Source organism: Pezoporus wallicus, unplaced genomic scaffold (genome assembly GCF_028554395.1).
Source record: "Pezoporus wallicus isolate ANWC-B61680 ecotype Strahan unplaced genomic scaffold, APGP_CSIRO_Pwel_v1 contig_4161, whole genome shotgun sequence".
In the NCBI taxonomy this organism is placed as follows: domain Eukaryota; kingdom Metazoa; phylum Chordata; class Aves; order Psittaciformes; family Psittacidae; genus Pezoporus; species Pezoporus wallicus.
In genome coordinates, this window is record NW_026639584.1 from 2,548,976 (window position 1) to 3,702,408 (window position 1,153,433).

General features: G+C 40.4%; 5 protein-coding genes and 1 long non-coding RNA gene across 19 annotated transcripts; 3 read left to right on the plus strand and 3 right to left on the minus strand.

Annotated features, from left to right (window-relative positions):
• The first annotated feature begins 1,453 nt into the window (after positions 1–1,453).
• On the plus strand, positions 1,454–21,298 carry PANK3 (pantothenate kinase 3). 2 transcript variants are annotated; one of them, XM_057415082.1, is made up of 7 exons: positions 1,454–1,727; positions 10,996–11,348; positions 13,114–13,367; positions 14,419–14,595; positions 16,104–16,227; positions 18,547–18,672; positions 20,055–21,298. In XM_057415082.1, exons 1-7 carry the CDS (start codon positions 1,700–1,702, stop codon positions 20,103–20,105), a joined length of 1,113 nt encoding a protein of 370 aa, XP_057271065.1. In that variant the 5' UTR covers positions 1,454–1,699; the 3' UTR covers positions 20,106–21,298. The 2 variants fall into 2 exon arrangements, with proteins under 2 accessions (XP_057271065.1, XP_057271066.1); XM_057415083.1 differs by lacking the exon at positions 1,454–1,727 and having other exon boundaries at positions 11,213–11,352.
• Positions 21,299–50,075: 28,777 nt separating this feature from the next.
• Positions 50,076–95,295, plus strand: LOC130602326 (rho GTPase-activating protein 7-like). Of its 3 annotated transcripts, none has more exons than XM_057415113.1 (11): positions 50,076–50,844; positions 83,763–83,834; positions 85,329–85,410; positions 85,915–85,978; positions 87,230–88,587; positions 89,031–89,201; positions 89,878–90,037; positions 90,698–90,896; positions 92,541–92,760; positions 94,760–94,874; positions 95,231–95,295. In XM_057415113.1, exons 1-11 carry the CDS (start codon positions 50,490–50,492, stop codon positions 95,246–95,248), a joined length of 2,814 nt encoding a protein of 937 aa, XP_057271096.1. In that variant the 5' UTR covers positions 50,076–50,489; the 3' UTR covers positions 95,249–95,295. The 3 variants fall into 3 exon arrangements, with proteins under 3 accessions (XP_057271096.1, XP_057271097.1, XP_057271098.1); XM_057415114.1 differs by lacking the exon at positions 50,076–50,844 and adding an exon at positions 83,120–83,276; XM_057415115.1 differs by lacking the exon at positions 50,076–50,844 and adding an exon at positions 83,578–83,600.
• A 2,122-nt stretch (positions 95,296–97,417) lies between these two features.
• RARS1 (arginyl-tRNA synthetase 1) lies at positions 97,418–115,564 on the minus strand. Of its 5 annotated transcripts, none has more exons than XM_057415092.1 (15): positions 115,501–115,564; positions 109,576–109,710; positions 108,912–109,100; positions 105,222–105,333; positions 104,151–104,251; positions 103,596–103,717; positions 103,170–103,290; positions 102,730–102,859; positions 102,314–102,418; positions 101,279–101,457; positions 100,640–100,749; positions 99,899–100,004; positions 98,668–98,840; positions 97,848–98,095; positions 97,418–97,570 (listed from the first exon to the last, which is right to left on the minus strand). In XM_057415092.1, exons 1-15 carry the CDS (start codon positions 115,543–115,545, stop codon positions 97,461–97,463), a joined length of 1,986 nt encoding a protein of 661 aa, XP_057271075.1. In that variant the 5' UTR covers positions 115,546–115,564; the 3' UTR covers positions 97,418–97,460. The 5 variants fall into 5 exon arrangements, with proteins under 5 accessions (XP_057271075.1, XP_057271076.1, XP_057271077.1 ...); XM_057415093.1 differs by lacking the exon at positions 97,418–97,570 and adding an exon at positions 114,070–114,169 and having other exon boundaries at positions 97,695–98,095; positions 115,501–115,561; XM_057415094.1 differs by lacking the exons at positions 97,418–97,570; positions 115,501–115,564 and adding exons at positions 114,070–114,169; positions 114,424–114,763 and having other exon boundaries at positions 97,695–98,095.
• Positions 115,565–116,261: 697 nt separating this feature from the next.
• Positions 116,262–185,744, minus strand: WWC1 (WW and C2 domain containing 1). Of its 2 annotated transcripts, XM_057415084.1 has the most exons (23): positions 185,561–185,743; positions 153,114–153,223; positions 147,175–147,378; positions 145,457–145,533; positions 144,481–144,560; positions 143,422–143,551; positions 142,745–142,891; positions 141,519–141,592; positions 136,135–136,377; positions 134,578–134,667; positions 131,697–132,235; positions 127,955–128,063; positions 126,157–126,237; positions 125,295–125,381; positions 124,336–124,528; positions 122,850–123,002; positions 122,276–122,376; positions 121,369–121,516; positions 120,564–120,728; positions 118,891–118,983; positions 117,823–118,053; positions 117,518–117,639; positions 116,262–116,999 (listed from the first exon to the last, which is right to left on the minus strand). In XM_057415084.1, the coding sequence occupies exons 1-23, from the start codon at positions 185,677–185,679 to the stop codon at positions 116,933–116,935; spliced, it is 3,363 nt and encodes a 1,120-aa protein (XP_057271067.1). In that variant the 5' UTR covers positions 185,680–185,743; the 3' UTR covers positions 116,262–116,932. The 2 variants fall into 2 exon arrangements, with proteins under 2 accessions (XP_057271067.1, XP_057271068.1); XM_057415085.1 differs by lacking the exon at positions 153,114–153,223 and having other exon boundaries at positions 185,561–185,744.
• Positions 185,745–202,276: 16,532 nt separating this feature from the next.
• TENM2 (teneurin transmembrane protein 2) lies at positions 202,277–881,311 on the minus strand. Of its 6 annotated transcripts, XM_057415147.1 has the most exons (33): positions 881,216–881,311; positions 818,214–818,325; positions 731,933–732,223; positions 688,017–688,292; positions 516,885–516,968; positions 436,351–436,560; positions 387,624–387,858; positions 371,027–371,265; positions 332,831–332,953; positions 321,940–322,145; positions 313,852–314,047; positions 310,955–311,056; positions 307,054–307,086; positions 290,994–291,188; positions 285,634–285,834; positions 283,567–283,752; positions 256,686–256,832; positions 245,703–245,913; positions 240,655–240,774; positions 238,352–238,613; positions 237,436–237,703; positions 236,167–236,310; positions 234,109–234,358; positions 231,113–231,133; positions 226,877–227,109; positions 225,223–225,377; positions 223,858–224,732; positions 217,191–217,366; positions 215,436–215,671; positions 210,783–211,079; positions 208,256–209,870; positions 205,340–205,470; positions 202,277–204,175 (listed from the first exon to the last, which is right to left on the minus strand). In XM_057415147.1, the coding sequence occupies exons 3-33, from the start codon at positions 732,156–732,158 to the stop codon at positions 203,414–203,416; spliced, it is 8,415 nt and encodes a 2,804-aa protein (XP_057271130.1). In that variant the 5' UTR covers positions 732,159–732,223; positions 818,214–818,325; positions 881,216–881,311; the 3' UTR covers positions 202,277–203,413. The 6 variants fall into 6 exon arrangements, with proteins under 6 accessions (XP_057271130.1, XP_057271129.1, XP_057271132.1 ...); XM_057415146.1 differs by lacking the exon at positions 818,214–818,325 and having other exon boundaries at positions 283,540–283,752; positions 881,216–881,234; XM_057415149.1 differs by lacking the exons at positions 688,017–688,292; positions 731,933–732,223; positions 818,214–818,325; positions 881,216–881,311 and adding an exon at positions 568,055–568,611 and having other exon boundaries at positions 283,540–283,752.
• LOC130602354 (uncharacterized) lies at positions 230,480–239,344 on the plus strand. Its single transcript, XR_008972886.1, has 3 exons — positions 230,480–230,530; positions 234,802–234,938; positions 239,219–239,344. It is a non-coding gene; the product is annotated as an uncharacterized LOC130602354 (long non-coding RNA).
• Positions 881,312–1,153,433: the final 272,122 nt, after the last annotated feature.

Consider the following 1,153,433-nt stretch of genomic DNA (forward strand, 5'->3'; position numbering starts at 1 on the left):
ACTACATTGCAGTGAAAAACCACAAAGCCACAGCAAAATTTCCTCTCTTTAAGAAAAACACACGGGTATTTCCACAATTACATGCAGCTCACAGGAAGAGAGAGGTTCTGCAGCCTTGTTAATACATTCTTCCTTTAAAGGACAAGAAGTAATCCTTGAGAAGACTTCAGAGTAAGCTTTCCAAATACAGATGCTTCAGGAAGGAAAGGTGATAAACCAGAGATGGTATCCACATGAGAATTTTTGTGTAAGGTTCTGGATGAAAAGTAAAAAGAAATCCTTTTATGACTGGTTTCAGAATGACACCCAACAAAACACTGCTCCAGGCAGCTGCAGAACCCCACAGTGGGGCAGCTGGGCTCCCTCATCCTGCACGAGGGGGACAGCATGGGGAGCAAAGCTCTGCTGGACCTCCTGAGCAGGGACTGAGGACAGGGCAAAGCAAGGGTCTCTTGGTATGGGGTGAAGGTGTTTGTGGTACGTGTTTTGGGGCAGGGGGGAACAGGCGATGAAGAGACAGCGGTTCCTGTTTCTGTGCAATGGGTTGGTGAATAAACCACCGGTTGAGGGTTTAGACTTCTGTTGAGTTATGAAGGGTGGCTTCAACAGAGACTGCTGCTGAAGCACAGCTCCACACACTTCCAGGACAGAGCTGACGCCTAAATCCTGCTTCTGGACCACAGCTTGGGATGGATCAAACACCCCAGATCGCTGTGATTGATCTACAGTTACACTTTATCAGCCAGAAGCAAGGGTGGATGGATGGCTGCTCCATCACAAGCGGGCTCCCCCGGCTGCCCACAGAGCAGGCTCCACAACCCTCATAGCATAGCATTAAGTGTCAGCCTGTGATTGCACTGATGAGGAAACGCTTCCCGAGGACTGAGGTTAGCTGTGGAGTTACTGGAGTCCCGGCACCGGCAAATAAGAGGCTCCATTTCCTAAACTTGTGGTGCGCAGTGACGAGAGCAGCTCAGGGGAAACGGCGGACAACCTGCCGCTGCCGGCCCTGTCACTCACACCGCACCCTGTGGTGCCCGTACCCGCGCAGCCGCCCACGGGGCGAGCTCCGTGGCGGCACTGCCCGGGCACCGCGGGGCCGCCCAGCCCCGTCCCGGCCCGCGCTGCTGCGGCGCGGAGCGGGCGCCGCCGCGGCCCCATTGTGTGGCGCGGCCGCGGCTGCCCGGAGCCCGCCGCCATTTTGTGCCGTAGCGGTGAGCGCCGCGTCCGGGCCTCCGCCGGGGGCCCGAGCCGCCCTCCGCGCCCAGGCCCCGAACCGGGCCGCGCTCCCCCGGCTGCCGCCGTGCCCCGAGGCGGCGGGCAGGGCTCCTGGCGCGGCGCGGCGACCCCGGGGCTGATGCCCGGCACCTCGCCGCCAGGCCAGGCGTGAGGGCCGCCGCCGGTCCGCGGCGCTTCCCGGCCCTTTTTCCCTCCCAGGCCCTTGTCCCCTCCCCGGCCCTTTAGCCGATGCCGCCGCTGGACGAGCCCTTGCCCAGGCCGCGGGCGTAGCGGTGGGGGCTGCCCACGCCGCTCTTGAGGAGGCGGGCGCCCGCCGCCCCTCGCCCGCGGATCAGGAGAGCGAGGCCCGGCCCCGAGGAGCGGCCGCCGCTTCCCGCCCCATCAGGCGAGGGGCAGGACACCCACCCCCGAGCCCCTCCCGCCCCAGCCGGCCGGCGAACCGTGCCGCCGCCGTACCGCCATGAAGATCAAGGACGCCAAGAAGCCGTGTAAGGCCGCGGGCTGTGGCGGGGCGGGGGGCGGTGTGTGTGTGTGTGTGTGTGTGTGTGTGTGTGTGTGTAACCGGGTGCGGGGCCGGCTGGGCGGCTGGCTCCCGGCCGTGGGTTCGAAAGCTGTCGCCTAGGCGCTTCCCGGTCCTGTGCGTCCCTTTCTAGTGGGGCCTCGCAGCGGTTCGGCGCTGTTCAGCGCTGGCGTTGGAGGAACAGAAAGTCACACAACCTGTTCTGGGGATGGGTGCTGCCTTTGATGGAGAGGGCGCTTGGTCAGCTCCCTGAGCACCTGCACTGGCGGCTGGAGCTGCCGCAGGTTGTTCTAAGGGCTAGTGAAAACCAAATATTAGGAATAATTGTGAATAACCGGGTACGAGTTTTTCATTAAAATACCCTGAATTCGCCCGTTTAACAAGCACAACTGTAACCCTATTGCTTACTGTTTATGATTTTGGAATACCCTGTTTGTTTTGGCAGGCACACACGTGGTTCAGACTCAGCTGAATGCAAACAGAATGTCTAATACTACTGGTACGGTTCTGTGGGGAGGGAGAATTGGATTGAGTAAAGTTAGCCTACGTACAAACTGTTTTCCCAGTGTAACAGATACACAGCAGCGCAAGTCAACACAGCTGTCAAGCTTACTCAAGTGTAACTAGCAGAAAGGGATGCTCCACTGAGTTAGGCCATCTTTATTTTGTCATCATACTTAAAGGCTTATTTTCAGGGTGAGTTACCATATGGAAAAGATGGCTAGTCCGGAAGAGCTGGGCCTGCTGTTATTCTCAGTCATCTGACATGCCTGACTTATGAAGAGCATATTGAAAGTGTAGATATTAAATACATTGTTTGAGCAGCACAAGAACAAAATCCCCAAGTGTGTCTAAGACAGGAAGTATTAGTGTAGCTCTAGAACTAGCTATAAACATTTGTTTCTTGTGGTATGTTAAAGAAACCCTAAATGTGCAGCTTCTAGCATGCAATTAGCCATCGCCTCTTATTAGTGCAGGTGTGTGGAAATTCCCAAGTTGACTGTAATCATGATTATGAAGAGGACAGTTCAGACAGTGTTTGTTTCTCTGGTATAACACTTAACGAATTATATCAAGACTCTGAAGTAATCAAGTGGCTATAAGACATTATAGTGTTTGGTAATTCAGAATGGTAAGAGTATGGCTGTTTCTACTGTACAACCTGCTCAAGTTCAGAGGAGGCTTTGCTGGGCCTTAGAGGCTGTTTTCTGGAGTGGTGGATTTAAATAGCAGTGCCAAATGCTATCAAGAAGTTTCATCTGCTTAAATATGCTAAATTTGTAGTTGTACTCTTCCAGTTCTTGAACTTGGACTTTGCTATTGGCTTAATGATGGGAATTGGAAACAACTTGAACTGCGGAAGCAGTGAGGGGAAGGTTACGGTGTCAAACTGTGGTGTTTATTCCATCTTGACTCTTCAACATATTTTGAAGCCAGTGGCATTTTTGAAGGTAAGAGCACTTAGTACCTTAGACAATAAACCTTAAAGCCATTCTGCAGATCACTGCTCCTGGTTAGTTACACTGAAGTGGGAGAGCAGCTCAATGTTTTAAGAGGAACAGATCCACAAGAGCACTAAAAAGTCTGTGGATGTTCAGGGCCTTTGGTGCCTGAGTACTGCTGTCAATTTGGTTTATGTGCTCAAGTTGATCTAAAAGCTGAGTTGGGCTTTCAATACCACTTCTAGACTGTTTAGATACAAATTATTTAGTTTAAGACAGTTGTAGATACTTTTCAGTAAAATTGCTGAGTGGATATACATTTCTTATGTGAAGCCAGTATTTAATTCTCTGTGCTGGAGCCACATTTGATGCAGGAGAAGAAGGGTTAATCATTATTTAACAGGCAGTCTTTAGTCTGTTGTAAGAGCCTGCAAAGTGGAGTTTAGAATACAGCTTTAGCCTACATGTACTTGTATCTGTGATGCGATTTCTCGTGAAAGAAAGCATGATTGCACTGACAAAGTATCTTGTCTGTCATGAGAGAGGTGAGGGTAAAATGGAGACACCTCCACATTCAGAACTTCTGCTGTGGATACACTGCCCAGGCATGCTTGTGTGCTCCTCCCTTCCAGTCTTCACCTGGCTGATGCTGTGCCTACTTTGTTGTTGTAAAAACTGTGAGAAATGCAGCTGAATTTACGGCACAGGGCAGCTGGGGTTGCCTGTCTGAAAGAGGCTGTTTAAATTCCCTTTGCAGGTGTACTTGGTACTTAGTGTAGCAGTGGAAGCTGTAGAGGTTGTGAAGTGTCCATCTTTACAGGATCCTTGAAAAACTTCAGAGGCCTTCAGGTATAGACAGGACAAAGCTGTAGTTGATCTCATCTCGTGTTGGCAGTTTTCCTGCTGGTGTGACAGAAGTTGGACGAGATGACCTCCAGAGGACCCTTCCAGCCAGTATTTGTGTGATAGCTCTTCTGAGGAAACGGGGAAGAATGGCTGGCAATTTTAAGAGAAACTTCCAAAGGTTACTTGGGGGTGGAGATGATAAATGTGAGAGCAGAGTGCCTTGCAGAGCTGCTGCTGCGTGGGATCTGTCTAAAGGGAAGAACAGAGCCACTTATTCAGACAGCTCTTGGTACTGGTGGGGCAGGCAAGGCACTGCTAGGAGGAGAGTGCCAGCATGCTGTGCTCCTCTGGTGAGCCCTGCAGCTTGGCTCTGGAATGGACTGCTGAGGCACAGCAGGCACTTCTCATGTTTACTGTGCCGTGTATGTTACTCTTAGTCTGGTGCTTCTAATTGTTTATTAAAGATAATTTGAGAACTAATGCAGGTCTTTCCCCTGTGGCAAATGGAGATACCTTCGTGTGTGAAAGTGTGTAAGTAGAGATTTGCGAAATGCTGTAGCAGTATAGAGAAAAGATGAAAACCTAAAGTTTATTTTCTCTAATGCGGTTTTACAGACGTATGTAGTTTTAGTGGACACACTGGTCTCATGCAGTAAAATTGGTGAAAAATATATTTAGGTTGCTGGGGAATAGCTTTTAAATTGATATTCCTGTTCACAGGACTTGCTGCTTAGTCTTGTGGTATCCTACCATTTTCTTATTAGTCCTTGAAAGCTGAGTATTAGCCCACAGCAGATGTTCCAGGCTCTCATTTCACTGCAATTGAAAAATGTATTTCTAATAACGAGTTAATCCTGGCAGGCACAGTGTTTGAATGTGTTAGTGTTAGAGTATGCCTCTAAGCATGCTGTATCTCACTAGAATCAAAACACCTCTCCCCGAAGAGCCTCCTGCTGAATGTCGACAAAATTATCAGAATGAGCAAGGAGGGAGAAGCTGGTTTGTCTTGTGTTAGCTTTCCATGGCATCCACTTGTAGATGTGATAAACCTAATGAAGAGCAGTTACAGTAATTGCCAGTTAACACCTGACCTCCCACTGGCAGATGTGGCCCTTCTGTGGCGTGATGAGAGGTGGCCGAGTGGGCAAGTGAAGAGTTTACAGAGCTTGATGGAGAAGTCCTCCTATGGGAGGACTGGGAGCATGTAATAGTGCATGTCAGGTAGAATTAACACCCAACTTTAATGTATCCAGCCCAAATCTATTTTGAGCACGACTTGGGATATTTGAACCAAAAGCCTGTGACAAGAGTAGTAAAGCAGAGACCCTCTCCAGTGAGCTGAGGGCTGAGGACACTTGATGTGCACCTTTGCTCTGTTGAGGCTCACAGGCACACATCCGTGTAATACGGGCGCAGCAAAGGCCACTTGCTACCTGGCCACAGGGTGAACCCCACTTGATGAAGCAGTTCAACATCCTTTGATGTGTTTTTACGTGGACCATCACATATGGTAGCTGCCTTAGACTGCTCACTGATTCAGGTGCTAGTTTATCGTTAAGTTTTACCCTGCTGTGTGCAGATGTTTCAGGGAATTAGCGGAAGCGTAAGGGTATGTGCGTGTACATAGAAAAGAACTCATTTGGAGAAATGGCAAGGTACATGTAGTTCATGTTTATAAACACTGTGTAAGTTATACAGTGTTCAGTATAACTTTTTTATAGTTAAATTGTTTGGTTTGTCAGTAATCAGATAAGAATGGGATCAAGGTTGTTTTGCTATCAAAGGCTACGTACCAAGCTGAATTAGTTTTGTACATCAGAACTGATAATAATACATACTTTCATACAGTGATGCTGTGCTGCAGAAGTGAACTTTTATTGTCATTTTATTATTATTTTCCTTTCTTGTATTTTAAGCCAATATAGAATCATGAACTGCAGCGTGCTTTGACAGTTGTTCCCAAGCTGTGTTTGTACTTCAAGTGCAACAGTCTGGAGGCTTAATAATACATAAGTATTCTTACAAAGATGACACAGAACCTGGTAGCTGATTCTCTGCTGTTACTGACAGTTCTGAGATAATACTTTTATGTTGCAAAGCTCCCTGCTTGAATTAGCAATCAGTTACTCTTCTTCAAAGGTTAGCTCTTGATAATCTGATGCAGGGTTGACCCAGACTGTTATATTATCTTACAGTGAAAAGGAGGTATTTTAAAGGTGTTTGTGTTTCAAATGTGTGGTTACATTCATAGGAAAGCGTCCACTAGAAACTGTTTCTCAGTCTTTAGAAGCTAAATACAAATTGTGTTAAATGGAAGAATCTTATGCTTGACTGAAAAAGGGAAGTAGTTAAGTCTGAGTATGTACTTCAGGCAGCCTTGGATCCAAACGGGTGTACAAAGTCAAAATACTTGTATTTGGGCTGGGTGGAGAACTTCAAAGGTCCTCTGCTCTGCTGAAGCAGAACCCATAGGAAAGGAAACCACTTCAACGTTTGTGCTTGTATTGTCACAAGAAAGACTTTTTACTGTAATTATTTCCTTTTGGCATATAAAGACCTTGTATGATAAGATAAAAGTGACCTTAAGGTTGCTGCCAGAAACTACATATGCAAAGAACTTGAGAAGTGCATACGCAAGAGAAGAAGGCCTCCCTGTGTAGCTCTAACAAGTAATTTTAACAACAACCAAGAGCCATCAGCATGGGATTTCTTCCTAGGCAGAACTGCTACATGACCACAGCACGATGTGACAGTACTCTTCCCTGCAGAAAGCACTTTTCCATGTACAGAAAGCAGTTCTAGGGAATCCTCTTAAACATCCTTATTGTTTTACCTCTGAGCAGATTGCCTCTCAAAGCCGTCTTCAGGGCATGTGCAGAACAATCCGTTGCTTTATAGCAAAGATTCCTGGTTAGACTGTGTCTAATTAGGGACCACAGGGGCTGGTGGCAGAGCTGGGGAGTGATGGAAAAGCTGGATTTGGAATTAAGGAGGTTGGGTATTGTGATACTTGTTTTGCTTTCCTGTTGGAGACAGTTTGATGTGTGTGAAGTATCACATTAAACCATATGGATTTTGAATCCCCAGTTTATGTTCTACTTTACGTATTTGTCTCTTCTCAGTTATGTATCCTTAAAGAGAGCCTGGTGTGACTTCCTAAAAGCAGAAAGCATGTTTTTGCAGCAGTTTTACGTAGCCTATCCAAGGCAATTGGGTTTGTTGAGTAAAAAAACTCAATTCCTGCGTATCTTCTTTCAAATTGCAGCTGACCTCTGCGGAGAGGAGCTGATCTTCGGAAAGACAGGGCACTGCATTTGTTGTGTCAAGAGCAGTTAAATTCTCAGCAAGGAATACTTCTGAGCTGTGCATCACCTGTTGTAGTGTGTTATTCCTAGGAATAACAACAGTTATAAAGAGGGAGAGCTGAGAAAAGTCTTTTAATGACCAAATTCCTTTGGAGCTCTGGGAAAGGCCCAGTTTAATGAAGGTGGATTGACTCTCCTTATGAACTGAAGCTGTGGAATGGTGGTTACCGTTGCGCAAGTCCTCAGACCTGGTGTCTGCAGAGCTATAAGCTTGGGACAAAGGTTCTGCACTTGGTTTTGGTCTCATGCAGGCATGTTTCTTTAACTGGGACTGCCATAAGCATCAAGCTGAAGTCTGGGGATGTTTTTTTCCAAAAGGTTGTGCTGCTGTCATTCTGCTAAATCTCTCACTCGGCGAAGCATGACCCACAGATATAAGTGTAAAATACTTTTAGTAGAATTATTTAGGTATTCTCAGCCCAAGGTACGCGCCATGCTATTTTTGTCTTCCTCCAAGGCAGCTTTCAAATACAAAATTGCCTCAGAATTAATTTTTTCATGGATTCGAGAGACTGTACCAGCTACAGATGCTGCAGATATCATGTGTAAAAGTGAAAACTCTTGTGCTTTGAACATGCCGTAAAAAGTAGCAACATCACCTTAAGCACACACCCCCTGTCACAGCACTTCACACTAGAACATGTCACCCAAGGCTCTGGCCAACCTGGTATTGAACATTGCCAGGGATGGAGCATTTACCACTTCTCTGGGCAACCTGTGCCAGTGCCTCACCACCCTCACAGTAAACCTTATCTCTTAACCTGAACTTCCTTTGATTTAGTTTGAACCTGTCACCCCGTCTCCTAATGCTACAGTCCCTGATGAAGAGTCTCTCTCCAGCATCTTTATAGCCCCCCTTCAGACACTGGAAGCTGCTCTGAGGTTTCCATACAGCATCTCTTCTCCAGGCTGAACAGCCCCAACTTTCTCAGCCTGCCTTTGTGTGGGAGGTGCTCCAGCCCCTGATCATCCTCGTGGCCTCCTCGGGAAGTGCACACAGAGTATTCCAAGTGGGGTCTCACCAGAGCAGAGTAGAACTGGATGATCTTAAGGTCCTTTCCAACCCTAACCATTCTATGATTCTATAAGCAGTGTGCTCATGTATGTGTTGTAAAGTGATGCCCCGGTTCCTTGGATGTATGGCATGACTTAAAGTGGGTGTGTCGTCTTCAGCCGAGCTGCTGGAGGGGAGGACTCGTAGGAGACTCGGGCGTGCTCTCAGTATATTTTCTGAGTAGTCCTCTGTCCTCAATCTGTCAGGGGCCTTATTTTAACCCTGCAAATGAAATCACTTTCAGTAACTGGAAGAGGAGCTGATGTTTTCGCATGGGTTCCTGTTTTCTCCGTTCCCCCTTGCATCCAGATGGGGTGGATCCTGAGCCAAGATCCACCCAAAGGCTGCAGCAGTAGTAGGAGAGTTCACAAGTTTTCCATGTTGCGTCCACATACAATTACATTCTAGCTCTCTAGAATCAGTGTATTTCTAGTATTTAAAGGTAAGTGGAGCATGGATACATCTTCTATCCCTGTAGTACCGAAATTGTAGCCACTGTTCAAGTGATTATGTACTTACCATCTCAATGTATGTGTATCCCCTTCTCTGTCTGGAAAACAAAGTGGTTTTATTTTTTCTGGCTGTATCTGTATACAAATCAGTCAGGAGTGGCTTATGTACACAGGAATCCTTATAGAATATCTTCCTCTGGGTTGCCTATATAAGGAGTAAGTCGGTAGTCTGTGTGCCCAGAACTCCTCCACTTTGCAAATGAAAGTTGAGCAATGTACTTACCAGCCAAGTCTTGACAGATTTTCTGTAGAAAAATGGGAAACTTCTTGGGGTTTGGCACAGAGGTGAAAACTGACCTATTTCTTCTGTTTCAAAATCCTTAAACTGCTGTTAAGAACATTCAGTTATCACAGCAAACTGGTATTGTACAGGATCCATTTTCAGCATAAAACATGTTCTCATTTGAGTAAAGGAATAAACTTCCTTACAGTTCAACTGTTCTTGTTTTTTACTTTCAATACAAGATTTATAAACCTGAAGGTTTTCAGAGATGTGACTAATGCTACATTTGCAAACCCTTTTGGATCATTTCACATGGAATGCAGTGGATCGTCTGACAAGCAGGCATGATTTGCACCATGTCTTCTTTAAGCTCATCACTTCAACTTTGAGCTGCTTTTTCCTTCCTCCTTGTTGTGGAAGACCAGATCCTAGTTACTCAGTATGCCCACTAAGCAGGAAGAATCCCAAGTATTTTAGGTAATTCTTGCCTTGCTGTGTCCTAGTTAGATTCTGACTGACTCCTACAGACACTTTCTGTTCTGCTGGATGAATCAGCTTCTCTTCTTCTGTTTTGGTCTTGTGACATTGCTTATGACAAGGGGCTGAAACTTGGTGAGATGGATTCATAAATTACCAGTTAGTTGTGGTTAGACAGTGAGATGACAGATGTTCTGATGGGCAGAGTCCTGGTGCAGAGGAGTCGGTTTGCCGCTGTTAATTCATGTGTGACTTCATGCTTAGTCTGACACTGTATAGAACCGTTTGCTTTAACTTTTGCACTCCTGTTGTAAATGAACACAGCCAGACTTGACTCAACATGTTAAAGCATTTTGGTAGGCCCTTCTTCTCAAGGATAGGTCCCACTGGTAATGTAAATCCAACAGTTACATCTTTTTCATGATGACTATGTTAATATCTTTTTGATTTTGTTCCTGAGCTTCATGCTTCTATAGTATATGAATTGCATATGAAAAAAATAAATTGGAATTCTGCAACCAAAAAAAAATAAATTGAAATTCTGCAACCAACCAAACCACCCAGCAAGTTATAGTAGCAATTAGGAAATAAAAACACAAGCTTCCCAGGTGGATGCTCAGGATCTTATTTAAACTCACAAATTCAGTTTTAAACCCTCTTTCTGGGAGCTGACAGTGGGGAAACTCTCAGATGAAAATGGTGTCTGAGTCTCTGTTTCACCATACATAATAAGAAGATTTATTGATACAGGCATATTCAGATCATGGTCCTAGATGACATAACCCATATAATCCCTGTTAAGAATTGCATTCATCCCACAAAACTGACAAAGTACTTGTGGCTTTGTGTTGGTTTGTAGTACAAAAATTCTGCCTTCCTATCCAAGCTACAAAAAAAGAAAATTGGACCCTAGATTCATTAATCCTGATTTTCTGTGTGCTACTAGCTGTGTGTAACCTGCTTTCTCTCCAGTATGCATTGCAAGTCTTTGTGCTAAACTGTGTCAAAACTTATTTGAGGAGTGAAGGTTATTGTAATCCTTTATTCTCTGTTTGTATGAAAGATATGGGGTACTTTGGGGAGCTTTTAGTTGGGCTTTCTGAGTACATGTGACAGCATTTCAGTGTTGCTCATTTTTCCATTTTTACCTGCAGCCGTTGGGAATTTCAGTCATGTAGTGGAAATAGAACTAATTCTGTGTTCCTGTGGAGGTTTGTTGTTGATGTCTTTGTTGAAAAGTGTAGCATTGGTTTAGTCTTAAGTTAGGTGCTTTTGCTCTTTAGCAGAGCTAATCGACCCATTCTTGTATCTTCACAGCTTTCCCATGGTTTGGCATGGACATTGGGGGAACTTTGGTGAAACTTGCATATTTTGAACCTATTGATATCACTGCAGAGGAGGAGCAGGAGGAAGTTGAAAGCTTGAAGAGCATTCGCAAATACCTGACTTCCAACGTAGCCTATGGATCCACCGGCATTCGAGATGTCCACCTTGAGCTGAAAGACTTAACGATTTTTGCTCGAAGAGGAAATTTGCACTTTATTAGATTCCCAACTCAAGATTTGCCTACTTTTATCCAAATGGGAAGAAATAAGAACTTTTCCACACTACACACGGTGCTGTGTGCCACCGGTGGTGGCGCTTACAAGTTTGAGGAAGACTTTCGCACAGTAGGTAGCCTGTCTTTCCTTTTCCTGAAGCTGCTGCTGAAAGCACTGCTGGGCATGGTTAAAATAAGCAGTATGCTGAAAAAATGGAATGCTCAAATATTATTAGTTACTCATTTGTTTTCCAGTCTGAAGTATGATAATCTAGAAATATGCTTTCTGACCATAATAAACACAAAGATCTGATGCTAACAGCCTATTAGAAACTTCCACGAATGCAGTGAAATGCAGGATCCTCTGGAAGTTAACTGGGATTTTTGATGGGAAATGGGCTTAGACTGATGAGGTGCTTGGCTCACTGTGGATTTTCTTTCCTAAGCAGTCTTTGCTGATAGGTTTTCAGTGTTTGTGGGTGGGATTATCCTCATTAATTTAGACCAGTGCAGTTTTCAGAGGTCTGTGACAAAATGCCTGTCTCAAAGACAGTCTTTTTTCAGCTGCAGAGTGGTTTGGGGTTTTCCTGAGGTGATTTGACTTCTCTTGATGATCATAAGTGATCATTTGGTTAGATGCAGTTTCTAGGCGAAGATAGTTGTTACCAAGACTCTTACCACAGTATGCAGTGAGCCCATGCCCTGGTTTTAAAGTGGCTGCAGAAGTCTTGTGCTTTCAGAGACAAGACAAATCAGTAGCACAAAATGTTTGGTTTCAAAAAAATCTGCTGCTATTTCTGTTCCTGTACCAGTCTTGCATTGAGGTGGTACAACTGTTTGTAGGTAGGGTCACAATTTGTACAGAACTAATTCATTATAAGTCCCCACAGAAATATTTGATGTTCAGTTCCCTGATCTGCTCAGCTGTGAGGCTTCTCAGTCGTGTCATGGCAAGAAGGGCTGAAGCACCCTGGGGGATGAGGCGGGGACTGACAGTGCTGTGGCCTGGTACTGATGTCAGTCAGCAATGTGCAGTCCAGTCTGATTGTGCAATTCCTAATCTAGCAGCTGTGGGCTGCTCTCTAAATGTGAGCTCACCTGACTCACAGAGAGACTGGGTGCTTCCCCTTAGATTAGCTGCCTAATTGCACTCTTAACTGTTGGAACTCTGTGCTGCGGTAAGGGAGAAAGTGTGAGCGCTCTCTGAAAGCTCAAGAGTTCAGCTGGTTTAAGTATCATGTGAAATTACAGCCTTCCTGGAGTCCACATCACCTGTTAAGTTGTCTTTATGCTTTAGGAGAGATCAGCAGTTTAAATATCACATGCAAAACTGAGGAGGAACCACAATGAGCCTGAAGTCCCATAGAATTTCTGCCCTGTGGTTTTCTTACCATCTTGGAGTCTTAGTGAAGTTGTAAGAATATTTAGTATGATGCCATTGAGAGTTTTGTCCGCTGACATCTTAGAAATGACTGTTTGACATCTAAGGAAACCTTGAAAAGCTGTGCAGGTGTGTGAGTTTCATCATAAGATGACACTTGGTGGGGCTTCTCGGGTGTTTGGTGACTTATTTTTATTTAGATTGACGAAAAATGTGAATTTTTCAATGGCTTAGTGTCAGAGTATCTCAGAAGTTATCTCTGGATTTACCAAAGCAGATATTTATTCTGCCTGTCTGTTATTGATTGGAGTCTCAGATCTAGATTTATAGTCAGAGTCATTTGCTAACTGATATATTCAGAATTCACCTCTGCATTTTTTGTTGGCTTTATAGTGGGATTGAAGCTCCTGAGCAGCTTCTTAAAGTTAGGCGGTACAAGTACACTCACAAATCTGTAGCATGTTTAAGCAATGTTAGAACATGTTGACACTGTCTCTTTTCTCTTTTACCACAGATTGGAAACCTCCAGCTGCACAAACTGGACGAGCTTGACTGCCTTGTAAAAGGCTTATTGTATATAGATTCTGTCAGCTTCAATGGGCAGGCAGAGTGCTATTATTTTGAAAATGCCTCAGATCCTGAGAGATGCCAAAAGATGCCTTTTAACCTGGATGATCCATACCCATTGCTGGTTGTTAACATTGGTTCAGGAGTCAGTATTTTATCGGTCCATTCCAAAGACAACTATAAAAGAGTAACTGGAACAAGGTAACTTAATGACCTAAGTTGGAGTTGTTACTCTACAGAGCAATCAGCCTTCTGTTTTCAAAGTGGTTTCTGTCCCTGGCTCCCCACACCTATCCCTTCTCTGACTCTGTAGCATGGAAAAGTATTTATCTTCAGTTTACAGCTGCATTCAGTGAAGTCAGAAGCCCATTCCCATAGTTCTGTTATTGAAGAGATTTGGCAAGTATCTTATCAGATGATGAGTGTTGGACATGCTCTGTAGTGAGAGCTTTACAGGTTTTCTCCCAGGTTTTGAGAATGTACCTGGTGAACCTGTCTTTCTCTTGCTTCATAAGAATAAATATGTCTACACGTGTTTTACAGTTAATGATCAAGGATCGGTCAGCGTCAAGATGTTGGTATTTAGGGAATTTATCTCTAATTAAGTCTTCCAGCATACAGATTGAGAGTTTAACTATTTGTTAGCTCTTATTGTATAGTTAGCTTCTTGTAACTAACTTACATGAATGTTATAGGATCATAGAATAGTTAGGGTTGGAAAGGACCTTAAGATCATCAAGTTCCAACCCCCCTGCCATGGGCAGGGACACCTCACACTAAACCATATCACCCAAGGCCTCGTCCAACCTAGTCTTGAACACTGCCAGGGATGGAGCATTCACAACCTCCCTGGGCAACCCATTCCAGTGCCTCAGCACCCTAACAGGAAAGAATTTCCTCCTTATATCCAATCTAAACTTCCCCTGTTTAAGTTTTAACCCATTACCCCTTGTCCTGTCACTACAGTCCCTAATGAAGAGTCCCTCCCCAGCATCCCTATAGGCCCCCTTCAGATACTGGAAGGCTGCTATGAGGTCTCCATGCAGCCTTCTCTTCTCCAGGCTGATCAGCCCCAACTTCCTCAGCCTATCTTCATACGGGAATTGATTGAGAGCTGTTAGTGTGGTGAACCTTAAGCAAGAAAGCAGAAAGCTTGGTATGGAAGTTGGAGGGCTTTATCTGTTTTGTTAGCTGGATGGAAATAGTATTTCGTCTTTGATATGAGGAAGTAACTGTTGTTTTTTCTTCTCAGTCTAGGTGGAGGGACCTTTCTTGGTCTGTGCAGTTTGTTGACAGGCTGTGAAAGTTTTGAAGAAGCTCTGGAAATGGCCTCCAAAGGAGACAGCACACATGCTGACAAACTTGTTCGAGATATTTATGGAGGAGACTATGAAAGATTTGGCTTGCCAGGGTGGGCTGTAGCATCCAGGTAAGCAAGAGACTTTTTTGTTGCTTCTTTTGCTGGTCTATGGGAGGCTTCAAAACCAAGATTTTAACTGTTAATACAAAGAAAATTGCTTTCAGCAAACCTCTCCTGTAGTTAAGCTAAATGTAGTTATCCTAAATGTATGTATCCTCAGTTTTCCACAAGATTTAAAGCCACATGCAACCTGCTAGGTAGGTACTGAAGAAAGTGTATGAAGAGTGGATGTCATATACAGCTTCACATGAGTGAGAATGTGAAGTGATCACATATACAGCTTCATGTGAGAGAGAGTGTGAGGTGATCACAGGAGTGGCAAGACCAGACTGCAGAGGTGCCGTGGTTTAACCCAGCAGGGAGCTAAACAATACATAGCCCCTTGCTCACCCCACCATCAACAGCAGGATGGGGGGAGAGTTGGGAGGGACATGGGTTGAGGTTTACAGGGCAGAAACAGAAGGGAAAATAATAGTAATGGTAATGATGAAAGAATTAGAACATACAAACGAAGTGATGCACAATGCACTTGCTGACTACTCAAGATTTATTTCCATGGGGGAAGGTTATTGGTGATGTTACAGCTTCTCTACCCTCAAGAAATGTAAGAAGAATAAACTTTGGGAGTGAAACTAATATATGCATAAGAGAGTTCATTAAATTTTTGCTTTTATTCAGTAATAAGAGGTCTTAATTCCCAGTAACTTAATTCTCCCTCTCCAGCCAGCTGAATCCAGGCCTGTTGAGAGAGCATATGATAAGAGGTCTTAATATATGCAGACTTCACACTTCTAGTCAGTACATCTTAACTTGCTCTGTATATAGGTACTTGTTATTCTTGTTTACTTTTAAAGACTCTTAAGATCTTTAATGACTTTTTGAGTTTTAGAATAGTCTGAATTCTAGTTCTCTGAACTGACTTAGGTATGGCACAGAGTCCTTAGTGGTAAAATACCAGGCATAGCTATGGATTCTTGTCATTATTGCTATATGTAAGAAATGATCTACCGAGTATAGTAATGAAAATTCCTTTCTCATCCAGAACTCTTCATTTGTACAACCGAAATTGCAGTCTGTCAGCTGTTTTATTTTCTGTTTGAGGTTTGTTTTTCTGTCAATAGATATTGGATAGATACTGTGAGGAAGCAAGCATGAGGAGTTGGTTTCACCAGTTAAACTTAGACATTGACTTAATTTACAGGAACTAGATTTGGAGAGTAGTCTTGCTTAAGAATAAGACTGCCTTTGCTGTAGATGGCTCTTCGTGGAAGCAAAACAATCTAAACAGACATATTTTGTCAGGGGTCGTTATTGTAATAAGATTAACTGTTTCCTGTGAAGGAATAAACACGCATGTTGTAGTGGCATTTGTCAGATTGCTATATTTAATACAGGCTTAAAAAAGGAGCTACTTAAGAACAAACATGAGGCTTAAGTTCTGATATAACATAAAAATTATACTCTGAACAAAGGCACATGAATCACTTTGTGCTTAATAGAAATTTTTCCTGTTCTAGTTTTGGGAATATGATCTACAAAGAGAAGAGAGAGTCTGTCAGCAAAGAAGATCTTGCAAGAGCCATACTGGTCACCATCACCAATAACATTGGGTCTATTGCCCGGATGTGTGCAGTAAATGAGGTAAAGCCTGACAAGGAAATGATCTGTCTATAGGTCTATTATTTGGTTTCAGATTAAGTTCCTTCTAAAATAATGTATCAAAGAACAAGGAATTGGTTCAGAATATTTTGATTGTCTTTGGAGAAGTGGAACAAGGATATCTAGGGGAAGCTGATAAGGAGGCCTTCAGATGAGCTTTGTTGGGAAATGGAGCCCGCAGCCTGCACATAAATGAGGGAGCAGGGGAGCACAGGGTATTGTGATGAAAGGCCTTGAAGTCTCCTTGCAAAAGCAGGATGATTATGGGCCCAGCTTACGTCTTTGTACACTGACATACGCAGCATGGGATACAGGAGGACCTCTAAGTCCTGGTTCTTATGAGGGACTATCAGGACTTCTACTGGAAGGTAATATGGCAGATCACAAGCAAGCCATACTTCTAGGTGTGCTGGGGATGCTTTTCTGACAGTGCTAGGCACACTGACCAGGCAAGCATGGTGCTGGACCTGCTGTTTGTGAGTGAAGAACTGGTCAAGGGTTTCAGTTACAGCCTTAAAATAGTGAGAGTTTAAAGTCTTGGGAAAAGTAAAGAAGACGAGCAGCAGAATGGAGACTCTAGATGGACTTGAGTAGAACAGGATGCTAGTTCTGGGGGAATTTTGGAAGCAAGATGTTGTGGGAGGTTTTCCTAATGTCATAAATTGCCCAGAATATCTCACTGATCTTCCAGGGTAGCATCCTCATAGCAAAAAGTGGTATACAGACTGGCTAGGGAGTAGTACTACAGAAGAGAGGAGTGTGCTGGCAGTTGAACTGGACATGAATCAGCATGGTGAAGGCTGACCTTTTACTGAGGTGCAAGGACATAGCCAGCAGGTCAGAGGAGGTGATACTTTGGGCATGACCTCTTTCTTTAGGAATACTCCTCTTTCTTTAGGAATAGAAGATATGGGTGTCTGAGCACCAGGGGTTTCCTCATTTGTTATCAAGAAACTGGATAAAGTGAGGCGTAGTAACAGCTTTCTTAGAGGAGACTGAGAGTAGCTGTACCTAGAGCTTTGCTTAAAACCTATGGACATGATAGTCTTGGAAATACCAGCTTGTCACCTGCAGTGACCCTCCTGTTGCTTAGGAGCAGACAAACTAATATCTTTTTCTGGATATACCATATACCCGTTCTCCCTCAGTTCCCTTCTCTGTCTTTCTCTCATGTTGGTCTTGGAGTAGAAAGTTAATTTTGTGGTTTTTAAGTTAATTTTGGCTTTTTGGTTTATGGCAAATTTGATAACAATAGTTAAAATGAGGATGAAGTTGAAAGTACATACTAATAATCTGAGTCTGAAGCAAATGTAAGCAATGTATATTTAAGGGTGGGGGTAAAGCAGTACAAATCAGAACTCAAAAACTGCACAAAGCAGCTTATTTCAAGTTTTTTGGTCTAATTCCAACTATGTCACATAACTGCAGGGATACATAAACTTGTAGCTTGAACTGATGTATAAAGATAAAAAGCAATGAATTATTTCGGGTTCCTCCTGTAGAGCAGAATTATGTTTGGGTGCCTTAACAGTGTGTTTGCTTTGTCTTCACTGTGGACTATTGAAGATGGGGAAATACAAGTGCATGTTAGTCATTTGACTGCAGGCCTGCTAGTTTTTGTAACTTGGATATGAGCATTCATCTAACACTACTAAGTGCTTATTGAAGCACTAATACAATTAAATGTTTTGGTTCTTGCTCTCATAGCATTCAACCACTGTTTAATGTTGTTTCCACTTAATGTTGGATTTCTTTCTGTCAATGGGGAAAATTAAAAGTTTTTCATGTTTTTACATTTCACTTGATTGCAATTCACAGCTCACTTCTAGTGTTTAAGTCTTGGTCTAATGTTATGCTGAGGTAGATTGAGGTCTGAAGATGAAAGAAACATCTGTTATGTCTTACTGTCTTCGGCTTCTTTACAGTGCTGCCTTGTTGCATAAGGATCAAGCAGCATTGTACAGGGCTATGAAGGCATTGAGTCTCCTCTACTAAATACAAGTGCTTTTCATTCAATTTTACTTTTAGCTAGGCTGTTTCTTTGGCTTGATTACTGCAAATGCTCACGTAATTTGAAACACAAATGCTACTTCTCTGTAAACTAGGTCCTTCAGTTCTTGAGGGTTCCGTGGTTTTTCGTTTTCCCCAAGTAATGGTGTGTTGTAAAGTCTGGAACTTTAATTGTGGGTTGTTTGGGTTTTTTATTTCCTTGCTGGAGACAGCCTGTTCTTTTGTAGCTTAGTTTTTCAAAGCTGTGTTAAACAGTGAAAAGACTTAATCCTTTGCTGTTATTCTTTTCAGAAAATCAACAGAGTTGTGTTTGTTGGCAATTTCTTACGTGTGAATACTTTGTCAATGAAGCTTCTTGCATATGCACTGGATTACTGGTCAAAAGGGCAGCTGAAGGCCTTGTTCCTAGAACATGAGGTAAGCTTTGGTTCATATATCTCTATGTATTGTGTCACCCAAAATGCATGTATTGAGTAGCTCTCATGACTGTAATGTCCTGACACACCAAGTTCTCAGTAAACACTGAAAGTCAGAGGAGGTTGCTCACGCTGTGCTGGTTCTGTGGGGACAGCGTGCTCTGCTAGAGAAGTACTCAAGTTGCTTTGTGGTATCTTGGTTCACACTATATATCTTCAGAGAAGGACAAGAAAATGCTGAGGTCTGTGTCAAGGTTCAACAGTCTTTCTTTGGTTTTGGGTTTTTATTTTCACATTGGAGAGAGATCTAAAACACGGGCCTTTTGAAATACTTCCATTGTTCTAAACTGAGCTTGAGCAACATCCCAAAAGTCAAGACTGCTTTTAACAAGGACTGCTTTCATACTGTCACTGATACACCTTGAAGTTGTTGTGATTTTAGGTTCTGAGAATAACCTGCTTTTGGGCATGTTAGTCTAGATCTAGTATCCGTATATAATGCATCTAGATCAGTATGTAATGCTGAGAGACTTGGCCTGTTTTGGTGAAAATATAGGGAACCAGCATTAATTGCAGGTGCAACAGTTGGGAGACTTGTAGTTTCTTGGCAGTGGGGTGGCAGGTTTTGTCCTCAGTTTGATGGTTTGCAAATATAACAGCAGTACATCTATTCCCCTTCAGTGGATTCTCACAACTGTTTTCCTTTCCTGCTTATTCTGAGGCTGAACAGTAATCTGTCTTGGCACTAGTGGCTGCAGTAATAGCTGAATAGTGCCTTGGTAGTTCTACCCCTTCAGATTTGTTTTGGGTAAATTTTAAATTCCTGCATTTGGTCAAGTGTAGATTCCAGACACCTAGGTATTTCATAGTTACAGAGACAGGAAACATCCTGCTTCCCAAGAGGGGGAAAGTAATTCCACAGGAGAACACGGTTCTTTATATGCAGGTTAAGCATACACCCCAAAAATAGTGCTGCAGTGTGGATGTAATACTTTACAAAAGACTTGCAGTGAAAGAAACATTTGACTTCTACCTTAGGAATAGTGCTGCTCCTGGGTATTGAAGATCCTTTGGCAACCAGAATAGGCACCTTCTCTAGGAAAACCAAACCAAAGTTTGTTTCTGTGCTTTAGGAGTCACTCATACATGTCTTAGAAGTTCTGCAGTGTATGGGGAGGCTTGGGGTAAAATCTTCTGAAGTTAAGCTAGAAAGGAAGGGTAAAATGTTCCACAAAGGTCTACAAAATTGTTACGAAAGATAGCTGTTAAAAGTGTGTGGTGGCTTCCTGTAGCATTGGTCCATTGGCTGCTCTGTTGTCACTGAAGTGTGATTAGTGCAGAATTTACTTTAACCTGAAACCTTCTTCTGTTTGTTTTGAACAGGGATACTTCGGAGCTGTGGGTGCTCTTCTTGGGCTGCCAAATTTCAGTTGAGATACCAGATGTCACTACACTGAACTATTTTCCACCTGAATGGCACGTGTTTATGGCAATGGGAACTAAATCTGGGGAGGGGGGAATTAACTAGCAGATTTTCTGTAACTGCTTTTACGAAGTGATTAGCTACTGAATATTGCTATTATGAGGAAGAGGGTTTCACTCTGTTGGGCATTGAAAAGTGAATTGTTTGAGGATATCGTTTATGTTCTTTGGTACATGTAGCCAGTATTGAACTTTTAATATGCAATACATACTCTGAAAGCAAGCTTCCAGAAGAAGGAATGCCAAACCTTAAAGTGCTCAGCATGAAAATGTTGCAAGTTTACTCCTGAGGCTTTAGGCCCAACAGTTCTGTATATATTTTCTTTAGTTATACTATATTATGAGCACAATTTTCCATATGTACTTGCAGACAAAAGCCTTTAAAAACAATAAGGTACCATCCACAGGATGAGGAAGACATAGACAACTGCTTCCCCCAGTAAGAATAGTTATTTTTATGTGTAATGGGAATAATGGTTTCATTTCAGTGGGAAGAATGGAAACACAAAAAATCAGCCAAAGCAGCAGATTAAGCAGTTGATGTTTTGAAGGTTTTGTGAAGGTACTCGCTTGCCCTCTTCATTTCTTTGAAGATACAGCTGGTGTTTTGGGAAGATGCCCTCTGTCTGTGGTGTGATTTAGTCAAGAGTTTAATGATTAATGATGGCAGGTTTTGGGGTTGAGTTCTGAGTTTGGTTTTCTGGTTTTGGTGGGGCTTTTATGAGGACATGACTTGTAAAATGCCTTCTGGTGGGGTTTTTGGGTGTCTCATCAATTCTGACATCATGCATCATTATTTGTAAAGGTACCACAAAGCCTGAGAGAACTGGAGAAACCCATATAAAATAGACTACGTATGGGACCTTCTCATCCTGATGCTTTGGCTCATTTCTGTGGAGGTTTGGGAAATTTCTGCCCCATCCTACTAATTTGAAAATATTGTTTCTCCTTAATTTTAATCTAACCAGATACTGAAAATGAAAGGGTGTTAGCTTGCTTTTGGAGTTGGAAGGTTGGTTTTGATGGTGGAGAACAACATCAGAGTTTGTATTGCAGCACCAAACGGACCAATATTTAGTGCACTTGCGGTATGGAGCCATTCATCAAATTGTGGCCTTGGGATAAAATCTGTTCTCTGGAACTGATCTTTGGGGTTTTCTCTATACTTTTCCAGTTGTGATTATTGTGATAAGTTTAGTCCTGGAGCCAGGGCATGAGATCTGACACTTATAAGGATATTCTACAGTCATTAACTACATGACTCTGTGGACTGAAGAGCTCCCCAGTTTTTATGGTACCATTTTAATGTTGAATGTTTCCTCTAGGTGCATGAGGAGCAGTCATACTAGAACACATTCTTACCTTGAGGTTTAAGGTATTTTTAAAGCTGATTGCTCCAGTATTCCACAGCATGGCTGTGTTGTATTCACAGACCATCTACTTAGTGTGCTAGAAATCTCTGTGTGCTGTTTTCAGTCTTCTCTTCCTTTGCTTAAAATTCAAAGCCCCATAACTAACAAGTTTATTATTTTTAGTTCTTTTCTGTGGTGCTTTAAGAGTACAGTAACTTAGGGTAGCCAGCTCATGAAACCCAATGCCAGTTGCAGATGCAGTTCCATTCAATGTTGCTTTTCCTTGTACTCATTCTACCTTTCCATTGTGCTTGCTTTTATGTTTCATTTTAGACTTTTAAAAACCAAATCACACTCACAGTTAAACTGGTCTAAAGCTGAATCAGAGCACTTCAAACAAGAAGCTAATATGGTTCTTATAGAAGGTCTCTACATCTGCCATATACTGATCCTTTTAAGTTCCGATTGACTTTGGAAAGTCACCTGTATTTGGTTAGAAAATGCTGTAAAAACTTCATTTCCTGGGTGTTTTGACAGCTGCCTGAACATTTTGCAAACCACTTGCGTATTTTTTTTTTTTGCTAAGTGAGATATTTTCAGACACTACAGCTTGATTAGAAACAGTTCCTTCAGCCCATACTTATCACTGCTTCTTGTTTTATGATGCTGAAAGAGCTGCTCTTGAAGCAGTAGTTGAGCTTACTTGCATATTTAACCCGAAGCACATGCAGAAGATGGTAACATAGTGACCATGGTTAATTTAAACCATTTGAAGTTGATGTGGCCTAAGATACATTTTTTAAGTGAATTGTACAGAGTTAACAGAACAAATTAATGGAGTAATCCTTAAATAGCTGTACCATACAGAAACTACTGTGAGAATCAGAAAGCATGCCCTACCTCTGTTACTTCCCTTGAGCTTCTAAAAAAATTGGCTTGCTTTTACTAGTTTCATCATCACAATGGTTACTTCATCACAAGAGCAACCAGAGAAGTTGTCAAATCCTACTGTGAAGCCCAGGGTCCTGTATTTAAGCCACATCTTTGGATTTCATTTTCTCCTGATGTAGAACTTGTTACTAGTGTCTCTAAAGATTGACTGTACCACCAGTAGAAATGCTAGGCATCACAGAGAGTTGCAAGACAAGCCTTAAAGTCTTTTTGTCTAAATTTTCTTCTAATAGATTGAAAAGGTTTGTTTCTGTTATACAAATCACTCAAGGAACTGGCTTTTTCCTGATCTCTGTTTTTACTTTCACCCTTGCCATTTCTTTTCCTCAAAGCTAACTGGTTGGAACAGCTTTAGAGTGAATTGACTGAATGCGACGGGCTATAGTAGTGACCAGTTGAGGTTTTCTCAGGGCTACTGTTGTCTTTTCAAGTGGAACCACTTCTCTGGAGGAAAGTTGTGTGGTATTTCTTCCCAAGTACAACGTAAGGCTCACTGTGAATGCGTAATCCTTTTCAGCTCCATCAGTCATGTGAGTGCCTTTTCTTTTTCTAATGCAATGCCAATTTTGCTGGTACTAGTACTTTATTCATGAGCTTTCCTAACCAGTGTTGCTCACCAGAGAAATGGCAGGTGTTTGTTGGCCCTGGATGTGATCTCTTCAATCCAGTGTAGCTAGAGATGCCGGAAAAGCAGCATCAGCTTTCTACTTCCAGTCCCTGGAGCCCTTATCTTGGGTAATGCTTTTGCATTCTTTGGTTTCCCCACTCCAATTTGGTCTGTGTAAGTATTACACACAGGTTTATTGTATCAGTTTCTCCCTAAAACTGATGCAGGCTTTTAGTCAGGTAAATACAGATTATTTCTGGCCAAAGAAGTTCCATTTTAGATGAAGCTATTCCAAGTTGGTATGATTGTTAATCACTTGCACCTTTCTAGATCTCCTTGGGGTAACTGCAGTTTGAACAAGAAGAGAACTTCTGCAGTACATTTTGAATACTTAGCAAGCTGGAATTCAGCATATCCTCAGCATTCTTTATTGAAGCTAGCAGAGGTTTAAGTCTAAACACTTCTTCATTCTTTTCAGTAAAACCTCAATAGATTTTACAGTTTGGAGAGAAGCAGTGCTTGATAAACTTTCTTCATCTCAGAGTTTGGTCAAGATTTTCAAGGGATATTCAGATGTGACCTGCCTTTTGAAGACCTTTCCCCTCTCCCTAGCGTTCTGCAAGCAAGCCCCTGTGGGATTCTGCCAACACCTCCATTCATGGTTTGAGAGTTAGAGCATGGAAAGTGTATGAGACCATGCTGTCCCACTTAGTTGCAGCCTGTACATTAAGAACAGAAGTTCTCTTCTGGCTTCTCATAATGGGTTAAATATTTCTTCAGTAGTACTGTGAGATTCCTACTTGTATTTGCGTTGTTGATAGTATATATGCAAGGTGATTATATTGCCTTTAAGGGTTGTAATGCTGACTCTTTGTCTATCCAGTATAGGTCTTCAGGAAACGCCTACTTCCAGAGAAGTTGCAATAGCTTCTCATTTCTAAATGTTGCAGAATAACAGTCCAATTTTAACATTTGGAACTAACAGAAGTGTCTTTTATCTAGAGCAAATCTGTGCTTCTTAAAGACTAGATGGTATCTTTGGCATTCAGTTACTAACTTAGGTGAATGCCTGAATTTGCAGTCAACCTATTTTGAAATGTCACTTTTGCTATTCACATGCTGGAAACTAGATAGTTATAGTCCTGAGGAAACAGGTTAGCAGAGGTGAAGGTCAGTGCAGTTCTGTTGACCTGGTTGAAGTTGACTTTTTATCCTCAGTCCATTTACACACACAAGACTAGCTCTTAGTGTTTTCCTAGCAACAGGACTGTCTACATCCTTTATTTGGATTGTGTAGGCTTAAAACCCACGTAATATGTAAAAGTGAACAAAAATCTGTGGGTCAGATGAGAAGTCTTTGGCCAAGACCTGTAGGTCACATTGCAGAGCTGCAAACACGCTTGCCACATCCAGTTCCTGATTTGGTTGTATTAACTTTTCCATTTCCCATTAACACACAGTGAGGGGGGCAGACTTAACACTTGTTGTGGATGAAATGGGTGATTAAGTCCTCAGACATGACCATGGGAGATCGAAAATATGCTTTAGCACAGTATAGAGGGAGAATTCCCTGCTTACATTCTTTAAGTTTTACTAATATAGTCCAAAATACATCACCAGTATTCTGTCATCTGTGATAAGATTACTAATTCTGGAAGTCTGCAATTAATTTGCTTAGTTTTTACTTCACACATGTAAAGCATATTAAATATTCTTAAAACCCCACTTTCTGAAAACATCTCAAAAGATGCTGTAATGTATTTGTAATTATTAATGGGCTAATGGAATATGTTTGAGTAGTATAGGTTTGCATAACTGAGTGCCAAATCCTGCTCACTTCAGTTACTTGGGTAGATGATTCTCTTCAGTGGGGACCGTTTTAAAATGATGAGCAGGATTTGGCCTCGAGTTCTTATGCCTGGGGAACATAGTCGTGCTACTTTGCATATTCCTGCTGGTGCTAAATCTTCTGTTAAAAATAAAAATTCTAAATAGAATTTGTAAATAAAATATTTATGGCCTGGTCGTTTTGACAGACTGAAATTTTATCATTTGCAAATACTTTCTTGGCCTTATTTCAAGTTTCCCTTTTGTCTTTTTATTTAGACTATATGGACTGTGTTTGTTAGTGTGGCAAGTCATTGGGAAGGTTGGCTTCCCATGCTGCTTTCTGTAACGTTCCCCTTGTGCATTAGGATACAGATGACTTTTCATTGCCAGATTACAGTGTTACCCTTCATCTTGGTTTGGTTTGGTTTGGTAGCTGGTTGGACAAGTAGTGTCAAGTAGAACATGACTGGCATTTGTTCCCTGCTAAAACTTCCAAGAAAATCAGTCATTACTGGGGGAGGTTGTTAAAAATGCAAAAATATGCATTGAAGATGATGTTTAAAGCTAGATGTGTTCATTAGTCTTGCCTGTAAAGCTGGAATATGGTGTGTCAGTTGCTGATCTTCGCTATGAATTGCATTTCACCATTCTTCTAGCATCAATTTAAGAACATTGTAAATAGAAGCTTTGGGAGGAGTTATTTTAGATTCAGATTGTGCATTGCAAAAGAATTGAGCTAAAAGCCTAGTGAATTAGAAATTTGAGACGTGAAATTGCCACATCTAGAAGATGAAAATTAGTGTGTTGGTGTGATAAGATTTATAGGGCTTTGATAATCCTCACTTTTTTACATTCCTGAGTTTTGGCATTAAACAAAGGAGTATTTAATTTTCCATCTGCTGTCTTGTCATATTCAGGCCTTGTCATCACCAGCTGATATCTTCAAATACTTAAGTGAGTTAGCAAAACAAAATGGGTAAGTTTAGAAATTGGAAACCCTGGTAGGATAAAGTTCTCTGAAGAGCCATTTGCTTAAGTTGCCTTATTCTATTACATTGCACTCATGTTATGTCTCCGCTTTCTTGTTTACTGTTCAGACACTGAAGATGTGATGTACAAATACTGTGCTACAAATTTGTATTCATAAATTACTGCTCAATACCGTTGTGTCACCTGTTAATACAGCTCTTGTAAATGATCCCTTTCTGCCATCTCGAATACAGCTCTTGTAAATGGTTTAAATTATTTTTCTTTTCTAGATTCTCATTACTGAATGTACAGATCAGATCCCTTTAATAATGTCACTGAGGAATTTGATTGGGGCCCAAATATGGCCAATGCTGTAATTCATCCCATCAAAACTGTAAATAATTCTTTACTGCTTGTTTGCATGGATGAAGTTTGGATTTCCTTTACTTTGTGATAACCCAACTCCTCTGTGATGGGCCTACTTTTTACTGTTTCTTTTTCTGGGTTTATTACCATTTGTTCTGTGTGAATGTTGAAAAGTACTTTTGTCTTTTCCTAATAAATAATTTGAGATTCTTCATTGTTTGCCTACATTCCTGGGGTGCAGGGCAGGGATTTCTGAGTGTGGTTTTCCTTTAGCATGATAAATTTCTGTGATACTTGATACTGGGAGTTATCCTGTGTAGTGGTTTGAACCCAGTCAGGCAACTCGTTCACTCACTCCCCTCCTTTCTTTCCCTCCCCCCTACTCCCGGAGGGATGGAGAGGAGAATCAAAAGAATGCAAATCCCACGGGCTGAGATAAGAACAGTTTAGTAACTAAGGTATAACACAAATCACTACTGCTACCACCAATGATAATAATGATAAAGGAAATAACAAGGGAAGAGAATACAACACCTCAGCACCAGCCAACCAATAACTTGCCCTACCCCACCGGACCAAGCACCGATCAATACCTCCTCCAACCCTGCACTCCACCAGCCCTTCTGGGTAACTCTCCATTACATCCTGGGCATGACGTGCTGTGGTATGGAATACCTCTTTGGTCAGTTTGGGTCAGGTGTCCTGTCTCTGCTTCCTCCCAGCTTCCCCTCCTCCCTGGCAGAGCATGAGGCTCACAAAGTCCTTGGCCAAACCAAAACATCGCTATCAGCTCTGTTCCCAGGCCAGAAGTCAAAACACAGCACTGCACCAGCTACCAAGAAGGAGAAAAATGACTGCTACTGCTGAACCCAGGACATCCTGTAACATCTTACACTAAGGAAACATAACCGGTATAGTTTTCATGCAGTTTTCTTCCTCTCCTTTAGTAAAAGCCTGTACTTCATAGTTCTTAAATTGAAGCCCTGTTTTAAAAAACATCTGATACCCCAAGAAACAAGAGCATTGCAGTCTTGAAGAAGAAAGCATGCCATAAGCTTTTGCCTTCAAGTTACCTGGAGAGAAGTGCCAGTTCGTGCACACAGGTGGCAGTGATGGTTTCCTGTTGAATAAAGTACTTCATGTATCAGCTACATGTTATAGCTAAGCTGCAAGTACTCTTGTACTTGTTGGAATTGTACTTTGCTTATGTCTTGGAAAAGCCAAATTACATATTCCTGAAGTAGTTCTGACTGGATACCTAACGGGCAGGAAGTTGTCAGGAGTGAAGTCTGTGCCACAGCAGCGTGCTGGCGGTGCCGCTTGTGACACGCCTGCTGTGTGGGAGGCTGTTCTTCAGGGTTCACTCTACAGGTACTTTAGCCATCCAAACTAGATATTTGCTTTAAACTGCCACAAATGAACCTCTGGAAGTTCCATTCTGTGCTGTGAAGAAGAGCTCTGCACTGCAGTGAAATACAAGCTCCTTTACCAGTTTATGGCGTGTAGCTGGTTTGCATTTCAGCTGGGGTCCTTGCTGCTTCCTGGTGCAGCCTGTGCGCAAGCTCAGGGTCAGGGTAAGCTGTGTGAGCTTCACTGAGTTCTGTTTTGTCTGTGGGTCTGATTTTTAAAAGGAGTTTTTATGAAGTGACTTTCTCTTACTGCTAAGACAATTGAGCCAGCTGTATTTGAAGTGATACTGGGCTCAGAAACGCAAACCTCCAATAATCCTTGTCACTTCCCTCTTCCTACAACTGTAGATTAAAATGAAGTTTGGCTTTTGTCCCCTTGCTCTAAAGGCATTTCTGTCCATCAAGAGGTGTTCAGTAAGTACATCTACCTTCTGCCATTGCGGGCTGCAGCACGAAGGAGCAGGAGTGGTCACCATGTGCACAGCACGTGTGAGGTGGTGGCCTGCCTGCCCAGTCTGGAGGAGCAGAGCGGGCACCACTGCTGGGGACTCAGGAGCTCCCTGCTCTGTGTCCTCACACAGGATGGGGGAGATCTTCTATGCAACCTGTAAATACGTAGTTGAGAGAGTTACTTGGCGTCTGTGGCTCCTCATAACCTTGCAGGGGCAAATTCCCTCCGGGAGCCTGCAATAACCCTGCAGCTAGCCCAAGGTCCTGGTGTGGGGCTGGAAGCTGGATGCACAAAGGGAAGTGGTGAGAGGAGCTCTGTTACAGCAGGATCGTAAGCACTTACAGAAGAAGCAACATCAGCTTCCTGTAGGTAAGAATTCCCAAGGACACAACGAAGCTCTTTGGTTCCTGAAAGTGCCATCCCAGGGAAGGACATGCAACTTGCATGTGGAAAGGAAGTGTGTGCACTGAGGTGTTTGAGGTCTCAGGAACATGCTTGAGTTGGGAACTTGGCAGATTCCTCTCTGTGTGCACACTTTATCCTTTAAATCCTTTAGATCCTGGCTAAGCAGTGTTGACTGAGAGAAGCCTTTGGCCAGGGCTTGTTGAAGCATCGTGCATTGTTTAGGTAATTATAAAAGAGATTTACATACCTTTTTTTTTTCCCCTAAAGCAGCTTACATATTAGGCAATGATGAGGGGAAGTGTTTAGCAGTTTTGCATAATGAAAGCTAGGAAAAGAGATCCAAAATGACAGTGTATTTCAAGCAGTTGATGAAATACATTCCATCAGCTGAGGGGGAAGAGTGTGAGGATTGTTAGCCAAACTCCAGACCCTGCAAGCCTTGAAAGGTAAAGGGCCTGCAGCCTGTGTGATATTGAAGCAGAGTAATCACATAAGAAATTACTTGTGAATTGAATCTTGAGTTGTTTCTGTGATGCTTGTCACAGCCCTCTCAGTTTGGTTGTGCAGGTGATTTTCCATCTATGCTCTTGTCTACCTATTCACCTTTTGTCACCAATTTGACATCATCTCACAGTTAACGTTGAGCCAAAGGCCTTGCTTAAAGTCAGGATATAACATCTGCTGCTCCTCCATTAGCTACAGAGCCAGTCATCACAGAGGTGCTGGGTCTATCAGGCAGGATTTGCCCTTGGTAAAGCCATGCTGCTCTGTGTGCCTGGACGTGTCTCCCAGTAAGACTTGCTCTGGGCACTGGGGTGAGGCTGGCCAGCCCATAGGGTCCCACATACACGTTCCTGAGGATGAGCGTGGCATTTGCCTTTCTCCTGTCATTGGGAACTTTCCTTGGTGGTCATGACCTGCCAGTGCTCGGCTCCATCCTTGCCCTCAGACAGAACCTTGCCTGGTCCCATGGCATCAGATTTGCTCAGCCACCCCCAATGCTAGCTGTCAGCTCCAGAACTGATGTCATCTGCAGCATTTGGCTGGTTTCAGTTTAAAGTCCCTTACCCCGTGTCTGTTGCGATTACTTTATTACAGCTAAGCACTTCACTTGAATTCCCCAGCAAGGTCCTGCCAGAGGCCACATGTCCCTAGCAGCGAGCTCAGGACACCAGGAACCATTCTGTGTTCTCATGGTGGGTAGGTAGGCCTCTTCCCAGCACAATCCCCAGCAGTCCTGTCACCTGCCTGTCTGAAACTTTTCTTATCAGAAAGAACATTTTGTTTCATCATCTCAGTGCTGGTACACTGGAAAAGTGTAACATCTTCTAGGGGAAGATGAGAGGCTTTGCTCAGTTCTATGTTTCATTTTCATGCAGCTACAGTTCACGTAAGGAACACCCTGCAAGGGATGAATCTGATTTAAAATCTTAACCAAGACCTACAGGTTTATGGCTGGTTATTAGCCAGGAGATGAGGCTGCAGGCTGTGAGCAATACAGTGTTCTGAGGGACTGTACTGAGGGTGTGGAAGGTTGTGAGTCTTTCACAGCCCAGATGTGTCCAGAAATGCAAATTCTCGAGCTGTCCCTGATGTCATCTGCTCCTGCGCTTTTTATATCCCAGGCTTTGCTGCTGTTTGCTGTCTGTGGAAAGTTACTGTCATCACTGGGTGGTCAACAATGCCGCTTCCCAGGAAATGTGTAGGACGTACAAGGGTTTACGTCAGCCATTTAAAACTGGGAGGAAAAGGCATTACTGCTGGAGGAAGACTTTCAGGTCACCACTGGAGAGCTGCAAGCAGGGCGTGAGGAATGTGAATTGTTCTGGAGCCAGCTCTAGGCTGGGGCTAACACCACCGACCTCCTCATGGATGCTCTGTTGCTACTTTCTACCAAGACCATTGCTGTTACTCATTTGTCGGCTGGTTAAGCAGAGACTCTGGTAAAGGATTTGCCTTTCACAGGAAGGCACGTTGCTGAGCTAATGATGTGCACAAACACCGCATGTGCTCTGACTGGAAAGGACAAGGGAGGGAAAGCCACAACCCAAGGAAAAAAAATTAAGTCACAAGAATCACAGAATGGCTGGAGATGGGAGAGCCCTCTGGAGATCAGCCGGTTCAACCCCTGCCAGGGCAGGGCACACAGGAACGTGTCCAGATGGGTTTGGGATGTCTCCATAGAGGGAGACTCCACAACGCCCCTGGGCAGCCTGTGCCAGGGCTCTGCCACCCTCAGTGGAAAGAAGTTCTTGCTCATGTTGAGGCGAAACTGGTTGTGGTTTAGTTCATAGCCACTGCTCTTCCTGTTGGCACTGGGCACCAATGAAGAGAGTCTGGCACCATCCTCCTGGCACCTGCCTTTGAGATACTGATCCCATTGATGGGATCCCCTCTCAGTCTGCTCTTCTGCAGACTGAACAGGCCCAGCTCCCACAGTCCCTCCTCATGAGATGCTCCAGACCCTTGATCAGCCTCATGGCTTCCACTGCCCCTCTCCAGTAGCTCCTTGTCTCTCTTGTGCTGAGGAGCCCAGCACTGGACACAGTGCCCCGATGTGACCTCACCAGGGTCGAGTGGAGGGGGACAATCACCCCCCTTGACCTGCTGCCACACTGCTCCCCATGCAGCCCAGGTCACTTGTCCCTCCTGGCTCAAGGGCACACTGCCAGCTCATGGTCGACTTATCCACCAATAGTAGATGGTCACTAAGGCTCTGTACTTTCTAAGTTGGCATCAGGCTAATTGCAAGTGTTCAACATCCAATAAGCTGGTCTCTTTTCTGGCCATTAAATGTATTTATTTTAAATTTGCAATTGATTAATCTGTCAGTTTGGGATATTTAATGGCAGGCAGGTTTTAGGAGAACCCCTGTTCACCATCCTCTGGAAACCGGTCTGCCTGACATGACCTGCCTGCCCTCCCAGATCCATTCTCTCATGAATGGCCAGAGGTCCTGCACTGGGCTGAGGCTTAGCATCAGTTTCTGATCTGCTGGGGAAGGTGATGAATTTCAGTAGCATGAGACCTTTTGCATATGAACTTATGCCTTCCTCAGTTCAGAAGCCTTCCAGCCTCTCTAGCCCTCATTTGCACAAGATGTGGAGCTGGCAGTGGAGGCTGTAGCTCTTTCAGCTCTTGTCAGTTAATCCATTACTAGCTCTGAGTTAACACCCCAGCTCTCTCTGGCATTTTATGGGTATTTATTTGCCAGCTCAAATTGAGACCTACACGAGACACTGAATGAAAACACTTCAGTCCTGCAGTTCTCACGTCCTTTGAGGATTGGGGTCTGATTCTGCTACCACAGGAAAACTGTCAACACGGAGAAGGATGGAGTGAAAGAGCCCTCAGTCAAATAGACATTAAATTCTGCTATGGGCCTGTTTCAAAACGCCAGCTCCTGCTTCCACCAGGAATTGCTGTAGGTTTTACAAGCGCCTTTCACACCAAATGCTGACACTCTGTGCTCTGATGGAGTGAGAACGGGACCTCTGGGGTCTCATAAAAGGTGTGATTTCAAGTTCTCCACTTCCAGCTGCTCTTCCTCGTACTGGGCCCGTGCCCAGGGAAAGGGGCAGAGCGTTGCCAATGCAAACAGCTCCACTGCCAGACTCAGAGAGGAGCTGTGGGCAAGCACTGCACTATGTGGAAGGCTTCCTTAGCACACAGATACGGCTACAAAACACTCCAGAGCACGTTCCAGCCTGGGCAATTGCTGCAGTATTCATTTGGAGCTGTTTGGTGACAGTTTGCTAGCTGTGGCTGCCCTGCAGCTCTGCTTTCATTTCCTCTGCATCAACCAACAAACCCCAGATCAACCCTGATGCAGAAATAACAGCTCATTTCCCACCCATGGCTCGAGAGGCGCTGCCTCAGCGTGGTGACTTCCCCTCCTGCAGCTGGATTCAGCTGATCAGGAGGGGTGGGAGTTCCCCCCCTCCTTGCCTGTAGCCCATGACAGTGACACTAGGTGCTTGCTCCATGTGTATCACATAATGTGACCCTTAGGGACATGGGTTAGTGGTGGCCTTGGCAGTGCTGGGAGAATGGTTGGACTGGGTGATCTTAAAGGTCTTTTCCAACCCAAGTGATCCTGTGATTCTATGTTTTCCTTTAAGTTGTCCAGCTCTTGTGAAATCTGGAAGTGAAGTCTCTTCTGTTGAGTTTTCCCTGTGTTCTCAGTGTGTATTTCCCAGTTTTCCGGAATTGACAGCAGTTTGGATGCGGGGGAAAAGTTTCTGAATCTTCACTCCCAAAAAAGAATTTTTTCTAATTTTTTGCTGTTAGAAATGGATCTTAACTCAGACTGTGATGTGCTGCTGCCATGGCAGTGGATGCAATGCAGCAGCATGTTCTCACATACATGAATGCAATCTCCTGACTTGCTTTGATATCAGCAGAGACTTGGACATCTTTTCTGTACAGCAGGGACAAAAACTAAGCCCTGGATTCCAGGTGTGGCCTGGCAAGCGCTGAGTGGGACAATGACATCTTGATATCTGCTGGTGCTGCTCTTGTTGGTGTGATCCAGCATCCTGTTGGGTGCAGTTGCATGCTGTTCATTCACCTTGAGCCTTGGTTCCCCAGGATCCCAGGTCCCTTTCCACAGAGCTGCTCCCAGACAGCAGATCCAAGCCTGTGCTGCTCTCCTGGATTGTGTTTTCCCAGGTGCCAAGACCTTACGCTTGTCCTTGTTGAAGTGCATACAGTTCTTGTCAGCCCTTGACAGAGCCTGTCCAGGTCACCCTGCAGGGTGGCTCTCCATTCCAAAGTGCTCACTCACCCACTAAGGTTGGTTCCATTGGCAAACTTCATCAGGGTACACTTGATACCATCACCCAGGTCACTTATGATGACATTGACCAGTGTTGGGCCCCATACTGATCCTTGAGGACCCCACTGGTGACCCCAGCTGAAGGAGCTGTTCACCACCACCACAGGGCGCAGCCGGTCAGCCAGCTCCCCCGCAATTGCACAGAGCCCTCAGGACCATAACGTGTCCATTTCTCCGTACTCTAGGGAACACAGCTTAGAACTAAGGCCACTTTCAAATGTAATTCCTAAGTTTTGTTGAGCTTTGTTTTAAGCAGCCTAGATGGTTCTCTGGGACACGTGCTCCATCTGGGAGAGGTCCCATGGGCAATGGGGCTTGGGCATCACTGGGATGTGCACCCACCACTGCTGGCCCCAGAGAACCTCTAGTCACAGGGAGAGCAGCAACAGTCACAGGCAGCACGTGGGCACTAATAATCCTGTTGAAGAGCAGCATCTGAAACCTGAAGTGACTTGAAATGTGTTTAACACCCCTAGAGCAGTCTGCTGCTGCTGCTGCTGCAGGACGTGTAAGCAAGCGTGGTGTGCAGAGCTGCTCATGGTCCTGCTGTCAGCATGCTCCACGCGACTGGAGTGCAAACCAGAGGGGCAGCTCTGGAGGACAGCATGAGCCTTTGCTCCTTGGAGGGTGAAACACTGGCACAGAGATCACTGTTCCTGAGCAGATGTGGTGCTGAAAGCGAAGCTGGGGTTTGTTCTTTGTTGACTCTCATGTTTGGGACGTGCAGTTTAACAGAAGAAACATGTTACGATGTGATTTGATGGCATAACAAGGCTTCTGGTCACTCCAGGAAGTATTAACACATTGCTTGTTTCTCATCACTTTAGTAACTGCTTTGCAGGATTTGGAACAGCTTTTTCCAAATCAGAGGGTGTCAACAAGATCCTAAAAGCAATGTCACACTTGAGAGCCTCCTGCCCAGCCACTGCAGCTCCTGCTGGCAGGAAGTGTTGCTGGAGCAAAGAAATCCCAGCTCTTTGAGAGACTGAACAGCTCTTTCAACAGCCCCCAAGCAAGGCGTGTTGAAACAGCACTTGTCACTTACATGTTTATTTGAAATGCAGCTCTAGTTTATAGCATCATTCATGATGTTATCCAAGCGCCTGTGTTCTCTGCAGAAACACCAGACTGCTGTCCTGCGCGCTCCTACTCCCACACATACAACAATATTGTTTTACTCCAAGGAGTATCCTTTTCAGGCTCTCAAAACGTGCTTGTTAGCTCTTCATTCTCTGTCTCCAGAGACATGGTGATCCTCTGGCGCTGTCAGTTTTTAACCTGGTACAGGCTTATAAATGTACCATTCTGAGGCTATGAAAACTAAAGCACACCACTGTCCTCTCAGCATTCCCTGGGAAACTGGGAGCATCTTATTTAAAAAATGCACCAAAGAAATCCTTTCTCCAGCTCTGGAGCCTGCTTTCCCTGTTCCCTGGCTGCAGACAGCCCTGGGGTGGACGGCTGGAAAACGTGCCTTCCGTTTCCAAACGTTACTTTCCATTCCCTATGTTTTAAGCAGGGTGTTGGGCCGTGTTTGCCGGCCGCTTGCCACCCGTCCGCCTGCAGCGCTGCGGGTGTGTGTCCTGTGAGCTCCCCGTGACCGGTGTAGGTGCTCCTGGGAGCCTGCAGAGGCGGGTGCCTGCAGCGCTGCACCCTGCAGCCCGGCTGCGGCAGCGCACACAGCCCGCTGCTCCTCAGGCCCGTCAGCATCAGCTCAGAGCTTGTGACAGCATCGACAGTGACAGCCAAGCCGGGCTGCAGCCGAGCCCGGGGCGGGCTGAGCCGGTCCAGCCAGGGCTAAATAAACTCCCTTTGGTGCCCATGTGCTGTTCCTATCACATGGAAGTGAATTGCTTGTCCAGCAGTGCCAGTAGCAGTACTCGCAAGCCTGATGTGCTGTATGTGAACAGGTTGCAGGAGCAGAGGGCTTGCAGATGTGCAACCCTGGGCAATACGCACCACTCCTGTCCCCAGACCCAGCCCTTGGGAGGGTGATGGAGTGAAGCTGCTCAAACAAGTTTTTTGTAATGATTTAGGCTTAATAAAATCTTCCTTAAGCCTCTAAATGGTTTCAGCAAAACTTGGAGTTGGGCCTTCTAAGTCATCTCTCATCACCTCCAGCCCTGGTGCTGCTCTGGAGGCAGGCCTGTGTTCCCTCACTGTAACAGCACCCTGGCTGCAGCTAATTCCTTTCCTTCTAAGGCAGCACCTCCTGGGTTTTGCCTTCACGCACATCCAGTGGTTCTGGTTCACACCCAGTTAATGCCTGGTGGCAGCAGCAGAGGAAATGCCTCCAGCTGGTGCTTACGTTTCGGTGTTTGCATGAACGTGTTCCCACCAGCCGAGCAGCAGGATCCTGAGCTCAGTGCACCCTCACTGCTCGATGTTTTCATTGTTTAAGGCTCGAAGCAACTTGGAAATGCTTAAAATAGAGTGAAAATCCCTGTGCTGGCACAGGCTCCCAGGCGTGCTGGGAGGCTGCTGGGCTCCTGGTGGAGCAGTTTCATATGTTCCACAGAGCAGCTATGGTAGAGCAGAATTTTAACTACCCAAACCTGTATGACAGATTCTCATTTAAGATGAAATCCACGACTTAGGGGTGGCAGAATAGCAAGTTGATTGAGAAGTAAGAACTGATGAGCACCATCGTGAGACTACCCTGGCTTCAATGGACTCTGTTACAGGAGTTCCATTGATTTCCACAATTTTCCACAAGGTGTTACATGCAATTTGGGTCGTATAAATTACAAATAACTAAGCCATTTCCAAGCCCTGTGTGTTGGGAATGTACTGTGTAACAAACAGCTCTGGGTGAAGGAAGGAGGGAGTGGGGGGAAGGCTTATGGGAAGCAGATGAGTGCTCTGTTGGCAGCTCAGCTGTGGGAGCAGTGGCTTGTCCAGGTGCAGAAACGAGCCTTTGTCTTTGCCAAACCTCTGACAGTTTGGCAAAGGCCTTGGCAGGTCTTTTCACACGGACGGGCTGAGCCCATGACTCATTTCAGCAGCTCTGGCCCTGGCCCTTCTCAGGACTCTGATTTTCCAGCCATGGAAGCTCCAGGCTATGTGCTCCCTGGGGTTAAGCTAATGCAGGTCTGCCCTTTTCCGACTGGGTAACATCTTGCCCATGCTGAGGTACCAGACCTGGGAGGGTTGTGGCTGCTGTGGTTGGTGACTTGGTTCTTGCTCATTGCTCCCTGAAGGTCTCTTGCCAACAGGGAATGCCTGTGTTTTCTTTAGGAGAAAAGGGATGTTAGACTATGTGTGGCCATTTGCCTGTTTCTGTCCTACCTGTAACTCTGACATTAGGTCCTATAGCTCTCCACAGGCTCTCTGCTGCTGCCCACCATGCCCTCTGCTACAGCATGCAGGTGACAGCTTGTGCTGGTTGTGTTTTTGGAAGTAATGAATCCAAAATAGGAGACACTGACCTGTGCAATCAGATGGGTGCAGCACCCCAGCCTTCTCCCACTGCTGGAGGGTGGCAAGTACCAGGGTCAGCAAAATCCAGTCTCACCAGTGACTGTAAGACAGCTGGTGCTGGGCTGAACGGGGCCATCCCAGTGTGCTCCTTGTTCCTGCCTTGCATAAGTAACCCTAAAACCTTGGCTGAACACTCCTCTTGAGGAAGAAAGAAGCCACCACCATGGCGCTGTTTGTAACAGAGGAATATGGCTGTGGGTGAGGGATACAGGCTGCTCTTATCACCAGAGTATTGGCAATTAATGTTAAGGATAACAGAGTTTGCTCTTTGCTTGGAGCGTGAATATTAACTAGGGATGTCTGATCTAGTTATTGCCTCCCTCTGCCAGGGAAGCCTCTCCCTTGGCATGGTCTGTTTTAGCTGTTGGACTGGAGATGGGAAGGAAATCTCTTATGCTGGCTGAGATGGCTGAATTTTGCATGTAAAGAAAAGCCCAGCATCCCTCTTACTCGAGACTTATCAGCACGCTTTGGAGGCAATGCTCAGCTCTGCCACTCGTTGCCTGCCCGCTGCAGACAGACATAGGACACTTCTTGGCTCGTCAAATGCTGTAAGGGCCCTTTGGCTATGGGAGAAGCCACTTGTCTTCAAACTGTGTGACTTCATTTAACTGTGAATAAATACCCCCCTGTGCTGGCGAGTAATGCTGTCTCCTCGGGCACCAGAATGAGGCAAGTTTAGCTGTTAAGTCATTAATTATCTTTTTTAACAGCATGCACATGCTCACACAGCCCTCAAGTACTTCTGAGAGTGGCAGCATCCAAACACATCGTCACCATCTGCAGCCAGCTCAGGCTAAAACATCACCCCATGGCCTCATTCGGGTGCAGATGAAATCCAGATGCACAAATACTTGAGTCCTCTACAAGGGAGGTGCTGAATGATGCATAAAACCGGTTGTATCTTGGCCTTTCATACTGTGGACAGGTTCAGGTTATTTTTGCAGCCACTCCAATGACTGGTTGTTGGGGTGGTTTTGTTCCTATCTGTTGTTTTAGCATTGTGGATCATTTAAAAATGCTAATATTTCCCAAACATGTCTGCTGAGTGAGGATGTTTGCTTCATCTCGAAATGGCTTGGTATCTAGGGAAGTGCTTTGGCCCTTGCAGGAGTCCCAAGGCAGAGATGTGAATGTGAGAAGCTTGGAGGAATGTGGAGTGAATTTGCTGCTTTTTCCTAGCCACAGCTTTATTTTTAGCATGCTTCATGCTCCAGGGTCACGTCTGGGAACCAACAGGAGGTTCTTTAGAGCAGCCTGATTCTTCTTTCGGGACTTTGGATTTCTGACAGGTTTTCTTCTTTCCAGCTGCGGTATCTCCATGAGGTTGTGTAGGTGACTGCCCCAGGCCCTTTAGGCACGGGGTTAGAAATGAAGCAAAGCGCAAGGAGCCTGTGCTTGACGCCAGGAGCACGGCAGCGCTGCTGGGCTTGCTTAGAGGCACCGGGCCGGAAGGCGGCTCTGCTCTCTGGGCAGGAGCACGGCTGTCCCCACGCAGGACGGTGTCAGCCCGGCACAGGAGACACGGAGCAGAGCACAGCCCTTGGTGCGGGCAGCGGAGGGGCCGCTCGTGGCACGTCAGTGATGCTCAGTGCTCCTCCCATGCCCTGTTCCGGACCGTTTAAAACTCACATCACTTTTCTCAGCAGCAGAAAGAAAACTCCAATGCCCTGGGATGAGGCTTGAAGCAGAGCTCTGCAGGTGGCACAAAAGGCATTTAACAGCTTTTTACTATTAAAAAGCTCTAAGTTGGGTTAGAGGCATTGTCGGCATAACTGCAGTGGGAGGTGACGTGAGATGTACTGAGCAAACCGAAATGGGCATCACTTTTTAACTTCTCTGTCTCTGTCCCACTGCCTGCAATGCTTTTCCCCCTTCTGAGCAACAGCTGTGTTAAGCTGCATGGCCTGGCAGCAGGAGCTCTGCTTTGCCCTCACAAGGCTCAGAGGGTCTCTGTGACCCCCACAGCTCACAGGCACCAGGACTGAAACCAGCCTCTAGCAGGAGTTGCAGTAAGAGCGTGCCATCACTCTTCAGGTGGCTGCTGATGCTGCTTTTAAACCCGAACACCTTCACCATGTTAAATGTTACCTTTGTGAAAGGGTATCCTGAAGGCAGCCAGGGAGGTGTCTGCAAACCATCCTGTGCAGGGTGAGCTGCTGCTCCGAGCCTTTCCCTGACAGGGAGGAGTGGGGAATGGAAGCTTGTGTGGCCCTGATACCCCTGCAATTATAGCTGGGATGCATTTGCCCAAACCCAAAGCATTTGTTGAAATGGGAGCATACACACAGTGCTTTTCTCTGCACCATGATTCCTACTCTAAGAAATACAAGCCAAAGGATCAGCTGTGAATGTAAATTTGTACCTAGTGCTTTACCTGTGGCTCAGAACTATCCTGTCCGCTCTGCAACTCTGGGGAGGGGATGCTTCATGCAATGTTTCACAGCTCAGAGCAGCCACTATGCCTCTCATCAGCTGTGTCTCCAGCCCTCACATTTCCTTCAGCCAGGGGACATTAATTAAGTTGTCTTAATCAGGATGCAGGCTCACAGCATCAATCCCCAACATAAGGAATCAGCTTTAAAGACTCTCAGGGTGCTCTCAGCCCTCCCTTGGCTGCAGTTCTGTGCTCAGTGAGGAGCATCCAGCTGTGGGGCTGCATGATTTATCAGCTGAGGTGTCAGTGAGGAGTGCGCTGGAGCAGCCTGGTAAATGCTGCCGTGTGCTGGGCTCACTTCAACAAACACCACTGCAAGTCATTCCAGGGAGATGTCAGACCCAAACCTGCTGCCAACATTGGAGGTGGTGGATGTGGGAAGCCTGTATGTGACACCAGCAGGCATTCACAACCATTTTCCATTCAAGTTATAGCCCCATTAATTTCTTTTCCAGGACTGATTTTCCAAAGAGCTGCATTGGTGCTGAGCTACGTGTCAGGTATATGGTTTTGTACATATGCAGCAGCTTCCTTTGCAAAGCTATTTCATTCTCATGTCCACAATGGGGAGGAAACCTAAATTTAATGATTGGATGTGTCTCTAATTCTTTTAGCTCTTGTAAGAACATCCTTCTGTGGGCCCTATTTCCAGGCATGTAAGTAAATGCATATGTAGTAGAGGATTCTTGTATGTCCCTATTGCTGCATAGAGAGTGGATAGCACAGGAGAAAAGTGCTTTTGGAGCAGTATTTTTCTGAGGACAGTTCTCAGGTGACTGATTAATCTGTGTCCTGGAGACCTTTCCTGCTTGCATGCACAAAACCTTTGCTTAGGTTAATCACAGAATCCCAAACTGGGTTGTGTTGGAAGGGACCTTAAAGCTCATCCAGTTCCAACCCTGTCACAGGCAGGGACACCTTCCAGTAGAGCAGCTTGCTTCAAGCCCGTGTCCAACCTGGCCCTGAACACTGCCAGGGATGGGGCAGCCACAGCTTCTCTGGGCACCCTGTGCCAGGGCCTCAGCACCCTCACAGGGAAGAGCTTCTGCCTTATCTCTGACCTGAACTTCCCCTGTCTCAGTTTGAACCCGTTACCCCTTGTCCTATCACTACAGTCCCTAATGAAGAGCTCCTCTCCATCATCCCTATAGGCCCCCTCCAGATACTGGAAGGCTGCTATGAGGTCTCCACACAGTTTCTCTTCTCCAGGCTGAACAGCCCCAACTTTCTCAGCCTGTCTTCATACAGGAGGTGCTCCAGTCCCTGATCATCCTCGTGGCCTCCTCTGGACTTGTTCCAACAGTTCCATGTCCTTTTTATGTTGAGGACACCAGAACTGCACACAATGCTCCAAGTGAGGTCTCACAAGAGCAGAGCAGAGGGGCAGGATCACCTCCTTCGACCTGCTGGTCACGCTCCTTTTGGTGCAGCCCAGGATACGGTTGGTTTCTGGGCTGCGAGCGCATACTGAAGCCAGCTCATGTTCATTTTCTCATCAACCAACACCCCCAAGTCCTTCTCCTTGGGCTGCTCTGAATCTCTTCTCTGCCCAACCTGTAGCTGTGCCTGGGATTGCTCTGACCCAGGCTGGGGCAATAACCCACCACAGAGCAGAAACATCCTGCTGCACTTCTAGATCGGGCTGCTCTATTCAAAACAAATTACCATCAAAAATCGAAGCCCATGCCCTGCAGTGAGCGCACACCAGCGCAGGGGGTGGCAGGCTGTGACCCACCACACAGCGAGCAGGAGTTAGGAAGCTCGGAGAGGCGGGGAAAGCCGTTACACAGAGGGTTAGTGCTGCGCAACGGGAATGCGAAGGTGCCGCGCTTCCAGAGCCGCGGAGCCTCGCTCCTTATTTATGGCCCTGTGGAGCAGGGCCCGGCTGTGTTTACTGTGAGAGCTTCGCCTCGGGGCTGGGTGTGCTCCGGAGGCCGCTGCCCGGGGCGCTGCTTCCCCGCCTGCCCTGGGGTGTCCGTGAGCCACCTGCACACTTGCCCCGTGCAGCAGCGTCTCCAGGGCAGCCCAGGAGGCAGGAGCTGGGGCCCGGGTTCGCTGTGGCCCTGACGTGCTGCGGTCCCTGCAGGAGCCCGGCTCTGTGCGGGTGAGGATGGAGGCGATGGGGAAGCCCCGGCTGAGGCGGTGCCTCAGTGACCACCCCGGGGGCTCCGCCAGCAGGGCCTGGGATGGCTTCTGGAAGAGCGCGAGGGAAAAGCGCCTCACAGGTCAGTGCAGAGACAGGTCTGACCCCGCACGGGTGGGGATCGAGCCCTGAGCAAGGAATGGAAGTGCCTCTGCTTGTTTGTGTGCCTGGCTGAACGCTGGGTGTAGTGCCGGCGTGTCGTACCGGAGCACTCATCCTGCCTCTGTCGCTTGTGGGACCGAGCGGGTGTTTTGCACTGATGGCTTGCTATAGAGCTGTGAATATCCACATTTAGCTAGGATTTGATTTCCAGCTCTCAATAGTTCTGTTTTTCCTCTGGATGGAGTTTTGCAGACATTTTCAAATAGGAAGCTGTCGGCCCAGCAGTCTCTTCTTGAGGCACACGGGTAAGTTTTTAAGCTGTATGGACACAGGCAGTTGTGAGGACAAGCCCAGGAATAAGCCTAAGGGAGTAAACAAAGGAATATTCCCTTGGATGCCAGCTTGTAGCTAACGATACATAAAGAACTTGGGACAATATAGCAAAATACTCACGTTCTGAGAAACCAGCTGTTAGTGCACAGACTAACACGGTGCTGGCCTGTTGCCTGGGGAGGGAAGTGCGAGTGTTGCACGGCAGGATAAAATCACTGCTTATGAAATGCATGCTAAGTAAAACATCCTTCCAGAGCAGTGAGGTGGCTGGAAGGACCTTCGGGGCCTTTAAGCCTGGTATGTTGTGGTAAAAATACACATGCTGTGAGGAATACCAGGTGTGTGAAGACAAGGAGCTTCTTGACTGATTTGAGACCTGGCAGATTTTCGGAGTGAAGTTGATACAAAGTTTTGGGTAAACCCAAAGGAGCTAAACCTTCCGAGAGCATCTCTGAGTGTGCCAAGTATCGCTGTGTCCTGCTGACAGCCCTTGCAGGCAGCCTGGCTCTGGAAGGCAGTGCTGAGGTTGTTTTTAAGTTGAATTCCAAGGTTTTTAGTGGACAGGGGCTAAAAAAGCCCCAAAGCATTGCTCAGCTTTTGCCTGCACAGACAGCAGGAGGAGCTGATTTGAAGTAAGGCCAAGTAGGGAACTCCTGCTCTGGTTCATATTTTCTTCCTGCTGCTGTTTGTTGCTGTTATGCTCTTCTTGGGTGTTGCTGATGTTCACAAGGACTGTAGAGAGCAACGTGGGCAAAAATAAGAGAGCAGATAGTCTGTTGTAGCTTGACTAAAACACATAAAACATGAAATCCCCAATTTGACTCTTTCAAGTCTGGAAACACATGTGCGTCAGAGCAATGCGGGTTAAAGACTGATACCTAAAGGGGGTATGGAGGAGTAGGTGATTCTGAGCCTGGGACTGGTGAGAAAGCAGAGCAAAGCTCTAGCCAGACTCATTCTGCTGGTGTCCACAACAAATATTACTGGCTCTGTAGCAGCCGTGAGGCTAAACCAAAGCCTGGGTCAAGCCAACCCTTAGCAGGGAGCTTAAGAAAGGTCAGCTTTTGAGTTCAGGTGTCAGCTTCCCAATAGTTCTGTGTATCTGCACAAAATCTGCTGCTGCTTCAATCATGCTATGAAGAGCACAGATCAAGAGCTAACTGTTGTCATCCTGGGGTTGCACCATTTCAGACCTGCTGGAGCTGGCTGGATGCAGAGGCGGAGGGTGGGCTGCATGTGCAGGGGGAGCAGTGCCCGGCCCTGCTTGACTAGCACTGCCGGGTTTGGTGCCAAGCATCCCCCAGGATCACACGTGGTTCCGGCCCCGAGAGGCTTGGCTGGTGCATGTGCTTTGGAGCAAGGTTTCTGGTACTCTGCATAGTGAAATCTTATGGAAACAGCTACTTACAACTGCTGGACAAAAATATACACACAATGTTTTTTTTGGCTGGAACTGAGAACTTCTTGATCTTGACAAATGCAAATGCATGGCAAGACCCCTTAGAACTAGTTTGCTTCTCTGGCTAAATACACATTTTTACCCTCAAGTTTTCTTGGTTTTTAAGACAACCAAATAAACAACCTCACCAGAGTTCTCTATTTTACCTTAACAATGGCTTGTCTTTAAAAAGTTAAAATAACAAAACTAGATCAGTTCAGGATGGTGTCTGCAATCTGAGAACCTGACCCCACCTTAGGGTACTCCAGTTTTCCCATTTCATTTCCTAGCGTCAGCATCTCCAGTGTTTTCTTGGTGTTTCTCGATGTGTAATGGGTATCTATAAGAGCAAGCACGACTGAAAGCTCTTAAGAATGACTGCCCCAAAGCCCATTTCCTAAAGGTTTCTTTTCTTCTTCCTGATGCTGGGAAATCTGGGGCTGGTGTGGTTTGTACCACGTGGGATTTTGGGCAGCTCCTGCTCAGGGAATCAGCCCAAGCTGCAAGGGTCAGATTTGGGCCCCTCTTCATTTTTAGGTGTTTGATGTGACCTTGAACGCACATGGTTTTTCAGGAAGCCTTCCTAGGATGTCAGACGTGCCCTGTCCCACCCATCACAGGTGTTCTCCCAGCTCTCAGGCTCTGTGTTACCAGGTACACATGTCAACAGAGCAGACCCTCAGGCAGCCGGTGCCAGCTGGGGGGTGCCGGGCTTGGGGCTGCACTGGGGCCCTGCACCACGTAGCACAGAGGTGAACACTGGGCTTGCAGTTGGGATGTTGTTCCCCTCTCAGGCACATGGTCCCTGTCCTCAGCACCCCAGACAGGCCAAGAGTAATAAATGTTCTAGGGGCTGAAAATGGCTTTCTAGATTGTTTTGAAAGAGCTCAGTTGCTGGGTAAAGCTCTTTCCACCCCTGGCTTACATTCATCTTGTAGAAACAGGAGATTTTGTAGCTATTTCCACCAGCAACCCACCTGTCTCTTGCCAGCAAGACTTCCCCATTCCAGCCCTGAGACAGTGATCAAAATAAGTCAAAGCTGCAACCACAAAACTGAGGGATTTCTTCCCCCCCCCCCCGAACCTACAGGCACTTACACTCTTTCTAAGCAGACCTTTCAGAGGTGCCAAGGGGCTTGACTGTTATTGCAAACATCCCTGTTCCACTTTCAAAATGAAGCAAGTTACACTTTGTCCTGAGGTTGTGTTTCAGTTTGCAAGTTTATTGATGCTACAAGGCATGATACACCCCTCCTGTAGGATGGAGCAAAGGGGCTGTCAGATTAACTGGGGACTTTCAGTGGAGGAATAGGACATTGGGAATTGTATCTCTATGTGAGATCTATGATTTGGAGGTCTCCAAGGTCCTCAAACTGATTTGAAAACCCTCACTTTAATTTGTAGGGGCTGGTCATGGCCATAGGAACACAAGGGTGTTTTAGCTGGACTGAATGGTGGCACCAAACCCACAGTTGTGGAGCCACCACCCCAGACTGGAACTGTGGTCCATTGGAAGTGGTTTCTCATGTGTAGATACAAGATGTGCTGTTCAGCAGGAATGCCGAGCATGAGTGTTACTGAGGAGCAGAAGGAATTCTGTCGGGTGGATGGTTTGTTTCTTCTGTAAAACAACAGCCAGAACTTACATTACAAGTCTCCCAGATGAGATGAATAACGCTCAGCATGCTCAGGAATCCTTTCGAAGTGCTCATTGTTCAGGCATTTGCTGTCTCTCAGTAAGGTTTGTGTTATCCCTCTGTTCTCAGTGTTGGAAAAGCACAAGCTCCCACTTCTGGTGCAGGAGCATATCACAAAGGTCAGACTTCAGGACCACAGATTATTGCAGTTCTGGGTTTCCCAGAAAAAAAAAAAAGGTTTTAAATTAATAGCCCTGTTAATAATTGGAAAATATATTCCAGCCCAGCCTCCAGAGAAATGGCATTTCAAAGTATTTGTGCTTTAGAAAAGAACACTTCCAAAACAGAAAGTCTCAGTAGTTTCCTGTGAAAAAGTGCATCCTTCTGATTGAGCTCAGCCTACCCCTTCCCAGAGTGGCACAGCTGAGGTGGTACTTGGAAACCAGGCTATGGCTATCTTAAAACCCCACAGAGATCATCTCTCACTCCAACCTTTGGACTTCCGGCATTCTGGACCTCTGATTTTTAGGGTATTTAAATTATATTGAGCCTTTTACAAAGCTGTTCCCTCCTGCCATTTCACGTGCCCCATAATCATGGGCTTTGCCTTGAGGGCTGTGCTGATACATGTGCTGTTGTCGGTGATAGGGGTTAGAGTTGAGGCTTCTGTAGATACTAGATGTGGTCTGTTTGTTATTTGTCAGAGGAGGAAAAAGTATTTTTAATCTATTGTGTTTGCTAGCCTTACATTACAGAAAGATGGGTGAGAATTAGGCATGACAAACTCCTTGCTGTGTCAAAGTAATTCTTCAGCGTCTAATTGTATTGTTTTCTGCACAATAACAAAAGGCAGTATAAGTTATTGTGACTGAGTTCAATCATGCCTGAGATGATATTAGCTCTTCTACTTAATGGTATTAAAACCAAAGCTAACATCAAGAAAGCAACAGTATTCAGTAGAGCAAAAGCTGCATTTTCTTCTGTCTAATATTATTGCATCTGCTCTGCTCTAAAATCAATGTTGTGATAAGGCTTTCCAAAGGAGGAATTAGGCAGCTCCTCAGTGCTCGTGTGTTTCTGAGTCAATGCCGAGGAGAAGAAGAAAATAAAGCCCCACAAATGGCATCCGACCTGCTCCTGGCTGTTTCCTGGGCCGGCCCTTCCCAGCACTGCATCCCGCAGCACCCGCGGGCTTGGCGCTGAGGGCGCTACAGCAGCACGGCCATGGGGATCCTTCAGCAGGATGCCAAGCACTGAGTGACAGCTCATCCAGAGCCGGGTCCGATCCCGGGCCCCTCCGGTGCACCTTGAGGTCTGGGCTGCGTTGGGAAAGGGAAGAAACCCGTGCAGTGAGCGGCACTTCAGCCGCTTGTTTCTATTTTGGGATACAATATAAACCACACCGAGAGCTTTGGAGGGGAGGCAGCCTTGGAGGGGAGGCTTTGGAAATCGATGGCTGCGCGGCAGTCCAAGTGCTGCAGAGCAGGAAGGGCTGGGCAGCAAAGCCGCAGCAGCGAGGCTGGCGCTGCCTGCTCGCCTTTTCCCGGGGTGGCAGAGAGTGCTCTGTGGTTTTCCAGGCGGCTCCCCTGGGATCGCGGGAGCAGAGGGACCAAGACGCCGTCTGCAGTGCTAGGAGAGGGGTCCAGGCGCTCCCCTGGCCTCTCCTCCCTGCTCTGTCCGCGTTCTTATCCAGGGCACCGGTTGCCTCGACAGCTGTTTTGCAGCGTTGTCACAGGCACCCAGGGAGCTCGGAGGCCGGCGGAGCTGTGCTGATCCTCACAAAACAAAGCATGCCACGGCCTGTGCTGCATCCCTCTGTGCCTGGGGGGCACTGCAGGATGGAGCGAGGGCTGCCGCCAGCCCACACCTCCCTTTCCTCCAGTGGTGCCTGGCCCAGGTCCCCGGCCAGTGCAGCCAGAGATGCTTGTCCCTGGCCTCTGCTGCCCCGCACAGCTCCCCTGCAGCACTGAACGCACCAGCTCCTCCCCTGGGCTGGGACAGCTCCAGATGTGGGCAGATCCCCCATGGGCATCGCCAGGGTTGCTTCATCTTCAAGGGAGGTCACCGCAGGCTCTACATGCATCTTGTACCCTGATGCTGTCTCTGCCTGCCGTGTCTGCACACGGTGGATGAGCAGGCCTGGGTGGGAGCAGTGGGTTTTGCCATGCCAGCAGCAGTGCGCATCGTGGAGCCCAGTGTGGAGCCACTGGTGAGACCTGGCTGGGCTGGAGGTGCTCAGGGTGCTGCGGGAGGCAGCCGGCCATGCCCAGGGATGTACAAGGAAGTCCCCTGTTCACCCAGGTCACTGCCTCCTCTCCCAGCACGCTGTCCTGCTGAGGCTGCTCCTGGGCTCCCGCTGAGCAGGGCAGAGCTCTGCTGTGGGTGCTGAGCAAGGGGAGCAATGTTCCCCCCAGGCTCAGCCTGCGCTGCCCCTCCGCACCTTGGCACATCACCAACCACCCTGGCCTGCCCAGCTCCCCCTGCAAGAGCATTAAGACCAAACCCTCCAAATATTTTCGGGGGAGTACAGAGTGGTTTGGCTCTGTAGGGGTTGACATTTCCCCAGCTTTCTAGTTTTGCAGTCACCATCAGAGACTTGTGTTGGTTCAAGCCTTATAAGACATCCTTTCCTTGCCCATACATATTGGCCACCCATAGCCTGGCTCTGCTGGGCTTGTGTCTGAGCACACAGCTCGGCCGAGCCGTGCTTTGAGATGAAACATCTTGTGTTGACTCACTGTGACTTGGGTGACCTTTCAGAACAGACAGATGCACACGAGTCATGCTGGGCTGTGAGAAAGCAGCATGGACATGTTTTCCCTAAATATAAGGGACAGAGACATGGTTAGTGTTTTCCTACCCTGCACCAGATGCCAGAGCTCTAACACGGCTGCTTCCTGCTTGCCCTTGGCTCTGTAAAGAAGAACAAAGATGCTGACTGAGCTGAGCCTCCTCCTGGCTGCAGAGCACACCAGGTCTGGTGTGTACCTGCCTGGAAGCCTGGAGCACCCTTCATTCACCTTAAGGAGAGGTTTGGGCTCTGAACCAGGGGCAGCAGGGAAGCATGATGGACATCAGCCCCATCCCTTGTGACATGGGACTGAAGCGGTGTTTAGGAAAGGATCCGTAATATCGATCCCAAAACCTGCTGACTGGAACAAATCTCACCAGTTTGTAAGTGTTGGAAGGGCAAATAACATTGACTGCTGTTACTGCATAATCTTTAGGGCATTCATACTGAACCGGAGCCATCTACCTGGTGTCCTCTGGAATGATCTGCACAGAAAGGGGAAGAAGATGCCCTGCTCTGCTTATGACAGGATGGCTAAAACACTAATGTGACTTGTGCACACGAATTCCAGGTGACTTCAGCTTGGAGCTGAAGAAGGCTGGTCACTTTTCTGACAATTATTGCCACTGCTCCTGGGCTGCCATGCTTAGCACAAGCATCGCAGTTCAAGACAGACACTGGTGAGGCGGATAATGCTCTCACTGGAGGCCACGCAAAAGATCCATACACCAGGTCCCTGAAGTTTCTTCTGGCCTCATGGTCTTCAGCAGTGTTGGAGGGGAGCAGCAGGAGCCTGTGGAACCCCCACACTGCTGCTCCTGCAGAGCTGGGTCCCCAGTGAGGTGAGGCTCAGAAGGAGAAAAGCTCGTTACAGGAAGGGCAAGATGGTGATGTTCTGGTGTTGGTTCTGCTTTGCTTTCCTTCTTTAACATCAGCACCTATCCTGGAAAACCACCTCCACATTGCTGCCCACTGGCTTTCAGCTGCCCACTGACTGCCCACTGACTGCACCGCTTGTGCTGGCCTGAGCTCTGCTCCGGCTTTGTAAACAGGCTAAAAATACCATGGGGCTGCTCCTCGGGGAGCTCAGCGGGGCCGGGAGGCAGCGAGGGCAGCAGTGTCACCCGGGGCACGGGGCTGCCCTCCAGCCCTGCAGCAGCGGCGCTGACTGAGCCCCGCCTGGGGTCCTGGGGATGCCTCTGCTCAGGGAGTGCAGATCCTGCAGGAGATGTGGCCCGGGGAGCCCTGGGGCTGTGTGCGCCTCGTGAAGAGCAATGACTGCATCACTGCCTGTGTTGGGTTCTCTGCATCACTGCCTGCATTGGGTTCTCTGCATCACTGCCTGCATTGGGTTCTTGGCATCACTGCCTGCATTGGGTTCTCTGCATCACTGCCTGCGTTGGGTTCTCTGCATCACTGCCTGCATTGGGTTCTCTGCATCACTGCATGCATTGGGTTCTCTGCATCACTGCATGCATTGGGTTCTCTGCATCACTACATGCACTGGGTTCTCTGCATCACTGCATGCATTGGGTTCAGGGTGCAGGTACCAATGTGCTGCAGAGTGCTGCCTGCCCCAGGCAGGGCCACCCTGGAACCCAGATGTGTTCTGGGCCCTTTTCTGAAGGGTGCCCTGTGTGGGGCTTATGTCTCCATTTCCTCTGATTTCTGGAGTCAGAAAACATTATTCTTTCAGACATCCTATTTCAGAAGCAAGCAAAAGCTAATTTCTGTTCTCATCACACTGGTGTGGCTTATATGTGGCTGTCCTAACCACTCCTGGTCAGGATAACTGGGACCTGAGTGTGGATGTCTCCCTCCACAAATGCTACAGGAGCATGTTCCAAGTAGGAGCCTCATGAGGAGTTGTTTCAGTTTGCTATATATGTCTGGCAGCCACAAGGACCCTGTTTTGGGATTTTCCTTCATTAGTGCTTAACCTTGTTACCTAGTGTGAGACTGTGGCACAGAGGTAACCAGTAGTGAGTGCCAGTGCCCTGTCAGGCATCTGCTGTGTGCAGTGAGCAGCTGGAAATGGAGGCTGGGAGCAGCTCTGGTCTCCTGGCAATGCTGCAGCGAGCTCTGCTGTGCACACTGTCTGGCTTCTCCATCTCACTGCAGTGGCAGGTTGGGATGTCCCCAAGGTGAGCAGTGGCAGCGGGAGCAGGGCCTGTGCAAGCTGCCTGTTGCTGGGCAGGTCAGCCTCAAACAAAGAGGGAACAGGTCCAAAACTGAACAAATGTGTGTGGTAGGCAATAAACACATTAATGTCCAAACATGCTACTGGCATCCTCTGGTCTCCACCTGCCAGAAAGCCCAAGGGAAGCCCAAACCAGCCAGCACCCGGGTGGGTTGTGTGGTGTTTTTTGTAGCCCATCTTGTTGGGAGCCTGCTGCCTGTGTGCAACCATGCTCCCTGTAAGGACCATTCACTGTGGAGCAAGGTCAAACCGTGCTCAGCAGCCTCTGGTCGAGTCAGAATGAACGTGAGAGAGAGGTGGGTTTAAGGAAAATGTCCTTTGCTGGGTATGAGTTCCGATGCAAAAGCACAAGTTTTAGCAGGCTTTTCCCATTGCCTCTGGCAAAACTAGAGCTGTGCCAGGGGTGGTGTCCTCATTATAGTGCTGGGCAGCGTGCTCTGCACTGAGCTTGAGCATCTGGGCTGTGCTCCAGTTATCGAGGATTTCTCACTGTCAGAACCAGTGTTTTCAGCACCTCTGTGTGTTTCACTCAGCTCCATCCTCATTCAAACTACGTGTACCCTGCATTTGTGTCCTGACAGATTCCTTGCTGGTGCCCATGCCACCCACACCTTTGGCACTGTCACACTCAATCCCTGTTGTGAACTCGGTTGTAGATGCTGATGTGAGACAGCAGCCGAAGGGCCTGCTGCTGAATACCAAGGGAAAGAGAAAGGAAACGGCATGTCAAAGCCCTGCCAAGATGTGCAGAGCGGCTGGAGGGAGCTGTGACCGAGCTGCTCTTTCCCAGGGAGGATTCTCCACCCCGTCCTGGGTGGGATCTCAGCGGTCCTGCTTAAAGCCGAGCAGATGGGCTTGGAGTTCAGTTGCCCCGGGCAGGACTGCTTGCAGGGACACGGGAATAGCTTCTGCCCAGGACAGTGACACGCTGCAGTTCACCCTCCCCATGGAAGGTAGGAGGAGGTTTATTGTTTTGCCTTGATTATTCTATTTCTTTAATTTTATTACCAGAAAATGGGGCATGAGCTGTTTTGGGAGAAGGAACAGCAAAAGGTGTGGCAGTTCCCACCTGAGATGTGCAGCTTGTGTTTGGGCTTGGTTAGGCAGAAACCAAGAAGGTTTACAGTGATTTTGTTTGGGATTTAGAGAAAAAAAAATGTAGCTATTGGAAATGTTGAAGTCTGATGCTTTAGCATCTGTCACACGGGGGGCATTGAATCAGCAAAGCCTGATCTGTGAAGGAACGTGAGGGCTCTGTGCTCGGCACAGGTTTCTCCTCTAGATGGTAGCAGGTACCTATGACAGGCTCCAGTCGCTCCCGCTCTCCACAGCCACTGGGATTCGCTGGGAGGGGAAGGAGTCCTTTGGGAGTATATACACGGGTGCATGAAGACACGTCCATGTGCGCGGTGTGCTATGTGCCTCTCACACGTTATTAGCCATGAAATTCCACATCCTGGCCAAGAAACAGGGCTCTGTTTGTTCGATGAGGAATCCTGTGTCTCAGCACAAGTGACAGCGCAGAGCAGGCAAGGAGCAGGGGAGAGCACCGGGGGTTCCTCACAGGGCCACCAGGAAGCACCCTTAGTGCTCACCGCTGAAGCCTCGTCCCTGCCTGTGTGTATGACCGGGAGGGGGGAAGCTGTCCCGCCTGGCGCCGGTGGGCAGCGCAGGAGCTGGGAAGCAGCAGCGGTGCTGCTGGTGGGGAAAGCATGGGAAAGCCCTTGGGAAACCATCAGCAACGGAGAAGTGACCCTGAGCTCGGTGTCTCCCCCTGAGAGCCGATGGTAAAAGAGACGTGTTTGCAGCAGTGAGAGGGGACCCGTGGGGCAGGCACCTGTGCCAGCAGCAGTGGGATGGCACGGGCAGCGGCTGGAGGGGGCAGTGGGTGCCGCTTCATGCTGTGCTCCCAGACCCTGCCTGTCCTCCCCAGAGCAGGAGGAGGGGTTGGGGTGCAGGTCGGGTGTGTTTGCTGTCTCAGCTCTCCTGCCGTGTGCTCAGGTACCTCCAGCAGGGCCAGAGCCCCCGTGCTGGCTCAATCCTGGCATTGCTCTGGCCACCAGCTGGGCCAACTTCAGCTGCCACCTTTGCCACAGGCTTGTTTTGTAACGCTGAAAGGATCCCACAGGAACCCTGACAGATTTGCAGGAGGGTATTAAGTGTCTGCACGTCAGACAGTGCCTTTCATTCCACTGCTCATGTAAAACACTTTGTATTCTCAGGGCAGGAGGTGGAAGTGTTACAGTGAATTAGTGTCATGTCCCTTCCCAGCGATGCTCTCCTGACAGCCAGCCACAGGGCTGCTCATCCTCGCCTGCAGCGCTGCTCTCGTGTGGGCTTTGAGGACTGTTTGCCAGGACCACGACTGGGAACAACACTGCATTTCTTGTCCTTTGCCTCTCTATAAAATAAATCGCGCCGAGCTTTCAGCCCTGTGTTTGCTGATGCTCTCTGGCCAAGTTCTGAGTCAATTTATTTCTCATTGCTTTGCGTCACCCTGGCAATGTGCCGAGCACAAGAGCTGAGAAGAAACACAATTAGCTTGCTGCATTTGAGGCCAGGGCTGAGCATCCATCCATTGCTACACACACGTCTTCCAGGCAGGCGAAAAGGTCTCTTTTAAGGTAGAATATGAGTTGTCTTTTAGAAATGAATTAACTGCTGATGTCAGAAGATGGGAATGTTTTTTTTTTTTGCCAGTTATTCACTCACTTGGGGTGTGTGGCAGTGGAGAAACCTGCTGGGGTGCTGAAAAGGCCCCGTGATGCCCCTTACCAGCTGTGAGTGGGGTATCCCCTGTCCCAAGCACTCACCCTGTGGTCAGAGAGCTGTGAAGAGATGAGGAGGCCATTCTGGAAGCATCTTTATGTGCATTGCTGTTCTTGATATAACGTGCCATTCAAGCTTTTGAGTCCACCGTTCAGGAGCACTTCCAGGGTCAGCATTACCCAGCACCGGCCAAAAACCTGGCCCTCGTGGTCAGGCAGGACAGGGCTGAGCGCACACACTGCCCACTCTACCGGCTCCTCCACTGCCTCTTCAAGCATGCTTGTGTAGGAAAGGAACTTCTCTAGTGAATAAGTTATATAAATAAGTAGCTGGTTTATGCATTGAAACAAAGCTTTCTGAAAGGCAAAGCACAAAGGAAAGGCCCTGCTGACAGCTTGGCAGGCTTTGGTTGTGATGCCTGATGTCTTCTGGCTGCTGGAGCCTCGGGACCACATGTGGGTCTCAGCTGTGTTCACGAAAGTACATAAACACCTGAAGTAGGATTGGTGCTGAGCACCATGGTTTCAGCCCTGCAGGGCTGTGCACTGCAGACCTCACTGCTGCTCCCATCACCTTCCAGAAGCAGGGCAGGATCAGTGTGTTTGTATGGGTGCAGATGGTGGTTCTGAGAAGAGCTCAGCCCTCGTGTGCTGAGCAGCAGCTTCCCCAGTTCCTTCCAGCTCCCAGTTCTCACACAACAACGAGGATTCTCTTGAAATTTGACAGCTTTTCTCAGTTTTAATCCTCAGATTTGGTAATTGTTCCTTCCTTCTTTCCCAAAGCAGCACAGTAAGCGGATGATGTCCCTGATTCATGCTACCCCACCCTTGCATGATGGGCCTAGGCAAAGCCTATTGGTTTGATTTCTGTATTCAGGCTAAGATGGAATATGTCACTGATGACAATGCATGAAATCAAACAGTGTCTGAAAATAAGGGTGAAATATTAAATAAACCTTGCTATAGGATAGTAAGGAGGTGAATGTGCAATAGGGGTACACAGTGCCGGGTCTGCTGCTCCACCTCTCTGGTTACATGCAGGCTGTTCCCAGTGCTTTGGCTTCTGGAAGTGTTGGCAGAGCCACTGAGCTGGTCAAACACCAGCACTAGTTGCTGCTGCAGGATGTGGATGACAAATAGTGAATGGCCAGGCTCATATCCAACCCCATCTAACTCCTGTGCCTTGGCGCCACTGCAGCCGTGGCTCTGGAGCTGATGCCAGCAGATGCTGGCTACCTGGGGTGGGAGAAGGACAGGACCTTTTCCACCTAGAGCAGGGAAGAGCTGTCTGTTGAGGTGGATATACCGTCCCTTTCTGTGGACACTTTACTATGCCCCAGCACATCTTGGCCTAAGTAGAAATAGCCATTGTGCTCGCTGTTACACACGGATGGGTAATTCTGCATCCGAGGAGTGTGCGATACAGCAGACACGCCTGGGGCTGGCTGCCCCGGCACTTGTCAAACAAACAGCTTTCCCTGGGCTTCCCGGGTAACTTGCCACTAGATGTCACAGCGTGCTTGTGTTTGTGGAGGACCCGGGGTGCCGCTGACACTGGGGAGCCGCACCCAAGCCACCGCCAAAGTCCCTCTGTCGGACTGAAGCCCATAAATCGCATCTTGATGCCTGTTCTTTTCTTTTAGAGCGGTTTGGAAGCAGGTTTAGATTTCGTCTGTTATTCAGCAGAGAGGCCAACGAGGGGTCCATCTGCTGCCAGCCTGCAGGGTGATCCCCGTGGGACCCTCCCTGCAGGTATCCAGTGCCCTTCTCCCGCTGCAGGAGCACAACCTCTCCATTGCTTCAGCTCATCCCGCAGGAGTACACTGTGTGTGTTTGAAAAGCTCTTGCTCCAAGGGGAACGTGTCTTGCCATCGGTCCCACTCCCTCCAGCATGAGGCAAATGGGAGCCAGAGCTCGTGCAGCTGCCTGGTGCTGACCTCTGCCTAAACCATATCCAACAGCTATTTATAGGCACAGGAAACCATGCTGGACCTTGTGCTTCCTTTCTCATCCCAGCTGCATCTTTAATCAGCTCAGCAGTGCAGGGAACATTGATTTTGTGTGCTTTTTCAGAGAACTTTGTGCTGAGCAGGGGTAGAATGTGTACACAGTCAGGTTTGGGCAGGCTGGTGATGAGATAGGCAAGTCATCTTCTGAACTTGTCACGGCTTTATGAAGAAATGGGTATATTGTTAAAAGTCTAGAAGTAGATTCGAGTGTGCTGCATTTGCTGAATAAATAAGTAGTAAAATCATGGGATGGTTTGGGTTGGAAGGGACTGTAAAGATCATGTAGTTCCATCCAACTCTTTTCTTCTCCACATATCAAGAAACCAAAGCTGTTCCCATGCTGGCTCTACCTGCTATGTCAACATGTGAAGATGCTCTCATAAGGTGTAAGGGTTTTATGAAAGGGTCTAGGACTTAATGAAAACATTCCTAAAAAGCGTGTGGTTTTCAAAAGTTACCTAGGAAGAAAACTCCTTTTGAACCCTAACGCCCTTCAATCCATGGCAGATCCACTCTGGCAGTCACCACTGAAGCTGTGGACCCAGCGGGTCTCATCAGAGAGGGCTTTCTATGTTCCACGCTTCAACTGGTTTAGGCTAATAGTGACAGAAGATAGACAGCTGTTTAAAGAAGCTGGCAGGAGAAGTCACCAGGATTTTCCTTGAACTGCTTCCAAACTAGGACGTCAAACAAAGAAGAACTTGGAGAAACTGAAATGACACCTTGTGACCTGAATGTCAGGCATCGTGCTGCACGCACAGGGAGGAGATGTTCTCTGCCACAGAGAGGATGGATGGAGAACAGCTGCTGATCACTCACTACTGTTCATTTTCACCACATTATCATTTTGCTTCATCTGGGATTGTCCCCCCATCCATAGCACCAGTCCAGAGTACATACAAATCTCCTTTAGCCACAGTTAGTGACTGTGCCTTAATACTAGGAGCCTCCCAAAATACTTACTGTGCTGCTTTCTCCTTAGAGAATGAGCCCTGAGCCACCCTAGGAACCTGCAGGAGCTACCACAGCCAAAGGTGCTTTGAGCAGAGCAGGTTGCTTCTCTGGAGAAGAAGGGCTTATTGGTTAGGGATCACCCTCTGGAGCTGGGAGGTTGGAGTCCAGTTCAGCTCTAGGGAATGGTGTATCTTCACCGCATCACTCCCCTGTTTTGGTGGGGGTGGAATGCTCAGGATATCGGCAGAGAAGAGAAAAGGTGAGATACATATAAACACCAAGAACAGCAGCAAAAGCTTTTCTGGCCTCAGTGTCCTAAGGCCTGGTTTTGGAGGCAGTCGTGCATCGTCTGTGGGCTGGTAGCAGTTCCTAAGGGATGGCTGGGGCTGTGTTCCCTTGCCCAGTCTGGTGAACACAGCATCTCTGCAGCAGGCAGGAGCAGCCCAGCACTGGCTCCACATGCCCACCCTGGTCCAGGGGATGGGCAGAGGTGGGAGCTGGGGATTGGCATCACCCTGGCTCCAGCTCCGAGCAGCCAGCGCCTGCAGGGACCATCAGCCCGAGCCTCAGCTAGTGCCAGAGTGCAGGCAGGAAGCCTTCTCCTGCCTGGAGATACAGGTGGCACGGGAGGGCGGTGTTGTCTCCCAGATTTCCTTCTGTAGGATGAGGCTGGGGCTTAGAACAGCAACAAAATCCCAACACTTAAAAAATTAACATAAATCTCATTTTCTGCAGGTATCACCAATCTCAGATTAATTCTGCAGTATGGCCATGCTGCTGCAAGGCTCTCACACTGCTGTGCTTAATATATACCAGTGCATGTATTAAATGTATTTCTGGATTCATTAGGGCTTCTCAAGGAGAATGCAGACAATGTGCAGGCTGGCAGGCGGCTGGCGCAGGGCTCTGAGGGAGGAACCTGTGGGCACGCAAACGTGCAGGGCCTCAGGATCCCTTCCACTTTCTTTTTTGTACTGTTCTGTCACCCTCGCATGTGTCAGTGTTTTATTTGCACCAGTGGAAGAGCCTGGAGCCAGGCGATTGAAACTCCCTGAGGAAAGCCCTGGGTACTCTGAGGGGGACATGGTCAGCAGGGCTCTGAGGAGCAACTTCCCTAAGGCTGTGTGAGTGCTCCTGGCAGAGAAGTGCATCAGCTTCTCCCCCTCCTGAACTCAAAACCTGGCTTTTGCCCACTTACCCTTCTGGATTCATACATTCAGGCTGGTTTCCCTGCGGCTGAGCACAGTGCCCCTGGAGCTGTGACCTGCTGGTGCCAGGAGAGTCTGCACTTACTAGTTTAGAAGGAAGCTGCCTCTTCAGTTTGCTTCTGGGCTCCACATTCCGAGCTGCTTCCTGCTCCTGAGGGGCAGAGCTTGTCCATCTCTGGGAAAGGGAAATTCATCCCTGGGGCCTTTACAGGAAGCAGATGGATGGCGGAAATGGGGGTGGATGGGTGGATGGTTCTGCTCCAGCGGCCATGCCTCTCCACATGAGAAGGCAGTGATGATGCCCCACAGCCAGCAAAGTCTCCATGTGGAAACCCCCAAACCCATCCTGTGCCCAGAGAAAGTGCACAGGAGAGGAGCTGCCCAGTATCTGCCTGACTCAAGTCTCTGGCCCAGCATCAGCCCGGTTGACTCAGTGGGCATTTTCCCTTTGGCTTCAGAGCTGTGGGATTGTTCCTGCATGACCTGCTGCCCAGAGCCCAGGATCTGCCTGTGCGGTCAGGCGCAGCAATGACCTAGAATGCGGGGAGCCTGCTGGGGGTGAATGGGAAAGACTTGGACTGAAATCCCAAGGCTGCTGAGCATCTCCAGAGCCTCCAGCAGAGCCCACGTGCAGCCCCAAGTGTGGCATCCCTGCGGTCACGGCAGCAGCTGGCACAGGCGGGATGTGCTGCTGCCAGGAGACAGGGCAGGCTATGTGCAGGAGGAGAGGTCGCGCCTCCTCCTGTTCAGATGCTTGCAAAAAATGCATGAGCATTTTAATGGAAAACTGACTGAGGGACCCATGTGACTGAGGACACAGGGAATACGGCACCAGCACAAACACGGTTCTGACAGCTGAGAGCTTTGTGGTCAGGTAGGGCTGGTAAGCATGCTGCTTGCCAGCAGCTCGTTCTGAAGCTCAGCAGCCAACAGGCACGTTCTCAGTGCCACACACAGGGACGTGCCTACTCCAAAGCTGTTGCCAGTGTTATGCCAGCAAAGATGTCAGAGCCAAGTCACTGGGTGTCTTTGATCTTGGGTTCTCCCAACATAGTGCCAATAGGCAATAAGCTGTGTCCTTCAAGTGGGGGAAGCAGCATTTCCAGCAGTGGATGCTGAAAACTATGACACTAAAATCAGGAGATTTTTTTGAGTATTAATAGTAGCAGACTGCCCAGTGCTGGGTTACCTATGCAGTGAAATTAGCTATTCATATCTAATGTCAGCCCTGCTCTTGACTCTTTCTCCCCTTTAGCGAATCACGGATGCTCCCCAAGCTGCTTTCTAGCCATATGTTAAGTTGATATAATGCTGCTTTTAAGTCTGTGCAATTACTCAATTACTTCTGCATCTGATTGTAAGTAATATGCCTTTAGGGCTTCCATTCAGTTTTGCCCATTGATTTGCTGTGTGACCTTGAGCACAACATCAAACATACTTTTAATATTCAAAGGAATTATGCTCATTTATGCTCATGCTCTCCCCAACTTCTCAAGCAGAGTCTGCTTGTTATTTACTGCAGAATGTAAAGACAGAAGGTAACCTCTTCTCAAACACAAAAGAGACATGGGAGCCTAATTCCATTCAAATTCACCTCCAGTGATTTTCAAAGGAGCTTGAAGAGCCTAAGAGATACTAGTGAAAATGTCACCCTAGCTGTACCTCCAGGGCCTGGCATTACAGACACCTGGATTACTGAGACAAGCTCCCTTTTCGATCCACCCTGATTGCTGCAGAGCTTGCAAAGCATTAAGCATGCACATACTTAATGTCTGCTAGTGCTGGAGGGGGAGGAAGCCTCAAAGTGAAAACCTTTGTGCATTTGAAAGTGTTCTTAAGAACTTAGATGGCTCAGCGAAGCCCAAGGCTGAGCAATAACAGCTTCCCCCAGCTCCTGGGGAGACATTCTGGAGGGTGCTCTCTTCCTTGCAGTCACCTGCATGTTCCGTGCACTGCAGAGAGGAGCTTCTGAATCAAGGCATGGTGTCTGTCTGAAGAGAGGTCTTCTGGAAGAATGAGTGGTCAAGGGAGAAGTGTGACTCGAGCTTGCCCTGTCACTAGGATTAGCCCCTGACTGTGATGATCTGTGGCTTTTAAAATCACAGAATGGCTTGGATAGGAAGGGACCTTAAAGCTCCTCCAGCTCCAACCCCTGCCATGGGCAGGGACCCCTTCCACTAGAGCAGCTTGCTCCAAGCCCCTGTGTCCAACCTGGCCTTGAACACTGCCAGGGATGGGGCAGCCACAGCTTCTCTGGGCACCCTGTGCCAGCGCCTCAGCACCCTCACAGGGAAGAGCTTCTGCCTAAGATCTAACCTGAGCTTCCTCTGTTTCAGTCTGAACCCATCACCCCTTGTCCTATCACTACAGTCCCTAATGAAAAGCCCCTCCCCAGCATCCCTATAGCTCCCCTTCAGATACTGGAAGGCTGCTCTGAGGTCTCTACACAGCTTCTCTTCTCCAGGCTGAACAGCCCCAACTTTCTCAGCCTGTCTCCACACAGGAGGTGCTCCAGCCCCTGATCATCCTCATGGCCTCCTCTGGACTTGCTCCAACAGTTCCATGTCCTTCTTACATTGAGGACACCAGAAGTGCCCACAGTGCTGCAGTGGGGTCTCACCAGGGCAGAGGGGCATGCTACACACTTCTGAGCATTTTCCCTTGTGCATGTTTGTGTAAGGAGAAACTGTTTTTTTCTTTAACTTCATTGGAAGATCACTGGGAATAACACGGGCAGGAAGCAAACCTGTTTTCTGAGTACCTGAAGAACTTGTACCTCAGTTTCTGTGTATGTTAACTGACAGTAAGTGAGGCTTGGGAAAGCATCCAGTCTGGGTTTGACCTGGGAACCATTCTGTGAATAAGCAAATGCAAACAACCTTTCCTAGACATGTTCTTTGCAAGCCCACCCTTAGAAGACACCTCTGTAACGGTGTCAGTCTGGACAGCACTGGCAGTTCTCTCCTTCGTACTCAGCAGTTACTCTTAGGGTACAAATAGCTTCCTGGGGCCAGGGGGCGAATTGCTGGGGAGCCACATAGCACATAGAGTGAGGACATCTGTAAATAGGAGCTGTGCCATGCAAGCTGGTTCTTTGAAAGTGCTGCATGCTCCTTGCCTGTGGAACAGCACTGGGATAGATGCGATGTGTAATTCCTACAGCTACTCCAGCTTCTACACAGCAAGCCCTCAAACCACTGAGTTATCCAATATCAGTGAAGGGCAGTGAAAGCCTTGAGTGGTTTAAATAAGTAAAGCTAGCAAACCTCAGCTGTCTTCTGATTATTTTCTTTGAATCTGCTTCCTTTTCATTGCTTTTTTTATCCTGAGACATAAATAATGTGAAATTCCAGATCACCCATGGGTCCGAAATGTAGCTGCAACAGGGACTTCTGCCAACTTTTACAAAAGGATTTTGCTAGCATGAAAGAAAAATAGCTCATGCATAATAAACACTCCTCCTGCCCCATGTTATCCTTCTGCATTTAAGGTCAAACATCTCTGAAAAGAGAAAAGATAAAGGAGATGCAGAGAGTCAGCTGAAACAACAAACCAAACCTCTGTGTGAAGAGCCTCCCATCAGGGTTTGGGGGTTTAAACTCTTTGCAGCTACCACCACATCTTCTCCCTTGCCTGAATAATGCTGGGCAGTGCTTTCCTTTATACTGGTGTAAATCTAGCTCAAGCCTTGCCCCTGCCCACACTTTGTCCCTGGGTGCCCAGCAGGGCAGCCTGTGCTATCAAATTCATCACGCGTGTAAATCTATGCAGGACTTCTGCCCAGTTCTGTCAATTTGACTTCAGATGCCCTCAGAGCAGCTCCTCTGGACTCTAGCTGGTGCAATGCAGGCTGAATCTGGCTTAGTACATGCTGCTGTACCCTCCATGGAGGCTCCAGCCAAGAGCTGGTAATAAACTGATGGTTTTGAAATCCTTCCAGTTTTCTTTTTCTTAGTGATAAGATTTCTCTCTGTCCTGCCAGAGAAAATACCTGCAGGTTTCATTATCAGCTTCTGCTGCTGAACTGATTATGCATTTAGAATGGCTAAAGTAGGGCTTCTTCTTTATAGATAATGAGTAGAATACTTATCTCCTCCTTATATTAACTTCTTTCTCCAAGCCCATGCCCTCCTGATTCAAGGAAGACTGGTGAATATTTAAGATGTGGTGGGAGCATGCCGGAGATGAGGTATTCGTATGGTGGCCAATTTCAAATTCTACTGGTGTTTAAGTGAAGATGCTAAAATGCACTTGAAAGCGGACTGGCGGCAGGAAAGAGCTTGTGGGCAGTCAGGGGCTGCTTGAGCTCCATGTGCTGGGTCAAAGCACAGCTGCCTTCTTCCTGCCAGCCTGTGAGCTGCATGGCATGCACGACATGAGGTGGTCTTGGGGGATTCTGGTATTTTGGAACCCTCCAGGCTTTCCCCTAGGTGCAGTCAGAGAAAACATCAATTTTCAGGGATATTTCTGATCCAACACACTCTCTTTTGATCATTTTCTAGAGTCTGGGCAATCCTGACTACTTGTAAAGTCATCTCTTCAGCTTGTTTTGATACCAGAAGTTATAAGCAAAATAGTTCAGCCCCACTGACTCCTGTCTGCTGGCACCACCTGGACCTAGAAACCCCAGCTTACAAATAGTGGCTGCTCAAGTGTGCAGAGCACTGGGGGAGGCTGTACTCGTGTGAATGCCCACACGTGAGCTGTGGCACTCCCTAACACTGGTCTGCACATGGAGGCTTCTTTACCTTTCTGACTCTGCAAACTCCATTCTGTGGATTTTCCCCACCTGCCCCCTGGCAAGGGGCTCTGCTTTCACAGGGGAGCACGGCCCCCTTTGATGCTCACTGCTGTGTTGAGAAAAGGGCTGAATTCCTCTTGTTTCTTGAAATAAACCTGCAAACCCCTTGACCTTCCTGAGCTGGAGGGATGTGTTTACAGATTGCTTAATTCCATTGTCTTCCTGAGCATGTGAGAGAGATGGCACTGGGATGAAGGGAAAGGGAGCCAGAGAGCTTGTGACCAGCCCATTTCAGTATCAGAGGTAAGACACCTATGAATCCCATCCACTTTGCAATGTGCAGCCATTCCCATTAATTTTTGGAGGGTCAAGGAAAGGAATTATTTAATGGAGCCTATATAAAGGTCATAACTCAGCCGTATGCCAGAAAATAATCATCTGTTTTTCAGATGCGTTTCATTGTGTTTCATCTCTATTTGCAACATCTTCCGGTGCTTGTAGACTTCTAGAAAAATACCAGGATATCATTCTGCGGCAGCATTGCCACTGTTACACATCTTTACACTTCGATCCCTATCTCAAGTCTGGGTAGCCAGAAGAAACAAAGCTTATCAGAGGATGAAAGAGGCAAAACACATGGGGGGTGAGATTACTATACCTAAATTAAAGTGTATAGCTTTCTTTAAAGGCCTTAGCAGCTGGAAGAAACTCTACGGCAGAAACCATCTTCACTCTGAGGCTGTAGCACAGGCAGGTCCCGTGGGTATCATCACCAGGTACTTGTAATAATGTCACCATTTCCAGGACTCTTAGCATGAGCAGCATGGCAGGCGAGGAATTGCTAAGGGTAGCTGACTGAGGATAATGGATAGTAGGATGAAATTGAGAGGAAAAACTTAATTGGAATTAACTAGCTGAGAAAAGCCTCTTGATCTGTCAGTGAAATTGCTTCCCAAGAGCAATGGTGTAGTCCCAACCACGTGGGCATTTAAAGCCAGTCTAATGCCTGTGATTCCCTCAGTTAAGTGGAGTATCCCAATAATTGGAAGTGACACAAAGATTTATCTTCTTTGATTGACTCACTTTCAGAGAGGCTCATCTCTTTGTGGTGCTGCAGAGAGCTTTTGGGGCAGCTGTTTGCACTCAAACTGCCAGGAGCTGACAGTGTGTATCCATTGCAGCTCTTCAGATGTGTTCTTTGAAAAAACACCTAAATCACCAGAGTAGACAGTACTAATCAGTTTGCAGGAAAATGGAGCATCCTTACCTGGGGCAACCTGCTATCAATCTTGCTGTGCCAAAGCTCCGTTATCATACAGAAGTAGAGAGCCATTTAGGTGCATTACTGCCAAATGCCCAATCAGCCTGAAAAATTGGGCTGATTTTAGCCAAGACAATAAAAGGAAAACGTGTTTTGCCAAATGTATAAAAACAAATGGATGGTATTTCAGCAGAAGCTTCCATTTACGATAGAGTAGGATTAATCACAGCAAGATGATGGGAGTGGCATCCCACTGTGATAGCAGAAAAGCCAACGTGCAGCACCAAGCTGGCCCTGGAAGGTGTGTTTGTACTCACACTGCCCATTCACCTGCTGGTGACCGTGTACAACACCAGTATATCTCCTCTCTTGCTCTGCCTCCTCTGATTCAGCACACCTCTTCAGCACACCTTCCCCTTGTGTTTTGGTTCTTTCTAGACAGTGTAGATATGGCCTGGGAACTGGGGTGCCACTTTCGCTGTGGTGAAGCACAGCACTTGGGAAATCAGAATTTATGGCAATATTATATCTCAAGATGATTAGGGCATGAGATTTATTAGATAGGCCTAAATGCTTCAGGTTGGAAGAAGGCAGGAATTCGCTGTTGTGAGCAAATACGAAGTCTGCTTGGCACGTTTGATGATTGCAGCACCCGGACAAGCTTCTGGTAGTATCTGGTGGTTGTTACTTCACGCTTGCACGGCTGCGGGAGGACTGACTCACAGCCTGGCTGCTGAGGCAGCCTCCCAGCAGCACAGCAGCCTGTGGGCACACATTTGTGTGGAGGAGACACCAGGGAGAGGAGCCAGAGCAGCGCTGCTGGCTCCCACCGGTTTCCTTTGTGCAAGCCTTCCCCCCTGGCTGTTTGCTCAGACGTGTCCGCTTGCAGCCCAAAGGAGCAGCTTCCCTGTGCTTCCAGCCTCTGCCCACCTGGAAAAACCTCGGAAGGCTCCTCTGACGCTTCAGGCTGGATGGAGACTTGCTCCTCCTTACAGCTCTAGGGTCACGAATGGGCAGCGTGCTCTCGCTCCGCACCGGCCCCTGCCTGCCTGCAGGCTGACACGGGAGGTGTGGGGTGCGCGGCCTTTCCTCTGCTCAGGATGGGTGTGTGTGAGCAGTCCGTGTTCTTGCCCGCTCTCCCTACTGCTGCTTGGCCCCGCATGGGGAGAAAAAGGAAGCGAGAGAGCAAAGCAGATGGGAAAATCGGAAGACTGCTCCCCAGGGACACAGCCACAGCCCGTGATGGGGCTTGGGCACCACGGGGGGTTGCACACTTGGGAGGTGGGGCAATTTGGCACTGCCCAGCTCTATTTTGAAGCCATTCAAGGTTTCAAGGTCTTCAAGTGTGCAGAGACAGGTTTGCCTTTTGCATGATCAGTTGCACTGTTATGCCTCTGCTGTTCAGTGCCTAAATGAGACCCAGTTAGGGAAATGAATGTAAATGAGAGATGCTAATGTTTTGCCTGGAATGTTGTCAGGTATAGCACTCGAAGGAGAATATTCTGATTTACTTTTGAAGAGTAAATGGTTATAAAGGAGTTAGTTTGCATCTCACTGAAGCATTTGTTTTCAAACTGCTCTTTTTTCTGCTGTGAGAAGGTTGGGTTAAATATATCTATATAGAGACAGGTGGTTATATAGATACAGATGATGATATAGATGATATAGATAGATACAGATATAGATCTATATATAGATATATTCTATATTAATCTATATCTATATATATCTATATTCTAATCTATATCTATATTATATAGATATAGATAGATATAGGTATAGATGATATAAATATAGATATAGATACAGATATAGATATAGATATATAATAGACCCAGTGAGAAAATGCTGAAAATTTAAGGTTACCATTAAGGAGAGAGTTGATAGAAGATGGTTATTTAAAGATTTAGAGAGACAGCAAGCAATTTAGGCTTTGGGTGAGATCTGCAAAGCTAGAGCCAATAGGTACCCCAAGGAATTTTATTACACAGATGTATATTCCTTACAATACTCTCTTCTGTTAAGTTTTTTTTTTTCATTCCTTCTACCATTTGTAAAGTCCTCTCCGTAGATCCTATGTTCTGTTTAGCCTGACTGTCTCTGTATATGGGCCCTTGGGTTACCAAGTAAATCCTTTTCTCATAATGAAACAGCCATTCAGCCCGGAATGTCCCAGTGAATCATGTGGACATGGGCTGGGCTAATGGAGAGCCCTTTAGCTGAGGGACATGGGCCAAATCCAGCCGGTGATGGCCACCAAAGCTGCCCAGGAAAGGCACCTGCTGTAGAAGGCTCTGCTCTGGCTCAGACACCCGCAGCGGAGCTGCAAGCACCCCCTCTATCTGTGCTCCATTTGGCTGCTCTGCATTTTGCTCTGCCCCACCACTCCCAGGCTGCTTTCCCACAGCTCTTCTCCTTCTGAAGGTTCTGAAGAGTGCTGGCCTGGAGCTGCCAGCTCCTGTGACAAGCCACAGGTCCTGCTGCTCCCCATGATGGGCAAGGGTGCAAGTAAACAAACACTGTTGTAGAAGGATTCAGTCTTTACGAAACCCAGCTTTATGAAACCTACACTGCCTGGCTTTTAACAGCAGCAGCCCTGAGTTACATGGCTGGACAAGACACAGTGCAGAGATGAATTTCCTTTAATTTGTTCCACAGTAACTCACCATTTAATTTAACTGAGCCGTCCCTTGTTCTCCTGTGCTGGAATGATGGATTGTGAAATGCACTCCTTTAAATTAATCCAGACGCTTGATTTCTGTCAGCAGAGTAATCTCCCTCAGTGGTATGCTAAGTATGCTTTTAAAAGGTATGGTGAATATGAATGATATGCACTTGGTTGGTGATTTAAGTGTTTACACTTTCTAAACAGCACAGAAAAAACAAATATGGCTCAGTTGCATGTTTTTATAACCTCTCTGAAGTGATCGCTCAAATAACATCAAAAGGACTCAAATGGATTTCTAAATTTGACGGCTCAAGTGAGGGCAACTCCCCTCTCATCAGAGAGCCATCAATCTGAAATGGGGCTGAGCAAAGCTCACAATATTTCTGATTGCAGGGCTTCCATAGATCATCCAGAAAGGTTTCTACTGGAGCCATTAATGGTAAAATATTTCATGTGGATGCCGTGGCTATTTGATGTTGCAAAGGATCAGTGCTCTTTTTTTTTTTATCTCCCTATCTTTTTCTTTTGCTGTTTTTACTTCTTAAAGATGAAGTGGGCATTTCTGGAGAGGAGAATAAGAGGGAGTATGTGAGCACTTTGTATTTCTATGCTATCTCCTTTACAAGAGCTGCTAAAATTTATAGTGAAGTTGAGTAAGTGATACTGATGTAAACCAACCCATCATGTCCTACCAGCCCAGACACGCTCCCACTCTGTGTTATCAGGGGTAACAGCTATCTGACTGGCACAGTTAGACACTGCACAGCATTCCCTGTGTCCAGCTGGAACCTGACAGCAGTAGTTATTCTTAAATGTGGGAAGACAAGAGCAATCCTCCTGTTACTGAAATATGTGGCAATGCTTTTCAAGCAAAGGTAAATGTCCCTCAACTTTTAGCAACACAAGCTGTAGTATACACTTGCCTACCCAGTCATTCTTGGCAGGTTTACACCTACAGACAATGGCACATCTAACAGCTGACATTGACTGAAATCTGGGTTCCTGTGTTGTATGTAGGGGCAATGTGCTGGAAAGGGCACCTGGAGTCAGGCAGCCTGAAGCCTTTTATTTCACTGCCGGTGGCACAGGCAGAAGTGGTATTTTCTCTGCCAAACAGATTTAGATCATACTGAGAAATATGTAAAAGGCTTGTATTATCTGAAATAATAGGTCAAGATGTTTTGTGGAAAGTGAGGGCACAGATTACAAGGTGATTGCATGTGCTGACAGGATAATGTACTTTTTTCTTGACCCTTCTAAAGCCTTTACATATGGAATGCACATTTGACTTGTTATCTTGCCTAGGCAGGTAACATGTACTTTATACCTTCCAAATCTAACTCTACACCAGCCTGTGACATCTGACTCAGGAATCCCATGGACATTTGGCAAGCAGAGGAAATGGTGTGTGCATTTTCTACTATTCTGGCTTAGCCACCTTTATCTGCTCAAAAAAGAAAGTGAAGAGTTGAAGTCTGCTTCATACTTCTTGCCAGCCCTCTCTCAGGATAGCACAAACTGATGTGATCTGCCAATTCCATGTCCTGTAATAGCCAAGACATCTAAGGAAAAACTGTTTGGCTTAATAAGGCAGAAATTATGTGATGCCTCCATAGAAACAAGAACGTACGCACCCTCCCATCATGTGCATGCTGGCACCAAGCTTTACTTCAGTCCTAAGCAAGGACTGGGTACTGCTGACATCTGCAATGGGCTAAAGCAAATCAACGTCTTTTGATCTGAAGTGCGTTTATTAATGGGTTTAGTGGTTCAGGTTGTTTAGTGTCAGTATTTCTTTTTTTAATATCTTAACAGCAATCTTCAAATTCAACAAGCATAAAATGCTCTTAGGTTTTGAAAGTCTGTTATAGCAAAGCAGCTCAAGAACCAGCCCAAAGGCTTTAATGTCTTAAAGGCAAGCTTTACAGGCCTTGCTGTGTTCCCAAATCAGAAACTGATTATAAAACTGTTTTGCAGGAGTGCCTGGATGGTAGATGTCTTTTACGCCCATCACCTGGCAGTGGAGACCTTGTGGTCAACTAGAGGTGTTATGGAAGGTGCAGTCATGTATCTTAAATGTCTATTGAATGAAAATTAAAACCTAGCTGGGCTTTTGTCCTCACGCAGCTGTGTGACTGCACCATTGGCTCAGTTAGTCTGCAGACCCAGGCTTACAGCCTCTCTTGGAACAAGTGCTTGTTAGCCAGAATGGGTGCTAAGAGAGGCTGAAGGACCTAACAGAGATCACAGAACCAAAACTGGGTGTTGATGCCTTTGGTAGTGACTTTGGGTTGTTTGTTAGCTCCTAAACTGCAAATCACAACCAAACCATGGCTGAGGCTCGGTCTCTCAGACACTGTGAGTACCTGGCTTGTCTCACAAAGGACTTTTTGTTGGGCTCTGAGGTGCTTGCATGAGTTGGTGTGAGCCTCAGGCCACTCGGCGTGCTGCTACAGTGCTGTGGGCCAACCAGCTCAGGTACTCTTGACGTTTCTGGATGTCTTCTAAGCATGTAATGCTGATAGAAACGTTGTTTAAATATTTGTGAGTTATTTAAAAATAGTGCGTCAAATAAGCAGCCTTGTGACGCCCGACAGATATGTGGCTCAGCAAGTGCTTTGGTCGAGAAGGAAGAGGTCAGCATGAGTTATGTACACAACTTCAGCTCTGATGAGAGACATGCTGGACCCATAAAACGCAGAGCTGGATCCATAAACCACATAAAACTGGTGTCCCCCCCATACACAGGGGGCTGAGGTGAGGGGTTTCGGTGGTGCTGAGCAGCCAGAGTTGAAGGAATGCTCAATCCACAGCAGGTCCCATGGCAAAATGGACAGGGGGATTGAGTGCGCCCTCAGCAAGTTTGCCGATGACACCGAGCTGTGTGGTTCGGTTGATGAGCTGGAGGGAAGGAATGCCATCCAGAGGGACCTGGACGCGCTGGTGAGGTGGGGCAGGAGGAGGCTGCCCAGGGCTCTGTGTGCACCAGTGCTTGGTAGCTGGGGAGCTCAGGCAGACAGGCAGAGACAGGCAAGCTGTGCTGGAGCTCCAGGCGCCTCTGCCCCTTCTGAGCTATTCAGGCTCTCTGAATATTCCCCTGCTTGGTGCCCATCTGCAGTTTTAGGCAACTAAATATCAGGAAGCTCAAGGGAATGAATTTGCAATCCACGATTCAAGCCTTTCAGCAGTTTCTCCTCAGTATTACATAGACCATTTTTTTGTCAGGCCGGGTGGGAGCTGGACAGTGGGGAAATGGTGTTCCTGTGATAGATGTAAAAACTGGACATTATTAATTATATTAAATACTTATTTGATGAACTTTAAGATAGTCATTAAGTGTTTAAACGTTGTTTTCCTCTATGCAGTGCATTCTCTTCTTTCACTAAACAGGTATCTTGTAGAGATTAAAATAAGCCATCAGGCATTGCTGAGTCCTGTCGTAGTCTATTAAGGAGGCTGAGCCTGCTGTAACGTTTGAATCTGGTTTAATGTTGCCTTTAAATCTATTTGACACAAATTCCAGACCTGTTGTAAAAATAAGGCCCATGATTAAAGCACCACTGTCGTTCTTTCCAAGGCTTTTTCACTTTCTAGAATTGCTGCAAAGGAAATGATTTTTAAAGCATTCACAATATTGACCTGTTTCTTGGCTCTTGTCACAATCCATATAATGGCTGCAATGGGAGATCCTCTGTAGTTACTTCTCTAGCTGGCACATTTTGCACATTTGGAAAATGGCTTTACAAGTGACTACTGCAATTTCACACTTTGCCTCACAGATTCTGACCTGAAATCCCCTTTCTTTTCTTCCTTTTTCCTATTTTTTAACTCATTGGTTGTTTTATTTTGGTTCTCTTTGATATTTTCTTCCCCTTTAAAGTGCCAAAGTGAGAAGCCAAAATGAGTCTCAGCTTCTCTGAGATCCAGACACAAGCTGTTCTGCTTTTCAGATGAAAATGCTACATCTACTTATGGAATTCATTGAGGCTATTTTTTGAAGTCTTTTGGATATTGTTTCTCTGAAATGGCAATTGCATTTTCAGGAGTTTTCTCTAGGCCTAACATTAATAATTGAAATGAAAAGTTTAGCCATATGTCATAGAAGAAAACCACAAACGCAGAAAAAAAATTGTGTTTTCTGGAAAGGTCTCAAAGATTTCAGTGAATTATCTGCTGATAAACTCGAGCTGGAAAAATAGAAATGACATCAGTTGTATCGGTCCATAATCTCTAATGATAGATTTGGCTCCAACACCACCCTTTTTTCCTTCTCTCTTGTTTACACATTCCTGGGAACATGTTGGTAAACACTCATCAAATATCTCTGGAAATAGTTTCAGCCTGTGGGGGGATGAAAAGCAATCAGAATCACTGTGATGTGAGTTGTTCATAGCAAACAGCAGTTTGTAGCTGTAGGCGAGATCTTTTGGTCCCCAGGTATTCATCTGAACAAGAAGATGGCCACAAATGCTTGCAAATAATAAAGCAAGGATGTGAACATGGCCAGGCTGTTGTCAAGAATTCAGGCAAGTAATTGTTAAGCCTGTTTAATCAGTGTTCTACCAAAACCTCATCACCTTTCAGATTTTACTATTCTAATTCGCAGTCTCATCAATACATTATCAAGATTTCCTAATTTTATACATTCTAGTGCTTCTTATTCATGTGAACTGTTGTACCTGGCTCTCCTGTAATAAAATACTACATGTTCCTCTGCATCACATTGTTCACATCGCTCACATTGATGGCAATACCACATTGATGGTAACAACAACAGACCACCAGTTCCTAAACACTGAAATTCAGATGCTTTCAATTCTGTGTCACTTATTTAGCTCAAAAGCAAAAATTTCTTGGAAAAACTCACAAGGAAACCTGTTCTCAGGAGATTTCCACCCAAGCAGATCTGACTGTGTGCATAGATAAGCTTGGGATAGTCTTAGATCTAATATGACACTTGCCTGTTGCTGCTTCCTGAGCTGTTAAGATATATTGTTCGAAATAGCAACTGTCTTTTCATGTATAAAACTGGTCTGTTAAAATCAGGAGATGCTGGCTTTGGGTGACTGGCAGAAAATTGACCTGTCCAGCTGCATTGATTGGTTTTTGGAACAGGCATCCACTGTATCTTTGAGCAATCATCTGTCCATCCACTTTCTTCAACAGCTGAGATATAATACAAGTAGGAAGAAAAATAAGCACAAGGTCCTCTTGTGCTTTTCTGGTTAAGGAAGAAGCAGCTGTTTTGGGGGAATGATGACTGAAAGAGGATCCAGTTCGGATAGATCATGTTTAACTTGGTCTTGGTTCACAGCAGTATCACAGCAATGTCTGAAAGCCAGAGGGAAAGATTGCAGCTCCTGCGGCCGCTGGCTTCGGAAAAGAGCAGATCAGAATGGATACCATCTGAACAACTTCACACCTTCAGGCCTGGTCTGTGTGCCAGAGGGACACAGCAGTATGGAAGTGATTCTTGTTATTTTACACACCACCTTTTATTTCCCAAGCGTGCAAGGGTCATTTCTAGAACAGGTCATCCATTTATGCTCAAGTGTCAGCCATTTTGGAGACATATTGGTAAGACAGAGTGGGCAGTCTGGTTTTATGCATTTAAATGGCTGGAAATATCCTGGTAACTTTGTTCTCTTTCTGTGCTGCTGAAGTGCTGTCTGCTGGACTCCAATTCATAACCAGCACAGACCTTTTCACAAGTAGTACCATTTTCATGATACTGAAACGCTGAGCAGTGATGCCAGGGAAGCACAGCAACGCCCATCTCTGTTCAGAACTGGCATGCCAGGTATCTGGCAAACCTCTCACCACCACTTCCACTTCAGAGCCCTATTAGGCTGAGCTGCCAGAAGCAGATGCTGTATCCAAGGAGGGAGGTAGCAGTGAGCAAAGGGGTTGTGAAACAAGGCTTTGTGAATCAAAGCTAATTACAATCTCTTGGTTTCTTATGTGGGAAGAGCTGAAAGGAAATACTTTTCCATGCAATTCCAAGAGTATTATGTAGAGAATTTCTTGACATTCTGCCTCCTCCTTGCAATCGTCTGGCTCTCCCATTGTACGTGATGTCTTTGGCAATGGTCACCACTGCCCAAAGCAGGACACTGTGTTCACTGGTGCTGGAACAGGACCTGGCACACGTTGCCAAGGCCATGTTGTGCCTTGCTCTTTTGGATTTGTTTCTGAAACCCTTGTTGGGTTCCCTTCTAAGGAACATGTCATGGCTGCAGAAATTTACTCTGGAGAGCAGCAGATCCCAGCCAGATTGTTTTGCTGGGAAAAGCACTTGGTCATTCGTGACATAATGTTACTTTGAATAAAAAGCATGCAATAATGACAGTGAATCTGTAAAGGCCCAGGTGTGGTGCTGTGATTTTGCTCTGGGTACCCTGTTCTCTGCACTTGGCAGTTAAACTCTTCTGTGCACTGTTCCCATGCAGGAAGGTTTGACAAGGATATTACAGCCTCTGAAGGGGAGACTCCTCATGGAGCTCCATCCACCCACTACATTTCTCCCAAGCTTTTCCAAGTTAAATGTTCTTGGTGAATTATGAAACGAGATGTTATCTTCTTTGCTACTACATTCTCTCACGCGTATTTTAGGAACTTCACTTTAGGAGGATGGTGCCAGACTCTTTTCAGTGGTGCTCAGTGCCAGGACAAGGAGCAATGGCCGTGAACTAAAAACACAACCAGTTTCACCTCAACATGAGCAAGAACTTCTTTCCATTGAGGGTGGCAGAGCCCTGGCACAGGCTGCCCATGGGGGCTGTGGTGTCTCCCTCTCTGGAGACATCCCAAACCCACCTGGGCACGCTCCTGTGTGCCCTGCTCTGGGTGACCTGCCCTGGCAGGGGTTGCACTGGGTGATCTCCAGAGGGCCCTTCCAACCCTGATGATTCTGTGAGTCTGTGATAATGTGATTCTGGAAGAATTCTTCAATTTGTTTAGTCTAAGCATAAAAATTCCCTGAGAAAATTCCTGGGATTTGTTGTGATAGCAGTGTTTTCCTCATTAAAAAATGCTTGACTTCTAACAACAAAAGACCGAAGCTGTGTTTCAGCTTGAAATTTGACCTGCTCTAATGAGATGCAGATCGCACAACTTTAATGGAAATGTGTGCATGGGGATTTAAAGGCGTGAAGATTAAACCAAGCCATTATCACGTGTTGGACAATGGCTGTTTTCCAGGATCAGCAATTCCACAATATTTCCTGTCATAACAACATAGAGTAGTTGTGGTTATTGTAACAGTAAGTAAACAGCCATATAAAAAGGACAACTTCTTCTAAGCAGTACAGGAACCACAAGGATGCTTTAGCTTTCCCTTAGAAAAAAGGTGATGTGTTTTATTCTGTCTTACCTGTGGTATCTGGTATTAGAAGGGGAATTCTCTCTTGTCTTTATTCCCCTCTAGAAGAGGGAAGGAGGAAATTCCCTGCCATTATGGGTTGTCGTGACCTGATTGTTGAAGGCTGAGTTTGGAAAGGAAGACACAAAAGTGAGAATTCGTGATTACCTGACATTACCTGGATTTCAGGTCTGCGTTTCTTAGGTGAGCTTGGAAACATGAGAGCTTTGTCTGCAGGTTTCATTGGAAGGTCCCAATGAAAGCAGCCAAGCAAAGTTCATTGGGAGATGGAGAAAATACTATGAAAACTATTTAAAAGCTTTTATGATGTTTCAAGATTCTGATGATGAAGACTGTACAAGCCAGCTGTGAGTGGGTTTGAATGACTACAGGCCGGGCGAACCATGAGGACACGTTTCCTGTAATCCAGCAGCTTTTTGACTGATTTGAGACCACACCATTTTATCTTGATTTTCAGGGGAAAGATCTGCTGTTATATGGGGGGCTATGAATGTGCTTATTTTCTCATACTTCTGCTCTCACGCAGCTGCTTTCTGACAAGAGACCAGAACGACGACTAGATGCTGCTTCTGCAACACGATGGGTTAATGGTTTTTGTCTTCGCCTCAACATTACTTCAGTGTATCCAAGAATGTATTTTTAACAATATTGTTTTCCTCTTTTTAAGCAAGGTTAAGGGCTTTATTCAGCTTACTCTTGTCACAAGAGAAGAAAGATAGTCACGCAGCCCAGGTTTTCGCTCATACATCTTGCTCCCTGAAATACATATCCTGGCAGTTCATCTCCTCCGCCTTGCGTCATAGGTGATAAAGCGCCAGTCTTTGTCCTTGGGAAAATACCTTTCAATGAATGGATTTCCTTGTCAGGAAGTTTTTGGTTTTGTTAGCCTGTGTTGGGTTGGGTTTTTTTCCCTTAATTTTTCTCATTATTTCCTATTTAAATACTTTTCTATTGGGTTTATTAATTTTCTTCTTTGTAAGTGGTGATTTTTTCCCAGTACCTTCAATATTAATCTATTTTAACTCTGTCTTAATGCATTGACTGTATTTTGTTCTGCATTTTTCCTCCCACTTGGTCTAACTCCTTAATTAATCATGCAGCTTTTCTCTGAACAACTTGTTTCCATAGAAATATCTTTCTTGATGCCTACTAGTATAGTCACAGCTGACGTAAGACTTCTTGATATAGAACTCAAGATCATCAGCCATGAAAATGGAAAACAGTTACTTTGGGATCTTACTAAGAGAAAGTCAGAAATGAAATTCCATTCAGTTTCGATTCCTAAAAAGTGTTTGTTGTGGGAGGCACTGAAAGGGAACCATAGGAAAAAGAAGTGAGGTGATCTCTGATAAATGTATTTACATGGCAAATATTCCAGTGACATCAGAATTCAAACATGCAAGAAGCTTGGCTTTAATGACCCTGCTTCTCGGCACAGCGCCTGTCTGAAATCACTGCAAGAACTTGGGGCTTTTGTACAGTTTTGGTTAAGTATGAGTAAGGGATTTGGGAGCATCAGGCTCATTTAGAAACATGATTTATTGTGTTCATGCAGTATTTCTTGAAGTTGTTTCAAAATGACCCGCTCTGGGATTGTCTTTCACCATATTTGAGCAAGGTGGAATGTGACTGGTTTGGAGACAGCGTGTACAGAGTCCCCATGTGTGCTGACCTACAGTAGGCTAATGGTTGGGTTCTTCACTCAGGTTAAGTCAGCTTGGAATTCAGCCTGGGTCTGGAGAGCCTTCAGCAAAGGTGAGTGGTTTCAGAAAAGAGGAAATCAAGCTCTAATGACCATTTGGGGAAAACATCCCATTTTTTCAGGCTTCATTCCCAAATAACAGGATAAGCTTTAGGGCTTTACTAATGTAAATGGGTGGTCCTTGACGGCTGAAGAGCTGGAAATGGGAAAGCCCAGGTGAGCATGAAATGGATTTTCTTGTCTTCTCTACTTCTGGCACAGGAGCCTCTTCAGCAGCCTCAGAGCTTGTGGCCCCACAGCTGGTGTGGAGGGTTTGAGATGCTGAGGAGATACCCAAATGCCTCTTCTGAAACTGAGACATCGTTATTCCAGACATCCTTGGGAAAACAGCAGTTCCTGCTTCAGATATAGATGCTGAGGATCAGATTCTGTAGGGTGTAACTTACTGTGTGTGGGCAGAACCTCCTCCAGTCAGAGACTGATGTGAGCATCCCCAGGTTTATTGTTGGTAAAGTATTGGGTGAGGAGAAGCTCCCCATGACCTGGCTTCAGTGTGCGTTTGAGCCCAGAACCCCCCCGTGTGCTGGGCTGCATCCCCAGAGCGTGAGCAGCAGCTCAGGGAGGGGATCCTGCCCCTCTGCTGTGCTCGGGGGAGACCCCCCTGCAGTCCTGATCCAGCTCTGGGGCAGCAGCACAAGAGGGACGTGGAGCTGCTGGAGTGAGTCCAGAGGAGGCCACGGAGCTGCTGCGAGGGCTGGAGCAGCTCTGCTCTGGAGCCAGGCTGAGAGAGCTGGGCTGGGGCAGCCTGAAGAGAAGGCTCCTGAAGGGGAGACCTGAGAGCAGCTCCAGTGCCTAAGGGGCTACAGGAAACCTGGAGAGGGGCTTGGGACAAGGGATGTAGGGACAGGCCAAGGGGAATGGCTTTAACCTGCCAGAGGGGAGACTGAGATGAGCTCTTAGGCAGAAGCTCTTCCCTGTGAGGGTGCTGAGGCGCTGGCACAGGGTGCCCAGAGAAGCTGTGGCTGCCCCATCCCTGGCAGTGTTCAAGGCCAGGTTGGACACAGGGGCTTGGAGCAAGCTGCTCTAGTGGAAGGGGTCCCTGCCCATGGCAGGGGTTGGAACTGGATGAGCTTTAAGGTCCCTTCCAACCCAAACCAGTCTGGGATTCTATGATTTTAGGGCTATGCATTGTCATCTCATGGCAAATACCCAAATGAACATGAGTGGAAAAGAGAAACTGCATGGTCTGGATGGAGCGTTTCTATCATATGAAGCAGTGTGCTGATGTTGTGCCCAGATTTAAATTATACATTCTGTCTCCCTAACCCAAGCACATAGCTGAGAATTTAATCAGTGCAGGGTGTGTACTTTTTATATTGCTTTGGGTGGGTCTGGCAAAAAGCATTTTCTTAGCTAATCACAGCTTGATGCCATATATCACACATATATCACGCATATATCACACCACCTTAATACCTTCTGTATTGTGTAGCCCAATGCGAGTATCAAATACATTTTATATTGTGCCATATGAATTATCAGTTTAGGAACCAACTGCATGAAAAATAGACCACAAGTCTGCAAATTTTGCATTTGGTTGTTATACAGAGAATAAATCTAATGATAATGAAACAGGAGGGTATAATGATCCTAAATGAGATGGGGTAAATGAAATTAACAGAAGAATTCATTACTTCTTCAATTCTGAAATCTTCATTTAGAAAGAAAAGAGCCATATCCAGAAGAATTCTTGTTTAAAATAGAATTAATGGATTTTATTTTTTCTTATCCATTGCTTTCAATCATCTCCTTCTTTTTTTCTACTGTGTTGTAAGCTCCGAAGTGTAAGAGCCTGAACAGCACAAGATGTCGTCCTACAGAAATTTAGAGCCTGGTCTGGTTACCTGGAGTGGTTCATAGAGTCTGAATTATCTTTGGGCCTGTCTAATTTAACACAGTATCCCACCCTTACGCCTGCCCTATAAAGAAGTAATGCCCAACAGCCCAGCAGAGACAAAGTTATTAATGACTTAAGTCAACTAATAAGACTTAACTTCCAGGGAAATAACTTTAAATGTATTAATAGTTCTGAAACGTTCTTCTGAGAGCAGCCTACAGGACACCCGGCACCGTGCTGAGCATCCTGCACAAGGGTTGTTCAGGCTGTGAAGCCTCATCATGTATTTTTGTTAGAAATCTACAGTTTTGTATTGCTCAGTCGAGTTAAAAATCAGAGCAGAAGTTTTTAAATAAACTTTATGTGACAAAACAGCAAATCTACATTGAGAGCTTGGGGCTGGGGTTTATATTAGTGTAGTCAGTGAACCAGTGTCATTACAGGCGGAAAATCACAGCAGTAGCGAACTCCAGCATATGTGAGGAAGTGGAGTCAGTTGCAAGGGTCCCAAAGCATCATGTTTTCAGCACACAGATACATTGCTCAAATGCATATGAATTTTTCAGACCACAAACTATATTTTGTCTAGACTAAGTCTATATAAGCAAAATGAAAGCTCTGGTTCTGTCTGGTCCATGAAAACCATTGCACCAAGAGACACAACTGCACTGCAGCCACTGTGCAGAATGGCTGGGGCTGGACCTCGAGTTTCCACATGGATCTAGCTCCTGCTCCATCCCCAGCTGAAGGTCTGTTGCCAAGCGCAGCATCATTTGGCTGGGTGCAATGTCAGGCTGAAATGTCAGTGTGCTGGGGGCTTGTGAGGAAGGAGAAAATGGGACAAAGGGTAATTTGGTAAAAAACATGAAAAATCCCTCAAAATGACATCGGTGAGATGGAGAAGAGAAGGCTCCTGAAGGGTAGATGTTAGAGCAGCTCCAGTGCCTAAAGAGGCTACAGGAAACCTGGAGAAGGGCTTGGGACAAGTCACAGAGTGGCTGTGGCTGCCCCATCCCTGGCAGTGCTCAAGGCCAGGTTGGACACAGGGGCTTGGAACAAGCTGCTCCTTCTGTGTGGAAGGGGTCCCTGCCCGTGGCAGGGCTTGGAGCTGGAGGAGCTTTGAGGTCGGTCCCAGCACAACCCGCTCCCTGCTCTGCGACCCCCGTGCGCGGTTCCGCTCCCGCACACGCAGCGCTGCCGCGGCGGGGCGGGGCCGGGGGGCGGGAGCGGGGCCGTCGGCGGGGCCGGGCGGTCGCACGGGCTCGGTGCGCTGCGGGCGGTGGATGCTGACCCCGGTGCGGATGCAGGTGGGTGCTGCAGGAACCTTCCTCCCGCTCAGTGCCTTCCGGGCTGCTCACCCTCCAGGTCAGGCTCCTCTCGTACCTGTTGCTTCTGCTCATAGCTGGGCGCGTTTTGGGAACGCTTTGTAGATCATAGAGTCGTTATTGGCATGTTGCAGAATTAAGGGAACCTTAGTGCCGCACGATGAAAGAGCACGGACAGGACACTTGGTTTGCTTTTTCTTACTTCTGTGCTGTAGTTTTGCTGACGCTGGCTCTGTTGTAGCAAGCAGTTACCCTTCCCTTACAGCTCCTCCCGGGAATCTTACATCAGCTATTTCTCAGTATTTCTCTACAAGGGTCCCGTAAAAAAATCCAGCCATAAGGAGCTTCTGCTCCAGAGGAATGGTGCATCTGCTCCTGCTTCAAAGCCAGAAGGGCCAAAGCACAGGGAAACAGTATAGCTGGGATTAGACTGCAGGGACATAAATCCCCTCTCTATTGCCACCACTTTTACTTGGAATTTACAAGTATGGATTTGGAATTTAGAAAGGTACACTCTCATTTCTCCTGAAGTCAGTCTGAGTTAGATACCTAATTCCCTCAAGCCCTTTGAAATTCCTGCAGAGCAAACACTCCCTTCTCTATCTTACATAGGAGCAATTAAAAGATCAGCCAACACTGACAAGTGTGGTCTTTTTTTAGTGTGGTCTGCAAAGAAAATGCCTTTAAAATTGCCTAGATCCCAGTAACCAACATGGGAAGCTAATGGTAAGAACCTGGCTAAAGATCCTAGTGTCAGTTTGGCACTCCTGGTAATCAGCTTGGGAAGCTCATGCCAAGGTACTGGAATACATGGCAGTTCCCAGCTGTGATAACTGAAGAGCTGGCTCTGGTTCCAAAACACCAGTATGTTAGTAAAGGAAGAATGAAGGAACAAATATGTCAGCCTTTTCCTTTTCCAGATATTTGTATGCACTATCAGTACGGAGTCTGGATTATCCTGGCAAAGTTCCAAGCAATAATCCCCTTCTTAAGTGGGTTTCAAGTACAAGTAGACTTTGCTATTTTGCATTGCACAAGGGACAGTAGAAAAACATTATTTATGATCCATCTCAGCATTTGGAGAGTTTCAGTTTTACAAGCCCCTGTCTGCTTATCCTGGGCAGTGTAAACACCCTGCTTTGAAAGCATTGCGTGTGAACCTTCAGCAGTGAGTAGACAGCATGTTCAGACTCTCTCTTGAAGTAAAAGGAGGTAACAAGAAAAAACAGTTCTTGCAAAACCCATCACAGGAATAATGCAGTCCTGAACAACCACAGGAAATCATAGTTCTAGCGCAGTGAATACATCTTTCGCTGAGTGTGTATAGAATGAAATAACTTATTAGCAGCTGTAAGTCATAGGGCAGTAATACAAATGTTTACACACCCAGGAAGATACACAGACCAGAAAGATGCAATGGGAAAATCAACACTTTATCTTCAAATGGACCCTGAAAGAGCCTTGTTGCTTCCGCTGCCACCAGCACAACCAGTACTGGCAGGATGTATCACTGCTGCGGGACCTGCCAGCTCACCAGCAGCAGGGGAATGCATGGCAGGGTCTGATGTGTGGCTGCCAAGCACACCCAGTGCTGTTGATCCAGCGCTGAGGAGGGGAGCGGGACAATGGCTGGGGACTGGTGGTGATGGGAGGACACGGCAGCATCTCACTGTGCTCGCACTTGGTTGTGCTGCGCCAAATCCAGCAGGTTTCAAGGTGGGGCTTTGGTGTCTGCTTGTCTGTTGCTGTGGTGGGAGGGTTAGTGCCATGTGGAGAGGAAAAACAAGCCTTCCAGTGTAATGACAGAGATTGGGAAAGAACAAAACTCTTTGGCTATTCTGTTTCCTTCCAGATTGGTGTAATATGCAGTCAAAGTCACGAGGCAGTCCTGCCTTGCCTGTTCTCCTGCCTGTACTCGCATGGCACAGGGAGGAGAGGCTGGATGAGTGCCTCCCAGCAAGGCATGTTTCTGCTCCTTTCTGCATAGCAGCAAGTAGGGTCCTGGAGTAACTAATACAGAGGTGCTGCAAACAGCAAGAAAACCTCTCAAACTGCCCAAAGTTGTTCAGACTTAAACACAAATCCCTTTAATTAATGAAGACCTGATCGCCACGTGATTCTGACCTGTCCAAACTGGAAAACTGGTTTAGCTGAGGATAGAAATAAAAGTAATGCACCTACCACGTACTCAAAAAACAGTCTAAAAGATGATGATGGAGGAGAGCTCCAGTGAGATGTCTGTGAAAGACAAGACAGTGAGGCTCAGGTTTCCTACAGCTGAGCTGCCCTAAGGGCTGCCAGCAACCGTGTGTCCCCTGCATGTGCTCACCACGGCCGTTATCTTACCACTGGTGCCCATTGGGGCATGTGGCAGCTGGTTCAGAAAGCCAAAGCATCACATACCTGACCTTGCCAAGAAACATGAGCCATTTCCTGATCCATTGGCTGGCCAGGATTGCTTTAAACACGGCAAGTACAATCTGACGCTCTTCTTCAGTTGAAGCTCATTATTATCTTGTAAGACTGACTGGCCTGTTTCCTATTCAGCTTTTTGCTGGTTTCAGTTGCTGCCTCTCTTCCCTTGGTGTTAGCAAAGTGCTGCTCTTGTGAGGAGAACATCTCAGGGAGAATGCCTAAATCTCAGCACAGATGTCTTTTTATTATTGCAAGCATTGCTGGCAACATTGATGTTCATTCTGATAGGGATTTAATACACGCTGCAGCATCTGGTTCCTAAGTACCTGATGAATCTGGGTTTGCTCTCCAGTCTGCAAACAGGATAATGAGCACATGGGGAAACACTGTTTCTCAGGTCTTAAGTCCAAGTTGATGAAGGAGAGGAGGTGTCAGCCAAGCTGATGTGGATGTTGGGACTCTGGAGGAAAGGAGCCAGTGGGGCACGGAATGGCACCACCATGGAGGAAATGGGGCAGTGGCCCTGGAGGGCTCCTGGGGTCATTGGAACAATTGTCAAGGCTGTTTTCAGTGGGGCTGGACTGAGCCATCTTCAGCACAGAACCTGGGTAACCCACAGCCAGAAGATGGCACAGGCCATGTGTACTAATTCTCATGAACATCGGGTAGCCACCCATTGCCCATAGCACGGCTGGTGTGGCTAGGAAATACTGCTGCAGCCTCTAATCTGAGACAGAATGTTGAGCTCTGCAGAAAAATGATTTCTTTTGCATTTGCTTACTTGTGAAATCAGTTGAGGAGGAGGTGACCTGTTGAGGTTCCTCTGCTGTTTCAGTGGTGCAGATAGCGCCCAAGAGGTCTGTTAAAAAGTTGTTGTCCTCTTTCATGCCATGTAGCTCTCAGGCAGATACGCTGCAATTGCAATAGTATTTTGTGGTGCTGTTCTATACTGGCTTTCTGAAGGCTCTCCTAGTTCCAGTTGCTATTCAGGAAGACCTAACTTCTCTGCAACAAGCATCTGAGCAGCTATTCTAATATCAGCCTGAATCCCCCAGGCAGGTATGTTAGTGTTAGCCATTAATGCTACTTACAATTATTGCTCTTTTTTTACTGCTCTGACTTCTTATTTGCAGAGCTTTAGAAACCTGTGGGGTCCCTGGTGGAGAGCACTGCTGGGGTGCTTCATCTGTATCCTGCCAGTACTATCTAGTCATCTCATGCCATAAAAGCAGAGCAGTCTTGCACATCAGCTCTGAGTGCAGCCCTATGGAGATTGGTTATTTCCTTTCCAGCAATTACGTCCTATTTCTTTTTTATTTCCTCCTCTCATATTGATCATTCTCACAGTAATACGGGCTGGTCTGGGAATTCCCTTTCATCAGAGTAAAATTCCCAGCCAGCCATTACGTCTTCAGGATTTCAATTTCCAGTAGCACTGGGGAGAGGCAGCAGAGACCCTTTCAATTGTTATTTTAGCAGTGAAATAATCACAGCAAATCAAATGGCAAATAAAAGTAGACATGCCAAGAACTTATTAATGCTTCATGTGTTGTCTCCTAACGCAGCAGTGACACTGCAACATGGGACTGTGCAGAGGTCTGAGAAAAGGCCTGAGGATTTACATTAGCAAAGAAAATTCCCTCAGCTCCTGTGTCCTTGTCCTGTGGAAGAGGCCACCTCGAAGTATTGAATGTCACTGTGTGTTCATGGAAGTGTCATTACTGGCTGCAAAATACTTTCTAGCCTGTTCTTATTTACATCACTGTTCATGGCTTTGTTTGCTCTAAAACTAGAGCTGTACTTCTAATGTGTTGGGAATGGGGAAGCTTCAACCCCTGCTCAGTAGCTCTCCTGTCTGCACTCAGAAAAGCTGTGCATAGGCTCAAGCTGTCTAGTTCAGAGTGAGATGTGGAATAAGGACAGGTTTAGCTCCTCCATGGCTGAGCTGGTTGAGTCTACTGGGTTTTTCTAAGTGAAAATCACTTAGTCTTTGTGAAGCTTGTCGGTGTTAGGCTGGTCATCCATCCTCCTGGCTCTACAGATTCTTTTCCTTTCCTCTTTTGCTCTGCAAGTACAATGCTGGTGTTTTATCAGTCCCCTGTCTTGGCAGTCAGTAAATGCTGTGTTATGATTAAGATCACGATAAACTCTGGCACTAAGTATAGTAATAAATGTAGGCACAGTGTATATAGGCTATTGTGGAAGAAATTAGTTTCTGTACTGCTGTTTGGGAAAGAAAAAAAAAAGGAGTAAAGGAGTCATGCATCTGTTTTATGTAGAAACATTCTTATCATCCTGTGGTATCGCTTTATTCTCAGATGAAAAGCCATGGGTTTGTGCAGAAAAGCCTTTGTTACAGATGGCATTGTCCAAGTTAATCAAGTGATAATGGAAATAATTTCAAGTTTAGAAGTAGAATAATAAAACCATGGAAGATCTGTAAGTGTTTTGATGAGTTTCTTCAGTCTGTTGCACTGATAACTTACAACTGAGAAGCTGGAGCAAAGCAAGCAGTGATTTTGAATAGGTATGTCTGTGAAGTGAGTTGGAATCCAAATCTTTGGGTGTATATGTAAAGAAAATGTTTTTAAGAAGCAGGTATGTTCCTCCAGCCTAGCATGCTGCATTTTAAGGAGCTTTAAAAACATTTCTCTCTACTGATCATGCTTGATTTTAAGGTAGTTTTAAAATGTTTCTTTCAAATGAGACTTTGCCTTTGGGTGGTGTCTGTTGTAAGGTGTGCTGGAGCACAAAAAGTGTAGCATGGGAAACCTCTCGTCTTCAGTAGATCCGGCAGCTTCTAGGATTTGCAAAGGTTCGAGCCTGTACTCATGCTGAGTATGTTTATGTTTCTGAGGAATCTGGTGAGTGTTCTGTGATTCTGTGAAGTGATACTCTGCTCCTGCTCCTGTGGGAATGTTCCAGGATTGGCCATGGGGCTTTCTGAATTGTCACAAAACAAGCTGCTCATTCTTGACATCTGCTTGTGCTGAAGTGGCTGCCAAGTTGCTTTGGTAGTTGGCAAGGAAATAGACATTGATAGACCCTAGCAACAGGTACTCTTGAGAACTCTTATTCTGGGAATACTTACCCTGTGTCCAGTGCTATTAATGTTGTGGTAGCATTTTGAGTTTATTTATAGGATTTGTTTGTGTCTTATCACCATCTCTTCAAACTGGAATGCAGAATGGGCTCTGCTCTGCAGGAGCACAGACGTGCATCATACACCCTTCTCTCATGACTCATTTTGACATATAACAGGCACTTCCCTGTCCAAATCTCAGCGGTAGTTGATGTAGATCCATGTATGACATCTCAAGTATGTGCTCACATTTGCTCTCTATCCTGTGTTGGAATGACTACTCCAGAGCAATGGACATGTATGAGAACATCAGGCACAAGAATTTATTTCTTTTTAGTAATACACTAACAAAACTGTCATATTCGTCTGAGAATCCACCAAATAAAACTAACTTGCTTATATTGTGAAAGCACAACCCCTGTGAGCTCTGCAAATGAACAACTTTATGTTCTCATGGCAGAAATTGAAGCCAGAGAAGCCTGCGACTGGCTGAGAGCTGCCGGGTTCCCCCAGTATGCACAGCTGTTTGAAGGTAGGTATGAACCCAAAGACTTGTTGAGCAACTGGCACCGAGTTCAAGTGGTATTGTTTGCGTAAAGAATACTTCAGAACCTGACACTTTTGATGGAAGAACTGCCAAATGCTGTGGTATCTTCATGCAAACCTGCAGACAAACAGTAAGCTGGAGCGTAGTCTCTCAGCAGTGACCGGTTAGCATGGAGTCAGTAGAATTCTGGAGAATTCTACTTTCCTGGTTATTGTTAGGCTATAACTCCATCAAATTTCTGCTATTGTGATTTTTAGAAGCTTCTAATTTTCTCAGGCTCTTTTCCTTGGAGTGCTGGGTGTTTTTGCCAACTCCTTGATTGCAGCCAAACCTCATCTCAGACTCTGTAGCCTTTGGTCTTGAGCAAGCTTGTTTTACTGGTGTTTTGACAGACAGTGTTGGAAAAATCGTCTTGCAATCCCAAGCTTTTAAAGCAGAACTCAGAAGCAGCCAACCATTCAAACAATGCCGTTTCAGCATGTTTTCATGTTATTAAAGCCACAAGGAGTGTTTATTACTTGTGGGGGAGATACGGGTTTGTCGAGAGCCTGTGTAATATTCAGGCAGCACTTGTGCTTATACCCTGAAACTGTTCTTCTTTAAAATGTGTTTATTGTTATAAACATTGAGTGCAACAAAAGCTAATCTACTTTTAAGAGCAATTTTATCAAAGAACAGCAGTTAGAGGACCAACAGTAACTCTGCCTGCTCTCCTTCCCTCCTCCCCCGTGCAATGCAAAATTAAAACCTGGAAGTCAAGTAATAGAGCCAAATTTGAAAGCTGTATCCTATGAAACATGGTGCATCATGGAAATTATTGCTGTCTGACTACAGGAGGTTTCATTTATGGAAGCTGTCAATCTTACAGATTGGAAATGTACATTGTCATGATTCTGAAAAATGGCTCCTCTGTTATCTTGCTGCTTATGCAGTGTCCTGACCTGACCAGGTAAAATAAGCTTAAAAAGTAACCCAAGAAAATATTGATGGATCTCCCTGGCTCCCTCATCTGCAAGGCTAAATCTCTCCAGCTGGTGTATTGATTAGCTTCAAGCACAGCATGGTTTGTCAGGCTCGCTACAGCTCAAAGGGCATGTGTCATGTGCTGCGTTGTACCTTGCCATCAGCAAAAGCTCATGTAAAATGCTCCTAGTTTTGTACTGTACTGGAAGGCAGAAGGTGCAGAGAACCTTCGCCAAAGCAAAGAAATACTTCTGTATTTCTTGACTATAGTACTTAGTCACTGGAAGCTCCTGGGACTGCAGCAAATGCTTGTCTAGCTGTAATTAAGAACAGCAAGCAGATACCTGCGGTTACTCTGCCACTTGTAAGGAGCTGATCCTCACTTGAACGACCTTTGTCTGGATATATAGTTATAGAAATGGATTTATATGTATTTCACCTGTGATAGATATGTCACACAGTTCAAAGTCTGTGCAATTACAACTCGGATTTCAGCTTCACCTTCTTTGTTTACAGATATGCAGTTTCCTATTGATGTAAGAACTGTAAGGAAAGATCATGAATTTTTAGATGGAGATGCCATTGACTCACTATTCAGGTAAACAGTAATTACAAACCATCTTTAACACCTCCAGGCTCCATAGTTACTTGTCATTCATCTTTTCATGCCTTAGTTTTTGTCAGACTAACAAGGTCACCAATGCTGCAACTGAAGGAAATCCCTTAAGCACATACTTTAGTGCCACTGAAGTTGGTTGTTTTCAGAGTTGAAAGGTAAAGGAAGCACGTGTCTGCATGTCTGCTTCAGCCAAGGTCGTAGTGACATTATACAAAGTATTAAATCATTAAAGCTCATCATGTGGTTTTTAATTAACTAGTTAATTATGGTCCTCTTCTCCAATTTTAAGATGGCAGAACTGGAACTGTGAACATCATGGGACTATACTGTGTTTGGCAAAATGTATGGACAACCTCTATCAGAATGTCAGTCTTTGACAGCGGGAATGGAGACTCTGTGGTAGAAGCTCACAGCATGTTTGGTGCAGGTCTGTTTTCAAGAAATGAAATGGTTTCAATTCAAAATGTCTCTCTTATATCCTAGGCGGCTTAACACACTGAACAAATGTGCATCACTGAAAGTGGAGATAAGCCGTCAGAGGAAACAGGTATGTTTGTATCATCCAGTTCACTTTCTCATTAAAAATGTGGTTAGCATTATGTCAAAAACCTGGTTTAGAAGGTGTATGAAAGATTTGCAGTTTCTGAACTTTTCTTTCTGTTCTCATACATCCCACAAAGCATTTGCATTTTCTGCTGAAAAGCATAGTGATGGAGATTGAAATGATGGTCATGGGTCATGGGTAACTTTGTAAGGGAGGTTAGGTGTGGGGTTTGAAGCAGTCTTTAAAAACAATTTGAAACATATTACTGTCTGATAGTTGCACCAAGGCCCCACCTCAGCATGTCTTTTATTGCTTTCCTAAGCAGTTTCACATCATATTTAAGGCCTGGAAGTGAAATTTCACTCTTACTGACTAAACAAATAAGAAATGAAAATGGAGAATCCAAATAGTGTCAGCCAATGTCAAATGTCCAGCCAAAAGGTGTGAGAAAGGTTTTAGCTGTGCTGGCTTTGCCCTCTCTTGCAAGTACTATAGCTAAAACAGTTAGAGCCACATCTTGGCTGGTTAATGCCAGGATTGGAAAGCCTCTTAGATCCCATGGGTTTTACTGCAGGACCAGCAAGAAAATAATGTGTTCTTTGGGAAAAATGTCCATTTTTGGGGAAAGTTTCATTCTGCCATCAGGGAAGAATGGGACAGGAGAGGGTCCGCAGAGGAGACACAGGTCATTCCCATCTCTCTAAAGTCACTTGGAATGGGGACAGCACATGGAGCACGTGGGGCAAGTGGCCAGTGGGGCTGAGGGTGCGTCAGCTATCAATGCACCACTCCAGGAGGGCGTGCCAGCTATCAATGCTGCCACAGCCCCACAGCCAAAGGCTTCTTTACTCGAAAACTGGATGAGTTTTAGTCACAGAAGCATGAAAGAGTGTTCGATTTGTATGGCTTTAGGAAAGGTAATGTAAACCCAATACAATGATCTTTCAAAACCTTTGGATTTGACACAAAACAGGATTTGTCATCCTCAAATCAATCTTGTCATCTTTTCCTGGGGTGAATTTATCAGATTGGTCAGCATGCTTGGGAGTGATTTATCAGCATGTTTTTCGACTAACAGCACAAAGCTCAGGGCAGACCCTCAGTATCTGAATGGTGACATTTCCATATGCTGCTCTTGGGGTTTTGGAGGCAGGCAGAAAATGTAAATCCCTTTTTTGCTATGATTTTTGGTAATTTAAAGTTTGCCAAACTTTGCCCTTGAACTCTACTTTCTTTTTTTCTTTTCCTTCTAAGAGTGACGACTCTGACGACGACGAACCTTGTGCAATAAGTAACAAATGGGCTTATGAGAGGTGCAGTCAAAGATGGTCTCGTATCGAGAGCACAGAAGGTTTTCCAGGAGAGGAAGGTGCTGGTGCACCAGTCCCAGGCAGTCCAATACCAAAGAGCACCAGCAATGAGGATGCAACCTTTCTGGGTCCTGGCGAGAAACATGATGTGTCCTCAGTTCACAGTGCTAGCAGTGGTGACAGTGACACTGTTAGCTGCCCAAAACCTTTTGAAGATGCGGAAACCAGCGCAAGTTCTTCAAGATGCTCCTCAGTTAAGGTGGCTTCACTGGACTCTAGTTTTAGTTGTTCCCTTCCCCCCAGTGAATTTTTAAGTACCACCAGTGAGGAGAAGCTTTTGGATAAGTCACCCTATAAAAAAAGGAAGAGCCTTCTAAAGAAAATGGAGAAGTTGCATTTAAGGAGCTGCAACTTAAGGAGTGGTCAGTCAAAGGCCAAACCTATGATAAGTGAACCTGTTCTTCTGGAAGGACTTAATGAAGAGAAGATGAAGATGCTGAACTGTGTAAATATTTCTGACCTCTCTGGCTTCCAAATAAAGAATAATCCTTCTTTTTCTCCCCACAGTTTCAATAGCAGCAATCAGTCTGAAAACAGCAGCACTGTGAGTGCTCCAAGTCCTGCTATAAACCCACACAGCCACTGTGAAGGAAGGGGGGTATATGCAGAGGACTTGGATTCCAGCAAACTCTTTCTGTGGAATGATCTATCTCAGCAAAACCTCAAAAATGACATGAAGTTGCAAATGAACCAGATGTTTCAAATACCACAAGGCCATAAACCTGGCACCTTCCCCATAGCACTTACAAGTAGCTCTCTGGCTCCAGCAGACAACTCTTCTGTCAACTGGAGAACTGGGAGTTTTCATGGGTGCAGAAGGAACCAGATCAGAAGCAGTTCCAAGGACTCCAAAGTCCCCAGGAGTCACCTTTCATGTGCAGATAACAGGATGAGCATATATGACAACATGCCTAACACAGAACTTGATAATTTGGAAGCAGCACAAGCTGGTGATGATGATGTATTTTCAGAACTGAACAGTGTTATAGAAGATGTCAATGGTCTCAAACAATTGGTTGCTCAGTGGACAGAGGAATTCTCAGATGATGGGGATTCAGATTTTGCCAGTGACTCGACCTCTTTGTTTCCATCCTCACCTAAAGGAATCTGCCATGAAACACACGGCTCAGAAGATAAGAGAGCAGGACTCCCCGCCACTGTGGGAGAGAGCTGCTGCGAACCGGACAAAGAGGCCAGTTCTGCAGGCCTGGCATACGTGGCAGAGTCTAGAAAGACCAGCAGGTCAGCCCTCCTTGGGTTTCCCTAGCAGACTGCCCCTTTGATTCTCTCTGCTCAAAATGTGATTGCTTTTCCAGAACAAAGTATTCCCAAGGAAGTCTGTTCCGCATAGCAGGGTCTGCAGTGCTGGTACCAGGGACCACCTGTACTGCAGGTACCAGGTCTGCAGGCACCCTGGTGTCTACATCTGCTCTGACCTCTGCTGAAAGGAGGGTGCTCATAATCTGTGTGAGCGCTTACCCATTTCAGTTCAGACTTTATGGCTGTCTTGCTGCATTTCTTATTGAAGCACTTTGTACCTCCCAGATGAAAAGCTGTTAAATGCACTCACCATAAAGTCTTTGGGAACTGCAGGTCATTTAGAGTTAGGTGCTTCACAGATGCAGGCAGAAAACTAACAGGGACAGTGGGAATAGTCCTAAGTTTAAACATTATTTATCCTGCAGGCATGGGAAGCAACACTGGTCTGTGGAAGAGCGTGTGAACCTGGGAATCCTTTCCCTGCAGACTGAGGACCAGTCAGCAGCCCAGCTAGCCCGAACACAAAAACTGGCTTTGCTGAAACTCACCACTTTGATGGACAGATACTCCCCTTCCAGTAAGCAAGGCTGGAACTGGTAAGTTGTCTAATACCTGTGTGGGAAAGAGAGGATTTGATGCAAGCAAGTGGATTTCCGTGTCTGCTTAGATTACATGTGCTCAACAGGAGAAACTTTATCCTGTTAAATCACTGGCAGTTCCAGGGTTGCTTCAATGGCTCCAGGGTTTCCTCTGCTATGGACTGCACTTTTGCTTCTCCCTGGTGGTCATGCTGTTACTGACTTTAAAGCACTTCACAGTTTCTCTCTAAACTTTGAGCCCTGTTTGCAGAGATCCCCCACAGAGATTGCAGGACCTGAGGTGAGAGTGGCCTGGGCTGAGTATCCATTTCCTCAGCATCAAGTCCTTGTTTGAACTAAAACAATGACAAAGTCATTCAGAGGACTTAGAAATACCACTTAGCATCTTGTGATAGGGATCTGGTACTTGAATATAGAAAGAAGTGAAGAAGCCTGCAGTTGTCCTAGAGGGGTGGAACGTATTTCACATGAGGATGCTTTATTAAAGCTGATTTCAGTTTTGAAGGAAGTCATTCCTGTAATGGCCCTTAATGATTTTCTCTTATGATGTGATGTGTACAGTTAAGTATGGAGCAGAAGTTGAGGTTGAAAACCTTTCCCATGCACATAACTGGAGTAGCAGGTATAACTGTGCTGGAAAGTTGATGAGTTGCTTGCACGTTGTTATTTTCAGGACAATACCAAGGTTCATCAAAAAAATAAAAGCCTCTGACTACAAGGACAAGAATGTGTTTGGGGTTCCTTTACTCCTGAACGTCCAGAGAACAAGCCACCCACTCCCTAATGGCATACTCCAAGCACTGGACTACCTAAGAAGCCACTTCCTTGACCAGGTATGAACCTGAGGCAGCCCAGAGCAGCTCTGTTCCATAAATGAATCCTGCTCCAGGAGCCATTCTCTGTTCCCAGCTTTTGTGAAGGACTTTCTTGCCTCCCAAGGCTCTGAACAGGCAAAAAGGTGTAGGCCTGAGCAGGCAGCCTGTGAGGAAATGCCGGTGCTGTTTCCTTCTGGGAATACCTTCAGTCCTGTATCGTTTTGTGTGCATGGCAATGGAAGTGTGTGCTGCAGATGCTGTTTCCATAGCAGAGCTGCAGGAATGGGAGTTTCTTTGCTCCAGCATCAGCATCATGTACGTTTTCTGTTGGATGAACACACACTGGTGCATCAGAAACCCGTAGTTCTCATGTGACAGTAGCCTGCTCAGGCATACTAATAGGTGCCAATAGCGAGGATTTTAAAAGAAGTCAAGAAGAGTAATTTTGATTTAAACAAAAAGGCAGCAGACATGACAACTGGTGTGTCTTTTACAGCTGGTTCTGTGGGCATCAGTCATTGTTTGCCATGTGCTGTTTCTAATGGGACAAAACTATTTCGGTGCTAGATCCCACTACCACAGGGTCTTACATATTGAAAGTGAAGGATCAATTGTTTGTCAGAGGTTTGATTCTTGATGCCTCCTCTCTTCATCTGAAATAGTTCCTTTCACCTGCAGGTTGGCCTGTTCCGAAAATCCGGTGTTAAATCCAGGATTCTGTCTTTAAGAGAAATGAATGAAACCAGCCCAAACAACGTGTGCTATGAAGGGCAGTCAGCATTTGATGTGGCAGATATGGTGAAGCAGTATTTCCGAGACCTTCCCGAGCCCATCTTCACTAGCAGACTCTGTGAATCCTTCCTCCACATCTACCAATGTAGGTAACAAAAGCTGGGGTTTTCCAATTCTTTCAATACCTTAATATTCAGCTGTACAAGGCTGCAGTCAGAGGAGGATTAGTGCCATGTCCCCTGTGGCATTGGAGACAAGTCAGGCAGGATGGTTCTGAGGGGAGTTCATTGTGGCTCTGGGCTGAAGAGCTGCACATCTGCATCCTATGGGCCAGCTGTTTACTAACACTGTCTTTTCTGTGCTTTGAAGGATGAGTGTGACACCCTATGTCACAGCAGCCTCCTAAACTGTGCTTTAAAATGGCTGTTTCCTCATGCAAACTCAAGAAAGAACCTAGTCCCCTTATGCATGGTATGAAGTGTCTGCTTCTGCAAGGAGTCATGTTATATTGACAAAATTCCCTTATTAAGGTTGCTGTGAAACAGCCCTTTTCCCTGGACATGCCAGCACCTTTCTGCCCATGCTCCCACTGTTACTGTCCTTGAGATTCAGCCTGTCAAAGAAGGAAAAATGAAGCTGAAATCTGGCTTTGAGCATAAACAGGTTCAGCCTCCAGTACGTTGTCCTCAAGGAATTCACTTTCCAGAAGCAGCTGGGTTGGGGAAGGAAATTGCTCTGGGGGCTCATGATGATGTTGTTACAGCAAGTTTTGAGGAAAGCTTTTGAAAGCCCAAGTGTGAGCTTTCTGTGATCAATGTGAGTAAATGAGTTGCTGCTGTCCTGGGTATGATGTGTGTCCAGGAAGGCTGGGTTTGGGTTTCATTTTTTAACCTGTCAGGCTTTTAGAATTTTGTCTAAAAATGTTGTTTGTTTGAAACAAGTTTTCTTTTTGCATTCACAAATCCTTTTTGTAAAGGAGTCCTCAATTCCTCTGTCCAATGGATGTGGAACTGTTTAATTCCATTTATTATAACCTGGCCACTGTCCACCTCCTGTCTCCTGTTCTGGGCTAGAAACAGCAAGTGTCTGAATTCTGCTCTCCCATCTTCTGCCACATCTGGTTTTTGGAGATAAAAAATGTGCTGCTTTCACCAAGAAGAGTATTTTGTGTGTTCTATGCACATGCTTCTACTTGAAGGGAAAGAGAAGTGATCTTCTTCCCTTTGTAGTGGTGTAAGTTGGAGACACCCTCATGATAGGGGGATGCATGACAGGATGAGCCATTCCTGACCTTCTGCAGGAGCTATTTGGGCACACAGTCCCACTGTGGTTCAGTGTGAATTGAAATCTGTTGGCAAACATAGTTCTGTGAATTGAGTTATCTGAGAGCATCTGTTCTCTTCATGCCTGAAGCTGAAAGGAAAAGACAGTGGAGTACCTATACCCTCCAAAGTAACATTCCAGAGTCATATTTTATAGGGAGACAGGCTCTTATTTGGATAATAATCAGAGCCAGTTCAGGATAAATCCATTATTGTGGTGTTCAAGATAGATAAACTGCAAGTCACGCACCAGCATCACTGGGTATGAATGTGCACCTTGACAGGGAGCAGGTGAAAACTGTATTTGTGTGATGTGACAGTGGTAACAGCCTTTGCCTTGTCTGTGGTGCACTGTAGTGACAGTGAAATGGATGGACCTACTGTTCCAATGCCCTGCTTGGGGCTGTGTTGATGGATGCATCCTCTGCAAGTCATGTGTGATGTTCATCATTCTTTCCTGTCTTCAGACATGCCAAAGGATCAGCAGTTCCAGGCTGTCCAGGCTGCAATCGTCCTTCTCCCAAAGGAAAACCGAGAAGCTTTGAAAATCCTCCTGTTCTTCCTGCGAGATGTGGTTGCTTTTGTGGAGGAAAACCAGATGACCCCAACCAACATTGCTGTCTGTCTTGCACCGTCTTTATTTCACCTCAACACCCTGAGGAGGGACAGTACCTCCTCCTCCACTAGGTATTAGCATCTTAATGCTTGTATTGCTGCTCTCTATAGTGTTCTTAGCTGGAACAATGCTGGCTTAAGGTCACTGTCTTCTTTGAAGAGGGAAATAGTGCATGTCTTGGTGTTTGTTTCAGCTATGTTCAGGGGCAGCAGGAGCTGACCGCAGTGCATGGGGTGATCCAGTGGCTGCTTGTCCCGTGTAGGGCAGAGTGGTAAGAAGTCACAGTGCTATGCTCCTGCCTGGTCTGTGTGTGAGCCAGCCTGCCTCCCTCCCCACTGGTGTGCTCTTCGCAGCTGCCCCAGGTCCAGCTGCCCAGGAATGCATCAGTCTCCAGCTTAAAGAGGGGAAATTGAGATGAGCTCTTAGGCAGAAGCTCTTCCCTGTGAGGGTGCTGAGGCGCTGGCACAGGGTGCCCAGAGAAGCTGTGGCTGCCCCATACCTGGCAGTGTTCAAGGCCAGGTTGGACACAGGGGCTTGGAGCAAGCTGCTCTAGTGGAAGGTGTCCCTGCCCGTGGCAGGGGTTGGAACTGGATGGGCTTTAAGGTCCCTTCCAACCCGAACCATTCTGTGATTCTATGATTCTGTTTCCCACTGGCTGCATTGGACTAGTGCTGGCTGTTGGAAATGTGACTCCTATGCTGGCAGCCTAAGCTCAGGTGGAGCTTTAAGGCCCTGCAGGTATCTGGCAGGCTGCAGCAGCTGCTGGCACCAGTTCTGCTGGGTTATCACCAGGGGATCATTCCTGCCAAACCCAGCCACCAGGATGCTGTCAATTTATCTTAATAAGTAAAAGTCTCTGGGCTGCATCAGATCCAGTTTGTACGTGCAGGGAGAAAGGTGCCCTTGGGCCAAAGCAGATAAATAATCTCTGGAAGCATTCATGCCTTATCTGGTCTCCTGAGGCAGGGCTGTTTGCTCCATGCTCCTGCGTACGGACATCTGTCAGGGTAGAGGACGGCTGCCTGGTGGATGGAACCTGTGCACCCATCGGAGCAGCAGTTCGTGGCCTTGCTGCGGGGAGCTGAAGATGAGGATGAGCTCTGAAGCAGACGCTGTCAGTTGTGCTGCTGGTGTCTTCCAGGCTGATGGCGTAGGCACTGGAGGGGGGAAGAAAACACTGGGGGCTTTTCTTGTGAGTGGCACAGAAGATGTGAAGCTGCCCAAGCACACCCAGAGCCCAGGGCTGAGCCAGCACACGGCCTGGAGCCAGTGTGGTGGAGCTTTGGTGGCAGCCCATCCTGCCAGGCTTGTGCTGTGTTTGAGCCCCTGGGAGCCACACTTTGAGGCTGTACTTCTTTGGCTTACATGACCATTGCTCTGAAATACTGGGACCAAAAAATAGAGTTTTCTCTTTGTTGTCACTGTTCAGAAGCCAGGATGCTTTGAAGCTTCAGCTTCTTTGTAACTGGGCATTAATGCCGCAGTGTAGGCTTCTGACTTCAAAGGGCAGGAGCTGACAGGTCTGACTTTGAGGAGCAGCGCTGAGGACTCTTATCTTCAACCCAATTTTCAAGCCATTTGGCAGGAATGCATGTAGATGAAAGTATCAGAAGCCAGGATTAATGATGTCATGTAGTGATTATGAATTACAAGAGGGGACTGTTTTTGAAACATGGTTGGTGCGGTTTGGGCTAAAAGATTTAGAAGGTTCTGTGTGGGCTTTGCAGGGTTATCCAAGGAGTTTGGTAGCACACACACATCAGTTTGGGGTCATTGCTGCCTTTGGCCACTTGTGTTGATGTGCTTGGGGAATAACAAGCCTTGACTTGTCTTTCTTGGGCACAGTGGTCAGTGCTGCCCCGGGCACTCCTGGCGTGCTGGAGGCAGTGCTGGCTGTGGACCTTGCTGTAGCGACAGAGCAGGCGCCCCTGCAGGGCAGAGCGGGTCCGTCAGTGCAGTGCTTTCACTGGGTGCTGGTTCCCTGCCTCAGGCAGAGCAGCGGAGCGGGCACCCTGCGCTGTGGGGCACAGCTGCCTGCTCACAGCCTGCCCTTACCGACCCTCTCCCCAGATCCAGCCAGAGGAAGTGCAGCCTGGGGAAGCCGGACCAGCGGGAGCTGAGTGAGAACCTGGCAGCGACGCAGGGCTTGGCGCACATGATCATGGAGTGCAACAGGCTCTTCCAGGTACCATCCTGCTGCCGCCTGCTCCGAGCAGCGCGTTGGGGCAGAGCCCGGGGCCCGGCTGCTCCCCAGCGGGCCGGTGCCCGCAGCAGGGGGAAGCTCAGCCTCAGGGTGGGGTTTATGGATCAATCACAACTGTTCGCAGTCTGGGAGCGTTCCTCCGGCTTGGGGCCAAGGGAGGGCACCCGTGGGGCACCCGTGGGGCAGTGGCTGGTGCCGGGAGGGACGCCTCGGCTGGGGCTGACTTGACCGGCCCTTGCGGGACGGGTTGGAGTGGAGGTTTTGCTGCCGGGGCGGCGGCAGAGCAAGGGCCGTGCCCGAGCCTGGTCACCTGGTAACCTGCGGGCCTTGACCCACAGACTGACTTCCCGGCGTGACCTCGGCCTCTGCTGCTCTCCGCGGGCTCGCCTGGCGATCAGAGTGCCCTGACCCTGGCTGCTGTCACCGCCCCTCGCTCGCTGGCTCACCCCCTGGCTCCACCTTGGACCTCACCGCCATGATGCGTCTGATGATCTGGATTCTGGGCTGTCCCTGCCGGCCGCCTCTGCCCGGCTCAGGTCCTGCGGGACCAGCGGCTGCCCTGCCAGCCCTGTTATCACACTGACTCCTGGCTCCGTTCCCTCAGGGTGCCCCCAGCCCTTGGCGCACCCAACAGTCAGCTTGGACCTTCTGCGGCACTGCAGCCCCGCGGCTGGGCAGGGGCTCCCCTGGGCTGACACTGCCCTGCCCCGGAGCCCCCAGCACTGACCCCTCAGCCAGCCCCGGCCTCTGTGTGACACTGACCCCCCCAGCCCAGCCTGGGGCTGCATCCCCCCCCCCGGAATAGCCCCACAGGGACTCTGAGCCACCCTTGGACCTGCAGATCCTGCACCTCCTGCTACCACCGGGCCACTTCCCACAGGTGCCACGGTGAGCTGCGGGGCTGCCCTCTCCAAGGGGTGCCCCCTGCCCTGCCCTGCCCTGCCGAGGGTTCAGTGCTGACACTCGGGGCTGCTGTGCCCTTCTGCTGGTGACCATGAGGAGCAGCCCGTGCCTGGACCCCAGCCCAGGCCCTGGCACTGTCCCTGCCTGGGCCCGTGCCCACCGCTGGACCGTGCCTGGTGCCGGTACCACAGGGCCTGACCCTGCCCGGTCACCCCCGCCCGCTGCGGCGCCACAACCGGGACACCCGGGCGGCCCCGCTGCCGCTCCGTGCCCGCGCTGCCCATGCTCAGGTACTCGGGATGGGAGTGGGGAGGGCCGGGCGGTGGTGCGGGCCCGGGGCGGACCCCCCCTGGCTCGGGCTGTGGGTGCTGGCGCTGGGGTGTTGGTGGCCACGTCGAGCAGCCGTGAGGAGACCGTGTGTGCACAGCATGTGCGCTGGGTGCGCTGGGGGCTGCCACAGCTGAGCCCTCCCCAGCCACTGCCTATGGGACATCGGGTAAAAATACCCCTATCTTTTGTATCTGTGTGTATCTATACAGAAATCTGCACGCACACGTGCATATAGACACACTGATGCATGGCAGCAAGCACCTCAACCCAGAGCAACACCTACTCGGACAGGAGCAAAGCTGTTTCTGTGCTGCTTTACTTCGCACAGCAGCTGCCCCCACCCCCCAAAGCAAAGGAACGAGCCACGGCCCACTGCCTTGTAGCTGACGGTGTTTCCTCGAGGCTTCCACTGCAAACGCAGCAGAGGTTTGCGAGCTCTGCAGGGATTCAGAACATCGCTGCTCTGGGGAACGGCGTTTCCCTCGTGTTTTCCAGCGGGAATGGAATTAATCGCTCTGCTCCTCCCCTGGTGAGCCTCCTGCCTGCTGCTGGCGGCGCTGCTGCCCTGAGGCGCGCAGGGAGCACCCCTCTTGTGCAGGCTGGTCCAGGCACCGTGCACAGCGCAGTGCTGTGGATGCAGGTGGTGCAGCCCACTGCCTGTGCTCCGGTGTTGTGGGAAGCGTGTGGTTTCATATCCCACACGTGTGTTCAAGTTCAGGTCTCAAGTGTGATGTCCCATCTGTCACAGGTACCCGACTTGCCTTGGTCAGCTCATGAGCACCTTCCATGAGACAAGCATTCAGGGCTGGCACTGCTGGGCTGAGATGAGGCTGCCTGGCTCCCAAGAGCTTTGTGCTTGGCTGAGGGATGCCAGAGATGACAGCAGAAACTGGGGACCTGCTCCCACTTGGCAATAAGGTAAAGAGGGTGGTGAGCACCATCAAAGCAAGGTTCCTCCAGCAGCATGGGTGACTGCACTGTGGTTAGAGGATTTCCTGGAGGTGCTCTTGGGCATTCTGAGTTCTCAGTCCTTAAACTGCAGCCTGAGGGAGAGGTGTGCTGTGTATGGGTCTGGGGGTTTGGTTCCTGCAGAGAATTGCTCTGGGCTGTGCCTGTGGCCACTCATCTGCCTCTGTACCTGCAGGTTCTGCTCCTGTGCTCTCCCTTCCTTACTCCCACCCCCTTCCCTTCTTACTTCCCCCGACTTTTATTCCCTCTTTTTAATCCTAAGGGAGTGCTGCCCCCCCAGAGCATCTTTCCTACCACAACCCCACCCCAAAAGACACAGACACTTCCAGTTGTTCAGTCCCTTTATTGTCACCCTACAGGAAACAGCTACATCCTCTGCACAGGCTTAATCCCCAGGATGTCGAATCCTTTGGCCATGACGGTGGCAGTGGCTTCGCATAGCAGCAGCCTCCACATGTTCACCTTCACGATCTGGCCTGCAAAACATCACCATGGGAGTTGGAACAGGACAACCAATGCTGCCTTCCCCAGGGGAACCCCCTCTGCCCACAGCCTGGCCCTGGCTGAGCGCCCTGCCGCCCTCCAAAGCCAGGAAGACTGACGAGCCCTGCATTTCCATGTGCCTGGCTGCTCACAGCTCTCTACTCCACCTGCTCACAGGCCAGTGACCACACAAGCTGTGCCAGCCACCTTCAGTTCTCCCACATGAATAACACTGGTTCTGCAGCAGCAAGCCCCATGGCCAGCACTCACCACTCTGCCTGTCCTTCTCAACACAATAGCAGTTGTCGTAGAACTCAGTGAAGGTGGTGGCCAGCTCATAAAGGTAGTCACAGAGCGTGTGCAATAACAAGTCCTCCAGGATCTTCTGCAGTATCTCGGGGAACCTCAGGATGCACTTGCCCAGTTTCCACTCCTTCTCATGGTCCAGAACAAGCACCTCTTCCCTGGCTGCCTTCCGCAGCATCTGCTCGTCAATGTTGGCCAGGCGGGCAATGGCCCTGCAATGACCCAAACCACAGTCTGCTTGTGAGGGTCCCACCTCTCCACTGCCCAGGGCCAGCACTGGCCACCCGCTGGCCTCCTCACTTGCCCAGTCCGGTTACCAGGCCAGAAGAGAGCAGTCAGCCCCGGAATGCACTGCAGAGGAACAGGGAGGGACATGCTCTGGGCACAAGTGTCAGGAAGGACAGCTGATGCTGCCACACAAACTAGAGCTCGGGGTGCCAGAAAGCCTGCATGGGGCATGGCAATAAACTGATGTGAGGAGGTGCTGGAACAGAGGCTCACCCCTTCCCAAACACCCAATACCTCTGATGGAATTACTGAAACTCCCACAGTTCCTCCCAGCCAGCTAAAGGCCTGGGACACACGGTGCACAGAGGAGCCCTGCTGCAGACAGCAGATGACACCATTTCCAATGACAAATAAAACCTTTCCTATGGTGCATACTGGTGTAGCTGGCTTCTCTTACTAACCACCCTTAGCAGCACTGATGCAATAATTCACCCCTTTCCCCACATCTCCCTTTGCAAGAGAATCAGAGATCAAATCCAAACAACTCTCAACATACCTGATGCGGGTGAAGGCGTACAGCAAGTAAGCAGCTGTGTTCCCCCGGTCGTCCAGCATCTTGTCAAAGGAGAACACGTAATCATTTAGTCTGTTGTGGGAGAGATCTGCATATTTAATACATCCAAAAGCGACTGACGTCTGGGCAGCTTTCAGCTCTTCTGCCGTGAGGACCTGTTGCAATTCCAGAACAGATAAGTCATGAGGAAGGAGGTTATGTTGGTACCACTAGCCACAACATTCAGCCTTAGCCACTCGGCATGGCTCTAGCCCTCACTTCCCCTGCAATCCAATGGCCCTGCAGCCCTGCCAGGTTAAGGCTGACTCCCTTTGCTTGTGAAGGCCCATCAGACCTCTGGCCCCATGATGAACTGTCTGCCACAAAGGTTTGGTGCTGATAAGGTGCTCCTGCTTCTTACAAACTGCATGTGCACATAAACACGCAGCCCTCCTACCTTTATAGAGGATTTTGGACACAAAACCCCTCTCTGATGGAACCTTGCCCTGTCAGCAAGGCAAAGCGCTTTTGTGTTAGGCTCAAGTGAACCCTTGTGAGATTTTCAAGGTGGTTTTTAATGTGCTTCCTTGTGCTCCTTTTTAAAAAGGGATCTTTCACTTTCACCCTACACTGCACAGCAATAAGGAGCTGTGCTTCCCAATTCCAGACTCACACAGTGAGTAGACAGTGTGGTCCTTCTGTTCCATTCCATGTCCCACACTGTTCAGTTCTCTCCAGGCTACCAAGATGCAGGACAGAAATGTCATTAAAGACATTGCAAAGCAAAGGGCTTTCAGCAAACTTAGCCACAGCACCCAAGGGAAAGGGTGAAGCCAAAGTCCCCAGCAGATCCCTGGCCACCCACTACCACAACTCACTGCAGACAAGCAGGCCAAGGTTGCAACGTTCCATTCTGCCCCATCTCCTGCACCTTGGGGCAGTCACAGCTGTGGCCATCGCAACGTGGAGGCCTCACAGCACCAGCAAGGCCAGCTGTCTTGCCAGGCCCTCCTCTCCTGAGGGAGCTCTGCAGTACCAGAGGCCAGTGTGCTGCCTGCAGCTCAGATCTCCCCGCTGCCATGTGTTCAGGGATGCTCTTCTTTCCCTTGACAGCACCTTGCCTGACCTGCCTACCAAGTAATCACACTCAGCTCACATCCACAATGTGGAAACCATAAGTTAGTGAAAAAATCTGGGAAGTTCTCAGGAAAGATAAGCAATTTGTCACAAGTACCTTGTCCCGCTCCTTGTCCTTCAGCTTGTCCATAGCTCGTTTCAGCCCTTCCTCCAGCAGGTCTATAAGACGCACTGTATCCCCTGAACGAGTTTTGAACTTCTTCCTGAGAACACAGAGCCAAAATGACCACCTGCATAAGAGGCCAAACCACTTCCACACTCTGCCCAGGGTCAGCATGTGCCCAGGCAGATCACAATATGCATCAGAACTTCTTGCAGGCATTTCCACCTTAAATTTTGTAACAACCTTCCAAACCCAGCCCATCTGCAATGGCAGGTGACTGTCAGAGCACACTGCTTCAACCACCACCTTCAGAGACACTAGAACAGCTCTGGAGCACAAGGGCCTGCCTGCAGACGTGGACACAAGAGGTTCTTTTCCCAGCTTTTTTTCATCGACCATGAGGCAGGTAGCAAGGAATGGCTATCACGGCCATTACCACTGCTATCTCCCTGTATTCCTATCAGCTTCCTCTGCACTTCCACCAGCCATTCCCAGTGCGCCTCCACCAACAGCAGGCAGAAGAAGTCAGGCAACCTGACCACAGCACCAGTGACTAGGTGGCTCAAGGACCGTGACACAATGAAATGACATGGTTACAAATAACAGCATGGGATGCACTGCATGGGTTTTTTTTAGCATGCCACGTACATACTTGTCGTCAAACAAGAGCAAGTCTTCTGCATTCACTCACACAGCCTCTTCAGAGCACATACAGAGGAAGAAATCCACACTTACTTGTCCTCTCCCAGCACCACTCCGAACGCGGCGTGTGCCACTCTGGTTACTTTAGGATCGTACCAGCCAATCATCTGCCCAGCTGCAAACACTGTCTGCAAATGCCCCGACTGCAAGGAACAAATGCCAACAACTGGTTCTCAACCCACTCCTCCAAGGACACTTTTCTTCTCAGCTTTCTCTCCTTCACAATGCTGTTTTCACAATGAGACTTGAAATGTTTCTAGCTCCACAGACAAATGCCGCTTCAGAATGCTCAATGTTTCCAGGAGTTTTCCTGGCTTACAGAAGCAGTAACTGGCAAATTCCCATCACTGCTCATATATGGAGCTGACAACCCTGCATCTCTTCAGGTAAGGAGCAACCACAGTGTAAGCAACAGAAATCTCATTCCAGACTCATCTATTGAGATTTAGGCTTCACCCACTTCCAGTGGTAAACTGCATCTCTCCCTAATCAACTGCTTCATGGGGCTATATATGGAGACCACCAAACTTGATTCACCATTATACCAGTGAGGACAAGAGTAAATATACACACTAAAACTCTACAGACTTCTGCCTACATGAGCATTGCACCTGTCATGTAACACCCTTTCTGATGCTTTGTACCAGCAGTGACAGAGGGTGACGCACTCACCTGGCCACTATCAACAACATAGATAATGATATCAGCCTTCTCTTCACACAGCCTGTGCTTAAGAGCAGCTAAGTCAGATGTGTCATAGGTGTAACCTCCATCTGATTTCATGATCGTCAACGGGATAGGGAAACCTGGGACAAACACGATCTTCCGGCCATCATCAACCTGGACAAATCCTAGAAAAGCAATGGAAAATATCCTGTGTTGTATTGCAGAGGGAGCTTTGTGGGCCAGCACGTGCAGAAAAACCCCTTCCTGGATGCTACCAGAGAGAAAAGGCCATGCACCCATACTATGAAATCATTAATGGCTCAAAATATGAATACACCTACATGAACTCCCTCACCAACCATGTCACAGCAAGAATTCAAGGCTATGCACATGGAAGTGGATCTGTACAGATCTGGCATTTACCAGAAGAGACCTAATTGGATTTGAGAACTCCTGTCCCCGGCATCCAGATCTACCTTTAACAAAACCAGCATCACAAAGTGTGGCACTGAAGGCAGTGATGCAGTTAAGGACTTAGCACAAACACTTCAGATGGCAAGACTCAAGAACTGCCAAATCCAGACAGGAACACATAAACCCAGACTTTTTATGCTCCATTTGGCTTCTGGCCAGTCCCAAAGTCAGCATAATCAAAACATACCACTGTCTTCTCAGAGATCTCTCCAAGTTCCCATTCAGTCACAACACCAACTGTGGGCAGTCTGCCATATATTGCTCCTTGACTATTTACTAAGGATACGATGAATTCCAGTAGTACCTCACACTATCACCTACAAATATCACAAACTGCTTCTGGTGTCAGCAAGAATGATTCAAGATTTCTGGAATGAAGCATGCAAGAATCACTTCTGCCAATGCTTCCCTGGGAGGAAAAGCCACAAAAGACCCACTGAGGAAATGTGGCTGTGAAAAAGAGCAAGGCTGGGGAACATGGAATTTCACAAACATCAGTTCTAAGCCTCACTGCACAGGACTGCGGTTACCTCAAGGTTACTTTGACTCCGAGACCAAAAGCCTCACCTTTATCTTCAAATTCTTTTACGATGTCTTTCATCATGTCGTGGTAGAACGATTCTCCTCTCTCTGTGAGCGTAATGTCCAAGCAGTTGTAGATTTTCTGGAACTCTTGAGGAGGGAAACAGAACAAAATGCTTCCATTAAATGCACACAGTAGGAATTAGTGGCATATGTTTAACAGGGGGCACAGCAAGTCCCCAAAGGCATTTTCCATCTCCCGGTCAAGCCATCAGACCAAGACTGAAGAGACAATGCTCCACAGACAGCCCAGTTCTTTGGTTGTGTTGGCTTTTATCTTTAAGCTTCTCCCAGCAGCATGGCAGTGATTTTCAAAGGAAAACCAGAGCATGGGCTCAGACACAGAGGTGAGGAAAGGCACAGTTCTGCTGCTGGGACATGCTCCTGAACGTGGCAGTCACCTTTCCGTGACACGTCGCAGATGAGCTCCCAGGCTTTGATGAAGTCGGGGGTTTTGCTCTGCAGCAGCACCACACATTGGTAGGCACGTTTCTTGAACTCCTCCTCTGTGTCAAACCGCCTCTTGGACTCCTACAGGGAAACACACCACATGAAAAGCACTGATCTCTTCCCTGATACAAGCTAACAGGCGTAACAGGCTCTCCAAGCACACTCATCTCAAAAGACAGAGGCAGCATGCTTACAAAGTCCTCTGATGGTGCCCCATACAGACAACTCAATGCCAGATACCACAATTCATCACCCAGTGACAGGTTATTGCACTAACCCATTAATAGTGATCACTTCTTTTGTTTCTCAAAAGCTATGCTGCAGTTTGTAAAGCCCCCCAATATGCTTTTCCAATGTTGATGTAAACTTCACACTTATTTGCTACAAGTACCTTGTAAAAAGCTTGGAGATCCCCAATGGGAGGAGAAACTGTTAAGTAATCCGGAAATTTGTCTTGGAGGTGAGCAATGAGCATTCCAAACTGGGTGCCCCAGTCTCCTAAATGGTTTAACCTTAAAGCAATTGAAAAGCACAGTGACTTTGCAAAAGTATGCTTTAAAACACATGCATTTCAGAAACATATATCCTAAAAGAAGAAACTGACATAACAGCACCAAAACCAGGCCAACACCCACAGTTTCACTGCATGAAGGTTCTTCCCATCTTCATTCCCAACCTACTACATTCCATCAGCTTAGTATTTTATCACACGAAAAGGGTTATATGTGTGCTTATAAACAGACAGCACAGACCAAAGCCCTGGGATACTGTATACACTCACCCAAGCAAGCCCAGCACACCCCAAATGGACTCTCACCTCAAAACATCATAGCCAGCAAATTCAAACAGCCGGCACATGCTTTCTCCAATGATAGTGGACCGCAGGTGGCCAACGTGCATCTCCTTTGCAATGTTAGGGGATGAGAAATCCACGACCACCTTACACACAGCACCAGAGGACAAACAAAGAGCAGCAGTCATTACCACACTGTGTGTTTGACCTGGGCTTTGCTGGAGGAACGAGGCTGACCCTCACACCCATTGCCGCCAACAGCACACAGCAGCAGAGGAGGCCCTCGGGGGACATGAGAACAGTCTTCCAGCCTGGGGCTCTGCTGCACCCACCAGAATGAGCTTGGCACAACACTCCCCACCCCGGGAGCCCTGTCCCTTACCCACCAGAGATTGCACCAGGTAGGCACAGCCCACCCTACAGCCCCAGTCCCTAAATCACACCCCATTTGCTGCTGTAACAAGCAGCTGACATGGACATCTGCTCAACAAACCACCTCAGGGAGAACTGCAGAGCTACCCACAGCCCAGCACAGCTCATCCCTATGGGAGCAGGATGCCTGTGTGCTTACTGCTGTACCTTTCTCCTTTTGCCAATAGCCGGTGGCTGAACTCCATTCACCAATAAACTGCTCAGCTGCTTCGACACAAAATCCCTTCTCAAGTGGACATTGATAAAACCTGGAGAGGAGAAAAACAGCAATGAGTGCTACGGCTGCAGAAGTGCCTCAAAGCACTTTTTGTTTCCTCACATCAAGGACAAGAGCACGGGAACCTTGGTTTGACAAACCAAAATCAATTTTTAGCAACAGGGCAACAAAGCTGTCACTAGAGGACAAATTCTGCTCCCAGTTTCAAGAGTCTGTTTCACAGCACTACAGCCTGTCTTACAGGAGATAGATGCTGCAAGTTAACCCACTGACATCACTCCTTTCTGCACAGGGTCATTCAAATGTGAATTTAAGAACATTTTTAATGAGAAAATAACCTTGCCAAGGTTTGCAGAATGCAAAACCAGATCCTGCTTTGTCTCCTTTCTTTAACTTAATACCCTAAACCACACCATTTCACCTGGGATAATCCACACTTGTGGGACAACACTAACTTCAGCTTCACAAAGCTAAGGAATGAGCTTCTACCCAAGCACACGAAGGGCTGCGCCATGTGAATTCTGTGTTTATGCTGAAGCTCAGAGGAATGCAAGTCCTCGTATTTCTTCCTGGGTCACAGGGCAGATGCAGGAATTCATAACCTCCATGCTACTGCAGCATCTCAGTGCTAAGAGGCCAAGATCTCCGCCTCATGCCAGCAGCAGTGAGAAGGGCATGTGGATTTTTGCTGTGATTTCGTGATGCAGCCTGATACCCATCACCACCAACAAAGGAGAAAAGCTGGTCCCTTAAGGATCAGTGGAAAACTTACTAATTAAAGGGCTTAGCATGGCAACTGCCAATTCTAATACAGATGCAGTTTTGCTGCTCTACACAGGTCTGAGGGCTACAAAGCTCTCCAACACCGAAGCAGCTAATTCACCCTGTAACTGCAGTTTTCAATTGTGGAACAGTTAAACAAAGTTTCCCTGATCACCATCCAGTATAAAATTGCCCTATCAGCTTTAAAGCACAAAGTGTGTAACATGGAACTCCCTTACCAGGCCCAGCGATTTCAACCTTCTCAATGCATTCATTAGCAGGAATATGTTTTGTTATTTTCTCGGCGATTTCTCTTGGGCTGACCTTCTGTTCCTTGGTTTTGAGCAGGATCTGAAACACAACAAGAGCAGGTAAGATTCACTCCTCCGTAACGTTGTACAGAGGGAAACAGAAAGCACAGGTAGAGCAGCACTGAGAGATCCTCAGGATTGTTTAGCTTCCTAATGTATAGACATAAACATCTCCAGCAAATATGTCAGGTTAGATCAGTCCCTCTCTAGAGCAGAAGTGTAACCAGACCCACCATGTCCACTCCCTTCTGTTAAGGACAAATAAAGAGCAGTTCCTATGTCAGAAGAAAAGCTTCCAGGGTATTTTTGAAACATTGTTAAGAGGTTTGGCAAATTCCTATCTTTCTAAACTAGGAAAAGGGACAAACAAAGCTGGCATAGTCCTTCGCACTGCTTCAAAACCCTGTTCCTCAGTCTCACAGGTACCCTCAGCTCTGCCAGCATTCATATTCGAAGTTCTGAGCTGTGCCTGCAGTAGATGCTGAGTGTGGTTTCGGAGCAAGCTGCTAATTTATGATTAAAAGCAAGCAAAGCTTGCTTCTACCTTCAGCCCTACCTGAGACTGAATAATAAAGTGACTAAATAAACAAAATCCCACAAGCCAAGCAACCAAACCTAATTCTAACACTGACAAATTCTCTTCAAAAGGCATCAGAGAATCTGCTGGTAAAGGAGCTCTCCTTTTGTCTCCAGCTATTAATGGCCCACTTGGAGGAACTCAAAGAACATGATGCAAGTTCACATCCAATAATAGCATCAGAACAGTTTGGTTTGGAAGGGACCTTCTGAGATCATCTAGTCCAACTCCACAAGTTCTGTGTCCATTCCCAAGGTACTTTCTCACATAGCTTTACAATCTCACAGAAACATTCCTCAGGAGGGCCCTCTGAGACAGCCCAAACTGTTCCTGCGAATCACTGCATCACACTGCATGCACCCACCACAACTATTTGTTTCTGAGTACATGATTTTCCGTTCTTATTGTGATGTGTTTGAAAAGAATCTATCCCCTCATTCCCATCAAGGACAAACAGCATGTAAATGTAAACCCAGATTATGGGCATGTTATACCAGATGACAGGCGTGTTATCTGAATCCCTCCAGAAACAGCCACCCTACTCCTATTACTGTAAGGAGCAAACACTGCTCCTGGCTCAACCCTCAGCATTCACACACTAACGAGCTCCCAGTAAAACAATGTGCGCTTGTGAGGGCTGTTTCCACATGGGCGCACCAGAGGGAGAGGATGCTGCAGGGCACGTACCAAGCAGGGCAGGTCCTGCTCCTCTGGCAGTCGTGGTGAGTGGTGTTTCAGCTCTGTGCAGGGGACGCTGGGGGAGTGAGGCTATGGAAGACCTGCCCCACAGTCAAACCCTAAAACTCAGGCTGATGGAAAGTACAGAACCTGCTGCTCTCAGAGGGAAATGGCTGCACTGCGTCCCCTGGCTCTGCTGTGCTGACGCGCCCTAACTGTGCTGCATGCGTGAGTATCACCCAGCTCGTACACAGTGCTCTTCCACAGCAAGCCCAGCACTAGGAACTGTTACTCCTCAGCACAGCTGACAATATGGGACTTGACACCCTGGCCTGAAGGGGACCGTCCAGACGCCGAGTTATGCGAACAATGTGGACATGGGAAGCCAGGACTGCTCGAGAATCCCAACAGCCACTTAATTGGGGTAAAGCAGCGGTCAGAAAGCTGGCAAAGCTCTGCAAGGCCCCGTCAGTGCATTCACCCAGTACTGCCCTGGCTGCAGCCCAGGCCCAGCATGATGCTCATGAGACCAAGGGAAGATGGCACCTATTTGTGAGGGCTGGTTCCAGAAGCCTGCCGGCTAGCACGTATGGATGCTGCCGGGTGTCAGTCTCACTGAGGCAGAACAGACACAGTGGCTGCAGGGTGACAACCTGGGTAGAATTCCATGTGTGTCAGTTCCATGTCAAAGTTATCAGCCCAATAGACTGATAGTGGTGAACTGACTACAGAACACTTAAAAAAGTTTTTTCTAATTGCAAAATGAAAGACCTGCAATTACAAGAGTCTAAGTAGTCAATCAAAGGCACCAAAGCATTCAGTTGGTGTGTTTTAGCACCTACTTTCTCTACGACCTCCTGGTTTTACTTCAGCACAGTCCCAGCCCACTGAGGCAACTCCTGAAGTGTCTCTTATTCTGCTTGGGTCCGTTTTGGTCAAATACCTTCCAGAAAGCAGCAATGTCATAACATTCAAAGTAACCACTGATACAAACCAGGTTAAGAAAACCCACTCCTTCCCTTGCATGCACCTAAGAGATGTTCTGTAAATTGGAACCACCCTTACAGCTGCCTGAAAACTTCCAAGATCAGAACAATATCAAATCATAGAATGGTCTGGGTTGTAAAGGACCTTAAAGCTCATCCAGTTCCAACCTCCTGCCATGGGCAGGGACACCTTCCACTAGAGCAGCTTGCTCCAAGCCCCTGTGTCCAACCTGGCCTTGAACACTGCCAGGGATGGGGCAGCCACAGCTTCTCTGGGCACCCTGTGCCAGCGCCTCAGCACCCTCACAGTAAAATCGTAACAAACACCCCCCACGTTTCCTGCTTTTTGCTCATTTAAAAGAAAATATAGATGCCACCAACCATAGATGTGAGGAAGATCACACAGCCTCCCCTCAGCAGATGCTCGGATAACAGCCAGTAAGATACAAACAAGAGCACAAAGTGTGCATGGAACAGTGCACTCAGGTCCACCTCAAAGAGCATTTGTCACAAAACTGAAAACGCTTCCAGGAATGCACCAAAAATCAGCCAAATTCAGCTGTAACCAGGGAATTAATAAGAGGTGTTTGAAATAAAGCAGTCAGAGGAGTATGCAGCACAGTGCCTGAGTAGCAGCCTATACCTGGCTGGACACTGTGAGGAGATGCTGCGCACACCACAGCCCCTGCACAGAACAATGACCCATGTCACCAGATCCAAGAGCAGAGCAGTTCAGGATGCAGCATGCAGGGACCTGAACCCTACCCAGGCACACAGCGTGCACCCAGGCCCCTCTCACTGACGTGTCAGTGGGCAGTAGAAACCTGCAGCACCCACACCAAGAGGAGATGTGTGCCCTGAAACGGGGTGGCGTTTGTAGCTCTCCTTTCCTGTGAGAAGGGGGTGTGTGCACACAACTTTGTGGATGTGGGGACACTGCACGTCCCCCACACTACACAAGAGCATTCTGAGATTTGTAGTGTTTGTAACATTTGTAACTGTCCAGACTTGGGATTTATTGTTTTCCTGATACCAGTTCCAAACTCAAATACAGCTCACTACTTGGTAGTTAACTGCACAGTTAGTAAATCAATGCAGCACTTCAGTCCCAGTTTGATTTAGATCCCACAAACTGAGCAGCTGTTCTGCGTGACACACATGTAACTCTCTTACCATCTAACCAGAGGCTTAAAGAACTACTCTGTGAAGGCCAATGCTTCCCCTAAAATGCCATTAGATGCTCACTGAATTCTCAGCCCAGAGGTCTGCAGCAAGCTTGAAACAGGTCCACAACTGCAACTCTCCCTGTGTTACCACACAGCTTCCAAAAGAAGCATCCCAAGGTTTAGTTCTCTTTGTCAGACTGGTCAGATTTACCTGTGTGATGCCCATGGCGCTGTTACACTGGTAATCTCCAAATTTGGGCTGCTGACTTGGTGTCACCACTAGTGGAGGGTTTTCTAGCTCTGGGTAGGCAGCCTGAATAGCAGCTCCAAAGATCTCCTGAAGGCAGCTGTTGATATTAGTCATGCTTTTCTCTGGTTTACTTCTTTCCTCCTGAAGGCTCTGAAAAAACAAACCCCACAACATCTGGCAGCTGTTACACACTTCTTTTTTCCCTGGCTGCCTGGCAAAGCGGCTCACAGATGTGGCTGACACCTCTAGGCACGGGAACAACGAATATGAAAAATGCCATGATTGAGGGGCTGCTGCTCCCGTTGAGCCTCCCAGCACGAACACTTCCCCTGAGTGCAGGGCTGCACCTTGCCAGTGATCTGGCAGAGATGTTGGCTGAGCTGCCCGTTCCATGACCAGCCAAGACGTGATACTGTGGCCTTATAAACCTACTGACATCTGTCATAAAGTAGGCTCCTGTTTAAGGAACAAGGAAATATCTGATGTGCCACCAACAATGAAGTGCTGGGATGCAGTGAGAGCACACTGGCACACAGCACTAGCTCTGACAACTGACAGCACTTATTTAGCTTGTCTTAACAAGAACCAGCCCTATGTGCTGCAGCATTCATTCTTCCTCCCTTACCTTCCGAAGGAAGTTCAAGCGATACTTGAGCTTCGCGTTCTCGTCCCGCAGCCCTTCCAAACTTGGGGACACTCCCAAGCACCTGGAGTTCTTCAGATGCTCGATCTCTGCAGTTAACAACCTGATCTCGTTCTCCTGAAAAGCAAATGGAATTGTCACACAGGCATCCCTGGAGGCGGGGGCACACCAAGGTGAGGAGCTGCAAGATCTCAGGCAGTTCTAGTTCTGTCTCACAAAGGTTAACAGCAAAAGCAAGAGCGGAGCAGTGACATGGGGAACTCATCCCCCAACCCTCAAATGTGAAAGCGCAAAGGTATCTTCTCCTTTTAACATCACATCATTCTGTGTCCCCCCAAATGATTCATTTTTTAAGTTGTTTCTATTTCTGTCAAACCCAGGGATTCAGAGACATTCCTTAAAACCTCAATGAGAACAATCTCACAGATATCAAGACAGATGCGCAAGACAGACAACAGGTTGTGCTAACAGAACATGTTCCCAAAACAAGCCCTTTCTCCAGCTTTTTGAATTTAATAAAGATGCTTCAAAAACTCCCTAAAGCCTCTTCAGGCAGTTTCATCATCTCACAGGCCACAGTTTCTCCTCCAGAGGGTGAAACCACAACCACTCATACAACCCCAGCAACCCAGACAAGAAGTGCAGCATGCCACTGCAGAGGGGAATCACAGGGGAATCCATAGGGCCATTTCTGCAGCCTGCATTCACATCCACCTTGCTGCACAACCTTTCCTCCATGGCTTCTCCCTTAAAACTGACATCCGGCATTCAGCAGCAATCAGGAATTTCAGGTGGACCTCTATACCCAAATCACAGAGTAGTCTGCGTTGGAAGGGACCTTCAAAGCTCCTCTAGTTTAACCACCTGCAATGGGCAGTGACATCTTCAACTAGAGCAGGTTGCCCAGAACCACATCCAGCCTGGCGGTGAATGTCTCCAGGGATGGTGCATCCACCACCTCTCTGGGCAACCTGTGAGGCTCCTCATTGTAAAGAATCTTTCCTCACACCAGCCTGAATGTCCCTTTTAGTTTAAAACCACCACCCCTTGTCTTGTCGCACCCGGCCCTGCTAAAAAGCCTCTCCCCATCTTTCTTACAGGCCCTTTTTAAGAACAGGAAGGCCGCAGTAAGGTCTCCTCAGAGCCTTTTCTTCTCCAGGCTGAACAACCCCAACTCTCTCAGCATTCCCTCACAGCAGAGGTGCTCCATCCATCTGAAAATTTCCGTGGCCCTTCTCTGGACCCTCTTCAACAGGTCCATGTCTTTCCTGTACTTGACTCCAGAGCTGGATGCAGGACTGCAGGTGCGGTCTCACCAGAGAAGAGCAGAGGGACAGAATCACCTCCCTTGACCTCCTGGCCACACTCCCCTGCATGCAGCCCATGACACCACAACAGGCCTCTGTTCTGCAAGTGCACATTGCCTGCTCACGTCCAGTCTTCCACCCACCAGTACCCCCAAGTCCTTCTCCTCAGGGCGGCTCCGAACCCTTCCATCCCCCAGCTTGTGTTGATACCAGGGGTTGCCCCGACCCATGTGCAGGACCCTGCACTTGGCCCCACTGAACCTCAGGAGGTTCACATGGGCCCCTCTTGAACCTGCCCCAGTCCCTTTGGATGGCATCCCATAAACAAACTGCCCTGTGCTCCTTAGACCTCACAGCTGGGTCACAGGCAAATGCTTCAGCCAGCAGCCTCAGCCCAGTGGTGGGAACTGCTGTAAGGAGCAGTCATGCTCCCAACCCCAAAGACACCAAGCACCTGAAACTTCATTGCTGGTGGCCACCTCTTGTCCTCCCCCATCACAGGCTTTGTGCCCATCAGCCACAAACCTGGCTCACCAACACAACTCTGGAGGCTGCTGAAGGTGCAGGTGACTCAGTGCTGCTGTGACGGGTGCAGGCAGCAGGGGCAGTGAGAAAGCCCCTCAGGCTCTCCTCCACCAGAACCCCACAGCAGGAAGCAGCTCAGGCTACTCCTGCAGGGAAATAGGTCACCAAACCTCACCAAAAAGGGCTCATTTGCTCTGGTGCTTGAAAACAATCAGAATATTTAATTAAGGAAAAAACTGGGCCATGAAATCTTGTCTTACATATCCCCCTGAGCAACAGCTCCCACAGACACCACTGTAACTGCAGATGCTCAAAACCCCTGAACTGAGCCAAATCATGTTAAGATTGGCTACTTATGAAGCAAGCTGAAAATCAGCACTTTTGAGGTCATTCTGCATTTGTGCTTCAGCTTCCAGCACACTTCTCTGCCAGCCTCTCTCCTGTACTACAGGAGAACAGGATGTCCTGCAGGTTCAGATGTGAACAAACAGGACTTTGGGGAATAAAACCTGTTATCAAAATCGCTGGTTTGGCATTTTGGCAACTGAAAGCATTGAACAGCACAGCTGTAGCTCAAAACACCTCACTTCAAACAGCTTATTGCAGCCTTTCCCCTTGCAGCCTATTACTTCTTTTTTTGGAATCCAAAGCAGCCCTCCCCCAAATCATACTGTTGTTCTCTCACACGCACACAAACACCTTCTGCCATATAACAAGCAGAAAACATGTATGTTTTTATGTTTTACTTTACTCACAGGCCTGACCATGCAGGATTTCAGGTGACTTGCAGACTAATTTGAAAGATTGTCAGACTGAACTTCAAGTTTCAAACAGCACAGAATGATTTCACTGCAACATTTTACAGGTTCCCTGTAGGTAGTATGTAGTCATCATTATTGCTCCAAACTGAGCTAAAGGAACATCAGAGCAGAGCCATGAGTAACTCATCCCTCCAGTCCTAGAATGTGCTTTAAGGAAAGCAGAAAGCTATCTCCTCCTCTTCATGTCGCATTCATCTGTAGGATCTGTGTCCACCCATTATTACCTTCTCTCGAGCAAAGCCACCAGCTTCAGGACAGGTTAGCAAGACCTGGAGGAGAGTTTTGCATTGAGGACAAACACTTGCATTCTGCCTTTGAAATTAAAACCACAGAATCACAGAATCGTTTGGGTTGGAAAGGACCTTAAGATCAGTTCTAATCCCCTGCCACGGGTAGGGACATACCCAGTAAATGTGACCCAACCAGCTCACATTTATTCCTCCTCCCCCAGAACTATAACTACCGAGGTATTTCAGTACCATTGGCAAACTTTTCACGACAGCAACGTGATTTAATGTTCCTCCACAATCACAAATGCCTCTGGCCACACAAGTTCAGACTCGCAAGAGCTGAGATGACCAGCATCTTACTGGAGCTTCTTCCCACACTGTTAAGACTACAAGAGAGGATGAGGAAAGAGGTTTATTCACACGCACAGCCAGGACCCAGAACAAGGGTTCTCGGGAATCAGCATCCACTGGGGCAGACATCTACCCCAAACAGCTTTTCCACACAAATACAGGGTGACAATTGGTATCCTAGTCACTTGGATTTGGCCAGGAGGTACAAAGCTCTAAACCCATGCCACAGGTCAGTAAGTCTCATCTACTTGTCTCCCATGACTGCCCCAAAGCAGCAAACCCACACCTGCAGACAGGAGGCATTCAGACCAGCCACATGTCAAATGTGACCAGCCCAAGGTGTCACCTCAGACCGGCACATTGTTCTATCATGTTCTGTGCTCCTCTTCAGAAACTTTCAGTACTAGCCCTTATGTTACTTGAGGATGAACTGAAAGCAAAATGCTTCCCTGTGGCAACCTCGCTGCCTACCCTGACACTGCTGCTGCCATTTCAGTCTCCCTTTTTGAGCTCATCAAATGCTAATACAGGTGATGAAATAAACTCTTAATTCCAAACCACAGCAGAAATGCCTGGACTCAGCACTGGCTATACTGAGCTGCAGAATGGATGGGGTTAAGATCAGCACAGAGCCAAAACAGGCAGTGAGGGCTGTGGTTCATGGGCCAGTCAGGAGGGTGCTAGGTCCCTGGAAGAGGCTCCCTAGGGAGGAGCCTGCCAGGAGTCGAGGAGGATCCAGACAATGCTCTCAGTCACGTGGTTTAGTGTTGGGCATTCCTGTGAGGAGCAGGGAGTTGGACTCAATGATCCTTATGGGTCCCTTCCAACTTGAGACATGATTCTATGATTGAAGAATGATTCCATGACCCCACACCCACAGCCATGAGCTAAGCTTACCTCAGAAAAGCTCTTTAAATGGTTGCATGCTACAAATACCTCTTCTGACAGCAGCTGTGGTACAGCTCATAACCCTCTAGAAAATCATCTGTGAACACCGGGTGTTATTAAAGGGATGCTCCAGATTCTACATTCTTCCTGAAGAACCACTACATTAAACTACAGATACCCCCTGTAACTCCTCTCTCACAGCACCACCAAGCGAGGAAAGGAGACAACACCAACACACCTCTGAGCCACAACATGTGTAACAGAAAAGCTGCTGTTCAGGACAAAGTGTTACCCTGGGATTATTCTACCTGCACAGCCCCGGGCATGTCACAACTTGCCAGTAAAGGGTCATACCTGATGACCACCTCATGAGAAGCTGCAGGAACTACATGAGGCCATGCTGACATCTCCAAGGGCTCTTTGGTCAGCTGAGAACTAGAAATCTTCCCCTCACCTGTGAACACAAAAAAACTATAGCTTTTTCAATAGGACCAAAAGCATCCCTACGTTTTCCCTTAACATCAGAGTGTCTTCCAAAGACCCCACTGAATTAACACGAACCTTGCTTAGGCTTCTGTCTCTGGACTTTAATGTGACAGAGCTTTTCTCCATCACATTAAAACAAAAACCAGAGAGGAACTGGCCTGAGAAAGCACGGCAAAGGGAGCAGAGCACCCCTCTTCCTTCCCTTCCAGCTCGCCTTCTGACCAGCTGTATCTCTGCTCCTCCTCTGCCACGCCTTTGCTGAGCCGGCTCAGTGCAGTAACTCAGCACATACACTGCTCCTTGCTGGGCTGTTCTCCCAGGGCACTCATGATTCCTGCCAGCCGGTTCACCATGGGCTCTTGCTGGAGCTGGCATAGGGAGGATGTGGCTGGGAGTGAGGTGAAAGGTAGATTCAGGCTCAGTAATTCCACGTGGCATCTTTCAGCCTCCTGGAGTTACAGAGCTGAACACTCTCCTCTTCCTTGGAAATCTGTTTATGGACTAAAGAGCAGATCCCAGTGACAGCAAGGAGGGAACACCCAGGACGCTCTCCTCTCCCAGCAGCTACAGAGGGAAAATGTGAAAACAAAGGCAAAAAAAGAGTTGCAAAGATTCAACAGCCAGCTCTGAGTATTTCATGGCAGTGCTTATCCTATGACTGAATTGGGAATAGAAAATTTACTGGAAAGTGACTTTAGAACCCATGTGTACGGTAGACAAAGACCCACAAGGCAAACGTCCACTGAGTTACCTGCTCTTGGGGCAACACAAAAGTTCACCTGTAGGACTCCACGCTGTCCTGTACTCTTCTGTCAGTACCAGTCACTGACTGGGACAGACCTGGCAGTCTGATCTGGTTTTACACACAGCCACCGAAGAGACAGTGCTGTCAGCACCTTTCCTCCCAGCCCTGAGCACCTCACGGCTGCAACAGCCCGCCCGAGGAAGCCAGGCCCGCCCTCAGCACGGCCGCCTCCAGCGCAGCCCCTGGGCGCACCTCCCGGGTTGCTCCACAGGGCCCCGCACCCGGCGCTGCCGCTCCCGGGGCCGGGCACCCCCGAGGCCCGGCACGCACCGGCTCGGCTGGCGGCAGGGCCGCAGCGCAGCCCGCGTCTGACACTTGCCGATGCGGCCGGGGGACTCTTCCCACAGAGCTCCACGCGGGCCCCGCCCGGACCCGTCCCCAGCCCCAGCCCCATGGCCGCGAGGCTCCAATGCACCCAGCGCTCCCCTCCCCGGACATGAAGGCAGCAAAGAGCTCCCGCCCCTGCCGCTCGCTGCCCCCTGCCCGGCCCGCACCTGCCGCGCCAGCCGAGCTGCGCACTGCGACACGCGCGCCTCCATGCTCCCGCGCCCGGAACCGGACGTGGCGCGGCAGGAGCGGAAAGCGCTGAGCGCGCATGTGCACAGGGACAGGCTGCAACAGGAGGGCAGCGCCCCCGCCCGGCGGGGAGGACCCTGGCAGCGCGCCGCGACTGCCCCCAGCCCTGGCGGGAGCGGCGGGGCCCGGTGCCTGCCTGCGGCAGCTCCAGCAGCTCCGGCCTCCAGGAGCTGCGGCTGCCCCATCCCTGGCAGTGCTCGAGGCCAGGCTGGACACAGGGGCTCCAGTGGAGGGTGTCCCTGCCCGCGGCAGGGGGTGGAACTGGTGAGCTTTAAGGCTCCTTCCAACCCAAACCGGGCCGATTCCATGATGTAGATTTGCACCTCATCACAGTCCTTCGGAAGGCAGGGACAGTCCCAGACGCCCCCATCAAACCAAACCCGGCTTTAGGGGTGACCAAGGAGTACTTTCCATCAGTGATTCACAGACCGGTTTGGGTTGGAAAGGCAGCTTGTGAGTTACAGCTCCAGCACCTCCAGTAACCCCTGCGTTTGGGGAAGCGCAGGGGCACCCAAGTCACTCCGGAGCACATCCACCAGCTACCCCTCCAGGACGCCTGCTGGGAAGGGCGTGCAGAACAAGACCCACTAAAGCTGTGCACTTCCACCTAGTGACACCCCCTCCCCCCCAACGCAGGAGGCAGCTGCTGAGAAGATGCACATGAGACAAAACCAAGGTGTCCAGAAAGGTCACTTTATTGGAAAACCCGAGAATGGACATAAAACCTGCAGCCCTCCTCCCACAGCGTGGTTTCAATGGGCTCCCCACATCCCCCTCCAGACCCGTTACAGACCGGAGCTGCAGTACAAGCGGTAAAAGTGCAAGTATTCTCAACTTCACACCTACTTTTATGACCTGGCAGGAAACAAAAACGCTTCACAGCTCACAGAGAACTCGTTCACAGCACTGGGGAGTCCAAACCGGCTCCCTGCATTCCCCACAGGGTACAAAACACATCACTCAGCGGAGAGTCCGATGCAGGACATGATAGAAGGCAGGGGTGAGGTTCCTTCAAAGGTATTTATTGCAGTAAAACCTCTAAAAGGTAGAGCTGTACAAAAAGTCTAAACAGCATTATTTAAGAATAACAGCACCTCACGCTGCATTTGTTCTTATTTAAAATTCTATTTCCCAAAAATACATTCCTAAATATACAAACTATACAATCTTGTCACTTTAATGCTGGTTTCTGTGATGATAGAACTTTAACCTAAAACTCTTTAAAACATCCACACACTGACAAAAGCTCTAATATACAAACGCCTCAGTACCTTCATAATACCACATAAATAACTTCAAACCCCAAACAGCATGTGTCCAACTGTCCAGAAAGCAAATACTTCATGGTGATCACACATCATCAGCACAGAGCGTCGGGATGTTTATCCTCGGCCGGGTGAAAAAGGCCATCTTCTCTCTAAAGAGAATGATGGGTTGTTAATTCCACACAAGTCTTGCTAGAAACATCCATCATGCATTCAGATTCATCTCTCCAACTGTCGCCACGAGGAGCAGCAGCACATCCTCTCATGACCTACACCTCGTATCAGACAGGAGGCATCCTTACAGCTAGACTCACCACGCTGCCAAAAAGCCATTTCAGAAAGGCTTTCGTTGGGTTTTTTGCTTTCAAGGTATGTTTCTTAAGGAAGCAATGGGCTGCTGCTGGATTAAACAAAGGATTTGTGAATTTAGTGCCAGATGGGGAGTGATTTGGAGCACTGCTGGTTGCTTTGTGATCATGTGCAGTGCTGCAGCTTATTTCCCTGACTCTTAGAGCTTATACTTTCATATAAAGATACACAAGTTTTTGTTTAAACAGGACACTTAAGCACTTCTGCAAGGACCAGCCTTCCTCATCAGCATCTTAATCACCCACAGGAAACCATGGTAACAGTCCCCTTTTCCTGCCCTTTCCCCATGACCTGGGATTACCTGAATGACTGCACCTCCAGAGGCTCTTTCCGACTCTGCCCTCGCAGCCTGTGCACATCCTTGGCAGCAGCCCTCATCATTTTATCAGCCTTCAGCTCACACTGGTGTTCTGCTTTCTCCACCTAAACAAACAGTGGGAGAGTTGTTTGTGTTTTCAAGCACAGCCTGGACCCAAGGACTGCAGCCTTCACCATCAAATGCTTGCTTGATGGAGCTCTAAGTGGAGGACACTTCATTTCCTGAGCATCCCAAGCCCCTTGTTTCTAAGACGCAGTGACTACAACCCAGAGGCAGTTACTACTCACTCGCTTTTCCACCAGCCTTAGCAGCAGTCGAAACCTCTCATCATCCTTCACCCACTGCGGCAACTCCTTTTCACCCTGGCTTTGAGCTCGTTCCAGCTGCTCCTTCAGCTCCCTCAGCACTGAGATCTCCTGCACCAGCCGATCGTGCCAGGTTTTTGAAGCCTGCAGGTCCAGCTCCAGGTCTAGCGAGGTGCGCATCAGGCGCTCTGAGCCCACGGACTTCACTGAAGGCTGGAAAAGAAGGGCTGCATGAACACAGGTATAAGAACTGTCCCAACCACCCCCCCGTGACAGGGCAAATGCATCATGAGATCCTACTTTCCAACACTTCTCTTGGCACAAAGCATCGCTATGGACCCTGCTTTCCAATCCATCTCAAGACAGCACAAACTCAAGCAAGTTTCATAGACAAGCATTTTGATTTTGGTGCTTCTACTAAATCTCTTCCTTGGCAGCTTTTCCAAATCAAACAAACCTTGCTTGCACACCTTGCTCCTGAGTTTAATGTCTCATTGCCAGATGAATCCACAATGCAACAGAAGAACCCTGTTTTTTTCCAGTAACATATTATGTTACCTTCTTTCTGCTAGCTTCAAACACAAGCTGCCCCAAGAAAACCATCTCCTTGCGAGCTCAGCATCAGCATCCCAGGGGAATTTCAGTGACTGCATTCCAATGGGCACAGGGGCTCACTGTGTGCCAGTCACTACAACAGGGTCACCTGAGCACCCCTGACATCGCTTTCCTCACCAACTCCTCATATTTATTGGAAGTACTTAAGAATCTCACAGCAGTAAACACAGCCAAACTGCTTGTGCTGCTTCTGCTCTGACAGGGTGGAAAATACTAGGAACCATCTTAAATGTATTGGTTTAAATGAGTTCCATCTCAAACATTCCTGCCTTATTGTGATATATAAAAGTAGCCTTGAGAGACTTGTCACACCCAAAGGCTGTGAATGAAAGCAGGTGGCAACTGATTCATGTTTGCAAATTCTTCTTTTCAAGCAGTTATCCATTGGTTGCAAGTGTATGTGCTGGAGCAAGGACAAGGTGCCGTTGTTGTTACCCGCTTCACTCGGACGCTTCGTCTCTCCAGTGCATTCCGAACGAAGGGTGGCTTTTTGGACAGTGTTGAACTGTCGCTGTCACTGCGGTTCAGCTGCAAAGGAAAGGGAAGAGCCCATGAAAGAAGTACAAGCAGTGCATACACACATCGTTGGCAAGAACAGGGGCTTCTCCGAGTGATTTTAAGCAGGGATACAAGCAGAACTAGGAAGTTTTGTGGAGAGCTGCTACCCTAATCTGCATTAACATGCAATCCATCTGGCACAAACAGATCCTGCCCCAAGCCTTGAACTCCATCACTGTCTGAGAATAGGCTGCATGGGAAGAGAGACACTAGTTTAAGGAGTAATATGGGACTCTACCCCACTGCCCTTCTCCTGGGCAAGTAACTAGGCTGAGCAAAACAGCCCAGAAAAATAAGCTCTAAGTTACAAGTTACTCTTTTCTAGCACCTGTAAAACATGAGGCTATTTTATTAGAGATTTCTTTTTTTTCTCTCCAATCACCTGTGTTTTAAGCTAGTGGTGCAAGAGGTAGGTTTACCTGTAAGCTATCCTCCTGAGTTTTCCAACTTGGTTGTCACATTACACTCATACAGCTGCAGCCTTTTGTGATTGTCTCTAGACCCTTAAAAAGAGCTCAACTGAAGCAGTGTTTAATTCTCATCTTCCTTCTCAAAGCTGGGGGAACAGGTGCGTGGGATCTGCATGTGCTGGGACACAGAACCACCCAAGCACTGGCCACCCCTGCAGATTAAATCCATTTTGTTTCTATGCAAGCACCTGCTTCTGCGTGGGAGAAAACCTGCACATCAAACCCAGCTCAGCTGCATTAGGAGCATGCCCACTGTGCACAGGTCATGCATGATAAACACAGTGCTTGCTTGTTTGCCAATTCAATTTACAAGATGAGTTATTTAGAGTTTAGGCTGACCCTCAATCCAGGAAATAATTGTGAACAAACACTTCAAAGCAGTGGCAGTGACATCCTGACCCAGCCCCCTTCAGACAAGGCACGCGCAAGAAAGCTTCCACAGTGTTTTTGCTGACATTACCAAGTCCTTACCTTTCCATTTCTCTGAAGCCTTCATGTTCACCTCATCTAAAGCCAGGTGGACTCAGTGAACCCAGTTCAAGTTAGCACAGAACAGTCTTAAAGCAGCAGGAAAGGGGTTGATATGCAGCTTATTCATAGAATCACAGAATCAACCAGGTTGGAAAAGACCTTTAGGATCATCCAGTCCAACCCTTACCCCAGCACTGCCAAGGCCACCACTAACCCATCGCACTGAGGGACTCGTCTACACGGTTTGGGAATACTTCCAGGGACAGTGACTCCTGAGCAGCCTTTTCCAATGCTTGATCAAATACCTCAGTATGTATTGATCATCACTGTCTTACAGCAGCCCTACCAGGTTAGTTTGGTCGTTTCACCATGCTGCATGTACCAGACACATATGTGCACATACACGCTTTATACGTTTGTGCTTCATGCTATTAGTTCCAAGGAAAGGAATCATTCAGGAGGTGAGGACAGAGCAACTTCTGAAGTCAAAGGAGAAAAGAAGAAAGCAGTGTCAAGTCTCTGTCAAAAATCCAGCCTAAGTGAACACTGCTGACATACTTTCATTAGTGAAAAGCAGCATTCAGAACCCCACGAGTGCATTTTCCTTACCCGACACACATACTGACTTTGTGGTCCTGGTGAAAACGTTTTGGAGCGGATGATAGTGCTACCTCTGACAAACGGAGCTTGTGGTGGGTTTGCTGCTCTCTTGTCTTTGGGACGAACCACAGTACAAGCCTGTGCAAGGCTCTCTGTGTTTGTCTCTTTATCCACCTAAAAGACAGATAAAACAGTGTGAATGGCAGCTTATGGACCACACACACACAGAGCTGTCTGACAGCCACCTCTGAGGGATCTCCGCTGCTGGTCCCAGAGGCACCGTGTTCAGAACCAGATGTTCTTTAGCCCCTTCAAGCAGGTGTCCTGCCATACCACTCTTTGAACTCAGAGGCTGCTACGTTAAGTCTCTAAGGGCTCTGCATCCATCAATCGCTGTACAACACAGCTGACTGCAGTGAGCTTTGCCTGTTGATCCAGTACATCAGTGTGAGCTGGCAGCCTCACACAAAACAGAGGTATGGTTTTAAGGACCACTCCCTCTGGATCTTTGCTGCAGATGCACAACTACTGTATGTGCATGCAGAGAGCATGTGTACAGCACATGCTTGTTAGACTACAGCTACACATTAATGAAAACAGTTTTCATGAGCAGCCTCAAGGAAGGCATGAAACAGTGCTGCATTAATTGTTGGTCATGTAGAGCTGTTTAAAATAGTTCAGGTAGATAAACATGTAAACACCAGTGGTGAACCTCCAAATAACTGCTGTAGCCTTGTGCAGCTCAACATAACCCCATCAGCTGAGAAATAGGAAGCTTAACTCATGTTTCAGTTCAAAAGGCCCTTGACTCTACCTTCTCTGCTACCTCCATGTGCAGCTGGGAATTCAGACCCTCCTCTGTTTCCCACAGCGATTTTCCAGCACAGAATTCTTCCTCCTCCTCTGCTTCATCTTCACTGCTCTCGTCCTGCTCTTCCTGATCAGGAACCTCTTCGTCTTGCCTATTGAGAACAGCTTTGTTACTGAACTGGCCTATTGTGGACAATGCTCTGATGCTGCATCAGGAGTTTGCTCCTGCTAGCTGCTGGGCATGTCCCCAAGGCAGCCAGCTCTACCTGAGGTTACACAAACTCAGGCTTATAAGGGAATAATTAAACTGGAGAGAGGCTGCACCAGAAGGCAACCGCTACAGCTCAAAACACCATACTGATCTGGCTTCAAAAGAAGGAAGCCATCTAGTCCAAGCTTAATGCTGAGTGCATCTTAAGAGGAGCTCTCAGGATAACATTAATTTTAGTTTAAGAAGTGATGCTGGACAAAACTGAAGCATTGTTTTGACATCCTTTTCAGCTCCTCTGAATGCAGAACTGGCTTTTCTATCAAACCCACTGGGGTCAGGCTTGTTTTTAGTTCAAATGTTGGGCTTCATTAATAAAATTGGAATCTGAACCATGTAAACAACAGCCAAAATTAATATTCAAGCAAAGCCTTGCACCATACAGTGCAACTTTCATGGACCTCCATAGAACGTTGTACAAATAACAAAATTAGCATAGTGCTATTGACTATTCTCAACGTTTATCAGCTTTGCTCCCATTTCCCAAGCACAACCTCCAGAACAGAAGCAGCAGGATTTTTCATCAAGACAGAAAGAGATACAAGCAGCCTCCCACAGCTCTTTATCATCTGCTTTTCTGTGCACATGAATGCCCAAATGTTCTGATCATCCTACAGCACTAAGATGGTGGGATGCTACCTACCAGCTCTCTCCACTAGTTAAAGTGCTTCTGCTTTCCTCCAGTTTCTTCTCCACAGCTTCCAGTTCAACAGCTGTCTGCTCCAGGAGTGCTGAGACAGAATCCTGAGGAGAGCAAGAGGCTTCTTGTGAAGATGTAACTCTCACAAACTGCAAAGGGCCCATCCTTCCTGGTCAGGACAGCCCCATCATATGCGCATGTGCAGCTGCAGGCTGAGTGTAGTGTGTGCCATGCATGTGCAAAGGGAGTGATGGATCTTGACCTGTTCAGCAAGTTCACTGCAGCGAGGTGAGCTGTCTAGTATGAAGAAAGGCAAGAGCTCACACATCACTTACAACGGACCACATCCCACAGCCCTCGGCTTTATGAGGAGCAGATTTGAGTATCTAGCCCAGGACAAGGGCATATCTGTAATCAACATGCTCATTATGTTGTTGCACATAATGACATTTTCAAGTTCTAAATATAAACACACCATCTTTCACTACTTGACTATTGTAACAGTTCTTCAGACACACAATCGCTCTCATTAGTACTGCCTGGAAGAGATCTGTTTGATTTAAGCAGTTGTTCTTACTGTTTTCTCAGTGCAGGGTACTTCAGAGTGGATGTTTCCTTGTTTACTCCTCCTGGCTTGCTTCTGCCCATACTTATAACTGAGGAGGTTGTACCAACGGGTCGATTTCTCTCCAGACCTACATATTTCAGCAAGGCTAATCTGTGCTCCACCCTAGGGACAGCAATACACCATTAGTGTGGCACACTCAAGTGAACGCCTACTACACCAGTAAGAATGAGAGTGCAACTCCAGGACTTGTCCACTTTGGCAAGTTTGACAAAAAGAAACATTGCCTCATTTATCCCTGTTTCAACAGCTTTGCTGATGCTTTCCGTTTCATTGTGTTTAACATTGCCTTGTTCTTCCAGTTCAAGTAGCAGGTGTTTCACTACCACTCCTACGTACAAAAAACAGAGGTACGAACAGTGCTGCTGCAGTCAGGATAAACTACAGCCAGAGCTCCAAATTAAACCAGAGAGGAACAGGAGATGAAGGCTCCCCTTCAAGAAATTTGCAGGGCTGTCAAAAATCACTGCCTCAGACAGAGATGCTTCAGCTTTGTATATTCCATTCCTCTTCATCTGCCCTGTCATTTTTCACTGCATTACATTTAGTACACATTCTGATCAATTCAGAAGCACAGTAAAATTGATTCATAGTTTATTTAATCCATGCCTGAGTGGACTCCACTGCTGCAGCCCAGTTCAGCAGATATGCTGAGCATGCCTCCTGCAAGCTGCTCTGCTCCCAGCTGGAGCACAGCTACAGCCATGCTGTCAAAAGACAAAAACCCCACGTGGAAAACAGTTGCTTTCCTCTACCAAAGGTGTTTTGCAAAGCAAGCGAAGGAAGAAATGCAGAAGCACCATAAAACATATACCTCTCCAGCCAAAGGAGAGGTTATGGAACATGTGCTGGACAGAGCATCAACTTTCCTGTAACTTAATGGCTATGTCCCAGCCTAACACATGCTGCTCATACAATACTCCAGGAATAGTTAATACTGAGCAACAACAAAAAGCTCTTCTAACTATAGTGGGCAGCTGCCTATGGCAATACTAGTACATGAAAAACTATATTCATGTAGACTTCAATAGTGCAGATTAACAGCAGGTTTGAAAAAATAAATCCTTTAGGGGTCTTTAATATTCTACAGTGGCTTCCAAGCTCCTGGCAGTCCATTCTCAACCACATTACAACAAATGTTTCCACCAAAAGGAAGAGAAATTCCACCAAAAGGAAGAGAAAGGTAGAGTTTCACATTAAATTGCAAAAGAAAGGAAACAGAGTAGTTTGACAAAGTCATCAGTAGGTCTGCATCAACATATTTCTCTAATAGATTGATTTTGTTTTCCTGATCAGAATTGTTATTGCAAAGAACATGATCTGGGAGAGATCAGATAGCTGAGGGTTATCAAGAACACTTGCACACTTCAGGGTTGAAAATGCTGTCTAATTAAAAAAGGAAACGCACAAAGGTATTAAAACAGAGACTAATACTAACCAAACATTCTTCAAGGTGAGACTTATCTACAGTGCAAACATCAACTCTTAAAGTCTTCTGGCGTAAAGCTGGGTAAGAGATAGAAACCCAGAATACTTCATTGTACACAAGATTGTCTGAAGCTTCCACCACTCTTGTGCGGAACAAGCAGCTTGTGCTCTCCGAGCAGGGCAGGACAGCCACGCGGATGTTCCTATTGAAGAAAGCATCACAGTCAGCACTACTACCCAGGAACAGATCTGCAGCTCCCTGCACTGCACCAGCTCCATAGCTCTGCAAGTGAAATCCATCCTAAGCACAGGGGATATTATCATGCTGCCCTATTTCTTCTGGATATCAGTCAACTGAGCAAAAAAAGAACATCTTGGCACAACATCAGAGGCATGAAGTAGCAAGAGCTGCCATAGACTTCATTCTCCTGAAACTTGTAATCAAACATCATAGGTCTTTTCCAACCTAGTTGATTCTATGATTATGGGATTATGTTTAACACGGTCATTTATGCTGGTGCAACCTGTCACACTGCCAACATGCCCTTTTGTAGGTAGGAACAGCCACACCAAAATGAAGCAAATCTCTGTCAGCTTACTCAGCACACAGCTGAATCTAAAGAAGCCTTTTGCCTGGAAGGAGGCTGGTAGCAGCTGTCCATTGCACCTTGCAAGGATGTCCTATGGCAGAACTCCACTCAATGCAGTGCTCTGGGCACTGCTAATTCCAGGCAAGTCTTTCATCAACAGCTACTGATGTTTGAGGAAAAAAATGCATCTTGTTTCCTGTTTGCAAGTTTGTCAGTTTGTAAATGCTGCTCCACAGAACAGTGCAGAAGTATTTCAGAAAGGGTTATTTTGAAGAGTGTGGAAAAAAAAAATAAAACAAACCCAAAACCCAACATCTGTTTAATTTCCACTGAGATCTAATGCAAATACTTCAAAAGTGTGCTTATTTCACCCACTTACACTTTCTGATCTTGCTGGGACAGCAGTGCTGGGACATTACTCAGCTGGATGACCAGTATGGCAAATTGTTTATTTTTGTCATCATATCTGAATTAGAAAGAAACAAGAAAGCATTCTTTTTAGAGAAGTCAGCCTTGGACTCCATGAGTGGAAATTCCACTTGTTTCATTAACACAACCAACATTAACATTTACAAACAAGACAAAACTATAATGGGACCATGGCTTGCCTATAATTTCAAACAAAACCAGTTTCACATTCCATGACACTTTGCTACCAGAACATCCAGAACTTCAGAATCCAGGTGCAACGGATCTGACCTAACACACATTGCTTTTTCTAGGGTCTAGCTCAATTGCTGTAAGTAAAATCTTTTGAAAGGCCTTACAAAATGACTGCAGTATAAAAGACTTACAAGTAGCAATATGTGAAGTACAGCAGTGAGAATGTTAGGGGTAACCACTGGCTTGCTGTGTATGGCCATGACAAGAGAGTTTTGTGCTATTTATTTTTCCACCAGTCCTAAATAACCTCCACTAAACCATTTAAGGAAGATGCCTACTATGCTTGACCCACCGCTGAGGGACGCTGAGGGGTCAATGATTACAACTGCATTTACTGCCAGAGCTCCCACTTTTGGTTTGCATCCTCCAATCACACCATCACCAGCTCATTTCCACTGACATGAAAGAGGGTAACTGGGCCAAAGACCTCCTGGAGTCAAGTGTAATTCTCAGTTACACCTCACAGAGGACATCCGTTAGTTAATACTAATAGGACAGGATAAACAGGAGAAGCAAACAAAACAGAAAGCACTGTCTTTTAAATCCCATACGTAATTCTTTCCATGCGTATTGTTTACCTCATTGCAATCTGCACTTTAGCTGTCCCAACTGCTTCTGTATCATCACTATCAAACACCATCACTTCTGACACACATGGTCTGAAAGAAAGCAAAGACAATTAAGGACTTGATTTCCCTCCTATTGAAGTGATAGCATTCAGGTGATACAAGATTTCTTCCCTTCCATTCAGGGCTTCAGTATATGGATTCTGCAAAATTAGCAGAAAAGAAAGCCCATTTGAGAAGTAAGTGCAGTCATCCTTACAGGTATGTGTTGTGGTGCTTATCAGCAGAAAGTCATATGCCTTCACTCTTCACTGCCAAAAAAAGCCACATAAAAGACTACAAAAATAAGGCTGTGAGGGATTTTAAAGGGTTCCCTTGACTGGATTTCATTAAAGACAGCTGACTGGCCAGCAACAGAAATAAGACTTAACAACTGCAATCCTGCCTGCACCATGACAGCAAAACTTCTCAAGTTTGATTAGATTTAAATCATTCCTTTGTTTCTTTAAGTAATCAATTTCCCTAAGCACATTACAAGTGATAGAGTACACTGACTGGTCCACCCTGAAACAGCCACTTGCATCACTGCCCTCCCAGTGTAGCTCTCTTCCAAAGTTGAAAGTCCCCAAAACTACACTCATTGTCTACTTGGCTAAGAGGCTATGCTGAGCACATGAAAACAGAATTAGCATTCTGCCAAGTGTTTTCCATATTCCTTAGCACTCTCTTACGTTACATTACATTTCAGCTAGAGGACAAACCTATTGCTCATCCTACCCTCACCATTTATTATAGGCATCAAAATGATGCTGCAGTCATTATAAAGGTTGGTAAGTCAACAACCCAAACTACTAAGAACATCAGGTACACAAGTGTCTGTGTGGTTTTCTGTAACTGTCACATGATCCCTCCTCCCCTCCCCACAGAATTCCCTGTCCTGTTGAGGGGACACAGGACCCAACTGCCTGACTGTGCTTGGCTTGAGCCCATGAGGTCCGATTTGCACAAGTGTTGCACTTCTTGTCAAAGTAAATTGTGCTGTACACAAAAAATGGCTCAATTATCTAGAGAATTAATGAAGGTGATGAATGAATGAATGAATGGGAGGGAGGGAAATGAGTAATTTTGACCTCTACAGCTGTATTGTGCAACAAATGATCCAATGATTTATATAAATGCCAGTAAAACCAGTAGGAAAACCCATGTTAGATGCAGCCAAACCAGGTTATCAGTAAGATCAGTACCTTCCAGTGAATGTTTCGTCAAACCATCTCAGAGAGCAAGCAGTAAGGGAAGTGCAGAAACCCAGCAAGAGCAGGGACATCCAGCTCTGGCTATGAGCTATGCCCTTAGGGGAAAAGTCCTGCAGAAATCACATCCTGCATCCAAGTACTTGGGAACTGCATCCCGGCATGCACACACATGGCAGCTCAGGGTGCTTCTGCTCTCTTCCTTAAACATCCCCAAGTGCTCTCCCACTGAGGGCTGTCATTGACACCACAAGGGCTGACAGGAGGGGAACTTGACACTGCCTGATGGCTCTGCTACCCCACCAAGGCAGCACCTTCACCAACAGACCAGCTGTTCAACAGCTCTCTGTCAGCGTGCTTCCAACTACTTCTGCTACTGGAAGCATGGCTCATTTTGATAATCAAACTCAACCTGCTCATCTTTTTGTTCAGAATTATGAAGAAATGTGAGACTGAGACGTTTAGTCACCAAAAAGGATCATAACCAGCAGTACTCCAGCTGACTCCTGTGTGCAAAGCTGAGTATTTGGCTTCTTCCTAGAGAGAGGTCTGGTGTCTACCTTTGTACAGACGCCTCATACACCCCGCTATCTCCAGCAACAGATTCATCAGACACTGCAGCTGACACACACGCCACCTTCAGTGCCGTCCCTCCTGCTGCATTTATACCTATCAAAAAAGCACAGAGGAAAATCAAAAACATGTGTTAATGCAAATGAACAGTCTGCATCAGGAGCATCCTCAGCCTCCTCTTAAATCGCATCTTTTCTCCACCCAAGTTTTGTTCAGCAACATCATGTTTCTGAAGGCAGAGAGGGTACAGGGAGGGCAGGCTCTGCTCAACATCACATTAAGTTAGTGCTTCAGGAATGCACCCAACTGTCCTGGAGCACCAGCAGATCCTGGAAAACCAGAGGAACAGCCTATGTGGTGGAGGTGACAGCAGGGCTTCATTGCACAGTCAGTGCCCATTTAATACGTGGGTCCTGCAGGACTGCACCTGCAGGCTGAGGTTACACACTGGTGTGCTGAGTGCATTACAGCTGGCTACCTTGGGCACCCCCATGGGTGCAGGTCCTTGCAGGCAATGCCAGGAGGGCTTTCAAAGCACTGGAAAGAGATGGCTGTTGGAAGTGTTCAAGGCCAGGCTGGACAGGGCTTGGAGCAAGCTTCTCTAGTGGAAGGTGTCTCTGCCTGTGGCAGGGGGTTGGAACCGGGTAAGATTTAAGGTCCCTCCCAGCCCAAACCAGTCTGTGGTTCTATGTACCCATGCAAGACAGGCAAATGTGCAGAAAAAGCAGAACTTCTAAATTCCAGTGAAGTTGTAAGTATGGACCTACTGCAAGTCACTCTTAATGAGCAGGTGGTAGGCCCTCTGGTCCCAGCTACCCAGAGAGCAGCACTGGGCAAATGCCACTGACCAAGCTCTGGCCAAGTATTGTTGACAGGGAGGGCTGTACCCTGTCTGGAGATTATGCCAAAGCTAGTTTCCAAGAGGGGGAAGAGCAGAAAACCATCTCTCACCTACCCCCAAACTCCAAAGGTTAGCCTATACAAGACAGAAGCTAGGTCCAGATAGGCCAGTAACTATATTTAATATGGAGAGAGATTCTAGAACTTAAAGTAGCAGCCACATGCAGGAACGCAGGGAAAAGGAGATAGAGAAACTAAACAAGCTGAAGCAAGGGTTTTGCACAAGTGTTAGCTCAGAGTTTTCTTGTGCTACAAAACCTTGGAAACTTCTGCACATTCTGTACCTTTCCACATGAACCATCCCACTTCTGCAGAAATGCTTCAGCCCAGGACACACCTCTCAGCTCTGTCAGAGCTCCAGGAGACCTGCTCCAAGGGTGAGGGAGCTGTGAATGTCGTCCCACTGGGAGCAGCTGTAGCCCCATAGCAGGAGTGCAGCAAAGCCACTTATAAACAGCTCTGGAAAAACACTGGTGCAAAACGTGTGCAAGTTCAACATGGGGTTAGGGAGTGATCCAAGGACTTGTTCTACAATCAACAGTAGAGGGTGCTACAGGTAACCCCAGTACATGGAGCGTACATGCACCATTTGGGCCCATTTATCCGTGTATTTTTTGACACCACCACAGAATGTTTGTTTTCATCTTGGTATTACCATAGATAGAAAGAAATTTCCAGCCCTTTTCTCCATGAATAAAAGTATCTGTAACACAACATATCACTCATTAACTGAAACAAATGGATCCATTTAATCCTGGCATTCCCAGTTCAATCCATGCTCCCTCCTGTTGTGTGCCTGGCCCCAGCGGTACTCTTGATGAGAGGCTGTGCTGGAGGTATGCGGGTAGGGTCAAGACTGTGCTTGTCTTTCCTCAATGCTGCTTTGTACCTCCTGTTCCATGGTTTTAATAGGAAAATGATTCCTTGCTCACTGGCTAGCTTCCTAGATGAATGTGTTTGAGTTCTACACACCACTCCCATAAATGCTGCTCCAGGAATCCCCTTTGCATGAGGCTTGTTCACTGGGAAGGACACTTCAGGTTCATCTCACCATGCTTAATCTCTTTTTCTGCCTCAGTTACCAATGGTGTCCAGTCATTCCCACCAGAGAGCCTTCATTTCTGACCACTCAAGCCCCTTTAGGTACAAACCCCCTGCAATGAAGTGGCTGGTATGTGCTTGTGCAGCGGAACGCTAAAGTGTAAACCTGAATGAAGATGAATGGTTCCCTGTGAAGGATTCATCATGCAGCCATCCTGTTCCTCACTGGTTTTGCAAAGGACTTGGAAGCCCTGCAAATCTTACCCACATACTGAACCTGTGTTTTCATGTGGCCGAGTAACACAAACCTTATTTCAGCCTCGGAGGTTCTGCAAAACTCCTAATCAAAAAGCAAATCCCTCAGATACATGCTACTCAGCTCTACTTACAGGAACATGTGAGCATGCTTTGCCCATGAGGCCAAGTGCTGAGCACCCCAGATCCAGTCAGTGTGTTTCAGGTGCTATACTGACCCTCCCAAAATGCCTGAGGAATAAAACCTCATCTCCTTATTGCCCTGAAATAAACTACTTATGGTGATTATTTTGTCTGCTGACTGGCTAACAGCAATAATCACTTAATCTGCTTAACACCTGAGCTTTTGCTTTGACAGCCTTGACAAAGCTCAGAGCTAAAAAGGTTAAAACTAATCAGTGGCCAGTTCTAATAAGAATAATTAGTGTTTCCTACTCAAATGCATAACACCTCTTCCTTGTAGGGAAATGGGAGCGCAAAGGGGAAGATCTGCACTTGTGTCATTTATTGTGTTTTAAACAGTGTCAGCCTTCTTCTTGCAGAAGGCAGTGATGACAGGGTGCTAGTTCCCTTGATTCACATGGGCTCATTTATAATCTTACGAAAACCAAGAACAAAACCCACCACTGGTTTCTACAACTACGGCTTGCAAGTTTGTATTGCCCTTTTAAGCTTTTCTTCACTGCAGTTCCAAATCCAGCCATTTCCTCATCTCCATGGGATTTAACCCACCTAGAGAGTCAAGGGCTCCACACAGGCCTCACCACAGTGCCCTGATTGCTGTCTCCTGCTTTCCATTCACTCCAGCCCAGCCATCCTTCTAAAAAGGGATGAGCCCTTCCCACCCCCAGCAAGCCATATGCATGCATGAGAACAGCCACTATCTCTGAATGTCTTATCATGCTCGCGATCCAAACATGTTTTTGTTGCTAAGAGACCATCCCCCTCAAAGCAGCAGAAATTCAGGCACAGCCTTGACAAGTCTGCTCAGCTGAAGTTAATAAACTCATTGCCACTGATGTACTGGGAACCAGAGCAGGAGTTGTGCATGCTGAGGTGGTGGTGGAGGATTTCTATTATCATTTGTTAATTATTAAGCTAAGTGGCTTTCCCAGCCTTCCTCACAACTTGGCCAGAAAGTTTGTGTCAGTGTGGCATTCTGTGCCTCCAAGACCCAAAACACTAGATGACCTTCCTAAAAGCTTAGTGCCAAACTACACCAGGAATCCCACCACAACCATTCATATTTGCACATGAAATCCCTGTGATTTCTGTAGACGTGCATATAAGTACACTAAAAACATACCTGGATGCAGTGTTCTGCAAGACTCATCAGACCATCAGCATTTTTCATGTACAAATTAAACCACCAACCCTTGCTCCCGGGAAGGATAGAACACTCAGTTGAATATACTTTTCAACACAAAGATATCAAGATGACAGACAGTTTTTGAAATACTCGCTTCTCAGTGCTTTATAAACTACATTAAAAATGAATGCATGCATGTGCATGCAAACAGTTTGTTAGCATACCTTGACCTAGATGTTTATCTCCTGCTCTAGGCTCTTCCAGTCTACAGTTGCCACTCCCAGTGTTTAGGGTGAGTTCTGAGAGATCTGTACTTATCTCTGCGTCATCAAAATCCATATGGCTTGAAAAGGCATCGCCAGCTAGGAACGGGTCTATCACCAGCGGAGAGCAAGGTGGAGATGGAGAAGAGAGAGAGGACCTTGGAGATAATGAAGACATGGATTTTGGAGTACCAGACAGTGACCTCAGGGCCTGTACACGGCTGGTGGTATCTGCTGCGTGAGTTTTTGCTACTTCGTTCTCATGAATAGTGGTGATGCAGCCTGATGGTCTGAATCCAGTGGCTCCTTCTAAGAGCAAGTCAAGCTTGCTTTGATATTCTGAGTCTAACTGCTCCAACTGCTCCAGGTGCTCGTAGTAGAGATCAGTGAAGCTGGCTGAGGTGGATGAATCCTGGCTGGAGGTGGCAAGAGATCCTCTGCTGGATGTGAGAGAGCCAGGGCTGCTGCTCGAGGAGAGGGAAAGCATGCTGGCGGAGAGACTGAGGGGAAGAGGTCAGAAAAGCAATCTCTGTATCTCTGATTCCTCAGGAAAACACTACAATGTCACCAAAAATCTAAGCCCATGTGGTACATTTCGCTTTGTTAGCTCAGGCCACACACATTAGTCCCCACAACAACCCCGAACCACAGTCTACCCAGCAGAAAAGCTGGGTCACTTTTCAATATAGTTCATGCACATTTTTTACTCACCACATCGACCTCATGAGAGGCCTTGTTTAGCCAAAACAACTCTAATGAAGAGTTTCAGATCAATTAAAATTAGTGCCAACATTCTCCTCCCACATCTGCCTGGAGAAAAAACCCAACAAACTCTGGTTCCCGTTAATCTCCAAAACAGACCACAAAACCCAGCAAGGCCCATGCAAGAAGATGAAGTTATTGCAACAAGCTGTCTGAACATAGGGAAATGTTCTTCCATTTGCCTCAGTCTTGGAGGCGCAGCCAAGAGGCAGTATCACAGCTACCTAGAACTGGCCCTCAGAGATCACAGCAGCCAGTGGTTACCACGGAACTGGCAGGATTTACCTACGGGAAAGGCTGCTACATGGAATCCAGGGCCAGGAGAGTGAGAGAAATAGTTGGGACTGGGCAATTAGTCCACACAAGTGATTTATCCCTAGAGATCTCGGTTGAGAAAAGAACTGACAGCAAAGGTCATTTTCAGCAGGTGCTGAAGAGAAGTGTGCTCAGACGGGAAAGCCCAGACACCACAGCACACAGTCTGCTGCTCAACAAATCCTCTGGTACTCACTACAACATATGCCTTCCCTAGAAATCCCATGTAAACTAACACTCCTGCTCCAGACTTTAAATACCTGGCTCATTACTGACTGTTTAAAGGCCCTTAACCCTCACTTCAGATAGGCATTAGCTGTTGAAAAAATCTCTGCATACACCTAGGTGGCTTCAGCTGCCCTGCTGAAAACCAGAGGGTATGTTCAACCTAATAATCCCTTACTCATTATTTCTGGGGTAAAAACTGAAAGCTGCATTTGTATACATATGCCATTGGCCTTATGAGAAAAAGGCAAGTATGCAGAATTTAGTTTAATTTTGACACAAAATGTCTTCTGCTTTTGTATGACAGATGTGCACTGCATCATGTTTGTTCAAAAGTTTTGGTTGAAACATAACTGAAACGTGAAGGATGTGTTTGCATTTTGGCAGTATATATAGATCTGGAAGGACTAATGAATTTACAGCTTTTCAGTGTGTTTCAGCATGAAAAAGGAGGGATTTTTAATTAATCCTTTCCCTATCAACAACTGGGCTCAACTTCATTTTGTGCATACCTTTGAATGCCAGACATTTTGCATTATGGGGTTAATAACAAATGCTTATTCTTGTACAGGAGCATGCCAAGAACATTGTGCGCATAGTCAGGAAGAAATTAGTTTAACATGCTTCTTGGTCACCTCAAAAGATCCCTAATCAGCTAGATGAAATAAAAACATGATGCATTTCCACTGCATAAGAGCATCACAGATAGCTATTCTCCATGGTGGCTTATTTACATGTCAGTCTTGCACTATGATTTCTTTCCAGTCTTTTCGGTGTCATCTTCACAAAATGAAACAGAATCCAAGTGGAGCAGAAGCTACAAACAGAGTAAATTCAGTACATGCTGACAGGAAAAACCTCAACCAAACAAAACCCCCACCAAACTCTCTTCCTAATCAAAAAGATAGAACCAGTTTTAGTTAATGCTGATTTGGCCTTACTGCCTGCAGTCATTCATTTGTCTGTAATGCATGTAATCCTATGCTCTTCCAAAACCACAGCTGGAACAACCAGACCACATTATGACTGCAGAAACATTTCTATATACCATATGAACCACAACAGATTCAGGAATCTCTCAATACACTGCCTACATTGCAAGCAACAGCACACTTGGAATTAATGTAGGGAAATATTATCGTGACATTCATACATGACATGTAGTTGCATTACTGAGATCCACTTCACTTACTGTGTGTCAAGATAACACACTTTATTAATGTAATACTTGAGTAATTCAAACATTAGTAATAAACATCTCAACTATCCTGAGTCACCTAACTGTTACATGTCCAAAACAGAAGCAAACTCCTCCTATTGTCAGAGGCACCACCACAAGGTTATTTACTCCATTCTAAAGCATTCATCTAAACTGAGTGGCGTATAACTCACTTCTCTTTCCACTGACTACACAGGGGCCTTGAGACACTACTGTTACTGAAAGGCCTTTCAGACCTCTGAGCTGGGAGATGAAAGCACAGAAAGGCAGCTACACCATGTGCAGATAAAGCACCTACAACTTCCGTAAAAGGTTACATACCTTTTCAGCTGGGTGTGCAACATGGCAACTAATCGCGTTGTGTCTTCCAGTTCTCGGACAAGCTGATTTCTTTTGCTGCTCAACTTCAACCTAAGAGAAGACAGAAGAAAGAGATGGGCTAAAGCAGCATTTACTACTTAAAATGAGGAGTAAAGCAAGATTCTATTTTTGATATGAAATCTTACAAAAGTTAGTAAGAATACACAGTGTAATGCGGGACAGAACTTGGTCAGGATGTGTAGGCATTTACCAACTTCCAATATCCTCAAAATGTGGAACTCAATCCTGCAAACATTCTTAACACAGAAAATAATTACAGCTAGTACTATGTAAGTCAGTATTTCTAGGATCAGGCAGATTTTGTTTGCTCTACACTACTGCATTTTTATACTTCCTGTGCTAATAAAGGTGTAAATGCTTTCATTTGCTTTCAGTAAGGTCTATGGATGACTAAGATTTACATGACTTAATTTGTGTAAAGCCATAATGAGTCAGTTAATAACGACGGGCTTCAGCAACATCTCAGTTTTATTTCACACCTGAACTGGTTTGAGACACACACACACGCAGTTGGGTGTTCATATCCTAATTTAACAGGCCTCTGGTCAAGAAATCCTTCTTCAGAAAAGTACCATTCCTTTGGCACACTAAAAGAGAACCATACTCCTAAAATTCATCTTATGGAAAGGCCAGGAGCATTTGTTGAACCACAGGTACTTCAGGCTGGTAAAAGTCCTGCAGCTGAATCATCTGAGATGTCTACAATTTTCTACCACAATAAAACCATGTAAGAGTATGAAGAAAATTGGTGGCCTGGACACTGAGCATGTAAAAGAAATGAAAATACAAGGCCACAGAAAGAGTGAGTGCAACGTGCTACTCCATATATATTCAAAAGAATGCGGCTAGAAGTATTGCCATAGCCACCCACATTAATACACCCAGGTTGTAAAGCTCTAGTGTGCAATGCCTAATGCAGTATTCACCCTCCCTGTACATTCCCAAGAGATCTCCACTTGCAACACAAGTAAAATTAGGGAAGATAGCTGGCATTTTTTCCAGCTAGTTTAGATTCACAGGATACTCCATGCAGCTCCCACAGCCCTGTCAAATACCAGTTCCTACAGGAATCACATACAGAGATGCTCAGAACAAACAACACATTTTAGAAATGTACAATTCCATCTGTTGACATTTGCCAGTCTCCAGACTGCAGGAGCTGCTGCGAGGTGCTGCCTGCACACAGAAACATTAGAGTACACTGACATTACACTGGACTATTTTGAGCACTTCTTCCACACTCTCAGAGGATCCATTTGTAGGAACCACCACCCTTCCCCACTTGGGGAGTAGAAGACTTGCGGGCAGTTCCTTCTGGGAGATGATTTCAGGTCCTTGTAAGTAGAAACTGTCTCCTGGAAAGCTGAGGACACGCTGCTGTCAGCATGTGTGCCCTCATACTGCTGTCAGCATGCACCCAGAGGATATTTGCTGCTGCTTGCTCTCCATTACCCCTTGGCCAACAAGGCAAACACTGTCCTATGCCCTGTAGCCTACCTCTCAGTTAGAGCTTTGCTCTGCGTGTCTCTAGCAGCCTGAAGGTCTTCCTCCAGGCGCCTTCTCTCTGTTTCCAGCCTCTCCACCTCTCCTCGAGTCCATTTTCTGGGGCTGATAATCCGCATTTCTTTTAAGAGCTCCTCCTTCTCATTGATGAGTATGAGGCGGTCTCGCTCCGAGTCCAGCACGCCAGGCCAGGCCTCGCTGTCCAGCTTTGCCAACTGGATTTTCAAGTTTGCTATTCTGCAGCACAAAAACCAATCAGTTATTTATATATATGACTCTGTGTGTGTGTGTGTGCATATGTGTGAGAAGTGCCTGAGCTACTGCTCCAGACACACAAAGGTGCACCACAGCCAACCACATCTTCCACTGCTCCCGAAGAAGACTCTTAGCTCACAGACAACTAAAATTATCTGATCTTTGATCAGGCTTATGGAAAAGAACTGGATCCTCTCTGTGTATGCCTTGGACAGGCTGATAAAGATCAGTGGTTACTTAAAAGTTTAGAAACTATTTTTGTCTTTACAATAAGGAAGTTAATCATATGCATGCTGCTACTGGAAGAATCTAACTATTAGCACAACAGGAAGCATTCTGGGCACATTAAAAGAGCTATGCTACTTATGGTGCAGTGTGCACCTGAGGACATGAAGAGTGATCCTACCTAAATCCAGAGCTACTTACCTGCATGAAATTAAAGTCCATTTGTATTAGAGGTATCATTCCAGATTTCAGTTTCAAGGCAGCATCACTAATCCCTCAGCACCATACTGCATTATCTCAGGCAGGAATATGACTACTAAAAGCAACTGCAATACAGATCAAGAATTCAGCCAAAGCTTTGACTGGCAGTAGAGGAGAGCACAACTTTTGGCAGGTGAGGAGGCTGCTCACACCAACTATCCCAATGTCCCAAGTATCTGAACTGCTCAGTTAGCTCCACAAATGGTCAGCTTTGAAATGCAACACAGAGGGAAGCAAAAACCCAGCAGCAGGTCAGGATACAGAACCAAGGGCAGCAACATCAGTCTTCCCAAAGGAAGCTGTCTCCTTTGGACTCACTGACCTACAACTCTTCATGACCTGACAGGGCGATAGTGGTAGTCTGGTGAGAAAAAAACCACTACAGATAAAGTTGAATAAGAGCTACCAAGGACTTGCATTTCTGGAACTTGCACAATCCAAAATGATCGAGTGTGGAGCAGGGAATGGGGAGGGCAGAATGGGCTGGGTGGAGAAATTACAAAAGCTGAGAAGGCAAACAAGGAGAAGAAGTATCCTGCAGTATAAGACAAGGTACCTGCAAAAATAATTCACCTGACTGACTAAAGACAAGAGTGTCAAGGCATACACTCCCCCTCCCACCATTAGCTCAGGGTAATCTCTCACTCAGGCTTAGTAAATACATAAGAAATGGAAGTGAAATACTGTGTGTGTCCAATGAAATGCCAATATTCATCTCCCTTTGATAAGGGCTTTGGGATCTGATGGCAGAATTACTGGACTTAAACTGGGCACAACAAATAGCTGCGGCTGCTAATGTGGATTCAACCCTTCCTAGAACCTGGTTTATGCTACAGAAGCACACAGGATGGTGCGTGCTTCCTGCACCAACCAGCGCACACGCAGACATAGAGCAAATTCAATGCCAACTAGCCAAATCCAAGTGTGGAGTAAGTAATAAGATGCAGATCTAGGCAGCAGCAGCTACACGACTGCTGAATGGCCTTGAAGAATAAAGCTTTGTTTTCCAAGCTCTGGAGGCCAAGAGGAACTCGAGCCCTGAGAGGGCCTGTGAAGGATTAGGCTCACACAGATCGACCTGCCTGCTCCGGCACAGCAGACAGACTAGAGATCACCTTTCTGAAGAGAAGCCTCACTTTCTGTAAACCCATTTCCCACAGCAAGTTGCTAACTCTAATTAAAGTTCCATACCTGATATTCAGCTCAACTATTTTTAGGTCTTCTGAGGAGCTGTTTTGTTTTTGAGTGCCTGATAAAGTGCAATACTGTGCTCCAACAAAGAACTAACAGTGGCATTAAGTCGTAATCCAAGAATTCCTCTGTGCATTTTGAAGGGATATGAGTTTAAGAGGATTGGTTGGCATTAATCTGATCACTTTTGGCATACATTTGCATGGATATGGCTTTTTCCACTGGAATTTGTTCTCTATGCATTTCTGAGTCTAACAGCTTTGTTAAAGTAACCTCAAGTTTTACGTTTGTAAATGATCATTCTTTTTCCCCTTCTCAGTTACAAGGAGGTTTATTCTTCTATTTTTTTCCAGTAAACCAGCATCATTACAGAAGAAGTGCTCTGCAGACTGCCTGGCATTTGGCTGAGAATTCCAGCCCTTCAGCATCACCGACCAAGTCTGAACTCCATTCCTGCCCAGCTACCCTGTGTCTGCACTGCAAAGAAACCAGCACCTCTGGACTCAGCTCATCCCATCTTTCTGAATGGCCACTTGCAGGACTGAACAAGATACAGAACAGGAGGTCCAAGTTTTATTTACCTGTTTTCCTTTTACCTAGAACAGGTACCTAGATGGTTTATTCATTGTCGTATCTTGTTTTTACTGGGGAAAGCTGGTACCTACAGCATAACATATAACATTTTTAGTCTCTAGAGCTTGTTCAGAGCACATGCAACTCCACAGAAGTGTACACTGAGATGTGTATCCACAAGCAGTAATCAGCAATCCTATATTAGATCAGCCTTCAGAAAAACATAAAATCCAAGTGGGAGGTATGGTCTAAAACTGACCAGTCAAATACCCACCGCTTGCAATGCTGATGAATGTGACATTAAAATAGTCCATTCTAGGAGACTATAAAGCCTAGTTTTAAACCCCTGCATTACCACCAGTCACACAAAACCCAAGCTGAAAGTTTAGCTGTTGAAGGAACTAAAACAGTGCTCAGAATGCAAGTGCTACACCACTGAGTTACTACTGTATGTCTGAAATCGTACAACATAGTTTAGTTGCATCTCTGATTACATTTATGCTGCAGTAGCTATCTCCGTGTTGCAGTGGAGCACTGGCATCTCTTTTGACGTGATACCCATTATCAGCTTCCAGTGCAATTAAGCAAAAGGTTTGCCACTGCTTTTGCCCTTTGTTCCCTTTTGCAGGTTTAACATTATGGGCTCTCGTTGTCTCACTGAGCTATGAAGGGAGAGGACTCAGTTGTGGGTAAGGGAACATGAAGAACTGTACGCTGGTAGCTCTGGTGTTAATGAAGTTCAGCAAGATATTCGCCTGCCTCTATCCTTTAGTCTGGCTCACAACAACGGTGCAAACAGTGTCTGCTACAGTCCACCTTTAAAATCATCAGCCCCTTACAGATCTCCTAATCTAGTTAATACGGGATCATCATAACACCACAGGAGCAGAAGGCTCCTCATAAGTCATTGTATCCATAGTACGTATGCTGCTTAAAACCAGTCAAGATATCTGTTTCTGCAGCTCCTATTAAAGATCATGCCAAAACAACAGTTCTCCAACAGCTTTTCATTTTAGCATCAAATATTCATCCCATTCAGACCCATGTTTCCTCATGCTAATGTTTTTTTTAAACTCTGAGAAATCTATAGATAATCTCAGATAGACACAAGGTATCATAAAATCCCAGACTGGTTTGGGTTGGAAAGGACCTTAAGATCATCCAGGTCCAACCCCCTGCCATGGGCAGGGACACCTCACACTAAATCATATCACCCAAGGCTCTGCCTAACCTGGCCCTGAACACTGCCAGGGATGGAGCATTTACCACTTCTCTGGGCACCCTCTGCCAGTTCCTCACCACCCTCACAGTAAAGAACTTCTTCCTTAATTCTAACCTGAACTTCCCCTGTTTCAGTTTGAACCCATCACCCCTTGTCCTATTGCTACAGTCCCTGATGAAGAGCCCCTCTCCAGCATCCTTGTAGCCCCCTTCAGATCCTGAAAGCTGCTCCGAGGTCTCCATGCAGCCTTCTCCAGGCTGAACAGCTCCAACTTTTTCAGCCTGTCTTCATCGAACCTTCTTTAAGTGCAAGACTGTGTTCTGTGCCCTTTGTAATTACTTCCAATGAATTACTTGCTGCCTTTGCAAAGTTCTGTCTCTTCCTAATGAGCATATTAATTATCTTCTCAGGTTTGCCATTATTCACTCATCCCTCCTTGAAAAAGATACACGCAAAGTAAGAGTGCTCCACTGCAATGTGGAGATGGAAAGTCAGTATGAATTAAATGGTAGTCTTCAGCAAAGCTTAGAAGTAAAAAGCAATTTTAACACTGAAAAATTAGCCACTGCATCTGGAGGATTCATAATTGTAATGTTGTTTTAAGAAGTCACAGAACAATTTGAATGTCAAGGCATTCATGTCAAGGTTGGCAGACCTTGGAATGCCAAAATAGAAGTTTTGATAAAATTGCTCCATCTAAGAAGTAAGGAGTAAGTTCATGTCCAAAGCTGCTGGGCACAGTCAGCCTTTGACAACTGCCACAGATAGAGATCAGAGAAACGCAGCCTATTGACCATCACAATACACTAAAATGAGAACACTGTGAGTAACCCCAGCCTTAAAGCTCTTATCCCTAAGCAGAGACCAGAGAAAAATCCTTCTTTTCGCGCATATCCGAAGTACTCATTATACCATGCAAGTGAAGTTTTTTTACTCTGGAATTGCAAAGTCCCTTTAGAGGAGTTACAATTGAAGACACCACTACTACTGGGTACGTGGCTGGACAAGGACCAGGCCAGTCAAAGTCTAAATCATAATGCTGGGTAGGTTTTCTGTTGAACTGAATAGCTGTGTTAGCTATTAGCTATTAAAAAAGTAAGTCCCAGAAAACATTTGCTTAAATTGGCTTGTTAAGTAGAGATGACATTTTAAATCTGCTCTCCATCTCAGATAAGAGGGTAAGGGTAAAAAACTTACCTTCTTGCAGATAAGCTCTGCAATTGTAGCCACTGCTCATAGTCTGATATGTTAGGTGTTAACACAATATACATTTCTCCTTATCAGACTTAAAGCCATGCAAACATTCATTTCATTCTGAATAAAGCAGGGAGATGCCTTGCAGTACAGTCTCCTTATTAGGAATGGGGAAGCATTAGCAACTGGTAGCAAAACCACTTATGTCCCCACAGGTGTGGGCAGACTGAATTCTTCACGTATTAGTCATTCCTAAGTAATTTCTAGGATGGTTATCTATTTCTTGAATGGTAATACTGGCCTAGAAAGCCTACTGCCTCACTGGCTCCAAAGCTACACACACTGTGTGTGTTTAGCAGTTAACACCGGGTTTCAAGCTGAGTGGCACCCTTTCTAGTGAAACATCTTCAGAATAAGCTGTGCGACAGCCAAAAATTACAACAGTCCAAAGAATTACCTTCTCTTTGCTTCTTCATACTGAAGGCGTAATCTCACTTTCTCAGCCAACTGGTTATTGCTGTTTGTAGTAAACTGAGACACAAAATACAAAATCAGCAACATAACCACTCCTCGTTGGATATTCCCTATTGAAATTGTTCATGTTACAAGTTACGCTTGCTCTTGTCACACTCATTTATTAGTTAAACCAAGCACAGAATAGGAAAATACTGCCTTTAAAATTTTCATGATTCCTTCAACTAATTAAAACCCCACAAGATTCAGAGACTCTTTTTAGACTTGTTTATCAGAAAAACAAAATCTACCACACAGAATCACAAGTTGGTTTGGGAGTGACCTTAAAAAGCTCATCCAATTCCAATCCCCTGCCATGGGCAGGGACATCTTCCACTAGAGCAGCTTGCTCAAAGCCCTGTCCAAGCTGGCCTTGGCCACATCTTGGGTTTCTATTCTCATGCCCATGTAAGAGCTTTGTAATCTTTCTTCTTAAATGCTGTTTGCAATCTTTAAGTGCTGTGTTGTATTTTGTTTTGGATGGCATCTTGCTTTGGTTGTAAAGTCTTACAGACATGGGACATCCATCCCATCATGCCCATATCTGCAGACCTGTAGTGCCATGTGTGGCCCTCACTGAAAGCGGCTGCAAACCTATAATTGAAGGTTCACAAGAGTGGCCTCTGTGACGAGCTGTGAGACATACCATGTACCCACAGTGCCGACTGAGTCCTTGCTGAGGCTGCCACCAACCTGACACTTATAATATTGTTGCACAAGTGGGACTGAAGGTTTATGAATATTAAACATGTTTGATGGCATTACAATATCTGCACATATGCCATCATTCCCACTTGTAACACACTAAAAGCCAAACACTCTTAAGGGAAGAGTCCACATTAGAGCTTAGCCCATATATAGCTGCTGGATGTTTCTAGTGCGGTAGTATACCACTGCTATAAAGGGTGAAGGGAATATTTGTGTTACAAGAACCTACACCTACATGCAAAATAAAACCTACTTCCCCTTTATTCCCACCTGTGCTATTCTAACAGACTGTGTGGGCAAACAGTAGGCTCCCTTTGGAGATACAATAACATTGCACACAAAAATGAAGGTCACACTGAAGTTCAAACTAGAAGAATTTCACAGATGCTTGTACAAAGGCAGTACTACATGTGGTCCAGAGGAATGCCTCCACATGCACTTGGCTTCCCATAAATTACTCACGCTTCCTGAAACGTCTGTCTGGGAGCTGACATCCAGGTACTGGCGGGGTGACAAAGGGCCGGAGCTTTCCATGGACATGCTGCTGCCCCACAGGTCTGGTTGGGATCCTCTGTCATTCACAAAGCTGTCTTTTAGCCTGGCTAAGCTCTAAAACCATAGAAAGTCATGAGGTGAGCTCACTTCTGCTTGAAGTACCTCAGCAGTCCCATAGCTTTAGCCTAACCTACACGATTAAGGTCTGACCACACTTACTGTGTGCACTCAGACTCTGCACGTGTGAGGTCAGCTGGACTCCATCTCCCACAGCAGCAAGTAGCCCACAGGCAGCAGCACACCATTGTGCTGGGCAGGCAGGCTCTGCTGGAGATGGCAGACCAAGTGGGCCACAGTGTTTTCAAGGCTTCTTCAGGTCTGCACTTTGACAGCAATACAGTTACTCTGGTTTATTCTAGACCTCGAGACAAACGCTCATCTCTAAGCAAGTGCTTACTACTGTTAGTTTTATTTTATACTTATTCTTTCCAGGATCTGGAGAACAAAAAGGCTGCAGTCCAACCACAATACAGAACTGATTTATGTTAATAAAAACCTCCATTACATATCCAAAATACTTCTCAGAAACTCAAGCTGATGGCAATGGTGACACAAAATACTATAAAGTCATTCTGTTTCAGTACCTGAATGAGATCTTGTTTTTCCTTCTCCCCTGATGTGATGGCCTTCTTGAGAGCTTTCATTTCACTTAAAATGGCTTGTGCCTCATCAAGTTTGTAGCCACCTTGAGTATCAGACATTTTCATGTCAATTCTGCATGGAAATGTTGAAAAAATATACAGTAAGCTGATACTTTCTAAAGTCCAGTTAATGTAATTATCCAAGATACATGCATCTTGACATTTGTTTTTAAGGAAAACACACTCCTAAGTATAACAAAGACAACAGAAAGAACAAGGAATCACATCATCACCACCTAAATTACTCCACTTGCAAGTACTTCAGAACTTTTGGCCGTATCATCTCTTTGCGTTCTTAGGGAGAACAAAGATATACACTACCCCCCCCCCCCCAAACAGTATTCTTTTGGCAGGTTGCTGTTGGTTTCCTTGTTTCTAACCTAGAGAGGTTCAACTCAGCCATCGATGAGAATTACCTTGTTTTCAGTCAGGATTTCAAACCCAAGCCCAGGCCTCCCATGCACAGCTATATTTGCTTTCATAGCCTAAGTACAAGCTGCCACATCTTTCCCTTTTCTCAAGGGAGTCCTGCCCCAGCTGACATGTATAATAAATAAGGTATTAACCAGTGATATAATTTAAAACACAGCAGATGTCTCGTCATAAAAACGTTAAGTAAACACCTGAAACTTTTCCTCCTCTTCCCCTCCACCCCAAATTCTTCCTCAGTGCCTTAACCCAATGGTTCTTATAATAAAGATAATGGGCTGTACTGTCATCTGTATTGAGCAATGCTGAGTAAAATAGAATACCATTTAACTGATGAGATCCTGGTTCAAATTCTTTTTGTCATGAAGTCAGTTCTGATGCAGTCAATCACATAAAAGCATTTATTTGATGCCCCAGGGCTGTGTACTGCTTTCAGTTGCATATGCCTAAAGATATCAGCAGCAACATGTTTCAGCTGACTTTATTTAGACAGCTATTTATAAATGTAGAGGGGGATGCATTACAAGCCTGAGATGTTCTACACTGAAAATAAGATCTTGAGAACAAACTTACTTCTTCAGTGTTTGAAATCCATGCTCTTTGTACTGGAGCTCTTGCTTCATGTGAGCTACTTCTCTCTTGAGTTTATTAACCTGCAGCAACGTGTGACAGTTTTAGAATGGTATTTTATGAGAATTTAGGTGCAGCACTATACATTCAATTCAAACCTTATTCACTATAGACAGCATTCAAAGTTAACAGAAAGCCAGCTCATCTCAACAGCAGCTAACAGCCCTGACTGCATCCTCATCAGGACATTATACTGGGTAGGGCTTTATCCAGCACCCAGATATCACATCACTTAATACGGGGCTCAAGGGAATTTTCAACCTTATAAGCAGAACAGTTGGAAAAATTCAAGACAGAGGAATGAAACATGTTGATTTTACATGGAAACATTTAAACCCGTCTCAGGCATTAAAAACCATTCAGCATCAGGATGGGAGTTACACTGCAGCGATAGAAGCCATCCTCCAAGATGCATAACTAAAAGCCCCACTGCATGAGTAACACAGCAGGACGATAACACATATTTGTAAACCCACTGACCCTACAGCTTGCTGGTTTATATTCCTGCATGGAGGCCATACTGACCTACTTTACTTTGGTCCTTTCTTTTTCCCAAAGTGAGCTCTGCATGGGAGCACGCACTGCCACTGCTAACAGCCCGCACTGAGAAAGGACACACCAGCTGCCAGGCTCTGAAGAGAGCTCCCAGACTGCAGCACGGAGGAGCCAGCACAGCTCAGCACCCCACAGCGTGTCCTACACAGTGGGCGCTACAGCTTCTAAGGGAGTCCAACAGGAAAAAAGTGCTTCCAATTCCTAAAATGGCTATGTTTAAAGATTCTGATAGATTATCTCCCAGATTCAGAACTGCTGTATTAGCTCTTTTGACTGCTTTGGCATCTCCTTTTAGTATTTGCCAGGAGGTCTGGAAATAGCTGAAGCTACTTGTGGCAACCTGAGGTCCATTCATACCACTTACCCTGGATTTTGTAGTAGCAATCTCCGCTTTGAGGATCTCTGGGTCATACTTGGAACTTGACGATGAGCTGGAGATTACTAGAACAAATACAACACCCAGTTTAGCAGCTCTGCCTTCCACACATGAAGACCTTCCCCCACTGCTGCACACCCAGATCTCCACACATTGCTGGTGCAGGCCTTTAGGCATTTTCCAGGTCTCTTGGAAAGGCAGGGAAAGGCAATAGTGCACTGAAGTGCTCCACAAAAAGCGTATACTAAGGAGGCCAAAGCATGTCCTACATCTCCAAGGACTGGATTTGTTCCAGGTTAAGACACTTAACTCAGACTCCCAAACTTGTTCACATCGTTCAGTAGTGTGGCTTCCTGCATTTCCACAGGCACTGAACAGAACTGAAGGGATAGGCATAAAGATTTACTCTATTTTTACTTGTAGACTTTCTCACTGAGTAAACAACCCATTGAATGTTTAGAAACAGAGGAAAACACAGAATGAGAAGAAACTGAAAAATGCAACGCAAGCCTTTCACAACCTTGAGGACACAGCAATCATACAGCATGTCACACTGGATTAAATCTATGTCCCACTAAAAGCAGAATTTTCTTCTCAGCAGCAGTTAAAACCCTTCTGCTTCAGAAGTTACAGGAGCTCTCTGCTGTGCAGTGTACTCAAAGGCAGCTGTAGGCAAGAGAGGTATTTTGATCCTTGCATTCATCAGTTCATGCCCTGTAAACATGGAAAAGCATTTCTAGTTCTTTCTGGCTGCATTTTCAAGATAGATCACATCACACCAGTGTAACTCATGTTCACAGTGTTCTGAATGGGCTGGTCTGGAACACCAGCACTTGGGTAGTGTGCTCACAGGCAAAGACCAAAACTGTACTTCAGAGGTGATGGATGGGACCCTGCTCAAATAAGACTCCTTCAGCTGACAGAAAACTACTTAAGCATTTTCTAACTCGAGGCACAGGATTAGCCAGCAGAACTCGTGGAGTGGGGGGGAGATCAGCCCACTGATGTGGCTGGCAAGAACATAAGAATTCTTCAACACTAAGGATTATAAAAACAATTCTTACTGGCAATAAATCCTCCTGTGGGCATTTTGCAGCTCCTAACTAGGAACAAAAAGGAGGATATCTGTCCTACTATAAACCTTTCTGCACCAACTCTTGAAGCACCAGGTATTGTGTTTCCCGTGTGACAGAGAATAGGGAGCACAAAACAACGTTCCTCATAGGCAGAGAGGTAATCCACCCATGTTATTTTCTACATGGCCTAACATACAGACCCTTAGCTCCCCAAGACTGTCACTCAGCTATCTGCAGTGTTAAAATCCAAAAGGGCCTGGGAGCAATACCCAAGGATGAGCCTCTTCGCTTTGTTTCTATGCCCCAAACAAGAGATCATGGAATACCATGGAACCTCATTTTTCTGCACTGAACCAGTCCCACATTCTTTCACATTTGGGGAAGCCCATACTGAAAACCTGCATACTGCCTGCAGTGACTGAGCCAACTGCACTAGTGCTCTGTAGCAGTTCTCCTTTACCACACAGGTGCCAGGCAGCTATTGCTTTTGAGACAACCTGAGCAAAACATGGAGAGTGACACAGCCTAACACATCCCAGTGCTCCATCAGAGGACCAGCTTCAAGCATTTTCCTGTCCTAGTGGGTTCATGAGTGAGAAAGGCACTGGATAAGAGGTCAAAACTACTCACAGCTGGTCTGAGAGCCAAGTTTGTGCTCCCAAACATCATGCAGCTGCCGATATTCCTGCTGGGCCAATTCCAGCCTCTGCTGTTTCACTTGGTAGATCTCCTTCTGTGCAGCAATTGCTTCCTGGGCCAGGACAAGGTAGTCCTTCAGCATATGTTCCTGCTCCCGCCGCCACTGCACACGAGGGTCTTCTATCTGTGTAGTTTCTTAGAGAGAAAACAGAAAAAGGCAAGATCAGTGGAATGCTGCTTGGAGCTGCTCCACCAGCTATGGCAACATTTTAAATAGCCCCCATCCCCATCCCATAGCAAAATCAGTGGAATAAAGACATTTTCCCTTTTCTCCTAGGAGCTGACCGTTGCTCCACAATAAACACCACCAACTGAGTCACTGTACAGAACAGTTCCTGATGAAATCACCACACAACTCTCCAGCCCGGCTGCTGAAGCCACCCTGGTTCTGCCTCTTACACCACCCACACAGGCACATGCACACTCAGTTCTGAGATACTGACAGTGACTGTTAGACTCATTTTTATTGCAACTGCATTAGAACATGTCTAATAAAATACCTCTGCTATTCACTGATAAAAACACTTCAGAAAATACCACTGCCACATGGCTGCCTTATGCTGCACCTGACAGCATGAAAGCAGTTTCAATTCTGCTCAGCCTCTTTGGCTGCCAAGTGACTTGAATTACAAAGGGGAAAGAAACCCTTCTCGCTCAGATTCTGTAAGCAAGCAAAAATTATTTAAAACCTCATTAAATCAAAGAATGTATTCATGAAAGCCTCTCAAATGCCATTTCACACACAGCAGCTCAGGAGGGGGGGGAGGAAACATTTCCCTCCCTGAAAGCAGGTACAACATGAAATCACCGTAAATGCAAGAGGTGGAGTTGAAGAAGAGTAGGTTTTGGTGACCCAGGCAATGCAGTCATGAATGGCCACATCACTTCATCTCTATCAGCCCAACACAACCAGTACACTGCTTTTCAGGTTCCTAATCATGAAAGAGGCATAAGGTCACAGCCATGTAGCCAGTCCTGATCCTAGTGAGACAAATTCAGTGCCAGTATTTGACTTGGGTTTGTGAAGAAGTGTTCAAAATATTTTCATTTCTCTTTCAAGGCTCTGTTCTTGCTTGGAAGAGGTTCCAATAGGCAGTGGACTAAGTGCTTTGCAGTGGCCAAATTCCCATGTTGAAGAAGGATGCCTGGTTAGTACGTACTGAATCATTAATAAAGAGGAGCCGCTTGAAACAATCCCCAGGAATCTAATCTGCATCTCTTCAGAGCCTCTTGAAATATTTAGTGAAAACTGCCACAGTGGAAGCAGCTCTTAAGCAACTCAAGCGTAAGACTAACACCACAACACACAGGAGGCAGGGAAGAGTTTGACAATAACCCTAGGAGCAGAGCTAGAAATAAAAGCTTTTACCCGAGGGATGGACACTCAACCACTTTCACAAGCTGCTCATGATAATGCTGATGAGAAAATTCACAGGATACTCCAACAATAACTTGCCTTAACAGTACCTCAAGATCCAGAAGAGCACATGGCATTACAAGTTACATAGGAAATCTTAGAGAAGCTGCAAAACCTTTTTAGGACACCAACAGTATAACTTGTAGAAGCATTTCAACAGGAAGTCCTGTACAGGTCCTGCAGAAACAGCATTTCAGCTGATGTAGTACTAAAGCTAAGCCTAGAACTGAAAAGCTGCCCCAAAATAACCTGAGTAAAATGCAGCTACATGTGCCAACTGCAGGTGCTGGTGTCTCCCCAGACAGCACCACGGTCTCTCTTAGATGGAGGAAATAGTCAGGAAGATAAAGCAGCATATCAATTGTAACAGCTTGAAAACCCAGGCTCCTGTCTCTGTTCTTGCCCCCAAATCCCATTCCCAGATAACCACTACCCAGTAAGTAGATACCTTCAGTCCACAGTGGAGCCAAAAGTCAACTGCAAGCCTCCCAGAGAGCTACCCCCATATTCCCAGGCACGCAGCTTCCCCAGGCCAGACTGCAGGAACTGGGGCAGTACACAAGACTCTTGAAGCCTAATTCAAGACACTGGATCATAAGTTTACCTGTACCTATGGCTTCTTCAAGCACAGACAGCTCCAGTTTCCCCTTCAGCTACCATCCATTCTTCCTATAATCATACAAGGATGGTGGAAGCTGCTGCAGGGAAATCCATCCATTATAACAATAAGGAGAAAGACTACAATCTACAATCCTGAATAGCTCCATTTGATGGTGAAGCACTGATGCTTTCCCCTAGCACACACACCACCTCAGGGAACAAACACTTGCCAGGTCATGGAGAGCATGGACAATGCACTTATAGGATTATGGAATCAACCAGGTTGGAAAAGACCTTTCAGATCACCAAGCCCAATCTTTATCCCAGCACTGCCAAGGCCACCACTAACCCATGGCACTAATGCACTGAAACCGCTTTGTTCCCAATTTTTCTAAGCATTCATCTCACCCTCTTAAGTAAGCACAGCACTAACTGTACCCCTTGCTTGCAGCTTTGACTTTCAAATGTGGATAACAACCTATGAAACTGTTGGCCAAGGGCTTTCCATATGCCCCAGCTCCTGCGAAATACAAAGGACATTCAGCAGTCAGGTGAAGGGACTACAGAAATGCAGCTCTTACATTAGTTGGTGTCTTGTGAATTTTTCATTTAATGTTAAGCTTGTCATAAAGAAACCTGGTTGCTCCATGGCTGAGGAATGCAGTCTTACCTTGCCTGCATCAGCATCATTCTCTGCGCAAATCGAATTCCAAAGCAGCTTCCCCAGACAGACATACTCAGGGCTATGCATTAATACTGCATTAGAAGTATTCTAGGTACTCTCTTCAATTTAATTGTATTTATTTTGCCTCAGAGAGGAGCAGAAGTGTTCTTCAGCTCATTTTTTTTAATGGCTCCTGGCTTTAGATTTAATTTGGGTCTGTCCTTGGGCTTGTTTCTGATAATTACTCTCAAATACTTCAAGTGTGCAGCAAGAACCAACCTGCCTCCATACCCTTCATACCCTCTGATGATGGCTCCTTCCTGCACAGGGCAGAGACCTTGCACCTGCAAGAGACCTTGGAGAGGAAGAAGGTTTTGGACGATCTCCAGAGGATACTTCAACATAAACCACAAGGATGAGCCTCTTGATTAACTGAAAGTTAAGTGGCTGTGGTTTGCTTTATTGTGAGTTCTTGGATTAGAGCTGGCAGAAGAAAGAGTGTCATGATTTTGTTTCTCTTCTTTTTAACATCTGATTGAAATTCCAGGTCAAGCCTTGCAGCCTCTGGCCTCATGTAGAAGTGAAACATTTTGAGAGCAACTGCTATGAAGCAGGTACCAGCATGGTTTGGAACCTCCTCTGCACACTCCTGAAACTTGTGATGCTTTTGAGTGCTGTGGGCTCAGACCTGCCACCAGAGCTCTGCACAATCACCCTGCGGCCAACCCAAGCGGACAACTAAGATCCCGTCTGCTTTGTCCCACCTACATGCTGCAGTTTCTGCTAACACTCATGAGGCTGACAAGCATTTGTGTCCCTCAACAGGCTTCCTGTACCTGAACCTGTCCCCCAGGAGCACAGCTAGCCATCCTCACTTAGGTAAATGCCGCTGAAGTACATTGTGCCCCAGTTTTAGCTAGGATAGGCCACAGTGACAACAAGAACTTGGCATCCTCCAGTATGGAGAGGAGAGGAAGACAAGTGAGAAGACAAAAACACATCTCAAATTGAAGAGAAAGTTCAGAGGAGACAAGAAAGAGACTCTTGGAAACATCCCTCATTTTACTTGAGCCAAGTTCTTCCTGTGCTCAGAGGTGACCCTGATGTTCACTTCAGAAGGTGGCTGAAGATTATTTCTTTGTGGGACAATGCCAGCTCCCAGAGCTCCTGCAGAGGCGTACATCTACAGCAACAGCCCATGTCACTGCTTGATAAACTTGAAAAGGGAACTCATCCAAGGGAAAAACCACCAAGCCCCAGAGAAGTTTCACTGAGAAGGGACAGGGAACAAACAACTTCCCCGAAGCACTGTACAGGTCAAACTGAACTGGCAGGAACCTCTTAATCCAACACTGCTGCTTAATACAGCAAAGCCCTTTGGAGTCACTGAAGGTGGCATGGCCCTGTCTGGGGGCTGCACTTACCCTGAGCACCCTGGTCAGCACCTCCTACATCCCACACCTGATACAGCAAACCCCCAACCAGCAGAGACAGGAAGAGAAGTCCAACCACATTTCTGACTCCTCTGGAGAGCCTGACCAGGCTCTTCTCAATTCCTGCCTGCACATAGCTATAAAAACATTAAATCATGGAGAAGGAGGAAAAAAGAACTCTTAACACGACTTCTAAACTCAGCTCTTACTCCTTTCCTAAGTGTGGTCAGCACAGGGATAACCCAAACCCAAGTGAGACTGAAAAGGCAGGAAGATTCAGTCTGTCTTTAAAAAGCAACCTCATATTTAACTCTCCAGAGTGCTCTGGAAGTAGAAGTGAAATGGACTCAAGCTTTTACAGACCTAGAGGAGACCCCAGTTTGCATCTTACAATTTAGCACCTTCTCAAGCAGAGTCTGTCCAGTCCTCCCCTCTGCAGACCTCCTCCGTGGGATCCTGTAGGCTTGTCCACCCCTTCTTCCACACTACCCACTTCCAATAAGAGGTAAAACCAGCTTCCCCTGCCTCACAAAAATAATGAGGATAAAGCCACTCAAAGCTATGTAAATACTGTGACACTGGGGTGAAAAACTCTCAGTAAAAGTGTTTGTGTCACCTTCACATCTGGAGACATCTGATCTTTGCCCTGCAGGGAGCAGCTGGTGCTTTCTGAGAACAGGCTGCTTTCATTTTGCATTTGTAACACCCAAGGGAAGTTGCTAAACCGTAGAAGGTGCAGTCTTACAAGTAAAAATGGGTATTTTTGTGGGAAAGGGAAGGTGTGAAGATAGCTAAGGAAAAGCAGACTGCCACATTTGTATTTAAACAAAGATTTCTACCTCCTGAAAGCAACTGCTGGAGCTCTCAGCTAAGCACAAGAAGCAGATTAAACACAACCCCAACCAGAAAAACAATTTGGAGGCACTTTTGTCTTTTAAAGAGTTTTTCTCTTTGCCCAAGTTACGGGCACCCCCAATGAGCCTGGGCCTGGTTCTGCTGTGAACTTCTGGCTGCAGTTGGAGCTGTTCTGTAAAGAGAACCAAAGCCACTGACTCGTTCTGTTGTCTGTTACTTTTTACAGGGGATCTGTTCTAGCACAACCCAGTAAGGAACTCCTAATCGTGTCTGGAACGACAGGTCCGATTTTGCATTTCCTTATAACTCAAATGAGTTTATAAAGCTTCACACTTCTGGTCTATCAAGCAATCTGACACAGTAAGCACATGCTTAGTTTGAGGACACAGAATAAAAATGCCACAAGCCTGAACATAACTCTTGCAGCCTGCACACCTCTCAAGTATCCGAGGCCTTCCCAAGTTTCCTCTCCAGTAAAGGCAGTGTGAACTGCAGCAAAGGGAGGTCATGCTGGCATTCAGTTTATCCCTGCCAGCAGAGGCAACACCAGACCTTTGCACTGTTTCAAACGGCCTGGTCACAAGGACAAATTCCAGGCTAAGAACAAACTCCAGCTCATTGCTCCCAAGTTGGACTCCCCAGCAGAGCCAAATCTTAGAGGTGTGTCCAGGGTATTAGCTTGAATGTGGCTCCTGATTTGAAGACTGCAAACCAAAAAGTCTCAAATTCCTGTGAGAGGGAAGTAACTTGTATGATGGGGAAGGACAGGATTTGATTTCACGAGTGCAGGTCTCATGTACCCTAAAACATGCTGTCAGCAATTCTGTGGCTTTGTGTTCAGTACATGTTAACACAGGCACACAACAATCACTCTGCAAAAACACAAGAACACATCACTTACTGGTGTTGTGGTCTATGTAATAAACTCCAACCTGAGGGTCATAAGCTTCTTCCCATCCTAATGGCAACTCATCACTAATGCAGTCTGCAAAGGTGAGGGGTTTAGTGTACCTGAAATGCAAAGTAATAGTGAGGATGAATAAAAGAACACTCCCACATGTCTATTCCAAACAACTGTCCAGAAAACAAGTACCTCAAGAGCTTCAGTATAGAAAACAAAGTTGAAAACTATTTGAAAGCTTTTGTTCTTCTCAAATACCCCACAAACTCTTCCCTTTCCTCATCTAAGTTGCAGCCGGACGAATTCATACTGACCGAGCTCCCGAGCTCTGCCCAGCTCAGTCGGAGCTCACTCCACAAAGGAACATAAGAACTTTGCCAGAAACAACCCCAGTCTCTCAAGTGAAAGAACCAGCCTGTTTGCAGGCAAGTCCTGTATCAAAAATATGTAGACAAGAAAGAGCAAGATGAGAAATGCAATTTGCATAGCATGAATAATTAAGACTGCACAATCAATAGCAACTGCTGAGGACTGTGGGACCACTTGTCATGCAACTCCACTCATTTGCATTGCAATATGTTCTGTTTCATTAATGACAAACCAGATTAGTTTCCCAGTATCCTAAAATGTGTAACCTGCTCTGTCCAAATGAGGAAGTATTTCCACAATACCGCTCTGATGAGCTTTGCTTTTGGAGACCACATCCAGCAGCAGTCTGAAGGCTTGTGTGGCTAAAAACACAGCTTACAGTACCCACTCCTTGAGTGACCCCATGGGCTGGAGTCACTGAAACCAGCCCCTTTCCTGCCCTTGAGTCTGAGCTACTAAGGTTCACACTGCACCAACAAAACTAACCATACCTATCACTGCATGAGGCACGAGCTTGCACGTATCTCATACCCAGCTGCCAAGAGCACAGGGTGCCACAGGCCCAGAGGTCCATCACACAACCTCATGCACTGCAGGTGGCACATCTGGGAGGAATGGAGCTTTGTGTTGGGCCTGTGAGTGAGCTGGCAGAGGACCCTTGGGGCAGAAAGCACAGGACACACTGAGAACACCAAAGCCCCTCTCTAGCAGTTACGCTGCACATAGTAAGAACAAGCAGGTCAAGCAGCAGCCGTGGAGCTGTACCAAACCATGCCATGTGCATGCAGTGTACCACAGCAACATAAGGTGGTTACAGAATAAGTTCCCAACCCACTGTAAGAGACTGAAGAGGCCTGCAGATAGTTTTTCATATTTCAAAATAATTCAGCAGGCCAGTTAGAGAACATTTTAATGAGTTCTGAGCACATCTACGCTTCATCTGGCTGCACTGAGCAACCAGCTGGTAGCCCCACAGTAACATCTTACACTCAGTGTAAAGGAGACTTTTAGGAAAAAGCCTCCATCTACAAGATGTTCAATGCAAGAAATCAACATTTAATGAGTAACATAATTCCCCCCAAAACACGACCTAGAGTCTGGTACATGGTGGGAACACTTCAGTAAAAGCTACGTAATGCACTAAGGTCCCCACCTGAAACACGGCTGCATTTCACTTTCAGCACATTGCCTTTGCCACCTGGGGCAGTGCTGGGATCACTGTTTCCTCAGAAGACTTCAATTTAAAGCTCTGCAGTGCTTCTCAAGAGCTTCACAGTGTAACTGTGACAGTTTACTGAGAAAGTTTCACTGACAGGTTTATTTTTACTGTTCTTAATCTACAGTGGACCAAAAGCATGTTTGTACAGAAAATAGAGATTACCTGAAAATAAACTAGAATCTCAATCCTTCTGATTGCTATCCTTATCCCATGGTTTTTCCCTGTGAATCAAGATGTTTCCTTAGCCTCAGTACCCACTATGTGCTGCTCTGAGTTTATTAATAGAGTCAAAGATGCACAAGGGTAAAAATGCAGAGCAAGATCACGTACAAGCAACTCCCTGAAGGTAACAGATGAAAGTGCTGTTGCCAACGTGTTTTAACTCCAGCGCTAGAGTTAGTGCTTCCACCTCTGAAAGTGGCACCTGCTTTTATGTGATGTTGGTTTAGTGGTTCACATGGAAGCAGGGCAGGCAAAGAAGAGGGAAGAAAAAGCCAGGCAGGATCAGCATACTAGAGCAATGACACAAGCCAGCTGGAGACCTGCCAGGTACTAGGGCTCAGAAAGAGACAATTTCACCTTTAGATTCATGTTTTCAGCGTGTCTCCCAAGAAGCGCCCACCACGGAGCACATACCAGTGCTGTCCTCCCTGGCTGACTACAAACCATTTGTACAGAGCAGGAAGTGTTCATTAAAGGAGAAGCTGTCATTCAACTAGCAAGCAGAAAAGTCATTAGGTTTAGAATTAAGAGAGTAACTCCATTTGTTACGGACAACACATGTTACACAGCTATTTCCCCAAATAGCTGCAGTTTCATAACCAAATTACTAACTCATCTCAACTCCTTTCCCTTGCTGTTATGGGGAAAAGGGGTACAAATTGAAGCAGCAATGCTACAATTAGAGATGAAAGATATGCAATATGTTTTGTAATCAGACTATGAATAAAGCATAAGGAAAAAAAAGGAGATTATTTCCTTGTTTTAAGATATTATTTTTGGGGTTGTTATGAAGACTGAAATAAACCTCTTTTCCAGAATGGGTCCAAAATCAAGCATCTCCCTAACCACACTCACAGGGTAGCCTGATACATTAAATGAACAAAAGGTGAAGTTTCTTTCTTATAGCTTGACATGATTCAGTTAGTGTATTATTTCTGCTTAAACCAGGACTGTGCCTGCATTTGGGAAGTTAGAACCCAGGGCCCATCTGCAGATCTGCTGCTTTTGAAACATCTCCTCTGCAATTCACAGAGATTCCTTGGAGAGAATTTCCCCAACTCGGTCAAACCCCTTACCATACAGCAGGTTCTCTCTGCAGCCAGGCTCAAACCAGCAATCTAGAACATGGACCCTTTCACCCACTGTGCTTATAACTAAGGAAGGAAACCTACAACTGGTTTATGCATCCCTTACTCTCCTCTGCTAGGGAAACCTCTGGATACTTCCATCCAGCTTTCAAAAGATGCAATCACCCCAAAGTTCAGACAATCCTGATACTGACTCTTGATGTCCATTCATGGAGAGGAAAGCAAGTGTGGCAACCAAGCCTGCAGGTGCAGCAGTTTTTATTCAACCCCCACTGGCTGAGTTGACACAAGACCTGCAGACACGAGTCAGCATCTTCCAGCCATGCTTGCTTTGTTCTAACACCCTCGAGAGCATCAGTTAGACCAGGACTACTGAGGCATTTCATCTGCTTCTAAGCTGGAGGCTAAACTTGATGTGGAGCTCCTACAAGAGAACACAGCCTGAGCTAAAGATGTCTGTAGATCACAGCTTAACTCTAGTCTTCTAGCTCACCAAAAAGTCACGCACATATTCATATCAACTCACCTGGATCTCATGCTCCTCCTACCTTTGACTGCCTTTCCTCCATTAGCCAAGTTTTACTCAGGATCATTTTTAGGAGCATTTAGTATTTTGAAAAAGACACCTCAACCCAGATTTACCCATTTCCATTACATTTTCCTAGTTTTCAACATGACCTTTTTGCATTTGATTTCATTCAAGAAATTCAAATCTATGTGAGCAAGTGAAATGGCTCATCAGGGCCCCTGGAAATCAGGTTCCCTCAGCAGCCACTACACACAGCAAGCCAAGAACCCCACCAAAGAAACTGAACCTAGTAACAGAGGTAAGAGATAACAGCATCACCATGATGGTCTTCAGGCATAGGAAAACCACTGCCCACTCACAGACCAGTGAATCTATGAGAAACTTCCAGCTTTGTGGAATGTTGTCCCCAATAGCTCAAGTATTTGTAGAGCAAATGACAAATCCTGCTCCCAGGGTAGGCAGTAGGGAGTTAGCTTCCTAATAAACTAGCTCTAGTTTACAAGTCACAACAGCTTTAAATAAAGGTTAATGTATTTCTTATTTTGATTGTCATCTTCAGCTTTTTCCACAGATAAAACTGGAAACCAGTGTTGTAACGTGGAAACTTCCTAATCTCAGATTCACAAAGCCTTTCTGTAGTCTCTAACTCCACTGTTGTCAAGCAAAACCCTCATTACACAGGAAACCAAAGGCAAACAATTCTTGTGTAAGAAGCTTCTGATTGACAGAAGGTTTGTTAAACACGGCTGCAGGAAGGCTCCTGATGGGAGCAGGAGATGGGGGATCTGCACCACTTACAAACCTGGAGTAAATACTACAAAGGTAACAGAAGTAAGTCCTCAACTTCTTAAACTAGGAAATGTTGGGTTTGTAATTACTGGATTTCAGTGCACATGGTGGCCTGCAGCAACCCAGCAAACCCAGTACACGCAGCTTTTCAGCTGGGCTCATGGTTGTGAGTACATATGTGCACGTACATACGTGTGTGCTTGTGTCACCAAGACGTAAAGCATTTGTTAACCAACAGTGGATCACCAAGTGTGCTCCAGCATATGTAAACCCACTTAATCCCCGTGTTTGCAGGGCTCCCCAAACCCAGAACACATAAAGCCAGTTAAACAAGAGAGCCTTATGTTAGTGAGTTCAGTGCAGATCACACAGCCTCAGTGTAGGTGAAACAGCAGCCCAGGGGATTTCCTGCAGCTCACTGCACTGATAGCAATGGCTCACTGTGGAAGGGACAAAGGGAGCACCTGCATCACCAGCACCTTCACATCAGCTCCTCCTACAGCTACAGCTTCAGCCACCAACCCCTAACAGCTTAACAGCTCTCTCCCCTTCCCTTCTGCACATGCAGTTACACAGCGAGTGTTTCATGGGCACATGGGTTTCATGAGCAAGGAGTCAAGCAAGATAAAATTATAAGCTCTGGCAGATCCTTCCACTCATCTCTCTTACAAAACCAAACAGGCTTTAAAGCCAGCATTTTGTGGCAGACTGCTGGAGTCAGGTTTTATTTTCAATGGCTTCTACTCCAATTATTTATTTATTTTTACACAGAATTTCTGCATGTGAATAGGACTCATCACTGCTTATGACGTGCCAGAACAGAGGACAGGCTGAAAGCACCTCAGTTCCTGCTGTACACAGGATCCTCGTGGGTCTGAGGAACGTGCCCACGGGCAGAGCTGCTGGCTGCTGCAGGAGCTCCTCACGATGACATCCCAGCTTCTTTGTCTTCAATGAGGTCACCCCATCCTCAGCACAGTGATTATTTTTACACTTCAGCACAGAAACCCGTATCCCTTTGCAGACCAATTTTCCAGCACTACAGCAATCTCCTCCTCACAAAAGCTTTACAAATAGACTCCCACGCGTTTATTACTCAACTTGGTGCTCCAGCCTCAAACACACCAGGGCTGTGCGTCACTATAGTAACTGTTTTCCCCAGGAACATCTCTCTCTGTGGGGAGCGCTGCCTCTGCAGGCTGGAAGTGTGGCAGCACAGAGCCCTGGTTATGAGCTGGCTGGCAGAGCCTTCCTCACCCATCCCCACACACCCGGGCACAAAGCATTGATCCCTCGGATTCTCACTCCAACTGCCAGGGAGGGATGAGGTGATGTGAAGAGCTCACCTGCAACAGCCAGTACCCTCAGCAGTGACACAACTGCACCAAAACCTCAGCAACTGTTATGGAGGAGACCTCCTCACCCAGGGGAGCAGAAAGGAGGTGTTCAGAGCAATCATGAGATCTATGAAGGGAAAAGTGCTTCCCAGATAACAAGGAGAAGCCTTTAAGAAGTGATCATAAATTTGAGAAGCTTCTTAACTATGCTCCAGGGAGTCTGATGAGAGATCAAATGTGAAAAGATTTTGGAAGCCAGACATTACTCCAAGACACACACAAAGGCACAGTCACCCTAAACTTCTATTACCTCAAGCAGATGCAATTCAATGACTGTCAGTGTGTGCAGCATTACAGCCTGGTCCTGGTCTTGCTGTGGTAAAGGATAACTAGGAACAGAATTACACCCATGATAGTAAAAATGGGGTCAAGTCTGAGAAAAAAAAGCTTGTTTGAAATTGTTACTGTAAACCAATTTGCTTGAACTACAACATAAACATTGCCAATAGCAATGCCCTTAAAAACCAACACATCATCTCAAGCAACTCAGGCTGCAGACCTCTTTCTTCTCGGTAGTGGTCTCCTTTGTTGCCATGGGTATTGAGCATCTTCTCAGCCTCCCAGAGATCCTTCATCTCTTCATGGAACCTCCATGCACTGGGTCACCTCTTAGTTAAGTAAGCTCTGAGGATGGATGTTGGGCTTATCTTCCAAGCTACTGTCATTTTAAACAGTTTGATTATCATGGACTCAGTGATGACCTCTACTGCTCTTTGCCCAGGACATGAGAATGAGCCCTACACCTCATCAGTGTAGCCTTGAGTTGGGTGTAACATGCCACTGTAGGCCCTTTGCATGAGCAGGTAACATCCAAATCCTGCCTTTTCTACAGAAATCAGTCACATGCTGTCCAAGTAGATTCTCCACAAAGCAGGTCAGGACACATAGGAGATGCCTGAAGTCAGACAGCAGCCTGCATTTCAAGCATTCCATATACAAATATGTATACCTTTAATAGTAATACATTTCTATTACTCAGATTCATGCAAGCATTGAGCTATATAATACCCAATTTACCACTCCACCAGCTACAAGAAGCACATTGAGCATGAATCAGTCTAACAGCTTGCTTGCTGTATCCACCTCTGCAAAGGCTTGCATGTTTACAAGCTTGGCTTTGCACAGTGACACTTTGCCCATGCATTTCTTTTCAGTACAGATCATTTACCCCTGGAAGCAAAGAACTACCAAGTTATTTGTGAGAAGACTATCAAAAACCACTTAGAGATTTGAGCTCATTCCCAGAGATTAACAAACTGGTTCTGCTAGCAGGAGAGAGGCAGGAGGTCACTCATACCTTCTGAATCACTCAAATGCAAAATTCCTGGGATAGTTCAAGGTTAAAGAGTCAGGAAATGGGAGCTGAGGTTTCTCACAACATTAACTTGCCTGCCAGCCTGTATATCCTGCATGCTTTCCTGACCTGATTAAGCAGAAAACATATAAAAGAGTAAGGTATAACTTGATGAGAATGGTGCAACACGACTAAACTAAAGGCATGCAAGGGTTGGAATTTAACCACACAAGTAATGTGAATGGCTTTAGTTTTCAGTAGTGGAGGTTGGGTTTTAAGCTTGCCTTCAGCTGTAGGATGAGAAGCAGCCTGGCCACCTCCACAGCCTCAATAGATTAATTAGGGCCAAGGCAGCTCTCTCCACTCAGAGGTTCAACTGCTCTTGAAGAAGGGGACTGATCACAGTGAGGGGTAAACTGTCTACCAAACATCCAGACAGAGTAGTCAGACTCGTTTCTTGACATATTTGAGAGATTATGAACTGGAAGGTTTGCCTCTGTGCTTACAGTCTGCTCTCCTATCCCTCTGAAAGGCTGCCTGCAGTGTGGGTGGCAGCAGTTTACATTGGCAAGATGCCTCAAGATAAAAGAGGCGGGTAGGACAGGCTCCCCCCCCCAACATAGCTCCTATAGCAGGGAACCTGGAACTACTGTCAGGAAAAGATAAATATTTGAGATCTCAGCAATGAGGTGGGTATTGGACAATTGCTGTACCTCAGTGTTCAGGAACACATTATCCCAAGGATGGCAGCAGAGCAAGCACTGGGCTGACTTCGGGTGCTTGACCTCACAACCAGTCTCCAGCCAGCAATGAGTTGTCACTCACTTCATCTGTGGTGATTAAAACCTTTGACTCTTCCAGAAACAATGCATGTTGCTCTATTTCTTACTATCATGTGCCATCTCTACTGTCAAAAAGAGCAGTATGACAGGAAATACCTCCTGCAACACTACCAGCTCCTTGTACCCCTTATTTGAAGTGGGAAAACAGACAACTCTAGGATGGCATCACTAGAATAGGGTCCCTAGTCTACCCAGCGCAGAACCCAACATTGCTAGCATGGAAGCACATTTAGAAAGAGGCAAGGAAACCATAGGAGGCTGGGTTTAAAGGCATGCTGCTCCCTCGTTCACCTCCTACTAGCACTGGGCTAATTGCTAACTCCATGTGCAGCTTTAGTAGCACTGCCTGCCTGCTCTTTCTGCATTATAAACCTTCTTACTGAGTTATATTGCTATTTGATGCTCCTGATCCCAAACAGCAACATCAGCGGGCTCTTTGTTCTGCATCACTTACAGAACAGACTAGGCAAGCAGCAGGGCATCACAACAGCCTCTTCTGCTCTTTGCCCTAAGACAGATCAGCTACAGTCACTTAGCTGTTGTGCAATGCCTACATCACTTCTCAGAATCAGACTGATTTGGGTTGGGAAGGACCTTAAGACCATTCAGTTCCAACCCCCTGCCACTGGCAGGGACACCTCACACTAAACCATAGCACCCAAGGCTCTGTCCAATCTGGCCCTGAACTGTCAGGGATGGAGCATTTACCACTTTGGGCAACCTGTGCCAGTGCCTCACCACCCTCACAGTAAAGAACTTCTTCCTTATCTCCAACCTGACCTTCCCCTTTTTTAGTTTGAACCCATCACCCCTTGTCCTATCACTACAGACCCTGATGAAGAGTCTCTCTCCAGCATCCTTGTAGGTTCCTTTCAGATACTGGAAAGCTGCTTCTTGAAGCTTTACTTCACTGCTCTGACCTTGCAGCAGCCTGGCAGCTGGGAAGTCCTGTCAGGCAGAGCAGAATGCAGCCACACACAGGAAGACACTAAGTCAAGTAAAGCCCAAAGATGTCTAAGCACAGCCACAGGAGGACATGGGTGCCTTCTGTACCATTCTAAACTCAGCGGTACCAGGTATGAACAGGACTATTTCTGGCTGGCTGTAACAATCAGACAAGATGCTTGGTTAAGGTGATCTTGGAGCAGTGAAGAACACAGAAGAACAGAAATCTTTCTAGTTGCAAAGCAATCGGGAATTCAAGATACAGAACACTTCCTCAAGCATGAGCATTGCCCTGAACACTGTAATTCCTGCCATATCCTTCCAAAGGGGCAAACCACAATCATTTCAACAGACTCAGCCTTGCAGGTTGGCACTGAAAACAGCCAAAGAGGAGGAAGCCCAGGGTATACAGCACTCAAGCTCATGGATGCAGCAACTGCAAAAGCACACAAGCAGCTGGAATTCACAGTATCAGATATACTGATATGATACAGATTTTTGCCTTCTCAGCTCCTAAGAAGTCGTACCATATCAAAACTAACAAGTGTCAGAACAGGAACAGAGATCCAGAACAACCTTGGGAGAGTAAAGCTTAAGGAGATTTAAAGTGTTAGAAGCAGAAGAGTATAAAGCTAATAGGTTTAGTACCTTTATCATCCAGTGTAACAAAGCCTTGGTTACTGGATTACTGAGAGGGTGGTGAGGTGCTGGCACAGGCTGCCCAAAGAAGTTGGGAATCCTCCATCCCTGGCAGTGTTCAAGGCCAGGATGGACAGAGCCGTGGGTGACATGATCTAGGGTGAGGTATCCCTGCCTATGGCAGGGGGTTAGAACTGGATGATCTTAAGGTCCTTTCCAACCCAAGCCAGTCTGGGATTTTATGATTATGGAGTTAAGTAACAAATTACTCCAAACTGCATAGACAGACCCATAAAAAGCACAAAACACAGCTCAGAACTTCACACACTGCAAGGGAGTCAATACAAATCAACAACTATTGAAGACTGCTCACTCATTTGCGGGCAGCAACAATGAGATCTGCATCACCAAGTAAGTTTAATGGATTTACTCTTACAAACAGCACTTATTTTGAGTGATCCACTATCAATATATTTTGCCAACAGATTCAATTTGTGTTAACACAGTTCTAATGCCACTTGCTCTTTGCATCCCCTTCCCCATCTACCTCTCACACAGCTTGAAGCCCACTTGCAGGCCTTCTGCCAGCTCCCCAGTGGCAGAAGCAGCTGAAGATCTGCATGCCCAGCACTTGGCTCAGAAAGAACAGAGCCCATCTGCAGAGAGAACAGGCCAGAGGCTCAGGGACCACAGCTCAGATCACACAGGGGAAGGACTATGGTGTTGGTACTGCCTGTTTTCTGTCTACTTTCCAGACTGGAACAGTGCCACTAAGGTGGAAAGCTGCCTTCAGGTTCAGGACAAACAAGCATTTCTTCATAGGCAAAGCCAAACATGATATCCTGAAACAGGGATACTGCTGGTAGCAGCCCCTTGCAATTCCCAGCTGCCAGGCCTGGGGATGGTGCACAGGGATTCTCTTCAGCTACAGCATGTGTGACAGACCAAAACAGCTGCCTGTTCCCTCCCAGAACACCAGCTCCTCCAGGGACACTGTGCTCCTGGGGGATCCTTTCCCTCTTCTTTGCACGGGATTTACACAACCACAGGAAAAATAACTTGAGTTTTCCTGAAGCATTCTAGATGGGTGAATGAGACTGAGAAAGGGGACAGGGCTCTGGAATGCAGCACAAGTTGCCTTGTCTCCTGACAGGAGCAGCAGTTTAGTCTTACTCAGAATTTAAAGAACTTGAAGCAAACCCCAAAGCAACGTGTCATTTTTCAGAATTCAAGGGAAAACTCCTTAGAAACAATTCATTCCCCAAGTCTGTTTACAACTCAAATGTTCCTGCAGGGAGTATTATCAGAGGATGTCTGTGAATACACGCTCATGGGTGCAATCGGCAGCACTTGCTCAAAGAGGATGCAAGGATGCTCAGCCATTAAGTACAAACAATGAACAACACTCTGGTCCCAAACTGTAACTGGCTGCCAAAAAGCAAGGTGGCATTTCTAAATGTGAGCATGTGTGAAAGCCATCTCTTACCATGGGGTAACTGACAGGTACTTTGCTGTAAGGGCCTTGCAGAGACACTGCTGCCTGCTTTGGCCTGAAGCAGTTAACCAAGTTTCTAATTCAGTGTATCATGCTTTTAGTGTCCAACAGACCTCTACAGAGGTACCAAAAGCTTGTCACTGTAGTGATTCCTCAGTTCAAAATGCACATGTGGAAGCAAAGACTCAGCACATGTACCACTTCATCACTGCTGCTCACACTTCATGATCTAGGTATGTATCGCAGACACACCTTACATAGTCTTACTATTAGTATTTAGCTACTATTTAACTTCGGTGTATGAGAAGAGGGCACAGGAACCTCCTTCCAAAGCAACAATCTTCCTTTTTCCAATATGCTCTGCTAAAGGTCACTAAGAACACTTTAGATATGGCTGTGTTCCTACTTCTCCCACCCCAACTTCTCCCTCATATAACAGATGTCCAAAGCTCATTTGAGCCTTGAAAGATTACTGGCTGCTGACAGCAAAGTTAGCTGCTCTAAATCCCTTTAGAAGCAATAAAGCATACTTTGAAATCTTTCACATAAAAGAACTATTCCAGACAAAAGAAATCAAGACTGCAACCTCTACAGAACAAACTAAAAATGAGAGTAGCCCCTGAAGATGAATGCTGGGTTTGGTGATGGCATCATAAGCTTACTGGCACCCATGTACAGGAAAGAGTTCCAGCTCAAAGTACTGGCCACTCGCCACTGGCGTTACAGAGCTGATGGAACATACAAGACCTCCTACACCCGTGTGAAGTGCCTGAGATACTGGTCCTTGTGAGAAGACAACCAGCACTCTGCCAAGCCAAGCTGAGAGCAAGCTGGCGGTGCTGCAGGCAGCTCCCTGCCCAGAAACCCAGGTCACAAGCTCTGCACTGCAAAGATGCAGGCACATGAGCATTTAACAGCCCATACCCCTCAGTTTTCCTTGTAACTGCCTGAGGGTTATTGCTTCATTACCAGCGGTTTCAAGGTTTATAGTAACAGCCTGCCTAAAAAGTTACCTTCATGTCTCTGAAGAGACCCCAGCTTCAGTACCACCAGAGCAATTGATCCATTTGAAGCAGCACAGAAAGTGAATCACAATGAACACCCTGCATTTCAACCTGGCCTTACAAGCTGAAAAACTTCAAAGATAAAAACCCAAAGATGTCGTATTCATCTTGATCAAAACCAAGCAGCTGGGGTTACAGCACTGAGCTCAGGCTCACAAAGCAGCTGCTACAGCAAGTGCACCAGCTTTGGGAGCAGTGGTGTGCTCACAGCATCCCCTGCTGTGCCCGGGAGCAGGCCCTGGACACACAGCACCACCTCTGTAACCCATCTGGATTCAGCACATGACAGCCTATGAATTCTGACAACTCCACCACCCACAGGATCAAATGCTGCTTCCACAGAGCACAAGACTACCCACTGCATGTCCCAGGGAAGCCAGTTCAGCTCATTCAAGTGGGAGACAAGTCTTCACACTGCAGCTAATAGCCTGCCCCAGCCACAGGAGTGAGCAGAGGCCACACCATTCCACAGCACCTAAACCCAGACTTCCAAGACCATCAGCACACAGCCACATTCCCAGCACACCCCCAAGCCCCCCAGAACTGAGAAGGATCAGAAGTTGATCAGCGAGACAAGGCTTTTGCAAAAATGCTCTATGCTAGGAATTTAGAAAGGAATTATCTGAGAGAGACTGGAAACACCCAAATTACTCTAACAAAAGCAGCACAAAGAGTAAGTTCACAGAGCCATGGGGAAAGAGATAGGGTTTATTCTATCCTTGTCAAGACATAAAAACTATGTATTTAAGTGTCTGCTCCCAGAGTTGTAGGACAGTGTCAGCAACAGAAGTGCCCCAGTCACAGTCGAGCTCCAGTGATACTTGGATTTCTTCAGGAACACAGCATCTATCATCTCAAAGCACATTCATAGTCAGAGCAGTAAGTGTTGGTTTATTTTTTTCACTACAAGGGTTGCTTTATCTGTACCATGCGATGTGCTTCAGGATTAAATGCACTCAAAAAGCATTTTAAAAGAGGATCCGTTTCTAGGCAATGCAGTTTCTTAACCTGAATCAGCACAACTGCACAAGGACATGTGCTAGTGCTGGGGAGAGAGGGAGAATTGTGTCAGATCCACAGCACAGACATCAGCAACTGAGCCAGGCTAATGGCTTGTCACTCCCATTAAACCCATCATTCACACCTCCCATCCCACGCACCCTTTCCTTGCTCCTCTTCCAGTCAAGCAGCTCTGCTCTCCCAAATGCACCCTCCAGGCCCTCCCACAAGCTGCTTCCATTCAGGAACACACCAGAGGAGCAGGCAGGCTCTCCTGTGCATGAATTCACAGGAGACAGGCAGGACGCGGCAGGCAGCACAGTGCCAGCAACGGGGGAGTGTCAGGAACAGAAGCAGCACTAGGGGAAACCACAACGCCCTGGCTGGTTCTGTTGAGCTGTCTGGCTGCTCACCACGTTTCTGGGTACCAAACTGGTTGATGAGCTTCATCTGCCATGGAATCATAATTAAAACTGGTCCTCTCCAGTGGCGTGTGTTCTTCAGCTGCCAGACTCTGCCCTGCTGCTGCCTTCACGCTCATTACTGCTTATAACTGAACAACTTTAGAAGCTGGTCCCTTAGCTTTACACAGCCCCTTAGACCACACCAGCCCTGCTGGGGAGCAGCAAACACCCTTCCACTGCCCGCTGCAGCCATCCCCTGCCGCCAGCACAAGGAGCTGTTTGTTGCTGCTGTCAGCCGGGCGGGCAGCGCTGCGCTGCGCAGGAATGTGCTCGCTGACTGCACCTTTTCATCTCGATAAGGATTTTCAAGGTCATGTTCTCTTCCCTGCCGGCTCCTCCCCGGCTCCAGTGCAATCCCAAGCACGCAGCCCTGGACCCTGCTGCGTGTTCCCACCCCACCGGCACAACCTGTCGCATTCCTCTGCACCAGCAATCCCTGCTGCTCGCAGGCAGCTCCCGGGGTCAGCAACACCTCTGCCAGGAGACAGCAGGCACAGCACTGCAGCAGCTTCGCCAGGAGCCCCGGCCGTGCCTTTGCTGCAGGGGCAGGGCAACCCTGCAGTGAGGCTCCAGGGTGAACGTTTCTGAATTAAATATTTCATAGGAAAACAGGCTGCAGCCTGGGCCAAAGCCCCGTCGCACTCACGGCCTAAGAGCTGTAGCCGTCACTCACCCTGTGCATGCTAAAGCACACATGCTTCACATGGCTGGTGAGCCCAAGGCACAGCACGGAGGCTGCCTCTGGGGACAGACCCTGCCGCCCTGGCCCCACACACCACAGCAGCAGCCACCAAAGCAGCCCAGCACCAGCAGCCGACGGGGAAGAGCTGGTGCCGGCCCAGGGCTCAGGGGGAAGGCAGAGATGATGGTGCTGAGCCTGAGAAGCCCCTCTCCTATTGCGGGCACAGGAGGGCAGCCCACATGGATACAAGAAGCTTTCTGGACCTGCAGACACTCCCCACACCACGCAAGATTTCTAGATAACTACCGAGGAATCATACATGCTGCCTGCTTACAAAGCCAGCTAATTATACAATCTGTTAAGCATGTATGTGCACACAACGGTGCTTTGAGTCATTAGAGGACGGGATTTATACTTCATTGCACGCATCTTGCTCTTTGTGAGTGCGTGCCTGGATACAGCCAAAATGAACACAAGTATCTGGAATGTCTGCAGCTCGCAGGCCAGCGCATCTGAATACAAAGCTGAGCCCTGGAGAGCCTGACTGGCTGCATGTGAGCCCCCACTGCACAGATACTCCCCCCACATCTAAATTCCCTATTCCCTCTTTTACCACTCCAAGCATCCAAAAGCAGAGCACAGCATAATATTTAAGCCATATTCTGTAAGAGTGATGTTAGCACGGAAAAAGCAGCAGTGCAGGTGAAGGGCTGTGAAGACAAAGAGCTCGGCAGCTCTGCCACAGTGTGGCTGTCCCAGGTCCAATGCCAGCAGCAGGGCCCTGGCACTCTGGCAGGACCTCAGCTCTATGGCAGCAGCCGCTCCTCACCACCAAGCCCCCCGCCAGATGGACATCCCTGTCCTTGTGCTGGCCAGGCAGATAATACCATGGCACATCACAGATGCTGTCTCTCCCCTTCAGCCACTTTGTCTTCATTTACTATTGCCCGACTTGCTCTCACTGATGCCAGGCAGTGCCACAGGAGCTTTGTGCAGCAAAGGGCTGCAGCACACAGTGGGGCAGATCCAGTGTCACAGGACTTTGTGCAGAGCACCAGGGGATGCCCAGCAGCATAGGGTTGCAGCACAGCAGGGCTCTCTCCACGCTGCAGCAGCAGCAAAGGCTCATGGCAAGTGGCACAGAACAAACCACAGGGCTGCCTGCATCTACCTGTGCGCAGCACCTCAGCTGGCTGCTCTCATCCCTGTACTCATCACCAAAGCATCTGGGTGCTGCTGATGTAAAACCAGAGAGCTATAGCTATGTTTTTCATGGATGTTTCTGATAATTGTTAAAAGAATTTCTTCTGCTGATGATTTCCCTTCAGCCTCCCAAATATGCAACCTTACCCGCAGGTGAGCTCTTACCCCCTTAATTCAGTTGGCTTCATAGCCATAGCATGCCCCATCCTATGGAAAGCCCTATCCTAAGGAATCATATACCTATACGGTACGCTATGCTTTCAAAGGGATGCACTTGATTTCCTATTCTTTACCTTCAATGCACTGCTATTTAGCCCAGTAATTTAACTTTAGTTCTAAAATAGAGAAGGATTTTAAGCATTTGTGCGTAAGTACAAGGTATTATTTAGGGGCTTCATAATGAATCAAGCCAAACCACCTCCATTTTCACACATTTCTCTTCCCTGCACGTCAGGGGAAGCAGCATAAGGCACCAATTCTAAGATCAGGATTGGCTTGGAAAACATGAGCTGGTCAAAATAAGCTCTTAAAACCTCATAGACCACAACAGACCTAGCAAGGTACAGCAGCAAATCATACCTTTATCCCATCTCAACCCCAGCACCTGCTTGTCTGGAGCAGGGTATCTGTGCTCCCTGTTTTCAACGCAGGGTGTGCAACCGTGAGAAGCAGATGGTGCAGATACCCTGATGCTGTCCTGGTACAGCAACCTCACAGCATCTGCAGGGGCTTTAAGGCACAAGACATTTAACTCCTGAGATGATCTTGTGGGGTATTAAATGCCCCTGTGTCACCTGGGCCACCAGCCTGAGCACACCTTGCCTTTCCCCGAGGAATAGGACAAGAGGCAACACTACTTCCCCAAAAGCCATGCTTAAGAGCCAAGCACCTCAGTTGCGTTCAGCTCTTTCATACACCCCCCTTGCTCACATGAGGAAGTGCTTGCAAATTTGAGTACTGAAATCAGCACCACGGGATTTTCAAGGTAACACCTCCACAAGGAGGTGTCAGGATATGTCAAACTGCAGAGCAGGATGTCTTCCTGTACATGTGCGTTGTGCCCATCTCCAGTTAGCTTACAGGACCTTGCCTTGAAACTCTGAGAGCAAGCCTCTGAAACAAATTGCTTCAAAACCAGTCTTCTCTATACACAACCCAAACCCTATAATAGCTGGCTAACACTGTTAGAAAGGGTTTGCAGCCTTAAGAGCTGCCAAAGGATAAGCAGCAGCTGAATCAGTAAAATCTCATTTTAAGTCTTCCCCAGGAAAACGAGTATTTGTGGCAAGATCCCTGAGGTGATGCTAAAGCAGGCAAGAGGTGGGAAGTGCTGTGGAAACCAGAGCACTGCGGGTGCACACACCATGTGTGCTGCTCTCCAACCAAATGGTGCCAAGCACTCTGCAAGTCACCAGTTGCCTCCTCTAGTCTCACTGTAGCTTGTTTGTAACCCACTGAAGCTCACATGATACAACCATCACTGTTGCTCAAAGCATTACCTAAAGTATCTCAGCTATTCTTTTCCACCCCTCTTTTTCAAAGGTGTGTTTAATGCAGCTGACATTGTGCTTTACAGCACCATGCATGAGGTCTTAAGCAAGCCATCACAAGAGACTACAGGTTTGAAGTTTGCTGCTTAACTGAATACCACTTCACCAGCAGCACCTGACTGAACTGCCAGTCAGTTTCACTGTATTATCCATTTTCTTCATTTCTACCCAAACCCTGATCTATAGCATCAATGCAGACTTCTCAGCATGCACATTAACTTACTGCATCAGCTCAGCCAAATAAATCATTCACAGTTCAGCTTATCTGCAAAGCCCAACCTGAATTCTCTGGCAAAGAACATCCTCCTGTTGCCCTTGTCTCTAAGCTAACTTCCAGGCTGACCCAGAGAACCAACGTGCTATCAGGTTCCAAAATCGGTGATGAATCTGCAGAACTATTAAAACCACCAGACCTAACTGCCAGAAGCCTTCAAACACTTTCCATTCATAATGTCCTTTATCAATGTCCTTCTAATAACTGCCAAATCAATGGCATAAACAGATGGTTCTACTGTTCCAGACCAGAGAAGACAGAGGAGAGCAATACTGCAGAAACTGCAGTGCTTGGGATGAATGGAACATGACATTGAAATTCTAACAGCATTTCAGAGAAAGATGCTGAGTGCTTTGCTCTGCTCTGAGCAGCCACATGCTGAGCAAGGCCAACAGGCAGGGAAAACCATGCCTCCAGCTGTGCATGCAGAAGGTACAGAGAGGACACACAGAAAGAAGCACATACCTTTTTAGGTGTCACCTTCACAGCGCTGTAGCAGATGAAATTACAGCCCACAGCACTGAGAAAGCATCAGTCTGATATTTAAGCTGTCCGCTTTGAAAGGCACACTCCAAAGGAGAGGGCTGCCTCAGCACTTGCAGTGCCAGGCACAGCACCACTGCATCCACTGCTGCTCAGGTGCAAGCCAGGGCTTCCAGGGAAGCCTAGTTAGCAGGAAGGTCACTGCCATGCAACAGGTCCCTGCTGCAGTCCTTGGACGACTTCAACTTAACTGCAGCAGCAGGAAGTGTGCCAGGAAAGCAGGGAGCAGTTTTCTGTGTGCCAGCCAGTTCAGTGAGGAGAGAAATGTGCACCAGGGCTGAGAACACCCACCTCCATAGCAGGGAGGTCAGCTGCTTCTCAGCCTGCTGCAGCCCACCGCCACGACAGGGCAGGGTTAAATGGTGCACTTCAACCACAACCAAGCTCTAGGGCAAAGCCTTTTTCATCAGCAAATGTACCAGTGGTGGCAATACTGCAAGCAGTGTTTCACTGCGCTCTTTTGAGAGGGATCCAGAGGCAAATACTTCTGGTTAGTAAAATGCAGGGTGAAAAGAATGAAATTCACACCCCATCCAGCCTCCCCCGAGCAGTGCTCATTTAATAAGACAACTTTGTTAAGAAATTGATCTCTTATATTTTCCCGCATTAATATATAATACAAGATGTTGGCATAAAACCAGCTCATACAGCCTCGCAATAATCAGAAATATCAGGTCTCACACACCAGCCATTGCCCTGTCTGCATCTCAACCGCTTTATGGGGAAACTGTTACAGAATCACAGAAGAGTTAGGGTTAGAAGATCACCCAGTTCCAGCCCCCTGCCATGGGCAGGGGCATCTCACACTAAACCATGTCACCCAAGGCTCTGCCCAACCTGGCCTTGAACTTCCAGGGATGGAGCATTTACCACTTCTTTGAGCAACCTGTGCCAGTGCCTCACCACCCTCACAGAGAAGAACTTCTTCCTCATATCCAACCTGAACTTCCCGTTTCACTTTGAACCCATCACCCCTCATCCTAGCACTACAGTCCCTGATGAAGGGTGTCTCTCCAGCATCCTTGCAGGTTCCCTTCAGATACTGGAAGGCTGCTACAAGGGTGGTAGTGTCCATCATATAAAGCCAAGAAGTCACCCACTCAGGGGTCGGTTTAAGACACACTGGGTTTGTTTACCCCTATTTTGTCTTTTCTAAACCAATTCATATTCTTCAGGTACCCAGTACTGCTTCTCATCCCTTCCTGTTACTAGCCACAGCTCAGGCACACTGTGCTCTGACATGGCAGACAACAACAAACTCTCAGTGCTCATTGTAAAAGCAACTTTTCACAGTTACCTGGAAACATGATTTCAGATCGACTGAGCTCAGCTTTGTACAGCAGAGCCCCCAGGCACCAAAGGGACATCACCTTTGCTACATGCCCCCCCTGATCACCACATGAGACAGCAACAGGCAATGCAGAGCTCTGATCACAGAGGAGCACAACCTACCTGTGACCAAATGAGAACAACAAGGAAGCAGGACTGAAAGGGCAATTTGTTACAGCCACAAAAATGCATACCCAGTCCTTAGTGTATAGAGCGCACTGCCCTGTTCTCTTGTTCAGTTCAATCAAGCATCCCAGCAGTGGGCTGTTACAAAACAGGAGCAGGAAAACTAAATCAGACCACACAGCTTTCAAAGAAGGACTAACCTCAGTGGGGAAGAAAGAACACGAGAACTTTGCTGGCTTTCCCCATCCAGCACGGATGTAGTTTATATTCTTCCCTACACGGAACTGCTGTGCAAAGCAGGAATAGCTCATAAAGCTCAATTGCTCAAAAAGGAGCAATTCCAAAATGACCCATCAGGAACAACAGAAGAACGAAGAACGCAGTAACACTTTGTGATGGTCCAAATGAAAGAATAAACTACAGCTTTCTCAAAGGGAAATTCCCAGATAGGGAATTTACGCTGATGCAACTGAACATGCTTAGGCCTAGTTTTAAAAACTGAGCAGAACTTTAACCCCCCCAAAAAATGGTTCTTCAGTAACCAGCATAGCAATATAGCAACATCCAGCTCACAGAGGGCAGTGCTACCTGGCCACAGTCCACTGCACAGGCAGAGGCCTGTGAACCTGCTAATTCCAGCTGTGAAAGGACCCGAGGAAGTTGGGGGCAGGCATGGAGCATTTTAAGTTCCAACCTCATCTTAACACGGTGGCACTGGAGGCATACACTGAACTCAGTTGTCATCCTATTGCAGAGGCTCATTCAGTCACTGATCTAAGGGCATCACCTCACCGTGCCCAGAAACACTGCACTGCTACAGAGCACTCACCACACAGCCACCCAAGTGGCAGGAACAGTTCTTCTTATAGGAGTGTCCTCCCCATTGCTGTCATTAGAAGGTGTATACTTTGTCTGTAACACTTTAAAGCTTTCGAAAACCAAAAGCATCAGCAACAGTGCATTCACATTCATTTTTTACTGTTACATGAAGAGCTGAGGCTGCATCCTTTGAAGGCAATTCACTTCACTTGTACAAAGGCTACTTTCAGGCATCAGCACTCCAAGCTTTTCTTATCCATCTGCCTCCTTCCTTACCTACAGGATATGAAAGCTTAGACAAAGGTGTCTGACATTCAAATCAGTTGAAAAAAAAAACAAGCTTCCAAGCCTATTTGCTTCTTTTAGCATGGTAAGAGTTACAGTACTTCTTGCAAGTCTCCACATGTTTTGTTCAAGACTTACTGATCATCCTAATAAAATAATGCCCAAAGCACACCAAAAACCTATTAACAGACTGAAAATGAGAGTATCAGATCTATTACACCAGCCAGCCCTTCCTTTCCACTGGAGAAGCATTAGAGCCTTTGGACATCCCATTTCAACAAGAACGTTATTTAGTTGTAGTTTGGAGTAAAGTATTTAATCGCTAAAGGATTTGCAAATGACACATGAATATGCATGTACCACTTCTCTCCATGACATAAATCCTATTGTGTATTTATGAATGGATTGCTTTGCCTCCAGCTTCTACGTGTATATAAACACAGGTTTTAATCTGCAATTCCTTCCTCCCTCCCTCCTTTTTAAAGAGTTGCTTAAACAAATTTGCATTTTTGGAATCCATTATCCACAGTGTATTTCTAAACTCTAAAAACCTCTAAACCTCTTTCTCTCATCAGGCAAAAAGCTTACTTTATGAAAGGCTTTGCAGAGCCTGCAAGCACGGCCATAAGGGAACTCAGCAGCAGTGTTACACAGCTTGAGAGAGAGAAAGGAGAAGCAACAATCACTGGAAAAGAAGAATGCTCTGAGCATCAGAGCTGGGAACACAAAGGCAGGGAATGACAGGTCAACAGCCTGCCTTCAACTGCAAAAACCACCAGCTAAGTGGAAGTAAACCCTCCATAAGCACCTAGGAAGCAACAGAAACAGTAAGACTTACTATAAATTCCTTAATTGGTCCATTACTCCCTACAGCTTTCTTCAGGTATCCAGGCCAAGAACGAGGCAGCTGGAGCAAAGCATCATTTCAGCCCATCTTCAATACTTCCAGTAAGAGACGCTACTGTCATTCCAAGGTGTTGCACATACCTGCCTAGCTGTTCCCAGGAAGTCATTCAAACAATGATGCCTTTAAAGGTCATTGTTAAAATGATTTAGTTTGCAAATCTATTCTGTAATCAATGTGATTGCAAAGAACCACCACCATGCAGCACTCCATCAGAAGCAAGTGTCCCAAGCAGACTTCTTAGCAGAAGGATTATGGGTATGAGTTACCACTTGGTTTGTTACTCCATAGCAAACCCCTCAACCCCAGGGAGCTGCCTGCACCAGCTGCCTCCCTTTTCCAAGGACCCGGTGTCACTTGGCTCTGTTCAGAGCATGGGAGCAGCTGTCATGCCCCAGCTCCATCTTGCTGCCTTGTGGTTGAGAGCACAAGGGCTCTAGCAGCAGCCACGAGACACAACGGGACATGGCCTGACACAAGACCAACCCCTCCCACCCCCAAGTAGTCTCTGTGTCACAGGTCTAAACCAGGCTGTGAACTCAGCATGTTCATCTGCAGTCATGTCATCTTCCAGTAATCAAGGGATCTGTTCCTTATGGGAAGGAACAACCACCACAGCACTGGGCTCAAAACCCTTAGTGACCACACGTGAAGGGACCACCAGCCCATCGGACCTACTGAAGATGCAACACAACTTTCAGAACTGTATCCAGGAAGCAGACAGAAAATAAAACAGGAAGCACTATGGATATTAGCTAAAGACTGCTGCACACATGGAGAACGAAGATGAGAAAACTCAACACAGGACATTTGCTATAGGGAAAAGAGTGGCATTTACAAAGGCTCGGTGAAAACAAGCCTGAGTAGAGGACTTTGACAGTTCAGTTGCAAATTTGGCTCCTCAAACTGAGATTTTTATCCATGCAACTCTTTTGCAGGTGGCCAAGCCAGGTTCCTCTGCCCCACACCCCTCCCCTTGCCCCCATACATTCTTTTCCTTTAGAAGAAATCCTCAGAAGGAAGAGTAGTGCCCAAGGGGCAGAAAACCTCAGGCAAGCAAGTAACATGTGCTTTAAGTATTTACATTCAGGTTATGCCTCCCTTAGCATCAAGCACAGACCACAGCAGTGTTCAAAGCCAGGTTAGATGGCACTTGGAGCAACCTGGGCTAGTGGAAGGTGTCCCTGCCTGTGGCAGGGGGTTGGAACTGGATGACCTTTAAGGTCCCTTCCAACCCAAACCATTATATGGTTATATGATGGCAGATACCTTCTAAACTGAACTAGTAGTGAGCCAGCTGCATAAGAAACTAGCAATGCCATACAATAGTCTATGAAAAATGAACAGATGACATATGACAATGGAACTACCTTTATTCAGAACTACAGGCCATGTCAACTGAAAAGATACCACTGCTATTTGACAGCCTAGACTGAAGTTAAATCTGGAAGCTTCTACATTCAAATTGAAAAAGCAAACAAAGCAAAAGGTTAGAAGTGCCACATAAAGCCAGGGGCCATGGCAGCAGCCCTCACATTTCACCCTTCTGCACATACAGATTAAAATAAGACAGAATAATACCCACTGAGGCCTGTAAAGAAGCCTCTTCACCAGGCAAATCTGCCTATCTCTAGATTACTGGAAAGCTTACTTTTGAAGAATTAGCTGTTAAATAGCCCAAAGCCTCATGTGTGTGTGCAGGTAAGAACTGAGTAGTCAGTGACCCACCAAGGCAAAGACTGTTGAACTTTGATGATTAGCTCTTGTGGCGTGAAATACTTACTAGTGACATAAGACAAACTGCAAGCCTGGCTTGCTGACAGGCTCTTTAGGTTAGCTGCATGTGGAGATAACCTCAAGGAACTCCAGAAAAACCCCATCAACTGGGTGAACTGACAACTGGACAGAGATCAGATGGTGAGAAATGTTCACTGAGGTACTCAATAGGGGAGTTTAGCTTCCTTGTTCTCTGCAGGATGAACACACACCACTAATCCAAGAAACGAGCATCACCACATACATGCTCCAACAAAACAGTCTGTTCAAAGTGCTGATTTGATTTCCCCATGCCAAAAACGGCAACACAAAAATGGTTTTCATATGAAGGATTTTTTTTTTAATTACTATTTTGTTAAAACAAATTCAATCTGAAAAGCTCATCTGGAATGCTATACACATAACAGGTCATCCTGATTTAGATAAGCCTTACCATTTTCCCTTAAAATACTTCCTTTTCATAGGAAGTTCTCCCTTGAGAAAAGTTTCTATCCCTGCTAGACAGGAATTAATTCAGAGCTGCAGCAGCAAATGAAGCTGCATCATTAGCATCACTCCACTAGTCACAGAGAACATCTAGAGGAATCCTAGGAAGAACACAGACGCTGCAGCAGAGACCTTTCGAAGAAGGGTACCAGAGTCCCTCTCTTCCCATCCAAACAGCAGGAAGCAGAGGGCTGAATCAAAGTCACATCAGATGGCTGAGGAGCCAGGGGCTGCTCAGCAGAAGCCTGTCTAAAGAGCACTGCCACAATCTGACAGTTAGAAACCAGAGCAGCATCACTACCTGAGCATGGACCTTCCCCTGTGTGCACAACTGTCACATCCGCATCAGTGATGTGAGATGCAGGGCACAGAGTGCCTCAGCAATCCTCATCAGCCCCTGTGCACCAGGCAGCACACACAGGCTGAGCATCTCAGGGCCAGCAGCATCAGGGCAAGCATTACCCAGGAGCACTGCTGCAATGCCCTGCCAGCACAGGACAGCCACTGCCCCACTCCCACCCCATTCCTGGGGTGCTGCCCCACTCGCAATGCCATACCACATCTTCTCCCCGGCATTTCAGCAGCTCCCAGCAAGGCTACCACATGAGTATGATAAACTCCACTTCCCAAAGGGGGTTACCATGAGCTTCTCTGCAGCCTGGATCAGGCTGACTGCCCCAGCACCACCCAAGACAGGCCACCAAGCCCAGATACTTCACAGGAAACAGACTGGATAATTTGCAGATCTGCATCACATGTGACAGTCAAATACTTTCCATTATCATCCCCACCCAAATTCCCTTTGAGATAATGTGAATAAGCAGCTCCAAAACGTAATCTTTCAAACAGTCCAACTATGAGAACTTCAGGCATCCAGGATGAAGCTGTCAGCAGGAGGACTCTTCCCATTCACTCCCAGGCCAGTGCCATGGTTGCCATGGTCTAACAGATTGCAAATGCCAAGCTGCCCAGCCTCTGGCAGGACATGCCACAGGGCTCATGGCCTGGGTGGCCTGGGGGCTGCATGGCCAGGGACAGCCCGTTCAGTGGGGCACCAGCCTGTCTGCTGGCAGCTGCAGAGGTCAGCTGTCACATGAGATCACAACTTCTGCCTGGCAATAACAAAATCCCCTTCAAGTTACCCACCAGCACAGCATCACAGAGCAGTTTCTGAGGCTCCCTATGTCTTCATGGGCAGCTGTAAGGGTCCAGAAGATTGTTCTGGCCACTGCTGCGCCTCTGCAGGCCATCCTGTAGTAGGGCTGTGAGGGATGAAACACGAGAGTCCTCTCCTTGGCAGGGGGCTACCCTTGCTCTGAGTACAAGGCTATTAAGGCAGTTGCAAGCCACATAGGAGAAATTTACTAGTTGTTTCAGGGTCACAGTTCAAAACAGTTGTGTGGGGACAGTAACTTTCACTACCACCTTCCATCTCAGTTCTGCATGGATCAGATATGAATGGCTGCCTCTTGCAAATCAATGCTGTTTATTGCATGCTTTAAATCAATAAAGCTTTCCTCCACTGAGTAAATTCTTCTACAAGAGTGATTAGGCATTTGTGGAGAACTAAAGAGTTCCACTGAACAATACCATTAGTCCTGAAACATCAGCTTGACATCCCAGCCAGAAAGCACTTTGTCAGAACTAATTAATCCCCACAGCACCTCAGTAAGACTGAGAACGCAATTCATCTGCTTTCTAAATGTGGTGGGTACTTCTGTTGCAGAACATTGTGGCTGGGGTGGAAGCCATGAGTACCAGCACAAACAGAGCACAAGCCAAGGCAGCAGAACCCATCCAAAAGCATGAAGACTCAGAGAACACTGACAGCTGTAGGATTTGGCTTCTCTGCATCTTCCTGTTACACACCAAACCTCCTGTGACTACCCAGAGAGTCTTCCAGATGTCACTTGACTGGATGAGTGGCAGTGAAAAGCAGTTATTATTCTATTGGGAGCAGTTTTGTCTGCTGTTTGTTCAGCCAATTATAAATGCATGTAGCTTAAAAAGGAGGGGGGAACAGTAACCTTAGGCTCTGGGAACAAGAACTCTGGGGTTTTTTTGAGCAGTTGAAGCTAAGTCCTCATTACCATAAGGCAAGCACGTCACCTTACTGAACAGGTCTCAGGAATGGCAGTCAGCCAGCATAAGAAGTATTTCTCTCCAAGGAAGTGGTCAATCTACATAGCTCTCATACATGTGTGTGCATCAGCAGGGGTGTACACACCTCCGCCTGACTCTGCCTAGCTGCCGCCACTCTCCTTCATTCATTCAGCTAGCACTTGTCCTGCTGGTGGGGCACAAAGGCCAGCAGGTTCAGGCAGCAGCCCCTGCACAGAAGGAACATCAGCCAGGCTGTCCCAAGCCAGTTCTCCCCCTTAAAGAGATACTTGAAGTTCTCTCTAGTTTGACATAACCGAGCCCAGCACATTCCAGTGCTGGCAGGCCAGCAGGACCTACTGCAAGGCGAGCAGGAACATGCTGTGGGGTGGTGACACTCCTCAGCACTCCAAGAGTGGAAGCCTGGCCCTGGCAGCATGCAGCCACCTTCAGGAGCACAGAATGTGGATCACTCAGTTACTAATAGATTTCTCCAGTAACTGAGGTAAGAGGACAGTTTTTTTGCCAGTTTTTTGGACAAGTCTTCCGATGTCTTTCAGCAAGTTTTCTGGCACAAACTAGAGGACTTAAAATCAGATTCAGACATGGAAAAGCTTGTTGCAAACTCATCTTCCCATAACTGTGCTAGCTATGAGGACACCAGTGCAAATTGTACATTTAGGAAACGCCCTACCCTGCTGCTGGCCACACCTGGGCTCCAAGGGGGTGCAAATCCAGTCAGGAATCACAAGGCAAAGCTACACACCTCCAGCTCTGGAACACCTCAGCCGGGCTGGCACAGCCTGACCAGGTCCAGTGCCTGGGGGCAGCTTCCCAAGCGCACCCTCAGCAGCATTCCCGGGTTGCCATCAGAGCCAGTTCCATTCCCACACCTCCCGCTCAGCCTGGCTGTGCCCACACAGGATTCTGCACAACAGACACAGCCTTAGAACAAGACAGCAAAATAGCAGTTTTCATGCAGAGCAGCTCCTGGACCGTGCTCCCTGCACTGACACAGGATTTTACTGTGGCTGCAGCAGCAGCTCAAGGTACCCCATCAGCAACACCACTGGGCACCCACCCCAGGTCACCAACACAGCAGCCACCCCTCACCAGCCATACCCACATCTTCTGGGATTTACCAGCCAATTTCCTGCCATTCCACTGGATGGAGATGAAGACAACTGCTTCTATATGAAAATACATGGCCTATATAGGGATGAAATCGCTGATGCCCTTGCCAAATGAATTTCCAGTCCATAGAAGCGTCACTGACTTCACAAGCCATCAGTTTTTGAGCCAAAATGAAAGGTCTGCTCTTCTGAGCAAGATGACCTTGCCAGAGCAGAAGATGGAGCTTAACCTACATACTTCTAAATAATATGACTTACTGAGATTTCTTCAAAAGCAATTCTGATCTTTTAAGACTCGGAATTCCCCAAGACACATTAAAAAGCTGCTGAGCTTTAAAGGGCTTCACAGGTTTTTTTTCATGTTCCATAGGGAAGCAAGATAAAATAGTGCTTTCAGGAGTTCTGAAAGCACTGCCAACGACCTCTGTCACTACACACATGTGTGTACCACACCTTTAGCATCCATGGCCTTGTTACAAAGCCACCCTCCACCGTTGTTGTTTCTAGCCACCCTCCCCAGCTGGAAGCCAGTTTACCCAAGGAAGGAAGCACACTGGCTCTGAAGCACACCTGCAGGCTCCAAAGACATCAATACACCCTACCACCAGCCTCAGGAGCAAAGGTACAGTCACAGAGGAGTGCCCAGAGAAGGGTAACAGAGCTGGACAAGAGGAAACGGCCTCAAGCTGCACCATGGGGAGGTTCAGATGGAGATGAGGAACAATTCCTTCCCCAGAGGGTGCTCAGGCATTGGAACAGGCTGCCCAGGGCAGGGCTGGAGTCACCATCCCTGCAACTGTTCACACACCGTGGAGACGAGGCCTCAGTGCTATGGGTTAGTGGTGGCCTTGGCACTGCTGGGGGACGGGTGGACGAGATGAGCTTAAAGGTCTTTTCCAACCTGGCTGATTCTGTGATTCTGTGAAAACCCAATGATTTCTCATAACTGAAGAGGTCTGACCGATTTCAGCTCCAGTCACTTTTTTCCAGCTCCAGGTGCAACTTGTGTTAATGCATCTTGGAAGACTCTTGATATTACTAAATTAAATAAAATGCAAATGTCACCAGAATCTTACTCGCTGTCCTTGTCTCACTGTACATGAGCACTTGGATAAACCAGTTCATTTTCATTTACTGTGAAATAAAACTAACAACAGCTCAAGTCCTACACACGAAGACATCCTGTCCAGAGATGGCACTGAGGTGACTGTAATGACTGAGTTTCTGTCATGCTTCTGTGCTCATTGAAGACGGTTCTCACCAGCTTCTGTGGGCACACACTGAACTGCCTGTGCTTTAGGAAATAGCTATTTTGGGGAATGTAAAGATGAGAAAGCAGTTCACACACATATGACAGCGTGTTTGGCTAGCTATCAGTAAGGAAAGGCAACAGCAGGCATCAAACTCACAGCCTTCAGCTGCATGACCTACACTGCTGCTGGTGATAAAAGAAAATCTAGGGAAGAGAAATGTTCCATCTCCGAGAACTCCCCTCTCTTCTCCTGCTTACTGATTTTCATCTTCAGAAAAGCACAGCTCCTTTTATTCCTGCAGCTTTTCATCACCCTCTCTTCTTCTAGCCCTTCTATTCTGGAGAACTCCCACACTGAAGTTAGCTATGTTTAGCTTTATTCCAGTGATGAGAGCTGTGCTGTAGCCAAATAATCCACGTAGTGGACAGTTACACAGGAAATTTTAGCCTGATGCTCACATTTCTAAATCTTGAACACAGGAAGCTTGGAGGCAAAGTGTATGGAGCAGAGTGGGGACAAACCTTCAGGATCAGAACACTGCAGAGGAGACTAAATACTCGGAGTATTTCACATCAAGTCCAGAAGGCAGACCCAGAGGGGCATGGCTACATTCTTATGCTCACTGTATGACATGCCAAGCTCTTCTCCATCAAGATTCTCAGGCTTGGCAAACCTGAACCTTCCTGAGTAAATAGATGGCTCTATTTTAAATGGACAATGTCTTCTACATGTGACAGTACATAAACTGGCACATAATGGCCCTGAACGTTGGCAAATCTCTTCCCTAATTCTCTTTACCAAAGCTCTACTTTGGAGGTTCACACTGGAAAAACCTCCATAAGCAGTAGGAAGGAATTTCAGGGAGCACCTGCAGAATCTGGGATTTTGTGTAAGAAACATCTCCTATCCTTTACACCAGGAACAGCATTCAAGAAATGAAGGGCATCAACTGAGGCACTTCTGCCTCCCAAACCTGAAAAGATCTGTTTCTGTTCAGTAGCTTCACCAAACTTGGAACAAGGAGTGCTCCTATTTCACTACCTTTCACCCCCAACGGGAGGCCAGTGAATGGGGTAAAATGAGAAGTTCAGTTAGCTCCATCTAAAATAACCTAGAAACAACTCCTTACGCCACCATGGCGGTAGGAAAAGAACAAGAACACAAACAGTGGAGAGTGGGACACGTTTCCAGGCGTCTCCAGACCTCCAGTGCAACCAGGAAGCTTCTGGGATGAAAGTCAAGGAGCAGTGAAAAAACCTATCCTCTTCCAGGATGGTTTGAAGGAGAGTAACGTAAAGAACCCAAGGAGAGTGCACCCACCAGAACCCACCTCTAACCCTCATGTCTGCTGAAAGCAGGAATCTCTTGTGGTGTACTCTGTTGTTTCAGTGTTGCTCATGCTGATGTTTAAGCAGTAGCAGCAGCTGGTGCTAACCTTTAGAGATACCTTCCTTACATCCTGTTTGGCCATCAGCACAGCAGTTATGGTGCAGTCACACCCTCCGTGCTAAGAAAGCCAATGGGACATCTCTGTGGCATGTTTTACCAGAAGGTATGTACTGGTGCATACCTCAAAGATCATGCTTGCTTTTAACACAAGGAATGACAAACTTCTTCCCCTAGCTCAGTAAGGTTTAATTTCTGATTACATTAACAAATCTACAAAGAAGTCAGCTACACCAGCTTTCTTTTACACAAAGCAAACCACAGCAGGGCTGTTTTGTTTTCCCATCTCACCACTAGAACTGCCTTACAGCTTTTTAACCTGAACTACTTTGCAAGGTAACACAATTCTTTTTTCTTACACCATCCCACAGGAACAGTAACAGTGAAGTCACAAAATTCTTCAAATGATTTAATTTTAGATGATTGTCCCAAATGCTTTAGTTCCACAGGTTTCCAGCACTGCCCTGAAGGCTACTATACCCTTAAGCATTACGAGGTAAAAGTGCTCTGACATGCAGCAGCTCCAGTCAAGGCTTCAGGCATGTGAACATCACTCAAGTCAGCTTTACAGGAAAGTGAGATGCCACCACATGGCAGTGACTTCCTACTGGCAAAGTCTAATGGCCCCTCTTACCGACAGCCCACCTGCAGGATTGGTATTGTGTGCTACATCAAGGCTGGAAATCCACCAGCCCAGCTTTTGATTCCACAGTCCAAGACCACCTCACTCCCTACATCCCTTTCCCTGCTGCAGTTTCCCCTGTATGTCTGCAGCCAGGCTTCCCAGCAGCCCATGAACCCAGCCTCAGCACAACCACAAACCTAACACCAACTGCTGTTGCAAGAACAACAGGCAAGCCCATGCCCTGAAGCTAGAGCGTATCCCAGCTCATGTTTATTTCCACTAAATTAACCTGGAATGAAAGATTTAGGGAAGGTTTAAAACCTGTGTGTCCTATCTTTAGCTACCAGTTGTTGTTCCCTGAATAAACTGATCAGGTATTACAAAGGTACAGTCCCACTGACAAGCAGCTGGGTTCAGAGCAAGCCCTAGCCCATACATCTTCCTCCACATCCCTCTTGCAGATTAACAGCCACATTTCCTAATATTTATTACTTTTCACAGAGTAAAAGACAGGATGTGTAAGCACAGCACACAGAAAGCACTGTAGCAAACACACAGACTAACCTCTCCACTGCAGCAGTTTTAACGCCGAGTTGTAAAACACAAGGCTTACAAGTATTTAAAACACACTGAAAGTTCAACAATCACTGTGCAAACCCAAGCTCACTACTGCAGGCAGCAGTCATTTCATGACTTAAGCTGATCAGAAGCTCCCCATTAGCTGGTTTTCTTAGACAGCAGGCATTAGGTGCAAGAGAAACTTCTTTCCTGTCTGTCAGAGCAGGGTTTCAACTCATACAAGCACACAGTCCCCCAGGTGATGGGCAAGTGCCGTATCACATCGTAGTGTGGGACCAACACTCACTTCAAAGCCTTGAGGAGTTTCAGGGGAATGTCCAACCCAGCTTGTTTTCTTGGTACCTCCACTGGAAGGTGACTCAGAAGCAAAGCTCTCAGGGCCACATGTGTTCAAGGTGTATTTCTATGTGTACAACAAACAGTACGGGTTTGAATGCTCTCCCTTACCCGTGATGAGTGGTAATGGTTCTGTGACAGCTCAGCACATGCGTAAATAAGGCACTATTGAGTAATTTCTGTCCTTTCTGAATCACGAACCAAGGACACACACGAGAATTTTTATAAACCAGTATTAGGCCTATTAGATTTGTCACTTGTCTTCATTCTCTGTAACAAAACCAAGATGCCAGGAAAGCATGCCTGATTTCAGCCTGTATTGACTTTCAGGAAGGTTACAAAACACACCTTGAAACAACTATTTTACCAGCCCTTCTCAATCACATTCCTGAAACAAACGCCCCAAAACGAGTTCCAAGCCCCTGGCCAGCAGCAGGTTACATTTGTGTACAGTACACACAAGGATTATTCCTGGAATGCAGAACCTCATTGACATTTGTAAAACTGGACAATCATTCACTTCCCTGCTTAACGAAAACACATCCAAGTAGAACTGCAGAGAAGCAAAGTACTGACACCCCGTGAAGCATAGAAGTCCCTTTGAGGGACTGCTGGAAGAAAGGAAACCAAACTCGGGAATCACAGTAGCTGCCCTGTACAAGGGGAACACTCACTGTCACATAGGCGAAGGTGTAAAATTCATCACCAATCAACTGCATATTCTGATAGCTGGAATTTCCAGCTCATCAAGACAGATTTTTGAGTTGCTGCGGCTGGGAACATCAACTAACAGAGAACTAAATGTGAAATTTAGAAACTTGTGATTTCAACAGTGATCCAGTAACTGAGCTTCCAGCATGCTCTAGCTATGGTACGCTAGCTTATCTTAACTGCCTGCAGCATAGAACCAGAGCATGCTAGTACAGAGTATGTCTGGAAAAGCGACCTGGATCTTGAACAGTAGACAGTTTTCTGTTTCTCTTACTCTTTAGACGGCAAAATAGTGAAAGAGCTCCTCGGAGCAAGGGGTAACTGCTGAGAAGCAGGAGGCAGGCAGGGGCGATCACAAACACACCCTGCAGCCCACGACCTCCGTATTCATCATGCTCACCGGCAGCTGCCTGCAGAGGTGGGCCACGATGCAGGCTACAACCCAGGACACCCCCTGACCGCGCCTTGTCAGTCCCTCCCCACCCAGCGCTACTCTCGTGGGGTGCCCCGGGAGGGCTCCCCACCCCGCACGGCTCCGGCAGCAGCACTGCCGCTGCCCGCAGCGTTACACTCGCGCTGCTGGCACCGCGCGGGGCAGAGCCGCAACGCGTGAGCAGAGCAGAGACTGGAGAGAAGGCGGGGAGCAGGTGAACAACAACCGGAAAACTCTCCGAGCTCCCTCCATCCCTCCCCGCCCGAGCAGCAGGCAGGTGCCCAGCGCGCTGCCAGGACCGCGGGTACCCACACAGCGCAGCCCTGCCCGCCGCTCCCGCGGAGCCAGGCTGGGGCCGGGGCACGGCAGCAGTAACTGGCCGGGCAACCTGGGAGCGAGGGAGGTTCGCGCTGAGCAGCCGCGGGCACCCTTCTGACCGGCCCCCGGCCCCGGGAGCGGGAGAGGAGGGCCCCAAACGTCCCCGCCCGCCGCCGCCCACCTGTCGCGGGGGTCCACCCAGCTGGTGGTGCGGCTGCCGTGGTCGATGTAGTACACTTTCCCGTCGTAGTCCCGCGCCTCCTCCCAGCCCTCGGGCAGCGGCAGCTCCTTCCGCGGCATCGTCCCCACCGCCGGCCGCGCTGCCCCATCCACCGCTCCGCTCCAGGGCGGAGGCCGGCCGCAGGGCAGGGCCGGGCCGGGCCTCACCTCCTGCGGGCAGCGAGGAACTGTGCGGGGCCCGCGCCGGCCCAGCCGCGCAGGGAGCCACCGCCGCCGGGCAGCCTCACATGCCGGGCCCGCGGCAGGGCGAGGCGAGGCGGGGCTGGGCTGAGGCGGGCCGGACTCAGTGGGGCCGAGCTGAGGCGTGGCCGGGCTGAGGAGGGGCCCGGTGCGCGCTGCCGCGGGTGAGCCCGGCCCGCCCGGCCCCTCACGCCTCCATTTCCTGCTGCCTCCGCGAGCCCCGCGCCGGCCCCGCCCCACACCGCCGGCTCCTGGAGGCTCCGCCCAACGGCTCGTGTCCGAGCGCGCCCCCTGGCGGCGGGGAGGGTGGTGCAGCTGCGGGCGTTCGCAGGGCCTGGGTGACCCGCGGGTTCCGAGCGGCAGCTGCGGCCCCCGGTACAGGACATAACCCGGCGGCTCGGGGTGGTGCCTGCGCTGCACAGGGCCCTGGCCAGAGCGGGGGCTGCCCCTGGTACCTCAGCGCGGCTGTGGCGCAGCCGGGTGCCGTGCGGAAGGAGCTGTGAGGACGTGCCCACGCCGGCCTTCCGTCCCCGGCTTTCATAGTCACGGAATCAACCGGGTTGGAAAAGAGCCTCAGGCTCATCCAGTCCAACAGCACTGCCAAGGCCACCACTAACCCATGGCACTGAGGCCTCGTCTCCACGCTGTGTGAACACTTGCAGGGACGGTGCCTGCAGCCCTGCCCTGGGCAGCCTGTTCCAATGCCTGAGCACCCTCTGGGGCAGGAATTGTTCCTCAGCTCCATCCAAACCTGCCCTGGTGCAGCTTGAGGCCGGTTCCTCTTGTCCCATCCCTTGTTCCTTGGGAGCAGAGCCCACCCCCTCCTGGCTCCATCCTCCTGTCAGGCACTTGTAGGCAGCGATCAGGTCCCCCCTGAGCCTTCTCTTCTCCACACTGAACCCGCCAGGTCCCTCAGCCCTTCCCCATCACACTTGTGCTCCAGGCCCTGCACCAGCTCCATTGCCCTTCGCCAGCTTTGTTGCCCAGTAATTTAGCCTTGGTTTATTTCTGTCATGGAGGTGTGAACAGACTGCCTGTGAGGAGATGGCAGCACACAAGCTCCCGCCATGGCCGGGCCACGCGCTAACGCGGGCAATGAGGGGAGCTTTACGTGAGGTAGTGTTTCCCTGGGGAGCACCATCCAGTGTCAGGCACCGGCTGACCAGGGCGGGGGAACGGCAAGAAGCGCGGTAGAGCTCCAGCTATTGAAACAGCAGAATGGAGCGGGGATCCCTGCCAAGCACAGGGGGGGAAAGGGAAACTGGAGGATGGGAAGAGGGGAGCCCCGAAGGGCTGGAGAGGAAAAGTAAAAGCGAGAAAGACAATTAGAAATAACATCTCATTTTTTGTGCCAGATTTTGAGGGTAAGATAACTTCTTTCATGCTTTCTGACAACCTGCTGGGAGTCAGAACTGCTAAATCTCCAGAGGCCAAAGCAGAATGCAGTAGCAGTTGGCTGATGAAGTGGTTGAGCAGGGAAGAAAATGAAGACAAGTAAAACTGAAAGTGAGGCATTGGAAAGTAGCCCAATTTAACCCCATTTTATCTAAAGCCAGGCTTGAAGGGAGGCACTAAATGTGTTGCTTTTGTAACAGGACCACATGGAAGCATTTTGAATTAATAAAAAAGCAGGAATAAGGGAATAACTAGTGTATCTGCCACAGCTCTAAATGAAGCTTGGGTTTCTTTTGGAAGCAAAGGCCGGGAGCACTGGGAGCAGTGCCGCTCCAGCGAGCAGACACCAGCACCGCCGGGAGCCTGGGCCGGCGCCAGTGGTGTGCAATGGATTTCTGTGGGGCGCTGGGCTACTCCCTGCGGCCATCATTTTCTCCTTACTGCTTCTAATCTCGTGGATAATGGGGGTTCTCTCTTTGTAAAGCACTCAGCAAAGAACTGAAGACATTTAAAAGGGGGGTCTGTAAGAACAGAAAAAAATCAGCAACAACAAATAGTTTAAAATATTACAGGAGACCAAGTGAATTACGAAGGGGTAACAAACAAATGTGGGTTTTTTAGTGTTACTGTATTTGTGCTCCTATGTTTGAGCATAGAGATAGTTCCAAAAGGCATGTTTAATTGTAAGGCGCTTTTTCATGTTTTCAGAACGTGCATAGATTGTACAGAGAAAGGTTGTGAAGAAGCTGACCAAATACTTCCCTTTTCCAGGTGTCATCCACTGTGTTTAGGAACAAAAGTCATTGTGTAATATGTTTAAAGAGAATTGCTTATGAAATAAATACCTTGGAAAGTATTTACAGGTAGTTCTGACTCAGGTCAAAAGATCTTGGTTTTAAACTCCTCTTTGTTTTTAACTCGGTATAAAAAGCCGTCTTGTTGAACCATATGAATTTATGAATGTAATCAGGAATGTGCGTGTGGTAACTTACTCCCTTTTACCACTTAGACTCACAACAAAAGAATTCAGTGTTATCAGCGTCTGTTTGAACTGTAAAGCAATAAACAAACAGGTGATTGTTTTCTCATGAGCAAAGAAAGGGAAGGTTTGGTTCCAAGGTGAGCTCTTACCGCTGCAAAAAGCAAGAACAGAGCAGAGAGCAAAGTCTGTAGAAACCTCTTTTTTCTCTTTGCCTGGGGTCAACATCTCCAGCACAACCTCATGTGCTGCACATCCCAAAGCCCATCCAGCTCTGTGGAGCCCATGGCAGGCCAGGTGTTGCATTATCCGGGAACAAGAGCAGCCATTTTCTGCTGGTGATTTCTTTCAGAGAAGCTGCTTGCTTGCTTCTTGGGGTTTTTTCCTAATGCATTCAAAAGTCTTTATTTTTATAGCTAAACTATTCCTAACAGACTATTCTTAGTAGAATATTCTTAATAGCTCTATTCTTAATAGACTGTAAACAAAACCACAAATGTCAAAAGCTCCTAAAGCACAATATTGCTCTCCTACCCAATATCTTCAGGTGTTTAAACTGAAATGGGAGGACAAATGGGTTTAAATTCAATTGCCAGGGAACAATTACATTTACCTGAAATTCCACATTTTGGCTAAAACTTCCAGCACTGTTCAGCTTGAAGCAATCATATTGTTTCTGTGGTGGGTTACCTTATCTTTCTTTCCAGAAAGCCTCTTCCCTCCCTGCCCATCCCCAAACAGTATGTGCATGTTTTGTTCAGTTTCCAAAAGGCATTTTAGTTATTTAAGAAAGAGTCAAACCACGTGTAGAAAGATGGAACATTGCGGTTTGGAGGTAACCCAAAGCCTTCCTACTTCCCAAAGCTGTTTCCAGCCCAGCGGGAAGAGCAGAGGCACTCAGGCAGCAGGGAGGAGTGCACACAATGTGCTGTACTTTCTAGTCCCAACATGAAAGGTTCTTTCTGTGGACTTTAGCAAAGCCATTTCATTGTTTTCTTTCAAACTGCTCCTTAAAAGCCCCATTTCTGGAGGCTGGAGCCTTCTCTGGCAGGTATTGAGGTATTGGCAGGTATTGCCTGCATCTTGCCCAGTGTCCCACAGCTCCTGGCACCCCTTGTTCCAGCCGAAGCATCTGTGTCTTTGTCCTGCAGGCACCAGTGTTTGGTACAGTGCATGCTCACACACAGTGTCATGTAGGCAAGGGCAGATGTGAGGAGGGCTGAGAGTTTCAGGTTCGCCTAGCAAGGTCTCTGCTAAATAGCCTGGGTTTCACCCCTACCCCAGGAAATCTGCTGGCTGGATTTCTTCTGTGTTTTGGCCTCTCACAAGAGGGTTGTGCGAGGTCCCCACCTAGTCTGTGAAAGAAGAGGCTATAGAATCATAGAATTGTTTAGGTTGGAAAAGCCCATTAAGATCATCAAGTCCAGCCATTAAGCCAGCCATGACAAGCCACTACCATGTCCCTAGTTAACTATGCCCCAACTGGGCACTGTTTGGAGCAATTTCACAATGGGACTTGCACCTTAGGAAATGTGCTGATCACTCTCACAAAGTGCATCCACACAAGCAGATGCTCTTCGGTCAGGTTTGCTATATGGGCGCATCTTTAGTGATCCAACATGCCTGCTTATCTCTTTCACTTTGTTGTGCAGAAAACAAAGCTCTGGGGTATTTTGTCCCTTTAGGCTACAGTTTAGGTTGTGCTTTCTGGCAGTTTTATTTTTCCTCCTGTTTCCCACCACACATTACTGAGGAGCAGAGCTGGAGCACCTGTCAAAGCCCAGGGGACTTCAGCAGTGCCCCAGAGTGTACTGGGAGAGCTACAATCGTCCTGCTGGGCTACAGACAAACCCACATTTTAGTTTCTGTTATGTTTTCTGTTTATAGCTTCATACATTCTTAGGTGTCTAAGCAGGAAATAAGATGTTGAAGTAGTTGTTAGCAAATATTCTTGATCATACCTGAGGTCCTGTAGTGTAAAAAAACCTCTTGTATCTGACTCCCAAGCTCACTGTAGAAGCAGAAACATAAAATGTAGCACCAGGAGCCAGGAAAGCAGGCTCAGAAAGCTTCCTGGGTCCTAAGTGAGGAGGTCACAGTCCTGTTGGTGGCTGGCTTTGGTGGCAGCACCTTAACAAAGCGCTGGGAAGCTCCTGTCCCTACAGTTCTCACCCTTACTGACAGTTCTGGCCACTTAAACACAGGCGTGCATAGGCAATACTGCCACTTCCCCAGACAAACCACCCAGTCTCTGATCAATCCATTAGGATGTGCTTATTTTTGCTTTTATCCCATCATCCTGGGTTGCAGCATGACCCACCACCACCTGCACTTGCACAGTGAAGCAAACAACAAACTGACTGAAACCACCCAGGCTTCTGCATGGGCTGTGTCAAAGGCAGCAGAGAGTAGAAGAGAAAGCCATCGAGAAAGAAATGTTAAACTAAATACAATGAAAAGGGCAGCTGGGATATCAGTGTGGGGAGGTTGGAGACCTGCTGTTCATAAGCCAATCAAACTAAATAAAGGTTTCTGACAAAGGGGAAAGTTTAATTCATCCTTCTTTTATGAAAGCCTCAGGCAGTGGATGCTGGATTTCTAATGTTAAATTTCAAGCTGTCTTCGCCACGGTGCTTATCATGAGCAGCATTAGCAAACACAAGGCAGTTCTTTATGCTGCCCTAAGCACTGAAAACATTAAGAATCCCCCATATTGTTTTTATTAAGTAGTAAATATATGACTTGCTTTTCTAAGTACATAGGATAAAATTACGTATGTGAGGGAAAAGTCAAGAATATGGCATATGGCGGCTAAAACATGATTGAAAAGTCAGTGCAAGAGACCTGGGTTGGAAGAAGCTACCGTCTTGGGAAGCCTCACCCACTGCGAACCTCATGGGCATAGAAGAGGACATGCAGCAGCAAGTCTGTAGGACTATCCACATCCATCCCTCCTCAGCCGCTAGGCATGGACTACCTTGAGGGCACAGGAGGACGCAGGTCTGAAGCTTTCCCTGACCAGATGCTCTTTGAACTACAACTGCATCAGCGAGCACTTGAACAACAACCTGCCAGGACTGAGAGATTTCCACCTCCCTCCCCCCCATCCATCCTTTGCTGTACAGTTTTGGGCTATTCTGTTCAGAAGCAGTGTGCTGTAAGCAGGAGCTGGCAGTGAGTGTGTGGCAGGGCCGTTGAGCAGGGCTGTTTGTGGAACAGCCCCCAGCCACTGCTGAACCAGGGTTTGCCAAGCCACAGGTCAATATTTGCACCAGGACCAATGTTCAGGCCATCCACTGCCACAGGTGAGGCTGACTCTAACATAGCAGCAGCAGTAACCCCAAAGGCAGGGAAGCCCTCCCTAGCTGAGCTCTGCCTCGGAAGAACAGGATGTGTCACAGGGCTCTGGTGACAGGGACAGTTTGTGACTCCGAGGGCTGTCAGGGCTGCCACGAGCATGTCACTTAGACACAGGTTTATTCTGTGCTGCCTTCACGATCCTTGGCACTTTGTACACCTGCACCGAAGATCTTTATCTTTCAGCAAACAAGCTGCAGTGAGGGAATAAATTCCTAACTATGACCTTTGGGTGCTTTGACGTTTTTTCCCCTGCAAACAAAACAGGGGTTTGTTGTGGGCTTTTTTTTTTTTCCTGGCTTGTGTGTTTTTCCCCCAAACAACCCTTATCTCTTGTTTTATGAGACCCTTGTGTGCCTGCTGGAAGCACTGCACTGCAGTCTTCCCTTGACATTGCTGGAAGATCAGGCCCCTGCCGTCCCCAGCTGTGTGGACATCCCTTGCAACAAACACCAGGAGCCAGATGTGCGTTTTCTCCCCTGCAATAATTAGGAGCTGCTTAACCCAAATGGAGGAGCACCTGAGCACAGCTGGAGCTGCTCTCATGGTGTGAGCCCCTGTGACAGTGCCCTGGTGTTTGGCTGTCCCCATGGGGCATTGGCAGCTCTTGCCAGTGGTGCCTCCCAGGTGCCTGGTGCCCAATGCCATGGCACTGGTGCTGAGCGCTCAGCTGCGGCAGGGGCAGGCCTGTCCTCAGCAGCCAGCCTGGCCCTGCTGCTGTGAATGTGTAAAGGGCCAAACAGGCTCAGTTATGAAAAACTCAAGTTTTAACACTTTACACGCTGAGAAAGTTGGAGCTGTTCAGCCTGGAGAAGGGAAGCTGGGTGGAGACCTCAGAGCAGTTTCCAGTATCTGAAGGGCGCTACAAGGATGCTGAAGAGGGACTTTTTCATCAGGGACTGTAGCAACAGGACAAGGGGTGATGTGTTCAAACTGAAACGGGGGCAGTTCAGGTTAGATCCAAGGCAGATGTTCTTTCCTGTGAGGGTGCTGAGGCTCTGGCACAGGGTGCCCAGAGAAGTGGTAAATGCTCCATCCCTGGCAGTGTTCAAGGCCAGGTCAGACAGAGCCTTGGACAACACTGTCTAATGTGAGGCATCCCTGCCCATGGCGGTGTGTTGGAACTGGATCTTAAGTCCTTTCCAACCCAAACCGTTCTATGATTCCATCGACCTGTCATGGAGAGCACATAAGACAGCAAAATTTATTGGTTTGGTATCAACTGCTTTTCTTTGTCCCATTATTTCTTCAGAAGTTAGGAAGACCTTGTCCCGTAAGCAGCTTCTTCCTGATCACTTGCCAGCTCACCAGCTCCAGAGCCGCCCCAGCACTCCACCTTCCTGACCTAAAGTATGAACTTTCACATTCCTGCCAGCGTGGCTTGTGCCTCCCAAAGCCAGAGTCACTTCCAGCCCGTGCTGTGAGGCGACGAGACACAGCACAGCCAGAGCTCGTCCTTATCAAGTGTGACAAGGGCCTTTTGCTGCGGGAACAGCTTGCACGTGTGCAGGCTTGTAAAAGGATATGTGTCCATGTGCACTGATACCAGCAATCCTCTGGAGCTGTAAAAACACCGCAGTGCCATCAGCACGCCACATCAAACGAGGAGGCCGAGCCCCGCTGCGACCGGAGCTGCACAGGCACCACCATGGTGGCAGTGTGTGCCTGGCCCAGGGCAAGCAGAGTGGCATTGACTTTTGCTGACATGCGTTATGTTACTAACCCTTTGGATGTGGTTTTTCCTTTGTAAAATGACACTGGATAGCAAAACCAGGGCACTGCGAGCGGATTTCTCCTGCCGCTGCCTCCCACCAGCGTTAATGGACAGTTTCAGTGGGGCAGCAGCTGGTGAAGGGCAGGTGCCGTGGTCTCTCCCAGCAGGAAGCAGGCTGGTGAGGATGCCAAGGCTGCTCTTGTGAGGTGGCTGCTCTCAGCACGGCAGCTGTGGGACGGGAGCCAGGACCTGGGCAGTCTGTTCTGCGGCACGTCTGCTGCTGCCAAGTGCCAGAGCAGCGCAGGGCCGTGCCCACCACGAGCTGCCACTGCTGTCTGTGGCACCGCAGGTCCCAAAGGGGACAATACAACTTGTACCAGTGAAGGGCAAAGTGCTGCAAAGGGAGAAACAAGTTCTCCGAGGCTTTCCCTTCCCACCTCTCATCTCACTTGCTCAGCAGCAGGCTGTTTCAGTCAGATACGATCTTGCATTGGGCACGCAGAGGCTGGTGAGGTGGTGCTGATATCACTGAGCAGCAGGGATTTGTCCCCTGTGCTACACAGGGAGAGTAGTGGAAGGGCTGCGGGGCAGCTGACAGCCCTGTAGAGTCAGAGCCCTGCTCCTGACCAGCACACAGCACCTCATGGCTGCAGCCCCAGAGAGAGAGACAGAGAAAAAACCCCACCAAGTTACTTTATTACATAAATCAGGGACAGTAAAGAAACAACTGTCCATTTAAGCAGCTTAGTTTCACTTGGAAAATACTTTACATGTGGCTTGGTCTCTAAGGACCACTCATTCTATGCTTTAGTAATCCGAATGCTGCTTTACAGATGCTGCTCATCCCCATCTGACTGGTAACGCAGCACTGAGCTTTACTGGTGGTATGGCTATCGATCCACCTCACCTCTCAAGGTCCCCCGCATCACTGAACTCCGCGTGAAGCCGGGTGAGCCTGTGAGCAGGGGGACAGCAGTGTGACAGGTACCTGTCACACCTCAGACCGGGAGCTGGCGGCTGAGCCGAGGTGGATGCAACAGCCAGAGATCTACCTGGCTGCTCCTGTCGGGAGCTGCTGGGGCTGGGGCAGGAGGGGAGGTGGACACGGTCAGTGGGGCTGGCGGGAGCACAAACTACAAACCTGGCACCTCCCCAGGCAAACAGCACACGGTTTAAACTGCGGTGGGTGTTGCAGTTCCATTAACTGTGTCCTGCTGCCAGGCAGTGCCCCTGTGCAGGGCTGGGAGAGAGTGGCTGTGCAGCCTAGCAGTGCCCAGCAGTGCCAAGTGGTGCCCAGTGGTGCCCAGTGGTGTCCAGCAGTGCCCAGCGGTGCCCAGAGGTGCCCAGTGGTGCCCAGTGGTGCCCAGTGATGCCCAGTGGTGCCCAGCAGTGTCCGGCAGTGCCCAGTGGTGCCCAGCAGTGCCCAGTGGTGCCCAGTGGTACCCAGTGGTGCCCAGTGATGCCCAGCAGTGCCCTGTAGTGCCAAGCAGTGTCCAGCAGTGCCCAGTGGTGCCCAGTGATGCCCAGCAGTGCTGTGTGGTGCCCAACAGTGTCTGGCAGTGTCCAGTGGTGCCCAGCAGTGTCTGGCAGTGCCCAGAGGTGCCCAGCAGTGCCCAGTGGTGCCCAGCAGTGCCCAGTGGTACCCAGTGGTGCCCAGTGATGACCAGCGGTGCCCAGTGTTGCCCAGTGATGCCCAGCAGTGTCCAGCAGTGCCCAGCAGTGCCCGGCGGTGCCCAGCAGTGCCCAGTGGTGCCCAGTGGTACCCAGTGGTGCCCAGTGATGCCCAGCAGTGCCCTGTAGTGCCAAGCAGTGTCTGGCAGTGCCCAGTGGTGCCCAGTGATGCCCAGCAGTGCCCTGTGGTGCCAAGCAGTGTCCGGCAGTGCCCAGTGGTGCCCAGTGATGCCCAGCAGTGCTGTGTGGTGCCCAACAGTGTCTGGCAGTGTCCAGTGGTGCCCAACAGTGTCTGACAGTGCCCAGCAGTGTCTGACAGTGCCCTGTGGTGCCCAGCAGTGCTGCTCAGCAGTGGGGCTGGGTGCAAGGGGGCAGAGCCTGTGTTTCTGTAAGGATCAGCACGTCAGTGCGAGCTCTCTGCCAGCTGTGGTGGGGGACTTGGTGACACAGAGGAGGCTGAGACACTCAATGCCTCCATGGCCTCTGGCTTTTCCTGGTATGATCTAGACTCAGCTTGCCCAGGGAGAAGCTCTGGAGCAAGGATGAGGTAAGGGAGCAACAAATGGGACATGGGCAAGTCCCTGGGACTTGCTGGGATGCACCCAGGAGCACTGAGGCAGCTGGGAGGATCATGGCAACCGGGGGAGGTTCTGGGCAGAGAAGCTGGCAAACCAGAGGATCTTGTGCCATCCAGCGGGACAGGCTGGAGAAAGGGACCAACAGGAACCAACATGAAGCATGGCAAAGGGAAACACAGGGTCCTGCCCCGCAGGAGGAACAACCCCAAGCACCAGAACAAGCTGGGGGCCACCCAGCTGGAAAGCAGCTTTCCAGGGAAGGACCTGGGGGATAACAGGGTGACCATGAGCCAGTCATTATAGCAAAGCAGGCCAGCAACAGCTTGTCTTGCATTAGGCAGAAGGTGACAGCATTGGAACAGGTTACCCAGAGAGGTTGTGGTCTCGCCCTTGGAGGTATTCACAAATCCATGTGGACCTGGTTCTGAGCCCCTGCTCTTCACAGCGGTGAGCATCACTGGACCCGTGACTGTGAAACCTAGAGAAAGGAGCTGGGCTCCCACACCCGCCTCAGCCTCCACCATCCCCTTCATTTTACTAAGGGCCCTCTGCTGCGTCAGGTGTGGGAGCTCTCCTCCCAAGGGCTTTGTCATGGCCTTTTGATGGCTTCCTCCCTCCCCTTCTGGGCAGAGACCAGGCATTAAGATGTGTATTCAGAAGTGTCACTGCAGTGCACAGAGGCAAACATGAATCTGGTTTGTAGCTCTAGGAGGAACCTTTGACAGATGAAAAACTCTGGTTTATCAGGAACCATAGGATCCCAGACTGGTTTGGGCTGGAAAGGACCTTAATATCATCCATTTCCAACCCCCTGCCATGGGCAGGGACACCTCACATCAGACCGTGTCGCTCAAGGCTTTGTCCAGCCTGGCCTTGGACACTGCCAGGGAGAAGAGCCTATTGAGTCCCTGACTATTGCTGATCACTGGCAATGGATTACTCATTTATAGCACTGAGTAGTGTTTCGGATGTTTTACTTTCATCTGCAATGATGGCTTCATTCATGAAGTCGGGGGGGGAGAGGTATCTGAAACAGGCACAGGCGTGGGCTTTAGCAGCACAGGCAGCTGCTAAAGCAGAGCCAACACAATCCTGCTGGCAGATTTGCCTTTTATATGCAAGCACAAAATCAGACTCAAGCTGCCAGGAGCTGTTATCTACAGATGTAAAACTTCTGTAAATATCATTTCTCTGGTAGCAGTGCTGCTGAGGTGCTGTAACGCAGCACGGACAGCGTTACAGCATACTGCCTGCCACCCTCTGCACTCATGATGGCTTAACTGCCACTTCCATTGTAAATCCTGTTTGTTAAGGATTTATAAATTGGCTGCATTCACTCACTCCTCTCTGGAAGCTGGCACATGGCTCTCTCCCATGGTGCTTTTACCACATTTTACTTTACTACTTGGCTTTTTTTTTAACTCCTTGGCTCAGAATCATCACAGAAGGAGCCTGACTCTAATCCCAGAACCCTAAAATCCTCGGTGGAGGCTAAGGTGTTACAGAAATATTGTAATGAATAAGGAAATAAGGGGAAGCCTGACCTGTTACATTAGATGTGTATCCCAAAGAGCTCCTGCAGGACTTCTGAAAGAGGAACACCCATCTCCTGATGCAGAAGGACTGGGAAGCCTGGGCCCTGCTGGTGGCATCTGCTGAGCTGCACACGGGTGGGTGCAAGGCACCTGCTGGGCACTGACTCTTGCCTTGGTGCAAACCCCACATTCCCAGTTCCACAGTGACCCTGGGGCTGTGGCTGCAGGGGTTGCCTGACCTGCAGCGTGCAGGGTGCTTGCAGCCACTCAAACAAAGCATGGGAGAGGTGGCAGGGTCGAGGCCCTGCCTTCCTGCCAGGCTGCTCTCTAGGCTGCTCACCTGGCTGGGTGCCTGATGTGGTACCTGAGCACACCCCACCGGTGCTCCCGCCTCGGGTTTCACTTGGTTTTGGTGGTGTCTGTGCCACATAGAGAGTTCTTGGTCAGCTGAGATTGAAATGACCAACTCAGCCCTCCAGTGTGATGGGTCCAGCTGTGAGGGTGCTGCAGCATGCAGAGATGACTGCTGTGTGACCCAGGACCGGCTGCCGGTCAAATACCACTTGCTCTTCCCAGTCACTCATGCTACTACATCACCTGTCAGATGTAGCTGTAGACACACAGCTCATGATTGTGATTCTAGATCTGCCCAGCACTGCTGCCTTGGGTTGGACAGAAGCAGAAAAGGCTTTACCAGCACAGGGCAGTTTGTGCTTCAACACTGGCAATAGTATTTGTCTTTCTAGAGCTCTTGGTCATGTTTAAGCATTGCATAAAACTGTGTTTGTTAGGGAGATGACAGACATACATGGCAAAGGGGGAGAATTTTTGGCCATGATGGACCTAAACAAGCATTTACAGTGTACAGTATATGAATAATGGTACCTACCAGCACCATCAGCCTCCTGTGACAGCTTCTGCCCAATGGAGCCATCTGCTACAGCCAGCAATCCTTCACTATTTTCCATGGTGTCCTGGTTTCAGCTGGAATAGAATTAACTTCCTTCCTAGTAGCTGGTGCAGTGCTGCACTTTTTGGATTTAGCCTGGGAACAGCGCTGATAACACCGATGTTTCAGTTGTTGCTCAGCAATGCTTACTCTAATCAAGGACTTTCCAGCCTCATGCTCTGCCAGGGAGGAGGGGCACGGGAAGCCGGGAGGAAGCAGAAACAGAACACCTGACCCAAACCAGCCAAAGGGATATTCCATACCGCAGCATGTCATGCCCACTATATAAACTGGGGGAAGTCACCCTGAAGGGCAGATTGCTGCTCAGGTCGGGCTGGGTATCGGTCAGTGGGTGGTGAGCAATTGGCATCACTTGTGTTTATTGGGTTTTATTCCTCTCTCTCTTTTAGTTACCTCCCTTTTAGTAACAGTCCTTATTATATTTTATTTCATTTACTAAGCCGTTCTCAACCCAAACCTGTGGGTTCAGAACAGCTTTTCTTTGGTTCTTCTCCCCATCCCACTGGGGCAAGGGGAGGGGTAAGCAAGTGGCTGTGTGGTGCTGTTGCTGGCTGGGGTTAGACAATGACACATGGGCTGACAGACTGTGAGGCTGTAGGTCTTCTTTGCTGAATAAGAGATCTGGCAAGTAAAATGTCTTTTGCAGCTGCCTCAGCCACTGCACTGTGGCAAGTGATGCCCTGTCTTAAACTCACATGAGCAGTTGGTGCCACTGAGGTGGAGAAGTGAGTTTGACTCCAGAGTGGCAGATTTTTGCAATGAGTATGATTGAAACTAAGTAATCCTTGTAAACCTTTTTGCTGCAGAATGCACCTGAAGAGGTTGGGGAGGAACTTTCCTTGTTGGCAGAAAAGCTCAAAGGCAGAGATACCCTGGTACCTCTTTATTACCCCACTTAGCTAGAGCCAGTGAGCCTGTTACACTACATCTGAGTAGTGGAGCCCCATTCCCACATTCAGAATTGCCCAGGGACATCTACTTTTAGCTCCTCTTTGGAGAAAATACTGCTGTAGAAAGTCTTGCCTTCTAGATAGAATCTGCATTTCCTGAGGTTAAGAGCCTTGTGCTTAATATTTGGCTGCTGTAGGACTTGTGAGGCCATCCCATCTTAGTTGTAAGGTAAGATCTCACCTTTGAACACATGCACAGTTAAAATAAAGGCCTCCTGAGTATAAGTCAGATCTCATCAAGTGGCTCTCATGCAAGACGAACAGAGGACAGTATCACAGGGTGACAAAAACTTCACCTTTTGGGTTTCCTAGGGCTGTAGCCTCAGAGCTGAATGTCGAACATGTTCCCATGTTTGATCATCGCCAAGTGCTTTTGAAGAGCTTGCAAGACTTGTCAGCAAAAGCTTCAACCTGACAGAAAAGTCAGCATGAAGCAGTTAATACAAGTTACTCAACAGCACTCAGTTCTGATGCAGTTTTCTTGAATTCCTGGGGAAGGCTGATACTTGTTTGCACAGGAAATTATTGACCAACAACCATGGGAGAGCTTAGGAGGAGGTGCTACGGTCATGTCCAGGACAGAGGAGGGATATCTAGCTTTCTCCTCTTACAGCAATGATGAGCCTGGGCTACATGAAGATCAGGGGCTTACAGGGTGATGTTACAGAGGCAGGATGCTGTTGGCACAGTCATTTCTGTCAGGAAACCTCTTAGGGGCTACATTACCCCAGGGGTGGGAGGTGAAAGCTAACAATGCCAAAGCCACTGCCTGTGCACGTTTCAGACTGCGCATTCCCAGAGCCCAGTGTGTGTGTGTGTGTGAGTCTTTGCACTCCAGGTAGCAAAGGAAAGACAAATAAGGTCTAAATGCTTCCTTCCCCATGCGTGTTCCCATGAGAGTATCGTGGATCCATTGGTCTGGCCCAGCTTTAAGGGGAGCTTCTGTTGGTGCCTTTATCTGGGACACCCCAAGGCCACTCAGGAAGGCTGACAAGGCACTGCTGGGGACTGGTGTGGGCAAGGCAGTGCAAGGAGGCAAAGGCTGGTACCCCCGAGTGTCTCCTGGGCAGAACTGCCATCATGCGGCCAAAGTGCTGTGGAGTGCAGCCTTGAGAGGGAACACCAGTGGTGGCGAGGAGCAGGATGTGCAGTCACAGCCTACACTGACAAGCACGTCCCAGGCTTTGGGCTAAGTCAGGAAATGCAAGGTTCTAAATACCAAATCCCTTCAGTTACAGCAATCTAATAGGAAAAAAGGAAACACGCTCTAATGCTGATCCTGCATCTGGTTTTAGCTTCAAACAGGAGCCTGTTCCCAGGTTTGCGTCACTCTGCAGACACCTCAGCTGATGCTCAAGGGAGTTAGAAGGACAAACCCACACCTGTGGCTCAGGCACCATGCCTTCCCACAGCAAGGACAGCTTCTCAGGCCAGGTCCTTGCATGGCTGCTCTTGGCCTGTCCTGGTCACAGCACTGGTGGGGACACAGCCACAGCATCACTGTTAAAGGCACCTCTCTCCCATAAGCAGGATCCCAGTTCATGCCTCCTTCGTGTTGCTTTAGGTTAATCGCCTATTCCACATGGAAAAGTGTAGCAAGGAGGAGAGAGGAAGAGCTTTGAGAGGAGCAGGAGATACCGATTTGAGGGGAATTAGGAAAGGGAGGGTTGTAGAAAGGAAAAAGGAGAAAAGGATACTTCAAGAAAGAGAGGAAACTCGGATGGGCCCACAGGAGAGGAGGTAGGAAGAGGCTGACCATGGCCACATCAATACAGCTATCTCCCCCATTCATTAAGTGAAAAGCTCTTTAGTAAGGCCTCTAACGGTCAGCTGTTTTTTACAGACATGAGAGCATCTAGCTCTTTGTCATACTGACAAAGCACAGTAACTCTTCCAATCTCTTTGATGCACCACACAAGGCTTTCTACATCACTGGACATACTACAGTTACTTGCCCAAAGGACAGGCAGGGAGCTTTGCCCATGCAGATATACTGCTCATGCAAACATGACTGAACCACCCCCAAATGTGCTTAAGAACATCCCGATGATGCAAAGGAGCCACGCAGGGAGTGCCTCTCCTGCAAACCTGTTACATCTCCTCCCACAGTAATTCATATTAAAAAGGTACTTCTTTTAGTTTCACTGCATTTCCCTTTGAAGTTGCAGAATCTCTAATTCTGAAGAGTTTCAGTTTTAGGAGAATGGTAACAGAATAAAGGACACCAGGGACTGTGCAACAGGTTCTGGTTTCAACCCTCTCAACAGCGAGAAACACTTCATTCCAAAAAATGACCCAAGAAGCTTACCAGTACAGGCCAAGGGTAACCCAGAAAAGCTGTGGCAATGAAGTGTCTGCACCTCGGTATGTCGTGGTTTATGCCTCCATTAAAAAAAATCACAATACATCATTAAGAGTTTTCACTGGTAAAGAACAGCGTGATAGCATAACGGCACTTCAAGTCCATCAGCACAGAAAAACATCTGCAGTGATGGGCACAAAGGGCTTCATCTGAAAGTGTACCCGGAATCAGCCTTCAGAGGGTAAGTAAGTGAGCTCAGGGTTCCCCTGCCCTGCACATGGGTGCAAGGCTTCATCACAATGGAGATTAGATGCACTTTGTGAGTGCTGTAGGTGTTCCAGAACACAGCCACTGAACTGCTCTGCTTTAAAAGTGACCTGGAGTGAATTAATACCCACAATCAACTCGAGCATCTCTGTCTATACCATGAATAATTAAAAAACTCATTTGCAACCCCAAAAGCAAAATTGTTCTCAAAATTAAGTAGAGCTCCCTAGCTACATACTGAAATGAGATAAAAGCAGCAGGGCTCTAGTTGATGGATGGTTCCCTTTCAACATCACCAGGAGTGACTGTTTGCTTAGGAGAGGGTCTTTGAGCTTACCTCCAGTTTTTAATGAATGGCAGAAATAAGCAATCTCCCAAAGAAGACAGATTTCATGGAGACTTCCTGGCTCACAGCACTGCCTTCCACATTCCATTTAGTAGCATGTTGCTGCAGTTTCAGACTGTTTGGAGGACACTTTAGTGCAATTAAACTGATTCCAGGATTGAAACATGGCAGTTTGAGGGTTTCTGGTTGGGAGGTGCACGGGGGAACTTCAACAACAGGTACCAGTTTTCTGCTGTGTCCTAAGTGGAGGTTTGGGTGAGGTGTTGCTTACCCGGAGGTCAAAGGACCAGCCCTCTGCAGAATCCATGGTCCAACAGCACGTCATTGTGCCCCATGAGATGCTGTGTGCATTAGGTGGCAGCAAGACACTGACTTTTTCATTTTGAAAAGATTTCACAATGGAAGACAAGTAATTCACAGGAGTTTTAGAGACTTTATTTATGTATAAACAATTTAAACACTTTGCCATAAATTATCTTTGCCTGTCTCTAGTCTTTGCTTAGCAGCAAATTAAAATTAATATAAAAACTCAATGAACAATTCATACATGTATATTACAAAAAAGTTCTTGTACCAAAGTTCTTATTAGACTTTTTTTTTTCTCTTTTTTTTTTTTTTTCTTTTCTGTGGTGACTGTAATGTGATTGTCTCAGTTTCTCGACCAAACAAACACACTAATAATTTTTAAATCTGAAACAGTGATTGTGCCTTCTGGCTGATGTATGTACAGGGTGATCTGACGTGGTGCCCATTTGCAATAGTGTTAACACAATGCCCACAGCTCTACTGGAACTGATACCAACAAACTACTGAATCTAAACAGACTACACCCTGTAACTGTGTTATACTGTCCACAATGGAAATCTTCAAAGACAAACAGAGTATGAAATTTATTTGTAGTGATTTATAGCCACCATTTTGAATGTAACTTTACACTCTGCCCTCTTTGAGTAAGTTAAGCTTCAGGCCAGACCAGGGGAGGGTCAGAGTGCAAGTGTGGTTTTGTTACTTTTAAATATATTTTGCTTTCCTATTTCCAGTGTGCTCTCACTTGCATTCTCATTGTCCTCCAGTTGCTACACACAAATCACCCCAAAGTCATGTTTTAAATGCACCTGTATTTTGCTTTAAATGAAAACCTCTTGGATATTTATCAAACAAGCAGTCTGAATCATCTGTGTTTCATCAGCTGGTTAGTGAAAGTGGCCCACTTGGATTTCTTAGTTTGCTCACATGTGAATGGAGTGAGGTAATACAATACGAGGCCTTCTTTTTGTTTTCCTTTAGACCCAGAACAAGTGGGTAATATTTCAGGGGTACTTTTTAATTTGTATGGTTAGAGTTTTCAGTCTGGCTTTAGTCCACTTCAGGATGTGGGTTTTAATCACTTGAACAGTGGCATTTAACTCAAAAAATATGAGCTTTTTGCCACTTACTATCCCAGAGTAGCTCAGCCTAGTGCCCCCATTTAGGTCTTCATCTCCTTAGGAGAGGAGATAACAGTTATGACTACTGATTCATCCAGCAAAGGATGACAGCAGATTAATTTGTTACCTCTTTCCCATTTCATTCTGTCTTAAAAACTGGATGTTGCTGCTACTGTCTGCTAGCTCTGGGTACTGCTCCACGGGCAGGACATAATATCCCTCGTAACCTTGCACCCTTCCCGTGTTCAGAAGCTGCTGCTTCTCTCCATCTGTCCATACGCGGCTGCCCTCGCGGCCGTCCCGTGCCTTCTGCTGCTCCTTGGCCCAGGCTGCTCCCAGCGCTCGCTGCCGAGCCTGGTCGAGCACTCGGGCCTTCTCGTCGTCCAGCGTGTCGGGGGTCAGTCCGTAGCGGATGTTGATGAGCAGGGTGCAGTACTGGAACTCGATGTTGGTAAACCTTCGAGTCCTCCCGCTGACGAGCAGGCTGGGCTGGGACACCGTGACGTTGACTCCGCTGTCCAGCACCTTCCTCCCGCTGGTCATGGCGAGGGTGACGAGGTCGCTGTCAGCCGAGCCGATCTTCACGAAGTAATGGGTGTCCTTCCCCTCGATGCTGTAGTGCATTTTCTCCAGGTAGTGAGCACTGTTCAGGACAGAGGCAATCTTCCTGCTGTCATCTGTGGCTATGCTGGAAACGCCAGTGGTTACACGGCCTTCCTTCACAGCAAACATGATTCCTTTCCCAATGATAGGCGTGGTTGTGGCAAACCAGCGACCTGCTTTTTCTCTAATATTGGCATGTAATCTCTTAGATATGACCTGGCCCTCAAGAGCCATGAAAGCCTGGTTGTGTCTTTCTGTCGTCTGCTGAACTCCTGTAATTAGCTGGGGAAAGCAAAAGAAGGCACAAAACCACCAAAGAAGATATAGATCTCAAAATACTCATTTCAGAGACCAACACTAACCTTTGCTTTGGCTTTTTAAAGGAGATCTATGCAGTGAGAAATTCTGTGCTATGGGAAGACCACCCTCCACTACCCGTATATCCTTCAGAATCAGAGAAGTACTCATTTGGCAAATTATTTTGCTATTAGCAATACCAGATTCAATATTTCTCATTAATCACTCTCTGCAGCACACATGTACCACAGATCTCAATTTTGGCAAATTACAGAATGTCCATTACAAGAAATAGTAAAATCCAAGACTAGAACAATTTTAATCTGAGCTGAAACCAAACAGACTCAATCTAGTAAAAGACAGCACAGCACTTCTGGGATTTCAACCAGCATAGATGACTAAAAGACTTTGGAATGCAAGCCTCTGAAACTAGGTAAAAGTTGGGCTCCAAAATAACAAAGCAGTTCCCAAAGAAGGGATTTAAACTCTCAAATGACTTAGAAGTCTGTAAAGTGGTATGCTTAGGTTTATACAATCCTTTCTGTTGTATTACCACAGATGTGAAGTAAAAACAAAGATTAAGTTCGGAGTTGGCCTAGTACTCTAAGTTTATTAACGGGTTGGGATTTATTATAAAGCTATACTTATTTATTATATACCATTTTCCATCCTTAACCTGACAAGTGTGAATGCTGTAACTGAATTTAACTGTAGTAATTAGAGTAGCAAACCAAAGCCTCTAACTAGGAAAAGCATAGACAAAAAATGGTGAGAAATCCTGTTCCGGGGGAGAAGAAGAATCTTTCCTTAGCAAATACCAACCTAAGTTTATTGCAACACATGTTATTAGGATGGTTTTTCCAAAGGTACAACAGATGATGAATTGCCCTGACAAAGTCTCCCTTTGTCATTGCTAATCAAGTTAATCGAGTTACAACTTGTTAATCAAGGAAGAACTCAATAAAAGACAAACTAATGACACTGCAATTATGATAACAATGAAGGCTGGCAAGAAAGGCATATGTTCATTAGGATAAAATCTAGCTATACTCCCTTAGTTTTACCCAGAAATAAATACTTGGCCTTCTACTGTAACTACACGAGAGCCAGCACTTCTATTCATAGAAATAACTTCATATTTCTGCCTACCTGTCCGTTTTCACATGCTTGACTCTCAGACAACTCGTATGGTGGTGACACAAAGTACATTTTTGCTCTAGGGAAACCAGGAATAATGTTGCTAAGTTGAAATCCGAACATCACCAACCAGCTTTTGACATCTAGAAATCAAAAGGAAGCAGGCAAGTGAGAAATGAATGTGTGTAATAAAGGTAAGAAATCAAAAAATTTAAGAAACCCATCCTTGACCTCCTTGATTTCAAGCAGCTGTGGAACACATCATTTATATTACAGCACGGCACTTGATAGACCTGTAGTAATCCACCATGAGCAGGCACAGGAAATATTGCTTTACATGTTCCCTAAATAGTTCAACAGGGATATAGGACCTTGCTCATCCTTATTCCATTAGAGCACATGGATTATCCAAACATTTCACTGTATGCAATACTTGTTCCATCTCTGACACCTTCTGATGTGGCTCCTGTAACCTACAAACTCTATTGTTAAATGATGTTTTATTAGGTTAGTACTCCTAGAAACATCTGCAAAGTCCTTGGGGAAAATACATGGCTTGCCTTCTGCGTCCTACTTCTATTAGCTGTCACCGGGTCTCTGGAGGCTCCATTAAATGCAGTGAGGAGCTAGACTTGTAATTCAGAGGGCTAAATTTAGACACCATGAATATCCTCACCTTTCCTTCAGGCCCAGTATGGAAAAGCAGGAGCTGCTTGGGAGGGTCAGAGCTCAGCTCTGCAGTGAGCTTTCGGAATTTCCAGCTCTGGGTTCAATCAGTAAAACTCTGTCCTCATATCTTGCTGAAAAACCCAAGTCACTAAATAACAGTAACTCTCACTCACCACATGTTAAGAACTTATGATGTATTTTAGTCATCAAGGGACATTTTTAACAACAATGGAAAAGCCCATACCCTGGTTTACATTTGTTTCCTGCTTCTCTTTTCTACCAGCCACAGGGATGAGCAGCAAGTGTGGGAGCACAGGCACTTCTCATTTGATTTGGACCTATATTCATGACCATTTCTGTTTAAAAATCCCATCCTTTCCAGTGGCCTTCTCTCCTCACTGGCCTACAACAGCTCCTGATGGTGCTATTGCTGCTTGCGTGTGTGAGCCAAACCCCGTGTCTGAAGAGATGTGACTGTGAAGGGCACTCCTGCTGCAAGGGTCTCTGCATTTACAGCACCCTAGGCACGGTACACAGCAGCTCCGTTTGCTGCCACAGGCACATGGGGTGCCAGCAGAGCACCCACCCTGCACACAGACCTTGGGGACACTCTCAGACACAGCACGGAGCCTGCTTGCTGTTGCAAAGCCTGTTTTCCCAACATATTACACCATAAAAAGTGCAGTACTCCCTGGCTGGGGACTCTTCCTTTCGTTAGCCATTCTGACACTAAAATTAGTAGTAAGATCCTCTGTTTCTGTAAAGACCTTTGTATATATCTCCCATCACACAGTGACTACCGTATTTTTCCTGTAGCTTTGGACAGCACAGGGTCACTGCTCCTTTTTAAGGCTGCAGTTTATTTTATGGTATAATGGTATCTCCTGAACAATTCACTTCAGCTGCCCTATTTCCACAAAAAAAGAGGAAGACCTATATGCAAATTAGTTACCGTTCTGCTTTGCAGCACTGCATTTGGTACAGGAATTCCTTTCCATCAAAACCTATGAATAAAGCAGTGTCAGGGGTTAACAGTAAGAATGGATTGGGGTGGGGAAGTAGCTCTTTTATTTTCTGTTTGGGTTGCTTTTTAAGCTATGACAACCCAGGACCACCATAATCCCTTCTTGTGCAAGAGAATCTCTTTAGTCCATACAGCAACAAATATTTTCATCACCAATGAAGTATTTTTACAGACTGCAAGGTGTGTGTGGACCAAATGCAATAGATCTTCCCAGACTTCATCCAGTGGGTGAATAAATTAAATGAATGAAATTTCAGAACATAGCAAAATATCGTAAGATGACACTGAAAAACTAAACCAGTGATTTAGATCTCATAATTTTCATCCACTGTTGGATGAAAATAGGACTTGAATTTAGGACAACAGAATTTGATCCCAAGGTCATTTTAGTCACTAGTATTTTCACACTATCAGATACAAGTTGCACTATCTCTAAATTGGAAAGTAGCTCCAATAGAACCTCTGGGATGTTACACACATGGTTACGCCCCAATGTACCAATGAAACTTGCTGCGATTTTCTCTGAAGGAAATGCACTTTTCTTGAAATTCAAATTACTGCTAAAATTAAGATAGCTCCTTTTTATAAATGATACCACTGCTCTAATTACTGGATACTGCATATTCAGTGCTGAGAAAAGGTTTTCCTGAAGACACACTAATTACCTTTCTTTTTAGAAGTTGCCAGCAGCAGGCTTGAGCACTGTGTGATCTCACTAAGTGAAAAATTACTACTAATTAAGAAGAGGTTACAAGTTTTACCCAGTTCTAACATCTGCAATCAAAACTACTTTATTGTTTCTCTTCCTCAGCTCTACACATTCCATCACATTTCTTACACTTGCAAGGGGTAAGAATATTTCTAAAAATCAATATTTTGGCTTTAAAGATTGAAAACTGCTTGTGTGTTAAAAGTTAAATGTGAAAAGAGGTTTAATTAAATCAGTTCTTGGCACTAATTCATAATGCGCCCATGGGCTCAGTCAGCAGTTCATTTTGAGAGTTAATTTATTTTTTTCCCCTCCATAAATTCCCTGTGGCTTCTTATTTAGTGCCCTTCATTTGGGCAGGGGCAGCATCAAAGAATCAGGACTAGCCAGCCCTTATCATAGCACAAAAAGGAAAATGGCCCAACCTGGACAGGAAGATTCAGAAAATGGCTAAGAAGCCTGATTTCCTTCCCAGATCAACTTCCAAACCATAGTGTTGTTAATAAGGAATGTAACAAAGTCTCACCTGTTACATAGTTCTTCAGATCCAGTTCATTGCTTAGAGGGTTGTTACTCTTGAACATGTACAGATTGAAAGGAGCAGGTTCTTTACCAATGTTTTTCCACATGGTGTAATCAGGAGATGTCCAGCGTCCAGCCAGGACATCATAGTCCCTCTGGGTAAAATGGACAAGTTTGGTTAAAGGATCATACAGCCCCCCATGGAACCCAATAACCAGCTGGAAATCAGGATTAGAGTCATAGTAAATCTCCCCATATGCTGTGTACTGAAGCTGTTTGATCATGAGGCCGTTGATGCTGAACACGGCTAATGGAGTGCCTGTGTTATCAGAGGCGACATAATATTCTTCCCCGCTGCTACTCTCCATTGCAAAGAGGTGGCCTTGCAGATCGTAGTATAAAGAGGTAATTTCTGAATTGGAATGATTGTAGACATGAGTGACCCTTGTTGGATTGTGAAGATCAGCATAAAAGTACTGTAGGTGGTGCCCCAGGTTAGTCTTACAGGAAGCCCTTCGGCCGAGTCCATCATAACGGTACTGAACACTCCACCCATTGGCTTTGTTGTAAGCTCTTGTCAAGAGTCCTTTGGAGTTGTACTCAAATACGTCTGAGCCTCGCTGACACAGGAATCCATCCTCATCAATTTTGTAGGGTATGTCACCTAAGCGTGTAATCCTGTCTCTCAGGTCATAGCGCAGAGGCATCAGTCTGACACTATTTCCAGGATTCAGTAGATGAAGGTTTCCATTCAGATCATAACTGTAACGCCAGGTTGGCCTGTCATTTACTGCTACACTTTGCAGTTGCCCATCTCCATCATAGTCATAGGTATACTTGGTGGTGTTGGCATATGGACCAAGTTTCAGTTCTCTCTTAGTTACCCTTCCCATGCTGTCATATTGGACAGTCATCCAGTACATAAGAGATCGGAACATTTCATACTGAACTTCTTTAATGCGTCCATGGGTATCAAAGTGCTTACTCAGTGTCATAACTGCTGTAGTAATAATTTGATTTATATCATAATAAATAACTCCAAACTTGCCAAAATGCTCTACTTTGCCAGAAATCTCATCGTAACGGTAAAGATCAACTGGAAGAGGCGTCTCACTTATTATAGGCTTGATGCTTGCGATTCGAAAGCTATTATCGTGATAGGTATAATCAAACCTTGCATTGACCATACCCTCTTCAGAGAACCTGTAGATCTGTTTGTCAACGAGAGGACCAATTTTACGATAACGGATTGTACAAGAAAATCCTCCACTTTGCAGATTCACCATTTTTAGGACACCTGTAGTTTCATCATACCCAAAAGTAACTGCAGTGCTGTCATAAACAATTTCAGATAACTTGGATAGCTTTCCATACTTGTAGAAGACTTGTCGCCCAGTGCCTAAAAATGATGTTTTCAGAATCCTCCCATCATCACTGTAATCAAAAATCACTGATGCATTGCTTTCAGGAGGGTTATAAATGTTTCTAATGTAGCCAATGGAGGTGTGAGTTGACATGCTGTGCCGAGCAACGCTGGGCATGGTGACAGCATGAAGGCGGTCTGAAGAATCATACTCAAAGATGTACTGGCGTTGACTCTGAAGCAGTAGTACCATCGACTGTAGGGAGAAAATTAATACACAGTAACCAGCTTTCAGCATGTGACCTCTCAGGGCAGTAAAGGAAAGTTTACTGAGAAGGCACTAGTGTTAAATCAATCAAAAGAGAATGACATGCATCAGTTAGGGGCATAAAGCTGTGCAAGAATATTGTCAGATTGCTAGATGGCAGGATGTGCTACTTGGAAATCAACATGCTGACACTCCAGGAAAGTGCAGGTTAGAAATCTATTAGCTGCCCTCCCACTAGTAGGACCTTTTTGTTTTCATTTTTTCTGAGGGATGCAGAGGTGTTAGATAAATTACTTGATTTACTTTGCCACTAGCAGTTGTAATTCACAACTATTACTGTGAAATATGTGTGACAAAAAGCAGAGAATATTTGCTCTGGTTTGCTTAAAACAACAGGTTCAAAGAAGGGAATGAATACGCAATTTTGAAGTATTTAAGGCACTTATGATTGAAGTGTCTTAGTTGGGCTAAGTAAAAATGCTTTACCATATTTTCATTTAAAAAATAATTACAGATGAATTACCTGTTTCTACCTGAACCTTTTGTCAGGTTTAATGATGTGTTTTTGGTCTTCATTAAGGGCAATTCAGTGTGTTCAGTTTATGCTATTATATGGCAGCCAGCTGCTTCCAGGAACGTATCAAAAGACACAATCCATGAACAATGTATTTACCATTAAACATTAGTCAAATTAGTTGACTAATTGAAAAATATGGAATTTTGAGACCAGGTATAGAGGGATTCTTTACAGCTAGAACATGTCAAATTGTAGATAATCTGTGTGTGTGTGTGTGTGTGTGTGTGTGTGTGTGTGTGTATTACATACAGGACTTAAAATGAAGCCGAGTAGCACTTTGTCTCTTTGTAGCTGCTGTCAGCAGGTCAAACAACATCACTTACTTTTTCTAGATAGGTGTAGCTCCAAACCTTCCCATCGGCAAACATGCGCGATACGATCCTGCCTTGCTTATCCAGGTCTGTTCTCTCGCTCATGGCTCCACGCTGCAGCCCAGCCAGGCGCCCATTGAAGAAGTAGGAGACATTGACAGCAGCCAGGCCGCTGCTGGGCAGCCAGAGGAACGGGCGCCCGAGCTGGTCATAGATGATCCGCAGGGTGAACTTCCGGTGATCATCATAGATTTTCTCTGTGCGTATGTTTCGGTCGTAGTCAATGGACAGCAAATTCCTTCCGTGCACCTATGGAGGGAACGGAGGCTGCGTTCAGTCAGCAGTGCCACTAGCCCCTATGGATGCAAATGGCATGCACACTAGAGACCTCAGTTTCCCCACAGTTTAGAGAAGTGTAGCATCTCTTCCTATTAACTGGCTTCTGCTTTCAAGTTCTTGGATATTCAAATATATAAGTTCAGGTGTTTCACTGGGATATTCTCCATCTCCCTGCAACATGGGAGCTGTCATCTTACAGCAAGGGGCTTCTCTTGTTGTCAAAACAGAGAGACATACTGCACACCTGGGTCCCAAAGTGCAGTGCTAGCACTCGGCAGAGAAACAACTTCTTTTACATAGAAGCAGCTTTTCTATTTCTGCCATCAGTAGATCTTAACCTCTTTCCCTACTATGACTCCAAGAACAGAAGAAATTATGATTTCATGTCTTCACTGAGGTTTAGCCATGTAGGCTCTGTAGCTGCAACACAGCTGCTTATGAATTCATTCATTTACTGTTTTCTTCATTTGCTTTCCGAATAGTCCATAGACCCCTCATCAATCCAGTCACTTGGGATGGGTTTCATTTCTTCTGATTAAAGATTCTGCTCATACAGGCTGGGAAAGATGGACTTAGTTTTGGGAAACAAACTAAATAATTAGGTTAAATGCTTTTTTTTTCTTTTTCATTTTTTTTTCAGTTACAATTTTCAAATTGAAGTATAATATGAAGTGTTTTGGGCCCAGATTTTTTTGGGTTTGGTTTTTAATAGAGCAAAACAGAAACAAAGGAGCACAAGAATGCCAAATGGAGAGGCTGCTAGTGAGAGTGCTGTAAGAGGTACATAAATATATTCACTGCAGACTACGCCACAGAATTCAGGCTAATGCTGTAATCTGATAAAGTCTTTTTAAGTAATTTAATTGTAGATGCATCATTAATAAAGTAGAAGTCTTTAAATTAGATATAATTTGAGAGCAACGACTATTTAAAAAGTATTCATCAGTTTGTGGGAATTTGTTCTTTGCAGCAGCTTTGATTAGGCCACGTTTTCTCTTAGCCAGAATTAAACTGCACATCAAACAATATGTAAATTAACCCTGGGCCTTTCTCGAGGACATAAAAGTTATTCTGAGAGATTTTCCCTGCCAGGGGTGAACCCAATTCCCATCTCACCCAACTCTGCAGGAATTCACTTACACAGAAAGCAAATTTAAAAGGAATACAATTTTGTGTTTGTAAAGAAATAATTATTTCAAATTATTACTCATTATCCTAATTTTTCCCATTAATAAGACTTAGCTCTAACAGTTTATGTCTACTCCATGGGCAATTATTAGAAAAAGCTCTTTCCTGTAGGTTTTCCCAAAGGTTATCCCAGCAAAAATTTCTCCTGTGATTCAAAGAAAAGAGAGGGCATTTCTTATAAAACATCTTGGCCAAATAAACCTTATTCTGCTCTCCCACTGTAATGGAAACATATCCAGGGAAGCCAAACTGAATAGCAGAACTTTCTCAACTGGTTACACTAGTTCTATAAGTGTAGGATTAATCCTGATGACAGAGCCATATGAAAACCCTTTCCTTCACAGAGCTCAAGGCCTTCCAAAAAGATTAGGAACTGAATTTTAGCTTTTATGTTTTTATTTGGTTTTGTTTTGTGATTTCTGGGGTTTCTTCCCTCCATTACAGTAACTGCAACTGTAATCTGTATGGAGGAAAGTCTGACTCCAGGTATCCTCCCTTTTCTCAACAACATTATAAAAGTTATTAATTTTTTTGCCATAGAAAACTGGAGTACTAGGTTTTTTTTTAATGGTTACCCAGACAAGAGCTATACACACAAACATCACTTGGAGAATAAAGCAGCACCTGCTTGAATAATTCAGCAACTTCATTTTAATTTGTTAGAATAGGTAAAACCAGAGAGTGTAATTGTAATGTCATATTAATTATATAGTAACCCAAATTGAATGAATAACTCCCATGACTGAAGATCACCTAACAAGTTCTGTTTCTTTTGTTCCACTACCTACGTGCACATCTGGTTTCTCCCTTGGCTGCTGCTGAACAAGTGGCCATAGGGATGAGCCCTTTGTGCCTTGGGTAAAGGTCTGGCAACAAAAATCACTTATGTGAAGCTGCACTGTAAGAAAAACTCTTCAGAAGGGAATCTTCAATACTTTATCTGAAACTACTGCAACACACTGGACGTGTGGTGCATAGGAGAGTAGTGGACAGTAAGAGAGAGAACTCAGAGGTGAAGGGCAGGTCTTCCTTTCCTGGCTTAATGAAGCCGGCCCAGCGTGTCTCAGAGGCCAACATGTACAGCTGGGAAGTGCCTACAGCACGATGAGCACAGCTGGGGGCACAGGAGGCAGCTCTACCTGGAGAATCACAGAATCATTGACTAGTTTGGGTTGGAAGGGACCTTTAAAGGTCATCTAGTCCAACCCATGGCCCTGCAATGAGCAGAGACACCTTCCCCTAGACCAAGTTGCTTCAAGCCCCATCCAACCTGGCCTTGAACACTGCGAGGGATGGGGCAGCCACAGCTTCTCTGGGCACCCTGTGCCAGTGTTTCACCAACCTCATTGTAAAAAAATTTCTTCATTACATCTGGTCTATATCTCTTTTAATTTAAATCTCTTTTAGTTTAAAGCCATTACCCCTTGTCCTACTGCCCTACTAAAAAGTCTGACACCCTCTTTCTTATAGATCCCCTTTAAGTATTGAAAGAAAGCGGTATTGGCTCTACCGAGAGGCGACTCCCATGTCAGAAAAATCCCTTTCAGCAATAGCTGATTCTGCACTGGGGATTCAAGATTTGGGTCCACACACTCCCTGCCTGGTCATTCCTGTGTTAGTCCTGCAGTGGCCCATCCTGTACCACTATATGCCACATCTGTCCCAGCTGCCACAGCCAACCCTGCTGCCACCTGCTCCCCCAGTGATCACACACACGTGCTCCATTTCATTCAATAAACAATTTACAAAGATGAATTAGAGTAAATGAGATGCAAATAAATTCTGTGCTTTCCCCCTCATTTTCAAATTTCATTTTCCGTCCACTCAACCTGTTATAATCTCATCGTGATTTTCATTTAAAAGAGCTAAATGGGTATGTGATTATTGTTGCAGGAACTAAACCCAGACAATTAAATGTTGAGGTGTTGCTAGATAAAGCAGTGTTTTGATTTGCATAAACATGATGCAAGAAACCCCATCTCCGGCAAGGTTTCAGCTCTAAGATGTGTTCAACTTCAGCTGATTACCACAGTTATTACATTTCTAGCATTGAGAGTTAGGATTACCACAATTTTGTTTTGAACACCTAGTCAAAATGCAGTGCTCATCTGGTTTCTACTTCTAATCAACTTCTGCAGGTCAACACATCACAATCAATTACATAGCCATGAAATTTAGTCATTAAGGATTAGCTGCTAATCTCATTCCTTTTTTGTCTAACCTTCCCCCCTCTCCCCAGTAGGTGCATTCTGAGCATTTACAAGAAAAGAAACGTCTTGTTAATTCAACACTGGGAATTAGATGTTAAGCAACAGAAAAATACCAAAATGTAACATCTGATTCATAATAGTTTTTGTGAATTGCTACATAATTGTTTACAGAAATTGCATTTAGTACATCATCTTGAACACACAGAACTGTATCTCTGAAAAGAACCAGGGCTTGATTAGCACTGCACTTGTTCGCTGCCCAAGTATCTCAAAGCCCTACCAAAGCTGTCTATACTGAAGCAGCCAGTGAAAGTTTAGGTACTCAAGGGGTGAAAACCAGGCCAGCTAAGCACAGAATGGGATTAACCCAGCTGCAGCACATTTTTAATTTGGCAGGGGATGGATTACATGACCTGAGTGTCTTTCTCATCCTATGCTTATGACTTCATAATTATGGCAATTATTTTCCAATCATGCCATTTGGGAAGGGGAATAAACACAATATGCCTGTCTCAATGAATCTGCAGGCAGATTCTACACAAGCAGAATGTAACTGCTCATGCTGTAATTGTGCTTCCTGCCCAGGACTAGCTGTGGTGAGTGTGCTGTAGCAGTTTTACAAATGCTGAGTGGTTGGATTGGTTTTTTCCCCCACCTTCAGAAGCAGAGTGCCTTGCACCAATGTTCTGGATATCTTTACCAACCTCTTTTAGAATACTTTTAGTAATGAAGCTTCTACAGCTGATTGTAGCACACAGTCCCAAGCAGTTAACTGACCTCTCCAATACAGAAAATATTGCCATATTAAAAAAATCCTAGAGTTGTGGATTTTAAACAAGTAAAAATAGGAAAGATGTCCTTCAAAAAGAAAATTAATGTTCTGCCCACAGAGGAAAAGATCATTATTGTAATGACAGATTCTACTTACCCTGAGCTTTCTTCCAAACACAGTCACTTTGCCTTTAATCTGTTCCTTCCTCAGACGCCATTCAATTGAGTTTAAACCATTTTCCATTGGTAGAGATATATTACATCGTCCTATGGTGGGAGTCACAGTCCCAGCCAGGACATGAGGTTCGCTGTGAAAGCTAATGCTCATGCCATTGGCATACATCACTCTCAAAGTACCATTATTACAGAGCTGGTAGCTGTTCCTCACTTGATCTACAGCAATAATGAAAAGAAAATAATTTAGCTACTCCAGTCATAAAGAAAACATATAGCTTAATTTGATTGGGTTTTTATTGCACTCCTGTTGATGTTAAATGAAGTCAGCCTGCAATTACCATTTACGTGGTACTATGGTGGAAATTACAGATGTTACTGATTCATGTAAAGAACAGTAGTGCAACAGTGAGCCTGCAGAGAGATACTGTGTTTATTTCATTAGGTTTTCCCTGTAGTTTTAATTGTGAATCAAAATGCACAGTGATATGCTTTCAACAACGTAATTTATTTCTAATATGAACAAAAACTCCCGAAAACTGAACTGGTGGATGAATAACAAACCATCAAACTCCAGGACAGAAAGGGGTAAAAGAAGAAGACTGCTGGACTCTAGGAGTGGGAAGAAGTAAGTGACTCTTGTTTTTCTTTCCCTCTGCTTAAAAATTGTCTCCAAGGAAGGACTTTTACAGTGTTTGACTTTAAATCCTCCAGGTGTGAGGCTCCAGCAATGCAAGCTGGGAGTCCCTTCCCTGCCTGCTGTCCTGCCACCCTACCAGCAGCACAACCGGCCTTTTGGCCCCATACTGCTCTGGCCATGCAGTTCTCCAGCTCTTTGACACAGCCAAGTCCATTCTCCGCCAGGACGGAGCGCTACGGTGTGCAACTGTCACCACAGCACCAACGTTTGTCTGACAGAAGGACAACATCTACATAATTAATCATCTGGTATAAGAGAAATAGTCTTTGTAACTAGGCATGTGACGGTATAATAGTCTATAACTGCTGACATTTATGTCAGGAGAAGACTACTGCTCGACGATGATACTCTCATTCCAGTGACATTATATCTTACTTAGAAACACCCATCACCCACCAAACTCCTCTCAGTCTTTGATAACTGACTGTTTTCACTTCATGGGAACCAATGCTGGGGCGGTGCTGGAAAGCGTTAAGCAAGCATTCACCACTTTGTTGCTGCTCTCTCCTGCCACACTTGGGCTGTAACACTGTTCTCAGAAGTGCTAACCATGGGTCAAGAGCATCCACCACCCTGATTGTTTTGAATTTTCTTTAATGGTAGTTTATAAATTTGGCAGGTTCCATGTCTAATAGTAGGAGGCCACCGGAGCCTGTCTCTCCACAAGGATCTCTCCCCAGGCAGCTGACACTCGGCAGTCACCGTGCATCTCTGTGGCACCAAAGTCAGAACCAATTTTGCAGTGAAATACAAAGAAATATCTGAGTGGGTAAAGTGATCCTAACCCAAGAGGCAATAGCAGGCCTGACACCAGCAGATAACAACCAGACATAGTTGACACAAAGCATGATTGTGAAATGTCTCTTACCTGTCCTGCAGACCTGCTATTTTAGGAATGAGCTTTAGGGGAGTTTTTCTTGCAAACTTGTTACATTTTTCCCCTGCTCATAACTGTCCTAATGACACAAATATTTTGCAAATTGCTTTCTCAAGTGGTGTGTGTGGTTAGGAGATGTGCTGAGAAGTGTGCTTTGGTACCTTGAACAACTGTATAGGAAGCCTCCACAGAGGAGAGATTTGTGATGACCGTGACATCGTCATCCCGATTAGAATTCTCAATGTCGATGGTAATAGACTTTTCCATCTCTCGATGAAGGCTAGTTACCACTCCAGTGGGACGTGTTACATTGGTCAGACGCCCTTCATGATCATAGCTAATAGAAAAGTTAGTGAGAGCAAAAAGCGTGAGGATATATGTTCATTTCAATACCCAATGTATTACTAATGCACCACATTTGTGCAAAAAACCCCAGAATGAAACAGGTTTTCAAGAACATCCTGGCCATACCTATTGCTCTGTTCTTGAAAGAGTCTAAAATGATTAAATAATAATTTTTAGTGATACTGATCTCAACTACACAAATGTCATAATTAAATTATTACGATATATAGAGCGATATTCAGCTCAAACAATTCTAATGAGTAAATTCATTTGAATTTTAATGGTAGCATTTCACTCTAAGGAAGTGGGCTTACGATGGATACTACAATATACAATTGCATTGACTGCATGTTTGCAATTGAATATTTAGTGGAAACTACGTGAGGTCTTAAGTGACATATCAAGGAATAAACTTGTTAAAAGAGATTAAAAAGGACATCAGCTTGAGAATGTAAGGGTTTAATTTAGATCTTATCTGTGGTATTGAACAGCATTTTGGGGTCAGTATTTTGGCTCATAATGATGGATGATGAGACGTTAAAGCACAGGATAAGGTGGAGTTGCACAAAGGGCAGCAGTCAGCACTCAGAATATACCTGAGAAGATGAGTTAAGTGCTCCAGAGGCATAGAGATAAAAAAAAAATACAAGAAAAAGGGCTCTCCATGAGATCATTGAGTTAAATTTATTTAGAGGTATAAAACCTGAGGAGGGGGAAAGAAAGAATGCTGCCTGAAATCGAATGGTATGTTTCTCCCTTTCCCTTAGAATGCTGTATTTGTGTGCTAAAGAAGCAATCCCTTGGATCTTAAGGGCAAGAAATAGGGACCTGAAACAAAATCGGTATTGCAGTCTGACACTCTGCTTGATGCAATCTCTACTTGTGCAAGAGTCTCTCACCCAGCTGCTACCAAAGTGCACATACTTCTGAGAAGCAGAAAGGCAAGAAAAAATGTCCTGTGTAGTTAAAGGGAAAAGTTTAGGTAGAGATTGAAACCAACTGGTCATCCTTGGAACGTAGAAATCCAGGGTGCGAGGAGCCTGGAAGAGAACTGGTAAATCCATTGCACTGCCTGAGAGTAACAGAAGAGAAGAGGAGCACATTTAGTACCATGGAGCTAGCTGAGTTCTTTGTACGTCGTGGTTAGCTGTAAAGATGAAGAAGAATCAGTGCTTTCAACATGACTTTACAATGACATCATTCAGAAACCTCAAAGTATCTCAAAATGAATACCCAAATTGGCTTCTCAGTTAATACCCATATCAAGTATGCCTTTCAAATCCATTGCAAATGGTTGCACCCATGCAACTGAATATTGAGGAGGAAGGAAAAAAATCACCTGTGGAGCAACAAGCCTTACCAGAACCCCTGGAAGTGTTAGGCAAAGAAGTAAATCAATAAAACAAAGCATCATGCAACCTAAAAGGGAACAATAATATATTGTGTTTAATTAAGCAGTTCAGGATCAAATAAAAGATTAAGCAGCATGACTTTTCTTAATAAAAGTCACAAGTTTATAACCACATATATGTATATATATGTATTTATATAGTTGGTATTATTTACCATATAGACAACATACTAGATAAGAGATAAAATGTTGAGAAAATCTAGGAAGGGCGTTTGGTTAAGTTTGTGTAAGAGTTTTTATCAAAAACTGCTGAAAGCACTTGTAAAATAAGGACTAGGGAAGAATTTGATCCAGTCTAGCAAGGAAAACCAAAAAGGACAAAAATTGGAGAGTTTCAAAAATGGGATATACCATAATAGTCTGTATATGGATACTTGGATATGCTTAGTGCTTAGCAGAGTGGTGAAGAGAATACTTAGATGTCAAATACTACAGAAGAGACAATGTTATTTAGGAAAAACTAGCAAAGGGCCGTGAGTGCTTCAGCGTGACTATGCAGAGCTTGGTGAACATCCACCAAAATGGAGGCTGAAATTCCCCATCAGCAAATATATTTTAGGCAATGCAAATGAGACCTTCATTTAAACTCCTCATTCACATTGCTGGGTTTTTAATTAACCCAGGAAAACTTCCTGGGGATTGCTGTGGGCTACTCACTGGAAATCTCTGTTCAAAGTGCAAGGGCAGTCTAGAAAGTAAATATGGATGAGGATGTGCAGAGCCTGAAACAGGAACATTGCAATATTCTGATGCTGCTTCCAGAAGTCAGTGGTTTGCCCCCACCATGGGGCATGTTCCCCAGGGCTGGGCACAATATTTGAATTCCACAATGGCAGAGATTAAAAGGTTTATAAGCAAGTGCTGGACCCACTTAAACAAGTGCTCTCTAGGAAGGTCTGCAGACCACTTGGCTTAATAGCAGATATATTCACTACTTAAATGATATATTAAGCGATTTAGACATAATCCACTACTTAAAACTCTATATACACACTGCAATAACAATGTATAATGAAGGCTTTTTTACTTTATCCATGGCATCAATAAAATCCTGCTTAAAAAACATAAGTTTAAGGTAAAAACTTTAAAATGAATGAAACCAAAACCTTTTCTGTACCACAAAATTTAAAGTGACATATTACTGAGGCTTTCTTTTAATTTATGTATTTTGTGAGAGCAAGTGCTTAGTAGAACCCAACACCCAGACGTTTAACTGAATAATGAGAATAAAGCTATATGGGAATTTAATGGCTATAAACCATATATGATATGTATGCATTTCTTTATGACATGAACCTGGGTCTAATGAAGTAAACAAAAAAAAATTGCAATGGAAAATATACTAATGGACCTGGGGCTTCTGGTATCTTCTTCAGAAGCAGCCACTACATGTCAAAGTGTATGACACAGCATCAGGCTAGCTGAATCAGATCTGGTAAGGTGACCTTTATATTTTCAGATGAGGTGGGTTCTGGATACACTGAAATTCCTGAGCTTCAGTTAGAGGAAGGTTTCATCCTGAGTTTTTCTACTAATAAAATCACAAGGGGACAGATCCTTTCTTAAGCCCAGTATCTTCAAAGATCTCCCCGTGCCCACCACTAACCTGCCAACACTTTGCTAACTGCAACCAAGTCTGCCCAAGCAGGCCAAGGTTTCCAGGACCATGGCTGCCAGGGCAGCTCTGGGTGACACCAGCCACTGGCACCCGGGCAGACACGGGAGCTGTTGGCTGATGGTGCCTGCAGCCTGGAGACAGTGCCTGGGAGCCCGGCGGCTCGGAGCCAGCTTCAGCAGCTGCTGTGTGCCAGGCCACCAGGCACGGCTACAGGTCAACCGCGAGACACGCTGAGCACTTATGCATCACCTCCTCACAGAGCTACAGATACCCGACCCGCACGTCCCTCAGCAGGTTTGTGACAGTGCACCAGTATTAAGGCACCTCTGTATCTTAGGCAATTTTTACTGTTGGCAACCTTTGAGGTCTGGGATGTGTACAGCTGGACAGCTTGTAGGTGGGAGTAGCCAGGACAGTGCTTTATACAGTACTGCAGAAAGGAGTAACAGCAGTTTTGACTTAACATAGAGCAGGCCAAGGTGCGGATCACATGCATTTACATACATCCCTATTTTCTCTCCCTTATAAACCCCAAGCTGACTCAAGAAGAAAACTGCAGCACTCTCTTAGGATGTTCCCAAAACTAAGTGGAATACCACTGAGAATCACTTCAAATATATGTGCTTCATGCCCAAAATCAAGCTTAAATTACCCCATGTGAGCCTGCTGATAGCTGTTACATTATTTAACAGCCTTGCCTGTTCCTACTGCAGATGAACTGCGTGCATATACACATGCACTATATGTATAATACATGCACGAGTGTGTATGCACATATATAAAACCAGTTAGTGTATGCATTTCTCCACATATTCAATGCATACCTGGATATACTCCATGAATTCAATTATGTGAGCATTTTCAGGGTACAGCTTCAGATTAAAAAAAGAAAGAACCCAATAAGATAGCACAGCACTTCAGTGTCTGGTTGATATAAATACACCGAAGTACATTTTTCATAAGAACTTTCATTTATGTGGTATTTTAGTATTCAAAAAACATTTATTCTTTTCCAGTTCTTTGGCTGTATCTGGGGTATTGATTATCTCTGTATGAATGCATGAATGTAATGGCACAGAAAACTATTTTGTTGTCCTTATAAACTCTCAACTGGCCAAGTATTTCTTTCATCTTCTATTGATAGTAACTTATACCTACCAAAATAAATTGCATAGTGATGAACATAGAATTTTCCCCTTGGAGCTACTTTGATGAAAAAACAGAAACCAGAATTAAGTGGCTGTGGACTGCGACTATTTAGATTTTTTAATTTGATTTAAATAATTCTCATAATTTTATTAATAAACCCCTCAACTGTGGGGGTACATGACATATGACATATGACAGAATTACTCTAAGTCAGCTGCTTAGGATCAGCCTGAAGGACATGCCTCTGTTTTTCTGTAATGAGTATCTCCAGTGCATATAGCTAACTTCTTGTCCTTGCATAGGGTTTTCCATTCACATACAGAGATACATATCTACTTTTAACAGCTTCATGAATGGCATATTATGTCTTTTCTTCTTTTAATGCACAAAGGATTCTACTATCCTCTCATCTATGGGCTCTATGCTTATGAGAATATATGTACAAATCTGGCAGAAAGGAAGTTATTTCCACTGCCACATCAATGCCAGTCATCACCTAAGGCAGTACCTCAGGTGTATCCCTTAGACCCAAGTATGGTGCTTAACTTCCTCTGACCTAGGCAAGGGTCAAACATCTTTTCTTACTTGATCTTGGAAAAGAATCTAGTCAACATGTCAGCACTATAAACACATTAAATTATATTTTCAGCTGTACTTCAGTAAGACATCAAAGCACCCACCTTCTACACTTCCTTAGCGATCAGAGCACAATTCTTCTAATAAATCATGCTAGCTTAGTACTTCGTGTAATTCTCAGCCACCAGTTACACCAGTTTGGTAACTTGTAACCTTCTGATGGTGTTTTTTAATGTTTCATTGTTTTCAGATAGAGTTTGAAGATACACTGCCATTTCCTTTGCTACAATTTATTACTGGTATTTTGAGAAATAGCTAGTCTATGTGAGTTCTGATCTGACACTTGGCCTAGCTACTGAAGAAAAAGCAACAACAAAAATCCCACCTAGAAGGGCATCAACATCTCATCAGCAATGATGTGAGATTTTTCCATGGTCCAGTACAGAGAGGTTTTTCCTGATCTTGCAATCAGCAGCTAAATCCTTCCTGTGTTCACATTTCTGGGTTATTTTTCTAATTGAGGTGTGGTAAAGAAATACTCTATACACAATATTAAGGAGAAAAACCCTCCACGTATCTACTCAGCGACGGAAAAATCAGTGCTTGAAATTCCAGGGCCGCATCAGGAGGGGACCACGAGAGGGCACTGCTTTCCTTTCTACGGGAACAAAACGCGCTGGACACAACACTGATGTACCGCGCTGATTTAGATACATTCTGAGGTTCTTTTTATTCCTGCATTACTTACGTTTCCTCTAAAAAAAAATGAATCCATTAGTAAACTAAACTACGTGTGCGTCAGTGCTGGTCTGTAGCCTTAAAAATGAGCTTCCAATTTAAAATTAAATATAAAGCCCTATTCATGCTTTCTACCCACTAATTTGAGCAATGGTATTTAGTAATGGTTAATTAACTATGGCATCAGACTCGATGTACTTAAAGATTATATATATATATTTTCAATATATGGTTTTGTTTCTATTTTTAAAGTTGTTTTGATCAATACACGGCAATAGGACTAGTAAGAACAGGGTAACTATTAATAAATGTGACTGTTTTTTCTAGATTTTTAATATACTCTTGAACTTGATCTCTGATGAATTGCATTTAAAGAGGAAGTTCTGTTTTCTAATCCATATGGTCACCAACACCAGTGTGCTTCCAGGCTATCTACAAAGTTACACTGGGGTTCTGGCAGCTAGCTGGGGATCTAATCTCCGCGCTTGCCTCAAGAATGAACAATCACTGAAGTTAATCAACATTTTAACAACCACGAGTAATATATGAGTCTGAACAGCAGGTATCTAGCTTGAGCTCCAAAAGAACCTGCAGCATTAGGGTTCCTAGGAGCACTAGGAGCTGTGGGTTGCTGGGGGCTGGTCTGAGTGCCAGTTATCTACAGCCTTGATAATGACTAAGAGCAGGGGCCCAGTCTCGTAAATCAAACATGGGTTTCTGAAGGTGGCACACAGTCCTTTGTGCTGGAAGTGGGTGAGAGTCCCCACAAGCCTCATACTGCAGGTCTGGTACCCACCCAAGGGACCTGACAAAAACTGATGAAATCAAGAAGCCACTTAATCATTTTCAGCATCGAACTAGACTGAGTCATCATGGCCTTATTCAGCATCAGTGAAAAGCCTACAACAGATTTCTGTAGGGTCAGTTCAGGGCCTACTCGCTACCATTTGAAAAATAAATGTACGCTTAATAGAGCCAAAAACATTCTTACTCATAAAATGTTGTCCATCCTGTTTCATCACTCTTCGTTGCTAAGAGACCACTGTTTCCGTTATATGTCATTAATCCGAGCTCCAGGGTCTGTGTTGAGACTAGCTTGAGTCCACCATTAGTGCCAACAGCCAGCGTGACAATCTGATTATCCGGCATCAGTAAATGGCGGGGCATCCCACTGGCATCCCGACGGACCTTCAGGGAGTTGCCATTGTTGTCCATCACCTCCGTGACATCGTTATCGCTGCTATAGGTGAAATTGTACAAGTACTCCCCGGTAACAAGGCTGAGAGTGTACTGGTGAATCCCATCAGCATTGAAGACATACAGCTCCTGTTCTCCTGGAGATGCAGCTTCATATTGGTTAAAAGAATTAAGAATGGGCCTGTTTTTACTGACAGCCCTAATGCGGATGTTTCCAAGATCAGCTATGTAGATGGTACCATCTGGGGCCACAGCTAAGGAAGATGGTGAATTTAAGATGGCATCAGTGGCATACCCATCATCCCCAGAATAGCAATTACAGTTGACATCATTTTTGCAATCACAGTCTGAAGCTGCCCCTGCAAGAAGGCATATTTCTCCATTGGTAGTTACCTGGCGTAGCCGATTAATTTTTTTTTCGTCTGTCTCACTGATGTAAAGAACTCCTGTGTGTGAGATGGCAATGGCACTGGCTGATTCAAGTGCAGAGTGAATAGCCAGTTTGCTAAGAGAGTAGTCTATACCAGGAACCTGGCAGTGCATGGGGCGTCCAGCAATAATGCTAACTTGATGATTTTCTGTGATCCGTAAAATAACATTGTTCTCTAAGACATAAAGTGAGTTGTCCATGGGATTGACAGCGAGATCAGTAGGCCACTCCAGCCGTACCTATGAGTTGCACAAATTATTACTGTAAAACTCATAACTGAAAAGTACACTTCTAGTGTTTAAAATTCCATGTGTAACAACAGCAAATTAGTGAGGGGTTTATCAGCGTAATCATGAAACCAAGTCATGAACGGCAACTATTTCAAACAATGCTTTTGTTTTTCAGCAATATTAAAGCTACGTGCAGTGGTAACTTTGGCTAATTGTGTTTCTGTGCAAAGAATGAATGCTACATTGTGGAAGCTCTACAATAATTACAGAAAAACAGGCAATTAAGACAATAACTCCCATTATCTCAACCTTATCTCACTACAGTTGCATAAATAACCTGTGTTAGCCACAGTAAAAGGATGGTTCACTCATTTCAGTAATGAATCAAAAATACTACCATCTTGTGCTGCATAATGTATTTCTTAAGTGGCCAGGCAGTCATCCAAAATAGATGCCCATCTCTTCTAAGGCAGAGAAGAAAATAAATGCACTAAGATACCTGGGAGACATCCATGCTGGAATCACAGCTGAGTGGTCGAACAGCAGTTAGGTCATTGGAGCCCAGCAGGGTTGATATAATTCCATTCTGATCCACTTTTCTAATCATAGTGGCATCAACAAAATACATGAGACCATATTTATCCACTGCAATTCCTGAAATATAAAAACCAGGCATCAGTGAGGCTCCTGGCTTCAAGGCAGGCTTCATCTTGTTGGCAGCTTTACAAAATGGTGACAGTTGTTCGCTTCCCCTGTTCTTTCCTCCTTTCCAACCTGAGCACAGGTCCTGGATCCCTCCAAGTACCTGTAGTTCTGGTGAATAAATGGCATCAAGCAGGTTGCTCCCTTGGGGCTTTAAAGAAAACCAAACCACAGGAATCCCCACAACATGTCAAAGAGCCAGTGGAATGTAACCTCTTACTTCTAAATTCAAACTCTGTATGATGCACTGTGTGAACCCTATGAAAGCCAACAAACCCTCAGTTTTAATCTCAGAAATTTGAGGTGTTGCTTCTTCATCTGAAGGATCTGGGAATTTTTAGAAATCTTTTTAAATTTCTTTAAGATTTAGAAAAATGAAGAGGACACTACAGTCTTTCAGGATTGTTTTTTAATTCTTTGACCTGTTGCAGCAAGGAATATGGGAAGAATATCTGGTGTTTCCAGATGAAGACACAGGGGTTTCCAGCCTAGGAAAAAAGGAAAGGTTCAATGGCTGTCACACTGGGAGTCCTTAGAAAGGAAAGGCACAGAATGAAAGGTGCTCCCTTGGAGGAACAGAAGGATGCTGCTGCCTGTGGTAAGGAGGGCAAGCTTTTTCTCTCTTGCCTTTCCTGCTTTGATTTGGTGTGCTGCCTTGTCCGTTTTGTGGGCTGAAAATAAAATATTGATCTAAAAATTCTGTCTTCAAATGGTTGCAGTGCTCATCCTGTTGGGCAGTGAGAGCAGGTACAGCTTTATCTTCTCAACTTCTACATAGAGGCTTACCTTCAAACATGGAAACAGCTCTGTCCTGTTAATACGCTCTGTATGTATTAACTGAAACTATTACCTCTACAAAGAAATAGGACCTTTCATTCTTATTTGCTTTTACAATCATCTATTTTCAACCATTGAAATAAAACCCAAAGAAGTTTGTAGCACCTGGCAGTACACCTGATCAATTCATCCTTACAATGAACATGAAACAATGGGAAGAAAAAAATCCTAGCAACAAATCCCCAAATCTCTGTCATCTTGAAAACATTCTCTCAAAAATTAGAAACTGGAAAGGGCAAAAATCCTTTTATTTTTTCTCTGCCTCTGAAGAAAAAGGGAATGCACAGGCTAGAAACTCAGATGAAAAGCCGTAGCAGGCAGTTTTTCTCCCCAAAGACTATTTCAAGCAGTGATTTGTTCCCCAGTTTACATGCTTGCTTCTTGGAGTGAGTGGTACCCTGCTAATTTGTGTTCTATTCTCCTTTCGCAGTGTTCACTGTTGGGGTAATAAAGTTTGCTTTAACTAAACAAAGCATGAACACTTGCCAATCCACTGTAATTAAAGCCCAGAATAAAAACTACTGAGCAAGGAGTGATTTAATTGCCAGATAATTATTTCCACACCCAGCCCAGCCTCACACAGTCATTTTCTCCAGCTTCTTTTCCTACTTTACCTCGAGGGCTCATGAGGGTTGCGTCCACTGCCTTCCCTCCATCCCCACATCTGGCTTCATCAAAGGGCAGGCATTGCTCTCCTGTCCCTGCCACCACTTCAGAGTTACCAGCTAGGTCTTTCATGCCAGAGAGGGACTTGACTCTGTATATCCGTCGACTGTTGGTGTCCGATACATACAGTGAGCCTGAAACAGGGTCCACGGCCAGATAGTATTTATGAGCAGGATTGTTGCTTTAGAGAAAAAGAAAGCATAGAACAGAAAGAGCTGAGCAGTCTAGAAACTTCACAGGCTTCAGAACTTGGATACTCATCAGGCACAGAGAGATCTGGAAAGAAAGTCTGACACCTTCACACCGAGGTGGGGTCTGAGGGATTACCATCTGCAGCTCTAATGTGATTAGAGCCTGGTCAGTGTTGCTAAAGAATTGCCGTTTCAAATCTCATTTATCCTCCTACACCAAACCTTGCACAGCAGAGCCCAATAAGCCAAAGCTGCACAGCAGACTTGCCTCTTGATCTCTTCTGTCCTTTTGGTCTGCTCCAGGTGAATTGTCTTTAGCTTACCTCTACCTGCTGCCCTCCTCCCAGCCACCTTGTTTAACTTCTCTTGAAAGCAGAAGTCATGGGAGCAAGATCATAAAATCAGCTTCTGAGTCACTTATATTATGCCACAAGATTTGTGAGGTCTTGTATAAATAGGAGGCAGAGGCATAACAAATTTATTCCTAAAGCAAATTTGTTCTCATTCATTCTTATCAAGAATCTCATTTACGGCAGATGAAGTTGATTATATAGCTCAAACCAGAGACCCCAAGTGTCTGACTTTAACTCCAAACCTTCTGTTATTGAAAAACTGGTCCTCAGTTTGTGATTAGAATGGGCGCTCATATGGAAACCTACTTCTCTTCTGAAATATATGGGGTTTTGACAGTTCGTCACGTTTTGGAACTACTTTAGCAAATCTTCTGCAAATTGAGAAATGTCAATCTTTGCCATATATGTACATTCACACACACACAACTGCAGTGCAGAAATATTTTCAGTCTTGCCTGGCTAGTTTAACTCAATTTAGTTGGATTTTAAGCATGATGTGAATTTTGCAGCCTTTGGAGCCTATGGATGAGTGTAAATAAGATCAATGGCGGTTTCAAAGCATAGAAGACAAATGAAGACAAGAAGAAAAAAAAAATGAAGGTTACTTACCAGTAACCAGAGATATTTGCCTCCAAATATCCACACTCCTAGCTTCATGTGGCAAAAGTGCCCATCTCCAAGAGTGAGGATACACAGAGGTAAGTTACGACGGACATAAGCCATTTCAAGGTCACACTGGCTGGAAATATCATAAGGCCACTTTTGGCAGATGGATTTATCAGCACCACAAAGAAAACTGCTTTCATGTGGTCATGACCAGATCAGGAGGAATGAGGAGGTCCAGCAATATCAGTTTCTACAGTTATTTTCCTCTATGCCAGTCTTTGGCATGGCATGATTTTAGGTCAGTAACAGCTGTAAAGCTGTAGGAAGGAGGAAGGAGTTTGGTTTGACCAGCATTCAGTTGGCAGAGGTAGTACCATCTGCTGAAGTCTAGGAGTGTAGAAATTAGAGATGAAAAAATACAACAAACAAAAAAATACTTGGCAGGTTCATTTCATGCATGGATCTCAAAGTACTTGAAAAAGATGGGTATTACACCCATTTTACAGAGGAGGAAACTGAGGCACAGAGAGGTTAAGTGGTGTAGACAAAGTTATGCAGGGAGACTAGTGACATGCTTGCGATTAGAGCACAATCTCTTTATTCCCCAAGTTCCTCTGCTTATCTTCAGCAGCAGACTGCACCTCTTCACTAGGCCCTTACTATATCCTTCTTCTCCCTCCCAAACAAAGCTCAGTCTTCTTTGTCACCTAACAAGATATTTCTTTCCACTCACAAGGTTTCTGCAGTCTCTCAAGTACCTGTGCCATTCAAACACCTGCACATTGGTCCTTGAACAGAAATTCTTCTTCAACATGCTCTCTCCTTACACTGAACAAACCCTGCTAGGACACTGGTGTTGTGCAGCACTTCACAAATGCACCCAAGCTCAGCTTGAGGCTTTGCAACAGCAGCAGATGAGCCAAGAAGGGACAGCTGTACCTGCAGGCTCTGGGCTCTGGCCCTGAGTGCCCTTTGCCTGGCCCTGCTGAAACACAGGCACCCACCCTGGCTGGGTGGGGAGTCCCGGGGCAGGTATGAACTAGGTGCAGACACCGCTGCCGGTCCCATAGGTGGGAGCTGTGCCAGCAGTGCCTGCAGGAGCCGCGCTGCTCCTGACATGAGCCACACTGGAAGCGTCTCTTCTCTTCAGACATGATTTTGCCAGCCTGTGCTGCCTTCCTGAGTGAGCATGCCCTGCTTCCCTGTGCCCACAGCTAGCCTCAGGCATGGCCCGCTGCTACCAGGATGGGGTAAGGTGTAAGTCAGGGTAAAGAGCGATGGCAGAACACTGGGTTACGTCCCTCTCCTCTTTCAGTCATTGGTGTGTCTGTGGAGCTCACCCTGCCTTCTCCCCTGGAACCTCCCTCAGGGAGTCAGTCCAGACCAGGGAGCAACTCTCTGGAGCTGCAGATCTGCTGCATACCCCTTTGCTCTTTCCTGGGCTCGGTAAGGGAACAGATAGCGGCAGAATGCTTCATCCCTGGCTTGGGGCAACCTGGTCGAGTGGAAGGTGTCCCTGCCTGTGGCAGGGGGTTGGAACTGAATGATCTTAAGGTCCCTTCCAACACAAACCACTCTGGGATTCTATGACTCTCCACATAAAATATTTGAGGGACTTTAGCAGAAAACAACTGGCGGAAGGTGACGTGCACTCACCATGTCCCCAAAGAAACTGGGAGATTATTACCTCAAAGAGCAATACATTTTAAATGAGAAGTAAACATTTATCAAACCAGCATCTGAGCAACCACAGACCTCTGCCTCTCTTCTCTCCGTGCCACTGGAATCTTTTATTCAAATTACAGGAAGCCAATGAAGGTACCTGGTTTTAAAAGATTTCCCATAACCTTCAGTATTGCTCAGAGGTTTCTGCCAATAATGGCTCTGCCTCTTGCCCTCCACAGTGACTACAGCAGATACCACTGGGCAGCCTTGCTCTGTTCCGGGAGGGAGCCCAGTGCTTGACAGCATGTGGTACAGGCAGGATCAGCTTGTCCTCCCTTTTCTTCTCAAATGTGCATCAAATTCACAACCTAACGACAGCTTTTCTTTCAATCCAACCAAAAAGAGAAGTGCCCAGAGCAAATCCCTAAGCATCTAAAAAAAAAAAATAACTAAGCTGAGTTAGTGCAAACGAGGAGCCTCAGCATCACCAAAAACCATCAGCAAATTATGAATTAATTCATCCAGAGAGGAAAATTTAGTGAAAATGTATACTTGCTATACCAAAATATATTGTAAAGGGGAAATTATACTGTTTAATCTGGGCCATCCTTTGTATCTAATTGTGTCACAGAAATGGAAAATATGGTTTTAAAAGGGTGATGCACAGGACACTATGGAATACTTTCTTGTTCTTGCCTTTGATAGTCTCCAGGGTGAACATCCTCCCTGTCCCGGAAGATGAACAAGCGTTTCCTATGCTGCTGCCATCAGAAGCCCTAGTGCTCAGGTGAGACAATGAAAATCTCCTCTCCTAATGTCCAGGCAGGTTCTGCCTCCTTCCTGCATCTTACAGCAACTGCATCTAGTGGTTGCATACAACCAGCCCCACAGGTTGACTGACTGTTAAATGTATTTGATGAAAGAAAATAGAAACTAAATTATGAGAAAGGACAGAGGGTTCAGAAAATCATTAATGACCAGAAAATGAGTTTTTGACCTATCTGCAGTCATTAGTGCTTTTGTGAACCTTTCTGGCATTTGTAAAAATGCTCTGGTAGTTTGCCTCAACCATTTAGACCAATTACAGACAGCAGGGAGAAGTGCTTATAGAGAAGTTATCTTGGGGTTCATTATACTGGCATTCTACTAGAAATTTCTAATTACTGTCAGAACTTATTTGGTTGCTTTTTGACTGCATTTCATAATTGCTAACGCTTATCATATTCATAACACACAATTACCACATAAAAATGTTTCTATATATGGTACATGAAGAACATAACATTACACAAGAAGCACAACACAAAAAGCAAACACAATGAAGCAAACAAACCATATCAAATTATATGGGAAAGAGCTCGTGTCTTACCTATGTTTAAACTCTTTATTTCTTTATAGAAAGGGAACAGAAGAAAAAAGAACAAACAGTTAGCTGAAGAATAGATGGTAAAGCAAACATAGTATTTGTTTTATTTTACAAAAGGACACAGGAGAAGATATCTCTTTTCAGCACTAGCCTTTGCTTGGGTTACGGATGAAAAGCGACTGGGAGTGATAGAGTTGCAAGCTGGTTCTCTGCCCCCAACCTCCACCCCCCGTATATTTTACAGGACACTTTCTAGACCCCTGAAAGAGTTCCTCACATGGAAATATGAGTATCCTGTGGGCTAGGAGCTAGAAAAACTGGCAGTTTTCTGAATACAGAATGGGGGAGGGAGAAGCACTGGGCTCAGGATATCACCTGCCAGTTGGAGGCAACCTCTTTAATCAAAATAGTTTTCCAACAGGCTACTTCTAAACAAATTTCTGCTACAGAATATACTTTCCTCTCCTCCTAGTCCCTAGAATAATTGCTTAAAGCAAGTTTGGATGCTACTCGGTATCTATTTAAGCCTATCAAGCAAACCTGAGGGTAAAAAAAACCAACCCTTCTAAGTGAGCAGTAAGATACTGTACAATGGGCGATAAATAGCATTAAAGGATCTGTACCATCTAGACACGAAGTCAAAGGAAAAGTGTCCTTTACTTCCCGGAAGTAAATTAATACATTCCCCACACCACAGTGTTTCACTGTGTTTAAGTCATTTCCATTTAGGAACATCCAAGGAATGAAACAAAGAGGTGCATGAAAACTCCCGAGCTGCAGCACTCAATGCACAGCTCCAAACTTGCAATACCAGCGTGAAGCATGACATGCAACACTCCTGAGTCAAAATTCCTATTAGCTACTCAGAGCAGGCATCTTCATAAACGACAGTGCGAAGCAAATACGCACACTGGGATGTTCTGACTTACAAAGTTACTCAAGATTTATACTGGCTTATGTAAAACCAAAATTACACCCATTGGGAAATCTAAATAGTGATGTATTTGGTACACCCGTTGGGAAATCTAAATAGTGATGTATTTGGTATTTAATACTTATGAACATATTATTTGCAACGTTATTCAAGCTACTTGATACTAGCTGAAGACTGGTCTCATTCTTACTTATTTAGCTCAAATTGTCAACCTCTTACGCATGTAACTTATATAGATTTTAAGTTTACTTCTGAATCATGACTGCTGCTATAGATGATGTTTGCTGGAAGGGACCTTAATTCCCTTTAGAGGATCAGGGGACAAAAGATACCACTGCAAATGCTAAAAATCTGTGTGTCAAGCTATTTGCAGCTGTCCAATAGCACTCAAAACGCAATGGCTTTATTGTTCATTGCTAATAGCTGCAACAGAAGCTAAAGAAATTATGCTATGGAAAGCAGACCTTCCTAAAAGTAGAGAGAAAGTGGACAAAAGCGGATTAAGAAGTCCATCTTCTGTTTCTTTACAGATGTTCTGATTTTCCCTCACACATGCTGAAAAGCCCAAGTTCTTGAAAAGCCCAACAAACACTTTACTGTTTGTTGTAAACTTGGAGACAACATTTCCAAGTATCAGGTGGCCTGGGAAACTCTCTGGCTGATATTAGCAAGTGAGGTGCATGTAAAAGCCTTACATTAATTATCCAAATTTGAAACTGTTTCTCTTCACCTATAAAGCTGTGATCCTATTTACTGGAAAGCTAAAATGAACTGAACAAATTAGAAACAAAAAAAATCAGCATTATATACCTTATAATGCACAGCTACAGTGTACGTTGAAATAAATATTTATAACTGGTCGCACATCCATACCAGCTCCCTCCTGTGGTTTATACTGAGCTGCCAGCAGAAAGCACGCCATGATCTATGACTTTTTGGAGTTTCAAATCTAATGAGGCAGCCTGATGGTATATGAGGTAGGTGTCAGAGAGTGATTTCAGGGTAGAATTGGCCTGAATTGGAACTCTTTTGTTGTATAAAATCAGAATTCACAATAGTGACATCAACAGAATGACATGAATGGAAGAGAGGTGTAGAATAGAGCTAGGCCTCCTATTCTCTCACTGTCCAATCATTTTGCACTTTCTCCCACTAATTAAAAACTAAAAGTACAGTGGAAGAGAGGAACTGGTTATGGCCATATCATTAGAAAAAGGCTAATGACCTAAATTTACTCTATGGACTTTGCAGCTGTATCCAATTTACAAAAGAATTAACTGTATTGCCTGAGTGGGCTGCAGAAGTATCAGGAAACAGCCAGTATAAGCTATTTTTTTCTCATTTTTCTGCAAATACTCAATAGTGCTGTAACTATAAGGTCCAGTTACATGAGTTACAGTTTGAAGCAGTAGCTCTTGCCTCTCCTGTAAGAATGAAGAAAGGAGATGGAACAGAAATGGGTGAAGTGGTACACTCTATGCTCATGCCTTCCCTATTAAGTGACCAAATCTGAATGCTGGGGAGGGGGCGCAGGATGGGGGGACAGAGGTTCAATCTTAAAAGGAGTTCTGATGATGAAAGTGACTCTGTATGTCAATCTTAACTGCACTAGGCAATGTACAGAAATAGACTCACAAGCATGGGAAAGCAGTGGGAAAGTGGCTGTCAAAACCATTGACAAGAAAACCTTCCTGCTAACCTTGTAAATCTGTTTGAATTTGCTTATCTCTGTGGCTCAATACCTAAGGGCAGTCAGTTCTGCAGTTTTCAAACAAAACTAAATGATGCATAGTACTGAGGGGAGATTGTATCAAATGATCACCAACAAGAAAGAAGAACATGGTTTGTTCTTTTTGTACAAGCCTGTTTGTCCTTTCCTCTAACTTCTCTATAGTTATTGCTCTGATAAACTACAGACTTTGAACTATGCATTTCTGTGCCCCATTTCTCCACTGGAATTTAAATAGGTTGAAAGTGACAATGTTTTACAAAATTATAAAAAGTAATGGCAAAGGCTGGTTTGAGCACAGGCTACAGAAATGAAGCAATAAGGTTAACACCTTACCTCAGCTCCAATATACTAGTAACATTCCTGGATGGGAAGATACGCCGAATATAGTTAAAATCTCCAACAAAGAGACTTCCATCAATACCCACTGCCAGTGCTACAGGGGCCAAAAGCTTATTTCCTTCTGCTAGACCATTGCAGCTGGGACAGGATATGCTTCTTCGGCGCCCATTCCCCATAATGCTGGTTATCACAGCTGGCTGCTGAGTTAGAAACTGATTTTCTCCATTGCCTTTGTGCAATATACCTAATAACAAAGAGGAGAAGAAGTGGTTATTACTGTCATTCACTGCAGGGGACTTCAGGTAGTTCTCTTTTCAATAGCTGCTGTTAAGGACTGTACACTGAAATGACTGCAGCATTTGCTTCTTCAATGGTGCAAAAAGAGTGGAAGGGGTTTCCGATAGTAAAAATAAAGGTTTAATGAAGATGCTAAAACCCACACATGTACACAACCACAGCCCCAGACATAAACCCACAGTCCTTTGGTATTCATTATGAAAGAAAACACTGCCATACAATTCTCTGGCCTGTCACAATGGTTTAGATTGTTTTATTAACTGGGAAGTGAGAAGGCAAACAGTGGATGTGTTCCTTATTTGTGTCCCTGGATTCTCTCACTCCACTTTCCTTTGTTACATTCTGTCTGGAATTTCATGCCAACCTTACTGTTCCCTTTCCACTTCTCAGTCTTTCACACTTTTTTCATGGCAAATGAGAAGTGAGAAATGGAGGCACGGAAGAAAATGAAAGCACAGCAAATGGAAAGAGAGGAGAAAGATGAAACTCCTGGAAGGGCTGCTAAGGATCAACAAGGGAAGCTAGTGGTAAGGATCTTTAGTAGGCTTGAAGAAGCGCTTAAAGATGGGTTTTCTTCTCAAAATATTAGTTCAAAAAGCAGTCCCCTGCTCCCAGAGGAGAGTGGATCCTCTGCAGTGACCATTTTCCATGCCATCAAAGACTGTAGAAACCTAACCAAAAAATTTTAGCCTCCGGTTCTCTTGGAAATCATAGCATCATAGCATAAACCAGGTTGGAAAAGACCTTTAAGATCATCAAGTCCAACCCAGGACTGCCAAGCCCACCACAAAACCATGTCACTGAGGGAATAAGATGCTTTAATGTTTTCTACATTAACCTGGCATTCTGAAATCACCGTTCTTTGGATTTCTTCTGTTGCGTGCCTCAAAGTCTCGTCAATTTAGTTGTGTGATGTGGGGTTGTAAGCAATTGTAACAAGTTTCACTCTCTGCAACTTCATTCTGAAGTTGTGCTGCCAGAGGCAGTTGTATGCAGTTGTATGATGCTAATGTAACTGGGACCCTGCTGGTGACAACAGTGAATATCATGTACTATCCAAATGATTATCATCTCTACAGCATCTGACTGCTCCACAACACCTGAAGTGTGTGCAAAATCTTGCCTATTCTGAATACTACTTTATGCCTATTCTGAATACTACTTTAGGTTTCTTGAGTAACAATATCCTTTGCAATTGGTTAATGCTGGGATCAGCAGGAAGGCTGTAGAAAACACTTCACAGGATCAAATGAAATGCATGCTAAGCATTCAGCTCCCTAAGGTATTTCAAGTAAAATATGAAGACCAGGAACATTCAGCTTAGGATATGTAAAGACAAAGAAAAGGGAGGAAAAACCAAACAGGTGACAAAGGAGAAGGACAAATGAGACTCAGTATCTTATCACAGACTCGTACTCCCTCTAAGCCCCATCTCAGATTAGAGGGAAAAAGGTCAAATGGAACCAGAATGGGTATGGTTGTTATCAGAAAAACAGGGAAGGAAGACAGAAGGACATTACGAGGGAATACATGAACAACAGAATAGAGGATAAAGGACTTGCTGTGCAGAACAGTAAAACATTTGTTGAAAGTCTACAAAAACTTTCTGACAACTGAAACGTGTGCATGCTTTCCTGAGCCAAAGGTGGAACAAAAACACTGGAGAAATTGCTTTTTCAAGTGTAAATATAAAGCAAATAAAAAGGGTTCACAAAACTCCATACAGCACAGAAAACACGGAATTAACTAACTCACCACTCTTGACATTAAGTACATGATGTTTATCCAAAGACCATCCTCCTAAATTTGAAGGATCTAGTTCAAAGCCTTGCAGCAGTGCTGTCCTCTTCTCCCATAAAATGAGACTGGGGCAAGTCTCATATTCAAACCCCACAGAAACTGAAATAAAATAAAAACTAATATACTTGCTGAACAAACACTGAATTAAATGTCCAGAGCACATTCAAATCATTCAGCATTCCATCTCCCCAGCCCCTCAAGATGGAGTGATTATATTCCTCTCTTTTATTCTACAATATTAAATTCAGATCTTTGACTAGACACAAATTTGAAACTTCATTCATATGTACTCTGCAGGGATCTGATCACTTCTCTTTGAATAGCTGGCGGTGAGAAGTGAGAGTTTGGTGAGAGTGAGAAATACGGGGTTTAAAATATCATAAAATTATTCTATCAGATCACAGATGAGATCAAAGTCTTCATTTGCCATGTGTTCACAGGATTTATTTAGTGCGTTCACCTCACAGACCATATACCAAGGAGCAGTGAAAAGTTTGGGTGCTTTTAAGCACATAGGCACTGCAAGCATTACTCAGGAAAGCAATATCCTATGCAACAATGTAAGAAAAGCTACAGCAAAGACGATTTTAGAAAATATAGAAAAGAAATCAGAGTTTGAAATCGGTTTTTCTTTTCACACTGGCACAGCTCTGATGCCTCTTTTTAGCACTGCTGTATCAAAAGGGTTCTGATATGAAAATGAAAACTTAAAATATGATGATCACTCTCCCTCCCCCCCCCACTAGAACCAAGTGAACTAAAGCCAGCTATAGAATTACAAGACTGAGCAGCATTAGAAAAGGACCGTTTTCATTTCAAATGTATTGCACCACAAGAGGCTATAATAACAGCATGCATAAAAACCCAAATGCACTGAAGAATGCCAGACAGCCCAGCAGGATGTTCATTTGTTAACTGAAAGAAAATAAACACGTAGTGATGGACTAGGTTTCACCTAAGTTCCTGTGGCCAGTTTTTCCCATGTCTGGCTTAAACCTTGTAAGTCAGCTACCGATCAGGAAACACAGGCATGTTGATGGAGTTTAGACCCTCTGAATGTGATCTTTAATGTGTAAAAGAAACATAATACAAAGATAGATTGTGTCAGGAAGACAAGAAATGTCTTTGCTGTATTTGCTTCCCCATAAGAAATCTCTGCAGTTTTCTTACTGAGAATTACAGGTCTTACTTGAAAAGTTTTGGAGCTTGTATATGCTGACTTACCTACAGCATCTGACAACCCATAAACCTTCTGACCATACGCGTCTGTTTTGTCCCAGATAAATGTATATGCCAAGTTGGGAGACGCCTGAAATGATTTTTGAAACAAATGCCCTTCTACTGCTACCATCAAATGAACTTTGATTAGATTCAGTGGCACAAGTGACTGAGTCATGGTGATCTTAAGTAAGGATTTGTATCCAGCAGTACGGGAACTCAGGTAGCTGAGCTTTATGCTAGAGCCAGGGATCTCAATTTCTTCATGAAGAACCTGAACAGGAAAAAGATCAAACATTTCACATTAGCGCTTTGTTATTTTTTTTAATAATGTCCCCTTGCCTATTCTTATGGACTTACAGCTTTCTGATATTGGGAATTGCGGTCCTCAACTGACATTTCTGGAGAAGTAACTCTTTGGTATCTGTGTACACTTTCTAAGAGCCCAGTGCTGGCACAAGCGCAAATAAGTACAAGTACTTTTACTGCAAGTTGTATTTAAGGGGAACATAAGAAATAGTCACAGGAAGCAGCAGCTTTCACTAACAGCATAAAGTAAAGACTAACTAAAGTAGTGAAACGATAGCATTGGTAGAGTTTTCCTTTGCCCTAAATAGCCTGTAGTTAGCACCACACACTTTACATAATTCTCTTGAAACACCTAAGCTGTCAACTGAAATACAGAGATGCACCTGATATATTGTTTGATAATGAGAAGGTGCATGGTAGTCAAAGATAAACGTGTCTGGGTGACATAAACTTAGGAAATCTCCTGCAGACCTCATTGGAAAACCCGGTATCTGTCAAAATGAATGCAGCTCACAATTCCAGGGGAAAAATGGTGCCTCTGCAGCAAGTGCTCAGTTCAGTACTAGCACCTCACCACTGATTTCCACATTCTTTTCACTCACACTGTTCTTACCTGGGTTTCTGGTACAATGGGATTCCGGCCTGGAGCATCACTGAAGAAAGTTGAAAGTGGTGATGAAATGATGAGTGGGTCAGGACGGACAAAACCACTTAGATCACAGCTGGGAATGGAGTTCTCCTCTGTCTTCATGGCAAGCGTGTCCATGGCATAGAAGCTATTCCATGGCAACCATACTGTCCTTTCCTGACTCATAAATGGAGCCCGTTCAAAGTGCAAGGTTAGGGATGCTCCACCATTTGCCACCAAGTCAAACCTAGAAAAATGTGGGCTTTAGAAGTGACAAGACTGAATAATTCCAGTAACAGATTTCCTGGCTAATGAAAGAGGTATATCAGTATACCTACAGCAATAGGTTTATGTCCTGGCTTTGGCTGGGATAGAGTTTGTTTTATCCCTAGTGGCTGGTATAGTGCTGTGTTTTTGCTTTAGGACAAGTTGATCATGAGGGGATGTTTTAGTTGTTGCTGAGCACTGCTTACACTAAGAAGGACTCTTCAGCTTCTTGTAGTGACCTGCCAGCAAGGATGCCGAGGGCGCATGGAGGGGACACAGCTGGGACAGCTGACCCAAGGGATGTCCTGTGCCATAGGACATCCTGCTCAGCAGATAAACTGCAGGGAAGGCTTGGCCAGGCCACTGCCTGGGCATCGATCGGCGTGGGGTCGGCAGCTGCTTTGCACTTGCATCACTTGGGTTTTAGTTATCTCTTTTTATTTTGTTATTTTCCTTTCATTACAATTATTAGCACTATTATGTTACTGTTATTATTAGATTTTATTTCAATTATTAAACTGTTCTTATCTCAATCCATGAGTTTTCTTGCTTTTACCCTTCTGATTCTCTCCCCTGTCCCACCAGGGTGGCTGCATGGGGCTGAGCTGGTGGCTGGGCTTAAACCACAACCGCATTTTTTCAGTATTATGCTTCAAATGATCAGTAATGGCATGTGAACCTCTGGCCACTGAACAACTGAAATCCAGCCAAAACAAGCAATGATTTGAAGTTACCTGGACAACCCTTGTCCCTATGTATTATAAACTCTACATTAAATATATAAAAAATACCCAACAAACAAATCACCCCATTTATTACCACAAGTCACCTTTATTTATAGAATCAGCAGAGAAGCCAAGTTCATATGGCACTGGGCACTGAATTAGCCCTTTTCTAAGAGATGCTGTCCATTAAGTACAGAACGGGACATGTGGCAGTAAGAGAATAGTAATGAAAAGCTTTGCTGTTTGTATTCTACAAATCAGGTAACAATTCCTGTGCCCAGGACAATTGATCTCAGTTTTCAGAGAGATGAGGTATTTACACCCACCCCTACATAACCAGAGCAGTAATATGTAGCTGCGCAGGCATTTTGAAATCTGGCCTGAGTAAAATACTTCCAGGTTGTTCTGACAACAGAAGTAGATATCAGTCGTTTCATGGCAACATGACAAATGACTCCATGATTTATATAACCTATTCAGATTTAAATACAGTTCAGTTCAGCATTTACTGTAGCATGAAACCACTGAAGTCAAGCACAGTATGCTTTTATTATAACAGAATAATATTCTGGGAAATATGGAAATTAAACACTCCCTATAGTTCATTTGACTCAATTATTTCAATTCAATTGTTTGCATGCAAGATGAAGATAAAATGGCAAATGTTTACAATGCACGTGTCACAGAGAAACTGGTTTAGTTACCATAGCCAGGAAACTAGATAAACCCCGACAGTCTGATTTGTGTTTATCTGAATTTGTGTGCATTTCAAATCAGCTGATACAAGGGGGAAAAAGCACTTTTTTGCACAGCAGGAAATTGTCTAAATATATTCAATTAGAATCTTTTGATTACATTCTACCCTGAAGAAGCTCAAAAGATAGTGGATCTTCAAAAGGGAAGAGAGTCAGAAGGGAACTCTTAACAAAATATACTCTTCTATAATGATACTTTTTTTTCCCTAGCAGGGTTTGCCTGCCTTGCATTTTAAAATGCAGTATTTCTGATCTCAGCTGGATATTACTGTAGTCCACAAATGTTTTCATGGATACAAAGCAATTTATTGGAAAGGAGTGTGCCTGCTAAGACGTCATTATCAGAAGTCAGCCCTTGCATATCTACTCGCAGTTAGCATTCAAAGTGCCATGTGAAAAATTACTTTTGTGTTTACTTAATAGTTCTTTGCCCTGGGAGGAATGCGATGCATGGTACCACATGGTTCCATTAGATCATACCATCTGTTAATCAGCAAAGACACTATCTGAAATAGAGACACAATGAAGCAAGCAAACTCACGTGCCATCCTGACGAGTGATGGTATAGCCATACTTTGGATACTTGACAAATGACACGTTGACCCCAACTAGAGGCGTTCCATCTGTAGTCACCACTTGGCCTCTTATGAGAGACACGAGACTGAAGAAGAAAGATAATTAAAGGTATTAAAGTTAGTTACGAAAGTTACGTGGCTTATAAACTGAGTAGTGGAACATTTGTGCCTCATTTACTCTAAATCCGAAGATTTTTAGAAGATACTGAAGATGTTGGCCCAGTGTCATCTATATACTTATATTTATACTGCTGACCTATGCAGTGAGGTCTGTGTATACAGAATGGGAGTTGGTGCCTTGTCTAACAAGGCTTTGTTTCACTGTCTAAGGAGGCTTTGCAGAGTAGAAAGCTGTCTCATATTCAGCAATGTCAGAACTGTGACCTTGAAGTCCCACTGAAACAATACTTGGGCACTTCTCAAAAACCTCCCTGGGTACAACAGAGTGTCTGTGGATGCCTCATACACTAGGCGAATACAGTGTAATGTCATACCTCTTTTATACAACCAGTTTTCCAAACCGAGGTTCATATTCCTTCATCTTAGGGTGTGACTGATGTTTGTATACTGCATTTGGTCCTGATCTGCAACCTTTACTTTTCAACTTTGTCAGCAGGTGAAAGGACTTTAAGGCCAGAGTTTTCTTAGCCAACAGGTTAAGCAGCTTTGCTTAACCTAATGGAGAAGAAGAGGGGTCATTCACATGTGAGCCACAGTCAGTCTGTTCTCTTTTGAGAGTACTCTGCTGCATCTAAGAACAGTGGGCAGAAATCGCTGCTGCCCACCTGGTTGCCTCCTCAGCCTCCGAGCACTGGAAACAGCAAGTCCCACTGCTCCCTGCTGCACTGCTCTCCTGCATGGCCAGTCTGTTCCTGCCCCTCTCCTCTCCCAGCTGGAGAGGAGTCTCCATGCCCCAGCTCCTTTCCCTTCCACATTCCCTGTACCCTGGGAGAAGCAGATTGGTGAGTGGGGAAAGCTGCATGGTCAAAGGGAGATGGAAAAGACATCCTTGTAGATGTACGTCTCCTCTAGATGGTTTCCTTTTCTATATGGAAAACATGAAAAAAGGAGAAAGCAATCTGGGGAAACAGGGAGAGAGTTAAATCCTGCTGTAATCCATAATCTATAGGATCAAAAATGAGGCAGAAAAGCCCCATTTTTGAACAGACTGTGCTGGAGGGACTGGAGCTGCCCCTAAGTCTTTGCAGCTCCATGCACACCAACAGGCATAGCACCCTGACACCCAGCATCCTGATACCCAGCATCCTGACACCCAATCTGAGCTGCAGGACATGGGGATCAAACTGAGCTGCTTGCCTGAAACCTGGCACAATTCAGTTCAATTCCGGCATGGCTCTAAGCAGATGGCATCAGAGCACATCTATTTGCACTAGTTTAAACATGCCAAGTGCAAGGTCCTACACCTGGGGCGGAGCAATCCCAGGCACAGCTACAGGTTGGGCAGAGAAGAGATTCAGAGCAGCCCAAGGAGAAGGACTTGGGGGTGTTGGTTGATGAGAAAATGAACATGAGCCGGCTTCAGTGTGCGCTTGCAGCCCAGAAACCAACCGTATCCTGGGCTGCATCCAAAGGAGCGTGACCAGCAGGTCCAAAGAGGTGATCCTGCCCCTCTACTCTGCTCTTGTGAGACCTCACCTGGAGCATTGTGTGCAGTTCTGGTGTCCTCAACATAAAAAGGACATGGAACTGTTGGAACAAGTCCAGGGGAGGGCCAGGAGGATGATCAGGGGACTGGAGCACCTCCTGTATGAAGACAGGCTGAGAAAGTTGGGGCTGTTCAGCCTGGAGAAGAGAAGGCTGCATGGAGACCTCATAGCAGCCTTCCAGTATCTGAAGGGGGCCTATAGGGATGCTGGGGAGGGACTCTTCATTAGGGACTGTAGTGATAGGACAAGGGGTAACGGGTTAAAACTGAAACAGGGGAAGTTTAGATTGGATCTAAGGAGGAAATTCTTTACTGTAAGGGTAGTGAGGCACTGGAATGGGTTGCCCAGGGAGGTTGTGAATGCTCCATCCCTGGCAGTGTTCAAGGCCAGGTTGGACGAGGCCTTGGGTGACGTGGTTTAGTGTGAGGTGTCCCTGCCCATGTCAGGGGGTTGGAACTTAATGATCTTAAGGTCCTTTCCAACCCTAACTATTCTATGATTCTATGAATATCAGGGATTGTTTTCAGGTCTTTTCTATTAACTCTGAGATGTTCAAGGTACTTGATGTAAATTTCTAACTGTATTAACTGCCAATTCAACCACTACTTCCTTCCATTTTTATTCCAAACACGGTATAATATGTTCTTCAATATTACATAAAAGAAATTAATGAAAATTAACCATTTCTGTTACTTTGGTTTCAGAACTTTCAATCATTACTTGACCCTTCAGGTCAAATTCTAATTGCAAAATCAACATTTCATAACAGAATATGGAATTTAATAGAAGCTGCCCAAGATGGCATTATTGTTCTTGCTGGAATTATTTTGTGTTACAAACATACAGAAATAGCTGTAGGAAGATAGTCACTCAAGCTTCTATAGGGGAACAGTACAGAAAGCAGATAAAGGAAGAAATCATCATATGGTAGAAGAAAACTAATAATGTTCATGACTTAATTTTTTCTACCTTCAGTTTTAATACTTCAGGAAATAATTTGAATAAGAACATTGTGGCTAATACTTTTCATTTCTAAAACACCAACATATGGGACACAATAGAGATGAAAATTTGTAGCTTAAATCTGGATTTATAAGAAGTAGTATGTTGACTGATAGTCACAGAGAGGACAACTTTCATTTTGCAATCTTTCAAATATCTTTAAAATTGACAAAATAGGTGATTCTTGCAATCAACGCATTTTGTTATTTACTGCTTTAGCAGAGTAGGAAATAACTTTCTTTTTCTTATGCTAGTACTGGAAAAAATCATAACCACTATTTTGTCCCGGTTTGAATGAGAGGTTGAGCTAAGAAAAGAGAGAAGGCATTATCTGTCCTGTTAGCTATTCTTGAGACTGTGGCAGCTTCAATAAATGTGAAACTTGGAATCTAACCCTGTGGCACTTTTACAAAGTCAAAAATCTTAGTTTTAAAACCTTCAGTTTGACACTTTGTATTAGATTTGCCTAAAATTGGTACCAAAAATAACAGCTGAGCTGTAGATTTCTCAAAAGCACCTTCACGACTTAGAGGTTAAGGCCAATTTAAAAATGTCATTAATATGCCATTTGCAAAGATGTGTTAAAACACACGACACACTTCAGATGAATAAAACAGAACTAAAACTCCTGCCACCAGCAACCCTAGAAAAGATACTTAACATAAAGCTAAAATTTAGAATGAGATTTTTTCAAAGAGCCTCAGGATTGAAGTCCCCAGCACCCATTTAGTCTAGGGCTCTAATTCATACTGTTTAGAAGACTCCAACCTCTACCCATGCCTACACAGCTTGATTATTTCTAATACAGTTTCTAGTATTTCTTGGGTGGCATAAGAACATCCGCATGTCACGATACTCCTCTAGAAATCTGGAAGGATAATCACCTGCTTTTGTACAATACTTCAAGCTGTAGGAATGAAGCGCTGGACCATGTTAGCAACACAACTAAACATTCTAGATGATAGCGCAATACAGATACAGGGAATACTCATTTTCATTCTGGGTGGCTTAATGAGACAGCGGCTCAAGCACTCATTACATACAGTATGGCACAGGAAACTGCCTGCTCCTCTTAACTCCAGGAAATTTTGGTGATCATAACACATAGAGAGCAGCAGGCACCAACCAGCCTATGGACTGGATGTCTTTTATGCTGTAGCCTGGATTCCTTTTTGAACAATTGCTCAGCCCATGAATGAGTAAGCTTCACTCTCGCCTTGCTTTCTTTCTCATGTAACACTGCAAAATATTGCAGCAATTCCCTCATCTTATTTTTACAGAGCTGATGAGAAAAAAAAAAAAATCACAACAAATTAGATGAAACCAGAGCAATTTAACAATTTCCTATTATTTTGCCAAACTCCATGTGTGCATGGAGTATTTTATAGAATAGAATAAAGTCTATATTACATAAAGTAGGATCCAACAGGGATTTTCTGACAGAATATGGAAATCATTTGAACATACAATGGGGACCTGCCTGGTGCATCCAGAAATGTTATGATCCTCATTTTACAGACAAATATTTAGTGGCTTGCTCTGCCTCACCCAGTGAGCCTATAATGAAATCCTGACTGAAAAAAGAGTTTCCTGTAATGAAGTCCAATATTTTGGGCACTATCTCAAATGAAGTTATTTCTCCAGTTTTAACCTTGGCAATATGAACATAATTAACATATTCATCAACTTCTTAGCATCTTTCCATGGAGATATATTTAAATAATATTGACAAATAGGAACACCCCTTTTCTTGAAGCATACAATGGCATCAAACATCAATTAATGATGTGCTGGCTTTTACAATCATTATAAACATACAATTAATAATAAGAACAAACACAGGAAAAGAAAACAAAGAATAAAATGAAAACCTAGTGAGATGCATTGATGATGCAAGTAAAACAGATTTATATACGGAATACATAATCAAATCCCCCCTAAGTTAATGTATCTTTAGAATAATTTGAAATGTTATTCCATTATTGAAACTTGTGTTAAGGGCAGTAAATAAAATGCAATCTCTAATTGGAAACTAGTTTACATTTTCCCTTGTTCTAGATTGCAGTCTTCATAAAATATTAAACTCAGAAGCTCCTGCCTAGTGGAAGGAATCTTTTTCTAGGGGTTTCCAATATGTTAAAATGCTAATAAAACTCAGTGCTATAAAATAAAGGTCACACCACAAATTGCAAGACCGTGCCCTCAGTGGGAATGATGCGTCAGATGCAAACACATGAAGCATCTGAAAGCAACATCTCATGTTTAAATATGAATAAAGTGTCTGGGAGGAATTTTTCCAAACAATGCAACTGCACAGACACAGCATCATATTTTATAGCTGCTACCTGCTGTTGAAGGGATTTTCTCCTGGGATGATGTGAGTGCTGTCCTTCCCCACTAAAAGCTTGATCCGATCGTAGAATGACTTCACAGCTGGGGAACCTGAATGGCTCTGTTGTATGATGTCAAGGGGATCACGTGAACCACGGCACAGCAGGCTATTTTGACAAGTAGACTGGAGGCAGCAATCTGGGTCCAGGCAGTCAACCAAGCCATCTGAAAGGTAAGAGTCATCTGGAGTCAGCCAGCTGCACTGTGCTATCAAGTAATAGCATCTAATGGACATCTTAAGGAACTGGAAAAACCTTAATGCTTACACTCCATAACATCCCTATGCCATAAAACTGGTGATTGAACCAACGAGGATGAGGCTGTCCCAAGAACACTGGTTAAACACCATTACTGCGACAACTAATTCAAACCAGTGTTAGGTGAGAATTAATCCCAAAGAAATCTCTTAAGAGTTGAAACTGGGAAAAAAAGAATAGTGGCAGAAGTTCAGGAATTTTTTGGTTATTTTTTTATTTGTTTGGTTGTATTTGTTCTGTTTTTTTAAAGCTTTCCAACTGTTTGTTTTACAAAGGTTTTAGATTTCCTTACTGCACTTTAAGATTCTTGAGAATTATGTTGTTTAATTTCATTTGCTCAGTCTGGGGAGATAAGGGAAGGAGACAGGAGTGAGAGAGTAAGTTGTCATTACCCAAGTAAGATACAAACTACATTGTACCCATTTGGGCAATAGAGAAGTGCTGCTGGAACTCCCACCTCCCACAGATATCTGATTCAGAACTTGTTTGCATGCTTTAGTCAGGAAGGATCACTCACAGAGCTGGTGGGTTCAGTCATCACATTACATGTTAGGTTGTCCATCAAGAATATGTCTTAGGAAGTATTTTTAAGAAAAATTAGAATTTAAACGCCAGAAATTAAAATGGAATCCTCATCAGGGAGATTGATCTGTACACTGAGATAAATCACAACTGACTATTTTTAGCGCATACCGTAACCACTTCTAGCATCATACTTTCCACTGGCATTATCATTTAACTGAAATATGTTCTCTCAATGGAGCTCTACTGTAATTTAGAGATTAATAGCCATTTACTTTAAAATATTACCCTCTAACAATTCAGAAACATTTATTCATCTACTCTGGCAAGAATCAGGCATCCAATCTGCAATCTACTTAGGTCTGTAAACTTTCAGACTCCCCAGGACATATTAATCTGATTTTTGAGTACAAATACGGCCTGGGCACCTACTGAAGACCATGCACAAGAGAGAACATTCCAGCAGGTTAGCTGACAAAATTACTCCAGAGTACGATCATGATTCATGTATTCTAAAGCTTTTCAAATGCACAACAGACCAGCACTACCCTACACAGTGGTAACTGGAAAAACAACAGCAAAAGAAAAACCCAAACCTATAAAAAGGTTTCTTATTTTACAATCAGCCTGGTATTTCCAATGGCCCATGTGTGCCTGAAATGACTGTTTCTGATTTAAAACCAAAATTGCCAAGGTTTCCTGACAATGTTTCATTCAGCCCTCTAAGGAAATTTAAGTTAGACAAACTACCTTGTTGCAAGAGCTATACCTTGCTGTAAGGTCAGTCGCCGGCTCACATTAAAAGCTGCATTCATCTTGAAATCCTTTCCAGTGTGGTGGTAGGAATTTTCGTTCTTGCTACAGTCCTCTTCCCACCCGCTTTATATAATCATTCTAAGGGCACCATTAGCTTCAGATTATAACTCAAGGCAGTTTTCCTATTAAGCTCTGAGAACTTTTGCTCCGCATCCTGCTTTCTCTCTCAGTTTGTGACACCTCCACAGCCATGAACTTTAAGCTGACCACTGTTCAGTCTGCTCAGTTCTTTCATTCATATGACCACCAGTCAACAGAATCCTACCAACACATCAGAAATAACAGAAGCAAAACACAGCATATAAATTACTGCCTTTGATAAATTTACATTTACCTGTTCAAGCTGCACCATATTTTTGCTATACCTGTTATTAGAGGTGAGCATATGTTATGTCTGTAATGACCTCATCAGGCAGCAGATTATGGGATGCTGCAACTGAGCACTTCTGATGGCACCATGAACTTTCAATTGGCATATCAATCTCTCAGCGTCCTGTCAGTCATGCGAATCACATCTTGATGCTCGCAAGCCCCTTTGGATATAGTCTGACATTGCAATCTTCAGTAAATTACCCTGTCACTGCCAATCTCACCGTTATCTCACAAACAATCAAGCAGGCAATCAAACTGCTCTGAATTGCTAGTTCAGGACCTGGGAGGCTAGAAACATCTCCATTCAATACCAGGGAGAAACCTGTGTATGATTCCTTTCATGTAGGAAGGGTTTTATGCAGTATGTGCATTCAGACTTGCACACTTTCAGATGCTCACAAGAATATTTTGAAAAGACAGGAATATACCTTAACATAAATATGCACCATTCACTTGTTGGAAACATTATTACTTATATGGCTATTTTCTCCTGTACTAATTTATTCCCAGATGGCAGGATTCAGCGTTAGGATATTTTTACCTTATGCCAACCAGCTGATCCAGCTTGTTGCAACAACAGACCCGATGTATGGATCTGTTCAGCACAGGCAGCCACAACCTGGGCACTGCTGTTGAGTGTCACAGGCTTACACACTGCTACTCTATTTGCATTCAGAGTTGCACTGCTGCTATTACTTACTTCGTTGCTCCAAAAGCTCTGACTCTATGTATGAAAGAGTATTGATTGCTGTCAGAATGTATTTGTTTCTAGGTCATCTTTGCCTAATTTGCTATCCAGAGGCATTATCTCAGAATGGCTGAGGTTGGCAGGAACCTCTGGAGCTTTTGTGGTCCAACCATCCTGCTCAAGCCAGGCTATCAAAAGCTGACTGTTGAAAACTATGCTTGGACAGTTTTTGAATATCTCAAGGATGGAGACTCCACACCTCTCTGGGCACCCAGCTCCAGTGCTCAGTATTCCTAAGGATAAAGAAGCATTTCTCAGCATACACTTGTGCCAGGCATTGTTCCTCCCCAGGTGCAGGGCTTTACATTTCATGAGATTCCTAACAGCTCATTTCTGCAGCTGTATAGCACCATTACATATGAAGCAAATTCTTACAGAATCATTTAGTTGCATTAGAATCAGTTGATTAAAACCAGGGCTAGAAAAAAAAATCCCTACCTTCTGTAAGAGAAAACTGCATGGATTTTAATTAGAATTCAGTACTTTGTTTTTTAATACATACTTCAGAGCTTGTCATCTTCCAGATCTCCTCAGGTACACTGAATTATTTATCTGGCTAATTCAATGACAAAACCCTCACCAGTAGCCTCACTGAGATATTGCTCCTTTTCACAGCATACTCATCCGAGTTTTAAGTCGCCAGTTAGTAGCTTTCTAAAACTCTCTATACTAAAGGAAAGAGACTGTAGGAGGAATTAAGGTGATGCTCAACCTCCTTCAACAATCTGAAACCAGAGGAAGTCCTGACTTGGCTTTAACTGAGAAGAAAAAATAGGAACTTTTGATCTGATTTCAACTGGCAGCACAGGATCAGCTCTCCACTGCTGCTTGTGGTTTCCTGAATTCCCAAATCTTTTCAGGAACAAAGCAAGTGACATGGTATTCCTCTTGAAGACATCACTTCTGCTAGTGGGTGCATACATTTCCTCCCTTTCTGAAAACTGAACAAGCATTTTCGCAGACTTACTTTACAGCAAGAAGAAAATTTTCAACTATTATATTTAAGTAGAATAATGTACTCATGTATGCCGTATTTCACAAGGGCCTTAAACTGTGTTCGTCCTGAACATCATGACAATGCCTAAAAAACTCTGAGCAGGAACAGAGATGTATTTTTTGCTAATGTATTTAGAACCTCTCATCATCAGTTGTCTTTCACCACTGGATAGATTTCTTGTCACATTCAGGGGACTGGATTCCAGGATAGTCTGGGTTGGAAGGGACCTTAAAGAACACCTAGTTCCAGCCCCGCCTTGTTCCTAGAAGAAAGCTCCGGAGCCCCTGCTCAGCAGAGGGCATCCTTACACTTCACCAGCTTCAGGAGCAGGGGACTCGCAGAGTGTAATTCCTGGAAATTTTTCTTTTTCCAGTAAACATTTCAGACTGATGATTAAAATGGAGGGGGGGAAGAGCAGCTATTACAAACCCTGAGGGCAAAAGGCCCTTTGATCACTCTCAGGGCAAATTAGTTAATTTATCATGATCCAATTTTAATTATGTGTAGTATTAATATACCCAAGGTGAAAGAATTTGAGATGCTCTATCAGATTATCAAAAGAGTAGGCTTTCTCTGTGCCAACACAGAAAGATTTTAATAGAACTCTAGAGCTGCACGCAGAACTGTTTCCACAGACAGGCTATTCCACAGCCCAGGATATCTTATTACCAGGAAGTTTTACCTAATATTTAACCCGAATTTTCACTTTTGTAACCTGATCTAATTGTTCCTCAATGAGCCAGACTGGGAAGCCTCTCTGTGAACTGTCAGGATATCCAAATTATACCACTGGCTCTTAAAATGAGCTGTGAGCACAGCAGAGTATTTCTGGAACCATTAAACCTAAACCAAAGCTGCCTTTCAGGAAAGGCTGGATTGTAAATCCAGAACTGTGGTTAAATAGGATAAACCTGGCTTACGTGTAACCTGAGTGTGCCTCTGAATGCCCCCAAAACTCCCCAGTGAGGTTTTAAAGTACCCTGGCACATGACATTGGTAAGCAACAGCTTCATTTCCCTTGCCCACTCAGGATCCCTGTGCTGCCCTGAGCTCTGGCAGTTGGGAAACCCCTCATCCCTAAGAGCACCAGCTGGAAATGACTACTGAAGGTGTAGCTCCAGCTACACGCTCAGAGTGGTGGTACACAGCTTGTGAATACTAGCGGACAACTGATGTTGGACAGAGCCTTGGCGACATGATCCAGGGTGAGGCATCCATGCCCATGGCAGTGAGGTTGGAACTGGATGATCTTAAGGTCCTTTCCAACCCAAACCATTCCACAATTCTATGCTCCACATATGGCTTAGAGCAGAGCTGACCTGGAGGGCTCCACGACGAGAACAATCATGACAAAACTCTTTGTTCAGTTCTAGTGCACCCACAGACACTTTACCCAGTGACAGGGGGCTTTTAAAACCATGGAATTTGCAGTCACTGAATTTCTTGCTTTCAGTTCTCCATGGGGTTATAAGAGTATGTTATTGTAGTAACATATCCCGGGAGGGACAGTGTAAGGATAAGCTGGCTAATGTGTGTAAAGGCGATTAGAGGCTGACATGAGTTTTAGCAAAATCACAGACAAGCACGCTCATTAGCTCTTGTCAAACTTACATAATGTCTAGTTTTGATACAGATTTTCTACTCAAGCCTACACGACTCACTCTGGCCCCCATCCACAATAGATTTCAAGTACTCATTACATTTAATGTTCTAAAACTGACTATTGTACAGGCTCTGGGAAGGTGTTTTCTGTGCCAAGAGTATTCTGGGTATTTATATTGAGAACTTCATAAAATCTTTTGTCTGTGCTGAATTAGAGGCCCCTGCTGAGGCAATGCTTGTTGAGGCAAGCTAAATTACATGATTTGCCTTTGTGCTGTGAAATACTTGTATTATCTTAAATGTCACAAGCCTGATGCAGTATCAAGTCACAGGATTTGTAATTTTCTAAGAGCAATTTTTTTCTAAATGTTTATTGCAGAAAGACACTTCTCTTTTCTTTCTATTTTCTTTCTGTCTAATTTCAGAGATGAGTTTTCCAAGACAACTCAAATAAACAGCCTTTCAATCAGCCGAGTGCACTGTCCTGACGGTGAACTTCTCTAAAAATGTGTTTTTCTCCTGAATTGAAGGGAATTCATACTGGAGCAGAGAGCTGCTTTCCCTCATTCATTATCTTTAATGTATTGTGCCAAACAGAATTACTGCCAACTGTACTTCTTGGTGGGGTTACAGCTATATAGTAACAAACTGCAGGGCAAAATTTCCTTTCGGAGATAGGCACAGCTCACTTTGGAAAGCCAAGTGGAAATAAATTAAAATGTGTTTTGAAAAGAATGTCCCACTTTGCATAACAAACAAGGAGTTCCTCATTCCATTTAGTTTAGCATTCTATACTGCCATGGGTAGCTTCTTTCTCTTCACCACCCAATTTTAGTCCAGATAATTACATTTTGAGCATTTTTCTTTTTCTTTTTACCCTGCCTGTACCTGTCCTCTCCATCCTGATCAAATCAGAAACAAACCCATTTAGCAAAACCTGGGTTAGTTTCTGTTCATCTTTCTCTGAGATTACCTAATTTTTACTGTCTGGCTAATAAAGATCATAAACATGAGTAATTCTGAATGGATACAAAAGGTGGGAGAAAGGAGAAAGAAGGAAAAGAAAAGCCTAGAAGGAGCAACCCCAGAGGGCAGTATGGGCTCCTGCCAGGGCTGCCTGGGAAGAGGACAGAGTTCTTAAGTAGCTGTCCCAAATTATCCCACTAAATTCAGAACAAAGGCCCCTCAAACATGAGCTCCTGGTATCATCTGCATTCAACATCTAGTGAAACTGTTCTTTAGAAAATAAGTATTTTTTTGCTATACATTCCATTGTCCATTTTACTTGGAGGCACTGGAAGGTCTAAAATGAAATCTAGTTAAAAATGCACAATTTATACAGATGAGATTATGGTTATGAGATACCAGAAACCTTTTTCAATTTAGGAACAAGCAATTTATTATAAAATAGTTATTGTAAAAAGATGTGTATAAATATTGGTTTCCTTATGAATATATCAAAAGAAATGACTTAAAAAGCAATGTACCTTCTCCCATTCCTCACAATATCATTTCCAATCCCTTAATTTCCTAAAATAAATCCACAATGATTTAAATGGGTTATACATGTCTATTGGGGGGATTATACACTGTAATCACAATTACAGGTCTTAAAATAAAGCTATTTCTAATCCCTCCAAAAGATGCTTAATAACTATTAGATTACTGAGGGACTGATTAAGGAAAGGATTAGATTTAGAAGTGGCCACAGTGAGTAAATTGTGTAATACAAACGTGATTTGGAAAACAGAAACATTTTCCAAGTTCGAAAGATTTTAAAAGTGAGTCAGTGCCAGAACCCCCTTACTTTTCAGTTCAGCTTCCCCCTTAAAGATACATAAATAGACAACAGATGGATAAATAAGGGACTTTCAAGCTTTTTCAGCAAAGTACCCTACACACCATAGTTACCCTGAATAGGTTCATAATGAAGGCCCAGTTAAGCCCATCTCTAGATTTGACATAGGATGGCAAGGACAAATACAAGTGAATTTCCCAGTGCTACCTTGGATCATGCACAGTTCTACTTGAACAGCCCGAGGAGGAGAGAACAGCTTTGGACGCTCTTCTCTGGAAACCCATTTTATTTATCTGAGTAATGCACATTGACATCCCATTTAAAATGAAGATTTGTATGTCTCAGCAAGACAGGGACACATCTGCCTCTTCTAGGAATAAGCCAACTAAAGGGCATTAATCTAAAATGGAAGAAAAATATTAAGTATAATCTTTCATTTTTCTCCTTCTGAACTATGGTATAGAGTTCGCATTGTGGCAGATAATGAGACAAAACAGGACAAATGGGAATCCCTTTGGAGTCAGTGGCAATGCTCTTCTTGACATCCATGAAATGAAGACTTGGCCCAAGGCCTTTGAATCTGATTGTGAGATACAATTGCAGTAAGAATGGCTGAACAGTGAAAATGCTCCAAAATATGTTAAATCTGTTGCTGCATGGGGAAGAATGGAAGGCAGTAAATGATCCAAGTGACTTGCTGAGGCAACTTACTTTAACAACATGAATAGAGGGACAGAAAGAAAGGAAGTTCAGCTGTCCAGATAAGGATCTCATTTAGGCAAAACCTGTATTTTTAGATACCTTACTGCCTTTTGAAAGAACAGCTTGCATCTTCACTACTACTCCACTTAACATAACTTGCTTATGTTAGCAGAGCAATGCTGGTAATGGAGCAGCAGGCGTGTTCAACATTTTGCTGCAAATAAACTTGGTTGAGTTGCAAATGAAAGAGTGACTGGGAGGAGAGGAAATTTGTTTAACTTTCAATAATCTCGCACTTTATATAAATCTTTGGGTTCTGGTAACTAGCTGAATCTTTAACATTGGTTCCCATGGTACAGCTTCCAGCTTTGTCTAACGGGAAAACTTAATTTTATCTGCTCCTTTATATGCTCAGTCACAATTATACAAAGGTGCAGCTGGAAGCACAGAGTACATATTCCTTCCTTCCTATCTTCCTTCCTCCCCGTTCCTGCACACTCCTGTGCTCTCCCCTGTGTTAGCACTGATAAATGTATAGGTCACAGGATGTGTCCCTGGCCAGATATGTAGTGAACCAGACATGTAAAGACTAGTAAGGCAAAGGCAGAACTGCACTCTAAGATAGCAAGTATTAAGTAATTAATGTTATATCCAGTTTTGAGTTTTGATGTCACTCTTATGACTGATGATTTGCCAAACAGATGGGAATGACAAAGACTCTGTCCTTACAGCACATATTGGAAAGAACCCCATGCCATTTCAAAGAAATCAGAAATTCAAAATACAATAAAGCAAACTGAAACAGCAAAAATCACCAAGGCATGAGAGAGACAGCAGAGTTCTGCAGTGCCATGCAGCCTGTGCCACCTGAGCTGTGCACACAACATGGCGTGGCTGATATAAAGCATTTGTCTGTTCATGTTTTCAGGTACAGCTTACAAGTGTATGTAAAAGAGCAGCTGAGCATGTGCTGGACATCTCCTGATCTCCCCTGCAGAAAGACTACAGAAACCTAATGAGGATGAGGCTGTTGGAGGGTAGTAATGACCATTGGGTTGAACTCCTGAGCTAAGGGTCAGAAAACAAAGGATTCATTTCTGCCTTTATCATAAAATCCCCATGTGAAACGTGTGGGTCAAATGGACTTTTGAGGTTGTTTGGACCTTGGAACAGGCATAGACTACCAAACCATCTACACTCTGACATGGAACAATGAGCAGCAACCACTCCAGCCTCTGGAAAAACATGACTTCAACCTGCAAGCAACCTTCAACGACCCAAGTGTTCTCCCCTCAATCTTTCTAGCCTTCAGCTAGACCAAAGTTTTCTTTGAGGTGCAATTAGGGCAAACCAGAAACCACGCACCTTCCACATTAATGCTGATTAATATTACACATCTGTTGTAGGCATATTTATTCTATGTATTCTTTGATTTTGACAGACTTTTAGAATTCTGCAATTTGAAATTGGGATGAAGAGCTGAATGCTCCCCCTGGTCATTTTTTCCCATTTGCCTGTTTCACAAGTGCAGAATATGGTCTTGGATAGGTAAACAAATGTCTTATACAAGTACTTCTGATAATGTTTCCCATATTCATTCTTTACTTTGATGAGAATCTGATGACATATCCATTTTCAAATTTTCCTCCATAATCTTCAAAGCCTGTCAAATCTGCAAACCTGAGCAGTTCAGCTTTTAGTTTCTTACACTGGATATTAACACAAGTTTAGTGGGTTTTGTTGTAGAGTTAAAAGGCAACTAATGTAATCTGGCAGTTAGATTCTGGTCTTAATTCAGTCACAGAGATAAAGCAAGTTCCAGTTTTCTGAAATTGAATCAGCTCTAGAACTTTTCAAGTATTTCTGTAGCACTGATCACATGTGAAACCTAGGAACTAACAGGAGTTACAGGTTAAGCTAGCGGGTGATACTCAGATGTGGTTATTATCATGCGATCAAACCCAAATATACCTGTTCCTCAGTTTGGGACTTATGAACAATTTCCACACCCTAAAATCTTCCATAGAATTAAAGCACTAACCTTAATGGCAATTTTACTCTTGAAGCAGCCATTCAAATAAGCCAAATATTTCCTTGCAGTTTTAGGAAATACCACAGAACATACACCACGGAAAGCTTTGCAAAATGAGATATGCTACAGCTGTTTTTGACAGTAAGCAGAGCCTTACCTCATGTGACTGCTCAGCTCACCTCGCTCAGCCCTTCAAAGTCTGGCACATGAACATGACAGCAAGTACAGCCACATACACAGGCTGTGTACACGACAGCGTGACCCTGGCCTCCAGCACAGAGCAGGAAAAGCACTGCTAAATGTCTGGGCCAGCCAGCCACGATGCCTGTGCACACCAGCAGCTGCCTTGCCGTTCACCTGCGCCCACAGCCACAGGAAAAGCTCTGTCCGGGCTCAGTGGGTTGGGGTGGGACTGCGCCTGCCCATGCGCTCCTGACCTGTGCTGTGGGTCATCACATCCCTGCAGGTCATCACGTCCCTGCAGGTCACCATGACCCTGCAGGTCATCACATCCCTGCAGGTCACCACGTCCCTGCAGGTCATCACATCCCTGCAGGTCACCACGTCCCTGCAGGTCATCACGTCCCTGCAGGTCACCATGTCCCTGCAGGTCACCACGTCCCTGCGGGTCACCACGTCCCTGTGGGTCACCATGTCCCTGTGGGTCACCACATCCCTGCGGGTCACCACGTCCCTGCGGGTCACCATGTCCCTGTGGGTCACCATGTCCCTGCGGGTCACCATGTCCCTGCACAAGGCCACAGCTCACTTGGTCTCATTTGTTTCAAAAGAAATGTAACAACCAGTTTCACCTGAACATGAGCAAGAACTTCGTTCCGTTGAGGGTGGCAGAGCCCTCTCTGGAGACATCCCAAACCCACCTGGACACGTTCCTGTGTGCCCTGCTCTGGGTGCCCTGCCCTGGCAGGGGTTGCACTGGGTGATCTCCAGAGGGCCCTTCAGCCCCGGTGACGGTGTGAGCAGCACTTGACAGCAACAACAGCCCAGGTCCTTCTGAAAGGAAATGACTCGCGAGGGCAGCGGTGGAACGCGCCGCTGCGTGGGGACCGGGGCCGCAGGGCTGTGCTCACCTCCCTCGTTGTCCTTGCTGTCCGCGCAGGCCGTCTCCATCGCGACGTTGCAGCCGGGCCCCCTCCATCCAGGCTGGCAGACGCACTGCCAGCTGTTCTGGCCCAGCGTGCACCTCCCATTGCCGTTGCACAGGTCGGGGCACCCATCTGGTTGAAGAAATGGAGAAGGTGAGGACAAGGCCCCGGTGCACGCTGCCGCTCAGACCGGTCACAACATCACTGTGCACACAAAAGAGCTGGTTCTGTTGGCGGGACAAGCACTCGCCTGGCCCAGAGCCATAGAATACCTCAGAGCAATGGGGGTTTGACTCAAGCCAGAAGGCAGGAGCACTCCTGCCATCAGACCTAACGTGTACCCTGGGGACCCAGTAAAGGTTAAGACCTTGCGTTGGTAGAAATTACAGTCTGCTGACAGAAGATCACAGCCTCTTATTTTTCCCAATGTACGTGTGTGGATACACGTACGTGAGGGAGAACGTCTTCTTCAACAAGCCTGTCAATGTTCAGAGTGCCTTTTGTATTGTGCAGTGCAGAATTCTCCAGAGCTTCCCTAAACACAGTTTAAATAAATAGCTATAAAAGTATTTTTAGCAGCCATCTAAAAAGACCTACTTATTTTACACTAAGTGTACTCATGACAACATTCCATGCTTTCCAAAAGGCACGTTGAAGAGAGATCCCCCAAAAGATGCCTGTTCTGAATTGACTATGGATATCACATGACATTGTATAGCATGAGCTGAATTAAAATCAAAAATATTCATTAGCTAAGGTGCTTATATGTTCTACCAGAATGTCCATAGGTAACAGAATACTTTGACTGCTTTTTCCTGAAACTAAGTCTCTTACTGACTATTCACTATAAAAAAAAGGGTAAGAAAACCAATTTCCAGCCTTCATATCTACAATCAAATGCGTCAACACCCAATCCACACAAGCATGTCTGTTTGTCTGAGGTGATAGAAGGTTTATGACTCCTGCAGCAGACCTCTCATCACACCTTTTCATGTTGCCTTACTGACAATAGATGTTGGGTCCCAGTCATTCAAAGACTCCCTTGTTTGGGTCGGAAGTAGATAATCCTGCCATCTCTACCACCACCAGAGGACATGGAATAATAAATCTCACTGCTGATGGTTTTGGGCAGAAAATTAATCTCCAAACAGCTCAGACAGCTTCATGCTCTCTCATATTCCCCTGCACCAGCAGTGATGAGTCACTGTTGGCATCAAGGTCTGCAGGGACCTGCTGCAGCCCTCTCAGGTCTCATTGACTGGCTGGGTTAGTCCTTTGCATTTGCCACCATAATCCCAAGGGGTGACTATTAAGTAAGCACTCCACTTCCCCAGGCATTTTAAGAGTACCAAAGAGCTAATGGGCACCCCACCAGAGTGTGGATACTCTTTGCAGCAGCTGTGAAGGAGGAAATATCCTGAAATCAAATACATCTGTTTTGTTAGAGCAGCACCACTTCAGATGTGCATCACTGGAGAAAGACTAAGATGACAGTTGCCTTTGTGCCCCTTTGCCTCCGCAGGTGACCGGGAACAGGAGCAACTGTCAAACCAGCACAGCTTTCCTAGCAGTGCTACAGGTTGAGCAGCCTTCCAGAGATCACCAGATTGTCTCTGTGTTTCCTCAAACCTGTTCAGAAAGCCACAGCTCTGAGTTTGTGTCTTTCTGCTCCTCCCAGCTGCCTTTGCTGTAGCCAGGTGATGGAGGGAAGCTCCTCCTATCCCGTACTGGTTTTCACACTGCTTCAAGAGTTTGTGTGGGAGCAGTGAGCTGCCTTGTATCCCTGGTACTCACACGACTCTATCATACTATGTAAGGATCTGCTTTTACTTTTCCTCACTGCATTGTTACCTGAGACATTTATAGTGATTAAGGAGTCTACAGCCACATTAATTTTTGATATGATTAGGAAAGTTTCTCATATTCCTTAAAAAAAACCAAAAATAAACGAATGTTGGGCCTGATGAAGGTGCTGGGCTGAGACCTCTGAGACCCCAGCTGTCCCACAGAAAAGGCTCTTTATTCATAACAGCAACCAAAGTTCCTGTGCATGCTCCTACCCAGGTGCCGGATACTGCATCATTTCTAGCACTGGCAGAGCAGCTTCATCTCCACCAAAGCTCTGTGGAGTAAAACACCAGGCCTCTGCCAGACCATTCAGTATATTTTACGCAGAAAGCTATCAGCAGCTAAAAACAAGTCCTAGAAATTTTATTTCAGGGCTTTTGCACATAAAAAAAATACAGCCCCCTTTCACTTAACTGTAAGGTTACTTTGGCATTACATAGCTTAGCTATAAAAAAATTGCACTTATTTTGCAGCACAGGTAATATATTTTCAAGGCATTTTTTCCTCTCTTTCATTTGTCAGGTTGTTTGAATGACCAGAATAATAATGTTTGAGAGGAGGCATCATACTGTAGGACAAATTATTTGTTTTAAATGAAAACCAAAGAGTAACTGTGAATATACACACAGGATGAGGCACCGAGGAGAATTAAATCACTGAAGCAGTTTGCTTTGCATCATATGAGCAAGATGAAAACATGAACAGTGGGGAGCTAGCAGAAGCTCTGAAAGTTTTACGTGCAGCTGGGACATGACTTTGCGTTTAGTCTAAAGAGAGAAGCAAGCATCACTGGGTTAGACATGGTGTTGCTAGGTAACACTATGCTACCTTTATGGTGTCTGTTTAAACTCTGGCCTTCCAAAGACAGACTTGGTGCTTCAGTAACACAAATATCAGAAGGAAGGGTTAAAAACCAGCAGCTGACTATAATAAGATCCAAGTACTTTGACAATAATGTCTCCCTTAAAAGATCTGTTAACTGAATGCTGTATTAATTTTCAAAAGAGTTCTAAGTAATGGACAACTCTTTAGACATCTGGCATGGTTACGTGTGTTCCCATATATGCATGTGTGCATATATGCATTTCTGTTTATAACTTTGTTTCTTCAAGCAAATATTTACATAGTATTATAGTTTGTTAGACCAAAACTTGCTCTAACAGCCTGTTGACGTATTGGCAGCTCTGCTGACAACAGAGCTCCACTATGATCTATTAATAACAAGTTTTCTTCTAAAAAGAGTTTATATTTGGGCAGTGCACTGAATAGCACACTCGATTTAAATCTTTCTATATGTGCATGTGCGCAGTGATTAGTACTGATGAACATTCTGGTCACACACAGCACCTGCATGTGGCTAATGGGTCTCGATACCCTCCAGCAGGTTTTGACACTGGGCAAGGTCACAAAATGTCTAACTGAGGAGCCTCCAGAGCCTCAGGAAGTGCTTGGTTCTCCCAGCTGGACATACAATACAGTCTTTGCTGGACATGCACACTGTACGAAGCATATCCTAACACCAAGTGCTCTGTTCCAGCTTGCTTTCATGCTGCACTCCCAGCTCACACAGAACACTGCATTGCCTCCTGGCTGTCTTATGAATTCACTCACAGAACAAGGCAGTTAGAGAGAAGGGCTATCAACATCTAACCTTAAGAAATAATCTGCCATAGTATGAAGCTCTCAGTCATGGCACAGAAAAGAGCCCTTCGTGCTAAGCAGACAGGTTGCTATTCCTGGTGTGTAGAGAAATTCTACTCATCTTTTCTATTATTGTATACTTAATGGAAAAATGTCAAAAAGCTAGGTAAAAAAAAAAAAAAAGAAGAAAGTGCTTGTTTAAAGTGCTAGATTGACACTACTGCAACCTGTGACTTGCCTGGGGGACTGCTAACTGAAGCTTTAAAACAGGGACATACCTATTTACAAGTAAAACAGCACTTACATTTCTTCAGCTTATCCATTCCCATGCACATATGGTGACAGAGAGAGGAGCTTTGGTGATACATAGCACAAAGCTCCTGATAACAACATGTGAAGACTATGGCTTAAGGAAAAGTGTGGTAACTTTGCCATAAAATAGTTGAATTCCTTTGTCTAGGAATCAATTAGATTTCTGTCTCTTGACTGTGCCTATTACCAAGAGGAACAGGATCTACCAAGGATGGTAAGTAAATAATGTATTATCAGAAAAATAGGACACTACTTACCAAAGCACTATGAAAAATGAGAACATGTCAATAGGATGAGGAATATTTAGTCAACTACAACTCTATGTTTACAGTTACTACATTGATCCTTTTTCACATTCTCGGTATCAATGGAGAAAAAGGATCAAAAAGGATGGAGACCTTTGCTTAGACAAATTAGGAAAAGAAAGCTCCTGTATGGAAGCACTTAGATTTTGTTACTTGTTTGTAGCTCCACAATGCCACAGTCCATGAGAGGACTAGAAGATGCTATAACAATACAAATTAAAGTGTTTCTCATAGCCACAACAGAAAAACAAATAGTGAATCTAGAAAACAACCACCACTGCCGTAGTCAGGGCCACAGGGATGCTCAGGGGTCTGGAGCATCTCCCTTATGAGGAGAGATTGCGGGAGCTGGGCCTGTTCAGTCCACAGAAGAGCAGACAGAGGGGATTCCATCAGTGCAGATCAGTGTCTCAGAGGCAGGTGCCAGGAGGATGGTGCCAGCCCCTTTTCAGTGGTGCTCAGTGCCAGGATGAGGAGCAATGGCCGTGAACTAAGCCACAACCAGTTTCACCTCAACATGAGCAAGAACTTCTTTACATTGCAGGTGGCAGAGCCCTGGCACAGGCTGCCCAGGGGCGTTGTGGAGTCTCCCTCCCTGGAGACATCCCAAACCCACCTGGACACGTTCCTGTGTGCCCTGCTCTGGGTGTCCTGTCCTGGCAGGGGTTGCACTGGGTGATCTCCAGAGGTCTGGATATATTTATGAGAGAATACTCATAGGTTTCATCTACAGTAAAACTATTCTGAGGCTAAATATGAGGTGATTGATTGATTCATTTTTTGACTCAGCAAATAAATTTCTAGAAGGTAGACAGTACCTCATAGACTCTATCCACTTTGGGGTAAATTTTACATGGAGTTTCTTTTCACTGTACCTTTTTAGTACCTTGTACTGAAAATTGTACCTTCAATTTCATTTTTACCTGTCATTCAATTTCAAATTTGAAAAATTCAAATCAAATTTAATTTTCAAATTTGAATTTTTACCTTTCATTCAATTTCATTGTACCTTTTCATTGTTTCCTTTTCAGTACCTTTTCCATTGGTACTCAGAAGCTCCAGGTATATAAATACATGTGCACCCAGCTACTGAGGCATATATAGATTTTCCTTTGCATAAACTACTTTAAAACCCCAAAATAAACATTTCAAGTAAATCAAAATATAAAGACTGTCTGAATAATTTGTAGTTTCAGTCTAAACCTCAATAATCATCAGAACTTCCACGTATGCTGGGGTAAATCATTCCAGAAAATGAAGGAAGGGAAAGGGCAGACAGGGAAGGAGAAATTAGAGAAATCTTCTTCTTTTTAATGCTTTCAATCTTTGAAGGAATAGGTAGCCTCTCTGTACAATTAAAGTAAAAAAGTTAATAGGAGATATGGAGGAAAGAAAAAGTAGAATCACTCTAGGTGATATGTTATAACCACTTAGAGAAATGGACAGTGTTTTTAGCCTTTACTCAGTTTGTACATGGAAACCCAGACATAAATCAAGAGGTTACACCTGCTGCATCCTTCTGATCCAAAGCTGCACCGTATGTGTAGTGCAGCTGTAGTCTGGAACACACTATCTCTTGTTTGTCTTTCCAGCTAACCTCATTTCACATGTCCGTACCGAAAGCCCACTGGCAGTCAGTGAAGTCTTTCCATTGACCTGAACTGATGCTGGACCAGGTGGTCCTATGAGTAAAGATACCCAGCAGTAGAGAGTATGTATGTTGTACAGCACAGAGTTTTCTTGCTCACAAGATACATGTGAGTTTCAAGGGCAACATTTAAATTACATTTAAATCACATTTAAATCCTATTCTCATTACAGCTGTTAACTACAGAACTGTAACAAATAAAAGTAGTCTGATGATGGTACCTACAGAATACAGAGAAATTACAGAAAAGCAGCAGTGACAATAGCCTGTTTAATTTGGATTTTAGAGGATAATCACTGTTTTCATATTTTCCATTCACTCCTTCAGTGAGTTGCTGGTATGCCTACAGCTATCTCGCAAATAATAAATGAGGTACATGGAACGAGGTACCTAGCAACACTGAAAATAAAATTATGCTTTTTATTTGCTATTGTTATTTTTTAATCCTTCAATTCCAAAGCCTGCAGGGCTTAGTTAACGCCAAAGAAAGGGTATACAAATAAAATGACGCATAGTGTTATGCTAGGCACACAGGAGCTATTTTCTACAGAGTAACGTTTTGACAAAAATAAACTCTAACCAAAACCATGTAACTAAACCTATGTTAATGCAAAATAGTATGGGTTGAGAGGTGAGGCCCCTTTGAGTGCGTCTGGACAGCTCTGCATGGCCAGAGAGCCACGCAGAAGCACTAGCTCAGGTCTTCAAAGCAGGAGAGTCACAGAAATTGAAAATGGTCAAGAGTGAACCAGACCTTTCAGTGCAGCACAAACCTGGTGTCACTGCTCAAGTACCACAGCGGCGCAGCTGGCGTTTCAGAGCGCACGCACACAGAGGGGAAGCTTTGTGGCACTGAAGCATTTCTCACCAAGATGCTGTGACTGGCTTCCTTGCTGCTGCTTTTTTTTACCTTTTTATATTCTAGAGAAAACATGTTTCAAAATTACCCAACACCCCCCATATTTCTTTAAGATAGATATCGAACAAAGGAATGTATGGAATAACTATTCACAGATGTGCTGGGAGAGAGGAATACATGCTGAGTTGAGAGAATGGGCCAACTAGACTTTTATTTATTGAAGAGGCTGAAAAGATGGGGAAGCTGAGAACTGAAAACTCCTGAATCCCTCCACTCAAATACTTTCTGTGGAGGCAGACAACTACAAATGTTAAGTAAGGCTTCTTAAATTGCCTGGGATACGTATGTCATAACAGAATTTCTTTCTAAATTCTGTCTGCTACGTATCTATGCAATTTCTGTCTTTCACATGTAAAGGTAAGAACTCGGAGAACATCAGCTTTCCCAAAGAAATAGAAAAATGTGGGAACACCATGTGTGACTGTTCAGAAGAAGAGAAGTAAACCTCACACAAAGGGGATCTGCTGGTATTAAAAAGGGAGTCTCAAGAGAAGTCATCACTTGCATCTTTCCGAAGAACAAGAACTATAGAAAAAATACAGAAAAACACCCTCAAAACCCCCGAAACAGGGAGGAAAGCTCACATTGCAATATAGGTCACAAAAGTCTGAGACTGAATAAAGCCCCCACGGGTGTCAGAGCATCTCGCCTTGTTGACAAGGGATTGTTCCCAGCAGTACATTCCACTCTATCCAACTTCATTTTAAGTGACTTAAGCAGATGGGCTCCCATTACTTTCTTAGGGGGAGACACCCTTGAGGTTTCCCTCTTGTGCACAACCAATAGAATTCTCTAACTACCAGCAGCTTTTGGTGTTACACCCACCACCACCGCTCCCCCCACCTTCAAGCTGCCAGCAGCTGAGCAGGGAAGAGAGGGTGAGTTTGTGCTACCCTATCCTGAGACTTGAGGAAACCAAACAGATTAATAGTCAAAAAATCCATGACTGCTCAGAAGGTTGAGCATACACAAAAAGATTCAGCTGAGCCCAGTTGGGCTATTTATGTATATAAGAAAGACAGATTCAAGAAGGCTGTTCAGCCTGGAGAAGAGAAGCTGTGTGGAGACCTCAGAGCAGCTTCCAGTGTCTGAAGGCGGCTAAAAGGATGCTGGAGAGGGACTCTTCATTAGGGACTGCAGCGATAGGACAAGGGGTGGTGGGTTCAAACTGAAACGGGGGTAGCTCAGGTTAGTGATAAGGAAGGAGCTCTTCCCTGTGAGGGTGCTGAGGCGCTGGCACAGGGTGCCCAGAGAAGCTGTGGCTGCCCCATCCCTGGCAGTGTTCAAGGCCAGGTTGGACACAGGGGCTTGGAGCAAGCTGCTCTAGAGGAAGGGGTCCCTGCCCATGGCAGGGAGTTGGAACTGGATGATCTTAAGGTGCTTTCCAACCCAAACCAGTCTGGGATTCTACGATTCTATGAAGGAAGGAAGACTGCATTTATGGCAAGGTTTTTTTGATGGGGGTTGGAACTAGAAGTAGGGCTAAGACCTTCAAAGTCCCTTCCAACCCAAACCATTCTATGATTCTTTGAAGTTTAGTCATACGACTGGGAAGCTTCTGCAATGCTGAAAGACCAAGTGTTCTGCTGCAGCCAGGAGGCCAGATCTATTCCTGCAGATGTGGGATGTTCATGATATCTTGCCACCACACAACCCCACATCACTCACCAACTGCAGTGGGTGGCCAGGGGTAAGGGATGGTCTGAGCATGGTGTGCAGGCAGCATGCTAACTGCATACTGCTAACCTTAACATGGAAACACATCATATCCTTCACAGAAACCTACTCTGTGCACAACAGCTTAGTCAGTGATCAGGCAGTGAGTTTCAGATGTGTACCAGCATTAGCAAAGTAGTTACATAAAACACATGGACAGAAGACGTTGCTGCAGCCCAGCATAGCTATGCAGTTTCTTCTACAGGCTGAGCAGATTATTTGCTGAGATTCTGAGCACAAGCTAAAATTTGACCCTAGCAGCACATTCAAGTCACGCAGTGTATTTTCAAACAAGACTCTCATTCAACTCCTATTCATATGCCCAATAAAAAGGTACATAAAAGATGCAGTAAAATTTGTGTTTAAGATAGCTGGCTCTTTCAAATTAATCTTACTGTAACAAAATCCATTTAGAATATAATTCTGGGTAAAAATGCATTCATAAAACCAGTACCATAACCATAATCTTTTACTGTATTAATGTTTCTGATATCGGATACAGGGACTGGCACCATCCTTTGTAATATGTAATATCATTTCTGAGAAAGAAGCCTTCTCAAGTTGGATTTATCTCTAAAATAACATCTCTATAAATAGTTTCGTAGCAGGGTAATAATAAAGTGACCTATCAGACAGGATGTGCGAATTCAGTCAATCGAAGAGTAACAAGCAAAACATTGACCTCATATTTAAAATAATATACAACATAGATACAAAGTAACAACTCAAATTCCTACATTAATCACAGTGTTATGGCAGGCAGTTTTAGTCATTCATTCATAAAAATTAGGCTTCACACAGTTAATTGCTCCCCAACCTCCCTGCACACAATGCAATTTGCTTTATTGCCATTTGAAATGTGTGGCAGTCACAGCTTTTCAAAAACACACATCTGAAGGTTTCTGAATAAATGTCTTGGTAAAGTGCTGGTATACTTTTAGATACACTTGTTAACTAAAAAGATTCAAGAATCCCATATATGCTGACACACAGAATTGTGTCACATTTCTATACTCCTTACCCACTCTACCCTCTCCATGTCATAGGGAGAGACAAACAGGAAAAAATACAAAAACCTCTTATGTTAAGTGATATCTGTACCTGGCAAAAGGATATTTGATATTGTGCTGTCAAATCCTAGACACTAGATTGATTTCAAATGCTCAGTTTCATTTGGCTAACAGAAATTTATAAAATTCAACATAAGGAACCCAATTTTTCCTTGTTTCAGATAGAAAACAACGCAACACCCTAGTTTGACTTTTATTAACAGCTAGGATGATTTATGAACTCAGAACCATACCCAGCTTACTGAAGTACCTGTAGTATTCTATTCTAACTTTGGAGGAAAGCATGAAGTCAGGTGATTTTAAAGCTATTTCTGGCTTCATGTTCCTTTATGTAGTTTTCATACAGAGCCGAGATACCAGAGGATGCTGCTACTCTATTCCGTGCTTCCAGAATGGCTGATGGAGATGGCATGGGGCCATGCTTATCCAAAGTTGAACACAATGTAATGATATTGTGAATGCAGTGTATAAAATGAGAAGTAAGCCCAACCCTTCACCTGCTCAGATCTGAACTCCTTAAATCCTTTTTTACATGCAGATGCCACAAAGGTAGGCCCAAATTCCATAGATTTACAATCTAAGACTGATATAAAAAGTACAAGATCAGGCTTGAAAAGGGCAGAATTGCTTGTTGCCACAAAGCCTTTGTCTGGCAGTATAGAGTATTCCCAGATCTCTTGTTGGACTGAAAACCCTCCAGTGAGGCAGATGTTCTTTTTCCCTATAAATGCCCTGATGGGTCAGCAGAGAAGACTACACTGTCACTGGCTAGCTTGTCTCCAGACACAAATGCCACCCAGCGCTTTTTATTCTACTTTAAATTTTCAAGGAAAAACACAATCACTGGCTTTACTGCTCAGAAGGTATTTCTGAGCAACATTATTTGTTACAACAAAGTTTCAGTGCAGAGGCAGAGAAGGTCAACACCAAGTCAAGTCAAATCAGACATTTTCTGTTAAGTTCAGTGTATAGATACAGTAAATATAACTGCATTTATGTAGAGCTAAACCTACCCTGCCAACAAGGTATTTGTAATTAAGCGTTGTCTTCCACTGTGTTTGCACATTCACATCAACATCTAGGTCTCTCAATTAGATATGGAAACAATAAAGTTGTTTCTAGCATTCTGGAAATGATGGCCTAACACAGAATGATCATATGGGAACCCAGGTCTCCACAGGAGCATCACCCACACAGAAACAGGGATAACAACCCAACCGCTAACAGGTATGCCGTGCAGAACACAAAAGCTGACACTACAGACAAGGCCTTGGCATTAGCCTTGTCAAACACAAGGTATACTAAAAATCCTGCAAACTCATCTGTCTGAGAAAAACTGACACACTGTAATGTAAAATTAACTGTTAAATCTGAAGTGCCTAGACCTCTTGGGATCACGTCCTCCTTCACTGCCCAGACCGGTTTTTCATGCTTCTCACCTGAGGGCCAGGACACAAGCTGGTCCACACCGGCAAAATTCAGCCAAATTCAACAGAACTACATGGGTTTCAATCAGCTTCAAGGTTCATGGCACTTTGCTGTACCTGAGCCTTTCATATAATAGTTAAATTAACATTGTGGTTGTTCTTCAGAAAAGCATGGGTTTTCACTGGTTTCTATGCATTAAGCGACTACCACGCATGGTGAAACCCCCTGGATTACAAACTGCTGCTGGTAGTTTTACAGCCCTTCCTGCCTCTTATAAGGGTCATGGCTGACTAGCCCTTCTGTCTGAAAGGCAGTGAATAACTTGGAAACAGAATGCTCCTTTCAGGCAGGTGCCTGACCATTCCACAGAGAAGCAACCCTTGGATGTACCCATTCTAGCCAAATATCACTAACAACAAGTTTTTAATTTCCAAATGTTTTTATAAAGTCCTACTAAAACTAAACTAATATCCCACATCTAAAGCAGTTTGGGATTCTGGGGGAAGACACTCACACTCCTCACTTCAGTCACTGACTTCAGAATACCTTTATTCTCAAATCCTCCACACAGGGCATACAAGAGGAATTAATTCTTTCACCCTGTAAGTAAGAACTTACATATATATATATAAATAAAAATCACCTATTACCCACTTCTGCTCTAAATACAAACTGCATTTCTTTGACGATAACTCCTTTAATACATAAATACCTTTACAAAACAGAGTTAAGTCAACCAAAATGCCCTACTAAACTAAGCCAGCATTTACAGTGACCAAACTGCTTCCCTTACACTAGTACTACTTAACAGTTGTTTACACCAGCATTTATAATCCTGTCCACATTCAGGGCTGTGAGGAAATGGGATGTGTGCCCACACACATACATGCACAAGTAGGGCAGTGTAGTGAGAACAAGCAGATGTTACACACTACTCATGTTGCTCAATAAACTATAGAGGATACCTAGCTAGGGCACTGAGTGGTAAGTAACAGCCTACCCAAGGTGCAATACAGAGGACTGTAGGAAGTCTGCCCCAAAAACTATGGGCCCAAGTCTAATATCTGACCTCATAACTACCCCTGCTTTGAGGAAGAGGCTGCACTAGATGACCCCCTGACATCCCTTTCAAAGACAATTATCTGCAATCCCTTTAGTTTTAGAGCTGTATAATTCATACTCCTCAGGGCAGGGAATCCCAGTTTTCTCCTGTATCATCAAAATATAATTACTTGCTGTTCATCAGATATTAATGCCTGCACAGAATTTATAGTTTAGCAATTACATTTCAGGTATGCAAATGCAGATCCTGTATAAATGTGCAGGTTATCCCTAGCAGAAGAATAAATATGAGCCTTAACTTTTAAGTTCTCATTTTCCTCCCTTACCGTGTAACAGATTAATACGTTCTATGAGCATCTATCCCTTAAATATGGTACAGAACTTTGGAATCCCTTCAGGATGAAAAGTACTATATAGACAGATGTATTTTGCAGCTGTTCTTTTAAAGTATTAATTACATGTATTCAAATAAATGGCTGCACACTGTAGGGTTTCAGACTACGGAGTCCAAACATTTCAGCGGTTCCAAAGGAAAATCAAAAGAAAGCACAGAAGAAAATCAAGAAGTTTTTAAGAAGCACTGTGGGGTAGTTTGGAATGAAAAAAGCCTTGATAACATACACTAAATGCTGCTTGAACCCCTTCTGGTTTGCAGGAATACTAAAACTTGTGACACTAAAACATGGTTAGAAGTGACAAAAAATAATGGACATTTGAACATTAGCATAAATATATCTCATATATATTAAAGCTAGAATTTATGGACTTTAAATAGGTACCAATGTAAAGGATGAAATACTGCCCACGACATAGCAGCAGTATTCTGCCACATAGGCAATGCATGTAAAAGAAATTAAAATACATAAACAATGCATTCTGAGCTCTGTATTTGCGTATGCTGGGGTGTTTGGCAGTTGTAGGATAGAAGATGAAAATTTCACTACATAAAATACATTTTATAAATAAGCCTTTAATTCTAAAGTGCTCTGCATCCATTCTGCGTCTCTTTTCAATATACATAAGCCTCATGTATATCATGCAATTTTCCAACTTTGTATCTACCAGCTGCACAAATAACTAATAAAAGCTACAGAAATAATAAAGTTGTTTTCACAAATGAACTGTTTTCAACCCTGCATGCTCAGACAAAGCACAGGCAGCTCTCTTTTTGTTCCTTCTTTTTCTGCCTAAGTGGTGAAGGAACAAAACTCATAATCCTCCAAACACAGCCAGTTGCCTTGATATTTAAATTCTAAATAAATCTGGGGAACTGATTTTGATGTACTAGGGAGGTAACCTTCACCATTTCACCCCCGAGAAAGGCAAGAGGTTTTAACGTGCTCTTGGAAGAAATCTGAAAGAGGGAGGACTCTTTAAGCTCTGCTTGCTTTACATTAAAAATATTCACTATCATTCAAGTGACAGCTCTGCTCCTGGCCTCGCCTCACTACACATGGCCTTACTTCTCTGAAAGAAAGACTTCAGTTGTTCTGCTTATAGACAGAGTATTTCTTTTCCATTCCACTGAAGCCATCAGAAGGACCAACTAGGTTTTGACTTGGTTGCCTTGCATCTGTATTTGGCAGTTTAAGCCATGCTGAGACAGAAAGGATGTTATTACTTCGAGTGGGACTGTTTGCTGGGAGCACTTCCCTCGGGAAGAGAAATGTGATTCCTAAGTGAGTTGAAGATGTAGACAAGAAATCTGGAGATTGCTCTGCCTTGAGTGAGAGGATTCTATGATCCTTCACTGCCTGCTTCATGTAGGTGAAAAGGGGCACAACTATGGATTGTCATATTTGGCTTAGTTTAAAATAAAACAGACTTAGCACTATTAGTAACAAACACCAGTCAAAAGGAATTTCCAACAACAAACTAAAACCAACCCAAAACCAGACACTACCCCCTCCCCCCCAGAACGAAAACAATCAAACACCACTTCCTGCCTTTAGCTTTTCTGTTCTCTATCAAGGTTATTAGTTGTCTTAGAAAAGTTCAAAGGAAAATTTGCAGAAGGTGAGAGCACTCTGCAGACCAGCATTCGCCTCAGTGCTCAAATGAAATGATAGCTTGGGTTACCATACTCTGCCCATTGCCCATAATTTCAATGGGGTATAGTATAATTTTTCATAGACATAGTTGAACTGTTACAACATTCCAAAGAACATGCTAGAAACACACATTAATTAGTCTTTCCTTTAGACAGTAATGGTTTGAACAAGGCTGGGAAACCAAGCAGTATATAGCAGCCTTTTCCCACTGCATAGCAGTGTTTCACCACTTCAGAGAAGTACTGTCCTGACTCACACTGCAAGAGGAAATCCACAGCCCCCAACTCGAGATTCCTTGCCTAGTTAACAAAGGGACACTTTGCAACCTCAGGTCTCTCACCTGAGGACTGATGCCATTTGACTCTACTAGGTTCAGGAGATCTCCACAGGTCTTAATCAAGCAAAATGAACTTTGGAGCAGCTTTAGGTTTCAGAGTAAATACATATGTGAGAATATGTTTAATCAGGCATAGCACATATCCAATTTGCTATAACAACTTCTGTAAGTGGTTAGGAAGTTTTTGCAGAAAATCCTTTTTAACTGGGTTTCACTCACTAGAAAAACTATCTGCAGTTTAATGCCATAGCCCTTCTCCTCACGGTACAACTCAGTAAACTTCAGACTCCTCAAGTGCATTTCCCAGCTTGCATACCTGATCCTCATTTTGAATGAAACAGCTTACTAATCTTAGTTATTTCTTCAGCTGGAATGAAGTTACCTGATTTAAGTCAGTAGCCGTAGCCCTGTGAAAGTTTGTATTTAATAAAACTGTAATTTTTTTGTCACAGGACAAAAACCAGAAGCAAGACTGAAAAGAGCAGACATCTTCATTTTGCTGCCGTTACCTCACATTTGAATGACATCTCTCCTCACATTTTGTAACATCTTCATCTAAAGCAATAAAATGTGTAAGATAAAAGAAATAATTAAGATCCAGGGGCATATTCTGCAAATAACTTTTGAGAAAGCTCCCATTTGATATCGATTGGAACATCCACCTTAAGAAATCAGGTTCGTTATATACATCTTGCTGGAAATTGTTTTCAAATACAGTATTTGTCTCAGAAATGCTGACAAAAATCCTTAGTGTGGTAGGGGAAACTGTAACTATAAAGGCTGAATAAAGAGGCACAGTCTGAAATGGGAGGCAAATATGTTAAATTACCCCAATTCTGCTGAATAAATACTTCCCTTTTCAAAGTATCTCATATTTAAAACTTTCCATGCAGTAACACTTTTAAATTAGGTACTAGGGATATTAGGAATTTCATGCTAACTAGAAATATACATACTGGTCAAGGAAGACAGACTCACTGAATTCTGTGTATGGGAGATGGAAAACTTAAAGGAAATAATTTGGTTTTAACAACATTTAATGTGAAATGAAAATATTTTAACAACATTTTATGTGAAATGAAAATATTAACAACTTCAGGAGAGACTTCAGTGTATCCATAGAGGTTGCTGAGTGATTTTTAATGTAATTAAGTATTTATTTAAAGTATTATGAACTACTGCTTTAAATTACAGGGTAGGGAGGGGCTGAGCAATTTTCATTCACTTTTTTCTTCGACCTATACGCAAACAAAATTGTTACAGAGCATATAAAAATAGATTCCAATGGGAAAGTATCAAACTGACAACATTTACAGGCCCCTCTGGATCTGAATTAAGGAAAGCTGCAACTGCAAGATAATGCTTAGGCTTCTATATAGATTTTTACATTTTGCCTTCAGCCTTCTAGTCACACACCCAAGAGTAACACAGCTATATGTTTCTGAGGCGTCTGGTTCATAACCAGCTCTGTAGCGGAATAATGCAGAAGCAATGAGTGCAGAGCTATTTACATAAGCTTAACATTTTCTGTAGTGTAACACTGACCTAGTATCTCCTTCAAGAAACTACTGCCCTCTCAGCCTTCACACACAGAGTGACCATGACTCTAATAACCTGTTCTCAAACATGGAAAGCTTCCTCCATTCTAAATCAATATTTCTGACTTATTTGGAGGGAAAAGAGGATTCAAATATTCCCAGGACACAATGAAGATATGTATGGACTGGCTTCATGATAAAGAATCAATTAATAACAATCCAAGGGAGACCGTAACAAAAGGCAATTTTACTCCTAGTTTCCAAAGAAGACAACAAAAAGATGGATTGGATCTAAAAATGTGTGTCACTGTACTTCCCCCCCCCCCCCCAATCAACTGTCTATTAACAATGCTGCATGGTGAGCAATGCCAACCCTCATTTCATATTCCTAACAAACTCCTATGCAGTGATTTTCTGTCTTAAGCCTAAACCATCTTTTTTCTTTTTTTGCCTATTTGAAACCAGAAAAGGCACATTGCTATTACCTTTCCTGTACTGTAACAAATTAGCCTGGAAAAAAAATGTAAGGAGTAAAAGAAATCAGAATCTGTTAACATTTAACAAATTCATGTTGTGCTTCCACTTTCCAGCAGTAAATAATGATCCACGGCTTTCTGCTTTCAGTAATATTTTTGTTGTTCAAATGCAGGGGATTCTGCAATTTAAAACTTAGAGAATATAGGGAAGATACACCCAGCTTCTCTAAGTGCTTCATTCTAGGCACACTATCTTCCATTGTAAACCTGTATGTTATAATGCTAATTCCTCTACTAATTTCAGAGAGAGGTGATCTGTAACCCAGCACGTACACATTTTGCCCAGCTTTATTAACTGGAAAGCAAATAAGTCAGAAGAGTTTATGTTTAAAATGTACTGCAAAGTGGATGGCAACATGCTACATTAGGAACCGCGTTCTACTGTGTGGTAATCCCAGTGGTTAAAACAAGAAGTCAATTCTCTCATCTGTACTAATGTGTCTCTGGTTTTAAGAGAATCAGCATCTTCTGGGACATTCAGGGGTTTGTGTTTGTGCACACTGGATTTACAAAAATATCTTCAGAGGTATTTGTGAGTAACTCATTCCAAGAGAAGCTCAGCAATCCCTTTTGATTCCAACAATTGGAAAATTACAGTGTTTGAAGCAGGAATACTTTTAAGATCAATAAATCGCAATGTTCTACCAGGTAAACATTCTATTCCTAAACTGATTGTTTTCCTGGTTTTTGTTTTTAATTTGTTCTTTTGGGTAATTGTCTTCTAAGTGTTGTTTCTAGCCTAAAATCATAACCTAGCAAGATTTTCACTATAAACTGATTTAGTTTTTAATTAAAAATAATGGCTTTTAATCATGACTACACTATTAGATTTTTTTCTTAGATAACAAGGCTATTATCACTACTATTTCCTTCACAACAGGGACTGCATCTTGATGCACTGTGGTTCCTAAGCTCAGTGTTTCAATGCTCTGAAAAACTGACTGTTTGAAGGCAAATTAAGGCATATTTGGCCTAGATGCATTATGAAACTTACTCATCTGTCACACTCATCAGTAACTTTACTCTTTGAACATCTACCTAAAAAATTCTCACCTGCAACTTTATAATTAACTGGAATGAATACAGAAGAGAATCATCTTTACTTTCTCTGGGTTTCTGTAAAAAATATATTAAGATGTTAAAAGTGTATATACTTTTTAATTATATGAAAGTTTCACTATCAGCTCATGTAGTTCAGTCTACCCTAATAATTCCAGAACATTTAGGAAGAAATACTTAAACCTTTCCTTGCAGCTGTTGTGTATGGTATCTTATTTTACAGCATTTTAAAAACAGGCCATAGTCTCTTGATGCCAAGTGGATCAACCTGCCCCGTGCTGGACTGTAAAAAACTGTGAATAGAAACTAAAACCACAATGGGATTAGGAAAAAGCAGTAAGCCCTGACATTGACTGGAAGTTTGACAAAATTATGGTTCCCCACTTACAGAGTGCAGGAAACACACAGCCTTTTAAAAGGCATTGTACAGAGGAGAAAATACAAATGAGTTGGGTAGGACTCAGGTGCCATTATGCAAACCATGTTTGAGAGAATGCAGAAACTCTTTTACACTTGAACATCTGGGACTCACTGCATGGCTCCCAATAACCAATGAGACAGCACAGGAAAAGGCAACGAATGCCAGATGTTAGATATCAGTTATGGGCCATAGAACAGCCTCATTACAGTAAGGCAGGAGTAAAAGTATCTTTGTAGTAGAATAGGAGGGAGCAGAGCTTTACATAAGCAGACAGACATGTCATCTCTGCCTAAATTTTCATTAGGGATGACGTTATGATCCATGTCGCACTGAAGTCTTTGTGAAGGCAAAAGTTGCTACTTTTCCAGGAAATCCGCTTAAGTGTTTACAAGAGGTACTCGCTTGTTGTGAAACATTCAAGCGTGTAACACCCAGTGCTAAGGGTCATCTCTCAGATTTTAAAATCTTCAAGGAATAGCTGGACCATGAATATCCTTTCTGCTCTACTCCTGTAACTGACTGAAGAGAAAACAAGGATAAATACACTACCTTAATTTCTCATGTCCCACTTTTCCTTTGGCTTTTAGTTCTATGACTGTGAACTGCTGGTAGACCCCAGTACTCCTTTGTCTCTGTCCCAGCATGGGTGTGACAGAATGAGATGGGCAATTATATGTCAATCAATCCTGTATCACTGAAAACACTACAGTAGTATGTGCTGGATACTGTAGAGATCTACACACCTAGTTACAATTTTCATGGCAGCTATAAATCAGGTAATAATGACTCAGGCATTACTCCAACTACCTGCACTTTCAACATCCAGAGATGAACACGGACCATGCCCTCACACCTGAATGCTTTCAAGAACATGTAAGTTTGTATTTAGCTCTTACATTGCAGTTACCTAAATAGTGTTTGTAATTTCTTTGGGCAAATGAGATGTATATGAGATATATAATCTACATTACATGATTATACCTGCTGGACAGAAAACTTTGCTTCTTTTTATATATATAAATAAACTATATCTAAAATGGAACAGACTGAGGCTGCCTACAAGAATAATCTCCAGAAGCGAGATTATCCTAATAAGCATTTCCTAAGCAGGTCAGAATAGGGATGGAAAGAAAGAACAAGAGAAAAGAGCCGAATAACATATATTTCATAAAAACTTTGTTCAATGAGAATGGCTCAGAATACCTCATAGCTGGTACCTGAACATGGCCCTGTATTCCATTCTTAAGATCTTTTTCAAAATTGCCTGAGTAGGGCTTTTAGTGAAAGAAGGATGTATCAATATTCAACATCAGTGTATTTCATCCTCAGCGAGTAGCTGCTGCATAGAAGATAACTGACAGTTTAAAGAGAAAGCTTTCAACAGTTTCATTTTTTCCCCAAAGCCCCAAGTAGATCACACAGCAAAATCCTGCACTGACACTTCAGAGATGCTACTGACACTATTATTTCCTTTTTCTTTCTGGCATTAATATTTTTAATACAACATTAAACTAAGAAAATATTAAGTAGAGAATTTCAAAAGCATCAAGTATCTTAGGAAGACAAGCTTCTAACTTCTAATGCATCCTACTGTTAATTTGATACTAAATGACAGGAAGCTGAAAAGGTAAAGCCTTGCATCTGAATTGTTATTCCATAGAGTTTGCAGCAGTCAGACGAAACACATTTGGCTTTATTTGCATCTTCAAGCATGAAATATTACGTGAAACTGAAACTGAAGTTATAAGAATTATACCTTGAGAATGTATAAGCAAGAATGAAAGCAATTAAGGGAAAGATATCTTTAACAAGAACACTATCAGCAGGCCTCAAAAGGATGGGAAGACATTGTTCTCTTTTGTATTTGTTTCTGAGGAAGTCTAAATATTATCTATATGTATATACATATATATTTCTCAAGATCAGGCACTACCTTCTATCTCTATACAATCCATGTCGCTGACCTCTCACAAGCATTCCCATGTCTGCTGTTTTGTATCCAGCAACACCATGTAATTCACTCACTTGCTGAAGCTGTGCTTGACACCACAGGGTACAAAATAACACAGAAAACATTATCTGTGGAAGAAGAGAAGATTGCCTGATGCTGGGAATACTCCTATGAACAGCAAAATCAGCTTTGCCCTTTCAAAAGTTAGATCAGCTGCCTGATTGATTGCCTTCCCCCTCTTTCTGTGGTCTTTTAAGAGTTCAAGAATTGGCTGGAAAATCAATATAACTCATGGTGAAGCCCCTCCAAAAGGAGAAAGAAAAGAAATCTGATTTTAGTTTAGGAAACTATTCACCAGTATCTGCTGGGTGCATCTTTTAAGTACCAGACAAAATGCAGGAAGCCTTGCTGAAAAAATGCTCATTAAATTTTTGGGGCTAGAAAGGGAAGAAGTAAGGTCATGTTCTGCAAATATCCTATACAAAGAGAAAGAAAAAAGCCACTCAAGTGTTTTGACGCTGCACTGTGACATATTTCAATCATTTACAGGAAACCTTCAGCAATGAATGCAAACAGGAAAGTTCTTCCTCATGAATAAGCTTGCCTTTTAGCCAAAAAAAGATCCCCAGCTGCCCTGTGTAAATTCTGCAAAGGAATTCTGTTTCTGAATTCCCTGAAAGTCAAACCACTCTCACTCTACACAAATCTCTACCTAGAATATTTCCCTCCAAATATATATTGTTGGCTATCTTGCTCAGCTATGATAAAGTTAAGAGGATGCATATGGTAGTTTTGGATTCCTTAGTGCTACAGAAATTGTTCAGGAAGTGTACTTATCCTTTATAAACAAAATTAACGTGTGTTTTAGTTATTGGGATAGGAATTTACAAAGTTACAAATCCAAAACAAAAATCCAAACCAAGAGCTATTTACACTGTGTGTAATCTGGCAACTCTACAGATTCCATCTCCAAATGCAGAATTTTGGGGGTGAAATAAAAGATAACATGTTCACAAAACAACAAAGAACCCCAATAGCAAATGTAGCTGGAAAGGACCAAAAGCATCATCTTCCCAGGAAGAAATGCCTAATTGCTTCTTTATCAGAACCTGCATCTCTACTGAAGCATGGTGATGTTGGACTAGATGACCACTTGTCTAACTGACCAGTACATTTCCTTGGGTTTAGTTACACAATGTAATATGATACAACATACATGACCAAAGTGTCTCTTTGGTCATGTAAGGAAAACTTCAGGTAAGGAAAACCACCTGATGAGCCTCTTTCTGCTTGCATGAAGGAAATGTAAATTGCATGCAGAGAATGACAGAAATCGTTGAGAATCTCTCAGATTACTTTATGAGGCATCTGCTATTCTCCTGCTTTGGTGGAGACACACATGGGGGAAATCATCACATGAAAGCTGGACACCACATACCTGAAAAACTGCATCACAGATGTGCTTATCATGAAACCTGCTACCAGGTGCAAAGACAAGTGCATAACTGTACTGTTCAGGTGATGAACCTGAATCTGCAGGTACAGCCAATGTCTCTAACATTTTTGGACGTATCATATGTATTACCAACATATTCCTATATCATCAGCAATCAAAAGTGGTCATGACTCAAATATTCTATGCATTTTTCAAATGAAATGAAAAGATGTATTCCTCCCTCTCCAGAGAATGCAATCTAAATTTCTATCAGTGTCATTAGAGGGGTTTTTATGCCTTGATAGGTTATAAACTGTTACAGATTAATTTTAAGCTAGAAGTGCATCAGAGAAGTCTAATATATCCAGCTCCTTCTAAATTGCTCCTTGTCAGATCCGATGGCTTTCCTCTGTCTCCTCCCACACACTTTCCATCTCTCCTGAAAATTGCCTCATCTTTGAATCATTACTGTTGTAATTACAACAAGAAAAATCAGTAGTAGAAGAAAAAAATCTTTTACACAGAGAGCATTATCCTGGACAAAAATATCCTGCTGTATCCAAAGATAACACAATGGCGCATTATTAATGTTTCTATTGATTACTGACTTCATGCTAAGATGAAAATCTAAACCTTTGCACTTTGTATGTGGTATTCCTTCCAGCTGACAAAAAAAATAGAAACATGACCGAAAGCTGGAAAGGGCAAAGCCATCCCAAAACACTCGGGGAGGAGGGGGTGTGTGTGGATTTTAGTAAACATTTGGTTTAGTAAAACCAGAGGTGGAATAGCATCCCCCCAGTGTGCAGTTAGGCAAGTCTTGGTGCTTTGAAGGGTGAAAATCTGAGGTATTTATCTACTGGGTGCAATATTTGCTCTTTGGATGTTTCAGAATGGCTCGATATATACATTGACAACCCATTGTTCTGCAAATACAGAACACACAGATTAGTCTCCTTGTTTGGATAAATGTTTGATTTACTTCTAAGAAAGAGCAGTGTTAGATTCTTGAAGGGGATGACAGTACAAATCTTACCATAGGCCATTATAAAATAAAGTACTTGGAATGAATGCTTCCTCGTCACTTCAAAGCAGACTGGAAGCAAGCTCATACAGTTCAATGACTTTCTAGTCAGCACAGGAGGATGAATTACCTCTGCTGTTCCTGGCAGAGCTTTGTCTAATTTGTATTTAAAAGCTCCGTTGATGAGGATTCCACAACTTGCTGTTTTTCAGTTACCTTACAAGGTTTTTCCTAACACATAACCCAAATCTCCCATACCGAAACTTGAACTTCTTATAGCAGTCATCCTGGACAGGGTGTCCTCTCTGTTTTCCCACATGTTCTTATGTGTCTGAAAATTTTAGGTAATTTTCCAAAGGATCCTGGATCTTTAAAATCTTGCTTCTTTATTCAAGGCCCTGGGAACATAGAAGGTAAGGCATAGGGCTAACAGAGATTTCCAGATCCTTTTTTTACTAAGGAACATGTCCTACCATTTGACATCTTCAGCAGAGAGGCCAAGGACTCAGGGCAGGACAGAGAGTGGCAGATCCCCACCTCTGGAGTTAGATTCAAGAAAGCAGCAGCAAGGCCAAAGCAGTGTTGGGTTTATGGTTGGACTCAATGATCTTGAGGGCCTTTTCTGACCTAATCAATTCTAAGCAGAGTCTGCAGAGATGTACACATCACCCTGCCTGTGTTTTGCCCAGGAGGCAGATAGCTGCAGGCTCAGCTTCTATTGCTGTCAAGGCAGGGATAGCTCATTTGCTATTAAATAGCCTTGACTACAACCTTTTGCCACTTACTATCTGGAAGCAGGAATGCTTAACTGACATCTAATGTAGTATGTGAGCAGATAAGAGTAAAGCTTTGGGAATATGACAGATACCACCAAGAAAACCTCATGTATCTCCTTCAGGTGAAAGCTCACTTTATAAGATATGTTTGCAGACGTCCACATTTCACTCTTAAATATTTAGAATTAAACCCTTATTTCACTGGTCTCACAGCAAGATTTTTACCAGTGACTTAAGAGTTGTATTTCATGCTGCAGCAATATGAATAACAGAGGGTGTTAAACTTTTAAAATGGTATTTTTTGATGTTTCAAAAGATCTCTGTATATATCACACTTTTCTTAGTGTACTATCCTGACAGCATATATGGAGAAGATTCTCAACAATACTTTAAAAACAACAATTTGAAACATCTAAATATTATTTTCAGTGACAGTAACAGATCTGTGTTGTAACAGCTTTAACAACACTCAGATAATTCAAGCAAGAGCTAAATCCTCCATCATAAAATTCCAGCATGAAATCAGTTCAAGATTTAGCAACTGCTATACCTTAGTCATTTGCTTTGTTATTAGTTTTCCAATATTTTTTTCCTTCTCTACATTACCCTCTATTATTTAGTTATAACTTCCTCCATAATTGCAATCAATGAATACTAATCACTTAATAAACATATCCTGACAGGTCTATTTTTGCACTGGGAAAAGATTCATTTTCTTTATCATCACTCCAGTAAGCAATCTTTCTTCTTTACCTGAAGTAGCAAAGTGAAATATAGTGCCTGGTGTAAAGTTCTGCTCTGCTGCATACAGCATCTGAGCAAGAGCAGACACCACTCCTTGCATTTTTCAATTATCTGGATAGAGATTTATCAAAATCTGTGCAACGTGGAATTTGCATTCTCTGATACTTATATGTAATTCTGTTGGTACACGTGGGTAAAACCTGCTTTGCCCAAACAGCTTGTGAACACTCAGCTAACAGTGGCGTTCAGGGAGACTGTTCACAATATTTTTCTTAAAATGCAAGTATTGCAGAGAGAAACTGCATTTTTGTTACATGTTTTGAGCTTAGATACTCAACACTGACACACCAAAGAGTGTGCAATCTGTCATGTCTCTATACAAAGGCCTAATTTGATATGGAGTAAAATATCCTGAGTGAAGTTGGATACCTGCAGGTCACTATAATGATTTCTTTTCTACTGACTTAATATACCACATGAAACTGGTAAAGAAAGACAAAGAAAAGAGAAGTATTTTTGTTTGTATATAGAAACCTGTTTTTTTCCTCACAAATTAGATAATCTTGTTTTCAGTGGGCTTTGCCTGAAGCCACTGAAATCAAAGCAAGTTTTTCTACTGATTGCAGATTTGCATTTCTCATGTTATCTTTTTAGGTGGATACTCCTTAGTGAGTAATTCTGACATTAAATGGTCTGCCAACCTTTCAGCTGAAAGGAAAACCACTGAGGGAAATTTCTACATTAAAATGAGTTTCCATAAACTTTAAGTCCCCTTTAGCTCTTCACACTAAGATTTAAAACATCTTGAGCAATGCATCCTTGCTTCTGATTCACTGTAAGGACAAATTTTCCAGTGGTATCTCCTAGCATTTTTTGTACAAATACTGACCAAAATTACTTTTACCAGCCTTATCCTCCAAACTCTCTCTCTTTCAGCCCCACATAACAGAAACTGGTGGGATCAAACTGAGCTGTCCCTCTGAACTGAACTCCATTTCTGGCATCATGCTCTGTGCTTCTGTAAATGGCCTCACAATCAGGCCTCACGAGATGAGCGTATGGAAATTCCTACCAATTTTTCTGCAGACCCACATTCAGTTTCAAGGAAATCTTTCTAATACATACTAAACAAAAAAAGGCTATGCATATTTTAACCATTTTAGCAGTGTCGCCCTTCCTCTGAAAAGAAGAACTGATAATATGTAACAGTAATGGGGAAAATACTGCTTTCACAGCTCTAAAATTAGACTAAAAATCTCACTTGAGAGTTCACTAGTTGAGCTTGTAATTTTCAGCATTCTTTCAAGGTATCAGTACAAGAACACTTTTTGTGTGCACAGTAATGAAGACTTTAAATGTACTAATTACTTCTAAACATAGGCATATTACTAGGAGATGATAAATCAAAACAAATTTTGTGCAAAGCAGCAACTTTTAAAATAAGCAATTATTACACAACTTAATGCAAAGAAAAATTTATATTCTAGGCATTTTGTGAGGATCAGGGAAGCACTTAACATGAAAACAAAATGCCTGGATTAATCTAGCAGAGATATGTTGATATGATGAAAGTCAGAAAGCAATTGTGAAAAAACACTCTGCATCTCTGCTGGTCACAAAGTGTTCAGTCATAAAAGCTTTGATTTAAAGCATATTAGCAGAGTGTGGTGGAAGCATGCAGCACCACAGCATCAAAGGATACGCCCCCAAATGATGTACATTTTGGTTTTAATTCTTTCCAATAAAAGCATACTTTTAGTTTCCAACTCATGTGTATTAGAAATGGTTTGTATATCCAGGAAATCAGAGGGGAATGACAAACAAAGACAGTTTGAGGGATGCAGGAATCTCATCATACTTTTAAGCAAAGAAATAACAATTCACTTGTAATAGGACTGTCCCATTAAGGTCCCTGATTGCCATGAAAATCTCAATTGACCTATTCCTTTGTTAAACTTACCACTTTAAGATAGCTAAAACAATATGACCTTGTCTTTGGAGTTACTAGGCTTTTTTTAAGGTATACCTTAATCCTCCAAAAATTCCTTGGAGAAAAATACATTGCGTGAATCTCACATTGTCTCAGGAGCTGGATACTCTTGTTCCAGGTAATTTTGCTCAGACTTCTCAGAAGAAAAGTGATCACTCAGAATTTCCCATTTTTTATTACAGCATAGGGAAAATAACAATGCTCTCCTTTGTTGTCAGTAACTTTACAAAATCATCCAAATACACTACCTGACTGCTTGTAGAGACAAAATGAAGAACTCCATTTAGGAACAGTTAATTCCTCTTCAGAATAGATCTTCAAGCATGGTAATTGAGAGGATAGACCATTGTTGCTTTGTGTAAGTATAACCTTTTTGAACTTCCCAGGCTGACACATCACAGCTGAGCTGCAGCCGTGTTAGTCACGGCACTCTGCGTGAGGCCAGTGCTGTACTGAGCAGCACGCCATTAGGAAAGGGTACAGCAGCATGCTGCCCTACCGACAGGCCCTCTCATGCTGGGACTGTCTATATGCAAACACCATGCCCACTGCCACAGCACAGCACAGGAGAAGGCGAGGGAGCTATTTTTGTTACACCAGGAACACTTATTCCTCCCCAAGTTGACCCCTGCTCTGTGTGGTGATGGTGGTTATGTGTTTTAAATGTGATGTATAATAGCAGGAGAGCACTGATGCATCAGCCCAGGAAATTAAAAAAGATGCCATTCACACAAAGGAATGTTTAGTTAAGTTTGAAAATCTTGGCTCAGATGATACTGTGATGGACCATTTGTTACATCTTTACTTACTAACATTCATTTACTGTGGAATTTGTTCTTGGGTTTTTTTTCTCTGCAAATCAATTTGTTGCTGATTTTAAATGATTCCAAGAGCTTTCTTAATTTCACCCAACACATTTTGAGTCAAAGATGATATTTGAAAGCACTAGGGTCCTTAAAGGAACAGCCTATTACAATACACAACAGTAACTATGTCTCTACGATTTATGAAAAGAAAGCAATATGTGCCTGTTTCGGTGCCTGTCGTTTGCCTACCAATGGTGCAGTGTTCCCCATTCCAGCCCTCTCTGCATTCACATTTCCCATCTTTACAAGTTCCGTGCTCTGTACAACGGGGATGACACACACGCTGGTCACACGCCTCTCCTGTCCACCCTTCTTCACAGCGACATGCTCCACCAATGCATACCCCGTGGGTGCCACAGTCCACGGAGCACACTTCTGGGGGGAGAAAAGAATAAAGGTTACATGGCAATGGGGCAGAAGCAGCAACCTAGTCAAGAAGGAAAAAGAGAACAAGACAGGTATGCTTTTGCTGAAAACCATATGCTGTCAAAAGCTGACTGTTCACATTCTGATTGAAACTGGCATTTAACTTCTGCTTAAAACCAAACTGAATGGTACGAAAAAGTTGTTGCTGGACAGACTGCCGTAAAGCTACATCCCCCATTCAAATGCAAACCTCAAATTCCTCAACACCTGCAGCAGTGAAAAAGGGGAGAACACAGCTCTATTTTACCCAGACCTAGACCTCTGGTAATCTTGACACAGACGCTGATTTGCAAAGAATGAGAGTGAAACTCACCTAAAACTCACTCAGCAGAGAACAGTGACAATTCAGGGTCACCTGGACTCTAGGAGTGACTAGTAAGACACTTTCAAGAAGTGATTTTTGGAATCCTATTGCTAAGAGTCAGATACTCAGTGTCTCACTCCAAAAATTCTTCTACTGCTCTGCCAGCTGAAGTTGTAGAAAAGTAGAGGGGTCTTTTGCCTCATGCATCATCAAAGACATTGACAGTGAAACTCTCATTCATGAATTTTTCTGGCTCCTGATGCAGGAGCCGGAAAAAAACACATCTTGATATTCACTTCACTGGTGGGGTATTCTAAGTTATTAAACTTAAGAAATAACTGAAAAAGTGTGAAAACTGTAAATATTATTTTGAGATACTTGCTTATGCCCTACAGCTCTGTCTCAAGGTTCAGCTTATGATATAAATGGAAAATTCCCAGCAATTTTTTCCCCACAAATAGAACATTCGCTGTCTTGTCAAAACTGTTGGGTATTGGATTATTTTTTTTTCTCTTTAGCTCCTTCTGTCAGAATAATCAAGTTTTACAACTGTAGGTCTGGAGAGGATGAAATTTTTTAGCCTACACTTTTGTGCCTTTTAGAGTCTCTTGCTCTCATATTATTTTCTTAAATAATACATGTACAACTGGGAAGGGAGAAGTATCTCATAGTTGAAAAGAGATTTTTCTGCTTTGTGATGTTTTTCATCAATGAATAGCATTTTGATGCACAGTAAAGCACCCCCAAAAACATACTCAGTTGTAGTGTTATAATGTTATAAACATACTTATAAATTATGGAAGTTTTCTTTACATATAAATATGTAAAATATAAATTATGGAAGTTTTTTTTTTACAGTTGGGTAAGAGAAGTGAAGCACTTAAGTAGCTTTTTCAGACCTAACGAGAGTCAGTATTAGAATGAAATACAAACTCCTAACCTGCATCCTGCTTGCCCCCCAGCTGGCAGCACCAAATCAAGAGTGTCACAAAAAATAGCATCTAAGATATATACACACTTCTTCCCAACACACTAAACATGACCAAACATGTTCCAAAGACTATGATCTAAATCATGTGCATTTCAAACTCACCACAAATTTTAACAAAATAGGAATATTATTGAAAGGCTGGAGAAGAGAAGGTTTTGGGGAGACCTTATAACAGTCTTACAATACCTAACGGGGGCTACAAGAAAACTGGAGAGGGATATTTTACACGGGCCTGTAGGGACAGAACAGGGGGAATGGCTTTAACCTGCCAGAGAGGAGATTGAGATGAGCTCTTAGGCAGAAGCTCTTCCCTGTGAGGGTGCTGAGGCGCTGGCACAGGGTGCCCAGAGAAGCTGTGGCTGCCCCATCCCTGGCAGTGTTCAAGGCCAGGTTGGACACAGGGGCTTGGAGCAAGCTGCTCTAGTGGAAGGGGTCCCTGCCCATGGCAGGGGTTGGAACTGGGTGAGCTTTAAGGTCCATTCCAATCCAAACCAGGCTGGGATTCTATGAAATCAGGAAAAAATATTGTTCTTACCAACGGAGCAGTCAGGACCCATCCAGTTGGGATCACAGCTACACAGACCTGTGTCAGACAGGTAGGAACCGTGCCCACTGCACTGGTCTGGACACTGGGCTCTGGGAAGCTCGCAATTTATTCCACCCCAGCCTGGGCTGCAGAGACATTCTCCATTCACGCAGACTCCGTGGCTGGAGCACGTTGGATCTAAGCAATCAACTACAGAAAAAAACAAAACCAATGTAGGCAAAGGTCAGTTCACACAATATGATGCTTAGAAAACATGTAGATGAATGCTCTGAAAAGTTTATATCCCTGTCATAAATCAAGCAAATTGAGGTAGTTCTTCAAGTCATATTAACACCTGGTCTGAGAATGGGAAAGCACAAAATAGTTTGTGTTTTACATTGGCTCCAGATAAAACAGGGTGTGACTGAACAATGAGACCGTACTTCAGGATTGCTGTAGGGAAGAAGCACAAAGATTTAAAAATAACACTAATATATATATATATATATAATAAGAGTTCCATACATCAGCCTTCACCTGGGGACATTTCTTCTGAAATACACTGATGTTTCAATGACTCATGTACTGTAGCTGAATAACAAAATAAAAACCCCTAAGTGAAGAAATTGCACTTCTTAAAGGATTTGTTTTTGGAGTACCTTCATCAATACTGCTAGCACTACTACTGAAACGCTGGAGCACTGTGAGAATAACATCATGATGTTCACTTTCAGTAGCTAGAAGTCAAAATATCACTGCCTTTCACTTGCATTCAGACTCCTAAATTATTCAGGCACTTCTGCACCTTTGATTCGTGGTCCATTAGTAGCTCAGCTGTGAAACTCAGAGTCCTAGTTACTTCAACCCATATTTTAACCAGCAGCTAATTCCTCTTGAAGAAAAAAAGAAAAACACATATAGATATGGATTTCATCTTTTCTCAGTCCAGAAACAACAGACTAAGAAGGGAATAAATATAGTTATGCTGGAAAATCCTCGAATGAAGTTTCAGTTGCTCCTTTAATCCTGGTAAATAAAGGAATGTTATGAGTTCCACATAAACTTTATCAGTAATGTCATGGTTTTCCAATCTTTTATCTTATATAATAAATTTGTATAAGCATACTATGCTCTACCACAAATACCAACAGAGAGGCTTTAACCAACTGCCTTTTGCTGTGGAATTGAGGGCCAAGGTCAAATTCATGTCCTGAATAAAATGAATTCATCTCATGACTGGTACATATTAGCTCACAACAGAAGGACCAGGAATGATTGGCATGCTCTCTTGCAGCTCCAGGAAGATCTGAGTTTATAATGAAAATGATTTATCTCTCATCTTTTCCAAATTGATCCTTCTAAATTAAGGCAGAGACATTTTCACTCTACCTTATGTGAACAATGCTTGATCTTTCAAATCTCAACTTTTCTATAAACACAGTGTTGTCAAATTATTTTATGTAGTTGCAGAACATTTAAAGTAAGTATATAGATTAGATACACACAGAGGATTGAGGCAAGCACATTTACAGATACAATAACATGAGTTATCAGAATAGTTTTGACTTTAATTCAGACTACACTAGCACAGGAATAAATTACTATAAAATTTTTAGTAAGAGTATCATTTTAATGACCACACTGCCTATAGGATTTTGTTTGATTGGGTTCTTTTTAAGATTTAATGTTTAGTTAATTGGAAATGAAAACATTATAATGCAATTTCATATTTATAGGTAAACCAAGATTGTTTTGTTCTTCAGCCCAGATAACAACTGATAAATTCATAAACTGTTTTAGATTTTTTGGTTTATGATATTTTAAGGGAAAATGTAAAAGGTGAGATACGCATAGCATTGCATGTGGCAGGACAGCTAACTTTAGGAGATACTGATGAGTCCTAATGTACTCTCCATTTCAGAAATGTATCGTCTTCCCAAATGAAAGTACTAATAAAAGCTATGTGGAGAGTATGACAAATAGCACCTTCTCCTATGTAAATTAACTGCCTTGCCCCTATCCTGAATTAGCTGTTCCTGCAAAAAAGATTTATTTCCAAAGCCTATCAATACCCCTAAGACCCCAATCTCCCTTGTTTTATAGAATAACATACTACCTAACTTTGTTCTTTGTTCTAGACAAATACGCTTTATAGCTGTTTTATTCTATCATATGGGTAAGTAATAGCTTTCAAAGTTTAAATTGAAGAGAGTTTTTAAGAAGGACAGGGAGCTGCTGGAGAGAGTCCAGCGCAGGGCAGCTAAGATGATTAGGGAGTCTTTGAACTCAAATCTTATTCTATTTTAATACATGCTCATAGAGCTATCATCTTGGGCCAGATCCTCAGCTGTTAAAATTAGCATAATGTGATTACCTGCAACAGAACTACACTGCCTTATGCTGCAGAAGTTCTGTCCCTGAGTCTTTAGAAGGGTTTATAATGGTATGTAATAAGGATTTATAAATGGAGCTTCCTTGGTGTTTAAACAAAGGAGAACACGCCTTAGCAAGTAAGTACATTAGACTTAGAACTCATAGCCCCTTGGCAGCTTGGATCATTAGAGCTCATTTAGCATTGGGCTCTCTGTAGGTTTGACAAAAATGGTACTGAAAGCAATTTATATCCCTAAGGACAAAAAAGGAGGTCAAGGAGTTTTCTGAACAATATGTATCATAAAGCCCCCAAAGAGCCATGAATTACACCTACAAAGTTAAATGTCATTGAAAAATGACTTGACCATGAAACTCAGAAGAGAACCACCCTTAACTTCACCTCATTTGGCAATTTCACTTGCCTTCCCCCAAAACAGATTGAATGAAACCTGATAAATACGCCACTTCATCTTGTTTGCAAATTTGTTAATAGAACAACAGTGTTTATGCTGCAAAAATTGTGCATCACAAATATTGACTGTGGTGCCATTTTCATTTCAGGTAAATTGTTTGAACGATATGACCATGATGAATATCAGAAATGAAAAGCTAACGGGAAGAAAAAACATGCTGACCCATTTGTTCTAATTCAATATCCTAGTAGGAAAATGGTGAATAAATCAACTTCTTCAATTCCTTTCGGAAGTTCAAAACAGTAGAGGAGATTTCATATATAATATATATAAATACAGCTATATTTATTTGTATCATTCTGCCATTAGAATGATAGAATTTTAATTTATGCAAAAACTTTTCATAAAGTCCTGGAACTAGAGAGACACCACTTAATGCTATACTTTTTTTCATGTAGCTCTGGAATTAATGTGAGAAATATGTACAGAAGAAATGGAATTTTAGAGTTGATACATGATGGATGTTTTTTGATTTATTTGTAAATTAATGTATTGATTTATGTATTGCCCAATGCTGTATGCAAAAGGTTACTTTAACCTTTCTTTTAATGCTATTGGCCCCTTCTAAGTTTGCAGTCAATCACTCCTGCCTTTGTCATCCTCTTATCTTTTTTTAAAAAACCTCATACTTTCAAGTACAGTGTTGATTAAATAATGTATACCTTTTCACCTCAGATAGCAATTCACCTCTTTCACTGCAAGAGCCTATTTCTCTTACAGGAGTGCTAGAGGATTCAAGATGTCTAGCCCAGATATACCACAGCCATTCTAAACAACTGAAAGCAGAGAGAACTAAAAGTTCCATGCAAGTAGCTGGGAATTAAAATCAAGATGAGGGAGGAATTGCTGACGAGGTAAAATGTACAGAATCAAATGAAAGAAAGACCATTTTAGGCTATCTGCCATAGTCTTTCTAATAATACAAGCATTGATATGACAACACAAAACATGATAAAGTTTATATAATTTAATTAGACTAAGCAAACAATTGCATTTAGTAACAGAAAGAGCTTTTAGGTTCCTTGGGCATAGAGAGTCTTTTCCAACTTAGATTTCAATGAGAATACTAGCTATTGCAAGGCATTTCAGATAATTTTTAGCTATTTCCTATAATCACACACTCAGGGTGAACTGAGAACTCTCAATTCTATCAGGCAAAAGGACATTACAGTATTTTCTGGATACAGCTATAAACGTAACCTATTAAAAACTACAGGAAAACTCTACTGACTTCAACTGAGTTTTGGATTAGGGCTTTAAGAGCCAGTGTTGTGAAGCTTTCCTGGAAGGAGATGACAAGAATGAACCGAAAAACCAGTTGCAGTGTTGGCAACTAGATCCACTAGTGAGGATCCCTGCTTTTTTTTTTTTCCTTTTAGAAAATCAAGTTCACTGAGACTAACGCAAGATCTTGTCCTGCAGTTGATGACTGCAGTCCACACCCAGAGAATACAATCCCTAGTGGTTTAGGTCCCTCTAGTTTTCTTCCCTTTGTTTTCTGATGGGAGAAACAGCTGTTTACTATAGGATAGGATGAAAATTGATACACACGGTGCACAGCTCTGCATCCCACTCAGAATACTCCAGAGAGACTCTTTAGTCCTAAAACAGTGCAGTCCTCAAGCTATCACTTCGAGCTATAAAGTCCTATCACTTCAGTCCTCAAGCTGCTCTGTCTTTTGGAGAATTAATAAGCTCTGGAATGTCATCATAAAGCAGCCTGAACTATTCCTGCTCTGAGGATGTTCCAAGGTATGCTGAACTGTCCATTTAACAATTGGCTGGGGAGTTAAATTCCCCTTTAAAACCATAGTAATATATTTTTAAAAGAAAAGCAATCCAATTTATGTTGCGCATTTTAACACAAACCACTGTGAATAAAAACAATATTGAGCTTAATCTACAACCACATTTGCATGGGTTATTTTGTTAAATTTGCTCATTCTACATACACAAGGAATTGGACACTTTCAGCATGAAGAGCTTTTCTGCATTTAAAGGACACATTGGTTTTGTGCACAATCTCCCTTTCTTTAATCCCATATGACTACAGCTAACAGGAGTAATTTGCCCTACACTAAGTCTAAGTAACATGAATACTTAAGTCTTTGAAATTTGTTTCATCAACTTCTGCATTAATAGTGACTGATACGTTTGTGTGGAGCTGCAGCTATACATTCTGTCTATCGCTGCTATTTATTCCTCTGCATTTCACTTCTAGATTGTTCAATAAATATAATCCATAAGAAAAGATTTATCTTCACTCTTCAGCAAAGGGATTATTCAGGTTTACTTGTGGCAGACATTCTTAATACTGCAAAACAATGTATACAGAAGGCCAGAAGTGTTGTCTGAGCTTTGATCAGTAAAATTGTGAAGGACTTCAATTTTACCCTCTTATACAGTAATCTCCTACACTACTTTTACATTAAAATTTTTATTCTGTTCTTTGATTTTTTATACCCATTAAACAACTCCAAAGCCCACAAAACAAACTCAGAGCAAGGGAAGAAAATGCCCTACCTTCTTCACAGTTTTCTCCTTTATAGCCAACTGAACAGACACAGTTCCCATCGATGCAGGAACCATGACCTCCACATGAGGGATCAATACATTGGCTGATGGGTACATCACATTCTGGACCTTTCCAGCCACTGTAGCATAGGCAGGTGCCTTTAGAGTACTGACCATTGCCACTGCACAGAACTGGGCAAGCAGCTGGAAAGAAAGGAAAGAAAAACAGCATACAGGGTCATACATGTACTCACGTAAATGTACACTAGAAATCCACTATCAAATACTTATACAGATATTTAAATATATTCATTTATGGGGGGGGAGGGGGGGGGAATCTAGGCTAAGTTGTGGTAGTTCAGTTCTTCATTTCCCAAAGGAATTATTGATTAGTATTTAATAAAACACACATTGGGCATCCTGAGAATAAAATTACTATTCTTCATAGACTAGTGATGATGTTTGGGATAAATAATGAGAGAATGTGAACAGACTTAAGTCTGACATTACTCTGCGTTGTTCCACTAGGTAACATCCAATTTTCACAGAAAGCAGAACACAAAGCATTCAGCCCCCAAAACATTTGATAATGTACCATCTTTCTCCTTCCATAACACTTTTTTAATGTAATGTTCCCAAAATTTTTTAGACCCTTTGACATGTTATTTTTCAGTGTAAGGGTCTTGAGCACAGGAATAACACAAGCGTTCATCTACAGCAAATGCACCTTGCCACTAATATCCCTGCTGAATCTTGTTTTCCCAAATCCCAGGGTGACTGCTTTTACCCTGTGTGTACTGGCAAAAAAGCACCATTAACCCTTATCACTCCCTCTTGTATTATTAAGGGGGCAAGACACATTCTGAGCAAATATTCATTTATGCAAATGAAGTAAAGACTATGAATACTAAAGGTAGTCACAGGTCTTGGTGCCAGGAATCATGTTGTAAATATGCAGAGTAATGGAACGAAACAAGTGGTTTATTGAAAGTCAGTTGCACGTAAATGTTACGCTAAGGCATATTCACACTCCCAAATGCCCATGTCTCCCACGTGAACAAGGCAACCTGTGAATTTATATGCCTGCCAAAGACTGAATGTGTGGTTACAAGTCAGAGAAATGAAAAAAAAACACAACAGAGGAATAACAGAAAATGGGAGCAATGAAGTGAATCTTTGAGAAAAGGTACGCTTTTGTGCTCTTCTCTCTGATGCAGTTTGATAAAGATAGTATTTCCCTGTATTTTCACCCTCCATAGTAATCAGAAACTAACACCAAGTTTTACAATGCCAAAAATACACTCAAAAGCTACTATCAATCATTGAAAGGTCCTAATGTCTTCTTGCTTCTATTATCCCTTTAACCTGAATGATCAAGAAGAACCCGAGTAATGGATTTCCTACAAGAAAATGTGTAACTGTCCAGTTATACAACTTCTCCACTTTTCAGTTCTGTAACTCTCATTAATCTTCGCTGTCCCACTGATCTGCTGCAAAAACACATTTCAGAATAGAGTTTTCCAAGATTTTTCTTATTTGAAATGGGAAAAAAAAGATCAGAAAAAAGTAAGTTCAGACTTGAAACCTGAATTAAAATTTAGAGTGCTGAGAATTATTTCGGTTAAGACTACAGGTTGATGGGATAGATGTCGCATGCATAACCTTTTTTGGCCTACTTTTTACAGTAGAATAATAACAAAATCAGTGTCCTAATGTCTGGGGTTTAGCTGCTACCCTCATCTCTCTTAGGGACATATTATCCATCCTTTGGTAGGATGGATATAATATATAGTCCCCAATAGGACTTCATTCTTCTTCATTCCTGTCGTCCTCTCTTACTGTAAGCCTTGTTCAGTCTTTTTATTCCTCACTCAAAAAATGAATACAAACCTGAATAAAATATAATTTCCAACAGCAGTGTTGTGACTTCAGCTGTGACATATGTTCACAAGTGCTTTACTGAATTCAGCGAAAAATTTATGCTAAAGTTCTACCAGTTTGGCTTCTTGCAGCTGGTTCACGTCATCACCAAACACCCTTTCATGACATACAACATGATGAACTAGTAGCAGCTCAAATGCCATGTGACTAACTATTCCTTCTGTCTAAACGCATTACATCATGGAGACTATCCTGCACTGCTTTTCACTGCCTAGATATGTTGACTGCTGCTACTGTCGGTCATATAGTTGAGCCATAAAGGGATCAAACCTTCAAGTATGAAGACCTGGTGGCACAAACAATTCCTTTGTCCCTATTCTCCATTTCACTGCAATTAGAAGTCTTGCTTGGGCTGAAATTGATACATTTTCCCAAAGCACTGTAAGAAAGGTAGTCACTTCAGTCCCACTCTCTTTACGTGCCATGGTGTAGACAACCTGGAGGTGAGTGATCGGAAGGCAGCTTCTCCTGGAGACCTGCAGCAGTCATGAGTGGCAAGTTTCTTGATGCCACCTTCCACGCCCTGACACACTGTAGAGACGCTGTCCCTTTATCTGGGTCTCATCTCGATACAAAATTATCTCTCTCTAGAATAAGGCACCTCCCAGCTTCTGTATGTGGTGGTCAAGCTTGCAGTCCCTTTGTTCAAAGGGTCCCATGGAAGGAAGTAATGTTCTTAGATGCAAATTCTCTACATGCTTCCAAACCGTTGCAGAGACTCAATGTTATCCTTTTTAATGGTTGCTCAGTGTGGATTCTCCGAGTGCACCGGGACAAGCCAGCATATGACTTGCTTTTGCCTATAAACTTCCTCACCATACTGTCATAAAGCTGCATAGAAAGAGAAGGTCCCAAGAAAGCTAACTGAATCAGTAGACTGTAGACTGTTTCTTCAAACAACATTTGTTCAAGTAGCTATAAAGACAAAAAGCTAGAGTTCACTCACAAGCTGGATACAAATGAGAAATAGCTTTTTTTGCTTTGTTGCTTTACAGGTCAATATGGCACTCAACTCCTGAAAGAACCCCTGTTCTGCAAACCTCTCCTCTGGAGTTAAAACTCAGACAAAAGCAGTAACTCTATTTGAACATCACAGCCCCCTGAAAGAGGGACTGAGCAGAAATAAATCCATTATTAAAATAAATATAAAACCAAAAGCAAAAAAGCCCAAGCAACTTTGACACGACCAGCCTAGACCTAGCTAGATAATACAGTGCCAACCACCTGCTGTAAGATAGCTGCTCTCCTTGCCTTGCCCCTAAGTCTCATTAAGCAGTCAGCAATTGTGGTCCAGCTAACAGATATGTATGTTTGTTATCTGGAACTTGTCTATAGGATAGCCATTCTTAGCTCCCACTTTTGATCTGCATTTGCTGGGTTCAGTTTCTGGAACACCAGAGACTGGCACAGCAGAAGGATTTACTAGATGGTGCTGGCTCTTGGGCTAAACAGCTCCCACAGTAGTTTTTTTCAGTGTTCCTTTACTCTGCTACAGTGCTTTAGGAATTTAAGTAAAGCTGGAAGCCATGTTCATTCCTCTCTTCATGCTTCTCCCAGGTCAGAGGTCTTGCTATGGTTCATAAATCTGTTCAGTCCTTGTGAAGCTTGTATGTAGGTTGAACAGTAATCTGCTGCCTTCAGTAGTCTGCCACTGCAGTATGCATTGCCAATATATGACACCAGAACTGACTTTGGACAAATGAAAGAACCTGTCATTTAACCTCTGGGATGAAATGAACGCAGTAAATGTTAACACACTTGCAACCTAAAGCCACAAAGTTTAATCTACAATCCTCTACCGGGGTTATTCTACAAGCTACATAACAGCAATACCACTTTTAGAATAAGAAAAATGACAGAGGTTCTCAGTCAGATTTTGGTATTTCCAAGACTATCACTAGGACTGCAGAAGAAACATAGAAGCAAGAACGCAAGCAAGTGTAGCTTAAAAGAAGCTGGCAAGCTACTGCTGTAATAAATTGTTCTTCATTAATCTTTCTGCTATGGGTTTATAGGCTGTCTTCAGTGAGTAACAGAATCAAGCTGCTCTTCCATAGAAAACAGAGCAGCTCATCTAAAAGAGGTCTGCTATGCTTATTCATCAGACCTTATTGCTGCAGGGTGAGACACAAACCAGCCCACTCTAATTTTGTATCCAGGTGGTTTCAGTTAATGTGCAAACAACTGAGTCATCTGGGGTTCCTGACTGCTTATTTTCCCTGTGTGAAGCAGATGGCCCCTACTCCAGGACAGAACTGACTGTTAAAAGTCTGTAGAAGGAATGAAGAAAGATCGCTTGAAGTAATGGAACAATCAAGCTCCATCTCATTTCTGTGGGTAGAGAGGTTGCACAAAGACAACCGTGTATCACACACCAGCACTGCCAAAAAGTGGATAGATGTCTTCAGGAGTAGTTACGGCAACACTAAAGCAAGTTAAGAACAAGTGTGTATCTCCTGGGTGAAGTCTGAATAAGCAAAAACCCTAAATGTGGTTTTGGTGATGTGATACTGCCCTTACTGATACTTGAACAAAACAGACAATGTTCTTAACACAGGTCTCAGCTGACCAGTGAATACTACAGACCTTTAAGTCCTGTAGGCTGCACACATGTAGGAGCATGAATTAAGTGGGAAAGATCACCCAAACATCCCTCTAAAAGTTGTCTGTCTGTCTTTGGATAGTTATTTCAGAGTAACGTTAATATTCCCTGATGCATGAGAAAAGGTGATTTGATAACAGCCTGTTACACATGGACTAGGAGGGGAAATGGTAAGGGATAATGCCCAAATGGTCTGGCATCAAAAGCCACCATTTGCCCAGTGATGCTCGACACATAGGTATCCCAGCTGCAGTCTGTGTACACACTCCTTTCACCCACCCTTACGGTTTTCACACATACATACTCACCAGAGGTGTTCTTCTAGAGCATGGCAAGAAACCAGTAAAGGATATCTGAGGAGTCAAACTCTTGGAGGCGGTTGCAGAACTTGGTTTAGTTACACAGCTGCTTGGTTGAGAGACCTTCCCCTGCTACTTGAAGTTCCAAACAGGATTTGAAGACAGACTTCAGGCTTGGTTCCTCTTGCTGTAGAGCAAACATTACCCTGGTGCAGAGAGAGTCCTGTACTACTAGGATCTAGGCTGTCGGTTCTCTACTGCAAACTTTTTTCAGTTCCTCTTCATAAAATAGACAAACTGGTATACTTCTCTTGAAAGTTATTTGAGTTTCTGGGCACAAAAATATGCAGATTTGAAAGGTTTCTGAACTTGCATCTGCAATGCCTGCCTGTCCTGGACCAGGTCACAATGCTTATATTGCTCTTATTTTGCAAGCAGCTCAATTTTACCTCCAAATGTAAATTTTCAAATGGGGCATAAGAAGGTTAGCTTCCTTTGTGCTATCTACAGGCTTATTCAGAGCCCACACAGACTGTCAGGAGTCACCCCATATCAAGGCAAAACTTTACAACATCTGTACCACAGAATATTGTGGTGAGATGCTCATGGCAGGTTGGTGAGGGGAGTCACTGAACTGAATGGACAAAATTGCTTCAAGCCTGCTGGGGTACTGTTTGAGTAAGGACCAGAATGGCTGTGTCCATAATGCTTGTAAACCCTCATCTTTCTTATAAACCAGATTCTTCTTACCGCAAGTTAGTGTGCATAAAAGATGACTTTGTCTGCCTATTCACAATGTAAACAGTAAAGAAAATTAGGACTGAGTGTTGAAGTGCAGGTTTAAGGCTCTACTAACAGAGCATTTAGACACCATCTAAAGTGGTCAAGCAGGTAAACCTGGTTGCCCTTTAAGTATTGTTAACTGTTCCATCAATCAATTTTAACAAGATCATCCGAAAAGTTAAAACCCATGGAAGAACATTCCCTGCCTGAACACGTAATTAGACAAATTTGGGGAATCTACAAAGTCTACTATAACAAGAGACATCATCTACAGCAGGGAGTCCTAACATAAGTTATGTCTAGAATCAAAGACTTTACTGGAGAAGCATCAAAGATGGGTACAAGTTTTACTTTTCCTCACTATCTGCTGCATGCCACCACCAGGGCTGAAATCCTGGAATGGAACGGAATGGAATCTGGGTCTGAGCCATTACAGCTTTATTTCTGTAATATCACCTCTGTACAAACACACATATTCAGAAAAAACAAAACCATTAAAACGTTCTGAAAAGACACTATTTATACTCCCATGTAAGATATGTTCAATGCTTGTGGATCTGTACAGAACTTTGTCAGATCTAAGAGAAACAAAGACAATTTTTATCTGTAGATGGTCCTGTTTAGGAGGAAGTGAGTTTCGGTCTTGAAGCTTTTGCTTAAGAACACAGATTAAAAGGAATGTGCCTGGCAGCACACACACCTACACAACTGCATAAGTATCACTGTTCTGTATGTGAGGTCACATGCTTGTATGTCTAATTGGTCTACTGCAACTACTACGATCCAGTAGCAGAGAATATGCACTGATAATATCATGCATAGCACTTGTTGAGGTTTATACAAAGTTTCCTTGGAGTCACACAAAACCTTAGTTCTGCTTCCAAACACATGGACACATTTTGAGTCTTTTCATCAAGAATGATTTCCAAATTTTTTGAATCTGGTTTTGCCCAAACAATTCTTCCCTAACCTCATTATTGCAAGTCAGCCCTAGTGTGGGGGATGTCACCAAACAGACTAAATGTTTTTCAAGTCTTTAATACAACCATATTAACACTTAACAGTTGTGTCTCACAAATTCTCTGGACCTACAGATTGGGCAGTTTTGACAAACTCTCTGGAGAGAGTTGCACAAATTCCCAGTTATATTAAAAAAAAATGAAAACAACACTATCATCAAGTTGTTGTTTCACTGACACCACAAATTGTACTGAAGACAGATGTAGGTCAAACTTCTTACCAATGAACCTTAGTAGTTACCAGTGAACCTTCTGGGTGCAGTTCCTCTAGGGGATCATTAATTCAGACTCTGTAGTAGCCCACACTTGGACTTCCTTTTAGCAGAGATTAAGTTGCTACTGCAACTATGCTTGATTTTGCCAGTATATAAAGATGATGGAATACTGTTTATGACAGTCTATCCTGAAACCAATAAATGCATTCCAGGTCAGCTCCAAACTGGAATAGAGACACAGGAATGATCCAAACCCAATGTCACCTACAATTGCCTTCTTCCAAATACCTAAAAAAATATAAGTAGGTTCACACTGTTCTGGCGTTTTTCTGTTTGGTCTTTATCTCGGTGATGCATATGTAATGTTTAGCCTACAAATAGTAATTTCTCTTTAATGGAGAAATTAGATGAAGATGTAAGCAAGTGAAGACATATTTTACTGATGCTAGTGCTGAATCCTACTATAGTAGTATACCAAAGCCCTGGCTGACTAGACTGCCTGCTCTTCAGAGACCACTAACTTTGGCCAGGCTGAAATCTCCTTATGAACAGAAGGATCTAGAACATCTGTTAGGTTGCTCTAAGAGCTTGTGCTCTTCCAAGTCACCTTGCAGAAGTTCACCCCGAAGCAGAAGAATGAACAGCTATGAGTAACTGTCACTGACATATGCTTTGTCACCCCATGAAACTGTTTACTTTGACTACGCAAATAATTTGACTTATTTACCAGTAGTGTTACTTTACTCTTGTAGGCATCAGGCCAGTATTTAGACATGTACAGCCTTTCACAGCAGTCACGCCCTGCAATCCTTCCTTCAGTAGCCCACACGTGCTCCTTACCAGGCTCCCTTGTCTAGCTCTGTCGAACTGCATATTAGTAAGCAAGAAAGAGATTCACAGAAGAATTTCCAGAAGGACAAAAAACCCATCAGGTGTGTCAAATCTCTGACATTCAGAAACCATTTGGGGAAAGCAGCACACGCTGACTTAAGCACTAAAGTATGGATGCTTTAATTAATCCAGGGTGAATTTAATTGCTTTAGTTAAGTGGAAATCGGGTTAAAAATGATGCAGAGCATGCTGGGGTGTGTTAAAAACATGACATATGAGTTGGATGAATCGATAAATTAAAAGCGCACAGATGTTTTAATTAAACCCAGGAAAGTTAACGAAGATCACTAGAGACTTTTAAGCCTATGATTAATTCAATTCATTTACAATACCTGTAGAGATATGGGGATGTCTCCATTTGGGGTGTTACTGAAGTTCTCAATCGATAAGTACTTAAGCAGTTCTCCAAAAATAACAGCAAGATTTCTCACAGAAGTGAGTGCACAGCATTAATTGCACACTGAATATTTACATTCTTCTGAAGAGTCAGCAAACTTTTGCTTTGGCCAAAATTTATCAAAAGGATCATAGTTTTTCTCATTGCCCCCAGTGTAACCTTATCTGTCAAAAAGACACTTGCTATTCCCTCCTCTACCATTCTGCAAAGGATCTATTTCTATTAGATAACTGCTTTGCTTATGGCTGTTACCAAAAAATCTATGTAAGAAATATGAATATGTCTTCCCACACAATCTATCTAGCAGCAATTTACAGAACCACAGCAAATTCTTAAAATGATCTCCTTGGGGTTGGTCACTTGTACAAGAAAATTTCGCTTCACAAATAGACCGTTATTTTCAATAACAATAATAATGCAGTCTGCAAGAATAGGGAAAATAAAAATTAAGCAAATGTCAAGACATATTAGAACTGATTTAGTGGTGGACTGAAAGGGCTGAAGCTCTATTATTGCCAGCGTGAAGATGAGTTCAGACAATCTAGCTAACCATCAACAACGATCTGAATATTGGTTCTCTAAACACATTGGAGTCCTCAGGGGAAGAGGAAGAAGCCACTGTACTGTCTTGCCGGAAGACCCACAGCTGAACATAAAGAAAGTGGTATAAACCAAACTACACTTTGGAGACAGAGAGGAAAGTGGACATCTGAGCTCAGCTAGACACTTGAAAAAACAGCTAGCAGTGCCAGGCTTCAAACGTCTTGAGGACTTTTTCTTACTGGTACATTCAGGACTTGACACTCCATCAGCCCTTTTGCTCCCTCTCTACTATTATAGAAGGTCTGCAACTTTCACTACCTACATTAAAGGAAAGATTGTAGCTCTCCAAGCAGTACACTAAGATAATTTGAAATATGGTAGCGTGATTTGCAGGCAATCTGGTTAGGGCCCTCCCTATTGACTACATTGTGAAAGAGCAGCACAGTTCAATTTCTTTTTCATAGGCATCAGTGCATTCAAGGAGATGGAAGTTACCTTGCACCAGTTCTGGTTCACCATAGGAGAATGTGACTGATCAGTTTGCCGTCTAACTTGCGCCTTTGAAAATGAAGACATAAAAAATCAAAAAAAGGGTGGGGGGAATTCTTTTCAACTCTGCATGATACATGGGACTGAAGGGAAATTGTGAAATCCCTGTTTTAGATATAAGCAGTAAGGTTGATACAATTACAAGAACATGCAGAGAAATAAATTTTACTTTCTACCAACAGATGGAAATAAACAGATGTTGAAATCCACTACTGTCATAGACGAGGCTATAGATCTTCATTTGTATGCCTTGATAACTTCATCACTAGAAAAACTGAGGAGAAAGGGAAAACTAGGCTATTTCACAGGTTTCAATAGCTGTCTTGGAGGAAAAAGCCAGTGAGGAATCAAAGAGCTGATGCTTCAAGCTCACAAAAATCAGCAGTAAGGACAAACACCAAATACCAGAATTATCCTTCCAAACATGTGTTGTGATTCACAACATAGAAGCATTAAAAGCATGAAGTTATTTATGCATCCAGAAAAAGAAATGAAAAAATGAAATATGTTTTTGGTAAGATTTTATACTATTCCCAGTGAATGGTATAAAAAAACTATTACTTCTCTGGTAATGGTTTAGTTCTGGCTAAATAACAATGCAGTAGATGTAGGACTGCACTCACAAGCTACAGTATTCAGGGTATTTAGAACTCAGACTACTTAGGTTTCATTTTAGTTACTACTATTTGCTGTATTAAATTTACCAGAAAAGATTTAAATTATAACATGATGAATTGCACAGTTCCACGTTGGCTGCAGATGTTTAAACATTTTTCTACATTTGAATTAGAAATATTTTTTGTTTGTATGAGAAGGCAGCTAACTGAATTTAATCTTACCCAAATAGGGTCTAAGTGTAGGAAAAGATCTAAATTACAGGTTCAAATCTAGATATAATGTAGATATGAAAAAAGTCATGCATGCGGAAATCTGAAGCAGTGATTCAAGGCTGTTTCTATTATTCAGGGATGGCAAATGTCTAAGGATCTCTAACAGCTGTATTTCTATTACGTGATTTACAATACTACTTAATCATAGCTGTTTCAATGAATCACCACAAGGACTCCAAGATGATCCCAAAACAACTGCAAAGACAATCTCTTAGAACTTAATGAAATAAAGAAATACCAGTACAAATCCATGGAGACAGTGCAAACTAAACACAAAATGTAGATTGCAACACAATTAAATGAGCTAACCAATTAAACACAAAAACAAATTACAAAGCACACATCACAGTGAGCACAATTCAGCTCAGCAGACTACAGTCAGAGCAGGGAGATTCTTAGCCACCAATGGAAGTATTATAAGATTGAAAGAAAGATTTTTGGCTTGCCAGAAACTAAGCAGCTCAATGGTTTGTGTCCTGCATGTATTTGCATGCATGTCCACCTCCTTGCTGCACTGGGAACCTTTTGAAATATGCTATTTATTGAAAACCTATTGAAACAGAAAACATTTGTGCAAATAGATGTGCTGTTGCTGCACATGTATAAGAAGGGAAGAAAGATAAAGTGAAATAACATAATAGAGCAGGCTTTGAAAGTAACTTGAGAGATTAAATGAATGCACCCAGCTTTTAATAAGTATGAAAATATTACTATAATTCGATTGAAGAAATATCTATTAATAAGATTTTACTGTGTTTTCACATGCTTTCCAACTTGGACATAAGCAACACAAACTTCCTTATTATACTAAGCCAATATATATTGGTTGCAACCTGTAGGCCTTGGCTACAGTTCTACCTGTGCCTCTGTCTTTGGTTTCTGACCAACAAATTTCTACAAGTTGGGTAATGAATGATCAGCTAAAGATGCACCAGGGTACACTGAAATCAGGGACTTCTTTTCACCTATCATGTTTTGACCAGCAGTAGCATTAGTAATTTTTTCTCAGCTATTTCCTTCCTCCATCATTACTGAATTCATAGAATCATAGAATAGTTAGAGTTGGAGAGGACCTTAAGATCATCCAGTTCCAACCCCCCTGCCATGGGCAGGAACACCTCACACTAAACCATCTCACCCAAGGCTCTGTCCAACCTGGCCTTGAACACTGCCAGGGATGGAGAATTCATAACTTTGTTGGGCAACCCATTCCAGTGCCTCAGCACCCCTACAGTAAAGAATTTCCTCCTTATATCCAATCTAAACTTCCCCTGTTTAAATTTTAACCCATTACCCCTTGTCCTACCACTACAGTCCCTAATGAAGAGTCCCTCCCCAGCATCCCTATAGGCCCCCTTCAGATACTGGAAGGCTGCTCTGAGGTCTCCACGCAGCCTTCTCTTCTCCAGGCTGAACAGCCCCAACTTTCTCAGCCTGTCTTCATACAGGAGGTGCTCCAGTCCCTGATCATCCTCGTGGCCTCCCCTGGACTTGTTCCAACAGTTCCATGTCCTTTTTATGTTGAGGACACCAGAACTGCACACAATGCTCCAGGTGAGGTCTCACAAGAGCAGAGCAGAGGGGCAGGATCACCTCCTTCGACCTGCTGGTCACGCTCCTTTGGATGCAGCCCAGGATACGGTTGGCTTTGTGGGCTGCAAGCGCACACTGAAGCCGGCTCATGTTCATTTTCTCATCAACCAACACCCCCAAGTCCTTCTCCTTGGGCTGCTCTGAATCTCTTCTCTGCCCAACCTGTAGCTGTGCCTGGGATTGCTCCCACCCAGGTGCAGGACCTTGCACTTGGCATGGTTAAACTCCATGAGGTTGGCATCAGCCCACCTCACAAGCGTGTCGAGGTCCCTCTGGATGGCATTCCTTCCCTCCAGGGTATCAACCGAACCACACAGCTTGGTGTCATCGGCAAACTTGCTGAGGGCGCACTCAATCCCAATGTCCATGTCAGTGACGAAGATGTTAAACAAGACCGGTCCCAACACTGATCCCTGAGGGACACCACTCGTTACTGGTCTCCAGACGGACTTTGAGCCATTGACCACAACTCTTTGTGTGCGGCCATCCAGCCAGTTCTTTATCCACCGAGTGGTCCATCCATCAAATTGATGTCGCTCCAATTTAGAGACAAGGATGTCATGTGGGACAGTGTCGAATGCTTTGCACAAGTCCAGGTAGATGCCATCAACTGCTCTACCCCTGTCCATCAGTTCCATACCCCCATCATAGAAGGCCACAAACTTGGGCAGGATTCCTTGGCATTCCCCATTTTTTTTCTTAATACTTCTAGCTTTTAGCTTTCTCCTACAGAAATAAGTCTACCTTCTCAGCAGAAACACTACCCTGAAAGCTCTTTGAGAAAAGGAGTCATACATAATGTTAAGTTCGTACACTGCAACGTGAATTTAGAAACACATGAAAGGGCAATGCAATCCAGTAGCACAAATGTGGCTGTGTGTTTGCTGGTGTTTTAATATAGAAAACTCATGAAGTTGCTGTGGTAGATACATCTAGTATATTTAACAACATATAATAAATATCTTTAAAAAATTCTAAAACATTTTTGCTGCCTTGTAAGGGCACAACTGTAACAAAGGAAAAGAGGGAAATGCTTCTAAACAACACGAGCATCCCTACTTGCAGTGATTCAGGACAAGCTTTCTGTAGATAAATTCTTTATAACCCTGAATTCAATTCTGGAATCAACAGAAGCTATACAAGCATTAACAACAATGAGAAGATCATATTTAGCTTGCTGAAATCCGTATTTTTAAAGCCTGTTTTTTTCAAGTATTCACAATGTTAATAGTAGCTCCTTGGTCTTTATTTCAACTTTATAAACATTCCCTTACAAAGAATGCAGAGGATATGAAGCACCCGCGCAGCCAGGCTAGAGAGTGTTCTGAGTACTTTTATGTTACCAGCCTGTTACTAATAGCACGCACCTTGCTAACATCTGCTAAACTTCACGTTTCATCTACAACGTACGTGTTTTTAAAGAGCAACGAAATGTTGGGTGCTGAACGACTTATTGTAACAGAAATTTAACAAGGTGTCTGCTGCAGAATTCTGGAGTCCAGACTCTTCAGTCCCCTGTTTTTATCTCTAATCTCCCACAGTTCATGGGATTGATGAGGAAAGCTGCAGACTAGAAATGATGGTTCCTGTATCCTGTTCCCTGTCGCACTCCTGACTGTGCGCTTGGAGACCCTTTTGGAGCCATCACCACTAACAATCAGAAAGAATTCAGCCTGTGACCCTCTCAGTTCTTGGCTCCTGTTTAAATTGCCAATTAGAGTGGTGGATTTTGTGTTGGCTTTACTTGTCTACCTGACACTGGATCAAAGCTATTATCTCATTTCATGCAGGCAAGCTAGCAGCTGATGGACAACAGTGACTGTCAATCATTGTCAAAACAGGTTACATGTCCATTTATTTATCCTGCAATTATTTTAGGCACACTTGATAGTGCAAAACCTTATTCAGAGTGTACTGCAGTTCCATAAAACTAAGCAAACTGAGGGCAGACAGGCAAACACTGCCCCGTACACAGAACTCAGTGGAAGGCAAGTGAGAACATGATCGGTTTGCCAGAAATGAGAAATGTCTGCTAATACAATATGAGGCTGGGAAAAGAAGAAGAAAATTTGTAACAATGGCATGTTGAGGTACTAAGTCTGAGAGGTGGGGACTGATGGAGAGGAACACTGCCAAAGACAGCCCTGTCTGTTCATGTAGCAAGATGACACTTCTACCCACTGTGAGAGAAGATTTGAGTGACAAGCCAGGGCTGTGCTGCTGCTGCAGCGCATCCATAAGTTGGCACACATACACACATAAACACACCAACCCCAAAACCAAACCCACCCAGAAAGACATACTAAGAGAGAAGCTGAACATGCTGAATTTTGTCAACTGCAAGGAAGTATGTAGCTATGTGTGGGTGACAAGTCATGAATGCAGCATTTCCAAAGAAAAGCACACTTTTAAAATCCTTTTTTGTTTTTGAGTACAGTGTGATGAGACATGCTATGATTATGAACACATGAAGTGCTTGCCGATGAAGTTGTTATTTCTCTTATTTCTGTTTTCCCCCTACCCCACTACTTCTCAGCCCTCCCCTGCATTCTTGCTCTATCACAGTGGTCAATACCATTATTCTACCTATCATTAAGGTTCAAAATCAGGATGTTATTTTTGACTCATCTGTTTCCTCACCTCACATTCAGGCTTTGACAAAGTCTTACAGACTTCTTCTTCATTGCATGTCACAATTATTACTCTAGCTTTCAGGAAATCAAACCTACATTAGATCAGCACCTTTTTCTCCAGCATTGATAAATTCAGCCTTCTTCAATTTTGTCTGTGTGCAACAGTGCTGCAAAAATCATGTTGTTAATCTGTTAATCCATCCATCAAATGGGGCTCTTCTTTCTCAGTCCTGTTTCAGGTCCTTTCCTCTTGTCACATGGAACATGAGCTTCATGCTGTAACTTCATTTACAGAACAGCTTTACCCCAGACTGCTCACTGCTAGAATTATGACTTCAGCCTCTCTGTGATTTACAATGATTTTGAAAGTCAAATTGGAAAAGTGCTTTTTAGAAGAGCACTTTTGTATGCTCTGTCTCCTCTGGAGGCCCCATTTGCCCTCCATCACCCACATGATGTTATCTATCTGCCCCATTATCCCTCTTCAAAACCGCCTTTAATCACAGTGTTCCCCAAAACTGACAACATTCACACTGCTAGTGTGCTTATGACACATTTTTTCCCTTTTATCTCTACAACTGTCAGCTGGCTCCCATTCATTCCCCTTCAGCTTGTATTGACATGGTAAATTCCTGGAGGTAGGCGCTGGCTTTACTTACTTGTTTTGCTTGTGAAGCACTAAGCACGACAGATTAGCTTTAACAAGTACTATTACTCATGACAATCTCTATAATACCATAAAGATGGCATTTTTCCTGTACTATTGTTCCTTTTGTCTGCCAAACCAATCTGCTTGGGGTACTTTAATCCAACATACTTCACTTGTCTCATCTATAATCAGTTATTGCACAAATTTGTAGTGAGTCACCTGAATAGTACAAGACACATTCACCAGTTTGACTGTGTCACAGAAGACCCTAAGTACTGCCTCACCACGGGTCCCATCGCTCCTGTCAGGCTACAAACATGTGCAGGACAGGCAAAGGAGAAAGGCTATTCAGTATCAGCTCTCACCTTTCCCTTCAAACACCAGTGAGCTTCAGTCTGCTTGCACTATTTTCAGTTCTTAAAATTTCCAGCCAAGTTATAAAGGCAAATATTGTCTTCCTTAGTAACAGACAGAGGAAATATTATCTCCTATACATTACCACCATATGTTGGACACCGTTCATTCACATGGACCATACACTCTACAGCAATGAACTGAATACTGAATCATTTGGCAAGATGCACTCCAAAATTCATATTTTCCCCATTGGAATCACTCCCAGAACATCTTATGCCACTGGGAGCATTCTGGACATGGCACTAAGAGAATAGTTTCAAACAGAATATTCAATGGGCTAAAAACCATTATTTTATGCACCACTGCCCAAGCAATAAGGCTCTGAATAACCTCTGAGCAAGAAGAGTCCCAAACAACTGAAATTTGAATAACAACTGAGAAAAAGCAAGAGTTGCTACTTCTAGCAATTATACCTTACTTACCTAATAATTGTCAGCTTTTTACAGTTTTATGCAGAGATTAACAGCACACACATAACAAAGGAAATGGCAGTGGTAGGAACTCTTATTGTGCTGCGGGCAATCATCAGAAACAGCAAATCCATTAGAATAAATTCAAAAATATATAGACTACACTTTACAGCTTAGTAACTATGTCAAACTAAATAGATGTTGCAAAAGAAAGAAAAAGAAATTTGAAAAAACCTACCCTTCTTTTTATACTTATTAAAGTGGCGCCGTCCTTTGCCAGTAAGCCAAAAACAAACAGAATGAAAATAAAAGAATGAAAAACCCACACAAGGAGAACAGGAAAAGAAACTGCGAATAACATAAATCTGAATAATTAAGAGCTTTAAAAATCAGATTAAAAAGTCAACTGATCAAACATGGCACAAATTTCTGGTTTAAAAAACCCCAAAACCTTCAATCCATTTAGATTCAAATATTAAACATGTTTCTTATTACCTTGCATAATCAACAGAAAGTTATCTGTTAAATGGCAAGTTCGTGGCATCTGACTTGACTCAATTTTTTTCCTTCTGTTACAAATGAGATACCACCTCTTAACAGGCTCTGCTCATCATGTCAATGCAGAAATCCCATGTGATGGTGCATTGCTTCACCTTTTCCGATTAGCTAAATATTCTCATGATGCAAATCCCAGTATTTTAAAATGTGAAATTGAAGGAGGCTCTGAGCACATTTGCAAATCAGTGTCAGACAGTATCTTTGTTAAAGGAGTGGAAGAGTTGCATGCCTTTCAAATACATTATGAGATAGGATGAAATTGTAGCCAACTCTGAGTCACTTCTAGGAATCCAACTCATTGTAACACTGAACCCTACAGATGGGGAAAAGCAGGACATGACAAAGGATGCCTGCTTGCAGATTTACCACAGAACTTGGCAGCTGAAAGACCAAACTATTATTAGACATTAACAGTGGGAACGCTAAGAAGGACATCTTGATATACTTGGGTGGTTATGCCATAGAGGTTGCAGGAAAATAGAGATGAATATAAAAAAGGAACAACACACCAAAATAACATAATCATAGCTGCATGTCTGATTCTTTAGTCGATCCTTGGCCATAGCATCTCTTCTTATCAGTAACTCCTACAGATAATCGTGGACAGGAGGTTACTCATGGTGCAGTTCAATTTACAGCAAATCTTCCACTGGCTTTAACTGTACACTTTTTCTTTATCAGGATACATCTCCACCCACTGCATTATCTTTGGATTATCAGACTTTCTTTTTCTTTATGTGCCATGTTTTATCCACATGAGATTAAAATGTACGATTACCTCTGTGTGTGCACGATGGAATTCTTAATTAGGTTAAACTCCAAATGATTTCACAGGCAATCTTGCCTGAGCAAGGATGGAATAAATCTGTTGATATTGGCTACCTGAGAATAAGCTATTTCCACAGATAAGGGTGAGAAATAAACCCTCCCAGTATTCTGCAAGAGTGTTTGAGAGGGTGAAATTTCTTTCACTTCAATCAGGGTATGAAAACTTATTTCAGCCTGTGGATTGGTCCAAAAGTTCATCTCTAGTAATTTTCATGGTATTTTCCTGGAACTAATGGATCAGAAGTCAAATCTGAGCTGTCTTTTATAGATTTCCTTCATTTTTATCTTTTAGAACTACATGAATGGAGTGGAATAGCAGGGGGAGTACCTGCACACTGTGTGCAATAAGCTTGCAGGGAACTTTTTGCAAGATTCATTGCTCCTGATGCCCTCAAGAGCAGCCCTGTAACAGGAGACTCACTGCTATAAAAGATCATGCTTCATACCTATCAAACCTGGGTTTCACCCTATGTGAAGCTCTTGTACTGCTGTGTTACTGCATGAATCAAGTTCTAAAAGCTGTCTGAGGAACTTGTGCACATTTTCTCCACATTAGTCTATTTAAGTCTTGCCTCAAATTATTTTATAGTGGAGAACTGAGACAGTGAAAGATGTGTTGTTAGGGAAATAATAATTTAAAAAAGTCAGATGGAAAGACTTGTGACAGCTTAAATATAACCGTAACATTATGGTAAATGTATATTAAACATGTGTCCATATATAGAGCATTCCGGAAAATATTTAATTCTCTCTCTCATTTTACTGTGTTTTGCTATGCAGCCAATTCCAGTTCTGATTTCTGTCTTCTGAAACTGCTCTCACATATAACCTGCATTCAAATAAGTAGAAAAATCTGTGGACATTAGAAGAGGCCTGACAGTTCTGTGAAATGGGTGAGGCATACAGCCCTGGCACCCAGCTCAGCAGTACCCTTCTGGGTATGTCTCATAGTGTAAGGATGTGTTCCTGTGCAAGCACGTAGCTGCACAAGAGCTCTGTCAACACAGCTTTTTCGTCAGTTTATGTAGCTTTTCAAGCTTCTTTGTTCTTTAGAAATACCATGATGTCTGACAAGAAAACAGTAAAAGAGTTGAAAGAAGCTTCCAAGACACCATTTCTGCTTTTGAGGAGAAAGAGACAACACAGAAAGGACAAGGCAGGAAGCAGAGGGAAAGTACTGAGGGGCAGGAGAAGCCTGGCAGATACAGTCTGACAAGTACCCTACAAAAAAGCTACTTATCTGACACAGCCTGAACAAGTACTTTCTAGCATTAACATAGAATACAGTGTTACATAGGGGTTCAGTACACAGTGCAGGGCTGATCCACACCTCAAAATGCAAATGGCTTGATTTAATGGCCATGGATGTGTGAAGGGTGGCAGTGAAGCACACAGTCACTGCATGCATACTTTCACAGGTTAACACCACAGAAATGCATATAGCTGTCACTGTGTATTTATAGCACACATTATCATACCATTTACTTTGTAATATACAAATATCTCGTCTATAGATTTGCCAAAGTGCTTTAATTTCTCAGGTAATCAAACAACATGCAAGCTAGTTGAAGCCTTCTTTAAAATGAGTAGGGCTAGTACTGAAATAACATCATTAGCTTTCCAAGGCCCTTGGGGTTTTTTCTTCTATTTATATATATACATATATATTGATACTGGGGCACCTTCAAGAGCCAAACATGGAGACACAAAATGGAAATTACTCCCTCCAGTACTACTATAACAGCTATTGAAGGAGTATTCTGTAGACACACATGGGTATGCTGGATGCCACCCTGCTACACCAGTGAAAGAGGTGGGGCACAACAAATTGTCCTCAGGATTGGGTCAGGAATCTAAGAAGAAATGAGCACATTGCTAAGACCCTTCGAGGCCTGTCAAAAACCTTTCAAAGAGCAGGCTTTCCAAACCCTTTGAACACTAACAACCCTATCCCTGTGGAAAATAATTATAAGCTTATGCTACTGATAGTATGCCTAAATCTTACACTAAGAAGGAAGTAAATTGTAAAATGTTCTGACTGCTCAGAAACAGCAGGGAATACAAGTAGTCATTGAATTTAGACAACATATGTGCTACTAGCTGTATAAACTAAAGAAGTCCTCCTTTATGAATCTTTTCCCTGTGAGTGCTATCCCAAACTCTCAGAAAAACTTAGTAAATACATACAGCCAATCCATAGATGGCTTTTAGATTTCTGTTTAATCCTTTATAATTATGCGTCTCCTACGTTTACTTGCTAAAATCTACAATCAACATTTAAGAAAAAGTCTATTTTAAGACTTTATCAGGTCCTACTTCTTTTCCTAAAAAATGTGACCTTCCTTTGGTCAAAGAGTAATTGTATATGCAAGAAAGACGCTATGTATTGGAAGTAAGGCTCAGCCAAGCCAGAAAATACATTACATGCTACCAATGAAGATAATCAAGTCTTCTGTTGCAGAACAGTTAAGGATTATCTGAAAGCATTGATAATTCATCCAGTTTAGCAGAAAATAAATCTTTTCTGCCATTTCTGTCTACTACCTTTGACACAAAAAGATCTGTAGCTATGGAACCTCAGTGGCAATGTAGCAATACTACCACTGAATCATATTTAACTAAGAGATCTAAGGAAAAAAATGCATATTGATCTATTTGAATCTAGCTTGGACCCATGCTAACTAGCAGCCACTGAAGATCCATACATCACAGACACACACTGTGGTTATTTGTAAACACAGGGACAATGATACCTTTAGCACAATCTGCTCCATGAAATCCTGGAAAGCAGTGACAGACACCTGATACACACTCGCCATTCCCATGACAGTGACGTGGGCAGTCTTGCACTGAATCTGAAATACAAGCATCACAGGCACATTAGCTGGTTCCCATTTAGGCTACAGATTCTTCACTTGATTTTTCTTTAGTTTATTTTGTCTTCAATACTTAGGAGAAGAACTGTAACAATATTAACACCACAAAGTTCAGATGCGGCAGAAAGGTATTAAGTTTTATGGCAGCATGAGTAAGCGCAGAGGTCTAATGATACACTAGTCATATATGAAGTCGAAGTAGTCTAATAATGCTCAAGTCCTCTGTTCCAACAGGTAGACAAGATTGGCTCTTAAAACCTTTACAGCTATGTCTGAATTCATGTTATCTAGCAAACATAATGCTTCATCAGGAAAATCGACAATCTCCCTTTTACAACTAGACTTGGAACTTGCGCAACCACTCTTCCATGTGAAACTGATTATCCCAAGGAGTATATCTCTTCCCTTCCTTCTACAGACATTTAAAGCCTCATTAATTAAGCTGACAGAAATATATACTGAACATGACAAACAGGAGCTCTTTTGCTCCAGAAAATATTCTTTATCCTTAAAAAAATGAATAAAAAAGGTGCAAGTTGCCATCCAACAGGATGAAGAAAAGGTCTGTAAAAACATCAGACAAGGTTTAACACCAGAGTTGAAGTGAGTGACTGAAGTGTTGATGACTTCAATAATCTGAGAAATCAGCATACCAGCTGTACCAAAATACTTCTTCTCCACAATTTCTGTTGTTATTTGGATAGTACACACACTACTTCACATCACAGAAACCTAGAAATAAAATTCCAATTTTCAAATTAATTTTTAAAATCCCTTTCATTTGAAAGCTGTTGGGTTTCAATGCAGCTTATTTTCAACACTGAATTATTGGAACAAAACTCTAACTAGAATGGTGTTATTCTTCACTCTTACTCCCTGTTGTTGTGGGACCTGTGGTCCCAAACTAAATGGCTCTGTCAGTTCCAGACACTAAACAAATGGCAGCTGCACAACACAGAAAATGAATTTTGGATTTGGAACTAACAGAACCACACAAAGTATTTTTCTGTCAAATTAAACTGAAAAGAGGAGAAAGATTCAAGCACAGTTTTAATTCTAGTTTCACAGTTGCAGGACACTAAGTAAAACCACTGCAAAGTAAATGTTCAGAGAAGTCATTTACTTGGCCACTTGAAACAATTTATGTAAACAATGGAAAAAAACCCTGAAATGTAATGCTCAAAGATATCAACTTGTCTCATCAAGACGCTTGTCTATAGATTATTTTCATTATTTTGCTTCATGGCACAGAAAAGCATTTTCTGTGTATTCAAAATAATGGTAAATTTAGTATTCCCTGGGTGTTAACACCATTTCTGTTATTCTTTCTCCTCTTCCACATCAGAGAAACTTGCAGGTGTCTCAGATCCTTTGATAATGAAATGTCTGATACTAGGTGTGCGCAGGAGAACCTCTGAACTGGATAAACCACTATACTTTTCTCTACATTTCAGCCCAATTACTATTATTGCACTATCAAGTAGTCTACCTGACTATTAGACCTTTGATGCTCTCAAAAGCTGTAGCCTAGGCCAGGCAACTCTTTTAAGGACAGCTTATCATATGTGAAGGTTTTCTAAGCACAATAGGTGTGTAACAGGATACAAGCACAAATGTTCTTGTTGGTTTTGAAGAAGCAGACAAAGTCTTGTATAGGCAAATATGCAGATATATATATATATCCACATGCATAGCACCTACTAGCTCTTACATAACCAGATGTAAGCTATGGAAGAATGTTTTCACCTCAACTGAGGTTAACAGAAAAAATTAGATTCATGCTTAATGACAGAGTATTGGCTGTCCTCCAGTACCCTTTGGGTCTTAAGCCAACAAACTGAATTTTATACTAATGTAAAAGAAAAAAATATAAGCTTCATATCGTTACTCAGGTAAGACTGCAAAAGACCTCCAACCTTTTCCCACCAAGCTTAAAAAACTCACTTGGACTCTTCCCCTAAACTAACAGGTATTACAATTTTAGACAATCTAGTGCCATTTAACACTTCACCAGCCAGGACAGAATAACACAGAGACTATGACAGAATTTTTATGCCACTGTGACAAGATATTCAGCAAAGTTCATTAAGTGCTTCAAAGTTCAATAAACCTTCTAAGAAACCTGGAAGAACTTAGACTTGGTTTGATTTTCAGCTAAATGTAACCCTACTTTTTTAACAAACTGCAGGTCATAGGCTAGATCATAGGCTAGATGTTCTTCTGCTCTTGATTCTACCATGTTGAGGATATGACCTACTATTTGGTAGGTAGTGAGTAGTAAGCTGTAAATCAGCATACAGCTAACTGACATTCTCAATTAATCTCTGCAAACAATAACCTCATTCGCAGGTGTCAGTTTGTTGTGCTTTCTACTATGATTAAACAGCTCTCCTGATAGATCCTCTTCCATAATAAAGAATACTCTTTATTCCAGATAAAGAAGCTTCTCCAGAGAAGCAAACAGGAAGTATAACATAGATAAAGGAGAAGAATATTAACTGGGGAATGCTTCAACTCAGACTGAACTTAGATGTGAGCCTTGCTTTCCACAACTTAAGATCTATGGGAATGCTAAAATCTTAAAAGAGAAATAAGCAAATTCAAATCAGCACCACACTGCAGACCTTTTGACATAGTATTGAGGAAAAAAACCCAAACAACCCCATAACATAAGGATAAACAGGACTAATACTGAAGACCACAACAAAGTATTACGGCAATTAAGGCAAAGTATAAACAGAGAGGAACAATGTTCAGATTGTGGAGACACCTACCCAAAATAACTGTACTGAAAGAGACCACTTCTTTGTCCTTGCCATCATTGTAAAATGCCAGGTGCCACAAACCCACATCCAAGTATTGAACAAACACAGCCTCATTCTGAACAAGGGTCTGAATACTTCGACGTTCCCGTGGGGACTCCACCACACTCCATTTCTCTTTCCCATCCAAGCGTTCCATGAAATCATACTGCAGCAGGAAAAAACAGGGGGGTGGGGGAAAGAAAAAGAACAAACAAACAAACCCCCAAACAAACAGACCTGTCAGCTCAACATCTCACACCATATTTCCTCTTCTACCTGGTCAGAAAGTGGTATTTCTAGAAGATACGTCAACACGAAACTAATATTTACTAGTCAACTTTGGCACACACAGAGATTCTGTGACTCTTGTCTTTCTTAAACAGTGCCATAGAGTCATGCATCTTTGCTCTGCATACGTGATCAAAATCTGTACAAATGGTATTTCTTGACAGGTTGTGTTTTGAAAAAGAAATGGAAATCAGTGATATGATCCATCAAATTTTAGGTTCCTACACAGCTTTCAACGCTGAAAACCTTCACCCTATGAGATACACATTTTTCTAAGCAATTGCTACAATAAATTCTTGCTGCAAGAGGAATAGAATTCTTGGATGTAGCTCCAGACATATAATTGCATGGAAGCCCCCAGAACGTCAAAACAAACAGCAACACCCCAAACAACAAATGTGTTTGTCTAATGTTAGCACCTGATTGAAAGACACTGTACAAGCTTACATCACAGAGTAGGAGATGCTTACCTGAGTTTGTATGTGGAACAAGTAGGATACAAAAACCAGAGGGAGCATGGAAAGGAATAACACAAATCAAGTGGCTGAAAGAATTGAACTTATATTAAGGAAAATTGAGAAGTTCTGGTTGGATGGCTTCCAAGTAAGGTAGAACATTACATTAATCTTTGGAAAAGGGATCAAGCAGAGTAAGTGATTATTTAGAACATAAGAGGAATGGCACCATTAATGGCATGAAACTAAAAAAAGAAAGAAAGAAATTTAAGATGAATGTCAGATAAGCGTCCCATCTATTAAGCTCAGTAAATAGCCTCCCAGCGGAGATGCCACCGCACCACACAATTAAACAGGACTGGAAGAAATATTGGTTAATCTACAACAGGCAATAACTGCATAACAAAGCAGCTGGACTAGCTGTCCTAATAGGCTTTTTGTCTGCTTTTGATGTCTGTGATCCTGAAGCCCTCAAGCTGATGCTAATGCTCGACTTACTAGCTCTCATAGTCCCTATCTAAGGGAAGCCCTTAAGGAAACAACAAAAACGATATATCTAATTTTTTGATAGTTGTATAACAAGTCCCCCATGAAAACACATCTTGTTTTAGACACATTTATCTATGTAGGAGTAGATAGAGAGAGATAGACATGTCTAAAGAAAGATGTATGTGTTCAATAAAATACAGTAATAGCATGTGCTTGCTTGCTTGCCAGTAGTTTCATTGCATTTCCCTCTAGCACATACAGTCTGTGCTTGCGACAGCTATGGGAAAACATATACCTTCACTTGCTTTCAGTTGAAATAGAAAACTGTAATCTTGCATCCTAAACAGACTAAACATCCACAGAGGGCTGTTCCGTGCACTGCATTCTACTCATTAACAGTGAGTTCTAGTAAATAACATATAATATGCAATAAAATAGTGAAGATTCTCCCTTCTAGTAGAAGAGACAGGCAAATGAACTGATTTAACACTAAGTGCCATGCTACACATCTCTCCAAAACTGGGTATGAAAGCTGACCTTTCTACTTGAAAATCTGTAGCAGTTATATACGAGCAGTGTAGAGTCCTTGATACACTCAGCCTTACAACAAAGGGAAAAGTATGGAAGTACCGTTACCTTCCAGTTAAACATGTGGAACTGACACCAATATGCAACCACAAAGGAAATCCATGGCAGGGTAGAATTTGAGCCCAGGTCTACTAATATTGAAAGCTATTGTGAGAGCATTATCCACTCTTTCCTTTGCCTTTAATTGTGGGAGAGAGTAGGAGAGGTGGAATAGAAACTGTCACTGAACTGTTAATATCAGATTGCCATCCACCTGAGCCCTTTCTTTTTCCCCCCAAAGGATTATTTCAGGAGAAGGTAAATCAGGTAAGTTAGTACATTTAAGCCAATGTAGACCAGAGATTTAGAGAATTCTGGCATGTCAGTCACTTTCAGAGTATCAGAGGTGCCAAACACACACACATCTATATCTCTTAAATCAATGACATCTGGAAATATTGCTAAAACCCATCGTCTAACAGTCAGAGGTTAAGGACAGACTCATCACCTCCTTGGGAAATGTTATTACTCGGGCAACATCTTGGGAAAAAGAAATCTTGCTCTTCGGAACAATTGTTCACAAAGGGTCAACTAAGGAAGTAGCAATAAAAGCTGACATTTCTCACTGGCAACATGCTGTTCGTCTCTGCTTGTGCTGGCAGGTTCCTCTGCCTCCCCTCTGTTTGATGCTGATTCTAACTCATATAGTAGAGAAAGCTCAGCAGTTGGCAAGATCGAAGGGGAAGAGTATTCAGGCTGAAACAGTTTGAAGTAGTTTTAGCTACAGAATCTCTTTTCACAATGATGGGGTGTGACCTAGTGAGAGCAGGTCCCTTGGCATGACCTCCCATAAGGCTACAATTTTAACTTTGGTAAAGTTATGACTGCTTTTGCCCCTCTTTAATTCAACTATGAAGAACTATTTCAAGCTCAGGCAAAGGCAAAATGACTAAACCTGAATAACTTTATGAACGGTAAAGTACTGGTGCAAACTGATACAGGACATAACAATACATTTTTATCCCTCTTTGGATTCCTCAGTGCTGAGGAAAAAGAAGGAAGAGAATGCATCTGCTGGTGGTTTCCTGGGTGTACAAATCTTAATGTGTCGGCAAGTACCAGGTACTCCAAAATCTGAATGCCCTGACTAAAGGGTCACCAAGATGGTGCTGTGAATTCATAACTGGGTAAGATTTCTTCACATGGTTCTCTAGATCATTAATTTTCTGATTTACCAGCTGCATGATTAACTACAGACTATAATGTTGTGCTGAAGATATCACTCTTGCTTTAAAGCTACTTGTTGACAATTATGCATAGAAGAACTATCTGGGAAAAGAATGAAAGCACTTTCATGATCATTAGGAAGCAACTGTAGAGTTTTTAATCTAACACAACTGCTAAGGAAGAGACTACTAAGTCACATGAATTGGGGAATGGATCTGTCAAACCCAACTGAACCTCTGAAGTAATTCTGAACTTTCACTGACTTTTTTTCTTTTAATGATCCTTTATATTTCAGGGCTTCATGCCAAAAGTCACACATAAATGCCAAAAGCTGCTCAGAAACAAAATGCACCAGAAATTCCAAATGACTACATCTTCAGAGATCAGTTTTGCAGTGGGGAATATTTACTATGATTAAAGCTCCATAGAAGCAGTGACTTGCCAGCCTGTATTTCTAATGAAATTTCAACTCACATTCTCAATAAGTTGGTTTATTTTTAATACACAGCATACCAAAACCCTACTGCATACCTTTATTTACAAACCTAAATCTCATACTAAGTTCTTTCTGGGCAATTTGTTTTTATCATTTCTCCATTTGGTGCTTTCTATCCTCCTAAGCATTTTATTCACAGGCTAATAAGGACTTTTTTTTCCAGTAATCATGGGGAGTCAGCAAAACAGCTTTGGAATTTTACATATACCAAAGTGACTACACTGCTCAATGCTATCCATATAGCACCCAAGCCCCGTCCAGCCTAGCTTTGAACACTGCCAGGGATGGGGCAGCCACAGCTCTTGGCAATCTATGCCAGTGCCTCACCACCGTCACAGGGAAGAGCCATTATCTCTAACCTGAACTTCCCCTGGTTTCAGTTTGGACCCATTACCCCTTGTCCTATCACTACAGTCCCTGATGAAGTTCACTCTCCAGCATCCTTGTAGCCTCCTTCAGATATCTTTGATTTTTCTTAGACTTGAAGCTATTATTTGCATGCCTCCACAAAATCTCCAACGGTGTTTGAAATTAGGAATTGAAAAGAAAGAATTTTTTAGTGCTCTTAATGGATGCATATTCAAATAGTGGGGGAGGAGGGAGGAAGAAAAAACATGTTTGGAGTTGTGGCTAGCATTTGTCTTTATGCCAAAGCCCTGTAAGACCTAAGTGGCCAAGAAAACATATGTCAGGGAAACTCGCTTGCAAAGTGCGTTAGAATTAGTTCTTCATAAAATCCAGTTGGTAATTATTCATTAAAATACACCCATGAAACATCTGATACCCACAGTGACAGCCAACCAATTTGTTTCAACATTTGAATATGACACCACTCAACCAGTCCAGTGCTGCTGCACAGCATTCAGTAATAACAGCTCAGCTGTCATAAGGTGGCCAGAGCACCTAAGTGTGTTTGAGCACTGGCTAAAAACAAGGTAACACTAAGGCTCTCTGGCTATTTAAGTTGTTTCAAATAAAGCCATTTCCTGCTATAAATGAAAACAATTTTCATTTTGACATTGAAAATTTATAAGTATACGACACTGCTGGAAATGAAAACCTTACCACTTCATGCACTACCTTCTCCAGACATTATAATGATGCTTCTATCTAAGGTTACCTTATTCCATGTGTCATTTTAAATGTTCTACCAATGTGTAGCATTATCATAATTGCTGTAATCTCTGCAAAGCCATTCATGTATTATTTGACATCTACAGTTCATTTTCTATACATTATCAAGTTTATTAATATGACTACCTTCTCCTTCTTTCCTATTGATCATTCAAGCCTGCAATGTGCGTTTTGTTATTTCTATGTATTACTAAACAAGTTGGAAGAATCTTGCTTGAAAGCAATGCATTCCTGTTTGTAGTCTGCTTGCCACTCAAAACTGCATTTTCACTTTTCCCCCCAGAGCTCCATTCCCTATGCACATGGCACACAAGACTGCTTCTAGACAAGTTTACAGCTACATCAGTTTGACTGACTAAACCAGGCATTTGGAATATTTGCTAAACAGTAATACTGAGAAGGTTAAATCTCAGCAGGGCTCTCAGACAGGAACTGCATCTTGTTGTCTCAGGTTAATCATGTACCTAATTTGCTGATTATTGACTTGCTCCCACAAAGGATTTTACTTGGCTTGACATATCAACACTAATCAGTGATGAACTGTCAAGTGTAGTTGTTCACTGCTTTACAGCTCATGTTCCTAACCTGCAGAAACAAGGATTTTAAATTTCAATTTTAAAATATCGTCTGGTGTCAACTTCAGACTATTTTCATTAATAGAAACCCATTCTCCTCCTTTCTGTCAGACAAGGCTTCTTTTCACTAACTCAGGTCTGTAATAGGTTGCCTTTCTTTCTCTAAAATTATTTCTCTTGGTAGCAGCTTGGCTGAATTTTGATTGTTGGGCAAAAATGCTAAGCAATCTTCTGCTGTACCACCCTGTTGACAAGCAGTAAGACCCAGCATGAACATGGGAAAGTAATTCTGTAGATTATACTGGTGGATTTCATGAACTGCTTTTACGGAAAAGGGTTGGAATTGCTTCCTCTAAAGCCTAGAAAACAGGTTCTCTAAGGAGTTATCCAGCCCAGTAGGAAACACAGTTGATATTTCTCATTATTTAATAGAACAGAAAGGTCACAAAATTTATATCCAATCCACATAAGGTGGAGAGAAAGAAAGGAAACTTCACCTGTTCATAGTCTTCTGAGATGAGAACATCATAATGAAAACTAGAACAAATATATTTGATCACAGTGCAATAGAAATTAAAGTTCATCTTGAATTAAAAAAAAAAAGTTATACAACCAGTTAAATCCAACTGGATTTCTTGTGAAACATACAGGCAACCCTTCATCATGTCTTAGACAATTATAATTAACTTGTATTTATAGCTAAACTTGATGACTGCTTAGGGGCTTTGGTTACCTTAAGTCATTTTCACGTCCTGATTTATACATTTATTTGCCTTCCTCAACTAAATTGCTGTTTTTTCCAAAGGTGGATTGATAGAGGAAGTGAGAACCAAAATTCAGAATTAAATGAGACATGGTCAATATATTATGTCATTCCTTCACTGAAACAGTTAAATACATAATTTTACTCTCAAAACAACATATTTGAAGCATTACATCCAAAATTAAAACATTTTTAGGGTTCCTACCCTGGAATATATTCTCAGAGGATAACTTCTGTGTTGCATGGATGTCTGGGAATGGCTGAAATTTAGTCAATAGCCCACTACAATTTCCACAGTGTATCTAGTCTTTGTATGGAACCTCAGGATGCTGTATGATAACCTCTAGCTATACAGAAATCTATCCACTTACCCTCCCTTCCTGGGGTTGTGGACTGCTGATCCTTATTTCTAAACAGGTAGATAAATCAATTCAATAACTCACATTTTTAAACAGCATATTAGAGGGGTCTGATGGAATTTGGATAGTCAAAGCTCCTTGTTCACAAATTCTTAGAGAGGTCATGAAGCCATGTAAACCTCTCCTTTCCTCCCAACTCTCTTTACAGATTTTGGTTTACAATTCAGATTATAGGCAAGAATAAATACCAAGGAACAAGCAGCAATGCAGAATAGTTCCTTAAATTTACCTCACATTGGGAAGCAGCTCCAAACATCAGTTAATGTGTGTTTTCCCCAAAAAATTAATTGGTTCACTGTTTGTACCATGAGTTTGTGCATTCACATGGACACAGGTCACTTAGGGCAATATGAACAGCCTTCCCCTATATGGCAACATGTTGCAATGCAATTATATTAAAGCCTCTGGGCTTTTAGCTTCAATCATGCATTTTAACCATCTAGGTAGCTGCAGTTTTCTGCAGCAGCAGCTCTTTGTAAATCAGGGCAAGTCATCTAGAAATGTTAAATGAGCCTTTCCCAAAAGGAATTGTGCAGTTCTACATTTGCTTTTTGGAAATTCCATACTCAATAAAGCATTTTAAGTTTAGGTAATAATTTCAGAATGAAGAACTGATTTTTACCAGCAAGGATATGCATGAAGGAAGGGATCCTTTTCAAAAGCTGGTTGCTATTTCTGCTTCCCTTGCACTCTAAAGAATGGAGGCTCTTTCTTTTTAGTATGTGTAACTGCAAATATATTATTTCTCATTACAGTTCTAATCTAAGTAAATGGGAAGCCTTACATTCACATTAAGGAGTCTTCAACATAATAACAGAATTTCTCTATGTAACAGAAAATACAGCTATATCTTCTCCCAGCAATTAAAACACCCACTGCACAACAAAAAAGGAAATGATAGTTCAGTTTGGTCTCACTAACTTTACAGCTACCTTTACCTACGGCTCTTAGACATGCACTACAGGGTTACCATAAAGATGCAGCGTTAACTGAGTTTTCATTTTGAGGCTGGTTAGAAATCAAGTTTTCCAGTGGCAAGACTTGCCCCATGTCTGAGTCAGATGTTAGACCTAAATACCATCCTTGAGGGGAATGCAGGAAAACTAGAGCTCTCAAACACACAAACACATGGCCACTGCATTATGTTGTCCAATATGGCTGGGCAGCATGATGCCAGTCTGTTGCATATCCCAGCAATGACATTCCAACAGCCTGTGGACATTAAAACTTCTAGGAAGACAGAAAATGATGTAAACACATCTAGCTGTGCATGCACTCCAACTATATGTAGTGCTTTGATACTGTGAGTCTCACCAACACTACTTATCATTTCTGACTGGTGTATAACTGGATAGGTTTATCCCAGTTGGTGCCAAGACTTTGTCACAGATTTAAAACCTTGAGTGACAAACTGTAAGTTATCTTAAAAACCTGGATGGCTAGAACATCATTTACTTCTTTTATCAACATACTGTTATGTAATAACCTAGAAATAATATCAGGGTGTTCAGTCAAATATCACAAAATAAGTAATTCCCAGGAAACCCTAAACTTGAGCTCCATAAGCTACAACACAAATCTAACACAAATGCTCTAAACTTTTGCATTTTGACATTTAAAGCCAACAAACACATTGACAAAGTACCTGGGCATGTGATGGTGGGAGTCCTCTTCTTATATAAACACCAAAAAGAGCATCCTTCCCTAAGGATATGTTGAACTTCAGGAACTGTGGCTGGGTGATATGGATCTGAGACCGCCAGAAAACCCCAGGGGGCACTTCCTGGGTGACCCTGCGGCCAACTTCTGTTTCTCCGCTATCTATGCTGCTATTCCTAGAGACCCATGGGCCTATAAAATGAAAGCAAATAAAAATCAAATGAGATAACTGCTTTTAATACAAGTATTTTTATTTTAGATGAACATCTGTGGCAATGCTACCTTTTAAATCAAACTGTAACTTTCCTTTCTTACTCTGAAGCAATCTCCCCACTGTTTCGATCTATATGTAAGAATTTGGCCCCTATATTTGAAAAAGACCTTTTTCTGTGGAGCATCTGCAGTCTTCTTCTCCATCCAACCCTTTAATTCTATGATTGCTCTTTACTGATCAAACACAGTAGCATTAGAGAATCAATAAAGCACATGCGAGTCTCCCTGAGCTCTTTTCAGTTGCACCATGTACGCAACCACGGTATAAAAAATTATCAGAAAGGTGAACTTTAGGGGTAACTTCAGTCTAAATGAACTGATTGCACATTTTTATTACCACTGTTTTATATAGTAAAGTAGTCTGATAAACTGCAGGCCATAGACAAGAGAGCTGACAGAAGAAATGCACAGAAAGGATTTAGAGGACAGTTTCTGTACTCTAATGTGCATCTCCCCTTCTTTAAAGAAAGTTAGTACAACTCAATGCATTGCCTTTTAAGTTCTCTCTGCCTGAAGCAGGGACAATCTACAAGTCTTTCTCCCTTGTGCTGTGGTTAGTTAAAATCCATCATTTGATGGTTCTTCAACATGCATTATTGAAGACAAGGTACAAGACCTTTCTGGTCAAGTGCTCTGGCTTCCAGCCCATGAAATAGTCAGCCTTTAAAACATGGTGCAAACCTCTTTTGTTCTCAGCTGAGCAGGATGGTTCTGAGGCTGCACGTATTTTAAACATGGAGTACATGAAGAGTTAGCAGTGCTTTCAAGCTGCAGGATGTAGCTACATTTGATTTGTGATCCATATTCCCAAACAACATGGTGAGAAATCATTTTTAGAACTATTACAACAGAAACTACAAAGATCAAAAACCCACAGAAAATACGTTAACAATCACAGAAATGTAGCAGTACCATCAATATCACTATTACTACACACAAGACAGTAGTGACACCTCTAATACAACCTGACAGTATTAGTGCAATCGCAATGTTTACTCCACGTTTTTTTTCATGGTGTAATGCTGTTTTCAATAAATGGCAAGTTACTTTTGAAATATATTCCAGCACTGCCTGAATGTAACAGGATAGCACAGAATGACATATAATTCCAGCAGGTAAGTACATAACAGCTTTTCTGTCTTGACTATCTTTAATTGAGAGAGCTGCAATAGCACAGTTTCAATTACAGATTCCAAATTATCTATGTTAGCAGCACGTACACTTGTACATAATGAAACAGATATTATGTTGGCACTGTTTTGAAATGGTAAAAGAATGCTCTGAATACCAGCTGCTATGCAGGTTTTGGCAACTTTTTTGTTTTTTCATTTTCTGTGTTAATGGGTCTATGATAAGATCTGTCCTGGGTTCAGCAGTAGCAGTCATTTTTCTCCTTCTTGGTAGCGGGTGCAGTGCTGTGTTTTGACTTTCGGCCTGGGAACAGAGCTGATAACAATGATGTTTTGGTTTGGCCAAGGACTTTGTGAGCCTCATGCTCTGCCAGGGAGGAGGGGAAGCCAGGAGGAAGCAGAGACAGGACACCTGACCCAAGCTAGCCAAAGACATATTCCATACCACAGCACATCATGCCCAGGAGGTAACGGAGAGTTACCTGGAAGGGCAGACAGACTGCAGGGTTGGAGGAGGTATCGGCTGGTGCTTGGTCGGGCTGGGGGGGGGGCAAGTTATCAGTCGGCTGGTGTGAGGTGTTGTATTCTCTTCCCTTGTTGTTTCCTTTATCATTATTATAATTGGTGGTAGCAGTAGTGATCTGTGTTATACCTTAGTTACTAAACTGTTCTTATCTCAACCTGCGGGAGTTGCATTCTTTTCGATTCTCCTCTCTGTCCCTCCAGGAGCAGGGGGAGGGCAAGAAGGGGGGGAAGTGTGTGAACGAGCTGTCTGACTGGTTTTAAACCATGACAACATCCCAGCACTAACACAAACCAAAGACAAAAAGAAAGCAGAAGCTGCTGCAAGGACAGGCTGCAAAGAAAGGAAAACTGGCTGAAAATGTCAAGCAATGTGCCTTCAGAGCCACCCAAGATCACCGGCGTCAACCAGACTCAAACATGTAATGTTGCATAAAAACTGTATTTAATTTGTAATGGATTACAGCAACAGCAGCTATCTCAAAGTTCCTATCACAGTGAAGTGAGGCACCATCTTACCAGAATTTAAACTAGTCCTTACACACCTGTATAGGAAAACCAGGTACAGAGCACAAAACATCACCTGTTGAATGTCATACTGGAATCACTGGCAGAGCTGGGAAATCAGCGTAAAAGTGAAGACTCCTTCCTCTCCTTTGTGTGCAGTGTTACACTTCCTTCACTTCACAATTCCAAGTTATGGTAATAAATGATGATTTTTTTTTCAACATATTTAAGAAGTGTGCTGTTAATGATTTCTTTGAAAGTAGATTGTGCATACTTAAACAGCAGTATCCAACCTGAGAAGAGACTCCTTGACACATTCTAAAGAGCCCTGCTCTTCAGGATCACTATATCCATTGTCAAAGTGAAAGAGTCAAAGAAAAAGCTATTTCCAGGAAGTATCAGAGTGGGCATTATTATTGTGATAAAAGGAATACAGGTGGGAAGATTAACAGACATTGTCTCACGAAAATCTTGAAGTTGTTAGCTTAAAAACTGGTAAAAACTGCAGGTCAGAATTGAATTTGTATGTCTTTGGAAACACCCCCCCATAGATGATCTTTTTCTGCTCTGCAACAAAAATGACCTGGTTTTCTAGCTGTCCAACTGGGAGATTTCAGTGTCCCAGGAAAATCTACATAGGAAGAGAACTGTGACAGCTGTGGGCATTCAAAACAACAGAGGAGTTTAACAGGAAGTTAGATGAGTGGCTATCACAAGTGGTCAAGATCTACTTAACTTACAACAACGAATGGAACAGATGGATGCCCCCTGTGTTCCAGTCTGTATTTCTGTTGTATGGCATGCAGCTATAGGCAGCATGTGCCACGTCTGTGAGAAACAGCTGCTGCCTCACCTCTGACATACTGAAAGGGATCCTTCTGTTTGCTTCTAAGAATTTAATAGATGACATCCTGGTTTTATGGCTCCACATTACAAAGCTGAAATAACACAATTGAGAAATGCTTGAAGTTTTATATAAGTTCTATATTTGCAAGTTTAACCAACAACTTATCAAGTTTTAAGTCCATCAGAGCTCTAAAGATAATGCATTACTGAATCATACTCGCATAAATTCTTGCAGAGTTACTCTTATTGGTATAAACCAAAAAACTAGTGACAGCATCTTGGTTCTGCTCCTTGCTTTGACACAGCACCTGTGTTGATCATGATCTCGATGTTCTCAGATGACTACTTGTAAAAACAGAAACATTAACAATGATCTGAAGATGAGTAATGCAGAGCAGTCACATTAAAATACTACAGGAGGCATCTCAGCCCTGGCCGCTTCATGTTCCTTCCGTCCCAAGTTAGAAACCCAGAAATGAAATGCAAAGTACATATGACCACTAAATCCCTTTTCTTAATTAACAGGCTTAAGTTTATTTGTTTAAACTTGAAGAGCAGAACACGACCCTCACTTTATATTTGCAGTGCCTTTTTCTGCACCAACAGCTTCACTTTCAGAGTCTCTAGGGGAAGAGTTTGTAAGTAAACTTTTTTTATAGCTCCCTTCAGTCTTCATCTCCTCCTGCAGAGAACACATCTCCCCACCTGACTCACTCCCCACCAGCTGTTTTTAGAAGGTTTTCCATTTTGATGGACCACTGCAGATCACACTCAAACAACATCAACTGCGTGTAAGTGAAGGTACAGATGTGACAAAGTGACAAATCAAGAAGAAAGACTAACCCAAACAACTCATACTACTGTGAACAAATAAATCCCAACATCATTATCTCAGCTGTGGATGACTGTTTAAGGGTTTCGTCTGTTTACCTCATAACCCCATGGATACTTGATTTTTTTTCTGTCATTTCTCCTCTATAAACATCTACAACAGAGAGTTTTGAAAGCATACTTCTTCATTTTACCCAGGGGAGCCATTTCAATCTTTCAGTCAAACATATATTTATCACCTAAATAACACTTATTCATTTAAGCTGCTGTGTTATTTACCCAGTTGAATTACTGTTTTGGCATATACATTTGAAAAGACAGTTTTAGCACTCGAGTATATTTGCCTCTGAAGCTCTCAAATAGGCAACACATGACAACAGGGATGCAAACTCCCCCTGCTCAGCTGTCAGCAGACCTCATCTTGAAGCTGGAGGTCAGTTTCAAGGTGGCAGCTGATAGGACATGCCCGGTCAACCTTTAATTTAACTGATGTCAAGCAGTGTCAGCTATGGGGGTAGAACTGTATCTACACTCAGATATGCTCGAGTCTTTATTACAGGCTCCTCTCCTCTCCCATACTGGAGTTAAAATTTAAATGAAATCTGGCTACCAGCCATGTCAAGATCCAGACATCACACTGAGACAGCAATTAACTCCAGAGCTTTGCTGCATGCCTTTAGAAAAGTGATGACTACAAACAGTGCCTTGATAGCACTCTTCAAAAATGTCTAGCAGAATAACTATTCCATGGGATCCATAATGGACTACCAAGATTATCTAGACAATTTCAGATTACATACAAGAATAAATATCACCAATGTTGGTTAAAGAGAAATGGTTTTCACTTCTCTTCCTGTATATCTGCATTTCTTACAAATCACTGCCGTAGGCATAGCTTTCCTTATCTTTTTATCTAACTTATTTCATGTTGTCCTTTGTTATACAGCTAGGGATTTTCACAGATAACTCTGAATTCCAAAGAAATTTATGGTACAGCGGTGTAAAGGAAACCACTCAATATAAAAATACACTCCACTGACCTTTTGCCAAAAAAGAATGCATGGGAATTATTACGGTTTTCAATGACAGCTTGAATTTTTTCCTGAGACAAATTTGCTGCTTATGTGACCAGACATTTTTTATTGTTTCAGAAAGGCAAACAAAAAAAAAGCAGAAGATGTCTCTTCTATATAAATTTCTTCAGTAGAAAAATCGGTGCTATGCACTATTACCACACTGATCACTCCTATATGAACTTATGCTTCAGAATATCTATTGCTAATACCTAAGTGCCCTAGGACCCAAACGAAAACAGATTCTTCTTGAAATGTGTACAACAGATTGACTGTTGATGTAAAATAAATTCCCACAGCTACAGTAAAGTAAAAAGCCAGGAAATGAGAGTTTGTCTGGAGAAGCTGCTATGACACATCTTGAACTTCAGTTATGCTGAAGATGCTGAGGTACTAATGAGCTCTATTTGTGAAGTGAGGAGGAAGGAAGCTTCTGAATTTGTATGAGCTTCCCGGAGTCCAGTAAAACAGCTTCTGAAACAAAATCAAAACCTCAGGTTTTCTGGTCAGTGACCCTTATTTCTACTGTGGCAAAAGGAAAGAAATTCTGTAAAGACAGCGTCTGCTTAAGACCACTGCTGGGGCTCAGCTGCACTCAAACAGTCTGCCCCTGCAGGTGGAATTAAGAAACATGCTTTAATACCCTGAGACACTGACAAATTTAGGTACATTCTCACATTCATGTGGGCATGGCTTCATAAGATTCATTGTTTTCAGAATAAAGCAAATGATAGCTGAAATAAAATAAAGATCTGTTAATTCTCTGCGTTTCAAAAGAACTAATATATACTAGCATGCATTTCTACATGAACATAACAATCATCTCCGATGGGATATAATACACTTCATCACCTAACTTTAACCACAGCAACTCATACTATCACCAACACAATCACAAAAATAAGATTCCTCTTCTGTTGAGCTTAGTCAAATACTTTGCTTTTGCCAAGACATCCCTAGAGCCTGGTCTATTTTCAGAAGACCACATCTGCAAGCCTTCATAGCGTCCATATAAATACTTCTGCTTGCTAATGTGTTAATTAAGATCTACATTACATTAGCCACATAACTACTTAATTAGATTAATCCACCTGGAAAATGATGGCATGTCTTGATTAAATTGAATGAAGGTAACAGAAGTGACATTTAAAATACATTGATTGTTATTACATTTTGATCATCTGTCTCAAAGTGTCTGGAAGGAAACAGTAGAAACCAAAAGACTCATGTTGCTCACATTGTTGACGAGGTACGAGTTTTTCATCTTTTTATCCTTTGTAACATGACAAAGAGTTCTCTCCAGTTGCTCCCAAATCCTTACACTTGTCTGATAACCAGGATTAGGTTTCAGCAAGAACACAGCTGGGGGTGGCACCAGTGTCTCAGGCAGTCAAATCAGGGCCTGTTCTATTTGCACCTGAACTCCAACTCATCAATACATAAAGGTGGCAAACCTTCCCATTTAACCATTTTGTTATTTCTTTAGCATTGCCTATCTGCTGCATTGCTAATGAAATAACTATTAGAAAATCATCACTTCTGTGTGCAAACCAAAAGGTGACCCTGAGCTGCAAGTATCTGGCAGAGGTCACAGAATCATTTGGAGAGAGCTGAAGACAAACTAGCCAGCTTCACAATGACAGCCCAGTTTAGCTTTCCATATCTATTCAAGGCAAATTTCCCCTCTCTCATCTCAAGCAAGTAAGATAACTAAGTAAGCTAAATTTAACAGCAAATATAACTTTCTTTGTTTCCTTATTGCTATTGTATTTACAATGCTGAATTTGATAACTGGAAACAAGCTTATTTTGTTAACTGGAAACAAGTATTTTTTTATGACACTTCAATACTTTACCATTTAATTAAGTCTGTCGTTTTGCAATGCACACGCTGTGGCAGACGCAGGGAAATGTCTCCTAAGCAGAGTGCGAACCTGGCTCAAGCTGGCTGGTCCAAAGAGACACAGACCCTGGCTTATGTGAGTATCAGAACACAAATTCAAATCTACCTTTTCCAATTAGTCATTACATTCATGGTAACTGAAGTGATCTTTCAGGCCCGCAATAATTTTTGGTATCTTTTAAAATGTGGATTTCTAGGATCAGAAACCAAAATCTCTTACTGCTCTATAGACTCTTATTATAGCAAATAATCAAGAGAAAAAATAGTAAGTAAATTTTGAATTATTAGGAAATCTGTTAGATTTGTGAGCACACCAAGGACAATATGTCATAAAGAAAAAAACTATACCAAAGCATTCTTTACTTGCAAATGCAGCTGGAGTTAGTTTGAATATTTCTACATAAATGGTAGTTTATCCTGGGTGTCCTCTGAGATGATTAAAGCTGACTTTTGTAGTATATGCTGTCAATTAGAAAGGAAACAGCAAATAAATAGTCACATATTTTATGGAAATGTGGTCTGCCTACTACATAACTTTAAATGTAGAATACATTTTTGGCATAGATTAAAAGAATTTAGGTATAGAAAATTCCCATAAGGTCATCTAATTCACTTCCTTGTGAAGAAGCAGTTATTCCCAAACATGCCTTTTTTTTTCTAGTTCTTCCTACACCTTCTCCTAATTTAGATTTATTACACAAAAATTCTAACATTATGTCTGTAGCAGACAAATGGGCTTCACTCTCAAAGTTTTTTAAACGTCATATCTATCTATCTATCTATCTATCTATCTATCTATCTATCTATCTATCTATCTATCTATCTATCTATCTAATGCCTGTAGCGATTCCACAATTCCATGGCAGTGGCAGCTTTTTGCTTTTATGTACTAGGAAGGGAAACTGCTTTGTCATTTGCACTAAGAAAGGAATTTTTCTTTAGTTCTGTCTCTTAATGTAAATCCCTAGCTCAGCACAACTTCCAGAGCATGGGGGACTTCACTTGCAGTTTTACAGCAGCGCTGAGGATGTTTTTACCCACTGCACTTGCCTGCTCTTTTCAGACATCCCCAGTATTAGCGAGATGGAGTGTGTAATTACAAAAGCCCTGCGACTGTGTTATCTCAACAGTGAATTTTGTTTTCATTCAGATAGGAAAATGCAGTAATAAAGTAATTTACATTCCTCTTAAATTGCAGTTTTCTTATTTCATACTAGAATGTAGTCTCCTAATAAGGAACAAACAGATCAAATTGAAATATCTGCTTTCCCCCCAACCCCCCCTTTCAAACTGCTCTGCTTTAAAATACCTTGCTTGCTTGCTGAGTAGGCACAGCTTGTGTTTAAGTGGCCGTTCTCAGTCTAGGGGTTAAAGGTTTCTTTGGGAGACCCATGTTTTGAAAAGAATGGCTTCATCCTGAGTTGTGTCAATTATAGAAAGGTCATTCTGCACAGCCAGAGCCCTGAGCCCTGAAATGCTTGTTGTGTTAAAAGCTGTCAGAGGCTTTCCTAAAAACTGCTGGGATAGCAATATTAACTCGGACATAATAAAAGGAAAGGTGAGGTAGAAAAACTTTTCACCCTTCCCTGCTATGAGAATTTGTCTTTCAGATATTCCTTGAGTTCATCCAAACCTATCAGTCATATTATTTCACTGTGGAAGATTCCTTGCCTAAATATTATTCTCCCTCCTTCCCCCAGATTATCAACATTTCAGCAACCTTCTATAAAATGTCAGAAGAACAAGCACACTTTTCCAGCATGCTCATAGAAAAGCTGGCTACAGCAACCACAGACAGAACTACCAGTTCTGTTTCCTTGTCTCCTCTACAGGAGGTTACCACTCCCCAAAACAGCCTGCATCTTGGTCTCTTCAAATGTGCAAAGCTCATTAGAGTGGGCCTGGGATGAGCTGCCAGGATTTGCACTGAAGTGCCCCAGGCAGATGAGCACATTCCAATTCAACAATCCTGCTGCCCTATATTTGCACAGAGACGGCAACAAAAAGCTGCAGGGGAGGGAATTTGGAAACGTGTTAAGCACTGCAGTTGTCTGCTAAGTGACCATAATTGCAGACCTGAGCTCTTCAGGTTCCTGCCTAAAACCATAGGGTCTCTCACCTGTGCTCGATCTGGAAGTTCGGCAGTGATATAAGCATTCTACCTTGTACTTGGGACTGGGCTGTTCGTCCAGTTTGACCTACAGTCAGACAGCGAGGAAAGCCAAGCCAAGGAACATCTGTCTGAAACGCTATGCGGTTTTGCCACCACTAGGATGCAGGATTGCACGAAAAGAGGGAAGCCAGAATTAGCCCCCCCCCCCGGAAAATGTAAAGAAGCTGAGGTGCAGCGGCATCATTTATTAAAAACACAAGCAAACCCATAAAATGACTGGGCATACCAAAGAACAAGCCAGCTTCCTTCCCCAGCTCTGCTTTAACTGTTTTTTTTCCCAATACATCCAATGCAAGTATCCTGTGTCAGAATTTGTTTCTAATGTTTGCGACAGCAATCAGCAGTTGAACACCAGCCACAGGTCCTGAGAGCCAGACAATGCTCAGCTCTGCACAAAACTCTTCTGTTGACCAGTAGCAAGTGCTCTTGTTTCTTCTGTTCCAGTCACCCTGTCCCACCTTCACAGTGCACTAGGACCTGTGAGGTGCTTTGATTAATTAAAAAGTTCTGGTCTGTCTTATCATAATTTGTGTAATAACCAGGGAAAGCCTTATCGTGATGCAGGAAAGAAACCCCTGAACCTCACAAGTCACAAGCATTCAATTTAAATGATTAAAATCCTTCTCATGATATGCATTTTCTCTCTATGTTTAATACATGCTCTCTCAATTTAAGAAATCATTGATGTTTCTAGAGTTACCCCTCATTCTTCTCATTTCCCTGTCTCCGCCATCCTCCACAGGAACACAGTTTTTCTTTAGGAGAAAAAGAAACCATTTGTTGCCAACATTGCATACACTAAAGCAGATTATTCACTATGGGTGAAATTATTCTGTCCTTGATCCTTGATGCTTTCTGTTAGAATTACATCTGAGAACGAAGAAAAACCAGGAATTTGGTCCTGGCTGGAAGCAGTACAATGTACCCCTCCTACTGAGTCAAGCTTTTTCTCTGAGCTCTCTAAGCTATACCTGGAAAGAGGACATACAGCCAGTAAAACATATGGGTTTGGACTGATCACTTCATTGAAGTGTCTGAGGGAGCTCATCTGCATTAGTAGATGAGGATCTAGGAACTGAGTGATTTTCATAGAGTCCCAGACTAGTTTGTGTTGGGAGGGAGCTTAAAGCTCATCCAGCTCCCTTGCCATAGGTAGGGACCCCTTCCACTGGAGCAGCTTGCTCCAAGCCCCTGTGTCCAACCTGGCCTTGAACACTGCCAGGGATGGGGCAGCCACAGCTTCTCTGGGCACCCTGTGCCAGGGCCTCAGCACCCTCACAGGGAAGAGCTTCTGCCTAAGAGCTCATCTCAGTCTCCCCTCTGGCAGGTTAAAGCCATTCCCCTTGGCCTGTCCCTACAGGCCCTTGTCCAAAGCCACTCTCCGGGTTTCCTGAAGCCCCTTCAGGTACTGGAGCAGCTCTAAGGCCTCCCTGGAGCCCTCTCTTCGGCAGGCGGGACGATTTTGCGCACTAGCGCAGCGGGCGGGAGCAGGAACAGCCGTGCGCGGGGAGCGCTCCGGCCCCGAGCGCAGGGAGCACCAGCAGTGGCCGAAGCCGGCGCTGACCCCGCACCCGCGGGTGCCGCCCACTGCGGGGCCGGGCGCGGGAGCCGCAGCCTCACCTCTGCCTCCAGGTGGCGCCGCCGCCCCGTCCTCGGCGCCCGCGCGGCCGGGCCGCCGCCCGTTGCTGAGGGTGGGTCCGTCCGCCGGGCGCAGCCGCCAGTTGAGCCCCAGGAGGTGCATGGCTGCGGGGACAAACCGACAGTCAGTGCGAGAGCAGCGCAGAGCAGCGCGGCGGCGGGGGCTGCCCCCTGCACCGCTCCGGACCGCGCCGTCGGGCAGCAGCCCCGTAGGAGCGTGAACGAGGCGACACCCCCCGCCCCACGCGAGCCCCGCTGGCTCGCACACATCTGCTTTCTGTTCACTTCAGTTCTCGATCTTTAAAACTGCTGAGACACAAAGGGACAGCGCGCACGGCCGCGTGTAAACTGAGCAGAGCGTTCTGCTCAGAGCACAGCATCCCGCACAACCGTCCCGGCTCACACGCTCCAGGGGGACGCGTTCCTGGAAACAAAGCACCACTGCAAATACCAGTTCGAGTTGAAATTACAGGCGATAATTTATACGTTGATTATAAAATTAGCTTTAGCCCGATGTATGCTAATGACATTGTAATGCAATTACTTTGTGTTTATTACAACTTATTTAAATCAACAGATTTAACAGCCTCTGTCTTCATTCTGCAGATTAAGCTTTCCCAACAAGCCCAGGCCTTTGCCAATCCTTTGACCTCACGGGTTGTTCTAACCCCGTGTATGCCCAGCCAGGAGGTTTCCCAGCTCACAGAGCTGGCTGGTGTAGCGCTGTGCCATGGGCCCCAGGCACACCTAAGAGATGGAGCAGGAGAAAGGCCATGGCACCACTGCCACCAGCGCGTGAGTGATGGGTGCTGTGGTAGGGGCTAATTGAATAAGTCCTGTGCATAATGCATGAGACTCGACAGGTCTGAATCATTCAGCTAGAGGATTTATGCGCATCTTCACCCTGTATAAACAGAAGATACCGGAATACATCTCCATACTTTCATCATATTATCCCTATGGCATCCTCTCAATCTAGAGGGATAGAAAAGCCTACCAAGCTGCTTTTATTGACTTTCTTTTTATGTCCCCCTGTTTACATAGCATGTATGTAAAACCACACACCACAGAGAAGAGCGTGCTCACTTTTATACTAAACTGGTGTTTGAGGGGATTCACTATCAAATGAGGGGCAGAAAATATAGGTGCTTATGGGCACCATTATAATTGTTCAACTCTGCAGCGTGAGGTCCATGTAAGATTAGCAGATACTTTACATCTAATTACAAGCAGTTGTAGAAGAGCTGGTGTGGTCACAAAGGACCAGCAGAGCCACATAGCCCAAGTGTTCAGAGATTAAAGGGTTGGGATAGGTGAGGCAAAAGAGACTTCTCACAGGAACTAGCAAGCCCAGTGCTTGAAACAGATAATCTCTGAATACAGGGAATGCATTTAGACCTGACGGATTCCTATACATATTCCTAAAACCAGACAAAGCACCTCCCACCCCCAAAATCCATCTCTCCCAACTCCTGGGAATCTCTCAACACACAATCTATGCAGTGTAACCATCCTATTCTTGGCAAAAGCAGCCAAGAAGAAAGACAGCTTTCAGAACATCACCTTCCCCCAGATATACCTATGGACTAAGGAGATGTCTAAGAAGAACAACTAAAATCAGGAGACATCCCGTGGGGAGAGGGTAGTCACCAGACTTTGCATTCATGGTAAATTTACAAAATAATTTTTTTCATCACGAAAAAAGCCTGAAAATACAATAAAGCATGTAGTATTTTAAAAATGCCAAGGATGAACCTGAAAAGGATGTTTTGCTGAGAAACTAATCCAAATTTGTTTCTACGTTTAAGAATTACTGGAAAATAGACAAAATTTTATGTGGGATCAAATGTTTTCTTCAATTACCATCTTTTTGTTTTGCCAAATCAAACATTTTCAAAGGTTTTTCAGTCTCATCTCAACCAGCTACTTTTCAGGATGGCAACGAAACTGAAAAATAAAGCTCCAACAGCAAACAAGTCTGTAGCTCATACAGACCCTCCCCACCGTGTGAGCGAGCATCTAGAGGGGAAGGGCTGGGGACAGCAGGCAGCAGAGCAGCTCCTGGCCTGTTTGTGCTGCCCACAATTCCCATGCCATGTGCACAACCTGGGACTAGTTTGGCTGCACCACTCCCCTAAGCAAAGAGTGCATAAAGATGAAGTGGATTTTAGAGCCCCAAAGCGACAGCAAGTCACAGAGGGGAATTAGACTTCTGTGTTTTATAATCTCAGTGTTTCTATTCCAAGTTGCAATTCTTGTATATTTTACTGCAAGCTTAACCATAAATGTAGGTCACTTGCAGAGATGAAAGTCTCTGCTTCAAGTGTGAAACACTCCTTACAACAAAGAGATAAGGAACTCAGAACCAACAGTCTGTCCCAGAGAATTACAGTTGCTAACTGATAATTACCAGGTAAATTCAGACAAGGAATTATAAAAGATCTTATTAACATGGTATTAAGGAAAACTGTGATCCATCTGCTTCCAAGCACACCATGATTTCATTAATAACTCCACTGCTCTGTTTTTTAATCATAGATGCACATTAGGTAAGAGCAATTACAGCTCCTTCCTAACGGGGCACGTCTGCTGTATTCCCTTGCAGAGACAAAGATGACAATCTCCTGCACAGCTCACGTATCCATTACGTGATCTACAAACTTCCACTAAGACAGCTGAAGTCACAAACAGGAGGAACGTTCACCTTCTACTGAGAATACATCACGAAAAGTATGTCACAAGGGCCTGAGGGGAAAGCTCAGTGTTTGCATTGCACAGAGCAAGCCTGACTGGCAGCCGAGAGGGAGAACAAGGAGCTACCTACTCTCTCCTGCTTCAGAGAGCTATGAGATGGCAAATTTATATGATTAACCTTTTGTTCTGTTAATCAAACAAAAATGCCTCCAGCAAAGGAATAAGTAGGAGCCTGCTTAATTAGAAATACAGGGAACTACTCAGAAGTCGAGTGCCAATGTGTCAGAAGAGAAATTCTGGGCTAGTGAATTTGTGCCTGTTTCCTGTGTTTTCTATTGGTGGTATTAGTATTAGTATTACTATTGTTGTTGTTGTTATTTTAAACTACAACTAAATTATCTGTGTTGCTCTGGCTTTGCCTTCTTCCCCAGAGACACACTTTCACCAGCTATTACAGTACTGGCACGTTTTCTGCAAAGGATATCCACCAGACATCTGGGTTGGGATACTCAGCTTGATCCAAAGCTGATCATCAAGATGAGCACTCATTTTCCAAAACAACCCATTTACTTGAACACATTTCCTGTGCTCCTGTGCTTCATATTTGGTTACAAATTAACCTTCAGGGATAAACACACCCAAGAAGAGTTAAAACATAAAAAAAGCATCATTTTATCTGTTATATGTATGGGGCATTCATAAATTACACTTTACAGAGGGCTCACACATGTTTTGTAGGTATTATTTGGGTATGTTTGCTTTTTCCCCTTCAACATTTAAGCCTGTTTTTTAAGGTCTGTGATACTGGGCTTGTCAGAATTTATCTGCTTCATTTAACACTAACATCTAGTAACTCAGAATAGTGAATTGTGTATTTATATTCTCTAAAAATAAGACTACAGAAACAATAAACTTTCAAGTAAAGCCTTTGGGGTTAGGTAAAAAGTAATAATCAACCTCTCCCTCCCTCCCCAGCAACGCACACAGAGAGCGAAAACACCTGAACCTGCATACCCATGAAGAACAAAAGCAGAGAACTAGTTCAACACTCCAGGTGGTAGAACTGTCAAGGATCAATCTAAGACTTACATAAGATAGAGGTTGCTAGAGTGAATCACAAATTATTTTAAGAAATCCCAAAAGGCATACAAATCCACAGAAAAATGACTAAACTTACATGCAAAACTTTCTTGAATGTTCTCTAAGACTCAGTAGTGTCCCCACATTACTTTCTCATTCAGTCTTCTCTCATTCTAGCCATAAACCCAGTGCTCACTCCAGAGTTCAGTCTAATGGACACTGGTTTGCAAGCTCAGAAAGCTCTGTCTTCCCTTTGTGCTCTCCTGTCACTCAACCATGTGTTTTTAAAATGAGAGACCTCTAGTGTCTTCATGTGCTAGAGATCTCCCTGCTGTACAACTCAGTGCCTGCCAGTAAGCAGGGCAGAATCAGGTTTTGCACTTTGCCCTTTAATCTGTGGTATTCCTTCTTAAAGGAGAAATATGGAGATTAACAAACTACCATTCTCCCCATTCCTATTGCATCTTCCCAGTTGAGGTCTGGAAGATACACACCACTTGCATGTTAGAAAGTTCGGTATTCCCTTAGCAATGCTAAAAGATGGGAAGATTATAAAAGTTGTCAGAATTCAAAATGTTTCCATATATTAATTTTCCAAGTTGTCATACTTAGTAAACCCTAAGTGATTGTCATCCAAAATGAACCGATCAAACTATCATATCACTTTGTTAGGATATATCAAGTCATATTACGTTTAACTGTAGCCTCTTTTCATTTTACACGTGAAAAGTGGTTAGCCTCTTTTCCTGTGTAAAAGAAATTGGTCCATTATATCATGAACAGTATTAACAAATAAACAGTAAAAGGACATTTGCTTTTTGTAGACTATTATAGTGTAGTGGAAACACTAGAAGTTTCCATCCACTCATGAGGTGAGCAATGATGTAACTCTTATTATTCCATATACTTAGTCTTGAACAACATCGGTATGAGTTCTAAATCAGGCCTAATGAATCATAGACATGATGAAACAGAAGGTACCTACCTAGCAGCATGTGATTTCAGAGTATATATATTCAAAGAACTATCTGCACATCTGTTTCTTGTTTCATATGAACTGTATATTATTTCAATGCATCACAATTATTTGTATGAAGCAAAAGTAGTGTTTTATACATCTAGGTGCATATAGATGGGTAATCCAGATTACTTGAAAAGAATAAATGTATCCCCCAAAATTAAAAAACATCATAAAACATTATTGCACGCTTACGTTGCATTAAAAGTTATTCAGCTGAGATTCATGGTTTTTTACTCATTACTACTTCTTGATCATGCAACAGAACTCCAGGAATACCAGAAATACTGATCATAATTATAATTCATAAAATAACCGTTACTTAAAAGACTAGAAACGTAGTAGTTTAATGCTCTACTGCTATTTCTCTGGAGAAATAAGTTCAACCCAAGTCACAAGTAAAATGAGTGCATTAGGCCTATTCCCTAGTGATTACTTGCCCCCATTACAAAATGAATGCACAATTCATGACAACTGACAACCTCTCCTCAAGAGATGCCTGAGACAGAAATAGTAGGGGTCTGAAAGTCAGAAAAGAGCAATGGAAGAACTGCAGGGGAAAAGCTTGCATCGTGCCTGAAAATACTACACTTGATTCTAACCAGTGCTTTAGGTCTCTGTCTGAGGAGCACAGATTACTAGGTAGCTATAACATGCAAAGTAAGAAGCATTCCCTAGATCCTCTTACATCTGAAGAGCTAACAAGACAGTTCACAAGCATACACACCCTGCATCAGAATTTGCTGAAGCAGGTCTCAGTTGAGATCCATATTTTGCTAACATGTTTTAGGATTAACAGAAGCTGAACACAGAAAGCTAGGCATTATTGAAAAGGCAATTCTGCAAGCGTTATTTATGTATCAGGTACCTCAGCATTGTGAGCAACCAGGAAAAGTCCTCTCCCACAGAATTGGCAACAAATATGCCTGACAAAGTCAGATCTCAATAAATTGCGAATGGTTTACAGTGGCTGACACCATCCTCTGCTCGATAATTTAGTTGGCCAACCTTCAGCTGTGTTTGCAGCAGGAGGAATACAAGCACTGTCAGTATGCAGCTAGAATGGAATATATGACTCCTTGACAATGGCTGAGGACTTGTACAAGTACACTTGCATACTCTCATACCAGCAGAAAGGGACAGCGTCTCAAGGAAGTTCTAATCTGTGATTCTTCCAGTTTAACATATATTTAAGTACTTGGAAAATCATTACCAAAAATATGAGTCTTTGTTACTTAAAAGAAGCAGTCTTAAACACTGTGATCACATAGCAGCTTTCCTTGCTAAAGAAACAATGACATCTCTCCTAAAATTCAGGACTAACTGCCAGAACTTTCTATTGTTCCTTGAATACCTAATGTGACTGTGACAAAGATGCCAGAGTTCCCCTGAGGGTATCCAGGAGATCTCACAAAAAAAGTCATCACATTCCCAGGCCTCTTCCTAAAAGCAAAACAAAAGCCACACGGCTTGCTAGGTGAACAGCTGCCATTTTTGATATACTATCTACAGGGAAGTTTAAAGTACTATTTAAAAAAGAATCCAAACCTATTATATATATATATATATATAATAGGATTCCTTATGGAAAACAGGCTGCACAGGGTGGTGGCACAGCCTGCTGCTGATACTGCTATTTAAGGAAAGGGCTGACTGAGAACTATGTAAGGACGTAACACAACTGAGCAACTGGGCCATAAAATAGACAAAATTCAAACCCATTAAGATAAAATAACATACACTGGAGAGGAGTCATCTTAATTCCACATATAAAATAATGAGCTCTGAGCTGACTGTTATCAAACTAAAGGGAAATCTGGGGCTTAATGATGAAGTGCCCTAAAAGTTTTAAGTCAGTCAGACATTGAATCATTATGGGAAGAGAAAACAAAGCAAGGAATATTGCGGCACCTCCCCTCATCTCAGAAAAGACCTAGAAGAACCAAAGGTTGGAAGATCAGTAGAGAAGAGTACATGTAAGATTTGCCCGTTCTTACAAGACAACTGCTTTTGGATGCTGGAGGTAAATTAATGGATTATTTGATTTTTATCTGATGCAACACAGCTGCTCCTACACATATACAACACCCCTTGGTGTAGCTACTTCAAGCTCAGTGTTGCTTGGAGTATTTGATGCTTTTTTATGTACTGTACCACAGCATGCCCCTACTCATTCACCAGCCCAGACAACCCAAGGAACGCTTAGATCAACATGTCGTGGGCAAACCATTGAATTTTTATGCCATAAAGCATTTCCTAGAAGCATTTCCTTTTAGGTACCTTAGGGCTTTAGTACATCCAAATGAGCTGAGAATACAGTATATAAAATAGCAATTGCTGACATGCCACAAAGTTTGTGCAGGTTTCTCAACCGAGTGTAATTATTCACTAGCACAATGGTAAATACTCTATTTAATTAATAGCAAAACAGAGTCAATTGCAATCAGAAGAGACAAAATATCTTGTTGGAGATCTCAGGGACACAGGAGGCAGGAATTTGACTTTTACATTTGATACCACAGATCAGGTAAAAAAAAATAAATCTCTGGAGTACAAGTACCCAGGGAATTTATGAACTTGTGTTGTAATATTAATGACTACGAATCCTACAGATGTCATGTAAAGCATTTGGATGAACTCCTGATCATACTGTCTCCTCTACTTGTGAGCATTCAACTGTTTGCAGGAAAGGTTAAAGTAGTATTTCAAAACCAGATCATTTGAACTACATTTAATACTACTGTTGTACAACACCTGCAAAAAGTACTGCTTATTGACTGGGATCACTGAAGCTCAACAACAAATAGATGCCTTACTTTCAAGGTCATTCACTCTCAGTAAATCATCTTAATAATCAGTAAGCTATTTGGTATGCACTATGTTTCCTTAATAAATTTATATGGGGGGACCTCCATTTAAAGCACTATCAACTACACAACTTGAAGACTTAACAGATCACACTATTTTCATTAAAGCAATAGTTTTGCCTGTGTTACGGCTAGAGACCACAATAAAGAACCTTTTTTTTTTTTTGTCTTATTTATCCTACCCATAACATTGAACTTCTCAGAGTGACTTTTTTCGTTTACAGCACTGAAAATCCAGAATTGCACTAACTACAATGGCACTGCTGCATATTTGTATAGCTTGTAACATGTTTTTTTCCATTTCTCCATTGAGTTAAGTTGATATTGTTATCCACATACAAGGTTCTTTATGTAACCCATCTATGAATTTATGCTTGTTAACTGTGCCTGAGCTTTGCAATAGTTTTACTTAAAATAACAACTCCTTGAAACTTTCCAAAGAGAATGACTACATGAGGAAAGCCATGAGGACTGATTTCCCAGTCAGCTTAAGAAGCAATGAATGTAATAAATGCCATGCTACCATTTCTGCCTCTTTACAGCTGCAGAGAGAATACAGCTCTGAGCTTCTCTAATCCAAGAGTGATCCTATGAACAGTCACAGTTAAACTTGAATTTCAGCACCTCGTATTCTTGGACATAAGCTGAGGGAGGCAGAGGCAGACCCTTTGCTCCTGTGCTCCGTGTAAGGGGAGTGCTTGGTGCCTCCTCGGCACAGCAGAAATGTCAGGCATGCTCCTTCCGCTCACCAGGGAGACATGGGAGATACTGTGCCTTTTTGAGAACACAATGGAAAGGAAAGTTGGCTTTGCACAATCTAAAACATAAGAAAGTAATCCTTAGGCATAATTTCACCCTCAGCATGTAAACTCTTTTAGACAATAAACTGTTTAGAACAGGGCTTTTGCTTTAAAGCATCCAGCCCAAGAAGCATTTTATAGAAATCCCATAAAGGATCTCTGAATAAGTGTATTGTTATCAGCAGCAGCAAAACTTCTGCTGGGAATTATTAATTGCTTTCTTTTCAATAAATGTTATTAAAGATGAAAAGGGAGATGGAAGGAGGGCTATAAGATGGTTCATTGTCACTGCATTCATACGGAAGAAATAGGGGACCCAAAAAAAGCAGCATTTTTTTTTCTAAATTGGTCACCCCCCCTCCAAGTTGACTGATTTCTTTCCTCATGTGCGTCAGTAAACTGAATGGAATGAATTTTCAAAGCACAGCATGAAAGATATACCCACAAATCCTATTAGTAGTAATGTGATTTGTGTGCTTATCTGCCATGCAGTGCTTTGAAAGTTCATTCCTCTATGTTCAACTTCAGTCTTTCCACTTCCAAAAACACTTGAAAAGCTTACCCACACTTGCAGTTACTTTGGGAGTGGGGAAAATTGGAGGATGTGGAAAGCTGCCTCCCAGTTCCAAGGATAACAACAAGCAAGCAAAACTACAGCCTGCAGAACAAGAGTTGTACCTTATGTGGTTGTTACCTCCCCAGTCACCATTCTGAGACACAATGCCTGGTTTGCACTATTCAACTTTCTCACTTCAGTCCTCTTTACTGAAAATGCTTTGATTTTATGCCACTTTGAGCAATCTTTTTGTCACAAGAAGGGTAACAACATTGCTTGCTACCTTCAGAACCTGGAATCTCCCTACAAAGACCTTAAAAGAGAGGCAGAGTACAGTGCACTATTCATTTATTCTTGTGACAGGCCTTAGATTGTACAGAGTGTAGAAAACTGGCAGAAGATTAATCAGTTCCTGAGACTATATAAAATGAACTCATGCTAATTTTAGGAGTCAAGACTGCAATCTTTTGGGGTTTTGCATCTGAACTAATAAGAAAAGTGTTTATATTTTTATTTATCTATCTAAACCAGCATCTTTCAGCCTGGAAGATCCCAAATCAAATTTTACAATATCCACTTTCCCAGCCTTGCCAAAATACTGCCGCTTTTGAAATAGGCTTAGAATAGCAGAAAGGGATGCTCTTGCCTAAACAGAATGGAAAACCTCATTTTTCTGGAGCAACTGTGAGCATTTAATGTTAATGCAAAACAAATTCAATCTAATTTTAATTTCACACCTAAAAGACACCATTATCATGAACAAAGTACCCAGCTCATCTTTATTCTGTTTCCAAGAGGAGAAAGAACCTAGCTGAGACTTGGAACTGGTGTTTCAAGGAATATAGACGCAGATATACCCTCCAAAATCACCGATGCCTGAGCTTATAAGAATTACAATAACTGCTTTACTTTGTAACCCTAAAGGATATCATGTCAAACATTTATTTGACTATGTTCATCTTCTGAAACTGTAACTGCCCTAACTTGTACAAACATGCTGAACAAGATTTTCTTAATCTAACTGTTCCAAAGCATTCAGACCTTGACTCAACCTCTGGTTGCTAGCCATAGTGATAAGAAAATAGTTTTAACCTTTATTACTCCTTTATGTACACCAAATGCAGTGGAACTGCATGATTATGAATGTCCAAATATACCTCCACAGTGCAATGGAAGTCACAGAATCACAGAACGGTTTGGGTTAGAAAGGACCTTAAGATCATCTAGTTCCAACCCCCTGCCATGGGCAGGGAGGTCTCACACTAGACCATGCAATTTCTGATCACAGAATATTTTCTTCCCTTAGTGGAAATTCTACAGAATAGCTTAATTTAATCACCTGACTGGAAAACCTTGCATGAATGACAAAATTTAAGTTTTTACTCTCTACATAAAGTAATTATTGAAGTTAAAAGTTCGTAACAAGGAGGAAATAAATCTGAAGATGAAAAGCAAATATGATCTCACAAAGCTCCTCATTCATTTTCAACACTATGAGCTCTTTATACTGCTCTCACAATATGCTTCAGAAGGTAGATAGATAGAAACATAGCCTAAATTGTCTTGACATTGAGATACAGGCACAGATTTTATTTAGCATCTAGGCAGATTCAAACCTTATGTATGCCACATTATTTATGTGTTGTGAACTAGATGTCCTACTGATCCAGAAAAGAAAAACCTATGAAAATCAAATATACAGCTTTTATTTCATAAATATATTATACAGTCAGTTACAGCCTTGCACCTCAGATTCAGCATTTCCCACCTTATATGATTTCTATCCAGCATTTCCCATAATGGGTTAACCATAACTGGGATATATCCTATTTTTAATCTTGTACCTGCCTCATTCTTGCCAGGTTTCCAAGTCTGAAGTCTGCTTATTTTGCCTTCACAGGAAAAAAATCTTTTCCATTAAAGCAGAGACTGAAAGCTTGCCCTTCTGCATCCTTGCCTTCCCAGCTTCCTATCTAGAACTCTAGAGCAGGTAAGGAAGTGCAGGCTGCAATGAGGACAGGATTTCAGTGTGATCATGCCAATCTGGAAGTACAATAGGAAACAGAGAAATCAAGGACGTGTTTATATGGTGCTAGGATTTTAGTGTCTGATCACTGCTTTCTTTGGAAGTGACAGACTGCAGCAAGTTACATTTAACAGGAATTTCTGCCTGTGTATGTTCATTTGTTATTGTCGGTTGCATCACCAACACATCCTGTGATACAATTTCATGAGCGATTGTAGGAATGAAGAAAAGTTTGCATATGCTTTTTAAGTCCCAAGAAACATCATGACAGCACACCAGTTTACATAAACCCACTTTGAGCAGCCTGGGCTAGCAGAAGGTGTCCCTGCCTGTGGCAGGGGGTTGGAAGTGGGTGAACTTTAGGGTTCCTTCCAACCCAGACCACTCTGTGATTCTATGATTTCAAACACTCTGCATTATGCATGATGGAAGACAATTATATTTCATTTGGACACCTACATCCCACTTTATTTAAGGAAAATTATCATAACATACACTTAATTAAGTATTAATATTATTATTACTTTTTATCTATTATGTCTTTAATTGCCTTTTATAATGCAGGTTTTTTAGACTAGCTCCATTTGATCTCTTATTGATATAACAGAATTCACAGCAGAGCTAGTAGAATTCACTGTTACAGACAGAGCTGCTGTCCACAACAGAAAAGTGAAGCCTGCTTATTGTACAGAGCATCTGATAGCTGATCATTTTAATAAAGCCTTCCGTCTTGCATACAAAGTGGTGCAGAAGCCAATTCCACTGTCTGAGGTCAGCAATGCAGAATGCTCATCATCAGTCAGTTTAGAGCTGTTTAAAATCAAGGCCCATTGTAATCAAGGTCAAAATTGTCATGAACTTCAGGGGAGAGAGCTTTACTTCAGAACTCCTCTATTTATTTTAAGTATCTGAGGCCATGAATATCGTAAGAATGCTTGAAAAAATCGTATTTTCTACAAGCAACAGCAATGAGACCCATAAAAAAACTTTACCCTCCAAAGTCAGCAACATAAATTGCAGGGTGAATTGGACATGAGTGATAATGCATTAGCATATGCATCTCTGTATACAATTAATTAATGAATCATCGAATAAAATAGGAGCTAGATTACATATCCTCAAAACCCTTTGGCTTCAATTACACATAGTTTGTAAAGCATAATAGAATTATGTTAAATGGTAAGACAGTAAATTTTAATGTATGTGACCATATTACTTAATAACACCAGTAAAATAACCAGAAATTATCCTTGAAAGAGAAGACAACTTATACTACAAGGGGCAAAAGCAATATGTAGGAGCTACAGAACTACACATTAGGACCTTGTAGCTAACTCTCAAGTTCTGCTTCTTCATGTCTGTAACACCCAGCTGGCCAGCAACCAAAGCAGGATTATACACCTTTTTTTTCTTTGATGGATGAAACAGTAAATCCTATCTTTAAAAAGAACCCCAAACCCTAAACTAGATTGAAATCCCATCTAGCATTTCAGCTTCACTCTTCCCTCTGAAATTCATTTCCCTTTTTCTTTCCTTTCAAGAATTTGCTTCATCTTGGAAGCAGGTATCAAAGCTGCTCCTCCATAACTTAAAAGGAAAATGACTAGAAACTCCTCAGTGTCACTGTATCTGACAAGTTTCTGCAATGTATTTACCTCCTTCTTTCACAACGTTATTAACATTTAAGTATCCAGAAAGTGCTACAGCTGAGATTTTTTTCCATCCATTTCAATTTCAAAATGATGCATTTGATTTTATGGTCTAATAGAGAAAACCTGCTTCTGTCTCCTGGAAGTGGCTGTCCATACTAATTAGTGAGGAACACAATGCACACAACCTTTATTTTTCTAGGATCTGAACAGAAATCTCAATGAAGACTACCAAACCTATTCATAAATCTTTACAAATTTCACCTTTTAGGACAGGTTTAAAAAAAAAAAACAACAATCCTGTGATAACACCTACAGTTATTTCACCAATTTTTCCATTTAAATGGGATTTTGACAATTTAATGACTGCATTCTTTCAAAAATAACAATGGTATTATACGACTGTCATGTAAATGTAACTCAGGATTGCTATCAGTTCATAAAATTATTCCAGAAATCTGTTCACATGCCGTGTTTTTGCAGAGTTTACATAAACGGCAGCTCTCACTTTGTTGTTCAAAAGTATTTTAACATTTGCATTCAAGTCCTCAGAGGTAAATGTTCAGTTCAGATGCAGGATTAATAAAATTCCATCCCTATATAACAGTATGGCATTTTATGCAAAAGCAGTTCTCAAAGAGCCCAGTCCTTTGGGACGAACCAGGCTCCAGGGCACTGCGTTGTTAGCACTCAGGTTGCCAAAAGCACCATGAGAAAACCTGCTTTCACACTGGGCTTTCTAAAATATAATATCACCCAATGCAATAAGTAATGAAGCTGAAATGATTCCATATTGTTCTGAACAATATATCTGACTGCACACTACCAGTGAGGTCTGAGGAAGGAACGCGTTATATTCTGCTGTATATTTCTGAGTCGGACCTGTGAAGTTCTTTGAGCCTTTACTGAACCAATTCTGTATTTGAAATATTTTCAGGACTTATCTTTTCCATTTTAGCAAGCCAGACACAACATACTCCCTGCCTCCTGTCAGGGAATAATGGGAGGGACTGAGCATGCAGTGGCTAAGCACTCTCATTGAAAAAAACTGGGGATGCTGCAATAATTGTCCTGAGAGGCTAGAAAGGAAACAAGACTCTATGCTGACAGCTTAGCTCAGCATGAACTCTCATTTTTCACATGGAGCTAATTAAAAACTGAAATTAGTTAAATATGGAAATGACACTTGCAAGCACTTTAGCTGAGTTCTGGCAAAATCCCTCTAGAGTGCTGCGATGCTACCTGCTGCTTCAAAACTCCCCAACTGAATTTCACAGTTAAAAGGCTGAGCAAAGGGAAAGTTATTACAGAGATTTCCAATTCAAAATGTGTCTGTAAAATTCTAAATTAAATTTCATGGTAGCCCTTTCAGTAACTAGAGACATACTGTGCAGCGCAACGATACGGTGCTCAAATAACGTCCCTGCATGTATTCTCTGATTATCTCACCTTTAGGCACTGTGCTGGTGGTGCCAGCACTGTGAAGCCCATAAGGATACCAGCACTACAGTGCTACAAAGATAAGCTGTGTACTGCTACTGAAGTAGTCATTTGGAAAGCATGGACGCACAGCGCACGGCAGAATTATTCCGAAGCTTAACAGTAAAAACCTCAGAATATCAGACCCAATGACCAAAATATCTTATGCCTCCTGATTTACCATATATTTGTAAGTGCTGAATACATATGCAGAGAAGGGTCTATACTGCAATAAATTATATTGCCTATATATACCTATATCTCAGTGATTTACAGGCAAGATAATAATAAAAAGCACTTCTGCCTATTTAAATGGGCATAAAGAACCAAGGGACTGGATATGCATAAAATGTAAGGTGACTGACATCAGCTTTTTGACTAAAGCACCATGTGAATTCCATTTTGGTGCACATGACTTGCCTGGTATGCATAAAAGCAAGGGTATTTGCCCAAGGGCAAGTATGATTTCTGAATGCAATTTAACAAAACCCGCCCATGGAGCAGATCATTTTGGATCCATACCAAGGCATTCAGGATAGCCAATCACTTTCAAAACAACTGGAGCATTTTGATTTTATTGTTTTTCCTACATTCCATCCCTCTACCCTTGAGGCAATCTCCTCCCACTGGCCTGCTGCCACTATTGCATCAACAAATTTCTCTCTAGGAAAGCCAGCAAAAGATGCCACATAGCATGAAAGCCACTGTTACTCCCAAGTCTGCTGGCAGGGGGGACTGCTGCACCCAGCCTGCCAAAACCTCTTCCCTGGCAGCTATGTGTATAATCTGTATATCATACCCAGGCTTTGCTAGTCCAGGGCCTTGAAATATCTCAGCTTACCCAGCTGGAGGGGATATGCTGCAGCTGCACCATCAGACCCTCTTATTTTATTGAATTTTGAATTGCAGTTTCAAAGCAATTCAAATGAATTTGCCCAAGGCCTCAGATCAGTAAAACTACTGATACCACCTGCATCAGGCTTCCTAAATTTGAAGCATTTAAAAGCAGGTGACAGGATAGGAGCTTTCAATGTAAGGACTAACACTCATGAAAACCCTGCTAAACAAACTTGGTCATGCCCCTTTTTGGCAAGGAAGGAACTGTATGGCTTTCAGCCCAATTCTCACAATAGTACTGGTAATAACGGGAAATTCCATTTTAAATTATGTTTTAAATCATGTATATTTTTCCAGGTTAAAAAGGAGATATTTATTTGATCACTAAGTTCTATCTATTTTAAAGCATTTATACGAGTGGAGATAAAGAGCAGACTATGATGAACATGAACTCTTAACAGGAGGGTGTATTAAGAAATCCATGAACCAACATCCAGTGGGCTGAGGCTTCTTTCAAGTTTATGAAACTCCACTGAGATCATTGCAACATGGGTTGCCCTCAGGGAAGAAATCCAAAAGCCATCCATGACCATAACACCGTCCTCTTCAAGTAATATTATTAATAATTCCCATTGCTTAATCATATTCAATACCCTTAAACATCCAAGATGGTGTTGAAATATAAGTATATACAACATCATTTAAGTCCTGCAGGGACACAGAGGCTAATGGCAAGACTATAGTAAACAGGTAATACATTTTGACCAAGGTCCTTTGTTTAGAACTTTACTTTTACAAAACAGCAGAAGTGTGAATATCTAGAAAGGGCAGAACAATAATTAAAACAAAACAAACAAACAAAAACCCCTTGATGACCAGGATCATATGTAGTTACACTCAGCTGAGTCTCCTACAGATTCTGCACTGCTAACATAGCCCAGATCTGTAAGCGAGGAAACCACTCATGTTTCCCCACTCATAATGCCATCCAATTCTTCCAGCAACCAGAGGCAAAAGATTAAACTCCTTATCTAGCAACTGACCATGACCATGGTCCATCTAGAATGTGCTTGACTGACAGGTACAGGTTTAAAAACTACTGAGACACATACCTGCCTGGCTATGGCTGCCTATCTAACCAGGAGCCAGAGCCTCAGCCAGAGGTAGCAGAGCATGTCAGCCAAAGTCCTTTGCAAGAACAAGGTGGTTGTGGTCCCAGCCTGGCACCTTGCTCTTACTCACTTCATATTGAGCAGGGATTCAGTGAGCTAAATATTGGTTCCTCTTGTTTCACTGCCCTCACTGTGCCTGTATGTACAACCCTGTCCAGAGCAATGATGTAACTAGAAGGAGGTAACTAGTACCTACTTCTCTTGTCGGTGGGTTTTAACAGCACCCATATTAACTCTATGAGTAACTACCATATTTGGGGATCAGTATTGCTAAGGAGAGAAATTATTTATATCTTCTTCTCTTCCTCTTCTGTCATCCTACTTGAGTATACTCACAGGAAAATACCGCTTGGTGAGGGAGCTAGAGGCAGAAACAGGGAATCTGGGGAAGGGTACTGTCAGATACAATCAGGCAGCTTACTTGAATGGCAATCACAAGGCAACAACTTATGCCTTTTAAAAGATCCCTAAAGAATAAACTATAAGGAACTTGCTAGAAAGAACAACGTATATTCCAATCAACTCATGATTGTACTTCAGATCTGCAATGAACATTCTCTCTCCAAAGTGCTTTCTGCTATGCTCAGTACATGATGCACATCTGGGTAAGCACCACTGGGATAAAGCCTAAAGACATGCTTACAAGGGGACATCCACACAGAGAACTGCTTTTGTCCCTAATGATTCTGGGCAAGTATTTACTCAAGAAGAAAATGAATAGTGGCTTAAAGGTGAGAAATTAAGATTTTCATCTTCAGGCACTTAAAAATGTTTAATCATTCTCTTGGATTTTTCCTCCTCTTACACTCAGAAATATTCAATAAAGTTTAAAAACTTGAATCAAGGAAAAAACCTGAGCCTGCAGCCTCATTTCAGGGAGGAAGAAGAGAAGAAGGAGCAAAAGTGGGCTGACAGACAGAAATACATTATTCATTCTTTCCATAACCAACATAGCATAGCAGTGTGAGCCAGGGAATTGCACCCACCAAACACACACACTACAGCCATCTTTGCCCTTGTAGGAATCATTTCAGTGCTCAGAAGATGCAGCATGCACAACCCAGCAATGTCATCCCTGTGACATAAACCAGCCTCCATATGCAGACAGCAATGGAGCGAAGATTATTCCCAAAGCTGGGGCCAAGAAAGGGCTACTGGTTCCAGGAGACTGGCGAGCCAGGTACCTCCAGAGAGTATACAAGCTGTTTTTTTGAGCCATAGGCGAGAACAACACTCGTAAGATTGTTCAGCCTCACTCTGAACTGCTGCCTCATAGCGACTTTCTCTGTAAACAGAGCCTAAAATCATCCCATAAGAGGCAGAAGGAGTAACTTTCTGTCTTTGCCAGATACAGGCTTCTCAGTGGGAGCTACTCAGGTTTTGCTCTGTAAAGTGATTCTGGCATCCTAGATAGTCAATTGATGAATTCTTTAAATTGTAAAAGTTTAGTCAAGGTCATTTGCAAATGCGAACCTTGAATTCTATTACGTTTTACCAGTGGATGACACAATTACAAGAACAAACCTGTTTTTATAACTCAACCATCTTTTCCCCTTGGTTATCAATTTTTAAATACAGGGCAAAAAAAAGTGTGCTTTTGAGAAAATTCTGAACACATAAACGTTTCAGATCAGTTCTACTACACAGAAGAAAATGTTTCTTTTAATAGTGTGATTTGATGTAATTTGCCTTATGATTTTTCTTAAGGTACAGCAAATGCTGAACAGAAAATGGCACATATTTCATTTCAAGATACAGAGCCAAATTCATCCCTGCATCTTTTTCATGCCCCGTTGGTCTAAGCCAATTATTTTCAATGTAGCTATATCACTGTGAAAAAGGAATAATGCAATCATGAATCAAGTCTATACTATTTTTCATGACAATTCCACTTCAGCAAGGCCTTAGATATAACCTAGTGAACCACAGATCACAGTAACATTTTATAAAATTTATTCAACAAAATGTATTAAACAAACTTACCTTTCTGTCTGTATCTTAGTAACTTAGCAACCCTTAAAATATCTGAACAAGCTTCCTAAATCTTACCTACAAATGCAGACTTTACTTTTGAGTATTCTCTGTGCCAGCATTGATGGCCATAATTGCAAGAATAAATTTTGCAGAATGGGGCTGTAACGCACACATTTTACCCGTATCTTCACAAAGTCCTTAAGGTACCTCTTAATTAATGGTATCATTTTCTAGGCTATTCAGTAGATCTGTCATGTAAATTCAATGGCAGGGGTATTAAGGCTTCATTACAGGAGATACCATAATAAAAGTATACCTAAATAGCTTAAGCGTTCCACAGCCACTTGTTGCATGTTTTATGGTTTCTACTGATTTCAGTCAGAGCACCCAAAGTGAGCTGGAGGAAAGAACCTGCCCTACAGTACTGCATCTTGGGCTCGAGCATCCTTCACAGCACCAGTCTGATGCTCCATGACCAACAGTGGCAAATGAAGTACCACAGGTGCGCTATACCTTAGTATGAGCCCACTGCCAGAGAGCCAAGAACAGGGCTAACTGAAGTTCAATTCTGCATGCAGAACAGGGAAATGAAACTTAATTCCTCATGGAAAAATGCAGTGGGACTGTATGAAAACTGCAGGAGCTGGTGAATACCAATTTTAGTCATATCTTTAAGTAGATGGCAATAAACCCTTATTATTTGCAAGGAAAACTCATTTACACTAAAGCAACCTGCAGTTTTCCCTTGCCAGAGCCAAGCAACAGCTTAACTCTGCACACAGAGGGTACAACCACTGTCAGCTTTGTGAAATGAGGGAGGATGCAGTGTCAACGGGACCATGTCTAAGTGATAATTAGACCCAAGTAAGAAATCTGGGGTTAAAACCTGTAATCTTAACTCAAGATTGCTCCCTCAGTACCTTTTCATCATCTTGTTCATGATTTAGAGTTTAAATTAAAGCTTCTAACCCTGAGCACTGTATTGCAGAAAGAAAAACACTTCAGGAAAGCCTGGGTCTTCAGTCAGCTACTGAAAGGGCCACATCCTCTCTGCTTGAGCTTCTGGGACTCCTTATCTGGTGCGGGGAAAACAGATGTTTTGTGAGCTGGGAAACACTTTCCTGTCTTTGCCAGCGCCAGGCTGCCACTGGGGATGTCACTGGTCACCCCTCGCTCCTCGCACCCCTCATGGCTTCCCGCCGCCCCGGGAGGCCCCCTGCAGCCTGCGGCCAGGCCAGGAAATGGCCCTCATGGCTGCTTCTGCTTGTGCCCTGCCAGCTCCCCCGCCACCGCCAGCCCGCTCTCGGCACTGCACAGGCTGCCCCGGCTGCCGCGAGCAGCGCCAAAGCTCCGTGTTCCTCGAGAGCAGCGGGAGATGCCGCTCCTGCCCCTTCAGCAACGCTGTAACCAAACCGCGTACATGAATCACAGACACAGAATCAGCCGGCTTGGAAAGGAGCCTCAGGCGCATCCAGTCCAACCATTCGCCACCCCTAACCCACGGCACTGAGGCCTCGTCTCCACGCTGTGTGAACACTTGCAGGGACGGTGCCTGCAGCCCTGCCCTGGGCAGCCTGTTCCAATGCCTGAGCACCCTCTGGGGCAGGAATTGTTCCTCAGCTCCATCTAAACCTGCCCTGGTGCAGCTTGAGGCCGGTTCCTCTTGTCCCATCCCTTGTTCCTTGGGAGCAGAGCCCAGCCCCTCCTGGCTCCATCCTCCTGTCAGGCACTTGTAGGCAGTGATCAGGTCCCCCCTGAGCCTTCTCTTCTCCAGACTGAACCTGCACCAGCTCCATTGCCCTTCTCTGGCCCCACTCCAGCACCTCAATGTCTCTCTTGTAGTGAGGGCCCCAGAACTGAACACAGGATTCGAGGTGCAGCCTCACCATTGGCCGGTATAGGGGTTGATCACTGCCTTGGCCCTGCTGACAGCACCAGTGCTGATATATAAATGAGTGCAATTGACTCAGTAAATGTAAATATCGATACGCTGGACATGTAAGAAACTACTTCAGCAACATCCCCTTTAAATATCCTCCCGTGGGGTTTGTCAGCATTACTGTCAAGTGCTGTAACTAAAAAGTGAACAGTTCTCCAGCACCACAGCAGTATTACTCTGGTGTACCTAAGGCACTGGCATCCTTGAGACCGAGTTGGCACAAAGTGAGATAAAGCACAGTACTGCTGGGTTTCCTCCTCTTTTTTTCCAAAAAGACAAATATAAATTTATCATTACTAAAATGTTTTCTTGACACAAGCACTGCAAAGGACAACGGGCTGCGACAGGGACGCAAACCCGCCTGGCTGTGAACGCCTGCCCGGGAGCTGCCGGAGGGCGGCCGGGCGGGAGGCGTGATCCTGCCCCAGTGCCTGTGACTAACCCCAACGCAGGGCCAGGCTGCGCTGTCACCCCGCACTGACACCCTCCAGCTGCCAGCCACGGCGTGCTGCTTAGCTTAGTTTACCTTAACATTTCCTCGTGGGTGCCTGCACTATGAATTCGTGTAGGCTGATGATTTAGTGGTTGCCCGCTGATATCAGAGAGAGAAACATTTTTCCCTCAGTGTCTGCTTTGTAAATCAATCGCTAAATTATGTGCTACTTCATTCACAATTTTTTGGGCCTCTATCTGCCCTAAGCCACCTGCTGTGGCGATAACTGACAAAATATATGGAACCTGGGGAGAGGATGAGGAAAGACAGGAAGGAGGAGGGATGCAACTATCTTTGTACATGCGACCTCTTGGCAGAAATGCTCAGGCAGTGGCATACAAATGCTGTAGATTGAAGCTATTGAATTTTTCAGTAGCACAATACACTGCATAGCACTGCTCTTTAAGTGCTTGTATTCTGGTGCAACAGCAATCTTCAAAGCAGTAAAATAAGATGTACCCAGCTGTGTTTCAATTCATATACATCAAGAAGAAAACTTGTACTTTTCTATACTAATTTCACAGAGAAATCAAAGAACAAAAAGCTGAAAAAAATCTACAGAGTCAGACTTTAACAATCAAGAAAATAAATCTAGTTTTATTTACCTGTATCATGGAAACAAAAGCTATTTAAAGCACCTTTGCAACATGCCTCCTTATTAATCTGTATCAGGTTGTCTGGATGGAATCACAATCTTACTGTCAAGATCAAAATATTCACTGTCTCCTGCACAAACCAACAATTAAAATCTTTAAAAGCAGTTTGAGAATGTTGGCAGGCACAGCTATCCACATTACAAACAAACAGGTACTGTTAACATTCACATCTTACAGTTATCTTTCTTTTGCAAGGCTTTATTTTTCCTTGGAAATGAATGACTTTCCTTGGAATCAGACTCAAGATCCCTGCAGATTCTTAAATGAGAAAACATGTTACCACCCCTAACAGTAACACAAGCAAACCAGAACTACTACTATATGTAATAGCATTGAAAGGAGGCGTGTGTAGTATCAGCATTAGAAGATGGATGAGGAAACCAGAGATGGGAAAAGACAGATTACTGTGCGAGCAGAGTAATTTTGAAAGCTTCACTAGGGGGCTGGGATCTGCTCCCTCCAAAAGAAAAATCAGGCAGAAAACATAAATAGTAAACTGCTCTTTTTCCTGGTTCTATAAAGTTCTTCCGAGTTGTGTGGGAAAGAGAATGAAACTTGTCTTCTTCCCTTCAGAACAGAGCATTACTGTAAAATATTTAATTATTATTGTTACAGCTTCTGCCACATCAGATTGTACTTTAACTAATTTTATTTTTTAAGGTGAATGTCCTGCTAATAAAAGACCCTGGGACTCACAGTCCCAGAACCCAGTATTTGTCATTTATTCTCAGAATAGGACTAGCACTGAAAGATTCCCCAAGTGGTCAGCTTCACTCCTGCTCTGAAGAAATTGCTCCTTTATCATTGTCTATTCCAGAAGAATAATAGATGTCAGCTAAAATAATGGTAACACGTGATTTAACACTGTGTGTGGGCAGGGGGTATCCTACCCGACATCCCAGCAACAACCAGTGAATTCTCTTGATGTCACAGGAGGGGAAAGAAATGCAAAAATAGTGTCACTTCTCCCCACGGAGCAATGTTTCCCCAGCAAACAACCTGAAAAGCAGTACTTTGCCCCCCCAGGGCCAGTAATTTGGGGTCCTGAAATCAAAATGGGTAGATAAGGTTGTGCTGGGTGAGCAAGTCCTGCATTCTGAAAGATGAGAGGAAGATTTTAATTACCGTGGCAGCACCCATGGCTACAGCCCTCTCCCTGTATACCTGGGAAAATCAAACTAGCTGGGGCAAAAGCTGGTTAGGTGGAGCAGGACAGGGAGAAAAACATGGACACGCAGACCCCCAGCACTCAGCTGGCCCTGATACAAAGTTTTAACAGAATATCAGAACTCAAAAAGCATAGCGACATTCTTCACTAAAGTAACTTACAAAACGTCAGTAATTCACAAATAAAGGTGGCGAGACATTAGGTAGAACAAACTATTGTGCCTACTGTAAGGGAAAACAATGTTAAGCATTGCTCCAAATGTGATGTGAATGACTAGGATCCTTTGGAGTGTGAGGGCAGTGAATCTGGTGTTATCATTGAAGATCATATCACTCGATGAAGAAGTTCCTTCATTATCAACAGACACAAACATTCACACACAGATCTCTCCCCCAGAACTACCTGAAAATAGGTGTGAATTGTCAAACATACTTTACCACCTTGTGCTATGATTTCTTTCTGAAACCCAGTGATCTTCATTAGATCTAGTTATTACATTAGCTTTAAATACCAGGATATAGACCATGATACTATTCAAAACGGACTCTCAAAACCAGCAGACCTAAGCTCCATTTTTTTACAGTAATGTAAAATATATACATTACTGAAACTCAATTTAGTCATCTGGAATGTGGGAATAATAACATTTACTTTCCTCACAGTGAAGTGCTTATAAGCTAAATTAGCATTTACTATAATTCATCTCAATTCTAGAAAACAGTGAATCATAGTCTTATTTTTTAAAAATGAATAAGCAATTTCATTGAGCAGGGAATAAACTTTTGTCTTGGTGTTGGGTTTCTTTTTTGTTTTTCAATTCCTCCAACTATCATTATTTACCAGAAGCTTAATTTAGCCTATTTACAGAAAAATCAAGTCCTTTTTTTGGCTCCTCTGTGCTAGAATTAATCAGAAGCTGCATGATTCCATGTTTAATTTCAATCACAGCAGCTATTGTTTTACAAATAAATAATACTTACATGATTTTTATTACTCCTAAAGAAGACACTCACTTTTTCTTAAGGAAAATAAAAAGTAGAATAATGGCTTCTACAGTTTTGTTTAATTATGAGAATACCTCAGGATATGTGTTTTCCCTTAATAAAATCCAAGTGCATAATTAAATCTGCATTTTCTTGAAAGACATCAGCAATACCTGGCTTACCTGGAAGGTGTCCAGACTGGCAAGAATTAAAATGCTCATGAGAAAATAGAATTGGGGAAGGGGGTCAGTGGGAAAACAGGTTATGGGTCAATGCAATCTATCAAGTTCAACCACAGAGGCAAGTGCTACACAGTGGTACATGGAATTCCTTTTGTAGACCTGGGGTGTAGTTATTCAAGTTGAAAAAGCTGGTTGTCAATTTTATAGCTAGATTTACTAAAAGGATAGCAGAATTTAGCCCCATCTGTTAGTCCTTGGCTAGGACACTGGTGCTATTTGTTTTCTTAGCATGGCATCCCAGTCCATTTCTCACTTGCAAGCTCATACAACAGATTGATGGTGCCAGAGAGACACTGTGAAGTGGTGCCTGCACCACTGCCAAGGGCAGGGAAGAGCGGATGGTCAAATCCAGATGATTTCACGTTAAGAGAGGATGAAGTGAAAGATCTGCACTGTCCTCCGCCCCACCCCTCCATGCTCACAGGGGACTGCATCTAACCTTCAGTCAGCAAAACTGAAAGAGAAAAAACTTTGCTTTGAGACGTTAGAGGTGCTTAAGAATACTTTCAGTTCAAGTTTTGCCCAGCCATGGGCTGGTTTTAAAGCCATACCGTCAAAATAAGAGTTACGGGGATTTTCCCCAGTTTCATAACTGGGACAGAATGCTTTGCCCTAAATAGCTTTTGCCTGAAGACTCTCTTCTAGTGCCCTCTTTCACAAAAACATACAGAGGGAATGGCAGTTTTCTGCAGACCCAGCTGATCTGTAAATCTGCTTGGAGACTGCAGATTTAGTGCGCAGTGAACCTTACGTATGCCATATTAAAGTTTATACAAAACATTGCACTGAAACAACGGGTAACCCTGTAGCACCGATGGGTCTACGTCACGTTGCTCACTATAAGAGAGTACAATTTTATACTTCATTATCAGTTACTACTGGTGGCAAATATGTGCTAGATTACTCCAAAATATTAAACATTTCAAGATGCTGTGAATTTCAGGGAAGAAAATAAAGGTGTTTTCAGTTACTAACTTAGCTATTTTTGTAAACTTCTCCCCTGCTGCAGAAAAGCCTGCTCCAACTCCGATTCATTTTCACATTCCTGACTTTACTTCCGTGGGCATTCCCAACAGACTTCAGAAAGGTACACATGGAGCAATTTCAAGAATGGGCCTAGGGTAAAATTCTGTCGAATACATAAAATAAGTAAACTAGAAAGTAGGGGAAATATTTTCATAATTTCTGTCAATTTATAGTAATATTAATAATTTTTAGTTCACCACAAAATATTATCTACATGTGGCTTAAGTTCATCTAGGAGCACAATAAAGAAAAAACAGGTGAAAGAAATGAGAGAAATATATATCTATAAATCAATTCAATTTGTAGGTATCTTTGCACATAAGCACAAACAATAAGCAGAGACATGTATAATATAATTCTGTCTACTACAAATTTGGCCTTTTCATATTCTTCAGCTCAAACTCTATTATAAGCTTGCCATTTCAATCCAGACCTTTGACTTCCAAGAAAAGGCTTTAGGGAAAAACTCTGTTTATATTTAGGCAAGGCTTTAAAAGGTAAAACCATCATAGAATAATATTATCTTTATCTTACCAGACTAGTCAGAGAGTTCAAACTGAAATGGCATTTTTTACAAGCAATAATGTCTCAATTTGTAAATGGCATGCAGGGCATGTATATTACTGCAAACCAGGGATAACAATTGCAGGATTTCCACTTTCTGAGTTGCCAAAGGGGATATTTTCATGACGGTGACACACATGGGTTTCCAAGTCCGCAGCTGGCACTGACAAGTGCCATGAGTTACTAAAGATTGAACACACGTTGCACAGTGTGCAAGCATGTTGATGGAAAATATATTTAATGTAAGATATCCAAGTAAAAGAGGACAGAAGAAGGAAGAAGCCCCACAGCCCTAGCCCCTTCTCCTCACTTCAAGTGAGGAGAAAACATCTAGGATTTTGTATTTTCCTTCAAACAAGGAAGGACATGATTGTGTTTACATTTCCAGCCAAGGAAAGCAAAGCTTCAGTTACCTTCAATACAATTGTATGACTTCATTTTTACCTCTGAGTACCCATGTGCTGACCCACTGTGACTGAGATGAGCTAAACAGTGTTTAAAAGAATCAACTTACTTCCAAAGCCCTTCTCCTGCCCACTGATCAAATCAGTAGATCTTTCACCTGAAGATCTTCTTGGGCAACATTACTGAGCAAACTAAAAGACAGAAATACTGCCACCTACAAACCCCTGTATCTGACCCTTGGTATTTGAGGCCTGTTTTGCCTAGCGAGAAATACAAACGTCTTTTGTCTCTGAAACCACAAAGATTTGGGTTCAAACATTAAAACTGTGTGAGAAAACTTGCAAAGTTTGGCTAAAAGCAGCCCCACAGAAACTTACAGTTGATTTTCTGTGTTCAGTCATGTAACTGTGTATCAACCCTCTGAATACTGAACTTGGGAAACTGCTCTGTACAGCTATAAAAAAATAGATACGATTCCAGAGTCACGACTATACTAAAGGAAAAGCAAGGTATGCAGTATATGCAACCATTGCCTCTTTTGCAAACCGCTCTGGGATTGTCAGAGTGCTGTGGTTTAAACCCAGCATGAGACTGGAAAGTCCTTGATCAGGGTAAGCACCACTCAGCAACAATGAAAACATCCACGTGTTATCAGCATTATTCTCAGACTTAAGCCAAAGCAAGCACTGTGCCAGCTGCTAGGAAGAAAACTAACTCTATCCCAGCCGAAATCAGGACGCAAAGCATACAAGTTACAGCATGCAGCAGAAGCTGTTAATGGAAAGCATTTGAAACAAAATCTACTGGAAGTATGTAGAGGACAGCTGACAGCTGAAAAAAAAACCCCATGTTAATCTATGTGTTAAAAGAACCAGAATTCTTAAATTCTCTGGGCCCTAAACTTTGGTTTGGACCTTCCTATTCAGAAAAGATCTGGGCTCAGGGTAAGGCTCCGTACGCTAAAGATAACAAATAGGATGGATTTTATGCGTTCAGCCCAAGGTCATGTGCTGCCCCTTCCCTGAGAAGTGACTGAGCAAACACTGGTCACAGGTACAGGACAAAGGCATCCTCCATGTGAAATGACCAAGTCCAAGGTCTTAGGCATAGAGCTGTCTGTCCTTGTCAGCGGAGGATTTGTAGCACAATCCCCAACCCACACTTCACTCTTCTCCTGGGTCTCTGGGCCCCTTGAAAAGGGCAGTGCCAGGAGAAGCCCAGGAGCTGCCTGGGTTGTTCTAGCAGGCTACACCTGCCCACTGCCTGAACCCCTCAGCTATGCTGTACTGAGGGCTACTCATCAGCACACCACCATACTACTACAAGTAGCTACTAAAAGGTCTCCTACTCTAGACTTGGGTTGGAATGCAGGTTGGGATGTGAATAGCTTTGAAACCATTATCCAGGAATTCTGAAAGCATGAATTCCATACTAAGTACCTGTTCCTCAAATCATGGAAACCAGTCAAAAGTGTACATTTTAAAATGCACACACAGTCGAAGCAAAGCAAATTCCCACTCCTTCAGTTTACCTGTTGTGTATCTAGCATTCCAGGAGTTAAGCAGTGTTAAGCAAGTTTCATGGTCTTTAAAAGCCCTTTTCTATTCTACCAGTTTACAGCTTTCTACTGGTAAATATGGAGAAAAGATGAGTGATTTATGAACACTCACTTTAAAAAGTCAAACAACATATTAAAGCAATGCTTCATAGTACGGTGAAATAGAGTTAAGCAGACCATTTTCACAGTGATTTTTATAGAAAGAACATGCATAGATTTTTGACAGGAAAAAAAAATAAATCTAAAGATGAACAGAACCGCATGTATTAGATGTTGTTAAACATTTATTTGTCCTAAAGCAAAAGATAAAACTCGTTCCATCAGAGATCTATATAAAATCTAAACAGAGAGATGAAAATCACAGCTTTTCAACCTCAGTAATTTCCCCTTACAAATATTCTAAGATGAGATTGAGTGAAACCTTTCACCAAACTACATCCTGAAAACCAATACTACTTCCAGTCTCGCTGCTAATGTGAGAGTGGGTAATGCTGATCAAATGACAGAAAACCAATCAAGTAGCAAGACATATCTTGCTGTTTTCTTGAATGTCTATAAATTCACTGCTTTTAGTAGCAGTCACACACTTCCTTAGCTACAGGCCTAATTGGCGTCACTTGCCCGTGGCTGCTTAGGCAATTGCAATGACCCAGGTTGTGCAAGCAGATAACGAGTCCCTGAATTGACTAAGGAGTGTCAGAACGACAGAAGGAAAAATTGGCTAAGGGAGCCCATCAGCAGCTGTATGTGCACCCTCAGGTGGTGCTCAAGGAGAACCTATATTTTAATTTGGAGTCCATTTGCTGCAAAAAGATAGAAGTTTAAGGTCTGCCATGGAGTACAATATGGCAATCCAAGCAAAGGAAAGGAAAACAACTTTTCTGTATTTCTGAGAACAAATAGCTGTCTCTACCATCACATCATTGTTTTACTATTACCAGTTAATACAACAGCAGACAGAAAGTGCAGCTGCGGTCCACAGAATATTTGGCATTTCTGGCCCAAGCATAATCCCTCATGTAATGAAAAACTTATTTCTATTTCTGCATCCTCGCTACTCTTCATACTGAAGAGGCTTGCGTCTGTCTCCCATTTATTGAAGCTTATTCTTCATCTAGACAGCCAGGACTGGTTTGTATTAGAAATTAGGTTTTAAATCACTATTTTTCTATTATTTATTTTAGGATTTTCAGGAAGCCTCCAGAAGTGCAGAAAAATTATTCTTGTTGAAAAAGACCCTAATGCTCTTAATGAACCAAGCCCCAATGACCCATGTTAAAAAACTTTGATGTTTTTGAGGTTCAAAATAAACTCTGTCCATAAAGACAATAACATTATTTTAAGAGTTAAAATGACATTAAAATATTAATAAAGAAAGAAAAAGTTCAAAACATGCAAGAGCCATGCTCACATCCCTGAGCTTTTCTTAATGAGCAGGCTCCATTATGGGCCTCTCTCTTTTCTCATGCCGCTGGAGTTTTGCATTTCAGTGATTAATGGAGTTGCAGCTGTGGAATGGGATATATATGAAAAAGAAAGAAGGTGAAATAAACTTTTGCCTCAATAAATCTTATGGGCCTAAATTGCATCTGTTTTCTCTTTATGTTCTCTGCTGCCTTGTGGCCACTTTTAACATGATTCTCTATTTTTAGGTCCCAGCTCTGCACCACATTCTTATAAATGAGCACAGTTCTCTCCTTGGAAAAGACCTTAGATGTTACAGGCATACTAACCCAGTACTGCAAGCTAAATGGGACTATGATGCTGCATTGCCTTTCTCTGGAAAATGTTAGTGTGCCTGCTGTGAAATTGTTTAATTTCTGTTTCACTTTAAAGTATTCTGCATTTACCACAGACCAGCAAAGATGTTGTAAGTTCTTATCCATCCTTATATTACCTTGGGATGCTTGCTACATACTCCTGATATGTTTCCAACATCTATTAATTTCTCAGCATATCAAGCACTACTTTCCACTCTTTAAAAGACTTCTAATAACTGAGCACAGAAATCCTCTAGCAACAGAAAAAGTATCTCCTTTCTTCTGCAAAAGAAAACATTACCCTCACAACTCCAATTCAGTTAAGAGAGATTCCAGCTGTCAGGAGCAAAACCTGAGTTTGCTGCTAAACCACGTGCCTTGCATCCAACTAGCTTCCCTAGAATTACACTCTGGGGTTTCATGGTTCCCATAGTTAGGAGGTCCAGCTATAGCATCAAGTTCCTGATTTATAAGTTAAAGTTGTAAAGTTGTTCTTCTGACTACACAGAATTATTTCATTCACATTGGCAAACCTTTTAACAGTAGCAGGTTGGCTTTGTACTTCTTATTGGTACAACTGCACTAAAGTTGGTTTATGCAGCCAAATTAGGATACTGAGAACCAGCAGTTCATGCCCTGCTTCATGCTGAAGTAGACATGGATAGGGGCTTCCAATAATCTCCTGCCTTCGTCTTGTAATTCTTCAGTCTCTCAATACTACATCAGCTATACAGAGTCTTCTGCACCTTACAGAAAGCAGGCAGTGTCTTGCAGGATAAACCAGTAAATTGAAAGAAGATGCAAATACACAGAACATATACTGCAAGACTAGTGCAGTGCACTTGGATTTAAACAGAACGATGTTAACATACATGTACAAGCAGCGCGTTATTGATTGACTGACCTTTCAGAGAATCTTGTCTAATCCAGGTCAATACCTGCAAGACAAATCAAGTGCTGCAGAAAGAGAGTTTAAAAACTTCTCATCCAGCAAATGGGGAACCCAGTCCACCACACTGGCATTAGTATGTGAAGACTGCTTCTATTCTATGGCTTTCCTCAGAAAGTATTTAGTAAGAAAAATGTTGGAAGAAATCAGATGATCAACCAACCAGCAAATTAAAAAAAAAAAAGTTTAAAATTAACTGCAGCAATATTATGCATTATGCATATTACCTTTTAAAAATTAAACATGACAGAAGGGGATAATTATGGATATCCCAGAGAAGAAAACAAACTAAACTCAGAGAATATTTAAGGTTTTAGGTAAGGTTCTGCAAGATCAACATAAGAGAACATAATTCCTTCCATTCAGGAACTGTATTAATACAAATGCTTGTCTTTTCTAGTAATTATTTAGTAATAGCCAAGGCAAAGACATTAATAGTGTTTAATAATCACACAGTGGGGCTCAACAGTGATTCTCTCATTATCAAATCTGCTCAAGATACAAGTCAAAACATGATTTTTCTAACCAAATACATTCTTCATTTTGGCATTGTATTCAAGCTTCTGATGTCAGAAAAGATTATGAGAAAAGAAGTAGGACAGAATTTCCTGAATATTCATAAAATATATGTGCATCAGTCAAAAAGGGAGCCTCTCCTTCCTACGCCCCTCAATCTACTAAATAAAATAGGCTTTGGCTCACTTACACCCATCATGGTCAAATTCTGTTGTGGAAAACAAATATTCATGCTCAGTGAAAGGACTCCATGTCTTGGAGTATAGCACTCACCATTATTCAGGCAAAAATGCCTCAAATCATTAGAAATGGGAGTAATTCCTTGCAATGGTACAAACCAGGGATTGACGGCCTGGGGAGCAGCTCCACATGAAAAGAACTGCTCCTGTTATCCCAGTGGACAGAGCACTAAACATGAGCCAGCACCATGCCCTGGCAACAAAGGTGGACAGCAATATCCTAGGCTGCAGGAACAGAAGCATGGCCAGGAAACTGTGGGAGGTAAGTATCCCCATCAGCTCTGCACTCAGTAGTATGCTTCTAGGGATATCTGCATCCAGTTTCAGGCCTTTCAATACAAGAAAGACATCAATAATCTGGAGCAAATCTAGGGAACACCAACAGGATGGTTGGGGCTGGAACACATGCTGTGGTAGGAGAGGCTGAGGGAGCTGGGTTAATCTAGCCTGGGGAAGATTAGCTACTCTAGCCTGGGCACTTAAAAGTAGCCTGCTGGTACCTACAGGTCATCAAGAAGATAAATCCAGGCTCTTCACATTGGAACATGGCAAGAGGATGAGAAACGAAGGGTATACATTAAAGCAAGGTGGAGGCCGCATATAAGGATATCCTTCCCCATGCGGGCAGTCAAGCAGGGGAACAGGTTGCCCAGGAAGGTGATGCACTCTCTGTCCTTGGAGATCCTCAGGACCAGACTGGACTTCAGATATGACCCAGGTTTTAGCAGATGACTGGACTAGAGACCTCCAAAGGTCCTTTTCAACCTGAATTATTCTACAACCTTCTAAATATAAACCTGGAGCACAAAATTTGTCCCAGGCATTAGATAGGTTTTCACAGAAGATGCTATTTTTCCCAATTATAACTACAAGACTATCATAAAAAGAATTTACAAGGCACAACATAACATGAATATGGAGTGCTAGGTATTCAAACCCCCTGACCTTGGCAAGTTGAAGATTTTGTATCTGGGTAGCAACATAAGCAGGCAGCTCAAAGTATGATGCAGCAAGACTACAGAGAATCAAAGCCTGAATAAGCATAAACTGAAATGAACCTGAAAGCTGTTTCTTAAATAGTTTCTTAAATTACTTACAAGAGGTAATGTCACCACATTATACTATATGGCGAGTAGAGTTTTCTGTCATTTCACAGTGATGTGTCATTTCTCTTCCCACTGTTCAACTTCTTTTGCTCCATAATTTCTGTCGTGTGTTACCCTGTCTTATTATTTTCACAACTGGAATTTAATTTCTATTGTTATCTTTTGTCTTCCTGCCAGTTCCTTGAACATTCTCTTGTCTCTTTGGTACACTTAAGTATTTTTTATTTGTGTTTCCTTTTTCATGGCTTTCATAAGTGTTGTAAAAACTATGTTATCCACCCTTATAAAAGCTATGTCGCACTTTTCAGTCTGATATTACCCCATTGAGCAATAGTCCTTTTCCAAAAGGCAAACATACACTTCTACAGTTAAATGAACAAAATGCACAAATGTGCTAAGTGCAAAACAACACAATGAGTTATTAAAGAAGCGGAGCAACAAATAATAGCAATAAACCAATAAATGATCACCTGGTGGTATCAATATAAATAGCTGCTAAAACAGCAATGTTTACCTAGGGATATTTTACACTAATACTGAGCACTGACTTTTCAGAGAGAATGATCACAGGTTTATTTGACAGGTATCTCTGACTTGGCAAAATATAATCTTCACTATTCCTTATGTTCACCCTTCCCCTGAAAACTGCTCTCCTCTCAGTCTGTGGGGTGGCTTATAATGCATGTCTCGCTAAAGCATCTCAAAACTTTTCCATCATTTTTCCCCCTTGACTTCCTGCAAGACCTGTTTTACATCCAATTATCTCTGCTATCTCTTTGCCCTGACAAGACTTGATACCTATGATTCTGGGATTAAATCCTAGACTTCTAAACAAATTCAAAATATTCAGTATTTGCACTAAGAAAAGTGAGAATAGCCTCTGTTATGGAGCTATTACAAAATCCAGGCTATTTTCTAGTTTGTGGATGGTAGGGCAACGACAGTGCATGTGAAGCACAGCATGTGCTTTGCAACTCAGAAGGAGAAAAAGGAAAAAAATACATTTTCAGCTTAGCCAATGCTATCCTATCCTATCCTATCCTATCCTATCCTATCCTATCCTATCCTATCCTATCCTATCCTATCCTATCCTATCATATCACATTGCTCATTTTTGTGATACTAACCTCTCCCACGCCACATGTTTTGAGCAGTACAGCATCAGCTAGGCAGTTCCATTACTTAAGTGCACAGTAATATATTTTAACAGCTTCTGGGGATCGCTACCAGCATTTGTCAAAAATGTTTTCTCAGACCCATCCTAGATTGTGTTGTGCAATATATATTAGAAACCAAGCAGAAACATGCCCCCGAAACCAGAACCCCAATATCACAGAAAAGAAAAAAAACTCTTGGCCTGCTGGTTCTTGCCAAGGTTTTGGAGTCCATTCATTCAAATCAGTAGCTAAGCAGAAAGGGTTTTCAATTTCAAGTGCTAAGCATGTGATAGCAGTTTGTGAGTTATGGAAACATTAGTCTCACTCTGGTTTCAAGTGCTGAGGTTCACTGAATGAAAATCCTCAACAAAGTCAAAGAGAATTGCACAGGGTGATAAGGCTGCTCCTTCACACTGAAAGGCACCTGCTTCCGTTATCTCAGATCTCTGCTAGGCAAAACAATAGGTACACTGGGTTGGTTTTTTTTTTGGGAACAAACTTGTAAATCAAGCTTTTATGATTGAGTCAGGAAAAGCACAAGCAAACTACACCCAAGTAATTTCACATGAAGGTCTTCCTTTGTGTTATTATGCATATACAGCAAATAGAGCATTTTGACTGTAGGAAAACTGTCTCCTTCATGTAATGAATCTCTCGCACCTTTGGACTGTGGAATAGGAAACTTGCTAGGCTAAAAAGCCACATCTAAACTTCCTGGAGCCGAGTGCCATGATTCCCAGCATTAGTGCCTACTTTTCTTATGGAATGGGGGCAGATGATTTTCCCTGAAAGGCTCAAAGCCTCTCTTCTCAGTGGTAGCATCAGACAAGCTTACTGAGCTACTGCTACTCTTTTCTGTCCCAGATTGACTGATACCAGTCAATAAGAATCACTGTACATGTGACATTTAGAATATGACAGGCATATTCTAAAATTTAATTATTGCTCCTTCACTGACACCTATTTTTAATGCAAATTTAAGAACAGACCCTTCTGTCATCAGCTAATCCTGCAAGATGCAGAGCTCCCTCAGTTTACATTGATTTCAAGTGAATCTGATAGCAGTGATTGGCAGCCAGATGACCTCTGTCTCTCAGAGGTTCCATCTTTGCATGATTTTCCCTTTTTCCAATCTCAGTTTCCAAAATGTCTAGCATTTTGATTTCAGTGAAGTCTGGACAAAACAAAGTCAGCAGTTTTCTGTCTCTACAAGTAAAAACAAAAAATGCAAGATAAGAAATCAGATGAAATTTTAAGTTGCCATTCGTCAAAAAAAAACTGGAGAAAGAGAAACAAAAATCAATTGGTACACCAGCTAGCCACTTGAGCACAGTGTTTTGATTAATCCTGATCTGTGGAATGAGGGTCAAAAAGACAACTGGACTTATGACTGGACTAAATTACAAATATGAATGAACAAGAAACTTAACACAAGCACCTACATTAGCAAATATCTGACTCATTTCTGGAAGAAAATAATTCAAGTTGATCTCAACACCAGAAGGACACAATTTTATGCAAATTGTGGCACCTACATATCTTTGATGCAGGGTGAAGACATGATTTATTTCCAAGTCTATTTCTTTCAGAAACCCCATCAATTTTATTTTCTGTCACAGAAATGAATGAAAACTTTTGTGGCTACAAGCGGGATAGCCAAATGAACTAACTGTTATTTGCCTATACGTCTCGTGTTCTGTATGCAGCTATTTTTCAGGCTTTAATTTTAAATATATACAGGGAATAATAAGAAGAAAAGGATATTTTCATTTGCTTAATTAACTGCCAGACCCTTTGGCAATTCAGCCCTCTCTATAGCACAGAAGTGAATATATTATTTTAAGTTTATGATACATGTGCACTGAAGATGTAGTGCATCACATGTAGAAGCATGTGATTGTTGTAATTTCTGTAATTTTCCTTTTATTTTCCCTATATCTTCTTGCACATAGTAGGAGTAGATAAAATCCATCAATACCCTAAAAGTTATCAGTCTGAGTCTCCAGATACTATCTTCAAGTGGGGCATCTTTAAACCTTACAGCTTTTAGTTTCCACAGGACATAACAGTTTGGTGGGGTTGGTTTGTTTGTTTTTCTCAAAGCAAGTCTAAATACTTCAAATTACCACGTTTTTAATATACTGACATGTTGCTGGTCTGATGTGCTTTGATGCTCAAAGTTAGATTGGCAGAAATCAGAGAGAGCAGCACAAGGGCTTACAGAAATGTGATATTCACGCTTGGAAGCAATTACTCTGTGAAAAGCACAAGGTGACTTTGCTTTTTCCTCTCCTTCCTTCTTTTATTTTTCATATTTTTTCCCCTCCAACTTTGGCATGAATCTAAAGAACGAAAAACTAATTTAACATGACAAATGCTTTCATCACTCCCCTAACCTCCGAAGTGAACGCTCTGACAAAGACAATATGTGTGCTATATGCTTTCCTTTCGACACTTTATAAATTACTTTCTTGTAACTGGGTTTTACCACCAGCCCAATATCTTCAGGATGTCCTAATTTGAATGGCTGGTTCTACATTCTTCATATGTCACCCCTGGATAATAGAAATAACTCCTGGCCTCTGTGAAATGACGTATGCCTCAAATGGGATTGTAGGACAATTTTATTTACACACTGCATGTTGGAGTTTACCAAAATGTACAACGCTACCAACTTATACTCTGCATTTCAGTTACATCTGCCAGATGAAAAAACAGGGAGAAGTTATAAATCTGGCTTTAACTCATCAGACAACATTTTGTATACTGTGTAAGGAAAAAGTTAACTGAGATGATTTTTTTCCTGTACTCTACTATTAAAACCAGTGTAACAGTCAGACATAGAAACATCTTAAAATGCTCTTTTTAGTGGAAATGATCCTCAGAGGAAGATTTAGGAGAATTCAGATACTGACTGGCCCATAAAGGAACAGTCTATTTAAAAACACAAACTTCAATAGTAGGAACCACCAATCCATATGTATCTTAAAAAAGAAACCCCAATGTTGTGTTTTAAAAAGACATATTGTCATTATTTTGACAAATGTTTCACTTCTTAAGATCTCAGTAGTATCTTTATTTAACATCACTAATGTACTGTGGCAAAAGATTCCAAAGGTTATTATGCACTTATTACTATGAAATTATTTTAATGCTTTAACCATACTGTCTTTTCATTTCACTGTTTTTATTTGCATGTTATCAGAAAGGCAACAGGAATGCCTGAACAATTTAAAAAATATGTATTCTTTTTTCTCTGTTATGATACTTTTTTGCTTGTCTCTTTATTTGATATTTTTTTCATGCCACCCATAATCTTCGGCATGTTCTCTGAAAGTCCCACATTTAAATGTGGACTATATTTTCAGTGACCTATCTGTATCAATTCCCCCATCTCTTTTATTATAAGAAAATACATTTAAAAATCCTGAAGTCTAAGAGAACTTCTAAGTATTCTTTCAATGTAATTTACCTCGTATTTGCCAGCACTGCTTTTTTCATTTAGTCCTGCAATAGTCTTGATTAGCATTGATGTGATCATCTTCACACAGACTAGATATATTGACAAGCCTAAGTAGCATAACAGAATTATTCACAGGATTAATTGCAGCTATTTTCTGGCTTTGATGTATACTCATTCTTTACTGTGTATGGAACGAAGCTTGTCAGGTAACTTCTCATTATTTAATCCTTGAGCCAACACTCTTGTTCTAAAACCTGCTTTCTTGTGTTTACTAACCAACTCTATTGCACTCATCATTCTTTAGTCAGCGAAGACAACTTCAAAAACTTCTGTCAAAATGGATCACTTATGTCATTACTTGAAACGATAGATCATTCATCAATTATTAAGAGTCAATGCATTATCTTACATTCCCTCTTGTCTTAGTATATGAAAGTGTATAAAACAGTAGACATGTTGCAAAGCTTTGCTTTAGATTACAGTAACCTAAATACCAAGGAAAAATATGTTTCATAATCCATCACTTCAAAGTTACGCACATGATTAAAAAACTCAACTTGCGGTATATCATTCCCCATGTGCATAATCACTCAAACAGAAAGCTGTTGTATGATAAGTGTCATGGTCAATAAATCATGTGCTTTCCAATCTTTTTATTTATATATCAAACTAAGCCTGCTATTCGTCTGTTAGCTCTGTAGTATCGAGTATAGCGGGATATAGGCCTGGCCTAAAGAGGCAACAGCAATAAAACAGCCAGTCAGCTCTCTCTTACTGCTGTATATATTAATTACATATGGAAGCTCATTAGTATGAAAAAGAGGTTTTCCTTAGAAAACAGTGTCTATGCTGTTGAGTGAGAATAGGGAGTAAACTCAGTACATCTTTATAGGTCTTTTGAGCACTAAATAAGAAATTAGATTCAGAGACGAGCTAAACCCCTCACAGAATAGGTCTGGAAAGTATCAAGCTACTGTAGCTCCAAAATACTCATTGAAGGTAGAGAGTTTGTGCAGCATCTCATTGTCAGCAACGTTTTGTCAAAGGTACTGTGAAAGGTATAAAATACACAGCTAGTAGACACTTAGATAAACCTTCAGAACAACAGACAAGGAGAGGGGTGCCTGGGGGAGTGGGTGCCAAAAAATAATTGCATTAAGAAACACAAAATAACAGAAACACATTAAAAAAAAAATCTCAAAAGACCACAGAAAAAATGAAGACACGGTGCGGGCAGTGTTCATACACTGATCCTGGGAAATAAGCACAACATTTAGAGTTTCCTTTCTATATTTTTGCTGACAAAATACTAAAGAAGTGTGGAATACCAAAAATAACAGTGCATAGAATTGAACTACCTATTTAGATCTGACACCACCGGAATTTATTCACGAAGATACAGAGTGAGACTTATTAAATGCCAGGAGCTTCTGTTACTTACAGGGAGTCACCCACCAGCACAAAAATCACAATTTTTTCCAAATATTTTTTTTAACATACGGTAGTACAACAAAAAATCATTGTATCACCCACTGGTTGGGCCATCCATGAGAGATGTGTATACAACACCTGAAGTTAACACTGCACTGAGAATCCTGAATCGATTTCTTTCTTCCTTTGCTCTTATGACAGAGAACAAGAGGTGAATGTTTTATTTTACCTCAGTCGTCAGTATAAGGAATAATAATTTTCTTTGCTCATTACAAACACAAATCTGGGTGACACACTGACCATCCTAATACCTGCTGAATTTTCACTTGCTCACATAGCTGTGTGATTTGATAGGGAAAACACAGCCTTACCTATGAAATATGCCAGTAGGATGGCAAGCAGGACTGCAGCAGCAATTGCAGATAAAGCGGCACATTTCCAGCTACAATACTTGGAGGGTTTCTTCAGCTTGAACGCGTTCCTGGAGAATGTATTTCTAGGTAACAGTCTGGGAGGTGGAGTATAAACTGTTCCTGAGGTCAACGGGTAACCAGGGGAAGAACTACTGAACAGTGGAGTAGTTCCAGAAGATGTCTTGAACAAGAAATGCCTGAAAAACATAAAATGGTACATAGTGTTGTAGTTAAGAAAGAATACCTTCTATCCTGATTCCATCCCAGCTATGATAATGTGTTAAATTCAACTAAAAAGGATATTGTATGAAGAAATAAGGAGATGAAAATTCCCAGTCTTTTTCCTATCAGAGCTTAAGGACTGTCACTAAACCACAGTGTTAGGATATCTGCTTAATCCTTTCAGTACTTAGATGTAACTTGACCAGATAAAACACCAGCATGACTGATGAGGTGCCACCGAGTACCAGTTGAGATTGCACCTGTAATACATGTGAGCAGTCTAGTAACAAAGCTCATATTCAGAAAGGATGTGACTGTCAGTTCCTTTTGGTCAGTGTTCGATTAGGACAAAGCAGAAAAGAAAAAAAAAGGACTTCAACTGCCCACACATTTATTAAGAAGAAAATAAAGTACAAAATACACTGCCTAACAAAACCTAAGAAAAGGAAATGCTGCCAACACATTCCGGACAGAGGAAATGGAAAACACAAGATAGAAGACTGGCTTCTCTAGGTTAACTTCTCCCAGTCAGGAAGAACTAACTACAGGTATGTTCCCAATACATGATAAAAAAGGGAGAAGCACAGAATAAAGGCAGTGGTTTTCAAGGCCACTTTTTTTCAGAGCAGAGAGCTCTGAAGATCCATTCCTTCTTAGCTCTGAAAAATAAATGCTTCTTGGAGCAAATGAGAATGAAGATCCTCAGTATTCTCCAAAACCAAACCCCAAGTCTTACTTCAAATGTAGAAAATGTGTAACAGTTTTATTCAGATCAGAATCATGTATGTCACTCTCAAATCACCTGTTAGGACTCCAAAACCAATTTCAATCAGTTTATTACAACAATGATTTGGATGTTTGAAACTGAAATGTGTTTCCTAAGTATGTTTTCCAACCCATCATCATACATGTGCATACTTCCAAGCACAGGATTTACTGCCTACTGATTATACAGAATAACGAAGATGATTTTAAAGGTCACTAAAGCATTTGTTTTGAAGTGAAACCCAGAGCATAATAAATTGCACAGAATTTGCATACAGGTAGAAGACAGTAAAAGGAAGGCTGGCTAAGTTTCTCAGTTGTATGATTGACCGTTCACATTTGAAGGCAGTCTCTAAAATATGGTCTTGTCTTTAATGCAGTTATTAATAAACTCTATTAATAACCATGAAAAATCCCTTACTTTGACACTACCTTTGTTATTGTGTGTTTTTTTTAACCCCCAGATGACCTCGGACATCGCTTACAACAGTGATCAAGATTTAGTTTTTTCAGAAAGTATTTCAGTCGCTTAAGATATTGCTGGTCTTCACTGCCATAAGTGCGTATTTGTGCTTTGGAGACACTGTAGATACACAAGTACACAATCAGAAATGGCTTCCAAGCCTCACTAGTTCAAGATTAATTCTGTATTTTGTTTTTGTTTTATAAATGCAGTTTTTGGAAAGCAAAGAAGCAGAATTAAAAGGGAATATTCAAGCTAGAAACATTCTGCCATTTTGTTTCTCAAATAAAGTTGCCCTTTCTTTTTTCCTTATCAGTGAGGCTCATTAGACATTAGAATTGATTCTTTTCCACACACTGTATACAATCTATGAGAAAACACAGTAAAGGCAAATGCTAAAAGGTTTCCCCCCCCGAATTACCTACCTAGCCTTTTAAACTAAAAAAGACCCTTTTGAGTTACAAGAAAAGAAGAAATACTGGCAGTCTGATTTCATGAACACTTAATTCTAACTCTTCACTTTGCAGCAGCTGAATTAAAATAATTGTTGGGAAAATGCTGCTATTGGGCTGGTTGGGTTATACTAGATCTAGTGATGCTTATGTTTCTTTTGTCTGGTTAAACCCTGATCAACTCTTGTTAGCAGAAGCAGTTTTAGTCCTTTCTACTTTATCTGTGGCACTAGCAACACTATTCCACTTCTGTAATAGGAACTAGGGATTGAAGTGCCACGGAACATGAGGAACGAAAGAAGGAAGGACAGAAGGAAGAGAGATCTGGTAAGATAAAGTCAGGTAGGAAGGCCCAGAATCTGAATGAGATTCTGCATCTGCCTGAGCCCAGGACTGCCTTCTCCTCCTAAATCCTCATGGCATGAGCAGCCCTTTTGGGTTTGGACTCACGGGTCTACAACAGAAAGTTCTTACAGTTCTTTCCTTGTTCTAGCCCCAAAGCAGATCTCACATAATCAAATTGGAAATTGCAGTCCTTGGCACTGCCTTTATCTGCAAAGTCAAGGTTTTTAAACCCAGGAATTTTTTGTCCTCTTTAGCTGAGAAGGCAGATACAGTACCAACAGAATTTTTAATTTAAAGCATTGTTAAAGTAAACTCAGATACATAATGAAACTCTACTCCCATTAAAATTGAATTAATGAATATCTAGATATAGTTTAATAGAACATGTCAATCATATACTGTTTCATGTGAGAAGAAAAAAAGTAGAAGAAAAAATTAGTTCCACTGTGATCCACATTGAGATACGTAAAGAATATAAAGAAAACCACATACTTATCCATGCAAACATAATCTCTGTTATAGTGGTAAAACTGATCCAAACTTGATAGAAGCAAGAAAAGCGGAATTAAATGGATATGAGGAATGGTGTCATTCATAAAGCAAAACCAGAAAAAATATCATTGGATAAGCTCTGAATTTTGTCATACCTGCAACTCCTACCCATGTATTTTGAAAGCTGGAAGTTTCATGTCTCTATAAGATTTCTAGCAAAGTGATCATGAGAAGGTACTGCACCATCTTAAAGGGCAGAAAATCTACCTTCAGGAGCTTGAAAAAGACATTTCACTAAAAATATGTCCCGTATCCGCCAAGTCATTGTGGAAAACTGTTGAAGCTGGAGACCAGAGTAGCAGAAATAGCTTAAGTTACAGCAAAGCACACCAGAAAGACTTGAGAACATAATGGACGAAACACTTGGACCCCCAGAGTTTTAAGTATAGATTCAGCTACTAATAGAAATAAATTGACTTGTCTCAAGTCTATCCCTAAAACCAATGATCTATAGCTATATTTTCATGTAGGATTCGACATGCTCTGATACAACCAATTGTCTGTGGGCCCATGCTGCACAGAGAGAACATGAGCATTTATCAACATTAATTACAGTCTCACAGCAGTAACACTGGGAGGTACAGTACAATGACTGCTTATGAAAAGAAACGATCTTATTTGTACTCATTCACTTGATTTGAAATACATTCCATATTAGAATTAAAACCCCTGTATATTCTCTGTCTTACCTGTTCACCTATCAAACACTATTAAGAAAACCACATTTTCTACCTCACAATTAGCATTAACAATTTGATGTAGATTGGGACTAGATTTCTATTTTGAAAACATGGGAGTAAATTTGCTGATGTTTAGCCCAGTCTTCCCAGTTCCTGTGCATCATGAAGACATTCCTATGCTGGAAAATAACAAGAGATGACTGTCAGTATACAGTGATTCAGTAACGTATGCACCCATGAAAGGATGGAAGGAGCCTGCATGCTGCTCAGAGGGAAGAAGGGAACCTTGTAGCTTGCTCAGTGCTCTCCTCTGCTGCTCTGCAGCCTCCTGGGCAGTAAAACGCACCCCCTGGTTTTAGAGCAGCGCGTGTTGCTGATGCGCGGGACCACCGATGCCAGGAGAAAGGTGACATCTCTGAACGCTGGGCTTGCACGGGGACATTTGTCCACAGTGCTGGGGACTAATGATAAATGGAAAAAGCTTTATTTTGCTTTCTTCATTAAGTCAGAGCTCTCTACAGCATTTATTTTCCCACAGGTCAAAAGGAGCTCTGGTGTTCAGGGAATAGTGGTCTGACTGAGACTGTATTAACTTCCACATTCTTTCAGAGAACAATCTCTGTTTTTTATTCCTCCTTTCTGGCCAGATTGTCTTGGCAGCACACTGCAAGAATGAGTTGAGAAAAAAAATGGTTTTGCAGTGAAAAAATGTAATAGAAAGGAAGAACAAGATAACTTTCTAACATAAATTGCTTCTTTCCCTCCACATGCTATACTAAGCTTATTCTGCAAGAACAAAATACAGAAATCTGTAATGCTTAAATTGTCTTTCTTTTTTTCCTATTTCTTTTCATAGGTTTTTAGTAGTAATGAATAAATAGAAATAAAATGGTAACAGCTTGATTTAATGGTTTTAGGCCTTATCTTCAAGCTGTGGTAAAATCACATCTGTATAATTTCACTGGACATTTACTCTTAGCAGAAAAAAACCCAATGAATTATAGAACTTATGTTCTATTCAAGCTGGTTTTCACTGGAAGAAAAAATAATCTTCTGTAGTCTTCTAACTCCCCTAAAAAGTAGCCATGAGTCATTTTATGTCAGCGATAGAATCAAAGTGGCTGCCAAATTCAGACAGTGAGGTTTTATGGCAGTTTTCTAACTTACATACAGAAAACACCCAAGATGGAAGAAAACTACAAGCTGTTCCTATGCCTTTTTTGCTGAAATGACCTCTGAGTGTTAGACTGGTGCAAGGTTTGGTCACCTGTTTAAGGGCCTCTCAGTCTTACCCCAAATGAGATTTAACTGAATGTTTTTGTTCTCAGGTTCTCGCAGCAAAACACAGAGTTATCAGCCAGGCGTACACAGCTGAGGCTTCGCTGGTGTGATAAAATTGCACAGGTTTGACCCTCTCTAGCATCTACAGCACAGGGACCGGGGTATCTCCCAACTGCACTAAACTTAGCAATAAAGATTTAAAATGTGTAGTTAAAAGAAATTGTCTAATCTCATCAAATCTCCAGACTAAACTCAGTAAAATAGATTTTTCAGTGGAAATCCAAACTGTATAAATGAACCGGCCATTGTACACAAGGGTGTCTGTGCGCACCCTCACACCCAAATGCCTGTTGCAAACATAGCACAGCCCTCATCACAAGCCGCTATTTCAGTGCTTTTCAGCCTCCTGCAGACAATCAATTTGTAACTCACTGTGCATGGTGCAGGAACCAAGGACACTCTATTAGGCATGGAAACAGTAATTCATAATGAACCCATCAATACCAGTGGGACACTTCTATTGACTGTAATGTGACTCTGAACCTCGCAGCTGCCACCCAGCCTCCAGCGAAGGTCTAACACCAGTTCCTCAGCTCTCGAAAGGATCACGATTCCTTAAAGGCTGGGGTTTCCAAATCCCCAGGCAAAGTCTTCAGGAAAATGCAGGCTGTAAAGCAGAGTGCCATGGATAAGTACCACACCTGCTTGTCACCATCATCTCTGCACTCTTATAAAGGCACAGCTGGACACACAAAAGCACAGTAATTGAAAGCTGCCTGACAGGGTGGTAGGATGTTTTACAAAGAGGCAGGTGCCTGCCTTTGGGCACCCTGATCTGTTATTAAACAAAAACAAATAGGCAATGTTCACAAAGCTGCAATTGAAAAGAGAGAATAGGTAAAACCCAGGTAAAACATGTATTGTCCTGCAGCTGCACTGTTGGCTCTGTTCTGGGTACCTTTTTATAGGAGAACCTGCTTTCATCTGGAATTTGTTAACTGAGATACTGTTGGATAAAGTTTTTATAACCTCTCTCACCCCTACTGTGAGCTCCATGCTGGAGCACTCTTGGCTGCGTTGCCAGCCTGGCTCTGGTACATCCCAATGGCACAGCCTTGGGATGTACCAGCTCAGAGAGCTGCTCAGCTGGGACAAAGAGCTGCAAGAGAGTCTGTGGAAAGATGAGGTGAAAAACATGGAGAGAGGAGGGATTGCTGAGATGGGGGTCATTAGTAGCTTAACAACTTGAAAGGGAGCACTCCCGCATGGAAAGGCATAAAATCTGTCAGGGGAGACCTGGGAAGGCAAGCAAGGATGCATTAGGTTGAATGGCTGGTGTCGGTGGAGCTCGTGGCACACAGCAGCCTGGAGACCCTGAGGAGCTACAGGGGCCACCCCTTACCTTACTGACTGATGACTGTGAGGCCAAAAAGATTCTGGGTGCCCTGCAAGAAGGTGGTGAGCACACTCACCCAGCCTGCCAGCTGGAATCCAGTGAGCTTTTGTGTGAGTTAGCCAGCAAAGAATTGCTTTGCCCTTTAAATTTATGTTAATCTTTCTTCACAGTTGTTTGCTCTCCAGGAATGGATCAATGAAACAGCTAGTTAATGCCTAGTGAAGAGTAACAGGAACAGCGACATACATAAACACAAAACAGCGGTTACTTTGCATATGTTCTTCCATTAAATGGGAGCAGGATCAAGAATGCAGATATCTCAAGATTTAGGCAGCCTGAGTCAGCTCAAATTATAGGACTTTTCCTTTTTTAAGTGGAAAACCTTCGTTTTTTTCTAGTGTAAAGTTCTGAGTAGTAGTTGCATAGTGCAGTCAAAGGGATAAAATCCAATAATGCACCTCGTTTGTTATTCCGGTAATTATAAGAATGACAACAGTATTTTGCATTTCAATAGGCCTGTTCATTTTTAGCTTTCTACATCAGTTCATAGAATCATGGAATGGTTTGGGTTGGAAAGGACCTTAAAGCTCATCCAGTTCCAAACCCCTGTCATGGGCAGGGACATTTTCCACTAGACCAGGTTGCTCCAAGCCTTGTCTGACCTGTTGTTGAATAATGCCAGGACTGGAGCATTCACAACTTCCTTGGGCAGCTTCAGCTCCAGTGCCTCACTACTCTCACAGTAAAGAACTTCTTCCTTACATCTAAGCTAAATCTGTCCTCTCTAAGTTTGAGCCCATCACCTCTTGTCCTATCACTACAGTCCCTAATGAAGAGTCCCTCCCCAGCACCCCTGTAGGCTCCCTTCAGATACTGGAAGCTGCTCTGAGGTCTCCACGCAGCTTCTCTTCTCCAGGCTGAACAGCCCCAACTTCCTCAGCCTGTCTTCATACAGGAGGTGCTCCAGTCCCTGATCATCCTCGTGGCCTCCTCTGGACTTGTTCCAACAGTTCCATGTCCTTTTTATGTTGAGGACACCAGAACTGCACACAATAATCCAGGTGAGGTCTCACAAGAGCAGAGCAGAGGGGCAGGATCACCTCCTTCGACCTGCTGGACACGCTCCTTTTGATACGATTGGTTTCTGGGCTGCGAGCGCACACTGAAGCCGGCTCATGTCCATTTTCTCATCAACCAACACCCCCAAGTCCTTCTCCACAGGGCTGCTCTGAATTCTCTGCCCAACCTGTAGCTGTGCCTGGGATTGCCCTGACCCAGGTGTAAATTAATAAACATCATTTCAAACTGCTTCTGATTTAAAAGGCATTCATACATGTAAGCTCTTCACTGCCTCTTAATTCAACTACTCAATAACAAAAAAAGAAAAAAGCACTAACACCAATGGTATTTCAAGTCTATAAATAATAGGCTGTGAATAATAGAATAGAATAATAAACCCAAATATCTAAAATAATTTTGTTACAGTTTTGCTATGTGTACACGTAGACTTAAAGCCCAGGAACCTAAATCACAGCATTTGAGATATTTTTTTTTTAATATAAAGTAAAAACCCTAAATGTACCTGGTGTTCACTGTTGCGAGCTGCCTGTTCACTGCACAACCCAAAACTTAAAAACCCAAACCAACACGACTGTGAAACATGCAATTATCTGCAATCTGTGAGAACTTCTTTGAGCTTATCTGCATGTGAGTGGGAGTACACCTAGATCGATCTTCTGAACCGTTATTATGTATTCTGCTTTTGTAGTGTTTTCCTTCACCCTTTTTCTCTCCTATCACAGTTGACATTTGTTATGAAAACAATGCTCCAGTGGCCTGCTAAAAATGACCTTTCTACAACATTTTTGGAATTCCTCCAAGTACATGGCCCAAGTGTGCCTGAAGTCCTTGAGGATGCTTTTGACTGTGCTTTACTTGACTCTTCAAAATGCTTTTGATTTTTAGGTGCAGAATCTATCTGTTCAGAGCCCATTTATTTGGAAAGTCCACACACAACCTTCCAGCAACCTTCACATGTGGTAACAAAGAATGAAGGAGTCAGGTCTCATCCTAGCCCTCAGACTCAGAGGACTAAACTGCTGTAGCATATGTGTCTGTAGCTGAATAGTTTAGCTAAATGGCAAGAGAAAGCCAGATAAAACAAAGCAAAATTAGTGAGGAGTTATCTGGCTGTTCCAAGTACTTGTTTGTTATGCCAAATATATCCTAGAAATTTGCATTAACAAAAGGAAAAGAAATTTTGTTTCACTATTCTGCTCCAGAACATTTTGCATCATGTATAAAGAGATCAAAATATTGAGACATCACTGAAAATAGGCAGGCAGTTGAGGAGAAGGGCTGTAACTTGGAACTTCTGCACATTCAGAAGCTTCAAGTTTAGGTATTCGGTTCAGAAGGCCTGCAGTTGATGTGGACACCCAAGCAGGGAACAGCATCTGAATCCAGCTTTAACAACACATATTTAATTTCTTTCTTAAAAATAAAACAATAATACACACAGAGCACTAACTGCCACTCTGTATTCTTGGCTTTTTTTTTGCCACGGCTGCTGCAGCCACAAAGATGCTGTGTGCAGATGTTACCCTGCTATGATGCCCCATAGGTTTGAGTTCATGCACTGCATTGGTTCAGACTGGCCTACAGCTCAGGCTGCTGCTCCATCCATTAATCTCTCATTTCTGCCATAGCTCCCTCTCCTCAGCTCACCCAAAGTGAGTGTGTTGGAATCAGACTGGCAAAGTAAGAAACACAGCTCGAACCCAGGAGCTGGCAAATATTGTGAAGAACATCATAGGAGGTCTTTCAATGCTAATGTTCAGATTATTCAGTCATTAAACTGAACTTTGCTTGCATGACCCCAGATCTGGGCCATTGCCCTTACGCTACAGCCCACAAGATCTAAAGAACCTGATTTTGTAATCACAAGAGTGACCATCATCCATTCTCCTGAAATACAGGAAAAACATTTCTAGCTACAATCTTCCGTGAAGCTTAGCAACAGATCCTTGTGAGCAAGCTCAAAGAAATTATAGACATACATGCAATTACAAGTGAAAGATTTGAACTGAAAATATTTGAAAGTATGAGACTAATTATAACACTAAGGAAATAAGACTAATTTCTATTTAATTTTGTCTTTTTCTCCTGGATTAAGTATTATTAATTATAATAGTACCAGCTAAATTAATATCAATATAAAGTACTGGAACAGGCATTAATACATTAGGCAATCTCAGTCAAACATCCATCCACAAAAGCTCTTCTGTTATCCTCACTTATGACTCACGTGGTGTTCCTCAGGGGTTGGTACTGTTCACCACCTTTGTTGGTGACATGTACAGCGGGATCGAGCACCCTCAGCAAGTTTGCTGATGACACCGAGCTGTGTGGTGTGGTCAACACACTGGAGGGAAGGGATGGGATCCAGAAGGACCTGAGAGATGGCCAGTGCTAACCTCATGAAGTTCAACAAAGGTCCTGCACGTGGGTCAGTGCAATCCCAAGCACAAACGCAGACTGGGAGAGACTGGGTGGAGCAGCTCTGAGGAGAAGGACTTGGGGGTGCTGTTTGACAGAAAGCCAACCGTTTGCTGGACTGCATAAAAAGGAGTGTGAGCAGCAGGTGACTGCCCCTCTGCTCTTGTGAGACCCCGCCTGGAGTCCTGCGTCCACCTCTGGAGCCCTCAACACAAGAGGGACGTGGAGCTGTTGGAGTGAGCCCAGAGGAGGCCACGGAGATGCTGCGAGGGCTGGAGCAGCTCTGCTCTGGAGCCAGGCTGAGAGAGCTGGGCTGGGGCAGCCTGGAGAAGAGAAGGCTCCTGAAGGGGAGACCTGAGAGCAGCTCCAGTGCCTGAAGGGGCTGCGGGAAACCTGGAGAGGGGCTTGGGACAAGGGATGTAGGGACAGGCCAAGGGGAATGGCTTTAACCTGCCAGAGGGGAGACTGAGATGAGCTCTTAGGCAGAAGCTCTTCCCTGTGAGGGTGCTGAGGCGCTGGCACAGGGTGCCCAGAGAAGCTGTGGCTGCCCCATCCCTGGCAGTGTTCAAGGGCAGGCTGGACACAGGGGCTTGGAGCAAGCTGCTCTAGTGGAAGGTGTCCCTGCCCATGGCAGGGGCTGGAACTGGATGAGCTTTAAGGTCCCTTCCAACCCAGACCATTCTGTGATTCTGTTTTTGATTGGCACTTGCAGATGGCCCTCTGTGAGGTTCTCAAACCAGACAGGTTCCTTGCAAAGCCATACTTTTCTCCCTGTTCTCTCAAAGCATTTTAAGCTTTAAAGTAGACCACTGCCTCTCTAGCTGCCTGGAAGTAATAAGACCCAAACTGGGACATTCAAAGGTGGTATTTTCATCATACAACCATCTTTCAAACCAGTGATTAAAGCAATAAAGGAACACCTCTTAACTGGAAAAGATAGAAACCAGCACTTTGGAAAGGAGGAGGAGGAGATGGTTTGAAAGAGGCTACAAGAGGACAATAAAAGTTAAAGAGCATTGAACAGCAGCTCCGAGCTTAAAGGTAAAGCTGCTAAGTACTGCAGAAATGAACCATAAAAATAGCACCATAAAAATGCTATGATGATGCATTACTGCATCCTTAGTTAAAGATATTTCAACTTTTCCATTATGGACCCTTATGTCAAAGAAAACAGAACGATTGCAAAGCCAGCCTGGGGGGCTGCTGCAGCCAGAAAGAAGCAGCAGACCAGGGAAGATACACTTTGTATTTGTTTGCCTTGAACCAGAAACAAGCACAGTAAAATCAACACACATCCCTCGCAGTGTCCAAGGCCAGGTTGGACAGGGCTTGGAGCAACGTGCTCTAGTGGAAGGTGTCCCTGCCCACGGCAGTGGTGTTAGACAAGATGATCTTTAAAGTTCCCTTTTAACACAAAGTATTCTCTGATTCTAAAAAAGCAGTTAGTGACTCTGTATTAATATTGTAACTCCACTAAAAGCCATAAGCTACTAAAATACAGCTAAGCATAACGAAGTAAAAAATACAGAACCACAAAGCATACAAGGATTCTTGAGTACATGAAAGAAGAGGGTTGCCTGAAGAGGGTACATGAAAGCATGTACAAGCAGTAAAAGCTTACTTGACATTACTATAAAGGTGATTAACTCTCCCACCAATATTGGAAAACAGGTGGAGAAAAGACATATCTGGAAAGAATGTGCTGTCTCCACACAGCCTGAATTTAGCCCCAAGTGCCTGAGGTAGCAAAGGAAAGAAAGGAAGAGAAAAATATTTGTACCAGAAAAAAATCCACCACCATGCAGACACATGTTGTATTACTCAATAATTCCAGTTTTCAGTGCTGCGCGATAAAGAGACGTCTGGAATTGTGATCTGGGTTTTGTAGAGCTGACGTGAACCATTCACACAGCTCAGGTTCTGTGTTTTGTTTCACCATCGGTAATGTGACCACTTGCACATCGCTTCCAGTCAAAAGCAGAATCGACTGGAGGTAACTGAAAGGTGAAAACTAAAAGTTGTGAAACTCTGTGCTGATAAAGATGGTGCTGTCAGTGCTGGCTTTGCCTCCTGAGCACTCGACTACCCGCATTAATAAGCTGACAACAAGAGAAAAAATGACAGAGTGAAGAGGCAGCATAGAAGGGATCAGTGTCCCACCACAAGGTAAAGCTATAAAGCAGAGGATAAACTAAAAAGTTAATAGTTACCAAAAAGATGTCTTTTTATTGTTTTTTTTTTTGCTGCTGGTATAAATGTAGGTGAAGGACCAGTTTTAAAGTGAAAGTGTCCAATGATTCTGCAGGTACCAACTTCAGCACAACTCACTGCAAACCAGAAAAAAAGAATCCATCACCGTCTGAGTTAATACTCTTGTGATGAAATTTGTCATCAGGTGCTGTCAGGTGTGTGGTTTCACAGAAGAAAAATCGATCCTGAAGCAACACTGGAATGGTCTTAGAACACAGAAATACTGTCAGGATGTTTTCTAATATCTTAATGCTTGCCTAGGACAAACCCAGCTATGGGAAAGCTCCAATTAGCTGCTGGGCATCTCCAAAACCCCCAGTATTCACAAAGTAACCTTTTGTCATCAACACCAAGATACCGATATTCCCAGAGGTTTTAGGATAACAAAAAAAAAAGAAAAGGAAAGGAACCAAAGTTAGTAACAGAATTGAAAGTCTTCACTGACAGGGGACAGACAAAATCAGGCAGTGAAGGAAAAACAGCCAGCAAAATGCCCACTTTTCAGGGTGCCATTACTATGCCAAAGAATCTCTTTTGTGAATATCTCAAGGAATTACCTCCCTATACAGTGTTCGATAAATTGTGACAATCCTAAGCCATCAGAAATAACATATTTCAGGTACTGTTGTACCCAAGAACAATTTCATATGAAAACAAATGGACAAGGAACTGCAGGGAGTCACTCTACACTAAAAGTAAAGATACGTTATAATCCTGGGCAGTGAACTGCACAGCAACAACTGGCCCAGGATGAACAGCACCAACAGTCTATCTTGCAGTTCTTAGCAATAAATACCAAATTCTGGATTCCCAAATTAAGCTCTAAAGAGGAGCAGGTGCTCTCACAGAAGCAGCAGTTCAGAGCCGAGCTTCACTCCTAATTTATTTTTTGGCCAAAGTTAGCTCCAAACTTCAATAAATGAGAATCCCTTTCCTGTCTTTTTTTGGACAGGCTTTGGATAACTTTCAGTTGCTTCTCAGGCCCCCACTTCTTCATGGCACCCTCGTTACCATTTTAGCAAAGTAGGGCAACGCGAATGAAGCCCCTGATGAGGTTTCCAAAGCAGCACAGGAACATAGACTGGGCACAGACTCCCTGCTCTAGTCAGCCTCATTTGCTCCCCATGGTGCTACAACCACTGATTAACCGCAGAGCAACAACAGCCTGGGTGTTGTAAGCTTCAATCCAACTCTACCAACTCCTCCCAGAGCTCCAAACCAGAAGGCAATCGTTAATCGAATTCGGGAAGGGAGTGGCCTGATGCTGTAGTTACACTACTGCACGGTGTTGTACCTACACCACACCTAACTGCTGAGTGTGACCCAGCACAGTGCTGTAACTACACCACACCTAACTGCTGTGTGTGACCCAGCACAGTGGTGTAACTACACCACACCTACCCTCTGAGTGTGATCCAGCACAGTGCTGGAACTACACCACACCTACCCGCTGAGTGTGATCCAGCACAGTGCTGGAACTACGCCACACCTAGCTGCTGAGTGTGACCCAGCACAGTGCTGTAACTACACCACACCTAGCTACTGAGTGTGACCCAGCACAGTGGTGTAACTACACCACACCTAGCTGCTGAGTGTGATCCAGCACAGTGCTGTAACGTCACCACACCTAGCTGCTGTGACCCAGCACAGTGGTGTAACCACACCACACCTAGCTACTGAGTGTGATCCAGCAAAGTGCTGTAACTACACCACACTGAGTGTGATCCAGCACAGTGGTGTAACTACACCACACCTAGCTTCTGAATGTGATCCAGCACAGTGCTGCAACTACACCACACCTAGCTGCTGAGTGTGATCCAGCACAGTGCTGTAACTACACCACACCTAGCTGCTGAGTGTGACCCAGGACAGTGCTGTAACTACACCACACCTAGCTGCTGAGTGTGATCCAGCACAGCGGTGTAACTACACCACACCTAGCTGCTGAGTGTGATCTAGCACAGCGGTGTAACTACACCACACCTAGCTGCTGAGTGTGATCCAGCACAGTGCTGTAACTACACCACACCTAGCTGCTGAGTGTGATCCAGCACAGTGCTGTAACTACACCACATCTAGCTGCTGAGTGTGATCCAGCACAGTGGTGTAACTACACCACACCTAGCTACTGAGTGTGATCCAGCACAGTGCTGTAACTACACCACACCTAGCTACTGAGTGTGATCCAGCAAAGTGCTGTAACTACACCATACTGAGTGTGATCCAGCACAGTGCTGTAACTACACCACACCTAGCTACTGAGTGTGACCCAGCACAGTGGTGTAACTACACCACACCTAGCTGCTGAGTGTGATCCAGCACAGTGCTGTAACGTCACCACACCTAGCTGCTGTGACCCAGCACAGTGGTGTAACCACACCACACCTAGCTACTGAGTGTGATCCAGCAAAGTGCTGTAACTACACCACACTGAGTGTGATCCAGCACAGTGGTGTAACTACACCACACCTAGCTTCTGAATGTGATCCAGCACAGTGCTGCAACTACACCACACCTAGCTGCTGAGTGTGATCCAGCACAGTGCTGTAACTACACCACACCTAGCTGCTGAGTGTGACCCAGGACAGTGCTGTAACTACACCACACCTAGCTGCTGAGTGTGATCCAGCACAGCGGTGTAACTACACCACACCTAGCTGCTGAGTGTGATCTAGCACAGCGGTGTAACTACACCACACCTAGCTGCTGAGTGTGATCCAGCACAGTGCTGTAACTACACCACACCTAGCTGCTGAGTGTGATCCAGCACAGTGCTGTAACTACACCACATCTAGCTGCTGAGTGTGATCCAGCACAGTGGTGTAACTACACCACACCTAGCTACTGAGTGTGATCCAGCACAGTGCTGTAACTACACCACACCTAGCTACTGAGTGTGATCCAGCAAAGTGCTGTAACTACACCATACTGAGTGTGATCCAGCACAGTGCTGTAACTACACCAAACCTAGCTACTGAGTGTGACCCAGCACATTGCTGTAACTACACCACAAAGAGCTACTGAGTGTGATCCAGCACAGTGCTGTAACTACACCTCACCTAGCTACTGAGTGTGACCCAGCACAGTGGTGTCACTACACCACACCTAACTGCTGAGTGTGACCCAGCACAGTGCTGTAACTAACCACACCTACCCTCTGAGTGTGATCCAGCACAGTGCAGTAACTACACCACACCTAGCTTCTGAATGTGATCCAGCACAGTGCTGCAACTACACCACACCTAGCTGCTGTGTGTGACCCAGCACAGTGCTGTAACTACACCACACCTAGCTGCTGAGTGTGATCCAGCACAGTGGTGTAACTACACCAAACCTACCCGCTGAGTGTGATCCAGCACAGCGGTGTAACTACACCACACCTACCTGCTGAGTGTGATCCAGCACAGTGCAGTAACTACACCACAAAGAGCTACTGAGTGTGATCCAGCACAGTGCTGTAACTACACCACACCTACCCTCTGAGTGTGATCCAGCACAGTGCTGTAACTACACCACACCTAACTGCTGAGTGTGATCCAGCACAGTGGTGTAACTACACCACACCTAGCTACTGAGTGTGATCCAGCACAGTGCTGTAACTACATCACACCTAGCTACTGAGTGTGAGCCAGCACAGTGCTGTAACTACACCACACCTACCCGCTGAGTGTGATCCAGCACAGCGGTGTAACTACACCACACCTAGCTGCTGAGTGTGATCCAGCACAGTGCTGTAACTACACCACACCTAGCTACTGAGTGTGATCCAGCACAGTGCTGTAACTACACCACACCTAGCTATTCTGAGTAAATATAACAGAAGCTGTGTGAATGAAGCAGCTGAAGCCCTGGTATGAGCCAGCATTCCAGGTAGTCCAGCTCCCGTACCTGTAGGTGTGCTCCTCTCTCTCTGGGCAAGCAGGAGCACCCTCCTCTCCCAGTCCCTTTTTTCAGCACCACAATGGCTTATTTTAAATTCTGGCAGACCAGCTCCAGTATTTAAAACGCAAGTTAAATGTGTTTGACATTCCATACCCAGCTGACAACAAACCAGAATATTTAGAACAGCAGCATGTCAGGCCTTTATTTATTTATTTCTCTGGCAGGCCTAAGTGCTGCACCTTTTCATTTATATGCAACTGTTTGCCCCATGGGCATCAAGCTGTTAACACGTACAGAAGAGATTAAAACGAGCTTGCATGGTGGATGAAATATAAATTAAAATTATAGTAATGCCAGTCCTGGATCCGGGATTGTTTCTCAAGGTCTCCCAAAATGCATAATTTCAAATGAGCCTCTGTTACTTCAGGAAACGCAAAAATGTGTATTTTTTCAGCAACACAGCCAAGATGAATTTTAAGTGGTCCCTGAGCCTGTGAGTAGAATATGCTGCGCTAACACGGTGAGTTGTGTAAGCAGGGATGGTGCAAATGAATAAAAGCCTTTAACATGGGACATGCACATGTTCACCTCCCCACATTCCAGTGCTAAGCAAACCCAAGGCCGGGGGTATTCTCCCGTCACCAACTCCCAGTGCTGTGCCCTCCAAACCCACTCCTGACACAAGCTGAGCGACCCCCATCTCCTGACGAGTCAAAGGGGATCTGTGTGCACTAGAGAGCGCGGAGCAGGGCGCGCACCCGTGGCCCACCTGGTCTCCAGCGGGACGTTGCTGTTGAGCACCCAGCTGTCCTGCAGCTGCACGGACTCGGGGGTGGTGGCCAGGTCGTTGGGTGCCGGCGCGGGCGCGTGGATCTGGTTCCGGCGGTTTGTGAGCGAGTTCCTGTTGAGGGAGTTGGCAGAGGAGTGGTGGTGGGACAGGGAATGGTTGTGAGGAGGAGGCAGCGGCGGCCTCAGCGTAGACTGGCTGTGGTGGTTTGAAGGGCCTGGAAGACAGGAGAAAAACACATCACCAATGTGCATCCATGTGCTGCTCTCCTTGACACTGTGAAAGGACCACTGCCTGGAAAAAAAGCCAAGCTCCACAAAGAGATAACTAAGCCTACGTTCCTTTTGGACCTGTAGACGTTAAAATACGGTTAAATCACAGCAGTGACTATTAGAGATCAGAGACACAAAAGTGTTGTGAGGCTGCACAGTTGGGATGTGCGGTCTCCGTATTTGTACAGAGGTGTAAATCTGCATTTAGATTTAGAAATACTTCTTTATAGATTCTTCCTGAGAAAGGATCCTCTGTTGAGGAGCAGGACAGCAGCCCAGCCTGGCCACTCTGTACATCCACCCAGAGGAATGTTTTCCTCCCTGTTTCTCTCAGGGTCTTTAAGGAGATGAACCTTAATGGATTAAACCCAGCTTTTGAAAATACGGTCTTTAGGCTCCTATAAAACTTACTCAGAGATCTCAATCTGCTTTCACTCGCTGCTGTTATACCAATCAGCATCAAACGAACATTATTTGTTCCAGTGAAAGAAGATTAAACTTCAAACATGAAAAGGGAGCAACAATGCAATGATGGTATCTTTCATGTTCTGTGTGATCAGGATTTGGCCTTTATTTTTCTATTTAGCAATGCCACAAACACACACCAAGATCTGAGAATTATGCTCCCCTTTCAGCCTCTTTGATTGAAAATAGCAGATGACTTTCAGTGATAAAGAAGGATAGGCACTTTTCTCATTCTTTGGGTTCTGACATATTTGGAGATAATGAAAATGATTTTTTGTAATCAATAAGGCGAGTGGATTAAAATAAAAAGCACATGAGAAGAAAACAGAAGAAGCAGGTGTTATTTGAGCATAGTCACTTTTCCAAACGTAAATGCAGAACAGTAAACAAGTTTAAGTGCAATTCCATGTTACAGCTACTTACTTCTAATAGATATAGCAAAAGAGATTACAGAAAACAAACTGTGTTATGAACCGCATGCTTTAGTCATTATATTGAGTTATAGTTTTCTAGTGAACAATAATCAGAAAAAGTTATATTAGCGAAATGATAATTATAATGATGTATGTTTGTTTTTAGAAACCGAAGCACATTCTGTACTTAATGAATCAAACAGTAAAAGAACACATCACAAGGGGAAACCATTTGCAGTGAGACTGATCTGTTTTGATATGAAACAACGAAGTTTCAGAAAAACTGCTGAACTGATTAATTAACTCTAAATTGAGACCAATACTAAAAAAAAAATAAAATAAAAAAAGCCCAAAAATCCCCCCAATCCCCCCCAAACCATTCAAGGGGGAACTCAGAATCAGGCTGCACAGCCAGGAACTGAAATCAGTGCATCATTTCAGGCTTTTGAATGCTAAAGCTCTGATCAAAACACCCCCTGTAATCAGGGATATGTTTTAGACTCCCACAAGACAGAAGTGTCTTTTCTTTTGCGTAGGGAAAAGCACACGATACTGGGGCTCAAGCGCTGGTAGTCAGAGGGGCAAACTGGCACAGCACCCAGAGCCATGACAGTGACCTGGTCCCAGGCGCTCAGCCAGGCTCTACCAACACATGGAGTTGTGGCACACAGGGACATGGGTTAGTGGTGGACTTGGCAGTGGCAGGACTTGATCTTAAAGGTCTTTTCCAACCTAAACAACTCTATGATTCTGTGCAACACCTCTGGGACCAGTTCCTCACCTAACACTGCTCTGCTGACTGCCCACCTGGGGAAAAGCAGTGAGAACACACATTCCTAAGAGCAGCACAACTGATGAATAGAAAGGGAACAGAGATTTTTGGAGAGATCATTCATTTTCCTACACATACCTGTGGACCTGGGGAAGCACAAGCTGATGAAGAAGACAGGTTTACAAAGTCACCTTTTATGAACGCATCCTAATTTTAGGACTATCACACGTGCTCATCTCCTCAATATCCTTCACTTGGTTATTTCTTACTTAAGTTTGAAAGAGTCTGTTTAGCCCCAAAATCTTTATGTTTAAACCCCCCATTTGCACCTCCTAGAACAACCAAATGTCTGATCTACACTAGATCCTGTGCCATTTCCCAGCAGCATGTGGAGTAAGACACAGCAGGGAGAAAATGTGTTTGGACAATATCCACATGCATAGAAGCTTAAGTGGAATTACTCTCCCAGTCTGTGTTCCGACTTTAAATAAAGCATGTTTGGATTTCAATGAGTGGATATTTATGAGTGATAAAATACAAACTTGTGCCCTTGTATTAAAAATTACTTCAGAAGATTCATGAGCTTCATATTTTCTCAGCTTCCTTTGGATGCAGCTTTTCCTTTTGGAGGATAAATATGGGAAAGTCATACCCACATAAACAAAAAACTTTTCCTCCGAGAGACACAGTAGCACCAGCTAAATAAAGACTGAATCTTGCAACCACAAATCATAGAGGCTGTTCTTAAAAGTGAGCCAACTGCACATCAATAAGAATGAACAGAATTTCTGTAAGATTAAGGAAGCAAGAACTGCATTCAAGTTACCACAAATTAATTTAGTCTTCCTCAAGACTCAGTTCCCACACAGTAAATAAAAGGTACTGCGCAACATAAGCTGTGCAGAAGTAACTGAATATACACTACTGGAGCTGCAGAACCTCAGAGATCTGGCATAAGATGAATGTAGCACTTAATACAGAATAATAAACCAAACACCAATATCAACATTACATAGATGTATTCAGTTTATATTAAAACATATAAAAGCTTATATATATATATATAAAAGTACTAACTAGGGAGCATGCACACACACTCGTGTATATAGGAGAGAGATAAAAGCTTAATATGCTGCTTCTTCATAAACCTGTTTAAATGAATCAAAAGCAGAAGATGAACACTATTGAACTTGCCAGGGATATAAAATTGGATTCACATCGGAACATCTGAGCACTTCTTTATGAGCATCTTTGCCTAAATTAAAACTTCAACAGCACTACCTGCAAATCTGCTGAGCTCTGAAGTTCAGAAAAGTAAATCACTTGCCCCATAATGAAAGATCAGCAGCCTTAAGGACTCGCACAACGGATCTTAGGACACGACAAGCTCTGCGGTCTCTCACAAATTGCTTTATTATTTGGAAGCTTAAACACACTGTGTCTAGATGGAATACATCTGGCTTTTTACATCAGGAAAGAGATTTTATTTTTGAGGTAGCAGTTGCCAGTATTGGTTTGGGGAAAAATACTGAGGAAATTTTGCCTTTTCTCAATTATTACATGAAGTGCTGATTTCACCAGCGTACACTTAGGATTTAAGGCGAAGTCTCTTGAAATGCAATGGAAAACACAGGACTGGAAATCTGACATACTGGTCCTCTCCACGTTTTGGCTTTTTTATTTTTTTATTTTGTAATTTCTGATTTAATTCACAAATAGACAAACACACCTAATTCTAATGAACTTTAGCACACATTCATTGTGCTGAGCACTTCTGAAAAATCAGGGCTTGATGACCAGATAATCAACACGCGATTCTTCAAGAGATCTTACTGCAGTCAAGAATATCAGCAATGCTCATTTCAAATTAGAAGCTGAGTGTGGATAAATTGTGTTCTAATTAAGTGATCTGAGAATACAAAGTCTGAGCTACATATCTTTGAAGCAATCATAAGCTATCCAGCCCTTAGGTGAGTTTAATCAAAACCAAAATGCTAAAAAAGAAAATAAAGTTGTTTTTTTTTCCCCGTTCATTCTTTTACTCAGTGAAACCATTAAAGAAGTCAGGCTGGAACAGAGTTAAAACGTCAGTTAAAACAAGATGCAGAACAGCACTTGCCCCTTAGAAACAAAAAACCCACCAAACCCAACCAACCCTGAGCAAAACTGTCACTGGGATCTTCCCTTTTTCTGCACACACAGGGACAGTCAAAGATGCGCAGCCCAAAGTAAAATCCCGAGGCTACCGCCCTGCTGGGCACATCGCAAGGGTACCACGGGAAGCGCTGTGTGATGGGCAGCTGCCACACGTCCTCCGGGAGCCTGTGCTGCTGCATCACAACACGAGCCGGCAACTTCGGGGATGAGGGAAAGTGTGGGATGTCACGGTGTTACAGGTACAATGGCGATGGCTGTTTGCTCCCGAGCACACACTTCCAAACATCACTTCTCACCTATTTTTGCCATCCAAACGTTGTCTAAAACGCAATTCGAAACTCCAGATCCTCTTCAACATGGGGAAATTACTTTCCAAAGTTTTTCCAAGCCTTGGTACACTCAGTTAACACGTGCTAAATCCCAGCAACACAATGATCTGAGAACAACTTAATCTCCAACCTCAGAGATTAAATTCAAAGCAGAATCAGCTGCATCCCTAATCTAAGCAAAGCAGTTCTTTGTCAATACTACCTCAAAAAAGTAACTGTAGATTGTTATCTTAGTTGTGCTGAATTATCCTCTGTGCCATGATTAAGTGTTAAAAGACACAGAAACACCTCCTCATCAATCCTTTTCACCAAAGAACCAAAAGAAAAACAACAAACATACATTATTTTTCTGAAATGAGCAATGATGCAGCTATTTCCTTACACTTCTAAACAATACAAATTCTGAATGCAAAAAGATAACAAAGCTGATGCACTGAAAGAAAAAAATAAGCAACTCCACAGAAAATGCTTGTTAGCCAGCATTAAAAACCCAGTTTTCAGTATTTCTAGCTCTTTATGCAAACAACTCGACCACAAGGAAACCACATCATCTGCTATCACGAGTAACAGGTTTTTCACAGAACCACAGGGCCACCTTCCAAGCTAAATTCATCTTCAAAGGCAGATCCCATTACTCAGTCAGGAAGAAAAGAAACCACTGAAACACCAGGAACACAATACAGTATCACAGGGAGCTGCCGTCTCCACAGCCAGCTTTCACCTGGGATTTCAGCCCTCACTGGACTTTGGCAGAGTGGGACCAGGGCTCCTTCCCGGCAATACAGACTTGGTTTAATGCTATGTCTGCTTTAGTTCTTTTGCTTGGTTGCTTTAATTCTCTACAGTATATTGTGCATGGCCACAGTTAAATGGAATCTAAATGTTGGGAAAATGTTTTCAGTGTATGCTGTAAAGAAGCAAGTTATCTCACTCCTAACCATGGATATCATTAACTCTCTCTTGTTGTTGTTGTAAAACCAAAACATTTGCCAGGTGTTCCTTCTTTTGTCTGCACGTTTTTACAGTGTTTGAGGCAAGAACAGGTTGAATGACTGGCTGTCATCCCAGACTGTACATTTCAAACTGAAAATTCAGGAAACGTGCGGTATAAAATTGTAAGTCACTTATCAGTCTCTACCAGTGCACTGCAGCCACCTCCTCAGCGCGGTGATAGAGTAGAAAATAAAATGTTGCTGTGGCAAAAAAAGAAGCAACAAAACCAAACAAAAAATACTCCATTACGTACCCACAATATCCAGATAATCACAGAGAAGGGGAAAGGTGGTTTAACGGATAAAGTCTAGGACTTTGTCATAGTTTCTGTATCCTGCTCTGACTGAGCCAACCTCTGAGCGATTGTGGACGAATCACTTGTTATCTATAAGCGTCTTTATCCGTATCCTTTGCAGGAGTGCTGAAGGTAAATTACCTTACCACTTACAAGGCAATCAGATACTAACGCAGTAGGAGCCAGTAAAGTGCTTTCTGTCTGCGGCTCCCAGCTGCGGGGCATGAGTTCATCGCACGGGAGGCAGAACCAGCAGCCACCAAATTAACTCTGCCTGCCCTGAGCTGCGGCTGCGTATGCAGACTGCGGTGGGCACTCCAGAGAGTTCCCAGAACCAGAGGTGGTGGGATGCTCTGCGCAGGCATCCAAGTGCATCTAAACAGAACTGCCCTGCTTGGAGCAGGATTAGCTGCTATTGTAAGCACAGAATCATAGAACAGACCTTCAAGCTCATCCAGTCCAACCTTTACCCCAGCACTGCCAAGGCCACCACTAACCCATGGCACTGAGGGCCTCAGCTACATGTCTTCTGAACGCTTCCAGGGACGGTGGCTCCAGCGCTGCCCTGGGCAGCCTGTTCCAATGCCTCAGCACCCTTTGGGGTAGAAACTGTTCCCAATATCAAGCCTAAACCTCTTCTGGTGCAGCTTGAGGCCATTTCCTCTTGTCCCATCCCCTGTTCCTTGGGAGCAGAGCCCAGCCCCTCCTGGCTCCATCCTCCTCTCAGGCAGTTGCAGGGAGCCATGAGGTCTCCCCTGAGCCTTCTCTTCTCCAGACTGAACCCCCCAGGTCCCTCAGCCCTTCCCCATCACACTTGTGCTCCAGGTCCCGCTCCAGCACCTCAGTGTCTCTCCTGTAGTGAGGGGCCCAGAACTGAAGACTTTGCTGAATGTAAAAAGTGGCAGACTTGGTCTTTGTGCTACATGAGGGGATTGGTTGTGAAAAAGTGGTGTGCATACTCATCAAGCAAAGGGAAAGAGGTAGGAGCCTTCACCAGGAGTCTAATCTGAGGGGTTACAGTCAGATAACCAATGTTCTCAAGTGAGGGTCACCTATAAAAAGGTTAAAGCCCACTGTCCTACAAAATAGTATTATCTGAGATACAATAGACTAATTATATTTGATTAAATGCATCACTTAAATATTCACTATCACACTGCATGAGGTGCACTAGCTGCAGAAAATAATGGCTAGTCAATGGCAACATGCAGCACTTTAATAATGCTTTATGTGGACTCAGTGTCCTATGGTACTTTATGTATGTATATACATGTGCATCTATTTTGTGGTAGGCATACTTCTGTTTTTACATATCATACAAATGAATCACAGAGAGGTTAAAGAAAAGAGTCTTCTTTCCAGCTGAAAAAGAGTCCACGTATTTCACATCTTTTTCAATCAACCTTTTCATTTAGTTTTCCAATAATGAAATAAATATAAAACATATTCCAGAGAGACTAGGGGTGTATTTATCTTCTTTAGCTTAAATATATGACTTTGCCTGAGAAGGCACTGATGTAAGAGGAACTATAAAGAAAAACATACAGATATATTTCTAAGCAATGAAGTTCATTATTACTGTCATCATTACCATAGAATAGCTTAGTGCAAAATGCTCAGTGTTACTCTATAGACTTGATTCTGCAGAATGGGAAGGAGTTGAACCCTGTCTAGACACTTACACAAATCCTCTCCAAAGCTTACAGTCTGATACACTGAGAAGCCCATCCAAGGGGAAGTGAAGACCTACGTTTTTCTGAACAATCTACACACTCGTGAACAGAAACATTTAGGCCAGCAGCGTTAAGCCTGGTGTGTTTCAGAGCTTTAAAACTGCTGTTTCCCTGGATGGTCCAAGAGGGAGCCTGAAAAATTTCACAGTGACATAAAAGTAATTGTAATGCAATTTCCAGTTCATTGTGATTCTGGAGTCAGGTGCAATAGAAAGTCATCTCCGAAGCTATTAGAGCAGTACTTTGGATTTTACATAACGCCATCAGCTAGCACACAGAGCTGTTTTCCAAGGGGACAAAGAAATGCCAGTCACAGGTGTTTTAATGCAATGCATTACCTTGATTATTTCAGAAACGTCACACAATGTATTACACATTGTCCAAAATGATATTTTTGTTAAACCTGACCTCATGAAAATCTTACACAAGAAAGAGTGCCTCAAAATACATTAATGAAAGTAACTCTGTCAGAGAGAAGATCCAAGAGGAGACTGAGATCTCGGCAATTCCTAGGTGAGCTTTTTAATAAATCAGCCTTCCAGGTACTGCAGCTGCTTTAAGAAAGGAAAGTTTATCGGCAGGGTCACAGTTTGGAATCTTCTGTTGTTCTAAGAGTCTGCAATGACAAGTTTCACCACTGAGAACTTGGCAGCTGAATTATTAATGAAACTAAATTTTCATTAATGAAAAAGTTTCATTAATGAACATGACTTTCAGAATCAAGTAGTTCCTCTGTTTCTCAGGCAGTATTTTCATCACTTCCCAGCAGCATTAACTTCTGCCAACTGCTGACTTTTTCTGTTATTCCATCTCATAGTGCTGCCTTGGGTTGATTCACCATAATGCATAATTCACACCAAACTAGAATGTTTTCAGTTCAACAGCACTATCAACAAAACCACACTAGTTTTCTTGTTTAAAGAAGAAGTTCCATCTTGCCGTCTGGGTTTTGGCTGTAGTGAAGCTACAACGCGTACTACAATGCTCTTCCATGGGTTTTTAGGGTTAGAAGTGTTTCAGCAATATTTCCAATATTACCCCTCCAGCCCAAAGAAAGCAAGAAAATTATAATGAAATACAGATTTTCCTTTAGGCTGAACCATCTGATAATCAAATGGTGGAAATAAACACTGATATATATATAAGAACTGTTAACATGAAGACTTACTGGCATACACCAGTAAATACAAGGTTCCTGGAGGAGCTTCCCGGGACAATTCAATTTCACAGCTCCTGGGAAGCCACTTATTTACTACCTGGACCATCTATTTCCCAACATGTAGAACAGGAAAATATCATTTGTGTAATGGAAAAAGTAAGAGGAATGTTGCACAATGCTATAGTAAAGAAAAGCAGATACAATGCAATGAATATGTTGCATCGAATCAGACTTTTCAACAGGTTATTTCTCTTTCTATAAGCAACCAAGATACAAATAAATACAAGACAGAAACAAGGAGTTGTCAGCCTCCAGGGTACTGCAAGCTGCGATACTACATCACTAGCATTTCTTCCGTAGGCAGAGGAATTTGGTTTGAATTCTTTATTGGTTGGTATTGAACAAAAAAGAAAGGCACAAATGATTCAAACAAGCAGAGTCCTGTCAAAGATGCCTGATTTTTCAAGGTTTATCATAAGTTAATTTCAGCTGCCACAAACTACAGGTTCTGTTATTCAGAAGATGAAACCATAGGTTAATGAGTAAAAATAGGGGGTATCATAAGGGGTGTATGAAAGCCCTCACACAGTCTACCACTTGGCAGTAAATGAGCCAACGTTAAGCCAGCAGTTCTATTAGAAGTTTTTAATTAGCTATTTTAGTGTGTGCAAAGAAAGGAAAACCAAACTAAAACCCAGCCTTAGCCCTGGAGTCACAGACAATAAACCAGAAAACTAATAAGGGACAATTTCAGCCATGGAAATGATCAGTCTTTGTCACTGGGTGCTGCAGCTGGGCTGAACGTCTCAAAATACGGTGTCTGATGTGCCCAGCTTCAGGGGCTGATCCAAGTCCCCATCACCCTCAGCACAGGTACCCAGCAAACTCCTGCCCTTAGCCCTCAGCATGGCAGAGCTGAGGGAAACCCAAACCCCAGTAGATGCCAGCAGGCACTGCCCAGGGATCAAAGGACTCTGAGCACAGAGCAGCAGCAGTGCCAAGGCCAGCCCAGAGTGCAGAATGTCAGTGCTGGTCTGGGAACCAGCTCCCCACGTGGACCCCACGCTGTGTCCCTGCTGCTGCCTGAGGGGCTGCTTTGGGCACAGCTCCATGCCAGCACCATAACAGCTTTCAGACTGCAGCTGGCTCTCAGTCAGCTTGGAGACCAGGAAAGTAACTGCCTAACAGCGCTGTGATGAGGTACCCACTGAGTTTATGCTGTCCAGCAATAGTACTGGATCAAATACTTAACTAGTGCTGCATTTACCAAAAACAGGTTTACTGCAAGCTGGAAAAATACTCCCTGGCAAAGAGGAGAGGAAGTAGCTCACCAAAAACCTTGATTGGCTGGAGAAGAGCAAGTGTTGTACTACCTAAATAGCATTACCAAGTTCCTGCAGAAACTTAATCCTCATCAAGATGTTAAACCTCAGTTCAGTTCTCTATTATGAGTCTGAAGAGGCTCTCAGAACAAGGCTATGGGTCTTTTTTAATTAAAATACACCTGTGTAATCACTTACAATCAGTGCGAAAGAAAACAGAGTCACTCTTCATCCCCCGGGACTGTGCTGCTCACTTATCCTCTGCCCAGTTTACCCAGCCTGCCCCGACACCATAATTACAATGCAACTATAAGCTTTGGGCTGCCACTTTAAATATGCACTGTTCTTACTTCTCCAGCATGGAGAAGACAATCGAATTTACAACCTGAAGAGACTGTGTAATCTTACTGGCAGACACCAAGCACTGAAGTGCTCCCACATTATCAGAGCAAACAGAAAACAGAGAACTGTAATGTTTTTTGTCAATGCTTCTTGTTCCTGGTGTCAAGGGTAGAGTCAGTAGCACAATCCTGCCCAATATCTATCTGGCATACAGTTTTGAATACACAATTTCGCCCCAGGTACTCAGATCAACATCATCTTTACCTGCCCTTCTTTGTCTCAAGGCCATGACTTTTATTTTTCTGAGAAGACCAGCAATGCAAAGAGATTCAAGTAAAGAGCCATATGAAATATGGTATTCATTAAGCAATGAGGGAACAGATTCTATTTTCTATTTAAGGTATAAAAGTAGCTATGATGGAATTATATAATGTCTGAGTCCACCAAAGTACTAAGTGGAGTTTAGCACCAGGAAAAGAGAGAAAACAGCTCTCAGGTGCAATTCTGCATTCAGAATAATGATAGTAGCAACATTAAAGATGAATTTAAAAATGGGAAAAGATGATGACCTCAATATGCTATTCATTAACGTCATAGGATAGTAGAAAGTAGTTAAATACCAAGATTGCAGTTTGGCTAAAACCTCTGGATAAACATAGGCCACCTTGCAAAAATTGCTAACAGCTTCTTCTAATGATGAGAAATAATTGAAACCTATGGTTGAAATCTCTGCTTTAAAATGTGTATGGATTACTGGAATCCCTTGGACAGGAAGGGTTCACGGCAGTTAAAGCCATAAAGTGATAGATGAATTTCAGAAACCCCACAGACCAAGGGGCAAAACTTTTTGACGCTGAAGCTGACTTGTGAAATCATGACAGAGAAGAAAAGGAGATAAGGAGGATGCTGAAGTCAGTCAAAGAGTTCTGCTTCTTTGAGACGCAGGGGCAAGGAAAAAGTCAGAAGGGAAAAAGCCTCTAAACAGATATCTCCTATGAACACTTAAAGTAGTCATCTACATAGAAAGGAAGCTTCTTGTATCTGTGCTACATGTATAAGTTATACGCAGATCAGCAGGTAATTTGGCACAATCAACAGATGAGAGTAGAAGGTCCTAGACCCCCCTCTTACACACTATATGCTGTTTGGATAGTGTAGGGTGGTAAATTTGGACTACATTTAGTTTGATACACTGGGACCAAGAGTCCTCACCATCCATGTGCTTTGAAGCAGTCTCATGCCCCGGTCACTGTTTCCACCTCTCATGTCCTCCCTCAGAGAGGGAGCGCATTTGCATCAATTTGGAAGGATGTTAAGAATTTAATAGATATTAAGTTGCAAGTTTGTATTTAAACAACCCAGTCAGATTAGTTTGGTTTGATACCACAACTATGGCACAGAATGACAGCACACAATCTTCCCATTTCTAAATAAATATGCAGGAAATACCTGTGCTAAGTCTTCACAGCTCTCTAGAGAGATGTGCTCAACACGTCAAGGCTTTTCTGAAAAGGCCTTTTATCAACTGCGTTTTCCAAGGAACGTTCAGAAGCAACGAAGCTTAAATTCTGAAGTCAAGAGGAGAGTTTGTTTCCCCCTAAACATCTCTAGCATTTTAAGTTAAAGTTATTTTAATTAGATTACTCCCAGTTATTTACAACTATCTGTAGTTTTAGGCAGTGGGATACTTATTATGTGTCCCTGCTTAACATGGAATGAACCAAAACCTTAAAAAATAAACCTTATCTAGCTAAATTGTTGCTGTGCCTTTCCATGCCAATAGCTGTTATTTTACAAAATAAAAAATAATAAAATAAAATAATTACATAAATGTGTTAATTTTTTAGTAATTTTCTTGCTACTGGTAAGTGTTAAACATATTAATTTACACTCAGTTTTCACCTCAGGCAACTCTGCTAATGGGGAGATTTATTCTGATAACAAAGAGAGGCTGCACCTTCAGAGGGGTGTCACAGGTGGGTACATGCATGTGAGACCTGCATCAGGAACAAGTATGATCATTTTATCAAACAGAGCTCTCAGAAATGACAGTTATCTGACACAGTCACAACGGCGTGTGGCTGCCCCAGTAGCAAAGATTTTGTTTTAAATGAGTGGTTTTTGAAAGAAATATTCACAAACACGGGAAGGTGGAAGAGATGTTAAACTGAACAGTAAACATGGTATAGGAAGAGATCATTAAAATCCAGTAACCTTGTACTCTGGGAACGTCAGTTATGAAGTTTTACCTGTCAAAACTGCTTGCACTCAATGTTACATACACTTGATCAATACCAACAACCACCACCTAATAATAATGACAAGACTTGGTGTTCTCTAAAATATCCACGTTGTGTTCTTTTTAAGGTGCTTCATAAACAAGGCCTCATGAGATAAGGATGTTACCAGTATCGAGTCGTGTGACCTAGTCCCTTGGTTTTACCCTGGTCCTTGTATTCATACAACAGGCCTTGCTCATCTGGCACATACATTTCTCCAGTCACAACAAATATAGCCACATGAAAACTAACTCCACTGGGTGCCAATACAGAAAGTAACCCATGTTTAAATTTAACTATTTTTTTTTCATGCAGAATATCTGAATAATGTGTTTCAGGAAGCAGAAACAAATGGGGCAACTTCTACATGGGATAAAGTTCTAGAAATGCTATGTTGTTCTGCATGACCTTTTAGCTAGCTGTTAAAAAACAAACCCCCAAAAACCTGAATGAAAAGCCAACAGCTGATCATAGATTTTCCAAATGCTACATAAACCAAGTGCCACCCATTGCAGAGGATTGTGTTTTTAAGCTAATGTGTGATTAGTACATTTTGACAGAAACTAAAAAGCAAAAGCTACCCTCTCCAGGGCATGCAAGTCGATCACTGTTAAAGCTTAAAGACTGTTCCATGCATATTTTCTTCATCATAAAAAAGTAGTCTGGAATAAAACCCAAACTACACATCTGTGTAGGACGCTGACAGACATCTTGATATGGTTTCACGATTTCAATTTACTTGCATATTGTTTGATACAAGCTCAGGGAAATACAGCAAGCAGTGCCAGGAATGGAGGGAAAGAGAATGAATTCTCCATTGCTGTATGTTCTTTTTTTTATTAACTGAGACTCCCCAAAACTCTAAATTTATGAAATACTCACGAAAAAGCATTAAATTATTCATCAGTGATAAGACAATTAAGAAGCAAAGTAAGGAGCAAGTGGAAGCTTGGTCCTGAGGGAGAACAGCTGGTCCTCTCATTTAGAGTATGTTTTGGCAGCAAAATAACCTCTGAACATAGGGAACCTGCTGCTAAAGAAGCCTCAGAGTCAAACTGAGGAGCAAGTGACAGATTCACGTGAGGAGTAAGGTGGGTATACTCCAGGTAGCACTGTGGCTGGTGCAAGCTGCATACCTCCTGCTTTTGGCAAAAAAGTGTCATGACTTTATTGCACTCGGGAGCCACAACAGATGTCAGCCACCTCAGCCACTGGGCAACTGCTCTGCCAAACTACAGTGAAATTAGCTCAGAACTCAAGGACAGATGCTATTCGTACCGAACAAGCCCTTAGCTGGGCATGGAACCTAGTGGTAAGGATGATATGCAGCTCACTGAACCAGCCTGCACCCCTACCTCAGATTCCTAGTGTATCAAAGAGAAAAGCACACTGCAGCCCCTGAAGGGCATTGGGTTGGTAATACAGGAGAGTTCCACGAGCAGCCTGAGATCTTTTCAGGAGCAGGTACCGTGGATGTGCTGAAGAAGAGCACTGTCCATCTGCACAGCGGACAGCCACCCATGGTCAGGAAGGGAGATTTCCCCTTGGTGGCTGACATGGTGCAGGTGCTACTGGAAAGAAAAAGGAACTGTACAATGTTAGTGACACGGAAAGCCTTTCAGAGGTGGAAAAGAGAAGGAAAAGAGAAATCAACACTTTGGTGCAAGGCCTTTTATGAAGCAAAACAGCACATGCAAATACAGCACCACCCTCCTCTCACAGACTGATTGATAGTGCCAGAGCTCTGAGGGTGTCTGAAAGACCTATCATTAGTTACCATTGCTGCATTCCTTCCCTTCCCTCTCTTTCTGCTACCTACTTATCGTTAGGTTGTGGGGTTTTTCATACTTTCCTTTGTGTAGTTTTTATTTCTTTTCCTGTCCTGCCATCTCTGCAGCAGTTCGGATTTATCCCTTAGCTCATCATCTCTTACAGTCTATCCTCCACAGCAATCCATCTTAAACTCCTAGTAAAAAATACCCCAAACAACAAACCATCTCTCACTTGCAGCATCACACAAAGGAGTTATTATAATTCCATTGCTGAAATATGCAATTAATGACAAGTACGATTTGTGTTCTTCAAAGATAGTATCCTTAAGTCCACAGCAACAAAGCCCCTCTGTAGCATCTGCTGAAACATGAAATCCCCACTCACTGTCACACCTGGTTATATACAGCTGAATTTTTTTTTTTCAAATAACATAAAGGTCCTTATTTTCTTTTTTGTGACATAGAAATGCAAAATCAGATGCTTCATCTTCACTTTGTACCATCTTAATTCCTAATTAAAGACTGCTAAGACTTTGCCTTCCTAAATGCCATCCTCTTCCTTCCCATATTTCGCCATGTGTGTGGAGAATCTGTACAGCCCAAAGCAGAAAGACACAAAAGTGGTTTTTTTTTCCTAATCAAATAATTGTGTTTAAAATTGTTATTTCAATTCTTGTATAAGACTCAAACATCTTGCATAACTGGCAGGAATTCTGACAGCTCTGCAAAGCACCAAATTAGTCTGAGCCTGTTTCAAAACCCGATTCATCATATAAAATACAACAATTCCCATTCCAATCTTTCTGTACCCATTTGTTCACTTAGGTCAGCTGGCAAAATAAACATTTCAGCCTTTCTTACTGCTCCAGATATGTCATGCCAAAGCGGGTTTTGCATAAGAAGAAATGACATGCTACTATCTTTGTAACATTTTCAGAGCCTTAGTTATAAATACTTCAGATGATGCTTTAGACAGGGACTCAAGTGATGCAGATTTCAGCTCCTCACATGAACAGCAGGGAGAGTTTCAGATTCAGTTTGAAGCAGCCCTATACTAATTTACCCGAGATGGCCAACAAAAAAGGAAGCATAGAGCAGAATTTCTCAAATAATGGAATTTACACCTGTCACTAACAATTTATCAGGTACACACAGTTATCTGAGCATATGCAGGTACTGGCTGTTCAGGAATACATGGGACAACAACCCGGTTTACAAAAATGATCCTTGATATAGAAAACTAATCCCTAGCTGGTCAGGAACAAACAGTGAGCAGGTGAAGCACAGAAATCCTGCTGGAGAGCTATCAAGGATGGGACAAGGGAACTGCAGAGGCAGGAGGAATGAAGTACTGAACAGGGTAAACTCTGCTACACACTTTGGGCATATCTATAGAGCTAGATCATGTACAGCTAGATCACTTACTGCAGACATACCTACCCGTAATTACTTATAATACACACCCACCTTTTTGGATTAGCCCTACAAATGTGCAGTGGTTTGTGTAATGTACAGCTTTTCCCTTAGTCTTAGTTATATACTACCTTGTTTCCAAATTCAGAGGCATTACTGGGAAGTCCTAAGACATATGCTTCTTGAACCTCAGTACTATTTCAGAGGGATTTAAAAATAGGGAGCCAATAGCTATACAGCCATGGAACAGTAAATTGAAAAGATACTTTCATGGACTCACCATTATTCTTTCAAGCCTGGAGTTTTTGCAAAACTGAATTGTTTTTCTTTCTCAAGATGGAACAGCTTTTGCCAAAATCCCTTCTGCTAAGGACCAGAAAGCCCCAGTGATCTTAAGCCATGTTAAAGGAATTATTTTAATCCTGCCACTTAGACATACAGTTTGAAGGGCCAACCTCACTCAGAGCAAAGACTGATAAAGGAACTGTTTTAACCCCAATGCTTCAAGATAGCATCTTTGGAGTCAATCCTATTCAAAGCAAGCAATGACAAGACAAAATTGATACTACAGCCTTAAAAAAAAATATTTCCTAAGATAAAACAAACAGATCTGCCTCCTCTTTATGCGTTAACAATTAATATGGATGCTGCTTATAGACATCTGTAATGCTTTGGGCTGTATTTATGGTGTGATAACTGTGTCGTTTTGAGACACCGTGCACCAACATGATAGAAAGACATAGCCGAACTGTTTCACTCATGCTCCTACCTAAGGGACAACACTATTATCTTGTTACAAAATACTGCCCCCAGCAATGAAAAGTTTCATAAATCTTTTTCTACCACTGCTGTCAGCTTCTATTTTTGCCTGTGGCTGAATGTGATTCTAATCTGTTTTCACCGTACAAGAAAATAAAGTGATCTAGAATATAATGACTGGGGAACATTTTGGAGCCCTCCTGAGCTGCAGGATATTTCCAGCTGCTAGCATAGCTGATAACGGACTTAATAGAGCTAATGATTTCTAATACCACTAACACAAGACTATTTTCACAGTGGGTAAATAATGACTCTTTTGTTTTGGAAATAGTTAAGGACTCATGTAGATGTTTGATAAGTACATGATACAGTATAAATGCAGCAATATTTGGGTAACAAATGGTAGATTACACAATAGCTAGAAGATAATATACTTTTCTGTTTCCGTTTAAGATCTTAAAAGTTTATAACCCTGTTAACACCACTGTGACAGCAAGGAGATTTCACTGTAAACAGTTACAAGTAATGTTTTAATCTAAGCATAAAAAAAGCATCCATTTGTTTCAGTGCACTGCATCTTTGTTTTTATGTTGGCAATTAATATTACAAATCTTCACTAGAAATATAATAAAAACTAATTGGATAGTAAAAGAAATTTTCTTGAGGGCTGAATGCAAAATCTACATCGATGGGGCAAACTATGAATACCATGTAAGCCCTGCAGTTATTTTACTTCATCATGACTGTGAGTTTCTGATGAGGATTAACGACATTTACTTGGTTTCCTCCTTTGCTGATGTGTTGTAATCTGTACTCCCCATTCAAAGGCATGTGTTGCCACCAGGGAGAACACTCTGTGGGCTGGAAGATTCCTCCCAGTTCTTTGTTTGTATGGTAATTAACCAAACAAAAAGAAGTAATTCCTAGGCAAAGATGTATTCTCCTTCCCTCTTCTCTCCAGCAGTTATGTACCTATGTATGTTACACATATGAATCTTCTATTTTTACTTAAAAGCCATTTGAACACTATTTCACATTAAGTTCACGGTAGTCCTAAGTCATTTGGGACTTGTGCTCACTGCAGTATTCTGTATACCTGGCGTTTCATGCTCCCCTCCCCTAGCCTTAACTCTTTCTCTTCCAGCATTCCCTGCCCTGTGCTTGCTTCTCTGCTTGGGTCCTCCAGCTTTTCTCTGGCCCTGTCAGTGCTGAGTGGGGACGGGGTCAGGCCTCATCACAGGGAATTGCAGGCAGCAGGCAGGAATGGCCCGAAAGGGGCCTCCCCATGTCACGATGGGGCCTGAGACCTCTGTGCTCTGTGAAGGGGGCACGGTGCAAGGGGCGGGCAGGAGCACTGGTTTGAAAGCAAAGCTTACTGAGAAACTGTGCAGTGCTGGAAGCGTGGCCGTTAGCACACAGCTTTATTGCTCTTTGGGTTTCTGAGCTCTATTCAATAACAAAGTGTGCTCCCCGACTAGGACCGTGTTTCAGCACATTCCTGTGTCACCCAAAGTGGATCGTATCAAGCTGCTTACAACCCGAACTTCTCAATGAGAAGAAAGAAGCTGAAGTATAATTCTGATGTAAGAAACAAAGTGTGGTTTAAATAAAATAAATTAAGCTAGGCAGAGCTCCTAAAGTCAAAATTAAAGATTTATGGCATGAACAGAGGACAACAACTGGTGGAACACAAGAAAGCAATATCTACCCATTATAAACTTCATAGCTTTTAGGAAAGTATATGATAACCCCCATTGTGATTCATTTTCACATATCTTGAAATATTACAGGAAGCAAGCCAAAATAATTAAGTTTACCAAACTGTATTTCAAGGCACGGCTTCTTCAGTTAAACGAAATGCAAACTTAAGCAAAGAGCCTAATACAGCTGCTGGCGTCAAGCTGAGAATGCAATCTCTTCTCTTGTTTGTCACTGCCATTGTTTCATTATGAGAAGAAATTGTAGACTGGAACAATAGAAATGTTTCATGGTCTAAGAGTTAATCACAGATTTCATTTGTGCTGGTGATACAGCAGTTCTAAATGACAGGTCAAACATGCAAGGAACACCATGAGATTGTTCCACATCACAAATAAATCAGGTTAAATATTATGAAAAATAAATCTAGCAGGTTCCAAATCAGGTTTTGTATTAGAAGGCCAAAAAAGACAGGGTTTGTAAATTCATAGACTTGACAGACACCTGCAATCCAATGGTTATCATCATAAGGAAACAATGCCATGATCAAGTAATGCGACAGCTACATTCACTGACTTCAATGACTTGCTCAAATGTTACTTCTCCTTTAACATACAGATAGGGAAATAAAAAAGTCACTAGATGCACTTATTTATGTATTCTAAATGATAATGTTTTCAGAAAATATTAGATATTAATTTAATTCCTAAATACTAAGATTCAGAATTCAACAGTTTTTAGGTTTTTTTTTAAGTAGCACTCAATATAAGACAAAAATTTAAGATACGTTAACTACTAAGGTAGAGCCCACGACATAGCTGGCATACCACTGATGATGTGAGAAGCATGTCAAAGGGCCTACCCACTCTTAACACTGAGAATAGTGAGCAACTTTGAGAACAAGATGGCCAAGCTGGATTGGATAATTAAAATCAGCTATAATATCACAGGGCAGAGATATATTACATGCATCAGCATATAAAAAATGAAAATTTGGGAATTTTGGAGATCAAGGAGCTCTTCTGTATCAATACAGAAGTTGCAATGCCAACTAAAATTAGATTTAAGCACATACAGCAGGAATTTATGATATGAATAGATGGTTGTGAAAGAAAAAGGTAATAATCAGAGAGTGAATTAAATATTTTCATTATTAGGAAAATGTTTACAGAATGGAAAATGTCTAGTAGAGAGCACTTAAAGATCTTGAAAACTGAGAAGATACACAAGGAGCAAATGTTGCTAGGTCTAGAATTTACTCTATTTTGTTAGAAAGAATTAAAATACAATATACTAGGCAGTCCTTCCAAAGGAAGCAAAGCTATGTAATAGGTGGTGGGATAGGAGATGCAATTCAGTGTTGACAAATTAATGTGATATTCTTCTATTAACTATTGATTATAAACTACCAACCCAAATTCAAAGAAGAAAAAGGAGTGGAGGGATGACTTTTTGTAAACAAACCAATGAAAATAACTGTAATATAGTAGATATTCCAGGATAACATTCTGAATGCATAACAACAGAAGAAAATAACAATGCAGCATATCTGCTAAGCTCTGACCTCAAGTGATTGCATGCTGCACCCTTATTACAGAAGTGAAAGACAATCACTGGCTGACTTAGGACGTACCTTGCATTAACATGCGCCAACGTGCTGAGGTAGGAAATACAGCATCATTCACTCAGACTGCTTGGAAGATGTTTTGTGTTATCCTACATCTATCCTGCTTCAGTCATGCATAGAAGTGTGAAAAAAGCAAAAAGATTCAAAACATCTATTTAACACAACTGTTCTCTGTAAACGTAGATTAGTATTTAGGGTGTGAGCCTCGCAGTGTCCTCTGCTGCAGACAGAGCTGGTCTTTGGCCCCCAGAGCGGAGGAAACTCACAACTACTGAGGACATTAATGCAGCCACTTGCTGGCACACAGGCTAAGGGTATCTAGGGGCAAGGCACCAAATGTGTTCCCAAAAATCTCCTAGAGCTCTCTGCATTTGCATCTGTGTCTGACTGAGCAAACTCACCACTCCTTCATTGAAAGTTTATTCTTTCTATGTGTATAATGTGGACTTAGGTAGGAAATGCTACAGATTCTGTTAAAGAACTAAGAACTGGAGGATTTGGCTTGCTGAAGTGCTATGTTGACTTGACTAATAAAGGAAAGAAACATACACAAAGGCTCAGGTAGCTAAAAGGTGGCTTATGGCTGACTCCCTGAATACTGCAGGAAGCCACAAATACAATCATCTGGCTTCAGACCTGACAATCAGTTACACTGCTGGTGCTTAGGACAGGCATTCTTTTAGGAGTCATGACCCAACATTTCTGTTGTGAGATCAGCTACACTGCCAAAGCAGACACAGGAACGTATTTCTGTGCTGGCACAGAGCAACCAGTTATGTGGGAAACCCAAATACCAGGTTACAGTACCAGTTAGGTCTGAGCAAGCCCAACGTGCCCTGCAGGGCAGTCAGAGGCCAGGCTGGGGCACTCCAAGCTCTATAAGCAAAGACATCTGGTAGTTCTGTGTTCCTCCAGTTCACCCAAAGAGATCCCTAACTTGTCAAAGGGACACTAAGGTATCCCCAACTCCAAATGGAGGAGTCTGTGCCCATATTATAAACACATTGTATGGCTGGACATAAAGTGCATAAATGAAGTTAGATCTTCCAGTTCAATACAACTACTTTGCATTGTATATATTATTCTTTTGACTTGTTAGTCAAGCCACTTATTGCTATATGCTGCTCAAATGAACTGCAGCATCAACAGAGCAAAACAAAGCCAAAAACATTGCTTAGGCACAGCCTAAGTACTTATATTACTGTCATAAATGATACACAATAATACATTATCTTCAATTTTCTAACACGTCATAATTTTTCAGTGAAAGAGGCAATACTCTTCTGCTCTCATTTCTTGGCAATTCTTAAGACTGATATTAACCAGTTCACCCCCAACTGTAACACATTTGTTCTTCAGCTACTGTGAGTTTAAACATCTGATTTTCTAACTCCAAGTAAATAGAAGCCCAGTACAACTGCAAACAAAGCTCCTGGTCAAGGAGACGTAGCATCGTGAAAACAGAATAAGGCTTCTCTAGATCATTAATTAAAGAGCTGCAGTGCCACAGGCGTTTATTCACATTTGATAAGGCTGCAAGAAACAGGCCTGCTGTCTGCCTCGGTTTTTAGAGGGGATGTGGAGAAAAGAAAACAAGAATCTTGCGATTCATAAAAGCTAGAAATAGCTTATCGCTTATTAGTGGTCCCTGAATTATCTCTCTGGCACCATCACTGTCAGGCTTGCGCAGGCATACTGCTGGGCTGCTTTCACTCCCATCCCACAGAGCAGGAGACCTCTGAAACAGGAAAATCTATTTCGTTTTTATTTTTCTTTCTAAACATCATGTACTCTCCAAAACTGTATTTATTTTCCTGAGGTAAAAGCAACAATAACCATTACATGAGCAAAGAAAAAAGGGTAGGAAATAGAAGGGGGAAATGCTGTCACTGGCAAGGACACTGCTGGAGAAAACGCACAAAATCCATTCACTTTGATGTGTCACGAAGGTAGAGCTTTCAGACTTGAACAAGGCAGGTAAATGTTATCTTTGTTTGGCTTTATATATATATATATATATAAGTAGATACATATATATTGCTGCTATTACCATGTAACTCAATAAACAGTTTAAATGAACACTGCACTTCCTTATGACTTTTCTTGTATTTCTCCATCAATTTCTGACACAGATTTTCTCTCCTAAATATATCCATCAGCACTCTTTCCTACCAAGTTGGTGACTGTCAGCTGAGTTGGTGACAAATCAGTTGGTATTTATCCCAGGATGTACATGAATGCAAACAACCTTTTCCTTCCACACGATGTTTTTCCTTACAGTGCAGCATGCCACCATCATAGTTTGCAACAAATGGTGAACCCATGGTGCATGAAATTTACCCCAAGCAAAACAGAAGGGTCACTGAGGCACTTGAAGGCTGCGGAACAGGTCATAGGCATTGGTCTACAAACAGGAAAAAGGAGCAGGCAGGGGCCCTGGCTATTCTGCTTTGCTATCCCTGTCACCTCTGATTATTTTATTAGGTTCTCATTATCAGCCTTCATACCTAAATTGTCCTGTGGAGTATTGCAGAACCCTTTTCCACGCCTGCTCTCTGCAAGGCTATTCTGCTTGCTCTCATTATTCCTTCTTTCCAACAGAGAGATACTCATTACTCAGTATGTAAATCTGACTCATTTCAACCCTTTGCTTATAGTTCCAAACCTATCACTACACACAGATTATGCTAGTATTTCTTACCTACTAAACTATTTCAGATCAGAGCTTTTAACTGAACAGATTTAGGGAAGGAATTGAGTGAGTGCAAACTGTTAAACTGATTATTAGAAAGCAAAAAAATCCGCAGGAAGCAGAAGGGGTTCCTGAGGCCTCTGGGTATTCAAACGTTTCTTGCTTAGTTCTCGTTCATAACTCTAAGTTTTCAAGCTATTCATTTGAGAAAGTTAAAACAAAAACTAGTGTTTACAAAGCCAATCCCACCTGTAAAGCAGCATGTGCTCTACAGCACTCTGGACTTTACTCGGCTCTCTGCTAAGAATAACATCTTTAAACAACCATGTGCTTCCATTCTGTGAGTTCCTTTCTACTGCCACAGTATTTCTCTATGTAAATAGGATTTATCTATTCATAGGCATTGGCATACCATTACTTTTGTCAAAGCTGGTCTCGCACATACTGTTGTCTCTGCATTCTTATAAACGAACTGCAAAAGCAATTAAGATTCCCTGGCATTTCGGAGAGGGGAGGGGGCAGCCACCGCACTGTTGCTAACACAATCTCCGTAGGCGTACGCTAGTGCAAAATGACTGCATCTCTGTGTAGAGGGAGATAAGAGAAGTGACATAGATTAAAATAAATTGTTGATCCATACCAGAGAGGAGCTAGGCAAACAATAGCAGTAAAAGCATAAATGTCAATTTGGGATGATAAAGGATACAATCTAAATGTAATATGAGAGGCCTCCAGACAAAAGGCAGAAATAGAAATTACACATTACTGAAGTACCAGATGCAATAAACAAACAAATGTGTAAACACACACATGAATATGCATATGGAAAAATTCAGATCACAGGGTCGATTGCTCAAGAAACTGGATTTCAAAGTAAAATACGGAACAATTTCAAAAAGTTTGAATGCAGATTTGACAGAAAATCTTGTTTATACTCTTGGCACTTTTGTTTTAATTTTGAATAATCCACAAGTATCTCCACATGCCTTTCCCTAAATCCAGCATTTGCATATTCATGCCAGAACTGTCCACAAGACACTGCAACCCATGCCAGGAGATCTTTCCTTGCAAGAAGCTGGCTTTTTATCTGCTGAAAAGAGCTGTCAAAAGGTTTCTCTAATTGCTTTCAGAATTTCCTTGCCTCTTCCACTTAATGCTTTCTAATACACTCGAGCAGTTTGCCAGATGAATTAAGGCTTCAAAGCTCATTTAAATAATCTTATACCTATTCTAGCTTTGGCGAAGAAATCAGGTAGTTTCATCCAAACTATGAGCTAATAACTATCACACAGATCTGTTAAAAGACCTACCGAAAAATCACTTATCACAGCCATCCTTGGTAATAATATTGCTACTTTCTACCTGATATCATGGAATGATCCAAAACTTCATTTTGTCATGAGACCATAAGACCAGTAGGTTAAACTTAACCAGTAGGTTAAATTCAACTTACTACAAAAAAGTTTGCAAATACAAAAGAAATTATCAAAAGCTACACATTAGTAATCAATTTCTATAGCACTACAACAAAAAATTCCACAGTACCATGAAACTGGGAGAGATCTCATTTATGATTTTGACCTGTATTTGGGGCTGTCCAGACACACATCACCCTGTCAAGAACAATTTTTTGATGTGAACAAAACACAACATAAAGCCAAATTAACCAAATAATATGCATATATAGACATACATAGCTACCCACACACATTCACTTCGTGTAATTACACATGGTATCTAGAACAGAACTGGTGCTGTATCAAGTTCTGCATTTAAATAATCATCTCTCCCAGGTATGTGCAGCTAGTTCCGTGCTACAGACCACAGTGATAGCGGTGGGCACCTTGACAGCTCCTTCTTGACTCAACTCTTTCCTTAGTTTAACATTTCAAACTCTTACCTTCAAATACATAAAGGTGAGAAAAGGTGGGAAAGAATGAGAACAGGCAGACATTTTATTACTCCAAGCCTGAAATGCAGCTCCTCCTAAAATACTCTAAATACTAAGTGAAAAAACTGTAGAATAACGTATTATTCAGCACTAGTGCTGTTGCTTTTAAACCTTTCTGAATGCTCTCTAAAACTGGTGGAAGTTACTGTTTCAAAATTCTGCTATTAGGCAATAATATTGCCTATCATCTAACATACTGCAAACCAAATTCACTTCCAGTTATTAAGAATTAGCTGTGTTTACCTCATTATGAAAGACAGAATAGTGTTCTTCAAAGTGTTCTTTTAGAAGTGTGAGCTTCTGAATCTGCCTAATAGTGCAAGCTTTCCATTCACAACTGTTCCCTATTCTAAACTCCTTTTTTTGTTCACAACCAAACAGCATCTCTACTTTGTATTTTCAGTATTTTAGGTTTTGCTTGTATCCTAGAGATACATTAAAAGGAAATCTCAATATGCAACACAGCAGCATCCATTCATCCTTATTCCAAGCAAAAATGTGTATATATTGCAAACATGCTATTATTTTCTGCATTGTAATTTTCTAATATTGTTCTTATTCTTAAAGGGGTAAATAAATATTAATCTCTTCATCAGGGATTGTAGTGATACAACAAGGAGCAATAGGTTCAAGCTTAAAGAGGGGAGATTTAGGTTGAATATAAGAAAGAAATGTGAGGGTGCTGAGGCGCTGGCACAGGGTGCCCAGAGAAGCTGTGGCTTCCCTATCCCCAGCAGTGCTCAAGGCCAGGTTGGACACAGGGGCTTGGAGCAAGCTGCTCTAGTGGAAGGGGTCCCTGCCTGTGGCAGGGGGTTGGAACTGCATGAGCTTTAAGGTCCCTTCCAACACAAACCAGACTGGGATTCTGTGATTCTACGACTAATTTCAGTGTAGCTGCTCCTACACCATTTTTCTAAAGATTAATAAAATTGATGAAAGAATTTGAACAGAAAAAGAAATACGTAAAATTACACGCCCACAAGATTTCTGACAATTTTCCATCTGTACATACATCCCATGCACTACAAACTCCACCAATTATTAATCTTGTCCTGTATTGCCTACTCAAATATTCTGCTTTTCTGTCTTAGAACACCCCCAAACTGCCTGGTCATCATTCTACAAAAATCATACCAGCCTGCTCTTGTTCTGGAGAACACCAGGTGAAAGGCTTACACTTTTTCTGGAAGAGAGCAGGAATATTTTGCCTTTATCAACAGGCAAAGAAAACAGAGGAACACCTTGCTTGAACAGCTAGAACACCCGTGCTCCAGAGCGGAGATGAGGCATGTGGAAGGGCAGTGACTGTACCAGGGAATTGCTTCTTGCCATCCCCGTGTCCATGCACACAACAGCTTTAGTTTGCTTTGAAAATTCCACATTTTCAAAGACTGTCTGCAGCTGGACGCTTGCCTGGATCAAAAAAGGGCTTTCCTCTTCCCCCTGCAACTGGGGCTCCAGGCTACTATAAACCATAAGTTTATGACATACAGTACTACAGTACCACACCAGTACCACATTTTTCAATGTGCACGATGACAAATACTAACAAAATTATTAGGAACTGGTAGTAGTAGCCTCATACTCTGCACTGTCTTGACTTCCAGTGTCTGTGCTCACATGGAGTGGTGATGAAATCACCAGCAAATCATCTCTGCAGCAGTGGTGGCTTAGATAGGAAAGACTACAAGTGCCTAATATTTCACTACCACCTGCTCAAAGAGCAGCACTCCTTTTTCTCCAGCCACCAATTGCAGCAGGTAGGGGCACCAGTATGTGTGGAATCCATAGACTCTGAGGGTCATGGACAGAGTGATGCTAGGGTAGAATAGGGTCATCTACCAGAGAGGTGACATTAGTGCATCCCATTTCCATCTTACACTGCAGTCTCTGCCTTGAAGTCCTCTGTATTCAAGTTCTGCTACAGAAGAAGTCGGGAGGACCAGGGATTATGTGAAGGAGACTAAAAGTTAGAGAAGAGCATTTCCACTCACAATGAGCTGTTGTCCAAGAAGTCACGAGTAGTATCGAGACCTGGTGGTAATGCAAAACTTTACCTGATGTCAGTGCTGCGGAAGACACTGCTGCACGCTGTGCACCTCCCAAGCATTTCATGCTGGGCGGAGACAAAGGCTCCTACTGTGCAATGCAATACAGAGATGAGACAGACCTGCAGAAGAAGCAGCACAGACTGACCACTTCAACTAGACTGAACAGGGGCTGGGATTTGTCTCTGATTAACCAGAAAATAGGAAGCTTAGGACTGAGGGCTAGAAAATATTGAGGTGGGACAGGGAGCTCTCGGGGCGATGGAGGCAAGGCGCTGAGAGAAATAAGACAGAAAGACAGACCTAACAAAGACAGTGGAAAAAGAGAGACACATTTGAAGATCCCAGCAAAGTAAAGAGGGACTGAAAACTATTGAGAAACGAGGGAAAAAACAAAGCAACAATGAATTCCCCACACAGAGCCAGACAAAGTGAAGAGTGGAAGTCAGTTCATAAGAAACACTAGAAGATGAGTAAGGAAAATGGGAATTAGAACTGGATAGCAAGCAGATTGCATACTGAATAAACAGGAAAGTTGGGAAAAGCTCAGCATGAGGATGGTGGGAAGAGAGCTCTGCTACAATGAGGGGGGCATGCTGGGGCTGGCCCCACAGCTGCTGGGGCTGAAGGGACCAGAGTAATGCTCCAGCTTTCTTTCTGTACACTGCATCGCAGTGTAAACCACTGGGTGAATTCAGATTGCATAGACAGCCTTATTTCTGACATCAGGCTTCTACATGTTTGACGTTGCAACTTTAAGATTTTTTAAGTGTGGTTTAATTGTTTTTGGCCGCTTGTGTTGTAAAACAGAGCACTACAGCTTCCGCTCGTGAGCAGGAGCTGTGGCTGCTACCATACACACAGCTATTAATTTACCTGAGGGTGATCCTTATTATTTTTCATGACAATAATATGAAATGAGCTATGTACACAGACTGATGGAAAACAGACTTTACAGTTTCTGTCAGCAGTGCTGTATTTCTTATAAGTTTGATTTTTTATTTGAAGTTTCCTGACCTCTTTTGTTAGCTAGTAAGTTGATCTCAATTTTACATTAACACTAAAGCAGAGCACATTAACTTGGAAACGATACCCAAAGCTTGAAGTGCTGCTGGATCATTTGCCCTTATTGAATGAAGGCAGATTTCTGCATTATATTACATATTGCTACTGGTGCCACAGTTTTAAATATTGTTCTTTTCATCACTCTTTGTCAATTATCCTACATTCAGAGGGTTTTTTAACGAAATAAATATTCCTGCATGGTGAATGCCAGAATTAGGAGAAAAGTCCTGAAAAGCCAGCTTATAAATGAAATTCTGATTTCAGTAAATTCATTCTTCTCAGATAGCTACATTTCCAGAATAAATTATCATCTCTAATATCATTACCTGAATATAACAAACCTGTATTGTAAAGGGTCTTGGCACTGAATGATGATAGGCATCAGAGGCTTAATGTTTAATTACTGAACAGAGTTTTCTGGAGAGTTAAGAGCTAATATCATTCACTTGCTGCTGCTGGCGATGTGGCAGAATATTGTGGCTGTTACGATCTGTCAAGGAGAAGTGATTCATAAACTTTGCTTGTGCTACTCAAACCACAGCTGGTGGGGATAAAAAATGGACAGCTATTTATGGCAGTAAACCCTATCAGGAAATATCTGACATTGAGCATACGTGAAGAGCAAGTAGAAAGTCTTAATGAGAAGAGGAACATACACTCCCTATACATGGTAGGGCACAGAAATCCCTGAATCACAAGTATTACTATGAGTAAACTAATTCTCATGCTAATTAATGAAGGTACCATCACTGCTCAGCAAAGAGAGCAAAGGAAGCTGGCCTTGGCACCTTATTTTAATACCCTCTCAATGTCAACTAGGCAGCAAAGGGACAAAAGAAGGGGGAGAGTGAAGAGGATTCCAATGTCTAATTTTTGGCTTACTACAGATAGTAGAGACACATCTGTAATTCCTCAGGGAACTGAAAACAAGGATATCCCCAGCGACCATATAAAGGTTTCGTAGGGAACAGCAGGTGTGTGTGACTGACTCAGATCTAATGTGATTTTTTCCCTTCCAGCTAGTTCTTTTGTTCCAAACCATTGAGCAAGCTGAAATATAGGGAGTTAAAATCCACAACCTGCCCCAACATATCAAGAATAAAATATACATCTGAGCATTTTGTTCACTTTGTCCAGAAATGCTACCAATAGAGAATGCAGGAAGGTGGCGACAATGCTGTGAGCATTCCTGTCAGCACTGCATCCATCAAGGTTATGCACCCACCAAAGCAATCTTCTTGCAAATACAAGCTCTTAGCACCACAATTGATAAAAGTTCACTTTCAAAGACGATTTCAAGGGAAAGAACACGCAAGTCGCATACCTAGATATGCTGAACAGCTGTAAGAACAAATGTTTGCCGTGGTGGTAATAAGGCCCAATTTCTATGCTAGATACAATCTATTTAAAATGATATCTACACATTTCAGTATTGACATGCTTCTTTGTATGCGTGAGTATCTGCATCCATGTTTAAGAGTCAAGAAAACCAGAAAGAAATCCTTTTTCATATAGGAGCCTAAATGGAGATTAATTTCTGAAAATCTAAAGCTTGATTTGGATATTGAATACATATTTAAATTTGCAGAGCTCTGTTCTCCACTCTCATCTGTTTCAATCTAGCCGATGAAATAATGTTTTATATAATAAATAACATGGGAATTAAGCCAAGGAGTTAACAGTAAGCATTAAATAATGAATCAATGCAAGTCTTGCAAAACACATAGCTTAAAGTTGTTTTCAGAAGAACAGATACATTAGATTTGATCTTAAAAAATGAATCAGAAGCCTAAGTTGCTTGGGAAAGGTGATCGCTCCCATTTGGTACCTGCTATCATCTACATGGATCAGCCATTTCTTTGGAGTTCCAGTGGTGATACATGGTGGGGATGGCAAGAGGAATCCACAGCCCATGGGCAAGCTCGTACTGTCAGACCACATCTGTACGCTCTATCAAAGTCAGAGGCAATGGAATAAGGAGTTCTTAGGTCACATGGAGGTGCATGGAAAAATACATAGCATGAGAGATCATGTATAACTCATTACATGTACTGTTATTTCATCTTGCTCTATTAAGTACCATTTACAGAACACCTAGGCTTTTAAGAAAATCATTAACAAAACCAAATGTTTCCTGCAGCTCTCCAAAGAACATTTGAAGGCATCTCAATCCTAGATTTAAGGAAGAGAAAGAAGAAAAAAATATTCTAATAAAAATCATAGTAAATGAATTTAACACATTTTGAAGGACAAACACTTTTGTCAGTGGTCATATGACTGAAAGCATACATATTTTTCAAGTCCATTGACTTAAGGCATTTTTGCAATTGAACAAAAAATTACTGGCACAATGGTATATTCAGACACAAGCATGTATACACACAGTTGAAGTGTTCTATAATTCTACTAGTTCCTGAATAGTCTGGTTTGTTAAAATAGGCAATATTTAAATTCTAAATTAATATTAGAGAGTATTTCTCTGTCTATATGAGTCCCTATTTAATAATAGGATATTGACAATTAAGATTTATGGCATCTGTAAAGTACCTATTTTAGTAGTAAGAGTTGGATAATAATGTGTATTTTTATAAGACACTAATCTAAGACCAAAAAAGCCTTTGTACTTGAAATCCTTCCCAGCTGGCTACAGCAATCTCTTTAAGTCACTGTAAAGACTCTCTCCATTTACCAAACATGATACTCGGCTAATGTTGTACTGCACTTTGGCAGGAGATACACGCAGGTTGCACTTACAATACCAGGAAGCTGTACATCACTTTTATGAAAACGAGGCACTTCAGAAACATTAATGCATTTCAAGCAAAAGGTGTCAGTGTTCTGTAGAAGTGACCTCAGCCAGCCCTCTTCCTAGAGGGATGGGGATGTTCAGCTGCGGCTGCTCACAGCGGCTCACTTTGAGCCAAGACAGAGCTGACTTGTGCTGCCAAATGAAGGCAATATTTTGCCCGTAAGTCTCAGCACTGGTGAATAATCAAAAGAAAAGGCTCTCAAATGTAGGCATCATTACTGAGACACTGAGAAGCAGAGGCCTTTTGGAAAAACCTGGATCTGAGGCTTGCTGCTTGTCAGCACCTAGAAAGGCTTGTCAGCACCAGTGATTAACCTGAACGCATCTCCATGCTGCGCTCTCCCAGCTCCGGGTCAGGTAGGAGCAGGGGCGGAGCAGGAACTGTGCCAACCTGCCCTTTGAATCGGGTTTGTCTTTCTGCATGCTGAGGGGAATAGCATAAGGGTCATGTTAATAAAATGAACCGGGATAGATCCAACTAAATGAGGAAATAAAGCTATCCAGCCCTACACATTACAGCTCACATTCTTCATTTCAGACAATGTAAGCATTCAAATTTAAGTGTTAAAACTTAGTTTCTTTAAGCAAAATACTGAACAGTCTGTAATCTGTTCTCTTTATGTAAGTGTAATGGATGTGAGAACACAATATGATTCCTGCTATCATCTAACTTGATTTTCTGTGTGCTGGTCATGGGGCTGGAGTGTTGCATCACACATTCCCGCATCTTGCTTGGATCTTGCCCCCCTCAGTTCAATGGCTCTGAAGTGCTGCTTCCTAACTGGAAGTGTTCTTGTAAGATCTGATAACCTACGTAATATATATACACCAAACGGCTGTTCAGCAACATCTGCACAGGTTTCAAATGACTGTCACACTTCAAAACATAAGTGAAGAACTCATGAAAGGTTATATAAAGGGATTTCCATGTCCACAGTTTAACAGAACTTAAAAAACCCACCTCACTTTTGCAGAATAGAAATTCACTGAAAGTGGGGTTAGGCCGAATAAATGGATCAGTTTACCTTTTGAAAGAAAGAACAGGTTCCTGTTCTTCCTACTTGCTTTCAAATGGTTGACTTCCATAATGCACACTGTACATATGATTTGGATTTCCATACCTTAACATCCTTCCTCAGATTTAAACATTACCTCCTCAGATACAAGCTCTGCCCTGGGCTTGAATTAAATTAGAATTACTTTTGAGGCAGAAAACCAAGGAACTTTCTTAAAAGTTTCTTAAATTGTCCTGGCAGCAATGTTAGAGCTTTTGCTGTTGCCAGAGAGACACTGGATAGATTAAAAATCGCAGGAATTAAACTGAAAATATGACATTTTCAGAAATTACATTTCCAAAAGTTAGCATAAGATGCCCTTCTTTTCCTGAGATGATTCCAGGGGAAAATGAGTTGCATTAGCTAATCCAAAATCTTATCTAATGCACAACAGCAATTCCTTCCAAAATAAATGTTACACATCTGCAATTACAGCGAACAGGGATGATAAAAAGTAGCCTCAGTGATTAATGGCAATTTAAGACCAAGCAATGTAAGTGATTTTTAAAACTATGCCCTGTAATGATACTTGAACAATGCTATTCCTCTGTATATTTATGTTTGGATCTAGCCTATGCCAAAACACATTTCAGGAATTTTGAAGTACAGCAAAACCAGAAAAACATTAGTTTCTACCTGCAAAATATTACCCAAACCCACAGGAAGATCTCTTAGCTGTTTCTTACTGAAAAATTGATCTTCCAGAACATCAGCACTGCTTCTTGCAGCCCGGATCCTATCCCCAGCTCTGCAGGCACAGAAACATTTCCAGTATGCAAGTGGTGTGATGTACTGCTTTCCTTTCCTTCAAAGAAATGAATTCTAATCATGCGGGTGAGCTTCCACGCTCTGTGTGAAAGCCGGGATTTGCTCTCTAAAGCAGATAGATAGTACGTTTTCTCAGAGCATGGGGCTGGTGTGCAAGGAATGCTTTGTTTGAAGTGCTGCATTACAGCACCTTTGTGTGCCTTTGCAGAAACTCCTTGAAACGTGGTGCAATTTGAGCAGTGCAGCACGACTGACCCCTTCAAACTGACCGCCCAGCCAATGACTGCAAAACCCTCCCAACCAACCCACACCTCCATCTTACCCAGTGCTGTCTCCCAGGAAATGGTGACAGATTCTGCACGAAGCCTGGGACCTGTGCACATCAGAAATCCCTTCCTGCAGGGTTAGCAGGTGTGGGCTATGTCAAATAAATTTATTGCAGTCTGCGCTAATAACGGAAATTATAGCAAACCTCGCTGAAAGTGCTCTGCATCCAGCTAATTTGAAGCTACCTTATGAGACAATAACAAGCTTCTAACAGTTTTTCCCTTTTTTAAAATACACTAATTATGCTTAATGTTCCCTGTCGCATTAGCTTTCATGGTAATTATATTTCAAAACTTTTGCAATTAGGGTACAGTTAATATTGTGGAATATTGCAATTATTTTTCATTGTGACACCTCTATTGAAAACTGGTGGCATAATGATCACATTGTTCAGCTAAATCAGAACTGTAGAAATATGGCAAATGAACCAATTATACATTATTATTTCTAATTACAGATAATGCCCTTTTCCTTGCTTTCGTCCAGAAGAATTTCTCAAATACCCAGACTCTTCCTAATTTAAAAAAAAACCGAAGTAACTGATTTCTCCACTTTCATTTTCTTTCATACAGATAGTAATGTGTATGCACAGCATGCACATTATATAACACATGCGTGTATGGGGACATGAACGCATACAGAGATAATCTACAGTTGATACAAGTTCAGTCAATGCTAGCTATAAATGTAAATGCCACTATGTTGTACTCACTCTGTGTAAGGATTTTACTCAGATTGATCGTTGGAGGTAACTTCCAATGCTTTACAAATGCACCCTCCACACCTTTTATAATTCAGCCCTATATTCCCCCCCTAAAATTTCTAAGAACTAATTGTTACAAATTGAGGTTCACTCCTGGGTTTTGAAGAGGCTGCTTGCAACTAAGCCATTCTATCATGCGGTAAACCACAACGTTATTACACAGGAGTACACTCTGAGAAACACAGTGGAGGAGTCTGAAAGGAACTGCTAAAACAAAGCAGCCAGACAGGTAGTAGGAGACATTCTAAGCATTTGCAATACTTTAGCAATTCAGAGAGTAATTACCATTTACCAACGTTTACATTATTCGTATGGAATTTTAATCAAAGCTCACCTAATTAAGTTTTCATTTAAACCACAGTGAACCAGTGATAAATAAATCAACTATCAAATCAGTGACTTCAAACAGAGAAGACCTTTACCAAAAACGCTGGCTTGCCAAACCCTACCATCTGTACGCTTCCCAGCTACCACACTAATGAATTTCAAGGTTATATTAGCAAATGTAAGATATAATTTCTAGCCAACATCAGATAACAGAAACAAAACATCCAGAAGATGTCACACAATTTCTGGCACAAAAATATCTGATACATGACTCCTTCCTCCCCTCAATAAGGAACAAAATAAGATTAAAGCAGAACTCCTCCAAAGATTATTTCAGGCAGAAATCTGAAAATTACAAATCTCAGCTTATTCAATAGCATTGAGTAATGTTTTTTAAGAGTAAAGCCTCATTTGGTAACCTAACAATGAGCATGTTTTCAAGATGAACTGTAACTATCTCCTCTGACCCTCTTGAAACTCTAAAAGCTGATTTAAGTGATTAAATGACAGCTGCAAGTCCTGAGAAATCTGACACAAAATATCATCCTTAAGAATGCCCCGAAGTCCTGCTATCGCTAATGTCTCACTCAGCACCCACGTTTCCATCATTTCTTGGCTTGTATTAATGGATTTGTGTGTGTGTGTGTGTGTGTGTGTATATATTTAGTTTATGTGACTTTATTTTTTTGGACATAGTATTTTTCATCCAATTTTTGTTTCCATTAATTTAGACATTCAGTCTTCACCATCTGCTGAGCACTGACAAAATACAGGACAAGTAAACTGCATAGCAGAGCATTTTACTCCCCGTCTGGGTATCACCAGTGAATACCGTAGAGGTACAGGTATAGCAAATGGGAAGGAAAGCATGTCTCACAGGGATTATGTGCATGTTCCATATGAAAATCACCTATAAACTACATAGGTCTCCAGGGTGGATATGGGCAATAACCAAACACATCTAGCAACATAAATACCTATTATATAATAACTACTGAAATATTAATAATAGCAAAATATTACAATAACCTTGAAATAGTTTATCAAAGGTGTTATAAATAGTGGCTAGTGGTTTAAAAACAGAGATTGAATTATTTTCCTCATGAAAAACAAGCAGTAAATATTCAAAATAAATAGCTTTCTTTTCCTAAGCTCATGCCCACATGTGAGATCATATTTGAGAATCAACTCATCTTCACACATACTCTTAAATGGCAAATTCAACAGTGAGATCATTTTAACACAGTAACCATTCTACAGGATGCGCTTCACATTTTTTGTTTTCTATGGAATAATTCTGTCCAACTCTTTCAAATTTTTCTATGACATTGCTGGTCAAAGTCTTAAGGTAATGATCACCTTAAAAAGGGCTGTAAGCTTTTGAAGATCTATGGAATAAAGACAGTATTTCTGTGTACCTATTAATTGCTAACTCATTCCCTCCACATGTAGCATGTCTATTGGATCAGTTTTCTGAAGCAGGGAAACATGTAACCATAAGGTATTGATTACCCTGTTCTTCACAATGATCATTCTCTCCATTGCACAGTAATATTTGCTTTACTGACAGCTGTCACAGTATTCCATTAAGATCCCCAGGGGATACAAAATATACACTTCATTGTGTGACAGGCTGGGTAATGTAATGTTGGAACGCAGAGATGCCCTTCCAAAACGTGTGAGTAATTTTCACACATTTGAAATTCCATTGCTCTCACAAAAGAAACTTGGATATTCCAAGTTTAATTAGGAATCCACTGCTATTTTAATTTGCTTCATTACACAATGTTCTTTTTTTTGTTTGTTTTAATCAGATGTGTGTTGTGTTCGCAAGTGGAAAAGCAGTTTTATTGCCTGAAATCTTTACTAGGCAGTTTTAATTCCATACAAATTCCTCATGAATTGGTTAGCCCAGTAATGCCTATGTGAGGCATAACAATTTTCTACAGTGACACAGCAGAGCTATATGTTGCTTTGAGCCACTGATATTTAAATCCTCATAAAGCGAGTAGCAATGGTATTTTTGGAGCTCTTCTAGTACTCAGAAAAAGCAACCTACCTTTATTATCATTGAAAGCAACAGCATTATATTTCTTTTACTTGTCTCATCTTTGTGAAATTAATTTTTTTTCCTGGTGATTTAATTTTTATCAATATTGAATCTCGAATGTCTCACGAAAAGGATTCAGCTGAGATAAATGGAATTGCAGGAACCTCAAGTTTGATTCTAAATTCAGAAACTTCTTCACACTACTGTCTCTATCTCTTGACTGAATATATAATGTCTGCAGTGGACCAGCCAATAAATCACTTCTATTTTAAGCTTGATTATCTACTCTTTCTTAAACCCTGTAAGTAAGATTTTAACACTTTCAGCTAAAGAACTGTGGCATAAATATTTCTGCAAAAATCCTAAGGTTTACATCCAGACAACATGAAAACTATCCATATTCTGATATGGATCACTTAGCAGTGAAAATTCTGCTACAGAGCACTGTCTTTTGCTGGTTTACATTCTGTAGTTGTGAAATGGAGATCACCACAGGAAAAAGTGCCAAAAGTAGCATTAGGCATTGAGTTAGTGGCTCAAACAACATTTAAGAACAAATAAGAGCAGGAGAACGGTTTCGTTATCTGAATTTTGATGAATAGGGTACAAATAAGGAATCCTTAGAGAGCCTTTAACTATCATCCAATAATACAGATTAATACAAAGCAGCTAGGGGAGCACTAAGAAAATACCTTGGGTTTAGTTTTATGAAGCCTGTTAAAGCAGGCAGATTTGTGTCACAGGTTGTTCTGGGTTTAAGCAGTTTGCTGTATGTCTGCTCCAAACATTCTCCATTGCTGTGATTTTACTCATGGGAATACTTAGCAGTGTTCACATATTGCTATTATACTATTAAATTAACCATGTCTCATGTCTTCAGTAGGTTTCAAAGTGCAACTTGAAGGTGGAGAAAGCAACAACTCTTACGAAAATACATCTGTACTTTCAGAACTTGGCAATTTCTATAAGTACTTGGTGGCCTGGCAAGCTGAGAATCCCGCTCTCATGGTTGTGTTGCCTTGGAAGTACTAACTGCTTCCCATCTATGGCACTTGCCCTCTATTTGCTTGTCTAACAGTTGCTTGGATGGAAGACTAACAGGAGAGATACAGAGAGGTTCTGGTGTTGGGAAAAGCGGCGTTTAGAAAAACTGTACAATAGAAAACGCTCTTTTTTTCTCTTTATTTCCATTTTATTTTTCTGTTCTTTAATAACACTCTGCCTAAACCAAACTGAAATGATACATTTTCTCTACAGTCTTCTCAAACTTTTTAGCTGCTTTCTCGTAAAACCACCTGAGAGCACTTTCTGGGAATTAGGAATAATTAAACTGCAGAGTTTTTGCATAGAGTGAAACCTAATGGTAATAGTTCTGTAGATCCTTTTAATATAATTCAGCATGATAGAGCATTAATCCCTGAAAAGAACCAACGACAATGTACTTTTTTGTTAATCAAATGAACCTAATGAATTGGTTATTAAAAAACAGCTCCAAATTAAGATTCCCAGAAAGACAATAAAGTATTTCATGTATATATTTAAGCAAATGAATAAAACCCACAACATAACCCCAAACCACATGCATCCTCCCCTCACCCTCAAAACCTAGCAAAGCCCAACCACCTAAAGGAATAAATGTCAGACCAGCTATCCAGAAACTGAATCTGGGCCTGCAAACCCCTTGGGAATTTGGAAATTTAAATTGAATCTGACTATCATACGAAGGAAATACTATTCTACAAACTGACTACTACTATCCTATGAAGAAACTACTGAGTGCAAAGGCTGCTTATCGAGCAGGATCCACCAGTACCAACTTTCTCAGAGAAATTTAAGCATTAAAAAGCTGCCATCATTTGAACCAAACTTGACTGAACAGTGTAACTTCTGTATTACCCAGAAAAGTCCACGACTGGTGGGGTTCTAGGTCTCAATGAGCAATGGCTGTAGCTTCCCAGAATAAAGCTTCCATGATAAAGAGCTGTAAAACTGTACCAGTAGCTTTATGACAACAGGATATTAATGGAAATTGCTCCAAAAAAAAGAAAACGAAACAAGACTTTCTAATGCATGTTTCTGGCATGGCCTCAGAGGAACTGAAGAATCTAGAATGTGGAATCAAGAACGTGGAATCTTTCCAACTGTCGACAATAAAAAAGAAAAGAAAAATTCAGAAGAACTGGTCTGTGGCTGGAAAACAAGGGAAGAAGTAAATTTGGTGGCCATCTACGTGCTTCTGATGACAGCTTCTAGTGGTCTGTATTATGCAATGTTTTTCTGTAGATGATTTGGCAGAAGTGGCTGTGCTACCTGTGCAGATGGACTGGGCTTTAGCTGCTGACATAACACTTATGAAATTGTGGTTTCTAGCCAGTCTCTTGAGATGTTTCCTCAGATTAGTTTTATAAGTACAGTCCCTCACCAGCCATTCTGCATTACCAGAACCACCAATTCTCAGCCTTACACACATCAGTATCCATAATCTCATCATGCTTTGAAGTCAGTCTCAGATCAGAAGCTCAGCCTTGGAAATTCCTCCTTTCCTTCAGGCAGTCTGGTTTTCTCCGGGACCTCTTCTTCAGCTGCACAGGGCTCTCACAAGTATAATTGACCAGCTTTACCATGCCTTGATTTTAGAATAAATAGCTATTCTTTAACTGGTTTCTGCCTAGTGCCTGCTTCAGACCACAAAGAGATAAACTATTCATGAATATCTAATTAAATTATGCTACACTTTATCTGAAAAAGATAGAGGAGAAAGGGGAAGAGATTTGGAAAATGCAGAAACAATAATTATTTCATTTCTGAAATGCTGAACCATTTCAGTTGGAAGATTTTTAAGCAAATATTTCCATGTTTCATTTTAAGGATTTGGATCTTTTTTTTTTTTTCTTTTGCCAACATTGAAAGAGAAAAGGTAGATAAGCAAAAAGGCTGAAACTTAGAATGGGAAAAACCTCCAACAAGCCACATTTTGCTTCAGAATGTAGTAGTCTAACCAAGTTTACAAATGGAAGAAGTCCAAATTTCTTCTTTCATTCCACACAAGCCTTACCAACTACCTTTTCTTGGGGAGTTTGACTTCACGTTACTCCCTTTTGCTTTCATGGCAACGTTTCAGCTACACTGGAAATGAAGGTGCCAGGGGTTGATGAAACCTGTACTGAAGGGTCACTAAGGATTTATAGGTACTTTCAAACTATCCCAGTCCCAATCCTCATTCTCAGCGCTTGATGGAATTATTCAAAGCTATCATTTACCACTTGAGCTCTAACTCCCCAAACTCCCTTCTCTTGACTTCATAAATTATGTTTCAGAAACTTGGAGCTCACAAACTTACAAAGATTTTACACCTTTTCATGTTTGTTAGTCCCTAGAATTGACAGATTTGTGTCAAGTGAAACACTTATCCACCTGTTTGTGAGAACAAATATTAACAAAGATGCTCAAACACTGTTTCATTAGGCAGAACATTTCATGCTTCGTTACATAGCTAAGGAGCTAGCCTGGTGTCTGGTGTGCAAAATTCCTACTGATTCCAGTAGAAAAAGTGATTTGTAAACCCCAAAATAATTACCATGGCCTATATGTGACAGATTCAACTAATTCAGTGTGCAGTATTAAAGTCTGCATTTCTGAGATCTCCCCAAATCATGTGAAATTTGCAGTTGGGACTTCCCATTTTAATATATACTAACAACTGTCCCCCAGGTTTGGAGATTCAACACCAAGAAGGATCTTTCAAAATAGCAAGGTCATAAATCTTTTTCTTAGGGAGTCCTGAGACGTTACTGAACTTTTCTGTTATTACAAATGGAATTCCTAGGGCATTGCAGCTGACGGTAAGCCAGTGCCCCTCTGGCACGTTTTGAAAGATCTAGCAGGACAGTAAGAGTACCTGGCTTTTAGGGTTTTGGTATATACAGGCTTCTAAACCTACACATTGCTTTTTATAATTTATAAAAGGTCATTCTTATTTTCTAGAGATTTCTAGTTATTGCTCCTGAATTAACAGAGCACCAAGGACAAGGAGTCTGCTCCAAATAATACAACTTCCCCACTAAGTTATCATTTTGATGATAACTATTTCCTTTTGATTTACTAGGGTTTTGGTTTTGGTTGTTTGTTTTTTTTTTAGATCCAGATAAGTACCAGCTATCACTGCAATCATAAAGATACTGTTATGTTTCTGCTTCTATGTAAGCATTTATTTATTTATTTCACAAATCATTAGACCTGACCTGAATAAAAGGAGAGGAAAAGCTCAATTACTGAAAATCACACTGTAACAGGCCTATGATAGCCAACATAAATGCATTAAATTGAAAGGAACTATTGTAAAGGAGTGACATGTAAGGCAATACCTTGGTGGGGTGAGGCAGGGACTGAAGAGGAGCTGAATGACAAATAGCACCCTACGCAGATAGAAAAGGTCACTGCAATAAAAGCAACCTAGGGAACTGGCTGCAAGTGCAGCAGTGCTACAGACTGGAAGAAAACACAGAGTCCAAACAAACGGAACAGAGCAAGAGATGAAATTTCATTCAGGTGTGAATGCCACATATTGAGCTGCGGAAACATTTGGAGAGCTGACAAAAGGGAACAGGATTCCCTCTATGCCTTGATGCCAAGTTATCAGAAAAAGTAAGCATTTACTCAGGCCAGTAATTAACTTTTACAAACAGTCAAAGACCTCGCCTTTTCTGTGTAAGAATCTATCAGGAAAATAAATGACATGTATTTGTAATGTAATAAAAGGCAATAGTTCGTTTGATTAGCTTATATGAGAAAAAAATAACCCCTCATTTGGAGCTTTAGTACGTAGTTGTTATAAACAACATAGGAATTACAACCAACAAACTGGAACTGATCAGTTCAAGACTTGCAAACTCCTTTGGTTCCTGAATCTTTAGAGTCGCATAGTGTCAGCTATATACACAGGCAACATTAGGACAGACGTGATGAAAGTAAAATGCACCGCCCCAGACAGAACCAAGCTGAAATAGAATCATAGAATCATAGAATAGTTAGGGTTGGAAAGGACCTTAAGATCATCAAGTTCCAAGCCCCCTGCCATAGGCAGGGACACCTCACACTAAGTCATGTCACCCAAGGCTTCGTCCAACCTGGCCTTGAACACTGCCAGGGATGGAGCAGTCACAACTTCCCTGGGCAACCCATTCCAGTGCCTCATACTTCCATTACATTTCCACTGCAACTGTGGCTGTACAAGGTTGATAAAGTTGAAATTGTAAGAAAAACAAAGTCCTGGTCTACAAAAGCACGCATCAGCAAAACCCAGCAAAAGATGCAGTGATGCAAGCAAAGGAGTCATTTTTACAATATGGTTTAATGCACTTGAGGAGCTGGATTAGGAAGTAACAGGACAGCGTATTTTGCTTGGATGAGCTGTACTTTCAGCGGATGCTATATGTGCAAACCCTTTTAGTGTACATACTCCCAGAGGGCAACAGGGCTGCTTCAGGTACACAGAAAGAGAAAAATATTCGGAGTAAAATGACAGAGTTCAGATTTCTTTCTGTTTAGAAGGGATATGAAAGACATGCATGGGAGAACTGTCAGGCAAAGAGTCATGAGACCATGAGAATAATTAATAACCACTGAGTTATAACCACAATAGTTTCTCCAGCGATGCGGTGAGCTCCCCATGTCCTGTAGCTTTTAGGATATGACTGAACATCTTCTAAAGGAAAAAAATAATCTTGACTTCTATTTATTGAATCGTGCTTTGAATGAAGATAAACTCAGTTTCTAGAGATGTTAATGTGATTAACAGATGACATATTTACAGATTTGGCTGATAAGATGCTAATATTTGTAAGCATATTAGAAATAGGTATTCTATAACTGTAAATCTAGTCAAGTAATTCTGTAACTAGGAATAATAATTAAGCATTAGATAAATGCATGATTTATCATTTAAATACAGCAGAAATGTTTGGCTTTGTTTTGTCAAAATCAGGAAATCCGTAAGACGAAATATACTGACTCAGACGAAAGGTGTCTGCTCACCTTCGAGTGCTTGTAACAGCACTCACTTGGATTTATAGGGAGAAAGAAAGAAGTTCTGACACTTTTTGTTACTACAAACCCACAGAACTTCCTGTGTTTAAATACTGCAAATAATTCTGAAAAAAAATATATCCTACATTTTAGGTTCCCAATTTTTTATGGCTCACGTATGCTTGACTCTTCACTTTGAATCAGCTACCAATTCCTGTTGAAATCCCAAATCCCAGTTAAAAACAGGAAATGTTTCCTAACTGTTGCTTTTCCATATAAACAGCAGCTGAATCTCCTACAGAATTTGTTAGGATTATGTCATTGCCAATGAAAACAGAGATTAAAAACTGTACCAAAAGACAAAACTATTAGAAAGCCTGAGAAATTCTTTCCACACTTTCAGCACGACCTGAAGCAGCGAGCATTAGCAAGAACAGGTTTAGAGCTTTTCTGCTTATAATCATTACATCCCCAGCACCTTCCAGTTTTCCAGCAAGGTACCAAGTCTGGACACCCATTTCTTGACACAACATCTAATAGGGCAATAGCATCCAATCTTTAAGTCTCCAAAGTATGACATTTGTTAGTGATCTACAACTAGCTGCTAGGAGACAAAGTAAGGATTGGGAATAAGAAATAGCAGGGCCTGATTGGCTGTAGTAACTAAGCGGTTTCCCAACCATTATGGTAGATATCAGAACGCAGCAGAGTAACAGCTGGAGATACAGACCTATGGAAAGTTAATACTGCAGCTACTTTGCTGAGCTGCTGTTATTGCTACAGAAGCTTCCAGTTCAGTATATTTCCAAGCCTTAAACTAAAATGATGTAAAAGCAGCTAAGAAAAAACTCTCCAGCTCTCAAAACCATGCTGAGCTTAAGAAAAATACAGAAATAACTGAACTTGAATCTGTTCTCAATTTTATAGCTTTTTGTAATGCATTACCATTCTTGTTACCAAGGAACCTTCTGTTTGAGATTTGTTTGTCTGTTACAATTATGAATTCATGAATTAATAAATACAACATTTCTGCAATATCTTAATATCTAGAATCATGTCTTCTGGCTGAAATTCAGACATCTGTTGGCATCATCAACATAAGCTACAGAGACTAACAGCAATATATCAAATAATACCAGTAATAGTTGCAGCAACATGGAGCTAATGCTTTGAAAAAGTACACCCTTCAGTTTCAGTGGGAAAACATAGCTTGTGCTGTTCCCTCCATTTCTAATTCCAGTCCAAAGCTCTAAAATTAGACCTAGTGCTCAAGAGATACAACAGAATTAGAATGTGACTGGCCATTAAGGATTCAGAGAATTTAAGTATTAAAAACAAATTGGGGAAAAAATACTCTATTTAAAGACCTTGCTGCTAAATACATGCACTGTTTAAAACAGTATGTTTAGAGAGAGACTATTGCTTAAAACCTCAAAGTCTTGATACCATAAGCACTAAAACCCTGTGGGTTTTAGTTTCTATCCAGTCTTATCTACTGTAACAGAGGAATCTTTATTAGCCATTGTCACCTGCTGAAGAGAAGTCTTGCAGAAATATAGGGTGGTTTATGCTCTTCAGCTACATTAAGCATTAAGGATAGAAGCCTTCAAACTAGTTTTGCTTTCTTCTGCTTCTGGGTCAGTGCATAATAGCCATGGGTGCCAAGGTAGGAAAAAAAAAAAGCCTACAGCACTGAGATACTCAGTAAGAACAACAGCGATGGTCCCAGAAACAAACATACCTAATCTACTCTTAATTTGGAAATAGAAATCCAAAAAACCAATCTGCAACTCTCTTTTGCATTGTTGCAAAATGTCATGGGAAAAAAGAAGCTTCTGCTATTTCCCTCTGAACATATTGAACAGAAAACACTGTTCCTCAACATAACTGTATACAAAGGGCTGCCTTTCAGAGGCAGATATTAGAAGATTAATAGATATTAGAAAGTATATAAAATAATTTAGAAAAACCAACCCCGGAACCTTAACTGATTTCAACTGTTGCTGAGCCAAGCACAACTTAGCAAAGTCTGAAATGAAATATTCTGAAAGAGGTTTCAGAAAGAGAGGCTGCTGAAATCCTAACAAATGCATACAGCAGTCAGGACCAAAAGCGAAGGCGGAGAACACCAAAACTTTTCCTTCTGTTACTGTTCCTCCCTACATGACCTCAGAAGTCATGGACAGGGACCACAATAAACAAACACCAAAGTAAAACAACAGCCCTTCTCCCACCGGAAATGTAATGCGGACAAGGAGAGGAAGATTTCAATTCCAATTAAACAGTTTAGAACCAGGACTTCCAAGAGAAAAAAAAAAAATCAAAATCAAAGAAACAACAAACCCAAACCCAAAATTTCTGCAAAATTCAAAATACATATTGATCAACCATCCTATGCTAATTTTCTGTGCGAGTGGGGGGGCAAGACTTCTACTACCTGCAATGAAGCATATGAGCAAGACAAGTTTGATGGCACCATACTGACTGGATTGAGAATGAATGCCCATGGACTTGGAATCACCATGGGAAAGCGTTCCCTTCACTGCCAGTAAGTGCTCGGGAAAAAAAATCAAAGCAAGCCCTGTCTTCTAAGCAGTGTCCAAACTACCCTGTGGGCAAATACTGTTACACTGAAGCAGAGCTTTGGATTATTGTCTCTGAGCCAAAAAGACATGTTAACACTGAAAAACTAGGCATGATCCCCCTTCCAGTTAAACTCCAGTAACTTCTTGGGCATCATGACAATATCTAACCTGCAGTTTAGAATTTTCCCAAAATATAAATACTCCAAAGATCATTCTGCATCTACTTTTTAAGTTTTTAGAATGGTTGAAGGTGAGGAATGCATCCAGTTACGGTTCTATTATATTGCAAACTATTGTGCAAGTAGATTTATCCTAGGTGTTCTACTCAGGTTGGAAAACAGTTTTTCTGTTAAGATTCCAAAATCTGGTTTAATAGGAATAAATCTTATATAAAAAAGTAAAGGCAAAGGTGCTGGCAACGACACTCCTTATCTTTTTTTCCCCTATGTAAGACTGAAAAACAGCCCATTGTATTATGACCGAAACCATTAAAATGGCATTCCAACAAGATGAGTCACCTTATATTGCCAGGAAGAAAACACAGGAAGAAGAAACAAACCTATTCCTCCTTCTAGCTGTAAGAAACCATCCTAGAAAATGGTGTGACAGGAACTGACCTTTTAGAAGGGAAAAATATAATCCACTAGCTTCTCATGGATGAAAGTCTCATTTCCTTCTATAATATTTGTGTTTTTCAAAACACTATCAGCAGGTGCACCAGATTTAAAAAACCTCTTGTCCTTCATCACATATAATTGTGCTGCATATTATATTAAGAAATACAAGCAGAGGAATGTAAGTGATGTGAGTTCAATTAAAACCAGCATAATATCTGTTGCATAGAAAATGATTCTGCAACTGAAATCAGGTTCTAATGAGAGAAAAAAAGGAATACATTTTCACGTATTTTTAATTACACAGACTTTCCTCAAACATGATTTTTGATAATATATTCCATTAGGTTAACATCATATTTAAAGAAAGTGCATTTTCTGATTTCATTTTAAGTCTGATTTTGAGCAATTATTGTGTCATTGTTCTGCAGTAGAAAGGTTGAATTCATTTACTGTGTGGTTATGCTAGTTATGATTGATGTCGCTTCTCCAAATGATAAACCAATCACCCCAATGATGTAATGTCATTTTAAGAGTGCTATAATCACATTTCTCTCAAAGTGGAAGCTCTGATGAGTTCTAACAAAGATTTATTGTAGATTAAAGGCCTTCATAATATCAACAATAGATTGCTCATTTGATGGAAGATTTGATTAGGTAATTTTTTTAGGCAAATGAGTTTTCCAGATGTACCAAGAATGGCTCTTGTGAAGGGCACAGGGCAGTACATGTGGATGGATGACTATCACCTCATATCCAAGAAGACTCATCTTCAAGCTGTTGTGGAGCTATCCTATAATTGTTGAGGTTGAAGCAAGCTTAAGTGTACAATCAGACAAATAAGAGGACACTTATATAATGTAATCAGTATGAGACTTCTGCAAATATTTAACCTTCAGCATCTACTTTGGAAACTGTGATAGATTCGTTTAGAGAATCTAGAATCTTAAATCTAAGTATCTTCAAATCTTCCTTTTCAACCCAAGACCAAGCGCAAAATATTTAAATGTATTTACTGTCTCCCAGATGCTTGGATCTACGGTGCTAAGTTTCCACATGAATGAACCACATAAAAAGGTTAGTTTTTCCAAGTCAAGGTATATGGCACTATCTGTGGTGTTTTCTTATAAGCTCTCGAAAGGAAACATTAGAGAACTACATGAGAACACGTGAGAACTACAGAAAAGAATGACATCATTAGAAACCACTTATTACTTTCCACAGGATATATTAAGTCTAGAAGAACCTGTGCTATAGAACACTCTCAGTGGTGAGCAAGCAATTAAGCATGTGCCTACGGTCAAAAAATAAGAACCCAAACCAAAAACAACAACAAAAATCCCCTGACACCCCACGGCTGTTTCTTACAGCCTGAAAAGTCACTTATTATGACTGTTCATTAATGAAGAAAATGAGACATTTGGGGGAGAAAAATGCTAAAACATAGAATGAACAAATCAGCCATTCATATACAAATCAAAGCATATCTGAGCCTATCGAAAAGATTCACTGGATCAAGTCCACTGCAACAGGTCCAAAACAGAAAGCTTTTGAGGCTATAAAGAAACAATGACTATTTTTAAAATGAAACCTAAAGAGCTCTTCCATCAGATTTGCAGTATTGTTTTACTGTGACTTGCTTTATTTGGCTTCATGAGAAAAGCAATGCTGGTTCACCCAGCCTCCAATGGCAGCTATTAACACCAAGTACCAAGTATTCAAGTATCCTCCAAGTCTCCTTTTTAGTCCATATTCCTTGACCTTGATTTTTTTCTACTTCATAACCCTTATTGCATCTCTCCCCCATTCACTTTTCGCTTTCCCCTTTAAACCCTTATACACTGTTTGATCCACCACATCTTCTATGCAATGTTATTTCTTTTGTTCTTTATTCCTTTCTTGTCAGCATTCACCTGTTCTGAGCTCTGAGATGAAGCATGCACATCCCCAGAAACTCACTCCTGATTAGCAGTAGCCCATCACCATTACCAGTAGTGAACCAGAGTTGCTTTTTCTGTGAATATCACTTTACATTTCTCTGCCCTGAATTTCCTCTGCCACTTTATTGCCCTGTTACTTGGTCTCAAAAGGTCCTCTTGTAATTCTTTATAGTCTGATCTCATCCTTACCATACTGCCATCAGGTACTTTTCTTACCCCACCATCTTCTCCAAGTATCTTCATGTCCCATGAAAAGTCATTGGGGAGCTCCAGCTTCTACTCACTGTCTTTCAAACTGCTTATTGTGAAGGGGTCTTTCCTCTTTCCCTTTTTTCCCTTAAAGGTGTTGAGCAGCAGATTTTGTTGAGACCCATTTGAAAATACAAAGACCCTTTATTAACTAGATCACCCCCATTCAGGAATGGCTGACTCCTTCAAAGAACTCTTAAATGGCTAAGCTTTACAGAAGCTATACTGTCTCATCAAAGAGAGATCACATTCACTTCCCTCCCCCCACGCAATGGTTTCTACTGAGTTGCCTATTACAGATTTTGAGGTCTGCTACTCCCAAGATCCCCCTGAACCTCTCAAAAAAAACCCCTCAAAACTGGAATCGTATTTTCCACCTTCTACGCTGTAGTAGCAAAGAAGCATGCTCAATCCCTGAATTATTATTTCTTTGTGTAATTATATTTTAACACACCTGAATGGCTGATCAGGTTAAAGGCTAATTCAGGATGGAAGGAACCCCAGGAGGTCCCTACTCCAGCCACCTGCCAAGCCAAGGGCAGCTCTGAGGTCAGATCAACTAGCTCAGGATTTTAACCAATCTGCTCATGAAAGCCTCTGAGGACAGAGCCTGCAGAGGCTCTCTGAGCAACCCGTTCCAACCCAATCCTTAGGGAAAAGGTTTTACCTTATATCCACTCTGAATCTTATGTTTCAACTTCTGCTCATTGTCTCACCCTCCCACCACGAGCGCATTTAAAGGGCACTATATGAGTGTACTGTATGCACCCACAGAGGCCAAAAGTTCCACACCACATAGTACCTCCAGAACTGTGACCTTGAGCAGATCAGGAAGTGCATATAAAATATAAACTTACAGTGTTTAGTTAAATAGACAGGAGCTGCACAACAGACATCTATGTTAAAAAAACCCAAACAACAAAAAAGGCAAAACCAGAAGGAGCTATAATGGCCTTCCTTTGTTTTGCCTGTATTTCTAAAAAGGGATTGCATCTTCATTCCTTGATTTTTGGCTGTCAAAAAGAAAAGTCAGCATCTGTTAATACTAACAAAAAAAAAAAAGGAATAAAGAAAACCCTGAAAACTGCAGATGACTGAAAGCAGAGCTGCAAATGTTTTAAAATAGTGGCCTGAAAGACAAGAAGTAATTTGCAGAAAAATAGCAGTATTTTAGTTAAATGTGACATTGGGAGTACAAAATCAGACAGATTCTCAAACAAGAACAGACACAGAATGGCAGAAGCAGCACACATTTTTAGATATAGAACCTCATCACCTACAAGAGCCTATGCAGAACAAAGAACCATTCTGTGTAAACCTCACTTTTAGAAGACGCATCAAGGAGCTGGAAACTTACTTTGAAAAATAAATCCCTCTGATGAGACAAGAATACAGTAATATTTTTTATGCTGCTTGTAACACTCCGAAAACTAAGAAGCTCTCTTCAGTAAAATGAAGGAAAAACATAAATGATGTATGGTGTTTCCAAAAAATGTTCACTGCAATAAAACTGTAAGTTTTTGTTTGCCCTTTTCCATAGATGTTCTCAATTTTGTGCTGATGCAAGAACACATTTGCAATAAGGCATAAAACTGGCACAAACATGTCACAGACAAACTCCATATGTTTGCAATTTTCTTACCACTGCTGGAGGCCTGCTGTGGCCCTGAACACGCTCTTAGCAGATATGAATTAGGAGAGAACTCCTCATCAGGATTGGTGTCCATGATTTGATGGGACGTATTGCTGTCTAGCAATGGCATCTGGCAGCTAACTGGTGGAGGATTATGAGAACTGGGCAGCTGAGCAGATGGGAGAAGGCTAGACGAGGATGTAGGTGGAATGGGACGACCTGGGAAAGAGGACACAGGGATCAAAGATCAGCAATGAATGCAATGAAAAAAACCCCAAACAGCCAAGTAATTGCACTGTAACTGTCCATCGTTACACACGATTACTGCTGTGCAGAGCCACATCATCTCTTCACTGGTACAAACTTGTCCCTTTGTATCATATTCAAGGCATTGTGAGCAGCTTTGGCTGTGAACTCATTCCAAAAATCTCTCCATAGCATCGGCTTGCAACCCATCAGGTGAGCAGATGCTGATGAACTGAGAGCAGCTGCAGACCACTGGATCGGGAGCACCTCTTCTGCACGGGTGCCAACACACAGAGCACCCAAATGCCCAAAGGCCCCACGCTGCATCCTCAGGTGCTGCAAAATGCAAGGGCATCAGCTACAGATTTTACCAGAAGAATTTTCACAGAAATAGGGTGGGTTTTTTTGGCTAAATCAGACCAATGGGAAAGGTGACTATAATGTGCTGATTCCTGGAATTACAGCACATGTCTGTAATCGTCTCTTAAAATAATGGTGCTGTTCTGGTTTCTTTTTTTTTTTAGTTTTTACCAGGGAAATTGCTCCAGTACAGGAATCGATCAGAGGCATGTAACAAGAACCATATGAAGGCTATCTCCAAGATAAGGATCCTCTGTACTATTGTAGATCTTTCCAAAACCCACTGACGGATGTGATAGGAAGCATAGCGGACAGCAGGACTGAAAGGGAATTATCCCATTTGAAGAAACGGGCTAAGCTGGAATATGGACTGGAAATTCTGAAGTGTTTTACTGTCATTTCTTTCTGCACTGGTGCTGTAGGGGCAGAATTTCTTGCCTCACCCACCAGACAGTTTAATTTCAGCTCTGAAACCCAGTCCTTAATGTGTACAACATACCTCAGCCCACTGTAACAACACGTTTGTGGTCAAATAAGCAAGTGGCATCCAGTCAGCAACAAAAATGTTCATACTTATTTATTCTTTACTTTTGTGGACTTCCCTCTAATGACTTTATATTAATTATAACTTTGTACCAATCTATTCCATCAAATGCACACAGATCAATACAGGTTTTGAGGGTTTTTTTGCATTGCCTATTAGAATATGACTGATTATAGAGATGAGAGGAAGAAGAGAAACATGAATTCTGATCTCTGCAAGTTTATCTAGTGCACTGGAGAAATTGTTCATGAATAATTTATACACAGGAAAATATGACCTCTGTGATACTGCTGAAGTCTGTGAGGCAGAGAGATCTGCTGCATGCTAGCGACTGATGTTAAAATGCAGCAAAACTACATAAAATGGTGCAACCTTATTTCCATCAGTCTTAAAGAAACAGTAGCAGAGCAAATACACACTGGCTTCCTCACTAGTTACATTTTCTTTTTGGGAAAGGCGAATGATTTTTTTTTAACAGGAATTTTATATGAATTGCACTAAGGTTTATACCATCAGTATGAGGCACACATCAAATTCCAAAGGACAGAAAAAAGTAAAGGAAAATTAAATAAAAAGTTCCATTCATCACACAGAAATTATACCTGGGAGCAGCACTCAACCAAAGAAGCCCAGAGAAATTAAAAACCCAACTCCTTTCTCTGCATGGTACTAGCAAATAGCATGAACTACTTTTTTACCTTCAAAAAGTTTGAAACAAAATAAATACCTGGAGATAGACAAGGGACTATTCTGCTTATTTTATCATCATGTTTTTAGCACTGCATAGATAGATAATGTGGTGTTTTAACCTCAGCTGGTAACTAAGCACCAAGCAGCCACTCACTCACTCACCCCAACAGGATGAGGGAAAGAACTGGAAAAGTGAGAAAACTTGTGGGTTGAGATAAAGACAGTTCAATAGGGAAAGCAAAACCCACACACACAAGCAAGGCAAAACAAGGAATTCACTCCTCGCTTCCCATGTTCAGCCAAAACCCCAGCCAAAACCAGCACAGATGCTAAGACTAAATGACCAAGTTACCACATAACAAAAATGGGCTTAAGCTACTTTACGGTAGTCCTCATCTACTGTCTTTTATGGTAGAGAAAATTCAATATAGATTGAATATTTCACTGTGGACTTGCGTTTACGAGGAAATAATTCTAATATTGACGATAGGAATAATTACTGTTATGATTCATGATTATGCTATTGTTACAAAATACTACAGTAAATATCCTAAATATTAAAGGAAAGTGATTGAGCAAACCCCGTTACTAATTATTCTTCTGCAATGTGTTAGAAACAAGGAAAGAGGCTGAGGTTTGAGACAACTCACACAGGAATACGACACTGCGACTATTGCATGCATTTAATTTTCAGATATTCTGGTTCTGCTTCAACATTATGAAGCTAAAAGAAGAAGATTTATAATTCACAATCTGCATTTGCTGTATCATATGGAAATATATTACTGTATCATAAAAATGTTGGACGTGAGGTTATGAGATGAAGGGAGAAAGATTTTTTCTTCTGTGCAATGTGCCTATGGTATTTCAGGGAAACTTAGGAACAATTTTGCAGAATACTTCAAGAGAAATGAAAAAAAGCCAAGAATTCTTTTGCCAGGAAGGCTAATCACATTGATACCTTCATGAAACAATACAGCCCAAATCCCTGAAGACAAGGTAAAACATCTAATTGCTATAGGTCTGTTCGTAGCTTAGAGGAAACAGAAGGTAACAAGTTGTTAAAACATTGCATTCTTTTGGTGGGAAGTTGGCTCCTGAGGAAGATGTGTCCATAAGCACATGTTAATCAACAACTGTAGATGTCTGCGAGTCACAAACCCTATTGCTGATCTGTCCTGTGCTTGGATTTCCTAATAACCTGCTAAATCTGATTAAAACTTTTCTTGCGGTTGGGGAACTCCTGATCTTTCTGTCAAGATGATTTTTGACACCTTGTAAACATTAAACTCCCACGACAGCCTTTTCCTGTACTGTAGCGGGGCTCCAGACAGAGCTGCTCTCTGTACGGCTTTCCACCCCAGCCCCTGAAACACATGGAATGGCTGAAGACAAGCAACCTTTTGTAAAACCTGTTGGGGAGCCAGCTGAAAAATTACCAGCGAGGAACAGAGAGAGACACTTTAGCTCTGTTGCCTTAGGAAATGAATCCAAAGGGTAACTATCCGCAGTACCACAGTCAAGAGAATGGCTGTGAAAGTACCAAAGAGAATTGAATGGACTGCAGTTAGGCTATAAAAAGCATGATAAATGCAATTTATTTGTTACTATATACTCTTAAATTAGAAATAATGGGTTCAATTTGTAGTGTTGAATACTAATATCTTGGTCACACAAATTTAATGTGCCATTTAAAATAACAGACTAAGCTTTCCAGGTTTCAGAAACCTGAGCTTCCTGCCAGACCCTTTAATGTATATGTAGATACTTTAACAGTCGTCGTATTGTGACACCTCCCATCTCTTGAAATGATTCTAAATTTCCATCACTTCACAATGGGACTTGCAATCCCTGCAGTATTATAGAACATACTGTCAATTCTATTACACTGCTGGTTTTGAAAGTTAAATCCATAATGTAAATAGGAGTATATACAATTTTTGTCTGCTTTTCTTCAAACAAGACTTTTGTCTAGCTGTGCATTGACAGAAACCCTGCGTAGTGGTATTTATTTCCACTGACAGCAACAATGTAAATGTGTAATATACCCACAGAAATTTAACCACATACACATGCTATAAAGGAAAACCAAAGTCTTCAAGCTGATACATTACAATTCAGTAGTAAAAGTTAATACTAGTTCTTCCTTCCAGTATCTGTTCATAGGCATGTTCATACTGCATATGCTCATGCATGGCAATAAATTGTACAGATACTGAATAAAACACTTGTAGGGCAGTCTAGAACAACAAAAGCTTTTCCTTTTCTTCCTGCCTCCTTCATGGCTTTCTCCTGACATATAATTTATCTTACTACTTAGAGTGAAGGAAGAAACTTGATAACTCTCCTTCAGGAGGGCATTCTGATCCGAGATAGCTTTGGGCAACCATGCCACACAGCATCTCAGTCTGCAAGGGTCTTTCTTATGATCTTATCACTTATATTCCATTTCCCCCCTAAGATTTTGTAGCAGACAGCATCGACTTACTAGTTCAGCTTGTATTTTTTTTTGTTTTTACCAAAGTCACATCTTTTTTCATCAGCCCAGGAGCCTTTATGAAACCATTCCTCAATTACTGCTACACTCCCAAGTCCCTAAGGCTTAAAATCTGCTGTAGAATTGACATTTAAAAATCAAGCCAGGCTTGTAGCTGGTAATGATGCCACAGCTCTGCCACCATCTTCAGGAGGACACCCACAAAAGCTGAGGATGCAGATCATACATTGGTGTGAGAAATTCCTATAATCTCCTTGTTAAGGGCAGCTTCATAGCCAGGCAGAGATACAACAAGGAACAAGCTTACCAGCGGAGCCTGCCATGTGTGGTCATGGAATAACGTGGCAATGGGGTGACAGAGAAGAAGGTGTCAAGCCCAGACACTTGTGAAACAGCTAAGAAGAGCTCTGTTCACCTTAATCACAATAACACATTTGGAAAGAGATGCTCCAGTTGCTGTTAGCCTGAAAGACCCCAACTCATCACAGGAAAAAAAAAAAAGCAATAAAAAAAGGACTGTCTGCAATCACTGCTAGCATTAATATACATAAATAAGAGACACAATCAAAGAAGAGAAGCAAGCTGCTTATCAGTTCCTGAAGGATTCTTGAGACACACCTTCCATACCCTTTCCCTTCCTGTTCCTGCAAAGGACCTATGGAATTCTGTGGGTGAATAAAGCCCCTGTACGTGTGAAACCCTGGCCTCTATACTCCACCATGGTGCACGACAGGAAGCAGGGAACAAACGTGACAAAACCACCCGGAATTTAAGAGTTTTGATGCATGAGCAGTCCCTGTGTAAATATGTATTACAAAACTGTATCTTGAAGAGCTGCTAAGTAACCTTTCAGCTAAGTGTAATATAGTATAGTATTGCTACCTAGCAACAACACATAAGAAATATAATTGTATATCTGTTTATATGAATATTCATATATTTCAATATATTTGCCCACACACATTTAAACAGATATACAAAATATCCAAAAAAGAACATTATTTTAAGCATTCTGAAGGACCAATCCAGACACCTCAAATAGCCATTTTGCCATTAACTTTGGTAGGGGGAAGATCACAACATGTATGTCGCCAGCCCACCCTCCTAAGTTAACCATTTCTATGTAAAAACTTCCACCATTAGAAAACACCTGAAACCTAGAGGTTGTAAATACAGATTCCAAAGCTTATTGTACCTGCAATGGAATTCTCCAGGTTTTTTGCAGCAGGAGAATCTCACTTCTAAGGTTAGCACGTGTAGCGATTATTTGTGTAGATTGTTCAACCCCACACATCTTCAGTATGTCTCACTGAGTTCATCTACCAAACCAGCATATCTTCATTGATAAATTGCAGCTATGAAGGCATCTTCCTATGTGTAGAGGCTTTTATAAGCAAATCAAGTTTCAAGAGCTTTAAACAGCTGGTAATCTTCATAATCAAGAGGATATAACTATTTTGTACTTCTCTAAGTTAGGACACCTACTATTCATATAGAAAATCAACATAAATAATCTCATAGCAGCCTTCCAATATCTGAAGGGAGCTTACAAGGATGCCAGAGAGGACAAGGGGTGATGGGTTCAAACTGAAACAGGGGAAGCTCAGGTTAGATCTAAGGCAGAAGCTCTTCCCTGTGAGGGTGCTGAGGCGCTGGCACAGGGTGCCCAGAGAAGCTGTGGCTGCCCCATCCCTGGCAGTGTTCAAGGCCAGGTTGGACACAGGGGCTTGGAGCAAGCTGCTCTAGTGGAAGGTGTCCCTGCCCATGGCAGGGGTTGGAACTGGATGAGCTTAAGGTCCTTTCCAACCCAAACCATTCTATGACCTGGAATACCTACAGTTAGCCACATGTATCGCTATCAGTAAAATCACTTATGCCTGTTCTATAGCTTTGGTCAAGAGGACCAGGAGTCAAACAAGATAAACACAAGCCAAAACCTCAGTGTGCAATCCCCAACACATCAGACTGCAGAAAGAAGGGAAACTTTAAAATAACTTTTTCTTGGTGTGTTGTTTTTTTTTAATAGCTGTTTGGAAGCTGGAGTAGCATTCAAGGATTAGTGCAGGAAGCTGGGACGTAAAAAGTGAAAGGAGATGAGATGTAACTGATGCCATCAGGATAGAAACTGTAAAGCACTTAATTGGCGATTAAGATTTTGACATTTACTGATTGAAACTGATACTCATGTTACACCAATACAAAGTATAGAACCGTGTAGAAAGGAGTCCCATAAAATTATGTTAGTGACTTAAACGATGGGCATCACCATTAACAGCAGTTGCTGTGTTGCTCATATTACTAAAATTACAGAAGGAAAGCTAAGTAATGGCACTGGGTGGACATTAACTAGAGATGATAAAAGAGAAGGATCAGATATCCTCCTCCTCTGCTCCCTGACTTCAGGAAACAGCTGGAAAGCTAAATGGAATCAGTACAGGAAGACAGGCGGGACCCTGCTGTCAGGGGTAGTGCACACTGCCCTCCTCCCACAGCACACAACACATTCTCACCACATTTCCAAGTCAGCCCAGCTGAAGCACCTACACTGTCAGCAATGTGAAGTTCACTTAAGGAGTGAGAAGTGTTGGTAAATGTGTCAGGAAACAACTAATAACGTAAGATGCATGTTTTTGCAGTGCAAAGCACTACAAATTAACTAGGCAGCTGATGAAGGTGAAACTTTACTGAGGTATAGCACATTCAGCAGGCTCTCCTATTCCTCCCCAGAATAATTGCTTTCTATCAGAAAAAACCCTGCTTTCAATCAAATATGTGTGCAAAGCACATTTTGCCAATGGGCTGGGTACTCCCAAGCAGCCATATTTAATAAATAGGTATTGTCATAACTAGAAAAAGGAATATAAATATTTTGTACCTGATGAAATTACTGCCGTTAACTGACAACAGGAAAAATCACCCATTTCCCACACAGTAACAGCATCTATTATTTATGTAGCTAAAATGGCATTTGTACATCAGCACACTGGAGGCCAGCATGGAGCCCAGGCAAAGCTTCTCCCAGGGGAGAAAGTCCTTTCCCCACTGCTAAGCAGCCTGTACTGCCAGCCCCCAGGAGAGAGACAAGACACACCAACAGTCACCTCATCCAGCAAGCAGCAGTGCTAGCCTCTCTGTAAAGAGGACTCTGTTAACCCTGTATTTATCAGGCTGTATTTCAAGTTGAAAATACTAACCAAAAGCCAAAAATGATGCTTGTTAAGAAGAGGGAATGAAATCTAACAATTGATGATCATTTTCTTCAGCACCAAGTTGTTTTCTGTTGCTTAAACTGTTTTTTCTCTAAGGCAAAAAAGCTTCAAAACAGCAAAAAAGAAAGGTAGGAATCAGGATTTGGATGACAGAGTTACCATAGAAGAAAGGTACTTCCAGGGTTTCTGAAGTTCCTACCTCTCTGAAAACAACAAATAAACAAAACCAGCCAAGCTAAGAAAAAGGTTTTCACAAAGTCTATTTCACAAGAGTCAAAGGAGAAAATAAAGTCTTCCTAAAAGCATGGGGCTGATATTCCTGCACAGACCTGTTTATTGATGTCTTTTGGGTATCTCTCTTCATCAAAACAGATAGTAAGGGCAACTAAGGATGAAGTTGATGCCATCCTATCATACCAGGAAAAGACAGAAGCTGGCTTTGAAACAATGAAAAGAGAATGCCAAAAAAGATGTAGATACAGTAAGTCATCCCTGTGATTTACATAACAATGAACCAGCAAAGAGGAGTCAGTACTATGGTTTGTATCCTTCCCGTTTAACAAAATGAACAACATCTGACATGGCCTGCTAAGTTTTCTCAAACTTTTTGTTATGCATAAAAAGCACAAATGAGAGCATGAACCCAGTGCAGGTAACAATAATAATATCAATAATAACAATAACAACTACGGTATAGGCAAGAATATGCCCCAAAAGGCAATTTCTATCAATGTACAAAGATTGTATCTTTGGTCAGTAGCTCCTCAGAAACCAGAGCCCAGCAGGGCACACAGAGAGCCGAGTTATGCTGTTTCCACTGACACCCTGTGTATCCTGCTCTCAGTAAGAGACAGTGGAGATGCTTGGGCAGGCGATAGCTATGCCTGCAACTATGTCTTTGCGGACTGCAGGGATGACAGGTTGGCTACTGCCTGCTGTGCTCCTGGCTGCTGTGTTCCTTCAGAAGACTTCACTGGAGCCCCTGAAGCCCTGAGGCCTTTCTTCATTTATTTTTGGAGGGTGTTTTCATTTCAAGGTCGCTGAAACATCGAAAGGCTCATGTCGGAGTCCCCCAGAGCAGCAGCATTGCTGAGGCACAGCTCCATCACATCAGCGGCACATGAACTCCCACAGCATTTAGGGTGAGGGAAAGCATTTTTGTTGGCAAGATCTCCAAAGACAATACTGAAGACAAACTTGGCGCAAGCAACATCCATTCCCTCCCTTCTCAAGCAGGCAATGGAACTACCTCTTCTCTTAAACACATCCAGGTTTCTGTGAAACGTCAAAATGCAAAATCATCTCTAAGGGGACCAAATCCCTCAGGAAAAGGGCACTCAAGAAATTAACACATGCCTGCCAAAATCTCTACCTCCTTTATGAAAATTTGAAAGACAGTAACATAGGATGATCTGAGAAAGCATAAAATACAGTTTTGAAAGAGTCTTAAATTCACATTGTACAAGCCAATAGAGCATTTGTTTAAAAACCAGGATCCTAGGAATCGTGATCTTACCTGTGTGGGTATAACAAGTTTATACTCAGTAAGTTTAAATGTTGCTTAAATAAAACTACTTTGGTACATGTTATAATTTATATTCTCATTTCCAAGCAATTTTACAGGATATGGGGGGTAGGAGGGTGTGGTGGTAGAGATAAATCAAGAAAACCCCAGACAAACCAAAATAATCCTAGATTCTTCATGACAGTAATGCATGAAGTCTCAAGTGCTTTAGTGTTGTTGTAGTTCTAGTTAGATTTTGCGAGCAGGACAAGAAATTGTTTATAAGGTGTTACGTGTGATTGGAAAAAAAACAGAAAATTTAAATGGCAACTAGTTTCTGTATAAAAAAAAAAAAATAAAAAATCCAGTATTAAAATATACTCATACTTAACATATTCCTCTTCCCTGTCCTGTGAAATAGAACCAGTTACCTGCACACCTAGGAATGCAATTTGAGAGCTTTAGATAATAGAAAAGGGTTGAGTGAAGAAGAATCAGCCAGTCCTGGTCTCTGTGTTTTATTATCAATCCATTCAACAGGCTTGTTCAAGTTTTGTATCTTCCTTAAACCATTTCACCTCTGTATGTGGTTAATATTTCCTGAAGTACTGCCCATGTGCAATGCTTGAATATGAAAATCACTGTACCAATGCAAGGTACTATTATTACTAAAATCTATGCATTAGAATAAGGCTAACTTGGAAAGCAATCACTTCTCTTCTGACTTTCAGTGTTAAAGTTAAATTAATTTTCCTAAGCAATCCACCTACCAAATATATCAGTTTTACAGAATTCATACCGTACATGACTTAAAAATTATCTAAACCAATTCAGAATGTAAAAGAATAATTTGCTGCTGTCAAAAGCTAATGTCACTTAATTCTTGTCTTGTTAAATCATCTGATGGCCCTTTCTTTTTTAGTTAAACAAAGATAAATAATAAAAACAATTTACAGCTAGAAGATGTGAGGGGTTTGCAGCTGTTCAATGTCTTTTGGGCAGATTAGATTCTGTAATGAGAAGTTATAAGCCTCATTTTATAAAAGCTGTTGCTGTCTTGGGAAAAAACATCAGTGAATACGATTAGAAAACTCTTTTCCTTCATGAACCTATTACACTAGCAAGCTGATTACTCTGCAGATGTTTGATACCTTCATGGCTGGAAAACAGTAATTTGTTTCAATGATTTTTTTCCTCATCACTCATAAAGTCAAAATGTCTTCTCTAATATTACCATACCTCTGAGTTAGCCAGTAAAGTCAGAGCAAGAAGGAACAGAAAAACCCACATGAGCATAACTCACATGAGCTTGCATCAATTCAACTTCCCTAAAAAAGGTTCTACTGAACTAACTATAACTAACATTAAATTATAACAACTCATCAACCGCCTGCTCCTTGGAGGACAAAAATAACAATCTAAGATTAGGAATGTATTTAGAAGAAGCTTATTGGGAGACTCACAGCCATCATCATGTATGACCAAATTTTCACCTTTATAGAAACATAGTGATATGTGCAGCTTAAAAAAAAAATGGGAAGAAATAGAATTTCCTATTTATCAATCTTATAGCTAAGCATTCATGCCAGGGAATTCCACTAATGGAAGGGTTGTAATGAGGCCCTAGGTAGGTAGTTACCAGGCACCCTGTGAACTCTACCTCCTTAGATCAATCTACAAGTACTTGTTTTGATCTTTATTCTAGTGACACAGAGTTTATATCGTGCTGTGCTACAAACTTGTTTCTACCTTCCAAACACCTCCTGTTTACCTTCACCTTATTTTATTGAAATTCTAAATACTGTTCAACAACCACGCATACCATCTCCACTCCAAATCCTCCTGAATGATGTTGTCTTTATTTCTGTTAGGGGAATTTATTTCCAGGAACGTTGCAACACTTAGTGACTCAAGTGCCTAGAGTCACTAATAGGTGGGAAAAATAACACTGCCTTGTACAAACATGAGAAAACTCCAACCTGTAATTATTCAACAAACTCTGTGAAAAATCATATATAGATAGTACTAACTGGTGGGAGTTGGATAATGATTAGAGAGTTTGTGTTAACTCTTTGCAACCTACTAAAACAGCAGCTTTAATTTCTGGTGAACAAATATTAAACAAAGACAAGGTTTCACGTGATCAGTATTAGGTATACAGCTAAATTTAAACACTATACATAAAACCTGCTGTACCATACAGTGCAGTGGCAGTGCCATATTCTGGCTAATTCTGCTTCAGCTTATTAAAGTCTACTTGTTAGTTACACCTACAGTTTGAATACAGTGTTCTTATTTGCTTTCTAAATATGCTTCTGAATTAGTGCTGAGCAGCTGCTGTGATACACTCTAAACATGCTTGTATTTTAGGGCTGGGAGATACTAAGGTGCAGTAAGAAAAGTATCACTATGATGGGAATTAATCTTCCATTACTCTTGATACCAATACTTACATTTACATGATATTATCTTGATATTTACATTTTTCTTCATCTAGTTTCTTCTTTTGAGATCTTCACATTTCTTACACAAGCTGTATGGAAAACTGTAGAAGTTGTGGATGCATAAGGAAACTAAAGGCTTGACTTTTCAGTCATGTATGATACTGGCGTGATTTTCCAATGCACAAAAGCACGTAAGCATTTAACTTCCCTGTGTCTAACTGCATCTTCAGGCAGCTAAACATCTTTTCTTTTTTTTTCTTAAAGACTTATCAGATGCTACAAATGTTTAAGACTCTTATGATATTTTACTCTGAATATCTGTGCTCCCTGACAAGAAGTTACCAGGCCCTGTAACGGATCCTGCTTCAAGAATGAATATCCCACCATTAAATAGCAAACCTCAGTGAAATCTCAGCTCCATAAAAGTCAATACAAATCTTATTTTTGCCTTCAACACAGCCAGGATTTCATCCTAGAGCCCTAAAAAGCTTTGCACAGAGAGATGCTCCCCCAACAGCAGTCTTTTCTGTACTGGAATACCAGGCCGTTGCTGTTCATTTAATTCTGGATGGTCCGCTGTGCTCGGGTCTTAGGAATGCAGCTTGGAGCTAAATTGAAGTTCAAAATCAAAAGGGGAAGTGAAATCCCATCACTCATAAGGAGCCAGGTCTATTTAGCCCTTTAAAATCTCTCTGATGTCTTCTGGTAGAGCTGACTAGTCCCTGAAGAAGACACGGAATACAGAAAATATCCAAATACAGAATTATGGACAACCTACAAAACCACTTCCAAATGAGTAGCTTAAGGGCAGATAAAACTTTGTTTGCTCCCAGTATTGAATAAGGATTGAGAGATTTCCACCTTTCTAAAGGTGATTTCCAGTTCAAAATTTGAGAAGCAGACTCAAATAACGAAAGAGAATATAAATTATGGGAGAAAATAACATTTATTGTTTGTGGGCCACACCTTAAATGAATACAGGAATCTGTTCATTTTGCTTATATGAAAGCTGAAAAATGTTGATTTCTTAAGTGAGAATGTTTATGGCAAATTTCACTTTATATGAGAAGATTTAGCCAAAATAAGACCTTTCTGAGCAGAGACTGCAACCCAGGAGCTATCAGCCCGTTAACTCTTTTACTATTGCTGTGTATTGCTGTAATTAATGGCACTCTGAGAGTGCAGGAAATTAAAAAGATAAAATTTCCTTTTAATGAAAAGAAATTGCAGACATGAAAGACTACTATGTGGAAAAGGGAGCTTTGCTCTGCAGTACTAAGAAAATCTGTAACATGATTAAAACACATTTGCAAGCACAAAATTAGATAACTTGAAAAGGTAAGAAAACTTTTCATTATAGTTACACTTAAAGTTGTGAAAACTGAAGGAATAAAAATACATGTTCTTCCCTTAAAACAAATGGGCTCTGTTCCATGCCTTTTGGTAAAGCAAAAACCCCACCAAAAATCAAACAGGCTACAGAATAGCTGGAATGTACTATGCTGTATTTCAGCATAAACTGTATCTTTCAAATAATGACAGTTTCTCTCATTTTTTTCAATCTTAAAGCACTTTATAACTACAGCTCAGAAATACATGGACAGAGAAGAATTAAAACAACTGAAGCTGAAATATGCTACTTAGGAATCCAAAGTTTGTTTACACCATTAGAAGGCACTCAAATATATATCCCTATAAATGACAAGGTCCCAGCAGCAAATTAACAGGAACAATTTTCCCATCTCAGGAGCTGTCAAGATGGGCTCTGTTAGCCAATTTATCTTACTCTAGCACATCTCTGGTGCTTGTCAATCAGTATGTGAAACATTTGGTGCTGATTGCCATTTTTCTATCCACTTCCTTTTGCCTCTCGTACCAGGCAATTTACTGCAAGTCAATCAAGGTTGCAGCAGACCTTGTTTAAATAAAACACTGTTGAGTTCTTTTCACACCAACAATTTCAAAAACAGAATGAGCTGTAGCTTTTCACATTTACATTTATACTACTTTTCCTGGTTTTCCCAAATGCCATGCCCAAGCTAGAAGTCGTATCTAAACTCAGCCGGAAGCTTATTAAGAAAACAGGGAAGATGAACGAAACAAAACTGTATATCCTTTCATTGTCAAAAACGCTGTCTATCAATGGAGACAGAGAACATCAAAAAGTACTTAAGTAATCTGAGATTATTACTTCTTCAGCCTTGCTTGCAGGCAGGTGTCCACACCACTACAGCAACTTCTAAATTGTCTGAACTTCACTGATGGTTATTTCAGCTAATTCATTTACACTGTGATTTTAAGGTAAGAAGGAAACCAACTTCTGTATTAATAACTGCATGTCACACATGAAAGTATTAGGAAAACCAATTCTCCCAACTAAAAACTTTGTCCTGTGCTCCATACAGACAGCTTCCCTCTCACATCCAGATGAAACAATCCCACAGCAACCCCAGGTCTCATCATGCCTAACTCTGGCACTACCTTTGCACCATCTGTAAGCAGTGAGGTAGAGAAAAAAGGTGGGAACAATTTCCTTTGCAATATATACCTGATGTACAACTGAAACAACGTACATTAATAGCGCATAACACTTAGCAAACAAAAATAATTGAAAACTTTGACTTGTTTCTGCACAGTAAGACCTGGCTTTACAAACAAGGCCTGTGTAACTTTGCTACTGTACACAATGCCATTCCAGTGCTTAGGTTCACCATGGACTGCAAAATAAGCTACATGATCATCCACAACAATGGAGCATAAAACTATTGTCTTCTGAGCTGGAACAACAATTAAATGCCTGTAGCATGCATTTATGTGCTACAACTATACAGACTGATGACAGTTTAGTCAGTTTAATCTGTTATTTATTAGATCCATATACACTAAATCCAATGATGTACAACAGCAACAAAAGAAAATGCAAGTCATATCAACCCCTAAGATGGCACAAGTAATAATCTCAGATGAGCAACAGAGGACATATTCCTTTAATAACAAAGAGATAAAGAAGGTGGCTACGTTACTGTTCTTATTAGTAAAATTATTCATTCCTCCCCTTTTTAATTATAAATGATGCAAAAGTGTCAGACATTCAATCCCCCACAATCTCAATGGCGTATACATATGTTAGCATATACAATATATACATATTACTTCATACTTATTTTTATATAGTATTTTCTAGCACATATATATACATGAGAGAAAATAAACTGCTATACACATATCTAGAAAAGGAATGGATTTTGAAAGAGAAAAAAAATCAGTTCCTTCTCTGGTCAACAATTTACAGCTATTTTAAAAGTATGAAAAGAGCTTAGATTGCTAAAGAGGATGCCTGAGGCAAGAGTCTCAAATTTGCCTGTGGTTAACAACTTAAAACACGCCATGACCGGAACATCCATGCTCATTTGCTAGTGCTTTAATATGAGACCTAATATCTTCTCAATCTATAGCTCATATGATAAAACACACAGATCACCTATAACGGAGTCATAGTCTGATGGAACATTAAAGCAACTGTATCATAAGGTGTACATAATCACCAGTCCTACCCTTCGCAGTATTTAAAAATCCTTACATTATGCCAACATAATGCAGGATACAACTATAATGCACTATATTTCACTATCTTTTGGATAAGGAATTATAGCTTATCTTTTGGATAAGCACTTGTTTAATTATAAAGGAAGAAGCGATAAACATTTTAGAACATTAGTCTCCTAAGAAGCAGAAACCTCTTGCTGTTTCTCCTCACCAGGGGGGTTACCACAGGTAATCCTTCTGAGGCAGTCCCCAGTTCATGCATCTTCCTTTACACTCATGCAAGTAATAGGGCAACAAAAAAATCCACATAACATGAGAGATAGATGTATACCACAGATGTGGATTTTCTATGAACACACACAGATATATACCTCCACACACAAGGATATGTTTAGGCATACTAGATATGTGGTGCCCTAAACTTAACCCTACCAAGAGTTGACCTTTGAATTATTTCCAGAAAAAGATTCTCATTACTCATGAGAAGGATGATACGTGTTTGACTTTATATTGATGTAACTAAAACCCCCCCAAATCCAAAGCAAACAACAAACCAGCAAGCTGTAGGTAAAAATGTATTTCCTGCAAGGCAAAATCAGATAGCCTGACTCATGCCAATATGATTCAAGTATATGTTTCAGTAACAATAGCCAGTATCCCACAGTAAAATGGTCATGAAAGTAGTATAACAATTTCAGATTCCTAGTTTAAATTTAATTAATGACAACAGATAATGATTTTCTTGCTTAGTCTTCAAAAAGATGCCTCCTACACTAAAGCATGAAGATCCAGACTTATGTAATATTTATTTTATCATTCTCAATGATAGGAGAACACTTACATATTAAGAAATTTTCCATTCATTCCACCTCATATACCTAAAACATCCTGGAAAAAAACAAAATGCCATTCTAATGCTCAGAAAGCTGTGGGCTTATTCAAATATAAACCTCGCCACTGGCAAGGCATGCCTGGGAGTTTTACAGTTCTCAGCTCTATGGAAGAAGTTCCTCAGAGCTTGCAGACAGCTCATGTCTGGACCACAGGTCTACAGCTGGGCTCCTTCAATTTAGTGGGGAGACATCTTTTCCAAGATAAAAGCAACCACAACAAACCCCAAAGCCCCTACACTTGATTCTGAACTGTTTCTCTTTGCTCATAGTAATGATTGCCTTTCCATAACATCATTTTTCCCAACAGTTACACCAATTTATTGGTTTCTGATTATGTGATGTAAAATGTTTCTGCCATAGAAAGAAGCAATAAATGAGGAATGAAGTTATTTGATAGCTAAATGCTCTAAATAAGCAATTGGCTTAAGTGAAACTGCCTGTAAGACTGCCCCCTTTCTGCCTGCCCCCACCCCCAGACCCTCTGTCCTCCCAATCTCAGACTTTCTGTTAGGGCCCTACACAGACTGAACACAACATTTGATGGATTTTATGGAAATGTAGATGAAGTCAGTAGGGTGGAGAGGATCGATACAGAGAGAAGCAGCATGCACAGCCTGACATATCACCTGCCAGGGGCTTACAAAGGAAGAGTAAGTTACAATTCTCTCGGAAAAGTCGATCACATTTTTCACCATCCTTACCATTAACCACAAGTCCAGGATTTTTATATGTTCCTGTCCTTTCTTCCCCCTCCCAATACCTGATTGCTTAAAACCTTAATTTTAACCTGAACCTGCAATTTTAGCTGCTAAGAGAATTGCACTTTCTTGTCTCTCTACAGCCCCAGGGACTAATTGAGAAGATTACCTGAAGGCTTGAGGTTTAAACACCCGAGGAAGGAAAACCTGCATAAAATGATTTCTACAAAGAGGAATGACTGAAAAAGGAACAACTAGGAGATCTTTTTGTCACTGGATGCTTTTATATTACAAATGATGGAATGCTGTTTGTGATCATCTGCTGGGAAAACCAGCAATAACACAATGAGTTTCACTGATTTCTGTTATTGCAGTACATAGAAGTAAATGATAGACAAGGAGTTTGTTTTCACTAAAATCACAGAACTAAAAAGAAGTCTTGATCTAAAAATATTATAATCTAAGCGGGGGTCAAGTTTCTTTTGTCTTTGCTAACTTGCCACTGTGAACAGATGAAAACTGTTAAATCTGTAAGACTGAAATCATGGTGCTTCTCTCCAGCTATCCTGGAGACCATGCTAAAAGTGGTATTGAGGCCTAAATGGAGTAGATATGTAAGAAGGAGTCAAAGACAGTTTTAAAAGATGCCATTTTGCCTACACTTAATGAAATGAAAACTAGAAAATCCACACTCCTACCAGAAGTCATGACCCCATCAAAAACTGATGTATAAAACTGTTCCAGCAAGGTCAGTTAATAGCAATAATACACCACTATCCAGTCCATTTGGGGCTTTTGTTCTTAAACACTTCAGTAAATGGGACTGTTTGTTAACTCCAACAGATAATTATGAACTGCAATAAAAAATTCAAATTATGTTAATAGGCCAGAGAACAACAGCTGTTTCTGGAATCAGTGGCAATTACTAGACATAATGGTTCTCAATTAAGCTGGAGGGTATTTTCAATTGTTCATAATTCACTATTTTAAAAGTATCATAAAAATATATGAGTGTGAGCTGTTAATAAAACTTTCAGAAGAACAATGTAGTTGTTTGTCACAGAAAGTAAGACCTATCTTATTTATAGTGTTTTTTCTCTTGTGAATGTGCAGTTATTGTTAGTGAAAAGAAGGGAACTACATGAGGTTTATTTCTCATAGTGCTCCTAAGTGGAAGAGGAGCTAAATTCCTTTCTTTAAGTAACTTCAGTTTCCCTTAGGAATACAGTCAGCAATCATGCACATCTTCACCAACCCTATTTTTAGATACTGCAGCTCACTATATAAAATGTAATGCATATATGGATGTGAACCAGGGGACTTGCTGCTTGTCCACTTTCAGATTCCTACTGACATTTTTCGAGGGAATAAAATTGACCAATAGAAAAAAATGGAACAAGTAAGGACCAAATAAGACTGAGAAATCCTAAGGATCATCCTTCAATCATAAACTTGATGCACTGTAGATTTCCACCAAACCAAATAAAACAAACACTTTCAATAAATTAAGCCATTAAGGAAAGATCAATAGGCAATAATTACTACCCTCACTTCCACTAAAACTAGCACTTACTTATCCACCACATGTGCAACCTTGCATTAGGAAAATGGCACATTTAGCAGTTGCTAAATCCTCATTATAACTTTACTACATATGATTAATAATCATTTTACTGGAGACATGCCTGAATACCCTGAGTAGATTTAAACACACATGTGCGCACATGCATTTTATTTATTTATTCCAAAATAGCACTTTAAAAACATTTTCTCTAACACGACCACTTCCATATTCCTCTTGCCAAGAGGCAAAACTTCCTCCATTTTTATTCAAATCCATTTGTTCACGTTTATCCTGAGAAAGAGTAAATTGTTCGAGAATAGTTCCTAACTGTAGAAATTTATATTTTCATATTTAAACAGCAACTCAAAGACTTGAGCACAACACTGTGAATAAGCAGTGGAAGACAGTGATCCATCATCCAGACCTTAGGATCTATTGAGAGTCTTTATTGCTATGACCTCATTAAACCACTGCAAGCCATGAGCTAACATAAATCTGCCTCTCTAAATACTTTCCCCTTTAATTTTTTAATAGTTCCAAACAAAAGGAAAGGTTAAAGCCAATTAAAAGAGACACAAACACCATTATTATTGCCCTGACAAACTGTTAGTTATTGGATTTGATCATTTCACTTTAGGAAACCATTACTCCCATTTCTGAATGAATTAGAAATTACACTCTTTATTGACTGCCTTGAGGGGCTCTGGGTTTGCTGGGGGGAGGGGATGTGTGTGTGTGTGTGCACTGTGGTTTGTTGGTTTTTTTTCAATCCCTCCATTTTTATTCCATTTACTCTTTCACTGCTTTAAGTCCGAAACTTAAAGTAAATCTCAAGTGTTACAGCTGGGCAAGGATATCGCCATAAAGATTAAATTGTAATTCTAACTTCATTCCAAATGGGACAAAAAGATTCTGAATTCACTCCTATGCACTAAAATCTTGGTTGTTTATCTCATTAAGATCACCATACAATACCAACAGATGCTTACAAGCATGTAGGGCTGAAAGAACTGTTGAGAAAATCGAAACAAAAGTACTGATGGATGCTAATCTAATCATACCATAAAGGTTTTGCTTCCCTGTACCATGTCTAGCAAAACACACATATCTCAACACCCCCCTCCCCCCAAACTCAAAAAAACCCCTCATTAAATAGGTAGCATTTTAATGTCACTTCATACTGTTCGGCACTGTGAGCAGCAGACAGCATTTTCCTTAAAAAATTAAAGAAAAAAAAAAGGAAAAGGTAGGGGTTAAAGTCTCCCAGAATTCCCAATGACCTTGGTAGCTGCTCTTCACACAGAACTGCGAACAGAATATTACCATTAACGTTATAATCATAGTAAACAAGCATCTGGCTGTCATTTAAAATACAGCTTTTCTCTACTGATAATAAGAAGCATTTTCTGCTAATTTCTGTTATCTGTAAATCTCTCTTGGCATTCCAACTCTGCACTTAATGTGCTGTACACGCTTCACTGTATGCACAATGAACACTTGCATCAAATGTCAGCATGTCTTCTTGTTATCTTAAAGATAGGCAGGGATTCATTCAGTAAAACATCTAAAGAATAAGAATATAAGGAATAAGGAGATATTTAGTTATTATGTCACAGATATTCACTGGAATTATACATTTATTTCTTTTCTTTTACATTTGGAAAATAATCTTAACTTTTTTTTTTTTGCAAAAAAAGCACTTTCATTTTGTGGCTAGCTCTGTGAATGGGAGCTGAAGCCAAGTCCCAGTCACCTATTTATCCACGTACTGCCTCTCTAAATGAGCAAAGTACTACAGCCCATCACCCCAAGTTATTCACATCTGCTCATTTGGAGGTACCAGGGATTTGCTCCCTGCTAGTCTATCCCTATAGGATAGCTGCATAGATGCAAAGCAGAAACTAAGCTGCAATCAGCTCCCATATTTTGATTTTCATATTTTCCATTTGGTTCTGTTAGACTACTGGAAAATTAATCTGCAAGTGACCCTTAAAAACATACAAGCCCAGTGCACAGGTAAAAAGCAGTAGCCTTGAAAAATTAAACTTGCGTAACAAATTTCTCTCCTCCTTGACTTAATGGTGCAAATGACAAGCAACCCAGTTGACTGATTTCACTAATATGAAGTCAGTACAAGGAATGTCACAATTCTGTCTCAGGTTCTGAACTTTAAATGCACAAAGTATTTCATACACATCAGAAACAGTAATATACTTGTTAAAGAAAATTTTTAAAATCTAAATCAAGTTCAAATTGAGTGCCTATCTTAAATTTTTATTAAACTTTGTTTCTCATTCTCCCTCTCATTTAGATGCTTGCAAAATAAATATAATTATATCCAACTTTAATAACTTTGGTACCTTGAGCTGCAGGTGCTAGTATGCTGTATCTATTACCATATTTTAAGCACTTTTAAGAAGATTGCATTAATTTCTATGATAATTTAGAGCCCATAATGCATTCCAAGATGCGAATAGATGTTAATCACTACAGAATGATTTTCCTGTATACTAACGAAGTCACGCTGTAACCAGTAACTACTAACTTTTAATATTCAACACTGCCTCTGAAAGACTTGATTAAAAATTTGTTAGAGTAACGATACCTTTGAGAACAGTTTAAAGACCCCAAACTAATCAACAAGTACATGAACTGCTATATCCTTCCTAAAGAAACTTTTAGGACTGAAAACGTTTATAGTATCCATTCCATTCTTTGGCCAGTACTAAAAGACGCTATCTATGCATATCTATCTTTTGGTAGCACTAGAGACCTAGTATAGCAGCTAGCTCAAAGACAGTAGGCAGAATAGAGTCAGCATTATTAAAGTGATATTATGTTCAATATTACAGGTACATCACTGAGAAAAAACTGACGACATCAGTGATTGCATAACTATTCTGATATTAGAATATTTAGATTGATAAAATAAGGCAAGAGTTTGCTTTATGACTGATGTCAAACCTCAGTTTGTTTCATCAAACAACCTCTAACAGAGCAACATTGAAATTTAAATATCTATACGAAGAAGTGAAAATTGGCAACATTTTTCTGGAACAAAGCCATTTACAGCTTTTCTGCAGCCTAAAAGTAACTAGGGGATGCCTTTTCTGCATTAGCCTGTTCATTGTTGTTGCTTCATGACAGCTATTTAAAACACTATGCACTAAAGGTACATGTTTTGTCATTATCAGAAAGGTGACCCACAATGAAGGGATCCTACTGCCTGTTTCAAAGATGTTGCTAGGTGACCCAATACACAATCTGAGAAAAGCTTTCAGCTTTGCAACAGTTTGCCCCCTGGACACACAGGGACATCTGGATATGTTTCATTGCTGTGTCGATGTGCATGGTACTGACTATATTAAACCTTCAATCTTCCTTCAATAACCAAGGAAGAAACAGCTGTAATAGAAATCACAGCTGTGCTCACAAATTAAACAGTTTCACTTAACGTTGTATGGTTTCTGCCACATTATTGCATATAAAGATTATAGTTCCACCTTCCCAGACCTAGAGTACCAACTTCTTGAAGACTGTGGTCAGAGAACAAACTTTTAGGGACTTTACCACAAAGCATTGGTTTAAGAGTGAGAACAGAATAGACTATTTCAGGTGGAAGAGACCTACAACAACCATCTTCTATCTAGTCCAACAGCCTTGCTGTTAAGGGCTTTGTGCAAACGTCCCTTGAACACTGACAGGCTTAGGGCGATGACCACCTCTCCAGGAGGCCTGTTCCAGAGCCTCACCATCCTCTTGGGAAAGAATGCATTTACAACATCTTAGCATCTGCCCACGTCCCAGGTGATCTAAACAACACAATCAAGTTGACACTTCAAACTTTCTATGTGGTTAAAATTTATACATTGAGTTCTCATAAAAGAAAATTACTGGTTTAACATTTTTTTGACTGTAGACAACAAGCAGGTTCAGGCGAGCGGCGGAAAGCCATTATGACACTGTGATAATTCAAATTGTTGCTCCCTCTATCAACAATTAACCTCCATGCAGAGGTTTAACTGGGTGCTGTGATTCAGCAGTGTGAAGAGGACTGTATGTATTGTGTTCCTATTATAATGAGTATTTTTCTCCAAAGTCTCTTCTCACTTCTTTGCAGATTTAAAAACTAGCAATCACTGCAGTGACATGCTCTAAGGTGGGTTTCAGTTTCTGGGGTCTCTATGATGCTGTCAGCACAATCCCTGAAATACATAATGATGTGCTAGAAGAAAATCAGCTCCTATAAGAAATATGCCTCAGAAAAAAATAAGAACTGGCGGGGGGGGGGGGGGGGGGGGGGGCTTCCAGATTCAATTCTATTATGATCACTTAAAAGACTTTGCACTCTTTCTGGCATCAATCTTGACAGTGTTGAACACTTCCAAATTCCACTGCCCTCAACAGAAGTTCATTATGCCTTTCCAAAATGTGTCAAACGGTAGAAGTTTTAAAAGACAGCTTAAAAGGTCCAGAATCTTCGGAAATCCCCAAATGTAACATTAGTATTTCAGATGGAATTTCAATTTTGAAAGATAGATTTAGGGATTCTGTAAGAAGAATAGTTTATTTACTCTTCTTTTACATTTAAGCAGCTCACTTTACAAGATTAAGATCTAATTGAGAAATTAAGCCTTTAAAGCTGGTTTGCTTTTTTTTCCTTAGTAACAATTTGGGATTTTTTCATGGTTGTGTATTTCTGTAGCAGCAGTCAATGCCATTTAAGCAGTGACAGGATTTAAGCTGCCACCAATACAAATTAAATCATTAACTGCTGTGTGTATAAAAATTCAGAATCTTGAATTTAAGTCTCAACAGACAAGCTGAGGAAGAATTTATTCTCACACATTTTATATAAATAATCACTTAAATCTGTACATGTTAAGTACAAAATATGTGTTAGCATAACAAAGTATCCGGTTCATACAAATGGGATTCTTGCCTTCCATGTGTGTGTATATATATATATATATATATATGTATATATAAATAGTAGCATAAAACAAAGGAATGACTTGAGGACTTAAATAACTGAACAAACAAGTGCAGTATGGCTACAGTATACCTAGAAGCCCTACAGAATTTTAGTAACAGAGAAGAAAATTTAATACACCTAAGCAATGGGGTCCTCTGGAGAAGCCTCAGATGAAAGAAGATGAAGGACCCCCCACTTCAGCTCTGTAACTCTCCAATTCCTTGTCTTTTCCTCAGCAGCACTGCACTCTTAAGTGGTTCCAGAAAACCTGAGGCCAACGAGGGCTCACTAGCACCCCTTTGTTTCTGCCCTTGTCTCCCCTGTGCTAGGCACCACCTCTTCCTCCCTGCAGCTGCATCCCTATGCTGACACCCTGTAGGTGTGAGAAAGGACTGAGCAGCCAAGGCTTGGAGGGGAGAGTGACAGAGAGCCAAGGTTTCACCTTCCCTGGTCACAGACCATTTCAGATCACAGCTCTTGAGACCTCTTTTACCTTGAATTATAAATCTTTCCTTGGGGATGGAGGGTGGGAGCAGCACTGGGTGGGATGTGTGTGAAGGACTTGCAAATGCAATGGTGAAGTTGAAAAGGACAGAACAAAGCATGGAGCTGCAAAATCACTGAAAACCCATGACTCTCTACTGTAATAGAATTTAGACATTCTAACAGCATAACCCTAAGAACACACAAAGTATGTTTCCAAGCTTACACAACAAAATCCCTGGACAAGACAGTATTTCATTTGCTATAAGTCCACTGATTCAATATGATTAAACTCAATACATAGTACAGAGATGAAGATAAAAACAGGCCTACCCACGTACTGGAGTAGGAGAGAGAAAAACAGTAGAAGTTAACAGAGACAAGTGTGACTACAGAAAAAGGATAAATGCTATACTCCATCAGAAATCTTTCCTCCTCGTCAAGGACTTACACAGTTAAGAAATACAAACCAAAAATGCCTGAACAAGCAATAAGCATTATGAATGCCTCTGGAGCTCTAGGGTCTCTAAAGGACCAAGAGGCCACAATAAACTAACACCATGTAGAGGAAGCGAGCAGAGGACCAGGCAGAGCAGGAAACAGAAATATCTACCATCATCAAGTACACACAGGGACTCCTATTTTGGTTCACAAATTCTCTTTCCTGGTATCAAGTCACAAATTGCACAGCTCAAAACCAAGATAACATAAAATACAAACTGAAATGTAAAAAAATAGAAACAGCTGAATAACACTGACTTGTTTGCTTTGTTTTGTAAGCATGGAACTCCTGAAACGTCAGTGATGGTACATTTCTAAGGACGATAGAGCCAGACATTTAAAAACTGTTAAGCCCTTGAGCAAAAGGTACACAATAAACTTCAGTGCTTAAAAAAAATAATTGGAATAGAAACCATGACAGCTTTTTTTTTCAAAATATTTTACTTTAACTGTAAAGCTGAAGAGGAATTTTCTATCATATAATTTATGATGTCACTCAACCTACAAAAAACCTAAGCTAGAGTTAGGAAGAACATTCCCATTTACAGCACCACATTACAATACGTGTACACTATCGATATTTTATGACTTATAATAGAGCACTTGCCCTTTGTCACTGTCAAAAATAAGACAATTACTGTAGCTATGCCTTCAGCCTGTTGTGCTGTTGTCTGCTACATCTCTGGAGATGAAAAATATTTTTACAAATGTTTTTAACTTGAAATGCACAATGGATGCACCTCAAAAGACTACTCTGTGTGCCTCTGTGAAGGTGTTCCCAGTTTCTAAGAATAAAAGATGAAGAGTTATATATTTACGTGTGATAAAAGCTTAAGACTTGTTTAAAAATTAAACAGTGGGGATGGATAGAAAATGCCAACCAAACACTTCATCAGCATTATTCTTTAAGATACCTGGTTCTTCTTTTAAGTAACACTTTTTTTTAGTTTCTTTTTCAATTTAACAATTTCCTTAAAACTTCTTTCCCCGTTTAGGCTGTACTACCTAACAAATGGCTTCAGTGTCCTTTTCCTCCCTTCAATGGCCATGCATATTTTGCCAGAAACATGAAAAGTAGGAATGCAATTGCATTTGTGCTGATGCTAAATGTTAATAGATTTGCCTAAATGTCTGCTAATAGCACCCCTAGAATTAGCTAGACTAGTAGTGCATGCCTAATGTGCTGTTTTTGTTGTTGCTGCCTTAGCTGTTTTCCTCTCTTTTTCCTCGGCAACAAAAGGAAAGGCATTTTTAGTAAAGTGTTGCTATACATCTGCAGCCTGTAGAGCAGGCACGCCACCAACATCGTGTAGTTCTGACATAGCATCATTAGGATTATAAATCCCAACATGCTACTGTTTCCTTAAATTAAACATGAAAAGTTTAATGTTCTTTTAAATTAAACATGAAGCGCTGACTTTGCCAGCCAAAATATGTCCTTCTGTCACCTCTTCCAATTCCTCCAGGTCCCTTCTTTTGTTACAGAACTTAGCTCCATGCAGTGAGAAGGTGATGCTCTTTTACTGGCATGTACTTTCAGAATGTCGTGGGTGAACGAAGCCTGTGACAAACGTTCTACAGGCCAAAACATTGAGTAAGTATGTGTTACACCTCCAGAGCTCCAATTTGCTTCAAATCATAAAGCAATATACAATTATAACTGCATTTTTAAAATCTTTTATAAGTGGCTCATTTGAACAATCACATTTTTAAAACCGAGTCATCTGTGAAAATTGGGTAACACTGTATGATGAAGAATGTATTTTCCCAATTTGTGTTTGCAGTAGCTGTACAAATGCAGTGTATTATCAAAGTCTTCTACTATTTCAAAATATAATAAATGTATCTTGGAAAACAACACCTTTCTTTCTCATAAGGAGTGCTAATTTATAGCTATGAGTTGACTGAGCCACCTTTAAATACTTTATGATGAGTGTAGTGCAGGACAGATAGCTAACTAACTAACTTTCAAATATCTGATTAGAAATTCTGTTCCTGACTGTAACTACAGCAGTAGATAAAAAAAAAAAACAAAACCCAACACCCCACACCCTTCCCCCCAAAAATAACTTAACCCCAACCCACACACATACAAGTCCTTTGTGTCCAAAGAAGGACAGTGAAGCTGGTGAAGGATCTAGTGCAGAAGTTCTATGAGCTCCTGAGGGAGCTGGGTTTGTTCAGACTGGAGAAAAGGAGGCTCAGGGGAGACCTTATCACACCCTACAAACTACCCAAAAAGAGGCTGTAGTAAGGTGAGGTTGGTCTCTGCTCCCAAGGAACAAGGGATGGGACAAGAGTAAACGGCCTCAAGCTGCACCAGGGGAGGTTTGCATGGAGCTGAGGAACAATTCCTTCCCCAAAGGGTGCTCAGGCATTGGAAAAGGCTGCCCAGGGCAGGGCTGCAGGCACCGTCCCTGGAGGTATCTAAAAGAAATGTAGATGTGGCATTTAGTGACAAGGTCTAGTGGTGAACTTGGCAGTACCGTGGTAATGGTTGGACCAGATGATCTTAAAGGTCTTTTCAAACCTAAATGATTCTGTGATTCTAAGTGTCTTCATCTACACTAATGCAAACATACCAATGTAAAGGGTATGAAAAATAAGAATCAAGTCTCTGATTATATTACCTTTCAGAAAATTTGCTAGCATGTTATTAGCAAAATGTTTATTTGTTAATTATAGTTTTAATTAAGATACAACAATAAATTATCTTTGCAACATTTCTGCAGCTATTTACAACCCTTGAGACTTAGGTATCTCATTCTATATCTGTAAGCCTGACTGAAGTAAATTAAAGTTATACCATGATGACTGAACTTTGCTCACCCCAAATTCCTCCTGAAATTTGAAAGGAGGAACACAGTGTTCCTCCAGCTGCCTCTGCAAACCAGAACAGCACAAACATAACCACCACTATTCATACATAATATGTCAAACCTGGTTTTCAAGAAGGAAAATCCTGGGGGTTTCATTACTTTTTTCTCTAATGATTATTACACTGCCTGCATAATCTAGAATCTTGCTAATGCCAGTCAAAATTAAAGAGACATCCATGACTGGGAAAGAAAAGTCTGTATGCAATAGATCCATTTGCTACCTTACTGTGGAGACACCTGTTTCCCACATCTTAGTAATTTCAGATTATTCTTTACAATAAGCTTCTATTAGAGGATATCATGTGTGGCTTTTCTGCACAATAAAGCATATTCTGCCTAGGCAAATAGGGCAGGAATGCCTAAAAAGTCTAGCTGTAGGAAAACTCTTCCAAGGTGAACTGTGATGAAACATCTATGAGCCATACACATATGGCCTAACTTCTGACTTAAGTTTGGTAGCACTTCCTTCATGACCTGTCACAGAAAAATGCATGTATTTTGATTTCAAGTTAATTTAGACAATACCAGAACCCTGATAGAAGAGGCTGGGAAAAGGAGCACATCAGATAGATAGAAAATACACCCCAAATGTCAACACATTCTGTGTTCAGCAAGAGATGCAAGAGCCACTGGCTCCAAGTCTCAGCAGTGCCAATTTTCAGAACTCTGCAGTATTTTTCCAATTACAGTTATCAGGTAAAAAACCTCTCTCCAATATCCACATTGCCTTGATTGGGAAAGGAAGATCTGCCAGGTTCAAAAGCAGTAGGTTTTCCTCCTGAAAGCAGCTGAGCTCAATATGCCTTTTGAAGAAGTATGTACATCAAATTTTATCTTTCAATGACAAGTACATACAGGAGGAACAAATTGATGATGCTTCCTACCTGAAATGGTTCCCTCCTCACCCCAAGTCCCACTCGGAGTAGTTCTATCATCCTATAAACATGTTGCTTGAGTTGAAAGAAGAATCATGAGTTACTTCCACAGGTATTCCACTGTGACTGTAACATGAAAACAGCTCTATTCATACATCTCTTCTTTTTTCTGTCTGCCCCCACCCCATCTTTATTGAAAGGAAAGAGCAGCCACATGGAAACCTTTCCATATCACATCTTTACATACCACCTTCTTTTCCATGAGTCAGAAAGCACAAAGAAATGCAAAACTAAAATATGAATATTTGAAAGGTATTTGTTGGATGATGAAAGCTATGTGGCAATTCAAAGTCAAACACGTTAAGATCTGTTTTCTGTAGTTGTCCTGGGTTCAGCAGTAGCAGTCATTTTTCCCCCTTCTTAGTAGCTGGTGCAGTGCTGTGTTTTGACTTTCGGCCTGGGAACAGAGCTGATAACAATGATGCTTTGGTTTGACCAAGGACTTTGTGAGCCTCATGCTCTGCCAGGGAGGAGGGGAAGCCGGGAGGAAGCAGAGACAGGACACCTGACCCAAACTGACCAAAGAGGTATTCCATACCACAGCACGTCATGCCTGCGATGCAACTGAGAGTTACCCAGAAGGGCTGGTGGAGTGCAGGGTTGGAGGAGGTATCAGTGGGTGCTTGGTCAGGCTGGGGGGGTGAGTTATCGGTCAGCTGGTGCTGAGGTGTTGTATTCTCTTCCCTTGTTATTTCCTTTATCATTATTATCATTGGTGGTAGCAGTAGTGATTTGTGTTATACCTTAGTTACTAAACTGTTCTTATCTCAGCCCGGGGAGTTGCATTCTTTCGATTCTCCTCTCCGTCCCTCCGGGAGCAGGGGGAGGGCAAGAAGGGGGGCAGTGAGTGAATGAGCTGTCTGGCTGGGTTTAAACCACGACAGTAGTTCTGATCTGTGGTTCAAGGACACAGCAATACAACAACACTAACACAGCCATATCACAATAGTTGCTTTTGGGGGGTTGGTTTTTTTCCTTTGTGTAACTTGTGCCTTTCTTATTACCTACCGATTATCTGTATTTTTATGGTCAAAATGTGACAAGGGATATATGTATCTGCCAAAAACCCTGCAAACAGAAAGAGGTTTTATAAACAAACCCAACAACCATTCAGTTTCATATCACTGGTGAGGTTGCTGCTCTGCAGATGTAAGCAGTACTTTCTCATGCTGTACATCAGCAGTCCTGAAAAAAATTACTAAGGGATATGTGTGTCTGTGTAAAATAAAAATTAAACTCTTTAGACTGTATTTGCTCAGTATTTCTGCACAATTACTAACAATTAGTTAGTACTAGATAGAAGTACAAAGTTTGTTCTTTAGTAGCTCTTGGGAATACATGGGAATAAAGAAATTGTACAGTATTATTCAAAAGCATAAATTGCATCTAACTGATGAGGTTTCATAATTTCCAAACCAACTCTACAGAGAAAGGAGAACTGCTCTTCTACCTCCCTTTAAAGAAGAATGTTTTTCCTCTCCTTCCACCAAACAATTGAGATAGAATGGTACTTTAAAGGCACTGATGCCATTTTTTGCTCTTAAAAGTCTTTCAAGTGCTGCTGTTTCTGTATCCCTTTGGTAAGTATATTTTGCTGCTTTAGTTTTGCATAAAAAGGAACAAGACTAGGTCATGGATGCAAAGAAACCCTGTGGCATAATAAAGAGAAGACCTGACCACTTTTATCTCCCTAATTAGTTTGTTATTAATGTCATACTGCAGTTCATAATGACAACTTTTGCTTCATAAATATATCTACACACACTAGAAAAACACAACTGAAAAATAACCTTGAAGAAATGTGGGTTCCTACACCAATAACAAATGACAGCAAATAACTGCTACCCTGTTACCTTACATTTTCAACAGATGCATTTAACATCACTATTTCTGCAGCCATGTTATTTGATATCCTTATGCAGCTGAGTAAAATCTTGCATTTGCAGTGTCTTACACTCAAAAAGTGACTCTTAGCTGGTAAAAGGTATACTAAACCCAAGCATGTTCAAAGCTGTAAATCAGGGAAAGATATGGTCACAAAGACATGAAGCTTACACTGGAAAGAACCAGGTATTGCACTAGATATACTCTAAAGTGTCACAGCCTTAGTGTGACTCCTTATTTTGCCCATATTAAGGAGTAGCACAAGAGGTGAGACTACTTGATTTGAATATTAGCTGTATTGCATAATTCGCATATATGGCAAGGATTTGTGAGAAGCATAAAAAAAAGTCAGTAAACTGATACTGGAAAGTGTCCCCCCGGGAAGAAAGTCCCTTTTAAAATCCTAAATCTAATATTTTCATTAGGAGATGTTTTAATGATAAAATGCTATTAGTGTCACAGCTAAAAAAGCACATGAAAATTTATTTATTTGAGAAGCAGAGAAACATGTTTTGATTTGGATTAGATGGTTTAAATCATCAAAGTTCAACCTTTTGACAGAGAGCTGTTTGACAAGCCCTACTTAGCACTTGCAGTCACTTGAAGCCTATACTATAGAAAGACATTTCTAGTAGAAAGACAGGAAGGTAACAGAAAGCAGTTACTCAAAGATCCTGGCACAAAGTCCTAAATAAAAACACAGGGCCTACTTCTCCCTAAAAGGCTTTATACTGAAATGTGATAATCAGAAATACGACCATATTTTACACTCCTCTCCTCAGAAAAATTGTTCACAATCACAGCCAATTTATTTAGTGGTTCTGTCAATACAGCTATGAGGAAGTACAAAAGATTTGCTGTACTTAGAACGTACCACCTTCACTTCTTAAGTTTCAATTCCTTTAGCTCATGGAGTAGCTGGTGATAGGTGGAATACAGTTAGTCTTCTTACGAAGTCTTCTAGGCCATCTACTCCCTACCCAACTACTGCTAGTAACGCCTCACCCTGCCTTCCCTTTACCCATCAATCAGCAAATGATTCTCCAAACCAAGGCACTTAAACCTTTGAGAGATTGTAAAACTGTTCTGGAAACATATAAAACCATCATGATATAAAGAGAGCTTAAGCAAGTTACTGTCACCATTATAGAAAGCTTCTACATCTTGAGGCAGTTCAGATGCAATTCAAAGCTAAAGCAGAAGCAGTAATCTGTGGCATCTAAAAATGCAGTCTTGGTATCATTTGAGACTTAAGCTACAGTGTGTGTTACAAGCCATCATTACAGTCTCTGATCTATCTTGACATTTAGTAGTCAACTCTCATTTCAAAGAATTTCTAGCCACAAAGATTCAATGACACAAACTGGACTTCTTTACTTGGTTACATGCTTTGCTTGCCTCACAGTGCTTTACAGAGCAGCTCTCCCTTTTGTATGATACGTTCTTATTATTCTGTTTATTCCCTGACCTTGCAATGTATTATAGAATAGTTAGGGTTGGAAAGGACCTTAAGATCATCCAGTTCCAACCCCCCTGCCATGGGCAGGGACACCTCACACTAAACCATATCACCCAAGGCCTCGTCCAACCTGGCCTTGAACATTGCCAGGGATGGAGCATTCACAATCTCCCTGAGCAACCCATTCCAGTGTCTGACCACCCTAACAGGAAAGAATTTCCTCCTTATATCCAATCTAAACTTCCCCTGTTTTAGTTTTAACCCAATTGCCAATTACTTTCCTCCCACCAAGTTTCCAAGGCACCTATTGACAATGACAAGCAAAAGGATGATGCTAGGACCACTGCTTTTGATTTGGATTACAATTTTTAAGCATAAACTGATTCCAGTATTGGAAATACCAAAACACTGGAAATCAGTCAGAGGCTGGATTCCAGTTCTTTTAATAAGTCATGGGCTAGATTAGGTAGGAGATTCAGGTTCATTAACACCTTAAATACCATGCCTTATCATATTCAGGCTTTATGTCTAGTAGCATGTTTCTCATTTTCTTCTCAAAACTAGATCTTGAATGTGATTGTGCTGTATGGTGATGCTGAAGAAAGATTTGTATAGATAAATATACTACGATGAAACCATGATAAAGATCAAAATAACCTCTTGGCTGTCAAAGCCCTATCATGACCTGAAACTGTAAGTTAGAAAATAGCATCTCCGTTAGCAGGCTCAACATCCCTAACTTTCCTTTCAGAGGCACGCTTACTGTTTGCTGGGATCCAGAAGACACCAGCCACATTCTTCTTGAGCCTTTTAGGTCCTTCCAACCACAGTGTGCACAGGTGGTCCTTTCCAAGTCTGCCCTATTCCTTGCCTTGACATCAAGCCCATTTCTGTATCTATTTACAAAGAGGCTGATACTGTCATTTCAAAAAGTGTCCTAAGTGTTCTCAGCGTAGGCCTCTAAGATTTACACAGAAATACTTACACCCTTCCAGCTGATCTCACTATTAACGTGTATGTGCCTTTGTAATCTGAGCTTCATTTGTTTTGCTTATCCATGCCATTTCCTGTCTTCCTGTTCTCAACTTATGTTTCATTCTTTTAATAGAAAACATCTTATGACTGAATGCCTAGAGGAATGAATCCTGAATGATGTGTGCTTTTGCACTTGTCAATCTTTTCCAGTCTTTAGCTTAAGATCTTCTGATAATCTTTGTATTTTAAATGCCAGCAGCATGCAGTTAGTACTATTTTGGTTTAGATGAACAATAGTGTTTAGAGAAGAATGAGAGAGAGAATTACCGGTTCCTGAGAGCTGCTGTCTATGAGAGATCTGACCTGCATGCGTACATCTACTGCTCACAATACTCAAGAGAGAACTTGTAAATGTGCCACCATATATTAATGGGCTAAATCCCAGCCTTTCTGAATCTGCATTTTATTTTGCTTCTAGGAACCTATTTTCTTCTTTCATCTTTCTTTTCATCTTTCTCAGCTCATGCCCAACAACGTTTACTGCCTCCATACTGCAATGACTCTCTACCAATTCAAAATTTAGCCTCAAAATCTTCCTTGCACATTTGGGTTCATATGAACTATAAATTTCTAGCTCAAGTAGAGGGTTCCTAACCTAGTTATGATTTTGTTTCTCTTATAGGACTAACATCACCTTCTCTGAACAGTTCACAGCTTGCTTCTATATGTGTATACCTTTGAGCACAACACCATAGCCTATGACTATAGTGTTATGACTAGTATGTCATAGTGCGTGACTTAGACATACTAATCTATACTAGTGTCTTGCAGCCCTGGGAATGTACAGAACATCTGTAGTGCTATGCTTGCAGTGGGCTGTACTCCTGTATTTTAAATATAGTGATTAATTTAATTTCTGATTTGACCATTAATGAAATACAGTTTGATGTTCTAGGCTTAAAATGTAACAATTAGAATTTAGTTTTATTTTAGTACTAATGAAATCTTATTTGGGACTTATTACCAGTAGCAAATGCTAAACTGAATTAATCTGCCTCTGTCTAAACCGAGAAAGCATAATGACAGCTTTGAATCACTCTGACACAAGAAGTTCTAATATTAAGTTTTGGAACTAGTTCCCAGTTAGAATTAAACTTGGCTAGGGATGTTCTAAGGCCCAGTTAGAATTAAACTTTGCTAGGGATGTTAAGGATAACAGGACGGGATTCTATAATTACACTGGAAATAAAAGACAGACTAGGGACAACGTGGGCCCTCTCCGGAAGCTCTCAGGAGAACTGGCTACCCTGGATTTGGAGAAGGCTGAGGTTCTCAATGACTTCTTTGCCTCAGTCTTCACTGGCAAAGGCTCTGACCACACCACCCAAGTCTTGGAAGGCAGATGCAGGGACTGTGAGAATGAAGACCTTGGGCCTGCTCTAGGAGAGGATTTGGTCTGAGACCATCTTAAGAACCTGAACATGCACAACTCCATGGGACCTGATGAAATCCATCTGCAGGTCCTGAAGGAGCTGGCAAATGAAGTTGCAAAGCCACTGTCCATCATATTTGAGAAATCATGGCAGTCAGGTGAAGCTCCCGATGACTGGAAAAAGGGAAATATAACCCCCATTTTCAAGAAGGGGAAAATGGATGACCCGGGGAATTACAGAGCAGTCAGTCTCACCTCTGTGCCTGGCAACATCTTGGAGCAGATTCTCCTGGAAGGCATGCTAAGGCACACGAAAATCAACAAGGTGCTTGGTGACAGCCAGCATGGCTTCACTAAGGGGAAATCCTGCCTGACCAATGTGGTGGCCTTCTATGATGGGGCTACAGAACTGATGGACAGGGGTAGAGCAGTTGATGGCATCTACCTGGACTTGTGCAAAGCGTTCGACACTGTCCCACACGACATCCTTGTCTCTAAATTGGAGAGACATCAATTTGATGGATGGAGCACTCAGTGGATAAAGAGTTGGATGGATGGTTGCACACAAAGAGTTGTGGTCAATGGCTCAGTGTCCGGCTGGAGACCAGTAACGAGTGGTGTCCCTCAGGGATCAGTGTTGGGACCGGTCTTGTTTAACACCTTTGTCACTGCCATGGACAGTGGGATTGAGTGCGCCCTCAGCAAGTTTGCCGATGACACCAAGCTGTGTGGTTCGGTTGATACCCTGGAGGGAAGGAATGCCATCCAGAGGGACCTCGACACGCTTGTGAGGTTAAACTCCATGCCAACCTCATGGAGTTTAACCATGCCAAGTGCAAGGTACTACGCCTGGGTGGGAGCAATCCCAGGCACAGCTACAGGTTGGGCAGAGAAGAGATTTAGAGCAGCCTTGAGGAGAAGGACTTGGGGGTGCTGGTGGATGAGAAAATGAACATGAGCTGGCTTCAGTGTGCGCTCGCAGCCCAGAAACCAACCATATCCTGGGCTGCATCAAAAGGAGCGTGACCAGCAGGCTGAAGGAGGTGATCCTGCCCCTCTGCTCTGCTCTTGTGAGACCTCACCTGGAGCACTGTGTGCAGTTCTGGTGTCCTCAACATAAAAAGGACATGGAGCTGTTGGAACAAGGCCAGAGGAGGCCACGAGGATGATCAGGGACTGGAGCACCTCCTGTATGAAGACAGGCTGAGAAAGTTGGGGCTGTTCAGCCTGGAGAAGAGAAGGCTGCATAGAGACTTCAGAGCAGCCTTCCAGTATCTGAAGGGGACCTATAGGGGTGCTGGGGAGGGACTCTTCATTAGGGACTGTAGTGATAGGACAAGGGGTAACGGGTTAAAACTGAAACAGGGGAAGTTTAGATTGGATATAAGGAAGAAGTTCTTTCCTGTGAGGGTGGTGAGGCACTGGAATGGGTTGTTCAGGGAAGCTGTGAATGCTCCATCCCTGGCAGTGTTCAAGGCCAGGTTGGACAGAGCCTTGGGTAACATGGTTTTGTGGGAAGTGTCCCTGCCCACGGGAGGGGGGTTAGAACTTGATGATCTTAAGGTCCTTTCCAACCCTAACTATTCTATGATTCTAACTATTTTAATAGTTATAAGAATGTTTCAAATGAGGAATATAACTCCATGTTCTTTGTCAATGTTGTAACTGCAGTTCAAGTTTAAGAAATTGGAATTATTCTCATAAAAAGCAACACAGAGAAAGCAGAATTACTTAATAACTTCTTTGCCTCAGTCTTTACTGCTAAGAATGGCTCTCAGGAGTCCCAGACTTCAGAGATAAGAAAAGAAGGCCAGAGAAAACACTTCCCCCTGGTCATAGCCGGTTGGGTTAGGGACAGGCTAGATAGACTTACCCATAAATCCATGGGCCCTGCTGGGATGCACCCATGGGTACTGAGGGAACTGGCAGATATTGCTGTCTTGCCATTCTGCATCATCTTTGAAAAATCATGGAGAATGGGTGAGGTGCCTGATGACCAATATCACTCCATCTACAAAAAGGGCAAGAAGAAGGATGGGGGAACTACCAGCCCGTCAGCCTCACCTCCATCCCTGGGGATGCCGAAAATAGAACAGTAATTTCTTCCACTGGGTCTTAATCAGCAACAGCTTTTTCTTTCTTTTTTTTTTTTTTTTTTGACAATCCTGTACTCTGTTCTTCCATTTCCCTTCTTTTCCCACAAAAAAACAAGTTATTCCTCGTGCTTGGAATGTCATCTTGTTTGCACTGTTCAGACATTTACCTGTTTGGTAGGTGCAAAGTGAGACTGTCTAGTTTGCACAGGCTTTAGTATGCAGAGCTCATGTTGTACACTGCTGAACAGCATGGAGGTAAAAACCCTGCATACTATTCCAGAGGAAAATATTTTCTCTGAAACCTTCGTGACTGACTTCTATTTCCAGACACTAACACAACTGTGCCCAAAACCGCCCATCAAAACCAAAGAAAAAGAGAAACAACTCCTTTGAACATTCTGCCATGACACTGAAAATCAATTATATCTGCTCCTAGGTAGCTTGGGACCATATCCTCCTCTTTGCTGTCCCTCTGTCTAAAATAGCCCACAAGCTCATCAGAGCAGGGATCAGCCACTGAAAAGCACTTAATACTGTACAAATAATGCAACAACTGTCAAGGACATAAGGTGAAAACAAGAGAGCTGGGAACATTGATATGAACTGGTACCTTAGCTGCCTTTATGAAGTAGAGCTGATGAAAAGACAGCATGCCAAGATGGGAGCTGTGTGAGCACTGACACCTTTCAGGAGTAATGTGTTAAAAAAAAAAAAGAAAAGAAAGAAAAAATATTCACACTAATTCTTACCCTTTAGCTCCTGAATAAGGAATTGTAGTGTGGTTCCATGATTCACTTAGGCCTTTCTGAGCTACTTCACAAATACACCTTACTCCCTGACTGGTTTTTCCTTCAAGTAAGTGCCTATCCTCATAATATATTTCTCAGCATAATTGGATGCCGTTCTCCACAGCAGGCATCAGCACTTAACTGGATCAACAAGTAAAGCAACACACTTGTTCACACATACTCAGTTCAGGTAGGTTGAAAATGCTCTTCAGAACCAGGGGAAGTAAGATTCCTGGACCTCTTTTGCACGTGCTATCACACATGTAAGACTGTCGACGTACTTTAGAGAGGTAAGTGGGATTTTCCATTAGCATTCTACCATTTGGAAGTTCAATTGTTTGAAGGTGCAAGAAAAAGAAGGAGAAGCAGAAAGAAATCAACTGATATTGTGAACTGACCTACAGTATACGATTTAGATAATCCAAGCCCAAATCTTAAGTCACAGAGTGACTTTAAGCATTATAAATGTTAGTCATCATGCATTGCTTCAAGTTTTCTCTTGTAGAAATGATAAAAAGTTACAATGTATTTGAAAGCTACTACTTATTTCTCATGTGGGGTGACAGGCAAGCACCTTGCTCACAAACTACTGGTGATAGAACACACTAATGCTTATTCAGAGAGGTCCAAGCTACTACCAAGTTCATGGGCAATACAGAGGAGATTCTCTGGCTGACTGGAGCATGGACATTGCTTTACTGAATCCCATTAAAGCAAATGCTGCCCACTTAAAATCAGTAGGTCATATTTAAGTATTAGTACCATTATGGGCCAGCACAGAGGTAAGTTTAAACTGACCAAAGCAAAAAGAAAACATGCCTTTGTTATGACAAGAGGGTTTTTTTGACTATATTTATAAGGTTTCTGTAACACAAAGTTGAAAGCATTGTCCTGGGTTCAGCAGTAGCAGTCATGTTTTTCCTTTGTGTTAACTGGTGCAGTGCTGTGTTTTGACTTCTAGTTTGAGAACAGTGTTGGTGAAGCCGATGTTGTCGGTTGTTGCTAAGTGATGTTTACCCTGACCAAGGACTCTGTGAGGCTCATGCTCTGCCAGGGAGGAGGGGAAGCTGTGGGGAGGCAGAGACGGGGCGCCTGACCCGGGCTAGCCGGGGAGGTATTCCATACCACAGCACGTCATGCCCGGGGTGGGGGGTAACTGGGAGTTACCTGGAAGGACAGGGGCTTCCGGGTGGAACTCGTTTTCTTGGCCGGTGGTATCGTATTCTCTTCCCTTGTTATTTTCCCTTATCATTGTTTTAGCTGATAGTAGCGGTGGTGATTTGTTGCTGGACTGTTCTTGTCTCAACCCGTAGGAGTTGCACTCTCTCGATCCTCCTCCCCGTTCCTCCGGGAGCGGGGAAGGGGAGAGCCCCGGTGCGGGGGGGGGGGGGGGGGGAAGGACACGGACCTCGATTGTTGTCAGCTCGGCACCACTCACTGGGAGTGAGTGAACAAGTTACCTGACTGGGTTTAAACCACGACAAGCATACAGTGGAGATGCTCTCTTTTGCTAAACATTTACGAAGACCATGAATAAAAACCAGAAGCAATCTAGAAAACATGAGAAAAATGAAAGAAGTGACTGAAGATAAATGGGGCTTAAAATGCAAGTAAGACCTGACAGCAACAAGAAGAGGTAACACCACTGCTCTGCTGGTCAGAGTCGTTTATACAGGTTTTTAGGAAAGCTCACAGTGAACCAGTCTGAACTGGGGGCTGAACTTGTTCTCACTGGTGAACTGGGCATGCTGGAGCATCAGTTAAGTATCCAGCAAATGTATTTTGCAAGTAACGTCCTGCTATTCCACAACTGTATGTTAGGATTTAAACAGGCTGCAAAAGCTGCTGCGAAATTATTTTTCATCTATTGAGTACATTCTATTACAAAGATTCAGCAATGCACTGGAGAAATCAACCATTTCTTAAAATGTGTTTAAATATAATCAATAAGAAAAATATTTTACAAATCATAATTTGGCATGGATTAATCAATAAATAAGATGATCAAGTAAAACATGTTTCAGATACAAGTGCAGAGACCAGAAAACAACTGGAAAGCCCTTGTGACAGAATTCAGAGTATTCTTAATACTCTCCATCAGTTCTGACAGAGAGCTGACTGGTTTGTCTGTAATGTAGGAAAGATTACTGCTTTTCTCTTAATGAAGTACTTTATTAAAAATGTGAACACAATCTTCCTCCCCTGATTCAGAAGAAGAAAGTCTCAAGTAAATGTAATCCTACAACCTATACCTAAGGTGTGGTTTAACCTTGCAGGCAGCTAAACACCGCCCAGCTGCTGGCTCACTGTCCTTCCCCAGTGGGATGGGGGAGAGGATTAGGGAAAAAAGATTCATGGGTTGAGATAAAGACAGTTTGATGGACAGAAAGGGAAGGGAAAATAATAATGATTAAAAAAAAAAAAGAATATATAAAACAAGTGATGCACAGAGCAGTTACTCACCACCCACTGACTGATGCCCTGCCAGTGCCAGATGTGAACTGAAATCCTGTGTCACAGGATATGCTTTGCACTGTAATTTTTTACCAAGTAATTTTTACTTGGTAAAATTTTACCAAGAGTAATTTTTACCAAGCTGATCAACTACTAAATTACTGAACTACACTTTATCAATTTCAGCTCTCAGTTTAACTCATTTTTTCCTGTTTCTTTTATAGGAGCAGTCCATTTTGATGACATGGCTTCAGTTCTATTTCATGGGAACAGCATCAAAACCCAGCAATACCAAGGTAATCAGAACCATCTGATGTTCACTCTGAGACTAAATAATCTCAGATTAACATATTCATGCTAAAGAGGCATCCACATATTTTAAAACCCTTTTTTTTTTTTTTTTTTTAAACACAACTAGTACCAAAGTGTTTTAAATGATCCTGGGGCACCAACAATTTGCAGTTTATCTGCTGGCTTCCAGCGACTACATAATGGGTAATTAGATGCTGAAACTTCCAGGGACTTAGAAAAATAGTCTACATGTTAATTGCTTTTATGAGTCCTTTAATGTGATTCGGGGACAGAAAGAATTTTGGATTGTCTCTGAATAATAACATTACCAGCAGCAAGCTTAATTTCTTTCTCTTTTGCTCCCAGACATTTCTTAGAGGCTTCCCTCCTCCCTGCACACTGTGTCTATATATATATATATATATATAGATGTATATCTATGTGTGTCTATATATATATAGACCACTAGATTTTCACCCCTCCCCATGAAGAGACAAATATTTTCCATCAATTATTTGTTTGTAGAAAAAAAAAATTGTCTCTTCTTTCTTGTTTAGCATCTTTTGTTGTTTGGGTCTTTTTTTTTTTTGAGAAATTATAATTGAAAAGGACCTTTGCTTTCTTTCTCCTTCCAAATCTTCCCATAGATACCTCTCCCAAAGACCTTTGACTTTCCCATAAATGGGGAACCCTGAGACATCTCATCTTGATCTCAATAGACTGACAGTGCTGAATCTTCTGGCAACAAAGCTACTACTGCTAAAACACAGACTGCTAAAAGCTTGGCATTGAATGCTGCCTATAAACTCCTCAAGAAGTGAGGTGAATGTTCTAGTGTTGGACTGTTAAAAGTTGAATGTTTGTGTGATTTCGTTGAGAAAACTTTGATTGAATTTGAGAAAGTGGAAAACCAGACAAAAAAAGAAATGAAAAAAATGAGAAAAAAAAAAAAAGGCATCCAAAATATTCAAAATTAGCAGGGAAATATAGAAACACAAGAACTTCCAGAACATTACATCAACACTGTATCTTGTCCTTACCAGCAACAAGCATGTCTAGGGAAAAGTATATCAATGGGGCAAGTATATACTTAGCTTTTCCTTCAAAATTGCTATAGTCTACAGCAATTTAAGCTTCTTGAACAAATACCACACAGAATTTTGTAGTCAGAAGGGGAAAAAAGCATAGCAAGACAAAGAACTTAGACAAGGAAATAAATCACATGGCTTCGGGAAAAAAAGTAAATCATGGAAATGTATATACATGCTGCTAACCTTTGTGTGATGCTCTCCACTTTGACCCTCCCAGATAAAAATTTTGCACTGGAATTCTTCTGTTTCTCTCAATCATTCACATGTATTGACTACAGCAGAATCCAGAAAGTTGACAAGTTCCCATAAACTTACGAACTTCCCTAACTGCCAACTGTAATACTGATGCAAGTCAACAGCAGGAGAGTGAGGTACAAGCAAGAGAAGTTTCAGAGCATCATCACTGAAACTCATCAGCACAAAATGGAAGAAAAGCCCCCATTAGCAAAAAGATTTTTCTCTGTTTTGTTACACTTTGGGGGATGTAACACGGAGCATAAGTAACACAATTTTTCTGAAAGCTTTGCGTGATGAAGTTACTCAGGTATAGATTCCCCTCTTTGAAAGCCCTATGTAAATCTGAGCATATTAAGTGCCATACTTATCAAGTCTTCCCAAACAATTATCTTTAATCACAGAATTGTTGAAGGGAAGAAGAACTACCAAGAAGCAGTCTATGCTATTGTGAATAACAGGCTTCTGGGCTGTTAAAGTCTTAGCTCTCAGAAAAACCTATAAAATCAGAAACTGCTTCCAGCACATACATAAAGAGCCCAGTTGAAAGTGGTAGATGGATTCTCTTCAGAGAATGTTCAGAACGGAGGGGAAAGGAGGAGGGCTGATGCATGATACCTGACTCGAGTCCAGCACTTACTGGAATGACAAAACTTCAGTATTGTAACTTGTGCCAAAATGGTTTGACTGAAAGCACGGGGTAACCCCTACCAAATGTGTCATGAAGAGTAGAATTACTAGCCTCAGGACTACGTAGAAACTTGTGGAAATGAGTGCTTTGCTTGGAGACTGTAGAGGGGAATGATTAATCAACACAGCTCTTTGTTATAAGAGGAGATGCAGGAAGGCAGATGCTGGTTGCCACTAGGATGGAGAACACTTTTGCCCTCAGGAACTCTACAGACGGAAGAGGCAGCCTGAACTCTGGTTCCTGCCCCTATGGTTCCACATGATCAGTTGCCATGACAGTCCTCTTGCTTTTTAAAATTCAATTTAGTCCCACTTTCTCAAGAATTCCTGCTCATGATCCTACTACCACTTAGGTACAACTCTGATTTAGTAAAACGGCATTGTTTTTACAGAGATATTTAAGTAACAATAAGACAACCAGAAAGAGCAGATTACCAACATATGTAATTGTCCAAAGCAGCCAGACAGATCTTTTTGCAAAAGCGGTTATCAAAATTTAGAGTACAATATATTATTGTATTACATCGACTACTGGTGAGCTGCAATCAGGCTGTGTGCAAGTTAGTAAAAATCAGAACAAGAAAGATTTATAATTAAACTAATCAAAATCTTACAGGCAGTATAAGTGCTTCTGAATTTTTGATGTGGCATGCTGATTCCTAAATTTTGAGAACTACTGCTCTACGTGACACAAGTACCCTGGTGGGTTCCATCAAATAAAAGTATATATCTTAGAAAGCTCAATTCCTTAACACAAATCTAGATGCCAGATTATAGAGGCCAATGTGTACAGCTAAATGAAAAAGGAACCTTTGTGAAAAGAATTTTAGGGCTCTAAGACTGTATCATGTTGTGTAGTCTTTTGAAATTACAATAATCCACGTGCTTAAGAACACTTTTTTGCTAAACATACAAAGAAAAACCCTCCACACCCAACAGAGAAAAGGGTTCCCTCAGAATTTCTGTCAAAATAATTTCTTAAACAACAACAAACCTACAAACTTTTCTTTCTGTAGCTTCCTAATAGGATGTCACATCAGTCTGTTTATTCTGACAGGGTCAAGTATTCATTCCATAACCTGCCAACACAAACGAAATAATTTGATATTGCTACATACCAAATTTTAGCATTTTGTTCTAAAATTTTGACTTCATTTGGTGGAAGTAAGATGCTCTAACCATTTAAATGTTTACCTGATCTCAGAGTTGGGCACATAAATAATGGTAGTTAGTATTACCTTCAGAAACACTCAGTACACTCTCTGGCATACATAGAATTCAAGTACACATATTAAAAAAAAAAACAACTTTTCTATAAATACTTCTGCAGTATTTTTAATTACCTTAGATCTAAAAGCTACACTCCCTCTTCACACAGAAGCGTCACTGACTTTGCTTTATCAAACAAGCCTGGAAATAGATTGGGAAAAGCAGCTGTGCCAACTCTATTGAGGTCAAGTGGATTGAAGTCTGCTTGTGCTATCTGAATCATACATTGGCAGATGAAAAGACATGCCTTTTACCATCTGCAAATTTTAATGTGCCAGATTTTGGCTGCCATGCAACCTGAAGTATTTACTTCCCTGAGGTACACAGAAAGAAGAAAGGACATAAGTTTTTATCTAGATTTGAGCCACAGCATGAGATAAAATCAGTTTATGCCACAGTTTAAACTTAAGCAGTGAAGTAATTTTCTCATCCATATAGAAATGTTCTGATGAAAAAGAAAACCCACCCATTGTCTCTTGCTGTCTCTGTGGTTTCCTTTCTGCATTTTAGAAGAAAACAAATATGTGGATTTTTACAATGGCCTTGAAAATGCCATTTCACTAAAACTGAAGGTACATACAAATGTCTGATCCTTTCAGGGCTTGTAGTCTCAAAAGACCATTGCAAATGCAAATAGCTATAGTTGTTACTGAGGAAACAGAAACAATGAGAAGAATAAGAATGGCAGTGGCAGTGAGGACAAGAAACAAGATACGTGACAGAAATGATTTGCCTTGCAACGGGAAAGCTTGAATCTAGATCTGTTTTGCAATAAGTCATATGGTAGACTATGGATAACTTCAATCAGCTCTATAAACCTCATTGTCTATTTGAAATTACCATGATTTATACTCTGCCCAGAAATAGTACACAGTGGTGCAGCAATACCTTTGGCATATTAATATATTTGTCCCATTGCTCACCCTGTTAGTTTTTAATCCCCTTCATATTACACCCTTATTTCTTCAAAATCTATACTGAATAAACTGTTATGTTTTCTCAGTATCTGTCTGATTTTTAAGGAAAAATATTTCTTTCTTGGTTAATCAGATGCCTACTAAAACCAGAATGGTACAAACAGCATTTACCTGGCACTAGCACAGATGAGGAGAAGTTTAAAATTGGAAGTTGAAAAAACCCAACAAATCCACCACAAAACATGAGCTAAAAAGTACACAAAAGGCAGCTGTGGAGACATGTTTCTCTTGTTCTCATTTCAGCTTGATTTCTCTTTTGTAATTTTACCTTGTTTTCCTATGTTGAGCTTCTAGAGCCACAAACTTCTATCTGAAGAGCTAAGTTGGATGGAGAATGTCAAATTTTAGTGAAATGTAAGAGAATTAGAGAAATTCTGGAGATTAGCTGCAATTTTGATCAAATAAATTGTAAAATGGAAGAAATTCTTTCATAGATTTGTAAGAAGCAAACCCCACCATTTCTGGAACAGAAGGAGGAAAAGCAACAAAGAATGCCACAGAGATAGTTATTGCAGAAAAGCCTTTAAGCAAATGCAAATCTGGCAGAATGAAACTATATGAATATAGGGAAGAAAGAACGAAACATGAGTTCACAGATAAGATTTAAAATCATGCTTTTCATCTAGCTAAAGTCACTGATACTTACTGAGAACAAAAGAGATGCTGAACTGCAAGGACTTTTCTTCATTCTGTTCTCAGAGCATCTGGTGCTGTAAGCAGCATCAAAAATACTGAATATCTAGAAACTTTAAGAAATTCCAGTATCTTCCAAAACTAGGAAGATTTGAACTGTGAGACTGTGGCTACTGAAAAGCCCAAGACCCCTTCCCTCAAGAGCATCCCCACTGAACAACATTAAATTTTCTCTTCCAAAAGTGCTTCAGTGCTGCAATATATCTTTACATCAGTGCAAACTGCCTTCAGAGCCTTGGCTGCAGCTCTCCTGGACCAGGTTCACCACTCAGACCTACTCTCTTCTGTTCTTACCAGGGACAACGACAAGAAAGCAGAATTGTCATACATGCACAGAGCTTGCAAATTACTTACATATGTTAGAGGTGCAAATATTTTACAGGATAGACACGTAAAGGTACCACACATGCATATGCATTATCTTGCTGTACTGCATGCAAGTCAATCTGTTTGCAGATCTTCCCTAGCAGTAACCATTACAATGCACACTAACAGACACCAGTCCACTACGGTAGAGGGAATGGATTAAACACCCCAGTTCTGATTTCTATTCTTTTCAGTTAAACTCCCCTTTCTGCTGGACCATGGATCACCTGCTCCACCATGCACACTTCTCCATTATTAATTTGTTAGCTTGCTTGAATCACAGTTGAAAACCTTTCAGCCTTGGTTTGCAGCAATAAATTCAACTGACAGCTGAAATTTGGAACGCTCACTTAATATTGATTCTGAATGTAATAACAAGCGACATGACCTTTTGGAGGATGTAAAATATGGCTGCCACAACATCTGTGCCACATTTCTTGCTGTGTAGTAATATGCTGTAACAGCATGGAGCTGGCATTGAAGTTAAGCTTTATTATCAAGTAGATCACTCCATCTCACTGGCTTCACCAAACCTCCCCCCCGACCAAATCTTACTCCTCACCCTACCCCCAAAATGCTTCCCACATGTAGAACTTCTGTGTATATCACTTGAAGACCTAATTTATCCTGCAGTAAGAAAAGAGATACTGGATTATGAAAAGAGCCCCCCTCTCTGTAAGACATGGCAATTCCAGCACACTGAAAGTCTGAATGTCTCTAGTCAGGGAGGAGAAGGGATTTTACATCAAGTATCCTAAACAAATATCTACCAAGTCATACTGTTTACAGTTATCTTCCTACATATGAGAAAATACCTTTACATCTTTCCTTCCATTCTGACAAATAACGCATCAATACCATTTTTGTGTGCTCTGACACCATGGACACCATTTTCATTTAGCATTACCCCAGGATACCCTGAACTAATCTTGCTAGGCTGGATGCAGGTTGGTTCCTTTCAGTCATTTCCTTTGAAGTGCTGGCATCTTTAAAACATAGTCCAAGTAGGCAGAATACCGATTTCTCTATTTTTAAAAATCCAATTTAAATAACTTCAAATTATCCAAGCAATCTAACCAAGTTCAAAACCCAGAACTCTGCTACAGAAAACACCCTCCCCACACATTATACAGAATGTCTTACGTATCTCCTGACTTCTTCCATAAACTGAAACATCTAATCCCTTTATCCTTATGAACAAAACCTCTTTTATCTCTTAATGAAAAGTAAACATAATGAAGCAGATCTTTACCATGACATTTTCAGTTTGTATTTTGTCATTTGAGTTTCTACACTGCCAAATACTTGGTAGCAGCTAAAATTTTAAATGCTTTGAAATTTACTATTGAAGAAAAATGGAAAACCTTCCTAGTTTACACTTAAGTAAAGGTTATACAGGAAATAACTCCTGGCACTCTCAAAAATTAGGTATAATATAAACAATATGAAAATATTTGCTTTTTAAAAATCTTAGTAGACCATCCAGTGCAAGCTTTGTTAGGTCTATATACCTGTAGCAGCCCTGTGGCCAGTAGAGGTGTAACCTGCATCAACCAGGGAGCTCTTCTGCGAGTAAATGTTTTATAAAAAGTTACAAAGACAAAACACTGACATTTATATAAAAATATGCAAAATATATTAAAATATTTCTTGGCTGTAACCGTGGGGTAGTGGGAACAGATTCCCAGGATGTAAGTTTCAGAAGGCATTAAACGTCCTCGTATACATGTACTGACACATACTATTCCCACATATTACATTTAAGAAATACATGTATAGTTGAAACCTGCACACTTCAACTGCATGGCAGATGTTCTCGAGGGGCAGTATTTAGAAGACCTGGATGATGGAATCAGTTGAAGTATGAGAGAGTGCCATACATTCACAACTTTGGGAAAGATTTCTCGCTATGGAACTGTATTAGACTTGACAGTTGAACTGCACAACGAGGCTTTGGAGTTTTAAGTAGTATATACCAGAACAGCTGTGCCTAGTCTCAATAGCTTCAAACATGTCTTCCTTAGAGGCTTAAAATCTACTGCTTCTCTGCACCACAAGCCTAGCTGCCCTCTTTACCAAGCTGCTGATGTGGCCTTGCTTGCTTGCACCCTTTGCGGCATCACAAAAAGCAGAGGTAAACAACCACCAATTGGATTACTCCTACCTTCTCAGCTAAGACAGAATTCAAAACTAATCTGATTATATGTAGATTATGAGCCACTAAGAATCTTTTTGCAGCAATTACCAAGCTTCCACACATAAAAAAAGGGCATTTTATTTAGCACTGGGCTAATCTATCAAGTGGTAAGCTTCAAAGAGAATGTTGGGGGGGGGGGGGGGGGACACAAACAAAACCCCATAAAGTAAGTTTATAAAGCAGGGATATTTCTATTTTTATTGAACTGTGAAGAATTATTTCAGACTTTAAGACGCAGTGAAGATCTTTGAAATAAAATACAATTTCCCCTTTGGACTTTCAAAGCTTAATTCCCAGTGATTCAACTTCTGTAAGTTCTAAAAGGCTCCAGAGCAGCAGTGGGAAGTGCTGTCACTGTTTTGGATACACATCTCAAAACCGAGGGCTCTGGCTGGTGAGGCTGGAGGGAAGACAGGCTAACTAGGAGTGGCTGACACCTGCCTTAAAAATTCATAGCCAAGATGATGGGACAATTACATTTATGCTTTTCAAATGGCAACTGAATTTGTGAGGCAAACAAATATGAGCTCTATGTTTAGAGATAAAACAAGGCTGAAAATGAAAACCGGAAGTAATACAGTATAATGCAATGCATGCGTATTTGCTCATGCACATCTGTAAAACTAGATTTTAGTGAAAGCTGTCAGTGAATATATTAACATAGCTGTAGGAGAATAAGCATGCAATGCGGAGTGAAACTCAAAAGTAAGAAGAGGGCTGCAAGAGGGGAAAGCACAAGAGGTACTTCGCATGTTCCTGCTTAGAAACAAGGGCATTTAAGTGTCTGAACACTGGTGCTGAGTTAGGGCAACAATCAGGAAAAAATTGAAGTTACTCAGAAATGTGTGATATGATTCCAGAGAGGGACTCTTCATCAGAGACTGCAGCGATAGGACAAGGGGTGATGGGTTCAAACTGAAACAGGGGAAGTTCAGGTTAGAGATAAGGATGAAATTCTTTACTGTGAGGGTGGCACAGAGCGCCCAGCGAAGTGGTGAATGCTCCATCCCCAGCAGTGTTCAAGGCCAGGTTGGAGGGGGCTTGATCAACAGTGTCTAGTGTGAGGCATCCCTGCCCATGGCAGGGGGATTGGAACTGGATGATGTTAAGGTCCTTTCCAATCCAAAACATTCTGTGATTCTGTGATCTTGGGTTGCCAAGAGTACTGAAAAAATTAGGGATAAGGAGACATTATGCCATAAGGAGACATTCACCTGTGAAAAATCACTGCCATGGGGGCAAGTCCTTGCTAATGTGTTATGCTCATCTAAGAAAGGCCAGAAAGAGAACCTAAGGAACAATAGACTCACCTAGTCAGTCTCACCTAGAATGATGCCCAGAAAGAATTTCAACTACTTCTCTTTGGAAGCCTTTTCCAAGAATATCAATGACAAGAAGATAATCAGGAATAGTTAACCTGAATTTACCAGAGGGCAAATCATGCTTGACCAAAATGATTACATTCTATGATGAAATGACCGGCTATGGAAACGAGGGGAAAGCAATCAATGTTGCACTTATTTTTTAGTGAACCTTTTGACACTGTCTTCCACAGTATTCTCAACTTCAAGCGGCAGAAATATTGTTTGGACAAATGGAATTTTGGTGAACCAAAAACTGGCTGAATTGCTGGGCTCAAAGAGCAGGAATTAATAATTCAGTGTTCTGCTGACACCAAACAGCAATCAAAATACTGCAGAAGTACTACAGTCTCTACTACCCAGTATCTTCATCAGCCACATGTACAATGAGACAGATTACACTGTCAGCATCTTCTTGGATAGTGTTAAATTGCGGGAGTGGCTGACATAACTAATCACAGCATTTCAATCCAGAGGAACCTTTAAAGTCCAGGAACAGCCCTCTGAGGCCTCATGATGTTTTGCAGAGAAACAAATTGTTCTCCAAAGGTGGTGGAATAATCCCAAGCACCAGCCCAAGCTAGGAAGTGACCAGCTGAGTGAGAGAGCTACTAAAGTCTCCTTTCTTTAGTTCTACTCTCTGACCTGAGCCTTTGCAGCCAAGTGAGAATGCTCTTTGTTGCTCTCGGTAAGCAAGTGAAAAATAAATGAACTACAGTTTTCAACTGTCATATTAGGAATACAATGGTGTGCAGGTTGGTTTGGGAAAAAAAATAAATCATGAAGCCCATTTAATTCTTGCCCTTTATAACAATCAATCAGTAAATACCAGTTTCAGCAATACCCAGCAGTCAGAATTCTTATGTTTATTCCAAATACCCACCAATTGCCTTGGTAGCTATTTAGTACTAGATGCAATAAAAGGCACAAGGACTTGCAGTTAAGCACCACAGCACTTGTTTCCAGTCAGGCAGCTGTGACTCTCCATAGATAATATGGTAAGAATTAGAAAACTGAGAAGCATAAGTAGAAACAGCATCTTTGAGTAGGCCAACAGGAGGCATGCAGCATGTGAAAGCATCCAAATCCCACCCTAGCTCTCCTTCTCCTGAAAGCCCAGGTACACAAGTCAGTGTCACAGGATGCACCCTGGTTCATCTCGGATGCAGACTTTTGAATGTTTAAATTTACAAGCCTGGAATATTTAATCCAAAACCCTACCTACAAAAATGGAATGTTTTTGAAAACAAAATAAAAAGTGCAAATAGGCAGTTAAAATATAATTGTAAATAAAATGCACTAATAACCACGAGATATAAGACTACATGTATTTTATACAAATCAAGTAACCCTGGCCCTAAAGAATTATCTTTACATTTTCATCAAAACATAAGTGTAGGTGAATCTAAAATTAACTATACATAACATCAATTTAAAACTAAATTCCATGGATGCCATCCATTCAAAATCATCATCCATAGGACTACTTAGCTACAGGAAGTTTTAAATTCATCATAAAATGGGAGTAAATTTAAAGTAGTGTAAGTGCCACTAATACAGAAAGCAGTAGTGGTACCCACCAAGCAATACGCTTCCTAACACAATACTAAGGGTGCTGTGCCATAGGCATTAGAACGCATGATGTCTAAACCCTATTCCAGCATGTACCTAGGACCAACAGACATTTCCTTCAAGTACTGTATTCCCCAACCTGACAGCTGTTTTACCAAGATGTCAGGTACAGACTCTGTCACGAGGCTTTCTTAAGGGACACAGAAAATCAACAAGTTCAAACAATATGTAATACAAGTTCATAACTACAGTTTGTCTTCCAGACCCAAAGGTAAACATCTGAAACCCAAACCAAAACCAAGCCACTGAAAATACTTCTTCAAAGAATTCACAGCTAAACTGCAGGAGAGTCACCTTCAGAAAAGCTCAAGAATGTTTATTTGCCTCTGTGCTGTCTTCAAGCTGCAAGAAATTCCCCCAGAAGAACTTACATCTTACATGCATTAGCTTCAATGCTGGTTGCAGAAGCATAACTGTGCGATGTATCCCAGCACAGCACTACTTCAAGTACTACAAGGACACCATATCTATGGTCAAGATTTGTTTCAAAATAATCTTTAATTGATAACCGCAATAAATGCTCTTATACATTATTAAAATACTTCTGGACATCAACTCCTCAATTTTATAACTCCATTTCCAGGTTAGTAATGCTGTTGCTTTAGAAATTGTTTATTTGCCATTGTTAAACCTATCTAACATAAAAGCTAAGTCAAGGGAAGATTACAAATAGGGTTAAAGTTTCTTGCTCAGTTTCTTGAGCATATCTGCAAGCTGAGGCAAGTCTTGGGAATATCCAAACCTGGGCTATGTGTCCAAAGAGCCTGTAAGTGACAGCAGCTAAAAATTAAGTGCTCTGGTCTCCCAGTGCCCTCCATTGGAGAAGCAGGAGGCAGCAGGACAATGGATGTCAAAGGACAGAGCAGAGCAATTAACTACTGAAAAAACTTCAAATTAAATATACTCTCCTATTTTCAAAGTTCTGGATGGGCTTCAACTAATTCTAACAATTTAAAACTAGCTATCGAAACACAACTAGTCAAGTAGTTACCTCTGCAGTTAATGAACAGATACACACATCACAATTAGGGAAATTTCTCCCATGCCATCCTAAGATGAAGAATGCAGGAGGCATCACTCTGTAAGTGCCTGTCTTATTTTACCGATGATTAACTTTGATTAATAGCATATCTTTTATATTAGCACAAATTAGACAAGATGAATTCTATCTTCATTGTCTCATTTTCAAGTAGCAAGAATCTTAAGCCCTCAGGCCAGAGGTTATTTGGAGCCTACAGAATGGTAGAACAGTGTAATTTGCCTGAGCATGTCACTTGTGCCACCTCCTTTTAATTTCTAACATATTAGCATATACTACTCTCTAGTACCCTGTTGAATTTGGTGCTACTTAAGCCTACTGAGTCACATATGTTTTATTCTGTTAATGTGACTAACCTCCTTATTTGTTTTTTTATACTTCAAGCTGCCACTCCTAGAAGGAGCTGATTGTCTGAAAGTCCCAGTGTTACAATCCTCCTAGCTTCAGGAAAAGAAAGGATGCAGGTGTAGCATAAGGATTTAAAATCAAAAGGCCTCTAAAAATAATCCATTTACAGAAAACAAGCCCATGATATTATCAGACACAGCCTATAACCTGCACTTCAGAATTCTACTTATTTTTAGACCCATTATTTAACTATACATATTTTCAACCTTGTTGATGGAAAGAAAGCTGACAGCCACAGAAACATCTAGACCAAACACAACATCTACGTTGCATGTTTACTGGTATCATATACTGAAAAATGAGGGCTGCTTCCCCTCAGTAATTCCCCTGCTAGTAAAATATTATACTAATGACTTCTCTGTATCTTTTTAGGCCATTCTTTCATTTAACTTCTTTCCTGTGTGGGGAAGCTTCTAATAGGCACAGTTCCATCCACTTGCCTAACTCTACTGCAGTACTGGACGCATATTTATGGTACGCAAAGGCTGATCTGCCCAGCTCCTCCCATCATCACCTTTAGAGTCTGGGCATACACACAACAAGTGCTAAGATGTTCATCTCAGGCTGTGGGCAAAATTTATCTCCCAATGCTTTATCATTCTATGTCTGCACTAGATAAACCTCACTGTGGATGTTTACTGTGAGAGCTGGAGAGTTCATCTCCATATCTATTTGCATGCGCATATCAGTTGCAGAAAAAATAGAAGACAATAGGATTGGTAGAGCTCTCCATTGACACACTGAGCATGAATGTTTATCCAGCAATCATAAATATGTATTCTGACAACATTCTCCCATCCCAGTATGCAAGTGCAGACGAGAATAGCAAAGAGTAGTGAAACATAGCCTCAGAAACCCACGGTTTCCAAGTATTTTCCAGGAATATGAACTCACTAAGAACAGACAAACGCAGGACATTCTCTGGAACCACAGGGCTTTTTTTGTATAAGTGAAAACATATTCACACTGTGAAGTAGAAAAATATTCCAAGCAGCTTATTAATCAGAAATACAGAACAAACATATCAGTGCAACTGAAAATCATCAATGCTAATGCAGAAGGAATCTCTGATTAGAAAATGCTCAAAAATGATTATACAGATGAGCAAGCCTGATTTTTGGGATCATCTTCTTTCTGCATCTGACATGTAAATGTAACTATTCTGATAAATCAGAGTATGAAGAAGCAGAGTTTAATACTGAAAGTTGTATTTTAGCTTAAATTGATCTGACCAACTTTTTAGTAAGAAAGCTGTGATTAACTGTATGTTTCTGTCACTTTGTAGACAGGTAGCAAAGTGGAGATGCGAAACGTGCAAGCCATATTTTGCAGAACAGGTCAAACCTTTTCTCTTTATACTAAAGCTTCCGAGGACTGGTATGTTTGTGACCTTGGGAAAGCAAAATTATGAACAGAATTTGAAAGAGAAAGAAGAATCAAGAGAGCCAGGGGACAGGAAAAGGAGCTAAATCTTGAAACAAGTCTAGAAAAAAAAACAGAATAATTTGCACTAATTCAAATAACATTACACATCAAGAGTAGTAAGTGCTACCCCTTTCTTGTCCCTCTTTCTCTGTTGAGTTATAATTATGTCACACTTCACAGAACTGGAGAGTAGGCTGACCGACAGGACACATCTCTTGCGCAGAGCTGATGGGACTGTGCTTGCCATCTCCTTGCTGGAATACAAAAGTATCACTACATTCCATAATGTGCTGCTCGACAGTTGGCCTGTCAAATTACCACACACAGATTGGCAAGAGGGAGAAAATACGGCCCAAGTAGATACTTCTCAGCCCAGCAGAGAAGAGGAAGCAGCCATCACTAAGATGAAGGAGTAAAGAAATGCAGGAGAAGAGGGAAAAGCAGGGGACCACGGGTGGCACCTTGTGCTGATAATGTAGAGCCTGCAGTATGCCCCTGCTCTTTCTGAATGATGCATGCACCTCAGCCCTCTCAGCTTTAGGATATGTTTTCCTGAAATGTTTTCCCAGGTATAAGGTAAGATAGCTCCTAGAAGAAACAATATTTTATTCATGCTAACTGTTCCTAGGGTGATTGTATGAGCATTAGCAGGGTCTCCACCTGCCCAAGGTAAGAAGGGCACAGATAAGTACATCGACAACAAAATGTCCTCCATGATGCAGCCGTTTCCACGAGTCCCCAGTGCTTGTGCACTGGCGCTTTCTATTTCGACCTCTCAGGAATCAATTAAAAAGGGTCACATTCAGAATGCAGCACTTCAATAGCTCTGCTGGCAGCAACACTTTGAGTTGTTTGACATTTACTGATCATCTGGTAAGCTGAACACTACAAATTCTAAGTTGCAGAAAGACAAAGCTAAGGAAGGAAAAGCAAATACCAGCACCATGAGGCTGGAGGAACAAAGAAGCCTGCCTAGTGTTCTATGGAGTAACTCGAGACAACTCTACACTTAAGCACGAGAAAGTGAACGATTGAGCACTAGGGATAAGTTGCACTCAGTGAAGTTCTTTACTCTTAAATGGCAATGTTTCCTACTAAAAGAAGCCCTCCATGAAATCCCCAGTGTAAACAATAATTCTCTCTCTCTGTTTTTAATTAGGCCTCTCTTCCTGCCTCACTTAAGAGTAAGTTATCAGGCTTTTAACACAATGCCATTAATAAAACATTGTCTGAAAATCAGGATTAAAATAATTAGAGCACCATGGAACCGCATCTTCAAATCCCATTAACGCTGACTCAGACTATCATTCAGAAACAGTTACAGAAAGCTTCATGAAAATGACACTACTTTTAAACATTAAAGGATTCAAAATACTTTTCTATTTGTTCCTTCACTGGTGCTCAGTTTCCATTACTAGAATGTAGCCACAGGTGCATTTCAGATACATTAGTATGGGAGTTAAACAAAATGAAAATATCTCAGCTTTGGGACTAACATTTTAATAAACCAGGAAGAAACCTAAAGTGAAAGTAGATATTTCTTAAGACAAGAGATCTTAATTTCTTGTAAACGGAAAACGAATAGAACATATATGGGAAATAGAACATATGAGGAAAGACTGAGGGAGCTGGGTCTCTACAGTGTGGAGAAGAGGAGACTGAGGGGTGACCTTATAAGTGTCTATAAATATATGAAGGGGGAGTGTCACGAGGATGGAGCCAGGCTCTACTCAGTGGCAAACAATGATAGGACAAGGGGTAATGGGTACAAACTGGAACACAAGAGGTTCCACTTAAACTTGAGAAGAAACTTCTTCTCAGTGAGGGTGACGGAACACTGGAACAGGCTGCCCAGGGAGGTTGTGGAGTCTCCTTCCCTGGAGACATTCCTGTGTAACATTATCTAGGTGTTCCTGCTCCGGCAGGGGGATTGGACTAGGTGATCTTTTGAGGTCCCTTCCAATCTCTAGCATACTGTGATACTGTGATATAACAACCTGAGCTTTTGTCATACTGAGTTTTGACCAGAAGTTGTGACATTCCATAACTTTGTCCATGTATGCCAATGGTTCTCTAAGGAGAATGATAAGGGCTTCACAGTAGCTCAGTAAAACACTTGGCAGTGAATATGAAAATGTGGACAGCAGTGTAGTACCATTGATGCTTTATTAACTACCATTACTGGATATTTTAAACTTTGGTCAAAGTGAAAACTTAATGAAGGTATCTCTGGAACCACAGAAGCATAAAGATCCATCAGGAATGCTGAACTATTTTTGATGAGGAAAATACAAAGAGAATAAAGGAAGTGGAGGACTTCTTTTTTTAAATCATCCACTACTTGGGATTATGGGATAAATGTGCCTACAAGCTGGTGCAGGCTTTTGCCTCCAAATGGAGTACTAGATAGTTTCCTCAAAAACAAGTAAGCAAACAAACTAGAACCAAATACTGAAAAAGTCTAATCCTACACATTACCATTTGTTTCTTAATACAGCTCTGAGCATATTTACACATCGGAACAAATATTAAGATTCCAATGAAAATTTCAACACCAAGAGAAAAAAAAAAGGGTGAAAGGCTCTAGAGGAGTTATTGAAATTCTCCACAAGCACCCCAAAATTATCAAATTCTCTTCCTTATTTATGACAGGGAAGAATAAAGACTTTTCTTTATCCAGAAGTTTAAATGGTCAAAATGACTTTCGTCTCCCAACCCAACAGAGTGGGAATCAAAGTATGGTTCAGAGGAACAGGAAGGTCCTCAGGCTAGCCCCAAGCACACTGAACAACTACAGCTGTTGAATTTTCTTCCTTGCTAAGCACACTAGTTACAGTTGTGCTCAGGTTTCATTTGAGAAAGACTAGAAAGTGAAGTAAAATTGTGCTGTTTCAGGGGGTTTTAATAATAAAAATGTGATTCCATTAAGCTACAATTTTAGAAATAAAATGCCAGTACTACATCTTTCCTCCAAATCCTCCCATATACCATTGCATTCCTTCTCTGCTCAGATGCAGTGAAAAAGTCAGCAGTCAGAATCTTCAGCTTTACATTTAATTAAATGTTTAAACAATTGAGGTTGAATCATACAACATCTTTATGTAACAAAAGAATGAGAGGTATTCATAATTATTACTGTTTGCCATATAAGAAAAATTAAGAATAAGCCCAAGGATATTTGTGATTTTTTTCAAGCTATTTTTCTAATTAATTTAATTCTATTCCTCTGGAAAGCAACAAATAATTATTGCATTATACAGAAACTGTGGTTTGTTTTCAGTTTATAACACAGATGTTAAAAGTCATTTTCCTATTAAAAAAAAAAAAGGTTATTTTTTCCTCCAAGTTGAGGGAGAGCATTTAGTCCTTACAGACCAAAAATCCCCTGTGTCTCTCTGATAGGAAATGGACAGTAGCACTTCACCATCATCTAACGTTGGGGTTTATGATCAGCTATTTTACCGTCCTGCACTTCTCTTTGCTCAGTGCCACACAATGCATAACGGTACAGAACTCCTAGTTGGTCAGAGATCTATGACCACCACATACTAGATAAGAATTAAGTCTGTCATCATTTGAGCCACCTTTGCCTCAGAAGGTTAGTCCCTCTGCAGCCACTTCCGTACACAAATGGTACCAAGAACAGAGTGACAAATCTAGGAAGACTTGCTGCCCAGGCTGTACAAAACACAACATCCTAGGAAGGAGGCATTTGATGCGTGAAGCTGACATGCACTGGTCTCAAACAGTGGAATGACTGAGTGGGTTTCACAGGGAGAAGCTGATACAGCAGCTCAATAAACCAACACAGCCCGTGTTATTTTCCACATATGCTGGTGTAGCATATCCTTCTTGACAATAATATATAGTCCACCAAGTTAAGTAACTTTGAGTATATGCTTGGGAAACCTCTGAAAAAAGGCTTTTATTCCCCATCTACTAATGAACTATTTCACAAGATTGAAAGAAAAGCTTTACTATCTCCTATTTGTTTTCCCTATGTAGCTAACGTGAAGGACACAAACACACTCCTGCTGCATAGCATTTAAAGTCAAATAATGATTAATGTTAGAGATAAAGTTTGGTTCATCATTTGCATCTATTTGCTGTCAGTGAAGCTGCAATGCACAGTAATCAGAATTTTGGCCTAATACTGAAAAAAAAATTATAATGGAACAGCTGTCCATGAGGAAAAACCTCACATCGTTAAATAGAAATTTAAGCTTTTTAACAGACTTTTGAAAGAAATTTAAGGTTCCAGAAATAATTTTTCCCATTTTCCTTTTTATCTAAATAAACTTTTTATTAGGTGGAACAAAGTCTTTTCATTTTCAATTTTTTTGAAAATTTCAGTTTTCTTTTTCATTTTTTTCCTTTCCATTTCTGTACTCTCTGGTTTCATAACAAGATGCACTTGATTACTGCAGTTTGTTCACATAAGAAAAACAGTTTACTGGCACAGGAAAACATTGTCTTAATGACAGCAAAATTAGTAACAGAACACATCTTGCCAGCTTGAAAAAGACACTTTTCCAACTCTAAAGACTATATAACTTTTGTTCATGCAGGGTAAAATTTAAAATCATACCTGCCTGAACCAAAGGCACACTTAAAGTTTTTCTTAACATACACTAGGGTCTGGTTTTCACTGCATTTTGACCATATAATAAAAAAGGCACCTCTGTTAATGGTAATCGAGACAATATCAAATCACCATAATAAAGATGAAAATATTGCAAAAAAAGGCAGTAAGAAGAGCAAACTATCTCCTAAGAATCTGTTTTTCCACTCAGTGTTGCTCCTATATTTAATAGTACTGTTACATTTTGGGTGATACTGATTCTAATGTTTAGCGTTTATAGTCTAAAAGAGGTTCAAAATCATAACTCTTTACATGCATGGTGTATCTAAGAAGCTCACTATGGGAAATAATGATGTATAAACTTAAATTATATGCACTACATTCTTTATATTCATGAATATATTTATTTAATTGGAAGAGATTTGGTTATGAGTTTATAGAGATACTTAAAATTCCATTTCCCTATTATGTTCTTAAACCTACTATACCAAATAATGTCAAATTAAACATCTATAGCTGAAACAAACAACTGTAGCATCACGTATAGTACTGCTGGGATAGCACACATTACAAAAGCCAACTTTTCCATTAAATTCAATAGGACAACAAACAGCGGGTTTTATTGTCTGGCAGAACTGAGAGGAGAGGAGGGAAAGTAACTACAATGGCTAAACCAGGGAATCAATTCCCCTCCACAGCACTTGCCCCTTATGTCTGAAAAGAGAACTCAATAAAAGAATGTGACACAGGTTCATCCACAACAGTCAATAAATCAGCAGCAGATAATAATTATTAAACACATCTGATTTACAAGAGAAGATATTTTAACCAATTTCATATGTAGCATACCAGTATTGCCCATTGATACCCTTAAGACTAGTGAGCTGCCCAATTTGGTTTTTTGCATACACCACAGATTTTATTCCAACTCAGAAATATATCATACAGCATGATTGACACAACTCATAGTTTTCTCTTAGGGAGAAAAAAAGCCTGTAATACACCTCCACAAAATAAACAATATATGCTTCTACCTCTAGCCCTTCTTCCTCCCTGCAGACAGACTCAGCGTGTGGTTCCTGAGGAATTAGTTGTAGAAGAACTCCCCTGCTGACAGCAAAATGCCAAATGCACGTCCTGCACATGTAATGTGTCTGACATTTCCACATCTCACCAGGTTAACGTTTCTGACAAGTGCTTAAAAATATATGTCTTTTAAAACGTGCTGCCTTCCTATCTCCACTTTATAATGTTTTAAAATGTTATTTTACTCATGAAACCAACTCCACATTTGTCATTTGATTGAAGTAGAAGTAATTGCTTTTTGAGGGTCAAATACCTTTTTGGAATCAATGGGTATATTTCAGTTGATGGACGCTGTAAAATGTGCAAATATTATCTTCTTCATATACAACAGAACTGTTAAAACTGAAGAGAATCAACATGATTGACAGATTTAACAGGGGCAGCACTGAAAATGTTTTAACATCCTACCTTATTTACTGTTATTATTCTTTGCAGTGGGAGACCTAGGGAAAATCTGCAAAATTTTCAAGTGTTAAAGCAATTTATTCCCTACTTCTATTTTTTCCCACGCAAGTACAAGTTCTCAGTTGGGACCTTTTACAAGGCAAAGAGGGATCTGGCAGAGACACAGGATTGGTGCATCAACTATTGTTGCAGTTGAGTCATTACAATGATTTTTCTTCGGGAGTAGCATATGATATTTGCAGAAGCACAGCACTAAAATGTACAGAACAGATTCTGTGCACACCTCCTGAGAAGTCTTGTGGCATTACACACAATACACGTTATATTCATTTCTTCTCAGAACTTCAAAATGCTTCTAAAGAGTCAGCCTTCAGCTTTAAAACATGAATCATGGGAAGTGATTTGATCTAATGCACTCAAAGAGACCCTTGCTTGTACATATGGCTTCATATAAAATAATTCTATATATACATATCTACAGCTACCTATGTTTCATATATGCTTTTGAATACTGGAAATATTTTTTCCTCATTACATATATGCTTTTTCCTTCAGTACTAATAGTATTGCCAATGAGAGTAACAGTCACTGATGCTGATTAAATTTTATTTTTTTCATAAATTACTATAATTTCTTTTAGAAATATAATTGAATAATTAAGCATTCCTCAGTAACATGCTGCACATTATGAAGCCCCCCAAACCAGGCATTTTAAACTCCGCTATAGAATATCCGCACCATTCAGTAGAGGCGTTTTTTCCTTTCTGGACTGTCAGCCTTGTACTTTTTAACTGTGCCCACCCTGATCATGATAAAAATAGATTTCAAGGAAAATTAAAGGTTTTTGAACTTCCTTGGTATTCAGTCAGAGAGATCATTCCTGTTTTGAAGGAAGACAGACCTCATCGGATGCAACACAGGGAAAACTCTTGAGTTCTCTATAAAATTCTATCTGATCCAGCCACTACTCATTTTCCCTTCTCACGCACAATATATACTGACAATTGTCATCCAGATATTTTTTACTTGAACTGAAATAACAATATTTCAAAATATTTCTCATGAATCAACAAAGGAAATGAAGCTTATCATTCTACTTAGCAGAGGATAATCAAGCTCAATGCCCTTATCTAGAAAAGACTCTACTTCTGGCACATGAGAACGCCTGCAGGAGCACAATAAATGCGGGGAAAAGAGCTACGACATATTTAGATGCAAGATAGCCATGTGATATAATTTGCTGAAGTACATTAAAAACAATAGAGTACTATAACTTCTGCACTACAGATTATATTATTTTACTCTGGTTTCATCTGAGTTCACCTCATCAAACATGTATAGAGATAAATTTGCAGTATTCATTCATTTCCTTAGTGTCCCACACCTGCTGTAGCAGTGGACTCCTGACATGGGATAAGGTACAACTGAAGCCACACCATCTTAAACTGCTCCAACCCAACTGACAAACAGGTATCGATTCCCTAAATCTGCCATCCAGCGCTTCCCTTGCTTCCCTGCATCTTCCTGCAGTCCTCTGCATAACCTTGGAAAGACACAATTCTATAGCAATCCACTAGAAAGGAATCCTAGACCAGCTCTTTTTATTTTCCCAGACATACTAGGCACATGTAGTGGCGAAGGCAGTATCAGTGAAGACAGAGTATCTTCAGACTGGGCTCCTGCTCATGACCAAGACAGCATTACACTGGCAACATACACTTCAACGGTTGAACTCCTTTTTATTCCAGTCAAGATCAAATACTTGGTGCCCTGTTCTGAACCGTGAACTTTCCAGACCACCAGTCAAATTCACAAGCTAAACATCATTTACTCCTGGTTACAGATAGGACATGACCTATTACGGCTATATTCTGTTCCTGCTTTCTTTCACCAGATTCTGGATTAACCTATTTTAGAAGTTTTCCAAAAGTTGCAATTTTTAACAACATTGTACTAACTGATGATTGACTCCAGGCTCTCTTCCTCAACAGGGACTGTGAATGCTCCTGACTCTGGGACAAGGTTAAAATGTTTATTTATGAAAGTAAATAAACTTTACATTTGGCTCCGTCTTGTCAATCTGTTCATGTGCTAGGGGCAATATAACCCTCTAATTCTTAAGATATCAAACCCATTCTATGATTCTATAAGGAAGAAGCTCTTTACAGTGAGGGTGGTGAGGCCCTGACACAGTGCCTCAAAGAAGGGGTGAATGCTCCATCCCTGGCAGTGTTCAAGGCCAGGTTGGACAGAGCCTTGGGTGACATGGTTTAGTGTGAAGTGTCCCTGCCCATGGCAGGGGGCTGGAACTGGATGATCTTAAGGTCCTTTCCAACCCAAACTGTTCTATGATTCTTGACACATACTTACGACATTCACATGCTATCATTATGCGAACTATAATCCATACTTGCAGAAGATGTAAAGTAAAGTTACAGACTTTTTCTGACAAAATTTTACTTCATTAGTTTCCTACTGTGCTTAATAATCTCAGGCCAGGTAGTAGAACCTGGAATAATCACCTATGCTATAAATATTTAAGTACAAGTGTCAATTTTGCCTTATTTTGTACAGTCCTTTTTTACTTCATGCAGCATAATACTGCAGCACCTGGTAGTATAGTATTGCAACAAGTATCACAGCTACAGTAAAGTGATTTTGCACATCACAGTGTTTTCAGGAGCTAAAAGAACACATTTCTCTTCCCCCATTCCCCTTTTCTTTTTAATGTTAAGGCAACATATTACAAGGCTTAGATGTAACTCTGGTTTTCTGCAATTTGTTTTATCTTTGGGTCCTTTAAATTACCATCTCAGTTTGAGTAATATCTTTCCTCAGCATACAATGGCATTTATTATTAAAACATGACTGTAAATATTATCCTGTATTGTGAACTGTTTATTAAATTGCTTTCTTTTGTTACAAAGATCTTAGAGACTAAAAAAATTCTTAAACTCTTATCTAGCTAACAGATTGAATCGTGATTGTGTAACAGATTGAAATCTCCATAATGGGAGATCATATCAAAATTCCTCTGGAAGTCTGTTACTTCTTACATGAACTATTTAAGATGCAGGGGAATACAACTGTGGGGGAGCAGGAGAGAAAGAAATGAACTAGTGCATTCAACAAAAGAAAGAAACACGGTGCATAAAATAACCAGACTTGTTGACAAGAGAGCTCAAAAGTACAGTGAAGAAAAACCTGTGACTAATTAATTTCTCTTAACCAGAGGATGATAAAGAGTACCTGTCTGCTTGAGTTAGGGATCTACGTGAGAAACACAAGCCTACCTGTCTGAGAAATCCTGTCTTACATCAGACACAGCAAACCTGTCTTGCTGTGCCCCTACAAATATCTAACAGCATTCACAGACCCGTCTCAACAAGCACAGCTGATACGTTACGATGTACAGGTTACCAACATCTCCAAGCTATAGTAACTGAAAAGCAGAGCAAGACAGGCAAATGCCTGTGGTTCATCAATTAAAACCTAGGTGTTCAGCTTGAGGAAACGGGAGCAAAGATTATATAAATGTTTTAGCAACCAACATGTTTAAAAAAGGAGAAGCAAATTTGTGAGAGGAGTAAAAGAAACACTAGATTCAATGCTGAGGGTTTACCCTGGACATTCTGTGTGACAGCACTGCCTGCAGAACAACAGACACTGCCCAAACTGCACAGAATCAGCGTACTAAACTGGAAACAGCTTTCTACCAATGAAGCACTAAAGAACAAACAAACAAAACTTTATTATGCCTGTAACAGATTTCTTTTTTTTTCTTCTTTTCCACACAGAGCAAGACCGACTATTGTACTCTCTGTCTTTGTCTGAACTGCACCAGTGTGATAATGTGATGTTGCTCTAATTTAACCCCATTATTCTTTTGTCTTTCCCAAAGTTAAATGCCACTTCTCTTCCTCCCTTTGAGGCTCATCTCAAACAACTGTCTTTGTTCTTAGTGAGCACAATCCATATGTTTGCTCCTGCATATTGTGTTCAGTTAATGGGAAGATTTTCTAACACTATAAATACATTCTATTATTTGATCCAGTCAGCTTTGTGTTCATTTCAATAGCTGTTGTAATGGTTACCTTTGACAAAATGTCCCTCATCCAACATGTTCTACTTCTGAATAGTCATCCCTCACGTGAACTCATGCTTATTTGTGTCCCTTCAGCAGATGTATACCACCTTCCCTCAATTTCTTCCTCATTGTATTGAGTGTGCCTAAAAACACAAAACCCAGAATGTAGAGCGAAGGCATTGATCAGGCAGCCCACAGTAAAGCACTGCACATGAACTCATGCATCACAACTGTAATTTAGGTTATTTGTCAACAATTATACTTTAAAATTATTTCCTTTGCTGATTACCAATAATTCCAACAAACAGCCATGATCAGAAAGCAGCAAGTCAATCTTGTTTACTTTTGCTGAGTTTTAGCTACTACTCAATGAACAAGAATAGTTCGTGTATGTAATTTCACTTGGATGATGTTTTTTTTCAATGAAAATCAGGAATATGTATAAAATGATATAAAAATAACTAGATTAGTGAGAGTTTTGTATGAGTGCACATGCACAGTGTGAAAATATTATGAAATACACTGAAATTACTAGCTTCTCCTCTAATGTGAAACAGCTTAATGACTTTCTTGATTTAAATTTAGACTCCTGCGGCTCAAACAAGTTGCTCTGGCAGGCAGACATTACCATAATAGTGTCAAGCCTCAGATAAACCCTGTTTCCACACCATGCCACCTTCCGACAGATGCAACAGCAGCACAGAACGATGTGGCACACAATGGTAGTCTCACACTCGCCATGAGAGAACATGACTAATCCTGGACCATACCCAGGCACACCATACGGATGCTGGATGTTTGCTGCTGCTTTGCTCACAAAGCAACGCTGAGGAGCCCTAGTGCTTTAAGCAATATTCTCAGTTTTCTTTTTAAATAGAACTCATGGGTCTGTAAACAAAATACAAGACAGGACTCAGGAACTCACACAATTAATTCCAAACCCTTTGAATCTAGTATGCGCAACAGTTGTTTTACTTTAGACTGCAGTGACCATGAGTCCAACAATTTACATCCAATTTTTTCTTGGGGAATACCTAGTAAACTTATCCAGCTCTGAGAAATGTCTCATGGATATTGTTCAGTTTTCTCTTACATCCCTTCCCCATCAGATGCTGAGCTCTTCCAAACGTGATGGCCGGCTGCAGTCTACCCACTACAGCATTTATCTTGAACAAGTGTTCAATTTTTCATAGTAATCTGCAACTATGACAGGATTTACTAAAACAGTTTCTCTCTCCCCATCCTATTCCCCTGACAAAATAATACATGCTTCTTCTCAAAAGGCTTAACATCATTATTCACATATTACCTTTTACCGAGTTCCTTTGTTTCAGGCTTAGAACTTCAGTGATCAGATTTTATTTTCTGAAGAAATAAGAGATAGGGCTGAAAGCTCAAGAATTCCTATTATGGTCTGAAAACATGCACCGTGCAACAATTAAAGCCTCTCACACCCTCACTGCATGGGACTGCAGTAACCATAGCTACTTGTTTCTATGAAAAGGAAAAGAAATTGCAATGAGTAACAATGAAACCATAAAATACATTATGAAGAGCCACACCAGACCCTGAAAGCTAAAAAAAACCCTGCCTTAATGTAAAGGTGAAGGACATGTGCAAAACAGCCAGCCTTTTGGTTTGATTTCAGACGGACATATTTCTCTCTTCTGTAACACATTGCATAGGCGCTCAGTTCAACACTTCTGGACAGGAAACAGAATTTACCAGCTGTATGTCCTTATCTGATAAATATCGAGAAACGTGCACTTTTTATTATAATCCTACTACATTCAGGTACGTAAAGTAATATCTCCGGTAGAGAACTTAATGTGAAGAGAATGAAGGAAACGGTTTGTTACAGTCCTGTGAAACCCAGCACAGCGCCAGACTCTCCACTGCAAATTTACACAACACATTCGGAGACTAAATTCTGATCTAGCGCAGGCAGACTGCCAATTTGTAAATCAATTGTAACTGCTGACCTTCCCTTGCACCATGTAGATTTACTAAATACATGCCATGCACTAAAAGCTCAGCCAATTCTCCCAAATACAACAAGGGAGGTTCAGGAGGATTTAGATCTTCTTAATTACTTACATAGCAAATAATTTCTAGTATTTTAATTCTTATTTATGCATGGAACCAACATCATGTTATGAGGCAATCAACCTTTTGTTACAACTAGCAATAGGGCATGACTTTACAGTCTGTGGGTGTAGGAGAAAGCAATTGTTTATCATCATTATCATCAGTGCATTTTGATGTGTATCTAGTGCATAAGTTGAAGTACTGCTGTCTCATGTGCAGCAGAGAACTTTGTGATCAGGTAAAACTTTTTAGATTACATTTTATACAATCAATTCTGTGAAAAACTGGAAATTTGGGATGCACGTATCATTTTTATTTCAGAACAATGGGTCTCTGCTCCTTTGCTTTTCATGCTACTGGCATAACCTGTGGCAATACAGCAATGACCTGGGTTCTGAATAGATGGGAAGTTCCAAAAACTCTAGCAAAAGGCTCAGTAACATAAATGTCTATACTTAGGTCAAAATTATCATGATTTCAGGAGAAAAACTGCAGGGCTCACAAATCGATTATCTCCTTTCTATGCCACAAAGATCTATAAGGAGATAGCAACACAGACTTAAAGAACAACTAAAGTTAAAAGGGACCTCCTGAGGTCACCCAGTCCAACAAACCAACCTCAGGGCCAGGCTCAAAGTTAGATAAGTTTAACTTCTTACTCATTATCATTCTTGATAGGAATACACACATTTTGGGACTTCAGATACCTATTTTTGGTGCCTCAAACAGAAGTTGAAAGAGGAAGAAATGAGCTTAAAGCCCTTAACCTTTGCGGCTGTCTACATAAGGGATCTGAATTTTGTTGGCACAAGCATATCAGATCTTGTCACACATGCAGACTTAAACAATAAGCACTCTTCCTATTCCTTCTGTGTATGCTGTATTTCTAATTTAGAGAAATTATGCAGTGTGCTCGTACAGCAATATTGGAAATTATTTCTAGAACTTAAAAATCTATTATTTACTAAAAGCTACATGAAATAGATGACAGCAAGACACAATGTTCAAGGGACTCCAGTGTCAGAGCTTCAGGCATTAGAATAAATGTTTCTCTTTGTCAAATCTGGCATATTCATAACTTATTTGTAAATTGGAAAGACTGTTTCAAAGCTCCCCCATTCAATGATGAAATCTCATTTTCCTGGTAACCCCAAGCATGTCATCTATCTCTGTCAGAAGAAAGTCTTCAATAAACAATAAAGCAAGTGTCACCACTTTTCATTAACAGGAAATCTGCTAGTAACCCTGACTCTCCCAATCTACATCTGATATGAATGGGAAGATATGGGGGAAGAAATGTGAACATACATGAATATGTGCATATATACTAAGAATATATATTCCTATTAATAATATATATTCATATTAATATACATTAACATATTAATATGAATATTAAAGAAATGGCTATCATTTTCATATAAAACTTCAAAACCTGTTATTTAAAAAAACACCACCCCCAAAAAAAAACAACAAAAAACCCTGCCCTACCATTTCTTTTTATGCTTTTAGCACCTCTTGTATGTTAGCTAATTTTCTGACTTCAATGTTTTATTCGCATCTAAATGCGAATCCTGCATTTTTTTCCAGATGAGTTATGAATAACAAGTTACATTCACCAGAAATACCCACATTTCCTTGAGGTCAGATTTTTTTTTCCTTTAGAAAGAAATGATGCAACAATAAGAAAGCAATCTGCCACATCACTTGACTGAAATATGCGCCACTTACACCAACACTGCTCAGCAGGTGCACTGCTGCGTGAAGTGCTCCCTCCTGCTAGCACTTGCAAGGTAAAATGTATACTACATCAAGATGAAAATTAAAAGTGGGATTGAACAACCTCACCAAGCTACGGAACTCCAGGGTTGCAGATGTTTAAGTACAGACAAATTTAGAAGAAAGATCATTAAAGCTGCATTTATACAAAACATCTTAATCTGCCAAAAGCCAACTGATGGAACCTCATGGGAATATTTTAAATAGCAGCATCCTAGAAAAAAGTTATTCAAAACACTACCTAGGATATGTAAAAAGCTCAAAGTATTGTACACAAAGTCACCAACATAAGTGAGTGCGTATGAATACCTCAGTGCTACACAGCAAATCCTACTTGGGGGCAAACCAACAATTTGAAGAAGTATACATTAATGTCTGAGCTGAACAAAGGAAAAGATCTGAGATTAAAACTCTAAACTCAAATATAATCAGTATCACCTTATGCATATATACAAAATCATCTTTATTGAAAGTTCAGTAGCATTAATTTCGTATGTATAAGAAAACTGAAGGTCACACTGTAGGTAAAATAGTACTTTAATCCAAGGACTAAATTATAGAACTTTTACACCCACACAAATAAGAGCAAGTTCAAAATCACCACTAATTCTTATTCTGTATGTACCTGATATGACACAAATATCTGAATGGCAAATGCCTCCTTCAGCTTTAAAAACAACTGAGATCTCTCTACATATGAGATCTAGATTGAGAGAGTCAGGGTTACTAATAAGAGGTTACTATGCTGCTGACTGGGTTTCACCTTCTTGAGGAAAAAGGGAAAAATAAAACAACAGACAGAAAATTAAAATAAACCAACACAAAATGTAGCTACAGAATAAATCGTTACCACCAGGAAATGCAGGACTGCAATTCAGAGTTTTGCTTTTGAGCAAGTAAATATGACATCCTCTGTCTTTACCATATAAACCAGAATAAGATATTCTGATTTTAATTAGGTACCTTTTAGATGTTAACTATGTGTCAAACAGCTTCCACACCTTATGAGGATACACTTAAAATTATTTCAAAGATATCTCTAGCTGTCAATGCTCAACTGGCATATGAAATAGACTATAATAATAAAACCAAAACTGCAAAGGAAACCCATACCCTGACCCAGCTACAGAAACAAGACACCTTGGGATAAGTTAAGATGCAGCAGATAGTTGCATCTTAGTTAAGACTCATGGGAACCAAACATCACACGCTTCAGAGGCTTCTAGAACACTGGAAAAACAAACAGAACTATATTAGGCTGCATTACTCAGAAAGGGCAGATGCTGTCCTTAAATGCATCCAGGAGAATTCTGCTGATTTATGTGCTTTGCTTTAGCACTGGGCTAAAAGAACCATGCATATTATATTCCCAGCTAAAAAAAAAACCCAACCAACAACCACCAACCAACCAAAACAAAACCAAAACAAAACTAAGTACTGTTTCCACCAATGTATAAACTGTTTTCTTTCAACACAGTTCTGTTAGCTTTTGATTAATTTTCACCTCTAGTGTACAAATTGTTGGGTCCCTTAACTGGAGAATGCAATCTGGACTCCTTTTCAACAAATTCTTCAGCTTACTGAAACAAAAATTATGTTGAAACAGATGCTAGAGTTTGTTTAGCATTCAGTTTACTTCTTATCTACATCTTGTGCATGTTTAGCATAGATTAATATACACTATGCCTCTTAGCATGGTCAAGCAGGAAAGCACAACTTGTGTTGCAGTCCAGATTTACAGTCCTTTGTCTTCACCTCCACCTGCATTTTGGAACAATAAACATCTGCTCATGCTACCACTCATGAACTTGTGAATAGTATGAACCATACTAGGCAACGACAATGACAAGACCCTACGAAGGCAGTGGATTTTGTGAGATATACATAAACAATTCATAAAGTACATGCACGTCTATTATTTTAAAATGTAAATTCACTAGAAACACAACTTAGTTTTTCTTTCATGGAATTTATTTTTTATGTCAGGTTGCTTGCAACCTGTTGGATCCTAACTATCTATCTCAACTACTTCACCTTAAGGAAGCGTACTTGGCTTGTATCATTGCTTCTCTAGGGGCTCAGCAGCCCAACTCTCCATCAGTATCTGTCAGTATACAGAAGATGTAGATAAACACGTAAAGTGTGTCTAGCTATCCTATTCTGTAGCTATCCTATTCTAACACTCTTCAGTGTATTTCCCCCCCAGTTTCCAGGCATGCAACTTTTTTCCATAATAGAAAAAAAACCTTTGGTTTTGTACCTCTTAACTTATAAGGAAGCAACAGTTTAAAACCAGTATAATTTTACTACCTCTTTAATCAAACCTACTGATGTAATATGCTTAAGAAGTGATTTACCTTTAAGCTGGTAAGTTCAAACATTCCTTCAACAAATTCATTATTAAGAATTAAAGGTGCGGTGAACCCCAGCCATGTGTTTGCTGACACTAGGAAGTGTTTGCTTGCGAGATGCATTGCCTGGAGAGGGGGCACAGCTGACCTTTGCAAAAGAACACCCAGCTGTAAGATGACAAAGGGGAATCTAAAAATGCAAGGTGAAATAGGGAAAAATAAGGCTGACTTTTGACACCTGGAGCTTACCAAGATATGATTATGAAATCAAATTGGTTTTTATTTTTAGCCAATATCCCTCAAAATTAAATGTAACTTAATGACCTTATGTCACAGACAGTAATAGATGCCACGCATGAGATACAGAAGAAAAGGTGACATGCAGTTACTTAAGAGCAAAAAGAAAAAACTGACAGTGATTAAGTTAAAAAGTTACCATTATTTTGGGAATTCAGAAAGCCAAATTCTGTATATTCTCCTATCAGAAAAAAAAAACCCAATAATGGAACTCACTGCATAAGTATCTATAACATACGGATTATATTACACATTCCCCTCCAACTAAAGTAATCAGTCATCTGTCACTCTTCTATTAAGTAATACCACTTCAAGAGTAGAACCTGATTTTTCTACTATAAACAGGTAAGGCCAGGAGAGTTGTTTTAGCCACAGACTGAATACTGAACAGACTAGGATTTAAAACCAGAACCACAACTTGTGTTACGCTATTTGTACAATCTGACTTTTCTGTGAAAGTAAAGATGGCTCAGAAAGAGCTACACCACAGTGCAACAGATGATAGATGGATTTCAAGACAAGGATGTAAGGCTATTCAGGTCCTGATCTCACAGTTTCAGAATGCAGTACATTACTTAGAGCCGGTATTTGCTGTGTTGGTGTTTATCAAGTGTGGGGCTTGGGCTAAGGTTCTTGTCTCGCTGCGCTTTATGGCAATGGCTTGTAACACGGGCGGGCTCCAGCAGCAGGGCGGGATGGACGTGGCCGTGCACTTGTACCTGCCCATCCGGCTGCTCTTCACCGTCCTGGCCCTCGCCCTCGCCTCAGTCTTGGTGAGGCCGCGGGGAGCCGAGTGCACCTCCAGTGCTTTGGAAGCATCGGAGATGGAAGGCAGCTGTATGGAGTCCCCAGCAACAAGCTGCAGAAACTGCTGAAGGGGACAGTGAATTATTTTGAGCCTGGTGGGCCCATGGCACTTCAGGCCATCAGAGCAGAGATGCAACATAGAGATGGACTCATGATCGAGGGGTGGACTTAGCAATGGACACTATTGCCCAGGTGATTCACGAGTGTGAACACTGCACACGGCCTCTCCTGCTCTAAAAGACTGTTACAAGAGATGGAGCCTGACATCATGGACCAAATGGACTCAACAGGTTTACAGGGACTGGTCCATGTACTAAGATGAGAGTGCACTGAGATAAGAGTGATGGTATATTGAAAATATGGGATTTGAGCATGATGTGAATGGTATGGAATAAGGGGGGGATACTGTCCTGCGTTCAGCAGTAGCATTTTTCTCCTTGGTAGCAGGTGCAGTGCTGTGTTTTTGACTTTCGGCCTGGGAACAGAGCTGATAACGCTTAAATGTTTGGTCTGACCAAGGACTTTCTGAGGCTCATGGTCTGCCAGGGAGGAGGGGAAGCCAGGAGAAAGCAGAGACAGGACACCTGACCCAAACTGACCAAAGAGGTATTCCATACCACAGCACGTCATGCCCAGGATGTAACTCGGAGTTACCCAGAAGGGCTGGTGAAGTGCGGGGTTGGAGGAGGTATTGATCGGTGCTTGGTCCGGTGGGGTGGGGAGAGTTATTGGTTGGCTGGTGCTGAGGTGTTGTATTCTCTCCCCTTGTTATTTCCTTTATCATTATTACCATTGGTGGTAGCAGTAGTGATTTGTGTTATACCTTAGTTACTAAACTGTTCTTATCTCAGCCTGGGGAGTTGCATTCTTTTCGATTCTCCTCTCCATCCCTCTGGGAGTAGGGGGAGGGCAAGAAGGGGGGGAGTGAGTGAACGAGCTGTCTGGCTGGGTTTAAACCACGACAAAAAGTTATCCAGACTCAACTTCTCCCGTATTTTTGTATTAATTTTAAGTAGTGAGAACCCTGTAGAAAATTGTTTATTTGGGGTTTTCTGGTTTAAAGACAACATTAATAGCTAACTAAAATCAAGTACAAGAGCAGCTTTTAGGAAACACTCATACGTAAACCCTTGAAGAAAGTGAATTAGGTATTTTAATAAACTGTGGGATTTCCAGATTAATTTTAGAAATCTCCTGTCTTTGAAGAGATCAGGTAAATGTCACTCTTTTTAATTTTCTGAAATGGATACACAAAGTCGGGGCAACATCTACAACTAATCCTCAGAATCACCAAGTATCCTTTGAGTGTAAAGAGGAGGAAGGGCAACAGTACAGTTTGGCCTAGGAATGAATACGTTACAATGCTCAAAGCAGGCTGAAGGTTTTGCAAGTTAGATAGGTAACAGATGGAAATTCCTGTTATCTAAAGAGAACAAGCTACTGATTCTTTTTTCCTTAGTTGCAGACCATTTAGTTTTCCAAAAAGCACTCACTTTCCCACTTCCACATGCTACTTAATCCAATAAAATCATGCTTTAGTTAAAAAAGAAAGCTTATGTCAGTATGTTTCAGTAAGGCCTTTTGGAGGCCTCCCGGCATTAACACCACATTCGATATTTCCATTAATAAGGACCAGGTAGTTGAAGCTCATGGCATTTGAGTGCAGTATCTTCCTACCCCAGGCTTTGAAGAAACTACATTTTCATTCTAAATAAAAGAAATAAACCAAGTACAATCAAGTATGGGCAGACTCGGAGCATTCAAACTACAAAAAAAACCCTGTCTCTGAAGCACATTCAATTTACTGAACCATTACTCAAAATCTAAACAATTACTTCGGGATCAAACACTAACTCCTAACGATCCTGTTTAAGGAAATAATTTTTGAAGAAGCATGAGAATATATAACCAGATGTGTCTGTGAGTCTTACTGGCAGGAGAAATACTGTGAAGTTTGTTGAAAATACTGAACTCATTTGTCCCAGTAAGGAAATGGATAACAAGAAATGTGCTATTTAAGTCTCAGCTTTTCACCTCTGCTTATTACCCCAAACAGATTTAATTCTTTAGATACAAAAAGCCCATCCACTATCTACAGTTCTAACAGAATGCTTGGCCTTCCACTGACAACTTCTGAATGTAGCTATGCACCGACAATGTATAAATCTTTACTATGAGGAAGAGTTCACAAGTAACAGCTTTAAATAATTCACTGTCATCATTTTCTCACAGCTTCTCCATAGTAAGACATACAATGTAATGTATAATGCAATCAATTAGAGACTACAAAAATTTTGCCCCAGATGCAGATCCAGTTTGGAATAAAGCACATTATATTTCCAGTTCAGAATCCACACAAAAGGAAGTGCTTATAAAAGCAAGCTAAAGAAATTCACAAAGAAAGCACTGGTCAGACTCCCTTCACTTGTACCTAAGCACTGGATGTAAATAAACCTAAAGTAAGGAATTATGGCACTAGTATAAAAAATATGTATGCAATTTATTTTTTAAAAAATCACTTTTTCTTGTCTCCTTCCTTATTCAAGTTTCACAGCATACATATGGGTATGAATAAGTAAGGGATTCTTAACCCTAACTTCATGCACAGCAGCTTGAGAAATGTTTCAGATTAACATAGATGATAATACACATGCATAAGGCTGTCTTTCAAAGAGCTTTGATAATTCGTAAATGTAATGTTTACACAGATCGGGTCAAGTCAAAAGGTTTGTAAAAGAAGTATTTAACTTATGTAAATCTGTTTATCACTGCTAATGAACATGGGATGCCTTCGACTGCTCACTGTCTACTGTACACAGTACACATGTCATGCAACTCACATGAATTCTCATTCCAATTCTTAATTACTATGCAGTCTGTAAAGACAAAAGTCCACTAAGTCAAGACTGCTCTTTCTAACAGATAATTAACATTAGTAGCCCATTACTTCACAGGCAGTGCTTCTCTACACATTCATCACTGAAATAATGAATTGAAGTTTGAATGAAAGCATTAAAATAATTGCAAGTACAGATGTTTAGCCTTTTAAACATATTTCCATCAATACTTCCTTAGCCACTGTTCATAAGGAGGTAAAGCAGTGCTTTGTTTATACTCACTATGTGGCTCAGGACTCCCAACAACAAAAGAAGCAACAATTCCTGTTAAAATTGCTAATATTACGTTTTTTCCAGACATGATTTCCTATATACAGTTTTACTGCATAAGTTGTCAAAATGCTTTTTGAGACCATAGCAGGAGGACAAGGATTTAATTCCATTAAGCAGACCTTAGTGGTAGTAAGAGAAGACACCAAATTTAGGTTTTTTTATTGAGATTTTTAAAGTTCTAGACAAGGTCTGAATTCGTATCTCTGGAGTCCATCGTGTTCTTAAACCTACTAGAGAATAAAGTTGCCAAAGGGGTTTTTCTAAGTTTTCTGATCTATGGCTTTGATTTCTATCAAAATCTTAAAATTAAATATCCACCCATCCATATGGAGATCCAGCCATTTAGTTTTTTGGATTTATTAAAATCTACTTATAATGATAACAGCATAGGGACTTACTATTTGGCACGGTAAACACAGGTTTAACAGCCTAATTGCTTGGATTTTGTATAGTAGATCATTATGTTAATGTCTCTGCAATAAAGTGCTAAAGAGGAATTCCCACAACAAAGATTTCTCATTGCTGAATGAGAAGGAAAAGGTAGAACTTACTGGGGTAATTTGGGAAGAGACTGCTTTGTAGGGACACAGGAGAAGAGTCTTCAAGCCAACAGGACTACCAAGCTCTACCAGAGGGAAGAAAACATGCCACAGCACAAACCACCACAAATTATGTCTTTGTCTGAATAACCCAGGGACACCAGATGATTACACCTTGTCTAACAACCTTGCTTGGGAGGAAAGATAGCTTCACAGAGCTTCACAGGATAAAGACGTACTCTATAATAAGAATAAACAACCCTGCATGTATGTAGAATTTCGTATTGTACAGCATTCAAGTGGATCTTGAGGTAAACCTCACTGTTTTGTTGTGCAGCTGCAATGATGGCACTGTACATTATGCTCCCTCAAGTCTGATACTGATCCCACATGACACCTGAACCTGCTCTGTCTTCCCAGCACCAGATCCACAGATGTGCTAAAGAAGTGGGCTTGCTTAAAAGACTAAGACTAATAAATTGGATCAAAATAAAAAATAAAAGGCATCAACTTCTCTAAAAGTCAGGAAATCCTGACTGACCAATTTGGTGGCCTTCTATGATGGGGCTACAGAACTGATGGACAGGGGTAGAGCAGTTGATGTCATCTACCTGGACTTGTGCAAAGCGTTTGACACTGTCCCACACGACATCCTTGTCTCTAAATTGGAGAGACATCAATTTGATGGATGGAGCACTGGGTGGATAAAGAACTGCCTGGATGGCTGCACACAAAGAGTTGTGGTCAATGGCTCAGTCTCTGGCTGGAGACCAGTAACGAGTGGTGTCCCTCAGGGATCGGTGTTGGGACCGGTCTTGTTCAACATCTTCGTAGCTGACATGGACAGTGGGATTGAGTGCACCCTCAGCAAGTTTGCCGATGACACCAAGCTGTGTGGTTCGGTTGATACCCTGGAGGGAAGGAATGCCATCCAGAGGGACCTCGACACGCTTGTGAGGTGGGCTGATGCCAACCTCATGAAGTTTAACCATGACAAGTGCAAGGTCCTGCACCTGGGTGGGAGCAATCCCAGGCACAGCTACAGGTTGGGCAGAGAAGAGATTCAGAGCAGCCCTGAGGAGAAGGACTTGGGGGTGCTGGTCAATGAGAAAATGAACATGAGCCAGCTTCAGCGTGCGCTCGCAGCCCAGAAACCAACCGTATCCACGAGGATGATCAGGGACTGGAGCACCTCCTGTATGAAGACAGGCTGAGAAAGTTGGGGCTGTTCAGCCTGGAGAAGAGAAGGCTGCATAGAGACCTCATAGCAGCCTTCCAGTATCTGAAGGGGGCCTATAGGGATGCTGGAGAGGGACTCTTCATTAGGGACTGTAGTGATAGGACAAGGGGTGACGGGTTAAAACTTAAACAGGGGAAGTTTAGATTGAATATAAGAAGGAAATTCTTTCCTGTTAGGGTGCTGAGGCACTGGAATGGGTTGCCCAGGGAGGTTGTGAATGCTCCATCCCTGGCAGTGTTCAAGACCAGGTTGGACGAGGCCTTGGGTGATATGGTTTAGTGTAAGGTGTCCCTGCCCATGGCAGGGGAGTTGGAACTTGATGATCTTAAGGTCCTTTCCAACCCTAACTATTCTATGATTCTATGATTCTATATATTTTGTGAGTTCCTTTTATTAGTTTAATACATCCTTCACTTTCCCAAAGAATTTTCAGTGTTGTTTTCCCTAAACTTATGTCCACATTTAATCACTGAAAATGCACCTCAACCACACAGCAGATGTGTCATTAACTATTTCTGAAAAAAAGTGAAATAAAATCACCCAGCATGAGAATACTATGGAATAAGCACTAGCAGATGGTGTTTATTTTGTCACTGCTTGTGTTAAAAATTACCACCTATTTCATCAGCTTCTTTAAGGTAGAAGCTTCATGTAAAAAGCTATTTTTTATAAGCTGTCAGAGAACTCCTTAGAATATAAGTTCTTGTTTTCATGGCTTCCAGTTTTCTAGGACATGGCGCGTTACACAGGAGATCAGTTTGTATAAATCTGACATGATCGAGTATTTTGCTCGCAGCTTCGTCTTTCAACACGCAATCTGGTTTGTTTCTCGAGCAAATTTGCAAATCCTTTAGTTCAAATACCGGTGTTTTCAAGACAAATCCTGTAACAAGTGTTAAGTCTGCTCCGAGGAGGGGCACCTGGTAGAACTGTCAGCTTGTTTTCTTCTAGAACCGAAGATGCAAGAGAGTTTTCCTTCCCCCTCAGAGTTTCCTACATTCTCATTTGATTTTATCGCACACTTTTGGCTTTGCGGTTTACATTCTCTGGTTGATTGTTTCTTATCAAAACAGTATGTTGCATGAAGAGCAATGGTACAACCTGGACTTGGTTACTTAAAGAAATCACTGCTAAAGTTCTGTGACAAAACCAGGTTTTGTTCATGTATTTTTGGAAGGATTTCCATTAAAATGGAAACCCAAAGCCTTCCCAGAAATGTAAACCCACATAATCCTCAGTAAGGCAAACCATGCTGAAAGCCACAAGGTGATCTAAATGCCTCACTACTGTGATTTAAACAGAATTATTACAAACAGTATCCACAGTATCCATACACAATATTGAAATAAAATTTTCAAAGAACTTATTTCTATCTGAAGGCCCCTGGACATCAGTCTCCCATTCTCACTGATGATTCTGATGTCGTGATACCAAATTAAATTAGTATTTCACTGAATATAGAGACTTAGGGCTACAAGGATTCTTAAACTAGATTTTTACTGTGCATAAACGCTATAGAGATAGAGACTGTGTATAGAGGATATAAAGATAAGGAAGGCAAGCAACAAGAGAACCAGATGTCTTATCTCAAACCAATGTGGGCCTTCCTCTTTCTGATAGGCCAGAGAAAGAAAATAACCTGGGGAGCCCTTTAGGATCGAAAATTAGCCTGAACAAGAACAAGTAGTTAACTGGAAAGACTAAGCAAGCATTCCAATGTCCTTAACTAATGGATTTCCATAACAGGGTAAACTGAGTAGGGGTATTTCTCCCCAGACAACCACTAGGACCCCCAGGCACCACTCCTTAAAATTCACAGTGCCCGCACAGTGGCCTTATCTGCCCAAATTCCCATATGCCTGAGAAACAAGAATTGGGTGGGCATTTCATGGAATTATAATGAGTATGTATATAATGAAGATACATAAGTTGTGAACTGTCTCTTCTCAGTGTGCATGACAGGCACAGAAATCCTCCATGCACCGGTACCATAATAAATTCATATTGGTTTCTATCCTCTCATTCTGGTTAGAGAGTTTATTTCCTGGATTTCGGTGACAATAACATGGAGAAATCATCCTCCTAAATCAAGTCTCCATACACACAACCAGCTGCATTTTGTATCTAAACATCATAAGCACAGGATAAAATTCAACCTGTTTTCTTCCCCTGGAACAGGCATAATCCCCATCTTCATTAAATTACAGTTCAATTGATAATGTCCCCAAATTACTTAAAGAATTTCCTTGCACATCACAGATTACCACAGGTCTTTGAGATGTATGCTTTCTGCAACAACATATCAAATACATAGCTTAGTAACTATAGTCATTCAAACCTCCTTTGGCATTGGCAGGCTTATACATGAATTCAGAGACTATGGACTCCACACCAATGTCCAGATTTGTATGTTTACAATTTACTCATCATGTTGAAACAAACAGCAAAGATGCTTAAACCACATGATAATGGTTGCAAAGTGAACCAGAAGTTAGGAAATGGTACAAAAAAGGCTGCCTGGATAACCACTGTTAGTGCACTGCAGTATGTTTCTTAATTATGTGACTCCTTTCTCCCTCCATGCTAAGCCTTCCATTGCACTTACTGGTCAGGTAGTTTGCACGCACTGTAAGAGGAGCTGATCCTTTCATCTTTATTATTCAATGAGAAGTGCAGGCCTCTCAGTGTCCTATTTAAGTCATACTCTAAGCTACATGCTATCAGATTTTTTCTTTTATATATTGCTCAACATTACACTATCTGAATGCTTTAAAAGCTTTATGTTTCTGTTAAGTCTCTGAGCTTTAGCTACATTATTTTACAGCTAGAAAGCAAGCCAGGGTGGTTTTGTTCTCTTGTTGGTTTTGTTTTTAATTTCTGGGCGTTTAGTATGAGATAGATTAGAAGTATTTTTTTTTTGTTTGCGTGTTTGGGGATTTTTTAAATTATTAAGAATTCTCCCAGAAAGGGAGAACTCAGAAAAGGTGAAATTTAGGTAGGTCTACACCAAAGAGAAGGAAGGGAAGGTATTTTCCCTACAGGATGCCTTTATCGGTTTTCATTCCAAAGTCTGAACAAGGATCTGGCAACAATCATTCTGCCTGTATTTCTGAAGCACTGACCATTATAACATCCCTCTTCAGCACTTAACATCCTTTTACCCATTACCTGTTAGGCTGCACCAGCAGATTCTTTCTCTTTAGCAAAATAAAGGCTCAGTAGATCAAGAAACCTAACATTTCATTAGAACACAACAAAGCAATCCACCCACTAAATGAGCACACTCAATAACTGGTTACCTTTAAAATGAAAAGTCTGAGGGCTCCACTTATGGGGATAAAAAGAGTCCTCTTTTGTTGACACAACATGCAAGCCAAAAGCTTTGCAACAGTGTTTGGATGCATTCACAGCCAGCTGAGGCTTTAAACCAAGGTTACTGCCATCTGTCTGGTTTTGGCAGCATTCAGACTGATGCAAAGAATCCTACGGCACATTTTAAAAGGAACACAGTTAAAGCTTGGTTTTGGTCAATTCCCTTGAACTACCACCATAGCCGATTTGGCTGGCATCAACGCTAGTCAGCACACCTGGATCTATAAGCTCACTGTTACTTTCTTACCACATTTAGAGCATGCAATGAACTATTTTACTATTAATATCAGATTTCATATGTCCAAGTAATTAGACTCATTAAAGTCACAAAAAGTACCAAGTTTTTCTATTGCTGTCACAGTTCAATTTTCTAAAATACGTTATTGTCAAGTCAGAGGTGAAAATTAATACTATCGTTAAGTATTTTTGAGTTGCTATGTAGTTATTAATACCTTCTCATGTTTGTCTTAATTTCTAGAGCCCTGAATGATACAATGCCAAAAGTTAAAATCAATATATAAATCAAATTTGTTTGAAATTTAATTTTCCTACTATATGCTGTGGCTCCCATTCTTTTAAGAAGCATGGGAATACATAAAACAGTCCATATCTCCAGTTTGAAAACACACTAAGCATTCTTTGGCTGCAATAGGTTTAAGATGGTCACAGATCTCAGTACTTTCCAGAATCTGATGTAAGAAACTGCCCAGTATTTGCTCAGACACTTTGATTTTCAAAGCATAATGCCATTCACCATTTTTCAGCAACAATCCAGCAATTATGGAAAGAAGTATAACAGAAAATCAAATTGGGGGTGACAAGAAAACATTGGTTTAGGTCTCATTTAAATATTAAACAAGCAGAATATTATTCCTGGTTAGGAATAATTTTGCAAACCATTTGCTTAAGTGCTTAAGTGACAAGCCCAAATGGAAAGGGATCTTTCATGTAGGTACCAGGTCATTGTTGCAATGGAAGAATATAATGAAATACAAGAATATATCTTTCATCTCGTCAAATACAAGGCAAAATTTGTAGTGTTGAGGACAAAAGATTTAACAGTAATAGCCCCTGATAAACTGGTAAGGGCACACACTAATATAGTTAGTGTAAGCATGCACATCTGATGAACGAAAAACCACATTTTGAACTCAAGACACATGATGAAGATGTCACTAAAATGCCTTAAGATGCCACTGGATTTATATTACCACAGCTTGCTTTTTCTTTTGCTAAAAAGTATATTGCCATTTTTTTTCCAAGCATCCTCATCCTCTCAAAGGCATCTTGCTGTGTAGTGGTGTAGTGGGGGAAGGTAGGGAAAGGGGAGTAAAAACAATAAATTAGGTGATTCCCTACAAAACAGAGACAATAAATACACCCACCTCTCCCCGACTGTTTTGCACAGCCCCTAAGAAGCAAACCTTCAGTGTCACACCAAGTGTCACTGGCTGAATCTGAAACTCTTAGAAAAAAAAAAACAACAACAAAATCAAAGCTACAGGTAAACAGAGTTATCACTAAATCTGTCATGGGAAAGTCAGATGTAAGAGATATATATCTCCTACAAGCATCACAAGGGATAAAGCGTGCAATTTCTTTGGTGAAAATACTGCTAGATACGTGCACCACAGTTTTACAGTTAGGCCTGTGTGTACCCAGACTCCTCAAGTCCTAGCTCTCTTTCTTTCCACGTAAAGAGCCCCATCCTGTGAAGCACCATCAGCTGCTTCACCACCTGGTGAACGCTCCCAACAAAAACCAAAAGCCCCACCCTGAGTTCAGTCAAATCAGGAAGGTAACTCAACAATGCAATAGAAGTAAGTAGTAAAGAGAGATCAGGTTTATTCAACAGAATATAAACACCCAGGAGGAAACACACAAACAAAATCCCCAAATACATAATAAGCAGAACATAAACAGAACTAGATTAATTGTTGCAAACCCCACAAATTCTAAACTAGGTTCTACATTTACAAGGAACACAGTTTAAGCAAGATAAAAACCTTACGTATTAGAGAGTTCTTTGTCTCAGCCAGCTGCTGCCAGCTTGTCTGTCTGTCTTTCAATTTCTCAGAAAGGTGTGTGTGAAAATCTAAATGAAATAAAACAAATGCAGTTTAGAGATGGCTCTTCTCATCCTTTTACATTCTATTCACCTTTGGTGACACACACTCAATAGAATGTTTCACCTCCTCCCACCCAAAACATTCCTGAATAATAAAAGAAATATTACTCATTATTATCTGGAGAACAAGAATACTTTTAAGTCGTTATCAATGGCATACAAAAAAGAGTATTGAGCAGCAGTAGTACTGATGAAATCTTGCTTTGCAGGAGGTACATACACTGTCAGTTTCATTAACCACAAAAAGGACAGAGTACATTAAAAACTGGCTACAATACATGCATTAGAATTTAACCTGAAGTTCTACACATGCTGAACAGTAGGTATTTAAGATCATACTAGCTTATTTTGAGTGTATTATCTATTAGTCCTATAGCCAAGTAGGTATTATTGCGCTCTTCGAAAGGGTAACTTTTATCATCTAAACCAGACTCTTAAAATACATTTGGAAAATGGACACTTTCAGCTGTAATATATAGATTTCTATATGTTTATCGCAGCAGCATAATGAGTTTTACATTGACCATCAACATAATCAGGCTCAGTCTGCTGCACCTCAACTAACACAAACCAGTGAAGCTGCACTGTAGCAAGAATGCCATTGTTTTCTTTTTTGTCTTATAAAAGCTTATAAAAGCTTCAGGAAGACAAATTTCATTAAGGGTTTTAGTTTTAATCTTGTCCTTTTTTATGTAAAAATGGGACCAAATTCTTCAATACAGTGTTATTCTTCTGTGCTACTCACAATTGAATGAAATCATTTTAGCAGTTTGCAATTTTATAGTTTTTGTTACATCCTATAACATGCAAGCGTTTGACATCTTTATTGCCTCTTATTTTCATATTTTACTTTTCGTAGATGTTTTGCTTTCATTTCCCTTTCTAGCCAAAAAACCAGAATTAATCCACCAACAGCTCACCTACTGACATTTTGTCACATTAAGCTTTAAGTGTGTGTTACTGTCATCTCGTTTTTACCTGTGTCCACCTTGGGATATTTGATCCTTGCAATTACAAAGGGTATGGATGAGAACAACAAACTGTTCCCACAAGGAAGCTGAGACATCCCTCTTTTTGATGTGAAACCTCTAAACCTAATGGCTAAACCCTAAGTTTCCAAACTATGTTTCTCCAAGAATTAAAGTTTGTTACCAGTGCCCAAAGGAAAGAATAATTTAAATGTTGAGACACTTTCAGAATAGCGTCATCTAAAGGGAAGTCTCCATGGGTATTACCTTCCTTTGACACTCACAGGGAGTTAAACCTAATTGCATTTAGGGTTATCTGTAGCAGCTACACTCAGAATCAAACATCCTCATGAGGACTATTTTTCTAACTAATCTACTTATTAGGCTTTTATTCAGATTTAGTACAGCCTTTTATAAAAAACCATCTCCAAGGGACAATAATGGATTTTGCAATTATCTTACAGTAAAGAATAGACTATGACCTACAATCTTTGGCCTTGCCAAAAATTAGGAAAAAAACCTTTTTGTAAGTAAATCTTTAGATGATTAAGCTAATTTTAGCCCTTATCAGACACCACACTTTATATCTGGGAAAAGTAAATCTTGCGTGTATTTACTATGCTTGCCTCGTACACATTCCTCTAAAACACAACCCCACAATGTCCACAGGTCCATTTGCTCCTACAGTAACCATCAGAGAGAAAGAAATCTGCTTTTGGTATATTATGTTCAAAGATAAATGAGTAGCAGCTTCAAGCTTGCTGCGTCAAGCCCCAGTTTAACTTAAAAATCAACGCTGATACAGCTAATTTTAAATAATAGCATAAATACTAGCAGCCGATTTTGAAAATGGACAAAACAAATACTGCAATTTTAAGCCACTCTCCTGTGAGGCACACAGTATCCAGATTAGCTGCTGGTCTTCTGCACATTATTCAGCAAACTCATTTTCCTTTCCTTTCTCACAGCAGCCTCTTCAGAGACTGACACTGCTTCTGCTCTTCCATTATGTTTTAACATTTATCTAAGTTCCCTCACAGCCCAGGAGTCTCCCACAAGGCCTGGTGCGAGACCAACGCAACGTCCTCTTGCTGTCCAAGAAGGCGAGGTTGTAAGTACTCCCTCATTTTCATTCCCTATCACTATGCTGTGTAACCAGCAATCAGGAGGCACCTCTGCACACCCCGCAGTCAGAAGTCCCACTGCTCAGCATCCCACCACAAAGCATTGTTGGCCCCCACAGGACACGTCTATCTCACCGCAAAGAGGCTGCTCACCAACTATCGTGTTATGGTCCCCCTTTCAAGCTGGCCTGAGAATGCTTCGTAACTGTTACCTTTCCAGGAGCAAGTATCACTCCTATCTCTTCTTATCCACTCCCCCCCCCCCCCCCCCCCCCCCCCTCAATCCCCAGTTGTTTTCTTTCCCTTCACAGTCCTGCTTGAATGGACGCTTCCAACTATGCACTATGAATTTTCAACCTAATTTAGTCAGGCGTTCTAGAATTCCACTGTTCAGCATTTCCCAGCAGGCACAGATAAAAGCTTGGCTAACAGACAGTATATGCTTAACCCTTTAAGATGAGAGCACGTTGTTTATATATATATTTTTTTTTTTTTACAGTATGAAAACTTTTTGTATCTTATAAGGCTTGGTTCCTCCACCTATAGTAGTGCCTCTCCATCAATGTTCATCCAGAAGATAACTATGGAACTTTAAATATGACCGGAGCATAAATATCCTCCTAAGCTCTGTTCTCATTTTCCCTCTTCTCCTTATCAAAGTGGCAAACCCCAACTTTTACTAGTAATAAACAATAAAAGGATGGTTTATTTTTTATAAACTAGCACTTCAGAAGTATTAAAAAATGTCTTACAAATAAATGCCCTGAATTTCTCCAGCTGCTTCCCCTCCCTCCTAATATTCACACAAAAACACCCACTAATGAACCCTCACTCCATTTCTGTCATATGCACATGGCTGAGGCTTGTCCCAGCTGTGTCTGATGTCCTCCCTATTGAACCCTTTCAGTGAGCAGGGGCTGCTCCTCTGTTAGTACCTTCGTACATTTTCACTGTTATTTGCTCAACATTTATTACTATCATTTATCACTGATTATGTTCCTCGAGGAATAGGACAAACCCCGTAAGAACTGACACACCACTCTCAGGACTGGGCAGGTCAAAGCTCTACATTTTACTCAAATAACCTTTCTTGGTTTTGCATTTTCATCACATTCTACCCTAACATTTTGGACTGAGAATACTGGACAGACATAACAAACATGGTACTCTTAACCTATTTGCAAACAATGGTTTATGAAGAAATTAGAAAAAAGTCAGTAATAAAATCATGTAGGAAAATATGGGAATATGAACTGTTCTGTAATAACAGGAATACACAATTTTTCCTTTCCTACATTGTCTTGAGAGAATTACTCTGCTGTTTTACTCCATTACGCTCTATCGCACATTTTATACCCACTGTTTTGTTTGATCTTTTACAGAAGTCATATTCATTTTTCTTTTCTCTGAAGCACATTCACCAAGCCAGTTAAACTGAAACAGCTTCACCTGAACTGTACACTGCAGGTCTCAAGCAGAAGCATTCTCCAATAAAAAATATTCACAAGACATGTTTTATTTTTGAAAGTACACATTTAAATGTGCACATCCCAAATTCTCATGCAAGAATGACAAACACCACAAAGGAAAATGCTCTTAGTTCAAGTAGGTTTCAAAGAATATTATAGTTCAGTGAACTCAACAGGAAATACATCACTTTCTCTCTCCACAGTCGACCAGAGGTAATGCTACAAAATGGGAGGCAGAAGAATTTTTTAATCACATTTGTATTTGTGACACTCTAAATATTACCAAACATGACCAGCAGTAGATCTACTGCACCAGGACCTGGATTTTCCAATCACATTGTCCATGTCTTTTACAGAGAATCAACTAAGCAATTAGCTACATCAGAGACATCAGTACAGGACTTCAAATGACAGATACCTTAATTTTGCACTTTCATTTCCTCTGAACTAATTAAAGCATTAGGATGTACTAGTACCGTAGCAATCACAGCGACATGCATCACATCAGCACGTAGCAGAGTGCATAGGTGTGTCTATTTCTTTGTGCAGAAATCTGTCTACACTTAAGAACTTACAGTGAACTGAAATTAAATTTCAAATGGATTTATTTCAGTCAAATTATATGGTTTCTATGTGTCTTATTTCCAAAAAGAATTAAATATAGGCCCTCTTAAGTTTAATGGATGTCTATATAGGAATTTCAATCAATTTCACAATACCACTTTAAGATCATGTTACTAAATCACTGGCAACTTGGATGAGTCTTCTCATATGCCCCAGAACAGTCAAGCTCTTACATCTAAAGTGTTTATAATTGCCTCTTAATTCAACATGGTCACTGACTTGTATGAAAAGAAAAACTCAGAGTGAAACTTCATAACATTTTTGCTCTTTTCCACACTGTTTCCTTTTAGCTTTGTTCTGCTTTGCTTTTAAAGTAAGGGTCAATGCAACAACTATTACTTCATGCTCGTAGGAAAGGCTTAGTATCCCAGTACAGGTCAATGATTCAGCTATCGGTCAGTATCTCCATAATTTATAAAACCATAAGACACAATAAACTAAGAAAAGCTTCAATCTCAAGTGGCAACTACAGATATTCTAAAGTTTATTGCTCTTTCTTTAATACCTGTTCCATTCAAGTCTTTCTCTCAACACTTTATTAGTTCAGTCTCTCTGTTTTTGATCAAAAAATTAATTCCTGGAAAGACCAGCATCTGACTTACTAAGTTAGTGGGACAATTTAAAATGCTGAAGTACAAACTAAACAGTTCCTGCTGAAAGTGTAACTTTTTCAACCCTATTTGGAAAAAAAAAAAAACCAAACACTTAAAAATCACTAAATCCTGGATCCTTACAGAAATATGGTGACAAAATTCACATGAATCAAGTTATACAACAAAAGTGGTTAAGCACAAAGCTGGAATTGAGAGGGGACTATATGCATTGTACTACAACCAATCAACACTTGGATTAAAGCACCCACTGCTGTTCTTTGTCACTTTTGGCAGCGCACAGGATGTTGTAAATAGAAACTGCTTAGAGAAGGCTAAAAATAATTTGAATTCTAAAAAGAATTCCCTAAAAAGAATTCTTCTCTTTACTGCAGGATACTGATATCCTGTACTTCTTCAGCTTGGAGGTGGAGAGAAAGAATAAGCCAACCAAAATACTACGTTAAAAATTATCTTCCACATACTAAAAATTATCTCCCCATACCATTTTGCTGCTTCTTTTGTGAGCAAGGGAATAAACCAGGGTTAGCTGTTCTTGGTAAGACTGCACTTGTTTTAATTTATCAAATGTCAGCAGAATGGAGCACTATGACAGCTGTGAAACAAACATTGAGGGATTCATAAAACAATGGTAAAAAGGTTTTCCATGCAATTCTAATAGCACTAAATTCTTGTAACCACATGTTGGGTGTTGTCACCCTGCCCCTTCTCCAAAACAAACAGAAGTAGGAAACAACTAAAACATGATTTAATCTGTCAAAAGAACAATGTAAAGCCAAGACATATGGACAAAAAAGGTATGAAAGACCAAATGGCTACCATGTCAGTCCTACTGACACACTGGGCATTCTTTCAATGACCTGAATATTCATAGGCCCTACAACATGCTTCTAACAGTGCAGTTCATTGCTCACTTAAGATAAGTCAAGCCCCTAAAAATACAAAGAAACACCAAAGGGAGATCAATGGCCCAAACCAATGTTCTAGCAATAATAATGCCTTACAAAACAAAACAAAGAAGCTCTTAAACTAATAACTTCAGCAGCTGACTTCCTATTATACAGCTAAGTTCTTCAGTGTTAAAAATCATTCTTTGCTTTGTTACGGCAAGTTAAGTAATTGATGAGTCTCAACCACCTTTAGACCCACTTTCACTTACTCATCTCTTTCTATGGCAAGTTGTATTAGTGGGGAAAAAAAAAAAAAATTACAGTTTTCAAGTAATTTAGTTGGCAAAATCTAATTCGGCAGCTATGCCTGTAAACAGTTTTGAAGAACTAAGAACTGACACACAATTCACAAACAGACAAGCAGACAAACTTACTGTCTTACCATGTTATTTGTTGGTGAAAAAATTACAAAGGACAAGATTTCAATCTCAAATTTTACCACCTCTCTCTTCAGCCTCTATAATGAGATCACCTGTAGCTTCAAAACAAAATCATTCTCACTCTGCTCTGACAAAGAATGTAACTATAACCTGTAGCAAGTCAGATCTTCTATCACATCTCTAGCCTAAGGAAAAGTATAAAACTAGAGTAAACCCATGAAGAGAACCCTTCAGAATAGCCTCTCAAACTCCAGGAGTTTGTCTCTCGGATTTCCTAAAACTTTTATTCAACACCCCTCGTTGGATTTTTCTTCCATTGATTTCTCATTTGGTCTTGAACCAGTGTAAATTGTTACTAATTACAAAGTCCAGGGACAAGTAGTCCAACAACTTCCCTGAATGTTGTATGAAGTAGTGATATGACAAGAGGCAACGGCTTTACACTGAAAGAGAGCAGATTTAAATATAAGGAATTTCCCTGTGAGGGTGCTGAGGTTCTGTGAGGGTGCTGAGGTTCTGGCACAGGGTGCCCAGAGAAGCTGTGGCTGCCCCATCCCTGGCAGTGTTCGAGGCCGGGTTGGACACAGGGGCTTGGAGCAACCTGCTCTAATGGAACGTGTCCCTGTGTATGGCAGGGAGTTGGAACTAGGTGAGCTTTAAGGTCCTTTCCAATCCAAACCAGTCCAAGGTTGTATGATTCTATGAAGTAGGTTTTTGTTCATTTTGGATCTGCTGTTACTGATTTGATGCTGTAGATTTCCTATATGGGGAAAAAGCAATGAACAATCATTCACATTTTCTATGTTACCACCACTGTGCAGACTCAATTCATGTCACTAGTTGCTGCTTGGGTTTTGGGGTTTGTTTTGGTTTCTTTTTTCTTTTTTTTTTTTTACACTAAATAATATTAAGTGACTCTTCACAAGGAAGCTCTGCCTTGTTACGTTGGGTAACCCATCTCACTGGCTCTTTTGCGGTTCTACTACAGAATTCTTTAAATGGAAGAATGAGAACTCAACATATTGTTCACGGTATGGACATTGCACACCTCTGTTGAACGGCAGCGATAATATTTTGTGTTTTGTTCTTTACAGAAACTTTCAGCTAGGTTTTTTTCTGTATGAAGGCGGTCGCATTACTGCCATATCCAGTCACAGGATTGCCCACTCTCGCACTAATGTAACTTTCCTGAATAATAACAGACAATCCAGGGTTCGTGGTATTTCCTCAACAATTCCCTATTTCCCCTGCTGTATTTTTCTCCCACCCATTCAGCATTTTAAGACTCTTCAGGAAATTTTTCACTGCTTTGTCTCCACCACCCTGGATAACAGTGGGCACACAGAAAATTAGCACCTCATTCCGGATCTGTTTTCCCAGCTCTTTTCTAACAAAAAAAAAGCCAAACACTAAAATTAAGCTTGTCCTATGAATGGAACAACGAAGTGCAGGAAGAGGCACAAAATCCACCACACATTCACCTCTCATATACTGTACATTTACCTTACACATCATGGTAGCTGCTTCCCTTTGCATACAACATAGGCTAGTAGTAATTCTATTAATGTGTTTCCTGACAGATAGATTCTAGCCTCTGCCCAGTTTCCACAAGCCAAACAGTTTATAGAAGAGCCAGAAGAATTGCCTGGACAAGACAGGCACACATAAACATATTACAAGTTCATGCTGTGCACTGTTAGAGAGAGAGCATTAGACACAATGACTCAAAAGGGATAACATTTTAGAGCAAATAGACATACACAATACATCCTACATGTACCAGGAGGATATTTATGATGTGAAAAACACTGCAATATATTCTATCTAAACTACAAATACTGAGTCATGTGGTGAGCAACCTAGTTTCCTCTTCATTTTAAGTGTATTTGTAGTTATTCCCTATTGATTTATATTTTCATTAAAACCTCAGGGATATGTGCTTTTGAAGTCTGCTGGAAACTGAATGGACATATGATGCTCTGTAAAGACTACCTAGGCATTTTTTCCCCAATCTTCTCTCTCTCAAAGTCATAAGTCTAATAGGAGCTTAACTAAAGAGCAGATAAGCATAATTTGTTTACCTCTATTTTATCTTTCCTTCACAGGAATTGAAATGCAAATGTGAAATAGAACGAACACCAAAAATGCATCAACTGCTAGTGCAGTCTAATGACTACAAACAACACAGGAAAAGAGAGTACTGTGCTCTCTGCTTACTGCTACAGCATTCTGCACTTGGCAATACTAGCAGTGTTCTGTATAGCTCGGTTTTGCAATTAAATTTATATTGAAATACTCTGAAAATCATCCTAGTATTTATAGAGAAGTGGTGTACTTCACTGCCATAACCTTGTGGGACAGCACATAACATTTTATGTAGACTATCAAAGAGATCGATTTGAAATAGAAAACTCACCTATGAAAAAAGCCCTCTGGGTGCCTTTAATCCTACAGAAGATGCATTAGAAGGGTTTCCTTTTTAGAGAATTCTGAGCTTAATTTGCAATAAGTGGAAACTTCCAATTGTTTTCAAACCAGACCTGTAAAGTCACTGAAATGATATCCACTTTTGTCTTTTTTTTTTTTTAATTATTAAAATGGACCATAAAATTTCAAACTTTATGTATGGACTCCAAAAGTTCAGGGTGAACTGGAGCTGAATTTTCGGTTTTTCCCCTTCTCTACTACTGAATGAAGTTACAGCATTAGATTTTGCATAACAAACAAGTACAAAATATTGCATAATGACCTAGCTTCAAATGAAGGCTCAATTACACTAATGATCTTGATAATTACATTAGGACAATCTAGGTTTCCTTACAGCTTTCTTCTTCTCAAATTTAAAGAGAGTTATGTGCATGATGACAGCTCTGTGTGCTCATAAGACTCTTCTTACTTTTTCCTGTCTACTTTTGCATGCTCCACAAATTCAGTTTTAAGCTGCAGTTTTCAAGTATTTTGTCAATCACAGTTTATCAAATGCATTCTGCTAAGGCAGCTGTCAGGACAAGATTCAGCAATGACAAGCTGTCTTAGCTCCTGTTCATTCTACCCTTAAGTCACCAACTCTTATTTTTATCTCTGAGGAGGAGAAATACTCTGGCTAGAAAAGGCTCTACCTGTTCACGAAACAGGCAGTTGAGTCACTGTATTGGCAAGGCTCCTGATCAACAGAACTAGGAATACCAATAAATTCTCAGCAGCCCATTTATGCCTACTTTTTCGTTATCGTAAGTGCTATTCTGAAAATACTACTGCCACTCTGCACATAGAAATGATTGAGTAAAAAGATACAGTGCAAGTTGTCAGTTCATCCTGAAATAGCCTCTAGTGGCTAGATAAAAGCCATCTAAACCATAGCAGAATACAGCGCTATTACACAGAGTCACCAAATCTGCCCCAAAACATTCCAGACAAAATTTTGGCCTCTACTACACACGCTCAGAATTATGTCAGTCGACATCACTACTCCTGCATATAGCAAAAGATCAGCGCATACTGAAGTACTTTATTATAAATCCTGGCAATAAAGAACTTCATGGCATCTTACTCTGTATAAATGTTGAATGTGGTATATCCCAAAGGCTAAAACTGGGATTATGCCAAACTTGCCTTTTAGCATTAGTTGTGATATTCAGTGAATTACCCAAAAGAATGGTCACTTATCATGATAAATCATGACTGGGAAAAGTCTGATAAATCTGATGTCCACCCCCGCTACACTTGTTATCATGGAAATGCCATTAGCATAAGATAGTACACAGACAGCTCAGCTTCAAATATTTCAGTTGATCTAAATGAGTGCATTTGAACCTATATATGGTTTGTTGTGGGATGAATAAGGGAGTTTGAAAAGCAGATCCAGTGTTAAATCTACACTGAGTCCTTCTACTTTAAAAGGAACAGAATGAAGAAAGTTTCAGTCTTCATTAAAAAGGAAGCAAGAGAAAAGTGATGTAGCGACTTGAACTTATAGAAGTGCTGAATATTTCCTGGACCAGTTGAGGTTAACAGAAAATAGCGTTTGAAACAGGCTGGCATTTGAAAACAGACCTTATATGAACTTTTGACAACATTTTCAATTGTTATCCATTGTTTAAGTGTCCATTATTGTTCATGCCACACAAACAGGAACAAAAGCAATACCTAGTCTCAAAACTAAAGAGAAAAATCATTAGGATATGAATAGGAGACATCAAACTACTGTAAAAAAAGTCTCATTGCCAACCTTAACAGAAGAGAAGGTTAGAAACAAAGCCAGTGGCGAGAGTAAGCATGCAGGAGAAAGTCAGAGATGGATCACAGCATGCAAACGCATCAGTAAGCAGCTTGGGGATAGCTGGCCTGACGTTGCTTCATAACACGGTAGATTGTGTACTTCTGATTTCAGTTTGGTGTGTCACAAAGACTGTTTCATTCAGCAACACTCCCCAATGCCCTCTAAGTGCAGCTATTTTTGTATTATGATTCTTAAGGTCCCAGATAAAGGAAGACAAAGCAAACGAGAGAATTTCAGTTTTATTTCTACCCTATATCCTCAACTAGCTTGAATAAAAATATTGTAAAAGGTGAGCAGGGGCTTTTTGCTATTTCAAAAGGAATCTGTTCCCCCTAGTAAATGCTGCACTTCATTGTATTACGTAACTGCATCAAAAATGTGTGTATCTGAACATAATGCAGACAATATTCAGATTCCATAACATAACAGGTCATTCTGGCAAACCTTGTTAGTACCACAGAAACTTAGTACTTCGGTTACACTGACTTGCAGAATGTGTAGAACATTAAGAGCACTGAAATAAAAGCATCACCAAAAATATCAAGAACATGTAAATAACAATTTTTATGTTTTTCAGCTTTTTGGAGAAGAACCAGCTGTTTCTAAATGCTTTTCTCTGGTTCATTAGCTTAGCAGTAGCCTTATTTTGTGTAGGCATGTATACAAAAGTGGTTTTTCACTTGAATAAGCTGCTAAATGTCTGCTAAAGACAGAAGGACATGAATTCATGTACTGATTATTCCATGGAACTGTCTTGTTTGCTATCACTGAGGGTACTGTCTGCTCTAAATGGTTCCCATTCATTAGTTTTTGCAGAAACTCAGCATTGACTTTATCATCTCTGACACGTTACAGATAAAAATCCTTAGGCCGTTTTTTTGATATTAGTTTTTACAGATTCACAGGTCTATTTTCAACATGTCTTGTTTTCAATACTAAGCCAAAATTATCTCTTTCTTCTTTTCATTGTTCTAACAGTCTTTGTCTGACATACTTATTTAGAAAATATGATTGTGGCTGTGCTCCAAATTCATTATCTTATCAGTGTCCATATCAGAACAATTTATAGGAAGAGGCAAAGTTGGTAAGTTATCAGGAGAAACACAATTAGACTTCATTAACCCAGAAGAAAACCTATTCCCGGTATCTGCTGGTAAGGGACAAGATTGGAAAGATTACCAAGAGACCTAAAATAGATTAAATAAACATACAGCTATATTTCTGATAAGAATACTTCAAAAGTTAACAGTGATGTTGGACAAACAGCACTGCTGCATTTCTTACTGTAGCTCAAGCAGTACAGAAATATAACTACAGTCAAACAGCTTTCTGAGAGCATAGAAAAAAACCACACCATCTCTGTGCCTGGAATTCCTATTTTTAGGATACCTGTATGAGCTGGAGCTTGGATGGCAGAGGAAATAAGTCAAAAAATGTGATCAGAACGCTACCTCAATTCTGCAATCTGCTGCAACAGCTCTGAGGGTTCAGAGGTAGCAGGATGTAAATAAAAGCTAAGTTGTATAAGCCAGAAGAGGTCCTGGTGGGGGTGTTTGTGTGGGTTTTGTGGTGCTTTTTTTTTTGTCTCTGAAGTTTGCTCATCGAAACCAGAGAACCTATTTCTATCAAACTAACCATTCTTATGATTCTATTTATTTAAGACTCAAACCATTCCCTTAGAGGATGTACTGTTACACTTTTTATAAGTGAGAAAACTGAGGGCACGCAATGTTACTCTGGCTTGATATCCCTGCTTATCCCCACACCAAAGGACAGTCAAATCTGCTGAAACTAATGGTAAATGGTTGCTAGTCTGCCTAGGAGGATAAGGAAAAAGAAGGCCAATTAGATCTTAGGTACACAAGGCAGAGCATGGAGAAAGCAGTAAAGTCCAGTATTGCAGCAAAAGAACTTTTGCCTCTCCAGTACCTTGAGTAGGCACTGAACAGACAGATGAAGTCCAAGTATCTGAAACTAATGCAGAGGCAAAGCTATGCCAGTGGGAACAAAAAATGTGACTGCCAGGAAGTCATTCCAGTGATCAAATGACTCTGCTACTTTCATGTAAATTTGGCTAGTCAATTAAAATGAAAAGATTTCCCCTTTTACCCTCATGACTCACTGAGACCTTGATATCAGTGTGAGACTCATTAATCCAACCATGATATGTTCTATATCTAACTCAGTACTGTGTGTCCGAGAGTTGCCATTCTGGATACCTGAAAAGAATGAAAGAACAAGAAGCATTTTGTGGTATTTCCAAGCTATAGCCCTTTTCCCTCTCAACAATACTCCATTATAATATGGATAATTCTCCACAGAATAAAATCAGGATTTCAGGATTTACATCTTTATTATATTGCAAATGGAATAAATGATCTGAGATAAATAAAATTAATATGTAAAATGAAGGGATTAGCCTGACATCTACGGCAGGAACAGATGAAGGCACAGAGTAACACTGCAAGGAAAGTAGTGTTGGATGTATTAGTAAAAGTTTACACATAACACACCACAAGTAAGAAGGATTTGGGTGAAGAATAAGTTATCAAATTTGAAGTTTAATGATGAAGATAATTTAGAAGGTACAGAAGAAAATGACTTGAACATTAAAGTGTTTATAAAATGAGACTTGCAAAAGAGTTTCTTAGTCTGAAGAAGCTAACTGTAGGTTAGAAAAAAAGTTGTATTAGTGATCAGTTACTCTACATTCACACTAACAGTAGGAGAAATAATGACAAATTTGAGCAAGACATTGACACTGAATGCTCTTCTAACCAGGAGGTTATTAACAAACGAAACGCATTGCCAAGAAATTTGTAAAGCCAGTGTTAACTAAATGATTCCACGAATAGGTCAGGGAAATATCTAAGGGATAGCACCTTAAATGGAGGACAGGTGAAAAACCAGGTCACACAGAAATGCATGTCCCACATTTGTTTAGTTCTTGAGTAAGTTCTTGCTCAGTACAGTGACCCTCAAAAACTTTTCATTCACCTGACTTTTGTCTGTCCACTGCACAAGGAATTTAAGCACTCTACTTGAAGGTGCAAATCCTACTCCAGAAGTAAGGAATATTAGAAACAGCACACAGCTCAACACATGCATCCAAGCTAGTTTGTGGAGATGAGCCAGTGAGTCCCTTTCAACTCTATTTCTAGGACTGAATGTAAAACACAGGATTTTGCTTGTTTGTTTCCAAGTGCAACAGTTTAATTCTTTAGCCATCACAGCGACTTGACACAAAGTTCAGAGAATCCTTCAAAGTCAGGTTCTGATCCTTGTTCTCCTTTCTCACTCTCTATATACACCAAATTAATTTAGGTGTTCATCCAAAAAACTGTACCTCATGTTCACAGATAGTTGTCCTGCTGAAAAACTGCTGAAAAACCAAATACATGAAAAAGAGCTTCTGCCTGCTCCTTGCACAGTCCATGCTGGCATATAAAGGAATAGAAAACTAAAAAACCTACAGGAAAAGGTGAAGTAAGAGCTAGCATATCTGAAAAGATAACTAAGTAGGTGAGAAAATGTATGCAACGTAATTGGGTAAAATTCTGTTAGATTTAGGAAAAAAAACCCAAACCAACTCACAAGCTTCAAGGACTAAGAATCAGAGAGGACTGTCCTAAAGAAATACTTTCAGACTGTAATAAGCGTAGCTGAGCCCCTTTTTCCTGCAGGGTAAATAAACTTAATACCTCACATAGCCTCACTAGATGAAGGATTAGATACCATCCAAACACGAAGCCTCCAATCAGAATGTGGCAGGGGAGAGGGTTGCCCTTGACACTCCTGGCACAACACTCCAGCTTCTACCCTCTTCTTGTGCTGTGCATGAATACTGATCACCAACATTCAGTGGATCCAAAGAGCACATTAGGATGGAAAGCATGCTTTATGTATAAAATACTACATGGAACTTCTAGTTCACTGGCTAATGTAAAAATATGCCAAGAGATAAATTTAACAACATAAAAAAAAAGAACTTCCACATGACCACTTTTTTTTTCCAGAATTTCTTTTCAGTACCAGCCATTGACACATTTTGTCATCTTAAAGAAAAGGAAGTTGCTTAAGAAAATACAGTTGCTTTAAAAATAATTTTCCACTTTCACTGTATGTAATATCTCCCAAATAAGAGGACACAGTAGTTCCCCTCAGAAGCAGGCATACTAAAATGCATTGTCTAGATATGGTGCACTAACAAGAACAAGGGATTTATGTGCACAGTATGACAGAAATCTTTACATAATTGTCAAGAAAGCAGAATGCAAAGATGCAGTAACAGGACTCTTCCAAAGAGAGATGTTACTTAACCACTGATTCCTGCGCAGTTTTGCAAGGAAAGACAAGAGAAAGGTAATGGAAGTGTATTCCAGACTTCCTAGAATGCTACATGGAGACAGAAGAACACAGGCAAGAACACAGCCAAGGAAAACAACTCAAGTGATTGAACAGGTCATTAGAAACCTGTTTTCTCAGCAGCAGACTGTCCCTCAGCCCAGCAGCAATCCTCCAAATGTCTTTTACCACAGTCCCTCTGAGGTGGCTATCTAGGGACTGAGCAGTCATTAAATTGGGATGGCAAATATTTTACCAGTCACTCATGGCCCATGAACTGTACAATGAGTTGGGCTACTGTATGATGCAATAGAGGTATTCAATCATCTGGGAGCAAAGGCATATATTAGAATATAGGATTTAAAACCAAACCTTTAGTCTATTCAATGTTTTTCATTCATAAAGTCTATATAGCTGCTGACCATGTTCCAACACAGAGGAACTTAGAGGTGTAAAACCATCACTCTGAAGTAGGGAACAAAGAGAGCTTGGCAATTATTACAAAGCAGAACCTCTGCTTTATAAGGCAAGTTGCAAATGCTCTAATTCACTTCCGTACATGAGAGCTGTACAAAGCAGCATAGCATGACACAATACATACATTCCTTGAAGCAAACAATGGCACAGAGACATTTCAACTAGTCTTTAACAACTGAAAGGCCTTTTTTGTCTTGCCTTTTTTAGAATTACTCAGTCTTATTATTTCATCACAAGCATTTGCAACTATTTCGCACGTATCAAATTCTATTTTTCATTAATGAGAGACCCTAGATAATTTCCTACATCGAGACCATTAGGAAAATCACACCCTATAATAATGGTACTTCACAAAAGATACAGCTACAAGGTGGAACATATAACTTCTGAACGGTGCAAGTAAGTGATGTCACAGGTGAAAGCAGCCTTTTGGAAAACAAATACATCAAAGTTTATCTTTATGACCTTTCCTTTCTCAAGCTAACACTGACAAAACCCTTTTAAGCTGTTATTTACTGGCCAACATCCCCAGCATGCATTAAAAATAATTATGGGTAGGATTTTGTTTACCTAGCTTACACACTTAGCCCATGCCTAAATTCTTGACAGTGAAGCCAAACTCCCTATTCTCTACAGTCAGCAGAGAGAAATAAGCGCTCAAGAGCTGTGTTCACAGGGAGATCTTGTCTACCTAACTTGAAGGAGTGAACTCAAGACAGAATGGCCTTCCTCTGGCCAGCATCCAAAAGACCTAACACTCCCTAAATCTGTGAGGAAATCAAGTGCATTAGTTGCAAAACTGCTTCATTAAGCACAAGCTAGGAGCAGAATTATGTGCATTAAACCCATGCTTTGGACACTGTTCGTTTAACCTGCAGAATAGAGCATTAAAAAAAATCCTTGCTGAAAGAAAATAATAAAATGTCCTTGCATGACTGAGTAATGTAAATTGATACAGCAAGGAAAAAATGTTGCATTTAAACGTCACCAAGCATGAACAGCCCTTGGCTATGTTGAGCCATGAGCTGCTCAGCCCAGGCAATGATTCTCTATGAAGAGAACTCGAGGCCCGCGATTGAGCCTACATCTCCACCCACTGTGTTAGAAAATTCTAGAGAGCTGCTTCCACCGACTTCACCAAATCCCTGTTGCTTTGCTCCTGCATTCTGAGCATCCAGGAAAGCCCCCTCACTGCACAGGTGTTCAGGCTCCACAACACGTCAGTGTTTTGAGGTAAGAATCATATAAATGGCCACAAAATTTTAAATTCATACCCAAAAATCATATCTAATGACTCTTTAAATGGAGAAGTGGAACCTGCTTGATACTGAAGTAACACACTGCCTTTTTGAGTAATTTTGACAACTTACACAAGGGATGTGAAATACATCCCATACTTAGAGAGCATACAGAGGGAGAACACTTACTATTATTTTATGTACTGTAACTGTAGGAAGTAACAGAACATTCACATGCTAGACTACATATAAATACAAATTCAATGCAGTATTATATATTATTGTGTCAGTTCTATTTATTTAGACTGCCCAATTTTATTTTTAGGAATGCACAGGAAGTTTTTCAATATAATTTTGAGGACTTTATTTGTGGATTTCCCTAGAAAATCTACGACGCTCCCCAAGTCTTCATCTAAAAATGAGATTAATGGATCTAAGAGGAAAATCTAGGACAGCAGCTACATTGCATATAGCAAATACAATACATAAATATTCCTGAAGTCTCACTTACATGAAAGTAGGGTAAGAAGGAAGATTATATTAAATGAACTGTGACATACTGAATTAATCTACCTTCAAATATTAAAAATAGTAAATTTTCTGCTCATTTCCAGTGAAGAATCACCTTAAAACTAAGTATTTTAATGTGTCTGTACTAGTTAATGCATTTTTCATGCTACAAGGCTCTTCACAGAACCTTGTGGTTAAAACAGTATGCATACTATGTTTATTCAGTTTCAAATTTTTACTACCTTAGCTTTCAGAAAATGAAAGAATATGTTCTCATTGAATGTCAGTCTAAAAATGATGCAAATGAGGAATGGTAAAGTAGCGCTTGCTTTCTTTTTGTTCAGTTCATCTAAGACTGCTAGATACATAAACCCAGGGTGATTAAAAAGAACACTCAGCGCTGGTTATTCAACATACCTTCCAGAGCTGTATAATCAAGATGAATAACATCTGTCCTACAGCAGAAGCATTTCTGCTTTTTAAAATCACCTTTATAATTTAACTAGCCTGAAGACTCTGTTGAATTGCAAGAACGGAAGATAAAGATTTTAGTGTTATTGTGAATCAGTTAATTTCTGGTTTTAATTTTCATCATCAAACAATTATATCTACAACCCTCCATTGTCCCCACACCCCGAATTCTAATCTGTGCTACCTACAAACACAAATCAAAAGATGTGATTTGATGTATTGATAGCTATAGCAGCGTACCTTTCACTGACAGTAACATACTTTACTATTTGCGGTCTAAAAAGAAAAAAAATATTGGTTTTCTACATGAGGATTATTCATTTCTCACATCTCCACAATGCTACTTTACAACTCGGCTGTAAAACGAAAGAAATTACTCTGTTAACATATCGTTAAACTTAGTAAGCACTTTTTATATCCGATTTTTCCACAGTAATTTTGCTCAGGCCCAAACCCCCACATAACCAACCATTTGTACTTTTTTCTCCTTTATGATTTTCATATCAGACAATCATCATCTTCAATTAAATGTAGACATGGACTGTGTAGACAGCTGCTTCAGGTCATGGCAATAGGAAATGGCGAATTCCCAACTCCCCAGCTACACTAAAGGTTTGTAGGAATTTTACTTCTCCGGCAAGTTAACACTTATTTTTTCTTGCTTTGCTTATTTTACAACCAGAAGCTTTTTTTCCCCCCACTGTTAAGAGAACCTTCTTTAATGATATCAATACTATCTAACAATCTATGCAATATTCACTCTTCCGTAGACCTAATGTTTAATTGCTTTTGCATGTCCCTGACCTTACTATTTTGGGAACAGAAATACAGCAAGAAAGGACAAACTGAGGTGATCAGGTAAATGAGTTTCCCAAATCATTAACACCATGAAGAGCAAGGATTCAGTACGTTACTTCAGCTTCATAGGATATAATTACATGTTTTGATTAGCAGATATATTTTCCCAGCCTCAGGTGTCAACAAGGGTTCAAGTGTATAACACGTATAAATGGGTGCTAATTTTACTAGTCATGAAAATGTGTTTCACTAATTACATTTATATCCTCTTAGCCAATTTTCATTTGATATTGCTTCTCTGTAGTACATCTTCCTGTTTATTTCCTTACAATGACATTTGAGCTCTTCCAAAAGACACAGTGATTCTAAAATTCAGTAGGCATGACAAGTTCCTTCACCACTGAACATCTGTCAGTCATGAAAAAGTAACAAGATTTGCAGAAGTCTGTTCAACTCTGTGGTCATTCCTGTACCTCTGTGAATTGTATCCCATTTAGGATGCTATAATCTGGGATTAAAATAAAAAGCAGTGCTCTTCTTTCACGCAGTTGATTCTTGCTAGGAGTGTAAGCATTTCTGAATGCTGACACCAAAAAAATAAGGAAGTAAGCCTTTCTCAGGAGAGTGAAGCCCTTTTCCTTGCCTTGCAGTTTCCTGAAGAAGTCCTTCATGTTTTGCTAACAGAAATCAGATGAGGACTGACAACTGAAAGGACCGCTTTTCAGACAGCAGCATGGTCCAGTGTGAAGCGTCCCTGCTCATAGCAAGGGCTTAGAACTAGATTATCTTGAAGTTGTTTCCAACCCTAACTAATCTAAGATTATAACTAGTCTTAGAATGGGTTGGGTTGGAAGGGACCTTTACAGATTGTCTACTTTCATGTACTAATCAAAACATTATGAAAAATATTTATGGCCTTATGCAGTGTTGTTGGCATGCCTGGGGAAAAACTTTAAACCATGTAAGAAAGAACAATAGGCCAAGAAAAGAAAATTCCACAGTATGGCTCAAGCAGCTGCATGAATAGATATGATAAAATACCAGTTTAATCTACTCAAAAGTCTGCTCTTGCCACTGATACTTCAGAGCCCTTATTATTATAAACATGACTAACTCAAAAAAATAATTAAGGGGAAAATCACACAGAAATTACCATCACATTCAGACAGTGTTAGGTATTGCAGAAGAATGCTAGTGTAGGGACTGGATTTACAAGCTTGCACATGGATTCATATAATTACCAACAACTGTCAGACTTTAAAATCCAGAGTAAGAGTTTAATGTAAACACTTCTATAGGGAACAGCTTTAAAAAACAAACAAACAAACAAAACCCCATGCTGCCAAACCCAGTAAAGGTGATTTAAATTTCCCTTGTAAATATCCTGAAAGATTTTTTAATGGAATAAATACAACAGATACTTTTTGTAAGACCTGGTGACAATTTAGGCTTATTCAGTACATACAAAAATACTGCCTCAAAGCCTAACTGGCACTAATCAAGTACCTGAGCACTGCTGAGAACATTTTAAAGGCTACAGTGCCAGTACCCATACAAAAAAGGTAAAGGAAGATAAAAACTTTCAACTTGTAATAGGTACAGTGTGACAGGTAACTGAACCATGCGATACCTCACTGAAGCTGCATGCAAAGCTTATTACAAACTGTAAGCTTTAAAAACCAGTAAGTAGACATCTGTAAAATATGAACTTAAAACTATTATTGTATAGCTGGCACCACACAAGTGTGATTTTTTTCATTTTTAAAAAATAAAAAAAAATTTTTTTGCATTTTTAACTTCTGCTCTTTTGCATTGTATTACGATTCTTCAGAATTATCTACTTGGATAGACAAATACAATTGAAGTAATCATATCTATGGTTAGAGGCTTCATTTGCTTTATTCTAAAGGCTGGAGATCACTTTGCCTTTGTTTTAATACTTTAAATTTGAAAAATGGGAGCAATAAGAACATAAATTCAAGGATATTGTATGCATGTTCACTTTAACGGAGTCATAAGTACTATTTAGTTAATAGGAAAAAACTCTTTGCTCATATGGCCTTGCCAAAGGTTTTAGAAACCTCATTTCAGAGAATAGTAATATTCACACATGAAGACAGGTGCATGTTTTAATCATCAGGAGATTAAATTTGCATGTTCTGTACTTGGCTAAAAAAATTAAAAATACAGTTTTCTTTCCATTAAAGTTATCCTTACGATATAGAGAGTTTTCAGTGAGGACAAACAAAAGCTCTGTGGATAACACAGGATTTCACGTGTGTGAAGAATGTCCAAAAACTTGTTTTTCATGGTTTTAACTGTATATTCATCAAATCAAGTCAGCAGCCATAACAGAACAATGATACCTTTGCCCTTATGTTATGAACTCTAATATGGGACCCCTTTCCAATCTTGACAACTTATGTATTAATTTGTTCTGGGGTTTTTGGGGGTCTTTTATGCCATTTCTGTTAATAACAGAGTAAGGTTATGCATTGTACTTTTATTCCTGATCATTAGAAACATAAAGCACAACATGAGCCAGAAACTGTAAGGGAGAGGAGAAAAATAAAAATCTTAAACAGGTGGGGGGGAAGAAGCAAAGTTGTCCAAAAACTGCATGAATTAAACATCAATTTTTCATTTATCTTCAGAAAGGCAATTCACTACAATTAAAACTTTTACAATTTAAAATTGTGGACAAGATTATTAACAAAAAAAAAATCAATGGGTTAAAGAGTATTTGGGCATCACAGACATATGCTTATGGAGAGTAACAGAAACCGAGCCCACAGCTTTCAAATCCAATACTTGAGGAAAAATAAAACAGAAGAAATCTCTACCCAATTAGTGATTATCTCAGAACACTCAGAGAGGATGTCCCAGAGGAGCACAAAGCAATATCTGCCTTTACAAAAGGAGGGGTAGGGGAGGAAAAGGAAAATTAATAGACCTGTTGGCTTAACTCTGATATCAAATGACATGGAACCAATTGCTAAGCATGAATTTCTTAAAGATAGGAAATGAAGATAAGGAACAGTCAACATAGATTTGTTATGAGTGAATTAAAAACCAATTCAGATTTGTTTCTTTAGCTAAAAGGGATGTGGTACTCTCAGAAAGGATTTCGACATCGTGTACCAAATGATACGTTTTACAGTGATTTCATCTTCACCATGAAAAGACAATGAAAAGATGCCTAGCCCAAGGCAGGACTAAAAAGTCATTCCTGAAAGATAGCACAGAGCATTTCTATCCTTAAGGACTACAAACTGGAGAGCTAGTTATTGTAAGACACTGTGGTACGGAGATTGTATTTATTTATTGATTGATTTTAAATTGACAACAGGTCTTTCAAAAATCACCCAATAAATCAACATGTAAAGATCTGACCCAACTCTAAGAAGGGAATAAAATACAGGCACACATTTTGATTGTGCATACCACAAACATACACCACATTCAAAAATATTCTATGAATGGTGTATTATGATATAAATATTATTTATGACAGTTGTTACAGTAGAGATTTTCAGGTGAAAAAGAAGTGTTTCAGAAAAACATGAAGAAAAATGGGACTTGCTAGAGAGCCATACAAGGGAAGCAATCCCCACTCTCCTGCATCTGTCAAGCTTCTCTTGAAGGGACAGGGAAACAGATGATGTGCCACAGTTTTTAAATTGTTACCTAACAGACCAAATGAAGAGGAATGCAACCTTCCAAAAGCCACAGACAACAGCCTTTTCAGGAATATGCTAAGAAAAGCTTCCCTTCACATCTGTAAGTACACTCAGAGAACAGTGTTAAGCATTTATTTTGTACTATACTCTTTGTCACAAATTTGGGTAGTCCTTGCTGTGATGGTAAAATAATACCTTTGGCCTGGATGGGAAACCCCAGGTTCTGAACTGTCAGGTGCAGAACTGAGACAGGGATGTTCCATGTGCACTACCTGCTCTGTTTTCTCAGGGAGGGATGAAGGGGTTGCCTGAAGAGTAAGCAGATTCTGAATGTACAAATAAGCAGCACTATGCAATTATTACAAGCCACGCTATCCCAAAGGCTAGCCTAGGTTTAAACACTCAGTGGTATTTACCATATATTGTAACTAACTTGATTCTTTCTTAACACCTTCTGGACATATAAAAATGTGTCAGTCTCCATCTGCAGAGTAGCACTGTGCAAATAACGATGATTTCAGAACACACAGCAAAAAAATAGGTACTTGATTCCACTTACTTTTCACCTATAGAAGCCTAATTTCAAGAGCTGTTTTCAAAAATAAAGACCTGATGCTTTCTCTGAAGGATGAGGACCCCAACTCTACTGCACAGAAAAGTCTGCTAGCAGATGTAAAGCTCCTTTCTCCTACTGTGCTGTACACCCAGTCTGCACATCAGGAGCTCACATAACTCCCGCTGTATAACCTCCTTGCTACTATTTATTTCCCTAATTCACAAATTAAAATATTCAAATAAAATATAAAAACACCATTACTTTGCTAAACCTAAACGCACTTTTGATATACTTTCAAGCTATTATTAGTTCATCTCGTTATTCAGAAACAACAAGACATAAAAAGTAAATTCCTGGGTTATCACAGCATGCCTTTGGGTAGCATTATATAGCCTGGCAAGTGAAATAATCATCATAAAAATACATGGCCTGCCGTGCAGATGTTACTTTAACAAAATGAACTCTGTATTTAAAACTCAGGGAAAACAAAGATGATGAGTATTGCAGTACACACGCAATGACATCACTACCACAGCTTTAACAGCCCTCAAATCTCAAATCTATTTTAATGCTAAATTGGCTCATAAGCCATTTCTATTTTCCTACCGTGAAAATCATTGCCAGCTTTTGTCATGAGTTACGGTGTATTATTAGGACTTTGGTCATGAGAAACATTATTTGCAAACACCCAGGTACTCCTGAGCATGCCTAAAGTAAAACAAAAAAATAACTCCAAATCCAAAACAAACCCCCAAAACAATCAAACAAAACCACTCCTTTAACACTTATATACCTAAACCATGTAACAACTATCTGTGCTGTACATATTTCAAAGGCAAACAGCCTCAAGATTATTTTCTCCTTTTCAAAGAGAAATAAAAAGTATTGAGAGAAATAAAAGGAACAGAAATTATATTATCCCTTTTTCATATACATTTATTTCATAGCAATGGCATGAAATACATATATATATATAGATAACACAGAACTCTCTTTACTCCTGTTAGTAGTATTTACACAGGAAGCGTATTGCAGAAGCACAAATATTTTCCATAATTAATTCACAGAGTTATATGTGGTTCGTTGCTTAGTTATCGATGAAAACATTTAATTTAACAGAATTCAGCCTTTTCCTCCGTATTCCCGCTCCTCATTCCATTGTCACTAATTACAGCACCTTCTCTCTCACACACAGGGAAAGCTGCCAAGCAACTCCCCCTGGAGTCAATGTCATGGCTACTTTTCAGATTACTAGGAGGGAGTATGTAAACTGCACTGCCAAGTACCCTTCCCATAGGGATTAAGTGTGTCATTTCAGAATCCAGAATCTCAGATAAGTCAATCTGAAGTCCTCTTGCCCCACTCTGCTACCTCAGTGAAGTCTTCCCAGCTGGCAGGTAGTCACTTTATACTCTACTGTTGTCAGAGTTAAACTGTGAATGCTTATGTTTTCAACAAGAGTTCAGAAAAACTGATGTTACGGTAACAAACATCTATCTGTTAGCCAATGACATACACTGCATCTGCAAAAACATCTATCACCCTCTTCCATTAATGCTCATTTAGAGACACACCTGCACTGAGCTATTTCTTTTATGACTTCTTATGTCTCACTAGTTTATCAAATGTTAAAACCAAAGCATTCATTCTAAGTTGTCTTTGGTCATAATTTGCTCATCCAGATACACACAACTCCTTTAACTCATCTGGGATACCTCAGTTAGAATGACATTTGCAATTACATGTAAAGCAGGAGCAATGTATTTTGTTGGCCATTTCCATCCACAGAGCAATCTCCAGAGCAGGTACGTGCAGCACAAGAGCTACAGCAAGCTTTGCAAAAATATAGTATCTTCCTTTATTAAAGACAATCCCTTACAGTGAAAGAATCACAGTCATGACTACATGTTAACAGCAAAGCCACCCTGCAGTGGTTTTGGTACTCCTATGGTACCTGTCCCTTTATTACAGTTCTGCAGAGAAGCTCAGGCATCAGCTCCTGATCGTGTTGCCTTCTGTTTGGCATTGCTCACAAACAGTAACCTCAATTTGTACGGCGCATTTCCAGGCTTTTCCATTACTCCATGTTGCACACCAGCACCCTTCCACTACAGCCACACTTGACCAAATCCAAGCAGCAGCTAAAAGGATTTGCCCAAAAGGAATTCTTTTGAAACGCTGGCAAAAAGCACAGACTTCCACCATGATATCCAACCTCACTGAATGAAAAGTTCTTATCTACTGAAGTTTGTCTTTTACTTCAGTGGAAAGATGACTTCACCACCACATTCCCACTGATGCAATACAGACTCAGAAAGCTCTGTAACTACTACTGCTGTGTATCTGTAGCAGAGAGAAATATTATAGGTGCCCTTTTTCTTCCCCATACACTCACAACACAGTAAGGAAAAGAACTAACAAAGAGTAAGGAACAGATGAGAAAAGCAACCAGCAGAGAGGTAATTCTGCATCCTTAACAGAATACTACTGTCTTGAGCTAAATACCACATTTTATTTCCTTACTGTTTTCAGAAAAAATAACTGAAATTTGGTGATCTTAGACCCCATTCCAGGATAAATACAGAAGTGTCACAAGTCTCTTTTTTTGTATTATTGTGTGAAACTTGTTTCAGTATATTTTGCATAGAATCTTCTTTATTGTTTCAGTAAAAATTAAGTAATGATAAATGTTAAGGACACAATAGCTGCCAATATATCACCCCAGCAGTGGACATCTTAGCACACTTCCAGACGTCCATCAAGGTTACATCAGAGGAATGATGAGCAAAATAATAATTCTGAATATTTCAGAAGTCAGTATTGGATTGAAATTTAATTTCACTTAGTCAAGAATATTCTCTTTATCTTGGTAAAAGTAGAATCCACAGTTTCTCATGAGGAAAATAAAATAAATGCAAAGATACTGACAAGTGAGCAGCAGTTTCAAAATACAGAGCTAAATAAAAGACAAAACATTCATCACCAAAAGTGATGATTCCCAACTCAAGCTTCTCTCCAGCTGTTCAGATGTGTACATACAGAGAATAAAATAACCGCAAGGCTGTTTTTCCTTCCTTGGGGAATTGCTGTCTTTTCCATCACTGCAAACATTACTTCAAGCAATTGTCACATCTGTAGATCTCTTTGCCTCTCCCTACCCTTTTCTAAACAAAATCTAATTTCAAGCTTGAACTAGAACAGTATAAAATAGAGCAAAATTGTCACCAAATCTTAAATTTGACAGAATTCCTTCATACACACACATTTTAAAATACAGATTTAAAAAAAACCAACACTTATTTTTTACTCCCTTGAAGTAAAATCTTACTATTATCTAATCAGGTAGGCCAACCTGTGCAAGACAAAGAAAACATTATCATCTTCCCTAACTTACCATGTTCATAAAGTATAAACTTACACTATCTAATGTGACTTAAGGACAAATATGTGAATAGTTTAGAGAATATACTTGTTGGTTGGAATGTCTCAAATTTTCTCTATATGGTTTAATAGCCCCTTATGGAATATTGCGAACACAGAATGAAATTTTGTACATAAACAAGCAGGATTTTTCATCAAAACCTTATGAGGAGTTGAACTCCTTCAGTTACAGAGACTATACTCTTGTTCCACTATATTCAGGCAGCCCATTACCAAAAGAGAAGTACAGTAGCAAGGTAAAGGACAAGTGAATGTTCTGAACTAAATAATGCCATCTCCAAGAAAGGAGATGTTTCCTTTCAAGGAAACAACAAAGTGATGTACAAACAGAAGTGTGCAAACTTTTATGATTCTACTAGTGTTTGCTCAAAACATGGCATATTGAAAAAAGGACTTGTCCTCTACAAAATATCGATTTCTAGCAGTGAACTCTGACATATCCAATATCTTCCTGTCTCCTTGAAATTTTAATATAAATAGAAAAGTCTGAACAAGCAGACATATGTATGGATTAAGAGTCAGGAAGATCAGCTAAGGCCTAATTCTCCAGTTTTGACATCTGAATGAATGTAATCTCTCAAGTTTTAGTACACTATGGCTGGTTGTGCCAAAGAGAGGATTTTAATGAAACAACGTATTTATCCACATAAACCATGTGCAAATAGATGATTTTATTTGCATTCTATGCAGAGCATGCAAATCCATGAAGCATAAGCAAAACTGGGAAGTAGTAGCAAGCAACAATACCCTTAAACTACACATAAGATGAAGTACAACCTAACACAAAGGTTTGTACCTGAAAAGATTCCTCCCATTACTGCAGCAGAAAAGGTTTAAGTATCCTACTATTTTACACAGCATTCTCCTCCATCAGTCTCATATGGCCCTACTCCTATTCTGCCATGCAAACACTTGATATTAACAAAACTCCAAGTGTAGACTGTCATCCTGTTTCCTTGCTGCACTAGTGAATTCTAAAAGCCTCTGAAATGGCCTATTGACTACACCCCTCCCTTCTGAACCTTGGAGACATAACGATGCTATAATCTATAAACTTCAGTGCTTCTTTAACAGTCCACAGAATAATCAAGTTAGTTGTTCCTCATATATCCCTGTAATTGTATTCTGATATGCAGTGGAATGCAGTAAAGATATTGTTAAAGGAGTTCACTGGTGAAGATTAGAGTTAGCTGGAAAACCCAGCTGTCAGAGCTCATTATTTTCAACAGATTCCCTGACAGCCTGCCAGAATTTGCCTTATAAATGGTTCCATGCTGTCTTAAGAAAGAAAAACTCCTGAAAATGCCTACAGGTTGCAAACTCCACCTTACGTTGCTAAGGCACCAGCTGATCTGAGAACCTGACAGACTGCTCCAGGTCCATGCTGAACAGTCATGGAACAGTTGGCAATTTCATTTCTTACCCCAACTGGTATGTTTTGGGCAGAGAAATGTTACAGAAATTTCTATTTTCCAGAAAATTTAAAACCAACCTGACTTTTCACACCGTGTTGGAAGAAGATTAAATTCAAAGAGCTAACTGCAGATTTGAATGAGCTCAGTGAACATTGCAAGTCACATGTTCTTGGCTGTGTGCAAATTCTAATAATAAATAACACTTAGAGACATTCTTTATAAAGCTTGGTGAACTAAACATGGCCTGTATTTGTTAATGCAAATACAGATACAACTGGTTACATCTACTCAGAAGAAAAGAAAGCCAAAGAGACTGGCAGAGCACTAAAGCCATGATAATGCAAGCAATACTCATCTCCTCAAGCCACTGGTTTGTCAATGCAAAACCACAGAAAAGGACACTTTCAATCACAGCAGGATATAATAAAGTGAGAATTACATAATATCATTTCACTTAATTTCACAGGTTCAAAATAAACTTCAGTAATCGCATTTCACTGATAAGATCTAATTTTAATGGGATCTTTAAACTAAAATACACACATTGCTTTGGTACAGAATTACTGCCACATGTTTGCAGATGCAAGAAAGGCTTACAACAATGTAATTCAGTGGAATCTCAGCTACTAAAACCAGAGCTAGTGTTACATATTGAAACACACTACAACAGCTTTTAAAGAAAAGATTGTAGTAAACCTGTCTTAATTTCATTATGCCAGTGAAAATAAACATGCTATACTCCCCAAAGTAGGAGGATTATAAAGAAATAAAGCAATGACATGCCCAAGTAACTCACTCACAATCCAGGAGGTGGTTTGGGTTTACTTAGAGATCCCAAAAAGGAATGCTCACATTTCAAACTTATCTCCCCGTTGTTTCAACTTGGTAGGAAATGTTGCACTGCATCAAATGCTCTAAATGTAACTTAAAGTACTGGAAGAAGGGGGAGAGATTTCCCAGTTTATTGTGCAATGTAAGAAACCTATAGTTTCTGTTTAGCAGAAGAGCAGTTTAAGCTCAAAACAGAAAGCATACACAACAATAAACTACGTGTGAATATTCATTCAAAGATTTCAGTTGGCTGGACCACTGTATATAATGATTTCTGTATAGTGAGCTTCTAATCCACAACACAAAGTCAAAAGGAGACCTACAGGAGACCTACTGTCTTTCCCACTTCAGATAAATTTCCTTTTCTCTTTCTCAAAGAATGCAAGCTTAGCCATCCACAAAAAGTCAACCATTACCTAAGAAATTTTCCCCCACAAGATTCTATGTGCAACTGAAAAAAAACAAATGTAGCTTTTTGTGAGCACCTACAGTGCTCAGAATGCACTGCAGTTCAAGTTTACATGCATTCATGTTTACTAAGGTTCATTCCTACCTCTGTTGAAGAAGGATAACTTACTTTTTGAAGAAGACTCAAGGAAAAAAAACAAAGCAGCACAGGCTCATATCTGAAGCTGAATTATGTAAATAAGCATTCAAAACATCTTTCTGGGGAAAATCAGACAAGCACTATAACTAAATGTAGACATTTTTCAATGAAAGAAATCAGTTCCATATTTGCTTCCTCTTTTATGATAACCAAATCTACGTTTTATAATAAAGTTTCTAACTTCCCAATGGTTGGGTGCACATATACAATCCTCAAGAAAGATGGTGAAAGATGCAGGATTAAGTAGTTATGACTGAAAATACCAATCCCTATCCAATCCTTCAGTTACTTATACTTTTGAATGAATTCCTAAAGTTTTTCAAGTAGCATGAAAACCCCAAACCCACCTGAATTAACATGCCAAATAATTTTTACAGTATACATTTCAATTGCCTACTGTATTAAACATCCTATAGAATACTTTCTCTTGAACATGTTTTTCAAACATCCATACCTAAAGTTCATAATTCTTCCTGTTTAATTATCCCACTGCACTCCACAAACAAAGTGTTTTCTCCAAGTACTGTTCTAGCCATTTTGCAAATCTGCTGGCTTGGGCAAGTCAGAACGAAGCAAGCTTTAGTCCATTACTATGACAGGTAGTGCTCTTACTAACAACTGCTTTTTACTCCCTCTGACAAATGTGCTCTGTGCCATGGCTGACGTTTGTGTAGTAATCAGGACTGATGGATAGGGACGCCGGTGCTGCCGAAAGTGCCCCCCATTTTAATGTGAGCGATTTGTCAAATGTGCTGCTATTGCACTGCTGTCAGGCACAGCCAGGAAAGCACTCTGTCATCTCTCCACCAACCAAGGTCACTTTGGCAGGGACAGGAGAACTCTCCAATGAAATTTTCATCTTTACTGGCTGTGTGAATGGCTTGGTCTTCACAGCATTTAGTTTATTTTAAGGAGTCCTTAAAAGTTCTTGCAAAATGTCCTTGCTACCAAATACTGAATTAGACTATAAAAATAAAGACACATTGAAGCAAAAGTGACACAGCTAGCCAACAATATACATTTGGATTTTCAGAAATGCAGACTTACAGAAAACCCCAGCATGTCAGGTCCTCACAGACTTAAATTAAGAATTATTTAACAATCCAAGGACTTTTGCCACCAGAACACCTTAAAATGAAATTAAAACACAGTATGGAATAATGACTGAAAGATTAAGTTGATAAATCTACAAATTATGTCTGTGCATCACTATGTAGTTTTGAGTAAATGGGAATCTCTGAAAAAAAAAGCTTCAGAACCACAGAAAAAAGTAGAACCTTTACTCTCTATGATATAAAGTGCAGAGAACAGGTAACTGTTTCAGCTCAAACTCATCTAGGAGCACATTACAAGCTTTTTTGGCAGTATAGCAGCCTCAAAGTCTTAACCATGCTTTTTTTTTCATCCCTTATTTCATTATTTTTTAATGCCAACACTCAGTATAAGCACACTGATAAGATTTAGATGCTTATGGATTTTACAGAAGTTACCTATATCTTCAGTCACTTACACAAAAATCTGCTCTTCAGTGACTAAGGAATTTAAAGAAATTAGCTTGGTACCTTAACGCAAAATGTGAGAGCAATGTTATACCAAAGGCATTTGTGAAGTAACAACCTACTGAAACAAAAAGTCTTTTACAGAACAACCCAAAATGAATAGGTAGGTCATATTATTCCTATCACTTAAAGAAACATAATGCAAGTTTGTCCATGAAGCAGAATACAAATCAGCACACTTGCCTACAACTCCATCCTAAATCTTGAGTATTTACTGACAGAACCCAAAGCCTGTAAGAAAATTGCCTGTAAAAGGCAGAAAGGAGCTGCAATAACATAAAATGAAATATACCCAACCACGCTCATCTTTTGCTGCTACAAAAACCTGAGTGGTGTGGGCAGCCCTGCATAAAGTTCCACTCACAACTACATTCACCACAATCCTACTGGCAATTTATTTTGTTTTCAAGGACTGCAAAGATGAAATAGTGTAGTTCACAAACATTGATGCTACATCCTTTTAATCTGTACATTCCTCCAGAGCCCCAGTTGAACTGACAACAGCTAAGACCTCTATTACTGCAAAGGCACTCTCAGGGCTCCTACTCTGATCCCAAACTGTGAGCACCACTGAGCTGTTTGATAAAACCTTCACATACTCTAAGTGCATTATCTCTAACTTAGTGGACATTCATTCTATGATTGTAAAGCAAATACATATTTAGCGTTTTAAGGACCACAGAAAAACTACTCTCTCCCTTTTTCTATGGCATATCATCACTTCACACAAAGAGAGACTCAAGGACTAAGGGAAATGGAGGTTGGAAAGTCAAAAAACCAAACCCAGGAGACACCATTTCTATTTTATTTAGAAATAAATGTAGCCCAAGAATGGCTGTATCATATGAAATGCTAAAAGCCCACGAGGACACTCAACTCAGCTCTTTAAAGGTCTCCTGCTTTTCTGCTGACCATATCTTTAATAAAAATTTGGATCAGGTAGTGATCTCAACTTGCTCTGAATAATGTTAACATGCCTTCTATGCCAGAAGATCTTTGGCTGCAAATTGTGGCATGGCATTACTATAAGCATAGAAGGTAAATAATGACTAAATATCTACTTAGTTAAGATTGACAAAACCAATTTATTCTAGGCCAAATTCCTGGGAAGCTTTAGAAAAATGTGATAGCAGCATCCAGGATTACAGTTAAGAGAAAATATGATTTCTTGTGAAGGAAGAACTTGTGCCATTTCTTCCCTTGAAAGCTTAAACACCTCTACGTTAGAAAGATATCCCCAAAGCCTGTGTTCCTTTAGAAATCAGTATTGCCACATCAAAGTTAAACAAATCTTTGTGAAGGTACAGTAACAGTAGACATGGGATAGAAAGGAAGAATATCTGTTCTGCTGTACTTTAAGTTGTGGATGCCCAGAAAATAAAAAATAAGGAAGCAGCTGAGCTTCAATGAAAAGATAGGAGAAGCAGCACAGGAGAAACAAAACAAACCCAACCAAAACTGCAAGAAAACAAAAACACAGACAGGTGGAAACTGCAAGAATCTAACTAATATATATGCAAACCTATCATAGAAATGTTTCCAGTTGATCAATCATGACGATAGAGTTTAATCTGTTCAGATCTCTCCTCATGTGAAAGTAAGGCCATCATAACCAGTTCTCAAACAGAAGGACTCACAGAGATTACATTCAGACAATTGCATACAAACATAGACATTACTAACACGTAAATAAATGCACATGGAAAAAAAAACATGCAGTCAGAATGCTTTGGGAAGGGAGGACCTTGAAGAGGACAGAATAGCAGCAATTCAAGGTCTAGAAGTTAAACTGTTTGAAATTGTACTTGAGAACAATCCTAAAAGAATTTAAGTTTCATGGTTGCATACAACATCAACCAGCAAAATTAATACTTAATCACATTCAGAAGTAATAAAGAATGTGGGAGCTTAAAAAAAATACATATTATCACACAATCAAAAATTACCAAAACAAAAACCCCACAATTTCTGATCTAACAGGTATTAGCAAATATTTGGAAAAACTTCAAACTGAAACAAGAATTCACTTTCTAAAAGAGAAAACCAAACCTAAAAATATTAAGTTGTATCGTCATAGAAAATGGAGAGATGTTTATAGCTTAGTTCAGTCTGTACTTTAGAAGGAACCAGAAAATGACTCAACAGATTAAAAAAAAAAAAAAGCTATTAAGCATGCTAAATAATGGTAAAATGATAATTACACTGGAGATTTGTCTTAATAAATGAGATGTGAAGGGGTCTTTATTATCCACCCATGTGCATGTAGAATTTAATTAGTTATCACCTATAAATGCTAATACCAGAGCTGCCAATCAATCTCCTACACAGTAATTGAGGAAACTCCCCCAAAAATCAGAAGTGAATGCTTGAAGAACTCTTTGGTTAGAAAATAGTTAACCCAACAGCAATATGGAGAGAAGGAATTCCTCCGAGAGCCTAACGAAAGAGATGTTTTCATCTCATTACATCTACCTTCATAATTATAACAAACTCATCAGCCTCGAGATGAATACCATATATAATCATTTTCCTGAATATTTTCCAAAGCAGGAAACTTAACAAGGTATAAATGCTACCGACTAATTTAAGCTATTTGCAGTTCTCATCTCATCTTGAACTGAAGTAAGAAGTATAGTTAAGCTAAAAATAACTAGACAGAGACTTTTCCTTATTTATTTACTGTAATCCTTGCTTACAGCCAGGTAAGTAACAGGTTTATTCTCCTTAATGGAAGGTAATTTTAGAGTATGGTTTGACTCTGGGCTTTAACTAATAAAAAACTAATGCAAATAACTAGACAAGCTGGCATGCTTCTATCTTCCTAAATGGCTGCTTTCATTAAAACATTTAAAAACACATTACAAAAACCCAAACCAAACAATAGGAAAAAAGAATTAAACTAAATTAAAAGAACAAAACAACCAGAAGCCACAAAACAAAACCAAAAAATCTGAAAAGATTACCATGCCAAATATTAATTTCACACTAATATGAAAATAAGAAACAAACTAGAGGACTATACTCAAAACAGAATCAATCACATATGAAGTACAGGCGAATCCTGACCCACCCAGTGCAAGTGGAGCTCTGCCAGAATACATTTCTTGGCAAGGCTCTGTGCCCACTAATTAGAGACTGAACCATTTGGGGAAAGTTACTCTGTGTCCTCAGGAGTTGATAGAGAGCTGTCCAAATCCACCTACCTCTTCAGAAGTGAAACTGTGGTGTTACACATACTGGCACAGAATGGGCTTAGACAACAGCGTCCAACGCGAATCAGGAGGATTACAGATGAACTGGGGGATAAAGGGTGGGTGTATGTACACATGCACAACTCCTGATCTGTATTCCCCCTAGAAAGGCAATATTTTTCTTCATTAGCTGACTGTAGTGGAGAGCATGCAAAGCTGCCAAACGTTTGCTTCCACAGCAGTGATGCGGTTCCATAGCTCCAATATGAAGATCACTGAAGGAAGTAATAGTCTGTCCCCTGAATACAGCTATTTTTGTTGATGCATACAAAACGGGCAACCAGTAAATATCCATGTACCCATTTGAAACACTATTTTTCTGTTTAATAACATATCTTTCTGTTCTGTTTTCTTCACAATCTACCTCACAGTATCAATATGGAACTGCAGGGAGGAGAAACACTAGAGTTATTTTTAACAGTGGTTCCAGAAATGAGCTGCTCAACGCATCTGTTTCCTACTTCACATGCTCAAAAAGGTATTTCCTCCTAGAGAGTCAACGCGCATCACTTGTTAGGATCACCTAAAGTTTTTAAATTCAGTACTATGAAGAATGGCATGCATAGAAGTAAATGCATTTATACATTGCTGAATTCACCAGGGCAGTGGGAGCTCTGCTTCAGCAAGCTTTACAATCTGGCCTGAGAAGGAAATTGTTTTTTAACCTACAAAATAGGCTGAAATCTCTTTCATTACTTAATAAGCATAATGGGGGTCTTTCAGATGTGACATGATTAAGCTACGCACTGAAAGAGAATCCTACTTTCTTATTCTGCTTTGCAACGTAACAAACTTAAATTTTGTATATTACGAAAGGGTTTAAAAATAGCCCCTTCTCCCACAAATCAGAAGCAGTGTTAACAGAGAAGAATCAAGGCTGTTAAAAAGAATTGACACAATCATTTGTATTTCTTGACAAATCATTTGTATTTCTTGACAGAACAGTCAAGAAGTTCAACACAAAACAATTTAAGTTTCATTCTAAATGCTTATTTGCTTGCCAAAAGCATAATTTACACAAATGTTAAAAACAATACACAGCTTTGCAAAAAATAACTACTATGGCTGAAGGGCTAAATCTGACCAGAAATAATGGCTTGAAATCAAGCAAGTACAAAGATTTCTCTCTTTTTCTGTTTGTAAACCCAACCATATTAGCATAGCAGGTGTCTCACCATGCCTCCTGTCAGCACGCTTCACACTGCCTTTGCGCACTGATTGCTGCTCTTGAAAAGGTCGGGAAAGAGAAAGGACACACAGAAAAGCAAAGAAAAAAAGCAGAGGGAATATCTGAAACTATCATAAACCAACCTCAAGTGCTGACTCATGCTGTAACTATACAAAGCTGAAAACTAGGCTGCCGCAGAGAAAGCGATGGAAACTCAGAAATATTCACTGCCTTCAGTAACACATACAATTTGTATTTGATAAAACAGTATACAAAGGAGGAATCCAGCTTTAAAGCAATAGCTTTAATTGGAAAATCTTCTGGAATGTATTCCTGTCCTTAATTCCTGGTGCAGACGAAGCCAAGAGGAGCAGGCGGCAGCCCTCTTGCCTGGCACCCTCCAACAAAGGGGCGTGTTGTGCCCATGCAGCCAGCCACAGCTGCTCCCAGGGCTCTTGTGGGGAAAGCTGCTGAAGATCTCAGTTCAGACTCTGAGCGCTGATGGTACATGCAGATACTACCTGCCCCCCCTCCGACCCTTCGTGTCTTTTTAGCTATTATTCTGTACTAATCAAGTGAAGCAGACTAATAACTTTGCTATTCAGACATAATTCATTATCCTTATTTACCCAAGCCGGGAGATTTTAGAAAGGTTCTTCCTTCCAGCCTTTTTTAATTACCAAAATTCTACTCACTTTAAAATACCATAGTCTCCCTTGAGTATTCAGCAGAGCTGAAGATCACCATGGCAATAAGAAAATGGTGCCAATGTTATCTTGGCACTGACTGTCTACAGATCTCAGGAGACTTAGCACAGAAGAAAATTGAGCTCACGTAAAAGCAGGAACTCTCTCTAATGGTTTTAATATACCTTTTATTTTTGCTAATTCAATGTTAAAGAAGTTGCATAAAAACCAAAACACCCCAGAAGCATACACTTTCCTAAACAGACAATCAAAACAGCTAGTAAGTTTACTATTCCAAGGTGAAATCCAGTTTACCTACACAGAAACAAAGCAAGGTCCTATAGTTAATAGCTGGATACATGCGAAATTACTGCCAAAGCACTGGAGGCAAGAAAAACAACCCACATGAAAATGAAGTCTGAGAAAATAATCTGAAGTTCATCAGATCACTTCAGATAACAGATTCAGACATGCCATGAAGCTTTTCTCACAACCACAACATGTAAAAACCTGTAGTTCTGCTGCCCATGTTTGCTTTGCCCCCTTCCTTAAACTGTGTTAGGGAGACAAGGGACACCTTTTATTAGGATTATATCAGCAATCTAACACACAGCATAATTACACAAAACCTGCCAGCAATACAACTGAAATGTACTGCAGTCACTGCAGTACTGCCCTGAACTTCTAAGCTCACCCTTCTGTAGAAAGCCAGCACAGCACAGGAGTGTTTCCTGAAGGCCAAGTGCCACTCAGACAACAGTGACAACATCTACCAGAAGAAAGTACTACTAAACCATGCAAGACAAGATATTAACAAAGAGCACCTTCCCTTCACATTTACTCTAGTGCCAGTTCAACTGCATGTTTTTTTTTCACAGTATCAAAACAGCCACTGATACATTATTGTTCTTCAAAGTCAGCAAACAGTACAAAGGGGGAAAATAAAGTACAGATCATCCCAGTGCCTATGCACACAAAAAGACAAACTAATTCTGTACTAGTTGAAAGACACATTCAAAATTTCAATGAAGAATGAAAAATCTGTATTGCAAACACCAGAAGAAGAATTTAACTTCATACAATGTTCAGTAGGATAATTGCTCTGAATTAGCAGACTTCAATGTGAAAAAACACCAATTCTCTCAATTCCTATTTTATAAACATGGTTTCTAATTTTTTCATATTTTCTAATATGTGTCACTCCATATACACATAGAATAATTTTGTGTTTAAGATAAACTTGTGCTGACATTTTTGTTAAGGAAGTGGAACATACTAGAATATTGGTTTACTATGATTTGTTAGTTGTAGCAGTACATCTGCTTAAGATAATTTTGGGGGGAACAAGAAGAAAATGGTGAGGGAACCACCAGGGTTTCTTCCAGTTCCTGTATTCTGATGGTCAGAACATTGGCATCAAGCATATAAAAGCCATGTGCAGTGCTTGGCTTGTATGAAGTCAGGAGTGTCTTGAATATTCAAATCTTCATTTTGAATCAGATACTTACCTCAGACATTGTCACCTGTGACACTCACAAATGCCACAGCTACCAGGGCACAAAGTCATCCACAAATTAAACAATGTTTTAATTAAAAAGCAGACATTCTGATGCAGATAGGCTTTTTGTTAAGGTAGATGAAAGTTCTTTTTTCATCAGAAGGCTGGGAAGGAATAAATATTAAAAACCCTCTACATATGCCACCCCACAGACTTGATATGTGGATAGCTCTGGTTTAATATGCAGGTATTGCAAAGACATTGTACAAACACTGCGGTATAGAACGGGTTTGAAATACAATGACGAGATTGCGTAGAAAGCTGTCCTACTTTGCAAAAAGGATATTGCATTTCACAACGTAAAATTAATTCAGATCATCATGAGTCAGGGCTATGACTTGCACATCCCTGTGATGCTTAGCTGGTCATCAGCACACAAAAAAGTCAAGAACTAATCACTACTTAGTAATAGAATTCTAGATGAATGGGTTATTTTCCACCCTTAAATGTATAATAAGCGTCAGATAAGCATCCCTGGAAGAAGATGTCTCTTGAACTTTTCAGGATGGACTCTTAAACTGAGCAATCCTACATTGCTGTTCTTCCTGTTTAAAACCCAGTGGGGCAAGAGGCAGGAGGACACCTCTCAAACTGTGAGGCCTCCTGACACTTGCTTAGAAGACATTTTCTGAAAAATATCTGCTGGATTGCAGTTAGAACAAAGCTAATCCTGACTCCATGAGCTTCTTGGCTTTCCCCCGCGTGGTATGCCAGTATCAGAAAATTACAAGAAAGAATTAATTAATTTACAATTATTTTTAGATATTAAGCTCAACCTTTGAGGTCACTTGCCTTCTCATAACAAGGCTCTATCCTTCCCAGATTAGCTCTTCTAAGGAAGGTGAACAAGACAAAACCTGTGATCCAACAGGAAGAGATCATCTTGCTTAGCTTAGGGACCCTAGCTATAGGACAAGAGGTAACAGGTTTAAACTCAAATAGGGGAAGTTCAGGTTAGAGATAAGGAAGAAGTACTTTACTGTGAGGGTGGTGAGGAACTGGCACAGGTTGCCCAGAGAAGCTGTGGCTGCCCATCCCTGGCAGTGTTCAAGGCGAGGCTGGACAGAGGCTTGGGCAACATGGTCTAGAGTGAGGTGTCCATGCACATCACAGGGGGGTTAAAACAGGATGATTTGAAGGTCCTTTCCAACCCAAACCAGTCTGTGATTCTATGATTCTGTACAGACAAAAGACTCAGCCAAGTACACACAAAAGGGCATAAATATATATATTTATATATAAATATAAATGGGTGCTGCAGGTAACAGTTTTATTAGTCCAGGGTTTAACTACCGACCACTAAACCTGCATGAAAATTACTCCATTCGTGACTATGCAATTTTTACTTCTATGTGTAGTTACTTGTCCCTTTCCTAAGAGTTTCCCCTAAGCAGTTCATTTTTATTTTACAGATTAAAATGAAAATACTACATGCTTTATTAGGTTCAGATCTCTTATAATTACATTTGGGCTAAGAGACCAATGTTGCTTGTCAATGTAAAACATAGCTCTTTGACACAAACGTTTTATTTGCTTGTTGCTTCCCCCTCCAACTCTCTGGTGTATGTCAAATGTTTAAATAATATAATATTGATGACAGATTAATGTTGGTACTAAATGTACAACGTCAGCTTTCCAATGCAAAAAGCAAGCTGAGAAAATATAATTGTTTTAAGGCTTTTTTAAGAAATTAGTTTAAATTTAATCACAGAGAATTTAACTGAAAATAAACTCACATTTAAAAAGAACACAAACAAAAAACCAAAACAAAACCCCAAAACCATAAATCCATGGCAGCACTTTCCAGTTTATAGCACATTCTAAACCAGCAACTTAAAAGCATGTAAACAAAAAATAAAGCAGGTTTGAAACGGAACAGTTGGAATGATATGCATCCTGTACACTAGGCCATCTAACTAGCTATATCCCTAACAAACTGCAGCACTACAAAACCGAACCCAGTATGAAACATAGGCTTCAAATTAAAAACTGAGTGTATCATAGAAAGTAATAAAAACATATTATTGTACAGTACACGTGAGCTTAGCGCCTGAACCACACTGCTAGATACACAACATAGAACTAAACAAATGGATTAAGGCTAAAGGGTCCAAAGACAAACAGCAGGTACATAATTCATGTATTTAGTGGTCATTGCATTCCTGAAAACAATTTAGTCTTCAAATGGTCACGTTTCACTACACTTATTCTCTTGTGCATGCACTATGCTTTGCACCAGCACAATGCAGAATCAAGTGCTCCTTACTCTTGTGATGGTCATCATGCACATCTTTATTCACACAAAAGTGTGAACAAAAGTCATGTAGCATTGCCCTTTGTTACAACTGGCAATTAAAATGAATTTATTTTTGCAACACATTTATTGCTAAACCTTGTTTATTGACCTCCATTGTTTGTATACTTAAGAGTATACAAATTAATCAGAAATAATACCAGTACTGCTACTGACTGATTTTGTGTTAAACTAAGTATATGTTCTGAAAAGATGTAGCCAAAGTCTGAAATTAATACAAAAGTCAAACGAAGCAGCATCATATATATTCCCTTATTCTATCATTATCATCTAGGTCCTATGCTTAAAGCAAAATTCATTCTTAGATTTATTAGAACAAAGTCATTTTCCAAAGCAAGCACATATCTGCTAGTAGCCTCTTATTCCAAATTTCTCATAAGCAAGAAGAAAAGCCTCAAAATACTCAGATACTACATCATTATCTAAGTAGGCAATAATTAGATTATTAACTCACCAATGCATGGATTGTACCTTCCCAAATATTTGTTCAGTACGTAACACAATTAGACTTTGAGCTACTGAGACATACGGACTCTACTCATTATAAATCAAGGACAGTGTAGCTTCAGCAGGGGAAAGAAGTTTCCTGTCAAATCAGTTGATATAACACTGACCTACTTGTATAACATAATGTAAGGCATTTAAATTTCACTACTTCTTGTAAAAGAGAAGACAACCTATCTATTCCGCAAGGAAGAAACTGGGTTACTGGTTCCTTGTTTTATATTTTAAGTGAGCAGATTATATGGGTGCAATTCTTACAAGCATATGAATTGAAGCTTTCTCCTTCCCACATTCATAGGAAGGATCAGCAATGGTAATATTCTATTCTTGGAAGTAATGAATGCATAAAGACAAAGAGGTACCCGATTCCTTTTCTCGAGGACACAGTATTACCAGTGACAGAAAACAGCTCTAAGTGCCTGTGCACATATGAGCAAGCATGTGTAACAAATGCAAGGTCCCACAAACTTTACCGAGGAAATACTGCAAAGGGGAATTAATATTTATAGAATACTCAATCTCAAGTGCTTCTGTAAAGATATCTCTCTCTTTTGCTTTCTTAGGTTCTGTTATCAAACATGTGGAAGGCATAAATAAACACAGGTAGGACACAAAAAAGCTACTCACATGACTGTTACTGACTGCACTTTTAAGAAAAAATAGTCCATTTGTCTTCTACCAGATCCTTCTCTGCTCCTTACTACTTGTATGTAAGTTCCTAGCTATTCATAACAAAGTGAACCATTGTATTTATAGGTGACCCTACAGCAGACACAACAACAAACTTTGAAGAAAACCAAGAAAACAGTTATGAAAACTCCAATCCTTACAAGTATTTTCTGATTTCTTAAATAAAGGCAAACTAACCACCTTGAATAGCAATCCCTTTTGTCTTTATTTAAAATGAAAAGTATTAGCTAGAAGCCTTTCATGACTCAAACTAATCCCAACTCAATATGGTATGCACATCAGTATATCAGATATTGTTTATCTGAAAAATTACGCTGACAAGTCTCAGCTTCCCTTGCAATATCTGTTTGAAATCTTCCCCTTTTTTATCCTGGTGTGAAATCAGAAGCAAGCTGCTTCCATCATTCAGAATTTAGCTGTCAAGTGAATCTCCATGAAACAAAACGTATCAGGTGCTGAAAACTTTCCATGTTGGCCTCATTCACTACTGAGGGCAGACACAACTTCCACACAGTACTCCACCTGGTAACTATTAATGCTCCATATTCCTTTCTATTGTGAACTTTGAAGAAATCACTCCTATAGCAGGATGTACTATCACTTGAGGTAGTTAATACAGATCAAGTGAAGCAACTGTCATTCTACATGCAAAAGTTTCACTCCTGCCACTTACACCACTTGTTTTGTTATTGTTTGCTTTACGTTTTGGTTCACACTTTTCACATTGTACATTCCTGAGAAAAGGAATAAGGTGATTTCATGGTTTTGGAAACCAAGCCGAATATTAAGGTATCAATGCAATTAAATAATTAAAAATATAATGATCTTGACTGAAGAGGTATTTCAATATACCTCTTGGCATAATGACAGCAATTGAAAATCCTTCTAGACTGCAGCCTACTTGGCACTTATTTATCAACTTATTCATTTCTATTCTGTTTACAAAGTGTAGGTAATGAAGAAAATCTCAAGGGAGTTTTGGTGGGGTTTTTCTGGGGGGAGGGGTAGTTCTGGTTGAAGCCACTCTCCCTGCTCCAAGGAAAAGCTTCCCATTGAATGATAAAAGACTCACTGTTACACTGTTACAGGAGATGAATTGCATTAACCCCTGCCCTTCCCATTGTACTGTTGCCCACTGGAAACAACAACAGAATTACTAAAATCCCACACTCTCTAATGGGATGGTAATAGGATTCAGAGGCCATTAGGGTAAAGGCAATCCATATTTTACAGTTTAATAAGCTTTTGCTGAAGATGCTGGATCCCTCTTCAAAGGCAACAATTACTGATTTAGTATTAACAAATCCACAACAACTGTCAAGGCTGCAGAATGCATTTGAGATGAAGTCAACAGCTTATGGTGACAGACTTTAAAATGTGTGTAGAAAAATGAAACCACTTAAATTGAAATAATTTGTAATTTTACAGTGATACTGGTTATTACTGTCATTTCAGATTTCTTTACATCCAAATGTCATGGTTACTCAAGTTTGCACATAATTCTCTTGTTTCTGTAGTATTTGTTTTAGAAGGTGAGCAATTTCATCCTGTTTTCTAAGCATACGCCTCTTGCCACAGAGAGACAAAACAGTGAGCACAAAGCTATCAGACCAATTGATTCATGAAATTAATTTCTCCTCAATCACAGACAATCATGCAAACGATTTATTAATATTATGATTACCCATAAATGGATTGGCTACCAGGTTGTAGATTCAAAAGAACCCATCATTCCTCAATAGCCTGTCTTGACTGTAGAACACATACTTTGCCCACTATTATCTCAACTGTTTTCTTAAAACACCAGTTTATATATTTTTGAAAGGTGAATGTGCAGATTATTTTCTTAGGTCCTTTTAAGATAGAATCTTGCAATTGTATTTTTGCTGTATCCAGTTATTTCCTGTTCTCACACAGTAAGATGCAATCCACTCCTTACATTCCTGAAACCAAAAATACACCTCACTTAAATACCTACCATAAGCACTGCTGGATCTAAACCCCCACTTTCCACTATTCTTTTGTTTACATTTCTGCTGGGGGGAGGAAAAAAAAACCATTAAAACATATGCACATTTTAAAAGTGATAATTCTGAGACCAAGTTTTGCCCCCACAAGCATTCATACTAGTTTCTTTGTGCTTAAAACAGAAAACAAGCAGGTATTCTGCAAGACAGTGGTTGTCCAGATGTCAGTTGGAGAGTAAGTCCCTCTCTCAGAATCCAGCAGAGTATCCAAGGGAAACTGAGTTTAGTCTAGCTTTCCTTCTAAAATGTCATCTTCTCCCATGCTTCAGTGAGGTACTTGCTTTGAGTGGGAACCCACCAGCTTAATAGCAGCCCCCTCACCAACTCCTTGAACAATAGCAAGGAGGCATGAAAAGGAATGCCAAATGGACTGTATGTTTCTCTGTTATGGATTGAAAACAGGTTTTTGCACAAGACTCCTGCCTTCTCAGCAGCATGTTGCTTGGAACCCAAGCAATGGGGAATGAGAAGCAGGTTGTTTAGCTGTGGACCTAGACCTCTTCCATGCAGACACATAATCTGATCTTCTCTTCTGAGGTGATGTTTTTATATATTCAGATATTGCAACTTCATATACCAGGACCAGGCTGATCTTCAAACTTTTCTGTGCTGTTTATGTGGAGAGCCACCAGGCTTCAATGAAGACCATACATAGTCACTATTTATCATCATCAGAACATAGTCACTATTTATCATCATCAGAACATAATAATGACTGTAAGTACATCTTTCATTACCTCCACAGTTTATGTTTAAAGCATACTTTTAATGAAACTTAGAATTGATAGTGTTTCTGCTCCTCCAAAAGCAGAGCCACTGAAGTCTAAATGTTACTTTCACATCATCTTTGCTTTGTCACATCTAATGCTTAAAAGAAAATTTTCAGTACACTCAAAGAACAGTGGGGAAAGAAAACCAGAGTTTATTTATTTTTTTATTAGTATAGGCAGTGTGGTTAAGCAGCAGCTGCAGGCAGCTTCAAAGATACTAAAAGCCACATTAACCACAGTGATGTTCAGAGACTGCTAAAGCTACATTAGTACATTTTCCCATGCAAGTATGCCTTGACAGGACATGTTGAACAATCATTTGTATGCTATGGATAAATACTAGCCATTTCCACTTTCTGAGAAGTACTGGACTAGAAGTGGAAAATACTTGATCAGTGGTTGTTGAATTAAAGCTTTGTGAGTAGGAGTAAGTTTTAGAAGTCTTTTTTTTTTTCTTTTCAGATGTTCCTCACAAAGATGAGGAAAAACATGATAGGAAACACAAAGAAATAAAATGGCACAATCTACACAGCACGGCATCCAAATAAGCCCACCAGGTTCCATCATCTCTGATGCCTTCACCACCTCTGTGAATCAACACTTAACTAAACTGCTACTAGCAGAATGCCATCAGATTAATAAAGCTTATTATTTCTGTGTCCACTACAGTACACTCAAGATACCAGTGTCTTTTTCTCTTGCCACTGACTAAATATATCAGTTCCATGATGTAATGAACCAGCGTACTATTCTCCTCCAGATAGAATGGAAACATAAACCAATGTACTTGCACATGCTCCAGAATCAGTACACCTATTAAAACATCTGCTTTCTCAGTCATGTGGCTCACATATTTTCATTGCTCAGAAGCTGATTTTTTTCAACATTTGAAATTCTGCACTCACCCCATAATAATTGTGAATCAAACAAATAATAAATACATTAAAAACCTGCACACCCTGCTTGCCTGCTCTACTGCAGATCTCTTTGAAACAATCATCTGTAACACCCTTTCCTACCTTCCTCAACTATTCTTTAGCACAGAATTATAGTTGGTTTAGACTTTTATGTTAGATTTATAAAACACCACTAGAAACACAAAACTTCTCACTTGCAGCATAAATTAGAATTCAAACCAACTCTTTCAGAGATAAAAGCTCTACATTTGCTTAGTTTCCCAGAAAACAAAGTCACGGTATATTAAAAATACCCCTAAACTTGCTGCTTGTAATAAGGAATTATCAAAACAATTTTTAAGAAGAAAGCAGAACCTTCAAGCCCAAGTGTTCAGTCCATGCAGAAGATTTCAATTTAGAAGGTGGTGAACAAGGATAAAACAAATAATTTGCTAAGGCTGGTCGAGGCTGACTGGGTAAACATGGAAAGAAAACGTGTTGCCTGCACTGTAGTCCTGATTTGCTTGGCATTTCACATATGCTGTCTCAAAAGCCCATTTTGAGTTTTATTTCAGTCAGTCCAAAACATCATCTAAAAAAAAAAAAAAGTTAGTAAGGAGATGCAATATAATGAACTATAATATGATAATCATGGTTTGGATTTCTGTCAAGTTTCTTGGAGTGTAAATGAGCATTTATCACAAATTTGCCCAAAACTAATAATTTACGCTCATTTCCGCAACAAGACAGACAAGACAGACATGATTCTCTTTCATTCAGCTCTTTGTTAACTCTGATTAATTACTTCACTTCCAAATTTCATTAGAAACACATTCATCTTTTCTAGGTAGCAACAACTGATATGCTGCATCTTGAAGTCTCATATTGAAAAACTGAACATCTGCCCATTCCTTACATTCTACTGACCTCTAGAGACTGTATGTATATATGTATAGCACATATACATTATTTATGTGCATGTACACATACTAGAGCAATGTCATACTAGATTGACTTCAGAAAAATCTGTAGGCAGTATTTGATGCTACAGTTTTTATTTAAACCACAAACTGTTCTTAGAAACATTGTCTTTCCTATGTTTTCTAGACATGAAAAACCTCTTGCTATTTTTTCCCCTTTCTTTTCTGTGTCCTTCCAACCCAAACACAGCACAGCCTCCTTTATCTTTAACGTACAGAACTAAGCTACAAGTATGAATGTAAATACTGAGATATTCCAGGTTTCATTTAAGCATGAATGCCTGCCAGGAAGGGAGTGCCACAAACCCAGAAGCTCCCAGCTACTGAAAGATAGGCGTTATTGCATGTAGGGAGAGAAGACAAGTCTCTCACAACTCAGTATCAACAATTCCTCTCCCCACCAAATGAGAACACCTTCCAACAGCCTCCTTGTCTCCATTTTGCTGCCAGGGAAAAAGCTGTACAAAAGCCTGGCTGGGTTTGACATTTAGATCGGACAGAAAGGGCTGAAGGAGTTGAATTTGTCAACTAAACCCTGTTCAAAATAGACATTAATCCAATAATAAAGAGAAATTAGGGGAACAGAAAAGACTATGTGACTCTATAACAATATTAGCATAACTGACATTGTTATGAACCATTACTTGGTAATACTTTGTGGTCAAGTGTAACAAAAAACCGTTACCACAAATACAAAATTAATGTGAAATTTTCACGGCACATTTTCCAACTGAAAATACTTTGTATCCAGTTTCACAGTAAAATGCCCAGAAAAGATGAAGGGGCTTCCTAATACTGCTAATGTTCTATAGAGAAGGACCACTCTTAAGATGCTTTCATGTTTCATATCTTTTCACATTTCTATGATTCTACATGACTTTGTCCTTTAGAATCTCATGGACAAAGGGAAGTTTAGGAAGAATATCTGGTTATTTTGGGGGTAGGGGGTGGGGGAGGAATGACAAAGCTTTTTATGCAACATTTTACACTGTTATAACCACATTGCACATGATAAGAGATATAAACTATTTGTTTGGGCATCAGCTGAGCTACAGGTGGAATTCTATTAAATCAATATAAACTCCCGATAGAAACAGAACTGTGTCTTCCAAAAACTGCATGCATAGATTAAGAACTGCACTAGCTAAATATATTTCACACACTACAGCTAAACCAGAACTTAGGTCCACTACTTTAAGTTACTCAGGAGTTACTTCAACATAAATGAGGGAAAAAATGCATATCCAGGTCTCTTTCTTCAGAAGTAACATCCTTAAGATACCTTCACTGTCAAATCGTATTTCTATTTTCTTTAATTATTTTCATTCACCTTATAGCAAATTTTAATGAAACTATCACAGTGACAGAACAAATTATACAAAGGCATTTGAAAAAAGCTTCCATCATTAAATTACTATTATCTGCACTACACTTTCCTGTGTACAGACCCATGGTTTTATATTTCAGTAAATTACTGCAAACTTCTAGTCATCCATTCTTCCTGTATTCCAATAATGTGAGACTAGGCATGTATTTAAAAATGGGTTTAACTTAAAATACATATTCAGATTTATGTGTTTCTTTATAAATATATAAGCATCCTTAGATAAACCCAGAAATACAATATTGCTGCCACTGGGAAATCTGCCATTAGGCTCAACTGTGGCCAGAATTACTTACCCTATTCAGCTAGTCTGAGCTTTTCCTAGTGTACTCATAAATAGAATTCCACTACACAAGTATGCCTGCTTGTCTTTTCATGACTTTGAGAACTGAGAAATACAAAGATAAAAGTTTATTCCTTAGGGCTATATTGTGTCATAAGCCTTTAAACTGAATTTGCCAATGTTTTCAACAGGGAATTCTCTTTAGAAACTGATGACATATTACGATCTTTTAAACTAAATTATGTACCATTTCATTGAACTGACAAGTCTGAAAGTAAACTGAAATAGGGAAGGTACAAGAACATAATTCTGGTAATATTCTCTCACTGGTAACAGTCAGGCTTATTTTTCTGAATGACACAGAACTGTAAAGACATAAAAGTGCTCATAAACTTCTGGCCATGCCCAGCTGAGATGCCATGTTCAATATTGATTGAAAATTGTCTCTAAAGCCCTAGAACTTCTAAGTTTGAGCATAAAAACACAAAACTGTTCAGTAAATATGTATAAGCATTAGTGTTTCCTAAGCCACACACAGACAGATTTCACTCCTTCCACATACAAAGCATGCGGCCAGTTTTTTGAAGGTTAAAGGAATTGCCTCCGTATGTGAACAGTTGTAGGCATGCAGAAATTCAACAATAAATTAAGGGAGCAGAACATTAAGGAAAACCCCTACTGGCAATAGCACATGTGTGTGAGAAAAAAAAAGCATCAACCTAAAGCTTGTCAGAATAAAGTAAATTTGGTGTTCACACCCTCCAAGCCCCATCAAAATACTAAACCTGAACTGCAATAAATAATCTCCAATGCAGAGGACTTGGGAGATGATTTCAGAGATCTGCCAAATTTTTTCTCTCTGTATTTTCTCCAATTATAAGCTGAAGCTGAATTTTCCTCACACAGGAAGTAGCAAACTGAATAATACCATGATGCTATGTATTATAAAAGTCAGTTAAATTTTTAATTACACAACCTGAAATCTCTTCTCATAAACATGTTCAACTAATTCTTGGTTTTCATTTTTTTATTTAAGGTACAAATAGGTACAAACCAGGTGAATGCAGAGAGATCACATTTTTATTACGACCAGCCCAAGTTTTGCATGTTAATCCTACTTGACATGAAAACCTAGGATTAAAAAGCCAACACAACACTCATTACTGGCTTGAATTTGAAATCAGTTCTGGTTGATGATCACCTCCAAAAATAAATATTCCCACAGATAGAGGTCAGTGGTTGCCTGAAATTGCTTCAGTTAGTGCCTGTATACTGGGATCCTCCATCCTTTGGGACTGTTTTATCATTTGACCAGATTAATTAATAAGCCAGTAGTTTTAGCACAGGCCATCTCAGCTTCCTATCCATGCATTTGCCATTAGTTACTCTAGAATTTATTGATCTGAGACTCATCACAGGATTTCTCTCAGAACGTAAGCACAGAAGATGGTAACTCACAATTGTTCATAGCTAAAAAATACAATATAAATAAAAAATATAAAATGCACAAATAAAAAAATGAACATACAAATCAAGAAATAGAATGGATTTTTGCTATTATGTTAGGTGTTCATTTGGTAAGCTCTTACTATTCTCAGAGGAAAGCAGCTTCACTGCATTGGAATTCTAATGTTGATGTTGCATGCATTTCACTTCTTAATTTATAATTAAACATATATATTTTGTGAAGGCACAAAAAAAAAAACCAAACCCAAATAAACCAACAGACTTTCAGGGACACTCTTTCTGCCCTTCCTCTGAGAAGGCATGTATTTGAAACAATCTTAATACTACTGATAGAATATTAAAAGTGGTAAGAGAAAACTAAAAGCCTTAAAAGGCAGTTGTCTCTCCATGTGCCTCATTTCAGTGCATGTATTTCTTCAGATTGAACAGACCTAGGATCACAATGTAAAAAATTATTGCTCTCATATAATTAAACTACCAACAGCCTGTATAACCACTTGCTTTTGAGATTTTTCTTTGGATTTTGTAATCCCACTGCATTTCTTTTCCTCTATGAAGTAATCCTTCCTTTGCTCTTCAGCAACATCTACTGGAACATCAGTAAAATGCTACTATTTCTATTAATCACCCATTTAACATCTAGTAGGGCAGAGTTAGCAAATGCCAAAAGGAAAGATAAACGATCCACAATTGAGAACCTGCAATCTGGGCTCAAAGAGATCAAGTTAGCTTGTCTTTAACCTTCTAGTTTCCTGCCATTTCATAAGAAGCAATTTCTTTGTGACTAATTTATACCAAAAGTCATCTACCATTTACACTTACACATACTTTAAGTCATAAATACCATTTAAAGTACCATATTACATCCAGGACTTCCATTTTTGTCAGGCAAGTTACTCAATTTCATTTTGATCCAACGTGGTTTTAAATAGATCTGAAGCATACAAAGAGCTTGAAAAAATGCATAGGAACCTTTTTGAAGGTGAGAGAGGCACAATGGCAATTCCAATGCCAAATAATAAACAAGTTCAGCAAAACTACAGTTAAAAAGTAAAAATGTCCAATATGAATCAGTGAAACAGTTACAAGTTCTTTTGTCTGATTTTAAGTCCTCAGAAAAAAAACCTGTCCCTTTAGTTGAGGCTTAATATGTACACCACTGAAGGTAAAGGAGTAATGTGCAAAGTCCCTCTGCACCGATGGGAGACAACGCTTCCCAGGGGCTTGATCCCTTTCAGCTGTGTAGTGGCTTCTGCCTATTTTGTAAAATCAGCTACTGCAACTGTACACAAAGCACTGCCACTGGATTCTGCAAGGTACATAGCACCCTGCATCTGTACGTCTACATGCAGGACTCAAGTCATTAGGGTAAACTGGTATAAAGACAAAAGTTCTCAAGCAAACATGATTTCCACCTGCACTACGTTCATTTGTAGGTCTGCAACACTAAAACCTACCCATCACTGTTTACTCTACAACAGCTTATAAAGTTCGCTTTCCACAGCCCTGCTTTCAGAGACTGTTAACTAGTACTCTACTTTTACAAATAACTGATCACTGCAATATTATTTGCTTTCCCTTAAATCCCTAATAATGGTCTAACTATCCTTGACTGCTTGTTCACTTTCCTGTATGACAATGAAATTTAGAACATCACTGCTGCTCAGAAATTTTTCCTACTATTTGGCGTCTCAGTTTGCTCATACGGAGGGCAACTGTAAAATGTAAGAGCAGAAATGTGGGGAGAGAAAAAAAGGCACCAAAGCCAGTGAAGACCACAAACAGAAGTCCCAGCAGCTAAATATTCCAGTTGTGAATAAAAAGCACTTGATGAAATGTAACATTTAAAAAGTAATTAAAATTCTTTTGCTTTGGTAATCCCTATAGAACCTCAATGTATTTTTATAGCGAATAAAAGGGAATGTTTCCCCAAACCACAAACACTTTCAGCTATACAATTTTATGTTATCACAAGACTTAAGTTCATAAGCTTTGCCTGATAAATTAGCTCCTCTCAATAACTGTTAAACAGAAAGCCCTTTATTGTGATCCAAGTGCACTTGTGGACAGCACTTTCAGAGTTAACTCCGTTTGACAACTGACATAAATCCATTATTCTAATTTGGTGATTGTTTTACTAAACACAGATGCATTTTATGAGTTTTAGTCACGTATTTCATTCAGGATGCTACTTAATCTCAATTTACAAAACATAAACACAAAATAGGTTTTACAGTATGTCTGAAAGGGTATAGCCATTCATCCGATGAAATGCCAGGCAAATAAACCATATTCTCCTAGACCCAAACTCAGTGTTAAGATTTTTACCTTAGTCAATAAACAGTAAATAAGTACTATTAATTTTTAGTTCAGCTGTTGCAGCCAAACTGCAGAATGCAAGCTCCCCGAGGCTTGTAAGACTCTAAAGCTTTTCTTTTATTGAGATTTCAGCACTGAATGTACCCTTAAGCAAAGTCCAGCTTTTACAAAAGCTGGTTCTCTGATTTATTTTGATACACAGAGAAAAAGGGAGGGAAAGAATCATTCAGTGTGAATACAGCATCCTCACAACCCCATTTCTAATTCAAATTATAGCACATACTTTACATTTTAAACAAAAGGAATCTGATACAACACGGATGCTGCCTCTTGCTGCAGTTGCTTGCCTCAGTTACAAAATGCTGAAAATCTACCGCTCTGACCAAGCCACTCCATAAAACATTCGGATTCAGGCACTTCTTACCTGCCTCAGTTGAAGGCTTCCTTCCCTTGTTAGCAGTATGAAGCATCCTCTAGCCTTCCCAATCTTCACCACCAGCCTCAAATTGCACAGCTAAGTCCCTTTTTTGCAAGAAAACGCTTATTGAAAGTGATTAGTTTTTGTTGTCCCTTTAAAGTCCCTCCTGCGGGAAAGAGCAGGGGAACGATGTGACGCCACCTTTTAATCTTTTGCAAGAGTGAAAAGGCAGAAAAGGAGCGCTCGATCAAACTGAGCTTCACACATGACTAAAACTCGCCTGAGAGGCTGCAAGCTCTGGCTAAAGCACCACTAGGCGTAAGTGTAAGAACAGAGAAGAGGGGAGAGTCAATGAAATGTGACAACGTATGTGCATCAAAGACAGGAAAAGAGGGAGAGAACAATAAGAGAGAGATCGAGACAGCAATGAGAGAAAGAGAAAGAATGAGAATGTGAGGGAGAATAAGCATGAAGAAAAGACAGGAGAGTTTTGAAGCAAAGAATTCACAGAATAAAGCCAAAGTGTCTGGCAGCTTCTGTTTTTATCTCAGTGAGCATGACATACTGCCTCTCTCATTTAGCAACACACTCTTGTCTCTTCCAGGTTTGAAAACTGAGATAATCACAATGTGTGCCTGGTTTTGCCTGATTGGCATACTTGTGTGCAGTATACCTGAGATTCCCCTCAACCATCTTCGAGAGATGCATTTATGTGCAATGAAGTTCATATATTCATTAGGAAAGACGCCTTCCCCCACCCCCAAACCTCAGGAGCTGCTAATTTCCTCACCAATTTACAATATAGTTTCACTGGCAGATGGAATTCTACTTATAACTACTAACAAACTGCCGCTGATAAACAAATGACTGAACAAATGTTTAATGTTGATAACTGAGTTTTCATAGCAACAAAACATATTAGCATTGATAAATGCATGTTTAAAACAAAAAGGTATTATGGACACTTTCTTCTGTTTGTCTTCTTGTTTCTATATGAAGCTGCACTAAGGAGTAGAAGAAAAAATGCGACCCACAAGTTAGATTTTAAAGGAACCCATGAGAGATCCAATCACATTTCAAATTGTTTAAAAAAAGGCTATTAGGAGCTAAAAACTACATTTAAAATTTTATATTCAATTATGAGTTCCTACTCATTTAGAAAAGGTTCACATGTAACTCCTCAGACAAGTAGGGTTCATTTCCACACAAGATGTGGGGGGTGGTGGTGAGGGAGGGTTGTTTGTATTGGTGATAGGATTTTCTAACAGCATACAGCGTCTGTAACATTAGGACAGCTTCTGTAATTTGCTTTATTTATACATTTTACCTTTTTAAGGTAAAGGCAATCAGACTTTTAGCCAACTGGCAATTGGTCAGCTGGCCAAAAGGCGTAACACTGGTCTGCAGAACCAGTACAAGTCCACAATCAGCCTTGGATATTACATGGAGATAGAAGGTTAAGAGAGCAGCAGGAACATAAACAAATTGGCAAAAAAACATATTTTCTCTCTGCAGCAGCATCCCACTTGGGCCTCCCACTGGATCCCAGCATCTCAACTCTTATTAAGGAAAGCGGAGGACTATGTCAGTGGCATAAGATTCTGGAAATCTGGATCTAGATCTCAACTGTAGAGCATATTGGATAATGCAAATCACACAGGGCTACATTTAGGCATCCATGTTTTACGGTACCCAGCTAGTATATAAAAAAGAAGTTTCAATAGCTCTACATAACTTGGTATCTTTTTCTGTCAGGATTTCCCATTCCAGAGAGGACGTTATGAATACGAGTTCACGAGTGATTATCAGGGAATCAGTGGCCAACTTCAACACTGAGTACCTATATGTGATTGTGCAAGAAATTTCACAAGAATTGATGTTTTTCTGTGAATGTTATCCCCCAGAATGTCCCCACAAACCATCATATTAAGCTCTGAGCAGCTAGAATCTAGTTTTCATATTTGTAAAGTAAAACTTGCAAAACAACTCTAAGCTTGCAAACTCTTTACCCCACACTTACTGCTAAATATGTGCTTGCTTCAGTGTTTCACCTCTTTTTTTTTTGTCCCCTGGGGGTTAGCAATACATTTGCATAAATATGGACCCATTAAAATCAAGATTCTCACTAATCTTCTTGAGCAACCTTCAGTAGATGAGCTAAGAGTAAAATTTACCACAAGGAAAAAAATATTCAAAAGAACACTGAGCTTTTAAACCTCTCTCCGTATGTGTATCAATACAGCATTAGCCTGACCTAGCAACAGAGCATTTTGTGCGACCGTTTACATCAAGTATTTCTCCTTGCTCTGTTGGTGTAAGGAATCTAATCGAAACAGTGTAGCTGCTTTAAAGGCCTCCTGTTATCTCTTCCAGACATGAAGGAAATAAACACCACCTGAAGATTCAAGGGGACAAGAGGAAGAAGGAGAAATAGAGATCCATGTGTTCAGATACTGCAATTTTTTCCAGAGTATGATTAGTAACTGCTGTAATGGAAGTCTCTAGCTACCTTTTAAAAAGAAGAATAAAAGCAAGTTTATAGCATAAGTTGCTAGAAGTTCACTCCATCTATGTGGCGTGCCCATAGGCACATGCCTACGCACACTTAAAAACCAGGAACAGGAACAATGAAGTAAGAGATCTTTCCTGGCTATTTCCCACTTCGTTTTGTGTTTCTCACTCTTATTGGTAAATTGCTTTTCTTGTGGAAGTCCTGATAAGCAGTTTCCTCCTATCTCACAATGTACTAGATTATATTGATGACAACAATTCTCAAAAACCACAAACACATATATGCCTACTTCTAGAAGTATTTATTCAGCCTCACAAGCTTATCTATACATTCACAAGGCAATCAAACCTCTGTATTTACATTCAGGGTCAACAAAACACTTGAAAGCAGGCATGCAGTTTGTTTGTTTTCATGAAGGATACGAGATTGTGTGGCTAAAACTAAGCATAAGCTCAAATACTATACTAAATAAATTCTTTTCTACAAGAATTGACCTTGTGTTTGAACTAAAAAATGTTTGGACACTGAACTGCTTGAGCCCTGACAGCTCCAGTGAGCAAAGCAAGTTATTCTCCTATGGAAGTTAAGTTATTCTATAAACCAGCCACATTTCTCTAAGACAAGCTAGGTCTCTGACAAACAGGAATGCAAAACTGTATTTTACTGCCATTAAATGTGCTTCCACTTCAGCTTGCCCAAGCAATACTCCAGTAGCACACAGGCACCACACCACAGAGCATTATAAAACAGCTACACAATGCAATGTACCAGTAATGACATTGTGTGCAGATATATAAATAACTGATTTCCAGCCCGTTTTTTATACTTGCAATGTTACAGAGAAAACAACTAATCAGAGCTTTCCCTCAATCTTACCCAAGAAAGCCAAGTCAAGTTTAATCACAGAAAACTTCTTGATCCCTTCTCTACTCTACTAGAAGTGTAGATCATTCCTCTGTCTGAGGTCTAGGTTTTCATCAGCCTGCATGCAAATGCGTACTCTATGTCTGGCACTTAAAACTTGCATAGCAATAGATCAGTGACGAACATTCAACACATTGCATTGTTTCACTGATGCTGAATCCCCCTCCCACAGCTCCCTGCTGGGAAAACACAGTGATAGTGTTATCTAGAACATGGAGCATTAGGGCAGCAAAAAATGGGGAAATCATGTGGCAAAAGACTGCAGAAGTACTCGTGCCCATTAACAGGAGTACTGGCTAGAAACACTCATTGCCTACATATCCTTTGGAGCTCAATGAAAGCATCTGGCTAGGCAAAAGAGCTAATGACCACTTCCAATATCCTTCTTTTCTACATCTAGCAAAGACTTTTTCTCTATCTAGTTGAAAAGCACGAAAAAAGAACTAATTTTTCCAACCTTTTGTTTCGGTTTCTTCTTTTTCAGACCTGTAGAAAGACTGCAAGCAGGTTTTTCTTCAGTTATATTGGTTGGTTTAATAAAACATACCACCTTTTCCCCCCACAAACCTTGCTTCAGTAATAACTTTGGATCTTTCTCTTATACCACAATCACTATAAAAGTAGAATGACACTGTGGGGCCTTTCATCCCTCCCCAAGCACCATTCTCTGGACTGCGATCTGTTCACTGCTCAGAGGAAATACAACAGAGTAGCACAAGGGCTAAAACAGAGGCAGAAAGAAAATTCTCTGTGTCTTATATTGTGTATACTTAACTTTCCAGCACTCAATTTGCAACAAGAAATGAAATTGGTACAGTAAAAGAAGTATCACAATCAGACATAATTTTACTGGTGAGAGGCACAAGTTAAAGACCTTGCCACAGGCATAAGCTCCATGTAACATCCTGGCAGAGTGAAGGAATACATGTGATGCTACTGCTGGTATGAATTATAAAACCACTTAAATACTGCTTTTTTGAGCAGAACTGAATACATGTGATAGCTCATTATAAATTAAAATTGTTTATGACCTCCATTTGGTCCAAACACTACAACCTTACTCACTATATGCATGGTTGAACAAATTTATCTGTTTGACTGCTGGTCACAGATAGAAGAAATAGCCAAGTGTCATGCAAGGGAAACAAAGAGAAAACACCAGCAGAAGCAGCTTGTCATTTGGCTCTGAGTCATAGGGATTTCTTAACGGCTACTGAAAATAATCTTTGATTTTTATCACTGTCACCTCAGTAAGTGATAATAACTAACACATCAGCTGGGTTTTGTTTATATAGTTATTTTTTAGTTTTTTCTGTTTCATAGAGTAAGTGTTAATATATTATGAAATCTGTCATTTCATGAATGAATGGAAATAAGTACTTTTGTAAATTTTGCTTGACAGAAGAACTAAATAGGAGATAATCAGTAAGTTCCTGGTTATTTTGGAATACCAACTTCAAAGCACATGCAATTCTCCCCTTTTCCCTTCCCCCATTCTATTTACCACAGAGGAATATGCACTAAAATGACATTTCAAAATTCAGACTTCTGTGGCACCAACTTGTACTAGTGTCTGCTTTGCGTATTTCTGTTTAGAAATCTTGCTCCAACTATAGCTCTGAAGACAGTCACACAAGCTGAGGCCCTTTAAGACTCTCATCCCTACGTCAAACAACTCCTGAAGCATCTCCCACAGAAGGAGTTACATTTGTTACAACAGCAGTAAACAGATTACCTTCATCTCCGCCTAAATGGCAGCCAGTTCACATAAGCCTCCTGTGCCTCACTTAACATTAGGGATGGAAAGAATAATTTACCTTCAAGGTACAGGTCTGCCTGCCATGATTTCTTTCTAACATGGGCAGGGAGCATCTTTACACTGTATAGGTAAATTCTGCTTGCAGAGACAAAGGCCAGCTTCCAGGAAAGAGCTGTATGGCTCATAAAGGATTTTCTCCACTACTAGGTAATTTAAGTTCTCTACATGAAGTACAAATCTACAGAGTCAATAGAGTACATAGCTTCACAGAGCGCACAATTTATCTTAGAGCACTGGGCAACACACTTAAAAACTTGACAAAGCCTAGTTTTACTGCCCAGTCCTCCGAATTAATATGCAACATTCATGCCTTAAGTATACCCTCGAGCATTCAACACTTCTGTGAGCCACAGCTTTGAAGATGTGTTGGTTTCCTATGCACTAACTTGACCTATATTAAGGCTGACTTCTATTCTGAGATTCCTCCTGCTGTGAGTTCAGTTCCAGATGCTATATACATTGCTTTGCTATGCCTATGATACAGATGCCAAAAAGCAGAAGGATATCAACCAATTAAAAGGCCACTGCTGTCATTCCCTAAAACACACGGCTCATCAAGAAACCATGCTTTTTGTGAGCTGATCTTGGCACAAGCATATTTCCTTGATAGTGTGGAAGCACGTAACCCAATCTAGAAACCTCCTTAAATTATTTGTTGTTATGCCAGGGCCCAAAGAGCTTCTGACTGGCCTGGAGCTGCGCTTTAGCTGTGCCATGTGCAAAGGATGCCTAAAATGCTTTCAAATGGGGAAGGTTTCCCTGAGAAGGAAAATAAGCCTGTAAGAGGTGGCAAAAAAAAATTACATGGGGGGCAAGGGAGAGAAAAGAGTTATTAAAGAACAAAGATCCAAAATGAAAACAGAAAAATAGCTCTTCATCTCTAATGCAGGGCATGGGAAAACGGGGATAAAGGTCTTACTTTTTAACACTCGCTCCTTTTTACTCATGTCACAATCACAATTTTTGCACCAAACCTCCAGTTTTCTTATTTATAGTGCAAAGGTCTTACAGGATTAGGTCTTACCCTACTAGTAACGCCTGGCAATTCATTAAATGCTTAAATGCTTCAAACTGCTTCACATAATGCATAATCAGATACTATACATGCACCTACATATGACACCTAAAATTCCACTTATCTCATGAACCAGAATTGTAAAGGCCTCTAAGTCCACTAGGTCAGCTGAAAGCCCCCCTAGAGAATCCTGAGGACTTCCATTTCTGCACATACCTAACAGACCCATACCAAACACTTAACTTTACACCAAGTTACCACAGTAGTAATGATGCAAGCACCACTGGCAAGATTGCTATGCAAGCAGTGCCATAACAATAGCATATAAAAACAGCTGCTCAGTCCCTGCTCGCTGCCTGCATAAATGCAGAGTCCTACTTACAACATGAGTCAAGAGGGGTTTTTATTAAACAGTTTCACACTGTATCTATGCTATAACTCAAGCAAGTGAGCAGCTAGGAGAAAGGGTGGGTAGTTTCAACAAAGTATGGTTTACTCTGGTGTGGTTCAGAAGAGACTAAAATTCCACCAAGGAGGCTTGATATGGCATTTAAAAGCTCTCGTAACACTTCTCTTGGCACGCCATCAGCTCTCAGCAGGCGTAGGATATTGGTTTTGAAGAACCTTTGGTATGAACCAGAACAGCTGCTCCTGTCTTTATCCCTGTCACACCACTAACAGGCAACGCACAGTGAAGCAAAAGGCTGAAAAAAAGCTTTGGTAAATGTAAAGTACTGATGGGAATGTTGAGAACAGCAAGAACTTGACATGATTGATTCTTGAGAACTTTAAGACACAGTCTTTGAAGTAAATTGTTAAAAAGCGACACAGACGTTCAAAAAAGTGTATTTATATTAAAAGTTCTATAAAGAGTGAGGATGACGTTACATTAGGAATGACTAAAAATTAAAAATACAAATGCATATTTAGTTTGGCTTTTAAGACAACTGTTTCACAGTTCCGAAATGCAACCACATCAACATCATGAATAGCGAGATGTGGTTTTTTAAGTATGTTCATTTTCTTAAAAATAGTCATAAGCATCTTGCTGTATTTAAAAAAAAAATCCTAAATTTAAGAACAACATTCAGTATTTTTTTCCTAGATCCACTTTTTCTTTAGAATACACATATTTTGATTCCATGGAAACTCAGTTGAGGCTGTGTCACTTCTTCCACTCAACAGACTAAAAACAATAGTGAACTATCTGGCTCTTATTTGAAATATTCTTCAACTTTATGAAGTCAGAGATATTAGAGCACAAGCTTTCCCATAAACAGCTTCCAACAAGTGACAGAAGTAGCTAAAGAAAGAAGTGTTAACTATTTTTACTCTTAATAGTTTTCAGCCAACCAGTTTATTACAGCCATTGTCATTTTTTTGACATTCTCTCTCCTGTGACAATCACAGAAGCAATTCAAAACTTTTCTTATCAGCCAACTCTCTTTCACAATAACCTGATTCTTACTTGTGAAATCTGGAATAAAATGGTACAATTTCAGATGCTGAATACCTAAAAACCCCTCCAGAAGCTGCTAGGAATAGATATGAACCATATTCTATAGTATGACGGAGTCACCACACGCATTTCCTGGAAAGCTCTCATCTCTATGCACAACACCAAATGCAGGACATTTAAAGGATCCAATATTGGTAAAAAAACCCAGACAGACCATCTTATAGTGCTCAAATTGTTGAATACCTTCAATTTTGTCTATGAGCCTCCTTTTTTAAAGACTTTTAAAAACAGCATGTTTGTGAAGGTACTTTGCAAAACTCTATTGAAGAGATCAAAATCCCTAACCACCCAATAAGAACTTTTTCAGCTTCTCCCCCCCCCCCAAAAAAAAACAAACCAAAAACCAAAACCAAAAAAACCCTCAATTTTCTCTATTAAAACTGCACTTATTGACCTCAGTGGGAAAACGTGTGCATCCCTGATGGAATTTTATATAACCTTAGGACAGATTTTCTGCCAATTAAGGTTTCAAAGTAACTATAATAATGTAAAGCACTACCATGCTGTTGTGACTTTGTTTTTAAAATCATGCAATACATAAGTCATAAAGGATGCTTTAAACATTCTGCTGCCTTGCTCCATCATTATCAGCTAATTTTCATCTCAACTCCAACAGGTTTTCTGTTCACCAAATTCACAGAGCATTGACATCAACCTGTACATGTTCATGACAAAGAAGAAACAACTATGAAGAAATATATAGTACTGTGAATCTCGTTTTTAAAATGCTTCTTGGTTTGATAAGAATTAGCCAACCCCATTCTATCATCATAAGTAATGTCTGATTCAAGGCCTAAGTAGTTACAATACTTTTCCTGGTATTCACCAGAATGGAAACATTTATTCATGCTTGCCAAGAAGCCCTTTAAGAGTAAAGAAAGGGGGTTATTGAAATACTTTTAACATCTGCTGAAGCTTAAAGCTCACAAGACTACCTAACTTTACCATTAGCAGGTAGAAACTGTTAGCGCAGGACACCGAACACGAACACACACACGCATTTCTCCTATACATCCTACTGAAACAACGTCCGCGCCAAGCAGCGCTGCCCTCCGGAGCTGGGAGCCGGCCCGAGGCAGCTCTGAACGCGGCCGATGCAGGGGCCAACCCGGACGGAGGTGGAGCCGATGCAGGGCCCCCAGCGCACGGAGCAGCCCTGATGGGACGGGAGGGCAGGAGGGGCAGCAGCCTCACCTCACCGTGCGGGCTGAGGGGCACCTGCGCGGGAACCGTGAGGAACCCGAGAGCTGCAGCGGCTGCGGGGCCGGGCAGAGCTGCCTCGCACCGAAGTGACCACAGCCACGGCGGGGCCGGTCACACGGCAGGCGGGTCAGGCACTAGGGCCGTACAGCAGTCACACCTGTTGTGGCACCCGGGACTCACTGGAAGGGCAGATGAGGAGTATGGCAGCAGTTAAGTTATCGAGCCACAGCGCTTCACCCCCAAACCCTTCCACCTCAATTTAGGTTTCATATCGCTATATCGGTGGCACCTATGCAGGGGCTGCGGGGTCACTCTCGGTACTTTCGCGCTCACGAGAGCGCCGAAATTCCTTTAAGGAGGAGGCTCTACGGATAAAGGTGCTCGATCCAACACCCCGAACCAGAACTCCCGCTGCTCCCGCCCAACCCGGCTGCGCCGGCCCCCTCAGCACTTGACCACACTCGATGCTGCCGGGAAGAAGGGTGCAGATACCGTGGTTGTTCTTCACTCGGACTCAGAAGCCTCAAGAACAGCCTCGCTCCTGATGCCAATCCCTACCCTTCAGCGAGCAGCGCCCCGGCCCGGCCCGGCCCCTCTCGCACTCACCCTCCCAGAGGGGCGGCCGCACCCCAGCAGCAGCACAGCGGCAAAGCCCCGCGGGCTCCCCGGCACCGTCCTGCTGCGGCCGCGGAACAGCCCCTGTGGAGAGCGCGGCGGCCCTGAGCCGCGCCCGGCCCTTCTACCGCCGGGCGGCCCCACACAAGGCGCAGCACTGACCTGCGGACGGGGAGGGGGCCGGGGCCGTCCCTGTCCCTGCACTGCCTGCCCCGCGGCGGGCAGCGCTGGCCTCGCTCAGCGGCGGCAGGAGGAGCGGGCGCGGTCCTGGTCCTGCTGCGCACCCCTCACGGGCACGGTGAGTCCCGCGCAGGGTCCCTCAGCACAGGCCGAGCCCGCGCCTCGCACGGATGAGGGGAGGCAGCTGACGGCGGGCGGGGGCCTCCACGCACTGCCCAGCCCCGAGCCTGACACCCACCTGAGGCGGGTTTGCAGCACCGGGCTTTCCTTTGGAACAAGGGGAAAAACGCGCGCCCGGTGCCACGAGGAAGAGACCCGCGAACTCGTGCGGGCGCCTGGCCCGCCGCTCGCTGAGGGCAATTCGAGGAGCGCTTGGCCGCCAGCAAACGCGTGGCGCTGGACGTGGTGCACCGCGGGCGTGCGCGCAGCCCCCAGGACGGCGCTGCCGAGGGAGGACCGCAGGAGGAGAGCGGTGCTTGACATAGAGCAGGACTGACAGTGCCTGGGTGGAGAAGGAGCTTCACAAAGGAGAGAGCAGAGTGCCCTCGGATACCGGTTGCTCTGTGGTGTGCGATGAATACCTGAAGAGCTCGGCAGGGCTTGCTGAGAGATGCCAAAGGGGCTAACACTAATGGCAATTCTGTCTCGCCACAGTCATCAGCGTGACAAGGCCGATGCTGTAGGTGCCTGAAGAAACAGATCTTTTATTTTCTCAGCCAGGTATAGGATGTGGGCTTTGCTCGTGCATAAACCCCAAAATTGGCACAACTGATAGCTGCTAGTAATATGAAGGTGCATAGTTTTCACTTTAGATTAGCAATTTTAAACATGGGATTCCAGTGAATTTTTAACTACATCACTGCTGAATGAAGAGGAAACAAAAAACTTTTTATGAGAGTTGTATAAGAACTGAAGGCTTTAAATGCAGTTAAATAACACCTTATTAAAATCTAGTTGCCCCATTAGCCACTCGATTAAGATTCAGCAAGACTCAAAATCTTTAAAAGCACACTAAAAAAAAAAAAAAGAGTAGGAAATCGAACAACAGAGGGAGACAGGGACATGCAGAATCAGTACACATTCCAAAGAACAATATGCAAACATGGAAATGTTTTTGCTTTGGCTACAAAGACCTCCCTCAACATTTGCCTGTTTCAGCCTTTAAGCAATGCACACACTTGGAATCTTAGCCAGCCCTTATGGCCTCAGAGTGGACTGAGCTGTTTTCCTAAGCTGCATATTTCATGCCTTCATATATGCATATACCAGATCATCATGCGCTGTACCATGTATGCTCATGAGCCTTACACCTTTGGGTGTGCTCGCTGTACCAGTGCAGAGATGCCACTGCATCGCCTACATGTTCCTTGGAAAGGACTGTTACTCTAGGCAGTAGAATAAATAGTAAAAACCCCCAACAAACCAAACAACCCTTCTTGGAAGTGAGGCTGCACTTCTACCTCTGCCTACCTGCACATATGATTGATGTAACCTACTCCCATACCAGCATTCCCTGAGTGGAAAGGCAGGTTGCATCTATTTCGTTTATTAAGTGGATAATGACTCCTGTGCTGTCCTGCAGCCAAACAGCAAATACAAATTATAATGTACAGGCCAAGCAACTTCCTTGGATTCTAGACACATTACTATGCATAATTCTCTTCTTAATGGTTATAAACAGACCAGAGCAAGATACAAAAATAACATTCTACACAGAAGCATGATTATAATCAACTATGTATGACATGTCTGTGCCATTTGGGTTAACTTTCAACAGCATTCTAACAGAGCTTTTCATTTTTCAGGTAATACCTTGCTTCAGTAATTTTATTTCAAAGTGGAACACACCACCTAAGGTCATAACTACTAACACAGCTATAGAAGTCATCCCAAATAAAAAAAAAAAAAAAATAGGTTTTTGTTTGCAGTAGGGACCCCCAAAAAACCACAGGGCTGGTACTGACAACTTATTTCTTGTGCAATGACTGGAAAGTAAACAATATTGGTTTTGTTCAGACAAGTTACATTGAGCTCCTGGGAGTCGGTGTGTTAAGGCACGCAAAATTCATGACTCAAATAGAGCTTTGGAGATGAAATCGCATCTCAGTTTGAGATTCACTGCTGGAACTTGGGAAAGACAATTATCTTTGGTCAATTTTTTTCTATGCATATAATGGTGGTAATGATATCTCATAGGACCCATTTAGGGGTTTAATAACTGATATTTACACAAAATTCTCAAGTTGATAATTATGATTACTTAGCTGTGTTAACCTAATACACATGTAAAAAAGCAGTATTAATGTATTCCCAAAGATGCCACATGGCCAAGTGCAGTTGTTCCTCACCCACCAAGGCTTGATGTTCAGATGACATTATGGGTACTGACAGGAAAGGTACGGCACAGTGCCTTAAAACTTATAATGCATGAAACTACACTAGAAAAGGAAATGCTAGAAAGAAAATATGCTGGTACAGTTCTGGAATGCCTTAAGAAAGCCCCATTTAGAGTCAGCCTGAATTGGTTAGAATTAGCATTGTGATTTGCTAGCTCTGTGTTGAGCAGCAGTGGTGCTGGGGGGGGGGTTAAGAAAAAGGCAGCAGGAGTGCCAGCAAGGCAACCAGGAAGCAGCTGCAACATCCTGAGACAGAGGAAGAAGTAAGGAGGTAGCAGGAGTCGTGGTGGGATGGGAGGACACTGAGAAAGATCCAGGGAAAGAAATGTCATTGCCAGTTTTCTCAGGTAATGTTTCACCCCGACAAGACAGGGAATCATTGCACTTGGTACAGTCCTCCTCAAAATAGAGCAAGGTTTTATTCTAGCAAATGTGAATACATTAGGGAAGTGAATAATTGTGAAGACTTTAGACGGCTCCAGGAAAAGAAAAATCCTGTAAACAAGACTGAGCAACAAGTCTTTGAAAGAATCCTTTTGTTCCCAGCACAATGCTCCCAAAATCTGCTTCTTCAGAACAGTATTCATTTAAGGAAAAAAAAAAAAAAAAAGGAAGAGCTAGCTAAAGCAAAAGCTGAGAACCCATTTTATGGAAAAAGCACTTTAAAATAATTTTCTTACTCCTCAGATTTTATATATCTGTGCCTGGAAGTACAGTGCCCACACTCTTAAACGCTGGAGGTTCCTGGTCTTTCCTGTTTGTGTGCTTTTTACCCTGCCTGAATGAAACGGCATTCCCTAACAGGTCCAGCACAATTTTGTAGTTAGCAAAAACCATTCCATTTATTGGCACGTCAGTGGCTAATAGACAACACACCTTGTACAGTTTGTGCTGGTGCTTATAGGCAGCCAGCTGGTGAAAATATATACACCTCTTAGGTGCAGCTCACTGCTCAGAACACAGGTAAATACAGCTGTAGGTAACAGTGAATGTTCAGCTGCAGTTAGGAATAATAGGTTCTCAGTTTCAAGTAGGGCAAAGAAACACATGGTCCATTTCCCAGAGGAGTTCTCAGAACAGCCAGCTGTCTGTCTGTAGCTGGTGGTACCTTCTGCTGAGGCTGAAAGGATGTGAAGAAGAAGCTACAGGCTAAGGCTTTTGAGGGCAGGGTAAGAGATGGATGGGATGACAGCACCAGACCAGGACAGGACCATGTGTGGCTCAGCACTGGTGGGCTGGAGACTTTCAGTGATGCTGCACTGTTATGGGGACTGACTGCCAGTGCCTGCATCATGGGATAGGAGGATCAGCTTTCCACTGATCAGATCAGAATGAAGCTTCAACATTTTGAGGATTACCTTAACAAACAAAAAGGGACTGCTATCAGCATATGAAACAAAAGCACAGGTTTCATCTTATTAAGCAGTGTAGGGAAAAAAAAACCCACTAATACCTACACTTCTTGTTCCTCTAGTGGACTTCCAGAATAGCCCTGAGGCTCTGATGATTATTGTCACCTTTGCTAATGATTATAGCCATTCTAACTCTGTCCAGAAAAGGCAAGGCTTATGCTTCAGCTTGTCACAGTCCATTGCACCTAAAAACGTCAACACTTTAAAATTATCATACATTCAAAGTATTCTATGACTCTTGAAGAACAGGGACAATAGCAGTAATAAAGAGGAAAAAGGAAATTCTAGTCTCTATAATGAAGATCAATGGCTCTAGAAATCAAACATTAACATTGGCATGTTTTTACTCTCTCTGTCAGTTCTTCCTTCAAATACTTAGTTAGCTAGGGACATGCAAATCTGCGTGAATCTCAAAGGTCTGAAATTCCTACAAGTTTCACAGAAGATGAGTAAGGAGCCAACAACCAAAGTTGTTGTCCCTGCTGACAGAAGGGTTTTGACACAATCCAAAATATCAGACCTGGCACATTGGTCAACAAGCTTCTAGCAATGTGCACTACTTTACAACTAGTAATGATCTTAAAAGTTCTCATTTTCCTTTCTCTAATACTAGCACCATTTATCTCACTGTCATTAAGTCTTTACTGGGGTAAACTTGTTTCTAAACTCTCTCAAAAACCCTAAAAAAGCCTGTTACAACATATTTCTCAAAGCAAAAATAAAATAACTAGCTTAAAAGAAACAAGCCAAAACAGATTATAATTAATGTGCATGTATTTTGGCTGCAGTCAGTGGAAGGAAATGCGGCTTACTTTAAAGTAAACTACAATTAAACATATTCATGGCATTCAACATGTTAGATGACAAATCTAAGATAAAAGGGACATTTAAGAGAATGATTTCCATAGTCTGTGTTCCAATATGTTCTCCATGTTCAAATGCTGCCCATCTGAAAATACCATACTGACATGGAAGCCCATGGAGATTCCTTCCAGGGCACTTACAAGTTTTCTATTAATAACTACTGAAATACAGTGACTTACTGCAATATTTTTATACAGTGCTCTTCCTGCTTTGAAACTAAGTCCAAAACTGCACCATGAATGAGCAACATAAGATGCTCCCTGAAGGGCTGTAGTGGTGCATGTGACAATCTGGCTTCCCCAGAGGTGAAGTATGTGATATCCTCAGTAATTCCAATCTCACCCATCTGCAAAGCTAATGCCTGTTCCCAGGGCAAAAAAATCACATATTCACACATGCTTTTTATGTACTATGGGACCAACAAAAGCTAAGCAAGACAAAACCCCATTTTTCAAGCATACATAAATCAAAACCTAAATATAGAAGAAATGTATACAAATAGATTAATCTAAAAAAAAAAACTTAAATGAGTCTAAGACTGAACTTCTAGTATGTCTATTAGAAAATACAGTGAGGCAGACAGTCAAGTTAGGTTTCACTGGCTTAGAGGTAGCAGGCCCATTGACTTTAATGATGCCAGGATTTCAGTAGGAATTTTATTTGGGAAAATCGCAGTTGTGTTTTGGCAGGATAGTGCAGGGCAGACTGCTACATGACTGAAGGGGGCACATAAAAGTGTACAGAATTTGTCACCAAGATACACAAGCCATATCTTGATGAATCTAGCACAATGCAGCACTATATATTGCATTAAAGGCTTTTTTGCTTTGTTCCCCAAGTAACAAGTGATAGGGTGAGAGAAAATGGCTTCAAGTTGTGCCAGGAGAGGTTGTCAAGCATGAGAACAGGCTGCCCAGGGACATGGTGGAGTCACCATCGCTGGAGGTATTTAAAAGATGTGTAGGTGTGGCACTGAGGGACATGGTTTAATGATGTTGGCATTGCTAGTTTAAAAGTTGGACTTGATCTTAAAGACCTTTTCTAACCTAAACAATCCTGTGATTTTATGACCATTAGGATCTACTGTTACAGGGTTTTACTAAAATTATACATAATTGTAATTGACAATGTGTTATTATATTGTCCTTTATGTGAGAATTAATGAATGTCCTAGATTAAGCAAAGAAACAAACTTGCAGGTGAATGCATGCTTCTTCACGCTGTAATTTTTCACAGGGAAGCATTTATCATCCTATGGACTATTTTAAGACAAAAAGGGTGACATTTTCAAAGGTTTTTAACCAAGATTAACATTATAGATTAATTTATGCTTGAGACAAAAATGAGAAAGGAATCCAGTAGGTAAAAAAATATAGGGTTCTATTTTATTTACTTAAACTTTCAAAATTAATCATTTAAGGATGCACATTTTCCAGTAGTTCATAGGCATACAAACCTGGGAAAGCCGCAGCGTAGGTGCAGCTCTCTCAACTGCTTTCCTTAAGTAACCCATTATACAAAAAAATAAATATCTTGTGACAGATTGTTTTGACAGCTAAAAAAGATTTAAATTTTTTGAATGCATTTGACTGAAAGGCAAAAATGTTAGATAGATGTTAATTTAGCAGATGTCTAGTTTTGCATCATCAGCCTGAAACAGGCAATTTCTAGCAAGTCTCCTTGCTGTATCACAACATGAAATCCTATGAATTCCATACGGATATGCCTTTCATAAACTTCAAATGAGCCATTCTCATTGAAACGGAAGTAAAATTGTTGTGAGAAGATGGTACCACCTGGTCGTACTTCTGATCAAGCAAGTAAACACATCCAGGGAAAATAAAACTGATACCTTATCATTTACAGTACAGTCTGGAATAAGAGAACATTATTTGAGACTGTATGTTAAAAGCATTAATTTACATGAGAGATAAATTAGATACTCTAAACCCCATGTAGATTCTTGCAGATTTCATTATCATACAGCTAAGTATGGTCCTAGGATTTTTTTTTTATTGTTTTGCCTGTCTTAAAGTCTTTGTATGTTGAGTATATTGCCACACTCCACGCATATTTGTGCAAAAGTTTAATTCTGGTTTTGTACTGGTTGTAGTAGAAACTGAAATAACTAGAGCTTAACTAAAGCTGTTGTTGCTAGCACAGTTACCTCCAGCCTTCAGAAGCTTTGGGATCCAATCATCATCATCAAAACCATTTTTATGGTTTCAAGACTTCAGTGGGTTATACTGCACAAAAAGCTGAAGGCAGTGAAACGTTTTTTTCCTAAAAGCAGTACAATAGAGTTGGCTATATCCATTTTGCATCTCACAAGTGGCAAAAACTGTTCTGTGCATTCTCATGTGGAATTTGCATAGAGTATTATTGTTCCCATTTTACAGAAGAGGAAACAGAAAATCAAGAGATTAAATTACATGGGAGATCAGGAACTACTTACTACTGATTTAGAGAAGATCCTAACTGACAACTCTGAAAATCTGCTTCTGAAATATAATGTATGTTTGCTAATGCTAACTGATGTCTAAATAATGAGGATCAAGGATATTTATCTACTTAATAGGAATATTATAAGAAAAATCTTAATTCATGAAAGGGTATTTAAAATTACAGTCACTGTTTTATATGCTTATATAAATCATGTTTACCTGTTCTAGTTGTGCTCTGCCTATTGTGGGAAGCCAATGCATTTGTTAAATTGAATCCAGACTTAAAATCTGCAGATCTGAAAATGAAAAAGATGCTTCCCCAGCAACAGCATTCAGCTGCTCCAGATTCTTTATCAAGTTTGCCACCTTTTACTAAGCAGACACCTGTTATTTCATGACCCTGGCTCAGTTTTAATTCTTTTTTAAAGAAGCATGAGGGTTGGATCTTTTCAGTTTTCTGTTAATGGGAAATATGTCCCAATTTTTGGTTAAAAAATAATATGGCAACACATAATTTTACAAGCTGAAAATATTAATGATAACTCAAAGAATTCTAGGAGATATATTAAAATCACAGAATCTTAGAGTCATGGAATCGTAGAATAGTTAGGGTTGGAAAGGACCTGAAGATCATCCAGTTCCAAGCCCCCTGCCATGGGCAGGGACACCTCACACTAGACCATGTTACCCAAGGCTCTGTCCAACCTGGCCTTGAACACTGCCAGGGATGGAGCATTCACAGCTTCTCTGGGCGACCTGTTCCAGTGCTTCACCATCCTCACAGTACTTCTTCCTTATCTCTAACCCCTGTTTAAGTTTGAACCCGTTACGTACCCTTGTCCTGTTACTGCAGTCCCTAATGAAGAGCCCCTCTCCAGCATCCTTGTACGCCCCCTGCAGTTTATTTCTAGATTTTTTTTTCTTTTTTTAACAGAAATAGGGTGGAAAAATTTAAGTGCATTCAGATTATTTAAAATCAACTTTCTCAAGAATCAAAACTGAATAGTCAAGTTAAAGGAATGAAGTTTCTTTCCCTGGTGAAGCTGCACACCAAAGTGACTGTAAAAAGGTTTTGAAACGTATGGAAATGCTTTTACAAAATCAGTTTTAACAGCAGAGAAAGGCTAAAAAACACCAGGAGACTATGAGCTAAGAAATAGGAAATATAGTCAATATAAACCCCAAAAGAATGGTTTTGCCTACATATCTTAAATATGTCACTGCATCAAGCACAAAATATGCATATATATATATTTAATATAGAATAGGAAGGAGAAAAATTAAATAAAACGTGGAGATGAAGTTTTCCCACAAGTAGTAAGTCACCATGAGATATTAAGGATCTGCTTAAATACATATTTACGATCTGGTCATTGTTGCTTTATATACACGTCTTTGATTCCTGCCCTTGCTAATCAGGCTGTGTAGAAATGCCATTAAATGTTTGAAATAGATGTCAGACACCTGCAAAGCCTACCATAAATTGATATTTGCAAGCCTAGCTTAACAGAAATCTTACAAATACTGCAAAATATTGCTAATGAAGGTATTCTTTAGTATTATTTTTGGTTTGACTAGTATAATGTTTCAACAATTCTGACTATTTTAATTTTGCTTATTATTCTGCTATGTAAAAGCAATACAGAACAATAAATCTTCATATATGTAGCACATATCATGCTGATCACAAAAATAAAATTGGGTTTAAATTAAAACAGCCCCCCCCCCCTTTCTCCAGGATTGACACAAACTAAAAGATGGCATACGGGAATGGATCTATTGAAAGCAGTTCTAGAGATCCTTTGAAGAGAAGATAACAGCAGTGTCTCACTATCCCTATTACCCGGGGGGGGGGGGGTGGTGGTGGTGTTGCTCTTGCATTTTCATTGACATGTCAGTTACTTGGAAGGGGAGCAGGAATAAAGCCTAAGGGTGTTGCGTTATAAATTAGGACACTCAAGTTGACAGAGAGATTAGCTCAGTCTTTGAGGAAAGAAGAAAGAACCCTATAGAATACCCACTATCAACTGATTCTTCTTTCACTCCTGAGTGGAAGATAGGCATTGTCCACAAGTACGACAAAATTCTTGTCCCAACAAACATGCCCTACTCTGACAAACGAGGAGTTCCAGGGAAATAAGACTCCCCTCAAGTTGAAGCAAACACAAAAATGAAAACCACAGCCAAACAAAGCAATTATTGTTCAACATAAGAAAACTCTCCTGTGTTGAATTTTTCTACACATCTACTAAACTTAAACTCAACATGTTTATATTAAAAAGTTCAAAATACTAATATGCATTATGTATTCTAGCTATTGTGTAGCAATTCCTGACCAACTACAGCCTTAAACTCAAGGAAAAGCCCATAAAGCAAGATTGTTCACCTAAAACCAGCAGCATACACTTTAATATTTTAGTAAGGTTCAGAAACTTATTTCTGGGACAGACAATGCAGTAGGAGGACAAGTGACTAAAGAAACAAACTGGAGTCTGGAAAAGGAGGTTGTATTCTCAAATTTGCTTCAAGTCATTTGCCTCCCTCTTCCTCACTGTTCTCATCTGTAAATGGAGATAATGACACTAACCTTTTCTATAGAAACGCTTTGCAACTGACTGATTACAAGCTGCATGCAATAGTTAAGTATCATTATTGTAAACAGTAGTTGAAATTAGAGGAGTCAAAATATGTGGAAAACTGCTATTAGGGAAACTATTTGCGCAGCATTTTGATGATGAAAAAGATGTGCTGATATGCCCCTGTAAGTCCTGAGGAACATCATCAGAGCATACCGGCGTAAATCAGTCCATTTCCAATAATGCTGTTAAGCCATGCATGGAAGCCTCCGTAAAACACACTCATTTTCCCATTTTCATGGATTCAGTGCAGAGAAATACCATTTCCTAAATACAGTGCATCTTCCAGAGGTCTCCTTATAAACTTTCTTTTTCCAATATTTTTATTAAGCCCTCATCCAGTCTTTATAATCTAAGCACCATTCACACTTGTGTTTTCATTCACATGTTTAAAAATTCCACTGAGCTGTACCCAGTGTCCCACTGTTTAGGAATCTGCAGTGGTTTTAAGAAGAGGCTAATACAAAAAACAACATTAAAAAAAAAGCTGAAATTAAGAGTTCACTGGGACTGAAGACAGGGAATAAATATTTTCCTCAGCAATGTAATGGGTAAGATTTCTAAAGAGCTGACCATGATCAAAATGGTGATTGGCACCTCTGTTGTATGGTAGGTATTGTTGATGGCTTTATTAATAAACTTAGGGTATAGGTGTAAACCACAGAAAACTAAGTATATCCAGCCTTTATGCTACTTATTTACATCTGTTTTCCATTCAGTTCCTTCAACAAAAGTGACTACTCAATTTCTCTAATATTTAGGAACCAGATTCTGGATAGTTATGACAAGTTGATATTGTCCAAATAGTGCATCATTTGAAGGAAACATTCCGGTGAGGACAGTTGAAACTTCAGTAGAAGCCATTTCCACTGAAATGAAAATCGATTTAGCTGAGATCACAGATGAATTGCTTTTTTCTCTATCAATCTAAAAGCTACATTTTGAACCCACATTAGCTTTAAAATTAAACTGATAGTAAACAGTTATTGAAAAATGTTTATGAATATGAATTAGAAAGGCAACTGGATTCAGTAGAGAGATATTTCATTTTCATAAAGTTGAGCACAAAGGGTTGCATTATTAAACCCAATGGAACCAAAAAAGACTAATTCTTCAGTCCTCCAGCACTTTTTAGTATTTTGTTGCATATTTAAACGCTATACAAGCATAATGTCATTAACATTATTTTCATACCTTTCCTACAGTATGGTTATATTCAAAATCGTGTTCTTGCTCATATTATTTTAGAGTTAACTTAGAAGTATTGCCAAAACAAGGAATGAAAACCAGCAATGAAAAATAGCTGGTTTCATTTCCTCCTTCACATTTGTAATTTTGATGCTGACAAAAGTGCAACACTATATACTGAACACTATCTATGTTTCTAGCTAAAATGTTTTTATCTTCTCAGTGACAAAATTACTAGTAAGGTAGATTTTCTTTATATGGAATTCACATCTCATAAAAGAAAAATGCAAAATAAAACCCACATAACTTAATAATTAACTATCAGAACAAGAAACTTATCAACATAACATACATGAGCTATTAAACTTCAGAATGGTAGAATTCCTACAGCGTTTTGATTATCCTGCTTTTGGCTGTATTATGTGTTCAACTGATTTAGGGTGTATATAGTTACCTATTTTGTAAATAGGAGCGTTATTGCTAGTTTTTCACCTGGAAAGTAAAAACAAATTAATATTACATTCTGTTCTGTCTTGCGAATTCCCCAGCATCTGCAGAAGTTTCAAAATACCTCCATTTTAAGTTTGCTGGATTGTGCCTCACTCTTTATCAATACAGTCATTTTCCCACCCCCAATTATTGGAGCTTAATTTTGCTTTTTATTTTAATTCAATCAGTTCAGAGAAAAAGAAAAGTTAAAGTTACTGTACCTTAACAAATGTACCTAAAGTGGCACTATTTTTGCATGCATGAAAGCTCAAAGCCTCAACAACTCCCATGAGCGATTACTCTTCTAACACTAATTAGATATTTGCTAATTAGTGTCTGATGTGTGAAATGAAAAACATTTTGAAGCTGAAATGGATAGCGTCTATAAAGATAGCAGCACTATCCCAATTCCCTTTTTTCTGTTATCATATTTCATAAATATTAATAAGATCACATGATACTACCCCTTCTATAAAATTATCTTTCTGAAAGAAGCCTATTGTTTGGTATAATAGGGCTGTGTCAATATTTTGCATTTAGTGTAAAGCACTCAATGGAGGGAAGTGTTTTCTCTCAGTGTTAAAGAGATGTCACATTCCATGCATCATTTTTATGCTGCATTAACTGGCCTCTCTTTTTAATAGTTTATCTTTATTGCACTGAAAGAAAGAATGCAAAACAGTATTGAATTATCCTTTACATTTCTGAATAATCTTGCTACATTTATCTCATTTCATATGTATCTGGAATAAAATATAAATGATGAAATAGCATTTTTTCTGAAGCAGAATTTGAGAACACCAAATTAGTGTCTCTGCTGCTCATTTCCAGGAAACGTTTTGGAATATTACAATAGGTAAAATGTGATAGTGTCTTGAAAAGAAACTTATAAGTTTATACTAGAGATGTTTGAACTAGAGATCTTTGATCATGCACAGAAAATTGTTCAAAACTGCCAGGGAGAGTCACCGGTGTCATTTAACGATAGAAAACTATTTATCTATCAGAATATTAACAGTTCGATCCAAGCATGAGTTTCAAAGAAAAAAAAAATCATTAAGGTGACACAGGTGAGTGACTTCAGGTGAGGAAGTTAATTCCAAACTGGGATACTGAAGTGCTGTTTTAGTGTAACTGCTCATCTGTAAATACTGCCCATATCACAAATGATTCCTAATCACAGGATTGATACCAAAATTTTAAATGGTATCTAAGCCTGAATTGACAAAGGTGACATTGAAACATAATAATGACTAGATTATCACTTTCCTCAGGCTGACATTTTGTGATTATAATAATACCGATCAAGATGATTAAAACGATAATAAAAGGCAAGTTCTAAGAACCAGAATAAAACAGACACAGGCAAGATAATATATGGCAAGTGAAGCTACAATTTTGCATTACACTTTTTCAATGAAATTTCTTCATTTCAGCTTGAAGTTAGGCAGCTCCTTAGTCCCAAAGGGGTTTCTGAAATAGATACCGCCTTTTCTACCAATACAATGTGCTTTTCATTTTTCACATATTCAACAGAAGAATAAGTTCGTCAGTACCTATTTATCCTGAGACAGTAATTTATACTTCACATTAGTCTGATACCTTTATCTAACTTTCATAATTAAGGCATCACAATATTATTCACACTGATATTCAGCGACAAATTCTGATTTCACTTGTATTTGTTTGCTTACTGGTGCAAACGTATTAATGGCAACTACAATAGCTATGGTCCCTACCTTTACTTACTGCTCGTTCCTTATCAAATATTATGGGTTATCTTCTAAAACACACTGAAACAGTTTGCCATTTACAACCCCAAAGATCACTTCTATAACAGACAGTGATAGAAATGTGAAGGAAATCAATCCAGTAATGATTAAACCTATATACGAGTGGCCCACTGAGTCGGAGAGGAGTCCCAGAAGGAAGATGGCTGCTTTCTCTGTGATTACACAGGCAAGCAAGAAGCAATTGAGACAGATGTATGTGACATGGGACAGTACATCCATATACATTTTTTTCTTCACATTTTGGTACACCAAACTCAAGAGTTTCAGGGTTCCTATTAATAGTCCCTTATGCATAGCAAACCTTCCTCAGCTTTGCCTTAGGAATCATTCTTCTTTCAAGTCACCAAAGACAACTTCACTACAGTGAAGGGCACCATCTTCTCTCCTTTGCTAATACAATGCCCATGAGTTACTTTATTTCTAGATTCAAGATTTATTTGGCTGGGGAAGACAGGGTTTGCACTCTCAGCTGCCAATTCACATGAGCTAAAATGCTTGCAAATAATTGTTACATTTATGAGTTCTGCACATGTTAGTCTAGTTGTGCTCTGCTGATGTTGTGAAGGAGTGAAAAAAACACTTCTTGTTTGCTTCTTTGATCTGCAAAATAAATGCCTGTTTAGAGCCAAATGTCGTGCAAATACAGTATATACAGTGCATCTATTGAAAAAAAGGCAAGGAAATTTAGATACTTGGACAAAGATTTAAATTGTTGAGGTAAAAAGAGTGTAACAGCCACTCAGCTTTAACAAGTTGCTGTGTTCAGGGAAGTAGAAATTGATACCAAGCACATATAAACCCAGTTTTTCACTGCTCTAGATACAATGAGAATATCTTTTCAACTAAATACAGAAACTGATTTGGTTCAAACACATCACTTCCAAACCTGAAAGGAATCACTGGGCATTTTGAAGTATTACAAGAAGTCTGTGCTAGCATATTTTTGATGAAAGTTTTGCCAATAGATTTGGAGTTCAGCTAGGTTATGCAGCTGCCTCACTCAGAAGTGAAGCTGAGAAAGGGTGCAATGTGAAGCAAGCACAAGTTGCTATTTCTTGTAGAAATCATTACGGCCCTAAAGAGATTGATCATACGCTCATTGCTAAAATTTACCCACTGTGTCATCAGTAAAGCAGTAGCAATGCTGCCATGCAGAAGTCTGTAAGAAACATTTTTACCAGGGATGAATAAGGGACAAACCAGATTTTCCTTCAAGCTACTTTTACTTATGTAAAAATAGCAGAAGTCTTGGAAGGGCAGGAATGTGTCTATTTTCAGAGAACATGTAGCTCAAGCAGCAAGCTCTATTTTTTTTTAATAGGTAACTTCAAAGAAAACCTACATCATTGATGTGTAGAATACTAATAATCTACACCTTTGTGTTCTTCTGGTTTCCGTCAGTCTTACAACCTGTTAGAGATGATACTTCATTAATATATTAAAGATCTTTAATATTCAGTATCTAATTCTTTTAATTTCAACTGCTTTCTTGACACAGCGCAGATGTATGGGATTGCAGTGTAGGGCTAATCAACCTCACTGTATGGCTTTAAAAAAATCCACTAATTAAAACGAATCTTTGCTAACACTTGTTTTGTGAGCCATCATCTTTATGCTGAGGAAAAGGCTTGTCTAGTAACTCACAGCAGCTCACCATTTTCTGTATGCTATTTCTTCCATTTCCTTGCAGAACACGAAATTAACTGAATCTCTAGAAAGGCCAATTTTTTATGGTTCACTTATCTAGCAGGGAAGTTTTTCCTAAAGAAGCCTGAGGAAATCACAGCAGAACAGAAGTCCAGCCTTCACTTAAAATAAAAACCATTTTTTAAAACTGTTTCTGGTATGACCAAGCATTTATTCATTTAAATATCTGAAGAAAGAGTAATAGCCTAAGTTTTACGATAATGAAACTCACTTTCAATGAAAATGAAATGGTGCTATATTGTGTAATAAATGATTGTTTCCACATTTTCTGTTTCACTAACTGAAATTTGACTTTCATTGGCAAAGCTTAATTATTGAACTTTTTATCTAAAGAAAAAATGGTGAAGAATTTTTCAGAAGACTGAGTTTATACAGCTGTCAACGAGTAACAGCAACACATTCGTAATTGGTATTAAAAGTATTTAGTAGCCTTGGATTCATGGAGCTGCAGATCCTTCTACGCCTGCATGGAAGCCTGAAAACCCAATTGCATTTGCATTGTTCTCCTAATGTTTCCTGGCACATGGAGCCTGCTGCTTTTTATCAAATGAATTTTGGTCTTTCACACAATTCTGCTGTACTTCAGAACAGTTCAAATTTCTACATTCTCTTTTTTTTTTTTTTTTCCCCAAATATTTCCAAGTGCACGAGCTTTTAATCCAAGGATGAAAGTCTTGCATGGCTGAAACTTAAGGAGCTGAACACTCTGCTTTAATGTTCCTCCTAATGGATCACATGGAGATGGTGTTAAAAAATAAAAGAAACAAAAACCCCCAACAAATAAACAAAAAATCCCCCCCCAACAAGCCCCAGCTAAACGTAAACCCAAAAAGACTCCCAGATGACTGGTAAGAAATTGCAAGCTGTACAGCAGCATCATCACCAAGCCCCACAGAGCCAATATCTTCCTCCACAGGTCCTAAGAAAGTTTGTTGCAAAAGGTTCTGTGCTCAGGAAATTAAACACATTTCTGTATCCCCATTAGGGCCACAAGTGTCTCTAAGACTGATCTCACATAGTTTATATCCATGGGTCTGTGAGACAGTTCGATCCTATTGTACTCATGTGGATGTTTAATGAAGGGTAAATGGCTAGGAACACTTCTGGAGAAGAAGAAACTGAGTAAAAGTCACTTACATTCATATCGTGTAAGTACAGGAGTGTAGAGAGAACAGAAATGATAAAATATTTCCATGTCATTCATTAGATCACAGGTATTGCTGTAAGGAGTTCACAAGTTTTATTACACCGATCCTTGAAATACATATAAGATTTGTGGTTTTCATATTTATTTTCACTTTTCCTGTTCTTTGTTTATCCTTTTATATACAGTAATATTTGCTAGATAATATTAATCTACTGTGGGAGACTGAACTCCTGGGAAGGAGCAGGAGGGGGAGTAGCATGAAACAGTCCTGTACAACCTGCTGCACAGATGTGCTGTCTGTGCCCAAGCAATAGCACCGGCAGTGCCTCCTCGGTAAAAAGGAAACGGGACAGCAAAGGAGAGGGGGAGTTCAGCTTACACAGTGACCCAGCCCAAGAAACTGGGACACTGGAACAAACTGTAATGTAGCAGTTGATCAAATAATGTTAATGTAACATTACCTGGTGGAACTCATCGCCAAGCTATCACTAGGATAAAACACCTGAACATCTGAAGTGGATTGTATTTCCATCCACTTCAGATATAAACACCAAACACAAGCAATTGCCTAATATCACAGAGATTAAAAATGCCAAACTGTATAAATCCTCATGCTACCAAAATAACTTCCTATGTCTTAGATTTTTCCTCCTAATAACTTACACAATTATAGGATTTATATATGCATAAATTTTAGTTTGTTAAATATTCCTATGACATAATTGCTGACGTGACTAGTAGAAAGAGGAGCTTGACCGGTTGTACTGAGCTCCTAATCTAACAGTAGAATTCCCATGGCAATAAATTGCCTCTAGAGCAGTTGCATAGCATGGCTGTAGATATTAGCTACCAATGGAACAAAGGAGTTATGGCAGCCCTAGGAGTATAAAGTACAACCATACTGACTTCATGTTTCACGTAACATGACAGAGTTTCCTTTTGTAACTTCAGTGTAATAGATTTTGAGAGTGCCACTCAGCTGATCAATACCAATTTTTCATAGTATTTTTGCTATTTCAAACTTGTTCCTCCTTTACTGTTTTTACATTCACTACACCCAAAGGATTAACCTCAGTCTCCATTCACAAATTATTTGACTTTAAGAAAACATATACATTCCCTTTCCATCTCTGCAAAAATCTATGAGAAATATTCTTATCACATTGCTGTTATTCATACTACCTTCAATGCTGTCATCGGTATAAATAAATGTGTGTAAGGGAGACAGAAGCAATGGACAACCCTATCAAAATCACACAGCAGAGCTCTTGCTGACTCGTTTAATAGAGTAGTGGTGGATGCCAGCAAAAGGTGCTGCCAGTGCCTGTGGAGGCAGCTGGTTTGATGCTAACCAGCAGCATGGGCCTTGGCTGTTCCTGCTTTTGTCTGGCCTTGTCCTGGCCTCGCTGGAGCTTTGCTGTCAGCTCTAACAATGTATTTTTTTCATAATCAAGTTGTTATTGCCTGATTGGTTTTACGTTTTTGTCGCTGTGTACAGTCACGTGAAATAACCATCATTTTAAAAGAAACTGTCAAGAGCGCTGGATAGTCTGAGCAACATTTACTATTTCTGATGCCAGCGTAACAACACAGCATGCTGCAGCGTGGGCATGACTGCAAAGAGTGGGGCACAGCCTGGAGAAGAGAAGGCTGCGTGGAGACCTCATAGCAGCCTTCCAGTATCTGAAGGGGGGCTATAGGGATGCTGGGGAGGGACTCTTCATTAGAGACTGTAGTGACAGGACAAGGGGTAACGGGTTAAAACTTAAACAGGGGAAGTTTAGATTGGATATAAGGAAGAAGTTCTTTACTGTAAGGGTAGTGAGGCACTGGAATGGGTTGCCCAGGGAGGTTGTGAATGCTCCATCCCTGGCAGTGTTCAAGACCAGGTTGGACGAGGCCTTGGGTGATATGATTTAGCGTAAGGTGTCCCTGCCCATGGCAGGGGGATGGAACTGGATGATCTTAAGGTCCTTTCCAGCCCTAACTATTCTATGATTCTATGACTTGGGAAATCCCAACACTATAAACACCCCAGGGGCCAGTTAAAGAAGTACACACCTGAGAGGTGGGCAAAACTGTTCCTAAGGTGACAAAGAAAACCATGAATAAGTGTATACCCCATGTGAGACACTTGGGGTGTGACAAATTCAGAAGTCACACAGACCTGCAGATCACTGAAGAAGGAGCAAGGGCCAAAAGCATGTCAGAAAATTATCAAGCGTTCCTCAGAGTGAGGAGGATGAAAAATCACGACCAGCAGCATTATGTTCTTCCCAGCCAAAGAGAAGATGACCTCACCAGCAGTGCAACCCCTCCTGCAACATGGGTCACTCACCACAACCTCCTCCCAGGCTGCAGTATGCAGCCTTTGGAGCCAGGGGCGCTGGACGGGTAGCACAACACGAGAAAGGACGAGGCAGATGCGAGGTACTGCGTGCAACAGTTTTAAACAGCATTATTGAGACTTGTATTAACTGGTTTTATAGAGATCTTTCCTGTAATAGCTTTCTCCCCGTTCTCTTTTCTGTTTTTTTTCTGTAACAGCTACATCTGGCCTAACAGTATTTTCTTTTACTAGCCCGTTATCATTTCAATTATATTTACAGTATTTTCTTGACTTTACATACAGTTGTGTTTCTTGCTTTTGTCCATACTGTCCAAAACCTTGGGTGACAAAGATAAGGAGCTAACCTGCAGTTAAGGCTGTTCCCCAGTGGAACTGTGAGCTTGAACAAAACAGAAGATCCAAATCATCTTATGCCTCCATCAGAGGAGACAAAAGCAGCCTGCATTTTTTTAATTATTCATGTTCAAAATCCATATAGATTTTGTTTTGAAAGGCTAACTGTGATTAAAGAACAGAAGGAAAACATATGTCTAAAGAAGCACTGTTAAAAAATACTTTAGAAAGATGTTTCATTGCATAAAAAGATCTCCAACTTCAGAAGCTGTTTAGCTTGATATTTGCGCACAACCAACAGGAAAAAATGACTGAGTCACTCCAAATGAGTGCGAATTGGCAGGTCTGTGGAGCTCAGCACTACCGCTGCTGCCAAGTGTCATGCTTCATACAGAAGACTCACGCATCAGGTGTCCATGTCACACTTTTATTTCACTCTGCATAAATCTCACACAGAGATATCTTGACAAGGTTTGTTTTGTGCCAGCACAAGTACTCCATAAGCATTGCTCTGATGGGAACTGGGAAGACCAAGAGCTGGCAGCTAGATCAGCTTAGGTGAAGTTTTGATTCCTACATCAGATACAGAAGTTACCCGGTGAACTGTTGTGTCAGTGGTTGCTGGAGCCTCAGCAGCTCCCTGGTAACGTGTGTGATGTCCTGAGAGCTTCAGCAGCCGCAGTGGTCACGGCTATGCTCTGCTGCACCAGCAAACCTAATACACGTTGACCTTGGTAATACCTTCACTTTTAGGCTCTGGAGAAAACGTCTTTGTTTTTGTCAAATGAATGATATAATGAAACCTGTCATGTGGCAAGCCACATTCAAACAGATTTCAGAATGTCGTGTAACTAGTATGTTATGTTTTATTCTATTTAGTGTTTTAAGTTTGCTCTTTTATGCAACACTCACGTTTTGTTTAATTCTGTCGATATTTTATTCTATTTTGTCACATCTGATTAACCTTTATTTGAAACTCTTTGCATTAGCACACTGGCTCTATTCATAGCTGGTTTGAGCTACATGGATAAATCATGTGCTTGGAGCACTGCCTCAGTAATCAAATTGTCTGCTGAGAGTGCAGTTCCGTGCTGTAATTTTTGCTGGTGGTGAACCCAGTGTAAACAGATCCTGTCCTCCTCCTCCTGCACCCACTCAGCCCTGCCCGTCCTGCCAGCTCTCCCCCGCTCAGCACGCTCAGCTGTTTATGCTAATGAAAGTGGCAGGAGAAGGGGAGACAACAGCAAATGCATTAGCTGAGGATCTGACATAAACAGAGTAACTGCTCCGGGCCCAAAATAAACCCCAACCCCAACCCAAACCAAAACAACACCCACAAAAACCATCAAAAAACCACCCCAAAGCACCCGCACCTTCCCCTCACCCCAACCCCAGTGTCATTTATAAACTGATCTGGACGTTTCACCTGTGCAATTTGACCTGCACCACTGCAGGATCTGTCACAGGAGGCAGGAGGGAGAAGCCAAGCAGAAACCAGGCGATGGCTCTTGAATCAGCCTTGGTGGCAGAGGTCGTTAGTGCAGATCTCTGCCTTGAGGGCAAGAAGGTGATGGGGCTAACGTGCATCTTAGAAGCAAAAGGTCATGATCCCTTATGTTGCCCCAAAAATATAATTATGCTGAAGAGTTCTTCCTCTATAGGGAGGCAATTTCAACTTTGAGCTCAGTTTCCTTTGTTCACTTTGTTCAGTATATATCACGACAACCATGCATTATTTTACATTGTGTTTGAAGAAATATAAGTATACACACTACAGATTATGGAATGTTTGAAATATTCCATGGTATTTTGCATTTTGATCATGTTTTTTTTTCTCTAATGTCCATGAATATCACGCATTTACTTTAAAAATATTTTTTTAGACATATATGCCAGATAGGGAAGACATCTATCTAAGAATTACTGGAACTCCACAGTCATCTAAGAGAATGGTTATTCCATTTATAAAATCCCTGCAGTATCTACTGCGTGACTTAGACCACAGAGCTCAGCTGACACCTGCTTTACTCAGGAACCTTCTGCATTAGGCACCTCCAGGTCTTTTACTTTAATGTGATGCCAGTTCTCCTTTTGCATTTGCTGCCATCCTTGATCCTCCCAGTGCTCTGATGCCACACACAATTTGGCTGCTGTCTTACCAGGAGCAGTTCTTGAAATAAAATGTGCCCTGCAATCATTTCATTCAGTCAGAGGTTTCATCCTGGGAGTAGCAGTTTTCAAAAAGAACAACGTTTAGCAGGCAAAGAAAAAGCTCTATTCCCTTATGGTGTTTTATGAAAATTCCCTCAAAGAGTATATGGGGTAAGCAACTAAAGCAACACTGTCTTCTTAGGCATAGGATTCCTTGGAAATGTGGTTCTCAAACAGACAGAATGTTAAATCTGTCTAGGTTATGCATCTCCTCCACTTGCACATTTATTTCCTTATCTTTTCAACTTACTCCTTTCAAGTACTTTACAACATCCCTGATTCTTGGACCAACTCATACGGTGAACTCCTTTCCCATTAAAAATGCCATGCAACATCCTGCACTTGAAACTTTACTAACCTGTAACAGGGTGAGCTAATTTAATTAGAAAGAAATGCAAGCTTCTTCATTAAGCATAATAATTTCCTTTTTCCTCTTTAGTGACAATTTCTTGACTTTAGTTTCAGCATGCATTCTCTTTCATACGACAGTGGAAAGCTGGAAGAAGGATCGCTGGTACATTACTACAGTTTTGTTTATCACGTGGGTAAAACGTTCTTAGATAACACCTCTATTTGTCAGTGACACAGCAGGGAGTAAATGAAAATGTTTATTCTGACCCCTCAGCAGAAAGAACTCCCTTAATCCACTCACTGATGAGATAACCCTGTAGGATTACAATAATCAACTTGCAGTATGTCCTCTATTAGGGCACTAAAGATACAGCATTTCATATCCACTGGGAAATGATTCTTCACTTACATAACAGTGACAGGCTTTCACCCTTTGAGATAACATTTTTCACCCCATGCTGAGCCCTCAAACTGCTCTGGTATCAAATGGCTAATATCAAGCTAAATGCTACAATTCTAAAAGCCTGCAACTAAAAGAAAAATGATTCGCAATGCCCACTATTGACTTAAGTAATGGAATGATAAAGAGACAGATGTTAACAATATACTTAAGCTTCTAAGCATCCTCATAGGCGTAGTTACAATGAACTGCTTGTGAAGGGCTGTTATTTGAATGGAGATACAAATCGGAATAACTTCCTGCCCTAACAAATTCCAAAATTGCTAATACTGAGGAGTTAAAGTGATTGCTACGTGGATTCCACCACTGTTGAGTCACGACCATTGCCTAATGTCATGCAGGAATTCTCCATTTGCTACAGGATTACTGAGTTTTGTCAAAACTCAAATAATGAAGCCCAGGGAGGAGGGGAGGGAGGACGACTGAATTCAGATAATTCATTCAAACCTGGAGTTTTTCCATACATTTTTTTTTTTCTAAAGGAAAATTTAAGTGTCAAAAAATACATATCTTGTGCTCATTATTAAATGCTAAATACCAGAGTGTTTTGAGTTGCCTTGTGGCCATTGTAAAGAAAACAGGTGTTCTGATAGATTATAAAGTGTGAGTCAGAGGATGTGCGGCACGGAATTTTAATGAGGCTGCGAGCACAGAAGGCTGACTAGCCTTTTGAACATGATGCTAAAACACTGCAAGTACTCTTAGAAGAGACAAATGGCAGGAACACAACTAAAAAATCCTCATTAATGTACACCAAGTGAATGTGATACAGAAAGTCATTAAGTCAGGTTTTGTAAGGCGGTGGTGGAGCTGATTACTGCAAGGGCTGCGGTAGAGGAGTCAGATGCTCCGGACAAGCCCCTCGGAGGTGGGGTTGGCTGGGTCAAAGGGGATTGATTCATCATTTCTGCCTTTGGTCTGTCCTGCTGCTAAAACATGCAGATTTCTTACTGATTCGCTTGGTGATGTAAAGGTCCAGTCTGACGTTACAGCAACAATAGCAGAGAAATCTTTACCAAGCACCTGAGCCAGCCTCAGTCTCCATTTTCTCCTATACTAGCAGCAGATGGCACAGAGCCTCTGTGTGGGCTTGCTGACGCTAGCTCTGAGACCTTCCCAAAACAGGAGCTAAAAGCATCCTTATCACACCAGATAACCGTTCAAATCACTCTTATCATTACATTCACCCAGAGCCTCTCCAACAAGATGATAAACAAAGACAGTCCATGATTGACGTTTAAGAATAAAGGAATTTTTTATAAAATTAAATCATTCTGGCCAGCCTGGAATGTCAGGAAAGTTTGTTCTGACTGATCACAAAATTGCTGGCTGAAAACCAAACACAGGCATTACTAAAAGGAGTGCATCTGGGTGGGTGTGAATGAAGAGGACTGAAAATGGTCTCCAATCTGACACCACACCAATTGCCCTTTAGATAGTTTTATTCATGTGATTAACCCAAAGGAAAAGATGGCAGAAAAGGATTGTGTCTCTGTGTGCAGTTTAAATAAGCACTTGCACATACACTCACTTTTGTGGAAGCATTTGTTTTGATCTCTGGGAGCTTGAAGTGAAGCATGAATGTAAATACAGGACTGGATCTTCTAGTGAAAGAGGACTGCATCAGATATAAATCCATGTGCAAAATATAGAGGAAAAAATATTTTGAGAGAAGATATGACATTTGCTTTATATGAATTAACTATTTTAGTGTAACTCCATTAGACTGTTAATTAACCACACACTTTATTAAGGTTACTCTCTTCCTACAAATTTCTGTCAAACACATACTATCAGTAGCAGTACTGTGTTTCTGCAGCTATCTAGTCCATGCTTTGTGAAGCACACAAGTTGTTAAGTGTATGCATTTTTTGCCTCCCACACACTCTTGGACATATGCTGTTTACTTTTTAAACTCCAAAAAGTGAGCATAGAACATTACTTCTACACAGAGAGGATTGCTTTAGCTCAGCCTTAGAAGCTGAACATCCACTTGGGCTTCTGATGTTGGAAGCTAACGAGAAATGACATGGCATTAACAGCAGAGGGAGGGAGCTAGTCATTACTGCACGCCCCACGTTAAAAAATGCAGGTATAGAAGTCAGAACAAGGAAAAGAGCAGCAGTTTCCCTTCATAAAGTTCATTATAACACCAGTGGACAGTCTCTTTTGATGACACTGGGTACATGATTTGAAACAGAGAATGAGGATCCACAGACGTGAATACAAATGCGGAGCAGCCAGATCAGCTGGGCTGCACTGGTTTTCGGTTGAGAGGGACAAGGTTTTGACTTTCTTCCTGAAGCAGAAAAATGTCCAAGCAGTGGGGATACCCCAAAACAGTATGGAAAGTCCAGGTGAGAACTTCCAGGAAGCCTGGACAAGAGAGACAGTTGGAACACCAGGCTGCCAGCCTGCTGCCAGCTTTACTGGCTGGGCTGGTTGTCACGTTCCACAGGCATAGAAAGTGTAAAACCCCAGAATGCCAGGGCAACGTTTGAAACCCAAAATGGCAAAAGTTGCCTGGTAATGTGGTCACGTTATCTGTGTGTGTGTGGACACACAACACAGCTTTCCTGGTGTCCTTGCAGACATAGTATATATAACAGAAAGAGTGTGTGTGTGTATTTGTACATGTGTGAGAATGTATCTCCCATGGCTATATATAAATGACAGCTTCAGCTTCCCCTCTAGCAAGGGTAAACGTAGAGTGCATCTCTCAACAGCAGAACTTGGAAAACATAGGGTAGGTGCAAACAGAATACTCCTAGGAGTGATTTAATCCTTTCATTAAGCCTTCAGCCTTCACACTGGACGCTGTGTTGTACACAATGTACATTGTACACAATGTTGTACAACTGTTCTGTCAGAGTTGGTTTAGTTCCGCTGTTCTTCTCGATAGATTTACACATTTTTAGAACTATGTCAAATTAAATTTCTCCGTATTTAGATAATCTTATAAAAACTTTAAGGATATTTCCTGTTCACTTTCATTCTTCTTCCTGCTATTCTAGCTTTGAAAAACATAGACGGAGATAAACGTGGTAAGGCCCAATTAAGAAAATCCTGAAGTTGAAACAGTTGCATTAATGAAACTAAACAAGTAATTGGAAGAGATATATGGTGAAATTCCAGCTTGTATCCTAGTACGCAGAGGACTTACAACTAAAATGTATTCACCAATGCCTTAGTAAGTACAAACATAATGAAACTACACCGCCTTACGCTGAAGTGCCAGCCCACACATAAAATGCCTCTATGATTATAGCTTAACGGGCACATGTAGGTGGTGGGAAAGGTGACTGAAAGTTTCATTTTCCTTGGCCATATACTCTGGTCTTTCTTTAAAAGTAAAAAAACACCACAAAAAAAAACCTGGAAAAGCAAGAGTACATTGGGACAAATATGTCAAAATCATTCCACACACCCACCTCTCCCGGTCCCATTCAAAACAATTCATGATGCAGAAAACCTGTGACTTGAACACGCACTAAAAATACAGTTTACATAACTTACTTGCAAAGCTCTTGAACAATACAACACATGCAGTGGGTACATCTGTATCACAAGCCTATAAACCGCCAAGCACCATTAGCTAATTCTTTAGTGCTCCTGATTTCCCCCTTCAGTCAACTGAGGATCAGTGGTGCCAAGGATACTCATTCAGCCATGAATGCAAGATCACCTCTGAGCACTTTGCAGAATCTTTTCTCTTAAGAAGCTTTCTAAAGTATAATTAGGGATTTCTGCACTAAGTGGAAACTTGTTAGCACTTTACAATATAGTGCAAAACATATGTTCTAAAAAGAATAGCTTGAAAGGGTATTTTGGTAATCTCAACAACAGTTCTATCTGGATACTCTTGTGGATACTGGACATTTTCAAGGCCTCTATTTACATATACCCAGCCAGAAAACATGAGCATTAGAATTGGATCTTATTCTTATGAAAATAAAGGAAACTTCCTTGCTTTCTTTTTATCACGAGCTTTGCTGTAACTAGGATTTTTTATTTCAACTTGTAAAATGGATTATAGAAATTGAGATTTTACAAGCTTTTTTTTTTTTTTTTTAAGAATAAAAGTCTCAGCTCCTCAACCTGTTTCACCCAACTCCCTGTTCCCTCAAAATCTCTCAAGACATCTGTTAGTATAAGCCAGTTAAAGCTGTGGCCATTGTCATTAAGACTAGATATTATTGTTTCAGTTACCAACAGATAGCTTTCAGGAACACTTTTTTTAAGCCTCACATTCAAATGCAAACCTGCTCTAACAACAACTTCTTCCATGTTTGTGTGTTTTAGAGTCAAGGTAAATCAAACGAAAGGGAGCCTGAGCACCAGCTTAATAGAAAATGCATACTTGATAGTGTTCTCTTACCCATTTCAGCAGCACAAGCTACCAGTAGTAAACCCAGGCTCAGGGCACGTAAATGTTCTAAAGTATTAGTGTGCTATAGATACTGTTTAAGTTGCATTTTTAAATAGCTGTAAATGTTGCAAATTAATCACTTGCCTACAGAGAGTAGGTAGGAGTTTGACAGTGTTGCCAAAGAAATGTCAGTAAGTGAAAACTAAGGTTGGAGAGCAATAACCCTTCTAACTATTGCACATAAGTTACGGCTTTTGTGTGGGAAACACCTAATAATCAGTAGCTTAAAGTTAACCCTTTAGGTTTGAGAACAAAACATTTCAAATATTTTAATGACAATACTAGTGCAATGGCCCTTTAAAATTAAAATGCATGAGCTGTAATAGTTTACACCCTGCCAGTTCCCTAATTCAGTTCAGAATGCTCGCATCCTCAAGGAAATAACCTTGTTATAGCATTTCCGTTTCATTCCATAATGGCTTTCATAGCATGTAAGAGAATAATCAAAGCACAAGGACCATATACATTTGATTTTTAAAAATTCCTTTTAAAGCTGGTTCCTTGGCAATAACCAGTGCTTAAGCAAGTCTATAGATCAACTGCTTCAAAGACTTATTCCAGGCAAGTAACTAAAGGGAAATGTTTAATTATCCCATAGGAATCTTTAGGCTTTTCTCCCTTCCTCGCTATGACAAAACTGAAAACTGCGCAAATACACGCCTAATTTCCAGTATCAGATTTATCAGTCTCATAACAAACAATACACCCCAAGCCAGAGAGATCAATTTACAAGTGTCATCAGAACTGTTGTGTCTTTCATTCACCCACACAAAATCATTTCCTGCCAGCCCAGCTCCCAGAGCTCCAGGTGGGAGCTGTGCAGCTCAGCTAGGAAATGGGAACCCCACAGATGTGCTCTTGGGCCACAGGGTGGTACAGCCCAGCATCACCATCCACGCAGGGTGTTCAATCTGGATTTCAGTGACTTAGCAAAAAAGCAGCACCTAATGATCCACCAAACTTAGTGCTCAAATGAAGGAAAGCATACACTCAGGTGTTCAGAAGACTTCCATATTTTAAGAACAGCCAAAAATGGGACAGTAGGAAACAGCTGTAACACAGCCAGTTAGATGTATTCATTTGTACTTTCTGAACAGCATTCCAGTGGCACAAATGATATCTCCCACATGCCCTCAGTCTACAAAAATGATGATGGAAGCTTCATAAATTACTGATGCATTGCTTAGACATACTTTATAAAATTAATAAATTCTTCATGAAGCAATGAAGTGACGTGAAAGCTTCCAACAGAGATTGTATGTAGGTCTTCCTTGGGTAGCTGTTAAAAAGAAAAGCCCCTTTAGAATTGAGATTAAGATGGACCAGCTTCATGATTAGACAGAGCACTCACACAGCAATGAAATTAGGAACAACTTCATTATTTTCCAGCACTCTAAAAAGGAGTACACTCATAAGACTAATAGAAGTTACACAGCAAGAATGTAAAAGAAGGAGAATCAAGACCGCAACAGGCAAAGACAGGACTTGGCTGTGAATGTGAGTGTACTGAAGCACAGACTGCTGTGTACAACTAATATCTAGCAAAGACAGGCCTCTCTTCACCTTCTATCATCTCTCCTGGAAAACTGTCAATCGAGAAGGTAACTGACTTTACAGTACATTAATTAGTGCATGCTGTGTATTTAGCAACAAGTTCTCACTCGGGTTACAAAACCCCACAAGGTCTGTAAAGCACATACCAACATGTGCTCTAATCCATTCCCATTGAAGGTACAATTTCTCAGCCCTAGAAAACTCAGAAAAGCAGAACGAGAACATAATAAATAAATATGAAAATGCTTTCAAATTATTTATAGAAAGATCAGCTCTACCTTCTCTCGATGGATGCTAGCATTTAAGTTCATATTTTCTTCTCCTAAATGTCAGATGTTTCCAACTTTGTATTTACATCTAAATATGCTGCAAAACCTAAACCTGCTGCTCAAATAACCCTGCATGGCTAATACACAAAGCAAACTGAAGACAGTATATGCTTTTCTGGAGTGGGTTTAGAAACAATACACCGTTTTCAAATAAAAATCATACAACGAGACATGGCAAAACAGGGAATGAAATGGTAGCCAAGGTGACTACGTCCAAATACCCATAAACCGTGCCGTGACAGCTGCTGTCCATCAGCCTCAGCATCAGGCAGTCCAGACTGCTGTGCGCTGAAGGCTGTGGGTGAGAGACCACCCCCCAGGATAAATGCAGGGCAGTCTGCAGAGAGACGTGTACCTAGAAAATTCCTTGGGACAGCTGGACTGAAATAGAAAAAGACAGCGATACCGAGCGCTCGCACCCAGCAAGGCGCATGAGGGTGTGCTTAACTTTCCGAGGGTTCACTGGACTACAAAGAGACTGTAGAAATGCTCGGATAAAATAAACGCTTAATTGCTTTGCTAGACTTGAGGCCTGATTATCAAAGCGTCTGGCGACCCCACTGCAAACAAGATTTGTATGTGACTCGATGGAGCTAAGAAAGCCTGCTGAAGAATGTAAATGCTTCCAGGGTAAGGGCCCCTTTGTTTGTCACAGTCTTTCCCTTGCTACTTGCTTAGATTAGCATCAGTCAGGAAATCTTAAAAATCAAACGGAAACACGGTGCTTTGTTTCCAAAAGTATCCTCATACACTTATCACCATCACTCGTGCTGCAACTGGCCGGTAGCCATGATAGGCTCTATTATTTTTCTTTGCTGCAATTATTGTCATCATTCCTGCAATGCCATAAATAGGCCTTGCACTTAAAATTTTACTTTCTTAGGTTTCTTGGATGACAATTGCAATATTGAGCTGTTTATAGTTACTAGATATACTTACTAGATGCTATGAATTCCTCTGTCATTTCTAGGAACCATTTCTTTTAACTACCTGTCCAGCTCTGCCTTGAAATGAACAGATCTGCATAGGAGATTTTAACTCTTTAAAATATGCAGTTGGTAGCTCAGATTGTTCAGAATATGAGGGAGACTGCATTTGTAAACTTGCCCATAAGCTTGGGATAAATGCATATTTTAAAGAACTACTGAAATTGAAGTACTTTAGATGATGGGATTGAGGAATGAAGACATTGAGGAAAGCAGAGGTGTTTATGATTAGAATCATAGAATAGAATCATAGAATCGTTAGGGTTGGAAAGGACCTTAAGATCATCCAGTTCCAACCCCCCTGCCATGGGCAGGGACACCTCACACTAAACCATATCACCCAAGGCCTCGTCCAACCTGGCCTTGAACACTGCCTGGGATGGAGCATTCACAACCTCCCTGGGCAACCCATTCCAGTGCCTCACCACCCTCACAGTAAAGAATTTCCTCCTTATATCCAATCTAAACTTCCCCTGTTTAAGTTTGAACCCATCACCCCTTGTCCTATCACTACAGTCCCTAATGAAGAGTCCCTCCCCAGCATCCCTATAGGCCCCCTTCAGATACTGGAAGGCTGCTATGAGGTCTCCATGCAGCTTCTCTTCTCCAGGCTGAACAGCCCCAACTTCCTCAGCCTGTCTTCATACAGGAGGTGCTCCAGTCCCTGATCATCCTTGTGGCCTCCTCTGGTCTTGTTCCAACAGTTCCATGTCCTTTTTATATTGAGGACACCAGAACTGCACACAATGCTCCAGGTGAGGTCTCACAAGAGCAGAGTAGAGGGGCAGGATCACCTCCTTCGACCTGCTGGTCACGCTCCTTTTGATGCAGCCCAGGATACGGTTGGTTTCTGGGCTGCAAGCGCACACTGAAGCCGGCTCATGTTCATTTTCTCATCAACCAACACCCCCAAGTCCTTCTCCTTGGGCTGCTCTGAATCTCTTCTCTGCCCAACCTGTAGCTGTGCCTGGGATTGCTTCCACCCAGGTGTAGGACCTTGCCCTTGGCATGGTTAAACTCCATGAGGTTGGCATCAGCCCACCTCACAAGCATGTCGAGGTCCCTCTGGATGGCATTCCTTCCCTCCAGGGTATCAACCCAACCACACAGCTTGGTGTCATCGGCAAACTTGCTGAGGGCGCACTCAATCCCACTGTCCATGTCAGTGACAAAGGTGTTAAACAAGACCGGTCCCAACACCGATCCCTGAGGGACACCACTCCACTCGTTACTGGTCTCCAGACCAGTAGGGAAAAAGTTGTTTGAAAGTTTGCAGACGACAAAGCATTAAACCAAACACTTCACAATCAACTGTGCCAGTTTTGGCTGGGGTAGAGTTAATTTTCTTCACAGTCACTACTATGGGGCTGTGTGTTGGATTTCTGCTGGAAGCAGTGTTGATAATTAAAGGATGTTTTAGTTACTGCTGAGCGGTGCTTACACAGAGCCAAAGCTTGTTCTGCTCCTCATCCCACCTGGGAGGAGGTGGGGGGGGGCACATGGAGCTGCAAGGGGACACAGCCAGGACAGCTGACCCCAACTGACCCAAGGGATATACCCTGCCATAGGACATCATGCTCAGTATATAAAGCTGGGGGAAGCAGGAGGAAGGGGAGTGTTGGGAGTGATGCCCTGCTGTCCTGGGGATGGCTGAGCACCAAACTGACCATGGGAAGCGGTGAGTGAATTCTTTGTTTTGTTTTGCTTGTGTGTGTGGGTTTTGCTTTCCCTATTGAACTGTCTGTATCTCAACCCACAAGTTTTCTCACCTTTACTTTTGTGATTTTTGCTGCTATCCTGATGTGGGAGGATTGAGTGAGCAGCTGGGTGGTGCTTAGTTGCCGGCTGGGTTAAACCACAACAGTCCTTTTTGACACCCAATATGGGGGTCAAAGGGTTTGAGATAACAACAGATTTGATTGGTATGTGCTAGATCAAATTTATAGCTGCCATTGCTGTTCAGCTATTAATTGGCAGGCTCCCGTGCTTGCCATGGGACTTGCTTGCCTTACTGTAAATTAGAGGCTAGTGCTTGTTAGTGGCTGCTTTTTGCTTTTGCTGCTTGCTGTACCACTGTACTGCTGATATGTGATTCTGCCGTGCTGGGAACATCCTGATAAAAGCAGTGATGATGTGCCTGGGCTGGCAGATAGCCAGGGTACTGCTGCTGTTCCTGGGCTGCTGTAGTGGACAGGATGGAACTCCAGCAGGAACTCGAGCTGAAGGGACTGCGACCTGTGGATGCAGGAGCAGGACACCCCAAAGCATCTGTAGCCATGGGTAAACCCATGGCAGAGCAGGTATATCTCAAAGCTTCTGTGGCTATGGTTATGTCTGAGCAGCAGCAGGTACATCTCTGAAGGGATGATGGCCCAAAATAAGTCCATGCTGTAGCAGGTACACCTTGAAGCGTCAGTGGCTGTGCATGAGGTCATGCTGGAGCACCTCAAAGTGTGCGGCCACGGACAAGCCTGTGACAGGGTGTGTAGGGCCATGCTGGAGCAGGTACATCTCTGAAGGCATTGTGGCCCATGGATAAGGCCACGCTGGACAGCTGCACCTCAAAGTGACTATGGCTGTGGGTAAGTCTGTGCTGCAGCAGTATTTTTTATTTATAGAAGTACTGGGAGCTCATTATTTGGAAGTACTTATTTCACAAGTAAATTAATACATCATTCAAGCCCCTATAAATAAAAATCATATGCAGAACATACGCCTGGCATATCAAAGTTATTCGGGAGAGTGACAAATTACAGTTTTTAATTATTGTTGGCATCCTAAAAGTAGAGAAGCCTTGAGCAACTTCCTTTGATCAATATTCTGAGTTGACACAAAGATCAAGGTTAAAATGTGGTCATCATATCTTAATGAAGACCCTGCTTGCAGGGGAACCCGTTATGAACCGATCCCTGATTATAGCCACTTATTATCAACACTTTTCTCTAACAAGAAGGAAATCTGGAGTTCAAATGCCTCTACAGCCACGACAAGGATGTGTACCAGTCTCCAGCAGAAGGAGACTAAAATGGAGTTAATGAAGGAATCAGCTGATGTTTTTGAAGTGATTCTCCACCAACCTTTATGACAAATGCCGGTGAGCTTAATATTTGATGTCAGCAAAGACACAGGTCTGAGAAAGAGAGAAAGGAGGGGAGGAGCACTCTCTGCCCACACAAGTCACAGTGGTACAAGGCTGTGCCAACACCTTGCTTTTCAAAAAAAATGACTAATGTGTGAAATCCCATATCATATCTACAAAGCCAGTACATTTTCCATACACGGCAGGCGACAGCCATCCATGCCATAGTCACACACAGACAAGGATCTCATAATAGTTCTCAAACTACACACTGCAAAAAACTGGCCTCATTGTCCTTTGAGTAAAACTACCCAGAGAGGAGCCTGGGCAGCAGTGACAGACAGATGACTTCTTTAGCCAACTGAAATCAGAGAACAACCTTCCAAGTGCACAGCAGACAATGCTTCCAAGGGTTGTTAGGACTGAGAGTCTCCTTTATTGCTTTGTGCAGAAGGAGCTCTGTAGGTTTTCTAATAGTCACATGCCCTGAGTACTTACAAACTGGTACATCCTTAGAGATGTATAATATTCCCCTGGAGCCACCCAGGGGAGGCTGTGCAGTAGTGCTGTATGGCATACACTGATGCCGAAGCCAGCAGCACTCTGTAGCACTTGAATTTAAAAAAAACATATGAAAAAACCTTAGATTGTCCTGGCCAGTCCTGCTGGGCATCAGATTCTAGGGCACATGTCAGAGTTTCATGCTCCTGTGCCACAGAAAGACCTGATGCTGACCAACATGAAGTCTGGAGACATCCCGAATGACTCATTATTTGTGTCAATTCGAGAAGGTCATACCCAGACTCATAAGAAAGCACACAGCACCATTCCATGCAGACAGAAAAAATAAGACAGTTGACAGTTGACTTGAATGTTCCAGTACTTCACATCCTATGGAACACGGAACTCATTTTTCCTGCTGAAAATACGCAATCCAATAGCATGTTTGGTCTAGAGACAAAAAAGCAGAGCCAACAAAATCATCTTTAACTGTTTGACAGGGTTTTTTCCCTTCCAAAAGTCCCAGTTGTGACCATCTATCAAGCCATCATTTCTGATTTAATTGGGTTGTACTTTATACTCACAACCAAACAATAAAGTTAATGAGCTTCAATAAGAGTACTCTAGTAAAGAGTTTAATTTATACAGGTAATGAAAATCACCATCTTACTGTCCTTTCCTTGTTCTTGGTACTGTACTAGAAATGGTAGATAGTGGAATGTTATCACTGCTGATCTTCTTACGGTATTAGAAACTCCTTCAGAGACGAGTAACAATTTTCTTACTTGAAAACAGTATCAGGCTTCACTACGCTGAAATGAAATGAACACATCCCAACTTGTTTTACTTCTTTCATTTTTTAAAGACCCAATAATACCTTCTAAAAGGGCTTATAACAACTGGTTATGTTTTAACAGCATTTTAGTAGTATTAATAATTAAGTAGTGATTTTAAATGTAATAAAAACCATATACATCTTCTGACTGAATGATTAAATAGGTACATGCCCAAACTTCAACAAATTTAACTTGGCATTCCTTATTTTACTTAATTTAGAATCAAGAGCATGAATAACTTTCAAAATGCTAATTAGAAATGTGAAAATACAATCTTCAAATGGTTTCAAAGAGTCACACTTTGCACGATTTCTGAATTAACCTAAGCCAAGCGCTGCTTCCTCCTAAGAATTAAACAAGAATTCAATTAGACAAAACCATTAAACTGGCAGCTTTAAGAGCAACTCTTCTTTTTGCATTTGGATATAAACACTTATCTTAATACCAAGCTAGGCACTGTTAAAGTCCCTTGTATTCAACGGAATCCTTGACTCTTGTTATACGAAGCAATTTTGATATCAGGAAATCAGCTGCTTGATTATTTTTGTTTATTTATTTATTTTCCAAACTAAATTAGTATTTACCAGAACACTTCAGATTAGAAAACAGCTTTTCTCTGGACCTACAGCTAGTTGGTTCACAAATCTTACAGTCCCCGGTTCATGTAAACCATCAGGTTTACACACTCAGAAATAATCTGAGCAAGCAGAACCAGCAGAGGTACCAGTACCTGGACAGAGAATCCAGCTTTATTTCCATGGGATCAGAAATGGCTTTCCAAAATAAAACACTTGCAAAAAACCGCATTCAAGTGAGGACTGGGAAATGCTGACTGCCCATATTACTCTGGGATCCCAGATGGAAAACCTTGTCCCACACTCTCACAAAGCTTTGCATGTATTTCATATTGTCATGTGTAGGAGAGCTGGGGTAGAAAAATGCTAACTGGGATCTGTATGCAGTGTGTGAGAAGGAGAGGAATTACAGGCACTACTCTGCTTTACATGTTGATAAAAATACCAGATAATTGGCACATATCGGTTGCTTCAATTGCTATTCATGTTCATCAGGGTATTTTCTTAGAACCAAGTAACATTAAAACCCACTCACTGTACAAAGTAGAGATGTCTTTAAAATAAAAGGCAAACAACCATCTCTTTCCCCTTCTTTGCTAAGTGACACTCACTTCAGAAGAACACCCAACATTTGTATGTACTGAAAATGAGATGTAAAAGCAGCATTACAAGCAACTGCTGGTACCTCCCTGTACCAGGACACCTAAACGTCCAGCACTGCACTTCTGGAGTCATGTTGCTCCTTGGGGAAGAAGCCCAGCACATGAGAGGAGGAGGAGCAAGGCTCAGCACTGGTCTCCACACTCCTCTCTGACCTCCTTTTCTGAGAGAGGGCAGAGGTTTATTTAAGAGGGAAATAGCCATAAAAAGTCAAAGGAGAAAAAGCCTGAAAAGTAGCATCATTAATAGGGCAAGGCAAGGCTAGAAGGAAGCCAAGATAACGAGGGCAGGGAAGGAGCCAGCTGGACCTGATAATTAGTTGCAGGGCAGCAAAAGCCCCAGCAAAATCTCAGGAACATTCCTCCAACAGCAAAAGCGGCTGCCTTTGCTGCTGCTCCAACGGCAGGGTTTCCTCATGCTGCATGAGAAATGGAAGCAAGAAGGTGTCACATTGGCCTGGCAGCTCTTCCTTCTAGGAAGGATCTTTGCACACTAATAGGTAATTAATACCCCCTGTTTATTCCCCTCCAGGCAAGGGAAAGCAGTATCTTGCAGATGAGGTGCTCAGTGCTCTTCTCTCCCCTATAAAACTGCAGCTCTTGAACATGACCTCTGATACCAGTCACTCACGAAGAAAAGTAAAAGGCTTCTGCCACCCAATTTTTGCTGCACATGAATGGGCACTGCATTTCCCTGGCTGAGCAAGGGTTTGTTTTTCTCACTCTTGCATTGTTTTGTGCTATACTCTTTTGCTTTTCAATAAGACAAGATACTAGCATTGTTGCAACAGGTTAATCGTATTCTATTTTAATAAGCATCTTAGTTTAACCTCTGCTTGTATGAGATTAAACTCCCAACCTCACCTACACAGGTTGGTTGGTTTTTTTTTTCCAGCAGGGAAATACCAGACTGTCTGTGGTAGTCATCAATTTTCTTAACCTTTCTGATAGTTTTTCCAATACCTCTTTGTTTATTACTATTAGTGCAAGTTTTCTGCATGCAAAATCTGCAACAGTCTTAGTGATTGTGGCCTTAGTGATTATCCCAGCTCTCAAAAGTTTGGTGTGAGGAATTTCCATTGTGCCAGCTGCCAGTCAGAAAAGTGTTCACTGTACAAAGCACGCTGAAGTAACGGGGAGGTGACGGTAAGGTGTGTTGAGATACCAGCATCTCTTAGGGGACCGCTGGTGGACAAGTCACGCTGCTCCGCTGCTCCCTCGTGTTCCTGAGCGCACGTGATGAAGGTGCCACGTTCAGGTTACCGCACTGATGCACTTCTGCCGCATGTGCATTTCTGTGTAAATGAAGAGTCGGTAACAGCCTCTCCTCACTCACCCCAGAGACATTCTCCTCTGGGGATGAGAATGTCAGGGACGGGACATGGGTGGCACCGGTCAGCCCGGAGGCACAGATGCACCTCCTGGCCCAGGGTTTCTTCACCCCTTTTGATTTTGCAAAACCAAGCTATCTTCTTCAACGGAAATGCAGAAAATGAACCAACGGTAAAGGAAGGGTTAAGAAGTTGCTGGGTTTGTCTAAATCATAATTTCAGCTACTCTTAGCAGGCAGAGGTTATTTTAACAAGCAGCTGGTGCCTCCTCTGACTGTTCAGTGGTAGTTCAGTGTACTCGAGGCAGCCACCAAACTCAGAGGCGGGCACAAGCCTGTCCCTGCCTGCACACCTTCCCCACCACTCTGGGCTAAGCAGGAGGTGAGAAAAACTTGATTGCCTTTTCCTCTTCACTCTTCAACCTCACATGTTCGTATCAGGAGTTCAAGGACTCTTCCCAGTGGCAACTATTGGTCAAATGCCAAGTAAAACACTCCAGCACAGACAGTGCACACTTGTGTTTAAAATCTTCTCTCCATTGTGTGACTTGCTTAGGATTTGCTGGCCCCCACAGCCATAGGGTTCTGTTTACTGCTGGAACCACAACCATATGAACATAGAAATGACCATACCGCATCCAACCCCATACTTCAATACACAGTGAGTTTCCCAATATCCGCAGTTGTGGGAAGAAATAAGGAAGTGGAATTCAGTTAAACAAAAACAAGGGGGGAAAGGAAACCAAATGGCAATTCTTTCTCATTAAAAGCATGGGAATGGAAGAAAAAGACAATCTTGATTTTAAACAGAGATCATGTGTGGGTGTTCCCCAGATTTGTCTAACTTCAGTGTTTCTACAATCCTATGCTGTGCCAGAGCCCTCAGTCTGAGCTGCTCACTGGCAGGTTAAAGAAATGTTTTTTCCTGCAGGATGCATGTGATTTCTCATACTATGGCTTTAAGACAAGCTTCAGATTCAGAAAACAAGAAAAGGAAAATTCAATGTTGTGTAGTATTTAGAGTCTGCATATCTAAGTAGCCATGATGAATTAACCGCAGCAACAATGAACTGCAGGGGGGAAAAATCAAGAAGTACACTGAAGTTTCAGAATCTACACTGAAGTAAAATGAACCCCTCAAGTCACACAGTACAATTACCTTAACACTGTTTTGGCTGTGCACAGTCAGTTAAATAAGGTTAATTTAGTAAGTTTTAAATATCAATAAGTAATAAACATCTTCATGTGTAGGCCATGCTTGCTCATTCATGTGCTCTGGAGTGTATTAAAAAATGATTTCTTCAATTAGCTAGACATAGTGTCTAACGAAGGACCTACTTCTCATTAAGGATTATTTAATCACATGTGGAGATTGGAAGGCATTTTCATCAGCTATTTTTGAGTTCTTGATTAATTTAAGAGATGCTTAAAATGTTTTTCAAATGTATTTTCACCCAGTAATAATGCCAAAGAATTTGCTCTATCCCAATTCATTTCCCTGCCACCATCAAGCACAGGAAACATGCAAACGTTGTCAGAGATGGGCCAACAGACCTCGCCTCTAGTATTCACTACTCTGAGGCCTGCAACAGGGAAAGGGGAAAAATAACAATCCTTACAAAATTCCAGAAAACCCCCACCAAGACACAATCCTGCTGCACGATTCCTCTTTGTCTTACAGCAGCCCATTTGTTTTTATATAGCTGTAATCCTCCGACAGTAGTATACTTCATCAGGACTTTGCAACTTAAATCAACACCTTCTAGAAACTACAACAGCAGCAATATTTTGGTTTACTTGCAACTCATTATTACCTTGGTTCCCACCTCTGAAAGGTTGTATTACAGTAGGTAAGCTGATCCTTCTTCAATCATGTGTCCTGAAATCCATACAGAAACACATTACATAACAAAATGGTCTCATTAAATACTGTTTTCACTCTAGACAACACAGACAATGAAGGAGAGATGAAATTTGTAGCTTAAGTACCGGAGTAAAATAAATAAAGCAGTAGAAGTCAACATATTAACAACAACTTTATCTCTTGAAAATGGGAGGCAGAAATGAAATCAAGAAAAAATGTTCCTGACAGCTGCAGTTACAGGTGACACACACAAATCTTGTTTATTGTCCTCTTTGCTTGCGAGCTGGTATTTTATGCATCCCACTGCTTGGGAGTTGATTATGAAAGCAAATGGTGGGGTCAAAGATTTCACTTACAACTCTTCTTCTGTTTTAATTCCCACAAGAACTGCAGAAATAGGTCATACAGCTCTACACCGCTCCATCTAGTTAATTTAGTTTGCTAACTCTTACTAGCAGTACACTAGATTTGCCTATAATAGATCACGAGCTGCCGGCACTTTCATACATACAAATAATTGCTTTTAAAGAAAGTATTACTTCATCAGTACAAAGTTATGGAGTACTAAGTAATGCATGAGAAGCTCATCTTAGAAGTCTACCACATGGCAGGGTTTCCCATTCATTTAAATAAAAACGGCTGAAAGGAAAAGTATCACACTCTAAGTATTCCTCTTCCCTCTATTATTTCCATATATCATCATGAATACTGAATGAGCTTTAGCAAATACAGAGACTGACAAACAGCATTGCTTTTGGTGAGATAAATCCTTCCTTGAGCAGCCTCATAACCACATTCCTTTTCTGCCTTATCTCCTAGCCCTACTCTGTGCCTGCTGAGACCACTATTTTCTCTGCCAGTCTTCTAAAATCCTTTGCCTTCCTTAACTCATCTTCTTCACTTCCCCTTTACTCCCATTACCACTCCTGCCTGCCTATATTTTAGCTTTAATTGTTAGACAGGCAAGTGTACTACAACACATAAGAAAAGGGTAACTGTTACGAACAAGTGCTAGAACTGAGTATTGTCACGACCCAGTATTGAGCCCAGAACCCCCCGTGTGCTGGGCTGCATCCCCAGAGTGTGAGCAGCAGCTCAGGGAGGGGATCCTGCCCCTCTGCTGTGCTCGGGGGAGACCCCCCTGCAGTCCTGATCCAGCTCTGGGGCAGCAGCACAAGAGGGACGTGGAGCTGCTGGAGTGAGTGCAGAGGAGGCCATGGAGATGCTGCAAGGGCTGGAGCAGCTCTGCTCTGGAGCCAGGCTGAGAGAGCTGGGCTGGGGCAGCCTGAAGAGAAGGCTCCTGAAGGGGAGACCTGAGAGCAGCTCCAGTGCCTGAAGGGGCTGCAGGAAACCTGGAGAGGGGCTTGGGACAAGGGCCTGTAGGGACAGGCCAAGGGGAATGGCTTTAACCTGCCAGAGGGGAGACTGAGATGAGCTCTTAGGCAGAAGCTCTTCCCTGTGAGGGTGCTGAGGCGCTGGCACAGGGTGCCCAGAGAAGCTGTGGCTGCCCCATCCCTGGCAGTGTTCAAGCCAGGTTGGACACAGGGGCTTGGAGCAAGCTGCTCTAGTGGAAGGGGTCCCTGTGTATGGCAGGGAGTTGGAACTAGGTGAGCTTTAAGGTCCTTTCCAATCCAAACCACTCTGTGATGATAAAAAATATACAGTCCCAAATAAAGAAACAACACTGAATCAAACTACTTACTTTGACCGTGCCTCCTTTGACCAGACTCTACAGCTAAGACACATTACATAAGTTTTCATACTTACTGTAACATCAAGAAAGAAGAAACATAAATATTTCATGTATCTCAAACGTAACACGTTGTACAGGTACACAGGATATAGCCATACGTGTGGTACCTCTGTTAAAGGCTAAACATATCAGAATTATCCCACCCTGGCCTGTTTGATTTGTCAGCCCTAAAACTGCAGTAGTCTCATGGTAGCTTTTGCACTTAGTATAGGACATTCTGATTTTGTAAAGCTTTATGTTCCAAGGGAAGTCAAAGCGCTTACTACACTTTACAGATACAGAGCAGCTCCATCCAGGTCTGGGGAAGGAAATTTTAAGAACAGGCCTGATAACACACCTACATTAAATAGAAATCTTCATCCTTCCATGAAGAAGGGAGAGCACTGGTTGTGAAGTGTTTACATGATCTTCAAATCACCATGAAAAACAAGGAAACAGCAGAGCAAGATTCAGTTTCAAGGCCACAGCCATGTCTGTCACGGTGACCAGTATTTTTACCAGGTGGTTACCTTTGATGTGTGTTTGAAAGCACATTGCTTGAAGAATGAAGCAAAACTTAATCCTGGTATTATGTTTCTTATTGAAATCCTAGATGGTTCTGCACTTGTGGATTACTATGATTTTAAGAAGTACAGCTACATTGTAGAGGAAGCTTCACAAACTCCTCAGCAACAAATCCCTGCTTCTAAATATTATACTAACTCCTGCTCAGGAAATGTTATCCCACTGAACCCTGTTTTATTAGAAACTATGATTATCAACATCAGCACAGTTTAAACTGCCTGAATACTTTTCTCACATAAATTTATTAGCTCTATTTTACTGTAGCATACTGCATGGGCTCAGCTTCAAATCCTCCTCATAACAGTTATATTGGCAATTACAAAAATGACACAAAATTGGATTTTTTTTTTAACTGCTGGTCTTCCCACCCCCAGCAGAGCACACAGAAACCTTTCCATTACTAAAGCCTTTCAGTATTTCATGTTTTTTAACTTCTCTTATCGAACTCCAGTGGACACAGGATCCTGTATAGCACATTTACTATAGCAAATTAGTGAATCTGTACGAAACTTCTACTAATACTGAAAAGAAATGGTATACATTTAGGTTCAGTCTATCTGCGAATGTGTTACAAGAGAATGATGTATTGAATATGTAATGACATATTTCACTTTGAACATCCGGCTGGTACTGACGAAAGTGTTTTACCATAGATAATCAGTGCCTGAAAGTTTTAGGTCATGGAAGGATGTAATAGCTTAAGATTCCTTGTAAGTATGATTCATGATAAAAAGTTAAAACTTCCGGTTTTCTGCATAGATTAAAATGTAACAAATAATTACTCAAAGATATTGCAGTGCCTTTTTCATGAGAACATTTGAGTAATCCTGATTATCTATCATGTACTATCGACTCATGCACTTGTGAATTAGGTTACATTATAAAATCTATATCAAAATGAGAAACCAAAAATAAAATTCACGTTTTACTTTTGAGCGAATTCCATGAAATAGCTTGTCAAAAGTATTCATACCCTGACATTTCTATTTCTGTCTATTTAACAGAAAACTGAGTCATCAAACCTGATGTAAATAGTTCTAATTTTACCTAGCTTTACAGTCTACTTAAAGGGCTATAAAAAGATTAATTGTAAAAAGCAGAGATGATCTAAATATGATCATAGGAAGGGAAGCTGTCTCCTATGCTGGTCATAACCATCCGCAGAACATTTATACAGCGTGGCACCGGCCAGACAGAATCATCCAAGCAGAAACTTGTGCAAAGGAATTTTTCTGTAAAACGAAAGACAGAATCAATGTTTAAGGCTACTTGTTTTAATGAAGTGAAGAGAATTAACAGCTTCTGTCTTTGAATTCTTTGGTGTTTCTAAAAGATATTGACTTGCCTGTTACACAGAGTCACCTTAGGTCAGATTCCCTTGCTGTCCTCCAAACCCAAACACAGTATAGTGCTGGTAGCTCAAGAAAATTAAAAATAAGAAGTGAACCCCAAACTGAGTTTTTCTTAGAAAGGGAATGAAATGCAAAATACAAGCAGAAATCGCATACAGAAAAGAAGCAAACTGATCACTTCAGTATCTGAGTATTAATCACAAATAGCTGAATTTGGTTAACAGTGGGTTTTGTGGTGTGGGGTTTTTCCTGCTGAAAAAACCCAAGACAGTGTGAGGTCCTTCAGGAACATCAGCGCTCATAACACTAAGGTCATTTGCTCCACTTGTATAGGCTGCGCATTTTTTCCCCTGCTCCAATAACAGTATAATTATTTGTGGAAACTAATCATTAACTTGTGTAATTGTCACAGCGGGAAGCTGAGGCCATTATTTTTAAGTTTTTTTTTCCACGCTCCCCATGATTTTTGACTGTTTGGAATGAAATGAGTGAGTGGGAGGGTTGAGGTGCACGCGAGCAGCTGCACGGACCTTGCTGAGAGCTTTAAAACACCAGTCCCGCGCAGGGCACATGCAGCTGGCGAGGAGCAAGGCTGCGGAGCTGTGCTGCAAGAGGCAACAGCGTTAACCCAGCAGGCTTGGAAAATGAGCTCCAGCACCTGAGCTGGGCAAAGGTGATCCAAATGAAAGGAAATAAATGTTAGGTGTAACCAGTCTTTAAAATCTTCACACTGAGAAGAGTGTTCTGCAAAGAAAGGGATCCAATCTTCCACCTGCCTCTAGAATCTCGGGCATTCCCTTTGTGCTCCTCACCCTCACACCACAGAATACAATACATTCAGATTTCAACATGCCTCCGGCCCCTGAACAACCTTTTTACAGAGATGAGAGACCTAGTGCAGGACCGAGGAGTTAAAGCAGACTCTCAGGGGCAGCACATAAATATGTGCAGGAAGTATGATTTGATCAAAGTGATTATTTTTTAAATCTATTGATTAATGCAATACACAAGACGCACACGTGGAGTTTAATACAAAATCAATGGGACATTTATTATTGTGGCTATTTCCAAAGTTCATTCCATTTGGTTCCTTTGCCTTTATTTATGATTAAGAATCCTACAGTAGTATTTGTGAACAAGAAAAAGACCACAAAAACCTCCTGAAAATGCCTCTTTGAGAAGAAACTGGGGAAACTAAAAAACAAAACCACCTTAGGAAACAAGTATTATATTTATAACATAATGTAAAATCAGTATATTAAAGATACACTGGAATGTTGCAAACAACAGTAGCTGAAAGAAAAATAACTGTGAAATTTTTGACCACAGCTACATTTTCCCCAAAATTAAAATCTGATTTATTTTTTGGTAAATCAGAGCTTGTTTTGACATGACAAATATCATAAATAATTTCTAAGTTGTCATGGAACTGAAAGAATATTTAATGTTTGTACTGCATAAACAATAGCTACAAGAATGAATCACTTGTTCACAATCATGAACTGCTAAATAGAACAGCCTGTGAGATATTTGATAAGAGGTTCTCACATACCTATTTGCCAGAGCCAAAAGCAACACTTGCTATAGTTTTTCTGTCTTCATTTGTATGTGTAATTTATTCAAGAGACAAGTAGGTGATAAATTATCCATAAACTTAATTTTAGCAACAGAGCATGGACGGGTTTTGCAGATTACCTGCAGGTGATTTGCTATGGGTAGTTCTCTGTATATCTAACATGCTATCACACGCACTGCTGGCTCATTTCCTTGATGAACAGCGTCAGTGACAAGCAACTAAAATCCACTGACAACATGAACTCAGAAGAATAACCTATTAGTGCCACCCTGTTCTATATACTCATATGTAGAAAAGTGAGACCTTGTAATGCAGCTGACTGATACATCAGTTGTGGGTAACTGCACAACTTCTCTTTTTATTGTATATCACCCTCAGTTTTCTTTTCTGCCTTTGAGCAAGACTGGTCAAAGCTGTGCTGACACAGGCTATGATGACCAGAGTATGTGTGCTATACAAAGCACAAACTGAAGGAGACATTTGAGTGACCTATTGTAATGATGCAGTTAACATTTCATACCTGAGATCCTAATGCTGCATGTGGAATGACACCTGGTCTTCAGTGGGAGACCCTCAAACCCCAGCTGTTGCCATACATGCATTATGCACACTACCTAGGAGCAGGTTGCTAAAAATCGGCAGCTACACTTGAGTCTCTGATCACCAAGCAGATTTGCAGCTCCATGACTTGCATCTAGGTAAAAGTAACACTCCCATGGAGTTCCCGTAATACCTGCCTTTTGTAATTCCTCACTGGTTCAAAAAAACCCAAACCCCACGATGACTTTAATAAAGATTTTTACTGTAGACGATGGCTTGAATCATCAAACCAGTTCTTTCACTTAGAACTTTTTCAAAACAAGACAGTATGTATTGTGAAATCAAAGAAAAACTAAGTTCACTTTAAGAACCAGGGCAATTCAAAGCAGTTGCTTGCTTGTCACTTAGGAAAGTGGTATTTAATGGTATTCACATTAAAGTACTTGAAAAAATGTATTTGGTTCTTTTCCTCCCATTGTTCCATTCTCAAAAGCATACAGAGTCTTACTGACTGCAGAAAAAACTCCCTGAACTTTGATTTACAGACTTTTCCCTACCAGGGAGACTGATGCTGGGTTTGTAACTGTATACATCTGTGGCAAATGCTGCACCTTAGAGCATTAGTTTCACAAATATTTTCTCTGCCTATAGCCCTGATAGGTACAATCAAGTAGCTCTAAAGGATTAGCCTTACAAAGCCAGAGCTTTCATCACGGTATGTGTGAAGGTCTGGTACACCAAGAGAAATGGACCAACTCCACTGAGCAAAGTCAGAAATATTACTGCTAGAGCTTGGACTGCATTCACTGCCTTCAGTTTGCATAGACAAAGGAAATAGATAACAATTTAAAATGTAATTTAAATCAAGGAACTTAAATAAATTCTCTGTTTACTTTTTACTGGCCTGGTATTTCTATTCCCACCTGGCTGTGGATAACATGTGGTTGAGGAGGCTTGGCTGGCACCTACTTGAAGCCGCGAGGTCAGCATAAATCATCCTCCTGTTATAAATAAAGTTTACACTTGCCCTACCAGCCTGCCACGTGTCTTCTGGTCATGAACAGCAGCATTCAGGTAGGTGGGACATCTTCTGGGATTAAGGTCAGAAAGGCTCAGTTTTCCTTCTTGAGATTGCTGTATTCACCGAATGGGAACTGAATAAAAACAACCCTGAAAACCTCATACAGCTGCTGGGAAACGCTGTTCCTACAGGGCTGCCAGATATGGTTAATTGCGAGGACTCCTTCACTCATAAAATGAAATGGCTTCATGTCATTTCAACAAGTGTATACCTGGGAACTACAATATGAATTAGTCTGAATTTATCTGCAGTATTGCCTGCATGCTTTATGAAAAGTATATGTGTGTGTATAAACAGGGTAGAAATTAACTTCTGCCTAAGGCTACCACCAAATGTCAATTAAGCTGCCAGACTTGCAGGGGTGGGGATTCTGTCTCTGCCTGGGGGAAGCTTTGTATTCAATTTATTGTTGAATAAGACAACCAGCTTGGCAGGGGAAATAGATTAACAAATTATACAGTAGGTTTTTTTTAAGGTGAACATAACTTACTGAAAACAAATTTAAGGAAGCTTTCTTGTTACTGTTGTAACTATTTTTCAATGTATAAAGCTGGAGAGGGAAAAAAACATTAACTGTCTGTAAGCAGGACCTAATATGAGCAATACAAGTTAAAAATACACTCTTAGCTTTGTTTTATTATTTCGCTACTTTATTAACATATAAATATTGGTGGGAGAAGATGCCATCATGCCCAGCCAGAGGAAGTAAAAACCAGCTGTGTTCTAAACAAGACACTTGTGTTCTAAACAAGATCCTAATTCACTGACTGTTAAAAATGCCTTGCTCTTTCTATTAAACAAACACATAAATTACCCCTGAGTCTGTCTTTCTCTTTGCAAAGAAATACTACTTACCGTTTCAAGCTTAGGTCTGTCTTAATATTGCCATACTATAGCGAAGCTCAAACAGTTAGGTGCCAAACTGTATCCCAGTTCTATCCAAACACAGACATTCTATCCCAAATTAATTACACTAGAACTCACAGAGTGCTACTGTAGATAGAAGAACTATGTAGGCAGAAGAACCATATCTGCCTCACACGGTGCATACACCAGTTAACTCCAGATGTGGACTTTGTGATTTGAAGGTCCTCCCCCTGCCCCTCAACCCCCCAAACTGAAAAGTTTCTGTGTCAAGCGGAATGTAATGTTTCCAGCATGCTTCCATGCCAGGTTCTCCATGCACTGGTGCTCTTCCTCAAGCTGAGAATTCCCATTAGAACAGCCCATTTTTGACATTGATTCTGCTGAGAGAAGATCCAGTTCCTTTTCTCATATCATTTGTCCTGGGTTCAGCAGTAGCAGTCATTTTTCTCCTTCTTAGTAGCAGGTGCAGTGCTGTGTTTTTGACTTTCAGCCTGAGAACAGCGCTGATAACACCGATGGTTTTAGTTGTTGCTCAGTAATGTTTACTCTGACCAAGGACTTTGTGAGCCTCATGCTCTGCCAGGGAGGAGGGGAAGCCAGGAGGAAGCAGAGACAGGACACCTGACCCAAAGTGACCAAAGAGGTATTCCATACCACAGCACGTCATGCCCAGGATGTAGAAGTGGGGGCAGTTACCCAGAAGACCTAGATCAACTGCTCAGGTCAGGCTGGGTATCGGTCAATGGGTGGTGAGCAACTGTATTCTCTCCCCTTGTTATTTCCCTTATTATTATTATTGGTGGTAGCAGCAGTGGTTTGTGTTATACCTTAGTTACTGGACTGTTCTTATCTCAACCAGTGGGAGTTACATTCTCTCGATTCTCCCCATCCCTCCGGGAGTGGGGAGGAGGAAGGGGGGGAGTGAGAGAGCGAGCTGCGTGGTTGGGCTTAAACCACGACACATTATACATACAACTGAATTCTTCCTCTAGGGTGTAAACTGAACCATTCTGAGACAAAATCTCCACGTGCACCCACATGTATGGAGAAGTCCTATGACCAAAGAGATACTTTCACCATCAATTTGTTGCTCAATTACATGGCTGGTTGTCAGAAAAGGGAATGTGATCTTTTGCGTTTGGGTTTTTTTTTTTTTCTAATTTTGAGTAGAACTCCTCTCTTTACATTGCGATCTAAAGAAAATCAGTGTTTACAGAAATTATTTATAACTACAGGGACAGGAGGACTTCTGTCTCCTCAATGTGTACTCAGTTTAGTGTTCTTGCGAGGCTGAAAAGAGAGCTATAAAAATCACCATGTAAGTGCACACTTCACTTGTTTGGAGAGCATCACAAGAACAACTTCCCATAACTGCTGGCACATCGTGTACTGTCTTACACCAGAGAAAAACTTAAGCCAGAAGATAGTGTGACCAGTCTGCTGTACAAAGCACATGTCCAGGTACTGCAACAGCAGTGCTCAAGCCATGTGGAACTCTCTTTCATCAGTCTGGCAAACAGGGCAAGAGGCGCAAGGGGGCATTTCTGGTATGAGAGCTGAGTTTCTTCCCCTCACTCCCAGTAACAGTTTTCCTGCATTCAACTCTCATTACAACAATAACACAGGGACAAGAAAACGCCATCACTGTAGGTGTCCTGCAGCTCAGATGCTTGGAGCACATGCTTTCACACTTTCTCTCTATACCCCGAGTATACTCAGCTTATGCTTTTCCAGGATCCATTAAAGGTTACCAATATGTCTCATCAGCTCTCAGTGTTTGGAAACAAATATTGGCTCAAGGGTTTTTTGCTTCAACTGAATGGTTTACAAAAAAGTTACCAATTTACAAACACAGAACATCAGAAATAAAAAGGCCTGAGAGACTGCTGTGGCAAACAAGAAAATCCTCACAGATGGAGCAAATACTCTCTCATTTTCTCTCCAGGATTATACTTAGCTGTTTAGATTCTTCCCACATTTAGTTGTACAGTAAAAAATATCTTTTGCTGTCTTTCCTTGAGTCATCGTTTAGTAAAATGTGGAAAGGACTGACACAAAAGTGCAAAAATTACTAAAAAAATAAAATAAAATTCCCTTGCCTGTAATGGCTATTCTAACCATTAGTCTCTTTTTCCACTGATCCCAATAGGCCTTACCCTTCACAATGCTAAGGGTATTAGCATTGTGCAGTTCTGTAGCTGCCCCGTGCCTCACTCTTGGCAGTGAGGCAGCGGTTCCTCCTGCTCCCATGCTGCAGTTCCTGTGGTGTTATTCTCAGGGCTTTTGCAGCTGCAAATCCCAAGGCTGTTGTTGTGTTCCTCGTGGCATGAAGATCACTTCTTTCCTCCCCTTTTTCCTACCCCTTGTTTTGTTGTTTCTCCTTTCTTTAGAGGAAAACAAGACTTACTGAATAATGAGGTAGATAATAGTCATTTCAGTAGGCGAGAAGCACAACCCAGTAATATGCCTGCAGAAAGCAGCCAGAGGGTATGATGTGACACCGCTCTGGTCACATCACCCACTGCAACTAATAAGGTTATTTTTTATTATTTATATTTAAACTATTTATATTCAGATGCCCTAATAAAGACATCTGAAGCAGGAATGAGCACAGGGATGCCTGAGCAGGCCCTGAGGAGAATTATACATTGTCATGGGACAGGGACATGGAAGAGGACTATCTGCAGCAGTTGAGAGAGCACTCTCCTGGGAGAAAATGTCTTTCCTCTGCCCAGCTTTCAGAGCTGACTAATGCCATGAGCATGGCCCCCACAGGTAAATCTTACAGCGTGTAAGCCTGTCTCATCATCCTTTCTGCAGTGCTCTGCAGTTAGGTTCACAAACTATGCCAGACTAAACTTCAAAATAAGTCCTGACACCATTTTCTTATGCTGTGGAAGACAAAGGTAATTTCAACAGGAAACTGAATTATCACATTAGCAAATTTGCTGGATCACTATACTTCAAGATAAAGGGGTAAATAGGGATATACAGCACAACAGTCAAGTTCCAAAGGAATAAAGAAATGCTATCAAGGCGACTGTACTTGCTATCAAAAATTGAACCTTTGATTGTATTTTGATTGCCTTTTTGCTAACTGTTCATTCTTATCTCAGGTTTGGTGGTTTTTGGTTTTTTTGGTTTGTTTTTTTTTTTTGTAATTAGGTACAAGTATGCTATTTACCATGGCAGCAGCGCTCAAATCTCATTTATTGAATGGACATCATTAGAGTGAGCAGAGCTCAGAAAGGTTATTAGAGCTTCATCTGAACTACGAAAATGTCAAGTCAAGTGGGAATGGGGAATGGTGATATGGAACTTATTCCAGTTATCTTATGCTAATGAGAAGAAACAATGAAAAGTTCTTAACAAAACCAAACCAAAGCAAAGCAAACAGTAACATGAGATGCATTTATGACTGCAGCAAACAATATATTCGGTTTTATATATTCCCAACTTCATTAAAACATGTCCATCTTACCATTAGTTGATCATCGCTTTTACCTCCACTAGGTCAGCTTTAGCATGCTAGGGGTTACTGCTTACGACACTGACAAAAGCTACCTGTGTATATGGGCAAGTAAAAACCAGCAAAAGCCTCTGTGAAAACAGTGATTTATAATTGCTCTTCTCTCACCAGTAAAATGCATGTGTCACTTCTTTTTCCATAAACTTTTCTTTCCCCAGGACATTTCTCTCAATTTGTTTGATGAAGTCAAAGGTCTGACAAAATTTTAGAAAAAAACACGTAAACATTAATTCCAGAAATTTAAAAAAATAGTGCTTATGTTCCAAATCCCTATTTTTCCCTTGTTACACACCTTTACTGATTCAGAATGATGTCTTAATAGGACTTCCAATCAAATGTGTGACCACAAAGATGCACTGTTTACATTAATTTTTGGAATAACATAATCCAAATTAAATTCTCTGGGAACTTCTTTTTTATACAGCATACAACCTTCCTCATTTTCAGATATAGCTTTTATACATGTGGGAAACACACTGACTTGAGTGTTATATGTAAAATACTTATTGTCAAAAATCCCAAACAGAGCCTTATAAAACCCCTCCACCTCACCATAACAGCTCCCATATCATGCACACAATGTGTGTATTGAGCTTAATGTGCACAAAAATGTTTTTTTTTTCAAGACCACTAAAGCACTAGTATTGGCTATGATCTTTTGTCTTCTTTAATGTACATCTAAGTGTTGTTTTTTTTCACATGCTGTTCTACAAAAGATCTTTAGCACCTATTTTGGCAGAAAACTTCAAATACTAGGGCAATCAGAAAAGAAGTGTAACAGTGACTTCAGAGAAAATTGAAGCTGAGCAACAGAGAGGAAAAAGGACCTTCAATAATCCGTGTAGGGCATCTGCTTGTTGTTTTGCTTAGACCAGTTTGGTTTAAATTAATACCTGAATTTTTTTTAAAGACCTCTTCAGTTTTCCCATAGCTGTACACACTAAACCTACCTTCAATCCCTTCAGTGCTCATCCAGGCAAACCAAAACCTACAGAGCACACAAGACCTGAATGGGAAGACTTGACTCTTGGCTAGAAAAAAATCAAGTATTATTAAAACCATAACAATTAAAAGCTGACACTGTAGCCTTCCAAGATATTTCACACTAAAAACTGAAAAAACAGACAGATTACCTTCAGAAATTAATAGGTAAGAATCAGTACATTATAATAAAAGTTTCACATTCTTATTTTCCTTATTTCTGGTTATTTAAGACCCCATCACATTGATTTGTTGTGTGGTAGGATTCTGGTGTGTCTTTGGTGTGTCTGCAGTAAACTTGAGCCTGCAGAGCAAATTTCCAACCATAAACCTGCGCATGTTTATACACGTGTTGTAGTAAAGTCAGTTGGACTGTTCCTATGCTCACTTTCCTAAACTTGTATTTGAAATAAAAGTTTTTGGAGGCCTGATATGGCCATCACATCACTGTAACAGAAACCTGCAGTACAGAGGGACTTTCAAACTCAGGCCTAAACTGAATGACACTAGGGCCAGTGCAACAGTTCGGGATAAGTGGAGTGAAGGCAGAAAGGAAAAAACCCAAGAGTACAGTAGCAAATAGAACCTGTGCTCCAGGTCTCCTGAAGTCATGGCTCTGTAGTTCATAAGGTTTGAAATCTGAAAGGCTGTGTTGCCTTATTAAGAAATGTTATCTTGATCTATAATTCCATCTGGACCATATAAAATAAGCAATTAATTTTTATCAATACAGATTAATACAATTTATGTATTTAAGATCCAAGGAACTGATCTATGTGTTTGTAATCTTTGCTCGTTTCATTTTGTGAGGCTGCTTATTACTGGCTTATTAAAGCCTCATTATATTATTAAGCCCAAATGTCAATCTTGGTTCCAGTCCAGGCTCTTCTCTCTGTATTTAGTAATTACCAGCAGAAGTAATTTCCAATAGGAATGAGTTTGACACTTGCTGACCAAATACAATGATGTGTACAGTAACATTCTGAGACTGCATTTCTTTAACTAAAAGAGTATGTTTACTCAAGACTAATTTGCAGTATTGGGAAATGTGGAGCAATGAAGATCTTTATATCAGACGAGATATATGCATCTATTATATGCGTCTTTATATGCAGACGACACATATGCATCTATTTTACATGGGGAAAACTCTCAGCAGAGCTACCCATTTTACACAACCATCTGTCTCATCCATGATGAAGTCAAGCCACATATCCTAGTAGACTGTTACAAGTCTATTAGAAATGGACAGTAAAACTGCTCCAGCTCACATCTCCAGTTTTCATGACACTTAGAAGGTAGAAGCAATTACTTGCTTTCTAGCCTAAGTTAAGCTTGTCATCTTTCATGTTATTTGCATAGTCAGGAAAACCTCAGCAACTGTAACTCTAAACCAACTAAGATTATCTCGTTCCTCCAACAGGCAGTATTCTGTTGTGGTTTTAAAGGTATTATGGCCGGAAACGGTAATTAAAACAAACCAGTAATAAAGTGAAAATTGTCTCATAGGATTTCATGAATCAGAGAAATAATGGCTTTATAGGTAACCACCCTGCAGTTAGAAGGACTGCCTAAGAGATCTTATTGTAAGTAATTAGATGTATCACTATGAGCCTAAGAAACATTTAAGAATTACCCCCAATTACACAGGATTATGCATTAAAACCATATTTTTTATATTAAAATAAGACGACCTAATCTACCAGCACCAGCTTCCAGGATTCTGTCTAATGTGTTATCAGCATGTTTCAAATTCAGAAATTTGATTTTAAAAAGCAACAGATTTTATAAAGATTGTTCTCACACTGGCTATATATGATACCCATCTGTGAGTTAAAACAAATATATTTAGGAAGCTATCAAACTGTTCCTTAAAATCAAACATATGGTAAGTGTTCACTGTGTCAGTTGAGCCAATTTCTCCAGTGGCCAGGCCTCTCCACAGCTGACCAATTTCAAGATTTTTTTTGGTTTTTCTTTGTCTTAATCTGTCACAAAGGTTTAACAAATTCAGCAGGAATATGTGTAAAATCTGAAGTACGAAAGTAAGACTTTCATTTCAAATGAAGCTCAGGAAAGTATAGTTTTATTTTTATTTTCAGTTTCAAAAAATAAACACCATACTGATAAAAGGTGGCTTATGATAAGGAGAAAAAGGATGCTTTAAAGGTTTTCTGGAAGAACAGCCAGACTAAAGGAAAAAGCCCCGCTACTCAGCTTGCTCAGTAATATTTTGCTGCGTTATGATCTGAACCAATTTCAAATGATAAATTTAGAACACAGTTAGCAGGAAATAGAAAAGAGGTGTCTCAATCCTTTTGTGAATCTCTCCATAGGCCCTGAGCCCAGCACCTCTGATATCAATGTGGAGGAAAGAAAAAAAACTAGTGGGATATTCCCCCTCTAGAGTATGAAAAATCTAAGGGTTTTAAAAATGAAACTTCGGGCTTTTCAAAAACAATTGGAAAAATACAATGAATAAACCTTTTCAGGAGGTCGATAGAAGAGACAAGGAACAGAAAAGTAAAGTAAAAATATAGTGGACTAGGATGATAAAAATTGAAGAACACAATTTCCAAAGTTGGAAACCTACTTGAACTTGAACCAGAAACTCCCAGCATCATTTCCCTTTCTTGGTTTATGTATCAGGATATTAACTTATATTTAACTGTGTTATTTTAAGGACTCAAACCTGTACTGTCTGAGGACACCTGTTTCTCTTTGAAACAGCTGGGAGACAGATTCTAAGGGTCAAGTGATTTATTCCAGTTGTCAGCTTAGAACAAGAGCTCCAAACACAGATTTTCAGATTTGTCTATGATTTTTTCCTGGTTTTCTAAAATATGCAACAACTTCTTTATTAGTGCTTTTGGCACATTGAGTGGGTGCAAGTTAGCAAACCTATTTGGAAGCTGTGGAGGAGTACAGAGACGATTTCCCAGCAACAGCTGGAGGGGCTCTAACATACAGGACATGAGTTCTGACAGTTGCGAACAGAGCTCTGGACACTTCACTCACTAATGGCTAAAACAGGTTCCTCAAACTGAGGGTTTTGTGCTCCTAAGAACTGAGGCATTTTGTGCTCCTGAATTCCTCAGCCTGTCCTGGGTAGGTTTCTTACTAAAAAAATCAAAAATGAGTTAAAGATGATCCAGTCCTTTATTTTTAGGCAGCTGCCTTTTGAGGCCAGTGGATGACAACAGAATGAAAAATTCCTTTCCCTTCCAGCTCTGCAGGTACACTTGCATCATGAAGGAGCTTCTGAATAAAGCAAATTGTACATATTACTACTGTCTTCAAAATACCTTATGAACTTTTCAGTCCATTGTGATCACAGTTCCCTGTATTAGAAGGGATCCTATGCCCTTAAATCTTAACTCTGTGAACTCTTCCCTTTAAAGTACCCAACATGAGAACTTTTTTCAGGAACAGGAAAGTCTGAACTCTAATGAGATCCTCTCTGACAACTGTAGAATAAAACCTTCTATTATATATACTACAGAGATTGGAAACACATTTGCTATACCTCTCGTTTTTTTTCTTTCATGATCCTCTCAGTCCCTTAACTAGAGTACAATGTCCCTGACTTGAATTTATATCATGCTTTTCAAGATGCAATAAGCAGCAGTTTGCTTATTAAGGGAAGATAACTTCATGGAGAGACAGACTACTGTGAACTAGACTAAACAAAGAAATATATTAATGCCTGCAGTAATAAATATATAAATATGGATCAAGAGACACTTCTTCATACTCTTGCTCCTTTGAAAATCAACCAATTGACTGACTGAGCAGAGAACAAAACAAATTAATTCTGGAGTATCCAGTGTAAGCAGATTTTCTGAAAATGACCGAAGCTTAAATGTAACCCATGAGGTAGGAGCTAGATATCTGAGTATCTGTGTACAGGAGAGAGAGCGAGGGAGGCAATGCATGACGTGACACAAATCTCGGCATCCTGACTTCATATCCTCTGCTATCGGGTGCAATGAATTCAAGTGGAGGGTACAGGGAATAAAACATGGGGCCTAAACTTTGAAGCCTACTTAGGATATCAGCGCAGTTGGGTTCAGGGTTCCAGAGTTTCCCAAACCTCTGCTAAAGCCAGAAAGCAAGTAAAATTGTCACTCCCAAATGAATGGGATATCAACAGTTGCTATTTCAGAACCATGGAAACAGCTTTACTGATTTTCATTTTAAAGTTTAGAAACTGCTGCCTTTATAATCACAAACATTAACTTGAAGTAAAAAACTGGATCAAGACCCTAAGGCAGAGTACAAGCTTGTAACACTTGTTTTCATGCGTGCTGAGGATTGTGGCCAGAAATTAAGACTAAATTTTGGAAGCAAGACAATGCCAGGGTGGTGAGGTCTTTGTTTGTCGGGGCTGTTTGTTTGATTTTTGGGGTTGTGCTCCCAGGAGGGCAAGCTGCTGAAATAAGGATCTCAGCTACGTGTCATGATACTACTCGTTTTCTTCACGGCCATATCAACTCTACTTCTGATTAGATTGAGCTATCTGGACAAGCAACTTGGAACCATATTAAAACTTAATTTCTGCTGAAAGAGGAGCACAGGTAACGTTACTGGTACATGATCAAATGACCCACCTCTTTATCTGGACAGTGCCACCAATGTTTGAACTGAAGATGAAGCGATCTTAACTCCTGACAAAGATGAACTGAAGATTTAGTTACAATACCATAAAGAACTACTACAGGGTTATGAATTGAACTTCAAGCAAATGCTGCTTGAAGCCCTTTAGCTATCACAAGAACATTGTGTAGATACATAGAACACTCCATTGAAGGACACTGAACAAATTTACACACAAATGTCTTACAGCTCAAAGCCTTCTTGTGGTTAGCAGGTATCACTGCTATTACTGCCCTCCTACAATTCAGAGAAGGGAAAGAAAGAAATAAAAAGACTAAAAAACATCCCCAGTGTTGCAACAGTCGCAAAACAAGGAAGAGCACTCAAGTCCTCCTCTTTTCCAGTCCATATCATTTCTTGCACAGCACCCTGTGAGACAATGCATCCTTCTACCCCTTACTACTGCAACATCACTTCAAAAATTTTTCTTTCAGAAGAGAGAATTTGGGTTTCATCATAACATTCTGGTTTGTAATATTAAAAATATATCTCAAAGCAACTGAGTCTTCAGCAGGCTTATCTTAGCCTATCTTGACAGCATTGCATGCTCTACCCAAGGATTTCCAGAATGGCAAAAGATTTCACTATTAGTTAATTTTTAACTTTTTTTTTTCCCCTGTTTAATACTACACATCCTCTTAAGCTCGTTGCATACTTTCATTGCAACTGATGTCGTCAGGTTAAGCAGCTGAGTACAAAAGCATGGTGTAACCAAGAGCTGTATTCTCTCAAGATGTTCCTCTAAACAACCAGAGATTTTTACTTAAAAAAACCAATATGCTACCTTCCTTTATTTTTGCTTTTTTTGTAGGGAAAGCCATTTGATGAAGAAGCTTCCTGTGCCATGCCATATCTCCTAAAACTAAATTTTAATGACTGTATTAAGTAATGGCTACAGGCCAACAGGAAAAGGGCTTGCGCGGCAGTTTAATTGACAGAGTATCTGAAGTGCCCTTGAAAATGATTTAAAAGTTTATTACAGTCCTGGAGGTCAAGAAAGAAAGGCTTCAAACAGCAGTTCTGCTGAGGTCCTCCTCTGGCCCAGATGCTGTATCTTTGATGTTCCTCTTAATGCAAAAAAATTAACTTAGCACACAGACACCTTCAAAAACTCTCCTCTTTTGAAAATTTGCAGTCATTCATGTGCCATAGAGCTCAATGGTGCTTGAATCTCTGACTGGAACAGAAATCTGTGATGAAGCATAATTACTTTAAACCAAATAACCTACAAGATGCCACAAGCAAAGCAGAACACACTTTAAATGTCACTAATTTAATATTCAAGATGTAAAGAAGTGAAATATGTTGAAAACAAGTCTGAAATGACATAAGTATTTTATATATTTATGAAATAATTCACAATGTACTTACGGCGTTATCACAATATACTTATGGCATCCTTTTTTCATGAGCATTGTCACTGTGATGAATACTGCATGATGGTATCTGCTAAATAGGTAGTTATTGCTGTACTTAGTAATAAAGTTTGCAAAAAATGAATAACTTGTGAGAAAGGGAGTGTGCTTTCTACACTGGTGTTGCTTCCATCACACATTTTAGTGTGCAATTTATACATTATAAGCATTTAGCATACATATTTGTGCAGAAAATAATAAATGTCTTCATACTGAATGCGAAGCCTAAATTTTCGTTCTGCCAGAGGACAGAGATTACTGTAATGACTGTACCATACACACAAAATTATCAGCATGGCAAGCTGACAAAAAAGAGGTTAACTGACAGATACAATAGCTTCACCTTAACCCAGATGTCAGGAAACATGTCATTATTGATATTCACAGCTGGAACAGAACAGTTAAGAGAGTCACATAAAGCTGAATAGGCAAGTATTCAAAATACCAGACTATACAGGAATAAATTCATTGCTCACCTTGTTAGAAAAAAAATGAGGTTTGTTTTGTTTTTATTTCAGTGCTTATCATTCTGTTGAGTATCTTCTCTATATGGCTTTGGACAAGTCTACAATATCCACATGTGGTCTAAGATAAACTGACCAATTTTTCTCAGAGTTTTATGCATTAAATCAACAGAATTTTTCAAAGTCTTAAGAAAACCTGAGCTCAGAATTCAGCCCAACTGACCTCGCTGTTATGTATGAATAAACTCCAATCCAACATGAAGCACAGTTTAATCTTGTTGATGACAGTTGGTCAGAAAATGTACATGGTGAAAAACAAATCTGCATGCTTCTCTTTCTTGACTTTCATGAATACAGAGCATTTAATTCATGCTTTAATTATGACAAAATATGATAAATGATTCAAGGGAAATGAAGGACAACAAACACAAACTCTGGGTTTAATTAATTTCTCCTCTTCCACACACATATCAGGTATTCTTAAAAGGACTTATGAACTGTCAAAATAAGGCTCCTCCTCTTACTACTTTCACAGCACATATCTTTATATCTACATAAAACTCCAGAAAGATACCTGACCACCATTTACGTATTACATATGAGAACTGTAAAGCATGCCATTACAGAGGCTCATGCTATGGATCACAGAACCCGCTCACACACACAGACTATCCATACTACTCTTACTAAATTCAATTAGTTGCTCCCTATTTCCAGCAAAAGTAGAGTTACATGTTAGGAGAATTTATTCTGGAAGACAAGAGTCTCTTGCTAATATCAGTGAAAGGAACATGAAAGGTGAAAGGGTAGCTACTCTTAGTCTGAAAACAGCTATTGGCCATGAAGTCCACATACTGAAATTATGGTAAGAATTGGTATCTTCAAAACATGTTAGAAACTTTTCTTCACTTTCCTTAGAACAGATTTATTCTGGTCTCCTCAGTGGAAGTGAATAATTTACAGTTCCCCACCCCTAACTTGATAATGAAAATGAGTCAAATTTGAACTTTTAGCTCTTTGACATTGGAGAATATGTAATGAAGAATTAGAAGGTAATATGAATGCAGGCTGGATCAACCTATTAATCATTTTGTGAACTTAGTAAAAAAAAACAACCCACAAACCTATTAAGAAAATTGGTCATTCAAATGAATTATTACATTTCAACAAATGTTAACTTTCATATTCCTCATTTGAGAGGAATCCCTGCTTTTACCAGAACTGTTTCTCCAGTCACCTTTTTTTTTTCCAATTTTTTACAATACAGTGCAGATACCCCAAAACAAATTTGTCCCCTCAAACTTAAATAAGAAAGATAATTTTTAACCCAGAAAGAAAAGTCTCAAGCACTTCTCAAAAAAAAAAAAAAACAAAAAAAACCCTCAAACCTTCAAATTCTCCTCCATTTTGTGCCCATTTTTGTAGCCATATATATCTTTATTACAACTGCATATCAAACTTTATAGAAGGGTAACAATGCAGTAACGGCAAGTTTATCATAGTTAATACTCATGTAGCACGATGACTTGATACATAAATTAAAATGACAAATTATAATACTTTCATCCCTTGGTAATGACACAGAATGATTTCTGCTGATCATGAAATCCATCACAATCTCCACTACAATTCATAACCCAGTTGAATTTGAATTCATAACAAAAGGGATAAGAAGGTCAATGTACCAAGCTAGACAAAAGAGATGCTGCCTGAACAGACACTGAATATTCTATTTCAAGCATCCATCCTTGACAAGCAAGCTGCAATTAAGATAAGATTTACTTTTATGCATCAAGTCCTTTAGTTTGATCTGTGTAGCTGCACACAGTTTCCCCTATTGTTTGAAGCATCATTTCAGAATATGCAGCACAAAAATACATAAAACACTATCAGAAAGTACAGTTGTTTTATTCTGTCACAGTGCTGGTCTGAGCCAAGGACAGAGAGGATGGGCTGAGCAGCAGTACACTCAGCTAGAACTCAAGACTCCCAGCTTTATTTCCCACCCCAATGACAGCCTTATGCAACTTTGGACAGATCTCTTCCTGTATCTGTCACCCCTCCAGTCTGTAATGCAAGTATTCATAATAATGGCATCAATGACTAAAGGAAGAAAAATTATTCATTAATTTTGATGCTATTTAACTACTATTTAGTACTAACTAGTATGGGGACTATCACTCAACACACGTGAATTTCTTATTTATGCAAAACCTGGTATTCCAGTAGAGCTACTTGGTCAGCAAGTGCTCCATCTCCTTTTTTCCAACCATACTGAGAAACCATTGAATTTGTATTTTATCTGCTCACTGAGCTCTCCTGTGTCATTATAATGGAAGAAAATCATGCAGTATGAGTTCAAATATAAGCTTAAAAAAACCTAACCCAAAGCAGCAAAAGACCACACTGCCTAGTACAAATAAATCTAGACTTTAACCTTTCCCAAATACATGGATACAACAAAGATTCATAGAATCCTGTAGATTGCAAAAGAACTTCAGAGGTCATCTAGTCCAATCTGCTGCTCAAAGCAGGGCCAAATACAGCAGGATGCTCAGGAGACCATCCAGTGAAGCTCTGAGGTTCTTCAAGGATGGATAATGAGGTGCCTGTTCCAGTACTCGACTATCCTCATGGTAAAAAATTCCCCCCTGTACTGAACGAGAATTTCCCATGTTGCAGTTTGCACCTATTGCCTCTTGTCCTATGGCTGCACACCTCTGAGAAGAGGTTTGTCTTCCTCACTTTTTGATTAGTAGCTGTGAACTACTAAGAAATAAGGTCTCCTGTTAGGGAAGGACAAAACTGCTCCTTGCGGTCTCTCTTCTAGTATCATGTACTCCAGACACGAACTAAAAGGAGCTACTGCCTGCAGACCCCCCTTGGTTTTAGATTGCATCTCAGTTAGATGAACAGTGATCAGATCTGTGAGACTTCTCCAGTTTGTCCTTCATCTTTTGCCTTAAACAGTCTGACTGAAGTTAGAGCTTCAGTTGAACATGTCACTCTGTCATTGAGGCACATTAACTGCTATAAGGCCTGCTAACAAAAAGAATTATGTATCTTTAAAAGGGATGGCTCTTGCTCTCACATTTCTGATGCTAATTTTCTCCTCCATGTGTCAGTTTTGTCAGAGCCATGTGTCAGCTAAGTCTTTGGTTGATGCATTCTCAAATAACCACAAGGTATGATAGTCACTCAACATGGTACAAAAATATATCTTTGTAAAACCAGAAGACGAATTGGCAGAACACGGAAGACTAGGAACAGTTTCTGTGCTACACCACCTGATAACAGGGCAGAAAATAAGGCTCTAAGGCATTATTTGTTCAACTTCTGTAACACAAGAGTATGGCTCAAGGAACAAGTCATGAGACAGAGATAAATATCCAGCAGTCCAACACTATATGTGTGATTGATAATTTCTCTCTTGACAATATTACTGGGACTGAAATCTAGGTCCACCCCCTTCCTCCTCCTTGTTACCTGAATGCTGTGCCATTGGGCTGGTAGCAGCAAACACGTATTCCTTACATGTAAGGAGCCAGAAAGGAGAACAACGGATTCCCCAAAGGGTTCACAGAATAGCAACCAAGTAACAACATAAATGATTAAGAGGATTGCACTGAAAACCGCCACCTAGAAACCTGAAATCTGTGATGCCTGGCAAGTTGTAAGAGAAAAGTATGTCCTCTTTATACGATGCTAACAAACATCAAATACATGTATGAAATAAGCATCAATACTAAAAAGACCTTTTATGGATGATACAGCCAAGAACTTAAAGGATACAACTAGCTAATAATGTTTATGGTTTAAAATAGATATGTTTTCTTTGCTGTCTGAATACCCACTGCTTCCTTTAAGGGGGTATTTGTTTTGTTTGGGGGGTGTGTGTGGTTTTTTCACTCCGGTCGCTACATAAAAGATGCTTTAGCCCACTGCTGCTTAAGTTAGGTAAGAACAAGAGATAGTAATCAGATAAAGATCTAGCACTCTGATTTTTAACAGCCTAGAAATGCTCAGAGACGCCGGATATTTTTACACAGGCCCATTCTCTTTTGTATATTACATTTGAGAGAGCATGAGAGAGAACAACCATTTAGGTCATTAGAGCTACACACCTATCTGTCTTTGGAGCCTAAGTTCCATTGATTTCCCATGGAACTTATCTTCCTCAGTCACTTCAGGGCTTTTGAAGACGTCATCATTAAGCAGTAATTTAATCTTGGTTTTCATCAGTTGCTACCAGCCCTGCCTTGTGGAAGTCAGAACTATCCCACCTGCTGGCTCAAAATAAATACTTGAAAATAAACTGTACGATAAAATTTTGGTTTGCTATAAACAATATTGACAAAAGACCACAAAAGCCCACCTTGGAATGCTGATGGGTCCTGCTCAGTGAAGAGAAACAGATTAAAATAGTCAGAAAGGTGAATCCCCATTTGTCATCCAGCCTGAGAGCCACACATAAAGCTCCATTTTGCCATCCTTTTTTCTTTTAATAAACTACTCCCTTCAAGTATTAAGGTGGTTCAGGACAATTAAACTGCCATCTCAGATAGGCTAACTTGGCACAAAATTTTACTCATGCGGCTACATCTGATCTATCACAGTCTCATGAACGGTGTGTAGTATGACAGTGAGTAAAAATCTCCTCACTATGCTGCTAAAAATACCAGAACCATGTTAGAGATAAGCATTTAAGCCACACAAAGCAACAAAAAGGGAGAAAGTTAATAAAATGTGCATTTCTCTATTTCCTGTGTTTTGGGGAAAATTCGCAGTGGCCTAAATTCTTTTTTTATGTACCTCTCAGGCATTAGAGAATAATTTATTATTTAAAGATGTTCTCTACATTTGAATAAAACCAGCAGACAAATGTGACTGAGAACTCACTCCCAATATAGTCAGCAAGACACAGAAATAAAGACAAATGCCAGAATTTTTCAATACTCAACTCTAATGTTCACCTCCATAAATTGCAGACCAACTCCCTGCTCGCATGGGCTGCTAATGGTTCTCCCTCGGGTTTATTACACACTCACTTAATGCTTCTGATGCCAGACATGCCCTCGCTATTCCTCCTCTTTCATTATTGTCTGCTTTTGGGAAGTGGGAGGTATTCAGTAGGTACCAGCAATATGTTCACCCAGAAACTCTGAAAGGTCTTTCAATCCTGGAGAAACTTTCAGCCCTGTCCATGCTCCTGCATTTTGTGAAAACATTTTTTGTTTAATTTTTGCAATACAGCAATGTTGTTTTTTTTTTCTTAAGTGGACTTGAATTAACACATCCGCAGTGTAGAATGAATTTCAGTGATTATTCCTTGAATATAGTGTTTAAGGTCATCCTACCCCCAAACAGGAGGAAGTGTATGATTACACAGCATAAACGCTGCAATTTCTCAGAGACCTCCGGTTGAAGATAAGCTTATATCTCTTATATTTCTGCAACATATTGCTTCTTGTAGGTCAGTATAAGGGGATAAGGATGTAATTATCCTGTATCCTTTTCACCTGCTTGGTAATAATTTCTTCCCTTTATCCCCTTTCTACACTTGTCAGCATATATAGTGATAGATAAATGGTACATCCTAGTGAGTACTCAATGTTTATTCCTATCTATTTTACAAAAGCGTAAGAACAATATTATGAGGACCATTGCAATGAATATCATTAGGTGGTTTAAGACCTCCACATCTGGCTGGATTACAGCTATGAAATTAATGAAACTGGAGAGTGTCCATTTGACATTTATAGAGAAGCTTTGTGATAAGTCTCAGAAAATCATGCATGTAGAATTACTCCTTCAAATTTGCTTTTGCAAGAAAGTTGTTTGATCTGTATTTCAAGCTGATGAGACCCCAAACCAATTGCCAGTTACTAGTTGAGTTTTGGAGCTTTATTTTAGCTGTGTTAGCTCCTGTTTATTAAATTTAAGATATGTATTTTTTATTTTTAAACAGCACTTTGTAGTTTTCTCCATTGCTGGCAATTAATTTGTTCAGTGAAGAAAAAAAGAATACTTTCATGTATTGCTATGTTTTTTAATTCTGTGCTGATGTGTGATTAAATATTCTCTTTCACTCAGAACAAAGAAAGAGACTTGTTTCTCTGTTATTTTCTTCTCTTTTGTTTTAGGAAGTACAGATGAATTCATTTTATCTCAATTTGATATTTCTAGTAAAAATTAAACTGATGATTTACTGTATAAAGATTTTTAAAGTGTCATGTTTTTCCCCAAAGTTATAGATAAGCGGAGAATTACATATTTTTATGTAGAACTCTTTTGCCTGATAAATCCTGTGACGGGAAAGTTACTGTAGAAAGTTTAGACATAAGTTTGTTATGAAGTTTCAAGTCTTAAGTCCAAAAGCACTTCGTATTCCCCAAGGACCAACCAGTTCACCCTACATATTTTCACTCTCAACCTTTTCCAGAAGTCAGAACTACTTTACCGAAAGGAAGGAACCACACAGTTAAATGACTTATTTTAACATAGCAGAATAAGAAAAAAGTAGTTGGATCTAGTTTAAATAAGCAAAGATGAAACAGAGTTCTCATTCTGATTCCACATTTCAAGATACGAAAATTCATATAACATTGAAGTTATAGTACCAAAAAATTATAGATGTCAATTTAAGAAACAGGCTGAATAAGTTCAAGGAACTGATTGTTATGAATTGAACTCAAGCAACTAAAAATTCATTACAATAACTGAAGAACAGAAGAAATCAAGACTTAAAAGATGTAGATATCAGGTTATGGTCTGGTCTTGTATTAAAGAGAAAACATACTGCTGCAAGGTTAATAAAATGGCAATCAGATATTGAAAAACTAGATTATTTTTGGCAGCATTAATGTTTACAGTAGACTGCATCCCCAAACCTGTATTTATCCAGGCATTTATGATATTTCACTGCTGTTTGGGTGGAGGGAAGAATTATTTAATGAACAAAGACTTGCTGGGAACAAGAGAACCATTTTATATAGAGTTAAGATGCATATGGCCAAAAAAGCCTAGCTCAAAAATGTTGAACGGTTATTGTTAGACAGGTTATGTATGGCAAACAAATCTTCTAGGACAAGAAGATAAACAAATGCAATAGTGGTAACAGAAAGTATGTGGAGAATAGCTTTGGAACTACTGCAAAACCATGACTGATTCCTATAAAATCCCTACCATACAGTCTAAAATCCTATACCATGCTGGTATAGAGGCAGCAATTAAACAGAGGCAACTTTAAGTGACCAACAAAATTAGTCTGATGAAATACAATCTAATACAGCTTTCTAAAAGCAAATATGTATCACTGGATGCTATTTTTAATAAGCATCAGTATAGCTCATTTTATAAAGCAAAATGCTATAAGATGCTAATACAGGTAGACAAGTAGGGAATTACCTTTTTGGTATTTTTTTTTTAATTAATTTTCTCCAACTGCATGAAGAAAATAAGCTTCAGGTAAAGCAAAATCTAGCAACCTACACATCCAGGCATGGCTTCTGCTCACATCTGCACACCTTCAATTACATTAGATGGTCTCATTTTAAGAAAAGTACTAAATACAGTACAATTCCTACTTTGCTGAATAATTACAAGAATAAATCAGTTGAGTTGCAATTGGAAACCTGGCTGAATTATTCTTCCAGTTTAATAAGCTTTACAAATGAAAATCTATTATGCTTAAACAGCCTGTATAAAGAAAAAAAAAAATATCTGAGGTTATAAGAAAGCATTGCTTCCTTTAAAAGTGTGCTTAAAGGCTTTAGAAAACATTTAATAGTGCTTGATAAACTGATTCATTCTCTCTTCATTCCTCAGCCATTGGCTCCATAATAGAGATGAATCCCTATAGAAGAGATCTGTAAGCTGGGTCTACATACCCGGAATGTCGTTATGTCCCTCTTTGTTGGGCATCCTAGGACAGATGGCTCTGCACACAGTCTCTTTCATAAAATGTATGGCAATGCCAAAAAATCAGTTGCTATGCAACCTCAGTATCCCTTCACACCAACAGAAGTAGGTGATGTATAAGCTTGAAAAAGCTAGTTGTTTAGGGCAAAGAGCCTGCAAAGATGTCACAATTCTAGGCTTTTGAGAAAGTCATCCTCAAAATAACCTGCAGGAGCTGAAATGGACAACTCCAGCAACTTGCTACCACTGCCTGCTGGGGGAACCTAAACCCACTAGGTCAGCTGACAGTCTTGAGAGGCGAGCAGCAAGGAATCCTGCAGCAAGTGGTTGATCAGGGGATCTCCAGGAACTGAAACAATGAGTATCCCTATTTCTCAGAGAAGCACTGGACAGTGAGACATTTTCAACAAGAGGAATAGAGACTATAGTACCTTGCAAAGTGACACAGGTGTCTGCTTCCCTCCCTCCCCCAGGTTGCGGAGGTGGTGAAGAGATGACACTGCTGGAGGTGTAAATGATTTAACTGCTAAGTAATTATATGAAGAAGAGACTACGACCTTTATTTTGCTAACTGTCTATTAGAAGAACTTCTCTAATTTTGACTGGGACAAATTAGACAATTTCCAGAAACAGTTCTTGACCTTCAGCACATAAACCTGGAAGGCAACTATTGTATAGCAAATAATTAACTGATATATTACCAGATCATACTATAGCATCCTTTAACAAGGCGGCATTCTACATATTCAAGCAGTGAATTCCTATTTTCTAAGTCTGAGTTCTGCGCAGATAAAAGTGAACATTAATAAAGGAACAGAAACCAGAGGCTCAAGTATCTGAACCATGAAGAAGAGAATCATTTAAATTGTTTCAATCTTTTGTTTCTGGCACCATGCCGTCTAGTCGTATAAAGCTGTAATTGAAACCATGCGGTGTGTGTAGTGGGTTCATTACTGGCTCCAACTGAGTCGTCTCATGTGCTAACCATGTACTGATTTTTTGCATCCTTAGCATCAAGAACTCTTCACCTATGTATTTGATAGCACGTATGGGGTTTTATTCCTTCTAGAAAATTAAAACTATCTAATATTTAAGAGCCACAAATTGATTTCTGAGTCCAACTCCCCTGTGATACCCAATGGCATGTCTAAGCATCTGTAAAATATATCAGCTGTAAAGATTTATTCATAGACTTAAAATATAACAACGGTTTAAATAATTGATTTGTAATACTTCGCTATATGATAAATACTCAGTTTACTGCAAATCCTTATTTGCTGAGTAATAGCTTTCCACTGCTAAAAAGAATGCAGCCATTTTAGAATTAAGTGTCTTGCCTAGAAATAATTAATATATGATTTTAATATTAAGTATAGTTTTAATTATGTTTGGAGTAATATACCCTGAAATGAAACCCATATATTTTACAAAACATATAAAGTCTGATAATGCTACTTCTGTAGAATTTAACACAATCATATCTATTTCATTAAACTTTACTCATTATCTTAGAACCGTTATAGAATTAAACTTTCATTCAGGAAATACAGGTGAAAAGTCTCTTAATGTTCAAAATACTCCCTGTCCTCTAAAGTAAGGAACTACCAAGTAAGCTGAAGCAACAGAAAAATGCAAAGATACAGGTCTCTGCAGTGTGAAAAAGGTGTAAATTTTCACCTGAGAACAGTGATAGGTTTTCAGAACAAGCAGTACACTTTCAGACTCAAATTTTGCCTTTTTCAGATGTGTAAATAAAAATATTTCACACAATTGATGCATTTACTACTGCACTTAAACATCAGGCATTTAAACTGACCTTGCTCATAGGACAAATTCTGCTACCTATAGTATAATTTTGTAATGTTTTCTTAAACAAGAGGATTAAGTGAAAACACATCAAAGGTCTGTCCTTATTCCCTTCCTCAAACTTTTTTAATCTCTAACATGAAATGGGCTTGTGTTATCATGAAAATAAACTAAATCCATGGTGAATGTAAGTAGAAAAATCCAAAGAAAATTACAAAGAGCATCACAAGATATTCTGAGGGGGCAGTGGGAAGATCTATAGGGAAAGAATAATTCATAGGTTGCTATTATTCAATCCCGAGCTCAAGATGTCACCTTTCACCTTTTGAACAGTGTTAGCCATTTCATCAGCCTATGAAATCATATGTCTTCCATATTTCAAGCTCTGATAATCCACAACTGCCCTGGGAATTTACGGGGGGAATATGTTAAGCACTTCAGTTTAGGAAGCAAGATTATTAACATGAGGTATGAAAGCTTGTGTTTATTTGTGGGTGTGAACCTGGGCTGTGTTATTTGGGAAACCACTTTATTTAGATACACATGGAAGTAAATGCAATTCTTAAATAAAAATGCATTGTTCTTTTGCACTAGACAGGAGTTGATCATATTCACGTCTGTACATGTCTGACCAAGAAGCTTCTTTGATGAAGAAGCTGATCTAAGCACAGCTGGTTTGCTATTTACAGGAACAAGTATTCTTATAACAAGTAAAGACAGGAATAGTTTAACTAAGATGGTGGCTTTAAAAAAGGCACCCATTTTATTTACACTAAATAAAAGCTAAGCTATAGCATGCGATTAGTGTAACATTTAAATGAGTCTGTGCAAACAGTCAGCAACTTGTAGATTTCCTCGCCGTGATCCGTTCCCTTCTGTAGCTTAGCAACATTAAGACTATAACAAACAAAAATTAATTGTGCCAATGCTAATTTCCATATGTGATGCTCATCCAAGTGCACGGGAACCATTTACATTTTCACCTGCAACATACCCTCCATCACATGCATATAATAATAAAGTATTACAATGCAGCTCAGGGAGGCGTACTGTTGTCGTGTTGCATGTAAGTAGGAATTTCACCGTATCAGTAATGTTGACTGTCAATGGGAGCCAGTGCAGCTGAAGCAGATGTTTCATGTTGATAAGCAGAGACTGGAAAAGAAATTTCTAAGCCACATTTTATTTTTCTTCATTTTCTCTACCATACTTGGCAACAACTGATCTAGTACTGTTGCCATGTGTAGCCACTCTGCTCAGTGTAGACTTCCTCATCTCGTCCATAAATCCAAATTAACATTACTCATGCTAAATCACAAACCTCTTCCTTTCAAAGCTCCTTCTCATGCCTCCAATTGGGAACTCTCTCTTGCTATCACATAGGGGTATTTAACTTTCTTTTGGTTATCCTTTCTCAGGGACTTAAAAGGGGAAGACTCAGCCTATGTCAACACTATTTATCAACACAGCTATAAAAACTCACATACAATGGGAATCTACAGTCAAAGCATGTATTATCTTATTGCTAAGACATCTGAATTAAAAAATGCAAATTTCAGTACAATTCTATAAAATTGTAATTATACCCTGCGATACTCACAGTATTTTTTAAATCCACCACAACGTGAGTAAACTGAAGACTAATGTTACAAGCCAGAACTAAGGTAATAGAAACCTCATTCTGAAACTAAACAAAACAGGTAGATTGGTACAAAAGCTATCCCAGATTTACAGAATAGTTTATATTGGAAGAGACCTTTAGATGTCATCTAGTTCAACCCCCCAGCAGATACAGTAAGACCTGGCTGCTCAGGACCCTGCCCAGTTGAGTTCTCAGTATCCCCAGGGATGGAGACTCCATATGCTCTCTGGGCCCTTCTTCCACCACTGGACCATGTTGAACAGAATTTATCCTATATCAATTGTAATGTCTTGTGTTTCAGCCTGTGTCTGTTGTGCCTTGTCCCATAGCTGTTCACCCTGAAGAACAGGCTGGCCTCATCTTCTCCACACGCTTTCCCTTGACAGCTGTGGGCAGCAGCATATAGCAGAGAGGCATGGGAAGGGTATCCATGCCTGCCCTTGGTGTACATACCTGGTGTTCCATCAGTTGAGAGCAGGAGTGGACAGGAAAAGGTTAATCACTTATCCACCACCATCAATAGTGCAGCCTGTGCTAAACGATCACAGACCACATGCCTGCTTGTGGGGTTCTATGAAGCAGTAACTTTCCCCAATGCCCTTATGGCATGGCTTTGGATATCCACACAGGTTACAGGTGTCCCGGATAGTGTAGTTTCAACATTTCCCTCCCCTTTTCTCTCACCATTCTTTAGATGTGGGAATAAACTCCTTGCAGGTGACATCCAAAATAACCCTACCTACAGAACAAATTATTTTTTAGTATGTCTGCAGTTTTCCTCTCCTTCCCCACATGGAAGGGCCACATTAGCTGTACATCCCAAACTTTTGGAAGTCAACTGAGCTATACAGAGCTTTAGGAACACTGTATCAGCTTGAATTCCACAGGAAGTCAACCTTTTCCCTTACCAATTAGTTTATAAATTAGAAAACGGCTCATAGAGAACTGTGTTGAAATGCATTCTGAAGATGTGAACATACCACTCAATCTCAATGCAACCTGAATTACAACAACAACAAAAACCTGCACAGAAGTCTTAACAATAAGATAAATTATACCTTCCTCAGTGGTTAAAATACTTGAAGTAGAAAAAGTAATAAAAATCTATAAAACACACTCTGGAATTTATTGCCCTTTAAAAGCTCTATAATATTAGTTGCAATCACATCCCTACAAATTAAATATATATTAGGCTATAGAAATCAATGTAGTTAGAGAAAGTAAATCAAGGGCAGAATGGAGCTTACCGATTACAGAGAAAATAGCTTGCTAAAAATGCGAGGACTCCTAAAGACTGTAAGGCTTTTCAAAGTATTTCCTTATCATTAGGCTCCGAGTTTTGCAAAGCAATAAAATATTTAACATGTATTAAAATCGAGTTGCAGAGAACTGTTACTCTGTGAAATTTTATTTTAAGAAGTACAATCTATTTAATGAATTGAATTTCCAGCATCCGAATGATAGAAGTTAGAGGACACCGGGGACAAGATTTTAATACTAACCTAAACACTAGAAATTATTATTTTTGTTTTCTACAAACTATTTGTTTTCTACAAACTATTATCTTCTATAATCCACATTGCCAAAATCTTTCAGAGTAATGCAGGTAAAATACAGCTGTTGTTTAAAATTTCCAGAGGTCTTCATCACAGTCATTGTAACTGTGCAGCCTTTTCTGAGTCACTGATCACTGTAATATCTGCCCACCTTAAAATGGCAATGAGCAAAGACTTGTTAGTCCAGAACTAGCTTAATGAGTTTATCCTACCAGGTTTGCTGGGAAAGCCTTCATGCAACAGCTCTTTCTCTTCCACCAAATCCAATCCAGGCTGTCTGATCCCTAGCTCAGGGGTGATGCCACCAGCAAGGCAAGTCAGGGGCTGTGATGCTTCAGGGGTTCCTGGGGAGTGAGGGCTCACCACGATGCATCGAGCCCTGCCACAGGGTCAGCTGCAGAACCTGTTGTGGTTCTACCTCCTCCACTGGTGAATGAGTGGGACCTGACTGCATGAGCTCAGGGGAGGAGAAAAGGGGGACGGCTGGCTTTGCCTTGTTGGAGAGCTGGGGAAAAAGGGCAGAGAAGAAGGGCTGCTCGTATATCCAAACTGCTTTGGAGACATGGTTTCAGGGAGATATTCCCTGTTTATGCTTTGCAGGGAAGAAGGAAGCTTCTCTGTAATAATGGTACTGGACAAGAGATCTTTCTGGAAAAAAAAAGGGATTTCACGCAAATTGATCTATTCAGGCATCTCTTACACATGAGCAGTTAAAGTATGGGAAGAAACAAGGTAAAATTCTCTGAAGCACCTACATGGCTTGGCAATCTTCATTTTGGAAACAGATCCATTTTAGTGGGAGTCTGAAGTCCCTGTCTGCATCTGATGGTATGTGAAAAGCTCACTTAAGTCTTGCGAAAATTTTACTTTGATGTAAAGCACTGAATCTGAACCAGAAGGTGATCTTGATTTCATATCTTCTGGTATGGTATATTTAAAAACATACGTATGTAGCCTACTATGCAAGTAACAAAAAGAATGCAGCTGGGTCTCTTATTTCTAGGATTAAAAACAGTAGCATTATTAAGACACTGTACTAGCTGTTTATCTGTATATATTCTTTGTATTTTAAATGAAAAAATGCAAAACCAAAACAAACAGACCTCTAGCCTCTAGCAATGAAAACCACTACGAACATGGTGCTGCCTGTCAGACCTGTGTCTGCAGGTAGAAATCGCTATGTTACAATAACTTCAAAATCACGCATAAAAAAGAAGTATCTTTCCATCTGCATGTTAATGAATCATTTAAATATCATTAAGAGTCTAAACTTGGTTATTCCTATATATACATAAAGCTTCTAATCTCCTTCCCTTTCTTTCTACCCATTCAACCTTTGTGGTATTTATGACTGGTCAAACATTTACGTTTGTTTGAATTAACTAATGGCTCAGGGGTTTGTGAAGGTCATCATCCTGGTTTACACACATGGCTGAATTACACATCTCCAGAGCTAAAAGCATTCGATATTAAATTTTGAGCTAAGCATCCTTTCTAGCAGAGACTGCAAATCACCATCAGCAGCAATGTCTTCCTTCAACCTTGACATTGCCCTAAATGTCATACACCAACACACAGCCATCGAACACGTGCGTCCATCTGAAGGTCACTGCTGTCACACTGTCCAGTTTGAGCTCTGACACCCAGCACAGCTCTCTGGTGCAGCAAACCCCAGTCCCCACCAGCATCCTGTGGTGAGCTGGGCTATACCTGCAGCCCTGCAGCACCGTCACACTCGCTCCAGGCTCCCTCTCCTTCCATGGAATGAGGACCCTTGTGAAGGAAGGAGCCTGCAAAACATACTGATCTGACAGCTCCACAGAAAACTGACAATGTGAAAAAGACCCCGAGAGACCATTAAACCCACAAATATTTCTAACCCTGCAGGTCAGACCTAACATCTGAAACGCCCACTCAGCGTCAAAAGAGAGTACATCAGTATTAACTGTATAATACTCACTAATGGCAGCTTCTGTCTTTCCTCCTAGAGCAATTTTGTTATTGCTATAGCCTCCACAGCACCCTGCCAAAAAGACGAGAGGAGAGAAAGAGAAGGGAAGAGAAAGAAGAGAGAGAAGCAAAAACTTAGCCAAACTTGGTTGGCTTAGATGCTTACAAGAGGAAGCAGCCATCTCCCCGAACTACACTTGACTGCAACCCGTCACAGAAGGAAAACACAACAGGCAAAGAAGCTGCAGCTGTTACTGGGAAAGATATTCGAAGAAATGCTGCCAAATGTATTTCCAAAAGTATCACAAACCTGAACATCCCAGGAACACTGAGTGTCTGCAGTATGGCTGTATGGAAAGGAGAGAAGAAATGCCATTATATATGTTTATCTGCCTGCATGAAATAAAGGAAAGTGTAAATATTCATCCTCTCTTTCACAAAAACTAAACAAACAAAAATCCCACAACTTTTCAGCAACTACTGGGAGGCCAAAGGAAGAAGTAGCATCAGAGCCTGCCTGGGGAGGCTGGTTCTCTTTAGGGAATCTTGCAGGGTGCTAGGAGCTATGCTAACCTTTTATTTCAGAGTTCCTTCCAACGCATTATTTAGGTGTAATGTTCTTAAATGTCTAATAGAAATGCAGAGTCACATAAACATAGGCAAAAAACAACAAAAAATGCATATGTATAAATTGTGTAAGGTAATGCTATTTGAATCACTGCTATTTGAATTATAACTAATACAAATTAAACAGATACAAGTTTCTCACAGCATGGGGTCACTGCTGTACTGTGGGCAGAAGCAGATGCACGCTGCCATGTATCTGAAGATTTAAAAATTTTCCTGCATAATTGTCCTGCAAAATACAAGTTTAAAAAATTCTTTGTGATCCCAACCAGAAGGACTAACCTTTCCCATATTACTCAGATGCAAGAATAGTTTGTTAAATAGAGAGTCACCCAGAATGACAGCACTTAAAGATGCAAGCCCCTGCTGTTCATCACAGCACAGCTGTAAATCTGACCCTTTCAATCATGACAATTTAGCTCTTGGCTTCGTTAGCTGCTTCATATAGCTTCTTAGCTGGTTCAGCGAGCTGATGCTGTACCACTGACCCATCTATCCATGCAGGCAGCTACTGAGGCGACAGCAACACTGAGGCAGGCTCACCCATTTGTGTGAAAAAAGAACAAATTTTAAGTCACATTGCTGTTCTTTCCCTCTTCTGAAAGAACAATAAGGAGCCTGATGAGTTATTTTACCTGTACCAGAAGCCTTTACAACCCTCTAATGCTGGAAGTGTATCGGGAGTCTGAGAAGCTGAAGAAAAAGAAATGCTCACATTATGCTGAATTCTCAAGAAACAAATGACGATATTAATTTTGAGTCATTATTAACCTAACAGACCATCAAATGCAAATACTCTGAAGTATGATTCCATTAACATTTGAACAATTACAGCTTTTCTTAATAAACACATCCATGCCTTCTACAGTTCATTAGAAAAGAAAAAAAAGGGCAAAAAAAAGCAGCTCTGTTCCATCTTAACAAACCCTTTTTTTTTTAATACCGTATGATATAACCAAAACAGTATTTCAGATGAGGATGCATTTGCACAAAGAAGCAAAGACACATACTCTGTGCACCCAGGATCATTAACCAGCCTTCCCAAAACTGGTAGAACTTCAGCTCACTCCAGTTTATCATACTTCTTATTAATATCAATCCCCCTCAATACTGAGATGCTGTATTCTTTCATTACATATCAGCTGGCATTGTAGGCTTCACTGCTTCAGGAGGCATGATGGCAAACTTAGTTTTCACTTTGTTAACTGTTACAACTTGCCTGAAGTTGGCAGGTATGCATCTGGGTGGATGTATTACATATGTATGTATGTACGTACCTTCTTTTTTTTCTTTGTTCCCAAAGAGTGACTAGAAATCTGCTCTTGGAAATTCAATAAGTAATCTGAGAAATAAACTAAGATTTATCTGTACTTCTTAAAGAGTTAGTTGCATACAGGCCAATGATGCTAGCAATCGAGGATATACAGCTGAGTGAGGGACAATAAAACCCAAGGGCCAGAATCTCTGAAAAATTCCAGCTCTGTCACTCAGGAGTGTGGCAGATTAAGTGATGATAAACCAACTCCAGAACATTTCAGTTTATGGAAGTCAATTTAAAATCCTAAAATGTATATTTTTAAGCCTTGAGAAACTTTGCTTTGGTTTCAAAAGATTTGGCTTTGATACCAGAGAAAGGTAATATAGTAAATAAATGGAAAAATATGGAGCAATTTTAAGTGCAGCTGCTTCTAGAAGAGGAAATCTTAGCAGAATTGCTATCTCCAGTTGGAAGGCACCAGCCATGGGCTAAGAAGAGAACACTATTTCACAATCAAGACAGGAAAGTCATTGCAAACATACTGGCTTTTCTCACAACACTTATCCTGAACTTAACTTCTAAAATGAATTGACCTCCATTACCCTGCTTTCTGTATGAGAAAACAAAGGGAGGGGGGTGGAAAGGAAAAAAGAAAAAAGCTAGCGGGGTGTTGGAATGAAGCTGTAATACTCAATCGGTATTAAAAGTGAGTTGGGACCCAATCAATACCCAATAAATTCATTTTGGTGACAAACTATTTAAGTTACAGGCTATTAAAGGATTTCTCTCTTCCACCAAATTGATGTCTCACTGCTGTAGAGAATGTCTGCAGTGATTTATTTAAAAACTCAATTAACCCTTTGATGAATGAAACAGTAATCTGTTGTTTTATTCTGACAGGCAAAGGTGTTACCAGACTTAACTAACATACATAGTGTTAGTTAATACACCTATTACATACATGTTATAATATATGTTACATAATACATCTATTTTTAAATAAACTTTCCTTTTAATTTTCAGAATTAATCACTTTTTTTTTCCCCATTCTGCCTGACACTGAATCGATGGTGCTGATGAGGTGACCGTACCTTCCCCTACAGTGAATTAATATCCCACAGACCCTTGTAAGACCAGCTGCAGAGACCCACACTGCTCCATTAGCGTGCTTTGTGTAAGAAATCCCAGTGACACACAGCACAACTTGATGGTCGAGCAAGTCTGCAGGATTCAGATTTCTTTCCTTATCCAGAAATCACAAAAACAAGTGCTGTTCTCCAAAATTCACTGATACAACTGTTGTTGGATCTACAGCAAAACACAGAATGCCGTGCAACCATTGAGCAGTACCATCTGCATAATTGTTACTAAAACCTCAGGAGCTTCACCAGATTTTTTATTCAGCAGAGGCACTTTATCCTGTACCACTGTGTTTTTGTTATGATAATTTAAAACTGACAACATTATTCTTCATGACAGAAACAGTTCATGATACCATATGACTATTAACATTGCAATAAAATATCTGCACTTTGACAAGATAAAAACCAAAAGTTATTAAAATAACCTGAATCACATTTTTTTTTGCGCCAAACTACACAGTACAAACTTCCTGATATACTCTATGCTGTTCCTTTAAAATGTTTGTTGGTTTCTTATCTTTCCTTTTCCCATGTCCTGAAAGTTACAACTCTTGCATGTGGGGTTGCATGTGTTTATGAACATCATTGTAAAAGTCAACTGAATCAGAGAGAGAAGAATGTTTGTCACATATAAAAAGCAGCACCAATAATTATTCAATGAATTTAGAAATCAACTCCAGCAGTGAAGTATATGAGATTCCTGCTGATATTGGTCATCTGAGAAATAATGATTTACTATTGTTCAGGGCATGCTTGCTTATGTGGATACAATTTTCCACTAAGAAATGAAAACAGAATAAGAAGCCCAAACACTTGCATGGTTCCTTCAAAGAGACTGAGAAATAAATTGAATACTAATAAGTATGTTTAGCACAGCTGATTTAGTGCATCTCCATGAAGTTTAAAACATGCAAAAACCCCAATGTAGTCAAGTTAACTTCACGAATTTTTTTTATAAATGGGTTATATTTTGAGCAGTTCTCTTCTGCTCAAAATTAGAGGCATGCTCTGTAACAGTCAGCTTTAGACAACACTCTTAATGCTTGCTATTACTTAGTGTAGCATCCATGCACAACTGCATTCATTTCAATGTGGCTACTTTTGATTTACAGCAAGGTAATTAGACTCCACAGGTGACATATTAAATCAACTCTAATGGCTTAATGGAGTAGGAGGGACAGGGGAGGGGAAGAAAGAAAATAAGTCAAACTTTCCAATCCAGTCGTTCAGTTTGCTCTTTCGACTATATACATATTTGATGGCTGGATCTGAAGATGGGTATTAGCATATGCATGAGAAGCAGCCAGGTACGAGACTAATACAGAACATAAGAATACGCAGCCCTGTGTCCCACAGACTCATTATAAACAGGATTGGGAGACTGGATTACTTAAAGGGGAAGTGGAATGCTCCCCCCCCCCCCAACCCCCAAGGTTTAAGTGAGCTCTTTTTTGCAGAGTACCACAAGACCTCCTCTGTCATAGACTTAATTCCAGTTTGTCATCCATTATGTACAGTTCTAAATCATTAGTAGGCTCAGAAATATTTGCAACCAGCACCCTAAAACCCAAACACCACCCCCCCTAAAACCCCATGTTAATAATAATTGAAGAAAGCCTTTGAGATGCTGAGTGAACATTAAGCCACTTAAAATTAAACGCATTCCTATTGTGAGCAAGTTTTGCAGTGCTATGAGATAAGGGTAAAGCATTGCCACTTACTTCCTGCACCAGTTCTCGGGGGGCTACATCCATGAGGGAGATGTGCAATTCCTGCTGCTTTTTCTACATGTGAGCAATACTATCACCATATCTGGTTCTATTCAGTTGCCCCAAAACATATAACCAGTAACACTAAGGGTCCTGCTTTAACTACAAAATGCACATTTGAATCAATAAAGTAAGGTTTCAAGACAAAAGAAAAGCAATGAGAAGCTGTATAGGTTTTACTCTGTAATGCTACTTCTGTAATTTTATGTGGTTAACCTACATGGTAATAAAATAACCTTAACATTTTTTTTTTCCTTTGGAGCACATCTGCCTGTTCTTCACTCTGTTTTACAGAAGAAGAAACTCAAAAGCATTGTCTTTATAGGTTGGATTAAAGTGATTTTTTTTTCAATAAACCAAAATCCTCTAAACCTTTGCCTGTAGATGTCATTGAACATTCACAACGTCAGTGGAGTTAACAATTCCAAAAATGTACAGTAATGCCAGATGCTGCAGCCAGTTGTTGTTGACTATTTAAAAAGAAAAAAAGTAAATTTGAACACATCCTGACAGTATGATGCTCTTTTACAACTCTTCTGTTTCTTAAAGAGTTCCAGCTGGGAAATTATAACTGGAAGACATCTGTCCTTATATCTTATATTCCAAAAATCTGTAAAGGACAAGCTTTTTATCAGAGTGGTGAGAGCTTTTTGTTGAAAATGTAATTTCTCAGATAATCAATTATCTATCCAATTAGATAGCTTTTTGAATAAATCCATCTTTTCAGAAAAGGGAATGACAACTCCTCAGCCTCCCACTAATATCCTACAAATATCCTAATCAGCTTCCTACAGTTATACATGCTCTGTGAAGCAAAAGCCTGATTGGGTCTCCTTGTAATTGTGAGCCTAACTTCATCTAATAGCTCTTGCTAAGTAATAAGCTTACCAGATATCACACGAAAATTATGGCACCGAGTTGAATGCATACTTTGTACTGCTCCTGAATGAATATTAATGCCTGTTTAACTTTACTTAGCACTTGATCCTGATTCCATTCAGCTCACAGAAGAAAAACAGTCCTTGATATTAATGCTGCAGAATCAAGTCGGTAGGCACGTAACCCACTCAATTTCTGCAGAATACTCAGTTAAGAGTATTTAACTCTAGCTAAATAGATGCCCGCGCACTCTTACAATTGGGTTTAAATATTTGAAATTCAAGAGCCAAATATTACATGGTGAAAGATCACTTCCTTCTGATCCACCTGTCATACAACTGTTGACAGGCTTGAGTCAAGGAAATCAGATCCTTCTCCTTACTGAGGTGTCTAGGACCTGCCTCTGCAGTGACCATGCTAATAACAGCAGACAGTCTGTACAATGCCAGGGAACACACGAATGAGTGAAACAGTGACCTCTAAATGATCTCCAGCTATTCTTTCCAACCTAAAATGTTCTATGGCTCCCTAACACAGGCTTAAGCCCAGGACACAATATTCTCTTTAAATTATAAATAAATGAAAATATCTACATTGCTCCCAGTATGAGCCCACAAAAGAGAACTGGTTGCCCCAGAGAACCTTACAAAGCTAGGCTAGAACTGTGCATTTTGAAATATGATTTGTTTTACGTATGCAGTCTCTCATGAAACTCAATTCTCTCTGAAGTCCCCAGTGCACAATATTTTTACACTTCCAATAGAGATGCGGACAATCAGGAATAGACCTAATTTTGCTCACAGTTGTATCACAGGTTACCTACTGTTTTCCTTCCTTAGTTAAAACTGCATACATATGTAAGAGAAACTGAGAAGTTAAAAGGCTTTTGCTGATCATTTTGTCTTTAAAGAAAAGTAGCTTTTCTTCTGACCCTGCTCAAAATCTTCCAGACATTCTTACTAACTCACAATCTTGCTGAACATCACAGTCAGATGTTAGATACTCGCACTCCATCAGTAATCTCACTTTCAGCGGTCAAACAGCAAAGTTGCTACTTTTGTTCCACCTCTCAAAACAGATGAAAAAAATACTGCAGTGGTATGCACAAATAAAGCAGCATTTGCATTTTAACTAGAACTGGTAAGGTCAACACGATCTGTGCTTAGGCAGCCAAGTCTAGTAACATGGGGTATGAAATGACATTGGGTGGGTATTCCAAGAGTTAATGAATACCAAGGGGGACACAAATAAATTTATGTTGGTATTTTGATGGAGAATTTGAAAGAGATTAGGTTCATAGCATGCTCCTGAGGGAACCATGAGTAAGATAAGAAGTATGAGCTATGAGACTTCATTTCTGAGAATTACTTGGAAAATAAATAAATAAGCAGCCATGGAAGTTTTGATGACTGGTGTATGGAGACTTATACCTGGCTGGCAACCCTTGGGGATGAGATAAAAAAGAGAGTCCAGGAAATAATGGATTTCCAAGCAGAAATAAGATATATTGAAAACAGGTGAATAGAAAATACAAAGGGGGAAGGTGAAATGAAAACAAGATGATTCCAGTGAGCTACAGAAAACCAGCAAATTGTTAGTAACACATTTAAACCATCATGAATATAGATTCATTGAAGTCCTTGGTATCTAAATGTCATTGTTCTACTTTTAGGTGCCTGGTATTTAACAGAAAATATGACCTGTACTAATTGATATTTAACTACTGTATTCGATTTGTAAACATGATATAAAGGAAAAGACAAGATGAATGCTTTATAGACATTAAGAAGATGGTGTCGGCAAGGACAGTGATGAAAATTGGAAGGGTTTAGTTGGCATCCTCTGAGATAGCATACTGTACACATCCGTCCCTCACTGTCTGCTTCACTAATTTGCATGAGCATTATAATTGACAGCTTGTTAACAGCTTATTAGGGACTCTGAAACCCTGTTACAAACACCACACACAAAACAATAGAGTGGACAGAAACCCTAGTCATAAATTCTGTTTTAACAATCCCAAGTGAACCTGCAGGTTAAAAACTGCATCTTGACTGCATAAGAAATGACTACGATTGGGGAGGGGATATAAAATCTGCAGGTACAGGAATGAAAATATAGGAACAGCCACAGCAGGTGAGACAAATGGCCCATCCAGCCTAGTTTCTTGTCTCCAACAGCAGGAAGCACAGTGATAGCTCCTGCACACTCTCTCAGCCTCAAGCAATCTGCAGCTCTGGGACTGCCTAGCCAGGAGTGCTGTTTCATGTTTAATAGCCACTGATGGATTTTCTTCTGCTACGAATCTCTCTAAATGTATTTTCAACCTCTGTAAAGTTTGAGCACAATTAAATGGTTTAAAATATTGACAGTCTTTGTGTAGATATTATTCTAATGTTCATTTTTCGAGGGTAAAACAAACAAACAAACAAACAAAGATGTAAACTGCAACTCATTTTTTTCTGCATTTCTAAATATAATGTAGTTACAACATGGTGTTACCACAGTCTACGATGGAAAATATCTATTAGTGTGAATTGCAACATATCACATGAAAGACAATAACAGCATCATAACACATAGAGAAAGCTATTTGTATTTTCTGGTGAGGGAGTACAGAGCTCCTGAATGTTTTCCTTACTTATCTTAGGATGAAAGCCTTATTATAAGCTCATTTCAGTTGAACAAATCTCTCTGGGCTCCCTGCTGAGCAAGGCATTTAAACTTTAAAGCTAAAGGCATTCATTTTCCTTTGCTGACAGTGAAAACCTTACTGCACAAGCTCCACGATGCACATGGAAGCTTTTAGATCGCTCAGTGGCAGAATGCATTAAGGCATTTAGCTGCTTACTGCGTTTCTCTGCAGTGAATGGACATCAAAGGCATTCATTTCCACGGGTAGCAAGAGTGGTCTCTTCAGTGCAGCTATCGTTATCCCGCTCAGGTTTAAGTGCTCTTTGGATTCCAAATACAGAATGCAGTGACAAAATATTCTGGGCAATATTTTTCAGATCATTCCAATTTGCTGTTATTTCTGAAGAAAATTTAGCATAGTGGTCCAGGCACTAGAGAGGTGAGGCCCTTCTGTGGGACAAGGCACATAATATCCATCGATACGGAAAAGGTGCATGTAACAGAACCCGAGCTTCCTATCTTTCACTGTCCTTCTTCCTAACAGCTTCTACTAAGAAAGCTTTTTATTTGTTTTCTTTTCAAGCAAAATAATCTTTTGCTTGTTCTAGCCGGTGATCTCTGTCTATGAAAAGTTACTGTCAAACACAAATATTTCAAAGCCTGACTACACACTACAAAACGGACCAAGCACTTTTGTATGCACACTTATAAACAAGATCTTACATGCTTATCTTCTTATGTAACTTAGAGATCAGAGCCAAAGTTTAATCACTCCAGTTCACCCAAGTGTAACATGACCCCAAATCAAACACCCAAGTCATAAAAACCCACATACCAGCAACGCAAATTAAAAATAAAATATTTTAATCTCATATATCTCTTCAATTTTACTTAGCTTAAATGTTGGATCTAGTTCTACACTCATTGAGTAGTCACTGAAATCAGCAGAAGTTTGCTTTATTTCACAAGGGCAGCTTTTGATACCTATTCTCAAGAATGAACTTCTTCTACTGTAATACCCCCCCAAAAATCTTTTTAAATACTGATGCTGTAAATATGGCAAAAAGAACAGCTCGAAACATTTGTTTTGTATGTTGACTCCTATAATTTATGCGTGAGGTGTTTTTTTCTTGTTTGGTTGGTTAGGCTTTTTTTAAACATATTCACAGTTTACTGTTGCAAATAAGCATGAGAGTAACTTAATACTAATTGCTATCAGTACATAGATGAGGAAGATTAGGAAATTACCGTGTGAGTGGCGTGTTCATTACCTAGACTGCACGCAGGTAGCAATACTGAGTTCACAACGCTGCAGGAATAAAACATGAGACCAAGCCAAATCTTCCTGAAGCAGACTGATTGACATCTGAAGAGCTAAACAGATGCAATCATTATGGAAACACTAGGTTACCAGATTATATTTTTTTTAATATATCTATGATAAACACAAAACCAAACCAAACCACCAGCAACCACCATTATTATTATTAGGTCACAACTTTAAGACAGGGTCTGTACAGGTTAGTCAAAAAACCCAACATGCCCCAAAAGCCCTGAGAATCCATTTTCTTACTTGACAAATACTATGTCTTAGTCTAAAATAATATGTATGTATGCTACTAACGTTAAAATGTATGAATATTTGAGCTATTTTACATTTAAGTAAAGGGACTATTTGCTTACACTAAAGAATTGTATAAATAGATTTCTTAATTAACACCCGTACTAACACCAGTATTTAGCACTTTACTAATATTAAGACTTCTACCAGTAAAATAATAAGACTGTTGCCAGCTCATATTAACTGAAAACTGTGGTAGGGAATTATTTTTATGATTACATTATGCTACATCTCTTGCTTAATGTATTACCTCTAAAAAAATAATATATGTGACTCAAACACAAGATTTTAAATGAGCCTAATAATTACCAGAAGACAGAAAATCCAAAGGAGAAGAAACAATCCATTCTTCACTAACACCAAACAACCAAGAGTGCGCTTCAATTTAGTATAAATGAATCAAACTAAAAATTAAGACAAACTTTGAAATGACAACAATAGCAAACGAGAGAAATGGACTAGAAGCGCTTGGGCCTTCCGCATGCATATAAACTGATAAGCCTTGCCTATGCCCTAGGTAATCTGCAGAGGTCTGCTTCAGACTACAGCTATGAAAATGTTTCTCTAATGTTAAAACTAGAATGTGATTATTTTTTATGAAAAAGAAAAATTGTGTTTGTTCTTACTGCTGCCTACCAACACACAGAAGAAAACTGCTGGAGGAGACACAAAGACAAACCCAGTTCTGCTGTCTGGGTGCTAGGTAGCAAAACAGAAGTCTGAAGAATCATCTCCAGTGCCTCTATACCAGGAAGACACCCCACGGGGGATTAAAAATTATGTAGTAGTTACCTATAACAGTAAGAATTCCTTTCACAGCTCATCATATAACTACTAAAAATATAAGAGTATTTCATGCTTTTTCATTTCTTTACAAGAGTTTTAACTGACATAACCAATATTAATGAAAATGACTTAACACCCCACTTTAGGAAGCTCAGCAAGAATTTTAGTCTGGTGCTGGGCAGAGATCATATATTCATAGTACTACTGACATATAATTTATTAGGTTCACAAAAAGAATGAGTTAACTATACAATCTGTTGTCTTTTGGTGTAGTCTGCTTGCTTTTATATACAGGCTCTGTGTGTTACTACTTTGAGAATGTATTTGTAGAATGGGCTTTAATGATTGAGAATATTACAGTGAGAGCCAACCCACAATATTGTAAATGCTAAAGATGTAAATTTAAATTCTAAGCGTCCAGCAACTAAGCAGGGCAAGCTGAAAAGAGTGGGAATTACTACAGCGTTGGCCACGAGTCAATTTTTACATGCTGATTACCTACTGTAACCACCAGCAATTTTGACAGTGTTTGGCAATCTTTATTTTACTTACAGTCTTTATTTTACTTACAAATATTTGCATAAAGGAAAAATAAGACATTTAAAATAGCCTCAAATCAGTTGTAAGAGTAAAAACCAGCTGTATTTGCTGTCCTCCTGAAAGGCCCTGCTGCTGTACCAAAATCTGTGGTGCTCTCTAAGTACTGAAATTGTGATACAAGATTGCATTCACTTTTATCTCACCCTAAGTAACACTATTTTCTGCAACTGTAAAGAAACCACACTAGCATATACTATGCACTATCATATCATAATCCATTTAAAGGAACTGGCACAGCTACAATAAAAGTCATCCTTTTCTGTGGCTTGTTCTTTGCAAATCACCCAAATGCTAGCAGTTGAAGAGAGCCTTTGATTTCTTTTCATGTTGGCACTGTAAACCCCCTCTTGTTCGATGCACACATATCCCTCAACTTCTGTCAAAAGCAAGAACGAATTTCCTAACCAAAACTGAAAAGTCCTTGGCTTTTCAAATGACTATAAATTGCATGGCTAAGTGCATATGGCCACAGGGCTGTCACAGTTACTTTTCCTGACAATTCATCATAGCATACTAATTCTGTAATATCATTACTGTGTCTCTTCTCACTGTACTGATCCAGCCAGTTAATTTAATCAACTAATAATAGATTCAGAAATGGATGCAAAGGGCCCTAGCACTTCAAATTATATTACTAGAGATGCACAGCAGTGAAAGCAATGTATTCTGTACTTGCCATTAAATGTAATCCCAGTAAGTTATATTCTTGAGTAAGTTGGAGATTTTCTTTTAAAAGGAATACAAAATATATTTGTAGAAGTTTAGAAAAGGTCTTTTTCCAACAAGATTAGAAAAGCAGTTTCTATCACACTAAGCATAATTTACAATTACATGGCATTAATTTGAAGAAAAAATTATAACCAACTATTTAATCAATTATCATAATTACTGCAGGTAAATTTCAAGGTAAAAAAAACCACTGTAGGAAAGAAATATATATCTGTAGTAAAGCTAAAGGTGTATGATTAACTGCAAAGTGAGCCATTCAAATGGACAATTAATTTTATTAAATTTTAATCTTCTCTGAAAATGTCAATGATGATTAAAAACATTATTCCCTAACATCTCAGTCCATTTTGCATGGCATGGTGACTAATACTCAAACTTTGTCTGATAAAAAAAACCATGAGCCAAAACACAGAGAACACTGAAATGCCGACTGCATCCTACTTTTGCTTCTAGGCCACTGACAATCACAGTAGCATCCCATGAAACTTTTCAGTAAACAGCACAGGCTCTGATCTTGTATGTGCTCGCTTCAGGTGTGAAATCTACACAATCCAAAGGGCACATCCTGCAAGATGCCACAGACCAAACGTGGGGGTCACCATACTTCATAGAGCAATTCTGAAGTACATAAACGTGTGTGTGGACCCATGTATCTAATGTATCTGTGTATGTTCAAAGCAGCTGCATCCTTCATCACCAACAGATTTTTGCTTTCCTGTTCTCACAAGGTGAGGAGCAGAGTTCTTGCGCATGGTGTGTGGTGGGCAGCCCTACTGGCTCTTCACTGGGCTGGCAGCAACCAGGGACTGCACTCACCTGGAGCCGCTGACTGAGCTGCTCCAAGTCCCATTTGCACCATCAGAGTGTTAAAAAGGACAAGGATGCCTCTGTGGGCACGGTTTACTGCGAGGAAATCATGTGCAACAGACGTGATTTCAATCCCCACGCAGAATTTCCTACTTAAAATTAAAGTTGGATGAATCGCTGAAGTCAATCCAAATAATCTTTAGGGAAACTTAGACTAAAGTCAACAAATCTCCTCACTTGATGAGGCATTTTGTGTATTGGGGCCTAAAACAAGACAAAAGTGTGTTTTCTGATGTAAACAGAGTTAATTTTGGCAAAACTCAGTGAGCAAGGGTGATAGAGATTTATAGACTTACTCTCTGGCCATGATTCAGGAAGGCAAATGTTTAACATTTTAAAAGCAATTAGAGGTCTCCAAAATGCAATTACTCTTCTGTACCTGCCAAAGCAGTCTCCCTGAAATAAGGGTGCCTGAATTCAGACTTACATTAAGGCTAGACTAAATACACATTTCTTAAAGCACATTATGCCAAGATCACCATGTACTCCCTCTTTAAGGTGTCCGACGTCACTTGTTACTAAGCGCGACTCAAATTATGCCTACCTAGTCTAAAAGCAAAGCATCTGCTTGAGTACCATGATCTAACAAAACAAATAATTTTCTTTTCATCAATATACAACAGCTTTGTTCATTACTGGGAAACGTTAGGTGGTGAAGTATTGAGTGCTATGCATTTTACACTTAAATCAATGTACTGTCTTGCAGTTATGCCACCTAATGTGTTTTTAAGCCATGCACTACAGAAATCAATGTGGTTCTTATTTGATATTCAGTGTTACGTTCAGCCTCATAAATTTAGAATTGCACTCTGTTATTTTGATGGTTATGTATTAACCATGTCCTGTAAGTTTTATGATTTTATATTCAGACATGCAGTAAATCATGCCAGTTATACCCAAATGGAATATGGTGGCTTTATTTTTACTGTCCATTCTGGAAGAGAAAGACAAGGATGATTCATTTGACCTATCAGGGAAGAAAAATACAGTATATCAGATAAATTTCAGGAGGTGTATCAGTAACAAAATTAGGCTCCATAAAATTTAACTGAGTCTTTTCTGAGACAAACTGATTTGCAGCAGATAAATGTGTTTGATATACTTCATCTTACCAATATTTTACACTGGAACAGGCACACACCACTTGATCATTCTCTGTAACACATTTAGCAGGTGCTATGCTATTGTCTAGAAATCAAATGCTACACTGCAAATATTTTTTTCTAAAAAATTTATATTGGTATATAGAATACAAACCAAGCCCTTTCCCAGCACCTTCACATGTTTTAATAATGGAAAAACTTTTCTTCATTATTTTTTTTTGAAGTATCTAACTAAACTCTCTCTTATACAGAAGCCAGAAAAGCAGTGCTCTGCAAGGTGAGCTTTTATTTGTATGAGGAAATGTTATTTTTCTTCTAATTTGCAATTTAATTGCTTGCCATGAAACAAACCACAGGTTCCTAGACCACATGGTAATATAAAGGTTTTTTGCTAGCTTCATTAAATATGCCTTCTCATCAGCATTTTATACCGTATTTTTCATACAATGGTAATGTCACTGATTATTCAACATATTTCAGAACTATTGTCAACTATAGTTATATTGAGAATTGCTTTTCCCTTCATCACTGTTTTTCTTCACAGTTGCTACCAGGGGGCTGTGGTTTGGATTTATTCTGGAAGCAGTGTTGCTCACACAGGGATGTTTTAGTTACTGCTGAGCAGTGCTTGCACAGAGCCAAGACCTTTTCTGCTCCTCACCCCATGAGCAAGGAGGTTGATGGGGCACAAGGAAGGTACACAGCTGGGACAGCTGACTCCAACTGACCCAAGGGATATCCCATGCCATAGGACATCATGGTCAGTATATAAAACTGGGGAATTGTGTTTGTCTCCCCAAAGATGGAGCCCTGCTGTCCTGGGGATGGCTGAGCACCTGCCTGACCATAGGAAGTAGTGAGTGAATTCCTTCTTTTGCTCTGCTTGTGATTGTGGGTTTTGCTTTCCCTATTGAACTTTCTCAACACACAAATTCTTCACTTTGCCAGTCTTGACTTTCCCCATCCCACCTCAGGGCAGTGAACAAGCAGCTCATTGCCCAGACAGGTGCAACCCCAAACTGACCAGCCCCTCCAGACTTTCCCAGTCTGGTGTATTTCCAGATGAGATGACATGACTGCAGCCAAACAGCATCATGCCGTTAGTGACAGAGGATGCTATGGTTACACCAGGCTTCCTCTATTTCTTTCTACATCTTCCACTATCTCAGGTGAAATGCTGAAACTAAAATCCTCTTTCTTTTTCCAAAAGCTGTTGAAGACCGAAAAGGCCATTTAAAATAACTGTGTGCAGCACTGTAATCTTTTATTTTTTTTAGTGTCACTACAGCTTAAAAAGTAAATGAATAAGAATCACAGAGAAGACTCTGTCTTTCTACTGATAGAAATTAAATCACAGAAAATAATCTGACCATATCCACAGTGTAATCCACCAGAAAAAACAAGAAAACTTTTCTTTAAAATGAGTAAAGTATACACTAGTCATTTGCAGGGATTCTTATCTAATCATAACTCAACATCTCATTGATATAGCAGAATAAAAAGTATCTAATTTATGTCATCCCAACGGGCTGGAGTGCTTCCCAGCTCTGGGCAGAAGGTGCTGTACTCCTCTGCCCACACTTTACCTGTCAAAGTTTCTTGGAGTTAAGCCCTGCATTTTCTGAATTACATGGTACATCTATATTCCAAGATATGCTGCACTTTACAGTTCAGAATTATCCCCACCCCTACAGTATTAAAACCAAAACATAAATGAACCATGAAATGTATTAAATGAGCATTGCCAAGCAACTGCAGTTGCTTGGTTTTTTGGTTTTGCATTGTCATTTGGTTTTGTATGACTTTGAATAGGAGAGGAAGCTTGGTTTCTCAGGCCTCACTCTTTTTACAGGCTTGGTTTTACTTTTTAACTTACATTCATTCGTTGCTTTTGTTAACAAATACAGAATGACTGCACAGGTTTAATTTGGGTGACAAGAATGACAGATAAAGCCACTTTTATATGGTCTCATTAGAGGAAGATAATGCAGATTTATTCCTCTTTGGCCCATGTAGACTTTGCATATACAACAGGAGAACTACTACATGCAAATCCTGGTCCCATGAATTCTTTTAGTACAGCTTCTATGAACTAGACCTGCAAACGTCCTATGGTAGGAGATTTATTATCAAGGCTATTCAGAATTTATTTTTAAGCTAAAATTCAGTTTATGCTCTGCATTGTTGGAATATGTCATGGCATTTGATTTTTCATGCTTCTATCATCTGGTGCTAGGAATTAAAAACAATTTCTCCTGGGGGCAGGATCTACCTATTCTAGCAGATACATAAGTGCAGAGAACTGAGTAGTTTTGGAGGGCTAAAGGTCATAGAATCATGGACTGGGCTGGGTTAGAAGGGACCTTAAAGCTCATCCAGTTCCAGCCTCCTGCCACGGGCAGGGACACATTTCACTAGAGCAGCTTGCTCATAGCCCATCCAACCTGACCTTCTTTTCCTTTTGGAACAGACATCAAAGACTAACAAGTGCACTGTACACACAAAGAAACAAACCCAACGATTGTTGAGAAATACCAGATGACTGCTAAGAAATATAATCATACACAAATTAGCCATTGCACAGTGCTACTTGTATTCTTTTACAGTATTTTTTTCTAAAACACAAGGACATGCTGGCAAGCAAAATTAGATGCTCTTATCTTCCAATTTTTGCTATAATCCTGAGTCTGATTTTCTCTGCACAAACTACATATAGATTTATATTTTGACAGTGGGAAGTGGGAAATATTTATAGTTAAAGAGAAGGGAAAAGGAGAGAGAGCTACAAAGTATGTTACATAGTAATTATCTCTAAATGAGAAATGTTTTTATTCATTGTATCTGGTAAGCTGAAGCAGTTCACTGCCACAGTAATTTATGTAAAGGATTCCCGAGAACTGAGGAGGCTTCTTGTTTGACTAAAGCCCATAGAACAGCATCATGAGAAACGGGTAACTTTCCTTTGAAGAAAAACTACATTTTATTTTAATGGATAGGTCACTGTCCAGCTAAAAGTCATTTCATAGAGAGACGGAATGAGAGACAGGGCAAGGCGGAGGGGAAGGAGAAAGAGACCATAATATGGAAATGTAACTTCATTAAAAAACATTATCCTAGAGGGTCCATTTCTCCTGGATTCCTTCAGCAAAAAGGTTTCCAGGCAGGTTTCGCTAGCGCACCAACAGCCCATGATTTAACAACCCAAGGGGAGATACAAAGGCAGCAGACCCTTGAAGGAGAAGAAAATCTGTGCAGTATGAAAAAAAGAACCCAAACCACAACAAACAGCAGCAACAGAGAAACCCCTTTCCAAACCACAGACTGAACGACCTAGCCTTTAGCAAACCAAGAAACCAAACTCTCTAGGGAAGGGTAGGGCTAGAAGAGATCAACACAGTGACTTTTCATGGAGCAAGGACACAAAGGTCAGACGGCACAGAGAAGTCAAGAGAAACGGCTCCTGTGCACTCCCAGCCTGGAGCACATCTGGCCAGCGGCTGGCAGCAAGGCCCAGATTTTAAGGAATCATCAGGTGAAAACCTCGTTCCAGGTATTTTCTTACCATTTTCCTTAAGGAGGAAAGAGAAAAATCCCTCCACTACCACCGGGCTCTTCACAACACAGTGGTGCCTCAGTATGAGCACTGGAGTGCAAAGCAGCCCTGTCTTATGCCAGTATTCTTGCCAGCAGAAGAGAATGTCATTTCAATGCTTGGGCACTTGTATATGATGTTCATTTATATATCCAAGGTCATTAAAACTTGCTTCTACTATACATACCAGTGTGTTGCATCCATCTTTTTAATCTCTGCTTCTCACTGGGAGAGCTCTGTGCTTTGAAGTCTGGAATGTATTTTTTATAAAATGTTCTTCTTGCCTACCATGGGAAAAGATTTTCCAGCAGCCATTAGCTACAGCCATTTTTACATCTCATTTTAACAAGCTGTAAAAGCAGAACAACATGCCAATTACATGAAATAAATAAAATGAGTGCGTACAAGATGCCTAAGAAAACCTCTTGCACTGCATATATTTGTTAGAGTGTATTAGGGTTGCACTAATGCATTCATAATCCTGCAGAACAGTCTGGCACATCTGCATCTTCAGTACAACAGAACGGCAAAGATGATACAATCCTCAGAGACGTTCTATTTGAAACAATTTTAGATCTGTTTTATGTATACCAAGGAAGCTGCCAGTCAATCTGATCTTCAAACATGCTGAGCTCCATTGAGGCAACACAGGTAAACTGCAGACTGTTCACCAAAATCCATTTATTTTAGCAACATGAAAACTAGTTGCTGTATTTGGCTAATAATACATTGCACATTTGGAACTTTGTTAAATACCTAAATTATGTAGCAGAGAATAAGGCAGTTAATTTACACAAAAGGACACAGAGGTGAATTTTATGTCTACATCTCAGAACAAAATAAGTAAATTCACTGAGCATATGGCTTATTAAATTTAATAGTTCCTTTCCAAGATGATTCTGATTGCCATGTTTTGAAAGATAGGATTGAAAAAAAATCTTTTGGATATTTGCCGTTAAACAGATACGCCATCTGTCTCCCCAAAAGAAAAGAAACTCAAGACTTTGATTACTATTTTCCTAACCAAGATTTGGGGTAATCTATTTCTAGTACGCTGATTAACTAGATCTGACATCACATCTTGGACCTGTTTATTATTCTTTCTTGAAGAACTACCCACATACATGCACAAATGTACTACGACAAGAGAACCATAAGGAAGAACCATCACCTCTTGCATCACGTTCAAGCACTGTCAGTGACACCATGTTATTCAAATAGGCATCTTGTATTTTCACTCAAGTTTTGGACAGATGTCCAAAGTGTAACACTCCAAGCTGGACTTGGAATTTTTGTGATAAAATGCTCACATTAAAAAAAGAAAATAAAAAGGGAAACCACTCATAAATTTCGTTGTAAAAAATATACCTAAGATGCTGAACTGTGCAGATCATACAAATTCTATATGTCAAGGGAAAAAGTGTGAGCCTGACAGAATGCCAGATTCTTGCAATTTGCATATTTTATACTTCAAATCCTCAGAAGTCCAACTCATTTTTCCTGCCTAGTTATTTTCTAGGGAAATCTTTTTTGCTAGTAGCCTTTGAGCCAACAAAGGCAGTACCTCACTTGTGTCTGAACCAAAACAATCCTTCCATTACCACTGATAAATGTATAGTTTACGCATCTACTTCTCAAATCACCGAGTATCTCTTTTAAATCCAGTATGAAATGGGAGAGAAGCCCAGGAACAGCGATCAATGGACTAATGGCCCCTAATCAGTCATAGGGGCCAGTAAGATAACATGGCATCACTACCACAGATATACTGTACGATCTGGTCTTGACTCAGGAGGGTGAATATCACTGTTCGTTTAAATCACATGAAGCTTCAGCTGGGACTCCAGGGAATATCATGTTCAGCACTTTACAACAAAGCTGAACAAAAATAAATCTTATACATAGTCAGTGGCATAGCAGAAAACCACAAATGGCAACCCCCACAAATGGCAACCCCTAAAAAACAGGTTTCATCACCTAAGTCCAATGTATACTATGGAACTGATTTATTGTTACAACACTTTTCTGCTGTTTTAATACCTGTATTAACTAAAGTATTAATGAAAGAAGGTTCTGAGCCAGAACTTGACTCCTAATTGATGGCACTTAAGCAGCGCAAGGGTGAAGGGGCACTGCCCTCTGTGCCCTTGGGTACCATCACGTGGTAGGACACTGAAAGGCAGCCGCAGGCAGAAGCAACAGCTCCTTCCCTGTGCCCTATGGACAGAGACCGGTTATATGAAGGCTTCAATAACATAACCCCCCTTATCCCCTAGCCCCTATTTTAAAAGTTGCATTTTAAGCTATTATTCTTTTAATTTTCTTTTGTCCTGGGATAACACAGGTGAAGCAGAGGGTGCTGCACCCCTAAGGCAGGAACCTGCCTTCTGCCTAGGCAGAAGGGCTCTGGATAAAACCTGTACAACCAGCAACAGCATATGAATGTTTTCTAATATTGTAACACTGCAAGAAGCACAACCAGTAACAGCACAGAAGCATTTTCTAACACTGTTAAATTAAGTACATAAATAATACATAACCATACAGGGGCAAAAGGAGAGTTGGGATATAGCTGGACAAAGGGAAACAAGTGTGAGAAGTAAAATCTGCAAGGTAAGAACAAGGCCTGTAGAACAAGCAAGAAAGATGTCCAGAGGAATATCGTCCTGAAAGTAAGATGTACTATGCTAGGAGCAAAAGAGATACTTGCTTTTGTGGGAGAAGGACAAGAAGCATAAAAGCCTTGAGGAAGAGCGAGGTACAGTGGGGAAGATAAAGCTGTTCATTTTGGTCCCAGCTCCTCACTCCTATGACCTCTACAGCTGCCAGCCCTTGGCTAAGTGCCGTGGAGGTCAGCCTCCAGCTCAGCCCTGGTGCTGGACCTGCCCAGATGGCTCAGTGTGTGGCTGGTGAGCACCAGCTCTGCAAGTACCCACTGAATCATCATCAAGAACTGACTGTTTACTGTTAATGAATATTGACCTAGTAGAGTCTGTTTGGAGCTTTCAAACGGGACAGTGTTTCAAACACCCCCCTAACCAGTACATAAACCGACTGCAGCTGACATCCAGCTTGGACACAGATGGCTGCTCATGCCAGGAGTTCAGCTTTTGCAAGTGGGAAGTGATGATGGTCACCACAGGCTAACAGGAGGCAGCTCAGCTCAAACCAGTACAGACTGTGCAGGGTCCTCTCTTCTAACGCGGAACAAGATAAAAAGAGACAAAGTGCAGCACAACACTGGGAGAGCATCAGCCGAGGGGCTATGCAATACCATCGCCCCATCAAAGGGCATCCTTAATCGGGACATGAAAAGCAAGAATGCTTGGAGGCTTACTGGTCATTGCTTTAGGTCTGAATCAAGCACATGGTGTGAAGGCAGATCACTTGCTGCCTGTTACGGTCCATGTGAGACTATGCCTGTGTGACAGATACCAATCCTTACATAACACAATCAGCATGAGACAATTTTTCTTCAAAATATTTGATTTAGAACATGAACCAGTACTAAAGCACGTGTTCAACCTGCAAGGTGATCCTGATACTGCTAAACAAAGGCTATTTGGCAAGGCTTTGTATTAACTCTTTAATAATAGCACCTGAAATTCACCCAATGGGATGGAGCTTTCATCAGAATTCTTGTACAAAATGATCAGAATTCACTTACTGAACTTTATGTTTCAACAGCGTAAGAAAAAGTCTGCAAAAAATGCTACCTCTGTCATTTTAATTCCACAGACGTCTAAAACTCTTTACAAGATGAGCTGAGTATTTTGAAACCATTGGTATACAGAACTGATTTCATTAGGTTTACAACCATTTCCTGCACTGATTAAACCTTCTTTGTGCACAAGTAAATGGAGCATGGACTACACGTTAGTACACTCAGCACTGCTAGAACTGGGCATGTTTATTCTAGGTTCCATATCTGTGATCATCACATTTTTATTACGTTGCTATAAATGCACAAATTGTGTGAATGCAACCCAGAACTTTCCTTCATTATTACTGATAAATCATAATAATGAAGTTACCCTCTGATTATTTTTGAAAATCCTTCTTAAACTATTTTTGAACTAAAACTCAAATGGACTTTCAGCCCCAAGCTTTGCTTCTAATTCTTGCAAAATTCCTTTGAATTTTGAGGTTTACTAAGCTTGACTACAACATAGTGTGCTTACATAAATATCATAATAGCTCACAGAGTTATGAAATTTACCTTGCCTTCCAGAAATAATTAAAATAGATCTTGGAAAATTAGATAAAGTGCAGTGAAGACTATAACTTAATGACAGTGTGTCTTTCTTCTGGGGGGATGGGTGGGTAAGTCTTACCTATGAATCTCATCTGGATGGTTCCAACACAAACACTCCTTTCCTGCTGCTGGCTTTTGTTTCAGCTAATCTGTTAGAAAAGGTTTCACTAAATTTGTTGTATTATAATGCAAAAATTATTAACCAAATGATAAATCCATTCATAAATGCATTTTAAGCATGAATGAGTCACATACATGCTCACATAAGAAATGTGAAACATAAATTACTGTAGTATTAGGTGTTTTGGTCCAGTCTTTGGATATATACGTCTCATTGCCATGGAAGTCTGTTGGGCTTTTATTAAATAGCATATTTTTTTCATAATTACAAAGTCTGCTGGTTAAAATTCCTGTCAGAAATATGCAACTTATGCCCATATTGATACATGTTAATGAATTACTTTCAGTTTTATTAATAAATCTTTTTTTTCTTATTCTTTAAAGAAATCAGAAGAAGTTATGATGTTAATCACACTGCCTACTATACAGCTCATACTGCATAGAAGACTTGAGTGACACCAAAGGCTAATGTTGGGCTTCCGAGCAGTCATGACATTACTCCTGATCCTTTTATGTTAGAGCATTCTAGCATCTCCATAAATACATTAAAATATCTCATAAAATAGGGTCTTGTGATCATGAGCACCTCCTGTATGAAGACAGGCTGAGAAAGTTGGGGCTGTTCAGTCTGGAGATGAGGACCTCAGAGCAGCTTCCAGTTATCTGAAGGACTCCTAGAAGTATGCCAGAGAAGGACTCTTCACCAGGGATTGTAGTGACAGGACAAGGGGTGATGGGTTCAAACTGAAACCGGGGAAGTTCAGCTTAGAGATAAGGAAGAAGCTCTTCCCTGTGAGGGTGGTGAGGTGCTGGCACAGGGTGCCCAGAGAAGTGGTAAATGCTCCATCCCTGGCAGTGCTCAAGGCCAGATTGGACAGAGCCTTTGGTAACATGGTCTAAGTGTAAGGCATCCCTGCACATGGGCAGGGGGTTGGAACTGGATGATCTTGAGGTCCTTTCCAACCCAAACCGTTCCATGATTCAATATCAATAGTCTTTCTCATCACACTCACCCTGACACAGGACAGGTTCCAACAGGTGCAAATGCTACAGTGCTTACCTGTTGGTTATAATAAACTTCTGAAAGTATGTCTTCAGGTCTGTGTCTACACTGATTTCAAAGTCACTGGCTACTTCTCTCTCCTTGTGCAAGTTTGTACATCTTTATAATACCTCCTGATTAATTTATCACATAGTAAAGATTTTAAAAAATCATTATCCTTTTGATCTAAAAATCCTTATATTTCATCTTTAATATGTTCTTTTGAGAGAATCTTTCTGGAGAAGTTGCCACGTATGTTCTACTCCTCTGAGACATAACAGCAGAGCTCAAGTAAGACTTGGAGCTTCAAATCACACTTAAAATTGTTTGAAAAGTTTTTGGTTTTTCTTTCATGTCAAGGAAAATGAAACTGCTATTGCAGTACCTATGGCACAAGAAGACTATCAGAAATGAAATACATAAAAACAATATTTGAAAGAGCGTAAAAATTTATCACCACAGAAGTTTGTGAAGGATTTTGTGAACTAGACTCAAATAAGGAAGGACAAAAGTAGAGAAAGGAAAAATATTGATTTGTTCAGATTATTTTTCTAAGACGATCATTATTTCTGCAAAATGATCTGCTCCTCCATTTTTTAAGCCACGCAAAGAATTTATCATACATAAGAAAAAAAATAACCCTCACTTTGCACAGTCATACTGTAATATTCTGCTTTATAAAGAGTGCTTTTAAGCCATCATGTGTCAACTAGAAGATTATCTGGAACCACATTAAAGTCTTAAGCTCAATGCATTATGTTATATTAGAAAAAAAAATGCAGAAAGGAAGAATAAATGGTCTTTTTAGGCAAAGAATAGCAAACACCATATTTTTAGCAAAATGGGAATGATGGAAAAAAGTATGGTGAAAAATGCCAGTAAAAAAAAAAAAACAACACCTAAAAAAAAAGAGTTAAAATGAATTGTCAGAGGATTGACCCAACCCATAGGAAGCCAACAGCTACCTGGTTTACCTCCCTTTACACCTCACCTCCCTTTACACTTCACCATGTACAATTATTTTCTTAATGATGCTGACTGTCAGGTCCTCAGAGTCATGTTCGCATCCTCCCCCCACACCCCCAGCCTTCAAGTTAAAGTGCTGCAGTGCTGATTGCTCCCAGAATGTTTTCTCAGGATCTTTAGCAAAACAGCTGGACTGAGGATAAGATAGAAAACACTGATTATTAATGTCAGCCTGATGTGCCTATAAGTCTGTCTTCTAACATTTATCACAGGTCTCGTATTTATCTTTTCCTCTTAAAACAAAGAAAAAAAGTGCCACACAAAATATCTTAGTTGTAATCACACCAAGCTGCCTTCATCTGTCCTGGTATCTATGGAAGTCAAATGTAATGAATTAATTCAAACTACCCCAAAATCTGAAAACAGAGGAGAAATTCTGCTTTTAAATCAATATGCTTTCAATTATAATGCTTTTCATTATAATGCTTTTAAATTAATTGTTAATTTTAAAAGATCAGCTGGCATTCTGTCACCTAAAACAGATGACAGAGTGCTCCGTTATGTACAGAATGTCCTTACCTCTGGGTGAGGCCATTAAGTCCACAAATAAAGAGTCCACAGGGAAGAAAACAAGTTCTGATTGAGACAGAGAGAGGACAGGCTTGGAGTGTGATCCAGTCCCAAAATTTAGAATGAAATTCAATATGGGTAACCATACTGTGGGACTCAATATGGGTACCACATCAGGGACTGCAGTGATAGGACAAGGGGCAATGGGTTCAAACAGAGGAGATTTAGGTTAGATATAAGGAAGACATTTTTCCCTGTGAGGGTGCTGAGGCCCTGGCACAGGGTGCCCAGAGAAGCTGTGGCTGCCCCATCTCTGGCAGTGTTCAAGTCCAGGTTGGAGAGGGCTTGGAGCAGCCTGCTCTAGAGGAATGTGACCCTGCCTGTGGCAGAGGGCTGGAACTGGATGAGCTTTAAGGTCCTTTCCAAACCAAACCATTCTATGATTTGATGATTCTATCTTCAGATACTATTAGGGAAGTCAAATTATAGCTCAAGAAATAAAGTATCTCAAAGAATAAAAACTGGCTAAGGATCACAGTAAAAGTCATCTTGAAGTATGTAGTAATTATCCAGAAATCAAAGCTGGCAAATTGATCTAGAATTAATGTAGACTCAAGGAGCCTTTGAGCAGCTACCCAGGGATGTATCGACACAGCTGGGCAGATAAGGTTTATTATTTCGCTATTTAATACTGAAAATATAGAGAACTCTGCAAAGTAAAGAAAAAACTTGAACTATTTACACATATAATTCACTACAGAAATAACTATGAAAAGCATAAAATGAGAAATAAAATAAATATTTGTATTTGTATCCAATATTTGTATCTCCTTCACAAACATATAACTCAAATATGAGTATTCAATTTCTACCAATCTTGTGGCATCCACTAACACATTAACCCTTCCAGGCCAACAGCTTCGAAGGTTGATATAGTGAAAGAGGTTATTAAAGTGAACATTAGCATTTACATACGGATGTAAACCATCAAAACTCTGTATTGCTGTATTTGAACAGCATACAGACATGGTTAGTAAAACCATTTCTGATGGCAGTTTATTACTTCCCTGCAGAAGTGTGTTGTTTCACTGGATGTCATAAACCAAAGCATCTGATGAGTTCTCTGCAGTCTCCTCGGACATTTTGTTCCTTCACACCTCATGTCCCACAGCTTGCTCTCACCCACTTGTCTCTTTGCACTGCAGGTCACAGTCTTTGGTCTTTGCCTCATCTTTCCCATCCCACCCCTTCTCTCTGCATTGTACAAAACTGTTCAGAAACAACTTTTCAGCACAAGTGTTAGTGATGCTGTGTTTTACATAGCAAAAAGAAGTTTAAAAAGAAAAAAAACAAACACAACCCAGAGAGCTACAAAAGACAAACTTGGCTCTGTTAAGCAATTATATCCATTCCTTTGTTTTGTCCTTATTCACACTGTGTAATATAGCTTAAAGCTATAACATTATGCAGGAGATACATAAATAGCACAAGACTCCTAAAAATAGCTCCCCTTGTCTGAAAGAAAACTGGAAAGAGGAGTAACTTCACTGTAATTCATCTTATTTCAAGTTTACTAAATAGAAGTGTTCTATGGAAAACTGATAAACACTTTTCTTATCTCATACCACTCGTTTTTTGAAAAATAAAAACATTTTTTCCCCCAGGAATTATGATTACTCATTCTTACATCTCAGCATCTGAGGAAACAGAAGCTATATTTTCACTCATGAACGCTAATTTGATGTTGAGAAAAGTCCCTTAACCATTTGTGTGAAAAAATCCAACTGCTACCTTTCAATATTTCTGAATGACAGTCATGGCTCTAAGCAAACAAATGATGCTCACATATTGTGCCTTGCCTACAGGCATGTTGCTATAATTGAATGATATTATGCCTTCTTACAAGATGGTATCTCAGTTTCAATAGGGCAAACATGGCAAGGAAGTATCAGTTTCCATAGGCGTCTTGAACTTCCTGGCAAATAGAATTTCATCAGCTGAAGAGTCCTCCTCTCTATCAGCATTGTGCTTCTGGAAAGCCTTAGAATGACTTGAGCAGTCAGAAACTTCCGAGATATTTATAACAACTTCAAAAATCACAAAAGGCATCGTTTCCACCGAATTGTTGCTCAGCTGTAAAACCCATCCTAAAGAGCAGTTATCTGTAGGCCCTCAATAATGCTAGCATGGTTCTTAATAATTGAAAAGTAAAAAACCTTCCAAAACTTCCTCTTCCATCTCAGCCTATCGGAAAAGAAGCTTGATAAGCTTGTATTTTTATTTCATTTATCTGCATAGCTGTGTTGTGTATCTTGGTGCACAGAGAACATACCAAAGGACAGAAGGGATAAAGACGAGTTCATAGTGCATCTAAATACAGCCTGATATATTCTGTGAGTGAGTTGTACTTGTGATATATTCCATGAATCAGCTAAATTTCTTATAGTCCAGCTTGTGTAAATCTCCGCCTCAGACCTTCCACCTGACTGCAGACGGATAACCACCATGCAACCACAGACTAAGGTAAAGAACGGTCCTTCAGGAAAGAGACCTTGAGGAGCTAGCACAGGGTATGTCAGCAGCTTATGGTGTGGTAACTGTACCTCTTCTGTGACTTCATTCACAGACGAAACTGCTTCTTGTGCCATTAGCACTGTTCTGCTGCACAGCACTCAGTATCTAGACGCATGAGGTGATTTTCTGGGTAAGGAATGAGCCATAGAGTTTGTACACAACCACAGAGTAGGTGGGAGTAGTTAAATGTATTTACATGACAAATAAGTGGATAACCAGGAAGCAGCCCATTTCTAGGAGTTGTTTGTTCCAACAACGGCTTGACTTCCTGAAGACGGCAGCACTTGAACCTACCACAGCTCTGTTGCCAGTTGTGCAAATTATTCTCAACAAGGGCTCTTTTCCTCGCCATTGCTTTCCAGCTACAGAAAGAAGTACTGGAGGAAGTACTGTTTAGAAGCAGTACCTCTTCCAAAATTCAGTGGCTCTTAGCACAAGAATGTGGAAGATCACAGCAATGGCACCCTCTGGTGACAAACAGTAACACATTATAATTAGATAAATTATTCAGCCTGGAAAAAAACACTTAAAGCTACTGCTTCATGTAAACTTATCACATGGGAAGCATTCCTCCAGCAAGCTGCAAGATGTAAGTGGTTGTTTTTAAGAACAATGATAACTAGCCTTCAACAGCAGGCAACTGTACTGAAAAGGCAAGTTCTTCAAACTACTTCCATCTCCTCGGTATCATCATAACTTCCTTTCATGGGTTCTAGTCTAATCTGTTGTTCTTTAACCATCATATAGACAAACTACAAATTGGATAATGGTCCTCTTTTAATCACAGCTAATATGTTCAGGTGAAGTTACAGATTTCAGCATGGCTTCTGTAGTGCTACCAACAGCTTTGAGATGTTGAAGAACATCGACAAGTGGTCTGTAAGCTAAATACTTAACAGGCAAGTGGTCTGGAAGTGGACAAAGAGGTGCTCATAAGAAATCTTTCACAGGTTTGAGAAGCAGAACTTTTTTCTGAAGCATTGCAAATCATCCCCATAGCTTCTTAAAGCAAACATGGTCAGCAATTTTAAATGTTACAGAAATGCAAACTAATATATAAAAGTATTTCCCTTATCAATGTCAAGGAAAGACACTGTCATAGAATGTGCAAAAGCTTAAATTAAGCAGAAGGTTGTCTTTAATCCATGTGAAAGATGAAATTAAAAGTAAAGAAAACAGTTGATTTCCAGATTGCTGCTGTAGTATCAGATGGAAGTCCAATTCTGCCAGGAGCTTCTGTAAAAAGCTGAGTCATAAAAAAACTTCATGGGTAAAACCATAAAACTTGGGCTCATGAATTAGATGAACTCTCCTCTGACCTAAGGAACGGAACTTATGGCACATCTTTATAATTTACTCCCTAAGAACTACGGAAAAGTTTTTTAATAAAAGGAAGAAAAGTAATAATAATCTGTCTTGAAACTCAGTAATTACAGGACTAGCTAGTTTTCAGCAATTTCTGGTTATTCTAACGTATACATATTAAAACTTTGTCACTAAAAGAGCTAAGGTGTCATTTCCTATCTATTTCCTAACTGAAGATGAATCCTATTCTCCCTGAATAGAATGTTACATTTCAACATGACGTTAACAATCAGTTCAAATACATTGTCTTCAATAAGCTCCCAGACTACTTGAAAAGAACAGCGTTCAAAGTATAAAAACAAAACATATTGAATGAAATATTTAGAAACTGTAATGAAACTTAAACAGCCGTCTATGTGTGTAGTCCTACATGTATGGCAAATAGGCACTCACTGTACTGTCAAACAGGGTTGGCTGGCCAGACTCAGACCAAGCTTCATAAATGAAGGGTTGACCAGAAAAAACAGTATGTACCTTGACCTAATTATGCACTAATCAGTGAAATATGCAAGTCCTTGCAATTAGGAAGATTATTAACAGTGGGATATGCTACATAAGCAAAGGTGCCAGTACCTGACTTGACAAATTCAGAGGAGGCTTTCAGTAAAAGTTCATGGTCTTTTGAAAGGGAAGATAGAATATAAATTCAGTGTACGGTTTTCTGTGATGTGTGCTTCAGTTCACAAGGGAAATGCAAAATACATGTGGTTTTTGTTTCACCATATTTTGTTATACACCACATACAGGCAAACCTCCCTGTGAAGGTTTTATCACTCATCAGCCACTCACAATGCATTTATTACCAAGCTGAATTAACTTTATCAGATACGCATCTCTGTTATAGAAAAGTATAAAAGGCATTATTCCAACTCAGTTATACTTTGAATAAAGGCACTGGCACTTGCTTACTTAGGTGACCTACATCATCTAAGTTTGCTTTCCTAAAGCTAATAATTGACAAACGGAATAATATGCTGTAATGGAGTTCTTGTTAAACACAGTTTTGAAATTTCTCTCTAGCAGATGGAAAGGCTCATAATTAAAATATTAATTAAAAAACCTCATGGTTATTTTGAGAGTTTTTTTTAAGCACTCCACGTTGTGACCTTGACACAGTGATACAGACATAGCTGTATGCAAAAGCTCTTTCCCTATGAATTCAGGAAAAAGGAAGATCCCAACTAGCCTCAGCAGTTTATGAAACCAGCTGCTGCAGTATTTTTCAGGTAGACTAAATTCTTCATCTTTTATTTCTGTTTTCCTCAGTTTCCTGGCTAGATTCTGGATTTCATTTCCCAGCTCTCAATTCCTGGTTGCCTTGGTTCATACAGTTATATAGGGGACATTCACATAATCCTTGAAAGTCACTAAGAAGATAGAGACTGCAAAACAGGGCACAGCTTCAGCCAGATCCCCGTATGTTACATGGAGAAGCAGCATGATGGTCAAGGACCAGCAGCCAGAGTGTGACATGGACTGGGGCAGAGGTACTGAAATCACTGACCCCTCAGAGAAATGACCATTTGCAAATTTTACAGACACTCAAGCCCTGACTCAAAAGAATGGCCAAGAAGATTATCAGACCTCACCACACCATGCATTTGTGGAGTTTTGGTTTTGTTTGGTTTTTTTTTGTGTGGTTTTTTTTTCTTTGTTTGTTTTTTGTTTGTTTGTTTAATACTCCATCCAGTTCTTCTATAATCATAAGGGTTAGAAATACATATATCTCTGGGAGAATAAAACCTGAGATCCTGGTGCATATCTCTCTGGTCAACACTGAACTGAATGGAAAACCCAATGGCTGCTAAATTGCTGACTGCTAGCTACAAGCAACTGAATATCAAGATGGCATGTATTTTTTACCTTCGTAGGTCACCTAAATAAGAGCTGTCACTCTTGCCACACCTGCATCCTTGATCTCTAGAATATGACCAAACACTATGTTCCAGAGGTGATTTACTTAGCTCTTTCAATATAACTATGTTTAGCACTACTTCCATCATATCACCCTGCCAACTACAGTGTTACTGGGTTATATTAAAATGGTAACAAATGTTTAAAGTTTTATATACTATTATTTCATATTCTTGTCTTCCACAAGGCTTTAAAATGTACCAGTACTACATATGCATTTTTTGTCCTTAACCCCATCGTCTAGCCTCCCCCTGCACTGAATACATAAGCCATTTACCTGGACAAAATTGTAGATGTGTAGTTAAGTCTTTAAAAGTCATTCCTGCTAGTCAATTCCCTCATTAGGAAACCACTTTCTATCAGAAGTGCCCTCAGGTTTGAGAGCACATCAAAATTGGATCCACTTAAGCAACCAAGCTTTGATACTGTGCTTAATGACTTTCCAAGATTGTCATTTACAAAGTACTTTACAAGCCTTCCTAAAGAAGAGATGAAGTATGCCCATGCATGAGCTAACCTCCCTAGCACTTCTCCTTAAGAAATCTAGTGGAGGTATGATGTATGCGATTCCATTTTCTGAGTATATGACATTCCATTTCAGTCTCACCATTTCCCTAGGACAATCTGGGCACTTTCCAGTCTATAAACACATCATGAAACTGTGGCAGATCTTCCTTTCTTCTCCTTCATATCTGTCCCTTCTGCTGTTTCCAAGCTACCTGTTTCAATCTGGGAGGGAAATGGGCACACATTTCCCAGACAGTACTAACAACTGAAATCAGTGATCTGCTATGAAATACACAGTAAGTCTACAACTTCCCTGCTTCTCTTGTACAAAAAACGTAGATATACTATCTCAAAATGTAAGGGCATATTACTTCCCTTCCACACCCCCCCCTCCCCCAATCCCCCCCAAATTAAAGACTACACAGATCTACTCAAACTGCTATTGCTACTGTTTAAAGACCCCATTTTAACAAGGAAAGTATTTTCCACAGGCAAAAGTTAATATTTCTTAGAAGGAATAGCTAGGAAGCAAGCTTAATATCCCACTTTTTAAACCTAGACAGAATTCTGTCACTGGGAACATTGAAATATTCTACTTTCAAACTGGTTTTACCACTCAGAGACATTAGCATGCATACAAGAAAACCAAATTCTTCTCAAGAGTGGCATCACAGTTTCACTATAACCTTTTCTGCAAATTATGAAGTGTGAAATAGAAAGCTGAATAAAAATTAGAATAATAAAATATTGAGAACAACATGTCAAAATTAAAACAGTAAAAACAAGAAAATAAACTCACTGTCATCTGATGACTCTGTAAACTTCCTGTTGCAATAACATCTTCTCTATTGTCTGCCTAAGTCTGTTAATCAACAACATCCCTGGAAAAGCCCAGGTTGTACTGCTTATAAAATGGAAGCAACAATAAAATATTAGGTCAGTTTGAATTATGGGGTAACTTCTGTTCATCTGTTTTTTTTTTTAAGATTTACTTTACATAGGCATTTGAGAAATGGCCACTGAAAATTTCATAGTGGGGAAACAAAGAAAGAAAAATGTGATTTCCAGTTTTCTCTTAAGATTCAATAAGGAGTGCAACAGGTAAATATTGTTTCTCATATTTTACCTTACACTTTTACCAACTTCATTTTACTTTACCTGTGGAACTCTTCCCCCCGTCCCCCCCAGTAACAAATAATATGCACAAATGCCATTGTCTGGTAGTCAAACTTTCAATTATTAGCACAAAAAACACCACTAAAGTAATGCAGAAAAAATAATAGAATCCGTTGTCAGCAATATGTCTTGATAGAAAATATTGAGGGATATTGAACCTGAAAGACTTGTGAAGCATCCTACAACACCTTTCCATGTGACCTGAATCCTCACATCTGATGGTGGAGACAGGCTGGCTCCAGGGGACTATGGAGTATGTTCTCCAGGAAGAAAAGGAGATGAAGTAAGGAAAGTGCACAGCACTACCAGATTCAGTGTCAGGACTCATGTTCATTCCAATAATACACCACTTTTCCCCATCTCAGAAGGTACACCTGGGTTATTAACACAAATGTGCTTCCATACTTGCAAAATTGTTTGCTTTTCATAGCCATTACCTACAAAAAGCTACCAAACTCACAGCATTTTACTGTGGACTTCTGTAAAACATATACACAGATTATCACAGGATGACCTTGAATTATTTTCCTTGTTTTGCTGAAATTTGAGATTGCCTTATTCCTTCCCATTCATTCTTGTCTTGCTGTTCAATGCATATTTGTTGCTAGTAAGATAAAAGCATTCCTTGATCATTATTTTTGGTGTGACATTATTTTAATAACATGGTTTCAGTGCTGGAATCTCTCCTCCTCAAACCAAACACACTTTTTTCTGACACACAAATGTAAACTTCTCGGCTCCTCTATCACTTGAAAAATGTAAAATATGTCAACCTAACTCAGTCTCAAGGGAGGTGTGTTGCCTACTGGAGGCTTGGATCAGGGATGCTGCTGACAGGCTGCCTGGTCTAGTCAGTCCTATTCACTATTACCCACTTCTTGTAGTCCATGTGAGTGCCAGTGATATTGACAGCAGCAGTCTAGAAAGCATTAGGAAGTACTACAGAGTCCTGGGAATGGCTGTCAGGGGCTCTAGGGCTCAGATAGTTTTGTCATCGATCCTGCAGGTCAAAGGCAAGGACCTTGAAAAGGCCAGGTGGATCTGACAGGTTAATAAATGACTAAAGGGGTCATGCCATAGTCAGAGGTTTGGTTACTTAGACCATGGGACTCGATCTGGGAGTCCAGGTCTACTAGACGCTGTTGGGGCCAGTCTAAGGGGAAGACCTGCTTTGGTCAGAGACTTCCCAGGCTGGTCAAGGCAGGTTTAAACTAGGTTTGTTGGGGGAAGAGGGCACCAATCCTTCCCCACTCCCAGTCAGATGCCATCACCTGTAACAGATGCTTGGAGCAATGCAGAGCTATTTCAGCTGCTCCAGCCAATGAGTCGGCTTCAGTTGGAGCTCGGCTCAGATGCCTCTATACAAATGCCTATAGTGAGGGGAGTAAATGAGGAATTAGAGATGTGTGCACATCTACAGGGTTGTAATATCACTGACATCATGAAAACACGGTGGGGTGGCTACTGTGACTGGGGTGTTGGAATGGAAAGTTACAGGCTCTTTTGGAAAGACAGGCTGGGCAGACAGGAAAGGGGCATAGCTATTTATGTCAGTGATAGGCTGGAGAGCCTGGAACTCTGCCTGGGGATGGGTGATGAGCCAACAGAGAGCTTGAGGGTCAGGGTCAAAGGAAGGAGAACTGCGATGAAGGACATTACTGTGGGGGTCTGCTACAGACTTCCCAGTCAGGAGGTCTCTGAATGAAGTTCACTACAGGTAGACAGAAGCAGCCTCACGCTTGCAGGCCCTTGTCCTCATGGGCTTCAACCACCCTGATATCTGTTGGAGGGACAGTACGGCCCAGCAAAAGCAATCTGGGAGGTTCCTTGACTGTGTAGAAGACAACTTCCTTCTGCAAGTAATAGAGGAGCCGACAAGGAGAGGTGCCATGCTTGCCCTCGTGTTCACCAACAGGGAAGGGCTCATTGGAAATGTGACGCTCCAGGGCAGCCTTGGTTGTAGCGATCATGAGATGGTCGAGTTCAAGATCCTCAGGACACTGAGGAGAGCGTGAAGCAAGCTCACTGCCCTGGACTGCAAGAGAGCAGACTTTGGCCTCTTCAGGAACCTGCTTAGGAAGGTTCCATGGGATACAGCCCTAGAGGGCAGAGGGGCCCAAGGCTGTTGGTTGATATTCAAGGATCACCTGCTGCAAGCTCAGGAGTGTTGCGTCCCAGCTAGAAGGAAGTGCAGCAGGAGGGCCAGGAGACCTCCTGGGATGGATAAGGAGCTCCTGAGGAAACTTCTTAGAAAAAAGAAGCTTATAGAAGCTGGTAGGGAAGACTGGCAGCCTAGGCAAAATACAGGGACATTGGGAAACTAGGGATCAAGTCAGGAAAGCTAAGGCCCACTCAGAATTGAGTGTGCAAAGGGATGACAAGGGTAAAAGGAAGGGCTTTTATAAGTATGTTGCAAACAAAAGACAGACTAGGGATAATGTGGGTCCTCTCCTGAAGGAAATTGGAGAACTGGCTACCCTGGATTTGGAGAAGGCTGAGGTTCTCAATGACTTCTTTGCCTCGGTCTTCACTGGCAATGCTCTGACCACACCACCCAAGTCTTGGAAGGCAGATGCAGGGACTGTGAGAATGAAGACCTTGGGCCCACTATAGGAGAGGATCTGGTTCAAGACCATCTTAAGAACCTGAATGTGCACAAGTTCAGACCTGATGAAATCCATCCATGGGTCCTGAAGCAGCTGGCAAATGAAGTTGCTAAGCCACTGTCCATCATATTTGAGAAATCATGGCAGTCAGGTGAAGTTCCCAATGACTGGAAAAAGGGAAATATAACCCCCATTTTCAAGAAGGGGAAAATGGATGACCTGGGGACTACAGACCAGTCAGTCTCACCTCTGTGCCTGGCAACATCTTGGAGCAGATTCTCCTGGAAGGCATGCTAAGGCACATGAAAATCAACAAGGTGCTTGGTGACAGCCAGCATGGCTTCACTAAGGGGAAATCCTGCCTGACCAATTTGGTGGCCTTCTCTGATGGGGCTACAGAACTGATGGACAGGGGTAGAGCAGTTAATGTCATCTACCTGGACTTGTGCAAAGTGTTAGACACTGTCCCACACGACTTCCTTGTCTCTAAATTTGTGAGAATAGTGTAATTTTGAACTTAACTTGAAAAAAAAAAAAGAAAAAAAGGAACAGCTGCTCTCCTTTAAAAGAAGAGAAAAATAACCCTGGAAGAGCACTTGGTCGAAGGTCACTACCTAAAGAGAATCAGCACCTAAGCTTTACTCTGGAAATAGGAATACTGGAAGCTTAGGAAGGAACACATGTCAACTGATGACAAACATTACTTTTGAAAAGTATTCCATGATGTTTTGGAATAAACAGTTACAGGATTTAACAGAAGGAAACAAAAAAAGCATTCAGAAACTCCTGTCTATCCCCTATACTGTGTACTTGTGGGTGCCTGTAAGTAATTCCCTCTACAAAGCTGGCAGATGACATCGCAGAAGAGCTGTATTTCTAATTGACTTTTTACATTTGTATGTATCCTGAAAAGATTTATTTACTTAAATCTCACAACTCAATACATCACGTTGAATAACAATTTGATGACAGAGTTGCTGTAACATATTCACATTGCAATGTCTAAAGAAGAGATGGCCAGAATGAGGCAGTAGTGAAAACTGTGAGGTGTTTCTCATTCTCATTCTCTAAAAATTTAGAGCTTAATCAGAATTGTGAAAATAAAAGCGCTGCTTTTCAAACTGGACCACCAAGAAGGTGTTTTGTTAGGAAGAATTTTCATATACCAAGGAAAACATTGAATTTAAATGAGTTTCCGTTATCTGAATTTATCTATTTCAGACCTGATAATATTTCAAGGTTCACAGAATTCTAATTTATGATAAAATAAAATCACACTAAATCTAGAAGTGAGAAAATGGTCATGAGCTTTGAGAATGGATCTGAATGGGAACCAAATCACATTGTTAGAGCAATTTTTAGAAATTAAGCCTCCTCTGTGCTACTTAGAGATGCACTAAGAGTGACAAAATACATTTAGTATTACAAGAAAAGCGAGAGGTTTGGGTTTGGTTTTATTACAGTGATATAAATAGTGATAGCACCTCAATATTAAAAAAAATAATCACCTTTTGGAGTTGAACTACTGTTTTGTAACTGTATCAGGGAAAAAAACTTTAACAGTACTTTAAATAAATTCAGTAGTCTGTGCATCATGAGTTCCCTCTAATATTGCTGGGCAGAAATGGATAACATCTTATGCCAAGTAATGTCTTGTTTTATGTAGTATCCTGCAAACCTGAAACCGTATCAGAGAGTGAATTTCTCTTGAAGTATAGATTCTTGTTACTTCTTCTTCAAGATGAATACCTAGCAGGTTATTGATCTGCTTCTGAAGGACACAGTGTTTATTATGTAGGAAACCACTGCTGGCACAAGCGTGAGAAATTAATGATGGTTTTGTAAGTGTCCACACTGCGGTGCTGAACCAGTGGGGCAACTGTCAATCTATATGATAATGCATCCCCAAACTTCATAAAATCAGTGATGTGAAGAAGCATCGATTTTTGAGCTAACCAGGATTTGTGAGAGAGTAAAACTAAAACTCTGTGTATGTAATAGTTGCTTCTTACTTGCATGATGTTTTTTTTTAACCAACCAAACATACAGAAACCGTTACCACAAAATCCTTTCCAAGTAAAAATGAATTGCAGATGCTGGTTTGTTTCTTGCATACTGTTTGATCATGTCATTTTTTCTCTTATTAACATCATTGTTAGAAAAATTACCTATTCAAACTGGACTCACTGCACTGTATTTCCAATTACTTAACAATTCATTTATTACAAGGAGGAAAATTAAATGCAAGCAAGCAGACTCATTCTTTTATCAATCCCTGCAACAGTATGTATGAAAGTAGGTCCTGAGATGAAATTTTCTCAGACAAAAAGTGTAGCACATTGCTTCCACTGAAATGGAGACAATCACCTTCAGAGAAGCAAATCCATGTTACGGAATGAATCCCACTCGTTCTATAATGCCAGAACTTCCTTAGACAGGTTTTTTTACTTGAAATTAGGCACAGTAACCTTATCAAAACTACACTAAAAAGTCAATGGAACTTGTTGTATCATCTGTGAATTGTATTCTTATTAAAAAAAAAAAAATCAATTAATCACTGATTCCTTCTAAAATACTGTCTTCCTTGTACAAAACATTATTAGTAATATTTCCTCTTTGGTTTTGATGAAGAAAAATATCCTGCTGTGTCTGCTGAGGGGAGATACTACTTAAAGATTCAATTTAAATCAACAAATAATGACTGCTGTAACAAACAAAATCAATTGTATTTTTCTAAACTTTTTTCTACCAATGTAAAATCTGTACTTCAGTTTGGCCTTGCTTGCTTTGACAAGCAGTTGCTTGTGTTTCTAGTGCCCAGCTCACAGCTTTTGTTGAAACCAAAACAACTACCAGTAAGTGCAGGGAGGAGCCTAAAATAAACGTCTAAAAAAATTCCTCTTCTGAGAGACAGCCAACATGTAACAAATTCCATTTTATCACAAGTAATATGCGTAGAGAGGGCTGCTTTCATTAGCTTGTATCAGCTGCTTGAACAGTTCCTCTGAGGCTATAACATCAGGGAGATTCCTCTTCATCCTCTCAGAATGTCACGCACCAAACCCTTCACTTCATATTTTAACTAAGCCGAGTTGGCACCTTCATCACCCCATAGGATGGAGGTGCATTCCTGCAAATCCATTTTTACCTTTTTTCCTGTTTAGTTTAATTAAAAAATATGTGAGCACAGAAAATTCCCTGGTAAAAATTTTTAGCTGAGATATTTGAACACCATGGCTGTGGGTTACATACATTTGAAAGGACAGCTGGCTTCATGCAGTCCACTTGGAGAGCCACCCGATGCCTAGGTGTTCTGACACAAGTGATACCTGCACTGTCTAAAGTTTCATTTCTATGAACTTATTAAACTATATGAAACAGAAGTGCTTTGCCTCAGTCTGATGCAGAGATTTGCTTTCTAAATGCCCCACAATACTTACCTATAATCAAACAGCAAGTTAATTTTACTTTTTTAAAAAATTCAGCAGATGAAAAACCACACAAAATTAGCACCACTGTCACAGCTACTGGCATATTGTAGATTAATAGTATTGTAATTACTTCAAGCTGTGTATAAAAATCACATGTGAAACTATTTCTCTTAATAAATTCTTTCTGCTTCTCATTGTTAAGTTTGACTTAGTGTACTCTGAGCACATACATCTGTGAAAGATTACTGCATAGAAAGTAAAGTGCAAGATAAACCACAATGTATATTATATGATATAGAGGTAATTGAGTTTCCTGATATCAATGCTAAAAAACCTCCAACATTAAAAAGCAGCTTTAGTCAAACTCAGAAAAAAAGGGAACAATTGACCTTTAAAAGAATCCTCATACATTATTAAATATTATCACATTCTCATACATGTGCATTAAGTATATATTGAAGGAAAAGGCCTACCGTTCTCCTCATCCGACTTATTTTCATTATCAGAGTCGGTAAGTGTGAGAGCTGAGTTTTCACGACTTGACAGACCGGAACTTCGCCTGGATTTGATCCCTCTTCCCCACAGCCTGATGGCATGCTCTGGAGACATTCCTCCCTCTGTGTCTGAGTCAGCATCAGAGCCTGTGCTCAAGGAATAGCCTTGATGGAGTATTCCTATGTCTGAGCAGTAGCCGCTTCGATGGGGAGAGGGTTCACAGATTCCTAGTTCTGCAAGGGTGAAGTTTGTTCCTAGAAGAGCAAGAAAAAATGCCAACTTAAATGAAATAATTTAAAAGCTAAGGGATTTATTTTAAGTTTGAAAGTAACAGGCCTTTTTAATTTCTCTTAATTATGCTGTATGCCAAGCCTTTGTAATGAATTACAGAGATCTTTGGTGCACGGATTTAAAAGATGGTTAAAATGGATGAAATACACAAAACAAAGATACAAAAGATATCCAAATTTTAGATTATTATTTTGGACCCTCAAAATTAATCACTTAGGTATGCAATTACCATGAAACTGGTGACAAGTGCTAATGACTTAACCTGCTTTACGATGTACCTATATTTGTAGGACCAGAGCATGAACTTTGGAGCATTTGATTACTGAAAAAGAATTTTTTCTAACAAAGCTGATTTTCTCCTATAGAGGTCTTTTATAGAGATAGGATTTTTAACTCTAATATTCATATAGTTTCCTTTTTCATAAACCATAAATACTTATTTGGGCAAACAGAATTTACCAGTTTTTCACTTTCATGTTTGGTGAGATTGGTAGTTTAATATCTGCTCTCAAAATCAGATAGACCTTGTCATCACTGTCATTGCTTTTTACCTTTTTTCCCCATATTCCAGAAGAAAGTGTGCATCGATACCGAAATCAGGAGGTCATTTGGCTTAAAGGCAGAACTTTGAGGAACAATGTTAAACCATGTGACCCATAGCAGTTAATAACGACTCAGTGGAAAAAGTCTCATGCATTTTTAAAGCACATGGAGGCCCCCTGGGTTCTCAGAAAGTGCAGACTTGACGGCTGATTTTGGCTTATGTATTTGCTTCCCACAGTAATGAACAGGATGGTAAAAAAAATACACGGAAATTTTACTGGTCTCTAAGGCTTTCGAAGGTTTTGAAAAGCAAAGTGGATTTATCTTCATTACATTGGGCTAAAAATGAAGAACAAAACCAGGCTGAAGTTGCTCGCAGTATAACTGCCAATTATTTATTTTCTTAATTCACGGGGAAACTAGATTTGTGGTCTATGTTTCTTAAACAGTAGTTTTATTTTGTCCAAAAGCAGTTTAGACTTTCTCCCCTTCCTCTGTCTATATATCTATCAGAATGATGCAGAGGAAATTCATACACTAAATAAATAACACACCTAAGTGTCATCAATTAATAAATATGTTAACTGGTTGTTTTGTGTATTTTTAAGTATTACAACTTCAGGCAGGAAAGATCATATGGTATTAAGAGAGTGGCCAAAAACATTAGGTACATAAGTATCACAGACGGAATGCTTCTAAAGAAATGAAGTGTGTAGTGGTAATGTTTAAAAGAATATACAAAGGCTGATATTAAAAAAGTCAGCTCTCTTTCAACATCAAATTAACCCAAACTCTCCTAGCTAGGGGAATACCTTAATCTGCAATCTAATATTTATTCTAGTAATCAGAAACCTTGTAGTTTAGTCAAAAGCAATGAACTGAACAGTCCTAAAAATGAGCTTCTCACGTACACCTCAGTCTACAGATCTTTTGCCTTTTTTTAAGAAAAAAACCCCAACCAAACAAAAAAAGAGTAAAAAGCTCTAGAAGATCTAGCATGACAGATGAAACAAAGTTACTTTTACAGAAAAGGTGAACTCTAATTATGTGCAATTTCAGAAGACGTTTTAAGAAAAGCAGCTCAAATGATTATAGTTTTGTTTTAGCCATATTGGCAAACTAACCCTAGACTCATAAAAAAGGTCAAAATGAACTCAATATAAAAAGTATATTAAAAAATGAACTGAACTGAAGCCTAGTAACCCCACACATTCTGACCTACACTGGTAGATTCCATGCTGACATTAGCATGTAACATTACATGTTACAACTACCAAAGTTATCATGAAAGTGACGTTTTTCAGGTTTTCTTCTTTGATGGTGGCATAGATGTCTACAGATACACACAAATTATAAATACATTAATCAGGGAATCCTAGAATGGTTTGTTTTGGAGAGACCTTAAGGATCACCCACTTACAACCCCTGCCACGGGCAGGGACACCTTCCTCTAGAGCAGCTTGCTCCAAGCCCCTGTGTCCAACCTGGCCTTGAACACTGCCAGGGATGGGGCAGCCACAGCTTCTCTGGGCACCCTGTGCCAGCGCCTCAGCACCCTCACAGGGAAGAGCTTCTGCCTCATCTCAATCTACCACTCTAAAGCCATTCTCCCTCGCCTGTCCCTATAGGCACCTGTCAAAAGCCCCTCTCCAGGTTTCGTGTTGGCCCCTTCAGGCACTGGAATCTTCCTAAAGAGGTCTTCCTGGAACCTTCTTTTCTCTGTATTGAACAAGCCCAACTGTCTCACCCTGTTTTCATAGGAAAGGTGCTCCAGCCCTCTATATTAGCTTAATTAAGCTGTTTTACATACACAGTAAAACATTTTAATGATATTCTGTGGATTTTAACAGCCATTACAAGCCCAAATGATTTCACTCTGATTAGCATCCTGTATTGACATCAAAACCAGACTGTAACACAGAGTGCAAAAGATAATCTTCAGAGAAAGTCTCACTTCATTTGCCTGAGGAAAATGGCAAAGGAAAATGGTAGGAAAATACAGTATTCACAGAAACCATTCACCCAACTGAGTTTCATTATCTGGCAACTTGGCATCTTCCAGAAACATGGAGAAAAAGATTTGAAAACTGACCAAATAAATAAAATTGAGAGGTGGATCAGATCAACTCAAGAACATAATTAGAATCAGGCTCCAAGCCTCTGGGAAAGGATTTTCTATGCTGCTTCTCAGAAATCTCCTTACAGTCTTACCACTGAAAATCTCAAGCATTCTGATGATAGACATGAAATATTTCAGCGATTTCCCTCTCTACCGAAAACATGTTCTTCTCTGGTAGACTCTAAATTAGTTTTATTAGTTTTCAGTATTTGCTTCTGCAAAATATTATCTGAGAGTGTTCTGTAAGACAGCAAGCAATGGTAAAATAAATTGTCCTTGAATACCCATCGATAACCACATAAGAATGCATTTTGGAGATTTTTTTCACATCTGTATACACACATAGATTTTGTACATACATACAAAGAATTTTTCATATATTAGATCTAAATATATAAAATGTATCTAGGAGTGCTATACTTCCTCATACCTTTATAGCCTTTAATTTGATGTAAAATCTGGGGAAAATGAACTCGAATCTTAAAGGTATTTTCCAACTTAAATTATCCTATGAAAAGGAGATAGAAACACTAAAATTACGTTCTATAGATTTCTTGATCTGTATCATGTTCTCCTACATGCCTTGTTTCCCTAAAATGAAACTGTCCACACCTCTCAAATAACATATGAACTTTCACAAATATAATATTATCTTATTTGCTCATCCATTACTGCGTATTACGGTATTAATGGCCACTCTTGTAAATTCAGAGAGAGGATAAATATCGTTCTGGATGCACAGAAATCACTTACCCAACAATTCATAGTGTAATGAATTATTACCTACTATTAACTGGCAAATAAAGCACAGTCTCACAAATAATGAGAAAATATCTAACTTGTTTCATATCCAGTCATACTGACAGCATACTCCTTATGGAATCCCAGTGACAGAAAGGTCACAGGAACAAAGCACCCTTCCTTGCTGCCACTGCCAGTAGAAACTACAGCACCTATGAGCTGGAGTGAGTAAACACAGACAAAGCCTGGCCTGGGGTTCAGACTAAGTGTCTCTTTCAGGAACTATCTTCCTTACAGCTCTTTAAGTGATGAGGAAATCAGGCAAATCAAGCCCTCCTAGAAGAAAAGCAAAAGAAGGAGAGCAGCAGAACCTGTTGTTTGCCGTATCCTGGGAATTCAAATTGTACTGCTGTGTATTCAGAAATCTGGTCCCTGAGCTAAACTGCACTACCAGCACTAGCAGTCAAGGCAGATAGATGGCTTCTCACACTGTTGTAAAGCATACTCCCTCTCTAGGGCTTGCACAGATTTGGGAATAATTGCATTCTCTTGATACTCCCCTTGCAAAGCAGGACTGAAATGTGCAGGCAGAATCCGTTCTTTCACATGCACAACTTCACGGTGTTTTCTTTCAGATTCTCATAGCATCTACTACATTGCTGGTGACATGAACTGAAAACAGACAAATAACATCAGATCCTTACAGGGGGAAAAAAAAACTCCTTCTCTCAAAGAACACACCACATACACATAAAAAACAGTCACTAGGTTTTCTGCTTTTTCATATGCAAACCAAGCTTACTTGCCTGAATCCCCAGTCCCTTCATCCACACCTGCAGAAATCACTAGCCTGTTTTCATTAAAGAACAGCAGCTAATACCAGCTGCTCCCTTAAGGTGTATGTAATCTCTCATACAAAAATAGACCAGTAGTATACTAGTTTAGAAATGTAATATAATGTTATGTACTTGATCATCATTGCCCATAACCTACATGCTGTGAGTAGTCTCTCAATAGAGTAGAAAAGATGTTTTCCTTTTAATTAGCACATTACTTCTATTATCTTTTGAGCATTATTTAGTATATAAATACTTCCTAAAAGTGTCTTTAATTCAACGATGTACAATTCTACTCATTAGCTAAGACTAGAAAGCATTACCATACAAGCAAAGGTTATTTTCACCTAACCTCTAGGCAGAGGTCTCATTTGGGTAATTACAAATTGCATGACTTGCAAATCTGAAGATTAATCTAATCCAGCTGTGATCGCTACAAGCTGCCTCCGAGGAAGATATCTGAACGACTAATGCACAGATAGGAAATATCTGCCTTCAACACTAGATCAGCAGTTCAAAACTGGACTAAGTCTAAAATCAAAAGGATAAATATCACTTACATTCTTTGCTACTATAATCAATTACAAGAAGTAAAGATAACAAGAATACATTTAAGACATTCCATTCTTGCTCAGAGTTTTGCTACGCTCATAGCTATAATGATTTTTGCTGGCACAAGTACCACAGTTTAGCTCCAATCTGTGGTATATGAAGAGGTCGTTCTTTTTCACAAACTCCAATGCACACTTCATTTTCCTCAATTCTTTATGCATTCATTTAATGACAGGGAGAACAGATGATTAAAATCTCATTTTTTTATCTACTTACCATACTAATTTTTAACATTTACCCTTTTTTTCCTCATCTTTATCCATTAAAACACTGCCATCTTTTTAATCCGTCTCTGTATTTCACCTGTTTCTATATTCTATACTACTCTTTTCCCATGGTTAAAGATCCTGTTCTACAAAATGTTTTACTCAATTATGTTTCTAGTTCTGCACTATAAGATACTCTGAACTGAGACTCCAAATCTAAGCTGAGGGATACACGACTTCTTCCTGCATTTTTGAAGCTTTTCGACTGTATCATTTATGATTAAAAAAAATAATAAATAATGTAAGCCTTTTCTTTTATAAATGCCCATCCCCCTCCCCCTTGATACATCATTATAAAATACACTGGATCTTTCTGGTGGTTTTAAGTATACTTAAATCAGAAGTATCTTTCCTGTGCAACAGACAGGAATTTTAACCATGTAATCACAATGAATAGCCTCTGTGGCAGATTTAATATTAGCATGAAACATGCCTGGAAAATTCTCTCTTAACATCATTGATATTACAATGACTGCGGTATTCCATTTCTGAAGAAAGCACAAATTCAGAAAGAAAAGCACAAGGAAAAGGTGAGCTCTCCTTTCACTGTGATCTGTCCGAGCAGAGGCAACAGCCTGTGCTTCAGGAGGCCAGGTAAGCAGGAGGCGATACTGCTGCTCTAGCCATGAGACCCACTGCCCTGCAGAGGTTTATGGGCTAGCTCTTCCTTCCTTTGTAATAGTCACAAATGATATTACATAAACTGAACTATTTACTTGAACTCTCCAACACTCTTATTTACTACCTATCCAGCTTTCCCTAACAGTCCTTCGATAGCACAGGGAAGGGAAGCATAAGCTCCTGTAGGAACAAGCTCTTCACTGATCAAACACTAAATATAATAAAGATGTATTCCTCAAAAATTAGGAAATAACAGTAATGAACAAGCTATACCTTGCTTTAGGTTTAAAAATCTAGACCTGGAGGTTAACAAGAGCAGAGCCACCTACATGTTTCTGTCACTGCCTAGTAAGAAGATTCACAGATGACATGTTTTCATTTAAGATTATTAAATTCCAGGTATTGCTAGTGAGGAAAGCTACATATTTTATAACTAAGTGAATGTGAACTTTAACAACTTAATGATGATAAATCTTACTTTCATAGAGCATATTTGTGACAAAGGCATCAGGAAATGATTTATAGATGCTCCTCATTCAGTCTTTATATACCAATAGAAAATACAATATTTTTAATTACTTCACATTTTCTGCGGTTGTACTGAACGTAGCCTCTGAGAATATCTCAACACTCTATTTATCTTCACCTCCTTGTGAGGTGAGCTTTTATCATCCCCATTTTATAGCTTTTATAAGGGAAAGGAGAATAGAACAGCCTCCTTCCAGAACACACACTGATTTTGGCAGAACAAGTACCATCTAAAAACTATATTTCTGGCATCACCTTATGGTGATGAACTTCTTTTAATGATATGCTGGTTTAGGACAAAGTATGCATTTGTTGTTTTCTCCTCAAACGCCCATTTTGATTAAGGACAAAATCAGATTTGGGAGGACAAGAGGATGGAGCTAGGTGGCAAGCACGATTATTATTTATTATCTACCCAACAGAACCCAGGTTAAAATGTAACTCTTCAGGCTAACGTTTTACTTTCTTAGGCAGTCTTTACTGTAAGCTTTTCAACTTTTTCAAGCTCTAAGGCATTCTAAAAGGAGAACAGCTTCATTTATTACAAAGAGATGAGCTATTCTTGCAGATCCGTCCATTCTGAAACCTGAAGGAGGCATGAAAAAACACCGTGCAATGCTGAAAGCAAGTGCTCTGCTCTTCTCCACTGCTTCGCACCTCTGCATCCTGCCTGGTGCACTTCTCCTCCTCCTCACTGATTAAGTGCCAGCAGAAAAAGTCAGGGCTGCGACTCTCCTGTTATTCCCAGCATTGATGCTCAGCAGCAGTCCAGGAGGAACAGCTATGGGAGAGTCCTGCTCTGCCCTGGCCCTCAGCACACACACAAACTTCACCTTCCATACTCAATCTCCAGTAACACTATTGTATTTCATTTGAGGTATCTGCTGAAATACAGAGAGCAGGGAGTAATTCTCCAAACTTGGAATCTCTTATTTAGAGGATGGAGATACTTCACAGTTTAATCAACGCAATGGCCATGTGATGTTTTCACTGCAGGCAAAATAAGGTTATTTTCTCTCGCATCAGTCACTCACATACTCCCAAATCAACCTGAAGCAGACAGAATTCATGGCAAATTTCAACCTAAACAGTTTGATCTATTGACATTTTGAAGTGATATTATAAGAAATTTATCTAACTCAAGTATACACGACACATTAACATGCAAATAAGATCTTCCTTTCTCAAAGCAACTTTAGGCCTCCCCATGTATCTCCTTATCTCTAATGAAATGCCTCATCTATCATTTAAAAGGCAATGACTGTTTTGCAATCAAACTAAAATTAAAAATCAACAGGGTTTTGTGTGCTGCACATGCACAGTGCGTACCTCTATTTACACCAGCATATCCACCCTCAGTGATCGGCAACCTCCAGCAGAAGGGAAAAAAATCCGCTCTTTTGGGGGCTACTTAGTGTCTAGTGAGGCAATGGGTATGATGGGTAATCGAAACCTACTGTAATCCAATGTTCTGCACTTTCTGTTACAGTGCCAAGAAAGCATGAGAAATGTTTTGTATTTAAACATTTATTTAAACATGTATTTAAAACTACAACAATACACTTTTTTCCTATGTGGACAAGACTGGAAATGCTTCTGCAGACATTCACAAAAGTATAAAGCCTGCTGCTGCTGCACAGCACTGGGGACTAGCAGAAACTAACCTCCACACATGAGAAAGACTGAAAGCAACACATAAAATAGCACAAATTCTGTTCTTTTAATCTGTAGACAGCCACATTGTGGTAAGAAAACTGTCCAAATGATCTAACGTACATCTGCAGTGACAAATGGTGCATTTTGGGGATAAAATCTGTACCAATTCACAGCTATGTCCTGTGATAAGACTCCAAGAAGAATGTGGTTTCCAATGACTAAAATTCAGTTCCTATTACTTCTGCTTTACAAGTAGCAGAGACAGAACAGAACATGAAGCTTCATGGCAAGTAATGATGTTCTTGCTATAAACTTCTCAGATCCAGTCCAAACACCATCAAGGTAACAGTGGGTTTTGGAGGGGGGCTGGGCTTTTTTGGATGCAATCTTATGAAAAGGAGTTGGAGTCTGCATTTTCTACTCTCAGTCCAAAATGGCTCAAACCGTGAACTAATTTTGTTATATGCCTGTTTCCTTTTTTAGAGATCATGAACTTCTAAATAAAACTCACCACAGACAAGCAGAAAATATTGATTATACTGCACTGATGAACATAAAGTGATAGCTGTCATAAAGAATGCAGAAAGAATTGTTTTCAAATCACTTTTTCAGGTTAAACAATCTGCCCAACACCTGAGAATATCTCCTGTCACACTAGCAGAGTATTTTTCTATGAAGGAATAACAACAGCTCTGTGAAAAAGGCAACCTTCAAAAACTAGTCAGTTTTAAAGATAATATAAGGAGAGAATGAAGTGCTGTCCAAATAGAAGAGAGCATTTAGCATCCGTATTGACTGTCCACATGCACGGTTAGACTCACCTGGCATGAAGCAGTGCAAAAATTAGACCATGGTTCCCACTGAATCAGTTTCCACCACTAAAAAAAAATGGCACAAGTAGCTTGCATTCAAGTCCAGCTCACAAAGCTGTTGGTCTTCTGTGGTAAAAGCATTTTAGTTATGTCAGAAAAGGCCAGGGAGTTCTCCATGGTCTTCAGAAGAAAACCAACCACCTCAGCTGATCGCAAATACATGGATATGAGTACTTTGGGATTAAAACACTGTACAGCTACTAATCTTCACTGATACACACATCCGAGTTCAATTATTAAGAAAGATTTCTATGAAAGCCTGTAGAAACTACCAGGGGATAAATTAGCTGGTGATATTTTGCTGAAGTCATGAAAAGCCTTTTCTTACCTTTATACTGTTAAATCTAGAATAAAAAAGCAGTAAAAAGTCACTGTTCATGACTTGATACTTAAACTGTGCTCTCAGGAAACAGGAGAAGTCAGAGGTAATAAGCTTTCATACTTTTATAACTGTTTAATTGGGAACTCTTGAAAAGCCTGAATCAGCTGTCATCACAGGCGAAACCTTCATTGTTTTCTTTCATACCTTGCTTCACAAGTTAGGAACATGGATACTCCATATTTTATGAAGGTCCCCAGGCACATGTAAAGATTTCTTAGCAGGAGCAGCTGTCAGCTGTTTAGTCACAAGGTGCTCCTTCACTGTAAACATGTTACCTAGAGATAATGGTAATGGAAATTGTATCCTTTACAGTTGAATAAAAGTCTGTAGAGCATTATTTGGCCCAGATCTTCTGTGTTGGCATTCTAAATGACGTTGTTTCTACCAGGTTTTAGAAAAACTAGGGATGCCAGCCTTTAACTCTGCATTTCTAGGAGGACAGTCAGTAGACCAACACGAATGACTCTGTGGACTGATAAAGGAATTCTTCTAAGACGGAAAGAAGAGCTTCCCCAAAAATTCAAACAACTTAAATGGAGCACAGTGTGAATAAAAAAGTGTATTGAGCAAACCCATATAAGCTTTATGCCAAACTTAAAGAATAATGAAATTAAAATCGTTTGAGCACTATAATTTTGAAGAAAAAGATATATAATCAGGTATTAAGGAAAATAGATTAAGCTCTTTGAGACAGTATAGCTACTAAGAAACAGACACAACCATATTTTCTTTATTCATCTTCCATGTTTATTATATGAAGAGATCAGGAGATGTCTTTATTTATTTGATTGAATTATAAATTGCTTTCAGCTTTTCATTTTTAATCCTAGTAAAATAATCAGTTATTTTCACGGCCGGTCAGTTGTGGTACTACAAATGGAATAGTTGGCACCAATTCAGATTACTATTGGTCCTGAACTTTACTACCGATGAAATACATACCCTTAATACGGGATTTCTTTTATTTACCAATGATTATAATTTGTAGACTGCATATACAATCACGAAGGCAGAAACTTAGTGTATCATGGCCATTCTGGCATGTACCATAGCTAGAGGCAACGCCACAGCAGATCCACCAAATGCACTGCTGGAACTGACTGGTCTTACCAGGCTTCTACAGAACTGTGGAAGGAAGAAATGCCTCCTTCCATGCACCTCTTTCCCTTCCTTACAGTGGCATTTTCCACATACACAAAACATGTCTCCATTCTGATTTTCTTTTTGCCAGTCACTGTGTACCCAAGTCCAACATCTTCAGTTCAGCCTGTTGCACTTGGACCACTGCTGGCAGGTGCATGCTGTTCCAACATGCTCTTCCTACCTCAGAAGCACAGCTCTGCTTGGGTAATGTAACCTGCTTCTCTAATTTATCTGAACTTCTGTCTGTTCCAGTGTTTTATAAACTATGTCTGGTTTTATAAAACTCCATTTCAACACTTGTTGCCCTTCTGTTGTCCTTTCCCTTCCATTTTTGTCTCAGATTTGAAGGACTGCTGGCACTGCCTTTCACTTGCTTAATAACAGAGTAGAGATGCAAATGTGCCAAGCGGTAAATTAAGCTCCAGCCATCACTTCAGCATTGAGTTTAACAGGTAGCAGTGCATGATTCTTTGAAGAGGCAATATCAAGATATCTCAATTAAATTTAAGATTTTGTCAAATCTTTCATGTGTGGGAAAAATGCTGTTCCTGAATTTTAAAAGCTGATTTTAAAAACTGGTTTTCCCCCACTAGGTCAAATATTCTACACAAGAAGAGTTGTAATAGAAAAACCCACATTTTTCTGCCTAACCCTTCCGCATTGCTTAGTTTTGCTTTAAAAAAATCCTCAGTCTAAACCCTTCATGAGGTGTTATTATTAGGAGATAACACAGTAAATACTACAAAGAAAGCCAGACCAAAGCTCAGATCATTTGAAAGAGAGTTACCATGTAGGCTGTGTTATCTGACTATTTTTAACACACACATGTCATCTCACTTCGTAAGTGCCTTTACTTGCTTCATAAGTGCCTTGCAGATCAGGTAAAATGATAAATTCGCATCTCACTGATAAAGGTCAAGTATACCTAGGTATCATACGATGCCATTAATTTATTATTAGTAGTAGTATTATATTATTATTATTATTTATTTTGCAGACTCCAATTATAGAATTCTTTGGATTTAATAAGAAGGAGATTAGATCGGAATATTCATTAATCCTCACACTATTTCACACTTTTTACCAACCATTTGCAAAGAAGCATTTTGAGCTAGTTCACATATTTCCTTTTCGGCTATATGGGAGTCACAGGAAGTTTGAAACCCAAAATCAGGTTTGTTTGGAAAGGGCATGTGGAGGAGGAAAAGGAGAGCTCTGAAGACTACAGATGGAAAAAGAAACTCCTCTCTCCTACTTACAGGGTACCTTGGATGAGAGTGTGTTCCGGGTCTTGTTTTCCATTATGTGAACAGTGGCAGAAGTTTGTGGCTGTGTGGTGCTGTTGTACATCCCTTGCCTGTGGCCTTTCAGTCACTGTCTTATCTGAACAAATGGTTTTCTTAATTACCGGTGTGACAGAGCACATGAGCTGAGCTGGCCAGTAGTTTCAGATGGCTTAAGCTACCATGACAGGCTCTGGACACTTCACAGATTTATCCACCACTTTCAGACTGATGAACTTCTGATTCAGGTAAGCATATTAAAACTTGCCAGCACATCTATTTAAATTTCAGATTTGTGGTTCTCAAAGGCATCTGGTTGCTCTATTTTCTTCTTTGTCATCTCTTTAATGGCTTCAGAGCGGGAAACAGGCACACATATTGGAAAACTAGCCCTGATTTCAGTTGTCCTACAACTTAGTTTTGTCACAGAAACCAAACACATCATATATTTTATGACTTTTTTTTTTTTATATATCTCGAAAAAAACCAAAACCCTAGGAATTCGGCAGACAATGTGTATGGATCTATAATCACAGAGAAAGCTATTTCACCCTTCAATGAGAAAGCCAAAAGTAAGAACCCTCAACCCGAATGAGTGAACAACCCAAAAGTTTCCAAAGATTTCTGTTCTGGAAAGTCAAAAGTGAAATCTCTAGCGGGATAACCAGAAGCGTCCAATACTGATCAGCTGTGGTCCTCTAACTTATTTTAGAGATAACTTTAAGAAGTTCAAAGTTGGGGACCCACAAATCAAGTCATTCAAAGTCAATTATGTTCACTATAGAAGGGAAAGTATTTTTTTTTGCTAAAGCAAAAATGATCTGCACAAAATCATAAAACAGTATGAAAGCTTGCCTGGTAAAAATCAAGCACTGAACTAACCATATTCCTGCTTATTCCTTTGAAAATTACTAATATGTAAGAATATGCTTGACAATGAGCTCTAAAGTGATGTTACTTTTAAAACTAAATGCAGGGTACCATGCATGGACACCGTGTACCACACACCCTGAAGAGCTAGTCGCCCAAGTGAATACTGTGCACTGACCACATGCACATCAGGGTTTTCCAGTGTGGATTTGCCGGCTGGAGCCAGAGTACCCCTGTTAGAACTGCAGTCTCTTATCTCCTTGATCTCACGGGACTGGCTTGACCAGTCACAACCAGCCAGAATTAGTAAAGCTTCACTTTAGAGGGCTGGTAGCAGAACATTGTGAACCGAAAAAACGATCGTCAGGCATATGACCATCCAGCCCACTGGAGCTAGATGAAAATGAGAAACACTGTCATTTTGTTTCCACTTCACTGAAAATACTGCCTTTTTATCTTTGACCTATTTAACAATACCTGCCTCTCCAGCGTTCCTCTGCAGGCACAGCACACAGCAAATAGGGAATGCTGCCCCAAATTGGTCTCCATTGCAGGCTAAGATCACTGCTCTTCTTTTATCAGTTTTTAACACTTCTGTTATGAGCAAATTGCCCTTTTTGGAGGGGGGAAAGAACCCTACAGAAGTCTGCTTTTATGAATGCCTCAAGCCTTCAAAATTAACAGTGAGAATTTCGTGGTCACTGTATACTTCTGTCTTAAGAGCAGCTGTGGCACTGTATAGTTTTGGTATTAAGTACTGCCAAGCTTCCTTTCAAGCAGAGAACTATTTATCTACTTAACACAGAACATAACCAACTTTTGTAAGTTTCATATATTACATTTATTTCAAAATGCTTGGCATTATTAATCCTTTTTATATTGTTAATATAAAGATTCTACTTCAAAACCTCAAAACCCCAGAAAGTTTATTTTTTTCTCTCTTTTTTGCATTGCATGCACTGATGAACTAGCCTGCTCAGCAAGCATTTAACAGATTAGACACTTGAACATGGTTTCAGGCAATGCTCTCTCATGTTTCTGCGTATAGCCTGATAAACACTTCAAAGTAAACCGCTCATAAATATGAAATGAAAAGCCAAGAAGTCGTTATGCACAGCTTTGAGATACAAATCTCTTTATTCCCCTCTGAAGTGGAGTTTGATTGGCATAATGAGTCATAGATCCTGTCCAGGGACACACTGCCTTATCCCCTTTTCCTCAGGAGACAGGGAGTCTTTAAAGAAATCCACTTCAGAACTTTCTGATAGACAGCTACAGAAAAGTTGAGCACTACACAAATGTATTATTTTGTATTAATACCTACTTTATCAACTGTGACGTTCGTCAAAGATTCATTCCAAAGCCATGAACAGGCCCCAGCATCTAGCCCTTTCAAAGGAGCCCAAAGCCAAGGTGTATATTTTGCCTCATTATTGCTGACATGGCAATGCAGACCTTGGATCTGCAAAGGAAGACTCTTGGAGCCAGGGGGGACCCTTGGTGAGCTGGGGACTGTGCCCTGCTGTGGCAGGGATCTCCGTATCCACCCCGCTCCTCTGCCAGCCTGGGGAACAACAGCTCCATTCCCAGCCATTCGGGAACGGCCGCTGCTAACAGAGCTTCACAAAATCAGAGGTGAGCACTTGTGGTTTGGACTAGACCGCCTCACATGTTCCCTCTGGCATGCAATAGCAGCTCCTGACTGCATCACACACATTTGCAGCCCAGACCCCTCCACTGCTAGGCTCTAGCTGATAGACAGGGTGTGCCTCAGGGGAGAGAAGGAGATGGAAGAGGAAAGGGGAGGGGAAAGGTGGGGAGGGAAGGCGAGGCCCAGGGGATGCTATCACCCCAAGGAAGTCCACATCGCTACAACCCTCATTAGAAGGCATATTTATCAGGCACAGACCCCCTATAGACATTTCCTGTACTTCTCAGGTCTGTTCTGTGAACGAGATTAAGATTTCCCCGTGAGTAGGAGCGGTTAAAACTATCTAGCCTGAAAAAGCTCTGAAATGCTAATTTCGATATTGATGTTGAAAAATGATAGCCATACAAAAAGGACAAAAACTATGGCATGTGTAATTGTTGGCCACTGCTATTCCACAAAAAGTTAAGCTTTAAGCCACCACAGTGAAACTGCTAATCAGTAGCGCCATAGACAAAATTATGCTGTAATAAATTGCTACCCTACAATGTTCTATTCACAACCTGCATTTGCAGTATTTGTGGAGGTTTTCAGAATGAATCCAGCAAATACCTGCCCAAATTGAGATGCAACTTCTTGCAATTTATTTGCTAGCCATACTGTATGCATTAAATTTCACATCGTTATCGGCTTTTGTTAGTCCCTACTCCCTATGAAATAACCATATATACAAGATCCACCACCCACAACTTGGCTTTTTTTTGTTAATGGTAGGCTATTCTTAATGTTAGACATGAAGCATTCACATAAGTTATAAATACATCATTAAGATTTAAAAAGCAACAGTAAAAATTATCTTAATTTGTGGTGTTCAAAATGCACTCAAATATTTGTACTTTGCCAACAAAAATGAAAAGGCTAACATCTGCAAAATAGCATACAGTGAAACAATGAAATGGCAAGAAGACTAGATATCAAAAGAACTGAATTATCTTACATTTGAATAATGAAACATTCAAGCCTAGCTTTGCAGCAAAAGGCTGAAAGGGAGATTTAGAAGCTTAAAATGATGAAAAAGCCACAATGTGGTATCGACATGCATCTACAAAGAACATTGCTGCCTCTTCTCAGTCCTCAGTGACTGAGATTACCAAGGCATTATTTCTCCCGATGACAAATTTACTGTTAAACACTTTTACTGCTGCTACTTCATGTTCACAAATTGCAAACACATTTTGACCCTGCCCTATATAGTGTGAGCACTCTTCCTTCTCCACTGTTTATGATCACTCACATCTTGAAAGTTAGTCATCTTTACTGGCTTTTCTATCACTTGTAAGCAATGTATATTTACATCAAAATACAAATACATGAGCTGAAACACATACTGAGCAAAGAGGGGAATTGCTGAAAAAGCGAAAAAGTAAATCAAAACTTATGACTAAAAACATGCATTCTCCAATTTTGTAATTTTTTATTGTGGATCGTCCTTTCTATGTAAATTAAAAATCTTTGACCCAAATTGCAACATTTGATAACTATTTTGAATATTTGTGACCAACCATTCTCATAGGCACAACTAAGGAATTATGGGCATACATCTTGGCACATACCTGAACAAACTATCGTGCCCTATTATTAATTTTAAAGCAGGTATTATTCCAGTGTACTGTTGATAGATTGCCACACTGAAAAACAAATTAGGCATCTGAAATATTCTGAATTACTGACAGCCTTCACAAGATCCTTTGCAGCACTCACAATTTCTATGTAATTTAATTTAGACATACAAGTAAAATTAGATATTTCAAAAAGAACTAGACTCTGAAATAAACAATCCTTCTTGATGCTAACTATGTTAGAAATAAAGTGTGTTTCCATAAACTAATATTATTTTAAGATATTATACTTCTGTTACTGAGCTTTCATTACAAGATGTGAAATATTTTGATGGGGCTTCAAGAAGCATTAGGTATTCTGATGAGGTCCAAAAAGCACAGCTGTCAGTCATACCCTTGGCTCTGCCAGTCACATCAGCACACTGAAAAGAAGTCTTCTCCAGGATAAGTGCTCCTCAGAGATCTGCAGTTGCTGCTTGACCTACAGCTGAAAGGCAAGTGCTTCGCTCACTAGATCTATTAGCCCTTTGACTTCATTCATTCACCAGCTAATATAAATACATTGCTGAAGTGAGTGATTAATTCAATTTCTTCAGAGAATGTGCTAAATTCTGGAAGCCTTTAGTGAGACTATCCACAAAGGCTCCAAAACATTCATATAATTAGTTATCAATTACAGAATTGCAGTTAGAAGTCTGGTGAGAACCACTACATTTTTAGATTTTTCTTTTCATCTTCCCTCCAAGAATAACCTTTCCTTACTGCCCACAGCTTCATTTAACAGAGACACTAGCTCAGCTTTCATCTCCATCTATTTTTATGTAGTTATTTTCTGTGCTGGAAGCCTGTTCAACAAATCACCATTGTCCCATTTCTTGTCCATGCTTTCCTGGTTCGACATCAATGCAACAGCTCAATCAATAGCTAAAGGAACAAGACTTCCATTAAAAACTGCACAAGTTAGACAATTTGAAACAGCAGAAGAAACCGCAGAACACTTATGAACACACTGTTGAATGCCAGCCTTTCCCTCCATTGCTGGAAAGAACCAACAAATATTTAAAATTACTTAAGATACCAACATGCAGCAGGGACTCTGGAATCTGACCTGACAGTCTATTGCTTTAACATTAAAAATGCCTTTTTTAAAATTCCATATTTAAGATATATCTTGGCAGCCTCCAATGCAAGTATGGTACTGTGATGAAAATACCAGACAATGCAAGTGTTTGGTCTAGAACAGGAAGTTCCCTTCCAAACATGTTAACAATCTTTTTCATTTGTAATCAGATAGAGAATATATAGTCAGTTTTAATTTCATCTTTCAAATTTTGTAATTAAGGCTTATATTAATCAAACAAATTCCACAAAGCTGGACATAATGGGGTAAACAAACCCACACTATCTTCTAGAAGCATTCTAAACAGAATGCTTAAATCTCGCTCTGTGGAGAGAAATGAAAGAATACTTCTGCATGTGTTATGAACAATTCTAGTTTTACCTACTGGAACAGTTATAACTGTAAGAGAGAGGCCGTATCTGCTCTTCCACTCCCTGATTTGCCTTAAGCTTCACCAGTTTTCAAAACCAAAAACCAAACCCATACACAAGAATGCCCTTCCAACCCCACCCTTCCACCCCCCAAAGCCTCCAAAACATGCAAAGACAAGCACTTTGTGTTTAAAGCAGTGGGTAACACAGACATCCCTTTTCAGTATTCACAGAGCAGTTGCAGCTTAGTCCAGAGAAATGAGCGGAAGTATTTGCAACTCCTGCAGTATGCATATATTTACAAAAAATTCTTCACTTGTACGCCATGAGCTAAAAATTATTAAATTAGCTAAAAATTTCTGATAAACAGTCAAACATTCAACAATGGTGTAACCAGAGCTTGTTTGAAAGCTAGCAATCAACTGGAAGAATTAGAAGTCAAACTAAAAAAAGTAAAATATACGTAGCTATATGCAATTTGGTTGCCATTTTCAACAGTGACAACTGGTTCTAGTACCCTCAACTCAGGAAACAAGCATAAATGGATAAAAATAAAAGATAAATGATAAACTGATAAAATAAGGGCTTACTTGGACAACCCGCACTGCACAGTGTCTGTGCAGTGACTAACAATAACCTTAGTTCAACATAACTTGAAGGGATGCCTCAGAAAGAGTGCATTTCGGTGATGGAAAGCATGATCCTTCCTACACAGTATGCACTGCACTATGCATTAAGTCCTTTGAGAGCTTTCAGGATGAAAAGACTATAGTTATTACTACCATCATTATTATTAATGAAAAATACACATGTAAAATTAGGTTTTGAACACAATGTTTTATGGCCCCTATTTGTCTCAGTGGACGTACACCATAATGGCTTTAACAGACCTTTAACACTCACTGACTAATTAATCTTTACACTCTGGACCCAGCACTGAGTTTTATTCAGTATGGAGCAGAAAATAGCATCTGCGGATTGAGCTTGCAATGTCCACTGCATGAATAAATTGTCAGGCTGAAGGAAGAGTCGGTATTAAACAGCTCCTCTCCTCTCCTCAGTACTCCTGTAACAGTCTTCACTAACCACTGAAGCTTCCCCTCGCAAAGTTCTTACATACAATTTATTTCCTAAAGTGACTATTTTCAACCTTACAGAGACTCAGTCTTCCAAACACATTGACACTGACAGAAAAAAATATATTACAGAGACTCGATATCGCTTTCAAATACAACTGCATTTTCAACACAAGCAAATTCTGCTTTCCTATGGAGAGCAAAACCGAACTATACAAATTAATAGACCCCTGCAATTAGTCAGAAAAAACATTAGGCTTCCATTCCAAACTCAAACATGTTCTAAATATGAAAAAGTACAGGGAAAATATTCTGCAAAAAGAAAGCACAAAGAGAAAATGCACCATGCAATTTCTTAATAGAATAAATTCAGTCTTTACTCCTCTTAGAAGAATTGTAAAGGCATTGTAAAACAATGAGCATATAGGGGTAAATTTCTCTCATCTTATTTGCATGAATCAGCTTTAGTCTGTATAGCTTACCTCGAAACTTGCCGTACTTCAACTGTAAAGCCAGGCAATCAGAACTCCATCTTCAAGTATAAAAAACTAAAACATTATGTGTTTACTAGTCAAGCTTCAGCAGTAGAGACTTCATCAGGATGAAATTATTAAGGATTCGAATTGTTTTTTTTCTAGGATAAGTATAGTTAAACCCTGGTAACACTATTCAAGAGCATGACATCTGTTTTATTCCCGTAGCTAACTTCAAGAATAGCTTATTCCATTTCTTTCACAAGTAAAATTATATTAGGAAGGCCTTACGAACTGCAGCACAATAAGCGGTAATGATGATGGCACAGCACTCATTTTGAGAGGCAAAAGTGACCTCCCTAGACTGTTGCTTTAGCAAGGAAGATCAAGAATTAGTCATTGTGTATTTCTTACAACAAAGTATTTCTCTGTATGCCTACAGAAATACTACTTGTCAGATTAGCTCTTTTTCCTTTGGAGTTTTGAACCACTTGTGCAGCCAGTTTGCTTTTCACAGCACAGAGCTATTAATTAAAGTCCAGAAGGACTGAAATCTGCACTTATTAATGGTTGGGTAGCCCCAGCTAAAGACACATATACTACATCTCAGTCTGCTCGCCTTACTCCCCTTGTGTTTCCTCACTTGTTGAAGCACACTTTCATAAATTCCACAAAATCCTCCCTATCAGTGAGCCATATCCTGCTCTCAAGCCCCCTCTAACTGATATCTCAGCCTGAAAAAGGGAAACAGACATGAGTCAACTAGGAAACAAAATCCTCATTGCCATTACAGCTTATGGTTTTATCTCCGAAAAGATTTTCCCATTATAAAGAAAAAAAAGCAAGCTACTAATGCTCTATGCAGGGACTTGGCTTTGTGAATTAGAGTAATGCAAAATTAAAACAAATAATCTAAAAGTTAATTCTATTTAATTTGAATCCCATTTCTGTATGACAGCATCTGCTATGTTAAGAGATCCTGACAGGAACAGTCCAGTCGTAATTGCAAACACATGAAGCCGGCAGCTGTCTCTCTTCCCACTTACCTGTAGTCATCTCAAGTGGGGAGGAATGTTACTAAGCATTGTGTAAACCTTCACTTCTGCTTTAGAATTAAAAGAAACCCTGACATTAAAAAAATAAGGAATCTATTAGATTAGTTTTTACTCAGATTAACCATTTACTCAAAGGCCACATCTAGCCTAACTTCCTAACTGGCTACACACTATGCATGCATTTTAAAAGCAACGTGGTGCAGGAAAGGGTTGTTTTGTGAACAGCTATATCACATTCATCGTTAGGACCAAAATAGCCCTAGCCCTGTCCATCAGAAAACTGTAAGCAAAAGAAAAATTCCAGCAGAAGAAGGACTAGAAAATGCAGCTGCAAAATTCCAGTCTATTGGTCGAGTTCATCAGGAAGCACAAATAATGATCCACAACATGTCACTTACATACAACATGAAGGGTATGGTTCGAAGCAGAAAAGGAAGGGAGGTCAGCATTAAAGCAGAAGCTTAACTTTCGTACCCTACTGCCACAGCCTCATCTTCACCAGCAAGCAATTTCACAGCCAGGAAAGAATAGGCTGCTGGCTGCTGTGAATTTAAAATGCAAGTCAAAACTAATGTAGAACTGGATCGAGGTGGTATCAGATGTGCCTTGATTCCTTCTGCTTCATGTATGTGATTTGAAAAGAGACAGTGACCCTTGGACCTAAATTTGTTAATGGCACCTCCACACTGGAGTAGTAACAAGCTTTTTTTTTTTTTTTTCCCAGGCTGGAATAGAAACTAATGGAAAATTGCAATGTAAAGGGCAGGACAAAGGACTCTGGTTTGGGTTTTTTGGTTTTGCTACATCTGTTCTGAAAAGAAAATAAAAATCATTGTCAAATGTTTCACAAAACAGGTCAGAGCATATATTCATTATAGAATAGTGCCATTACAGTGCTTATTTATATAGAACATTTAGTTTTACTTGAAACATATCTCATTATTTGGAAGCTCCTGAACAAAATATTGATCAGCAGCTGAATATCATTTGCAGCCATGACTGATGTGGGAACAGGAGCTTGACTTCTGTTGGGACTTCTGCATTGGATTGCTACTCTAAAAACCTTGATAGCCAAAGGCTTCATGAAAACAGAATTATCCATATAAATGTGTCTGGGCGAGAATTTAACCACACAAACACAGAAATCTGAAGGAGAAAATCTAAAGATTAAATGAATAAATATACCTATAAGAACTCTGATTTCTAGAAATGTAACAGCTTTACTTTGATGTAATAGCTTCCAAAAATCAACGAATGAAACTGAAATAAGGTCACTAAAATTCTGAATAAGAGCATCCACAAAGTGAATTAATGCAGTTTAGTTACTATTTTAGACTCCTACGATTATATTTTTCTCAGTGTCTTCATTTAGATACACCTATGGTTAAATTTTCTTGGAGGCACTGATAATTACAAGCATTGTCTCCATAGAAAATGTTTTGACTTTTATGAATGGATTTTTAAATTACTCAAATTATGTATGTATGGGATTGTTTTTGTTTAATCATGCACATTTAAATGGAATTTAAAATATTCCTTGCATCCATTTTTTCTAAAGTTCCATGATTTCTAAAGACTTTATCCTGCACTTTACAGGTACCTGAGGGTAACTCATAGTTTCTTGCTTTCTCAGTATAAATGGGTGGATAATGAAACTCCTATTCTCTATGCAGAGCTGAGGCATACATATAATCTGTACATGTGTATTTAGTACTTCCTATATTTAAGCTACATCACACTTTGCAAATATACTAAAGTATCACACAGGGAAGACACTCATACCATTGTCCTCAATGTTACAGATAAGAGCTCTGCTTTCCTTAACCAAGTGCTCGCCTGAAAGCCTGACTTAGAAGGGTCATTGGTACAACACCAACCCAAACCCTGCATTTAACCTTATGTTTTAAGCCTAGGTTGGTTAGATAATTCTCTAAAAGGGGTATCTTTTTTTTTTTTTTTTTGACAGTGGTATGTACCCTGAATTTCAGAGAAACAGAAAATCATCTTGTTTCAGGTCTTTAATGAATGCAATGAAAGAGTTGCACTGCTTAGAAGGCTGGAATAGTCTAAATAAGCCAGTCTGGAAGTCTTAGCTACTTCATTTTTTTGCTAAACAATAAATGTTGCACATGGGACTGCAAACTATACTGGTACAAACAATATAATTTGTCAACACCAGTACTGCAAAGGATTCAGTGACCGCCACTGCATATTTGAAACAGTTTTTATTCTGCACTTCAGCCACAAAAGCACTCATCTGTGAGAATAATGAAAATCCCTTAGACCCCGACCAAGAGGGTGGCTGAAATATTTGTGCTACAGCTTCCAAGTGTGAAAGGGAAACATATCCAGGCCATGTTAAATGTTGTCTTTTTTCTTCCGTTGTGATGCACAGACCCAATGGAAAGCTGATTTACGATTAGCTCTCCTGACACCACAGGACACTAATAAGCAAGAGCATTAATGTAATGAAGACAATAGTAAATTTTCATTTAGAGTACCACTCAGAGAATCAACACACAATCCTATCCCTAGAAAAGATCCTGCAGAGCAAATACTGGTTTAGCCAGAAAAGCAAAAGACTTCTTGAAACATGCTCAGTCAAGAAGTATTAACTTTTTTTTGATGAGTCACCACAGTGAGCAAATGAACCTTGATTCACAATGAAAGGCAAGGTTATCCCTGACTTCTGAGATCTTATTCCTTCTTGTAAGTCAGTTGGATGACTCCTAAAAATTCTGGCAAATTCAGCTCATTTTTTTCTTCTCTTCTTCCTTTAATTTTCCTTTCCTTTCATTTTGCCATTCATCTCTAAGGTGTAAGAGCCCTCACTGAGCCTCCACTACTGTGTCTCTTGAAGCCTGCCTTTCCTATTTCTTTGACTACCTTTTGTTCTCCCAAATCCAACAGTGTCAGACTTCTTTATTAAATAAATTATATTAATAAAGATGTCAAACTGCTTGAGCAGGAGTAATTCCTATGTTAATAAAACCCAGTAAAAGCATGTCTTTGACTTCACCTTCATATTTTTAAATTCTATTTTGTAACGACAAATAGAGCACTTTTAGCTTTATTTTTCTAAATGATTATTACATTTCTATGATGGATAAAGGCAATATGTATTTGCCAGAAACACCAGAAAATTAGATGAAGGCAAGACACATGGAATTAACTGAAGTGAAATTCTCCCTTGTGATGGATGGCTTGAAGTTTCACTAATCAGAGAAGTTTGCTTAGAAACAAAATATTTTTTTATTAGTTAAAAAACCATGCTACATAGACAATAAATAGGAAAAAAACCCAACAGTGAAAATATTAGCTAATATAAATAAAAATGGATTACTAATCTAAGTGCGAAGATTCTTTTTTTTTCCTTTCTCTGCTCACAACTTTATTCCTGCCCCCAAGCAACTCACTTAATCTTTTTTCTTCACGCATTTTGTCTGTAAAATAGGAATAAACCAACATGATTTATCCCAATAGCATAATATGTGAGGTAGAGTAAGACAAAAAATAACAAAATCTAAACATCTCATAATTGTTTAAATATGATTTAGTACACCAGGATGACATATATAATCTTAGCTTTTGTTCTCTTCAGGAAAAAAACCCTATGAATTATTTCAAATGTATACGTTTTTCACTCTTAAGCATTTGACTGAGTCTTCGTCTTCCATCTTACATCATTTTCAGCTACATAAAAGATGAAGCAGATGTATTTCTAGTTGTTATCCTTAGACTTTAACTTTTGGGTAACTCTCATTTACCACCTTTCACCACAAATTAGCATGTACATCAAGACAAGTTCATTATCCTTTAGTGGCCTGTTACAAAGATGAAAAAAGAAATGCACCTAAAGTGCCCTGAATTGTTTACTGGTTAATAAAATCAGTACTGAATAATTTTATAGCTCAGAATAATCAGTTTGCTTTTCTTCCTTTCTAATCAAAAAGCTCTGAAAGTAAAATTTACATTCTAAGCAAATAAATGATTACTGTCAGAAAGTTCCATCATGTTTGTTTTCTGAAGGTAAGAAGGATGTCTATATAAAATAAATAAGAACCACAATTATATAAATAAAGCTATGATAGGAGTGCATTCTGGTGTTTCTAAATGCAGTACTTTGAGAAACTGTAGTTGAAAAATTACTCTTAGCATGTAACAATCCCAGCTCAGAGAAAAATGTCATCTACATCTTACAGATTTATAGAAAGGTTCCAGTATTAATACATCTCAAATGTTTGCATACTACCTAGGAGAATAATACATTGCAGTCTTCAGGAACAAATAAAACCAAGCTTAGCATATGATTGTCCTGCTGACATGAAATTTCACTTCACATTAGCAAAGTGACAGTTACTTTATACAGGGCCCCAGCACAGCAGAACTGGAAAGTGAGTAGAGCATTCAAATGCATGGAAAATAGTGGTGGCCACAAAATCATTGTAAATGTTAATAACATCCCATAAAAACTGTAAAAATTAAACCAGCTGCTTGTTACCTGGAACTCGGCTGTAACCTGGGTATTAATTCTTAAGGAGTGGAAAAGAGCAAAAAAGAGAAACAAACACGGCATCATTCTAGCCATGGGCTCTGCAGCAGCGCGGTACTTCAAGCTCTGAAGCAGTCTCACTGAGCTCAGCCACAGACATGACAAATACGGGCTGGGAGGGGAAGCTTACATGAGGAAAGAGGAGAGCACAAGAACAATTCCAAAACCCCCAGAGGCCTGTGCAAACACTGCCTGCTGGATTTGGTAGGACCTGAGCTTGAGAAGAGCACCTCATAATGCACCAGACACTAACCCTGCCTCCCATCAGCGCACATACCTCAGCAGTTAGTTTGCTGTCAGTACTGTACGAGTTTAAATCTGCACTGAAATGTTCTCAAAATATCTTTAGACATATTCTTCAGGAAATGCTTTTTTTTTTGGAGGGGGAAAAAAGAGCATTTGTCTACTGAGCAGAACAATCTTCCACTCCCAACAGTGCTCTCATAAAATTATTTTTTATGTTGCTTACCACTATACATGAATTCATGCTGCATTTTTAAATGCACTTAGAAACCTAAACAACAAATAAATCCCCCTAAACTCTGCAAAGGGTGTCAGGTGATCACAAAAATCCTCATGCTGTGGAAGAGCAATGATCATAAAGGGTATTAAACGAGAGTGAACCTTTGAGGTTGATTAAACACAGTGACAAAATATTGATGTAGAAAAGCACAGCATTTTTATTGGTCTTTGGATTCTGATTTTTCACTTTATTTGTGCCATTTTTCCATTTCCAGTCTTAAATTTACTTTTAGATCCGATTTCCTTTTGAAAGTCTTATTATGATTTATTCTGGAAAACAGACCACCCAAAAACTATCTCCAAATAATACAAACATCACAGTGTCTTCACTTGTCAGCAGGATGTGTTGAAACTTGTCTTCAAATTGATGTTCCCTCACTGGGCAACTTTAGCAGATCAACTTGTACATTCAAGCTTATTGTAATATATCGGTACTTTAGTGTGCCACTCAGGAGCCCAGCACTCCTAGCTCTATCTATCCTACAAAATAAACATAATGACCTGGAAAGTAGACTCATCATACCTACTTCATAATATTTTGCTATTTTAATTCCCCAATTTTCCATAATATTAATGCACTGTTGGTTGACAACAACTGGAAAAACACCTAGTACTAGTAAAAGACTTGAGTCTGTTGAGTTGAACATTCCTTTAAACTCCTATTTAACAACCTGATTAATTCACAGTTAATGGGGAAAGCTTTTATTCTGAACTCCACTTAGGTAGGCAGAACTGCTTTCCAAGATGCCAGCAGCCACTCACCTGTCCCACAGCCCACGCTAAAGTACCCTGCCATTTGCACCTGCAAGCTGGCCTCTGCACACCACTGCGTGGGCTGGGGATCTGGGCAAGCTGCTCACTTGTGCTTTATCCTCCTCTCTCAGATAATGCTTTCCCTAGCTGCCATCTGTTAGAGCACTCCTGCAGTTACAGACAGAGCCTGCTATGTTAAAAAACATGTTTTATTGTGACAATTGTATGTTTAGCATAGGGTTATTTCGAAAACTTGCACATTAGCTATCTACATAGATATGGACTTGACTATCGCTGCACTTCAGGGAGAGTCAGTTACACCACTGATTTTTCCTTCAGCCAGTCTGTGGTTTTGAAACATTAACAATTATATGGCGATATGAATTTAAGGAGCTTTTTCCCTCAAGAGCTTAAGCAGTATTTATGTTTGTAGCCTAAATACTTCTTAAAGGACACACTGAACTCAGGAATTAAACAAAGGCTTTTTACTCGGAATAAAATTTCTTAAGGTTTTAGGAAAGTCATTTTGCACTATTTTTCTTTTTTTCTTTCCCCAAATTAACACAAAAAGACAAATGACAATTTAAGAGAGCTGACAGTAAGATAATTTGGAAAAGCTCATTAGCTCTTGTTAAATTAGAAACTCATGAGCTGATGAAGAAAGGAAGGAATGCTAAACACAGTTCAGACACATCACCGTCAGGTAAATAAAGCCAACCACATACATTTCAGCCATCCTTAAAATATCAGTTGTGCTGTACGCACTGAGCAACAAGAGCAGAGAAAGAATTAGAAGGATGCACATCCATTATACTTGCCACCATCACTCACAACCTCTTCTGGGCTTGGTCCATGTGAACATCTGGGAACACACCCTCCCCTTCTGTCCTTCTCCTGACATTGTCAGATAATACTTCCCAGGTTGCAGAATACATGACCTGTTTTCCTGGCTTCCCCTTCCCAAAATGGAAACATACTGCAGATAACAGAAGAGGAGGATCCAATAGGAGCGTGAAGGTAAGTGGGGTTACAGCAGCATTTGCCTGTGCTGCCGAAAGTACATATGTTGCTGATGAGCTTGCAGGGTACCGCCTGCATCTACAGCCATGCTCTTGGCTTCCCACAGATCTATTTTATTGTTGCTCCATAGCAATTCCACTATGTAGGCAAGAAGCAGAACCTACTCCTGTACCATTACCACCAGATGATGCTCCCAAGCTATAGAGTAATGCCAACTGATACCATTTTACATGTGCCTTTCCCTTTACCTCCTTCCAGGTTATTTTGCAAAGCCATATCTCTACTTCTCCCCCTGCCTGGGATAGCCACTTTATTGATAAGAATTTCCAGAAAAGAGCTAGCTCCAAAAATTCTGCTAATGCTGTCTCTTCTTTCTGCTCCTCTCTGGAGTTAGCACCCTAAAGCCCATACCGATACCTTTTGCTCTTTATCCCTCTTTCAAGCATTGCTCCCGACTGGCCTTATTAATCTTCTCTTTATCTTGGTAACTGTCTTCCATATCAATCCTCATACCTCAAAATTTACCTTGCCTTTTCAACACTGAAGATACTGTCACTTAATTTAGCTTCATTAGAAACAATCTTTTCAGGGAATTTAAAAGCCTTTAATTTACCAGTATAACTGTGCACACATTAGGAGTACTTAAGAAAGGATGTCCAATGGGAGAAAATCATGCAATCGATTACTGAATGCAGAGAAAAAAAGAAGAAAACAAATGTGTTTAAAATATATTGCCAAGAATCTAAAGAATCTTGCAAAGAATTCCTTGAGAGAAAAAAAGAACTAGAAAATTTGACAGACACACTCTACCACCTGCGTATCCAAAAATATCTACAGATTTCAGCAGAAATATAAAACTTCAAGCATAACAGTCTCCTTGACAGTAAGACAAGAAGCCACTTTCCACAAGTGCCCTCACTCCCCTCATCTGCATTTCAGATTACGCTGTATGTTAATTTACAACCTCGAGTCATCAGAAATTTAAGATAGTCCGTACAAAGACGTTTTTAAGTGGAACAGGAGGGAGATAAATGATAAGGATACACAGTTTGCCCTCTTACACAACAGGGTCTACTTATTACTTTGGCTGCTCAATCTGCTAACAGATTTCCTTTGGGTTTTTTGAAGGAGGTTTGTGACTGCCAAAGATCATATGCAGAATTTAACCACAATACTCTCTTCTTGGAGCTGCTGACAACAGAAAAATATCTTCTAATAAAAAGGCTGTAGGAAGGTAAAGTTTGTGCAGAGATTTAGCTCAACTTCACCCTCTGTCTTGAAAGCTGAAATGAAAAAGGATTTTTAGATATGTCTTCTCTGTAGGGGAGAATTTCTCTTACATGAGCAAACAACAAATTAAATACTTATTTTAAACATCTCACTACATATGAACAAGATTAATTTAAACCAAACAATTTGGCATCTTTTCAGGCATATTGTATAAACACAACTCTATGTACACTATACTGCTGGACTTAATACAGGCTTTAAACATATTGTGTACAGTTCTTATTTTAAAAAACATACTTGATATTCACTGATGCTACCAATAACTACTAGTCTGTTTCCTTGCTAAATAGTCATATGAACTCCAGAGACACAGATTTTAATTCCTATTCTGAAAACCAGCACCATAAACATGTCCAGGGGCTTAATTTATTCAATCATTTTGTGGAAATCTACTGTGCATTTTGGTAACAGTAATTTGTGATTTGCTACCATATCTTCAGTCTTGCAGAACATTATTTAAGTCACATGAAGAGGATCTAAGGTAAATATCTATCAATTTGAGCCATTTGTTTACTGTGTCCTGGTGCAAGTGAAGAAGGGGATCAGGTTAGGAAAGCTAAAGCCCTGACAGAATTAAATCTGGCCAGGCATGTCAAGGAGAACAAGAAAAGTTTCTTTAGGTACATCAGTAATAAAAGGAAGACTAGGGAAATTGTGAGCCCTCACTGGAAGGATATGGGAGCCCTGGTTACCTGGGACAATGGAGAAGGCTGAGGTACTCAATGACTTTTTTACCTCTGTCTTCAGTGGCAAGTGCTCCAGCCACGCTGCTCAAGTTGCACAAGGCAAAGACAGGGACTGGGCAAATAGGGAACCACCTGCTGTAGGAGAAGATCAGGTTCAAAACCACTCAAGGAACCTTAAAGTGCATAAGTCTATGGGATCTGATCCATGAGTCCTGAGGGAACTGGTGGATGAAGTAGCTAAGCCACTGCTCATCATATTTGAGATGTCATGGCAGTTCAGTGAAGTTCCTGCTGACTGGAAAAGGGGAAATGTAACCCCCAGGATCAAAAAGGGAATAAAGGACAACCCACAGAACTATAGGTTTAATTATTATATTATTATTCTCCAAATTCATTACTCCATAGCTGAGCAAATTGATACTTTGGCTTCAATAACTGAATCAGTGCTAATAAAAGATATTTGTATATTTTACAATTTATTACAACTGTGAAAATCACCCCTTAATTTTGGGTTTCTTTAATCTGCCAAGTCATTCATTCTAAGTTGTTTCTACGCAGATATGCAAGCTCATCTTGTTCTACAAAGAGTCGCCATATTTCAGAATGCCAATGTTTCTGTTTCATAAATACCACATCTGGTAAGAAGATAGGTTGCCATAGTCCTGAAATTTATTTGGTGCAGATTTTCTTAGACTGGAAACCAAGATCCTGAGCAGTAAAAGAGATACTGCATAAAAACTGGATAAATCCTATCCGTTATGGTTTTGCAAGCTGTAGAAATACTGAAGATCTACAGAAAATTGACTCTAAAGAACTACCTCACCGGAATTGTATTAAGGAGAACTGCTCTGCCTAGTGTAGTGATGGCTACAGAAAAAAAGCCACACAGAAAACCCCCTGTGTGGGCCAGGCATACTTGGATCAAGGTATAACATTGTTATGCTGTCAGAAAAATGAAGGGAGAAGATGAATTTAAGAGTCTGAATTTAAGATGGAGGAGTCTGTCATGCAATAACAGCTTATAAGAGTTACAAAGCCGACATATAAACATAAAAAGCAAAGCTGACACATTTGATAACCACAAAGCCTGCTTATTCCAAATATACTCTCAATTACAGTCATTCTGGATTACACAAAGTGAAAATAAAAAAGTTCAGAGAAGTGCAATATTACAGTGCTCCTCTCAGTCTCTACGTGTCAGCCTCTGAATGCTTCGCTACGTGTACTGGAGGCCCAACCTCCTGCCAGGGCAAACACTTGTGGCTACAGAAGGCAGTTTCAGAGCCTCTGACTGTGCAACACCCATCCCACCATGCCACTGACACTCAGGGCAATGCAAGAACATGGCAAACATGTCACAGCAGCTCCTTGTGGTTTGAAACTGAATGTCATCATGGAGTTAGATGTTTTCTTTAAGGGTAATTTCTGAAACACCAGCTAAGCCTTACCTGTGCAATACCATCTCTCAAAGGCAAACACATGTGGGTAGTAGACTTTTTCAAAACTACCCTAATACATTAAGTCAGGTCCTCATCTGTGTAACTTTGGCACAATTACCCCGGAATAGCCAATGCACAGTAACAAGAGCTTCATTACAGGTTGTTAACAGTAAAAGCAAACACAAAGGTTCATTTTACTTTAGAAACGGTAAAGAAACAGGCAAACACAGATGAGAGATTGTTGCACTGAGTCAACAAGAGAGAATCGGGAAACTGAAGTACTGAAGATATCTAAACCCACAAACTGTTGTGTACACAGTGATTTCAGAGAGCAAATAACATCTCATTTTTCTGTGCTGTGTTCTCGTTGAATTGTCCACATTCAACAATCCTAAATACAAGTACAGGATTTTTGTCCTCTATCAATACTAGATAATATATATTTGCAAGTTCCTCAAATTTAATGTTCTTTCTTCTATTTAGAGTGCTGCTAGGTCTGTAGGCAGTCTTATAAACCACTTTAACCTTATTTTAATTTTTCATTATGAAAATTATAGCTGTTCATTAATTTCGGAAGACACAGTATTACAGCTGTGATATATCATTCCTTATATTATTAACAATCTACTTTACAAATTCAGTGCTTGAAGCAGATATTGGTAATAATGTCTTATGAGTTTTATTTCTGTGTTTATAAGAATTTAGAAAATACTAGGAGCACACACACTTAGTTGCCTACCCATACACAAAATTTTATTCACTCTTCTTTTAAAATTAGTGCCAAAATATAATTGCATCAAATTTAATAGACTTGTTAGAAACTAAAATGCAAACCCCCAAAACAAGATACTATGTGACTAATCCCCACCTATCCAGTAAGTTTACTTAAGCAAAAATTATGTCCTGACTACCATTTTTGTGTTATAAAGTTTGAGCATAGTGTGAAGAATTTTCATTGAAGGTAATAGTTTTCCCCAGAGATTCAGCACTATTTTAGCTTAGCTTTAATATTGTTCAGATGTCTGTCTTAGGGATAGAAAAACTTTAAGAGACAACAGGATATCAATATGAAATCAAATGGGATATGACTTCCAGAAAGACTTGTGGTCCTGTAAGTACATCATTTGAAATATTAATATTATTTTAAAAAAAATTAATATGCCATCTTAAACTGCCATCTTCTTTAAAACACAGTATCCTATTGTAAATAATGCAGAAAAGCTGGAATACTGTGCAATAGACTAGTTACCACGGAATAGGCCATTTGCTTCAGGGAATGAAATTTATCCTATTATTTGTTCTACATGATTGTTTCTTCTTTTTTGTGAGGTTTTTTTTTGGTGCTTTGTTTTGAAAATTACCAAACTTTACATTGCCTGTGGTTTCAGTAGCAAAACCTAAAACACTGGTAGCTTTTACTTCCATACTTATACAATATTAATTAATGTATTTGAGAAGACAAAGCTGTAGTGGACTGAGTCATCCTGCAACTCAGAACTTACTATTTCATATAATTAAAATTTAAACTTGTTTCTAGCCAGCAGTCAGCACACAACTTGCTATTTCTAGGTAAAACCTGACCAAATGCTAATCTATTTTTTTCACATGGAATAGTGGGAAAAATCCTATTGGTTGGATATTTATTTAAATTTTCTTAACATTAGATGTTTCCTTACATTATATGATAGCTGGTGGAGCTGCCAAACCAAAAAACCTCAGGTGTAGCTCTCTGTGTAATCCCACCATACATGAACCTTTCCAAGAAGTTTAGGCCACATGTGAACACACTGAAAAGTCACTCTAAGAGAAGAAACACAGTGACAGCAAGTACCAAGATTCAGAGCTTAAGAGTGGATAAACAAGCTGATAAGGAAAGAAGAAACATGACAGTGATGGGCATACAGCTGAGAGATGTTTACCATGCTAGGCATAGTAAGCATACCTGGGCTGATAACCTGGGCAAAGGAAGCAATGCAAGGAATGGAACAGAATAGTGCGAGGTATCCCTGCCCATGGCATGGGGGCCGGAACTGGATGATCTTAAGGTCCTTTCCAACCCAAACTATTCTATGATTCTATGATATTGGTAAGAACTTCCAAGGAAAATGTTTATTAAGCTGAAGAACAATCACTCATGGTAATTAACAGAAAACCAAGTTTGACTTTCAAAATTACATCGGATAAACTACACAGAAGGGACATTTCAGTGCCAATGATCAAACTCTTTTCTTGTAATCTAACTCAAGCAAGTATCTTTGTGAAAGCAATGATTGTCACAAGAAAAACAGAGCTAACTAGCAGCATCGAAAACAAGTGTAGTTACACAGAGCTCAGAGAACCAAATCATAAGACAACAGGCACTGCTTTTAGTGTTATGTCAAGAACATTTTCAAGCATCAAATTTAGTTTGCAACATCCAGTTTTTGTCTAAGGTTTAGAAAAACTAGTTCTTGAGTTCTGTTTCCTATAACATCATTTTAGATGAGTTAATTCCTCTCTCCATTTTCTGGACTTGATAAAACTCAGCTAAAATGAAGTCTCCTACTTTACCTTTCACTGCATTAAGAAGAAACAGAACAGGGTTTGTGGCGGTTTTTTAGTTTTCTTGTATAAACTTCATGCATCCATTTTAACAAGGTTCTTTCACACACACAAACATCTGAGACCCATTCCACATCACGTATCAGAAGCAGCATTCCTCAGAGAGGTTTTTCTCCAGAGTTTAAAAAGTATCTTTTCATTCTGAGCTAAACAGGATGTAGGGATTGCCACCAGTGGAGGAGTAGGAATCACCAGCAGCTATAACCCAAATATTCTAAGGAAATGTAAGCAAGTAATTACAAATAAAACTGCTTACATTCACGTGACTTGTTTGGCAACAGCAGTATAACATAAGGGAGGCTGCTACAATTCATAACAGTATCTTGTAATAAAACAGCTTTATGCATCCCTCTCAAACTGTTTAGCGCTCAAATCTCATCAGATGGCTGAGTAAGCATTACACTTTGGGACAGTAAATCTCTGTTTCCAATATGGTCTACATTCACAGGCATGTACTTTTGCATTCACTGTAAGACACTTCCAGCTGAGCACTCATATAAAAAAATTGCAATACATAAAAATATCTGCATGCTATTTTGTTTAGCCAGCTATCCAGGTTCTGAAAGAGTTTAGGAAGCATGATGGACCAACAGCTCAACAGGAACCTACTGCTACCCAGAAGACGCTAATTTGAATCTTGGATTTATAAACATGGAAGTAGTGTGAAGGGGCTATATGTGTACAAGTCTCAGTCTCTTCAACAAGTCTTCATCTACCACAGTGAGGCATATACAGCATTGCTATGATACATTTTACTACCTTTACAGAAAGACTAAAAGATTGGAAAGGGTTTAGAAACAAGCAACAGATCTGAATTCATGACAGAAGATGCTCTACTTGGACAGACAGATAATGGATAGATAAAGCTCACAGAAAAGACAACTGGCTTAACTGAAGAATCTAACTGCGTACATCAAGAAAAACACTGGGCATTATGGGTGCTCCAGTAAAAGAGAAAAGGGCATCACCAGACCTAATGGCTAGCAACTGAAGCCAGTTTCCAGAATCCAAAGAGAAACTGGCATCTGCTCTTCACATGGAGGCTGGCTTTTTACAGATGCTGCTCACCAGTGTAAATGGTGGATTTTCTGTCTGTTGATGTTTTCCGGACTCCAGAATGTGTTTCATTCAAGGACAGATTACTGGGATCAGTGTAGAAATAGAGATGAAAGTTAATGAGCAACTGGATAAGAAGCCAAACAAGGTAACTGGTAGGTCTTCTGATCTTAAATGCTGAATTCAGAGACAAACAATAAAAAAAAAAAAAAACAAACGAAAGAAAAATTGCTGGGCCTGCTTACCCAATTATACTTGCTTCTTGTTTTCTTTTTACTAATTTTGATTCCCATTTATAGGCTTTAAGTGAATTGGTTATCAGCACTTTGACCCAACTCCAAAACATCCATGGTTATCTAAGGAAGAACAGGAGGTTTGGGTAGTGGTTTTGTTTGTTTGCTTAAAAGTTTCCTATGTTTTTCTAAGTAAACTGGGTGCATTTGGGTCCAGTCACAATATTTGAAAACCTTCTAAAAATCCCTTAATCTGTTTGAGGTATTAGGAGAACAAACAGGGACAAGAAAACAAACACAAATATAGTAATCATCACCACAGACCAACCAGTTGTCCACCAAGTCTAGAATTTAGTCCTCAACAATGTTATTGAAAAGAACATGGGCAGAAAAAATAAGGTGCAAAAGACAATTACAGAGTAAACATAATAAACACCTAAAGCCTATTCCCAATGCATTTGAACTGAAAATGCACTTGTGCATTGGAGCTGTGAATGCACTCTGGTGCTCATCCCATCTTCCACGCACTCCAAAAAAATACAAATGACTAAGCCTTTCCTTCTTTTCCTGAAGATGTGGACTTTAAAAACATCTGATATCAGACAGCTCAACAATGTATAATCCAAAATAGATGCCTTTGTTGGTTTAAAACTTAGGGATTTCCATTTTCTTTAAATATTTCTTTCTTCCTGTATTATGAGAAGGAGAAGAAGCAAATGGCTTAACTCCTCCTTACCAGAAACCAAGTTTTACTGGGATCCCAACTTCACAGGAGAAAGAAACAATATTCACTAATGTAAATTCTGGACTATGTGACTTCTGAAGACTAATTTTCTGGTACGAGCGCAGGATGCAGGGACAAAAATGCCCAATTCAAACCCAGATCAAGCGTAAAAGCTTTTTAAATCTGAGATTTGCACGGTAATAGGTGTATTAGAAAAGCATCTGAATCTCTTCTTTTCATCAGTTTGAGAACACTCACAAGTAATCAGCCTCTTTTCCAAACTCTTCTTGCTGGAAAATACACCCTAAAAAATATCTATGTTAAACTGCAGATCTTACTACACACAAGAACCCAGAGAAGATGGAATATCTGCAGAATTTGCACAGGTTAGCTATTTGTGTTAGTAGGATTAATCAAGAAATAAGTATTTTCACTTAAAAATATCTCATTTTAAAAGGAAAGATGTTATTTCATCACCTTGGAGTGCATTATTTCCCTTTATGATGAATTTAATAAGAGAATGAGCATCCACATGGATGTGTCTAAATATTACAAACTTGGAAGTGTATGCAGTGTATATGAGAAAATGGAGTAGGATTTATAGGCTCAAACATTTCTACTTTCAGTATACAAAGTTTTAGACTTCTGTTACATATTACAAAGGGATGAGAATTAAAAAAAGTACAGCAAGGTTTCCTTCAACATTCAGTTCAGCCCTAGCATTACAAGGCAAGCAAACACTTTGTTGTTTCAAAGCACAAGACCTTTTTCCCGGATACAAATTTGGAACTATAAAGTACAGGAAGTGCAGTTCCTATTAATTTTGAAGTGCTTTTGAAAATATATTTGCATTAGAATGGTAACTACTAAGCCTATTATAGAGTAGGCCTAAGGTTTTAAAAAAAATTCTTTCATTCACAGCATGTGCTAACTACATGAGTGGATACTGCCTATGTTTTAGAAGATGCCCTTTTCTATCTAGTTTGCATAATGCTCATGTAACTTTGTAAATGGTTAAAAAAATAGAACTGAGTTTAACTTAATCACCAACTAATGAGGAGTCCAGTACAGCAGCAGTAAAATACCCAGAAGCTCTTTTCAAAAGCTAAATAATTCTTTAGAAAAAAAGGAGCATACATCTATATATACTTACATATGAGGGAACTGGGGTTCAGTCTGGAGAAGAGAAGACTCAGGGGGGACCTTATCGCTCCCTACAACCACCTGAAAGGAGGTTGTAGTGAGGTGGAGGTCAGTCTCTTCTCCCAAGGAACAAGGGATGGGACAAGAGGAACCGGCCTCAAGCTGCACCAGGGCAGGTTTAGATGGAGCTGAGGAACAATTCCTGCCCCAGAGGGTGCTCAGGCATTGGAACAGGCTGCCCAGGGCAGGGCTGCAGTCACCGTCCCTGCAAGTGTTCACACAGCGTGGAGACAAGGCCTCGGTGCCGTGGGTTAGGGGTGGCCTTGGCAGTGCTGTTGAGGTATGATTGGGCTGAGTGATCTTAAAGGTCTTTTCCAACCTGGCTGATTGTATGATTCTGTAGATGCCTGGGAAATCCCTGCATGCTGATTCTGCAATGTAAACTGTAAACAAATGCTGATTTTTAATAATGATCACTAGAGAAAAACTGACAGGAATAAAAAATTATTCCCCAACAGAAACCGTGTGTGTACACAGAATTCACATATTATGTCTAGCTGGTTGTTGTTTATTCTACAAATACATATTAATATTAGAACAGTACTGTGCTTTTCAGCACTGGTCATATTAATTATTACTGGCATCCTCTGTCAGCACCATCATTTCTCTATATAAAGTTTCAGGACAGAATATTTCATTCAACTCCATCTTTACTACGTTCACCTAGAACAAGATTCCCGGTAACACTTTAACCAACTACACTGTGCATTTAGCTTGCCAGTTGGTTACATCCTTTCCTTAGCAATGACATTTTAAATACTTCAACATGCTGTACTGCAACGGCCTCCTCTGAACTGCCAGGCTGAAATACATCTCCTGCCATTCAGCAGTATCTGCTCTCTCAGAGGAGCACTCACTGGCCAAGATCACAGACTCACGGAACCACCAGGGCTGAAGGGCCCTTTGGAGATCACCCAGTGCAACCCCTGCCAGGGCAGGGCACCCAGAGCAGTCACACAGGAACGTGTCCAGGTGGGTTTGGGATGTCTCCAGGGAGGGAGACACCACAGCCCCCATGGGCAGCCTGTGCCAGGGCTCTGCCACCAGCAATGGAAAGTTCCTCCTCATGTTGAGGTGACATTTCTTGTGTTTCAGCTCACGGCCATTGCTCCCTGCCCTGGCACTGGGCGCCACTGAAAAGCGTCTGGCACCATCCTCCGGGCACCCACCTTTGAGATATTGATCTGCCTTGATGAGATCCCCTCTCAGTCTGCTCTTCTCCAGACCCATTGTGGCCTCTGCTGGACCCTATCCAGAGCTCCCTGTCTTATACTGAGCAGCACTGGACACAGTGCTCCAGATGTGGCCTCACCAGGGTTGAGTAGAGAGGAATCACCTCCCTCAACCTGCTGCCACACTGCTCCCCGTGCACCCCAGGACACTCTTTTCCCTGCTGGCCGCAAGGGCCAGCTCCTAGTCAACTTACTATCCCCCGATACTCCTAGGTTCTTCTCAGCTGAACTGCTCTCCAGCAGGTGAGCTCCCAGCCTGTGCTGGTACCTGGGGTTCTTCCTCCCCACGTGCAGTACCAAAGATGCCGATCTAGAAGCTGCTCAGCTAGTCGGATAGGAAAGGGAGCAAGAGTTGAACCTTCATTCAACAAGCCTGTGTTAGACAGGCTGACTACTCAATAATTACTGCCAGTAGGTCTGAGCAACCAGCCACACCCAGCAAACTGACTCACAGCGTATGAAGATAGCAAGTGGTGAAATGCCAAGAACGCCGGATGGCAGAGGAACGGAAGTAGAAAGTAAGAGATTTCCAGAACAACTGATTTAAACTACCATGCACAAATGAGGGAGCTTGCTGCTCAAAAGGAAATAAAAAAATACAAACCAAAACCAAACCAATCAAATAAAACACCCTAACAACAAACAAAACCCACAAAAGAGCAAGAGAAAACAATTCATGCGTCTGCACTTGGAAGTAACCTTGAAGACAGAGTCTATTCCATGACGTTTCCCTGAAAAGCCACTTCCAAGCAGATTTCCTTTTGATTTTGTGTTAATTGTGACTCAGATCTAATACACATAAAGTTTTAGTTTAATTCCTACTTATCAGCAGATCTTAATACCTGCAGCTCAAAAGGCCACCTGACACTAGAGTATAAATGAGAGGAGGCATGTTAGATTTTGGGTTAGACTTTCTTACATTTTCCTTTCCTAAATGCACTTTTGAGAAGGATGCTATAAAGTTTTGTACTTTGATTTATTTGCTGTTTTAATAATGCTGCTACATAGCTCCATTATTTACAATATCAGCAAAGAGGAAAGCACAGATGAAAAGTACTTTCATGTTTCTAAATCACTTAACAATAAGAACCATATAAGTTTTTACAATTTGGGAAGGGAGAAGGTAGGGGAGGGAGTTTTCATTCAATGCCTTTGCTTTATTAAATAAGGTATACATATTAAAACATAAATCTTTATTTCTTACTAACGCCATGCTTTCTAGAGTTTTCTCACCTGAATAAATATTTCACACTGGGATCACGTATCTCTTAGGTAACCATTAAAACAATGTAAATCTTGATTCATCAGCAGTGGAAGTTACACATGTACACCAGTTCTAACAGGAAATTTGCCTTGAGGGCTTTTTCACCACACAAACTACCCTGCATCTGATTCCACATTAAGGGCTTCCTATCCAAGCTTCTGCCACCTGCCTCTACCTTGGATTTTCTTTGATTATTTAAGAGTATGGATACACTGAAAAGCAATGTGTTGCAGAATGCCATCCAAACCCAATCAGACAAACTAAGAATGTGCTTCCTCTCTAACCAGCATACAATAAAAAGCTTTCTGTAATGTCTTTAATCCAAATGTACATATTGAGCATCTAATTTGCTAAAGGTCACAGGTTCTGGAAAGAAATATTAAAAGTAGAATGAGTAAGACTCAGTTGGATTTGGAAGGGATATGCAGACTTGAGCCTGAAAGTTGAATATGACTTGTGTCTGATGACAAGATAATCAAAATCTAATTTTGGTGTTACTGGGAATAGAAGCAGCAAGTCAAAGCCTAGTTAGTCTGAGAACCTGTGACAGCAACTAGCCCCACCATACAGCAGCATATCAGTCACTGCCAAACACAGAATACCAGACCACAATAACTTTCAATCTGGACAAGCTTAATCACTCTCATGAAACGTTCCTACTGCAATGTGCTTCTTTGGATGTGTCCCAGTAAATTATTTGGTGAAAGATTTATGATGTGAAGAAGAACGAGAAGTAAAAACAACATTCATTTTTCTCAGCAATCAGAGCTGCCCTAAAGTAGGCTGTAAAAAATAGAAGGCAGATTCATCAGACTGGTTTGGGCTGCTTTGTATTTGGGGTTTTGGTTTTTTTTTATTGATTTTTTTTTTTTCCTTCAAGAAACCTATTGAATATATATGGAAAAGAGATGCAGTATGAAATACCCAAGAGATTATGAGTAGTATGGCATGGTAACATAACTGCACGTGGAAGAAAACTGAGTGCATTACACTTCCCAAGTGCCCCTCTCTGAGAATTCTACCAATATAACAATTTTCTATTTGATGTTAATAAAAATACTGGACAATCTTAAGGGATGTTATAAGAAACTTATTATAATCATTGTCACTACTAGTTTCTAACTCCCGTTAACATACCTATAGCGTTAGAAAAGATTAGAAAGCATGTTTGTACATATAAAAGAATAAAAAATGGAATTTGAGCTGACATACAGAAAGGAATTGGCTGCTGTTCATTACTGAAATTATCTCACTATACAAAAAGAGATGCAGTCACATACACAAAGCAATTCAACTGTGGTAAAAAAGCCAAAATATGTCAGAAGGCTGTTAGGTCCAGTTTAACATGATTGTCTTTTCTAGACTTCTTTTTACTAACTTCAATCATATACTGTAGTTGTTCTAACGTTTCACAGCAGAGATTTACTGCTAAACTAGGTCTGACCTGAGAATGAGAAAGCAGTCCATTCACTGTAACTATTGGCTAATAAATTTTGCATCAGCTGAAGCCTGGCTCAAGCAGAAACAAAATCCATGAGCTATGAATGCCAAGCAGGGAACTCTGGAAAAGCAAAGTTTTCAATCACCCCTTTGAAGCCCAGTTTAAAACTCTTAACAACTTATTACAGTGTTCTTTTAAGTACAATTTGGTTACAAAGAATACTTGAAGAAAAATTGCCTTTCAAAGCAACCTCTTTAAAGAGCTTTTCTAAAATCCTCATTTTTTTTTGTGTTACAGGAAATCTACCTTCACTGTGCTGTGTCAGCAGATGAAGTAAGAAAGAAGGTATTTTCTTTAAAAAGAAAAAAAAAAGTAAAAAAAAAAAAAAGTTAAAGTTTGATAATTGGTTCTCTTTGCTGGAAAAATACATGGCATAGAGAAAATTCACATATTACCAGAAGATTGTAAAATATTCAAATATTCAGAGGTGGCTGAATCATTGTCAAGCTTTTGACATATCCTAGTAGAAAGTATAAAAGTTTCTATTCATCTTAAAATACAGCATTCAAAAAAGGACTCCTCCACTTTAAATAAATCTTGTGATGTTTGAAAGTTCTCTCAGATTCACTGAAGGGCTGCATTTTTGAGATTGATTGACTAATGAATATCCAGTGCAGGTGCTGAATTACGAATACATTTCTATCTATAGTTTACTATATTAGGGAAAATCTAAGACAAATTAATGGCATGGACCTGTCATTTTAGCCAAGAACTTGAACACCTGTTTTGAAGATGGCTGGAAAAAAAGCTCGACACAAAAATACTAAACTTATCCTGGATCACTTTGTACAAATATTATTACCGATACATTAAAAACAACTGTAAAAGTGGGATTCTATTATTTAGAAAAATTACAGGTAAACATCTTAGAAAAGATCACAGTAAAAGTTATGCCAGACTAAGGAGCTTCAGGTAATATACAGTCATGTCATCCATCAATCCTTTATACCAAAACTTCCAAATTCCATGCCAGAAAGCAGCATCTACGCCAAAGAGGAACATACTTTGGTAGGCGCATTGGTCAGCAATTAGTAAATAAGCTTATTTCAAAACATGCAAATGATGACAAGCTTTAAAGTTATATTCTCAGAGCTAAACTTCCAACAACATTTAATTTTCCTATCAAATGCTTTATTCACACTAGCTTCCAGAGGGATTTCTATTTCGGAGATCTACTCTTTCATGAAGACAATCAAGTCAGAACAGAATGACAATAAAATACTAAAGCAAACAAAATGATCTGTTTCAGACTTCTGAGCTCTGAATATAGTTTTTATTATTAGCATTCCACTGTCGAGCCATCATAAACAAAAATGGAAGTAGTACAACTTGGTCTTACGCTTCACAGATTTTCATAACTGAGTAATATATGATCAGGCAGCAGCTAAAACCAACTTCTTTGAGCAGTTCCAGTACCATGGTTAAACCAGATATTTTTTCAGGAAGTCAAATGCATGTAGCTTTGCTAACAGAAGAGACAAAATATTGAAGAAGATATCTACAATTGCTTAAAAATGTCAAGCTTTTTTTATAATAGAAGAATAAAAAATTCTCTAAAGACTATTTATTTTAAGCATGTTTATTTCCTACAGAATTTAATCCCATCAAAACACCCACTCAAATTTAGAATAAATTTACATGTATAAACTCCTAGATGTCTGCAGCTGGAAACTGCATGTGTAAGATGTAATGAACAGGATTTTCTACTGTGTGAACCACATTTTTATCCCTACAACATTAAAGTAGAAAGTGAGAACATGTACTAAGCCTTAACTTAATTTTTGCCAGTTATCTCAGATTTCATGTCAGTAGAGAAACTGTACACCCAGAAATATACCCAAGCTTTCAAATACAAGCAATTGTTATACAGACTTATTTTCTTAAGAAATTTGCTTTCTAAACTTAACAAAAGCAGGAAAAGAAGGACTTACTGCTCATATTCAACAGACATGTAGATGGCACTGAGGGACATGGTTTAGTGGTGGACTTGGCAGTGCTGGGGTAAGGTTTGGACTTCATGACCTTTTCCAGATTTTTTTCCAGCTTAAACAATTTTGTGATTCTATATTATTTAACAAAAACTGACTTTGGCTTTCTAAAATAAATGTTATTCATTGAGACACAACACCACAGACTAACGGAAAGGGGAAAAAAACATAATACGAGTGTTTCAATTCAGTTACCAACAATTTGCAGTCCCCTTCATAAAGAGGGCAGATAAGAACACATTAAGAGCAGGAGGAGGATGAACAGTTGTCAAATCAGTAATCAAGAGAAAAAGAACACCCTCATGAAATGCTGAATAATGACCTGGAAACTAAAATGAGGCACTTGAGCTGAAGCATCAATCATCCAGATAGGGAAAAGTAATATTTAGATGACTCCTGTACACAAAGGCTGAACAAACCACAGTGAAAATGGCTCCGGTAGCTCATATGATGTAGCTGCAGTTTGATGGGTTCTCTCTAGTTAAATACCTATAAGTAAAGACAGACCCTACAAGAACAGAGATTACCTCAGAAAACAGAACTGGATGTTTGATAGATCAAGCACAATGCAAACACCTCCAAATGTCTGTACACAGATGTGAGAGAAACAAGGGATTAGACAAGGGTTTAATTAGAGATGCTAATTAATGGATATTTTGATTTAAAGGTGAAAGCAGACACTGACTGCTGGCAGAATGCATTAACAAGTTGAGTGACATGATATCATATATATATAAAAAAGAGCTTTCATTGAACGATCTCCACAGAGAAGAGTAAGAACTTAGAATTTCTTGAGTCACAGTATCAGAAATATGCAGTAGGGAACTATCACATGGCTTTAACAAGCACATACATAAAGTAGTAGAGTTTCAGCAATTCAGGTTTTACTGGATAATCTGCCTTCCATAGAGGGGGCACAAAGGGCTGTACATTTGTATCTCAAAACTGCCTATACCTTACTTGATATAAAGCATATCTGATTCTTCAACTAAAACTAAACCAGGCCATTTATTTTAAAACCCATATCTAATTGTTGGCTGAATGACAATTTAATAGGTCTATTTGGTCAAGTTAACCAGATGATTGGATACTGTTCCTATGAAGCAATATCTACTAATGGCTTCAACACACGACTTCTGATTGATTCAGATAAGTGAATACCTGAATGAGAGTAAAACATTTAGTTATTGGACATAACACGTATTTAAAGTAAGAAGCCTTTTATAAAAGAAGAGATTGCTTCACCATGCTTACAAGTTCACAAAGGCAGGTTATTTCAAATATTCTAGGATCTCAATGCTGCAATAACATTAGAGCCAGTTATAAATGTAATTAAACAGGTTTTCTCCTTCCAGTTTATATGAGGTGAAGAGTGAGAAGGAGGAGTAAGCAGTGACAAAATGAAAGCAGAGGAAACAACACTCCCATTCCCACACTTAAATTATAACAGTTAGGAGCAGGAAAAGAATTCCAAGGCACCTGATTAATAGTGAATATAAGTTGGCCATATGGGATTTTACCATAACAGTGTTTTATTCTGAGAAAAGTACGTAATTTAACACAAAACAGTTGAAATGGTAAAATGGTATCCATTCTCCTACAGTTCTTTCATTAAACCTCCTTATAACACTGGTTACTTTAACAAGCAACAGAGGTTGTATACTGAGGATTACTGTAAAGAAACCAGTTCTACGTTTAAACAAACCTTGTCTTGGAAATTCATCCGACTCCCTGTGAACAAGGTCAGAAACTCGATTTCCATAGTGCATCCTGGTGTCATGATCATACGCCTTCAGTGTCTCACTTGAGCTGTAAGACTTCTGAGTTGGTACTCTGCAGTCTTCACTATCCAGTGAAGAACTTGTATAGCGACACTCTTTTCCGCACCGGCCCCTGGTCAGAGAACGGTGTCTTCTGTCTTTGATATCCATTATTCTGAGTCAGGTAGGGTGTTTTCAGAAAAGCCACTCTTATATTTGGGGCCAGTCACTGTCACCTAAAGCAGGAAAGGATAACAAAAGAGTGAGTAATGTTGTTACTAGAGTTTGTTTTATTCTAATTCCCTTCAATTATCCTTGAAGAACAAGGTGACACAGATCGAGAAGAAAGAGAAGACCCACATGACGCATCCTTAGAAATTGAAATAATCACCCTGAATGGGTGGGGGAAGAAAATAAAATGCTACAAGAGAATGGCATTGTATCTAAATTATCATCTTGTTGAAGTGTTTAAAAAATAAGGATAAAACAAAACCACTGTTATCTTTTGATTTTTGAATGAGCACTGATAACAGCACACAACTGACAGAATCGTATTTGTTCCTGTCCCTGCAACAGTACAAAGTAAAACAGACTCAAACCAGCTTTAATTCTTTCCATTCTTCCTACAGGAGGGCTTGCAATTAAGAAAGAAGCATGCAGGAGAGTTGCATAGAAGAAAATATTCCTATCCAGCATTGATGCATCACAAAGATGTGTGTTATCCCTGAACAATGTATTCAGAAGCAGCAGCTGATTCTATTGCCCCTGGATAATGTAATCGAAGCCCCTGTTCCAAACAAAAGGTGGACCAGATATCTCAGAGGTCCTTTCCAGCCTTGATGTTTCTGCGTTTTCATTATTCTCTGAAAACACTTTAGGAATTGGCTGCTCTTGGGCACCACAGAACATGACTAGAAGCTCCTCTTCACAATCTCTCAAGAAGACCAGTTTATTCATTTCAGCAGCTGGAGATCTTGAAAATTGTGTAAAAAATATCTTCTTGCTCACTGGAGCAGAAAGAGAGATTCTTACATTCTGCTTAATTAGGACACCCTTACTGTGGCATATATACTTTAATATATGCATAGTTAGCATGCATAAACCACAAAATGAAAGATACTGTTGAAAGCAAGAAATACACTAAGCATAAGCACCCTAACCACTGGGGTACTCATTATTTTGAGTTGGTATTATTTGGGTGTGTGTCTTTCTTTCATGGCATCCCATGCCCAGGTCTGTGTATTTGTCCTGAGAAACCCTCATGACAAAGCTTTTTGTTGGGAAGGAAATCTACCTACACAAAGAATACCCACATTTGCTAACAAGCAAAAATCAGAACTAAACCTCTGCTTTTCTATTCCTGGCTCAGAAGGTGAAGAAATGGTTTTGGCAAATCTAGCTGGGACAGTTGAAGACATTTTCTTTCCCGTTGTCACTACAGGATGCTCAAAAGCACTCCCCACAGAATGGGAGTAGGTCCTGCACACCAGCTGCACCCAGTCTTGGGCCAGAATCAAGAAGCGCTTCAGCAATACTATTGCTTCTGACAAAGCTACCACCAAGGTAACAAACCAGTCGTGGTAAAAACCCCAGAAGGCAGCCCTGTCTCTCACTGTTGTAGTTGTTTGAGCTGATAGGAGAGGAGGTCATAACATTGGTTTAAGTATTGCCTAAATCATGGCTTTTTGGCTGGAATAGCTTTTGTCCCTAAGAGAGAACAAACGTACTTGGCCAGAGGAACTAGTGAACTTGAGAAAAGGTTTATTGGCTTCATTTAGACTCTGACATTTAGACTTGTTGTGGGTTGCTTTTTTTTTGTTTTTGGGGTTGTTTTTTTTTCTTTCTATATTTCAAAGAAGAAAGTTAGGTAACCAGGAGAAACAGCTGCTTTAAGCCACGCACAGATACTCTGCAATCTGTGAGCAACACAAAGTGTAAACATGCTTACTTTTTTCTCCTTTCTCTCTTATTTTTAACCATGATGGTACATTTCAGAGGGGGAGAAAAGGAAAAAAACAACAAGACCACAAAAATCACAAAACAACACATCCAGAAAAGCCAAAACAAAATCAGAAGACATTCAGCCCTTAAAACTGGGAGGGTTAGTTTAGAATTTTAGATTAAAGATAACAGAAGACTCAATATATACTCCCATTTCTCACCTCTCTGACTGTCCAGTGGCTAAGCTGACTTCTCCATATCCAAATTAAGTTCAATTCTTTGATCCTGTAATATTTATTAAACTGTAAAGTATATTAACACTGGTGGCACAAACACTTGCTTGAAGTTTGAGAAGATACATGATCATTATGATTAACAATGCCTGGCTCTCTGATCCCAGTCCAGTGCTATCTCATCAAACTGAAGTATCAATAGATCACAAGTATAAAACACAGAAGCAGGTGAATGCAGCACCATATTGAGCAAAACCTGCCAGTTACTCTCTGGATGTCTTCGTGCTACTGGTCAATGCAAAAGCCTATTGCTCCACATGAAGTCTATCAGATCACAAACAGCTTTTGTTTTTATGATTGCTAAACTTTAAGCTGCCTGGCCTGATTTCTGTTGTTTTGGAAAGAACATTTAATTCCTTGTTACTACAGTTTAAAAGAAGAGTTCTGTCCTGGGTTCAGCAGTAGCAGTCATGTTTCTCCTCCTTGGTGGCTGGTGCAGTGCAGTGTTTTGACTTTCGGCTCGGGAACAGAGCTGATAGAGATGTTTTGGTTTGGCCAAGGACTTTGTGAGCCTCATGCTCTGCCAGGGAGGAGGGGAAGCCAGGAGGAAGCAGAGACAGGACACCTGACCCAAACTGACCAAAGAGGTATTCCATACCACAGCACGTCATGCCCAGGAGGTAACTGGGAGTTAGCCGGAAGGGCTGAGAGACTGCAGGGTTGGAGGAGGTATCGGTCGGAGCTTGGTCGGGCTTGGGGGGCGAGTTATCGGTCAGCGGGTGGTGAGGTGTTGTATTCTCTTCCCTTGTTATTTCCTTTATCATTATTATCATTGGTGGTAGCAGTAGTGATTTGTGTTATACCTTAGTTACTAAACTGTTCTTATCTCAACCCGTGGGAGTTGCATTCTTTTGATTCTCCTCTCCGTCCCTCCGAGAGCAGGGGGAGGGAAAGAAAGGGGGGGGAAGTGAGCGAACGAATTACCTGACTGGGTTTAAACCACGACAAGTTCACAATGACTGAGCCAAACCTTCTGATTCTTTCCATGATATCAGCTTCTTAAAGCATCTTCTTTAAGAAAACAGATATTTTTTAATTTTTCCCTCAATAAATATTATTTTGTTTTGTGCAATTACAACTACAAAAATAAAAGGAAATAGTAAGACAATGCTCTAATGTTGATAATGCCAAGAATATTCCCCAGTAACCCTTATGTGCTGAATATAAGGCATCAACATCTGCATGGTTGGCACCATAAGAAGCACAAGGAAATAAATGTAGAAATATGATAAATCTATTCCAACAGCTTTACTTTGAGCTTTCTCATGGAAAGTCTCATTACAAGAATCAGACACTGATAATTTGGTGAAAGATTTGACCTTTATAACTATTAAAAATTTCTTGAACTTTAGTAAATTTTAAAAGATGCTTAAAAATATTACAGATAAAGTGAAAACATTCTTAGGGGGTTTATTCAATGACATGTTCATATTTATTACAGTACTTCTTAACTTTTTCCTAATTTTTCTGTTAACTTGAGGAGAGATCCCAAGCATCTGAGACTAAATACATATACCTAAATGCAACAAAATATTCTCACAGATTCTCCTCTCATCCTCCTCTCTGTTTTGTTCACAGAAATCCTCAAAGCAGTCAGGCAACAACAGTTCCACAGCATTGGCAACAAACTGCTCTTCAGATTCTGACAACAGTATCACCATACATGGCTTGAAATGTGATGAAATGAAATTGTAACACACTTTAGGAAAACTTGTTTCACATACTTATCTTAAATAGATGAAATACTGTTTCAGTTCTACGCTAAATACCTTCCCTGTTAGAATGTGAAATCTTTATGCAATCTATTCCTGAAAGGTAAAATTTGATAGCTTTGGGTAAGCGAGAATAATGGTTAGATTCAATTTGGGTTTAAAATCCCTGATACTTTTTGACTTGCCTATCTCAAGGGCACTTTATGAATGGTTTATTTTGAGTAATTGACCTAAATAGTAACTGATTTAATAATTTCTTTTGTTTCAAAGGATTTCACTAAGTCTGCTCACATTGACCCACTTATACTACAGAGTAGTACTACCACTAACTGACTTCAACTGTTTTTCTCATCTATCAGTGTCTTAATTCTCTATGAAGCACTAGTAGGACCCCCATCTAACTTTCTGAGTAAGGTATTTATGGCTTGCAAAATTGTTGGTCAAGTTTCAAAGGTGTGTAGTCTCACACTATAGATCTAGACCTTCCACAGACAGGAAATCAAAAGCAATAAATGGGACATGCTCTATTTGCTGCTGACATCTATCTCATGTGCCGCAAGCTGCACACGTCTAATAAACTTTGGACTCACTATTCACCTTCTACAAAACTTTTGTGTTTATGTGAAGCAACTATTTACCTGGACATGAGTACTGCAGTGATCACAAGAGAGTAAGTGGTAACTGTGGGGTAGTTTAAGGATGCTAAAACACTGTGTGTTGAGGAGAGAGGAGAGAACTGAGGAGCTTAGAAGTGGAAAAGAGGGGTTTGTTTCAGGGGCCTAAAAAAAAAAAAATTGACCACTTCTTGTGTTAGCAAAGTCAAATCAATAGGAGGCATGCAGAGAGGACTCAAAATGAATTTTAATGGCTTAGAAAAGCCTACGCTAAAAGTCTCTTTAAATTTGAAGTTGATACTTACACTGATCTTACTTAAGTTACGTGCTTGTTTCTTGTATTTTCTAATGATCCCTTATACTATTAGAGGGTACATGGTCATTAGAACTGCCACTCACAACAGACAGAATGCAGTAATCACTTGGAAGTTCAAGAGAAAACAAAGCACTTCACATTTACTTTGTGCCCCTAAATAACCTAGCACAACTAGATCAAGACATTACAATAGTGCATACAGTATGAGAAATAGGCTTTTTTTCCCTCTCATTTTAAAAAAGAAGTAGTACACCATGTACCAATCTGTTCATTAAAAAACAGGTCTCATAAAAGCCTGTACTCCTTTTCATCAGCAACAATTGGAAATAAGCTTGTGATTTAGAGATTCAAATGCTGTTCATTATTTTATGCAAAGACTATTTTTGAAATGAGAAAATTCAATAATTCAGCTTTGGCATAGTACAAATTTTCAGGGAATAAGTAAAAGGGTTCTTTAACTGATGTATTATTTTCAGATTCTAATACCGGTGAAAAAGTACATCTCTCCTGGATCACCTCTGCCTTTTAAAAAAGGCAATAAATAAAATGTGGGTTTTTTTTTAATGAAATACTACTATAGTCTGTACACTTTGTTACATAAAATAATGTTGATGACAAGTACGCTGTTTTTGATCTGAGCCAAAAAACAAAGCATATTTGGACAGTCTGTTTGGTGTAATAATGCAACCTCCATTTCCACTGGTAAGTCTTCCTTCTGATTTTTTCATACTCTCTTTTTTTTTTTGTCACTCCAAATACTGAATTTTCCTTTCAGGGTAGCTACTCTATGTATTGTGTTGAAAATTAGGCATATTTAGTGTGACATGTGAAATAGCTATTTCAGAGCAGTTTTGATGAATGATTCAAGTTTAAGTAATAGAAGACATACAGTGCTTATAGGCATCCTGTGTTGTGCTGTACTGCAGAGAAAAACTGCTTTTCTTACCATTTTTTTCTGTCAGTAAATAAAAGCTATAGGAAGCATTTTCAGACTAAGGGCAGTCAAAATCGTACACACAACAAAATCAAGCACTGTGCCAAAGCTTTATCTCATGTATGTGTTTTTATCAATGTAAATATACATATTTTTATTTCCAGGCTATCTTCTGAGATTTCTGTACTGCAGGAACTTCTTACAAATCCCAGAACTGTTTAAATCTCTTTTGAAAATAACATCCCATTAAAAAAATAACATGCCATTAAGAACTGATGAAAAGCCCAGGAGCTACTAGACAGACAGCTTTCTAACAGCTTTAGTCTCACATCATGCACAGGCTGCTAAGGCTTAACCCCTTATTTTCCACTGAGTGTGGGGCACAGGGGTTGATACATGTAAGCACATCCTCCTCTCTGTACTGAGAGGCTTCAGAATGAAAGTGACACTGAGGATAAATGGGGAATTTATTTCTAGCAGGTACTTTATGTCAGTTGAAAAAGCAGGTAGACAAACTCAGATACAAATATCTAAATGTTATTAAACGTGGCTTCTGGTTTATGAACCTCATGAGCTGGGATCACCACAGATTTGGAAACCACACCAGTAAAATTTCACTATTAGCCAAACATCTGCTATGAACTGTGTGCTTTTTCCCATCTGAGAACAACATGAGAAATAGCAGGCTTCAAAGTCATGTAATAGGTTCTAGAGTGGGGAGAAAAATACCGGCTTTTAAGCCTCCATCACACAAACCTAATGAAGTGCCTCAGTGAGCCCACACAGTATATTTACATGATTATTCTTGAAAATTTATTTTAAACTCACTAGACTATTATTTTCATCCTACATATTTCAGCAGCTGGTCATCACAAGATTGCGGCAACCACCATGCTGATTCCCACCCTAGGTGTTGCATTGGCCATTAGGAGTAGACCGTGTCCCACTGACTTGGAAAGATGGTCATGTTTTGTGAAACGTGAGACACAAGCAATGAAAGAGTACAGAATGTCCAAATAGCAAAGAGTTTATATCTTTTTTTCAGAGAAGGGCTTATCAGGGCACGCAAATTAGTGCTAAGCAGAGCATGACATATAAATAAGGCTGAAATGACACCTTCTTTTCTTCCTAGATACACGGAGGTAAAACGATAGAGAATTTGAAGAAGTAAAGAAAAGAAAGTAGCAGAATAATCTTTTTCGTGTATCCTGGAGTTTCTCAGCTGTGTGAAGTTTCCAAGTTTTGCCCATTGGGGAGTGTTTTTCCCTCTTTTCTGAATGAGGCATTAATATTGCCCCCATTCCAAACACTGCTCAAGTAAGAAATACCGAAAAAAAGAGGGTTGACCCAGGGATAACATATTTCCACTCCTAACTCACAGCTGCTTACAAATATGCATTAAGCTTTAAGATAGCCATAAGAGCTAAATCTGTATTATCTTTATTCTACAGAAAAAAATGAAACACCGAAAGGGAAGAGCCCCCCTGAGGTCATACAATGGGTCTGCTGCACACTGGGAGCCCCAAGTTCCAGTTCTCAGTTTCCTGCTCACAATATAATTGTTATCTAGCACACAATAATTATCTACATACTTCCATCATTCCATACAGTCAGATAAAAAAGAATCAAGTCACCACAGAACAATACAAAAAGTCAGCTCCTTAATTAATATAATTACTTAAAATGACTATAGCTGAACAAGTTCACAGAATGGATTTAAAGATCAAATACAAACTGGCCACTTCAAAAGACTAAGTTTACAAAAATAATTGCCTAAAGAGCATTATTACTCTTCCACTGCCTAGAAAGAACAAACAATACTATTAACTGCTGCTAAAATGCTGTTAATGAAGAAAGGTAGACTAATTTATCATTGCATAATTAACACCATGCAGTTAAGCATGCTTTAACGATTCTGTATAATAGTTTCCTATCACTAGAGAATACTTTTGAATCAGGAAATAATTGTCTAAATAATTTTTGATTAAGTCTTTGATCAAAATGATCAACATTTATAGAAGTGAGAGAGCTCTAAATGCCCATGCAATGAATGACAACTTGCTTTATATAATAATCCATTGATGATCTTATTTTTCTTTCTAATCCTAGGGTAGAATGCTGTCTTTAATTAAGTTAATAGGATTTTTACCCTATCAGTTTTTACCCTTAGCTCCATTATTAGCAATGGAGCCAAGACATCAGGCTCATTTGAGCACAAGCTGTACTCCAGCCATTCCCCTTCTCTTTTGCTTTTACCAACACTTAGTCATTAGTTCGTTTAATTTTTCTGTTCTCTTGGCAGGCTCCTTACTTTTCCCCATAGCTTCAGTTACGGATTTGAATGCTGTTCACTACCACAAGCCTTTTCCTTTATGCCCAGGCTGATCTCTGAGAACTCTTGGGCACTATGCTTCCATATTAAACTCGAGGGGTTTGATTTTAAACATATGACTGTGCTATAAAGGCGGAGAAAGGACATGTACTTTTCTTGAAACCAAGTAGGTCCATGCCAAGAAATTTAAGAGGGTTACTTCCTTCCTTCTCCACTTCCATATGTTAAAACATTCTGTAACTCTACACCTGTTGGGCACCTTCATTCTTGCTGGCACTAGCAGAAGCTGTGCCACTGGGTAAATGATCAGCCAAAAGAAAACCATTGGGAACACACCTTTCATTTCTTCTTAACTCTTAATAGATGAGTACTCTGTTAATGGGGAACTTTTCCAAAATCTGAGATCAAATGAGGCTCCTGTGTACATCTCATCAGAAGATGTTACTATAAGATCATGTTGCTGAAGAGGTTTCTCAGCGATTTTCAAACCTCTACAAGACTGTTCTCAGAACTCATCAAACGAAGTAATCATGCAAACAGTTATGAGTTTAGGTACTTTACTTCTCATTTCAGTTGAGAACACCACCTGCTTTTGACTCTAAATTTACATCACTCCCCTTCTTTCCTTAAAGATTCCATGGAACCTCTCCTGCCTCAATTTGACACTGTTTTCATATACTCATTAACAAGATGCTTTAATATGCTTTCTCCCTGCTAGCAGTGCCAACCTACAAAAATATTCTTTGAAGAAGGCTTTGCTAGTGACCATTTTTAAGGTTGTATAAACTTGTCATGATAATAAAGTGCGACAATATTTTAAAATGCCTATTAGTATTTAGTATTACTTCTATAAATACAGCTATTCCCAACTACACAAGTAAATAACACACTCGGCTGAGCTCTGATACTCCCCTCTGCTGTGGGGGGGAGAGAAAAAAACCAGAAGGAACAAAGAGAGTCCTTTTATTTGTGTAAACTCTCAGCCTTACTTCTTGGGAGTTCTCTGCCTCTGTAAGCGCACAGATTTTATCAGAAATAACAACTTCCTAAAGCAATTCTTTGTTTTAAAGGTTCAAGGGAGGTTAAGAAAAAGTTAAAGGGAAAAAAAGATATATGAATGGAAGACAATGAGACATCCTGCTACAGCACACAAAATAGATGCTATTATATGTCAACAGCTTCCATAAAAGTATTTTCTGAAACATTTTAAATTCTAGATGGTCTCAGACAGTAGACACTTTGCAGAATGAAACAAGAAGGCTGCACTGTAAGATTCCCAGCTAACAACTACACTTCAAGTATTGTTCCATCTTTCAATAAAGCAAAATAAATTGCTTTATAAAAAACAATTAACCCTCGCAGCAGCAGGCAAAATGAACAACAACTGCTCTATGAAATGACCAACTGCAATTCAAAAATCTCCAGGGAATTTCCAGAGTCCACATAGCAAGGCATTGGCAGCGACAGAACTGAGGTCTGTCACTCCAAAAGCTGGTCCACCCAACCCTGCAGTGCAATGTTTGCTTGCATATTATCATAGAAGAAGAGGACAGAAAGGACATTCTTGATTAATGGAAATATTTTTAATAAGAAAAATACACTTCTAGGAAATCAACTGGTCCAATGCCACAAGAACAGCAAATACCTCATAATATTGTACACTCTCTGTTCCATCACCAAACCATGAAGAGAAAGGCCACATCACTCTGGAGGAAAATCACTCTAGAGAAAAGGCCACATACTTTAAGACATGGTAGCTACCTACTCATTTGGGCAGCACATGGAATGCAACATATATATATTTTCCCACTGCAAGTTCCTTCTGCAGACTTTGTGATAGAACCACAATTTTGTTTCCTATCCTCTATCTGTGTGTGTCTCCAAAGAAAGCCTGGCATTCGCTGGTGGTTAAGAGGTTTCCTCTGTGTCACTTTGTCAGCAGTCACTGCTCACGTGGCTGAGTTGTCAGAAGCAAGCCCACCTGGCTCCTCAGCTGCCACAGTTGTCAATGTTCTATGTGAACTTCATCCAACACCTAGCAGAAGGTGCCTGAAGGCACCGGGAGACAGCAAAGTCTGAAGCTGTACCAGCACAGAACATGGAGATCACATATTCTCAGATAAGCTACTGCATGAGAAATGCAAACAACCATCTCCTATTCAGCATGTGTGGCTGATCTTTGGAAAGCAAGAAGAGTCACGAGGAAGTAACCAGTTAAAAAACCTCAAAACTGCAAGGAATCTTTACAAAATCCATTGTGCCCTTTTGTTCCATTGCCATTTCACAGAAAGTACAGTAACAAAACTGCAATGTCTAACTTCTCGAGACTAAGCTCACTGCATTAAAGCCAGCCCCCACGATTTTGCCATCTGCTGCCTAGATTGCCATGTATCCAGAATGCAGAGATGTCTACATTCTTCAACTGCCATGGTCAAACTTCCCAGCAAAAGCATCAGCATTTTATAACAAGGATAGAGATCAAACCTAAGGGAATCTGGCCAGAAAGATCTAAACCAAATGTAAACCAAATGTTGTTTCACCTACCACATTCAGCTGAACCACCAAGTCTTGCAAAGTAAAATTTGTAACTTCAGTGAAGACGCTTGGTTCAACCTATTGTATTTGCACAGCTATAAGGACATGCTGTTCTACATCCACAGAATATGGAATTGAAATATTCTAAAAATGTTCTTAAAAATGCTTATGCTCCAAAGACATTGGAATTGGTAAAGTTTATGGCTTTGTTTTTCAGAACAGAAAAGAAGGTAGAGGTCCAAAACTCAGTTGATTCTTCTACTAAGGTTTAGATGCTATGTTCAGAAAATGAAAATAAGGAACGCAGTTTAATAAAAATTACATCATGGAACTAGAGTTCTTTACAGTCATAACCAACTTGTTAGAAGTTAAACACAACAAGCCTTAAATTCCATCTTTGCTCCAATGCTGTATTATCTACCTAGGTAAATGATTTCTTAATACCATTATTTTTAGCAGTACTCTACAGACGGCAACAATATTGCATGGAGTTCTCCCTCCACAAAACAAGAAAGATGTCCATGAACTGGAACAATTCCAGGCAAGGATGTCAGTGTCTCAAGAGACTGGGAAAGTCATTTACATGGAGAAATGAAGGAACTGGGCTGGTTTAACCTGCCAAAGAGATGGCTAAGTGGGACCTAGCAAGGGCTTTCCTATACCTAAGAGGCTACGGAGAAAAGGGAACCAGGGTCTTTAGTGAGGGGAACCAAAGGCAAGTGAAAAAGCATAGGCACAAACTGAAGTACAGGAAGCTTTGATCGAAATAAGTTGGGTGAAAATGCTGTGGGGACAAATATGCACTAGAAGGTATAGCTGCAGAGGCTGGGGAATTTTGCATGTTTTCAAGATTCAATTGCACCAAGCCCTTAGCAACCTGGTCTCAGTTCAGTATTGAAGCTTGGATTACGTGAGCTCCAGAGGCCGTTTCCAGCCTCAATGATCAGTGACTCTATGATATTCTTCATTCAGGTAAAGTTCCACAACCATTAAAATAGATATAATGCATATATATATATTTAGGAAACAAGCCTGTAAAGTGAACACATGATGAAAGCTTTGAAAGCTAAGCACACAGGCTTACGAAGTCAGAGTTTTTAAAAGCAGAACATTAATCTAATCTTGCAGATTTAAAGCTGAGCTCATAGCTTCAATAGCACAACAAGGCAGAGATCACATTACATCTGCACAAGGGTGCAGAGTGCAGAGGACCAGCAAACATCGCTGCAGTGGGGTCCTTGCTACACCATCATGCTGTGGCAGAACAGAAGGAATCCACACATAAAGGTAAGCCAGAGAGAGCAGAATGGGCTTTGTTGCTTCAGTTTCACAATACAGACCATCTGAGAGAACTGAAAATGCCCAAAATGCAGTTCTAGAGAGCAGAAAATTTACAGGAACTAAAAAGCACAGTTTAACAACAGTAACTCTATCATAATTCCCAAGACACTGCTGTAAGCTCATACACTTCCAAATTTATCATTTGACAGTACTGACTTTGAAATGGTCCCTTAAGAATGCGAGAATAAACCTAAAAGAAATCAACTCCACCATACATTATAATAATACTACTACAAATCTGAAGAAAACAACTCAAGAGAAGGAACTGTAACCTCTAACACCTGAGAGACCACCTCTCCATCAGTCACAGCCATGTTCCCATGTCATGTAAATCAAGGTATTTTGCATTTTCCATTGAGGATTTTGTCTTTTGTTGGCAGCCCGGCAATCATAGGATTCATCTGTGCCTATCCTATAGATAGACTGTTTGTGGAATATTAGGCACAATTCCTGCCAGCAGAAATTGTGAAGATAGGAACACTTTAGGTACATTCCATGAACAAGTGTTGGTATTTCTTGAGATGTGCAGAGTCAATAAAGTGTCCCAATTAACCATCTCGTTTGTAACTTGCCTTTTTGGTAGTTATGTCTGAGTTGCCATCAATCTTAACAGGTCCAGAATTTCAAGCTCTGTATTTCTATGTGTATGAAACTTGATCACCCAGACACACACTTCTGGCTTAATAGTCACACATGCGCCTCGATGCCCTGAACAAAGACTAATGTGAGTAACATCTTTCTACGTCTTTCACAAACAATTTTACTAATGCTCCACCCTTTAAAGCATTTCTCCTCTTCACAGCACTGCAATTGCATATTTTAATACATAAAGTTACTGAGGCAGAGAAGAGCAAAGCCACAGAGCAACCCTGCTATTTAAAGTCTCCCTTAGCTTCAGTAGTTTGTTCTGCCTTACAGGCAGTGGGAAACAGCCTCCTCTCTCTCTACCTCTCAGAGAAGGAAGGAAACTGGAAGCAAACACTATAAATGCTTTATTATCCTGAACTGAAATCAATAAACTATGACCAGTTTTAACCTAATTTACTAGGAAAGAGAATTGGAAAGATATCTGACAAAGCTTTTCATATACATTAAGAGCCATCGTACTGTAAATTTAGGTCAATAGTGAGACACACAATGACCTACAGGTAAAATGATCCATATACCATTACCAATTTCCTCAGTTATCCAAATTACCTCTGTAATTTCTAACTTGCACAAAATCCTTTATGAATTATTAAAATTAAAACTAACAGACAAAAAGTAGATAAAAGGAATCTCATTTTTGATGGCATTTTCAGTGGTAAGCACATGTCACTCTTGAACAGCAAATTCTGCACAAAAACAGTGGCAGAGACCATGACTATCAACTCCCAGAGGCACTGGATGCAGGACCTTGGTCCGTGGCCAGGCAAGGCGATGGTCTTCGGGTACTGATGAGAACTCCAAATACCTCAGAAGTAAAAAGCTTCTTACAAAGCTTAGACATCTCATCTTCTCCAAAACCAGTCTCCTATGCATGTTTGAGAATTTTCTAAGTGGAATAGCCAAAGCCACTGACATCGCTTGCAGCACTGCCGTAAAGATTTCGTGGAAGATAGAAATTACTGAAGGACTCAGGACAACTCTAGTTCTGTCTTTCCAGCAACAGAGAACAGGCAGCACAGGCAACTGCATCTGAATATAGTGCATCAGGCAGCAAAGATACCTCCTTCAGCAGCAATTCATACTGACTTCCTTCTAGCAAAAGCTGCTCCCTGAACCATATAGCCAACTTTCTATGGGCAAGAGTTCTGTGCTAGAAGAGTTCAGGTAACTAGAATTTAAATCAGAAAAAGAAAACAAGTATTTGTTAAATCATATGCGCTTAGACTAAAATCCAAACAACCAAGAATCTGTGAATAAACCACTAAACTGGTTTCAATTCTAACAATATTAAAAACATAATCATTTTTATGTTTTTTTTTTCATTTGAGCTACCGTACGATTTCCATTTAAATCACTCAGTTACTCCCTTCTCATTCTCATTTCCTAAGAGGCAAACTTAAAGAATGACATCCACCAGACTGAGTGAGCACACCAAGAGTTAACAACTGAGCACACAACTGATGGAAATCAAGCTTCATCAATTGAACAAGACTGCCCAACTCCAGGATTTTGATTAAAGAGTAGGCTTTAGTCAAGATGTGATGTACATACAGGTACATGCACAACTTAGAGATTTCCTTGCTTGAATTTTTGATTAGGGTATTCTTGCAAATAAATAAACAGGCTTTTTATTTACTTTGGCTGTAAGTGCACTTCCTCATTCTCATAAAAATATTGTCAATGACAAAACAGTCTGAATAAATATTTGCTCCTTTAAAAATCTATATATTCACTGAGTATCTTGATGGAATCATCAGATTTACAGTTGGACTGGCTTAAATTGTCAGAACTAACATTAGTTCTCAGCAGTTCTAGCCTGAACAAGCAAAGTTTCCCTGTTTTGCAGAGGTGAAAAAAGTTAGATGTCTGCCTTTAAGTCATTTAACCATCTGAAATGTTTTATATTCAGTATAAGAAACTTATATGAGGCTACTGGAATACTTTCCAATAATCAAGACTACAGAATTAGGAAATGTCCCATTTAGAAATTGAGTTTTGAGTGATAAGAATGAAATACAAATTGGTCCGTAGTTCCATGACTCCATTTAGGCTGCACTAATATTAGTTGTGATACAGTGCAAGTGCATCACCAGACAGATGGGCAGATCAGTGCTTCAAATGGGTATGATTTAAAAATTGTAACTCAACATAAAATTGTGACATATCAGTTAATTAGATTTTTTAAAATGAAGAGTAAGAATGCTTTTAGAAGTTATTTCTTTATATAGAGGGACTCGTCCATACTTCCTGAGAATTCCAGAAATCAGATAAGTCTAAGGATAACTCTGCTTATCTATGTAGAACTAGGCAAATCCTCACCTTGCTAAGTAACATAGTTTATCAGAAGAAGCAAAAGCTTGTTTCATTATGATTCCCAGTAAGAACTTAACTATGGAAAAGCAAGGTGACATGTCATGAAAATCACCCATAATTTCTACTAAAACACACACACGTATGATTATAAATGCTGTGTTCAAGCTCCGCAGCCAAAACAACCTCTCTGGCTCCTGTCAGAGCCCTGTGCAGTAATAAAAGACAGAGTAACAACAATGGAAAGAGTATTCAAGGTAGCAGAGAATTTTGCTCTAGATCAACCTGTGACAAAAAGCAGAATAAGGAGCATCGAAAGCACCCAAACTGGATTTACAACAAGGCACAAAATTTGTAGAGCAGCAGGTAAAACTAAAAGATTACCAGTAAAGGTCAGAGCTCAGTGCACACATTTCACAGCTGTGTACTGACAGTACTGTAAGATTTTCTTTTTTCCATTCTGAATCAGAACTTTATTAACATTCTTTGGGGTTCAGCTACTTGATTCTGACCCATTTCTGCCTCCCAGCGTTTACAAGCTTCTTAATTTTGTCTGCTCCCCAAACCCATCTGCATTTCTGGAAATCCTGCTCCTTTGTTTCTCTTGATTTCACAAATTCTAGGTGGAGTTGCACTTGCAACAATCTACAATTCTCTTTATAAATTAATCTAGCATGGGGAAACAGCACAGATTTGCAGAATTCAGCTATTCCTCATGTGCATATCCAAAATTAGTGACAATTAATGAGTTTCTACTGTGTATATTTATATGCAACTCTTTGAAGTAATCATTACTAGCCAGCAAATTCACTTGGAGAAATGGGTTGATAAAAGAAAAGTAACTAATACATTATCCCCGTATCTGCAGTACCATTCAGTAACGCTTTTAACCCTTGTCCTGTATCCAAAGTACACTAATAGACCAAATTCTATATCCCACAAGTAATGCTAACCAAAATTATGAACTTTTAAGTATGCTGAATGTGCCTTAAAAAGTGAAGTCTAAAGACTTTTCCTCCCTGGAAGGTAAGCTTTTCTACCAAGACTCAGTTTCTTCTGGTCCCAAAATAAATAAGATTTCATGCACAATTACCTTTATCTGCCTCAAATCAAGAAAAGCATTAAAATCAATCTTAAAAAAAAAAGGTATATTTAGCCAATGTGACGATTACTGTAAGTCTTGTAGGAACACAAATGTGCTGAATATGAAACTTACTGGTTGAAAGGTGCTTTAGAAGGTATTGCTAGAATGCTTTCAAAACAGTGCAGCCACTTACAAAGAGTATTCAGGTGCTGTACCCAGCTGCAAAAGAGTGCTCTTTCATGGCATTAGTTTTATAATGAGTCTTTTCAGCCAAATGTCAAAGAATGTATGGTTCACATACTTTAAACTGAATTAACTTATAATTCAGTGTTTGACAGAGCTAATGCTCAATTGTTTCTAAAGGGTCTGCAAAGGAAAATATTTAATTTTTTATTCAGCAAACATTTAACTAAAATTATGGTTTGCTTTGTTTTCATGCTGAGGATTGTATTTGACACTGTAACAGAGAAAAGCAGCCTGTGCTAGTAAACACCATTCTAAATATTGTAGTCACAATTTTCCTTGCTTTATATTAGAAAGAATTTAATAAGACCTAAATTTTGGAATATGGCATTAATGCTGGTAGAAGAGCCTTTCTCCCAGCAAATTCTGTTTCATCATCCAAGCAATTAAAAAACTTCCTGACAGATGAGTTAATGCTCACAGTGTGCAGGTTTGAATCCCAACAGGGACACCGCCACATGTTTTCAAAAGCCTACAAACCCATGGGCATATATACCTACAGCTAGTTTAAGCTATAAGTAATGCTAATGAGAAGGCCGAAGTTACTGTTTCCACTTCAAGTCTTATTAATCTTACATTTTCTTAATAACAGACACCAGAAGTTACTTTCTGTTTAACAGTGCAAGGTTAATAAACACTTTGCAATTAATGTCATAATCTACTGTGTACATCTTCAGAGTCAGTTTTATCTTCTTCACACAAAGATAATGATGGAGATGTATAATGATAATGATAGGAGCACTGCAGCTCCTATAAATCCCTTCACCTCCACTGAGTTGCTGGAGATATGTTGATTTGCATCACCTGAGAATTATGCGAGGTTCTGCCCCCAAGCAGGTTCTGCCCCATCTGTCTGAAAGTTCCTTTTCAGGTGAAATGCAGTTACATACCAGAAACAGTTCTGGTTTTGTCAGAAGTATCTCTGCTTATATGTCAAATATATGTATGTAAAAAATATGCTTATTTATATAAATATAAATGGCACATTTAAATTTAAATGTAAATTTAAATATACCATTTTGGATTTCAGTCAACTGATCACGGGAAGGTATCAGCTGATTCTAGATTTCTGAGCAACACTGGACAATCAAATCTCACTCTCATTGGACACGTATGCCACATTCACATCATATTTGCAAGCTAATTTTAAAATCTAAGAAGTGGAGAGTTATGGAATATTGCCTTACATAATAACCTAAGAAAACTTGTACTTCTCATGAGAGATCTGTGTCACATTGTCTACAAAAGTGTAAAAGTCCCCTCCATTTCTTAAAGTTCGAATATATAGCAAAATAATGCTGCAATCCCACCAGCAGCAATAGCAAGTTTGCCAAATTCTCTCTCTACAAGAGCACAGAAAATGGAAATTTAAGATTAAAGCAGCTGGTAATTCTACCAAGATGTAAAACCCACAGTCCTCACACATGGGGCCTCCTCCCAGGAAATGCCCAGGGAGGACAGAGGTGTTTCTGTCAATGGGCTCATTCCACCCAGCATAAAGAACTGCTTTCATTTGTTCATTTCAACTTAGCTGGAACCCATACTTGGTCGTGTGGATGCATACATGAAAATGGGATGGACTTACTCATTTTTAGTAGAAAGTCTTCAAAAAGAAAAGAAGAAAATTGAGAAGTCTTACATATTTGGGGGGGTTGGGCAAGATGACGTCCAGAGATCCCTTTCAACCTCAACCATTCTCTGATTCTCTAGTTGTTATCTCTCAAATAAATGTTCTTTTAAAAGGCCATTATGAAGAATTATCAGCAATTCCCTGTGTACACAGATGATGAAGAGGAAATGCAAAGTAAGATGCAAGATTTGGACCCAGAACTTGCAGTATTTCATTACAAAACTTGAAATCAATTGCTTTAAGGTATTTCCAAGGAGACAAGGACCAGCATGGAGGTAACTTGATGAATATTCCCATGCAAGCTTTAGCTTAGTTTTCTTTCAAATCCAAAGGTTTTTCTCCTCATTTCTCCTTACACATGACGTTCACAAACATTCAAATGCAGAACATGCTATTTTCATATGGACGATAAGAAGATGGAAAATAAATTCTGCTGACAGGGCAGATGGAATGGGAATCTGTATAGTAATTTATAATGGACTAATCAAATAGCATGTCTCTTTTTCACTTCTTTATGTGTACGTTTCGTGTATGTGGATATTTATTTATTTCTACAAGCAAATATTCCAGATAATTTTAGTAAAAAAAAACAAAAAACACTTGAAATTTGTTATTACATGATGGAATTTTAATCTGAGTAGATAGAAAACACTCTCTCCAGATTATTTTCAGAATCTAAGGGAGGCTTAAGAACCTCCCATAGACCTCCAAAGGGAATTATAGCAGAGGAGTTTTTCAGATTTACACCTCACTGAGATGGAAAGGTCTGTGTACATCAAACAAACTCACTATAAATAACCTCTAACTGAAGCATAGCCCCAGTGACAACTAACATTTTTTTCTTTTTCTCTCATTTTTGCCCTTTGACATAGCAGCGTGAAAACACTAAAAGAAAAGATGGAACATGTATCTATAAAATGATCTAAAATTTTCCAGTTCTCATGATGTTACCAGTGAAGGCAAGGTACAGGGTGTATGTGGTCATATTCCACTGTCATCAACAAATAAAACTGACCAGAAAACAGAGCACAGTGTTAACTACAATATAGTCCTGCTACATAATCTGTAATAAGAGATTTAATTTTTAATACTATAAAAAAGGACTATTCCCTATCTCTCCTAAAATATTTGTAAATTATATCACAAATTAAGAGGTGGCCCTAACTATCTGAGCACCACTTGATATTTGCTTTATGTTAATAGACATTCTCTTGAGTAGCTGTGCTTGAATATGTTATAAAGAATAAAAGGAAACACTATTTAGCAGTGTTTTTAAAACCCTGAATGATTTCCGTAATTTGTGACAGTCGGCAGATTTTGATAGTATCTCGCATTGATTTTTATGTTTCAAGATGACAATCATTACGCTATTATCTGCAGTTTGAGCAGTGGAACCTAACCTCCTAATTAGGATGAAAAATTGCTCCAGTTGCAACCCCAGTAAGTCACAAGTCATCAATTATTTTAATAAGAATTAATTTAAAAAGACCAGCAAGGTTGTATTGGAAGTTATTCTGACATGTGTATTGATTAACACTTGATATTACATCCAATAAAGGACTCATTAAATACAGCATCAATCTAAACATAATATTTGGTATTCCTTTGATTTTTATTTATTTATTATAAAGTAAAATAAAATAGGACAAAGCACTAAAAGATTATTAAGGTAAAGTAGCTGGTTGATTGGATGTGTTAACTTCACACCACACTTGAGAGTAACACAACGGAGGACTTCACACTGTGCTACACTAAAAGGGTATATGGCTAAGGAAGCTGGTATTTCTTTTCTATGTCAGCATGAAATATCTCAACAAATCTCACAATTTTCAAAATATAAAATACCTGCCACATACAGAATCAGTCATGTCTTGATTACTGCGACCTTGTTTATTACCACCCCACAGCCATTTTTCTTTTTAGGAACATGCAAAACCGGGGTATGTGCATTGAAAACACAAGGAGATTTCGTCATTTTCCATTTTCTGCTTGATGTTGGAAGGACATTGAAGGAATTCAAAACGCAACTTCTTTGTTTTTCTGAGATCTGCTAAAGTAGCAATATTTATTAACGTGGCATCTACCAAACAAACTGGGAAACCATTAATATTAACTATCATATAGCTATTTCATAAAAAGGGTTTTTCTACTCCTGTTTCCACTTGTCTGAATTAAAAAGCTTTTCAGATTCATATTTGAGCTTTCCCATGTAAGAAATGTCTTTTTTCAGCATCGACATTTGTACTGTTAAAGCTCATAACACGGTTCAACAGAAAAAGAACTCTGAAGTGAAAGCCCGAAGTGAGAGTTGGAAATCCAGAAACTCACACACCAGCCCTGGAGTCGCTGCTAGGTGGCACTACTGTGTAATTAAACACCCCAGATTTCTTCCCTCCATCTCATTCACTTCAGGCATTTCTCAAAACAACCAACTCAAACGTTTTGAATAATAATTTAAACAACAAACAGATCTTTTATCCTTTTTGTTTCCCCTCCTGAGAACTATGTTCTTTATACATAAAAGGTCGCAAAATTAAATTTTCTATCCATAAACCTGTGCTCTAGCAGAACAGCATTATATGAAACAGCTCACGAAATAGGAGCCAGACTTTGCTTCCATCCTGCAGTGTTACACCCCTGTTCTTCTGTATTACACAAATTCTAACTTCTACATAGGTTCTGACCTTGCTTTTCTCTGCATCTCAGGGACCGAATTACCTAGCGCTTGAGGTATGTACTTTTAAAGCCTGTTTTAGTCTCAAGATGTATTTGATTGGAAAGCTCACTTCTAATAATTTGATCCCTTTAAATGCTACTGTTTTTAACAAGCTACATGTTCACTATAATGTAGTAATAATTATTCGTAGCTACCACAGATGATTTTCCCATGCAGAATTTTGGGAATGTGTCTCACTCCACACAAAGTTTATTTCCGGAAAGAAAACTGGTTCAGTTCACACACGTCAATTACAATTTGAAAAAGCTTTCCCAAGCAAGGTAAGGCAGCCTGTTCGAAAAGCATCAATGGCAAAAGCTGCTAGGAAGTTTCAGCACTGTTATGACTGAAGTAATTACAGTAACATACAATGTCAGTTATATTCAGCTTCTTCAACAGTGAGCACTGCTTATACAATATGCAGCGTAGGTAAATAATACAGTGAGGATTTCTTCATTCAAACACACATCCAAACGGGGATACAGAGGAGCTCTTACTATAATATTAATACAAGAACAACATATTTGTTTTTCTGTGAAACAGACTGTTAAGGACCTGAGAATCATTGGTTAGGTCTGAAGAGGTATCAAACCTCTCTTCCCAGATTTCACTAATGAAGCACATACAGTTACTGTATTCATTCGAGTATGAACTGAGATGCACAGAGTCCTGACTCAAGAGAAAAGCAGAGGAGTCAATTAACAGGCTTCAAAATCACAGCACTGAGACTTAGAGATGAAGGTAGAAGACACGTGGCTGCTCCCACACTATCAGAAGTGAACTTGTCCAAAGTTCTTGAGTCTACTTAATAAACACCTCTGATGTCATTGCTTCCATTGCCCACCCACATAAACAGTCTTCTTGTCTGCCTGACCGTAACATTTGTTTCTAGGAGGTTAATTGAATATTCTAGTACTCACATCACATTTCTCTTTCCAGTTTTGATAATCACTTCACATTTTCTTATTCAAAAATTAGAATTACAGAATCAACCAGGCTGGAAAAGACCTTTAAGATCATCAAGTCCAACCATTAACCCAAGAAAATTCTGGGGTTTTTTTGGTGTTTTTCTAGAACAGAACATGGACACTCTGGTGTCCAAATATATCTAATGAATCTTCCACAATCACAAAGCCTGTGTGGTTCAAGTACACCTATCTGTTGTTTCTATATCCTGCAACACGGGGTGAAGAAACTTAATTGTGTCACTGGGACACAGTGCCAGCTACTCACAATGACACTACCTATCTGTGACAACCACATAATCTGCAGAAGTGTTAAATAATGGAGCAGGTGGTTCTATTTTGGTGTCTCGTAGTAACATTTCCAGATAAGAACGCCAATTTCTGCAACTGTGCTTCGCATCTCAGTAACTTCAACGCCTGCCGGAATTCTTCTAGGGCTCATGAGGAAAGTTATTGAGGAATAAAGAAGTTTGTAAACCACCCGCATCTGCTGAAGAGCTGAGTCAGGCCTGCAGTGCCTGGTGCTCTGCCTCCCCGCTGAACCAGTGCTTGAGGAACGAAAATGCAGCTGTGAACATTTTTCTCAAAACTCTCTTTTCCTCTTGCTAGTCAAACAGTAATTGTGGCCCCTGTGGCCCTTCATTTCCATCCAGCATCTCAATCTAAATAATCTTAGAAAGGAAGCAGAACTCAGCTAAGCAACACTGAACTTTCTAACTCCCATGCAAGTGAAAGCAACAGCACTTTCTTCTTCCCCTTTAGCAGCTTTTCTACATCTTTCCCAGTGAATCTTAATCACTTATTTATTTTTTAGTGAAAGGTTAAACCCTTTCTGGAAATGACAGCAAGCCAATGTACCGTGGGTTTTTTCCACAATGCAACAGTTTGTAATTGACTGCTTATGTAGTAATTGCTCTATTTATAGTGATTATTTGCATGAAACAAGTGATTGACATCACCTGGTATTAATGATAGAGAAAGGGTTTATTTCACATTTATGACCTAAAGCTCTTACATAAATTATTTTTCATTTCTAAGTTGCTGATGTCTTACAGCCTTAGGAATGTACCTCTGAAATGAAATGCCAACCTTATCTTACGTACATTAAGTATCTAATAAATACTACTGTTCTTTCAAAGTTACTTTTAAAGTCTTCTCTTCCTGTAACTGTCTAAAAAAAGACTCTTCCTGGTAACTTAGTGCAGCCACCTTCAGCAGCTACGCTCTCTACCTGTTGAGCATCCATGTTTGTAATGCCATTTTTCCTGTAAGAATTCCAGCATTATGTATTGCACATCCTTTAATTCTGATGGACAAGAACTCTGATGTGTTGTCAAGCAGTAGCTTTTGGCTACCACAGAATAAAACGATTGGCAAAGAAATTAGGGATGGAGATAAGATCCTCCTTCTGTCTCTGAGTCAGAACTGGAAAATGTAGCACAAAAAAAAAAAACCAAATCACCTGAGAACATCATTAGAGGAACATGGGTTTGTCCCGCAGGAAAAAAAAAAAGCTGAAAAAATTGATCAAAAAGTATTTCAGATTGTAGCTAATAATCAGATTCACCTCTCATATAATTTCATTGAGGTCAAGTGAGACTAAACAGTCATTGTGCAAGAAGGCAAAATATTCACAGAAGGCTTATAAACTTGCAGTGTAATTCTGTTATTCATTAAAAGGATAATAAAGACCACGGCCTTTCAATTATTATGCATTTATATTTCTTTTCCATGCCTGAGTTCTAGAACTGTAGCTCGTATTTGTACCTTGAATGGTAACGCAAAGCCACTTTTTATAGGAATGACTGAAAATATTGTCTGTCCTGGATTTGCCAAATTAATTTTTAAGAGATGAGAATTTGAATATGATTACAGCTAATCCCTGACAACACCTTCTTCTTACTAGAGCCCAAGCCTATAAATGAAAAGAAATGCTCCTTTTTTATACAGCACATTCGTTCTTGCACATCACAAAAGGCATTTGCATTCCCATTAAATTAATTATTAACAATAAAATCAAAGACAAGGACCTGCACTTGTGTGGCACTATATTCTTAATGTCATCACAAATAAAAACTTTCCATTTTGGGAAGTTATACTGGGATGGTATAAGAGGGATTGATAAGAAGACTTGTACAAAGCTTAACATCTTCATTCAAGGCTTAGCTTCCATTTTACAAGGTACTTAGGAAGTACTAACACCCCTGTTTTTCACAAGGAACCTTTGAAATGTATCAAGGAGATACCCTAAGGGTTAAAGGCAACATGCCTTTTCCCCTTCCGAGAGTTTATTTAGTTTCAGCAGAGCTTTTGCACAGAATTTTGCTTCCCCTCTCCGCCCCTTTCTCTTGGCTGCACACAGAAGGTGTCAGTACAATCGGAATAATGACAATTTAGGATGAACTTTCTCGAGACAAATCCCCTTTCTGCCGCCCTAATCGAGTCCCTGTGAATGCAGGGGGGGTACAAAGAGATACACAGAGGCAGTAGGAAAAAGCTTCCAGCACAGCTGCCACCTTCTCTAAATGTAAGATATAAGAACTGAACTCAGAGCTTTGCACCAGCCATAGCACTAACTGCCCTTCCCCTGCCAACCCCATACAACAGAGCAGAGTGCCTTCTGAGCTTCAATGAGGGAGCCAAGACCTAGAGAGACCCCTCTGGATAGCCCCCGACCTTGACATCTGCACTCCATTTGCCATCCAGCTTGCTCACCTTCCTTACATGCCAGCTAGTCCAAGCCCAGCTCAACAGCAAAGAAAATCCAGGTTTCAATTTACGATAAGAATCTTGATGGAGTTTATTACAGATGTGCATGATACAGTGCATTATGATTTTTGGAATTTCTTTGAAACCATCTCATAAGCACATTCACACTCCAATTTTCATCGACAGGTAGACATACTCAGTCCTAAGGTACCGATGCAACTCATTAGGGGTTTTTGTGGTGGTGGTTTTAAACATACTGTTAACATCTTTCAAGACTAAACCATAACATTAACACTCTCTAGTTAGTTAAAATTTATTTTCAAAACCCTAAGAATAATGACTAGCTATAAAGCAGAACATCTAAAGAAATGTTTTAACAATTAAATATACCTAAGACAACTGTTCATTCTGTAAAATTACAAACAAAGAATTGTTAAATTCTGTTTGTGACTATTAGCAAGCCATGAAGTACAACCTTTGCTTCCTTCTCCCTCTCCTAATTTTCATCTGTTACTCTGTATGGAAGCAACATCCATTATATGAAAAGACAGACTCCTAATCGAAATGACTTCTTATACAAGTCTATTTAATAAAAATTCATTGTTTTAATCTAGTAAGCATAATATTAATGAAAACTAAATGGTGACTCTTTATTATTCAGTTACTGATGCTCCTCTGCAGTTTATGGAAGTAGTTCTCTTAAAGCTGAATATACTTTAAAACACAATAAAATACTCAATGGCATTTCCTAGCACAACAAAAAATGGTTAGGCCAATACCATCAACAGGATCTAGGCTACGTGCCTTCACACACAACCTACACTCATATAACTAGGATACATAATAGGCATATTATAGTTTAATAAAAATCAATATATCTTGGAAGGAGCAAGCAACTTGTAGTTGCATGTTGGAAGGATGTGCTTTACCTGGCACAGTTTTAGAGAACACTTTACTCAACACGTGTTCTGAAAAGAACTAATGGAACTGGAAATAACCAAGGGCAAAACAGCTGTTGAGATACTGCATAAGGGATGTTTTTTTATTACATCACACTTATAACTATACAATCATGTACTGGTGTGGTTAGCAGGACAGAAGACAGAACAATAGAAGATACAGGTGTACTATTGAAGCATGCATTCATTGCTTGAAAATTATAGCTTTTAATAAATAAAGAGCTGACTGCTCCCACCTGTTAAGATAAATCTGAAAATGCAATCCAATTTTTTTCATACATCAAGAAAAAATTCCACCTGTAATGACTCCCACTGAATAAACAAATTGTCTCTGTGAGTGGGACCTCTAAGTTTCTCTATTGTAGACTTCTCATTCAGACCGACACCCTCATATGGCAGGAGAAGCATGATTTCTTTAATCTCCCATCGGAAATCTGTTCTTCAAATAAAACCCATTTCTTGGAATTCTTCCAGAACACAATCCTACAGATCTCCTAACACTACTCAGACTCCCAGCCCCTCTACTTGCAAATGCATTGAAGCAACAGACCAAACTCCAATTTGCACCTTTAAGAGCTTCCCCATTGGAAGCCTGTGTCCAGCAGCGTATCTGAGTAACTCAAAGCAGATTTCTTCCTAACAAATTTATTTATTCAAACAATCAAACCACAAAGGATTGCTTTCACTCCTACCAGTAGCTCCCAGCAACCACTTAAAGTTAGCTGCTTCTGAAATATGCTATATAGCCTTATTCTCAGCCTCTGCTTGCCCTCATAACTAGGCCATGCTCCCCATTTAGGAAAAAGTTTGTTGCTGCTTAACAAATTTATCCTTATCTCTTGCCCTCAACCTTTGTGTACAAAGTGTGTGACACTGGGACACAGAGGAGAAAGAAGAAACAACTAATTAACGATCCAGTCGTGGCCCTAGATACTCACTTGAAACTATTTATCCTGAGACATGTTATCGCTGGATGCTGTTTCATTCATTACGAGACTAAAAATGAAAGCAATTTATTATGAAGCAGTCATTCAAACACACTTGATAAAAATAGAAGCCCAGGCCTCCCCCACATCTCTCACAACAACTAATGCAAAAACAGTCCTGAGACTCGAGACAGAAAACAACAGGTCTGAGACAAAGGGCAGTGAGCAGCCTGCAAATCCCACCAGCGCTGGGGAAATGCTGATGCATCTGATCCACGCAAGCGTTGCTTTACTTGCTCCTGTAAATAGGAGGTGGCTGAAGTCCTCTTTTAAACATGCTGTTGTAAGGGATTTTCCTATTTCTCTCATCTTTCTCTGACAAGTCACATTTGTGCCAAGTACAGCAGCTGAGGCACGAGAGTAGTGCTGAGACCTTTTGGGAGATGATGCCATGATGTGGCTCAGAGCTCTGCTATACTGTATAAACAGAGTTACAGGAGAACGTTTTCCTTACCCTCTCTGCCAAGTGACATAAAGAAAGTAACAGCAATACCCCTACATAATTCATATCACATACGTTAACCTTCTCCAGGTTATAAACAGCATTTTAGTATTTACATTTATTCAGAAGCCTTTCCTTCCCTAAATCCTTTATTTTTTCAGGTCTGGTGCCATCCCCCATTGCCCATTACCTAAAAAGCCTCAATCAGATTAGGGCAGTACTCTGAAACTTCTTCTAATGCTTAGCCTTAGATTTCTTAAACTCTGCAGAATCAGATGAAGCCACACTCCTCTGGTGGTATTGAATGCAGTGGAGAGAGCTGATTTCGATTCCTTTCACAGAACTCTGGGGGAGAGGAAAGGAGAGTTTATTTTCCCTCTGCAGGGAACTACCATGCTTAATGGCTGACAGAAACGTCTCAGACCTCTTCAGCTGCCTCCCTCACTAATGTACTAAGTTATGGTAGGTAGCTGTGGTGAAGTTGTAATCATCTAAGGATATAAGTAAGACAAGTAACAATAATGGCTATCATTAGACCAAATAATAGGTTAAAAAAAAAAGCTTTACAAAGCAAGTGGTGATTTTGAACAAACGTCTTATTCCTCCTGCAACTAAGAAGCTGTCACTGAAATTTCAGCCCCCTGTCCCACACAGCAATGTCTTTTGCTTCCCACTATCAACTTATGCATATTTTCTTTCATACACAGGCCAAGCCTTGACATTTGTAAGCACTCAGAATTGAGATCTCCTCAAAATCCAATATGAAAAGCATGTATGCCCCTCAAGACAGAGTGCTGGCAGTCAAACATGTGGCTACTGACAGCAACACCATGTGACAGGGTAATAACTACTGTGTATGACTACATACATTACCCACACTAAAGTAATATTATCAATTACAATCAAAATCCATGAAGCTCTACAAAATGCCAGCTCAAGATTATTTAAATGTCATTTTGCATTCTCATATTTACAGGATAATGTTCCACAATATGAAGATGGTATGTTCAGTAGTATTATGTTTACTTCCTGTGGAAGCACTAGCGAAAGCACTCCTGACTTTAATATTAAAGTAATTGTTGAAGGGTGTTGACAGTTTTAAACTACATCCTTTTATTCAGAAAGACTTCTAATCCCGAATCTTGGTCCTTTGTTTTAAATCAGGGATGTATTGATTAACTGTGAGACTGAACGTATCTCAGCAGTGGCTGAGTCAGGTATCCACTATGGAATTAGGACAGTTAAACACTGGAATCGATCCTCTCATTGTAGAGCCACGGCTGCTGTGGCAAGCAGTTTCTCTAAGCTATTAATTTTATTATTAGCACACCTGGAGACATTGTTTCCCTTAGGGAAAAGCAATTCAATTGTGTGTGCTGCAACAACTAGTGGCAGATGATCAATGAGACAGCTGGGACCACAAGCTTTCTCTTGGAGCTTGAGGTAGATATGACAAAGTAGTTTGCAAAACAGGGACGATACAAAGTAATATTGCTTTATGTTTTATGCACCTCATTGTAAGCATATCGAGAGCTTACAGTTTCTGGCACTTTTAAGCCTCTTTGGAGTAATTCACCAGTCAGTGTTTCAAAGATATCTTCCCAACAACATCTGGCATCAATTGATGACCATTCTTTTCCTGACCACTGACTGCTTCCATCATTCCAAGGAGCAGTTGCCACCCTCCCTTAAAAGGCAACACTTCTTTAGTATAGAGGAGAAATCCTAATTGCAAGTTTCTGAACATTTAGTTTTATTTCATAAGCATGTTAACAATAAAAAGACACAAAGCCCCATAGGGCTGCCAGCAAAGCAGCAGGTATAACTGAGTTTCTAATGACAACTGATGTGTCTCAAAAACTTTGATCCAGCAATATTTGAAATTTACTCAACATTTAATCACAGGAGGCAGTAGAAACCAGCAGGAAAGGTGGATAAACCAGAGACCACTCAGGTATTACAGGCATATATAAATGATGGACCAACATTCATACATGCACAAAAAAAATACCCCAAAAACCCCAACCCCCAAAAAAACCCAAACAAAGACCCCCAACCAACAAACCAAACCTCTCATAAATAGAAGCTGAACATAATGCTGCACTGATGGAAATCACAGAGCTACAGTACCACTTACAAAGCTTTCAGGAGGTTTGGAACGTTACCCTGTTTCCTTCTGAATTGCCAGTGTGGCCGAAACACATTCTCTGTTGTGAAACCTTCTAACAGACACTACCTATGTTGTGAAGACCACAGATTAACAGAAATATTTAGCATTTAAGGGTTCCTGAAATTTATTAGGCCAAGTTGGTCCACAGACCAGTGTCCAGTTTATGCTTATCGATGCAGGGTTTTGTCTTATCATATTACATTTCTGAAGGCAAATACAGTCCCTACAAATCCATCATAAGGTATGCTACATTTTGGGGAGCAGAAGGAGAAATCATGCAAGATCCTACACCTGGGTGGGAGCAATCCCAGGCACAGCTACAGGTTGGGCAGAGAAGAGATTCAGAGCAGCCCTGCGGAGAAGGACTTGGGGGTGTTGGTTGATGAGAAAATGAACATGAGCTGGCTTCAGTGTGCGCTCGCAGCCCAGAAACCAACCGTATCCTGGGCTGCATCAAAAAGAGCGTGACCAGCAGGTCAAAGGAGGTGATCCTGCCCCTCTGCTCTGATCTTGTGAGACCTCACTTGGAGCATTGTGTGCAGTTCTGGTGTCCTCAACATAAAATGGACATGGAGCTGTTGGAACAAGTCCAGAGGAGGCCATGAGGATGCTCAGGGACTGGAGCACCTCCTGTATGAAGACAGGCTGAGAAAGTTGGGGCTGTTCAGCCTGGAGAAGAGAAGGCTGCGTGGAGACCTCATAGCAGCCTTCCAGTATCTGAAGGGGGCCTATAGGGATGCTGGAGAGGGACTCTTCATTAGGGACTGTAGTGATAGGACAAGGGGTAATGGGTTAAAACTTAAACAGGGGAAGTTTAGATTGGATTCTCTCCTGTTAGGGTGGTGAGGCACTGGAATGGGTTGCCCAGGGAGGTTGTGAATGCTCCATCCCTGGCAGTGTTCAAGACCAGGTTGGACGAGGCCTTGGGTGATATGGTTTAGTGTGAGGTGTCCCTGCCCATGGCAGGGGGGTGGGAACTAGATGATCTTAAGGTCCTTTCCAACCCTAACGATTCTATGATTCTCTGATTCTATGATTCTATAACTTATCCTAGTCCTTACACGATTGCTGAAAAATCATTACTCTCTCAAAATGCCCCTCCTGGTCCTCCTCCCAAATCACAGACCCACCACACTTAATTTCATTCCACAGGCATCAAAACTTAGAAGGTTTGTTAAGTTAAAATAAACCCAACTTTCTATTCTAACTACATGTTCTGAACTAGGATTTTAGTTTTGCTGCACAACCCAGACATATGCAGAAAAATTTGGAACTCCCTCAAACAAATAATCGTTAAGTCTTCAGTTCCATTCCTCCTCCAGTTTAGTGTTAGGCCTAATGCAATCCAAGAGGATGTAGATCCAACTATTGAGTCTCCTGTTTTACTGCTTGCTTGGTTTGGGTTTTGTCCATTTCACTGGCAGTTGGTCATCAGCAGTCATTTGTTAAATACTTTCTGACATGATCTGGGGCCTTTTTCAACATCAGGCTAAATACCGAATATTCAGGATCTGCTTGTATGTACTCCCCATGAGAAGGGAAAGTAAATTTCTCATCTTCACAATTTATATTGCATATCCACCTTGTATATCCAAAGGATTTTTTGTTTTTTTAAAAAAGAGCAAAATGCTCAATCAGCATTAATCATTCTGTTTGCTTTTCTGGAAGGGTGAATTACTTCCTAACTGAAATTGCTGTCGTCATCATCATCTGATATAGGTAAAGCTGTGTAAACTGCATTAGACATGATGAAACCCCACAATTTGTTCCAGATCATCATAAGGCAGAATAGCACAAGGAATAATATAGAGAAAACTGAAGTAAAAGAGAAAATCCCCAAGTGAATCTTTCTGTCTGCATGTCTCCTTCCACAAGCTTTATAATAAGCATGAAGTATTTTACAGACAGAAAAGAAATCTAAAGGTAGGTTTACATATCTTGAGAAAGACCCCTGACAGCAACAGAGCCAACCTAGCCTGACAGACAGGCAAGGCACTGCAACTGCCTTCAGACTGCACAATTACTGACACTCCTTTGTAGGTGGATATCAGTCATTATTAAATCTGAGCTCTTATTAATTCCAAGTGTGACTATGTAAGGTTGAAGGTAAATCAGGCCCCTGGATCAAGCCTGAATGAACACATGACCCATTAGTAGCATACAATGGAGACCTGTGGTGATTGCAAGCCAATCACAGCTGTTATTTGATCATCCTGCCAGCAAAGAAGACAGTTTATGTGTCTGTTTAATTTGCCCAGGGGCTTATTAACTACTCTTTGAGCAGGTAAGAAACAGGAAAAAATGAAAAATAAAATCAGGCAGCTCTGAGGCCAACAGATGAGCAGAAAGTAGAGGTGCTGAGGGGTTGTTTTCACCTAGAACACATATACCACCTGCTGAGTCCCCAAAAGCCTGATGGAAGCTGGTTTGCACTCTGAAATGCACTTTTGTGCAGCTTGTGTGAGCACACTGGAAACACCGTATATTATGACAAGTAACAGGGTAAGGGTTGTTTTGGTTTTTGAATGCAGAAGAGAGATATACACCACCTGTACCCTCTGATCTATAAGCTCCTGTTACACAAGCATGCTGTTTTGCCAAAGCAAAAAGGCACCCATTCCTCCAGAGTCTTTTCCTCCCTCTTAGTGTCCAGCACACAGGAAAATCACAAGATACAGCCATCCCTTCTGCTGTCCACCCATACCTTTTTACCCAAACACAACATAGAGTCATTACTCATCAAATGCAATAGTGCCACTGTTTTAGGTCAATAAAGCATCACAGACTTGGGGAAAAATGTGGAGTGCCTGGTGTGGAGAGCAGCCACTAGCTGCCACCAGTCAACACTAGAGAACAGAGGCAGAATTCTGAAAAGGGTAGCAAGGAGGTAGGAGACAGGGAAGGAGGAAACCTTCGGTAACCAGAAGGAGAAGCAGAAAAAGGGAGATGGTATGCAGCTCCATGCTAATGCACTGCAGTAACCTTTAATGCCACCCATGGCTCTTGAGGTGGGGTTTTACAACTAAATCGTATTCAAAGCCATCCATTCACAGTCCACAAACTTAGCTACAGTCCTACTGCCTGGCAATCAAGGACGACAACACTCTATCCCATGTAATTTCCATTTCAGGTTTTAATGAGAAAACATTGATTGCAAGCATGATGGAATTCCCAGATTTTAATGATTATTTAATATGTTTAAAATTAACCTATCATTATTGCCACTTCTGCGCTAAAATCATTCTGTCGGCCTGCTGTATCCATGTCTAATTCGTGCAATCAAGAAATGAAAAGACTTGGGATTCAACGCGCCTGACAAGCTATTTCACATTATCTAATCTTTGAGCCATATTTCCAAAATCAGTCCAAGAGTCTCAGTGACTAACCAAGGAAGAACAGGTATCCTAGTCAGCAGATGTTGTGGCAAAACCAAGACATAACCTTTACCCTTCAGCTTCCAATGTTTCTAAGAAGGGAAATGAAGTAACACCTTGAAATTCACTGTATGTATACATAAAAACCTAGGGGGTAGGGGGAAGATCTAGCCAAACTTCTAGTTATTTTACGTACTTGAACTCTGAGATCTCTGCCTCAATGAGAATTCTTCTTACTGAATTATTTCAATGAGATACAAGTACAAGATGTCATCATTTAGTAGACTGGAGACTCAGTTCTACAGTCAAATAACATCTCAAACACCATGCTTCAGCAGCATAGTAAGTACAACCTCCTATATAGGACAAACAAGACCAAATGTTAACTAATTTCATTACTAACAGAAACAAAGGTCTGAGTTTAGAATTATTCTGCCTGTACTGTTTGTCTGATACTTTTTTTACCAGGAGAACATTAAAAGCAGAAATTGCTCACACGGAATACACATTCACAGCACAGTATGCAACTTGGAAGTAATGCAGGCATTGCAGGAACACTAGCATCATTAGCACAGAATATCTTTAATGAGATTACCTGTTTATAGAAAACAGACACTTCCTTTTTCTTAGGCATTCAACCATAGGTCTGCCCAAGAGCTGAATATCAACTGTGTTGAGTCTGTTATACAGCAGAACCACAAGCAGTTTTAGAGTACAAGGAGGAACACAATGCAGACCACCAACTGGATTTGACATATGCAGCTGGAATGTGCACATTGACACAAGAGAATGATTGCAGGAAGGTAAAACAGAAGCTAAATGCCCAGAGATTCAAGCTTACTGAGTAATCAATTCCCTCCCTGAAGACTTTTGTAAGAGCTCTTCCAAGCCATTTACAACTATTATGTTCCTCACTCAAAACAAAATTAAAGAACAAAGTCTCAAAAATTACTTCCTAATATTTTTCCATTAATACTTGATGTACTTAAGGAAAAGGTGTCATAGTATCTCACATAAGTAAGATGTGCTTTAAAACCAAACAAGGGATAAATGAGGCAGCATCAACACCTGGCATCTGCTCACTCAAACCAGGATTAAAGGCAGAAGAATGTAATTTCACAGCTGCCTTTCACAAGACTCATTTTTCCTGCGGCCTAGAAAACTTGTCCATTTTGTCTTCTTGCCCACCAAGGGACAAGTGAGGCACTCAGGTGAGTCTGTTCATAAGGCTTGCCTCTGGTTGAACCTTCCTTCTCTTAATGAGTTCCTTGATTTTCACAAACATGTGTAGCTCTCTGTCCTGGTTTCAGCAGTCATTTTCTCTTTCTCAGTAGCTGGTGCAGTGCTGTGTTTTGACTTTTGGCCTGGGAACTGCGCTGATAACACCGACGGTTTTAGTTGCTGCTCAAATGTTTGGTCTGACCAAGGACTTTGTGAGCCTCATGTTCTGCCAGGGAGGAGGGGAAGCCAGGAGGAAGCAGAGACAGGACACCTGACCCAAACTGGCCAAAGAGGTATTCCATACCACAGCACGTCATGCCCAGTATATAAACTGGGGGCAGTTACCTTGAGGGGTTAGATCACTGCTCAGGTCGGGCTGGGTATCGACTGGTGGGTGGTGAGCAGTTGTATTCTCTTCCCTTGTTATTTCCCTTATCATTATTATTATTGGTGGTAGCAGCAGTGGTTTGTGTTATACCTTAGTTACTGGACTGTTCCTATTCCAACCAGTGGGAGTTACATTCTTTTGATTCTCCTCCCCATCCCTCTGGGAGCAGGGGGAGAAAGAAGGAGAGTGAGAGAGAGACTGCGTGGTTCTGAGTTACAGCTGGGCTCAAACCACGACACACTTCAATACCTACATCATTTTAAAGTGACCATTTACTGCCAAACTATTTTATTGCCAAACTATTTTATTTCTTCCTGAGGATGCTATTACATAAACATCTACATATTTCTTGAAGTGTAACTCAATTAATAGTTCCAAGCTAGCAGGTCTATTCACTATTCTTAAAGCATGTGGTCAATTATTTTCAGAACTAGCTATTAAATTAAATTTATTAACATTTATTAAAATGTCTTTCCATCATTTTGCATTGGAAATACTGGAAATATTATTCCCATATAGTAACACTGCCATTTATCATCTTCATGCATTCACATGATGGAAAAATAGTGAAGACTTTATTATGATGTTTAGGTGAAGGAAGGGTATTTTCACTTTAAATCCAGCTTTCATTAAACATCCAACGTCTCTCCCTGCTTCCCTGTTCATATGTGAAAATCTCTCTACAGCAGTATTTTATTCATAAATTTAAGGAAAGCAATATGATTTCAACTTATAGCTGGTAGATTAGACACATTATAACTTAAATAAGATTGACTTGCTAAACAAAGAAACCCCGGATAGAGTCTGGAATTTTAAATGAAAAAAAAAAAATCAAATCTTCTTCCAACAGATAATTGGGGGGGGGGGGGGGGGGGGGGGGGGGGGGGGGAAGCACGTCTCAGGAGACAGTTATTAAAAATCAATCAATCATATCTCAAATAAAAGTCTCTTTTCTGACAGAGCACCAGAAAAACTCTGTGTGAGCACTCTCAGTTGCCTGGCTGAGGGCACCACGATTTACACCAGCAAGAACACAACAGCTCCTGGAAGCACAGAACCAAACCTCCTTTGGTGAATTCTAAACTTTTTGAGCTGCAGACTGAAAGGTAGCACAGCCAGTCGTAGCTGTTGTGAATGATCAGGTGCCTGCGGAAGACAGCTTCTCATTGATTTCAATACCCTACGGCTTCCTAAGCCCTACACTGCATTTGCTGCTTTGCTTACTGAATAGGAAAGGGAATGACTAAGAAAATATTTCATTTTTTTAACAATGGATCACTTTTATATCTAACCAAATAAAGGCATCGTGTCGGAGTTGATCCTATGATCAACTGCAGTTCTCAGAGATCCATTATGATTAATTCCTGACTGGCCAGAGGTTCACAGGCATATATTTCACCTCTCAGAAAAGTAAAATTCACACTGCATTTAGGAGGACCTGGCTGATTGTTTCCTTAGTTTTTCTCTAAGGATACAGGAACCTGGTGGCTGTATAATAAATACAGTAATTACTTCTCACTTTTGCTAGTGAACCAGCTCAGGACCTTTCTTAACATGCCAAGGAAAAAAGGATCCACTGGACATTTTTCTTCCCATCCCCAACTCTCTGACCACTTCCCTATCCCCTGTTTTTTTTTTTTAATTTAATTAATTGAATTAATTTAAGATTAAAATTGAAAGATAACTCAAACTGCAGTGCAGAAAGTGGCAGGAAAGCTGGCATCCACATAAACCCATGCAAATGCTTTACAGAATTCACTCCATTTGTAACAATATTAATAAAAAGGCACTTGCTAGATTCCTTTCTGTTTGATTCCCATCACCTGTACAATGCTTGACCTAAATTGGTGAGGCATCCTCAAAATCAAGAAAAGGAAACAAGCTCTTATTCCATTGGTTTTCTATTCAAAGAAACTGGTTACCATTCTGCTGAGGTATATCAATATGCAGCAGGTATTACTGCACAATGCATTCATGAGACAAAGTACTAAGTCACATGCTAAAAGACACATGTAAATTGGGCAAATATTTGAGTTACCACAAAAGAGAAAAAGTACTGCAATAAAGATGACTTTTTTTTTCATTTCCTGGGAGGGCTTCAAAATCCTTTAAGAGTTGAATAAGTTGTTGTCATTCTGTTACCTGCCCCGGGGAGACCAAGAGAGAAGTATATGTAAGTGCTGACCCCTGCCAGCACTTAAACACAGACAAAACTCTACCAGCACACAGCTCTCATCATAAATGGCACTTCTCACCATTCAAAATACAAAGCCCTTGTACTGACCTTGACCAGTGGAAGACATGAAATATGTGTAGTTTTATAAACTATACATCATCAAGGTAGATTTGTTCCACTTGATTACTGTAGTTTTTGAATAATTGCAAATTAACTTAAAAACTTCATAAAATAGAAAAAAATGGATTTTTAGAGTTCTCTTAATAATATGAACTTATTTTTACCATGTTATTAAAGTACAAAGAGATGGGGAGAATAATAACATATTGAAGAAACTACATGTTCTTTATAAGGCATGTTTGTAAGCACACCTTCTAAGATTAAAGAAGAAAGATTAAAAAGGAAATACATGAAATTTTGCAAACATGAAACAACAGTTTGGATTCCTGTGAGTATTGCAAAATGACTACTATTAACAACAAATGCTCATATATAATGTTTTACTGATCTATGTGATTCCTTCCTGGTTCTACAGTGTATTCTCACTGGATTTCAAAGCACACTCCAATGTTCCAGAAATACATCTTTGAGGAAAGGACTTAGAAATGTAATTTCTACTGAAATGTTGCACGTGCTGCCCTGAATGCCAAGCTGAGTATGCATAATTCAGAGGCTAGGACTAGTCTAAACTAAAGAGTACTTGGATGGATGTAGGAAATAGGCAGTGTATAAAAATGAGGATATGGTGCTTTTTTAAAATTAAATATCAGGAAATAAGATAAAGACAAACATCTCACATAACTAATGGAAAGAGACCGTCAAACTAGGGAAAGTAAATTCTGCTGTAAACATGCTGCATTAACAGTCTGATATGACTGTGCGACTACTTGTACTCCATGAAGATATAAGGTGGTTTTCCCAGAGGTGACAAAACCATTTGCTGTGGTCCAAGAACATGATTAGTCAGTCACCGCAGAACAGATGACTTGTGAAAACAGCTTGATTTACTCTGCAGTAACCAGATAATGTGCCCGTGCCTGAAATGATAACTGTGGATATGAAATGCAAGGAGATGCTTAAATGCATGGTGCTGGAACATACTTGAAATGAGATAGCACTTTCCTTTGGTTTTTTTATACAAGGAGACACAGTTACGCCACTCCCTGGGTCCTGAACGCAATAATTCTTCTCTTCCACTTGTAAACCATCATCTGCTCATGGTATTTCCTATACATCTAAATTATCTGAGATACATAAAAAAAGAACAAGCTGAAATCAAGGTACTTTTATTCCCCTGGAGCCTTAGCAGATGGGAGGGTAAGTCTCCATGTCTTAAATAAGACAGTGTTATCAATATGTGAATGAGAAGACTTACAAAACAACAGCCAGAGAAGTCCTTAGATATTGATGAAAGGTGAATGAATGACTGCAGATGGCACTCGGAGAATTAGCAGTGTCCATATACTGCTAAATGCTGTTGGGCAAGGAGTTGAAAGGAGGGAAAAAGATAACATATGACTGCCTTATTCTGAAGGCTGGAAAGATTCTTCAGTGCCACTGTAATCTATGAGGTTGTTGGAAGACACCAAAGCCAGCTGCTATGCCCTCATGCTCCTTCACAGGGGGAATGCCTACATGACCCCCATGTCTTGGTTAGGTATTGCTGGGTCTCTGAACCCTGTGGTATGCTAAATGAGAAGGAACACAGAAAGAAAATTGACAGAATAAACTGCTGTTAGTACGTAGAGACAAATACGTGTATGAACCAACACATCTTTAATCTCTACAGGTACAGAATTCACACAGGCACCCCTGAGCAGGGATGATGGCTGGTTACAAGCTGCCCGTGGCTCTAGTAGTTCAGTTCTGCTGGCAGATCTGGAAAGCAGTGCAGAATATGAAGTGAACCTGATCAGAAAATGGCTGTGTTCTAGTTACGCTGATCTAGTTACACTGATCTATTTGCACTGATCATTTGTACATTCTATGAGCAGGAAGAGTGTGTTCTGAGAGTGTTATTGCACTATGTGCCACAGACAGGTTCTGCATCAATCCTACCACAGTGTTAGGAGCTGTGGGGTTTAGCTTAAAAATGAAGAGCCAGTAATGAACACAGCAGATACATTTTCGGCAACACAGGAGCAAATTATTGTATGCTAATGCTTCAACACTGCAGTTTCCACTTCAGATTGCTTACAAGATTTTTCTGTATTACTATTAATGTATAACATACAATGTTATAAAACTTTTCCTATTGAGGAAAATCAGACATGCTTAGGATACAAGTGAGCAGCTGTTTAATAACTCAAAGCATTATTATACTGTAGTTAAGAACAAGAAGCAAAGAATTAAACTGGTAGGAAATTGAGACCATATCTAATTTGCAAGTTGGAATTTATCCAAGACACTGCATTTAACACCTTTACTCTTGTGAACGGTGAGCGAGTTCTTTAATGACCACAAGTGGTCAGGACCTCAGTTTTAGATCTCACCTGACAGACAGGCTAATGAGATTTCCACTACTACTAGGTTTTGCTCAGATTGACAGCCAGTACTCCATAATATTTCCACATTTCCAATCCCTAATGGAACCAAATAGCAAAGCTGTGCAAAAAATGATAATACAGAACTTTTTCTTCCCCTCCAAAGCTCAAAAGCATCTTGACTCAGGGTTGGGATGAGCTTCAGGTGTACGCATGCATCAGTTCTTTTACCTTACATGTATTCTGCAGTCCTTGACATACAAAGACATAAACTTGCCTCTCTGAAAGCCACCACACCAGAATGGTGTATGATATATTGATACATATGTACGTATGATTGATGTGTATGTATATATTGGTATATACGTATGATATATATCATGATATATTCTTTCAACATATCATGACTATAATTATTTACAGTAATTTAAAGGATTATTACTGTATCTGTGCCTTTCATACATGAAAGAACAATACATACACAATAGACTGGAATGTCTCAATAGGATGTGCCTTGTGGTAGCTATAAATAATTCAGATAGAAAATTAAAATGGAATTATCCTGAATATCAGAACTGAATAATTATTCAGAATGCTTCTCCGGAACACAAGTGTACCATTTACCCAGTGATTACCACCTCTCAATTTATCAGATAATCACTAATAATTTTAAATGTTAGGAGCATTAATTAAAAATAAAGCCCCAAACCTAAACATAACTCCATGTAAACTACACCACTTCCTGCAGACACAGTTGAGGCACTGTCAGCGGCTATGGAAGAACCATTGTAGAGCAGTGCTTAACTTGTAGAACACGTGCTGCCTTCAGACTGCTGGAATTATTCATCTCGGGCTGTGATTCTCACTTGGAAAGCCATTTTTTTAGGACAGAGAAGGTCAGAAGTACAGATTAATGGACTGGCAGCAGTACCTGCCATGTGCAAGTGACATCTTCCACTGCAGCATCTCCCTTACAAATCTGTGAGAGGATGCGATGAGCCTCTAAGAAACAGTGTACCTGTGAACAGAGTGGATAAAGTTCCTGGTGTCAACTACTCACTCCCACAATGCATCTGCATCTGAAGTACACAAGATGTGCACTATTTTCTACATGCACCTGTAAAACACACCAAGTACTTTAAGTTGGACTAATTTACAGCCATGGATTAGTGAAATGGTTCTTCTGTGTGGCTGTCCTTTAACACCATAAAAAAACTAATGGCTGGGTACAAAGCTTCTAAGAGAAGAAGAAAGTAGTGCACATCACTGCGCATTACCAAATGAATATGTAATAGCACCTGAAATCCCGTATTTGAGAAACTGTTCTGTACTACGACTGCTGCACTGAATGACTGTTTTTAATGCAGTGGCATCAATTCAATGATTTTTGTTAAAATTATCATATCATGGGTATTTATCCAAAGCCTCAATGTAGTTTAGTAACTGAAAAGCATGTGGGGTTTTCATTTATTTATTTTTTCTTTGCAGGCACAGTCCTATTGACTGTCTTACCCATAACTTTTAGAAGTAAGAGTAGGAAAGTGCTCCAGCTACAGCTTCCCAATCCAAACTTCCTACCACCTTTTTCTGCTCCTCTGTAAATATTCTTGATTATGTTTCACAGGTAGGCCTGGGTTCATCCCGAGACTTGAATTAATTATGGTAGAATTGATCAGCCCTGCAATCTAGATTATAATAAAGAAGAGCTTTATGAAGGTGCGTATTTTCTTTAACACAGAAATAAAATATTTTTAACATTATTTTCACACTATGCAACAATAATAATAATTAGCTATATACTTCTGTACTGATTTAATGGTTATGTCGTTAGAACCAGAAGCTTCAAAACAATGAAGCACTTCTCTATGTTGCTTCAAGATTGTGCAAAAATTACTTGAGGAAATAAAGCATTCTTCTCTTATTTGTCAGATACTGCATGGCACACACTGCATTTTCTAAGCTCCCTGAATGCCATTCATGTGGCATGTGCATACCAGAGAGCTTTTTTTAACCTATTCACTGTCAAAATAATGGAAAACTTTACAATTGCTTGGTTTTTGACCTCAGCAATTGATTTCTATAGCAATTCTGCCCCCCCCCCCCCCCCCCCCCCAAATATACCATATGAAACAATAAAAACAGTGTATGGTCTGAAGTTTGACTTCAGTGACAGCCAATTACCTGTTTACAGTCCTCGTGCTCTCGTTAGGGAAGAGTAATCTATGTAAACAACATATTCAGTGGATCACTGCACTACAGTCAATGTACTTCACTATTTTTATTACATCTAAAATTGAATACAAGGATTTTAAAGTTTATTCACGTTATTCATTATAACAACTTCCAGGCAGAAGAGTCTAAGACTGAACCACCCTGAAAAGCAGAAAAAGAGGGGATTATCTGAGATACTGTTTCCTGAGAGATACTACCCATAACTCCTGTCTAAAGTCAGCTACTGGCTCCTTCCCAGTTCACTGCTGGATTTCTCACCTGGACAAATCAACTGTGGAGCAAGCAGCCTCAATCAGAAAACACAGGACTGACTGAGGTGATCAGAGCACTGACAGGCCCAGGGGAATGGCTTTAACCTGCCAGAGGGGAGACTGAGATGAGCTCTTAGGCAGAAGCTCTTCCCTGTGAGGGTGCTGAGGCGCTGGCACAGGGTGCCCAGAGAAGCTGTGGCTGCCCCATCCCTGGCAGTGTTCAAGGCCAGGTTGGACACAGGGGCTTGGAGCAAGCTGCTCTAGTGGAAGGGGTCCCTGCCCGTGGCAGGGGTTGGAACTGGATGAGCTTAAGGCCCTTTCCAACCCAAACCACTCTGTGAGCGCATGAATCTATTTTTAAGTCTGCCATTTCCTGGCAGCTTTTTTATTCTTGTTTCCACAAAATTAACATAGGAAATCTGTAACTTTCTTAAAAAGGAGGTTACACAATGTTTGAGAGTACAAGTGGCAACATTATTGTGGTAAAGAAAGTTGAGAAATGAAGACGTGTTGGTATCTACGATATGAGGTTTGGTGGGGCTTTCTGGTTGTTTTAAGGAGGCATTCGGGTTTTATTTTTCGTCTTGTTTTCTGTTTAAGTTGCTGTTGTTGGATTTGGTGGTTTGGTTTTGTTTGTTTTAAGAACATTCTGTTAAATCAGTCCCTGAAACTAACTCTGAGCTAAACTGAAGTTTAGCACAAGGCACTTAGGCTTGGCTGACAGTTAAGACAAAGCTGTAGAGCTGCTCCTTCCATAGGCATAAAGGAATAGGAAGAAGCTGCAAAGCCAAGCCTATGCACTGCATTCAAGCACAAATGACCTTTGGTTGTAGAGATAAGGCACTTAGGCTGTGGAGGAGAGGACACACCAAAACACCACTGCTAGCACCCGAGCAGAACAGCCTTCCAATTTCATTTGGTTTTTCCTGGCCCAGCTCTGCCTCTAATCTGCTGAAGATAACGCGAAGGCCAGTAAGGCAGAATAACCGGTACCGGCATCCAGTCAGATCTACAGCATGTGACGCCTTTCTGGTGATTTTCAAAGCAGAAATTAAGATCTATCATGTTAATGTACTCGGTAAGTACAGGCCAACGTCTGAAACAAGAATCTGCATTACTAAGCTGAAAGCCCGTCAGTATTCTTCTGAAAGCCTGGGGCACTAATGGTCTAAGTAAGCACTAGTGAAAAATTTCATAAGCATCATTTCCAATTGCTGCAGCAAAGGAATTCTGTATAACAGAAGTCGGAATAATACAAAAAGTGTTTATGAAAAGATGTCTGAGAGTCTTTGTTAAATCTTAGACAATCTTTGTTCACTCCTACAGTATGAATCACAAAATAATGACTAAGCAATATATCACAGCATATAGGAAGGAATGGAGATCTGAATTCTCTAAGAAAGCTGTCTGGTCAAAGTTGAAAATAACTTTGCTTTTTACTTTATACTTTATATAAAGTGAAGCTGTTCCTACCGCTTGCATCCACAGGACTTGAAAATAAATAATAATTCCAATAACTGTGAACTTCCATTCTGTGGATTTTTTTATCATGTATATACTAAAATGCCAACAATATGTCACACCTAAGAAGAATTCTTTTATCCTATTTTAAAGCCAGTATTCAACTTAAATGGTAAGGCATATCTCTTGATCTTGTTTTGTAAAGGTTGTACTTGCTACAGGCTTAACACAACTGTGGGAGACGGTGTGGAAAGGATCGATAAAGCAGTATTACCCTTTGTGATAGTGAATCTCTGCAGGACATTCCAGCTTAACTCTCCTGCCTACACTTATGCTTCACACTTTTCCACTGGGAGAATGGTCTAAAACACAGTAATGGACAAACAAGACCAGAAGAGGTGTGTAAAATTTCCCCTCTTCTTCCTGCCCTGCAGTTGCTGCCTTTCTGTAAGAGCCATACAATAAAAAATATAGCCATGCAATAAAAAAATATTCTGTTAAATTACAGGGTTTATTAAGACATAAATGTACTCACGAGCACTGCTGAACACAGGTCCTGGCTTCATCACACAGTGGGGATGCAATAGGTCAGAATTTTAGTTTTAGCAGCATGATAAAAAAAAAACCCACTAATTTTGTGAATTTTACCATACATCAAATCTCTTTGGTATTACAGAAGCATACAACATAGAGAACCTGAAAGGGTTTCTGTTTCATCCCAAATTGGGCTGTTAGAAATCACGTGCAAGTGATTTTAGTGAGGCCAGCAGGCTGAATTGATGACAAGCTCTCTATGGAAGATTCTGACTTATAAGTAAAGAGAGTTCTTGCTGTCTGAAAAAAGATCTGAAGAGACAGGGGTATTTTGGGCACAAAGCAAAGTAAACAGCTTCAATTATAAGTGGTAGCATAGAACAAGTCACAGGCACTTAAGTGGGTCAGATGCAAGATGAAGACTGGAACAAAGTCAGAAGAGAAGAAAAGAGGAAGATGTTAAAAAGAAAGTTTTAAATACAGTTTAGAAGAAAAGTTTCAGAAATTAGGACAAGTGTTTCAAACTTGAGTCAGACATGAAGGGTCTGACGGGGAGGATACAAAGGTGGAAATGCTATAGCTTGTATAGCAGAAAGGGAACCTTATTTAATACACACACGGATTGCTACAGAATCACATTACAAAGCATTAAAAAACACTGGTACAAGGACTAATGCCAGAGCCAAGAGGCAGTTGTGTAACAGTACTTAATCAAATGCGCTAGAAATATAAATACACACATAAACAAAATCAACTATTGTGCCCTTTAAAATTCATGCACTGTAGAACAGTGAGCCACCTGTACAGTGTGTCCTTGCAAGGTGGCACATAATGTGTGTCTTACATTCTTGCTCAGACCCCTTGGAGTTTGAGATAAGAAACTTCATCTGAGTAGCTCTAAAATGGTGTAATCTAATAAAGACTGAAATGTAGGAGTGAGGAAGACATGAAGCCACAAGCAGAAGAGTTAAAACCAGGTCATAGCAGCAGGTGGAAAAAGTGATTATGTTTCCATAACTTCACAGCTTTAAAATATGCATACACTAACAATTTCATGAGAGAAACTTCAAATCTAGCTACCGAACGTGAAAGGTTACCTGTGCAAGGACACGGCTGTGGGGACCTCAGGACCGTAACGTTTTTGTGTGCTGTTTCTTTTGTTTGGGAGCAGGCTTTTTGGTTGTTTTGTTGTTTGGTCTTTATTTTCCCTTTTAAACAGCAATTGGCTCTGGGTCTGAGTAGCATGGAAGACAAACCAGCACATTCATTTTTGTCAGGGTAAAGCCTTGATGTTGACTAGCAGAGACAAACCCTTCTCAAAGAATCCTGTGTGATACAGATGTGTCATATTTGTTCATGATATACACAATGTACACAACTTTTGACATGTTCTGAACTATTAGTTGGAATGTATTGCTTTTATTTCAATTCATTATTACAAATATATCCAAATGTATTATTTGTAAAGAAACGCATTTCATTTGTGTCCATTGCTAGTGGAATAGGCACTGGTGTTTACAATGGCTCCACAGAAGTACCACATGAAACCAACAACCAGCCTACAACAACGTCTTTCCCCAGGCTGCACAGTAGACAAACTATTGGTCTCCAGACAACAAAACTGACAGACAGATGTTCAAAGACTCAGGAGGCTCCCCCTGGTCCCGAGCATGGGTGATGTCTGAGCACATCCCTGCCCTTTGACTAACCACCCTGCAGGGGGGCCTGATCCAAACCCCTGCAGGAGACTTTCTACTGTCACCAACAGGCTGTGAATCATCCTCCACAGGCTGTCTGTAAGAGGAGAAATTCATCCAGTCCCAGGGGCAGTCAGCCAGGGTTTCTGAATGGTTTCCCGGTGAATCAAAGATGTTCCCAACCTCAGCCCTCCCCACTGTGCCCAGTGGTCCTTGCCAACCACTTTGTCATCCCATAAGCAAAGCATCCTGTAAACATGAGAGAGAAAAAACCCACCTTGTCTTATACTCAGCAACTTTTAAAGATATCTTCGTTATCAGGTGTTTCTGCTCTAAAAATATTGAGAATTTAGTCTTATTAATACAAATTTGTGCTTGCTCCACAAACCAATTGGTGAGTAAAGTAACAAAGAAAACTAATGTAATTACACGTAAAAATAGTACATACTGTTAATTATATATATGCCTTTATTACGCGGGGTTAATAACAAATAGGGTAAGATGATTTTTGTTCATGCTCAGAGTAAATATTCTACTATGAACATCACGATTACTCATTTTCAGTACATACACACCATTGCAACAAACAAAGGCAGAAGTTAGTTTTGAGATCAGCTCTTTTGATGTGTTGTAAACCAGCTACTGGATTCCTTCCCTTGGTGCTTTTAGCTGGGGAAAATATATTTAGACATCGCGCACATGAAACAATTTTGTGCTTTCTAACCTGCCCTTTGGTTTCTTGTATGTGCTGTCAGGTCACTGGAGAATATTTTGTCAGTATTTACTGATAGGCAGAACTCTCGGAGCCAATTATCAAACCTCCCATCCAAATCAGTGCAGGTAGCATGAGCAGCTTTCTGCAGCGCTATTGCAAAATAGCGGGCGTGATAGAGTTTACATATGGAATTGAATGTCATGGTCTTGCTGAAGATGAACTGTGCTGTAGGTACAACTAAGCCAGAAGTACTAGTAAAGCTATGTTCACTGTACCTTGTTACACAGTGGAACCAATTAAAATAACAAAGTTTGCTAAAAATGTGGATGACTAAAATTATTTCACAGTGATGTTAGTTAGCACCCAAGCAATTAGACATCAGAATTAAACTGAAGTTCCCTTATGTTTAACAATGCAGAAATATATAAAAAACTATAGATTGCTGTATCTACTCTTCTGTGTATATTTATATGCAGTACATGTTTATATAAATATAGATGGCTATAAAGCAATGTAAATAAATTAGATCAATTCTACTGTTACTTGAAAAAAGTGATTCTAGTGTCAGTCCCTAATCACTAAAGATTTAAACGAATAATTACTCATTTCCTACAAAGTCCAGATTGATGGAATTTCAGCAAAAAAGTGGTTAAAATTCATCTTCGCTTTTCAATGCAAAATTGGATTCCACTTTATCAGAAAACTTTCAAATGCAACATTACTTTTCATTACATATACAGCCTGCAACTTAGGTAGGGCACTATTTATCATTCAGACAACTTAAGTAAAACACAAAAAATCACCTTGAGACAAATGAGAAATTCTCTCTTGGGAAACCCAAAACTGTATTAATATGATAAGCAGTAGAGCTTCATTTTTCCTTCATTAACTGTAACAGAAATTTCTGATATAACCAAGGAAGAAGTTTTTATTCTGTTTTGTTTAAAAAGGCAGCTTAAAAAATAAAACTGAACACCTTTCCAAGGTTCAAACATCTTTCTGGTCATATCAATCATTTTCAGCTCAACCAACTTTAGTCATTGTCACAAAAGCATTAAAATCAAGATGGAAATCAGCTGAAAAATTCAACTCCCACAGGGAACCTAAAGCTTAGATAATCTAATCCATTTGGGAAACAAAAAGTTCATGTCAGGTGTTTAGTAACCAAAGCAATTATCAGAAGCTATTGGAATTGGGCTGAGTAATATTTCCTCAGATTTCATCAATCCTGTTGGAACAAAGAAAGTTGTGGGGAAAAAAAATCCCAAACATAAAGCAAATCAAACACTCGGTGTTTGTAACATAGTTCAGATAACTAAATTGACGAAACATGCAATTCCTGTCCTTATCTTTCTGTTAGTATTTCCTAAATAGATTGTTCAATACATACTAAAGATACTATTTTCAAAGCACTGAAATGTGCAGAGCAGAGCAGCCATTTCAATCCCTGTATCTGCAGTTCAACTTCATTATCCAAAGCCTTACATGCATTGCAAATCTATGTGCACATCTCCGGCTCCTCTGAGTCTCCTCTTAAAAACAGGAGAAAGATCTACCCCTGAGTAAGCGAGATGTTTAACATCCCAGGATAAATAATATTTAGACTCATTAGTTGAGCAGTTTGTAGGAAACCAGCCTGTTTGGGTTTCCAAAGCAGATGTGAACCCACAGCACCTAGCAACGCGCTAGAAGACATGTTTAAAAATGTGCTTTCAGTGAGGATTCTGTAAGTTAGGATTTCTTTAAGTTAGGATTCTGGAAACAGTTAACATTTTACTGAAATAAATTATTAAAAATTACATTTATAAAACTTCACTGAAAAATATTTTCAAGGAAACAATTTTAAAAGTTAAAGTTTTAAATAAACACTCTATCCATGAATATAAACTAGTATCTGTACAAACGGGTTTTATGCCTGCAGAATCTATCATACCAGACATTTCAGTTTAATTAAATGCTTTATGCTCATACTTTAAGGTGGCTTATTTAGTTTAAAATAAAATGCCTCGTCTTCTTAAAAGGTCATCAATTAGGCCTTGACCATACAGACATAATGCAAATGCTGGTTAACAGATTGGCCTCTATGGGTATATGGGCGAGTATGGCACACATCTGCTCTGGGAATTTACTGAGTCCTACTGGGAAAACCAGACCAATTTCAACTTAAAAGAAAAATTCTTCGGTGTACTAAGACCCCCTCAACAAATGTGATTTTCACAGCGAGCTGTGTGCTGAGGACCAGTGCTTACTCATTCAGCACCAGCTAAACTCACACCTCTGCCTACTTAAAAGTGAACAGGAAATTCAGAGTCAGAAGTCTGCCATTCATTCCACGGACCACAATTTTGTATCTCAGTACAGCAAAATATCTGAGGCAGCATTATGCCTTTACCTAGCTCATACTTAAGATAATACAGGGGATGATCAAGATGACTGCTTTGCAAAAGGCAGAACCAGTTGGCTGTCAAGATCCGGGAAGAAATGATAAACTAATATTTTTGGAGTGGTATTCACTTGGAGCAGCTCCTGCTAATGAAACAATTAGTGCCCAAGATGCTGGAAATATCGTAGATGAATGCTAAAGAAAAATATAATGGGAAATCATAAAAGCCTCTCATGAAAAAGAGATTCACAGCATGGCCTCTACTGTTTGGTCTGTAAGACCAGTTTGTCTATGAAAACTGTGTTAATGCATAATACAAAAACATTGTACTGGTTTTGTCCCTGAGATGCGTCTTTTAAGCTATGTTCCAAATAAACCCTGCCCTTTTCCTGGAGCCACTAACACAGACAAGAATGGCCTGTGTAATCCTCTGCCTTTGCACCTTTTCTTGGTTCTGAGGGATTCCAGTTTTCAAAGACTTCCCAGTGTTATCTCCACAACAGTTCATCTTTTTAAATAGTTCAGAAATACAGAACTTACTCTAAAGCAAATTAGTTGTACTACTGGTCTTCACATGATGAACGTTTGCAAAGAGGTTTTGTACAAAGCTGTCATAGTTCAGCTGACTCTCTTTCCTTTCCTACTAACCTTCCATGCTAAGTATCAGAGTATTTCCAAGGAAAAAGATAATCACCCTTTGCATAACTAAAATCTTCTTGTAGGCTAATGCTTAAGCCCACAATTCACTATTTCTCTGAAGAAAATACTGAAACAGACCAAATAATAAGAAAACAGTACCAGGATATTCCTGACTTGCTAACAAGCATAGCAGGACGGACGGAAGTAATTTAACTTTGCCCTGCTGAGTCACTCTGCCTGTCCATCCACAGAGTATGCACCTAATTAGCCGGTATCAAAAATGCCACAGCTTGAGCGATGGGAAAAATGTATGAGGGAAATAAAATCAATCAGCATGAGACACCTTCATTTCCATTCACTAAATATTAAGTGCAGTAGTTTGTCCCAAATTAACTAACAGCTCAAACTCAGAATAGAAAAAAGATTTCCGAGTACCCAAGCTTCTCCATCCGTTTCAAATTCTTCCAGAGTACACTACATCACAGAATATTTCAACTTGCATTTGTAACAGAACATTCAACCACAGGACACTGTACTGAAATAACATTAATGGTCTGTCTTAAACAGATAAAAGCAGGGACAAAAATTCGTGCTGACACTTTATTATGGTCTTCTACTGCCATGCAACATAACTCCCCCCTCACCCAGACACAACAGCTCACATTAAAGCAAGAGTGTCTGTCCAACCTCTACCCAAAGCTCTCCTGCTGTACTGCATGGATGCAAGCACCGAGCACCTCACCATTTTCTGTAGCTGCCTGTTTGTCTTCCAGGAGCAGATCTGGATTTAAAGATGAGCTGCATAATTTTCTCTTTTTAGCTGTATAACTATCACTTTCACCTAACAGCACAACAGCTAGTAAAAATAAAGACACATTTCAGTTCCTATATATGTATTGTCTCATTGATTAATGTATTCATTCTATTAACGTGAGCATGCTACACAAAATAACAGGATCTATTCAGCACACATTTCATTTCAGTCTCTTCTTCAGCTTTTACACAAGATGTAGCTGACATTTCCACCTAGTCCACACAGCAGTATTCTGACCTTGCTTTCAGAGGCTCTTTAGCATAATATAGTCTTTGTGGTTAGAGCTCACAACTTATGCTGAATTATGGGTACTTTACAGTAAGGAAATAAAAAAGCATAGTCAAATGCTGCCAGTACTCCAATGCTTTTCCCACAAGTCCTCTGAAGAACCAGCCAATTACCCTGCAACTGACACAAGTGACGGAAAAAAGCATCCTCATTTCTAGCATTCGTAAATCTATTTGCAAGTAGCTCATCAAAATTAAATGTATAGTTATTACAGAAACACAAAGACAAATTTAAATCACATTAAAGGGATAATTTTATGTTACTCGCCATTATTTTCCCCAAAACTGATTTTTCTATGCTGTTTGTAGTAATCTTTTGCAAGCTTGAAACTTAAATCTGTTTCTTTACTAAACTGTTTTCTTGCACTGTGTGTGAATGCTGGCTTGCTATAATAGGATTGCTCATGAGCATCAGGCTTCTGGCATTGATCTTTATAACAGAAAAAGGAACACTGAAACATTTGCTCCTGGGGGTGAAAACATACACAGAGAGGACTGCCTGGTGGTTTAGGGAAAATTTACAAAAAAGGAAGTAGATCAAAATTGTGACTAAATCAAAGATGGTTGCATTCCTTTTGCAGTCATCACAAACTGTCAAACACTATTGACATAAAGACTTTCATCCAATAATAAATCATTAAGGTTGGTATTAGGTACCAAACATTCCTGGTAGAGAACGAAAAAAAGGAAGATAAAAGACAATGGGAAGGGAATACTCAAGCACTCATGACTGCCTGATTTTAAGCTTTACTTAGAAGTTTATTCACAATGCCTATCTCTAGTTTATCGGAGTCAAAGGAGCTGGCAAATGAAGTTCCTAAGCCGCTGGCCATCATATTTGAGAAATCATGGCAGTCAGGTGAAGTTCCTGATGACTGGAAAAAGGGAAATATAACCCCCATTTTCAAGAATGGGGAAAAACCCAGGGAATTACAGAGCAGTCAGTCTCACCTCTGTGCCTGGCAAAATCTTGGAGCAGATTCTCCTGGAAGGCATGCTAAGACACATGAAAAACAACAAGGTGCTTGGTGACAGCCAGCATGGCTTCACTAAGGGGAAATCCTGCCTGACCAATTTGGTGGCCTTCTCTGATGGGGCTACAGAACTGATGGACAGGGGTAGAGCAGTTGATGGCATCTACCTGGACACGTGTAAAGTGTTCGACACTGTCCCACACGACATCCTTGTCTCTAAATTGGAGCGACATCAATTTGATGGATGGAGCACTGGGTGGATAAAGAACTGGCTGGATGGCCGCACACAAAGAGTTGTGGTCAATGGCTCCATGTCTGGCTGGAGACCAGTAACGAGTGGTGTCCCTCAGGGATCGGTGTTGGGACCGGTCTTGTTCAACATCTTTGTCGCTGACATGGACAGTGGGATTGAGTGCGCCCTCAGCAACTTTGCCGATGACACCAAGCTGTGTGGTTCGGTTGATACCCTGGAGGGAAGGAATGCCATCCAGAGGGACCTCGACACGCTTGTGAGGGGGGCTGATGCCAACCTCATGAAGTTTAACCATGCCAAGTGCAAGGTCCATGTGCAAGGGACTCTTCATTAGGGACTGTAGTGATAGGACAAGGGGTAACTGGTTAAAACTTAAACAGGGGAAGTTTAGATTGGATATCAGGAGGAAATTCTTTCCTGTGAGGGTGGTGAGGCACTGGAATGGGTTGCCCAGGGAGGTTGTGAATGCTCCATCCCTGGCAGTGTTCAAGACCAGGTTGGACGAGGCCTTGGGTGATATGGTGTAGTGTGAGGTGTCCCTGCCCATAGCAGGGGGGTTGGAACTAGATGATCTCAAGGTCCTTTCCAACCCTAACTTTCTATGATTCTATGATTCTATATATGTGTATTTATGGACACACAGACACATCTTCTTCCACCCTTTCCTCGCAAATATGAAAGGCTTTTTATTGCTCTAAATAAAAATATGAATTGCCAAATACAAAAATTTGTGGTAGAGAACACCCTGGATAACACAATTTCCATGAGTCTTGCTCCTCTAGTCTGTACTATTACTTCAATTATGAGGGCATTACACTTCTTTTTAGACAGAATGTACCTTACTCTCCAACAAACTGCATTAGGGACTGAAACTGTACTTACATACTTTTTAAAAGCATGTAATGATAAAAAAAAAAAAAAACATAAGCAAGAGTTAGCATTTAAGTTACAGTATGAAATAGCCTGCTCCATCCTTCAGAAAGAAAACCATATTTAAAAGCCAGGAAACAAATAATTTAGTAAAGGACTATATTTAAATATTCTCCAACAGCCTCATAAAATGTTCCAATGTGTTTATTAAACTTGGCTTTACCTCAGTAGCAACACATAGATTACAGGTATCAGAGTTTTTAAAGCTCCTTTCTAATACAATTATAGCGAATTTCAGGCTTTAACATTCAAGCCAAAACCCAACCCTGTGTTTGGGTTTTCTGCTTTTGTAGCATTAGCAGCTCCTCAGTGCTTACCATAATCCTCATCTTCCAGTTCTCATCCTAATCATCTTCCAGAGAGTTGACATCTCCTTCTGATTAAGGCTACCTTTCATAAGGTCACGTACATCAAAACTGTCCTGAGCACCAATTTAGACTACATCAAATTCTAAACCCTAAGCTTTAGGTATTCTAACACCTAAGCTTTATGGTATATTTCCCAGAAAGTGGTTAATTTGCCCTGATCCACAATAGCCAGCTGCTTCAAAGCTCTTAATTCAAAAGTCGCTGTGTTTGAAAATCTGGACACAAAGTATTCCAAGAGCCCCTTAAAGCAGGGAACAGCAGAAAATACTGTTTTCACAGTTCCTGTGCCCAGGAATGAGCAGGTTCTAGTCCTCATGCAATAGGCTTATTTTTGAACATTTTTCTGTCCTGGCATACTTACTTAGGTACTTATTTTTATGTCTCCATCATACAAGAAAAATAATGGAATGATGTTTCATGGTTAAGTACAGAATAATTGTAATCAAGCTTGCAAGCTGTGACATGGCTGAAGTAACTCCTGATTGTTATGGTTTTCTATATATAAACCACCTGAATTTAATTTGGATCTATTCTTTGTGAGTAAATGGTGTGTCTCTCACTTGCAAAGCAAGACTCAAAACCACAGAGAAGCAGCCACAATATGAAGGGCATGTTCCACATGAGATAATATAGCCACTGGAGCTAGTGCAGAAGATTTTCTCCTGCCACAACAGATTGACAAATTACATTGGGGTAATGGTTTCCCGCTTAAGTAACAACTAACTGTTCCTGCACTATTTGCCTCACAGACATTTGCTGCAATGGCAGTGACTTTCAACTGAGGGGAAAAAAACACTCTGAGGAAAAAGTTGTATATTATTGATTCATGCAAAATAAAAGCTTTGTACAGAATGAGAACAGATGACAGAGTTCCGTCCTAAAAGTGAGTGTTTGGTGACATGCATCCCAGCAAGATCTTATGGGGAAATGGAAAAGCATCATCACTAGTCTTTCTTACTGAATCACAGAGGAATTACAATGCTACTTAGCAGTCCACCTTAATCAAAGGTGAAAAGATAAATACCGCCTCTACAAGTCTGGCCTAATTCCTTATCCAAAGACTGATTGCTTGAGATCTACACAGAAAAGAGCAAATTTAATCTTTCATCCAAGTTGTAGCGGCTAGATAAATTACAGAAGCCCACATAAAATTGACCTTCAGCTACCACTTTCTGATAACAGAGAGCAGTTTCTCACCTTTTCGTTTATCAGATCCATCTCAAAATTTCCTATTTCCCTATATTTAGAAACAAATCAGTGGCAGCAGCTGCAAGATTTGCCCTCCAAGCAGTCAAGAAATCCAATGAGGCAGAAATTTGTGACCAGACTTTAGAGGAAACTCTTGGGAATCTACATTTATCTAGAAATTAAGAGGTAAAACCTGGACTCTTGCAAAACACAACACTGAGTTTGTTCTGAGGTTGGGAGTTTTCAGGTAAGATTTCAGAACACCAGTTTGGACACGTGGTAAGAACCTACCAGGACTATCAAAAACCACTAAGCAGATAAAGTACTTGATCACAGAACTGCAGAAACAATTGGTACAGCAGGACATCGAGCAGTTCTGAAAGTGTCTTAAAGTATACCCATCTGGATATAAAGTAGTTGAAGCAGCAGCGAATCTACAGTGTTTTATCACAGCAACTCCAGACATTTTGTGTTTTGAAGACTCCAGAACCTGAATTTTACCATGCACATGAATCAGAAAGGGATGTTACTAAAAGAAGATCAAGTAATATTTAATCCATCACGTTTACATCATCTTTTGTTCTTCCTCAGACTGAAACATGGTACAATGGGAAGCATTTCTTCAGAAAACAGAAGTTATGGTACTGCCATAGGAATTTAGAATTGCTCACTTCATCTTAAGCAAAACTCCTGGATTTCAGAATTGCACTCAAGCCAGAGAAAGGGTAAGACCCAATAAGTAGGGTACATCACAGCAGTCAAGTTAAAGATTGACTACATGTTATAGACACTTTCTTATCAGTGCAAAAGCACATATTTATCTTGGTATTTTTCCAGTGACAGCGCAATATAAACTAAGGGCATGCCTATCTCTTGCTCTTTTCACTGCACTAAGCACTTCAGCTTCACTAGCAGCAAGATACAATGTACAGCCTCAAACAAAGGCAATTTGTAGTCACTTGTGTGCTGCACTTGCACCAAGAAAACCCTTAAGAAGTAAAACCTTTCTCAAGATAGATGTGATCATGTTAATGTTAAAACTTGTGTCCTGATTTATTGACATTATCATTCTCAGGGTTCTCTTGCTAAAACCAAGTAGAAATAAAGGTAAAAAACATCTTCTAATGCATTTCAGAAGAAAACTGTCTTCGAGCTAAATGAGTTAGAAAGTATGCTTCAAGACAGAGAGGGCTATCAGAGAAAAGAGTATGCTACTGTTCCAGAACCTCTACTTGAAATACCATCTTTACAAGACTGCTGTTCTGTTAACATCAGATGTTGTCAGCATTTTGCATAGATTACTTAAAGATGCAACAAATATTTAGTAACTGCAGCATGTGACCTTCTATTGACTTTTTTCAAATTCTAAGATTTTTAATTTCCTACTTCGTACAAAATAGGGCTTTATACAACTATTTTATTTGCAAATTGCCTTAAGGAAGCTTTAATCACAAAAGCCAGGTTAATTCACATGCCTTCTGCACACCAATGTGAATCTATGCTTGCTTTTCATCCATTACCACTTAAGCTTCCAATCACTATTTTGATATTGATAAGATGTATGTGGTTTAGACAGGATAAAATCCAAGCAACTTTAAGAACTAATCACAGTTCATTCTTACTTAGAGTTAGAAATTATAAAAGTTGATTTCTATTGCTTTTGTCTTACACTGAATTTAAGTTTTCCTATTGTCAGAAATGCAGAACTTTTCACAGTCAGAAACATCCACTCAAAAATTAACATTTTTTCAACAGAAACACCTAACAAATCTGCTCTTCACTGCTTCTCTGATGCAAATATCGGACTATGAACTAGAAAGATTAAACTTCTCTAGATACTGTAAAGAGCTATATTTCATCATGGCTTTTTTTTCATATATATATACTCCTGGATGCATAAGCAAAGTTCCTCACCAACAAGTGGTAAGGGGCTAACAAAACACAGAAAGATGCCATAATTTTCTACTTAAAAAAAAAATATAATCCGTTAAGCTCATAATTGTCAAGGGTCTTCAAGATTTAATCCATAATCAAGCCTTATAAAGGTTTTAATATCCCTCCCAGTATCTAAGAGAAGAATGGAAATCTCCAGCTCACTGACAAATTCACAAAAAGAATCGTTGTGGACAACTGATGAAGCTTATTTTTATTTGATTTAACTAAAAGGAAACTGTGATCATCTTTTACCTCTACAGAAAAACAGTTGTTTCTACAACTCTACTGCTGTAGTCATATTGCAGATCCTGTTTACATCTATCAATAAAAGTATGTCCTATTCTTAAAACGTATGATATGTGCCAAAATAATATGGTATTTGTCTGTTCTTCCAACTTCAATAAGATATCTTTCCATAGGAAACGTAAGACTGACTACCTCTGATATTTTGGAGATAAAACCTTGAATCATGCTCAGTAACTTCAAAAACACAGCTCAGTGTGGAATTGCACTTTTACAGGAAGGAGCCAGAACATTCTGTGATTCTTCTTTTTTGACATGTTAATTGTTCTTCCATGCACAAGGAGAACAAAAGCAGCAGCATGCCATATTTATTCAATGAAAGTTGAGCCACAGGGGTTACGGTACATTCTTTCTCCAACATCAGCCAAATTATCTCAGCACCCAACTTTTAAGGGGCTGCAATAATACTCTATCATTTGAGAATGTTGGTAGGCTTATGCATCATTTTAACAGCATGAAGGCAGATTGAGATCATCTCTCCGTTATAGGAACCTGGAGACAAGCAGCAGCCCTGGTGAATCATTTTCATACATTCTTACTCTTCACAATAACCTTAAAGAGACACCACCATACTAGTCAGTCTTCATTCAGCATATACAGAAACTTTACATAGGATTGAAAATAAGTTTGTTGTGTCCACAATTATACCTAATATATTTATTTTTTTTAATATACATATTCAGGAGGCTCCAAACTAAGGTAATTCTGTCTACCAAGAGAACTCAAGTTCCCTGAAATCAGTTTTGGGAGGGGGTTGGGGGGGGAGGAGGGGAATAGAAATTATCTTCGTAGATATCAGAAAATGCATGATATCCAAATATTATCTTGAGCACATTTGATTGTAGCACTACAGAAAGAACAAAGGAAATTCCCTTGAACATTTCAATGTAAAGTTATTACTAACAAAATTAGGTGACTACACATACAATGGAACTATGCACACAAACCTTCCCATACACACAGATATTGCATTAATAAGAAGAGAGAATCTGAGACACAACAGAGTCATGACTGATGAAATAAAGGCAATAAATTTAATTTTTAATGAGAAAGCTCACGGCCCTTAGAAAATCAGTTTATTTGAATATTAGATGTTTGCTTAGAAACCTCATCCTTTAAAGCAGACTTTTATTTTTCCTTTTTTTAAAAATAATTTTAAAGAATGGACCAACTCTCCCTTTCAAAGGAAAAAATCCAAGCATTTAAACTCGAGGCCACTGAAACTCAGTTGAAATTTCATTTTCATACTGTAGGAAATTTGGATATTTGTGGATATTTTTAGGAAATAAGTTTGACTTGAAGTAAAATAGAAATAAAATATAGCAACAGAAGGGCTGCCAATTCTTATTAGGTAAGCAATGCTTACACTTTCTGCAGTGTCACAACAGCAAGTAGAACTGTATTTCTAATTATGCCAAAGAGGTTATTCCTTCACTGTTTCTTGCATTAAAAATAAAAATACAATGCATATCATTAAAGTACTTGGAGAAGGCAAGTTGGTCTATCCAAACAGGAGTTTAGGGAAGAATACTATCCTTAGCTTTACAATCCAACGTGCTTTTCCAGAGCGGAGCAATCAACACTACCTTAAGTCTTCTTTGAATTCACACAAGATAGGGTGGAAGGCTGGAAAGAGAAATTGGACCTTGAACACAACTGCTTGATTCAATGAAAAAAGATAAGGACGCCCCTGAGCGAGTGGCGGTTTAGAGAATGGGCATCTCCTAGTTATTAGTGCTTTAGAAATAAGGTCCATTTTTCTTTGGATGAGCAACATTGTTCCCTAAGCTCTGACAAACACAGCAGCCTATACAGTGCACGGCTGTGGACTTCAAAACACAGTTGTCTAGAGCAAGTGTGGCACGTGGGTGAAGGGAAGGGAGAGCAGGAACAGCGGGCTGGCCAAACTGCGAGCCTCATCCTGTTCCACCACAGCCCAGGAACCAGGCGAAGTGATGCAGCATCCACACTGCAGGGTGTCCAAGCCTGGGACACCCACGGCCCAGAATGAGAAGTGAGAATGGCAAATTGGTTTCAGGTAGTGCCTGAGGCAAAAGCAAAAAAGAGAGTCATAAAGGAAGACTGGAAATTCAGAGACTAGATTTCCAATAACATTCTGGGTTTTCAGTAGTCCTTTGTATTGAAAAGCTCAGATTACTTCAGGCCATTCTGAAATCTACAGTCATATGTTAAAGACTCATTTTTTCACCCAAGTGAGAGACCTACCTCAATACAGAAACTGAGACACAAGGTATCACCTGACCTAGACTACAGGATATCACCGATACACTTTGTTGAGTAAACTTCAATGACTTTGCCCCTCTTGCCATCCAGACATTCCCAGGCTGCAGCTCTAGGTCATATTCTACTATACTACGTTTTATTATAGAAAATAACAGCAGTGGCACCTGGAGAGTGAGATTACAGCAGGTAGCTCGTTACCCAACAATATTCTGTTCGCAGGCAAGCAAACCGGCAACCTGACGGTCTCTCAACAGTCTTTTAAGATGGGAAGAGATGCAACAAAGGGTTCATTGAGGAAAATACCCAGCAGAAGAACCTATATACTGGGTGACTTCAGACTCAAGCTAAACACCAGGCTAAGTACCTTTTGCTTTCTCTCAGGATAACAGAGATGTTCTTTGGTTCTTGAGTCATGAGGTAAAAGAAGCTTCAAAAGTCATGTTCAAACACCACAGATATTCAGAGCAACTGCCCCAGGTAAATTTTTAATGCTAGCAAGAGACACTTTTGCCAGGGAGAAAGCATGTCACTATATGAGAACGACTTGCACCAGCAGAAAGGAGGTGTAGGATCATCTTCGTGGCCCACTTTAAAGACATGTCAGTATGCTCTTCAGATTGTGACAGACAGTAGCATCAAAGGCTTGGCAGGATGTGCCTGAGGGCTTCTACTTGATCTTTCTTTTAAAGAAGTGCCAACAAGCTCAGAATCGTGGAAGGAAGCAGGCATTACAAAATACATACCCTTATCAGAATTCTTCTCCAATCTAGGAACATATATAGTTGGTAGCTTCAGAAAAGGTAGGTTAATTTATGGAGCGACAAGCAGTGCAGTAGTATATGTACTCAAACTAAGAACAGTCAAGTCCCCAGAGGGCCATATGGTCAATGAGGACTTTGCACTTCCCTGGCCGTGATATAACGTTCTTGTTTTTGTGCTGTGCATATGCTTCTCCTGGAAAACAGCAGAGCAGATTATCTGTTCTGCTTTCAGAGAGCAGAGTTAGAGATCTGGCATACAGGTTCCTGGGAGTCTATGACCATGCGTGTCAAGCCTTGGAAACTGGGAAACTAATGTCTTCCTGTAAGGTAGAAGAATGTTTTCATCAAAAAAAGAAATATTACTCTAAATCCAGGACTTCATGTCATTTTGTTTCGTGATTCATGAAAATAGTCATTTTGCATGTGCAAATGGTGCAAATGCCTACTGAGAAGAGTAAGGGTGAATTCTATATGCAGAATATAGTCATATGCCAGCAAAATCACAAACAGAATTATGAAGCCACAAGAATTGTTCTGTATGCCAGCAGTATGGTATTTAAACAACAGTACTGAACAATACATTAATTCACAGCTGTTTAGGTATCCACTAATGAAGTAAAAGATCCATTATGTGGCTGGATTCAATAGCAAGTACTGACTGAATACTGCTGTTGGCCATGTCATACTTGGCAGAACTAATTGCAAGGTTGAGCACAATGAACCACATCTATGCCCAGGGCTCAGCAAGCAGCAATGTGAAGCAGACTGGGCAAGCCTGATACAGGGGAAAATATCAAACCACAAGAACAACTAGCCATCAACATGGGTTTGGTGGACAGACAAGCACAGACATCTTCAGGCACTATTTCCCTCCTTCCTTCCTTCTATTCAATTTTGACTGAGTGATTTTGGCATTGCCTGAGACATGGATCATATGGTTAAAATGTCAAACTCCTAACCAGAATATAAGTTATACCCCAAAATATATTATAAAAAAATGTGCCTCTACACATGTAAATCCTTTGATGCATATAGCTTCTTTAAAGTTGCTATTGGCCATTTGGCATAAAATCTATGCTAGGACCTAGCAAATCCTGCTGTGAATACAGAATTCATATTTACAGCCTTCATTCTCTGACTGCTTAGCCCTCACAAGAAGGCTTAGGAAAAATAAGAAAGTATTACATGTCTTAACTCAAAAAAACCTCCAAAATATTTAACTTTAAAAAAATATATAAATTCTTTAGGATTATTTCCTTTGTTGCAACATCCTGCTGAAAAAAAAATCAGGATTATGTTTCAGGGTTTTGCAGAATACAGGCATCACCATCAGGTTAAAAGCACTTACTTCAGTACTCTGCTAAATTCCGGCTACAGCTATAAGATAGGCCACAGTGTTTCATCCACTATTGAAACATGAGAGCCAAAGATAATTACAAATGAAAGAGCTATTTATTTTATATTATTGCTCATCCCTGTGCACTTGGCAACTTGGGTTGAAAACAAGAAGCCTGGAAAAGACAACAGTCGAACTACCATCATCTGTCAAGAGCCCTGATAAAAAGCTTATAAATGTTCAAAGAGATGTCTTGTCTTTAAAAATACCAAGCCACACCGAAACACAGGAATCAAACCTAGCACATACAAATACAATGTACTGTTTAAAGGACACAGAATAAAAATCCAGTCCAATTTTGTCAGGGTTTTTTAACTGATTTTACATGTTGCCAGTGTCCCTTGACAGAGTGACTTAATGACATTTTGATTTTGATAATTTGTTCAATTCAGCTTGATTACAAATCTGCTACTTTGACATTATCTACTTAGAAGGTACTGAACTCATGTTCCGATGTGAGACATTATAGTAGCAAATCACTTCACTGACAGACCCTGGCCAAAAATATAATTAAATCATTATACAGTTAGGTATTCCCAGAAAAACAATCCTGTAAGATATCATTACTGGTCAAGGGAGTGATCAGCTCTGTGAGTCTTGCCCATATTCACAGATGTGCACTAATCAATGAGATCCACAAGCACCCTGTAACAGCTGCAGATTGCATTCATCTTTCACATAAAAAGAGCAACTGTACAAGCGATGAAACTTCTGCTGAATATGTAAGGAGAACTAAATAAATACAAAGACTAAACATGTATTTCAGACACCAGAGTGAAATAAAGCATGCGAGCTAAGGAATATATTCAAATACAGACACTGACACCGTACATGAGATCTGCAAGGAAAAAGCACAGGCACAACAGATGGAGAACATTGCTCTCTCTTACTGAACTGAAGTCCTGCTGCAACAAGCCAAAAGCACAAAAAGAATCTCAAGAACAACAGTACCTTTACCTCAGGTTTTTCTTATCTTTTATCTTCTGACGTTATATTTCAAATGGGAACATTTCCATCAAAGTGTGTAGTTCTAACGAGATAGCTGTATTACAACTGAATCCTCTGCAGTGTAGGAGATCTAAATAAACTACAGTGCAGCTTGATTTCTGTGTTTAAAATTTCTGCACACTCATGGAGGCAACTTTTTTGTTCTTTTTATAATTCTTTTCTGACAGGGAACGGTTAAGAGAAGTAGACTGTTGAGCACAAATGGTGCCGAACACTTCCATAATCACAGATTTTCCTGGATGATAGTCATATTAGACTTGATTCCACTCCAGTTAAGAAAATCTAGGCATTTCCTTTGAGAGGGAAACTTTACAAATGCTCCAACCACAAGGGAAAAAAGAAAAAGGGATAAATAAATAAATAAAATAAAACCCAACAAGACCTTGTAATCCAGGAAAACAGGCTTCATGCCAGGGCTCCTGTGGGTAAGGGATAAGGAAGCACTTCTACCGCAGAATCATACAAAAGAAATACACGCTGAGTGTATAGAGTGCAGAGTGCAGCACAGTCTCAATACTCTTCTTTTTTAGCTGTTGGTACACTTACTTCCAACACCTTAGACTTGCTCTTGGTCCTCAAGTCTCTTTGTGCAGGCACCAAATTGCCTGTGCACACCTGCAGACTACAGGATACAGACCCTGGGCAACCATGACCTCAAACACAGCACTGCCACATGCCCAAACCCTCCACAATAGAAAGGATGCCTTGAAAGATCCACCCAAACAAAATCTGTGTGGAGAAAAAAGGAGAATGTCTAGTAAAGTTCTGATACACTTCCAATTTTCCACCAATGGGCAAAATACTGCCTCAAGCTTATAGGATCTCCTGACCTATATGGCAGAATTTATCTGTCTTTAGGACATTCACTCTTTTGTCAAACCAGGAAGAAGTCAGCCTAAGTTTAAAAGTGAGTGAGGGCAGGAAGGGAGAGGCGGAAGCAGGGAAAACAGGGCTAGACTGACAGCATCATCATGTTAAGACACATTGGATAAACATCCTCAATTAAACACACATCCCTCACCCTCTGCTGTCAAAAGCTCCCCAGCTCCAAGGCTGAGCAAAAGGACTAAGTTTTTCCTAGTGAGTAGATGGTAAATTCATGGTCTTTTCAAGTCATTTCTAATCCTGCCTATGTAATTAGTTATCATTACTTTCAGGAATTCTAGTTTATCAGCTCCCTTCAAAGGCAGTTAACCTGCCTATGGTGTTTTCTACCATATTCACACCATTTTGTTTTTTCTTTTTTCATTCTACTGTTGCAGCTCTGGAAAAGCTGTCATTTTATCTATGGCCTGAATTTTCCAAGCTCCAGGTCCAAAATTTCATGTTCCAACAGGACATTCCATTCTAAATGTAAAAAACCTAACCAAACCCTCCCCCTCCCAGCTATTCTTAGCAGTCTGCTCTGTTATGCCATCACTACCATAATATTTTTGATACCGCTTCTGTACAATCCTCATTATTATGTGCTCTGAAAGCTCTACGTCTCAAACAAATAAAGGAGGAACATATGGGCCATCAAGGTCACTTATTTAGTGAAAAGTCCTGCTACGAGAAGGGACTGCTGCTTTGAGACTGCTGCTGTGAGGAATGACCTTAGAGATGATAAATGCTGCTGTTCTTTACTGTGCATGTCACAGATTAATTCATTTGATCAGATCTGACGGTTCCACAGAGTGCTAACAGGAGCTAAGTGCTACTGGCAATAGGAACTGATTGGTTCAAGAGATGTCATTATCTCTGAAAAAAAATGCACTGATAAAAGAAAATCGTTTCAGACCAAGAGCTGACGTAATTAACTGATATATCACCATAATTTTTTCCTCATTCATGCAATCCCCAATGATGTGCATATTTAAGCATGTGTTTCATCACTTGATTTGCTTCAGTTTTCAAAGAACATCCTCTTTTATTCTTGCATGAGTATTTCTATTAAAATTCATATATATATATATAGTACTCAAGTAAGCACAACGTATTTTATGATAGTAACCTTCCCTTGCACTTTTGCACTTACACAGCTCAGTTAAAGATGCAATATCAAACCCCATGCCCCATAGCGGTCTAAACACAGGAGTTATTAAAACTGACTAACTCTTTCCTGGCATTGTGCAGCAGGAACACTCTCACATAGTTGCCATCACAGAAGCATGGTGGGATGAGTCACACAACGGGAGTGCTGTGATGGATGGCTATAAACTCTTCAGGAGGGATAGGAAAGGAAGGAGAGGCGGTGGGGGAGCCCTGTGTGTTAAGAAGTGTTTGGACTGTCTAGAACTAGTGACAACAGGGTTGAGTGTTTATGGGGAAGAATTAGGGGGAAGGACAACAAGGCAGATGTCACGGTGGGAGTCTGCTATAGACTACCCAACTAGAATGAAGAGGAAGATGAAATATTCTATAAGCAGGCAGGAGAAGTCTGACAATTGCTAGCCCTTGTTCTCGTGGGGACTTCAACTTCCCAGTTATCTGCTGGAAGTAAAATACAGCAGAGAGTAAATAGTCTGGGGCTTCCTGGGGTGTGTGGGAGTGAACTTCCTGACACAGCTGGTGAGAGAGCCAACTATGGAAGGAATCTGCTGGACCTGTTCTTTGTGAACAGGGAAGTCACACGCGTGATAACATGCTAACTATCCTGTCTTAGAAGAGGTAGGTGATGTGCCCCTCAGTTTTGAGCCCCTCACTACAAGACAGACATTGAGGTGCTGGAGCAAGTCCAAGGAAGAGCAGCCTGCCTGCTGAAGGGTCTAGAGCACAAGTCCTATGAGGAGCAGCTGAGTGAACTGGGGGTGTTTGGCCTGGAGAAAAGGAGGTTCAGGGAAGACCTTACCGCTCTCTGCAGCTACCTGAAAGGAGGTTGTTGCAAGGTGGTGACAAAAGGAAATAGCTCCAAGTTGTGCCAGGGGAGGTTTAGATCAAATATTAAGAAAAATGTCTGATCTTTCTCGCAGTAATGTGTAACCATATGAGAGGACACTTACTTACAAACACTTTTGTTTGTAAGTTGGTAGAGGCATCTTGAAGCTTGTCTATAAGCTTTGTTTATTCTGAAATGGGACAAGAGTTGAAGGACATTCCTCTACCCAGCAGTTCTGAAAATGGCAGCTGGCTGAAGAGGCACCAGCTGGCTTCATGCTCAGCACTGACAGGCCCTAGGGGTACTCAGCATCACTTTATCGGTATAAAAGTCCTAGTAATCTAAACTGAAGTATGACAAGCCCACTCTCTATAGTCTTCAACAGTATCTTAATGGTACTTTATCTGCCAGGTGTTTTTACTGACCTAAGAAAACACTTTGCGTTCATATCCTACAAAGAATTCTAGAGACACACTGTGATTACTCCCTATTTACTTCTCAATAATCACAGAACATATGCAAGTCAGCACAGCAGAAACTCACTGATTTATGGATCAGAGTTAGAACTGAAATGAGTCCTCCTAAATATATAAGTAACCTCCCATACTTCTTGTGCACAAACTTCTTTATAAAAACCCTAAAAACAGTAAGGCTTTCTTAATCCAGTTATGAAGTTCTGTGACATACATAGAAATCTTCAGTAACTTTGCCATCAGAGCAGATTTTCATGATTATCAAATCATTTTTCAAAACAGTGTGTGTATATACGACCTCTATGCTATTTACTCTTTCTCCTGTGAATATGAGGTTGGAGCTTAGCTACTTTATTTCTAGCACATTCTACCTCCATAATGGCCAGTATTGTAACAGATTGTTATCTGTATCACAGCGATGTTTCTTAATTATGTCAATCCTCAATGGAGTGCCCCTAAAAGAACCACTCAAAATCCTCATTTTTCCAAAGCAATACTTAGGAAAAAGTCAGACTGTGATAACATGCTAACTATCCTGCCATAGAAAAACACAGCCCAGCTTTGGTTCCTTGTGGAAACACAGAAACCTTCCATTTCAAGCAAGTAGAATTTGCACTGGGGGGCAAAAAAGAACCCAAACAAACAAACAAACAATTCTAACCACTCAGGAAAAAGGATCATCTTAATGAGCACTACAGCTCTTTTGCATTTTGGCAGCTGTGCACCAATTCTGATGCAGCACAGATTCTTTAGTCCTAAAGTTATGCAAGAGAATACTTCATCCTTATAGTAACTCAAATTACATTTGGGTTTAACTTGAACATTCCTTTAAACTATTCCTTTAAATTCCTTTAAATTATTCCTTTAAATTGTTTTCATTAAAAAGCACAGAAAACGGAAACTTGGTATGATAGAGTAATTTTGTGAACATTTTTAGAATGCATCTTAAATGCATGTTAATAATTAACAAGATCAATAAACAGTTCCTTAGTTACTTGAGTACAATGATTATCACAATTATTACAAGTCATAAATTTATTTCCCCGTACTCTGGGAATCCAGATAGTTTGAGCCTTCACTGATGTTTCTTTCTGATGTTTTCCCTTAGAATTGTGGGAATAAAGTACATTTTAATTGCCCAGGAGAGCAGATTACCAAATTACAAGCATATATTAAACAACTGCAAAAAAAAAAAAAAAAGCAGTAACTTCCATCTTTTTTCCGCCTTCAATTAGGTAATTTAGAAGTACACCAACAATAATATAAATGAAAGAAAATAACCTGTGAATTTCATTTGTTGTGGTGGGGTTTTTTATGATATATTCCACATGCACAGTGGGATTGATGTAAGAACTTACCTAGAAGTGGAAATTAAATATTGACATTGTTAAATGTGTTAAGTCTATTAATTACTTGCAAATCCAAAATATCTGATGTGAAAAAAAAAACAAAAAAACAAAAAACCCAAAACAAACAGAAACACAGAACAAAGGCACAACAAAAAATTCACAGAATCCAGATGCTTAAACTTCTCAAGAAATTTAGGAATGACATAATGCTTTTATAGAGCTCATTTAAAATAATTAGGATGTAATAACAACCTAGGGCACATGCAAACTCACTGCAAACAAAGGATAATGCCATGTTTTCCTAGCTTCAGTAATTTCCCTCATTTTCCTCCATTGTACATGCTAGACATAATGCTTATAGTCTGAAAAACGACTAGAAAATTGTACCTTTTATCATCTCTTATTGTTTCCCAGTCACTCCGTATTGCATTTGTTTATCAAAGCAACTCTCATACCATCCTCACACAACTCTGGCGTTTCTTTTGTCCCCTTTCAGCCTCATTAGAGGATATTTAACAATATCAACTATCAATTTCCTTGTCAGGTTTAAATTAGGGTAGTTATTACCTGATCAATCAATTACTCATTCACATCAATAACTATTTCACACATCTCCTGCTTTCAAGAGTTCAAGCTACCTTCTCTTCTCTAACACAGGGCAGCTGTTATTTCAGTGCTTCCTTTTACTAGATCAGTATTTCAGATATGTTATGTTCACAAATGCCTTGGTTTAGTTGATTAATTTGTCATCTGCAGCCACAAGCTTAATTATTCATATTATTTGAGCTGGCAAAATTCCTTTTTATATTAGGGATGGAAACGGAGATGCTTCACCTGAACATGTCATCCATGGGACTATGTAGGAGATACATCTGGACTAACATTGACAAAGTTTGCATCTTAAAAAGAATGGACCAGAACTGCAAGTGTTGATATATTTTTATGTCCTTTGGTATGTTTTGATAGGCTGATTATAATCCAACATTTGAAAAATACAAAATGTACTTACTTTATAAAAATGACAATAAAAAATTGCATCTCTGTAACAACAAGAAAAAAGCTTTCTTGAATAATCACATTGAATTACTGCATCACTCATGAGCTTTTACCTTCCTGCTCCCATCCTTGGAAGCAGAACAATTATACAAGAATTTTTAAGTCCATCGTATAGATGAAGAAATCTTTTCTCCTTTGTGATCCAGAGAATAGAGATTTTGATACCATGGATAAAATCTGACCATATTGATGTGCATGAATTAGGCATGACTTTGCTCTGAATTTATCATAAATCCTAGGAATACTTTTAATAACTCTTGCACATAGAACAGAATTCTGCTGTACACTCTGCACTGAAATATTCAGGTTAGGAAGATAAATTCAGAGTTTCACCAGCTTAAGAATAAATTGGTACCGCATACTAACTTGTCCCTGTATTTTAAAAATCCTAGAATGGTTTGGGTTGGAAGGGACCTTAAAGCTCCTCCAGTTCCAACCCCTGCCATGGGCAGGGACCCCTTCCACTAGAGCAGCTTGCTCCAAGCCCCTGTGTCCAATCTGGCCTTGAACACTGCCAGGGATGGGGCAGCCACAGCTTCTCTGGGCAACCTGGGCAAAAATGAACCCCTAAAATGCCTCGCTAAGTTTAACAGCTGGTTTTCTCAAGAATTTAACTGCAGGCCTGCATCAGAGTGCTCGTACATCCTCACATTTAAAGGAATGCAACAGGCAAGGAATCAGGACACAAGGTCAATGAAGCTCCTTCAGATCAGATTTCTTTTAAAAAAAAAGTACTAAACAGTACATAACAATCTCAATAATATCAAACTAATGAGCAGCCTCATGTAAGCTCAGTTAATTCTTGACACTTCTATGCATTTAAGTTCTTCCCTTCTGCTAATCCATTTATTGTTTGGTTGTTTATTTTTACTTGTAAGCTCCCAGACTTAATTTTAAGGTTCTGTTTCAGCTTTTCTGCAATTATATTCATATTGTTGAAAACTGGATGGAGATAATTGGGTCCTTTTTGCAGGTGATATATTAACTCCTAGATGAAGGCTTACATGTTACTCAATTCAAAAAAGCATTCATAATGCTCACTTCAAATAATTTGTCAAAACACATGTTTGCATAAAGCTATTTTACTCTGATAAATTGTACACATTGCTTTTTGAATTCTCTTTAGACAGTTGCTTTTGTTCAACTTATCAATACTGCAATTCTCATTTAGAGCTTAATTTAAAAACTCATACTTTTAATGTCAATTATTTTCTCCCTATAGTTTATTCCTCTGCAAAATTAATTAAATGAGCATTTATTATGACTTTCTGTTGCAAGTTACTCTATGTTACAGATTAAGACTGCAGGTGCCCTTCCCAAGAACTGAACCCTCCCAGCTCTGGCAAGGATCATTTGATTTCCACAAACATTTTCTCAACTTTTAACAAACCATTTCACATTAAGGGCATTTATATAAAAGAAAAAAACAAAACAACAATTGCCTCAGAACATCAGCACTCACATATTGGCTGCCAAGACACATTCTAGGGTTTGTCTTAAGAATGCTGTCATATAATTTTACTCCATTGTAGTCAGAGCCCCATGACTGACAGAAAAGAGTTTTATTTTCAATCTATCTCCATTGTGCTGTCTCTAATTGCAAATAAACCCTGACAATTAATGTTGAGGAATAAGACAAGTCAGGGGAATTCACATACGTGATGTTACAAGGCACAGCTCTCCCTGCCCTTCCCTACACATACTTACAGTCACACAGAACAGAAAAAGATGAAATGGCCGTTTGAAAAAGGCAGTCATGGCAGTACACCATAGCACAGGGCTTTAACTGAAGCATGACATGTACAATACAGAAAGAGAGAATTTTGAAAGGCATGCATTATCACCATGCCAGTTTGATGGCATACAATTCCTGTATCCACAACGGATACTGGAAGCCCATTCAGACAGAGCAGCAAACCAAAGCACTAAGCTTCATCACTTTGAGGACCACTGGTCCCTGACAATTTCTGTGAGCAAAAATGTCACAGTCACAGGGAAGGCTAAATTTTAAGTCCACACAAAAGTTATAGTATGAGGCACTTTCCATATTATGCAATTATTTGCTCAATACGCAGAGCAAATATGGGCTTGAACCACAAAAGCAGCTTGTCCATGGCAGGACAGTTTACATCTGAAGAAGCTGCAAACCCATCACAGTGAAAAGCTCAGATTAGCGGAGCTGACTAGAGGCTTTAGGAGGAAGCAGTATAATAAAGCACAGAGAAACACTACTCCAACCTGAACCTGACAATTGTTTGACTGACAGAAGTGACTCTGGTACTTCAGGTAATGAAATATGCACTAAAAACATGATAGAAATATGTACATAGTATATTTCACTGATAAAATCCTCCCAGGATCCAATCATAGAATCACAGAATGGTTAGGTTTGGAAAGCACCTTAAATTATCAGTTCCAATCCAAGCCTTTGAGGACAGGCCTTCTTTAAATGCAAAATTTGATACAAGGTCATGTAGAAATATTATTAATAATATAAACAAATTCAGTGACTAATTTCTAATTGAAAATAAGAAACTTCTGCTAATCTGTAAGAAGCAGCTCCGAGGAACACCTTTGTTTGCTCAACAACCCTGGCTTTTCTACAAAACACCAGAAAAATCTGTTTTATCCACAAAGCACTGTTACATGCTTTGCTAGTAACTGAGAAAGTTCATATCTCATTCTTTTCCCATCAGTTAATCTCTGTAAGTGCAATAAATAGCAAGAGACAGATAGAAGCAAACATTTTACATTAGAAATCTATGAACATGAATAATATGCAATTCCAACAATTCCCATAGATCAAGGTGGGGTAAAGAAATCAAGGGAATATTTTTACCCTTTAAATTGACTTGTGCAAAGTTAATCCAGTGCTTGTGCACAAGAAAAATGCAAGCCAAGCATGGATGTCTAATTCCATCCCTTTAGTGTTCCCTGAATATGCTCATCTGAATCTCAGTTGTGTTACTCGCTTACCACATCCTGGAGCCTTTTGAGATGAGAGGCCAACAAACTAATGCAAAAGGACATGCAAAACCTGAACTCCATCAGTGTTATGGTTTAACCCCAGCCAGCAACCCAGCCGCTTGCTCACTTCCCCCAAGTGGGATGGGAGGAAAATTGGAGGAGTAAAGGTGAGAAAACTCGTGGGTTGAGATACAGACAGTTCAATAGGGAAAGCAAAACCCACACACACAAGCAAAGCAAAACAAGGAATTCACTCACCACTTCCCATGGTCAGGCAGGTGCTCAGCCATCCCCAGGACAGCAGGGCTCCAGCATGTGGAACAATGACTAGGGAAGAAAAATGGCATCACTCCCAACGTTCCCCCTTCCTCCTTCTTCCCTCAGCTTTATATACTGAGCATGATGTCCTACGGCACGGGATATCCCTTGGGTCAGTTGGGATCAGCTGTTCTGGCTGGGTCCTCTCCCAATCCTTTGTGCCTTCCCCAGCTTCCTCACTGGTGGAGTGAGAAGCAGAACAGGCCTTAGCATTATGTAAGTACTGCTCAGCAATGACTAAAACATCCCTGTGTGACCAACACTGTTTCCAGCACAAATCTAAACCAGCCTCATAGTAGCAACTGTGAAGAAAATGAACTCTATGCTAGCCAAAACCAGAACAAAAGAGAACAGCAACAGTGCATCTGAACTGAAACTAAATAACAAAAGGGGTTTTGATCCCTAATAAACAAATGCAAGATCCCGGTTCAGCTGGCAACCAGAATTTATGCCAATTTATCCTCTCTTTGCTAGAGATGGCATGAAAAGGTTTTGGACAGGCTGACAATGGACTAGTAGAGCACATGACATGATGCAGGAGGCCAAGACTAAACAACACCAACTGGTTCTCACTTTTTGCTTGCCATCAGCAATGATGCTCAGGAGCTTCAGTTCTTAATACTACAATTCCTGTAGTTGATATTAGTGATCAACAGAAGAAAAGCTAATTATCACTGAGAAATACGCTGGTTCCTCTCCTTCAAAGAAAATACCTTAAATGTAAGAAACAGTGAATCAGCACACTACCACAGAATGACACTGGGCACACACACACACAAAAATGGGTTTATATCACCATAAACCAGATGCTAAAAATCACTACATCCATGTTTCTAAACCTGTTTTAATAATCATTATTTCAAGAATTTAAAAACTTATGCTAAAAGTTGATGCAGGGCATTTTACTCCTGAAGGGTATTAATTTTTCTGTATGTAATGCCACGTTATGAATGTAGCCAAATGAACAAGTACATTTCCCTTCTCCCTGGAAAATGATTAGAGTGCTTAAATGGTAAGAGAAAGTTCTAGCATTTTCTATACTCTGAACACTGGGACCGAAATATCAGTCATTTTTGTCTTCCAATTATTAGGCTTCCTTAAATCTAATTAAACTCAAATATTGTTTTTCTCTAATTGATTTCAGAATATTGGGAAAGAAGAACATTATACATTTTTTCTTCACCTAAGTGCAAATGTATGGCACAGTGTATGAGAAACCACCTCAGAGACTAGAGATGGCCCAGAGTTAGATTACCACCTCACCCAATTTTATCAGGTCCATACACATTTTCACTTGATTTTTCCATGGCTTTTATTAACTTTTCATGAAAACTCAACAAAACCATTTTGAGACATTTTCTATTACAGTTTTTCTAGCAATAAGATATGTAAAACTATTTAAAAAAACCCTATACACATTTTGAAACCCCTGCTGATGAAACCAGCATTGTTGATTTCTTAACAAAAGCTATTAATTCTGTGAGCAGTGGAAGTAATGAAATTCAGTTGCTGATAAGATGTATAAGATATCTGTGTGTGTGGTTGATTGACAACGGTGCCTTACAAGGTGCTTTCCCTGATGGACACTTTTCCACAGCTGAGACATTCTGAAACTTGCTCTCTCTTCCAAGAGCTCCCCATAATAAAGCACTTCAAAGTTCTCTGTCACCTTGCAGGAAATTAGTTACCTCTGAGATCCCTTGGCCTTCAAAGTCAGTGGACATGGTGAAAAAGTTCAAAATTTAGTTTGAAGAAGTTGACAGAGATGCAGAAAACACTATCTCATAAGCCTTGCTTATGAGAAGCACGGAAGCAAAAGATATTTCAAGAGCAACTTCACAGATCTCTGTTAGCACCATCATCTTCCAAATTCCCATTGAAGAGTATGAATCAGGTTATTTAAACTGTAATATATATTAAGTGGGAAGCATAACTCTAATCTAATCACTCAAGAAGTAGCTTTCTGAAATTAGCATTTTTTTCAAAACTGAATGCAAATTGTGCACTCAATAGAATAAAAAGCATAACTATGACTTGTACATGTATACTTCTAGTGGCTTAACGAGCAGGAGTGAGCCTCATTTTTCCTTAATGAGAACTTTCCAAAGGCAAAGTCTAATCATAGAATTGAGTTTTTGTGTCAGTATGAAGGTTTAGCATTAAACTTGAGCAATGGGCTGCAGAAGCCAACTTAGATTATTCCTACTATTCACAGTCACAGAGTGGTTTGGGTTGGAAGGGACCTTTAAAGCTCATCCAGTTCCAGCTTCCTGCCATGGGCAGGGACACCTTCTACTAGAGCAGGTTGCTCCAAGCCCCATCTAACCTGGCCTTAAACACTGCCAGGGATGGGGTTTACTGCTTCACTCAGTTTTAATTCTTTTTTTTTATGGCAGGGAAAACATTTTCCAGCAACTTAAAAAGACTTAACTGTTATCTGTGCATTTCACTTCTTCCTATCTGCAACCAAACTAGCATTCTAAGTATTTTCTGCATGTTAATCACTAGTTTCTTGTTTTTACAGTACCTTCTTATGCCTCACATTTGCACCTCAGATGGTCCTTGTTCTTCTAGAAGTATTTCCCCATATGCACAAGAGGCTCTGAGTTCTGCTACTAAAGTACCTCTAATTCTTTAACATCTCATTCCTGATTTTCAGTCCTTAAGCATCTTCCTTCGTCTACAGAAACAGAAATGAGCTAGAAAGAATATCTATGTCTGCCTCCCCCAAGGATCCTTCCTTCCTTTTCAGAAGCATAAAGCCCTACATAAATAATCTGGGTTTAGATCCATGGCAAGACATAAATGTGAAAATGCAGCATCCGGTTGCATAAGGGCAATTGTAAGAAGTTAGTCTTCAAAGTCCACACAGACACATGCAATAATAGATAGATATTTATTTGACCTATGTCTAAGGAAGTACCTTCAAGGAAAGCAGCAACATGACAGGAACAACCAAGAATTTAAGCAATGAAGGGAAACCATAATAAATAGGCCATTTTTACACTTCAGCTCTGCCACACCTGATGCACTAAAAAACTGAAGCAAAAAGAATGGATTGATGTTCAATAGCTACCTACTAAAAAAAAAACCCAACTATTTTTTAATTAGGATTTCATTAGTTGTGCTACATACAATTATGTAATAAAATATGAAATGATACATAATTCAAAATCATCATTTAAAGATCTATCACATAGTTTCTTCTACAACAGCTATTAATCTTCAGACAGTTCCTATGAAGATTTACTGCATTAAATCACATGAGGAAAGAGGGAGCAATCCTGATTTACATTAAAATAGAGAGAAATGAAACAGCTCTGACATTTACCCAAGTACCCTAGTTATCCTCAGGTACTTGGGCTCATCTCTCATTGCAGTGATTAAGTTGTTCCGAGAAAAACAGCTCCTGTACGTCATATACAGATTAGTCTGCTTCTTGTCAAGTGAGCTCTCTGTGAAACCTTTCTGATGTCCCAAGCTAATGTGTATTTTATAATGTATGATTGTTGTGTTAGCTTGGAAACATGGCAGGAAAAGGCACAAGAGAAATATATCCTCCAAATAAAGGTAAAAATATCTGAACAAATATCACATTATTTGAATTACACCTGAATGAAATTATTAATGTTAACAACAGAAGCATACTGGTTTGAGGGAGAAAGGAAGAAGCCATGCAATTCCTGTAACACTGTACAGTGTTACCTATTTGCCCATTTCTACATACACACACATTTTATAGTTAGAGAGCTTCTAATTTATTGTACATGAGGTAAGATTTTAATAGTAATTTCTACTTCGTTACGTGGGATAAAAATAAATATATTTCTAGACACACAGTTCTTTCCAAAACTGGGAAATTACTTGTACAGAACGGGAGAGAACAAGTTGCGCAACGTGTTTTGCACTTGTAGCACTGTGTACTTTTATTTACACAAAATGCAAAGGCCTAGCATTAATTTCTATTTAGCCAAATACAAATTTAAAGAAACGTTGAGATCTGCTAAAAATGAATGTAAGTAATTTTATTCTCACTTAAAATTAACTTTAGAGTAGTGACGTAAGTCTTTTCTGAGCTAAACCCTTTAGGCTTTTTAGACTTTTACTGCTCTTGCAATCAGGAAAGCAAGCAACGACAAGAAAGATCTTGTTAACTTCTTCTGAGTAAAGACAACCTTCAATCACTCTAATTCAGGAGGTACTTCAAAAGTCTCTAATCCAGGTGCTTTCCTTTCACCTTCAGTACTGTACTTCTAAATTACAAGTAAATTTGCACATTCACTTATGGCCACAACTAGTGCTTCTTAAATCAATACAAAGATACTCTCAAAGTAATTTAACTTTTTATTGCTTAACATGAAAATTTAGAGTCCTCATATACAATTTTAACTTGAACAGGAACTGTAAAATAGGAAGCTCTGTAATCCTTTTACTGAACATGTTACGAAACTGAATCCTAGACCCTGTAGTACAAACTTCAGCATATACTAATGTCCAAAAACTTAACAAGAGCTTTGTATTTCTTTACAAAGATTTAAATTTTTGGCAACTTTTCCAAAGAAGAATTATACCTTTCTTAACAAATACAGAAGGGCTAAAGCAGCTTTGCTTATATACAATGAAAACACTTTCAAACATTTTAGATCAGTAAGAAATTGCTGTTGAAAATAACGTCACATTTATTGTATCTTTTAACTGCATTACCATAATGAAAAAAATCTCTACTTGCTTAGAAATTGTAGAGCCATTCCTCATCAGACATTGCCCCTTCCAGTCTTCCAAATTCTTACTCAAGATAGGAATCTGGTATGGCTCCATGGAAATCAGGAAAGCCTTGGCTGAAGACCTGTGGCTCTCACATGGATACAGGCAATAAAAGCTATATGACTGACAAAGCGTGAAAATTCAAACAAGAACTGGCGTCAGTTACATACTTTGCTTTAGTACAGTGAGCAATCCACAGAAAACATTTGCCACAGGAAAACTAAACACACTCAGCTCACAGCAACAGCCACTGAATTACAAACTGCAGAGGCATTCTTTTAAATGCAGAGTTAGGAAGAGAAGTGAGCCTCTCGCACTCCAAACAGTGCATGTCTGCGGTTTATCATTTCAGCTAAACCAATACCTTTTAAGGTGTCCTATCAAACACTTACCTTCAAATTAAATGTATTTTATCTATATATACTAAAATAAGGTTGATATACAGTGTCTGACAAAAAACACTTTATCTACAGATTCTGATAGACAGCAAGTCAAAATAATTCAAGCAACAAAATGTCCTTCGTGGAAGTAGCTTATTTCACTGTGTAGGCTAAACGTATTCTGAGGAAGGATTACATTTTGTTTGGCAATTTATTTTATTGACAAAGACTATTTCATCAGATATTGCGGCACATTTTGTGGACAAATGCATGTTGTCAAATACCCTATTTCATTTGGTGGAGGAAAAGTATTTTTCCACAGATTCTAAACTTCTCTGGAAAGCACAGTATATCCCACACAACAGCAGGTTCTATGGAGAAGGTGTCTGTACTATAAATTTGCTAGAAATAGTACAAATATTTTAAATAAGTACTCAATATCTGTAGTATACAATAAAAATGGCTTTTAGCATTGTTATGTGTGTGTGATCTGTCACAGTAATGAATAATCATTATTGTAAGATTAAAAACCAAAACAAAACAATGCCTGCGCAACTTTGGGTTCTGTAATCCAAATTTACACAGTAGTTTCACTGAAAACTTACCCTCAGCTCAAAATAAGTATGATGTCTGAGAGTGGTAACTGCCAAAAATTTTAAGACAATTACTTTTCATTTCTTTCCTCCAAAATAGTTTCCTTTTATTCAGAATGAGCACCAATATGTAGGCAACGATTTCCCCAAATCCAGGAAACACTGAGACAGCTAGCAACAAGGGAAATTTTGCCTTTCAGTGAAGGGTAAAGTAGGAAGAAGCAACAAAAAAATCCTTTTCATATTTGAAATGGCTGGATAGTCAGCAGAGGAGACATCAGGTAACTGAAGTTTCTGCTCGTACCTCAAACCAGGTTATTCTTTTTCCACCTTTTAGTCATAAACTTTCAGGCACTCCTACAGAACTAGGACATACTGCAAAGTCCCATATCGATGACTGTATTATTTCTCCAAGTGGCACAGCGTTTCCTCATTGCCTGTTTTGCAGCTACCATGAAAAAATTTCCAACACCCCCTGCTTCCAAGAAAAGGCCTCCTATTCCAACAGTTCAACTAGAAGAGAGTCAGGAGCTAACCTAATGAACTGTACATGCAAGCCAACATAAAATGCATGATCACATATACTCCTAATTATATTTAGAGATGATGACACTGTGTCCTGGGTTTACACTGGCAGTAAGATTTCAAGTATTTATCTACTGTTATGTTATAGGATCAATATTTGTTTCACCTGGAATAAACTCAACACTTTGTAGGAACAACCATACGTTAGCAGCCAGCATCAGGCAGAAGACGCCGCCTACAGAGCAGCAGACATCCATTGTGGCAGCCTGCGATGCCTCCCTGCCTACACAGCAAGACAGCAGGGTTTGGTACTTCTGCAAGGCTCATCCCTGCAACCTGTCAATTTTTGTAATGCTGTCCCTGAGCCCAGCTGGTGAAAGTCTTCCCTACTGAGGTCCTCCTGCAGAAACCTCTCCTCCTGCCCATCCACAAAAGCTACAGCATGAGGAATAGAAAATGGCACTTATCTTCGCTAAAACTTGGCCTCTCCCCTCCCAGCCTTCCCCAATCCATCTTTCTTCACCTGCCTACAGCAGCCTTATCCCCGAGGAGCTCTGTCAACCAGCTCCACCTTCAGCATACAATGTACGCACTTACTAAGTAATCAGGAAAGGTCTCATGTTTATATTTTGGACTACTCTGCACATCTAACTTGAATGCAGATGGCTCCCCTATCGCTTCAGCAAAACCTAGAGGGGAAGTACGTCCTGCTGTGTAAAACTCCCAGGGAAATGGCATTTGGGCAGCCTTCCCGTCTGTCTGATGTGCTAGCCAGTTAAAAGGATTACAGTCACAGTTTACTGCTTGCTGCTCCACCCAGCTCATCAGTTCCTTCATGGAGGAAGTTCTCAGTGTTCTTGGCCCTCATACATGCTCCAGATGGTTCTTTGGTAAAGCTTCTCGAAACCATTTTTGCCACCTACATGCGCCAGAAGTAGTCTCATGCAGAATTGTTATCTTCAGGATTGGTGCGAGAAAGCATAAGGGGGAGTACAAACAAGATGAAAGGTTGGAGCATTGCAGTAATCTTTTTCCTTCTCTAATTCCAAGTTCCGCTGGTTCTTGGAGTAAAATTCAAGTCAAAGGCTTTATTTTCTTTTTCCTGCTGTACACCTACTATAATCAGAGTGTACTACAAGCAATAACAGAATGTGCCCCCCCCCAAACAAAACAAAGAAAAAAAAAAAGAAAGAAAAAAGCACAAGATATACACTCTCTAAAAGCCTCCAAGACAATTTATTGTATGGCTTCAGTGTACAGAAGCACTCAAATTAAAACTTCATATTGAAATTTGTAAAATGCCTCACATTGCTATTCATTTCACTGTAAAAAGGAAATCAAATTGTCAAGCACTTGTAGCCCTTCAGTCGAACCACACTTACTGATTACCTTCTTAAGCTTGACATGTTTGCAAGTAATTTCACATCTACAATCATGACCTTTCCAGGGACTGAGGTCAGGCTGGCCATCATGTACAAAAAGCATTAAATTAGCCTTTTATCTGTCTGGCTGCACTGCTCCTCAAACTAAGATAGCACACACACGTCTGGAATCAGACTCTGCTTGCGAAGAGCAATGCAAAACTGGCATTGGATAATTCATCTTTCCATAGGGCCATCAAAGTTTTCTCCCCATGGATCTATGAACACCTAGAAATTTCTTTTGTCAATGAATACAGAGTTCTGCAAGACCCCTCCTTTCCTAGCCCTTCCTCGTTTAGCTCCAGGTGAGCTTAAGCCTTCTCAGTTTCACCATGTGAACATCTCCCCCCACCCCAAACACTGTCACTGCCCTCCATGTGATGACCTAACTAGGCAAACATTGGCAAGAAGCAGTTTCCCTTTTCCTGCACTAGTCTTCAGGCACATAGCAGATCCATCCACACACAGTTAGCTCTAAACGGCAGTCACTCAAGACTATGGTAGTAGCAAAGGTCCTTCCCCCTCAACACTACAAAGGGGGGTGTGTTTCTCTTGGCTGAGATCAGTTCACGTACAGATCCAGCAGTCCTCCCTCATTTGTTCCTAAATCACACTTACATGTGTTGATTTCTCATGATTTAGGAATGCACTCTTGGCCATATGGATGAAGATTACAGACCGGTAAGCCCTTTTGAAAACTAATAACAGCTTTAAACTTGGTTATCAATATCTATAGAAAAAAATAGAGTAATTTGAGAAAGAGCCTCACTATAAAACAAAGTCCATATTTTTAATAAATTATGCTGTTCCATACTGTAGATTGACATACAAAAATACATATTTGTAAGGCCATGCATATTTAGTTCTCTGTCTTCAAGGCAAACCTCTTCTCTGACTTGCTTTGAAGTTGCAGATTAATAAAACATAAGGCGCAACAACAATCCACACATTTAAACTAAGTGTCTCCTAAATAAACCACAAATAGTCAAGCTCACTCTTGCCTCTGTCACACAGAAAAATCACACAATGAATGCATTATAAGAGCTGATAGATTATAGCTCACCTAACCAGCACAGGTTAACTAGATAGCTATATTTCAATTAAAGAAAAAAGCCAATTGTTGCATGTCTTATTATCATACTAAAACATCTTGGCAACAATTAATAGCTACCCAATTCATAGAAATTGCTTTCATTATTTTTGAAGCAGCTACTTTCTTTGAATGTAATGACTAAGAGAAAAGAAACAGATGTTTCTGTTGCTAAGGAGATTGGACGAAAAAAGAGATAAAGCAAATATTTAGAATATTTTTTTAAAGGGAAAATTTCTTCCACTTGGATTTAACTACTTGCTTTATAATCAGCAGCGCAGCCAGCTATCACATAACAAAACACCAGTGCGTTTCTTGTTTTGCATTGTGATTGTTCTACTGCAATATATTCTGCATATTTATTCTGGGACAACATAGCATAACAAATGAAGATGCCTAGACACATACACCAGCATCTCTATGACTTGAGTAGCTGCAGATGCTCATTGTCAAAAGGGGATATCTGCATAATAAGCTAGATTTTAGCTCAAATGAGGGAAACTTGAACTGTCCATGAAATTTGTCACAGTTATGACAAAGCTAAAATTAAAAATAACCAGATAGAAGCAATCTTGTAAAATTAAAAATCTCTCTACCAGTGGGCAGATTGTTTTACTGTACATGTCCACATTACTGTAATTAACCTTGTGTGGTACAAGCACAGAGCAGATTGCCAGGGTGTACAGCTAGGTCATAACAAGCTAGGTCAGTGAAGACCTGCATGAAGTAAAGCTGCCTTTGCTGCACATGCTCAAAAAGGCAAGGTTATACCCACCTGCCAGTAACACAGGTGAGCAGGACCTGGGTAAATAAAATAAATAAAAAAAAATAAAATAAAATAAGTGAAATGAAATTAAAACAAAATAAATAAAATAATATAAAATCCAGTTTATTGAGTGTATTATACCAAAAATTATTATGCAGAAACACATAAGTTGGAAGTTAGGTGTATTCTGGTTTTCTATAGGAGATCATGGAAGACGATGGTAGTCATACTGTTTTTCCATTTCAGGTCACTGTAAATGGACTAACATTATGAAAAATGTTTATGGAAATGACAAACTTGTATAAGGCACAGTGAAACCGAGAAGAAATAGTAGCTTGAAAACAATAACAAACTGCAACCAGTGCAGCATAATCTTGTCACTCTCCAATGCCCTACTAGTGTGTTTTTCTCCTGCATTATTAGCACCTTTGGAGAACTCCCTATTACACAAAATTGATTTATTATTGCAAGGTATCTTGTTCTAATATCTCCTTTCTTGCAGTCAACAGCAGCCACCTCCAGGATAACATCTGAGCCTGTTTTCAGGTTTATTGTAACTGATTCATGTCCCAGCTTCAGTGACAAATATATATCGCTGTCAGATGGAGTACTGACGGTGGTAGTTCTTCCCAATACCAAAATGCCTGTGAGTGCTGAACAGTTTGATTTCTCATTGTGATTGGACTTTTGTTTTACCTCCTTCCATTTTCTTCCTATGAAACCTGATTTTTGAAGATCCTATGCAAGGGGATACAGCTTAGTTGCAAAAGTTAACTTGTGGTTTAATTTCAGACTTATTCAGAACTGGACTCTTATATTTTATAGCAGGCATTCAAAGCCTAATGAACCAGTTTATACCTCCTACTTCTATAAACACAAATGGAATAATGAAAAGTAAAGGAAAATCCTGTAAGAAGGATTCCCTTCTCTTAAAGATTTTTTTTTTCTTTTCTTTAAATCCACAAAAACGAGCTGCTCATGGGCGCAGAGGCACTAGCCTGGACAGGAATGAATGGAACTGAAATGCAGCTTTATCCACTCATTTCTCACCCACGTGCTCCATTCCATCAAAAACATTTATCAGACACCTACACAGCTGCACTACCTCAAACTCCAGTCACAAAGTAATTACAAACAGAGGGCTCCTTCCAAGAAGGATGCTGACTGCAAACCTTTTCCTCTTCACAAGGTAGCTCTGACATAGTTCAGTTCAGGACCCATCAGCAAACATGAAGGGATACATCACCTTCAAGCACACAGGACTTTTGAAATCACACCAGGTTCCCAGTAAGACTTCAGAATCAGTTCTACAAAAGTCTAGAATTGCCAGTGCCGAATTTCCAGTACAGGAAAGAGCGGATAAAGCCATAACTAAAGGACAGAAGCACCCCAGCTAGGATTTTACATTTCCTTCATGTCTGATGCCCTTATTCGGTGCTTAGAGCAGGTTACATATGAGTATTTTATAGAGCATCGTCTCTGATGAATTATAACTCTTCCTGTTCTTTGGGCTCTCCAAGGCCAGCCACAGGACACCATTTCAGAGTTTCTAGTCAAAATCTGCCCATTTCAGGCTCCCCTTAAGAAGTAGCCAGATAGTTATCCTAACATTTCCTTCAAGCTGGCATTCTAAGTCAGCCTGGGTATCTACAGCATTTCCCTTCACCCTTTCATCCTCCACAGCCCCATATTCCCCAGAAGATAGAAAAAAAGAGAAGAAAAAAACAAGTTTTCTTTTTAAAGTTATAACATATATTAAAATCTGACCTTACAAAAATCAAAGGTCATAGCTCAAATGTGGTTTGCTTTGTTCTTTTCCCCACAGAGCCCTTTTTTTATATCAAAGCTCATATCCCACTGACGTGTATGAAAAAACATATGAATTATACAACTTCATGGCACAGAATGCAGATCATTGTTAGTAAAATCTGTACCTAACGCCACGAGAATCCTTATGAAATACCAAAAACTATCAGCACCTACTTATCAACACTCACCTTTGTATGCTACGTAGTAATTAGTAAAAAAAACAGGATTTTAATATATAGTTATCTTTGCCAATACATTCTTACTTGACATTTAGTGATAATCTTGTATCTTTATAGTTATTTTTTCTCATTACAGCCTCTGAGGCTGAATACTCCTATCTGGAGTCCACTAAAAATATTTTAAGATACAGTATTCCTTTTTTTTTTTTAAAATCATCCCAGACTTACTGTTCTGCGTGAATTATTCTCATCTTCCATACTCTTCCATTCTCCTCTGAGAGAGGCCTGAATTTACCCCAAATAAGATTCAATTTCTCATCTATTCATGCAGGACTTGAGAAATGACAGTGTTTCATTTATTTCTTCAGATCAAATCTGGGGTCTTAAGAAATGCTGCTAAATAAATTTCTCTCCTGACAAGTATTTTTACAGTGCTGAGGCCAGCGTGTGGGTGAATGTCCTGCAAAATTTAAAGCTGCTCCTAAAACTAAATAGGCTGAACCTCATTAACATTCTACAAAACTCCATAACAAAGCCAGAAATTTAAATAGCGTCTCTTCTTCCTGAAAATATGATTTAGTAAAACAAGTAATTGGTGATACAGAATAATTTGCAAAAGCATGGGTAACATCTTAATTCTACTTCTGCAACCATCATTCATATTACAACAATCCATTTTAATCAGCTCTTTCATCATGCTGAACTATTGCTGATAATTCCAAGAAGCATCCATTTTACTGTATTAATTTAAAAATAATCAAAACCATTTTCAGATGCATTGTTTCTTATTTGGGATACAGATTTCAGGCAAAGGGTGAGAGGAATGCCAGAGCAACACCGTAGCAACACTGATTTATTGGTTAGTTTATAATTTAAAGTAATTTACTAAGGAAGTTTTATGCTTACAAATGGTGGTGTTTTGCCTTTGCTGCCAAAATAGTAACACAGAACAAAATCAATAGCAGAAGTTACACTGGTTTTGTGGTTCCATTTCCAAGTGCAAATATTTTATTTATCAACTACTGATTTTGAGTTTGCTGCTTAGGAAATAAAAAACACAATTATTCAAAAACACAAGTACACAAAAAAAAAAAAATCAATGGAAAAGAAATAGTTTGCTTTAGGGAAGGATAAGAGCATACTTAAAATAAATTTTTTACAAGACTACATATTTAGAGAATATAGACTTTTGCCTCACATCTATTGACTACAATCCCAGCAAAATGGTATCTTGCATCTTCAAAAGATACAACAAGGTGTGGATGCAATCTCATGGAAGTGAACCCATTCAATGGAAGCAGAGCTTGGAGGTTTTACAGGAGAGTTATGTTTTAGTGGTTTGGTTTCGCTTTTGGGTTCTGTTTGGGAGAGGGGGAGACTGAGCACAGAGCTATGCTATAAAGGGGAAAGGAGCCAGAAAATTAAACAATTACAAAAAGCAATAAGCACAAGAACACTAGAAACTACTGCTAACTCTCACTGAAAGTACCTCTCAGGAGGTGGCCAAAACATATTACAGGATACAAAGTTGTATGTGACTGGCAGAAGTAGCCCTGGAATTTGGCAGAAACCATGCAAACAAGTGTTTGATCATCAAAACCAGAGCATCAGTATTGGTGATGAATGCTGACACTGAGAAGATCCATGAACAACTCACATTAATTTGTATACTTCTGTTCCCTTTGCAAATCACTGGAAACTAACAAATCAAATATGGTAGAGGCATGCAAGCCCGAGAGTGAAGAGGGCTACTTCAGCAAATTTCTCAAGTAGATTTGATTATTCATACCAGTGCAAGTTTACAGAGGGTTTTCAAACCATACAGAATATGCTCTTTTATGAAGAGAGGCAGCCCTAAAAATACAAAACACTTTGCATCCACCAGACCCAGGACTAAAAGCAGCACCAAAGATGTGATTCAGAGGCTATTCTTCTTCCCGCTCCCACAGAAGTGAATTTACAGTCAAGATACATAAAAGTTAAGAAGCTGAATCCTTCCTTGAAGATAAGTCCAGGAGGGTTTGGTTCAAGAAGTTGAACTTGATTGTTCTCGAAGGCAGTTACTTCATAAAGGCTTTGATCCACTATGATGGGACAATAGCAGCCTTTGAAAAGAAAACAAATAAAACCTCCAAACAAAAAGCAAACCTAATAAATATGCTGAAACACTAACGTCACAGCAATGGCCTCTGAATAACACTGAAAATGCTGGCGAAGGACACAGTGGAGGGAAATGAGTCTCGCTATTTGTCTGGCTACTGATGGTGAGCCTGTGTCAGCTATATAAAGAACCAACCAAAAGGCAGAAACAGGCAGTGCTCAGAGCCTGGGCAAAAAAGCACAATAGGGAAGTAACTGAGAAGTTACCAGCACCGCCTCATCACACCAGCAAATCCACAGGAACACAAACTAAATGAGGGAAATAAAGAACAGATGGCACTGGTTCAACACTGGAAAGTCAACACCAGAGCCTACGACAGCACCAGGGCCAGACCCAGGACATATTCCCAACCCCAAATATGCATCTAAGGAAAATTCATTGTGCCATGTAAGGACAGAACATCGCCCCACGCAACCCAAATAAAACCCCGTATCAGCAATACACTGTGTGCGATCTTGTGGTACTTATGTTCTTCCCCCATCTTGGGGGTGTGTGAGGACCCCTCTCTAAGCTGGAGGAACTGGTGGAAATCCTCTTAAGCAACTACTTTAGAGCTAGTGAAGGAAGGCTCTGCTCATCACAACCATCACAGCATTAAGCTCTCTTGTCCTAGCATGTGTCCCGACTCCAACGAAAGCCTAGCAAACTCCCACAGCCATACAATGGGGAGCAGTAGGAAGGAATGTTTTAACTCAGGACGTGAAAATCCTTCTTGGCCTTGGTATTTTCCAGAACAATGTAAAAACTCAATATGCAAACACTATTTTGAAAGGTTTAAATGGACATGTTCCCAACCTCAAACTGCTGCAGGAAATTATGAATACAATTTCACATTCAGCTTTGCTCCTGAGCTGCTGCCTGACCTTGGGAGATAGCTCAGAGTTATTCAGGTTTCCTCATGAGCAATGGGCAGCAAAACCGAACAAACCAAGACTACAGCAGGGGATTTTGAGATTGAGCTATCAGATGTGTTGAAATCTTCACTGAGGACCCACTTCTGCAACCTTTTCCTGACAAACTGCAGCTGAGGTACAGAGCAAAAGTGAGAGTTCATGAACTAGTATCTTTTATCACTTAATGTTTGCTCCCCAGGAATTTGGTATGAGAGGTACTTCTTTAACTATTTGAAGACTGTCTATGAAGATCCCTTAAACCAAACATATTCAATTTTACATGGGGTATGCAGATACATTTAGAATAGTAAAATCAATTTTCAGAAATGCCCTATTTCATTTTTCTAATTATACAGAATTGGCAGAAAACCATCCTGAAATTCAGAGTTGTAAATAATAAAAACAAATGAAAAAATAACTTCACAATCCCACCAGACTTTCTTTCCCAATATAAAGAATTACTTACACTGAAGCATTTCTGGTTTTCTCATTTTCATTTTCTTACACTACGTACATTTTGAAGTTTGAAACTCAGGCACTTAGAATAATCTTTAAGTAGCGAGCACAAATCTTAATTGTCTAAATGCTCCATTTCTTTCTAAAAGCTGAAGAAAGAGTCATGGAGTCAGAAAATAATTGTTTAGTAGAAAATAAACAGTGACAACCAATTGACCCACAGCAAACAATGCAGAAGAATGTGTTGATGTTTTCAGCATGAGTGAAAGAATTTGCTGGGAATTTGGTGCTTGGCATATCTAAGAAACACATTTCTGCCATGCTCTGAAAGACACATGGTGCAATTGAAAATGTTACATTAAACCAACTCCAGTTAAACAATTTGTTTTACAAGGGGCACAATCAAGAAGTAGTTTCTTCAGAAATATCGCCACTGAAATGAATGGCTTGAGTAAGAATTCTCAGGTGTACCAAAAAAAAATTGTATTTGCTAAAATGAAAATCCCCAGGAGAATAAAAAGCTCAAAATTAGAAAGAAAATAAAACAATGTTTTAAATTTTAATGGGAATTGATCACCTGAAGGTTTTATTTCCTTCACTCTTGAGCTACCCTAAGCAAGATAGCCTATTTCTTTTACTTAGACACACTGGGACAAGTGCGTCACTGCATGTAATTACGTGAGTTCCCAGAGTGTATGTACAACATTAATTAAATTATAGGGTGTCTTATGAGCATTCTGTCCAGCAGTTAGGGACACCACAAAAACCCCCAGATACTTTGAAAGGTTCTTCTTTTTGTTTATCTCTTCTTTGCACAGCATAAGTTACATGATTGGCAAATTTACAACCTCATGATATGCAGCCATTCACATAGACTAAATAGTTTTTGTTGGGTTAAAAATCTGAATAAAAGGGACACTTGAGTGAAGAAAGAATTTTTTTTTTTTTTACGCCAGGAGCATTAAATTCCTAACATCTGCATTTGACCCTGAATTTGTCGGGATGGACAACTCCAGCAAATGAAAATCCAGGCAGGTATGAAAAAAGCTTATTTCTTTCATCAAAGCATTCTGATGTGTTTCAGTTGGGCTGGAAAAGACTGAAGCAGATTCTGCAAAGGAAAGTGCTGAGGCAAATTGCTTTCCTCTACAAAAACACTTTCCTGCAGAGATCTTTCTAGGCATTTCTCAAGCCTAGTTGGAAGCACTTCCATCAATGATATAAACACACCTCGGAGCAAAACAACACACAAAACTGAAGTTGTGACTACTCACTAAAAGGGGCAGTCCGCAAAGCTCTATTTCGCAGTCATTATGCCTCGTGTCTTCAGCACATCAGGTGAGAGAGAATTCTTAACACGCTGGGGCAATGAAAAGCAAGAAGGATCTGCCAGGAAGAAAAGAAGTATAACTCTCAGGGAAAATAACTACAAAATCAGAAATAATTACAAAATACTGATATTAATAAGCAAAGACTTTTAACAGCATTTTCGTATTGATCTCTCAGTTCCTAACTACCAGAGGGACAACAGGCTCTACTCTCTTAATGATGTAAAAGAAAATAATCCTCTAGATGCATTTTTTGTTTTGCTTCTCATTTTCCCTCCTCCCTGCCCTGAATGTAGGCACTCAAGCAATGAGATTGCTTAGTTATTTAATTTTTACACTGCTCAAACTACCAGCTAGGAATGGACCATGTCTCCTCTACCCAATTCCCAAAGAAAAGACATGCTAATCTTGCACAGTATCCCTCAAAATGTCTTGATCAAGACATTTTTCCTCGAGTTATCTTCATTGTGGAAAGTTTCAAGTACTTTTAGATGTCTCCACAGGCCACGTGTTGCTTCCTCTGCCAATTTATTCTTTTCTTTCTCAATATGCAATACAAGTACTTTATACTACCTGTCGGCTCCCACAGTTTCCTCAAAATTTTCATTCTCCTCAGAAGTATTTTTGGAAAAATAAAAATTACTTAAATATTCACAGCCTCAGTGACTGATTTATTTTTCAGCTGGTCAATGAAACCATCCAGGTAGAGCCACAGACTACTTGCAAGATGACTTGGAAGAAACATAGGTTTCACCTTGCATTATGAAATTGAACAATAACAATGAAGAAGTGATTGGTCGTGGTGCCAAAGAAATTTGGACAGTTGATACACACCCAGTCACAAATACAGAATCACCACAGGCTGGAGGTACGAACAGACAAAACCATCAACACTGGAGCCAGATATTTCATAAATACATACAAAAATCTATAAAGACAAGCTAATGCTTTTCCACTGTTACACATGCAACTTTTAAGCAATTTTCTATTAACATTGGGAGTATTTAACACTACGGCTTTATCTATTGCTTTCACTGAAATTAAATTAGTGGTATTTATTTTTGGTTAAAAAAGAAGCTTGAAGTACTAGCACTACTTAACTGCTGAGGTCTATCTCCCTGAAAATGAATAGGCATAATTGTATTTCAGGCCAGTGGGTTTCCATAAAGCATCAATTATTTAAATAAGACAAAGAATTCAATACACATTGTACATTAGTATCATCTAAAATCTTTAAGGCCAGAATCATGGCATAAGATCTTCTAAGAATATGAATCAATGTGGAAAAAAACCCCAGTGCTTTTAATTTGCAAATGCAAAAGCCGAAATACAGATAACCTCACTAATTAGGGGTTGGAATGCAGCCTTTACTTTCATAATCCCCTTATTTTCACCATTATGCTTACTTTCTTTTGTGCAATCCTATCAACCTATGCCTCAATGCAAATTACACTTCTATTACATACCTCCCGCCTTGGTAATTTTGTGCCATTTACAGTATTTGCTTATAATTGCTAATTCTTTTATACCTTTCCTGTTTGTATATCACTATTTCAGGAACTGCTGAATTTGGAACAGAAACATTCATAAAAGCATCATCAGGTTACACTGAGACACAAACACTGATAATCTACCAGGAAAATGAGCAGTAAGTAATTTGCGAGAGCTAAAATCCACCTCAAGTCAGACTCATGCAAAGAACAGGAACCGGATGCGTAGGATCATCACTAATCCTCAGGAAAGACCATCTGATAGGGGCTTTTAAACTGACCATGGGCTGCTGCCAGCCAACAGCAACATACACGCAACCCCTCTCAGCGACAGTGGAGTGTTTGAAGGACAGAACAGCCGGGGTGCTCAAAGGAGGAACCCGTCAGCCCTCATGCACTGAGCGGGCGAGGACACGACGGCTCCTCGGAGCTCTGCCAGGCACCCGGGCTCTTGCTTGGCTCTCACTGCGCTGCTGGTATCAGGTCTTCTCATGGAGCAATTTGCAAGGAAGAGATAGTTGTTAGAGGCGCAGGGAAAGGTGGAATGGTAGAGCTATAACTGAGTAAAAGCAAGGAAAAACCCTAAATCCATGTAGTAAGTTAATTAACCAAAATAAAACCATGTTTCATTATAGGGGTTTTCAGCAAGCTACTTGTTACCAAGACAGGCTGAAAATGCAATCTGACAAGCTAAAATGTCTCTGAATTCTAACAAATCGTTTTTTACCTTGATGTGTCTTTCTGGAAGGGGACAGGTGAGGAATATTTGTATCCATCTAGCAGAATTTACAAATAAACAAAACCGAGCACGAAAAGAAGCAGTAGAGAGAATGGAGTTGCTCCTTTCAGGCCTCTCTTGCACTAAATAATATTACAAGAGTCTTTAAAAGTTATTTCAGCAGGTACCACACAACCAGCAGAGAAATGGAGTACCCTATTCTCAAAAGAGAAGACACACCCCATGTCCTGGCCTTGTCACTGATGCTAAGCATTTCTGAAGTCTGAGAGGCTCCATCTCCCTTCTAGTTCATCAGCATGTAATGAGGAGGTCATTATTTTCTAAGGCAGCAGGAGGAACAGGGGAGCACCTCTCTAGTAGTTGGGAAAGCATCTATTTGCTTCACAGCACTACTGCAAGTTAACAACAGAATTGTCATCACACAGTCAATTAATCAATGAAGAAAGGAAATGGGAATTAAGTTTGCGTTGAAAATAAAGTATAAAAAAGGATAAGTTGCTAATTGCACAGGGTGCCCCCAGTGCCGCTCAGTGCAGGCTGGGGGATGCAGCGCTCCTCGCTGAGGGCAGGCTGGGGCTGGCCAGTGCCAGATGCAGCTCTGCAATGGCCCCACTACAGGACATTCCACGGCACAGAGCCTGGACAGTTCCATAATCCTCTCACCACTAGTGAGAATGAGGCACCCGTGGAGATGTAAACCTTCCAGTGGGCGCCTATTTGTACAAATACCATACATCAGCCACAATCTATGCTGCCATTCAAATCTCAGCTAATACCAACCACAGTAACAGCGCACCTAACATAGAGTACAAAGAAGGTTAATTAAATGTAAAGAATGGTTGTAAATTACTCTGAGTAATTTACTGGAGTAATTGATAAAAATCCATAAATTTACTGTGTGCTGCAGGATCTGCAGATCTGCAAGATTTGCAGCTCTGGTGTCCTCAACATAAAAAGGACATGGAACTGTTGGAACAAGTCCAGAGGAGGCCATGAGGATGATCAGGGGACTGGAGCACCTCCTGTATGAAGATAGGCTGAGAAAGTTGGGGCTGTTCAACCTGGAGAAGAGAAGGCTGCATAGAGACCTCAGAGCAGCCTTCCAGTATCTGAAGGGGGCCTATAGGGATGCTGGGGAGGGACTCTTCATTAGGGACTGTAGTGATAGGACAAGGGGTGATGGGTTCAAACTGAAATGGGAAGTTCAGGTTAGAGATAAGGAAGAAGTTCTTTACTGTGAGGGTGGTGAGGCACTGGAACAGGTTTCCCAGAGAAGTGGTAAATGCTCCATCCCTGGCAATGTTCAATACCAGGTCGGCCAGAGCCTTGGGTGACATGGTCTACTGTGAAGGGGGTTGGAATTAAATGATTTTAAGTTCCTTTCTAACCCTAACTCTTCTATGATTACATTCTAATAGAAAGATTCTTATGGAGTAATCTGCCAGTACTCCTGTGATTGTATCTACAAGCAGTCAGACAGTTAAAAACTTTGAGAGAGGATTTTGGCATACCTCATGCTGTTGCATGTCTTGCCCCTGTTAATGATTAATTAACAAGTTGTGTTGCTTAGATGAAAGTTATGGATTGCACACACAGTAATGACAGAAATGGAATTTCACAGCTGCAAGCATATAAAGGCTAGGGAACTGCAAAATCTACATAACACAGGCAATTTCTATTTGGTCCTGGTCCATATACACTTCATGTTCTAGTCTAGTATTAATATCTTTGGGTTTTTTCAGTCACTGGGTTATTTAGCACAAGGTACTCACCCCACGAGTGTCCCTAAAACGTTTTCCTGCTCACTCTTGAATCTGCTGGCCCCAGGCCAGGCAGCTCTGCTGACTCAGCACTGCAGCTCCAGCACTCACTGCTTGATGTTCACCGCGCCTGAGAGGCCACTGCTGCCATGGAAGGGGCTGTCCTGGCATGGGAAGATTGAAGCACTGCCCCACTAACAGCACGTGCCAAATTTCCATGGCATATAGCATTATACATCACATTGTGAGCTGCAGGACTGCTCTGGGTGCCTTCAGCTGTAAGCTGAGAATGATTAACATCTTTATACAATAAGGTTTCCCATATAAGAAACAAGTATTTACTGGCTATGTCACAGTCTGTTTAATACAGGTATCTATCACACTGCAGATGTGAATACATCAGTAGCAGTTGTCATCTCTGTGTGCAGGCTAAAAGAGGCAACATTGCTACCAGAGGCAATTCCATCCTTCCTTACCTCAGCAACTGACTTCCTAGTTTTGCAACATTCCCCCCCCCCGGCTCTGAGCCAGGACTGGAGCCGATTTGGTTAATCAATGAACCTGAGCGGGCACTTTACCAAAATACTTGTTTCTTTTGTCTCCTCCTACCACAGTTTTAATCCCCATCACTTCCTTAATCCGTCTCAGTGTATCGTCATGTAAGTATGTGATGACAGCACACAGGGATGGCGGAATGCACAGGCCAGGAATAGGTACATGGGAACGTCCTGGTCAGGTGCTGAAGACTGATGGCAGAACTCCAGTGTAAAAAACACACATGACCACTTACTTGATCTTAAGATCTTCCCCTCCCGAACTCTGTTTCATTGACTTCACCCCAGCAGCAAAAATCCCCCAAAACCAAACAACAATCCAGTGAACCTGCTACCACCACCATACTTGGCTTCACAAGACTGATTTGTCCTTCGACAACATATGATCAAAATACTGCATAGAGCAGGTGTTCTGAGGAAAAGATAACACCGTGCAACTTCACCCAAAGGCCAGGGCAAATTCAGGTTAGGGGTTTTAGTTTTGTCTATGGAGTCCTTTACACTTCCTCCTCACCCTCCCTTCTTGTTTTTTTTCATTACTTGAATAATTGCATTCTCCTATAACCCATATTTCAATAAAGACAAATGGGTGCTTACAGCGAGTCTACTTGTAAGTAAAGCTCATACATACCATATAAAAAAAAAAGAAGAAATCTAGTACTTCTATGTCCACTCACTTTGAATGTGTACAATGCAAGCTTCATATTAAATATATAGCCTTATCATACTCCAGAAGCTTATATAAACTAATGCGTTCTAAAAGACCAAATATTCCAACAAAGAATATGTAGAATTTGTATACATTTGATACTTAACATACAGGTCAACCACTGAAAATTATATTGATCAAAAATTAACACCCTTGAAATATGAGAGTAAAACTTCAAGATGTGTTTTTCCTCATCCTGAAAATGATACATATAATGAAAACTAGGTTTGTGAGCTTGAGCCCAAACCTGAAAGAAAAAAAATACGATTTCTTCTTCCTATTATCCAGCAAAAGATGTAAGAGTGGTTGATTAGTAAATGAAAATCAACTGAATTTTGGGTGATGCATAATAATAATATTAGTAATAATAATAATAGTAATGAAGCTTTTAACAGCCATGAAATTGTAAACACAAGTTTTTCAATATATTACAGCTGTAGAACAGAAAAAGAAGTTACAAAGAAGAAATTATAGATTTCTCAAGTATGTAAGTTCTGGACTGGTTCATAATTGGTAGAGTTTCAAAATTCTGGCTTAAAAAAGCAATCCTTTTTTTCCTCTAATGAATAGTCGTACCAGTTGAAGTCAGCAGTCTACATTTTTAAGAGACATATTGGCCAAAGTGAACAAGAATGGGAATGCAGTCCTTGACAGTAACAGAAAAGATCACAACAAAAATCTAATTGCACTGCTTGCAAGAGGCAGTGAATGAAAATCACAGCTGAATCAAAGCAGAATACAAACCACAACACACAGGAGAAGTACTTTTGCTTACATGTTCAGAGACACAGCACCCTTCATCCAAATAAGAACGGAACAATGAAAAATAAAGCAGCCTTTGTGACATATCTACTGAGAGATGTATTGAGAAGAGCAGGGAGAAAGAATGCAGAAGCTGAAGTGAACCAATATGGTCATCCAAAACACAAAGGAGACCATGATTGCACAAATAAATTGAAAATGCTAAAATGAAGTAACAGTAAAAGTTGGTGCTTAACAAACAATTGCTGTAGTGCCATCCCTGTGGGAAGAAGCCTCTTCTAGCACAAGAATCAGGAGAGCTGACACTGATAAGCAAAAATATGCTCAGCGAAAAAAAGAAAGTCATTCACCACCACTGCTGGGTGTTTTATCGCTGGTCTATATAGAGCTACAAACCAGTGCTTTAGGTAGACTACAAATCCCTGGACAGCAAACTTCAAAGATTCTATCCTCTTCCTCTTCCCTGCTAAAACTGCAGGGAAAGAACCTGAAAGAGACCCAAAAGTCTAGAGGAGAAAACCAAATATTTTCCTATGAATTTAAAAAGTCAAATCTGAAAGGGAAGTTTATTAAATTTTTCAAGAACAGGTACAGTGTGTATTTAACGTCTACAAATAGTACTTCTTGTTTGCAAATACAACAAAGCAAAGGACTGAAAAGTGTCAGGTAAACAGAAAACATGTATCAGTAATTTAGAGAGTGAAGAGCAGGCCAATGGTGAAGAATTCATTAGCTTCTCCAGAGGAAGAAAAAAGGAGCTGGAAGCAGAAACAAAAAGCCTGAGTAAGATTCATGAAAACCACCCTGGTGTTGTGCAGGAGACAGCAAGAAACAAGTTCCTGGCTGTGTCAACCACAGCCAGTGAGGTGTGAAGCCTCAGTCTGTCTGACCAACAAGAAAACCTTCATTTCTTGATATTTAGTTTTGGGTTAGTTTTTCTTTTTTAAGCAGCTCAAGTAAGCAAAACATTAATCAGTGTCACTGTAGAGTACAAACTACAGCATAAACCTGAGCAATTACTAAAAGGTGCAAAGTCTTAATGCATATACATGCACACACAAGCATCACAACCAGCAGTCTTGACTCGACCAAGTCCAAGGGATTCATTAAAATGATATAAACAGCCAAGTAGATAATAACCAGAGCAAATGAATCAGGAGCTTCACTTGTAAGCATGAAAATAAATATGAGACTATAGCGGCAATTGCTTTACACTGAGAGTTTCCAATTAAAAAGGATTAAAAAAGAAATAATGATGGAGAAAAGAATAAAACTTACAATGAAAATGCCAGAATATCACAAACTTCCAGAAGTACTGCAAATCTTCAAAGGTGGTCATGGTGCAAACATCAGGGGAGGGAAGAGGGAACAGCAGAGATGGATAATCCTATTAGGCAAAACACAGCTCACCTAAGGATGAAAGGAACTGGGGCTACAGGAAGCAAAGGGAGCATCAGCAGGGTAGGGAGAAGACCTGTCTTTTTCAGCCATTTAGTGCTGTTAAGAGCAGCAGCTGGCACACAGTTATGGCTGGTCAACACCTAAAATGGATCTGCAGCCTTGAATCACAACACACCCCACAATTAAAGCCGCAGTTCTTCTATCTTTACACTGCACCTGCTGATAATATAGAGGCACCTGAAGAAGCTTCAAGTGTCGAGAAACATTTTTTCAGTGGGAGGAAGGAAACTCTGCAACCATTCACAGCACCATCACCAGGCACAACTAGAAATATGAGCGCAATTTGGTCTGGATATAATGAAAACTTAACAATCCAATAAATTAAGTACTATTCCAAGAGTATTTTATGAAAAATCAATAGTATTTGCAATTCCAAACACTATCTATGGATAAGAGTTATTTACATGCATACAGAGATAACCAGTATATTGTCTCTTTAAAAGGGATGAATAAAGTAACTCCAGGAGGGTCTCACTCTCTCTCATTCAAGGTGCATGTATAAATATATATGCCATTTTTTCTCAGAGGGATATGCATACACACACCTCTCTATATGTGACGAGCAGCAAAACTGAGTTGCTAAAGGCACCTGCATTTGAAAGCCTGGTAAGAATGCCTCCGTCGTTTACCTAATCTTGGAGAGGTATGCATTCCTACAAACTGTCTAGACCCCCACAAGAATAGCAGCATGATTCACAGCTCTTCACATTAAATTGTCAGACTCCCAGTGTGCTTTGATCAGATCAGAAGACAATGAGCAATGCAACAGCGATCATCTTCCCTTCCTGTACCTGGGTGGACAGGAGGAAGGCTTTCCTTTCCCAGAGCCACAGGACAGCACCTCGTCGTCCCACCACATCAACAGCATTGAAAATGGCAATACGACTAACAGGGTGCAGCACATTTAACATATTTCCCTTTGTCGGAATTATACCACTCAGTGGAAAGCACACCACGGAGAAAGCTGTGAGTTATGCTATGCTGACCTTCTGACTCCTTCTGTACAAGAACCAGGGGACATCAGATAGAACCAGCAGTAGTCAGGTTCAAAACATTTATTTATTTATCCTTTCTTTCTTCCCCTATCTTTACAAAAGGTGGCTCTTCACACAGCAAATGCACATTTGCTGGAGAATGCTGAGGAGGCCACGGGTTTACAAGCGTTTAAGCAAAGGCATGAAAGATCCATGGAAGAGAACCCCACTGAGGTTTCCCAGCAGCCAAGACCACATCCAGCTCAGGAAGTCTCAGGACCACAAGAGCTGGAAGACTGGGAAAGAGTAAGTGGCATTTCAATTACAACAGCCTCTTTTACTGTCCCCAGGCATCCACTTATGGCCGTCGATCTGAACCCGTATGGCCTATATTCTACTTAGTGTCCTTTCTAGCATCTCTTTACTTCTATACAGAGACAGAAAATAATTATTTGGCTTGATATCTACCAGCTAATTGTGATAATGCCTTTTGAACTGGCAAATGAAGACAAGAAGTTATATTTTCACCTATCCCTGAACTATTAATCCAACCCCAGAATGTCAGCTCAGTGTATTACCTTATTTATTTAGGCCCACAAGTTGGTATGACTTGGAGACACAGCATCAAAATACAGAACAAAGTAAAGAAAAAAGGTGTTATGAGATGTTAACCCCCTTCAGCAAACATCAGATTCAGAAAAACCAGCACAGATCACATGAGATTTTGTCACTTCATGATTTTAGTAGATACTTTTTCTTCAATTACAGAGAGCAGACGTTCTGTTTTACAAAGTGTCACAAACACTATTTTCAGGAACTGTTTCACCTCTCAATGTATTCTGTACTGCACACAGTACTAGTCATGTATTAACAGCAATGGCTGCTGGAGAGCAACGTAGCACCTTGATGCTGATACATAGCTGCTAATGAGCATAAACTGCTCTTTGCACTGACTGTATTCTTCCCTGCCCATGGCAGGAGGTTGCAAGTGGATGATCTTAAGGTCCTTTCCAACCTAAACTATTCTATGATTCCATGAAGTGTGGAAAACTAGAAGGATTTTTTCACTCCTCTGTATTTATCCATATTTTATATAGTTAAACATGGCCTGAGATTGCCTTTATTTCCCCCTTTTCCCCAAATACAAGTTGTGTTCTAACAAAGCTACTGCAGTGAAATTTCCCCATCCCGTGGTATAGGAATACTCTAATAAAACAGTGACATAAAACCACATGGTTATTTAATTTGTGCCACAAAATAAAAGGCCAACTGAGTGGCAAGCCAGAACTGCCTTTTGAAATTAGGGCATATGACAACTCTAAAGTGATCTGAAATTCAGATTTATATTAGGCCTCATTAAGCAGTTTAGAAAAATTCACACATCTTTTTATTAGGTCTTTTTCTTTTTTTTCCCCTACCTAATTACCTTTAAAAAATGATGCATACAACTATATAGATAAAAATACAGTATTTCCAAATTGTAAAATATTTTATTACATTTTTTCAACCTCAATCATCTCTGAGGTATGAAAGTAGAAAAGGCAAGAGCCTTCACAGTTCATTAAGAAAGCCCAAACAACAAAACAATGATCAAAAAATCTGGCATATGTGTTGAATGCTGCTTCCAAAATTATTTCAAAGTAAGCAGTACCAAATATTCAGAGAAAGAAGAAACAAGCCGCCCGTTGCCTTTCAGGTAAGGGCTGTATTTATCCTAAGACCAAAGCCAACTTACGTTTACAGATTTTAAAGACAGATTTGCCTTTTTAATGCAAAATTTGTTTATTATTCCTATTCCTTGCCTCTTAAAATACCTGTCCACTCCTTAGCTTAGAGCTTGAGCCAGGACCTGGATACAACACAGCAATAAAACATACATGTCTGTAAATGCTTCTGACTTATCAGTAGTCCCTCATTAACAGAAATGATTTCATTTGTTCATTAGTCCCTAATGAGCCACATATACATTCTTTGCCAGCATAGGATTCACTAACAGTGGTTCATTGGTTTGCAAAACATTTCTGCTCAATGTATTTATATACACCAGAACAGTCTAAATAGAAGTTGGGCTCTGGGAGGCTAAGCAAAGAGCCATCTTGCTAAGCACAGTGCAATTCTTCTGCTCCCACTTAATTCCATTAGCAGTGCTCTGTACTGAGCAAATGGGACAGTTTTAACTTTTGCAGATGTTTTCATTAAATACATATTGAATAAACCAATATTGCACATACTTTCATTTTTACAAAACACAGGAAGACTCAATGCAACAAACGAACTTAAAGGCCTCAATTGAGAGTATTGGCATTCAGATACCAAATACTAGATAGCACCTAAGTGAGCATAAACAGACTTAGATAGGATTTTCAAGTATTAAAAGCTAAGACAGTGAATCTATATATAGCCACTGAATAAAGTGAAGCTTAGAAAGACGCTGATTGCCCAGGCTTTGCTAACTTAAAACAGTAATAGGCAAGAAGTTTGAATAGTTTTCCCTCTACAATGAAAATTGTGTTTATATACCTTAAATATCTGTACATACTTGGGCAGGTCAACTTTTAGGTAGTAAACCTCTGGAAAACATCACTAGTATCTAAATTTCAGAGTACAGAATTTAAGAAGATAGTTTGAAAAGTACTTGGATTATAAAAGACTACCAGGAGTTGCACCTTGGTGCTCAGGAATTCAAAACAAATGTTGCTGATGTGAGCAAACCACTCCTAACATAGAGAAATAAAAGGTACCAGCACAGCTCCTTAGGTAGCTATGGCTAACAAATTCTGTCTGAATGTCTGCTGCGGTTATACAATAATGTGTATAATAAAATACAATACTTTCTACATTATCAGGCTACTTGCAAAGAATCCCAAGAAGCCATCTTGAGGACAGACTGACATCCAGCTTTTGTACTCACATACTGCTGCTCAGCTCTCAGATTTTTACACCTTTTCCTGTTTTTTACCAGCAAAGCAAATGTTCACATGTAGGCTATTATTCAGAACTGTTCTCTCTCAAGTGAGAATCTTTATTCTGTGACATTTGCCTCTGAATACAACGCTGGTCAAATTATGTTCAGGAGACACTTGTACATCACACACGCTTCTGTGTATTACAGTGTGTGATGAGAGGCTGAGAGAGCTGAGACTGCCCAGCCTGTGAAGAGAGGGCTCGGGAGATCTCATCCATGTGCACACTCACCTGAAGGGAGGGTGTAACCAAGAGGACAGGACAAACAGACACACAGGACATTCTGGTGCAACACTGCTTCCCAGTGCAGGTGATCAGACACAGGAACAGCTTGCTCAGAGAGGCTGTGGTTTCTCCATCTGTGGAGATGTTCAAAGCCCAACTGGACACAGTCCTGAGCAACCTGCTCTGGTTGACCCCACTTGAGTAGGGAGCCAGGCTAGAACTCCAAAGGGACTCTGTAAGTAGGAGGAACTGGCAGGACTCCAGAAGTTCCTTCCAGCCTTATATATTCCATTATTATTCACACTTCAGTATCTCTTATATGCTGTAATTGTGCAATCTGCTATTTTTTATTTTTTGAAGCTCAAGATTTTGAGTATTCATCTTCCTCTTTTCTTTTTGATATGCTTGAAAGCAATCATTTTCTACTGTCTTCAAGTGCAAGATCTAGAAGTTTATTAATGGAAGTTGCATAGATGCCCTTAGAAATAATGAGGGGCTAAGCACTCCTTTCCAGATTTGTGCTTGCTTTCTATCCCGTTAAGAATATCACTAAAAGGGTGGTAACTATTGCACTTGATTTTCAAAACAAAGAGAGAAGCCATTTTGCAAAAACAAAGCAAAATTAGTCTAACAAAGTCCTATCACTGGAATGAGGAGGAGGAAATGAAGGCACTTCTCATGTTGATCCATTTCTATGAAATTTAACAGCGGGCAGTTGTCTCGAAGGCATTCAATTCCCCTGAGCTCTGGGGAAATCTGTCAGGCAGTAAAACAAGAGACTCAAATTAGCATCACCTCTGAGATAATAAGAACCTGAGGCTAATAGGTGTTGGGTGGCTGGCCAGCTGCCACTGAGCACCGCAGCCACCCAGGGCCAGGCCCAAGTGTTGCTGAGATTTAGAGGGGACAGGAGAAACCTGTGGAAGGTACAGCAGGAGCTTTAAAGGATGGAGGAAAACAGGAACTGGCATTGCTGTAGGGCAAAAAGGACGAGGGGAAGATCATAGAGAATATGAGCAGAGAGAAACTTGTAATTCTTCTGGTGGGAGGGTTGCTGAGGGGCTCAGGGATGAAGGACACAAAGCTGCAGGCAGTGAAGCTTCATTAGTTCCACTAATCACAGCACAATTTGTTTACAGGAAAGTATTGTGGTTTGTTTGTTGTTTCCCTTACAAGGATGAACAGGTGTCTTAATATATTCTGTATGTGGAGTAACAGAGGAACAGCCAATATTGAGAGCGCTGTTCAAGCTCAATTTATAAATGGAAAAGTGATTCTGCATTCAACAGGAAGGATAAAAATGGTATCCTGCTGTTCACAGTGGGAGACAGAATTTAAATATCCTGTAATATAATTTGGTACATCACCACATGTCAGGCTTGACTTTTGCAATTTACACCAGTAAGTTTTACACAAGAATAAATCTTTTCAATTCAAGGCAGTAACTCCGGATTTACACTGGGACACATAGAAGAGCATGAGGCCCTTCTTATCTTAATAAAATTTGTCATCTACTGTTAAATGCATTAATGGCAGATATAATCATGTGTTAGCATTCTAACACAAGAAAACGATACGATCACTGGATTGAAAGGGGAAATAGATTACTATTTGGTGTTAAGTCATTTACATCATCATTCACAAAAATCAATTAATAGGTTGCAGCATTCTCCAATTTCAGTTTCTTTTTAATGAAAAGAATAAATCAAATCACAACTGAAAAGATATCAGAAGCACCCACTTTGGGGAAAAATGTTTTCAAGGGTGGCTTTAACAGGAGCTATTATGTTCAATTTTAGATGATGCAAGATCACAACAAAAACATTTGTCTCAGTAAAGTCATACCTTAAACTATAGATGGGGAGCCTTTTCTCCTTCAGTTCCCAAATTCTTCCCTGGAACACTGGTGTTTGGCCACAGACACACAGTTTGATGAAGACAATGCCACCGAAAAACCAATCACAATGCAAACACCCCTTGTCTGAAGGATTCCCATTAACACTTTTGAAACATTCTTCCACTTCTAACAAGGTGAGAGGCACCCCCAGCACCACTCTCTTTACAAGCTGAAATGCTCTCTGCTAGCCCCACTGCCCACCCGGGTGGACAAGGTTCAGCTGCCTTTGCTCATACATTTTGTATTTAACTTCTTTTAAACATGAAAGTTCATTAGAAGAGGGCATACACACACCTACAGACATATAATCCAGTTGTTGAAAACTGTTTTCCTTTTTATGGCAACAAGAATCTGCATTAGGGAAAATAATAGTTTTAAAATTTGCACCAAGAATTGAAACTTTGTTGGCTTTGATCAAGTGCTCCAATTCTCTGTACAGATGACAGGCAGATGAATGACCACAAAAACAAATAGATGGACCAATACTAAGAACACCACGAGAGCAGGTGGGTACAAACACAAAGCAGAATATCAAATGTACCAGAACAGAAAATACAGAAGAGATTCAGCACGGAGATTCAAGAGAAAGAACATAAAATCCATCCATGATCTAAACCATTAACCAGGTACATCTTTCCTCTCCTCTACATTACAAAAGTGTAGTTGCTAAAGGCTTTATGCTGCTTTTGGTTATCATAACATTCAGAATGAGAAAGACAGAGGGGCTAAACACAAATATAGAGGGAAACAGAAGATGTTAAAACAGGTTTTGGAAGAGAAAGTATATCCTGGATCAATGGAGAAAGGGACAAAGAATACAAGTGACCTCAAATTCAGGTCCAAGACACAGCAAGGAGAAAAGAAAGTTAAACATCACTTGCAGACAATTTTTTTTTGCTTGTTTAAATCAATAAAGACTTTCCATTTGGCAAAATTAGATTTCAGCCCTGAACTTAACTAGGATAATGAAGTCAGATTCCTCCACACCATTTCTCCGGACAGGAGATGAGTAGGTCATCCCTCTTTTTTTCCTTCTGAACCTTCTCTAAATCTACAGGTGCCTTTATACTCAAGAGCTGCTTCTTTTGATTCCCTTAAGCTTTGCAGTCATCTAATTCTTCAGAAGCTCAGCAGGGGTAAGAGAAGACTTGTCTATCTTTGAGGAAAGAGGACAGCTTCAGCCAAAGAATATTAGTTATGCAGTAAACTCCTGTGAGATATCTGTCAGGATGTAAGAAAGAACAAATTACTCCCAGGCTACTCCATCTTTTCCTGCTCTTACCTTGCCATTAGAACATTCATGAGGAAAATAATGCATAGAAGACATGTTTTCTTTCCCTTAAAGATCACAAGCCACAAATGTGGATCTTTTTTAAGGTAGAGTACTTCCCTAGTAGAGATAAACAACAGCACGGAGGCAGTAAGAAGGGTCAGTAATGCTAAGAACCACAATTAAAACTTAAAATTGATCTCAGGCTGCCCCTATAAATCTTTCATTATTCTTACCATTAGCATTAGTTAAACAAGATAAAACAAATACCATCCTTCCAAGGGCAGGTGGAGAAATCAGCTTTCATGCTTGCTAACTGAAAGACCTGAGAAAGGATAGTAAGTATTAAAATGCATCCAGATCACTAAGTCATTGTCTCCAAAGAATTTTCATCATTAGTCGGCTACTTTTCATAGAATTCTTGCATGTATGTTCAGAAATGTTTTATTTTCTTCACATTTAACATAAAACTCAAGCAGAATAAAAAACTAGTGTTTCCCTAAATGTAAACCGGTTTTAAGATTATTAGGGTCAATCTTCTAGTGCATTACATCAACTTGAATGTCATCAATTAAAAGAGGGGGGCAAGAATAGTCAGGCTTAATAAGTTTAGTCAAAATACAGCCACTGGCATTCAACCACATGCCCATAGTTGCAAGCTTTCTGGAACAGAACCTTACCACACTACCTCTGATGCTACTATATGATAAATCCATTTTATATACAATATATAGCCCATTTCATAGCCATAAAATCAACGTCAAACTTAAATCCATGTAGTTAAAATAACCTTGAAATAATTAAAAGATGAACAGGTACCATTCATTTTTCTGCTCAAATTTGACATATACACAAAAAAATACTCGGTTTAGTTCTGCTTTTCTAGCAATAGGTGGCACTATCAAATACTACTTTCATAAGTATCTGTTGTGCACCATTTCGTTCTATATTCAAGTGGAACATCTGCAGGGAAACGTAGATAAAGTTATTTTCCTTCCTGCTTCCCCTAAACAGAGCAGAAATTACATCTTGCAGTTGTTTTGTTCCTGTTTTAAGCTGTAATAACGCTCAAACACATTCTTACAACAGTTAGAAACTCAAGAGAAATATGTTGCTCCTGTTTTGAAGAGTATGATACTTTAGACAAGTGGCAAGCAGATAAACATGCTGCGTGCTCCAGCAGTCTGTATGATAACATTAGTATATTAAAAATAAATAAGATCACAGTTCTAAAACAGGCATTCTTTCAGCACTTTCAGCTACCTTTCTGTGACCTGTTAAAATACATAATATTATTATTTTCCCCTTCAATTTCCATATTTTCCCAGGTTTTCGGACAATATTCATGGCTGGCAAACAACACATCCTCCTAGCTTGCAAAAGAAGCACTTAGCTACTCTCACCCTTCAACCTGTTGATCGCCCTCCTTCTTTCTTCCACACTCACCAGTCTCTTCCTCTGTGCAACGCCCACTCTACGTGCTGGTACCTTTTCTTCTCCCACCAGTGCTGTGCTGGCTCTGCACTCCTCATTTCTGAAAGATGCCTAACAGCTGCAGCACAGAGTCCGAATCCCGAGCTCGCTGTTTACGAGGCTGATCATGTACATAATATTGTTTTTGAGATTTGCCACTTCTCCAGTGTAATTTTTGAAGTCCCAACTCCAATATAACATTCTTCTCACCTAAGCTGTTTACACAAGGGATATGCTTCATAGGAAAAGAAAGCATACCAGACTAAGTCTCTTTTAGATTTTAATTTGGTCTGTTTCAAAATAAAATGCACGCGAAGCCCAGGAAGAACGTCTGTTTGTCTCGAAGCAAAGAAAGAATTAAACACCAAAGCTGTTTTCTTAAGTCTTCTGGTTATTACGGCAAAAGCATTAAATCATTCTAAAAATTGCTACATGCCATTAGGCAACCTTCCACTCTTCCTCCACAGATCAGCCCCAGCCCTGCAATTTCATAGCACTTTCTCATGCAAAGCATGCCCAGACTCCACTGACAGTGCACTGACACGACATGCTTCACTTTCCATTGCCCACTGTCCTTAGCCGTTCATTATCCTGACTGCTGTTCCTACAGAATAATGATACACTTGGCCTCTGCCTGTGACTAACACATTTTGCTACAGGGCTTCTTTTAATTGAAACACATAGCATATACTTTCTGTTTTGGAGCAACAGCCAAACATTTAGTAGAGAACTTATTTTCTTCCCCAGCTGGTAGAAGGCAAAAAGGTAAATATGTTTTTAAGCAAGGGGCATTCAGCCCAAATAAAATGGCACCTCTCTTGCTGTACAAACCTGGGGGATTCTCACTGATCTAAGAAACACTCACACCATGTTCTGCTGTGCTGAAAGATGCCTTCCACCAAGAAATCACCCAAATATAAATAGCTCCAATAATAACAAAACATACACAAAACGCTAGAAAGTTCTCACCTTTTTAAAAAACCTGCTTTATGACTTGGCACCCATTTAATGATTTCAGCTCTAAGTAACCAGAATGGATTCCTTTAACTACAGAATGATTTAGAGCTGAGCTTAGCCAAAAGCCAGCAATCAGCCCATAACTACAGCAGATGTTTCCCCAGCTGAAGTCACTCAGACTAATTCCCTTACCCAAGGACAAGAAACCGGACATCTAAGACTCAGGAACTGACATATTTAGGTTCTCAATGATAAGGAATTACTACTGACACATATTTAAATGAAACAATAACTTTACATAAAAATCTGCCCCCAAAAATGGCAGCAGATTTTGTTTTAAAGGCTTCACTAGAAAAAGTCTGAGCTGCAAAAATACTCAGTTTCATCAACTCCAGCTGAACAAAGGAGAAAAAAAAGAAAAAACATCTCACTATCTGGCTAACAGAGTAGCAGCAGTCAATGCGTGCAGAGAAAAACTCGCAAGAACCCCATGCAGTACCTTGATGCATGGAGCAGAAATTGTTATCTTTAATTAAGATAAAATTACTAGCTTCTGACATTAATCACGTCAAATTTTGTTTCACTGAGTTCACAGTTATGTTGGCCATGTGTCAGTAATAAAGCATACTATTAAATACGCTTACTATTAAAGATCCAGCTTGTATTTTCACGTTACTGTCCTGTATAGAGTTAATCTGCATCTTTGTACCATATTCTAACACATTCTAGTTGCCCTGGCCCCAGACATACCTCAAGATAACTTCATTTAATATCAGAAGTGAAATAAGCAATTAGTGATTGTTCTTCATTGTTATCGGATAGATTGCCTACTAGTTGTATATCAACCACACACTTGCTTAACTCCTGGAAATTTCCATGGTGCCTCAGTCTCTCAGAAAGCTCCCATCACAGTGGCCACATCTCCTACCTCCCCGATTCCTGGAGCTGTACAGACTCCCTGTGACTCAAACCTCAGAAAGCGAGGTCTCAGGGGAGTGTACTCCCATTTATCATGAGGAACACGGTAGGTCATGATTGAAAGGCAAGTTTCTGCTGTGCAAGAGAACTGTTTACAGGAGATACCAACAAGTGTGCTCTATAATAGCTTTTGAATTCTTGCCTTGATTCATATATGAGTGTGTACAGCATTACATGTCCTGAATGACTACTCGGGTTTACATGTATATCATCATGCTTAGCTGCTAAGGGTAGTAAACATCGCATTGATCATTGCTGCAAAGCCAGCAAATCGGGATATCTCCTTCTCAAAAACCTGTAAACTAAAGAAACATACATTATCTTCATTGAGCAATTAAAATGAAATTTATTTCTGTAAGTTTGGGTTATTCCAATCTGCTTTAAAAATCAACAAGAGTAGACTGCATAAGCAATAGTCTTTTAGAGGACTTTTGAAAACAAGCTACTAGTAAATCTTCCCTGCATGTAGAACAATATTAAATTTCAGCTCTGCCTCTAGCATAATTAAGTACCCACAACAGCATAAAACTTTCATTATATTATGGTGTTTGGAGTGAAATGTAAATTTGTCTTCAGATACGAGGTTGATATTTCAACCCCTTCATAGACTGAATATCATTATGGGGGCCAGTGGGGGGGAAGACACAAAATAAGCAAAACAGTTACTGAGCACTCCTCTTCTCTGGTAGCGCATAATCAGAGATGATAACAATTAAATGCCCATGTGTCTGCCACCTCCCCCCACAGGAGGAAAGAAAATAAAGAAACAAACAAAACCCCTAAGGATATTCTTTAACTGCTACCTCACTAGAAACAATGACTATGTTGTTACTTCCGATGACATTCACATGGAGGTTGTTTGGGTTTCCCCTGCCCCCCAACAGTAGCCCTCTTCATGGGAAACAAAATCAAGACAAAAAAGCTCTTTCCAAAATTAAGAAAAGCCCCACAAAGCCTTGATTATGCACCCACTCAACAACTACAGCACTTCAGTCACTGTTGGCAAGAGCATGGACTGGCTGCTAAAAGTAAAGGCCAACAGTGGCTGCAATTCACCAATGGCAACAATTCGTATCACTTCCTCAATCTAACAACCACCCAGGCCATCAGCTGCTCCATGAGGATCCACGTCCTCGATGGAGACCCATCTCTGCAGCCCTCCACAGCCTTGAGCAGATACCCAACTGATGCATGTATTTCTTTAACACTGGGCAATGGCCCTGGCCAGCACATGCCCATGTCTGAAGGCACCACTGAATCTACTTCTGCATCAGGCCATCCATCCATTGAGCAAGACATGGTGTGCTGAACCAAAACACCCAACTTCCTATATGTAACACAAACTTCCCGCCCTGTGGTCACAGTTGGGACCTGATTAAATGCTTATAAATGCATGAGTTTGACATCACATAAAACTACAGGAAACTCAAAACATTGTATCTGATGAATGACCAAGCAAGATAAATTCATTTTTGCTAATGACCAGTCAAAACTAACTGACTAACTAAGAAAGATCAAGCTGGTTTTATCTTGATCCATACTTCAAATAAATTGACACTGAATCAGTTTTGTACTGAAATTGTCCTCACTCTTAGATTACATTCAAAACCCCATTTATTTGTATGTGTACCTCCTGACTGTTAGGGAACAATGCAGAACACCTGACATTCAAGTTCATGGTTTTTTTTGGAAGGCCACATACAGAAAGGAGGCACCAACAACCATCAATGATGACATTTTAAACATATACTTGGGAGCACATACTTATTTCTTATCCTCTTTCAAGGACTTTACAAATTAACTTATCTACAGAAACATGAGAGACTAAAATGATTTGTCAATATCCCATTCTTTTTTCAAGACATGAGGACTATACAACGTGCTCCAGGAATACCTATAAATCAGTCTGTTCTTCATGCAAGAAAACACTGTCCCTTTAAATATTAGTCTTTCATAGAGCTAGTAACAATATTAGTGATCCCCCCCTTTATTTTTTTACAGCAAAAAAAGAAACCAAAACACAACCCGTAGGAGTACCATAGAATTTGGAAAAATACTTGGCAGCTTCTCCTGACGTGAGGAGCACCGCACGCTCTCCTTCCTCAGAACACTCAGCATTGTAACACAAGCCTCAAATTCCCGTTCAGCTTTAATGGCCACAAACTGACCCTGCGTATTTTTCCAGTCTATCAAAACATTTCATTAAAATTTCTACTTAGAGTTGTCTCCTGCAGCAAGCCTGGATTTCTGCAGCAGATGTGGGGTAATAAAGCACTTCACTTCAGAAAACCTAATATAAACATTATTGTAAAACAAGTACTGCCGGGTTTGGAACTTCAAGATTCCATATATTATAGGATATTAGAAAGCCAAGAATATCTATGAATCTACCTTATCAGTTCAGTTACTCACAGTGTAAGTTAGAACACAATTCAGTAGTTTTCTGTTTTTTCTACGTATCATACCATGTTTGAAGCCTCAAAAGACGATTTACAGCAATCAGCATTTTAGGATATAAATCTTCATCTACTGAAATCTAGAAAGTGTGCACATTAAAAGCATGCTTGTACGATTAAGTTGGAATAATAATTACTTTTCTGTTTTTATCTCCTAGTGTTACTACAGCCAAATAAGAAAAAAAGCAAACATTGAAGCACTCCTATACAGACACTATCTTTATAATGAGAACAACAATAAAAGCTATTAGATGGTATATAGCTAAAGGAAAAAGCTTTTCCTTTAGGTCAAATGTATCAGTACTAGCTTGTAATAATCAAACCAGAAAGATTATTCCTTTAAAATCCTTTAATTCTTGATATCCACAGTTCTAATCCTTCAGTCATTGTTGAAGGCCACTTTAATGTTTGTGTTATACTGTTTAAATTTTGGTGTCAAGACATTTTTGCCAATACTAAACTGCTCATGCTTCACTTCTGTAATTCATGTCATTTTAGAAGCCCTTAATTTAATTAAAATCTTGTAAAACCAAGCAGGTCTGACTTAATTTTCTATATGCAAAGGTACAGAAGCACATTACTTGGATATTTTGTTTGAACAGCTCATTTCAAAATTTATTATAAGTTACTATCATACCGAGAATAATAAAGATATATTTTTAATTACTTTTGCTCACAAGAACAGGCTAATACATATTCCATCAATATTATGATCCCCTTGGATGGAGAGAAGCTAAATGCTAACCCAAATAGATTCTAAAGCTATAATTACTTGGTAAACAAGGGAATCATACTAAATAATTATTCATTGAGTTCATATTAAATTAAACTAAAGGAAGTTTTTAAGATCTGCCGTATTGTATTTTTCTCTTTTGCTCCTGCCTACTGCAATGTCATTGAGCATATCATTACCCGGGTGACATTGCTCTCCAAGCCTGCTTCACACAAAGCAGGCAGACTGCGCAGGGTGCACTGTACTGCCTTCCTTCTCTCCCCAGTGATGAAATACAGATAAAGATACAATGCCACTGCACACACACACCATATTAAACAGCAAAATGTTGCTTTGATGATGCAGGGCCCAAGTAAAAAGCAACAAATCAGGAGGTCACCTGGGCAAGGTCATGCAGAAAGATTATTTCTAATCTGCTTTAAAAATATTATTAGGGCTTTTTGTTATGATGTCTGCAGAAAGGCTCTCTGGTTGGCTGAATAATAAACACTGCTATCTGTAACAGGGAAAAAAAAAAAAAGCAACACACACAAAAAGCCAGCTCTTTTGCCCACTCAGCCATTAAAAGCCCCTTTCATTTACAAGGATTGATGACCTCCTCTGCAAAATTCAGTATTTCACTATTAGCAAGAAAAGATGTCCTTAAAAGACCATGCTTGAACAGAGCCCTGCATACACAACACAACCAGGTTTCTCAGAAGAGTTTTTCAAAGAAAGATACAGGCTGTAAAGAATAATATTTTCACTAGAACACTTCGCTTCTGAGCATTTCTTCCCAAACCCAAAACATCAATAATGAGAGTTGCTAAATCTGCAGGTATTACTGGTAAAAGTCCTGATACATTATGCCCCTGTTCCACAGTGAAATCACTCAGTAACTTCAGTTATTCGCAGGCAGCATTTATCACCTTGCATCGGCAAATCCCAGTTTCCAGAAAAGCAAAACATCCATTTGCTCTGAGCACACAGGAACGTACACCATTAGGGGTTGCGCTTCTAGGACCTGACCCAAAATTTTCCAAGGTATTAAAAGCTTTTCCAACAAGTCCACCATACTCACACGTAAGACTAAAGCAGCAAGGTTACCAGGGAATTGGGCCTGACAAAAGCTTGAGCACTGCAGGCCATACCACGGGGCAGTGCAGGATAATCACAGTCACCCAAACACTTTTAGGGTAAGAACTGGTAACAATGCTTTTTAAGCCGCTACGAAATTATGTAGTTGTAGGATGATGTTACAGTTTTACATGCTGCTGCAGATTTGTAATCTTTAATTAGACTATTAAAAAAAATTAAAAGAAAATTTAAACCTTGTCATTAAGCTCCTTTTGCAAGCTTAGCACACAGGGCATTTTGTGCCAAATGGTTTAATCCATTAAATAGCTCTAAAATAGTTGGTCTGTGTTAAAGAAATCTGAAATCCTGAGTCTAAAGGAGTATGCTTCTCCAGCCCCAGTACCACCATCAAAACTTGTCCCACAGTCTCCTATGACCTCAGGACCAAATCCTGACATGGGCCCAATCTGATCATAACACATGTGGCCAAATCTCTTCCCCAGCCATTAGCTGTATTTGATGATTCCTGCAGTTACAAAGTGCACAACTCCCCTTGCAGCGTTTGCCCAAATGAAACACTTCCAACACAACTCTGCTTCCTTCCCTCTACCTTCTTCAGCACAGCTCTCAGGACACGGCACCAGCCTCCTAAAAGCCTAACTCAGTCGGTGTTCAGGCAGCTCTCGATCCACCTCTAGCTAACAGGCATTTCAGCAAAGTAAGCTTTTCACAAATATAGCTCACCACAGACAGGGATTTGTAACCACAACTGCTGCTAAGGATGCATTTCTTCCAAATGGCCTTTCCTCTCGTAACACCAAACCTGGCACTCTGAAAGGAGCTGGCTTCTCCCAACTTGGTGGGGGACGCAGCTGAAATTGCTTTATGTCAAAACAGTAAGGCCATGCCCATGCACCGCTAACGGGCAGGTACTGCTTCAAGGGAAAGCCAAATTAATAACCTCCATTTATGAGTCAGTTAATGCTTACACAGACTACCTAAAGCTTTTGTTTAACCCTGAAGTAAAGTAGTAGTGAGAAACTAAAGCTTTTAATTCCAAAAAATCTCACAATTTGACCTTCTGGCAACAGAAGGGACAAGCTGACCAAGCTAGTGAAGCAATCTAGCTAGAGAAGTAAGGCGTAAAGGGAGAAAGCTATTTAGAGAATCCTCCAACCCCAGAATACTCTAAGGAATCACAGTCAAGGTACAAGTACACATTGTGTTGAGATCCACAGGGAGATGTGCTGGATCTAGTGTGACAAACACCCTTGACTGAGAAGCTGCAGCAAGGGGCTGGACTAAACAACTTCCCAAGGTCCCTTCCAGACTAAATGATTCTATCATTTTACAGATGAAAAGCTGGAGTATTGAAAACTAGAAACAACACAAAAATGACAAAGTAGAGTGGTATCGGACAGGTTTCAAATTAAAATTCAGCCTGACATATGGGCAAAATGTTATTGAGAAAAAGAACTCACGACAGTGAGAAAAAGGGCAAGATTCTTCCTGTATGCACACAGACGAGAAACAAATAAATCTGCAGTAAAAAAAGCTGTTGGCTGTGGCAGATCACAAGCTTCACATGAATCAACAATATCATGCTGTTCCTGACTCTCTAAATATATATTATGTTTATATTTATATGGGGCTGTATAAACAAGAAAACAGATTGAAATAATCCTTCCAGCTCTGCTCAGATGCAGTTCTGCACTTAGTTTGAGGCACTGCACTTCAGGAATGAGGAAAGCCAGATGAGGTCCAGAGGAGTGCCACAGGGATAATCAGAGAAAACATGACCTACATAAAACCAGACTGACAAAAATCTAGATTGTTTAGTCTAAAGAGGAGTTGAGATGGTAGAGGAAGGGGATGAGACAAGATAACGCACTTTCAACTGCATATAATGCAGAAGTAAAAAGGAAAGGGACTTACTCATGTTAGTAAGTTAGCAATTTAATTCATGTTATTCAGTTAGCAACAGTAAGAAATCTAACTGCACAAACCAAAGTGAAGGTAGAGACAACAAATACTTTTTAATGGTAGAGAATGAATTGAGTAGGTGGGATATTGGTTTCAGAGATTCACCACCACTGGAGGCCTTTAAAAATGACTTAGCCAAGTACCCGAGAGGAACGACTGTATCCTGTCCTCAGGCAAGAAAAAAAACAGAGTCCCTCTTAAAGTCATCTCCAGTGTTATTTTTATATGATCCTATCATTTCTGCTCGGCTGGAGGTTGCAGTGTTATCTAACACTGCATGACTCTGTTCTAACGGCAAACATTATTTGGCTTTGCTTCCAACTTGCTGCCCTTAAAATCCTTACCTCCAACGGTGGGTCTTTGCCTTCCATGTCATTCAAGCATGCCCAGAATCCCAATAAACCAGTGTCAGCCCTCATGCAGGGAGCAGTTAACGGGTAAAGTCCAATATAAAGCCTACTGAAGCCACATCCTAAAACTCAGAGGATGGTGCTGGCTGGTAAAATAGACTATTGTGCAGTTTTGGATCAGCCCCGATGTCTGGAACAGCCAAATGCCCATGTTCAGCATGAGGATTTTATACCATCTCAAAGCGTTGTACAGGTGGGTGTTTTGTAAGGGGCTGGAAGGTTTATCACGCTTAAGTCTCAGTTATAAACAGAATCACACAGAGACCAAATTTTTTACAGTCTTTGTAAAAAAATATTTCAAAAACACCTGAATAGTCTTTTCTCTCTTAATTCCTGCAATGATTTCCATTAAATTGGTGGGGGGCTTGGTTTTGACAAGATTTGTCTTGGACCAAACCGCTTCAGTTATAAGCACTCCTGGTTAAGAATTCAGTCTGCTCCAAAGCAGCAGACCACCTCACACAAGGTCTGGTGTTTCACAGAAGTCACATTATTGCATTATGAAGTCCTTAGGTTAAAAAAGTTACTACATCAATAACATCGACAGATTGTTTCCCACTGACACTAATTAAATATTTTGCTTTAATCAATGGAAAAAATGTATTCTTTATTAATTGTTTTCAAAACCATTATACCTTAACTCAATGGCAGTAATTCAAGGATTCAAGTTACCTTCCCCACACCCTTTATGTGGGACCAGAGGAACATGCAGGCAGCTGCGAGCCTGCAGAGAGCCAGACTCCAACATTCAACCACCTATTTTTGCAACAGTAAATACAACAGCACTGGGTGTGAATCACTCTTCTCTTTGTTTCAGCTTTATTTCTGATTTTCACGTAGTCAGGAGTGAAACACTGTGCTCAGCCTTTCAAACATTATGTAAACTCTGAAATGAGACAGTTCACTGGTCAGGACTGCAGCTTGGAACACGTGCCACATCAGCACAGCTCTTCTGTGCAGGCTCACCTGCTTTCTTTATGTGGGGTCTCCACATGTAAAGAGCTTCCTTTTTCTTACTACTCACGCTGTGTGTTTTATTCACAGGTGTTCGGGTGTACTAGACCTTCAAGCCCATAGCTGGAGCATGAATCTCACCAGTTCCTCAGACTACACTCCAAACACCGCCGTGCTGCTATGTTAGACACAAGCATGCCAAGCAAGAGATTTACTTTATGCTCTTTACTGGAATACCATAAAAAGCCTCTTTTCAAAGACATCATTCCTGGCATCCTATTTCTAAGATTTTCTCTCTTTTTGCCCTAATTCACAGAAAAATAAAAAGAACATCCTTCTGACCTCTCCCACCTAATTCTACATCTTCAACCCATTGTTGATACTTTGTTGTTATCAACTTCCATGTCACCTTAAAAAAAACCTGAAATATTTCTAAATGTCTGGATTAACAGGCCCCACATCATACAGCTACCACGTCAGTCAGCATCATAATCATATATGCCTGGGCCTAAATCTAGATAAAAGCTCTGTAGAGCCTTATTCAACGAGAGCAGAAAATTCCTACTTGGCTCCGCTTTTTCATGGCTGTACTACAATCTCACACTGTGCAACTCCAATTTTCCTGAGGGAATGTATTTTTTTGCTGTTCTTCTGAACATAATACTAATCTCATCATGTACTTGTCATGTCACTCATGGCTTCCAATAGATTTCTGAGCATCTGTGCATTCTATAGAAAACAAAGCACATCTCATTACTGTACACTTCACTTAAAGCCTGCTAAGGTAATGACCTCGCAATATTCCACCTGTGGTTTTCAGCAGCAGGACATCCTACTTCTGCTAATAGCAGCTCAATTCATCATATTTCAATTTACTTTTACCAAAGACTAAAACTAGCTCACAAGTAAAGCAGAACTCATCTCCCTACCCTGCCACTCCCTCTTTCCACAGACACCGCTGCCACACACAAACACTCCCTGAAGAGCTGCTGTGTAACTAAACCTTTCCTTGGAAGGTGATTTCAAAGAACACTGCAATTTAACTTAAAAAGCAAATTAAAATTTTGGCAGGGCTGGAAAACAAAAATCCAGGCCACACTTCAAAAAACCCCACAACAAAACAAAACATGCAGAAAGGTGAATGCAACAGCCCTTTTTTTTTGCTTTATTCAATGACTACAAAAAACTTCAAGTCTGAGATGAGCACATTTTATCTTTGTATCTAAAAATATAACCCCTACTTTAATAGAAGACTTTTTGTACTAGATGAAATGGTAACGCAAGTCTTTGGAGCTTAAAGAAAGACAAGACATAGACACTTAAAACTCCCTGTAAAATTTCTAAGGAATATTTCCTTAACCTACATTCAAGTCTGAATCATTCTTGAAATATTTCCCTGACTGCAGGAGAAAAATGTAACCTCTTAGCAAGGACACTTAAGTTGGCAGCTGCTAATTAAGGGACATGAATGCCCCCCAATACTAGGAATTACTGAGCAACATGAGGGATCATAAGCCTGTAGGACAACAGGAAAAGAGGGGAATGCCTGCAGATCCTCTCTCTGCGCTCTACAAAAAGCAATTCTATGTTTGCAAAGATAGTGAGTGCTGCTCAGGTTATGACTTCCTTGCCTGGGACATGTCAGTCCTTCAGCAGCACTGCTGAGTCCCAAGCACTGTGAAGGGCCAATACAGTGACTGAGCCCCAGAAAGTCCAAGGTAAAGATAAAATACCAAAGCAGCATAGCTGCCACTGCAAAATGTGTTAGAAAAGAGTGGAAAGAGCTTCCACCTTTCCAGTACTGCCACAAGAGAGTTCCAGTCCCTGTGAACATTAACCAGTTCTGTAAGAACATAACCACACAGCACTGTGTCACCCTACTTATAAGTTCATGGGTGATTAGTATAAGCCTAACAACAGGTGTTCAGGTTTCAACTCTAAATCTGCTCTTAAAACCTTGTGAAATAAATATTGCTACTTTCTATGTCTTGAAAGAAGTTCCCTCCCTATGCCAAAAATAAGCTTCATTCTTAGGCTGTAATGTCTTCTTATCACAAGTCACAAAAGCAGTATGAAAAACACATCTCATTCTGGGAAGCCTTTAATTTGTATACACATTTTGCCTCAAACTTAGAAGGAAAAATAAACAGAAGAAAATCCCCAATATTCTAGACTAGTGTGTTATTGTGCCAGAAAAACTGACAAGTTAATTTGTCTAAAATTAGTATGCGGGAAGAAGCACATTTTAGTGGAGCCTAAAAATATAGCTTCAACATTAAAGGGACAAGGAATTTCCCATAAGAAATAGAACATCTTTCCCAAGGAAGTCAGTCAAACAACTTTGCAAGTCAACTTAGCAATTCTTACAGATACATTCCAAGGTCAAGGGGGTCCTAGTTAATGTAGCCTAACTTCCTGTACACCAACATGCTGTGACACTTAATTTGATTACTTCTGGTTTGAGCCCAATAATCCATGTTGAACTATGGCAGTATTCTTAGTATTGATGTAAAGATTGGGAGAGATGGATTATTCACTTGATCCTAATGTTTGCAGATCAATTACTCACTATTCCCATTGACATAGGTAACACTGTTTGGGCCCTTTCTTGTATTTGCAGAAAAGTAGTACTGATTTGCCCACAGAATCCCAGACTGGTTTGGGTTGGGAGGGGCCTTAAAGCTCATCCAGTTCCAACCCCCTTCCATGGGCAGGGAGGGACACTTTCCACTAGTGCAGCTTGCTTCAAGCCCTGTCCAACCTGGCCTTGAACGCTGCCAGGGATGGGGCAGCCACAGCTTCTCTGGAGTTTCTTATTCTTCAATTCCTTACTAGCTTCACTCAGTATGCCTTTACTTCTTCGCTGTAATGCTTAGCATCTCACTGAATCAGAGTACATTATGTCTGAACACAGGCAGGATCAGTATAGATAATTCTGTGTTACTCCCTGCCCTCATTATTTACCACTTGGGTAATCTTTGTGTCATTTGCAAATTTTACCACAGTTCCATGTACTTCAGATCAATGATGAAACTGCTAAATGGTGTCAAGCACAGCGCTGATCCATATGGAGCTACACTCTATTATTACGATTAATTTTTTAGGTTTGTCAGCTGGCCAGTTCTTAAGCCTTTTAACTTGTGCTTCTTTTATACAGGGCAGTGCTATTTTTCAAACTGGAATGTCATGCAATGCAAAGAACTGTCTTTCTAAAAGGCCTGTTACAGCTACAGGATTCATTTCCTGTAAAGCTACACATACTGAGAATTATATCCCTTATTGCTTATCCCTTTGTAAACCAGGCCTCTGAAAGATTCCCAATATCCTTCTGAGGACCCATGTCTGGATGTTCAACCTGTAGTTATTCCAAGTCTCTCCATGTCTGTCTTCAGAACATAAGATTTCTGGACAGAAACAGACATGGAGAGATTTGGAAGAACTATAAATTGAATATCAGATCCTACCATGTTCTGACCCTGTCCTCTCCTGAACATAGGCATTGTAAGAACAGTCCATGGTACAAGTGCTGGGGCATTAACACACTTAATGATATGTTTTTTTGGTAAAGTGTTAGGATATTAGGATACAGACAAATGGTTTTCAAATTTATGTCCCCTATAGACAAAACAGGATCCCCTTCTCCTTCTGAAGGAGGCAAATACAGGGCTTTAACATCTTTAAGTTCATTTTCAGAAAGGAGACTGTGGTAACTCAGCAATAAATTCTACAGCAATTTGAATGTTCTTCAGTTTTCTGAACTTCAGATGCTGAATAACACCCAAATACTGCCCTTCAGCATCACTTCCTGTTCAGTCATTTCTCACCACTGTATTTCATTCTAAACTTCTGTGACAATCCCACTGAAGAGAACCGCCAAGGCCAACACCTTCAATTGTGCTGAAGTCAAGAACTGACAGAAGGCAGGAATGTTGTTGAGAGAAAAGCCACAGATCAAACACATTACCTAGGGGTACTGCCAAAATGCCATCAACATGACTCAAGTGACATTCCACCTAAAACCCCCCAGATATGCCAGCCTGTTTAAGCCCTGCTCCTGATCTCTAATTGTAAGTGGTAGCCAAGGCTAGTGGTGGTTATCCTGATGATGGTACTTGGCTATTCACACCATCAATCTACAAATCAAACTGCTTTTTGACAGAGCTAAGGCTGTTGTCTTTCCACTTCTCCCAGAGAACTACACACACCTCCAGTTTAGTAAGAGACTAGCACGAAGACTTTTCTGTGAAAACATTAATAAGTATGAAACGAAAGAGTACCATGAAGCTATCCATATAATTTGATTGATTCTAATAGTTACAAACAAGTTTTCATTACCCAGTGCTGTTGAATTTTTAAACAAAGACCCCAAAACATGCCATCCCTCTTAATGATGCGTTGCACCTCCCTCCCCTATAATCAATCCTAGAGTAGACTGCAACTCACCGTGAGTGAAGGCAGCAGGCTGAGCTCTATGTAATTACCCATTTGATCCTATTAAGACATAGAATTCTAAAATTACAAGGGTGGTACACTGCTACATGCATAGGTACTCAAGCAACTTCAGTATGAAAAGCTACCTACAGTTAGTAGTTCAACTTCTCTAAAACAAACAGATACGTATTATTTAACATCATGCATTACAATAATAGAACTGTTACGCACAATGGTATTGCTTTTAAAAAGGTTAATGTAGACAACAATACAAAGTAAAACTCTAGGAATGTAAAATATCCAAATGTGTAATTTCTTTTTAATGTCATTAGTGAGCATATTAATGCATAGGTATTAATTTGACAGGAATATATAAAATACATCTGTGAATTAAACCTACTTCTGAGGAGATTCAAGAACTTGATTTTTCATTGTTGAATATCTGAAATCTCTACATAATAATTTATAATGAAAATTATAACAGCATAACCCATGTTACACTATTCAAGCTCAGAGAAAAACATTCAGCACCACAGAAGTGTTCGATAAACTGTCAGACCAAAATCTGGCACATTGTGTTAACAGAAACAGTAAGATTCTTAATTTACAACCCCAAAGAAATCTGGTTATTTATCTCAACTCATCAGGAAAAAAAAAAATTCATTCTGAAAAAAGATGCACGTTGCCACAACTTTCAAATAAACAACTCTATCAATCTTTTTATGCTCATTTATATCATTTGCTTCTTTGCTACATCATTAGTAGATGACAATAAACTTCCACTATTAACATAAAATGCAGAATTATTAATAATAAATAATCTAAATTTAGTTTTTAAATTTTTTTTTCTGCTAACTTCTATATATTTGTGCTAATGCAGTGTTATATTAAGCATAAAAGACAAGCAGCTCAGGGGCATCTAAGAGCCAGAAAACATTTTACACCAGGTCTCCAAAATTTGCAGAGTTCCACCCTCCTCCCCAGTGGATAGAGTTCCCTCAGGAAGGGGAAAGAGCGAGCTTGCAGCAGAACTGAACTTCGAAACTCCTTTCATCAAGAGAGCATAAAGAAGTAGGAGAGGTCAAGGCATTGGGGTGCCTCCAGTTGGAAGTTCTATGAAGAATAACACCTCCATGGCTGGAGAAACACATGAAGATCAAACCATGAGGTAGCTGAGATCCTAACTGCTTACATTAAAGACAGAGCTACTCAAACATCTTATTCTCCTAGATATTCTAAACTGTAATGTCTTATAAAAATATTCTTTATTCTTTGCTGCCTGTAATGGAAATGAAGAATGACCAAGATTTTTTTTATTTTTTTAATTTTTAATTAAAAAAAAATAATCAAACTTTCTTGGTAACTACAAAAAAAACAAACAAACAAACAAACAAAAAAACCACAACAAAACCAAAAAAAACCACAACAAAACCAAAACCCAACCAACGAACCAAAATGTTCTCTTGACAACCAGAACTATCGCAGCATCCAGCAAGAGCTGAGAACTGATTCCACTGCTCTGCTCTCTGAGTACCACACAGCAGCTACAGCTTCTTGAATAGGTCTGTAAGAAACACACTTTCATGGGTCACTTTGATGGGGCTCATGTCTGAACTATGCAGGGAGAGGTTAATCTTGATTCTAACACTAATTAAATTTGGGGCTTTTCCCCTCAAAAAGTAAAAGTTCATAGTAGTGTAAAGTGAATGAAACTTCAACAACTTCAAACTACATTTTTTGCTTCATTTGGAGGTCACCTCAATCCTTTTACTATTACTAGGAAAATGACATTTGAAATAAAGTAGTAAAACATTTTCATGATAAACCAATTATCTTCTATTAAGCATAGAAATAATATTAAAAAGCCCTTTCTTTCCTCAGAAAGCACTATCCAAATTTATTCAGAAAGGTATCTGAATGGAGGAAGGAAGAGTGCAAATATACTCGTGTTTTAAGAATTGTCACAGTCATAGAATGCCTTGGGTTGGAAAGGACATGAAGATCATCCAGTTCCAACCATCCTGCCACGGGCAGGGATGCCTCACCCTAGACCATATCACCCAAGGCTCTGTCCAACCTGACCTGGCTGCCAGGGATGGAACACCTTTTGTTTCAGTGGTGATAATTAAGTTCTGTGGGTTTCTGGATTCAATGTTAATAATCAGTGAGTAAAGGATTTTTGTGAGTGTTATAGGACTGTCAAATCACAGTTTCCATTATAGATGAAAACATTGGCATCACGGAGTGAGGCAGAAATATTGAACTTTAAAGCCGCCCACATACCAAGCCCCAAGCCCTGTATCATGAGCTGTCCTGGAAACCAGCAGACAGCTTACATCGATGGCAACACACCATCAGATGGCAACGCCACCGCCTCCACAATTAAGCTAATGTCTGAGAAAGCACACACAAGGAGCAATAACATAACACCACCCTGTTGGTGTGGTAAAGGTCTATTCTCAGAATATAACAAAAATGACCTGTCGGAAAAATAGGAGTAAAGAAAATGTTCAGTAGCTTCTACTACAGCTATACTTGTTTCATACACTACCCATCAACAAGGTTACACAGATACACACATAGAAGCTGAAATTACAAGCTTCCTGCTAGTTGACTTCAACTGATTTCCAGTATTTCGTAGTTTCAATGTGTTCATCCCAACTCATCTCAGGAAAGACTTTGAATAGTGACAGTGAATCTGTGCTGCTACTGACTACAACATGATACAACTTTTGCTTATTAACAGCTTTCTGAAATAGAAAATGAGAACTTATACTGGGCTAACCTAACTAGCTTTATATTTATGTAAGTTTGTATATACTGTTACAGGGCTCCTTGAGCAAAGAAAAGATTTATTTAAAATAAATATTAAAAGCTGAAGGTGTAAAATAAAGCAACGTTAAAATATAAACTTCTCAGGTTAGTTAGTTGAAAGACTAACAAACATATAATCACCAAAATTTGAATACAAAGATGTAAATATCAGCTAGCATAGATCACTGCTAACATTTACTGAAGGAATACCCAAATAGTCTAGTATGATACTATACTGTATATGCAGCCTTTGCAAAAGCAAAGTCGTAGAGTTGAGGCAGTGAAGAGGACCATGATGGAATTTAAAAGCTTTGATCTGACAACTAGGCTCAAATTCTAGAAGCTGCAACAGGATTTATGACCCATATAAGACTTCAGCTCTCTTTGTACCAAGAAGAGTATTCATTTTGTTATTAATGAAACAGCAGCACAGTACAATTGACAAGCAGAAAATTATACAGAAAAATATTACTAAGACTGCTAAAAGAAGGAAGAAACTTAGAAAAAGAAAGCTTTATGTATTATTCTAAGCAAGTCCACCATGTAGGACAATGAAGTATGCAAATAACGTCCAGCCCCAATTTATCTCAGAATCTGTCCATTTTTTCAGGTTGGACGGATAGATATTTGTAATGGACATTTATCCAGGACCAGGAATGCAGGAAATAATTTCATCGGTGTTCGCTTACAGGCAAGTGTAGCTAGTACTAACTTTGAATTTTCTAAACCCAGCATTAGTTGCTTTGGAGCACAGCAACACAGAATCCTCCTCTAAGAAAGGATAGAAACTAATCCTCGAGAAGCTCCATGCTGGCAGACCTCTGCTACGGCAACCACCGCCAGCAGGCACAGATAGCTCTGACATCCACACTAACACAACTGAGTCGATTCTAGCTCTGGTGGTATCAGCCTAGAGCATGTGAAGCAGTCACCTCTCAGAGCACCCACAGCCCCATGCCTAAAGAAGGTGGCACATACACAATCCTATCAAGACCAGGAAAGACAAGTGGGATTGACAGTCAAATCCACAACACACTTACATCTCAAGCTTGTACTTCACATTGCCGTTTTTCAAACGGCAATAATCCCCCAAACACAGATGAATTTTAAATGACCAGAAGCATATTCCTGAGCTGTTAGGTTGGTCTATAAAGTGCAGGACCCCTAAAGATGAGCCTCCACAGAAAGAAACAGAGCTGTGAGCAGTATTGCTCTCTATCTGTGTGCCCTTGCAAATTGTACCATCTGCCCAGCAGCCCCAAGGTGAGCATAGCAGGGATAAGAACTAAATAAAGTGTCACAGGCAAGACAGACACTACAAATAGCAGTGCGGGTTCAGCTAGTAAGCACAGAGCATATGGAATTCGGGAGCACTTTAGCAGGATGCAGTGATCTTACAGGGGCAAATCGAGCATCTAACTGCTGCTTGCACAGTTCTCTCTGCTTTAGCAAAAATGGAAAAGTGCACATAGAATTTCAGCCTGACTGTATGTTTACGCTCTAAAAATGTCTTCAAAATATTAATGTACTCACACATTTTGGATTTTTGATTTTTTTCATTGGTGGTTTGGTTTTTAAAGTAATTCAGACATCTAAATGGAGAATTAGATATTTGGGTACATGCACATTCGAAATACTCTTTGGAGCACCATACATGAACCAGCAGGTGAAACACATCTGCCCCATCTTTGACAGACACAGTAATAGATAATGGTTCATTTATTAAGACAAACATTATTTAACATTATAATAATGCTGTACATTAATCCTATTCTTCATTTAACTGTTTATGATGTTTAAGCCAGAAGAGCCTGAGAGAAAAAAATAAGAAAGCATTAAAAAAAGAGAGAAGAGAGTAAAGCAATTCCTTCCTCACATCAGAAAATCCTATTACAGGAATTTTTCCAGTGCTCCTATAATTTCACCTCCTTAACATTGCCCACATTGCCTACCTAAAAGTTAAAATAGGGAAAAATAAAGAATATGGTCTCTCTGACCTATAAAACTTCCATCCTGCTACACCCTTACAGCAGAGACTGGGGACGAAGACCAGAGACCAGCAGAATGCAATGAAGTGCTGCTTTCACTAACCGGGTAGAAAAGATCAAGATCTGCCTTAGTTTTTCAATGATGCTTTTCACCATCTGTGCTCATGACAGTTTTATTCTGGGCCAACAAATGGCCTTTTTTGAAATGTAAAATTAATTTGCACTGTGTTGATATAGTAGACTGAGGAACAGATACTTCTTACAAAACACCAACTTACAGTAAGCATTCTTTTCTGGATCATAAATCAATACAGATGGTTATCACAGAAGTAAAGCATCCAGCACTCACAAAAAGACACATAGGTACATCAGTGTGGATAAAGCATTATGTACTTTCTGCCATAAAAATAATTTCTAAAAAAGAAAAGGAAGACATTTGCACTTACATTCACAGAGGGAAACACAGACGTACCGGTTCAGTGCAGGGGAGGAAGTCACTTGTCACATCTCTGTGCTAAAAGATAATATTTTTCTCAACAAACTGAACTTAAACTCTATGTACAGCTCTCCTGAAGATTTCTTTACTTTGCACTCCACAGTATTTTTATTTTTTTAGTAAATGTATTTTGCTCTGTATTTATTGTGTCATTTTTGCAGTTTTCTAATACTAGGAATTGTAATAATTTCCATTTTCAAAATAAACCTCTATGTCACTGCTATGTCACTCTCCAGCACTGATTTATAGCATTTATAACCCAAAATAACTTTCTATTTATAGAAAAATTTTAATATATCCTTATAGAACAAAAATTTAAAACAAACCACATCTATTTCCAATATATTTGAAATATTACTTTTATGCACAGACCTAAGCTTAGAACATTCTATCTCCCTAGCACGAGGAGAGATTATCGCTATTACTGAAATTACAACAAGAAATACTGCTCCAATTCTACTTAGGTGTCAGTGATGTTATCAGCTCCTACAAGAGAAAGAAAATTCCTAGGTAGAGTTTGGCAAGCTTTAAAATAAAGGTTTCTACACTTAAATTTCAGTATAAAGCTTAGAGACTTGATTCAATGCCAATTAATGCAACCAACTGCTTCAACTCTCAGCTACATCACAGCTAAAAGGCAGATGAGCAATGCTTATGTTACAGAATTTCAATTTTTTGTCCAATAAATAGCTATCAAACATCTTATTTGAGTTCATCTATCAGATACAGGAAATATTTACATGAACATGAACTAACAACACGCAATAGGAAGAAAAACAAGTTGAAGCATAAAATGTTATATTTCTGTAACATATGATTGTATATGCACTATCTTCCAGTAGGTTTATGCCATTAATACAATCTCTTTTTCATCAGAATATGATTTTTTATGATGAAAGTCTTTATATAACACTAATCTTTCTATTATGACCTGAGGGGATATACTGTAATAATATTAGAAATCTTCATTTGTTTCTTCATGCCATGATTCAAAGATGATGTCCTGGTTTAAACAGAATTAAGTGACTAAAATATCATACTTAATGGGCATTATGCCATGCCCTTTTAACTTCCCCTACACAGACCAATAGCACAACTCACTGGAGGAAGCTAATACGCTCCAAAACACATTCTCACAACACTGTGATCATTTACCTGTTATCCTTAGGTCACAACAAAGGTGTTTCACCATGGGAGTTGGTGGGAGCCCCGTGTGTGGGGTGTGGTTCTCTCTACATGCTGGACCACTAGTAAACGACTCAAGGCAATAAAAGAGCCCTTGTACTAGAAACATTTGGTCAAGAATCTGGAGTCAGGATAGAAATCTGTTCAGTAATAGCTACCATAGCAAGGACAGATTTTCAACCTTGTAAAACTCAGTTCTGGCCATGTAAGCACTCTTCCTTCTACTCCCTTCAAGTGAAACACAAAAATGATCCAAAGGCACATGGGAAGATTCATCCACCTACAGAGTCCAGGTGAAGCCCATGGCTCCTGCTTAAGGCCCTTTGGAGAATTAAAGTGATACCAAGTATGAACCTCCCACCCGAATCTTGATAAAAGCAGCAGGGAGGAGGATGCACTCCCTTTATTTCCAACCCATTCAGCATTAACCTGGACTCTGCAAGGATCAGTTAGCCCCACCTGTCCCCTCTCGTGTAGCTTTTAGAGTTTGATATGCCCTGACTGCACAATAAATTAGCAAGCCAGTTTGGCCCTCAAAAGATAAGTATTTGCAAGGGTTAAAAGAAATATAAGGATTTTAAGTCATAATTTCCATTGGCTAATCATTACTCAGCTTGAACTCCTGATGGTGAACTCCTTGACACTAATGAGCCTACATCTGTTCCTCTAACTCAAAATTACTTTGCTCTATGCGCTGCTTTTATTAGCAAACCAATGACCATAATGAATTTTTGACAAGGGACAGCTATTCAGAACAAATCGACTTAAGCAATTCTTCCATCAAGTTTAACTGTGTTGTGTTAGAGGAAGCAACTGACTGCAGCTGCAGGCCTGTAGGCAAGCCAAGCTCTTCTCACCCACCATGGAGGTAACCAAAAGCAAACAAACAGCACTCTGGGCATGGACAGACAGATCTGCCTGTTCTCAAGAGAAAAATTGTGTTGCACAAAGACATAAAAGATTATAAGGCAGATTAATTAAATAAAACAAATATATAAATGCTAAAAGCAACCCTGAACTACCTGAACTAAATGACCGACAGATGTAAAGCTACTACAACAAATTTACTGTAAGTAAAAATGCATATGGGAGTCCAAGTGTTGTTTTTTTCCCCAGAACTGCTGAACTGATTTGGCAGCTGGCTGCAGAGGCTCTATTTCTCCCTCTGTGTGCAGCTTTCAACAGTAGCAATACTGGTATGAACAAAATGGAGAGGCTGGAGCAAAACATTCTGTGCTTAAATGTATTCAGTCAGGACTTGAGAAAGCTGATTAACTTGTATGATCACCGACAAAGCTCCATAGCTGATGTTTTCTCTGGGTTGTTCTGTTCAAGTGACCACAACGACGCTGTTTCTATCACTTTCAAGTAAGTTTTAACCACTTACGTTTACAGATACACTTCTTATGTTTTATATAATTAACAGCAAATGGAGTAATAAATAGGTACAGAAAAAAAACCCCAAGCTGTGTGTGTTGTGGTATATGAAATGCAGTATGCAACATGCCCTGCCTTCCAAAGGGTTAAAAAAAGCCTCTCTAAATTCACTCGCAGCTTTTAATCTGAAAATAAAACCATCACCTTCTCATCTTAATAATTTTAGACTCCCCTTTACACCCCAGGTGTAAAGCACTGGCTGGTGATGACATTTCAACTCCAAGGTACATACACAAACTCAGATGCAGAACACCAAGTGAAATTTATGGGTCAGATATGTCAAAAAAACCTTGCGAAAAGTCATTTCCTCTCACTAACAGTCCCTGAAAGCTCATAGGCACTGTCTGATCTTTTCTAAATTCAAACCACAGTGCTGATCTGGATATTTATTTACATACAAATACATACATACACATTGCATATTATATGTGTGGATGCTGAAATATGTTTGTGTAAAATGCAACCTATAAATCCCGAAGACACAGATACTGCTGATGCCTGACACTTGATAGGGTCTGAAACAGCCGGGATAAAGGATTCCAAATTTTATTTCAAGAGCATTTCCTAAGATGCCTGAATTTTAACAGTCATGGTTACCAAATAGGCAGCTGACAGTTATTCCTTGTGTAATGTATTTCAGAAATAACCTAACACGATCACAGTATCTCCAAACCTTACATTCTCATTAAGAAGTGAGCAGGTGGGTTTCAGAGTACATGAAAGCACCATGCTCCTAGTAGAGGTAACCTTTTTTATCCTCATTAGGATGAGTGATGACAGCAGTGAAAAAAAAAATGAAGCATTTTCTCTTTTTTCCTTCCTTCTCCCAGCATAGTAACAATAACCAGCAGAGAGGATTCTTTGCAGCAGATGAATAGATCCACATTGGTTTCATGGTATAGTTTATTAGACAAGAAGTATCCCAGGTATTTCTATCTTGTGTTTGATGCAAGATGACATAAAAAGAAAATGCTGCTTGCTATTGCAGCATTTGATCCAAAATTCTTCTTTCATCTTAGCCTTATAACTTTGCATTTTGTCTTTCTTTCTATCATTCTTTCCAACATACTGCAGGATACAAATCAAACAGCATACCACCAGAAGGGTAATGACTGCAAGATTAATAGAACACCAACAGTCGTATGGCAAAAGACACCAACTAAACTTAGGGAAGACCATCCTTGTGTAAAACCAGTTGGACACTTAATTCAAAGTGAAATCATAAGAAAAACAGAAAAAAAAGGCAATTAAACCAAAAACTCCTAGGATTTTTAATAATTTTAACCTTTCCCATAAGAACTCGTAAGAAGTAAATACATTTACACACACAAATGCACCCTTCTAATATGTTTATCTTTCTACACTAATCATTACATATAGCTTCACTAGCACTTCTGCTTTCTTATAACATGCAGAAACCAGAAGGCACGTGACCATTGGGCCACTGTCAGCCTTACAGGTCATCCTATCCCATGAAAAAAAAATCCCAGAATATTATCTACAAGTCCACATAAGGAGAAAGGAAAATAACTCCATATTGTTTCACCGGTTAAAATGCCACAAGTCATACTTCCTAATTGCACTTTCCTGTTCTGATCAATTCCCTGTACAATTCTTCAGTGCTCACGTAGGCAGACAGAACGTGTGCCAGCTCAGGTCTTGGCATTGACAAAAGCCACAGAATGCTGGCTGCAGCAAGCTCTGCTGATTTGGAAGCAGTAACGAATGCAAGGACAAGGATTGCTTCTAGACCCCTTCAGTGCCAGAAACCAGATGTTGTCATGGCCTGTTCTTCATGGCTTAGGGAAGGAAAATCAAGGGGTTCTCTAGTTTGTTCCAGCCACACGTACAGCAAGGGAAAGGAGGGGAAAGCGTATACAGGAGTCTCACAAATCCTCCATTTAAGAACAGAGAGGATCAGCCCATTGCATTTTCATTCATCGTTACTTAATTCAATCTCCCCTCTACCAGTTTCTCTGCAAAGAGTGAGCTTAAAGGCCATGTAAGATTGCATATGCTGCTGCTAAACTTGCAGAATTAAAGGATCATAGAATCACAGAATAGTTTGGGTTGGAAACGACCTTAAGATCATCTAGTTCCAAACCCCTGCCAAGAGCACTGTCACCTCACACAAGACCACATCACTCAAGGCCCTGTTCAACTTGAACACTGCCAGGGACAGCCAGAATCAAAACAGATGCACTCCAAAACCAGCAAGAACCCAACAATGTTGGAGCCCAATTGCACCTGATCTGTAAATCTAACACTGACAACTGGTTTGTTCAGAAATTGGGTTGGCATTGCACCTTCAAGAGCTCCAAAGGCAGAAAAGCCAGCTCTCCCTCATATGATGTCATCAAAAGTTCTAAGATATGCCCAAAAGACTGAGGCTGTAAGCTCTACCATAGTGAAAGAGAAGCAAAATGGTTCAAGGCCTTAAAACATATAAAGGTTACATTAAATACTCTGCATCATATCCTATGCAAGGAAAGAAAAAAAATACAGTTTAATTTTCTTGAGTTTCTCAAAGCTGAAATACAGTTCAAAAAATCTCCTAAGATTTATTCCTCCTTTGAAAAACAGACATATTTTGTTTTCATTTAAATTTAAAAGCCTTCATTTTGTGTACAAACAGCAGTGACAAAAGCAAATATTTGCAACATAATTGTGTATAAGAAAACGAAATAGGTACTAGCATTAATTCCTACTAATACAAAATGCCAAGTAGGTTGCTTGAAATTAATTTAAAATATTAATTACTTTCAGTCACCATAAAATTAAGCAGTCCAATGTATCAACACTTGAAAAATACACTTGAACTCACTTCCCTAGCGAGCAGTGGTCTAAGCTATCAGCTTCTGTAAAATCCAGCACCTCTAGCCATGGAGTTTTAATGATAGCACTTAACAGTTCAGGGAGTGAACAGTTCCAGCACTGCTTTCCTCAGTCTACGGGCAGTTCAAGTGCTTCTCCCGTGGCTCAGGATACTGATGAATATTAGAATGAAACAACTGGCAAAGACTAGTTTCATAGCTCTTCCTCAGAACATAAGGGTTTTGGTGCTGCAGATACTGCTTCAGAAAGTCATAGGGTTGTACTCAAATTTTTCCTTGAGAGAAGCAAAGCACAGGAGCAAAGGGAATAGCATTTCTATCTTTTCTTGCCCTCACCTACAGGCAGGAGGCTTTGAAGGCGAGGTGAAGACCTAACAGTAGTTTTGCATCCTCATAGATCTTGAGTTCCAGTAGGAAAGGCCAATGTGCTTTCCTTGATCCACCACATTTCTGGAACACCTACCTGCCTGAAGTGCCTATCCAGCATAAGACATGTCCAAGGGTGTGGTACAGTACAAACCCCACAGCAGTTGCTCTTCTGATGGGAAAGGTAAAATTCTTCATAAAGTACTGAACTTACTCGCCATCCACTTTCACCGTTTTCCTTCATTCATCTATTTTTGGCAAAGGATGTCAATTTTCTATCTCAATAAATAAAAGCACCTCATACATTAAGCAGCTACGGGAATTTAGGGTTTAACTAATACCATTTCAGGTCTTGAAAACCCAGTCAAGCTCTCAGTAATCTTTCCTTTTCTATTTACCACATTATATAAAAATTCAGAACGTTGGAACTAAAGCTTCAAGTTCAAGGTTGCAGCCCATCTTTAATCTTCTCTTAATATTACAGGAGAGCAGTTCTGGAACATTATGGTCCTTTAATTATGAAAAATTAGTCATGATTAGCATGGCCATATTTTACAAATAAGACTGTGCTGTTACTCCTGCAAGTGTAATTGATAGTGCTGTAAAATTTGGTTTGCTAAATCCACTGGAGTGAAGGGACTCGATAACTCCCTTTTAAACCCACTTTCACAATTTCCCAGCTGTCTAGTTCTCTACATTTGTCATGACAGACAAAGTTAAATTAAAAATTCTAAACCATCACCCTAGGGCAAAGTTTGATAGAAAAGTGTAGAGCAATACTCTTTAAAACCAGTAACAAAATATATCCCAACACTACAGAGGAAACACACTGTAATTTTTCAGTGTGCATTTACTACCCTAGTCCTTTTTAATAGATGCAATTTTCATGAAATCTAATCACAACGCACAACTCAAATGGGTGTCTCACACTATTCTTTTTTCAAATACTCTAATTCAATTGGGCACAGCAATGGAATCTTGTATTCATGACGGCATGTGTTTAGGCACAGAGGTTAGATGTCACATCTGTGATTGATAATGTTTGTTTTGTGCTCTGCTTTTCAATAACTCTTCACTTTAAGCAGCATTTTGCTTCTAAACAGGAGTGGGTGTAAGGACACTCAGTGTAATGGAATGGGCCAGGTTTAATTCCCTTAATCACTTGGTCAGGGCAACAGAATTAACTGTCCACATCTGTTCCCTCTGAGCACACATGCTTAGTTCTCTCTCTTATGCAATGAAGGGGTGTGGGGTCATGAAGCCCCATCCAGCCTGCCTTTTCCTTTAAACTGAATCCACAAAAGAACCTGTGGACAAACCATGGATCACCACAGACTGATTTTGGAGCACAAAATACTTGTGATGTGGCAAAACCAGCTCAACGTCGAGCCTCAAGAGTAATTTATATAATATGCTAGATGCGTCCAAAGGTAAAAGCAAAGTTGTTGTGCCACTTGTAAACAGACAAACAAAACCCACACTAAAACCCTGACAAAAAAACGGTTGCTCATCTAAGGTGGTTTTGATAGATCACTAAAAGTGGAGTGTAACTCACTCATCGTCAGGGTGATCTGCTCAAATTGGTTCATAAGAACCATTTTAACTACAATGGTAAAGATGATATTCAACATCACTGCTCACTCTGATGGAGTGCTCTGGATAGCTGCTTAACAAAGTCTGTGGAGGGTCTGGTTCAAAAGAACATTTGAAAAGGCACCATTTAAAATGGGGATTAATTCATACCCATTGGTTTCTGCTTCTGGCTCGCCTCTGAAACCCCAGGTTTCTGTACTGCTGGAAGCAAGATGACAGAGGTCAAGTGCTCCAGGCCCCTGGTGTTCACAAAATGATTACCATGGTGCTCAATCTCAATCTGGAGCCAGTAATGAGCCACCTACACTCACCCACTTTTGACATTTGTATCAACTATGCTTGTGTAAGAATGAATAGACACAGAAGTATTAAGTTCAGAAAAAAAAAAACAACAGATTTCCTGCTGGGAAACAAACACTGAATCACCAAAAGGGGAAGGGAGGAGTCACCAACAGCCAGGCAAGTACAGGGAACAAACCATGGAGTAACAGACAGGGGTCTTAAAAAAAAGTGACAAAACCCATTAATTTATAGGAACAGCTGCACTATTTTCTGGTATAAGAAATAAATTAGTTTTGGAGAGAAAGAAAACAGCTTTCTCCTCTAAGGCCAAGGACTCACAAAAGGATTGGCAGTAAATGCTGTGTTTCACTAGGAAGTTGTTCTCTGCAACAGGCATCTTAAAACATACTGGATGCAGGAGAAAGACTGCCAGGAAAACCTACAGGTCAGCTGACAACAGAAAGGTAAGGAAAACCTTCCTCAACTTATCTAATTAAAAACTGATTAAGAATCTTTTTCCTTCCTTACACCATTTGTAACAACATTTGTGTTGTTTCATTTGGATGCTGTGACTACTTTCAGTTGGCATTTTGTCCTTTGCCTGACCTGAGCTAAGGGTGATTCCAAGATAGCAGGTTAAACACAAAATAATCCCCTCTCAAGGCTGTGGCAGTCTATGGAACGAGGTAGGAGGTGAAACACCTCTTTAACTCCCTACTACACAACACTCCACAGGGTAATCCATGAAGCCGGCAGCTGAACAAGCCTATGCAGGAGCCCTGCAGGCCCAGAGCGGAACTGTCATCGCAGGGAACAGGAGCAGCCCGTGCAGCCCAAAGAGCAAAGAGTAGGGATGAAGCAGTGCGGCACTGGGGCATCCAGCCAGGTAGCAGGGAGCACACCTGAGCCCCAGAGTCCCTTGGGAGCTTCTCCTATTGGTGCTGAAACCTCACCCTCCTGGTAACTCCCACTAGTTTCTACATATGCAGAACCCAAGACAACAGCAGTTCAAACCTGCCTGTGGACCTCTGATTTTATCACTACAGTAAATAATACAGAAGTGCAAATGAGGATGATAATATTGCTTGTTTTACATGCAGAAGGTCAGAGAGCATGAATTAGTTACTCTCCTGCGTAGGCCACTGCTGGCTCTCTGATGGGGAAGAACAGACGACAAAAGACACTATTTCCTCACCCGGACTTAAGTAGCGACACACGGTGCTGTGATTGTGCCTCATCTCGTCCATGAGCCCACTAACAGCCAAGGAACGAGTAGCAGAACATAATCAACTACTGTCTGGAGATAAGCAACATATTATTTCTCCAGGGAGCAAGTGGGGGAACCAAGATGTAACAGCTGTTTTCAGTCACACTATTTCTGCCTTGGACTGCTCCCACTGCATACACTGCCTTACTACGGCTTGAAAGGAATAGCCTATATTTATAAATATAGAGATAAATAGCTATGCCTGGGTGAGTGAGTGCATCTGGTTGTAATGCAAAAGTGAGGAGAAAATATCCCTCCCACACACATTAATGCAAAAGTAAAGAGAAAATATCCTTCCTACATACGTTTATTTTGAAGTGTGTGTCCTAGCATATTTTTATTTTAGAAAACTGATTATTTCATCATTGGATTGTGTCCTTACTGCACTTAGTAGTTTGAAAAAAGAAAAAATGATGAATTCAAATGTAGCTCACAGGACAGACATTTGAATTTTTAAACAGCCTGGCGATTTCTCTTCTCCATTTCCTACTATACTATAAAGCATGTTAAATGGGGAAAAAAGTGTTAGGAATGCAAATCCCCTGTAAGGGAAGGAAGTGTATGGAACAGCATTAAGCTATTGAGCCAAAGTTGGAAGTAATTCTTCCACCAACACAAATGAAAAGTAATGTTGTCAAAAACAAACCATGACTGCAAACCTAGGCATGGGTAGCAAGTCAAACCCTCTGACCTTTGTATTTCTGGAAACTGACCCAGAATCCATCCAGCCAAAAAGACAGTGCTTGAAACAACAACTTGCCATAACTGCAACTTTTAGAAACATTTGCAATGTGTACCTAAAAGAGTGATACGTTTAATAGTATTCAGTCATTGTATAATTACATGCACTGTACACAGCAACAGTTTAACGATGTAGCTGAGCCAATTTAGGACAGTATGCTCATCCACTAAGCTATTACAGCTTAGAATGATGTTCTTATCCACTTTAAAGTTCAACTTAACATTAATTGTTTAACACTAATAGAGTTCCAAATAAATAAAGTCAACAAATTAGAATGCTATAGTTAATTGTAATTAATGTTGCTTTGTGTAAAATCCTACTTTCATAAAGAATCAGATGGCAAAGAAGATTGCTTTGTATTTTGCTAATGAAGTTTGAATTCTTTTACTGCAAAACAACTACTGACTGCTACCATCTTCACGCAAATAAAAAATGGTCAGATAAAAATTAACAACCCACATTTCATAGAAAAGATACTCTTACCATCATTATTGAGTTCATAGCAAGGGCATCTGCATTGTTAACCTTTCCACACATGTAAGTATAGACACCTGCAAATATAGTAAAGGTAACACATCACCTTAAAACCCCAGATTTACACAGTTTCTAACTGCAATTTACTGCCTGTTTTTCCCCAATCTGTGTTCTACTTCTTTCTCTCAAGTTTCTATATTCAACTCAAAACTGTGAGGGAAAAACAAAACAACCCACAATAAAGCAAACTCAAAGCCAAACAATGCAAAGGATTTTCATCTTTATCTATCTGCCTGTATCTCTTGATTATATAATCACAGCTGTAATCTCTAGTAAAGGCAGACTCAATCAGACAGCATAATAATGCTGGGGAAGATCTCTCAAAGCTGTGATGTGTTATGGAATCTAAACTGACAGTTAAAGCTTCAAAAAGTTTACATCAAATAACCAGATGGGGATGCAATCCCTCAAATCTTCTACAACAGTAAGTGTAGCAAGACCATGAAACTAGTTTCTCGATCATCTGTCTCAGAAATACTGGCAAGGAAATCCAAAAGAGAAAATGCTTCTCATGTTTCTCCAAAATATGCATGAGAGACTGTCCTGAGATGTATCTTCTTTGGTCAAATAACAAGTACTTTTCTGAGGCAGAACCATTTGCCATATATATAAACGTAACACCAGGTGTTTGAACACCACTTGCTAAGCATTCTGAAGACTCCACGTTAGGCTGCTCATTTCTACTCAGCAGGGCAGGAATCAAAGCCGACTTAAAAATCCAATATAGCTATCATGGCTTTTTTTTAAAGTATTGTGAAATACAGTGTCTTTGAGAATGTATTTTCTGTGAACTTTGAAAGAATGAAAGAAATCCATAGTACTTGCAGTCTGAATCACACATAGAATTCATATTTCTTGCAACTTCTTGTTTCTGGACTTCATCACCTTTAACCAAGGTGATAAACCACCCACTTTTTATGACCAAGCTCCTCTGAAATGATGTGCTTACTATGCAAATTTTAGATGATACTTGCAAGTGGCCAGAATAAAGAAATACCCTATTTTCTTCAGATCTATCAAAAGAGTTAGCTGCAGGTGAAATTAGATTTTTAAGTTCATTCATGGTACTTGCTACACTTAGCACATCCTTTGCGAGTAGGAAATGATGGCTGTTAACAGGCAGCTTGCATTTTCAGTTGTGGCAGGGTATCACAGTACACTATCTGGTCTTCAATATTTCACTTCTAAGAATGTGCAGTAAATGAAAAGCCCTCTCCCAGAGAATACTGCAATGAGAATAATGGAATAAATCTTGCTTCACCTTTCCATACAGCTTGGAAAAGCCCAGAATTCAAAGTGCCGGTAGATTGAGATCAAGTATCAAAGTTCACAAACTGTTCAGGAAGGACCTGTGAACACACTTTGGTTTAAAAACTTTGTCCACAATACTTTGTACCTTTAATCTGGAGATGCACAGGCATATCCATGCATATCTCACCATCACACACGCTATTTCCACACTGGCTGCCGTCATAGCTAAGGTACTCACACCTAGACAGATAGATATGTCTGGAGCAGAAAGGCCATCATGTTTTCTCATGTTCTGTCAGCTTGTCACAGATTACAAAATGAAAAATCTGTTTTCAGGTATTAGGCATCCTCTCTTTAATTTCTCATACAGGGTACTGTACCAATAAAAAGATGATGGACAGCACTACTGCACCAACTAAGAGGGGAAAACAACTCTCCCCAATAACAAATCTAAGAATTTCTACCCTTCTGAATCAGCATAAGTCATTCACTTAGTACTTCATGTCACAGATCCATTGGAGGGCTAGATCCCCAGCTGCAGTGTGGCTCCCATTTCTCTTATGACAGGCATGTGCCATACGGGGAACAGAGACCAAATAAAGTGAATCCTGCTGCCAAACAGAACTGACCCGAGCAGTGCTGACAGCACCCGTGTCCGGCTCATGTGGCACCAGCAAATGGGAAATATCAGATGGTAACACCTTGTTAGGCAATTGGTTTTGGCATGCCTTGGTCATTAGGAATCAGTGTGCACTGCTCAACAAACACAAGTTCTGTAGTTTTCTGCATCACAGAGAAGAAAAATCACAGATACTAGGACCATATTAAGCCCAACATTAGGACAGATATTTGGACCATAACCACCTTGGAGCCAGCAGGACCATTAACTCTGCCCTCTAGCCTGCATTCCTGTCTCTCCGCATGGCCACGAGAATCCAGCATACCTGGCGCCAGCTGGAGTTTGTGACCTTCAGTGCAGCATCTCCACAACATACAAATCTCCTTCCTAACATCTTCCCTCAGAAAGCTCCATAAGCACCACACTGAGCACAGTAACAACACAACAGCTAGTCCTTCTCAAAACAAGGTGCTAGATAACTTCGCCATATTTTGCCCACAACATAACCATGATTGTTTATCATGGTGCAAAAACAATCCTTACGCTGAAGACATATGAGAAAGCTGCTAGGATAGGGTTTGCCCCAAAATTCATATAAACAGAGAAGCAAATTAGAGACAGAAATGTTTCAGAAAATGAGAAATAAATCAATAAAGCTTTAGGAGTATTGTTTTAATTCTCTGACATAGTCAATGTAAGGCTTGCAGACTGTATGCATTTATTTGCCTACTTTTGTTAGAGCAGTTAAATGCAACCTCATGAGGTATACACCAATGATGTTTTAACAAAACAAACAAACAAACAAACAAACAAAGAATATTAAAACACTATTACGCCTGTGTAGTACAACCAAGGACTATGTGGTACTCGGTACTATACTGTGTCCTGCTTTAAGATTTTGAAGTAACACATAACCCCTTCTCTAATACACTGAATGGTCAATCATTTTTTCAGATAGGTCATTAAAAGCTTTCTCTAGCTGATGAAGATTTAGTTTTGTTTTGCTTTATTTTTAAAAGTCAGTATCTGTATTCCTTTCTAATGTTCACAGTCAGATCTTAAACTTGGAAACAATTTATATTTTGGTACAAAAAAGCTCAACAGACATTCTAGGAATAATTTAATTCAATAATAATTTGATAGTCAAATATCTCCTCTTAACAGGAATTAGTTTCAGGCTTCTTTTTCCTTTCTCATGGAACTAGTAATCAGAACCTTACCTCCCCACACTTTCTTTTTTGAAGGAAATTGTGTGTATACATGTATCTCCTTCCAAAAGTTAAACAAATTTACCTCAACACAAGAACAAAATAACAGCCTACAGAGTGTTGTGCTTTCTCTGAATAGATTCTGAGCAGCAAGGATTTTATGAAAGATTGTCTGCCAAGTCTTAACTTGAACTATACTTTTGCAGTATTACCCTCACTTTGAACTACTCATTCACAGCAAAAGGCAGTTTCATCGGTTTTCTTTAAATCCTCAAAGATTTGAGGGTTTTTTAACTTCTATTCCATGTTTACTTTCTATCATTCAGAGAAATAATCACAGTTATCTAATGCTTCATAGATGAATGTTTTGTAGCTAACTTAACTAGGCCATAGTAGGAATCAGTATGCTGACAAAAAAATCCAACTTTGTAGGTAGCTAACGGAAATTCACTTGCTGCAGGAGCATCACTGGCTGCTGACAGATGAATGATTCACAAATGCAAATGAGAGAAATAATATTTTACAGAAAGGAAGCACATTTGATTTTAGCCACAATTTTGAAATGTGTTTACAAGATGTTCTCAGACATGACACATTCCTTCCAATGCCCTTGTAAAAGTCTTACCAAGTAACACAAGAAGCCTCGTCCACTAACCCAAATCAACAAAACCTCCCCTGCACCCTGCAGCCTACAATAGCTAATGATCCAATAAACAAAACCCCTACAAGTTTACAAATAAAAGTTACTGATTTAGTCATCTATGGTGAAGACAGACTAAACACGTTTACTAGTTTCATAGTGATATATTCACCTGCATCATGGCTACGCATGATGCCATGTCATTGGTGATGGCTATTGAATCAGTAAGTAAACCAGCAAAATGAGACTTCACAGGGCCCTGTTTTAACTGTCAGGCTCAACAATGCCAACCCATCTAAAGTGTCTGAAAACCAAACTGGGCTTTGACACCATGCATCAAGCTAAGCAGCATCAATTCTCTTCTTCAAGAGCTTAACAGACTAGGTCTGTTCTTCCAACAAATCTACTCAGCTATCTGTAGTGATCACTGCTCCGTCGCCAAGGGTGAAAAAGCCTGCTTAACAAAACCTCAACAAATGACTGCAAACTTTGACAGGTTTTTAAAACTGACGATTCAGTAGCCATTTGCTATCTGACCTTCATTTGAATTTTTTTTCATTCTCATGTTGCAAAAATCTATTACATTACTGACTGAAGCTATTAGTCACTAGAAAGCCACTACCATGTTCCCCAAACTGGGGAATCATTATCACCATTAATTTCAAAGGATAGCATTAAAAGAGACAATATTCAATACTTTACTCACTAATCCCACTGTAACTTCTACTATAAAAGCAAGCAGGTTATGCCAGCCTGGGTCATTTCTTCTGAACCATTTTATTTCCAGGGAAAACCTCAACAGTATCTAGGGCATCTGGGGATACCTCGATGGAATTCAGAGTTCAAGGATCTGTTCTGTAGTACTGATACAGTGGTAGACACAGAGGGCACCTATTTCCACATTTAAAAAGATCAGTACTGATGCAATACAGGGAAACAAGGAAAGAGGCAGGGCATTCCCTCACAAAGCTGTTATAAATCTTTCATCCTACTCTATTTCATGTGCGTTCTATTATCCTCCCCTCACAATATTTCTGTATGACCTAAAGCATGATCTACTTTTCTATACTTTTATTTCTCTCATGTCAGGTTCATTTACCAAGTAAGGATGCTTTCATTTGCTTTACAAGGTATTTCATAAAACCTCACCAGCTCTTTGGGTGCTATTCTTAGGATATATGATGCCAAATGAATTGCCCGGAATATACAAATACTTATTAGTGCAAAATTTCAGCTGTGCAGAAGGTCGTCACAGCACTTACAGAACAGCTCAGCAAAACAGCTATCTTAGTCCTGATCCTAGCCTCTTTCCACACATTAAGGGCTTGCTTACACAGGAAGCCTTTAAAGGGAAAAACAGTTTAACAGAAACAACACAATATCCCCACCTTGTAGTTACAAGGATTTTTGTATCCCAGTTGCAAACCCTTATGCATGCACGCACAGATACATATATATATATATATATATATATATATATACCTATCTAACCTCAAATAGCACTGTTATAATCGACTTTTACCATTTCCAAATTATCGATGTTTTCAGTCATCCTAACTCCTGATTCCAGTCTGGTACCTTGAAGAAAATAGATTAAATTTCTAAGACACATACTTGGAAAAAAAGTTGGAGGGTTTTTTTTTGTAGACATCTGTTTAGGTCCACCTATTTCTATTATAAAGTGCTAGCCCAGCACACTGCAGAAAAGTACAACTGGGAGAAATGTCCACTGCAAGGCTGCCTAAATTGTCCCATAAGTGCAAGACAGCATCAATGGTAATACTATCATCCTAGATGGATGTTTGTCTAGCCTGTACTGTAATATCAGTAACAGTGAGGATTTCACAGCACCCACAGATATACTATCCCAATGCTTTGCTACTGGTATCATTTGAAAGGGGAGTCCGGGTTTTGAGTTTGTTTCTTTTCTCTAATTTGTACCCTCAATCTCTCTCAGTGAAAACAATGCAAGCTTTAAGGAAGTCCTTAGAGTGCAGGGCTGTGCAAAGGGTATATGAAATGAAGGATTGCGGTGACTGTGGAAAAAAAAAACAAAACAAACAAATTGAATTTCTGGCCTGGAATTTCTGCCAGGAGGTGGGAAAACAGAAAACTGAGAAGGTCTGAGGAGAAGTCCTGGGTACCTTGGAACTAAGATGAATAGAACTCAAAGATTGTGGAAGTGGTAGGTAGGAATTGGGGAGCCAAGTTAAGAGTTCCTTTGATGCCATGTTTTTTATGTAGGTAGAATGTCTTTGCCTTTATAAGTCATGGTACTTAAAAAAGAAGGTAATAGTGTCTTGGAAGTGAGCTTTAACAGTGACACACATGATGAGGCGGGGGCAGTCTATCTAATGGAAAAAGAAACTAGTCTCTGCTAATAAAAGTGTACAAATCCATCTCACAAAGCCTTGAATAACAGGGCTTTGTTAATATACAGCAGGCTTGGAGACATCTATAAACAGATTGCTGAAGAAAAGCAAGTAGCTCCAAGGTATAACTTACTCTGTTTTCCCACAAACATGCTTCCTATTGAGACAGTGTATTCCATTATCCACAGGGATAATGGTTTAAGTCCTGAGAAGACTGAAACAGTCCTTTCCAGGTACATCCTAGTAGTAAGAGGAGCTCAGCTCTCGTATTCCAGAATTTCAGCTTTTAGTCAACATAGATCCCCAAAGATAGCAAGGAAATGGTGAACAAGGGATTCTAGTGCTGCCACCCAGTTTTCATCTGGCAGAAGCACAGGTGTTCCTGCACTACAGGACATGGCCATGGTCCCCAGGGGAGGGACTTGCTCACCAAAGGACTTGCATCTCACAGAAGTTTAAAGAGAAGCTCTAGGCTGGGCACTCATTATTCTACTGAACCTAAGCCTTGGTAATTTAAAGAAGAATATGGTCCCATAGTGTGTTAAAAGCAATCAGTGAACAGCCCACCTAAGTACCATATATTTCAAACGTAATATAGCCATTTTAGTTACTTTGGAAGACTCTTGTCCATGTTCAGACTAATCGCAAATGGAGAAGATAGCCTCTATAATAAAGCTGTTTATCTGAAATTAAAAATTGGATTAATTTTTCTTTCCCTCCTACACGACTGGAACCTCATCCAACTTCTATCATCTTCCAAAACCATTTCTAATTGACACATTCGCAATTAAAAAAAAAAAAATCACAATGGCAAAAGGTGCACAATTAGCAAACATAAAGGCATGCACCTCTCCACAAAACTGATACATTCCAGGAAGCAAATCCAGTTCTCAAATGGATCTACTGAGTGAGTGAACTGCCCAGCAGAACTCTTGTCTGCTGTTCAGAGGCAACAGAGGCAACAGATCCATGCCCTTATCTGTGGGACTGCAACAATAATAAATAAACCTGGTTTTCAGTGCATTAGCTTATCCTGCACCACTGCTTCCCTACTAAAGGAAGGACTGTTCTCCATAATACAAAAAGCTAGTACAGATTTACTATGTGAGCAAACTGATATGTTGAATAACTGCTAAGTAGAGAAGATGAATAGCAGCTCTATGGACTTCCAGAGTAATCAAAGTGGAAATAAACATTCATTTATAACATTCAGCATTTAGCTATAATCTACTAGTAATAGACACAAATGAGATCTCATACATAACAGAAGAAATAGCACCAAGTATTCACACAACTTCTGGCTATCAGATAATTAGTCAACTACAAAAATGAAATTATACCTGTAAAACCTTCCCCACCAATGTCCTGGCTGAGGGGAGCAGGGTATGGAACGGGGGAGAAGATGAAAGGGAGAAAAAGTACCACCAGCCAACCAAAGAGATTCCTTGTAGCGCCATGGCATAAAAGTGGTAAATTCAGCACCCAACCACCTGACACTGAAAGCATTACTTTAAAGTACACAGTGACATGCACAGAGTGACTTCTGACACGAACAGACCTCTTCATAATAAATCTGCGGAATTATGCTCCAGAATATTCATGAACTGACTGAACCAACTCAAATAACCCTTGGTCATGGAGCTTATGTGTCAGAGCTTAAAATACACCTTTGCAGAGTTAAGTTTAGAGCAGATAAGTGAAGTGAGAAGGAAGACAAGCAATAAAGATTTTAATCCTCATTTTTGCTAGGTCACCACCTGGACCCAGGAAAGAGCACTGCAGCCAGAGTCCTGCAGCTGCCAACGCTCCTTTTGCAAACAAGGTAGGACATGGGTGAAGCAACACATAGCTGCTCTCGAATCACCAGCAGAGGCCCCCGATTTTACTTGTTTGCACCACCTAACTGGAGAGCAATCTTAAACCGAGCATGTCGTCTTTTTTTATTTAACTTCTGTAGCTGTTTGTGAAATAAGTGGTGCCAGGCCCCATCTTTTTTCTTCTCCTTTAAAAGGAAGCACTTAGAAACACAGAAACCTAACCTCCCTACCCTGCTAAAAAAGCAGCATGTATGACCAAAGTTGGATCCAAAGTCACTGCAGTCATTGCAAGGTATCCTTTAACTTGAACTGCCACAAATTCAAGCTCATATATGCTTGTTGCTGCTTGGTTTCAAAATAAAACCTGGTAGCTATAAGGAATAGGTCCTGCTGTAGCAATATTATGGCCTACTAAGTACTAAACAGCATTTCATTAGCAAGATAAAAGTGACATCTAACTATCTTTTCAATGTCCTTCCTTCAAATCCATCAGTTAAACTAAACTGCAAATGGATGACAGGGGAAAAACGTGTCCTAGCAAAGCTTGCCTTACACAGGTGATGCTTCTTCACATACACTCATTTGAACAACAGCAAGCCAAGAATGACTATTCACAGGATCAAACCCTAATATTCAAATGTAGGTAATTCAGGCTTAGCTGTTGTTGTATCTAAGCAATGATATGTTGCAAATTTAAAGACATTCCTACTCTACAATTCATATGGAGAGTTAATTTGTTTTCAGGGAAACTGCCTACAGATTTTTGGAATCCTCACCAGGTTTCAGCCTTACTTGCACTAACCCAATATGACTATACATAGGACTTCTAGCACACTGTTCTAGAGGTCAGGAAGATTTCAATAATCAGAGACTATTTGGTATTCAGGGCTAGACGGAAAATCTTTGGCAAATGGAGGTAGTACGAAGCAGCAATCAGAGCAGCTTTTCAAGAGATCTAAATTCCACACCTCATACTGCTTCTTTTCTATAACAGCAAGGGAATTAAAAAGAGTCATGGCTGTCTCCCTTGCACGGCATCCCCAGGAAAGAAGGGAATGACCATCTGTGTTGGGAGTATTAACAGAACCTGAATTCTGATGTTCCCTGAGAAGACTGCTGAGGCAAACAGAATGACACAGCTCTCCCTACCTCAGTACCCAGTGCAAAGCGAAAAGGCCATCTACAAGCTGCCCTTAAACTAACTGGGGTACAATTATAAATCTTAATCTTGTAACACATGCTAAGTTCAAGAGCTGAAGAACTGATAACGTATAAACTCCAATACTTGCAGTCAGAGAAGGTTATGGGCAAAGAGTGACAAGCACTGAAGAAATGCATAAGCTGCTCTGTAAAAGAGCAATCTATCAAGGGCTTATATTTTGGACAGTTTGAGAAACACAGGGGGAAGTGATTACTGCTCCTTTAAAGGAACAATGCAGGAAAAAGAAAGGCAATTTAAGCCTGGAGGAAGCTGATACAGAATGCCAGCTGAACTAGAAAAACTATGGAGGCCCCTGGGATTGCTGGAGAGATGGAAGAAGAGTTTCAGTTAGGTAATTAGAGCTTCAATAGAAGAATAAATACTCCACAGGCAATCCACAGGTTCTTCTCACCTCTCGCCACTTCTTCTCTCCAGCAGTGACAGCTGCTTGTGAAAGCAAAGGGAAAGGTCTCTCTCATTCAACTCATTAGTTAGTAATCCTCACTGGTAATGCAACAAGGAGCACAATACCAGGAGGAGCTGCCAGCCCTTCCCTCCACTGCTCTGAGGCAGAACGCAGGGCTCCAGACCTCACAGGCGCTCACCCTAGTAAAAGCAATGCAGTGATGGAGCCAAAGGCCACGAGTACACTTTGGGAAGAGAAAAGACAGACCCCAGGGCAGGGGAGGAATGTTCACATCACTTTTTTCTGCGTTATTCTCCTGCCCCCCTTCCTGGCCCCAGAGGGGAAGAGACTGATGCTTGCAGCCAGGCTCCTGGAGCAGGAGGTAGTGCCTTGCTAGGGAATGATCCTAAAGGAGCAGAAGGGAGGCAGCAATGACAGTGATCCACTGAGGATTTGCTACTTCAGCTTCTTTCTGTGACAGTGAGGTCAGTTACCAATGGAAGCATGCTGGGTATCAATGTCGTAAGCTGAAAGAGACTACTTCTCTCCTTTGCCCTGTGATGAGGAAACAAAGTACCATGAAGATACTTCCACCCTCCAGAGGGCCTTTTTCAGAAGGATTACTGAAAGAGCTGTGAGTTTGATTCCCTAGGAAAATGCTGCAGCAAGTGAGTCACTTAGGCATTGGACCTGACCACTGACACGGTCTTCTGAAAAGATATGTTCTGTGCAGCTCCACTCTCATGTCATCTCTCAACCTGAAGTAGGTTCCACAGAAAAAAAGAAGGTGACAGTGTTCTGGATTTCAGTCAGCATCCCTTAGCATGTAGGAAAGCTGAAAGACAGTCAGCTGCACAGCTTGCTCTTTATTCCATAGCTGGGGCCATTGGTGTCAGCTAAGATTTGCACTGGAATACCAGGTACTTCAGCACTGGTTAATAAAGCTGTGACCTCCAAACTTCGCATGGCACTAAGAGAATTTTTCTAAAACTGCTCTGTGCCTACAACAAGCAGCTGGAGAGAAAGGAAAAAAAGAGAAGATTTAGTTAGTGTCTGTGCAGGGAGACCACTAAAGCCAGTTCACTTCTCACTAAACGAAAGGTTTAGTTCCTTTTGTGACCAAGCTATACACAAATCTTTGTTGCCATACACTGCTTTTTAGTTTATTAATAATCTACCTGATGGTCTACTTCTCATCGTTCCTGAAAAGACCTAACCACCAAACATACGCATTTGTTTCAAGTGACTTAACTGAAATGCCTAGATGCAGGAGGCTTTCTCAAGGATTTTCCATAGCTACAGATGGAGGATGAAGTCCAGATGTGCACTGAGTAAAGCTAAGAGGAAGTTTTGATCATCTTAAGCGGTACCCATTCATCCCTAAACACTCAACTTTCATTAAAAATCTGTTCTCTATTGCTTCATTTCCAACAGCGATCTGCACACTTGCACTTTCCCTCAGCAGTCTTTGCCAGCGCTCTTTAGCTGATATTTAGGCCACATGTTCCAAAACCAGATCAAAACCATTTGCCATGGACTACCTTCATTGCTAGCAGACCTTCATGTCTCACACAAATGTGTCCATAAACTCAGTCAAGGTTTAGGTAACTGTACACACGTAATAGAGACACTCAGGAAAATCAAACAGTTGCAAGATCATTAAAATTACAAATCACTTTCTTGTTGTGTTTACTTACAGCCATAGTTACAGGTTTCAACTCTACTTATGTTTAAGAAAAAATGATTTCCCCATCCTCTTATGGGTTTTGTGGATGTTCAGATTTGTATGTTCTCATGCAAAACTAGTATACCAGCCATAGCTCACTCTCAAAAACTACAAACAATGATAAAAACATTTTCTCTGTATCAAAACTATGTAGAGAAAAGTTAGAATAAATGCCTGGAGAAGAAAACATGCCTTGAGAGAAAGTTCTGTGTTTCAGACTATACTCTTGCCAAATCTGTGGACTTCTGAGCATCTGTGGTCACAAAACCAAAACCAAATGCACCAACAACCTGCACACAAGCACAGCCAAACCTGAAATCTATGAAATATGAAATACTACAATGAAAAGTAATATTCTTTAAATGCTTAATTCAGCCATAATGGTGAAAGTAAGTATCTACACAGTGACAGCAGAACTAGGCAGTGTGCACCAACAGGCATTTCTAATGTAGACACTTCTAATGAAATTTATTTTTTAATGTATTCTTTAAGTGTATTAAGCTGCATAGGACTTGTTTTAATTCAGCGCAGAAAAGTCATTTAATATTGCAAGTATATAATTAAAAAAATAGATTTTCATATTAAGATTTAAGGGAACACACATAAAACTTCCCAGGAGGCACCCAGATTCTTACACAGCCAACCACAGAACACACACATGGAGACAGCCTCTCTTTGCTCTTGACCATATGCACACAGATGTAAGAAGCTACTCACAACGCTAAGGTGCTGCACTTAAATTTGGCAGACTTGGACTCATATCCACCAGGTTGAACGAGGCTCAGAACAACCTGGTCTACTGGAAGGTGTCCCTGCCCGTGGCAGGGGTTGGAACTGAATGAGCTTTACGGTCCCTTCCAACCCAAGCCAGTCTGGGGTTATATGAAAACCTTCTACGAGTCTCCCAGACTGTAGTTCAATGCCTTTATACTAGCTTGTATCACTGGTCACACAGAAGCCTTCCATAAGTAAGGATAAGCAAGAGAAGGCAGTTTTGTTCCTATCACTTATACTGGGTGCCAGTTCTGCCCCTCCACACACTTCCCACAGTACCTTCCACAAGGACTTTCTCCAGAAGTTATTTCCATACTCCTAAAGTGTCTTAATGATTTCGGTAGGCTTGTGCACCCCTCCAGACAATCCCTGGTGCTTTCCTTGTCTGCATGGGCTAAAAAGCTGCAGATAAATCTGGAGAATTGAGACCAACTGAAAGCTCTAAATCTCCTACTAAAGACATAAAGGCAGCTATGGTGTGCCCCAAATTAGTAAGAAAATCCTTCAAGAGCATCTACTCATGTATTTTATACAATCCTAATGGAGGTTTGTAGTTCCGAAGGGTTACAGTTTACATTTTTGCTAAATGCATGCATTTATGTTGTGAAAAAAGTCCCTTAAGACAAAACTAGAATAAACACTTTATTATCTAAAACAAAAAAGGGGGCTACTTTGTTTTTTTTTAATTTCTCCATATTAATTGACTGACATCATAGTAAAAAAAATGAACAAAAGAAGCAAACCCCAAACCCCATAACCAACACACACACACAAACCACACAAACCCAAAACAAAAAGAATCCCCAAACCCCAAAGCCAAGCCCCCCCCTGACCTCAGTGCAATTTTGCTTTCCATTCAGCAGACAGTAAAACGTATTTTCCTCAAAAGCTGGTCCTGAGTTAAAGAAAGAAGCATGACTTAAGATCACTTGTCTCCTGAATTATTCCCCCCGAATGTGTCTGAATATGGCCACTGGTGTAAGGGAGTGTGAGCATCATGGATCCATTCACAACTTGCTCAGCGAAACAGAAGTTTATAATTCAGTGTTGTGCAGCTTGCTGCTGAAAATCTTATAATTACAACCCTATTTGGATGACTACTAGGCTATTAATGTTCAGCAATAACATGAAAGTAGACAATTTATTACTATTTGGCACTGGACGTCAATCAATTCAACCAAAAAGAATCTATTTAAAAAATAATAAAAAGTGAATACTATCTAAGCTTAGTGCGCTTCCTGCTTATCCAAAGAAGTCTGATAATATTGAGTTAGTCAGCAAGGTGGATTTAAAACAATGTATTTGAACTTCAGCAGCATTATGAGATCCCAATGCAGAGCAATAACTGTGAGACAAAATTCAGCTAACAGAGAATGCCCCAAAGTATCTTTTAAATCTGTATGTGGATTAGGTGAGGCTGTACTGCAGAGCATGTTCTACATCTTCCTGTAGCTGCTCAGCCAAGTGACTCAGAGTAAGAATCAGGACAAGGAGCTCTTTGAGGCTACAGAGATGACCAGGACACAAAGTTGGTCCAGTCTGTGGTTGGAATAGTGTGATGCAGCCAGAGTAATTTCATATCTACCTCCTACATATAAACTAAAGGTACGCTGTACAGGAGCTGTTTTGTGCTGGAAGAAATTAGAAAGATGAGTCACTATCTGTTGGCTCTGGGACATGGCACCTCAGGTCAGAAAGTATGAACCCACTCTGCAGATGTGTAGTATCAGCAAAGCTATCTTTTCTATTATAGCACAGAATTACATAAAGCTATTCTTCCTGATAAAGATCTTGTGAAATTATTAGTTAAAAAGAAAAAAAGCCTGGAAAAAACTTGCCATTTCCATTAAATACTAACGTGAAAAAAACAAGCTAGGACTGAAATATCTCATATCTTAATCAGTTCAGTAGAAAGAATTCTAATTTATATTCTAAGGTTCTATTTCCTGTTACAGGTCCAGGGTGGGGGAGGGCAGACTTTTTAGAACTATCCATTTATATAGAAGAATATTATTATTTAAAGGATCAGTCCAATAATTTTTCATTTTTTTTATCTTTAAGCACGGACTTCAGAGGTGCTGCTCCTAAATGCGCCTTGTGCCAAAAACATTAAGGATTGAGGGATTAAATTCACAGTAAACTGCAGACAAACATGAAACAGCTTTTCAAACATCGGTATATTGACTTGAGTAGTCTAACAGTGGCCTGAGCTTTGTCTCCATCTAATTTGACCTTCAGTTTATTTTGACCTCTCAGACAAGAAAGTCTAGACATTGACCTTGACTGAACTGAACAAACACTTTCCCTTTTCCATGTTGTTCTAAATAATTTTAAGCACAAGATCACTATCCCATTTTACACCATTACTTACTCTAACAGTAATACTGGCCACCAGAAATTTTCTTTGACTGCAAAGAGAAAAACAACAGTATTTGACAGGAAAATGCCAAAGCCATGACCATAATATGACACAAGTTGATAGATATGTATTGCTGCGTTTCCCAGAAATAAAAACACTCTTTAAAAAGGCAAAGAAATTTAACTGTTAGTCCCCTCAAATCAATGCTCCTGCTCCTGTTAATCACATGTGACCTCTATTTTCTCATGCAGCTCTTTGACTTCTAGTACAAAATATTAAAAATTAAAATACAGTTCAACTTAATTGGAGGATAACATCACTAGTGTGCTCACATGTCGTTTTTTCCCAAGCTACAGTAACACTAGAAAACTAATGACACAGAAACACAATTATTTTATTTTCATTATCCAGATGAAAAATAAGCACATAGAGAATTAAAAGACTACTGGATTCATATGAGCACTGTCTTAAGAGGAAATGTTTAAAGATAACAGAAAAAAAATTCTAAACTATTATTTCGATCAAAGCTTTTGGGTTTTTTATTTTCTTTTCTTTTTTTTTATTATTTTTTTTAAATATGTTGAACATGTGTTAACAACTGTAATAAAAAAAAAATACTTCTGTGAGCACTTGGATGTTGCCAGAACATGAAGAAACCTCAACTAAAAAAGTTTTCCTCTCAAAATGAATTAAAGTTCAGACCTCACAGCTGGCTTTTTGAATACCATACAATCAATAGCAGTGTATTATGGAACAGTTTTTATTTATTACTCAGTGACTACAAAACTCAGCATATGGGTCAAGAAAAATTAATCATCAACCTGGTTACTGATTTGCCAATGAATAGGAAAATTATGCCCAAATACATAGTTTGCATATATTTAGAACCCTGACAGCACAAGAAATGCCACCTATGTCCAGGCTGTCAGCCCCTTGTAAAAAGCCACTTTACCTCGCACTTACATAAGCCCCTTAGGAAAATACCTGTCATTGTTCTGTACGGTGAAGATGCACCAGTTCCTCCAGTCAGTATAATCTGAAGGACAACACAAATATCTTGAAGGAAGAATCACCTCTCTCTAAATTCTTCTGAAGCTTGAAGAAAAACTTTTGAGACTGTACGACCCAGGCTCACTATTAAACTTGCATCAAGTAACCACATTAACAGGTGATTACTCTGTCATTAACTCTGCGCTTAACAAAGAGTACATTTTTTACCTACATCAGATTTTATGCAGCATTCCATAGTGCTCTATGAGGATAGTAGATAGCTGCACATACTTACTGACAGCTTGCACTCTCTATTCTTTCAGTCCAGGCTGATTTTCTTAAATTGCCTCAATACTACTACTTCTACACTTTGCTTTTTTACAACGCATGCATTTGAAATTTCTTTGGTCTTATATAATATTTTAACTATTCAAGTAAACATTTTAAATGAAGTCTCATTTAATTCTGTGTTTCTGCATTTCTGTTCTAATACCTGTTTTCTCCATGTCATACAAGGTTTGGTAAATTTAAATGAGTACGAGGCAAACATTATCCATATAAATACATAACTACTGATGTACACACGTATACACACACACAGACAATACTTGCCATTACATTTTGAGACTTTTAAGAGGACAGAACACTTAAGAATGGAAAAAAATTAAAAAAAGGCACAAAAATCCTGTATTAAGACATCAGTAGTATTAAATCATCCGAAACTGCTACAGACAAACATTTACACTGGCATTTACAAGCATCCTAACAAGAAGTGTTGAAAAGGGAGTCTGGTTCAGAGATAAGAGTTAAGAGCTCAAACCACATCCCTTAAGCCACCTTATTTAAATGTCAGTTTGGGTGTACCCAAGGCACCGAGCAGCATCTTGTCCACTGGCACTCCAGGGAAGGTCTGACAGGACTGGGCTGTGTCAGCGCACGACGCCGGTACATTGTCTCAGCGATGGACGCGCTACGTGCCAGCTTCCTCCACAGCTCTCAATGTATTATTAAGTGCAATTTCGAACCAGCTCAATCGCAGGGCTAGATGTGACACACCAAAGCGCTTCTACGTTTATTATCTTAGCAAACAACACAGTGTTATAGACCCTTACTGCTCCCTGCAAATCCGCAGCAATGATGCAAAGCAGCATTTGTTTTAATTCCCTTTTGGAATACAAATGCCTGCCTTCGCTCTGCCTGTTCCCAACCAAGACGCACTGTGGACAATAGTTTCTGAATCAGTGACACCTTTTCACACTGTTGGCAAAAACTGGGGAAAAAAATAAAAAAATATTGTACTTCAATCCCAGAAGAAACGGGAAAAAGAAAAGAAAAAACACAAACAAACAAACAAACAAAAACAACAAAACACCCAAACCTCAAAACAAACCAATCAAAAAACAAACAAACAAAAAGGAAAAAGCTTAAAGAACAAAGGCAACATTAAAACACGGTAACAGTAACAGAAATACCAGCGATCGGGGATGAGAATTAATGGGCAGAAAAGCAGCAGCAGCAGCACTTATTGCAGAGGCACAGAGAATCCTCTCCCTGGAACTCACGCAACTGATGACCTCTCCAACTGCTGAATTAAGCGGCTCCGGGAAAGCAAACACTGACTGCCTGGTTTCAAGACACACATCAGAAGTTGTCAACTCCAGTAACACAATTACAGGGGATGCGGGGGGAAGAGGTGGAAAGGAAGGGAGCGACAGAGACAGAAACGCTGCAGCTCCAGGCGCTGCTGCCGAATGGAGAGCGGTGAGGAGAGCCCTGAGCATGTAGGCGAGTAAGAAGTGAAGAGCGTTTACCGGCAGCGGCGGCGGCAGCAGGTTGAGCAGCCCGAGTGCCTCACACCGTCTCTGGGAGATAACTTAGCACCGGTGCGGATTCCTCCACAGGCGAGGGGCCCCCCCTTTCCTTCCCCTCCCGTCCCGTCCCTCCCCCGGGGACCGGAGCTGCGGGAGCGGCCCCGCAGCTTCCCACAGCCCCGGCGGCGGCGCGGAGGGGCCGCGGCTGCGGAGGGAGCGCGGGCCCCGTCCCCTCTCGCGCCAGCCGCGCTCTGGCTGCAGCCCCGCCGGACCCGGCTGCACGCGCCGCGGCCGCCAGCCAATCCCCGCGCTCGGCACCCGGCCGCGCGCGCGCAGGGCCCCCGCGCGCTACCGGGGCCGGGCGGCGGCGCGGTGAGGGGCGGCCGCGGGCGGCGGCGGCGCCTCGGTCCCTCAGCCCCGGCCCAGCGGCGCTCCGCGGGCGCCCTTGCTCCCTGTGCCCGGCCCCGCGCAGAGCGGGGCTCAGCGCATCCCGCCTTTCTCCCGGCGGAGCGCCCGCGCTGCCCCGGCCGAGCGCTGCCGCAGCGGTGCGGGAGCGGGGCCGGCGGGGGGGCGAGCGGGCGGCAGGGCGCCCGTCCCGCCGCTTGAGCGACAGGGAAGGACGGAGGGGAGGCCGCGGCCCCGGCCGGCCCAGTCCCGCCGGAGCCGCGGGGAGGCGGCGGCGCTGAGGCAGCGCGGGCGAAGGCGAGCGCGGCCCCTCCGCGCCCCGCACCTCCGGCCCCCTCCTCAGCCGCGGGTTGCGAGCGGCGAAATCGAATCACGGGGGAAGCCCCGGCCCGTTCGAACATTGCTTCCGTCTGTGTGCCACAAGTTAGAAACACCTCAGCGAACTGCACTGCACCGCTTCGGAGCGGAATTCCTGCAGCTATAACCTTCCCCTTCTGAGTGACCTGCCCACGGGGGAGCCTAGGGCATCCTGTTCTATGCAATGTTCCTTCCAGATACTGCGCAGAACACTTTTTTCTGTGAAGTGTAACGAAATGTTTGTTGACTGTTATCTAACCTTAAATTTTCCCTCCTCCTTTGCTATAGATCTGTGATGGCACCAATGTTACCCAAAAAAGGAGCACTAAAGCAAAGTAGATCACGAAACAAGTGAAAAACAAACTGCTTGGGCACAAGCTGAAGTCAACCTATACAACTGTGTACAGATTCTTAGCAAGGCCAGGAGGAAAGCAGCAACTTCAATTAATACAGAGGCAGCAGTGAAAAGGAGCCTCAGACATGGGTGATGTGCATCAGCAGGGCTAGCAGTGCTGTTGAAGCATAACGTAATGTCTATATTCCTTAAAACAGAAAATCTGGGTGGAGAAATGGAGTAAACTAGAGCAGAGTGGATTGCCTGTAGCTGGGAAAAGTGTGCTGCAAATGTCTGATTAGAGAGAAACTACAGCAAAGTTAATTTTCCAACTGCAAGTGTAGTTTTGTAACTGTCAACAAAGAGCAGGAGTTTTAAGGGGCAATCCAGAAAGCAGCAGGGAAGTATCTCTCAGCTTTTCAAGGTTAATTGAGAAGAGGGGAGAGCATACTGGTAGAGCTTGGTAAATTGCATGCAATGCTGTAGCTTGAGGACTGCATCTATTCACCAGGGTGAGGAAGATTCACATAGCCCCAGCTTCTCCCTGGCCTCATCTTTTTCTGTGGCATTTCACAGATTTCAAGATGTGTCCTTGTTCTAATGCTGTGGTCTACATTTCAGTGTAATATGCTTGGTGATGTCTTGATTCTGCAGAGAGGCTTCTGTACAGAGATACTGGGATAGTCATTTTACTGGAAATAATCTCTCTGCTTGAAAATAAACTAGATTTGAAAAAATGAATGTTAGAGATGTATTCAAAAGATTGTTGCAGCTAAGTAATGAGCCATCCCTATCAGGAGGAAAGACTGAGAATTACACTCAGAAGGGAAGCAAATCTTGTCAAACTGCACTTTGATGCAATGTAAGTTTTGGTGAGAAAGGCAGTGGAATGTCAGGAATAGCAATTCATGAAGCACCTGATTTGATGCTTATCATGATTAAACAGAGATTCACAAAACCCAAAATATGGTTAGTCCATGTCGTCCAAAGGTATTTATAAATCTTCATCTCACTGGTGTATTTCTAGTAGTGATACACAGACTATCACAAAGCCACTTAATAGAGCAGTGATTTGAGAACAAATGGCTGATTAAACACCACACAATGAAGATCTGTTGCTGGTCAATTATGATGGCTACAGGTGAATGGCACGGACCCATCCATACATCTAGGAAAGGTGGCCTCAGTTGTACAACAGACCAGTTGACGTCAAGGTGAGGTATCTAGTGATAAGGAACCTGGGTTACATTTCAGGTTGGGGACTGTTTCTGGAAGGCAGTTTACAGTAAATGCTTTAGTTTGTCCTGGTGAAGAAGTGAACTTTGCTGTGGCTGGCATGGGTTAGTGAAGATGAGAGCTGTGAGCGGGTGGGTAGGAGAGAGAGTAGCAAAGCAAAAATACACAGAAGTTACATGTGTAGGTGTCATTAGAAAGACCAATACCAATAATACAAGGTTTGTGTCCATACCTAGGATTAATGATAGCTATGTAAAAATTAGAATATCTGAGAGAGAAATAATGTATATTTTAGAAGGAAAATCATGTCTTCTTCCCAAAGCGAGGGTCCTAACAGAAGACAGGGAACCATGCTCTCTCTTCCTCTTGTTCTCTGTTTAAATTAATCTTGGATTCTTTTAGATGTAGTGACACAGCTTCAATGGAAGAGAGGTTTGTTCCAATCCCTTTAATCTGGTGGTAAGTGTATTCTCCTGGGAATGAGAAGTGAGACTGAATATGCATGAGGCTGTGGAGAATAAACCAAATACTTCCTTTCTTGAGTTAGAGCTCTTTAACTACTGGATCAGTAACTAGATAGTGACTATGGGCTACTGTTCCTCTATCACGATTTAAATCCTTTAGCTCTGTTTAGCCCTTTAGATGAAAGAATGTAATTGCCTACCCTCAAGAAGAAGTTCCAAGCAGTGAATCCCAAATGAATACGAATGTATTTCTAGACATTTTAGCGAAGTGCCTTAGGAATGGGACTGCAGATGTATCCCTATCCTGTTGACTGCATTAGTTACTGCTCCATACCGAAGATCCCTGTGATACACAGCCTAGCACCTACCCTCTTTACTAGCTTCAGTCCCTAACGTCTTTGGAGTCTCTCTCAGTATCACCTTGTCACAGATCTGACTGACAGAAGAAATCATGTCCACTTCCAGAAGGGCCATGGTTCTCTTTCTCACACTACTTTGAAAAATTGACCTTCAGTTTGATTTGAAAGGAAAAAGGAGACAATAAAAAAGATTTGCAGTTTACTGAAGATAAATGCTAGATGCTTGTCCCTTTGCCTTTTAAACACGTGTTTGAATTTTCTAACCTGGAAGTGCTGATTTTTCAATGTGTCTCTATATATCATTATTCCTTTATTAATATTTTACTGCTCCAGCACACACATTGCTATAGCTTGATCAAAACAGGCAGAATTAAAGACATTTTCTGGAAGGTAATGCTAGGTAAACGGATTGTACAATGAAGGTGAAATTTTAATACTGCAGCTAAATAACAACTGGAACATTTTACCTAGGGAATGTGATTTCTGTTGCTTGGAGTTTTTAAATAGAACTGAAAATCTATCTGAAACGTATCTTGCACCTCAAATGTAAGATATGGGATTGCCCGAATGTTGACTTGGGTCCATTTCAGGTGAAGTTCACAGCTGTCATTACACAAGAGGTGACACCAGATGATAAGCACAGGTTTTGCCAACCCTGTAAACTAGAAATCGTAATATGCAATGATCCACCATACCAAGGTAGGACTCAACTCTTCAGAGTAAAGAGAGAGCTTATCTTACTGAACAGTGCCTCTCAAATGCTTTAACACATTGGAAAGAGAATTAATTTAATTGTACAATTTCCCACATTTATTATATACACAGGAATATTCTGATTTCGATGTCTGCTTTTCATCCTTAATCCTATGCCTGCAATTGCATAGTAAGACACATCCTCCAAACAGGTAGTCTGCATTGCAAAAAAGAATAAGTAAATTAAGAACAAAAAACCCCGTGCATGGGGGCATCTGTTCCAAGGAAATACCCAAGCATCATGCAGTCAGCTACCAATTCTGCAAGAGACAGAATTTTAGCACACTGGAATTACCATCTTTGGTAATTCAGTAAATGTGGGGCATGTCTGACATTAAAATAAAGGAGGTTTTGTCACCTCTTGAGTATTGCCAGAAGCTGCCTGTAATTTGTCAAACAAAGAGAAGAGAAAGGTGTTGAAATTGTACTAGTATTTTCAGGTTGTTTCCAGTCCCTCTGGCCTTTTTTTCTCTTCCCTTCTACAGCCAGCCCATCTACCTTGTAAGAATTATAGCCTGTCTTTGAAATGGCTCAAATGGAAGTACCGAGCAGGTAGAAAGCGACTTGCTATGTGCTTGAACGGCTCTGAACAATTCAAAGCCATCAACAAGTTTGCAGTTCTGGAAGAAGAAGAGGAGGAAAAAAGATGGAAAGTCTTTGTAGGCAATACCTGCTCAGTGGAAAGTAAAGAAAATGTGAAGACTTTTGTAGGAACAAAACATTGTACTAAAAGAGGGATCATTTCTCTTTAGATAAATTGCTGTCTGCAGACGAGCCTGTTCAGTACACATAGGCCTAATGAAACCCTCTCCCCCTGCAAAATTGAGTAGGATAGTACCTGTCTGCCATGGTGCCCTTCTGCAGTATGTTTGACACACTTCACACTCTTACATACCTACACCCCTTTTTCCTATAGGATCTTCACTGACCCCAGATATTTCAAAGGAATTCTGAAGAGCAGAGCTTCCAATTTATTGTTGAAGTGGATTAGTGCCATCTGTAAGAAAATGATGAGCCTTTGCTTACCTGGCAGATCAAGAGGAGAACTCACTGGGCTCTGAGAAGAATTTTTGTGTACACATTGTCCAGGCCTCAGGAAACACCACCCTGTGGGTGCTGAAATGAGGTATCGCTCTGGAAAACAAGGTGGGATGCACTGTTCCCACTGCAGTGACTGTACTTGTGTGCTAATCCTAAACCACTAGGATGCAGGTCTCTTACCTGCTTCTGGCCCATCCAGTTACTGGAATCATACTGGTTTCTAATACACGTATTAGATTCCAGTTCTGAAATGCTGAAATCTGTATTCTCATTACTGTTGTAACATCAGTGGAAGAGGCAGTTGTTAACTAGTCCTTAGTTTGGTTTTGCAAGCTGCTGACTGTTCTTGGGTGTCACTGCAAGCTATGACAATGTTAATTCTCTTGGCCATTTTAATGACTCTGGCACCACAGAGGATGAAAAGTCTCACTTATCTTCCTGTAGTAATTACTGAGAGGTTGTAACCACTACATTAAAGTATATGCTATACAAATGCCTTTGCAGTTTTGGCCTTGGAGAAAATCCTACAAGGTGATTATGATAAAAACCCTGGAGGTCAGGGAGCATTCTGGTTAGTAACAGTGAGTTCACTGAGAAAGTGAACTAAGGGTGAAATGAGCATTTATTTCTGATACCAGAAGTATTTTTCCTCAGCTCTGCATTAAGCGGTATTGGTGTACATGAGGTACACCACAGATACGTACTTTGCACACAGAGTAATTGAGACTAATTTTGGCTAAGTGGCAGCACACACAGACAGTTCCAGTATCTAGGTTAGGGGACAGGCCAGTTAAATTATTATAGCCACAAGAAGCGGTAAAATAATATATCTGGAAAAATACATAGAGAAAAAAGAGACTGGCAAGGTGTAAAGGACACAGCAGCTCTTCTGCATAATACTGAAATGAATTCAGTCCATACAAGATTTAAAGTCTGACTCAAAATCAACTGTAGGTTAGCAGTCTGCTTCAGCAGGAAGCATGTCAAAAGGTGCAGGCAAAGCATCTGCTGGAAGGTGCATGTGAAAATGCAAAGAATGATCAGCAAAAGAATGCTGAGAACCAAAAAGAAGTAAAAATATAAGTGTACAATATATAAAATAGGGCATGCCATTTGTGACAGTTTACCTTGTAAGTGATACAGTTCTACCCCTTGTCCTGGGTTCAGCAGTAGCAGTCATTTTTCTCCTCCTTGGTAGCTGGTGCAGTGCTGTGTTTTGACGTACGGCCTGGGAACAGAGCTGATAACGCCGATGTTTTAGTCTGACCAAGGACTTTGTGAGCCTCATGCTCTGCCAGGGAGGAGGGGAAGCCGGGAGGAAGCAGAGACAGGACACCTGACCCTGAATGTAACTGAGGGTTACCTGGAAGGGCTGGGAGACTGCAGGGTTGGAGGAGGTATCGGTCAGTGCTTGGTCGGGCTGGGGGGGGCGAGTTACCAGTCAGCTGGTGGTCAGGTGTTATATTCTCTTCCCTTGTTATTTCCTTTATCATTATTATCATTGGTGGTAGCAGTAGTGATCTGTGTTATACCTTAGTTACTAAACTGTTCTTATCTCAGCCCCTGGGAGTTGCATTCTTTTGATTCTCCTCTCCAGGAGCAGGGGGAGGGAAAGAAGAGGAGGAGTGAGTGAATGAGTTGTCTGCTGGGTTTAAACCACAACACCCCTGCATAAAATGGCAATGCAAACCTCACTGACAGCATTTGTTCCTTTTAAGTAAGACCTAGGGAGACTAGGGGAAGAATTAGAGGGGGGGGAAAGCTGAATTCATTACCTAAAAATACTATGATATATCAGTGATCCTTTTAACTTTCATAGGCTCACTTGGCATCAGAAAATAGGACCAAACAATATTTTTCATTTTCGTAGTATGTAAGAATTACCAAGAAAATGAGAAATATTAAATAATAATAAACCAACACAAAATTCTCAGGATTGGATACCATTTCCCTAACAGCATAAATTCTGTGTTATTACATTGCATTTTTGGTAAAATAATGAAAGACTAGAAACTACATAACATGTTTAAGTAAGCTATTAAACAAAATTATTTTTTATTTTTACTTAATTTAGCCCCATCTTTCATGAAGAATTTTTATGTTTTGTGCCTTATTCTACCCTCTTTTAATGCAAAATATTTTCCTTGGAAAGAAGTTCCATACAAGCACACAAAAGTATTCACTTGCTTTATTTATCTTCTGACAAAATCCAGCTGCCTTCAGGATCAGGGCCCCATTTTTGCTTCTGGCTAAACAAGAAGACACTGTCCTTTCTTTGGGAAGGTCATGGTTTAAGTGCCTGATTTCCTGAATATCATATGAAGATGATGAACTCAGCCATTATCAGCTACTTTGTGTAACAAGGTGCAAGATAAAGAGGAAGTTTTCATGCCCTATCTCATTACCTGTTGTGTTAAACTGCAGTGAGCAGTCCATGAGTAGCCCAATATTTAATGCATTGGCTATAACAGCACTGGACAATAGATTTGTAAAGTGATACGGTATACACAGTTTATTTGCTGTAAATATGTATAATGCAAAGAAACATGTTAATTTATCACTCCTACCAGTAAGGATTCTTGCATTGCACACAGAAATGAAGGCAGCCATAGAAAAATGTGAAGTTAGAGCAGGAATTACATTTGCAGGGATGGGTAATTTAGAATGTCTTTTAAGATTAAAAAATAATGTATTATAGCAATTACTGACAATAAACCTAGATTCCAAAATGTGTTCTAGTGAACTGCAGAAGAAACAAAGCATGATGGTAAACATAAGGTTTACTTTGTCTATATGTTTTACAAAGTTGAAATTTAAAGTGGTGAAAATAGTAAGAGAAGAGAAGGCAAATAACCAGGGAACAACGAGAATACCTACTCACTAGAGTAGTTTAATGGATGTTTTATCTTCTGTTGTTTTCTCACTTTATGTATCTCATTTTAAAAAAAATGAAGTCATATTTGCTATATAAAACCTGCCAAATTAGTGAAGTACAATTTCCTTCTCGTTTTAATGCCACTTCATTGTCATCTTTGTGGATTTTCACACAATTGTTTAGTTTGACATGCTCATTAAAGACATGATTTCTGTGCACCTGAAGGAACTTGTAGTTGCTGGTTAACACACTACTGCATCAGGGCTTCTTAAGCAAGTGAGTCTGTTATTTCCATTCTCTTCCAAAGACATATAGGTATACTTCAGTTACTTAAAATAATTGTCCTGGTGTTCTCACACGTTTCAATGTAAAATGTGAGAATGGCAGAACTTCCACACTGATACACGTTTGCAGAATTGACATTTGTGAAACTGTATTTATGTGTTCTCCTCATTCTTCTGTCCCATCAGTGTGAGAAAAGTTTGGGGAATCCTTTGTACTTCTCGTGTCTTAAGCTATTCTCAGGCTGATTTCTGAACTTGAGGAAAAAAAGGTGAAAGCAGAGTCTGTCAGACCTTAAGTGACAGCTTGTAAATCGGCTATAAAGTTGTCTCAAAAAGAGAACTTAAAACTCTCCCGCTGTTTCCTTAGCACTGTGAAACTTAGCTTACTCATATGAAGATTACATTTTTTGTAATTACCGCTATTGAAATAGTAAACTGAAACTCTGAAAGATAAATGTATTAAATATAAAAACATGCACAAAATTAAAAAAATATATAAAATAAAATACATTTTCTCATTGCTAATAAGATTCTGCAAATGAAATTCCCTCATTGAGTTAATCTTACACAATTTATCCTTAGAATGCTGCAGTCTCTCAGGTCTAATGACCTGTTTCACTTAGAGAAAAATTGGATGTTTCCAGCATTCCAAATAAATATGCCTCTAAATATAATTAAGAATATAGGGCTGTTATGTAAGAAGGCACAATTTGCACTAATTCATTAATGCGTTCACATTCAAACTTCAACACATTTCTAACAATGGGGCCGCAAAAAACTTGGTGCCTGTCCATGACACCAATTGTTACTAGTGGTGTAATTAAGCTTGCCTCTTGCAATTAATCACCTTGACTGCCAACAAATAGTATATTTATCTTCATTAGTGTCCTACATGCAAGTCTTTCCTTTCTGCTATCCAGCAGAAGCCGACACCATGTTTGGCTACATGCTGGATGGAAATTCAGCCGTCATGTACGCTGAGGCCCAAGCTGCCCATGCCATCAGTTATTCTGGAAGCGAGCTGAGAGCACAAGCCATAGGTGACACACAATGGTTTGTCACTGCGCCGAGCTGCACAACTGCCACAACACCGGCCATCAGGGGTGAATGAAGTAAAACAGAGCACACACATTTGGGCACGGAACAAAGTGAATTTAAGTGGAACTCTACACTGCAGCCATATGAAACATGAGTATCCTTAAGGCTATGATTTTGTATTTTCAGGTTCCTCATGTATTTTAATTAAAGACAAACAGAATTATGGACAGTACAAATTATTTTTCTCAAATGAGAAACAATAGAGGCGATGCCAGACTAATTTATTTGCTTTTGTTTGCATCTGTTTTTCCATAATTATTTTAACAAATGAGTTTACTAGCAGGAATGTTTGGTAAAATAATGAAGCAAATATTGTTAAATATTGTGATTATTCATAGCAGAACCTATAAGTTATGTTTCTCCAATTGGAAAAGAGAAATGTGTTGTACAACCTACATAGCCATTCAAAAAAAAAAACCTTGAATATTCAAAAAGCTCTGCTTATGAATGAATTACAGACAAAAAATTATGCATAGATATTCTTCAGCAAACAGTTTGAACATATACATCAGAAAAACCAGTTTGTTTGGAAAACTTGCAAACACAAAATGGAGCAAAGAAATTATTCATTATGAATTATTTGCACAGCATCTGTCTTACTTTCTCATGTTAATTGCCTCTGCTAAACCACATTTTCTCCCCCTCAGTATGTAAATTTAAATGATTTTGCATATTCTCTGAATACCCAGTAAATGTAAGTTTCATTACCTTACTGCTTATATCTATTTTGTCAGCCTAATTATACTAGAGTTTATATAATTTTAAAATTTGACCTACCAGCTTCCTGTAGATTGCAACCTCTTCTCCTGGAGTCTGAGTATCGCCTAGTATTAAAATAAAAAATAAATATTAATACCATGCACATTAACTACATTTGTGAAAGATCTTGTAAGGGTTAGGTAAATCTCACTGTACTTATATCTATATAAGCATATATATATGTATCACTTTATATATATCTATAAAAGCTAGGGTTTGGTTTTAGTCACAATACCTTTAATGCAATTATCATAAATCTAGGACCTGACCCACAATTGATTTGAATTACCAGAGAGAATTTTACTGGCTTTTCAGAACCTACACCATCTGTGTCCATACTGCTGTATCTTTCTGTGCTTCCTAGGAGGTACACTCTAGTTGTATATAGTTATTCTTTCTACAGATATAAGCTTATCCATCAGGCAGTTTGACTTCCTCTAAAAAGATATCTTTCTTTCACTGAATTTTCTTTCTGATTCTTTGAGCACTGACTCATGTTGTCTCTTCAAGAAATACTGCAAGAAAATGTACACATTGTCTCATGCCTTTCCTTTGCAATAGCTTCTTGCCACCAATAGAAATAAAAGTGTCTTGTCAAAAACTGTGCTCATCTTAGAAACTAAATGCAAGTTTAATCCTTCGGGCCTATTATCAGAAATGCCCCTCCGGCCAAATCTGTCCCACTGGCTCACTGAGAATGTCACCTAAGTAAAGCCTCAGGTTTGGTTCAACATTATCAGCATATACACTTCATTAAACAGAGAGGTCTGCAGAAAACTCTTTTTATAGTGCAATACTTAGAAGTCAAGCACTTTGTGTAGTACAAAGATACACATTTCTAAAGGCATAAAACCTTCTGGTTGTGTACACTGAAGTGCACCACAAAATACATAACCCCCAAAATGTTTTGGGCTTTTATTTTTTATTTATTTTTACCGGGGTTACAAAACAATGTGTTGACATGGTTAGAACAACAGGGGGAAAGTGTGTTTGTTCATTGGTTTCTGCTATGGGCAGAAACCTGGTTGAGTGCTTATAGGAAGAGTTTTACAACAGCCAGTAGGCAGATGTTATTGGCTGCCCATCTCTAGTGAATATTCAAATTTCCTAGCATCTTAATGGATTACTATAGGGGAAGAGGATTCACAATACAGTTTTATGATATAGTAATTTTACGTCAATGTGAAATTTCATTGACTGGTGCTCTCCAGGTGTTCGTGGGTCATAACGCAACTTCTGTCTTAAGAAGCTCCCCAGTGCAGCATGGAATTGCTGAGGTGAGTAGATTGAGAGAGGACGCCTGCAACACCGGAGTGGAGTGGAGAGAGATCAGCGTCCAAGAGCCTCAACTCAGAGCGACAAAAGCCATTGAGGAGGGACCCTCAAGTCCTCAACAGGACTTGCCCAGGAGCCGGCAGCTCAGCTCTCGCGAGCAGCTGACTCACCGGGGGCAGAGCCAGGAGGCTCAGCGGCAGCTGTGAGCGGTTAAAAACCTGCCCAGGGAGCGCGGCGAACAGAGCGGGCAGAGGCGGTTTGAGCGGGCAGGCGAGTGGGGTAACCGCCTGATCAAGAGGACTCGACTGGAGCGCAGGAGGAGGAAGGACTGCTTGCTTGTGCAAAGAGACATAGACGGACCGAGCGACCAGATAGATCATGGTCACCACTCGATCAAAACCTGTAGTTAGGAATAATGTGGGTACCCAGACTGAGCCTTCCTGCAGACATGCTGCCATGCAGGTCTCTGGCTGCAGTGAATGCCTGAGCCTGGCACTTGTATGGGAGAGAGCCAGTGACACCGCTTGTGTGCGGTGTGAGCAAGTACATGACCTGCTAAAGCAGGTGGTTGAACTGAGGGAGGACATAGAAAGTTTGAGAGCTATCAGAGAGTGTGAAAGTGAAATTGATTGGTGGAGCCATACCCTAAGGCAAGGGCAGAGGGAAGTGGTTGAACAAGTGATAGATCCCCTTCCCTCCTACCATCAGATAGAAGGAGTAAACTTAAGGGACAAGGAAGTGTGGAGGGAGGTCCCTCCTCGGAGAGGTATGCGAAAACCCTCGCAATCCCTTCCTTCCTCCCAGTTGCCCTTGAGTAACAGGTATGAGGTCTTGGAACTACAGGGCCAGGTAAATGGTGACGGAGGGGTAGATCCATCTAGTAAGTCACCTAGGGCTTGTCACTCACCCCCAGGCCTTAGAACTTCCTCAACCAAGAAGAAAAGAAGAGTAATTGTGGTGGGTGACTCCTTTCTGAGGGGAGCAGAAGGGCCCATTTGTCAACCTGATCCATCCCACAGGGAAGTCTGCTGCCTACCTGGGGCTCGGATTGGAGATGTTAAAAGGAAACTCTCTGATCTGGTGCAGCCTCTGACGACTATCCACTGCTGGTTTTTCAGGTTGGCAGTGATGAAATTATTACAAGCAGGGCAAGGGCAATGAAGAGAGACTTCAGGGCCCTGGGACAGCTGGTTAGAGGGTCTGGAGCACAAGTGGTGTTTGCCTCCATACCTGTTACAAGCAAAGGTGAAGAGATAAATAGAAAGAGACTGCGGATCAATGTATGGCTACGGGACTGGTGCCAAAGGCAGGGTTTGGGGTTTTTCAATCACAGGCTGCTATATGAGACACCTGGTTTGCTGGTGGCAGGTGGGATACATCAATCCCAGAGGGGGAGAAGGTTTTTGGGGCAGGAGTTAGCAGGGCTCATTGACAGGGCTTTAAACTAGGTAGGAAGGGGAGATAACTGGGCCTGTTGGGGACAAGCCCAGGGGAAACATGCTAGGGCTTGAAGAATGGCAGACTAGGGAGGACTCTCAATCTATTGTTTGAGAGTTCTAGGACTATGTTCTAGTATGAATGAAGACCAGAAGGCCTCCTGCCTTCCAAGGGTGCCACTAGCGTGCTCAGCTCGCTCCCTGTACACCAATGCACGCAGCATGGGGAATAAACAGGAGGAGTTAGAAGTCCGTGTGCGGTCTAAAGGTTATGACCTGGTGGCAATTACAGAGACATGGTGGGACAGCTCACGTGACTGGGATGTGGTCATGGATGGCTGTGTCCTTTTTAGGAAACACAGATCAGCAAAGCGAGGTGGTAGAGTTGCTCTTTATGTGAAAGAGCTACTAGAATGTATTGAGTTCTGTCCAGGGGCAGATGAGGACCAAGTGGAAAGTCTGTGGGTGCGAATTAAGGGACAGGCTGGTATGGGTGGCACAGTTGTGGGGGGTCTATTATAGGCCTCCTGATCAGGATGAAGGAGTTGATGAGGCTTTATACAGGCAATTGAAAGCAGCCTCACGACTACATGCCTTGGTCCTTATGGGGGATTTTAACTACCCCGATATTTGCTGGAAGACTTACACAGCCAGTCATTCACAGTCTAAGAGGTTCCTCCAGTGCATTGATGATAACTTCTTAATGCAAATGGTGGACAAAACAACTAGGAGAGGAGCGCTGCTGGATGTGGTACTCACCAACAAGGAGGGTCTGGTTGAAGTAGTGACGGTCAATGGCAGCCTGGGCTGCAGTGACCATGAGATGGTGGAGTTTAGGATCTTGTGTGGGAGGAATAGAATACCTAGCAAGGCCACATTTCTGGATTTCCGAAGGGCAAACTTTGGCCTCTTCAGTCAATTGCTAAGGGAAGTATCATGGCAAAGGGTACTAGGTGGTAAAGGGGCTCAAGATAGTTGGTCAGCATTCAAGAGCCACTTCTTCAAAGCTCAGGATCAGAGTGTCCCAATGAGTAAGAAGTCAAGTAGGGGAGCCAGGAGACCAGCATGGTTAAACAAGGAACTTCTGGGCAAACTCATGTGGAAAAAGAGAATCTATGGATTATGGAAGGAGGGGCTGGCCACTTGGGAGGAATATAGGACAGCTGTTAGAGGATGTAGGGAAGCAATTAGGACAGCTAAGGCCTCCTTGGAACTTAATCTGGCAAGTCGGGTCAAGGACAATAGAAAGGGCTTCTTCAAATACATAGCGAATAAAACTAACACAAGAAGCAGTATAGGCCCACGGCTGAATGAGGTGGGTGCCCTGGAGACAGAGGATATAAAGAAGGCAGAGGTGCTGAATGCCTTCTTTGCCTCTGTCTTTACTCCTGCAGACTCTCCCCGGGGGACCCAGATTCCTATAGCCCCGGAAGGAGTCAGGATAAAGGAGGAGTTTGCTTTGGTAGATGAGGATTGGGTTAGGGATTAGTTAAGTAGTCTGGACATCTATAAATCGATGGGTCCGGATGGAATACACCCGCGGGTGCTGAGGGAGCTGGTGGAGGTCATTGCTGAGCCACTCTCCATCATCTTTGGTAAGTCGTGGGAAACAGGTGAGGTGCCTGAGGATTGGAGGATGGCAAATGTCACGCCGGTCTATAAGAAGGGCAAGAAGGAGGACCCGGGTAATTATAGACCAGTCAGCCTTACCTCCATCCCTGGAAAGGTGATGGAACAACTTATTCTTGACACCATCTTTAGGCATATCAAGGATGAGGGGGTCATTAAGAGCAGCCAACATGGCTTTACCAAGGGGAATCCATGTTTGACCAACCTTATAGCCTTCTATGAGCAAGATGCGGATGATGGTAGAGCGGTAGATGTGGTTTTTCCTGATTTCAGTAAGGCATTTGATACTGTCTCCCACAGCATCCTCATAGATAAGCTAAGGAAGTGTGGGCTTGATGATCAGGTAGTGAGGTGGGTCAAGAACTGGTTAAAAGGAAGAAGGCAGAGAGTTGTGGTCAATGGGGCAGAATCTAGCTGGAGGTCTGTGACTAGTGGAGTCCCTCAGGGGTCGGTGCTGGGACCAGTGCTGTTCAATATTTTCATCAACGACCTGGATGAGGGAACTGAATGTACCCTCAGCAAGTTTGCTGATGATACTAAACTGGGAGGAGTGGCTGACACACCAGAGGGCTGTGTTGCCATTCAGTGAGACCTGGACAGGCTGGAGAGGTGGGCGGAGAGGAACTTGATGAAATTCAGCAAGGGCAAGTGTAGAGTCTTGCATCTGGGGAAGAACAACCCCATGTACCAGTACAGGTTGGGGGCTGACCTGCTGGACAGTAGTGAAGGGGAAAGGGACCTGGGGGTCCTGGTGGACAGGAGGATGACCATGAGCCAACAATGTGCCCTTGTGGCCAAGATGGCCAATGGCATCCTGGGGTGTATTAGAAAGGGTGTGGTTGGTAGGTCAAGAGAGGTTCTCCTCCCCCTCTACTCTGCCTTGGTGAGGCCTCATCTGGAATATTGTGTCCAGTTCTGGGCCCCTCAGTTCAAGAAGGACAGGGAATTGCTTGAAAGAGTCCAGCGCAGAGCTACAAAGATGATTAAGGGAATGGAGCATCTCCCTTATGAGGAGAGGCTGAGGGAGCTGGGACTCTTTAGCTTGGAGAAAAGGCGACTGAGGGGTGACCTCATCGATGTTTACAAATATGTAAAGGGTGAGTGTCAGGATGATGGAGCTAGGTTTTTTTCAGTGATGTCCAGTGATAGGACAAGGGGCAATGGGTGTCAACTGGAGCATAGGAGGTTCCATGGGAACATCAGGAAAAATTTCTTTACTGTGAGAGTGACAGAGCACTGGAACAGGTTGCCCAGGGGGTTGTGGAGTCTCCTACGTTGGAGATATTCAAGGCCCGCCTGGACAAGTTCCTGTGTGATGTACTCTAGGTTACCCTGCTCTTGCAGGAGGGTTGGACTAGATGATCTTTTGAGGTCCCTTCCAACCCTTAGGATTCTGTGAAAGCTCAGGACAAGGTTTTGCTCCTGTGCTGTCAGGTGACTTCTGAAATGAATTGCACCAATAAAATTTTGGGCCTTATCTTTAGCAACTCTTTTTTTTTTGTGTGTGTGATTTTTTTTTTTTTTGTAGTATACCTTTAGGCTACAAAACACATCTATAGGGTTTTCCTCTCTACAGGATGTGTTGTCCCCTATGCTTTAGCAGTTCAGTGAGCTGAGCTGATTCAAATGAGCCTTGAAATGTTAAATACAACTTGTAATATCAAAGGTTCTCATATCAAATAATTTTCTTCCTGTGGATCCTAGGGAGATTAAGGACTCGAGCAGGGTCTATAATGTCCACTACTCACATCAGATATCTCACTGGCTAAACTGTTAACTGTTCATTGAAGGAAAATACAGGCAAAGTAAGAAGTGCTGCGGCTGTAACTGGGTGCAAGGGCATAGTATAAATCCATATGGCAATGAGCGAATGCTAGAAGCTGAGTAATTGTGTGACAGAAGCCTTGGGGCACAATCTTGAGGGGATATTTTCTTTGCAACTGGTGTATTAATTAACTTGGGGGTCAGACAGTAAACTAACTGCAGTATGGCTGCACTTCAGTTTTTCCCCCAGTCTGGTTATCTCAAAGCCCAGAAAAACAAGTGTTGTCTTCTTTGTTGTTTTTTCTGGTTTTGCTGTCATATCTCATAGCAATGTCTGTTCATAGCTTCCTTACCTTTCTTACTGCTGAGATGAATTAAGATGAAGTGTAGTTTGAATCCTCCACAATACCAGCCCCCCAAACACTCTTGTACTTTCTGAATTGATGAACAGGACCTGTCAAGAAATCACCTGCCTCTTTCCTACCATCCTACTATCTTCAAATGCTTTGCAGATGCAGAAGAGATACTTGGAGAAGATTCCTCTTTCAGTTTTACATCTTGTATCTGGTCTATTTATGAGTACAGCTGTGGTATGCTTGCCATTGTATGCAGGACAAGCTTTCCAGTGCCAAGAGGCTGAACTGGATCTACAGTGCTAATTGTGATACATTCTTACTGACATGCATTTTTGTACTATAATTAACTTTAATATTCATATTATAAAGCAGGAATATGACTTCTATCTATGTGCTTCATGATAGTCTTAGAATAAGTAAACATTTTGAAAGGTAATTAGTAAGCAACTCGGTGTGAAAAATAGGGAGATTGTGTTTTCCAGGACTGTATTCTAATTGTAAATGCAGTCACACATGGAATCCAATGTTTCTAAAGATTCTATTTCAATAACTCTGAAAATGAAAACAGAGTATAAGTGGGCATTACTCAATATTGCCAACAATTAAAAGAATTGTATTAGGATTTAGAAAATAACCCCACATTTATTTCAGGATCCTTGTTTAAGGATTAAAATGTGAAGTCTTGATACCACAGTGGAACAACTGCTAACTGTATAATGACAATCACAGTATACAGAAAGGAGTAGGGAGAATTTTAATGGAAAGCATATTGCCATTTTCTTTGCATTAAAAGTCAAAGGCAATTAAAACATAATTTAATTAGAGAATATCTTATCAGCTGTAGAAAGTAAAATTGATTGACATGCAGTGTATGGATAACTTGGCTGCAGCTACTTGTAAAGTGATGGTGAAGCTGACAAATCAGTCTGTTGGTTTTTTATTTGATAATTTCATGTATTTTTATGTTTTCTCTCACCACCGAAGGCATTTTAATTATCTAATGTTTGATTGCTCATTGTTTGAAATGGAAAATATTATAAATGTATTGTGATATGAAGAGTTGTTGGCGTTCAGATTAAGCATCTAGCATGACTATATCCTGCTGTCTCATTACTAAAAATTTTTATCTGGTAATGGAATTTTTCTGGTGATTCTTTCTGTCTATGTTTATGTCCAAGAAGACGTCTTAGTCTCCAGCTTAAATATCACATGCAGCTGGAAACAGGTCAGAGTAGCTCACAGCAGCTACAAATGCCTCATTTGGAAGCACCCATATTAGCAATTGCTTTGTTTGGAAGAACCCATATCGTTTACCCATGGGCTGACTTTGGCCATGCAAGGAATGACTAACCAGAGGTGATGAATACTGACAAAACAGCAAAGGTATTTCTATTTCAAACAATTCCCGAAACCAGGGGCAGCCAAAAAAACTGTAAAACATCACTCTTGCAGTGATTAAACCAGAAATGTGCACTCAATCATTACTTCAGTCAAAATTTGAAAGGTAGCTTGAGATCTTTATAAATATTAACCAAATATCTCGGTATCTCTTCTGTTCTGCCCATTTTATTCTTTACAAGTGAAAGAGCTTATGACATGGTTTCATCATTTTGTGGCTATTCCTTTAGTTTTATACTACTATTTCTCTTCTAATGAGAGACTATCAGCAGATGCATGTCTACATGAATTAAAAATTAATGCATTCCTTCCCTCAGAACGAGCACTTCTACAGGAAAGCCCTCGGACACCTTCAAAGGACTCGTAAATAAATTAATTAATAAATAATTTAAATTACATTGGTCTGCAACACTTGACTACAAACCAGATGCCAGTGTTTTAGTGGTAGGACACCTGAAATTTGTAATCCCTCTGTCCACAGAACTTCTGCAGCACTCGGACAGATTGACTGGAAAAAGAAAGAAAGAAAAACCTTTTGCTTGGCTAAAATAATGTATTCAAGGAATTTTGATTTTTTTTTTTATTATTTTATTTTTTTAAGGTTTCTGGCTCTCTTTTCCAGATAAAAATCCATTCTTCTTGGTTCTATCAAAATCTTTTTTAATGTGTCAGCCATGGCTTTTTCTTGTCAGGAAAATCTGCACTTCTATGAAGCCTAGTTTTCTATATGGGCTAACTTTTTTCAAAGCAGAGAATGATAAAAATTGAATATGATTTGTAAGATATATTTCTCTTTGGGTCAAAGAAGAGAGATCTGTGTATATGTACCCTTTTTTCTATTAGAACCAATTTAACAGCATAGTTTTTCATATTAAATAGGAAATTATTAACAACTGTCTCATTTAAAACCAAGAAAATATATGGAATTCTGTTTAAATATTGCAACAGTCTGAGGAGCAGGAAAGAATAATAAAGAATAACTCAGCAAGTCTCTGACTTCACTGTGATGCTTTATTTAAAGAAAAAAAAGCTAAATAATATCAATTAGTTGAGTTTTTCAGAGTGTTGGAGATAACTGCCCACAAGGATATCAGATTATATATATAGTTATTTATGTGTTCTTCAATTCTACAGCAAAAGAGAATGAGTGTTAAACCCTGCATCCTGGATGGGGTGTATAACATCAAGAAGGAAATCTATATGAAAATGACACCACTGTGTGGTAAGATGATAATAGCATAACAAGTAGTATTACAACACTGAGATATGGTCCAGAGATTTTTTGGGGGGGACTTTTTGTTTGTTTTTATTTGTTTTCTTTTTACTGAGTTGTTTGTACACGGCAAAGGCTGGGTTGCAAGGAGGAAGGGAAGGAGAGGGGACAGACAGGACCAGTGCTGCTCTGCAGTTCACAATAGCACCAATGTTTCTGTGGGAAGTGAGTAGTTATTTAGGAGCTGGTTGAAAAAGGTTATTTCGTTTGAAAAGCCACACAAAAAGCTGTAAAAAACTGGCAGCATGTTACTAGAGACTCATAAGTACACTGTTAGGAAAGTATTAACTAATAACTAGTTTGATCTAGTGGAAGGTGAACCTGCTCATTGGAGAGAGGATGGACTAGATGACCTCTCATGGTCCCTTTCAACTCAAAACTGTTCAATGATTCTATGAACTAATACCATGGAGTAATTTATAAGTTCGTGAACAAACCCACTGATAAAGCCTCTAGCTACAACTAAAGGAGATATTTCATGAAAACAGTGCAGTTATTAGGTCAAAAGCTTAAAGAGATAAAATAGCAATTTGTTATTTCACCAATTAAAAGTAATTGGCAAGTGGTAGTTACAGAGCCTAATAAAATATCTCTCATTTTTGCTGCTCATTATAAAAATCTCTGTACTTCAGGTATTTTGTACTGTGAATTTATTAAAACTATCTGAAAGCAGAAGGCTTGCCAAAAAGGTATGATCACCTTGACATAAGTAACAAAATCTGAGAAGTAATGGCAGGCATGAGAAGTGTTCAGGAACTGTCATCTCCCCTACAGTTCGTTTAGCAAGATGGTTAAACCTCATATGCTGACCTATGAAGATAGAACCTTCCTCAGTCTGTGCGAGAAGTTAACGTTGCTTTTCTTATTGCTGTTGAAAATATACAACTGTTCAACTAGGGTATAAGGAATTTAGCTTAAGTGCTAGTTCACAGACATCACATTGTGCTTTCAGTGGAGTTCCTACCCCTGGGTCTGGGTACTGTCACAGTGCTTTCAGAAATGGCCTCAACATGGGTATTTGCACTGTCAAACTTAATTATCTACAGGAACATAAGTTACACGGTGAGGAAAAGGATAAGGCTGCTAATTTAAATGATGCAACTGTATTTTTGAGTCTTCACAACCTTTATATGATTCCTCTTAGAACTCTGAGATAGCCAGCAAGATAAAAGCCTCCACTCATCAGTTTCAAGGAGATCTACAGGAGGAGTATCTGTTCTTCACTTTGTTTTTTTGTTTGTTTTTACAAGAAAGATCAGGAATACCTTAAGGACCATATTACAGGAATTAAATTTAAAGGAGTATCTTAAAGTAGTTTTAAGTATGGATGATCCAAGATATTTTTTGATTAGCCTAAAAATTCTCCTAAATAAAAGGAAGAATAATCCATGATGTAAAGCAAAGCATGTCTTTAACTATCTGTTAAAAAAATTAGTTGACTACAAACAGACAATAAATTCTGGGACTGCAAATCTCTAACAGCCTTGAGGAGAAGGATGATTTCAATATAATACCATTATTTCAGTGTGCCAGTTCACATGTGGGAGGTTGAGGAATGCTGGCAATGTCCACCTCGGGAGCAACCACCATAGAGTTCAAACGTGTTTTCCCAAATCTCTCTTTCCTGTTTAAAAATCCTTCTGTAATCAGCTGTGCTGCAGTGCTAGCAGGAACATATCATATGTTACAAATTATATAGGATAAAAAAGGACTGACAGGGTCAGAATGGCATTAGAATTCATTTATAGTTTATAGTGTTTCTTCTGAATATGGCATGAAAGTTGGCTTTTTACTAATGTAACCTGTTTCTTAAAAAATATTAAAACTTTTAAACAAAAATTTATAAATAAGAAAATAGGACAGGCAGAAGTATAATTTTGATGCATATTTCATTGAAAAAAATCCCAAAGCCCAACACAAACATTACTGATCATGCAAAACTGTAGACTCTAGGGTAATCACTGTCATCTAAAGAAACTTCGCACCATGCTCCCAGTGACAGGTTTCTAATATAGTAAAAGAAATCCTCAGTTGTTCTTTTAGGTGATAGTAGACCTGACAAAAATGGTAATGGATTTTTGGCCAAGAAACTCAATATAAAGGCAAATATAGGAGAGAGGTGCTAGTCAAACAGAAGTTATTGGACTCAGTATAGAGTAAATGGATGAAATTATATGATATGCTATAGAGAAGGTCAGGCTACACAATCTAATGATCCCCTTTGGCCTTAAGGCTGTGATTACGTGAAACCCTACTCCTGCTGGAAGTCTGTAATTCATGTACTACTATTGATTTATTTATAAGAGACCATACACAGTAATAATACCTGTGCGTGATTATTCATGGTATTTGTCCCTGAATCATGTCAGTAAAAGTATGTTTAAGTAGAATTTTGGCTTGCATGTTTTTAATTTCATGGTGAGATCAAGGCCTAATGAGGAGAACAAGTATATCAATTTCCTAAAGGGGAAGCAGAAAGTGAATTATTTCATTCACTGCTTCCCACCGTTGTTATTACCAGCACAGCTTCTCTGTAGCAACAAAGAAAGCTGGAACAGGCAAAGTCCCAGGTGTTCTCACTGTAACACCCAAAGAAATGTTTTTTTTCTGGAGAATTGCACCCAATACTGGCACTTCTGTATGTGTTAACATTCACAGCATGACTCACTAGAGATGTACTGGTGATATCACTGGGAGTTTTGATAAGACAAAGTCCATTAATGTGCTGACTCGTAATGATTTACAGATGATCTCCATACAAATCAAACAGATTCCACATTTTTTTACAAAGAAATCACACAGTGTAATACAATGTGACCACAATTCTGAGCTCACCCAGGTCTGATTCTGACTCCCGATTCTGTCATATGGACATTTCTTTTGTACTTCAAAAAATGATGTGGCTGGCTTTTTGTTTTCAAAAGTCATTAAGAAAATAAGTAGTAAATTATTACATAAATATTGAGAAGCACTAACCATAAAGTGTAACAGCCTAGTAGAGTCTCTTGTTCTGTGTTTGTGCATTTCATTTTATACATACATATGTAAAACTGGTGCCAGTTTATATATATACATATCTATGTGTCACAAACTTGTAATATCAAATCTTTTTTTTTTTTTAATAAGAACGAAAGGCAATTAAAAATCCATCACAATATATAGCAGGGAAAATCTTGCATTTATATTATGTATATCCTTCTGCTCGCACAAATAATTTGGGTGTTGAATTTTAACAGCTTTTCCTCATTATTAAATTTTCAAAAGAAAATCCTGAAAGATACCTGAAGCTATTCACCAGATCACAATTGTGATTCATATGACATTTCCTACTTTTAAGATTAATCCCAAAATAATGGTATTTGTAGAAAAAAATCCCTTTCAGATACATACCAGAACACATACCACCCACTTACTAAAATAAAATGAAAATTGGTTTTACTTTCTAAATACTTTTTAGCTCCTAAACCAAATTTACATGTTCAATGGTATTAATACCATCTGAGCCATAAATATTCTTTCTTCAGACAATCTGTCCAATAGCTTTTCTTTCCTCCTGTTTGCAACATCCCATGAAGTGGATTTTGCTTAAAAAAAAGTGTTTTCTATACATATGTTACTGCTACTCTGTCAGTTTGTGGTTTGTTATTCCTTAAATGGTGTTTTCTGTGTTTAGTCCTTGCCTATTTGCTATTCATTAACTCATGTAATAAATTGGAGTCATGTGATAATGTCAGAGGTGGATGACATGATAAATAAAACTATATAAATGGCCACTAAAGCATGAATTTCAAGTAAGTTTCTAACATGAACACGTAGCCAGCATATGAATATGGGTTACATTTGTGTCAAATTACACCAGAGGACGCACACACACGGTGAAATCAAATAAAAACCAGGGATTTAAAAATGTTTACCAATATGTTACCCCAACAAAAGGCACTACTTTAAAACTAGTTATTTTCTGAGTAATGCCATGTTACAGTAAAACTAAATGGACTAAACAGTGTTTCCACAAGATTGGTCAATAGTGTATCCTCCTGTTTAGCTGGCTCTTCTAAAGAAGTGCTCTGATATTTTATTCATATGTGATGAATGGCACAGTTGGGAACCATCTGACTAGATAAAATCCTATAGATAAAACCCATATGGATTAAGCATTGCACGTTTGGTTTCAGAATGTAATACCTCTTTTTAAGTATACTCACTATGAAAACAGGCAAGGTAAGGCCTGTTTCTGAAACAGTATTTTCAAGCATCAGTTGAAAAAGCTGACAAGTGTGTGGATATACAAGTCTCTCTTTCAGATCCTGAACCACCAAAAAGCTAACAATGCTGGTTGGCCTAATAAAGGATATTACCTCTTCTTCCACACAGCAGCCTCTAGCTCATCAAGTGCTCTTGCCATCTATTTCCAAAGGAATTTATGATCAGATCTTCCTTAAAAATAGAGTACAGCTATGTAATAAACCTTCAGACATGTAAAGCAAAAGACTGACCAGCCCAATCTGTAACCATAGCGAGGAGGAAAGTATTTCCTCATCTCTTTGAGGCAGAGGAGCTGCAGTCAGGGAGATTCTAGGAAGCGTTCAAAGTTTCTCACAGCTTCCTGCATTCCTGGTGTTATCAAAAGCAAGACTGTTGAAATGATCTGAGCCAGAATACAAGCACACACTAAAGTACGTGCAAGTGCTTCTTAAAAGTGACTTTGTATTTTTATCCAAGGATAGGTTACGCCTGTGAAATAACATAGACCCAGAATCCCGTCACTTCTGCTGCTCAAGAGAAAATCATAACAGGATAATGCTACTGGACTTTGTTATGGGATAATTGACTTTCACTTCTGAAATCTTACCAGATATTTCTTGTTCTCAGAGATAATTTGTCTAAGTAAATGAAAGGATAGGAACAGCATACCGACTCCAGGAGTAAAGTAAGATGAAGCATTTAAACCATATTAAATCAGATCCAGTATGCAGACCTTATCCTGCTCTCTCATGTACATGTGAACAGTTCAAGGATACCCACAAAATGCCACTAAGTTCCACCCTTGCAGTACCTCTGCTATAGATTTCTAATGGGGCCCGCAAGACTCTTGGTCTTGGTCTTGATCAGTACTTTCTCTCATCACTCCTATAGCTGTGGCTGGATTGTCTGAAAGCATAGCAGAATAACTGGAGGGAAGGGGATAAATGAAAGGAACATCTGATATCCTGAGGCATTGTTCTCTAATGGACTACTAGCACATTGATGTTGGTGGTTTATATCTGCTATTTTTTTGTTGAAATCTAATGCCAGGAGGATTTCTATTCCAAATCTTTCTGGGAATGTTATTCCAGAGGTGGTAAATTCTTCACCAAATCTCGTATTAATAAGCTATGATGTTAAATAAAGCACCAAAAATCTCAAAGTTACAAGTATCAACAAGAAGTGAAGAAGTAGCTAATGGAAGATTTGCTGCTGAACAAAGTTTTCCATGATTAATTACAGTGCAGTACTTTAGTTTCTCTCTATCTGTAACGTCAAATACCTACACTAATTAGTTGCCAACCTACAACATAATAAATGAGATAATGAAATAGAGATGTTTTAAACACCCCTTTCTATTACATGTACTTTTTGCAGCATGCTACAGACAAGATGAATTCTGATTTTTGTTAAAAAGCTATATTAGCCTATCATTATGTACACGAATGCCAAATAAAAACTTTCTCATAAGAATAATGTTCAACTACAAAATCCACAGGAATCTAGAAATAAAACAAAATACTGTATATTAGGTGAAGGCTGGCATGTGTTAAGCTTATAGCAAAGGCAGAGGCAGCACACCTTTCTCTATCACATTTTCACCTGCTCATGTGGTGCAGGCTTCTGCTTTAATGGAAAATTCCTTTGGGTCTTCTTGGTGTAAAGCTGTTGGTGCTTGCAGCAAAATCTGCAGAGCAAGTGGTGAATAGAGAATGTTTTCATGTGGTTGGTAAGACAGAGAAATACTCATCAAAGGGAGCATCACTTTTCTGTGAGCTTTGTTCAATTTGGGAACAAGTTACACAAACTTTTCCTGTTTTTTTCTTTCATTACTTTGGAAAAAAAATCATTATTCTTCTGAATTCATCTTAGGAAAGTGCAGTCCTCAGATTCCAAGTTAATGCTGAAGAAATCTACTGTATTCCCCATGTAAGCTGCAGGAACTCTTAAGGAGCGTTGCACAGACTGAGGCAGTATTATTCTCCAGGAAGCAGTGATGACAGTCAGAGCACAAGCAGTGCTGCTTGTTTTATGTATCAACCTTGAATGTTTTCCTGTCAGCTTTGCAGTTTGTCACCCACAGCTTAGCCTCCAAATAGCATGAACTTTGAGGACAGCATGCTGGAATGAAAGACCTGCTGCCTTCTACAAAGAAGATACAAGACCAAGAAGGAATGGCAGAATATCTGTTTATTCCACTTTATGTAGCCTAAATTGTGGAAAAATATTCCATTGTTAGTAGAAACATAATGCAATTCTGTTAATGGTTGTATCATTTGTTGTTACTATTTGGAGTGAATATGCGAGGAATCTAGCTAGTATAATAGATGAAATCAGAAAAGAAAATACTAAATGCAAAATCTGATATTCAAAAGCAAAGAATGAGTTGGAGCAGCTGCAATAGCTTATTATAAATACTTGTCAGAACTGTTGGGCTGGAGCAGTGTTTGCCAGCTGGAGTGCAGTCGCTCAGAAAGGGAGGTGAGATATTCCTCCTCTCGGTGTGCAAAAGCAAGGCAGTGAAGGAGTGCTGGGGCACACAGCAGTGTGGTGTTTCATTACTGGAATGATTCCTGGAGGCAGGAACACGTTAGGCAGCTTCATAGCAGTGCTGCCAGCGGAGTGCCCAGTCAGGCCGGAACACCCTGACAGAGTTTAGCGCTCTATCACTGCAATCTTCTAATGACCATTATCAGTTGTTGGGGTTTTTTTGCCCTCTGACAGTCATAGATGTGGTCACTACACTGGGTATAACTGCAGAATTTTCTCCTGGTTCTTCCAGGATTGAGTGGCTGGGAATTGTATGTGTCCTGAGCAGCTACACCGAGGACAATAAACTTTCCATTGCATCACATCTGCAATTTACCTTGTCAGTTTATCTCAGAGAGCATTAGTCTGTAAGGTGATAAACGTTATTATTGCATGAATGGAAAAAGGAGATTCAAACATCCAAATATTTAAAAGAATTGCAAGAGTCCTTTTTAATTAATTAAAACTGGTCTGCACTGGGTTTACTAGACTGAAGGCATATAGCATGTTGGTCATTATGTTATAATCAGTCTGCATGTGCTAAAAACACAGCATAAAGACAAAGATCACACAGAATTGCTGTTACACTGGTCAAACTGCTCTAATCAAATTGTTTTATTTGAGGTTTGTTCTAAAGCCCAAGAGAGTTTGGCTATTACATTCAGTGGGAATGGAGTTCAACCCGTGATGAAACTGAGCACTTTACCCTGTATAATTCAATTACTTGTCACTTGCTGAATATATTAGTCATTATACAGTTCTTTACATGTAACCACCGATAGGTAGAACATCCAGAAACCTCAAAGCACTTATTTTTGCCGTTTTCCTTTTCAACTCTTTCAAATCGTATTTATTACTGCCTCCTGATTCTGCTATCAGTAGTGTCAGCAAAAAATAGTGTTCATCCTGTAACAAGAAATATTTATGGTATCGTTGTGAAAGGCTTTCACATGCTTTTAGTTACAATACACTGCATCTCTCATGTTCGTTTTAGAAAATTATATTTTAGCATCTGGCATTTATTATCTGCTACAGTGTGGCTGCACTTTACTGGGAATTGCAGGTACTCAACGTAGTCACACATGCTCACGTAAAGGTGGCATCAGCTCTTTTTATCACATTTGTCCATTCTGGTGAATTTGGCCATCATCGCACCCAATCAGCCAGAATAGCAGAGGCTGGCAGGGACGTCTGGAGGTCACCTCATCCGACCTTCCTGCTCAAGCAAAGCCACCTAGAGCTGAAAACAGCCTGGCTTCACCTTCTTCACACCCTTCCTTCAGGTATTGATCCACACTGATGAGATCCCTCCTGAGTATTCTGTTCCCTAGGCTGAACAGGCTGAGCGGTCCTGGGTCTCCCAGCCTTGCCTCATATGTAAGATGCTCCAGTCCATCCTCTCAGTGGCCCTTTCCTGGACTCTCACCAGATCTTTTTCGTACTGGGGAGCCCATAACTGGACTCAGTGCTCCTGATACTGCAAGGATCAAGTCTGGGAAACATTTACTCACAATAATATATAAACTAAAACCTAATGTAAAAGAATTATGAGAACCTACAGTTTAAAAAAATTTAGAGTGGAGTCGGAAGTTCCTACATACAAACATCCCTAACTGAAGGGAATAAGATTTCAGTTTCATAACTGAGCAGATGAATGGAGAGAACTTTTTGCACTCTCTAAATAATAGAACAGTAAGCATGTCTGCTGTGGAGAGGATGAAACATGGCAAATCATCCATTAATAAGTATCTATTTTCCTTGACAAATGCCTAATTATTCATCAGGGTAATTTAATGTTCTGTATTAAACTAAGAGGCACATGGATTAAAATACCCACATCAATGGGCTCTGTTCAGTATTCCCTACTCACTCCCACCAAAACATTCACAAACCTCAGGAGGGAATTTGCCTGAGAAGATCAGCTAATAATGTATTGTACCCTGCAAATGAGCCCTTAAATCTCTAAAGTTGATTTTTGTCAACCAAACCACAAAACTGTCTTTCTCGCCGTCTTCTGTTAAGAATCCTCTCTGCTGATGTACTGTTCCTCCCTATGCATGCCAAGATATAACTCCAGCTATTAAATCTAAAGACTGAAAATATCACAGTTTTGGGTGAAGCAAAAATTTAGTCTTTAATAAAGGGACTCAAATTAAGCCGAGAAGTGCTTGTATTTCAGGTGAAACACAAGACTGAAATTTGGAGGGCTGTGGAAACACTTGAAACGCAATTGGTCACAGACATAAAATGACTAGTAAGAAGTGTTTCCAGGTGAGCAAGCAGCAAGCCTGTAAGGGCAGCAGTGGCTCTACTGGGCCAACAGGAACTGAAAGGAACCACTAAGAGAAAAGCAGCACTGCAGATAGCTGAATAACAAGTCTCTACAGGTTTGCCCCCAGAATATTGGAACACCCCCTCCCCATGTCAAGAGCTAATGGTTACAAACTCTTGCTTGATGCCAACTGTATGAATCAGGATAAAATCAACTAAAGTGACTTAGAATCTTATAATCATGAATGGTTTGGGTTGGAAAGTACCTTAAGATCATCTAATCCTAACCCCCTGCCATGGGCAGGGACGTCTTACACTAGACCATGTTGCCCATGGCTCTGTCCAACCTGGCCTAGAACACTGCTTTGCAATACTGTGACACCAGGGTCAAGGATAAAACATGTCATTACATTATTTTAATGAAAATAAAAATGAGGAATATTCAGCCATACTAGAAGACACCACACTGATAAACAGAAAATGAGTAATTGCAGTAGCTTAGAAGTTACCAGCACTGAGTAATAGAGAACTTAAAAAGTAAGGAGCTGGACTTCTCATAAGGTATGCTATTTATTATTGAAACCCAGGGAGAAATAACAGGTAGAAAAATGTAGCTGTCTTTAAAAGTAAGACAAGCAAAGCTGCATCACTAACAGATAACTGCCTAACAGGCATTGAAGGACGCTGTATTCATCAACACCAAAACAAGTAAGGCATATTAGGGTCAAACATCTTTAATCTCCAATTTACTGTATGAAATGAAGAAGCATTCAATTGGAACAGGCAGAGATCCCATTCCACATACTCTAGCACTTTAAATACCAGTGGAATTAGCTATGAATCTGACCTAGAAAAAAAAATATTGTATGCTTAAAATTAGAGAATATCTACATTTATACCCTAAATCTTGTTTGTTTGTTTCCTCACCTAATATCAAGTTCTGCTTAAGTACGTAGATACTGAATCTTAAAGACTATATGATTTTCACCACAATTGGGATTATTAAGCGATGCCACCCCCAGCATGGGATAAGGAGGATGGAGGGCTATTAAGAGACACATTTTTTTCTTAAACCTCTTTCTGGCTTTAGCCAGTATTTTGTGTGTGTTTATATCAATGTTTTGATGTGTTTACGCCTATCAAAACAATGCATCAATATCACCTTTCAGTTACGCAGTCTATTTCATCTAGGAATACATAAAGCACGTGAAAGTATGTCACATGCTTTAATTCAGACTCTCATCTACAGAAGTGTACACAATAGTGCTTTCTGCCCTAAGGATAGATTTAGTAAGGTACTGACATGCCTAATTTGTAAGGATTTCACTAGACAGGAGGGTAGAGGTCACACTTATGCCAGGCACGGGCATGAATGTGTTTAGCATGATCCTCAATGTGCTTTTGGCCTAAGGCAGCCAGTCCTCTCCCAGAGCACTCCTGCACAGGGCTGCAGTGGTGGCATTGGCCACCCAGCCTGGTTTGGATATAAGGAAACCTAGCTGTATGCATGAGAATGGTGTCAGGCCAGAGCCTGCTCCATTTTCTTTATTATACAGAACCTCATCCTCATGTAATGCATTTTTAGCCAACAGCCATTTAATGTAAAATACAAACTACTTCTTGTGCCCTTTCTCAGCAGTGAAATAAGGCGCCAGTTCCCTTCTGCATCACAGCAGAACTGGAGTGTGAGAAAAACATGAGAGGGAAATCTCCCATCAAAAAAGATCATGAACCCAGGCCCTCCATTTCCTAGGAGAGAGCCCTCTTTTATAGCAGATAATGCAATGCTATTGTAGTCATGATAATCTAAGGGGACAAGCAAAGTTTGAGGGAAAATTTATTATCTTTCTAAGGCTAAATGATCCAGTGAGACAAAAAAAAAACCCACCCTTTTTCCAGGTCTGGAAATCTGTTGGTGGGCAGGATGAGCATTGGTACTACTGCCATTGCCTTCCAGTGGGCTATGAATTAATATGGAAGTCTGTCAGAGTATCCATCAAGGACAGGGCTACGAAAAGGGGCAGATATATCCCAAATCATCATTCGTTCCCCCCTTCCAAATGATTATACATCATCATCTCTAATCACCTCTAGGCCAGTGATGAGCATGCATTAAACCCACTTATGCAGACTGTATTAAGTATGATTGCACATTACACTACAAGGTTATATTAGATATATGGATTGATGTATGCCAAGGCTCTAACATTCTTTTCACAGTTGCAAGGATATTTTTTACTTTTTAGATATTTGAGGGAAAGGTAATTTAAATATAATTGCTTAACATCAGGACATGCTATCCTAACAACTGTGGTGGTCTCAAGCCCTGGGAAATGCCATACTCTCCAAGACATTCTTTCCAGCCTATCAAAAGGGTACCATGATACACCTTCACTTAGCTAAAACTTGTCCATATGGAAGCTGGGAAGATGAGTCTACAAGGACGGGGAGTCTCCCACTGCTCAGTGCTCAGGAAACTCCTTAGCTGCCAGCAGGACTGTGAGGAATACACCTGAACACACAGGCTCAGGTAGCTTAGCACTCACCATTGCCACATCTGGGCAGCGTTTGCTGTCATCAGATCAGAGTGGGCTGTCCAAAGACAGTAACCGACACACCAGGGCGAAGGAGGGTAAAAACAACTGACAAAACCTGTCAAGTTTCGTACAGTCTGAGCATGGGTTTTCAGGAAAGCACTTTGTGATTTATATTCCTGTACTGCTCTTAAGTTTGTTACTGGATCTTGAGGCTCGGTTCTGTTTTTTGTTACAAATGATAACTTATTTCTTAGCCAGTCTCTCTTGCACCAGTAACTATTGTCTCTTTTATAAACTGCAGACCCCTTGTTTCCAATAACACGTGTTCTGGGGGAATGATTTAAATGAAAAAAAAATGCTTACTTGTAACATGAAAAGAAATACTACAATATAAGCTAAGTTTTAATAAATGAAGTTATGTTTAATTAAAATTGCTTTCCATTCATGGGCTGGAGTTATATTTAACCAGCTGCCCTATGAAAGTTATTACCTAGAGTTTTCATTTTCCCAGTACACAGCTGCAGAAAAGATTTTATTCGGGTGAGTGAAGGACTGTACATCAGCAAGGACAAAGCTCACTTAAACTAACAATGGAGCCATGGCAAAAGTCATAACCTTCTGCTGTCTTAGGGGAAGCACACTTTCTGAATATAATCTTTCTGATTATGCCTAGTATGCAAAATGCAGTTTTATGTCTGCAGCTCAAATGGATTTCAGTATTACCACTGAATACTAATCACCGATGCAAAAAACGTACAGCTCCCTCAAGGCATTTCAAAAATCTTGATTATTTAATCAGTGCTCTTGATTTATAAGGCGAGCTGGTTGATGACTACCAAAATGTGACACATTGGACACTATCCAGATGGAATGCCAGTTTTCATTTGAGGTTAAAGAGGTAAAACCCTACAAGAGAGGTTTTCCGGTATCCTGGACTAGAGCTAGAGTTATAACAGATGATAAATAAAACCTGGCAGTTTGGTTTGCACATAATATTAAAACAGAAACTTCACTGAACTGTCAGTTGTAAAATGAAGTAATCAACTTTCTTTCTGATTATTCTCCATTGCCACTATGGACTTCTTATTTTTTTCATGTTTTCCATCTTAATGTCCTCTTATCTTCTTAACTAGCACTACTTTACTTTTTTACAAAGACATAAGCAGTGAGTGCTGCCTTTTCATAAGCACTAATTTCCCAACCAGCTGGATGCAAAATTCAGAGTTCCATTTCTTTCCCCTGTAACTACAGATACATATATATATGTATTTGAAAATAATTTTGTGTCTACATCTCCATAAAGGAACATATGCTTAGGTATATATGAAAATCATTTTAATTCCTGCTTTAAAACACAATGGAATTGTCAAAAATTGTTTAAGATACAGATGCATAACTTACATTCATTTTTGAACAGGTTTTACTACTTAAGTTGCTTACACTTTGACAGTCTTATCTCTGTCTTTAATTGCCACCAATGATATTCTGTTAAAGAAAGTTTCCATAGAAAATTTCCAGCGGTTTTCCTATTAAGACTTTAAGAAGCAGACTGACTTCAAACGGAGATAAGAATTAAATTCTTCTTTAGATGCTTTAATTCTAGGTCTGACGCCTACAGGTTAGCGACTGGATCACTTTACATACATGCCTGTATGGGCAGAGTCCTCAAGTTTCTAACTAAACCGGCAGGTACGGTCCCTGTTAGAGGCAGTGACTGGCACTTAGTATTCAAAGCCAAGTTACAGCTACAGAGCATTATTTTACCAAGCCAGTCCTTTGTCGGTGTTCATGCTGTGAGTGAGTGGCACACGTGGGGCACCCGGAGGCTCCCGGCGCCGGCGGCTGTGCCAGCACAGCTGGGTTCTGCACTGTGTGCCAGGGGAGCCAGCCCGCATTCTGCACCGCCGGTTATCTCTGAGCTATCAGCAATAAAGCTGATGTATCGATGCAGATAACTGCACCGAGTGGTCAGCGTATCATTTCTGCAGGGGAGATTCAGGTTGGAGATAAGGATGAAGTTCTTCCCTGTGAGGGTGCTGAGGCGCTGGCACAGGGTGCCCAGAGAAGCTGTGGCTGCCCCACCCCTGGCAGTGTTCAAGGCCAGGTTGGACACGGGGGCTTGGAGCAAGCTGCTCCAGTGGAAGGGGTCCCTGCCCGTGGCAGGGGTTGGAACTGGGTGAGCTTTAAGTTCCCTTCCGACTCAAAGCAGTCTGGGATTCCTGTAAGGATGACCCTGTGAACATAAAAGCAATTTGAAGGTTAAAGGAAGCCCTAGAAGGCTGCCTTGGAGGTAAAAGCATCCTCCCAGTGCAATCCTCTCAGGCCTTCTAAAACCAAAATTACAAAAATGATAATAAAACCATGTGAACTTGATGGAAAATTTAGTCATAAATAAGCGTTAACTATTCTATGTTTCTATGATTAAAATATCAAAAGCCACCATACTGACACACTGTGAAGTTACATCTACACCAGAAACAATGACTTTGGTAAAAGACCTGCCATCAGGCATCCTGTGCTGCTCGCAGCCGGGCTGAGGAGCAGGCGTGAGGCTCCCGGCTGCTCCCACCTGCGGTACAGGAAGGAACACACATAGCTTGGCTGGGATCAGCAGCACCCAGCCACCTGGCGTAGGTCAGGGGTGGTGGGTATGGCCCATTGCAGACCCCATGTCCTTGCCTGTCAGCTCCCTGCGGGACACACTTCCATGGAGTGTTTCCTTGTACCAGTGCATCCAGTGATCCGCTCTCCCTGCACTCTGCAGGGCTGGGCTGTAGCGCTCAGGGTGCACCTGAGCAGCAGCAGTGTGAGCACAGAGGTGTGGAGCTAAACATTAAACTAGCTTGGGTGCAAGCAGCAGTACTGAGCAGCGCAAGAAGAGCAGCAGCATGTGCTGATTTACTACACGGAGCAGCTCTGCTTCTTTAAACCACCTCATGTCTGGCTCCCTTGTTATGTTCTTCCTTCAGCACCGGGGTGACTAATACTCATAAGACACTGTTGTCATCCCTCACTTTAAAAACGTTTGCCAGAAATATCCATAGTCTGTATTCCAATGCTCTACAAAGGAGCACAGAGAAGTGCTCTGAGTGACCGGAGCCCCAGGTGCCCTTCCCACCGTACCGTGCCATCGCAAGCAGTGCTTCGGCAGCTCTGGCCACACCAGTTGGGCACCCAGCAGGCAGCACCCTACACGCCAAACTGCTCCCAGAGTTGCAACAAGTGACACTGTCGCCTCCACAGAGGTCTTGCACCTAGGTTTTGGCAAAACTGCAGATTTGTGTTCCGTTACAATGCCAAAAGAGTTTAATAATTGCAAGAGTTGACTTATAAAATCTGTGTTGTTTGGGCTTGTGCCTTTTATAATTACATCGCTGTATCTTTCTCTGTACATGTAGACTTGTATCATCTGGAGCCTTTGAAAGAATATCTTACTTGACCGGACTTGTGGGTAAAGCCATCGTGGAGCAGTTCAAAGAGCTGCATTATTTCAATTTTCTGTCAGGAAGCCAAAAAATCTGCTTGAAACACAGATGGCTATTTCCTGTCATCATCTAGCGCCTCGGCTGATCTCCTCACCCTTTCAACTTCATTCTCTGCAACAGTTTTCCCTGAGTAGGGAAGCTTTTGCACCTTCCTCTTTAAGGGAACAGAGCCACAAACTGCCAAGTGAGGATTCTTTGGTCATGTATGAAAATGTCTTCCTGATTTTCTTACTGCCTCAAGCTCCTGGTATTGTGAAAGTAACAAGTCATAGATATCTATCTATCTCACAGGTACCACCTGGCCTTCTGCCATGAGTACAGCATGACAAACCTAGCTTCTAGGGATTATGTCCCCACATTGCAGTCTTGAATGGCAGCAGCCGTGCAGCAGGGAACACACTGGAGCCAAAGCTTGTCTGTGCAGGGAAAGAAGAATGTCTCCCCTGCAGGTTAGACTGCACTGCACGGGAGGCTGCTGGAGAACCCTGAAAGCGATGGGAACTTCTCCTTGCTCACAGCAACTGACACCACTGCCCGCATCATCCTACTCTTCCCCAGGTCCCACCTCGCCTTACAGATGTAACCATGTCAGAGAGAGCAAAAAGCCACATGATTTCATAAAAGGCTCCATAGTTTTTGAACCTAGAAAAGGCAGTCAAGAATGTTCTTTCAATACTTTGCCGTTCTGTTCCTGCTATTTAAATCGGGCCAAAATGTCAGTTCTCCTTCACTGGACCTTGCTAAGCAAAGTTAAAACCAGTTCTCCAGATGCATCTGAACAGTTAAGGACTGCCCGAATGGAACAGCTCTGCTACAGCTCTGGTATAAAGCCCTGGGACGTTGATTTCTGTCAAATTCTCCACAATCTGGTAAAGACACATGTTGTGTAATCACATATTTAACCATCACTGTGGTCTTAATTCTACTTCCCATTTTGTTCCTATATATATAGGTCTCCACCTTCTTGAACTATTTTCTCTTTCCTTAATAGAAAGAAACCAAAATAGTATTGGCAAAGCAGAGGAATCATCTTGTGGATGAGGCTTGTGGTTAACAGAACACTGCACAACAGGGATGAGAACGTTGTATGAATAATTTCCTGTACCTGACACCAGCAGCAGGACACAGATGCGTTAGGTCAGGCCACAGAGCTGACATATTTCAGGAAAACGTTTGTACTACTACTTTGAATGTCTCGGTAAGTGTACATGAAAGCTGAAAACGTCATTATTCTTAACTGCTGTTAAACCAATGACGATGCAGAAACCTGTCTGCGTTCAAAGAACTTTTCTCTTTCTTTGCTGCAACCCTGTACTGCTGTACCAGAAACATCATAGGCGCCGTGATTTTTCCTCCCTGTCCTCCCCATCCCCCCCCCCCCGCCCCGGTTGATGTTGCAGCAATGGGAAGAAAGATCATAGAGACTCTCCATTGATCAGAGAGGCTGGGTTTAAATAAATGTGCAGCATTTCTGACTCTGAAACAAAGGACTTGTTACGGAAGTAGACAGCAAAATCCTAATACTGCCCTGCAAAATTCTGCTTCACAAAATTCACCGTCACTACAGATAAAGGATGTACACCAAACATTACAGGCAGGGAAAATTATCAGGGAAAACAATACTAAATTCCTGTTTTCAACAGTTATGTTGATTCCAGTCTGTGTCCTACACATGCTTTTTATGCTATTTAAATACATGTAGTAGGAAAGCAGACTACTCCTTTTTGGAATTTATGCGTGCATTGTATACCATAAAAAATAGAAAGTAGCAATAAATTGACTTTGTTAGTGGAAAACCTGTAATTTTGTAGATCTATGGAAGGGCAACAACATCTCAGTCGATGGGAAGCTTTCATGTTTCTGAAAACATACTGTAGTATGTGTATTGAATGTAGGAAGAGTTAAGCTATCTGCTTCCAGACAGATTATTCTGATTTGCAAGGACAGAGAACTGAGAGACTTTATTCCTTCAATTTACACACACCTTTGTCAGAACTAATAACCCAGTTCAAAGACAAGAAGTTTCGCAGTATTTAACTATATGGCCTATAACATGTCATGCAGTTTGAATTCATATGATCTTATGTATTTGGGCATCAAAAGCCCTTTATTTTTCTTAATTAGAAACACAGATTCAGTGCAACTTGCCTTGAAAATAAATTCAGTTCATATGCATTACCTCTGAGCAATGAGAAATAGCACTGATTGAACAGGGCTGTTTAAATCTCTGTGGTTGGCAGTGTTCATCAGTGAATTTGTTTACAAAGTGGAAAGAATGAGATGCTGTCAAAGAATGAGAAATAAAAGCTAGATTTCTTAGGAAGGAGACATCCGTCTTTTTCTATTTGTAAATGCTGACGAGCAGGGTTTAAGGAGGGCTAATGTCATCCATTCATCTTAATTAAAGAGTTAATTGCTCGTGTATCCTGATTTGGTTAGCTGATCTTAGAAGCATGAAAAGCGTTTGCTTCTATGTATTTTATTGACCACTATAATGACATCATCAGTAAGACTCGGGATTTATTCATGCCTCAGCCTAAACTCATAACTTTAATAGCTTCCTACATGATAAAACTTTCAAGAGGGAAGGAGTTCTTTAGCTTGGTACAGAATACCGAAAGGTCTGTTCAGCCCCTGTTCAGGAGCTGTTAAAATGTCTCAGTTCAGCTGTCACTGAAGTATTACTTCAAAGTCTAGAGTCATGAAGATAAGTAAAAAGTAATTTTAAAGACTAGTTCTCACCAAATATATATATGGAAATAGCATAAAACATCTAAAAATTGCATATCAAATATAAGCAAGAGACATTACTATTCAGTTTCTCACATCTGTAGTCATAGTCAAGTAAGCACTGACACAAAAACAGACAGGTGAGGTTGACAGCATGTTCTGTGGATTAAAGACCAAATTGGTTTAGTCATGTGTCTTACAACACAAAGAGGGGATACTCGGATCTAAGGAAAGACCAGTTGAATAACTCAGAAATCTGTGAGGTTTTCCTGTACTATGCCTTTTAACGTTCACTGCAATTCCTGATGTTATTTCTTAAAGATTCTTCACAAGAATGAAATTCAATTTTACACAAGAGGAAAATGGACAGTACTACTGCTTTTTGATTAATCAGCTGCACGGCACTTCAAAATGAAAGGAATAAATTACAAAACATAATACATGATATTCGCTTATCCTGCTAATGAGTCTTCAGAACTGATCTATTTATGTTATGCTACTTTCATGGGATCAATTTCTATTGCTAATAATGCGCATAACTTACATGAAGGCCTGAACCAGCCTTTAAAATGCACCATGCACCAAACATAACTCAGCCTTACATGCTGTGAGCATGCACTTGGAAACAGTCACAGAATAGCTCCTGTGCACTCTCCTAACATATCCAGAATAGCTAAGAATAATGTGATAGGGTGCTACAGCTCATCCTGTAGCTTTATGGTGGACCTCACTTTGTGGTTTCTTTATGCAGTCTAAGCTTCTCAGCTGACTGGTTCAGAGGCCAGTACTGGCTCCTGTGCTTTCTCTGACAGACTGGAGATTTTCTGTTTAATACTGATCAGGTTTCCATGTTTTCTCAGGAAACTTTATGTAAAATATAATCAAAAATTCTAGGAGCCTCTGTATGATATGAATACATGATTACATCGCCCCTCTCATGGGAAAACAGCAGGCAAGTCCAGGCTTGACTGACTATGGTGCAGTGGACCCTGTTGCCCCAGATCAAAGTAGCCTGCCCCAGAGCAAGAACCGGTTTGCCTGTGTCAGTTTGATGCTGACTTCAATCTAATTAGCCTTGCTGAGAAGCAGCATGTGTGAACATAGGCACAGGACCAGCTGCTTTCCACCTAGGTCTCTAGTATGATGCCGTGTGGCTCAGGAACATGCCTGCAGCCAGCTCACACATATCTGCAACTAAGCAAGAGTGTGCAATGTGTAAAGGGAAGAGCACTGGAAAGCAGGATATTTGTTGGCCATCACCCACTCCAGAACTGCCCAGAGGGGTAACCTTTAACAGGTTGCTTCAGCCCACTCTGTCCCAGTTATCTCCCAAATCACCTTGTTAGAAATCTCTTTTTAGAAATATTTTGGTATTCGTTCCTGGAAAGGTGCTGCTGAGAGTTAAGCAGTATTGTTATTTCTGAATAGTTCACTACTGGAAAAAGCAACATGGTCAGTGTAGAGGGTTTACAATCAGAGAAGAGGACAACAACTGAGGTTGGATGGGACCTCAGGAAGTCATCTGTCCCAACCCTGAGCTTACTACAGGGGTTGTTCAGACTTGAAAAACTCAAGGAGGGAGACTTCAACACCCCTCTGGGCAACCAGGTCCAGTGCTGAACTACCTTCAGGGTGAGGATTTTTTAGGTCAAGGTATATCTATGGCCATGATAACAGAATTCCTCAGTAGGGTATGGATGATACTCATCATCTTTTACAGCTCAGCTCCAGTTAAAAAAACTTTTTAAATTAAAGTTTTTCCAGTTTTTTTGCACTCCAAGCAAACTATCAGTCAACCTTTCTGTCATCTACTCCACTCTGTTTAGTGCAGAATCCTTAAAAAGGCTGACAATATAAAATCTAATCCACTGCTCTGCCATGTGGGCCTCTGTGAAACAGTACTTTACAGACTCTCTTTTACACCAGCAGGGCACAGTGGCACTTAGGCAGTGATATCCACAGGCACCTGTAGCCCTGCCTCATGTGCTCTCACTGACACCCACTGAGTTAGCTCAGAAATCTCTGCACTGCACTGCTCTGACTGACCATGTCTGCACTACAGTGTCATAACCAGGGAACTGCTCAGACCACATCTGAGCCTTCGACCATGCCAATGCCTGCCCTGTCAAGAGCTTAAACACACAAGTCAGTGACCTTGGAAATAGTTTTAAGCAACTGTAGCTTTTCTATTAATTTTAAATCAGTTGATATCTCCAGTTTCTTTTTTTTTTTTTTGCCCTCTCATGCCTGTACTGAAACTACAAAGTTATTTCCTAAACACTTACCAGAAAAACTAAAAAACATTCTTGGATACAGACTAGGAGCAGTGACTGTCACTTTTGAAAGCTGCTTTACATAACATTAAAATAGAATGTCAGTAAAGAAAAAGGCATAACATTTTGTTGTTCAACAGAAACACTTTGGAAAATGCTGAAATAAAATCTCTAGTGGCTTGTGAAGTATTTAGCTCAGTTGTTTAGCAACAACACCTTTTGATCTGCAAAGCTTCTATGGTATCTCAAAATAACCTGAAAAAGAAAGTTCTTAAAGTTTTCTTTAACTAGCTAAAACCACCTGCTGTAGCGTGAGTAGCAAGTAGAAGTTCATAAGCACAACCTTATTTTGAGATAACACTTTTTTGAATTACTATACTGTAATTTTTCTACAGTACATCAGGCAATGGCTAGTGGAACTTCTTACAACATTACTAGCTTACTAATAAACATGTGCATGAAGCGGAACAGCACATACAAGTTATAATTCTTTGGCTGTGCCTACTAACATAAACAGGTCTGATACCATCAGCTGAAGAATTGAGGAATTAAACCGTTGGAAAGACTGATGTAAAGGATTGGACATGCTAAAGGAGATGGTGAAAAGATGCTAAGAAACGGAATGGCGTTCAGAAGTGAAGAAATAGACCCACAATAGTTTGAGAATGGAAATAAACACAACTATGCAAAAATGTTTCATCAACATAACAGCGACAACAAAGCTGTGAATCTCAAGATAAGAAAAATTGGTTTTGAAGAAAAAAATAGTGTGCTAGGTAAGACTTCAAAGACTAGAAAAGATCTAATAGACAGAAATGAATAACACAAAAATACAAAAGAAGAGAGACTGAAAAAACAATCCAAAGCACAAGATCAACTTGCTCCATGTCCCCAGTATTACTCTGTTAACCCTTTTGCGCCGACACTGTGGAACTGGTTTAGTGATTATAGAGAATTCATATTTCATCACCCCAGCAGCTGGCTGTCTGCAGTCAGCTCTGCAGTCCCTCCCCGAGCTCTTCACCCTGTGCTTTGCCCCACTCCATATCTCTAGCAGCACACCTGCAATTCCTTTCCCCACTGGAGGGCACAGCAGCTGCCGTGCCCAGCTCTTTATCACGCTGCTCCCGTGCCTCCCGGAGAATGCACAACGGCCTTTTCAGTAAGAAGCCACCCAAATCACTGTGCCCTGGGTGGAAAGCCCACCTGATACTGCATTTCTAATCACAGGGAACAGGAGACAATGCATTCAAAAGAAGGACATAGAATAGGCAATTAAACGTCATATTGGTTCGAGAGTAGAAGTTGCTGCTATTACAGTAAATTTGGGTTTGCTAAATTCAGAACCACCCACCAGAAATATTTTAAACTAGATTAAAGGAAAGGCAGGTAAAGCTATGGCTTTATGCAAAACACACTGCAGCATTCTTTGGTCTTGGTTCTGAATCATTGACACAAGGAGGATTTTTGTCACTGGCTTAGCAGAACAGAACTAGCTATTAATGGACTAAAAATTAGCTATTTAGAAAATATTCTCAAAAATGTCAAAATAATTCTGAAACCAGGGAAGATATGTAACACCATTAATCTACAGTCAGATAGAATGGTAGGCAGAAACAGAGTTTAAATGGTGCTGGAAGAAAATGAAAACTCAGTGGTTACCACACAGAAAACAAAATTTAATTGCAAAATCTGTGTCTAGCACAAGTTCAATGGTAGATGAAAACAGAAAAGAAAATTTTGTGGAATTTAATTTCCAAAGTTTTCGCACCTTTTTTTTTTTTCCCCTTAGGTTGGTTGGTTGGTTTTCCAGAATTTCAGCCTGACAGTTTACTTCACTTCTCTGAACATGTAAGGACAGGAGCTTTCCACTGAGAAAATCTTGATTTATACACTTCTACACACCTATTTCAATCCCTTTTTCAAGTGATTTTGGAAGCCATTGTGAAAGTGGGTATTGTTTTGCTTCAGTATATAGTATTCCATGAAAATCTGTTTAGCAGGGCCAGATTCCAGATGCTTTGGTTTTAGACAGTAATTTTTGCAGAAAAGGTCCTTTATATGTCATTACTAATGACGTTACTACCTTCTCCCGCTACCCTCTTTTGGAGCAGATAATATTTGACATCTTAGTTTGCAATCTCAGAAAAAGGCAAGAGAACAGAAACTGTCCTATCAGAAGAAAATGGCTTCAGAACCTGGTAAATATATCATGTTTCTATGGTGACGTGTTAAAAATTGGTGTGTTTGAATAAAGAGTGTACCTGCTTTGTGATTAATTGTAGACGTCAATACATAGAGGTACCTGCAAGGCAATTAGCACTGTACTTTCCTAAATGTCACCCCATTGTAAATACAGAATGGAAATAAATAGACAGATTGGCCTAGTGCATGTTGTTTGGATTTGGAACAAGAATCTCAAAAATGTGAATCCTAACCAAGCCTATTTTTTATTATGTACTGCTGATAAGCTACAACAGACTCCTCTCTTTTTTTCTGGTACACTGTGAGGCCAGTGCCACCCATCTCTCAGAAATGCCATGTGGAGGGAGGTCCATACTAGTCAAAGCCATCATCAGACTGAACCCTAGGAAAACCAGGCCTGTGCAAATTTCTGTGTTTTCTTTGTTACTGGAGCCCAGGTTGCTACATTTTACGGTCGGCTTTACAGCGGCCAGTTAATTTGATAATCCTTTTCTGTCCTGTCTTCCCCAATCTTACAGTCTCGTGAACAACTGAGAACTGAAACAAAACTATAGGCTGAGGTAGGGAGGTGACAAATGGAGCCTGATGTCACTGCTGTCTATACAAGGTTGAATATGCATTGCCAGGACATGGATGAAAAGTGACATTTAATAGTTTAACTTCTATAAGGTAAAAAAAAAATTGTCCACACACACACACCCCACACCCCCATGGGCATTCAATCATGCTTGTCTTCTGGCAAGTAACTATACCCAAAGATGGGGGGGGAGGAGGCTTTCCTATTTCATCAAATAGCCAAGATTTTATTTTTTTCCAGCATTTTTCTCCTTTTATCTATCACATATTAGCTGCTGGTGGCCTTTCGAAAGCTAGCGGATCATATGATGCTGGCTCTCCTTCTTTCCATCTGCTAGCCTGCATAATAAGAAAACTAAAATATATATTAAATATTACTTTTTTATGAAGCTAATTAGTACAGATGCTGCAAGAATCTGACATGATCATAAAAGGTTTTGTGACAGAATTCCTCTGTTAAAGTAAAGCTCATCTAGAAAGTTGGAAATCCTTGTCTTTAAGGGTCTTTCATTAGTAGGACACACTAAACAATGATCACTGCTGTACGATGAGAGACAAATTAATGAATCAAACATTACAGATTTCATCACATTGGCTCATTTGCATTTAAGCTGGTTTCCAGCTCTGTCATGCATTTGCTTTTAAACGAGCCCCTGTGGATAGTGCTGCAATGTTTGATTCATTAATTTGTTTCTCAGTGTACAGCAGTGCTCACTGTTCAGTATACGGTGAAATACTTTGAAAATATTTGTTTTAACAACCTGTCTTTTATTTCAACATGGAAATAATAAAACCCTGAAGAAGAAAATGCTGGCCATTTTGTGACATAGCCTCTGCCAAATCTCCCAGTTGCTGCCCCGGCCCATCGTTATACCACTGTGATATTATCTGGATTAAGTCTTCACAGCTTGCTTTCACATATTCTACAATTTCATAAAGCTCTGAGCCAGCTCTTTGGGTTAGTGTTATGATGCCCAATTCAGCTCCTGGGAAGTTAAAGGTGGCTTTAAGCCTTACTCTCTGATCCTTGGATGAGTCCCAAAGAGTGACTTAGATCAGCCTCCCGGATGCTCGGTGACATTCTGCCACTACTGTGCCTAGTACACCAGTTCCTCTACATTATAACAGAGTGAGTTGCTTGGCAAAGCCATCTCTGCGAGAGCTGCAAAACTTTGGAACTGGTTTTTGGTTTGTAACAGCTTGAATTTGGTGACCTTACAGTACGTCGAAAGCACCATCTGTTTTAGAAGAAAAGAGAGGCTTTTTCCCTAGCTGGTCAGCGCGTGGAGACAAGTGTTTTGGTAATTAGCTGGGTAGTTGAGTTCTCAAGCCCCTATCCAAACCTCAATTTTTTAAGTTTGTGCACTTGAATACAACACTAATTATACATGTACAGCTTTGTTGTAGGGATCATTGCTCATGTTTAATTCTAAAGAAATAAATACATGTAGCAAATGAGCAAGATGGAAGCTGGTTTAGCAGGCAGTAGGAACTGGAGAGCAAAATGCTTCTTGAGCTAGACTTCCCTCCTCTAACATGACTGTGATGGATTGTAAGGTTATAAAGACAAGCCAAGACAATACATTTGGACTATGGGATTCATGGAAATGAGGAACTAATTAAATGAGTTGTTTTTTTCATGAAACAGGCAGGTTTTTATATACTGAGAATTGGAGTTCAGTAGCATCAGCTTGTTGCATTGCACAGGCATTTTCCCCCCACTTTGATTTTTTTAAGACTCTCTCTGAGCAGTGTGTTATATGTAAAGAACAGGACAAAAGTAAATGTGATTGATACAAAAAAAAAAGCAAGACATCAAAATAGAAAGACAACATCTTACACCCATGTTTCAGAGATCTTAAAGGGAAATTAATATAGTTCTCATGCTTGCTTACTCCAAATAATCCATAAAATCAACTGTACACTAAAAAAAGCTAAACGAAACAACCCCCCTGCCTCACTGTCAGACATAACCAGCAAAGCTACAGTATGCCAAGTGCAACCAACACAAACCTACCCTACAGCTAGAAGAATACCATACCCAGACAGCCTAAGTGGGCTATGTATGAGACACTGCGCTCCACTGATTAACACACACAGAGAAAGGCTTGTTTCCATCACATCAGAAAGCCCCTGAGAAAGACTACCCATTTTCTGTTCCTGTGTAGAAAGTAGGGATGAAGTTTGTAAGGGACACCCACACCTTTGGAAAGATTGCTGCACATTTGTCCTTTACGACATTTAACGTTTAACATTTGAATGTTTACCTGGTATTTTCTGCAGCAGAAAATGGCTTGGTTTCTCCTTACAAATACAGTAAATGTTGTATTTAACCATAGCCTTAATTCTGCCCACAAGGAATTATATAATGGGAGATTCTAAAAATTGTTTGAAAGGCTGGAGTCATTTGAATGCTTATTATGAAAAATGTACCTCATTGGAAAACAAGGTTTTTGTTTTTTTTTAAAACAATAACCTCTACATTTTTCTTCCTTGAAAGATCATATTTCACAGAGGCAGATCAAATACTCCCAGAGAAAAGCTAGGCTGTCTTCATATGAACATAAGAATCTATAAAAATTCTTATAGGAGCTTGCACAATCCAATTGCAAGACGATTTTATATTAAATGCCCAATTAGGTCTTGCTCAAGGTAGAAATCACTTGCTTATGCATGTAAATATACTGAATCAAATAAATATGGCAACAAATACTCAAAAAGACTGGCAGTAAGATGAAAATGTGGAACTCGGTGTCAAGAGCATGTTAACTACACAATACTATTGTTTTCTCCCCAGATCTCCCACCATACTCATATGGAGCTACAGCAATAATGATGGAGGAGGAAATAACTCTTTTCATGAGCAAATGTTTGCGCTGTCCTACTATCTTAACATAAGAAACTCCTACCCTGGTCGCTTCTCATAAAATGCTTCCAGTGCACAGCATGGTCTCTTAAAATAGCTGACTTCATAACAGAAAGTACATTATCAGCTTTCACCATATTCTGGTCTGCTTTAAGAAATCAACTATTTAAAAAGCCACCCTGAAACCCTACCCACACTTACAAGTCCATAAACTGGTAACCAAAAAAACCAGTACCCAAACCCTAAACCCCCAAATAACCCGACAGTGATGAAGATTCATGTTAAACATTAGGGAATAATTTTCTGTTGTTTAAATTTTAAAACCAGGATTTTAGCCAATCACAGGTGTCTTCTCAATTTAAGGTGGGTTCAACAACACTTCTGACTCTCCACTCACTGGAATACAAGTCCATTTGTCACCCATATTTTAGATGGCAAAGTGAATTTAGTCTCAACCTAATGAAATCACATAACAACAGATTGCTTAGGATACCTATGAATTTCCATCAGTCTCATTTTTTAATAGAGACAGCAGGTTACTCTCTGTCAGGTATAGCTGAGGCAGAGTTTCATGTTAGGAGCTGCTATCAAAGTTAGCCATCATTCTGGTTAACTCTTCCTCAGATCTTTCCAATATTTCAATCTTCCATTTTGTTTATTCACTAAAGAAAACTGATTCAACAAAAAAGTCAATGTGCAAATAAACTAATTGTCTTAAACTGTGAGCATGAAAGTCCTCCCATACCTCTCACTGATATCCTTTCCATTTACAGAAAACTCACATATCAATTAAACTCACCTGTTAATTAAAAGCTTGTCTGGAAAATTCCTTGCTAGTTGGAGGCAAAAGAAAGTGTAAAACATATCTGAATGCTGAAGCTTTGAATTTTAATTACTTACTCCCAGGTTCGTTTGTGATCCCTCAGGTGTTGGCTGGGCAACAGCAAAGAACTGGAAAAAAGAAACAAAATTATTTTGTAATTCCTGCTGTGGGGAAGAAAATGCACTGAGAAGGTTTCCAATTTTCTCTTCTTATCTTGTTTAGATTTATTCTTTATTAATGTACTTATAAGAAAGTATCTACACACAAAGAAAAAAGATTCTGGAAGATTACAGGCAACTACACCAAGTAATTGCTCTACAAATTTGATTTATTTTTTTTTTTTATCAATATGAGAATTCCTATTGTGCATCTCTCACAATAGGGAATATCAGTATAATTATAAAAGAGGAAATAATGCGTAGAAATTTGGTGTAAGGGCCACAGCTTTTATCAGATCACACATTACATGTATATATTAAATTTGATAAGTTGTTTATTTTATATGCATCTAAATAGAAAAGACATTAGCAGATTTAATAAAAATTGTGGAACTCGCAGGAATGGCATCCTCCTTCTCTATCCACCCATATCATAGCTGGGGGGGTTGATCATTTTCTTTCTTTCCTACATTTTCTTAGACAAAATATCTTTTTTATTAACACAGAAGGATCCTTCATCTTAAGAGAGACTGTAAACTAAATACAGAGGCTGTGGATAGTACTGCTTTTCCTCATAATCACCATGTTACTCCAGAAGTCACAATATCGTAATAACCTGAATTTATTTTTTTTTACTGTCATTTACTAAGGATAAATATCTGAGATTCTGGTTTGGATCAGCAATTTTTACAATATGAAAATTCATTTGTGACATTTTACAGAGGAACTTAAAGATTTCATGAGGTTTCTGATGAATCTTTGCCTGTGAAAAATTGGGCCATCTGAATGAGGCAGAGATTTACACATTCAGTTCTCCAAGAAATGGAATGAGGACTTTCTATTTTTTTATGACATACACACAGCATATGTACATCTGTTTAAAAAAGTTCAATTATCAGTTAAACTACTCTAGCAAATTAACTTGCGTGCAAGTAGATGATAATAGCAGATGCACTTGAAAGTAACTGTGTTCACATTATGTAAGTTTTCTTCCTCAAAATGCTTAAGAATGAGTTTTAAATCATAACAACCCCTCAAAAAAACAAGCAAAACCAAGCAAAAAACTCAAAAACCAAACCCAAACGAATATAAACAGTATATTTACTGTGTATGTAAGTCAGACTCAAAATATATTAAGTGAAAACACTAAGCAGAACTGAGCAAGTGTGGCTATTCAATTCTGACACAGATTATGAGACAGTTAAGGAAGCAGATGCTTCTTTAAAGCACGTTTAAAGGACTGGTAATGTTAAACAGCTTAGACCCCACTTGTATTAAGTTCATGATGAAGGTTTCCTTATCAGACGCCCAAAACTTTATGAACTGTCCCAACACAAGTATTTCACTATTACTGTCCTTTGAGCACCACTGTTTTATCAGTATATATTTGGTTATATATTCAAGTAGAGTTCTGGTCACCGTATTCAGCAAAAAAATATGAATACTGTGCAATTCAGTCTTTTTTAGGAGCCTTAAATAAATCAAAATACTAAAGCACATTAGGAGCGGATGAAGAATAAACCATAACAAAAAGCGAGTAGGACTCTATCAGCTGTTTTGTTCTGAAGCTCTCTTTCAAATGCAGACAATATCTTGTTTGCTGGGGGATAGGCCTTATAAACAGAATCTTATTTATAATGGAAAATGCATTGCAGCAGAAGTAGCCATGATACATTCAAACACCCAACCTACAATTACTGACTCTGTAATTCACAGAAGAATGTCTTATAAAAATTCAATTCATCAGCAGGTCTTATGTAGATTACTTGTAAATATGACTTTCAAAATTAATACATAATCTTTCTGGAAGAATGAGAATCTTCTCTGAAAAAATGACAATGCCATATGTGGTTGAACTTCAGCATTAGGAGCTGAGGTAGCTAACACAAAGTGTAATTGCAAATGTGTTTATTTAAGAATTTATTAAAATATTATGCCCTCTACAGTTATTTACAAAAGGTCTTCCTTCTCCAGCATGGGATGGACACATTATATCCACCTCTAGGTGATAAAAATACCTTTTACAATATTTATATTAAAACAAAACATCTATTCCAATTACAGCAGCATGGACTACAGGCACAACAGTATTACAACTGTGTAAGTATCTAAGATAATAAAGGGATGGATAACATCCATCATTCATGAAATCCATCCTTCTCATTCACAAATGGAAAAAACCATGACGTGAAAAGGTAACAGAGGGAAAGTTTGGAATATAACTGAATGCAGACAGCTGGGTTCACTGAGCCTGCCCCAGACCAAGGCGCACCAGGCGAAGCTCACCCAGGACTTGATTTTTTAAAGCATAATGGCATCTGTTGAGCCAGGTTAGGAATGTCTACATTTTACAGGATGTGTAAAGTGCGATATCCTTCTACAAACACAAACAGGTGATTGTGGATATATTAGTCTCAGAAAAAGAGAAATCCTTATGCACCTGACACTTGACAGTCACTGATGCAATGAATAAGTCACTGCGAGTCACAAATGTCTCTTTGTTGCAGGTTATAGAGGCCGCTGGATTCTTTTATTTCCTTAGTTTTATTGATCCTCTGGGAATGAGGATGAAGGATAGAAATTCTATGAGAATTTTTCCAATGATCAATTTTTCACTTTATCTGAAGTATGAGACAATGCTGTGCATCCTTTTCTGTTTATGACTGAATAATTAAATAAGGAGGAAAAAACAGCGTGTAAATGAATTGCAAGTTTTCCCAATGTTTTGCATTGTGCAGAGCCTTTAATAAAAACACCAGCTGGAAATAATGGTATGTTCCTAGGAGAAACGGTAAATGCTAAAGATCAATCTGATTCTCTTGAGTTCTGTCTTTAGCACATTTTCTACTTTTGTCCTTTTTCCTGTACATGAATTCTTGAATTAGTCTTCTCTTCATACATCTATTCTATCCTTAAAATTCAGACATGTTTAAACAATGACACAAAAGCCTTAACCATTTTGACTGTATCCAGTCAGCATTTGTCAGTACCCCAGTTTGGTTCCAAGTTTCTCTAAAAGTGTTATTTAAAGAGCAATAAGAACTTCTTATTCATACAGTCATGCTTCTTTGTTATTCTTACTTGTTGGCATCCAGCATCCAATATTTTCTGCATATTACTGTTAATTTGTGCTTCATGGGGAGTGACTGTTCTTTTCCTTTATGGCAGCAATCAATGACCACTTCTCAGTAGTTACGAGACAGGATCCTATATAAAAATGGGAAAGCATATTAAGCTTCTATATGATCCTTGATCTTTTGCCAGTGTGTCTGATCCATTTCCAGACTACATGAGTCAGGCTATGTGCCTTGGTTAATAAGTAAACAGTTCCTGTAAAATTTCTCTTTTCTCCTACCATCTTAACCCTCCATGTTGTTTGAAGAAATCCATATTATATTTCAAACAAAATCTCTTTTCTTAAGGAACATCAGTAGTGTCTTAGGTCTGAAACTTCAGAAATGAAGCAAATCTCTTTTTGCTAGTGAAGCTTTTGGCAAAATATTTTCCTGTGCATTACACAGTATGTTATGATCATGATCAGCACAGATTTTGTAAGTCCCAGCAGCCTGGTCTCTTATGACTGAGACATTTTACTTCTCCAAATGAAGTGAAAGGATAATGTATGTGACTTAGAATGAAAATCATTCTCTCCCTGTTGAGCGCTTTTCTGGTTCTATTGTTGGCAAATATGAAAAAATATATCTGTCATGATTAGTAGTATAGGCATGTATCAACTGAGACATGGACTATAGCTCCCAAAACAATTTCAAGTTGCCATTGAACTTTTCAAGTGTTTAAAGTAGAAAATTTTAGCCACTGCCAGTTTGGTCTGCATTTGTCATGACTTCGCTGAGCAATGATTTATCACTTCATTTATCAATTAAAAACTGATTTGGGATTTACTGTTATATTCAATAGTGTAACTCTTAGACATACAAAATGCTGGGTTTATTTCTATACGAAGTGCTTTTCTACATTCCTGTCTTGTGCAGCAGAGGAAGTACAGGGATTCTTCCTCAGGACAGATCTACCTGTGCTGAGCTTAGTGGTAGTTCAGCGCAGGAGGCTCTTACACGGTTAATGCCGGGGAGTTTCAGTCTCTCATATTTCACACTCAGAGGAGTGCAGGGTAGAATCAAAGGCTGCATTCTCCAACACTGTGCAAGACAGCTCTTTCACAAATCTGACTATTTTTCCAATCCTGCCAGTGAAAGGGGAAAACAAGTATAGAGAATGTGAGCCCATACTGTGAGCCTGTACAGAAGGTACTTTGGCTAAGCCTGGGGGCTGGATCACTCTTTTTTCCTACTGGCATCATGACCTTTCAGCAATTTGTTAATGTCCAATTTATTTAAAAATGTTATGGTGATGAGTTTTGCTAATTTCAAGGGTTTACAAATGACTATGGAATACTTTGTCACTAGAAAAGAAAGCGCAGATCAATAGATCAGAGAAGGATCTGAGCAGAGCAACAATCATGCTATAAATGTCAGCGCTGAGCACTTTCCACACAAATAAAACAAAGCTGCCATCGGCAGACACTTTCAGGCTTGAAGCGTCGCGCTGCTGCTGTGTGACTGTGTTACAATCCCAAGGTCACTTACCCGGCGAGCAGGTGGCGTGACACTCGGCAAGCCAATATCGCAGCTCTGCCTTTACACATAGCTACTCCCCAGGAAGACAAAGCTTAACGCTTCAAAGTGACTTCCACACCCCACGCCCCTTTCACAAACGGAAGAGTTCAAGTCAGGAACTGTTCCTTAACAAGAAAATGCAGAGGTTCTTTTTCTTCTGTTTAGTTTGTAACTTTGTCTTTCAAGTAGAGAAAGAGGAAGTAGGGAAGATGCAACATTCATATCTTGTGATTTGCTACAGCCTGTGGTTTCATATCCTCTCATAAGAACATCACAGAGGTCTGACAACTGACCATGGTTTGCCTCCTGATACAGACAACTGATACCTCATGCTGCAAACGTCAGGTTGGGTCTTGCCTGAGAATCTGAGGAGCAAATGTGATTCTCAGTCGTACAATTTGAATGTTGTGCTGCAGGATGAAAGTGAACGTTTTTAAGGTAGGAAAGCTAGCTATCATAACAATGCTGGCTTCCAGCTTTTCACCCCAAAGCTGCTTCTTTTCATGAAAACAACTCTTTAGTAATAAACTTCTGCATCTCGTCTACAACTTAAGATTGACATATCAAAGTCCTATTCACCTCGATATGTCTGGAGTTTCTATATCAACTTACATACCTAGAGGCTGCCCAGTCTAGCCATCTATCCTACTGTTCAGACCGTCCGTACATGTTATATCAAATTAAAGATCCCATTTTGATGGGATCCTGATATTCAGTTAGAGTATCAATCTCTGGGATCTAAATTATTACTCAACATTTTAAAAATGGTATAAAATGTATTAATTTAAAAACCTATGCCCCAGCTAAAGAATGAATATAAGGAAAAAAAATTGTATGTTTGGGGATTTTTTAAGTTTGCTAAGAGCAAATGGGAGATTTTCAGAAGGATTCAGTACTCAAGATTTCCCCTCCTGCCATTTGTATCCTGACATTTGAAAGCAGGTGGTATCTCACATGATGAGAATATCTGAAAGTGTGGCCGTTTCTTTCAGCATCTAAATAATGAACAAACTTTCTGAAAGCAGTGCCTTGCTGTCTCTACCCACAGTGTGCTGGTGCCTTAGGTTAACAATAGTTAGATGTGAAACTTCTGATGCGATAACCTTTCATGAGCCTTACATTTATAAAGACAGTAACCTCCCCTCCTCAATGTATTAATTGTTTTCTGTGTGAAATATTACTATGATTTCAGCTGATCTGTAATTTCCTCCTGACAATGTGCATCCAAGCGTCGTAAGCCTCTACTCTTGTACAGGGTAACCAGGGTTTTTTGACATTTAGAATATCCAGCGGCATGACAAGAATTTGTATTTGCATATACATAAATTGTGCCAGGGAAACTAGATGAGTGACAAACCATCAACAAGCTGCAGCATTGCCCGCAGCTTTCACATCAAGCATGGCTGCATATAAAAATATTACAATGTTTTATATATACTCATCTGAAAAAGAGAATGTATATTCTAAAAATTACTGTAAAGGAGAAAAACATTTATTATATTTATTTGAAACCTTTTTGTATTGGTAATCCATTGGTGGGGGGGGGGAGAAAAAGAGAAGTTTTCTTTCTGATATGATGCTTGACAACTTCTATGTGAGGATTTTCTTTCTCATCCATCCCTGACTATCAGTAATGGTATCTCCTGAGGTTAAACCAGGCTGCATGATGGCTGTGAAAGGTTTGTTATAGCTTACTATTGCATCCCACCACTGTGTCTTCCTTCCCTCACCTGAAGAAACAGCTGAACCATACAACTAAACCTATGGCTAGTGAGGATTAGTGTCACAGAAAAGTAAAACATGATTTGGTTTTCATGTGACTGATAGTGCATATATTCCTCAGAATCACAGCAGCGTCCAAAGGGACATTTCATGCAGCTGAAACAGGCAGCTCATGCAAACCATCTGCAACTTAAGCACATGACAGACCCAGCGGTGATTTCATAGTTGCCAGTGAAACAAACTCTGACTCTTCCCAGAGAGACAACTGCTGCTGCAAAACAATGCAGAACGTTTCACACCTTGCCAAATGAGTCTTGTGAGAGCTGACCAAAAGAAAAGAATAAAGTAACAAAGAAACTACAGCTAAAAAGGAAACTAAACTGAACTTAAAAAAAACAACCCTAAATCTACAAAGTAATGCACAAAGTAAGAATACTCTTGTTGCATAACATCCTGCTTTGTCTCCAGCTAGTAAGGTTACATATTGCATGAGACAGTGCATTTAAGTGCACAAGTGCCAAATTTAGCATTTCATACCTTCAGCTAAGACATTTGTACAATGCAAGATAAAAATGGAATGTGGAAATAGGTATGAAATTCCTTTGCTGAAGATTTTTTCTTTTTCTAGTGAAGTTGAATTCTTTTAGAATGGCTGATGCATCTAAATGGGTATCACAGAGTCATCACAGAAACATTTAGGTTGGAAAAGACCTTTAAGATCATTGAGTTCAAACCTTAACACAGCACTACCAAGCCCACCACTAAAACATGCCCCTCAGTACCACATCTACACACCTATTAAATAGCTCCAGGGACAGTGACTCCACCACTGCCCTGGGCAGCCTGTTTCAATGCCTGAGCACTCTTAGTAAAGAAATGTTTCCCACTGTCAGGTCTAAACCTCCCCTGGCACAGCTAGAGGCCATTCCCTCTTGTTCTAGCACCTCACTACATCCTCCTTTCAGGTAGTGATAAGGTCTCCCCTGAGCATCCTTCACTCCAGGCTGAACAGCCCCAGTTCCCTCGGCTGTTCCTCATAAGACCTTTCGTACGCCACTCCTCATAATGAGCATATAAGGGTCAGAACTGTGAGAGAATCCCAAGTGTCCCTGGTTTTTGGTGAGGGGGAAGTAAGTGCTGTCCTGAAAGTGCTCCGCTCCCATGGACAGGTTTCTCGTTGACCTGTGCATCGCGCTTCTGGCTCACAGACTGCGCCTGCCTGGAACCCCTGCAGACCCATCGTAATTAGATCTGCTGAAATGTAAGTCACTTTGGCAAATTCTCACCTCAGTCAGCTTAGTAGCACTAGGTACCTAGGAGGCCCCAGGGGCACACACTGGGTCAGCGGCAGACACGCTGAACTCAGAGGGAAGGGAGTTTTGCGGCACACCAGTTGCTGAAACCTGGTGTTTGTAAATGAAGAGTACAGATGCATTACTGAGACAGACGACTTGTACTCCTAGCTCTTCCTGAAGCTTATGTTTCAAAAGGAGGCACGTTATGTTATATTGATGCTTGCTAGGTCACAGAACTTCTCTTCAGCTGATTCAACAGACATCTGTTACATATCTATTAATCAATCATCTCTAAGTTGATTTTATGGTTGCAAGTAGCAGAGTCGCATTTCAAGCAATTTCTAAGATTATGAAAGCAGCTAATAGCTCTGTCCTGGGTTTCATTACACAAAAAATTTGTTTGATTCTATAGATAAGAGTGAATAATGGAGCTCCTTTGTCTCTATGTCACTACTTCTAACAAGGTTAAACAAAGGCAGTTTAGGAAAACCTCACCGCTGAGCTGATGGCCATTTCCTCACATCACCTGTTTGTTTGACATGACCTGATCTATGCGTCACAAGATGACTTACCAGTTTAAAAAAAGAAAAAATCCCCGATGGGCTTTATCAGCTTCAGAGACTCGTACATTATACACAAACTTGCTTCTAACCTTTCTGTTAGGAATTACTCTCTGGAAGAGCTTTCAGGCTACATTTTTCTCTTTCTGTAATTTCTTGTGAATAATTACTGCCTCAGGTACCAAACATACTTTGGGTTCTCTCTGCTGTGACATGCTGATGTCCACACTGTGTACAGATCTTAAGAAAGCCAAAACCATCATCATGCCAAACTGCCAGCTACTGAAAAATGATTAACTGTTACACCTGCATGAAATCTTCTCAAACACCCAATGCTTCGGTTATGTTAAGTCTTCAAAAATGCAAACCAGATAACAAGTTTTAGTGACATTTCTATAAAATACAATCCATTTATTTGTTAATATGCCAAAGAAGGTTGCTCTTATAGTCTGGAATTTGGGCTACATCATCTGTGGAAATGAAAAAATGCATTTATCAAGCACTTGACTGATGGACGGTTCCTCTCCTGGATGGTTATGGAATGGTAGCTAGGAGAAAAATAAATAAAAATCCCTTTACTGGGGTTTCTAGATTTACAAGTTTGGGAAAAAGCTTTCTCTAAACCTTGCAGTTCTAAATGCAGTTGTGTTGTAGCAGCTGACCCCTTTGAGGTACAGGCTGTCATCAAACCCAGGATTCATTTACCAACTTAAACCAGAGAAATACAATGATATAATTACACAGAAAACATACAAGATAATAGGCAATGTTTATTTGCTTTGTTCTTTACTTTGCAAGCTCCTGAAGGTAACAAAAGCTTTGAAGACATGGATTATGACATTACAGCATTGGGTTTAAGTGTTTTCATGGAATAAATTTCCTGTCAAACAAAGGAAGCTCTCTTTCACTACCAAAGCTCTAAGGGCAGCAGTCAAAGACCAAAAATCAGCTGCTTCAGTTGTGCTTCATGGCTAAACTGCAACAAGGGGAAGGAGGAATATTTGTACTCGTAGTCTTATTTCCAACAGAAACACCTACATTAAATATTGGGTGTTCTGTGCATTCATAACAGGGTGAAAGAGCTTGGAGAGTAATTTACTTAGACTTCCCTTTCTTTAAAAATTATCTTCCTCTCCTGCCCCTGAGTATACATGCAGCCAAAACCACAAGCTGCCTATCTTGGGAACATCAGTTGAATTCCTAAAATTAGACTATGCCTACCTGCAAAACTCCCATTGTATTAGCTTCCTTCAGCTTTCACAGTAACTCTTGGAAAAGAGTTTAAGACAGTATAGCACTCGTGCAGATGTGATCAGCCATGGGATGTTTCTTTTAAACAGTAAACACCACATCCATATGCCTTTACTTGGTGAATCTCCTTTTTTTTTTTTTTTTTTAAGCCAAGCAGTAGAATATATTTTCTTACTTCTTGGAAGTCTCTGTGTTCTCAGTTGCTATTTCAAATTAACCTAGATATGGAGATTAAACAACCATTTGGGGAAAAGCGCTAATCAGAGGGAAATAACATTGCCTAGTGTTCCTCAGCCAGAGTGGCTTTGGTGTGGATTAAGTCTCTAGCACAGAAAACAGAGACGACTCTTAAGAAATGAAACCATCTATTTTCTGTGACCTCCTACAATAAACAAGGCTTGAGAACAGCAGCTGTGAGAATCCCCTGCATATGCTGGCTGATGGCAATCCAGGGCTGACTTGATTTCAGGCCATATCCCTTGTGAATGACTGGAAAGCTGGCAAATTCATTTTGTGGCCTTATTCCAGTTGCTAAGGTTTATCTCCCCAGTCTTGCAATCCTTTGTGCACACAGCTCTCAATAGGAAGTCCTGACTAAAATTCCCTTCATCACCATAAAACTAAATGCTGAGAGTTTACTTTTGCAAACACCATTCTTTTTCCCCCTTTTGGGGCTCACACAGCACAGAGTACTCGTGACAGCTTGCAGAGTCAGGGTGGCTTTCTTCAGGCACAGGTTTAAACGCAGCACTAAGGTGGAGACTTCAGGTGGGCCATGGCATTAAAGGGACTGAGTGTGCATGGAGATGGCTGTATCAGGCTCAAAGTTTGACAAGTCTGTGCTGTTAAAATTGCTTTTACAGTCAAAGGAAATAGACTTTACAGAGCGAGAACAAAAAGTCTTCTGAGGCCCTAGTAGTTGCCCCTACTTCTAGGAAACAAGAGTGATCATAAAGGTCAAGAAGTTGTTTGAATCTGCCATATTGCATGAATCCAGCCACCAGCAAATAACGCAGAGAGGTTGCTCAGCCTCCCTGCAAGGGCTCACGGAGGCTTCCATCTCAGGAAAAAATTCCTGCTTCACTTTAATTGCTTTGGGGAGTCCTAAAGCACCTTACTCATACTTGGATTAACGCCACTGTTCATACAAAGCTCAGCTTACTTAAAAATACCAGCTCACATATTCAGTATGCCAAATGTCTCCTTCCGTGGCTACCTCGATTCCTGTGTTACTTACAAGAAATACTCATAATATTTTAAGTCAATTTATAGAGCTTTTTAGCTTTTGTTTTTTGAAACTGTGTTTTCCAAAAGAGTGCATGAATAATCAAAGCAGAAATAATGAGTCAAATCAGCAAACGCAGTAATTTCTATGTGTAAAATAGTTTCAAATCAGAAATTAAAGTTATATTTATACTAATGACAACCTTAACATCCTAACAGGCTCCAATTTTTGCATAAAAATTATACATTTTAAATATCTAAAAGCTTGATGGGAATTTTATACTCTGTTTATGTTAAACCAAAAAAGTGAACTTAAAGTAATCATGTAAATTGAATGATAATAAGAGTTCTTTTATATTTTTAGACTACTTCAAATGAATAATTTAAAAGGCATCAAGCAAAATATTTTATTAACATAAAGTTAATGGTATATTTTTATAGTATCTGATTTTCAAAAATTTGTACTAAGGCATTACCATAATCAGCTCATGTCTGTAGCATGCAGTTTCACATGCTTTTATTTTTGACTCGACTTAATGTACTCTGTGGCACAGATGTTGAGCCTAAACCTTATTCCTGAGCTCTCACTACTGGCTTTCTTAAAACACTTGTAATTTGTTACCTTTTACACAATTCTAAAATAAAGAGGACTGTGCTCTGTGAATTGAAATTTCTGCTAGGATGTATTCCAATGACAAAATCAAGGGCACAACACTGGGAAATTCCAGCACTCTCAGACAAAGAGAGAAAATAAAAAGGATCAGCCTACACATGTGCCTCAAAGCAAGTATTATGTTGTGAAACCAAGACAATTATAGAATATTAGAGATTTCCTCTTCATTCTGTGGCTAGAAAAAAAAAACACCACCTTACTCAGTGCCAGCTTGAGGACAGGGAAAATAATTCCACATTTGGGTTCTAATTCAAAATGCAAGTTTTTTTAAAAACAGAGATATACTCTTATTACCAGTGGTGAAGAATACTTGAAATGGGATTTTCCTGCCACAGTCAAATATTCATAGTAGTTGCAAGCTGTCTGCAGGATGGCCACAACTTGCTATAGGCTTCTGCCTTCAACAGTGGAGACCATGCAAAAGGAAGTATTTCTCTGGATTGGCATTTTCAGGTTTTGCTAGGAGATGGAGGTCATGACACTTGCTATGGGAGATGTACAGTTTTATAAAGGCCCACAAAACCTACATTTAAACTACAGTAGAATTCACAAAGTCTATATTTATTTTTTAAAAAAGTTATTATTTCATATTGCCCATTAAAATATTTTTCCTGAGAAATAGGGATGCCCTGTTTATTTCTTGTTCTGTCTTCCCAAATAAAGGACACATGGAAAACTTGTTCTATCCAGAAAACTCTTGTCAACAATCAATGTAAACCTGACTTTTTTTTCTCTGTGATTGCACTTTCTAATGTCCACTGTTTTTTTATCTACTACAAAATAATCATTTATCATTAACCCTGATGATACATATATCACCATTTAGAACTGGGTGGAACACTGCCATTGGCTTTGCTGTAAATAAGTAGAGTGAGCTGAAGTAAGTCATGCAACATAATGAAAGACTAAGCAATTGCAGACTTAGGGCTATGGAAACAAACTTGGCATGTTTAATTACCCTTATCAAAGGACTTGATACTTTGATAATATACTGTGTAAAAATGCTGTAACATTTGAGAATATTTTGAATTAAAAATTCCAATTGATGGTTTGTCAAAATAAAATATGAAAAGGCTACGAGGGTGAATATGTAGCCTCATGAGTCTTCTTCAGTACTTCAGTGTCTTAATAATCACCCAGTAAACATTTGAAGCCCCTAAAAATGTTCAAATGATTAATTTAAGAAAAGAAACAAAGCAGGAAGATTTTTGAATGTGGAGTCTTGTGACAGACTTCAAAGATCCCTTGAAAAGAGAACACTTTGTGATGGAAATATTTTTCCTCAGGGGTTTCCTATCACCATTTGAAATTTTATATGCTTTCCCCATAATGTTTTGCCCATTATATTACCATCTTCTCTACAGCAGCAAGAAAATTATTAGAAGATGAGAAGATGAAGAAAATACACAAAACTGCTCGGTCCCACAAGTTTTGAATTTGTGGAATCCACGATATATTTTCATTCAAATGAAAGAAATTAACAGCCTGTAAGGAAGACCTTGCAAAATTTAAGGCAATCCTGACGCTGTTGTTTGGTTGTTTTATTTTTTCAAATTATGACACAATAAAGATGTTTTCTTTTATTTATTAAACACTCCTAGACATACACTGGTGTTCCATGTGGAGTACCACATCTCCAGCATTGAAATCTATCCTGTGCAAAGACTTAGTTCAAAACCTAAGCATTACTTGAAATACTTTGCTTAGATTTTGAAACCTTAGAGGACTCTGCTCTGCAGAAATTGCAGTTTCCTAAATATACATCTTGTGTTGCTGTATATGTGCACCCTTGTATGAAAAATATGTCTACATGATTGCAAAAAGCCCCACAGATATTGCTTACTGCTGTCACTTCTATTACAGAGACTAGAAATGAACAAAAATCAAAAACCTAAACCCAGAAATAAAAGAAAAAAGAAAAAAATCCACAACCACCTTGGTCTAATGTTATTTATATAGTAAAGAAAATAGTCACCAGACAATTATTCTTCAAATACTTGTGCTACTAGAACCTATTCCAATTCATATTCAGTTTATCAGCAAATTTCCAGTAACTCATAAATGAAAGGAAAATTAAACACAATGAAATATCTATCATTTCCAAAGCTGAGAATTTTCCTATTATAGTCATGTCAGAATCTTTTTTCCTTTTTCTAATCCAATGACATGTTACATTAACATCAGTTAATCATCGGAAAGTACTACCAAGTGAATTTGTACGTTCTCATTTTCTAAAATCTTTAAACCCAGACTGAATGGATTTCCAAAATAAACTATTAATAAAAAATAAGTAATTCCTCTTATACAGAAGTAATTAGATAAAGACCTATCTCTGTGTACAGATCTACAAATCAGATTACATGACCCTTCCGACAGAAATTCATGGATCTAACGCCATCAAAATGACGAACAAGAAAAGTGGAGCTCAAAGAAAGCCTTGTTTGCCCTCTGCATCCTCCTGGCACGTGGTTGTGAATGTATTGTGAAAGGACTGCTGGGGAAGCACCGCTGAGATGGGGTAAGGCTGGTGAGTACACGAACTTGCTGGAAGTGCTGGTAAACCGCTGAGGAACAAGGGCAAGTCTTTAACATGCTCCAAAGGTGAATAATTGTGAACATTTCCAAGTGATGCAAGTAGAAAAAACAAATAATCTTAGACAAAATTTCTTTTTGTATTAAGAGATGTAAATGTCACAAATCAAAACTGGGCTACAGTGATGCTTGAGACCCATGCTGAGGGGAAACTTTCATCCATTATTACAAAATTGCTGAAAATTAATCTCCATAAAGAAAAATGCCACTTTCATTTTACTGCTGCAAAATGTCAATATTTTTTAAAGTTCAAAAGAGATAGCTTTGCTGTTAGGGCTTGTTGAATAGCCAACCCTCTCCCCCCCTCCCCTTCCCCCAAACCCACAGCTATACACACTATATCCCTACTTCATAAACCTAATAATTATTACAAGCATGGCAACATTTTCAGGCCATTTTATTCTCTTTTTATCTGTTCTATTAACACCATCTTCATGATAAATATTTAAGTCTAATTCCATTAAAGTGTACTCAAATCATCTAACTGAAAATAAACTTCACTAACGTTACATCCAACTACTGACACACTGTCTGGTTATTCACACTTGTTTTATTTTGAGCTAATAGCAACCACCTTCTGGAAATCAAGGATACAGAATATCTCCTTTCAGCCCTACTGACAGTAGGTACTAACTGTTAGTAGGTATTAATGGTACCCCTTCTTGCTTAACCAGCTGAAGATAATCTAGAAATATCAATTCCTGAAGGAAAAAGAAAAAAGGGTCAAATAAACAATCAAACCTGCCCTTCAGCAGTTTAATATTGTATCCAGTCATTGTCCCCTTGTCCATGAAGGGAGAACAATCAGGGTTAGTATCTCCTCTGGAGAACTGACCAAATCAAAGGCTACTGGGAAATGTTCCTGGAGGTGTTTTAAGACTGGCTCAAGGTTCAGCACCCATGACTGCAATCACAGCCTTGATGCTCTAGAAGAGAATTATTTTAAAATGATGGTGACCATCTTGTTTATGAAAGGAGATGTTTAAAGCCAGAAACGCTTTCTTTTCTTCTAGCAGGACAAGCCCCTCACTGGAAGTGACTGTGAAAGACATTCAGTCTGGTTCTGCCTGAGTAATTAGGCAAAATAGTGGTTTTGAGTGTGAAGGTCACCATCCTTTGTAAATGAAGTCGAAGGGCTTATTAGAGAGAGAAAGCTCAATATCAGGTCTCCAGAGGAGATACATGTGCAGGTGGATGGAAATGGTCTGGTGGTCTTAGTTGTATGCTGTTTAATGCAAGTAGTCAGGAAACAAGATCCACAATTTTCTGTGGCCTCCATGCTGTGGTTATTTTCTGCTGAATAGCACAAAAATAAAAGCTTTCATATGTATTTTTGGAAGTGGAATTCTTACAGTGGTAAAATAACAGTAATCAAGAACAAGCTGAACATGGAGTGTAGGAGGATAAGAAAGGTTTTCAAGGCTAGAAGGTCCTGCAAAAGACAAGAAAGTCTTAAGTAAATATATTTTCAATGGAGTTTTAAAAGAAACTTTTAGATTTAAAAAAATCTGGTTTTGGGGTCCATGTGAAAACGTTTCTTGCAAGATGTTTACATGGATATTTTTAGGGGTATTCTCAGCTAGTAGATTTGTACAGCCTTCTATGATTCTCTCATTTGGGTTAGAAAGCCATAAGCAGTCAGGAGAATTCTTCATTGCACTTGCATCTACACAGAGGAATAATTCCTTATTGCATAATGCTAAGATGGAAAAATGTTGGTGGCCCAGATCAAGAAAATGTCATGTACTAGAGGAAGTGATTAAAAAGATAAAAAATAACCAGCAGACAGCCAGTTAGATAGCTAGGATATATCTGAATGCTAAAATCCACATCTGTTTCTTAGTCTCATCCAAATATGATGATCAGATTCAAGATTTTGGCTCAGTCTCATAAATAAAAATGAAATAAAAAGTAAAAATACTGACAGAAATGGAGAGTATATAGGTTTACTATCCAATAGTAGGGTTCATACTATGCCTTTACTCCAGTAAACTGTAAACAACTCTTCAAAAATTCTTTGTCTGCATTGTCAATACAATTTCTCTTTCTGTCACGAACAAGTACACACGTAAATACTCTTTATCTACAGTGTACTTACAGCGCTGTGGATGCACCATCCCTGCTAGGCAGACTTGACATAATCACGCTCAAGCTACCTGCTAAGGATTTTTGTTCTTTGTGTATACATTGTTCTGCAATGACTCAAACAAATTCTTGCCTCCACGTTGTTTCTTTAAACAATGGCTTTTTTGCTTTTTTTGCTTTTTTTTTCACAGATTGAAATACAGTGCTTCAGTCTTATACAAAGAATTAGCTAGGGAATAATAGCAGTGCACATACAAAAAGAGAACAAAGTACTCAGATATTTCCCTGTATGTTTTATTTTCATCCATCCACACAATAGAAGAAAACGCACAACTGTATGCACACACACTCTAGAGCTTATATGGGGAAACTAGTATATAATACAAATGCACTGCATTATTATGTGGGTTTTCTTCACATGTCAGCCATAACTTTTTCTACTTAGCACTTCCCTGAAAGCTGAGAATTTTCATCCGATATTCATCTGGACATCAATAGTAATTTCTCTGTCTTCCCTTATGATATGTTATTATTCAATCCAGCAACTATAATCTATACAGAAATAATGTTTCATCTGTTGATTACAGTCCTAGGAAGAATAGCAACAACAGGGAAAAAAAAAAAAAGAAGTAAAAAAGAAACTGTACAACAAGAACAAATGTTGGTGTATTAAAACACTAACACAGAGACATCCATCCACTGCAGGTATAAGAATAACTTTCCATACCTACTGCAGCAGTGTACGCTCAATGGATGTGAAATTAATAGCTGGATGGACCTATTGTTTTGTGTTCAACCTTCCCTTAAACCTTTCACCCTGCCCCGTTTTCACAAATAGAACAACAAATTGCCACTACTTTGGCTGCTGATTACGTTGAGACAGTGCTGATGGATCGTATCTCAAAATCATAGAATGGCTTGGGTTGGAAGGGGCCTTAAAGCTCATACAGTTCCAACCCCCTGCCGTGGACAGGGGCACCTTCCACGGGCAGGGGAACCTTCCAGTAGACAAGGCTGCACCAAGCCCCATCCAACCTGGCCTTAGCTTTGTTTCTATATATGGTTTTATAGTTAGCCTGTAAGATCTCTGGGACAAGGACAATCTTTTGTTCTTTGTATGTACTGAATAACGTAGGCTCCCAATTTGTGACTGGGCTCCCAAGTGCTGTGATGTAATACAAATAATGAATGAAAGCACTTAATTTTTAATTTAAAATAAGATCGACAAAAACAATTACTAATTTTAGACTTATCAATCAGAAACATCTGGGATCTCATTTTAGGAGATCCCAAGCATCTCCACTCTCAGATAATTCAAGTGCAGCTGGAGTGCTCAGATTGAGCACCCAAAATCCTTAGCCCCCAAATTAATTGAGGATTTCGAAAGTGCTGGCTCAAATAGTAGTACATTCTGTTGATTATCCTTTTGAGGGGCTTGTTTTTCTGTATTCACCATGCAAGGCCCTGTTTTTTTCTGTATTTGCCATGCAAGGTGAAGGGGCCTGTCTTGTCTTCACGTGTTTCATTAATCCCCTTCTTTTTGAAATGACAGGTGCAAATCAAGTCTCTACTCGAGGGTATGCAAAGAATCAAACAACTTATAACTCAAAAGCTAAATGCATTTCTACCTCTGCCTTATTTTCACCCATGTCATTCTCTGCCCACATACTGGGCATCTTCCAAGAATTCCCTCCAGCAAAGAGAGCTGGGACAAATCTGCCTTGGATGCTGCCGGTGTTCTTGGATGGTCAACAAAGGGTGCTAATGGACACGGCAGCTGGCTTTCTCCCCCTTGAGGCTAAACATTTTCCCTGCACTAACTCCACACTTGAATGATCCAAAAGCTGACAGCTGTGAGTTTGTCCTGAAACCATGCTGCAGTAACTGCTGCCATTTCACAATAAAACTCTACTTTCTCATGTGGATTTAGTGCCAAGTACGCAGCAGTTTGTGAGCCACGCAGTACAGAAAAAAGCTGAGAGAAACAAACACATTTCATTTCAGTCTACATTACCAGCACTTTTCCTTCTTTATTCTGAGACCATGAGCTAAGGAAGAGTGAAAAGCAAACCTGAGGCATTTTAAAAGATACACCAGTAAAATCTGCTTTTGCACGAAGGACATGCAGGTAGAATTACAGCGTCTAATAGAGATTTAACTGGATTAGCTGTTAACACTATATTGTATTTTATTAACTTCCATGAGTACACTTCTAGGAATTTTCATTAGGAATGAGTTGAGAAGAGGTCAGAGATTAAAAAAAAAACACACAGGAAGATGCCTCTGAAATGATGCAGGTGTATGTGATAGCTGGAAGTAATTCAAAATTTAGTGCAGTATTTTGCAACTTTATTATTTAATATAATATTCTTGTTCCCACTACATAAAGCTGGATGCTTTCCTTCCACTTTTCAGACCAATGAACTAAGGAAACCCAAATAACTGAAATATGTAACCTAAGTCAGGAAATTCATAGATAGTAAGCTCAATGTGCAGTATGTGTAGTACAGCAGAGCAACAGCTGTCACCTCACAGCACTCACTTATATTTCTCTATCCATTTGATTTTATTCATGACCAAACAATTAAGAGGAAAAAATAGCAAATCATTAGTGATTCTATTCCATTAAGTTTAGAAAACTGGACAGTCCACCTGAATTTTAGCAGATAAATAACTGTTTCAGAAGGGAAACAGCTATGAGAAACTATTTTGGGTTTCATTTTCATTTCAGAAAAGTCTGTATGTCTCAACTGAGCTGCATGTTATTTTCGATAATTAAATCGAAAATGAATATCTTCAAAATCTTAAAACTCAGCCCTGAAGTAATCATCAGAATGAAGCCAGGCCTCATGATCAAAACTGCTAACAAATCTCGGGAATCCCAGCATCTATGGAAGTCCGCCCTTTCCTCACTGCCACACCTGCAGCCAACCCCAAAGGCCCAGGGTAACTGCAGGTGCCTAACCTGACATTTCCAGCGCCTGAGCCCAGCAGCCAATTCATTTTGAAAGCTGAAATTATTTTCTCTCTCTGAAGTTCTGATAATAGCTTATTTGTGAAAAATACCAGTCTGAATCGATTCCTTGCAGCCAAAATTCAGGGATGAAGAAAATACGCAAGCATTTACCACAACAATAAAGCACTGGAAAAAGCAGTATTGCTGTAACGAATCTGGAACAAACAAGAAGTACTGAAGAGGTGGAAAACAGGCTGCTGCACCAATGCCAGGAAGATTTCATACTCTAAGACAGTGCCGTTTCTATTCTCTCTGCGTTTAGAATAAAAACAAATTTAAATAAGAAGTGTGAACATTCTTGTGCATTTGGTACTTACAGGCCACATTTTTATTTTATTCTAATACTTCACCTTAGGGAAAGGGGAGGGTTTAGGCTACTGAAAGATTCCAGTCACAGTCCCTGATATCCAGATTATCAGCAGAAGAGCTAAAGCTTAGACAGCAGCAATGCTGACTTCTCCACAGTTCTCTCAGCAGAGTGCCTCAGCCGTGAAGATCTCAGATGCAAGAGACACAGGGTTTTACAACCTCCCCAGCTCAGATGGTCTTTGCACCCCCTTCTGAGACTGTCAGAGGCTGTTAATTATATTCGACTGTGGCCTGAGGCTTGGGTTGTGAGCACTTGCCCATTAGGAATGAACTTTCACACTGCTGCAAAACTGTACCAGCTTTAAAACAATAATGAAGTATAAACCCTTAACATTTCTACCTGTCACTTGTCACCAAGGTCTCTAAACATTAGTACTCTAACTTCAGTTTATTTCAGAATAGGATAAGTGTGGGGAGCATCACCATCTATATGGGAAAGATGAAATGAAACACCCTGAGCTGTTCCAGCTGGAGCATCTACGAGGGTGTGCAAGGACTGGACAGCAGAGGCTCATGCCATTCAGCAAAAACCACAGTATTTTCTTAAAATTGCTAAGGCTTATTATATTAAATTGCATATTTAAAGATGTGAAAAGGGCTAAAGAGAACATAGCATGGTTTTCTCTTTTCCTCCTTTCAGTAGGGCAATGAAAGGGAGCACAACCACAGTAAATATCTAGTCCTTCTGATACTTCATTTTTCATAAAGCTGGTTTGCTTGTATGCTTAAAAGGTAGCCAACGGAGATTTACTGTAAAGCTGAATTAGGAAATGGATGCTTTCTAAATGCTGAATAAGGAAATAAGTTAATTCTATCATTTCAGATCAAAATAGGGCAGAGCATAAAGAGCTGGATTTTGAATTGAAAAGTTGTGACTGCAGCTGGTAAAATTATTGAAAATACTGTTTGTTGAGAACGTATTCCTTTTTCTGCTCACAACACATTTTTAAGCAGGATACTTCATATGAATCAGATCACAATTAGTGGACCTTGGGTGAGAACATAGCATCAGAGTTGCTGATGAGTTATTCATTTTACTCTGCATTATTCATGATATGCAATTGGTCAGCTAAAATCGCAGTATCACTTTCATTCCTGGTGTAGACAAAACACTTTTAAATTGAAGAATAGAAAACAGGTCTGCTCATGTATGGATATTTTTTGCATGTAAGAGGTTAGGGCTGGTTTTATATAAAGAACAGTCATTCAACCAACAAACCCAGTTTAAAAAAAAGCCAATAAGGCAAAAAAACCCAGAAAAGCCCTCTCGAATTCAAATAATGTTTGTGATCTTCTTTTCATTATTTGATGAGCCTTGTTTGCAATTTTGTATGTAATTACAAATAACAAGTCATAAAAGAGGGGTAACGTCATGTGTATCGGGTTATTAGATGGATAATGTTACCTCAAAGCCTTGAAAGAATAATTTATACTGCTAACCTTCCTTTTCACATTCATTTTGTTCTTTTGTATTAACTTGAGTTTGATTTTTGAGAACTATGAGTCAGAAGTCCTCTTCCACATAAATATTAGCACATGAGGATTAAGCATGGCTCCACTAGAGTCAGCAGTGATATTGACACTGATCTAGCGAGGCTCTGAAACACATGCGTAATCGCTTTGCTGAAAAGATTACTATTGGCTTCAGTAAAATGCTCTTTTAGCCATACATTAGAACCTAATAATCTTGAAGTGATGGTTACACAAGCTGGAGAGTAATGGGGAGTACCAATGCTCAACAACCCCCCCATCTGCAGTAGGCCTCAGCTGCGAGGCAAAGGGTGAGAGGTACCAGGCATTGCCCGCAGAGCGGAACAGAGCCTTTAGGCTACTGAGCTGTCAGTGTGGGCACACGGCAGATTTTTTTCCAGTAAGCAGATGTAAGGAAAATAGATATCTCTATGGATTTCCATGTTGTACGTGCAATCCTGGATGAATTTATATACCTTGAGCATAAAACAGGATACATGCACTTCTTATACCTTAAAACCTAGAAACTTAGGAAGTGAGGAATCTTCTGGTAGAAAGCAGAAGATTAAAAATAATAAACAGAGTACAAAAAACCATTACAAAGCCCTTGTAATTTTGTATTTCACCTGAGACATAAAAACCCTCATCACTCTCAGACTCACACTTTCCATCATGTTTACATAGTGTGCTCCTTAAACACCATTAGGTATCCAGACCTAGGTTATAGAATGGACAAATAGATCAGGCAAATACAGCACATAAGCATATTTCTGCTCCATAGGAAAATGCTAGGGGGGGAAATCACACATAAAAATCTCAAATTCAGAACCAAATGTCAGGCAGAACCAAGAGGTACAGATGTGACTCTCCATACAGTACGGCTTATAAAATATTACAGACAAATGTATGTAACTGATACATCCTTCTCCAGATATAGGCGAACAGCGTGTGTACCTTAACATTCAGCTGTATAATAGTTATTCCCTCTTTAGTAAGGACACATGTGTGTACACAGTCTCCACCTACATTTTTGTGGCACTAATTTGTACCATCACAAAACATATCTTGTACTTTGCTTTACTAGTGAAAAATGCCAGTTCAGTACTGAAAAATAAGACAACATTTAAACAGATTCATTTCTTCAGCAGTTACTTCAAAATGGATTTTGGTATATTTACTTCGGACTGTTGAAAACAGCCTTGGTCAATCAAACACAGTTTCCTTGTTGCCGAGTCTTGATTGCTTCCATGACAACAATGCTATTTTATAGCAAGAATATTGTCATCTATAATTAAGATACAGGAAGCTATATGCTTGTTTACATTGAATTTGAAAGATAACTTGAAGAACTCATGTTTCTTCAGTTGTGGTGTCTGAACAGTACTGTTAGTTCATAAATATCAAGAATTTAGGTAACAATCTGCTCTGTAATAGAGCTGTTTGCTTAACTGCTGTTAAGCTCCATTTAAACAGCGTTTAATGTGACTGACACACTTTCTGGAAGCTGCAAGTCATGAAACTCTAACACTATGGTAGGAACCTGGTATTTCCTCAAGCAGTTCAAAATACCTTCAAGCACACAGACACAACACAGCCCACACGTGCTGCATGCAGACTCTGCTGCCAGTGCTGCCGGTAAGTATCTGCAGCAAGATGTGGGCTTCTCCTGAGGCTTCCTGTTGGAAGCTCAGTATCAGTCCTGCTTTCCTTCTAAGCATTTAATTCATACTCAGAGTAATAATTTCTTTTGTACTTCGGTAGTGATGTGATGATACCAAGGACTGTGACAGAAGAATCTGGCGCTCAGAGGCAAAATCATTTAATGAATGCACAGCACATGCCTTAGTCACTATACTGAATCCAGCCCTGGAGCTGGGCAATGCATACACTAATTCTCTATTAGAAATGTGACTCTACGTTCCTCATTTAGAAAATAGCATTAAAAAATCAAGATGTCTGGCTAAAAAAAAGCTTTCATGCCGTTCTGAACTTTCCTAGTATGTTTTTAAAAGCACAAGATAATCCTTTTTCTCAGCTATTGTAGGGTTGCTGGATATAAAACATTGTACCTCCCTTTAAACTTTTCCATATAACTTGATTAGACAGCAGTAATCTCTAATGCTTTCATGTGCAAATTTAGGAATGACCCGGAACAAGAGTTTCCTTCATCGCCATAGCAACCAGGACGATGGAAGAATGCCACTCACCAGGCAATGCAAGGCAAATTTCATCCCTTTGATGTTAATTAACAAATTGCTTTCAGAAAAGTCAATACATTTTTCTTCTTTAAATGTTTGTGATAAATTTTTAATATGTTTGAAAATGAAAGAGAAATACAGAGGCATCAGCTGCTGACAGGTGAAGTGTTGACAGCTACCTTGGCAGATAACCCACACACCAGTGCTACAGCAGCAATGAACCCAAGGAAAGGCTTGCATCAGCTGGCAGCTCTTAAATCACCTTGGGTGAATTTTGGGACTTGGAGTTCAGGCCTGATGCCTCCAGCTACTTCAAACCATTTCTAACGCACACGGTGATGTGGGTCCTGCTATAAGAAAGTGGTTTATCCATTTTGAGTTTCTGTCATGGAAAAATAATAGGATAAGGCACACACAAAATTCATAAGGATAAGGTTATAGGCATATCCTAAGTAATTCTAATATATTTAGCACTGAAACCACTTTACTTATGTACACTTTGTTTGTATAGTTACTCAGATACTTGTTACTCTTCTTCCTCTCTCCCCCATTGTCCTAATGGTTTACAACAGTTATCACTTCTTAGTACAAGTTCCTTTAGGGACTACTGAATTGTTCCTAATTTTGCTGAAAAGAGAAGGCTTGAGAGTTGTCAGGCAGCTGAAAACCACCAAGAAAACCCATCAGAGTTCCTGATATGAAGAACTACTCCAATTCACTGGTCAAGATGCTTAATTCAGACTCTTAACCAGACAATGTGTTTCCCCTTCTGTCCTTGGCTTTTTGGGTCATCCAGGTCTACACATGTGGCCTACAACTTCACTTACAGGGGTGATCTGAATAACTCCAGAAGAACTAACTTCAAGTGAAACAACCACACCATAAACTAATACTGCACGCAAACTGATTTGATTGCCATACAGTATGTTATTAGACTCTTAACTTGATCTGTATCTTCTATTTCCTGATACAATCACTTTCTTTAATAAGGATTGTACTTGCAGAGGAGTTTCAGTTAGAGGTGACACTGTAACTAGATCTAACTTCAGCAAAGAAAGTTCAGACTCTCTTTTATTCCTACTTATTCAACAGGGTAGCAGAACCTTACAGGGTCACGCAATGTTAGGCACTGACCAGGCTGCCCAAAGAGGTTGCACAGTACCTGTCCTTTGAGGTTTTCAAGACCAGACTGGAGAGAACCCTGAGCAACCTCGGCTGAACCTAGAGCTGCCCCTGCTCTAACCAGCAGGTTTGGAATTGAACCCTCCTGAGGTCTCTTCCAGCCTAAAACATCCTATGATGATATTATCTGATGTTGTGAAGATAGACACAAATAAGACCTTCACGATATTATGGCAAAAGGTAAATGAACAAGAAGCAAGTTTAAGAAATCTATGTTTTCTCTGGCACTGACTGCCCCAAGTCACCTATACCTGCAGCTGAACTGAAACAAGGGTCTGACTGGAGACTGAAATGGAAATTTCTAATCCCCAGCAATGATAAATTTATTTATATCAGCAAAAGCTTCACTTCCCTGAAACTTACGGATTCCCCTACTCCAGTGCTATTTTGCACCTCCCCATCAGTTAGGGACTGCGTCCTAAACTTGACGGCGTTGTTCGAAAGAGCATTACTGTGAAAGATTCTCCCTACTCATCAATTAAAAGTGTTACAGAATAATTTCCACTTGTCCTGTATTTCTGTATGATCTTATTTAACAAGCTTGCTTTCCAGCACAGCAGGAAAAGTCCATTAGGAGAATAATATGCAGGAATCCCTCCAGAGTATAATGAAGGACTTCACATAAGGTAAAAAGTCACCTCCCTACTGATTTTTAACTATTGAAAATAAAAATACTAAATATAGATCCATGTGGCTGTAATCCAAGAGAAGTAAACCTGGTGGGCTGGCTGGTGACTGACTTAGGAATCACCCTAAGTCACCCTCACAGTAGCTACACTTACTTACATGGAATACAATTTTAGAATCCAAGTCCCTGGTGAATTGCCAGCTATTGGCCCACAATGCTCCTTCAAGCAGGGCAGATGGTAAGAGTGGATGATGACAAGATAAATATCCCACCTTGTACAGGATAATGGACTGAAAAAACCTGGCTATCTGAAGATGCACAATCCTTTTTGCACAATTCAATGGAAAGAAAAATGTCCAAAGTAAAAAGCTGAAGCCAAATTCTAAAATAATTTTCTAAAATGGAAATTTTAAGATATTAGAAATGAGATTCAGTGTAATTATGTATCCTGAAAAACATTTAGATTTTTATTCAGCATCTGAAATCCAAATCCTTATTGTATGCAGTGATATGAAAAGCACTTATTTCGACAAAACTTACATTATATCCTAAAAAGAATAGGCAGTTTCAGAGATTCTAAATGTGTTGATGTCATTTGCTCAAATTTCTCTTTTAGTATTTCCTTTTTTTCTTTAGTTACCTTCTAATGATTTTAATTTTTAGTGTACAACCCTATAACAGAACAACTGTATTTTGACAAGATCTCGTGGTCAATCAGCTTTATCTGTTTTCTACCAGGCAGTTTTTCAGCATTGTCTTTTCATACCCATTTACATATGGGGACCTGTTTTCTAAAAGAGAGGTAGTTTCAGGAAAATATGATTCCATGTGTGAAAGCCTGGGGGTGGTTTAGCTATCTGAGAAGGTGTCACTCTTATCTGTCAATGACAGAGTGGGGCTGGGCCAGAGGAGCAATCATCTTTTCTTGGAAAACTATGAAAATATGCATATGCAATACAGTAAATAAAATTAAAACAAACATGAGATTTTGAATTCTATTTACTGGAAGTGGCTGGCTTAACTGTGCAACTGCTCAGCCATGTATGTGAATCATGCTAATGTATGAATTCATTCAATGCAGTATGATTATTTTGTCAAGCAATGTATTAGAGAACTCTTACCAGAACTTCCCAGAGCACACAGTCATATGAATTCATACCTCAAAATGAAAACAGAAATCAGGCTGTAGCCTAATATGGAGTACATAAGGATCCTTCCCAGTATCCCAAATATAAATTAGTGTATACAATCTTTGTGTGATTACTTTCTAAATTAGCTGACTAAACTAAAATTGCTATTAAAATACACTGGGGAAAATACCTGGACTTTGAGAAAGATACAGCACACTAGATCTCCCCCTGACAATAGAGCTATATGTTTCTTATATATTTTTTGTTACAGGCATGACAAGAAAAATGTTAAATTTTACATATTCTGTATACAATACATTACATTTGCTACAGCAATTACAAGCAGTAAGATATAATACTTTCTAAAGAGTCCACAAGCAATGGAGGTGCTGCTTGACTTGCACATTTGGGGAGATGTAGAGGAATAGAATTAAGTAAAATACTGGAATACTGTTCACGAACAGCACTGTTCAAAGACCCTCTTATTTTCTACAATTCTCTACCTACAAGACATAAATTACCACCAAAGTTGTAGGAAAAAAAATCAAGCACCTGAAAGGACCAGATCATTTGAAGCTGGAGTCATCATTGAAATGAAAAACAAAGCAAATATATTTACTGCATGCTTCAGTTCATGTATGTAAATAATACAAACACATGCCTACCACAGACAGCACCAAATGACCACAAAAGCTAAGAGCAAAATGTTTCAAACTAACAGGAAGGCTTCATATTTATTTAAATTTTCATTCATTGTTACTATGAATGAAACAAAGCACACACACACACACACAAAAATCATGCTGGAATATTAATATTTCTGTCTAGTGGTGGTATTTATTATTGCTGGTTTATTATGACTACTGGGCTATGAAAAAGATTAAGACAGTAAGTTTAGTAGTAGTTTACTGTTGTGTGAGGATCTGAGCCAAATTTATGTTGGCAGACAGAATAAATTAGTAGACTTAAAGATTAGTGAAGATATTTCAAGCCTAACAAAGGATGAACTTCCATAGTTATTTTGCAGAAGTATCTGGATTTTGTCATCTTCATGTGGGGGAAAGAAGAGGGAAAAAACCCAACCCAAACCAAAACAACCTCTGTCAAATTTTTTCTCACACTGAGCAGAAACTTTACAGTTAGTAGTGAGAAGGGGAAGATGACAATTCTTGGTGGTGGCATTAAAATTTAGCAAATGGGACTTTAATGCAAAGACTTTCATTTACACAACCACACACGTCTTGTTAATCATTTCTTTCAGAAGCAGCCCCTCAGCCTGCACTGTGCTTGGGAGCTGCTGTGCAAAGCAGTGCTGTGCACAACCTGACACAGCAGCAGAGCGTCTGCTACAGCAAAAACCCTACAAGAAAGACAAAGGGGGAAATCTTGGTTGTGCACGCACAACTCACTAATAAATCTCCAGCAGTGTGTTTGGAGGAAGGAGATGTGTCCCAAAGATATAAACAGGCCTCTGAGAATCAGGGGAATAATCCTGGCTAACAAAGAAACCCACATAGAGCCAAAAGGAGAGATGCCTTCATTTGCGATGGCAAATGAGCGGTGCAATTTCTTATTTTCCTATTATGTTTCCTATTCAGACTCTCTATATGCTCTCTATAGTTTACAGCAGGCTGAGGGAAGGAGACTCTCTGTTGACAAAAGAGCAAAAAGAGAAGAAAAAAAGTTGTAATTTTTCCTGCTTCATAGCTGAGCAATCACCAGGACACCTTTCCCTTATTAAACAACAAAAGGGAAATGTGAATATGTAATGCTTATTGGTATTTTCTGTGCTTGGCAAGAAGTGGTTTGCTTCTGCAACTGTGATGTGAAAAATCTCTTCAATGCTGGATGGCTTTAGTCTATCGGCACCCTGATGAGCACTAAGAAAGAATCACAGAAAGACATGACATCAAATTGGCTGCCAACAACACCCTCACTTTACTATAGCACAAAAAAGAGGAAAACAAGGATATGCATGAACAGTATGGGTTTCTTTTTCTGTGCTTGATACCAAGGAAGTTGCTAATATGTTTGTGATATGAAAACATTTCACACATACATCAGTGCTTCCAAGCACCCAGTTGAGACCATAGCAACAATAGACTTGACTACATTACTGCAGGGAAAGTCTTCCCTCCTTTGCTTGCTCCAAGTCCTTTTTAAAGCAAAATCAGTGACCACTTGTCACACATCAGTGTGCTTGTATTCTCTCCACGCACACCATCAGCCCATTTCAGAAATACAGCAGAACTTGCTTATTTCTGACTACACAAACAGGATATGTAATGTCTTTCTCAGTAATCAATAACGATTCAAACATTTTGTCGTCTTAATTTCATACTCTTCTAATGTCTTTTTTTTCAGCCTGTCATAATGCACAGCATTGTGTCTAATTTACAGCATAGGGTGATATAAAATAAACATTCTGATGAGGAGATGGTGAAATAAAGACAGCTGCTTGTCATGAAAAATAGGGCACAAATATTATTACTTCTCTTACTTTCAGAAAGCATTCCCTACCAGTTTAGCCAGGTAAGTACACTACAGGCTACTTTCACTGCACTAGCTCAAAATGATTCAATAGATAATTGCTTAGTATAACAGTACGAGGAAACATTCATATGCACCTAGAGACAAAGCAGTCGAGAAAAAAAATACTCAACTTGTTGACGTAAGGGTTTTGTATTCAAAGCTGCCTTATGATGGCTATTTACGTTCTTATTTTAAGGATTCTCATTTTTTCTGTGAATCTTCTGACTTTATATTCAATATACAGCAAACCATTGTCTATGGAAAAGAAACTTGCATTTGATTCATCAGTAAATTTTTATGTAATAAAAAACTAAGGAACCTAACAAGAAACAAAAAATCAAATTATAACACCAGACCTATGCCCATTAATATATTTTGTCCAATGTTTATTAAATACAATTACGTCCATAAATACACACTTTGGGTCGAAGATGTCCTCTCAGTGAGCTGTGTTTTCATTAAACAAATTTCTAAACATTAAAGTAATTTAAAATATCACAACCACAGTAATCCTAAAATTCCATTTTTTTGTCAGATGTAATTGCCTCATTTTTGCTTATAGCTCTGTTAACATGCTACTGAAAGTAACAGCATGTTAACATCATGCTGTGCTGCAGACAGGATCAGAAAATACCCCAGTTTGCTTTTGGTTTTATTTTCTTTATTTTTCTTTTTTTTTTTTTTTTTGTTTTTATTTCAAGATTTTACTCTTAATACTTTGACACTTTTGAAATATAGCACATGGACTGTTTCCTTATCAGTGTCACATTGAGGATAAAATGCAATTTTGCATAATCGTCTGTTGAATAATCACAGCAAAATATATTTAAGCACAATAAGTCAAATCATTTCAAATTTACCAAAGAGCTCTTGTCCTCAGGCAGGCTAACACAAAATGTAACTTGTGATAATCTTCCAGGAGCTGAGAAATTACAAGCTGTGTGTACAAAGCACATATCTCTTACAAGCAGGGCTGTCTTATTGTGAAAGTCATGCTTTCCTTCCATGAACTGCATTTCAAACACGTGTATTTCCCAGGTTCTAAATAACTACATGTTTCCATATTGACAATAGGAGTCTAGTAACCATTTTCCAACTTCCACTGAAGAAACTTTTTTCAGAAATAGTGGCATTAGCTCACTGAAGTTAAATTTAAGATACCAAAGAACTGGGTTTTCTTTTTTGTCATAACTTTTTTTTTTTTTAAAGAGTCACATTTATCTGGCATACCCTAAGGCTTGTGTGTTTCTAGGTTCCAGTGGATTATCAGCATCAAGTGCTACTTATTCACTGCTAAGCTGGTACACAGTAAGTGAATTTCTTATTTTATATTCTAGTGGCCAGCATGGAAACATCGGAGCACCGAGCATTATGCATGACATTCAGCCAGGCAATCCCTACGCTGTTTGGTAGATTTGATTCTCTTTTCAAAGCAAAGTGAGGCCACAGATGCTTTTTACACCTCTGCTCACTGATGAGTTGTGGCAGTCATAAGTGTCCTTAGGATATCCTCTTTTTACTGTCCAAAACAAAATTAAAAGAAAGAAAAAAAGAGGAAAAAAAAAAAGATTAAACGAGAGTGGTGTCAATGCATTACAGTGTCAAAGTCCTGTTTCATGTTGGTCAAGATGGCTCATCTCACAGGTTTTTCTCACTTTGATGTCGGGGAAGTATGATTGTGCTGTAGCCTCTGAAGTCCTTTCCCTTGTCAAGTATTTTGAATTTTATGATAATAAATTGAGGAGGGAGAGCAATGAGATTCAAAGACCCAAACAGCATAGAGGAATGCTGCTATGAAGCTAAATAGGCTAACTCTAAAGATTATAAGCAGAAAGCTACACAATCAGGAAGGAGTTATCTGCCTTAATTGCAAATTATAAATGAAAATTCTCCCTTGGACTTCTAAACAAGACATCTTAAAAGAGAAACATACAACCTAAGCAAACACCCCCCCCCCCCAAAAAAAAAACCCAACCCCCCTGACTCCTTTACATAATCATAGTTTAAAATTACAGAAGTTTCTTTCTCTTTTTCTTTAATGCAACATCCTAGAAGTGATCTGCCCTCACTGTCGTTGTTCACAACCAGACTAGAAAAGTGCAAGCACTGACAGGGATAGTAATTTGTAAAAAGTTTTGGTTTAATACAACAAAATCCTTTTAATTCTGCTTTTGAAATAAGGTGGGAAAGCAAAACCACATTGAATGCTCGCTACTAATATTTCATGCCAAGATAGCAGATAGCCCTTCAGGCCATCCTCCCCTCACAGTCACCCAGTCTGTCACCAGAGAAATTTCTATCTATAGTACAACATGCAACTCATATAGAAAATAGCATATATATGTTGCAACTATTTATCAGACCTCTTGCTTTTACGTCCTTAAACCAAAAGTAATCATTATGATGGTCACTTCCCTAATACTAAACAACATTAGTCAAAAACGGCACAGTGCTGACAGGAAAACTGACAAACACTAAACAGACCAGATTTAGAAACTTCCTGTTCTAGAATCCAACTCCCCTTACACAACACACGTGCCTATCTAAGCAGCAGTAAAAAATCTGAATGTCTACAGCCATGATCTATGGTATCGGCAAACATGAATACTGGATCAATCCAAGGGCAGCAATCTGTGACAGAATATTCCCTGCCCCTGTATTTCAGTGACTGCAGGGGATGGCATTTTCTCCATGTACAGCAGATAGAAAATCACCACAGGCTTCTTCAGTATCTTCAGCATAACCATACAAAGAAACAAGACCACAGGTGGCCTCCTGACACCATCTCGTTGGACCCCACAGCCCAGTGGGGCAACAAGGAACAGATAAGGTGACCTTCTGTGGGGCTGCCCAGTGCCTGCTGAGGAACACATACAGCTCTGGGATTGCTAATGGTCAGTGTGGAAGCTCTTGGGCAAGGGCATAAGGATGGATGCACTCACAAGTTCATACAAGGTGAGAGCTGGGAATCCAGAGAAATGCAGAAAGTCGTAGGAAAATTAAAGTTAGAAGGTTACCTTGACAACATCTACTAAATTTTCCATTTAAAAGAAAGACTAAGTTGTCTCATAGTCAACCTCCTTTCCACTAGGACCACCAGATCTTCCTTGGGAGACCCTCTTCCTTTTCTTTTACCAAGGTGGGTAAAAGCTACTTCCTGCAATGAAGACTCTCCCCCAGTGGCAGCAACCTTTCAAAGACAGTAACTGACAGCCTCACAACGACGTTGGCCAAATCCCTCCACACCTTTGAGTACACACCATCCAATTCCAAGCTGTTGCTGTACAGCTAAAGATCTATTGTGTCGCTTACAGAAATATTGGAACGGATTTGGCACACATATAACTGTGTGTTATGTTAACATAACACTTAATCCCAGATGGGTTCACAAACAGAATGAGAGTCAGACAGAAATGATTGCTGAGAAGAGGACACAAGACTGAGATGTCACTAGAGACAGCCTGGAAGGGTATTTTTTTTCCTCCTGTGTTATTTGGAGAGGGAGCATAAGCTCTCCCATATATGAGGAGAATCACAACTATAGGATATGACAATATATGGCCTCCATGGTTGGGTGAGATGAATACAAATAGTCTTAGGCAGAGATTTTGAGGGTTGGAAGGAGGAGAAAAAGTTGCATGTGCAATATAGGTTTTTCAGTAAAAACTAGAAGAGAAGGCATTGATACTGTACCAATATATGGATAAATATGTACAAGTATATATCATATATAAATATATGGTATCTGTGTATGTTATGTACAGGCTGTAAAACCAGGATGTTTACACCATCTGTATAGAAAGAGGGTGAAGCATACTGCATTCGATTCCCCCTGTGCTCCGTTGATCAATGGGGAAATTTGTCCACAGAGCAAAAACAACCCCTGCATGGCAGCTTCCTGCTGGGGCCTCAGGGGCAAGGACTGCCTGGAGAAATTCATTGCTCTCCTGTTCCTGAACATGCTTTTCTATTCTGAGGAGGGCCAGCAACATTTTGGATCTGTTGCTATGCTTCTGCCATTGCTTGATATACAGCTGGTCTAGACTTTGATGGAATACTTTAACAGACACAGCCTAAAGGGTCATAAGAATCACTCACTCGGTTGCATAAGCTTTCCCCAAAGGAGGGCCAGATTTTAATACCTCCTCCACATCAGGAAAAGTGGAAAGGGTGTAAGTAGGTGACTTAACTATCTGGAGGAATTTTCACAGAGCAAGTGACACACAGAATATACTGAAAGGAAAATCCTACCTGCACTCTGCTGCTGTTTGCTTTCCCATTCTAAAATCAGAACCTGAAGTTAACTGAGAATGATTGTTTAACAAAGGAAATGTAGAAACATTCTAGATACAAAAATACGCTGTTTGCAAAGATTTTTTTTTTTAATCTTTTCCTCTGAAAAAGGAAGATAAGAACAGTAAGAATGTGGGGCTATAAGAGTCCATTGAAATTTCTGTTTTATCTGCTCTCTTGTTTGAAAAAAGTATTATGTATTCCCAGCCATGATTTTTTGATGTTTCCCAATAGAAAAGATTATATAATTGTATACATGTTATTATCAATGACACCGCTATGCTATGGAACCACTGACAGTTTAAACTTAATCACAGATGGCAGCTTGTGAAATAATTATAAAGAAAAGATTGGATATCAACCACAGTGATTTCCTGCTTCCTCTTCATGTGTGCTTAGCACAACATTGTTGAGTCCCTCAACTTTAAAAAATAATGTGAGTTATCAATCAGATAGTGCCACTGCAGCCTGGGAGGTTGATTTGCTGCTGTCGGAAGTGATACCCATGTAACCTTTGCCACTCAAAGTCCATGGCTTTGCAGAACACATTCCCACAGCCTGTAAGACTGGCTGTTGGCCATATAATGACCACTGCCAAAATAAGTAGTAATTAGCAAGCCACGTTCACAGGCTGTTCATTCAGGGCCATATACCACATTGAACAATGGATTTTCAGAGCAGCAGAATATTCCCTTGGGCCTAAAGATCTGAACTGAAAACGTGGAATTTGCGGATCTTACACCTGCTTGATTTCATTCTATGGCATTCATTTCCAGCCCCAGTGAAATTCCCTCCCCTCCATGAATTAACTAATTAAATTGCCAATGGCTTTGATACTGACGCTACCTCACTCCAGGGAGAATTTTGCCTGGCTCTCCAGAGATTATTTTAATGTGTTCCTTCTTAAATTGCTAGGTACTTTTTAACCTGTTCCTTCCTGATTCCATCTCACCTTTATGTTACTACTATTAGTGCATTAAGCCTGTAACTATTATCTTTTTAGTGAAGGGATAACTCAAAGTAGCTATTAAGCTTTTCAGCTTTCTACATACCTTTTTTTTTCCCCTCCATCCTCTTAAGCAGAGGACCTACAATTCCTTTTGTTATTCCCTGCCTTCTTATGCATTTTAAAAGCGTGCTCTTTCTGCCTTTTACATAGTTTGCTAATGGCACCTCATTTGGAGCCTTTACCTTTCTGACTCTTTCTTCAGATTCATCCTCTCCACCCAATCTTCCCTCATGCAATTTTACTCTCTTCTTGGGTACAGTTTTGTTTTTCCAAAGATGCTGAGAATTTTGATGGGGATTTTGGTGCGGTTTATTTTGTGTTTGTTAGGGTTTGTGGTTGTTTTTTTTTGTTGAAAAGAATAAGGGTGGCAGGTGAGGAGGATTTAAGTAACCCTTATACTAAATACAGCTTCTTTCATTTATTTATTTTTTCACTGGACCTTTTGAAGGTCTTTGTGCTGAAGAGCGTTAATTACAAATATATCCCTCTTTTGTCATGCTCTCATAAATTGCTTATGATTTTCCACACTATAGGATCCTTGCCGGATTGCATGTTTACTTGGTTTAACCACACAATTCAATAATAATCAAAGGTCAAGGCCGTTGTACATTCTCAGTTTAGTAACTATGCTAAAATTTAGGGCATTTTTAGGATCAGAAGGCTTTTCTCATCAAACATGAGGAGTGTTTGGGAACATCTGTACATTAACATCCACACGGTGATATTTTGCAATTTGTATTTCAGACAGAATTTGTAAATTAATCATTAGTTTTTCATTATGTACTCAGCTCTTCATTGGAACGTTGCACCTTAATAATTATGTTGCCTGTAGAATTGGGCAACAGAGGCTGATTAACAAGTCTCTGCATCATATTACCATATAGGATAATTCAGACGGGAAAGAACCTCTGGAAATCACCCAGTCCAGACCCTCACTGGAAGCAGAGCCAGCCTCAAGGTTAAACTCAAGTTCAACAGAAGGTAACTTGATGCTTCAGGACACCAAGGTCGTGTGTGAATGAAACATCCATTCAAACCCTGCCATGCTTTTGAAAAAGGCAACCTGAATAAAGAAATGACTGGTAATGTCTAACACATCACTGATGCATTCCCAATCTTTAAACTCTGTGATATGCTGGACAGCTATTAATGCATACACAGCTGCTTTAGGGTTTCTTTCTAGACCAACATACCATGGCTTTGGAAGGAGAAATTTCCAACACACTTTCTACATGCCTACGATTTCTGAGGCTTTCTGCAATAGCTGAAGATCACACCCACTCCTCTGACTATAAATGTTTTTAGAATAAAACCCACGAGGTGCAGGGGGCATCTGTTGTTTTGTTGTTTGTTTTTTTTTTTCTAGGAAAAATGTGCAATAGTTGTTTACTTATTCATACCCAAATGCAATTTTCACATTTTCCACCAATGACAGACAATTCCATAGAGCTCTCTGTATAATCTGTTCTTGTTTAGAAATCTTTTTGTTTCTGAGAAGTGCAGTTCTACATTTACTTGACAATATTTATTTACATTCTCTATCACCAAGTATATTAGAGCATACCTTTTAGAGTCCAAACTCTACTCTGATGGGTCAGAATGCCAGATGTATAGTGAGAATGAAATACTTCACTCAAGGACTATTAAGTATATATATATAAAATCTATATATTTAAAATCTAATGTTACAGAAAACAGAAAAGATTAAGAGAAACATTTTCAAATCGTAAGAAGTCTAAAATATTAAGAAACACCACTGTGTTATGACAGATAATGTAGTTAGTTTATACCCAGTGTGACTGTGATTTGAAAGTTGTGTATCTTAATATTGAAAATACAAAATATACATTATAGGATGACAAAATACAAAATGAATCACGTACAGTAGTAGTTTTCTGCACTGATTTTCTTCTACATTACAGTCATATAAATCAGAAGCAATTCTGCGAAATCAGTGAAGATACAGTGTGTGTGAGACATGAATCAAGTCCAACGTTTCCCTAATCTACTCAGCATTTCTTTCCCTGCTAGCAGATGTACCCTCCATTCTCCCCAAACAGAAGACACAGCACAGAAAATTATTACCTGTCGGTGATAATGGTGACTAATAGTACCTCCTATCATACTGATTATTTAAAGGTTTTTAATGTGATCCTTCACAAGCATCCTCATAGACAGAGAAAAGAAAAAATACAGACAAAATGCTGAGCAGAAATACATTTGCAGACTCACTGCTGAACTTTTTTGACACAATCTCATACTTCTTGGTAAAAGAAGTAATTCCAGAAAGACTTGGTGAGGAAACTTCTATGAATCCAGGCAAAGTGATTGAGCGATTACTCAAGAATACATCACAAAGAAGAGGAAAACAATAGATTTATGTTCTTAGAATGAAGCAAGAATGGATCCAAGAGAATACCTTATAACTAAATCATGTGCTTTTCCCTATATGGGAGATTTGCTGAGCCCTTAGCCTAGTTACAGCCTCCTTAGCCAAGCTTAAGTACAACTGGACATACAAGGTGCACTGTTCATAAACCAGTTAGCACATGAAAAACTGCACTTTTTTTTCAATAATAAAAAAATACAAGATTATCTTTTTTCTTTGTGCTGTCATGTCTGCAACATGTCAAACTGGAATCAGAGATAGCAATCATGCTTACAGGGCTGTTAAAGAACTGGAATCTTTGGGCTTAAAATATGGAGGCCAATCATTCCATCTTCCCACATACCATTAAGGAAAGCTACAACAGTGCTCTGTGTCAGTTCGCTCCTCAGCTGTGCAGAGCCAGTTACTGCTCTGGCTCACAATGATAATCTGATTTTTCTTGCCTCTGTATTTGCTTTAAATAAAATAACTGTTAGCAGAAGTTGCTGCAGAAATTCAGTGAACAGTGTATTTCTCTTGGAAATAACACTGAACTAATGTCCTAACAGAGTACTGGAGATATTTGTCATTAGAGATTACATCTTGTGTAGGAGCTGTAAAAAGTGGCCACGTTAACATTGATGTAATTACAGAATTCAGCCTCATTTCCTTTGTTTTGCCTCAGAAGACCTAGCCTGCTACTCATAGCATCCAGTTAGATCCTACTCACATAGCCTCCACTTTATTTTACCTTGGAAATTGCCATATACTGATGTTAGATAGTGGACAAGTTGCTTTCTGCCTTTATTTGAACATTCTACAGAGGACAATGGGAAAAGGTAAAATATTAAACCTATATAAATTATTTCTAAAACTTTAATAAATTGCTATTACAGAAATACGTCTTGCGGTTTAAAAGGTTAAAAGTAGTATTTCTATTGCTTTCTGTGGGTGTTTGAAACATTTCTAGAAAACTCTGTCAAATGCTATGTAATTAAGAAATACTAAGGATTGTATCACGAAATTGCAATAAACCCAGCAATGCTGAGGCGATTCCTGCCTGTAGTGACAGTACCTGATCTTGTCTGGCAGACAGGGAAGCTGGAGGACATCCGTAACCTTTTCAGTACATACACACATTCAAGTACCTTCTTTCAGTGAACGGAAATAATGTCTGGGCCCAAGCCTGCATTAGTCTGGCACTGGTAATAGTTCTAACTTCTCCAGTCTGGTCTCACATGTGTAGAAACACAACCTTTACACTTCTCAAAGGTGCAGCTGCATTTTGAAGCCCACAGGAGAGTGTTTCAGGCTCAGTAAGCCTCTGCTTAACCTCTGCCAGGGCCACAGGCCAGACTCACAACTGAGATCACGTTGTTCACAAACTGTAGATGCTCCATGGCTGAACATACATTGCATTATTGGGTGCATTCGGGGGGTCACCAATTATCAAATGTCTGACATTACTTCTATTTTTATTCTGAGCTTGCTTTCTTTAAAACAAACACCCTCCCAGCACACAACTTCCAGACCCCTGTCTGAAACAACAGTTTCAGAGTCATTGAAGGAATAAGTTCGACTGCTGGCAACGCATCCCTTAATCAGGCCCTTCCAGCGGCACCTTAACTCACCCTGTGTGCTGCTGACATGGTACTGGTTTGTTGAGTTCAGCTCCTGGGCTGTTTCCAAAACCAAGACCTTGCAGTTGGAGGTGTGATACTTCTATAAACTGGAAACCAGGGCAGAGCAGTTTGAAGTATCCCACTGCTGACAACTATACACATTAAACACACATGCAAAAAGTCTTCTTTGTCTCCTTGGATTGTTTTGAACTCTGCTCTCAGATGTGACAGAAGACGAGTTAATCTCTCTCTTATCTGACTCTGTGCCTGTTTCACTGGCCCGTTCTTACACAGTGAGGTTCAAGAGAAATTGATTCACTGCAATTTTTAAAGGGATATTTCCATTCTCTGTTCATTTTAGTTACTCCACTTGAGAAAGTGGATTATAAAGCTGGACAGGGAAGAGTGGAAATCAAAAAGGAAAAGAGATTAATACAGTGCCTTGCCTCTACAGGAGCTCTGCCTTGAAGGTTGCCACATCCCCATTTCTGGATGTAACATTATAAGATGATTTGACCTAACATATCACATTATTTATAAATTATACTGAATATGCACTATGATACATTTGAAAAGATGCCATTAAAGGAACTCCATGCATGGGGAGGGTGTATAGGCTTTTTGATCAGAAAAAGAGGACATCTGCATTAAAAGACAGAATGCCTCAAATCTTAGTTGGAGATGTCAAAAAAATTAGTTCACTTATTAATAAGAGAAGTTTCATTTTCTTAAGATTCTTCTTCCAGTATCATGAGCACAGTTTTAAAGGTGGCCTGCATGACATCTTCATATAACAGATTAGAACCTGCACTTCTGACAAAGGCAGTTTTCCTTGCGGTCTCTCTGAACTTCCGAATTTTCCACATTTCTGAATATAAATACAGACCCTTAATGCTCTCCATTTCATTTGTCAATGATTTTGAAAACACTTCGCATTATATGATGTTTTTCATTCACTGAATTTTATATTAAAATGAATAAAGCAATAAATGTAAGCATTAAGAGGTTAATGGTGTAATAGCAAAAGGAAAGGGAATTCAATGGTAAAACAATGAAAGCATTTCCATAAAAATAATAAAAATACAAAGCTTACAGTTTTGCAATACACTGGGGGAGGGAGGAAGTAAAGCATTGCCAACAAGTCACAGGTATACAATATGACAGAAAGTGAAAATGCTGCCAAGAGGGAGTGATAATGGTTTTGCTTCTATAATTCATTCATCTCGAGGGACGCAAGATTACGTAATGTAGTGGCATTGAGTATCCTGATTCATTAGTAAGTCCTACAGCGTATTTTCTGCATTGATAAGTTGGGATGGTGTATGAAATGCACAGCCACTTGGTAAATTACCGACTCACATTTTCCTGACAGTGCTGAATACTCTCATGGTTTGAAGTTCAATCTCATATAGTGGTAAGACAGGGTGAAATTCTGAGTGACAGCTCAATCATCATTGCATGGGCCAATCAGAAAGACTAGGATTAATCACACCAGTGTTGAAAGAAGAAAGAATAAAAGAGCAAATATACTCCCCACTTGATCATTAGTTTGCGGTAACACAAAGGGTGATGGAAGCTTGAAGGAGACACAGATAAAAGTGGCAGTAATAAAAATTGGCACAGCTGAAACATGGGACTCAGAACAGGCAGGTGAGAATTGGAAGAGTTCAGAAGGAACAGCAATTAAACAGTGGGGGGAGAGAGCATGCTTGTGAGCATGAGTATCTTACAGAACACTTGGCATATACACGGCAGATGAAGGGAAAAAAGGTTGGTGAGAAACCAAAAAGAAGGTCAACAAAGAAACAGTGTTGCATTGTAATGGAAGAAGAAGGGAAAAAAAAAAACAACGATTTGGAAAATGACAGATTATTGGAGGAGGGGTTATTGTAGAACAGAGAATGAATCCTAAAATTTTAAACAGGGTAGTTCAGCATATGAATGAGAAAGACGGAAGGGAATGAAGTATGGAATGGCCAGGAGAAGTTACAGCAGTACCTAATCTGAATTGAAACCCATCTTTCATTTCCACTGAGCATAAATTCTTCAAAGATTTCTTTCAACATATAATCTCACATTTTCCAATTAGAGGAGAAGTGCAAATGTAATTCATCATAGAAAACACTGTGACATTCTCTTCCTTCACCTCAACTGTGAGAAAAACCTGTGGGATATCCCTGAGGCTTCCATGACATAGCTATATAATTTTCATGCTGCAACAATAACTCTGAAATGTGTGATCTCTTCTATGGCTTTGAAGGCTGTGTTGTGTCAAGACTGTATTGTACAATCAGGAACAATTCTTGGAACACCTGCTTTTCAGACCCTTGGCTTGGGACTCCAGGGAGAAGGTACGTGCATTGTCCCTCTTTATACTGCCCTTCAGGATAAACTACATTGAGTCAGAGAATATATAATGCTCTTCCTCACTCTGGCATCATGACTTTTCTTTTCACTCAATTTCCATTTCACTGAAACCCACAAGTGCAGTTATGAGGCTCCATGAGAGCACTGATGGAGAAAGTACCAGGGCAGGTGGGCCGATGGCCTGGGAAAGCCTCGAGGGTGGCAGGGAGTCCCATAGAATTGATCAGAGGACACCCACCCTGGGGTGTAACAGCCCTGGTGAAGTAGCTGAGCTTTCATACCAGTCTCAATATTTCTCTGAACTACTTTACATTACAGTGAGGAGAGAGTACACATTTCACAGTAATGTATTTGGAAATTGTCCAAAACAGGGCAATGTTAATATTTTGTTATCTGATGCTTGTCAGCCACTATTTTTGTTAATTTAATTTCTAATAGTGAAAAAAAAGAAAGTTACTTTCTTCAACCTCCGTGTATTTTATAGTAACAAACGCTACTGGAGTGAGTCTGCCTCACACCCACAAATCAGCAGTTAGTGGCTCCTTCCAGGTCTGGGGTAATAAGATATATTCACAAAAATATGTAGTCAGTGCTGTGTAAAATAGCTGGAGGAGGGGCTGTGATGCGAACATCTCATTCTGAATATGTTTTTCTCATCCAAGTATGGCAAGCTATATACATGTACTATAAAATCCAGAATTTGGAAACCAAGCATCTCATGAGATGGAGGACCTGCTACCAGGTGATGAACATCTCCAAACACCACAGAAAGAAAATGCATGCTCAAAGACGTAAAGCAGGCACTCACCTTGCATTGAGACAGGGAAAGGTCTGTGAAAGCTGATTGCTCCTTTGCCTATCGATCTGAAACTCTGCCTTCAAATTGCTTCTAGCTTTTCTTAATTGCCATCTTCCTGTAACCGCCTGACCGTTTGACAGAGACTGCATTTCTGAGTAATTTGTCCCTTTTATTCAGTTAGAATGAGGTATAGGGTGCAATTAATAAAGGGGAACTGGGAAGGAATAATTTGCATTGGAAGATGGGCACACAGCGACACACAAGAGGATTATTATTTAGTACAAATAACTGGCATCAGTTCTTAGTAGTAGGACCTTACAGCTGTGCCCATGAAACTGAAATCCTAAAATTTAACCTCACAGAAAAAGAACCTGGATTTCACAGTGGACTTGAACCTAGTGGAAAGGAAAAAGAGTTTTAAATCTACACCATCATCTTCTGCAGTATCATCAGGGCAACTACAGAAGATAAAAGGGATTAGGAGTCTAAAAGACTGAACTGAAAGCAAGGGATAAAGCACTTGGCTCCGTTCTTTATTTTACTGTGGGGATCTTGTCATTGTCTCTCTGATCTGTTGGAGTGGCTCATATCTTATACCAGGCTGGCAATTCCATGCACACCTGTGCCTGTCACTGTGTGCCTGCCATCATCCTGCTGGGTGTCTTAGCCACAGACACTGTAGTATACCCAGGGCTTCTTTGTTTACACTTCATTTGAGCAATGTGCACACCTGGACTGAAAAGTTATGCAGAAATACTGGGCTTAAAGCACAGGATGCTTAGCAGGCATCGCCATTGCAGGTAAAAGACTGCTAACTGAGCACTTCCCAATAACTGATTAAGTCTCCCTAAAGAAGTATGCCAGCAGCAACACTGACAGCTAGGAGGGAAAAACAATAGGTAATGGAGCACCAGTGCTGCGAGAAATAGTAAAGACACAGCTTTTCACAGAGCTGATCTGAATCAAAACTCTGAACAGGATTTGTCCAAATATATATATGACAAGAAGACACTTTTAAATTACAACAGGGAGACTCGGATTTTTCAAATTGCTATCATTTGAAATAGTTTGTTCTGTTAAAAGTAAGTAAAGCTCAGAGGAAACCCATTAATAAACCTCCATATATCAAGGTTAATGAAAAGCTCTCATTGAAAACTAAGCTATCAGTTTTCCTTTAGGCAGAGGGCGTTAACATAAGAATGCTTAAAGAGGGTGTTTTTTTTTGGTTAAATATATCCCATTATATAAATGAAAGCTACACAGAACCATTAGCCTGACTGACATATGTATTGGTCAAAAATGAGCACTTCTGGAAAGTCCTGCTTCATACACAGAAATAAATTATTACAGCAAGTTTTGGCTCTTGTAGTGTTGAACTGCTATTAATTTTAAATAAATCTTTGACAACTACTGGAATATTTTCCTGTGTGTATTTCCAATATGTGATGAACTAAGGAGCCTGCAGTTTAGACACTTGATGGCTGGTAGTATAAAAATATTGCATACAGGGGACATTGTAGGAGCATAGCCTTCAAGCACTACGCTGGATTTTAGAGCTGACATATCTTTTGCTTTGTACTTGGATCTGTGACTGTGGCATGTTCAAATATGCTCTTTTGTCTCAGATCAAATGTTCTAAATTGCCTTCAATGGAGTTACTGGAGAAACTGTCACTGTCGTGTTGGGAACTTTTCCCATCTTGGAAAGAAGGACACTTCTTTAAAGCCACTGCCATTTTAACTGCTGGGTTGAATTGTTGTTTCCCAGAAATCCCAAAGGATTCTGTTAGGATATTATAAATCTTTACTGTAACTTTTTCTTTTGGAGAGCAACAATTCGTATTTTTTTCCCAGTTCTACTGGGAAAACGACCAAGTATCTAAAGATACTGCTATGAATGTACTGCACACAAAGGCCTATTGGGTTTATCAAGTTAGGGAGATCTTCTTTAAGAGCTGATGCATAGGAAAATACAAATATTGGAAATGTCAAAGGAATCTTTTAGCATCTTTATCGGTAGCAAGAACTACACTATTTTTAAGTGGAAAGACTCAGTCTTGTCAGCCTCTGTGAGTAATCTGGAGATCACAGCACTGCTCAGGGTCTTTTCTGTCTCTATCCTTGCCATGTCTCCTACGCAGGCAATTGCTTTCTCCAAAATGCCCTGTGAGTCAATTAGGAAACTTGGATCAAGTTTATGGCTATAGAGGTCATTAGTTGGTTTCCATTAAGATTGTCTTGACTCAAATAGCAAAGCAAAATAACTGCAATACAATATAATGGTATTTCTGCCCTCTCAGGAAACACTAAAGTCCGAGAGTCCATCAGCTGTAGAACAAAAATTACTAAACATGGCTGTCTTTACAGCAAGTCTGTGTTCTAAGATGCTGCATTATATATTCAGTGCAAAGCATATTCATAGTTATCCTGACCATGTGTGTTGGATTACAAAGGATGCACTGTTGCCATGCTTGGATTGCTTCAATTTACCACTGAATTCATGTAATTGAAGCTTTTGAATGTATAACTTGCAAGTATATAACTATAACCTGCTAGAGCAGGCTTCCTGTAGCTGGTCAAGATGACCATTATTCAACAGTTCCAAGTTGTTACTGCACACCACCTTATGCTGTATTACAACCAGATGCTCAGCAACCTGAACCGCAGGTGCCAGGGCAAAGGCACCCTGGAGCTGAGGCTCACGGTGGGGCTGGAGCTGGGACTGAGCAGCTGCTTCTGGATCCTGCTGCAGCCCAGACCCAGCCAAGCTGGGGCTGATACTGATCCACTTACCATCCTAACACTGGGTAAAGCAGCATTGCTTGTCACCTCCTGTTTCTTTATCAGAACAAGTTATGTTTGGGAAAGACACCCATGATCTGGCACACTGCCCTTCAGTGGCTGAAAACCCAGTTTGGCTGCAGTACCTGCCAAGGGCTCCTCAGCAGTTCAGGCAATGAAACGATCGACCTGAAGACCTTATTTACTGGCTCTTTTATCTAATGTGGGTAGCCAGGGTGGAATGCACAGGTGTTCTCGTCTGCTAAATAGTGTGAGATCAAACAGTTTTGCCACAAAAAGCAAAACTTCTCCACTTATGTCTTGGGAACCAGGAAGATAAAGATATTAAGGATCAACATTACAATAACAGCTGGTGATATATTACTTTGTGTTAGTATGAGTTAATAATACTTCAGTAACACATTACTGCTCTTTGTTACTGTACTGGCTCAGTTTTATTGCTGCTCAAAAATCAATTGTAATAAATTTTAAAAGCTTTCCATCTGCTAAGAAGACTTGGCATGGGGATGCGTCTGATTCCAAAATTCCTCATCATCTCCAAATCGTCCCAGCCCTTCACTCCATGCACTTACTGTTATACCACAGAAGTGAAGAAGTGTCAGCACACAGGTCAGGATTTAGCCATCATCTTCTGAGTCACTACCCTGAAGAACACTTTCTTATATGAAAGCCCTGCTGATTCGTGTCATGCACCTGCAGTCCCTCATCTCAGTTCACTGCCACAAAGCCCGCGTGTACAAAGGCAAAGTGAGTTAGCGTTAGGGAAGATCAGTGTCAAGCAAAGCGTGTGGCTTATCACATCCACTTGTGCCAGCCAGCAAAACCAGCAGCAGCAGCAGCAGCAGCTCAGGGTATCATTGATTCATGAGGTTCAGTCCACGCAGGAGGAAGGTGTTTCCTAAGCAGACACCGTTCCTAGGCTCACCAAATGCACTTTTTAGAGATATAGGCAAACACAGACTGTAATTGAACCAGGACTAATGAAGAGAAGATATTAAATGAGGCGCAAGCCTGAAAGAGAATTAGGCAGAGCTGTGAAGAACGCTTGGGACTTCTTCCTTCCACGAAACCCCCACACGTTTATGTCATCTAGGCACTAAGTAGCTTTCTTTGAGAGAAACTGTTACCTTATCTGAGTAAACCTGTCAGTCAAGAACAACAACCAGCAATTTCCAAAGATGATGCTTGATTATTTAACACTGAAAGAGTAAGGCTCCATGGGGAGAAATGTTTTATTTGCATTCTGTGTCTAGAACAGGTTTGGGCTGAGACGGGGTGACCATAACAAATGCTAAGGGTTTTGTTAATCCAGCAGAACTTGCCAGGCCGAGTATTGCCTTCTTAAATAGGCTTGGCTGTAGTTTCACCACGTGGCTCATTGACACATTCAGGGGATCCACTCTGCGGATCTTCCATGGGATCTTCTAAAGAGCAAGAGGTCTTCTAAAGAGAGGACAGAGATTCCCCCCCTTTTTAAGGGAATAAGGCAAATCCTTAGGGTGAGCTGGGCTCTAGTGTTACAGATGCTTGAGAGCTCCTATTTATTTCACTGTGCTCAGCATATTACCTGATTAGGCTTCGAGTCGTTAAATATAGCTGCACACAAAAAGGAAATGATGGAATTACATGTTGCTCCCCAGTTATTGAGGTTTTCATTACTGCAAACTAATTTTCTCATTGTACTTTCGTGGGGTTTCTCCTAACTTAACATTCTTTTAAGGTAGCCTGTGTTGAGGGAATTATCTTGTTTTTCAAAGCAAATTTCAGCTGATTACTAAGTATTTACATACTGTAATTTGAATGTCTAATTATACAATTAGTGTAAATACATGTAATATGGTTTATTTTTCACAAAAGCTGATAAGGTACATTGCTTTTTGCATTTCTGTGTTAGGAGATTTTCATTGCTTATAATGCACAATCCAAAAACTCACATTGAAAGCTTCCGGTAAAAACTGTTTACTCTCATCAGTTAACACTTTCCAAATGATTTGAAACAGTCTTCCTACCATAAACCAAAAAAAGACATCTGCCTTATTGCTAAAGACTAGAGCTCCCAACAGCGCTTTCCATTCCTAAATTGAAGTCTCTCTCTATTTTTTCCATGCAGGGCTTCATGATAAGCTTCCTTTCACCTTAAACTACCCAACACTGCATGAAAATTGACCTGCTGACTCCATTAATACATCACTGCTAGCCCAACAGAGATATTCATGCAACTTGCATTGACATTTGCGATGATACCCTTGATGAAATAAGGAAAAGAGCACTTGGGAATCTGAATGGAGAATATGCCCCTCAAGTTTCAGAGCTGCTTCTTTTTTAAGCAGCTATAGATAATAACTTCCTAATTAGAGGGCAGGAAAGTGCTTCTTTAGTTTGAGTTGCTGAAGCAATAATACATAGGCACCAAGCTGCAGAAAGCTGCCAGCCACTTTTACTCATCCTCTAAAATGTATGTGTTTTTAGAATCAAATTTGAGTAAATCAGAGGCTTCATCTATAATGATATTTCTGCAAGTTTTAGAAAATTTCACATACTAGCAGAGAGAAATTTAAATCAGTGCCTTTGTGAGCAGCAGTTTGCACTGCCATAGGCCTGTCCATTACCTGCCACGAACCTCCAAAGGATGCTCTATGCAAAGAGTGGGGACCAGTGTGATGCACATGGGGACAAATGAGGAGACAGGAGTTACTGTGATGGAGGGCATGGGGAGCCAGAGCAGAAACACAGAAGAAACCCTGCTTCAGTTTCACTGCTCTGGGGCAACCCGTGATCAGGGCTCTTTTTAAAAAACATTTTATTACTCTCCAGAGATGCAGAGATGACAGTGATTGAAACAATTATTTGTACATCAAATATGCAGAACACGGATTAACACCTAAATCTTTTAAATTGCTGTACAGGTTCTGAAAGACTGAAGGTCAGCAGAGAGGCTTCCACAATTTCTGTAAAGCATGAACTGTTGCTTCTGGTAGAACAGAAATTTATGTCAGAGTGTGTTTATTTTTTCAGTTTAAATATGATTTTCCTTCACAAAAACTAGTGTTGAACTCACATGTTCCTTTTTTTTTTTTCCCCAAAGTTAACTTACCTTTATTTTAATTAAACATATAAAAATCTAATTTAAACAATGTGGAAAGATCAATTATGTAAGGGAATGTTTCTGATTTATATGTTATAAAAAGTTTTCTTTATGTATATTTCCTTCACTTAGCATTCATGTCACGGTGGAAAATTGCTTCAGTTGAATATTGGATTTTAGAGCACCTTGGAAAATTGCATCAGCTTTCATAAGAACAAGATGATCTTAAGGTCCTTTCCAGCTCTATTCTATGATTCTATGCTGTCAACCTGAAGCTTTAACCTCAGCAGCTGCTCCCACTCCCCAAATATCTTTTATGGAAATGTCCTTCACAGAAATTAATTTAAAAAGTAAGAAAACCAGAATTAAACCAAGGACCTTGGCACTGGGCACCAGAGCACTAAGAGCTATGAGCCTTGTCTTCAGATAGCCAGTTGGACTAGCCTATACTCCTAATGTACAATAAATGAAACACAGCAAACACATCGTATTTTCCCCAGTGTATACACCAGATTTTGCTCTCCTTGATCACACTGAGAAATATCTTATCCTGAGAATAAGATTAAATTAATATGGTGCTATTAAGAGTAGGTCACCTTTTGACAAGTGAAGATGTCAGATTCTGGCCTAAAGATAGCACTTGTATACATTTAATCCCTATTCTTATCAAAAAACAGGACACTGTCAAACCACAGTCAAAAGACTTTGCAGTATGAAAGAATAAATCAAGCCTGTGAAATGAGTATATCTGAGAAAAAAGAATTAAAAAAAAAAGAAGAAGAAAAAGGACATTGACTTTATAAATACACTGCAAATCACTGAAAAAATACATTTCTTACAATTCTGGGCAGAGCAACAGAATATTGTCAAGTCATTAAAAGATGTTGAACATGTACTTAATTTTCAGCTTATTTTTATGCCCCTCTGGCCTCAGTGAGATTTAAATAAGTGTTTAAGTTTTCTATTTAATCAAGGCTTCATTTTATGAGAATAACAATGCATTAACCTCATATATTTTTCTACTGTAAAACGCAACTTACAAACCAAATGTGAGGAATATCATGTTTGGCATCATTCCCTAAGGGAGTCTGGATCTATAAACACGTGGATGCAATGCATTTGCTAATGTAATTCTTCTTCCATTCTCTGACTGTTATAATATAAATATTTTTTGTTTCCTTAGGAAGCAATCCAAATACAATAAAACTAGTACGTTAATATCTGTTAAGGTAATCTTCAACTCTGTAACTGTTCCAGAGCTCCATTTTGTGAGAAGCTATAAGATATTGTACACAGACCTGAGATACCAGCCTTACATCACATTCCACCGCACACACCGCTCCATGGTGGGAGAGCTCTGTAATGCCTTGTGTTACTTTGCTGTGGAAGGCAGACTTACCTCTCTGTCAGTCTATGATAGATACTTGGACATTATGCTTTAACTTTAACTTCTTCTTTATTCTTTCTGCTTACTCAAAGGTCAAACAGCCTTTGTGTAAGCCCTCTGCAAGCTAGGAGTCTCATCTGCACAGATGGGAAGGCAGGATACGGCTCCTGGTCTGTACTCAGAGCCATTCTGCAGGAGAATGTATTTCTGAGAACATGAAAGGGGGCCGTGTCCATCTCAGATATGAAAGTCACATCTGCTTCCATCATCTGCCACCTACAACCACTTCAATCCCATGGAAAATCTAAGGCTATCAGATCTAGTTAAGTGAGACTGGGAAGACCTGTATATAAGCCAGAATGAATTGATTTGGTCTGTATCGAAATGAAATATCTCACAAATAAACACAGTCATACCAGCTACTCATTTATATGTGCTGGACTAATGAGTAGACATTCAAAAGAGAATGACAAAAAAGCCAGAAATCAGCCCGAGTTCAGAAGAACACAAGGAACCCCTAAGATGGCCAGTTAATCAGGAAATACACAGAAGCACAGAATCAACAGATTGGAAAACTCAGAAAAAGATCCAGAAGTTGGAAAAAATGTGGGTTGTGGATATTTTGTTCAAATTAATATTCTGGCAGCTACATTTTGAACAAGCTGTAATTTGTATAAGGCACCTTCTGTTAAATTTGTGGCACAGAATTATAAGGACCAATCCAACTTGAAATCAAACTATGGATCTACATCAGAACATCTATTTACTCTTACTCACCCAGGCCTAAACTACTGAGAATGTGATATTTAAAATAAGAGAATGCAAATAAACACTTCAGAATAATTTTCTTTCAAAAATAAATATGAATTTTATCTGTGCAAGGAAACTAAAAGGACCTGCTTATGTCTTGGACCAATACTCATGCTCTGACAGCCTTTGTTCTATATATTAATTTTGTGCAACACATAAATTCATAGCTAGCAATGGGGTTTTAGGAACAGAATTAAGAAAAGGGCTAATCTATCAGCTATGTTGGCAACACTATATTTAGAGAGCTGAAAGCAGAAGTATTAATCTGTCAAAATCAAAGCCATGGACAATGCTCACTTCTGCAGAGTGGCTCAATCAAAAATTTTCTGCCATGCATTTTATTTTTGAGTGCTCGCTAAAAAGTTAAATCACTTTAAGAGGGGTATGTAGCATAACAGTGACAAAATAATCTGGTAGAGAAATGGAGTTGACAAATTATAACTTAAAGAAAAATGAATGACTGACTGTTCTTGCTAGGATAATATGTAAAATAATGGGAAAAATAAAACAAGCAGCATGAATTTTTAGAACCAAAACACATGGCAACATTATTTTGGCTTTATCGGAACACTTATTCATGCAACAAACATTATTTTAGCACCGATCCAATGATTTACGTATCTCAGTTTTTGCTTCTTATGTTATTACCAGTGATGTCAGCCATACTGGATGTGCTTAATATAAATAATCTATACCCATGAATCTAAACAGGTAATTTTACTTTCCTGTCAATGATCAGATGTTGATTTTTCAGTGATATCCCCAACTATTCTGTGCCGCAAATACTATTTTCTGAATATCAAAAGCCAAGATGGTTATTAAAATCACTGATGTAGAGAATAGTTTTAATGTCAGCCAAGCTTTAGAGGCCGCTCAGAATTAGGTGGATTGTACATGCTCTTCAGAGTGACTGCAGCTATGCTACCACACCATATTATAGGTTGATCATGTGCACAGTTGCCCTTAAGTCATATTTTATGTATTCAGTGAGGCCATACCCTGGCAATTTGATGATATATAGTGGGCATACACCTGATCTATAATTCAAAACAGCAAAGTGTATTTCAGCTTTGATAGAATGTGTGTGTGCTATATATCTGATTCTCGCTTCTTTTCATTCAATATAAATGGCTTTAATAATCAGTGTCAAATTATCATGATACAACCATTTCATATTTTAATGATCAAAACACTCTGATTATTATAATCAAATCAGGAAGAAAATGTATCCAGGTCACTGCATACAGTTGATGTGGACAATCCTAAAGACACTCCTTAAAATTATACGGAAAGGGTATCGTAGTCTGTGGTTTATTAACCTCGTGAAGAGTGCACTTGAAACCAGCATCATCCAGGCTCTGGAAGAACAGTATTCATCTGCCTCTCTTGCTTGTTAGAAATCAGATCATTCCACAAGAAGTAGGAATTATCCAGTAATGGAATAATTTAGGTTGGAAAAAGACCAGAGGGGGTCACCTAGTCCAGCCTCTTCAAAGTAAGACCCACGGTGAGCTAGATACAGTGATCTGCTTCTTAAATGAGGTGGACAAACCAGCCAAAATCTAATATAAAATACTGCAGAGAACATTGCTTTTATGAATTCAGGTCACAAAATCTAGAAGCACTTCCACATAACAGATGTCACAAAAAGGCCTACACAACACCAGAAATAAATGTAAATACAACAGACACATTCATTCATACATCAGCACTCATACATCAGCATGACACAGGACCAGGAAAACCACTGAAGTCTGTGAACAATTTCTGCCAAACATACCAAGCAGTAAACGGCCTCTACGTTTGCAATAAATATTTTCAGTGCATGATATAAACAAATGTCTTGTCTATGTTAAGTCCCACAAGGATGTGGAGTTTGTCTTTGCAAAATTCCTTCAAAATGGAAGCAAACTCCAGCTGGCAAACTAGTTTATAAATATCCATACCTCTGCTAAAAGCAAAACATAATTCCAAAACCAGGATGTTCTGAACTTTTCTTAGTGGACTACAGTGCTGCTCCACAGACAGAGTGTTTCAGATGTCCAAGAAGAACCCCAAACCCATGAAGTATACATGGGTTAACTACCAGGACAAGCATCTTAACTACGATGCCCATCTTACATGCTACAGGCCGCCTGCAGTTATAGGCACATTTCCTAAGCAGGTACACCAGAAAGAGCTTGGGACCTGGCTGGGTTACAACTGGCACTGTAACAGACAAATCTCTTTACCTGTCTGTGGGTCTCTAACTAAAAATGCTTGCTATAGTGCCTTTAGTTTCTTCTTACTCTCCTCTTCAGCCTGAGTATATAAAGGTAGCAAATTTCTTACAGCTGCAAATTAATACAACTCCTGCTTATAGTGATGATGTAATAAAAAGAGCAGGGTCTTCATATTACCTTAAGACCTGTATTGCCACCCCATATTCAAACTCTGCAGGTCTGTCTATGGCATATGCAAGCCCTGCTGGTGGCTGGTGAGTGATGTGGAGTTCAGTCTACCAGGAAAAAGACTCAGCACTCAAACTAGTTTGCAAATGGAGAAAAAAAGTCTTGCATAAGGGTGTGATTTGATTTTAATTAACTTTATCTAATTCCCCCGTCAGACACACTGAATCTGTGTTACAGTAAAACAAGATGTTCCATTTTCCAGAGCATGTGATTTCTTTCTAATACACACGAAGCCTTCTATCTCATCAACAGCATGAAGCAAAACCCACTTGCGTACGACATTTTGTGAAGGATAAGGAGTTCCAAAAATGACTTTTGAAAATATTGTTTTACGTTGCTCTGTTTGACATAATATTCTTTTTCCTCTTCATGGGTAAATTGTAAAAGTATTTCTAAACAAAGACTTTTCATGAACTCATCAGTATGCGTATTCTGTGCTCACATTTTGGATCTATTTAAAAAATCAATTCTGTTCTGGGCTCTGGAAAACAAAACTGAAGTGCAGCTGTGTGACATGTTGATAATTTTCATTAGTTCTAAAAAGCCTCAATTGAAATTACAATCTTATTTATTATAACCGAATAATCCTGGAGAACCCGCAGGAAAGGTGACTTTTCTATGTTATCTTATTTGTTAATGGAAAGAAAGAAGGGGGAGGAGGGAAGAGGAAAAAAATTGAAAGGCAAAAGTAAGATGAAAACTTAAAAATCACAGATGCATATGCTTGAAGCCATGCTGACTAGGGGAAGTCTTACACATCACTGTCAGAGACAAATGTATATTGAATTACCCTTGCATTATTTGCACATCCTTTATTACACCGGAGGAGTATTTGCTGAAATTTTGAATGAGTTTGTTATTTTAAAGTCTGAAATCCTCATGGCATTTAACATAAAGAGATAAAATTCAGCAACTACTTCTTTGAACAAACAAGCATATTTCGTGTGCAAAAAAGATGTAGTAGAGTTTACAGTGATTCTGCCATGATTCTTTTACAGTGATTGTTGTCTACCTTGACTTCAGCAAGTCTTCTGAGACTGCCTCCCATAACATCCTCGTGGGTAAGCTCAGAAGTGTGTTAGATGAGTGGACAGTGAGGTAGATTGAGAACTGGCTGAATGGCAGATCTCAGAGAGCATTGCCAGCACTGCAGAGCCTACCTGGAGACCTGTAGTCAGTGGTGTTTCTCAGGGGTCCTGTTCAACTTATCCATCAATGACCTGCACGAAGGGACAGAGCACACCGTCCATAAGCAGGTTTGGCTATGAGACAAAACTGGGATGAGTGGCTGATACACCTGAAGGCTGGGCAGCAGGACCTGGACAGGCTGGATAGCTGGGTGGAAAGGAAAACGTATTGAAGGTGAACAAAGGCAAGTTTTGAACTTGCTTATGGAAGCAGGAATAACCCCGTGGAAGACTAATCTGAAGTCTTGTTTAGGTATCAGAATTATAGAAAATTTGTCCAAGAATAATAATAAAAAAAGAATATCCCAATTAAACATTACTAATAAATTATTAAATTTTCAGTCTTTTTTTTTTTTCTTCCCCCCCCGACTTTTATTTAATTAACCTTCTTGGCCAGAACAGGAAACATCAAGTCTCTAAGTGTAAACCAGAAGCAGTAAGGGAAGAAGCAGATACTGAACAGAAGACTGAGATTCATCGGCCCAGACCCTATACCAAAGCAGACAGCTACCACAATGGCCCTGATATGGGAGCTGAGACTCTCACACATGCCCTTGTCCATTCTCATGTGACAAAGCTACTATGAATTCATCCTTCAATTGAGAAACTAAATTTCACATAAAGTCCAAGATATGCCCCTGTTGCCCCCCTCACCTTCTGGCTAGTGTAGAAATCCACATTGACCCTCATCCCAAGGTGCCCAACTCTCCAGGCACTGACTGGGGGACCTTCCTCACACACCTCATGGCAATGCATTATTTTACAGGGGGGAGCATAAAAAGTAGCAGCTCTACTCGTAGCTACCAAACTCTCCCAACTGCTGTGTAGGCTGTGAAGTTTGCTGTGAAACCTGAACACAGCTTCCACGCAGACAGATCCCAAATTGCTCATTTTTAAGAACAACACTCAAAAAAGAAAAGGTGGGGGTGGGGGGGTGGGGAGAGAGAGAGTGGGGTGGGGAGGAAATCAGAAGAAAACTATCACAAACATCTGAGGACTGTACTTATTGACATAGAGAAAGAATCAAAAGCATCCCCTTGACTAAGACTCCCTTCCTTTCCTTCCAAATGATTTAAGCACTGGTCTTCTAAATACCCATAGACCAAATCTTTTTAAAGACAGTTCTGAAGCAGAGATGGGCAGTGGCAGCGATATTCAGAAGTTCCAGACTACATTTGTTTCAAAGTTAGTATTTAAGCACTTCTGAGAATCCACTAAGCAAGCCTTTACACACCATAGATGCTTTGTTATGCAAGTCACTTTTGAAAAGGAAACACAGGTTCATAAAAGGAAATAAGTATTTTTCAATTTCTCTCATTTCCTGAATGTCACAACAGCAATGAAGTCGGTTGGCTTTTCCCTTTCTGATCTGTTTAAAATGCTACTTAAATTTGTGCATTTTTGTGCAAACTGCTATTTCTTTAATTCAGTCAGGGAGATAATGAGGACTGATTCCTTTGTAATTCTGGTGTGATATTTTTGTGGGTGGTTTTCAAAGCACACGGTGTGTAATTAGGGATAATGCTGAGAGTTCCTTTGTTTTCTGGTGGATACCCAATGTTTTAAAAAAGACTGGGCTTTGGTCAGTTGGGTTGTTTTCCAAAGTAATTGCTATGTGACTGGATATGAAGTGGAGAGGGAATTGATGCTCTTATTCACTTCTGGGTATTTACAGTTTAACATGACAATATCTGATTTTAAACCATTTCATCCTGCAGAATATTTAGAGAGAAGAAGGATTTTCTTCAACCCAAATGGAAATGGTTTAGGAAAGAATGGCAATTATGAAACAGATCACTGCCCAAATCTTCCTGCAGGACAACTGACATAAGCCAGCAAGAGCCACTTGTGAACTGCAAAAAGCAATCCGATTAAAAAGTGCACTGCTGTACAGCAGTATCATTTCACTGTGCATATATGTCCATACTTCAGAGAGTACTGAAAACAGAGTTCTCTTCAGTTTCACTGAAAAAAGAATGTATTCAGCAGCTTTGAAAATTAGGATAACACTGAATGAATGGTTTGTGCATAATTACTGAGTATGAAAAAACAGCAAATACTGGACAAAAGCAAAATATGCTTTTGTTGAAAAAAAAGACCCGACCACCACGCTCATGTGAATTCTCTCTGCACAACAGTACAGCAACAAGTGTCTTATGAGCAACTTTATTAAATGTAAAATCAAGTATGCTGCTAATGATTTCAATGCATTCTTAGCAAACAGGTGTAATCCTAAAATGTTTTTATTCAAAGATCCGCAGAATGGAGAATACATGGTACATGGAATAATAATGTATTGATTTACAGTCTTGTTCTAGCTATAGCAGCAGTTCACACCTTTACTGTGAAGAAAAAGTACTATATAATTCCAGCCACTCTTCAGTTCATCTATGCAACTGCTGATAGGAGCACCTAATAAGACAACATAGGAAACTGTAAATAACTGGTTCTGCTATTGTGTTAAACTAACGTGTAGCCTGTTATTTGGGAAAGATGCTCTAGATCATTCATCATATAAGGACCATATTCACTCCTTTCTGTTTTTCTTCCTTCACCTCAGTTTGCTTTACTTTGGTTTTTTTTTTTTCTGATTCATTTTATTTAAACTGAGAAAAAAAGAATAAAGCTCTGCTATCAATATTTTCCAGATATGTAAAATCCTATTGATGAGTATCCTTTTCCAGTCCTGGAGACAACAGGTTTTAATAACTACCTTCACATACATATCAAACAGTGAGCTCTACAATCCACAGCTTGGATGCATTAGTTAGCATTATAATTTTTTTCCATGACATTTAGTGAATTCAATTTTATTCGATAGCAGCAAAAGAAATATCTAAACACTGCTCTCCTGGAAGCTTGCACAAACACTGAAATAGAAGGAAAGAACTGTTATCCTGACAGATAATATAACTTTACCTTGCAGGTAATACCTATGCAAATAATGTTAAAACAAATTCTGTAGCAGTAAATGTTAATAACGCATAGCACGTACTCATAATGGATTGTTTCATTCCTCTGTCAAAATTTAAAATTACCCTTGTTATATTGTTTATTCATTGTTAAGTTTGCTTGGAAAGTCAAGAAAAAGCTTGTTCCTTGTATATGCTACCTTATGAGTATTATTTTAGTGGAAAATTAATGAAAATATTCATAATATCCCAAGGTTTTATTCTAAACACAGTGTTCATGGGAGTCTGATTTAGCCTACTAAAGGATCAGACCTTTTCTCAAAGCTTTTATACTGACTGTTTTTGCCTTATTCATAAAACAGTCATGGTATGAAGACTCAATTTACAAAGCTATTTTAATGTAAACATTATAGGCAACCACTTGAAAGTCTATTTGAAAATCAGTATCATCCATACACTTACAAGTTACCAGCAAACCCCATGTACTTCCAGGACTATTTAGCTTAGAAAAGATCTTGCAGTATTTCAAATTTCCCTTAAAACATCTTGAAGTACAAATATTCCTGTAACTATTACTTTCTCTTTTTGGTACAAGCTGAAAACCTGTTCCTGACATTAAGGGAAGAAACCTCTCCAAAGCCTGGAATACACATTTTCCATGTATTTCACAATATCTGAAGTACAAAGGACTTGCCCAACTATGTTGACACAATAGGCAGGAATATCTTAAAATAACACCAAATCTATTTCAAATAGTTAAAAACACAACTTACTTTGCCTTCTCACTTGAGATTTATCTTGAGTTACTAGCCAAACAGACAATAAAGGAACTTCAATGAGTAGAAAAAGAACAAACACCACCAGCTGAGAGCACACTCCTGAGACTTCCTGCATGCTATCTGTGGGTTTAAATGCTAACAATTTAGCACACACATTTCTCATCTTAAACTGCCAGACAAATATATGTATACTAACAAATTATTTTGTTGATGTTTCATAACTCCTGAGGAGCTTTCAGGACTGGCCCACTGACTCATAATTTTAAAGGAAATGATATCAAATCAGATTTTCATCATTTATCCACCATCTAGATTAAAAGATTTATTTCCACAATCTTAAACTGTTACCAGATTACTTGGAATCTCACATGCATTTTTTATTTTCCAGTGTACACTGCTAGTTTTTAAAAGTTGCCAAAGTCTTTTTCCATTTTATACATGTCCCACAAGACTAAAGCTCCTCATCCCCACATTGAGACACCAGTACAGTTTCCGTAGCCAATAATTCTGCCTCTTTAAGAAAGCTTTGTCACCTATGTGAGCACGTTCATTCAGAGGAAGACTTGTGTACTTTTAACATTTTCACCAGAATCATCTGCAGGTCGATATTTTATAGCTGTAAAGTTTTACACACACAACTGTTGCTACTGTTTTCTGGTGAGAGGATCCAAGAGTCAGAGTGGGACCCTGTTGCATATGGACAAGGCCTGAAACTGGCTCTGCCCATGTGCTTCCTGAGATTAGGGAGACAATTCCACAAAATTAAACCAAAGGCTGAACAGATGATCAACAGAGTGAAGTTAATGAGATATGGCTTAAACTTGATGTAACAGAAATGCAAGGACCATAAAAAGGCTTTCATGGCTAGGCTATTCCAAGTTTATTACCATAGACAGGCAGCAAGTGGTGCATACTGCACATGTTATTTCTGTGGACAAGAGGCAGGCTGTGAATGGGGGCTGGCAAAGCAGGGCAGCTGACACAAAACAGCGCGTTTGCAAACTAAAAAGCTACAAGCATGCTGGGCTGACTCAAAGTTGTCTTGTATTTAAGATAGGACCAAAAAACCCACTCTGCTATTAAACAGGTTATGCAGCCATGTGATTTTTGCCATACAAATCTCCTGTTTGTCACCACACTAACAGTATGGCACATGCAGTTTGTACTTATGGTACTTTTCAGATGAGGCTTCTCTGTCTCCACAAAAGGTAGGAAAGAAATGAAAAGAGCAGGCCCACTAAGTGCATATTAGTATCCACTTTCAAAGCCATGGAGCTGCAGCTGGCAAATCCAAAACCTAGAAAGGAGCATCCAAAACCTTGGGAAGTTTCTTAGACTTACAGAAAACCAATACTAGAAATGCAGCAAGAGGAACCTTACTTTGATCTGAGACATCCATGCAGGATGAAATACAGATTTTAGCACTTGGAAGGAGTTTGATAGAGCTGGTTATAAACAGAAAACATGTATTTCACAAAGCAACAACCAAAATGCTGTGTGCCTGAATTAACTGCTTTGGGGCCAGGATATCACCCACAGGCTGAAACAAGAGTCAGATAGTGCACTGAGAATATTGGCAATGGTGAACAGACACAAACCCCTCAGGAATACCTTCAGTGAAATACATTCTATTCTGAAATGCAGGCTAACTTCACGCTAGTTATTAACAAGGTATTGGAGGTGAAAAATATGTCAAGGTTCTCTTCATTGTAAAGAAAGTTCCTTATTTTTGCCAATCAGTTCACGGTATAGATTCCTGTTCTGTGATCACACTGTATACTGACAATGCCAAAAGAACAGATGTGACAGAAATTCAAAGAAAGATATAATTTCTGGAATGGCAACAGCAGGAAAAGGAAAAAGAAAGAAAAGAAAGTAAAAGGGGAAAAGGGGGAGAACCTGGTATCACAAAATTAGAAAAGCCTGATTAATGGCGGATGCCCTCAACAAATTCAGTCCTCTGAAAAGTTTGTGATTTAAAGGTATCATCTGCACAAGAGCCAGAAAGCTCACAAGGAAAAAACAATATCATCACAGAAGCAGCAAAGGGCAAAAGTATGCAGTTGTCTACCACTGAGAAACAGAGAGACTAGTCATTAGGGAAGATACTTGGGGTGAAAGAAATAGGCACACACACAGATACTTTGAGCAGAGCAATTAGATAAGAATCCTATAGGTATGAGAGCTGTAAACCAGTAGGAAAGCACTTGGCTAAGATGAAGTGTCATCACCACACACAGCTCCATGGCTGGCTGATTTTGGAGAGGCTGGATCTTGTTGAGCTGCTGCTCCTCTGAACTGTCTATCCATTACACGCCATCAAGAGCGGAAGGCTATGAAATGTGTACACTCAGGGGAAACAGTCAGTGCCAGCCTTATTAGAAGATGGAAGTAGACATAGGTGGTAAGCCAAGCTGAAGTAATCAATACCGAACTCAAAGTGACTGAATCTATTTACACAACAAACTTCCATTCTGTAATACTTTCACTTGAGCTTATTTACTGTCATTAGAACAGTGAGACTCAGTAACTTACCTATGGTGGAGGCAAAGTAAGGAGTAAAGTGTAAAATGAAATTAGAAGAAAGAACCTTACCTACTTTTCAACGTGTTTGAGAAGCATTGGTTTGATTTGCACATTTTTTGTAACCTGGCAAAATACAAATATTGATACAGTCCCAAAGATTGTTTGATTCACAAACTCCAAAGACATTTGTGTTTTAAGAGATTGGTGCATGTCCATACTGTCAGTATGAAAAGATAGGAAACAGAAAAAACAAGTGGTGAAAACCTTAGCTCCTGGAATACAAACCAGATTTAAAAGGACCTAAAAAAAGCCTTAATATATAAAGGCTTTTTATATAAAGCTAGTAAAAAATTTATGGTCCTGGAAACTACATATATTCTCAGGAAAGGTCGCCTACACTCCCATTTCTTCACCTCCTCATATACCAACACTGCCTAAAAGACCTAAGTCAAAATTCTGAATGAGAAAACAGCTGGGTTGCTGTGGACACAATCCAGACTTCATGGAAATCAACAGTGTACTATGGAGCCCTGTACAAGTCACCCAAGCATCTATGGGCTCACAGTATGTTACCGTGAAACACCCACCACACAAAGGTAAGTTACCATGTTTGGAGATGCAGCCAGACAACTGCTAGAGCAGTTTCCCAAAATGGTAACAATATTAGAGATTAATGCCAAAATATCTTTTTTTAACATTAAATAAAAAGAACATTCTATGTTAAAGAAAAAAGATACTAGGATTTGGAGCACATTCTCAAACTCAGCAAGACATCACGTAAGAATCACATGAGGAGAACAAAAAAATCTTATGTTTATTCCTCTTTAAGAGATGCCAATATATTGACAGAGATATGAATAATCATAAATTTCCCATCCAGGATCAGAATTAGAATACTGAATATTGCTGATGGATTATGTTTTTCCAAGCTATTCAGATAATTAGACACACTAAGTTCAGAGCTATTTTTGCAGTGATAATGGACTTGTTTTGCTGTGGTCTATTTAACAAACTGTTGGACATTTTTTCTAAAGCTTGTTTACATTCCTGTACATCCCAGCTTTATTGATATTCTGTCCTTTGGATTATAGTGTCATGCCAGCAACACCACTGAAATAGCTCAAGACAATATAAACCTCACTTTTCAGAGCTTCTACAATAAATCAGACTCTAATAACTCTTTAGATCCTTCCTAAATTGAAAAATGTCATATTATGTTAAATAGATTTCTTATTCATTTGATACATTCACACACGTGTGTGTGAGAGAACCCTACACATAATGGCTTCCATTGAGTACACTGTTTCAGAGCTGGCATTGATTAAAATTATTCAAAATTGTACATAACCTTAAATCATGTATAGAGCACCCCCCAAAGTCACAAAGAAATGGAACAACATTCAGATATCTTCAATTTCAATGCTTGTAAATAACATACTTAAATTTAGGTACATACATGCATGAATAACCCTAATCATACCAGGCAAATTCTTACCATTTCACTGAGTCAGCTTTTTAAGATGCAGCATATATTGCACTGCAGTCCCACTGGTTTTGACAGTCTAGTATCACATCAGTCACATCAGTCTATGCATTTGCGCTACCAAAGAAGGAGCGTGTGAGGTGCCAGACATCCTCAGCTTCCAGCACAGTCTGAGGAAACATTCTGCACCTCCTGCAGTCAAATATTCCAGCCTGAGCACATAACCAGCACCGACTATTGTGAAACATGGAAAGCTTTAAAGAGAAGCATTTATACATCTTCACACTTCCCTGTGCTTATTCAAAACCTGATTAAGTGATTGAAAGAACTATCTACCCTAGCTGCATCAAGAAATCTTACCTGACACCGAAATCTCATGTATAACAAAAACGTATATGCATGCATACGCTTGTTTAAGATATACACATATATATTTGTAGTCATTCATGTTGTCTGGCTGCAACAAAAATACACAAAATTTGCACAGCATTTTTGAAAGACTACAAACACTTAACACGAGTATCCTCGACAGGTAAAAGCCATTTGAAATCATGTTTTTGTTGTTAACATGTTACAAATGAATAAAATCAAGATACGAAATATAACAGAAAGAATTGTAGAATTATATAATTAAACACTGTTTCTTTCCTTCTGGGTACCATTATTCACAATGTGTAAATGTATTATGCAAAATAACATTAAAATGGAATCTGCATTTTACCCTTGGGTTCATCCAGTAGTTGAGCTATAGAAAAAGAAGTTAATTTAGGATAAAAATAAAACACTTAAAAATAATTTTTTTTTCATATTGTCCTTCAAAGCTCAATCCAAACAGACATGAAAAGAACAGTATGTCTATTTCAGCATAGGTCCATTTAAATCTCTGCTTTTCATTCACATTGCACATCCCAAGAGTCCTGCAAGGACTGTTCTCTTGCTTCGCTTAAAAGAGAAAAAAACCCTCAACTGTATTCTCAATCAAATTCATTATTGGAACATGTATAAGAGCTCTGAATATCTTAGCTTTGTGAGTATTTTATTTCGAAAGTTACAATTATGTGTGTTGGAAAGGATTACACAGTACTGAATCACTTTATGCAACCGAAATTTTTGATGAATTTCCATTGTATATTCTATTTTATAATCCCAAGACACAAAATTGCATCTATGCCTCATTTTTAAAGTTGTTTGGTTTTTGGTTTTTTTGTTTTTTTTTTATTAATCCCTCATACATATTAGAAATGAAGATTTATTTATTTATTTCTAGCATTTATCCAAATCAGCTTTGCTGGTTTATTCTTGTATCTTACATTTAGCTTGAGATTCAATTTCTCCAGGGATTCGTGTTCTTTGTCTGTATCAGCTTTGCTTCTTAAAGCAATGCACTGACAATATGCAAGACTGGGATTGCAGGAGTTCATTCCTGTGTCTTTATTGAAAAATGCTCTTCTCTAGGTGGCAATTAAACATCACATATTGTGAAACGATACTCAGCTCCTTAAGGGCCAACATCAGTTCTGTCCTTGCATTACCCTTGAGTCTCCAAGAAAAAATTGAGCTGATGCATATGAAGATTGTCCTGCTGAGCATGAGATTGCACAGTGGTTTTGGTCAATTTAAGTGAGGATTTCACTGGACAGCCCTGCCCTGACTTTTTGTGTCCTTCCCTTGGGCTAGTACTGTGCTTTTACGAACACATGGTGATCTAGTTCATCCTCCCATCAGCCAAGCCTCCATCCTCAGTAATCTTTTGATTATACCCATACCCTAAATTCTTTCCACACCCAGTCACTAGATTGTCATTCCCCAGAAAAAGTAAATACGCAGCCTAAAGGCAGAAAAAAAGTAAGGCAGAACCATTCCAGGCCTGGTGAACTTAACAGTCCCTTAGCTTTCTCTAAGCTTGTGTGCACTGGTATCACAAGGAAACACTTGAGATGGTCTTCACGTGTTCACAAGGGAGCTGTGTCTCCAGAAACTCACAGCATGTGACAATTCCAGAAGTGGACCAGTAGAAAAACACCAGAGACAGAGTCAAAGCCATAAGTGTATCAATCCCCAATCCAGAAAACTAAGAGCAAAGCAGCTGACGGTACTAGAACTATGATGGTACAATAGTGATGTGTGTTCAGAAGGTGTCCCAGATCATGTACCAGTGATGTATTCTGTTAAAAGTAACTTGTTTATCCAGCATTTTAGTAGCTTTACTGCTTTTGTTTTACGATGTGAAAGCCATTCCTCCAGTTCTAGACAAAAACCCACGATGCTAAGTCAGCTGACTAGCACTGACACTTCCTTGTCAGTGACGAAGATGTTGAACAAGACCAGTCCCAATACCAGTCCCTGAGGGACACCACTCATTACTGGTCTCCAGACGGACATTGAGCCATTGACCACAAGTCTTTGTGCGTGGCCATCCAGCCAGTTCTTTATCCAGCGAGTGGTCCATCCATCAAATTGATGTCTCTCCAATTTAAGAGACAAGGAAGTCGTGTGGGACAGTGTCGAACGCTTTGCACAAGTCCAGGCAGATGACATCAACTGCTCTACCCCTGTCCATCAGTTCTGTAGCCCCATCAGAGAAGGCCACCAAATTGGTCAGGCAGGATTTCCCCTTAGTGAAGCCATGCTGGCTGTCACCCAGCACCTTGTTGATTTTCGTGTGCCTTAGCATGCCTTCCAGGAGAATCTGCTCCAAGATTTTGCCAGGCACAGAGGTGAGACTGACTGCTCTGTAATTCCCTGGGTCATCCATTTTCCCCTTCTTGAAAATGGGGGTTATATTTCCCTTTCTCCAGTTGTTGGGAACTTCACCTGACTGCCATTATGTTTCAAATATGATGGCCAGTGGCTTCGCAACTTCATTTGCCAGCTTCTTCAGGACCCATGGATGGATTTCATCAGGTCCCATGACTTGTGTACATTCAGGTTCTTAAGATGGTCTCAAACCTGATGTTCTCCTACAGCGGGCCTAGGGTCTTCATTCTCACATCTGCCTTGCAAGACTTGGATGGTGTGGTCAGAGCCTTTGCCAGTGAAGACTGAAGCAAAGAAGTCATTCAGAACCTCAGCCTTCTCCAAATCCTGTGTAGCCAGTTCTCCTGAGAGCTTCTGGAGGGGCTTACGTTGTCCCTAGTCTGTCTTTTATTCACTACGTACTCATAGAATCCCTTCTTGTTATCCTTAACATCCCTAGCCAAGTTTAATTCTAACTGGGCCTTAGCTTTCCTAACCTGGTCCCTAGCTTCCCAGACAACATCCCTGTATTATTCCCATGCCACCTGTCCTTGCTTCCACCTTTTATAAGCCTCTTTATTCCTTTGAATTTTCCTCAGGAGCTCCTTATTCATCCAAGGAGGTCTCCTGGCCCTCCTGCTGCACTTCCTTCTAGCTGGGATGCAACACTCCTGAGCTTGTAGCAGGTGACCCCTGAATATCAACCAACAGTCTTGGGCCCCTCTGCCCTCTAGGGCTATATCCCATGGAACCTTACTAAGCAGGTTCCTGAAGAGGCCAAAGTCTGCTCTCTTGAAGTCCAGAGCAGTGAGCCTGCTGCACTCTCTTCTCACTGTCCTGAGGATCTCAAATTCGACAGTCTCATGATCACTGCAACCAAGGCTGCCCTATCATTCTTTATTAAAACAGAATTCTTCATCAAGCACTGGCATCCAGGTTTCACACCTCAAATGACATCTTGAAATTCAAAACTCGAATGAAAAATCATTCATATCATAAATCAGCCTTAAAAGATGGCAAGAACATTTGTTGAAAGTTCCTCAGAAGTCACTGATGATGGAAAATTTGAGTAAGCTTTATGCTCCAGGACCCAGTTTTCTAGCTAAAATGCATTAAAAGAAAAAAACAAAATAAACCTCAAGTTTATCACCCTTATCTACATCTTGTGGTGTGATACTTCCCTTTATAGTACTCGGAATCTTCCACCTCCCAAGAACAATGAACTTCAGAAAATAATATGGAAGGAAAAATCTCTCTTGTTTTCAAGATTATAATTTCAGAAGTGACTCACTAAAATTAGTTTAGAACAAAGAAGAGTTGGGATAAAATATGAAATGGCCATTGTATTTGCTTTGTATTGATCCTATTCTAATGTCTCTGTAAAGACTAGATATTTGTAGGTGTGAGGCATGGCAAGTAAGTGAAATGAATGGGACATCAAAATTATATAACAGTCATACTGTTCTTTATTAGATAGACTCTTGCGTGTGTATGTGTGCATATATACATATATATATATATAAGCTGCTTATCTTCTCTTGTACCTTATACCAGGAAAAGAAAAGAGAATACTGCTGCTGTTACTCTGTTTTAATTCCAATTTTTGGAAAGTGTTTTAATAAAGAAATTTATTTGTAAATTTTTCAAAATCAGATTCAGTTGAATCTTTTATTCATATAAACACCTAACAGAGCGAACGTCATTAACTGCAGTCTTATCTGGTCTTGAAGTCAAGCAGCAAGCTGCATAACTGGTTTTCTATCTGAGTTTTCCCAATGGCCATTGGAAACCTGAGGGGTTTTTCCCTCATTTTTACATTCTAATTCCCATCCCCATCCTGCCTGGAGAAGAAAGAGGAGGGTAAGTGAAAGGTTGTGTGATGCTGAGTTGCCAACTGGATTTAAACCACGACAGCCCCCTTCTGAGAACAAGAGAACTAAATAAAAATTCAGATGCTTACCTCTCAACACCAAAATGAAGCATCTACCTGAACATCAGTCCTGGGCTGAACTCCTTAGGAACAGGTACCCAAAAGACTACACTGTTACCACACTGAGCCACCACGTTATTTCCATAAATGTGTCATTAAAAGCCTAATAAATATTTCTATGAGCCTGTCACATTACTTTCAAATAAACTGTTTCTTCTTTCCTCTCTTCTTGCCTACACCAATTAATAACAATTTGATTCAGAAAATGCTCAAGGATCAAGAAAACTAAAGCCATCCTACTTGCTGTAAAAATGCAGGGGTAGGAAGCAAAAGCCAGGCAGCTATTTTAAGGCAAACAAACTGTAGGTATCCTAGGAAAGCAGCACAGCAACAGCCACTCTGCAGAAAACAATGACACATCATATCCAGAATCAAAAGCCTCCATGAGCCAATAGATCAAACCTGCATACTTGTCACTGGACATCATATGCTTTAACACATTGCCATTCCATCAGCAGCTGTGTTCGAAAAACAGGAACAACCTACACTGAGAGTCTTGTAACCGAGCTTGCCATTTAGTAAAGCTCCTAAGGACATTCTAAACTTCTAGTGCGACTACATATGTTTAAATGTTTGTGTTAGCTGCCACATACTTCTCTTTTGATGACTGTGTTCACATTTATATTTAAAAGATACATACCTAAGTGTTTTGCTACGTGGTATGTTCACAAAGAATCCAAGAAACAACAGAAACAAGTGAGTCCTTGGCTGCCATCATCTTCTTGCAATAGCAAGCTCACCTGGGAAAGGGAGCCATTTCTAGGGAAATGTATATAATATGCGTAAAAAACATTTTTTATTTTTACCTTTTAATTTTTGATACGACCTTTTCTCTTTTTTTCTCCATCTTACATAAGACTCCATTTTACCATATTACGTCAGTGTTCATCCAGCAAACATTTGTGTTCAACTTTAAGCACATCTGTAAGCTTGTGTTAACAACATATTTAGTCAGCAAAGAACTTGTTTAAATGTATATTTGCAGTTAAACATAGAGAGCTCAGCCCCTGTTCGACAGAACCCTTTAATAAAGCTAGGATAAACTGGAACCCTGATAAGAAATTGCTGTAACTACTTAGGAAACAGAAACATAGTTCTGTAAAATATATTTTCTTCGAGTTCATAGGATTTATCTGGACCAATTTCTAGTTCTGAAAAAGGTTCTCACAATGACTTTTATTGCTGCTTATACAACTAGCAAAATTGTTTAAAACTAACAGACATGATTTTATGGTAAAAAAATGAATTTCTTGGTAAATATTTTACAGAACAAAGTCACGACATGGCTGACAGAATTCTACTAAAATGTAAGAGCAATGTCAAAAAAAGCTAACACTACTTGCAGCAACATTTTTACCACAGTAACAGTGCCTTTTTTGCTTTACTCATAATGAACAGAAATATGTTGTACAAATAGACTCCATTACATAATATAATGTAAGGAATCAATGTTTAGCACAACTTGCTGCTATTGGACTACAACAACTGTGGGCTTGGCCATGCCTAGACCCTGACTGCTATGATGCAGCTGACTGAAACCAACAGAACCAGCACCCAGCCCCAGCTATGCTGCAGTACATGCACACTCCTCTATGGACACTGTTCTGTTCTTCACCATGCTGTAGAAAGGCTTTCTTCCTACACTCTTCTATAAATACATAGATGAGAAGCACAGACAGAAGCTGTTCAGCTACTTGGGCTATCCAGAATAGGGGTTTTTCTTACCTATTGGTGCAACTTAGGCAACGCAGGGGGGAACACTGCCAGCTACCAGGGAAGAAAGGAGCAAGCCCTCTTGGTCTACAAAGCCCTGACAATACGCACCCCGGAAAGAAGAGGATCATGCTTATTTTAAGTCACAGGACTTTGTGATTCATTTTACTTCAACCATCCAATTCAAAGCACACTTCCTTGGTGAGATGAAGCACTCTGTCTAGCTATGCACAAAGGAATTTTGAGTAATTCCTCCTTCACAATGTATTTTGAGAGCAGCTGACCAATGTTATTTGCTGCAACCACTGGGATACAGTTAGGCTTCTGAAGAAGCAGAAGCTGGAGGAAGATGAAGGAGGAGCCAAGGAGGAACAAAATTCCTCAACGTTTATAGCAGTAACTACCACTGAACTCAACTTTCCAGTGAGTAGAATACAGTTAAGTATTTATTCAGCTTATTTGAAGTGGCTTTTCCTTGAAATGGTGCATCTAGATACAACACTAGCAAAAAGTGCTGGTGTGCATCTTCAGTGACATAAAAATGTTTTACTTGGTACGCAAGTTAATCTTGACTGTGAAATCCTGTGTTAAGCATGTATTTTTAAAGATGACAATTTCTGCCTATTCTAACCTGCACTTATGAACAGAGACCTGGCTTAGAATTCAACTACCTGAGCAGGATCAGACAGTAGCCTTTTCAGTAACGTTCCCATTTGATGAGATATCAAGCATATGTAACAGGGACAATGACAGACATAGGATTCTTTATGTGTGTAGTCCCTTTAAATTAGGCAGGAAAAATAATATTATTACACCCAATAATGCTCTGAATCACTGGGTGATCATATAAACACAAAAAAGAATGAAAAACTTGGTAATGTCAATGATGAATAATCACAAATATTACTGAGTAACAGTGTTACTTCTGAAAGGCCACATTCCTGGGCATAAAATGTGGAAAGGCAGGGCTCCACTCCTAAATTAACATAGATGTGAGTACGCAGCAGTACTTAATGCTTTTTAATATCTTCCCACAATGCAGATTGCTAAACCTGTCTATACTAGTGTAGATTGAGATTTATTATGAACACCAAGCAAGTATTTGATGGAAGAAATGTCCCACAAACTTTCAGGGGATACTCTTTCACATCACAATTTCCTGAGATTTATAAATCCCATTTTCAGTAACTAAGAGAAATGAAATACTTCCAGCTGATGAAACCCAGTAGATCATTTGCAAACACCTCCCTTAGTGCTCTTCTGTTCCACACATCTTCACAAGCTCACAGCTGAGGCCCCAGTTCTGCTGGGCTACGGATCAGAAGCCCAGCAGAGCCCATCCTCCTCTGTCATCAGGGATGGCAGAGAAAACTCCGGAATGTGCACTGTGCATGATCCCAAGGAAGACTGAAAATGAGTCCAGCCACAGTGCTACATCTGGTATGCAGCTACTGACAGCTGCAAGGGACAATTCCGGCATTGGGGATTATTAAATGGTGTAGTACCTTAATCACTCTTCTGTTTGAAGAATGTTTTCTGCTCTGGGGCTTGCAGAGAAGTTCTATATCACGAAAAACCTTCAATTGCTCAATATCCAAAGGACCTTTTTCTTTTTGTGTCAGTGAGAAAGCACACTGTAAAGAATTGGACTCTTCGAGTGTTGATATGATGCATGCATGTGAAAAAGATAGTATCTTTAGTCAAAGTGTCATCATGTAGACAGTTTAAGTCATGTTCTCTGTTCAAATATTTGAACAGTCAAATGTATTTATTTGTATTTTTTAAACTTCAAATTCCTGCTGATACATCTTATTTTGTGAGAAGAGCTGCCTCCATCCTACTAAGAAAAATAGTGGTTACAGCAAGAGATTTAAATAACAAAATCTTTATTTGCTAAAAGTACAATCCTAAAGACTTGGACAAATTGTCTTTGAAGTTAATACGAATTTTACCTGAAAAGGACAAAGATTTAGTATTGATTTTGAGCTTCTTAATTGTTTTTAAAGCATGCAGGCAGCTTTATCTTTGCTCTTCATGAAAACACAGACTTAGGACAGTTGCTACTAAAGCTTCACATGAGTGTTCAAAACAGCCACCATCTGCTAAGAAGTGAAGAGCCAGTGTCTTCTGAAGTCACTATCACAGCACATGACAAACAACCCAGACTGAAAAGAACAGACACAGTCCTTTCAAACTTTTGTTTTGGTATAAAACACAAGAAGAGAAAACACTATTCGATCTTCACTAGGCTTATAATTCATTTCAGAAAAAGGTAGAATGGAGGCCTGCTTTAGTAGATAACACTAATCCCTTCACCTCTAGGACAGCTGCTTTGTCCAACACAAGTTCCTAAACAAACAGAATTTGGTGTTCAGCTTTGCAGTAGTAGTTCGTATCACAAAAGTGACTCAGAACCATCAGCAGTCTTGGGCAGAAAGACTCAGTGTTAAGCTATCACAGGCTGTGAATCACCTCTGATCGTGGGAAGGGTGGAATTGGGAGAAAAGGGCAGAGGTCAATACCAGTGCAGCAAAATGACATCATGTGTTTTTGACCAGATGCACTGTATGTGGTTATATGAATAAAGAGTCAGAGCTTTCCATTTTCACCATTACTCTGACCTTCACTGGCCCACTCACTCCAGAATTAGAAGGAGTAAATGAAAAAAGAAAACTAAAACAATTACAGTCCTATATATGACCTTTAGAAATTTAGATCTGAACTACGGAATGAGGTTGCTTGTATAAAGGTTGACTGCTGTAAAGTTAAGCATCTTGTATATATCAAAAATATAATAGACACGAGGAAAGCTTTCCAATGCAATCTTAACTAAAAGCAGCCTCTGCAAATTTTGAACTGTCTGTCAGCAACAGGAAATTCAGAATTTTGATCAGTGCTTAGCTTTCTGAAGACATTTACTCCGAAACACTCTCTATTCCACAAGCTATATGCCTTGTTTGTCAATGAGTCAGTTCCTGTTAATAAGTCATGCAAAATGATGCAGATTGAAGTTATGCAAAGAAAATTATCTTTCTTGAAACTACTGTGTTAGCTGATTTGCCTACTTAACATGTTGTGACAGCTTCAAGATCTTGAAACTGTCTAGAGATATACACAAACCATTAAAAACTCCAAGAAAAGCTGCATTTGAAATAATAGCAAGTGTCAAAATATCTTGGAAACCGTAGGGCAATAAAATATTAATAACAAAACAGCTGTTTAACTGCAGCCTACCAAACACTTACAACATGTTGATGTTATTTATACAAGAAGAGATGTTATGTCACATTTGGAAAATTAAGTCCTATGTTTCTCCAGAATGCTTTAAGCACATATTGGGGGGGGGGGGGGGGGGGAAGGGGAGGGAATGGAAAAGGAGCTATTTAGCTATTTAACTAAAATTAAATTTAAGCAGTATATTAACAAAAATAGCAACTTAGCTAAAAAGCTTTCTTTGTACACTGACACTTGACAGCCTTAAAGGAAATAAGAACAAATAATGCCTTGTTCTGATGTTAAGATATTTGTTACCTGTCAGTGATTTTTTTATGTTGGTTGATTTGTTTTTAAGTACCAAATGCATAACAGCAGTCAGAAGACTCCTGTTATTCATACAGGTTGAATGAGCTTAAGTAGATATATGTATCTCCAGCTCTAAGAGACAAAACCAGCAATTAAAAACTTCATACGGTACACCGAATATCTAGAACACTCTGCAGGATTAAGAATCATCAAAATAAATGATGAATGATGTTGAGGGTTTTTTTTGGTTGGTTTTTTTTTTTTATGTTCTCCAATTTTGAAAATATTGCAAATGTGTAAAATCCTTTTAAAATAGCTAGTGACAGGTTTAAGCATTCCGGTGTGAAGCTGTAGTTACCAAACTTAAAGGGCGTAGAGTAATTGCGCATCCTGGTTTTTACAGTTTGACTATCTGGACTCCTTAAAGAAAAAAATAAGAAGACAAACCTTTATTTTAATTTTATTTTTTATTTTTTTTAAGAGTGCCATTTTCTTAATGAGAAATTGATGAATGATGACATCTGGCAAGAGAAAAAAAGCATATGGTCTAACTAGCTGTTTCTACACAGGTTAGAATCAGTTTTGCAATTTTCTCTGGTTGCCATTATGATTGACAGATCATGAAATAAATCACTCTTCTCCCCCTCTGTGCTGGTCCTCTGTACCATCAAAGACACCAGGGGGTAAATTTGCACTGTAGTGTATGAGGAATTAGACACTCAAGATCCATTAACATAAATGGGATTTTTGCACCTAATTCCCTGCACACCATGCTGAAAAATGTAGCCGTAGGATATAATATTCATGTTTTCTTCTTTATTCTATTTATATTTTTTAATTATTAATTTCTAGCATAATTGGGTTCTTCTGAAGAAAATTAAATGCCTAGTACATTACCTAAAATATTAAGACCCCTTGGGCTTGATGTGCAAGATGATAAGGGAGTATGCATGCATGCAATCCAGAAACTCAAAGAAACTAGGGTGAAATAGGACTGTTGATCACACATTCAAACTGGCTCTGCTTCCTTCACAACTATTACCCAAACCTTAACTGATTCAGCCCAAGCCATCTTATTCTCTTCTCTTCCAACACGTAATCACAATGGATAGGGTAGTTTTTCTGAATGATACTTAAATGCAGTCTCCTTCCCTGCCTTTGCTTTTGCTGAAAACTTCTGAAATTGATTTACCTAATTTCAATCGGCAGCAATATTAAATCTTTCATTTTGATAAATGGGCAAATAACCAATTTGGCTCAATCTATTTGCCACTTTTTTTTTTTTTCCCCAAGGGCTTAATGGTTATCTGAAACATTATAATTTAACTGCTTTGGCATAGAAATGTGAGATGAAAAGTTCATGCTTAGGGCATGAACTGATACCCTAAAATATTTCACCACAGGATATAGAACCTTCCTATAAGCAGACAGCATCCTTCTTTGCTTTTCGATCTTATTACTGAGAAAAACATTAGAAAGAGTTGTTGAGACCAGGCTGCTTGTTTGTGTTATATTTGTGTGATGTGAACAGCATGGTCCAAAAATTAAAAAATTAGGAGTCCTTCCTACTGAACAGCTCAAAAAGATAATAAGCAAGGTTTCAGAAGCAAAATAAAAATAACATAAAGAAAGCACCAGGTTGGAAGATGGGGAAGGTTCAAAGAGAAATGAGATGAAGAGCAACATAGAGTTGAGAAGGCTGAGTTTGCTATCATACAGCTTAAGATCTGCAAAACTGAAATAATGTTAACAAATACTCGGGTCAGACAATTTGTTGTACTTATTAGGAACTAAAGAGAAGCCAAAGCAAAGAATGCTGTATCAGTAAAGATAATAACAATGAGGATAAAGCATGTCAATCTGATATCAGACATTTTGTTGAGGAAGACATTGACAGATTTTGACATAAAGGCAAATAGGAAAAGTCCAGAATAGGCGCTAGCTTCCAGATCTAAACAGGAATTGCATTTTTGAAAGTGGGAGGACTGCTGAGATTAAATGTCTTATTCATTTTCCCTAAGATTAATATTGCCAAAAAATGTCCGTAGAACATTCCAGAGAGATTGAAAAACGCCAAGTGAAAGAAGTAAAAGAATGTGAATTCTGCAACCTATTCAACATATGCAAAACTATGAGGTACTATTTAGATCTTTACTTTCAATGTTTTCTACCACATTTTCTTCTATACTGTCACAATCCACTTTTTTATTTTCTGTGTTTTTTTTTACAATGTAAATTTAGGGTCTAGACAAAGCATGTTCATATAAGAAGGGTATGGACACAAAGCTTACTTTCTATCTTGGCCCGTTTCTGATAAAGCCTGACAAACACTGTCTCTATTCTTTACAGATCTTTTTTATATAACATAAGCTTGTTTTGAAGAAGTATTTTAGTAAGCAACAGCTATGCCTGAAATGATTTCCATAAAATGTTCAGCTTAGTAGTTAATCTAACAGCTTTACACATCACTTCAGCAAACAGAGAAGGGAAACCTGTGCACATTTACTTATTGTATGAGAAGTTTTTATACAATAATATATTTTCACATAGTATAATAGTAATTTTCAAGATTTTTGTTTCTTTTTACTTTTCAGAAGCCTTGATTGAGAAAATGTTGCAATATCTTCAATTCTCAAGTAGAAAACCACAACAAGCCTGCTTACATCTGTATTTTTAAAGTCTATATATGCATTCCCCTCTCTGCCCCCGCCTTGCAGCGACCATATACAACAAGAGAAATATGTCTGTTCATATTAATGCTCTTTCAAATGTTAAGGTCTAGTTCATGTTTACATCCTCTTATATATAGTTCTTTCATATCTGACATAACCGGTTGTCCAAACAATGCTAACACTACCTTAATTTCTGTCGAAGCATAGATATTTTTTCTCAATCAGTTCTGAAATTACTGAGTACGAGCTTTTTCGGATGTCTGCTAAAATGGATATGGTCATATTCGTCACCAGGTCTCTGTTTTATTACTCTGCTTTTTTTGTGTGATGAACAGAACTTGAATTGATGACTACTTTTTTAATGTTTCCAGAACTTCTTTGTTGCTTTCATTTATTTATGAGCTTATGGTACTCCAGCTGAAGCCGAATCCTCTGTGAATATACTTTCTGTTTATTATCACTGAATTGCAATGGACATAATTAATAACATGACCCTAGGCAATGCAAACACTGTTTGTCAAACACAGGATATGACAGAGTCAAATAGATCCAGTTTAACTTCTATTGAAGACATGATGAAATGCTTAACAAGTTACCAGAGATGGTGCCAAGAGATTAACTCTTCTTGTTAATGGCATAGAAAAATCAATGTTACTTTCAAGAGACTGCTGATAAAAGATTATAGAAATATTTTGTCTCCTATAGGTAACAACTGCCCCTGTTGCCCTTATCTTTTAAATTCTTTATTAGGAGATTGAAAATACTCCTGGTGACATACTTATTGTAAACATTTGGATTTTTACGGATTCAAATTTAAGAGCTTGTCTGTTTCCATTCCCTTGGGAATATCGTTCCCTGACACTCCAATGACTTTAATTTCCAGGAAAGACACATGATAAATATTGCATATAGGAAGAGTTACCACTAATTTGTACATAGGCGTGTAAAATTTATATATATGTGTGCGTATAATCTAAGTCACCTTCAATGCAGTTCTTATTTACCTAGTTTTGCTTAGCAGAAAGTGGCCCAGATAGACAACATTATATGTATGTTTTGTCCCTTTTAAAACATGAAAGGAAAACTATGAAGGTACTCATGCATGAAAAGAGTATATGTTATGCACCTAATCTTATTCATATCTAAGAAACTCATTGCCTAAAGTATTTAAGCACTGTAAAAGCTTTAAAAACATGTCTTTCAGCATCTTTATGCTGTCATAATAAAACTTGCCTTTTTGTTGCAAAGTAGTAGAGCAGATGAACAATATATCCCTTAAAATGTCAAATGAAACTGCTATTGCCCAAGCATTTCTGTTCTTTAAATCTGACTCTAGCTCCCTTATCTATCTTACTTTACTCTAAGCAGATTATAATTGATCAGATTTATCAGCAATTTGGTATCTTGAGTTTATTATTTCATGAGCTCTATTGAAACTACCTCTTCTTCCTCTGTCCAAAACTGAGATGACTTTGTGTATGCTGCTTTTGGTAGTACTGACCATTTTTGCAGCTATACCACTATGCAGATTAACATCTAATTTCTTTTCCCACTGTCACCTCAAGACCTCTCTGTGATATTTCTTCAGAATCTAAAGATTCTAAATCACTACAGAAATTAAGTTAATCACATCTCACTAAAGGCAAGGTACTCAAATATAAAGTTATTTGGAAAAACATGGGCAATCCTGATGTTTTTTTGGAGTGGTGCCTTGGTTCAGATAAACATTATCTTGTTTTCTATCATAATTAATATTTTATATGTGCATATATAGACACACACGACGCTTGTAAATTGAGACACATCTACATGTGTGCTCAGTCTCTTAAACAAGTATCATATTTACACAATATTCAGCTATAAGTTACTTGCTAATGAACATTCACTTATTTCCTACAAATTGTGTACTGATTAATGAATGCAGAAATTTTCCCATGCCCTATGGCCAATAATTGCACTGAGAATATTTAGTGCTTCATATCCTTGATTTGATTGTCTATATTCTGAAACTGCAATGCTTGCACATAAAGCAACCATTTCCTGGCAGTAAGATCTTCAGCGATGGCACTGTCTACTGAAGTACCATTTAGACCTTAATTATTATGACTGTTTATTTTATTATTAGGAAAACTGTGGAAGAAATCTACCATGTAGGTAAAATCATTGAACAAAGGCAGCTTCTCTTTCAGTGACTTGGTGCTATGTTCCACAAAGAAATACACAGAAAACAGTATCATGTGTAGTCCTGTGCACAAAAGTGAGCAGCTCAGAATAGGATGACTTCTTATGTGGTTGTTTTGACTCATTGTCAAAAAAAACGAAACCAATCAAAAAAAGACCCAAACCAAAACCAAACAGCAGTAACTGACTTTAAGCTGATTTTTTAAAGGTGAGATACTTAAGTAACCCACTTAGTTATGGATTATTATTTCTAGACCAAGAAATAGGAAAATTATGTCTAAATTATTTAAATATTCAGGGTTTCCATACATGTGCTTCATAAATTATAACTAGGATGTTTTGTGACTTTGTTGTAAACATAATTTCTTTTCATTCATATTTGTATTTCTGACACAAATATAAAAAGCACAGATGACAAAGTAGTATTCTTACACTTAATTTGTGAAGTAAAAACAAACCAAAACAAAATCAGAAAACTGTCACAAAGCATTGACCAAAAAGTATAGAAAGAATGTAAAAATTCACTCAAGAAAGAAAGAGACCCACCTATCTATGTCGTTAGTTTGGTAAATCAATTTAACAAAAACTACAAGACAAAGAGCAGGACAGAACCTGCTTCCCATCCCACACAATGGTATTGTGAGTTCACTAAGCAGATGTTTTTCTTTCTTCAGTCTTATTTCTACACATCAGCTGTGCAAGCTAGAAGCTTGCATGCTTTCACATGGCTGTGAAAACTATATTGGAACTGTGAACACCTAAGTCTGAAACAACAGAAAGAAAATAAAAGAATAATATTTGAATCTTAATTTCAAGACTTATAGTTCATACAGGTTTGGTTCCTATCTGAGTACATAGTGTTATCTGTACTACAACAGTGTCTGATTTTGTCTCACTAAACTCTTTACTAACAACAGGGGAAAGAAAGAGAAACTCTGATCTAAAATATATGGAGAATGTTATCTTAAATGTGTCAGTAATCCCTGACGTTTCAGACTTTGCTAAGGAATGGACAAAGTGTCTGACAAAATTTAAAGGAAGCTGAGAACTCCAGACAGGGCAGCTGGAAAGGATAAATCCAGCATCAGTGATAAAGACAAAGGTCAGGGGGCAAATATATGAAAATTACTTTGTACAAGTGAGGACAGCAATACTGTCACATTTGTAATTTCTTTAGAGCCTCTGACAAAAATTTCCCTTGGATCAGGACCCAAGTGAGCCTTATAATATGAGACTGTAATTCCCTTTTGGGCGTAAACCTTTTTACATGCAATGATAACCTAAAGATTACTGAAACAGGAACAACCAACACCACTTGGTCACACAGAGAAATCACACTGGAGCCAGCTCAGTTATGAAAGATTCCTTGCACTAGAATGGCCTCAAAAGGACGCAGGCAGTGCAAGACAGAAAGAGCTTCAGCAACAATGATTCACAGACATCAGAATTGCAAGCAAAATATTTACCAGAGCTTCCAGTGACACAGGAGCCCTGCTGAGTATGATACCACAATAAGGTGGGAGAAAGAAGCATGTTTCAATATAAGATAGCATCCTACGCAGGCAGACCTCAACCTCTTGTTCCTTTGGAACATTATTGGGCTCTTCAAGAAAGGAAAGATTAGTATCAAGCTATAAACATGTTATTTGGGAAAGCATATACATACTGGTCTCTGCGCTTGGATGATAAAATTGGCCACTGACTGAAATGGAAATAAGGACACTAATCACAGTAATATTTTTTTTTCTGATCTCCTTAGCAGAATAAAAGCTCTGTGTCTGACATGTTTGCCCTTCTACGTTTGTTTTTGCATTTCCCACATCTGATGGAAGAAAGCATATGCACCCATTCGATCTGCCACTTTGCAGCAAAACGATCCATATTCATATCTGACAGTGCAGTATTGTAATCCTGTCTTCAGATAAGATAATTGTAATGTGAAGTGATAAATGCTGAATAAATCACTTATACTGATAAGTTTTTCTGTGCAAATGAAGGTCTAAAGGCACCACAATACTAGGGGAAACATTCAAGCTAAAACACGGATGTCAGTTGTACAGAGTATTCTGTCTGACCTCATGATGTCCAGCAGGACTGGACAATATACAACACACCGCTAGAATTATTCCCAAAGAAGAAAAATCCAGCTGTATAATCTGAGAGTCCTCTGTGGCAGTGTCGTATTCAGCCAGAATTAATCATGGCCATAATGGATGGTAACATAAACACAATGCCTTTGTAATTAAACTCTAACTTCAAAGTCATAACACTTCCCATGCAGTAGCAGTACAATTCGTAAATTAGGGAAAGCATTTGACATTCATTTTTTAAATAACCCGTTTCTGAAATGGAACAATGGGTCAAGATAAGTCAATTACTATTTACACATTTACCCAGCTGTATGACAGCTGCAGTCATAGGTAAAGCACACACTTGCGTAAGGGAAGAAGGCTGTGTGAGGCTGTTGAGAGCGGAAAACTAACCTGATAATTTGTCATGGCCGACTCCATTCCCAGCTTTGCTCTGTGCCATCCCCCACCCTGCTCCCCAGTGCAAAGGAGTTTGAGCAGGGCGGCAGATTGTTATAATTGCACTAAGTAAAACACTGCATTACTGAGCTGACTCTCCCCAGAGAGCCACATAGGGTGAGAAGAGGTCTGAGTTTACTGTAACTGCTACATGCTGCCCTTGGCTGGGCCTGTAATGAGCTGTGCCCCTGGATGAAGGCAAAGCCCCATACCTGGGAAAAGAAAGGGGGAAGTGAAGAAGGAAGGACTTTGCTTCCTTTTCCTCCTAGTACTAGTGTGTATAAAATTAAAGAGAAATTGAGAGGTAAAAGGGAAAATGTAGAGATAAGTGGGAAGTGATAGGAGAAAAAAAACAAACAGCCGAAGGAATGAAATATTTGCACTATCAGGAAAGCAATGGGATAAGAAAGTTATTCTTCAATTACCGTTAGGATTTTGTTTACCCGAAGAACAGAGTTGAAACATAAAATGATTAACAGCCAATGGAGAAAGGAATATTTATAACCATCTATCATTGTGGGAAGTAAATTCAAGTTCACGTAAAAAGAAATATCAAACATGCTGGCATTTAAAATAAGACAAGGTTAGATTATTTTAAATTAAATTTTAAATGCAGGTGAAATTTATAATTTGTTGTACAGCTGCTGACATTTTTGGTTCTCCCCAGACTCCTGCAGAGGCTCGAAGGCTTTATCTCAGAGAAGAGAGGGAGAACAGGAATCAAATTCCGGCTGAAAAGATGTATATGTAAAAACATTCAACCTGTGGTTTCTCATGGTTCTGATCACAATCTTAGACTTTAAATCAGCACAGCTCATTGTCAAGGAGGAGAAGATATGGTATGAGGAAACAGTAACACAGGTATGCATAGGGAGGTAGCAAATATAGCAAAGTAGATTCCTAGATGAACCAAAAAAAGTTTTGTTACTATTAATGACCACAATGCAGCCACCCCACAGTTGACTTCTATCACCAGTTACTCTGGGCAGTCCTTCATATCTACCAAAGTGAATCTTAAATACTTGAACACTCTTTCTTCTTTCATAGTGTTTTATACTCACTTTGCACTGATGCATGATTTAACAGTCATACAGGGAAAAGGACAGTGAAGTCACTGATCTCTGCCTGCAGAGAGGCCTGGTGGCTTTAAATAACATTTTAATTTGAATTATAATAAGGTTAAGAGTGGGATTCTGAAAAGTTCCTGATAAGCAACTCCATAGGCTATTACAGCTGCAATCATCTGAACTTAAGGTCAGGGAGATTTTGTTCTAATGATTCATATTTCATTTTGCTTTAGCTTCTGTATGTTTCCTTAAGTCAAAGCATTGGTTGTTCTTACATATGTCTCTGACACTTGGGGTGAGGCTCTGAAAGGTTACCTCAAAATAACAGCAGACAACACTTGCACAAGCCCCAAGTGTTACCTTTCGAATGTATGAAAAATCCATTTGACAAATAATCAAAGACAGAGTAAAGCTAAGTTCATGTGGAAAAGTCTCACAGAATTGCAAAGTTGTTTGTCCATCTTCTGCACCAAGTCATAGCTGTAAGTGCAGTCAAGGCTTTAGTCTTGTGTGAACATTTTCTCTGCTTACCAAATGAACAACTAATTGTCTCACAAAGACCTCGCTCAGTAGAGACCATTGGTTTTGGAATCAGTCTTTGAAATACTACCCACAGAATGCAAGTGGATCAGACAACACCAGAAGTTTCATACAAGCTACTGATTAAAGGAAGAATAAGATTACCACCAGGTAATTTAACCTTCCCTCATGCCCCACCCCATGGGGGCATACTAAACAGGAAGGTCTGCTTCAAGCAAACTCTGTTTCAGGCAGCAGCCCACCTCAAATGTTGGCAATCCCTGTTAATCACTCTAAAGTGCATCGCTGATTTGTTTACTAGTGAAACGGCCACTTGTCAAGCTGCTTGCAGTAGTGCTGTTTACACGCTGCAGATGTAAATCATGACACAACCATAGCAAGGTGACAGCAACAAAATGCCCAAGCTCCTTTGAGGAGACAAATTGACAGGGAATAGAACAGAGCTGTTCAATTGTTAATTCCCTGACACCAAACACAGGTTGCCAATTTTAGTCAATCTTTTCTTTCCATTTTAAATAAAACATGAACCATTGATCTATAATCAATGGATATTGCTGAAAAGGACCTATGTCACTTCACAGAGTTGTGAGTCCCACTATAAAAACCGTCAAAGGAGGGACAAAGTAGAATCATAGAATCATTAGGGTTGGAAAGGACCTTAAGATCATCCAGTTCCACCCCACTGCCATTGGCAGGGATACCTCACACTAAACCATATCACCCAAGGCCTCATCCAACCTGGTCTTGAAACACTGCCAGGGATGGAGCATTCACAACCTCCCTGGGCAACCCATTCCAGTGCCTCACCACCCTCACAGGAAAGAATTTCCTCCTTATATCCAATCTAAACTTCCCCTGTTTAAGTTTTAACCCATTACCCCTTGTCCTGTCACTACAGTCCCTAATGAAGAGTCCCTCCCCAACACCCCTATAGGCCCCCTTCAGATACTGGAAGGCTGCTATGAGGTCTCCACGCAGCCTTCTCTTCTCCAGGCTGAACAGCCCCAACTTTCTCAGCCTGTCTTCATACAGGAGGTGCTCCAGTCCCCTGATCATCCTCGTGGCCTCCTCTGGACTTGTTCCAACAGTTCCGTGTCCTTTTTATATTGAGGACACCAGAACTGCACACAATGCTCCAGGGGAGGTCTCACAAGAGCAGAATAAAGGGGCAGGATCACCTCCTTCGACCTGCTGGTCACGCTCCTTTGGATGCAGGCCAGGATACGGTTGGTTTCTGGGCTGCGAGCGCACACTGAAGCCGGCTCATGTTCATTTTCTCATCGACCAACACCCCCAAGTCCTTCTCCGCAGGGCTGCTCTCAATCTCTTCTCTGCCCAACCTGTAGCTGTGCCTGGGATTGCTCCCACCCAGGTGTAGGATCTTGCCCTTGGCATGGTTAAACTCCATGAGGTTGGCATCAGCCCACCTCACAGGCGTGTCGAGGTCCCTCTGGATGGCATTCCTTCCCTCCAGGGTATCAACCGAACCACACAGCTCGGTGTCATCGGCAAACTTGCTGAGGGCGCACTCAATCCCACTGTCCATGTCACCAACATAGATGTTGAACAAGATCGGTCCCAACACCCATCCTTGAGGAACACCACTCGTTACTGGTCTCCAGACAGACATTGAGCCATTGACCACAATTCTTTGCAGGTGGCCAGCCAGCCAGTTCTTTATCCACAAAGGGGTCCACCTATCAAATTGATCTCTGTCCTTTGGAGATGAAATTACATCCTGTCCTGTGATTTCATCTGAGTCCATCATACCCTTTGGAAGGGCCAAGATGCACTACTATTATAACAGGGAGCAGACAACAAGACAAAAATATTTGTATTTCCCTCCAGCTATTCTACATGAAGCAAAAATGAGCTTCATTTAACTGCAAACACAACGCCTTAGATATTTGCTCGAACTCATGTGCCATGAACCCTTCAATATCTTGCAAGAGCAAAGCCTCTTACCTGAACCAGGTTGACTGCAAAATGGAGAAAGTAGAGAGATACGAGTGATAATTTTGTCAGGACAACATAATCAATTGGAAAAATAGCAAAGAACATTGATCTTCACTCAGTAAAATGACCTTCTGTTATCCTGAATTAATTCTGTTATTAAACAGCTTGCTAATACTTACTATGGCAGCAGTTTGACCCAGACCTATTGTTTCAAGTCAAAAAAACATAACAAAAAGTGGCTCTGGGGGCATGGGGGCACAGCTGTTTGAAACCCAGCTAAACTGCTGTGACCTCTGTGGGTTCCAACTTGGCCTTCACATAAGATGCACAGCTGGGGAAAAGGGAGAGGGGGCGATTATGGCCTTTTAGTCCCAGTTATAAACCAGACCTAATCTGCAGAGGTCAGTGAAAGGCTTCCCTATACTTTACATTCTCCAGCTGTGTTTCAAAGCTTGTTGACTTTTATTGAATTTTTTAAAAAATTGCATATATGTGAAATTGAACATACAAACAAGAATGCTAGGAACACACTTAATGGCTTTTTCCCAACATCCACAGCATTTCATTACTAATTACAAGTTAAGTCTAATTCACCACTGCAACTTCAGTTAAAAAACATGTTGAAGTATATGCTTTAAAAATAGCTTAAAGCTTGTAACTAGCATCCATCCAAAAACTTGATACTCATGTCTACAAAAAACAGTCATGAAGCCACACTATAAGTTCATTTTATTTCCTTCAGTCATGTTAAATGTGAGGGTATCAGCAGAAGCAAGCTTAACATAGATGCGTAAACTGCACCTAGGTTGCACTGTTGACTACCGGAAGCATCAGCCCATCTTTCCACTGGTTGAGAAGAAGGTCAGAAAAACTAAAGAGGCTTCAGGATTCATCTGAGATGCCAAAGGCAAGCCCAAACCACTGTGTTCACTAGGCTTTTTGTTCTGGTTCCCTCCTCACCATCATAGGCATTCGCTGTGTTTAGCAAGTTTGTGACTCATTTTATTAGTATGTGTATAGAGTACAGACAGTACTACCTGCAGATATTAGGACATATTAACATTTTGTGCACAATGTATTGGTTAAATACAGAGAAAACAGAAATTAGAATCATAAAATAGTTAGGGTTGGAAAGGACCTTAAGATCATCCAGTTCCAACCCCCCTGCCATGGGCAGGGACACCTCACACTAAACCATATCACCCAAGGCTCTGTCCAACCTGGCCTTGAACACCACCAGGGATGGAGCAGTCACAACCTCCCTGGGCAACCCATTCCAGTGCCTCACCACCCTAACAGGAAAGAATTTCTTTCTTATATCCAATCTAAACTTCCCCTGTTTAAGTTTTAACCCGTTACGCTTTGTCCTATCACTACAGTCCCTAATGAAGAGTCCCTCCCCAGTACCCTTATAAGCCCCCTTCAGATACTGGAATTGGTCAGCATGTTTAATTTTCTTGTTTGCTGCATAAGCCAAAAACAAAGACCACTAAAGTAACATCAGAGTTGCTAATGTAAATGTTAGTGTATGGAGATTCAGATGTTCACTATTATAATCATCTGTCCCAGTCCAGTTACAAGTCGAACAAGAGGACTGCTTCTCGCTGCTTTTTGGTAGTGTTAAGATCATGAACTGAACTACTAGAATCAGCATTTGAACTGGGAATAGATATCAAAGAATACATCATTTCATCAAGTCTCACAGGGAGGAATGGCTGCCTTCGGAACGCTTCATTCCACAAAAAGCATGAGTAATGCAGCAGGGAGGAAAAACAAAGAACAGACGGCAACCTCAGACTCTCTAAATGGGGGCACTGTGTTGTCATTAATGACTAACACCAGAAAGTGTCTAGAAAAACTGCAACAATAAGCATAAGGGAAACTGAAGCAATAACATTACACTTTCACAGTTATAAAATCTCTCTTACATGCTTGGCAAGGAGTTTAGTGTGAAGGGACTAGTATATGCAGGATGTAGTAGCAGCAGAAAAAGAATGAAAGAAAGCCTCTTCATTTGTTAATTCCAAGCATGCCTTTGAGTTCCTCTGAAATGCTTGACCATCACAAAAAAAATGACTACCTAATAAAAGAGAATGTCTCTATCTTTGGAGAGAAAAACCCAACAAAGCATCACCAAATTTGACAAATCTATAGTAATCTATTGTACACTGGCCTACATGACTGGATGAAACTAGGATCTGTCGAAGTCAGTAGGCGTCTAGTAGCATTCTGAGATGGAACTGGTGGAGAAATCCTGAGCACCCTTTGCAATACTCCTACCTACAAGGTGTTTTTTTTCCAGCAGTTAGTTTGTTGTAACTGAGAATATAGATGGAAAAAAAGCCCTGGAAGAAGCTTCCATTTGAAAAAGCTGAAAGTCTTTGCTAAAAAATGAGATCTCACACACTTTTGTGCTTAAAACATAACAATTTTGGTACCCATGGGTTAGCACTGACTTTTCGCATGACCACTTCGATCATCTTCCATATGGCGTAGCAATTATTTTCCTCCATGGGATTCTGATTCTCCATCTCAAGAAAGCCATTCTCCACATCAAGCCGTATTTTGTAAAGACTCAGCTTAAGGCCCAGAAGAGATCCTTTGTTTGCAGCTGAACAATTTTCCATGAAAACCTAAATATTTTGGTTAACTGCTGACTGCATTGAAATGAGCCACTAGAAGACTCTCACTTTACACGGAAAGAGTGCTGCAGGCAGGGCAACACCTAGCTGCTGTTTGCTTTTGTCAGGAATGTGACCTGACACAAGGAATTCAGGTAATTATCAAGACATTAATCGGGTTTGCTTGGCAGAGCAGTTTCTGAGGTATGCCCTCAAATTTCTCTGAGCTACTGGGGAGTAATTTCCTCAGCCTAATCTCCTTCACAAGACTGTAAAAACTGTAGGATAAAAGGGGAACTGTGGCGATTTACCTACTAATTAGTTGCTCTTATTAAGAAGAGCGAGATAATTGATTTTAGGATGCACTACCCCTTATTAAGACCTAATTTAACTGTATATCAAAGACTAATTAAATGGCATTATTCCATCTCACTGATGAGTTTTGATGCTTGGTGAATAGATTTGGGTGAAAGATGAACACACGGTAATAGATTTCTAACTCACACCAATAACTATAAACTAAGAAGCTGAGCAAAGGGAATTTTGAATTACCTAAAACCAACACATTTATTGGTATTCCTTTACACCAATAGCTTGAATTGAGAAACATTTAAATGCCTGCTGAGCACCACAAGGAAAAGGAAAGACAATGAAAAGGCCCTCATTTTAAACTGTTTAAGTATTAAGGTAATTTTCTTAAAGTGAAGAACTGCATTTGTGAGAAAGATGCATACTTTCACAGCAGTTTTTTCTCTTTATTCTGAAGAGTTGTGTAGCAAATCAAGGGGCCAAAAATGATAAATACTATTTATTCGTACCATTTATCAAAAGTATTTAAAGAAAACAGACAACATTTCTCTCCACCTTAAGAATGATTTGATTTTCTAATTATTCAGATACCCTGTGGCATTCCAAGTTTATTTAGTGCTTAAAGGAATAAAGAGAGGATTATATGACTCAAGTTCTTTTTAATAGTCTGCAAGTTAAAATAAACATGAAATAAGAAAAGATTATTTTGCTTTTGAGCAAAGGAATGGCATGGACTGAGTTTACTAATAAATTCTGAGGGTTTTGTTCCTTCACTCTTCATTTAAATGAACTCATCTGTCCCAAAATAATTCTTTTAACAATCTACTTGCTGGTTTAATAAAAACCAAATTGCAGTAAATTTGTGAGTGTAAAGTAAATAAATTCATAGCTTTAATCCCATCAATCCACCCCCTAAATAAAATGTTTTGTCCTCCAGATGGAATTGCTCTGACAATACAGACTCATAATTCTATTTAATCTGTTAGGTCATGGCCCCAGAGATTATGATGAGCTGTCCTTCAGAGCCCCAGTGCACTGCAATACAATGTCTCTTGGATAAATCACAAGATCTTCACAAGAAAAAAAAACAACAATGACTTCACTAGAACCCTGGGGTGTATTTCCTTTTTCTAATAATTTCTTTCATTGGCATTAAGTGATAATCTGCACACAGGAGCATCATTCATATGTCATTTTTTTCTATTCATTTATTTGGCTAAATTATAACTGTCCAGCAGCCATAATCTGTAGTTTTTAAACATCTAAAAAATCTAAACATCACTTTGTACAGACTGTAGGGTATTAGTCTAACACTGGAATTCTGCAGGTATAGTTTACTCTTTATTGTCTGCAGGATATTTATGAATTAGTTATTCTTTCACTAATGTAAATAGAAATAGTAGTACTGCAAATGGAACAAATATTTATTTAATCATTTGCACAAATCATATTTACAAATAGATAAGTGAGCAAACTATTTGTGTAAACAATCCCTAAAGCACACGAGGTATGACCAACCTTGCAGCTAAGCTGTATGAGGCGACTCTGGAGCAAAGAATTACCACATAGAGTTTACTCTTCACTTTACAGGAAGTGATGAGGTTTTTAGGCATGAATAGAATTATATCTAAATACTCAGATGTCACTAGAGAAACCTATGTAAAAAAGAAGAATTAAAATGCAAATCATCTTAAATATTACATAAGAACATTATATTTTTCCTTCTTATTTAATGCACATCCTTTCCAAGTACCAGAAAACTGATGTCTGGATTTAGAAATACGTACGTCCATGCCCTTCTGTACCCACACATGCTCATGAACGCACATGAACACTGTATGCAAAAATGCTCACAACTGAAGCTGCTCTGCAACTAAGAAATATTTTCATTCATGTTTTTGCTTAGCACTCAGTCTTACTATCACAGGTATTTGGTAAAACAGCAGGAGGATAATGGGTAACTTCAGTAATTTAGAGCCAAAACGCAGCACTTGCACAGCTACTAATCCAACATAACAGGTGAAACAACACTGCTCCAAGACGTTTCTTCAAAATCTTCCCTGTCTATAGAATCATAGAATAATTAGGGTTGGAAAGGACCTTAAGATCATCTTGTTCCAGCCCCCTGCCATTGGGCAAGGACACCTCACACTAAATCATATCACCCAAGGCTTCGTCCAACCTGGCCTTGAACACTGCCTGGGATGGAGCAGTCACAACCTCCCTGGGCAACCCATTCCAGTGCATCACCACCCTAACAGGAAAGAATTTCCTCCTTAGATCCAATTTAAACTTCCCCTGTTTAAGTTTTAACCCGTTACCCCTTGTCCTATCACTACAGTCCCTAATGAAGAGTCCCGCCCCAGCATCCCTATAGGCCCCCTTCAGATACTGGAAGGCTGCTATGAGGTCTCTATGCAGCCTTCTCTTCTCCAGGCTGAACAGCCCCAACTTTCTCAGCCTGTCTTCATACAGGAGGTGCTCCAGTCCCTGATCATCCTCATGGCCTCCTCTGGACTTGTTCCAACAGTTCCATGTCCTTTTTATGTTGAGGACACCAGAACTGCACACAATGCTCCAGGTGAGGTCTCACGAGAGCAGAGTAGAGGGGCAGGATCACCTCCTTCGACCTGCTGGTCACGCTCCTTTTGATGCAGCCCAGGATACGGCTGGTTTCTGGGCTGCGAGCGCACACTGAAGCTCATCGACCAACACCCCCAGGTTCTTCTCCTCAGGGCTGCTCTGAATCTCTTCTCTGCCCAACCTGTAGCTGTGCCTGGGACTGCTCCCACCCAGGTGTAGGACCTTGCACATCCCATTGCTGAACTTCATGAGATTGGCATTGGCCACCTCTCAAGTGTGACAAGGTCCCTCTGGACTTGTTCCAACAGTTCCATGTCCTTTTTATGCTGAGGACACCAGAACTGCACACAATGCTCCAAGGGAGGTCTCACAAGAGCAGAGTAGAGGGCAGGATCACCTCCTTCGACCCGCTGGTCATGCTCCACTTGATGCAGCCCATCTTCTCTCCTAATTTGGTATTTCATTAAACACTAGGAGGTTACCTTCCAAAACAAGTTTCTGCATTTACTCTGAGCTAAAAAAAAAACAAAAATACCTCCCCCCCCCCCGCCCCCGCACAATCCTCTCTTTTACACAAATCTCTATACAATCTCTCTATTTTCTTTGCTTGCATTTTGCTCTTTCAAGATTTCTGCTGGCGTTTTCTGGTTAACACCTTAAGATATTACAGTACCATCAAAGTGCTCTCATATTCTACCTCAGGCCAATTCTCTTTGCTCTTAAGCCAGAGACTAGCACTAAGTGAACACAACCTTTGACCTCTTCATAAAGTTCCCATACTACTGGCATGAAAAGATACCTCACTATTGCACAAGGAAACGTTGTAGGAAGAAAAGTAAACAGTTTGAAGCCTCCACATTAATGTGGTAGCACTGTCTCCTAATGGAGTGCTTTCTCGAGTAGAGTTGCAGATTTTGGCACAGGAGCCCGAGAAATTCTATTCCCCAAAAACAGTTTTTGAAGAAGTCCACGGGCAAAATGGCAAAAAATATTCTCAGTGCTCAGCACACAGCTATGCTGGCAGCCCCCTCTTCCACTTTGTAAATATGGTGGCAGAGGGATGGATTTGGCATTAAGTGTAGGACGTTGTACTGGAGAGAAGAACTATTTCAGTTAGATTTTCACTATGCTCATCTGGCGAAAAAGTTAATTGTATGGGGATGTTAAAATATCAAGTTGAATTTTTTGTTGTTTACTCACAGAGCAACAGGAACATAAGGTGGCTAAATAAAAAACAAACAAAAAAACAACCCCCCCCCCCAAAAAAAAGCTTCTCACCCTTTCAATTAACATTTACAAAAAGAAAAAATCTGACAGGATTCAATAGCCAAACGTTAGAAATTAAAAACAAAAAAAGCACGACCCAAATAGACAATCAAGTCATATAGTGCTAAGGGAAGAACCAATGCTAGAACATGCTAAATGGCAAAGCGAGTAAAGCATAGGCTGTCTAATTCAAACACAGAGATTTAAAAATTATAAATAAGCTTCTCCAAAACGAGAGCACCCTATTCTGGCTGCCAGTTACTATTGCATAGGCAGTTTGCTCCCTTCCAGTGAACAGGAGCTAAATAACATATGTCAGTAGAGTTTTATACTTGTTTCAGGTCTCTTGCCTACCAAACTAGAAACACATCTTCTATGCCTTTCTATCTTCAATGAAAAACCAGCTATTAAATTACAAGTGTATGCATAATACCAACTTTCTTTTCTGATTTTTACACCACAGTCCTAGGAGTGAGGCAAATGGTTAGTACAGAGGAAAGAGATTTATCTATTTTTTTTTAAGTGGAAATTTAAATGAGAAAAAAAAAATGAGGAAAATAAAAAAAAGGAAAAAAAAAAGAAAGAAGCTTGGAGATCAGTTACATTTGCTTTGATCTCAAGCATTCATCTGAACACCTTGCAAAGTCAGAGCACAGAATACCGTTGGGGTCAAAAAGAGTAAGAGAAGGAAAAAAAAAACCAACCCCAAACAAATCAAAAAGGAAAAAAAGAAAAAAGAAAAAAAAAGAAGGAAAATAAAAAGAAATACATGAGAAATAGCTGATGCTGATCACTTGCTTCCTCAATTTCTATTTTTATTTAAGTTTTTAATAAATTTGCAAATTTTGTTAAAGACTGAATCATCCTGACATACAAAAAAATGTGTCAAATAAAATATATACAGTTTTTTTTAATGCAAAGATTTTCTTGAAGATTATAATAGCAAAATGCGTTTCTAGAAAGGGAGCTGGATGGAGGTCTTTTATATGACAGCTTCATGCTGGTACTCTTTTGTAACTTTCCTGCCTAATTCAACCAGAGCTGTCTGATGTATTTAACATCACAGTGCAAGTGAGGTTACAGAGGTCAAAAAATACGACACTGATTCTACATATTCCAAACATTCCTGCTAAAAATCCCATCTAGCACATTTGACAATTTCAAGGCGTATCACCATCCTGAAAGACAAAGAACAAATAAGAAATTTGATCTAACATTCATTACAGTATTAAAGAGCTCCGAATTTGTGCAGTTTTTCTCTCTTGTATAAAAAAGGAATAGAATTTATAAAGTAATCAAAAATTTTCTCATAAGTAATACTGTGTCTCAACACTTGTGCAATGGTCCATGTAAAACTTTGGGAAATTAATCCACTAGTTAATGAAATCTCTATAAACAAGTATTCTGGAAGGCCAGCAACAATGTATGGTAATAAGCTAACTATAATTAGTTATAGAAGCTTCAAAATAACTGCATCCTCCTGAGCTTGCTGTATTTTGGAAGAGATAAAATCATTTTTTTCAGTGTAACTAAAATGCTAATTGAAGGCTGATTTAAGACCAAAGACAACCTCAAGGTTATAAAAATTTGTCACTGGGCTGCTAAGTTTTATCATCAAAATGTCTTAAAAAGTTGATGCCCTGATGTCCTGCTCCAATCAATGGTGGCACACTTGCAGGAGCCAAAAAAAATAAGATATTTTCTCAAAAACAATACAGGAAAAAACATTTTCGGGTGGAAAAAAGAAAAAAGGCACTTTGGAGAAGGGAGGGGAAACCCAAATGCTTTGCTACAGAATCTAAGTGCTGTATAAAAAACACCACAAAATCAAAACAAGAACCCCAACACCACTAATAAATAAGCATTGATTGCATTGATGAGTCAGAATTACTTCAAGGATTCTTTATTCTTTCCATCAGGATTTCCACAAGACACCAGCCATTACAGCAGCTTTGCTTTTTCTTCATGACTAGAAAATCCTGGTTTATAATCCCTCTGGGTACTGACTTCAATATTTGCATTTGTATTTAAATTATTTTCTTCTATTGTATAATAGTTTCCAAAAGAATATGCTTTAAGTTTTTAAAGCAGTGCCATAAATATGCAACTTTTTGAAGTGTTCTTTTATGCATTACACAAGGCAGCAAAACCAGACAGAAGCAGTGGAAATTTTAGAGACAAAAGAAACTACCTACTTAATCCCTTCCTCAGTTGCCTTGGAACTAAGGCATCAGTTCCAAACTGATCACTTTTAGGGATAATTTAAGTTGCAAATGAAGAATTCCCATGCAGAAGAAAGGCATGAAGTAAAAATTTTGTATAAACTCTTTTGTTGCTTGAATTTCAAGAAAGAATTAGGTTCGAATTGCTGAAATTTGCCTTACATTTTCCTTCAGCAAAATTACCATCTCATGAGAAACTGTATTAACACACCTAGTCAATGTTCAGTGTGCAAAAAAAATCCCCTAAAAATAGAATATATAGTAGCGGATCACCACTGTATATTCTAATCCAGCTGTTTGGGGCATAACCTTTGGATTGCATTTATTCCATTTTAACACATCTGTTATTTAAAAACTACATGTATACCTCTTCATTCGAAATTGTTGTCCTCTTGAGCAATCTGACCAATTTATTTAAGAATCTGAAGGAATGAATGTAATTAACACAATTTAAGGGATGACCTATGATACAAAATGTCAAATTTCAAGTTGTTTTTCTCCTCTAGTTATCAGTGCTGAACGATCAGTGTATGCACAAAACCTGAGCTTATAGCTGAAAAGTGCACTTGAATATCTAAAACCTGCTTAGAGGCTGATGACCTTTCAGGTGTCGGTGCTACACAAGTGAGAGATCAGATCCAACAACTTGCTCACAGGTTATGGTGTATTAGCATAACAAGTTCCAGAGTCTTTGGGACCACGGAGGCTGGCAGTCACTGGGGAAGGTGACGGGGGAAACACACAATGACAAAATGAAGAAAACCAAGTGACAGAGGAGGATTAAGATTTCCCATTGTCCATTAGCACAACTATGTAGGTTTCTGACTGCATCTTCCCCCCATGTGTGGGTTTATTAAGTGGGTTAAATATTATTTAATATTTAAATCAAGTGGGTTAATTTCCTCTTAGTTGACTACTACTAAGCTTTCCAGAATAATCGCGGTCTAAATTTTTCAGTCCTGTAACACAGAGCTTTGCCTGTACGTACACAGGCTGCAGATTGTTGTCTGGCAGCTCTACATAACCTGCACGTATGAGCAATCCTGTGATCAACTGTAACTATCAAACTTGTCTCCCAAAACCTGAACAAACAGCAAAACCATGGAAGTAGCATTCTCAGGTATTACTGTATTGATTCTCAAAACTCAGAAATCGGTCTTTCAGTACATGTCTGAGTTGAAAGTGGAAAGGGAAGCTATAGACAGATACAACCCCTCACGTCACCGATTTATATGTGCCATAATCTTTTCCTGACAAGATCTATTTTTTTTTTTTTCCTGGGAAAAAGAACCATATGGTAAAACACAGCACTGAACGCACATAAATAAATAATAAAAAATGAAACTGCGCTAGGAGGCACACAAAAACAGAGAAAAACCCTCCTCAGTAATTCCTCACAACAGCGAACTACAACACAGTGATACATGGCTGCAATTTACCGTCTTGCTGCATCCTGTTCTAAACAATACAGTAATAGTAATCAATACAAGTACTTGAAAAGACTCATGATTATGTCCTACGTCTTTAATTTTCAACAAGGGGCCAAAGCACCTCAAATAACATACCCATTTTTATTTTCTCAAATAATAAGACTTGCTCATAAAAGATGCCCAAGAAGACGGAAGCAAATGGCTGCAAGAGTCCCAGCAGCAACCTAAAAACCCCAAGACTACAGCCCATGCTAGAATACGATACATGTTGTTTATTCTGCAAAGCCCAAAGCTATCAACACAGCTCAGGAAGCACGTCCATGGATTACAAGGACCTTACAGTCACCACAATATCCTTTCTTCTCAAGAAAGTATCTCCCTTAGTGAATTAGGCATATACAGCTTTATATAATTTAAGTGTAGTAACAAAAGTTTTACAGAAACACAGTCTTGAGGTGTATATATACCAGAGAATCCAAAAGTAACCATTATAATGGAAATGCTTTCGAAACTCACACAGCACTGAGCTGATACACAAACCACACTGAAGGACTGAGAGTTATTTCAGAAACGAAGTGCTCAAGCTCATTTGCATGACCATACACACAACAACCACCAGAAACATTCTTCGCAGAGAAGTAAACTAAGTAGTTGAGGAGATGTGGCAAAAAGTAAGACCAGCTAAAGGCACTAATCAAGTTGGCTTCTCAGACAGGACAGAGAGAAAAATTCAAGCAGGATACTGAGATCAGATGACTGCAAAAAAGGAAAATACAGCACAAGCAGAGATAACAAACTGCAAAATTTGGATGACAGTACTGAAAGTGGAAATATGATTAAAAGAAATAACCAAAAATAACCAGAACAGAGACTTGCCTGGATATTTAAGCAGCATGACTGACAGAGGCTGCTGCTGCTGCTGAGGGGAAGAATGCAGACTGCAGCATTCACAAGCTCTTTGGATGAGCAAGAAACATTTTTCAGATATTTTGTTTACAAAATGCCTGCTGTCATTCGTAACCATTACCTTAGAGGAGACTTTCAGCAGGGGATAAACTCTGAAAACACTTCACAGAGAGGTGTTTGGATTTCTCTGGTGAATCTGAAAAACACAAAATCACTAGTTAAAGCCATCAGCTTATGACACAGAGGTGGCACTGGCAAAAGTGATAGAAAATATCCATATAAGAAATCTGCCCGCTGAACAGAGAATGTGCCAAGGAGAGAGGTGGATTAGCGGGTTTATCTCAGAAGTGACAGATTTCTGCATTTCAAAAGTGCCATGCTGGAGTGGGTGATGGAGGGACTTACATGATCAAGAAGAACCTGTGGTTCCCCAATAGCTAAGGGTTTTGATTTGATCTAAACTCTGTTGCAGAATCCTGAGATTAACCTCATACAGCCACTCTTTCCCTTGAATTTCAGGAAGATTTATTTCGGGGAGGTAGAAAGACACTAGAAATATATCCAAATAAAGTAACCATATGAGGACAGCCTAGAAGAATGTAACACAGGCCTTTTTAACCTTCCTTCTGCACCTGTCCACCCACCCAAGGGATAAAAAACAGGCCTGGGGAGCAATAAACTTTGTTGTATGTGCAGGAGGAAGGCAGCATATTCTTTTCATTTATCATTAAAGACAGATCATCCGGAAGTCATTTCATTGCAAAGATTGGATCTCTGCACAATTGTGCTGTAATTGAGTACTGCAATACACAAATATTGTAAATAAAACAGAAAACGCTTTGCAGTATTGTCCTTTTCCTACATTAGGTGCCAGGTTTAATCCAGACAGCAAAATAAAAGTTTTCCTAACACTCAAACAGACCTTAGTGGGTTGGAACCTATTCCATTTACAGCTGTTAAGCTTTAAAATTAGGCAAATATTGCCCCTAAATATGATTCTAGCTAGCTCACAGCTATGATCTGAACCCCATCTCTATCTGACAGAGGGTTACAAACATGAAAGGGGACAACTATCAGAATGTAAAGAAGTGGTAGGGAAGGTGAAAAAGCAAGCAGCCTAGCTTAATGGACATATCTCAATTCACAGGTCAGCAGAGGCTATACTGCTTTCAAGTCAGCACCAATGCTCTGACAATCTTTTTTAGCTCCTTCTTGCAACATCAGCTGCAACATCAGGATCACCATGGATGAGAGGCTTGCTGCAGGCTAAATTCAAGGAATATGCAGAGATCCTGTAATGGTTACAGATACTTCAATATCTCATGTCTGTTTTGGCAGGGGATAATATTAGCACTATTGAGATAAGGATACAGTACTGCTGTTTCAAAATATCTGTATCCTGCCTGCTGGGCTGTGATAAACAGTTGTGTGTTTCACACATTAGGTATGAGTATTAAAAGGATGTGTGCAGGCGCTTAAAAGCAGGAGGAAAGCACAAATAAATCTGCGGTATGTTGGTAGTAGGAGCAATCCTGCATAGGTGGACTTGTATTGCTTAACTTCTATCTCTCATCATGATCTTAAAAGCTCAACTCAAGTGTTATTGGGTTCAGGTCCCGATTAGAAAATATGATAAAGATATGAAGAGAGGGAGCAGAGAGCAAAAATTCAGCACAGATGAATAGAGTCAAGTAAAGACTGCATAGGTACATCTACTCTGCGACAAGAGAGGGCCGGACAGAAATACTCTATAAAAACATGAATACCATATTTTCATTCTACCTACAGCATCAAAATGACAGCACCACTTTTAATAGGTGTTTTGATTTCTAATACACAGCAAAGAATTCGTGTCTCCTACAAAAAACACTTTTGTTTCAGCAGCTTCTTGAAGAAAGAAGGATACTCAGAAATTGCTTTAGACTGAAAAAAAGAGATAGGAAAAAAATAGCTGGAATCGGAATGGTTTTGCTTTGTCCACAACTAGTTAAAGAGGTTTATAAAACTGCACCATGCTGTGAGCTCCACTCCTTTTTCACAATAAATTACTGTTCTTCTTTCTCCTCACTACACTGGTTCGGTCTGTCATTGTGATTAAATACTACCTCCAAATTTTCCAAGCATTCCTCTCTGCCTTTTGAAAGGACAACATCTTATTTAGAAGTGGCTTTGCCAATCTGAATGCACAGGTCAACTTGTATCGCAGTTCTGGGGCATTAGGTTTTCTTTTTTTTCAGGCATAGAAGGAAAATCTGTGAAATTTCCAAAATAAATTAAGGTTCTGGAATTCTTGCTCCCAAATTATCTGGGGCCAAAGTGCTGCAACTCAAGCAGCTTCGGAATTATATTTTTCTAAGAACAGTGAAAATAGGTTCTCATGGATGAAGACACAACTGTCTAGTCATGGAGAGCTGCTCCGATCACTTCATTTCAGTGGAACTGCTTAAGAATTACTGGAAGAAAATGGAAAGAACACTTCCTCCAGAATACACACCCTACAAAGAAAAAGGGTAACTACCTAAAGTAATTTCCTTTCCTAGAGTATGTCTTAATATTAACATAAGTATAAACACTTCAAACAACATTTCCCTCACATCTCTGTTATTAATCTCTTAAAGCTGAGTTATGAACAACATAAAACATTAATGCATCGGACCCTAATAATTATTGTCTTATTAGAGCATTTGCCCAGTATGGCTTGTTAGATGGTCTGTGCTCATAAGGAAGATAAATTTCCATTTACCAGAAGATATTAAAAATTAAAAAAAATCCCCACCACCAAAACAAAACAACACACCCTCTCAATATTATTTCCATCAACAGCATTTTCATAAATCAATAAAAAATTAATGAACCAGACAAAATGTACTAATCTGGTTAAATATTAATTTTATACTTCCTAATTTTTTTAAGAGCATGTCTGCTGAAATTCAAGCAGTACGTATTGGCAGCACCAGAGGCCTCACCTTGTCCTCCTCTGGAACAGCTTTCTATATTCACTCTCCCTTGGGGGTACCACCTACAGCCTCAGCCATTGCACTCAAAAGCCAGTGACTAGAAAAAGCTGAAGTCATGGTACCAACAACTACAACATCTGCTCACCAGCCCGTGCACTTTCTCCTCACACACAGCTAAATTGCTGTTCTCAAGGCAAACGGCTTCTCAGATGGCAAATACTCCCACAGACATCACATAAATGTAAGCCAAGTGCTCATCAGCTTCAGAGATGGCTAAAAACATATCCTTAAAGGATATAGGAGAGTCTTCAACCACACTTAAAACTTCTGTCCTCCAGACTTCCATAAATTTATAACTTAAGCCTTCTAGTGTGCAGTTTGTTTCATTACAGCAAAAGGGTAAATTCATGGGTTTTTAATTTTAACTGTATTTTGATAAACTGGCCACTGTGTTCAGACTACAGGAATGAGGCTTGATTCTCAGTTTCTGCTTTTTGCCTAAAAATCAGGATTGTTTGCTCTTTAATTACAAGTTTGAAGTCAATGAACAGTGATCCTACTTAAATATTTATCTTTCAACAAACTTAGTTATGCCCTAACTTCCAAACCGATCCTTTTCATAACAATTTTCAGATCACTTATCAACGATAAACAAATCTCTTCTAGTTTCTATTGCTGTCTTGCTCTAATAGAGTTAAAATCTGTGAGATTTAAATTTGCTTAATCTTTTATCCACTGTTACACAGTATACGAGTAAGAGACTATATTTTCAACCAACCCTGTGCAGACATGAGGAAGGAGCAGAAACATTTTGAAGTCTCTTTCTGACACCTAACATACCTCAAAATTTAAGGATTTAAGTTTATAATTTTATATTTTAAGAGACAGATCTGGAGATCTGAAGATTTTTATGTACTTTGATTTGACAGTTTAAGGGGAGAGGGAGAATCAGTCACACTAAGGCCTCCTATGGCAGCCTGTCATACAGCTTTCTAGATCTTTCCACATACTGTAGGCCACACAAACTGTACTGCTGTGCAAGTTTAAATCTCAATGGTCTTTCACACTGTGGAGCAGAGATTTGCTAAGAGGCAAACCCAGATTTTAAAGAAACCAGGCTTCCAGTCTCATTGTACATCCTCTACTCAACAGAGCAAGTTTTACATCAAATGGCAGTTTCTGCTTATATATTTTTACACTGGGCAGCAGCAGCATTAGCCAGTGTGTGAGTTTGGCAATTAGTAAATGAAGACTCTTCCACAATTTAACCAGGAGGATTTTCCATGTGGATTTTCCAGGCAGATTTGGGCTGTCATCACTACTGTATGCTTTAATTATGCTTTCTGTAATAGTAGTTTTGTGTTAACTGTCAACTGACCTACACTTAGCATTGCATTCATTAGGTGCCTTAAAGTTCATGTTGTGATCCTCCTCATTCAGTGTAAGTATCGCTGACATCATCATTCATAAAAACCTGTGCAAAAAAAATCACAAGTTAAAACCTCCCCTGTTATCCACTATAGCCTATGCACCCGACAGATGCACCTACCTACATGTGCAACCTAGCTGTAACAACCCAGCTGTTGTATCTAGTAGACCTCAAGAACTTTTTTGTTTTCATGGAAGTATCTGTTTTACTGGGGAAAAAACCCACAGCATGTGAGGATCTGCAAAAAAATTACATCAGCTGATTTCAAAATACTCTTGTAGCACTTGGCTACAATTTAGGCAGCACCATTCTCATCTTGCCTCATGTCCTCATCTGGCTTCCCTGTAACTAAGTGCAGCCAAGAGCTCATCTAATGCAGCTGAAGGCAGCAAAGAGCAGGCCCAGGATACCCCACATTAGCTTATTCAGGAATTTATCCCATATAGAGCAGAATGGATAGAAATCACAGGGTTTTCAGGGAACCCCAATAAACGCAGGTTTCATTTTCTAAAGAGTTTAACACTTTGAGTAAATATCAGAGTGTTTTAAATTCAGCTAAGGCTGTCTCCAAAGTAAATGGTTTCTGGGGCAACCCATTCATGCTTACACTCTGGAAAAAAAAAATATCAGGGAAAACTTGCAGAAGAGGTTTTTAGAAAGATAATCTGTCCAACTGCAAACATATTTTTCCCATCAAAACAACTTCTAACAGGATTTCATCAAGAGAAGCTCAGACCTCAGCAATACTGAGGGCACTAATACCTCTATGTACATTTGTCACGAGAGGAAGAGTGTGGTGGTTTGAGCAGGGAACCTGGAAGTACAGGTCTGTGCATTCTAATTCCATCTCTGTCACCAACTGTCTTGGTGATCACGAGCTAGTCGCAAACTGTTTGCTTCAATTGCTTCATCTCTATAATGGCAATGATATCCAACTCAGAGGGACGCTGTGAGGATTAATTAGTTAATGCTGGTAAGTGCTTTGAAGATGAAAAGAGCTACAGAAGAGATAATCAGTTTTACAGTCTCTAAAAGCTTTTACCATGTCTGCAGAATTATTTTGGAGTACTACATGAATATTATCTGAGAGAATCTGCCATTTATCACGTACACCCAGGGGGATGAGGGGTTGGGAGATGGAAGGAAGGGTGTGAAGGAAAGAAAAAAATGGAGCAGGTATGCAAATGTTCCAGTGTTAAATCACTTATCCTGTTCTAAAATCTGCAGAGATGTTTTAAGACTCCATTTCTGAGCTTTCACAACCACATGTGGTATCCTGTTTTGAATGCTGACTTTATCCAGGGGTAAAACCAGCGGATGGAGCCAAGGCAGAGCCCAGGAGCATAACCAGGGCCTAGGTCTGAACAATGAAAAGCACAGTGTTCCTTGGTACAAACTAGCTGTGCATTGCTACTACTTCCTTCAGGAAACAAACACCAAAATGGTTCCAGCAACTTAACTCCTCCTTTTCCGTATTTCAGATTCTGAAATCAGTGATTTGGGGGATTCTTTTCAATGAGTCTGGATAGTCTGGCTTTTTCTCAGAAAATATATTGCAAAAAATTAGGAGATGACATCCCATTCCCTGAAGGAATGTCTTCAAGGCAATACATACATATTTAGCTTTGGCAGATTTTCTTTATGTTGCTTAGAAATCTTCAATATGTACATCCTAGCTGCATTTCCTCCCTTCACTGTTTTTCATTCCCAATAATCAAAATGGAATTTTATAATGAAATAGTCAGAGTCCTCTCAAAATTTGCTAAGTCTGCCAGGAAACAGAAGCATAAATGGTTGAAAATATTCTGAATTCTCAGAAAAAAAATGTTGGTACTAACTTCAACTTAGTCAGATATTTTCATATCCCAGAGAAGAACAGCCTTATCTTCTCCTTCAATTTTAAGTACAGTTGCTTTCATGAATGAATTGAAGCACACAACATTAAAAGAATGTCAACCTGTGTAAGTGAAACTAATTCATAGCTTGTGTGTTTTTCTGGACAAATTGCTTTCAAGCATCATAATTATAAACAAGATTTTCATTAACAGCATATACCTGGATACACATTTTTCAAATGCCCATTAAAAAAAAAAAACAAACAAACAAAAAAACACCCCAAACAAAACAAAACAATAAAGATTTATTCTGAAAGAAGCTCTCTAGATACAGCACAATGACTTTGGTACAGATAACAGACATATATATCTTACCACCTTTGCGCTGTAATACCTGTGCTTTATTACAAGCTAAGAGCAATACTGCCTGGCACTATCTACTGTCAGAAGAGAAGAACATGTTTGATTTCTGCAAAAATATCAAACTTCAAAACTTCATTAAACTGTACTTTCCTCTTTAAAAATAATGTCCAGTGGCAGTCAGAGTACCATTAACACCTTGTGAGACAGCCCACATTCAACTGTATTGTGCAGTGAAATATATCTTGCTGTTGCTTATAATCATTACATCTGGCTCACAGACCTAACATCAAATATCAACACTGACAGGGTTGAAGGAGAAAAAAAAAAGGCAAAAAAGAAGAGCGACGTGAAATATTTAAGTCCTTTGCGCTTCCCATGGCAGTAATGATTTTTTATGTCTCCTCTCTGCTCCTAAGATACTACCTGCTAACCTCCCACTACACTGAATGCTGCAAGACTACACATCTGTTTTGTAAAAGGAGGTGGAATGTCTTGACTTAGATGTCTACTTTTAGAGGGAAAAAGACACCTCTAGATTTGAAGAAACAGTTACATATGGAAAAGAAATTTGGTATAATTGAGAAAATCCTTCACTACTGTGATTATCTTCATTGTCATGGTCTTTGTAAACTGACACCACTCTGCCTTGAAATAAGTCAGTCCCTCTGATCCCATTAAACTACTCAAAGGTGACGCTAGATCCTCCAGTAAATAGGGCCAGAATCCAGTTTAATTATGGCTAGATGGTACCTTTCAGTTCTTTCACCAATATTTTTCTTCAGATTAAACAGTTCTTTTACCTTTCCCAATATTTATTCTTAATAAATAACAAGTAGTTATAAATTTAGATCCTTTCTTATGCAGGTCCAATGATTAAAGGCCTTTTAGATGCATTTGCATGACGGGTTACCCATTATTCTAATTGTCATTGTACAGTATCTAACCCATCTTTCCCCCTTCCCACGCCCCCCAGCCCCATTTATTTAACATGAAGAAACAGTTTTTAACCACTGTACTCCAATGCAAGGTCATTTTAACACTTCCCTGTCTACAGCAAATATTTTAACAACTGCACTCCATGGGCAAGCTGCACTCATGGTGGCAGTCATCCTTGGAGCAGCCCATTCCCCAGCTCTCATTTTGTGCACCCAGCTGATAAGTTTCAAATTTACAGCAGAAATCTTCCAATTCCTTGACTGCATACCACATATTTCATACTACTGGATTTGAATTCTGCATCCGGTACTACCACTGGCCCTCAAAGTCATCCAGCTTTCCTGTATGCTGGAATGCCAATGTCACCTACAGGGGTATGTTTTGCACCGGTTACAGAAGCTACTAGAGCAAAACACATTCTTAAACAACTTGCTACTGCTTCTTCCAGTATCATTTTCACTTTCTGTCCTCTTGCTAATTACTGTCTCAGTTTACGCTTCTCATGTCTTACTGCACATTGTTGCTAATTTGATAAATATATAAACAAATGTTGAGGACTGCTCTATTTGAAAACCCTGAGGCTTTTCAGTCAAGTTCAGCTTCACAATTTTGCACATGTTCCTACATACACAGGGATAAAAATACTGGTACTGGTTACAATGGCAGGAACACTAGTGGTATTATCCCCTAAAGAAACAGCGTTCAGTCGTAAAGTTTGAAATGTCTTCATTATTTTTCATTTATTTAGGGTTATTTAAAAAAAAACAAACACAACCAACTTAAAACTATCCCATGCATCAAGACTCAGTGCCACATGTGATTTTTTATTTCTTCCCTTTCTCAAGAGAAAAAATTCCTGAAGAGGATCCAAGAGCTGTTGCATTGCATTCACATGCTGCATTGCCTCCACTTAGAAATGCATGATTCCTGCTGTATCCAAAGTGCGTTAAGACAATTTACTTCCCTCAAAACGCACAGGACTCGGTGTGCCAGCAACACAAACATTGTTTATTTCATGGTGCTACATATTCACCAGTACTAACAGAAATGAAACAATTGTGAACCACTGCAAAAACTGCTGCACACCAGTGCCTAGCCCTCAAGGAGTGCTGGTGTGAGCTCACAGAGCTGCTGCTCGCACCTACGTTTTCCATTGAGTAATCGACTTTAAGAGGAAACAATCTTGATAGAACTGGAAACACAAGTTGCCAAGACAGCTCTAGCAGTCATTATGCTACACACCCCCTCACAACATTCATGAGTCCTGCATGTAAGCATGATAGCACGTCACATATTTCATCTAACGTATCTGAATTCAGAGTCAATAAAAGGACAAATATCAATCATCCTCTCTGATCTCTCACTCTTCATAATCAAGGAGCAACGTACCCTCAACAGGTCATTTATCCCTTTATAGATGTTTCCATTCTGTTCTGTCTACACCGACTACGCTTCTTGCACAATTAAGTTTCAAAACTCAAAATGTATCTCAAACTGCCTCACTGAGAAACAACATAGAAGTACACACCAATCAAAGTACAGGTTCAGAGAAAAATCCTCAGTGTTTTTGTGTTCATACTGGATGATGAACACTTTGCATGCCATCTTCCCTTAGCCTTCCTAAGGACCAATAAAATGTTAAAGAATTAATCTGAGTAATATCCTCCTGGACTCTCTACAGGTTTTCATTCTGCAGAAGCGTAATAGAAGGATAAGAAGAGAGGCTGTTAGAGGTATTTCTTAATAAGGGTTTCTGATGCTGCATTTTCCTCTTTATTCTTTAAGGATCAGGTTTTAATACTATTTTCCTTTGTCTTCCTTAGCTTAAAACCTGGCCATTTTATAACACATCTCATACTATATTGCCTATGTTCAGATCAGAAAGACTGAATTTAGCTGTATTTGCCCCTTTAAAAGATTTCAAGCAACACTGCTATAAATGGCTACCCAGGTAAATATAGTGGGTTTTCTAAATCAGATTTATATTTTGTCATTTAGATTAGAGAAATAGCAAAGTCCTATGACTAGATAAACTGGTAGCTCTCAGCAAAGCTGTTACTAAGAAGAGAACAGGCAAAATACCTATTTTTCTCTCTGAACTCTAGGAAGAGCCTACAACCTTTCTTGCTCCTGCCTTTCTGTTTGTCTATTTTCCTTCTCTATCGGCGCTTACCATTAACACACAGCTGACCAGTCCCTCTTAAGAAGCCTTCCTCAGTGCTCAGACCCATCTAACAGTGTCCCTTAGCCCATCTTTTTTTTTTTTTTTCCTCTTTATAGGTAGTGAAATTGGGAGAAAAAATTAAAAAGAGGGAAAGGTATGTGTAATAAAGCATAGCAAAATATATTGGCATGTTCTTCTCAGAGCAACTTTTGAAATAAGACAAAACACATTTTGGATTGATTCCCTCTTCCCCTCATCTGATTAATAAACATGTTTCTCAGAATTGTATTTATAATGTTTTTTGCTTTGATAATGCTCTCAGTGAAGAAGCCTTTACAGGAGATGAACTAAGAACCAACTGAATTAGCTTTCTCTCTTCTTATCTTTATGTTATTTCGGGTTTTCAAAATACCTTTTAAACCACGGAGAAAACATTTCTTTTCTCTTCACTGAATTCCAGAGAATAAAAGAAAGTATGTCTACACTACAGTGACAAATAAACAACACTTCTAAGTAGGCAGCTCAAGGACTGCTAAAATTAACACAGCAGCTACACAGAAATCCACTTTATCTGTAAAAAAAGAAAAACAAAAGAAAAACAAAAAAGAGAAAAATGAACAAAAAAAAAAGAAAGCAACAAAACCCAGAGAAAACACTACTCATGCAGCTGATTGTAGCAAAGCGCATAGGGTTATTAACAGTGAACTAGCCAAGCTGCATAGTAACTGTAAGAATTGCTATTGCAGCAGTACAGACACACTATAATTAACTCAGGTTGGCATAATAACAATTAGTGCAAGAAAAAAAAGAAAGAAAGTGAAAGAAAGAAAATAAGGAGACATTTTTAATTAATTAGATTTGTTAGTTCTATGTATAAATACTGCCTTACCTAATCAGAAAATAGAAATATCCTCCATCTCGCTTCTGATCTACCAAGGAAATAACCACACTCACAGCAACTATCCATTAGCTGCAGCCAGCTCAGCTGTAGCTAATTTAAAGAATCACTAGCACAGCAGTATGAAATCAGGAGAACTTAGGCAACTGAAAGTATTTTAACTGTGTTAGAGCTCAGGTACCCTATCTTTACTTCTGTGTGTGTCCTAACCATGAGTAGTTAGAAAGACTGTTACAATATAGCCCCTGCAAGTTCAATTATGAACCCTTTGTCTTTCCACACTCTGAGATTTCTTTATATAATTTCAAAATAGATGTTATTTAATACCCCATAGATAGTTGAGCTCCGTTCAAGTCACTCTGTGGCACAAGAAAAAAAATTACCACAAGAGTTTTGATGTCCTGAATCACAATCTCCTAAACCGCAAGAATACCTTATTTTCAAACCTTAAACATTTTTTGTTAGGTAATTCAATTCTTATACTTGGTAAAACATATTACCAGCCTCTAGAAGACATACAGGGAGAATAACTCAGTAAAAAAAGGAATACAGCTGAGTCTGAAGCAGCATTAACTTTAAGCACACTCTGACAGGGCTGTATGACGTTGGAAAGCTTTTTTGCTACTTGAAATTAAGCTGAGCTGGACTATCTTTTCTTAGTGGTAGGTTGTTGACTTGAAGGTGCTGCCAACACATGTACACTCTGCCAGCTTTCTGAAATGTCTCCTTAATGCTATTTTGTCTACTGATCAGATTCTTCCGGCTCGCTGTCCTCTTACCTACTCTCAAAAGCACTATAGAAATTATCACTAAGCTCTTCCCTCCCAGAAGGTATTCCTCCTCAAGCCAGAGCTCCTATCATGATAGAAAAATACAATAGTGGAAAAGCTAATTAAAATATTCTAAAGCACACAAAATGCATCCATTACCTGCTGAAATACAAACTTTGGGTGATAATTCTTGGGGAAACAAACATTAGGAAAGGTTTCAAAAGCTGACCTGCTGGTTTACAGAAATTATCTGCTAATCAGGGCAACCTGAGTTTTCATGGTTGGCACCTGGATTTGAAACAAAGGGCCGTGAATGTGTGTATGTGCACTACAGTCTTCCTCTATCACCTGATCTGACATCTAGAGACATGATGCGTCTCAGCACAGAGTCATGATTGGATTATCACCCTGCTTTTTACACAATTTTCATTGACTTCTCCCATGAAACAGTTTTGGTTCTGAGGGGAGGTGGTCATTCCCAAAATACTGCCCTATCAAGAGGGGGTGCTCCTCTAAAATAGTTCAATCACTAGAGCATTTTCAAGAAATAATTAAGCAGACCTTGAGATCCGACTCCCAGCCATGATCTACCTAATAAGAGCAATAATGGCAAAAAGAATATACTAGAAAGATAATTCTGCTGCACCCAAGATGGAGAATTTTTCATGACTATAGTATCTCCACATCAAGCTGAAAAGTGGAAAGAATGTAGTTGAGGAGCTAACTGGGTTCAGGGATGGATTGCTCAGAATCGGGTCAAAGTACATTCTTCCATTAAGGAGCTGGTCGTGAACTGCTGGTGATATAGCCAATTAACAGAGTTCAAAATGAGCTGAACTTCACCACAAGTATTCTATTACATCACATGATATTCCTTGTGGTTTAGAAGCCACAAGTATCAGCCTAATGTCAAAAAGTCAGGAGCTGCTTTAAGTCTTTACAGCAAGGCAACTTTTCACAAACCACTTTGGTACAATCATACCCAAAATTAAGCATAAATGCCTCAGAAAAATGTCTATCATAGGCTGTTGGGTAAAGAGGTCAGAGAATCTCCCTAGCAAGCCTTTGAAATATTATCATGAGGCTCTGCTCTGACTTTGGCATAATAAATATACGCTATCCCAATGAGGTGGTAGAGGTTTATTTGATTTCAAATGCCGTATTGGTTGCTTAGTACTAATAGCACAGACTGGAAATGAAAAACACCTAGCACTATCACCAATAAATAATTTATTCAGACCTTAATGTTGTCTGTATAATACATTACTCAAAACAGACTTGTTGCAGTGCCAGCATGTATTGAAGTATTCCCAATAGGAACCAATCATAGAAATCTGACCTTGCTTTTTATAACAAGTCAATGTAAAGAGAGGAAGAAGAACAATCTAAACACTGTTTAACACCTTCAACATCTGTTTGAAAACAAAAATGAAGACTAGATGACTCATTCCATGTTTATCTATCTTAATGAAGGCTAAACAAGCAACAGAACAACTGTTGAATGGAATTACAATAAAATATATTTTTTTTACAGACAAAAGAGCACAAAATCAGTTTTCATTTGGCTCAGTGACTATCCTGTATTTGAAAAGAATGCTCATATTCATTTCATTTATCATTTAAAGTCAGATAATCAGGAAGTCATTATGTGGCCTACATTGGGCAGCTATTCGATTAGAGCGTAATTGAACACTCTGTAAGGCAGCCAAAGCTGACAGGTTGGGAATGCATAATATCCTTCCCATGATATTTTGAAGCAGGGGAAAACTGTAGGAAAATCATTGTCAATCAAAACCTGACAAGTGTGAGAGGCTGGAATCTCTGCTACTTTGAAAACAGAGAGCCAGCTTTATTCCATAAGCTACTGAGACATGTGTTGCTCTCTGTGTTTATCAAATTATAAAGCATTGTTATTAAAAGATTATAACTGAAACCAGAAGACTTCATTTGGCCAAATGAGAGGCAGGTTAGACTCACTAGCACAGTGTTTTAAACCTGGCTTTGAAATGTGCTGTTTGCTAAGAATAGCTATTAACAATGCACACACACACACAGAACCCCACGTTTTGCAAAACAAATTGGCCTTCCAGTTGTTGAGTATTGAAAATACTTATCAGTATTATAAGAGTCTTAGAATTAAAATGTTATTTTTATTAAGACACTTGAAACTGTAGTTCCTATTAGTAGCAATATAAGTTTTCTAATTAAAGAATAGTTTGTTTCCCAAAATTATCAGTATATATTTTAGTAGAAACTTACAACTCCTTGGGCAAGCACCTATGTATTTTCAGGGTATCTAAGTTTACCCACACACATAGATTAGTAATGTGTACATCACTATTCTATCAAAGATGAGGGTAAGGACTTACAGTTGTAGATTTTACTTGTATAAATATTCCTGCATCACTAGCAAGCAGAATAATTGGGCTAGTAGATGATGTCTAATATCATTGACATGGATAAGTGTGTGTTCCAACTACTCATGGGAGACTAAAACCACTTTTTAGACCCCAGCATCTTTGAGCAGCTGTAGTTGACATCATGGAAAGCAGATGTCTTAAGCTTTCCAGATTGTCTTTGACAGATGGGCTTCTCAGCCTCTTTACACAGCATCACATGTCAGAAGATGTTAAAAAGTGGTCATAAGGTGATAACAAATATATACATGCAGTACATGATTACATGTGCATGATTAGATCAAATGGAGGTAAAGAACAACTGCCCATGAAAGATTAGCTTAATTTCTACTTAGTTGACACAATGTTTTTTGGTTTTCCTTATTTATTTTTTTTTTACTTCCCAGAAAGCTGAGTCCATGTGCCCTGTGCATAAAAGGCTGAGAGAACTACATGAGTAGGAAACACAAGCAGGAAGCTCCTCACGTTATCCAGACAACACAATAACCTCTGATAACCACCATCTTAAATCATTCAGCCTATGCCACTAACAAAGCCTGGGAATATAATGGAGCCTTTCAGCACAAGCTGTAAATCACTTGAGGTAATTCAAAACGCAAGGGGAGTTGTATCCCAGGCTAGGATAAATCAAGTCGTTAGATGCCTTCCTTTAAAACAAAGGCGACATCTTGAGCTCTTTTGTGGGTATAGTGTCAGGACCTGGAAACCAGAAAAGTACTGCTTCAGGCTGTACTCCATTAATTCACCAAAGCTGCCAAACCCCTCGGGGTTTACAGTGAAATTAGCACATACGCTAAATTTCATCATTTCGCTCCATGGTTTATCTCTCAAACACCTCACTGGATGTGTGTTGGCACAGAGGGTGTGTGTCAGGAGGCTTGGCATCCTGGGAGACCACCTTCTCCCTGAGCTCTAGTGTGAAGCTCAAAGGAAGAAAGGAAGGAAAAGCAAGAAAAGAAATTGCTTAGAATGATGTGTATTCTCTCTAGTTTTCTAACGTCAAAATACTAAGAAATACTAACTAGATGTTGCTGATGAACTAGAGTTATTTCACGCAAGATCAGCACCTGATTTACAGAAGAAATAGTAAGATGCTATATTTAGCCTTCCATTTCAATTTATAATTATTTCAGTATGTGCATTTATGCAAACTAATTTGTAAACATGCAGATTTATTAATCTAATATGAAAGTCATAAAACCTCTACCACCTTTCCAAGCATTTACCTTCTTTACTTTGCTTTCCTCACAATTATTTTTTCTCCTTGCTGTCTGGCTTTTTGCCTTGTAACCCTAACGAGCACAAACAGGAGTAAATCCAGTGGAGCAGCACTAAATTGCATTATTCTCCCAGAGGTCATCTCTCTCCTCTGTTGAAGGAACAGCCTAGGGTTTGCACTCTGCTGCATTAGTCCAGCTCTGTTACCTGATACTACAGATCTTCAGAGCTGCTGAGGATTATATGCATTGAGGAAAGAGCAAAGAAATTTAAAAGAAGAAAATGAGGGCAATTTGTCAGACGTTTTAACTTTTCCTGTTTTGGGTTCTACAGCCAAGTGACATTATTAGAAGAGTGTAACTTCATTTTATTTTGGTTTAGAGTAGGGCATGGGACTGGACTATAACTAAATTTGATAGAAACATCTTTATCATTCAAAATAAATGTTTGCATACAGACATTTCTTTTGTCATCTGACAAAATAATTCAACCAAAAGAATTTACTGACTTCTAAAAATTCATCCTGGATTTTCATAAGCTAAACTAAAAATGGCATAGAACAGTCCTATGATTATGGTGAAATAGTATAAAGAGTATGAATAATAGTAATGTATTTGTTGAAATTATTTCACCAACATGTCTTCTATTACTTAAGAGATTCCATAATTTTCTTTCATGAGGTTGTATGATCCATCTGGATTCCTGGGACCAGCCCAGAGCAACTTTGCCCCTTTGTTTAGATTAAACTGTTGTATTTGTAAAGGCAGAATGTCCCTCTTTCTGTTGACAGCATCTCTCTATCTCATGCACACCCGAGTGCATACAAAATTGGCATAGTTTTTCATTTAGAGATGACACTTTCAACAGATTAATTTCCATCTGAAGTTTAATCATAAATTTGCCACAGATCCTGAAGCACCAATAAGGTACCCACATTTCTTATGATTCCTTCCCTCAAGTTCCCCAAATAGGAGAATATTTGTAACACCAAATTTATTTCAGCTGCTGTGCAACATCAAGTTTTACAACTGAAATGGACATCTTTAAATGACAGAGGGTGGCCACATTTTTTTTCATTTAATATAGACATCTGTATTGCAATTGTATGTACTTCTCGTAATGTTTACTTAGAATATACACACAAGGGTTTACAAGCAACAAAATTCATTTGTCCACAGTGCGTGTCAGGTCAAAATAATTTTGTAGGAAAATTAGTACTAGAATGGAGACGCTGATAAACATATCCAGATGCATTGTAAGAGTCTTAAATAAGTTTGGTGATGGTATTTTGGTAAAAAAATTTACCCCTTCACAGTGCCTCTGAAAAGACAGAGTTACAATTCACAGAAAAGCTGCAACTCTCTCAAAAACTTGCAATATTCAACTTAAGGGTGTAAAATGGGAAGCTATAATTTAAGTAAGATTCAAAGAGCACTCCAACATGTGGGTTTATGGGATTTTCAATTATAACTAAAATAACTGAAGATGTAAACAGAGACAGAAATGACTGTACCATCAAACATCTGTTTCATAATTATTTGAGCAGCAGAATGCTTATGAATCTCCTATCTATTTATAATACTGGCATATACTGAAATCTCTCGTTTTGGTTTAGTCTTCTTTGAATGATACTGTTCAATAAAAATACTACTTCCCACACTGATATGTTGTGTTTACTCCATGAGATAACAGCTTATTCCTTGAAACTTGGTGTCACGCTGCTTGCAGTTGTGATTTTAAGAAATTATTTAAGAAGCCACATCTGGAAGTTATCTGCATCATTCATTATCTGAAGTTATACAGATTAGTACTGCACAACATGAACATATTTTATCTTCTTATCTGAAGATAAAATGGAGGCCAGGACTGTTGCTCCTAAATAGCTCTTTAACAATAAGCTATAAATAGGGAGTTCAAAACAGAAATGTATTTTAACAAGAAATCATGTGGAGCTTTTTCCACCCATAACTAATGAAATTAAGAAATAAATGAAGTTGGAAGTCACTTTTTATTACAACTCTCTATTACAGTCAATTTTAGTCTGAAGAAATGTTTGTTATTACACACAAAGATAACTCAAGCAACTAAGTCTCTCCAACAAAAAACCAAAAACATAAAAGTTAGATTAAATGCTTCCAGTGAATTGTTGGGTGACTGAAAACATCTGAGATGGTTAGAAAACTCAGGAGGCAGCATTGTTCCACCAGATGAGTTTATAGTGGTTTAATAAAAAATTTATACCTTTTTATTTTTGAATGCCAGGCAAATCCTTACCCTCTAGCCTCATCCCTCTTTCCATAAAGTGCATATGCAAAATTTTCATTTAGCATCTTTAGCAATCTTACATTTGGTTTGAATAGTGCATTTTCATTTCATTCATCATTTAAAGACAGATAATCAGAAAGTCATTACATTGGCTGACACCAGGCCCTCCGCTCGATTGTATTGTAATTGAGCACTGCAGAGCGTGTGCCAGATCTAATGGATAATGAATATATTATGTCAGCAGAACCGCCTCGGCAAAGCTCCTGGGGAATCAGAGGGGGCTACTGCAGTGACATGTAGGGTCACAGATGTTGTGCTGATTTACTGATGGAGTGATTGTGTAATTAGGTAATCAATGGTGGGTAGAGGACTATATGTGGACAGCTTATTTTATACAAATAAAGACCACATGAGTGTGATGCTCATGTTCTGGACAATGAAAGATTATATTTTGCTTTGGCTTAATTATTTGCAAATTCTTGATGATACATTCTAAAGGTCTGAGGGTGGGAGGCCAGCAGCAGGGGCCTGACTCCAATTCAAGCAATAGAGTGACCTATTTTCACAAACTGTTTACAATATTACCCATATAATTTAGAAAGCTCAACTTTTTGACTTCGATTAAAATAAAATTCAACTTGCTTTGTGGTTCAGCTCTACTTTTAGTATGGCTTTTAGCATTCCATGCAGAGGTAAAAAGCAGTCCTTGTGATAAAAATGTGAAACATCTTGGAGCATTTTCTCTACATTTACTCTGCTCTCACTAAAAGCATTTAGTAATATTTACTTTGTTCTGAATGACAGTACATTTATGAAAAAAACCCAACCCAAACCAAACAAAGAGAGGGAGAGGGTTCACATCCTAAAATACTGTTATAAACATTATGTACATTTATGATATAAGTTATCAGTAGAAAAAAAAAAATTCCTTTTTTAAGTCAGATGATTGAACTCTTCACTAAAGATGTTGAATGATCATTAATTTGTATTTCTGTCTTTTTCCTAATTTAGACTGGCTGTGTAACAGCAGCTTCTCTCTAAACCACACCTTTCTCTGGTTCCATTTGACTGTAAGACTGACACTTGGCTTCAGGTATGGCATGCAGCAGGGGGGCTGTGTAATGCCAGCACTTGCCAGTGCTGGAATACACCTGTCTGGTTCCCAGTCATCTTAATGGCAGTGGCTCGGATGGGGTTTTGGCATTCATAGGAACTTCCCTACAGTGTCTGTCACAAGTGCAGGTTGGGGTTTGGCATCCGTAAGAGTTTCCTTCCAGGAGGCCACGACAACTTTGCAGGGACATGGGTCATTATTTACTCATTACTCACAAATATAAAGTAGGGAGACAAAAGATATGAACAGGCAAAGGCCAGCAAACACAGTTATCATTTGTACCAGTTTGTTTCATCTGTGGCAGAGAAGCAGATGGCTTCTGCTTCATTTTCTACCTTTCTCCCTCTGTAAGCCTTTGCCAAACTGTCAGCTTTTCACTGACACCCTGGGCTGTCATTTACTCAGTTCACTCAGTTCCCTTATCTTTACTATGGACAAGGGATCTTCTTTGATGCCAGGCTTTAACCCTGGTAAGAATAATCCATCGAAGCCAGAGGGAAGCCAAAGAGAGAACATGCTTTAACAAAGCAGGACAAATCCTTTTTTCCTCCTCACTACGACATTACTTTAAGATTTCTTTTGGGGCAAATCCTATAGGTAGGCCACAGTAAAAAAGCAAATGGAAAAGTGAAAAGTTTATAACAAATAATGCAGATTTTTCTTAGTTTACTAGAGTCATAAATCTAATCTCAATATAATTTCAAGTCTAACAGATGTTTTCCCCTGTACTCTCTCTGGAGGTATACAAACCTCTGGACTGCATTGTTAACTATTTGGAAGTACACACTAATACATATGAAGTATTTCTATCCTATATAAGGATACATATACAGAGTATGCTGTGTCTATGCAGCCTAAACTTTGCTATTACATAATTTAAAACCTCCTTCCTCTTGCCCCTCTCCCGGTCTTGTGCATCCTTCACTAGCAACTATATTTGTCAGTGCCCAGAATAAAACCAGGCCGTCACTTTTTCTCATGTTTTTTTCATCTATTTGTCCACTGGGTGATACCTATCAAACATGTATTTGCTTGAGGGATGCTTCACAGTCCTCAGACTCTAGAGAGCCATCAGTGCCAACCTCTCTCTGAAAGTAGGACTACACTTCTGTTACAGAGTAGCGATTACTGCAAACAAGATTTATACACTGACTTAATTAAGACACTCAAAATATCCTCGGTGTCGTTAAGGAAACACTCTAAATCACGTCGGTTTGGTTTTTTAAAAGCATAGCCCAAGCTGTCCTTTGTAAGACCAGAACAAGAAAAAGCTGTGTTTATACTTCATGTACTGTAAAATTTAGCCTTTTTGCATATCAAAATACTTACTGCTATTGGAAAGCTCAGCTCTCAAGTAAAGATACTTCTCTCCTTAATCAAATCTTGACAGAGGTTCTACTGTGATTTCAGAGGGAAAACAGAGAGAGCTTAAGTTTCAAAATAAACTTCCTATTTTTATTCACAAACATGACTAGAAGATATCAACCATTTCTAAACTAAAAGTTCTTAAATCTTGTTAGGACTATCCAAGTACAGAGCATGGATAGCTGAAAAGAAAATAAAAAATCAAAAGTCACCATGCACAAAGAGGATTTGCTGGCAAACATAGACCAAAGTGAAGCTTTCTTTAGTATTCCAGCATGTTCAGGATGCAAGGAACTCAAGTTATCCTCAAAAGAGGTAATACTACTAGCAAGGGGAGATAATGGGTTTTGAATGGTATTTAGCAATGCTGTAGGATATTTATGATGATAAATCACTCATTTATGAAAGTGAAATAACTTGATCAAGCAGACTCTAACTATCTCACAAAATTATGAATCCTGTAGCTCACCTGAATTTCTGCAGAATCTCAGCATTACTGTGGAGCCAGAGCTCTCATCCTCATCAGATGGTGAGCAAGCCTGTGCAAGAAGACACATTCCTCTCTTCAAGAATTGTCCAGAATTGCATAATGAAAATAAAACCTATCTTGGCACACATGGAATACTTTTTATTCACAAAGGTTATGCTATTCCACACCGGACCTTCAAAAACAGGTTTTGATTGTGGGAGATGACAAGTGAATGCATAATACCCAGAGCTTATAATTAAGCACTACTCTAACAGTAGGATGGACTTTTTAAAATATTTTTAGAAGACATACCAAAAATGTCTTACAGGCCAATGTCCAAGTGACAGCAATTTTAAAACTGAATGTAATCTCACCTTGCTTCAGTCTCCTTATGTGGGAAACTAGGGATTCTTTCTCTTGGCAATTTAAATAAGAGCAAGAGGGTGAAGACATAAAGAGATATGGCTGGAGCAAAGTGTGCTCTGATGCTTTACAAAATCGAGAGGAAAGGTGGTAGAAGATGTTCAGACGTGCTAGAGCAGAAGGAAGGGGTAAACAAAAGAAATGTGTAGATGAAAGAGAAGAATCTTTCATAAACATTCCTCAAATCTTAAACAAGAACAGAGAGAACAGTCTTTGTACACTTGAATCTTTTCAAAGCATAGAGAAGGAAGTTAAGAGAAGAAAAAAAGAACAGACAGAATAAGTAGGTAAAAATGTAAGGAAAATGGAACTGAGGTGGATGTGGATAGACAGTATAAAAATGTTAACCTCAGCTAATATTAACAATGTTTACTGGTTTTAAAGTACCTGGAACATACGTTATGAAGCCTAAACTTACAGGACTCACAGAGTTCTCAGGCAGATCTTTATTACTATTTTACTTTATTACTTTATTATTTGCAACTTCCACACTTCTCAGTGTGGATTTCAGGATTAAACCATTGAAATATTTTTTCAACCACCTTAAAGAATCAGGTTTAAATCACTTTTGCCAAAGGACTCAAATGCTGAGCAGAAATAATTTGGAGGTATTCTGATACAAAATAGAATACACAATATTAAATAAAGAATTCTATTAACAAATGAAACAAAATATATTAAAATACTGCAAGCAAAATAAGATGTTTTAATCCTGAAATTAAATGGAATTTAAGTGAGTCAGATTAATTCTTCCCCTTCTAAATACTGAGCTTTCAATAAATAACCATTAAAAAATAATTTTTTGCTGTTAAGATTCTTTGAGCTGGTTCTAATTGAAAAAGTTCTTGCTCTTCATACCTCTATATGAACGCAGGACTTCTAAACTTGTAATCATTTCCAGTGGTCAATATAGACCTTTTGATCTTTCCACAGAAATACAAAGCATTTCTCATTCTAGATACCTTCGTACATGCAAAAGATGTGGCATTTTACTTCTGAAAGAAATACATGTCCTTGCTAGGCTTTTCTAAGTCTTACTGGAATTATTGATAACAGATGTGTTAAGACTCACCTTCAGTTTCTGTGGTTTCATAAGGGGTTATTTCCAATATTGCATTGTTTGTGCTGTTTAATAGTAATTTTAATGAGAATGATGGCTCAGCAGTTAACATGACATGTCCTTAATTCAGCCCTCATGTCACCACATGCTGCCATGCCATCCCAAGACTTTTGGATTACCTTGGCACTTTATTTGGCAGCTGTTAACACTGTGCTGCCAATTCTGTAATATGCTGACTGTTATAATGCCACTTCAATCCTACATTGCTGCTTCCTTGAAGCTGTCTATTGTACCCCTTCAGTCCCTGCACAACAGGAAAAAACTTACATAATTTTCTGTGTGTGTGTGTGAAATCCAGATCTCAGATATTGTACAATTTATACATTATAGGGCAATGGTTTTGGGTTGTTTTTTTCTCGTCTCTATTGTGTCAGAATATGACAAATGGATTAATTTATCTCCTACTCATGTCTGAAATTCATTTGAAAAAAAAGAGGATATTCTTAATCCTGAAGGTTTAATCAGAAAGGAGGAATGGATTGTCTACATTTTCTCCTTCAGTTTACTATCTTTTCTAAGCAACAGCATGCTTTGCACATATAAAATCCTTCCTTCAACTCATAAACCCTAAACAGTTTTGTCCTTGCCAGTGAGGAAGAATATATGTTACGAAAAAGTGCGTGATAGAGATTATTTTTAATAGAATTTTTCATAGCTAAGGAAGTAATGATACAGCAGCCTCACAGCACAATGTCTTATTCTAGAGATGAACTGTCATTTCATTCATGTCATTCAAACAGCATTCAAACTTTCCTTCCTTTCTTTATAAAGCCAAACATTCAGTGCTCTCATCATTTGAGAACAATAACATTTCCAGAAAGGCCTAAGACAACATTATTGCATGCCACAAATCAGTCTTGCAAGTTCAAATGATGAAATGCAAAATGTCAAACATACACTTTTTCTTGTCAAATTGATATTCTTCTACTGTATATTTAATGTACAACTTCTATAACTTCCATCAACTTGCTGGATTTCTTGAAGGCAAAAAGGCAGTTACTGTCAGGCAGTTTTGAAAGGCTAAAGAAATATTTCCTTCTGCAAATCCTCTCAGTTAAGGCTTTGAAAAACAAGACACCACACAACAATGTCTGCAATGTCTACCCTCCACGGGGCTTACAGTTGTATTGGAATAATTTTTTCTAAATTTCGGAACATTTTCTCTGAACAATCTACTTTGAAAATGCTCTTGTCTTTGCGCATTCAAAATCTTGTAGCATTCCTGAATAGGGGGGATAAATGGTGTTTTACCCAAGGCTCTACCTCAAGGATCAACTTCATTGTGGATTTCATGTACTATTTCCACTAAACTGTTAAATATTAAACATAAACAACAAATTCACTATTTTCAGGTTTTCAACCCAGAATTCCAAGAGAGATATATTAATGCAGAACATTACATAGGCATAAGTATAATTTATGTTAAATCATTTGCATCTCATCTTTGCAATGAGATTCCACTGTTATTTTTAAGGCTTAAAGGAGCAAAAGCACTCAAGAACACCTCTGATCTAAATGGGCACAGTCTGATACACTTGAAGTTAAGACTGACCCTAATTACTTTGCTGAGTTACAATATAATGATTAAAAATACATTTATACATTTGAAAGGATTTATAGTGCAACCTCAAACAAGACTCCGCTCCTTAGGCTCCTATATTAACCACCACAAAGCCCATTTTCTGAAATTTGTCTCTTTAGCTTTTCCTGGTATAAAAATATAAAATGGCTTGTTGTTATAAAACTTATCTCTTGGAGAATGTGGTGAGTACTTAAGAAAATATATTCTTTCTCTCTAACCTCCATTTGAATATACTTGATAGATTTGTGCTTTGTTTCTTTCTTAATTTCTGTTTTACACAGTGGTCTAAAAGCATTTCACAGGTGTTTGCTGGAACTCATTAGACTACTTGGAACTCCTTCATGCTCTCTAAAAGGCAATTAAAATGTGTCTGCAAATTACCTCATGTGGTCTGAAGCACAGCTGCCTCTCATCCCCCTGTTACTAGGCGGTGTGGCCAAACAGAATAGAAAAGCTGCTTTGATACCTGCCGTTTACAAAGGCAAATCATGCCTTCATGAATGACAAAATCCTCTGCATGCTTCTTAAGTCTTCAATGCAATTGCTTTGTTGACACAAATAAAAATAAATAAATAAATAAAAAGTAGTTGATAACAAGTTAAGAGATGCAACTAGTTAATTAAGTAGATAATACAGGCCACAGGAAACCACCGAGTACTCAAGTAGATCAAAAAGCAACTGGTGCATACATAGAAAACCTTGGTATGGGCAGGTAAGGCATATGTGATTCTAAATGGATAAAATCCATGGGGTAGTATTTTTATTTCTTGTTTCTGCTTAAAAGGGAGAGGTAAAGAAATCCAGTATCTGAGCAGGTGTACTTACAGAACTTATCATCGTTCTGCAAATATCTGGCAATTAAATCTCAGATTGAGTTTCTATTTTAGCAACTTTTCAGAGAGATCAAATTCACTAAAATAAAGAACTTTTTTACTTCTCTCTCAATCCTAGTACTGCCTACTTCATTGGAAATTCTGCCCGAGTAAAGACTGAATAAATCTGAAACATTTTTTGTTTCAATCCTTTTTTCCACTTTTTCAAATGAGCTATTTATGCACAGAACATTTCTATTTTCCAATCAGATGCTGGTCAATTAAAGTAAAATTCAACAAGGTGTTTAATCAGTTGCTTTACTATATGCATTTGGCAGTTCCAGAGGAGCATGGTGTTAAAGAAGTCTAAACCAGAAAGGTTCAGCTCCAGCATTTTTTTTTCTTTCTGACCAGCTGCAGAAAGGAAAAGGCATGTCTGTCATTTTTTATTCTCTCGGGTTAACAAGCAGTCCAGGACAGCTTCCAGGCTATAGCCCCACCCATCCTCACATCTTCCTTTTCTGATCCAAAATCACTACCATAAATGGCAGCAAGAATGGCTGCAAATTCTTTAACCTTCCGTGTATGTTCAGCACCCACCACATCAAGTGCTTTGAGCTCTGATGATTGCCTTGGCCCTTTCTGGCTATAGTTGATCCCTCATTCTTCTTCTCCCCCAACGCAGTATTTTCCCACTTTTTCTTCCCACTCAGCTCTGATCCCCATTTAAGCCTCTGTAGTCACTACAGTCCATTTCATCCACCTGCAAGAATACCAAACAACACACCTGCATTTATGCCAAGCAAATCTCTCAGTTTACTCTCTCTTCCTTTTCACTCTTTTCTCAGCCCTTAATACTCATTCCCTGCTCCTTTCTTCCAGTAAGCCATAAAAGATGAATAAGTAATCACTGTTCATTTCAAACAAAGCAACGTCTAGTAGCTGCAGAACAACGTGGTGTTGCTTAACGGGAAGTTTTACATGAGATGTGTAATTTATATTGTGGGTGCAGTAAGACTCCTGTGAAAGCAGCAGCTGTGGGTCTGAAGGTATCCCTAAGTATATTCAACTTTTAAAGTGCAGTCACACTCAGTAACAGTGAGCGCAGTTCTGGGGTTGCAATTCCTAACATACAGAGATTTGCAGACTGCAGCAGGACCTGTCTGAAGATACAGAAGAATAAAGTGTAGTTTAGAATTTATTATACATAAACCAGCAAAAATCTTTGGGTTTGATCCCACAAACTCTTCTAGCCTGTTTCTGGACCCTGAGTATTTATGGCACACATGCAAACATACGGCATACTCCCCCGTAATAGCCTGAGGGATAACCTCATCTTTTATGTGAATACAAAGCTATTAGCTTTGTCAGTGTCTTACAAGACATCAAAGTAATTGTTTTGGCTCCTGATTTCACATCTGTTTTCAATGATCAGAAAAAACCCTTCTCATCATGTAATATTCAACCATCAGATTCACACAATGAAACTTCCAGTAAGCAAAATCATCTACTTGTTTAAAAATTACCAGAGATACTGTCTTCTGAATTCCTACAGCATCTTGTCTAGTCTATATCCATCTTAGCTGCTTACTAAATGTATCGTTGTGGCTTACGATATGAGGTCCTTAGTGACGTGGTTTAGAGGTGATCTTGTCAGTCCTGGGATAACAGATGGACTTGATGATCTTAAAAGTCTTTTCCAACCTGGTTGATTCTATGATTCTGTGATTATGTGAAGTAATTATCACCACTTTACAAACCTTTCAGAATCAGAAAAGAAATATAAAGTTGCATTTCACTTTTAGAATTGTAGAACCATAGAATTATTGTGGTTGGCTGAATGCTTCTTCCCAGTGTAAGAAAAGAATGGAAACTCTACTAACAGGTAAAGAAATTATTTTCCTAGATGATAATTGAATACAAAGACATTCCTAAAGCTTTGGAAGCAAGCAATGAAAGGTCTTTTAAAACGGATGTATCCTGAACCTTCCAAACCACCTTCTGTGCTCACCTGGAAGTACAGTCAGGGCCAGGCCAAGACAGACAGGCACACACTGTTACTTATGTTATTAAAAATATTTGTAACTTTGCAAATAAAATGCACCCTCAGTTAAATCAATGAAACGATGATATGAGACTTTTAAGAACTTGTGCCATCTTGTAAACTCTTTCATGACTTAGTCAGTGGTGATGTCAGTGATAGTTCTGAATTTCTTTGCTTTGAATGCAGTTTAAGATCCTATTGTTACAGTAACAGGAATTTTTTAATGGTAGCACATGTTGTGTCATAAGACATTTCATATGGCATATTTAGTACTGCCAGTACTCAAAATCTTGATGTTTGTTATACCTGCAGCATGGACATGTAGAAGTTTTACTGAGTAAATCTAGAAGTTCCCTCCCTATGACTCACTTAATTATCAGCTCCATTTGTAGAAGAATGATTCATGTAAATGTCTTGCAGGATCTGTTTCTCAATAAAATGAAATTTCCATTTATTTTACAAACCAAAGGTAAAAAAACAATAAATAAATGGGCAAGAATTCAGGAAAATGGTGTACATTTTTATTCAGATCTGGTTTGCTTTGATTTTCAGCAGTGTATTGTACATATTTATTCAGACATATTTATATTCAGTAAAGGGAATGTGTATACGGAAAAACAATTTGCGATGTTCATAATGAGTATGGAAAAAAGAAGCTATGATTTCACAATGTTCTTATCTGTCTAGTTACTATTTTAACTTTACCTACTTTGGGGCGTCGCTTTGCACTAGTCCTCTCATCTTGATTGAACTGTTTGGGAAGTGTGCCATTTTTTATGTATTTGTAGAGTAGCTGGAATACTGGAGGAACTGCAACTCCTATGTACCACAAACTCCAGTGAGGGTACTCATCTGCTTTCAATTATGTATTAAGTATGTTAAAAAGATCATGTTAAAAAGATCTTTTTCTTCATGTCGAATTAAATAACATTTATTCCTCTTCATCCTACAGATGTATCATTTTCATTTCACTAGAGACCATTCCACATATCTCAGATGCTGTTGCTGGTATATTCTCCCCACCCTCTCAAATTGACACCACTTGTCAAACTGATTGACATAACTTACATAACCTTACCAAATGCAAATTTATAGCAGAAATACTGAAAGACTTACTCATAAGAATTTCAGATTAAAAAAACCTCTTCTCCTATAGGGTTCTTTTTTTGGTATAAAAAGAGTATATAAACCAAATGTCTGCCACCAATTTTGTACTTTTCAAGCACTAACATTTTAACAGCAGAAATGTTAAATATCAAAGTAATAGATGAGCATTCCACTAGAAGGCAATTTCACTAAATACCACAGGTATTAATCTTTCTGAATTTTAATTATACCCTTTTGACATATTATCCTTATCTGACCTTTCCTCCAGAACTGCATGAATAGCTGTGAGACAGGTAGGCAAACTCGGTTATGGTCACCACCAGCATGCACTAGTTCAATTTAAAGAATGAATGGACATAACGATGCAGCTCATATGCAGTGCAGGAAGGCATTAAGCCACTGTTTTCCTGAAAGTTATCATTTAACTTCCAGCTTTTGTTCTAGAATTATCTATCAGCTTCCCTTAACCGTCTTTGGTCATGCCTCAGAACGTGAAGTTTTAATGAATTACTAAAAGTGTAGAACCAAACAATACTGCTGAATATCTAAACTTTTTGAACAAGAATCATCCAAGCAACATTTAAAAACAATTAGTAATGGCAGTCCTTAATCGAAGAAACTGAATTTCGGTTGAGAATAGTAAGGGCTGGCAGCTCCAAGATTAAAAAAGTAATGATTCTGCCATTAAGCCACACTTAACACTAGTCAATACTGAAAAGTATCCAGATTTTATTAGATCACCTGAATAAGAAAAGTGGGTAACTCGGACTTAGGAAATATTTCGTGGGAAGTGTAGAGTAGTGATGATGCACAAGAGATCTCAGTCCTACTCTGACCTTAAGCAAATTTTTAACCTGAAGTTACTCCATCTTTCTTGGTCACAGTTTTCACATCCACATTGACATTTAAGGTGTTTAAGGTGTTGTCTCTTAATATGCTCTGCTTTTGTCTCATGCTCAAATTGTTCTTCACGGCATCTAACAAATCTAGGGCAACTATTTAATACACATTATAAAATCTGACTCTCAAAATGGAGGTTATAAATTTATATTAATAAATTTGTATTATAAATTCTCAGCTGGAAGAATCTGCAGCACTAAACTTTCTGTATCTTGCAACAGCTTTATAGCAATCCATACTCTCCATGAAGTTCTCACCATGACCTGTTACTTAGTGTAAGTACTGTCCTGTATCACTAGTGGACTTTCAATAGGAAAACAGCCTCTAAGGTACTGTCTGAAGTACCTGAAAACAGGATGGCACGTTCTAAAAAGAACAAAATTTTTACAATACTGCATTAAAGCTGAAAGTTTAAGATGAATAATTTCTTAAAACTAAACATCAACAAGTAAAGCATGGACAAGTTTGTGAGCCAAAGTGTTTGCCAACACAGTCTGAGACTTATGATTGATTTTTTAGAATGCTTTTACTTTTTTGACTGTTTTGTCAGCAATTTTTCAGATGCTCCACCATTCTCATGTGTCATTAAGCTGAACATAATCTTAGGATGAATTCCTATCAATTTATGTGCACAATTCTACTTGAAAAATACAATATCAACCAAATAAAATAAAAATAGTCTAATTGGAACACAAACGTATCTCCAGAGACACAGACTTACTGTAAACTGAAGGTGTTCTCCTCACTGTTTATTATTTATATTTTTAACTGGAAAGAAACATAAGGACATAAAATAGCTATGATGAATGTTATCAACAACTTTTGAGCTGTTGCTATATGAGATTTGGTTTTAATAGTACCATTAAAACCATTTGGTTGTAACCATTATTGCAGGTATAACCCAAGTACATAAACTGGGGTTTTGCTTTATCAGAGATAAATATAATAATTTAAAAGAGACAAATCCATATGTGTCTTTCAGAGGCCTTCCAATAATTTATTTCCTGAGTAGAAACCAGCTGAATGAATACTGTTTGATATTTTCTCTGCATACTTGCACTGATTTTTCTTTTTTAAAAAAACTTCCTGTTTAAATTTGTCTTGCGTTAATAATTGTCATTTTTTGCTGCTATTTCGTTAATCAGAAAGTTTAAATTATTATTAACTTTGACTGACTAGCAGGATAAGTATGCATGAAATTTGCAATACTTCAGCTGGGGCTGTGGTTCCTGTTGGTTGTATTCTTCATTTCCTCTCATGTTTCACTGTTAAAGTGATATTCATATCCATGCGTAGAAGAGCACTGAGTAGAGAACTCCAAACATTCGCCTGTTTGCAAATCCTATGCAGCTTTAATAAGAGAATATAAAATTGTATCCCTACAATCACTAAAGTATTCATAAACAGCATTTTTTCAGGATTAAACCTGTTGGATTACATATAATCAGTGCATATGGTGATCCAATCTTCTGTTCTGAGAAATGTGTGTTTAAAACCCTAATCACCCACTTCTGAGAATGGGGCTTGCTTTTAAAATTTCAAGTGTCCAAACCTGAACTTTCAAATCAGTGAGAAAGGTGAGAGGCAGACAGGAACAAGGCGATGTTTTACACGTATCTATGGGAATCATATGGGGGAAGTATATTAAAGGATATTCTCATTTCTTCAACTTTGATTAAGGAGCTAGTGAATGGTATGTTTGTGAAAACGTCTCCCCACTATCAACATCAAATGTATGTGTATTTAATTATATCTTTAATTATGTTAATCACTAATTATGATTTTTGTCTGCAGAGTTTGGCCTGTATTGATAGTGAAGGTAAGAGAAGATTTTCACAGCTGATGCAGAGCAATACTTTTTATTGCTCAATGGATTAACTCTCTCTTACATTGCTGGTGTCTTACCCAGAGGTATTGTACCTAGTGGATTAGGACTTCACATACTGCTAGGATACAAAAGCTCTTTACAGTAAAATCCAAGACTCTAGTAATTATTATCTAAGTCTTTCAATGATTTTTTTGATGTTTGGGTTGAGCTTTAAGCAAGAAGATTAAAAAAGAGGGAAAAAAAAGGAAAAAATATTTTCAGTTGGTAGAAGAGTCTTCAATGTCTCATCTATTGATTTTCTTCAGATCTTTAAATTCACAGTGTGACTTATATTCCATGAAATAGGGTCATTGACATCTGAAAACGTACTACAAAAAAATATAGACTTCATATCCCATGGACTGAAACACATAATTGTCTAATGAAAAGGTTATCCAGTGTGTTAAATCTATCACTTATAGAATTTTTTTCTTGCTTCTAAGTGAACAGATTTTGCTGCATTTTAAGAGAGGAAAAGCTTCATGGTGACTGAAAAAGTGTGTGTACTTTGCTGTTGGACCATGAACCTAGTGTGCCTTTGTTCTAAGGTTTCTTTTTCATGTAAGATTTTATACAGTGATACCCCTACATTGACCAGCAAGGTGACACACTCTATGGGCTGCAAATTTATAGTCCTTGTACTGTTGCCTTTCCCATTTCCAGCATTTATCAAAATAGAAAATAAAGTAGGTCTAAGATTTAAAGGAAACTTTGAATTGCTGATGAAAAAAAAAAAGCAGTCAAAACCCGTTAACAAGGAGTTTCACAACATGATAGTGTCTTTACAAAGAGCAACCTCTAAACCAGTACATTTTGTAATTTTGTTTATTTCCCCCCTAAAAAATGTTTTTAAATACATTTTCAAGGGCTTTTTTATTTATGCACATAAAAACTCTGGTGCTTGGTAATCAAATGATCTTTAGAGCAAAGGCTTTAAGAAAAACATGGCATAACGTACAATTAACTTTTCTCTTGCCAGTTGTATTGTTACTGCAAAGTATTTAAAAAATTGCAGTTTTCTAGCCAACAACAACACAAATTAAATAACAGAATACAAAAGGTTCTGTAAACTATTAAAATAACCAGATTATATTTTAAAGTCATGAACAATTGTATATATATTTAACTTTTTATTATTCCCAATGAAGTCAATTAAGCTGCTAATATTAATTTAATCACACCTGCATTTATCAGATTAGGCTTTCATTTTTGAAGCAGACTAATTACCGGAACAGTTTTTTACATTTCCAAGAAATCTTCACTCTTCTTTAGTTAAATTAAATTAATTATAAATGAACAGTCAGTAGACTATTTGCAATAACTTTGACAGGAAAAATGATATTCCAGGTTCTTTATAAGGATTATCAGAGCCTAGCAGAAGAATGTATTTATTTTGCTTTTTGTGTCATTGATGATCTCAAACTGTGCATTGCAGAATTCATTCATGGGGGTGATAACCATGTAATCTCACCACTCCCTCACTTTCCTGTCAAAGGAGACCTTGACATCGCTTCTACCTAGACATGTAAGCGAATAATAGATTTAGAGGCATGATAAAGAAAAAGAAATCTCCACATTAGGTAGCAAGTCAGAAATGAAAAAAAAACAAACAAACCCTAGCAGAAACAGAACAAATATTTTTTATAGGCTTTCCTTGAAAAAGATAATTTTTATCAAACAGTCATCATTATATTCTATAGGAATTGTTGAAGTATCTTATGCAAATTAATTCAATTTAATCCTTTTCATGAAAGATGGCAATTATTGGTATTTCACTGTGAATAAAACGCAATTCCTAAAGGAATAAAATAATGCAATGCAGAGTTTACATTCCAGTTCACTCACTGACTGAAACTTCTAAACAATGTTAATTTGTATCCCTCAAAAAAAAACCCAAAAACCAAAAGACAAAAAGGAAAGAAAATCCCCTAATAACAATCTTTTCAACATCCTTAGTTCTAAGTTAGTCAGTATTTAAAATCAGAGCTCAAGAGAATGGTTTTAATGATGTATCAATTCTCTGATAGCCTAACACAGATTTATCCCAACTGCTCAGGATTATTTAAAATTGAACTGGGGTGCAAATCTGACAAACTTAACAAGAGGACAACTGCTGGTTGGGTTGGGTTTTTTTCTTAAAATATTCAGGCTAAGCTAATGTTTTCTCCTCCATTTCAGAAGAATCTTGAAGGAAAGATTGTCCCTGCACTTCTCAGGAATACCGGACAGTGAAACTGCCTGAAAATAGTCACCACTACCTAGCACTATAAGGCAGGATACAAACAAACATACAAACAAAACCCCAACAACTACTCTCCCAAAGACCTTTCTACAAGTTGCCAGACTTTCCAAACCCTTATGGTAGTCAGAAAGCACATACCTCTAAGAAACCACATTCGGGAGTGCCCAACTCCTGGAATCTCTTTTCCACTTATTTCAAAATTCAACTTTTTTAAGTAGATTTACTACTTTAGAAGCTCTCACTTTCTGTAGCCTGAGAGATAAAATACAGTAGTAAGGTAGCTAAAATTACCATTGCAGTACCAACCTCAGTACAGTAGATTACTGCTACTGATATACCATTTTTCACTGAGGGATTTTTCATTTTGTCATATGCTTGTAAGGCTTGGACTTAAAGAAGAGAAATGACACTGCTTTACACAAGGGTGAACCTCACTGAACCCATTCCCATCCTTGGATTTAGTCATGTTTATACCTCTTGCTGGACATGGCCCATGAAATCTGACATTAAGTCTCCTGAAGTCTTTGGAACACTTTTTACTGATTTCAATTGATTTTAGATCATAGATTTACAGACAAGTTGATAGTATCCTAATTTTATACCCTTTATGTGTGTGTTCATCTATGTCATACAAAGCTTTCACTAAATAGCTTTCTACTGTCATATATGTGAGGAAATGAGTGGTTGAGTCAGTTCAAGGGAAATGATGTTAAAATACAATAAATTACATTTTCTCTAAAGATGACAGAGTTTGACTGTTGTCAGTTAATTTGTAATGATTAATTTAGCAGTACTTTAGCAGTAATATTCTGAAGGAACAAATTGTGATCTCTGTAAATAGATACAAACATTCTGAAACAAAGGGCTAAAATCAGACTTTTTACAGATTTCCTGTACTCTTGCTTGGTAGAAGAAAGGAAAACCTAGAGTTCTCCTCTTACACAAGACTCACACTATTTTCTGAGTTAAGACAGAACTTAAATTTTGTCTGTTTTGGTCATTTAAAGGGCTTATTAGGGATCTCAAGTAAGTAAAATGAAACAAAGTTTAAACTAATCAAACAGACCAGTTTCTATTGGTTTCAGAGCAGTAATTAGTGTGCTTCCCTGTACTGGAAGACAGGTGCTTCTGTTGATACACATGCTGGAAGAAAGGTATTTCCAGCCCGCTTCCACACAGGGTTTTCCTGAACACCCCTCTAGCAAGCTCTTCTCTAACACTGCTCTTGTTTGTGAGCAAGGAGCTTTTTCTAGCCATAAGTAAGTGAGCTTCAAGTACAGTTGTAACCAGGTACAAAGAGGTCAATGAATGGTTGTTCTTATTGGTAGTCAATGGGAAATATCCTTTATTAGTTTGGGGTAACGGTACGTTACTTTATGGATAGTGTTCAGATTAACACTAATAGAAAAAAGCGCAGCAGGAATTTATTAAAAATGGATTTATATGTGAATAAGAATTCATGATGTTTAACTTTAAGGCAAAAGCAACCAGGGCACTTTGAGTAACAGCTTTAAGTGGATGATTAGCTAAGGGGATTCAACACTTAATAGCCAAAATAAATTACTATAATTATTTTATTACCTATGCTAACTGATTTCATTGTTTTTATTGAAACAACAGCTCCCTAAAGAATAGCATGTTGCTTCAAAGAATCCCAGCTGCAAGCTTCTGTGCTCTCTTGTGGCTATCAAAACCACCAACAAAAATAGCTGTCATTAATAATACTCTTAATAACTATGCTACAGAATCTTAGAAACACATTCCAGATTTGTCTGTACACCTGGACTTGAATATAAAATCTTTGAGCCACTGGAGGGTTTTAGGTGGAATTAAAATAAATCTGTAAAGCACTTATTAAAATAATCATGAATATTTATGGAGAACAATGGAATGCTTTAAATAGATTTTTAATAAATAAATATGTGATTAGTTGAGGAGCCTGAGAAATATTTTAATTTGACCTTAGAAGAATGATTTAAAAATCTGTACACTTCTGCTTTTGCTCTCACTGTGAAGTGTTAAAAAAATATACTCCATGCCAGAATGATTTTCAAAGAACCTTACTGAAACAAAGTATGAATTTTTATGGCGTTCATCTACATGACTTTTAAGATCCTACTCAGGTCTAACTTTGAGCTAATTTGTATTCATATCACTGTATTGCTGTTCAATACCTGCTGCACCCTCTTTTTTCCTCCCTTTCTCCCTCTGCAGGCTCCTATCTTGCATCCCTCTGCAATTTAGAACCTACTGGAAACACTCCAGTTAGCTGCTAGGAACTACAGATCAGACTCATTTTCATCATCTCCTCTTTTCCCTTAAAAAAAATGGCAGTAGTATACAAGAAAAGAGTATTGATGGCTTAATTTGCAGGAAGCATTTTAGCGATTTGCACCAGATCTGCTACAATTGGATACTCATGAAATGAGCACCTTCCGCTTCTATAGTGGTTAACCAGCTAAAACAGTGATGCTGGAAGGCTCTATTATATCAAGGACAAGAGAGCTGAAGTTCTCTTTGTTATACAAAACAGAGCCAAAAAATTCTGGGACTGAATCCAATAGTAAAAATGCACATCCTAAGGACACTGATCAGCAGCATATTTTGACTGACCAGTGTACGTCCCCCTGCTTTCTAATGCCTTAACAAATGCCTAATTCTCCTGCACAGCTGGGGAACTAATTATCATTATAATTTTTGGTGCTGGGTTTTTGTTATTTTCTATAATATAATACACTAGTACCATATACATAATTGGACACTGAGATTTTCTCATTTGTTACTTGGGGGGCTTCAACAAAATGTTGGGCCTAACAGATGTTACCCTAAACAGAACAAACAACTACCTATGGTACGGCTCATCACTGCTTTGCCACAAGAGCCAGGACTTTAGATCCAAACAAGAAATGAAGAATCACAGCAGTAAAACAAGCTACAGAAGGGCCCATTGAACCCAAACCTGTCTGTTACTGAAATGAAATGTGTGAGTCTCAGTCCACATTATGGAATTCGTCTGATTACCTTAACAAAACATATTGAGTCTAGAAATTAGCCTAAACTCCATTTTGAGAGGTAGTTCTCAATGTGCTGGTAAGGCTCCAGTGTGGTATCACAAGCCCAATGATGATGATTGTAATAATCAGTATGTATCTCCTTACTGTTGTAGAGCCTTTTCGTTTTGTTTTGTCTTCCAAGGAAAACAACATTCTTGAAAGGCAAAGTAAAGTAATACATGTAACAAACTTTCCTAAAATTAAATGACACTGTCATTTACCAACAATACTGGCAATATTGCTGGCAATGATGTTAAAAAAAACCCCACAAACTAGTGTCAGTTAAATAAGAACTGGCATTAATGAAGATAAACTTAAAATGTAAACCTTCAAAACCAGGCATTAAATATGTTACAGCTTCTCAGTATCATTAAATCATATTCACTGCGTGTATCTTCTAACATTTTCAAAGTTAATATTTGGACATCTAACACTGATCAGAATAATACAATCATCACGGGGCTTTCAAAAAAATAGCTTTTGCATTAGTAGTCATGTTGTAACTGAGCATGGAATAGAAAGAAGTAAATAGCGTACCTGCTGTTTGGTATATGAAACATTTTTTTGCACTGACTTGGACGACTAAAATTATAATTTTGATGCTGCAGTCATGCAAATGTTGGTGTTTGATTTTCTTAATTTTGTGTTTAAAAGAAATCTAAAATATCTCTACTGGTTACACAGTGTAATACTTGTAGTATTGGTATTGGAAACTCCACGATATCACAACTGCAGTAAAGAAAGAGTAAGAAGCACTGATGTTCAAAACCTGACACTGTACTTTCAGTAATCTAATACTCTGATGAGACATAGGAAAAGCTAACTGGCTGTCAAGGCCTCTAGCGCATTTATCCACTCTAATATGAAAAAGTGTAGTCCAAGTAAAACACAGATTATGCCCAACTGTTTAATACAACCTTAAAAATTTGTCCAAAGGGAGGTAAGAGGAGGCAGGGGACAGCAGCCTTCTGGGTGCCAGACCCTGCACTGCGCAGGGCTTTGGGCAGCTCCCATCATAGGACCACACATCTGCACGTTTTTTTGTGTGACTGCCAAGTGGACTGGAAACCTGTCCCCAGCAGGCAGCCTGAGGTCTCCCAGCAGATCTTGGGAGCCCACATAAACACCATGTCTCGCACAGGTCAGCCAACAGGCAGAGACAAATCTTTGACGGCTCCTCCTCAGCACCAGCATAGCTCTTGTGAGGCCGTATGGGGAAACAATCTGGGTTTAAAAGATCCAGCCATTGTTTTTTGCCACCCAAGACACTTACTCTGTTTCTAATTGTAATAATTTTGGTCATTCTGGTTATGATGCAACTCAGCAAACACTTGCATCAAGAAAAATTCAAAACACTGGGTAAACTAGGATATAAAATTATACCAATTATGAATGGGTCAAGAAAGTGGAGAGAGAAGTGAAGTATGAAATATGGGAGTAAGAAGTAGATTAAATCAATAAACCAAATATATAGTTAAGTATTTCTCCAACATTTTTCTTGCTATTTAGTCTTGCCATTTTGTTTATCCTTACAGTATTACACCCTTCCTCAAACATTGCCTGAGTGTCAGAACAGATGCAATTGCCTTGCATGGCCACGAAAAAATTATTTCTCAGAATGAACCTTCCTTTTCCCACAGTCCCAAAACAGGATACCCCCTCCCTCTCCAAATTCAATCAGGTACACAAGTAGTCTCTCTTCTGAGTAAAGTTAGATGAATTTCAAGACAGAGATACGGAAGGTGTCAGAGCATCACATCCCTCCTGAGTAACAGCAGGTGAAGATGTGGAGAGTCAGTTTATTTTGCTGCCTTCAGTGACTCCCTCTCTCCCCCCTGCTCCAAATCAAACAGGAAGGACTAAAAATCTCAGAAGATACAAACCATTTCAACAGACCTGTTTCTATGAGACATCTGCTCCTGCTCTTTAATTCATTTTAAATTCACCAAAGAGCCTGTGTCAAACTGTTTACTTTACACGTTATTTTCAAAGACATGCTCTTACCCAGGTTTCAGTTGTTTAGATCACTGCTGGCTTTAGACATAGCACTCACCTCTGGGAATTACCCTAGCAATATTGCCATACTTAAAATTTCATGTGATACCAACGTGACTGAATTTGTCTCCAAAAGCAAAGGTTTTCAGCTAGAAAAAAGAGGAAAGTGAACACTAAATCCAAAGACTGGGAATGCTGCTATCTGCTAGTATAACACTAAAGATCCTGCAGTACTGCCTGCTGTGTTTCTATAACTTACCAGTGGTTTAAAAACACAAAAAAGAAAAGCAGAAAGAAGCATGAAGAGGCCCAAAGTTTGCACTGGAATAGAAAAATCTGAGTTTCACACCAAACAATAAACACAACTGTACACACAAGTACACATGTTGCATGTGTGTATGCACATACTGTTTCTCTAATACAGCTCATGTGCTAACTTCATGTGATGCTTTTGCTAAGTGCTCCATAAGTACAGCCCAACAGAGCTGTAAGATACTTCCAGAGTTTCTCCTAGTTATAACATATACACATATATAATATATATATAACTTGGAGGAATTTAAAGCTTTCCATTTATAGACCAGACTAACATAAGCCATACTGACAGACTAAGCTAGGGCGGGACACAGTTCTTATGGCAGGATATGTAATTTCTCATTCCTTTTGATGTTCATGATATATTTCAGGGACACATAACAAAATACATGCTCATTTAAAGTAAGAGGGGGATAGGGACCATTTGTTAGGTAGGAGCTCTGCAAGGAAGCCTTCTAAAAGGAACAAAAGAGGTTGCACTGGTGGAGAGACACCATCAGCTTTTCTTCTGCTCATGTCCTCTGGGCAGAGTCACAAAACAGTGGTTCTGTCATCCCTGTCACAAGAGATGGGAAGGGCACAGCACTTACCAGAGTTTCCCCTGTTCCTTTAGAAAGCAGTCAGCCTGTGCTAGTCTGCGAGAACTTGACTTCACCAGGTAGTTAAAAGCAGAAAAGAAATAATCATCCTACCTTTACTGTGCTCCATTTGGGAGGGCAGCATTTGTGTTAGCTTTAACATGAAGATCATTACTGTCACTTGAGCCACTGCAAAGCCAGCCAAAGTCAGCAAGTTTTACAAATTAAGCCAGGTAAAGTACACTCAAGTACTGTGGTGATGGTATAAACTCAACAAAGCGGTAGAAGTTCAGGTCTTTCCAAACTACAGTGTGGAAACACGTGTGATACAGAGAAAAAAAAAAAAAAGATTTATAAATGTCTTTCATTGCAAGGAAGAACATACCAAATCCTCTGACAATGTGGCCCACTGCAATTTTACTAGGGACACTTAGCTCTTTGAAAAAACAGAAATGAAGCACTGAAGTTGGATGCCCCACTTCACAGCAAGAACCTTGACATCATAAATCCAAGTCTAGTTCCAGACTGCTTACATGTAATCTGTTCTTCCATGATGCACTTTGGCACCTCTTCACATAATGTCTGAAATGGAGAACTGGTTGTAGAATGGTTCCATGAAGGATCTCTGGATTGTGACAAAGAAGAAATGTGACTGCTGTGAGCAGTTTCAAACATTTCACCTAAAGTCACAATTATTTCTTCTAGGTGAGAAAATTACAGCCCACAGAAAGAAAACTAGTAAATACTTGTATTCTATTTTTTCTACATGGTCACAGTTCCCACTGATTAACACTGAACAGAATATCCGTCAACAGCACAAAGTAGTATTATTCTCACTCGAGCCTTGCCTTCAAAGACCTCTTATTTAGTGACCTTGCTTTTCTAAAATTGTGGCCTACTTGGAATTATTTCTTTGCCCAGAGATGATATGAACATGCCATGGTATATTCAAGCTACAAAACTTCCTCCAGTAACACAATAGAGCTAATACATTTGACCCTGCACACCCATGCACTATAACCAAACGGTATCATTTTAGCTATACTAGTCAACAATCTCTGTAGAAGAAGCCAAGTTCTTTCCCTTTCTTTTTATCTCTTTCAGGAAAGACAGCACCCAGAGTTCTGAATTATTTATTGTTTCAGAGCTTGAAATGTATTTATTTCGCATTTTGTTTTATGCTGGGGCATGTTCTCAAAAAGTATTCAGTGTTATTTACAGAAGTCCTACCATTCCCATTTCTCATTTATGGCATTGCAATCACCAGCCACAAGGATGAGGCAATCACTGTAACTGACACAGCAATGCAACCAAGTATTAAATGTTAAAGAGGTTCCTCTAATGGTTTCTAAAATAAGTGGAATACAGAAGATCTCTTCAGAGATAATATATGGTATTTACAGTAAGAAGACATTTACATTTATTATCTCATGTAATAGGAAACTCAGTATTTACGAAGAGAAAGAGACCTATAGTATTATGTACATCCCATACAGACACTAGGTAATCTTAACTGCATCCTTGACATATGTATCAGTATTCTACATCTCACAGATAGCAAATTGGCATAATTCCAGCAAGTGTTATAAAAATTACAGAATTCAAACAAAGTTTCTTCATCTGAATGGTTACTGAACAGCAAGTAATTGAGGAAGGGTAAAAGGAAACACTTGTTTCAATTTTAATGAACAGCTACTTTGATCAAAATACAGTATGAAATCACTGCCTTCGAAACAACTCTGAGTGAAGCAGGCCTGGAATGCCTATTTGTCTACACGTTATTACAATACACTGGTATGTGCATTCATAGCTCTAGCATTGAATTTAAATTTTTGTTTCCACGTATGTATAGAGATATATATTTCATATGTAATACCAATACAATGAAACCTGGACAATGTTCTAAAACTGACATGCCGTATAAAAAATAATAGAAAAGAATGGACTTCTGAAGACGCAGTTATCAATTTGACAGGAAATGCATCAAAATTCACATCACATTAATCTTAAATGTGTGATGTAATACCTCTATACCTAGCATTTATAAGCAGCTTATTATTTTTTTCACTGTTGCTACCCCAGGTTATCAGGGGGCTGTCTGCTACTGTGCAACCCGTCAGGGAAGGGGCTCCACTAGAAGCAGTAAAGTAACAGTTTGCAGACAAAAAAAAAAAAGGAAAAAAAAATTAATTTATATCAGACTCCCAACTGTGATTAGAATGTCAGTTACAGCTGCTGCCTTGTTACAACACCCCCACACTTCTTAGCTCACAAGGACAAATTCAATGAGAGAATGCCCTGCATTCATTGTGTAATTATCAACCTCACACACCTTGGAAACAGAGTACAGCTCCAACATGAGTATGACTAAAAACATTACTGTAAGATTATGGTCTGGAACAATAAAACTATTTCCTACTGTAGTTAACAGACTATTATAATGGGGAAACAATGGCAACATAAAACCTTGCTTTTAGCTTGACTTTTTATGAAAGATTTGTCATTGGAAAAATGATATGACTCAGATAAGTTAAAAAAAAAAAGAAAACCTCCAACAAAAAAGAGTCAAATGCTGGAAGAGGAGGGCCAAGAACTTGCTTGTGAATTGGCAGGCTGCCGAAAGCACCTCTGTGGGGGAATATGCAACTTTAATCTTTATTATGGAATGATCACAAATGGACTGTTTCAGAATACCATCTGTTCTCACTGAAGCATTAGATCAGCAGGCTGTATGCTTCAGTCTGTCCTTCACCTTGTATTTGGGATTTTCAGCAAAGCTCCCATTTTGGAAAGGGAGGGGTCTGTTCAGTGGAATGCTGGTGTAGGAGCTAATTTTTATTTTATTTTTATTGTTGTGGTGTCTGTATTTTTACTTTCCGTAGTTCTCCAGCTCCAGATAAAATAATCATAGTAAGAATGTGTTTACTTCTGATTTCTATTTTTCCTTTGTGAAAAACAAAGTGGTGTTACCAGCTGTAGTGTCCAGACAAGCTCTTACCAGACTAATGATCATCCCAGCAACCCTTCCAGCTATCACATTGTTTAGATGCCTGTATCTCTGCAGATCTCTACATGGAACGTGCAGATCTGAATATACTATTAATTACAGGTGTTAATGTATAAAATATGATAAAGAAGTTATTGGCACAAAAGGAATGCAAAAGGACCTGACTCAGTTCAGCACTACCCATCCCTGTGTAGAGGACACTCTGCTGCACAGCTGGCTAAGCCACTGCAAAACCATTAGCCCATCAGCAATTAATTGCTGATCCTGTTTAACATCTGGCTAGATATGCAGTATTGCAAGTGGACATGCTCATGGGGTATTAGTACTCCCGGGGGCAGGCAAACAGAAGAAAAAGGAGCAAATCTTTTTCACTGAGATAGAGATTCAGAAAATCTTTGAAGGATTTAAAAATGCAACAAAAGAGATCAGATTTATCAGCAAAGAGAAATATAACAAGGATACTAAGAAACAAAAAGGATGTAAGGATGCATAGCATGGCTAACGGCTAATTTTCTCCTCTGAGCAGAGGTAGCAGGTGTATAGTATGTGTGTATAGTATGTATGAGCCGTGACAGAGTCTGACAAGAGGGGTTAAGTCTTTGCAAGTTCCAAACTCAATAGACACAGAGAGAGGCCTCTTAAACTCAGTCTTTGGATAAACATAGTTTGGCTGCATGTCTTGCAAGTCCTAGCCAACAGCTTTCTCAAAGATAGACAGTTTCAAATTTTATAAATAATTTGTCTCAGTCTACAGTAAGAATAATTTACCAGTAGAAGAAAAGCAACAGAAAACAAGACATACCACTCCATTATAAGCAGAAATCTGTAAGAACTGGGTATCCAAACACTTGACAACAGTATTTAGGAAAGCTCAGCATTATTTAGAGAATAACAGGATGCTCTGCCCATACAGTTGAGCAGGCTACAATGTAGGTAGGAATATAGGGGATTTTGGGAGTACCTTCTGAGAATTGCTGTTAAACCAGCAAGGACGTCAGACAGACGTTATTAGGAATAGGACTTAGCCCACAGCACATTTGTGAGAAGTCCGGGGAAGTTCAGCACATGTTCTGTTTTCACTTCTCTCACTGGAAGCACTGCAGCTGAAAACCATCTCTGTTGCATCTCAATTTAGTCTTGCCAACTTTGATCCACATAAATGGGAAGAAAGCTATTTCTCCAGAGAATGATACCAGTGTGCAAATCTATCAGATCTATCCTCTGACCTAGTATGAGAAACTAGAGCTGGGTATGTAAACTGGTGGTTTCTGAGAACCTTTCATACTGAAAGGAAGAGAAGGAAAAAGAAAAAAAATCGTGCATTTGGTGGCATAAAGCTATTTTTCACCTCATTTTCAACATCTGAAGAATGAAGAAGACAAACTATTAGTAATTCTGAAAATCTCAGCTAAACCCATGTATTAGGGCATTCCTGGCACACCCAGGAAGCATAGCTTAATAGGTGGAATTTTTCTTTAAAAAGCATAACCCCTTTAAAGGCTCATTTTTTTTCCCTCTGAAATGAATGTGTTTTCATTCTTATTTTGACTAAGAAGAATAAGCCTTGTATTTTGGCATAAAAAAAAAATAACAATTTTATATAAATCATGTACTCAAGAAAATGAATAAATGCAAACCTTCTCTGTTATGTTTCCAGTTTTGCAGTTTTATTGAAGATTTGGGGATTGCCAGGCTATCAGCAGACAGAAAAAACGATTTTTTTCCTCTATTCCCTCTCCTTCTCTTAGTGCTGCCACCTTCCTCCAAATGAACATCACAGAAAAGGAAATTGGAAATCATTGCAGGAATGGATTATTGACCCAGTTGATAAGCAACATTACTGCCTACCTTCACATTTCTTAAATGCAAAAGTCTTCAGAAAAAATGTGCTCAACAGAATCACGTTTTAATTCTTTTAATTTTTCTTTGTGACCTTAACACCTACTCTTTATTTGTAAAAAATAAATAAGATTATTATTGTCAACACGACTACTTGCTGCTGAGTGTAATTAAATTCTTCTGACAGCACTTGTACCATTTTCTCCTACTCACAGAGACTAGGGTATTCATTAAGACAAACTTTGGAAGAAATAAAAAGCATGCTAACGAAATCCTAATTTGCAAAGGTGATAAGAAATTACTTTAGCCTCTTACTAATGTGATTACGAAGGATGATGTTCTATGTATGTTTTCTCCTCAAAGAAAAATTTAAGCAGTTTCTGGTTTAAAGGAAGGAATATTGCTTGTCTGAAGCTGTCCTTGTGCAGTGCACACAATGACAAACAGAAGTCAGCTTGGAAGGGAGGTGAAAGTATTCAGTAGAGGGAGTGAAAAAGGATTCCAATAGATTATAAAAAAAATAATAATTTACAGTACACATTAAAGGATTCAAATCAACCAATAAAGCAGATTCAGCTGACTTTTAAAATTAGAATAATCACGTAAGTCATATTTCTTGTTAGCAACACCATTTAGAGTTCATCTTCATCCAGTACACAGATGAAGATTTCCGCTAGGAAAAATCTTATTTCTGTAAATGGCCACATTTGCTGTGGCTTTAGTCAGTCAGGGCTATACCTGACTTCAATGATTTACACAAAATCAGGCTGAAAACCTTTCCTTCCTTGCTACAGCAATTCACCTGTTACAGGTCCTGCACTTTCAGGGAAGGTGACTACTCCAACATCCACTCAGTTCCCCCGGGCTCCGTGATGGCCTTCAACATTTCTGAAATACCTATTAGATGAACCATGACACTTGCTTTCCACCGGCAAAAATATGCAGGGGCGTTCAAAGGACTGCACACATGGAGAGTGTGAGCAGCAGCCTGCACGGCAGCAGGTCTGATCCACATTAGGCACTAAAATGATCAGGAAGTTTGTACAAAACTGCCTGAATTTAAAGAGTCTTTTTGTAATGCTGCTTTCAGCAACAAACTTGTCCCTGTGGCATATTATGTCACCTTGTTTGATGGGTGAAATTACTGCAAGGCAGTTGAGAGAATTCAGAGTATGATATAAATTAAAAACCAGAATAAGTGTATAGAAAATCTCATGAGATGAACAGATCTCAGGCAAACCATGAACTACAGCACAAGTGCTGTGAAGCGCATGTCACACACAGCACCATGGCCACGCACACAATGACAGCACACTTCCTTCTGGAAGAAATCCAGCACAGACACTGACGGCAGTGTCTGTGTCAAAGGAAACTGAGCTGAGTATCATGAATGTAATTGGGAGCAGTTCTGATATCTTGAAATTTAGAAACTGCTGTATGAGAAAAAGCCAACTGCTGGCAAAATAACATGATACGAATTAAGCTACGATGGGATGATTTAAACAATAGGTTTTCTAATACAATGTCATACAAATGACCTATAACATAGAAAAGGTTCTGCTTTGCTATCAGTAAGAGCCAAAATCCAATTCCTTTGGTGTAAGAGGCAGAATTTCTGTCTAAACTTCAGGGGAAAACATTCCTGAATTTGACAATACCTTTTTAAGGTCTTACCATCATTAAAAAAGAGAATAAAAGAAAGCCGCCTGAAATTAGGTGATGCTGGATTATCTAGATTAACTCCCTTATCCCTTTCATGACACAGTTGCACAGATGCTCAGAGTGGCAGAGGGCAAAAGACTGACATGAAAAACCAGCTTAGAAAACGTAGAGGAGAGGACAGATCTACCAATATCAGTAGCAGTGCTGAAACTGTGGCCTAAGACATCTTGTTACTGAAAACACCAAGTCCTTTAATCTTGTGCAACATATCTGAGATCAGCCCAAGGTAATGCTGACTATCCTTGAATTCATCCTGCATTATGCTTATGAAAGCTTAATTAAATAAACTGCTTAGTGTGCACATGCTCGTTACGATATACTGTACTCTGTGTTTAAGAAAAAAAAAAGAAACATTTTCCCTTGGAAACATTCTTTCATCTGCTGCACAGGTGATCTCAGTAAAGGAATTTTTAGCAGATTATTGACTACTATTTTCTAAGTCTAAAAGTAATCTGGAATACCAAGAATATACACCCAAAGCTATTAATTTATCACATTGGTCACTGCTGCGTATTTTACAATGCATACTCCCTTTTCTCCCCTCTGCACCTCCATCCTGTAAGAGACAGACAGCTTTTCACCTCCATTAGTATAATACAAACGCATTGCCATAATATCAACCCAAAATCCAACATCTGTTGAATGTGCTTCCTTAAAAATTATACCAACTCTTTCTCATCCCATTTAATCAGTGCATTTTATTTTTTTTTTCCTCGAAGGATCAATATAACACCCTAGATCTCCTAGTCTGGAAATAAAACTGGATAAGCTTCTAAGTAATTAGCTGGGGAGTAAACTTCCTTTTTCCATCAGGAATATTAATGAGGAAAAAAAAGAAAAGACAATCCTGAGATGCTAGCCTTTATGTACATGTCATGCCTTTTTGTTAGCTGTGATGGTGGCAAAAGCTGAAAAGTTTGTGGTGAGTGTTTGCATGTCAATTAGAATTGAAAAGAGAAGACAAACCAGATTGTCATTATTCTTACTATATGTCTCTGAGGTAACACAAATGCTATGCAAAACAAAATGAGCAGTAGGAACAACATGGCTTTAAGCAATACAACCGGTTGGGAGTGGCCAGAAGTGTTTTATGTCCCAGTATAGTCAGTTGCATATGGATCCTTCTATTCTGCAGGTCAAAGACTCCGAGGACCCTGTAAATTATACTTATTTAAAGCATTGTACATTCATAAGTGAGTACACTCTACAGCCTTTTCATACTATTCCCTGGTTGATGCTAAACTTTCGCCTTATAGGCTAGCAATAAAGGCACATATCTCCTCAGAAACCCGCAGCTTACTAAAACATGTTTGCAGGTGACACATAAATTTCTACTTCCCAAAGCCACTTAGCAAGAACATTCCTTGCTCAGTAATTACATACCGTATAATTTAATTACATACAATGTAACTTAATAAAAGATTGTAAAGTGGTAAAATAGAAGGAAAAGTGCTGAATTTCCCTTTCTTCCCTGATGGTTTGTGGGGATCCCAGCACAGAGTGCTGAACATGTAAACTTTGGGATAATACTAGACCTGCATTCTACACATCAGCTCTTGTCTCTGCCATGGGAATATCAATGGCAATACAATTTGTTCTAACCAGCTGAAGTAATCTAGAGCTTTAATCAACTGTGCTGAAGAACAGTTATATGCTTTATTTATCCTCTACATAGTTCCTGGCAATTTGGAAACAGGTGCTTAATAGTAAAGAATTCATTTCTTTAAAACCATCACACAAGAGATGTTCCCAGAGTCTTATTACTTGAACTTGCAGGCAGATGTATTGCTGAGGTAAAGGACTTTACTCAACCCCATAGAGTTACAGATAAGGACAGATGCTGAAAGCTCATCAAGGGAAGTTTTGCCTCCCCTGTTTTGAATCACATAAAATACCTGCTGCTACAAAAGACCTCTAAAGACATCTTTTCTTGTCAGTTTTGCTTACCCATTTGCACAGCAGATGTTACTGGTTACCATTAGGATTGGACAGTGTCTCCTTTCACTGGACAGCAGTCCCTCCAGTTGATTATACACGAATGCTGCTGACGGGCTCTGAAGAAAGTTTCATTAGTTCTCTTCATATGAGAGGGAGGTTTAATTCTTTTTGAAAAGTGTTCTTTTAACACAGCTGAACTGTGTTAGAAAAACAAATTAGCTTGTCTTGGGCACTCCACTAACTGCTTTCAGGGGCACATTCTCTTCCCACTGAAGTAAAAAACAAAACTCTATCACATTCCAGGAATCAAGATTTAACTCTGTTTCTGACATCACTGTCAAGGAGAAGCATCTGAGAAATGCGTTTCACTCTGCAACGCCTACTCCGACATCTACAAGGGCAAACATACCTCTTGATGCATTTGCTGGGTAGCTGCCAGTGTATCAGAGGTCCATAAAGTGAGCCCCAAACTTTATTCTTAACATAAATCAAGATCATTTGTATACTACAGCAATTACAAAGCAGAAATTCAAACCTCAGAGCAGAGATGGGGTTTTATTTCTCTGTAACTGAAACTGGGGTTTGGAGGCAGTGAGAAACAAGGGAATTTTGTGAACACAGATTTTGAACCATATTGAGTAACTACGCAATCCGTGTATTCCTTATATTTTCTTGGCACAATAGTGCTGTTTCTAGTGCAGGTATCTCTTCAAATATCTTTAGAATGACCCAAAAGGATAATATCCCAGAGGAACAAACATATGAATATCCTTAGGATTTTCTTGAATTTATTTTTTACAAACTGACCATCAGTTTGAGTGTAGTGATATTCCAGAAACACTGGTTATTGTCCAGCTGATTTTCAGTGACATATTGCTATAATAAATGCGTTAGTCAGGTTTTAAGAATTCATTTTTAAAAATAGGGGTTTTAAATAAAATACACAATCACTTTTGTTTAATTATATAATAATTGACTTTAAGTATAATTGTTAGGATAAAATAGTGTTGATGAGATATATTTTCAGGTTATGAATACAGTCATGACAATCTCATTCAGAATTGCTTGTTTGTTGCCTTTTGTTGTCAGAATATCTGCTGGAGAAGGACAACTAGCTCAAAAAGTGATAGAGATAATTTAGCAACATAGATTTTGTCAACCCTCCCCTATTCCAAAACCTAGAAAGATAAATTCTACAAGACAAAGCATTCGTGTTATCATAGAATCAACCAGGCTGGAAAAGACCTATAAGACCATCAAGTCCAACCATTATCCTGGACTGCCAAGCCCACCGCTAAACCACATCTCTAAGGACAAACTGATCTCCCCTCATGTTCTCCACTCACAGCCACCCCTCATCTGCCCCCACAATGGCCCATGCTGTATAAACTGCTGCCGCTACCCCTCATCTCACCTCAAGATCGCCCCTCATGGATGCTTCTCACACCCCATGGTCGCCCCTCACAACCCGTGCCTCCCCTTGCTCTCCCCTCACTACCTCCCCTCACAACTGCTCCTCCTCTCCCCTCATGATCTTCACTCGTGTCCTGCCCAGCCATGCTGCTGCCGGGGTTGCTGGGGTGCGCAGACCAGCACTGGCAGCCCCTTTCCTGTCTCTGTCAGCACATGGTTCTGAGCAGCTGGCTCTGGGTGACACGGACATCACCTCCCTGGGGCTGGCACCAGGTGCTCAGGTGGGGCCCAGCCACAGGCACCAGGAAAATGTCATTGCTTTTGGTGCATGGGCAGGAGCGATGGTGGCATCAGGGAGCCCCTGAAAGACAGGAGATTCTACACTGGTCTCAGCTGAGAGCTGTTAGTAGCCAATTCCATTCTCCTTAATTCAAGAAACATTTTATTTTTTCCTAAGACCAGTTTTGTTTCAACTGCAATAACAAGGTACTGGCACTAAAGGTTTACATAGTGTATTCAATTAATACAACATCAAGCAACTAGCAAAAGATGGAGACACTGTTTTTTTAAATGTGTCTGTCAAAATATATGCTATTCAACAGCAAGGTAAAGCTTTTTCAAATCCAAACGTAACATATTTATTAAAACATAACATACCTATATGAAGCATATGCTGATCTCACCAGGATAATCCAGAAAAAGGACTTTCTTTACTGGCCAGAAACAATAGATGTTTCTGGTAAACATCCACAAAATAAATGAAAGGCAGAAATCCATGGCAAATTTTATGACCAACAAAAGGCTAACACTCAAAACTTAAACTCTAAAATAAATAGCAAACCTCCTAATTCCTTCAGCAGGTCTAAGAATTCAGTTTAAAAACTGGCTTGTAGATCATCTCTGTTCAGTGAGATAAAAAGTTCCGTGACAAGAAGAGAAAAGATGAAAAGAAAGAATGGGATGCCACCTAAAAACTGTGAGGCCATCTGTGATTTCATGAAGAGGAATGCAAATATTCCTCCTGCAAGAAGAATAAAGACAGTTAAATCACAACTCAAAGCCCTCTAAGTTATTGCTATTTTAACCTGAATTCTTTGTGAGGGGGATGAAAGAAAAACTCGGTTAACTCATTCTCTTCGTTTTGTGGAGTCCCATTTTCCTAAACAAGGCAGAGCTCAAACTGAGGTTCCAGTACTGTGAGGTGTATTTTCATAACAAAAAAGGTATAGTTGACAGAAACCAGAAAGTCTCATTACACAGCCCGTTCTGGGAAGTTTTCCAGTCCGAGTTTTGGAAATTAAAGGCAGATAGGTACATAATTATTTATTTCATACCTTGTGGTTACTGACCGTAACTAACATAAGAACAACTGTAAATCACCTGTCTGCAGAGAATACAGGCCTAAGGCAAAGGTTCTCAAAAAGTATTGACTTGCTACCTCTTCTATTTGAAAAGTCTGACACACAGAAACTAGAAATAATAGAAATCAGCTTTAATGACTGGTTCAGAACTAGGAGGGTAGTAATGAATAGTACATTTTTAGAAATACATACACACTAGACACACACATATATACATATTTATATGGGAACTTATATATCATTAGAGAAACACATGTACTCTTAGAGGAGTCCCCACTTTGGCTCTTTCTGTAATGACACTCAGTTCTCCAACCCTGCTTGCACCAGCATTACAAAACATTCAGAATTCATGCTGATATGAGAAAACAGGACTTAAAAGTGAAAGTTCCTCTTTTTTTCAGTGGGGAAAACCCCAATGTGACATGATTATACAGCAGTGGGCAACAAAATCTAGACAGATTCATGACATTCAAGTGAATTCTAACTTTTACTGTACTTGGTGACTGGCTAGCTGGTGCAGTTATCCGTTCATTCTGGTTAGACAATAGTATTAAAAAGTAAAATAACAAAGGTGGACCCCTATGAGAATAGAGCATGCATCTGAATGCAAGTAAGAGCACCTGTACTGCTCCGCTTAGATTCACAGGAGTGGCAAATTGTCCTAATCAATCAGTATTTCAGTCTGAAATATGCAAATCTATACCTATCGTAAGGAAATACTTCTTTCTTTTTAGTTGAGAAAAGTGTCTAGCTATGTGCCTAGCTTCAGTAAACTTTAAACATGCTTCTGCATATCAACGAGGGGTGTAGATTAACAGATTTTCATCTGCCCATTTACTGCAAAGCAGACATATGATTCAATCTTTAGAAGGTGGCTCACTTTAAAATCAAATCTCACATTCACATAGCAAGTCCTAATGAGCCTGCTAGGAGTAAACAAATTAGTCTCCAGGATGTATTATGCATTAATTAATCAGACTAATAGTATTATGAAATGTGTAATAGATGAAAATTAGTTCCAAGTACAGTACTTGCATTGAAGAATGAACATAGAAAAATTAGCATAATAAAAGTATTCTCAAATTTCTACCATTGTCAGCTAAATCAACTGTACTTAATTAATGACATATATTTCTCTTCCATTTAACTGCATATTTTGGTTAGACAAATTGCAATGTTTCATGCTGGTTTATTCTTGACTGCTACGGTAAATTCACTTTTTGAAATATCACTGTTGGTAATCATGGTGAGATATCTAACCTTGCACTGACCCAACTATAACAGCTCAGCATGCAGCGTATAAAGTCACTTCAGTCCAAAAGCCTAGAAACAAGGCAGTACAACTCTTATTGCAATTTTTTAAACAGAAGAGCTTATTTGGCCCTGAGCAGAGAATCTGAAAGTGTGCTTATTCCCAAATAAAACGGAAACAGTACTGAAAGACGTGGAGTTTCTAATAGAAACTCGAAGCTGGAAAAGTTTGGGTCCTTAATATGGAGGTGAACTGTATTTTTTCCTCTCTTCTCCTCCTTGACTGTGAATGATCTAACTTTCAATAAGATATTGGAAGAGATCCCACAGAAGAGGTAAGATCAGTAAACAGATATACTGCACATATTTGCTACTATTTCCATTGATGTGTTGTCACCGTCTTTCACTTGGTATGACACTAATGCCCAACCACCCAAGCCTGTAAGGGCCAGACTGCATCAGATTGTGTTCAAATGCAATTCAGACTCTGCTGAGCACAGAATCGAGATGGACACAGGTGAGTGAGATCAGAACAGTATACAGAGACATACAGCAGCTTCCCTAATGTGAGAGTGTTGGGAAAAGGCAGGAAGCACTAAGCTCTGCATGCTAAGACAGACGCTTCATGTGAATATTTCATTAAACTGATGTATGTGCCAGACAAAATCACACCCTGAATGAATATGGTGGGGAAAACAGGGTAGAGGCAGTGTGTATCTCTAAGACAACAGGCATTACTATATTAACTAGGTAAATATTTTAGACTGTCATCAGTATGTTTTGAAATACTTCTGCTGATTTCATCTTACCCACCTCTCAAACAAGAGCATTGTTAACTTTCCTTTTGTTTCTTTGTTTAATAACACAAGCTAATGTCTGTAGGAGACAGGCTGAAGAGAAACCAATGCTCCAACCATTTATTCCATCCAGAAGTCTCTAAATCTAAGTCCACTTAACTACCAGCCAGCCCCAGACTTCTTACTTCAGCAGAACTTGCTCATAGCTATGCCTAAATTTGTCTTACCATTACAAATCAAAAAAGTAATAAAAGAGCAGGTCCTGTTCTAAGCCATTTCAAAATTACCATTGGCAACAGAAAAGGGTCATTTAAAGCAGAAACCCTAACTGTGGTTTTCTCTTCAAAATAACTTGGAGTAATACACAGACTGCCTTTCTTACCTGAGCTTCCTGAGGTGCTTCCAAGAGCCAACCCAGTCAGCATTTCTTCTGCAGATGGCTGAACTCCAACTGAATTCAGGTTGCCTACAACTATCATCTCTTTTCATAACAGATAGTGTAATACCCCTTTAGGAAAGACGTGTTTGTCCAGCTAAAATCAAATAATTTGCACATCTCTCCCATCTTTCCTAAGGACAGGAGAGATGTGCAAACCAAAGTCCTAGGAGCTTTTTGTACACAACAAGTTTCCTCAAATATAGAAGAGAATCAGTTTTACCCCAGGATTTTCTTCCAGACTCAGTTCCCAGCTTATTCCAGCATTAAAAGCAACTGAAATGAACTCCAATGCCACCTTGGCAGGACAGAGGTAGGATACCGCTGCCCTTTCGCATTTCCCACCAATGTCAACATGCATGGGGGGAGACAGAAGGAGCATCATGCATTCACCTTCAAGAAAGGGATGTGGCCTCAAAGCTGTTAAGGCTGCCAATCTGCATGGGCAGTGTTCAGCAACAACGTTAAACAGATCTTTTTCTAGGCACAGCTAAGTGAAAGTTAAGAAACTTGACTTCTATGTGCTTTCAGCAGGAACTGGGTGCTTAACTGCCCTTGCTGTCTCTGAAAATCCCCTGCTCAGTAATGAAGCTTGGCTGAATACAGCAAATGTTTCAGCTGCTCTTATTATTGTTTATGATTTTCTATCTTAGTAGTCAGAAGTCATATACACTGACCTAAAAGCAGTAAAAATGCATAGCTGTAAATACCAGCAGATTGTAATGGGTGTACTTCCTTCACTCAAAGATTAATATGATGTACTATTGAACACTGTCATAATAAACAAAACATTTTTATGTAGTACCCTAAAATATGAACTATGATTATTTCAAAATAAAATCCATGCCAAAAAAAAAAAAATCATTTTAACCAATTAACATTTCACTTCCCCACTTGATTAGATAGGCAGCTGTACTAGGTAGGAAGTCAGTTCAATGAACAAGGATGCATCACTGATGAGGCAGAGCACAGAAGGAACATAGACCCAAGCCCCTGGAAAGGCTCTGCAACTGCAGTGTACAAGCAAAGGCTATGGGGCCTGTGGACTTCAGTCAGTATAACCAACAGCCAATTACAGTCCTATCTTCCTACCATGCAAACTTCTCATACCCTTGTCTAGCTCCACAGACGCCAAGGAAATTTTACCTTTTTACACCAGCGAAAAGACAGAATCAGACTCAGTCACAAGCAGAGCTGTGTAAACACAGGTGAGACCAGGCTCAGCAACCAAGTAACACAGCAGGATTGACCCAAATAAACAGAGAGCAAAATCATAAAGAGCCTGGAAAACTGGCAACCAGGTTTTATATGGCACCCTTAACTTCATGAACAGTCCAATGGCACTTCATGAACAGTTCAGTTGACTTCAGGACTACAGTACGATGTGGTTTGGTTCAAGAAGCCAGAACTCAAACTAAAGTTCTGGGAACAGCCTTAGTATTCCAGTATTTTACAGTCAACACATAAACTTAAGTTAAGCTTTAGGGAACAAAAACCTATTAACTTAAATCCTATCTCCTGTTGACTTACGAGGGACATATTTGTGGAAGAGAGAACTTGCAGTACAGGCTGAAATAAGCAGAATAACTCTTGCATTAAATCATACTGTTATTTTAAGAAAAGGTTAATTTGTAAAACAAATTGAGCTTCATTAGGGACTAATTGACTGGAACATTTTCTTTAAAAATGTCTTCTAATTATACAGGTGAAAAAAAATCTTTTCAAAGCACTTTTATAATTAAAAATCATCCTTGATCAATTTATTTTAACATTTAGTCAAGGAAAAAATACTACCAGAAGGTTTAGCCGAGAGTTGACTGTTATGGTCCACACCACTGCAATAAATACAACAGGATAAATATGTTGGTAAGACAATGTCTGTAACTGTTGGGAATAATCCGGAAAGAAATCCATAAGCAAGTTCAAACCACTGAAGGAAAACATGAGAGTTTCAATGCTGGTGCTGGAGCAATTCAGCTGATTGAATTTTCTTTTCACAACTGTAAAACTAATGCCCAAGGCAAGAAGAGTTATCTAGCTAGGAAACACCCTCCTCCAAAAGGTGTGTTAGACTCCTCCTCTTCACCACATCTCCCAGTGCCTGCAGCACTGAACAGGAACACCTTGCTTCTGGCTTAAATTTGGCTAACCAGATTCAAAGCTGCTGGTCCATTTTCCACTTTGGAAGAACTTCCAGAACAAAACCAGCACACGAAAACTGACTGCTTCCATCCTCAAAGCTTCAAGCACTACTTGCATAGCCTGATTGAAGTCTGCTTCTTCACTGCTTTGGACTTTGCTAAGCCCTTTTCAGAGTATGCAAAATGTAATGCTCTGAATACTTCAGATCATGAATCCTCTTTTATTTCTTTACCCAATTAGGACTTCACATCTACTATATGACAACCGAAATATTAGTAGCTAACCCACACTGACTGTAAAAATAAACTCCACTTATTCCTATTTGTTATCAGAAATTATACATCCAAGAAGATTTTGCCAGTAGCTAGGCATTCTGGTTTTTATCATCAGTTGTACAATGAATTTCCCTGCCTAAATTTTAAAGTTCTTTCAAGTATCATTAGCTTCCATGGTCAGGCACATTTGTCAAAAGCAGTGAGATCTGTAATCACAGGAAGGTGGCTAGAAATGCACCTCATATCTAGTACTGATTCCAGAATGAACTTGTGCTGTCTTGGTTAAGAACTGCTGCGTGGTTGTCGTGGTTTAAACCCTAGCCAGACAGCTTGTTCACTCACTTCCAGTGAGTGGTGCCGGGCTGAGAGCAATCGAAGTCCGTGTCCGTCGCCCCCCCCCCCCCCCCCCCGGGGCCTCTTCAGCACGCATCACCTCCTCCTCTGGTGACATTCCAAAATCTTTGCCCTCTGGCCAGTCCATGATGACTTCTAGAATGCCTGGACGACTGAGATTTCCTATTCAAGTTCGTTGTGTAATTAGTGCAGCCCATTTACTCCATGTAGCATCAGTTGCATGATGTGTAGAGGAGACCCTGCCTTTGAACATCCAGCCCAGCACGGGCAACCGGGGTGCCAGGAGGAGCTGTGCTTCAGTGCCAATCACTTCCGAAGCAGCTCGAACCCCTTCATAGGCTGCCAGTATCTCTTTCTCAGTTGGGGTATAGCTGGCCTCAGATCCTTTATATCCCTGACTCCAAAACTGAGGGGTCGACCTCGAGTCTCCCCTGGAGCTTTCTGCCAGAGGCTCCAGGTAGGACCGATCTCCTCAGCTGCAGTGTACAGTACATTTTTACATCTGGCCCGGTCCGGACTGGTCCAAGGGCTACTGCATGAACTATCTCGCGTTTAATTTGCTCAAAGGCTTGCTGTTGCTCAGGGCCCCATTTAAAATCATTCCTCTTCCTGGTCACATGATAGAGAGGGCTTACAATTGAACAATCGAACTGTAATTTGGGATGTGCATTCTCCAGAACCCCGCAGCACCCAAGAAAGCTTGCATTTCTTTCTTATTAGTTGGTGGAGACATTGCTGTTATCTTGTTGATCACATCTGTGGGGATCTGTCTACGTCCATCTTGCCATTTTATTCCCAAAAATTAAATCTCCTGTGCAGGTCCCTTGACCTTACTCCGTTTTATGGCAAAACCATCTTTCAGCAGGATTTGGATTATTTTCCTCCCTTTCTCAAAGACTTCTTCCGCTCTATCGCCCCACGTTGGGCGCCAAAAGAACTGTCGTGGTTTAAACCCCAGCCAGACAGCTCGTTCACTCACTCCCAGTGAGTGGTGTCAGGCTGAGAGCAATCGAGGTGTCCCGTCCCGTCCCCCGTCCCCCGTCCCCCCCCCGGGGCTCTCCCATTCCCCTCTCCGGGAGGAACGGGGAGGAGGATCGAAAGAGTGCAACTCCTACGGGTTGAGACAAGAACAGTCCAGCAACCAATGTACAACACAAATCACCACCGCTACTATCAACTACAACAATGATAAGGGAAAATAACAAAGGAAGAGAATACAATACCACCGGCCAAGAAATGAGTCCCACCCGGAAGCTCGTGTCCTAACGGGTAACTCCCAGTTACCCCCCACCCCGGCCATGACGTGCTGTGGTATGGAATACCTCCCTGGCTAGCCTGGGTCAGGCACCCTGTCTCTGCTTCCTCACAGCTTCCCCTCCTCCCTGGCAGAGCATGAGCCTCACAAAGTCCTGGGTCAGGGTAAACATCACTTAGCAACAACCGAAAACATCGGTATCACCAGCACTGTTCCCAGGTTGGAAGTCAAAACACAGCACTGCATCAGCTACCACGAAGGAGAAACAAGACTGCTACTGCTGAACCCAGGACAGTGGTTTATGGTTTGAGCTTATAGAGGTAGGAAAAGGGTAAATTCCTGCAAAAGTGCACAAAGAAAATGATACTGTGTATTATGTTTCAGTAATAAATCTAAGGAATTAAATGCTCTGTCAAGTCCTTGCATCAGATTAAGAGAAAGTAGCTTTGGGTAGTCTTATTAAATAGACACACAGGCCCGCACACTTCCTAAATGTATATGTTTTAATGCATCGACTTAAATATCAGCACTGTGACTTCTTCACTGCAACAAGGGAAAACAGACTACAGAACTTTCTCATTTGAAAGTAAATCACCAAGTAAGGTGCTAAAATTGTCATATGAACAAATTAATCTATGTCCTATGTCATGGAATCTCGAATATAGGAAAAGTGCCGTCCATGTACTGTAGGACCAAGGGATGGACAGAAACCCAAGAAAGAACTGTGAACACTCCCCAGGTCTGGAAAATAAAGGAAGAGAGTTCCAGTCTCCAGAGGAGTAAAATGATTAAAGGACGCCATGCATATAAGTAAAATAAAGGACAGAAGAAACAGGAAATATGCAAGTGTGCAGTGATCAGATGTAGATGCTCTTTGCATGAAGGAATTTCTTTTTGGAAGCTCCGAACCTGCCAGAAAACAAGCAAAGAATTTTTATAAAGTAATGCAGACAGAAAAGGTCAGATATTTTTACTTCATTTTTCTGCCACTCCTTTCTCAACTTATACTGCATGTTAGACTGTAAATAATCATGTGAAGAATGTGTTTTCCTTCATACATAAAGACCCTCAGTTCTCTTTCTGTGTACTATTAAAACAAAAATTAATAATAATGATGAATAATGGCAGCAAGCTTACCTGCATGCGTGAACCTATTTTCAGACCTGGAAACTGATTGTGTGGGTTCAGGCACAGCATGCAGTGCTTATCCACAACGAATCCACCTAGTTTGTTTTGGAATGTGACCACATTCTAGTTAAATTAATTACATCAAAGCTTGTAAGTCAAAGCAGCATCGGGTTTTTTAAAGATTTTTAGACCTTTGTGACTCCTAGTTTATTGTTGACCATGTCAAGTGTATAGTGCTTATTTTCACATAATTCCATATGTTAGCTTTACATATGTAGCCTTGTCTGTATCAATTATTTCTGAGATATTTAACTTTTAATCATTCTACTGTATTCACAATTACTGTCAAATTAAAGGAAATGTAAATTGATTAATGAGAAACCTTGATCTAATTCTAAAATTCTGATTTCTCTGTCTGAAGTTAAAGAAATAACTGAATGACCAGGACTGGGGAAAATAAAACACAGGAAAATATTCAGCATTCGGTACAATGTTAGGTACCTACCTTGAAATAAAATTGTAGATGTCACTCTCTCATGATTTAGAAGAACAATATTATTTTTGTTTTTTGCTTTTACAAACCTGAAATACAATTTGACTATTAGTCTTATTTCTGAACTAAAAAATCTAGAGGAAATCTTTTAGGTACAAAATTCTGCTCCCTCTGGTAAGCTTTTATTATAAGGTTGTTCCTATCTGTATTGGCTCCCTGTCTGGGCTTACCTGCTCAGATGCACAAACACTAGTACCAGAACAAAGCATAAATGTGACCAGGAGTGAGGGTAAAAACACAGCAGCCTGGGCTTAGGTTAGCTTAAGGTGCAATGAATATTTGCCCCAATAGAAGATACAAATAATGTTGAAAGAACTTATCCCTGCTATAGTAGTGTTAAGAAAGTCCTTGGATAAAGACAGAAAACTTTCTGGTGTAATTTTAGTGTAAGTAAAGTGTGTTTCTAAGTAAAACGTTTTATTGCTTTGCTTGTTTTCATTTTTCCACTTACACCTTTTACAAACATTTGGGAGTTTTCGGATACTGTGAAAAACTTGTTTTCTTTGTACTTGACTTTAACCTACCTTGAGTCAAAAGTGATTCAAAAATAACATGGTAAGAATGAGGTGCTCCTCATGCAGATCTACAAACTGAGGACCAGGACAGCCCCACATCAAGCACTCTAGCAATGCCTAATGGGGAATAGATAATAAAATCTATAGAAGTATCTTAAAGAGCAGGCTAAGACAAATACCAAGAAAGAGGAAACCGTCTCCAGCTGTCAAGCTGTATTAAAAGAAAGCTTTCTCATAACAGGATACTGCAGAGTACTCTTGAACAGCAAGGGCATTTGGGGGTAATAAGACATGATTTTTGTCTATTATGCATGTAACATTAGGAATGGTTTACTCACAAGAACACTTATACAAGGATCATTGTTCTAAAGAAATAGAAGGGAGTGAATTTGCAGAAGGAAACTACTGAATAGGAAAGACTGGTATAATAAAGGACTGTCACCTAAATGAAAAGGTAGAATAGTATGAATAGAGAAATGTCTCTATGTGAAAGACAGCTAAAAGAAGTACTTGGACTTACTTAAAAGATACCTGTAAATCAATCAAATGGTCTATAACTAGCAGAGTGCTCCAAAAGGCTAGAGCTGCTGGGAAAGCCTATGCTGCTGAAAGAATGGCCTCAGGTTGGGACAATTGGGAATGTTATAAATTAGCCCATGGTATGGAAACCTGGAAGTCTTGGAAACTGACTGACCCAGAGGCAGAGCAACTCATCCAACAGACCACGAGACTTTGTAAGACTCTATCCATAGTGCCACAAAGGATTATGTAACTGAGGAATAAAAGTTTGTTTGAAGGATGAAATAATAGCAGACGAGCACAGAGATCTTCCTTTAAATTTGAATGAGAAATTCTGTTTTCAGCTTCTCATGCGTAGGGACCACACTCAGCTTTACCACCTGCTTAAAAGGGTTTATTGAGAAAGGGTAGAATCTCCCAGAGATGTGCTCCCAGAAACTCCAAAACTTCAAGAAACAGGACAGATTAGTTTCAGTATGTTTTATCACTTTTAAATATTGGCAGCTGAGGCAGGGAATAAAGAAGAAACTTATTCAGAGTCAGAAAATAAGATTCAGAATCAATGTATTATCCCTCTGTTCCTTAGTCTTCCCCTACACACCCAAGAATTACTTATTCCCCAAGATACTGCAATTTCAATTCAGCTAATTATTCATTGCAATTTCCAAATATTATACAGCTACTTAATATAATTATCTGTCTTGATGGGATGGCTTACACAGGGTGGGCCATGGGCTACAGATATGGCCATATGATCAAATTTCAGGAATTTCATCACTTCATTTTCTACTACAGGTAACCTCTGAATCTTGGCTGATGTTCAATTTCGTTGAAAAAAGATAGCATTATAAGTGTATACTTTTCTTTTTTTAAACTAAACTGGTAAGAAGAACTTAGAAAAAATATTTTGTGTGTATATATGTATCAAAATTACATGAGAATACACATATGAAATACTTGTAATGTCAATGAACACTTTCCAGTACTTCAAAGGCAGATTACCCTTTCTCATCTCTTCTTCACAAAACCAATTTCTAAATGATTAAATAAAACCTCAGCTTGTTCAGCCAACAGTTCAGCCTAAATGAAAGGAATGGGCTTGTCAGAAGGACTTCTCTTGTACAATGTGTTCTGAATAGCATTGCTCCTTTCGGATCTGCACTGCAACTTCATGCATGGCATTTTATACTACACTTAAAATGTAGAACTACTATCAAAAACTAGCATCACAGAATTATAATTATGTGTTGAACTTCTGTATTAATCTCTAGGCTTTCACCTAGATGTCAAATGGACATCCTTTTTATGAAGGTCACAGTGAGCTCCCTTCTGTTAAATGAGCAGAAGGTGGTTAAGTAGTCTCAGAGATCAAGACAAGGGTAACTGTTCACAATACAAACAAGGCAGAAGTTATAAATCAACTGTGCAAGGCTTATTTTTAGTAAATAGACGATGAAGCTAAATTTTCCCAGATAAATAGTGATTATATAGGGTATAAGCCCTTTTTTGATGCATGCATGCAAGCTTCATTAATATTGATGAAGCCGCATATGCCTTGAAAAGACAAAATCATTGTTCACTGAACGAAATGCTCTACCTAGTCCTCAAACATAAAGATACAAAGAGAGTAATCACTTATTAGCTCATTACATACAGGCTGGTGGAAATAAAGCACTGCTATTTTAGCAGCTCTCTGACGGAATGCCCTGATTGTAATCTCCTGAGACAGTGTCCCTTGCAACCATTTCAGAGCTGTTAAAATCTTATTGGCGTATTCAAAGCACCTACTACTGACAGGGCTTGCTGTCACTAAGAAACCAATGAAGTGATTTGCATTTGGAGTGTGATTGTAAAGCAGCAACATAATACACTGTGATTAGGAGACTGAGTGAAGCACTTCTAAAAAGAAGAGTGAGCACAGGATCAAAACTCAATATGACATTTCTTTGGGGTTCACTTTTTCTACTGCAAACTCCATTGCCCTGAAAAGTCTGGGAGTCCACTACAACATGCCCAGTTCCAATACCCAGCTAAACTGATGGGAATATAGATCCTCTGCTGAAGTGGACAGATCTATACTGATTTACATCACTGACAACCTGGATCAAGATTCATAGCTGTTGTGTTGTAAGCAAAGTAACATGAAAGCTACTTAACTTCTGTTTTACTGCATGATTCAGGTTTAGAAATAATTATTTCACTTTGGTGCTGATGAGAGCATATCCTTTTTAAGGAAACTGCTTTGATGTGCAAGAACTGTGGTAAAGACTTAACTTTCTATGGTCATTTCACCCTCGCAAAGGAACAAACATAAATTCTCAGATTCATAATGTGTGCTTTGCATTTGAATCAAAAAAGGGAACAGTTACAAAAATTCATCATTACCCTCCTTGTAGATCAGTCCTTATGTCCTTTATGGACAGGATATGAACATTATTATTCCTTTTCAATTAGCAACACTTTCAATCTTCCAACCCTTGATAGATGGTTTGAGTCTATTGCTTATTTATGATCTGTTGCACATCATGTTATCCTTCCTTAACGTGTGAATGAAGGGGTGGTGATGTGGGGCACCATGTTAGCTTTCTCTGGCTGCTGCTTCTGGGGGGGGGGTGTAACCACCTGAAAGCAAAAGAGGCCTGGATGGATCTGAGATTGTGGGCAGATAGGTCACCATTATTGCACTGAGGCAAGTGAGATGTTTAGACTGGTAGAATCTATAGTTCTAGCAGAGAGGGGAAATTGCTAAATGAAACAAAGAAAAAAGCTAGGTCTAAGATAACGATAAAGTGACTTTTCCAAAGAAGCTGAACAGATGTAAGGAACTTGTTGCAAATGAGTTGCTGGACTCAGCAGGGTACAATCCCTTGATTGATGCAGAATTATAGAATCATAGAATGGTTTGGGTTGGAAAGGACCTTAAGATCATCTAGTTCCAACCCCCCTGCCATGGGCAGGGACACCTCACACTAAACCATGTCACCCAAGACTCTGTCCAACCTGGCCTTCAACACTGCCAGGGATGGAGCATTCACTACTTCCTTGGGCAGCCCATTCCAGTGCCTCACAACCCTCACAGTAAAGAACTTCTTCCTTATATCTAACCTGAACTTTCCCTGTTTAAGTTTTAACCCATCACCCTTTGTCCTATCACTACAGTCCCTAATGAATAGTCCCTCTGTAGCATCCTTGTAGCCCCCTTCAGATACTGGAAGTTGCTCTGAGGTCTCCACGTAGCTTCTCTTCTCCAGGCTGAACAGCCCCAACTTTCTCAGCCTGTCTTCATATGGGAGGTGCTCCAGACCCTGATCATCCTCGTGGCCTCCTCTGGACTTGTTCCAACAGTTCCATGTCCTTTTTATATTGAGGACACCAGAACTGCACACAATGCTCCAAGTGAGGTCTCACGAGAGCAGAGTAGAGGGGCAGGATCACCTCCTTCAACCTGCTGGTCACGCTCATTTTGATGCAGGCCAGGATACGGTTGGTTTCTGGGCTCAAGCACACACTGAAGCTGGTTCATGTTCAGTTTCTTGTCAACCAACACCCCAAAGTCCTTCTCCGCAGGATTGCTCTGAATCTCTTCTCTGCCCAACCTGTAGCTGTGCCTGGGTAAATCTTGCCAAGCTGACTGCAATTTCATGATTCTAGTGAATGTTTCAGTAGAACTTTGCCTCTGAAATTCAAGGTCCTTTTAGGGACACTTGCTTTAAAAGGAGAAGGTATAGTAAGATCGGTGTCAAATCTTCAGATGAGTTTGGACCCTGAAGTACCTCTCTTGCTCTAAAAGTCTTCTCTGAAGCAGCGTTTATAGACTAAGTGAAACTAGCAGTCATGCCTTTGCAGCTATATTCACTGAATGACTGAGATTGAGCCCTGGGACAAAACACTAGTATGTCAACTCCTATGTCAGTGTATTCTAGTCCTTATCATGATATGTGTTCACAGCCCACTGCCCCTCCTTCCTCTCCACAGTGAATCACTTCTTGTCAACAGTGTCACGTTAATGAAGCATCATTGGAAAGCGTTGCAGGACCCAAGATGACAGGACAGTGTTCCCTGAGGGCCAAAATTCAAGTGCTTCATTGTGCTTTGACATGAGTACAAAGTGATTTGAAATGTACTTTGGAGTTCGCAACTGTACAAGCTGAAGGGTAAACTTTGGCATTGAGTTCTTATATTCAAGAATATGCCTAAATTTTAAATCCCCTATGTAAGCTCACAATAAGTGCTTTTTCCTTTCTAATTCTGCTATTCAAAATGTTAGCCAGCTACAAATGTTAGGAAATACTAACAGTATTCACTAGAATGGGTGTTCATCTCTTCTATCTGAGCAACACCTCCCAAAGAGCAAGAAATGTTCCCTTTATCAATATGGCAAGAGCAATAGATTGGCATATTGCACTGCTTTTCAATCTCATCTTTACTTTCAAAAACCACATAGGAAATGTCTAAACATTATCATTGTGCAGAAAATAGAAAAATACTCAAATGCTTTTGTAACCAATGTCTCAGTGGTTATAGAGAACCCACAGAAGGAGTCTGAGATGTGAATTCCCCATAGAGAAGAGTAGGTGCTAACTCACATGACAATAATGTAATGATACCCTCTGGGAGTATTAACGGGGTACGTTTTCTTCTGGGAAACTGCTTTTCATCCTCCTGCTTTTCATTGTTCTAGAAACTGCATCACTGAAATGAGCATTTAAAAAAGTCAGTAGAAAAAGAAAGGTACTGGATTCGACTTAATGAAAAGGCAGCAAGAACAGAACTTTCTATACTCCAGGAGTCAGTGGGAGTAAGCTGGGTTCACTGATGACAATAGCAGAATTGCTACTGATTGCATTTTTACATCTTCTTCTATTTGTTTTTTGTTTGTTTGTGTTTGTTTGTTTTTAAACCAAACTGACAAACAGTTTTTCATTTTCAGCTATGTTAATATACTGGAGCATAGACCTGGTGAGCTGATGGTAGAATGTGGTTATATTTACCTTATAATGACATGCATGGTGTTGCATGCCAATCGTGTGGAGGCATGGCAGAGTTTTATATGGCACTGTATTGTACTTGACAAACTATATTGCTAAATACTGATTCTATAGGCCTTAGTAAATTGCTCATTGTTGTAGCAGCTTCAACAAAACCTGCAACTACCATGATCTTTGCATTTGGTTATTGAAGTTTTTTGGGGATTTGGTGGGGTTTTTTAAAGCATCTGATGTTTTATCCACGTGAAACATTGCAGGTGCTCAAAGTCTGGCTTGGTCAGACTGTAACAGAAAACCATCCCATGAGGACATTTCCCAGTCTCTTCAGTGGCTTGAAAATTCTTGCATTAAGCTTCTATAATTACTAGGACATTATTATAATTTTCTGGTAGTCTAGAAGATGGGAAATGTGTACAGTGCTTGTGCAATGACACACATGTGTTCAAACACTTTCTGTAACACCATCCCAAGAGAAAAGGAAAGGGAGTATGACAGACTTTTTAGAACTGTCAGAATATCCCTATGTATCAGTGTGTTATTAAAACAGAAAAGTGTATTTCATAAATACATGGGCTAAAGATTTTTATCTTCATTCCCTGAATAGCAGCAGGTAGCTCTACATCTCAGACCAGCTATCTACCACCCCTCTTCAGATACTGCTAAAAACTGTAACAGCAATGCTGATGAAAAATGCAATTGCATCTACATCTTACTGTATCATTACAAGATGGTGAATCTCTAATAAAAACCAGAAAATCTGTGACAAAAGCAATACCCCAAACAAACAGGAATTCATAGTAACTTTGTCAAAACAATGCAATAACTGCTTAAAGAAAGAGTGACGTTCGTTAAGGTGTTAGTTGGGGAGTAAGATGAAGGTCCTCATCGCACAAAGGGCATGAGTTTAAGATCTGCACTGCAAGATGAATGGGAAACATAAGCTTATTTTCTGCTGTAAACTGCTGGGCTACCCATGCAAAAAAATAATAGCCAAAAAATCCATACAACTGTAAAAAAACCTTTTTATTAAATGGCAAACAAGAAGAAATAGTCAGCAAATAAAATAAGAAATGATCCTCCATTGGCAAGCTGCAGTATAATTCCCTAGACTAATAGTTTTTCTGGCCCTTAAAAAGACCAGATATAATACAAATCAGTACCAGCAGTGAAGAGCTGAAAAAGTGTGGTATAGATTTTTTAAAATGAGTGTGAATCAGGGAAAAAAACATCAAAGAATATATTTAGGTTTCAATTATTTTTAACATGCAAGAAAGAATAGTATTTGCATGTATAGCTATCCTTAAATATATAAAAAAGAAAAATAACAATAATCAAGGAAGAAATTCTGATTAAAACTGACTTTTATGTTAAAATTTAGTGTTCTTTGAGAGGAAAAGGTGTATCAAATGTGCATAAAAATTTCAAACCTGTTCTTTCAAGTGTAAATTCTTTTGCAGGAGTGTTATTGCTATTCAACTTTCAAGAGCAATGAAAGACAAAGTATTATAGTTATATATTCTAAGGAGGTGGAAAATACTTTACTTGAGTTTGTTATGTGACTGCCCCACACAAAATTAATACCACAGACAAAATATTAATCTGACCTGTAAAAGAACTTCAGTTTCAGTTCAACAGAGAATCAGCCCATTGCTCATAAAGACAAAGGATGAAAACTAGGGGACCAACATTCTAAAAACTGCTGGTAATTCCAAATTGGTCTGTAATATTACTTACGTGCACTTCTATTTGTTTGAAATTGCCATTAAAAATTTGCCATCACCATCACTCACAGGGTAGATTACAGGTCTCTCTGAAGCAAGATGGAAAAGAAACTTTTTGCTGCTTTGACACAAAACATCGCATCTTTCTTATCTAGGTCTGGAAGTTTCTCACTCGGTTCTCTGTGTGTTTTCCAGAGGTGTGTTTTCCAGGAGGTATTTAGTGCTCCAGCAACATCTCCTGACAGTACCATCTCCTGGAGGACTCATTTCCCCAGTTCCACCTCCCTTTCCACCAGCGTTTTATGGGCCATCCTTCCAGGGTATAAAACCACACTGATAGCCACACTGACTACTTCTGTGTCCCTTTATATGATTTATTCTTGGTTTTTTTTTCTCATAATTTCACAATACCAACCATAGCCTACTATTTTCCATTCAGACCTAAAATAAAAGAAACAATGCCTAATACTATTTTGTGCTCATGCTGTGTTTGCAACTGCGACTCACGGAATACAGTAGTGTGAATTGACAAGAATCTCAGGATATTGAACAAAGATCAGACTGGATCGTTCTGCCCTGAGATTGAGGATGGTCCAGCAGAATTTTTCAGGTCCCTTCCAAGCCTGCACTCTGATTACTGTAATTCTGATCAGAAGAAAATATTTCTATTCTGGTTCATAAATAATGTGATTGATAGTAAATTAGCAATTTAATGCAGATAAAATTCTATCTCAACATTTGCTTTTGTCTTCATGGAACTAGATCGCATAATGATTCTTAACAGGCCCCTTAATACCTTTTACTTGTTTCCCTTATATCAGCATTGTTGATACTGATATTTGAATTAACAATTCTACATTTCCAACAGAGTCAGATTTTAGCTGTTCATTACTCCTAATGATGCAGAGTAGAATTTGATTAATTCTCCTATTTAATTTATTTAAACACGTTAGACGCTTTAGTGGTACTGAGGAAATTTTATTGGTCTGCTTTACAAAAACAATGATAACAAAATGCTACCAATTCCTGTCGGTTTTGTCCATTTTTTCTTGGAATACCTGAGCAAGGAAACACTATGAGAATTTTCTACAATTGCTATAAAAATGGCTGAGAGAGGGAAGGTGTTGTGGTTTAAACCCAGTCAGGTAACTCGTTCACTCACTCCCCCCCTTCTTGCCCTCCCCCTACTCCCAGAGGGACGGAGAGGAGAATTGAAAAGAATGCATCCCCCACGGGTTGAGATAAGAACAGTTTAGTAACTCAGGTAAAACACAAATCACTACTGCTACCACCAATAACGATAATGATAAAGGAAATAACAAGGGAAGAGAATACAATACCTGACCACCAGCTGACAGATAACTCGCCCCCCGCAGCCCGACCAAGCACTGACCCATACCTCCTCCAACCCTGCAGTCTCCCAGCCCTTCTGGCTAACTCCCAGTTTGGAATGTTGGCTCACAAAGACCTTGGCCAAACCAAAACATTGGTGTTATCAGCTCTGTTCCCAGGCCGAAGGTCAAAACACTGCACTGCACCAGCTACCAAGGAGGAGAAAAATGACTGCTACTGCTGAACCCAGGACAGTATCCACCCCTTATTCCATACCATTCATGTCATGCTCAGATCCCACATTTTCAATATACCATCACTCTTATCTTAGTGCATGGATATATGCTATAAAGCTGCTGAATCCATCTGGTCCATGATGTCAGGCTCCATCTCTTGTAACAGGCTTCCAGAGCAGGAGAGGCTGTGTGCAGTGTTCACACTTGTGAATATAGTGTCCATTGCTAAGTCCACCCCTCGATCATGAGTCCATCTCTATGTTGCATCTCTGCTCTGATGGCCTGAAGTGCCATGGGCCCACCAGGCTCAAAATAATTCACTGTCCCCTTCAGCAGTTTCTGCAGCTTGTTGCTGGGGACTCCATACAGCTGCCTTCCATCTCCGATGCTTCCAAGCACTGGAGGGGCCCAGTGGACTAGATACTTGCCCATACTGTCCCACACACCCTGCCACTCATGACTCTCCAGCCTTGGGGAAAATCTCCTGGTCCCCCTATATCATCGTCTAACCCCAGACAAGACCCAAACCTGACTCTGCTTAACTTTTGAGATCAGACAAAATGGTTGTGGGTGGAACACAGCCTGTGTGTGTGCCAACATGCTGATCCCCATCACAATCAGCAGGCAGGTCCCAAGGGTACCCAAAGGCCATTCAAAACCTTCAGAACTCTCAGTTGATGCTGCTGTACTTGTCACTGGGGCTGGTGTAGCTGCTGTACTTCCCGGCTCTCCCACCGCCAGCTTCTCTTTTCCTGAGTCCAGCTCTTCCTCCTCTGCCTTGCTGGGAAATGCTGCGTGGTCTCCTGCGTCCTCCTGGGGCTCGGCGGGCGGCTGCCGGGGAATGCTCTCGGCCGTCGCGGGGCTGGGCTCGGCCGCGGGGCTCGGCTCCTCCGCCGCCTTCTCCCGCTGCTCTGCAGCCGCCTCCTTCCTCTCCTCGACCGCCCCGACCTCCTCCACCGGCAGCCGTCCCCTCGCGGCCTCCGGCCCCGCTCCCGCCGCCGCTTGGTCCCCGGGGCCGCTCTCCTGAGCCGCTTCAGCAGCTGCCGGCTCCCGGGGCCGCTCCCCCTCGGCTCCCCGCGGCCTCACCAAGACGGAGGCGAGGCCGAGGGCCAGGCCGGTGAAGAGCAGCCGGATGGGCAGGTACAAGTGCACGGCCACGTCCGTCCCGCCCTGCTGCTGGAGCCCGCCCGTATTACAAGCCATTGCCATAAAGCACAGTGAGACAAGAACCTTAGCCCAAGCCCCACACTTGATAAACACCAACACAGCAAATACCGGCTCTAAGTAATGTACTGCATTCTGAAACTGTGAGATCAAGAGGAACAGCTCTGAGAGCCAATAAACCAGCATTGTGACGAGTGACCATTAATCTGGTCAGATCTGTCGTTATCTCAACCCTTCGTGCCCCACGTTGGGCGCCAAAAAGAACTGTAGTGGTTTAAAACCAGCCAGACAGCTCGTTCACTCACTTCCCCCCCTTCTTTCCCTCCCCCTACTCCCGGAGGGACAGAGAGGAGAATCGAAAAGAATGCAACTCCCACGGGTTGAGATAAGAACAGTTTAGTAACTAAGGTATAACACAAATCACTACTGCTACCACCAATGATAATAATGATAAAGGAAATAACAAGGGAAGAGAATACAACACCTCAGCACCAGCTGACCAATAACTCACTCCCCCCCCCCAGCCCGACCAAGCACTGACCGATACCTCCTCCAACCCTGCAGTCTCCCAGCCCTTCCAGGTAACCCACAGTTACCTCCTGGGCATGACGTGCTGTGGTATGGAATACCTCTTTGGTCAGTTTGGGTCAGGTGTCCTGTCTCTGCTTCCTCCTGGCTTTCCCTCCTCCCTGGCAGAGCATGAGGCTCACAAAGTCCTTGGCCAAACCAAAACATCGGTGTTATCAGCTCTGTTCCTGAGCCAAAGGTCAAAACACAGCACTGCACCAGCTACCAAGGAGGAGAAACATGACTGCTACTGCTGAACCCACAACAGAAGGTCATGGTAAGGAAGCAGCACTGACCTTGGGTACATTAACACTAACCTTGTCCAAAACTTTTACTATCAAAACTAAAAATACCTAAACCACATGAAATTAGAATCCTTGCCTTTTTTTTTTTTTTTTTTTTTTCTGTAAAGTAACTAGATGGATGCCACTTAATTGTATTCCTTGGATATATGAACTTCTAAATTCAATCTGCCTCCTATTTCAGTGTTGGAGTGAATATTTTGTTAGTCTTTACACAGACATGTTAAAAACACACCAATTTGGCAAATTAACTGTGGACTATGAAATAAGGAATTACTCTGAACTGAGCCACTTCCCATCAAATGTTCAAAGACCACCAAAATGGGTCATTTTGACAGATGCAAGGCTTTTCAAACTATTTGGGCAATAACTTCTAGCAATTGAAAACATTTGCAAATTTAGGTTTGAAGCAGTTTTTTTCATTTACTCCTTTTCCTTCAGACTGTCACTTCTGATGAGTAAGTATTTTCCTGCAGAAAAATCTTCTCCAGAATATCCCAACTTTCCTCTGCTTACTGATCTCAGGAGGTGCAGAAATCCAAATCTGAGCCTGCTTTACTTTGAATTTTAAAAAAGTTCCCAGCAGGCAGAGCATACCCACTGATCTGAAAGCCAGCTCCATTGCAGGAGCCCTATTAGAGTGAAATGCTCTACAACTCTGCATAAAAATCCTGACTTACAGACACCACATTTCATGTTTGTGAAATCTTTTCTGGTTGCATTTGCCCTGTCTGAAATATAGGCACTTGATTTAGACAGTCAGCTTCCCATAAATGCATAGTATCCAATTCTGTTTGGCATGTGGCAATCGTTTTAATTCTGAATATAATCTGACCTGCTCCTTCTATATAACCTTCTGTAGTTGTTAACTGTGTTGAGAAAGCACTGTACTAACCAGTTATTTTCATTATGTTTGAGGTTGAGCAGCCCAATTCCCTTGCATTTCTGACCACAGAAATGCCTTCAGCCTTTTGATCTAGTAATCTTGTTCTGCAAGATGCAGGAGAGTCTGGCGCTGATCCAGCAGTATACACAAACTCCAGCTTAACTACTAATAGGTGAGTAACTCTCTGAAAGCCAAAGATTATTTATATGCTCATAGTTAGGCAGAGTACAAGCTTTTAAAGGTTTCAAAGGCTCTTAATTGAATAGCTGTACTGCCGCACATAATACCCTTGAAATGGGAATATTCTTTTTCAGGAGGACGCTCCACAGAAGTAAAAGTTTATGGAAGTAGGCTATTTGTTCTCATGGATTTTATTTGTATACTGTGAATAATGTCTATTAATAATATATTATGCTTACTGTGACTGATATATAAAGAAGAGGTTCTTGTATGAATCAAGGATTGTAGAATCAGGTCCTTCCTTTTGTTGTGCTGTATTAGCAGACAAACAAGAGAGAAAGAAACAAGTTGCTTTCTAAACCAGTGGGAAACATAATAGCCTTTCTTTTTAACCTTGGCTTTATTCACTTTGATGTTGAGTATATATAAGATTAAGAAATGCTCATTCTCTTGGCTATGAAACTCTCTGCCTATTTGGAGCTGATGATTCATGGCTTATTGTTTCTCTAATAGTTCACAGTTAATTGGTATGGTGAAGAATTAAAGACTTACTGTCAAAATGTAAAAGTGTCAGGACTTTTTTTTAGAGAAAGAACAGAAAATATCTGCAGATGAAGAACCACTCTCTAAACTCACACAATATCCACACAGCTACAAAATCAACCCTTATACCATCGCACAAGCGAGAATGATTTTAAATAAAGCAGTTTCAATTTTATAGCATCCCATAACTTGCAATCAGCAGCTCTTTAATAAAATTGAAATAAGCACCTCACAGTCAGTGGGTATTTCTTATATTTTTTTGCACATCCAAAAATAGGATTCACATTAAACTGAAAATTGGGTCATGCTTCAGCACACAGTAATTTGACCTAAAGATAACATTCCTTTTCAAACAATGAAAACATATAAGAACTACAATTTTTTAGTAGTTTGTATAATGTAAAAATGTCTGTCATGCTCCTGGAATCCAAAATAAAATGAAACCTTTCAGCCATGGCTATATGTATCACCATGTTCCCCCAGACCAGACAGTAGCATTGTATCATGGCATAACTTTGGCATAAAGAAAGCACACAACAGGAAAAATGACATGTCTGATTTCATATGATGGTTTATTTCTTACTAATAATCTGCAGTGAAACTGAACTCAAAGTTCATTGCAGGTAAGACAAGGGTTTGTTGGTACCTGGGTGCATCATGAGAAATGTTCTCCATTCTTTGATCATGGCTAACTTTGCAGCAGCCTGAAGACATGTTTCACTCAGCTCAGGTAGATGAGGGAGTATTCAGATCAAGAAACAAAACACAGGTCACTTGCCGGGTACCAATTACACTGGATTGCAAGCCAGTCAGTAGCATATTTGCAGGAAAAAACTTAGGGCAAAAGAAAATGAAGAAAGGAGAAAGTAAAAAAGGGGAATAAAAATATAAAAATCAAGAATAACAGTGCAAAGAGAAGTAAGAAAACAAAGACAGTGGATACTACAGATAATGACAATTCCAACATTGTTTGGATATAATTTGCTGTTACCTTCAGTTTACCACTTTCAGCATTTAAATAAAACACCTTGCAACTAGTTCTCCCTGTTGCAAAGTTTAACAAAACATAGAACCTGCTGTCCATAAATATCAACATAGAGCTACATCTTATGAAAATGGTAACTTCCTGACAGCCTGGCTTCCCTCTGCTGCCTAGTAATGAGTGAGTTGGACACCACCTGACAGTTCAACCTCAGATAAATATTTCAAACATATCATGCAAGAGATTCACAGATCAATCCCACCTCCAGGAAAGCAGTGGAGTGAGACAGAAAGCCATTCTGAACTGGTGCATCAGAGCGGAACACAACCAGCAGTTCTCGTTGGATTTTCCTGGGATGAGGGGTGTGTTGGGTTATTTCAACCTCTGCCAGAGTAGAGTGATTAAAGGTAAGACTCTGATCTGTGTATTTGACATCCCAACACTAGAACACATGCTGGCACATAGACAAACACGCACAGGAAACTCCCATTACTTTCCCTGTATAATGCTCTGACATAAAATTAACATTGCCTATAAAACCACTTCAAAATGGCCTCATAAAAAAGTCACTCAGAAAGTAGCATGCCAGGCTTTTGAATCTTTTTGTGATCCATGTCCTTCCATACACAAGATGGGCACATACTGGAAAACAGGAATCAGAGGCTAGTACACTCCATGTATTTCGCGTTAGGTGTGAAGTCCATGAAATAAGCAAGTGAATTGTCTTTTCAAAACGTCACTGAGAAAGGGAATTTGTTTACAGATATGGAAAATAGGTAACTCTATAGTTAAACAATATGAACCAACCAGTAACAAGTCTGCCAACAGAGAATTAAAACTGTGAGAACATTTTCCAGTTATGATGGAATACACTTTGCCCAAAATTTACTTTGGGCCAGTGTGTCTTTACAGCTGAGTAATCAGTGCAAAACTACACCCAACAAGGCTGAAAAGCAAGCTTTCATCCATGATGACAAGAAAAAGGCTGAGACACACGTATTTACCTCCATATATAGCAGAATTAATGAATATCTAGCAGAATAGATTGTCTTTTAGGTCAGAAAGGAATCATGAACTAAAGTAAGACTGTGGGCTAATGCACTCTCTTGATGGATAACCACATACTGAATCCCAGGGCTCATGATACAATTTTCAGGCATTCCGAATACTGATATCCATCTTGTTGGCTACGCCAGGATAACTATTCCCACCAGTCTTCTCCCCATCCCTCCAAACTGCATGTACCTGTGAACTCTGCCACTTGAACTGAATACAGCCCATCTGCACATCAGATTTATTGTGCTGAGAAGCTCATGCTAGAGAACCTGTAGCTAACATGGACCCCAGCAGAAGCTCGTACTTTTTACAGGTTATGTGAGGACATACCTATGTCCACCTCGGCTAGGCTGCCCCTGAGCTAGTATCTCCCCATGATACTGCATATGTCAGAATGTTTGCAGCTAGTTTAGGCATCTCTGCGCTTGTCGTGGTTTAAACCCAGTCAGGTAACTCGTTAACTCACTCCCCCCCCTTCTTTCCCTCCCCATACTCCCGGAGGGATGGAGAGGAGAATCGAAAAGAATGCAACTCCCATGGGTTGAGATAAGAACAGTTTAGTAACTAAGGTATAACACAGATCACTACTGCTACCACCAATGATAATAATGATAAAGGAAATAACAAGGGAAGAGAATACAACACCTCAGCACCAGCTGACCGATAACTCACCCCCCAAGCCCGACCAAGCTCCGACCGATACCTCCTCCAACCCTGCAGTCTCCCAGCCCTTCCAGGTAACTCCCAGTTACATCCTGGGCATGACGTGCTGTGGTATGGAATAGCTCTTTGGTCAGTTTGGGTCAGGTGTCCTGTCTCTGCTTCCTCCTGGCTTCCCCTCCTCCCTGGCAGAGCATGAGGCTCACAAAGTCCTTGGCCAAACCAAAACATCGCTGTCAGTTCTGTTCCCAGGCCGAAAGTCAAAACACTGCACTGCACCAGCTACCAAGAAGGGGAAAAATGACTGCTACTACTGAACCCAGGACAGCGCTTCACTCCATCACAGTACACACAGAGATGTGAAGGAATTTCCTATTCCCTTTTACAATCTGTTTTAAAATATACATCATCTTATATTCCAAAATAAAAATTAGACAAGGTCATTTATATTGCATTAATTAGGAGCAGAGTGTTGCACTGGCAATTAAACAAACTCTTATAATCAATAAGCAGTGCAAGAAAGGGGAAAAAACCACCCCAAAGCATAAGGGTGTAAGCTTAAAAAAGAAAAAAAAAAAAGAAGAAAAAGAAAGAGAACTGAGACTAATTATCTGTATTTAAACATGTGAAGATCTTACTGAGTCTACAAGGTTGAGATCTTGTTCCCTAATCAAGTGCATCAAAGGCATTCCCCAAGGCTCGCAGCAAAACTGCAGAACATCCATACAAATCACTTTTATTCAAGAAAGCCCCTGAAGTGAAGTGAGTTTTCCTCTCCTCCCTGTCATAGTGCTACACAGCCCTCTGTTCCTGGAGAGGCACAGTTCTATACCATCAGGCTTTGCAGATTCACAATGACATTCTGAATGAGCTCTTTATTTTTGTTCTACTTTAATTATTAAGCGGGCCAGACTCTGCCCTGATTCACAACCTCTTGAACATCATTGACTCCAGAGTGTAAATTAAGTCAGATTTTGGCCATCATTTGGTAAGCACTATATAATTTAATGTTCTTCAACCTTCAGAATAATTGAAGGACTTAATTTACTAATAATTAACTGCATAAAGCCTCTTTAAGGGGTAATACTGAGTTTAGTTCTAGTTTAAGGGGCTAATATGTAATATATAAGTAGTAGTATACAAGGCATACGCTTTCAGACCTTTGTTCTGACTGTAAAATGTCAATTGGACTCATTCTGGTTTTCACCCCCACCCCTTTATTACGGCCTCGAAAACCGTGCTGTGAATTTGTAGCTGCCGTAAATGCTTAATGTAAGAGCTAATTGTGCAATGCTGTCAGAATTCTGGTTTCAATACTTTAGAAAGCAACATTTTACTTACTCTTTTTCCTTTCTTGTTTCAAAGGAAAGTATACAGTTCAATGTCACAATCATAATAAATGCAGAGTAACTTGCAGAAAATAATGAGTTGTACCCTTCCACTTTTTTCTTTGAAAAAAAGAAAGATGCATAACATTATTCCCAGTAGGGGAAAAAGTGTCACTGTAAGTAGCAGTCATGGCTTATTAGAAATTTGATTCCGAATCTTCAACCTCTACATTCATTTATTTTTTTTAGAAAGAGAGTCGAATAAAAAGGTAAATATGATTATCCATATTTTCTTTCAGTTATCACCGTGTTGTGGAATAATCACTTAACAGACACAGATTGCTCTTCTAACACAAAATAATCAGCTGGCACAATCAACGCTTGATTTTTCTTTTTTCTTTTAGTCTCTAACTTAATAAGTATAATTTTGCTGTGCCCAATTGTAGAACAATTAATAGCACTCAGCTGCATCCAGCAACCTACAGATCTAGCACTTAAGACAGCAAAGTGCTAACAATGCCTCACAGAACTCAAAGCTTGCATAGAATTGCTAAGATGACTGAGATACGCTAAAAATTTCACCTAAAAATGTTATGTGAAACACAGGCTCTGCAGGGGTGAAGTCAAAGTTTCTGTTATTTTATTTTCTTAATTTTATTTTTTTCATCTAAAATACGCTTTTACTTCACAGGAATGAAAAACGAGCCTCAGAGCTATTCCTTAAAACAGAAAATACAAAATCTGCTGCTGCTAGGTATCTTGGCATCATAGTATGCTATTCTGGTAATAGCAGTGGAAAAAAAAGTAGACATTTGTAACCTTGGCTAAGATTTAAGTGTAAGTGAGACGTTTGAGTTACACTGAAGAACAAAGCACAGCTAAAATGTTCATTTGATTTGAGTTATTAGACCATGCGCACTGGTTTTGGCTGGGATGGAGTTAATTTTATTTTCTTTATAACCATTTGTATTGTGCTGTGGTTTGGGGCTGTGGTATGAGCAGTGCTGGCAAACCAGGGAAGCTTTAACTTTTGCTGAAGAGCAGAATAGCTCTGCCCAACCCCACCAGCAAGGAGGCTGTACGACTACAAGGAGCTGAGAGGGGACACAGCCAGGACAGTTGATCCAAACTGAACCAAGGGATATTCCATGCCTTATGGCATCATGCTCGGCAGTAAAAGCTGGAGAAAGAAGTAAGGGGGAAGAACATTATGGCATTTGTCTTTCAGAGTAAACATTACATGTGATGAAGAGGAAACGGCTAAACATCTGCCTGCTGATATGAAGCACTGAATCAACTGCTTATTTCACTTTGCTTGCACATGCAACTTTTCTTTACATTTGAAACTGCCTTCATCTCAACTCACATTCCCCTACCTTGCTCAGGGGGAGTGAGCAAGCAGCTATGTGGGACTTAGCTGCCTACTGGGGTTAACCCATAACATGATGTCACAAGGGTTAATTCAATAACCCTTAAACTACCACGAAAATCTTTAAGGACTATGAAGCTATGGATAAGGGTAAGAGTTTGTGGGTACAGACTGACTCTGAGATATTGTCTCCCATGCTACAACTAGCAGCTCTGCCAAGAAGGCACAAATGCATACAAGGAAAGCAAGTGAAGAGTTGTGCCTGTCACTGGAATGAAACCGGATCACATTCCCCGTGAGCCCATTCTATATCCTTCAGAAAGTAGAAAGTTGTAAGACAACAGTTATAAAATCATCTGCAATGCAGAGGTAGGTACAAAATCACAAACAAAATCACACAACTTGATCAATGTAAACATACAATGTTTTGTATGCAGTAAGGAGACTACAGGGATAATGATCAAGAGAAATTCAGTGAGGTGCTGTAAAATTTCTCCTAAAGGCCTGCTAGATCAGCTCACCTCTGGTCTGCTGTATCTCTCTGCCAGACTGAAAGACAGCACTGTAATATATGTAATGCTACTCATTTGAAGTGTGGTTGTGGAGGTTCAACAATGCTGGCATGACCAGTTAGCATGGGCTAGCTGTGTACAGCATGTGAAGCAGAAGCTGTACAGAGCTCTGCTGATAAAAGCTGAGTTTGGCCTGTGTAAATATTTTTCTATATATGATTCTGCCATGACAGTATAACAGGTAATGAAAGCAGCTAAATCACTTAAAACTGATGATGTAAGTTTAGGTTTGAACTGAGGTCCTCAAATCTTGGACATCACCATTTGTGTTTTTAAGTTTACACTGGACATGTAAGGGTTCTTTATTGCTGCTCCTCTTTAATGTCTGAACAATGATGTGGCTTGGTTGTCATCTAGGCTTGTGCAAAGAAAGTAAATGTTGTGGTTTAAACTCAGTCTGGCTTGCTCATTCCCCCTCCTTCCTCTCCCCCCCACCCTGCTCCCTGAGGGATAAGGAGGAGAACCGAAAGAATGTAACTCCCACGGGCTGAGATAAGAGCAGTCCAGTAACTAAGGTATAACACAAATCACTGCTGCTACCACCAATAGTAATAATGATAAGGGAGATAACAAGGGGAGAAAATACAACCGCTCACCACCCACTGACCGATACCCAGCCCAACCGAGCAGTGATCTAAGCCTTCCGGGTAACTGCCCCCAGTTCTACATCCTGGCCATGACGTGCTGTGGTATGGAATACCCCTTTGGTCAGTTTGGGTCAGGTGTCCTGTTTCTGCTTCCTCCCAGCTTCCCCTCCTCCCTGGTGGAGCATGAGGCTCAAAAAGTCCTTGGTCAGAGTAAACATTACTGAGCAGCAGCTGAAAACATCGGTGTTATCAGCGCTGTTCCCAGGCTGAAAGTCAAAAACACAGTGCTGCACCAGATACTAAGAAGGAGAAAAAAATGTCTGCTACTGCTGAACCCAGGGCAGTAACTTATAAAAAAAAACCATGCTATTACAGCTCCCAGACACAATGGTGAATAATGGCACAGAACATGCTAACAGGACAAAATGTAGGTAATTTTGGGAACATCTGAAAAAGCAGAAGGTTAAATTGGACCTTTACAAAAGACAGGGTCCTTAACCATTACAAGCAGCAGGATATGGATACACACCCACTCCTTCAACCGCCCCTGTGGAAAAGAAACAAAACACCAGTGTTGGGATGTTCTAAGTGTATTACATGGGGAAAACATGAGGACTTTCAATATATACAACTCCAGGCAGTGCCAGTGCTATCATAACAGCTCAGACACTTGCCTTAATCCCTGCTCAGTACCATCCTCAGTTCAGCCTCTTTTTCTCTATCATCTTCATTTCCTACCTTCTTAGTTTCTCACTGTTGATAAAAGTATCACAGCACCAAAAGTGTGGAGGGAATAGGCCTGAAAGAATGTCACATTATCCTTTCCCTGGGCTAATGTTAATTCCTATTCTCCCAAAAGTACTGGAATAGATTTGCTGTCAGTGTGCAGTCAAAGGGAGTCTGTGAGGCCCTGGAGAGATAGAGTTAGGAAGACTGTTACACTTTGCTAAGAAGTCTTTTCCCCCATGAAGGATGAAGGGAATCCACCCACATTATCCCAAAAGGGTGGGAGTCCCAGCTCCAAGTGACACAGCAATCTTCATCGCAAAGTGAAAACCCTGTGGGCTCAGCTCCCCAGTGAGATCAGAGCAAGAGTGGGACTGGGGAAACCTTGAAGGCAGACAGACAAAAACTGAAAGATATCTCAAATCTCATTAATTCCCTGCCAAAAAGTATCCTGCTTTTTATTTTATTTTGGATTCATTGTGTGCTGCACATTCTACCAGATTCTATCGTGACAGTTTCAGCTGCTCTCACCATTGCTGATAAAAGTTCTTTTTAGGAATCAGAAATATGAAATTACCGTAGTCATGCCCTACTCAATAAGTACACACTAAGTCAAATATCCTTAAATACCCAAACTGCTTTTTCCCTTTAACAATGTATTCCATAATTCTTTTTCCTGAGGTGTATTTGTTATTTCAATGTGCATGACAAGCAAGCTGGTTTTCTCCCAGCTCTTGGTTATAGTCGAATCGTGCACACCATTTTTAAATACAGTATTTTTTAAGAATTTGCCCTCTAACAGCTAGTAGTAAACCAAACCGTTATCAGTACTTCCAAGCTGAAAACATGAGGAAAACAATAGGACGACTATTACAAGTTCATGGAGGTATTTGATGAAACCCACTGCAGAAAGCCTTGAATAACCTTTCTCGAGAAGTACTTAAAAATTATTAATATCGAATTTAATGCCTGAATTCACACTCAGGCTTTAATCTGAAGGAAGATTCATGTAAGTACTTCTATAACTATCCAGAAACCATATTAAATGCTTATGCAGTCCCTCAGTGTAATCTTTAGTGCATTTTGGAAGGAAGAAAAGCTTGTCCATACAGAGGCATGTGCAAGTTGAGGCCAACAGAATTTAAAGATCTACAGAAAAGGTTTATTTTTAGGCACAAAAGTTACCCATGCATGGCCACAGAGTTCAGCAGGATCTGTATCTTTTAACAGGTTTGAAAGATCAGACCACATTTTCCCCTACAGGTTAACTCCAGAAGCCTGAAGCTGAAAATCAGTACCAAGTCCCTGAGGTAAGAATGAAGTACATTTGTCTAATGAAATGTCTAGCAACTTCAACAATATGGAAAACAAATGCTCCGCTAGGTCGCTCTGCCAGGCACAAATATATGCACATAACTTCCTGAATGCAAGTATTTCCCATAGAATTTATGTCAATATTTCCTGTAAGGGACCTAGCCTCAGTAACTCAATTCAGAGGCTGTATCAGCCTGCTTTGAAACTTCATCTGTGCTTGGGGATCATTTGTACACAGTTGCACTCCTGTACATGAAAACTGAGATTCGACAAAATGAATATAGGGAAGCTTCCTAGATCTTCCCTTTTCTTGTTAGAACTGAATAATTATGAAACCAGAAAATAATCCACCATACAGTTGTATCCCAAGAAACTGGAGCTGTGCCAAAATCATTCTATCATGAAGAAAGTGAAATGTTTTAAAAAAGCAGATTACAGGATGGATGAAGAGTTCAGGCCCATCAAGTAAATGCAAGTTAATTCCTCTGTTAGCAGAAAATCTAAGTTAATTTGTCTAGTGGAGAAATCTCAGACAAATGGAGGTAAAGAGCAGCAGCAATTTATGCACCGAAAGGTAAATAGTTTTCATCTGCCTGTCCACACACAATTACATAATTCTTAACAAGATTTTCTCATTTCCTACTTCACCTTCTTGTGTAAAACAATGCAACTGTATTGCAAATAAAGAGTAACTTGGATTTTAAAATTCTGAAAAAAAAAAAGTTATACTTTCATTCTTCAGACTTCTTATAACTAGAGAGTTATAAACTGATCAAAAAGTCCCCCAAATTAACAGTAGTTTGAAGGAAGGCTTCACACCTCATCACTGGACCAGTGAGGATTTTAAATCCTATTCGTAAAGCTGTGTTGCCTCAAAACCAGAATTTTGTGTGTGAAATATCAAATAAAACCCCTATATGGACGTTCTATTTTACTTCATCTCTTCTTCCCATGGGATGAAGAAGGGGAAGACACAGAGAACAGGGATACAATATACTGCCTTGCTTAGTAACTCCAGCTTGATGCTGACTTTTCTTACCCTTTCATACGAAAGACTCGATCATGGTCATTTCTGTCCCGCATTGCAAAGGAACCGTGAAAATAAGCTTTGCAAAACTGTAAACATGCTAACAGTAAAGTCTGCAGTGACAGAGTTCTATGCAAGAAACTAAGGAATTCTTACTCAGATAAGCTTTGCTGCAGGCATTCAAGTAGAGACAAATAGGAAAACATCTCCTCATATAATTACGTGCTGGCCTCTGTAAATGGACACTAAGGTCTTCAGTATCGTCTAATCATAAATGTAGAGCTAATTTTTGTGAGTGAAGAACAAGTTATGAGTATGCAAGCCCTCTGAAATTTTTCCCTTTACTCCATCTATATCTTATTTGTATTAAGTATATGACAGCTATTACAGAGAACTGCCTTACTTCACTCTAACAACACTAACTAACAATTTACTCTTCAAAGAATCTTTTTATGATGAGCAAATATACAATTGTTGAGTATTGGTTTCTCAGCTCATAGTTAAATTACTTACTTGATGGATACATACATGTTAAGGCTTTATGTTTATAAATTATAAAATGATCTGTCTTCAGACAGTGATCATTATCTTGCTGAAGTCCTGCAAAATTTGTTAACATCTGAAGCATTAGAAAATACATAGAGTTAAATCCACTTTAAATACATGGTTGGCTTCATCATATTTATAAATGTTTTTAGTCAGGAGCACACAGTTTCTGTGAGAATTCAAGTGCATTCTATTTTTACTCTAGTATAATTTAGCTAGAATATTCCCCATGTCTTCAAGTAAAAGAATACTTTTACTTCACAGAATTATTTATATGCAAGTGCACACAGTGGTCCTTTCATGTATATGCCACACTTACTGGAACAAATACTCAGGTGATACAACAGGAAAAATCTGTTTTACCTTCATAAACAATATTTATAATTGCAACCTTGATTTATATTTTCTAAGCATTTTTATAATGCACATACCATATTTAATCTTTTTATTTAATGCACTATCTAAAAAGTGATTGCTCCCATATGCAAAAACCTAAATGAATTATTTAGCCACACTATGTAATCAAGGAGTTTATTTTATTACTACCCCAGGGATCAGACATGCTGCTAGCCAATCACTGCTACAGAAACTGGATCCCAGGCAGCTGTAATCAAACCTGCAGCATCCCTTCCAAAAAATAACAGCTTCTGGAGCTCCGTGTAGCAGTGTTTCAGCACTGCACATCAGTTAAGGAGTGCCCTAATCTGCTGATGGACATGTTCAAGAGAATTGATAGATACCAGTGTGTCAGGCAAGTGGCTATGCTCTTAATTAAGTAAAAAGAAGCTTCCCTGAGGAGGTAAAATGAATTAATTCAGCCAGTCTCACACTAAAGGGTTGGGGATTTCTTCTGGGGGCTTGAGGGGAATTTTTTCCCCCTTTTCAATTGGAACCTCTTAAAAAGTAAGCTATAGCTGAAACTCTGCATATAGTTTGGAAACTTAGACTTCCACTGCAGAAAAGCACTGCAGCTAAACTGAATTCTGCCCTGCCCTATTTTCTACTCATTTATGCCGTAAAGTAATAAAACAAGGCATGATATTTGCTGTGGCCTATAGTATGCAACATCCTGGAAGAGATCTGGTACCGAAGCTTTACCCTAATTGTGAGGTTTCCTGGGCTGCATCTAATTGCTGCTGCAATTCCTGAGTATTTCTTTGTAAGGCTTAGCAAGCACACATTAAATTAAAGATATCAGGATTCTCAGCTCCAAAGAGATGAAAGAGACCTAGGCCAATATAGCTATTGAGACTTCTAAGCAGTGTAATTTCATTGATTTTAGTGGCTGTCTCACTTGGGGTATCTCTAACCAGTAACTCTATATCTACTGTGAACACAGCAGTCAGAAGAGAAATATTTGAACCACTGGAATTTGAAACCTGGTGATCACAATGCAGTTGTGATTATATTGATTCGTTTATTGATGATTGACTGTATGCTTATATATATGTTGGGTTTGTTTGTAATGTTCAAATTGTTTTCCAACTCAGATGTGATCTTGGTCAGCAAGCGGGCAGCAAATCAAAGTATGCAAGAGTGGACTTTTCCTCCCCCTTAAATCCCTTTCAAATCTGTTACTGCTTATCTGTTACTGCTATTTCCCTGGGATCATTTTATGTCAGAAAACAAAATTATATTGTCATCTTAAATATCTGGAGAAAAATCATAACAGGAATATGATACAGTGTCCTAGTTAAGCACTTGCAAATTGATTTTGACACTTTCAGATTGATTTTGTCATAAATGTATAAGTTTGATGAGGGGGATATCCGGGCTTGTAAAATAGGCAGGGTTCAAAACCTTACAACCTGAATATAAGGAGTGAAGGAAAACATCATCCTTCTTTTTCAATCTCCCATGCCTAATCCTGCATCTGTACTCCTGCAAAAATGTGTTCATGAAGATATTTAATATAAAAACAAGAGAGATTATAAAACACTAATCTTCAGAATTCTGAAATCCATAGAATGAACTGTGGAAAATGCTGAAATATCCTTCATTTTATGTAAAAAGCTTGGCTTAGCAGAGAAGAATCAAGACACTAACTTTAGCCCCTCTGTGTAACCAAATAATAGTATATCAATAGTTTCTCTTCATAATAATGGATATTCCAATCCACAGAATATTCAGAATTAAACTTACAAATTTATAATTGAATTACCATTTCAATTGGACCTAGCATTTTTCCAAGCAGTGAAAACAAATCACCACCACCACCAGCACCAAAATGCAATCTAAATGTTGCTTTTGTGACAAAACTACTGAACCAGACTGTGAAACTGATGCTCTACTGAGAATGTAAGTCATTAAATAACCGCATTGGAAGAAAAAAAAAGAAAGTAAGTCTCAACAGAGAAAGATAAAGCTGTTAAGGCTGATTTTTAAAATCTTTTGTTTGTAATAGGGTATTATTAGTCTCTTAGGCAAAGCATTTCAAAAAGCATTATTTTTATTTTAATAACATTACTTGCTATGTCCATCTAGGAAATGTTCCCCCATAGTCATTTGCTAAAGCTATGTGACATAGGCACAAATAAATACAACGTATTCTAAAAGCTGAGATAGTGCCTGTCTGTCCACCTACCATAGAATTCACTTATTGCTTATTCAATATAAAGCCTGCTTCTATGATTTGGCACATCTTTATTCAGAAAGATGGGCTGATTGCTGACAACTTTGATGCAGTAAAGACTGCTGCAGCATTACTGGAAGAAAGTCATTTGATAAATGTATATTTTCCATTTTGCTTAAAAGGAATCTATTATAAGTGCAGCTGCTTTCTGAATGAAATTAATGCCGAAGCGAAGCTTCGTATTACAAAGTAAAATGGGACTCGCTCTCTAATATTAGACTGAAAGGCATTGTAATGCAGCAGGAGGATTGAACTTTGACTCCTTCAAGAAGACTGATTCATATAATAAAAAGGGGAAAAAAGGCTTTAAAAATGCTAACATCCTCTTTTCAAAGCTTAGCAAAGCTGCTGTCCAGAAAACAGAATAGCAAATACAGGTTGTGCGTGTCTCCAAAGAAGATATACCCTAAGGAATACCATAAGGAATGTACATCACAAAATTCTCAAGATTGTTTTGAAGTTTTTTAAAGATACTGAGATAAAAAGCTGGGGGAAGACTCTCTCACACTTTTTGCAATTAGTGGTGATATACATGCTTGTTTAAATGGGGTTTAACTAAAATATATACTGTTGGATTACAGCTAAAATGAACCAATCCTTTATGATTGCTACTTCATATCTGAGAAGTTCTCCCACTGTTTTCAAGATTTCAAAAATATTCCTGTTTAGTTTTACTTTCTATTTAAGGTGTGTTTTTGTCTGAAGCAGGCAGAAAAGAAGGCGGCACAGGGCACTTTGCAGGGAGGTGGGTTTTCGAGGACATTCTTTATCACTTTCTGCACCCATCACTGGTAGGACTGTCCTATGGAGTGGTTCCCATTATGACCCAAAGACCAGTTAACTTCTAACAGATATTGGAGTGAGTCACTCTGGGATGAGAGGCCCAGAACAGGTGAGCCAAGAGGCTTGTGATTGCTGTACACATGAAAAACATGCAAAAGAAACACATCAGGGAATTTCAGAACATCTTTAGTTTGGCTACACCCCACACAAGTGGAGTGTTGTTTTTTTTTGTCTTGAGGTTTTGCAGCTTAGAACCTGTGGCTGCTCTTTCACCTAATGCAGTGTGGGTACATGGACTGCTGAAAAAAAAGTGACAAATCCACTTTCCTTAAATGGAAACCTGTACTAATTATGACACTCTATTTGTTGGGGATGAAGTCTCCTGTCTAAATACATTCTGGAAAAAACAAAGGATTGCAAAGGCAGAACAGAAGTCAGGAACATTTTAAAGTGTAGGGAAGAAAACTAATTGCACTGCTCTTCTTCAATATGCTTTGCATTTACTTTCAAGCTGAGCTATGTTTTTACAGATCCCTATCCTTTTTTTCTTGGCAGAACTCATGCATTATTACAATATTAGTTGTTGAGAATGGGTTTCCACTTCGGAGTTCGCATGGTTTAATACAAGACTGTAAAATGAAACAAGAGGATATCCATAAATGTTAACTTTAACCCACATCTCTCCTGCCCCTTTCTATATTCAACCAAGGGAGAGAGTTCTCAAGAGAGTGATTTTGGCTTTGGCTCTGAATAAAAACTGTGTTTCTCTTTTCTCTGCAGTGAAAGACTGCAGAGATCAGTCCCTCTATTCACATTCATAAATACCCCCTAAAATGTTCTGCTCAAGAACAGGTCCATCTGCTGCTAGATAGAAGGCAGACAGGTGCTACCTACTGAGTGCCTACAAAAATAGGAAGTCATATACAGTGCAACCATGGCTTAAAAGTTGTAACACTCAGAATATAGTATATTCAGGGCTCTTCCTGTTTGCTCTGTGAGATTAAGATGTCCAGTGTTCACACTTTCAAACCTTCTGCAACCACAAACAAATTTGCATGGTACAATGGCGTGCTGTGTGTAGCACACCATAACTGAAAAGCAAATAATTATGTCAGTTCATTCTCAGAGATATTTAGAACTAGACTGTACGAGACACTGAAAGCCTCAGTGAATTCAGTCCCGCTCCGAGAAGTGAGATGGACCAGACAGCCATCAGAGACCCTTTTAAAACATGAACTCTTCCATCATTCCGGAAATAAACTAAGATTCCTTTCCTTAACATAGCAGAAAGGAACAGGACAGTAAACCCACTACATTCTAGAGTACCATATCCTCTTTCATTACAAGTCTCCCTCATGTGATTTTTTTCCAGGTTTTAGTTAAAACAGTTTCTTAAGAATAATAAAAGCTTTTCAACTACTCACTCCTCCTTTCTGATAAAAAGAAGGCAGGAAGAAAAGTCTATCTCCTATTTCATATATGGATTTCATACTTCCAACTGCTGTGTGTAGATTTGAGGCTGCTGCTTCTGCTAAAGAAAGAGACTCTAAATGTCAAACTGATATCTGGATTTGGCCTCAGATTTTAGACCCTAATCACAAGTGGAGATGAGAGGTGTTGTTTCAGTGGTGAAATAGGAACAAATGTCTGGGTTTTGCCAGTACTGTTTGCAAGCTCTTCCTCCTTATTTCATTTTTTTCTTTAGAGACATTAAGGCAAGATAATCTGGATCATTTTATCTGTCTCAATACAAAATATCCTCCAAGTATTACATTCCGAACCTTTCTTCCCTACTGTCCATTCTTGCAACGTTTCCTTCCTAGCCTTCATAAATAGAAGCAGCATAATTTTTCCTTAATCTGTTGTATCAGAATTTCCTAACAACATTTTAAACTTTTGCAAAATGTAGACATGATTTTGTTATTCGGTATTCTTGCTTTTTGTGTCTGTAAAATATTTTGGAAGCAAGGAAAAGTCTTTTCAAAGAATGCTCAATATTTTCTCCTTATTTTGCAAGAGCAAAGCTGTCTTACCATCAAACAGTCCCTCCTCCTTAACAGACTTGCTTGTAAGATCACAAGTCTCAGTGCAGCCACCTCTTTCCAAAAGTTATCTTTTGTTTCCCTGCTTTCTTTGTGTTTGTGCTTGCAACAGTCTGTACTTTTCTGCTGGATAGCCGGCTAACTCATTTCTAATATTTAAACGTTTTAGGTTTGCTCTCATCATGACCCTAATACAGTGCATTTACACTACACTCAAAAGAGATGAATAGCAAGCGTACCAGATAAATGGCCACAGTCTCACAGCCTTCAAGAGACTTATTCACTGGAGTAACAGCATTAGCTCGCAAGGGCACTTTCAAAAGCTTTTCATGTCTTTCTACACTTCTGCTTCCAATCTCTGTCATTACTGGCTGATGTTGCTTTCCGACAGTTAGGGCTTTTGGTCACTGCCAGCTTGGGAAAGATTCATATTTATGACCTTGAACTGAAGTTTCCTACTGCACTTTGGCCACTTGTACCATCTTCCATCTCACCACTCATGTAACATTTAAACTCATTTCCTTTCCTCTTCAGCTTAATCACTCTGTGCTCTTACATCTTGGTCCTTGTGGCTGCCTGCAAATTCAGCGGAGACACCAGGACTGCAGAAAGCGACCACTGTAGTTGTTAGTGGCTGTTTTTAGTGGCACCATATTCTGTGCTGTACAAACCAAAGCAAAGAGTGCTTCATCCCATAGACAATTCAGAGCCCATGGGTCAATTTACCCTGCAATTCATAGACCAGTGACTCACACTTATATGCCTGCCTGCTTCTGTTCTTGACCATAGTCCAGTCGTATGTACATACCCAGTGTAAAATTTGACCATTTTCTGTCATTGCCCCCTCCTTTATTCTTTCCCTACCTGATTTACTTGGAAAGCTTACAGTAATATGTGGGGGAAGGAGGAGGAAGGTTCCATAGTTCCATAGTCAAAACAATACTGAGTCTGCATCATTATGCAGGGCTGTCATATTAGCCAGAGTCCAGCTTTATGATTTCCCATTGGCTTAGTTTTGGTTATGAAAGAATAGACAAAATCTGAATTGATTCTAAATCGCTGCTCAACAAAAAGATACCTAGCATGTAAGGACATCTCACTTGACAGGGTACCCTGTTAAAAGGTATTTAGCACAAAAACAAAGACAGGAGACAGAAAAAGCAATAAATCACACCTATATACACAAACCCTGAGAAGCAGGAGATAATGAAAACAATACCAAAGATAGAACTCTCAGGTCCCTGAATGATGGGCCATTGAAGGAACCATTCCAAGTCCTGAGGAACTGATAAGAAGGGGTGTAAACAAGGTTACTGAGTCTCCTAGGCATGACTGATTTTATTGCAGGGGCACTATGGGACTCTGCTAAATTTATGGGACACTTAAGATCAAGGTGGAAGAAGCAAGGGAAGAAGCAAGCATGGGAAGATGGAGAGGAGGGTTATATAAATATATGTATAAAGGCTGGTTGCATACCAACAAACTGCTGCTCAGGATGCTTGCCTAGCCAAGCCCTGTGCCTGATCACTCAGTCTTATGAAACTCCGTCCACCTATTTTCTATGTAACTGCTCTCTGGCGTGTTTGTGCATGTTCTGTTGGCAAACTGCAGATTTGACTAGCCAGTAACTCCTGGAAAGATATGAGGCTGGACATGGAGGCAGGATAAACAGGGCTTAGGTTCTGGGCTTGGATTCTGTGTGGACTTATGGTCCAGTGTAAGGCTTGAGACACCTGAGGAAGTGAGAACTTCAGTCAAGCTGCAGGAGCTGGTAAATGGGAAGAGATTGGAAACTGGAAAAAAAAAACCAAAACATGCTGGAGATGGAGGAGCCAAGAATCAGGGCATCAGTTCTGCATGGTTTTTATAGTGAAGTTTTGAGGGTTCAGCAAGTATGAGAGTGACCGTAATCCAGACAGAGTTTATAAATATGTATTTGTATGTATATGTGTAGAGACACATGTAATTGCTAAATGCTCAACTTCCTAATGATTTAGAGCAGAGGAGCAGGAGTGGCGTGTTGTTCATGTTCATGTATGAAGACAGGCTGAGAAAGTTGGGGCCTGGAGAAGAGAAGCAAAGTGAAGACCTCAGAGCAGCTTCCAGTGTCCGAAGGGGGGCCTACAATGATGCTGGAGAGGGACCCTTCATCAGGGACTGTAGTGATAGGACAAGGGGTGATGGGAGCAAATTTAAGGGAACTTCAGGTTGGATGTAAGGAAGTTCTTTACTGTGAGGGTGGTGAGGCACTGGTACAGGTTTCCCAAAGAAGTGCTAAAGCTCCGTCCCTGGCAGTGTTCAAGGCCAGGTTAGATGGAGTCCTGGCTGACATGGTCTAGTATGAGGTGTCCCTGCCTGTGGCAGGGGGATTGGAACTAGACAGTCTTAAGGTCCTTTCTGACCTTAACCGTTCTATGATTCTATAACTCTATGTAAGTGCTGTAGGTGCCAATAAAGGCAGGGCTCTGTAGACCTATGTATCTGAGGATGTGAAGGGGTGGGGGGTTGTATGTGCACAAGTGCATCTATCAGGGATGCAGAAACGGCCTCGCTGTTGGCACAACCTGCAAATGGGAAGAGCAGGAAACAGACTGGGAAGGAGAAATCCAGCTTCCCCAGGAGCCACAGCCAGTTTTAGATCTTTGTTACAACAGTAAATTCATGTTTTTCTATAAAAAAAGCAAGAGCTTGCTTATGCTTGTAGCAGACCCCAGAATTTTTCCTCATATTCATTTTTTTCTTAATATATAACTGTCAATTTTAAACTTCAACCTTTCTTGTTTGTTGATTTGTTCTACACCTTCTATGTTCAGAAACTCTAACAAGATGAAGTAGAAATAAAACAATCGCACTATCAAATTAATCCCTTTGTTCCAAAGATAGCAATCAAAATACGTTCAATTGATGAGGTTATAACTAGGGAAGTGGAATTACCAACTCTTGGACTCTGTGCCAGGTATAACACAATACAAAATCATAACAATCATTACAAAGAAAAAAGAGGAAAAAAAAGAACTACCGCTACCATTGCATTAGTATATCTCAATTACTGCTCCACAGTCCAAGTTTCTGGAATACAACAGGTAATTTTAACCACTTATCTGAAACTGCAGAGCAGTAGAAGCACTTTGGCAAGTGCTGTCAGGAGGACTATGGCCCTACTTAGCTACATCCTATGATGATACCTGAGAGGACAGGGCATAACTTGCCAGAAGCATCACATCAGTGTTACACAGGACTGGATATTTCTAAAACAAAGCTGGAGATGGGAGGTTCTTGCGCATCTACAGAATCCCAAAGGCAATGAGTTTCCTAGTCATTTGGTCATAACAGCTGCTGTTACCATCTCTTCATAGGGACAAATACTGTAAAAGACCAAGTTTCTAGATATGACAGGATTATAAAGCTGATCAAGTATAGCACACAGGCAACCCCCATTTTCCCTTACGGTTAGTTTTGTCTAGATTTCTTTTGGAAGCCTTGTAACTAAAGTAGCTGGTGCTGCTCTTACAGGTACATGTTTTTAGTAACAACTAGACAGAACTCAGATTTGTGAGTAATCCAGTTAGCAAGAGAACACCAGCAGAAATGCCTTTCTTTTTGCTCAGAAGCTAACAAGGAGTTACCTGGCAGAACCCACACACAAAACCATAGCTCTGTGTCTTACAGAAGCTTCTCCAAGATGCTTTGGCTTTTCCAGCTTCCTTCTTTATCTAGCCTTTTACCACTTCAGCTACCACCCACCCTACACATATATCCCAAATAATGCTGCAACGAAATCCCAGGCACTCACATGCCAGAGAACATTCCATTGTTTTGTTGCAGCTGAAAACATATGCCTGATTGCTTTTTACTACTTCTTCCATCAAAATAATCTAAACATGTACTGATAGTGTTTAACCCAATCATTACTTTTGGCCATCCTTGTACACTGCTACAAATGTGATCACTTGGCTAAACAGGCTGTACTGAGCCTCCAAAGGACCTGAAGGAGCTGAGGATGTCTCTGCTAAAGAAAAGAGAATGAAAACAAGACAAAATACAGTTGGAAGGTGATTGCAGTACATACTACAGCAAGAAATCTGTGGCCAGCCCTGAAACCTTTGTGGTAGTGGTTCCTCTAATGCTGAGATGGAGAGAATTCTTCCTGCCCTTTCTGAATGTGACAATGTGAGAGTGTGGAAAGACTAAAACACTGTACTCTAGGTAAGGTATTTGTTCCTAGTAAACAGTTTTAATGAAAAGGGGCCCATAAAGCCATTATCTATTTAAACATTATTACTGTATATTTCTTCCACATTACTGTGACTAAATTAACTTGCTCCCTTTGCCATTCCTGTGACAGCATAGAAGACTATGTTAAAATAACATAAGATTTTAAAAGATGTCATAATGCAAGAGCACAGCGAGAGTGATTAAGATCTTAAACCCCATTCTCCTAGCTCCACTCCACTTTGAGACAACAGTTACGACTTCAGCTGGACAGCTTCTGTGGTTTTCTTCCACCGCTTTTTAGGGTTGATAATATGCCTTCTGGTATTTTACCTTACGTACAATAACATCTTTAGAGAACAGATATAGACAGCTATTTGACTCAAAAGTAATTCCTTAACTGCAAATTTAGAAATGCCATTTTCCTGTGCTTAGGAAGAGACAGCTGAAAAGATGCAATCGAAGTAGAGTGATGACAACACAGCAGCTGCACCATCTTCCTAGCATGAGGAAAACAGCATCTGCAAGGAAAAAAGCTGTGTGTGCACATGTGTGCACACATGCTCACACGCAAAACCAGGGCTTGGCAAAGTAGTTGGCTTGGCATCTTTGTAAGTTCAGTAAAAACATATGTAGTAAGAGTGAAAGTATCTTTGCAACTCCCCTGCGTGACAGGCTCTTCTGCAATGATGGCTTTTTGCTCTGAAACAGGCAAGGCTGAAGAAGAGCACATGATGGTGGGGACCCTGCAAAGGTGCAACACACCTCTGGAAGCCAGGGGGGCCTCAGAGCCACCCCATGCAACTAACACAGCCCTCTGCACCTGGGCATCAACGGTTGGCTGTCCTAGTCTGGACTGAAGTTGAATGGGCAGTCCACAGGTGAAACACTGCTGATTTCATTCCCATTCTTTTGAGATTATGCGGCTACATGACTTTATTTATTATTCTTTAGGACATAAAAATGCTCAGAAAGCTTTTTGTTCCTTTGTTTGCTTTTAAGATAAATCATGTGTACTAGGATGATAAGTGTAATGCCATTTTTGTTGCAAGTTCTGATAAAGATGCTTGAAAGAAAATAAGCATCCTTCATTAGCTAAAAATCTTTGCTTTTCTCAATGTAGTCAAACTAATGCAATGGCATTCTGGCAATCCCTACCCCAGTACCATTAATACATCTTCAAAGTAAACACAAGGTTGTATATTCAGAATTTAAATAAAATACATAAATAAATATGATCATACTCTTAGGTATAAAACACATATTTAGCATTTACCCTGCTCCTATTATGTATCTTGTCATTCTATTAATGTACTAAGGAATGTTATTATTAATCCAGTCAGCGTATCATTCTCCCCTTCACACTTGAGAAAAACATTATGAAGGAGAGTGGCTAAGCCAGGAGTCCCCATACATTAGAAGACATCAAGTTTATTGTTTTTTTTCCTTTGGTAAGGATTATTATTTCTTTTATTTATTTATTTACTTAACATAAATTCACAAATTAATTTAGTCATGGCATTATCAGCGCTATGCATTAATGACTTAAGTTTCAATTCCTAGAATAGCTCCAGAGACCAAATCTAAATGACTGGATTAGTCAAAGGACAAACCTGCACATGGATAGACTTTTAATGGCTTTTATACCTAGATGGCCCCTGGCTCCTGAAGAGACCACAATAGGTTTGGCATCTCTGTGCTGCAGCACAGTCCCTGCTGAGCTCAATCTGACTGCAGCTGTTAAGTGCTGCAGGGTAGGCACACCCCAGAGCAGCCTCAGGTCACTCGACAGCCAGGAGAGAAAAATGAGAAGGCAATCCAGAAATGCCAATACGTCACCTTAGTTCTGTGACTTCTCTTTAATTTATTCGCTTGTTTTCCCTTCTCTTTGATTACAAGCAGTGCAAGTTAGGAGCCAGCTGCCCACGGGGGAGACCTGTGGAACCACGGGATGCAGCACTGGGATTAGTGAAGATGACAAGACAAGATGCTCTTGTGCATTACCCAGAGCTGAATGGGTAAATTTACAGTGAGAAACGGCTACCTTAGTGCAACATTCCCTGCTCTGCTCTTTCTTCCATACGCTGAAGTTAGGGAACAACAAAGAAATGTTCCAAATTCTGCAGTCTTTTCTTGGTCCTTGTCGTGGTTTAAACCCAGTCAGGTAATTTGTTCGCTCACTTCCCCCCCTTTCTTGCCCTCCCCCTGCTCTCAGAGGGACGGAGAGGAGAATCAAAAGAATGCAACTCCCATGGGTTGAGATAAGAACAGTTTAGTAACTAAGGTATAACACAGATCACTACTGCTACCACCAATGATAATAATGATAAAGGAAATAACAAGGGAACAGAATACAACACCTCACCACCCACTGACCGATAACTTGCCCCCCCTCAGCCCGACCAAGCTCCGACCGATACCTCCTCCAACCCTGCAGTCTCCCAGCCCTTCCGGCTAACTCCCAGTTACATCCTGGGCATGAGGTTCCCCTCCTCCCTGGCAGAGCATGAGGTTCACAAAGTCCTTGGCCAAACCAAAACATCTCTATCAGCTCTGTTCCCGAGCCGAAAGTCAAAACACTGCACTGCACCAGCTACCAAGGAGGAGAAACATGACTGCTACTGCTGAACCCAGGACAGTCCTATTTACTAAATAATGTTGTAAATTCTTATTTCTAAGTTCCTAACAAATATGATTTCATTAATCCTCTTTATTTTACACTGAGTGAGCCATAGAGATATTAAGGGACAGCAAAATGAACGAACACAACACTTGAGAGACACAAAATTACTTATTAGAATTGGTTTAGACATTTATCTTTTGGGGCTTTTTTTCAAAAAAAGAAATAAGCCTTCCACAATCTTTACTGAAACCTAATGCAATGTGGGAGATGTGCACTAGCTACTTCTGTGATAATCACGGTATGAATGTGTGCATTAAATTAGCTAAGGGAACAAAATCTTTCATGAAAGCCTTAAGAAAACATTCGATTATACTGACAAATATACCTGGCTAGGTAATTACACTGTTGTGCAGTAAACGCTTTAGCATTTCGAGACACAATAATAACCAATAACAGTGGTACACTAGAGCTTTTTTTCTGACTATGAAGCACTAAGGGGAACTGGATTGCCCAAGGATTTACCGTGTGACAAGCTGTAACTAAAACTGATTGAGAGTCTCCTCATGCTGGGACAGTCCTCCCTGAAGAAGCTGCATGCTAGTCTGAGGTTTGCCATGGGTAAACTACATATCCTTGTTTCAATTTATTTATTTCATCAGCTAAGCTTCTCAATCTGCATTTTCATGAGTTTTCAGTAAAATGATGAAATCCAAATGGAAATAATCTATCTGGCTAACAAGGGTGCACCAACCAGCTAATTGTATAATCCAATCTAGTGGAATACAAATGAACAGGAAATGGCTCTGAGCTACAGCGCAATTCTGAGTGTAACAGGGAAGGCAAGAAAAAAGGTGGTTACAGCTGATCGTTTATTGCAGTGGTGCCTAGGCAGTAGGAACCAAGAGCAGCAGGCAACACACTAATCCCCCAGAATACCTCCTAGCAGGTTAGTTTCCCTGTAATATTTTGTTCACAAATCACAACAGTGTTAATAATGTTGTGAAAAAAGACGCACATGTAGATAATGCAATGTAGTTAAATAATTTTCCTTTGACAATGGTAATTAAAGGGAGATATTCCCATTTTTGACAATCACATTCTATTACTTAGGCCTGTCCTGCAGTAATTATTGTTTTTTTTTTCTCCTGTAAAATGATTTTCAGCTGTAAAAAAAATTAAGCAGATTCATGTGTAGTCTGAAAAGGTCAAGAGACCTGGACCTGAATGCTCTTATTTTTTTATACTGTTGACCTACAGGGTTAAGATAAAAGTCAGACTCCATGATTATATTCATAGATGACTTTTTAAAAGTAACTTTGTTCATAGTGACAGAAAGATACAGTAGTTTGAATACAAACTCCAGGAGTGAAGAATGAGGACAAATACCTCCCTGAGGAAAGTGGGCCTAATCCAAGGTCCATTGAATTAATTAGCATCAACATTGGCTTTGCCTAAGGGGCTAAAGCCTCTCTTTTTTTTTCAGTTGTTGATCAGGCTGCGTATCACAATATGCAGGCTGGCATTCAAAACTATACTGCAATCATCTTTGTTAGCTAATCCATTTATTTGTCTAACTCCTAAAAAAGAAACAGCATTTATAATGATGGTGTATTCTTCTCACATTTGATCTTGCTGCCTTCATTTCAACGGTTGACACTTTAAAGGCAAAATAAGATACTCCCTTGGAGCAATCTGAAACAGGGAAATACCTGTAGATTATTTTCAGTATTAGAAGAAATCTTGTACTTTCACCAATCTAAATGTAACAAACTTAATCCATGCTTGACTGAGAATGTATTATCACCCATCCAAATAATTTGCATTAGCAACTTCAAAATCGTCTAATGATAGGATGTGAATTAGAAACTGCTCATATTACATGACAAGTGACCAAAACCTCACTTTTAATTGGGGAAAATGCCAAGAACTGACCTGCAAGGAGCCTTGCCAATGGAGCATAGGTCAGGCGGCAGTGCCACTGTACTGCAGCTGCCACCATCCTACTCTGTAACTAACTCCTTTGAGTGAGATTGTTTTCAGTCTATGCTAGATGAAAGCTGTTTATAAGATGTTTTAACGTCATTCAACTGCAAAATACACAGTGACTAAAAAATCAAGTGCAAGGACCAACCCATTATGTATCAACCTGTCTCCTCATTTACCAGGTAACTTTGGTGCGCTGACTCCAGAATAGCCCCCAAAAGATGTGCTCCTCCATCAGCCTGACTTCTGCAATGTAAAGAGAGGAAAATAAATCTAGCAACCAGCTGTCCAAAACTATAGGACTTTATTAGGCAAAACTAGCACCTGAAGGTCTGCTGAGGAACATACAGGATATTCTTATATTATGAATCCTGGCTAATACTGTCAAGACACAGCCCTTTTATGCTTGGTTGAAAGCTTTTCAGATCATCTTCTAACACAGAGAACTTCACCATTCTTGGAAACATGCAGAATGGTAATGTCTGAAATAAGAGACATCAACAAGACCAAATTAAAACATAAAATAAATTTGCAGTCATTCAGGTAGTTCTGAATGGTATTACTGAATACCATCGGTATTCAGTGACTAAATGGCATTATAGGTATTACTGGTGTTTTTTTTTACCAGTCCGTCATTCAAAATTCTATTCACTAAAGACAAAACTGGACTGACTGTGCTGGTCTAAAAGATCAGAGAAAAGTTGTAACTTTTAAATACTTGATAAAACCCCAATGAAACAATCACCTGTTATCTTAGAAGAAATCTTTACCATTATCATCTGAAATCCAGTGAAATTCATCAGTCTTTTAAGATCGACTATTTTAAAAAATAGATCTTTATTTAACATGAAACAATATATAGACCTGAACTTTCATTACTAGTAGATTGCAGGGATTGAGAAAGGTAATAGACTGTAAAAGTCATTTGTGTGGTTTTATATGGTCATAGATATTTAGCAATTTAAAGACTCTAAACATGTGCTTTTTTAAATCTAAGACTTGGAGCTGTTTTTCTGCGAGAAGACTACCAATAGTGGCAAGCCAGGGAACAGGCAAGAGCAATAAGACTGGATTTGCCATTCCCAAATTTGAAATTATTTGGTACAGCTCAAAATGAATTACAGGCTCAAGGGCTTTGCTGTAGGACAAACATTTCTTCACTGAGTGAGTAAGATACGTCACTCTTATGCAGGCCATCAGTTAAACTGAATATTCCTGTACAGAAAGAACATTTTAGTTCCCAAACTGTATTGCAAGTATTATTCTCCTTTTAAAGAAAGAAACTAAAACTGAGTAAATTGCATCTTTTGGTCCAAACAATAAAATGTTGATGGCAGAAGTAGGACTGAGATTTTTAACTCTGTGCATCAACTAGAAATAGTTAGATCTTTCAGCTTTAATTTTGGGATGAAAAAGGGATTTTTCCAGTAATTTGCAGTCCACTTCTGAGCTTTCATATTTTACTTACTGCTAACATTTAACGTGTCAGATATTTTACACAACTGCAAAAATAAGCACAATTTGTTGGCTATAAACTCCTACAGCCTGTGACATAGATGAAATTCCTGTATCATCTTGACTGGTTATAACACAGATACAACATCTGGGGACACAAGAAATGAAACTCTGTGCTCTTGGTGCTAGACTGGCTGTCCAAAAATTTCAAAGATGATAATTTCTTAGTAATAAGAAGGAGACCATAAAGTACTACGTGTTGCATAAGCAGGAGCTGCTCCTGGTGTCTTCGGGAAATTATATGCATCCTTCTCAGAGCTTTGAAAAGGACTGCTTACATAGGGAGCACTTTTCTTCCTGGACTCAAATATTCTCACTTAACTGTCTCTTGGAGGAAGAGTGAATAAGGAGCACCTTGAAGTGATTGATGACAATGTTCAGTGCATTTGTGGGACAGCTCATTAGATACTATAAAATGGACCCTCACAACGTGCATTAAAGAATCTGAGGGGAGCACATTCTTGATAAGGTTTAGATCCCAACTCAAAGGCACCACGCCAGCTTTCTAACAATGGGGTGAGGCCAACATGGAACACTTCAGAAGGATTTACACGAATAGGGTGTTCAACCACGTATCATGGATGATCAATAAGGAAGAAGAGAGAAACTTCTCTACTGATGTCACAGACCAGATAGAGGAGACTGCACAATATGATAAAAATAAAATCAACCTTCTAAGTCAGAAGATGATAACTTCTGTAACAGTCACCCCTGCTATCACTGCCTCTTTTTCATGATTTTTCTTTTGATGCACAGTAATCTTCAATAGCATCTGAAAAATAAGCTGGATCTGGTTACTAGATCTAGCTTAACAAATGACCCAATTTCTCTGACTGTCATTTCCAATGATGAATCATATTCATACATCATTTTTCATTAGAAACCCATAAGAACTCAGTTACTCTTAAGAATTTTATTCATGGCAGCATTAGGTGTTCATATACACTTGGAAAGAGACCATATTGAGCACAATTCTTAGTAGGGGATGGAAAAGTAACTAATATTTGTGGCTGTACTCTGTTTTTAACTTTAGCACTTCCACATGACTGAAATCACAACAATAAAAGCTGAATGATATACAGTGTGCCGCGTGAAAAGATGTTAAACAGTATCAAGACAGTTTCTGATATCTAAACAGACATTTTTCATGATGAGGCAGCTGCTCATAACTAAACTTTAAGATGCTGACACTATGTCATACCTACTCATTTCCATTTACATGTTTTAGTGAAATGAGAAAGGCACCAGGAAAACGGTAATCCTGCAGCACTCCCCCTCTGCAGCATGGTTTCCTGTCTAAACACAGAAGACACTTCCACCTCTAAAGCTTACTCTGTCAAACTAATTGTTACAGCTTCTATTTCTTCTGAGATATTTACATTTCCATCAGCACTCATTTCTCTGTCACGAACAGTGAAATGTCATACCTGGAGACAGTTCAGTGGAGCTGAAGTAAAGGAGGCCTGCAAGCTCTACAAATCAATCTCTACGTTTAAGTCACTTCATGCTTTTAAAAAACCTTTTCCCCAGAATTAATTTCTCCCTAGTCTGATAGTCCTGACAATTCTGAAGTATATGTTACCTCCTCTATTTAAAAATCTATCAAAACCAACTAAGAATTACATGTTGTACACTTTTTAATCCTTTTTTTGATTTGGTAATGCCAAGAGTAAGTGCTTTTAAGAGAACTGAAATCCAGCGGTTTAGGTCTGCTGGGTTCACTAGGAACAGACATCCGGGCCTGGCGTTACACCACAGCACTTGTGATTTTGTACGAGTCATGTCATCGTACCCAAAGGCAGATGTTTACAAAGTACAAGAATATCTGATCTGGAATTTTCCTGTGACTATTACAAATGAACAGCAATAAGCTTCAAAGTTGGATGAAAGTTTATTTGGTGACTAATCCATTCACTAACACCTAGTACTAGTGAGAATCAAACTTATCTCAGGGTTGCTGTGTCCTTCTGAAATGGGGTTGAATTGGTATTTTTATATGTTATGGGCAGAAATTTGAGTACCGACATTGTTCCAGCATTTGGGTGCCAACCTTGAACTGCCCCAAACAAGTATGATTTCCAGAGGAAAAGTACCCAGCCTTTTACAAACATCAGCTTCATTACAGTATTGTAACTGACAACCCCCAATCTCTAGATTATATTGACTATGAGATATATATTGTATTTACTCAGTCTACAATTCATCTCTCATAATGCTATTCCAGGGGTGTGATTATACTTTTGATGCAGATAGTAGAAGAATATGATGTGGAGATTTTGTCCTTCCCCCACATTGCCCTCTTCTACGGTGAAGGAAACTGAGGATGCTTCTAATGTTGCAAGACCAAAGAGACATTTTTTACATTAGAAGAGAAAAGAGTGCAATGTTCGCTATCTGCCTAACTTAATATTTTCATCTGAAAATGAGTCTTTCAAAACTGATCTTATCCACTGGCAGTTTACTTAACATTGCAAAATAATAAAAGTATAGAAAGCCGATAACCATCCCAAGTGGGTTTTGGTGACAAAGTTAACAAAGACAAATACATGCTTTCATATTATAAAAAATTACTCCATCTTAATACTGCCATTTAGTACACTGATTACAACTTTTATACACCCTTTTTTTGCTTCAGTGAAACATTATATTCAAAGGACTTTTACACACTTTGCATTAATTTGTTTACAAGATATCTTGAAACTGAATTCATGTTGTCTGTATGCCTTAGGATGATACAAATGTACTCAATGCTTATATACGGAAATGCACAGTCACAACACAGATAGGCCCAAAGAAATAATTTAGAGAAAATGTAATGTAAAAATGACTAATAAAATCTGGGACTGCAAGCCCCTTTTCATCAGCATTTCTTTACTGTGAAGTAAAAAGAATTGACACAAAGTCCTGCAAAAGGTTTATGAAAAGCTAGAAATAAACTGTATATCCTCCAAGTCCTATTCCTCTGAGGACTGGGGGGGAGCAGGGTGGGAAAGAGAAACCCTAAGGACTGAACTCTTAGCTTTGGAGGAGAGTTGATATAAAAGGCAACAAATAAATCTACTTTAGATTTACTGATTGTTACGGATTGATCTTCAACTCCTACAATGTGGTGACAGACAAAGTAAAACTAATCAGATTTATATTCTGTGAAGACCTGACCCAAAACTGTAGTGGAACTAAAAAACTTCTGACACCCTTTACTCAGTTGCTTATTTAAGATATGGCCAAGCAAACCTACAAATGCTTTTCCTTGTATTCCTATTTGCCCTCTGAGTGATAGTCTGTGTGAAAGTGGGAGATCACAAGTTTAACATCCCATACCTAGTCACCCTTGACAGAACACCAAACAAGTATATTAATACTAATCAATCACTGTCACAAGCTGACCATGTGTCAGGGCATGCTATTTAAGGTCAGAAAATGAAGTCAGCTATTCAACACCATAAATTTTAGAGAAGACATGAAAAACATGATTTTTTATTTCAATATGTACTATACAATTAGCAGGTGCTTCTCATATTTTAGAAGATAGCTGTAAAGCATTTTCATTTACTGACTGATTTCAAACAGCTGCTGCTACTAAATGGTAATCCTTTGTAGTAGTAACAGATCTGTAAAATATTTTTATCAATGCACAGAGCATTAGTTGACTTTTTTCTCTGGCTTTTTATTTCTTTTGCCTAACTTTTTGATTAGCCATTACTACACCGCAAATTATGGAACAGCAAATCAAAATTCCTCTAAAGCATGACTCAATTTTTTAGCAAAATATGATAGCATCATAGAATGATTTGGTCTGGAAAGGACTTTAGAGATCATCTACTTCCAGCTCCCCTGCCATAGGCAGAACACCTTCCACTAGAGCAGGTTGCTGCAAGCTCCATCCAACCTGGCCTTGAACACTGCTGGGGATGGAGCAGTCACAGCTTCTCTGGGCAACCTGTGTCTGTGCTTCACCATCTACCTAGTAAATATCCATATGAACAGCTAGTTAGGATCATATAAAGCACAGAATTCCTGACTTGGTGACCTAAGCCTAACCAAGATATTTCATATGCCTGTGAATCATCAGGGACTGGTCGGTTAAGGAAGAAATCTATGCCAATGGGTTTCATGGCTTGATCTGGCTTGGCAAACCAGATGTGTCAGATAACATAATGCTAGCTTCCTCTGCTTTGATAGCATGCAATAGCAAAGGGTGAACTACTCTGAAAACCAAAGTCATGAATGAATCTGGAAGAAACTGAAATATTCCAAGCATTTATAAGAGTCACATAGGAGTCTGTATGGTTGAAGATTTGAGTGATACAGCAGAATCCTAAAATAAGTTTCTCTGACTTTAGACCATTCTGAGTTTTCATCTCTGTAATTATGAGTGTTTACACAAATTACCTGTTACTCAACATCACAGTGTTTCATGAAAGGAAGGCCTTGAAGTTCTACAAGAATATTCAACTGCATCCACCTCCCTATATATTGTTTACCAGTCTACACCAGCTAACCCCAACAACCTTCCTCAGTCTCATTCTCTCAGTCTTTTATATCAGTTTTATCTCTATTTTTGCTCTATCTTCCAAGAAGCAAAAGCAATACACATTGCTCAAAAGATGGGGAGTGAGCAAAGATAAAAGGCTGAAAAAATAAAGAGGAAAATAAAAAGCTTCAAGTAAAAATATAATAGGTCAATTCGTCAGTTGTCAAAAAGATAATTCCCTGCATTAGGAAATATATTAAGACCATTTAAGCTGAAGAATACACATATATCCATTTTGTGAGGATTTGCTTCAATGTTCCTACATGTTCAGGATTGATAAAACAAAGTGTCTTCTGTAGTTCTCAAGCTATTTGTCAGAGAAGTGATTGAAAACTTGGCTACACAGTATTTAGTCTTGAAAGCTATCTCATCCATAGCACGCTTCCTTGGAAAATGCATGAACTAAGTTACAATACTGGATAGGAGCAAGCACTCTCATTTTCCCTATATTTGCATAGAAATGGCAATTTTTTCAAGATAAAATTATAAGATACTAATAGACTGTCAAAGTTCAAACAATTTATGTTTACTACAAACACTTCTAATAGAGTTACACTGCTGTGTTGAAAATAGGTCGACAATGGAGCATTCCTCATCTGTTTAGTAGCACTGTGTGAGTATTGGGAGTGGTATTTCCCAGCCTGGGCACGTTTTTGTGCTGTGGTTTCACAATGAGCATTACTGTTTCAACGGAAACACTGCTTACTGAACATGGATGATCATTGAGAAACCATACAAAAAAATATTACTTTTTGCAGAGTATCATCCTCATCTCAAACTTAGAGCTAATTTATTGTGTGAAAACACAAATCTGCTTTTTCTAGGAAGTTTTAACTGTCATTATTACCCTGACAAACACAAAATACTATTTAGCTTATTGTTGTAATCAGTCAATCGATGTTTGTTCTAACGGGTAAGTCTAAAGTAGACTTCTGTGTCAAATTTTCCTGTATAATTCTCCATGTGCTCACATTTCTTGACAAAAAAAAAAAAAAAAGTACCAAAAAGTTTGCTCTTAGAAGGTATGCTAGAACAGTTTCCAATAATCTGTTCTCTTCTCATGTTGTCAGAACAGACCCTGCATTTTCTGCATAAAGTAGAGAAAGCCTTATGGCAGTTATTGAGATCTTCACTGATCCATGCAAAAATAATTTCTTCAGTCATCCTAGAAAGTATAAACCCATCTCTTCTTGAGAGATTATGATCAGTGCTATAATGACTTCTGTACAAATATAGCTGCACTAGCTACAATGTGTAATCCAAGACTGCTTTGTAGATCATACTGATTCAACACTGCAGCATTTGTATATGGAATTTAAGTATTTAAGTAAAATATGACTACTGAAAGGTATTTTCAGGAACTATCTACATTTTACTACCCTGCATTTCACTAGCAGTTGAGTTCAATTCCATGTAAAGTTTGTAAGTAAACTATGACTTAGAAAAGTATCAAAAGGTCAGTGACTATTGTTTCAGAATGTGGGTCCTAAAAAACATTGTTTTTTTAGTGAAATTAAATGGCCGCCAGTACAGAATTACAGATTCAAAATTAATATAAAATAGTTACAAATTTTAAATCATAGATGAGAAATTTCTTCAAATGCACTGATAGCTTGCAGGATTTCTATTCTCTTTGTCTCACACTGGTCATGTTCTTCAATTTTTGAGCATCCAGCCTCACGCAAGGGAGGCTCACAAGGGAGTGAGTTTTAACTCTAATTGTATGAATCTTTAATGCTTTTGGCTGTTTTCTGAAATTTAGTTGTCCTTCCTGAGCTCAAGAGGCCCTATTTATCTTCCCAATTCCACAATATGGCTTTGAAATTCTGCCCAGCAGTTTTTCAGCAGCTCAGCCGAAGTACAAGCTCAGCAAAGCTGTTGATGGCTGGAAAACTTCCTCTACAAACACATCTGCTGCTGCGCCTGGCACTGGATGAAAATTTCAAAAAGCTCTGTTAAGACAGATGCTCAGAAACTTCTAGGAGAAATTTCATAGAATGATGGGATCGATTAAGTTGGAGAAGACCATGAGATCACTGAGTCCAACCGTAATCCAGCACGGCCAAGTCCACAACTAAACCATACCCCTAAGCACCACATCTACACGTCTTTTAAATACTTCCAGGGACAATGACTCAACTACTTTCATGGGAAACCTGTTCCAGTGTCTGACAACCTTTTTGGTGAAGAAATTTTTCCTTATATCTAATATAAACCTCCACTGGTGCTGTTTCCCCTAGTCCTGCTGCCACACTGGTGCTGATACAGGCCAGGATGCAGTTATCCTTCTTGGCTGCCTGGGCACAAGCTCATATTCAGCTCCATCAATCAGCACCCCCAGGTCCTTTTCCATGAGCAGTTTCCAGCCGCTCTTCTCCAAGCCTGGAACATTGCAGAGGGTTGTTGTGACCCAAGTGCAGGACCCAGCACTGAGCCTTGTTGAACCTCATACCACTGGCTCCTTCCTGAGGCATGTCCAGCCTTCCTGGACTGCTTTGCCCTTCCGGACTGCCTCCCAAGGGCCTTTGTCAACCAGGCTCCTAAACAGGCCAAAGTCTTACCTCTTGAAATCCAAGATAGTTGTTCTGCTGACCCTGCTCCTTACTTCTCCAAGAATCAAAAGCTATCATTCCGTGATCACAATGCCCCATATAGTCTCCAACCATCACACCACCCTCAAGTCCCTCTCTCTTCACAGGAGGTCCCTAGTTGGCTCCCCCACCAGCTATGTCAGTAAGTTCTCTTCTGCACACCCCAGGAACCTCCTTGACTGTTTCTTCTCTGCTGTATTGTGTTTCCAGCAGATACCTGGTAAGTTAAAGTCCCAATTAGGTTGACTGCCACATCTCAAAATCACCCTAACAGAAGATGCACTGAGCCATGAAAGAACCAGTGTGCTGATGTAGCAACTGGAAGATTGTTGCTACAACAAACAAAGTTTTCAGCTGTTTTCTTCCCAGTATACCAGCTAACACATGCAAACACAGAAACCCTTGTATTGTTTGAGGGAAAGGTCTCCAATATGGAATCACCCCTACACTTCCTAATTGATATTTATTCCAGAAAAGTTGTACCTTGGGTTTTGTTTGTTTGTTTCAGGCTTGTCTGTTTTTTTTCTCTGGTTTGAGGCTGTGTGTTGTATTCTTGTAATATTCTTATTAAAACCCAATAACTCTCTAGGAAACTTTGGGGTTTTGCTTGGTTTTGGGGTTTTGTTACTGGCAATCAGAGAAATGTAATTTCTTAATCAGACAAATAATGTTTCCACAGAACAAGATGGAATTTTCCAAATTCTAGTTTCATCTTGCATTTAGGAAACTGACTCCATCCTTACTGCTTTTTAATTGTTCAGAACACACTTGTGACAATTTAGAAATCCTGATAGAAATTCAAGTCCAAGTTCAAAATTCCTATAAAACGATGACCTAAGCAGATGAAAATCCACTTCTGTTAACTTGTGTGCACTCTGGCCTTTAACATTTCACACCATTTCCGGTGAAATTGAAATTAAAACTTTGAGGTTTACTCTCAGCCCTAATGAGGAAAATTGAATTTTACCAATAATGGTAGAAAACACTTCACCATATTCTTTTCTAGGGTTGCACCCATGTAACTTAAAACTGTTCATGTTGTATTCTCCCTTGGGATGCAGTAAGGCAGAGTGTGTGGGCATGTATTTCCAAGCGTACTTAGGCATTCTGTGCACAATGAGCTTGGAAAAGTGTCCCCCTTGTTGCTAGTCCAAATACCAGTTGCACTGCCTTGCTCTTCTGCCTTGTGACTCTTGCACAGAAAAAAACCTCACTTATGTTAAGGTACTTACAGTGCCATTATTAGGATGCAAGACTTCTAATGCTATGACTTTGTTTCCAAGTAATGGATGACTTTGCATATAAAACTATCATTTATCTTTGTAGAGCAGTATTTCCCTTCAGTTGATCATTTTCATGTAAATAGAAACATTCCTTTAGATTGTATATTTGGAAGACATGCTCTCTGTGACAAACATTTGAATTGACCCTGTTACTGATGTCAGAGAGAGGTTATATGTAACTAACAGCACAGCCCAGACATTATTAATTCAGGATTTGCTATAGACATTTGGCTTTAAAATTTAAATTAGAAATGCATATTCATATAGTCTGGTCTTTCAAATATATACTCACATATCCTTGTTTACAAGAAAATGCAAGTGAGACCATTTATGACGGATTTAGAAAACCAAGCAAATTCTTAAATTATTTCAAGTCAAAGGGATACGAAAAGCATATTTAAACACTGAGCTGAATATCAGATGGCAGTGATGGAAGTCATTTAACATTCATAGCTGGACTATACATGCCATCTGGTTTCAGACTTACAGGACAAACACTGGTACATACAGTCCCTTCCCCTGCAGACTCTTCATGGCAGCACCTCAGATTTATTGTTTCTGTGTAGCCTTTGGTTATATTTAGACTACTGTAGCACTATTATAATAAATAATGGCAAAATAGAGAGGAAGTAATAAAAACAAAACAAAAAAGTCTCCTAACAGAACCATTTACTGACTTCATTAATAGCCTAAATGCTTAAAGGTTTTATATTGCAAACTGTGCAGCACAGAGACATCTACACGTATCCTAATTAACAGCAATCACACACACTAATAGTATAACCTACTGCTTAAGTAAATGAACATCCTTGCCCCCTGCTGCCTTGAAGGGGCTGATAGGCATGCGCTTTATTGACAAAGTAAGCTAATTTAGAGAGTGATTGTCCAAGAGGGAACTGCTGTTTATTTGTAGAGTTTTTCCCATTGAACTTACAGGGCAAACAACGTGCTTAAATTGTTAATTAAAATATCAACAGCTAAATGTAAATACTGTGGTCTCTGCAAGTACAGTGACCCATGTTTTTTGAAAAAGAAAGAAAGACTCCTGGCAGTTTCCTGTTTTAAAGAAATGCTGTAAATCAAATAATGATACCACCAGGGGGAAAGGAAGGGACCCTCCTCTGTTTCTCCAGTAATCACTGCCAGTGGTTACACACCTTAAAGAGACCAGAGACTTGCAGACCCATACAGGGTTTAAATCCACTTCACAGATTGTTTGAAGATACCTTACTGAAAAAATAATGAGGCAGGCTGCTGCTGGCAGAAGTGAAGTCTGCAGGAGACATGATGGTATAAACTTTTGTGGAGTTTTCAACACACAAAGTAAAGGCCCACTTGACTCTATTTTCTTTGCCTGAGCACTGAACTGTTTCTCTCTAGCTGGGATAATAAACTAGTGAGATCAAATAATTTTGAAATGGTCAGGGCAACAAACACTTCTACATCTGTCTGCAAAGTAAATGAGGTTAAGTTTGGGAAATCATGTCGTTTTAGGAAAGAAAATGGTCTGGAGAAAAAAAAAGGAAAGACAGTCTAATATTAGAAGGTCAAATTAGTGGTGAAATACCATTGCTTAAGGAATGAGTTGGCATACATTGTGAAAGCCCTGGGCAAAGTACAAAACTTGTGATGACATACAAAAGTAGAATCAGGTAACAGAGACTTCATTTTAATTAGTTTAACAGCAACTAAAGACGTTACTCAAATGTAGTAATACGTTTATTCAAATGCTTCTCAAACGCCTTTGCTGAAGCCCTTACGTTTAGTTAAAAAGCTACATATTGGAATACTGAACCCAACTTGAGTCCTTCCCTTTTTCCTAATGAGTATTTAAAATTATAGACTGTTATTCACTTCTCTAGATAGATAATGAAAACATCATTATTTGTTAAAGTGATAGTTTCTGTAGGAGGATTAGAACTTGAACCTCAAAAGCAACAGATACCTTCACAACTGGAGCAGCCGACACACTGAGAGCAATGCCAGTTTCCTCCTTCTCCTCTTAGATTTTTCTCTCTCAATGTAAATATTTATAAATTCCTACCTCTGAAACCACCAAAATTAAAAAATAATTGTTGTGTCTCATGTCAACTGAAGTGTCTGGTCTTACCAAAGATAAGTTTTGCTGGTTGGTCAAAAATAATTTGAAAACAGTGTTTCAGGACAACTAAAACACATTTACAAACAAAATTTTTTTCAAAACCTTTTATGTGAAGCTAGCAATTATATTACCATAAATCAGGGAGACAATGCTCTCTTCTTGTGTACTAGATTAATGCTTGCAAAGGAAGAAATAGTTTGTTAGCTTTCATACAAATTTCTTGACAACACTTACTTTGTCATTTTAGAATAAGTGTCGCTTTCTCTATGCACTTTAATCTTTAAATGCATGAAAGACAAATCTCACTTCATGTTATTGCAACGAATTATGATCAGCTGAGGTGGTATTTTCAGAAAAGGGCCTTTCAAATGGTTTCTGTTCCAATCCATCAGTCCAAACCTATTAGACTCCTAGAAAAGTTTAAAGCCTGTAAATCTACAGCTCCAAATTGCAGATTACACAAGTGAAAGAGGGTGCCGTGAGGAGCTTTAGATTAAATTTTCTTTCTTGTGATAAGCAGTGTGTATCTTTAGAGAAGAAAAATAAGTATGCTGCCCATAAATGGAGACACGTAAAATTATTAAATGTCATTTTACTGACATTTGAATAAAATATCAGAAGATGAACATTAATGTTGAAAATTATTACATAACGTAAAAAGCATTAAACATAACAAACAAAATGCAACAAGACAATTCTCTAAGATTGCTAAAGAAAGTGATTCACAGTCATTGTAAATGCTGCTTTGAAAATGCCAGTTCTAGGCTTGGAGACATCCAAAAAAATGTCTGGAATTATTAAGAAACAAATTTGGAACAAGCCCTAAATACATCATTACACTGCTGTGAAAATCCATGATGGAGCTACCTCAGATACCGATTCCCCCTCTTAAAACAGAGAATAAGAACGTATGCCACAGATTTCACTGGAGAAAAGATGAAGTGACTGAAAACTTTAATCTTGAGAGAAATGACCTAAAGGAAATATGAAACAGGCCTACAAAATCATGCACAGTAAACAGAACGTAAAGAAAGGTTGTTCACTGTTCCTCATGAAATATGAACTGAAGGAAAAGCAAAGAAATGCCCACACAGCAAGTTTAAAATTGTAAAACATGCAATTCACATCTGAAACTGTGAAGTAACTGCCACAGAATGACATGAGGGCCAAAATATGAATGGGTTAAAAAAGTGCTTAGACAAATTCCTGATGTATTGATAGCAATTGAACATGACGGTCTGAATTCAAATTCCAGCTCAGAAAGCTACAGATAGCAACTGAAGTATAACAGAAAAGTACCATTATCCCTGCACTCCTGTTTTCCTAGGCATCTGCTACCATCTACCCACTGCTGGGAGAGTGGATACAGCAAGTACTGAACCCTTAGCCTGAATCACTGCTGCCATTCTTACCTTCCTGTATAATTGCAACTCAACACACCCATTTAATTATTTTGTGATTATTCAAACAGACTACGGCTTGGTATGTGATGCATTTGCAAATGAGCTCTGACTGCATCCTCTGACTCCATTTTGCAGGGGGGTAAGGGGTTTGTAAACACATTTTTGCAATTTTTCATCCATGGCTGTTAAATTTTTGAGAAGGGACTGTATGGATTTAAAAAGTGGCACTTGGTTGAAGCTGTCACATCAGAGCTCTGTGGATGATTTCTATTCAGATTGTATACCCTTGCACAGCATGATCTACCTTCTGGTAAAAAGTAATAAAACCACAGCTATATATGGATAGGGTTGAGATGTAATACAGCTTATTGCTCTAACTATGAATACAGATGGAATTCATAGCTTCAATTTGCATCTGCTAACTAGTACTTACAGCCTCAGAATACTGTTTTTATATGAAACAAATTCCATGTTGATAGGTTACATGGTTCTGAAGAAACAGCTGCATCTCAGACATATTTTTTTCCCCATAGGCTAGAAAGTCTTTGGGGCATGTTAGAGTTACTAGTTCTTTAGTACTTAGGGGATCAAGCGAACTCCATTTTGAAGATATTTGCATGAATAATCCGAATTACAGATAGGTCTGCATTGTAACTGAACACTGCAGACAGAAGTGGAGTTCCAAGATTTGCACACTTAAGGAAAAGGAAGTGTTTTTGTTTTAATCACAAACTTTATTAATCACTTGTCACAGATGCAATCATAGCAGCTATTAATCATTCACACAGAAGACCACTCCTGTTGCTTTGCTAGCCCAGGTATAAATTATAATGTCAAAGACTAACCCATTTTATTTCATTAATACTCTGGTTTATTTCCTTCCACCCCCATTTTCTTTTGCAGAAAAGGCTTGAATTGTCTTTTTGAACAACTGGAGTCCAGATGATTAATCATACTAACAGAGGGTTGACCACAGGGTCAACAAACAATGAATAAAAACATAAGACACGGGTTCATTCCAGGTTCTACTCATGTTTCATTTCAGAAGTGAGAGAACAACAGCTCTTTTCTCCAGAAATTACTGCCTAATAGTCAGAAGGCAACCTTAACACAATGCATGTGCGGTTTCTTCCCCACAGAAAAGCACAGAGCCATTTGTTATTAGAGTTGCTGTGTAGGCCACCCAATCTAGAGGAACAACACACTTCAGCAATTTCAAAACACAGTTAAATGCTGACGTCTCCAGAGCTTTGACTACTGCAAACAAAGCCAGCAAGAAAGCTACAGAGCTTTCTCTGAAGTGTGATATAGGACCATAAATACAGTGTGATGGCTATTAAGCTCATAAATTGTAGTCAGAAGATTTTATAATCAAAAGTCCCCAGGGTTGTACTGCCGGAAATAAAAGAACTGTGAAAAAAAACAGAATGTACAGAATTGTACATTACTGATCGACTAATAAAGAGTTTTATGAAGACTTGTAGCAATTCTTAGGGAAAAAAAACAGGATGTAAATTACATTGCACTTGTGAAAAGAATAGATTTTTATCATATTTAAGCAAATGACATTTTTTAATACACTGGCTTCTGAGACCAAGTATTTACTGACAGGTAGAATAGAGCAAACAGCAAAAAAAGTAGCAAAGCTATTCCCTCCTTAGTGCAGTTCAGAAGGAAGTCTTATGTTTTGAAGGGTCACGAGGTTTTCTTCTGGTGGACCATGAGCCTATCAACAACAGTGATATTTTCAGCCCTATGAAATGACTCAAAATCCCTAGCAAGTTTGCAAAGTCTAATTTGCAAAAGTAAAGGTCTGGAGAAGGATGCTCAGTCAAAACTCTCCAAGAGATAAAACTCTGTAAATTTAATATTTAATAGGCTTCATTTCTGTGGTGACACCTGCCTTTTTTTATTTTCATTTTATTTATTTATTTTATTCTTTTTTCTAAATGCTTGAAGAAACTGAATGAGAAAAATCAAGGAAAATAGAAAGTCTTCAGGTAAGCACAAAAATAATGAGCAAATACTCAGAAAGATGATACGGGCTTTTTCCACAGCTTCAATACATAATCTACACTCCAAAGGACGAAATAGCTTCCCTGGGACCTATGGCAACCGTATGTGGCGATCCATTCTCCAAAGATACTTAACAATTTATCTGTATATCTACATTTTCAGAGCTCATTCACAGACGTGGGGAAATGATTCCTCGCACAGTTGCCACTTTCATAATTAAAGCTGGTCTTATTTTAATATACTAAAATTAATGTGAATGAAAACTTCAGCACATAATACCTTAACTCCTTTTCTGCCCGAATTTGAGTTGACCTAAGATGTGGCTAAAAAAGAGATGTAAATACTTAATTTTGTCAAAATCTTTTAGAAATAAACACATAAAATTTAGAAACCAGAAATTTAGAAAGCAGAATATTGGTACAAATGTTATTTGTACTCTGGCTGCATCTATCAGTGTCCAACCATACAGTGGAGATCAAAAACATTTATCAAATCTACCAATGTTTGAACATAGCCTACTCTTGGGTAGTGTTTCCTAGCTCTGAATCTCAAAGCACATGGCAAATATCAGCATCAGAATTATCTTAGAACATGGAAACCCCGGGTGAAGAGAAATGCCCAAATAACAGAGCTAGGAACCAAACCAATGCTGAACTGCATTTTAATCAGTATAGCCCTTTTTCCTAATGACACTCAGCAGACACACGGGAGGACTGTCATGGTGTGGTTTATCCTGTATGCAATATTGACACACCAAATTAACCTACCAGCATTCTCCATGTACTTCTAACAGTACATGGATTTCTTGGAATGCATCGGTTTACAAACAGTCGCTCTTACACAGCCATTGCAAACAACAGCATTTCTTCAAGAGTGTATGAGCAAGCCAAGATTGCCATGTTAAAAAAACAAACAACAAAACAAATCGGTTGATAACTACTGACACAACCTCAGTAACAGAAGTCAGCTGCGATATAAAATATTAAATAGAGTCTATTTGAGTAAATGAAAATTCAAAACACACAACTAAGTTACTTTAAGTTCTAAGACTTAATTCTAAGATCTGTGCAAGTGAACTTAATTTCAATTGTCATCTCATTCTTAAGTGCTCTCTAAATACTTCCTTTTGCATTGTTTTGTAACTGCTGCAATTACTATCAGTCTCCAAGAAGGCAATTTTTCCCAACCAGTTAAATGCAGGACTTGGGAAAGATCTCTATATACAATCTGTCTGATCTTGCTCGTCACCTGAGAGGATAAACAGGATTTACACTGGCTTGTAGGCATTAACTCTGTGAGCTTTAAAATCCAACCTGTTCTCAGAGTGATTGCCTGCCCAGCTCCACTGTATTGTACTGACTTCCTCTGAAATGCCAAGAGTTCTGATCACCCCAAGAGCTGTGCAAATAGGGTTTCATAAAAATTTGGGGGGTTTTTTGCTTGGTTTGGGGTTTTTAACAAAAAAATATTTTGCCTTGAAAAGACATGGTTGGTTTAATTCCAGATGAAACGTATTCTTTTTCAAAGTTTTCCTCTTTTAAAAAGTTAAATGTTAAAATTAAAAAGTAAAAAAAAAAAAAAAATGAGCAATGAAATCCTGGAAGTTTTAATCTAGAAAATGCTCAAACTTCATCTTTCACTTTTCTAGAGAGTTTTGTCTTCCATTTTTTAGTCAAAACAATATGATAATGAATATAAACCCCACACCATATAGTGATGGATACTTGAATTATAGTACTTTTTGGACAAGTAGCATTCTCAATGGAAAATTTAATTGTTTTAATTAATAAATTTTTTTCAGTCACAAAGTATTACTCAGGATGTTATTTTCTCTACTTTTCTCAGAGCAACTTCTACTTTTAAAATCATTCCATGAAATTTGAGGCTTTGATCTCCAGCATGATTACTCTTTGTTAATATTTAGTGTATTTCATAACTTAATGAGATAAATGATGTTTCCATGAAAGGGTGCAGTTTTTAAGCAGGCATTCAAAGAAAGTGTGAGGTTGCTGCTTTCCAGTCAATGTTGATGCTTTCCAGTCAATGGTTGATGCTTTCCAGTCAGATGTTAAACTTTTCCCAGGTTTAAAATAGAACTGTAGAGAGGTTAACTATAAACTCTGTTTAAACTAAATTAAACTGATATTATATAAGTATTGCCCAGGAAAGCTGTGGCTGCCCCATCCCTGGCAGTGTTCAAGGCCAGGCTGGACAGGGCTTGAAGCAACCTCCTGTAGTGGAAGGTGTCCTTGCCCGTGGCAGGGAGTTGGAACTGGATGAGCTTTAAAATCCCTTCCAACCCAAACCTTTCTATGGTTCTACGATAACTGATATTTAATTCTGAGCCTTGAAGTGTAATGAGTAATTATTAGCCATTTGTTTAAACTAATTATTTTGCATACCAGTTGACTTGTGCATTTTATACTTTTTTAGACATAAACAGAGAATTAAGGACCCCAGGGAATATCCATTCTCAGTAACAGTTAGGCACCTGACTATAAAAATATCCTTTCAAATTATTAATGATGCTAATATTCAATTAAGTATTAAAGGTTTCATGAAGTTTTAACCTGTGGAAGGGAAGCATTTCTAAATTGCGAATCTTTATGAACAGTGTGACAATGCTTTCTCAAGTCTGTATTCAGATTTGTGCTCAGAAATATTTAAGTATTCTTCATACACATACCTCACAAGATGTTTGTTAGATGCCAGCACTGCATCCTTGAGTCAACCTTACTCAAGATGTCCACATGGGAGACACAACTGCTATTTTCAACACTGTAAGAATTTATCATGGAAGTAAAAGCATTACAATATAACTAGCTGCTCATGGTAAATATGTTTGACACTTAGAGGGAAAGATCAAAAAATGGTGGTCAACAAAAAGTATTAGTAGGGCCCTCAAGACAGGTGGGCTGCCGACAGCTCTTGCTGAAGAGGTATAATGCACCTTGTGTATGCCATCAGGGTGGATCCAGCAAGTTAGAAAATGCTCAGCAAAGGAATCTGTTGCCCCTTGTCCACTTTCCACAATTACTAGTCAGGAATTGTGAGAAAGAATTGTTCATTTCTTGTTTACCCTAAAGGAGTGCAGAAGTGCTAGAACTTGGTAGATCCATGGTAGATCCATGGGTGCCCAAATTCAAAAACAACTACAGCGAAAGGTCGCTCTCTCTGCATATCCTTAGTGGTGTTTTAACTAGAGATTGCCTTGATTTATGACATTATACCATATGTTCATTATCTCTGCATTTACCATTACATGGGGAAAAAAAGGTGGAGATGGATACTTTAAAAATTTTAAAAGGTAACTTCTGGATAGTTCTGAACAAGCTCCATATAAACCTACTAACTTAGGGGTGATGAAATACATCAGATGAAAAACATGTCTTCAACCCTTAAAAAGCTCTCTTGCAAATATTTTACCAAACTATCCATTATAATGTTTTTATATTCCATTGATCACCATGGGACATTGAACTTACCTCATTCTATCAAGAAAGGGAAGAGATAACTATACATCATACAAGCTGCGAAGTCTGGAGCAGTTACACAAACTAAATAAAATTAAACCAATTTTAGTTGTCTTGCGCAAGGTTACAAGGTGGAGACTACAAGCTATAAAACAAAAGCTGCTCCCAAAGGTAGCTGATACCTGCACAGCAAAAAGCCTGTTCAAATTAAAAACTACAAGACCTGGAGGTTTACCTAGAAACACTGAAATGATTTCTGGCCTTCTCTTGAAAATCAGCAGTATTCCATTGGGAGCATCAGTCTTTCGAAGACCTTCTGTCCTATATTAAGCCACAGGTGTAAGCAAAAATTGAAGTGGCTGCCTCAGGAGAAGCATAAACATTATAATACACAGGATGACATTAGTAATTCAGATGATAGTATAAAATCCTGATTTATTCAGAAAATGACATTTTATTTAGCATAGCTCTGCAATCTGAAAATTTACTGAAGACACATCAATACTTTTTTTTTTTTTTGCTAAGAAAAAGTGTGCACATTTGACATTGCTGTCTGCTTCCAACAAACCACTTTCAGTATTCACACAGGAGTTTGCAAGCAGCAGTGTGTTTGAAAACAAGAGGGAAGTCCTTTATAATGAAATGCCCATTCATTTTTCATGTTACACTGTTCTGCCCATTCTTTCCTTCTCTCATATATCATGCTTTTAACAACACAATTTTTTGCCACTGCTCCATTACCTTGGTATCCTTTTTCAAACTGTTGTCAACTTGTTATTTTTCAGCAGTTGACAACCTGCCTATGAAGTGCTGTACCTGGGGGAATATTATTTGCTGGATTCCTATAGAGATTACAGAGGAATAATTTTGCAATGTCTTATTGAACTATCAGAAATTCTGTATGAATAACAATGAAAACAATAGATTTGTATTTTAATTGTTCTCCTGAATACAGCCTGTCAGAAAACATCAAAAAATTTCACTGAAAGATCTGGTTCCATCAAAATAAAGGCAAATTGTGAGATCATTTCAATTTCTTGATGATGGACTAAAGGATCTTCCAGTACCTTAAACAGTGTCAAAGTATTTTTATTTTTGAATCAATTATTATTCAATAATTTAATATTATGCAAATACTATAGATAAACTAAAATTTATATAGGACAGACAGAATTCTTTTTTATAGAAATAAAGCCCTAAAGTCTTAAAAATACTTTTCCACCCAAGAAATTTCTTTAAAAATTTAAAATATTTTCAATTATTTGACTTATGTTAAATTAATTTGTTAAATTACGTAAATTAATTATGTTAAAGAATTTGAGAATTTATTTTTTTTTTTACATAATTGGAATAGGTATTTCATCATAGGTCAAAGTCTTTGGCTGCACTAAATGTGTAACAACAGAAAGAATGGAGTACACAATAATGTAGAAAAGACAGAAAAAAAATTGCTACAATGAAGTGATTTAACTATGCTTTCTTTCAGATGTTGTCAAACAACATGACGTATGCACACTAAAAATATCCAGAATTCATATCAGTTCTACATTGCTGTTATGATACCCTGTGTGGGGATTTTCCATTTTACCTTTTACCTTTGTCTACCCATGATTTTTATTTCTTTTTAAAAATTTGGGGTCTTTTTAGGAATCACATTTGCTTAAACTGTATATAAGGATTGAACTAGAATTGTTCAATGAGAATTTAAGCCAGAGAAGACAAACATTTCAGAACTGTAACAAATTATAGGAATAATATATGCCTTCAGCACAAAACCTAAATGACTGTTCACAATTAAAGTGTCAAACTCTTTACTGACATTACATTAGAGATTTTATGGGAATGCTCAGTATATACAGAGTACTCAGAACGTTTTGTTGTTTTCTTGTCTAAAACTCTCAATATTACAATTTACCAGCACTAAGTAGGGATAAACTTTCCGAACATACCACGGTCTCCTTAACCTCAACGTAACTCCTGTATCTAATTCCCAATGCAAGATGCAACTAGAGTTTCTGAAAATAAAAAAGATAAAAATAATGTATTATATTAACACTGTTAATAAATATGAATATCTCAATTGCTGTTTCTGAAACTACATATAACTATAATTTCCGAAATTGGAAATATTTTGAACAATATGCTGTTATTTTCCAGTTGCCTCAACACCGAGGGGCCAGGAGAGGGCAGGTTATGAAGGGATGCTAGAGGTAGGAGCCTCAACTGGCTAGTGAGAGGATTGCTATGGTTGTTGAGAAGCAACATTTAGTAAAACCCTTTAGCAGGGTAAAACACATCTTCCACAGGATAAGAAGTGAGCTTCCTGTCCTGCACATTCTCCCTTCCCTAGTTCATATTTCCATGAAACTGAAATCTTGATTCACAGTTTCTACACAGCAGGGAAGAGAGATGCAGTCACTTGGGAGTACTGTAGCAACACCTTCAGAGCACACAGGTGGCTCCAAGCTCCAGGGCCTGCTACAAATCCTCCAAGCTAATGATTGAGCAGAGTGTCCAACCGGTTCAAACACTTCCTCTGTTGCCTGTGAACTGACCAGAACTGCAGCTGACTGCAGAAATCCCCTCTTGAAAATCTATTTTTATTTTAACTTAACGAAAGCCACACATAGAATCATAGAATCGTAGAATCGTTAGGGTTGGAAAGGACCTTAAGATCATCCAGTTCCAACCCCCCTGCCATGGGCAGGGACACCTCACACTGAGCTGTCTCACCCAAGGCTTCGTCCAAACTGGCCTTGAACACTGCCAGGGATGGAGCATTCACAACCTCCCTGGGCAACCCATTCCAGTGCCTCACTGGAAATTTAGATTGGATATAAGGAGGAAAAAGAATTTTCTCCTTATATCCAATCTAAACTTCTCCTGTTTAAGGTTTAACCCGTTACCCCTTGTCCTATCACTACAGTCCCTAATGAAGAGTCCCTCCCCTGCATCCCTATAGGCCCCCTTCAGATACTGGAAGATGCTCTGAGGTCTCCATGCAGCCTTCTCTTCTCCAGGCTGAACAGCCCCAACTTTCTCAGCTGAAATGTTTGGAGTCTAAAATGAAACACAAAATACTCCCAGACAAAGCGCCTTTTCTGATGAATTTCCATTTTCTCTTGAGAAACTTATACCTTAAAAAATTTCTAAGCAGTTATTATTTCTTTTCCGATCATGGTTCTAGCTACTTAGGTGAGCTCTGGAGGGCTACCTTGGAAGTCATTGTTACTCAGAGATTATTCTTTTCTGTTTTTTTGGAAACATCTCACCAGGTCACTGCAGGTTTTCCTCTGGGGAAATAGTGTTTCAATTTTTCCAGAATTTTCTGTTTTCTATTTTTTTGTTCCCTCTGTTCAATGGTAAAATAAAAATATTTGTTACAAATCTGAGCTCTCACTCAGCCCTGGCAGCTGATGATGTGCTTCCCGGGGCAGCTGACACGGAAGAGCCAGGAGTACGACTGCCTAAGCACTCTGCTCTCTTCTGATATTTTAATCCCACAACTTACCATCACACTCCAGCAGGGTGACCCAGCTGTGAGATTCCAAGTGACTTACAAGCAAAAGATCATCTTTATTTTGTGCAGTTTCTTTCCAAACTAGCGGGTTGTAAGGCTTCTGAAAATAGAGATGATTGATTTTTTTCAACCTCCTTGACTAAAAAAAACCAGAAAGGACTCTCAAGGTTTTGGTGAAAGTAAGGGTACAAGAGCTAGAGGGACAGGCTGAGGGAAGGGGGCTGGTTTAGCCAGGAGAATAGACAGCTTTGGGAAAATCAGAGAGCAGTCTGCCAGCCCTGCAGGGAGCTCACACTTGAGACCAAGCTAGGCTCTTACTGATATGCAAGGTGTAAGAATGATGGACAACAGCGATAAACTGAATCAGGGGTGGTTCCAACAGGACATAACAAAAAAGTTCATTATGAGGGTAATTAAGCAGTGGAAAAGTTTTAATGGCAAGGTTGTGGGATCAGCAAAACTTGACACAGTCCTGAATTCAGTGTTTGCATTGCTTTGAGCACAATGTTGGACTAGAGGCTCCATAAGGTGTTCCCAGCCTGAGTGGATCCATGATTCTATGAGTATTAGAACAATTGGAAAAATATAACTTCTCCATACCTCAGGAAAACAAACCAAAAAAAGTAAGATATTTTTTGCTTCTTAACTTACAGAAAATTATTTTATTTTAGTATTTATTTTATTTTTCAGTTACTTTGGCCTGAATAAGAAATAGTTGACATTTCACAGACTTTTTGAAAGTTTTTATAGATATTTTGAAATGTCATGAATTTTGAAAGAGGCAAGGCTTTAAAATGTCTTTTATGGAGCAGCTTGTCTAACTGTCTATTATCAGAACCTACCCCTTAGTTTTTGAGCATCTTGGATTTCTTTTTTTCTTAAGAAGTAATTCTTCACCCACCAAATTGTATGAAAAAACCTTGGCAAAATGAATCTAATGAATGACCTCTGCTGACTTCAACTTGTGGTTGAAGCCTTAATTAAGGGAATAGTACACAGAAACACACTATTCCTCTTTTCTCCCTATTTGAGCTCCGTTCACTTATAAGAAAAAAATACCACTTCATTGTCATGCCCACACACATAGTAAAATACAGTTCCAAAGATCTTGTAACCCAAACATAAGAAGGAATTCAGCTGTTCTTACACTGCAGGAAGCTAACAGGCATCATGCATTATAAAGTGATAACAGAGCAGGGCTTCTGTGATGTTGTAGCACACTTAGCTCAAACAAAAGGAATGCAAACCATGAATGCTGGTGAGGTGGGCATGCCTACAGTCATGAGTATATTAATTTTATCTTTACCTAATAGTTAAAGAGGAACAACTAAATACTGTGCTAGAGTCTTAAGTTTCTGCTACTTCATCGGGAGTTCCCTTTCTGTTCTTCAGAGCCACAGAATACAACCATATGATCTCACTCAGCTGAAGTGAAACACAGCAAAAGATTATGGGCATTACAAGAAAATTTGCATTTTTACTACAAACAATCTTTCAGTGAAAATCTTTTTCATACAGCAGTAGCATCATTAATAAAATTATAGAAATGCATGAAAAAACAAGCCAGTGCTTATCATAAAAATAATTAATCTGATATTAATATGAAATAATTAAAGCTGATTAATCATTTACTTAAAAAAATTAAAAAAAGTCATGTGGTTCAAAAATGTGTGTGCCAGAGGATCCTGGAGGCAGAACTGACTGGTAGGGGGGGATGGCAAGTTTAAGCACTTTAATAGAGGCTTGCCACAGGGGAGAAAAAAGTATTATGTCACAGTTTTCAGAGGTCTTCATTTAGACAGTTTCTAAAGCTGTCAATTATCATCCTGTTTTGACGCTGTGTGCCGGTTTCTGGGTTCTCAAATTTATCTCTGCTGGGTTTACATAAATGCTTTTAAAATAGAAGCTATCAGTGCATGAAGGACACAATCTCACTGACTTCTAGTTACCTGAAAGTACAAGGCTGGTGAAGAATAAATTTGTAACTTTCTCAAAATTAGGTGAGGCAAGGAAGGAAGGAAGAAGCAAGTGAAGTACAGATGTGTTCTCAAAGATATCTACTGAGGCATTAAGAAAATGGAATCTACCTCTTGTGAATACACCACCAAATACCGCTACTGTGCAAAAGCATAGCCTCATTGATATCCCCATTAATGTGAGCTGAGGATTCAGACAGCTATGCTAACAAGCATGTTGAAAACATAATTTCCCAGACCTCTCACTGAAATATTCAAGTTCCAAGGAGTAAAAATGATGTAATTTTTAATGCAGACCAGTAATTACAACTCCAGTGGTTTACCACTCTAATAAATGCAAAGTCCTAAACAGTGGTAATCTGGATTTACTCATTCAATTTCTCCCATTACCCCAATCCACTACAAACAAGTCTGAGATCAATACTAACAAAACTGTCTTTGTGGTATCATGTTCAGTTCTGCTGATGTACTATTATATCTTAATTTTCCTGGACACAAAATCCAACATACTTAGACATACTCTGGAGAAACTGTTTCATATATTCCCTTACTGTCATTAGTATTGAGATCATGGAGGAAAAAGAAGAACAGTAACCTGCACAGCACTGCAATAAACAATTTACCATGGTTGCCTTCTAGCGATGTCATTTATTATTGTTTGAGAAAGCTCAAGCCAGTTCATACCAGTTAACAACACATTTCCACCAGCCTGAAAATGATAATTCTCCAGAGCTTTCACTAAGAAAAAATGGTTGAATTCAACAATTACTATGTATAAATATTCCATATGGCTATACAGAGATATGTATTCTGTCATTAAAATTAATCGATCATTAAACATTTATTATAGACTACTAATCAGTAACCATACTTTCTACTAATAATTCAAAAACATCCTAAAAAATTGCAGTAAGACCCCCACCAGTTGATATCAGCCTTTAATTTTCTTGTGCTTACTATTTTAAATAACATGATTCACATTTTCTAAAATGCTTTGTATTACATGGAGAAAGAACATTTAAAATAATGCTTTTGGAAATCAGTACCAAAAAACATTTTGGTTTATACAGGAGTGGATGCCCATTTTTCAGAAGACAGTGACAGAAAACTTCTAGTGAATCTAATAAAAGTTTATCATGAATGACCGGTAGAGCAAAAAGCCTGATTTTAATGCTACAGTCAAAAGGCATGTTTAACTTGATAGAATATTTTAGTTCCTAATTTTTCTATTTCTGAACCCCAGAACAAATGCCCCTTCTATTGGGACAGCTGGACAGGGTGAAGGTAAAACATTAAAAGAAAAGGTTGGTTGTCTTCCTGACATAACTTAAACAAAACAAAACAGACAAAACGCACTTGACTAGCACATTTTGCTCATTTCCTTTTGCTATGTACACATAGATACCCTCTGCAACCCTATATATGTTTCAGCTTTTTTCTCATTCCCTGTTCACCCGTGCCTCACACTAGCCCATGTTGCCCTGTCCAACCTGGCCTTGAACACTGCCAGGTATGGAGCATCCACATCTTTGGGCAGCATATGCCAGTTCCCCACTGCTCTCACAGGGAAGAGCTTCTGTCTTATATGTAACCTGAACTTCCCCTGTTTCAGTTTGAACCCATCACCCCTTGTCCTATCACTACAGTCCCTGATGAAGAGTCCCTCTCCAGCATTCTTGTAGCCCCCTTCAGATACTGGAAAGCTGCTCTGCAGCCTCCATGCAGCTTCTCTTCTCCAGGCTGAACAGCCCCGACTTTGTCACCCTGTCTTCATAGGGAAGGTACTCCAGACCCTGATCGTCCTTGTGGCCTCCTCTGGATTTGTGTCCTTCTTATGTTGGTGACACCAGAACTGCACACAGTGCTCCAAGAGGGGTCTCATGAGAACAGAGTAGAGGGGCAGGATCACCTCCTTCAACCTGCTGCTCACGCTCCTTTTGATGCAGCCCAGGATACGGTTGGTTTCTGGGCTGCAAGCGCACACTGAAGCCGGCTCATGTTCAATTTCTCATCAACCAACACCCCCAAGTCCTTCTCCGCAGGGCTGCTCTGAATCTCTTCTCTGCCCAACCTGTAGCTGTGCCTGGGATTGCCCCCACCCAGGTGTAGGACCTTGCACATCACATTGTTGAACTTCATGAGGTTGGCATCAGCCCACCTCACAAGCGTGTCGAGGTCCCTCTGGATGGCATTCCTTCCCTCCAGGGTATCAACCCAACCACACAGCTCGGTGTCATCGGCAAACTTGCTGAAGGTTCACCAATGCCACTGTCCATGTCAGCGACAAAGATGTTGAACAGGATCAGTCCCAACATTGACCCCTGAGAGACACCACTCGTTACTGGTCTCCAACCGGACATTGAGCCGTTGACCACAACTCCTTGCATGCAGCCATCCAGCCAATTCTTTATCCACTGAGTGGTCCATCACCACATCCATGTCTCTCCAGTTTAGAGACAAGGATACTGTGTGGGACAGTGTCAAATGCTTTGCACAAGTACAGGTAGATGATGCCAGCTGCTCTGCCCCTATCCACCAGTTCTGTAGCCCCATCATAGAAGGCCAAGTTGGTCAGGCAGGATTTACCCATAGTTAAGCCACGTTGGCCCTTTAGTGAAGCTATGTTGGCTCTTATTGAAGCCATGTTATAGATCATGACTGTAGATAGATGCAAAAGCCCCATTATTCTAACAGCCTCCTTCATTAAATAAAATCACTATATTTTGTGATTAGAAAGAACTCTGATAATAAAAATCAATCAAATCTTCCAAGTCTGCATTAGAGTCACTGTCACTCGCAACCTTGATTTTAATATATTGAAAGAGCTGTTACCCTAGATTTTCCTAAACATACTAGTGTCAGACATTGTGAGCTAAATCATCTACACTGTCTTACTTCTCAAATGACATTAGCAGTTTTCAGAGTGAGTATATACTTGGAAGAACATAATCTATCAATCACTTTATCTAAAAGCATCAATTAACATAAGGACAACAGCATTGCAAGATTAGGTGATGGAGTGGGGTTTTTTCCTTGGGAAATGAGAATTGTTAGAAGTAACCTATTTTCTTCTTTCTCTAAAGAAGTAAATAAACCAAAATGAAACAAATTCATGATTTGCATGCCAGTGGACTAAGTGAAAAAAATCAATCACTCTCATGGGATTAAGTAGAGCTTCAAGTTGACCAAGGTCGCTTACCTTTGAGAATAAACTGTTTCCTAAAAGAGACAATCTCAAAGACTTTGAACAAGTAGTTGCTTTCAACTAAATGAAAACTAGGTTTACATTTGATTGGATTTGTGTTTGCCATCTGATGTGGTGACAATGACACATAGCTAAACATTTGAATGAAATTAAATAGAAGGCATCTTTGATTTGCAGAAAGTCAAACCAAGTGCAAGTTTACTTTGAGCTAGAGGTATAATATAGAGTGGATGCCCTCAAAAGTCTCTAAAACTTTCACATTAGGTTACTTTTAGTTAACTGCAAGTTTCTGCTTTTGAGGTTTTGGGTTACTGTCCTATGAATTTCTGACATATTGAATTAACTGGGAGCAACAGCATTTCCCCACTGCCAGAGTTTTTCCAAATGTTTAGAACACTGGAAGTACTCCTGCTGAAAAGAGCAGCCACAGCCAATGCCAAGTGCCAGTGGTACTGCAAAGCATGTCATATCCCACCATTTTCTAAAATATAGGCACAGATACATGTCTGTACTTGCTAACATGTACCCATGTAATACCATGTAGGGTACCAAGAATACCCTAAACCATTAATTTTATAGTTGATAAAATTCTTCAGGTTTAAATAATGTCTACTTGTACATCTTAGAAGTCACTCATTACAGGACTTTGCTTCTTCACTTTAGCATTCTGCAGGTGAAAGTATAAATACAGTATATTCCACTTAGTTTTCTCATCAGCCATCATGCAGTGCTGAGCACGCAATGCTACAAACAGCATTTTACAGTAGCACTGTAGTTATAAACCTATACTTGTATATTCTCCTCCATTTTAAAGCAAGTCATAAATATTTACTTGGAAAATTTGACCAAATTAGCTTGCATACAATTCACGCAGTAGCTCCTATGCCAGTGGAGCACCCTTCTCCTACCTAAAATATTTCTTGAATTTATATAACACATCTTATACTTAAGATATGCAAATTTCTCCTAAAACCTGAGTTGAAGAGACCAGCAGACAAGCTATTTAAGTAAACACAGCCTACATCATAGGCCAGCATTACACATGGGCTTTCATTCACTCAGACCTGCACCTTCACCTTCTTTTCTGAAATAGGGAAGCTTAAGGGTATTTGATTTTGTTAGGATACTGTAAGGATGATGTCAGCCAGAAGCTGATAATGAGTGTTTAACTTGAAGGTGAATAAGTAAATAACCCAATAGTTATTTCATATTTATTTAACAGCACAGGTATTTTTACTAGCCAGACACTGTCTTCAGAGGAATCATCAGAGGGTTTCTAAATCTTCTTCAATTCATCAGTTTTTATCATCCTAACAAAATCATATTTGATTCATCTCTGATGTTAACCAGGCCAAATCTTATTCATTCACAAACAGCTGGTGTTTCCATGCTTTTCCATTTTCTTTCAGTGATCATATGTCCTGGTGGGAATAATGTCTTAGCCAGATTCCTGAAATGAGTACAATCTTTCTTTCTCTTTCCCTCTCTCTCATGCATATTCAGAATTTGTATTTCTGTGTGGAAATTGTGCTTGAATTCATGCACATGAAATTTCTCAGACTCAGGCTTTGAACCGAGATGTTTTCTGGAACTGGTGCTCATGGTCTGTAGATGATGGCAAAGCTGCACTGTTCAGCAAGTCTCCAGCCTCACACTTGTAAGAACCAGAACCACTCACTCTGTCCAGCTGTCACAAGGATACATGGATGGACTGAGAAATCAGAAAATGGGGACAGTCTTTAATTTCTGGGAGAGAGCAACTGTCATCTTCATAACAAATTTTGAATGTAGATGAGGGAAAAGTCCCTATATTATAAATTATATAAATAATAAGGCTAACCTCTTCATTTCTGCTTCCAGTTTAGAATTATTGTAATTATTGCCTCTAGAAGAGCAGAAGAAAATATCTTTTGTCCGTGGAATTTGTTCTACAATAGAACAGTGAAAAACCATTACAGAACAGCCAGACTCCACCTTCTCTTAACAGCTGTAATTAAGTGCTAACATCCTTAACCCAAGTCTGCCAGGCAAACAATACTTAGCCATCAATGTGATCTGGAATGATGGATTTTTAAATATCTACAGTTGTGAGCAACTAAGGCTTTAATCTATATTAGCTGATCATTTGTTCCTATCAGTGTATAGTACCAGCTAGTAGCAGAGGTTCCTATGTGTGCATTGCATGTGCTTCACGTCTTATTCTGGAATACATTCAGCCTTATACCCTGCTACCATCCCTAAAAACACCTACCGAGAACTATACAATGGGCCAATTATTTATTTGAACATTTCTTTTATGGAATGAAGTACATTTTGTATACTCATTATAAGAAGTTTCAAAATTTGTTGCCTTTGAAAGCAATCTACTTTACATTTCTAAACTTTTTATGGATGTAAGAGGGGCCGATATAGCACAATTGAGAACAATCAGGGCACACACTCAAAACCTGCTATCATTCTGAACTAAAACATTAACAAAGACAGAGTCAGAGACAATTACTATAGAAGCGCTCTGTCAAATCAATAGAAACTAAAACTACATAGGAAAAATCTGTGGAATTGCTGACAAGAAGGTAGATAAGCTGGCAGAAGAGATGCAGCTGATGGGACATAGCCTGGGCAGCACAGATCCAAGGAGACAGGAAAGTGATGAGAGGGAGCAGAGCACACCAGACGTTATAACCTTGGGTTATAAATTTGGCTCTTATTTTAACAAGGGGTTCTACACCTAAACTAGATAGAAGTAACTCCAGCTCTATCATGAAAGTTATGGTTGTATGGATTAAATACAGTAACATGAAACTGCAATCCTCAAGGTACATTTTTGAAAATACATTTTGAAGATACATTTCCAGTCCATTCTCTCTAAAAGGGTAATACAGTTATCAAAAAAAAAAGCCCCAACAAAACAACACAAAAGCACTTGCTGCAGTATCCACCAAAACCACTGCTGCCCCAAAGAGGTTCTTTTAAACTCAAGGTTGAAGTCACAACTTGAAAATTATTTAAAATCTTTTAAAAAGACTGTTGCTCCTAATTTAATTCATCTGTATTCAGGCTTATGAATATAAAGTCAGGACCAGGAGAACAAATACTAGTTCAGTTGTTAATACTTTTTTCATCCATTATGCACAAGTGAGCTGTAACCATTTAAATGTTAGCCTGCATCTGCAGCCAGATATTTGTCTTCACTTTTTTTTTTTTTTGAACTAAATCATGTGGATGAATGGATTTTTAATATGTCTGATGATAAATTAACATAAAGGCTTCAAGGCCTGTAACAATGATCCCATATAACAAGACCAAGAAGATAGCTAACCTACTGTGTTTCATTTCTTTACAAGCAATCTCCAAAAGCAGCTCCTTCCTTAGCTGCTTCACAACATGATGCAGCAGCTGCCAATTCCGACTTCATCAGCACTGTACCCTGCAAACCTCCATTATAACAAAATGTGACTGCTCAATGGTGCTCCTCTTACAAAGACAGGTGTGCAGGTAGGGAAGTTACCTTTGAAATATCCTCTGAAGTTTCGGGTTCAATACTAGCTATTATTTTGCAGGAAGTATCAGAACTAAATTGACTGTTGTGAAATGAAACACTGAAAACATGGAACTTTGTAGGTAGGATACCTCCATGTGCACAATATTTGCCTGGCTTGTTTCCCGCAGAACAGTCTGGTACAGCGTTATGACACCATAGAACAGTGAGATAGTACCTCCTCAAGAGAAACAATAAACTCACAACACATGCTAGAGTTGAAGCAGAAAAGACTGCCATAAATTCTGAACATCATTAAACTGAGATACCAAAATCTTGGTTCAGGAAAGGATACACACAGGAGGCATTCAGATAATTTAGATGCAAGAATGAGACTGCGCTACTTTAAATTTCGTTTAACTCCTTTAAGTTTCGAAGGCTGGCAATTCTGCTTTATCCTTTCTCAGATGGCATTTACAGTCCGTGGTAGTCTAAGACTTTTTACATAAGAATACATTAAAAAATGGAGTAGGTCACTGCATCCAGACAAAAAAAAAAACGATAAATACATGTTACAAGCCCTAAAAAGGGTTTAGCTGCTCCCTGGGCAGGTGTAGACTTATCCCAGTAAAGCATTACTATATTTCACGTCTGCAAACATCAATTTTTCAGTCCAGCTGGAGCATTTTTCCCTATTTTCACCTGTCCTACTCATAAGTAACAGCTGCGAGGATGCAGTTTGCATGAGGTTAGTGCCTCAAGCTTTGTTTCCACATTTTTGTGTCCAAACACAAGTAAATAAAGCAACAGATCATTCAGCTTTCAAAGATGGCAGCCAAACATGACGTGGATCACACTAGCACTGTTTGCTCAGCATCACTGCTGCTGAAATGCTTGTACACTAGCTTGTATAAAGTGACCAACTCAACATCTTTCATGCCCATCCATCTGGACTATTTTCAAAGGACTCATAAGGTGAAACATCATGACAGGAGTAGTTGTTATGATACAGTTAAGACACTTTTTCAGGAAATAGGTCGATGATTTAAAATGTCTTTCAGGGTTTTTTCTGTGACTATAGTTCTCTTGCTGTCAAATGCATTCCCTGATGTTAATCTGTTAGTCAATACACTTCCTAATACATACAATATATACTATACATACAATGACCTGATATGGATTGTCCTGGATTCCTATTAGTAATTTATTTGCTGTTTTCCACAGTCACTTTATTCAACTTGCTGATTTATTTAGCTAATTGACAGTGCAAAACCTGAAGGACAGATCTGATTTCATCAGGGAACAGAAATAGCAGTGTGGTAGTTCTGGTGTCCCCAACATAAGGACATGGAGCTGTCGGAGCAAGTCCAGAGGAGGCCATGAGGATGATCAGGGGCTGGAGCACCTCCCGTATGGAGCCAGACTGAGAAAGCTGGGGCTGTTCAGCCTGGAGAAGAGAAGCTGCGTGGAGACCTCATAGCAGCTTCCAGTATCTGAAGGGGGCTACAAGAATGCTGGAGAGGGACTCTTCATTAGGGACTGTAGTGACAGGACAAGGGGTGATGGGTTCAAACTTAAACAGGGGAAGTTCAGGTTACATATAAGACAAAAGTTCTTTACTGTGAGAGTGGGGAAGCACTGGAACAGGATGCCCAAGGAAGTTGGAAATGTTCCATGTTTAGGGTGTTGAGCAACCTTGTCTGATGTGACGTGTCCCTGCCCATGGCAGGGGGTTTGGAACCACGTGATCTTAAGGTCCTTTCCAATCCAAACCAGTCTATGATTCTATGATTCTAATTTCACCAGACATATTTAGGCATATTTATAATATTCAGTGGTGGTAGTCCAGACTAAGATCACTTTTGTCCTTTGGAATGACATACAGAACATAATTCATCATTCATACACAGATGAAATAATGTTTATTTTATATGATCATTTCAAAATATAGAAAATTAATAGTGCACTAAGTTAATGTACACTAAAATTCATTTGGGCACGTCTGTACCATACACTGTTTTGCCACTGTTTTCTAGCTGCCATCTCATGGTGCTTCATATCACTCTAGAACTAATGTGTCATACTTGTGCATGCCCCTCCTTTTGCCCTAAGGCCACCTATCTCCTCTCCTACCTCAATCGGTTGTTTTCTTGGTAATAATAATTATATTACAAATTGAATGTGATGTTTATTTTAGTCAGATAAGGAGGTGGATGCAGTTACACTGACCAGATGTCAGGTTGCTAGCTCTGCCTTCTCTTTCTCAGCTACCACTTCTGGCCTTGAATCATGGCAGCCTGTCCTTTTTATCTTTGTTTTTTGTTGTGCTCAAAAAGCAGTCTAGCTGAAAACAGTATCATTATGATGAAAATCTAATACCTGCCTGCACTTGAAAGCATACAAGCCAAACATGCCTTAAAAGACTGGCTGATCCTTCTGGCATCACATCACAGTAACTCATTTTCCTCTGGGTGTATCATATAGAGGCAATATAGAGGCCAGGTTTAGCACAACAGTGTCTCAGTGACGGCATCTGCAGTAGTAATTTTGTGCGCAGGAGGGCTTCTGCTTGGTGCCACCTTGCCTTTGATCTCCATTGTTTGAGAGAGATGAGGTATGAGTGGCATGTTCAATGTTGTGTCATGCAGCATTGAAGCAGAGCACTTAAGACACCATCTATAGGGCAGCTCTTGCAGCACAGACACACCCAGGACTGGTAATGGGAGTGAAAAGAGACAGTGATGACATGAAGTGCTGGAACCATAATACATCACAGCAAATCAAACCTCTCTCCTTCCCCCTTTGCACTGTTGTCAGTAATGCTGTTCAGAAATCATACTTCTCTACTGCGGTCAGCTTACTGTGTCTTTGGATATGGTGCTCACATGGAACAGTGCTAATTTCGATCTTTGCTTCAATTTGATCCGTGAAATTTGAGAGCACAACTTCCACTGTCCCTGACAAGATCTTACAAAGATTTACAATACCACAAAAGAAAAAAAAATATCTTTCTGAAGGTGAAAGCATTGTTTTCCTGGAATACAATAGGATTTGTCTGGGAAAAAAATGCATCCATGTGGCAGAAATGTGGAAATGCTACCAACACACCAATAAAGACTGAGAAAATACATTCCCTAGAGACATGAGCAACATTTGAACAATTCAATTTGTTTCATTATAAGCTGTATAAATTATTTATAAACTTTATAAATTATAAAAGGAAAATCAGCTTCACCGTTACAAGATTCTACAACAGGTAACTATATCCTTCCAGTCATGCAGGTATGAGACAAAAGCTATCTGATGAATAACGCTTAGGGACATTTTGCTGGCCTTCTCCTTCCTTTTCTGTCTCTTGGCCCCACTGATCAATGACATGCTCTCCAACATAAAGACAGCCTCGAGACGTGCAAATAAAAATGACAATTTTACCTAAGTCATATTTTCTCTTCTTCTTCCAGGTTCTGGTAGGCCCAAGCCTTCAATCTGCTGCAAATCATCTGTATGCTGCTACACAGTCATGATAGCAGTCTGCACTAAGTACTTACTCCAGAATTTACTGAGTTCAACATGTACCTGGAGACTTACCTTTCTGGCCTCCAAAACCAAGGAGTCCACACAAAGAAAACGTCAAACTTAAGGGCTAAAAATTTGTTGTGTGTCATGAAACTTGGTAGTGAAACTTTGGACTTGGTAGTGTTAGGTTAATGGTTGGACTCCATGATCTTAGGCCTTTTCTAACCTAAATGATTCTATGAAAAGCAGTCCACACCTGACCACATATTTCTTTACCAAGATCAGTACTCAGGGATCACAGACAATTAAGTCCACAGCTTAAGTCACAAACACTATCAGGAATATCTGACCTTGAAGAACAGAAGAGTTCTACAAAGACTGAGAAGCCCCACCAAGACAAAACGAATAGCTTTACCAGGTATCAAAAGTAAAGGAACAGAAACACAAAGCGGGACTTGGCAGAGGCTGGTTTCTTTGTCTGTCTCTGTACTGCCGTTCCTAGAAAGCCCCAGCTCTGAGGCCTGCGATAAGCTCCTTCCAGGCTGACAGAGACACTGTTCCACCCACTTTTAAGACTCCTGTTCAGTACTTCCCGTGCAACTGAAACCAGAGTATTGGAGCTAAAAGTGAGATGCTGTCAGCTCCTGTCTGATGCCACCTTGGAATGCAAGAGAACAGTGTATAGGTCATGACAATGGCATGGATCAGCCAGTTTACCAGTGAGAAATTCATAATATAAAAGCAGCAGAGGGAGATAATGAACATAAGAACAGCTCAGTGAAAAAAACATCGCATGATAGCTCTTTCCCTACTTGCTTCCTTGCCCCACCACAAATTGCATTGCATTTCGTTGCCTTTATTTTCCCTTACATTTACACAATCAAGGAAAAGAAAACCCAATATTTCACTCCATATCAACTGATTAATGACAGGGGAGGCAGACAAGCTTGTCTTGATCAGCGTTTCTTTTTATTTCTCTCTGTTAACACTATTGTCTGGGCAAAAGGAAACAACAAAAAATCTCTGCATGTGATCAAATGTTTTTCTGGTGAGGTAAGCACTGGAATAGATTAAGATGAACTGAAGACAGAAATTGATTACCTTAAACAGCTTTAGCCAGTTAATGCAACACAGACTGTCTTCAGCCATGATGTGCTGCTTTTACAGTTAAAAGTACCACCTAAAATATCCATGTGTTCACTAAAACATGCAAAAAAGGGTAATTGTGTAATTGTGCCTGTCCTGACGTCTGTGAAAATCCACAATAGACAATTGTGAAGCTGCCAGTGCCAATTACTTTCCTCCTCCAGAAAAAAAAAGCGGATTTAGTGCTGGCAAAGATGCCAAATTGACAATCAATCACTCTCCTGGCAGCCAGAGCATAAACAGGTGGATGTAGCTGGAACACACTCACCCAAGTGACAGCTCAGAGAGAACCTGGCACTCCACCAGTTATAAGGGCTGGCAAATTACAGAAGTAAAAAACCATCAGCTTAAGTCTCTTGACTCTGACCAAATATTCCAGGGAAATTAGAAAGGTTAACAAAGTAAAATATGTTGCAATCCTTCAGAATAATGCCAGTGCTGAAATAATCACTTATTCTTCCTAAGGCAAAGTCAGCAAGGTAGCAATCAGCTCTCCCCAGCATACACACAACGTTTCTGCTAGCTGAGATGCTCTGCCTGAAAACACCCTCACTCTTAATTGCCTCAGGAAAAAGGTCAATACAAATGAATCCACCACGATTTTATCAAACCAAGACTGAGGGCTTTTCAGGCCTCTTCCTAGTTTGTTAGTTATGAATACTGGCTGTCTGAGCTTGATGCTGCACAGAACTGACCAACAGCAAAACTCCTCTCTTAATTCTAAGTTAGACACGGTGCTCTCAACATCTATGATTCACATAAAAACACACATGCCGTGCAAAGAAATACAAATCCATGTTTGGAAAGGGATTTTTTACATTAAACAGAATAATTATGAATGGAATGGTTATTTAAATACCTTAGGGATGAAGAAAAGCAGTCAAAGAAGTTATAAAATGGTTTGGAAAAAGTAGCTGGCAAAAATTTTCATTATTTGTTTACCTTCAAGCCATGCTGCAAGGTGGATCTATTTGGTATGGCGGCTGCAAAAGTTGCTTTGATGCAACGAATTAGTGAGAGATGTTTATTTAGATATGTAACTGGCTCTTGAACAGGTACATAACTGTCAAGTTTCATGCAGCTAAACTTTTGATATTTTGTGTAAGTGAAGTATATATAACTAGCACATAATTTGCAAAGCGACGTTAAAATATTATCTTTACTTGCCTTTCCAGCCTTCTCTTTAAAGCAGTTGTAGGACTTACTATACATGTACAGCCGAAGGCCCACTGTCAGGAGAAAGAAGCAATGTGGAGTCTCAGTAGATGTGAACTGCTAAGCATCGTTGAGTTTGCTGAAACAAGGAGACAGCAATTCACTGTTTCGCTCATTTCTGCTTCTCCCTCAATTCCTGATTAGCATCTTTCCTCTATGAATAATGGGTTTCAGGAATTCCTGTTTCTCATGCACCTTTCAGCTCTTTCAACTTTTCATGCACCCTGATCAGCTCTTAATAACTTCACTGTCAGACCGGGGATCTCTTGCTCCATGCAGTCTACAAAATTAACAGCAGAGGGTATGACCACTCAGCACAGAACACAGAGAAGCAAAGCTATAGTTTTGTGGTAAGCAAACTAAAGACAAGGGAACAGCTGAGAGATGTAATTCCACAAGAAGCCTATTTATTGCTGGACAGAGAGGTATAGAGAGAACACGAGTAAATACAAGAATGAGCAAAATAGATGTACAAATACTCCAACATCATCACCAATATTGGTAAGGTCAGATGCTGTACCTGCTCAAGGTTCTGACTGAAGGAGCAGTCTGCTCTCGTGCAGGTTTCCCAGACAAGGACTGGTTTAAATAATAAAAGATGTAAGCCAGAAAAGTGTATTTGTACGTATTGAGGATGGGCGACCACAAATACTCTTTGTACTACCCCATCTGCTAATGAAACACTGACTAGGGACTGAAGAAATATTTTCCTGAGCAATCCCTCATCTCCAGACAGTACTTATTTAGATTTGTGACGCAGTTTTCCGTAACTCGGTGTTACAGCTGCTTAGTCTTTTCTAACATACAACTTGGTAAGAGACGAGCTCTCATCTCTTCCTCTGTGTGTGTTTGCATATAAAGAATTTTGTTTGTATGTAAATGCCTGAAAAATTTGGAACTAAAACCAGTGACACGTAAAACCCTGATGAAAATGTAGCTGCTTCTGAAACGTGGGTTTTGATGAATTTTGTATGATCTCTTTAAAGATTCTCTAATGCATATTTCAAAAGACGTTTCAATACTGTGTTTTAGATCAGCTCATAACTGATAATTTAGATTTTTCCAGGACTATTCTCCTGTGGTATCTAGCTTCCAAACTGAGATTTAAATGTATAGTAGTTCTGAATGAAATCACAGGCAGAATATTAGATTACAGCACATAAAACATCACAAAATCCTTTGTTAATGCTAAATTAAAACTTCAGCTAAGGCAAACTTGCTAAAAGTATCTGGAAATACCAGAAATAGAGGCCTTTTGTGCTTAGCAGTTTTCATGTCTGATTTGTTTCTACGGTCTCTGTATAAAGAATGATCAAATATTACCAATGACTTTAGACCCTAAGATATCCAAAAGTTACAAATACATTATTTCTAAATAAAGTTATTTCTTATAAAAAAATATCCCAGGCAATAAATAACTACAAAAATATCATCATTTTATGAGGGTCTAGTCTTGAAAAAGTTACTGGATATTTTAGATCATTTACTATAGTTAAGTGAGCCCTAGGTATTTTACTGATGTTAAACTCTCTGGGCTCTATGCTGTAGCATTTCCCGTCCCTGTCCTCCAGTCCCCAGCACTGTGTGATCCCTGTTCCACAAGCTGAAGCCAACTGACTTCACCCTGATATCAAAAGTGCAATTTCCTACTCCTCCTGCTAAACCTG

Coding starts and splice junctions, on each gene's coding strand:
- PANK3 (XM_057415082.1), top strand. CDS start 1,700: ATGAAGATCAAGGACGCCAAGAAGCCGT. Junction 11,349..13,113: donor TTGAGGAAGACTTTCGCACA/GTAGGTAGCCTG, acceptor CTTTTACCACAG/ATTGGAAACCTCCAGCTGCA. Junction 18,673..20,054: donor CCTTGTTCCTAGAACATGAG/GTAAGCTTTGGT, acceptor TGTTTTGAACAG/GGATACTTCGGAGCTGTGGG.
- WWC1 (XM_057415084.1), bottom strand. CDS start 185,679: ATGCCGCGGAAGGAGCTGCCGCTGCCCGAGGGCTGGGAGGAGGCGCGG. Junction 136,378..141,518: donor TATGAAGAAGCAAAGAGAAG/GTAATTCTTTGG, acceptor TTTGTGCTGCAG/AATAGCAAACTTGAAAATCC. Junction 118,984..120,563: donor AAAGTCAGTATGTGTGTCGG/GTAAGGAAAATG, acceptor TTTCCTTTGCAG/CTGAACCGCAGTGACAGCGA.
- RARS1 (XM_057415091.1), bottom strand. CDS start 115,545: ATGGAGGCGCGCGTGTCGCAGTGCGCAGCTCGGCTGGCGCGGCAG. Junction 104,252..105,221: donor GGTTGAAATCGCTGGGCCTG/GTAAGGGAGTTC, acceptor TCTCCTCTCCAG/GTTTTATCAATGTCCACTTG. Junction 103,291..103,595: donor GCTGGCTATGATGTTTTGAG/GTGAGAGTCCAT, acceptor AATTGCTTTAAG/GTTAAACCATTTAGGAGACT.
- LOC130602326 (XM_057415113.1), top strand. CDS start 50,490: ATGCCACCCACACCTTTGGCACTGTCACACTCAATCCCTGTTGTGAAC. Junction 83,835..85,328: donor GTATGCACAGCTGTTTGAAG/GTAGGTATGAAC, acceptor CTTTGTTTACAG/ATATGCAGTTTCCTATTGAT. Junction 89,202..89,877: donor AGTAAGCAAGGCTGGAACTG/GTAAGTTGTCTA, acceptor TGTTATTTTCAG/GACAATACCAAGGTTCATCA.
- TENM2 (XM_057415146.1), bottom strand. CDS start 732,158: ATGGATATCAAAGACAGAAGACACCGTTCTCTGACCAGGGGCCGGTGC. Junction 436,561..516,884: donor GACAAAGAACTCTCTAATAC/GTAAGGTTTTTA, acceptor CCTCTTTCCCAG/GTCGTCCCATTCCACCTACA. Junction 234,359..236,166: donor TGTACTTAATGTCAAGAGTG/GTGAGTTAGTTA, acceptor CTTTGTTATTAG/GTATATTGCACAAAGGCAAT.